Below are 1,074,128 nucleotides of genomic sequence, written 5' to 3'. Positions count from 1 at the left end.
TGAAAGAATTGGGACATATGGAAGGGGATAAGAGTGGAGAACAGCTAGAGAGAAGGGAGAAGCAGGGACAGATGAGACACCAGATTCTTCTTGGCTAAAGAGAATGAGAAATGTTGAGAGAAGTATTGGGAGGTGGGGTGGCAATAAGACCAGAGCTAATAGGAAGGCCTTATATGAATTTGTAAGTTTGTTGTGCTATGCATGGGAGAAATGATACTTTGCCTAGATTGTGAACGGCATTTTTGTGGAAACCAATGAGGAAACAGAGGTTTGGATTGGAGAATGACAGGGCTAAGGAGACACAAGTAGAAACAAGTGCATAGTTGCAGTGGCCATGCAAATATGTACCTCAGGGATTAGCAAGTATAATATCTTGGGGAGGGCTTTAGACATACATATGCTATAAATTGGCGGCAGGGTGGTATTAAACTACCTTTACCTAGACTTCCAAAGTGTAGAGTTAATTTTGAATGTACATAACAGAATAAAACAAAATAAATATAGTATAAACAGGCTTGAAGTTTATTTATTCATTCAGTTTTAGATTTAAAAAGTCCAGAGGTAGACAGTTCAGAGCTGGAATGGCAGTCCCATGATGTCTTCAGGGACCTAAACTCCTAATTTCTTGTCCCACTCTTAGAGCTGACTTGCATCCTTAAGATGAGCTAAAGGTCTAAAATGACTGCTAGAGCTTGAGTCATCATGTCTATGTTCTAGGAACTCACATCTTCACATATAGGATCTTCCCCCAAAAGTCTTCCCTGACACTTTGCTTACATTTCATTGGCCATGCCTAGTTGCAAGGGATTCTGGGAAATAGCACCATATGACCACTCTTAATTACAAGGGAAGATGCTGGCAAAGTGTTTAGCAAAAAAATCAGGGTTATAAAAAAGGGAAACAGGGGATACTGGGAATTAATTGTCCACTACATATGTTATGTATAAAGTATGTAAATGTTTTGTCTAAATTAAATATATTTGATCACTGTGTATTATAAGTTTTTGGAAGTTGACAGGAAGCACACAGTTCTGCCTGTTTTCCCCAGTGGGATTTTCTTTGAATGCTGAGCAGATAGATGTTCCCACTTTTGCCTCCAATCTGTCCTTGGGAGCTCATGAAAATAAGAGCTGACAAATATCCTCATGAAAATAGCTGAGACTCAGATGAGTCATGCTAACCTGTGGTTGGAGGGCTACTGGGAATAATAGGCTCCTGCCTTACTGGGTGTTTACCACTACTTTAAAAAAAAATAGTTAAATCTCCTCTGGGGATACGTTCATAGATGAAGCCCAAGTAAAATCCAGTAAGCTTCAAATTAAACTCTGAAATTGTGGCAATAATCAATAGCTTACCAACCAAAAAGAGTCCAGGACCTGATGGATTCACAGCCAAATTCTACCAGAGGTACAAGGAGGAACTGGTACCATTCCTTCTGAAACTATTCCAATCGATAGAAAAAGAGGGAATCCTCCCTAACACATTCTATGAGGCCAGCATTGTCCTGATACCAAAGCCTGGCAGAGACATAACCAAAAAAGCGAATTTCAGACCAATATCCTTGATGAACATTGATGCAAAAATCCTCAATAAAATACTGGCAAACCGAATCCAGCAGCACATCAAAAAGCTTATACACCATGATCAAGTGGGCTTCATCCCTAGGATGCAAGGCTGGTTCAACATATGCAAATCAATAAATGTAATCCAGCATATAAACAGAACCAAAGACAAAAACCACATGATTATCTCAATAGATGCAGAAAAGGCCTTTGACAAAATTCAACAACCTCATGCTAAAAACTCTCAATAAACTAGGTATTGATGGGACGTATCTCAAAATAATAAGAGCTATCTATGACAAACCCACAGCCAATATCATACTGAATGGGCAAAAACTGGAAGCATTCCCTTTGAAAACTGGCACAAGACAGGGATGCCCTCTCTCACCACTCCTATTCAATATAGTGCTGGAAGTTCTGGCCAGGGCAATCAGGCAGGTGAAGGAAATAAAGGGTATTCAATTAGGAAAAGAGGAAGTCAAATTGTCCCTGTTTGCAGATGACATGATTGTATATCTAGAAAACCCCATCATCTCAGCCCAAAATCTCCTTAAGCTGATTAGCAACTTCAGAAAAGTTTCAGGATACAAAATCAATGTACGAAAATCACAAGCATTCTTGTACACCAATCACAGACAAACAGAGAGCCAAATCATGAGTGAACTCCCATTCACAATTGCTTCAAAGAGAATAAAATACCTAGGAATCCAACTTACAAGGGATGTGAAGGACCTCTTCAAGGAGAACTACAAACCACTGCTCAATGAAATAAAAGAGGATACAAACAAATGGAAGAACATTCCATGCTCATGGGTTGGAAGAATCAATATCGTGAAAATGGCCATACTGCCCAAGGTAATTTATAGATTCAATGCCATCCCCATCAAGCTACCAATGACTTTCTTCACAGAATTGGAAAAAACTACTTTAAAGTTCACATGGAACCAAAAAAGAGCCCGCATCGCCAAGTCAATCCTAAGCCAAAAGAACAAGGCTGGAGGCATCACGCTACCTGACTTCAAACTATACTACAAGGCTACAGCAACCAAAACAGCATGGTACTGGTACCACAACAGAGATATAGATCAATGGAACAGAACAGAGCCCTCAGAAATAATGCTGCATATCTACAATTATCTGATCTTTGACAAACCTGACAAAAACAAGAAATGGGGAAAGGATTCCCTATTTAATAAATGGTGCTGGGAAAACTGGCTAGCCATATGTAGAAAGCTGAAACTGGATCCCTTCCTTACACCTTATACAAAAATTAATTCAAGATGGATTAAAGACTTACATGTTAGACCTAAAACCATAAAAACCCTAGAAGAAAGCCTAGGCAATACCATTCAGGACATAGGCGTGGGCAAGGACTTCATGTCTAAAACACCAAAAGCAATGGCAACAAAAGCCAAAATTGACAAATGGGATCTAATTAAACTAAAGAGCTTCTGCACAGCGAAAGAAACTACCATCAGAGTGAACAGGCAACTACAGAATGGTAGAAATTTTTTGCAACCTACTCATCTGACAAAGGGCTAATATCCAGAATCTACAATGAACTCAAACAAATTTACAAGAAAAAAACAACCCCATCAAAAAGTGGGCAAAGGACATGAACAGACACTTCTCAAAAGAAGACATTTATGCAGCCAAAAAACACATGAAAAAATGCTCATCATCACTGGCCATCAGAGAAATGCAAATCAAAACCACAATGAGATACCATCTCACACCAGTGAGAATGGCCATCATTAAAAAGTCAGGAAACAACAAGTGCTGTTGCTGAGAAATAGGAACACTTTTACACTGTTGGTGGGACTGTAAACTAGTTCAACCATTGTGGAAGTCAGTGTGGCGATTCCTCAGGGATCTCGAAATAGAAATACCATTTGACCCAGCCATCCCATTACTGGGTATATACCCAAAGGACTATAAATCATGCTGCTATAAAGACACATGCACACGTATATTTGTTGCGGCACTATTCACAATAGCAAAGAGTTGGAACCAACCCAAATGTCCAACAACGATAGACTGGATTAAGAAAATGTGGCACATATACACCATGCAATACTATGCAGCCATAAAAAATGATGAGTTCATGTCCTTTGTAGGGACATGGATGAAACTGGAAACCATCATTCTCAGCAAACTATCGCAAGGACAAAAAAACAAACACCGCGTGTTCTCACTCATAGGTGGGAATTGGACAATGAGATCTCATGGACACAAGAAGGGGAACATCACACTCCGGGGACTGTTGTGGGTTGGGGGGAGCGGGGAGGGACAGCATTAGAAGATATAACTAATGCTAAATGACGAGTTAATGGGTGCAGCAAACCAACATGGCACATGGATACATATGTAACAAACCTGCACATTGTGCACATGTACCCTAAAACCTAAAGTATAATAATAAAAAAATAAAAAATAAAAAAAAACACGAACAAAGTGCCGAAAACAGCTTTATGTTTCAGATGTAGGATGCAGAACACTGCACTTGTATGGGATTCTTAAATGATATGGCCAAACTAGGGTGGTCATGGTTGAATGATCTGAGAGATGAAGTGGCTAAACACATGGCAATGCTGAGAACTGACCTGTACTGCAGTGGACAGTGACTATTTTACTGCATGGGCAGGAGGGATCAACCCCTCAGCTGTCCCAAATGCACAATGTAAGCTCAGACCAGGTTATTACTTGATTCTTTGAAGTTCCTGCATGAGGGCTAAAGGTCTCTGTTTCTGATATTCCATGTCATTGTACCAGGAGTTAGGGAACAAACAGAATAAGGGGACAAGGGAGAAGATCATAAAATTGCTTTACATGGTGCTCAGTCCAGAGCAATAGCTCAAAATGTTGAATCCAAATCCACATCCAAACAGCTGCCAAATGCTTTCCATGGAAGGGTTGGGTGATGGGAGGAAGTTGGAGTGGGGATGAATATCCTTTTATAGATTTGGGAAAATAGCCACTATAAATATATCCCTAAATGACCTTTTTTTTAAGATAATATAGACTTTTAGAGAAAAAGAAAGGTCCAAGAGCACAATTAAAAAAATAAAATTAAAGAAAAATGCTAACCCGAATCTAAAACACGACAGGTCATATCATCCTATCCTATTGCTTATGACCTGTCAAAACTCCCTCTTGCCCTCCAGATACAGAGCAAATTACTCAGAAGGATTCACAGAGCTGTTCAACATCTGGAACCTGCTCTTCTCTCCGGGCATGTTTCTAATCATTCACATGTCCCCTATGTACGGTCACACTGAGTTACCTGGGATGCTCCCAGACATGCCCAAATGTTTGTGCCTCAGTGCCTTTGCATGAGTTTTCACCTGGCTGGGACTTCCTTCTCCTTATCTTCCAGGACAATGCCTCCTTTTCCTTAAGGCTTCCTCTTCTTAGAAACCTTCCCTGTCCCTTGCCAAGCACAAGTGTTTGCTCTGTCTGTACCACTCCCCAGGTACTTCGTCATTAGGGCGGTCATCTGATTACTCTATTGGCTGTGGGTTCCTGGAGAGCAGGCTATCGAGCACCATCACTGTAGAATATGTAGCTGATTCATGGCAGAGACTCAAATGTTCATGGGTGGATAAGTGAGCAAAACAGAGAAAAATGAGGCAATGTTAGATATTATTCCAGTACGGTAAAATAGATGGGGATTTTTTTTTAATGTTCTCAGGAGTATTATGTAAAGGAAGTGCATTAAAGACAGCAAATTTGGGTCTCAGAACTAAACCCTGATGCACATGCCAAGGAATCAGGTCAGCAAAGGATGCACTGAGGGCAGAGCGTCAAGTTAAGATTTGAGACACATCCAGGACTGGGCAGAGAGAAAACAGGAAGTGAGAGTGTTATGTTGTCAGGCTGTAAAGTCTGAAGTCGTGCAATTTCCTCCTCTTCTGCTACAATTTTTGTAATATAAGATGACAAAGTTCATTTCCCTAAAGACTGCAGACCTGACCCAGGCCAGAGGAGTGGAGAAGCACAGCACTGGTGTCACCTAACTGAGCTCAGACCCTCAAGCCAGAGCTGCTCTGAAGAGCAGCAGGGAAGGGGGCAGCCAGACCTATGTTCTCCTGCCAGAGAGAGAAGACACAGAGGGTCCTTGGTCTCTGCGCCTGCAGCAGCAGGTCCTCCTTCAACAGCTCAGAGATGCCCAAACTGCTCTTATCTGGAACGAATTACTTCTTGCCAGGCTTGAAATTTGTTTCAGGTGGGAGGAGAACGCTGCCATAAGCGGAGATTGCAGAGTTGGCAAAGTGAAGTGAGGCTGTAGGACTGGGACCTGGTACCTGGTACCTTAAGGGACTGAAACCTAGAGGGTCAGTCTGAATTGGGCTGCATTTTTCTTTTCCACTCAAGTCCCAAAGAGTGCTTTTAAAAGTGACTCTACCATGGCACACGTTTACCTATGTAACAAACCTGCACATCCTGCACATGTATCCCAGAACTTAAAATAAAATAAAATAAAATTTTAATAGAAGAAATTAGGAAATATCATTATTTTAAAGAGATGTTACTGGTCCAAATAAATAGAAATGTAAATATGAAGTCAATTGCTAATTGTGCAGAATCAATCTTGTTTTCTTTTCCTTTTTTTTTTTTTTTTGAGACGGAGTTTTGCTTTTGTCACCCAGGCTAGAGTGCAATGGCGCAATCCTGGCTCACTGCAACCTCTGCCTCTCGGGTTCAAGCGATTCTCCTGCCTCAGCCTCCTGAGTAGCTGGGATTACAGGCACCCGCCCCCAAGCCTGGCTCATTTTTGTATTTTTAGTAGAGACAGGGTTTCACCACATTGGACAAGGCTGGTCTCGAACTCCTGACCTCAGGTGATCCACCTGCTTTGGCCTCCCAAAGTGCAGGGATTACAGATGTGAGCCACCGTGCCTGGCCCCAAACTTGTTTTCATTATTTGTCTGTAGTCTCTGGGAAAGGATTGAAGTAAGGCAGTTTTCCATGGAAGTTGTATAAGTTGGTCACCAGTCAATATTTCTAAAATGTATAGTTTTTAAAAGTAATTACATTTGTGAATTTCATGGGACCAAAAGTTCTGTCTTGTTTGTAACATTCAAGACAAGAAATGAACTCAATATCTTTAACGGAAGCAAAAATAAATAAATCTCTGTTCCCTTTAAAAAAATAAAATAAAATAAAAGTGACTCTACCATTTTGCATTCTCTTTTATTATATAAAGTTTCGAGTATTTTTTTGTGCCCAGGTCTCCCAGTTGACATTACTTGAAGCAGAAGAATCGCTCAGTTGAGCCCGTCAACAAAAAAAAAGAATAAAATGGTCATTGTTCTAAGCCCCTAAATGTTGGGGTCATTTGTATGTAACAGTAGATAATCAGAACAGGGTGTGAGATTGGAGGTTGGTGTATGGTCAGCCAGTTGAGTTGGCCTCATGCAGATTGTTAGGGGCTTTGGCAGACCTGGGTTATTTCTTCGGTGCTTGTGCTTTGGGGAGTATTAGGGTTCTTCAATTTGGATCATATCAGTCCAAAAGCAGTAGACTTTTCTAGTGATCAGAGTAATTGCTGCATGTCCCAAAAGAACATGAACCCAGACTCAGAAAAGAAACACAGGAAACCTTCAACAACAAGGATCTTCACATTGGGGCAAAGTTATATTTTTTGGCTCGCACTTTCCAAGTCTCCTAATAATACTGATATCACTTGTTTTGGGGTGTGTGTTGTTACCGTGATGGGGCAGGGAAAGGAAAGTGAGGGCAGGGAGGCGAAGTTATCTATCTGGGGCTTGTTGAACATATCACAACTGGAGTAGGGACTGAGGTTGTAGAATCTTGTCAGCATTTACTCTTTGGATCAGGGTTTGGGATAACCTATTATCTACCCTCAACCATGAGGTTGATAGAATCTCCCTAGAGCTGGCAAGTGAGACATCTATTTTGATTCCACCCAGGAATCAAAACCAAAGGGCCAGGACTCCTGAATCAGGTTAGAAGCAGGTAACACAGGCAGAACAGTACAGAAGATGAGGACAAGGGGCTTGAAATGACTTGGCCAGGGTCAAAGCCCAGAATGAAAGCCCGGTTACTAATTTCAAAGCCAGAATCCCTTCTGTTGTTTCTTTCCACATTCCTTCAAATGCCCTGATTTCCCATATCCTGCTTTCAAGAGACCATTATGATGTTAGTCATTCACATTTTAATTGAATAAATGTTTTGCAGGAGGATGTAAATTTTTTTAAAAGATTGTTGTTGAATAGGACACATAGGCCAAAATACAATCCAGATAAAATAACTTTGCTCTAATATATCTACATAATTATTTAATTCCATAATAAAAATCATTTATGTTATTTGTTTGGCTAAAACATGTCTCCTCTCTTCAACTTCTATATATGTAGGCAGCAATTCATAGGGCAAGGATGTTGCCACGGGGCAAAGATCCAGGTGAAGTTGGTTTCAGCTTCCACATTCCTTAGACAGGTCTGGATTTGGCTGAGACTTTGAGGCCAACTCAGACATTCCCAGGTGAGTTGCTCCAGGTTGATGGGAATGTGAGCTCCCTTTAAGTATATCAAATCTTGTATTCCAGGGCTTCTCCCAGAAAATGCGGTCCTCCCAGGTCCTCATCTAATTTATCCCAGAGAAAGAAAATATGTCAGCTATCCACAGCTAGAGAGGTCTGAAATTAGGGACTAGTCCATCTCATGCCTTTGTGCTTGGGGTAAGCCCTGGTGCCATGAGCCCTCTGCACTGCCTGCTGGCTCAGTGTCTAGGCCTGACCCTTCAGCCCCCTGCCAATCTCTCCTGATCCTCGCCTGATCTGATTCCCACCCAGTACTCTTACATACCAGGCCCCAGCCTCCAGTGACCTCTTGCCCCTTCCTAAGGAGCTAGAATGGCCTCAGTCCCCCATCCCACAGATGGTTGTGGAAATCTCACTGGGGAGGGGCACTAATCTCTCAAACCACATCCCACTGGGCACCTGACTTTGCATGTTACCCTTTGCCTGCATCTCAGGTATGCCCTGGCTGCTGGACTGGGCCTTCAGGGTTATTGGTATCTGCCTAAAATAAATTCTCACTCTCTGTACCCTTTAGACTCTGAATGCTGGACCAAATATCCTCTCCATAAAGGTCAATCTCAGTAGCAGGGTTGAGGCCATCTCAACACCATCCATCTTGGTTTTGCAATCATTTCCATCCTCACTGGTCTGCAAGGCTGGAGTCCAATTGGCTTTGCAGCTGAGGCCATCTGAGTTAGAATGTCCCTAGCTTGAAGTCACTCTAGGATAGAACCAGAGTTTTGAATCATTCCAATGCCTCTTCCTACCTTCTGGAAAAAAAATGCAAATGCTTGTGATGCCTGTATTAATGCCTAAAATATTAGCTAGTGTCTTGGGTATGACCTAGAGTCACTAGTACCTGTTCCACCTGCCCAGTTTGCTCTGACCCAGAGCGACTCTGCCTTCAGACCTCATCCCTGGGTCTTCTCCTGGAACCAGACTCTTGCAGGCCATTTGCTAGACCATCCACTCCCCTGGCATTCACTGCTTTGCTGGAATACACTCAGAAGTGGTTTAGCTCCTCCAGAACCACCACTTTCTCACTGCCCTGTCTAGTGCCTCTGCTCTCCCAGAGTTCAAGTCAAAAGACAATGGGATCATCTAGCCAGGTGTTTCCTGTAACATGGCTCATATGAAGTTGTCTCTCTGCAAACGTAGCAGGTAAAGCAACCAGCCAGCGCCTTGCTTCAAAAACCCTGATGAGCGTTCCCTCCTGGAGGGGTCACAAAACCTCATGGCTACAGGTCATGATATAAGAAATCTTAATTTCAGATTCAGAAGCTTTCCTTTCACTCTTTGATTGAGAAATTGCTCAGACTCTAAAACAGACCTATTTAAAGTCTATTGTTTGGTGGGCTGCCTCAAGGTGCGCATGTAGAACTGATTCACGCGGGCTTATACAGGCCACACCAAGAACAAGACAGTAAGTGCATGGCACCCACAAATAATGTGCTTGAATTCCACCATGCAGGAAAATAGTTCATTCTCAGTCAACAAAAACAGAAACCTTTCATCCTGTCACTGTCAGCTCTGAAACTTAGGTCTTTTATGTCCATGGAGTCAGGGCTTAAGTTATATGATATGGATGGAAATAATCAGGTAGTGGCCTTTCCTCTCCATTTTCTCTCATATGTGAATTTTAATATAAATATAAGGAAATAGTGCATTGATAAAAGTAAAAATGTTTCAGTGACCTATTACAACAATTATAAATGAAATTGTTAGAATTTTCTGTTGAATGCCAATATGTGGCTTTTACACAAAATCATACATATTTCTTTTTTTCTTTTTTCTTTTTTTTTTTTTTTTTTTGAGATGGAGTCTTGCTCTGTCACCCAGGCTGGAGTGCAGTGGCACGATCTTGGCTCGCTGCAACCTCTGCCTCTTGGTTCAAGCGATTCTCCTGCCTCAGCCTCCCTAGTAGCTGGGATTATAGGCATGAGCCACCATGCCTGGCGAATTTTTGTATTTTTAGTAGACATGGAGTTTTGCCATGTTGGCCAGACTGGTCTCGAACTCCTGACCTCAGATGATCCACCAGCCTTAGCCTCCCCAATGTGCTGGAATTACAGGCATGGGCCACCACGCTCAGCCATATTTCTTATTAATGGTAAAAGAAATTATAAAGTCAGCCTATTTTAAGCAGATCCACAGTCTTCATAGGGTTCTAGAAAACTCTTCATTAGTTAATTCATTCAATGCATGTCTATTAATCAGCTACTATTGATCACCTACAGTCAAGCACTGTTGTAGACATGGAGATTAAGAAAACTTGTAAAGATTTCTGCCCTCACTGTTGACTTGTGCCATATGGCAAATTAGTTTATTTCAATATGGTTAAATTGCTTTGCTTTTTGTTATTATTCACCCACATGATCAGAGCTGGCACCCATAGAAAAGCCCTTTGTTGGGAAACTCACAAACCCCCTATTCCTGTAAAGCAGGAAGCTGCTTTTCTTTGTGTTACAGTGCCCTTTGAGGAGTAGCTGAGGCTGGGCTCTAGCACTTGTACATGTGTTGGTCCCTATATTGGCTTTAAGCATATTCTGTAGATAAAAGGAAACAACTTCTTGCATCAGGAAATTAATGACATGAGGCTTTTTTATCTGTTCCTAATTGATCACCTTATGTAAAGAATCTTAGGCTGGGTGTAGTGGTTCACACCTATAATCCCAGCACTTTGGGTGGCAGAGGTGGGAGGATAGCTTGAGTCCAGGAGTTTGAAACCAGTCTGGGCAGCATAGGGAGACCCTGTCTCTACAAAAAATTTAAAAATTAGCCAAGTGTGGGATGGCATGTGCCTGTAAGTCCCAGCTACTCAGGAGGCTGAGGTGGACGGATGGCTTGAGCCTGGGAGGTCAAGGCTGCAGGGAGCCGTAATCACACCACTGCACTCCAGCCTGGGTGACAGTGAGACCCTGTCTCAAAATAATCCAAAAAAGAATCTTATATTTTATGGTGTCACAGACCCCTTTGAGATTCTGATGAAAGCTATGGATACTCTTTCCAGAAAAAAGAGCAGCTAATGCAAGCACACTAACATTTACACATGAATTTAAAAAAATCATAGACCCCTGAAACTAACTTGTTTATTTTCATGGATCCTAGGCCCAAGGACCCCTGGTCTGGAAGCTCTTACTTTTCTCAAGTTCTCACTCTGAATTCCACATATGTGAAATTTCTGTGAAATGAAGTTTTCCTCTTTAATTTTAGCCACTTAGATTGAGATATTGCGTGAAAACCTTGGGGACACCTGTTTTTGTATTATCGTCATGATACAAGCTCTTTCCCTTGAGCAAGGTCATTGGAGTGAACATCAGTCCTTGTGCTGGGCTGCTGGCACGAGATGATGTGTGGGAAATCCAAGCCCAGGCCTGGTTTCCTCTCTTCAAGCCAGATACCATGTACTACTGGCTTTCATTTCTTCTTTCCAGTTTGTGGGAATAAAAGCAAAGTTCCCTTGTACATTGCTTTACATGTTTGAATATGCTCTTTTGTATAAGTTTGTGTTCCTCTTTTTGCCTTTTGCAAAATCTGCTGACTACCACATCTTGGCCATTCAGAGAAGAACAGGTGCATGCTCACCAGTGTGGGCTGCCTCCATTTCCCCTGCTGAGCGGCAGTGATTCTAGACAGTAAAGTGGTGACATTAGTTATGAAATTCTTTGTTTATGAAATTCACTTGCTAATGTGGTAGACTGTATAATCACCCTCAAGAGATGTTTATGTCCTAATCCTGGAATCTGTGAATGTATTACTTTACATAACAAATGAGATTGTGCAGCTGTTTAGAATGGTACCGATATTGAAATAGGGAGATTATCCAGGACTCTCTGGATAGGCCCTATATGATCATAAGGATCTATATAATCATAAGGCAGAAAGCTCAAAGTAAGAGTAGGAGACCTGATCATGAAAACAGGGGTTGGAGCAATGAGAGGAAGTGGGTATGTACTGGGAATGAAGGCAGCCTCTGAAAGCTGGAAGGTAAGGAGACGGATTCTCTCCCAGAGCCTCCAAAAGGAGTACAGCTCTGCCTAAGCTTTGATTTTAGCCAGCAAGTCCCATTTTGTGTTTCTAACCTCCAGAACTATAAGATAATAAGTTTGTGTTTCTTGAAGATACTAAGTTTGTTGTAATCTGTTACAGCAGCAATTGGAAACTGATACAGTTATTAACCATTCCATTCAAAAAGAAGAAAGAGTTAAAGTAGAAACAAGATCAAATTTCCCAATCTACTTTTGCTCTGTCCTCTGCAATATCTGCAAGGGAGGATAGGCTGGAGTTCATTTAGGTGTAAGTGGTTGTTTCTCTTCACTGACTGGCTCTAGATTGCTATGCTTTCGTAGTTCTTGTGCATGCTTTTTATATTCTGCCTGTCTCCTCCATCACTGTCCTCTTGTAGATAACATGCATGCCTCCCTGCGCACATTTGCTATCTTTAATCTGCTAAAGGCTAAAAACCAAAGAAATTATAATTGACTTTTTAAAAAAGAGAAAATAGGCTTTGAAAGAAAGCTCAAGGGACTCTCCTATTAAGGAACCACATAACCTCTCCAGGTTTTACTGTGGTATCTATTTTGACCCTGAAGACGCTTTATTTATTTATTTCACCTACATTTCCTTTTTCATCTGTGTTCAGCATTGTTGGGCATTCTGGGTAAGCATGCCCCACATAAATGGGATTGTCACTGTGTTATTAGATCTAAATCTTACAAGTTTTTTTGTATCAATCAATAATTCAATATTGAGTAAAGTGCCATGTCATATGTAGGTGGAGAGAGAAGTAATTAGACGATTGCTTACCAGTTGTATTGCTGTGTGCATCTTGATGCATTCTGAACCTCAGTTTCTCCCATTGTAAAATGGGCTTTATAACACCTGCCCTCTCCTCTGCCTCACTTGATCCTTACAATGGCTAGATGAGATATTACACAAAAGTGCTTTGATTGTTAGCTGCAAAGCATAATAGAATAACACTTATAAAAAAAACACAGTGGAATTTTTATTTATCTCTACCATCCTTTGGATATACCAAGAAGCCTTTGGGTTTTTTGGTGGAAATTCTTTCACTCATTCTTTCCTCATCTGATTGTTCAGTTAACACCAGGAGAGTATGTTCCATATGGCAACTAGGGCTGGATGAGGGTACCAGATGCCCAGAAGATGGTGTGCTGTGATGAACAAAACTTGGGAATTATACATATCTAGGTCTGAATCTTGCCTCCACGCACTTGCAGTTTAACCTGTCTGGTCTTAGTTTCCTTATCTACAAAATGATGCTAATGATACCTGCTAGGTGGGCCAGCTATAAAATATAACATATAAAATATATAATATGATATAAAATATAATATTCATTAACTATAAAATATATAGAGCTCCAGAGACATACTAGGCATTCAATATATGTTTAATAGGTATAATATTTGGGGGCTGTTAAATCAATATATTTTCACTTTTGGTGGTCCCTACTCTTTTTTTTTTTGTTTTGTTTTTGTTTTTTTTTGAGATGGAGTTTCGCTCTTGTTGCCCAGGCTGGAGTGCAATGGCACAATCTCAGCTCACTGCAATCTCCGCCTCCTGGGTTCAAGCAATTCTCCTGCCTCGGCCTCCTGAGTAGCTGGGATTACACACGCGCGCCACCATGCCTGGCTAATTTTTGTATTTTTGGTAGAGACGGGGTTTCATCATATTGGCCAGGCTGGTCTCTAACTCCTGACCTCAGGTGATCCGCCCGCCTTGGTCTCCCAAAGTGCTGGGATTACAGACGTGAGCCATGGCTCCTGGCCAGTCCCTACTCTTAATTGTTCTGCAGCTTTCATGTTGATTGAAACTGGATTCAGCACATAACTCCTTCCATAGAGGCTTTGCCTTGGGCACCTAGGCCTGAAGATGCACTGGCCTAGGTAAGGGGAAGGGAATGACCTAAGAGGGTTTCAGATCAAACAAAATGGGAGAGGGAAGCATGTCCCTTTAGAGGCGGCAAAGTGGAGGAAGAGAAGAGGATCAGAGACAGGTGAACACACAGTCAGAAATATATGACTCCACCTTTCAGCCCCAAACCAAGGCTCCCACGTGTTAGAAGGATTGAGAGCGTAGCCAGGAGCAGAGGGATTTCCTGTTTGGGATCCTAAGAGTGGTGCCTGCAGCAGAGTGATGTTTGGGACCTAGGGTGGGGTGCCCTAGGTGACAGAGCGAGACTCCATCTCAAAAAAAAATTTGTGGAGTTTGGGACCCTGGGAGGGGTGTCTGCAGCAGAGTAGACAGTGTGGTACAGCAGATGTAGCAGGGAGCCTGGGTTAGCATTCCCAAGCCTTATACGCAGCCTGTAGAAGCAGCAGAAGTTATTGAGGATGTGGCTGATGAGATTTGCTATTCCAGGGGCAAAGAGATCCCATACTTATGGGGGGAGGGCAGAGTACCCAGGTCAGGGCAGCAGCAAGGACCTGGTTGGGGCCAAAACTGGGGGGAAGGCTACGGGGTTGAGATGGAGCCCAGAAATCAACTGCAAATGCGCCAGCTATAGATTTCAGCTCCAGAGGTCAGCATGGTGTAGGGGCCATCCACGTGTAGTCCTTTCCAAGACGCCAAAGGACTACAGGAATCACATAAGTAGAGTTAGAGTCCATTCCTCCTCACTTCCCTGAACTCTCTGATTTCCCCACACCCAGAGGTCATCTTGAAAAGGAAGGGGTAGAGAGATCTGGAAGATTAAGCATTGATGCACAAGCAGCCTGGCTACCCCCAAAAGAAGACTCCAACCCACAGAAACAGAGATATTACTAACTGGTGAATTTGAAGTGTAACTGCCCTGCACATTATGCACAGGAAGAATGGAAAATTCCTAATAAGGAAGCAACCTCTTATGAACCTGAGCAAGCAAGCTGGCAGCGTGTGCAGCCCAGTACACGTGGCAACAATGATAAGGATGGAGGGGCCTGGAGTGGGGGTGACCCAGCCCTTGCCTGCCAGTGGGATCTCTTAGTCAGGCTTGTGAGTGACCTCAGGCTGAAGGGCTAAGGGCCATGGCAGAAGGCTGACAGGAGAGGCAGGGAGCATAGAGCCAAGAGAGGCTAGCTTAGTTTAGGGAGTAGGGATAGCTTCCCAAGGGAGTTGGTGCAGTTAGTGGGACCAGGGAACACGCTCACCCTTTATAGGGAGTGAGGCTCTCCTGGGTCATGAAACTGAGCTACAGAAGCCTGGTGCCTTTCTCAGGCTTTTCTGGTTGTAAGTTACAGAAAGCCATGGGAGCCAACTTGAGCAAATGCAATGGATGGGGCACTGCAGAGGCTCATGGAATCAGAGAACAGAGACTGCAGGACCTAGAGAAGGCACAGGACTGGACCGGGGGACACAGTAAAGAGCCCAGGAAGGGTGTCCTTTCTATTTTGCTCTGAGCCTCTACTTCATCTTCCCTTTGGCTTTGGACTGTCTTGCCTCGTTTTTTGATGGGAAGGCCACCAACAGCTCCTGAGCTTACGTGTTGCAGGGCCAACTTTCTCTCTGTCTCAGTTGAAATTTGCCATGAAGGGACTGGTTTGCCTCCTGTACACCCATCAATTCCACCAGGAGCAAGGGAGGACAAGGGAACAAAACAGCTTTCAAAACAACATTGTGGATGGGAGAGAAGCGGGGAGGTATGAATAAGGGGCCTAGGTTTCACCCTAGGCTGCCAGGAAGGATCAGTCACTCTCCCCAGTAAATTAAGCAAAGTCCAGAGAGAAGTGAGAGTGATTTCAGGAAGCAGTAGGGGTGGACAGAAGAGGTACCCACCTCCCCCTTGGACTTGGAAAAATAGAGCCGGCACTTTCCTGGCCATGAGTCAGAAAGTGGAGCTGTAGGGGGTGGCTGTGGAACCACAGGGTACCTTTTCTTTCCACTCTTTTGTTATGTCACCTTAAAGAAATTAAGTAAAACTGCCAGTAAGGAAGAAAGAAAGCTAATGGTGGGGATATTGCTCAAAGGCAGAAAATTAGTTAAACATTACATTAGGGTTTCACAACAGGTTGGTGTACTGATTTTCTCACAGCTCTTTAATGAGTCTTGGGAAAAAAATATATAATCTTAATGTGGTCTTGATTGCTTTATTCTCAGGTCAGCCTGAGAATTTTCTCATGATGTTAATTATTCATTTTTATAAGAAGCCTGCATAAATAAAAGTATAAGTACCGGGTGTCCAGTGTGGCATTTCAGGAGCTTGGAGAAAGAGGATGGAGAAGGTGAGAGCTGGGGGAAAATTGAGAGGTGGCCAGAAAGAGAGGCTTTGGTCATTTCCAGAGTCATGGAGTTGCAGAGAACTAGCTTTAGGCATTGCATGTAATTTAATGTTCTTCAATGTCCTGTAGCCTGAGACCACCTGTAGTCAACAAAGTTAGGCTGATTAATGCCACAGCAAGGGAAACCGCACGCTGTGGGGAAGCTTGAGGCATCTCAAAAGGGTGGATTAAGGGAACGGCACCCAAAAAAGCTTTGGGGGCTGGAGTTAGTCACAGGATGGTGTTGGCAGGATTTCATCAGATTCTATAAACTGGGGAGTTTCTGGAAAAGTAAGTGGTCTTATCTTTGGGATTCACAAGTCTGTGTGGAGTTACTGACAGGTCAATTTCTCTATGGTCTTATCTGGGAACAAATGGGCCTGAAAGAGCTGGTGTTTCAAGGTTTGAACTTAGATTGTCTGTGACGCCCACCACGGTGTGGTCGGGAGAAATTGGCCTGCTTTGAAAGTGAGGCTTATGTTTTGAAAATTGTGGTTTCTGTTTTAATTCTCAGTCCCTGTCATCTCTCTGCCAACATGAACCCCAGTCTGCCAGTCTACCTTTTTCATTTACTCACTATTTTTCTATCCCATTGTTATGGTTATTCTACTGACAAGCTACATGTAACATAAAGAGCCCTACAGCTGCATAACCTCCTGAGAGAGGACTTCTTTAGTTTGCAATGGAGAACTGGAGATGGTGCTCATTCACAGATATGTAACACTCGGTAAGTCATCTTGCTTGACCACTCCCTCCTCACAGGTCTGTGCCTTAACTGTGCATGTGAAATATTATATATCTTAGATTTAAGAAACAATTTGGCTCAACAAATGACAGTATCAGGGAGCTATTATGAGTTCTAAGAACTATCGTCCTCCTGCTATAGGTCCAGACAAGACTTTAGCATGGCAGGCTGCCTCCTGGGGCTGGGTAGTCAAGAAGGGCTGATAGTGGGTGAGCTACTCAAGAAGCGCAGCAAAATGACGGTGCAATACCACCTCATACTTACTAGGATGGCTACTATTAAAAAAGAACACACACACAGAAAATAACAGATGTGGGCAAGCATGTGGAGAGATTGGAACCCTTGGGCACTGTTGGTGGGAATGTAAAATGGTGCAGCTACTATGGAAAACAATATGGTGGAACTTCTAAAAAATAAAAATAGAATTACCATATGATCCAGTAATTCCACTCTGGGACATACCAGAATTGAAAGAATTGAAAGCAAGATCTTGAAGAGATATTTATATAACGATGTTTATAGCAGCATTATTTACCTTAGCCAAAGAGTACAAGCAAATCAAGTGTTCATTGATGCACAAATGAAAAAGCAAAATGTGGCATATCCATACAATGGAATATAATTCAGCTATAAGAAGGAATAAAATGCTGACATCTGTTATAACATGGCTGGACCTTGATGACATTATGCCAAGCGAAAGTAGCCAAACATAAAAGGCTACATCGTGTATGATTCTACTAACATGAAGTACTTAGAGCATTCAAATTCATAAGGACACAAAGTAGAATGGTGGTTTCCAGGGGCTTGGGGGCAAAGGGGAACAGAGAGTTATTGCTTAATGGTTATACAGAGTTTGGGGAAGATGAAAATGTTTTAGAGATATGTTGGTTATGGTTGCACAACAATGTGAGTGTACTTAATGCCACTAAACTCTACATTTAAAATGGCTGAAATGTTACATTTTCTGTTACATATATTTCATCATAATTAGAACAATGTTTTTAAAGCTAAAAAAAAAAAAAGTCTAGCAGGAGAAGAACCCACAGGTAGCACAAACCCAAGTCCTTGGAGGAGGCTAGACACTGTGACTAAGGAAGTCACATTCATATACCAGATCAAGGGGCAGGGAATGGGGCAAATGGGGCCCAACACTGAGGTCAGGAGCTGGTTGGTGTTAGAACAGATGGTTCAAGGGATTAGCTAAAGGATTCTCTTTGTTGCCTGACTTTAGTTTATTGCAGGGGTGAGTCAGACTCAAGGATGCAAAATCAGAGCAGATAAGAGTTTTCCTTCTTCTTTTTCTCCCTCTCTTCAAGAATATTCAGTGGAGATTTTAAACAGCCTAGAATTCTCCAGTAAAGTGGTTTTGGGAATAGAATTATAGACTTCATCCTCTAAGCCCATTGAATTTTTCCCCATATAAGCAGAGCCAGATGCAAGTGAGCACATAACTTCTCATGTTAGTGAGATGCTATTGATTATAGCTGCGACATATGGCAAAATCAACATTTCTCTCTCTAATGCTAGTGTTGGGCGCTTTCAAATCTAGAAGGACCAGCTGTGGTATACAGACATCACAAGGGGTGTGGTTAAGGTAGGGAGCCCCTATAGCAAGTAAAAGTTATAAATCTAGGCAGGCAGGCAGAGTCAGGGGTGTTCCCAGGAGAGTTATTAGATCTCCAGCAAGGAGCCACAGATCATGAGTCCAAGGAAGAGCCAGAGGGAGTGGAGTTTTAAAGAAGCCGGACTTTAGGTGCTGGTGTGTTTCATGCTCTGTATCTTTTCTCTCCTGTACCTCATCTTGGTTCTTTGAAGCCTTTCTGGGTTTAAGGGAATGTCTCCAGTTCAGGGAAATGCTGGGTCCACTTTCTGCACTCATTCTTGGGAGAGAAGAAAGAAAAACGACCCAATAAAGAGAGAATGACCTAAGAGATATCTCAAAAGACCAGGGACCAAAAGAGGAGATTCCCAAAAAAACATTCTGGGAAAGCAGAAATAGTCAACGCTTTGCCCTTCCACGGGAAGTTCCACTCTCTGAACATGTTGGTCACTGGTTTGCTTTCTTCTCAGGGGTGATACAAGGTATGCAGAAACCCTTGAGGTCCCCTGGAGGGCAGAGTGAACCATCAACAACAGGTAGTCAGAGCCCAGTCTTATGGTCTGGAATTAAGCATCTAGAAGGATAGGGATGACAGGGGGAGGGCAAGAACAGTTAGGACCTCACTTCTGGAGTACCTAGAAAAACATGGAGAGACGGAAGCAAACCAAGGACTGGGACATGAGGGAAGACAAGTTAGAAGCCCACTTGCCAGGACGAATTTATCACATTAATATGGACTAGCCAAGAAGCTGACAATGCTGTGTCCTTTTGGAGCAATTAAAGAAATTCCTGACTGACTCTAACTCTGGAGCATCTGAAAATGACCTGATAAGGACATTATTAACAACTGAAAAATATCTACTGTAGATTGAATGCCATTCATGAGTTAGGCAGTTTTCATTTACTCTCCCATTTACTCTGGATGGTAAGGAAGGTGTGACTAGTCCATCTTACAGATGAGGAAAGTGAGGCTCAGAGAAATAAAATCGCTCATGAGCAAACAGTGGAAGCAGAGTGTAAGGGAATTGCATCATGATTGTACATGCTTTCCCTTAAGCTTGTGAATGTTTATGATCTGAACTTTATTGTCTCAAGTAAGGTTTCTTCTCTTCGTCAACACCACTTATCCATGGGAAAAGTTAAAATCCTACATTGCACCTCTGCCTTGGGAGCCAAATAAATGTGTCCATGTTCTTATTGACAGCTGCCTTTCCCTCCTCTTCTCTATGAGACTGTGGAGGTGTTTATGAATGATAGATCCCATGCTCTGCACTGTCAAGTTGACTCTGGATGTCTTTTAATTCTCCTCTCTGGAAGAAAAAAAGGTTTTTTCCTAATAGAGCAACCACTTATCACTTGGAGTCTTTGAGAAGCAAAATGGTGGTCTTCAGATGGATCTACAAATTCCATTCACCCCCAAAAGGACCTATAAACGTAGCTGTCACAAGAGATTAGTCAAAAATGCATTTTTTTTTCCTGACAAAATGAGTGGGAACAGTCTTTTGTTAGAATGACATCATAAAAAATTGAGTTTAAAAGTCTGATTCTTGTGTCTTAATACTGGGTGTGAGAGGCATATACGTTCCTAAATTTGTTGAGACAATATTCAACAAAGGTTTACAATAATATTCAAGTAGTCACCTCCATTGGCAGGGAAAGGGGCCTAGAAGCCCCCTCTCTGGAAATTGTCATGAGTGGGCTGGACAATCATTGGATGGAGACTGGGAGAGGTGGGCTGGACCTGGAGTCAACACCTACCTGCACACAACAATTGCCTGTGGTAATTTACAAACTGAGACACTCAGAGTGAAGCTCAAGAATCTCTATTTTTTAATAAGCACCTCAAGTTATATTCATGTTGCTATGCAAGCTCCAGTTCTCTGAGAATCATTGCCCTAGATCACTGTACTCCAAACTTCCCTGAAAATAAGAATCATCTGGCAATGCTTGTTAAATGTTCACTACACCAGACCTCTCTCATGGACTTGGTGATGACTTGTGTAGAGGCCATGAATCAGTGGGGTTTGGGAATAACTGAACTAAAAGATTAACAGAATCCTTTATATCACTAAGATTTTGTAGCTTAGATGAAAGTTTCCATTTAATTTTAGTTCTGCTCACATACAGTGAGAGTGAAGACAGATAACTTTGAAACAACATGGATGTCATAGTCTGTTTTCTGTTGCTATAGCAGAATACCTCAGACTGGGTAATGTATAAAGAAAAGAGACCTATTTGTCTCACTGTTCTGGAGGCTAGGAAGTCCAAAAGCACAGTGCTGGCAACCAGCGAGGATCTCTGTGTGTTATCCCATGGTGGAAGGGTGAAAGGGCAAGCAAGCACATGATACAGCGAAGAAAAAGGGGCCGAACTCCTGAAAACTCACCCACTTCTACAATAATGACATTAGGCATTAATCCATTCACAAGGGAGGAGCCTCATGACATAATCACCTCTTTTTTTTTTTTTTTTTGAGACAGTCTTGCTCTGTCTCCCAAGCTGGAGTGCAGTGGCGAGATGACAGCTCACTGCAACCTCCGCCTCCCAGATTCAAGCGATTATCCTGCCTCAGCCACCTGAATAGCTGGGATTACACGCACACACCACCACGCCTGGCTAATTTTTATATTTTTAGTAGAGATGGGATTTCATCACATTGGCCAGGCTGGTCTCTAACTCCTGACCTCAGGTGATCTGCCGACCTAGGTCTCCCACAGTGCTGGGATTACAGGTGTGAGCCACCATGCCTGGCACCTAATCACCTCTTAAAGGTCCCACCTCTTACTACTGTCACAGTGGCAATTAAATTTCAACATGAGTTTGGGAGGGAACATTCAAACCATAACAATGAGGGATTCTATGAAGCAGGGTGATAATGCTGTGCCTCTCCTTTGCATGTCCTCAACTCATTTATTTTTCTCTGTAGCACTTCACAAAGTCAGAATTTCTACTTAGACTCTACCTTCTCAGCAGCTGCTTTCTTCTTTCTCTCTCATTATGTAGTCCCATGCCAGCACAACTTAGGGGCAGAAAATGCATTGAGAGACATTTGAACACAGAATGTCTGGCTCACCTTGATGTGTTTTTCTTTTCTACAGGATCTTCACTTTGTCTTTTGAAACTCCAGGTTCTTGGGGAAACTTAGCTTCCTTGGTATCTTGCTGATGGCTTCAAATGGTTGTACTTATTCTTGTTGTGTTTTTATATCCATCTTTTATAGTTATTTTCAGTGGAAGGTCTGTCTGAAACCAACGACTCCATCATGGTCAGAAGTGGAAGTCTGCCTGTTTTGGTTTTTAATTGATTCAATATAGTAGCCTTAGAGATTCATTAAAAATTTAAGATTAAAAGTAAGATTTTTTAGTGTTTTTGTCTGCCTTCACATTTTTGAGATATGATTACATACAGCAAAATGCACAGATCTTAAATGTGCAGTTAGATGAGTTTTGACAGATGTGTATACTCCTGTAAATGTGTCATTTTATTTTTAATTATATTTTATTTATATTACCTAACAACCAACACCAAAATAGCTTTGGCATAATTGTCAAAATTCACAGATCAAGCCACATTTTCATAAATTGAAATTTCACAAGATTTACTTAAGCAACTGTGTGAATTACCATTTAAGTATAGTTCACCTCAGCACACAACCATGCCTGGCTCTTAGAAAATGAATGAATATCTTCTGGATTAAATTGTTGACTTTATTTTAAAGATTAAATTGCTCAAGTCTTTGCATTGAATAATAGCTCTAAGTTTGGCAATCTTGTTTGAGTCATTTTTTAAACCAATTTTTATCAAAAACATAAATCATTTTATTGTTCAAAGATAGAAAAATGTACATAGGATTCCCCAAAATTTCCTCATCAGTAAGTTTATTCTAGATATAACCATTATCTACAGTTTGATAGATACTCTTCCTGACATTTTATGCATAAAAAATTATTTAAATAAAATATTCTACATAAATTTGTATAAACTGTATTCTCTTAAAACTTACCAATAATCACTTGTCTCATGTCAACAATTATGCTTTCACACTTCCCTTTTAAATAGCTGCAGAGTTTATTGTATAGAATTTACTTAACGAACACTCTGTTGGAACTTTGGATTATTTCCATTAATTTACCATTAAAAACTACATTGTGTTATACATCTCCAAGTTGAAAAATTTTCCCAATTCACCACTTATTTTCTTAGGATAAGTTTATATCAGTGGAACTGCTTAGTCAATGTTATGCAGATTTTCTAAAGACTTTTTTTTCATACGGCAATGTTTCTCATGAGAAATTCTTTGCCAATTTGTACTTCATAGCTCATAGGAGAGATCTTAAATCCCCCCTTATTTCACTAACACCAGCAGAAAATGTCATGCCCTTGTTTTGATTTGTATTTCTTTTGTTACTATTGAGGTTGAGCCCTTTTTCTTATATTTATTTCCCTCTCATGTCTTATATTTCTTTTTTAAATGCCTATTTATAGCTTTCATCCTTTTTGGACTGCTTATGTTTTTCTTATTCATCTGTAATTGCTTGTTATATGTTAACTGTTGGAATTTCATATGTGCTACGGATACTGTCCCCAGCTTGTCATTTGCCTCCTGGTTATGTTAGCTGATCCAGTGTAGAACCCCATGGAGTGCAGAGTAAGAGGACATGAGACAGCCAAGGCTGGAGAGTTAGGCACAGGCTGGGTCACCTAAGGGCTAGCTGCTCATGCAAAGGAGCAAGGAGGTGCTACTGACGAGGGTAGGACTTTAAAATATCTAGGGAGTGAAGTCTTCAGGTTTTGCTGACTGGTTAAGGGATGTGGGATCCAATAAGGTGATGCAGGCAACACCAACTCTGGCTTTGGCCGTGAGGTGGACAGTGGTGTCTCGAATTATTAATAAACGGTCATCAGGTAGAAGCATGTTTTGGAAGGAAAATGATAAGCATTAGAGTTACGGTCTTTGCAGTTCCTGCAACAACCGGTATTTAGCTGTCAGAGCCTCACAGCTTAGTACAGTTCCTGGCACAATGGATTGCTTAGTAAAATTGAAATGAATTCATTATCGGCTTCCATCAAGAAAGATGATGATCTTCTCTTTGGTGCCTTTTTGATCTCTGTGCCTAGTACTGGCAGCCTCACAATTAATTTAATTTAATTTAATTTAATTTATTTATTTTTTTGAGATGGAGTCTCACTCTGTCACCCAGGCCAGAGTGCAGTGGCACACGATCTCAGCTCACTGCAACCTCTGCCTCCCAGATTCAAGCGATTCTCCTGCCTCAGCCTCCCTGAGTAGCTGGGACAACAGGCACCCACCACCATGCCCAGCTAATTTTTGTATTTTTAGTAGACACGGGGTTTTGCCACATTGGCCAGGCTGGTCTTGAACTCCTGACCTCAGGTGATCCACCTGCCTTGGCCTCACAAAGTGCCGGGATTACAGACGTGAGCCACCGTGCCCGGCCCACAATTAATTTTAATAATCTCACTTCTGCTTCCTAGGAACCCGAAGACAGTAAAGGTCACAAATGATGTACCTTTTACATCTGGCAGAGGGCCAGGACAGTTCTGGGGTTCATATTTCTCTCCTTCTCTACTCTGAGGTTTATACGACCCCCCTGAGGTAAGTGTTTCTAAAGTTCTCATGGATTTCCTGTTAGAATCCAACAAGTTGCATTTACCGCTTTTCAACCTTCAGCATCTTCTTTGTGGCTGGGGTAAAGAAGCTCACTGTGGACTCTCATTCAGTCTTGGGTGCATTGGGCAACTTATGGGAAAAGCACTGCTCTGATGAACAGGGGAATGAACGACCGCTGTCACACAGGCAGGTTTGGGGAGCTACAGGCCATCCTGTTCGGCGCTGGTATTCTAGCTCTGGGGGTAAACAAAGGCAAAGAGGTTCTCAGGTTGGGGTGGTGGGCGGATAGAGAGGGGAGTGTGAAAGAGAGAGATCTAAACAGAAAAGCTTGCTAGAAATTCAGAAAACAAACAAACAAACAAAAAAAAAACAAAAAAAAACCACCTTTTAATTCTGTAGTTCCCAATATTCACAGCTGTTATAAAGCTCATATTTGGGCTAATTCCACAAGTTATTAATCATCCACTGCTCGCCATATTGGACTTGTGGATCACATTAGCGCTCCACAAGCAATTAAAAGTCCTCCCTTGCTTGTGAAATGGCCTAACTATAAATCTCAGGAGGGTCAGCCCTGTTCTCCGCCTGAGATACCTGGAAGTCATGCTGACCTCCACTCATCCATCCCATGAACAGGTCGAAGGATTTGGCAACATGTTGAACAAGCTTTGTCCTGGGTGCTAGGGAGGGGTTGGAGGTGGGGTGAGGCAGTACTATGGTCTCTTTCATAAGTAAACCTTTGCACTCTCTAATATACTATCTCTTCTCTTTCATTCACACCTAAAATACTATGGGGAACCTACTTCGTGTCCTGCCATGCCAGGCATGGATGATTCCAAGATGAATAAAACACAGTCCTTGCCCTGGGGAAGCTAATGGTCAGGGGTAAGAAATAGGCACGTCAAAGCTTACAATTTAGTGTCATTGTTGCTGTACAGATGGAGGCACCAAGTCCTGCGCAGTCATGACAAAGGATGCAAGTAACTCCATGTGTTGGGCCATAAGAAAAGGCTTTGGAGAGAGAAGGTCTATGCAACTCAGGCTTTTACCAGTACAAGGGATTTCAGCAGGAGGCAAATCTGAAGGGAGAAGCTATAAAGCAGAGGGAACCACAGTGCATGCAGAGGCATGGACGATTCCTGAAGACAGTGGCTGCAGCAGAGGGTGTCTAGCAAGAGAGGATGGAGTTGAGGCTGGAAAGCTACAGTGTAGGAAGAAGTTGTTGCCATGCGTGTATCTTTTCTTCAGAAGAAAAGAAAAGCACTGCTTCTAGGGTGATATTATGTTCTATGTAGAGAAAACTCTGGGACACCATGCAGAAGTGGGATGTGGGATAGAAAACTTAGGCTGGAGAACTGATGCTATTAACTGCAAATTCCATTTCATTATCAGCATCAAATATTTATGCAGCCTATGGAGGGAAGAGAGTCCCACAGTCAGTGATGAGTGGAAGATACAGAGGCCAATAAAAAGGCACGGTCCTTGAGTCATTGTGTTTGCATTTTAAGATGCACACGCTGGGATGAAACACAAGAGAATGAATAGTGAGACAGACGTAACACTTTTGCTAAACAACTCTTATCTACAAAGCTTTGCTATGCTTTTGTATTTTGTTGGCATCTTAGCACATTGGCTTTCAAATGTTTTTGACCATAACCAAAAGTAAGAAATATATTTACACACCATGATCCAGAATCCATACAGAAATTTCACCGAGTACTACTGAGATACTCTCTGATATAGGCTATTATATTTTAATTTTTTTTAAATGCTGGTTTCTGACCCTCTAAATTGATTCTGTGACCCACTGTTGGGTTATAACTGGTGGCTTGAAAATTCCTGCCTTCCCATGTCTTGGAGAGGGAAATGTTGGGGGAAATGGGACAGATGGGGGAGTGAAAGAGTGAGTGTGCCTGCAGTGAGGGAAGGGGACGCATGAGCAATTGCCACATCAAATTCTCATGACCAAAGAGGGCACTAAATGAACAGGGCCCAGCCTGGGCCACATAGTGAGACTCCACCTCTACAAAAAAAAAAAAAAAAAATAGCTGGGTATGGTGGCACACACCTGCAGTCCCAGCTACTCGGGAGGCTGAGTCAGGAGGATCCCTCAACTCCAGGCTTTTGAGGCTGCAGTAAGCCATGATGGTGCCAATGCACTCCAACTTGGGCAACGGAGTGAGCCAAGGGTGCTTCACTAAGAAGGAGGATTTATTTTTCCCCACATCAGGAGATAATTTCCTGATATCTGGTAAAACTCTAGAGTAGCATTTATAAAACTGTGTTGCGGCCAGATGTGGTGGCTCACATCTGTAATCCCAGCACTTTGGGGGGCCAAAGTGGGTAGATCATGAGGTCAGGAGTTTGAGACAAGCCTGGACAACATGGTGAAACCCTGTCTCTACTAAAAAAAAAAAAAAAAAAAAAAAATACAAAATTAGCCGGGCTGGTGGTGCGCACCTGTAATCCCAGCTACTCAGGAGGTTGAGGCAGGAGAATCACTTGAAATCGGGAGGTGGAGGTTGCAGTGAGCCGAGATTGCGCCATTCCACTCCAGCCTGGGCACAAAGAGCAAAACTCCGTCAAAAAAACAAAAACAAACAAAACAAAACAAAACAAAAAAACCGTGTTGCATGGCAGATTTTGAGATAATAAATATTTCTTAAAAAATTTGTTAAGTGGTAAAATAAGTTTGGCAGAGGCCAAAATATATATCTCTAATGTGGATGGTCGCAGTGCATAAAGAGCTGAAAACATTTGCAGTAATAAAATCATTTTATCCTTTTTTTAAAAAAAAAAAAGACTTAATTTACTTGACTATAGAGACTTTTCTGTTCTCTTTTCGAATCCCATGTCTTGGAGCACAGGTTGGGAAATGCAGGTGTAGATGGCACCATTGCAGAAGTCGGGCCGAGGGTGAGGCTTACTGGCAGAGGGTTAGTGTTCCTGGGGGCCTCTTTGCTGTGCAGGGTTTAACCAGGCCAACTATTTTCCACAAGGGGCCAGATAGTAAGTATTTTAGGCTTTTCTGTTGCAACTGCTCAACTCTGCCATTGTAGTGTGTAAGCAGCCACAGACAATACATAAAGGAGTGAGCAGGCTGTGTTCCAATTCGAGTTTATGTAGGGACACTGGAATTTGAATTTCATATGATTTTCCTGTATCAAAAAATCTTATTCTTTTGATTCTTTTTCAACCATATAAAAATGTAAAAACCATTCTTAGCTCCTAGGCTGTACAAAAACAGGCAGTGGGCTGGATTTGGCCCGTGGGCCATAGTTTGCCAACTGCTGGTCTAAATATTGAGATACTTGCCTCTTTGAAATGCAAAGGAGAGTGCAAGATAGGTAGAATGTTCCCTTTCCCTCCACAGCTACAAGACACTTTGGAAATAGCCCTGATCCTGGGGGAAAAATTACACACAGGCCTTCTTTGTGCCCTAAGATTTCTGCTGTCCATTTTTTTTTTTTTTTTTTTTTTTTTTTTTGAGACGGAGTCTTGCTCTGTCGCCCAGGCTGGAGTGCAGTGGCACGATCTTGGCTCACTGCAAGCTCCACCTCCCGGGTTCACGCCATTCTCCTGCCTCAGCCTCCCGAGTAGCTGGGACCACAGGCACCCATCACCACACCCGGCTAATTTTTCATAGTTTTAGTAGAGATGGGGTTTCACTGTGTTAGCCAGGATGGTCTCGATCTCCTGACCTCGTGATCTGCCCGCCTCAGCCTCTGCTGTCCATTTTAAACTTGCCACTCCTTCTCATACTGGTAAGGGACCACTTGGCTTAGCCTAGGAACCCTTTGGAAGCCTTCCTTGACCCCACAGCTGGCTGAGAGCTCATGTGTCCCCCTTCCATCCTATGTCTCTGGCTGCCCTTTCCCTGCACCCCGTATCTGACAGCTGTCCTGGCCAGCAGCTACTCAGGGGTCTTCCTGCTCAAAAATTTCCACCACAGCCAGAGAGAAAATCATTTGAAGTCTCAAATTTTATCTTAAGAGAAATAAATTTTAATTCTGCATTCTACTCTATGATACTTACTCTAATATAAAAAATTAATATGTTTTCCTCAGAAAAGTATTCTAGTAAAATCGATGCTCCATGAAGAGCTGTTCTTACTTGGTTCAAATATCAACCACTGGCACAATGCCACTTAGCCTATTTCTGGAAGCACAGGCCTATATGATAAATTTGAAAATCCTGGCACTTAACGCCCAGCAAATCCAGTCCCAGCCTATCTTTCCAGACGCTCTTCCAACAATTTTTCTTCTGCCTACAGATACCAGGCCAGGTGGCCCCCACTCCTGAAAGCCTCCACGATCTTTTAAGCTGATGTGATCTTTGTTGCCCATGGGATAATAATGACTCTTTTCTTTCTTTCTTTCTTCTTTTTTTTTTTTTTTTTGGACAGGTTCTCACTCTGTAGCCCAGGCTGGAGTGCAGTGGCAGCAGCCTCAACCTCCCGGGCTTAGGTGATTCTCCCACCTCTGCCTCCTGAGTAGCTGGGACTACAGGTGCATGTCACTGCACCCAGCTAATTTTTGTATTTTTTTTTTTGTAGAGATGGGGTTTTGCCATGTTGCCCAGTATTCTCCATGATATTTGACTCCTGTTGTATACTCCTTGGTGTAATCCCTTCGCCTCAAGTGTGGACAGGACTTGGGACTTCCTTCTATCCCACAGAATATGGCAAAGGTGGCAGACGTCGCTTCTAAGTTTAAGATGCCCTCACACTGTTAAACCCATCCTAGAGGTGCTCCTGGCCGGCTCAATGAAGTAAGCAGCCACACTGGGGGGTCCATGTGGCAAAGACTGTGGGTGGCCCCTAGTTGCCAAGGGCAGCCTCTGGCTGACAGCACAAAGCCCAGAACTCAGTCCCGCATCTCCTCGGCGATGAACTCTGTGGATAACCTGAGTAAACTTAGAAGGGGATCTCCCCCAGGGCCTCCAGGAAGAAATGTAGCCCAGCTGACACTTCCATCCCAGCCCTGTGAGACCTGAGGCAGGAAATCCCGCTAAGAGGTGCTTGGATTCCAGACTTGTGGAAACCGTGAGACAATAAATGTATGTTGTAAGCTGCTACATTTCTGGTAATTTGTTATGCTGTAGTAGAAAACTAAGGCCCTCCCTTCCCCAGTGGACTGTGCGCTGACAACTGTACTCTGTGTGAAGGGCATGCTCATTAAATACTCATCCCAGGAATTCTTAATGAATGAATGAAGCTTATAACACTCCACACCACATTACATACAATTCATGAAAACGTTGGAGGCAGAACTTCAGCATGAGCGAAGTATCTGTTTTTTAGTTTGTTTCTTTTCCCACTTCTCGATCCTCATCCCCATGGAAATATAAACAACAAGTTTACAGAAATAAAAATAGAAAACCAAAACAGTAGAAAATAAATGGAACACCTATTTGCTAACCCCCAGAGCTAGCCTAGTTGTTAATGATTAACCAAGTCACTTAAACCTGAGCTTGCTGGCAGCCTGGTGAGGAAGGAGAAATTTTATGAATTCCATGGTTCCTGACTGTGGGATTAGGAAGTCCAGAGCAGGTCTTTAGGGGGCACAATATTTTGCACTGGATCCGTTTTTTTCTTCTTTTTTTACTACTGCCCTTTGGAGCTTAGAACATGGTCTGTAAAAGTGAGCTTTCTCTAGGCAGGGCTGCCTTATGCTGTGGTATGAGAATCTCTGGAAGTTGATTGAAAAAGATTATGTATATGTTGAGAACTGCAGAACTCTTGGCACATAATGACTCAGTACAAACCTCTGCACTAAGAGATGACCCAACTCTAGGCTGGCTTCTAGCGTCCCTGTCCATAGGATGACCCCAGCCCCTACTTAAATGCCCGCCTAAGGAAGCTAAAACCTGCCAGGAGAATTTACTATTTGTTCAAGCCGACATCTGATGTTAGGTTCCTGACTCTTTCCTTAGAGTATTTACAAGGAAGGGCTAAGACTTGCTCATTCTACATGTGCAACATGAAAAATATAGTTAATAACTGTGTATTGCATTCAGAATTTTTGCTGAATGAGTAGATTATAACTGCTCTGGGGTGGGGACTGATGAGCAACTGTGTGAGATGATCAAACGTTATTTTGTTTCACCGTAGTAACCATGTTACTATATAGTATCTCATAACATCATGTTGTGTACCTTAAATATACACAATAACATTTATTTAAAAATAAAAACAAAAAGGGCTTACATTTGTGAATATGGATCTCCTGTAACTCTGAAGTATCCTTCTCAAGGACCCGAAAGCCATTACTGTGAAAAGTCATCATCAGGAAGGCTAGGGCCCCTGTCCCCCATCTCCGTAGGTGGGTAGAATCCTAACTTGTCAACTCACAAACACAGCTGGCCCAAAGGCATTAACACTGGCCAACCCTTCACAGTTTTTTGCCTCTCTGACTCTGCTGAGCCCCTGCTTACCCCCTCCCTACTCCCTCACTCCCTTTGCAATCCCAGTCACCTCTATGCAAATAGCAATGGAGTTCAGCTCTTTCTCCTCCCATCAGTAATTACTGAATAAAATCTGATTTCACTGCTTTAACTAACATCTAGCTGGGTCTGTCTTTGACAATGTGTATATGTCTATGCATTTGTATGTGAGATACGCGTGTGATTTTAAAGGAGACCCAAGGAAGAGCTCCCAAACCCACCTGGGAGCCTGGAAAGGCTTTCTGAGGGTCCTAAGCCATGTCATGGAGGTTTGTTACCAGAGAATCCAGGAGAAAAAAACACATAAATGCTGGTAGTCAAATTCCTTAAGGAAATAAACCCAGTTTTTTGTTTGTGTATTTGTTTTGTTAAGCAGATCACCTTGATGGGACAATTTGGCCTATCCAGGCAGGATCAACAAGAGGAATTCAAGGAGAAAGCAAATTGTTTTGCAAATAGAGTGAGATATGTTTTGCATTTCCAAAGGCAATGCAAGAAGGAAGGACAAACAGAGGTGGGAACAGGCTCAATCCAAGAAGAGGTGAGAAGAGCTAGGGAAGACAGACAATCCAAAGAGGGCAAGAGGCAATGTGTATCCTCTACGCCAGTGCCCCAGCTTCTAGCTATATTTTTGTCCCCACCAGGCCTGAAGCATGACTCAGCACTTAATTACATTCCCAGAGGAAAATCCACCTAACAAGCATGACTGGTGATTTCAGTGGAAGAGTCAGAAGAAGCTTTTACATCTTGCACAGTCCTCATCAATTCCTTCCTGATCTGTCCTTTTATCCCAGTCCCCACTCAGAGGCTCTGCCTGCTGGAGAGAGGAGTGGGAGGAGAAGTGTCCTTCTTCAAGGCCAGCTTCACGGGCCCATAGCCTGTGAGGTTCCATAGGGCCCCAAGCTGAAAGAGTCCCACTTAAGATTTAGTGCTGTGCTCATGCCCTCTTAAAATTATTACTGAGCTCTGCTCTGTAAGTGAAGTCCATGGGGCAGCAGCGCATGCGCAGGAGCATGGAGGCGTAATATGCATGTCGGCTGCTCCTTGCTGCCCATTCCCAGAGAACATTTGCAATTCCCCAGCAGCAGAGGATGGATGCTGGTGGTGCGAGGTGAAGCTGGCTGGGCTTCTGGGTCTGGTGGGGACTTGGAGAACTTTTTTGTCTAGCTAAAGGATTGAAAACGCACCAATCAGCACTCTATGTCTAGCTAAAGGTTTGTAAACGGACCAATCAGCACTCTGTAAAACAGACCAATCAGCTCTCTGTAAAATGGACCAATCAGCAGGATGTGGGTGGGGCCAGATAAGCGAATAAAAGTAGGCCACTCAAGCCAGAAGGGGCAACTCGCTTGGGTCCCCTTCCACGCTGTGGAAGCTTTGTTCTTTCGCTTTTCGCAGTAAATCATGCTGCTGTTCACTCTTTGGGTCCACAACACCTTTATGAGCTGTAACACTCAGTGCAAAGGTCTGCAGCTTCACTCCTGAAGCCATAGAGACCATGAACCCAGCGGGAGGACCAGACAACTCCAGACGCACTGCCTTTTAGAGCTGTAACACTCACCGCGAAGGTCTGCAGCTTCACTCCTGAAGTCAGTGAGACCAGGAACCCACCCAGAGGAACAAATAACTCCAGACGCACTGCCTTTAAGAGCTGTAACACTCACCGCGAAGGTCTGCAGCTTCACTCCTGAAGTCCACAAGACCACGAACCCACCAAAAGGAAAAAACTCCGGACACGTCCGAACATCGGAAGGAACAAACTCCGGACACACCATCTTTAAGAACTGTAATACCACGAGGGTCTGTGGCTTCATTCTTGAAGTCAGCAAGACCAAGAACCCACCAATTCTGGACACAGTGGTTCCGTGGAGCGTGGAGGTTCAGCAAGACTCAAAGTGAGTACATCACCAACAAACTGAGTTGTTTCCCAAGTTGATGTCGGTCTCAAAGAAAGAATATCCAATTGGAAAAGGCCATCAGGTTTCATTCACTGGTCAGAGAATGAAGAACATGAGCTCTTGCTCTAAATGCACCTTCTCCCTAAACAATCGAAGGTGTGGGTTGTGAAGGACTGGGACAGGGAGGGAGAGGCATTGTTAGCATGTGGAGAGTGGGATTCCAGACATACAAGCTCAAATTTACAAAAATTTCTTCATACATCACATGTACACAAAATGGTAGAGATTTTCTTTTAGGGGAGGGGATTTTAACATTATTATGATATGTTCATGACCCAAAGGCAACTAGGGGTCATCTATTCCTGTTTGTGCCTGTTTGGGAGTGTTAGCTCCCTCTGGTATCTGGTCAGGGGTCAAGAAGCTCTGGCGCCATCTCAGGCCATTCGGTTTCTTTAAGCAGCTGTGCTTGTAAGTTAAGGGACTAAGGAAAAACAGTAAGAAAAAAAAAACTTTCCCAGTTATTTCATCAGAGCTACCGTGGTAACAAGTACAAAGAGAATGCATTGGGTCTGCCAGTGAATAAGCAAGCCACTGACAGCCCCAAGAAACCACACTTTCCATTCAAACCAGTACTTGCTTCCAACACAGAAAAAAGGCAATGTTGCTCTAAGAAACAACCAAGAACCCTATCGTATCCTTTCAACTCGTGTGATATCAGAGCAAGATGAGACTAGGAGAAATGTCTTTCAGAAACCCCAGGGGATATTAGTGGGGATGGAGGTGGGAGAGGGAGAGCTCTGAAAGGTCCCCTGAGTATAAGGGAATTTCAGCCTTTAAAATTAAATATCAAGGAACAGGGAGCCTCCAGCTGGCTAGAGGACTCTGAGTAGTAAACACCTGGGTTACAATTGTGTCATGATCCCTAGAAAGAGGGGCAATATTATCAAAAGTCAGTTCTGCTAGTTATAGGAACACTGGCTGCTGAAACAGATAACTCCTACACATAATAAAAGTTTATTTTTCACTGGGGTAGAGTCCCAAATAGGTGGTCCTGGTCATCAGCAGGTGTTGCTCTCCCAAGTGGTGATTAAAGAACCTGGACTGCTGCCTTCCTGTGGCCCCACCACCCTTATTCCATGGCTCTCCAAGTTGCTGTTGTCCTCTGCTGTAGTCTGTAGAAGGTGAAGAGCTTGGAAGATCTTGTGTAGGAGGTTCTTATAAGTCAGGCCTGGAAGTGGCCTGCGTCACTTCTGCTCACATCCTATGGGCTAGAACTCAGTCACATGACTACACCAATAGCAAAGGAAGCTGGGAAATGTAGTCTTTCTTGTGTAGCCCAGAAGAAGAGGAAATGGGATCAATGAATACCAGCCAGTGAAGAAGTAGGGAAGGCATCCCAACAGAGGGAACAGCATCAATAAAGGCATGAAGAGAAGAATGCTATGGTGTCAGCAGGGAATTAAAAGCTACTTTAGGGTTGTCAGAGTGTTCCGAAAACAGAAGTTACCAGTGGAATGCCTTTAGTCTAGCACTCGGGCTGTCTCTCTTGTATAGGACTAGCCATGGTTGGAGCATTTTAATGTGAAGAGTGTAATGAATATTTGTATACTGGCCAGGGGAGTGGTGTGGGGCAACTGTCTTTCCTCTTCTCTTCCCTGCCTTCAAAGTATTAAGATAAGGCATAGAGTGGGTGCAGGGAAGAAGAGGCATGAAGTAGGGTCATCAGGCTGTAGCCTGGTTAAGTTCTTAAGCTACAGTGCTTAAGAACATCATCTTGTGCTTCTGGACAGCTTGCCATCGCTGTCAAACAGACAGAAACTTGGAGCTGACACTTGAGGTGTCAAGAATTAGCATTTGGTTGGCGAGTTCTTTGTCTTCCTTTCCCCCAGGAGCTTCATGTGCACTATTGGTGACTGGACACAGAAAATGGAGACAGGACTGGTTTTAACATGACTACCAGCAGGCATGTTACTAACCTAACTGTTCTCTCAGGTACACCCACCTCCTGCTAATGGCTTCCTCAGGCTTTTGCTGTGCTGTTTTATTTCTTCTTTCAAAATGCCTAGAGAAAGAGCCTAGAGCCTTCCAGGGAAATAGTGACATCCTCTGGGAACATGATCCATGGCCAGTGTGAGGTGTATTACAAGGTAAAGGAAGCAGCCATCTGCATTAACTAAGTCTAGCCAAGGAAATTGTTTCTGTCTGCCTGTGCTTGACAAATCAATTGATCTATTACGCTGTTCCCTGGGTTTTCTGAGAGCAAGCTCTCAGCTTTTCTGCACAAATATATCCCAGTATTGAACTCAAGTAATAGACAGAAGGTTATCAGTGATTATAAGAGAAAAGAGCCTTTCTATAACATCACTTCTCAGCTTGAAATTGCTCTTATCTGAGCAGGTTCCTGCCTCTTTACACAAAGCATCCCTTGTTTAGGGATGCTGTCTCTCTTGTTCCTTGCAGGTTGCACAAAGTGGGCTGCTAAAGAACACTAGCTACAGCCACCACTTTCCTTCCAGACTGTTTTTTATTGCCCTGTGTCTCACTTCATGATGTTCACACAAGTCCTTCTCAATGCCCACTTCTGCCCCCGTCATACTGCAACCAAAATGTCCCAAAGCCACATGAACTGATCCTTCATGCACTTGTGGGAAGGGCTGGCTTCATAATTTGCAGGGCTCAGTGCCAGATGAAAATGTGGGAGCCCTTGTTCAAATAACAGGAAAAAATCCCATCCAGGGTACTAACTAAAATACAGATCTTATTTCTCTTTCTTCTGCGGTTTCTCTCTGGCCTTGTCGTGATGTTTGTTATCTGTTTGTTTAATATTATTCTAAGGAAAGAAAAATTAAACCCTTAAATTATTAGCTTGAATTTTCTCATATTAGTATTGTGCAATATAATTTAAAGTGCAATTATAAGGTTTATATGCAAATATAAGAGCACTTAACTCTTATATGGAATCACCAAAGCCACACAATTCCTACTTCCTATTTCATACATTCATATATGTTTATTTTCTCCAAAAGAGTGAAAATGCTGCACAAAAACAAAACCCTCATTCTTTTTGTTTCACTTCTTTATATGCACACCTTCTACCAATACACTCTGCCTTTGGCTTACTGATGAGGAAGGAAGGACTGAAAGCAAAGATAGGAAATGGCCTATCTTTCCCTTTCCTTCTATGCCATCATTTTCAGTACATGGTTGGCGACTACAGGGAGCTAACAAAAGTAAGAAAGGCTATGGCAGGATTCCTCGGCCATTCGTGTTTTTCAGGATACCACTGCCTCCTTTCTGCATGTGAAGAAAGCTCTGGCTGGAACAGAAAGCACAGCCTTCAGGGCTCCTCAGGCCCCCCACTCACTCAACTGTAGACATAACACACTGACCTTGAACTCCCTTTGAGTCCTGCTGAACTCCAATGCATGTGGGCCAAGCAGGATTCTATATTCATGGTGCATCTCAAAGGCAAATGGGGTGGTGAGGACCAGGACCATGCACATGATAAAGGTCTGTTCTGCTCATCGCCCATGCTCTATTGCCCCATTGGGCTTCATTTACAAAACACAAGCTCAAAGAAAAAGAAAATTAGAAATTTCAGGATGGCTATGGCACGGTACTAGACAAAGTGTGGGGCCCTTCTGAGGCTGGCCCTGGGTGACTGCATAGGTCACTTGCCTGTGAAGCCAGCCCTGATGGCGAACCACCCCGAGACAGAAATAAAGTACATTTGGATAGCCAATCCTGAGGGCCCGATTTTCTCCACCAGAATTTTGACAACAGTAGTCAGATAGGACACATATAGATCTTACATTATCTGGGTGGATTTTGAATTATTGGATCATAATCAGGAATGAAAATCATAACCAGTTACGATACTGCTAACTTAGATGCCATTGTATTCAACATTCCCTAAAGACCATCCATGGGGTGTTGATACTAAGTCTATCAAAGAACTGGTGAAAGCCTTAGTCTATATTACCTGGAATATGGTCTGGTCTGTCCCAAACTATATTTTGGTCTCTAAAGCCCTACTCCTGTCTTGTTCCACAGCAGTTACTGGCAGCTTAGCCAGAAGGTTAATTCAGATCGATGTGTTTCCCTTCTGTATTCCTTTTTGCATACTGGCTCATCTTCCAAGATCCATCACTCAAACCATGCTCTATCTATGGAAACTGAGTTTGAATGAAAGTATAAAATGGAATTAATTCCTGGAGAGAAGTTAAATTCTGGCAGGAATGCTTTTCCATTTTTAGGCTGCTTGAGAATCACGTGTAAATTATTATTGGTATTCTAAATGACTCTGAATCACTTAAACAAAAGAAAAAAGGAAGAAAGAAAACATTACCACAGGAGTCAGGTAGCTCACTGAGTTCGAGGAAAAGCTACCAACCAGAATTTTTAAAGTGCAGGAGCAGAACAGCTCCTGTGGATTTAAGAGGAAGAACTTGAGGATGGTCAGTTTTGACAGTGCCATTGCAATATCTGCTACACCATCTCTCCTTCAGGAATTAAAATTTCCTGGACAGAGAGAGAAAGAGAATTGATCTAGCTGGGTAGAGTGGTGGACTTGGCTTGGAGATGTCTCAGCTGGAGAGTGGCATGTTTGATTTTCTCATGCTATGGTTAATGGGGAAAGTTTAATCTCCCTGTTTTAGTCTGCTAGGACTGCTATCACAAAATGCACTGATAGCACATAGTCTAGGTGGCCTAAACAACAGACATTTGTTTTATTAATGGGTTTTTATTTTCTCAATAGGCATGTGTTTTCTCAACAGACATTTACTTTCTCACAGTTCTAGAGGCTGAAAGTCCAAGATCAAAGTGTTGGGAGGTTGGTTTTCTCTTGAGGTCTCTCTTTTTGATTTGCAGACAGCCGCCTTCTTGCTGGCCTCACATGGTCTTTCCTTGCTGTGTGCACATCCTTAGGGTCTCTTCCTTTTCGTACATGGACACTCATCATGTTGGATTAGGGGTCCAGCCTTATGACCTCATTTTACCCTAATTACTTCTTTAAAGGCTCTATCTCCAAATACAGCCCCATTGAGGATTAGGGCTTCAATATACACATTGTATGTACAATTCAGTGCAAAACACCTTCCAGGTAAAATGTTGTGTTGTCACCGAATGAAGGAGAAAGGCCTGCCAGGCAGGCAAGAGCAGCAGGTGCCCTCAACCTTGCTCCAAGGTGCTTGCCCTACCTGAGCTATTTTTTTTTAACTGATGTTATTTTTTAACTGATGTTATTTTTTAATGGCATAAATGTATTAGGGAAGGGGGAGGAGATCTAGGAAACTAAAGGAGTGAAGGTTCTTTCCAGTTAACCTCAGATCCATTCATTTCCCCAAGTTTCCACTGCAATACTATGAGCTAAATGAAGGGGAAGGAGGTACCGAGCAAAGTGGGTAGGGAAAGGATGTGGGGTGAAAATATTCAGGATAACTTGGCTAGACTGTGAGCCACTTCAAGTGTTGGTCAGATTTCCTTAGACAATCTTCAGGTTAAATTATACAGCAATACTTTTTTGAGATTCACTAGACATAAAAACCAAAGTCTTCACTGTCTCTCTCTCCTTTCCTGACATAAATTACATCTCTCCTGATGCCTCCCTCTTCCTCTCCTCTTTCTATACCTGGGCTTTTTCTAACTCTTAAGGCATCTAGAAAATTAGAGACTCATCACTAGCATATTAGCAATTAGGTTTGCATTATTCTCTATGTCTCTCCTATTATCCACAATTCATTATTTTCATCTATAAATGTATATTTATTGAACACCTCCTTTGTACCAGGCACTGTTCTAGGTAATTTGGATATGTCTAAGAATACAATAGGTGAAGATGTCTGTGCCAGGAGGGTTTACTCTCTAGCAGAGGGATATAGCATATATCACAACATAAATATGGGTGAATTACATATGGCCAGTGATGAGTGCCATGGTGGAAAAGTAGATCAGGATAAGGGGAATGGGGAGTGCTAGGGCCTGGCAATGTGATTATATTAGAATGCTCAGGGTGGGTGGACCTCTTGGTGGGGATGATGTACTGGAGCACCTCCACTAGCCCCTCCAGGTCCATTCTCCTGGGATGACAGTCTATACCGGCTGCACCATGAGCCCTCTTGTTCTGGACCTCTGGCTTCTCATTGGGTTGAGCCAATGGATGACACTGGTAGAACTCTGAGTAGCACATCGAGGTCAGAGTATTAATTCTAGCAAAAGAGAGCTTCTGCCCTCAAGCTCCTTTCTTGTTAGGCCACAGGTTAGCAATGGTTATAATCCTCACTGAAGGTTACAGCTCTTTCTGGGTTACAATAGCTGTTCCCTCCCCCTGGTTCAAATTAATGCTCCCCACCATTGCTAATACCATGTGCTTCCCTACCTCTTCTTGGTTTCCATTAAGTCTTCCCATACCTTTGTAAAAAGTCCCTTTATTGCACTCTCCAATTACCTCATTTGGATGTACTATCTGTTTTCTGCTGGAATCTTGACTTACATAGTAATTAATATGGAGAGGAGTGGCCCCAGGGTACAGCCTCTCAAAATGAGATTCTGTGATTGGGTTGCCCATATTTGAGGAATGCACAGATAACCTTGGGAGGACAGGGAAAGGGGTAAGACACTGGTAATCCATTGCATGCAAAAGCGTGTCTTTTTACCTAGTTCTTATTCTTTTTTTCTCCCCCAAACTATAGTGAGAATCAATATGCTCAAGTGGCAGACTCACATTAGCTCCCTACCCTGCAGAATGAGGATTATATCCATAAAAGCAACCAAGTGGAAACCCCAAAATAATAACCCAAAGCAAGATGGCATCTCTAGAGGAACTGCAAATATAAAGGCCACCATCAGAGTCTTGGGAGATGCGGATTATTCCTATCACACCTCCATTTAACTAGTCTCTTTGGCCAGTACAAAAGCCAGATGGGTCTTAGAGAATAATTACGGATTGTCCCAGACTTAATCAGGTGGGCATGGCAATCACAGCTGAGGTTTGGGATGTGGTATCTTTATGGGAGCAAATTAATAACCATTCTTGGCACCTGGTTCTCAGCTATTGATTGGCAAAAGTTCTCAGCCAGCCTCCTTCCTTGGCCACATTGGTGCTTGTTCAATAAGCTGACATAGAGAGTGGCCACAGGGACAAATCAGTGGACGGATTTAGCTACAGCCACTACTGACTGCCGAGCGTTCCAACAGCAGAGGCCAACTTTGAGTCCCTAACAAAGTCCCATTCCATGAAATGGGCAGTGATTCATCCTCACAGGAATAGATGCACATCCTAGACACACATGTGCCTTTCTTTCTCAGAATTCTTCTGCCAGCATTCTCATCTGTGGACCTACAAATACTTTGTCCTTTGATATTGTATCTCACAAAATGTTACCACCATCTAAGGTTCTTATTTGCTGGCAAAGATGTGGTAATGGGCTCTTCTTGCCTTCGACATTTGCTACTCTCTCCCGTCACCCAGAAGCAGATGGCTTGGTAGATCAATGGAATGGCCTGATGACAATCCCTTACAAGCAAGTGTCTTAAACCAGCAGCCAATATCTGGTGCCATCTTCTCTGTAACCAGAATGCATGGGCCTGGGAGCCAAGGAAAATGAGAGTGGCTTTGGTAATGTTTGATGTTATCCCAAGAATCTCAAGATTTCTGCCATAGGAAGGAATGTTCTACCAGTAGACAAAGTCAGTGTTCAATTAAACTGGGAGCTGAGCCTACTTCCCTGCCACTATGGGGCTGTTCTTGGCATCAAACTAACAAAGAAGGGAGTGGTGGTTACTCTACTGGCTGGGGTAACTGATGCAGTGAACTTGTCAAACCAACTTTATAATAAGTTCATAACCAACTAAATAAATGTTTAAACAAACTGAAGCCATCAATGTAACATAAAGGAGATGATTAAATGTAAATTTATCAACAAGAATTTCTTCAGAGAAGCAGAGGACAAAAGTCTCAATAGTTAGCAGGTAATTACCCTATTCCTACTCTTCCAAGAGAAGAGTCAGCCAAGATGTTCTCCCATCGTGGCACACTTCTTTTGGAATCAAGGCTTTTATAGCCGTATCTGTAATTTGTTCTTTATTTCTATATAATTTTTATTCACAGCCACATCAGGGTTTGATGATTGGCCCATAAAATAAACACCATGCCAAGAACCTACAGGCTTTAGCCAAGACAAAACAGTTGCCAAAAATTCTTGTTTGGGAAGAAGGCAATTTTTTCCCTCTATTTGTAACAATATTTTACTGCTCTCTATTGCAGGATGTTTTAAGCACCATGATTCTGCAATAACACTGCACTGACTTGACATTAGCAGAAACGATCACCAAATCCCCTGGCCTACTGGATGTGTCAGATATGGTGCCTGCCAGACATAGTGTGATTGAGCTTCAATAGTGTCAAGGTCATGGGGTCAGGAGCGGTGAAACTGTGTCAGCAAAGCAACAGTATAATTTGGTAGCAGGGCTGTTGCTCATCATTGGAGGCAAACAGCTTAGCAAGGCAAAGACTTGGCTGTCCTTTGTCTGAGGGTACAGAAACGTATCCAGAAACTCTGCAAAGCTGCATTAGGAACCAAGGGCAAGGGAAACGTGTGATCATACCAGCTAGGATAGACCTAGGGCTGCAGTGGTTTCAATAGTCACCTGAAGGCTACTGTTAACTTTTAAGCTGCAGCTTCCTGTTCAGCTCTGCCTTGCTTGGTTAGATCCTGTGAATTTAAATGGTCTTCACTGATTGTGTTCTTACTGCTCATGTCTTTTGGCAAAAGCAGTATAGCCAGTTGGGAGGAGCTTGGGTTAAGCATATACATCCTAACTTTGGCATCTACTAGATGTGGGACCTAAGGCAAGTTAGATAGTTATTCCACAATTCTCAGTTTTCTCATAAGAAAAATGGGAATCATACTGTCTACTTCATAAGGATGTTGTAAGGATTAGAGGAGACAATCTTCATAAAACACCTTAAATAGTGTGTAGTGCCTATCAAGGCTCAATTAACGGTGATGATGATGATGATGATGATGATGATGAAGGCAGTTTCGCCAGGGTACAGAGGAACATAAGATTCAAACAGCCTTGGGCCTTGTATCCATTTTGAGGCTTTTTTAATTAACTGGGCTGGGAAAAAGCTACACTAAGAGACTCTAAGATGGTAAAAATGAAAAGTATACACTAGGAGGATTGCAAAGCGTTTGTATGAGAGGAGAAAGAGATATAATACATGGCAAGAATCCTTTTGGGGAAATAACCAAAATTAAAGAAACAGGCCAGGCACGGTGGCTCATGCCTGTAATCCCAGCACTTTGGGAGGCTGAGGTGGGCAGATCATGAGGTCAGGAGATCGAGACCATCCTGGCCAACATGGTAAAACCCCTTCTCTACTAAAAATACAAAAATTAGCAGGGTGTGGTGGCACGCACCTGTAGCCCCAGCTACTCAGGAGGCTGAGGCAGGAGAATCGCTTGAACACAAGAAACGGAGCCTGCAGTGAGCCAAGATTGTGCCACTGCACTCCAGCTTGGGCGACACAGTGAGACTCTGTCTCAAAAAAAAAAAAAATTAAAGAAATAGAAGAGGAAGCATAAAAGGAGAGAGAGACAGAGAGGGAGGGAGGAGTGGCTAGGAAGATAGTCTGAAGGGTACTTCTAATTCCAAGGGAAAAGTGATTTAAAGAGAAGATGTTAATAGAGAGGTCATGCAGAATAAAGACTGAGAATATTGTTGGATTGGCAGGAAGGTCTCAGTCTCATCAAATGTACAGTTTCCATTAAGTCTCAGCGTGAATTGGTCAGGATTCAGTCAGAGAAGCAAATCCAATAGGGTATGTATTTTGATTATACATGTTCATTGTAAACATTAAATTGGCTTGCACATTGTGGGAATGGGCTTGGCGAGCCCAGAGTCCATAGGGCAGGTAGACAGGAAGGATGAACCATCAGCAGGCTGGAATCCCATAGGCACAGGGTGGAACTGCTATCCCCAGGCAGTCAGTCAAAAAGGAAGATCCAAGGGGAATGGAGGGCACCTGCAGGGCCAGCAACTGGGTGCAGCCTCTAGCCCAGGAAAGCCCTAAGCCCTCTTTTAATGGGCTTCCAATTGATTGAGACAGGTCTGCTTTGAATAATCTCCCTTCTGATGAACTTAAAGTCAACTGATAAGGTACTTTCTATCTGTAAAATCTCTTCACAGTAGCATCTAGATTAGTGTTTGATTGCAGAACTGGGACAACATGGAAAAACAACTGCTTCCTCCCTTCTGTCCTCCTACTCCATGAAAGAATATGCCTTGTAGCCTGCCCTGACTGCAAACATACTAGAAAGGGAATTCTGGGGCTGTAGTCCAGCACAGCCAAGTTAATACATCACAAAGGTATCACACTGGTGCTGAGGGGGAGGCATGAAGAAAGCGTTTCTAAGAACTTTGGAAATAAAGTGAGAGATATCTGAAAATATTAAGAGAAACAGCTATAAGAAATCTGTGCAAGGATGGTTCCAGTAGAGAGCGAAGGAATGAAATCGTAGTTGAAGAGGACAAGAAGGCATCAAGAGCTCAGTGCTGCCAAAGGAAGGACTCGGTGCTGGGAGAGGCAATCCACCATGGCCCCAAGCCTCCCTATGCACTCCTACCGCGCATGCCAACAATGCAAGGGCCTGACCACTCCTTACCTGGGCCATTTCTCAGAGCTGTGTTTACAGCAGGAAATCTTGAGAAATGAGACAGCATCTGCTATAGTTTGGATGTTTACCCCTTCAAACTTCATGTTGAAATTTGATCCCCAATACTGGAGGTGGGTCCTAGTGGGAGGTATTTGGGTCATGAGGGCAGATCTCTCATAAATGGCTTGGGGGCATTCTCATAGTAATGAGTGAGTTCTTGCTCTTGTTCCTGTGGAACTTCCCCCAAGAGCTGGTTGTTAAAAAGAGCACAGCACCCGCCTGCCCACTTGCTTCCTCTCTGGCCATGTGATCTCTGTACATGCTGGCTCCCCTTCACCTTCCACCATGGATGGAAGCTTCCTGAGTCCTCCCCAGAAGCAGATGCTGGTGCCAGCCTTCTTGTACAGCCTGAAGAACTGTGAGCCAGATAAACCTATTTTTTAAAATAAATTACCTAGCCTCAGGTATTTCTTTTTTTTTTTTTTTTTTTTTTGAGACAGAGTCTCGCTCTGTCGCCCAGGCTGGAGTGCAGTGGCGCGCTCTCGGCTCACTGCAAGCTCCGCCTCCCAGGTTCACGCCATTCTCCTGCCTCAGCCTCCTGAGTAGCTGGGACTACAGGCGCCCGCCACTGCGCCCGGCTAATTTTTTGTATTTTTAGTAGAGACGGGGTTTCACCGTGGTCTCGATCTCCTGACCTCGTGATCCGCCCGCCTCGGCCTCCCAAAGTGCTGGGATTACAGGCTTGAGCCACCGCGCCCGGCCAGCCTCAGGTATTTCTTTACAGTAACACAAATGGACTAAGACAACATCTTACCCCAGACAAAGAACAGGCTTGCTTCCACTCACAATAAAAGCAATGAATCCTCTAATTTCAGTGTTTCCCTACTGTAATGCAACCCGTGGCATATTCAGGCACCCCAAGGGGTCTGTCTGTCACTCTCACGGGACTTTGGGGAGTGGGTATGGGGAAACAACAGATACAAACCAACATGAAATTGTGGTTACTTCTTTTGCCATGAGTAATAAGTCCTTTGTCTCTGGCTCAGGAGTCTTATGTCTTCTACTAACATTGATAAAATAGTAACAGTCTAGCTTATTAGCTTCTAAGTAGGGTAAATTCCCAGACCCTTCACAATTCTTGACACTGAGGTAAAGATAAACACATTTTTAGGGGCTATTAAAAGCACCGGGCTTTCAATCCAGCAGAAAACCATTCATAACTAACTGTTTTTATTTAAGTAAACTCTAGCCTTCTTTAAAATATTGATTGATTGGTTCTTATAATCTGGAAAGCAAACTAAGCATATCTCCATCTAACCCCCAAACTCTAGTTTCAAATGTATTATCTGGGCATTGGTGTAGTCTAGTGATTCGGTTATAGAATCGTAAGACCTAAGCTTGAATGTAAGCTCTGAGACTTATTTTCCTCAAACATATGATAAGGACAGTAATGCCTGATTCTTGTAGTGTTGCTTCATGGATGAAGTGTGATAGTATATATGATACCTAGGGTCTCAGATATAGCAGACACCTTGCAAATGTTGGTTTCCCTCTCTTTTCTCTCTTCCCATTCCTATCACATACACAGCCTTAGAATTGTTTCCTAGTTTTTCCATGTTTTATTTTGCATGTGTTTTTACTCAAGCCACTGACATTCAGCAGAAAGTCTGCCCTTTAGATACTTTAAAGGAGATCTAATCATTAACTGATTTCCATATTCCTCTCTTAAGATTTCAGCTACTTAAATCCTACCTTTTCATTTCTAGTCTGTGTTTCCATCATAGTCTTTTAAAATGTTCTGCTTTCCGTGTAATAAGTGCCATCTGTAAGTATTTAACATTTTTAATACAAAGAGTGCTCACATTTACTATCCCAGGTGAGCCTCCCACAGCTCCCCATGTTCTGTATGGCGGCAGAAGCACAGTCTTCCCCTCTGAAGACCATCAAACTAAAATGCTGCAGCATCACTAATGGTCCTGCTGTTGGTAAGGGCAGAGCTGGAACGTTAACCCTGGGGTCCTGACTCTGAGCCTCATTCTCCCCACTTTATCTTACTGCCTGCTCTGTCTACTCTTCCCTCTTCCTGTGCCTGTTTTCCTCACCTCTGGGCTTGTTTCTTCCAAGGTCTCCTTTTGACAATATTTTTGCAATGACTCTGTATTTGCCAGGGCTCTTTCCATTTTTCCATTTCAAGTGACATAAATCCCACTCAAAAAAGATTTATCAGCCCGTGTGCGGAGCAGTATGAGGCAGTGAGTGACGCCAGGTGAAGTTGGGGTTGAGGGCTCAAAGGTGTCATTAGGGTTTTTTTTTTTTTTCTCCTCTCCATTTCTCAGCCCTGCTTCCTTCTGGTTTTTGGCTTCCTTCACTTCCTGCAGATGCATTTCCTTTTTGTGGTAGCAAGCGTGGCAGGCAACAGGTTCTATGTACATCTGCACTACTTGCTAATCAAGAGGAGAGAAAGTCATGTTCTTCATCTGTCTGTAGGAAATTCGCGCCATTTGGATCGTGTGCCATTCATGGGACCAATCACTGGCTGAGCTCAGCATCACATACCTGTTTCTTTAATGGGAAGGTGGGGTTCTGATTTGAATGGAGAAAGCATGCCTCAGAGAAAAAGAGTTGAAGAAGGGGCCACCTGACCAGAGAAACGCAAAACAAAGCAAAAACCCAGCATTGTGTCAGTCAAACCTTGCATTCTAGACAGTAGCAAGTAATTCAAATTTAAATATTATAAAAACTGATATATATTTTTTTCTGAATTTTTGCATGAATTTTGCCTTCACAGTAAAGCTTATTCACTGAATTTCATGTGATTTAATTTAATGTCTGTGACAGCCTTTTCAGACAAACAAATTAAAATGCAGGAGAAAAAATGTTTGTCAGACCACACATCCTCATTTGGAGCTCAGAAAATGTAATCCTCGTAGGTAAGGACAGCAGAGTCTACGGGCAGGTGTGGTGTCTGTCGTGTCTCACCTGCCCACCTCCAGTGCTCCATTTCTTGGCGAGGAAGCCAGCCTGCTTGAGCACTCACTGAATATATATTTAATGGTGCGACATTTATGTGATGCCAAGGAGACTTTGAAATGACTAAATTTAAAATAGATCTTTCTACCTCAACCAAGAGAGAGAAAGCAAAAGGAAATGAAAGACACACTGTGAGTTGAGAAGACACATTGCAAAAGAGCTAAAACCAAATATGCCTGCAGGTTTCCAAAGCAGGCTTTTGTTATTTTACTTTCTATCTCTTTTTCTCTGTCTCTTTCTTCCTTTCTACCCCAGATGTACCAGGCAAATTAGTAAACAATGATAGTAATGATGATTCTAATGATGATATTATTACTAAGGATAACAACCCTTTATGGAACACTCATTACGTGTCAAACACTTTGCCACCCTTTTTATATCAATGATCTAATTCAATCCTCACCACCAGGGAGTGAATTTTATTTGTATATTATAGGAGGAGGCTGAGGTTTAGGGACGTTCGCTAACTTATCCAAGTTTATTCAGTTGATAATACTTCTAGTGGCTTCCTATTGCTGCTGCACCACATTATCATGAATCTCATGGCTTAGAAAACACACATTTATTATCTTATGTTCAGAGGCCAGAAGTCCAAAATGGGTTTCACTGGGCTAACATTAAGAGGTTAGCTATGTCCATTTCTGGAGGTGCTGGGAAGAATCCATTTCCTTACCTTTTCTAGCTTCAAGTAGATGCTCATATTCTTTGGCTTGTGGCCTCCTTCCACTCCTTCCATCATTAAAGCCAGCAATGTCAGGCTGAGTCCTTTTCACACTGCCTTCTCTCTGCTTCTCTGTCTTCCGTCTCCATCTTCTGCCCAAGCTTATTTCTCCACCTTCCACTTCTATCACAATGCAATCCTTGTGATTACATTGGGACTATTGGGATAACCCAGCATAACCTTTTTTTATTTTAAGGTCAACTGATTAGCAACCTTAATTCCATCTGCACCATTAAGGTTCTTTGCCCTGCAGCCTAACTTATCCAAAGGTTCCCAGGATTAGGACATGGACATCTGTACTGGGCCATTATTGTCTACCACAAAACTGTCCTGGTTACCCTACTCCTGCCCTTTCTAGTTTCTGCCTAGTTCCTGATCCTTGGACTTGGCATTCGAACCCCTAACTCCAGCTTGGCCACTTAGTACTCTCTAAAGATGCTGGCTACACATGCAGTTCTGGCTCTTTAGGCTCCTGGTGCTTGTGCTTCAGTTAAGATGGCTACACCCCAGACACTCATACACATATTCACAGATACACACAGACTTCCTCTAGGGAAACTTGGAACATCAAGAGCTTTTTTGAGTCTTCACTTGTTACACATTTGTTGAACCCCAACTGTATGTCAGAGATAAAAGATAGCTCTTGCCATCAAGATGCTCACAAAGGGAAGACACATAGGCAAACCAGTGATCACAGGACTTTATGAGGATGCTGTGGGAGCAAAGAGGAGTGTATATGTGCAGTGTTGGTGTAGGGGTATGTTAGAAAAGGATTCAAATGGAAGTTGATGTCTCAGCAGAGTCCTAAGGCATGAATAGGAGTTATTCAGGCAGAGAAAAATGGGAACACACTCTAGGCAGAGGGAACAGCATGTGCATAAACATGAAGGGCAAGAGGGTACACAGCATTTGGAGAATGCAACTTGTCTGGTATAGATGGGACATAGAATCCAACTGGAGAAGAGAACAACAAAGACATAATGAAAAAGCAGGTTTACTATTTAGGGCAAAGGCTGGAGCAGAGTATTAAAAGATCTCAAAATACAGTGGCCCAAATAAGATAGTTTTTTATTTCCCTCTCATGCAACCATCCAGTAGGCCTAGGTTGGCAGGTAGCTTTGCTGTATGATGATGTTTGGGAGCCATGTTGTTCCTCTACCTTTGCAGGTAGAGATGGGCCATGGCCATTTGTGTTCCAGCTTAAGGGCATAGAAAGTGAAGAAGTCTGGGGCAAGCAATTTTCTTTTAAGCAAGTGAGGTGCAAACTTCATCACATAAGGCCACACTTTACCTTATGGGAAAAGCAGTTGTTAGCTGGACAATGCCAAGAGAGAATCAAGAGTGGACTAGATATGGGGCCAACAAACAGTCTGCCCCAGCATGAGAGGAAGGCAGGGCTGGATTAGGAGGACAATTAATGGCCATGTAACAGAATCTAACTTTTTCCTGAATCTGCCTCTTAATGGGACAGCATCATTAAGTGGTGACAGACTTAATTTCAAACATGCATATTCTAGCAAACAAGCAGGGACAGTATACGGGACAAAGGGCAAAAAGAAGGAAATCCACCTAAGAAACATTTTGCAGTCATTCAGCCTCTGGAAAAAAAATGATAGGACTAATAAGACTGAAAACTAGTTTGGGAATCTACAGGACTTGATGATTGGCTTACTGTGGGGATTAGGGTAGACAGAAGAAATATGGGTGATTCTAAAATGTCTGAGCAAAAGAGTGAATGGAGGTGGCATTCACCAAGATATCAAATATAAGTGGAGAAATAAGTTTGGGCAGAGGAGAAATATAATGAGGCAATTAGATTTACTCTTTGGAGCTCAAGAGAATCTTCTGCCCTGAGGATACAGATGTGACAGTGCCCAGCAAGTGAGTTATCATTGGAAAGCTAAGAGTGAATGAGATTTCCTAAAGAGAGAGGACCAAGTGATCAAAGGCCCAGAGATGGAACTCTGTGGAACAGACATATGGAAGGCAGCGATACGGGGGAAAAGCACTCCATGGAAAAAACTAAGAATGTGCCTTAGAGCAATAGGAGGAAAACCAGGAGACGGCAGTTTGTGGAAGCAAATGTAAGAGAGAGTTTTAAAAATGAGGATGTGCTCAATTGTTAAATGCCAAATAAGTCAAGCAAAATAAGAACTGAAAATCTATCCAACATTTGGCAATAGGAGCTCATTGGTCAGCTTGGCATGAGGAGTGTTGGGCAGAATGGGGAGAATTGAAGATTAGAATGGGAGAAGTGTGGAGGGAAGGGTTGGAGAAAAATGAGAGCAGGGAGTAATTACTGAAGTAAAGTACTTTGGAAGAGGGAGAGAATGAAAGTTTAAGCCCAAGGGAGGAAATCAATTAAATGACAGGACACAGATCCAGAGCCATAAAGAGAGCAGCACTTCTGCCTTCAGTTGAGAGACTTAGAGAAAATGCCAGGAAGGGGTCAAACACCAGCATAAAGGTGGAAGACAGTAAACCAAGGGCAGCGATGCCCATCAATGATCTAAGGGTTTACTTTGGTTGGAGAAGTCAGGACTAGATGCAGGACGTAAACCAAACCTAAAGGGTTAGCATATTTCCTGGGATTAACAAACATAGGCGCAGACGAAGATTACAATATGAGTTGAGTCGGAGTATTAATTAATGTAATGAATTCCCTGCAGGTACAACCAGAATTACCTTAATAGCTATAAAAAGATACATTGGAATGATGTCAGTTGGCTTCCTTTCATTCATCCTTTTATCCCCCAAGTGTTTTCCCCAAAAGTGGATTCTGCACTAAATCATTTTAATGATGAGCCCTCTCTGACTTGCGTTTGTTCCTCTGCTGGTGGCCCTCTTATCTGATTTTTTAACTCATGGAGTTCCATGTAGTTGTTTACAGCATTTCCCTGGAGAGCTTGTAGGCATCTACATTCTAATTTCACCTTAGCAACTTCACTGTGTCTTTTTATTACATCAATAGTCTGTTCATTTCAGACTTTGTCTTTTGGTATCAAGTTGGTTAATACATGATTTTGAAAACGTAAATATGCATACCTGCAACAAAGTGCATCAGAGTTGAAAGAAGAAAGAAGCAGGTTGTGTTTGCCTAAAAGCTGCAAAACCAGGCAATATGCCAAGCATTGAATCTCACTTGGTTCCTGCGCAAATCAGACTTGTTTCCTGCACACCCAAATGATGTACAGTATGAGAATTTCCTAGTGCAGTGCTTGCTTCATCACAGATACTCAAATGCTGGTTTTCTCTCTTCCTTCACACTCCCTCACAGAGTTCACTATCAAGTAAGGGAGACAGGCATAATTAAATACGTATGCAAGAAAAGGAAGGGGACTTTAGAGATAAGGGAACTTCATTTGTGGAGGAAGAGAGACATGAAAAAGCAACACAGCCTTGAGGAAGAATGGATAGAAACAAGTTCACACTACAATATTTGCCAGGATCTTAGTAATAACTACATTTAGATTTTGGTAAATCACTTTTAAAAAAGTTGCTTTGTCTTGAGAGAGAACCAAGGCTGACAGATTTCACAACACGGGCTACATTCTTTTCTGCACACTTGCTCTACCCTTTGTACTCTTCATTTTGCTGTTAATTCATCCAGTGGAGTTTTTATTTCAGACATCATATTTTTTGGTTCTACAATTTTTATTTGATTCTTTTGACTGTTTCTATTTCTCTGCCTAGACTTTCTATCTTGTCATTCATTGCTAACATATTTTTTTCACCACTGAGCATAATTATAAATAGCTGCTTCATAACATTTGTCTGCTAATTACAAAATATAAATAATTTCAGGGTTGGTCTCAGTTGATATTTCTTCTCTCCTGAAAATGTGTTCCATCTTTTTGTTCACTTGTAACTTGGGTAATTTTGCATTGTATCCTGGACATTATGAATATAAAGTTACGAAGATTCTATGTTCCATTATTTAGCCTCAATTAGGAAAAAATTTAACTGCAAACTGTTTATTTTGGGTGGTTGCTTTTGACTCGACTAAAATATTTTGTTATCATTTGAGCTTTTAGTCTACACTCTGCATGTATGGCTTAGGGGTCAGCCAGAGCTGAGAGCAGACAGAAGTTGGAAATCCTCCCTCGGACTCTTTCCCTTCCTGCATTCTCTTTCTCTTCCCAGCAGCCATGGTGGCCCTGGATTCAGCTTTCCCTTCCACAGGCCAGAGAGATGGTGATTTCTTTCCACCAATGCCCTGCCATCCTGCAGGCTGCTCTGACTACACTTGGGTGTAAGTGAAAAGCTGTCCCTATAACTTCTCTCCTCTGAGCATGGACCACCCCACTCCTGGGTCTGCCTGCTCTTCTCACTCTCAAATGTCTTCAAGAAGCTGCTTGTATTATGTCCAAAGCTTACAATTGGTATGTCCAGGAGGCTCAGTCTGGTAGGATCTTACTCTGTCCTTACCAGCAGCAGAAGTATTCTGTGTTTGCTGATCAAAGATGGATTTGAGCTCTGGATCTGAACCAACAAACACACAGTGACCTATGAATTTTTTGGACAGGAACATTGAAGATGGCATGAGCTATCCAGTAGAGACACACATCCATATCCATATGCATTTTTATATGTTTTTATGAAATGCATTCATTACATGTCTTCAAAAGCCATTTATGTAGTGTGTAGGTGTGAGTCTACGAAAGAATTAGAAATGAATGTATGCCTCCTTTCATTCTGTTGTTTAGTATTTCTTAGGAAGAAGCAATATTGAATAAAATTTTAACTCATTATCCAAGATTATCAGCCTGATATTGCAGTATGTGGGGAAAGGGTTTGGGAAGAAGGAGAACTTGGGTTCCAGCAGGGGCTCCGGATTGAATATGCAGGTCCTATCCCTCAAGACTCAGTAGATACTATGACCATTGTATTTTTCTATAATCACAGCCATACCCTCAGATGTAAGCAGAATGAGCAAAGCTCTTTGCCATTGCACTAAAAAAATCTAGGTAATTACAATAACCCTGCCATTGAAAAAACAAGCAATTATAAAGATATCTTTTACTGCAACATTTACATTGCAGAATATTGGACAGAATCTAAATTTGTAACAACACAACAATAGGGAATTGGGTAAATAAATGATAACAAAGTCATACAATATAATATTTTTCAGTTATAAAAATGATGCTGTAGAAGGGCAGGCAATAACCTGGAGAGGAATTAAAGCATATTGTTAAGTGAAACAGCAAGTTTTAAAACATGTACACTTGATTAAGTTCTTGCTGGGAAATATCCACTTATCATCTCTTCCCCTAGTCTGCCATTAATCTTTTGCCTATTCAAGGAGAGACACCAAACTGCAAGAACTGGTTATCTCAATATAGAAAGATGATGGGTCGTTTTAGGTTTTATTTTTCTTTTGCTTATTTTTAACTGTAGTATTTTTCTATGTTGGACATCTCTTACTTTTAAAATAAGAAAGATGTTATGTATTATCATGAGAGAAAGCAAGAGTAAAAACTAGCATGTGCTGGCATGCTAGGGAGAGTGTATCTGTGAGATGGCAGAGGGAGCATTCATTCAGCACCAGGCTAGTGGCTCAGGCCTCTGTCACCCAAACTCTGGTGAGAACTCTAGCTTTTTTTCTTTCTTTTCTTTTCTTTTCTTTTTTTTTTATTGGAGTCTTGCACTGTCACCTGGGCTGGAGTGCAATGGCACGATCATGGCTCACTGCAACCTCTGATTCCCAGGTTCAAGCGATTCTCCTGCCTCAGCCTCTTGAGTAGCTGGGATTACAGGTGCCTGCCACCACCCCTGGCTAATTTTTTGTATTTTTAGTAGAGGCAGGGTTTCGCTATGTTGGCTAGGCTGGTCTCAAACTCCTGACCTCGCGATCCACCCACCTTGGCCTCCCAAAGTGCTGGGATGACAAGTGTGAGCCACAGCGCCCAGCTCAAACTCTAGTTTTCAACACTTCTAAACTAAAGTAATTCAAGTCTTGGTTCTGGATTGAGGACCGGTTCTTTTGATTATGAGGTGCCTGCAAATGGCTTCTACCTGTAACTTGAAAGCAGAACATACCTATGTTGACCCCCTACCTTGGGGTTCACCTTCCTAAAACCACGTAGTTATGGTGTAAAAAGGTTTTTGCTTTTTGTGAGAAGTTGGACCCCAGATGATATACCAGACAACATCTATCACTTTTATGACTGATGAAGACTGTTTTGCAAAATATATACACATATGCGTGTAGCAAACTTCTACTCTAGAATGCATATACGAGCTAATTGCCAGACATCATTTATTAGTGTGCTTAGTAGTGGTTTTTCTCTTGACACTTAGTAGTGGCTTTTTTCTTGACACTTGGAAAAATTTTCCCAATTACACTACCTGCCCCTGGCCCCTGGCATATATAATATAAAAATAAATGTATACTTTCACATACTATAACTTATATTTAGGTAAAACTAATAATTGAGATTTTATTATTTTGAGAAATAATTTTTTATGTTTATGGCTTTATTCCTTAATGTTATAAACAATATATTCAAAATTACTTTAAAGTTGGTTTTCAAGTCTTTTCATTTATATATCTATTTCATTTATTCACTGTATCAGTCAGGATACTGGCAAAAACCAAAACTTAACTAATCTAGTTCAATGAAAGAGTTTAATGAATGGATGATTTATTGAGATGCAGGTGGGGTTGAAGGAACCAAAAGGATGTGAAGACATCCAGGAACTAGCAATGTAGGAAGCTGTTAACAGGCTTAGACCCCATAAGGGAGCCATAAATGGCTTTCCTCTACCTTCCTAGGTTCTTTGGCTAGGCTATGAATTAAATTGATATAAGGCCAATTAACAGGAGAAAACAAAATTCTAATTATGTACGTATGCCTGGAGTTTCACAAAATATGAGACAGAAAGATGGGTCAGATGATTGAAGTTTCTGTAGCATCCTAAGGTACAGAAGGAATAGGGACATGGGGCTTCTGGGGCTTGGCAGCACACAGGGCAGGGGAGGGTGGGGAAGGAAATGTGTGGTGAGTAGAGGGTGTCTTGTTCTGCAGACGAAACCTCTCTCGGGTAATAACAGCCGTCTCTGAGCAGCGCTCAGAGGAAGCAATGACAGTCTGTCTGGGCATGGTGTCAACCTCAAGTCTCTCCTGCGTTCCCCAGGGAGGGAGGTCATGACAACTGAACTCCTTCTGAAGGAAGTTCAGAGAAAGCCCTTCCCTGTACTTGCTGTTCCTCAAGTGCCCCCAGTGGGAACTAACCAGCATACCAAGCAGCACATTTCAGGGTGATATTTCCTGAACTCCTTCAACCTACAGGGAAAAAAGGAGGAAATAATATTCCTGGAACTCAGTGAGAGGTGGGGCCACGGAGGCGGGGCCACCCATGGAAGCTGTAGCTGTGGAGGGCACAGCCATGTCAGAGCAACACGGAGGAGAGGAAATGGGAAGAGAAACCTCATGTGTCTCTCCTTCCACCTTCCAACCTCCAATGGCCTGTAGCCAGTGGAAAGCCACTCAGCAGGACAGCTAAATAAGGAGCCCCAAGGGTCAGGACAGAAGTGGGTAGAGGAAGGTGGAGAGCAGAGAATGAATGGTGAGGGGAAAAATGAAAATAATCAGTTAATTCATTCAACAAATATTTTAAAAAGGATTGCTATGTTCCAGACACTGGGCTAAGTACACTTGATTCGACAGGCTTTGTTTGGGGTTTGTAAGTAGATCTGTTGGGCACAGCCCTAGAGGTAAATTCTTTCTTCTTGAATATTATTTCTATTTACTGCATTTCAATAGGAATAGCTCTGTGTGGATTAGACTGCCAGTGAAGTTCACTACCTTTTGCTTCTGCTTGCTATTCTACATAATAGCACATTGTGAAAAGCCATAAGTATACAGCAGGCACGACTTCTCATAATTAAGTATATGGGTAAAAGCACAGTTGAATTTGGAATTTTGCATAAGGGAGTTTTCTAGGCTTTTTTTTTTGGCTTTAAAGAAAAAGCACAAATAAGGAGGCAGAATACAGGAGAGGAGACAGGAGTCAGGAACAAAAGCAAATAACTTAATGAGCTATTCAAAGGCAAATTCACAAACTACGCTTCTTGAAGCCTTAATAAGAAGTATGGAGGCCATCGAATCAGGTGAGGAGTTCATATTATTACCGAGAATGTGCTGTCTGGAGAAAGGCAATGGAGTATCATTAAAGAAGCAGCATTCTGGTAAAAAAAAAAAAAAAAAAAAAAAAAAAAATTCTAGATCAGAAATCATAGAACACGTTTCTTTGTTCAGAGCTTCATAACCCAGTCTGTGGAGTAGATAATGAGTGTGTAGTTCCCTATTCTACCCTCTGGCAACTTTGAAGGCCATTCCTTTTCTTTTTAAGCACTGCCCCATCCTCTCCCATCATAGAAGGCAAGCAGAAGAACTTCAGACAGTACAAGTGTATCTTATAGCACACACTAGATTAGTTCCTTTACTACTTTATATAAACCGATATTTCTTAATGAATGGATAAGGCTTGAGAATTGGAATATCTGCCTCTGCTTGAGGTCCCGCTGCTGTGTAAACTGTGGACAAGTCACTTAACTCCTCATTTCCCTTGATTCATTCAGTCATTCAATTACCTCATCTGTGAAGTGAGGGTAATGTGTAGGGATCAACTGGAACACAGAGGAGGCTTTAGGAAGCCAAGAATCACATCAACTTGTATAGAAAATAGTCTGTGTAGTCTGGACGCAGTAGCTCAAGCCTGTAATCCTAGCACTCTGGGAGGCTGAGGTTGGTGGATCACCTGATGTCAGGAATTTGAGACCAGGCTGGCCAACATGGTGAAATAGCATCTCTACTAAAAATACAAAAATTAGCTGGGCGTGGTGGCAGGTGCCTATAATCCCAGCTACTCGGGAGGCTGAGGCAGGAGAATCGCTTGAACCCAGGAGGCGGTGGTTGCAGTGAGTCGAGATTGTGCCACTTTACTCCAGCCTGGGCGATGGAGCGAAATTCTGTCTCCTCTCAACAACAACAACAACAATTAAAAAAAAAAAAAAAGAAAGAAAAGAAAAGAAAATGGTCTCTGTGTGTATCTGCATGTTGATGTGGATCAGCACATTTTACCAGATTCTCCAAGACTTTTGTGGCCCCTAAAAAGAATTATACAACTCAGAACCAAAATAGATTACTCAAATCCTATTTTAAACTAAAAAATTCTACAACTTTTGGTTTAGATTACAATTTTAGATCTGCCTCCCTCAAGTCCTTTTCTTGAACATCGATTGATAGTGCCTTTGCCAACTCTCGGTTTAGGTTCCCATCCTCTTCCCAGTTTTAATGATCTATAAACAAATAAAGCAGTGTCTTAACGAGGAGATGTCATCAACTATATCTGAAGCATTCTAATTTAGAAGACCATTTTTTATGGTTTAATAAATATGCCCTATTTTATCTGTTTTAAAAATCATGGTTTAATATTTGGTTTTTTATAACATGCAAGGAACTACATACAGCTTGAGATAGTTAATACAGTTTCAGACCAGGAGAAGATCTTGCAGTAGTATTGGCCAAAAGACCTTTCTGAGATGATGGAAATGTTCCATGACTCTCTGCTGTCCAATATGGTGGCCATTAGCCACAGCTGGCTATTGGGCACTTAAAATGTGGCTAGTGCAACTGAGGAATTAAATTTCTAATTTTATTTAATATTAATTTATTTAAAATTAAATAGTCACAGGTGGCAAATGACTATCACATTGGACAACACAGCCTTAGAGAATGTCCCACATGATCCATATTAGGCACAGGAAATCCCATAACACCTTCTAAAGCAGGCTTTCTCAACAATGATGCTATTGACATTTTAGGCCAGATAATTCTTTGCTGAGCGGGGAGGATAGTCCTGTGCATTCTAAGCTATTTAGGGGCATTCAAACCTTTACCTACTAGATGTCAGTAGCACCTTGGCCCCCTATGCCCGCCCCACCAGTTGTGACAATGTTTGCAGACATTTCCAAATGTCTCCTGCAGGGCATAGGTGCCCCAAATTGAGAGTAAGTTGTCCTTGAAATTACTCAGGGACTAGGCACCCTGCCAGATAGACCACTTTAATGTTGGGTTCTTGAAATTATTAGGAGGTTATTTCATGCATCTTGCTGCTCATAATTTCTTCTCCTTGCTAGTCTTTATACTTGGCAATTGTGGTAAGCTGCTGAGGAGGAAGGTGAAAATAAACAAGCTAGTTGAAATGTGTCAGTATCAACAGGAAACACATCCATAGTGGTTAAGAGTGTGAGCACTGAAACTACAGAGAATGAGTTCAGTTTCTGGCTCTGTCAAGAACTAGCTGTGTGATCATTTGCAAGTTAATTCAGTTCTCTGTTTCTCAGTTTTCCTATTTGTAAAATAGAAATGGTATAACCAGAGTTGTTTTAGGATTAAATGCAATAATGCCTATAAAATGCTTGGCTATTATTATTAGCAAAAATAATAGCAGCACCCTACTTTCTTGTCGTCCTAATTGTTGTTATAGTATCTCAAGTGACCTTCCTAATGATTTTTTTGTTTTTATTTTTTTGAGACAAGGTCTCACTCTGTTCCCAGGGCTGGAGTGCAGTGGCTTGATCACAACTCACAACAGCCTTGACCTCCCAGGCTCAGGCGATCTTCCCACTTCAGCCTCCCAAGTAGTTGGGATTACAAGTGCATGTCTTCATGCCTGGCTAATTTTTTGTATTCTTTTTTTGTAGAGATGGGATTTCACCATGTCGCCCAGGCCGATCTCAAGCTCCTGGGCTTGAGCAATCTGCCTGCCTTGTTGTTCCAAAGTGCTGGGATTTACAGGAGTGAGCCACTGTGCCTGGCCCTCATAATTTTGTAGATATTGTTATTCGCATTTGGTGAGTGAAAAATGTTGATGCTCACACTGCTTAAGTGATGTGGTGAAGGGCCAGCTTGGTGGGTAAGAATGTCAGTTCACCCAGTTCCAATTTGAATGTTCTTTCTGCCAGACAGAAAGACCTCTGCACTATCTCGTGATCTTACCTTCTGTGTCTGCGACATTCAGTCTGAGGGGTCCAGGTAGGGGAAGCCTATGTATTATAGGAAGATCCCGGGTGCAAAGGGCTGAGAAGCCACCTACCAAGATCTCAGCCTGAAACACTAAAGCCAGGGGTTCTCAGAAGCCTGTGGAAAGCTGCTGTGAAGCTCCCTCTGCGCTGGGGGCTGGATAAAGCCACCAATGCAGGATAAAGGCCTCTGCTAGGTGCCTCACTGGGGTTGGCACGTGGGTCCTCCTGGGAATGGCATTCTGGGAAATGTAGTTCCTGCTTTGCTTCTGAGGTGCAGAGGAGACCTAGACAGGGCTGGTGGTGATGCTGAGTTGGCACCTGAAAACCCAGCACACGTCCGAGAGAGTCATTCCATCACCAGCAGATTAGAGGAGGCAGGGTGGTAGGTAGGAAAGGCCTTGGTTCCAAGAGACTCCTGTGGCACCTACACACCCATTGGGCAAGTCACTTCACCCCTCAGGCACTTTGCCTATCAGGATCAAATAATATAAGACACTGACTGATTCTCACATCGTCTGTAACACAGCGGGCACTCAGTTAAGGTTGTTCTTGCACCTCCAGCTACAAACAGACAAGTGTATTCTGAGGGCTATTTGTCCGGAGAGCTCTTGAATATTTTGATACCAGTGCTCTTAGAGCAGAGATTGCCAGTTGCCCCCATCCCACTCTTCTTTCCGCCATAGCAATAGAGGACCCATGGCAGTTCTGAGGAAGTCACATTCTGGCCTCTTTTGAAGCTTGGTGCGGCCACATCCTCACCTATGTCTGTAGCCAGAAGTGATGCATGTAATGTCCAGACTTGCCTTTGAAAGGAAATGGATTTGTGCTTCCTCCCTGCTCCCTCTTTCTGCTTGCTGGGATGGGCCATACTGATGAGAGCAGGGCAGCTGAGCATCAAGCCAGAAGGAATTGGGCTCCTTGTCCCTCTGGGATTGCCGCACCAGCCAGGACAGCTTGAGCTCAGACTATCAGGTAAGTGAAAAACAAACTTATCTTGTCGCAGCCCCTGAGGTCTCTTTGTCATAACAGCTTGGCCTGTATTCTCACCATATATCATCAGATTCAAAAACTCCTACATAATTTCTCAATTATGATATTAAGGCAGCTTTCTGTAGGGGTGTGAAAGCTTGCTTGAGACAGATTTCAAGCCAGAATGGCCAATATCTCACTTAGCCAGCTAATTTTATTTTGAAAGACAGAGCCTGAAAATATTGGGTGAGCACAACCAGTGTCGAAGTTAGGGAGAAGCATAAACGTCAGGCATGGACTCTGAAGGGAGCTGAGATCCCCCCCAGGGGAAGCAGGCAGCCCTCTAATGCTGCAAGGTACGCTGCTCACGGTGACAGGAAGGGTGATGAGAAATGCTTCAGATGTTTAAGTGACATCTGAATCCAGTGACATTTCCTGGCTTCCATGAGCACTGCCACTATTACAAACAAACACAGTTGATGGATGGAGCAATGCTTCCCGCAGCTGATGCCTGGACGATCTGTGTTTATCAGAGCTGCACGCATGCTTCTACCAATACTCATAATTTAAAGATTCAAAGTGATAAAAGCATCACAATGAAATATCTGCCTGCCTTCACTGCAGGGCTGGCTTCACAGACACAAAGAAATGGAAGGGATCGCCACAGTTGTGGGGATCTCGGCATACACGTTTATGGTGGCGTTTACTACGTCATAACCTCCTCAGTAGTATTGATGTCCTTTCTCTAGACCGTGAGTCCTCTGTGAATTACTTGCCTTTGCACCTTATGCTCCTAGAATGATCAATAAATATCTAAATGAATGAGTCTAGTTCAACCGTCTCACTTGGCAGTGATTTGTTCAAAGTCAAAATTAATTAATTGCAGAAAAAAATCTGACTGCTTTTTCTCTGGTAAGCTGCAAATGACGTTTTTCTCCAGGCCTAGGTGACTTGGGCAAATCTCTTATTAGGATTTCTATAACCCAGATCCACATAAGCACACAAACACAGAAAACCACATAGCTATATACACAAACATGCACTTAGATACACACAAACACCCAGGCACATGAGCAAAAACAAAACCAAACAGGCTTTTACACAAAACACACACACATAATCACATGGGTTATACCTGTGAATTTCAGATAAAAAATGAGCAATTTTTTAGTATACATAAGCCCTAAATGGGCATGCATAAATACACATGGACATACTTATACTAAAAGAATTATTTGCTGAAATAATTTACCTGAAATTAAAATTAAATTGTGCACACTGTATTTTTATTTGCCAAATCTGGCAACTGTAACACAAACACACATTTAGATTCACATGCACAGACCCATGCAGAAAGACACAAGCACATACACCCAACTATATACACAAACACATACACACCCAAGACCTAGTTTCTTTTAACAGATGTTGCCAAGACCAAACTGGCCATTAGAATAGTAGTTCTAGCTTTCCCCTGGAGAGCTGGGGAGATGCCAAGGTGGGAAGGAGTGATGAAGGGAATGGTGTGGCTTGGGAAGGAGGCAGGAGGATGAATCTCTGCTCACAGTGGTCCTGTGTGGTGGGACAAAGGGGAGCCCCATTCTGCAGGCAGGGATGTGAGGAGTTGCTTTAGAGAAAGGACACCTGCCCCAAGACACACACAGACACATATACACACACGCGCACAATCTTACTTCAGCATTTGGAATCACATCAGTCACCATGAGCAATTTCTTCTGCATGATTTTGTAAATAGGTTCAAGCTCCAGAGAGAAGCTTTTCCCTCTAGAAATCTGTGATGCTGAGTTTACAAGTATCCTTGGCAATGAATGATGGGGTGGGCTTGGATGAAATTCTACCTCAGTTTAGGGGGCCACCATGTAGCCCCGAGTTAGAGAGCTGGTGGGGAATTCCTGACTCTACTTCCTTTGCTGCCCCTCACCCCATGACCCTTTTCCAAGACACAGCCACAAATATCGACTGAGCTCACCTCAGAACAGTCTCAATCTGCCTTTTGCTCTTCATTCCCATGGTCATGGCCCTCCTTAGACCCCTGTGATCTTTCACCTGGATGTTGACCTCAGCCTCTTCCCCCTCACTTCCAATCTGCCAACAAAGAGATGTTACCAGAATGAGGCATACAGTGTACAGGTTTGATCATGGTCCTCTCTCTCTTAAAATCCTTTGATGGAGGTCAGTTTTCTCCACAATGAACATGAGCATGGCCTCTAAGACCCTTCAATATCAGAACCCATTCCAGCCTCAGTTCCCATCTTTTCACCTCAGACATTCTGTCTGGCCACAACAAAATGAATTCATTTTCCCACAAACATCCAGCCAGTTACATGGCTTAGCCTCTCTCAGCGTTCTCTATGCACGGAGCATCCTTCACCGCCTCCCTTGCCTAGTGAATTAATTATCCTTCAGATCTACTTCAAATATCCTCTCCAACCCCATCCCACACTGCCTCCCAGTCCTGTAGAATTAATCACTCACTCCTCTGTGCACCCACAGCGTTTGCATACACTTCTTTCTCACTTACCATTATAGTTATTTATTGACATTTGCAGGCGCCTCTCCCCCACAAGCTTGTGAGCCCGTCTGGGGCTGTGGTTAATTCTTATTCATATACGAACCACCAGTGTCCAAGATCGTGCCTGCCACAGAAGACGGTCTTAGGAAGGGATGTTGTTGGTAGAATTTTACTGGTAGCAATGTGCATTGGAGTTCATGGAAGAGGCTTTGGAATCAAAGAGACCAAGATTCAAATCCAGCAAACTCCATTTATGAGCTCCAAATTACATAATATCTCTATAGCAAAGCAGAATAATGCCCCCCCCCCCATCAAAGATGTCCATGTTCTAATTCTTGGAACCTATGAATATGTTGCATACATATCAGAGAGAAATTTTGATTGCAGATCAAATTAATGTTGCTAATCGGCTGACCTTAAGGTAGGGGGAGTATCCCAGGTTATCTAGGTGGGCCCAAAGTCATCTCGTACTTCCTTATAAGTGAGAGATGGAGACAGAATTGAGGATTAGAGTGATGTGATGTGAGGACTCAACCCACCATTTCTGGTTTGAAGATGGAAGAGGTCACAAGCCAAGCAATGTGGGCCGCCTCTAGAAAGCTGGAAATGATACAGACACAGAGTCTCCCCATAGAGCCTCCAGAAAGGGGTGCAGCCCTGTCAACATCTTGATTTTAGTCTGATGAGTTCCATTGCAGACCTTTGACCTCCAGAACTATAAATAAATGAATTTGTGTCTTAAGACATTATGTCAGAGGTAATTTGTTAGAACAGTGATAGGAAATGTATACCAGCACTAAACCTGTCCCTTCTTTGGCAAGGAAGCCAATAATGGTCCCAGTTACCCAGGGTGGTGGTGAGAACCATGTAAGCTAAGCATGTGGTGCCTTGGCACAGTGCTTTGCACAGGATAAAGGCAGTGGTCAAATCAGTAGCTACAGTAGTAGTAGTTCTAAGAATAATAATATTATTGCCATTTAAGGTAGTCGGGGAGGTCAGTTGGGAGTTCAAAGAAATACCCTAGAAGAAGCAATCTGATTGAGTCTCGCAGGAGAGGGCAGTGGGTCCCAGGGAAGGCACGAAGGTGGCCATACTGACAAGGGGGATTCAGGAAAAGGAGGTTGGGTGTCAACTGTTGAAGACACCCCCCCTCTGTCACAGAGAAGCTGCACAAGCCTAGGTGAGTTAGGGAGCTTGGTCCCATCCCTTCCCTCCCCTTTGAAACTTACTGGACAAACCTATACTGTTTTTTATTTGTTTGTTTTGTTTTATTTTTATTTTTTATTTTTATTTGAGATGGAATCTTGCTGTGTTGCCCTGGCTGGAGTACAATGGCATGATCTCGGCTCACTGCAACCTCTGCTTCCCAGGTTCAAGTGATTCTCCTACCTCAGCCTCCCAAGTGGCTGGTATTACAGGCGCCCACCACCATGCCCAGCTAATTTTTGTATTTTTAGTAGAGACAGGGTTTCACCATGCTGGCCAGGCTGGTCTCGAACTCCCGACCTCAGGTGATCCACCAGCCTGGTCTCCCAAAGTGCTGGGATTACAGACGTCAGCCACCAAGCCCGGCCTTCTGTACCCTGTACTGTTTTATAATGTTGGCTGGGACGAGTGGCCAGGGACAGAGTGGGGACAGGTCAGCATCCCGAGAGTCCTGAGGACAAGGCCTCTAGGCCCTTTTCCTTCCATTCTGGATGTCTCCTGGAGACGCTGGAGAAGCCCATCTTTACCAGTGTAGCTGAGACCTTTGGCTAAGCAAGAACTTCTGTTGAGGCTGGGAACCTGGGTTTAGACCAGGTGAATCTATTTACTAGCAGATGCCCCTGGACGAGGCAGCTTCTCAGAGCCTGGAAGATGATGGGACCAGATCTACGGTTTTCAATCTATATTTCTCAGGGGATTCCTCAGGGGCTGTCATTGTGGGGCCAGGTCCAAAGAGAGTCCTTGGGCTCCTGCTTGCCAATGTCACCCCAGCACCTCTGCGTTTGCCTTTTATGGAGATCAGAATTTCACACAGGCTTTGGTTTGGGCATTGGGGGAGTTGTGGGAAAAAAACAAAAACAAAAACAACAACAACAAAAAAAAACAAGTTTGAAAACCACCAGAGAGATCATCATTTCCAGCTTGAAGTTCAATGATATTTGGCCCAAGCACACCATGAACTTAGGTTATATGATGAGAGAGTCAGGAAGAATCTTTTGAGGGGTTAACACTGCCTCATGTCAGAGAACAGAAGGTCTATTACTAGGAGAAAACAGACTTTCTTTTCAACTGGCTTCTGCCTGGAGGTCCCGCCATCTGGTGGAGAACCCTCCCTAGAACGTGGACAGCTGTGTGTAGACTCACCTGCCGTGGGAGTAACAATGGCTCAGGCCAGTCCTCCTTCCCCACCAGGTGGGAGAGCTGGCAGGTTACCAATGCCTGGCCTCCCGCATCCCGCAGCTCCAGGCCTGGGTCCTGCCCAGGTGTGTTTCCCATTTAGAAAGTGAGATCTGGAGCCCTGATTCTCAGCCCTGACCGTACATTTGATCACCCAGAGAATTTAAAAAGTTCGATGCTCAGGTCTTCAAGTTTCAGACCTATAAAATCATTATCTGTGGGTGTGGGACAGGAGGGTGGGCCTACCCAGCAAGAGACTGCTGACTCCCCGAGGGGCCAAGCCTGCAGCCCTGGAGATGCCCTGGAACCCTCTCTGCAACGGCAAAACATGAACTATATCACCACTCCCCTTCTCACTCCAAATTCTAGAGTTGACTATGGCTGTGATTTTGCAGGGTGTCATCGGCTACGCAACTTATCATAGCAGCCTGTAGCTCAGCAGGTGAAAAGTCTCCCTTCATTTCTCAATGATTTTTCTCCTATGATCATTTTACTGGAGAAATTGTTCAGCTTGGTCTTTTGAGACAACTCAGGATCTTACATATGATACGTTTCATGGTTGTCATAAAGATGAATGCCCTTGAAGCCTGCCTTTATTTGAGTGAGAGGTGCTGAGTACGTTGAATAACAATAAGCCACATTACATATTGTTATTATTGCTCAGTAGGAAAAGAACTATCTGTACAGGGAAATAAGCCAAGTTTCATTAGTCAGCTCATCTATCATGCATTTGAAATAAACCTGGTGTGTATTCTTCTTAATATGACATCTGAGATTAGAAGTCAGTGTCAAAGTCAAACACCAGGAGAAAACAAAGACAAACACAGCTCTCTGGAAGGCTCCATTCTCATTAGAGTTTGCCCAAACATTTAGATGACTTGGTTACTTTTTAGCTCGTGGCTTTACAGATAAGCTAACTTTTAACCAGACAAAAACACATCATGTGTCAACCTTTGGACATGACTTTACAGATGGGCAGGGGTGTTTATGTCCAGGTAGACTCTGCAGATACTCCTTAGCTGAGTTTTTAGTAGACTGCTCAGCTCCCAGTGTCACAGTACTTTAGTCTTCTTAGCCATAGAAAGCTTTGTTAATTTGGTCTTGCTGTCTTTTCCCATCTTCTGTCTTGGCTCATTTGGAGGAGTTACTGAGCAATAGAGTGGATGAAAAGAGCAAGGAAAGGAGGCAATGAGGGAGGTGGAGGTGGAGGTTGAAGAGAAAGACCAAATGACAAGCCCCTGCTGTGGTTCACATTCATGCTTTGCAGATGTTAACCCCATTTGATATCTCACAATAGCCCTGCAAGGTAGCCCCATTCTCACAAGCGGGATCTTGCTGAACCCTAAGCTCCAGGAGCAAATCTGGTTTTGCTCCTCAGTGTACAAGAGGTCCTCAAATAAAATTGTTCTGTTCGATGTTATTTTGTTATAACATCGATGAGAACAAAATGTGATTCTTGGCCAGGGCCACTGTCTATGTGGAGTTGGCACATTCTCCCCATGCCTGCGTGGATTTTCTCCAGGGCCTCAGGTTTCCTCCCGCATCCCAAAGATGTGCATGTCAGGTACTTTGACGTGTCTCTGTTGTCCCAGTCTGATGGAATGTGGATGTGTGTGAGTGTACCCTGCAATGGGATGGCGCCCTGTCCGGGACGGGTTCCTGTCTGGTGCCCTGAGCTGCCAGGAGAGGCTCCAGCCACCTGAGACCCTGAATTGGAATATGTGGGTAAATAATTATCTTACTTGTTTTTATGAACAGTTCTTAGATGTACATTTCGCTCACATTCATTTCAATGTTTAATATTAGAAGTGTTTTGAGTCCTTAACAAGAAGTTTGGGGATATTTTTGTGACCAGAAATATGCCATAGGAAGTTCACTTCTGTTTATCTAACTTAGGCTGTGCTAAAATGGATTTTGTTGTATGTCGTTTCACTTAAAATCACAGTTTCCAAGAACCTATTGATGACATTAAGTGAGGACCTAGCCCATCAGGGGAGATTGAATGACTTGCTGAGGGCAGTAGAGCCAGCGATGGAGCCAGGGTTTGACCCCCGGCCTGTCTGATGCTCAAAGCACTTTGCACATTGGTCCACAGTGACTGTGATCTGAACATCTGTGCTTCCCAGCCGGGACTTTGCACTGGGCAGTCATGGGCACCTGTTTTGAGCTGTGGAGAATTAGGCCACAGGTGTTTCTTCTGAGCTGCAAGGCTTTACTCAGCTGAGTGTGTCTGTGTGCATTTTCAACAGCCTGTCTTACTGTGGGTGAGAATGGAAACTATGGCAGTGGAATGCCCTCCTTCTGCTTGCCTGCCCCCTTCACCAAGCACACATCTGTACTATAGTGGTATTTCCGCCACTGTAAGAGCATGTGACATCTCAGTACAAGTTGAATTGAGTCTTGACTCCCAGTTTTTTGAGGCATTCCCAGCTGCTACCAAGTGGTGCAAGATGAAGGTGGGGCAGGCTCAGCAGATGGGAAGATAGTGCCAGAGAGGCTACCCTATTGCTTAGCATATGTTTGTATGTTTTGTTACCTTTATTATCTCACAAGTAACCAGTGCAGATTGAGGCAAAGTTAGGCAATATAACTGAATTCAGAAATCATGAACAGATAGACAATTATGCAATATGTAGCCAAAGAAAGATTAAAAATATAGAAAGGAAGTCAATGCCGGCTCTTTACCTGGAGCTCTAGGCTACATTGAGTTAAGTTTTAATGAAAAGAGAAAATCTAGAATAACTCAATAATTCTCAGCTTTTTCCTCCATGATGTATGTATCTTTTTTTCATTAGTAAACTACGGTCCTGTCCTGAAACCCTAAAATAAAAATATAGTGAAGAATTTTTTAAATAAATAGATACATTGCCAACAATGCCACAATTTGGAGTAATCACACTAGAGATTTGGAGGAATATAATTTCAGGTGTGTGTGTGTGTGGGTGCACACGCACACATCTACTCTTACAAGTATGGCATAAAAGTACATATTGCATATTTTAACTTAAATATTACTTTGTTGTAGAAATACAATTATGCAATCTTTACAAGTTTTCCTCTTTAAGAACATGACATGGGCGGCCTTGCCATTTATTTTTCTTCTTTTATGCCTCTCAGGAAAAAAAATTAGTTTCTTTAGAAAAGTCTAACACGTTTCTGATTAAATTTGATCTTCAGAATTCTGTTTGTATGGTTATTGTGTAGCTTTTCTGTTATATTGTCTAACAGGTTAATGATGGTGTAATTGATTTGTAGGGAGGCTATATAACTTTTTAAATTATTTATAACTATGTTACTGAACTCTCCTATGAGTTCTAATATTTTTTCAGGCAATTCTCATATGTTTATATTTTCTGAAAATAGTGGTAAATTGCCTCTAATAGTTATAGTTCTTATTTAATTTCCTATTCAATTGCATATCTTAGCACTCTCAGAACAAGATTGCCTGATAGATGCAGGTGATGATGGGCACATGTATTTCATGCTTGATTACTTGTCTCTACTGTTTTAGTGCTAAGCATAATGCCAAGTATTTGATCTAGGTATTTGTTTATCATATTAAGAAATAAATCTTCATGATCTTTGACAAGATTTTTTTATTTTAAAACTCAAGAATGAAAGCTGAATTTTATCAAATGGCTTTGGGCATCTAATAGGGTGATTTTATGTTTTTGCCCCCTCCTTTATTCTGTTAATGTGATAATTAACAGATGAGATTTCTGATGAGAACATATTTTTCAGATAAATTCCAGAGTGGTATGGGGGATGAGTAGGGGAGAAGGAATCAGAGGGGAAGTGGGAGCTGGAATAAGGACTACATTTTCCAGATGAAGGAAGGGTCATCTCTGGAGAGTACTGGCCTTAGAAGGTAATGAAGTTGGAGGAAGAATATCACCATGGTGTCAGAAACCCCTCAACAGGATTCCTCGTGTGTGATATGTTCATATTTTTAGTAAAGTAACCATGTAAAATAAATTTCAGAACATTGAAAAAATAAATAAGGAAATTGATTTTTTTGTGGAAAAACGAGAAGAGGAAAAGGCTGACAGTTTGTTATGTGACCGGCCCTAGGTGGCTGGTGAGAGGCAGTGAGGAGGCAGAAGCCCAAAGAAATAAAGCCTGAAGAGGTCCTTTACATCCCTTGTAAGTTGGATTCCTAGGTATTTTATTCTCTTTGAAGCAATTGTGAATGGGAGTTCACTCATGATTTGGCTCTCTGTTTGTCTGTTATTGGTGTACAGGGATGTAAAGGACCTCTTCAAGGAGAACTACAAACCACTGCTCAATGAAATAAAAGAGGATACAAACAAATGGAAGAACATTCCATGCTCATGGGTAGGAAGAATCAATATCGTGAAAATGGCCATACTGCCCAAGGTAATTTATAGATTCAATGCTATCCCCATCAAGCTACCAATGACTTTCTTCACAGAATTGGAAAAAACTACTTTAAAGTTCATATGGAACCAAAAAAGAGCCCGCATCGCCAAGTCAATCCTAAGCCAAAAGAACAAAGCTGGAGGCATCACCCTACCTGACTTCAAACTATACTACAAGGCTACAGTAACCAAAACAGCATGGTAGTGGTACCACAACAGAGACATAGATCAATGGAACAGAACAGAGCCCTCAGAAACGATGCTGCATATCTACAACTATCTGATCTTTGACAAACCTGACAAAAACAAGAAATGGGGAAAGGATTCCCTATTTAATAAATGGTGCTTGGAAAACTGGCTAGCCATATGTAGGAAGCTGAAACTGGATCCCTTCCTTACACCTTATACAAAAATTAATTCAAGATGGATTAAAGACTTACATGTTAGACCTAAAACCATAAAAACCCTAGAAGAAAGCCTAGGCAATACCATTCAGGACATAGGCGTGGGCAAGGACTTCATGTCTAAAACACCAAAAGCAATGGCAACAAAAGCCAAAATTGACAAATGGGATCTCATTAAACTAAAGAGCTTCTGCACAGCAAAAGAAACTACCATCAGAGTGAACAGGCAATGTACAGAATGGGAGAAAATTTTTGCAACCTACTCATCTGACAAAGGGCTAATATCCAGAATCTACAATGAACTCAAACATATTTACAAGAAAAAAAAAACAACCCCATCAAAAAGTGGGCAAAGGACATGAACAGACACTTCTCAAAAGAAGACATTTATGCAGCCAAAAAACACATGAAGAAATGCTCATCACCACTGGCCATCAGAGAAATGCAAATCAAAACCACAGTGAGATACCATCTCACACCAGTTAGAATGGCCATCATTAAAAAAGCAGGAAACAACAGGTGCTGGAGAGGATATGGAGAAATAGGAACACTTTTACACTGTTGGTGGGACTGTAAACTAGTTCAACCATTGTGGAAGTCAGTGTGGCGATTCCTCAGGGATCTCGAACTAGAAATACCATTTGACCCAGCCATCCCATTACTGGGTATATACCCAAAGGACTATAAATCATGCTGCTATAAAGACACATGCACACGTATGTTTATTGCGGCACTATTCACAATAGCAAAGAGTTGGAACCAACCCAAATGTCCAACAACGATAGACTGGATTAAGAAAATGTGGCACATATACACCATGGAATACTATGCAGCCATAAAAAAGGATGAGTTCATATCCTTTGTAGGGACATGGATGAAACTGGAAAACATCATTCTCAGTAAACTGTCGCAAGGACAAAAAACCAAACACCGCATGTTCTCACTCACAGGTGGGAACTGAACAATGAGAACTCATGGACACAGGGAGGGGAACATCACACTCCGGGGACTGTTGTGGGGTGGGGGGAGGGGGGAGGGACAGCATTAGGAGATATACCTAATGCTAAATGATGAGTTAATGGGTGCAGGAAATCAACATGGCACATGGATACATATGTAACAAACCTGCACATTGTGCACATGTACCCTAAAACCTAAAGTATAATAAAAAAAAATTAAAAAAAAAAAAGAAATAAAGCCTGGGGTTTACAAGAGCTGCTTCATGTTGCTCCATACTCAGGACTGGGGTCCAGATTCCTGAGAAACAGGGAAGCCCTCATTGATGTGTGGGTTACAGAGAGATTTCCTAATGTTAAGCCATCCTTGCATTTCACAGCTAATTTTGCTTGCTCATGGTATATTATTTCTATTATGACCCTGCTGGGTTCAGTTTGCTAATACTGTATTATTAACAATATTTATACCTATAATCCTAAGATTGATCTTAAGTTTTTATTTTTTGGTATTTTTTCTCAGATTTTGGTATAGAGAGTATATTTTCCTTATAAAAAAAGAATTTAGAGAGTTTAATTCTATTTTTTGAAATGATTTAAATAGAACTACACTCTCAGTATTTTGAAGATTTGATAGAAATTTCCTATAAAATTGCCAGGCACGGTGGCTCACGCCTGTAATCCCAGCACTTTGGGAGGCCGAGGTGGACAGATCACCTGAGGTCAGGAGTTCAAGACCAGCCTGGCCAACATGATGAAACCCCATTTCTACTAAAAATACAAAAAAATTAGCTGCGCGTGGTGGCTTATGCCTGTACTTCCAGCTACTTGAGAGGCTGAGGCAGGAGAATTGCTTGAACCCAGGAGGCGGAAGTTGCAATGAGCAGAGATCATACCACTGCACTCCAGTGTGGGCAACAAGAGCAAGACTGTCTCAAAAAAAAAGAAAAAAAAATTTCCTGTAAAATAAAATTATCTGGACTTTGGGATAGTTGTAGTTCAATTATCTTTTTGTCTGTTTTTTCAGTTTCTCTACTGGTTACTGTTCTATGCAAGTTTTCTACCTCTTCTTGGAATTTATAGTTTTCTAGAAAATAATTTAATTCATATTTTGAAATTCACTGGCATATCACTTTATCTAAATTCTTTTGCCGTGTTTTTAATCACATGCCATGTCTGCAGTTAATGGTTTGTTTCTCATTCCTAATGTATTTGTTTATTTCTTTTTTTGAGGGAATGGAGATAGGAGGTAAAATTTCCAGATTTGTCCCCTGGGTATGGGAGTGGGAGGGATTAAGAGAAACGAGTAGTGGTTTTATCAATACAGTAGAAACTCTCTTAATCCAATATCCACTGACTCACTGCATTTATCAAAGTTTTTCACTCACTGTAAAATGTACCAACTGACCTGATGTATCTAAAATGTTCACAATCATGACTTAAGTTTTTCATAGGTACCTCTCCCTCTCTCCCCAGCTGAGTGGTGGGATTATAAAACTGTTTATGCCAGTTGTGAATGTTATTGCAACTATACAATCTACTTACATATTATATTAACCAATGAACATGAATTTAGAAAAAGTTGTTTCCTAGAAAACTAGGTTGAATATTTTGGAAAGTCTTCATATTTTTTTTAATTGCTTAAATATTGCTGTTGAGTTAGATGTGGAAGAGACAACTGTCAAAATCAGGAAAGCAGCCAGGTGCATACCTGTAATCCCAGCTACTCAGAATGCTAAGGATGGAAGATCACTTGAACTCAGAAGCTTGAGACCAGACTGGGCAATATAGTGAGACCCCATCTCAAAATAAATGAGTGAATGAATGAATAAAATCTGGGGAAAAGCTTCAAGACACTAGGATTTAGTTTTCATATTACTTCTCAAGGGGTTATTTCTCTTCTCACTTTAAAGAAATTGAAAATAACAGTTATAGAAGATGTATTATGAGAATGGTTTATGTGAAAAAGATGATGGCACATTCCAATCAGTGGGCCCCGTGCAAAGAAAAGACTGCCACAAAAGATTGAGGAATGACTGCACGTTTATGTTTTCGGTTCAAATAAAGTATATGTTAATTTGTATGATTCCTGGCTTTCTTTGAATTTTTCAGTTAACTGCTCCTAATTGTGGTAGTAAGAGTTTCTACTGGACATTAACTACTTTTGTTTGTTATTTCTTTGTGTTTACTGTCCTATGGTTTAATTTGTCGTGTTTTTCTAGCATCTGGAATTGAAGGATTAGTGCCATGGACATTTCTCATTTTTTTTTCTGTCCAGTTTCCTCTTCTTTAGAAAACTGTTCTTTCAGGGCACGGTGGCTCACACCTGTAATCCCAGCACTTTGAGAGGTCGAGGCGGATGGGTCACGAGGTCAGAAGATCGAGACCATCCTGGCTAACACGGTGAAACCATGTCTCTACTAAAAATACAAAAAATTAGCCAGGTGTGTTGGTGAGTGCCTGTAGTCCCAGCTACTCGGGAGGCTGAGACAGGAGAATGGTGTGAACCCGGGAGGCAGAGGTTGCAGTGAGCAGAGATTGTGCCACTGCACTGCAGCCTGGGCGACAGAGTGAGACTCCGTCTCAAAAAAAAAAAAAAAAAAAAAAAAGAAGAAAACTGTTCTTTCCTCTGCCACCTGTGATTCCACTGGGCCCCCAGTAATGGGATCCTGGCTCACCTTGGATAGATCACCTAAGATAACTCATTCAGACATTCTCTCCTGGGAAGCTAAATCTGGTGGAGACATTCAGGGATGGATGGCAGTTGTAACTGCATCATCCTAATTTCAGCATCTTGAAGGAAAGGTCAATGAGTTCCTAATGTTCAGTTCTGACTTCCCTTTCTTTCCTCCTTTGATTCTGTGACATATTCCAATGGAAAAATTGTAGTCTCCCAGTGGACAGCTCATGGAGGGCTGGAGAATCCTTTTAATACATTCCAGGATCAGCTTTTCAGTTTTTTGGTTTTTTTTTTTTTTTTTTTCGGCAGCTAAAGAAACTTAACAGAAGCACTACATTTATTTATTCTGAATCTTGATTCTTTAATAATGTAAGTATTAAATGCTATGAATTTCCCCCAAGTACAATTTTCACCAGAATGTGGCATAATTATCATTAATATTGTCTAAGTAGCTTATAATTGCACTTTTGATTTATTCTTTGATTCCAGAGTTATTTAGGGAGAAATAGTTTTTGAGTTCCTTCCAAACTCAAAAACATGAGGGTTTTTTCTGTTTACTATAATTTTTTTTTATCTTCATATATTCTGACTCTATCACCAGCACCTAGCATATTGCTTGGCAAATAATAAGTTCTCATTAAATATTGAATGAATGAATGAATGAATGGAGGAATCAGAGAATGAGACCTATAGAATTTCTACCGTTGAATTTGTTTATGTTTTTTTAGTCAATTTTGACAAAGTTTTGTAAATATCTCAGGGTAATTTTTAAAAATGTATTTTTTGTTGGGTAAACAGCTGTATATCTATTTGTTAAAACAAACATATGTTTCAGAGCCTCTAAATCTTTATGTATTTTTGTTTGAATTCCTGGTTCATAAGAAAACTGCATAAAACCTTCCATCAGGTTTTAAACATTGCCAAAAGTACAGATGATTATTTCTCTGAGCTAGAGTTTGAATCTTCTAAAAGCCATGAGATGGAGGCTTGATGGCCTGAAAGACATAGCCCAACCAACACAAAACAAGGATAAACAACCTTTAGATGTTACCCAGATTGCTTTCATTCCTCTGCTAAAGAAGAACAATAACATTGTTTTTCTGTTCTTGTCCAATCTCAAACTCCCATGTCAGTCTAATTTCCTCGAATAAAAGGGAAGCACAAGAAGTCTGCCTTGTCACAAAGAGTCAAGGTTGATGGGCTTTACTAGGTGGCTGGTCCCCAGTGGGTGGTTACCTCCTCTCTTATTACTTCTGCTGGAGTGTAATTAGGGTGCCCAAGGATTACATCAAGTCACAATGCTATTAGATTTGAAATGCTAAGGGACCATCTTTATTTGTTTGTTTTTCTTTTTCCCTAATAGAAACATTAAACAGCAAGCAAGCATCATTTCCAGACAGAGAGAGTGCTCAGAGGAATCTTGCAAACATTACATGGTCTCCCTGGGAAGGAATATGGAGCTTGGAAAAACTGCCAGTTTATTATATTAGTTCCATTTGTTTCCAATGAGAATGATGATGTTTCACATGGCAATACTAAAGAGCCCAGGCCCATTAAAAGAGGTTTTCCAGGGGTTTTTCTACTGCATGTCATCACTGCGGTCTTTGCTTTTCTTGTCTTTCTGTTTTTGTTTATTTCTGAGCTAAGGCTGGAAGATCACCTGAGCCCAGGGCTATGTTATTTGACATGTAAAGGTGTATGACTGCTATATTTTCACTGTCAATTATATTCCTGTACACTAAAAATAAGCCTCTTTGTTCTTTTGAATGCTCTTGCCTTAAATTCTACCTTGTCAGACAATTTTGCCACCCTAAACTTTTTTTGTATTTATGTTCACTTGGTAGACCTCTCCCTTCCTTTTTCACTTAAAACTTTCTGATTTTTTGCTATTAGATGCGTCTCTTATTTAAAAAAATCTTCTTTTATTTGAGGATCTTTTACTTACAAGAATGTAGCTACTTATATTCATTTTTATCTCATTCATGTCCTCACTAGTAATGTAATATTTTTCTTTTTCTGCAGTAATATATACTTTTCTACTCTTAATGTTGTATATTTGTGTTCTATCTCCTTTGTTTTATTAGTTAGCTTTGTCAAAATTGAATCTCCTTATTTTGGTTATTAACTGTTCGGTTTCTAATTTATGAATTTTAGTTTACTGTATACACTTATTCATTTTCTTGGGTTTGTCAATATTGGTAAAAGCATAGGTCATGTGTTTTTATTCTTTTTGAAATGTCTTTGATACGGTTTTGGGCATAGCCCATTAAAATGTGGATTCATTCTAGTCATTATAATCACTTTCTGAATCATCCTTAATTGCAGTTTTAATTTCTTCTTTGATTTCAGTGTTACTTAGCTGTGTGTTTTTCAGTTTCTAAGTATATTTAAAAAAAAAAGAATTGGCAATTAGTTTGCAGTTTTATTGCATTTTGGTGAAAAATCTGGTTAATATAATGTCTCTTTTGGAATTATTGAGATAATGCTTTTTAGTTTAAGATATTGATTTTTTGTAAATATACAATGGATGGTTGTAATAAATGTAATCAACAATAGCTAGCTACCTAGCTAGAGATATAAGCTCATTAATTATACTAATTTTTACATTCTTAGTGAATTTCTCTGCTACTCTTTTGGGAGTATACTAAAGTTGACTATTGGATAATTTTTTTGTCAATGTCTTCTCCTATTTTGAATATGTTTTTCAATATTTTGATGCTATGTGATTAGGTGAATAGACTAAATCATCATTCATGGCTGTTGTATCTTTACTGTAGATATTGTTCAAAATTTAAAGCAGCCCTCGGTCCCATTTAGTGACTCTCTTTATTTCAACTTTATTTGATATTACTATTGCCATCCCTACATTCTTTTTTTGCCCAGTGTGCCTGTATTCACCTCATTATTTTAAACCTTTTTACTTAATTTTAGTCAAGTCTCTGGAAAACCACATTTAATTAATTTTTTTATTCAACTAAAGCTGACTGTTTCTTATTTCTAATTCTTCTATTTAATACATTCATATCCACTTTAATAACTTTTTTCACCCTGTTTTTATCATCTTATTTTGTACTTTTAAACTTTTTTTCACCTTTTTCTTACATTTTATTACATTGACCAGATTTTCCTATTTTTTTCTATTTCTTTAGAAATTAAATTTTTGTCTACCAATGATAATCTTCAGCTGACAATATATTTCTTTTGAATACCTCCATAAACTATGGGAGAGTTAGCAGACTCATGCTTTCTCCTTTCTTCTTCTCTTCCTGCCTACCATCTCCCCTTGGGTTTTACCAATAGACACTGGATGTTCCATCCAGATTAATAATAGTAATGGCTATTTGGTTAATTTAATGTCATGAACATTAACTTTAAAGGACTATTTTCGACATTCACATTGTTTCACTCAAGCGAATATCAATTATTTAGCTTGTTTCACTCAAGCTAAATTCAAAAACCTTTGAATTTTTGTTTTATTGTTGATCACCATCAATTTCCTATCCAATCTCCAGACTCAACTTCTTGGTTTGGAGCAACTGTCCATCAATAATTCCACAAGTAATTTCTACTAAGTATAAGTGTCCCAACATGCTGCTTTTTGTCCTAGCATGTATGAGACACCCTTCTGATGTCCTTGTGCATATTAAATATGACTTTATTGGATACGGAAGCCCCAGGCCATGCTATTTCCCCATCAAGTGCCATGATTCTTCTCTGTTGACTTTTGATATTTGGTATTTTTCAAGAAGTCTGGTGCCTACTAAATTGTTTCTATATTTGGAAGACTTGTTTTTAATCTCTGAATGCCTGTAAAATTTTTCTCCATGTCTCTTGAGTTTATTCCACCACATAGGTTTGCATTTCTTTCTGGATATTTTGCCTGGTTCTGAAAATTGCTTGAAACAAAGCAATTTTTCATCTATGATTTGTTTAATCATTGCTGCTTCTCCTTTGCTCTCTCCTGCTTCTGAAACTTCTCTTTCATGTGAAACACACACATATATAATTCTCTGGATCTACTTTTCATCTTTTTTTTTTTTTTTTGAGACAGGTCTCGCTCTGTCACCCAGGCTGTAGTGCAGTGGCATAATCTTGGCTCACTGCAACCACTGCTTCCCAGGCTCAAGTGATCCTCCCACCTCAGCCTCCCAAGTAGCTGGAACTACAGGCATGTGCCACCACACCCGGCTAATTTTTTTTTTTTTTTTCTGTGGAGATGGGCTTTTGCCATGTTGCCCAGTCTAGTCTCAACCTCCTGGACTCAAGCAATCCACCAGCTTTGGCCTCCCAAAGTGCTGGGATTACAGGTGTGAGCCTCTGCGCCCGGCCATTACTTTTCATCTTTTTAAATGTATTCACATGTATTTCTTTCTTTAGCCTTTTTTGTCTGAGTTTTGGTAGACATAATATTATCTTCCTATCGACTCACGTAAGTGTCTGCTGAATGTTGCTTTCATTGCATGTCTAAAAAGAAAAAAATTGACTTACTTTGAAAAATATAAATAACAGATTAATTCATCTTTTTGGTAAAAGTTGAAGCAATTAAAATACAATGAAAACTGCCCTTAACATCTTCTCAACTCATTTCCCTTTCCCCAAGTAAAAAGATATATATCTCCATCTTTTTTTCTGTGTATTTATACCCATATAGAAATGTATGCTTTTGGTTTTTTTTTCCATTATTTATGTGGAAACGTTCTATTCATACTGTTTTGCAACTTGCTTTTTTCATTCAACATTAGGTAGTGGAGGCCTTTCCACACTAGCTTAGGTTAGGGTTTCCTGGGAAACAGAAGCTGAGATAGAGATTTGTGTGTACGACGTTTATTGGTCACTGCTGTACAGAGTAACGCCCCTGGAGGAGTAACGGAAGCAGGCTTGATCAGAAGGACAAGTTCAATGGCAAAGCAACCACAACAAAGACCTCAGCCATCTTATGGGAGGATTTGGAGCCCTTCAGGGCTGTTCCATATTGAGGCGAGGGGGCCTTTATTCCTATACAGCTTTGAAAATGGATGTGAACTGCCCCTGGGGAGGGGCAGCTCCCCTTGGCCAAGGACGGTTCCTGGGAAGGGATTCAGCTTTGAGACATCAGTAGGCAACCCTCTGGGATGCTGGGGAAATAGTTTCTCCATCCTGAAGAGGGGATATAGACAGAGCATCCCAGCACCCACCACATGCTCCAATGCCTGTAGATCAGAAGGTGCAAAGTCCATGTGTGATGATTTTTAGACTGAGTGGAAGATTCAGAAAAAGAAAATTCTGTTCCAATAGCTGCCTGTTGTGAGTAATGAATCAGATAAACATGATGTCCATTTGACTGTAACTTATGTGATTTTTAAAAATGAACAGTTTAACAAAACATCAAAAGATAGAAGAGCACAATAAACCCCCTGAAGTGAATTCCCATAATTTTATGTTGCCTCAGCATTCATGTTTGAAAATAAGTTGGACTTTATCATACCAGAAGCCGGGCTAAGTCACCCTCAACACAGTGTCCAGTTCCGCACCTCTTCCCAGTTTTTGAATCTGGTTGATCTAGATATCTGCCTTATACAACTGCCTCCTGGTGACCACTTCCCCGAGGGACATATAGATGCCTGCTTGACTCTCCACTGACTCCCACACCCCACAGGGACTGCACAGATGTGCCACAGTGACACCTCTGTTACAGTGTGCCTCCACAGAGCTGGGGCCAGCTAGTTATAACCCCATCAATCGGACTTCCCACAGGAAACGCACCTGGGTAATGCGTGTTACCAGCTCCCCATTGTCCCTGTGAGGAGGGCTGCCCTTTTCTCTGGGATCTGTAAGTAATGCACTGCTTCTGTTACTTCCTGTGGTTTGTTGAGTGGCTTTCCCTCTGTCTCATGTCTCCCCTGACTGATACACCTGAACCTAACTTCTTTTTCTCTTTTTATTCTTTTATATATTTATTAGATACTGTTGATAAAAATTACACAATTTAGATAAGCAACAACAAAAAAACGACACTATAATCCTACCCTTTAAAGATAACCACTGATGATGGGGAAAAGGTGATAACAGTTTTAGCTAACATTTATTTGATTACTGTTGGACATTTTTCACATTTTATTTTCTATTTGTATTTCTACTTGTAAAATGCCTACTCATGTACTATGCCTATTTTTCCATTGGGCTTTTGATCATTTGTTTCTTTATTTGCAAGCACTTTATATTCATTAGGGGTATAAATCATTTGTTATATTAAGTTGCAAATAGGTTTCCCAGTTACATGGCTCTTCTCAAAATCTTCAGAGTGGCTAGTAAAATGAAAAATATGACAGCTGGGAGAGCACTCAGGACTGCTGCCTTAGGGACCAGAACATGCCACCTCTGAAACAATTCCTTCATTTATGATACTGAAGTTATTGTCAACCAGTCAATCTGCAAGTCACTTTTACCAAATAAATTGTTTTGTGTAAATATTTGATATCATTAAAAAAAATTTTTTTCTGGTCCCACTCCACCAGGAGATAACATTTAACAGGTAATTTATACAACTGGAGTTTACTAGTGTAAGTTGCATCAGGGCTTTCTTAGAGAATGGCTATCTTGGAAGGAATAAGCCAGACAGAAGTCAGACAAGAGCCACAAAAGCATCTGCCAGTATAAACAAGTTTCCCATGAGTCGTGGGTTGGACATTGAGGCATTAGGCCATCCACAGGTATCCTGCCAGAGGCACACTCTAAGCACTCCCAACTGTCAGGGCAGGGCTAGCGCTTACAGCCTGTCTTCAAAGGGAGACCTCAAGACCAAACAAAGAAAACTACAACACCTCCATATCGCCAGCAGCCAGATTCAGTAATAATCAAGATTTTGCAACATTTTCTTTATCTATTCCTTTTTTCTCTTTTGTTGAGATATTTTAAAACAATACCAGCCATCATGTCATTTGTGATTTGTGTGTGTGTGTGTGTGTGTGTGTGGTGTGTTTTGAGATACAGTCTCACTCTGTCACCCAGGCTGGAGTGCGGTGGTGCAATCTCAGCTCACTGCAACCTCCGTCTCCTGGGCTCAAGTGATCCTCCTACCTTGGCGTCCCAAGTAGCTGGGACTATAGGTGCGTGCCACCACACCTGACTAACTTTCTTAAGGGTTTCACTATATGTCCCAGGCTGGTCTCGAGCTCCTGGAATCAAGTGATCCTCCCACCTTGGCCTCCCAAAATGCTGATATTACAGGCATGAGCCACCACACCCAGCCCACATTACGTCATTTTTATCCCTGGACTTTGAGGTATGCATGTCTAAGATTAGATGGACATTTTCTTGAATACACTATCACACTTAATAAAATTGACAAAAATTCCTTGGTATCACACAGTATTCAACTGTGTAGTCAAGATTCTCTGAACATTTCTAAAGATGTCTTTTTGCCTTGGTTTGTTTGAATTAAGATTTAAACAAGTTCTTCACTTCCCATTTGGTAATTTTTTTCTCGTAAGTCCCTTCTAATCTAGGGCAGCCCCCTTCCCTCCTTCCCTTTTGTTTTATACCAGTCGGTTGTCTTATAAAATATCCTGTACTCAGTATTTGCATCCTGGTGGTGTCAGTTAACTGGTCCTTCCTTCTCTCTTCACCCAGGTTTTCTATAAATGGTTACCTTTAAAGATTTGACTGGATTGTGTTTCACTTTTTTGGCGAGGCTCAATCAGAGGCGGAACCGTGGGCTTCGTGCTGCATCACATCTGGAGGCAGGTAATGTCTGGATGAACTGCCTTAAAGCCTCTTTCCTGATACTAAGACAATCACCACTAACAATAGTAATCACTTCAGTCTGAGCTCTCTCTTTACAAAGCACTGGGATGCCTTTGACCATCATTGTCTGAATCAGCTCATGCATTTAATAATCCACGAACCACATTTTTCATATTCAAGTCAGCTTTTCTCTCATTATTTTGATTGCCTTTCAAAGGTATAATGTTCTCTCAAATTCTGTTATGCAGAAAACATATTTTTCAGAAATGTTGTTCGTATTTGGTTGTTGTTAGTCTGTTGTGTAGGGAGATGTTTTCTTTGATTCCTTGTGTAAAGTTCTGTCTTTTGAAGTACTGAATCTTGTCAAATGTCTGGTGATTTTCCTTCATTTGCTTCCTTTTAGAGAGAGAAGTCTTTCTTTCTCAAGTATGAATAGCAATGGTGATTTCAGTCCAACACGGGGGACATGCATTCCAAAGACAGCAAGTGTTACCGAACTGAACTGGGGTCTGCTTGCCTGGCACAGCAAAGCCAAACACTGACATCAGGATTGCAGCTTGAGAAAGTGAGGTGTTAATTGCAGGGCAGCTCATGCTCAAGACCCCAGCTCTTCAATAGCTGACAAGGAAGGATTTTTAAAGGTAGGGAGACAGAGGTTACAGGCAAAGCCATAAATCAATACACAAAGGCTATGCATTGGTTTGAACTGAAAAAGCAGGACATCTTGAGGTGGGTAGGGGTAAAGGTCATAGGTGGATTCAAAGAGTTTCTGATTTGGTTTAGGAGGTGAAGCTTTGTCTGAAAATTTGGGATCAGCAGAAAAGAATGTTAGCTTTGGCTCGTGGGCTTGACCTCCTCCAGGCCCCTCAGGAAGAAATTTTGAAGGGCGAACAGCAGTCAGAGTTTAGTCCCAGTTCCCCCTTATCGGAGGTCTGTGTGCCAGCAGATTCATTTGGTGGGGGTCTGGGTTTCTGAAAAACAACCCAGGAACATATGTTAAGATCCTATTCTTAGTTTTTATAGGGAGCAAAACATCTCCTGACTCTAACTTCCTTGGCTATTTTTGTTTGTTTGTTTGTTTGTTTGAGACAGAGTCCCACCCTGTCGCCCAGGCTGGTGTGCAGTGGTGCAATCTCGGCTCACTGGAACGCTGAACCAAGGTTCAGGTGATTCTCCTGCCTCAGCCTTCCAAGTAGCTGGGATTACAGGTGTAAGCCACCATGCCTGGCTAATTTTTATATTTTTAGTAGAGGCAGGGCTTCACCATGTTGGCCAGGCTACTCTCGAACTCCTGACCTCAAGTGATCCACCCATCTCAGTCTCCCAAAATGCTGGGATTACAGGTGTGAGGCACTGTGCTATTGTTTAAAACTATTATTACCTTCTTGCTTATCAAGTTGCTCATTTACATCTCAGGGTTAGGTAGGTGCCTAGAATTTCCCTTGCAAGAACTCAAGATTTTCCTTTATTTCCATACTTGGCAGTGCTCACAGGCCCCTAAGAAGGGTTCCCGCTCCAGCTCACAGGCATGAGAGCTATAGTCAGGAGGTGAACGAACTGCATTCTTTATACTTTCAAGTGTTCATAGGCTGAGAGTTGCCTCTTTCTCTGTGCCCCAATGACTGCTCTCACTTTTGGCTCCTCTCAGCTACGATAGTGGGTGCAGGGAGCTAGGGAATGGGGTATAGCTGGGCTTGTCCTGTCCACCTTCTGGACTGTTTCTTAATTGTTTTATATCTTTGTCTTGGAAATTAGAGAGGGAAAGGAGTTAAATACTGAACAATATTGCCTAGGATAGGCCACAGGAGGCCTCAACTATATATCTGCCCCAATTCCCACACCACAGTAGTTCTTAAACTTTCTCACATGCAAATCATGTGTTGGAGCCTGCCTTTCTACTGTGAAACTGATTTTTAAATATTATAACTGTGTTTATGAGCATTTAAAGTGTCAAATTCTGTTTTAAGCACTTCACCTGCTTTACTAACTACATCGTGACAACCCTGCGAGGTTGGTACTGTTATTATCCCTGTGGAAATAAACTAAGACAGTTCAAAGGAGAACAAACAGAGGCTTTTCGGGGCTTACTTACAGGAGGGAGTCTGCCCCCACCTCTTGTGTTTGGCAGTGACTCAAAGGCAGGCAAGGAAGTGGGAAAGCTTTAGAAAGGGAGGCTTCAGATATGCTCTGTTGGCATGGCAAAGCAGAGGTTGCTAACTAGAAGTGGGGCATCTTATGGGATTTGCTAAGGGAGCATATGTGGCTTTGGCTTTTTCTGGTTGGTTCTGGGTTGGAAGGAAGGGCAACAAAGTAGGGAAGCTGGCAGTCATTGCCCACATCCTGACTGTTCTGGGCCTACTGCTATAGAGATTGAGGATCGGAGCTCCATTGTCATATATGGTCTGGCCATTGTCCATTTGTATAACACCCCTAAATTATGGCTAGGAAACTGAGGCACAAAGAGTTTAAGTAACTCGCCCAAGGTATTGTAGCCAGTAAGGGCAGAGCTGGCATTTAGACCCAGGGAAGTCATGCTCCAAACCGCCAGGCAAAACACCATAGCTTCTCCTGTTTGATCTGGTCCACACCCAGTGACACCCCGGCCAGGTGTGGGACCTAGAGCAACTGGCTTCACTCTCTGTGTCTCTGTTTCTTCATCGAGAAGAAGGTAATTAGAAAAAAAAAAAAAAAAAAACCAATTCCCTCACTGGGTTTTTATGAGAATTCAGTGAGATTACAGTTGTAAAGTGTCTGGCATAGGCTAGACCCGCTGAATATGTGATCTTGCTTTTGAGAGAACAGGATTGCACTTTGTAAATATAGGTTGCTTTTGAAAGTCCAGTTGATAATGGTTTACATCCCTAAATCTTTTTTTTGTTTGATTGCTTTTGATAAGGAGACTGGGAAATTTTATTGGAAACATATTTTAGGCAGCTTTTCTCTGAAAAGAATAAGGTGTTATGGCTATACATGCCTCCTACTAATTATAATAAGATGTTTAAAAAGTTACACATCATTTCTTCAAATCTTTTTCATTAAACTTGTTACAGATTGAAGCCATTTCTGCTATTTTTCTTATTTGGGCAGCCTCCATGGTGGCATCTGCTTTCTATTTACATAGCCAAACCCACAGACTCTGCACTGGTCTGATTAATTAGAAATCACCATAGCAGGATGGACTCTCTTCCTACTCTCCCCAAACAATGAATCTTTTTTTTTATTTAGCTCATGTTCCAAAATTACAGCATTTGGCCCTTACAGTCAGCTTATTTCAGGCCCAATCAGAGGCTGATATTTTGCCTGACATATTCCTGGTTATTAAAGGGGCCGCCTGAGCTACTTTGGGGAGTGAGGGACCCAAACAAAATATAGCAGAACCACGGGCCAGTGGGAGAGTTGAAGTGCAGGCAACCTTGATTGACATTTACAAGGGACTAGCATTGAGCTCATAGGGATAGAAAGCATAGGAGAATGAAGGTTGGATGTTTGCATTTAATTGTTGCTCTCCTAGGGAGTTATTTGAGCAGAGACCTAGTTCTGGCTCTGCACACACCTGCTGTGTAACCTGTGGGTGGGTCACACTTCATAGAAACTAGTACACACCTTCCAGGTTGCTATGAGGTTTAAATGGAATATGAAGCACCTTGATAAGCTCCACCCATCCCAAGAATGGCATGCTATTTTCCCAACAACCATCTTAGCAAATGGTACAAAGATTCTACAATTGCAATTCACCAGTATAGAACACAGGCAAAGGCATAGATTTAGCTAAAGTTACTATCAAATGACTGATTTTATAAGAAAAAAAGAAAAATGATATCAGGGTTGATGTTCAGCTGCTTTCCACCAAGCCTCATCATCCCCATCAGTGAGCTGGACAGGCCAGATCCCAGCGGAGACAGGGAGTAGGATAAGATGAAGGGACCTTGAATTTGTGCCTGACTATATTCCTGACTTTAGACCACTTTCTGACACTGTCTCAGTGTCTCAGTTTTAAGTGAGCCTAATGAGTTTTAAAACCTTTACATTACAGAAGAACAAACAGAGGTTTGTAAAGGTTGAGTGAATTGCATTAAGTTTCAACTTCAACTCACAGCTAATTCCTCAAGCCCATGGGCTGTGACACACTGGCTTAGACGGAAATGATATGACAGACTAGCCCGAGCATCAGGATTGATAAAAGCAATCTTTTATGTTTTATCATCTGTGTTCCCAGGCTCTTCTATACCTTTTCTCTAATCCTCACCAAACCCTACAAGAAAAGTGGTTTTCATTCTGGTTTTACAGGAGCAAGAACTGCAGCCAAGAAGGGTTAATTGACTTTCCAAATGTCACACAACAATTAAATTCAAGAGACAGAACTAGGAGACAAGTCTTGCTTCCGAAGTAACTGCATCTTCTTTCTACATCATATGAAACAGGAATGTCTGGAAAGTGATATTCACTCTGTTCTGTTCGAAGCCAAAGGAATTGAACTATTGGCTATAGCAGTTCTTTGTCCCAAGGAGAGGTGTGGGCAAAGGAGAGGGGCTGGCAGAAAGTTTTGTCTATGTACCTTCATTTGGCCCTTGGATATATTACCATGTGCCATTTCTGCTTTGTCATTCTCTCTTGTTACTAACTTTTCATGTATTATTGCCCCGGTGAACCTGTGAAAACTTGAGCCCAGGAATGTTCTTTTACTTCCCTATAAGCCCTAAATTCATGACAAAGTGTCTTCACATAAAAAGTTCTTGGGATAGCAATTCAGACGGCGCTGAAGAGGGCTACTCCTGGAGGCAGTCCGGAAGGCTGTCTCCCCACAGGGGGAATATCAGAGGGTAGGGGCTTTTTTCCAGCTCTAAGCATTAAGGACCCAGAAACTTGATCTAATCAACACAGACAGTGAGTGTGGCTTCATTTCTCAGAAGCTGAGTCACATTAACCATATTCATAAGGCTAATGCATTGATCCAAAAACATCAATTTATGGACTTAAATGAGAACTCAGTGTTAAAGATATAAGAATACTTGATGCTTACTAAGACTTCTGTTCCCCAGATAGAACCGACATTAACTGGAGAAGTCCTTTCTATACTTCCTTGTCAACTCATTCTCATCCTAGTAGACTTAGTCTTACCTTGGATCTCTTAATACTTTCTGACAAGTTATTTTCAAGCCTTGTTGACCAGGGAGTCATCTTTTTTTTTTTTTTTTTTTTTCACCTTAGCTGTGTATATCTCCCATGGATCAATTAGGTGTTGATTTTATAGCTAAATCTAAGAGTGATATCCTTTTCATTTACAAGTCATAGAAAGGAAGGGCATCAAACTGTAGGTTTTAGGTACTTGTAACACTAAGTACTTGTCATGTGAATAAATGACTCGAGTTCTGTATAGGTGTTCACCCTCACCATTCCAATGCAACCCTTCTTGTCAAGACAGCCAGTGACCACCATACTGCTAAAACTATTGGTTAGCTATGAGTCATAATCTTACTTAACAGCATTTGGCAGGTGATTTCTCTTTCTTGTCCTTAACATGGTTTCTTTATTTGGTTTCTATTTCAATTGTTAAGCCTCCTTGGCCTTTCTGCTGGTTCCTCCTCTTTTTTCCAATGACTTAACACTGATTGCCGCATAGCTAAGTCTTCGGTTGTGTTCTCCTCTCCATCTAGTAGGATCTCGTAGTCTCATGGCTTTAAATCTATATGCTGATGCTTCCACATTTGTATCTCCAACCTCAGCCTTTCTCTAAACAATAGGCTTATATTTCTGTCTAATTATTTGTTATTTCTACTTGGATGTCTGATGGACTGCTCAAACCTAGCATATTCACAACTAAACTCATTATCTTGCCTTGCTCCAATCTATTTCTTTCACATTTTTAATAATCTCAGTTGATGACAACTCTCTTCTGCTTGTGTCACCCACAAATTTTGGAGCCATCTTTGATTACTGTCTTCTCTCATACTTCTCATTCAGTGCATCAGAAATTTTCTTGACTATAACTGCAAAATATATCCAGATTCTACTGGTACCACTTTGATCTAAGCCATTATCATCTCTCACCTAGATTATTCCCAAAGCTTCCTAACTCTTCTCTTACTTCTGATCTTGCCATCTACTTTTATTATTCTATTTGTAACATTGCACAACTATCACTTAAAAGCAATAGCCAAGTGGTGTCATCCCTCTGGTCAAGACCCCAATGTATCTCCATCCCACTCAGAGTAAAAGCCAAAGTTCTAACAATGGTCCTGTATAACCTGACCACAACCCCTATTCCCAATACCTTTTTGGAGTCATTTCCTACTACCCTCCTCTCACCCTGCTCCAAACACGTTGATTTCCTTGCCTGACCCTGAACATGCCAGGGAATACTATCAAAGGGATTTTGCTGTGCTCATTTCCTCAACGTGGAATACTCTTTCCCCACAGACCTGCATGGCTAACTGTTAAACCTCCTTCAAGTTTTTGCTTAAAGGTCACCTTCTCAAAGAGGTCTCCCATGACCCCATTATTCTAAATTGTACCTCTTCCACTCTACACTCTTGATTGCTCATATGTTGCTCTATTGTTTTCTACAGCTCATATCACCTTGTAATGTACAGAATAAGTACTTATTTATTATGTTTATAGTTCATTATATCTCTGTTCCATTAACTAGAAACCCAAAATGAGTACCTTGCCTATAAGATTCCTTTCAAGTGATAACATCTCTATTCTAACATGACATATAGAGCAATAGATAGGAGACAATAGATAAGGAGAGATCATGTTCATGTACATATAGAGGGTTGGTAATTAAAAAATCTGAAAGGCAATGTATGAATTTAGTTCAGTTTTTAAAATGCATCTTCTTATCTCAAAAAACTTAGAAAATGTATCCTTGGGAGCCAGTATGAAATGATGGAAAGAACACGACTTTGAATCAAACCTGGATTTGAGGTCCAGCACTGCCATTTACTAGCTGCATGTTATGATGCCAGTTGCTAAACCTCAACTGTTCCATGTAAAACTGGTTGTCTCTATCTTGGCAGTTCCCAAACTATGTTCAATGAAAACTGCACTTTGATAGGCATTCTTTGGAAATAGAGTCCATAGATACCCATATTTAGGAAAAGCTGGATTAAACAAAATTAAACAGGTTTCTTTTCTGCAGGATTTCTCAGAGCCTTTAATATGTTAATGTACATGATGAATATTAAATTTGGTAATAGTGTGCAGTATTTCCAGTACTTATATAACCATTAAATATTTCTTTTTGTGGAATACTTTTAACATTTCTTGGGGCACCAATTGAAAAACGCTTATCTCACAAGATAGTTATAAAAATTAAATGTGTTAATATATGTGTAGTTAAACATTGACTTAGTTGACCTAGGTTGTTTACATCCTGCACATTGCAAAGATCTTCAGGACTGGTCTTTGACCAGCTGTTGGGAGATAATTTCTCAGCCCTTGGAATATACTGCCTGATAAGCGTGTCTTTGTATATCTAGGGCCTTGGGCCATGTTGTATCAATTTGAGCTCTGGAAGGGCTGGAGACTGAGAAGTAAGTTAGGGTCAGCTACATGGATACTGCTTGCCTATGTGACTGACTTCTAACTAAAAGCATTTGACATCAAGGCTCAGGTGAATTTTGATGGCAGGCCATACTTTATATTCAGCAAAATTATCCTTTAGAAATAGGAAAAACTCAGACATTTCTAGATAAACAAAAATCGAGAGAGTTTGTTACCAGTAGACCTTCCTTACAAGAAATGCTGAATGTAGTCCTTCAGGTTGAAATGGAAGAACTCTAGATAGTAACAGTAGACAATAACTTGAATCTCATGAATAAATAATAAACACTGGTAAGATAGCCGCATAGGTAAATATATAAGTAAGCATTAATGAATTTTATATTTCTTAGCTCCTCTTTTTTCCTATCTCATTTAAAACACAATAATTATGGATCTATATTTACTAGAGTACATGTTTTTCTTCCTCCAAAATTTTTATGTTGAAGTCCTAATCTCCAATATGATAGTGATTGAAAGTGGGGCCTTTGGGAGGTAATTGGGTTTTGATGATGTCAGGAGTGTGGGCCCTCAGGATGGCATTAGTGTTCTCATTAGAAGATCTCTTTCTTTCTAACATGTGAGGATACAGGGAGAAGGCAGCTGTCTGCAAACCAGGAAGAGGCTCTCACCAGGAACCAAATCTGCTGGCAATTTAATCTGGGCCTCCCAAATTCCAGAATAGTATGAAATGAATTTTTGTTGTTTAAGGCACTTAGTCTATGCCATTCTATTATAGCAGCCTGAGTTGACTGAGACACTATATTTTTGGTGACTCAACAGATGAGGATATAATTTGTGACAACAAAAACACAAAGGGAGAGGAGCTATATAGAAGTAAACTTACCAAAATTAACAAAATAGATTGTTATAGTTTAAGATGTTAATTATAATCACTAGGGCAACCATTAAGAAAATAACTAAAACATACATAGTAAAACAAATAACAAGAGAATTAAAACAGTACACTAAAATATCTATTTGATACACAATGGATGTAATGGAAGCAGTAATGGAGGAATTAAGGAATGGAAAGACATAAGATATATAGAAAACAAATAGCAAAATGGCAGATGTAAGTCCTTTCTTATCAGTAACTACATTAAATGTAAATGAGTTCAACTTTTCAATCAAAACACAGAGATTAGGAGAATTGATTTTAAAAAAAGAACATGACCCAACTATATTAGGCCTGTAAGAGACTCACTTTAGATTCAAAGATACAAATAGGTTGCAAGCAAAAAGATGAAAAAAGATATTTCATGCAAACAGTATCCCAAAATGAACTGAAGTGGCTAATCTACTACCAGACTCAACAGACATTAGGATAAATTGTTATGAAGACAAATAAGTACATTATATGATAATGAAAGACCAATCCATCAAGCAAATTTAACAATTATAAATGTGTATACACCTAACAACAGAGCTTCAAAATACATGAAACAAAACTAACAGAATTGAAGGAAGAAATAGTTCAGAAATAATAGCTGGAAAACTTTATACCCCACTTCAATAGTGTATAGAAGAACTAGATAGAAGATCAGCAAGAAAATAGAAAACCTAAACAACACTGTAAACCAGCTAGGCCTAGAAGACATTATAGAAAACTTTACGTAACAACAGCAAAATACACGTTCTTCTCAAGTGCGTATGGAATATTTTTCCAGGATAGACCATATGTTAGGCCACAAAGCAAGATTCAATAAATTTTAAAAGATTGAAGTATGTTCTCCAACCACGATGGAGTGAAATTAAAAATCAGTAACAAAAGAAAATTTGGAAAACTCACAAAGATTTAGAAAATGTAAAAGCACATACTTGAATAAATAATAGGTCAAAAAAGAACTCACAATAGAATTTAGAAAATGCTCTGAGATAAAAAACAAAAATAAAACAAATCATAACTTATGAGATGCAGCAAAAGCAGTGCTCAGATGGAAATTCTATGAACAACTTTCTTAAGAAAGGATTCCCTATTTAATAAATGGTGCTGGGAAAACTGGCTAGCCATATGTAGAAAGCTGAAACTGGATCCCTTCCTTACACCTTATACAAAAATTAATTCAAGATGGATTAAAGACTTAAATGTTAGACCTAAAACCATTAAAATCCTACAAGAAAACCTAGGCAATACCATTCAGGACATAGGCGTGGGCAAGGACTTCATGTCTAAAACACCAAAAGCAATGGCAACAAAAGCCAAAATTGACAAATGGGATCTCATTAAACTAAAGAGCTTCTGCACAGCAAAAGAAACTACCATCAGAGTGAACAGGCAACCTACAGAATGGGAGAAAATTTTTGCAACCTACTCATCTGACAAAGGGCTAATATCCAGAATCTACAATGAACTCAAACAAATTTACAAGAAAAAAACAAACAACCCCATCAAAAAGTGGGCAAAGGACATGAACAGACACTTCTCAAAAGAAGACATTTATGCAGCCAAAAAACACATGAAGAAATGCTCATCACCACTGGCCATCAGAGAAATGCAAATCAAAACCACAGTGAGATACCATCTCACACCAGTTAGAATGGCCATCATTAAAAAAGCAGGAAACAACAGGTGCTGGAGAGGATGTGGAGAAATAGGAACACTTTTACACTGTTGGTGGGACTGTAAACTAGTTCAACCATTGTGGAAGTCAGTGTGGCGATTCCTCAGGGATCTAGAACTAGAAATACCATTTGACCCAGCCATCCCATTACTGGGTATATACCCAAAGGACTATAAATCATGCTGCTATAAAGACACATGCACACGTATGTTTATTGCAGCACCATTCACAATAGGAAAGAGTTGGAACCAACCCAAATGTCCAACAACGATAGACTGGATTAAGAAAATGTGGCACATATACACCATGGAATACTATGCAGCCATAAAAAATGATGAGTTCGTGTCCTTTGTAGGGACATGGATAAAACTGGAAAACATCATTCTCAGTAAACTATCGCAAGGACAAAAAACCAAACACTGCATGTTCTCACTCATAGGTGGGAATTGAACAATGAGAACTCATGGACACAGGAAGGGGAACATCACACTCCGGGGACTGTTGTGGGGTGGGGGGAGGGGGGAGGGACAGCATTAGGAGATATACCTAATGCTAAATGACAAGTTAATGGGTACAGGAAATCAACATGGCACATGGATATATATGTAACAAACCTGCACATTGTGCACATGTACCCTAAAACCTAAATTATAATAAAAAAAAGAAAGATCTCAAATCAATAACATAACTTTATCACTCTGTAAAGAGAAAAAGAAAAGCAAGCAGAGGGAAGAAAATAATAAAGAATTTGAGTGCAAATTAATGAAATCAGAAATAGAAAAACAATAGATAAAAATCAATGAAACAAAAAAATTGTTTCTTCGGAAACAGCATCAAAATTGACAAACTTTTATCTAGATTTACCAAGAAAAAAGAGAGAAGACTGAAATTACTAAAATCAGGAGAGAAAGTAGGTACTTTCTAGATGGTACTATCAACCTTACAGTACTAAAAAAGATTTCAAGAGAATACTATGAACAATTGTATGCCAACAAATTAGATAACGTAGATGAAATGGACAAATTCTTAGAGGCACATAAACTACCAAAGCTGACTCAAGAATAAATATAAAATCTGAACAGACTTACACTAAGCAAAGCAATTGAATCAGCAATTAGAAAAAAAAACTTTCAACAAAAAAAATTCAAGATTAGATGACCTCATTGGTGAATTCTACCAAATGTTTAAAGAATGAACACCAAAAATAGAAGAGAGAGGAATATTTCCTTGCTCATTCTGTGGGGCCAGTATTACACTCATACCAAAAGACAAAGGCATTACAAGAAAAAGTAAAATTAGAGACTAATATTCTTTATGAATGTAAGTGCAAAATCCGTAACAAAATACTAGAGACAAAATCTGGAATTGTATAAAAAGAATTATAAACCATGACCAAGTGGGAATTGTCCCAGAAATGCAAGGGTGGTTGAGCACAGGAAAATCAATGTAGTCCACCATATTAATAGAATGAAGGGGGAAAAAACCGCCATGATCATTCTAATACATGCAGAAAAAGCATTTGAGAAAATCCAAAATTATTGCATAATAAAAACACCCAACAAACCAAAAAATAGAAAACTACTCAACCTGATAAAGTTCATCTGTGAAGAACCCACAGATAACATTATTCAGCATGATGCAAGAGTGAAAGCTTTCCTCTAAGATCAGAAACAAGACAAGGACGTCCACTTTTGCCACATTTATTCAATGTTATGTTAGAAGTTCTAGCCAGGGCAATTAGCAAGTAAAAGAAATAAAAGTCATTTGGACTGGAAAGAAAGAAGTAAAATTATTTCTGTTCACAGATGACATGGTCTTATATATAAAAAATCCCAAATAATCCATTTAAAAACCCCAAAACATTGGTGCTCATAAAGAGTTCATCAAGGCTACAGGATATGGCCAGGCACAGTGGCTCATGCCTGTAACCTCAGCACTTTGAGAGGCTGAGGTGGGCAGATCATATGAGGTCAGGAGTTCAAGACCAGCCTGGCCAACATAATGAAACCCCATCTCTACTAAAAATACAAAAATTAGTTGGGCATGGTGGTGGGTGCCTATAATCCCAGCTACTCAGTAGGCTAAGGCAGGAGAATCATTCGAACCTGGGAAGCGGAGGCTGGAGTGAGCTGAGATCGTGCCATTGCACTCCAGCCTGGGTGACAAGAGTGAGGCTCCGTCTCAAAATAAATAAATAAATAAATAAAATAGTTTTTTTTTTTTTTTTTTTTTTTTTGAGACCGAGTCTTTCTCTGTCCCCCAGGCTGGAGTGCGGTGGCGCGATCTCGGCTCACTGCAAGCTCCGCCTCCCGGGTTCACGCCATTCTCCTGCCTCAGCCTCCCGAGTAGCTGGGACTACAGGCGCCCGCCAACACACCCGGCTAATTTTTTGTATTTTCAGTAGAGACGGGGTTTCACCGTGGTCTCGATCTCCTGACCTCGTGATCCGCCCGCCTCGGCCTCCCAAAGTGCTGGGATTACAAGCGTGAGCCACCGCGCCCGGCTAATAAAATAGTTTACAGGATACAAAATCAATATACAAAAATCAATTATGCTTCTATTATACAGTAGCAATGAACAATCTAAAGATGACATTAAGAAAACGATTCCATGTACAATAGCATCAGAAAGAATGCCTAGGAATAAATTTAACCAAAGAAGTACAAGACTTGTACACTAAAACTGCAAAACATTGTTGAAAAAAATGAAAAAAAAAAAGGCCTAAATATATTGGAAAAACATCCATATTCATGGATTGGAAGACTTAACATTGTTAAGAGGGCAACTATCCCAAGCAAGTTACAAATTCACGCATCCTGACTTCAAAACTCACTAGAAAGCAACAGTTATCTAAAGAGTGTGTTACTGGCATTATAGACATGTAGAGTAATTGTGTATAATTGAGAGTCTAGAAATCAACTCACAGATCTGAGGTCTATTGATTTCCAACTAGGTGCCAAGATCACTCCATGGAGAAGGAATAGTATTTTCAACAAATATGGTGGGGACAATTGTATATCCATGTGCAAAAGAATGAATTTGGATCCCTGCCTCACAAGACAGTAAAAATTAACTTGAGCCCTGGTGTGATTCTGTCCTGTGCAGCTGTTCTCTTGAGCAGTAGTTGTTTATCTCTGTCTGCCTTCTCTCCCACCTAAGTGGGTGCCACTACTCGATGGAAGACTCAGTGGACATGGTCGTGAATCCCCTGAGACCCCAGAACAATCTTTTCCATTGTGAACTAAAGGCTGACAAAGATTATCACTTTCAAGTGAATAATGATGAAAATGAGCATCAGTTATCTTTAAGAACGGCCAGTTTAGGGGCTGGTGCAAAGGATAAATTGCACATTGTTGAAGCAGAGACAATGAATTATGAAGGTAGTCCAATTAAAGTCACACTGGCAACTTTGAAAATGTCTGTACAGCCAACGGTTTCACTTGGGGCTTTGAAATAACACCACCAGTGGTCTTACGGTTGAAGTGTGGTTCAGGGCCAGTGCATATTAGTGGACAGCACTTACTCGCTGTGGAGAAAGATTCAGAGGCAGAAGATGAAGAGCAGGAGGACGTGAAACTCTTAAGTATATCTGGAAAGTGATTTGCCCCTAGAGGTGGTAGCAAGTTTCCACAGAAAAAAGTAAAACTTGCTGCTGATGAAGAAGATGATGATGATGATTTTGATGATGAGGAAACTGAAGAAAAAGCACCAGTGAAGAAATCTATACAAGATACTCCAGCCAAAAATGCACAAAAGTCAAATCAGAATGGAAAAGACTCAAAACCATCAACACCAAGATCAAAAGGACAAGAATCCTTCAAAAAACAGGAAAAAATTCCTAAAACACCTAAAAGACCTAGTTCTCTAGAAGACATTAAAGCAAAAATGCAAGCAAGTATACAAAAAGCATATTGAACAGTCCTGGGGACTACTAGTAAATTAAGCCCAAAGGTGGGGAGAAAGACAAAGGAGAGACAAATATAGTCCACACTGAGTGTCATCAACAATCCAGACTAAAGTTTTCTATTTTAATCTCAATCCCCTTTTCTGATTTGCCACCCATGCCTCTTCAGGCTGGAAACCATGTCACTCTTGGTTCCCTAAAGCACTTTCTTCTGACTGCTGTGATTAAATGAACCTTGCCCTTTGCTTTCTATTACTTGTGCATTTGCCTCACCTCTGACCATGTTTTAAATCACGTTTGTATCTCCTTAGCTGCTCAATAAATATTTGAATGAAAAAAATTAACTTGAAATTGACTAAAGACTTAATATAAAAGCTAAAACTATAAAACTCTTAGAAGGAAATGTAGATGTAATTCTTTGTGATCTTGGATAGGTAACTTTTTAAAATATAACAGCAAAAGCACAAAAAAATAGGTAAATTGGACTTCGTCAAAATTTTAAAAATTGTATCACCAAAGAATACTATCAATAAAGTTAAAAGACAATTCACAGATTAGAAAAAATATTTGCAAGTCATATATTTGACAAAGGATCTAATAATAGACTATTTAAATCAATTTTGCAACTCAAAAACAAAAGACAGCAACCCAATTAAAAGTAGGCAAAGAACTTGAACAGATGTTTCTCCAAAGAAGATATACAAATGGCAAATGAGCACATGAAAAGATGCCCAGCATCATTAATCATTAGGGAAATGAAAATCAAAATTACAATGAGTTACCACTTCACTTCCACTAGGATGGCTATAATAAAGAAAAAAAAGGAAAATAAATTTTTGTGAGGATGTATACATATGACGTAGCAATTCAGTTCCACTCCTAGGTATCTATCAAGAGAACTAAAAACAGATGTACACTAACACTACCTTTATAGTAGCATTATTCATTCGTAGCCAAAAGTAGAAACAACCCAATCCCCATCAACTGATGAATGGATAAAAAAACGTTAGTGCATTCATACAATGGAATATGAGTCAGTCATAAAAAGAAAGAAGTAATGATAAATGCTACAACATGCATGAAGCTTGAAAATATTATGTTAAAAAAGCCAGTCATAAAGGACACATATTGTACGATTCCATTTGTATGAAATGTCCTAAATAAGCAAATCCATAGTAACAGAAATTAGATAGTGATTGCCCAAGGCTAGGGCAAGAGTGGAATGTGGAGTGATTGCTTAATTGGTAAGGAGTTTCTTTTTGGGGGTGATGAAACATTCTGGAATTAGATAGTGGTGGTGTTGGTTGCACAACATTGTGAATATACTAAAAACCAATTGTACAGTTTACAATTGATAAAGTGGTGAGTTTTATGTTTTGTGATCTTTATCTTAATTTAAAAAATCCAAAATGAGGATAAAAACCAAGAAAGCAGAAGCCATGGGGTCCAAGAAACAGGAGATACATTGGAAAGAGTTAGAATGATAGTGAAGGAAGTTCCTAGACACCCACTGTGCATGGAAGATAGAGCACAACCAGTTCAGTGGCTTCTGGGAGAATATCTGTGAGAAGATGAAATTGATATTGCTCCTGATGTGTTCAAAAGTATTGAGAGGAGATTTTGAAGACTGGGGAAGAATCTGAGCAAATATAAAGGAAACTAGGTGTATTCATTTGAGTTTTCCAGAAAAACAGAACCAGTAAGAGAGATGATGGATAGAAAGATATTCAAACAGACGATAGATAGATATAGATGATAGATATAGATGATAGATAGATAGATGATAGATAGATAGATGATAGATAGATAGATAGATAGATAGATAGATAGATAGATAGACAGACAGACAGACAATAGATGAGAGAGAAGGAAAGAAGGAAGGAGGGAGGAAGGAAAGGAAAAAAGAAAGGGAGAAAAGGAGAAAGATGAAAAGATAAAGAGATTTATTACAAGGAATTGACTCACACAGTTACAAAGGCTAAGAAGTCCCAAGATCTGTATTCAGCAAGAGACCCAGGAGAGCTGATGGTAGAGTTCCAGACTGAGTCCAAAGGCCTGAGAATCAGGAGAGCTGATGGTGTAAGTTCCAGTCCAAGTTCAAGTCTGAAGGCAAGAGAAGACCAGTGTTCCAGCTCCAAGACAGACAGAGAGAGCAAATTTTCCCTTTCTCAGCCTCTTTATTTTATTCACTTCCTCAATGGATTGGATGAGGCCCACCCCATCAGCAAGGGCACTCTGCTTTACTCAGTCCACAGGTTCAAATGTTAATCTCATTCAGAAAACCCCTCACAGAAATGGCTAGAATAATGTTTAGCCACATAACTGGGTACCCATGGCCTTGTCAACATGACACATAAAATCAACCATCAAACTAAGTCAGTTTAAAAAAATAATCCAGTTATTAATTTCACAGAAAACAGTTGTGCATATCCTATGTGGCTCAACTGAGAATAGCATTTATATTTGTATAGTTATAATATCAATATTAAATATTGAATTAATCAAAAACTTGACATAAGTATAACTGGAGTTTGAGGGGAAGAGAAATTTGTGTGTGTGTGTGTGTGAGAGAGAGAGAGAGAAAGAGAGAGAGAAAGAAAGAGAGGGAGAGAGGAGATATGATAATGGTGGGGCAAAGAGTAAAAAAGAGCTAAATCCTTATCTCTTATCTTCCATAGTGGGAAGTTATTTTATGCTGCCTAATGCTGAAAATCACAAGTAGTGCTAAAAATCATATGTTATTTATTGATACACAGGTGAAAAACAAGAGCAATAGTTTAAAAAGCTACAAAGGTAGCCTTTTAGGAATGGAAACTTGAGGTTGTATGTGGGGAGCAGGGCATTGTTTTGGTTCAGCTTGATTTTGGTAATAATTCTGGTAAAACAATTTGACTGGATAAGTATGCATGTACAACTTTGATTAAAATAAAAATTAAATTTAAGAAATGTATGGTATACGGAGTTGGAGAAGATCAAATCACAATAGCCTACTTTTCCCTGCTAATTTATTGTACTGTATGGACTCCAAGTTTGATTAGGGGAGACAAATTCTTTCTGCATGTGATCACATAAGTATGTCATGTGTGTCTGAGTACATGTGTCTGCACGTATGTGCATGTGTGTTCATGGGCATAATAAGATATGCTTATTCTTACATGTGCCAAAATGAAGAGAGATATATTCATACATATTGTTGTAGACTGGCTTGTAAGCAGCAAGAGAGTAAATAATGTGATGCTTACAAGAAAAGATAAGAGACAGCCGAAAGTAATGGAATTCATTAAGGAAACCATAAGCAGACATTAAGTTTTTAAAAATCTAACTAAACAGCTCTTCTTTAGAATGTGAAGGCATTGCTAGATGAAATAATTGAGGATATGGAAATGACTACTTTTTTTTTGCTTTGCACTCATTTTCTATAAATAGAGAAATATAATTATCATTGTCAAAAACAATGTATTATTCATTATAAAACATAAACACAATTAACAAGTTCTTGTCAGTTTCTGAAACAAATCAATGAAAGAAACACTGAAGGAAATAAATATTTAAATGCCATCTGATATTTTTAAAAAGAAAATTTGTTTTCAAAATATATAAATTTGGTTGATTAAAAATTAGCAACTGTTTTAGAAGGATTTGTATGGTAGCATAGCATTGGAGACGGTTGCATCCTCCTAGGAAGAAATGAGCTTTGTTGAGATAGAATTCTGGAAGGGAAAGTATACAGCTGATTTTAACACTGGAATCTTAACTCTCCCTGTCTACTAAGAACCACCTGGCCCAATTCTCAGAGGAATAGTTTGGCTCAGACTGGATAGAGATAACCAAAGGACTCATTGAGAAAATCTAGACCCAAATGATTAATGAAAACATATGCGGTGGCTCACGCCTGTAATCCCAGAACATTGGGAGGCCGAGGTGGGCTGATCACCTGAGGTCAGGAGTTCAAGACCAGCCTGACCAACATGGAGAAACCCCTTCTCTACTAAAAATACAAAATTAGCCGGGCATGATGGCGCACACCTGTAATCCCAGCTACTCGGGAGGCTGAGGCAGGAGAATCACTTGAACCTGGAGGTGGAGTTTGCAGTGAGCCAAGATTGTACCACTGCACTCCAGCCTGGGCAACAATAGCAAAACCCCGTCTCAAAAAAAAAAAAGAAAACATATACGTATATATTTATACAATAAATAAGAAAAAAATACGTATAAACTCTGGTGTTAATCCCTGGCTTATTCTGAGATTGTGTTACAGCAGCAGTCCCTGACCTTTTTGGCACAAGGGACCCATTTTGTGGAAGACTATTTTTTTCCATGGATGTGGGGTGAAGGCATGAAACTGTTCCATCTCAGATCATCAGGCATTAGTTAGATTCTCATAAAGAGCACACAACTTAGATCCCTTTCATGCACAGTTCACAATAGGGTTCACGCTCTTAAGAGAATTTATCTAATGTCTCTGCTGATCTGAGAGGAGGCAGAGCTCAGGCTTTAATGCTCACTCCCGCCACTCACCTCCTGCTGTGTGGCCAGGGTCCTAACAGGCCATGGGCCAGTACCAGTCCACAGCCCAGGGACTGGGGACTCCTGTATTATACCCATCCTTGGCCTGTTCTTTTCCTGGGTGTTACACATTTCTCTTGACTTATAAAGGAGATGACCAATTGTTCACCCTTGTTAAAACTTGGTTAAGGACGGGCACGGTGGTTCACGTCTGTAATCCCAGCACTTTGGGAGGCCGAGGTGGGCGGATCACGAGGTCAGGAGATCGAGACCATCCTGGCTAACATGGTGAAACCCCGTCTTTACTAAAAATACAAAAAATTAGCCAGGTGTGGTGGCGGGCGCCTGTAGTCCCAGCTACTCAGGAGGCTGAGGCAGGAGAATGGCGTGAACCCGGGAGGCGGAGCTTGCAGTAAGCAGAGATCGCACCGTTGCACTCCAGCCTGGGTGACAGAGCGAGACTCCGTATCGAAAAAAAAAAAAAAACTTGGTTATAAAGTCTTAGTACTTCGTTGTGTTTTTTACAAATACCGTGTTTATTCTGAGTGTTTATCACTGATTTCTAGAATAGGCATTGTTTGCCTCCACTGTACTTGGCCAGCACTGGCTGTGGGTGTAGGTTCTGTGGGTCTCTGTTCTGGCTGTTCTACCCTGTACTCTCAGCTCTGATGACTGCGTGCTTAGCATACTGTAGGCAAGTTTAAAATTCTTTTTGGAGGGAAAAATCATTTCTGACTTAAAGATAGAGCTGAAATCATTCCTCGTTGTACTTAAACACAGGCATCAAGATGTTTTCTCTGCAGCACCATTAGACATCCCTCCAGGAGCAGAAATTGGGTGTGACACTGTTCAATATTTTCAAGTTTGGCATCATCTACCTCTCAGAAGAGGCTTGAGGAGGTAGTTTAACCTATTGTCTTTTCCTCTTTCTAAGCTGGACTGCACTACTAAAAGCCACAAACTGAACAGATGAATGAATCTATAATGCCAGCAGTTGGCAATTTCTCCATGGTGGCATGCTCAGGTGTCCATCTGCATTTGTTTATCCTGTTCTCTCTTCCCATTTCTTCTGGTAACAAAACTCCCTTTATAGTTGAAGAACCCATTCCATGAGATTTGGAAGGGTCAGATTTTCCCATCTCCCTACCCACTGAGAAAGAGAAAACATGTACATTAGGAGTTTGGGGGCTAAAAAAGTGGGGAAAGCCAGTATGGTCGGGGAATTCGTTCTCAGGACTTTGCCCAAGCAAGTTACAGAAATAGACAGCATCTCATTTGCTTTCAGGACATGTGTTAGCACATATGAAATGTTGCTGTCTTCATTTTAATGCCTCTTTACTACTTCCTATGTTTAGGTTAGCCTACCCCAAGTGTTTCCAAACTTCTCTGGTCATCAAAATCTCCAAAGGAGCTTGAAAGTGAAGATTGACAAAATGAACCCAAATATTTTGGAATCATATCTAGGAAATGGGCTTTTTTCAGAAGCTTCCCAGGGAGTTCTTCAGATGAACCAACTTTGGAATTTACTGTTCTGCATACAATGTGGTGTCCATCCATGAAATCATTAGCTAAATGATTATATTTCTGACTGCTGCAGAAAGGCAGACGCTTAACTGGCCACATATGATATTTGACAGCACCACGTGTTTCCGCTGAAAGGTCTGCCACTTTCAGCCCAGACCAAAGAGAGTAGAAGGAACTCCACTCCCTACTCCACAGAGCAGGCTGAACCCAGGACCAACACCGATGTTACAGAATAAAGAGGCTCCAATTAGAACACAGAGGCAACATGCTGCCAAAAATAAACAAATTAATTAATAATAAATAAATAAAACCCACTTGAAGATAAAAGTAATCAGTGGCCAATGTTTTGCAGGCTATGTTTGAGGGAAGTAAAATCTCTGTATCACTGAAAATGTGTATAATTAAAGTGAATAGTGAGTAAATTCATAAGCTGAGGATGAGGGACCCTGCTTCAAAACAGACATCTCAAGACAGATGAACCTGGAGCAAGAATAGAACAGGATGTACCTTAATGATCAGCAGATCTTAGACTAGCCAGAGAGATGAGGGAGCCAGACTAGACCAGAATGGAGAGCCCTCTCTTGGCCACATGGGGTGGCCAGCCTCTCAGATGGTACCCAATGATCTTGCCCCCTGTAATTTGCACCCTGGTATAGCCCCCTTCAATGTTGTGCCTGGTTGCTTTGTGTGACCAACAGCAGATGGCGTAAGTAATGACACATCACTTCAGAGATTAGGTTGTAGAAGGGTGCAGCCTCTGTCTGGGGGCACGCTCTCATTTGCCTGTGTTCTCTCTGTCTCGGATCACCTGGCTCAGGGGAAGCCATTCTGTGAACCGTCCTATGGAGAGGCCAGCTTGGAGAGGAACTGATATCTTCTATCAGGAACCATGAGAGTGAGCTTAGAAGTGGATCCTGCACCCTCAGTGAATCCTGCGGCTCCAAGTGACAGCTTGACTGCAACATCATCTGAGACCCTAAGCAGGAGCCACCTTGCTTGGCCAGTCCTGGATCCCTGAACCCTTGGAAACTGTAAGATAATAAATGATTATCATTTCCATCTGCTAAGTCTTACTGTCATTTACCACAGAGCAATAGATAACTAATACACCACACCAACTTCACCGTGAGAAGGTCTATACATTTATTATCAGAAATGACTATCTCCAGAACTTGTAATATATTGATGCTTTAGTCAATTAAATTATGTCATGTATATTCTGGGATGTTGGTCGGTAATTCTTAACCCATTTTTTGTCATCGTCAATTTTTTATTCCACAAACATTTGATCATCTGCAGTACCAGCTCCTGGTTTAGGCTTTATGAATATAGCAGTGAGCAACGGTGGCAAAGTCCCTACCTCATGCCAGCTTCATACAAAGTAAATTAATACTTTAAAGGGCAATTGCATATTATGATAACATGCACAGAAAAAAATAAACAGGTGACCTGAATGAGGGCAACTAGCTATAGGGCTGGAGTGAGAGGCGACTTCTCTTGATAGGGTGGTGGGAAGGTTTCTCTGCAGAGTGGCATTTGTTGAGATTGAAAGGTGAAAAGAGCAGGCCATGGGAAGGGGCTAGGAAGGGAAGCCCAGGCAGAAAAAGTCAAGAACAAGGCCCTAAGCTGGCAAAGGGGACCAGAGAGGACCTCCTTCCTTAAAAAGCCCATCTGAACCCCGTGGCTCCCACCTAAGAGATTCCCATGATGTTGGTGCCCAGGTAAGTGCCCTTCCCTTCAGCAGGTGGCTAATTCTAGTTTCGTCTTCCCCCCAACACCCCTGGCCCTTTCTGAAGAGCAATAGGAAACATTCTCATAGATTATTTTGTTGAAATACTGTTGTATGAGCTAGAAAAGAAATATGATTACTACTGGATAGTATTTGGGAATCCTTGACTTTCACGCCTGGCAGTTTTTAACAAGCAACTCTTATACTCTTAGCTTTCTCTTTACGGGTTTCACTCAAACTTTGAGAGAATTGGATATTTTGGAGACAAGATCAAATGTATTTTGTCATATTTCCTCAATCCACACTCTTACCCAGCCTCTGAGGAAGCAATCCCACGGTTTTCAGTCCTAGTCAATATCCCACATCTGCTGTGTGAATGAATTAAAGAGTTCACCAGGGTGGATACATGCCATTTTGGCTGTCTCTCATTCCCTCACTGTCCTAATTCTCCCAGCAGCACCATTTTGTGAATCTTGTTATGCTTCTTAAGGAAGGTTGCTTAAACAGAGCCTCCCATCCCTATGAAATGCAGGTGCTGAGCTCTGAAGGGCACGAGACACCCTCTGATGCACTGGCTAGCTGTTCTGAGCACCCAGTGAATCATTCCTTCTTACACAATCTGATTGTGTGACTCTGCTTACGTTTAGCATCAATTAATTTGGAGGAAGATAATGTTTTGCATTTCGCAGTGTGACACTGTGTCAGAATCAGTCGTCACTGTTAGCTTGATACCACTGTTAGCTTGATACCACTGTTAGCTTGATCATATCGGGTGAGCTGGAGAAGGCATTGTGACCCTTGGAGAGAAGCTGGCCTGTGTACAGTCCTTCTGTTTCATGTGACAGTGCAACATCACTGAAAATCTGGTTAATTTCTCTTCCCTGCCCCCAGACTCTCTCCAACATAAATTATAACGATGCTCAAAGTGTCACCAGATTGGTAATTGAAAGAACACTTGGCATCTTCAATAAGGGTTCAGATGGGGAGATAAATCTGTCAGAACATTGCTGAGCAGCTCTTACCAGAAAGTTCCTTTCTCCTGTCTGGACCAGTTACAAACTGACTTAATAGGTCATGAAGTATGGTTTATACTCAAATGAAAAGACAGAGATTAATGAGTCAAACTAATTGCTGCCACAAATGAGGATGATATACAAGTTGGAAAGGAATTAGAGGTATAGCAAGGAACACTAGTTGAGATAACCCTGGATTGGATTCCTTTAAAGGCTAACAGAGGACTGCAGTTTTCTGCTAGGTGTTGATAAATTATATGCTATGATTTGTTCCTTTCTTCTTATTTCCATTCAGAACATCTCTAATACATTGAGTATCCCTCTTGATGAGGCCATAAGAGAAATACATTTACCATATAGTATGAATTTGAGAAGTAATAAGCATTTCAATGTCAAAACACAATCTCAAGACCTGGGGAAGAAAAACGTTTCTTAAACACAATATATTTTTAAAAATTGGCCAAGCAAGGTGGCATGTGCCTGTAATCCCAGCACTTTGGCAGGCTGAGGCTGGAGGTTCAAGGAGCCCAGGCCTTTAAATCCAGCCTGGGCAACACAGCAAGACCCTATCTCTTAAAAAATTCACTAGCCATAAAGGAAAACTGGACTACATTAAAATTAATAACTATTTCATAAGACATCATTAAGAGTGGAAAAGGTAGGTCACAGCATAGAACATATTTATAAGACCTATATCAAATAAAATATTCACATTTGGAATATGAAGAATTTCTATAATTTAATTAGAAATGGGTAAATAATACAATAGAAATATGGGGGAACCATTGAATGGGCCCTCAAAAAACTGGTCTTCCAAATGGTTACTAGCTATATGAAAAGGTTCTGAAATTCAATAGTCAACAGAGAAATAATTTCAAACTACAATGGTGATACCAGTATACATTCACCAGAATGGCAAAAATGACAAAGACAGACAAAACTCTGTGTTGGCAAGGACATGAAGCAATTGGAACACATATTGCTGGTGGGAGTGTAACCTGACGTAATTATTTTGGAAAACTATTCTGCAGTACCTGTTAACACTGAATATTGGCACACACTAGGAGCCAGCAATTGCACTCCTAGATATATAGTCCACAGAAATGTGTACCTATATTCACCAAGAACGTGTGCAAGAATTCAGAGCAGCAGAATTAGCAATAACCAAAAATAAAAACCCATACATCCATGAACAGTAGGATGGATGATTAAATTGTGGTATGTGTTCACATAATGGAAACCCATCCAGCACTGAGAAAGAATCAACTACAACTATATGCAGCAACATGAATAAATCTCAAAAATATAAAGTTGAGTGAAAGAAATCAAAGACAAAAGAATACACACTGCGTGATTTCATCTGTAAAAATTTCAAAAATGGACAAAACTAACCTAAGGAGTTAGTTAGAACAGGCAAGGCTAATTTACAGAGTTAAAAGGTTATGCTTGGAGGGTGATTAGGGACTGGAAAAGGACCAGTCACTTGGGGTGATGGTAATGCTTTGTTTCCGGATCTGTGTACTGGTTACTCACTTGGTGAGAATTTGTCAAATGTACAATTATGATTAGCATTCTTTTCTCAATGAATTTTATACCTAAAAGTTTACATGGAAAGCTCTCCACTGTTGAATGAAAGGCCAAAATGTGGCATATCTATACAATTAAATGTTACCCAGTGTTAAAAAGGAGTGAAGTACTGATATCTACTACCACATGGATGAACCTTAAAAGCACTGTGCTAAGTGAAAAAAGCCAGTCACAAAAGGCCACATATTGTGTGGTTCCACTTATATGAAATGCCCAGAATAGGCAAAATAATTCAGAAAGCAGACATGGTTGCCAGGGATTGGAGGGGGGGAGAAATGGAAAGTGACCACTATGAATATAGGGTTTCTTTTTGGAGTGATGAAAATATTCTAGAATTAGACAGTGGTGTTGGTTGCATAACACTGTGAATATGCTAAAAACCACGAAATGCACTTTCAAAGGATGAATCTTATGGTGTGGGAATGAAAGTTCAATAAAAAACAAAAAACCTTCCGTAGTGTTAGTATATTGTATGCAAAGGCCTACATTTCCACAACCATCAAGATGCATGGACTTTTTCATTTATTTGTCAGCTGACAGGGGCTGGATCATCTGAACTATACATTCCACATTGGTTTGTGTACCCTGGATCAGGAATCCTCAAATTTTATATACAGCATGACATTCTCCTTGAAAGCCTTGGGGATTACCAGTGAGCAAACAGTTTTAAACATTTCAACCAATACCAGTGGATTGGAGGAAGTAAAATTTCATGTACATTAATGGGTTTAAGCCCTCCTATTTCTAATAATTTGTTATTCATATGCCAACGAATACATGTCCGTTACAGAACACTTGCTTATAATTCGATTAGGAAAAACTAACACTTGCCTCATGAATGGGCATGAATCAAGGGTCTCAAAATTGTTCATACTCTTTGATTTAGTAATTCAACTTCTAGGATCCTATCCTAAAGAGATAATTAGCAATGCCATCTGGATTAATTTAAAAGGGTGTTAACCACAGGGTTGTCCTAGTGAAGCAAAAGTGCCCAAATGATAAACACAAAGAGGGATGCAGGCAGAGACTCTCAGCACACAAGAGTGATTCTGGGCATGGAGGCCCTGCCCCCACACTTTCTGAAGAACTGAGAAGTGTCCATAATAGATATTAGAATACCAAGCCAGATAGGCCCAAGGCCCTAATCCAAGTGCCCCACCAGATATGTGAATTGTAAACTTCCTCTGTCTCATTCCTTTCCTCCTCTCCCCTCCATTCGTCTTTCTATACTTACCCCAATTGCTCAGGGCCTGACCTTGGCTAAAATCCCTGGAGAGAAGACTGATTAGCTTTTAGTCTTGACCAATTAAAATCAGCTGGGGAGCTTTGATCTGGAAACATCTCTAGAAGGGGCATGGGGCTGAGTAATAAATGTTAAAAGTAGGACAATGAAAACAGTTGGAGTGTTAAAACAAGGACATCCTCATTCACTCGCACCAATGAACTCTTTGCCAAAATGTTTATCTCTGCCAAAATGTTTGATCTCTATCCTGTAGATGTGTATAGAAGCTAAGTGAGAGGCAGGGAAAGGCAGAGAAACTGGGCCACCTTGGCTGTCCTTGATTAGCTTCCAATTTGTTGAAGAGGAACAGGGCAGGGCCAGAACAGGTGAGTTTCTTTTAGTGGTACTCCACAGAATTCTAACTTCTGTCTTAATGTAGGAGAAGATAGTCTCAGTATTTAGAGGCTATGTTCTTGTAACTTGTTCTACTTCCCAACTTAAAGTCAAAGAGACTCGGTCATCACAAGAAAATAATCCAAAGGGATTGTGTAATAACATTTTTTAAATCATTTAATTAAAATTTTAAAAGTGACATTTACCCTGACACCCTAACTCACTCTCCAAAACAAATAGTCATAACTTCAGTGTTTTTGTATGTATGTAAAAGTATATATGTAGATATGTCTAAGTACAATAAAGCAATTTTTCTCAAACTTTAGTGTAGATCATGCAGTTATTCAAGAGCCTTGCTAAAAATGCAGATGGGGCCCAGGAATTTATGTTTTTAACAGAGATAATGATGAAGGGGTCTGCACCAAGATGAGCCCCAATAATCACCATCTCCTAGGATTCATTCCCTGTGCTTCTCTTCCTGTATCAAACATGGTTGACTTTAGTAACCAACAGAATATTGCAGACATACATAAGTACAACTTCTGTGGCTAGATCATCAATGTCGTTGAAGCTTTCACCTTGGATTCTCTTGGGTCACCCCCTCTGGAGGAAGCCAGCTGCTGTGTCCTGAGGACACTCAAGGGGCCCTACAGAGAGGTCATCATGGCAAGGAACTGGGGCCTCCCACCAAGAACCAGTGTCAGCATGCCAGCCATGTGATGAGCCACGTGGGAAGCAGGTCCTCCATCCCCAGTCCAGCCTTCAGATGACTGCAGCCTCAGCTGACACCTTGAACGAGATCTCATGAGGGATCCTCGGACTGAACTACCTAGCTCAGCCTCTCCTGATTTCCTGACTCATAGAAACTGTGTGAAATGATAAATGTTTATTATTTTAGGCCACTAATTTTGTGGTAATTTGTGGCAGAACAATAGGTAACTGAGGAACAATGCTGTAAAGTATATTATTGATCCCATTAGCTACCTTTAAAAATAGTTACATATTTTACATAATATATTTTATGTCACAGGTGAGGTTTGGTGACAAGTTAATGCCTAACATAATCAAAGGCTAACATTTCTATAGACGTAACTTACTTCAATTCCAGATGTTAACAGTACTAAACAGTAACATCTTAAGAAGGGACTCTTTCCTGTTTTTATTTAACAATACTGTAGTCCTCTGGCTTAAATTAGATGTAAATCTCCTCATACCCCTCAGAGGTTTTTCTTTTTTTTTAATATCAGTGATAGGGCCAGTACATATACATAAATAATTCAGTATTTATTACCAACCACCATGCTACAAAATTTACTTATCTACAATCTTTACTGTTCCTTCACTAGGTAAGAATTATCACTCCCATCTTACAGGTGAGAGGACTGAGGTTCAGGAAGAAGGATTAAACTTCTACACACCTTTCAGCTGGCAAGAGGAGAAGCAAAAGCTTATTACTTTCAAAATGTCAGACCAAGTTTTAGTTATTGGCATTAGATTTGCTACTGTGGCCACAGGCCTGAGTGGGAGTTGGGGTAGGTTATCCTGCTTTGGAATGTTCCTTATACAGACACCAATCAGACAGTGAACAGCTAATTGTGAGTGCTCCTTGTATGCCAGACACTATGCCATGTTCTAAGAAGATAGTGGTTAAAAAAAATGAACATGGGTTCTACCTCTACCCAGTGTATACATTGGTAGGCTGCTTATCCAGCATTTATTCTAATTTTTTGGTGAAGGTCACTGAGGTTAAGAAGCCATTTAATAGCAGATGCCCAATATTTCCAAATAATGAATGTGATAAAGTGATATAAAGTGTTTTTTAATAGCACCAATGATACTCAGATCACATCTAGTCCAACTGTTTCATTTTATAGAAGAATCTGAGGTTCAGAAAGGGTAAATGACTAATGAAAGGGGAGTTGAACCTAAACCTGTGTGTAAGATCAAGTCCAGAGCTCCTCACACTCTAATCCAATAGCTTCCCGAATTTAAGGGGCTATGAGATAAAACCACCCCAACTATCTGACTCATTATGAACTGGAGCCTGGCTGACTTCTCAACTCCACCAGCTTCCATGCAGTGCTTCTCAATCCTGGCTACACATTTGAATCACCTAAGAAGCTTTAGAAACTCCAAAGCCCAGCTGCACTGCCACCAATTAAATTAGAATCTCTAGAGGTGGGCTCAGGCAGCAGGATTGGTTAAAGCAGTCCAGGCGATTCCATAGTGCAGCCAAGCTTGAGAACTCCAGGTTGAGATTCTGGTGACAGAGTCTTTCAGGCTCTTCCAGGTTTTGCTATTTCACTTTTTACCATGCACTGGGTTGGCTAGTGCTCTCCAAAATTCATGTTCTTCCTGAAACTCAGAATGTGACTTTATTTGGAAATAAGGTTGTTGTCACTGTAATTCGTTAATTTAAGAGGAGATAATAATGGAGTAGGGTATGCCATTAATCTGACTGGTGTCCTTATAAGAACAGGAGAAGAGACACAGAGAGACACAGCAGAGAGGTGAACGCATGTGAAGTCACACACAGAGGGAGGGTGGCCATGTGATGATGGAGGCAGAGATGGAGTCATGCAACTGCAAGCTGCAGAACACCAAAGAATGCCTGTAATGACCAAGGGCTGGGAAGCAGACCATGGCCCTGCTGACACCTTGATTGTGGAATTCTCAGCTCCACAACTGTGAGAGAATATTGAGTTGAGCCATACAGCTTGTGGCAGTTTGTTATGCCAGCCCTAGGAAACTACACACCTCTCCACCAGCCGGGGGCTCCCCTGTGCACTACTTCCCACTTGAATGGCATGAGTCCAGCAGACGAGGTTCAATACTCCTTCTAGTCCTACTGTGATCCCCTTCTCTCCCTTGTGTGCCTTATCTCTGGTCAATGGTGAATGTCCTGATCTTCTTCCTACCATTCATCTCCAGATTTCCCAGGCAGCAAACACAGCTAGTAGAGCTCCTCTTTACCTCAGAGTTCTTAAATTCCCTGGTTATGTATTTGGAGAACATTTTCCATGTTCTGCTGTTTGCTTTCCAATCTTTTCCTCTTTCATCTTGACCCAGGGAGGAAGGGAAGCATAGTATCTAGAGCACAGACTTTAGAACCAGAGAGAATTAGCTCATCCCCTGGTTCTAACAGTTAGTGCCTATGTGGTCATGAACAAATTTTTAACCTCTCTAAGCCAGTTTTCTAATCTGTAAAATGGGGATAATACCTTCCACACAGAGTTGTCATTATAAGGATGAAAGGAAGCCATGTCTGTATTTAGGATGGTGCCTTCAGCACACGGTAGGGATCAAGAACTCTCTAACTCTCAAACTGCTCTTTCCTATCAACCCTAACTTCTCATTCAGATTACTCCTATTAATTGGTCTAATTTTCATTCCATTGCTCCCATGACATCCATTTCTCCCTGGACAAGACTATAGCCCATTGGAATCCCTCTTGTCTGTTGTTCTTTGACTTATTTGGAGGCAGAGATAAACCCATCCTTCCTTCTTTATTTTTTTTTTTATTATACTTTACGGTTTTAGGGTACATGTGCACAATGTGCAGGTTTGTTACATATGTATCCATGTGCCATGTTGATTTCCTGAACCCATTAACTCGTCATTTAGCATTAGGTGTATCTCCTAATGCTGTCCCTCCCCCCTCCCTCAACCCGACAACAGTCCCCGGAGCGTGATGTTCCCCTTCCTGTGTCCATGAGTTCTCATTGTTCAATTCCCACCTATGAGTGAGAACATGCGGTGTTTGGTTTTTTGTCCTTGCGATAGTTTACTGAGAATGATGTTTTCCAGTTTCATCCATGTCCCTACAAAGGACACGAACTCATCATTTTTTATGGCTGCATAGTATTCCATGGTGTATATGTGCCACATTTTCTTAATCCAGTCTATCGTTGTTGGACATTTGGGTTGGTTCCAACTCTTTGCTATTGTGAATAGTGCCGCAATAAACATACGTGTGCATGTGTCTTTATAGCAGCATGATTTATAGTCCTTTGGGTATATACCCAGTAATGGGATGGCTGGGTCAAATGGTATTTCTAGTTCGAGATCCCTGAGGAATCGCCACACTGACTTCCACAATGGTTGAACTAGTTTACAGTCCCACCAACAGTGTAAAAGTGTTCCTATTTCTCCACATCCTCTCCAGCACCTGTTGTTTCCTGATTTTTTTAATGATGGCCATTCTAACTGGTGTGAGATGGTATCTCACTGTGGTTTTGATTTGCATTTCTCTGATGGCCAGTGATGAGGAGCATTTCTTCATGTGTTTTTTGGCTGCATAAATGTCTTCTTTTGAGAAGTGTCTGTTCATGTCCTCTGCCCACTTTTTGATGGGGTTGTTTGTTTTTCTCTTGTAAATTTGTTTGAGTTCATTGTAGATTCTGGATATTAGCCCTTTGTCAGATGAGTAGGTTGCGAAAATTTTCTCCCATTGTGTAGGTTGCCTGTTCACTCTGATGATAGTTTCTTTTGCTGTGCAGAAGCTCTTTAGTTTAATGAGAGCCCATTTGTCGATTTTGGCTTTTGTTGCCATTGCTTTTGGTGTTTTAGACATGAAGTCCTTGCCCACGCCTATGTCCTGAATGGTATTGCCTAGGTTTTCTTGTAGGATTTTAATGGTTTTAGGTCTAACATATAAGTCTTTAATCCATCTTGAATTAATTTTTGTATAAGGTGTAAGGAAGGCATCCAGTTGCAGCTTTCTACATATGGCTAGCCAGTTTTCCCAGCACCATTTATTAAATAGGGAATCCTTTCCCCATTTCTTGTTTTTGTCAAGTTTGTCAAAGATCAGATAGTTGTAGCTATGCGGCATCATTTCTGAGGGCTCTGTTCTGTTCCATTGATCTATGTCTCTGTTGTGGTACCAGTACCATGCTGTTTTGGTTACTGTAGCCTTGTAGTATAGTTTAAAGTCAGGTAGCGTGATGCCTCCAGCTTTGTTCTTTTGGCTTAGGATTGACTTGGCGATGCGGGCTCTTTTTTGGTTCCATATGAACTTTAAAGCAGTTCTTTCCAATTCTGTGAAGAAAGTCATTGGTAGCTTGATGGGGATGGCATTGAATCTATAAATTACCTTGGGCAGTATGGCCATTTTCACGATATTGATTCTTCCAACCCATGAGCATGGAATGTTCTTCCATTTGTTTGTATCCTCTTTTATTTCATTGAGCAGTGGTTTGTAGTTCTCCTTGAAGAGGTCTTTCACATCCCTTGTAAGTTGGATTCCTAGGTATTTTATTCCCTTTGAAGCAATTGTGAATGGGAGTTCACTCATGATTTGGCTCTCTGTTTGTCTGTGATTGGTGTACAAGAATGCTTGTGATTTTTGTACATTAATTTTGTATCCTGAGACTTTGCTGAAGTTGCTAATCAGCTTAAGGAGATTTTGGGCTGAGACAATGGGGTTTTCTAGATATACAATCATGTCATCTGCAAACAGGGACAATTTGACTTCCTCTTTTCCTAATTGAATACCCTTTATTTCCTTCTCCTGCCTGATTGCTCTGGCCAGAACTTCTAGCACTATGTTGAATAGGAGCGGTGAGAGAGGGCATCCCTGTCTTGTGCCAGTTTTCAGAGGGAATGCTTCCAGTTTTTGCCTATTCAGTATGATATTGGCTGTGGGTTTGTTGTAGATAGCTCTTATTATTTTGAGATACGTCCCATCAATACCTAATTTATTGAGAGTTTTTAGCATGAAGGGTTGTTGAATTTTGTCAAAGGCCTTTTCTGCATCTATTGAGATAATCATGTGGTTTTTGTCTTTGGTTCTGTTTATATGCTGGATTACATTTATTGATTTGCGTATGTTGAACCAGCCTTGCATCCCAGGGATGAAGCCCACATGATCATGGTGGATAAGCTTTTTGATGTGCTGCTGGATTCGGTTTGCCAGTATTTTATTGAGGATTTTTGCATCAATGTTCATCAAGGATATTGGTCTGAAATTCTCTTTTTTGGTTATGTCTCTGCCAGGTTTTGGTATCAGGACGATGCTGGCTTCGTAAAATGTGTTAGGGAGGATTCCCTCTTTTTCTATCGATTGGAATAGTTTCAGAAGGAATGGTACCAGTTCCTCCTTGTACCTCTGGTAGAATTCAGCTGTGAATCCATCAGGTCCTGGACTCTTTTTGGTTGGTAAGCTATTGATTATTGCCACAATTTCAGAACCTGTTATTGGTCTATTCAGAGATTCAACTTCTTCCTGGTTTAGTCTTGGGAGGGTGTATTTGTCGAGGAATTTATCCATTTCTTCTAGATTTTCTAGTTTATTTGCATAGAGGTGTTTGTAGTATTCTCTGATGGTAGATTGTATTTCTGTGGGATCGGTGGTGATATCCCCTTTTTCGTTTTTTATTGCATCTATTTGATTCTTCTCTCTTTTCTTCTTTATTAGTCTTGCTAGCGGTCCATCAATTTTGTTGATCTTTTCAAAAAACCAGCTCCTGGATTCATTAATTTTTTGAAGGGTTTTTTGTGTCTCTATTTCCTTCAGTTCTGCTCTGATTTTAGTTATTTCTAGCCTTCTGCTAGCTTTTGAATGTGTTTGCTCTTGCTTTTCTAGTTCTTTTAATTGTGATGTTAGGGTGTCAATTTTGGATCTTTCCTGCTTTCTCTTGTGGGCATTTAGTGCTATAAATTTCCCTCTACACACTGCTTTGAACGTGTCCCAGAGATTCTGGTATGTTGTGTCTTTGTTCTCGTTGGTTTCAAAGAACATCTTTATTTCTGCCTTCATTTCATTATGTACCCAATAGTCATTCAGGAGCAGGTTGTTCAGTTTCCATGTAGTTGAGCGGTTTTGACTGAGTTTCTTAATCCTGAGTTCTAGTTTGATTGCACTGTGGTCTGAGAGACAGTTTGTTATAATCTCTGTTCTTTTACATTTGCTGAGAAGAGCTTTACTTCCAACTATGTGGTCAATTTTGGAATAGGTGTGGTGTGGTGCTGAAAAAAATGTATATTCTGTTGATTTGGGGTGGAGAGTTCTGTAGATGTCTATTAGGTCCACTTTATGTAGAGCTGAGTTCAATTCCTGGATATCCTTGTTAACTTTCTGTCTCGTCGATCTGTCTAATGCTGACAGTGGGGTGTTAAAATCTCCCAATATTATTGTGTGGGAGTTTAAGTCCCTTTGTAGGTCACTGAGGACTTGCTTTATGAATCTGGGTGCTCCTGTGTTGGGTGCATATATATTTAGGATAGTTAGCTCTTCTTGTTGAATTGATCCCTTTACCATTATGTAATGGCCTTCTTTGTCTCTTTTGATCTTTGTTGGTTTAAAGTCTATTTTATCAGAGACTAGGATTGCAACCCCTGCCTTTTTTTGTTTTCCAGTTGCTTGATAGATCTTCCTCCATCCCTTTATTTTGAGTCTATGTGTGTCTCTGCACGTGAGATGGGTTTCCTGAATACAGCACACTGATGGGTCCTGACTCCTTATCCAGTTTGCCAGTCTGTGTCTTTTGATTGGAGCATTTAGCCCATTTACATTTAACGTGAATATTGTTATGTGTGAATCTGATCCTGTCATTATGATGTTAGTTGGTTATTTTGCTCGTTAGTTGCTATAGTTTCTTCCTAGCCTCGATGGTCTTTACAATTTGGCATGTTTTTGCAGGGGCTGGTACCGGTTGTTCCTTTCCATGTTTAGTGCTTCCTTCAGGAGCTCTTTTAGGGCAGGCCTGGTGGTGACAAAATCACTCAGCGTTTGCTTGTCTGTAAAGTATTTTATTTCTCCTTCACTTATGAAGCTTAGTTTGGCGGGATAGGAAATTCTGGGTTGAAAATTCTTTTCTTTAAGAATGTTGAATATCGGCCCCCACTCTCTTCTGGCTGGTAGAGTTTCTGCTGAGAGATCAGCTGTTAGTCTGATGGGCTTCCCTTTGTGGGTAACCCGAACTTTCTCTCTGGCTGCCCTTAACATTTTTTCCTTCATTTCAACTTTGGTGAATCTGACAATTATGTGTCTTGGAGTTGCCCTTCTCGAGGAGTATCTTTGTGGCGTTCTCTGTATTTCCTGAATCTGAATGCTGGCCTGCCTTGCTAGATTGGGGAAGTTCTCCTGGATAATATCTTGCAGAGTGTTTTCCAGCTTGGTTCCATACTCCCCATCATTTTCAGGTACACCAATCAGACGTAGGTTTGGTCTTTTCACATAGTCCCAAATTTCTTGGAGGCTTTGTTCATTTCTTTTTATTCTTTTTTCTCTAAACTTCCCTTCTCTCTTCATTTCATCTTCCATCAGCGATACCCTTTCTTCCAGTTGATTGCATCTGCTACTGAGGCTTCTGCATTCTGCTTTCAGCTCCATCATCTCCTTTAAGCCCTTCTCTCCATTGGTTATTCTAGTTATCCATTCTTCTAATTTTTTTTCAAAGTTTTTAACTTCTTTGTTATTGTTTTGAATTTCCTCTCGTAGCTCAGAGTAGTTTGATCGTCTGAAGCCTTCTTCTCTCAACTCATCAAAGTCATCCTCCATCCAGCTTTGTTCCGTTGCTGGTGAGGAACTGCGTCCCTTTGGAGGAGGAGAGGTGCTCTGTTTTTTAGAGTTTCCAGTTTTTTTGGTCTGTTTTTTCCCCATCTTTGTGGTTTTGTCTACTTTTTGTCTTCGATGATGGTGATGTACAGATGGGTTTTTGGTGTGGATGTCCTTTCTCTTTGTTAATTTTCCTTCTACCAGACAAGACCCTCAGCTGCAGGTCTGTTGGAGTTTACTAGAGGTCCACTCCAGACCCTGTTTGGCTGGGTGTCAGCACCGGTGGCTGCAGAACAGCGGATTTTCGTGAGACCACAAATTCAGCTGTCTGATAGTTCCTCTGAAAGTTTTGTCTCAGAGGAGTACCCGGTTGAATGAGGTGTCAGTCTGTCCCTACTTGGGGGGTGCCTCCCAGTTAGGCTGCTCAGGGGTGAGGGACCCACTTTAGGAGGCAGTCTGTCCGTTCTCAGATCTCCAGCTGCGTGCTGGGAGAACCACTACTCTCTTCAAAGCTGTCAGTCAGACAGGGACATTTAAGGCTGTGGAGGTTCTCACTGAGTTTTTGGTTGTCTGTGCCCTGCCCCCAGAGGTGGAGCCTACAGAGGCAGGCAGGCCTCCTTGAGCTGTGGTGGGCTCCACCCAGTTCGAGCTTCCTGGCTGCTTTGTTTACCTAAGCAAGCCTGGGCAATGGCGGGCGCCCCTCCCCCAGCCTCCTTGCCGCCTTGCAGCGTGATCTCAGACTGCTGTGCTAGCAATCAGCAAGACTCTGTGGGCATAGGACCCTCCGAGCCAGGTGCGGGACACAATCTCCTAGTGTGCCGTTTTCCAGGCCCGTTGGAAAAGCGCAGTATTAGGACGGGACTGACCCGATATTCCAGGTGCCGTCTGTTTCCCCTTTCTTTGACTAGGAAAGAGAACTCCCTGACCCCTTGCGCTTCCCGAGTGAGGCAATGCCTCGCCCTGCTTCGGCTCGCGCACAGTGCGCTTCGGCTCGCGCACAGTGTGCTTCACCGACTGTCCTGAACCCACTGTTAGGCACTCCCTAGTGAGATGAAACCGGTACCTCAAGCAGAAATGCAGAAATCACCGGTCTTCTGTGTCGCTGGGGCTGGGAGCTGGAGACCAGAGCTGTTCCTATTCGGCCATCTTGGCTCCACCCTCCCCCTTCCTTCTTTATAATGTCATGCAGTGATACATCATTATTCCAGCCCTCCAAATATGCCATCTGCAGAGGCAGAATTATTGACTAGGAAGAAATTTTGTTTCATGAGGTAAGAGGAGTGAATGTGTGTATGTGTGTATACTTTGTTTTAGAATTCATTTCTAAAAATCTGTATAAAAAAATCTATTGGGTCTATCCAGAGAGAAAATGTACAGCTAGAAAAGAAATCTAATCTCTGGTTAGTGTGGGAATTGGGGGAATTATATCCAGAACCTTCATGAAAAAGCCTAGCTTTTTATATAACATGAACAACAGCAACAACAAATAAATGGGAAAAAATAACAGACTTAAAATAAGAATGAATTTATTAAAGAGAAATTAAAAAGAAAAATTATTAAGACAATGATTGGGATAGACAGGACAAAATTTTAAGGATAGAAGTTTTTAAAACTTAGAATAAAAAGTCCTTTTAACCCTAGAAGAAAACCGAGGCAATATCATTCAGGACATAGGCATGGGCAAAGACTTCATGACTAAAATACTAAAAGCAATTGCAACAAAATTGACAAATGGAATCTAATCAAACTAAAGAGCTTCTGCACAACAAAAGAAACTATCATCAGAGTGAACAGGCAACCTAAAGAATGGGAGAAAATTTTTGCAACCTACCCATCAGACACAGGTCTAATATCCAGAATCTAAAAGGAACATAAACAAATTTACAAACAAACAAACAAACAACCTCATCAAAAAGTGGGTGAAGTATATTAACAGACACTTCTCAAAAGAAGACATTTATGTGGCCAACAAACACATGAAAAAAAGCTCACCATCACTGGTCATTAGAGAAATGCAAATCAAAACCACCATGCCAAATACCACCTCATGCCAGTTAAAATGGCGATCATTAAAAAGTCAGGAAACAACATGCTGGAGAGCATGTGGAGAAATGGGAATACTTTTACACTATTGATGGGAGTGTAAATTAGTTCAACCATTGTGGAAGACAGTGTAGCAATTCCTCAAGGATCTAGAACCAGAAATACCATTTGATCCAGCAATCCCATTACTGGGTATATACCCAAAGGATTATAAATTATTCTACTATAAAGACAGATGCACAAGTATGTTTATTGTAGCGCTATTTACAACAGCAAAGAGTTGGAACCAACCCAAATGCCCATCAATGATAGACTGGATAAAGAAAATGTGGCACATATACACCATGGAATACTATGCAGCCATAAAAAAGAATGTGTTTGTGTCCTTTGCAGGGACATGGACGAAGCTGGAAGCCATCATTCTCAGCAAACAAACACAGGAAGAGAAAACCAAACACCGCATGTTCTCACTCATAAGTAAGAGATGAACAATGAGAACACATGGACACAGGGAGGGTAACATCACACACCAGGTCTTGTCAGAGGATGGGGGGCAAGAGGAGGGACAGCATTAGGACAAATACCTAATGCATGTGGGGCTTAAAACCTAGATGAGGGTTGATGGGTGCAGCAAACCACCATGGCACACGTATACCCATGTAACAAACCTGCACATTCTACATATGTATCCCAGAACTTATAGTAAAAAAAAAAAAAAAAAGTTCTTTTGAATTAGTAAAATGATTAAAATAAAAATTCAAATAGATAAAAGGAAAGATTTAAATAAAAATTTAAACAATTAAAAATAAAACCTGAACCTCAAAAGCTAAAATGAAAACCAAAACAAACCTAAATTGATATACTGCGATGTAAGATAGAATGTTAAAGATGAAGGCATGAAAAAATAATTAAAAAGGAAGCTCTGGCTCTAAAACCCAGAAGGTTAATGATTGAATGGGCAAGCAGTTAAATAGTCTCTAAAGTTTCTAGACACTTTAGAAAGGCAAAAAAAGATTGCAAGAAACAAAAATCAAAAGGATAAGGAACACTAAAATGACCTAACAAAAAAGCATGTTAAAGTTGAGATGTTGTCTTAGTCTGTTTGTGATGCTGTAACAAAATACCTTAGAATGAGTAATTTATAAAGACCAGAAATTTATTGCTTACAGTTTTGAAGACCGGTAAGTCCAAGGCAAGATCAAAGCACCAGCATTAGGTATCTTATAAGCGCCTCTTGCTGCATTCTCACGTGGCCAAATGTTCCCTGAAGCCTCCTTTATAAAGGCTTTAATCCAACTCATGAAGGAGGAGTCCTTATGGCCTCATCACTTCCTAAAGACCCCACCTCTTAATAGTATTACATTGGAGATTAAGTTTCAACATGAATTTTGGAGGGACACAAACACTCAAACCATAACAGTTATTAAAAACAATATCAATAAAGGAAAGCACATGAAAATAAGTAAGTTGCTATTTGTGGAGCAATGGACACTTCCATACTCAGGGGTCCTTCAGGGGCAAGAACTGAGATCCTTGTAACTGAGCCTGGAGGTCAAAGCTGCAGCCCAGCTGCTCTTCCAGAATTTGAAGGGTTGGTCTCAAATGCAAAGAAACCAGGAGCTTCCTTCTTCTCCCTTCATTTCTCACCCCCCTAATATCTTCTGGTAAGACCCTGCCTTGCCATTTCCCTATAGGTCCCCCTTTCAATTAGAAGTCTGAGTAGATAAGGGTGCAGGGACCTGTTGGGTTCAAGTGAATGGGGAGAATGACATGTCAGTGTGGGGTTGTGGCAGAAAAAGCTCGCCTCCTCCCATGGCATATTTCCTGGAATGTCCCACAGGTGCTCACACTCCTATGTCCTACATAAATGCAACCATCTTCCTCCAGATCTGTTCCTTCCACCCCATCTCTGCCCACCCTGTGCTCATTTAACCCTTTAATGTCTCCACCATCAACTTAATCAATCAAGCAGTCAACCTCAGAGTCACTTGGGACTGTTGAGTCAGAAAAAGGATGGTTAGTACTGGGTCCAGGTCCATGTCCAGAAGTAATTCTAGAATTAATTCCATACCACTGGTCCTGCCCCATGCTGCCTCACTTGGTATGACTCAGCAGACTTTTCTGGGCATGGTGTCATTTTAAGCAATGGAAATGGACTGGCTGGCTCCTCAATTGGTTGAAGTAAATCTGGAGAGATCAGCTTTTACAGTTCCTGTCTTGCTTAGCTTATGTTTTATTTATTTATTTATTTTGAGATGGAGTCTCACTCTGTCACCCAGATTGGAATGCAGTGGCATGATCTCAGCTCACTGCAACCTCCACCTCCCAGGTTCAAGTGATTCAGCCTCCCGAGTAGCTGGGACTACAGGCACGCACCACCAGGCCTGGCTAATTTTTTGTATTTTTAGTAGAGACGGGGCTTCACCACATTGGCCAGGCTGGTCTCGAACTCCCGGCCTCAAATGATCTGTCCGTCTTAGCCTCCCAAAGTGCTGGGATTACAGGCATGAGCTACTGTGCCCGGCGCATATGTTTTATTCAAAGGAAGACCAGAAGAGATCTGAGCGACCATATGGAAGGCTTTGGGGCCAAGAGGCTTTTTAATAATCTCTGTCAATCTCTGTCTGCCTTTATCCCTCCACAATGAAGCAGGGACTGCAAAAGCCACCTATGACTTCTATTAATACAGGAGAATTCAAGTCAAGGGACTGCAGGCCATAGCCCAAGAGCCTTTCCTCTCACTAATCTGATTAGACACTCAATCTTCTGTAGCTACGTGATTCAGGGCAACACTTAGACACATGGCATGTCTGAGCTCTTCAGAGATGCACTGGGGTTTTCGCTGTATGAAGGCACTTTGAGCTTAACATGCTGTGAACAGACAGTGTCTGGAGAGGATGACAGGAGTGGGAGAGGAAGATGCCGCTGCAGAGACTTCTAGCAACGAACTCCGACACTGACATCCCTGGGCAAATCACTGCCACTTGTTTGAAAAACAGCCTCAAGTGGATGTCATGCTGATGGTAATAAGATTTAAAATTAGTCTTAACTTGCCTTTATCAAAGGAGGCTTAATTGCAGTGTCTAATCAGTACACAAAATACTCTAACGACAGTTTTGCTGACAAAGTAATTCTAAACAAACCAGAGGATTTAGAAATGGGTAACATCTTTGTGGAATTACTCAGTTTTGGTGTCACTAAAGTCGGCCTGCATTCAAGCCCTTCTCCTCATGCTCTAGGTCTTCTGATTTAGAATTTGTACATTTAGAATTTCCAAGATTTCCTTGCCTGAGATCCAGGAACACTATCGTGTCTTAGTGTATCTTGTCTGGCCAGATACACTATTGCAAAGGAAGGAGCTCTGCTGTTTACCCGCTATGTGATCTTGGGCAAGTTACTTATCTTCGCTGAGACTCAGTATTCTCAGCTGTTAAATGAAGGAAATAATGCCTGCTTTGAAGGGTTGTTGAGAGGATTTAAATGAATGAGCTATGTGGATACATTCTTATGTTGTTTCTCTCTCCAATCCCAGAAAGCTATGATGCTGTCAGCCCTAGTGACCCTAGGGATGCTGTTACTAAGTGTTTTTTTGTGATTTGCAAATAGGATTATTGCATATGTAGCTCAGTGGTTCTCAACTTGGGGTGATTTTGCCCCCAAGGGACATTTGGCAATGTCTAGAGCCATTTTTGGTTGTCACAACTAGGGGGAGAGGGGCAGGTTCTACTGGTGTCTAGTGGGGAGAGGCCAGGGATGCTCCTAAACATCTCACAACACACAGGACAGCCCCATGACAAAGACTTATCTGGCCCTAAATGTTAATAATGCCCTGGCCCTAGAGGATGATATATATTAGCACTCATGGGTTCCCCTAAGGAGTATGCCTTGTAGATCTCCCTTTTGTTTAAAGAGGTTTTAAAGAGGGCTGAGGGAAAGTACTCCAATGGAATTGCAGTGAGTTCCAATTACTGAGCATAAGGGAAGCAGATCTAAATCCAACCTGACTTGGCCAGTATTTCTCTGTTCTTTGTTCTTCAAGTGGAGGTCTGTGAATGGTCTGCTAGCATCCTGCATCTTCTCATTTCTGTCTGACTCGAAGTATTTCTGCAGCTTTCCTCCATGTGATATATGGGATTTACTTAATTTTGCTGTCCTTCTCACCCATGAATGCTGAACACTGAGAAATATACAGAGACATCTTGTGTATGAAGTCAAGAGCAGCTAGACCTGCCAGGAGGCTTTTCCAGAGGTCATGGGGAATAGTCACAGGAAACAAGACACTGAGCTTCAGAAGAAGATGAATGGGATCACTGGAGGAGGCCCCAATGAAACCTGGCTACTTCAAGGGCAGGTGTATGATAGATTCATTCTCCCCAGCTGATTCCATCAACTGGCGATACAAGTATATATAAATATACAGTATATTCTCAGTTTTATTTGCCTGGAAGGAAAATATATTAAATATTAATGATAGTTATTTTCTTGATAGATATAACTTTTTCCCATGGGTAGCTGTTTTTGAACTTTCTAAATTTTCTCTGAGTATTTTACATATTAAAAAAATGGATTTTTTAAAAGAGAATTAAAGAGTCGTTTCTGATATGTCTGCCAGAACTTTATATTCTGAGGATTTCTTCTCCTCTGTAAATCGCAGGTTAGATGTTGGCAAGCTGCTGCTAAGAGATAAATTGCTCTCCCACCTCCCCAGCTGAGAGTCATGTCTGGGTAACAGCTGCTTCAATAATGACTTTATTTGGTGATGGATGTATTCTTGCTTTACAGATGCTGAGATGACTTGAGCCAAATGAAATTGCATGTATGACTGTTCATTTCTCCTCACTCCACTCACAGTAGGTGCCAGAGACAGAGGGCCTCAAGCCAGAGAAGGAGGATGTGACATTGCTTTCCTCTTCATAGAGGTGATGTCACCCTTGAGCACTTGCTCCTAGAGAGCTGCATGCAGCTGGCAACTACACCAGCAGAGCAATATCGCCCACAGCAGGCTCCGCTGAGGCCAAGCCCCACCCCGCTCAGATTCCTATTCTCCCTTCTGCTTTGCATTTTGTGATGATGACATATCACTATTTTCCAAATGAAAACAGAAAAATGCAAGATCCAGTCTTGAGAAGGAATGTTCTCACTTCTCAAAGAGCTACTGGTCTGTAATGCAAGAAAGCTGGAAAGCTGTTTATTGGAAGAACTGTGGATGTTTCTCGTCGCAAAGGCATGACCCTATGGTGCTGAAAGGCATATATTTTGGAATAACAACTTCTAGCATATATTTTGGAATGTAACCCTCTCAGTGAACTACCCTGCAGCTTTCAAGGACCACTGTGATCTCAAGGAGAAGTTAACTAAGAGCAAATGTAGAAGGGAGAGAAGGACCGGGAAGAGGCAAGTTGGGAGAACCCAGGATAAATCTACGTTTGGGGGTTATACTGAGAACAGTGAGGAAGTTCTCTTACAACTTATGACCAGAACATCCACTGGCAAAATGTAGTGGCCTGTTTCCTCCATCCAAAAGAGAAATGGAAAGCCCCAAACTTGGGATCAAAAAAGTGAGTAACATAATTATCAAAGGGTGACAGTCTAACACAAACTGTCCTTTTGAGGACAGCAGAGCCCACGGAGTCAGAAAAAGCCTAGCAGCCCCTGACTTAACCCCTTTCTTACTGTATGACCTTGGGAAGTGACCTAAATGCTCTGAGCTTTTGACTTCATATAGGTAAAGTAGGTAATAATACCAACCTCCTGGGCGTATTCAGAGAGAGAAATAATAAAACGCAAGGAAAGTATTTAGCACAATGCCTTGCACCAGGTTGTCAGTCAACAGTAGCTAACACAGTATCGATGGCAGCCAAAACCACACAAGCACCACATGCCCGATGTCCAATAAAGGCACGTTGCAGGGATTTTGCCATTATTTCTGGTGCCATATAGAATACCCCTTAGCTCCTGACCCTGGTACCATTTTTTGCTGGTTCTGCCTGACTCCTGCATGTTGACTTAGTTTCCATTTTTAGCTCTATTTCTGCAGGTTGGACCACAGATGTTGGTTTTCTAGGTAATATCTATCTGGAATTGGGCCTATTGGCTTAACACCTAGCACTACCACACAGAAAGGTGAGGGTGAGATTTGGATAGTGGGATTTGAAAAATGAGACACTGTTAATTCATGAGAAAGAAGTATGAGGGTTTTAGTTAATTGTAAAATCCACATGGTCAGCAACAAATTTGGGAGGAGGGGTGAGTGTAATCTGATTCCAAAACTCAAGGGAGGGCCTCCAAGTAGGCATGTGCTTGATTTTGGGCAGTAGAAAGATCTAGCAATAAGTATTTAGTAGGCACTACTTATCAAGTATTCACTACATACTAGGCACTATTCGTTGAAATTTATAAACATGATTTAATATAATCCTTCAACCATTGTTAGAAAAGATTGTACAAAGTTTTACCAACCAGGAAATAACTTACCTGAAGTCAAACAGCAAGCAAGTATTAAATCTGGAATTTGACACAGGCCTTCAAAGCTAATATATATATTTTTAACAACTGAAGAACTCTAACATTGGCCCCAAATTAGGCCTTTCCTCAACAATTAGTAATTATCACACACACATATTTTGTCTCTCCCTTCCTCTCAAACACTCAGAAGAGTTAGCTAGAAAAGCACTCATAGATTATTAATTTTTAGTGTCTCATTTGTTATGCCTCTCTTCTTAAAAACTATGTTTGGTATCAACAGATCTTGCTCAATCTCTTAGAGTTTTGGGGCAACGTTGTTACCTGATTCTAAAAACAAAATGAAATGGCATAATAAAATTAAAAGGGTTGTGTTCTTCAGCTTTAAATGTGCAAAACTACTCTGCAAGTTAAGTAAAGCCTTTTGTTTGCTGGACTGTCAAAACACATTTGAAAACTAATGGGTTTCAAGTGATCTATTTTAACTGGAACATCATAGAACTAAAATTTATCTATTGAAGCTAAGCTGCAAACCATGTCACATAGAAAGGGTTGAAAAGAAATGGGAAAACAGAAAACTAAAAGGGACATAATAGTGGTTTTCAAATATTGAAAGGCTGTTGTGAAGAAGTCAAATTGAATGTATCCATGTGGTCTTAAGGAGTGCATAGTGGGCTGTTAGATGGAAGTCACTAAATGTAATGAATGTTCTTATATTCTTGTATATATTCAGATTATTCTGTGTTCAAAGGGGGCATTTTGGTGGCTAGTTGGGTTTTTGGCTCTATAGTTGTCCAGCAGAGGCTGGCTTGAGGATAGACTTCTTATACTTGGACAGTGGGTCAGATTAGTGACTACTAAGAGTCTATGATTTTACCCATTAAATTGCATCATCCAAATAGGCAGGTATACTCATTGCTGTTGGAGGCTTTTGCAAGAATCTGAGACAGACAGACTAGGAGTGAGGGTAGGGGTACCACTGCCCATGAGACTACAGGAAGGCCTGGTGAGAGAAGGAGTGAGATGAGAAAAGAAAGGTCAGAGGTCAAGGGAAGCGAATTGAGTGTCAACCATAGGTGGTAGATAAATAGAAGCATGGTGCATTGGTAGAGGTTGGAATGAAGTAGGAAGTTAGAGTGCAGTGGGCAAGAAGGCAATGTAGGGGATCCAGTGGATAAAGTTAGTCCAGGTCCTTAATCTGCTGACACTGGATTTAAAAATGCAAAATAAATTTTTCTTATTTCAAATGCAAGACATGCTCATTACAAAAATCTGAAATATAGACTTTCATTACACAAACAAGAAAATATAAATTCCCAGAGTTCTAGTCAATCAGAGAAAACTATTAAAAACATGTTAGTAGGGCCGAGCACAATGGCTCATGCCTGTAATCCCAGTACTTTGAGAGGCTGAGACAGGAGGATCACCTGAGGTCAGGAGTTGGAGACCAGCCTGGCCAACATGGTGAAACCCTGTCTCTACTAAAAATACAAAAATTATTTGGTAATTAATTGGTGGGGGGCGCCTGTAATCCCAGCTACTCAGGAGACTGATGCAGGAGAATCACTTGAACCCCGGAGGCAGAGGTTGCAGTGAGCAGAGATCGCCCCACTGCACTCCAGCCTGCGTGACAGAGTGAGACTCTGTTTCAAAAACAAAACAAAACAAAACAAAAACAAAAACTAAAAAACACGTTGGTGTATATCCTTCTGAATGCTTTTCTAGGCATATACACAACACACACACTGACATTCTAAAATAAAATCCATATACATTTTCATACAGTTTTATGAGCTATTTTTTTCAGTTAACATCTTATTAACATCTTCCCTTTCAATGGGCCACTTCACATGATTATGAATGTTAGTCATGTGTCTCATGGTATAAATGGATGTCTCATAGTTTATTTTAACCTGAGGTTTTACAATTTTATTTTAAACACTGGAATCGTTTCATGAAACAAAATCATACATAGGGGCGTAGCAAATAAACAGATAAAACAAACAGAGCAGCTCCATTTGATGAGTGAAATTGCAAAGTCAAGAGTCAGTCATATTTTGAAAACTTCGGCTATATATTACCAAATTTTTTTCCAGAGAGATTGTGAGAACCTGTTTTGCTACCCTTTCACCATCACTGAATATTTTTAAAATGTTCTCGAATTTTGTCTTATGATGTTAATGTGCGTTTTAATATTATTTGTGGCCTTAAACATTTTCTTTGTTTATTGATTTCTTTGCTTATTCATAGATAATTTACTTACTATTTTAAATCCACATTTATTTTAGATTATACTATGCTGAATTTTTTTTTGATTTTTTAATACCACTTATACATTAAGAGAAATAATCTTTAATCATACAAAAATTTGCCAAGTTGAAAGGCCAAAAACATGTATCATTTTAATGTGTATTTCTTCAAGTTTTTTTGATGGTATTTTTTTTCAATTATTCCCCTGGTCATTTATACTGGTATTTTGTTAATTGCCTGTTTATTTCCTTTTCACATTTTTCATCGAAGCATTCATTTTTTCTTATTTATTTATTATTGAATTAATTTAATTTTATCTTTTTCCTCTTCTGTTGATAGAGTTTCTTTATCTTTTTCCTCTTCTGTTGATAGAGAAGTCACACATTTTGTTTCTAATATTTTCAATAGTTATTCCCCAATTTTTAACATGTAGAGTTGATTTAAAGTCTAAAGACTATCAGTATCTCTAAGCTTCTGAAAACTAAAAGGAGGTTAAAGTACTTTAGGTTACATTAGGCTTTCATTGTACGTTACATTCTTCTTAATTCCACATAGTTTTAAGACATCTTAAATTAGTTATTATTAGTTATAAGGTGTGTTAAAACTTAATACACTTTAAATTAGTTATTATTATTGTGTCTTTTACACAGCTATTTCTGGTTTAGATTTACTTTCAAAATTATCCTTCTTTCCCTTACTCTTAGAGATCATCTGTGAGTGACAAATTCCCTTTAACCTTGTTGGAAATGTCTTTATTTTGTTTCCATTCTTGAGTGACAGTTTAACTGGGAATACAATTCTACTTAAAATTATCTTCTCTCAATGCTATGAAAACATATCATCAGACCTCCATTCCAGAGCCTCTCCACAGGTGCTGCAGTGCATACCTCTCTCCTCATTGCAGTGCACTGCGGACTGGTCACTGGTATGCAGAAGAATTGATGGCCTTGTTGTCAGGGTGTCAGGGTAGGGCTTGGGCTGTGGCCCTTCCTGGTGAGCAGCTTTATCTGCTTACCCTCGTGTGTTGTACAGGCATCATAACTTTCAATGTACGCTGTGACATAAAAATACTCAGACAAACATAGAGCCAAATCATGAGTGAACTCCCATTCACAATTGCTACAAAGAGATAAAATACCTAGGAATACAACTTACAAGGGATATGAAGGACCTCTTCTAGGAGAACTATAAACCACTGCTCAAGGAAATACAAGAGGACACAAACAAATGGAAAAACATTCCATGCTCATGGATAGGAAGACTCAATATCATGAAAATGGCCATACTGCCCAAAGTAATTTATAGATTCAATGCTATTCCCATCAAGATACCACTGACTTTCTTCACAGAATTAGAAAAAACTACTTTAAATTTCATATGAAACTAAAAAAGAGCCCAAATAGCCAAGACAATCCTAAGCAAAAAGAACAAAGTTGGAGGCATCATGCTACCTGACTTCAAACTACGCTACAAGGCTACAGTTACCAAAAGAGCATGGTACTGGTACCAAAACAGATATATAGACCAATGGAACAGAACAGAGGCCTCAGAAATAATGCCACACATCTACAACCATCTGATCTTTGACAAACCTGACAAAAACAAGCAATGGAGAAAGGATTCCCTATTTAATAAATAATGTTGGGAAAACTGGCTAGCCATATAAAGAAAACTGAAACTGGACCCCTTCCTTACAGCTTATACAAAAATTAACTCAAGATGGATTAAATAAGTGTAAGATCTAAAACCATAAAAACCCTAGAAAAAACCTAGGCAATCCCATTCAGGACATAGGCATGGGTAAAGATTTCATGACTAAAACACAGAAAGCAATTGCAACAAAAGCCAAAACTGACAAATGGGATCTAATTAAACTAAAGAGCTTCTGCACAGCAAAAGAAACTATCTTGAGAGTGAACAGGCAACCCACATAATGGGAGAAAGTTTTTGCAGTCTATCCAACAGACAAAGGGCTAATATCCAGAATCTACAAAGAACTTAAACAAATTTACAAGAAAAAAAACAAACTACTCCATCAAAAAGTGGGAGAAGGATATGAACAGACAATTCTCAAAAGAAGATATTTGGCTGGGCGCGGTGGCTCACGCTTGTAATCCCAGCACTTTGGGAGGCTGAGGCGGGCGGATCACGAGGTCAGGAGATCGAGACCACGGTGAAACCCCGTCTCTACTAAAAAATACAAAAAATTAGCCGGATGTGGTGGCGGGCGCCTGTAGTCCCAGCTACTCGGAGAGGCTGAGGCAGGAGAATGGCGTGAACACGGGAGGCGGAGCTTGCAGTGAGCTGAGATCGCGCCACTGCACTCCAGCCTGGGCGACAGAGCAAGACTCCGTCTCAAAAAAAAAAAAAAAAAAAAAAAAAAAGAAGATATTTATGTGGCCAACAAACATGAAAAATGAAAAAAAGTTCATCATCACTGGTCATTAGAGAAATGCAAATCAAAACCACCATGCCAAATACCATCTCATGCCAGTTAAAATGGCGATCATTAAAAAGTCAGGAAGCAACAGATGCTGGAGAGCATGTGGAGAAATGGGAACACTTTTACACTGTTGGTGGGAGTGTAAATTAGTTCAACCATTGTGGAAGACAGTGTAGCAACTCCTCAAGGATCTAGAACCAGAAATAGCATCTGACCCAGCAATCCCATTACTGGGTATATACCCAAAGGATTATAAATCATTCTACTATAAAGACAGATGCACACATATGTTTATTGCAAAGACTTGGAATCAACCGAAATGCTCATCAGTGATAGACTGGATAAAGAAAATGTGGCACATATATACCATGGAAGACTATGCAGCCATAAGAAAGAATGCATTTGTGTCCTTTGCAGGGATGTGGATGAAGCTGGAAAGCATCATTCTCAGCAAACTAACACAGGAACAGAAAATCAAGCACCACATATTCTCAATAATAAGTGGGAGTTGAACTATGAGAACACATGGACACAGGGAGGGGAACATCACACACCAGGGCCTGTTGGCAGGGTGGGGGACTAGGGGAGGGATAGCATTAGGAGAAATACCTAATGTATATGATGGGGTGATGGGTACAGCAAACCACCATGGCACGTGTATACCTACGTCACAAACCTGCACATTCTGCACATGTATCCCAGAACTTAAAGTATATTAAAAAAAGATTACTCAGAGCCCTCTTCCATTGTTGCCACTGAAGTAGCAACATCTATTAGTCTAACACTTCCTGTGAAGGTGATCATCTTTCTCTCTAGGTATTTCACATTTTCTCTGTCTTCGGTGTTTTTCAGTGTCACTGTGATTTTTTATCAGTGCATATTTACTTATCTTGCTTGGGACTTTTTATATTTCCAAATCTAAGGATTTGTTTTACTGGAAAATCTTCAGCCATTATTCCTTGAAATACTGCATTTCCACCATTTGCTCTTCTTTCACTTTGGAACTTCTATTAGAGTTCTCACCTTCAAGTTGCCTAACAGTCAATTTTTTTTCTCAATTCTTTGCACGGCCTTTTGGGTAATTTTTCTCAGATCTGTCTTTCAGCTCATTAATTCTCTCTTCAGTTGTGTCTAACCTATATTTAATGTGACACTGAGTTCATTTTTCCAATGACTATATTTTTCATGTTTTATTACTTTTGTCATCTCTTTATTGTTCTGGGGATTTCAATTCTATTTAAAATATGTTTACCTTAGGCCAGACGTGGTGGCTCACACCTGTAATCCCAGCACTCTGGGAGGCCGAGGCGGCACTTTATTTTATTTTCATGTTTTTATTCTATTATGTCAAGTTTCGGGGTGTCTAATCTTACTCTTACTCATTATAGATTGTGAGTCTTTTTTTCTCCCACAGCCTAGTCAGAGAAGATTTCATGTTAGCTTCCTGTGCCAATGGTTAGGTTTTTTTTCCCCCCACATCTAACTTGCAAATAAGGGTGTAGCCATCTTAAGATCTGGGCTTTTGTGGGAAGACATCAGTTCTCTTCCTCATTAATATGCAAATGAGGCCTGGTGTCTAAAATTCCCCACCTGGACACTAGAACTTACACCTCTCTCAAGACAACTAACACACTGGGGAGGCCACAGCCTCAGCCACAAGTTTAGTGCTTTGGATTTCAGTTCTTTCCTCATCACTGACACCTGCGGATTTCCCTTTTTGTAATAGAAGATCAGGGAAATCATTTTAAATGATTTTTATTGTTTTAAATTTTTAGCCACATTTGAAATAATTGTTTTGGGTGGAGGATGTTTTGGGTATTGCTATGAAACCAGAAGTTCTTTATACTTACATTGTCTTAGTGTAAAGATTTTCTTTGTGGCCATCTATATGAGGAACATTTTCCAAAGATATATTATGTATATTTTTTGTAGACTATGTATATCCAAACATCTTTATTTTTTTATTTCTTTTCTCTCTCTCTCTCTCTCTCTCTTTTATTTTTTTGGATACAGGGTCTCACTCTGTTGCCCAGGCTGGAGTGCAGTCACTTGGTCATGGTTCACTGCAGGCTTGAACTCCTAGGCTCAAGCAATCCTCCTGCCTCAGCTAAGTAGCTAGGAGTAGCAAAGACTACAGGCATGCACCACCATGTCTGGCTTTTTAAATTTTTTGTGGAGAAGGGATCCAAAACATCTTTCAGATTCAGTTAATCATATATATGCCATTATTTGAAGTCTCTACCTAAGGAATGGTGCTCATCACTTCTATATATAAAAGTTTCGGTTTATATATTTCAAGGTGATTTTATTTAGCATGTAGATATTACTGATGAATAAAATATTCTATTTTATTTAGCACATAGACAGAGACATGAAAAAAAGTATCAACGTGAAAGAGTAGAGGGTCTGCAACTTACAATGGTTCACCTAGATTTTTTGACTTTGTGATGGTGTGAAACTGTTGCAATTTGGATGTACTTCAAATTTTGAATTTTGATCTTCTCCTGGGCTTGCAATATGCAGTATATGAGATATCCAACACTTTCTTATAAAATAGGCTTTGTGTTAGCTGATTTTGCCCAGTAGGCTAATATGTTTTCAGCACATTTAAGGTAGGCTAGGCTAAGCTCAGATGTTCAGTAGGTAGGTATATTAAATGCATTTTCGACAAGATATTTTCAACTTACAAAAGGTTTATTGGGATGCAACTCTGTTGCGAGTTGAGGACCATCTGTATTATAAAATAACTTTCTGTTTCCTATCTTTGTATTTTCAATTTTATTTTGCCTGATGTTTATTTACTCCTTCCCCGCCACCTCCTCTCTCCACTCATTGCACTGTGACTTTGCATTTGCTGGTATTTCTTGCTCAACTCAGTATTTGCAATTACTGTGTGTCATTTTGTCTTAGGCACATATCTCGTAACCAGCATTTGTCCAGATTTTGCTTTTTCAGCCAGTCCGAGAAAGATTTGGTCTTATTTCTATTTTTGTATTTATATATTGAACTTTGAAAATACAGTTGACCCTTGATCAACACAGGTTTGAACTGTGCAAGTCCATTTTTACGTGGAATTCCTTCTGCCTCTATCACCCCGAGACAGCAAGACCAACCCCTCCTCTTCAGCCTACTCAACGTGAAGACGATGAGGATGAAGACCTTATTAATGATCCACTTCAACTTAATATTAATAAATAGCAAATATATTTTCTCTTATGATTTTAATAGCATTTTCTTTTCTCTAGCTTTGAGAGTACAGTATTGATACATATAATATACAAAATATGTATTAATTGATGGTTTATATTATCGGTAAAGCTTCTGATCATAGATAGGCTATTAGTAGTTACGGTTTGGGGAAGTCAGAAGTTATACTTGGATTATTTGACTGTGCCGGCCGTTGATACCCCTAACTCCCATGTTGTTCAAGGGCTAACTGTATAGACTTCTATTTTGCTGTCTTTTGCAATGGTGATCAAGTTTCATCTCTTCTACAGCACCCTGCATATAATCTCTGTTGGATTCCATTTGCTTCCAGTAATTTGATTGATTGAATGATTGATATTCAGCCTTCTTTAAAAGTGAAGCATTTTTGACACATGTTCAGCCTCCAGTCCCACCCTTTCCTGACTCCTCTTTTGTGCTGCTGCCTGCGTGACAGTCATGATCTTAAAATGCAGATCTGGTCATGCCATTTACCCGGGTAAAATATGTCAGTGGCTCTTGATCACATAAAGAATATATTTCCAACTTCTTGGCAAGACAGTCAAGATTCTTTACCTTTTTTCCCATCTTATCTTCTATTGTCTCTCCAATATTCCTCTCTGTTCTCCAGCCATGAAAGTTTCCTCTTTCTAATGCCTTAAGTGATTAGGGTATAATTATATTTTTATATGGTTTATAGCATACACGCTACCGCCCCACTGGAATTTATTTTAAATTGTGGTCTTATTGCATTACCTCCAATCCTTAATTCAAGAAGTATATCAAAATTCTTAAATTTTCCACTCTTCCTCTCATTTTTCTTTACCATAAAACAGACTGAATTGGTTGAAAAACAGTCCTTCATATCTACAGGTTCTGCATCCTCAGATTTAACCAACTGAGACTGAAAATATTTGGGGAAATAATAAAAAACACAATACAAACTCTAAATTTTGAAAATGATAGAGTCTAAGCTATTTGTATAGCACTGACATTGTATTAGGTATTATAAACAATCTAGAGATGATATAAAATATGCAGGAGGATGTGCATAGGTTATATGCAAATATGATGCCATTTTATATAAAGGACTTGAGCATCCTGGGTTTCGGTATCCAAAGGCTCCTGGAACCAATCCCCCATGGATCTTGAGGGATTGATCGCATATCATCTAGTTAAGCTATGCTAAAGATCCCAACCTCAAACCACCGTGGATAACAGAGGAAAGGAAGGAAAGGGAAGGGACGGGGAGGGCAGGGGATTTCCTTTTTGAGCACTGGCAGTATTCAGCCACCTCATGTATAATCCTCACAAGTAATAACATTTCCATTATATAAATGAGTAACAGGCACATAGTAAATGACTTGCCTCAAATTATCTTTCTGTTTGGAGAAGTCCACCAAATGCACACTATCTCATTATTTCATCTCATTATCATTTCCTAAACTCTTCTGTTCCTCCTCTCTTCCTGATTTTTGCTCATAGCCCTATTACCTCTTCTAGGAGCTCAGGAGTCCTCTGCACTCTTCTCTCTCTCACTCCCACGCTAATGAGGTCTCCGCTTCCAGCTCATTCTGCCTCTTTAATAACTTTACCCTCCTCCCCACTTCTATTACTACTACCAAAGTCTAGGCTCAAATAATGCTGCCTTGGGATTATTTCAAAAATCTCCTTGCTAATATTTCTGCTTCCAGTTTTCTGCCACTTCAAGCTTGCCCCCACAAGGCTGTTTTGTATCTGTGATATTTCCGAATGGCAAATCTGACATCACACCTCTTAATGCACTCTCTTTTGCCCGCAAGTAAACGTCCTTGCCAACTCTGTCAGGATTTTCATGATTTGTGCTTTTCTTCCTCTGCAGTGTTATCACCCTCTTGCTCTCTCATACCCATCCGGCACAGCAGCCACACTGAATGACCTACAGATTCCCGAGTCGTTCCAGATCAGCTGCCTCCATGCTTTGTTCACACTCTCTGCTCTACTTAGGTTTCTCTCTTACATGGTGAACATCCCTTTTTCAAGATCTTACTCAAGTTTCTACTTCTCTCTTGCTTTCCCTTATACCATTTTGGAAAGTGTTGGTCACAACCTCCTTTCTACTATTCTACCTTGTACATATTTATATAATGCTATTTACCACACTGTGCTGCAGCTTTTCGGTTTTATATTTGACTAAGTTGCTTGTCATTTCCCTGATTTGATGAATTTTGTTCTCATTTTTACAAATGTCAATTTTACAAATTTTGTTCTTGAGTTCCTAGGGCCCATCTCTAAGCACACTTTTGATTATTGAATGGATATTTCATTTCCCCTTAAAATGAAAGGATTGTGTTAATTGTATTTTCATACGTAAAAACAAAATGGATGAAAGGTATGCATGTCATTGGGGACACCCATTGCTTTGTGCTTTGTAAAAGCAGGTGGACAGGACATGCTGTGGTCGGTAACTGAAGGATGGCTTAAAATGGACTTGCAAATAGACTCAAGAAACATTCAGCCTTGCACTTTTTCTTTTGCAATTACTATTAGCTTTCCCTGCCCTTAAATGTTGTCACAGAGGTTTGAGAGGCCAATTAATTCTTCCTCCTATGTGTTCTAAACAAAAGAGGAATTTAACATCAGCAGATTCAAATTAAGTAATCAGTTTTATTTTGAGTAAGATGAATGGGAGAATGCAACTTGGACTTCACAGCAACATCAGTCTTCCTACTTTACTTCTGCCTTGGATTTGGCTGAGCTGCCCAGGCTTAGGAAACTGCAGGCAACAGGAGATGAGTTGGAGGCGGTAGGCTCATTGCATGGGAAAAAAAAGCCTTGGGCAGCCTGGAGAGAGAAGGTGAGGTGGCCAAATATGGGCAACAATCCTTCCCCACATGGTCACAAAATGAAGGGAAACAGATGGCATACTCTTCGGATCTCACAGGTCCAAAGGAGGGTCTAGGGAGGAGCTGGAGAATGCTGCCTTTCATAGTCCTGAAAAGGTTTCTATTAAATGCACCAAAGCTGGAGTGCCAGAAAAGAGAGGGGCTGGATCTTCCCAACCAAGGTCACAGGACAGATACATTTCTTAAACCCAGAGTCTCAGGACCTCAGAGATCCTGGTTCAGAAAACATCCCTTTTTAATGGATTGGATCTTGTAACCCGTAAGAAAAAAATAATATGACTTTGTTTGCTTTCTTTGACCTAACACTTACTGTTTTATCATGATGATGGGTAGATTAATAACTGCTCCTGACAGCAAGTACTTGTTAATAACATCGAAGCTTAATGATCAAGGAATTAACAGCTTGACACTCAGGTGTGAGTGCTCTGATGGGAAGAAGGAACCCCTGTGAATGGCTTTGGATTGCAAAGGACTTTTTTTCTGCAATGCATGCAGTGCTCTGGACCATATCATCTCAACCTAGGTCAATCTGTAATTGCACATCCTGATGACGGTAAAGAGCAATGACCTGGATGCTTCCACAGCTTGTGCTGTGAGGCCAGAGTGGCTTGTGCTGTGCCACGCTTAATACTGCATGCTTGGACCCTTCTGACATCCCTCCCAGTGCTGGGAGTTTACAATCCTGATAATGCCTCCAGTGCAAATGACCTAAGAAACATCCTTCACTGGGCTCTGACCCATAATTTATTAACCCACAGTTAGATTTATTTAGTTCTGGCTTAATTTATTTCAGGTCTGTGGGTATGCATTCTTTTCATTGCTAAATGTGCTCCCTCAAAGTTGTGATGTCTTTAATTAGACCCATTCTATAAATTATATCACGGTAAGAAAGAAAAAAGAAAAGAGAAAGTCATGGTCAAGAGACAACAATGTAAAAGGAATAGATATTTTCATACAGTGGCTCTGATTTTCTTAGTGAGTCGAGATGGTCTTCTTAGAAGTAACATTCTCCACTGATGCTCAGAGCTTGTGGTGACCTAGCAATGGTGGAGGGTTTCCCACAGCAGTGTTTTTCAAACCAATGTACATAAACATCACCCAATTCAGCAGGTCTGGGGTGGAGCTGAGGAGATGGCGTCTCCAACAAGCTCTCAGGTGATGCTGATGACTGAGTAGCAAGAATCTAAGTTACTAAATCAAAACACCAGCTCCCCAAATCATCACAATCCATTTTATTCCACAGCATGTTTAAGGGAATGTTATTTTCAGGAAGATGTTTGGGATTAAAATAATTAAAAAAAAAACTGGAAATTCACACATTTATGTATCTCTTCTTTTCATTAAATATATATCTGTTTGGCAAAAAATGTTAGACTCTTTTGTACAAAAACAAAGCAAAAAAAAAAAAAAAAAAACTAACCCAAAACTCTTGCAAATTGTAAATACCAGTAATAATTACAATGATGTAAACTTGGATGGCTGACAGCTTGACCATCCTGTGGAACTTGTGTTGCAGCAGGACCTCCCAGGAGAAGGTAACACCAAACGCTTGGATAGCAACAGCCCATCCTAGAGGCATTTAGGTTTAGTCTATTAGAGATGGAGCGAGACTACTGATTTCACCATTTGTGCTTTCAGCTAAGAGGCTGGGAGCGTGGGTGGAAATGAAGAAGGCAGTTCTGGCCTGGGGCAGGGAGAGGAAACCCCAGACTAGCTGGTGAGGAGGGAAGATTTGTCACGATCACAGTGCAGACGCAAAGTGGGCGTGCGACCTGTGGACTGTTTGGGAAACTTATGCTAGGGAGGATCACAAGGAGGCTGCGGCTGCTGCTCTTGGGACCAAAGAGGAACAGAGCAAGGCAAAAGCAGGGAGAGAGGTGGGAGGAGATTTGAGCGCAGATCTTAATTCAAGTGTAACTGGTGGTGCGAGATGATTCTAGAGAGAAGGGAAAGGAGGATGTGGGTTTCGTCTTCTCATCAAATAGCTAGGCCATTTCCTCCAGACAGGGGCCTTGGGGCACTCCCCTTGGTCTGGTGGGCAAGTTTTGGGGCAGTCTGGGGCTGCTGGCTTTCCTGCCCCAGGGAAGGAAGGGCATGCCTGCAGGGGGCTAGGATGGAAGGGCCCTTCGGCCTTCTTACTAGCAGTGGGCTTTGTTCTTGTCCCACCAGTGGACTGCAGCCATGGGAAGGGACCTGAAACAGTGGAGCCGAAGAACTGAATCAGGGCAGTGAGCAAGATGCCAGCTAGGGGCTGAAAGTTGCCGGGGCTAGAGGTGATGCTGAAGGGAGTGTGGACCCACAGCTTCCCTTTACCAAAGGAGGGTTCCAAGGCGTGGGTGTGTTTTCATTCCTCTCTCCTGTTAGCTAGGTGTTCCAGTTTTGGAAGGGGCATGTCTGGGCCCGGCCACTTCAGTTACAGTCATAGACGAAGTCATAGTTGCTGGGCTCCTTGGGAATTGGCGGAGGTGCGTCAGGGATCTGGATGTTTTCCAGGTCCAGGAGGCGGAGCTTGATTTCCATGCTGAGCAGGGTGTCCAGGTCATTCCGCGTCAGGTCGCTCATCATGTCCTTTCCGAGTAGCGCATTCAGTCCATCCGTCCAGATACAGTACTGGCAGGAAGGGAGGCAACAGCGATCATTACTGGTGGTGATTACAGAAGTATTAATAGTAAAAATAGCTAACAGTGAATACTCATCACTCAGTAGGCTCTGCGCTAAGTGCTCTGCCTGCTTCGTCATTTCATATTCACAACAACTCAATATAAAGTCGATACTTCTGTTATCTCTGTTTTATACGTGAAGGAACTGAGGTACGGAGAAGTGACTCAGTATTATGTAGACTGGGTGGGATTTGAACCCAGGCAATCTGACTCCAGTGCCTGTGCTCTTCTTTGCAAAGAATGCTTCTCTGTAACAGCTGAGGATTGGAGTTCTCCATGACTTGCAATGTAACACCTATGTGCGAGTCTATGACTTTTAGGTATTGGTGGAATCTGCCGAACAGCCCTGGACTCAACATCAGGTGAAGCAGGTTTCTTTGCTGACTCCAGTCATGGCTCCTAGTCTAGTAGCTCATCTCGACCTGTCCTGTCTGATTCCTGGCATTCACAATGACAGCCCTGTCCCACCCTGGAGCCAATGGCCAATGGTAGTCCCACCTTGGTGCTTCTCAGCTAAAGGGCTAGGAAATAGCCTTCTGCTGCCCAGTGTCTGGCAGCCAAAATGGTTAAAATTATTGGGCAATCTTAATGGGAGGAGGGTTGGCTGCCTGTCTGGGGGCCTCTTTAGCCTTTGTCTCTAGTTCCTAAGGTTTCCTTTCACCAGGTCTCTGGGGCCTGATCCCTGGGGACATTATCTGTTTTGGAAAGCCCTTCAGAGTACCCAACTAAGAGTCTGATTCTTCTCCTGTCATAGCCTTTTGTTTCTTCAGGAGACTATGATCTCTAAGAGGGAGAAGGAGGAACTGTGCCTTGTCTGAGGACCTGCTTTTCTCTTCTTAGCTTCCCCTCCCAGAGGCTGGAGTTCTGTACTGACCTGGACAGAGAACCACGACACCTGGTGAAAGAGGCACCCCTGATGCCACCATCTCGGAAAGCTGCTTGGCGTTCTGGATGCTGGGCTCCACTCACGCACTGGAGTTAGGTTTCTAATAGTGCTATATAGGATTCTATAACAGCAATTGTTCTCCTCTTTTGTTGAAGTGGTCTTCCTTCTACCATGCACTCCAGATTCCCAACTTTACTGCCTCACTAGGTCAAGCGGCAATTCCAGACTCTCCTTAACCTACTTTGGCACTGTGGTTATCTGGACTGTATTCCATGGTAGCAGATCTCAACATAAAAGTAACCAAAGTATACTGCAAGCACTATATAAATCTCCAGTCACCATGATGTGATGGAAATCTTCTGTGATGCACATCAGCGGTCCTACTTTTTAAGCTGAGGAGATGCACGATGGGTGTATTATGAGATCTGTGTTTCAGCAGGGCAGCATCGATTTGGAGGGCTTTGGTTCTACCTTGGCTATGTGATCTCAGCCAAAGCATTTAACCCATCGAAACATCAATTTAGCGTTAAGGGATTTCTGGAAGAATTAGTGTCCTCATGATCTGATTCTGAACATGTCTAACCATCCATTTCTTCATAAATAACCTTGACAGAAGTAGACACCTAGCTCCTCCCTTGGAGATCCTGATCATATAGATCTAGGGTGAGGAGACTTTGCTTCCTAGAAAACTCTAATGAACATGCAGGTATGGGTGCCACTGAACTCTACATTCTCAAAGACCCCTTCCAGCTTTCATGCTGTTTCACGGTAAATCCCTAAGTCCTGGGGATTACTGTTCTTTTCACACAGCCTTCTTAGGCCTGGCTAGCTTCCTAGTACAGATTAGTTTAACCCACAGGAACATTTCTGCAGTGCGTTTCTTTTTAGGAACAACAGGCGCAGAAAATTTTATTTGAAAGTACATTAACCAATAAATAAAAACCCTGTAGTACTGATACTGAATTTGAGTTGGAACTATCAGTATCAATTCATTATGTAGTTTATCTTAAAAGAAAACCTCCTAGCTCTGTCCCCAAAAATGGCTAAAAAATAACGACCAACCAAGAACCACTGCACCATGGTGTGCAATGACCATAAACACACCTCATGCTTAGATTCTGGTTACTAAATATCATTTCCCACTACAAGTAATCAAGGCTCCACAGAGAAAAGGCAGGAAACATAAAGATAAACCTGGAGCACCCCATCATACCAGAATGCCAGAAAGTTATCAAAGACATAAGGGGTCCTCCCAATAGGACTCAGATGCAAACCCAATGGTGTTCCTACTTGTTCCAGACAGGATAACTCAGAAACTAATAATGACAGTAACTGCAACATATTGAGACACAATTCTGTTTAAACACATGATTTCCTACTCAACCCCTGCCCCGAAATGCCTCATTGTTCTTCTTTGAAAGATGCTTACTATTTTGAAAACTGGTAAAGAGAATCAAGTACTTATCCTGTCTACCATATGTAAATTGTATAACTTCAGGATAACCAAATAGTTGATGAGGCCAGTTTCTCTTTATATATCCCTTTAATAAACAAAGAAGGAATAATACAATTAGGATATCAACCTTTTGCAACCTCTAATGGTTCCAAGGATCCAGACAACGATCATTGGTGGCTGCTAATATCCAAGAAAGGGGAGCAAGAAGTCACCATGAAAGTACAAACACCACTGCTGCTGCTTAGAAAGGGAGCCTGAATTTTATTAATCCTTTAACTACAATTCATAGGACATACAGGGGACAGATGAATATATGAATTATATTGCAGGTTGTGGTGGGAAAAATAATACCCGCCTTCCAAAGACACCCACATCCTACTTTCTGGATCCTGTGAATATGTCAGGTTCCATGGAAAAGGGACTTAAGGTTGCTATCCGCTGACCTTAAAACAGAGATTATCTTGGATTATCCAAGCAGGCCCAATGTAATCCCAAAGGTCCTTAAAAGTGAGAGAAGGAAACAGAAGAATAGTCAGAGTCAGAGAAGTGAGAGGTAGAGGGAGATCTGAGTACGAAAGAGGAGGCTGAAGTGAGGTGATGAAAAGGTTCAACCAGCCATTGCAATGGATGGAGGCCAAGGAGTGCAAATGGACTCTTGAGTGAAAAAGACAACGGAAAACTCTCCCTAGAGCCTCCAGAAAGGAACACAGCCCTGCTGACACCTTGATTTTAGCCCAGGATACTCACATTTGACTTCTGAAGTCCAGAATTGGAAGATAATAAATTTGTGTTCTTTAACACTAAGTTTGTGGCAGTTTGTTACAATAGCAACAGTAAGCTAATACATAAAGTTATAACCAGCACAGTCGAGACTATTAACATTACAGGTCTAATGACCTGTTTTTCCCAGTAAATAAATTTCAAGGACAAAAGGCACATGCTCATGATTGTGAGAGACAGAGAGAGAGAGAAATAGAAACCTGTAGATTCAGAGAAACCTAGGAAACATGTCAACCAACTGCAATGCATGGATCTTATTTGCATTCTGACTTGAACAAAGTATGAAAGAAACAAACACACAAATGAGACAATCAGAGACATCTGAAAACTGACTGCACATAGATTAATAAATAAATACCACATTATTAATTTATTTAAGTGTGATCAGGGTATTGCAGTTATGGTTTTTAAATTGAGTCTTTATTATTGGGAAATGCATACAGGAATATTTATACATAAAATGATATCCAGATTTGCTTTAAAATAATCAGGGGTGGCAGCTGGGTGATGGTGGAAGAGCGGATGGGAGCACAGGTGAACCAGATTGGCCATGAGTTGGTGATTGTAGAAGCTGAGTGATGGGCCTGCCAGGAATGTGCGAGCTCAGTGCCTGCTCTTTCTCTTCCTAGCTCCACAGTGCAGGGGTTAAGTGAGGGGCTTCTGGAGCAAGACTGCCAGTGTTTAAATCCCAGCTCCGTCTCTTACTACTTGTGTGACCCTGGACACGTTTCTTAAGCTCTCTTGCCTCATTTCCCTATTTTATTAAATGGGGATTCTTTTAGAGTTATATGAGGGTTAACTGGGGTGAAACATACATATAAAGCATTAATAGTGCCTGGCAGAGAGTAAGCCAGGGTTGTTATACTTACAGTTGACCCTTGAACAACATGGGTTTTAACTGTGTGGGTCACTTATACATGGATTTTTTTTTTCAATAAAACTTATACCAAGTGTGCCTGTCTCTCCTGCTTCCCCTTCCACCTCTTCCACCTCTCTAGCCTCTGCCACCCGAGACTTCAAGACCAACCCGTCCTCTTCCTTCTCCCTCATCCTACTCAATGTGAAGACAATGAGGATGAAGACCTTTATGATGATTCTCTTCCACTTAATGAATAGTAAACATATTTTCTCTTCCTTATGATTTTCTTAACATTTTCTTTTCCCAGCTTACCTTATTGGAAGAATACAGTATAAAATCCACATAACATATAAAATGTGTGTGAATCAACTGCTTATGCTATAGGGAAGGCTTCTTTCTGGTCAACAGTAGGCTACTGACAGTTAAGTTTTTGGGGAGTCAAAAGTTATGGGCAGATTTTCAACTGTGTGGGGGGTTGGTGCCCATAACCCCCACACTGTTCAAGGGCCAACTGTGTTAACCTTTCTATTGTTGAGGTATTCAGTTCTGGGAGGTCTCTCTGCGCGCATTTGATAAATGAGAATGTCTGTAATAGAACTTTCTATTGTATGGAATAATTATGGAAATAAAATGAGGTAATAGAAAGGAAAGTGGTCTGAAGTAATTAAAAGTGTTCACAAGCATATGGCATTTTTCTCTTCATTGTATCTATAAGAAGTGGCAGATACGAATAAAAATCTGGCAGTCCCAGAGCATTTATCCTGATCTGGAATTAATGTACACTGGGGAAAACAGCCTTGCAGAGATTTAAATAACATCCAAAGTTCTACTATTTTAAGTAGTTTTGTATACAGCTCTATACATCTCGAATATGGTGGCCTGTGTAGAACCACAATTTTATTTAAAAACAGAAACAGTAGAACACAGTATCTATTTTCAGAAAGATGAAGGCAAAGTCTTACCCTTCAGCAAACTAAATGTCAAGTGACACAGAATTATATTTAAGCACCATTCTAAATGCAGGATTTGTGTCTAATCTTTCTTCTCTCTTTGGGATATACAATTTTATTCAAAAGCTTCAAACCAGTGAAAACCAGATACTGAATAACTTCTAAATGAGCTAAATGTCCTAGGGGAAATGGGGAACAAAAGTCAGATTCTATTAAAATGTTCTCTTCCTTTCTAAAGCTGTTTATGCAACCACACGCAAAACAAAAATTTGAATGGTATCATCTAAAAATAAAAGTTCCAAGCATGATGTTGGGTTCCAGTTTATAAAAGAAAGTTAAATCAGCCATAACTGCTACTTTATCTTACAAATGCATTTTCCTAGATTTATGCTAAATATTTTAAATATAGCTGACAGCGTGCTGCAAGAAGAGAAACAAATTATACATATAACAAGATGTCAGAAAGGAATAAAAGCATCTCGAAAATAAAATCCCAACAGCAGAGACAGCCCTAAACCTCTTAAAATAGCTTAAAGAAATTTGGTAGAAAACCTACTTCCTCAGATGTTTTAAAGAAGAGAGACCAGTTTATCTTGGGAAAATCCAGACCAAAAACGAAAAATTCAATGAAAACCAAAGCTGTAACCAGGGCCGCTTCTTTCTCTGGATTAACAACTATACCTTTGCTGCATTTGAGGCCTTTTACATCCTTTTTCTTTACCATGAACTATCAATCAAGCTACTAAGAAGCTGAATCTGTTGCAACGGGCAGTTTGTCAAGAGGTTTCTATTCTACTCCAAGTCAGCAAGATGTCCCTTGGTTCATCATTTTTTCAGGCAGGTTTATTTTTCTTAAGTAAAATTTCTTTCTATATTTTTCTCAAGAAAAGATAACATTATCTCATAAATTATCACCCCCGAGACCCTTACCTCATGCTTGTCAGGAGCGATGAAGTTCAGTTGGCAGTTTGAGTCATACAAGATGGAGAAAGCGAGTTCAAGCACCTCCTACAAGAGATGAGAGAAAACAGCACCTTAAGGAAAATCGGCACATTTCATTTTGCAGTTGCAAATGGCTGCACATTGACCATGGAATAGGGCCAGCATGTCTAGACAAGAGGAGCTGCAATGAGGCTGATGGAAGGAGGAACCATGCACTCTCAAGGTTCATGGCATGATTCCTTCTCTCCATTCAGGGCGGTCTGTGAACTATCTCATTTGATTTGCATGCAGCCCATGTAGCAAGTGTTTTTATCCCCTTTATGAGGCGGGGCTTAGAGAGGTTCAATGAGTGTCCAAGGTGACAGCACTGCCCGCCTCCTCGCCTGCCACCAAAACTGTGTTATTCTCCTTTCTTCTTCAGCATCTCCCTTCCAGAGAGGCCACAAAAACAAAACAAAACAAAACAAAACAAAACAAAAAAACCAGTAAACTCCCAATCAACAGCATTAAGGACTGCCCTTCCTTCTATCATCGTAAGCAGACAGAGAGGCCCACAGAGGTATGAATTCCCTAAAATGTGGATGCTACACCAGCTGTAAGGAGGCTGCTAGGTGAACCCATTATCTTTACATCTGTCCTTTGACCTTTGAGCTACTATACAGCAAAGGCTACATAAAGCTTAGGTTTTACCCAGCAGAGACTGCAAGGTATAATCGAGAAGCATGGGCTCACTCAGTGGTGATAACCTATGGAGTGCACGCAAGGAGCCAGGCCCAGAAGTCTAGGAACCAAGTGACATTTTTCATTTCATTGCAGGTGAATGACCAATGACCAAGGCGCTCAGTGCCATGTCTAATATGTACATTAAACCACACTTCTCAAACTGTACATGCTGTACCAATACTGGGTAGGGCGATCATTCTAGTGGTCTGAGCAGTCAGCAGAAGATGAGAGTCATCAGCTCATCTCAGCATCCTGAGGACTCCTAGTCTGGAAGAGAAGGGCCAAGTGTATCCAAACCAATGCTCTACACTGTTCTAGCATGGAGGTTCCAGTGTGCCTTCCTTCTCTGTGCTTCTATTAGGCACCATTGATGACCATCCCTCTCCCCTCCTGTGATCTGTGGGCCACACTGCTCAGTAATTGCCCACAAAACATTCTTTCTTAGGGAGCCAATCTCTTCACATCATTCTCTACCTTAATATCTGTTAGAGGGTTTGTCTTTGGCCTGTGACTCACAGCAAAAATGCCCCAGAAAGATAAAAGGCAAAAAGATGAGGTCAGTGCCTACAGATTTCAGAATTTCAGATGGATTAAAGAATTATTCCAAAGTGGCTGCATCCCTGTCCGGACGCAGTCCATCATCTAACTATTTCTGGCTCTCGTGGAGTTCTCAGTGTCTGGTCCACTTCCAGCTGTCCCTCATTGAGAGGGGGCAGGTCTTGTTCTGAGGATAGACCTACCAGCGTCTCACACTCAGAAGGTCTGCTCACCTTGACAGAAATAGAAACAAGTGAAGGAAAGAATGCTGAGTCGTGGAATGGGAGCTATTCTGCAAAAATGCTCTCCTCATTTTCTATTCTTCTTCTTTAGGCCCTGACTCAGGCCTACCCAGTAAAGACAATAACGTAAAAAGGAAGTGTGCTGAAACAAGCAAACAAACCAAAACAATTTGCCATTAAGTATAGCATCTGTTTCCATAACCATCTCTCTTGGGCCTTCTAATTTATAATTAAAATAGTCACAGACTTATTAGTAGTACTATAAATTCATATCATCTTTTTTTTTAAAAAAATATGAAAATACATATCAAGAACCAGAGATGCTATGCCTGAGATAATTTCAAAAGAAAAATTCAAAAGAAAGCAAAAGCCAAATATTTTTTTTTTTTTTTTTTTTTTTTTTTTTTTTTTTTTTTTTTTGAGACGTTATGAGAAACTAACCTCTCCCTCTTTTGGGTAATAAATCATAAATTAGCCACCAAGGGAAATGTATTTGGCCAATCATTCAGTAAGATAATTATAGGGAGCCGAAGTTAAGTGGAGAAAAGCATGAGACATGAACACCATGTACACACTGATCACAATTATGAACAATTCCTACTTGTGGACAGAGACTGGAAAGAAATATGGGAAATGAAAATAATTATGGTAAGGTGATAGGTCATAGGTCATTATCTCTTCTTACAACTTTTTTTCAACAAAATGCTACGCTATAATTTCAAAAATTCATAAAAATTGTTCTCAGATTCGGCATGTTCATTAAAATGATGATTTCTTTACTAATCTTAGAGTCATTTATTAGGAAAACTCTCTGACTCATACTTGAGAGATTGGAGAAAAAGGAAGGAGTGAGCTTTGCTTCTGAACCACCAGTCAGGATATTACAGTGGCGTGAGGGGGCCCTTGGAGGTAAACAGGAAAAGGTAAAGTTCATCCAGGCCCCTTTGGGCTACCCTGGATGACAAGTGCCCGACTGCTCAGGGAAATCACGTGGCCGATCATCCCTTGCTGACAACAGCTGGCATGAAAAGCACTGCAACCCAGATGTGCTCCGGACAGGGTGCTGAAGTCACTTGAGACCACAGTGTCAGTGTGGTTATTGCTGTGATACTTTCTCTTCTGCAGGGTGATGGAGAAGGAAGGAAAAGGAGGGAGCATGCAAACTTTGGGCTTTGCCCTTCTATGACATATACCACTCACGACGTGAATGATCAGAACTGTCATGACCTAGATTCCTGATAAACACAGGCAGGAAATGGGAAATTTGTGAGAATGTCAATTCCCACTTTAATTTCACCAAAGCTGCCTGGGAGGGGGTGGGAGGAATTAATTCTCTGAGCTGCATGTCTGTGTTAAAGGGTGTTATCACTTATAATGGGTTTTATTGATGTCTCTGGCTTGCTATTGTTGAGTCATTGGTGAAGGTCAGCTCTTCAGCACTTGGAGCAGGGAGGCTGCAGAGCCGGGAGCAATGGCACCTCTCAGGCTAACACTCCAGAAACTGCCACCTGTCCACACTGTCCATGAGGGAGAAGGCACCAGGTGGTGGTGGAGTAGACTGTCACTGATCTGCGCCCCCCCTCAGGGTCTACTTGCCTCCACACACCACAACACTCACTTAGACATCGAATGCTCAGAGGCTTTGTTGCCCATGACCGAAGCTCTTTTATTCCTCTGGATTTAATGCAGTGAAAAAGTACATCTAGAAGCAGCTTCTCTCCATTCTCTGCTGCACTGATGCCTGCTTGCCACCTTGTCATGTGGAGGAAGCCTGAGGTCTAAGGAGAGTGGAGGCAGAAGAAACTGAACATCCTTCCGTGCCCTGAGGCCCCTGACCTTTTTATTCAACACTCTGGCCCTGGGACAGATGACAAGGTATGCTGTGTCAGCGGATGCTCAGGAAAATGGTTCCTGGGTTTGGGGACTGCCATCTTCCATGGGTCAAATGAGGAACCGACTGATAACAAGAGTAGAGTTTTATGCAACATATTTTCAGTGTGCAGTGTAGGCTGCCAATCCTTACATTGTTTGACGGTAACTCACCACATATGGCCATTTTGCTAGCATTCACTTAATTATGTTGGTTATCTATCCAGGTCATTATGAGGGTAAAACCTTTTGATAAAAGACACAGGATATAACTTGGCATGTGTGTGGGAGTTAAATTATGGTCACAGAAATAGCAGTAGATTTCAGAGCCATAGCGTATTGCTGCCCAGATATCTATGAATTTGAGTTTCTATTTTAGAAGGCAAAAAACACTCATTCATGTAGTACATAACAGAGATTACCTTCTTCAGGCAGTTATAACTCTCCAGCCCCAATCTATCTTAGTAGCGTAACCGGCCAATAGTTCTCCAATCCATATTCTTCTCCCCATCCCCATCCATCCTATACTCTGCATTCAATGTTCCCAATTAGAGGATGTTTTTCACATGAGCAAAGGCCCTTGTGCCTTTTCAGACTGTTTCCTCCTCTCAGAAAGTCTTCTCCTCACCTCTTTGCCTGGCCAATTCCTTTTCAAAAGCTAGATCAGATGCCATGTCCTGCATCATCTTTCTCAACTCTCCCAGGCTCCCTCTGTCTTTAATTTTTTTTGGCAGACATACTGAATTGTAATTGCATATTTAAATATAAATCTTATTTACTGGACACCTAGGGCCAGGGGCCAGGTCATATTTATCTTTGGATTCCTGGCACCTAGGACAAAGGAGATGCTTAATACATTGTTGAATGAATGAATGAGTGGATGATGAATGAAGTAAATATGAATAAAGGACTTTTTGGCTAAGACCAGGGTTTTCAAACTGATGCTAGAACATCAGCTTCAGTAGAATATGCTTCTTATTTCAGGTTTAAGCATCACACTGGAAAAACAAATGCTTAATTCCGGCAAATGGGAAGATGGAAACTTCTCATACACCAAATATACTCCTATCTGAATCAATGGATCTTCACTCTGGTGATTTCATGTTGACTGTTGAACTAAAAGCCCCAAATCCAGTGAGACAAGTACCAAGAATGCCCACCTTAAAGCACAAAGCCACAAATCAGCTTATTCTTATAAATTATAGAGTTTGAATTTAGAATCCTTAATTCTTGTAAATCAAAACCTTCCAACTGGATTTCCATCTACTCATGGCAATTCTTTTCAAGTCTCAATGAGAAATTTTCTGATCCCTGTGTGAAAAACCCATCATTTCTTGTCTCCATAAAAATGTGCCTGCTGCACTGACCTCTGTTAAACATAGTAGACTCTAAGCTCCAGAAAGACAGGACCCCGGCTACTCCGTTTACATCCTATGCTATTTCAGGCACTCCCATGCTGACTGAGTGGATGACTGACTACATGAACAAATGCCTCTGCAATAGACACCTCAAGGGAAAGGGCCAATTTTCTTCTTTCTATTCTCAGGGCCCTGCTGGGAACATCAGCAGAGACTCAATGGGTGAGAGGATGATCAGTTACCAACACTCTGCCATTAACAAAGTATCTCTTTTACAGATGCCAATGTCTCAGTTTGCCTTGCTCAGTGATTAAGTTAACCATGGGTCTCATGGCACAAAATGTCAAAAGCCGTTCCACAGCTGGAAAAACTGTCCAAAGAGCCAGCAATTTGCCTTGGTTGTCATCCATCCACTGTGCACTGACAGACCTCTTATGAACACATTTTGGTCGATTCTCCTTTTAAGCTGCAGGTCCCCCTTTCCTACCCAGAAGTCCCAGAGGTAGACAGGAGGGCACCTCTGGAGTATGGGGAAAGGGTTGTGGGTTGGGGGGTTCAGCAGGTAAAACTGTGGCTTTCCTTCTGCCTTTTGATGTTTTGCTTGATGACATGGTATATATGAACACTATTAACATTGCAAGACAAGTAAATTCCATGTATATGCTAATTAAAGGGCCAGGCTGCTTGCAATTCTGCTAGTCTCATCCCTCATGGCAGACTGAAAGAGCCCAGGGTAGCTAGAAATATGGGCCAGTGAGTCCCAGGAAGTAGCCTCTATTTGCAGTCTTATCTGTTTAGTGGCGTACTCCATCCATCCATCATCCTCCAGCTGTCCATCCATCATCCATCTATCCATCATCATCCATCCTATGTTTTATGAGTGTCATGACAATATGTGAAAAATAAAGGTTGCAAAACATCATTTACTCAGTTTTACTTTTTTAGTCTCCTTTAAGGAGAGAGGAGTCTGATACAAGAAAGCCAAATATACTACCTCACATGTTCAAATGAAATCATCTCCACATCTGTTATATTGGTGACTCTCATTTTTTTCTTGGTCAGCCAGGCTGGAAGTTTATCAATTTTATTAATCTTTTCAAAGTACCAGCTTTTGGTTTTGTTGATTTTCTCTACTGATTTCAGTTCCACTGATTTCTACTCTAAATCTTATATTTCTTTTCTTCTGCTTGCTTTAAGCTTAAATTGCTCTCCTTTCTTAGTGTCCTAAGGTGGAAGCTTTATTGATTTTAGTTCTTTCTTCTTTTCTAATGTAGTCATTCAGTGCTATAAATTTCCCTCTAAGCACTGCCTTCACTGCATCCCACACATTTTGGTAAGCTGGATTTTCATTTTATTTGGTTTGAAACATTTTGTAATTTATCTTGGGAATTCTTCCTGGAACTGTGGGTTATTTAGAAGTGTGTTGTTAAATTTCCAAATATTTGGGGGATTTTCCAGCTGTCTTTCTGCTGCTGATTTCTAGTTTAATTCCACTGTGATCTGAGAACATACTTTGTATAATTGCTATTCTTTAAATTTTTTAAGATATGTTTTACGGTCCAAAATGTGGTCCATCTTGGTGAATGTTTCCTTTGAGCTTGTGAAGGATGTGTATTCTTCCGTTGCTGAGTGGATTATTCTATTAGTGTCAATTAGATCAAGCTGATTTATGGTGCTGTTCAGGTCATCAATATTCTTGATTTTCTGCCTGCTTGGTCTATTGATTACTGACTGAGGGATGTTGAAGTCTCCAGTATATTGATAATAATGAATTTGTCTATTTCTCCTTTCTGTTCTATCAGTTTCATAACTCATGTATTTTGATATCTTCATGTTAAGTTCAGACACATTAAGGATTATTATGTCTTCTTGGACATCTGACTTTCCACATTCCATGGTGATGGTTTGCCTGCAACCTCAGTTCTAGGATAGGTCCAAGAAAACTTGTTGATTTCCATTTTGTTCTGCTTTTTTTTTTTTTTTTTTTTTTTGATACGGAGTTTCACTCTTGTTGCCCAGGCTGGAGTGCAGTGACGTGATCTCGGCTCATCGCAACCTCCACCTCCCGGGTTCAAGTGATTCTCCTGCCTCAGCCTCCCAAGTAGCTGGGACTACAGGTGCCTGCCATCACGCCTGGCTGACTTTTTGTATTTTTAGTAGAGACGAGGTTTCACTACGTTGGCCAGGCTTCTGGTCTCGAACTCCTGACCTGGTGATCCACCCACCTTGGCCTTCCAAAGTGCTGGGATTACAGGCGTGAGCCACTGCACCCTGCCCGCTTCTCCTTATTCTGAGGATGGAAGCACAACTCTCAAGCTCTTTACATGTTGGGGCTGAAACAGGAAGTCCCTCCACACCTATTTTACATAATTCCCTCTGTCTTTATTTAGCACACTTGAATTCTGGCAGGTTGCTATTTTTCCAGGTACACCCCTCCTGGTCTTCTCTGAGTTGCAGACTCCCAGACCCCTATTATTGCCAATTTCTCCGCACTGTTTCCAGCTCAGCCCCAAGTGTTATGTAACTATGGGGACCTCCTTGGCTGAAGCTGAGCAGAGCCAGTGCTGAGATTGAGGAGAGAATACCTGACATGTGCAGCATATGGTAATCCTGGCTGGTGTTGAAGAAAGTCTGCTCTGCAGGAGGCAAACCATGAAAACTGGAGATTTGCTGCTATAGCTAAGGATGCTTCTCTAATCTGCTGAGCTATAGAATCTCTATCTCCCCACAGCATGGAGAAGAGATAAATGGAAACCCCCATTGGTGCTGTGTAACAGGCCACAGATCCTGGCCTCCTGGGCATGCCCTGCCATCAGTATGCTTGCCAATCAAATGCATTACATGACAATGCTGTGATGGGTTCAACAAAGTAGGAGTTCTCATGGAGTTGAGGTGAGTTATAAAACTTAAGAAGGAAAGATCTTACAATCAGCCTCTTCAGCTGCATCCCCTGCCCTCTGCCTTCCTGAACAGTATTTTCATAGTACTTTTGTTTTTCCTTAACTATAGATAGGGCCATCCTGCAAATAACTGGATTCCTTTTGTCTTATAACAATAGACATTACAGAGGGGAAACTATTTATTTTAACTCTGATTGGTAAATAGATTGTGTATCATTTTGGTGTCCCCGTTAGATACTGACACTGGAAATAAAGATGCAACCTATGATCTATGTGACATTTTTGGTACCAGATTATCTGGGTGCTCCAGATAATCTAGATGCTTTTGTTCATGAATGGTATAGATCACAAGATTCTAAGAGGCATAAACAAAGCACTGGCTCCCTAACGGCCTCTCCAAGGGCAAATACTTCCAGTGGGCAAAAGAAATTCTTCTGTCTTTTCAAATAATATTCCCTCCTGTGCTCTCTGTAATGGAACGATAATGGAATGGTTGGTAAACTAGAAGGGGATGGTGAAAGGTATTGCAGGGCTTAAGTAATACACACCTCTGGGAAAATTTTTTCCTTTAGTCTGAGTTGGAGATATTTCACAGCCTACTTTCCACAATGCTGAAGGGTATCAGGCCTTTAAAGTTTTCTAAGATTCTTTGAGTCAGCTTTTCTCTGCCTGTCCCAGGCTTCGCTGAGATCCCGGGGAGGATATTAAGAGCATGATTGCAGCAGGAGAAAATGAAAGATATTGGGGTGGAAGTTGGAGAAGGGAGAAATAAACATAAATGGGGGAGGTTAGGAGAGGCCCAGGGAATGGATGGATGAGCAGAGTGGGCTCAAGAGAGGACAAAGTGACAATAGTGAGGGCAGTTCTTAGGGTTGGAAGTAGATAGGAAGTGAGAGAATGGAAGAGATGGTGAGCATCAGAAAAGGGGTCAGGAAGAGAAAGAATAAAGGTAAGAGATGTAAAAGGAATCGGGACAGGAAACAGGAGAGCTGAGTAAGAGATATGTGTCTGAACACACGCACACACACAAACACTGCTACAAAGGAGGGCTAGGCTGGCTGCAGTTGCTGACTGCACTGGGCAAATAGAGTTATTTGCAATAATTTGGAAATCATACCTTGTTTTGTTTAAGGGCACCTTTCTCTTTCATATGAGGGCAGTCCTTTCCCGTCACCACGGCTTTGATATCTGCCACCGGCACTGCAATTCATAAAAGAAAATGCAAGTAACTACACCATGTGAAAACTTTGATGTCAATAAAGAAACAGGACTAAGCACTGGGTCCGCTACTGTGGTTGCCATTCCCAGAAGCTACTGCAAAAAGAGAAAAGAAGAGTGTTGAAAAAAGGAAGAGAAGCCAGGTAGTGTCCCAGGACTAGAAACTAAAATATATCTTATATTCTGGTAAAAAGCATCCCTGGAGAGAAAGAGCGTGCTTGTAAGCAGAATTTGGTTCAGTGAAACAAAGACCTAAAAAAACACTCATCATAGTACTGTTTGAAGTGATGGCATTAGAAGCAGCAGTAGAAATAACAGTGATTGTAATAACAACAGTGATACTCATACTGATATTACAGAGGGCTCCTGTGTGACAAGAGCAATGCCAAGTGCTTTACATTTATCAGTATCTCTTGTTACAGCATTTGCATCTATTTAGTTTCTGAGTTTTTGGATAATGAGAGAAAGCAGCCCTATCTCAAAAAATTTATCCAACTCTAAACAGTTCCGAACTCTCTCCAAAATCTCTTTCTCTGCCATCTCATTAATTCTGTAAAGCAGGTTTTATTATCCCTGTTTTACAGACAACAAAACTAAACTCAAATAAAGGGAGAATTCCTTTCTGATACAGGATTCCGGAAATAATGAAGTTAGACAAAATGATGTTATCTCTTGTCTTACTGTGGAGTTGAAGGAAGATAAGAAAAGATATGGAAGGGTTTGTGCACTTAAAACTTCTGTTAAGATCAGGTGAAAGAGGCTGGGAACAGTGAGTGGCTCATGCCTGTAATTCTAGCACTTTGAGGGGCTGAGGCAGGAGGACTGCTTAAGGCCAGGCCTTTGAGACCAGCCTAGGCAACATAGGGAGACCCTGTCTCTACAAAAAAATGAAATGAAAATAAAAAATTAAAAACAAAAAGATCAACTGAAAGAAAGAAGGCAATAGGATGGTTTGGAACCTTAATTTAAAATAATGCAAAGTCATCTGTCCCTCTCCAATCCCTAACCTTCCAGCCCCATATGGGTTTATGAATCAAGGTATGCACACTGGCTAGTGTGGCTTTACCAAGAATTTGGGATGTGCGGGAATGCCAAGTAATCAATTCCTTAGACTCTCTTAATGATGAAGATGATGAGAGATTTCACAGTTAAAGCTCACATCCTTTCATTGGGAAATTGGGTTGTGAAGGTGACAGATAAGGATAAAATTACAAAATACCTAGAATATTAAAACATAGACAGGAAGGCCTCAAAAGCTAACATTTTCCAGGTACCCTAAAATTACTAAGAACTTGGTCCATATCTGTTGACACTCGTAGAATATTAAAACAATAGACAAGAAGGCCTCAAATGCTAACATTTTCCAGGTACCCTAAAATTACCAACAACTTTGTCCATATCTGTTGACACTCCTAGGCCTCTCTGTAACTCTAAAAGTGGGGTTGTGATGAGTCCTCCAGGAATCTCTGTAGGTTCCCCTGCCATATCTCACCACATCTTGCAACCTGATTCTGGACCCTTCTGGTAGATATTACTTGTAGTTATGAATAGCTGTCTCTCCTTTCCTTCTAGCCACAGAAAACTACACTTCCCAGCAATCTTTGCAGTCAGGTTATGTGATTAATTTTAGCCAATGAAATGTGAAAGGAAATGCTTCTTTTCTAGGTGCAGGCCCTCTATTCTGTCTTCCCCTGCTGCAGAAACTGAAGGAGTGACCTGTTCCATCCAGATGTCACAGGAGAGGCCCAGGGAATGGATGGATGAGCAGAGGAGGACAAGGTGACGATAGTCAGAGGGCAATTCCTAGGGTTGGAAATAAACAGAAAGTGAGAGGATGGAAGACATGGTGCACACTGGTCCGTGTTCCTGAGTGACTATATGGAGCAGCCCTTTGCCAACCTGTGTATGTTGTATAACGTGAGTGAGAAATAACCTTTTGTTATGCAAGCCATGGAGATTTTGGGGTTGTCTATCCCTGCAGCACAAAGTAGCATTACAGCCCCTCCTGACTGATCTCAGACCCCTTTTCTGCCGCTTTGCCTGACCCCCTTGGGGTTGGCATCTTCCTGTGGGTGGTCCCTATGATTCCTGAACCTACTTTTGACCATGAACACTGACTTCAGTTCTCCTCAAATCCATTTTCATAACCAAGAACTGGCCTCCTTTCCCTCAGTAGCTGATCTGGCTGCCTAATCCCTACCCTAGGAAGGGACATTTGGATACTATGGGAAGTTGGCTAACTTTCCAATGGAAAACCCACCACTGAAGTGAATGTGATATAGTCAACAAACTCATTCTAAAAAACGTTCTCGAGATTCAAATAGAGTTTGAGTCACAAGTGCCTTGTAGAAAGTTTTTTTGTTATAATATACAGCATGGTCCATGAACTAGAGACAGTGTCCACAAGCTACAATTGGTAAGTTAGCCCTTAGTTTTGAAAACCCATTGTATGGAATGGGACAAGAGTAATACCATAGTCTGTCCTGAGGGTGGTCTTCAGAATCTCTAATAGAAAGGCTTCCAAGGAGAAGAGTCACTTTTTCACTAGGTTTTGTGGAAGTACATATATATATTTTTATATGCATTGTCCCTTGTCCTAGAGACCAGCTGCTACATCATTCATGGGATTATGACTAAAAGGAAAACACAAAGTTCTAAAAATACAGTGTAGCTTTTAAAGGTTGCTTTTTGCATAGTTTGTCTTCTAGATGCACCAGAAGATTAGGCATTAGAAAGGCTCAATTGCTGGCCTCTCTATTCTCATGAGCAGAAACAGAGGGGTCAGACTCTTATCTCCGGAATCTAGACTCTAAGGAGGCTGCAGGGGGCTCTTGATGACTTCAAAGCCAGGCTAGCATTTTGATGAGGCCTTTTGTGTGGAAGCAAGATAAAGAAGTGGGGTCCAGATCCGTGAAAATCAGGGTCACCAGTGAAGAACGCACCCTCCCACCACATTTACCCCCTGGAGCATGGCCTCATTTCTTTCAATTTTTTTTTTACAGTTTGAGCTGGGTTCAGACCATCTTAATTCAACACTCCAATTTTACAGACGGGAAGACTGATCCTAAAGGGAGGAAATCAATTATGCAATGACACACAGCTAGGTTAGTAGGTGAAAAGACCTGGGTTTAGTGCTTCTCCTTCCACTCCATGTTCCCTTGCTAGGCCATGATTTCTCCCTTTGTAAGGGGCCAGCCCCCTAAATCATGCTGAGCACAGCCCCAAATGTGGTTATCACTTCAGACATTCAGGAAACTCTTTGAATGCTAATACCTGTGGAAGGAAGTTTAATTGTGATTTAAGACAAAAATACTACTGAAAAAGCGAATGTGGCCACCCATGATTAAAATAGTTTCAGCTTTCATCGCTGAGATCCAAGTTCAGGCAGAAACCATTCAGAGGAAGTAGCTAGTAAGCCTTGAGCTCTTGCTGTTTGTACAGCTCCATAGTAGAAGCTCCTGTGGGTAGAAATATGAGGAGGTACAGGCTGATCCCAGGATAGCTGCATGAAGAATCTGGTCTCTGTGGCCTAGCAGATCAGCCACATGGCATGGAATGGTGGGGAAGAGATGTGCCTTTGGAATCAGAGTGCCATGGTTTGAATTCTACATCCACCAACCGCCGCTACTACTTTGGGCTTAAGTTTTGAGAGCCTCAACTTCCTTGTCTGCAATGTGTAACTCTAACATTATCTATCCCATATGGTTGCTCTGAGAGTTAAATCCTGATGCTGGAGCTGAGATCATTGTTGGCTTTTAATCTAGGCAGTACACAGTAGTGGGTGAAAATCTGGGCCACGGAGTTAGACAGTTACATTCAGATCTTTGCTCTACTATTTACTAATCTTATGACTTTGAATAAGTTACTTAATCTTTCTGTATCTCAGTTCCCTTTCTGTAAAATAAGGACAATATTATCTACCTCTTTAGGTTGTTGAGAATAATTTATGTAAAGCCCTTGGCACAGGGCCTAGCATATAGTAAGCACTCAATAAATGCCATTTGCAATTATTCCCATTATCAATAATCAGAGTTAATTCTGTAGATGGAGGGACCTGAATTATTCGCTGTGCTTTGGTGACCCAAATTGCCCATGGTGCCTCCCTGTGTCGCCGCTCTCTGCATCCACTGGAGCAGGCTTCATCTCCACATGGGCAGGGTGAGCCAGCACTTTCCTCCCTGCCCCCTCTGATGTGGGAGTGAGGAATGCTGGCCTAGATTCTTTCAAAGAGAGGCAGTGAGGAACCCAGGGCATGGCTGGAAAGCAGTGGGGTCCTATGTTTATTGGGGGCTATGACAACCTGTAAGTCAGCTTGGGAGGGATATGGGGAGAGGGGGGATGTAAGAAGATGTCGATTTTCAAAGGCCAAATTTCCTGACAAAGAAAAGGAATACAAAAAGAAAGGTTTCCTAAAGCCTTGGAGAAGACAGCCAAGGAGGCACCCTCAATCCTCACGTGCACTATCTGTATTAAGAAAACTCCATTATACTATTTGATTTATCAATAGCTCAGTATTCAGCACTGATTAACTCAAGGGGCACAAGACAATCTCTGCCTTGGTCTCGAGAGAGGGAAATGGTATGTGGCAAGAGCAATGACACTGAACATTAATTAAAGGCACATCTCATTTTTCCAGTGGAATGAGGTTTCTGATTTTTAAGGGTTCCGAAAGGTCGCCATTTTGCTCCAGGCAGAATGCAGAATTGGAATTAAATGCAAACCAAGGTGGCAGGCCTGCAGCAAGAAACTTCAGCTTATTAGGCCGGGCCTTTTTTTTTGTCTCAGGCACAGTATTGTTTCATTTCAATTCATTACATGAGTATACCCATTTCTCTAGCACATATGTGCAGAAGGATACAATCTTAACCAGTACACACACACACTCTCTCTCTCTCACACACACACACTGTCCCACAAGGTGTGGATAAATACTTGTGCAGATAAATAGATCCACACAAGTATGCCTTCTTAGTTCATCTTGTAATGGATATACTGTTTTTGGAGCAGCTCTTTGGAACTTCATTTCAGAGGAAAGCGGTTGCTAAGAGTTTTGGAGGCATGGTCAGGAGGGGCTGTCAGAACCCCTTCAAGAACCAGCCTTGCTCAGTGGCCACTGTGAAAAGCTGTGTGGAGATTTGCAGCTCTGGCCTTCCTCTCCTGCACTCACCCTGTCAAGCTGGCTCTCCCTGGCATCAGCACCTCTAGTTCCAGGTTAGTTATTTTCACCCTGGAGTCTTGGGGGTGAGGGTCTTAGCAGAGCTGGGGGGCATCAGCTTGTGGGCAAGACCAGGAACTGCCCCTACACAAGGCTTTGTTGCTGTGGCTGCCAATTTCCTAGGTAGCTGGCCAATTAGCATGGGGGTGCTGTGCTAACACCTGGCAAACCTGTCGGTCAAGTGCCTATCTTTGGGTTGAGAAGTGATTACATCCCTATAAACATGGGGCTAAACACTATGTCCTGTTAGTGGGAGAGCAGATTCACTGGACCGTATGGGGAGTCAAGCTGTGTTTGTTCTGTCCTGACCACTTTTCCCCTTGTGACAGGTTAAGAATGGGGCTGTGGGGGACCTCCTAGGGAGCTGCTGTTTGCTTCAACCAACAATAACCTCAACTCTTTCTGTTTAACCACTGCAGAGCAGTGATTCCACATCGCTGGGCTCTGGTCAGTTCCTAGTTCACACGGGAGTTTACACCAGTGAGCTTTTCACCAGTTAATAGCAAATGCAGAAAAATGAGGATGCTGCTGTGAGTTTTTCAGAGGGCTATTTTAGTTTAGCAGAAGGGACTGTCTTTCATCTAAGATTAGGTCCTTCCTACTCTTTTTTTTCTTGTAATCAAGGGTCCTTTCTTTTATGAAAGGGTTGTGATATTAAACTTTAGATTTTATTTTTTAATATCCTTTTTTTGGCCCAAGTTAAAAGTTAGCAACATGCTATTAATTTACTTAAATTTTTTTTTTTTAATTATTAGTGAAAGCCACGTTTGGGGAATCACAGTTCTCAAACTTGTGCATGTCAGAACTGCCTGGAACATCTGTTAAAACAGAGATGGCTGGTCCCCACCCACTGAGTTTCTGATTTAGCACGGCTGGGAATGGGGTCTGAGAATGTGCATTGCTAAGAAGTTCCTAGGTGATACAGCTGCTGATGTTCCAGGGACCACGTTTAGACAATCACTGGTCTAGCTTGGCCAAGGTGGGGTGGGGAAGGCTTGAACTGTGAAGGGAGGATCCTCATTTACAGGTGGAGGCCCAGGACACCCCTAACTCCTGCCCTAAAGCAGGGAGGCATAGACAGTGTCCCAGGCTCTCTGCAGCAGTGGATTTCAGATTTCTTTAATAACCCCTGACTTAGCGAGCCAATAACGTGGGGCTGGGAAGAAAGTTCTCCTATGAAAGAAAACGAGATCGTTTTCTGAACTAAGTGACATTACAAAGACCAGACTGTCCCATTTTTAAGCTGGAGGAAGAGTGAATGTTCTAGGCTGTCTGCCTGAGATGTCAGCTCAGAGTCTGAATGTGTCAGGAAATTTCCCACTCATGGGTTATTTTCGCCTTCAATGGCTGTGAGCTGTAAGGAAGGTCGTCCAGATTTGACTTCCATGGGCCCCAGGGTGATAGGACAGAATGTGTGAGACTCTGGGTAAGGACACTGTCTGGGACACGCTTATCTGAACACTGCAAGGTCAAGGTGACTTTTAAAGGTTATTTAAAAGTGCTCTGAATGTTTTCTCCCTCTCGGATTTTTCTACTTGGGATATCCTCTGAGGCTAAGTTCATTTTATCTCATTTCTCCTCCAAATTAATTTATCACCCTTGGGTATTTCAATGTTTCTGTAATACTTGTTTAATTTGTATTGTTAACACTGTCAACCTGGCACCTGGTTCCGTGTGGGGCTAAAAGAATCCTGCACATTACTGTCTCTTCAAAAGCATGTATGTTAAAACAGACAACATATAGAAAAAGCCAAAAAATACACAAGAGAAATATTTAGCAAACAGTAGAGGTAACTGATCATCATTTTCAAAGTGTCTTTGAGGTAAACTAGTTATATTTGGCTCTGCCATTAACTCTGTGTCATAACTATGGGATACACTAAATTGTAATGAATAAATGTTGTAGGGGTCAGGCATATAAGTTATGAAAATAAGAAATTATTTTGGGTTTTCAGAAAAAGACAACTGATAGAATCAGGTTTGTATTGTTTTTGCTCCTTGACACAGCACCTGGATAAATAATGTAAAAAGTGGACATTTGAACCCCAAGTTTACGTCTTTCAATTAAGATACCTTTGCATCCATTTTACATTCTCCCCTATTCAGTTCCAAACCCCAAGTCCATCCAGGTCTGGTACTTGATGAGATGGCTCAGGCCAAGACTTACAACTAGATGAGATGTGTTCAAAGGGCTTACTTAGGCTGATAGTTTTGTTGCATGATATATTGTGACTAGGAAACAACCAACCGACCAACACTCAGGCCTCTGCCAAGGAGAACTACTTACGTTTGTCCTGCAAGGAATCGTGGGGCACTTCTCCCTGAGGACTCTCTTCTAAGTCTCCGTAATGCAGGACTTTGTGATTTGGTGAAAGCCGACAATACCAAAACTTGTCTGAGAGAAAAAGCACAAGTTTACAAGGTAAGTGATTCTGGTTTATAAAAATACTAGCCTGGTTATTTCTTAATACTTTTGCCTGGAGGAAACAAGCAGTTCATTTGATTTTAAGTCTTGAGGAAGAATGAATTCTAGGGCCCTGGGCATTAAGTTCCCTTTTGAGTTTGATATTTAGTTATCACCTGTCCTGCTTGGTATACATTTGGTAACCATTAGTAAAGTCATCGAACCCTTCAAGCTCAATAGCAATAGATTTTATGAGGTGGTGGTTTCCAGAGGTTATGTTATCACTAATGATAACCACCATGGGAACTGCTCCTTATTCATTTACTGACAAAAGAGGGAAGGAGATATAGAAAAAAACAGATTTCTCAGAATGTTTCGGCTTCCAGTTTCCTCTCTGAGGATTTCAGACTGTTGAGACCGTTGTGTCCAAGGCCATATTTTAGCTGATAAAACAAACCCCTACCCTAGGCTACCACACACACATTAATCATGAACAATTGTTAGGACACTGGTAATACACATGGTGGGTGGGATTCATGAGGAAATCATCTAAATAATTCAGGGATTTAGCCAAAGAATGGGGACATGCATAATCATTCTCCTCTCCAATTCCCAGAATTTACTTCCCTGGATAGGCATGACCAGGAGATTAGGGTCATTCTTATAAAATACTTCCTCAACTTTACTGCCTCAGTCTCTCAAAAGTGAGAAGAAATTTTGAGTAAGCCCATGAGGCAGGAAGAAAGAGGCAAAGAGCACTTTTTATAGATTAGGGACTTGAACTGTGACAGCAATGCTTGCAAAGCTGTCTCCTCCAGGAAGCCCTCTTTATCCCTGCAGCCGAAGGGCCTCTCCCCATCCTCTGAGATGCTCTAGAGTCTTCTTTGCACCACCAGTTTGGCTTGGACTGGCAATATTGGAGCCTAATGTTAACATCTTAGTATTTCCCATTATCTGCTACAGACCCTAGGTAAGTAACTTGCCCTTGAGGGTGTATTGTGAACAATTAATACTGATAGGAGAAGAGGACTCCAGCCCTGACAGTATGGAAGAGCCACAGTTTCTCTGATGACAGTCACTGTCTTCATAATTGCAACATCCCAATCTCTTGGCACAGTGTCTGACACATAAAAGTTGCACAGTTGGCATTGGCTAAGCTGATAAATGAAGACCCAAAGGGACCTGATCAAAATGCCTAAGGCATGAAGTGTCAGTCACCTACAAGCCCCTTTGCGCCACTGTGCGGTTGGTACCCTTTGAGGCCTTGGCCAAGTTACCTCATTATTGTGCCTGAAATATAATTTGTTTTGAAGCCACTCTAACTAAAAAGCTCTTCATTATATTTTAAGAAAAGTGGGTTTCTCTCTAAAATTGCTGTCACTGCAAACCCATGGTTTAATTATGATTCTTTTAATAGAAACAGAAGTTTTAAGAATGGAAGTAAAAGCCACACAATGAACAAAGAAAATGCCCAAATTTGATCCACAAAAGGAGAGCGTCTCTGTGATTCTTATCTTCCTCATCTTTAAATAGAGTTTGAGAATTCCGAAGCATAGTCAGAATATGGCAATCCATAGATTTAAAGGAATCTGAACTCTAGTGAAAAAAACTGAGTGGGAAAAGGGTCATTTAATAGCCAGGAAAACATTTGAAATTGCTAAATTTCAAAATTATGCTGTGTATATACCAAACATGGGTCATTTTTCTGGGAGAGCATTTCAAAGGGAGAAAACAGTTATTCTCTGAGTAATTCACAAACATTTGAATTAGGCAAATATGTACTTATGGGTTTTTCATGAGGAGAGCAACTTTGGGGATTTGACTTGTAACTCACAATAGGAATTGTGAATTCCAGAGCAGGAGGCAATGGCTTTCTGAACATCAGCAGTGCTCTTGGGGGCCTGTGGGGGCTGCCTCTCCCCACGGATCCCTTCCCCTGCCCTACGTGGCTGTGATGACCAGAAAGCCATCTGGAGAAATCTGCTATAAAGTTTTCCTTTCCTTGCTGCATCTAGGCGATATGTTTGGCTATGTGAGTGACTAAAGGGTGATAGAGGCTGGGAAGGAAGACAGTGAGAAGTGGTACTTGGACGTGCTGGGCTTATTGTGAGTTAGGTCTTGGCCTGTGCTTTACAGGAATCCCTTGCTTCTCAAGCTGGGGTAAGTAAACTCTAAGGGTCAGCAGTGGGACTTGAAGCCAAGCCAATGTGTCACAATCAAACAAGATCAATGACACTCAATTGATTTTGAGGGGAGGAATTAAGAAATTTAACTGGTGCACGGTATAATACAAACATATATTATTGTAGAGTAAATTGCACAACTTAATATTCACGTGTAAGATATACTGATTTGTAAGACTTCAAAAATTTTGCTGCTCTACTTTCAGGATAAATTTGTTTATCCAATGAATACTTGCTGAGTGGCTGTCTACAATGCACACAGCACTCTACTACGTGTAGTGAAACATCATTAGAATGGAAGGTAGACATGAAAGACAAGGCCAAAGAGCTCAAGGAAAACGAGCTCCCTCAGTTCTTCACGGCAGCTAAGAGAAAGATGTTGTTTCCCAGGTCTGGGAAGTAGGAACCGGGACAAATCAGCAACTCTGGCAATACTATGGAGAAAAATAGGAATGCAGAAATCTCTTGTGCAACATATTTTTACATACAGAAATGATTAGAGAACAGTGGCTATTTATCAGAGTTTCAAGAGGCAAAACAGCCGTCTTCCTTGCAAAGCTGTAGTTGATGTTTGTTTAAAGAAAACCCAAAGGGTCTGCAGCAGACAGATTTTCCTCCTTTGCAAAGCTTAAATTCCCTTGCCTTGTATGACACCATCTTGCCTTGGTTTTCCTCCTACCTCTGGCCAATTCTCTTATCCTATACAAGTTTCTCTTCTTCTGTCTACTACTAAAACGATAAAAAGCAAAAAAGATTGGTACATCACAGATATAAGTGATGTGTTCCATTCCTCATCAATTAGAAAGTCTCGGATGGATGGCAAAATACTGGAAAAAGGGGCTGAAAACGCTGAGAAACTTGTCTTGACTCATAATCAAATGGGAGGCTACTCAGCCAGTATCTTCCTCACAGTAAAACTGGAGTCCTTAGCTTTAGAAGGCTTAGACATTGTGTATTTCTGTCTTGAAGGGAGAGCCGCTACAAGGATAGCATCAGCACAGTGCATCGACATGTTGGGTGAGACAGTTTCAGTGTCAGCCACCAGCAGCAGCTTGATTTGCAGTTTCTTTTACGGTAAGACAAATGTGTATTTTCCTTTCAAACCCCAGCATGACGTTACTTGTTCCTTTATCCCTCTGGGCGATGAAAGAGTGAATTGCGTCACTAAAAGCAATTAGCAGGAAGCAGTGAGAACGTTATCAAAGATTGTTTACTAGCATTTAGGAGAAAACAAGAGTTAATATGGAGGTCTTCCAGTCAATTACTAATGAGAGTATGTTAATAGCCAGGCTTCATCTCCAAACCCAAAACAAAATATGGGGAGAATTTCGTGTTTCAATCTTTTTCTTGCGTGCGTGTGCGTGTGGGTGTGTGAAGGATAAGAGGGAAAAAAGCTGCTTTCAGAGTTCACGAGCCTGGTAAGAAGGGCTGATTAAAGCTATTGCCAATGTCACATAGATTGTTATGGAGCTAATAACCACTGTCAACTGTAATTTTTGCAGTGCCCTCCAACAGAACTTCCTGCAATAATGGAAATTCTCTATACCTGTTTTATCCAATACTAAGAAAACAAATTATAAATTTTCCTTCATTTTAAATAACTTAAACAGCCGTAGGTAGTTCTATCAGACAGTGTAGCCCACCGTCTGTCTTCATCATCCAGGCCCAAGACAAGCTTGGGGCTGGTCCCCAGGTCTCCAGGAGAGCTCAGCAAGCTGAACGATGGCAACCACTGGTGGGTGTGAAATGCCAGCCAGTTCAGTGAGACACAGGGCACAGCAAGAACCAAGCCCCGAGACTGCCATGGAATCAGGACACATCTTTGTCTTGAGTGCAGAGCCCACTGTCAGCAGCTGGGGGTTGACCCCGGTGGCCCTAAGAGTCCTGTGTTAGGGAGGAGAACAGGTTTTTCTAAAAGATGTCTTTAGAACACTTCCATTAGGATTCTGAATTTTCCCAAGGATAACCTAAAATGTGCCAAGTCTTCTGTGTGTTCAGAACAAGGTCGGCTTTCTGCCTAAGGTCCAACCTTTCCAAGTCACAAAACAAGAGGGACCCAGCAATGTGTTTAAAGGGAAATGTCATCTTTCGGGCGATGAGATCTAAGATTTTTTTGTTGGTACAAAAAAGGGAAACAACTATCGATACAGAGACGAAGGGCATCAAATCTTCCTCACTTCACTGAGCTTTCTTTAAAAGGACAGATTTGTGTTTTGATTCTGAATTCTGCCTCCCTGGACACAGCTGCTCACAGCAAATGACACTGGAGTCCCTAGGTACTTTCCAAGATGATTTGGTCTAACAGGTGCCTTGAAGTCACACATACCTGGGTGACACACCTGGCCCTGATGCTTATTAGCTGCAGGGCCTTGGCCTAATTGTAAAAACCTCAGAAATCCCTGTTCTTCATATGTATAATGGTCGTAATTATATGAGTAAAACACACATAAAGTATGGATCCTACATCTTCCAGAATTGGTTCTCAAAACGTATTTGTACTTTCCTGCTCTTCCAGTCAATGATAGTCCCTCTCACCCACACTACTGTCCCTCCATCTTTTGGGAACAATGATTATGTATTATTCTGACCTATTGGGAAGTGCCTTTTTTTTTTCATGAAAATCAACTGGCTTTTTATAATTTGAAAATATGTATTTATTTATACGTGCCTTTTTGTAACAAAATATTAAAATAAAATTTCAACCAGGGATGGAGAAAGGAATGACCTGCTCCCCACAACAGGGCAATATGGTTACCGTGCCTGAACGCACCACTTGGCTCTAGGTCTTCTGACGGGGCCTCCAGAGCCACGTAAGATATACCAGCCTTGTTCGCGGGAGCGGTAGGCACGCATTTTGCCCAACATTGAGTTCCAAGATAAGCCCATCATGTCGGCACTTAGGGAACGCTGGTCAATGAAACAGACACTGTCCTCCGCAGGAGGTTTCATGTTATCACTTCTTGAAATGATTTCCAATATTAGCCCTGGACTCTTACCAAGGCCATTCAATGCAAGTGATTCTGAAAGACCTTCATCTCTAAAATACAAGAGAAGTAGGGGGCAGTTCTTGAGCCTACAGATTCTCATGAAGCAAATAGTGGCTGGTATCATTTGGATCTGTGTCCTCAACAAATCTCATGTGGAATTGTAGCCCCCAGTGTTCCAGTGTTGGAGGTGGGTCCTGGTGGGAGGTGACTGGATCATGGGGGCGGAGTGCTCATGAATGTTTTAGCACCATCCTCCCCTTGGTACTGTATAGTGATAAAGTCCTCTTGAGATCTGGTTAAGTGTATGGCACCTCCCCTCTCCCTCTCTTCCTCCTGCTGCGGCCATGGGAAGCTCCTCACTCCCCCTGCCCCACCTTCTACCATGATTGGAAGTTTCCTGTGGCCTCCCCAGAAGCAGAAGCTGTGATGCTTCCTGTACAGCCTGCAGAACCGTGAACCAATGAAACCTATTTTCTTTATAAATTAGTCAGTCTTAAGCATTTCTTTATAGTAATGCGAGAATGGACTAATACAGTGTCCCTAACACAGACAGCTTCTAGGGTTTCATCTGAAATCTCTCCTGCAGGAGTCCAGGGAACACAGAAGCCAGGCAATTTCCATGCCAAGAATTCTGCAACCAGAGCTTATACTTCGTGGTAAATATGTATAAGCTCGGGGAGAGAGTGGAGTGATGCAGGTGTGTGGGTTCCAATGCCACTCCACCTCCTGTGTTTAGAAATATATATTCTGGCCAGGCGCAGTGGCTCACGCCTGTAATCCCAGCACTTTGGGAGGCGAGGCAAGTGGATCACCTGAGGTCAGGAGTTCGAGACCAGCCTGGCCAACATAGTGAAACCCCATCTCTACTAAAAATACAAAAAAATTACCCGGGCATGGTGGCGGGTGCCTGTAATCCCAGCGGAGGCTGATGCAGGAGACCTGCTTGAACCCAGGAGGCAGAGGTTGCAGTGAGCTGAGATCGTGTCATTGCACTCCAGCCTGGGTGACAAAGCAAGACTGTCTCAAAAAAAAAAAAATCTATATTCTGAGGTGCTACGAGCTAAAATTAATAGCAGACATCATTAATGAATGTTTGATAATCTGCCAAGCATCAAAGTGCTATAGATGTATAATTTTACTTACCCCTTATGGCTATTTGATAGAGGAACTAACATCATCCCCATTTGAAAGAAGAAGAAAGAGGAGCACAAAGACATTGAGCAGATTACCTGAGGCTACCCAGCTAGTGAGTAGGGAGCAGAGACTTCAACCCAGCTTATTGTGTCTTTTGAGATATATTACCTCCCAGTTCTAATGTGGTTAGAATTCCCAGAAACCCAGATGTGTAAATGTCTGCATCTGACTATTCCAGTAGCAGAGTTGCACATGAGACAGGCAGAAGGATCGGCAAGTATCAACTCGGGGACCTTCTAGCCAAACGTGGCACAGTCCAGCACTCTCTATTTGTTCCTTCACTTTCCAGTTCTGTGGAACTGTAAGTTCTTTCATATTTTCCCTTATAAAGTTAACTACTTAAATTCACTCATCTGTGTCCTACTCATTGTCAGACAAGTTTAGAGGCAGTATGGTGCTGGCTGCTGCACTGGGAGTGTCTGCTCTTTAACCTGTGATGGCACCTGGCAGGCGGTTGTCCATCGCAGTCTGAGATCTCATGTAGAAGCACATCTTTCTCGAAGGGATTAAAAATGTCATGTTCTCATTAATCTGTGTAAATCTAAATGGAATGTTTTGATGGGGTGATAGGAAACCAATTTCAGCACAGTCTGCTTTGAATCCCTATTTTTAAGCACAGAGCTAGTCACCAGATTTCAAATCCATTTACCAAATACCAAAAAGCCTTCCTTTCTGCACTCGGAAGGATGATTTTGTATTAAACACAGATGGTCATGCTCCCTAGGGAGCTCAACTCATAAATTTATAATCTAGATGCTAATATTTTTTTGTTCAGGAGGTAGTCCGTTTTTAGAAAATTGGAAAAATTTACAGATACGGGACTAAGATTTTTTAAACAACAACAACAACAACAACAACAAAAAACCCTGTAATTAATACATCTAGAAACAGGATTATTCTGATAGAACCTACTCACTTCAACCTAGTCAGGAAAGTCTCATGACACAGTAGACTAGAAGGTTAAATTCGTGCTAGGAGCTAGGTTGTGAGGGATTCTAGCTGGGCAGCAATAGAGGCATTGGGTGTCTACTTGCTATTTCCCATCCCCAAAACTTCTGTGCCCTTTGCCCAATGTCAAGTAAGTAAAAATCTTATAAATCATCTTTATGGGGGCAATATATCCCAAACATTGATTTTTCCAAAGGCAATAAAGACATCAGGGCATACAACCGACTTTCTGACTAAATGAGCTCCAAGAACTGAGAAGCCTAGCACCAAGTCCACTCACTCTGGCTCACTGCTTTTTTCCTACACAATCTTAAAGAACAGTAGTAGCTCCCTTTTTTTGTTGTTTCTTGTTGCTACGTTCATAATCACCTCTATTCCTCACGATAGCCCTGGGAGACAGGCATTGCTATCCCCATTTCGGATGGGGAAACTGCCCAAGGTCACACAGCTGGACAGGTATAGAGGCAAGACCGCACCCACATTGCCTGGTTCTAGGGCTATGTCCTTGCCACTGAGCCCTCTGGTCTTCTTGGAACACCATTTACTCTGACATGATGCCTGATGCAGGGAATGATATGAGAGGAGGGCATGAACTCATCCTTCAGTGGCTGAATGGGAGGGAGGAGTTCCCTCTTCCACTGGTCTCACTAATAGGAGGCTTTCTCTGTAACTCAGCCCTTATTACTCTTCCCATTGTCCTCTCCGGAGGCTCAGCTTGAAATTCACTCTAAGAGCTTCTCATTTTCTGTGAAGAAACTGCATTTTCATTCCTCCAGGAAGTTCTGCCTTTGGAAGTTCCTCAATGTGATGTTTAATGGTGACATGAGAAATATTTCCAATTTACTGAATATGCAGCACAGGACAGTTACAGTAAATGGCCGGGGGATGAGTTCAGCTGACAAATACAAAATGATTTTTGTCATTAGTGGGTGAGCTCTGTGGCTTAGCAGGCATCCAGCAGGTTTCAAAATATCTGCCAAAATTTCTCCTGGGCCATAACTGGTGTTCTTAGTGTAGTTGCTAATGCCTGTGCTTGCTCCTGCCTCTTCCTTCTATCTCTTTGCCTCTTCCCAAATCTTACTTTTCAGTTTTATGCTCTGGCTGTTTGCTTCTAGGAGAGTGTGGTATGAAGACTCTAGCTGTGCAATCAGCAGCATGTCAAGAGAGCAAGAAAACAGTCAAGGGTGCTTTACTTGTCCAGGAAAGAAACAGCTAGACATGTTTCCCACCTGTTGGGTCTAGTCTTTTGACATCCATTTGAATTTGACATTTTGAGGTTAGAATTTATAGAGACAATTCAGAAATCTGCCTTGAGAAATTATGTAAGTGATGCTACCCTATCTTAGTTCACTGTTACTTATATCCCCATATAAAATAATTCTGTCCTACAAGAGAAGCAGTGTGGGGGATTTGACAATAAGGGCCGTCCATGCTGGAAGTTCCAAGATCAAACCCAACAGTGAGTGCCAGCTCTCCTGCAGCAAGGGGAGTCATTAAAAGGAAGGGTCCTGGAGCTGTGGAGTTTGAATCCTTGCTCTTCTGTGACTTGGGGCCGGTTTCTTAGCCCTTTAGTGCCTCTATTTCCTAATCTGTACTCTGGGCACAATCCTAGTAGTTACTTCTTAGGGTTATGGTGAGGATATAATGCTTTATAAAGTAATGCATTATAACAGGTATTGGCCAGAACATAGATCCGGAAGTCAGAAGACTAGAGTTTCAGAAGCACCTGGCACATGGTAGGCTCATATACATGTCAGCTATTGTTGACACCACCACTAGCAGTTTTGTGGCACTAAATAGCAAAGAATGGCTCTTCATTTCTGCGGCTCTTCTGGTAATTGTGGACTTTGATTCTCTCTGGGTGTGCATGGGAACCAGAAACAACCTGGACTGCTATTCCTGTCCTGAGTACAACGCTGCATGGCCTAGATTAAACCAACACCATGCCCTTGTGATTCTCCAGGGAGCGGGCCACTGTTTACCCTATCCAAGTTTGGAGTGTCCCCAGAAACAATACCTTGCCTCCGCCGGGCATTGAGTTTCCTAAAGCAGGTCCCTTCCACAAGGCGGTTCAGGCGTTGCTGTTTGATCAGCTCTAAGATTTCTGGCTGAATCTTCTCCTTTAGTTCCCTGTTAGAGGAAAAACACATATTCCACAGCATGCCTTGAGAAACAGAGTGTGGCTTGGTGGGCATCATGGGCATATGGGCAGGGGAGAACAAGTGCATCTTTTCATGAGCATCTAATACCTCCAACTTGGTGCTTTAGAGAAGTGTTTATTAAGAGTCAGTGGCCAGGGGCATAAGTACAACAGCACAGTAGATTCTGTGACATTTACAGAATTCCACAAAAGTACCAGCCACTTCAGTGATGTTTTTCCACAGCAAAGTGTCCTGAAAATTTTCTTCTTTTATTTTACAAAGCCACAGATATAAAGTTACGCAAAAATCCATTCAGCACTGCTAAGACAATCAATCCTTGATCAACTTTTTTCCCCTGTACCAGGTAAACTCTGAGGCTGTATTTGTGATCTGATTAAACAGGCATATTAGGCAACCACACTATTACTATTCCACAGCAAACACTGTATAGTGAGCAAACCACAGGACCACCTTTGCTTCCAATTTCATCATTCACAAATGGGGACAACAACACTGTCCCAGATTCTAGCCCACAGAGACTGAGATAATGATGGGAAAAATTAAAGATTATTTGCATCTTGTCTCTGGCTAATGCAATATAATTTAGTTTGAGATCCATTATGCTGCAAAGATATCATGATAGAGTGAAATGGTTTTCAGATTTTTTTTTTAGAGCAGAAATTTTTATCATAGGAAATTTTATGTAGTGCCCTAGTATTTGAGTCTAGTAAAGCCAAAACTATTCTAGTTGAAGCTGGACAGGGAGACCCTGAGCCGATTCCTCATAGCAGTGTAAGAAGTACTGGTCAGAACATAGATCTAACAAGTCAGAAGACTAGAGTTTCAGTCTAGGCTCTGCCCACGACTAGCATTTCACGTAACTCATCTAAGTCTCAGTTTCTTCATCTATAAAATGGGAATAAGGATCTTTCCTGCTGTGACTCCCAAATGAGACAGAGTACAAGTCTTTATTAAGCACTGAGCAGGAATATAAGGCACAACTGAATTTGCTTTGGTGACATTCTCTCCTTTCCTCAAGCCAAACAGTCCATAGGCCCATATTACCCTGTAGTCAAGGATCACACATTCATCAGCTTCCACCTTAACTCTGGACTTGCCCTGACACTGAACTGCAGGCAACCTGTTCTCACACGGTGCTCCATTCCGAGGTGAGAAAGGTACTCATGCTTGTTGGGCACCTGCTATGAGCCGGGTAGTGCAATATGCAATTTTAGCTCATTTAATCTTCCTTCCCTCCTTCCTGAAAATAACAGCTTTTGGGGAAAGTATTAATGTCATCATTCCCATCATTCCCATCATTCCCATCTTACAGAGGGGGAAACAACTCATGGAGGTTACGTGTAGAATATGGGCACATACTCAGGTTTTCCTTGTGCAAACTGCTTTGATTTATTCATGAGAAAAAAGAAAAAAGTTACATAAAAGGATAAGGCCATCTAACAGGGTATTCTAGTACTCCATTAATACATTTTTTTGAGGCTTAAGTGCCCTCAAACATTCTCTCATTTGATACTGTTCCAACTGAACATCTATAAAGCATAATATGGAAATTCAGTCCTAATAATAGTTTGGGACATTTGTAAAGCCTTCCCTGTACAGGTCTCTTAGGGTCTCATTTCAGGCTTTCAGATCACTAAACTATTTATTATCAGCGCTTAGCTCTATCTAAAATGGACTCAGTAAATTGCAGCTTTGAAGGACCCTGCACTGAGTGGAAAAGAAAGTGGGTAACTGCCAGGGAGCTGCACACAGCAATAAATCACTGCTCCCAACTTCCAAGTCCAGGTGACCGGGTGCAGACAAAGGCATGGTACCAGAGGATGGAGAAAATCTGGGAGAAGGAGTTTTGGAATTTCATCAATTCTTAGGTTATAGATATATGTATTTAAATAATAGTTTCACTAGGCCAGGGTTGAGTCATTAAAATGGAGCAGAGAATGCAGTGATGAAGACCAAGAGAAGGAAACAACTGAAGGAATTCTGAGTAATCTTAATTGATGCTTTATGACTTTTTCGTGTAAGACCCAGAGGTGCCTGTCACAACGCATTTCATCATGGAACCATATTCTGAGGATGCACTGTCAGAATAAGAGAATCTGCTGCTACAAGAGTTACTCCCTTTTTTTTTTTTTGTTATAAGCCTCAAAGGACTCCAAAACGTGACCAGGCAATGAAGGGAGTGAGACAGCTCTTTCTTTCTTTCTATTGCACTACCCGGCTCATAGCAGGTGCCCACCAGCTCTTTCTTTTTCAAAGCAATTTCTTCTTTCCTGGCAAATGGACTCAGTAGCCATAAAATTCATACAAATTAGGAAAACATAAATAAGCCCTACAGTATGTTTCTGTGGCTGATATCTGCCCTCTGGGGTAAGCCAGGTAATAACCCCATGGGCTATAACTGGGTTTTGAAATTCTGAGCTTGGGGTCAATCAGGCCAGGGTCATGGGTTTACTAGCTTTGCTTTGATAAATATCTTTCTCATTCTATCCAAAGGTCTTGCCAATAAATAAAAGGAGGAAGATTAAAGGAGAGAGGATTTAAAGAGTATGTGAAGAGCAATTCAAAGTCTAGCACTGTTTCTGGAAAACAATTTCAAGTTCAGGCCCAGTGAGGCCACTGCCATACACAGAAGACAGACAGCACCATTAGACTGGTGAGATTCCTTCGACTTGGGGTCTGCCCTACTGAGCAACTACCCACTGTCCATCTCTCTGCTGAACTCCAAGCTCATCTGTCTGACTGTCTAACTGGACGTCTTGTAGCTTCACATATCCAAAGCTGAACTCCTGATCCCCTGCTCCACTTGCTCTGTCCTTTACTTGTTAAGGCCCGAAACCATGAGTTCATCCTTGACTTCTCTCTTTCTCTTACACCCCTAGGTATTTCCTAATCAATCAGGAAATACCTTTGTCCCTTCTCTTCAAAATGGATCTCATTTTCAGTATACTATAATCATTTCTCATCACCTCTTGGTTGGGTTATTAAAATAGCTTTCCCATTTGATTTCCCTGCTTCCAAAAACTTGCTTTCTTAGTGTCTATTTCCAATACAGCATCAGAGGGATTATTTAAACACCTAAGTCACATCACATCATTCATTTGCTCAAAACCCTCCAATGGCTCCCCAACAAGACCTTGTGTAATGGGGCTCCCTGCACCTTTCTGGCCTCACCTTCCACTGCTCTTTCCCCGTCAGTTATTCTGCTCCAGCCACACTGGCCTCCTCTTTATTCACTAAACACCCAGAACCTCAGGGCCTTTGCCCTGGTGGTTCTCTCTGTCTGGAATACCCTTCTCCCAAATACCCACATGGCCTGCTCCCTTAGTCCCTTACAAGTCTGTACTCAATTGGCACCATCCTAATTAGAGAGAGCTACTCTAACCAACCTATTTAAAACTGCACTCTATTTCCCTTATCTTGCTTTGTGTCTCCACTGCATGTATCTCCTCTTAGCATGCTGTCATCTTATTCACCATGTGTATTGCCTTTTTTCTCCCTACTAAAATATAATCACTGTGGGGGTAAGAAATATGTCTGTTCTCTTCACTGCTGAATTGTTATTGCCTTTTTTCTCCCTACTAAAATATAATCACTGTGGGGGTAAGAAATATGTCTGTTCTCTTCACTGCTGAATTGCCAACACATAGAATAGTGTCTGGCACGTGGCAGGCCCTCATTAGATATTTGTCAGCTGTCTGAACACTGAACATTGTCTAACTGACCAGACTGTCCCCCTTGCATTGGTTATGAGAAAGCTTTCAGTGAAGCATGTGGCTGATCTTTAGCGAGGATGCAGATTTGCAGGGTAGGTATCAGCTTTATTCCTGGCTTTGTTTGTTTTTGCTTTTCTTTCCCACGGATTTCTATTGTACTTTCTAAGACAAGGGAGAGGCATATATTAATACAAATACATGCACAGTGTCAGTTTTATCATTTACATATCAACAGTATCACAACTTGTTAAATTCTGGTTACGGGCTAATAAGACAGAACATTTCTTCAAGTGGATATTAGGTCCCAGGCATATGATAAGTGCTTTTCATGCATGACTTTGTCAAATCCTTATGACAATCCAATGATGTAGACATTTTTGATATCTTCATTTTTAGAGATGAGAAAAGCAGGCTTAGAATGGATTACATAACTTGCTTACAGAGCCACATTTGTAAATGACTCCAGGTCAATCTGATAGCAAATTGGGTCCAAGTTTTACACATTTTGTTTCCCTGCTTTCACTGATGTTTGTCTTTGCATCTCCCCTTCCTCTCCAACATAGGGTTAAATGATTGATTTTTGGACTATTCAAGCTTTTTATATCCATTAACTCCGATTAATTGGATGGACTTATCTTCCTTGGTAAGTTGTACTAAATAGGACATAACAAATACCTCCTGTTTGAAACAATTAGTCAAGAGCTAAGAAATAAAACAGAGGCTTCTTCAACCCACTGAATATATATTCCCCCAAAATATTTATTCACATAGAGTTTACATTTTTCTTCTCAGAAAACGACCATTTTATAACAACAGGGTGTATTGCTCAAGTGGTCTGCATGGAGCTGAGGTCTGCCACCATGCTGTGTGTGGCATACACAGAGGGAGGAGGGCAGCCTGATGGCCAGTGGGATTCCCCACTGGTGGTCAGGCCCCAGCCAAGTTGCTGTCCCTGTCTGAAAAATGAAAAGCTTGAACTGGATGGCCTTAAGGGTGATTTTCAGCTCGAAAATCCCAATATCCTAACCCTTAAGCTTGGGTTAGATCCATCTCCTCTGTGCTCTTCCTGTAACTAAGCACTGAGCCCCGTCTATGGTAAATCCCCCACCCCTAATCCTAGCCTGTGGCAGAGGGAGACCAAGTGTCTCTGGGTCTCTGCCTGCCCCCAGCACCTTGAGCAGGGCCTGGCATGTAGGAGTTGTTCAATACATGTTTGTGAAATGAACAAATGAATGAAAACAAGCATACATGGTCTACTCCTCTATTTCTTTCTCTTAGGTGTCTTGGGTTTATCGTGTGAGCCATTCTGGCAGAAGTTAGACTTCACGTAACCCCATAATGAATTCCTGTCTAGTAGATCACTCTAATAGGCAAAACATATCACAGCTACCCCCTGCCAGTTTCAGACACTGGGGTTATTATCAAACTGGTCCCTGGCCCACCTGCTTAAATGCTGTGGCTCCTAACCACTCTTTGTGACTTTGCTGCAGCTACAGATATCAAGAACTCCAGTGGGCCATGGTACTTCTTGGTCCATGGCTGAGAGATGATGCAAAAGCTACGTGCAGGCAGGAGATTTCCTTCATATTTGGATAGTTTCAAAGATAAGAGCATCTTATAATAAAGGGGAAAGAAACTTCAGAATGTCACAGGCAAAGCCTTAGGAAGTGAAGATATAAAGCCAAAGTAGGAGTAAAATGTTCGTACTTGCCATGAGGTTAACATTCTTACTTGGAAAAAGTCAAGGTCAAACATAATTCATCGAACATAATTTAGAGTCACTTGGCTTTAACGGAAGTGATTCCGCAAGTCTCCCTTCAGGTTTTAAGACTTACTATCGAAAACATAATAAAGTGTCCTACGTTTATACATCTGCTGAACCATTTATGAAATCCAGTACACTGTAGGCCCTGGGATGGGGCAAGGAGCCATTGTCCCTCTTTGCAGGTGAGAAACTGCATCTCTGAGGAGCCAGTCACTTATCCAAAGTGCATCCTGCTTGGTGTTTCTAGCTGTTACCGTCTTCTGGCTGAGGACCAATGCAAAACCCCAGTGGTGCCTCTTGTCAAGGCCAGCTGGTGCTCATGCAGGTATGACTTAGGCTTTGCAATGATGAAGCCAAAGCACCTTGGAAGCATTTTCCCTCCCCCGCTGACTAACTTCATGCCAACTAGTCTGCAGGGTTCTACTCCACGGTTTCTAACAGCGCTTCTTAAGATTGGAAAACAAACGTACGGTAGGTGTTACTGCTTAGCTATTGTCCTTTTAGACCTGTGCACTTTTTAAACCTCATTTCAGTCTCTCACATTGCAAAGAAGCTCGGGCAGGGCAAACACAGTATTAGCTGAGGGGTCAACAGACTCGAGGCCCAGTCCCGGCTCTTCCACTTGTTTCATGGTCTTCACCCCTCCAGATTAGCCTTTGCATAGGAATAAGACCTGCCTATCCTAGCCTTTGCATGGGAGTAAGGCCTGCCCATCTCACAGGGATGTGAAGAAATGAAATGGCATAAAGGGTGCATTACAAATTGCCAAGCATTAAAAGTGTCAAATATTGGAGAGCAACAAACAAAAAGGGAAAGAATCAGAAACAGAAAGAGATCAGGTGTGTGTGGTGGGGGAGCACTGCCTTCAGAATTAAAACTATGTTACAAGTTGGCTTCATGCAAAAGCTCAGAAGAAGCTGTGTCCAGTCTTCTGAGGACAAAATGAGAATAAATATCAAACACATATGCCCTTCCCTATTTTTTTCCTCTTTAAAATATAAGGGTAGCAAAATTAACCCAGCTCTTAGAACAGGAGAAAGGAAGAGAAACAGAGCAGTTCTAAGAAAAGATGAAGCAAGCAAAATACCCTTCATGTGTGAGTTCAGAACACTTTAAAGATTGGAACACATGAAATCTTGCAATGGTTGCAAGTGGCATTTCTTGCAAAGTCCTGTGAAGGGGGGCTTGCTGCCTCCCCACTGTAGGATGTAGGTTCAGTTATGAAGGCCATATAGCATGCTCCGATGCCAACCAGTGCCAACAGGGCAAAGAGGAGGTAGTTCACTCTCTTCCTCTCAAGCTCTCACTCCCACTCATTTAGATTCATGCTACTTTAATTTTCATAGTGCTTTAATGGATGGGCCTCACTCTGGCTGGCTCACAAGGTCTTGCTATTCAAAGGGCACCCACATGAAATACAGTTTTACTGGTCAAAGAGAAAAAAAATTGTTCCAAGTGTTGGAAAAGGTCCAAACTTTTAAGCTACAAATCCCTGGAGGACTTGTCACTAACGGGACCAGCTCCTGGTTTAGATCCATTATTCCAGCACCTGGCCCACTCCACTCAGCCCAGCCCTTCCTCAAGGAGCTGCTGAGACTCCCCTAACTAAATGGAGATCCTTGGAATGTCTTCTGCTGGCCTTCCCTGAGGAGCTCACAACACAGCCCAGTTTCATGACAGGCGGTCATTCTAGAAATAGTGGGTTAGAGTCTTTTGGGAGATAGAGGTCAATTCTGGGTAACTTACAAAATCGGGCGGGACTGGAAATCTTCCTGGTTCATCCTCTCGGACTGGCGGATTTTCAGGATCTCAGTGTAGCTCAGGTTCTGCAGTTTGCTCTTGAACTGGTCCAGGGAGCTAGGCTTGGTTGTAAGTGCTCTCATAACCTGCTCCTTCACCACCTGCATTACCTGAAGATGAAAGGAAGACCATCATTTTCCTGGGGGCTGAACCTTTCCCGTTCAGAAAAGTCTTTCTGAGTTAAGGGCTCCCTGCTTCCCTGGTGCCCTCTGCATGCATGCTCAGCATGAACCTTGAGCATGCTTTTCCAAAACAGTCAACTTCCATTATGCCCATCTTCCATTTTCTCTTGCATTGCTGGAACACAAGGAAGGAAATGGATTGATAACAGGGAACTGGTGGGGTGGGGAAGCTTGGGGTGGGAGGTGTACTCCACTTGCTTGACACATTATGTGACTGCTGCCGACTCAACACTGTAAACAATGCTAACTCAAGAGTCAGAAATGAATGATGGCCAAGCAGCAGCTAGAGCCCTGCATAGTAATTATTTTTTTCCAGGAGAAAATCGCTGAGATACAATTAACTGTGGAAGTTTCGTTGGCGCTGGTTCAAATGAATGTGAACAGATACTCACACCCCCCTCTCCCAGACTGCTTTCCCCATGTAGTTAGGGCCTGAGTGTTCATACTAATTATGCATTTGGAAATGTACATGTGGTATTGCCTCTTTGAGCCTGGCGCTAAAAAAAGAGGTTTATTAAATTAGAACAGACATATCCCACTGGAAGCTTCAAGAAAAAAGAAGAATATTGTAATTTTCTGCCTCAGGACAGGGCTAGCCCACAAGGAGGCAATTAACCACTGCCTCTATTAATGTGGGTTCATCTTCATCAGGATGTATACAGCAGGAAAAGACCAGAAAAAACACAGAAGCATCTCAGAGTGGAATCTTGCTGCTTCTTTTTTCACCCTCCATTACAGGTGATAGCAACAAGTGATACCATTTATAGGTATCTATGTGCCGGATGCTATGGTAGGTGCTTTATCTAAGTTTTCTTTCTTTATCCACTCAAAACTATGAGGTAGATATTACCATCAAGTCCACTTTACACATGAAGAAACTGAGGCTTTGAAACTTTAAGAAACTTCAAAATCATACCGTTGGTTAAGTGGCTGAGCTGGGATTGGATATCAGGACTGTAAACACCCGACTATGCTGCCACCCATGCCACCATTCTTCGTGTCATTTGGGAACTTAAAAATAAGACAAACCACAGATGCACCCTGCTATGTGTTGAATTCTGTGCTAGGCAGTTTGCTGTTTATCACCTTATTTAATCCTCCCTCCAATACAGTGGAGGAGGTGCTAGTACCACTATGTAAAAGATAAGGAAACTGACTGAGAAAGCATTGATGACTTGCCCCAAATCACACATATGTAGTTGAATCCTAGGATCCCAAGCAACCCAGGAGGATGGATTTGGCATAGATTTGATGTTGAACAAATATGCATATGATATATTTATTGCCTTCCGTGAACTAATGGTCTCATAAGAAAGGTGGACATGGCCAAGGATCATTACAATAGAAGTGCAGAAATGATAGAGATGGCAGACTGATGGACTCTGTTGGCAGGTAGATAGGCTTTTCATTCAAGACATTTCATGGGAATGGAAATAGATGTATAATCTGGAACACCACTGTGTATTAGCTGCTTTGAACCTGGGTTGCATCTGAATTGGAACCAATTGCATAAGCATTGTTTCACGCCCCCAGCATAATGTCATACAGGCAAATTTCCAGTTGATCTTTCACCAGATCTGCTTTTTTTTTTTTTTAACTTAGGCAAAATGCCAAAGTTGGGATGCTTGACAAATTTGGAAATTGTGACCATCTTACATTATGTGGCATAAATGATTAAATTTGGTCAAGGTTGAACTATAATGCTTTGCTGTATCATATGAGGGGCACCATAGGGGGTGCTGCTTTGCCCACTTAGACGTAGAATTGAGCCAAGGAGATCACTGCTGTTTCCCAGTGATATCTGGCTTTCTTGTGGGAGGCCGGACACGATGAGAGACAAAGATATAGTGATAAGATCACCAAAAATGAAGATACGATTTTTAAATAGAATCAGGTTAAAGCTAAGAGTTATAGAGTGACCTCCACTCCCCTCATTTTACAGATGAAGAAGATGATTCCCTCATGTCATGTGTTTCTTAAGGGGCTGTCACAGAGATGATGGTGTTTACACCACATCTACCTAGACACAGCAATGGGCCTAAGTGGGCACGTGACCTGAACTGACCAATCAGCATCTTTCCCCAGACTTTTCTGCTGCGTCTTGAGGCAGACCTGAAGCATGCTCTCTTTCCCTCAAATAGAGAGCTATAAAACTATGTCCCTTCATATATAGGAAAGGGGAATATAATGAGACCAATGCCAGTAGAAGCACAAAGAAAATAGACGTGTGTGTGTGTGTGTGTGTGTGTGTGTGTGTGTGTGAGAGAGAGTGTTAATGGTTAAGCCTTGTTCAACTGTAAAGGTGATTCAAGCCCTACATTTGATTGTTTGGCTACAAGAGCCTTTTATTTTTGTAAGATGGCTTGGATGATGGTTTGTTCCTGTCACGTGCAACCAAAGAATCCCAACAAATACATACGGTGAAGTCCAAGAGGAGGACAAGCTGTAGGGCTGAGATTGTCCAGGGAAAGGGAGGAGTAGGAGAAGGAAGCTGGATGGAAATAGCAAAGTTAATTCAACAAGTGACTTTTAAGAATCACCTGCATTTACAGGCTCATGGGTGTACCTCTGCAAGGAAATCATGATGATCCCTTATGGAATGTGGGGAACTCTTTAACTCCTACTTATAGATCAGGCTTAAAATCCACTCCTAGAGTCCCATTCGTCTAGCTTAAGACTTTGATCCTTGCTAGATGCAAGAATATGTAAGTAGAGCAATCCTTTGAATTTTCCCCAAATCACTTATAATTCAGTTTGAAGAAAGTATAAAACTTTTCCTAAGACTAGGTTGATAGGGAGAAGGAAAAAGCAGGCACCTGGCCTGAGAGGAAGGGATGTAAGCAGTGGGTATAAAGCACAGGACAGAGGTTGGTGGAGTCAAAGACTAGCTTCACCTACTCCACTTCACAGTTTTGTTGGCAACATCCCTGAGAAGTTCTATGGTCACTCTGCATGTCAAGGAAAATAACCTCAGTGAAAGGTATCATTAATTTTTTTTTTTTTTATTATACTTTAGGGTTTTAGGGTACATGTGCACAATGTGCAGGTTTGTTACATATGTATCCATGTGCCATGTTGTTTTTTTAAGAAGACAAAAGAGTTACATAAGTCAAACATTCCTCTGTGCCTTTGCAATATAGCTACAAGGTTTACCACTGATAGCTTTATGTCTCTGTTAATGTTTCGCATGTGCAAGACAGTCACAAATCAAGACATTCACAACCACCATCCTTAACTCTATCTTCTTTAGAAAACATCACACCTTTTACCATTTGTTTGAAAAACCCACAAATGGTGTTGCAGAGACATCAGAAAATCAATGGAATTAAACTTTTAGTTACAGTACGTGCTTTGCCACAGACATCAAAGAAAGCACGCTCTTAGAATCTGCATTTGTTGTTGGTATTGCCCCATCATTCAGTCGATGTCTGGACCATGTCAGTGGTGTGTTTCTGGAGTCTTCTTAGCCCATATTCTCTGTAATAATGTTACACATTATAAAAAAAGTGAGAGTCTCACAAGACATTTGTACTTCAAATGGAGAAATCCTTTTGGCTCCTTGGAAGACCAGTTAAAGGTACAAACACAGGAGGTTCCTAAATGGAATCAAGCATTCTGGCAAAGTCCACCCATGTCCCCTGCTCTCATTGTTGGTCATGTAAATGTGCTGTGTTGTATCGCAAGACCTACTGAGCCTCCATGTGCTCCTCGTCTAATCACTTCTCTCATCCTGCCTTTAACCCACAACCTTCATCCAGCATCATTTATCCATTTCTTCAACAAATGTTTTGTGAGCACGTACTCAGTGCAAGGAATGATGAGACACTGGAGGCCTTGTGCTGGATGAGCTCTCAGCCTGGGACAGTGGAAAGACACATACTTGCCTCACCCGAGGGAAGACGCGATGTCACAGGGGAGCAAGGGGTCAAGTGTTCACTCCATGAACGCTCATGGAGGCCCCCTCAAAGGGCTAAGGGCATAGCACCAGGACTTTAGCTGGGGCTGGTGGAAAGGCCACATGCAGACAGGCTGAGGTGCAGGGGAGGGGCCATTCTGGGTGACAGCAGCAGCCTGAGTGGAGGCTTGGAGGGGGAAGGAGAACATAGCCATGGGTGGGGAAGAGTGTTCAGCGGTCTTGTTTAATTGGAGAAATGAGGTGGAGCTGCAAGGTGTGGTTGAAAGGCAAGCTGAGTCAGATGGGGGATGGCTTTGATGGCTAAAATGAAAAATTTGGATTTTTTTGTTTCTATAACCAAGGATATGTCACTAGAGGACTTTGGGGTCTGTGAAGGAATTTGATAATAGAAAGTATGTTGGGACGCTTACAAAGTAGTCATTATTCCTGCTCTAGTTGAGGTAAGGAGGGGATGTTACAGATGTCTGCATGGCTGAGACAACATTTTGCTTGGAGGATGAATGGGAGTTACTCAGGTGAAGAAGAGGGAGAAGGGAATTCTAAGCAGAAGGACCAGCATGAGCAAAGGCAAGGAGGTAGGAAGTACATGCTTCAAGCATGAAAGAAAACACGCTTTTGGAATCTACGTTAGTAGCCTTTGGCAAACAGACAGGTACTAGCTGCAGTATGGCTTCTCAGCCTTTAGAACCCAACACGTGATTTTGAATCCAGCATGCATGTTTCCTGGGGCTTTGACCTTCCTCGAGATACTTAATCATTCTTATACACCAATAACAGACAAACAGCCAAATCATGAGTGAACTCCCATTCACAATTGCTTCAAAGAGAATAAAATACCTAGGAACCCAACTTACAAGGGATGTGAAGGACCTCTTCAAGGAGAACTACAAACCACTGCTCAAGGAAATAAAAGAGGATACAAACAAATGGAAGAACATTCCATGCTCATGGGTAAGAAGAATCAATATCGTGAAAATGGCCATACTGCCCAAGGTAATTTATAGATTCAATGCCATCCCCATCAAGCTACCAATGACTTTCTTCACAGGAGTGGAAAAAACTACTTTAAAGTTCATATGGAACCAAAAAAGAGCCTGTATCGCGAAGTCAATTCTAAGCCAAAAGAACAAAGCTGGAAGCATCACGCTACCTGACTTCAAACTATACTACAAGGCTACAGTAACCAAAACAGCATGGTACTGGTACCAAAGCAGAGACATAGACCAATGGAACAGAACAGAGCCCTCAGAAATAATGCCGCATATCTACAACTATCTGATATTTGACAAACCTGACAAACACAAGAAATGGGGAAAGGATTCCCTATTTAATAAATGGTGCTGGGAAAACTGGCTAGCCATATGTAGAAAGCTGAAATTGGATCCCTTTCTTACATCTTATACAAAAATTAATTCAACATGGATTAAAGACTTAAATATTAGACCTAAAACCATAAAATCCCTAGAAGAAAACCTAGGCAATACCATTCAGGACATAGGCATGGGCAAGGACTTCATGTCTAAAACACCAAAAGCAATGGCAACAAAAGCCAAAATTGACAAATGGGATCTAATTAAACTAAAGAGCTTCTGCACAACAAAAGAAACTACCATCAGAGTGAACCTACAGAATGGGAGAAAATTTTTGCAATCTACTCATCTGACAAAGGGCTAATATCCAGAATCTACAATGAACTCAAACAAATTTACAAGAAAAAAACAACCCCATCAAAAAGTGGGCAAAGGATATGAACAGACACTTCTCAAAAGAAGACATTTATGTGGCCAAAAAACACATGAAGAAATGCTCATCATCACTGGCCATCAGAGAAATGCAAATCAAAACCACAGTGAGATACCATCTCACACCAGTTAGAATGGCCATCATTAAAAAGTCAGGAAACAACACGTGCTGGAGAGGATGTGCAGAAATAGGAACACTTTTACACTGTTGGTGGGACTGTAAACTAGTTCAACCATTGTGGAAGTCAGCGTGGCAATTCCTCCGGGATCTAGAACTAGAAATACCATTTGACCCAGCAATCCCATTACTGGGTATATACCCAAAGGATTATAAATCATGCTGCTATAAAGACACATGCACACGTATGTTTATTGAGGCACAATTCACAATACCAAAGACTTGGAACCAACCCAAATGTCCAACAACGATAGACTGGATTAAGAAAATGTGGCACATATACACCATGGAATACTATGCAGCCATAAAAATGATGAGTTCATGTCCTTTGTAGGGACATGGATGAAACTGGAAACCATCATTCTCAGCAAACTATCGCAAGGATAAAAAACCAAACACTGCATGTTCTCCCTCATAGGTGGGAATTGAACAACGAGAACACATGGACACAGGAAGGGGAACATCACACTCCGGGGACTGTTGTGGGGTGGGGGGAGGGGGGAGGGATAGCATTAGGAGATATACCTAATGCTAAATGACGAGTTAATGGGTGCAGCACACCAACATGGCACATGTATACATACGTAACAAACCTGCACGTTGTGCACATGTACCCTAAAACTTAAAGTAGAATAATAATAAAATTAAAAAATAAGATACTTAATCTCTCTCAGACTCATTTTTACTATCTTTACTCATTTTTTTTACCACTCCTAAACTAGGAGTACTAATCATTTAGAATTCAAAAAGTTGTGTATTGGATAATGCCCCACATCCTTTATGGTACATACTGGATATCTAACAAATGTAAGTTCCTCTTTCTGAGCCTTAGTTTGCTCATTGTAGAGTGCTAGTAATAATATGAAATTCACAGTGTTGTAAAATCTAAAGAAAATATTATAGCCAAAGTACCTAATATACTGAATAGAACATATTAGACACTCAACAAATGTCAGTTTCCTTACAATCCCAGAAGGAAATTACATATTTAAGAAGCTTCTCCTATGAAAATATTTTGGACAGGGTATTCCTGGGCCACACTGGCAGCAGCTGGCAACTTGGTAGGAATGCAGCTTCGTGGGCCCACCCTAGATCTACTGAATCAGAAATGCTAAGAGTGGCACCCAGCAATCTATGTTAACAGCTCTCTAGGTGATTTTAATGCATGCTCAAGTATGAGAACCACCAGTTTCAGCAAATATCCAGCACCCCTTCTGAGTCTTCCATACGGCATCTACATCTTCCAGCGAGTCTTGTCATATCACCAGCAAGCAGTGAAGCTAGTTATTGGTGTACATTTCATGCTGTCTAGATTGTAAGTCCCTGGAGGGCAGGAACTATTTCTTACTTGTATGATGGCCCATAGCACTTAATACAATATATCCCAGAGTGTAATATGGTTGGTATGAGCAATGTCAAAGGTTTTTAGGCTCCCATCTTTGATCTGTAGATTGAAACAACAAATAAGTCCTTAGCAGAATTATGAGTCTGCCAACAAAGTTTATAAAGCACACTTTCACAAAGCCAAAGAACAAAGCCCGTGGCCGTGGGATGGCGTCTTAGGGCTCCAGAGGTCATTTTGGGCTTGCTTCCAGGGCAGAGCTGGAAGGGGATAGATCTACAGCCAAGTGGAGGGTTTCTGGAGAAGGTACAATGGTGTAAGCTACTGGGCACTGCCACTAACGGGTGGTCAATACTTACAAAAAAAGTACAATCTACCCCCAACCAGTGGTGTCCATTAAACTGATTTATCTTCACAGTGACGAGAAAAGGCTGTCTTAGGAAAAACAGATGCCAACCCAGTCTAGCTAAAAATGACTCATGTGGGGGAGACTTTATTGCTGGACCATTTTTCTTCCCAGGAATGTTCCTTACACACAACAAAAGGACTGAAGGCTCACAACAACCAAAGAATTGGAAAGATTCTGGCTGCAGAGGGGTCTGGGGGAAGAAGACCCCAAGTGCTCATGTGTGGGAAGGATAATTTACCAGAGGCCAGGGATCGCTTTGGGGCTACACTTTAAGGGTACGATGTGGAGAAATGGCCTTGCCCAGAAAAAGCGTGAGAAGTGAGGGTACAAACTGATGGCTTACCTGGTAGGGACAATTATTGATCCCTCCCTGGCCTACCTCCATATAGAGGTCTTTAAAATTGGGTCAGCTTCTGGAAACTCAAAATAGTTTCACTTTATAGTTTTCCCAGATCAGGGAGTGGAGTACCTGGGCCAGGCCACGCAGGCAGGACATTTTGCTGAGTGGTGTCATGCATATTAAAATGAAGGAGAGAGAAAATAAAGGTGCTGTCTGGGCTCAAGGAGTAGCAGTTGAGGTTTCTGAATTTATTTTAGGACAGTGAGGCTTAGACAGGGGTTAGCAAACTTCTGTTAAGGGCAGATAGTAGTATTTTAGTCTTTGTGAATCATATAGTGCCTGCTGCAATTACTCAACCCTACCATGGCAACTTATATAATGACAGACAATATATAAGTGAATGGGCATGGCTGTGTTCTAATAAAACTTTATTTACAAAACACAGGTGGTGGGCTAGATTTGGCCTGCAGCAGTAGCTTGCCAATGCCTAGTGTAAAATAAAAACAACACCTGGCTTCCTCCCCTATAGTTAGGCACAAGTCATTTCAAAGTCTGGTTCTGTCACTCACAAGCTGGGCAAATCACTGAACTTCTCTGAACCTTGGTTTTCTTATCTATAAAGTAGGGGTAATAATTTTTAATTAGGATTAAGAGATGTAGAGCATTGCACCCAATATGTTATGAGACTCCCTCTGAATCACAGTCCTAGACATCTTATCCAAAAAACAAAAAAAATCTCCTCGCAGCTTGCAAACAACTTACGTATCTTCACAAGATGACTCTGGGTGTTTTATAATACATGCAGGGTGGTTCAAGATTACATTCAGGACAAATTGAACAGAATTGGTTCGGACAGATTAAAGAGAGGTGTTTTCATCAAACAGTATTCTCAACTTGGCCTGAATGGTTTCAGGGCTTGGAAGATGCTCTGGCCTGTCCTTGCTCTTTTCTGCCTCACCTCTCACTGTGGTTCCACCACTGCAGTCCCCTGGTGAAGGGCCTCCTTGTCTAGGGTCCTGTGGGGTCAACCTTAATGTAAATGAAGAGAAACTGCTTTGAAATCACAGCTCAGCCAGTGTGCAACCTCTGGCTCCTCTCAATTTCATCATGTGTCCTCAATTATACCAGATGAATTTGAAACACTTTATTCATTAATAAATGCAAAAAAGCTTCTCTGCATTTCACAGAGGATGTGTGGTCTAATCTTGGCATCCAGTAATAAGAGAACTCAGCAAGTCATTAACTTCTCCTGCCTCTGTTTCTTCAGTGTGTCCCTAATGGCTCTCTGAGCTCTAAGCTCCTGTGAGCATCTGTCTGAAGGGGTGATGAGACCTAATTTAGAGCCAAAGCCAGTGCTGTGCTTAACGTGGGCAGTGAGGTCCTTGCAAGTCTTCCTCTGCAGGACGGCATTTCACAACCCAACCAATGCGAAGCTTACAGGGCATCACATCAAAAACGAAGTTAAGTGCCATGAGAAAAATAATGGTCCACAGCCAACTGAAACTTTCTCCATTGGTTTTATTCTTCCTGAGTTATTCTTGAATGCAAACCACTGACAACCCAAGTCCTGTTCTCTGGGTGCCATATACCTGGATTTGTGACCATCCGTAACTCTGAGGGTGTCTTTGGTAAGTGATGGCAAGTGATGTAGCAATGATTGAAATAATGAAACTTCTTGAGCTTGGGAACTTGCATGTTGATGAAAGTCAGGAATTTTGCTCTGAGGATCAGAATTTTCAGGAGTGGTGGGATGTTGACTTTGCCTCTTGAATATCTGTTCCTTCTACTTCACGTCATTCTCACTGACCTCTCCCTGGACCCTTGCCCCATTGCCTTTCCTGGTTTACCCAACAACCTTCTGACTTCAACTCTGCCCCTTCCAGCTCCTCCTCACTCCAGCCAGCTTATTTCCAAAATACAAAGCTGATCATATCATTCACCTGCTTAAACCCTGCAGGGGCCCAGCATTGCCTCTTGGGTGAAGGCCAGCCTCTCCAATGCATTGCCGTCTACCTGTCCATCTCATAGAGACGTCCTTACCTGGCCGAGCCCTTGCACCCCACGATCTTGTCTCACTAGGATCCTCTCAGTGCTTGAACTTCACTCCTGTGCCTTCATTCCTGCCCTTCCTGCTATCCGTGACTATTACCTTCCTTCTAGCCCCTGCTCATTTGTCAAGCCTAGGCCTAGATGTTACCACCCTTGATCATTCTTCCTGACCTGCTGCACTTCAGCCAAAGTCAGGGTTCCTGTCCCCATTCTCCCATCACAGCCCCATCATAGCACTGACTGTACCATAATGTAATGACCTGTGCCCTCCTTTATTACTATCTCATCTCCAGAGCCTGCACAGTCCAGTCACAGAGTAATGATTGAGAAAATATCTGTTTAATTTATGAATAATGGGCTCACCAAATGGCTACCAGAAAGAAATAGCCTCTAAAATCAGTAGTTCTCAACATTCATTGTATTATACAATTCACAAGATGCCTTTGCCTGGCCTCATCCCCCGAGATTCTGACCCTGGAATGGGTTCCGGACATGGGTCATGTTTTGCAAAGCTCTCCAGGGGAGGTGCATGCGCAGCTGGGGTGGAGGAACACTGGTCCAAATTAGGCAGCACAAGAAGGTGGGAAGGAGGAATGACTGCAGTTCCAGAGAAAAGGGAGAAACGGCCTGCACCCTTCCCTCTGTGCTGCCCAATGTGACTTACAGATGCCGACCAAGGAGCTGAGTCCTCCGCTTGTTACTGCCCACAGTTTTCCTAAGGCTTGGTCTTCAACTGCTCCCGACAGCATGGATAGGATTGGTACTCTCACTGGGGACAGTCAGATTGGTGGGCAGGAGACTGTGCCTGCTCTCAGCCTCCTTGGGTGGGTCCCTCAGACACGACCTGCTACTTGAGGCCAGACCACTCCCCCTGGGCTGCCTCAGTGAGAGGCATGTGGAGGGCATCAGGCTACCTGGATCAGGCACTGTGTAGGGACCTGCTTTAGCGAGGGCAGCCAACGTCTTCCAAAGTAGCCCATACCTCCTTGGGCAGCAGTGATGGTCAGCCTTCCCAGAATCTCCATCAGAGCTGGGCAGCAATGAGTGCCCACCCTGAGCAGGCAGGCTTGTGGCTGGCAGTGTCCAGACAGCACCCGGGGAACCTGAGGACAGGCTGTGATGAAAGCATAAAAGGTGACTTTTCAAATGTGCCTCGAGAGCCAAACAGATGGCACTGAAGCAGTTGGGAAGGGAGCTGCTCCCAGTGCTGCCACTGCCTTGCTTGGATTTGCAGCTTCTAATGAAACAGGAATGGATGGCAGGGGATAGCAGTGCTCAGGCAGCTTCAAGCATGCTGAGAATCTGATCATAATCCAAAATAGGAGTGTTGAGGGCCTTGGTGTTAGCTCCCTAAATAACTGGTTATGCAATGTCTTACCCTGCAGTTCAGCACAGGTGCTCACTGGTGTTGTCCCACTCCTAAAACTCAGACACAGGCCATGAATAACTGCCCTGCACCTCATGAGAAAGCACTTTAATTTAAGGCTCAGGGCATCTTTGTAACTGGTAAAAATAAATAAGCAAAAACATTAACCAGCAATTCATCTTAAACTCAATTAGTGCTCAGTTGAAGAACAATGTTTATGCAAGCAACACCCTTCTCACTTTCTTTAGCATCTGCAGGGAGCTGATCCAAAAGAGGAGACAGAAAAGGTGAGGTTTGGGGTCACCGCTTTCTCTTTGCAGCCTGCTCTTGAGATGAGAGATCAAGAGGCAAACAGCCATGTGACAAAGCTGCTTTTCTCCATTTAAATAGAGAGTCAAATTGAAATACAGCAATTGGGCTAAATTTGCTGGTTAGCTAATCGAAGGACCTGGCTGGACAACAGGAAGTTATTTTCACCAGTGTCTAATGGAGCCTGCCTCAGGCAAAGCCCAAGCAAATCACATTAGTGGGTGGCATTTAATCCACAGCCTTAAATAAACGTGTCAAGCAAGTCAGTTCCAAACATGTGACCTTGAGGAGACAGGGTGGGGGAAAAGCAGAAAGAAATAGAGTTTCTTTTCTGGAAGACTCTTTCACCAACAGGAATGGGAGAAAATGGCTACAAATTTTTAATAATCATGCTACTGTTGGTTTTTCTAATGCCTGTTCAAATTTATCCATACTTTGCCAAACATGGGGTGAAAACAAAGCCTTTTACAAATCCTTCTGTAGTTACAAGGAATGACCCTCCCATATGGAAGGTCTCCTAAACTACATGGAGTAACTCCTGGGGTGCTGCTTTCTTGCACCTAAGTTCTGCCTGTCCTTGGTGGGGAGGGGATGGTGAATTCACTTCCCTGGGAGCTCCCCAAAATCAGGGGAGGAATTCCATTGAAGAAGTACCTGAGACTGGATGGATTTTTCTTTTCCAAGTTACACAATCATGATGCCAAAACACAAGATGCTAGGAATGGTTAGCAAACGCTTATTGTCTTTGTTAATGAATAAATGATATCCACAGGCATCCCTTTCAACATTCAGGGTGTTTACCAACAAATCTGATACTCAGTCACTGCCCCTTCTTTACTCAACTCATTGGTAAGGCCTGAAAAGAAGGAGTCAATGGTCACTGTGGTGATCTCTCCTCAATGTCTATGAATATTGGGTTTTACCCAATTTATCTCTATGTTTCTGGTATTTAATACCAGTTTTATAAACATCTGTGGAGTGAATGAATGAATGAGCTAAACAGAAGATGGAGAAGAGGAATATCAGTGGATGCAGATAAATTAGCCTTGAACTCCTCTAAGATTAGTCACTACAAAGAAATAAATAGAAAGTCCATTGTCTCATATCAAGGGTAAAACCGGAAGCCCCACACACTTAGATCTGCCAGCATGTTTTGCATAAGCTGTTAAATAGTGACAAATGAAACGGGAAAACCTGCCCCTCTGGAAAGGAGATTTGATAAACTTTTCTTAAGCAGACTGCTCAGGCAAGACCACAGGGGAAATGAGGTAGGAAAAGCAAGTCTGATTCCCATAAACCAGCTCTGCCATCAGGCAAGGCTGCTGAACTCAGAGGAAATCGAAGACCACTCCAGCAAGTCACCCTGGGAGGAGAGTACAATCAACCAAAATGAAACTGTTCATGAACTTGCCTCAACAGACAGACCAGGCAGTGGAAGTGGCCACAAAGTTGAACTTCAGAGCCTACTTGTCAAGATTCTGTGATATATACAAGAAAATATTATGTTTTCACCCTTTTAGCACAGATCAAACTGTGTCATATTTTAAGTGGCCCATTCTTTGTTGAGAAATTGAAAACACCATTTTAGTTTTCAAATAAACTCAGCTGAATTATTAATGAAATATTGAAACAATACATATGTTTTGATTGTCTACATTTTTTCTAATAAGTTGTTGATGCCTGGTATTATGTTAGAAGCATTAGAAGCATACTCAGGCCTATATTCGCTCAGCTAACATTTACCAAGATTAATATGTGCTAATCACTGGGTGAGGAGGTGCTGGGAGCAGAGAGAATAACCAGACCAGTGTCCACCGCTGAGAAACTCAAGCACTTAGGTGAGGCCGGGTGCAGTGACTCGTGTCTGTAATACTTGCTACTCAGGAGGCTGGGGTGGGAGGATCGCTTGAGCCCAGGCTGCAAGTGAACTATGATGATACCACTGCACTCCAGCCTGGGTGACAGTGCAAGACCTCAAAAAAAAAAAAAAAAAAAAGGCACTTAGGAGAAAGTTGGTGTGTAAATAAATTATAAGAGTAGATCTCAGTAAGTACTATTATCAATACAATTTAGGGTCAGGAAAACAAAGTGATTATTATGCACACCACTGTTTCTTTGCTTTTAGAAATATAGGTCCATTCTTACCCTATTGCTTTAACAACCGTATATCTCAGAGTGCAGTGAAATTATTTATTCACTAGTTGTCTCCCCAGCAGGACCTTGAGCCGTTTAAAGGAAGAGACCATGCTTCATTTGTCTTTTTATGACTACTGAATTTTAAAATCCCTCATACCTGGAAAATGTCCTCTTCGGTCCAGAAACTGAAGGTCAACTAGATTGTATTTCTAGAGTTATGTGCAAAAAAAAAAAAAAAAAAAAATTCTGGCAAGTCTTCATGAAGGCCAGGGATGAATCCCTGTGACAGTTTTAAGCAGAGGGAAAGAGAGGGTTGAGAGAGGAGCAGTGGTAGATTAACTCTTACTAACACACTGCTGTACCAATGTTCTGCTGTATTTCTCCCAAATGGTTGAAAATTGGGACACCCTCATAAATCCCTAGGCCTTTTCTCTTCTATGGCTGGTTATTACAGTGTCCCAGGGCAGAAGTGTGCTTTCCAAAGTAAAGTAATTGCAAGCCATTTATTATGTTTAAAGAGGAACCTGTCACCCACCACAGCTACAAAACTCAGACAATTAAAACAGCCCAGAGTGCCCTGACTCTGCAAAACCTGGACAGTTCCTCAGTCGTGTGAAGTCAATGAGCCCAAGCGAGATCTGAAAAGGTTCTTGTGTTTCTCCACTCCATCCCTCTTCCTTTCTGCTCCTCTGTTCTACCTCTCACAGCTGTGAAGCCAGTTGTTGCAATAGTTTCCAGAAATCTGCTGGGTCTGCCATGCTCTCACCTGAATGCAGTCCCTTTCCTTACTGATGAGTCCTTTGGAGGACACAGAATAGACAACAATTATGTGGCACATATCCCACCACTCCTCTCTCTGGCAGACATCACTAATCTATCACGGCACTTCTTTTTTCTGCTGAACCTGGACTCTGTCTGCAAGTAGCCACCACCAATCCACCAAATTTGGCATTCACAATGGCACTATCCTCCATCTCCTATGTTGGTGGGCACTAGTTAAATCTCACCTAACACATAGGACAGGTCAATAACTTTGGATCAGGTTTTCTTAGAAGTCCCAATAAGCACTAACTAGACTTCCTTGAGGACTAATCCAAGTGTTTTTCCAGGCCTGAACTTGTGCTCAGTTTTATGTCCTTGTGAAAATTATTTGATCCAACAGCTAAACAGAATTTCTATATCACTTCCCATCTTGCCTGCTGAAGTCAATACTGACACCTCTGACAATGATGTGCTGGTTGTTGTAAGGACATGGTTATGAGTCCTAGAACAGTGCCAAGCACTCAGCTCAGAAGGAGCTTGTTGAATGTTTGTTGAATAAACTGAAATAGTGAACAAATTCTAGACCTACTGATGTTTAGCACAACCACCTTTTTCCTTCTTTTCAAATTTCAATGATTTTGTAACTAGAAAAAAATTTCTGACCACAATCAATGTCTAAGGAACTTTCTTAGAATTATAATTTGGGTGAAATTACTGAGGATTTTTTAGAAGTAATGTTTATTTATAAATCAAAAATGTTCTTGCTACTTGTTTATTAAAAACAAAGTGATTTCCAAAAGGATATAATTTGTATTAGAGTTTTGTTATATAGCAAAGCCAACGCCATGTTAAGTTTTGTTATTTTTTTTTTTAACGATAGTGTGAAAGAAGGGAAAAAACAGCATACATCTTGTAAAGTGACAATCAAAGCCAGCTTCAAAAATAAATAAATTTTAAACTACTAGTATAATGGTAGTTCTCAACTTCTTATTTAAGAAGAGCGTACATCTTATGTTGGACCTCGCCATGCATCTCATCCTTGAATTAGAAAACGTATGTTTAAAAACTGAAAACGAATTCAATACCCATCCTTTCTCCCACCTAATTAGGCACAGTATCAAGTGAGTTGGGTGCATATAAAGCACCTCCTATCTGCTAAAGGCAACAGAATGCTGACTATTAACATTTCCTGGGTGTTTACTAAGCATGGGCACAGTGCTCTAAGCTTGGAATCTTTAAACTCATTATATTGTCACAAGAATCCTACCAAATAGGGACTATCCTTTTTTTTCAGTTGCAGAAAACAAGTCTCAGGGCATTTATACTGGTAAATGACAGAAGAGAGACTTGAATCCAAGTTCTGTAATTAGAAAGCATACGCTTTAAACTATTACAATGGAAACATGGAGCTGAAGTTGACTTCAGAATGTGAGAGTTGAATGAAAGATGTTTTTAACTTTAACCTACAATTAATGAATGCTATTGCACTAAGTTGGTGAAAAGATTAGTGAGTAATGCATAGCTCCTATTGAGTAGTAAGTAAGCACTCAAGTAGTAAGTAAATAAGAAAGGTGTTTATTATAAATGAAATCCATCCACCATGAGAATTTTACTTCTGTTACTATTGTGATAAAGGAGTCTTGGAATTAGCATGGACATCTGACAGGTGAAAACTGGGAGCCAGGGAATTTGCTGGGGGTAGAAGGGAGAAAGATGGTTTCTGCTTTGCAAAAAATGGTGTCTGCTGATGGGGTAGGCAGAACTGCCATCTCCTACAATGAATGCCCAAGGAACTGTAGAAGCTAAAAGGCAATAAAAGATTTTAGGAGCAAAAGGGGACACGCGCCATTGAACATGGCATGAACTTGATTATTTAAATTAATTGGTTCTTTTTTCATATGTGTGGGTTGGTAACTATGGGCTTGTACGTACGGGTACACAAAGATTGATTAAATGCTGAAAAAACTGTAATGCTGAAAATGTTACAAAGTATTTTTGGTTTATTTGCCTAAGTTTTGTTTTCTGATATCTCACATTGTAAGAGTGACTTTTCCTTATTTGCTTTGGTTATATTAAAAAAATGGAAAATCTTTTTCTTCAAGGATTTAATTCCAAACCTATGACTATATTGTCCCAAAGTACTGGTGAGGCCTCCAGAAGATCTCAGAAACAATCTTGGGAAGTAAGAGAAAAATTCAATGCCAGCAATAAATAAATGAATGAATGACCAAATGAATAAACAGACAAATAAATGGGAGTGAGTTACAACTGACGACCAAAAAATGTCTCTCATCAATACTCCATTGCCCCTTCTTCTGCATAAGGCATTGCATAGACAGCAGGAAACTAGGGGTGAGGTGGGCATAGATAGCAGGAAAGTAGGGGTGAGGGAGGCACAGATTAGTACAGAACTCAACTCACACTCACAATATTATTAGCAATAATATAATAATAACTTTTGAATCCTGGAATTTTTGGCTAAGCTGGACTTTAGAGGTCAGGTTGATGCATCTGCCAAGATAGAATTAAGTGGCTTACTCAAAATCATATGCCAGATAGTGGCAGAGCAGGGATTTGAACCTAAAGCTCCCTATTCCTACCTGCTCCAGGCTGTCTGCTTTGCAGGCACTGGTGCCAAATGAACAGGCTCTAGTGCCATGTGATTCAAAGACGGAAAGACCACTTCCATTTCAAGGTGGTTGGGAAACACTAAATGAACAAAGCAGGCTCTGATGGGTCCTGCAGGATGGGTATAATCTCAATCTAAAAAGTGGAGTAAGGGGAGTGGTTAGAACTTTGCAGGTCAATGGAAAGGCAACTGCTCAAGATCAGTTTGGCTCTAGTGAAAGATGGAAGGAAAACAACAGGCACTGGAATCAGGCAGAACTGATTCCAAATCCTTGGCTTGCTCACTTGCCATCTGTGTGTCCTTGGGCAAATTCCTAAACCTCTCTAGGTCTCAGATTCCCAATAAATGGAGTGTACAGTGCAGACCTTGCACTGTGGGGGAAGGGTTAAAAGAGAGAATGTTGGTCAACGAGCTTTGATAGGACCAGATATAAACGATGGCTGGAAATGCAAGATCTTAGAGCAGACCAATGAAGCGATAAAGTCAAAGATTAACAGTTAAGGAGGACACCTGGCGCCTCCCTGGCGTTGTGTCTTTCTGTTCCTACTGCTCCTGTGTAACCTTCAGCACATCCTTTCACCTCTCTGTACTTTTCCCCCAAAATGGGCTTGGACATCCTTATAACTTCTGACTTGAGTATTCTGAATAAGCTTGTGAGAAAATGCCTTCTAAACAAGGGGTTATTTATCTTTAGGAAATCGATGTTGCTACTGTCCCTGGTCAGGAGTTGCCAATGGAACTTACAGTATGAGAGAGAAAGGTGTTCTGTGCCAGGAACAACCACCCACATGGTGCTGTGGAGAAAGGGATCTATTCTGGAAAGGACAATAAAAAATATTTTGTGCTTGGTTTTGCCATGCCACTAAAAGGATGGCACCCCAAGCAGGGCTGAGACATTATCTCTACAACTTCAAGATCAATGCGTCCTTTCCTCACTGCCCCACCTAAAGAATAAAAAATGCAAAAGATACAATTTTAGAAAAGAAGTGGATGCCAAACCAACATGACACAGTAGGTGAATGAAATAAGAAAGAAAAGCGAGACATAAGAAGGACATAAGGCAAAATAAATACTATATGGGGCCATATTGAAACCTTTTCCAGTGTAAAATACACTTGGTAAATAAAAAGCAAGGCTGTAAATGCTTGCTCTTTTGGCATAAGGGCTTCCAAACGAACATCTCATACTTTACTGGTACAAAGTGTGTTTTGTCTCAAGGTATGATTGGGAAGAAGATAAGCTCTTTAAGCAGGTTTATAAATGGTGAAACTCAAAGCACAGAGAAATGATGCTGTTATGTGAATACATGGGTAACATGCCTTAGACCTGATCCTTGGATGTCTACCAAGAAGCCAGACCCAAAAGCATTGTCTATTGCAGAATCTGTCCCTTCCCCTAGTTAGGATCACCAAAAGTCATGCTGATATCTCTCAAAATGACTCTTTCTCAAGAGCCCACCTCCCTTGCTCCCATCGGCCAACTCTCAGCTATTTGTCTTTAGCTAACTGGGTTTCTAAGGTGGCTCTGCAAACCGCCTGCTCCCCACACATCATTAATCAGTGCCAAACTAAGCAGGCTCCAGGCCCAGCTGAGAATACAGCAGCTCGGCTCATCACTCCAACACCTCACGAGCAAACATGAGTGATGACTGTTGGGTAAACACCACGCAGAGAACGTACGTCAGCTAAATGAGTATTGCTTTAGATGTTACACCGAGGAAGGCTGCATGACAAATATTGATATCCAAGTTGTTTCAGACATATAGTAATCTTCTAATGCGGTGAAGCTTGCTGGCATTTATTTAAAGTGTTAAATTGTGAGAAAGATGAAATCTGGGTCATTTAGTGAGTACATCCAGCAACTTCTGAGACACTGAATAGATATACTGGAGCTGTAATAATTCCCACCCAAGAAAAGATACTATAGAGGGTTTGTCAGTGGTTATGTTAAAAAGCGTATGAGAGGCCCTGATTACAAGAAAAGGTGCTGCCATAGCCAAATCTCCTTAAGGAATGCCCATGCTTAAGATGGAATACCTATGGAAAGTCAGCCTAGAAAGACAGCACAGTTAATTATCTCCAACACGAGTACTAACGGAGACTGTGTAAATCATAGGAGAAAGACAGGAGGGAGTTGCTGGGCCAAATCCAAATGGATTTATTTTTGAAATTACTAAAATATCCATAATAGTTAAAGCTGCTAAGGGCCAACCCCTTAGGATGTTTCAGGTATCTACTTACCTGTAGTAGAAAGGAGGAAAGAGATCAATGAAGTCGAGAGAAAACTGAAACTAAATGGGCCATATTCTTTCTCACTTTATTATTTTGATATCTTTTGTAAGGCATTTTAGCGATATAGAGTGGAAATAGCATGAGTATTGGAACAAAGATTTCTTCAGCAGGTTATTTATCACCTCTGAGCCTTCATTTCCTTCTCTGTAAACTGAAGATAATATCTGCCTCAAGCATAGTTACAAATATTAAATTAGGTAACATAAGTGAAAGTGTTGAAAAGAATTTTTGGTGCACAGTATATGCTCAATAAATATTAGTTTCCTCGGTTTTTCTGTATATGTATGGCACATATCACTTCTACCTCCCACTATAAAGCTTATTTTGTGTATCTTTGTGAAGCTGTGAAAGTATCTCAAAGTCAAGATTTATCTATGGATCCATCTCCAAAGCACTTATTAGCACACTGCTCGGGAGGGGTATTGCTCTAAGTGAACGACTAACCCCATCAGATAAGGAATGATGGAGCATGCACAACATGAAATTCTGGGTCTGCTGCTATGTTAATTACACTGCATGTAATTTATAAATTCACATTGGCCACATTCATTAGACTGGGTTCCTCGAGGGAAACCTAGTACGTAGTAAGTACCCAGCAAATACTAAGTAACAGAAAACTTTAATACATCTCTGTATGTGTTTGGGGACCCTGTTGATCTGAAAGGCTATTGTATTAGAGGAGAGGAATGTCAACAAGGTTAGATGGGGGAATAGAATGTATTTAATAAGTTTGTTTCACAGGAAATTACATAGAGCTTGTAAAAAGAGGCAAAATTTGGAGGTGAAAATTGCAGAATGTTTATATTTCTGTGATAGCAAAAGTGAGTTGAGTTCTGCACACAGAGTTTGACCAACTGAAGCTGAGGATACAGTGGAAGATCAAGTGTGTGTTCAACATTCTTACTGTCCTTATGGTAGAATCTTTGCCTTATGTAATGAATTGGGACAAGAAATGCCACATACGAGTCAACAAATAATAACAAAGCCTGAACATGTGTTCTACTAGCCCCAACTTGGAGGACAGTTTGGAGAGGAGTTTGTGAAACAGGCAAACCAGAAGGTCATGAGGAAAAGGTTTTGAGTGATGTATACAACAGTTAAAATGAGTCCCTATGCTGTAGTTTCTGGGTACTGCAATTGTTTGCTGATCTACTGACTTGTGCTGATAACAAAGCATGTGGTCCTAGCTAGAATCCTCCAATCATACAGCAGTGGGGTAGGATCTTTGACAGTCTCTCAATATAGGACTTGGCAGTTCAGAGATTTGTTTGGAGTTTTAAAACTCCATGTCCCATTTAAAGCAAGGATTATTACTTGAAAGTTCTACAAACAAACTGCAATTGTGCCATATTTTGTGAACATGGACATGAGTGTTTTTCTACCTCTGGAAAGTTTCTGGGGCTTTGACTGAAACTGGCCAGTGGCAGCTAGGTACAGGAAGCTATCTTGAAAGGAAAGGGTAAGGAAAGCAGCTCACAAATAAGAGCCCTGGCTTCACACGGATGATATGGAGCCCTGCTTACTTCCATGAATCCTGCCTCCTTGATATTGACCTGAGTGTCAGCTGAATGACAATTCATATGAATCAGCTCTCCTAAAGTATATTATTTCTTCATCACCTTAGTATTGTTTGTGGCTAAAGAAATAAATTACTTGTATGTGTTAGGCCTAGGTGACTGCAAACAAAATGTCCTTTGCTTTTTAAATTAGTGCTATATTAGAAAGTTTAAGGATTTTGCATCTTAATTTGCTTATATGAAATAGAGATGATAAAATTTACCCTATAGAGTAATTACATAAAATAGATCATGCATATGAAAGCACTTCGTACAATGTAAGGTACTATATGAAATGAATGTGCATTCTTTTTTTTTTTTTTTTTTTTGAGACAGAGTCTAACTCTGTCCCCAGGCTGGACTGCAGTGGCCTGATCTCGGCTCACTGCAACCTCTGCCTCCCGTGTTCAAGTGATTCTCCTGCCTCAGCCTCCTGAGCAGCTGGGACTACAGGTGTAGGCCACCATGCCCAGCTAATTTTTGTATTTTTAGTAGAGACGGGGTTTCACCATATTGACCAGGATGGTCTCGATCTTTTGACCTCATGATCTGCCCGCCTGGGCCTCCCAAAGTGCTGGGATTACAGGCCTGAGCCACCACGCCTGGCCGAAATGAATGTACATTCTTAACTCTCCATTGGTTTAGAATGATCAGACACACGAATAAACTGCCTTCTGGTATAAAATGCAAGATTTCAGAAATTCAAGTTGTGAAATCCATACAGCTTTCATTTAGCAAAGCAGTTTTTTGTTTGTTTGTTGGTTTTAAGAGATGGAGTCTCGCTCTGTTGCCCAGACTGGAGTGCAGTGGTACAATCATAGCTGACTGCAGCCTTGAACTCCTGGGTTGAAGCAATCAGGTGTACACCATCACATCCTGCTAATTAAAAAAAATATATATATTAAGAGATGGGGGTCTTGCTATGTTGCCCAGGCTGGTCTTGAACTCGTGGCTTCAAGTGAGCCAATCTTTCTCCCCAGCCCTCTGAGGAGCTGGGATTACAGGCTCAAGTCGCTGTGCCTGGTGCTAACAAAGTGGTTTCTTAAACAATCAGCCCTATTAATAAAAGGCTAAGCTTACATGCATTTATTTTTGGTCATTTTTCTGTCTTGCTCAGAACACTACTCATAATATATGCATATGTGAAACAAAATTTCTCAGCCACATTTTTCAATATGTTTATTCTTTTATCTAAGATAGGGGGGGAAAGAGTGATTTCATACTGTAAAGGATTCTAGTCAGAAGAGAGAAGAAAGCAAAGATCTCCAAAGCTGTGATCACATTCAGCCCCCATTCAGGCCTTAGAGACGGATCCACCACAAAGGGCTTTCCAGCCACACACATCTTTTCGGCTTGAAGTACAGAAAGAATTCATGAATGAATGGAGAAAGCCAAGAAGAATCAACAACTTGGTAAACCAGAAGGCTGGACTGCTGTCTTCCAATCTTCCTTTCTGAGGCAAAGTAAAAATAGCATGGGTTTGTGTTGGCAATCCAAGATATCAAAGCAGGAGAGATGCTAACAGCTGAGTCACAGCGAGTGACCTGATCAATAAGGAGGATGAATGCAGCCAGAAACCAGAGATGAAGCGGCTTGACCCCCAGGCAGGAGGTGAGCATTGGAAAAGATTTAAGCATCAACGTGATGCCCAGTGTGAGACAGAAGTACTTATAAAGAACTTCCTTCCCCAAATAGCCACTGCCTAAATAAGGTTCTGGGCGGCTAACTGATGTGGTGTTTATTTGGGGTCATCCTTGTGAGTGGAAAGAACAGACAGTGGTTTGGGAGCTGGTGAGCTCAGGGAGCAAATCTAAGCTTTTCCCTTTATTTTTATGAAGTTCAGTTTTGTCACCTTTAAAATGGATACAGCAATACCTCTCTCCCAGCGTTGCTGTAAGGATTCGGTGGAAGGCAGCACCTGAATGACTAGACCAGAACAGGTGTTCAATAAACATGGGAACTTCATCATCCCTACCTCCAATAGGCAGCAGGTTTAGTTTAGGTAATTGTTTTGGTGTTAACTTTCCTCTCTCGTCATTTCCAGTCATAGCATCTTTGCACGAACAGGGAGATTAGGGATCATCTAGGTCCAGCTTCTACCCAAGCCAGTGATAATCCCTGCCATACTCCTGAGATGCAGCCCTTCAGCCACCTGCTGGGACAGATTCTGTGATATGGAGCTTTAATTGTGAAAAACTGTGCCATAGTGGTTGAGATATGCCTACCTTATCAGGTTTTATAAACTCAAATAATGTAACAGTGTTTTCCAAAATGTAAAACACGATATAAATGTAACATGAGCAGAGAGATGAAAATAAATCAGTTTATATTAAGTAGTCTAGTTTTTTAAGACAGTGCTTCCAAGCTCCCCCATTCCTTTTAGCAGTAGAATCCCTTTTCCAATAGATTTTACTTACATAGTGCCTAAAGTACAAAACCAAGAAGGCAACACTTGTGTGGGCTAAATTGAGGAGGGGGCCTGTGCCCAGCCTTCCCTCTGGCTCCCCAGCTTCCACCCTCATTCCTCTTACACTGCCTATCAAACACTTGAGCTGCATCCCAGAGCTCCTTAGAGAAATAGCTGGAAACCTCCTGCTCTGAGGAGACAGAAAATTCTGACATCAGCCTCAGATTTTCCTAGGCAAGGCAGAGACATCACAGAGGAAGGACTGGTTTACAGTGTTATTGGAGTGAAATGGCTCAATTTGGGTACAAGTGGTAATTAGCTTAATGAAGGCCAAAGCTGTAATTTCAACCAGCCTAGCTGTAATGCGATTCCAGATACTTCGCAAGAATTTAGGGGCGGAAAGGAAAATTCAGTGAAATCTGACTGATAGAAGCTGCAGGATGCAATTTTTTGAGATCTCTGATTAAAACTTAGAAAGTGTTTTAGTGCAAATAATACTTGGCTGCTTTTAAAATGTGAATAACACGATTTAATTTATTAACAGGTAATTATTAATAGTTTCAAATCCTGCTGCTAGGTAGTAGTGTGACCTTGGGCAATAGTACTGAATAAGAAATAACTACCTTATTCACAAAAACAGGAATAATATCCTTTTGAGTGGAAAATTATTTCATAAAAAAGATACTTAAATCCCTAACCACAGATGAAAGTTGTTGAATTTATCTACATTAAATTGTAAGGATTTTTATTCAAAAAAGAAATTATTGATAATCAAATTATAAACGGAGTGAATTATTATAACCTCTGTAGCTGACAAGGGCTTAACACCTAGAATATTAGAAAAATAGAGAATTGGATAAAGGATATAAAAACACAATTTGCAGAAGGAAAACTCCAAATGGGTAAAAAGTATGTGAAAAGATGCTCAAACTGACTAGTAATCCAAGGGATAAGAATTAAAACAATTAAATGTCACATCAGAATGATGAAAATTCAAAACGTGTTCATACCAAATGGGGATGTAAGGAGATGGGAACTCTCATTTGCTTCTATTAAGTAAAACAATCTGAAATTAAAGAGGCATACATCGTATCTGGACCCCAGGATCCAACTCCTGGACACGTATCCCAGATATAATCCTCACAAAGGTCCCCAAGGGTCACAAATAAGGGTGTTAGCTGCAGAATTCTTTGTGGTAGCAGGGAGCTGAGTGTCTATCAACTGGGGAAGATATAAACAAAATGGAATAAATACAGACAATGAAATACTATGCAAATGTGAGAAGTTTATACAACATAGATATATCTGAAAACATAATACTGAGTGAAAAAATAAGCATTCTTACTTTCTATATAGTCTATATTATAGAGATTTATAATTTATGTAAATTAAAACAAACACACACAAAAATAATATATATTTTGTAAAGACACTCATTTTAGTTCTAGCATATTAGGTGGTTCCCTGTGGAGGGGAGGAAATGGGTGTAGGGAATGGGGGTGAAGAGGAACAATAACAAAACAAGAGGAGGGTCTTGCACGGCCTTAGGGTGACAATAAGCTATGAACTGAGCAGTATGCATAACTCAACTCCATATCTGAGGGCCAATTAATTCTTTAAACATTGTTGAGTTCTTGTACAGATTAAACCAGATCTGTAAGTCAAACTTCTGGCAATGTAGGAGGTGCTCAACACCTATTTGCTCCCCCTGTGGCTCTCAGAAAATGTAAAAGGGATGGGGTTTCCTTTTGCTTATCTAATAATTTTATAAGTGAAAATATGAGTCTCAAGAGAATGAGGTAAGAAGAGTAGCACTCAGATATGAGTGTAGAAGCCTGGTTCTCCACCCTGGGTGCATATCACAGTCACCCAGGGAATTTACAAAAAATTCAGAGAATCAGGCCCAATCCACTCATTCCCTCCCACAGTGACAACGTGTATCATCATCTCTAGGGGCAGGAGGAATAGGGGCCAGGGCCAGGGTCCACAGTACATTTTGAAAACCATTAGCCTTGTGCCAGAGGATCTGTCTGTCCGCTGTGCTCTCAGCCACTCATGTTCTTTGGATTGTTGCTTTTGAAACTTTCAAGGGCTTTTGCTAAATAAAGCGTCACCAAATTGCTCAAAAAGAAATACATTTCAAAATATATGATTAGTGTATACAGTATGGTACCCCATCTGCTCTTCCAAAATACTTGAGTTTTAGAAAATAATGTGTAGACAGGTCTATAAATTGCTACCTCCCACAAAACAAAGTAGACTCACTTTAAGGGGTAAGGAAAAATATTTTTTTTTTCTTTAAGTTTACCCATAGCAAGAGAGCTAATCTATAAGAGCAAGCAAGTATGCCTTCATTCATTCATTCATTCAGTCAGTCAGTTGGCACCTGGGCTAAAATAAAGTACTTTATCCTAGGGATGGTTCGGCTAACTTATAGGAATTTAGCATCCATAATAAATAGAACTTGCACAAACGTAGCAACTTTTCTTCTCACAGCTCAATATTCAAGCAAGTAAATATGCACCTTGGGTTGCAAGATCCTAGAAGGCAGAGAATGTAACCCTTTTGAATGTCACTATGTGCTCCGTGTAATCCAGCATTTGGTTAACAGTGACTAGGATAATCGTTCGTGTCTATTACATTTCCCACAGCATTTAGCATTGTGTGAGTCTCAGCCTTTTCTAACACTGCTCGGATGCTGGCTGAAGACTTTGGGACTTCAGGCTATCTGTGACAAATTCCTGAACCAATCTCTCTGGCAAGTGATTGAGGCTCAGAATGGCTCAGGAGAAGTAGCATAGTAAACTAGGAAGAATGTGGGCTTTGGGGTCACAGAACTCTGGATTTGAAACCTGGTTCTCTCACTTATGGGCTAAGTCTCTTCATCTGTAAAATGGGATAATGGCATCAACCTTGTTGGGTTGCTATGATAATTAGATAATGTACACTCAGTGCCTAGAACAGAGTAGGCCTGGCAACTGTGGAAGGGAGGCTGCTGCCAATCAAAGTGTGTTGCTGCACACCCAGTATCAAGTATCCTAAAAGAAGCTCTGATTCCCCACTGCTCATGAAACTCCAGTTCATATTTGCAAGCTCTGTGATGGATGCTGGGCTCAGGGGGAAGAGTTTCTGCAATCCAAAGCTCCCATCAGAATGGGAGCCCTTCCTGAACCCTATTGCTAATGTGACTGCAACTGAAACAACCTGTTTAATCATTTCCATCTCCCTCCCTCTGATTCATTTAAGGAATTAAGCAATGCCTTAATTATGTGGACCATTGAGAACTATAATGTGTTACGACTGGGAACGCCCTATGAGATGCCAAAAGCCCCACCCCTTTTGACATCAACAGTGGGCTGGATCAGGGATGCTTTGGTTCTTTCCTTTGGGCACTCTACTCCAATCACGTTCTTCTGCAAGGGCCAACCTCACACTTTATCCCTTCAGCCTGGACACTAAGACCCAGCTCTTGCCTCTTCTACTCTGGCTAATATGCCCCTTGGCCAGGCCACCCCACAGCCAACTATAGGGCTTAGGAACTACCTGAAAAATATTTGCTGAATAGAAGAGTCAATGAGTATGTGAAAATGAATGAATGAGTGAATGAAATGAGTTGCTTCTCATCTCTGAATGAGATTTGGATTAATTGTTTCGTTGGACTGTTGCCCCATGCAAGCAACTATCATCTGGCAGTGCCGCTGGAGGAAGAGGCTGACCTCATATAGCTCTAAATATGAAGTCCAAACATATAGTTTATGTTTCCTAATTCAGCTGATTTGTGGATATTAAAAACAACTGCCACAATGTCCAAAACTAGATGGTTCTTTAAAGTTAATCACAACATGGTTTTTGGTTTATATTCTAAAACATAATCTCTCACCCAATACATTAATTTACATATCTACATAATGAAATTCATGCATATATATGTGCACATATCTTAATGAATCTAAATAGATCACTATAGTTCTATGCATGAAAGGCTTTTAAAAAAAATCTGGCATAAAACATAGCCATATTAAATCCCTCTCCAACACAGTAATTTACGAACAGAATTTTCCATGTTGTCTTCTACTGCTGATTTCATTTTCTACTGTTAGACTGACCACCTTGTGTCTCCTGAAATGCCGTCTTGCTTGAGAAGTCCTTCTTAACTCTCCCACAAGTCACTCTCTTCTCTATGCACCCCAAATCCTTTTTATAGGCCTCTATGAGCAGTGTCAAGGTATTCATCTATGGTCTGAATGTTTGTGTCTCCCCACCAAATTCACATGCTGAAATATAGTCCCCAATGCAATAAAATATTAAGAGGTGGAGCCTTTGAAGGGAGAGGATTAGGTCATGAGGATTCTGCTGTAATGAATAGGATTACTGAAGTTATAAAAGAGGTCCAAGGGAGCTTATTAGTCCCTTCCACCATGTGAGGATGCAAGAAGGCATCATCTATGGAGCAGGAAGTGAGCCTTTGCCAGGCACCACATTTGCTGGTGCCTTGATTTTGGACTTCCCAGCCTCCAGAACTGTGAGCAACAAATTTTTCTTGCTTACCGATTACCCAGTCTAAGGTATGCTGTGACAGTAGCCTGAATGGACCAACACAATGTCCTTGAGAAGCAGTGCGGCCTTGTGGTCAAGAGCAGGCAGGCCCACTGGACCAAATCTTCTGCCTTTGGAACCTGGCTCTGCCACTTACTAGCTAGCTGATATAGGCAAGTTATTAAACCTCTCTTGGCCTTAGTTGCCTCAACTGGAAGATGAGGACAAAAACAGTATCTAAAGTCTTGTGAAAATTATGACACCCATGAGCAGACATTTATGTCCTGGCACCAGAAACACAGCAGCAAGCACAATGACAACTCTTATTATTGTTGATTTTATTATTATTGCTATTATTATGACTACTACTCCTTTCTCACCTAGTTTGTGATTTCCTTGACAGGTGGAAGAGGTTCTCTTTCTTGCAACTGGCTCAAGAGTCAAGTAAAATTGTGGTTATACTTGTAGGCATTCAATAACTATAATGCATTCTCTAGAACTCCTCATTTTCCACACAGAAAAGCTCCCAAAATGCTTTTCAGTGAAGAAAGTGCTAGGATAGGATTCCTTGCACAAACCTCTCAATTATGGCAGTCTTTCATTTTTCAAGGCTGTATATCTCCTGTGAAAGTTCTCTAAGGAAGGATCTCATCTGGGGCATTTGCTGGGCTTTAGAGATTGGATGGTGCCCAGGTAAAGTCAAAGAAAACCTAAGAGTGGTAAGACCCCTCTGCGTATGCCTGCATGGCATTGTCAGATCTCTTTTCTTTTCTTGTGGAGCTTTCCCAATTCCCCATCAAACTCTTGAAATTCTAAACATTTGCTCCTTGCTAATTTTGTTTTTTTCTAGTCTTTTATGGAAATGAAGCAAATTTGGGGGAAACAAAGTACGGTACCTGTTTGCAGTAAACCAGTTTAAAGTTCTAATAAAATCAATAGGTGGTCAGGTGTCTAGTTGTGCAACTGAAGTAATTTAACATAGAGGAGAGGAAGCGGATTGAATGATGCTATTTTTGAAAGCAAACCCACAGATTCATTAGCTCTTTTACTAAGACTATATTTTCTCTCAACCTCATAATTCACAAAAGCTCATGAATTTCTATTTTATTTTATACTCTTAAACATTTTATCACTTTTTTCCCTTTTAAAGTCAGATATCACAGACTTGCAAAAAAAAAAAAAAAAAAAACCAACAGATAATTGAGTTCTTTTATCAGCCTCCTCCACCAGACACTTTAAAAGACATTTTATTTATTCTTGGCTTTTGGGAAAATTTCAGCCCACAGATTATTTGTCATTTTTTTATTTTGGCCAATTTGTCATTATAATTAAGTTTTATTCTTGGATTGCGGGATCTTTTCTTCCTGAAAATTAAGAAACCTTCCCAAAGATGACTTGACAGAGAAGGGAAAGGAAGGAAAACAAGTAAGACAAAGAAAAAAAATGACAAGCTCCATCTTATAAATGAATATGACTTAACAATTAACTTGCTGCTGCTGGGAGGGCATCAAAGGGGCATGGTGGCTGAGTTCCAGGCAATAGTAAGTGTTTCCACGTGGATGCTACACTCAGCTGCCAGCACCGATCAAGGCCTAAGAACCTTCCTTTCATATTCGTCTTTCATGACAGCTTTTTAAGTAATGGCTGAGTATTAGCCTAAAACTTCATTCTAATGGCATGCTTCCTATGGAAAGTGTTCAGAGTCTCTCAATGCACCTCCTGTCTTTCTTAAAGGTGATGATGAGTAGAAATGACCACCAGTGAAGCGGTCATGGAGGATGGGCACACCACTGGTCTCTAGGGATCTCACTGTCACAGCCCAGTCCCTCCTCTGGGAGGCTGTGTCTGGACTTTTCCACAAGCTGTCACTCCCTCCAGTAGGCTCTCTCAAGTTCCAGTACCTGTCTCCATGGAAGCCCCTTCTGTGGGCAGTGGAACTATTAGATGGGTTAGCTATCTCACTGGACTGTGAGGTCGTTGGTATTTTTTCTTTTCTAGCATCCCTCAGATGCCAATTAATTAATTAAAGAAAAGGAGGAAAAAGACCAAATTCACAGGACAGAACACAACCTTATAGAACTAATGGGTTTGTTAGCACAACGAGTGAAATTTCTTCTGAAATTGGACTCACATCTTGCAGTCAAACAGTGTGTGTCAATGTTATATCTCAGGTAGGAGAGTAAAGGTCAAGAGGAAATTCAATTTCAGTTTAAGAAAACAGTTCCGGAGCGCCTCTGCCCGGCCGCCCCGTCTGGGAAGTGAGGAGTGCCTCTGCCCGGCCACCCCGTCTGGGAAGTGAGGAGCACCTCTGCCCAGCCACCCATCGTCTGGGAAGTGAGGAGCGCCTCTGCCCGGCCACCCCGTCTGAGAAGTGAGGAGTGCGTCTGCCCGGCCGCCCCATCTGGGAAGTGAGGAGCACCTCTGCCCAGCCACCCATCGTCTGGGAAGTGAGGAGCGCCTCTGCCCGGCCACCCATCGTCTGGGAAGTGAGGAGCGCGTCTGCCCGGCCACCCATCGTCTGGGAAGTGAGGAGCGCCTCTGCCCGGCCACCCATCGTCTGGGAAGTGAGGAGCGCCTCTGCCCGGCCGCCCCGTCTGGGAAGTGAGGAGCGCCTCTGCCCGGCCGCCCCGTCTGGGAAGTGAGGAGCGCCTCTGCCCGGCCGCCCCGTCTGGGAAGTGAGGAGCGCCTCTGCCCGGCCACCCATCTCTGGGAAGTGAGGAGCGCGTCTGCCCGGCCGCCCCGTCTGGGAAGAAGTGAGGAGCGCCTCTGCCCGGCCGCCCCGTCTGGGAAGAAGTGAGGAGCGCCTCTGCCCGGCCGCCCCGTCTGGGAAGAAGTTAGGAGCGCCTCTGCCCGGCCGCCCCGTCTGGGAAGAAGTTAGGAGCGCCTCTGCCCGGCCGCCCCGTCTGGGAAGAAGTTAGGAGCGCCTCTGCCCGGCCGCCCCGTCTGGGAAGAAGTGAGGAGTGCCTCTGCCCGGCCGCCCCATCTGGGATGTGGGGAGCGCCTCTGCCTGACTGCCCTGTCTGAGAGGTCTACCACGGAGGCCAGAAGCAATGTGGGGGCTGGACGTGGTGGCTCACGCCTGTAGTCCCAGCACTCTGGGAGGCTGAGGCGGGTTGATCACTTCAGGCTAGGAGTTCGAGACCAGTCTGGCCAACATGGTGAATCATATGAAAAATACAACAGACAAACCAACCAACCAACCCAGTGACAACAAAACAGGTCTACCCTGGAGTCATACTCTAATTTTTTCAATTTTCCTCCCTTTCTGATCCTTTATCCCACTTTCTTTTTCTTCCTCTTCCTTCTCCTTCTTCTTTGTCAAATGGAGGATTGAGTTATTATCACTGATCCAAAAAAAAAAAAAAGAAAACAGTTCCAAGGAAGCTATGACCATTGAAAACCTATAAGGAAGAAAATAATGATAAAAACCCTTGTATTGGTTGGATCCACAGGATCAGAGGGCCTGGTATGTGGGCTTAAGATTATCTAGGCCTTCCCCAGAGGAAGAGGCTGGGTGAAGACTGTAGAATTTTCTAGGCACTTTCTGGAATTTAGAACTTAGTAACTGATTTTAAAAAATCTTCTCAAGAACGGCACATCCTAAATTATCTCTTTGGGATAAGGATCATGCCTTAATCCATTCAATTTCATTCAGGGAATTTGTACTTTGTACCACGTATTGGAAATTCAGAAAGGAACATAAATAATTCCAATGTATTATGAGAACTATAATATACTATAGGTATTGGGCAGAAAAGTAGCACCAAAGAGATGTTTGAGATAGGTCAAGAATGTGAGTAGGAATTTTCCAGGCAGAAGGGAAGAAGAGAAGGACATTCCAGGCAAAGCTGTGGAATAGCCTGGCACATCTAGAAAACTGAAAGTGGTTCTGTATGTGTGGGACACAAACAGTGAGGAAGCTTGGCTGGAGGAAAAGACTGGTGATGAGGCAATTATGGGCAATTATAGGAGCCCTGCACTCCAGGCCAAGGAGGCTGAACTCATTCTGCAGGAGCCACTAAAGGGTTGTGAACAAGGAGCGCAGAGGTCATGAGAACTGTGTATTAGAACAACTGCTCTTCTAAATACCACTTGTTTCAACCACACTCCACTTCCAAAGTCTAAATTTAGAACTTATAAAACATTTAGATTTTAGACTGTTGCCCAACTGCTTTGGCCTTGACTTTACGGTTTAGCTCGCCTTTCCTAGGAGAAATGCCTCTCGTTCTTCTTTGGGGGTGTGCTGAAACTGGGTGCGGGAGGTTTGCAAGTCCATGGGTGGGAGGCTGTGCCCACTCAGTATGCATCACCACCAGCCTACGTGATATGTAGGTGCTTCCCAGCGAGGGCCCTCCTGCTGGCAGAGCATATTTCCTTGCTTTCATTCTGGAACCCCAAATACTGGAACGGCATAAAAGAAAACCAATGCTGCACAAAAAAATAGAACCCCAGAGACCTCAGGACGAGTACGTCCTCTTGGCACTGCCTTTAAAAAACACACATAAACAAAGCCAAATGGAAACACTGAGTAAAAATGTATTTTCTCCTGCTGAAGCAGCACATTTGGCAAACTTTTACTTAAAGGAAATATATTTGGTAAATATAATGCAAATATTTCATGACAAGAACAGTGTGCACTAAACTTATTATATTATTGGCGGGGAGGAGGAGTGTAGAATCATTTCATCTGATGGAGGCCTCAAAGAATGGAGGGGAATAGCACCGCCATGTGGGGGGTGGCACTGGCCAACTGGAAGGCAGGTGGGCACAAGAGAACTTGGTGGTCTGGGGGAATAACTGAAAACTGAAGAAAAACAATGCAACAGCTGTAGGAAAGGTTGTGTTTTCTGCCCTCACTTTGCATTCTATGGAGGAAAAAAGCTGATGACTTTGATGATAGAGAAGTGATTTCAATTCGGAATAGTTTTACCCGCTGTGGGAACACAGGGCAATGTCTGATCATCTCCAGTGCTGGTGGGAGTGCTACTGGCATCTAGTGCGCAGAGGCCAGGGATGCTGCTACACATCGTACAATGCACAGGACAGCCCCCCAACCAGGAATTATCCAGCCCAGAATGCCCACAGTGCTGTGGCTGAGAAACCTTTGACTCCTTGTAAAGTTTCTGCCTGCACCCACCCTTGCATGCACCATTCCACTTCCCAAGGCTGCATCTGAAGACAACTGCCAGTAGATTTTAAAAAACACTATAATGTCTAAAAATAAAACCGTTTTTATACTTCAAGGAACAAACAGAGCGATCATTTTTTCGTGACTCTCTGAGTGCTTGAACGCTTCCAGAGTCTGGGAAGAGCAGCCCTGCAATCTATACATAGCTCCCAGCCCCTCAGATCCTCCCTGTGCCGTGTCTGGCCTTGGCCTCTCTGGGCTGGCTGCTGCACAAAAGATAAGACCTTAATTTATGAAAGGATTTTATTCCTGGCAGGTAATGACCAGGTACTTCCAGGAAAGCCTCCCTTCCTTATGAGCAGAGTCTCTCCTGTCCCATTATTCCTTGGGTCCCTATATTGCCCCCAACCCGTTTCAATTTTCCTAGGCCCCAGTGCAGGGCCTGAAAGCCCAGCAACTGTTCAGCCCTTTTCTGTTCACTTTGCCCTGACCCCTCCAATTCTAATTACAAAGACAGGCTGGAAAATGAATTTTTTAACAAGCAATTTTTAAAAAGGCAAAAGGTCCAAATGCCATTAAGGATCCAGAGCTCAGCCGGGCTATTACCTCCGACAAATCACCTACTCATAATTTTCTTCCAACAAATGTCTGTGAGGGCTGCCAGGCTGCAGCAGAAATTTGTTTAATGACAATCTCTGGAAGTTTAAACACTCTAAGCAATGGTGATGGATGTTTCTATCCCCCAGCACCACCCCCTTGGCCTCTTTTTCAGTGCAGACCCAGCAGCGACAACGAGGACTGACTACAGATGACTGCCCAGGTCCAGAGGAATCAATCTCGATTTTACACGGGCTCTGTTCCTTCCCATTTCCCTCCAAGTCCCTTTCATCTTCATTCTTCCATCCCCAGAACCCAGTGCGGTCCCAGCTTGGCTACAACTGCGGGGTAATATTTTTACCTTCCCGCCCTCCTTTTCCTGAACATGTTACATAAGGAAGATCCCAGCTGCCCAAGGCAAAGAGGTGGAGGAAGGGAAGAACTCCAAATTCCAGACTGAGAGTCCATCCTCATCTCTACTCTGCTTCATAAGTCTCAGGACAATCGCAGATAGTCCCTTTGTTTTACAGGTGAAGAACTAGGCTTGGGCCTGGAGTGACTCACTCAAGGTCACACATATAGTTAGTGACAAGGTTAGGACCCAGGCCTCACTAAACTCCCATCCCTCTGAAGAATTTGGCTTTGAATTTTTAAAACTAGGTGGACACTCCTTAGCAAATGAATTTAATGAACACGGAAGAATGCAAAAGATATATCGTACTGGAGATTTAGAAACAACTAGCGAAATCAATATTATTTCTTTAACCTAATGCTTCTCGAACTTGTTGGGCAACAGAACACTTTTACATGTTATGCCTGTTAACAACACCTTGAACACTTATTCCATGGAATATATTTACAATCTGCTGCTCAACAGCAAGCCCACATATAGAAATCCTTGTTTAAATTAGTGCTAGTACAGTTTTAGAGTTTACCTAGGCTGATTCTCACACTAACACCAAGGAGTAAGCTATAATCTTCCCTTGCGAAGAGTCAGAGTAGCAGAATTGAAAGCTTACAGTATACAAGGCAGCCCAGAACTGGGGACCACACAGTGGTTCCATACTCAGCCTTACTTTTGGGAGACAGTCCCAAACTATTTTGTTTTTGGTAAAACACATACCCCTCCCTATACATTTAGCATCACTCTAGAGAACCAAACTTGGAGGAACTAGTTCATACCAGAGTATGAATGAGTGACAGGGGCCCAAGGGCTATTTACATATTTAAATAAATTGGTTAATTCCAAGGACTGTCATTTTAACTACAGTAATGGGCTCAAGGGGAAGAGATTTGGGAGTTCAAATATCAGTAAATAGGTGATTGATCTTGCAACAGTTCTGGGAAGCCAGCCTTGGATTTAATCTTAATAACTCATGCCAGTCAACCTCTGATTGTTCAGAAATCCAAAATTTACCACTTTGTGCTTTAGCATTGTCTTTGGGTGATAGTAAATCTCTGAAAATCCTAAAAGGCAAATAAGAGAAAAAGAAGATTCGAAAGTTTTATTTATTTATTTGCCACTTGTTAACCAAGAAGATAAACTCCTTTGATTCAAGTGAGGCTTCAGGATTAACGCCAGGATTCATAAGTGCATCTTCCCTCTGCATGAGAAAACAGAAAGCTGGCTATCTCCTGCCACTTGTACTTCTATCCAAGAATAGGATTATTTTAAGACATTCTAAATCTCCTTCTGCCTCCTTTCCCACCGACTCAACAGGGCCTTGACAGCAATGCTTACCCTTCCCCATCCAATCAATAAGACTTTAAGCAAATCATTTAGTGTAACCAGTCAAAAAGAACCATCTGTAAATCAGGTGCAGAAGGCAATTACAACAGCCTCAGTGACACACAAATGGCATTCTGTATTTGAAAAGGGAAGTCTCTCACAAGAACAGTATATTACACCATCGTTTTTTTTTCCTTCTATCCAAGAAGCACTGACAAGAAATGCATCAGGGGCAGCGACGCTCTGCAACAGAGAGATAACACCGACCCCTATTTCAGGCCCTGTTTGGTTCCCACTGCCTGGTTAATAATGCTCATCTTGAAGGAGCAGGCTGAGTAAACTCTCAGCCCCATTCCCAGGCTAGACTGTAACTATTACCTATGGTCTAAAGTGTAGTCAGTCATTCCACCCACCAGGGCTGTGGGAGAGGCCTCAGGGAATCAGACAGTCCTGTTGAGGAGCTAGTGGTCTTCTTCCACTAGATTAAATGTGAAAGGGAGCTTTTCTGAATGGTAAGAATGTACTAAAGTGTGGCATATGACACACACAAAGAGCTGCACAGCACATGCACCCACAACGAGGGACCAGAAAGACAGGAGGGACTGGTAGCAGCATGACCTCACTAGTCATGGGCAACCATCACCTATGGAAGTTTTATCTGGCCAGCCACTGAGCTACATGCTGCATCTGCCCTAATAGTGGAGATTACTAAGAAAGGGCAGTTGAGAGAGGTTAAGAGTTTTACTCGCGGCACCTGGCTAGCAAGTAGCAGATTCTGCTAGAACCAAAGCCCATACTCTCTAGTACTGCCTCAAATGGGGTAAACTTGGTCTAGGCAGCTACAGACTGGGGTTTGGACTCCTGCCAGGCTTACTTCCTGATGTCCAGGGGCTGGCCGCACCACCAGCACTGCACTGACTCTTTCATCCACATAGAAGTGGGGTCAAGCTCCACATGAAAGTGCAAGTGCTGCCACCTCCTCTTAGTTCCCTAGGGTCACTCCCGCGTTAAGTCTCCTGCCTCTCAAATCTGAGTTTTCTGAGGGAGTGCACATCAAAGCATTGGTAAATACACATCAAGGCATTAGATGTGATGGAATGCACATCAAGGCACAGGTAAATACACATCAAGGCATCAGATTGAAAATTTCTCTATTTAAGTTGAGATTAAAACGATCACACAAATATTTCTTAATGGGGCAATATGCCACCCTCCAAACCTTTATTAAGCATGCTTTATGGTCTTCCAGCTCAGTGTTTAGTGTGGCCCAGCCCAGAATGGTCAGCACTCATAAAATACTTGTTGAAAAAATAAACAATGAATGGGTCAAGCAGCTGATGACTTTTATAGAGAGTATGACTTAGAGTCACTGTAACAGAACAATGTGAAAGTAGCTGGCGATGTATACTGAAACATTATATATTCAAGTCTATGATGGTCAAATCTATTGTACTGGCTTTCAAATGCACTTGAAAACCATTACTCCCAAGTGAGTCCCCTGGAAACAAGCCAGAGCTTGTCCAGTCAATGAGTTACTCCCAAAGGATAAGAGGTTCATCAGCTTTGCATACCCCTTCGGGAGCAATTGAGAAAATGAATAGTTTGCTGCTCCATGAGATCCAAGTGGCCTAATGAAATAATGCATCTCCACGAGGCCCTAAATTATGTTTTGAGATTATGTTGGTCATTAGGTAGCATCCCTACTGTGAGGAGCACTGGTCAACCCAAATCAGAGAGAGTTGGGAAACACATCCTGTCACTGAGGAGTCATGAGCTCACTGCCTATATAAAATGCAACTGAACTGACTACCCTGGTGTGCGGGTCTCCGCAGCCCATGGGCAAGCTACTATTTGCCAGGGAATACTTATGCCCTCTGGACATGTCTAGAAATGGTTAGGTGGCTTTTTGGGCCCAATGTAGTTATGTTAACAAAATCAATAGCAAGCCAATGTTAGGCTAATTCAAAAGCTGTATCTTGCTTCCAAATGGCAGATTCAGTGAATTTTATTCCATGTTCATATACTGTAATATTTTTGGATGTGCCTTTTTAAGATAAAAAGAATAGAAAGTCTAGCTCCATGCAATTCCCTCAAATGAAAACTACAATTTCCTAACCTTTGAAGGTTCATTTCTCTTAGGCTGTCATTAAAATTACTTATGCTTTTAATTTGCTGAGTTGCATTTAGTGGGAAGCCTCCCAAACCACATGCTGTGCTCTGTTACTCACTCCTGTATTCCAGGGGCATTGCTCCTCAAAAGGGTAGTCATAATTGAAATACCCTCTAAGATAGAATAAAATCATCTTCTACAGAACATGCTCAGGCACATCATTTTTTAATGCTGTGTTTTTAGAAACACCTCACTGGTTTTTTAAAATAAGCTTGACTCTGCTTTCCTCCCTTAGTGAGAAAGTCTATCATTCCAAACATGTCATATTCACAATTTCAGCTGTTTTCCAATAAGGCAAGTGCAAAAACGGTCAAAGCATGTTTTCTAGGGTGAGAAAGACATGCTTACTCTCTTTCTGCACAAAGGGGACATGCAGAAAAATTCAGTGAACCTTTTCAGACTCAACTTTGAGGTGAGAACATGTGCACCTTGAGTCTCCTATCTCTTCATCAGTCCTCAAAAGGGGTCAGACTGGATAACAGTTTCTTCCTTTCCTATTGCACTTCATTCATTTTTGTCAATTTGATAGTTAAGAAATGTAGTCTAAAATAATACAGAATTTAATAAGATGAAAGCTTTGGTCACTATCATGCTTATTGGGCACCATGCTAGAGTGAAAAGGATGGATACAAATGTGGAACAAAATGTGCTTCCTTTAGAACACCTAAGGCAGCTTTTCGGGATTTATCCCAGAGAGTCAATCTCCCAGGACCAGTACTAGCTGCTTAAGATGTAATGGATGCTACTGGAATAGGGTCCTGTGGCGTAAGAACTTGTGGCCTTAAATAAAACTCTTCTTAAGACCTCAGTTTCAGGCCAGGCATGGTGGCTCACGCCTGTAATCTCAGCACTTTGGGAAGCCGAGGCGGGTGGATCACCTGAGGTCAAGAGTTCAAGACCATCCTGGCCAACATGGTGAAACCCTGTCTCTACTAAAAACACAAAAATTAGCTGGGCGTGGTGGCATGTGCCTGTAATCCCAGCTACTGGGGAGGTTGAGACACGAGCATCTCTTGAACCCGGGAGGCGGAGGTTGCAGTGAGCCAAGATTGTGTCACTGCACTCCAGCTTGGCAACACAGCGAGACTCCATCTTAAAAAACAGACCTCATCATCTCCCCAATCACCACACTAATATAGACTCTGCAGAGTTGCTGTGGGATTAAATTATAAGCACGTGGCCAGCTCCCAGTAGCACACCCAGCACATGGTGGAGTGCATGTCCTGCATACATGCAACCTGAACACAAATCCAATGCTTGAGCTGCATAACCTTGGGCACACATGGAGTTACCGCCACAAAAGGGAGAATGGTATTCCCTAGCTATAGACTTCTCTTAATAACCATCTGTGTGTATTAAACACTAATTGAGCAAATTTTATGTTCTAGGAACTTTTGTGTATATCCTTCTCTCTTTAAGGATATGTGAGAAAATCAGAAAGCTCTGCATAATACATTGTTTCAGGTAAGCAGATACTATACACGACTAAAGATTCAAGATACTAAAACACATGCTGAGGTGTAAGATGATCTGCTCTTCGGAGAGTTAACTTCATTCATTCATTCACAGAACACTTAATATAGCTGTGGAAAGAGGCAACCAAGGCACTACTAGACACCGTTCAATAAGACATGGCTCCCGTCCACACATAGGGAAGGGTTCCCACATGGTACCTGGCTCAGTTTCCTTCATAAGAAGTATTAGTTTTCTGTTTTTTTCTCTCTCTCAAGGAGTTCCCTGATTAACTGGGAGACAAATGAAAATCAATTCAGGATTGGGTGATAAGTGATAAAAGAAAGCAATGTGCTAAATACCCTTCTGTCACTTCCAGTTTCATGAATGGAGAAAAAAAGTGTGCTAAGATTTAGGAGTCTATCTACTTCTAATTAAGAATCTTGAAATGCATGGATGAAAAAAATCTCCTGAATTCAGACCCTGCTAAATGCAAGTCTTTGCACTTCAGAAAAGGATTGACTGTGGCTTACTCTTGTGGGGGCAAGGGCAGCAGTGAGAATACAGTGCAAAGTAAGTGAAACAAACTAAGTGAACTAAGTGAAACAAAGCTGGAAGGTTCTATGGAGTCTTATCCTTCTGTAACTGAAGAAAAAGCAGGCTGAGAGGATCAGAGAGGAGAGAGACACAGAGCAAAGATGAGATCTGATTTCATTCTTCTCTCTGTGCCTCTAATATCCATTAGACTCTTGGATGTTTCCGAGATGCAGGCTCCTTGTACCTCTTCAGCCTGCTCTGTCAGGCTGGCAATACCCTCTGTGTGCTCCATTCATCACTGAGTGTCCAAGCTCAGTGCCTGGGACAGCAAGAGCTCCCTAGATGTTTGTTCAGGCAACATATGAGTGGGAAATGCTTGCTCTCCATGTCTGAGATCCTCTAGGGTGCTGCAGAGACAGTGGGTGGAAGCCTTCCCAGGGCTGGTGCTCCAGCCAGGGCTCAGAGATTGTGTAGAGACTGACTCTGAAAAGTTGTGAAGCTATCAATTTTTTCCCATTCTCAATCACAACCCTGAACTGCCATGATAGAGGGACAACGAGGTGTCCTTTTGGCCCAGTTAACTTCTGCTGAAAGCAGCTCAGAGCACGTGGGGCTAGACAGTATCTTTATGCCACTCACCCGTGCTTTGAGAAGACTATGAGACTCCAGGCTGCAGGCAAGGAATCACTGTATCATAGAGTGATACCTGTCCTTAGATAGGACTCTTCACAATGTCACCAACTTTCTGTAGCTAAAATGATACAGGAACAGAGTGTACAATGGCATTTTTAAGGATATTAATCCATTTGGTCCAAGGTGCCCCAGATAGGAAGAACTAGTCACTTTCTCTAAAAAGTCCAGGTCATTTTCTAGTTGAAGATCCGCAAGGGCTTACCTCTCCACTCTTATCTTGGAACTTGGTATGGGAAGACGAATAGTAGTTCCTGCTAAGCCTCTAAGGTGAGAAGTGAGCTGTGAAATCACAATTGCATAAGAAGCACTTTAAATGCTCTGTGTGAAATACTCTCTGCACTTGGATGCCCTAGAGTGACAGGTGTGGGGTGCTGGGAGGACAGAAGTCTAGGACCAGGGCAATAGGATGTGTGCAACGCTCTCCTGCTAAGAGGCTCTGTCTCTGTGGGATGAAGGGCAACCCAGTGGGATTCTTCCAGACACATGACAACTCGGGGAGTTTTGGGGAATCTGGCAGAGCAGGCAGAAGTTGGAGTGGAGAATGCAGAGGCAGGTAGCACTGAGGCACCTGCCAGACAGGCAGTGGGCCTGAGGCTTCATGGCTGCAGGCTTGTGACTTCAGGTCTGTGATCTTCAATGTTCAAAAGAGGCAGGGCTTACCTCAGAGTACCAAGGGGCAGGACTTCAAGTTGCCCCTCCCATCTGAATGACAACAGCTCTGCTGTACAGCAATTATTTACTGAGTTTCTGCTAGGCCTTTTTTGTTTTGTTTTGAAGAAAGGGTTTGGTATGGAAAGGTCTGAAATGTGCTGATACAGCCTCTCCCAGCAGGATCCCGGCAGCTTTGGGTGGCTTGTGGGGTTGGAGAGACCCCTCTGGGAATGAAGCCAAGAAGGCTGGGTTGAGGCTAAGTCACAGTTTTGGAGGGAATTTGCAAGGGAGAGTAAGTTCTTGCGGAGATTGGGCCATGATGGCAAGAAACAGGCTGTGGAGAACTAGGGCAATGCGGATGACAAGTCACATGCCTGGCCAATTTAACTCAGCCCTTCCCCCAGCCAAGACAATGAGAGAGGCTGCTGCAACGCTTTCCTAAAAGGCTCAGGAAAGAGAGCGGCCTGGGTAGTGGCTCTGGGAAAGTGAGGCAAAGGCTGACAACAACTGCCTTGGCTTTGGCAGCTCTGCACAGAGGGAAGAGCGCTGGGCTTCGCAGCATCCACACTCTAGTCCCCTCTCCCTGCACATAGCTCGGAGACCAAACCTGCTGAGAGTGCCTTCCCAGGGAAATGGGAACCCTCAGCCATGGCTAGGTAGGGCTCACAGCTGTGTACTTTTGGGCATTATAAAAGTTAATAACATTGGGACTGTTTCTGCTTTGGATGCAAATAATTGAAATGGAAATGAAAACATGTGTTTTTGATGATTAGGAGATGAAGAAAGAAACAATTAGCATGAAGGTTAATAATGGGCAAAATAGTTTTTTTCTCCTTGACAAGAAGTCAGATGCTCACTAAACAAAATGTCCTTGAAAAACTCTTGGATTTTGTAATCCTTCTCTGGTGACACTAGAGAAAGCTTTAAATAGCTAAGGGCCAGAGAAATTCTAAAGAAAAATTCACAGAAGGAGTTCAACTCCAGGTTAGAGCCAACAACCCAGGTTGTCCCCAAGGTCTAAGCCGAGGAAGCTTGTTCTTCATTTCTCATCACTTGAGTGAGATGCCAGGGACACAGGAAAATTTTTCTTCCATCTGGGAGATTTGCTATTACTGTGAGCAATATTATCAGGACCATCGTGGTCTCCACCACTGCAAGTTTTTCCTGAGAAGTTGTTTGGGTATTGCCTTTGATATGGTTTGGCTGTGTCCTCACCCAAACCCCATCCCGAATTGTAGCTCCCATAATTCCCTCGTGCTGTGGGAGGGACCCAGTGGGAGACAATTGAATCATGGGGGCAGTTCCCCTCATATTGTTCTCGTGCCAGTGAATAAGTCTCATGAGATCTGATGGTTTTATAAGGGGAAACCCCTTTTGCTTGGCTCTTACTCCTCTCATCTGCTGCCATGTGAGACCTGCCTTTCACCTTCTGCCATGAAGGTGAGGCCTCCCCAGCCATGTGGAACTGTGAGTCCATTAAACCTCTTTCTTTTGTAAATTGCCCAGTCTTGCATATATCTTTATCAGCCACACATAAAGGACTAATACAGCCTTGTCCCTTCTAAAAAAAACTACTAGTACTCTACTGGCCTAATTGCAAAGTTGAGGAGAGCAGCTCCGTTTTTTGTTGACATCCTTATCTGATGATGCAACCTATCTGATATCTTGATCAAAGTGTATTAAGGCACAAAAGGAGGCAAACAATTTAGTGAGCGGTTCTACTGAGGCTGTCTATTCAGATGGGGCATTCTCCCAGCACAGGCACCCCCTAGAATTCTCTCTCAACACTCAGTGACACCACAACAGCGTTTTTCATTCAAAGGGGCACACACATTTTGAGGCTCTTGATGCTCTTACTACACGGTGCACAGCTGAGGGTTTTGAAGGCCATTTCTAATAAGCTAAGACTACACTACTACTCCAAAAAGCCTAGGAAAATGGCTGGCCCCTCCAGTAAGAGAATAGGTGGTGGTATGCTAGACAAGAAAAAGTCAAAGCCATTTGGTCTTGAATGTTCATCTAACACTTAACAAGCTGTGCGATTTTGGAAACAAGTGAGCGACTCCCTAAATCTGAGTGATTTCATCTGTACCCTGGGCCTCCTGCAGTGGATACTGTTGGTTGCTTACCTAAGATTGCCCCCTCCTCCTTCCTAAGAGGACCCTGTTTTATTCAGGTGTCCACTCACCCTCCAGGCAGCCCTAGCACCTGAGTGAATGCTGACTACCCCACCCACCTCCAGAGGTAGCCCTGAATGGTCTGAGTGCAACTCCTTTTACTGTGACAGTATTTGGTTCAGAAATAGAAGTGGGCACAATTTCAAGCCAAGGACCAAGCAGTGGGTGGACTCAGTGTTTCTGTAATTATTTTCGATCCTTCTGGGATCACATTCTGAAGAGAGCCCTGTCTCTTCCATGGGATGATGTGGTGTGCAAATGTCCCTCACTACTGCCACCCCCTTACTAGCCACAGAGCAATAAAGCTGCCATACAGAGGAGGGAAGAGCCCAGGGAATCATGGGGAAATGGGCTACTGCCCCCGGATTACGCTGGCCCTGAATTCTACCTTAGTCTGGCTTCTAGTTAAAGAGCCACTATATTTTCTTCTCTAAATTTTTTATTTTTATTTTTTAGAGATGGGGATCTCGCTCTGTTGCCCAGACTGGAGTGCCATGGTGTAATCGTGGCTCACTGCAGCCTCCACCTCCCAGTCTGAAGTGATCCTCCTGCCTCAGTCTTCCAAGTAGCTGGGACTACAGGTGTGCACCATCACGCCTGGCTAATTTTTGTATTTTTTGTAAAGACGGGGTCTATGTTACCTGGGATGGTCTCAAATTCCTGGCCTCAAGCCATTTCCGTTCTTGGCTTCCGAAAGTGTTGAGATTACAGGTGTGAGCCACCGACCTGGCCCATTTTCTTCTTAAAGACCATTAATGTTTGGTTTTCTGTTGCTTACAAATGAAAGCATATGAAAAGCTAAAGATATCTTTTAGGATTTTGGGGAAGATACATTAAAAAAAGAATGCTTAACACAGGATTAAGTATAGAGTAGGCACTGAAAATATGGTATTTCCTTTTATTGTAGTTTCTTTTTTGGGCCACACTGCCTCACCTCAATTAGGGGGTTCTCCCTGGGATCTACTTCAGTTTTATTCGGGCACAGGGACATCACTGGCATTTTAAATGTTGGGAGGCTTTGTTTTATTTTTGGCAGTCTCTAGAGGCAGGGAAAAGAACTATATTCAACAAATCTTTAGCATTGGTTATGGTTTTAATTTTGCTCCCCCCAAAAGATATGCTGAAGTCCTCACACCAGTACCTCAGAATGTGACACTATTTGGAAATAGTGCCATTGCAGATGTAATTAGTTATGATGCAGTCATACTGGAGCAGAGTTGGCCCCTAGTCCAGTATAACTGGTGTCCTTATAAAAAGATGGCAATATGAAGACAGTCACACAGGGAGAAGGCCATGTGACAACAAAGGCAGAGACTGAAGTGATGCAGCTGCAAGCGAGGAAATGCCAAGGATGGCCAGCAATTCAACAGAAACCCGTGAGAGGCAAGGAAAGATTCCCCTGCAGGTTTCAGACAGAGCAAGGCCCTGTGAGCCATGCTTCAAAACTAGGACAGCATAACTTTCTCGTAGCCTCCAAAACTATAAGACCATAATTTCCTGTTGTCTGAAGGCTCCTCATTGGTAGTACTTTGTTACAGCAGCCCTAAGCAATGAACACACTGCTTATTCAGAAACACGTAATGGAAGAAAATAAAGCGTAAACGAGACATTTAAAATCACTTGTCTCTTTAAAAGATTTCAGACTGTTGTCAGATGTCCTCTATTGATAGTAGTGTATGCTACTGCTAAAAGTCTAAGATTTCCTCTCTAAAAGCACCACAATACCTGCTGTTTAAAGATAATAATGGTTTGCTCAGTCTTTTAATTTGAATAAAATTAAATGCAGCAGTGAGAGGTATAAAACAAAAGTGGAGCTCCGACAGCTGAAGGAAGCCGGAGGGATTCAGACTTGCTGCCAACACTCTCTAGTGGCCCCTGAGGCCACCCATGAAACTGCCAGGTGCCACAGAACTCAGGCTGAGAATCGCTGTTCTAGGAGCTGCAAATAATGTCTGCTTATGGTCACATCCAGGAGTACAGTAAGAGTTCTCTTAAAAGATGGCCACCATACCAGACTTGCCAGTTTAAGAAACATCTTTCATCCGTTTTGTAAAATATACTGACTGTTGCCCAGGCTGACACTCCAAGCTCACAGTCAAGATGCTGGAATGCCCCTGGGTTTCTGCTGCCGCCAGCTGAGATGTGAGATTTAGGGGTCTTTGTCTCCAAATGTGTTTCTTCCAGTTATACTTGTCATTGTAATTATGTAATTTGATTGCATATTATATACACTGATGAACTATGAGTAGAAAAAGCTCCAAGTTGAATGCTTTGAAAGACTGGATAAAAACAAGTTGCTGAAACCAAGCCAAACCTGCTGTTGAACCACATGTGGGCGGGTCAACCAAAAAAACTGGAAGAGATTGTACTTAGATTACTTCAAAAGTGTCTTCAGAGCTTGTTCCACTTTAAGAAAACTGAAACTGGAAATCACAGATAATGTCTTTTTGGCATGGTTTATCTAAGAATGGTAATTAGAAACTCCAATCTGCAAATTTAAGAAAAAGCTTGGGTCTCACATTAAAAAGTTGGTGATTTAACATGCATTTGTATGTTTTAAGTTAAAATAAAATATTTAAGGTACGCATATATCATATTATGATTAACCATAACCATTGTCGTCAACTTTTTAATTAACTAATCAGCTGCCAACTCCTGATGCATGAGCTAAGAGGGCCTTTACTACAGTTTCTTCATTTTGGATACTGTGTTCTTGGATGGGAAAAATCCTATTTCTCTATTTTAGTTGTCATCAATGGCTACCTAGAATGTAAGGTCCATGAGAGAGATTTTTTTGTCTATTTTGTTCAGTGACATCAATTTTCAAAAAATTCAATTGATTTAAACATCAAAGATTAGCTGGGCATGGTGGTGCATACCTGTAGTCCTAAGTACTTGGGAGGCTGAGGTGGGAGGATTGTTTTGAGCCAGGGAGTTCCAGGCTGCAGTGAGCTATAATCGTACAACTGCACTCCAGCCTGGGTGACAGAGCAAGACCTTGTCTTTTAAAAACAAAGCTATAGACATTGCTAATTTAAAAAAAAAATGAACATGTATTTACCTGCATAACTGTTTAAACTAATAAAAATAGAGACTAACCCCAAAGTACTATGGACATACTGTATTTTAACACATCTAGGAAATGAGTTTCTTTTTTTATCTCCTAGCCACAGCATACAAAGGTCAAAGACTTGGCCACTTACTGAAGACAGAGTCTAAGATCTGCTCCAAGACTTAACCTAGTCAGGCTGGGGGCTCAAGTACTCATAGAACAACTCTTCCTGCAGGCTCTGTGTGTTTCACTTCCTGCAAGAATAAGCCTACACAGAGTAGATCCTATTCCAACTTGGATATCTGTTTTGATTCAGCTCACTTAACCAAGAACTGCATTTTTAAAATATTCTCAGAGATGAAGTGGTGAACAGAACACATGAGAAGCATTGCTGTGGCTCTGGACCATGCCACACATAGACAAGGGTCCCCATGTTCAAAGTGCAGATGAACCCTTTCCCTGGGATGGCGGGAGGGTGCCCCACTCTCAGAAAGCCAGGCCAAGAAGGAGAGAGCAGGAATTGCAAAAGCCCACCCTCCTGCTTTTACTGCTCAGGGATCAGGGAGGCAGAGGGGCCAAGTGGCTGGCCTGAAGCATGCATGGAGTGGCATCTGACCCACAATGAGAAAACAAATTTCCTGTTTTATTCTTCACCATACTGTATGCTCCCAGCCAAAGCAAACCAGTATGAATGAATTCATAACACACACCCTATCCTTACATGTGGCGTGTGCTCAATAAATACTGCTTGGTTTTATTGCCTGACTCCACAGGTGGCAATTGACAGGATTTTGGGTGTGGAAATGATCAAGACTTTGTAAATGGGAAGAATCTGGAGTGGCATATGTTGTTGCCATTCCCCTAACCCCATTAGCAGCTGGGTGAGTGAAGAGTAAACAGACAACCATCTCCTAGTTCTGAGGCTGCTTTCCCTGAAGGGACTTTCTAAATGAGAACCTTGCCTAAATTGGCAATTAACCCAAGCTTAACAAGGGCTTACAGTCACACTGGGGCAAATCTGGTGAAAGCAACCTTAGATAGAATAGGCCAAGGAGTGCCTTCTACACTCACACTGTATGTGAGAAAGCAATTGAGTAGTAGCATTCAAGTCTTTCATTCCTAGGGGTGATTATCTCTACAGTGGGACTTAAGGAGAATGGGGAACTACCAAGGCTCCCCTGAGGCTGCCCTTTTGGGTTGCAGGTATTTGTATATTCTTTAGCCCTTAAGAGGGTAATTTTTAGTGATTTAAAGCACAGGCTTGGGCAAGATACAATTGTAGTTTAGAATATTAGTTCTGATACTGGGCAAGATACTTATAAATTCCTAAAGCCTGTTTCTTTTTGGAGGGGGCATGTATCTACTTCAGAGTTTTGTTGTGAATATTGAGTATAGTAATCAATGCAAATTGCCTAGCACATAGATGTTCATGAAATATTAGTTAATTGACAACTAATTATTAGCAACAACAATAATGACAAATTAACAATCTTAGGGAAATAAAAGAAACTCTCATCAAGTCAAACATTTGAGTGTCTAGCATGTGCAGGCTCTCTGCTAGGCACTGGGGGACTCTACAACAGGAGTTTCTTCAGCAGGGGAGACAAGCCATGCACACAATTAGCTCTTGCATTAACAGTGACAGTTATAAAGGAAGATTTATACAGTTAGGAAAGTTACAAATGCACAGGAGAGGCACAGATAGTGTGATAAGTGGTCTGGAGAAGGAAAAGACAACTTCTAGCTGGGAAATCTAGAGAAGGTTCATGAAGGAGATAGCATCGGCTCTCAGCTCTGCATTTTATGAAATATGCCTAAATAATGTAAACGAAATTCCAAGTTTGTTTCCAATTATGTATTACATTCTTTGGATAAATTCCATCACTTCTTATCCAGATTGGCTCTAAAAGAATAAATTGATTTCTGAAATTTCAGCTAAATAAAAAACATGTAGAATAAAAGCCTAGCACTCGAATCAATCACCTTCACTTACTATAAGGTATATTCAGAAGTCACAGATTTGCTTTTTTTTTTGAGACGAAGTCTTGCTCTTTCGCCCAGGCTGGAGTGCAGCGGCGCAATCTCAGCTCACTGCAAGCTCCGCCTCCCGGGTTCATGCCATTCTCCTGCCTCAGCCTCTCCGAGTAGCTGGGACTACAGGCGCCTGCCACCACACCCGGCTAATTTTTTGTATTTTTTAGTAGAGATGGGGTTTCACCGTGGTCTCGATCTCCCGACCTTGTGATCCGCCCGCCTCGGCCTCCCAAAGTGCTGGGATTACAAGCGTGAGCCACCGTGCCTGGCCAGATTTGCTTTTTATATAGTGTTTGGTATTTGGCATTGTCTACGACAATGTGCCTTTCTGCTAGCACAGGTGTCAAGAGCTGAGAACACTAACTTTGGAATTCCTTAGATCAGCGTTTTTCAGAGTAAGCTCTGGGTTACACAGGTTTCATGATGTGTTGGGTGGGGCAGAAGAAAGAAAGGGGGTATGAGATAAAGGAAAGGATTATATGATGTAACGTTTTGAGCAACTCCATCTCTTATCTACAAACATATTAACATCTACAAGTTAAATCTGTTCAATTTCTTAAACCTAGCATATCACAAACATTTGGTCATGTGAGGCCTTTTATCTCCTAGCATAACACCTATTAATTTCTCAGTTCCCTTTAGAAATTGTCACTTTGAGCAATTGGCATGGCATTGCTAAAGGCCATTAGAATAGAATGCCAAACCTAATAATTTGGATCTCTAGGAAGAAGTTCCATGGCTTCAGTCTTGTGACCAGTCCTGAGCAAATGGCCAAACATGTACTTTCAAAGGATTGAACTCATCTTCTCCATTTGGAAGATACCACATTCACTCTACAAAACATCCTGAGGGGGGCCTCATTCCTCTGGTTTCACAGATGAGCAAACTGATGCTCAGAGATGTAAATCAACTTGCCTCAGATCACACACCTGGGAAGTGGCAGGACTTGAATTCTGCTTCCTAAGCCTTTCTGCTTACTACACCCCAGATGCCTTGGATTTGAAATCGTGTTAGCAAGCTAGCATCACCTTAGCTTCGTGCTGAATGATTTCCAGGGAGCAAGAGTTTTAGAGGTAGTGGTTAACATTAATTTGTAATTTACATAAGACCAATGGCCTATACAATCAACATTTCACCAGTGGCTATACACAGACAAATTTTTTTTTAAGGTACAATAGTCCAAAGCACTCCCCTGTCAGTCCAGACCTCCAGGTAGCTGGTTCGCAACCTGGTGGACGTGGATCAAAGAATAGTAAAGGCCACTGGGAGGCACCCAACTCTGACTCACTAAGGCATCCCCCTCTCTGCCATATCTAGAACCTCTTTCCTTTTCTATCAGGAAGTGCAGCTGCACATTACTTACTTCTAAGATCCCTCGGCTATATCTAGAAAAACAAAATGATTTGCCAGAGCATGTCAACAATGCTTAAAATAGAAATATAAAGTAATTACAAGTGACAACCGTCAAATAGTAGTGAGGCTTAAAAGCAACATTTTCTGTGTTTCAGGAGACAGGTGGGTGCTTCCACCCTCTGAGGAGGCTTATGACATGGATGGGGATTTCAGGAGGGAAATGAAGAGGACATTTTCTTTGGCGTAGACAACAGATTATCTTTAGTCACAAAAAACCATAGATTTGCATGGAGAGGGAATAAATCTGGACAAATGGCATGGTTTACCTTTAAGAAAGCACTTGCTTTGATGGTGGGTTCACTGTGTTTTGGCTTGAAGGAATGATAACATGAGATCATACACAGCTTTGCATGCTAATTAGATTTAGTGCCCCAGCCAGGAAATTTTTTAGGCTCTGTAAAAAATCTACACTTATAATGAACACTTCCCAAGAAAATGAATACATAGTACAGAAAGGCCTTTCTCAGTAACTGGTAAGATGCTCCCAGGAAAGAGAAGAAAAGATGCCCAAGGATCTGGAAGGAAAAAGGCAGTCCTGACAGCATGCCACTGAGAGCTTCCAGAATTCTCATGCAGCAAAAATAACCATGACCAGCCACCTTCAGATCATGGTCGCAGCAGGCTGGCATGTGGACAGTGCAGTGTGACACAGACTACCTGCGGAACCTGGGTCCTACCTCAGAGGTGCTCATGGTGAGGGCTACTGCCTCATTCCCTTTGAGCTCCAGTTCCCACATCTGTACACTGGGGACAACGCTGGCCACTGCAGCGGGTTGAGGCCGGTGAACATGCAAATGAGCAGGTGACACATTCATTAAAGTCCTTCCACTGTGTACATTCAGTATCACTGATCTACTACTGTTACGCAGTTCTGTGACTGTCAACAATACCTTTTCTTTTATGCATAAAAAATTCAGAATAGCATGGTGTTTACATAAATCCAGTCTTCCCTTTCCCCTACCTTTTGTAAGCTCTGCCTCAGCTAAGCTGCCACACTCATCCTAACACAAGGGCCACTGGCCTCTCCTTGTCTCTGTGCTCTCTGTTGGCATTTTAGATCTTCAGTCATGAGCGGCTCTTTGTTCAACTGCTTGTATCACCAATTTCATTCATAGACAATTTGATTGGAGTTTTGGGGGATAAGGACTGTCCTGTTCATAATTCTATCCCCAGAATGTGGCACAGAACCATGTACAACTGCTAGGTAAGAAAGTTTGAATGAATGAATAACTGGAATATTTAATGCTTCAAATAAGTGTATTATATGCCTCTAAATAGTTCATTCACTCCTTAAGAAACACTATATTACTTTTAGTTTTCAGAACACTTTGCACTTTTGTTTTCAATTGCAGAACATATTTTCATAACAAAAAAGAAATGAAACCTTAACCCCAGTTCTGAATAACACTCAATCTTTTTCCTCGAGAGCTCCCTTCCTGGCTTTCCATGAAAGTCGTGCTAACGTCTGCTCTGAGGGGGGATATACGCTAGACAGGGTCTGCACAATCCTTTAGGAAAATCACAACAATGGGGCTGGTTTCACACTTAAAAAATGATCAGGAAACATAAAAATGATCAAGAAAAGAACAGGGAGAGTAAGAGAGCAAGATGGAGGTGGGGAGTACCACAGGTGGGGAATCTCTGCTCAGTGCCACCTGGTATTGCCACAAGCACACATGCAGCTCTTATGTGCTTCACAGTGATCTTAGAACGTTACATAGATTAACTATTCCTCATGGCAACTTTCCCTATTTTAAACATAAGGACATGAACATAGAAAGGCTAAGTAATTTGCTGCAGATGACTCAGCTAGTAAATGTGAGAGCAGGAATCTGAACTTGGCAATGTGGCTCCAGAATCCCTGCTTGCCACCTGACAATTCATACTGCTTCTTGGGCACGACAATCCTGAGAATCCAATTATCATCATCTGTATTTTTAAAATGGAGAAGTTGAGATTCAAATCGACTCAAACTTGACCAAAGTCCACCAGCTCACATGAAGGAATGCACGATTCAAACTAAAGTCTGCTTGATTTCAAAGCCCACATGATTTTCACTCTACTTCTGGGACCTCCCGTATAATATTTTCTATCCTTCTCACAGGCTTAGCAAAATATGATTCATTATTCTCTCTGCTGAGCAACTTGCTAAGTTCTACTGGTGAATATCAATCGGTAATTTTACTCATGAAGCATGTCTCTGGTCTCTTCCCCAATGAGGAGATCAGATTCTCTGATGACCAGAGCTCCTTGAAGTCAACAAGACTTCACAAACATTGATTTGTTGCCTGCTGGAAGCCAGTTGTATAGACAGTAATTGGGAAGCACAATGGAGTGGATGTAGCCCAGCCTAGGAAGTGTTCCCAGCCCTTACTGAAAACACAGGCCCTCATACATGGAGACAAGATTTGGGAGAAAAGGCCCAAAGCCCTAAAACACTAGTATACCTTCTTAATGTAGAATTAGAGCTAGAAGGGGCTGCCCCACCAGAAAAGCAAAGGAGCCTATGCTAGCAGTGACTGGTTGCCTTGAAGTGGGAATAAAGGGTCCTGGATTCACTCTGCGAACCTAGAGCAATAGCAAGTGTATTTGCTGTCCTTTCCAACGCCTGCTGACTCACAGCAGCTTTGCTCTAATCTCTGGGGATAAGGCTAAAGAAAATGCCACGACAAGTCGGCTCCGGGTGTGGTACCATCATTACTTAATTATTCACAGGTGATTTCCTATTCCAGTTCTCGACATTGTTTTCTTCCTAATTTTCAATTATGATTGTTTAATTGCACTAGGTCCATTATTATCATACATTTTCTCAAAGCCTTTGTAGGACACAAAATAATTTTTTAAGTTACTATTGCTATCTTAGGTACCTTCTAGAATCCTCTGACTCACTTTTATATGGTTTCTTCCTTTTCTACTTCCAAAAGGGTTTTGAAGGGGCTTACAATACAAATGCACTAAGTCGATGAGCCCAAAGAAAGAAATTGGAGCAGAAAATAAACATTAGGGAGGGAAAGAGGGAGGTACAGGCATACCCCAAACCAGAGCCCAGCCTCAGTGATGGGCATTTAACTTAGCATGAAGCTTTCTGGGCCTCCCTAGAATGATCATTTAGAATGTCATTACCTCAATCAGCTTTATTAGAGTTATGGGCTCTTAGTTGCATAGCTGAAAAATAAGAATGCCTCTGTTTTTCCAATAGTAGCTCACTGTGTTTCCCTTAGCTCCCTGGATGGGGTTAAATCAGGCAAATTTCCCCAGTGAGATGACTCGCTGCGGCTCCATACCCCTCACATTCCCCTTAAGTCAGAGTCCACGCCTGCTAACATAATAGCCTGATATGCTGCCCAGAGTCCTTGACGGTACTATTTTTAGTAACAGGGCCATGTGGCACACAGTCTAGAGTGACTGTATCTCACTCCATCCCATTTTGTTTTCAACCGGACCAACTTTAATTAAAAGGGGCAAACACATCCCCAGATCAGACAAATTCCCACTTTGGACTGTAGAACCCAAGGAAGTGACATTTTTAAGAAACCCCTTTGGAATCTTGGAATGAAAGGCATCAGAGGTAGGTTACTGAAGTGACTGATCTCCACCTGTCCCTGCCTCTCCCTGCCAAAGGAGGATGGGACGTGGACAGTCGGCAGGCACAGCAGAGGTAGCCTGAGCTGGGAACAGGAACAGCAAAGCTGACAGCTGTGCTTTTCTGCACCAAGCACCCTGGGAAAAATCAACACTTGGGCAGCCCTGCTGCCATCTGTGGAGTTTCTACAGCAGACAGGTTATTTATAGAAACTTGTTTGTGCAAAGCCAATATTTACCTGTCGGGGCTGTCAAAATTTACATTTCATCTGTGCCATTAGCCTGCTGTTTCCCTGTCAATAATGGAAATTTCCATCACTAGGAAGGGAGACTGGGGGCAGCTATGAGGACTACAGTCCCCTCCCAGTAAGTGAGACAATGAGTGGTATTCATGGTTACAGGGTAAGTGCATCTGTTGCCCAAGTGGCCACTGGACCCTCATGCTATGCTATGAAGACAAAGAGTTGTCAAGACCCAAAACTGGAATTCTCCCAACTGCTTCTTTGTAATTTAACCTTCAAAGCCACCCCTGGTTAAAATGAGAATGGCATTTTCCACAACCATCTCTGTGTTTGTGTTGCTCCGTGCCTTCCAAAGGACTATTGTTATCTGTGGTAAGGATGAGGGGTTGGGGGCTCTCCCTAAAAACCCACTTTCTTCTAAAACCATCAAGATCCTCCATTTTTCACTGAAAATAGTCATCTCTTCTACTTCTCTGATTATCCTCTTCAGTCTTTTGGGAGTTCATCTTCTCTTGCCTGTCCCTTAAATGCAGATGCACAGTCCTGGTCCCTTCTTCTCTTCTCACTTCCCACCTTCTTCCTCGTTGAGATCATCTATTCAAATGACTTAACAATTTTATCTAATTCTTGTGACTCCCATTTCTCCAGCCCATCTCACTCACCTTTTCTCTCTAGGCTCTTCAGCAAAATTTAAAAACAATCACAATGCATTAATTTATTTTTTAATTGTTTTTTGTTTTTTATTTTTTAAAAATTATTTTAGATCTGGGGGTACACGTGCAGGTTTGCCACATGGATATACTGCACAATGCTGAGGTTTGGACTTCTATCGAACCCGTCACCCAAATGGTGAGCACAGTACCCAATAGGTAGTTTTTCCAACCTGGCTCCACACCCTCGCTGCTTTGGGAGTCCCCAGTGTCTACTGTTTCCACTCTTATGTCCCTGTGTACCCAACGTTTAGCTCTCACTTATAAGGGTGAACATGTGGTATTTGATTTTGTTTCTGTATTAATTCACTTTCTAGCTTTGAGCAGGACAGTATCTCCATTTGGATGTGCCCAAAGCACTTCACATCTAGTTCATCCACTGAGCTCATCTCTCCCCTAATCCTGGTGTGCTCTTATTCTCACATTCTCTATCTCAATTGCAGGTACTATTACCCACCAATAAATCATCCCCAGTTTCTCATTCTCCAACTCACTCTTCATCACATCCTATCAACCACCCAAACTTGTTGATCCCACATCTTAACCATCTACTGACCACATTCCCAATCTGGGCCACGACGTTGACTAGGTGTTTATCTCCTGCTTGGATCAGGCGTTGGCCTCCTAATCTTTTCAATCCAAAGAGTTTTCTTTCCAAAGCACAGATCTGATCATGTCTTTCCTTAGCCTAAAGTATTTCTGTGGTCTTCAATAACCTTGGGTCAAAGTCTGAACTCCACAGCAATTTATACAAGGCGCTTCCTAAGCTGACCTGGCTCACCTCACCTGCTGCATTTCTTGCTCCTTTCCTCCTCAAACTCTGACCAGTGACCTAGAAGCATCCTTCTCTCTTCTGGCCTCCACCCAGGAGGCCACTCCCTCTGCCTGGAATGTCCCATCATCTCCCCACAATCACCTAGGCCCTGGAGATTCTTTTCCTAGCTGACTCTCTGTCCTCCTTCAGGATGTAGCCCAGGTTTATTTAATTGGTGGCAAAATTTAATTATTTAAATATGGCAAAATTAATGAAGGTCGAGTTCAAGTGATATAAGCTAGGCAAACACTTGTCTGTCATAGACACAGTCAAGTGAGTTATTGTGCATTCTTTGACTTATTATCCCCAACTCCTATGTCGGTTCCAAGCATGCAGTAGATGCTCAATAAGTGTAGTTTGAATAGATAAGTGGTGAAAAACATAACTAGGATCAAGAGGTACTTCATTTTATATAAAATATTTATCTTAGAGAAGTTTATAAGTACTTGAGAGAACAAACACTTGGTTCTTAGAATCATTTAGAGGGTTAGACAATGGGCAGGGTGGGGAGGGCCACTGTGTCCTGCACTGGTGGGTTGGGTGAAGGACACTAAGGCAATGTGAGGGACCCAAGTTGACATCATCATGTACAGAAGACGCCAGACTCCTTCAACCAAAGTCTGGAGTAAGGAGAAGATTTCACATTGAGTCAGAATGTCATCTATGCATCAGGCACTTGGCATACGTTGTTCTTTTATCCTTACAAAGGTTCTACAGAGCACATCATTTCATCTCTCTTTTACACATTAGGAAACTGAGGTTCAGAAAAATTAAATCAACTGTATAAAATCACACGGCTACTACCCCTCCACAGAGCAGTAACTTCCTCCATACCACAACAGTCTCTACCATTTATTGAACTCTTGACTGTGTGCCAGGTGCTATTTGAACCATTTTAGATTATCTCATTTTTTTTCTTCACTATAACCCTACAATTATCTCCTTCCTATGAAGAAGGAAACTGAGGGCTAGGACACATACCCAGCTCTCACTGTTCCTAAATCCATGCTCTTAACCACCATGCTATATATATCAAGACGCAAAAGGGCTTCGAACATGTTCCCACCATATGGCAGAGCCTCTAGGATATGCTCCCTATAGAAGGTACTGCTCACTCACTCTTCTTGTTTGTTTGTTTTTGAAATGGAGTCTCACTCTGTCACTCAGGCTGGAGTGCAATGGTACGATCTTGGCTCACTGCAACCCCTGTCTCCCAGGTTCAAGAGATTCTACTGCCTCAGTTTCCCGAGTAGCTGGGATTATAGGCGCCTGCCACTATGCCCATCTAATTTTTGTATTTTTAGTAGAGAAGGGGTTTCACCACGTTGATCAGGCTGGTCTTGAACTCCTGACCTCAGGTGATCCACCCACCTTGGCCTCCCAAACTGCTGGCATTACAAGCGTGAGCCACCATGCCTGGCCTGCTCACTCACTCTTCAAAGATCTCATAACACTTTTTTACCCTATGGTAGAGGTACTTACTTCAATCTGCCTTGCGTGATGGGAGACCCTATCACTGAACTGGAAATGGCACCACTTCTTATTCCACTGTGCTTCCCCCACATTCCCTTGCCTTGTGCGTTGGTCACAAATGGAGGATATAAATATCTGCTGATTTTCAGGGAGACTCACACAAGAGCTGAAAAGACAGGTGCGACTTCACGGAATTTTCTCATCTGGTTCCTCTGATGACAGACCAGCTGAAGAGCCCCCTTCTCAATGTGCATGGCCACACCCTCTCTCGGTGGCAGACATCAGACCAGGTTCTCTTGCTCTGTCCTCTTCACTCGGTCTAGGCCAGGGTTCTTCAACCTTGGCACTACTGACATTTGGGCCAGATAATTCTATGTTGTGGGAGCCTGTCCTGTGCATTATAGAATGTTTAGCAGCATCTCTGGCCTCTATTCACTAGGTGTCAGTGGCCCCCCACCCCTAACCCAGATGTGACAAAACTATCTCCAGACATTGCCAAATCCCCTCATCCCCATGGCAAATCCTTCCTGTTCACTGTAGAATGTTTAGCAGCATATCTCTGGCCTCTACTCACTAGATATCAGTGCCCTCCTCCACCACCCCACCCAGATGTGACAAATAAAACTATCTCCAGACATTGCCAAATCCCTCCTCCCGTTTGAGGACTACTGTGTGGCCTCATGCCAGTCACATAGACAATGCAAACATCTTTCCAAAGCAAATCCCCAAAGTCCCATGGCTAAGCTGGTTCTGCAAAATTAGCTTCTCAGATTTAGGTTATGGCTCTTTTGGTTGGAGTTCCCTCGTGCTATGTTTGCCCCATGCTCCTATACATCTCATTTCCATTCTCCCCATCTCACTCACCACTTTTTTTCATCATTTAAATCTAGAAGATACAGCTCCCTGTATATCCTAAACAGACACAGAAAACAAGAAACAATGTACTATGCAAGACCCACCATCAACAAGGTGCCAGGGACAGCTGGAGATGAGCGACTCCTGACTGGCTGGATTGACTGGCATGCTCATTATTAACATCTGTGAGAGACAGAGGTGATGTTTCCTTCAGCCCCGTGAGCAAGACTCAGGAACTGAGCAGCCCACAATAGCTTTTTATGTAACCAGCCCACCTTCTCTGCAGGAGATGAGCAGAGTTAAAAGAGCTGTTTTCCTTCCTATTTCCTCCTGCAGTTCACTCTTCACAGTGGGTGACTGGGCAAAGGGTCACTCACCACCAAGCCACAGGTTTCTCCTATTTTCTCCTGGGCCCCTGGCCATTCCTATCTTCTGCTTCTGACTTTGGTTCAACCCCTTGGGCTGTCTGTGTTTCATGGCGCCAGGCAATTTATCTCTTTTCTCCTTCCTAAGGTGAAGGTAACAATTATACATCTTTAATCAAGGCTGGGGACTGACTCAATATTTTTCTGATAGGAATACTGCTCTTCTGGCAGACCGAGTCATTTAGGTATTTCTCAAACGTTCACTGCACACAAGACATTGCGCTAGAGGGACAGAGCTCTTATGGAGATCAAAGCAATGGCTCCTTCATCTCCATGAGGGTTCAGGGGTCTGGGCTGAACTGAGGACTGGCCCATGAAGACAAGCTGAGGATAGACTCCATGAAGCTGTTTACAGTGGGATTTCAGACCCAGCATGTTACGGAGTGTCTGAGAGTAGGGCTGAGAGGGCGTGTCTGCTTCTTGCCTCTCTGGAGCAGTAAATGACCCATCCATCTACCCAGTTACTGAAGCGAGACACCAGGAAGTCAATCATGATTCCCCCTCTCCACCACTACCCCTGCCCACACCTAATCAGTCCACAAGTCTTTTTGAGCTTATTTCTAAAACATATCTCACAAGTACCTTCTTACCTTATTCCTACTGTTGCTACCTTGGTCCAGGCCACCTCCATCTACTGCTTGGACCTGTGTATCAGCCTCCTTCCTGGTCTCCCACTTCCATTCTTAAGCCACTCCAATCTATTCTGGACTCAGCAATAGAGATAATCTTAAAAGGGAGTCAAGATCAGTGCAAGGCATTGCTTAAGATGCTTCAAGGGCTTCTTAACTAGGTTAAAATCCTATCCCTTCACTTTGGTCTGCAAGAGCCTATCTGATTTAATCCCTGCCCACATCACCAACACTTGGCTCCGGCCAAAATGGTCTTGGTTTCAGTTCCTCAAAAAAGCCAAGCTCTCTCCTGTCTTTGCTCATCTGGACTCTCAGCCTGGAAGGTGCTTTCCTCCACACTTCACATACCTACCTCCTTCCCATCACGTAGGCACAGCCTAAATCAGTGGTTCTCAATCTAGGGTGGCCACTGGAACCACTTGGAGGGCTCATTAAACAGACTGCTGGGGGAGTCTCTGATGAATCAGACCGAAGTGGGTCTGGGATAGGGTCTGAGAATCTGCATTCCTAGCAGGTTCTCAGGCAATGCTGTTGGTGTTGGTCCAAGGACCACAGTCTTATCTGGCCATGCCATTGAAAATAGGGTGCCCACTCCTAGTAGATTCTGTCTTTTTGTTGACTTCACAGCACTTCTTACACTTGAGACCACATTGCTTTGTTTACTCTTCTGTTTTGCTTTTACATGTCTTCTCTGCTAGAAACTTCCATGAGGTCAGAACCATGTTTCTCTGGCACAGAATTATGTCCCCAGTGACTGCTGCAGAGCCTGGCATACAGTAGGCACTCAATAGATGTTTACTGAAGAATGATTAAATGAAGGCGGGTTTAAAGGCCAAAGGTCTCTGAAGTCAAAGACCTCTATGTGGAAGTCAGGAAGTGGATTAGAGAAGGATCTGGCGAGGAAGCAGGAAGCAGAAAGCAGGGAGGATGGTCTGGGCACCAGCAAGATGTCCCCAGACAGAGGGGGTATGACTGATGAACAGGTGCATCCCACGCAAACCCATGCCAGAGAGGTGCTCAGCATCTCTGAGGCCTGCATCCACTCCTGAGGGCAGCCACTGGGCTCAGTGTGGAACATGCATCCTGAGAAGAAGCTTCCAGAGGATCCAGGCAGATTTGAAAGGAATCAGTCAAAGAAGCCATCAGAGGCCCTTTAATTTAATGTTCTGTTTGGTAACCTCTTAGTGATCTTTCTCTGTACCCAGGGGCCAAACACAGCACGTGGCCATGGGAGGTAGGAGAGAGATGGAGCTGGTTTTGGAAGCACTGGTGGCATTTTAATGAATGCCTCCAAGAGCAAGCGGGGCGAGGAGATGAGCACCGTGAAAGAAGACACTAATGAATCTTATCCAGCTGTGCAGGTTTAAGTGATTAATGCCCAGCACAGAGCAAACGTTTTATTAATAAGGCAGCACCTCCATATCATCACTCTAACCTTCAGAGGCTCCCAGGTAAAAGTGGCTCTTATGAAAGGGACAGGATACATTCAAGTAAAGTTCAAAGAAAAAAGAAATCACTCTAGACTTGGTTATGAAAATGAATGGATGGGAAGCGGGAATTGTAATGATGCTTTTTCAAAAAAGGGGAAAAAAACTGAATACATTCTTTTCCATCACAGAGAGTCTCAAGAGAGGTCCACTTACATAAGAGAAATTCTACTAGTGTGTGAATAGCTGGGAAGGAAAAAAAATATGCAGAGAGCAGAGGAGGAAGAGAGCAGTATCATCTCCTGGAGGAGACAGACCTCTTTGTTATTCCCAAAGCATTTCTTAGGTGACCCACTGGAGAGTGAAAGACTCTCAAGACATTTTAATATAATGAGGTCAGTGTGCCAAATAATGGAAGGCACTACTCTCTCTTTTTTTTTTTTCTTTTTTGAGATGGAGTCTCACTCTGTCACCCAGGCTAAAGTGCAGTGGCACAATCTCAGCTCATGGCAAGCTCCCAGTTTCACGCCATTCTCCTGCCTCAGCCTCCTGAGTAGCTGGGACTACAGGCGCCCGCCACCACGCCTGGCTAATTTTTTTGTATTTTTAGTAGAGACGGGGTTTCACCATGTTAGCCAGGATGACCTCGATCTCCTGACCTCGTGATCCACCAACCTCAGCCTCCCAAAGTGCTGGGATTACAGGTGTGAGCCACTGTGCCTCTCGACATACTACTCTTGAAGGTACTACTCTCTTGACATAAAGATGGACATCACACAAGAGCCCCTAATTAGCTATGCAAATATTTTTAGGTCTGCAGCTGAAGTCTAAAAGCCCCAGAAAATGTCAAAAATTTTGGTGCATATATTTTTAAAAGTTTTTCTAAGCATGGTTGTAGTATAATATTGTATATATTGTTTTTTAATCTTTTTAATGTAACAATACTTTTTATATGTAAATAATGATGCTTATACACCATCATCTTTAAGGACAACATGGTTTTTTATTTATTTAACTGTTCCCCTACTGTTGAACAGGTAACAATCTTAGCCATATAAAATGAAGCTACTGAGTATCTGGCAACTTAAAGGTGTGTGTGTTTTGCATGTTGCTGAATGAATGAGTAGATTTCACTCTTCCCTGCTCCAGCTCTGGTACAGTATATAGGTATGTTGTGTGTGTGTGTGTGTGTGTGTGTGTGTGTGTGTGCGCGTATGTGCGTGTGTATTAGTCATTTCAGTAGGAACTTTGGAAGAAGAGGAATTAAATGTTTCAATACAAAATTACTATCTTTATTTAGAAGCTAATTATCTTTTAGTAAAAATTAAAAAGGTGTTTTTTACTTTCAACTCCATGCCTACAACTTGGACCCTTGCTCTGATTCCTAGGCAGGATTTCCAAATGCACTGCTGTTGCTCAGAAGAGCATCTACATACAAGTTCCTGAGGGGCAAGAGTTCTTCATGATCTGGACAGCAGACCCCACACAGCAGGATCTCACAGAGCCTCAAACACTCGCTTCATCTTCACAGCAATGCTGCAACCCAGGTGTACCTTCCTCATTCACAGGTGAGGAACTGGAGGCTTGGAAAGTAAGTGAATTAATGGGGGTCACAGAACCAGAAGTATCAGAATTAGGGTTCTGGCCAAATGTTTGGGTCACCTTCCAGTGCATCACAGATGTCCCTTGAGGCAGGGGTGTCGGGGAAGCAGGGACAGGAGGGGAGGTTTTGGAAGGCTGTTAGCCTGATTCCCACCCAGGGGCACTGCTGACAAATGAACGGTCAATGTGATAGGAGAGTACAGTGGGGTTGGGTTTCTGCTAGCAGCAAGCAGGGTAATCTGTTCTTGGATCCTCCCGCCCAAGCACGCCACAGGAGTTCAAAAATGCTAGCAACTCCTTTATTTGGTGCAGGAGAACAAGGCCAATCTCGGCTGGAGTGCCTGTCAAAGAGGACCTTCAGAAGCCTAGCAAGGGGTGCCTGCATTTTCTCTCAGAAGGTGAGTCCAAGGTTTTATTAATAGGCTGGGCAACTTCTGGCCTGATTTTCCTGGATGCACATAACTTTTAAGATCTTTTAGGACAGTTTCTACAAGAAAATGGTCTCCTCAATCCACCGTCTTCGCAACTCATGAGATGTCTGCTCAAAATGCAGATTCTTAAACCCTGTCCTAATCCCATTAAATTAGGAGTTCTGGAGATGGTTCCCAGTATTTGATGTTTTTACAAGCATACCAGGTGAGACATGTTTCTGCATCCCAAAAGCTTGAGAAGCATTCAGTGAACCATTCATCCCACAACTCGTGACCCTGAAGTTGTAACAAAGCTAAATTCTCAAAGTACACCAAGAGATCAGGAGGACTACCAGCTCTCATTTCTACAGCGTTTTATGGCACACAAAGGGGCTCTCCCATTGCCTCACATGTAGTATCTTATGAGCCCCAGAATAGTTCATCACCTCCCTCTACATGGCGGAAGGCATGAGACTCCAGGAGGTCAAGGGACTTTAGTCTAAGTTCGAATAGCTCCTAACTGGTCACACTAGGAAATAAACCCTCCTTCAGCTCAAATCTTCTTTTCCTATACTATCTTCTTCTACACTACATTTTCTCTACAGCTGTTTGTTTTTCTACCCTATCTCATCTCCCTTCAAACTCACCACTATACCCCTTGGCTCCCATTTGCCAAAAGATACAGAATATATTTTCAAGCACAAATTCCGAAGTAAAGGTACTTGGAAAAACCACACACTGAACAGGTGTAAAACCTTCCTTTATGAAAACACCTACTAGATAAATTATTTAGATTTGTCATAGAAAAATGGTCCAATTCCGCATTATTTCAGTACAATAATCTGATTTCTGAATATCTTGGAGTATGTAGGTCTCAAATAAATATGAGTGTTCTCTTTAACATCTTGGAAACATATATACATCGTTTTATTCATCCTAAATCTGTCAAAGGTAGGGTGCCAGGAAACTCACAGAGTCTTTTCCATATGTAAGGATCCAAATCACTTCTTGCTGTCCCTTGCTACTTCCCCAGGGTCCCAAAGTCTACCCTATTCGTGCCCTTAATCCTTTACTCAGGCTGTTGCCTCATCTTTAAATTCCTTCCCTGACACCCTCTAGCCCATTCCTATCCAAAATGGGTGGTAAATTCTTGATATCTTTCAAAGTCCAGTTCAGATATCTCCATTCTTGTTCTTTGTAGGATCCCAGCTCCCTACTCACCCAAGAGGATAAACTGTTCTCACTCTATTTCAGTATAATTCTAACTCAACAAGGCTACTGGATTCCATGTCTCTCTCCTCTGCTAGACCACTTGATGTTTTAGAAGATCCCTTTTTCATGTTTAGATCTCTATCTCTTAGCACAGTGTCGTGATACAAAGTAGGTGTCCATCTCAAATTTATTTATCTCAATACCTGTTCCCTTTCTGAAAGCCTTTTCTTGTCTAGGGTGTCCTGAAGGCTACACATACTTCTTGGGGGCTGAATAGGTGTACTTCTTGCTTCTGCTTTCTGCTTCCAGACCACTATCCTTTCCACTTGCTAACCTCCTGCCCAGTTCCTTTGAGGTGCCTGCCATGGGACTACAGCCTTCCTTATGTTATTTATTCTCCTTTTGGTTATGCCACAATCCATTGATGATTTTCTTATCCTTCTCTTGGTCAGGGCAGAATCTATAATTCCCTTCAAATTCTGCATTTGCCTTCTTTTCTTTTTTGAAATAAAATAATTAAGTCAGAAACATTCAAAACAAGGCCTTGTTCTCTTCTACATCCAAGAAGTAATTTCAGACCCAAATGCCATCTGATCAATCATCATGTTACATGTTTGTAAAGGACAATTCCGAAATAGGCTAGACTGCATATAAAAAAAAGGTCACTTTATTCAACAAGTTTTATTTTATAGCTCAAAAATGCACCCAGGCATACAAGAAAACTAATTAGACTTTAAGACTACCAAGGATGCCATCTTGTGACAGCTTATAGTGACAAAGCTTTTTAGCAGTTGTGAAAAAGACTTTCATCAAAAATATGTTGTTCCTATATAAAAATCATCAATCAGGCAATTTTTTAAATGACTACTTTGAAATGGGAAGAGTGAGAAAGTGGAACTTAATGAGTAAATAATCAGTAGCCTATAGGTTTGATTACAACGCCGGAAAAAACGGCAAGAAATCATGAGCCAAGGAAAGCGTGTGTCGATTGCCCTTTCCCAATAACTACTCTTCTGGTAGCCTGTTTCCCAAGTCCAAAATGCTCAGTGGCGAGCAAAGAAAAATATCATTTCCAAGTTATGTTCCATGGTAATGTTGTTGATTTCCCACAAACTGTGATCTCCCCAAGAGATAGCCAAAGCTATTTAAGGGCTGTCAGCCTTGTTTCTGTGGAAAGGATGGCACCAGCTCTTTTCCAATGTAAATATGAAGTGCTCTCCATGAAAACAGTATTTGTGGAAGCATTCAACCAACTTAGTAATTCTGAAATACATTCAGGCAAAGACCCCAGTCGCTGAGTGGTGATTTCCTAATCTAGAAAGTAATGAACAAATGAAGGAGTATGGCTCATGGAAACCTCGAGGTTGCCTTTGACAGGATTGAGGCAAAGCCCTTGCAGCTCTGCAGCCCCTACTGGACCACTGCTCCTCCTTTCTGCTTCCAGACCACCATCCTTTTTATTCCCTAACCCCCTGCCCAGTTCCTTTGAGGTGCCTGACATTATACTACCCACTATCCCTCTTTATGGTACTGACTCGCCACAATTCACCGAGAATTTTCTTACTCCTCCTTCTCTTTATCATCATTCTTAGTAACTTCAATATCCTCACAGATGATCTATCCACAAAGTCCTCACGGTGCCCTGAGCATCTGGTGCAATTTTCACTCTCCCTTCTCCAATCTTGCCCAGCTTATCATGAGAACCACCATAAATACCAGTCCTACAAGTAGCTACATTTAGTGCCGAGTATCCCATTCTCCTGTCTGGAAGCAGCCCTGTCACACCTCTTATTCCTGCACACCTCAGTCAGGAGCAGGAGCCCAAGACTCCATCCAGCTTATCCCATAACACCCAGGCTTTCACAGATCCACTGTGTCAAAGGCTCTGCTTACTCCCTAATTTAAGCTCCTATCTGCCCTCCTCTCTACTATCCCCAAACCTTTAAAAGGTGCCTTGTGGACCTCAGGGTCTGTCATCAGTAAATTCTCATGTATCTTTTTCAGGCATTTGCTTCTCTTTCTTGCCCTGATAGAAACCTAGCTGACTCTCCATTCAACTGCTATTCTCTTGCAGCCTCCTAAGTTTTTTGTCCCACACCCTTGGTATTGCTGGTCTTGAAGGCCAGATAGGTGTGCCTTTTGCTCCTCCTTTCTGCTTCCAGACCACCACCCTTTACTCCCTAACCCCCTGCCCAGTTCCTCTGAAGTGCCTGACATTATACTACCCACTATCCCTCTTTATGATACTTACTCTCCACCTGGCCATGCCACAATTCATTGACGATTTTTTTACCCTTCCTTCTCTTTATCATCATTCTTAGTAACTTCAATATCCTCACAGATGATCTACCCAATATCTAGCTCCTCAGTTACACAACCCTCCTCAACCCAAAGATCTTGTCCTTTATAATCTCCTAAAGCAGCTTTTGCTGTGACTGTAGCCTAAGCTTTGTCATTGACAATACAGAACCATTGCTGAAGTTGTAAGTTTACAAGCACCATCTCGTGTCTTTCCAATTCACTCTCTCTAGTATGCCCATTCTGTGGAGTCCTGATAAGTAAACAACAAGGAAGATGCCCCAAGTGTGGGGAGAACAATTGTTCTGAGAGAAGGCTAACCACAAACAACCTGCTGACACAACATCCTGTTCCCAAATACCTCGCTTTGCATGTAGCCCAAGCAGCACAAGCTTATCTGTAGGTAGCCCCTCCGGCACCACCCTATAAAACTTCCCTCCAGATCCTGTCTCTTTGCAGACAGCTCCTTCTCTGCTGTGCTGCCCATTGCTTTCTTTAACTCACTACTGTCTTTGTAAATTATTTTACCACCCACAATGCTGGCTCCAATCAGTTGCAACCTGCAACACATTCCAGAAGTTCTCTGATCCTACTGTGACTTTTAACATTGCCACCTTTTCCTTGTCCATCACCCCATTCATGGCTTCACTTTCCTCATTACCTAACTTCTATACCATTATAATTAGAATCTCTCCTTTTGTATTCATGAATACATCCCCAGTACCTCTTCTCTCTATCATACTTGCTTAGCAAAACCAACTTTGCTTAAATCCTATTCTTTGCCTCCTCCACCCACCTGAACAGCTGAACAGGCTGGAGAAAAGCATACAATGGTGCTGTCTGGTCTCATTTTAAATTTATGACCTTAACTAACAAGAGAGTTCTTAGTTCTGTTTGAAATCTGACTGTATTTTTCTAGCTGATTCACTCTTCAGACAACTATGTACAGCTTCTTCTCTATTCACAAACCTCCAGAGTCCTTCCCTCTCTCCTCATTTTTCATCAGATAACTTAGATCCTCATTTCACTAAGAAACTAAACGCAATCATAAGAGAACTTCTGTAATCAGGCAGTGAATCAGAGCTGAATCTGCTCTCACTGGGGGCACCAGTGACCTCCATGAGGTCAGATCTGATCACTTGCCATCTTCATTTTACAATAGAGTTTGAAACAGCTGACAATGGCCTCTTCCTAAAGAGCCTTTCTTCTCTTGGCACTATAAAACACTACACTTGTTGCTGTTTGCATGCTTCTTGCCTCCTAGCATCACCTCCTCGGTCTCCCTTGCTAGGTTTTTTTCATCTTCTTGACTCGATTGGAATGCCTTGAGTTTGGCCCTTGGACCCCTTCCCTGTCTTCACTCACTCCCTAGGTGATCTGATCTAGTATCAACTATGTGTGAACAACTACAAATTATATCTCTAGTCCCAACCTCTGCCTTGAACTCAGATGCATCTATTCCACTGCTTTCTCTATATCTGCACTTGGGTGTCTATCCAGGCATCTCACAGCCAACAGGTCCAAGCTCAACTCTTTCTTCCACTTGCTTGCCTGAATCTATGCTCCCCATCTCTATTCGTGGTGCCATCAAAACCTAAAGTCATACTTGACTTCATCCAGTCTCTCCCACCACACTGCCCACCTGTCATATCCAGTTAGTGCATCCTGTCAGCTCTACCTTTCAAATAAATTCAGAGCATGCCCACACCTTGTCATCTCCAACCCCTCCACCTTAGTCTATGCCACATCTGCCCTTGCCTGATCTGCAGCAGGGGCCTCCTCATCTGCCTCATGTCCCCTCATCCCCCTGAAGTCTCAGTGGTCTTTTAAAATCTGGCAGATCATGTCACTCCGGTGCTCAAAACTCTCCAGTGGTTCCCTGCCTCACTCAAAATAAAAGCCAAAGTCCTGACCATGGCTTTCGAGTCCCTGAAAAATCTGGCCCCTGGCTAATGTTGAGGCTCATAAAATAATACCCCAAAGTATGGCTCTTTGACATCTGCATACTTTGAACTAAAGAAGCAGCCTCAGAAACCAGGTCTCTTTGGCCCTCTCCTGTCTCCATTTCTCACCCCTCTGCCTCTTCCTAAGTGAAGGGAGGGGCTTTGAAGTTCCCTTGTCTGACTGAGGGAATTTCCTCTAGAAGCAATGCAATTGTCTTGAGCTCCCTCTCTATAATCTCTTTTAAAAAAATTTCTCTAATTTTTTATTTTTTGAGACGGAGTCTCACTCACTCTGTCACCCAGGCTGGAGTGTAGTGGCGTGATCTCGGCTCACTGCAACCTCTGCCTCCCAGGTTCAAGTGATTCTTCTGCCTCAGCCTCCCCAGTAGCTGGGATTACAGGCATCTGTGACCACGCCTGCCTAATTTTTGTATTTTTAGTAGAGGTAGGGTTTCACCATTTTGGCCAGGCTGGTCTTGAACTCCTGACCTCAAATGATCTGTCCACCTTGGCCTCCCAAAGCATATAATCTCATCAAACAAGGAGGATTAACTCCCAGGAAAGACCAGAGTTGACATTCACACCTGGCCTACAGGAACTTTGTCTCAGTCTTCCTCCTGTCCATTCATCTCCCCTAAAAACCATTTCCTTTTCCTCTAAATGTGCCTATAGCCCCCAGTTCCCTCTTTCAAACGAAGAAGGGTATATGCATTTCTAAATCTCATTGAGTTATTGGGTACTCACTTTCCTGTGAGTACTGTGTGCCACCACACAGGTAATAACCCAGGTAATAACTTTATTTGCCTTTTCGCCAGTTAATTGGTCTACTGTCAGTTGGTGTCAGCAGACTCAATTATGGAAACTTCAGAGGGCAGAGAGGAAATTCCCTTTGCTCTAACACTAGCTCTCTGAGTCCACTCAGGTCTCTCCTTGTTCACTGTCCTCCAGGTACAATGACTGACTGGCTTCTTAAAATTTTATTTTATTTTATTTTTTGCCTTGCTTTTTAAATAAACACACCAAGCTTGCTGTCCACCTCAAGCCCTTTAAAGCCTGTTCTCTGTTTCTGAAATGGTCTTCCCCCAGCTGTAGTTCTGTAGCTCTCTCTTCACAGCTCAAGGGTTACCTCCTTGGAGAAACGACCTTCAGCCAGCATGACTGAAGAAGCAGCCCCCCTATCCCCCCAACTCACTCACCCCTTAAACCTTCTTTATTTTTTTTTATGACACTGCTATGACCGGTCAACATTATCCACCCATCTATCTATATTGTTACTACTTACATCTTATATTTAAGAAATAACCATTCAACAAACTGAAAATAGTACTGTAAAAAGGCAGCTTGGAGATCCCTTGAATTAGATAAGACTTCGATGAAGATCAGTGTTACGTAAATGACACACCTGGTCAAACCAAACCAATCCACTGGGCCCTATGCAAACAAGACACTGCCTCCTCTAGCATCCCAACATAAGCAACCACTTTTCCGCCGCACATGGGGTTTCTCTTTGTTCAAATCCCCCTTCCCTCTGTCTCTGTACGGGGGAGCTATTTTCTTCTTCCTTCTTTCTTGCATAACAAACTCTCGGCTCCTTAAAACCACCCCACGTGTGTCTGTGTAGTTTTATCTAAACTGGCGCAAGACCAAGCACCCTGGAGTTCCTCCAGTCATTGATGCCATGTCAATAGCACAATACTTTGAAAACTCAGACAGGCTAGGAAAAAGTATTTTCCACTATTATAAGCTTCCTCTAGGTCAAGGATCAAATTTCTCCTTCCCATATACCTTCTCAGAGAGGCCTGTTACACAAAATTCCATTCTTCATCATGCAGGCATTAGCACAGAAGATATTTACCCTGGGCCTGCCATCACCCACACACGGGGACACAGTATGAATGAGACAGAGATAGTCTTTGTGGAAATTACATACTAGAAGAAAAAAGAGAAAGAAAAGCAACCAAAGCTGTTTTAAAAGCTAATCTCTCATTTTTCAGAAGTGATATTAACAATATTAGTAGCCATACTAGGAGCTCACATTACATGGTATGAAAATTACAGACTTTTAATCCATCAAACTACTTTAAGACGAGTGAAAGATAAAATAGAAAATAAAATGCTATTATTGCAATATCCTTTTCAGTGTCGCAAAAGTGCTTTTTCTGAAAACTTCACCATTAATTCAATGGAAACATATAACTGCTCAAAAATCTTTTTCTTTTTCTTAATAGTTTAATATTTATGAATACCTTGCCTATAAGAAACACAAATCATTAAATAGCTTTTAAGCATTTTTTTCCATAAAGAACCTAAAATTTAAACATTCTACTTGAAAAAAATAGTTTAACATAGTGCTCTAATAAGATTGAAACAAAATACCCTCTTGCCCCTCTGTCCCACAGAACAGTACTTTCTACCCTGACCTTTAATGTGGCCAGGCATGTAAACAGTATTATCCCAGAGCAAATCTTCAATTTCAACTACCTGCTTTGCATTAGCAGAGAAGCAAAAAATCTTGACCCAGCAAGAAAAGCCTTCATACCCCCAAAATAGTGTGACTTTATTAAACTAGGCTTCCTAAATGGAAATGATCTTTTAATCTATACTTGCAAAAATGCTGCTCTTTGGTGAAATGCTTTTTAAATTATTCCTAAAATAACCACACTGTACTAGAAAATTTTTGGCTGTAGCGTAGGGAAGTTTCCAGCTCTAACTGGCCTCGTGACCTAGTGTCGGTTCCAAGCAGACCAGTATTTCCACAGTGCCCATTTTGGGGGCCCCTGAAGAGCCAAGCTGCTTGAACTGAAATCACAGGGGAAGTTTAAAGAATATCGATTCTCAGGCCTCAGCCTCGGTGACTTGATGCAGAAATGAAGCCTGGTATGTCCAGCTGAGGAGTTTGAAGTGTATCTAGAAAACAATTTGGAGCCATTAAAAACTTTGAGGCAGGGGAGTGCATCATGAGATTGACATGAAAATGAAGTATGGAAGATGGATTAGCGTGGGGGCCAAACCCAAGAAGCGGAGAGCACTGAAGAAGTTCCTGTAGTGACCCTAGGTCACTACAGAAAAATATCGGGGAAAGATGAATGATGTGGGAAGAAGGTAAGCATGAGAGGGCATTTTTTAGGCGGAAGATTGTAGAGTTTGGTGACTAATTGGATGTGGTAGGTGTTGAGTACACAGAAGGAGCCGAAAGCGCCTTCCAAGCTCTGGCTTGAGTTATGCATCTAAGGGAATTAATCGGGGTGGGGTGCGGGTGGGAAGAAAAGCACAACAAAGGAAAATCTAAAATTCATGAGCTCCTTAGGTGCTTTGAAGTCCTCCTTCCTTCTGCAAAAAGGAAAGCTTAGCATTGTCTGCAGTTAGCATCAATAAACAAAGATCTTAAATAAAAGCTTTGGGTATGTGTGTGACTCAGTAAGATGTAGAATCACAAATCACTGTTCTCTCCACTATTAGAAAAGTATTACAGAAAATTGGAAAAGTGAGAAAAGATGTATTTTAAAGAATGTTCACGCAGTATTGTTTTTAATAGTGTACAATTGAGAACAACCTATGTGTCAACTCTAGAAGACTGGTTAAATAAATCCTGATAGTTACACACTTGAGTGTCATGTAATAATTAATAATGGAATCTTTGAGCCATCTTTGAGGAGCGGTGGCTCACGCCTATAATCCCAGCACTTTGGGAGGCCGAGGCGGGCAGATCACGAGGTCATCGAGACCATCCTGGCCAACAGAGTGAAACCCTGTCTCTACTAAAAATACAAAAATTAGCTGGGTGTGCTGGCGTGCCCCTGTACTCCTAGCTATTCGGGAGGCTGAGGCAGGAGAATCACTTGAACCCGGGAGGAAGAGGTTGCAGTGAGCCGAGATTGCGCCACTGCACTCCAGTCTGGTGACAGTGCGAGACTCCATCTCAAATAAATAAATAAATAAAGGCATCTTTGAACTGCATGTCTTGGTGTGAACAGAGTTGAGGAAAAGGGACCACAGAAAAGTTGGGATAGTGTGATACTCCCCTCACACAAACACAGAAAAATGTCTAAGAGATAAATACCAAAATACTTGCAGTTTTTCTTCGGGTGGATGGATTAGAGGCATTTTTCCTTTTAGGACGCCTACTTTTTCTAATTTTCACCTGTAAGATTGAATTAGTTCTATATAAAACATATGCCTTAATAGGAAAAAAGCACCACTGAAATTTCGTAACAGTGTTGATTTGTCACCTATATGTCTACATCCAATGTGTCTTTAATTAGTTATGCAGAACACCTGTGTCCCAGACTCCTGGGACAGTCAACTCTGAAGGACATCTTAAATAACCTGCCCTTCTGCCCTGCCCCTGGGTACTGTGTGTTAAGTCCTTGATTACAGAAAAGCTATAAACCTGACTGGTTACTTTAACTCTTTCCCCTCACCTTGAACTGTCCCAGAGTCATGCTTTAATGTGATATCTGAAATTGACAGAAAGCAATTAGATAACCTACCTTTAGATCCTATGAAAACTAATATTTGTATCTGCTGTCTTGTAGTACAGTTATTTGTGTAGGTTCTTTATATATCCTATTAAATTGAAAGATCCAGGAAGGCAGAATTTATGTCTGATTAAGGCTTGCATTCCCTAGAGTGCCAACAGTTTTTGTATATTTGGCATTTAATATTCATAAAGAGAATTATTGATGAATTATTGTATACGACTCAGTGCAATACAAATATTCATTGACTTATAATGAGATTATGTCCCAATAAACCCAACATAAGTGGAAAAAATTTTAAGTTGAAAATTCACGTAATGCTGAACATCATAGCTTAGCATAGCCTACCTTAAATATGCTCAGAACACCTACATTAGCCTACAGGTAAGCAAAATCATCTAACGTAAAGTATATTTTACAATAAAGAGTTAAATATTTCATGTAATTTATTAAATACTATACTGAAAGTAAAAACCAGCCCCGGGCGCGGTGGCTCACGCTTGTAATCCTAGCACTTTGGGAGGCCGAGGCGGGCGGATCACAAGGTCAGGAGATCGAGACCACGGTGAAACCCCGTCACTACTAAAAATACAAAAAATTAGCCGGGCATAGTGGCGGGCACCTGTAGTCCCAGCTACTCGGAGAGGCTGAGGCAGGAGAATGGCGTGAACCTGGGAGGTGGAGCTTGCAGTGAGCCGAGATTGCGCCACTGCACTCCAGCCTGGGCGACAGAGCGAGACTCCGTCTCAAAAAAAAAAAGAAAGTAAAAACCAGAATGGTTGTATGGATACCCAAAGTATGGTTTCCACTGAATGTGTTTCGCTCTCACATCATCATAAAGTTGAAAATCTTAAGTGGAACCATCGTAATTTGGAAACTTAGGTCTGTACATTAGGTTTAGAATTTAGTAGTAGATGTTTCTTTCCTTAAGAATGAAGGGCCTTCCTTTTTTAACTAATTAGAATTATGTAAGCCATTCTTTTCTTTTTTTGTTTTTTCTACTCTGGCTTTTAAATTCTCAATCCCACTATCTACAATACCCTACAGTTAACCTACTTCCTTCTTCCTCCACATGGTCTAGAGCTTTTATGAACCAAATGAACCTGTGCATATACAATGCATACATGAGTTACCACAAAGCCATTTTGGAAGTCGAAGGAATACAAATATAAACAGCTTAGTCATAAGATGTTTAATAATAAACAAACCAAGGTTAAAAGCAAACTTAAAATGAAAAATACTGAGTTTCCATCACAGCCTAGTACATGTTCTCCAACTGGTCTTGCTTCGCTCTGACCTCTTGGCCACTATCACCCCCAGCATCCCACTTCCAGGATGGGCTCTGGCCATCTTCCCATTCCTTGAATACCTCTGTCTCTGGGATTCCAGGAGCTTTCCTAGCCTGAAACACTTTTTCCCAAGCTCTTGATGTGGCCACTCTTCCTCAGCATCCCAGTTTCTTCCACAGGCCTTACCCAACCATCCTTTCCCCGTGAGTTCCCTCCCTAAGATCCATTTCTCCCCATTCTTAATGTATTCATGGCATCATGGCTGGGGTGGCCTGGCTGCCTCCCCTGCTGCCTCCCTGAGGACAGTCCCCTTGTCTTTCCTCCTCACTACTGCAGCCCAGTGTCTAGAAGAGGGAGGGCCTGGCTTATCATAGGCACCGAATAAACATTTGTTCCAGCAGAGAATGAATGAATAATTAAAGACACTTTTCCCCTAGGTTATACAGAAGAAACCTTGTTCTTTCTCCTAGAAGATTGTTTTTGGACTCGGCTATGGGAGAAGAGAGGGAGGCACTGGAGAAAATGGCTCAGTAAGCGGAATTGCCGAGATGCTCAACCTGGTTTCCCTCAGAGTTGCCCTTTTGTGGGTTTTATATGTAGGGTTCTACTCTGTTTATAATAAGGATTTGGCAGCTACAATAAAATGTGAAAAGCAATGATCAACATAACTGATATGCCTGCAAAAGAATCCTGTCTCTAGTCAGTACTGAAAATTGAAATCAAGTTTCCATAAAAAACCTAATCCCAATCATTACATGTTGCAGTCCATAAAGAAGACAGTGGAAAGGTACAAATGGGAAAAATAACCATTCCAAACACATCATTTCCTCTGCATTACCTAGCAGATCATTAACACTGCTTGGAAGCATCACATCTGCCTGTATGATGTGACCTTAATTGGAAGCAAGCATACCTCCCCACATAAGGATATATATGTTGGATATAATGCTTACATTTTGATGTCTTGATCCTCCATCCTGCCTGTGTTCATATTTCATTGTGTCCCCTTACCAAATGCCTTCAAAGCAAAACTCTGAAGGAAAAATGAATACACTTCATTTATTTTTAAACTCTGCCAAATCATCTCAGACAGGCAATGGAAAGGAAAAGAGGAAAATGCTTGGTGTAATAGAGCCATATTTTTACTGCAGCTCCTCCATTTAATTCTCAGGACCTCTGGCTGCCTTCCTTTCAGAATGCAACCCCATTCGAGTCTTACATTATCTTGCCTACTTTCAGCCATTCATTATTGCAGAAGTCACGCCACAATGGCATTCTGCCAATATGAGTTTAATGTCACTTTTATACGACCTAACTGTATACCTTGTTCATATTCCCATTTGTGAAATGGGAATCAGATCTGAATCTATGGGTCAGCATGAAGGTTATTTATATTTGGAATCCTTTGTGTAACACTGAATATTAAGACCATGGGTTTTTAAGTGAGACTCCTAAAAACCTGGCCTGTATCTACTGCTCCCCAAATAATGCTGTTTCACATGACAAGATTACATTCCTTCTCGAAGCAGAAGCAGCAATGAAGAGAAAACACCAATCTATGGTTCTACAACAAACGGTTCTTTCCTTTCTCAATCAATAATTCTGACAAATCTGTTCTCTACAACTTTACGTGTAAGTGATAAATGATTTGAGGAATGTGTTGATATTAATATGAACTGTCTTCTTGTTCCTCCATGTATGATTAGCATCAATGAATTGAATTAATGTGCCACTTGACAGTTTTGAACAAAGAAGTGGTAAAAAGACATCACCAGAGCCTACAGAGAAATAATGAAAAAGAAACTTTGACCATAAGACAAATTGTTCTTCAGAAAGGACCAGAATAGAAACACCAGTTCAAATTAGGGCCAGTTTTATTTAAGAGATGCATTTACCATCTGGAAAACATGATAAGCAGCATGTTGATTAAATCAGCAGGCTGCTCCAAAGAGGCTGGCTCGCTGGCCACTGGAGAACAAATTTCAGGTATAGGGGATGTTTAGAAATAGACATGGAGAATAAGAAAGCAACAGTGCCAAGGTGTAACGTGCTTGGTTGTAATTCATACACTGACGTAGCTGCAGGTAGAATAAAGTAGCAGCTAGTCTTTTCACAAGTGTTCACTGGAGGACATTAATAACAAACGCCTCTGGTCTCTATTCATTTTAGAAATGTATATTTAGTTTACCAGAGCTTATCTCTTATCATATTGCTTCTCTTCTCTAAAATATATAGAAATATATGCTCTAGGCCAATTGATTTGAAGCTTGAATGTTTTTTTCACATTCAGTACTAAAAATTGGAATCAAGTTTCTATAAAAAACTGAATCCCAATCACTATGTATTCCATAAAAATGACAAAGGAAGGGTATAAATGGGACCAAAACCCATGCTTTACATGCTTGTTAAAAAAGAATACCTATTTCTGGGCCACACTCCTGAGGTAGGGCCCAGTGATATGTCTTTAATTAACAAGTGCCCCAGTTAACCCAGCGTGGCATCAGTGCTCGTCCTTGGCTTTTGGGTTGGTCAGTTCGGGAGTTTGTTAAATTGCCACTAGGGGGAGTGTTGGCCAAACTTTGCACTTGTGGCAAAGGGAGGGTGCTGCTGACCACTTCCAGAAAGAAGCTCAGATTCAGGGAGAGAAAGGACAGAGAAAGGAAAGAGCAAGAGAAATCCGTGTCCCTGGATAGGTAATACCAAAAGGAGTTTCTGGTAGGGATTCAGGCACCTGGTGATGAACGGCTGACATCTTAGAGATTAATGATAAAAGACCCAATGATGGAAACACGAAATAAAAAAGAATTCAGGCTTTGGAAAGAGAACACATCCTAGCTAATATCTTCTCCCTCCACCTCTCATTCATGTCCCTTTCAGGGAAATGGAAAGTAAACAAACTAACCAGGGAACATCAGGATTTGGTGGCATCCTCAGTCTCAATATATTATACAGGCATGATTTTTTTATGTGCTTTGCCTGTTATTATAACCCTTCCATTATTTTTATATTAAATTTTTGTTTTAGTAAGTTTATTATCTAATTATAGAAATATTACCTTCTAATTGAATAATATTAGGAAGAAATACAAAAATAAAAGGAAGAAGTTAAAAATCACTTGTAATCCTTACACTCCAATAATGAGTGTTAACATTGTGGTGCAGAGTCTTCCAGAATTATTTTTAAGTTTATAATTCCATGCTTTTTTTTCTAGATGAAATCATTCTATTGGTTTTATTTCTCCCCACAACCATTAATATAATCAGCTCACTCCAGTGACATGAGTCTTCCTAAGGTCTCTCTTAAAATATCAAAGAATATTTATTCTGCACTTCTGATTTTCTTAGGATAAAGTCTTTGACTTGGAATAGAAGGATAAATATCACAGAAAATTTTAAGTTCTTAATACATATTGCCATTTTCAGAAAGACTGTACTAATCTATACTTCAACTGGCAAAGTATGATACTTTGCTTTATTAGCAATGTATATATTTTATCCCAAATATATTATTCACAGATAGCCTATAGTTATTTTGTTTGTGCAGGCATGCATGTCTGGGTGTACTAACTGAGCTTTGTAAAGCACACTGGCATATTGCCACCCATTAAATTCATTAATAATATTTTAATCAGCTCTATGTCTCTATGTCATTTTCAATTAAATTTTGTAATTGTTACATTTTCTGTACATTTTATTTGATAGATTATCAATGTCAATTGTCAATTATTTATATTAAATAATTGCCTTAATAGAAATAGTTCTTAGATTCACTTATTGATTCTATTATTTCTTTTATTTTCTAGTTTATTGCCTTTCATTATCTTTCCTTTTATATTCTTTGGGTGCTTTTGTTGTTATTTTCTAAAATGAGTTATATCCTGAGTTCATTTGTTTTCATTCTTTCTATATAAATAATTTAAAAATAATAATTTTGGGGCTACAAATATACTATGAGGGCAGCTTTGGCTATATCCCATAAGTTTTGGCATGCGATGTTCTCACTGTCATCATTTTTGTAATCTTTGGTAGCAGTTTAGATTTCCTCTTTGGTTCAGTGGTTATTTAAAAGCCTTTGAGAATTTATTGAGGATCTTTAGCCATGTAAGTGATGCATTTTTGAAAAAGTTGCATGGATACTGAAAAATAAGGCATACTCTCAGTGGAAGGTATCAATTCAGTATGTACCTACCTATTAGTGGACACATTAATTATATTATTGAAGTATTCTATATATTATATTTTAACATAATAGAGTAATAGTGTAATGAATGTCAGTCCAGCTATATTTTTGTTCATTTTTTTCTTGCATTTCTAGCTTTTTCTCATATTTGGGTGATAGTGATATGTGGTGAATTCAATATTCATGATATTATATATTGTTTTTCAACCCAGTTTAAGATCTGTGTCATTTCACAGGAAGTTTAACTCAGTATGTTTACAGCCACAATTGCTTCCCCCTGCTTTCATCACTTCCCTAGTTTTATGCCTTAAGTTGGTGTACATCAGAATTGATTGAGGAAGCTGCTGGTGGTATATGTGTGTAGTATGTGGTGGGGGTGTGTGCTGTTTAAAAACACCCTTGCTTAAGCCTCACTTGAAATTCTGGCTTAGAAAATCTAGGACGATCCTGGGGCTGGGTCTTAATTTTTAAAAGACTCAAAAGGTGACTATATCCAGTAAAGAATGAAAATCACTGCTTTAAATATTTCCAAAACAAACTCTAAATAAATCATATTTCTTTAATAATTAAAGTCAAGAGTAAAACATTCCCTTTATGAACCCCTTTAGTCGCTTCCCTGTTGTTCATATTATTGTAAGGGGTTTTATTTTTACTAATATTTTAACAAGATTTATATTTTTCAAGAAGTCACTTTGATGGTTAAATAAAATTATTATAAAAGTCAAAATATACTGATAGTAAAAATATGTACTGAAGAATACTATACTAAAAATAAAACTCTTCTTCTGGATTCTCCAGTCTCATTCTCCAGCATTATCCACTCTTGATAGCATTGTATTCATTTTTCAGGCTTTCCTTATATATGTAAACACACACACACACACATACAAATACATTCATACACTTAATACACACACACACACACACACACGCACACACACACCAGGGATCATATGCTGTACGCTGACCTAATACCTTCAAATTATTTCTTGGTAATCTTCCTCTGTCAGATACACACAGATGCATGCATTCTATACAATAAAATCATATTACACAATTTATCCAGATGCAGCTGGGCAGCAGACATGATAACCTGGCTGGGAAAACCATGCCAGTGTGGAGTGTGCTTTTTCCAAATGTGGTAGCCACAAAACAGTGGACTGCAACTTAGTCCACTGGAGGCTTCCCACCCTGTGGTTAACTAGCTAATGTTGCTTACAATCTTATAAGCTTTTCACTGTTTTCTAAGATCCCTGAGAGCAAAAGCTGGATTGTATTCTTTTTGAATTCCTTCCATGTCCCTGGCACATTACTAGGCATGTAGTATTCACTTGATAAAGGTTTTGTTGAACCACTGAATACTGGTGACAAGTGACAAAATGACCACACTTTTACCACTCTTCTGAAATAAGAGCACAATAGCTTCCTGTCTTCTCTTTTCCTCAATGCAAGAACAAAAAACAAAACCTGAGTTACTTAGGTATGTGGTTGTGCAGTGTCAGAGCTGGCCACTCAATCTGAAACTCCTGCTTCTCCAGAGTGGGATTAGGAAGAAACATGGCATTCAGAAGAACATGGATGCACAGGATAAGGCTGCTCACATGAGGGAGACATGAGGAGAGAGGCCAGGAGCCTTGCCGTTCCAGCATCCTGGTACCTGACAGAGCTGGACATCAGAATGGATACACCATCCTCACTGCCATTGCCAAGGAGATGGGCCCACCCTTGGGAGATGTTCTCCCTGCAGCTGTGGAAACCTAGGTATGGGGGCCTCACTGGTGAAGTTGTGTGTATGAGTCATCGTAACTTGAAGGGAGCTTGGAAAGGACCACCTGGAGAAGTCTTCTTTAGCAAAGAACGAAAGGTCTAGAAATACTGAGTTTCACCAAACGTTAAAAGGATAATTATCTACAAGTACTTAACAGGCCTTACCACCAAGGTGAAGCATGAACCGTTCAAGGTGCTTTGTGGAGGTGAGAGAAAGTTTTGGCAGGTGGTGATAATTAAATTAAATTGAGAAAAATTACATTTCAGCTGGGCATCCAGGGAAGCCTCCCTTTGAGAGAGGTCTATTAAACAACCGTCCCAAAGGATACACTTAAGCCATTTAAAGTCAAACTGAGCTTGTTATTTGAAGACATAAGAAAAGAAATCATTTTAAATGGGGGAACAGGAGCAGTTAAGGGAGGAAGTGGCTGACTTAATTCGTTACATTTTTTTCTGTTGGTTTGAAGGGTTGTAAACATTACACTTCCATCTCTCCCTGGGAAGGAAAGATCATCCAGATTCCAGTGATTCAGAAAAGCAGTATTACCAAGAGATCTAAGCCTGGCGTTATTTACTCACTAAATTTACTCTTTGAAGTGTGTTTGGTCAGCTGTGCTTGGCCTCTGTGACTAGCGGTATTTGTCCAGAGGCTAATTAGCTCAAAGGGTAAAAAGATCAGTGAGTTAATCCATAATCTCGAGTGACTGATGAAACCTAACTGCCAACTGGTGTCGGAGCGGATCCTTTTTTAAAAAAGGGATTAATAGGACATGCTAGCTATTCTCAAATATTAACTTTTCCAAGAATAAGACAAGATAAAACTAGAGAAAAGACAAGCAGAGATTTTTTTAAACCTCTCCAACATTTGTAAGGTAATTTCACAAATAAAACTTCTAGAATTCCAGGGGAGCATGCGGGCTTTCTTTCTTGCTGTGTGATTCATGTGCCTGGGGTGCTCTCAGGCAGTGGTTGCTTTCTGGCCCCCCAACAATGGCAATGAACGTTTCATTGTCGAGCACTTATTATGTGCCGAGCACCAACAGTTTTACATGTTATTAATTCACTTGGTCCTCCAAGTAATCTAAGAAGCAGGTATTGTTACTCTATTTTACAAGAGACAACATTTGGGCCAGAGGTCACACAGCTAATGGGACTTAAACCCAAGAGCTCTGGCTCCAGTCTTTGACCTTAATTGCTCTTAGGGGAAGGAGATAACAATTCGTATCCTGATGACCCATGCCATGTGGCAATTTCAAAACACAGCTAGAAGAAACAGAAGTCCCTGGGCTTTGGAAAGTCCATGAAAAGAATCTGTGCTTTTGAGTGCACTCTATCAGTTTGCTAGGGCTGCCATGATGAAGTATGGCACACTGGGTGGTTTAAACAACAGAAATTCATTGTCTCACAGTTCTGGAGGCTGGAAGTCTGCATCAGCAGGGTCGGTTCCTCTTGAAGGCTGTAAGGGGCTCTGTTCCAGGCCTTTCTCCTTGGCCTGTAGATGACTGTCTCCTCCCTGTGTCACTCTTTACATCATCTTCCTTCTATGCATGTCTGTCTCTGCATCCAATATTCCCTTTTTATAAGGACACTAGTCACACTGGATTAGGGTCCATCTGATGTCCTCATTTTAACTTGATTACCTCTGTAAAGACCCTATCTTCAAATAAGGGAACTTTCTGAGGTTAGGACTTCAATCTATATATCTATATCTATATCTATTATTTTTTGAAACAGAGTTTCATTCTTGTTGTCTAGGCTGGATGGAGTACAATGGTGCGATCTTAGCTCACTGCAACTTCAACCTCCCGGTTTCAAGTGATTCTCCTGCCTCAGCCTCCCGAGCAGCTGGGATTACAGGCGCCCACCACCACACCCAGCTAATTTTTGTATTTTTAGTGGAGACAGGGTTTTGCCATGTTGACCAGGCTGGTCTCGAACTCCTGACCTCAGGTGATCTACCTACCTCGGCCTCCCAAAGTGCTGGGATTACAGGCGTAAGCCATCCATGCCAGGCCAGGACTCTGGTATATATTTTTGAGGAGGACATATTTCAAACTATAACATGCATCAAGGTTTCTAAGCAGGCTTAAATGTCCACTTGAGTGGTACAACCCAATCGGTGAAACCAGAGCATGGTGCAGGCTCCCATTCATTCTACAGGTACATCCTGATAAAGGCCAGCCTTCTGCCTCCTGGAGCGAGACTGCTGTTCTTTTTCTCCCCTAGCTGGCTAATCAGAAGACCCGTACAGGGAAAATTTTTCTGATCTATATAACTGAGGCCTGGCATTTAGGAGACTGTGCTTTGACAATGTCCCATTAGGGCCCTATGTCACTACCAGCTACCCTCTAAGTTGCAGAACAATAGCCTGAGTGAGGGCTGAGATGCCCACATAGGCCTCAATCTGCTCCATGAGAAGAAAACAAGCTCCAGCCCATCATTAGGATGGTCTTGAACTATGGAAGCCACATTCGTGATCCTGTCTTCTAAGGCAGTGATCTCCCCACTCCCTATTTTAAAAACTATATGTATCACTCAGACATTTTTAAGTCAACAGTTGAAATTTTTCATCAGGCCAGGCATGGTGGCTAACACCTGTAATCCCAGCACTTTGGGAGGCCAAGGTAGGCAGATCACTTGATGTCAGGAGTTCGAGGCCAGCCTGGGCAACATGGTGAAACCCCGTCTCTACTAAAAAAATACAAAAATTAGCCAGGCATGGTGACACACACCTGTAATCCCAGCTACTTGGGTGGTTGAGACAGGAGAATTGCTTGAATCCAGGAGGCGGAGGTTGCAGTGAGCTGAGATTGCACCACTGCACTCCAGCCTGGGTGACAGAGCGAGTCTCAAAAACAAAACAACAGAAAATTTTCATCAAAGTTGAAACAGTTTCAAAGAATATAATTTTCAGTGTACTACAAATTGACATTTAAAAGATAAAACTGGCTGGGAGCCATGGCTCACGTCTATAATCCCAGCACTTTGGGAGGCCGAGGCGGGTGGATCACCTGAGGTCAGGAGTTCAAGACCAGCCTGACCAACATGGTGAAACCGCATCTCTACTAAAAATAGAAAAATTAGCCAGGCGTGGTGGCGCATGCCTGTAATCCCAGCTACTTGGGAGGCTAAGGCAGGAGAATTGCTTGAACCCAGGAAGCGGAGGTTGCAGTGAGCTGAGATCATACCACTGCACTCCAGCCTGGGCAATAGAGTGACACTTGTCTGAAAAAAAAAAAAAAAAAAGATAAAACTGTGTGTCATCTTTTCAATATATAGTTGAAGATACTTACTATAGTAATTTGAGATCCATATGACTCACTTAAAAATACACAAATAATCTCTTTTCGAATAGTTGGAAATTGTAATCATTATTTTCCTCCTTGAATAGGGGTCAGTAGGATTTATGTAAAAGCCCAAATACTAAATATTTTAGGCTTTCAAGGCAGTCTCTGTCACAGCTACTTAACTGTGCCACTGTAGTATGAAGGAAGCCACAGACATTACACAGAAAAATGGGCACACATGTGTCCCAATAAAATGTATTTACAAGTCCAGGCAGTGGGCCATATTTGGCCCACAGGCCATCATCCACTAACGCCTGACCTGGAACCCAAACTCCCATTTTACTTCCCATTTTCCCCACTCTACCTCAATTCTACTCATATAGAATTTTATCATAATGGAATTTTATGCTTAAAAATCTTTTATTAATCATCCTATCATATTTCTCTGAAACAAAAACACATACACACTGAAATCTAACTTAAAAAATACTTCCTGTGAACAGAAGGCTCTGATAAAACTTTTCTTCTTGATTGAGCTTAACAGCATAATTATTATTAGTATAAACTAATTAAAACAAGACTTTATTACAAATTTTGATACATAATTTCCAAACCCAAGAGAAGTATCCCATTGGGAACACATCTCTTAATGTGATAGGGACCCACTTATGGTTCCTTATTTAAAAGATAAGTCATAAGTCCTTTTGTTTGGCTCTCAGAGAAGGATTATATACTTTGAGCAACACATAGTAAGACCTGATGGAGGTGAGCAGGGGCCTTTCTTTTATCAAGAGGGAGAACAGTGGTTGGGAAAAGTTGGTGTGAAAGCCACAGGTGCAGTTGCAAGATGATCAGTTTTAATGTACATGTGGAAACTGATAATCTGAAAATGGATTATTGAAAGGCTAATTATCCATGCCTTCCTTTCCCTTGAAAAGTCTTCACACCGTTCAGGAGAATGAGCACCCAGGTTGAAGATTACTTTTCCAGTGTATTAGCTATAGACCTACGTACAGTTGGTGTTGAAATAGAGGCACCTGACCTCAGTAAAAACGTGGGCTTGGGAATCAAGACACACTTGGATTTGAACTTCACTCTGCCACTTACTAACCAGATAATAAGTTAACTCTCTCTGTGTCTGTTTCCTTATCTATAAAAGGGGATAAAATGCCTTTTAACACTGCTTTTAACACGCTACTGAAACTGTTAGGAAAAGGACAGAGACAGAATTAGAGTCTCCCTGAGTCTGGCCCTCTATCCTTTGAGCATAGGAGGATGTACTCTTCCATAAAACTTGTTGCTTGACAGAGCATGCCATGTGGTAATTTTAAAATAATCACTACCTGAACATTTTTAAAAAGGTTTATGAAATCCCACTAAAGGAATATGCAAAATGCCTGGCACACAGAGAGTACAGCTCTTAAAACCATCAGTGCAAGTGTTTCTGACATTGGTTTGGCCTTGAGGCAAGTAATGGGGAGTCAGAGTGGTAGACAGAGACAGATCACCACACACAGTGGATAGGATTATTGTATATTTACCTACAGTGTTCAAATTTGGGGATAAGAGACTTTCATATCCATTGCCATTTATACTTCTACCCAAGTCACATGGAATTCCAACAGTTCTAGATCACCTTAGTTGCAAATTCTTTCTCCCTTAACAGTTCTAACAGTTCAGAAACTTTTGATAAAGTAGAAAAAATTTGGTCTGCCCAGGTTTCTCCTTGTAGGTTGCTTTGTGAAACTAGGATAGCGTACACCTCTTGAATTTGTTTTTACAGTTCAGTTTCTCTTAGGTGTTTAGAGGGGAAGGAGGGCAGTAGGCAAAGATAGCTGTTGGACAATTTGTTTTCACCAATTACTTTCAAGTAGTTTTCAAACAGCTCTTACAAGGGCCCAGTTTTTGAAAGTGGATAAATTTTCTTTAGGTAAACAGACAGGGAAATGAACGCATAGGTGAATGCACAGATGACTTCGTGAATACATAAATAAATGTGGTTTGTTGAAATTTTTTCTTATTGTAGCTTCCATATTCTGGGGAATTCCAACTCTGAGGCTAATGATTGCCTGAAAAATAAATCTCCATGCAGGTTAATCCATATATACTCACAGCTGGGAATCCCAAGGCCTAGAACAGTACCTGATACAGGGTTGGCATTCAGCAAACATTGATTATTGAATAAACTGAGCAAGAAAATGTGAACTTTGTCTCTTGTTAACAGTGGATATTAGCAAGTCAATGAATGTTTCTGAACCTCACTTTCTTTACCTGTAATAAGGTAACTGCATGCTACTACACTCCCCTCACTCCCTGTTGGCTCATGGAGCCCAGATGTAGAGCCCCAGGAAGCCACACCAGGGGACCTAAGTTGTCACCAGATGAAATCTATTTGACATCCTAGGACTTAGGTTACTTCAAGATCTAGGATGCTATAAGTTTACAGTAAATAGATGTCCAGATGTGACAGAGAAAGAAATCACCCCTTCTCCTCTCTTGACAGAATACATCATGGGTATGAAGTGCATGGCCAGCGGGAGTGGAGGGGGTGTGGAGAAGAAAGTCATCAAGAAGTGGCTGGGAACCTGCAATGTGAAAGAACCAAAAATGTACATGTTTCTCAAAGCTTTCATTATGCCTTCAAGAAGAAGAAAGAGTTGGGGTAGGATGGCTAAAGCTCAGCTATCCAGGAAGATTTGTGGGCCATCTGCCGAGACCAAGAACATCTTGACTTACAAATGTAAAAGCCACCGATTATTTATGGCAGGTCACAGCCTTCTTGAATGCCGCCAGGCATCTCCCTAGAAGCACAGTATCATTTGATGGTGACTGGCTTCCAAAACCAGGAAACTACACATCACTGTAGCTCCACATTCTGGAACTTCTGCTACCCTAGAAATAGGTTTCCAATTATTCCTCCTCAATAAACACGGATGAGTTGTTAGGAGATATTAGATTTGAAGCATAATAGTAAGCCCTTATTTTACATTCCACAGAGTACATGGGATATATTAATAAATGTGCTCTCTAAACATTTCTATGTACCAGGTAGAGTCGATAAGATCCATATTTTTATCCAGGAGAAAAAATACTAAAGATTGGAGAGGCAACATGACAAAACCTAAATCTTACTTGGTGGCTATGCTGAAACTTGACCCAGGCCCTGGCTTGTAAGTGTAGTGCCTTTCTCTCTGAGTGGCCTTTAATGCTAGAGGGTTGGGGTAGTGTCCGAGAATTATTTAGGAGAATAATCTGAAAGTAGACAGAAACTTCCAAGGCAAAAGAGCAGAACTAGACATTCTGTGAGACATGAAAAATAAATGGCTTCTACCCAAGGGATGGAATCAGACTATTTTCCCCTCACATACATATTATAATTTACTAATCACTCACACATACATCATTTATATTTTCATTTGTTAACAGCCTTATGGGAAATGTACCTTCTTCCCTTTCTACAGATGAGGAAGCTAAGGTTCAGAGAGATTAAGGAGTCCCTCTACCCAGTTCTCAGAAAATTTTAGAGGGGACAGAAGCATGGCTCATAAGGTGGTCTTTGCAAAGCTTCTTATGCCTACTTTGCCCAGATATTTGACCCTGACTCAGGGAATCTAGGACGTGGCTTTTATCCCTTGTCCCCCCCCCCCCCCCATCAATCTCTAAAGCTAAAAGATGTGGCTCTGCTACTACCCTCATGGTACTAGAAAGAGTGCCCTGGAACCTTTAGCATTAAGTAGTCTAGGTCTAGGGACAGTACCAATGTTGGTGGTTTTCAAACCAGCTCCTGCTTTGATATCCCTCTTTGTATATGACAAAGTTTCTGAAATGCAGACTTCAAATTGTTGGCTCATTAGGCAAGGAGGGGGCTCCATCTCACCTGCTGGGACCTGTGGCCTAGATGACGCTAGTGAGAACTGAGTTGCCCAGAGCAGCCCTGACTTGGGCTACCAGTGTGAAGGCCTGAGTTCCATTAGCTGATGGATGTTTCTTTCCAACCAGGCAAGTGGAAGTCAGAACTGCCCCAGATGCTATCTTAAATGTTCAGCTGCAAGAATTCCAACCAAGTTGGAAAGAAACTTTATTTCATTATACTTTCCAGGTCTGGGAATGATGCCAGTGAACAGCTCTCCTTGACAGGTCTCTCATCACTTACAGCTCAAAGGAAAAGAGAAGTGAGCTCCCAAAGCGCAAGGCTGCAGCCCTCCTTGTCAGATGGCAACACCTCCACGGAACAGCTGAGCAAGAGGATGAGTAAAGAGCTGTCTGCCTTATCACCAAAACCCTGCATACTGATGATAATTCCCTGTATGCTTTTTTTTCAAAGTCTTGCACAAGGCACTGAGCTGAGGCAAGGACATAAGAGAGGGATGAAAAATCAGTTTCAGCTGTAAAACAATTCTGATATCTCACTAGTGGTTGACTTAGTGCTGTGTTAAGAAGGATTCTGAAGCTCAATCTGGATACACCTGGAAAGACTGTTATTTTCAATGGAACATGGGCACCAGAAGACAGATGGATAGATAGTTCAGAAGTTTGACACATATATGACACAGGAAGTCACCAAGTCTAAACTTCAGTTTACCCATGTAAAGTTGCTGAGAAGCACAAAGGTTAAATAACTTGCAAAACTTAGATGCTAAGCTAGAAACCACACTTTAAAGCACTGGATTCCAGGTTACTGCTTGTCATCATATGAATAATTTTCTAGTCCTGTATTTCTAGAATATCACAGATTGCTTGAAATGAGCTAGCAAATTAGTAGACTTCCAAATCCTGTGGTAATCCAAAGATACTTATTGTAACGATAATTTTATGTATGTGATGTTCAGCTATTTCCCAGCATCTCTGCACTTACTGAAATCCCAAATCACTAATTTCCATTCATGACTGAGAGCATTAGGCCTTGGCTTGGCTGAAAATCAGCAGATACGCAAAGCAATTCACCTTGCTCTGAGATTCAACCCTGCCTATGGTTTAATCTATTTGTTCCACCAGTGTTGCTTCACTACAAAAAGTTAAGTAATATTATCAAAAGAAAGAAGTTGTAAAGGACCCATACAATATACTCCAACCAACATTCACAAGGCATTCTTGGGAATTCTGTCCAAAATGCAGGAAATGGGGATCATTGGGTCAGAAGGCATTCCTGATTGGAAAGATGGTATTCAATCACATGGATATTTTTTTCCTACTGTTTTGCAGAATTCTTAATAGAGCTAAAGGAAAGTTTAAGAGGCCTGAGCTTAGAGTGAGCTTTGGCAAATGGAGGCCAAAGCTCACTCTAAGCTCAGGCCTCTTAAACTTTTCCAAAGCTCGCTCATTTCACCCATTTGGTTTGGGTGAAATCATCAACTGGGGACATCATTAGGAGACTAAGACTAGATGCCTCTAGGAAGGCTTTGCAGGATGGTTTTGATCTAGTTATTGAAGAGATTGATTACTTTTTCATGGTGAGTTTTACATTAAATCTTTTGGGGAGTGAAGATATAGGATAATATCTGGTATTGAAGGCATGGATTTGAAGACCAAATTAGCTGAAAGAACTATTTAGTCAGTATTTTCTCGCTAAACAAAATTTGTAGAATTGAATAAGATGATAGCAATTAAATCACTCCTTAGCCTGAATTTATCCTTGTCTTCATGAAGAATTATCTGCTTGTAACAGACTTACCTTCTCAGTTATGGTTTGTTTATAATAAAAATTAAACCCACATTCCATACTGAGTTGAGAGAGGCGCCACAGAGCACAGTAAACAGCAGGGCCAAGATAAGTAAGGAAGAAGAAAGAAATGCCACAGATGGATGAGTGCCGACTTTCTGCAAGAGGAAACAGCATACTATTTTAATTCTCCCTTGCCAAACAGTGTAATGGAGAAACTAAGATTTAGCTGTCCATCTTGAGTTCACTATGAGCAACGGTGAAAGCGAAAGTTAACATGTTTGTGAACACTAACATTCTGCTTCTCTATTACCAGAGCAGGTGGTCCAGGCACCTTGTGGAGGTAAAAGAGATAAAGGTGCCGTGGCATGATGATGGAGTGAGAGAAGTTACTGGCCTAGTGTGCGAGGAATGTTCTGAGATCCTAGTGCCACACCATCCAGTAGAGTAGCCACTAAACACGTGGCTAGGGAAGCCTTGGTGAGTGAGTGTGGTGAGTGTGACTGTGCAGCTGAATTGTAAATTTTATTTAATTTTAGCTCATTTAAATTTAAAAACCAATACTCAATTCAGTTATTGGAAAACTTTGATGTATGTTTGGAACAACTTGTGCAGATGAATCTACTTTTTTAACTATGAATTTTATGAGATCTAAATACAGATTTCCTGTGAAAATCCAGTATCCAAATTGAGTTGTGTTGTAAATGTGAAACACATGTCATATTTCAAAGACTTAACATGAAAAATTCAATGTAAATATTTTGTTAATAGTTTTGTAGATACATGTTGAAATAATAATTAGACATAGCAGGTAAAATAATACATATCATTAAAATTAACTGGCCTGTTTATTTTTACTTTTTTCAGGTGAACTACTAGAAAAATTAAAATTATATACATAACTTGTATCATATTTCCATTGGAGAGCATCGATGTAAAATGAGATCTGCTATATTGTCCCTGTAGTACATTTTTTGTAGACTTGTTAAAATGTCTTCTACACATTTACATACCTCGTATAATACTAGAAAGTGCATAATACTAGGCAAGCATAGCCAAGAACCCGTGTTTTAAAAACCTGTTACCATGACCCCTACAGATTCCTTTCCACTTAGCATTGCAATCTTACTTGTTTTTTTATGTCAGATAAGACATCTTGATAAGATGAATAGCTTTTATTCGTCCTTCTAGCAGCCTAACCCCTTCCTTCTCCTTTTTTATTGTTACATCTTCATTGTGAATCCATTTATAAAACAGATAGAAGGGGAGATGCAGTGACTGAACCAGGAGTGGAGGATTCACACACCCATCCAGCTCCACATTGCCATAGCAGCCATCAATTCTCCCTCAAACTCTGAGGAACACAGTTTCTATTTCTGAGCTGGGCCCGCCTCCCCTGCTCACAAGGTCTTGAGAAAGCATGGTGGCCCTGGTGATTCCTACAGCCATTACAGTTCATGGGCACCCCCAAACTGGCTGCCTGGTTGTTCCTAGTTGTTCATCACCCTCGCCATTGCTTTGGCCACTGCAAATCATTCCTGGCAAATGCAAGCAAAGAGCAGCCATGGGACACTGGTAACCTGTCACCTCTCCCAGATGGCCCAGAAGGAACTGGTCTCCTAGGTAAATTGACCCAAATCATACCAGGCAAATAAATGCTACAGGAATGAGATGGTGCATCACACAGTAACATAAAGGGGCAACCAATGGGGCATTTTGTGATGAGCTTTTACTTAGCTCAAATTTCCCACATGGCATTATTAATAATTCACCCAACCACCCCAAAATGCCTTTTCAATTTTACTTTAATTATTGTGATGATTGTTTAATTCAACTATCTGTGGTCTGACTCCACTTGACAGACTGACAGGCTGATGAAACCATCTTCCCCTATCTACTCACTCTCCTTCCACATATGAATGCAGCAACAAGTACATGGACATGCATGAAACACCAAGCACTTGTCAGTTCCTAGCTGGATAAACACCAGCAAGGTCCTTAATATTTTGGTGACTAAATTTCCTCATCTAAAACAGGTAAAAAAAAAAATTAGTCCCATTAGGGCTGCTGGAAGATTCAATGGATTATTGCATCTACATATAAAATGTATTGAGCAGTGCCTGGCACACAGTAAATGCTCAGGACAGATTGAGATGGGGCTGCAGCATTTAGCGGACCCATCTGAAAATAAGGAGACAATGAACTTCAGGGTATGATACATTCTTGGCTATTCCCCCAGGACAGGGATCTTGCTTTACCCTAAGATGCCTGATTATCAAAGTGTTATGTTTGTGCATGAATGCATTTTTTTTGGATGTGGGGAGCAGAGAGGAGGTTCATAGCTTTCACATTCTTAAAGAGTTCCATGATCCAATAATAGCTTAAGAACTACTGTTTTAGATTTTTTTTTAATAAACATTTTTTACTGCTTCCATAAAAAGCTGGTTTCTTCTCTCATTCTTACCAACAGGTGCCAGCACTTCGCTCATGTAAAGTGACACTACTGGGGGAGAGAAAGGGCCAAGGCAAATGGACATTGACTCTAATGAGCTGACTGCCACTTAATGCACATCCTCTAGAAATCAGACTTCCTCAAAATCGAGCATCGAGGTGTACTGAGGAGTGTGGTGCAGCAGGCAGAGTTAACATGCACACAAGCTCTTCCAGTCAGGCAGAATTCTCAATGTATCCAGCCATCTGGAGCCTCATGGGATCAGAAAGCAGCCTACATCTCTAGAAAGGCCTTCAGCTAACAAACAGGTCACTGACCTTGTCAAGTGACCAGGTGTCCCTGATGCATGGTCACCCACAGTTAGGAAATTCTCCCTCTCCTGCAACGTCAGCCCTACTTTTTTTAATAGACAGAGTAGACGGTCTCTCCCAGACACCCAGTCACCCTCACCCTGCCTTGAGTCTTCTATAGGCGAAAGCTTCCTAGCTCTTCTGTTTCTTAAACCATTCATCACAGGTCCCATTTAGGATAAAGTGAATTCTATTCTAAAGCCACGTGAAGACCCACAACATTCTCCTATGCAAAATGACATTTTTTAAAAAGGACAAACCAATAAGATTTCTCGTTTGACTAGTTCGTGTTCATTTCTTCATAAACCAGATCATAATGCTTCATTCTCTTTTCCTCTCTCCATTATTTGAAGTCAAGTGGATGGTAAATAGAAGACATCAAGTGTGCTATGACACTTTCAGGCACATAAGACAGGAAATCACATTTTAAAAAAATAACAGTGATGAATCCTCAAAATCAGGAGACAAACAGGGGAAAAGATATTAGGCAGAGATAGAAGCCCCGACTTCAGCCCCACTCTCTGCACCCAAGCCAATGGCATTACCTTTCCTCTCCCCGTTCAGAATGATTATAGTTCATCTGGAATCCTGCTCTGTGCTTGGGTTGCATCTTGCCACATACATTTTTAAGTTTGCAGCTAGAAGGGTCCCTACAGGCAAAGAGTTTCTCGTTCCCCACGCTGCCCCTCTATTGCCTGTTTATAGTACTGCTTTCTTGTTCTTCCTGTTTCTACCCAACGAAATTGAAAATTTCATCACCAGTGTCAGAAAATTAAACCCCAGGGAGCAGAGCAATAGCTCAGAGCATCCCTTTCCTGGCAGAGAGCCAATCCTTGAATATAACTTTGCAAACCCTCTCTGGTTTTTCAGAGGTTTGAAAGGATGCAAAATAGAGTCATTTTGAAGCATGCTTTTTGACTGCTAAAATCTTTCCAACTGCACTTCACTTTATCTTTGCAATTAATTAAAAAACATATTTCAATTTGGAGACAGGTTTCATAAAAGGAAAGGACGTGACCTTGCTCAGTTACACATTTCCCAAGCAGAGAACAGTGGCACACGGAGAAGAGATGCTTCGTTCCGTGGCTGGGGGTCTGAAGAAGTGTTTGACAGACGATTGTAATAACATCTCTCTTCACAATGCAAACACCAGCAACACAATCAAGCGGCTCCGGGCTCCGTGCCTGCACCTTTTTCTCTCTTCCTAGCAAGACACAGGGTTGACTCTTATTATTAATGTAGCTTTAAAAGCATTTTCTTTTGAAACGCATCAACACCCAGGGAAATAAAGCAGAACTCTGCTCCTTACACTAATCCTAACAAGACAACCAATGTCCAAGTATAATGTACAGTCAACTACAAATCGGATCAGACCCAAGCAAAGCATGCAGTCTTTTGAATTCACAGTCTCCTACATCATGGGAACCCTTGAATGCCTGCTCTTCCATGTGCTTGTTCCAATTCAGTTTTCTCAGCAGACAATAGGACAAAGCTACATTTAGCTCAGGCTGATAATACCGGTGGACAGATGTGTGAGACGGAGGTTTACTCACCAAGCTCCCGTAAGTCCATCTTTCCCAACCACAAATACTGATTCTAAGCTGCTGCCACCACAAAGCGACTTAGAGTCGTCCCCCTGAAGAACAATGTGCTGGAATACCACCAGATGGTTCCTGAGTAAGCTTGTTCACGAAACAGGTTTCCAGTTGAGCCATGTGAACAGAGACCCGCCGCACACCTTTGAATGGTATACACTCCAAGTCCAGAGGAATAAGCATGTAGCTTTGCTTATGTTTATGGAGCTGGAGCCCAGGGATGCTCCGATTGGCAGGAGTCGAGGAAAGATCAGCCAATCAAAGGGCGCCTCCATTTCAGGGAAACTCCTGCTCATCTATTTAGCATCTTCAGAGATCATCGGCTTTTCTAGGAAGAGCTTTTCTCTTAGAGTAGCACAAGAGAAAAATAATAACTTCGTTTCTATTTTAGTGTCCTATGCTCTTTTGTCAATAAACACATAGCTCCCCTTCTTGGTACTTCTCAATATCCCCCACTTTTTCTTATAAAGAACTAAAAAACAAATAAGGACAAGAAGAAAAAGAAAAAGCTGGTGATGGGCTGGAGATAGTTCGTATTTATCAGCCTCCACCTTGTTGGGAGAAAGGGGGGAGTGCCTGGGCTCAATAATTACTGATTCTGTTGCCATAGAAACAGACTGGCTGCAGCGAGTTGGATTCGTGTAGAACATCTGCTGCCAGACCCATAATCAACGGCAATCTCATCTCTTCCCCTCTACTTTTATCTGATTGTGAGTTTGCTTTCTCCTACCTTCTCTTCACATACAGTTTTTGTCCAGAAATGTCATAGAACCACCTCGCGATACCTTGCCATGTACACACAATGCACGCACACCAGGGGTGCTCACATACCCAGGAATGCAAGCATTCGAGAGCATCCCAGCAGAGGTTCCACTGGGAGGATCTATACTCTAATTCCTACCCAGGATGTAAACAAACATAAACAGCCTCCACCCCTAATTAAAATTACTGCAACTTTTAACCTAGAGAATTAGAGGAGTATCTTTAAAAATACTTGCTGCCTAACAGCACTGAGAGCTCCACAAATAAAAGTTAAAGTTTGCAATGGTATTCCTCAGAGGGCACCACGGTGGTTCCTAGCAAACCTTTGGAATGAAGCGATTACACTGGCGGCTTGTGGAAGATTTTGTAAGTACGGAGTGTTCAGGCCCAGCTCTTTCCTGCATTAGCACCTCATCAAGGCACCCTGAACACTAGGGATCTCCCTGGATTTTCTCAGCCCATTTTCATCCCCTCAGACTCCTCCCCTGCTTGCTCCAAATTCCCCGGGTTGCATGACCAGAATTAATGTCACCAACTCTGAATGTGCTGCCATCTCTCTCCTTAGCAGCAGGGGTCGCCACTGAGCAGTGAATGGCTGCACATCCTGGTCAGACTCGAAGGGGCTCATAAGGTGGCAATCTCACTCAGGGGTCTGCGGAAGCCCTCAGTTCCACAGAGATTGATGGAAAATGGTAAGTGTCACTGAAGGCACCGATTTGGGCTTATGTCAGAGAGAAAGGAATTACTCTCTGCCCTATCGTCATCTGCCTTGGCATCATAACAACCTCAAGGAGAACCTTCTCTTCCTTAAAGGTCTCTGCAAGCCTGGGACCCCTAGCCCATAATGACCCAGATGAGGCTTCTGAGGAGGCTGGGACCTGCTCTTTGTGTGTTTCTGATTGTTGAAGCCAAGCTGAACTATCCATCTACCACACATCCACTGTCCAAACAGCAACAGTCGCCCTCGGCCTCCTTTCTTCCTAAATGAAGCTCAGTATAAACCCCATATCCATCCAACTCCAATGCTCAGCTATAGCCCACTGGTATTTTGTTTTGTTTTGACAGTCTTGCTGGAGTGCAATGGTGCAATCTTGGCTCACTGCAACCTCTTCCTCCCAGGTTCAAGCGATTCTCCTGCCTCAGCCTCCTCAGTAAGCTGAGATTACAGGCATGTGCCATCATGCCTGGCTAATTTTTGTATATTTAGTAGAGATGGGGTTTCACCATGTTGGAGAGGCTGGTCTCGAACTCCTGACCTCAGGTGATCCATCCACCTTGGCCTCCCAAAGTGCTGGGATTACAGGTGGGAGCCATGATGCCTGGTCACCCATGGGTCTTGATGTTGGATTTGCACCTTCAAGAATATGAATCCTGGTTTTCCATTTTGTCTCTTTATGCCACTAAGTATAGGAAGAAAGTCTCACCCAGGTACAGCACCCAATGCCAACACTGTCAATCTTTCTCAGCTCTGCCCAGACAACCTTCACCCTCAGGGTGGTGGATGGCTCAGGTTTTCTCTACCACCTTTCTGGAACATCTCCTCTAAACTGTCCTGCCTAGTCTCCTCTGCCATGGGGACACCCACTCTTTGCCTTCCCATCCTCTTAAAGGCTGTCCAAATCCTCACTGTTTATGCCAAAACCATCATTCCATCCAAGTCTTCCTCAATCAAAATTTAATAATTTTCTCAACAAATATTTAGCAAGTATCTATATGCCAGGCAGTTGTGCTAGTGATACAACAAACTGACAAGGTTTCTGCCTTACAACCTGCAGACTCTAGTAGAGGAGGCAAAAATATTAAGCATAACTGTGATATGGAGTATAAAAACAGGGCTATGAACTCTGTGTTGTCTTAGCACAAATAATCACTTAGTGAGATCAGGAAAAGCATTTCAGAGAAAGTGACATCAAGCCACGATCTAAAGGAAGAGTAAAAGTTAATAAATTGAGAGTGAAGGGAAGAGTGACCCAAACAGAACACATGTGTGCTAGGAGGCAACACGGCATCTTTGAAAATCTGAAAGAAGCCAAATGTGAATGGATCACAGTGAGAATGACTGGGAGGATGGTGTAAGACCAGACCAGCAGATGCTTAGAGACCAAGTTAAGGAGTCTGGTTCTTATCCTACGAGCAATGACAACCCATTGCAGTGCTCCATTAAATGACTCCTTGCCCATCCTAACACACCAACATAACCCAAGATATATATTCCTCAGCTGATCTGAATGACAGATTAACAGAATACCAACCTGATTGAAACAATCTATTTCAAGACGTCTGTGATTTGTTGGGTTGATCTAGCTAACATTTACTGAGCAATTAATAATCCAGGAATTAATCCAGCAATTAATAACAATTCAGCAATTAATAATCCAGGAATTAACCCAGCAATTAATAATCCAGTGCATTCTAAGCACTTTATCTAGATCAACCAATTTAATTCTCCCAAAAGCCCTGTGAGATGTTATTACACTATTTATACAAATGAGGAAATTGAGGCATAAGGAGGTTAAGCAACTTGACTGAAATAACAACAACAACAAAAAGTAGCAGAGCCAGGATTTGAATCAAGGGATTCAAGCTCTAGATTCTTTAAGTGTGATCCACAAGAATCACCTACATTAGAAATTCTCATTAAATGCAGATTCCTGGGGTCCAAGTGCATCTCTCCCCAGCCAGAATTTCAGGGGGTACAGTCATGAATATTTTCCCAAGCACTCCAGGAATTCTTACGTACATCACTGTTTAGGAATCACCGCTAAGAGATGTTTTTGTAAAGGAGGAGAAGACTAACCCAAAATTAATCTTCCACATATAAAATGGAAAAAGGCATTTTTTTGGAGAATGGGACGGAGGGTCTCACTATTTCAAGCCATTACAAAAGACCATCTACATGAGAGTAAGATCATCTTTCTTTTGAATGACTGCAAATTCTGGTTGTATCATATAATCCAAAGTTAAAGTGGAGGGTGGGTAGACAGTACAGTCTGGTGCTTGGTAGTTATCCTAGTAAGGAGGTTTATGAAGAGAGAGCATGCAAGTTCGTAAAGACCACATTCACTAGGTAATACAGATGCTATTAGATCCGTCAGCACTAAGGTAGGAAGACTATGTATTACTATTGTTCACACTATGTGAAATGTCATAAAGTTTTTTAAGGTAATTTTTATCCTGAAAAACTCATTTTTAAGACAAAATTGCAAGGTAAACAGATAATTTTATTTTAGCCTTCAATCCTTCTCCCCCTCATCTATTTGAAAGCTAGCAGATAAGCTCTTTCGTTCACCTAGCTAGTCATGGTTTTAGTTCTAGAAAATAAGCAGCTTCATCGATATTTTTAGAGGGGCCGCTTCACAAAAAAATAGCTATAGCATCTTCGAGGAAACTTCCAAAGCATTTTTCCATGGGATCTTGTCCAGTGGTTTTGTTATGGAGATCCCAGACTGGGTGCTCTATTTAGTTAACCTGGACTTTCTGGCGATTTTTTCGCCTTCTAGACTGTGTTTAAAAAAGTACATACGAGCTTACAGAGCTGCTGGTGAGCCTCAAAAAGAGGGAAACCTAGATTTTGTTAGCATGATATTTGGATGACTGCTTGTCAAGTTCCCAAGAACTGGCAGGAAGCTGCTCTGCATACACCTAATGGACTTGTACTCCACAGGCTCCACATGGATGACAGGTAGCCCATCATCCAGCTTCTGAACACATTCAGATTTACTATGTGCTGTCCACAGAAAGGAGAAGGGAATCACAGTATCGAATACTTAGAAAATTCAGGGGGTTGGGTGGGAATCACCGCTGGGCATCTGAATAAAGGTCAGAAGAAATCCCTTTCTATTTTGCTCACACGTTACAACCTGTACTCTTTGTTCTGCTTGGAGCAGGCACTGTCAGTACCATTTATCCCATATTGTCTTGGGGCAGATTCAATCTCATCAAATTTTATTCCTTTCCATAAGCATGATTTATTAAATGTATTATTACTAAATCTGATGTAATTCTTATACATTTGTAATATTTTTTAAATATAATCCACAAATCAAAAAAGAATGTTAGGTGGTATGCGTGTGTTTTTGAATAAAAAATATAGTGACTATTATAGAGTAATTTCTAAACTGGCTGTCCAAATTCTCCTTAGTTCACCTATAGGTCTTAACTGAAATGAGCACCATATATATTGAGCCTTTAAGAAGCAGAAGAAGGGATTCCATTTACTGGGCACTAAGAGAGGTGGCACTTATACCCATTCCTTTCATTTTCCAGCTCCTGGTCCCAAACTGGATGCTTCCACTGAGTATCCATTTAATCAGGATTCATGTTCCTTGCTAGCAATGAAGGTGATGGTAATGGTCTCTACAGTTTATGACATGGCTATGCTGCAACCCATTTTTGTTTGATTAATTCATTCTTATGAAGGAGGTCATCAGTGTACTTAGCCCCATGAAAATTCCAAACAGGTAGGGCGTATATGCAGCAGGCTCTTCTCCACCTACATCTCAGCCCTCTTATGCAATGCCCTCATACATACACTTGCACATGCATGAGCCCACACACATAAAACACACTGATATCGCTTCCATAGCAGCAACAGGCCCAGTGCAGAATGAATCAGACCATATCTCCCAAGGGTGTGCGATCAGAAGTGGGGACTCTTCCCCAATGGGTCAGAGGTGTAGCCACTACTGGCTCAGTGAAACTACTTTATTTCATTAAAGAGACTTTGGAGAGATATTTCTCTAGTATTTGGGCTGACCAGTATATAGTTATCTCTGATCATTTTACATGGTGCATTTTTAAGACCAAAACATATGCAAAACCTGAACTGAACATAGTCAGAAGACCTTTTACAACTCTTTTTATCCTCAAAGGGAGATATCAATAATATTCCATAGAAACATTCCCATACACAGGCACGTGCATCTCTTTTCCTCACTTTCATGGGGCGATGATCCTGAGCAGAATGTGCAAACCCTGCCACACTGTCACTTTATCTTTTGGTCCCAGGATGCTGAGCTCTCTGTGATAAGCCTGGACATCTGTGGAAGCTTAGGAGAGTGACAGAAAATGCAGATGCAGAGCTTACCATGGGCCTGTGCTATAAAAGTCCCCATTTCCAAATGGAGAAACGAAGGCCCAAGACATTCAGATAACATGTCTCCAGCTGCCATCTAATAAAGTGGGGCACTCAGGATTCAAACTCAGGTATCCATCTGTGGAGCACCCTGAGCAGCACACCCCACTGTGGCCTCACAGCTCCCCAAGCAAGCAGCTGGAGCAGGTGGGATTGTTTCCAAGCATCCTAAGGCTGAGTTATAAAATATGAGTCATTAATACGAATTTTTTTCCCTGGACTTTGCTATTTTTTATTACCCACAAAATGCCTAACATGTAAGTAATACCTACAAACAGTAAGAAATAACACCAGGATCCACAAAATGCATACCCATCTATAAACAGATCCCCAACCCATGCATTTCTTCCTGCCTCTTCCAGAGCACCAGGCTTGGAGAGGTGACCATGATTTGCATTCATAGGACTGGAGAGTCAAGGTCTGGAAGTTCCTGGGGCACCACAGACCTAATAAGTGAATGGGCTGACCCAGAAGAACATGGGCCTGAAGAACAAGGGCCAACATGATGCATCTCTGATCATTCTGAAAGCCTTCAAAGGGATAGTTGGTGAAATTCTGTGTTTATCACTTGCCAATTTGAATTTTCCAAATATACCATGGAAATGAATTCCAGAACTGCAGGCTGATGAAAAATCAAGCCAGAAGGAAAAATGAAAATGCCAAAATTCTCAGCTCAGTCTTGCCAAGCACATCCACTGGCAATATGGTGACAAAAAGCGACTGGGCCAATGGTAGAATATCCTTTAGATGGTGCAAAATGAGAAACAGCTTCTTCGCCATAGGAAAAGGAAAGCTTCATCACATCCTCCTTGGTTTTCAGATCTAATGAATAAGTAAACCTCTTCCAATTCCAAAACACATCCATTTCACATGCAAATAATTCCACCTTTTGAGAAAAAAACTAGTTTCTGATATTCTCATTAGAGGACAAATTTCATTGCAGTGTGTAGAGATTAAACCCATGGCTCACCATGTTTTTTCAAATGGTTAAACATTTCATGCCCTTACTTTTTCTGCTCTTTCTTCTCACACATTCATAGGTATTTTATCAAACGAAAAGGCTCACAGATAACCTATGCATTCCGGTCTCCTGTGACAACAGGATTATACTACAACAGAAAAGAGTGCACCAGGGATGTGGGGAAGAAAATAGGGTCTGATGAGCAAGACAGAAACCAACAAGGTCAAGAACACAAGCAGACTCAGCTTACCCAGGCAAGCAAGGAAGAAGGAGAAACTAGAGACGAAGGCAGTCAATTCCAGGGAGGTCATGTTCTGAAGGGGGTAGACAAAGCAGAGAGGCTTAAAGGGGGATCCAAGAGGTCCGTACAGGGCCAGATATGGAACCACAGGGGGAGGGTACCCATAGGTCCAACGAGTCACCATATGAAATTCTAGGGTGAGTCCTGTTTAAACCCAGTTGTTTTAACTTTAGATCTTGGTAATAAGTTGGCTTTATCAGAATATCAGCAACAACACATAACCTCTCTAAACAAACCAACTAAGAGTGTGCCTGGTCTTAGCAAACCAGCACTGCCATCACAAAAACAGGATTGCTGTTCTTAAACCCATCTTTCAATAGCAACAGCATGTAAGAGCCAGATCACTTCAAACTGTTCTCTATGTATGAATACTTCCAATCAAAGGAAGCTTTGAAATGTGAACCATGACCCCTAAGCAAATGATATTTGACAGCTTATTCTCAATCTTCACCAAGAATAAGCTCTATAACCTAATTTGTGGAGAAATTAAATTTAGAAAAAAATATAATTTTATTTTATTGTCCAGTACTTGCCTGCAACTTTAAGCTACTAATTGCAGAAAGGAATTAATTTGATAATAAAAATAAAAATTGGCCCTGAAGGGCAATAACCAATCCATGTATATACAATGCAAAAATGTATCCCTGCCCCCACCAAGTCATCTCAAGCTAAATATAGAACATGGTTTCCAAAATGCATTGCTTACAATTCTCTCCACACAATGAAAAGCATGAGAACGATGAAGCAAATCTTTCAAACAATCACATACACTGAACCTTGAATAAGTGCTCTTGCTTATGTTTTGTGAGAGTCTATTGTGTTGGACCTCTCAGCTATTCTGAACACACATTGAGAAAACATATTTCACACACAAAAAAATCCCAGTTGGGAAGTGAGGAGTTGGTGCATCTATTCAAGTAATATTTAGGAAGTGCCTGAGATAATGCAATTTAACATGTTGCCCTGTGTTTCCTTCAAGTCTTGGGAACCCAAGAATACAGCCTTAATATCTTGAAAATAATAAAGTTCCATTTATTACATTTTCTGTTCATGAATTTCATTATATTTAATATCTTTTCCAAGCAGATTCTATTCTGCTCACCTGGAGAGCTTCTATTCATATGATGCTCACTTAAATAAAGTTCTTCCTCTATGTAATTTTTCCTTTGCATTCTTTCCATACAATATATGTGCTATGGCTATTGCACACTTATCTCTTTTCACAGCTCTCACCAATACTTGGAACCCTTTAGGGCTGGATTTACTAATACAACACCAGGAATACCGTCTCTAGATGTATCTGATAACTTAGCTAAGAAGACAAAATCCTACTGCAAACCTTAAACTTAGAGAGGTTATACAAGCCTTCTTCTGAGTACTTCTGTCATTCTATCCAGCATTGTAGTTACAGCCATGGGATGAGGATATCTGAAAACATCTCAGTGACTCATCCCCTGTTGTCTCCCATTCCTTTCTCCTCCCACTCCTGCAATCTCAGTCTGAGAGGGACTAGGGTGCTCTGAGAAGCACTCCTGAACACTACCTCTTTCAGAAATCCATTTTACAAGCAACCCAGGTGCTGGGTCCAGCTCTGTCTGCAATGTGGCTTACTTTTTTAATGGTATCACATCTGCTTTAGAACTTCCTTCCAGTTAATGAGTCTTTCTTGAATCAAGCCTGAGAGGGCTTTTGATCTCAGTACCAATCAACTTCAGGCTAAGATGCTGGGCACTAGCTGGGCTGGCAAAGCTGGCCCAAACCCATGCTCTATTTCAAGGAAGAATAAACAAACTTAGCCTGAATTTATAACATGCAATGTCAAGATAAAGAAATTCCTCCTAGACTGACACCACTGATCAGACCACACCGGGAGCTTGGTGCCAGTTCCACAGCCACATAATTTAAAGTGTTTCTTTAAAAAACGTGATTGTAAGATAATACATGTTAGGTAGCAAAGATTGGGAACATTAAAGACATAGTAAAAAAGAAAAATATAATTAATCACACTATGCAGAAGAAACCATTTTTCTTTCAAACCCACAACCCAACATCATAGAAGGCATTGTTAAAATCATTCGATCTGGCTGGGTGCCGTGGCTCACGCCTGCAATCCCAGCACTTTGGGAGACCGCAGTGGGCAGATCATGAGGTCAGGAGATCAAGACCATCCTGGCCAACATTGTGAAACCCCTAGAAGTACAAAAATCTCTACTAGAAGTACAAAAATTAACTGGGCATGGTGTAATAAAAGTCTCTACTAGAAGTACAAAAATTAGCTGGGCATGGTGGTGTGCACCTGTAGTCCCAGCTACTCGGGAGGCTGAGGCAGGAGAATTGCTTGAACCCAGGAGGTGGTGGTTGCAGTGAGCCAAGATCATGCCACTGTACTCTAGCCTGGTGACAGAGTGAGACTCTGTCTTAAGAAAAAAAAAAAAACTTTCAATCCTTTTTAGTTTGTAGTTTTATTTAGTTGAGATATAGTTTTGCATGCTGCTCTACTCACATTTAATATAGTACAAAACGTGTTTCTGGTATTTAGATACTATTCATGAATATCATTCTGAATGAGTAAAAAAATTTTAACAGATAAATAAATGTGTCCATAAATTAATTTATCAATCCCCAGTGTTGAATAGTTGGGCTATTTTCAATTTCTCACTCATAAGTAACAATGAAATGAACATCTATATGCACATCTTTGTTTTCCCCCCTTGAATGACTATGATTCTAAATAGCTGTATTATATGGAATGGCTCTACAAATGAGATAATCAATGTTGGTGAATGTCCAACATTGAGCCAAAGGATCATGAGCCACAGGAAACTTGTCTCAACCAGTTTCTTAAAATTCTACTGAAATGTCAATGTTTCTGCCAGCAAAGTGGTAGCAGGGCATCCTTTCGTGTCATCATGAATGCCAATTCCTCCTTTCTGTTTTGCAGAAGGAGGCACAGGTCTTCTCCCCATGCAGAGGGGTGTAATTGACCTCACAAACAGCTGGAAGCCAGGACTCTCCAGCCTCAGCCCAGCGTGGTTTGGGAAGGGAAGTCTTTGCCATCATCTCAGCCCTGTCTGTGTGGGAGCACATTCCAGCACGAAAAATCAATTGGCTTTTGTCAGACAATAAATATCACCAAAAGAAAATCCAAAGACGTTTTTAAGACAGAAAAAAATATTCCTTTTCCTTTTCTTTTGGAAATAGCTTAATTTTTTTTATCTTGGTCTTAAAAGAAATCGCCACTCGAAAATCACTCTTTTTCCTGTCATAGCCACACAATGCCCTTCAATGCCAAATTGAGTCCATAAGACTCAGTTTGTTCTGTAGATTGCAAAGTTTGTTCTAGAATGTGCTTTTTCCTTTTAAGACCTTATCAGCTGATTTAAAAATAAACATTATTAGCTATTTTTTTCAATAATAGGATAAAAATTCAATTTAAGTAACATTTGTTAAGCCCATATATATTTCTTTCTTTCTTCTTGGTAGGCACTCTGGGGTAGAAAGGTGAGTAAGAATCAGTCCTGGTTCTTAGGGGTAGAGTCAAGAAAGAGAGAGAGTAGATACGACTTTCAAGCCTTTGGAATTCTGCAGCATTGCCTGAAGGTAGCCCTGAGGTGGGACAGAGAATGAATGGGAACCCATTTAAATCAAAGATAATTGACTAAAATAAGTTTCCAAACTTAGCGTATGGCTGAGTAAGTTAAGTGCTACAAGAGAGGGGAAGAAAAGTGAACATAAGAGGGAAAATTCCTCCTGTCCCCATGGAGGGGCTCTGCAGGGCCCATGAGTTGGGCCTTGAAGGACAGGCAGATTTTTCACCAGAAAGAGTGAAGGTTCCTCCTTGCTGAGGGAACACAGTCAGGGACAGATACTGGGAAGTGCAAGCCATGCTGGGCACTCAGTATGACTAACGATGGGTTAGTAGGAGGTGTGCTGCTGGACATAATAGGCATGTTGTTTGGAAGAGTGGTTTAGGACAGAATGTGGGGTTTTGCTATCCTGCTGGAAGAAGAGAGAGCCAAAGGTTTTTGAAGACAGATGTCTTATGAGAAAAGCTGTGTCCTAGAAAGGTGTTTCTGGCAGCTAGGGGAAAGAGAACTTAGGCTTGGGTCAAGTCCAGATTTAGGAAGACCAATTAAAAGACAAACACATCATCTACACAAGAGATGATGGTGGCAGGAAGGCAGGATACAGAACAAATTAAGTCCGTAAGTGAAAGGCACAGGGTGGCTAAGCTATGACAGGAGAAAGTGATTCTTGAGAGGAATGCTTTCTTTTAAGACCAGAAAAAAAATTAAGCTATTTCCAGGAGAGAAGGAAAATGATTTTGTTTTTTTCTGTCTTAACAACACCTTTAGATTTTCTTTTGGTGGTATTTACAGCCTGACAAAAGCCAATTGATTTTTCATGCTGGCATGTGTTCCTGCACAGAGACCGGGGCTGAGATAATGGTGCAGGAAAGTGGAGTCACAGCATTAAAAGGCAGGTGGCCCTTCTCATAGAGTGGTGGATCAGTAGGACTTGGGGACCTACTAGGGAGAAAAGGTAGGGAAGCCAGAGATCTCTCCTGGATTTCAAGTCCGAGATATGAGGTGGATTGTGATGTCACTCCTGGAGTTAGAGCCCACAGAAGGAGCAGCGGGAAGGGAGCCACGAGAATGGAGAGTTTAGTTTTGGACATCCCAAGTTTGAGGAGTCTGCAGACCATCCACAGGGGTGGAGCTCAGAAGACCGTGAGGGTGGAATTCTGTCTGCCTCAGGTGCTGGTTGAAGGTGGGGAGGAGGCAGTGGTAGGAGAGGAAAAGAGGAGGGCCTCAGGGAATGCCTGTGCTAAAGGGGTCAGTGCCATGGGAATGAGGAATGGAGGGGATCCCAGAAAGCACAGGAGGAAACACAAGTCAGTGCCTCAGAGCCAGGGAATAGGATGAACAAGAACAATCAGAAGGTGATCTTGAGCTAAATGAAGCAATTGCAGCAGGTGGGTGTGGGTGAACATCAGACCACGTTGAGGTGAGGAGGTGGGAAAGTGGAGATGTCATTCTCTCCTGGAAAATTTGGCAGTGCAGAGACGGACAGAGATTGGATAAGAGCTTGAAAGAGGAACAGGGTTGGAAAATATTGTTTAAGGACAGGAATGATTTTGGTATATTTTTAGGCTGAATAGAAGAGATGGGGGTGGGGGAGGATGCAAATAACATGAAGGTATAAGGGATAAAAGATGTATTTTTATAAATTTTTTGATGTCTATCTTCTTAATCAGAGCAGGGATTCATAACAATGTGACTTCTTTCCAGTCTTAAATTTAGAACAACTCAACGACTCCTCTCAATTCCCACTTGCCTCTTAGAAATCATGTCTTTTGTGGCTACAGAGGTTTTCAAGTATTCAAAATATATATTAATGCACTTTGGAGTCATATTTCTTTTCTTGAGCTCAGTTATATTTTTAGTTACCCTTTAATTTTTTTTTCTAAAAATATTGCTAGTAACTGGAACAATAATAGTTATTTTATTTCTTCCACATATATTCAATGTGCCATTTGTACATATATCTTAGGTGCATTGTATGCATATATAAATATATATATGTCTGTATCTATATCTGTATATCTATATCTATTTTGCATGTATGTTCATTTCCAAAGTCACAGTAAAAAAAATTTTTAAGGAGAGAGTGGCCCACAGGGTCAGGTCAAGGGCTGCAAAGGTGGCAAACAAGATTGAGATTTAAAACTGTCCATCGAGGTCATTCTTTGTCAAAACCAGTGACTTTTGAGGCTAAAGAGGTTTTCAAGGACTGACACTATATTTTAGTGCTTTTTAGAGTCCTATTTCTCTTCTTTTGCTCAGTTATATTCTCGGTGTGGGCAGAAGGCAGGCTGCAGTGGATTAATACATGAAAAGGTGAGCTGGGAAACTGAGGCAATGACTTCAGAAACCGAGCTGGGGGGGCACAGGTGAATGGGGGGTTGAGAAAATCATTTATTTATTATTAAAAATGTGGGAGATTTGTGTGTGTTTATATTCTGGTGAGAAGACAGCATGTGAGAGGAAGAGACTGATGATGTAAAGATTAGAAATGATAACGGACAGCGCCCCAGAGCAGGTGAGAGGGGATGAAATTCAAAGCACAGAAGGAGGCCATCCCCGGGGCCGCAGCGTTGTCTAGGAGGGAGGGTGGTGAGTACAGGATAGGAGAAAAGCCCCGGGTCATGCAGGCAGAGCTGGACTAGAATCCATGCCTCTCCATGCCTCATCTGGAGTGCCGTGTGTGCTGTGTGATCTTCGTGTCATTTCCCTCACTGGAATGGCCCCAAATGCTTTTCATTGATTAAGATGAGCAGAACAGTACTACAAATTTTGCAATTCAGAAATGGTCCAATATTGGCCATTTCATGTGGTTCCACCTAATCTTGGTTCATTTAACCCTCAAAACAACTCTATGACGATCAGTCTCTAGATGAAGAGACTGGGATACAGGGCAGGGCAATTAACCTGCTCAAGCTCATCCAGCAAGGAAACGAAGGAGCTAGGGTGTGAACCCCACTCCTTGGGTCCAGGGCCAATGCTCCTGACTTAGACTTTACTACGACTTATTGTGGTGAGTTAAATGATCACAGAACAAGAGAACATGAAAGAGAAATAGGTACTGTGAATAACACAGAAGAAGACTGTGTCAGAAATCAACAGTAAATGCTTATGGGTAAATACCACTGATTCCATGTAATGTACAACAATTTTTGGTTGAGCCATTTGAAATTGCTGTACTTGTCGGACAAAAACAGTCCAATACTGGCAGTTGCATATGGCTGCATGTCATCTTTGTGTGTGTGTGTGTGTGTGCGTGTATGTGTGTGAATCTGCAAATCTCTCTCTTGATTTCTCAGCTATGCAGGGGAGCAAAGGCTGAGGCTGCATCTGTGGCAGCTTCAGGTCTCCATTATCAGCCTAACAGCTTTTATAACTTGAAAATTTAATGAATAAAAAATTCTGGTAAGCTGCATCCAAAAAACATTGATTATCTTTTACTCACAGCCTTTTTTTTCTGGTACACGCACAAGCAAATTTTTATTCATCTGAATCCCTGACCGACCAGCACCTGCTCAGCTGAGGCTTGGAAGCAAATGTCCAGGATTGCCCAGTGCCAAAACCACAATAAAACAAGCCAAGAACCTTTTTCAAACACACGTTGGGGCAAAAGTATGTCCATTTTATATATACTTTTTGTGGCAATAAATGCATTTTAATAGGAAAAGCATCTCTGTGTGATGTGTGGGGTCTTACCCTTTTCTACTTCTGCTTTAAGAACACATAGTGGCCAGGGAGCTTTCAGACAGAATCCCATGCTCTGTGATTCACAAAATGGAAATCTGGCATTATATGCCAATGACATTTACTTCTGTGGCAGCTCAAGCGGCAAAAAGCCATATGCCATACACCTCGGATCCAGCCAAGCCACGCAAATATGTGAAAGAGAAAGAAGGAGAATAGGACCAGAAGAGTTCTGGGGAGCTGACTGCCTTCAGCACTTAAAACTCTCACTGTGGCAAGAACTGGGTCTTCCCACTCTTATGACATTCTAAGGGGGATGCATTTTTTTCCCCAATTTAAGATAACTTCGGGAGGTAAAGGTAAAATACAAAAAAATAATTTTTGTGAATGGCATGATGTGTTCACACATGTGATTCAACATTCCTGCTGCACAAACACGTATTTCCTGGGCATGCTTGGGTAAGTACCAGTCCCCTACATGGGATGGAAGGTTGACAGTCACATTTGTCCTTTGCACTGGAAGGTCTCTCGGCAGCCATCCTGGGAAAGAATAAGCGCCATTACTTATGTTATTTTTCCCACTGGCCTGGAAACAAGGCTAGTGGGAAAAACAGTGCTAACAGAATGGCCAGGGTATGTGGGTTAAGCAGGCCTAAGAGCAATATAATAAATGAGTGAAGGTGAAAATGAAACAGAGGGATCTATACGTGTGTGTGTGTGTGTGTGTGTGTGTATATATATGTAAATAAATATATGTAAATAAACATATATATACACACACACGTGTGTGTATATGTATGTGTGCATATATGTATATGTGTATACACACACACACACGTTTTTTAACAAGGAGTTCCAACCAATCTTCTTGGAAAAAGAACAATTCAGTTTCTTTTGCAAAAGTTCAATGTCTTTGAAGCTTTCTATTCACCTTATATGAAGCTACATAGGTAGAAAAATAATGACAACTACCATTTTTATTAAGAAACAGATGGCAAAATCATTTCATAACTTCCTCAGAGTATTAGCATCTGAAGAGATTCTGATGGAGAGGTCTAGAAGTGTTTCTCAATAAGGCCTGTTGGCATTTGGGGCAAGAAAATTCTTTATTGTGTGGAATTTCAAAATACCCATGGCCTTCAGGAATTGAACAACAGTGGCCACCCCATATTAAGACGGTGTATATGAATTCAGCTTACTGGTCAGGTGGACCATTTTTAATGATCATTGAATTAAACATTTCTGGCCATTAATTAATTCAACACTCAACACAAAGTACTTGAGCAGATGCTACTTAAAAGCACCTGGAGGATATTAAGACATAAAATCTAGCTCTTGCTTCCAATGATATATTGACTTTATTTGGGAAGACAGACTTAAAAATAAACAACTACTATACAGCTAGAAGATATTTTCCAAAAAATTTTGAATTCCCTGCTGTGGGAGTAGATGTACAAAATTTCATTCTGAATAAATAAAAGAGAGATGGTAACTATCTTGCTAAGGTGGCACTTGTGCAAAATCCTAAAGGATAAGTGAAATTTCAACAGGCAGATTGGGGAAGATGTTTCTGGTAGAGGGAATGAGATATGAAAATGCAATTGCACGTACAAGAAATGGTGGGTAGTCCAGGTAGAGCCTAGGGTAGGTGCAGGGTGAAGATACGGAGACAAAGCAGAAAAAGTATTTTAGGTGAATTAAAGATAAATCTGAACATCTTGCTAAGGCCATAAAATTTAATGAGTCAGGCAATGAACAGCCACAGAAGTTTTAAAAGCAAGAACGATATGGTCAGATCTGTGTTGGAAGAGATTTGGAAAATGGAAGGTTTCCAAGCTGGGAGATAAGTTGGTTTAACAGTTGCTGTCTTAGTCAGCTATTGTCACATTAATGCTGTGTAACAAACAACTCCAACAGGTAAGAAGTTATTCTCACATTCACAGTTCTACAGGTCAGCTGAGGTGGCTCTTTCAAGCTCTGTGGGCTGACTGGAAAAATTGTGCTCCATATATCTCATTTTGGGACCTACACTGAAGGAGCAGTGGCTACCAAGGTATGTAGTTCTCATGATGATGGTAGAAGTGCAAAAGCCCAGCTCAATCACTTGAGCAACAGTCAAGCTTCTGCTCGTTTCACATCCATGCACATCTCACTGGCCCAAGCAAGTTGACTTGGCCAAGACAAAAGTCAGAGTGAAGGAAATACACTTCACCCATCATGAGGTCATAGCAAGGATTTGGAAGTATGCTACTACCACGAGGCAGTGCAGAACTGTGACCAGCCATTCAATCTATCACAATGGGGTGAGAGAATAGGAATACAGAAACTGAGGCAATGATGAAAAGGCAAAGGACCATGTGGTGATTGTACTGACTTTGGCCACTAATCAGTTTCACAAAGAGGGACTAGCCCATAAATTTCTAAGCAGAAACTTACTAGACTGCCAGCTCTACGACAGCAGGAACCATCCTGTCTTGCTCACCTCTGTACTCCCAGTGTCTACCACAAGCACTGTGTTGTAGACACAAATAAATATCTGTTGAAAGAATGAAGAGCATCTGAAGAGTAAGTTGGATAGTGACCCTATTAACCAAGATGTGGAATGCTGGTGTGGCTGTGCTGTATGTACGATGGTGATGATATAGTAACTTTGAGTACCTTCTAGATCCCAGCATGGTGCTAGATACTTAGAATACTGAAAGAGTAAGGCTCTGCTCTTAGGAAGCCTGACAGACAATTGCAGTTCACTGACATAAGTTCTAGGGTATGGGTATTCCTAGGGACAAAGCAAGAGGGACAACTCAGGGGCATCTGAGTGAGTTGTTGCCAAAAATGATAGCTGCAGGCTTGAGCACTTTCCTGAGGAAGGTGGTGGTCCGACTGATATCTGAGCTGATTACCTGCCTAAATGACTTCCTCCTACACAGTTGGCCTGAGCATCTATTATTTTTAACGTTACCAGAATAGGAAGAAAACACATAGAAACCAGAAAATAAAGGGAAGAAGGAGGCGGGCAGAAGAAGAAATTCGGTTTGGAATTATCATCTCTCAAATTCAAGTTCTAATGTTCATTTTTCTCCCTGTAATAATTGCCAAAAAGGGGCTGGAATGTTGGGAGTGGTAGCTCACACCTTTAATCCCAGGTACTCGGGAGGCTGGGGTGGGAGGATTGTGTGAGGCCAGGAGTTTCAGATGAGCATGGGCAACATAATGAGACAATGTCTCAAATACAAGAAAGAAAAGAAAAGAAGAGAAAAGAAAAAAGAAGGAGGGAACCACTGCCAAATGTAGCCTTACTTTGATACCCTCTTCTGGCCTCTCAACCTCTGTCCTTGCTTCGGACTTGTCTGACTTAATGACTTGGCTCTATGACTGGTGACAGAGCAGGAGGGTCAGTGTGTGATTGAACAAGGAAGATCAGTGTTTAGCTCCTACTTGGAAAAATGAAGGCAGATGATCTTGACCCATAAGTCACTGTTGCTCAGATAAAAGAGCACAATTCTGAAAAATTTGCACAGACATATAAGCAATGTAAATTAGAGGTTGAATATGCATATGAAGTTGAATATGCATGTTTTATGATTTAGTCATTAAATATATATTTTAACTACCAAGCACCTAGATCTGGTATTCTGCAGAAAACATTTGGAAATCTCACTTAGGATCTCCTAACTTCTTCTAGCTCTTGTTTTGGAGTCTTTGCAAATAGCTTCCGATCCCACTCTCTCATTCTGACTGCTTGGTTTATCTTGTCTAGGGCTCCTTGTTGCCCTCAATCCTCCATTCGTCACAACATCTAGTACCCTCAGATGGCAATAGGGGGCACCTATATGACAGCACCTATGTGCTCTTCTGTTCTGCCTTAGGAGACTCATCTCTTTTTAGAAATGTGTTCTCAACCTCCTGTGTAACATCATTTACTTTGCAATTACAAGATAAATATTTTCTTTTAAATCAATGAGGACTTGTACTTCATAAGAGATTCCCACCTAATGGTACCCTTCTTAGCTATCCAACTCTGGTTCCTATCTGCCCTTTAATTTAAAATGCCTAAATCTCATCATGCCTTACTTAAAATGGAGGTAATTTCCTTTTAATTGGACATATACTAATAAAATGGTTTCGGTGCCATTATCAAACCTTTCATATAATCCACAATGGAATCTGGAATTCAGGTCATAGAAACCAGTTAACAACTCCTACACAGCCCCAATGTATAGTTAATAAAATGAAAGAAGTTTCAGAAGTCACTGAACAGAGTTATGGAAAGCAGTTAACTTAAAGTCATCGTTATTCTCATGCTCAGGGATGGTCAGAAGTTGAACCAAGAGACTGATATATCTCACTACTGTCCAGCAGAAGAACCAATCAATTATTTTCTCCTCCTAACTGGCAAATCTCAAGTTAGCACATGCTACACATGCAAAGAAACATACACTGGCTCTAGAAAGACTTCAGAAATGAGAAGCACCTCATGCAAAATCTTGAACACAAAGGAATACCCAAGAAGTGTATTTACTACTGTCAGGCTTATTCAAAATGGTAAGATTCACTCTTGGTCTTGGTCAAGACCATTTTTATAAATGCTCCTGTTATAGAAAATGTCCAGAAAGCAAAACATATTAAAAATGTCTTCAGCTAAAGATAGCAGTCAACCTTTAAACAGGTTTTACATAGTTTAACCATTTTTATGAAAATTACATGGGCCGGGCGCGGTGGCTCATGCCTATAATCCCAGCACTTTGGGAGGCTGAGGCGGGTGGATCATGAGGTCAGGATATCAAGACCGTTCTGGTCAACAAGGTGAAACGTCGTCTCTACTAAAAATACAAAAATTAGCTGGGCGTGGTGGTGCGTGCCTGTAATCCCAGCTACTCAGGAGACTGAGGCAGGAGAATCACTTGAACCAGGGAGTTGGAGGTTGTGGTGAGCCGAGATCACACCACCGCACTCCAGCCTGGTGACAGAGCAAGGCTGTCTCGAAAAAAAGAAAATTACATGAACAGGGTCAACAAAATCCAACTGTCCCTGGATGACTCAGGTTCCTCGCATGCTCCTTCCTTATAAAGAGATGCTGCCAGGGCTGTAAATTCAGGGGGTGGAGGGTTGGGAGATGCAGAGTACAGTGCACAACCCCAGGACAGTCCCTGAAAATTGGTCACCCTCTGAGGTCTTCTCTATGTTCTTCATAAAAGCTGCCATGGACCCCATGCAGCTGAGACCACCACGACAGCACACTTAGAAGTTAAGTCACTACTGGCTGGGCATGGTGGCTCACACCTGTAATCCCAGCACTTCAGGAGGCCAAGGCAGGTGAATCACCTGAGGTCAGGAGTTCAAGACCAGCCTGGCCAACATGGTGAAACCCCATCTGTACTAAAATTACAAAAATTAACCAGGCCTCATGGTGGGTGCCTGTAATTTCAGCTACTTGGGAGGCTGAGGCAGGAGAATCATTTGAATTCAGGATGCAGAGGTTGCAGTGAGCCGAGACTATGCCATGGCACTCCAGGCTGGGCGACAAGAGCGAGACTCTCTCTCAAAAAAAAAAAAAAAAAAAAAAAAAGAGTCACTACTAAGTTAATCACTAAACTTGAGGGAGCAGCTTGTCCACCTTTCCTGAAGATGTTTGCTGTCAGTGTTGCCATGAGTATCCTTTTCCTTTTCAGAGGCATTTGGAATCCTGTGTCACCCAGTCTTCTCCCAGCTCTCCATTACTGTGGACTGGTGTTGGCTCCAGGCCAGCGCTGAGCCTGCCAGTTTATCTGCCTGATGCCATCAGGGTGCACAGCCATCCTAGCTGTTGGTAATTACCTATTTCCATCTCACAGATGAGGAATCTGAAGCCGATAGAACCACGTCCCTTGCACAAGGTTACCTAGCTGGAAGGGAGGCCCTTGGCATTTTTATGTACTGTCCCCAGCCCCCTGCCTCACCTGCAGTACATTTGTTTGTGGGTGGGCTGGGGAGGAGTGACCACAGTGGTCAAAATCCCCTCTGTGGCCAAACTAAAGTTCAATGCACTCCCATACAGAAGTATAAAACAATCTGTATTTATGGATATCTGAACAAACTATCTGGGGAAATCAAGGCAGCTCAATTACACTGCATGATCAAGTGCAAATTACTGACACTTTAGGTTTTGCCTGTTGAGATTAGCACCTCCTATTTGTATAGGACAATTTGCAAAGCAAACCTAATGAGAGCTTAATCCCCACAGTGACTCTGGGAAGTATTATTTGTTACTATTGCCACTACCAGTTTACAGGTGAGAAGGGATTTGGTGGTTAGAGGACAAGCTCAAGGTCATACTGCTGTGAGGGGCCAACTGGGACTGCCACCAGATCCTCCTGCTAATTCAGCCTTGGTTCTTGCCTTTGCACCATACATTCTTGATGAGGGAGTGGGGACATCATCCTTAGGGAGGGCACAACAATGGTTCTTGGAGGAGTAAATCTTACTCTTTTTACATAGAAGGCACAGGTATACATACATACACAAAGAGATATACAATATATCTGTAATTACAATTTCAGGGGGAGGGTGATTGGGGAAAAATACCTATAAAAACTCTCTAGCGGGGTGATAATGCAAAAGAGAAGGACAGATATTGCTCTATACCACAGTGCTTCCCTGACTTGGCCAGGTTCATGTTACCTGTTATTAATACATATCTGTTTATGTATGACATTGGGGTCTATTTGAGCATACACTTATTGAAAAATATAAGTTACCAAAGTCACTTTCCCGGTCTTTCTGCTGTCTCTGGATAGTACAATTGACACTGATGAGGATTGGAGAGGACATATCTTGATTGCTGCCCAACAGAAAGTGGCAAACTCCATGGAAATAGGTAACACTATCTTATGCAAATAGCTTCAACGCAGACACACATATGAAACTCTTTGCTACCTATTCAACAGGGAATATCAAACAAATAATAATTAAATCTATTCATATAATGCATTTGCTTCTAGAGGAGGTTCTACTGCCTGTGTGGCAAGCCTAAGACCTTTGTGAAACATCAGAAGCCTTTTGAAAAAAAATGCTTGTTAATGGCCTAGACAGTTGAAAAATGGAAAACCTCATTGAACGACATTAGGGCTCTTTAAAAGACTTCTCCTCTACTCAAATATGCATGTTTCAATTAAAACATACACCTACTTTATTAGCCACACCAGGCCCAGTTCAGATCAGTAACAGCAGTACTAGATGGAATTCTAATGAAGATAAACAACGCTGAGTCCTCCCAGCTTCCCCTGGGCATGGATGCACAAAGCTTCCTTTCACAGCTTGCTCCAAGATATTTTACAGTCACCTGCCTCATGCAAATGAGGAGACTCATGTTTATTCATGATGAGACTTACAGACCACCTTTCATTCCCTAGGCCAGCTCAGCTAACCAACAGAGCGCCGTCTGCACCACTATGAAGTTGAACTGCCCTAGTAAGGAGACTCCTGAATATATAATTGTCCCCTGAAAAGCATGCACAGAAAGTCAGTAAGCTGCAAACAGTTTGAGAAGTAAACACATTTCCCTTTTTTATTCACATGTTAGCTGCCTTTAAGGTTTTAAACACAATCCCTTTTCTATCCCACACTATAATCCACTAGATGTGACTAGCTGGTGGTTATTTCCTATGAATAATCTTCATAGGGGATTTCTCAGGATGTTTCCTTCTGTCCTGCTCTCCCGTTCTTCCTAATTGAGATTTTCTCCCATTGACTCAGATGAAGCTCACAGCCTGGCCAGGGGCAGCTGCAGCTTTGTTTAATGGGCCTGGGTTCTCCCTATGCACAGTCTCTGCTATTTTAAGGGATGGTTTTTCATTTGCAAGCCTGAGATTCTAAGCTCTATTGTGTGCGCTTAGTTTATTATGCTGCTAGATAAAGTTTCAAGATAGTGCTTTTACTCTATAGTGACTTCATTTTTCAAATTAGTTTCTTCCATTTTGGTAATCTGAAAGTGTGGCACAATCATCTGATCTTGGCTTATAATGTCGATTTTGATAGCGTCTAAAGTAACGCCAATGCTAGGAACAAATATTTTGATGGTTTCTAAAAGGGTCAATCATCAGCGAAGAGATCTGGGCAACTAATAGTTGTTGGGGAGGACTTAATTCTCACCAACCATTAAATACATGAAAATCATGGGACCTGCTGATTTTTAGGTTGCTACCGTGTGTTTCACACGGGAAACTAAGGTACCTAATAAAGTTGTTTGGAGGAAGACACTTCCAAAATCCATGAAAATTTCAGCTTAAAGCCTATTTTTGTCAAAGTTACATGGGTTACTAATTCAGTTCAGAATTTACTGTGAAATTCATAGCTTCACTTTTTTTTTTAACATAGCCAAAAAATGTCCGTTTGTGAAAAGGGCAATTTACTCATTTTTCATAGACAGGCTTTATCTTTTCAGTACAAAAGAACACTCCACAACTACATATGCCATTTTTACTTCCTCAGAGCATTTTTACACTAATTACTTCAATTTATTATCACTCTACCGAAAGACAGGGTGATGTATCCTTTTAAAAACTATTATTATATTTAGATTCTCAGACGTAGAGCTCTGGAATAGCAGATCCAGGATGAAAACCTGGGTCACACAGGTAAACAAGCATCCTACTCCATCAATGCATGAAATTTACAGTAGCTTGTGACAAGTATCACATGTGTTAATCATGGCGAGTCTATTAACATAAATCACCTTTAATGATCAAATCTATCTTAATGAAAATACTCATTCATAGCTTTCCCCCTCCGATGATTTAATTAATCTGTGGTGCGGTTGGCCAGTGGGATAACAGGGTTTTCAAAAGCCCCCAGGTGATTCTAATGTACAGCTAAAGCTGAGAAACACTGCTACACACAGACATATACTTTAAAGTGTGTACTCTCATTAGATTTTTTTTTTTTTTTTTTTACAGTGGAGTAGTTAGCTACACACGCTTTAAATGAGATTCCCATACCTAAAATATCCAAGTTACTTGTGTCCCCTTTCTTATCCCACTCAAAAATGAGGATTTCAATGAAATGATTATGGGGCTACTTGTGTGCTGAGGTATCCAGCTGCAGTTTAGCTCTTTTCTAATGCCCATAAAAATGAATAATACATGCTCTAAAATATTGGTAATAAAAGACAAAAACATAGAACACAAACTCAATGGCCTGAATCAATGGATTATTCTGCAGAGTGCTATATTGAGAAACTGAAAGTACTTTTCAAAGCATAAATATTTTAATCACTCTCCAATTCTACTTCTCTTATATAAATAAAAAACATTCCATCTGCTGCTTCCCAAGCCCGGAAGAGCAGACGACAGCTGCTTTTCCAAACACCCTCTTCCAGCAGTGGCATTAACTACCAAGCACTAGATATCTATAAACTGGTGTCCCAAGCAAGGCGGGCTGTAGAAGCTATTCCTGCCTCTGATAGAATCCAGCATAGTTTGTTGGGCAAATCAAAATTTAAATTGAGGGGCACTCCTTCTCCAGTGAGGAGCTAAAGAAGACAGATAGCTAAGCCCTGCTCACAGAGCCCTGGGTCTCAGGGTTGACAAATAAATCCACCTTCCATGCTCTGTTTACAGTGGCAAGAACCTGAGATAGTGTCCAAGAAAGTTGAAGAGAAATTATGTTTCATGTTGGGCTTTTTAAAGATATTTCTGAATTTGAATTTGGACAGTCAGAGAATAAGAAAAAAACATTAAATCTACCAGTAACTCACAACCCACATTTGTTCTTAAATTCAATCTCCTCTGCTACCAAGTTAATAACAAGAAGAAAAGTGAACTGATTTAACTTTCAGCTCTTCTCTCTTCTCCAATTTATTATCAGGTAAAGCAGAACAGTGGCTGATAGATGGGCAGCAGAAAAAAATCAGAAAGGCAGTCTTCAAAATGAACCAGAAGCTGTCACAAAGAGGCTTCCTTTTTAAAAAGGCTAGTGGAGGCAGAACAGGGCCATAAAAGAAAAGGGACATAATTATATCTGTATCTGAGCTGCCACTAGCAGAACTCTGTGACAGGTATTATGTCTACCAGCAAAAAGAAAAGCAAACAAAAGGCTCGTCTGTCTGTGTTTCATTAATTTAAACTGATCTACACATCTAAAAACCTAATATAGCTGCAAATCAAATACACACTGGAAATAGGCAGAATAACAGCTTCCCATTGGCGCCTGAGTTCCAATCCTCAGAACCTGAGAATACGTTACCTTCTGCAGCACAGGGGAATTGGGGTTGCAGATAGAATTAAGGTTATTAGCAGCCAACTTTAAGATGGGAAGATGATGCCGGATTATCCAGGTCTCCCAATGTAATCACAAGGTCTTTAAAGGTGGAAGGCCAAGGCAGAAGAGGGATCAGGGTGATGGGATGGCATCTGAGAAGGACTCAAGCTGCTTTTGCTGGCTTTGAAGATGGACAAGGACATAAGCCAAGGAATGCAGGTGACCACCAGAAAGTGAAAAAGGCAAGGAAACAAATTCTCTCCTAGAGCCTCTGGAAAGAAACACAGCTCTGCGGCCACCTTGATTTTGTCCCAGTGAAATCCATTGCTGGCTTCTGAACTATGAACTGTAAAATACATTTGCATTGTCTAAGCTACTAAATTTGTGGTAATTTGTTCTATCAGCAACAGAAAAGTGATATACACATGACAAAAATGTAAATATCTGATATATTTTTCTGGTTACATAAGTAAGGCATGCATAGTACTGAAAAAAAGAAAAAAAAAGCAAACACGATGAAAGTATTTAATGTAGAAAATTAAAATTCCTTGTACTTCCCATCCTGGATTTTCCTCTGTTATCTGCTCTTGCCTGATGGCTATTTGGATGTGAGGCAGGACCCTCTGGCCCTCAGGCCTGGAGCTGCCTGTCCTGAGCCATAAACTGTCATCCTTACTTGGCAGTAGAGGTGTGACCCCCAGCATTAGTTTATGATCTGTAAACAATGCAAAAAGATGGCATTAGAGCTACAGTAAGAAACTGCACCCAAAATCTGGCTCTTAGGTCTTGCTGAAGAGATTTCACAGCCATATAGGCTAATTATGATAAAAGTTTCACAGTGACACTCTAGGGGGCTTGCTGTCACCTGGCAGGGCCCTGAACAGGCAGGATGTCTGCCACCAATCTGAGCACATGGCCATGAAAAGCCACAGGGACCCTAGAGCTATGGTCACCTCCCTCCACCAGCTGTGCCCACCTCCTCCAGCCTGGGGCCTCTGGCTTCCTTTCTAACAAGGAACTCTTGGTGCTTCATGTTACAAACAGTAACTTCTATAGGATTTAAGTGTCTGAATGCTCATCTCCAGAGTCAGTCCTCTGCAGAACTTTCATAATATTTTCTACACAGCTTATCTGTGCCTAGATCAACAACAATAATATCTGAAACATTATTATTTGCAGATATTATTCTGCAAAAATGCAGAATTTATAATTCAGGAAAAGCAGGATAAATGAGATCTCTCAAAAAGCAGACATCTGATACCCAAATCCATGGTGAGGTCTCCTTCTCCTGGAGGAACAGGTGTCCCCAGCTCGCAAAGCTGAGGACTGGATGGCTTTCACACAGCAGCACATGAAAGAGCTGAAATGATCCAGGGCAAAGTGGCCTTAGTCCCTTAGCCAATTTCAAAGACTACTGATTTAACTCTCTTTTTTGGTTTGATTGAACAAAGGCCTCCCTGCTCCTCCTTCCCTCTTTCCCAGGGATGATTTGCACCTGAAATGCAAAGTCTGTCATAATCAAGTGAAGTACACTTAGGAGGCTGCAGTTATAATCATAAGGAAATTAATGGGCTTCTTTTCTCCACTTTCCTTCTTGAATCATGCCTGTCCTCCGACTTAGCTGCTCAGACACACGACAGCTCTGGATTGCAGCTTCTGGACCAGTGCTCTCCACAGAAGGGCATTACTGGGGTCTATTTCAATGAATTCAATCGATGACCAAGATGCAAAGGACAGATCATTGGGATGACAAAGATGATATGGCAGGTGAGACCACTGTGTTGAGGAAGAATGTCAGGTTAGGACCTGATTGAAGCTTAGGTCCTTTTCCTGATTTTCTTTCTTTTCAATTGGTGTTGGTTCAAGATGCCACAAACAGGAAATATAGTGAGAAACAAGGATGAGATGTATATCCATAGAGAAGGTGACAGGGAGGCAATGACCAACAAGTATATTAAGTGCAGGCGAAATTCAGATATTATGTTATGCACCAAGCATGCCCATGAAAGCCCCACAGTATGACTGAGGGCCAGACCCTTCGATTCTTACAGTCACAGCCCTTAGTGCTGGGTGAGTGGTCATGGGTGATGGGCCCGACCACAGTCAGAGCGGTATATAGCAGCAAATTAAAAGTACTAAAGGCTGCAATAGTTATTATTGCTAATCAGGCCTTTATCTAAGGACAAAGATTTTGCTTCTCTATGAAAGCATGGACAGTGAGTGCTTCTGCTCTCTTTAAGTTGGCCAATGCCCTTCCCTCTGCTCATTATTCACACACAAATGGAAATGTGAAAGTCACACTCTTGTGAGACATTATGTTATAGAAAACCAAAGGACATCTCAGTTCAAAGGATCAAATGCTTACTGTAAACCAAGAAACGCTGCATATAACCTTAATGACTCAGTTCTTGGAAAGGGATCTTTCATTTTAATAAAAACTCTTTCTGACGTAGCACGGGGCAGATGATCACAACACATGCATAATCCACAAAGAAACCACTGGACTAGGTGGAGCAGTATTCCTGACCTCATTTGCTCTGTACCAGTCTCCTGGACAGGTGGAGGGAAGGCCCCTTCCCCGGCAGATCTTGCAATACTGACAAGGCATCCCAAACTAATGCTATGAAAGGAAACATTCACCTTGATACTGTGTCTCAAGAAAAACTCTCTGCTGGTGGCTCCGACTTAGACAAAGGAACAAAGCTGCTCCAAGCTTACCCCCAGAGGGATGAGGTCATCCCCAGCACACAGATTCATGTCTACACAGGGATGTTTGTCTTTCTCCATTCTTGAAGCAACTATCATTGCAATCTTCCTCATTTCCCCACCTTACCAATTGCCTTCTGCACACAGCTGAGGGACTACCCAGCAGGCCCCTTTAGCATCACGGGAATCCTCTGCCTCTATCCGAGATCCACATTACCTTGTTGAAATCTTCAGAAGTTGCCCTCATTTCCTTCCATGTCTTGTTCAGGAGCTGGATACAGATGCAGAAAAACTCCTCAAAGGATCTGTCGTGGGTGAAGAACATCGGGTGGAAGTCGTTGCAGGTCTCACTAGCTGGAGGAAAGAGATGGAAAATAAGGGAAGAAGTTTTAAAACAGTGAAACACAAGAACATAACCACAGGTATGTGCCCCAAAGGGAGACAAGTGGAGGTATCTTTGGTTCAGGCAATAATGGTGAAAAAGTATTTTTGAAAAAGCAACCAAAGGATGGCCCCCATACAACTTGGAAGTTTAAGGCCAGATAGTCAGATCTAGCCTTAGGCACATATTTTGACTGCTAAAAGTCAGTCCCTAACCCATGCCAGGATATGACCCTCTTGGCTTTGTTCCAAAACTGCTGTGTTGATTATGAGCCCTATATCTGCCTTTTTGACCTTATATAGATTATTCAAACTGCCCTCAGGCACAGCTCCTCCGTCACCCTCCATTTCCTCTTTCTTATCAGAATAACTGGCAGAAGATGGGTTTTCCTGAATACACGATTAATTGCAACTTTGAAAATAGCATCCATGATTATTTCTCCAGGGGGCTCTTTTCTCTCTTATGGCAGTAAGCAGGGGACATTTGAGATCATTAACCATCTGATGCCATTAACCATTTGTATTACACTTCCAGGCACAGATGGCTGGAAGTCAAAGCAACCTGAATGGCTTGGAAGGTGGCAACTGGTCCAGTCCTGGGCAAAACCATAAAATCAGCCAAAACTACCTTCAAGCCCCCATTGTAGAGCTTCCTTGGGTCACACCTAGTGCTCGGAACTTTAGGTCTGGTCCCTACTCTCCTCCTCCTCCTCCTCAGACCAGCACCCCAGCCCCTCCCATCATCCCATCTGTCAAGCTTACATTTTTATAGCCCTTTGGTACATTATACCTCATTTGATCTTTATAGTTCCTCTTACCACTCATATCTTATGGATGAGGATATTGTGGAGCCCAAGGAACTAAGGTTTGTGACCCCCAGAACCAATACCCTAAGGTTTTTAAAAAATAAACATATGTGCTGTTTCACAGAGTGAAAGTCTTTCTATTTTATTTGGAATCTCTTTTTTTAAAAAAAACATTACTTTAAGTTCTGGAATACAAGTACAGAACGTGCAGGTTTGTTACATAGGTATATATGTAACATGGTGGTTTGCATGAGAACTGGATGACTTTCAGGCTTTTAAACAGCAGCACATCAACCCATCATCTACGTTTTAAGCCCCGCATGCATTAGCTATTTGTCCTAATGCTCTCTATCCCCCAGTCCTCCGACTCCCCAACTGGCCCCGGTGTGTGTTGTTCCCCTCCCTGTGTCCCTGTGTTCTCATTGTTTAACTCCCACTTATGAGTGAGAATATAAGGTGTTTCATTTGCTGTTGGAATCTATTTTAAGGTCAGTTCATCCTCAAGGCTCAGAATGGTAGGGTTTCAGGCCCTGGGAATCCAGGACAGGATGGAGGGAGGGGTGGGAGCAGGCTCACAGCAGAGAGCTTCTGTTCTCAGGGAAAGCCCTGGTGCCTGCCATGTGGATGAGCAGCGAATCTACTTAGAATCCTATAGAGCAGGCCCCCAGTGAACAAACCCTGATCAAGCCTCATGGAAACACACTCAAGTGTACATGGCTACCAAGCTATTACACACCAACCTCTTCTCTCTTCAACCTTCATGAATACAGTGAATTTCAGACTTCTCAACAGTTTAAAACAACAGCAAAGTGGTGTTTATTTGCACAGCTCACCATTTCTAAAGGGCACAACTCGATTTGAAGATATGGTAATGCTGTTTTCTTCCGGATAAAGTAAGGGCATGGGCCAGGAGCAATGTACAGTCCTGTAGGAAGAGTCCGGGGGTGGGGGGGGCGGGGGGACAGAAGATTTGGGTTCAAGTGCAGCCCAGGCCAATCAAGAGCAAGTCATTTTACCTTTCTGAGCTTCAATTTTCTTAACTACAAATATAGAGGGCTGGGCACAGTGGCTCACACCTGTAATCCCAGCGCTTTGGGAGGCTGAGGTGGGTGGATCATCTGAGGTCAGGAGTTTGAGAGACCAGCCTGGCCAACATGCTGAAATCCTGTCTCTACTAAAAACACAAAAATTAGCTGGGCATAGTGGCATGCCCCTCTAGTCCCAGCTACTCTGGAGGCTGAGACAGGAGAATCGCTTGAATCCAGGAGGTGGAGGTCGCAGTGAACCGAGATCACACCACTGCACTCCAGCCTGGGCGACAAGAGCGAAACTCTGTCTCCCAGAAAAAAAAAAAGGAAATGAAGTCACCTCTGCCTTCTCCCTAGGCTTCAAAGCAGATCAAATAAGCCAACTGAGGGCAAAGTGCTTTGGACAGGATACAAGTTAACACCGATATGGAGGGAAGTGGTGGTGATGACAATAAATATTGCACCTGCCTACTATTTCCAGGAACATGAGTTTTTCTGTGATTTTTCCCCACTAATTCCTAGTCCAGCCTGTTCATATTTCAGCAGTTAGAAGCAAGAACATATAAGTGATCCCACCCTAGCCTGTGTTACTAGCAGAGAGATGGCAAATGTGAAGTTTTGACTTGTGATACAAAGGTATTTATGAAACTCAGAAGATCAACACTGGCAGACTGTGCAGTTTGCTGCCCTGGGCAACGAGCGGTTGGTCTCACTTTTATAAGCACCAAAGCCAATGAAATTTACAAATCTTCAGCTGTACCTTAAAACACTATTGCCATCTAAGAATTTGTTATTAATCACATTATCACAGTATCATTTTTGGATCTAGTGTGATTATTTACTTTATGCCCTAAAGTTTTTATGTGATGAGTGGAGTTAAGATAGCCAGAAAAAACTGAGACTTGCAAGCCCCGCTCTTGCTTGGGTAAAGAGGGAGGGAAGTGACATCATTAATAATTAACTAGATAATTCACTGGGTACATATGACATGCCAACAGCTCTACAAGCACTATTCTTGTAACAACCCTGGAAGGTAGGCCTTATGGACATCCTCATTTTATATATGAGAAAGGTAAAACTTGGATAAATAACACCTTCCATCATGAGCTTTTTTTAGTTGGCCCCAAATGAGCATCTGAAATCCACAGTCAGCTGACCCAGCAACGGGCTTCCTCCCTTAGTTGACATCAAGAGCTCATTGCATTTCTTTGTGGTTGGTGCTTTGAAAATTAATTCCTCCACCCACTCTTTTAGGTCTCCCATACTCCTCCTTCAACATAAACCCAGATCATGACCTGCAGTCCAATGTGGATCACAGCAATGTGTAGCCAGTGCCTGCTGACTAAGAACACTTGGCCATGAGATAGCAGTACCAAGGCCAGCACCGCCAGCAGCCATGCACCCGGCACTGGATGACGGACTTCATAGTCACTTATTATGTCAGGCACAAAAGGAAGATATTACCAACTTCTTTTTAAGATTATAAATAGGAGATTGAGAAAGGCTCAGTGACTTCTCCAAGGTCACATGGTTTGCAAGCGGTGGTGCTAGATTTCAAGGTCGAGTTGGCTCCAAAGCCCATCATTATTCTGCTTCACTCGCTTTCCTCATTCTGTTTCTCAATTAACCCTGCCTCCAATGCACCTCTGCCAACATAAATCTGAAACAATTGTTTTTCTATCCACAGAAAATATTTATGAAGTAAAATCTTACAAGAGGCGCAGCTTCACCTATTAATGCTGATGTATATTTACTGTGTAAGATTCCTCTGCTTTCCTCCTACTACTTGTGGCTTATGTGGAGTTAGGTTGGAATCACCAGGGTTACGCTCCCCTTCTGCACCTTACTCCTCCTTTCCTGGGTCTGGGCAAAGCTGCACTCTCGACAACCTTGTTGAACAGCCAAGAAATCGTCGACCTGGTTCCTAGCTTCTGCTGAACCAACCCTTTTTTCTTCCTCAAGATATTTTATCTTTCTCAGCTTCTCTAACACATCAAGGTTTCCCCAGGTACTCAGGCACTAGGGAAAGTTCACACTGGATGAATGTATTTGATTTATTTCAAAAAGCTCACCAGTTGGGTTTCACGTTAATAGAACCTGAGTTTTGTTCATGACAACGTGCCCAGCTAAAAAAGTACAATTTGCAGCCTCCCTTGTGATTAAGAGTCGTCATATGACCCAATCCCAAAAACACAGATAAGTGAACGCTGCTGGGCACTGTTCCCAGGAAAGACCTTTAAAAGGGGAAAGACTTGGTTGCCTTGTGGCCTTTTGTCTCTGCCTCCCCACTTCAACTTCTTCATGTCTGGAACACAGGAGTGATGACTGGAGCTCCTGCAGCCATTTTGTCAGCATAAAAATGAGGGCTATACCCTAGACAGTTAGTAGGAGCTCCTGATGACACCATGGAGTCACCACAGCAAACTGGAATTGGAATTCTTTTGAACGTAATTCTTAGTACACAATTTGTTGGTAGGTAATTTGTTTAAGCCATGTGAAATTAATATTATTAAAAAAAAAACCCAAGTAAGCACATTGACAATAGCATAAGAAAACATGTGCTCAAGATCACTGGAGGTCACAGAAAACACAGGAATGAGGAGGCAGGATAGTACAGTGGTGAGAGTGAGAAAGACTTGCATTCAAATAATTAAATGTGATGCCCCCTAGCGTGCCATAAAACTTTAGACAAATAAACCCCCCTGAACCTGTTTCCTCATCTGTGAAATATATAACCATATAAAGTCTGTAAGCATGAAGTTAGATTATGTACATAAAGTGTGCAGTAAAGTGCCTAGCACATGGCATAGGATTAGTAAACGGTGGCTATTAGTTACTATTTTTTTTTTTTTTTGAGACAGAGTTTTGCTCCTGTTGCCCAGGCTGGAGAGCAATGGCGTGATCTCAGCTCACCACAACCTCTGCCTCCTGGGTTCAAGCGATTCTCCTGCCTCAGCCTCCTGAGTAGCTGGTATTATAGGTGTGTGCCACCACACCTGGCTAATTGTGTATTTTTAGTAGAGATGGGGTTTCTCCATGTTGGTCAGGTTGGTCTTGAACTCCTGACCTCAGGTGATCCGCCCGCCTCGGCCTCCCAAAGTACTGGGATTACAGGCATGAACCACTGTGCCTGGCCTAGTTACTATTTTTAATCAAGCACATGGCATAGGTTTAGTAAATGGTGGCTATTAGTGACTATTTTCTTTTTTTTTTTTGAGATGAAGTCTTGCTCTGTCACCCAGGCTGGGGTGGAAAGGTGCAATTGTGGCTCACTGCAACCTCTTCCTCCTGGGTTCAAGCGATTCTCCTGCCTCAGCCTCCTGAGTAGCTGGGACTACAGGTGCATGACACCACGCCCGGCTAATTTTTGTGTTTTTAGTAGAGATGGGGTTTTGCCATGTTAACCAGGCTGTTCTCAAACTCCTGACCTCAGGTGATCTGCCCGCCTCTACCTCGCAAAGTGCAGGGATTACAGGCAAGAGCCATCATGCACAGCTAGTTACTATTTGTAATCAAGTACATGGCATAGGCTTAGTAAATGGTGGCTATTAGTTACTATTTTTAATCATCATTCTCAACACATTATATAGCTTCTTAAAGACTCCAACAATTCTTGGAAAAAACGACTTTAAAGTTCATATGGAACCAAAAAAGAGCCCGCATCACCAAGTCAATCCTAAGCCAAAAGAACAAAGCTGGAGGCATCACGCTACCTGACTTCAAACTATACTACAAGGCTACAGAAACCAAAACAGCATGGTACTGGTACCACAACAGAGACATAGATCAATGGAACAGAACAGAGCCCTCAGAAATGATGCCGCATACCTACAACTATCTGATCTTTGACAAACCTGACAAAAACAAGAAATGGGGAAAGGATTCCCTATTTAATAAATGGTGCTGGGAAAACTGGCTAGCCATATGTAGAAAGCTGAAACTGGATCCCTTCCTTACACCTTATACAAAAATTAATTCAAGATGGATTAAAGATTTAAATGTTAGACCTAAAACCATTAAAATCCTACAGGAAAACCTAGGCAATACCATTCAGGACATAGGCATGGGCAAGGACTTCATGTCTAAAACACCAAAAGCAATGGCAACAAAAGCCAAAATTGACAAATGGGATCTAATTAAACTAAAGAGCTTCTGCACAGCAAAAGAAACTACAATCAGAGTGAACAGGCAACCTACAGAATGGGAGAAAATTTTTGCAACCTACTCATCTGACAAAGGGCTAATATTCAGAATCTACAATGAACTCAAACAAATTTACAAGAAAAAAACAAACAACCCCATCAAAAAGTGGGCAAAGGACATGAACAGACACTTCTCAAAAGAAGACATTTATGCAGCCAAAAAACACATGAAGAAATGCTCCTCATCACTGGCCATCAGAGAAATGCAAATCAAAACCACAGTGAGATACCATCTCACACCAGTTAGAATGGCCATCATTAAAAAATCAGGAAACAGGTGCTGGAGAGGATGTGGAGAAATAGGAACACTTTTACACTGTTGGTGGGACTGTAAACTAGTTCAATCATTGTGGAAGTCAGTGTGGCGATTCCTCAGGGATCTAGAACTAGAAATACCATTTGAGCCAGCCATCCCATTACTGGGTATATACCCAAAGGACTATAAATCATGCTGCTATAAAGACACATGTACACGTATGTTTATTGCGACACTATTCACAATAGCAAAGATTGGAACCAACCCAAATGTCCAACAACGATGGACTGGATTAAGAAAATGTGGCACATATACACCATGGAATACTATGCAGCCATAAAAAAGGATGAGTTCATGTCCTTTGTAGGGACATGGATGAAACTGGAAAACATCATTCTCAGTAAACTATCTCAAGGACAAAAAACCAAACACCGCATGTTCTCACTCATAGGTGGGAATTGAACAATGAGAACTCATGGACACAGGAAGGAGAACATCACACTCTGGGGACTGTTGTGGGGTGGGGGGAGGGGGGAGGGACAGCATTAGGAGATATACCTAATGCTAAATGACGAGTTAATGGGTGCAGGAAATCAACATGGCACATGGATACATATGTAACAAACCTGCACATTGTGCACATGTACCCTAAAACCTGAAGTATAATTAAAAAAAAAAAAAACTATGAGAAAAAAAAAAAAGTGGCAACAACAACAACAAAAAAGACTCCAACAATTCTAGGAGATGAGGAAGGAAAGAGGACTCTGGTGAATGGCCTTTAGGGTCCCATAGATAAGGGGGCAGGTAGAGTCAACCAATCATTCTTGATGATTATGTCAAAAACCTACTGAAGTATTCAGACTCCAAAGCTGAAATTTCATGAGGAGGTAACTATGTGTGGGGTAATCTTCTAAGAGCTTTTCCTGTCTGAACTCTCTGAATGTGTAATAACAATAAAGGTACTATTATCATCAACCTTGTTTCACAGATGAGAAAACTGAGGAACTGTGAAGATGAGTAACTAGCAGCGACAGCGCCAGAAATCAAACCCAGGATTCTATCTCCAGCACTGGTGTTTCTGACCTCCACATGAAGGGGTTGGCCTGCCATCATTCTAAGATTCTTGAAGACTCCTCCTTTGCAGGGAGATACAGGCAAATAACAAAGTAAGAACAACTTGGTCCTTGACAGGTAACAAAAGAAACGGTGAAAAGGCTTTTGTGTATTTGGATACAAACTTCACGAGTTTGCTGTGAGGATCAAATGGGAACAGTGACTAAGACAGCAAGCTCAATGCAAGTGTGGGACAACAGGATGGCCATGTTCACCATTTATCAAGTGGAGCCTCTCCCAGGCTACACATTTATACACGAGAGCCTGTCACCTTGCAGAGATAGCCTAAGTCTAAGAATAGAGTTCTTAGGTTTAAATAAATAAAACCAGAATGGATGAGGTTTATTATTGTTTTTAAAGGAAAACAATACTTATTGAGAAAAAAGAATTGAATTAGCAGACAATATTTTATAAATGAAATTTAGAGAGACACTTTCAATGAGACAAAAATAGTAAGACGTTTAAAAACGAAATTGTTTTAATCACACTATTTTTAACACAATGAGATTTTACTTTATTTTAAAAACCCAACACAATGGTTTTTTAAGTCTGGAATATTAAGATATTTTCAGGACTGAGGGTACAATTTGCTGATATCTCATTCATTTATAAGCAAGCCAGCTTTGAAAGCAGCTATAACCCGAACATACATATTTTTAAAAATAAAAATAAAGTGCTGTACACTTATGTACCACTTTGCCTGTCAAAGTAGATATGTTCCTATTTTTCACTGGGTAATGTGTAGTGAGGCAGGTATTGTCACTGGCTCTCAGAGAACAAGGATTACTGCGCTATAGCAAACTAGCAATGAAAAATGAGTGTAGGGAATGGTTCTAGAGCTGACTATAATCTTGCAAAGGTCATTGCAGCTCCCTGGGCTCCAGATTTCCTACCTGTAAATGAGTTGGGCTAATTGATTTGTAAGACTCCTGCCAAGTCCAAAATTCCAGCAGTCTCCATACACATATATATCAGATAACATATCTTCAACTCCCCAAAGCCCATCCAAAATTGTAGAATTTACAGAGTCTGCCTGCTCTGAACTTTAGTTCCCAAACTACTATTTCCTTTATTGACAGGATGACTACACATTTAATTTAGAGTGTGAAGACATTAGAGTGGTATTTGATAGGTTTAGCAAATGTTTGATGAGCAAGGATTTATTCTTTCTTTCGTAAGAAAATTGTCAATTGTTTTTACACTTTCTCAACTTGTTAATCCTACCTAATGCAGACCATTTCATAAGGAAATTACTTGACTAATGATAGAATGATAAGATGACAGGAAAATGCATACCATTTTTGCTCTCACAGGAATTTTCTAAAGACAAATACACATTCTGAGATGCTGAAAAGCTCTGTTCCATCCTTTCTATGACCTTGGTGATGCTAAGAGAGACTCTGAACCCATTCACAAATAACAGAGATTTGGGAAGCACTGGGCAAATATGAATATTTTTTACCATGACTTTATGAGCTATTGCAACAGCCTTTGGAAATGGTGCACTTTGAAAAAGACACACGCGCTGGCCTAACACGATGGACGTTTTGTTGTAAAATTATGAATTACAGGAAAAAGGGAATATATCATACACACACAAAGGCATTTAACACAGAAAACCTGCTAGAGCAGTCATTAAAATCTGCCTGGTGATCCACAGCACAGAAACTCACATTTGAACTATCTGTGGTTCTAGGGTCAGTCTGGATAATATATTTATGAATTCTCTGATGCAGATGTATATTTATTCCTTTGTATAAAAATAATCTTCCTGTACTTAGAAAACTTTGAGTTTTCTATTTTTAAACCTCGTATTCCTTAACGGTTTGATTTTGGAAGGTGGTACCGCGTGGGGAGATGCTAAAAGTTCAGAACCTTTTGTAGGTGGGAGAGGTGAAAAGAGGGAAGTGGGGTCAAGAACTTGAAGTTCCTTCACTGCCTATGAGTTCAGCCTAGATAGAAGCTACCACCCCTGCTATTTCAGGACAGGGGATCAGAGGCTTTAAACCTTCGCAGCTCTTCTCAGCTCCTGAAGTCTGGTTTAATAGAACTCTGGATAGTCTTTTGTATCCTAAAAATAGTATAAAATTTATACTGAAAAATAGCATGAAATTTATTCAATGCTTCATTGTTCACCTTCCCTTGGGCCTTTTTTGAGGACATGGAGAGAGGAAAAAAAATACCGGCTAGTGTTAAGGCTGAAAATCAGCCTCACAGCACCAAAAGACAGCCAATTCAGCAAAAGTAATCAGAGGCCACATCCCAAGCACACAGTTAATAAAAGAGCAGAGCTTCTGCAGTCAGGTTGGCCTGCATGCAAATGTTGATGTCACTACTTAATAGCAATGTGACCTTGATCACCTTAAAATTCCTCCAGGCCTCTATATCCCCATTAAAAAAAAAAAAAAGAAAAAAGAAAAACCAATGGTTTCTATCTTATCAGGTTGCTGTTAAGATTAAATGTAGAGTGAAAAATTAGCCGGGCGTGGTGGCGGGCGCCTGTAGTCCCAGCTGCTCGGGAGGCTGAGGCAGGAGAATGGTGTGAACCCGGGAAGCAGAGCTTGCAATGAGCTGAGATCACGCCACTGCACTCCAGCCTGGGTGACAGAGCAAGACTCTGTCTCAAAAAAAAAAAAAGAAAAAAAAAGATTAAATGCAGAGTGATTCATATATTAACCAAGATAAAGAACTCGATACATGTCAGTCATTACTAGTTTTAATAACAAAGTAATTATTATCGTACCTAGCTAAAATGCCAAATTTGGAAAACTTTTGGGACCAAATATAAAGACTTGTAAAATGACAGCAATGAAGACAGTGTGGTATTTGTGTATGGATGGAAAAACAGAACAATAGAACCGAATAGGGAGTCCAGAGCCCCATATATACAGTCACCGGATTTACAACAAAAATGACACTGCAGTGGAAAGGAATTTCCATTGGTTGAACTGGGCCAGTTGTATATGCAACTGGAAGAAATGAATTATGACTCCCTACCTCATACCATCTGCAAAGAAAATCAATTCTGCATGGATTATAGATCTCAATGCAAAAGGAAAAACAAAAAGTTGTTTTCATATAACATAAGAATATATTCATGACTTTAAGGTGGGCAAAAGTTTCTTAAACAAAACAGAAATATCATTAATCACAAGAAAACTGTTTGATTCTATTATATTAAACTCAAGAACTTGTTTGTCAAAATATACAATAAAAATGGCAACTTTGGAATAGAGAAAAAACTTCAACATTATCTAATAAAGAACTGGTATCTATGATATATAACCACTTCTATAAGTCACTAAGAAAAAAACAGACAACCCAGTAGAAGAATGGGCAAAATGTAAATAGGCACTTCACAAAATAGGACATCCAAGTGGCCAATGAACACATGAAAAGGGGCTAAGCTTTTTAAGTCACAGAAAAAAAATGCAGCTTTAAACAACAATGAGCTACTTTCAAATATCCACCAGAAGGGCTAAAATAAAAGACAGAAAACATGAAGTGTTGATAAGAATGTGGAACAAATGGAATCATCATCCACTGTTGATGGGAGTGTAAAATTGTTCAACCACTTTGTAAAACAGTTTAGCAGTATTTACTAAAGCTAAAATATTCTTACTTTATAATACAGCAATTCTAGCCAAAGATATAAACCCAACAGAAATGCATACATATGCATTCCAAGAGAAATGTATATGAATGTTCACAGCAGCACTATTTGTTACAGCCAAAAACTTGAAACAATCTAAATGTCCATCCAGCAGATTGGATAAATAAATTATGGTTTATTCATACAGCAGCATACTTACTACAAAGAAATTATTTTTAAAAATGCTACACACAATATGAGTGTATTCAAATAACTTTCACAATAACATGAATGAACTGAAACAAATATAATGTGGAGCAAAAAGAGCCCCACATAAAAGAGACCATAGCATATGATCCTATTTATTTAAAGCTCAAAACAGGCAAAATTCACTGATGATAATGCAAACAGGGTATTGGTTCTTGTGGATGGGAGAAGAAACAGAGTGGGAAGATGGCCCAAGAGGGCCTCTGAGGGTTGTTTAATACCTTTTCTTAATCTAGATAGTAGTTACATGGGCAGTTGGTGGTTCAGAAATTCATTGAGTTGTGTGTGTTCTTTGGATTTGAACACCTCTATGTAAGTTATGCTTTTTATGAAAAGTTAACTTAAAAAGGTAGAATATGAGCTTTCCAGAAGCAGATATCCTGTCTATCCAGTAGACAGGATAAAACTATAACATTTCATACTTATGATTTCAGTGGGCTTTTCAGAATGAGTGTGTATATCCTGCCCATCACCTCTAGAAATAGGGATTGACATTTTATGTAACTAGGTTTACTGGCTGGGTAAAAAAGTACATAACTGGTTTATGCAGGCATCCTGGACCAATCACCTAACTGCTATCAGCTTCTAAAGTTGGGCAGGGGGTACCTCTCCATACCTGGACTTTAGTTTAATTTCATCTGTTGGATGGATAAATGAGTATATGCATGCATTTTCTTTTTTTTTTGAGATGGAATCTTGCTCTGTCACCCAGGCTGGAGTACAGTGGCACTATCTCGGCTCACTGCAACCTCCACATCCTGGGTTCAAGTGCTGGGATTACAGGTGCATGCCACCAAGCCTGGCTAATTTTTGTCTTTTTTTTAGTACAGACAGGGTTTCACCATGTTGGCCAGGCTGGTCTTGAACTCCTGACCTCAAGTGATCTTCCCACCTCAGCCTCTCAAAGTTCTGGGATTACAGGCATGAGTCACTGGCCTATGCACGCATTTTCTTTCATGAACGGAGATCCCAGTCTTATTGAAGGGTACTGCAGATGTCAATGCAAAAACTATAATAGACTTGACTAGTTGTGTGTGAACTCTAAGAAGTGTTGCAGGTTTCTTTCAAATCATTTCCCTCTCTTTTTCCTTCCCTCCCTTCATCCATTTATGGGTGCTTCCTTTCTCCCTCCCTCCCTCCTTTTTTCCCTTCCTTCTGTCCATCCATTCATGTGCACATTAGTCCATCTGTCTGTCCATCCATCCTTCTAACTAGCAAGATGGTTACGAGCACGGCCCTGGAGCCAATCTGTCTGAGTTTGGATCCTGGCTCTGCCACTTATTATCTGTGTGACCTTGAGCTCATGAGCAAGGAGAGATGGGTAAAAGGCAAAGCTGAAGAAACTGGCAGGCATCAGTTCACACAACGCTTTGTAGACCGCATTAGGGAGGTAAACTTTAATGGGAAGCATTAAAGGGGTTTAAATAGGAGTGTGATAAAGTGACAACTTTTCATCTCTTTTCTTACTCTTATTGTGGTCTCTGTTTAATGAAATTAAAATTCAGAAGATTTGAGGATTCTTGTTATTCTGGCATCCAGTGAACTGATATTTCAGCGTATTATGGATGGGTGATGAACCAGGTAAATACCTTAGCACAAAGTGGTTAGGAGTGTCATTCTGGAGTTAGGACTGCAGCTAGAATTCTCCCTCTGCCACTTAACTGTGTGATCCCAACCAAGTCTGTTCATGTCCCTGAGCCTCTTTTACTATGATGACAATAACAAAAACTCCTGTCTTGTAGAATCGACTGAAAATATAGTGGAAAGATTCCCATAAAATGCTTAGTCCAGCACCTCACATTTGGTAAGCATTTCATAAATATTAGTCATAAAATGTTACATAGAATACAAATATGATTTGTTTTTTTCAAAAAAGTCCTTGATTTAAGGTTTAACTTGTGGTGAAATCTTATTTACTTAGCTTCACATTAGAAAGGTACCCTGATCTCCTAGAAAGTTACAGAGCAGCACTCTCAAGGTCATCTTGTGAGATGTTGAACTGAAAGGCAAAATATGCAGAAATTCCAGCAAATTAAGATTTCTGGTAAGTGCATGCTAAGTAACCCCTGGGAATTTGCTTATAATTGAAAAATGGTCTTGCTGATAGGCTCTGTTTGCTTTTTTCCTTTGTTCTCCAGTTGAAAACAAGACGTGCACAGAAACAGAGTACCTGGATCATTTACCCTTCATCTGTTGGCAAAATAATCATTTACTGGAGCTGCTTTTCGGTCTAAGAAATGCTCTTTCTTGGCCCAAAGAGAAAAAAATAACAGTAAAAAACAACAACAATGAAAAAGTTTTTTGGAGAGGAGTATCAAGTTTGTGATGTGAATTAGCAACACAAAACTGAGTATGAAACACACTTATCTTGCTAAATATATTTTACTTACCTTCTGGGAGTGGTGTTGATGGGGCATAGGGAGATGTGGCTAATTCTATGCATCAACCTGACTGGGCCAAGGGGTGCCCAGATTAAACATTATTTCTGAGTGTGTTTGTAAGGGTATTTCCAGTTGAGATTAACATCTGAGTAAGTGGACTCAATGAAGTAGATAGCTCTCCCCAAGGTGTGTGGGTAACGCCCATCACTTGAGGGTCTGAATAGAACAAAAAGGTGGAGGAAAGAGGAACTTAGCCCTTTTTCTTGCCTCACTGCTTGGGCTGGGACATCTCATCTCATTTTCCCCTGCCTGTGGACTGGGAGTTACATGATCAGTTCGCCTGGTTCTCAAGCCCTTGGACTTGGACTGAATTACACCACCAGCTCTTCTGGGTCTCCAGCTTTCAGATGGCAGTTTGTAGAACTTCTCAGCCCTCATAATTATATGAGGTTATTCCTCATGATAAATTTCATATATATACACTTACATATATATCATATATATTCTACATATACATTAGACTTATAAGGAATTCTCTGTCTCTCCAAATATATATATATTATATATACGATCTACCTATCTATTTTTTCTATTGGTTCTGTTTCTCTGGAGAACTCTAATACAAGAAGGAAGAGCGGAAGATGAAGAGGAAAATTCCAGTTGTGTGGTAAACAGTTCAAGGCAGGGCAAAGGAAAATATATTCAAGAAATGATTTCTGCATACCTTTGTTAAAACTTCCTTTATGAGGAAAATTATTCAGAGAAGTGGCACATTAAGAGACTGTCATATGGCAAATTTACTGTGGATATAAGTAACTGCCTGTCCAGCCATGTGAGATGGGCACCCGAGGATTATATTGGGATACAGGCAGATTAATGAGCAGCTGGGATGTCCCTCACTGAAGACCCAGTAAGAATTGTGTCTGTCTTGCAGAGCCATGGTGTGACTTTAGATTACACCTTAACCTGGGGCTCAGAGCATTAGCCAGGTCTAGGGAGCTGGCAAAATGGGCTAAAAATAAGCAATTCTGTATTGGATAAATGTGAATTTAAAGATAAATGCCAAGGATTGCTCATTGCACAGGTTCTTTCTTATCTTTGGTGCTCTGTAACTGACTCCCCTTCAAAAGTCATTACCTTGTAGTGATCACCTGTAGCTGTTAAAAAAAAAATGCAAATACTTTAGCAAGGCATTCAACACTCATCTAAACTTGAGCCCACTCCACTACTTCTTGCTTTTCTCTGATCTATGAATGCACCCTAAATTCAATCATAATTTATACCTCTGTGTCAAACAAACCACCCCGATTGCATTTCCACATGCTTAGCTCATGGTTTTCCCTCTACTTGGAGCCTACTGAGTCAACCTCCAAAGCCCAGACCTCTGCTAATGGCACTTCACTTCTAAAGCTCTGTCCTACTTCTTCATGCTTCCATAGGTCTTTCATTTCCTCCTATTTGGATTCCCACACCTGATTAGAAACCTACGGAAAGTGGGGAGGCTGGCTTCGTCATGTCTGCATCCTTCACGGCTCTCACATGGCCAGCCTTCCAGAAACACATGACTGCACTCCCTTCCTTGGTTTCCTGCCTCCTCGTGCCTCCAGCTACATGCTTTTCTTCTGTGTGGCTTTCATTATGTTCTACCTCAGGCACAGATCGTGGAGTATCCCCTAACATACATCACAGCCCTCCTGCAGTGGGGCCAGCACAGACACACAGCACTCTGGAAGGCTCCCTACAAGCTTCACCCACTGCCTTAAAATAGTCCATCCTTCAAAATGACCCATTCTTCCTCCCTCTCTCCTCCAACTTTCTGAAACTGAGTGTAGGTGTTCTCTTAAAAGAGAACAATGAATAACATCACAAAGAAGCAAATTCATTTCACAAATTCAACAGAAAACAAAAGCAAATCTGATTATGTTTTTAAAATACAGAGACATAGCCCTCCTCTGTACAACTGCCAACACCTAGTCCCCAGCAAGGGGATTCCCTTTACCATGCACCACCTGCCCCATTTACAGGAACCTACTTTGAGCAGGGATACTGGGCTCAGTGCTCATCTCAGCCTCTGCCATGATGAACAGACCGCCTCAAGGACTGCATAACATTGTCAACTATGTGTTAATCCTGGACAAAGGCATTTAAGGAAGACGCAGGGGATATTAAGGGAATGATCCATTGATAATCATGCTTTTGCCAATGTGAGATTCGAAAGGATCGAGATGTATACTAGTAAACAAAAATAGAGTTAAATCTTTTAATATTTTTGCCTATTTACTGTTTGGTTCAGTCCCTTAAACAAGTGAGTGTGGCAAGGACCATAGCTCTTTGCTACCCAAGCTCGTGTAGGAAAGGTCGTGAGTGGAACACAGAGAGGCGCTCTTAGCACATGAACGCAACCCCAGACCCCAAGAAGGATATCCTCAAGCACTGTGATAACAATTCAGGAAAAGGTCAAGCTTCACACAGGCATTTAACTGAGATTTACCAAAAAAAAGGAATGCTAAAGGATAAGGCATTAAATATCAAACCAGTAACAGCTGGCTGGAAAACTTGAAAAGGACATAATCTGAATAACATGACACTTGGGGGATCTGCTTCAGCAAATTAGGAGAGCAGCCTAGAAAGGTGAGTTATTTATCTTAGAATATTGCAATGACCGTACTCCGAGAACTGTCTTTTTTTAACAAGTATTTTGTCATGTAATCTTCATAACAGTTCCACAAAGTTAGTGCAGCTATTATCATCCCCATTGTACAGATGAGAAAACAGAGGCACAGAGGAGTAAAGGAGCTTGCCCAGACTCACAGAACTAACAAGAGGGAGAGCCAGGGTTTAACACCAGTTTGGGTACAGAATTCCCGGTATTTTGCTGCTCACTGGAGAAGAATTTCCTTTCATGGAAAATTTTTAAGGCAGAAAGTTAATACCTTCTAGAAAGCTTATTTGCTGTGATTTTAAAAAACAGTTGATTCCACTTCTTTTTTTCTCTGACCTACCATTTTTATGGAGACTTGATCTTGCCAACTATCATAATTTTTTGGACATGCAATCCTTACAGTTGATAAAACAGCACAGAATTTTCCAATTTATCCATGGCAGACATGTATTCCCATAGAAATTTTATTGTTTTAATATTACTGGGGAGAAAAGTAGACAATTCACAGACTTTTCATTTCAAGGACTACTTATTTGTTTATTGGTTTTATAAATCCTGCTCTTTAAAAAGAAAATTATTTGAGAGAAAGTCTTGTGGTCTTGCCAGGATGGACAGCAGTGGCATGATCACAGCTCACTGCATCCTTGAACTGCTGGGCTCAAGCGACCCTCCCGCCTCAGCCTCCCAAGTACCTAGGACTATAAGCATGTGCCACTACACCTAGCCAATTCTTTATTTTTTGTAGAGAAAAGGTCTTGCTGTGTTGCCCAGGCTGTAAATTCTGATTTTAGTAAACAAGATACCAAATCCATCTCCTTTAATACAAGGCAAATATCCTGAAAGATTAAGAAATTCAAGCTAATCAGACCAATTTATTTCTTGCCATGCATTTATATAGTGCTTAATATATAACAGCCACTGTTCTCAGTGTTTTACAATTATCAAATTATTTAGTTCTCCTATGGCCCCCCATAAGACAGGTTTGGGTCTTATTTCCATTTCATAGGTGAGAAAAATGAGGCACAGAGAGGCTAAGTGACTTGCCCGAGTCACACAGCCAGAGAGAGGCACAGCCAGATGTACGTGCAGGAGGCAAGCAGCTTTCAGAGGTTGTGATCTAAACCAGATCTGTGCATAACCAGTGTACTCAGAGGTCGCCTTGGCCCAGAAGCTAAATAAATACACAATTGCTGCCATTAGGCAGTAGGAGATGTGAATTTGCCCACAGTTCACATAAAAAGACCACAGGCCTCTTTGATCCTGACTGATCACATACATATCAAAGATTACCCCAGGTGTCTCAGATTTTAGAATCTCTCATCAGTAAGTAGCCAAATTATGTCAGTTTCAGTCATTACAAACAATTCCATGCACACTGATTTCTTAAAAAAAAAATCACGAAGATTATGAAGATTATGTGAGGACTGGATTTCTTTATTTCACAGAAAGCCTCAAAACCAAACCAAAACAACCAAACACAACAGATGTTAGTGTTTTGGTGGTATTTTGGGAAATAAATTTGAGTATAACACAGCATACTCACTAGGGTGTGCTCTCAGAATGTATTGCACCGTCTTGAACGTACAGACATCCTAGAAGGGAATCTGGTTTTTCAGTTAATAAAAATTATTTGCACCATAAAAATACCCTAATAAAATTAGGTTTAAACTCTTGTTATTGGTATAAGGAGTCTACTTTTTCATTCTCCACAGCATCGTAAGCTAATTGGTATTCCTACGAATAAAATATTCTTTGTTTATTCCTGGGCCACTGGGATGGAGGCATGTATAGATTCTGCCTTAGAAATGTATGTTTGTGAAGAATTAGAGTCTTAAATTAATGGGTGAAGATCTTTTTTAAAACCTTAGTTTCCTCCTAAGTTGTTCGTAATACTTGATGTCTGCTACTTTTTTTCTTCAATCTTACTGACTTATAATGATAATCAACCCCTGAAGGTTCTATAAGATCCCTGCAAGTCTTTTCAGGTGGCTGTAATCCAATCACATACATTGCCTCCAGGAGAAGTTGCCCTAAACCAAATTCGGTGAGGGCTACTTTCCTCTCCAGCTTCTTGGCCGCCATCTTTCTCTCTCTCTTTTTAAAAACTTTCACTAAGTAGAGACCATTTTAGATAAGAAAACAACTTAATGAAAACCTAAGGATGAGACTAAACATAAGATGCTTTTAAAGGAAGAAAAATACTGATGAAATTGTTCAGAACTTCCTCCTATGTGAAATACAAGTTGATACTCTCAGGCATTTTTGTTCCTATTCCTTGCAGATATTTTATTTCATTTCTTAGTCATTCAATTTTGTTACTAATACTTGAAACTGTTTTTTTTTCCTCTCCCCTGACAAATGCATTCTGAAACTTTCATTTTATAAACACTTGCCAATTCTCTAAAACCAGAGAGCATTTTTACTATTCTATTCTCCAACATATAGCAGTGACCCAGGATATCTTATATGGTTAACATAATGTACAATAAGATACCCAATATGACAACATGGTTCTTGGTAAGAAAGACATTCTATCGAGTGTGTATATATTCATGTGGATTCCTTATGAATGGCTTCAAAATTATTTGATAGTCATTACAACCTCACAGGGGGAAAAAGTATCAGCTCACTAATACTGGAGAAGAGATACCTGGATAATTGTTCTTCTTCCCAATCTCATTGCTTTTTCTCGTCTCCTTCATAGATTTGTTTTTTGTTTTTGTTCATTTTCCTTCTGCCCAAAGTTCTTTTCTCACCACTCTTTTCTTCTCACTCTTCACTCCTGCCCTAGGAGGACTAATCTGGTCCTGTAGCTTCTGCATTCATAGATGCCAAATCTCTATTTTGAACCAAGATAGTTTTCCTGAGCTCCAGACAACTCCTTATTGGACACGCCCATCTTAGCCACGTCTCTTAGCCATGTCTCTTAGCCACCTCAAAGTCAAAATTGACAAAACGTAACTCCTAATCTTTATGGCTTATCCAAACTTACTAGGTTCTCCATCTCAGCTATTTCTGCTCAGTTGACTCTTCTCTAAATCACCATCTCACAAATATATTATATTTACTCCTTTCCTTTCCCACTGCCACTGACCTTGGTTCAGGTGCTCATCGCTGCTCTTCTGGATTAAGACAAAAGGCTACAATGGTCTCCCAGTCTCGGGACAGATCCATTTCCCTCACTGTCTTCCATGAGGAGCTCATCAAAACCTAACTACAGCCACATTTATAGCCTCTGCTTAAAATCCTTCAGATAAAGTAACGCCTCTTCACAACATGGACCCTGACTCACCCTGAATGAGACTGTTTCTGGGTCAGCTTGAAAAAATGTTTCCAGAATGCATTTGCCAGGGGAAAAAAATTTTGAGAAAATAAGACAATAACGAAAAACATAAAATAAACTGTTTGGAAGACTTCTACACTTAATACATGCTTTTCCCTCTGCCTTAATCACCCTTTCTCATCTCAGTTCACTCCTCAGTGGTAACTCCTGCAGGTCTTTCAGAATCCAGAGCAGCTGTTCCCACTTCTGAGGGATCCTTTTAAGCCCATTCTCTATAGGCTGAGCCTTCTAAGTGTCTCCATCTGACCCTCTGCCAATTTTCCAATGCTCTGTCTGCTTTTTTGTCTCCTTGTGTAAATTCTAACACCCTTGAGGCTTAGGACTATGCTTTCTCTGTCTTTCTATATTCAGTACTTAGGGCCTCAAAAAATGTTTGTGGAATGCATGCTTACACGCGAAGCAGGCCTTATCCAATGGAGCCAAGTTCTTGAAGTCACCACACTCAAAAATTCTTCTCCTCACATTGAAATATTGCACTGAAATATTATATTCTTGATAGTGACAGTTAATCATTAAACATCTTTCTCCACTGGCAAAACAAAACATGACCACGGGAGAAGGCTCCGTGGAGACCATGCCCACACATTTCACTGCCTGGGCTAAAATAAGCATGTAAGTGTGTAGGACTGATAATCATATTGCACCAGGAAGCGCGCCCTTCCAGATTTAAAAATATTCTTGTTTGGCTTGATTCAGGCTGCTCCTCATTCCAGGCCTGTGTGAGTCATTGGAGAAACATCCTATTAGAGTGCACCCCTACTGATTGGCTTCCTTTGTATGTTCACGGTGACTCAGAAGAGATGACTCACAGTTCACGCTTATGACAAAAAGAACTTGCACTCCCTTCCTTTTCATTACCCATGTTTTGCAGGCTTTATTGGCACCTTTGAAAAACATCTAAGGGAGCAAGGGAAAGGAAAACACAGGGGGCAGCCTGAGAATTGGTATTACTTATTTTTAACAAGCAACCCTACTTAAAGCACCTTTTATCAGAGCAGCACAGGTATACTTTGGAGGCCTAATACATCCAATGCTCACATTATTCCTGGAAGGTCAGTAACTGGATGCCATTGCTCCGCCCTGTCAGTTGATGGGAAGGAGGGATGCTTGAAGGACATTAAGATACTTCACAATGTCCTTCTGCAGGGCTGGCATCCAACGCTAGGCTCTCAGAGCCGCTGTTGATAAAATGGCTGGTTAGATCATGCTCTCTTGGTTATAATACCAAAAGCCTTGGCCAAGGAGAGAGACATTCTCCAAAATAATCAGTGGTTAAGCAGTGAGCATGAAGCAAAGTGAGAGGACAATCCAACCACGACAATCTTCTGGATGCCTCAAGATGTTCATGACCTCCCACTGGAAGAAACTGTCGGGTTCTGTGCTAGTTACAAACAACAGAGGTTAGTTCCTTTCATTCCACTTCAGAAAACATTTCTAAGTACTTATCCACAGAGACGGATCAGGCATAGACTCTGACCAGGAGAGCAACCAGATAAAGTGCAGTGAGTTATACACCACAAAGTAAGGACAGGTCAAGTGTCTGGAGAGTCCAGAGGAAGAGTTGGCTTTATTTTTCAGAGAAACTGGCATCTGAATTCCACCAAAGGATGGGTGGAATCTAAATCATACTTCTACACTTCATCTTAGCCAAAATGCCGAGAAGCGATAAAATCATATTTCCGAATGTGTTTTTCCTTCAGAATAATTTACTAGTCAGGCTCATCTCAAATTCCATTTACATTCAGACTCCACATTCCATAATCACTGTCTCCTGGAAGCCATTGAAATGCATGCATATACGTCTGCCTGCAAAGGAGACACTTCTGTGTGCAGTTCTGTCAGGGGTGGGTTTATGGTGCCCAAATAAACGGAGCAGGAGCAGCGCAGGCGGGCTAAGTCCAAATTGCTCCCCCTTCCAGGGGATCCTTGTGCAGTGAGCTCTGCCTATGCTTTAATAAAAGGGGATAAAAATACTTGCCACCTACTTACCTCCGAGGCACACTGCAAGGCTGGATCGTGTTCACAGCAGCGTGAATTTTTCAGGAGATAAGTGCTCTATGAAAACAAAGCTTTATTATCATAAATGTTGAGCGAAAATGAAGCAAAACCAATGTCTAGGCCATGTGTTTAGTGTAAAAAAAAAAAAAACAAAAAACCAAACAGACACCGGATTACAACTTTCCAGCAAGCCAGCATTCCAATGTCAAGGCCTGAATGTCCCTTCCCAGGGAGTAGGGCTACAAGGGTCCTGGTACACTGAATATCTGATGAATGAGGCAAATGCAGTGTTTTGATGACAGATGTTTCTGATGAGAATACAGAATTGGGAAAAGAAATTGCAAGGCAAATCTGTCCTATGATGTGAGATCAGGGACATGAATACTGGAGACCAAGATCATCAGAACTGATCCCTAAAGAACTGTGAAGAGCACATGTGGAGGACACTAGAGAAAGACTATTCATTGCCCAAGGCAGAAAGGAGTGGGTGGTTCAGAATCTTCAGGGGTGCGGAATAAAGACAACAGAAGATAAAGGGAAGAAGCGAACAGTTAGCTAGTAACTCTCTGAATTAGGTTTAAGATAAGAGAGACAGTGCTGTGCAAAAAACATAGAGCATTAGAGGACTTACATTGTATTCCCATGTACAAATCAGATATACGTTTAGGAGATGAATTACTTCTAATTCCTCACAACCTCACACAGTTGAGAAATCAGAGGGAAAAAAAATGTGTAATGAGTTAAATTGTGTCCTCCCACCCCCAAATTCCTATGTTGAAGTCCTAACCCTAGTACCTCAGAATGTGACTGTATCTGAAGAAGCGGTCTCTGAAGAGTGAAGTTAAAATGACAACAGGGTGGGCTCTAATCCAATAGGACTGGTGCCCTTATAAAAAGAGAATATTACAATACAGACATGAACAGAGGGAGGCCCATTTGAAGACACACGAGAATATGGTCATCTACAAGCCAAGGAGACAGGCCCCAGGAACAAACCAATGCCTTGATCTCAGAATCTGGCCTCCATAATCATGATTTTTTTAAAAAATTATGTTGTTTAAACCACTCAGTCTGTGGTACAGTTGACCTTTGAACAACATGGAGGTTAGGGGAACCAACCCTTTGCACAGTCAAAAATCTATGTGTAACTTTTGACTCCTCCAAAACTTTACTAATATCCTACTGTTGGCTAGATGCCTATCAGATAGCAAAAACAGTTGATTAATACACATTTTGCATGTTATATGTATTATATATTGTATTCTTACAATAAAGTAAGCCAGATAAAAGCCTTACTGGTCCTTATGACCTCCTGATCTAGAAGCTGAATTAGGGATGTTGTTTGGGGGCAAGTAGACCATTTCAGTTTCTTTGGTTTTGAACTTATGGGGTTCTGGGTGGCAGAGGCATTGTCCAATATGGAAAGAACTTTAAAAAGCAGTCCCTTACTGGCAAGGTACTTCCTGACTTCAGGGACAAATATCCATGGGACCAATCCAGAAAAAGGGTTCTTTTTGTCTAGAGCTCCTTCTTGTGCAACCAGAAGACTGGAAGCTGGTGTTTATCTCCTTCCTTCAGGGGTTGGAAGTGAGCAGCTTTATAGATAAAGGCAGCCCTGATCGTAAATCCAAATGCATTTGCCCAGAACCAGTAGAGTTAACCTAGTCCTTCCAGCCTTAAATCCTGGTGCTTGCTTCTCTTCCTTACCAATAAATGTCCTTGGTGGCATTTTCCGTTCCCCCAAGATAGGGCACTTTTGTCTTCATTAAAAACCTGTTCAGGCAGATGTCCTTTCCTGTTAATGATTTTCTTAATGGCGGTTTGGAACTCATCTGCTTCCTCTTGTTGGCAGAAGCTATTTCTCCTATTAGTTAGACAATTTTAAAGATAAATCTCTTCCTGAAATTATCAAACCATCCTTTGCTGGCATTAAATTCTCCAGATTTTGATCTTCATCTTCCTTTTGCTTTAAGTTGTCACAGAATGACTTCTTTTTTGGTTGGATCATATTCAAGTCTATAGCTATGCTTTTCTAATAGCAATTCTGCACCCACATAAAAGCTGCATTTTCAGTATGAGATTAAAACGTATTTCATAAAAAGTGAAAGATTTTTATACCTGCTGGCATAACTGCAGAAACAGCTTCATGAATTTCCTTTTCTTTTTTTACAATGGTCCTTATGCTGGATTAATCTATCTTGAAATGTCAGGCAACTGCAGCTGCAGACCTCAATATTTGGTACATATCAAGCAATTCAACTTTTTCTTATAATATCATGACTTTGCTTCTTGGAAGCACTTCCAGCACGATTAGTGGCACTTCCTATGGATCCATGATGTTATTCAAGGTTTAAAGGATTACACTAAACTTGATGAGAAATAAAAGAGAACTATGAGAGATCATTTTTCACTGTAATATGCAATTTACCAGAGAGAAAACTTTATCTGGAGATGATTACCATCACATGGTGTTTTAAGCAGATACTTGCAACATTTGAGTTCACTGCAACACCAAAAGGAGATGGCTATGAAACCATTAGTCATGCAGTATGCACTACAGTAAATTTTATGCAGTTATGATTTAACACTGCACCTTTGCATTTGTTGACATTTCTCTTGACTGTGAATGGTGCCATGTATGGTCTGTAAATGTTTGTGTAAGTTTTGATACATTTAAACTTTCTGTAATGGATTTGTGTATATTTTATGGTAGTAAATGATAAAATAGAGTAGTATCTACATATGTTTCATGCATCATGGCATACCTAATTTTTTGGATATTTCTAGGCTACACAGTTTGTTGGAGTCTTTTCAAATTGTTGCAAATCTCTAAAAAATTTTCCAAACTATTTATTGAAAAAAAAATCCATGCATAAGTGGACCCATGTAATTCAAACCCATGTTGCTCAAAGGTCAACTGTACTTTGTCATGGCAGCCCTAGCAAACTCGTGTGTATAAAAAGTACCTTTGAAGATGCTTAATATCATATAAATGTCAGGATTGTTACTAATTTATTTATTTATTTGTTTTAAGACAGGGTCTCACTCTGTCACCCAGGTTGGAGTGCAATAGTGCAATCTTGGCTTACTGCAGCCTTGAACTCCTGGCTCAAGCAATCCTCCCACCTCTGGCTACTGAGTAGTTGGGATTGCAGGTAAGTGCCACCACATCTAGTCAATTTTTAACAAATTTTTAACAAATTTACTATGTTGCCCAAGGTGGTCTCAAACTCCTAACCTCAAGTAATCCTCCCAACTCAGATTCCCAAAATGCTGGGATTACAGGCATGAGCCACCATGCCCAGCCTAGGATTATTATAGGAGGTTACTTCCAGGAAATGATGGGAAGTCAGGAGGAAGTCCACCAATGGGGTCCACACATGTAGGTGCCGGAATTTCACCTTCTTTTTAAAATGGATGCAAGATATTGGAGTTGGAGGAAAGCTATGTTAAGGATCTAGTGATCCAAAAGTGATAGCACCAGGATTTGGCTCCCAAGGCAGGAAAATATTCAAAAGAACTTCTCAGCAAATTTTATGTGGAAGAGAAGATAAAAGAAACAAAGGTCACTCTGAAGCTTGGGTTCATAGAAATCACAGGAGAATGAAGTGGCCGGTGTAAATGAGGAGCCAGGCATAGGAAATAAGTGGAGAAATAATGAGAAGGAAAGAGAAATACCATGGGGTTACTACAGAATAAAATATATTCTTCTAATGAAATAATAAATGAGAAGTTGAAAGTTAATTTGTAGAATTTTCCACATCCACTAGTTAAACTCACAGCCAATCAAATGGTGACTTTCCTATATAAAAGACTAGAATATGCCCTTTAATGTTTTAACGAAAGAAAATCTGAGATGAAGAAGTTCCTCAAGTGAATATGTTCAATGCCAACAGTTCCTGTGCATTATGTGGAAGAGCCACACATGTTGTTCTGTTATCTTCAATAACCTTTCATTTATTACAGGCTGACACTGATGCTTGCATTTCCTTCCCCAAGTCAAGCCAAAAAGTGATCGGCCATTCTTTTACTGGGTTCCAGCCAACTCTGTCCGCTAACCCCTATGACAGAGGAGATGGGAAAATAATTGAGCTGCTACCTAGGAAGGCACAAACATTTCCTGTGGTGAGGACTTAGCAAGCAGTGCCAGGAATCAGGCCATCGGAAGGCCTGAGCACACTGGGCACAGGTTTTCTGCCCCTAGCAAGGGGCTGACAACAAAGACAACTGAAGCAAACTGTGTTCTAAAGAAAATTCAGACAGAGTAGAAGAGAGGAAGGGGCTAGTATCAGGTGAGCTGGGGTCAACAGAAGTTTTGTATCAGAACTCACAGAATTGCTCACTAGCCCAACTCCCTCACCAACCCAAAACATAAGCTTTGTGTTTTGTTTCATGACATCGCTTCATTTTGTCTGAATGAATGATACCGAGATGCACACACAGATACGTGAATGTATATGGCTTCAAGATATTGTTAATCTGGGCAGCTGACACCCCTAAAATTTTAGTACTAAATAAAAGAACTATGGAAGTTATGGAAAAGGTAGCACATTGGAAAGACAGCCTGGAGACTGCAATCAAGAGTGAAACAAATGTTTTCAGGGATCATGGTGCCAACTTAACACAAATACCATGTTTGAGTGGACGCACCTGCCTTGCCCGTCATCCCCCTATATCTTAAAAAGATGTATTCCTTAGCTGTCTCTGTGGCTCTGTGCTTTTCAATCAGGAAACCACATACAGATCCCCGTCACTGAAAGCTAAACAAAACAAGCATTGGTCCCGATCCCCTTGGCAACAACTTCCCAGAGCCTCCAGCTCCACCTTCATCCTCGCCCTCCCCATCCCATTGGTTCCCATGTCTCCCTTGCTCAAGGTGTTCCTGACTTTTCTCCTGCCCACTTGGCTCCAACCTAAGGGGGAACAACCTGAACTCAGCCCCACCTTCATCCTGTCCCTGGATGCTTTAGGTTGCTTGCCTGCCCATGCAAGCTCATGACCCCTGGAGCTTCACCCAGGGGGCACCCTAGTTTCCCAGAACTGTTTCTCTTATTTTAATAGAAGCCTTGTGGAGGCAAGAAATTAACTCCACATCAGTGACCCAAAGGATGCTCAAGGTATTTTGGGACAGATTTTTTTATCTTAATTCTTACCATAACAGTCATTGCTTTTTCTGAATTTTCTAATCATCACCTACATCTTGGATTCTCAGTAGCAGAGCCTGGAAATGAAAAAGTATGACAAGCTTCCTTCTTGCTTAGAGATTTTTCTTCTAACATTACTCTTCCAAACTTAGTGTATTAGTTTGTTCAGGCTTCAATAAAACAATACCATAGACTAACTGACTTAAAAAAACAGGGATTTCTTTGTTTTTACAGTTTCGGAGGCTGGAAGTTCTTGATCAGGGTGCAAGCATGGTTGGGTTCTGGTGAGGGCCTTCTTCCTGGCTTGCAGATGGAAGCCTTCTTGCTGTTTCCTCACATGGTAGAAAGAGAGAGATGGCAAGCTCCCTGGTGTCTCTTCTGATAAGGGCACCAATCCCATTATGAGGGCCCCACCCTTGTGAACTCATCTAAACCTAATTACCTCCTAATGGCCCAATCTCCAAATACCTTCACATTGCCAGTTAGAACTTCAAAATATACATTTGGAGGGAGGACACACTTAAGTTAGTAGCACTTGGGAACTCTGAGATTCATGCTTTTTCTTGAAAGAATTAGAAAAAGTTTTATGAAGTTTAGAAAATGAGTCACTGCTCCAATTTAAAAAAAAAATGATTTAGTTTGCAAGGACAACCACATGGATGCAAACAGGCTCACAAAATGAATAGCCCTTTACATTATATATTTATCAAGGGGCAGAATGTACAGATTATGACATGCCATGGTTTGAGGTCAACTGGTTTTCTTTGTTTCAAAATGCTGACATTCCTTCCATAATAATAAGAGCTGCTTTGACGCCTAGAGGCCTCCTGGGCACTCTGACTGCAGGCCCTGAGGAGGGGGAGAGACAAGGGCAGGTTCTTTTCTAGCAGACTCCTGCTCGTGGGCAGGGCACACAGCAAACTGTATCTTTGTTCCTTTCCCCACAAAACTGGAGAACAGATCTATCATTCCAGTTTGTCTTAATACTGACTCAACAATGAGGGGAACTGAAATGCTGAGAGGGCAGTTTGGACTTTTCCAGTTTACAGCATCAGAAGGAAGCACTGTATGAGCACACAAACCCTTCAACATTGTCCTTATGGAAACAGGGAAGCAGAAGCTGTTGCAGTCTGCACCTTCTCCTTAGGGGAAAATTTTCCTTTTCAGCCTGAGGCCAGTTGACTCTCTTTTGGCTAATCCCTCTTCCTAGCTATCAACAATCAATACTTACAATTCACACGGTTTATTTAGATAAATAAAATTTTTGGTTTTATTTATTTGTTGACATGAATTAATCTCTCTCTACATGAGCAACATCATGTTGATTAAAGATAAATTACAGGTGCTGATCCAGAATAATTAAAAAGTGCAAAGATGTAAACTTCTTAAATTTTACTCAGATTTTTAAAATGTTATCACAGAAAGTTCTACTGGACAGTATTGTAATGTAACATTACATTGTATTACAGTATATTACAATGTTGTCCAGTAGGCTTTCCTGTGATAAGGTAAATGTTTGTGTTTGTGTGTGTGTATGTGTGCATGTGTGTGTACTGAGCACTTGAAATGGGGCTAGTGTGACTAAGGAATTAAATTGAATTTTAAAATTTAACTTATTTCTACTTAATTCAAATTTAAATAGCTACCTGTGGTTAGTGGCTAATATACTGGGCAGTAGTTTTAGAGAGACAGGTGTTCAACTTAGACACCTACCACTAGACAAAAACCATCCTCAAAGCACAAAACTAAATAAAGCCAAACAAATAGTTTGGGATCATTTTCCTTATTACCCCCAGGGGTAATGATTATATGGTGACTTTGTTAAGGACAAAAGTAGCTGTGATATTGTACAAACAGTTCTTGCATAATAGGTCTTCCAAGGCAAGACCAACAGAAGAGAACTCCCATGTAAAGGACTTAGCATCATTATGACAAAAACATTAACTGATACAGAAATGACAAAAATGTAAACATAGGAGCACCCAGCTGCTATCAGCATGTGCGTGATGTGACATGCAGAACTCTGTGGATGCCAAATCCCCACTCCTCCCCAGTGTATGGCTTTGTTTATAGTGGAACAAAAACAGCCAGTCGCAAACCTAAAGTAGTGTATGTTTCACACACAATGTTACTGCCTGTTAGTGTATTTCTCCATCAGTGAAGGAGGAACAGGGCATTATGTAGCTGCCTCATCAGCTATATCCTGGTGGGTATAAGCAGCAGATGTACCTTCCTTATTCGTGTATCATTAGCGTTCTAGCACTCTAAAAGTCATATGGGGCTGGGCGTGGCAGCTCACTCCTGTAATCCCAGCACTTTGGGAGGCTGAGGTGGGCAGATCACCTGAGGTCAGGAGTTTAGACCAGCCTATCCAACAAAGGCAAAACCCGGTTTCTACTAAAAATACCAAAAAAATTAGCTGGGCATGGTGGCACATGCCTGTAATTCCAGCTGCTCGGGAGGCAGAGGCAGAAGGATCGCTTGAACCCAGGAGGCAGAGGTTGCGGTGAGCTGAGATCATGCCACTGCACTCCAGCATGGGCAACAGAGTGAGCTCCATCTCAAAAAAATATAATAATAAAATAAATAAAAGCTATATGGGAGTAGGAAGTTGAGATCAGAGAAAAGAGGGGCATATATAATAGGTAATGTCAATACTCTGTATAGGAAAGAGGGAAAAACGACTCTCAGGTTACACTGTTGCACTGACCTTGGCTGTCCCTATAATGTCCTAGGGGAAAGGAATAACACAAAGATTAATGTGATCATTTGTCATTTTATAGCCATAACCTGAACAACATAAAGCCTTATTCAGCATGGACAGACTAGAGGACCCTGAAATATACAAGGTCTATTTCAAACTGGAAGGTCTTGGCCCACCTCGCTGATCTACTGTGGCCCCGAGTTGGGATTGCAGCAGTGGTCTGTGTGTGCCAAAGGAAAGACATACACGTTTATCAGGAGTGAGTGTTTTTGTATTTTTTTCACTAGTCCAACATCTCCCAGAAATTCTCAGCCAGAGTGAGGAAGTGGGGAGCAAGGAAGCAGGGAGACACTGTTTGAAAAGTATCACCAGAGACAAAAACGATGAGTTTATCACATACGTGTAAAATAAATGCATAAATTTAAATTGAAGTCACAGCCCCTGAAATACTGGCAGAAGAAAGGAGAATGAAGATATGAGGATCGAGCTGTGCTCGGTGGTGACCTTGCCAACAAGAACACATGAGTTAACATGGCAGAAAAGCAACCCCCCCAGGAACACTGGCTGTGAGCCCTGCAACAGCACCCTTTCTCATTCACTGAGTTGCACCAAAGTGGACACAGGTTTTCTTGATTTTATTTTCTATGTTGATGAAACACTTGTCGCTAATTGCATTTCCAAAAGTAGAGAGATTCATCATTTATGTTTCATGACATATGTAATTGTTTTAGTGTATTCTTGACAGCCCTATTTTGTTAAAGAGAGTTACATGGCCGGGCATGGTGGCTCACACCCGTAATTCCAGCACTTTGGGAGGCTGAGGCAGGTGGATCGCTTGAGCTCAGGAGTTTGAGACCAACCTGGGCACATGGAAAAACCCTGTCTCTACAAAAAAAAAAAAAATACAAAAACCATCCCACCACTGCACTCCAACTCCAACCTTGGCTGTTTGAGTGAGACTCTGTTTTTCTGACTTAAAAAAAAAAAAGAGAGAGAAAGAGTGAGTGTTACATATGCACTGGGAATTTGAGTTTCATAATTTTACACTTCGCTGTAAAGGAATATTCAGAGCCATGCTTTTTTTTTAAACCCAGTTTGTATGGGGCACATTGTAGTGATTAATTAACATTTCCATATTAACCCTATTGCTGCTAGTAGGTACTGATTTCTCTTAGTTGAATTCTGATTTCTTCCTTTCCTGTGCTAATCTGCAGGAGCCCATCAGCCCAAAACACAGCTGCTCAACTGCCCTGTGAGTGATGCCACAGTTACAGCTGAATGTCTTTGGGCCCAGTCAGCTGTAATTCCAGGTGGGGACTGGGAATATGTACGGAAAAGATGCAGGCTCTATCAGAAGACAGTAGAAATGGGTCATTTAGTGACCAGACGTTCACTTCCAAAATCTGAGACATCCTGAACATCCTGAGAATATCATTCTTTATGTTCTAATGCCCACGAGTCTCATTTCCAACTGTAAAGCCTTTGCACTGGCTGTTCCCTTGGCCTGGAATATTCATTAACTCCTCATGGCTGCTTTCTTTATAACATTCAAGTCTCAGCTTAAATGTAACCTCTTCAGAGAAGCTCTCCTGGGCCACTCAATCTAAAGTAGCCCCCATACTCTAGAATATCACTTGGATTCAGTTCTGCACATCACATTTTCTGATACATGATATTTTCTTCTTTGCATGTATGTTTATTTGTTCATTGCCTATCTCCACGCACTTGAAGCAAGCCCCATTTGAGCTGTATATGTAGTTCATTATCATGTCCACATTGCTGGGAACAATGCCAGTCATCTAAAAAATGGCTGCATACATATCTGGTGCCCTCACAGCGTTCACTGTGGCAGGTTCTGGAGGCCTGCTCTCCCCAGACAATGCCGGTAGCCTCCTCTCACTCCAATCCCTTCTCCCTTCCAATTACCACTAAACAAAGAAACAACAGCAGCAAGAGTGGGCAACAGAACTGGCTTCTCTCAGCTAAAAGCCATAAGACAGCCTAAGTCTAAGATCATCTGATGGATGATCCTGTACTGTGTTAACTGAGTCCAGCAGTTCTTGTCCCTGTGACCCAAGCATCTTATTAAAGGCTGCCAGGCAGCTGTACTCAGTTGCATTTTAAAAATCACCTGCATTTAAGAATTAGTGGTGCCCCAGAAAGCAGAGGCTGCCAGGGCCAGGTGTTGGGGGAAAGGATGGCAAAGCAGCCACACAGGAAGCTTTGGAGTGATGCAAATGGTCAGATCTTGACTGTGGAGTCGGCCGTATGAATGGATGCCTATGTGCATGTCAAAACGCAGAGAACTGTACTCAAAAGGGGAAATTCTACTATGTGTAAATTATATCTCTATAAACTTCATTACAATGATATACTAATGTCTGGGCCTATCCCAGATGAATTATCAGAAAATCAGAGTGTGAGCCAGAACATGAACATTATCTGAAAGGTTCCCAGTGAATCTAATATGCAGGCAGGATGGAGACCAACGGGAGTTTGGACCTTGTGGCAGCAAGACAGTCACACAGAGCAGGGAGCCCAGCACACAAGGAACTGGGGCCAAAGGCCGGCTTTGCTGCCTGCTTTAGATCAAGAACTCAGGGGTCCTTTACTGCCTGCTTTAGATCAAGAAGTCGGGGGTCCTCAGGTTCATGAGCCAAGTTCCTCTGTCTCTTTATAATGGTGATGCCATCTCCATTCCCCAAGACTTGAAATAATGAAGTAGTCTTTTTTATACACATCAGACAGACTCAACGAGGAGGAGGGTGAAGCATGAAATGTTTATTTATAAGGGAAAAGCTCTAGAGCCCACTCATTTTAAAAAACAATTACAACAAACAGGTTTGTTTTTATTTTTGTACGAAACAAAATACAGCAAAAAGGCTATGCTCAGGCCAGGTGTGAAAATGCTCAATGAGGGATGGATTGACAACTCTGTCACAGCCAGAGGGTGAGGGTCCTTACTAGTCAGCAGGGACAATGATTATAATGGCCACTCCTCTCTTTCAGATCACATGGAAGACTCAGAGCAGCCAACCTACATGAAAGTCCTCTGTAAACTGTATTCCATTAAAATAGCTAGTGTGAGTGCACACTTCCTGCACTAAGCACTTCACATGTGTTATATACTAATCCTCACAACATTCTAGGTCTGCATTATTATTGTCTTCAGTTAAAAATTAGGCAGCTGTGGCTTTCCCACCATCTCCACATTACCAAATCCAGGGGTGCCCGGTAAGTCACCATCTCACTCGCCCATCACCGTCTTTGAGGTGGTGATCACTCCCCATGTGGATGGCACTCTCTCTCAGCTCTCCCTATGATGGGTGCCTGCTTCACTGTCTCCCTCAACTATTCTTAATGTCCAAACCTGGAGGTCAGTCTGCTGGTCTTTGCTCCAACACCTGTTCTCACTCTCTGGGTGATGAACTCTTACCCAGTCTCCTGGCTTCTCCCTCTTTCTGCAGCAAGATGCATGGTTCCAACTATCTGCATTCTCATGTCTCACAGAAATCTCAAATGTAACATCCAAGCCTGGATGTTTGTTTGGCGTCCATCCTCAAGTCCTCCCCTTCCCTAGTCTTCCCTTCTTTAATAAAGTATGAATTAGAGAAGTAATGTTAGCAGCCATGTGCTGTCACTTGCTGTGGCTGCTGTGGGCTATTTTTTTTTTAATTTCCACGCTAGGTTTTGCCTATGTTTTGCTTAGATAAAGTGGCTATACAGCTAAGCTCTTGGATGGAGGTAATATTACTACGCCAGCATGAAGCTATGAATGCTTTACTAGCATGGTCAATAGAGACCCTTAGAAAGAGTAACTAGTTTTACACACAGATGCATACTACCAGTAAAGACTGAATCCAGACCACCTGGAGTAGAAATAAATGACCAAATGCAATGTGGTATTGCAAGTAGAATCCTGGAATATCTGAACTGAGGATATCTGAATAACGTATGGACTTTAGCTACTATTACTATTGGTAATGAATATAATACACTGCTGTAAGATGTTAATAACAGGAGAAATGATGAGGGAACATGGGAACTCAGTGTGCTCTCTTTGTGTTTTTCTTGAACCGGACTAAAAAACAAACTTTCACTAAAAAACCTTTTAGTGGTATAAGATTCTGAGGATCTGCATTATCTGCTTGTTGCCCAGAACTTATATGGCATGTTATTATTATTTTAAAAAACTTCTCTTTTTCTCCCAAATCACAATAGTTCAAAAACTTTCTAAAAATGTTTTTCCTTTGCTCACTTCTTTTGCTCAGCAGCAACTTCTCTTTCCTCTTTTCTCTACTAAATTTTAGTAGAGAGGAAGTAAAAATACCACTTATTTGAACTTGGGAGGAGGAAGAGGTTTTTTAAAAATATATATATTTATGCAGTGCCTCATTCCACAAAGGAATTAAGAGAAAAGGAAAATAGTTAAATCCATCTTCCTTTTCTGAGATTCCCTAAAATAGTCTAGGATTATGAAACAGTCTATATTTCTATGATGGAAAGTATCTTTCATGCAACGCTTCAGAGTTAACAAAGCATTTCCCCACAGCTTACCACACATTATCTAGATAACCACTCTGAGGTTTAGAATTATCCCTATCTCATAGGCTCTGAGAGGCGAGGAATAGCCTTCCTAGGTAGGCAGAGCTGTCTGCTTCCTGCAAATCCTGTGACCGCTCCTCCACCCAGCCGGCCCTTGAGCCCACGCTGCCTCACGGGAGGCAGGCTTGAATGGATTAAGCCCAAAGAAGCAACTTGCCAAAATCTAAATCAATCCTAAGTTTATAATCACCATGTCCACCTTTACCTACACACAATCTTCCTGCTTCCTGAATATAAATAAGCCAAGAAAAAGTCAGTTGATCTTTCACTGTTACCTATAACAAATATTTTTCTTGACTCCTTTTAAAATTATAGAGAACATGTATAACTATCCAGTAATTATTATACACAGTTTCAATAGACTAACTCAGGACCAGCCTCTGAAAGAGAGAAACTGCTTTTCTACACATATAAGTAAGTCAGAATATCTCAGATGACACTGCCAGAAACATCAAGCATCATTTTTCTCATAAGGAATCCCAAGATATTAGTCCTCAGTAATGAGAAAAAAGGCCCAGGCCTCTGCCCAGTGGTCTTTCTGTAAAAGAACGACAGTGCGGAACTGACCCACTTGGAGCTACTTTTCAGGCTTTGAGTTGGCCAAAGAAAGAACCCCAGTATGCTTTCTTTCTTTAGACCAGCAGTTTACATTTTATATTTTGATATTTTGCAATCATTGGTGAATCAAACAGGGGAATGAGAATGATGAAAACAAAACAAAACAAGAAGAAAGTATGAGACAAATCAAAGAATGAAGGAAATGTCTGCCGTTAATCTTAATTCTCTGAAACTCATGGAGGGATCAAGGGGAAGGCCACAATGTGTATCTTGCATCAGATTTTCTTAGGTCAAGAAGGGGCATCTTTGAAAGATCAAGGGAGTTTCTGGAGCAAAATAACAGCTAACACAAATTCACCTTCTGATTTTTTTTAAGGGAACCTGGGAATGCTAAGTGATTCCAGTACAAAGAACAAAGGGGTTTTCAAACCATTTTCAAGCTTGTGAAAGGCACTGGGAGACGCTGGAACAACTCACTATGTGCTTGCTAATGAAATAGAAATTTTCCTTCTATGTTTACAAGCCAGATTCACTGATAAGAAAATTATGATTTAGGATCATAATTTTCAAAATATTATACTTTTTAGAAAGATGTCATAGTTGGTCTTAGGTAGTCACTGTTATTGCTTATTTAACTTGCAAAGGAGAAAGAGAAAGAGCTGAACCAAAATGAATGTCTACAGGCATACAGCTATCTATGGCTGGCTCACCTTTCTGTCCCCACCCTATAGCGCTTTGTCTTTAATACATGTTTGTTGAATACAAATGACCTGGCATTTCATTTTATAGGCCAATTTAACAGAATAGCTTGTTAAATCAGAAGTAGCTCATTAATTGGTGTTCCTTCCTGTCTCCGCCTTTCCTTCTCTCTCTATAGCTGGTGTTTGCTTTAAAACAAGCAAGACAGCTGGGCTGACCACAACAGTGGATTCAGGTTCAAAACTGGACAGACATGACACCTTGGCCCCAGTTAAGGCTGGGCTCATTTCGGCTTACATGCACGAGAGATATGTAAGGGAGGACTAATGCCTAGCAGGGCAGGTGCAGCTACTCCAGCGTCACCTGTTCCCCATAGAATCAATACATTAACATTCCAGATCTTTTTGAGTAAGGAAATTCTGGCTGCAACAAAGTTACCACCTCTTTTCCTGACTGGGTCATTGGGCTTATTCTAGTTAAATGCCATAAAGCGTAACCATGGCTTGTCACTACAAACATGTCTGAATTGTGGCTAAACAGACTGTGTATGCATTGGAAAGGCTTTTCCCTAAATAAAGTATATAATTTTTAGTACATAAATGAAGTTATCTCTTTGTCAGCAAGAGATCTTTGTGCATTCAGTTGAGCCTATCAGATAAGTAGCTCCAGGAAAGAATTCATACAGTACAGACTAGTTTTCTCTTTCCCAATCTTCCTAGTAAAAAAAATTGTGATAGTTTTTTTTGAAAAAACGTATTTTAAAATTTTAAAAACACTTTCTTTGATTAGAATATGTCAGTACCTTAAATATTTACCATCATGGTTTATCTGAAAAATCATGCCACTCTTATAAATCATTGGTTTGCCTTGTAGAACTAAACCTTCACATTTTGAAATTTATAACAAAATAGTATTGATTTAAGCTAGGGTTTCTCAACATCAGTACTATTAGTGTCTAGGGCTGGTTAATTCTTTGTTGAGAGGGAGGCTTGTCCTGTGCATTGAAGGGTGCATAGCAGCATCCCTGGCCTCTCCCCACTGAATGCCAGTAGCACCCCCACAAGTTGGAACAACCAAAAATGTCTCCAGACACTGCCAAATGTGCCCTGGGGCACAAAACCAACACTCACTGAGAGTCACTAACTTACACAGTAAAATCTAGCATAAAAATCTATTTTATCAATTACACACTTATAAAATAAATTCCCTTAAATTATAAAAAATAGAACAACCAGTTACATTATATAACTGATTCCAATTCTTTCATAAGACAGCAAATGAAAGAAGATTCCTGTGCATTTGCATAATCATTATGACTATTCTGTGACTTTAAATGCTGAACAAGACTCTGACTCCTTGGTACTAGAGAGTAGAAGCCTCTGTTTTGAGATCTGTTCCCCATCTAGCCCACAGGCAACTCTAAAGCAAAAACATGGATCGTTTATTTTATTCATGGCAAATAAACCAAACAAGTAAACAATGTATATTTGAGCGTTCTCATGGAAAGACTTAGCCTGAACACTTGTTTAAACACGTTTCACGAGACAATCTTCAGAGTGATTCCTTTAACATTTTCAAGATGTTTTCTTATGTATTACCTTAGCTCAAAATCACATAGCCAATGTCCTTTAAAAGACTTAAAAACAGGGCCTAGGTACTTGCAGTAACCTGTTTGGATAGTTAAAGTTCAGTTGACTCAGAATATCCTGTATTTGCTGAAAGGGGTTGAATTACATTCTTGATGTGGGCAGCTTTTTATCTCTTTCACAGACATGAAAATGGAATGGAAATGGCTATTCCCAATGAGTTTAGGGGAAGTGACGTGGTGAGGGAGACCCACTGGGAAAGCAAGCCCTTGCTTTCTTTTTGATTCATAACTTGGTAGAATTTACAATTATTTAATTTCTTTTTAACTTGTTTTCTGTCTTCCCACTGGAATGGGAAGACCATGTTTTAAGAGCGACCACCCTGTTACATTTGTCTTGTTAAGGGATAAACATCAAGCGCCTAATGTACCACCTTGGACTCAGGACACAGCTGGCTCTGAGTCGGGTGTGAGGAGAGGGTCACTGCCTGCAGCCCAAGCAGGGACAGTGCCACTTTGGGACTCCCCAGGCCCTTTTCCCAAAGGGTCCCCAGTTCAGCTCCTGGGCCGAGATTCTTCTCTGACCATATCAGCTCCCAAGGAAAAGCTATTCTGCTGCAGAAAGGATTCTGCTTGGTGACCCTTTGAAACCAATTAAAACTATGTGATGCGTCCAGCTCTCTTCTCCTTTTGCATTTCAGCTTTTCCCTTCCAAAGGAAACCATGGGCAAAAATGTGAAAGGTGCAGAGCTGCTCTGCCCCAAATGTGGCTTCTTCTTGGGAGCCTGCTGTATCCTTCTGTCTAGGACAACTAGATAAACCAGAGGCTCAGGTCAGAAGCCTTTTTTTGTCATATTCATTCATGGGATTCAAAGAAAGCTGCCCTCTGTAGGCTTTCTTCAGGAGAAGAGGGGTCCATCACAGATTTCCTATGAAGGTGGAAGACCTCCAGAGGCAAATGATATCCAGGTGTTTGACAGCTGTAAAACTGATTGGCAGAAATAAAAATTTACTTCCCAGTTTTTTTGTTTATTTGTTTTTTGTTTTTTTTTTTTTCTTGAGATGGAGTTTTGCTCTTGTTGCCCAGGCTGGAGTGCAATGGCATGATCTCGGCTCACCACAACCTCCGACTCTCAGGTTCAAGCGATTATCCTGCCTCAGCCTCCCGAGTAGCTGGGATTATAGGCATGCGCCATCATGCCCAGCTAATTTTTTTGTATTTTTAGTAGAGACAGGGTTTCTCCATGTTGGTCAGGCTGGTCTCGAACTCCCGACCTCAGGTCATCTGCCCACCTCAGCCTCTGAAAGTGCTGGGATTACAGGTGTGAGCTATCATGCCCAGCCTTTTTTGTTTTTTGAAACAGAGTCTTGCCCTGTTGCCCAGGTTAGAGTGCAGTGGTGCAACCTTGGCTCACTGCAAACTCCGCCTCCCAGGCTCAAGCAATTCTGGTGTCCCGACCTCCCAAGTAGCTGGGACAACACACCACCATACACAGCTAATTTTTCATATTTCTAGTAGAGATGGGGTTTTGCCATGTTTTCCAGGCTGATCTTGAACTCCTGAGCTCAGGTAATCCACCCATCTAGGCCTCCCCAAGTGCTGGGATTCCTTGGCCTCCCAAAGTGCTGGGATTACAGGTGTGAGCCACCATGCCCGGCCCCCAGTTCTATTTCTTAACAGTGCAAATCACAGCCTTGAAAGAAAACCAAGAATTAACCATTCCTCTGCTATGGTGCACAAGCCTTACAACAGCTCTGCAAGAGAGTGCACACAAATCTGGGGACCTAAAAAACAGCATGGGGACTATTGTCAATAGTATTGTATTGTATGCTGGAAATTTGCTAAGAGAGTAGATTTTAGGTGCTCTGAACACACACACACACACACACACACACACACACAAAAGGTAACTATGTGAAATAAGCCAAACTGGCTTGACTGTAGAAATCATTTCACTATGTATATGTATTTCAAAACATCATGTGGTACACCTTAAATACATACAATTACAAAAAAAAACCCCTATTTGATAGATGTAGAAGCCAAGTTCAAAGGTTTTTTTTTTTTTTAAATCACAATCTTATCTGCACTTCAGTGAAAGACATAGCATACACTTGTTGCTAATATTTAGTCTGCTCCAACCAAGGTTAATGACCATCCAAGGAGACAATTTAACCACAGAAGATAACAAATATGGAAGGCATCATGGTTTATTCTAAGGGCTTCAGACAGGATGCCCTGCTGTAAACTATGGTATTTCCCATAAAAATTCTTTCTTTGACATGTTCAGCTTCCTATCTTTTTGGGTAAATGCATAGTAATTGATCTGAGCCATTCTGTGAAACAAATGACTGGATATTGTTTTCGTTCAGAATAGATATAAGTAGCATCAAAACTTTGGAAAGAACTGCAGTGCTAGAAGAAATGAGAAGTGATAAAAAAATGAACCGTGTCTACTTGGCCTCTTATGCATGCTGGGTGAGATATGATAATAAGAGCTTTGCAAATGTACACTGGGTCACTTTAGCTCTGAAGAATATTTTACTCAGGAAAAAAAGGTTTTAAACTATTCAATAAATGGGCTGCTTCTTTAGTGACTCTTCCTAATTTGGATAATTTTTGTAAGACCAATAAATCTGAACCTGAGTTTGACCAGATATTAAAAGACTGGCTTAAATTATGAGACAGTATGAATTCTTTCACTTTCCAAGTTCTTTCTGTGAAATATTAATCACAGAATCCCACTTGATGAATTCTGAGGGTTAAATGTTTCACTTGCTATATTTCCTGAAACCTTGTTTTTATTTACTCTTATACTTAAAGGTTTTTTTTTTTCTTTTTCTACCAAACTCACATGAACTGTGGAAAACATTTACTAACTACATAATTGGGTGTAACATTGTTCTATAAATTGCAACTAGTTAGCTACTTTAAATGAATCCTTTCCTCAAGGAATTTTGCTATTAAAATCTGGCTATATAATTTATGAACCTTAAATGGTTTGTCTTCTGTGCAGGTTTTTATAAAAGCTAACTGTCATTAAACAGCAGAGGTTCTCAGACCTTTCATTCCCTTATGATCCATGTTTTTCTTTTCCTTTAGCATCTTTTTTTCTTCCTTTTAATTCTGAGATCTCCAAGATGCTTTCACTTCGCTCAATCCCAGTTGCCTGGGCTCTTGGGGAGCAATGCTCACACCAGTGAATTTCTGTCTGTTGAAACCCCACAGAAGGGCAGAAGCACCTTTCCCTGCTAGCCCAGCAGTGTTCTCCTCTCATCAGGAGAATATGACTGCCTACTCCAGACCGGCCAAGTTCATCCGATCTCTGCTTTTGTTGTCAAGTTACTCCGTCAAAGTAGTTCTTCCTGTTATCATTTGGTGACATTTACTCAAAGCTATTTCATTTCATGCAAAGCCATGTTAGTTTAAAGAACTTCTATCTCCAGCCATCAAGAACAGTGCTTTGTATGTATTAGAGAAATAAAAAACATTTAAAAATTCCAATTTTTATATCTATTCTATCAGAGCTCTCATCAAACCCTTAAGGCCCTCTTTCTCAGGCTGCAACCCACCATATCCAATATTTGCCTTCATATCTAAGTCTACTAAGATTCAATGAATGTATACCATGGGATGACTCTGGAAGTTATAGAAGACGCAATTGTTTAATAAGTCAATATAGACCTATGAATGTGATGTTTCACCTGCTACACAGCTCCTTATCCAAATTTCAAACCTCTTGCATAACTCATCTTTCTTGAGAGAGAGGTCACTGAATGGGGAATCAAAGTAATCACGGTACCAGCTGGAATTAGCAAAGGCAGCAGAATTATCAGATAAACAGGCAAGAGGTGCAACCTGAATTGCTGCAGGGTAGGAAAAAGGTTAGGGTCAACCTTAGCCTGGGAGGAAGCCCAAAGGCCCAGCCTCCGTTCAGCACCAAGGAGAGCACCAACCCCCCCCAGGTCGTGTTTGTCTGAGGCTCCCTAATGATGCAATCTGTCTCTTCCATAACGAAAGCCTGATAGCAGTGTCTGTGATTTACAGAATGTTCAGCAGATGTCTTGGGGTTGGGTGGGTGTCAGGCAGAAAGAATCCAGTTCTCTGCTTTTATATCCCTGAAAGTACTTTTGTCAGAATATTCCTCTAAGAATCTGCATTCATTTCCAGACATGGACAAAACACATTTTAAAAAGTCTTTAGGTTATTTTGTGAGAAGTTAGTACATATGCACATGGCCAAAAATCAAAAGATAAAAAGGAAACTCTAACTTGAATCATAGCAACGTCCATGAAAGACTGACATGTAATTTTGGTTACACAAGAGAGGTGCCCCACAACTCTGCAGGGCATTTTCATTAGTTAAAACACACACACACACAGAAAAAAACAACAACAAAAGACTATTGTCTGGTTTCCTAACAATTCCAAACATTGGTCCTGATTTATCTTCTAGAGTTATATGCAGGAAGTCAAATATCTTTTCACTTGATGATTATTGAAATACTTGAAGAGAGTTCATGTGTTTCCTCTTAAACTTCCCTACTCAAGGCTAATCATACCCCATTTCATCGACTGTTGCTTCCAGACATCATTACCTTCTTCTGGATGTGCTCTTGTGCCCCAGAATGATTCCTAATATTCCAGATATGATCTGAGGCAATATTTATCATGGGACTATTAACTCCCTCCTTGGATCTGGAAACTATATTTTTGTGAGTGTAGCTGGATACTGCACTGGTTTTACTTAGCAGTCATTTACCATGGCTTAGATTGACAGGGTTGTCAACAAAAATGCTGAAGTCCTTTCTCCTCGGGTTATTATCAGTCTCCTCAGTTCTACATGTATGCAATGTGCAATTGACTCTTTAAGTCTATAGAACTTGATATGTCTTATTTGATATGTCTACAGAATTATATCAAATTAAACAAATCTTGATATTTGCCCCATGGTCTCAGTCTACTGGAACATTAAAAAATCTTTAATTATGAAATAAATACTCCTCTTGGTTTGGGGCATCCTGAAAAGTCTGAATGTACATTTTGCATTCCTTTATTCAGATTATGGATTCAAATCTTTAAAAAATACACAGCTAAGGATAGACTCATGCTTCCTCCAGGGAAATGATTCTCAGAAATCTGTAAACATGTCCTTAAGCTAAATCCTAGATACACTATATTCAGGATACCTGTGTAATTTAATATTTATGACATAAAAAATTTATTTTTGGTAGAAATTAAATTTAGTATACTTAAAATGGCTCCAAGTATTTGTTACTTTCTCTTTTAATCATCAAAACCTAGTCTTTTCCAGAATCCATTTAAAAATGTCAGTGGCAACAGTTTCTGAATCTACTTTTAAAGACTGTGATAATGATGACATTCACCCTCAGCCCCTTAGCATACACTAACTAACGGCCTACCAAGAAGATGCATAAGACATGGCCTGTATTTTCAAAGATCTTGGAAGAATGAGAGATTGGTTATGAGCATAAGAACGGCACTGCAAGGAAGAAGGTGGTGTGTGTTATCATAAAGAAATACACAGTTTCAAGGGGCCATTTTGCTTTGGGGTTAGTAATAATAGGTGAAATGTACTAACGTTTTATTAAATATTTTCTCAATATTTAAGGAAATCTTGAGAAAAATGTGAAAATTTTTATCATTTTGTATAATCACAATTCAAGGTAAATTTAAGAACTTCTGTTTATTCATACTACACTCAATGTATATGAGAGATCCGTCTAATTCATGTAGTATTTTAGAGAATCTTTGGGTTTCAAAGTTGGCAGCCATTTTATCCAATCCCTTGTAGATAGCACGCATGCCTACAGTAATTCAGAGGAAGGCACTACTATGTAGCAATCTCCAGTTTCTGGCACCTCTCCCAACTTCATTGAAAACCTGATACAAAATTTTCATTTTCCATGGGCTGTAAATGTGAAACAGACAAGCTTCTTTGATTCAAACATCTTTCCAACCATTCATGCACATATTAGCATATGTATTGCATTTCTTGTCCTAGCAGGAATGCTACTGCTCAAAAACAATAGCACTGAGCATATTCCATCACCCAGGGAACAGATTTCTAAGAAGCTTATCATTTAGCTTTCCCACTACATCCACATCTCCCTTCAGCCATGTCAAAAAGCGGTTGTGACTCATCCTGCAACATAAACACTGGACATTGAAATGAATGTGTGCACATGGCTTCTGTGACCAGTGGATGCAGATACAGAAATGACAACAAGAAACAAAGAGCTGAGACATCTATAGAAAAGACACTGTCCAAACTAGAAGCAGCAGAATATACTGTGAAGAACATAGGCTTTAAAGATTTGGGTGAATGCCATCTCTAACAACTTAGGAGTCCTGTGGATTTGGGCAGGCTGATTTCCCTTTGTGAACCTCAATTTCTTCATCTTTTGGCAATTGAGACTATAGCAGGAGACAAACAAAGACTCCTGGGTCCATAATTATGCAAACTTCAGACTTTCAAGTATGTGTGTAAATCTAGAATCAAAGTTGTAGCAGTCAAGCTACCTAACCCCTTCCACACTCACCTGCCCAAATATCCTCCCAAGAGCCAATGAAATGTGGTCACTTTTTGCAGGATCTGCCCCAATCAGCTTGTGAATCAATGTTCAAGAGGATGTTAGCTCCAGCCCTCCTGCGGGTGGAAATCTCTCGTTGGTTTTATTTTGTCTCCCTGAATTCTGAGGGTAAAAGGCTTCTAGGCAACACACATGCTCACCACATCTGTGTTAAGTCTTGGGTCCTGCAGTACCCACAACTGGACCACTGCATCCAGTTGAGTGGTGCCAATTCTAGTGGGCACCATCATCCTCACTGTCCCCGTCAGCCACGCACCCTGGAGTTACACCATCCGGGTACAGTGGGCATCCACAATCTTTCTAAGGGAGATTGTCCTATCTGTAGTGTCGGCTGTAAGGGCAGCCCTAAATTTTCATGTTTTATTCCATATAATTCATTAAGATTTAGCATTCAACTCAACCTTAATTAGGAACCAAGTAATCACAAGACATTCAGAAACATTTGGTGCTTTAGGAAGAACAAGAGAAATGTAAAGGCAGAATCCTACCCAGAAAGAATTTACAATTTACAATGGTCTGGCTTTCCTCAATAATATTTCAAGAAGATTTTAGTTCCAGTAAAATTTGTTGAGTCGTTCTCACACGTTGGGGGAAAGGTGATTTATAAACACAAGCTATTTTTATTGACTATAGATCCCTAGCCAGTTCTTTACAAGGTTGTGTACCCAAGAGGGAAGAAATGCAGTGATTAAAAAGCAACAACAGTTGCACTTTCTTTTAAGTGACTTTCTTGACAGGGGCACCAGGCAGGGTCAGCTTTTCACATGTCAGTTCACAATGAGATAAATAATTCTCGGAGCACCATCCTTTAGAATTCCTACCGCAACCTCTTGGCTTAGACAAAGCAGAGCTCCTAGGAACACGCTTAAACCAGATCATGCTCCATTAGGATACAGTGTCGGTGACTGTCAGAAAACAGGACAGGATATCCCTACTGCAAACTGAGTTTATTTAATCCATCAGTTTTTGAAGAGGAAAAGGATGACATGGAAAATTAAAGAAGCATAGTCTTCCTCTGGTTGCTTCCAAGCAAACAGATTTGACTTGAAAAGCAGGCTGAAAGGCACCAAGGGCAGGATCCCTTTGAATGCTTAGAGGAAACGTGCCCTGGCACCAACAGATGGAAACGTCTATCATCCAAACAGCCTATTTCATCCTTGTGTGAGTGTGCATGTGATGGTGGGGAGGGCAGGGGGAGAAATACAATGATATACTCAGGGCAAGAACAGTGGAGCCCATTGGGGGATTTGGGAGTCAGAGTCCTGAGTTCCAGCTCTGATTTGGTCCCCTTTCAGCTGGGGCATCTTGTGCCAGTTACTGCACCTCTGAATAGGTTCTCTCATCTGTCAAATGGAAATGAAGATAGTATCTATTTAATAGCATGGCTTCAGTATTAAATAATTAATGTAAAAATTCTTATCAAAAATGTCCAACACACGATAAGGACTCAAAAATATCTGTATTATATTTTTAGTAGGTTAGGTATAATATAGAAAAGACGAGGAAGAGGGTGCTTAACACGATTGTTAAATAAATGAAAACAAATATGTAACAAGACAGAAATAAATTCTAATCATTTTATGGGAAATTATATAACCAATGGCCGGTTTTACATTATTTTTTCCTTTAATACATTTGTGGTGGGCTTTACACCCTGACTCTGATATAAGATGTTAAAATCAATGATATTGTGGTACACAGTTGTCATGTGTTTTGAAAAAAAAGTTAAGAACCATTTAGGAATACGTTTAAGTTTATAGGATTAAAGAGAATGAAGTGTTAGAAGACTGAATCCGTTAGTGATCTCCAGAAGGCACAGCCTGCCCTTTGTGGGGTAGATGTGTCCTGCCACCTGTCACTCTGGGTAGAAAATGGGAAAATGATTTTAAAGTGACATCCAATTCTCCTTAAGCCATCAGGTTCTCATGAAATAATCTACACAAGAGCTTCTTTCATGAGCTTTGTTCTTTACAAGGCCTTCATTACTCCTTCATTCAGATGTCCCCAAGATACAGAAGCTTTATCCACTTCAGTAACACCACGTTAGCCCAGCAAATTCAGAGCATCATTGGTAGAGGAGAAGCTAGTTTGTCCTTTTCAATGCAGATGTGTGCATGTACACACACACACAAGCACATGCCCACCATGAATTGACCTCTGGGTTGATTAGTGAGAACATTTCTCTTCACATTTCCAAGCTTCATCTAAAAATTGGGTTTAGAGGGGAGTACTGGCAGTTCAGTTAGTTAATGATCTCTACTTTCAGACCAGAAAACATTTTCTGTTACATTTGTGCATTGCCATAATATTACCAACTTCCTATTGTGTCAGCTAACACCATTTGAAAATTCTTATACCATTACCACCATTTAATAAAGAGCAAGATGTTATTAACCCTAAAGAACTTGGTGGGACTTGGTTACAGAAAAAGTTTATTCCTTCAGTGCTAAGGAGAAAAGACAAAGGGCAACTTTACACAGGCACACACGCGTGCACAGAGGTAAGTGCATGCATGTACACTCACACACAGTGTACATTATATGACTGGCTACTGAACAGTGAAACTCCACTCCAGGCTAGCAAGGTCTTCAGTCTAGAGTTCCTTGGACTCTGTCAATGCTAAGGTCCCTTCTCCTTCTCACTGTTTTTGATTCTGTGGTCTGGTTTCATATAAATGTTAAGTCATCTTCTCTGGGATGTTTCACTCAAGTCACAGCAACAGAGGTGCAAAATTAAAAAAATCCCACCCTCATACGAGAGATTTTTTAGCTAGCTTATGATATTTTCATTGTAGATTTTTAAATTCACTTAAAAAACCTAAAAGGCAAGGGGTCATGCACCAACCTCTCTCTCTCTTGCTCTCTTCACCTAACCTGTCCCTTCACTTTCCTGCTGCACTGGGGTGGGGGACATGCCAACCAGAAGTGGGCAGAGAAGAGAGTGAGGAAAAGGAGGGAATCTGTCCAGGCTTTCATCAGACTGACTGGAGGTACTGACGCGAAATGATTCTGTGTCTGCATAACAGTAAATGCACACCTTTTGAAGGTTCCATGAGGGCTCCATTCCTTCTGTGGGAGTGTGATATTGAGAGGTGACAGCGTGCTGGCAGTCCTCACAGCCCTCGCTCGCTCTCGGCGCCTCCTCTGCCTGGGCTCCCACTTTGGTGGCCCCGGTGCAGGATCCACTGGGTGAAGCCAGCTGGGTTCCTGAGTCTGGTGGAGATGTGGAGAACCTTTATGTCTAGCTCAGGGATTGTAAACGCATCAATCAGCACCCTGTCAAAACAGACCACTCAGCTCTACCAATCAGCAGGATGTGGGTGGGGCCAGATAAGAGAATAAAAGCAGGCTGCCCCAGCCAGCAGTGGCAACCTGCTCAGGTCCCCTTCCACACTGTGGAAACTTTGTTCTTTCGCTCTTTGCAATAAATCTTGCTACTGCTCACTCTTTGAGTCCACACTGCATTTATGAGCTGTAACACTCACCACGAAGGTCTGTAGCTTCACCCCTGAAGCCAGCGAGACCACGAGCCCACCGGGAGGAACGAACAACTCCAGATGGGCCGCCTTAAGAGCTGTAACACCCACTGTGAAGGTCCACAGCTTCACTCCTGAGCCAGCGAGACCATGAACCCACCAGAAGGAAGAAACTCTGAACACATCCGAACATCAGAAGGAACAAATTCCGGACACGCCGCCTTTAGAACTGTAACACTCACCGCGAGGGTCCGCGGCTTCATTCTTGAAGTCAGTGAGACCAAGAACCCACCAATTCCGGACACAATATGACCTTTCCTCCAGAGAATCTCAATGCAGGATGCCCTGGGGATACTCCAGGACTAAGGAAGCCTAGAAGACACTTCTAGGAAACCAACTGGCCCTGATTCCACATGGGCCATATCCTCATCTGAGAGTACTTGGTTAAAGGACTCCTCAAAGATTGTGAAATGTTTCGAAAATCTTTAGTTAGCAGTCTGATATCATCCATACCCAAAAACGATTTCTCAGAGATTTCCAGAACCCATCGTGGGTTTCTTCTTTTCATGGGGACACCCAAGAAATGACCAAGGGGGATGCTGGGGAAGGGTCTATACCCATTAGGCACAGTATCACCACATATGAGGCATTCCATTGGCTCAGGATGTCTCACTCGGGCCACCTGAGGCAAGGAAAGGTCTCCCTGTGGTTAGAGTCTCAGATGAGAATTTCATGCTGGAATATTTTCCAATGCTCAGTGAACTACCCTGAGTTGGCTCCTTTATATTCACTCCAAGTATTTTAAATAAACGCAAGGGAGCCAATTCTGATCCACCAGGGAAAATATCACTCCACCGGGGGCTTTTACAGACAGATACTCTGTGGAACAGGGTTCCAGCAAGTCACAACCCTTTGCAGTGCTTGTCAAGAGTGGAAGATTAAAATTATTTCAAGGCAGGAATGCAAGCTTAGAGCCAATGTATCAGCTTTTTATGGGAACATCATAAAAATCAGATAACTTATCCTTGCTGAAAACTAATATTATGTGCGTCAATCTTCTAGTATAGTGTAGTAGGAACTATTTTATGGACTATTGTTATATTTTTCCTCTTTCACTGGGTGACAGAAGCCATTTCTGTGTTTCACTGCTTTTCAGTATGAACTGCCATCAATAATATCTCACAGAGCCAAAAATGATTCACTATTATGTTAATCATTTGAAATTATTTTTAGCTGGGAAGGAGATTCAGACTTTAATGGCCACTTAAGGAAACGTGGCTTTGAAGTCATGTGCAGGAGGCCCCAGACAGCACAGCTGAATTCTAGGGAGGTTTCTTTTTTCTTTATTATTGTCTTCCTCTCTCAAACGTTCCAACCAGAGACCTCATGGCACCATAGCAATAATGGTAACAATGCCTTTCATTTTCTCATTAGATCCCAATGGCTCCAAATTACCACTCAGAGCTGGAAATGCGAAAAGGGAAAGAAATGATAAATAAATGACTTGCCCAAGGGCAGGCACAGAACTACACATGGGCCACCTGTTGGCGTTTAGTTCTGACAATATCACTTTTAGAAGTTTCTGTGATACAACCTCAGGAGGAGGATGGAAACAAGATACCTACAAGGAAATACGTGGATTGGGCACCTACTATGGATTAGGCCCTTTGTTAGGGACTTTCATATCTGTGATCACATTGACCTTCATAACAGTCCCATGAGGTAAGAATTATTACACATGCTTTCATAAAGAGAACCTAAATTAAATAACTTGTCAAGTGTCACAGAACCAGCAAGAGGCAAAGTGAAAGTTTAATCATGTAATTCCAGCCTTGGCACTGAGAAAGTGAAGACTTGTCTTTTAATGAGGCATAGTTCTTTTCTTTTCAGTTGGAAATGGGTGTACGGAATTTTAAACAATTGACCAAACATATACACCATGGAATACTACACAGCCATATAAAAGAATAAAATCGTGTCCTTTGCAGCAACATGGATGCAGCTGGAGGCCGGTATCCTGAGTGAATTAACCCAGGAACAGAAAACTAAATATTGCATATTCTCACTTATAAGTGGGAGCTAAACACTGGATACACAAGGACACAAAGAGGAGAATAACAGACACTGAGAACTACTAGGAGGGAAGAGAGGGTGGCAAGGGTTGAAATCTATTGCATATTATGCCAACTACCTGGGTGACACTGGTACACCAAGTCCCAGTGAAATGCAATTTACCCATGTAACAAATCTGCATATGTACCCTCTGAACCTAAAAGTCAAAAAATAAAATAAAATAAAAAACAACAAAAAACTCAAGTGACCAAAACATAAAAACTTTAGTCAGTAATTCCTTTAAGTTTTACTGCCCATAAAATATTAGATCATTGGCTTTTTCAAAATTTGATTTACACTATAAACTAAGTAAATTAATTTGTCAAAAATTGGGGGTAATGTCCCAAGTCACCGGATTCTGGCCCAATTTGGTGATGGGCTGGGGAGGAGGGACACACAGAGGAGACAGGGGAGGACAGAGACACAGAAGGTTTCTGTCCACAGAGGCTCCTACACTAAGATTCCGATTTCCAAGTACACATCTGAATGACTATTTCTGTCAATGACTACTCTCGATTTCCCAAATTTGGTTATCATTTATATTTTGGTTTTGCAAAGATGATACCTGTCACAACCTTAGGTTTGCTTTGGCATAAACTGTTTTACCTTCATTTGTCACTGACAGAACAGAGTGCTCAGAGAACCAGAAACAGATTAATGGGGATGGGGTGGGTCATTTTACATGGAAATCTGGCAGAATAGAATAGGTAGTTTTCTTTCGTGTTGAAGGTACAAGGGATTTGAAAGGAACAGACATAACTGGTCCTAAAGACCAGTTGGTCTGTCACGTACTGTATAAAACTAACATAGAGGTAGCCTTCCTTCAAAGCACTGGACACAGCCACAAAGTAGAGATCTCCTTAATGCAAAAAGACATGTTCTAGAGAGAAGCTTTATTGAAACAAAGAATACAGCAGGCCTAACGAATAGTGGAACAAAGTGACTAGGGTTGCCCAGAATTCAATCACATGGTGGTAGCACTTATTGACCCAACCTCTTTCCTCCCTCACTCCCACCCGTCCTTCTTTCCTTCCACAATGCTTTTGTGGCCACCATATACAAAACAGACATCGAGATGGACTAGTGGAGAATGGTGACAAGTCAGCCAGTGGTCTTCAAGGAGGGGACATGTAAACAGCCAATAAAAAATCAAGTCATTTAGCAATGGGGTACCTTAAGGAGACTGTGCTGTCTGCTGCCTTTTATAACGAGCATGGATTATTTAAAAATCAAAAAGAACAATAAATTATATTAAAATAAATACACTGAATGGCATCAATACTCATGGGGTTTTCTCTATGTCTCAGATATTTAGATTAATTGCCAACCTAAAAGGTTTCCGCATTTTAATATTTTTTATTCAGGATTTTATCCTTTTCATTCCTAATATTCTGTGACCCCAGATGTGCTTCATTTAACAAAAATGGAGGGTCACACTGAAAGGCAACTCGTGACTTTGGACAGAAATAAACCCTGGCCGGGTTACATTTCATTCTATGAGAAGTGTTCAGCATTCAACCTGCAGCATCCTAGTTGACACAGCAGCATCCTGTAATTACCCCTAAAGGCCATTTGATTTGATAATATATTCACCACCATGTATAATTTACATAATGTTTTACAATTATCCATTAATATGCAAATGTTAGGCTAAAGATTATGTGGCCTAGAAATGCAATGCAAGTATTTCTCTGACAATCACGCTCTGTGTGTATATAGATATCTAACCTGATAGGCCTTTCAATGTTAGTGAAGGAATGACTCATGGTGATTAACAAGAAATGAGAATGAGCCCAGAATTCTAAATTTGCAATTCACTTACCACAGTACATAAAGCCATGTTAAGTTCAATAAATGCTATGAGGATGAACATTTTTCTCTCTAAATTTCTTACATGGATCTCTGGGATGTCAGAAAGCCTGTCAAAACCAGCACCAAAGGTGGGAATTGGTTTAGAAACGTGCATCCTTTAGACATGTAACTACCATGAAAGTAACTCACCAAGTGTATATTATGACACACTAATCAGATAAACAGCTGTGAAATTAAATCCTCTTTCACCTTTCCCCAACAATAATCCATCTACGAAGGGAAAAGGAAATGAAAGTGGGGAAAGGGATAAATACTTATGTCACTTTAGCATCACTGTTGATGTGTTAAATGTACAAAAGCCAGGAAATTCAGTTACCGTTCCCATAGCAACTGCAGCTTGCCTCCTGGACCTGGTAAATTAAGTTATGAAAATTAATCCCACTTAGAACATGAGGAAACACTGCCCCTAAGCAAGGGAAACCACAGTTAGGTCGAACTTTGTATTAACTGAGTAGCAAGCTCTCCTCAAGATGAGGTCCAGAGGAAAAGACGGTTGCATGAGCAGCTCACTGCAGGCTACTTTCCAGGAAAAGAAAGGTTTCCTTCAGCTGGTATGACCTGACCAGCTGACAGCCCAGTGAGTGGGAGCCTAGACATTCCAGAGGCATCAGAGAGAAAATAACAGACACAGCTCCCCTACACATGCAGGCCCACGATGCAAATTTATTTAATCCTGCCGGTAAGAAAATAAGCTACCATATACGTGGTGTACCTTACTACTACTGGTGAATGCCAATTTTCTTAGGATTCAATGAAAAGGCCAGCAGAGAAAAGGGGACAGAAATCTGAAACTTATGTGAAAGTCAAAGCTTCAAGTCTTATGTGATTGTCATTCAAATGGATACTCACACCTGGACCAAGTCTGACTGTATTACCTGAGGAGGGCTGTAGGTTGTATTTTAAATCAATAAGCAGCTTTTGGTGACTAGATAAATCCTGGTGAAAATTCACCCAATTAAGATTTCTTTACTATGCTGGTACTTATTTTCAGGTTCAGTAAGGGATCTAAATCTTCAAAATAAAAACTAATAAAAGGTCCTACAGTCAGTACTAAACAAAGTTAAAAAAATTATAAGACAGGCATATACTTTCTTTCCCTAATGAATACAACAAATTAGTTTTGGAACTAAACTGTAAACATTACCTATAGTATCAGCAATAGATATGGAAGTCAAATGACATATTATTTAATAGTAAGTGTTTTCAAGCCATGATCACAGTCTTTCTCTTCATCACAGCTTCTACCATCATCCTGGGCTGCTTTTAAATCCTCTTGTATGACCCTTGGCCTCATCTCCAATGACCCTTCTCCCAATTCACCTCCACTATCTCCCTCCACAGTCACCCTTGAGCTGAGAGTATTGAGAAAACGCACGATCACCAGAATCAGCACATTCCAACACTCAAGTTTTTGAAGACTGCCTCCTCTCCTACCTCCTTAAGTAGTAAGTACCACTGCTGTAGTTGTTCAATCGGGTCAAAACCGCAAGTTCAACCAGCTCCCTCCTGCCACCACAACCACTTTCTCCCATGCAGATTCCATGGTCCATTATTACAATCATGCTCTTTCTGCCAAATTGCCTAAATTCCTAAATTCTTTCATCCTTGGATCTTCTGCCATATCCACCTATCATAGTCCTAACCATAGAGGAGCTCCACAAGCTTCTTTCTCTGGACCTACATGGAGCAGCTGAAGTGTCTGTGAGAACACAGTCCCACCAGATGGCCTCACTACAGTCAGGATCCAAACCATCAGCTGGGCCCTTGACACTGCCTGGGCATTTTCTCGTGTTCCTCTAGACATCCTGTGCTCACATGCTGCACAACATCATTTCATAAATTTTCTACTGTCTTTAAACCTTGCTCATTGACTCCCCTCATGCTAGGAGGGTGATGCTGCATCCTTCATAGAGAAAATGGAACCACTGGTAGGGAGCTCGTGTCCCACGGAGCTCCTGCCCTTGGATCTGCATATCCTCTGCGATGCAGTAGAAACCGCAGGGACTATGTATGAGGGCTGGAGCATCAGATCATCAGGTTCCAGTCCTGGGTCCAAGGTTTGACAGCCAGTGGGCCTTGGGCTAGTTAGTACCCCTCTGTGCCTCGGATTCCTCATCTATGAAGACACAAGGACACTACCTGCCTCAGTGGTGTAGCTGTTACAGGAAATACTACACGCAAAGCCTGCAGAACAGTGTTTGGCACACAGTACACACTCAGAAATGTTATCCTTGATAATTATCACTGTTATTATGAATCTTGGCTCTCTCCTCTCTCATCCTTCTTACTTTCCCTATTAAAATCCTTCCTGCTTTTAAAAGCCAATCTCCCCATAAGTACTCAGATCCTATCTCCTTCCCCCATCTGCAGAGACTAGGCTCCATCAGTGTCTCCTCTCTCTCCTGCACGTCTCTCCTGCCTACAGTGGATCCTGTCTATCTGTATTCAGATATGCTCAGCAGTATGCAGTACCTGTTTAACAGCTAGCTTTTGGTGGGGATGGTGGGGTCTTAGTTGTGTTTGCCAGTTTCTGTAGTGTAAATATTCCCACCATAGCCAATTCTAAGCTGCCCACTGTTTAACGACTGGCTACCAAACTTGCTGAAAATAATTGGCTCTAGTCCATCGGTGATTTATGTTGGAGTGTCTCTCATCTTTACACAAACAAACTCCCAAACACCACCATAAAAAAAAACAAAATGAAAACCCAGCCAGGATTCTAACACACACCTCCACCTCCCACCCCAAACAGCTATTGCCCTATCTCTTCATTCCCCTTCATGGCTAGTCCCCTTATTTTTTTTTGAGGTGGGCCCTTTCTATGTTGCCCAGGCTGGTCTTGCAACTTCTGGGCTCAAGGGATCCTAGCACCTCAGCCTCCCAAGTAGCTGGGATTATAGGCATGCACCCACCTGTGGCTACCATCTTGAAAAGAGGTGTCTCCATCACCCCAGGCCTAACATCTACTCTGCCTTCCATCGCCTTCCATCCCTCCATGAGAACTGCGCTAGCTAAGGACTCCAAAGTCCTCCAGGAAACAATTCAGTCCTCTTCTAACTTGACTCTTAGCAGCATTCACTGGTGTTTCCATGTCTTCTGGTTCTGCCCTTCCCCCTCAAGTCACTCTTTCATGTGGTCACCCTCCTCCTCCTCTAGAAGCCCTTAAATGAAGGTCTTCCATGGGTTTGCATGCTGGACCTCTGTTCTTCCCACTCCAAATTCTCTTGAGACAATCTTAACTCATCTCATAAGTTTAATACCAACCCACATGGAAAAAAGTGCCAATTTATTTTCTCTGCATAGGTTTTCTTTTTGGGTTCTCTGTCTGAACGTATCTATTTTGAAAATGAAAACACTCGTGCTCGCGGACTGGAGGAACAAAACAAGCATAGAGACACTGCCTGCCCTGACAACATTCATGCAATCTGGGAAAAAGAAACAATCTGAAAAGTTATGTCTGTGACTCACTGATATGGTTTGGCTGTGTCCCCAACCAGATCTCACTCTGAACGGTAATAAGCCCCACATGTCACAGGCAGGGCCAGGTGGAGATAACTGAATCATGGGGCAGCTCCCCTCATACTGTTCTCATGGTAGTGAATACGTCTCACAAGATCTGATGGTTTTATAAATGGGAGTTCCCTTGCACAAGCTCTCTTGCCTGCTGCCATGTAAGATGTGACTTTGTTCCTTGTTCACCTTCAGCCATGACTGTGAGGCCTCCCCAGCCACGTGGAACTGCGAGTCAATTAAATATCTTTCCTTTATAAATTACCCAGTCTCGGGCATGTCTCTATTAGCAGCATGAGAACAGATGAATAAACCTGCCAGCCAGGTAAATCACAACCACATGAGGAAGAGACGGAATCAAAACTGTAGGGCACTGAATGTGGCATGTCCATTAATGCAAGCACTTATGCCTGGGTGTACAGCCTTACTTCTCTGAATCTAGTATTTAGCCATTTGAGGGCAATGGCAAGAATGAGGCAAAACTGAATCTCCCTCAGCATGAAGTGATTCTCCAAGCACAGATGCAGGCCCCTTCCTGGCTGTGGCCACTGGGTTTTCCCTTGGTACCCAGTACCCAGGCCTTTTGGGGTCATTCTCCAAAGAAGGCACTGTGGCTACAGGCCAGTAGGCCTCTGTGCCTCAAAGAGCCTCAAAGAGTTCTAGTGTTCTATGCCACTGTAGGATGACTATAGTTAATAATAATATATAGTTTCAAATAGTTGGAAGGAGGATATCGAATGTTCCCAACACAAAGAAATGATAAATGACTGAGATGATGGATATGCTAATTATCCTGATTTGACCACTATACCTAGTATATATCAAAATATTACTGCGTTCCCCATGAATATGTACAATTATTATTTGCCAATTAAAAAATAAAATAAAAGAGCTATTGATAAAGAGAACATTGGACTCAAGAGCTCGCATCAGTTTTAGGGTAGAGCAAAATTAATTTTAAAAATCCAGAAACAGAGGGCACTATGTTTTGATCTGCTCTGATACTTGGAAATCCACTTGCATTACCAGCTAAGAAAAACTAGGGGGTCACAATAACCTACAAGAAGATTTTTGACTGATTAGACAGCAATACCCATCAAAAGGACTTAGGAGTAAATTCTCTATCTGGGAAGCTTTTGGGGCACAAAATATTTTTTACAGACTGAATTTATGAGACAAACTTTGTCAGAATTTAAAGAAGATCTCATAAAAATCAGGATCCATGTATTCTCCAGAAACTCATCCATTCATTTTCAGGTAAAGGTTTAAATTTATAGATGCCACTGATTACTGAGGGTGGCAGGCAACCCAAGCATTCATCTACAGACATGATGCTTTGAGAGTAAACATTCTGATCACATGGTGCTAAAGTACCCCATCAATTGAAAAGAAAGTAAGAAATCAACATGGAAAAATGTATCCAGTCCACACATATATGCTGAGCATCTCACTGCTTTTCAGGTCTGTTGGTCAGTAGGGTACAGTGATGAACAAAATATCTAAACATATGTGCAACAAAGAGCGACAGAAATGCAAAGTATTTTCTTCTTATACTTCATATTCTAATTATTGTATTATGTACAGATATTTATTTTCTTCCCATACTTCCTTTTCTAATTATTCTATTATGTACAGTTATCTGTTTCATCATCAGGAAAAGAAGCGGAGCCTTGTTTAAGGAAAAGATGTCGAGAGAGATAATTTCAGAAATGACTTCAGACATTTAAAACATTAAAACAACCTTGTTTCTAAGTTACCTCTATTAACTTTAGAATTACAAAATTAACAAACTAGAAATAGAAATTGTTAGTCTGCAACAGCTTGAAACTCACATAATCTTTCTTTTTTGAAAAGACAGAATTTTCCTGTTATTAACACCATAAAGGTTAAAAAAAAAAAGCTTCTTTGAAAGAAGTCATGTGGCTAATAAATGTGTTCTTGAAGGCTCTTCTTGGACTGGAGTCACTGACAAATCTCAGAAGGATGAGTTGAAATATAAACTCTAGGCGAGCTATTCTCACTCATAAATAAAACAGTTCGAACTCTGCTTGGGGTTATGAGAATCTGAAATTCAGTATTATGGAGGTACTCAGAACATTTGCATTTGAACATTAGAGACCAAATACTGGACTAAGAGAATGGAGAAGACCAACAGGTAATAGCAGGCACAGATGGCCTGGGCACAGGTCTACTGCTCTTGAGTGGAACTGACTGTGGGTCACGTGTTCCACTTTGACACATGGGAAAGTTCACATGCCTCATCCCTTCCCCAGGCAGGCCCTAATGAAGGCTGTGGTAACATGAGATGGGTTGTGCAGTAAAGCAGTTCCCAGCTGTCCAGGGGAAACTCTATCCCAGTCTCCCTGTCTCAGGAAAGTACAGTTTCTTAGCAAGTGAGAGTGACATTAAAGAGACATTCTTGAACCTGCTCTAGGAAACCACCTGTAACCTTTGGCACTTTACCTATTCTTAGTAATAGAATATTTGTGACCACTAAGATGTGATAATGTCACAGTTGAGAGTGGCCAATAATATGACACTTATTGTCAACATTAATTCCCAAGACATACCCCCATCTCTTCTTATTGCAGTTGCTAGTATACCTATGAGGCCCACTCTGTTAAGGCAGATGAATTTTAGCATATGCCCCAGTAAAACACAAATAAGAAAATCAATTTCATAGAAGAACAAAACATTTAAGATACAGGTAACTCAGAAATTAATACGCAATGTCTCAGACTTATATAACTGAGAGAGTAGAGAGAACTACAGTTGGTTCATTACCCAATATAATGGTATAATGAAACTAAGGAGTGTTCACGCTGGTTTACAAAAGGGGAGATAGTGGTGCTCACTAAAGCACAGATAGCTTGATGGATTCCTACAGAAATCTCCTTTAGGAGGGAGGTCTGGGCCCCACAAGCAAACATTACATAGTAATGAGCCTGACTCCTGGGTCATGAGATGGTCCCCCAAATTATTGAAGGCTATAAATCTTAAATATAAAGGTGGTAATACAAAATAAGTATAAAACAGCAGTTTGAATTTCAGTGACAATTCTACATGTGAAATGTAAAAGTGTTAATGACCTCATTTTGAAATGATTGGTCACATGTCTCCAAATGCCTCATCTCTCCATGTAAGAGTCAGGGTTCTATCCTGACAGTAAGACACTCCTTCATTCCTCTCAGATTGCAGCTGCTGCTCCCTGGGAGCCTCCCAGTGGTGGGAACAGCTCCACTCCCGTTCTAAACCACTAAGAGCTCCAATAAACGGTTACCATTTACTCCCAGGGTTGGCCAGTAAGCCCCTCCCCACTCCTCCAGTAAGTCTAACTAGAGATGAAAGGAATACATTAAAAAAAATGTGCTTTATCTACACCTGACAAGTCTGGTCCTAAGACCTCTCTAAACAGATCTAAGCGACCTATTTAGAAGGAAAAGAATATGTTTCTTGATGAAAACCACTCAAATTAGTAAATTAATTCTTGGTCTGATAAAGTCAAAACAAATCCACTCCATCACTTCCCAACCCCTTCATGTATGAGGCAGGGGAAAAATCTAGAACCAGAGTTACTAAAATCAGAAAAGTTCTAGCAGCTGCAAACATAAAATTAAGAAATTCCCTAGAAGAGAAATTCTCAAATTGTGCCTCACTGTAGCAAAGAAAAGTGAATGACTAATAGGTGCTAAAATTTCTAAAGTCTCACATCTCATAACATGCCCCCAATTTATAATTTATTTCATAACAAGCACTTTTAGCTCAATCTTTGGAAGAAATGTTTCAAATGGAATTGATCTCTGATTTTATACTAAAAGTTGATGAGAAAATGGGTCTCAGAATTAGTAATAAACTTTGCTAGAATGTTCCTACTGACTTAAAAATTAAGAATTGGAAGAATTTTATAACTAAAATATTGTTGTATTCTATTTTGATCCATCTTACCAGCATAAGTTGAAATTTTTCTTATGTGAAGTTACTCCAATTTCACCCTTTTTAACTTTGAGAACATGAGTTAATTTCTGTGCTCTCTCTGCATATTTATATCTAAATCCTAGATTTGCTTGAAAATGTGAATTTTATCAGTTGTCAGAGGCAACTCAACATAGGAGGGTGACGAGGGGAGAAAACAAAATTATATTCAAATGAAACTTAAGCTGGCTCCCATCTGGCTAAACTTTAAGCTTCAAATAAATGCAATTTTCTTTTCTTCACCTCATCCAATCAGACACAGAAGATATTCCTCTAGGGGGTAAGAAGATAGCAATCGAAGAAGGCAAAAGAGGGAAAACTGCCACTGCATCCTCTTACATCCTCATCACCGTACGTTCCCGGCACCATTGGATGGCAGAGGAGCCCATGCTGCTTAAGTCTCTTCATTCTGTGGCTCTTCACAAGCCTTCCACATCTTGAGGAGTGTGATTAAACAGACGAGAAGAGGATATGAGAATATGAGAGGCTGGGAAAAATTCATATGAAGATGCAATCCTCTTGTATTCTTTCTTTCTTTTTCATCTATAGTAGAGGGCTAAGACCATAAAAAGTACTTCTTTATCAATTTAGTTCACTAAAAATATCGCACCCTTTCTTGATTTCCATTGGAATTTGTGAACCGTGTGTGTGTGTGTTACACTTAAAACACATATTTAAGTATCAGCCTTGGATAATAGCTGTAAATTGGAAACCACGATCAGCAAATACATGGGTTTCCAGCCTCCTGCTCTCATCTGTGTCTTGAGCAAGGCTTTCTTGTTTGGTCTGGCCATTCCTGGCTTCTAGTGAAAGATGATGTGATGGATTTCAGAATGATGGGTAGGTACCAGCTTTACTCTGTTGTCAGGGAGGGCTCCTGGCTCACCCCGTGGAACTAACCACACCTGGATTAATAAACTAAGTAGGGTAATCCAGTTAAAGGGAGCATCTGTGATGGATTTTCTCTTCTGGAACATTCCTTTATATACAATTCACAAAGGGGAGGCATACTCTCATTGAGGAATCAGTGCATCATCCTAACAGTTAACTCAGTGAGATTAGTGGAGATTTATGTCAATGAGCCTAGATTTACTTTCACCACATTCCCCCACCGATTATCCTCCACCAACTGAGAACTACTAGTCAAAGAGGCAAAACTCATTGTCCAGAGAAAACTTTTAGGAGAACTGAAAATAGCCTGTATCTTGATTTTGATGGTGGTTACATGATGGTACACAGTTACCAAAACTAAAGAACTGTACATCAAAAAAAAGGGTAAATTTTACGGTATAAATTATCCCTCGATGACTCTGACTTAAAAGGAGAACAAAAAAAACAAAGAAAACTGAATCTCAACTGGCATTAAACCAGTATATTGAGTGGAAGAAGAGAGACAAAAAGCTACACATTGTAGGATTCCATTTACATGAATAGTAGGTAGAAAAGAAAGAGAATAAATTATTCATCCCTTCCACCTCCACCCCTACACATACAAACCTCATACTCTTCACCATGCCCACAATCTTAGGAAAAAAAAAAATGTATTTTTCCCAAAGCTGGCCTCACGCTTTCAAAAAGAAATTAGCAAGACACTTCATAACTGTGTTTCAGAGTCTTGAGTGGGACTACTGTTCAAGAACAGAATCAATTTTGGATGTTTTGATTCAAATCTCCTAAGGAGAACTCAACTCCAGAGAGAGCTCAATGGTGGTGTACACGTAGTCTCTACCTTCCCCACTCCCCAGATTTAATTAAGCTAAAAAATTTAAGTACATTCAACAAGTAAGGAAGACAATACAATTTGATAACATCTTCCTTTATTTGGTGTAACTTGAAAAAAACAAAATTCATGCTACCATATTTTCTCTACTAACAATAGCTAAAAAAAGATCATGCCCCAGGCCCTTTAATTTTGCTAGTAGATTAAAATAAGAAAAATTCCCTTCAGGCAAAACTAACTTTGTTAATGCTCCCATTTCAAACATTATCTTAGGTCAGACATTACTTTGGAATATTATCCAGCTTTTAAATATACACACACACACGCACGTGTGCACACACGCACACAATATATATAATATTAGTATATTCAATTAAAAAGGTTCAGGAGAGCTCTTCAGCTGGGAGCTGAGGCTCAAGAGTAAACAAGTTCTTCTTGAGAATGAGGAGGAGTATTCTTTATTTTAAATCTAAAAGTATTAACTCAAAAAGAATCTAAAACTTACAAAAATTAGATACTAACCCAACTACTCTATAGGCTTTTGACAATTCAAAAAACAAAGAGTGTTAAAGTGCATGAAGCACCAAAAAAGGGTCTCCTCTGAAAATAGGGCTTGGGCCCTGATATGGTTTGGCTGTATTCCCACCAAAATCTCATCTTGATTTGTAACCCCCACAATTCCCGCGTGTTGTAGGAGGAGCCCGGTGAGAAGTAATTGAATCATGGGGGTGGGTCTTTCCTGTGCTGTTCTCATTATAGTAAATAAGTCTCATGAGATCTGCTGGTTTTAAAAATGGGAGTTCCCTGCACAAGCTCTCTTTGCCTGCTGCCATCCACGTACGATGTGACTGCCATGTGGAACTGTTAAGTTCATTAAACCTCTTTCTTTTGTAAATTGCTCAGTCTCGGGGATGTCTTTATCAGCAGCATGAAAACACACTAATATAGGCCCCTCAATACTTAACTTCTTATGAACTCGGAATGCAAATCAATATAGCTCTCTATTTTAATATCTTTAAAGCAGCAAACTACATAAGTAAAACCACCACTCCATACACATCCCAAATGAGGAATCATCCATCCCCCTTACTACTTAAAGAGTCAACCTTCATAGTTCCTACATCAATAACATGCGTCACCATTAACTACGAGGAGCCTGCAGTGAGCAGGTGCCACTGGTTTCTCTTCTTCATAAAACATAAGGCAGGTACCACTCACATGCAATTACAAAAGAACCAACCATTTTGACACACAAAATACACATGGACAATACATATGTCAAAAAATGTTTAACCTTTCTCATAAAATAGCCAAGAATAAGACAATATCTTGAACTCTCAAGTTGACAAAGAGGTTTCTTGGTTTTCTTTTATTGTTGCTATAATTTTATCATATCCCTGCTAAGGGGCCAGAAACATCAAAGGAAACTTTTCAGAGGGCAGTTAAGCAATATCTATCTAAGTAACTATACATGCCCACTGACTAGCAATTTCATTTCTAGGAATTTCTAAGTAAAGCATTAAAAATGAATCCTTTGCGTTAATTCTGGTGGTAGATATAGCCAGAGGTGTTTTTTACAGTAAAAATTTGGAAACAATCTCAATATATAGAAATAGACATCTTTTGAACATAAATTATGAGATATATATATATATACACACACACACAATGGAATGCTATCTAGTCATTAAAGAATATGCCCTTGAAGGACATTTTAAGTTATGGAAAGAAGTTATTGATGATAATTTTGAGGGAAGGAAAAAAGAAACCAGGATTCTGAACTTCAGAGGCAGTATGATCCCACATTTTTTATATATACATGTATATGCAAACATACGTATGTATGCAGATAATGTGAGGATAAAAATATAGATATAGTAGAGGCTGAAAGGGAACACATCACTATACCTACACTGTTATCTCATGGTGGCAGAACAGTAAGGGGCTTTAATTTTCCCCTTTAAATATCATTCCCATTTTCTAAAACTTCTACATTTTTAACAGCGGACAAGCATCTGGTTTTTATTGTTGTTTGTGTGTGTGTGTGTGTGTGTGTGTGTGTGCGTGTGTGCATGTTTTTTTTTTCCAGAGCAAGACAGGGTCTTGCTCTGTCGTCCAGCCTAGAGTACTGTGGCACTGTATCCTTCACAAACATATCATAGTTCACTGTGATGCTTAAACTCCTGGGTCTGTGCTAGGACTACAGGCACATACCACCATGTCCAGGTAATTTTATTTTATTTTTTGTAGAGACAGGGTTTTGCTGTGTTGCCCAGAGTTGTCTTCTGGCCTCAAGAGACCCTCCAGCTTTGGCCTCCCAAAGTATTGGGATTACAGGAAAGAGCCACTCTGCACTTGATCACTAAAATTTTTAATGTATTGATTTTATAATATTAAAATATATTTCTATGTATCTTATACAGTCCAGATTTTGTGTGATTTTTTAGGAGTAGGGAAATGACAAAAAAATTCAAGAACAATTATGTGACTATTTTAAAAAATGAAAATATTGATCTCAAAAGTTATAATACAGTATAATTAAATATATATAGTATAAATATATAGTATGCAAAATATATATTTAAGTATATAAATATATTTATATATCAATATACTATATATTTATGTAAATACATTTATTCATATACATTTATATATTTTATATATGCATAAATTCATATATAGGGTATAAATACATAGTATAACTTAAATATAATAGAAAATATTTGAAAATAAAATCTACGCTATGTCACTTGTCTAAACAGTGGTAGAAATCAAAGGATTACTGTGGGTAAAACAGCTTTATTAATATTCTGTTTTGTTTCTATAGAACTACTCTTTGCTCAGTAGCTTAAAATGATGTTAGAATATAAACAAATAAGAAATAATTCACGATTCATTTTTCAGTTATCTTCACTAGATCAATAAACTCCCAGTGCCTGGAATGAGATCTGCGACATAGCTGACATCCAGTAGGTATTTGCCTAATAACTCTGTGGCCCGGGTTCTTGGGAGGGTGAGGGGATGAAGACAAGAATCCTGGTGTCTTTGCTGTCCTATCTGAGTATCATGCTTGCAACACAGTAGGTGCCCCACAGAAGTGCACTGAATTATACTTAGCCTGGATCCAGGGCCCCCAGAGTTTTGTGTGGTGGTGGCAATAACCTGGCTGTGAATGTGGGGTTAATATTAGACCAGAAGCAGCTAGGGAGAGAACGTACCAAAGAGCAGAGTCAGAAGTGAGGAGGTTTAGCTTGTTTAGGGAGTTGCAAATGGGCAAAATGCAAGCTGATTTTGGTCGTTAGTTTTCTTTTGAATTGCATTAGAAATTTAAGGCAAAAAACAGGCAGAAGCCAGATTACAGAGACTTTCAAGGCCCAAAGCAGTAAGGGTTTTTCCACAGACCTTGGCTTGAATGGGGGTGAATGACTATTCAATCATTTTCTTATTAGTCAGGACCCTGAAATTGCTTTCTCATGCCGCACTTATTCCCATTCCCTGGATTGTGTGTAAGGATGTCCAGGAGCAGTAAAAGGTGTGTAACATTTAGCCGGGCGCGGTGGCTCACGCTTGTAATCCCAGCACTGTGGGAGGCCGAGGCGGGTGGATCACGAGGTCAGGAGATCGAGACCACGGTGAAACCCCGTCTCTACTAAAAATACAAAAAATTAGCCGGGCGCGGTGGCGGGCGCCTGTAGTCCCAGCTACTCGGAGAGGCTGAGGCAGGAGAATGGCGTGAACCCGGGAGGCGGAGCTTGCAGTGAGCCGAGATTGCGCCACTGCACTCCAGCCTGGGTGACAGAGCGAGACTCCGTCTCAAAAAAAAAAAAAAAAAAAAAAAAAAAAAAGGTGTGTAACATTTAGCCAGCCATTTCTGCCTGGGCTTTAGATACAGAGCTTTTACATAGATCACAGTTGATGGCTTTCATTTGGAAATTTTTTTTTTTTTTTTTTTTTGACATGGAGTCTCACTCTGTTGCCCAGGATGGAGTGCAGTGGCACGATCTCTGCTCACTGCAAGCTCCGCCTCCCAGGTTCACACCATTCTCCTGCCTCAGCCTCCTGAGTAGCTGGGACTACAGGCACCCACCACCACACTGGCTAATTTTTTTTTTTTTGTATTTTTAGTAGAGACGGGGTTTCACCATGTTAGCCAGGATGGTCTCGATCTCCTGACCTCGTGATCCACCCGCCTCGGCCTCCCAAAGTGCTGGGATTACAGGCGTAAGCCACCACGCTCAGCCTCATTAGGAAATATTTTAAACAGAACATTATCTTTCCAATAAAACACTGGCAAAACACTGAGACAAATGAGAAACACAGAAGCTGTTTTAAGGCCTAGCTCCAGGAGGATGAGACCAAGGTTCTATTTGGCAGCTAAAAGGATGGACACTGTCCTTTTATTTGAAAGATATGTCTTGTGGCTCCTTCTTATGTGCATGTAGGAAATGTCACACATTCTTCTTTTCTAATCTATCAAGAAGCCCTTCTAGGAGGGGGAGAAGCCTAGGGATATGGGGACATCACAAAGAGCCAGAAGTGGCACCAACAGAAAGGCTGTGAGCAGGAACTGGATGGTGACAGATGATGATCACCCTTCCTTGCATCACTGCGTGCCAGGCAACTCATCCCTTAAGATAAACCCTGACAGAAAATAATCAATTTGAATTTAAAAAAATGTGTAATGCATTCGTTAATGTGAAAACAGACAATGCTCTGTTGAGTAATTTCAAGGTGAATTGCCTTTTAATGGGGTGGGGGTTGAGGGGAACTTTTTAAACTCTTTCAGCTGTGACCTACAGTATGAAACACATTTTGTACTGCATCCCAGTACACAGGCAGATGAATGTAAAACTGATTTAATGAAACACTTCCCTTTGCTACTTGTGAGGCACTCTAAAAATTATTTTATTCCATTTTGAAACCACTATCCAAAATTCACTAAAGTGATTTTGTTACCCCCTGATGAGTCACTATTCGCAATTACTTCAAGAGAATAATCCATTTGACTGCCTCCTTCCAGTTATTTTTTTTCCTATTTCTTGAGATAAAAAGCCTCCACAACCACATCTCATGAACTACTCAAAGCTAGAAATCAAAGGACTCAAGGTCATGACCAAAGAGGAATACTCAAAAATGACAGAAATTATAGTATTATCTTAAGCATAAATACAGACAACCACGTGGCATGGGATCCGATGAAATAAGAATAAAGGTTCAGGAAACAGTCTCTTTTGCCCATCTCACCAGCCATGATGACCAGTGTTTTAAGAGAAAAACAACACAGTCAACAGCCAGAAGGTTAGATTGATCTTGTTTGGCTGTTTAAATTTGTTTCCTTACCACCTGAAAACCCAAACCTCTAGTCAGCCAAAATAGTTCAGTAAGTGTTATTGGCTATGATTCTAACTTTTCCTCAAGGCCAGGGGCAGCAAAGAATCTGGGGCTCCATCCCACATAAAGAGAACAAAGATCTTGAGTTCCGTTGGTGAGAATCTAGCAGCAGTAGGACCCATCTGCTGGTTTCTCACCTCCTTCGAACTGCCAGTGATGGTATCATCCTGAGGGTGCACAACCCCCCACCACAGACAGCCCCCAGAGGGCAAACTCCTGGCCAGCCGGGTTCCCAATGCTGCCTCCATCAGGATGATAGTGACAGGCAATAACTGCTGAGCACAGGCTGTGTGTCTGGCACTGCGGCTAAGAGCCTTCCCATTGCCTTCTACCAGCCCATGTGACTGCCTGTGCTGACTGGGAGGTTTTACGGATTATTTACTGTCCCAATTATGCCCCCAGCAACAAAGAATTTAACTTTCTAACAAACCTGTCTTCTGTCCAGTTCAGTATGGTAGCCACTAGCTGCCCCACTCCAACCCGTGCAGCCTCTCCAAGCTTTACATGCATGTTGGATTAAAGGACAATCTTATACTAGAATTGGAATGGAACTGATACTAATTATGGGGCAGATGGTGCTGGCGGGAGAAAAGCTGCAAAGAAAGATATGCAAATATGCAATTCAATACAGTGTGATACGTGCCTCAACAGGCGGAAGGGCAGGATTAAGCCCAGGTCTCAGGGAGCTGTGCCCTCAGGGAGAAAGGCTGAGAAGTGGGTCTGAATTGTACAAGCACAGGGATGGAAAGGACATTCTGGAATGAGGACCCAGTGTGGGCCATGGCCCAGGGTGAAGAGGAAGCACATCACACAGAGATTTCTGGGGCGTGGAGGTGTTGCAAAGAAGTTTGGGCTTCAGCCTAAGAGGAATCGTGGCCCAATAAGGGGTTTTAGACAGGTCTTACAATGCTGTAGGAAAAAATACACAGTTGCCGGATGAAGCAGGGGTAGATTGGAGGGGGCGAGTATGCAGGCCATACAATGGTGATCTGAATTAGAGTGACGGGAGTGCATATGCAGAAAAAGCAGGAGATTTAAGAAATATGGGTACTGAATTAACAGGACGTGGCCACTGGCTGGCTGTGGATGTGAGGCAGTGACTGAAGATGGCAGCAAGTTTCAGGTGCCAACAATGGGGTAAATGGCGACCCCAGGGGTCAGGAGGAGCCACAGGTAGAGAGAGGAGCTAGTGCATTTTCACTTTTTCTTGATTGCAGGAGCCAGGCCTTCCAGTCTAACCCACTGTTATGGAGAAATGAGCCAGAGCATACGAGCAAAGGGGAATGTACCTCCTGCCTTCGTGAGTAAAGGGAAAGAAACCTACATAGGAAGCATGAATATTTATACATTTAGTTTGATATTTTCCTCTTTTATTTTTTATGTCATAAGTAACGTCTATTCATTATCAAAAATATAAAAAGTACAGAGAAGCAGAATCAGGATGACCTAGTCAGGTGGCCCAGCAGGCACAGTGCTGCAGGCCCATGATGCTTTCAGAGGCCCCTGAAAATATTTCAAGTTCAATTTAAATCAGAAGGAAAACGTAAATAGAATAATGAATATATAATAATGAATCTGGCCACGATTATATTCATCTTTATAATAATGCAGTCATAAAATGTTAAGTTTTAATACTGTTTTATGAAGGAAGGGACCCACAAAGGCAAAAGTACCTAGGGCACATGAAAGTAATAATATGGCTATAGTGTAGATGAAGAAAGAGCATCCATAAATCCCTAGCTATAAATCTCTACCTATAAATCTATCATAAATATGCATAAATCTACCACGCCTACATCTGTAAGTCTCTCTCATGTCTATATCTATTAATAATCCATCTATCTTAATACCTCCCTATATATGATCACCTCAAATCCCACCATCTCAGTTAGGTTTCTTCCTCTACTCCCAATTTTTTAATTAGTTCAAAAACTGCCTTTTATCTGAATCTACATGACTGCTCAGTGAAGTGCAAATGCTTCAGCCTTTCTAGGGGTTAATTTGGTAAATAAATAAAAAGCTTTAAGATTTCAGATCATTTGACACAGAACTTCTTCTAAGAATTAATTTACAGGAAATAATCACATAGAATTACAAGGATGTTCATCACAGTGCTATTTCTCATGAAAAAGGGAAATGTCCTTAAATATCCTGCAACGAGTCTAGTCAAGTTAATTAGAGTAGATACACACAACGGAACACTAAGCAGACATTAAATAATGATACAATTATATTTTTGTTATCGTGGATAGTTACAATATATTAAATAACAGAATATTTAAAAATACATACCTTAATCCTGTTTTAATGCCCAAAAAGTGTAGAAAAGTACATATGAATCCCTCTTGGTTGCACAGTAATAGATAATTATTGGTTCTGCTTCTCTGCATGTTTAAATTGTTTTAGCATTGAGCATATATTACCCGTGAATTTTAAAATACTAAAAGTATGCACTATCTAATTCAGAATCTGTTGGAAGACACTTGGCTAAGGAAATTATTAAGATGTGTGTAAAGACAGAGATACAGGTCTCCTTCTTCATCAAATTTTCCCTCTCTACCAAATCTTCCCCAAGAGCATATAAACATGCTGTTATTTCTCCCACCAATAAAAAAAATCTCACTTGACTATAACTTCCCTTCCAGCTTCCACCTTATTTTCTGTATCACTGTGAAGCAAAGCCCCTTTAAATGGTCATCTATATCAGTACCTCTCAAACTATCTGCAGTGAAAACCAGTTTGTTTTCAATGTCTAACTTGTTGATTAGAAACAGACCCTCCTGAAAAAGTATAATGAAAATTAACCACTAGAAAAATGATCATGGGCTTGAAGGCTGTGGTGACGTCAAATGGTGCAAAAGTTTCTAAAAGCCTCCTCTTCACTAACTCCTCACAGCCATCAGCAGCCCACACTGAGCAACACGCATCTCTACTGATTGTCCCATTGCCTCTGCCCCTGCTTGCTCTTAACCCATCTAGTTGGGCTCTCTCCTCCCCCACTCCAGTGAAATCACTCTTGTTCAGGTCACCCTGACCTCCACCTTACTAAAAATCAATGATCAGATCTCAGTCCTCATTTAACCCCATCACCTGCAATCTCTCCTTCACCTTGAATTGAACTTTCTCTTGAGTTTCTTCCTATGCCCCTGGAGCCCCACTCAATTCCTTCCCCAGCCTCCTCTTCTCCCAAGCCTCTAAATCTTGGGGTGCTCTAGGGATCAATTCTAGGGCCTCTTCGATTCTTTCATTCAGTCTCATAGCTTTAAATATTATCTACATACTGTTGATGCTCAAAGTTAAATCTCCAATTCAAAACCATCCCCTAAACTCCAGACACATATATCCAATTATGAAATCAACATCTCTAATTAGATGTCTAAACAGCATCTCAAAATTAACACAAACGAAACAGAACTCCTAATCTTCTATGCCCCCCATCAATTTCAGTGATGACTCCCTGCTTCTAGTCATCCATCCTTCACTCCTCTTATTCCCCACTCCACATCCAATCAGCCAGGAAAATCCTGTTGGCTCTACCTTTAACATAAATCCTGAATCCAACCTTTTTACAATACCACCACTGCTAACACTCTGGTTCAGGACACCATCATCTCTCAACTTGCTTATTGTAGTGGGGTATATTAACTTGCTCTCCCACAGTCTAATCTCAATAGATGAGCCACACAATTCTTTGAAATTATAAATCATATAATGTCACATGTATGCTCAATCTGCCCAACAGCTTCTCTTTCTATGTAGACCAAAAGCCAAATTGGTTACAAGGGCCTACAAGCACCTGAAGAATCTCTCACCCACTATCCCACTTTTATTTTTTTTTTTTTTTTGAGACAGAGTCTTGCTGTGTCACCCAGGCTGGAGTGCAGTGGCATGATCTCGGTTCACTGCAATCTCTGCTTCCTGAGTTCAAGCGATTCTCCCGCCTCAGTGTCCCAAGTAGCTGGGACTACAGGCGCCTGCCACCACGCCTGGCTAATTTTTTTTTTTTTAATTTTTAGTAGAGACAGGGTTTCACTATGCTGGCCAGGCTGGTCTTGAACTTCTGACCTCGTGATCCACCTTCCTCACCTTCTCAAAGTGCTGGAATTGCAGGTGTGAGCCACTGTGCCTGGCCACCCTCTACCCCACTCTTATACTATCTTCCCCTGGTTCTCTCTGCTTCAGCCCCACTGGCCTCTGTGTTGTTACTTTCTCATGGCAAACACCCATGCCTCAGGGTCTTCACATTGGCTGCTCCCTCTTTCTGGAAAACTCTTTTCCAGACACTATCTTCCTCACTTCCTCACTTCATTCATAATTTTGATCAATGTCACCTTCTCAATGAGGCAATCTCATGAGTCCTCCCTTTTCTGCTGCATTTTTCTCCATTTTTCACCATATGACATACTTCTTTATCTGTTTATTATCTTTCTCCAACTAAAATATATGCTCTTTAAGGGAATGGAGAGTAGTCAGATTATTTCACTGCTATAGCCCCAGTGCTAACATGTTAAGTGTATTAACTGAGCAAATGTTCATCCCGGTGCTCTTTATAAGAAAAAAAATTTGCAAACAATATAAATACCTGTCAATGGGAGACATACTTTCATAAAATGAAATACTATTTATATCCATATCCACAAAATGACCCTATCTATAAAATGGAATACTATGCAATTATTAAAAGCTTGAATGAAATACAAATGAACATATTTTCTGAAAGATGTCTCTAACACATTAAGTGAAAAGAATCAGGATATAAAGTAATACGCATATTAGTTCATTTTTATAATAAAATCACATAGGAGAATTTGGTACAGTATATGTGATATGGTTCGTCTGTGTCCCCACCCAAATCTCATCTTGAATTTTAGCTTCCATAATTCCCAAGTGTTGTGGGAGGGACCCAGTGGGAGATAAATGAATCATGGGAGCAATTTCCTCCTTACTGTTCTCATGGTAGTGAATAAGTAAGTCTCACGAGACAAGGGGAAACCCCTTTCACTTGGCTGTCATTCCCTCTTGGCCTGCTGCCATGTAAGACGTGCCTTTTGCCTTGGGCCATGATTATGAGGTCTCCCCAGACAGGTGGAACTGTGAGTCCATTAAACCTCTTTTTCTTTATAAATTACCCAGTCTCAGCTATGTCTTTATCAGCAGCATGAAAATGGACTAATACGATGTGCATTAAGGTAAACTCTTATCTAAAACAAAAACAAAACAAATGATGAAAACAATGAGCCCTGTGAGGCCTTACATTTGAAGTTTCTTCTGATGATGGTAATGACACAGAAAAGCAGCAGGATGAATTCTCACTCAGGCAAGTCGATGGGAAAATAAGTGAGTGCATTTTGGTAGGATTCTTATGGACTCTGGTAAAAAGCAATTTCTCAAACAATTAAATTGCCAATAAAAGACAAAGAAACATGAGAGCTATGCTTCTTGGGGATAGGTATGACTTGCAGAAATGTTAATAGCATTTGCATTTAGGTTCATTTCTTCCTCCATGTGTCAGGTTTATTCAAACACTGCTGTTTCCACCTAAAGATGGGCCAGCCCCCAAAAGCTGCACTGGCATTATAACGGAGTGGCCACCAAACCTAGCCCAGAGGATGCTTACATGGGAAAATAGAGGGGGAGAAATAATGAAAATAGAGGGATTTTTTTTTTTTTTTACCACTTCCTATATCTGTTCTGGCAAAATTAATGTTTAATTCCTCTCAAAAGATTCTGATGGTTGATACTTCAAAGGAGAAAAATATGCAGAATGAGAAAAGCATATTTCACAGCCAGGTACGGTGGTTCATGTCTGTAATCCCAGCACTTTGGGAGGCCAGAGCAGTTGGCTTGCTTGAGTCCAGGAGTTCGAGACCAGCCTGGGTAACATGGTGAAACCCTGTCTCTACCAAAAAAAAAAAAAAAAAAAAAATACAAAAATTAGCTGGGTGTGGTGGCATGTGTCTGTGGTTCCAGCTACTTGGGAGGCTGATATGGGAGGATCATTTGAACCTAGGAAGCAGAGGTTGCAGTGAGCTGTAACTGCATTACTGCACTCCAGCCCGGGTGACCCTGTCTCAAACAAACAAACAAACAAACAGAAAAGCCCATTTTGCTTAATTCTCTGTCCAAAAGCTGAGAGTCGTCATACCTGCATGGGAGAGGTAAGTCCTTTGATCCATGCTTTGAGGTTGCCTATTCCCCAGGAGCCCTTTATAACAAGGCCTGTGGGCACTTCCATAATTCTCTTGTACAAAACGGAATAGCCAATTCAGGTTATACATATGTCACTCAAGAACAGGTGACAACAAAGTTCAAGTATAACTAATGTAGTGGTTACAGTCAGCATATTGGTTACATAACAAGGAGTACCATAGTAGCTTTAGAGCTGGTGGCCACCTGGACATCCCAGCATTTCCCCGCCTAGGAACATGAGGACCATACAGGAGACGCTTGTCTAGAGCTGCTTGGTAGTGGAGCCAGAACTAGAATCCAGGTCTTCTAATGCTTAATCTCTCTCAGGCACTGTGAGTGGCTCTTGCCACCCCAGAGTAATATCCACTTAGCCATGATCTGAATTCCCAGGGAAGGGTAGGTCCAAACTTGGGAGGGGGCCATTGGGCCGCCTAGGAATCAACTGCAGAGTCTATTAAGCTTGCTGATTTCTGGATTCCCCTGCAGGAATTTGCATTTCACAGAAGCTCCCTGAAGTGAATCTGATACACAGCCAAGTCAGGAATCACTGGACTAAGTTATACAAGACAGAAGAGCAAAGAAACCAGCAGATTTCCATTTTAAAAAATGCAAGTCATTCTCCTTACTCACTCTATAAAAAAAAAAAACACGGAAATATGTAATTATAAAGCTCAAAATAGCTTCTTCACGGAAAAAAATGTGATTCACACTTCTAAAGATGCTCAGGCCACAGCTGCAATCTGTTCTTGTGGCCAAAACCCTTGGGAAGCCAAATTAAGGGAAGCCACATTGGGCTTGTTTGCTGGGATCTAAAACTGTGTCCTGCTCCTGTCCTGCTCCCTGCAGACAGGCCAGAAAGCCCTCTCTGGGAGGAAGAGAGCGAGCTCACTCCAGAGAGAGGTAGCCAGAAGACCTACCAGCTGGAGCTGCCCCTGATAGCCTGGCTTCCTACAGCCACCATCTGAGGGGACCTGGCTCCCATCAAGTCCTGGTGGATAGGTGCACCTGCTGAGGTGGAGGCATCTTTGGAGAAGTGCTGTTTACTGGCCTCTCGGAGTCCTCACTGGAGTCCTGCCTAGAACAGAGATTGAACTCTGTGCTGGTTAAAGTCGAACCCATTTCCCATAGAGCGGGAGTGGGTAGAAAAAAAGCAGCAAGCTGAGAGCTGTCTGGAGGCAGTTGGGGATATAATAAATTAGGAAGTCACACAGCTGTGTGTTCTGAAACACAAGATTGAAAATAGATCATTTTTTTCCCTCTTGGGGGAACATACTGTAGTGTTGATATTTTCTAATTCAAATTTGGACTCAGTGGGCCTTCTCAACCAAATTACCCTGAGGAGGGGGGGAGGGAGAGGGATGAAGAGGAGCCCTTTAGTATAACTCATTCTCACTTATTTTAGAAGAAAACAAGAATGTTGTTTGAGAGGTTTCAGGGTAAAATGCAAAGTTTATTAAAAATTTAGCAATGTCTGAAGAATATTTTTGGAACTGACCCTGAAGCAAACAGAAAGCTACTCTATTCATGCAACAAACGCTTATTAAATGCAGACTACATGTAAAACACTGGGCTAGAAGTTAAAATGGAAGATGAATTCACTATGAGTCTAGTCCTCAAAGGGCTTACAGTCTGTAAGGAAGACAAGATATTTACAAAGAAAGTGAAAGCAATGGGTGATAGCATTGCACCATAGTTAAGGGCAAACAGCACAGGAGAATCTCACAATAATTCACTCCATCTAATACCTGCACCATCTCAGTCTACTCAACCTCTACCTTCATCTCAGGTTCCTTATTTGTAAATGGAGATGTTGCAGGGGTTAACAGAGGTAACGTGCTTATTATTGACTCTGGGAATTCTCTGTTACATAGAAGGCATCCAATAAACGGCAGTGGTCTCCCTCTTTTTAAAAAAGCAAATTCCTTTTTTTTTTTTTTTTTTTGAGATGGAATCTCACTCTGTTGTCCAGGCTGGGGTGCAGTGGCATGATGTTGGCTCACTCCAATCTCTGCCTTCCGAGTTCAGGCGATTCTCCAGCCTCAGCCTCCCAGGTAGTTGGGATTACAGGCTCCCACCAGCATACCTGGCTAATTTTTGTATTTTAGTAGAGACGAGGGTTTCACTATTTGGCCAGGCTGGTTTCAAACTCCTGACCTCATGTAATCTGCCCGCCTCAGCCTCCCAAAGTGGTTGGATTACAGGTGTGAGCCATCGTGCCCAGCCAAAATCAGCAAGTGGTTTTTGATTGAAGTTCAAGTGCCCAAGGCTGGGAGACCTGATTGGCATCGACCTTCTAATCTACTCAACCACCAGGTAAATCTTTACAACCAAAGGCTCCAGGTTAAGGATGAGAAATAAAAGCATTCTAGAGCTTTCTGTCCTCAGCTGCTCCCCTAACCACTGCAGACTCCCTGAGAGAAAAACTGACACTATAGGAAGCCACAGTGTCTGCAAAAAGTGTGTTAACGACTTTAGCTGTGGGTATGCTTCTGTTTTGTTTTTTTATTTTTTTTCCATTTGTTTGTTTCACTCATGCATATTTTGGTTTTGAAAACTTTACAGTTAGCATTTCGTCATCTTTTCAGTGCAGTCTGACATCCTGATTTCTGTTGTTTTACTTTATTTTAGTGAGGTTAGTTTATTTTACCATCTATTAGAATCTTCTAGCATTCTGCTTATACTTTCCCTCCAATTTCATGCTGCCTTCCATACTAATATTCTACTCTTACAACTTATGAGGACTTTGAAGGGTATGGCCTGGTACATCACGATCCTACAAGAAATGCTGATGACGGTGATTACTGCTTCAGAAAAAAAAATAACCCTTGGGTCCAAGCTTGAGATTTAGAAGAGACTGGCATCTCTGGAACTAGGGAAAGATGGTTTTTGCACTTTACACCTTTGGAATGAGACTAGTCACTTTGATACTCATTTTACTGATGAGACGTGATGAAGCCATCCTGCAAATGGCCTCCGTCATTGATTGGAATCCTGTTACATTTGTGATTTTGTTTTATGATGTTTCTCCTGCTATAAGATGCTTGTATCCTGAATTTAAACTTCCTCATGTATATAACCACCGGTATTTTAGGAAAACGGCATCCACTAGCATTGGAAAAGACCAGAAGGGAAGGTGGATGTAAGTTTCATCCAAAGAAGGTCCCTGACAGCAACACCGTTGACCTGCTTTGGGAAGAACTAGGTGGTAGTGAGTCTCTCTCAAATCTCTAAGGGCAAGCAGAGGTGCTCAGCCAGGCTCCGGACACCATTTCCAGATGGAGCCTCACTCTGTGGCAGCAGAGTCCCTTCCTCCTCCACAGCCCTCCCGGGCAAGCCTCCTGCCAGGCAGGGCTCCAGCACCTTTTGCTCTTTCAGACACAAGAGGCCAGAGTTAGAACTGATTTAAAATACTTCTATTTTGAATTTTTCTTCAAGTTATGTTTTTTAAAACAATTTTTTTTGGCTAAAACATTTTTGTAACAATACATGACTGTGTGTGTGTGTGAAGAGAAGGAGAGAAAAAGAGGGTGAATGATAAAACATATGTGGCAAAATGTTGACGTAACTATAGATGAACCTGAGTGAATGAGTTATTTTGGCCGGGTGCAGTGGCTCACACCTGTAATCCCAGCACTTTGGGAGGCTGAGGCGGGTGGATCACTTGAGGTCAGGAATTCGAGACCAGCCTGGCCAGCATGGCAAAAACCCATCTCTACTAAATATATAAAAATTAGCCCAGTGTAGTGGTGCATTCCTGTAATCCCAGGTACTCAGGAGGCTGAGGCAAGAGAATTGTTTGAACCCAGGAGGCGGAGGTTGCAGTGAGACAAGATCGCACCACTGCACTCCAGCCTGGGCAACAGAGTGAGATCCTGTCTCCAAAAAAAAGAAGGAAATCTTCTAACTTTCTTGCCAAAAAAAAAAAGTTTTAAAAATATATTTTTATTTACATTATTTTTCTATGGCTATTCTTTATATCAATTCTCCCTTACCAATTCTCATACCCTTATTCTTTCAAATAAAGTCTAGAGTCATTCTGTGAAGTTTCCACCCTAATTCCCAGTGGTAATTTGGAATGTGATATGAGCCTGTCCACTAATGTAGAGGAACTTGCATCTTTTTCACATTGTTTTCTAACCAGGAAGAAAACATTTTGCTTCTCTATTTATTTGAAATGTCTATTGTATATTTTGGTAAAGTCTTACAGTTTTCTTCACCTAAGTTTCCAAGATGTTTTCCATTGGGATTATTCCAAAGTAGTTTACATTTTCATTGCTACTGTTAAATAATCTTTTTTTCCATTTTATAATTATTGCTGACATATGGAACATCTACTAAGTTTTGTTTATTCACTATGTAGCTACTCTTCTAAACCACATTAGCTTATCCTTTGCTCCTTCAGGGATAGAAAGTCTTATTACCTACAGTTTAAAATATTTGTTTCTATCGATGAACTCTACCTCTAATGTGTTTGTAAGTTTTCCAGATCAAGGAGAAATAGTAATGGTGAATAATATCAGCATCATACAGCATCCCAGTTTAGTCTCAGTTTTTGATGGGAAAGCTGTTTTGGTATCTTCATTTTAAGAATGATGCTAGCTTGTCACTTTCTGGCAGATTTTTTTTTTTAATGATAAGAATGTGTCCTAGTCCATCATCTTTAACAAATGTATTAAATATTATGAAATACTATTTTAACATTATTGGGTTTAAATTGAAATTAGCATCTGGGTTTTCACATTGAGCTTATTCGTGTGAGATGGAGCACTGACCTGTTTCATATTTTCAAGCTCCTCTTGCTTCCCTGAGACAAATGAATATTTGAGTCAAATTCAGTGTCCACTGCTAGCAAATGCAAAGGCTTTTGTAACATGTACTTTGCTAATATTCATCATCCATTTTTTCATTTTACTTTTTATTTGCCCTGGTTTTTACCATTTATCATTATTTTTTATCATCTTCAAGGTTTCCTATAAACCACCCCAATTTTCAGGGGAAGTGAGGCCAGGAATGAAAGAAAAAGAAAAGAGTATGTATTAATAAACAGTAGAAAGCATAACAGAGAGACACAGATAAAGTGCTACAGGAGTTCTGAGGGAGCTGTTATGCCCTCCCACAGTAAGGATGAGGTGAGGAATCAGAACGGTCACCCAAACGATGCTTGAGATGAACCAGAAGTGTTTCTATAAGACGTAAGAAGACAATGGGAGCCTGTGCCTTTCAACAGGTCTGTATCTCTCATTACCAGCTTGGGCAAATCTACCAGGCTCACCTCTTAGCCATGACCTCTAAGAGACAACAGGAATGGATGCGGATTGGGGCCAGCTATATCTTTTCAGAAATAATGTAAAAAGGAGTAAGTCCTTAAAAAGTCTATGATAAATATTTTCATCCATTTATAATTGAGATGTGCTTGGTATAGTCTCCTTTTAAACTGCCAAGTTCAGTTGCTTTCTGTAACCACTTCCTATGGGGATGAACATTTTCCTGCAGTTTCAGAAGTATCTCCAAGTACTGCCTTCTGAAACACAAACAAAGCACCACAGAACTTCAGACTCTTAGGATATCCACAAAATGCACAGAAACAGTTGGCTTTGCAGCAAGATGCATCTTGGTATCTCTAAGCTTGTGCATATTCAAGCTAATTTATTTCTTCCACAAATAGGGCATTTTACAGTTAACAAAGCACCTTAACTAACATTGCCTCACCTGATTCTCAGATGAGAATGACGACGATCATGACTGATGATGATGATGATATCCCTATGTTACAGATGGGGATAGTAAGGGGCAAGATGAAGGTTAACCATCATGGCAAAAGTCCTCATATCAACTATGCCTATCACAAGGGCTTCTGATTCTGAATGCAAGAATTTTACATGAAGTTCTCTCCTGCCTTGGAGAATGCTATTATAAATCCCACTATTAGTTTTATAATTATTTAAAACCATCACCTTCAAATGACTTCTATGCTGTCTCCTATGATGATTTTAATTTAGACCAAAAGTGTCTGCAACTTCCTAATGTCAAAGTTAGGCTTTAGAACATTTGTTTTGTTTTACTTTAAACTTAATGTTGAAATAGAATATAAGTGTAGAATGTGAAAATTCAGGGCAGAATCAAGATCTGAGAGCATTCCACTTTGCGTAAGCAAGAGTACAAGCCCGTATGTGGAGAAAAAAAAAAAAAAGGTCCTTAAGCGATTTAATTGTTAAAAGCTAATTTTCTTGAGTTTTCTTTAGCCAGAATGTTTTCCCCAAGAATGAAAGTGATGGATGGTACTTCTCAAGGTACGAAAACACCAATGTCCCAGAGTTAAGTGTCTATTCTAATTGCTGCTGCACTCCAAACAGTCCTTCAGGTTGCTCATCTGTGTTATTTTTACTTGCTAAAGCAGAGGTGTCCGGGTGATGAATTATACAAGGTGCTCCACTCGGCACCACTGGTGTATTATAATAAATATTGCCATGGAAAGACAAAGTAAGGAAATGGTGAACATTTTCATAGTGTGTAATGTAGGTTTCTTTCTTGCTTTTTTTTTAAAAAAAAGATAAGTAGTTATTAAATTATAATCTAATTATAGATGGTCAAACAGGTGAATTTGGCAAAACTGTTTCAAGGCTTCAATCACAAATGTATGTCCATTCTGCTCTTCAAAATACACCTGAGAATAATCCCCACACAAAAGCATAATTGAAGCAGTGGAAATATCCATTTGCTAAAAGGACAGTAATGCAGTGGAGCCCTAGCATCTTAGTGATGAAAGAAGAAATGCATTATAATCAAACCTCAATTTCCATTTTTCTGCAATCTTTGATATTGCTACATTTAAAAAGATACAGTGCATTTCCCCAATTCTCAATGAAGACAAAATGACAAAGGACTGTAATCTGGCTTCAATTTGTTATAGTTTTCTGCATCAGTAAGGACACTGCAGAAAAGACCGTAAAGAGACAGAATTAAGGGTTTCAAGTAATTATTTCTCCCATCTTAACAGAACTCCGGTTTTCTTTAGATATCTAACATCCTGTGGTCACATAACATACTCAGGAGAGGTATGTTATACTAATGGGTAATGGCTAATGGCTAATCCAACCTCTGGACAGTCCCATTCCCTGTCCATGGCTGGGCTAGGCACAGTCACAGGCCACAGTGTCAGCCAAGAAAACATGAGAGAAAGTGTGCTGAAAGTCTTCCAAAAACACTTCTACACACCTAAAAGAGATCCACCGGAAAAGATGGCCTCTTGTTCCTCTGACTATGTGAAGGTAGCCATCATCTTGCTACCAGACACAGAACAGAAAGATGAAAATAACTTGGGTCCCTAATGACATCACCAGACAGGTATGCTAACCAGCTCTAGGATCTACGCAACTCTGGACTTATGCAATACATGTTCTTGGCAGGACATTTTGAGTTGAGATTTCTACTATTTGTAGCTGAAATTGTCCTAACTGCTGCATTATTAGGCCAGGGCTGGGGTGAGTCTGTACACCATCATGCTCACAAGTTCTGTCACACCCAGAAAATATAATCTAATTCTAGCATGTTATGCCCATAACTGGGACATTTCTTTTCGTTATTAAAATCCTTCTATTGGTTTCCACTGCCTGTAAGGTAGTCAAAACTCTCTGCATGGCAAATACTTGTGATCTGACAACTGCTTCTGCTAGCACCTCTGCCCTTTGCTTCCTCCCTCAAACCTTCTGCATTAACTACACGGAACTAGAATTCCTTGAACCTCCAGGTCTTCTAGCCTACCATTTCTCACTGCCTGGAATTTTCAACAGCCACCTCCCACCATCCATACAGCCATGCCTGCCTGATGTCTCTTTGTCTTTGTGAACCCCACATGCAGGTATCTCTTCTTCTCTATCACACCTTGCAAGACTCTCCTTTCCCCAGCCCTGCCCAGTTCTTCACAAACAGAAGGAACCAAGTATTGCCTCTCAGAGATATGAATGTGACTCAAATGTAATGTTACAAATGGGAAAATGTTTTATAATCATTTATTTATGTGAAGGACCCTCCAGTTAGTGTGAGCTGCCTGAGGATGGAGAATGGGTTCTAAATCCATGTCCACAGTGACCCTGATCCTGACTCATAGAGGAGCCCTACAGTTATTAAGTGAATAAATGAATGAGTGAGGAAAATAAAATATCTTAGCTCTACCTGACATTGGAATATAACTGGGTAAGGTTCTACCTATTCAAAAGAGAGTAATTGACCCATTTGTACCAGAAATCAAGTATTCCTGGCACTCATCAACAATGTATTTATTTACTTATATTTTTAGTTTTTTGAGGCAGAGTTTCATTCTTGTCGCCCAGGCTGGAGTACAATGGGGCAATATCGGCTCACTGCAACCTCTGCCTTCTGGGTTCCAGTGATTCTCCTGCCTCAGCTTCATGAGTAGCTGGGAATACAGGCATGTACCACCATGCCCGGCTAATTTTGTATTTTTAGTAGAGATGGGGTTTCACCATGTTGGCCAGCCTGGTCTCAAACTCCTGACCTCAGGTGATCCACCCGCCTCGGCCTCTGAAAGTGCTGGGATTATAGGCGTGAGCCACCATGCCCAGCCAACAATTTATTATTTCTTTCAGGACAAGTGCTTTAATAACAACAATAAAAAATAGCTACCATTTCTTTTTCCCCAGCTAGGAGCTGGGCATTTTCTTAATGACTTCACATTGATAATAAGCGCATGTGTATTCATCTGTGCTATGCCTCCTGTCTTCTGTAAGGGCACCACTCCCTGCCCCCTCCACTCTCACTGACCCTGCACACACAAATATACCTCTTCTTCTGAAGACTTGCTCCTTTATTGAAATAGTCTGTTTTCACGCTGCTGCTAAAGACATACCCAAGACTGGGTAATTTATAAAGAAAAAGAGGTTTAATGGACTCAGCACCACGTGGCTGGGGAGGCCTCACAATCATGGTGGAAGGCAAAAGGCAAGTCTTACATGGCGGCAGGCAAGACAGAATGAGAATGGAGCAAAAGGGGTTTCCCCTTATAAAACCATCAGATCTCGTGAGACTTACTCAGTACCATGAGAATAGTACAGGGGAAACCACCCCTATGATTCAATTATCTCCCACTGGGTCCCTCCCATAACACATGGGAATTATGGGAGCTGCAATTCAAGATGAGATTTGGGTAGGGACACAGCCAAACCATATCATCCCTCAATCTTCAATCTTGTTCTTCTGACTGGGGCTGCCAATTATCCAATCCAGGCTATGGGGATATGTGACCACATCCAGGTCCCTAAGTATTCTTCTTTGTAATTTTTGAAATTGAAACTAAGAGAAAATATGTCTTGTTCATAAAAGAGCCTCATGAATAAAGCAGGTTAAAAAGAAAACTTTTAACCAATATATAGAAGATAAAGAAACAAGGGACATTGTTCCAGGCCCTAGATCCAGCTGTCATTTATGCCACAGCACCCTCCTCACCTCACTTAACTTTCAGTTTGCTCATGGAAAGTGAGGTTCTATCACTTGCAAAAAAAATTACCCATATTCTTTTTTTTTTTTTTTTGAGACAGAGTCTCGCTCTGTTGCCTAGGCTAGAGTGCAGTGGCGCAATCTTAGCTAACTGCAAGCTCCGCCTCCTGGGTTCACGCCATTCTCCTGCCTCAGCCTCCCAAGTAGCTGGGACTACAGGCACCCGCCACCATGCCTGGCTAATTTTGTATTTTTTGTAGATGGGTTCACTGTGTTAGCCAAGACGGTCTCAATCTCCTGACCTTGTGATCCGCCCGCCTCAGCCTCCTAAAGTGCTGGGATTACAGGCATGAGCCACCACATCTGGCCCCAAAATTACCCATCTCCTAACTAGGACAATATCCATTATCTCATTTAAGGCTCCAACCAACTGTGAGCAGCATGTATTATCTTTATCTCATAAATATGGAACCAGCGGCTCAGAACAGAGAAGAAACATTCTCAAGGCATACAGCCAGTGACTGAGCTGTGATTCCAGGATGGGTCATTCAGACGCCCAAATGCAATCACTCTACTTTCTTGCCTCTTTCTACAGTCTTTTTTTTTTTTTTTTTTGGCTTCCTAAATTCCAGTTTGAGCTCAGTAAACTCAGACATTATGCAGTAGGTGCAAGTAAGTCTTCCCTTCCCTAATAAACATAGATGCCATTGCTCTTGATTAACTCCTGAAGAGTGTTACAGCCTTCAACTGAATAACCTTGACAAAGTGCTCTGAGAATGTAAATAGACATTATTTTGGACCACGCTATTAGAGGTAACATTTACTTCTTGCAATGTCAATAATTGGGAAGCAGGAAAATAGTGCTGTTTTTTTTTTTAAAAAGCAACCTTAGAAAACTGTACATAAATATTTGGTATCAGTAATTAATTGAACATTAATATGTTTGCTTTAGACACCAAAATATAATTGGATTTCAGAAGTGGGTTTCCTCAAGAGACCAAAAATTAAAATCAAAAGAGAAACGCTTTCTAGAAAATTGGATCTTTCTACTTTTGTAAACATCCTTTCTCTCCAGCAGTTAGATTTTTAATTGACTACTTCTTTGGTCTTAGCACTTGTTTATAGAACTAAAGTGACCATGGTCTTCAAGGTTAATTATTAACACAAATCAGAGAAGTGCTCAGAACCATGAACTTAGGAATGGAGAAAAACAGACATATACAAACCAAGTGAAGATAGATTTGTGTGTAAATCTAATTTTCCTCAGAAGAAAAATAGGCATTTCTTTCAACATAAGGGTGTATTCAGATTAGCTTTGCATATTAGTAACTTATTTAATATGGCAATGGGCAAAAAGCAATCCATTAAAAAGCAATTTTGCTCTTACCACAGGGTGTTTTATCATTCGATGTCTAGCATTCAATCAGAATGTAACAATCCTTTAATATTTTATGAGCAGAAAACAACTCATTTAGGCATGTAGGCTTCAGAAACATGGATGTTTTTTGTAAGCCTTGACAAATTTCCAGAAGGGGCTTTGCAGATGATGGCAAGCGACAAGTCAAACTAAAAACTTAAACTTATGACTATCACAACATTGGGGAAATTATTCTTCAGGACAGATGATGGGCATATGTTAAAAAACATAATGACAAAACTCATAGGAAAAAGTATCAGTCCCAGCTCATTCTCCCACTTTCTGAAGTGTATAGGAAGTTTTCTGAACTCCTTCAGGGACAAGGACCATATCTGGTTCTTTTGTACCTGCAGGGTTGCTCATAGTCTGTGGCATGTTGTAAGTACTGGACAGATTTTCATTGAACAAATTAATAAATGTGTTTGTCATGTTAGGTGAAGAGAGACTGCTTTGACAATGCCAGGCCTCAGCTGTCCAAGCCCAGTCTTAATGCAGAAAATAGGCCTGAGTGAGTTGTGGCAGAATGTTGGGAGTCTTCTCTCCATCAGAAGGTGGGAGATGGAACAGTCTTCAGTGCATGAAGAGCATCTGTGGCACCTCCAGGGACCCGCAAGGTGTTTGCCTTCATCTCCACTGTTATTTCAGCCCACAAATGGAGTTCTGCCCTGATTCCTGGATTGACCACCAGGTCCTCAAAGGCCAGGAGTGCCACTCTACACCTGCCAGAGGTCAAGCCCTATCCCCTATTCTGTCCCCACCCCATCCCCAAGCACAAAATGAACATTCACCTGAGGAAGACTACCTGCCCAGACTCTTGCCAGCTGAGGTCCCCTCCACCCACTGGATGGGAACCCACTGACCCAGAGGCCAGCCCACATCAGGGTCATGTTTACCCTGCCCACACCTGCTCTGGAATTCAGCCATCTCTTCCAAGCTATTCCTCGCAGGTTGAATACAAGCTGTTCCCATAGAGCTCCTCTCACTGAGATCGCTGCAATTTCAGCCAGAAAATGAACACAACTACTCAAATCATCACCCAAAATACTACCAATCCATTTCTAGACATTCTGCTCTGGAGAGAACCTGGAGGTGTAGGAGCACAGTGTGGTTTGTGAGTAATTCACTCAGGGACACAAGGCCCTAAGTAGCAGAGCTGAACTCAGTTCCCCTCTATTCCCAGCAATCTCTACCTCCTACACCAGATCACTCTTCTGTGTTTACTTTTAGCAGGAAAGACATATGTCCCTTGGGCAAAGGAGAAGAGCAGATAGCTGGGCACGGCATGTCATAGAACACGAGTGAAGGTACACATGGAGAGTGGGCCTTCTGCTGCCATCAAGATGAGCATAAACAGCCAAAGGTTGTCATCAGAAAGGAGGGGACAACGAGGGGCAGTGCAGAGCAGTACCTTGGACACAGAAACACCTGCCTGGTAGAACACCACTACTGACTCCAGTTCCTGAAAATTAACTCCCAGATGATCCAGACATGCTTTCCAGCCAGCAATTTTCACCAATTTCCCCCATGAAATTGAGATAAACATGAAACAGTCACAGTTATCACATGGGGGAATTCAGCAGGATTTGTTTGATTTAGGACTTATATCCTTAAGCTGAGTAAACAGCGATACTGCAGACTGAAATCTCAGCGAGTTCGTGTAATTAGGGAGTAAGAAGGATAACTCAAGTCAAGGATCCACATAAACAGAAATCTTCACATTTGGTGAGCTGTAAACCAGAGTAGATGAATGCAGAGATCTCTCAGGTTACACTGCTACTGTTCCAACGCAAAAATGCTCATGTTCCATGTCATCATTGGCTGCTTCCTCCCATGAGCCCACACTGGAAGATGATAAAGTTTTCCACTTGGCCAACCAGGCTCAATTTCTTAGTATTTTTCCTTACTAAGTATTAAATTTTCTAGTTTATTTCAGCAGCACCTGTAGTCAGTTCTACGCTGTAAATAAAACATAACTCTCTTTCCAATGTAATCATCAGATTCCTCCCATTAATCATTTCAGGCCATTATTTTAAGCTCTTGAGCAGGCAACTGAATATTTATGTTTTCACAGTAATACCAAACACCCCAACATTTTTCTGTTATAAACAGTCTTTTCTGGTGCTCATGTTATTAAGTCTGTGAGGAAAGATTTATATGTGTGCTGGCTTCTAGATGTTGGATGGAATGGAAGTAAACCACTTTAAGAAGGTTCAACATCAACAGTGATAATGGGGACAGGTTAAATCATATCTACCTTCGTAGACTAAAGCCAAATTATGCCAATGAATGAAAGGCAAGAAAATTATCATCCTTTCTTTTTCTGTATGTACTCTCATACATTTTGTGATGTAAGAAAAAAAGCAATAAAAATATTGCTGACCACATTTTTCATTTTCAGCTACCCATTTTCTTTAATAATTTCTTCTTTCTTAGAGAAAGTATTCCAAACAACAGAAACACTGGGAGCAAGAGAATTTCATTAAAGTATTCAATTTTTCTTTATAGAGAAAAATTGCTTTGAAAGAAAGAAAAGAAAATGATCTACTGGTAGGTTATAAACTGGAATTTTAAAAAAGAAATCCATAGATATTTTTTTTCCTGAACAGAAGCAAGCCTGTTTTAATATGTACTCATTTTCGTGATACTTGAAACTCAGCCACAATTATCTGCAAATTTCTCCATTCCCATAGGTTTTAATCACATTTACTTCCAGACCAGACATGCAAAAGTATGTATGCTGTAAACCTGAGCCAAATAATAATCAACCTATCCACAGTGATGACCGTAAGAAGCTGTCGGCGTCTTGGGATTTCTTCGTACAGGTAGGGGCACAACCCTGGAAGCTTGGACTCTGCCAGCTTCACACCTATGTGGGAAATAAGTATACTTACGCAACTCGCCCACTTTCAAGATCTCACATAGCATCTTGGTCAGCTCTATACTACTGCGGCCAAAGGGACACTCATGCTTGTCTTCTCGGCTACTGTTCTCAAGCACAATCTGTAATGGGAAAGGGAACAGATTAGAAAGGAAATTCCATTGTGGAAAACATCAAGAATATCAACTTCATTCCAATAGATGAATACATAGATCCACTTCAGATCCCCAAACAAAGACTCTTGGGGCTAGGACAAAATAGTACTCCAAGTATACAGGACCGAAAAGTCTCATTTCTGCCCCCCTCAAATCTTTGACAACCCTCTTCAACCCTGTAAGAGGATATTTGGCTTGTTGGTTCCCATTTACACAGAGAAGCCTGTGGAGAGTATTTTGGAATAGTACAATAAAGACTTTTTTACTTCAGTGACCAAACAACTCTCTTGTCCTCCCATTTCTGTCCTCTTTTCTTGGGAATAGTAACTCCTTCTGTGACTTCAGTCTCAAACTTCAATAGGATATTTTCCAAGTAAGTCCATATTCTTACAAGATCTTACCCTCTGACATCAGTTGAAAAAATCATGCCTGGAAAATGTGACATGATGGACCAATCAGAGTCCTTCCCTGAGACTTCATACTAAGAGAAAAACTGGGGCCGGGTATGGTGATTCACGTCTGTAATCCCAGCACTGTGGGAGGCCGAGGCGGGCGGATCGTTAGAGGTCAGGAGTTGGAGACCAGCCTGGCCAACATGGCGAAACCCCATCTCTACTAAAAATAAAAACAAAATTATCTGGGTGTGGTGGCAGGTGCCTTTAATCGCAGCTAGAGGGCAGGCTAAGACAGTTGAATCACTTGAACCCAGGAAGTGGAGGTTGCAGTGAGCCGAGATAGTGCCATTGCACTCCAGCCTGAGTGACAGAGTGAGACTCCACCTCAAAAAAGAAAGAGAGAAAGAAAAGAAAAGAAAGAGAGAGAGAGAAAGAAAAAGAGAGAAAGAAAGAGAAAGAAAGAAAAAGAAAGAAAGAGAGAAAGAAAGAAAAAAGAAAGAAAAAGAAAGAAAGAAAGAGAAAGAAAGAAAGAAAAAGAGAAAGAAAGAAATGAATAAATACTAGCTCAACTATGCTGACGGTGCCCCTGGGGTGTGGACTTAGGAGTTACCTGGATGTTGGCCCTTAGAAAAAAAGAAAACAAAACTAAAATACAAAGTAAAACAGAGACGAGAGACAGCAAGAGACCTATAAGTGTTTGAGACTGGTTCCACCTATTCCTACTGGTCCCCCTGTTCCTATAGCACAGCAACTTCCCTGTCTTTCCCCTTTGGTTGCTCAATCCCTCCTCTGAAAATCCTTTTGTCCATCTAATAAATTATCCTCTTTTCTTAAGCTAATTTGGGATGTTCCTATCTCTCTCAACTAAGGGAATTACTCTACACATAGATTAAACAAAAGCAAAACAAAATAACAAAACTCTCAAGTTATGGAACTTTGTCCATGTCTAAAGCTTCCTCTCCAAAACTCACCTCCAGTAAGAGTTGTCTGGGACTTCCTTAATAGCTACACCGGTTTGAATGATCATCTCTCAGTAGCATCTACAATGATGCTGTGCAGTGACTCACTGTTCTGTCACCTCCACAGACTATGAACTCTTCAGTGGCAGGGACAGGTGTTTTATTCACTTAGTCAACAGTATTAATTGAGCACCTATTATCTACCAGGAAGATGGCTGAGCCCCATAAAATAGACAAGGGCCCTGACCTCATTAAGCATTCATTCTAATTGAAGGACACAAAAACAAAAGAGGTAGTTACAGTTTATCGCAAGTGCTATGAAAATAAAAAAATAACTTGTTGAATGACAGAGAGTAACAGGGAATGCTTGGGGAGGGGAGTTTAGATAACCAGGTGATCAAGGAAGGTTCTCGGACCATTGAGAATCAAACAATGAGAAAGACCTTGCTATGTCAAGGTATGTGAGAAAGAACATTCCAGATAGAGATGAAGGTCAGAGCCCACTGAGGTGAGCTGGGCAGTGGGCTGACCTCCCCAAAACATATGCACTCAGGCTGCCCAAGTACAGAGAATTTCATTTCACTCAGCCTGAATCACCCTTTTCCTTTTCAGGGAACCCATTCTGGTTCTAACCAGAAACTCCCACTCCAGAAAGCAGGAGAGGAGAATAACTAAGTTCCATTAATCAGTGAATTTTATTTCCCCTCTAAATATTTTGTATCTGAGACAGGCAAATCAGAGAGCAAATCTGAAGCTCCTGATGATGGGAGAAACGAACTGAAAAAAAGAAACAGAGCCAGAAGACAGAACATAAAGAGAAGACAGAAGACAGGTAGTTTTCATCAGCTCCCAGATCCCAGTGAGCACATTCCCTTGTATTTCACATTAACATTCCATTAACATTTCATGAGCACATTAATATTTAATGAGGCTGTGATCTGCATACACTGTAGGTAGAATTACTGCAGCCAATAAATGCTTGGGAAACATTTCCAAGGCACAGTTTATTAGCAGGCACTAAATTAAGTGGTAATTTAAGTAATCAATATGTAAATCAGCTTGGAGAAGTCCTGCTCTTTATTTTTTAATGCACTATCCATCTTATCATATTTACCCACCTAAAGAAAAATAAACCCGCCGCCTTCTTGACTGATTTCTGTTGTCAAGGCAGACACAAATATTTAAAGCTACTTGTGTAACTTTTAAGATCAACCTTCTTACAAAAATATTGTAGAAAAGATTATAATTATGAATGCTACTAGTTAGATATTATTATAGTGAGAGATAATTCTTAAGCTGGACGATAGCTTTTATTTAACACATTGATACATCTACATTCAATTTCGACATTCTGATATTAACCAAGTCTATCGGAGACATTTTGAAAAGCTCCATTTGGAAATATCAAAGCATATTTTTCATCTTTATTTTCCCCCTTACTCTTCAGTTTTAAGAGCAAATATGCTAGAACAGAAATCACAATGAAGTACTAAAAGGTGCTATTACCACTCATCTTAGAATATATCACACACCAAAATAAGTTCTTTCTGCATATTTTATTTAAAAAAACTGGATATCCATGCAATGTGAAGTTACATTTTATAAAATACTTCATCGTTTACAGAGTATATTTATACATTCTCTATCAATTGATTTCCAACAAGTCCATCTGTTAATAAAGTAGGTATTATCAGTCTCTTAAGAATGCTGAAACAAAAGGCAGAGGTGACTTTCTAGCATCCCAGCGCTAGCCTGTGTCAGTCCTGGAGTTCAATTTTTTTTTTTTTTTTTTTTTTTTTTTTTTTTTTTTTTTTTTTTTTGAGATGTAGTTTCACTCTTGTTGCCCAGGCTGGAGTACAGTGGCATAATCTTGGCTTGCTGCAACTTCCGCCCCGCCAGGCTCAAGTGATTCTCCTGCCTCAGCCTCCCGAGTAGCTGGAATTACAAGAGCCCACCACCACGCCCAACTAATTTTTGTATTTTTTAGTAGAGACGGGGTTTCACCATGTTGGCCGAGCTGGGTCTCGAACTCCAGACCTCAGGTGATCCCTCTCCAATGACCAAATCTCTTCCTGTCTTCTTATAGTTTACAAATTGGCTTCACATACATATTACCATGAAAATCAGTAGGTTCTATGTCTAAAGAAGCTAAGGGGACTTTGATCAATTTCTTCTATCTCCTTGAAGTGGTCTATAAGCCCTGCTCCTCCTAGACAAAGCTATAAGGTTCTATGTCATCTCATTTATCCCCTGAAGATGACAATTCCTCATGGTGAGCGACCAAAGCTGCCGCAGTGTCCTCACAGACTTTACTTCCATAAATTCCAGGCTCTCCTCTGAATGCTCTGTGTTTCTTGTCACTCTTCTCCAATTGTGTAGATCAGGAACCTTTATGGCTTGGGTGTGACCATGAAGTGTTGAGTCCAAGGCCAGCCTCAGTCAAGTATGAATCCCTTCTCTGGCTCTCTTGCCCTCCTTGCCTCAGCATCACATGGCTGATTTATATTCACGTGCTTGTCTCTGACACACTCTCTCTTCCACTTTCTGTTGAAGCTCTCTCTTTTGGGGGAGAGCCCAATTCATTCTGCGTCTCCTGCAGCCAGCCCTGGAGGGCTTGAGTGCTTCTTCCATGCCCTGTCACCTGTGGAGGCTTCTCTTCCACTGTGAACCTTTTCCATGTCACTTTGACTCTAACCTAGGGTCAGGTGAGGCATAGTGGCCTCCCCACAGGCCACACCAAGGACAGTGTGTGTGAGGTGTACTGTCTGCAAAGAGAGGTGACACAAAGCAGCTATGAGAAGCACTGATAACATGGAGACCTCGGACAAAGGTGCCACCAACTAGGATGAACTTGTATGAGGCACTGCATCTCCTTGTGAGATACGAAGACTTTACATAAAACCCACTTCATGGGACCGTTGTGCATATCAAGTCACACAACAAAGGCAAAGTCCCTAAAACTGCCTTCAGAGAGTTCGTGTTTTTATCTCTTTATTGCGCGCTCTCTTCCTGTTTCTGCATGGCCCATGGCCAACATTTCACGCAACACTTTTACCAGCAGCTAAACCAAAATCATGACTGCAGTGAGACTGGCTCTCTGATGACAGGCTTCTAGGGACTCATGAAAGTAAGCCAGAGGCCTTCTGGTTGTTTTAGCATGAGAGGCAGAGAGAGAGATAAAAGTAGGTCCTCACCTGCTTACACCAAGAATGCAAGATAAAAAGTCCCACGTGCTGGTGTTTAAGCAGGGCTCTCCTGCAGGAATGCAGGGTGACAATGGTGTGAAGAACGAACAAGGACCCTGTTGTAACTAAGCGAGTTATAGAGAAACGCCACACTTTGAGACAAATTATGGAGTCCTTTATTAGCTGGTGACCAAGAGATAGCTAGCGCTCAAAATTCTCTCGGCCCCGAAGAAGGGGCTACATTCTCTTTTATATTATGGTCTAAATAGGGGAGGGGGAGTTTAACTGAAGCAGTTTTACAGAAGCAGAACAGGCAAAAAGTTAAAAAATTAATCGGTTATAGAAGCAGTTACAAAAAATAAACAGTTCCAGGTGCAGGGGCTTAAACTATCACTAGAGATAAATGCAGGGGCTTTTAGGTAACTTCCACTGAGCACATTCCCAGGAGCTGCTGGTACAGCCTGCCTCAATATCTTATCAGTAGGTGCATTCCTGGATGTGCTCGGAGTCAGCTTGCACTGGTTATTCCCTTAAGGGGGATAAAGGGGGCTGCAAGTGAAGACACTAAAATGGAGTCTGTCCAGCTCTCTCTCCTAGGAGAGAGTCACTCAGGTTAAAACAAGGTAGGTTATCACAACCCCAGAAAACAAGTCAATGCATAACATGGTGTTTCTGGCAATAAAGTCCTCAAACTAAAGCGTTCCAGCCACCATAGGACAATTGTCCTCAGAATCCTTGTCAATGTCACAAATCTGTTTCCTGACCCACTGGAGATCTTCTCCCATGCCAAATCGACAAATAAGTAAGAAGCCTTATCAGTATCAATGAGATCTCCCCACACTCCAACAAAGGGTCAGTGTCTCCTTAGGAATAGTATCAGGCAACTCCCCAGAATGAAGTGTTAGTCCTTAGATCATATCCCAAGACCCAGACCTACTCCAGGGTCAAAGAGTAAGCCCAGTTTTGATTCCTCTTACGGAGACTCGGGAGTCACAGGGGAGTCACTTCTCCTACAGTCTCCCTTGGTGCCAATGCTAATGATGATTGGTCCCAAGAAAACTGAAGACCATCATGAGAAAGAACCCTGAGCTGCCTCAAGGGGGCTGCACAAGAGGTTAATTGTGATCATGAATTTCAATCAAGTCCAGAGAATTAAACAAACATGTCCAAGCCCTAATAGGATGGTTTTAAATGAGCAGAGAAAGAAGAACACTAAAATTATAGAAAGTGTGCCAAGCAGACAAACAAAATGGAACAGATCAGAACCACAGGCTGCTAGTTCACCAGATCTACCTAGAAAGGAAGTGAGGCCTGGAAGTAAATAAACCCAAAAGAAAAAAGCTTTAGGGATGCCATCAAGATGGCAGCAAAAGGCAACAAACAACTAACAGCTAACATTTATAGAAAGCATTTCTCTCCCAGGCCTTCTTTGAAGGGCTTTGTACAGATCGTCTCATTCCACACACGTGTACCAGCACATGACAAAATGCTAAGCCTTCTCACTGTACAGATGAGGAAACAGAGACAAAGAGATGTGTCACTGGTCCAAGGTCACATAGCACAGAAATAAACAGACCCAGCATGGAAGCTTAGATGGCCTAACCCCAAAGCATATATTCTTGGTTACCAATTCCTACTGAAAACAGAAAGGGTGAAATATTACAGTAATAAAGCTTTGAGCAGGAAAGGCCTTCACATGGTCACAAAGGAGTGATCAGCACTGTGGCTCTGGACAGAAACAAACTTCCTGGATCTATTTCTAACAGACAAATTCTACTTCTTGGTGACTTTGTACATATCCCTTAACCTCAGTTTTCTCCATAAAAATGAGTGAAGGAATACTTATCCATAAAGGGTTGTAAAGATTAAATGGGAAAGCAAAATGGAAGTAAAGATTTCCTTAGTGCCTGCAACAACTCAAACACTTGATGGAGACAACTGATACTACTATCACCATAATAATTACATAAACGCTTGTTCCAAGGTATTACTATTTGCATTTCTGAAATATTCTTATAGCTCTTGGGAAAAGCTATTGAAAAAACACGACAGAAAACAAAACACGGTTGCTGTAGCAGTTATTAATCTTGCTTTTTTTGGTAAAGTAAGGACTTGGATGAAATAAATAATATTTCTGACTTACACGGGTTTCCTCAAGTTCTTTTAGTATCTCTTTAGAAAAGTGGTTCTACATCATTCTCAGCAAACTATCACAAGGACAAAAAACCAAACACCACATGTTCTCACTCACAGGTGGGAACTGAACAACGAGAACACATGGACATAGGAAGGGGAACATCACACACCGGGGCCTGTTGTGGGGTGGGGGGAGGTGGGAGGGAGAGCATTAGGAGATATACCTAATGTTAAATGACCAGTTAATGAGTGCAGCACAACAACATGGCACATGTATACATATGTAACTAACCTGCACGTTGTGCACATGTACCCTAAAACTTAAATAAAAAAAATAAAAGAACAGAGAAGGCTGGGAGCAGTGGTTCACGCCTGTAATCCCAGCACTTTGGGAGGCCAAGGCAGGCGGATCACGAGGTCAGGAGATCGAGACCATCCTGGCTAACGCCGTGAAACCCCGTCTCTACTAAAAATAAAAAATATATATATATTAGCCGGGCATGGTGGCGGGCACCTGTAGTCCCAGCTACTTGGGAGGCTGAGGCAGGAGAATGGCATGAATCCGGGAGGCGGAGCTTGCAGTGAACCGAGATCGCACCACTGCACTCCAGCCTGGGTGAGAGAGCGAGACTCCATCTCAAAAGAACAGAGAAAGGACCAAACTAATGTTCGATAATTTTCTTCCAGTCAAGAGGTTCCTAATAATGCTGGACAACTTCCAGTTTGGAAATGACCACCTCCCCGGGTGTTGTCTAATCACATTGTCCAAATACTACGACGACAACCTCTTGAGAAACATCCACAAACTCAGGTGATCTTATGCCTGAGTAATATAATTGTTACTCTAAAATATATTTGGTGTGTTAAAATTATATGGTACTGCAAAATAAAGTATTCTCAGAATAAAAAAAAAATAAAGAAAAAGAAAAGTGGTTCTAACTTTAATGTGTGTCAGAATTACCTGGAGAACATACTGAACGCAGGCTGCTGGGAGGCTCCCCTAGGGTTTGACTGAGAAGGTCTGAGGTGGAACCCACAAAAATAAGTCAGTAAACCAAGTCCTAAAGTTTTCTGAGACAATGAGGGGATTGAGGGAGAGAGAGTTAGAAAAGGATTTAAGAGAATATTTAAAAGTTATTTTCAGCAGCATGCTCTTAAGTAAAAACTCCATCCCTTCACCTTCCCTGAGCTCTAATACGTCATCTAGAGAGAGGCGGCCATCCATGGTATGTCCAGGCTGCGGAGGCCTCAGGCCTTTGGACAGGGCCGGTGCTGCCAGGCAGCTGAGATGGGCTTTCAGAAGATTGGAAATGACCAAGTTAAGAATGTGAGTATAACTGACGACCAGGGAAAAGGACAAAAAACTTAAAGCAATATTTCCAAGAGCCAAATAACAACGCATCCCAGGAAAAGGAGAAAAAGAATGTATTAATATAACAGGTCAGACCGGAGGAAAAAAAAAGAAAAGAAAACGCACACAGGGAACCAAGATAAATAACAATCTGGACAAATGAGAGGAATGGTATAAAACCCAGCTAATGAGGTGAAATGCTTCCAGGATAAAATTAGGCAATTGCACATACAGAGGCATAATAAAGGCCATAAATATAAAATGGCAAGGAATTGACTGGGTAATGGTATAGTAATTAAAGCCTGGAGCTTCATAATAGACCTCAAATTGAACATTAATCAACCAAAAAGAAATGTTCCCTGCACTTTGATATAGTGCAACAAAAGCAGGACGTGTGAAACACAGAGCAATCATAGCCACGTTTTGCCAAAAGGCCCTCCCTTTGAGCATCATCTCAGGTAGCACAAAGAGGGCAAAGGATTAAATAACAGCAGGATGACTTCTGTTTGTGCCTACACAGTAATCACAGCATTACTGATGGAAGCCAAGCTCTGTTGACTATTCAAAGACCAGGAGGTATCAGGGGCAATCCCCCAGCTGACTCCTCCACCAAAGAAGCTAGACTAAGAAGATCTCCCCTTTTATGCCAGTACATGTGTTCCTGGGCCCAAGGATGGGTACAGGTGTAGTGGGCACCTGTAGGCTTCACTCCAGGTTTATTTAAAGCAATAGTTCTCTAACTTGAGCTTCTATTAGAATCCTCTAAAAGCTTATTAAAATGCAGATTGCTGGACTCCACCCCCAGAATTATGATCAGACATTCTGGGGTGTACTCACGAATCTGCCTTTCTAACAAGTTCCCAGTTAACACAGATCTGCCAGTTTTGAACCACACTGTGGGAACCACTGACTTACAGGTCTGTCACATCTACATTCCCAATGTTCATCATTAGCAAACCTTTTGTTTTTAAAAACATGCAAAGCAATGAAAGTAAACAAAAAAGAAATAAATCTGATTGGTTTTGGTGTGTTTTGTTTTTCCTGTGACTAATAAAAAAATCATTAATAAGAGCCAAAATCCATAGAGAGAGAAGGCAGAATGGTGGTTGCCAGGGGCTGAGAAGTGAGAATGGGGAGCCACTGCTTAGCGGGTATGGGGTTATTTTGGGGATGATGATGATGTCTTTGGATCTACATAGAGGTAGTGATTGCACAACACTGTGAATGTACTAAATGCCATTGAATAGTTTACTTTAAAATGGTTAATTTTATGGCATATGCATTTCATCTCAATTAACAAAAAAGAGTTAATACATATTAGATGATTACCATGTGCAAACTCTCAAGTGTTTAGCTCATTTGGTCCTCACAAGCCATTGAAGCGGGATTGCATTTTACAGATGAGGAAGCCATGCCTTAGAGCTTAAATAAGTTGTGTGCTGTTTAGGAGGAACACTGCTATGGTTTGAATGATGGTGTCCCTTCCAAAGTTCATGTTGAAACTTAATCCCCAATGCAACAGTATTAAGGGTGCAGCCTTTGGGAGGTGATTAAGTCATGAGGGCTTCTCTCTCGTGACTAGGATTAGCACCCTTATAAAAGGGCTTGTGATTCAAAGGAGGCTCTCACTTGCCCTCTGTCCCTTCTACCATGAAAGGACATTATGCTCCTCTCCTCCAGAGGATGCAGCACCAAGGTACCGTCTTGGAAATAGAGAGCACAGCCCTTACCAGGCACCAAGCCTGCTGATGCCTTAATCTTGGACTTCCCAGTCCCCAGAACAATAAGAAATACATTTCTATTGTTTATAACTTACCCAGTCTATGGTATTTTGTTATAGCAGCAAAAACAGATGAAGACACTATGGGTGTTGATTCAGAAATGGTTCAGGATGACAGTCCTACAGCCAAGGACAGGGCATTGGGTGTGCCCTGTCATACAGAGGGGAGCAAAGTATAGCATTCGTACAAAGTCCTGTGGTATCATTGAGGCAGAACTCCTCTACTGCATACTCTTTAATGCAAACCAGGCACACTTCATTGTAATTTTTTTAAAAGTTCACATTGTAAATTATTTTACAGACATATACAATCCCAGTACTTCTCAAACTTTAAAGTACTCACAGATCACCTGGAGACCTTGTTAAAATGAGGATTCTGACTCAGTAGGTGTGGGTTGGGACCTGAGGTCCCGCATTTCTAAGCTCCCAGATGATGCTGATGCTGCAAGTCCAGGGTCCGTATTTTGAAAATCAAGGCACTGCTTCCCCAAACTATCAGCTGAATTCTAGCCCTAGTCCTTCCTAACATCCTTGCAATATATTAACCTTTGACCAATTCATTCATTCCATTAATATTTTTAAGCAATTATTGCTGAGCAACTTGCTGGATATTAAAAATACATGTATGAACAAAAGTCCATTTTGAGGGTCTTGCAATCTACTTGGAAGATACAAGGACATGGGATTTGTAAGATGGGCCAACTTTCACTTCCTTTTATGTACCTCTATATTGTTTGCATTTTTCACAAAGAAGTATCACTTTGTGCAGTGAACGTGCACATGAGATGCAATGGGCAGACGGGGCTTCATGGAAAGGGTGAGCCTTGAGTTCAACCTTAAAGAAGAAACTGATGTGAAACTCTCTCCTAAGGCATCTTTTTAACATTCCACACCAGAAGTGAGCTGTGGAATGCAAGAAAGACTAATTACAGTGGGAAAATGGATGCTGAATAAAGGCAGAGAAGCCCCTATGCATCTTGGGCAGTATTAGCAATAAATCTCAAGATCACATGGCAGAGTTTTGACTCGCTCAACATTGCATTACTGAATACAAATGCCTCACATCTCCTTCACCGGAATGCAAAGATACCAAGAGGTTTGGCTTTTGTCTGACAGTCACTGTTGGATGAAAAATTAAGCTTGACATTTCTCAACCCTGACTTCTTACTGAGAAATTGTCACCACTGTCTGAACAGTTACTGCTGTCTTAAAGCAAAGTTAACCTCCACATATATTGTCTGAAACGTATTTGAATATAATTCACTTTATTAAACAAACACATTCCAGGAAAGCTAGTGATAAAATGAATCTAAGTCAGCTTCCACTCACCTCACTTTCTCACTTAGCACATTGATTTAGAAATTCACTCTGGTTTGGGAAAATGGACTTGAGAAGATGGAAAGGTGAGGAGAGAGAACTATTTCTTATAATCCTCTTCTGGACAAATAATAAATTGGCCATTTCAGGAACATATTATCAAACAGAAAATGTTAATTTTCTGATTATGCACATGACAAATTAGCTACAATGAAAAAATTGACTGAAACCTAATTAAGAAATTAAGCCATAAGTTGTTTTACTTGAGGTTAAAAAAGCATGTGAAAAGGGAATCTTTTCTTCCTATTACATCTAGCTTTTTAAATGGAGTTCATCTCATTACATCTCATTCTGTGTATGAATCATAAATCTTGCCTACTCCTGCGAGAGGAAGGATCTCCCTCTGGTACAGCTCTCCTACCAGGCTAGGCCCAGACATGGCTCCTTCCTAGGGAAACTGCCTCCTGGACACCCCTCCCTGACACTGCCCCTCCCACACCTGTCTCAATTTTCCCTCTCCTTCAGACCCAATCCAGATGTCACTTTCTCCATAAAACCTTATACAATAAAACCTTATGTATGGTTTTCCTAAACAAGCCTTTGAAGTGTGGGCTTTGGCCCAGGGAGATTTGCTTCTGAGTTTTTTCATTCGCATGGCCACATCATCCCTGGGGGCACACCAGGCACATGCTTCATTGCAGAGACTTTCCAAGTGAGTTTTCTCCCGAGTGAGATAACCTTTTATCTGTATCTTTCTTACAATAATTCCCATTTTGTGCCCCCAAATTATGGTAAAGTATATGTGTCTTACCTTCCCTGATAGAGTCAACCCCTCGAGGTCGGGAACCACTTCCTCACTTGTGAATCTCTGACATTGCAGCAGAGTTGCACATACAGTAGGTGCTCAGTAATGAAGCAGTTACTGAACAAGTGCATGGACAGTATAAGACATGACTCTGGCTTCTGGTGAGGCTGGCAGTGCCCATAGAGGGTTCAGTCAGCTTCTCCATCCCTTACATGAATACTAACTTGCCTGGCTTTAGCATGAGTGTTTCCATAACTTATTACATCTATATGTTCAAATGCATCTTAAGTGAGTCATCCCTGTCCTCCATATTCCCTATTCTATGTCATTTGTGGATTTAATCAGAAGCAAGGGCTTATGTGATGCACTGAGAACCTCTAACTTCCTTCTTCATCAGGAGGAGGCTCAGAACCCAGAGGCTACTCAGCAGTCAGGGCACGTACTCCCACAGACAATCCAAGCTGGGGAGAAAACTCACTTGGAGACTCTCTGCATTGAAGCACGTGCCTGGTGTGCCCCCAGGGACGATGCGGCCACGTGGATGAAAAAACTCAGAAGCAAATCTCCCTGGGCCAAAGCCCACACTTCAAAGGCTTGTTTAGGAAAACCGTACACTCAACCTTCTTTGTGTATTGTGAAAATAAACATTTACAGAACATTGGAATGTGTGAAAAATGTCCTTCATTGTGTGTTTATGGAAAACACTTGGCAAGTATTTGCTATAAATGCTTCCTGTAAATGTTGTGAGTGAGAACCAGCAGGAAAATGTATGAGATGAGAGGGAGCCAACTCCCACAGCAAAAGAATGTCCCCTTCCCTTCCACACCCCCCACGCGCTGCCTCCACTCTGCACCCTCCGCCGCCCCCCTCCCCAAACAAGGCCCCAGGGATCTGGGAGTGTGAGGGTGGGGAACAGAGAAGGGACAATCTGCGAAGGGGCCTCCAGGCTTGGCATTCCATGTTGGAGTGCAGAAAAGGAAACTGACTCGTGTTTCCTAGGTGACAATGCCCCCTAATAGGATTTCCTTCCCCTTCATGCATATTGGTTAACAGTTCTGATTCCAAGTCCCCCATTCCAGCTGGAAATATGGCCTCAACACCCACTTGGTCTTCCCCACCTGAAGACTGGCCTGCCTCTCAGTTAACTGTTGGACGCTTTCAGGTGAAAAGTAAAAAGTGGAAAGCAAGAGACTCAAATATATTTCTTTAGAACAAGATGCAGGGGACATTTCTCTTAATTCCTCAACAATGTACAAAGACCTCTGACGATATGAACTGAAAAGGGAAGAGAGTGTTGCAGGCCACAGCAATGAACGCTTGTGGTTTTGCCAGGAAGCAACCTTGACCGCCTCCAGATTGCCCTCTGGGATGAACCAGGTCCTCCCCTGCCACATGAAGTATGTAGTGGGTACTGCAGAGAGGCTGGCTGCCCTTGGTTCCCAAGCAGCCTCTGTGATAAACAGCCTCAGTGTTGAAATATCAGGGAGATTAATTATCTTGCAGATGTTACATGCCAAAAAGGCTACTTTTTTCTTCATTTCAGAATTCTTCCCTTTTTTAAGAAATAAAAGGACACAAATCCAATGTGTTTAAGCCTGCCAAGGAGAAGAGGCCCAGCTGCCTGGCTGTATTTGTATCTGCACAGGTGCCCAGGGGAACTCCAGCCTCACTCTCAGCCTCGTCTCCAGGTCCCCTACCTCTGCCCAGAGGTCCTCACATCTGCACTGACTGGAGCTAATGACAAACATCCTTACACAGCAACTTTTATGCTGATTTGCAAAATGATTTATTTTAAGTACCTTTCTAAAAACATAAAAGTTAAGTCAAAAGGTCTCAGCATTTTTGCCACTTAAAGTATACCTATGTAACAAACCTGCATGTTCTGCACATGTATCCCAGAACTTAAAGTATAATTTAAATATATATATATATATATAAGTATTGATAAACCATAATCTAAAAATGATGTCATTTCACACTTCCCAAAGCAATGGAGGAGTTTCCTTTAAAATCATTTCACCGGCTCATCTAGACTTATCATGGGAAAGAAAAATCCATAGTCTCCTCTGATGGAAGAAGAAAGGGGCTATGGGGCCCCAGAAGACTCTCCCAATCAGCCCCATGCTGTGGCTCTCCCCAGCCATGGACCAGGACAGCCACTCCCTAATCCTGAAAGAATCCAGGATTTCCTCTCCTCCAAGCAGCTGCACCATTGCATGGCTGGGTATGGTGGTGAGCGTAGGGGATTTTTTGGTAAGCTCTTTGGGGAAGAATTCCTACATCAAATACATATTTATGAATTCAGAGAATTAAGAAAATTCTGAATTCAGAAAAGACTGTCGGTTACTTCATTCTCCTACCCCCTTTACCACCACATTCCACCAGCATCAGCTGCCCCAGGACCATGTGGGCCTCTCTCTTCCTGTCCAGATCCTCTTTTGTTTGTACTTCAGCCGTTCTGACAGTAGGTTCCTTGGGGCTCTTGGTCCAGCTCTGTGTTCTCTGCAGGCTCCTGCCCTGAGAGAGTCAGTAAGAGTGTGTTTCTCACCTCAGGCCATGACTTGGCATTACGGACTGGACACATGACTCACCCATTGAAAAGATCAGCACACATAAGTTAACCTCACCCATTCCACAGTCCCTCATATTGCTAAGAAGAGCAAATGGGATAATGCATGAGAAGGCAAAAGCACCATCAAGATCCAGCGGCTGGTGCTAGAGCAGGCTAACCAGCTGCTGCATTACTTTCAAAAGGCTTGCAGGCCATAGACTGTTGGGAGCTTGAAATCGGCCACAGCAGGAGTACTGATACCACAGAAACCAGCAAATGCTGCAATACGCATCAGACTTTTTTTTAAGAAAAACTTATATACTAGCATACTACCAAATTCAATGTAAAGTATTAAAGAGTCACCGCCAGAGCTGTCTGGGTCCAAAGTCCCCATTTGCAACTTACTATTGTAACAATGGGCAAGTTACTTGACCTCTCTAAGCCTCAGCACTCTCATCTGCAAAATGGGCACAATGATAGCGAGAATCCAATAAGGTAATGCATATAAAATGTTCATAACCATAGCCTGGAAACATTCATTACTCAATATAGTTTAGCTTTCTTTTTGTTCCTACCATATGCAGAGTAGAGCCCCAAGCTGCCAAGCTATCAGCAGAACTGACCCTTCTGTTGAAAACTAACTAAATGTTGGTCTTCTTCGTCATTTGCTTATAGAGAACTCATGTCTGCTCATGGAACATATGCACATCTTCATGGCTTTTATAACTGAGACTTGTTGTAAGGCTTTATCCTGTGTAGCTCAAACTCTGCCAAATTTGATGGTCTCACCAGGTCAAGGAAAAAGAGATTCCTTCCAAGTTATGCTTCAGTTTTGATCTTCTGACACATATCACTTAAGGCCATAAAGGACTCCAGAGGGGGGAAAAAGAGGAACACAACCCTGTTTAGAGATTCAACACATCCTATCTTTCATCATTCATTTAATTTACATGGTCCAGTGACAGAAAGTAAGGGCTTGGCCAAAAGAGGTGGTTCCTGCTCAAAAATTTCATGTTTGAGAGAGATAATAATCAAATAATAAAACATATGATTATAGAATTCCAAACTAAGTGCTATAAAGGGAGTGACATGGAAGCAAAACTAATGAAAGAGGAGCCTAAAGGGTGAGGTTCTGCAGGATTAATCCAGGGATAAGTGGGCAAGCAGGGAAGGGATGGAGAAAGCAGGAGCTGAGTCAGCAGAAAAAGCACATGCAAGGGCCCTGTGGCATAGGAGCATCACCAGTCAAGTACTGAAAGATTGGCTAGGCTGGCCTTCCTGATCTTGGCAAATCCAAGTTTGCAGACAGGTGTGAATTACATTAACCAGAGTCTTAGATTTGAAAAGTCTCCAGGTATCAGGACCAGTGTTACAGAGCAGCATTTGATAAACCAACCAAAGAGAAGTTAGTTGTTAGGATTGTTATATCTGTTATTAAAATTGTTTCCGTTGCTTTATAAAATACAAGAAAAATATTGTCTATTATTTATGATGTATGCCAAATTTTGGAACCTTGGGTTTTACCAGTGCAGGGAAAAAGGCTGATAAAATCAAGGTCAATGTAAAAATAAAATTACCTGACAATGTCAACCACTACTGGGTGCACCAGGTGTACAGCATAGTTCCTAAGGGGGAAGCTATTTTTAACTAATACAAAGGGACATTTGGGAACATTACCACCTAAATTTTATTATACCAATACAAAATGCCTTCTGATTTGGTAGGCAGGTTGCTACTACTGGCTAGGCTCTGGTCACATGAATCCTATTCAAAAAGGGAAGTCAGCAGTGACTCACCCAAGCCCAAGCATCAGCATATCTGGGGCAAGGCCATTTGGGGGCATACCGATATAGTTTCTAATTTGGTTTTCATTCCAGGACGGACAAAGGCCAGAAAGGCGGCTGCATCCAGAGAGGTTAGAGCGTGTTCCAGATAGAGATCCACTTCTGTGGTTTCCATCCATGGGGTGAATCCTGCCAAAAGGTGGAACACCAGAACTCTCTGGGCAGAGTCCTGCCACTCACTCGATCCAGGCACGCATTTAACAAATATGTGCTGACTGTCTTCTGTGTGCCTGGCACTGCTCCGGGCACTGGGGTACTGCAGTGACACCATGGATACTCTGTGCTTTTATGAGGTTTGCTGGCTAGTAAGGGTGAACAGGAAATAAAGAAAACAGTGAATATCGAGCATGTAAGAAATGTTAAATTTTGAGAGAAATAAAGGAGGTAAGGTAGACAGGGAGCAAGAGGATGAAATCAGTACTTTATATATGGAGGTGACAGAAAGCTGCTCAGAGACTAAAGGAAGTGAGGCAATGAGCCATGTGGCTACCCAGGAACAGATTCCTAGGAGAGAAAGCAAAAAGTAAAAGGCCCAGAGGCCAGAGGTACCTGGTAGGTTCAAGGCCAACAAGGGTGCTATGGACAGAATTGTGCCCTTCCAAAATTCACATGTTGAAGCCCTAACCCACTGTATAGCATGTGACTATAATTGAAGGTAGGGCCTTTAAAGAGGCAATTAAAATCAAATGAGGCCATTAGGGTAGGATCCGAATCCGGTATGATTGGTGTTCTTATAAGAAGCAGTGACAACCGGGTGTGAGTGCACAGAAGGATGGCCATGTGGAGAGGCAGCAAGAGGGAAGTCGTTTACAAGCCAAAAAGGGAGGCCTCAGAGACACCAACCCTGCCAGTAGCTAGATTTTAGACTTCCAGCAACCCTGCCAGTAGCTAGATTTTAGACTTCCAGCCTTCAGAGCTATGAGAAAATAGAGTTCTGTAGTTTAAGCCACCCAGTATGTGATATTTTGTTATGGCAGCCCTAGCTGACTCATCCAAAGGGGGTCTCTGTGGGTGGAGTTGAGGGAGGAAGGAGTAGGATAGAAGGACGTAAGGCTGGAAAGCCAGAACACTGCAGAGCCTTGAGAGCTGTGGCAAAGGTGCTGAATGGTTTTACTCTGAGTCACTGGAGGTTGTAGGCAGATCAGTGATGTGATCTGACCAATACTGGAAGACTCACTATGGCATGTTTCCTAACGTTCTGGCTACTGTGTTGAAGACAGAAAAGATGAGCAAGTGTGGGAGCAGGCAATACCAATCAGAGGCTGTTACACTATTACAGGAGATACAGGAGAGAGGTTTGATGTACTGGATTACTGTAATGGTGGTAGAAGTGGGGAAAGGAGGTAGGTTTCTGGAAAGCAGAGTCAATAGGATTTTGAAAGCAGAGTCAATAGGATTGAAAGTAGAGTAAATAGAATTTGCTGGGGTTAGTGTGTTGGTAACTGGGTCTTAATGGAATAAAGAGTAACTCATTGAGCCAGAGACTTTAGTCACTGGGTTGGCCTATCAAGGCAACCCATATCCAGTGCCATGAAACATTTAAATAGCAAAGTTCTGAGTAGGTTTAGCCACGCTGAACCCCTATGGAAGGCAGAGCCATTGCTAGAAGGATATTTGTAGCAAAACATCAATGAGGAATTCAAGCAATGGAGAAAAATATACAAAATCAAGCATCTAAGCTTCCATTTTAGAAAACTAAAAAAAGAACAAATCAAATCTAAAGTAAGCTGAAGAAAAGAAGTAAAAAAAAAATGGAGTGGAAATCAGTGAAATTGAAAACTGGAAAGCACTATAGAAAAATCAGTAAAATCAAAAGCTAGTTTTTTGAAAAGATCAATAAAAACAACAAATCTCTAGCCAGGCTCAACAAGATGAAAAGAAAAATGACAAATTATTAGCATCAAAAATGAAGAGTCAACTTTATGGATCTCATGTATCTAATAAAGGAATATTATGAACAAGTCTATGCTCAAAAATCTGATAACGTAGATGAAATGGACCAATTCCTTGAAAGACACAATCTACAAGAACGCACACAAGAAGAAACAGACAATCTGAATAGACCTATATCTATTAAAGGAATTGAATAAATAATTAATGACCTTCTAAAATGGAAAGTATCAGGCCTGGATGGTTTCATTAGTGAATTCTATAAAATATTTAAATAAGAAAATGATACCAATTCTCTACAATCTGTTCCAGAAGGTAGAAGCTGAAGGAGTAGTTCTTAACTAATTCTATAAAACCAGTATTACCCTAATACCAAAACCAAAGGCATAAGAAAGAAAAAAAATGCAGATCTGTATAGCTCTCATGAACATAAATGCAAATATCCTTCACAAAATTATCAAATAGAATCCAACAATCTATAAATAGAATTATGCACCACAACCGAGTAGGATTTGTTCCAGGTACGCAAGGCTCATTCAACATTCAAAAATCAGCTAATGTAAACCATTGTATCAACAGGCTAAAGAAGAAAAGTTGTATAATGGTATCAATAGATACAGAAAAAGCATTTGATAAAATCTAACACTCATTCATGATAAAAAAAACTCTCAACAAACTAAGAATAGAGCAGTTCCTCAGCTACATAAAGAACATCCACATAAAACTTATGGCTAACACCATACTTAATGATGAGAAACTTGACTCTGCCCTAGGATCAGGATCAAGGCTAAGATGGTCATTCCTATCACCCCTATGTAACATCTTAACTGGCAGTCCTAGCTAGTGCAATAAGAAAAAAAAATAAAAGAGTATACAGACTGGGAAGGAGGAAACAAAACTGTCTTTGTTCACAGGGGACATGACTGTCTATGTAGAAAATTCCGAAGAATTAATACATAAAATCTTGGAACTAATAAACAATTACAGCAAGACTGCAAGATATTGGCTTATCAATTGTAACAAATGAGCCATTCTAATGCGAGATGTTAATAACAAAGAAAGCTGTGTGTGGGAGAAATGAGAGATGGGATATATACGAACCCTCTGTACTTTTGCTCAACTTTTCTATAAACCTAAAACTGTTCTAAAACACAATGTCTATTAATTAAAAAATTAAAAAGGCAGAGAGGTCTGCATTCTTAACTTGAGAAAAACAGAAGAGAGAGGAGTCCCAGAAACCTTTCCCGTTCAAAGAAATAAGAAGTGAGCTGCAGTTCTTTGATGGGCCGCTTTTGCATCAAAACCATGGAAAGGCAGCCTGCGTCATCCTAGAGAAGTACTACATGTGCCTCGGCAACGACTTCCACAGGAGCGAGTGTGTGGGCAAGGAGATGACGATTATCTCCAGCAAGAAGCTCCGCAACAAGAGGGCAGGCTACATCCTGCGTCTGATGGAGGATATTTGGAGAGGCCCAGTGAGAGCCATCTCCATCAAGTTGTGGGAGGAAGAGAGAGAAAAAAGGAGAGATAATTATGTTCTTGAGGTCTCAGACCTGGACCCGGTGATCACTAAAGTAGGTCCTGACCCTAAGGAAACACTGAGACTTTGGGGCTTTCACAGACTGTCCAACCTGCGGGTCACTCAGCCTACAGTTGGGATAAATTTCAAAACACCACATGGAGCTGTTTGGATTTTTCTGCAATGCTGTAGTAATTTCAGTTAACCTGAGACAACGGCAAACAAACAAACAAGCATTCTGAACCTAATGCTCAGCTTGGAGTGGTACCAAGAGAGACAAGGCGATAACTACCAGCTTTCAGGTCTGCTTCAGATTTCAGACACCTCATCCAGCACCACAAGAATACAGGTGAGCATCCGAGGTGGTGTGAGCACACCATGCAGGCACTGCTACAGTCAGCTAATAGAGGTTTGTGGAATCTGCTCTCCCTCCATGGGACAAGGGGTCTTCTGAGATAAAACCAAGCCCACATTTAACAATGATCTCATCCTCACGCTTGAAGCATTCCATTCAAATCACTGGCTTTGGAAGTCAGAAATTCTTCCTTCCAGCTCAATTAGTAAATCTAATCACATATTCACACTCTCAAGGGGTCCCGATTGTTTGGCAGTAACAGCTTGGTTATTCACAATCAACGAAATTAATGCCACTATTTTTAAAACATGAAAAAATCCTAAATATACAAACAAGCCTCTAAGCTGTGGACCTTGGTCAAAGAAAGAACAAAAATTAAAGCCAGGAAAAAAGTAAATGAATTATGAGACAAAGAATCATTTCAAACTCAAACGTCCTAGCAAGGCTGTGCCTTTGGGGTCTGTGTTATTCTAAACTAAATCCTTTCTCCACATCACCTAGAAGAAAAATGTCACTCAGATAAAAAAAAGTTTCCTTTACATGGAATTGTGTGTTTAACTGGCAACATACAATTTTATTTAAAAAAAAAAAATGAAGAGCAATTGCTGTTGAAGCCATTTCAGGGATGAGAGAAGGGGAGGCTCTGTCAGCACAATGGGAACAAAAAAATGTTGTGCACTAAGTGTTATTCCAATCATTTGCTTCATAGTTAAGTTTAATTGCACATTACACACTGTCCTGTAATTATGTCGCTTGAGGAACTGCCAAATTCCCCCTTGAAATGTTAGAAGTCTCTTAGTTTATTTTAAAGTCTCGGCATCGCCTCCACCAGCACCCTGCCTTAATGCACAGAGGCTACTTGATTCCTGTTCCCTTCAACGCAGACTGGTGTCCTGCGAGGGATCCACTCTGTGGTCTGACTCCTGGTACAGAGGGCTGATGATGCTCAGAGCTCCCAGAGCACTGATCCAGTGCAGTCTGTTTATAATACACTCTTGTGACATTTTTTTTTTTTTAAATTCACAACAGGAGAAACTGGGAAACATGCCTCTTCCTTTTCTTCAGTCTCAGGAGGTTGGGATTAAAGTCCTTCATTCTCAGCCAGGGAATAAACACCCAACCAAAGATGAAATGCCTGCTTTCTGGGAGTTTACGAGGATGAAAAGATAAACACCGAGCAAATACATATGAAACTCTCAGGAGACTGTACATCAATCAAGTACTACTTTAAGGAGTGGGAATGGGAACAATCAACTCAAATGGCTGAAGCACCTTCTACGTGCTGGCGGTGTGCTCAGAACTTCACGAATGTTATTACAGACTATCATCATCAACAGACACTAACTCGAGTGCCTTCAAGTACCAGGCAGATAACTAGAAAGCATGAAGCAGTCAGCCTTAATATGAGAAGGTGTCTGGGGCTCTAAGTTAATTGGGGAGGGAGTGTAAGCCCTGAAAAAAGGCAATCAAATTCTCTTCTTTTTAAAAACACTGGGTCAGTGAAGCAAAACACATCTGTAGGACTCATTTGAACTGTGGCTACCACCTCCATATGAATCTATAAGCCTCTCAAAAGCACACAGTATGAACAATGGACATATTATCTGGATTTAAAATTCAGCTCTGGTACTACCTTAGCTGTGTGACTTTGGGCAAACCACTTAACCTCTCCATGTGTCAGTTTCCTCGTCTGTAAAATGCAAACAGTAACAGTGGCAACCTCAGAGGGGTGCTGCAAGAAATAAATGAAAATACTCAGGTTAGTTGCTCTAGTGAGCTCCAAACATGTGATTGCTGTGATCGATGTTTAGCTCCCTGACCGGAAAAGCTGAGAAGAGATTCCCCAAAATGACTCTGAACTTGAGGTGGGCCTTGAGGAGAAGAACAGAGAGATCTATAGACTGGAAGGAAAGGGCATAAGGTTTCTTTATCTTCCCACGCCTGGGAACATTGAAGGGAAATTACAAATAATGTATGTAAGTACTCAGAGCATAGTAAAGGCTCAAAAGGTAGTAGCTTTTCTCACGCTAGGTAATTTCAGAGCATTTTCTTGAGGTTTCTGCCTCAAAAAATCCAGGCCTCCCTGTCCCAACCATTAGTTAGGATCTAAATGATTATTTCTCCCAACTATTTTTTGTAAGTATGATTTACTATGTATGCATCATGAGGACGAAAAACCCACTTAAAGGTCTTAAAATAGTGTGAACATAATTTAAATTCTTCATCTGTTTAAAAAAGTGGCTATAATGAAACAATCTTGAGAAAACAATTCTTCAGTAGAAATAGTCATCTTTACTCACAGACTTATTTACTTGACATATTATAAATATTTGTCTTCTGATTCGGCATAATATTAGAAACATATATATGCTCTGTCTCACAATTGGACAAAATCATTGTGATTAATCTTATTTTTACAGGCATTTCTATTTTCCCCCCCTCAGGAAATTAATTATCTTCTATAACAGTCAGCCAGTATGCAAAGATTTTCCAACTAGATGAAATGTTAATCATAAATTATGAGGGACACTGAAGCAAGAATTGCAAGGTACTGTCTCCAGATTGTATACATTAATTATGTGATTTTTTGGGTAAGCAATTATATCTCGATAAAACTAGAAAACAAAAAAGAATTGCTGGATATGTAAGGAACAAACAGTTTCCAAGATTTACTTTAAAATTTTTTCCTGGAAACCTCAAGATTATACAAATTCCGTTGAGTAACAGCTTTGTTGGGTATGATTTTATCAACTGGTTGAGTAGCAGTTTAATTAAGAAAATATTTGGGGTCCAGATTCCAAGGTGGCCAAATAGGAACAGCTCTAGTCTACAGCTCCCAGCGTGAGTGACGCAGAAGATGGGTGATTTCTGCATTTCCAACTGAGATACCAGGTTCATCTCACTGGGGATTGTCAGACAGTGGGTGCAGGACAGTGGGTGCAGCGCACCAAGCGTGAGCCGAGGCAGGGAGAGGCATCGCCTCATCCGGGAAGTGCAAGGGGTCAGGGAATTCCCTTTCCTAGCCAAGGGAAGGGGTGACAAATGGCACCTGGAAAATTGGGTCACTCCCACCCTAATACTGCGCTTTTCCGACGGTCTTAGCAAACGGCACACCAGGAGATCATATCCCGCGTCTGGCTCAGAGGGTCCCACACACATGGAGCCTTGCTCATTGCTAGCACAGTAGTCTGAGATTGAACTTCAATGAGGCAGCCAGGCTGGGGGAGGGGTGCCCGCCATTGCTGAGGCTTGAGTAGGTAAACAAAGTGGCCAGGAAGCTCGAACTGGGTGGAGCCCACCTCAGCTCAAGGAGGCCTGCCCGCCTCTGTAGACTCCACCTCTAGGGGCAGGGCATAGCTGAACAACAGGCAGCAGAAACCTCCTCAGACTTAAATGTCCCTGTCTGACAGCTTGGAAGAGAGTAGTGGTTCTCCCAGCACACAGCTTGAGATCTGAGAATGGACAGACTGCCTCCTCAAGTGGGTCCCTGACCCCTAAGTAGCCTAACTGGGAGGCACCCCCCAGTAGGGGCAGACTGACACCTCACACAGCCGGGTACCCCTCTGAGATGAAACTTCCAGAGGAACAATCAGGCAGCAACATCTGCTGTTCACCAATATTCACTGTTCTGCAGCCTCTGCTGCTGATACCCAGGCAAACAGGGTCTGGAGTGGACCTCCAGCGAACTCCAACAGACCTGCAGCTGAGTGTCCTGACTGTTAGAAGGAAAACTAACAAATAGAAAGGACATCCACACCAAAACCCCATCTGTACGTCGCCATCATCAAAGACCAAAGGTAGATAAAACCACAAAAATGGGGAAAAAACAGAGCAGAAAAACTGAAAATTCTAAAAATCAGAGCACCTCTCCTCCTACAATGGAACGCAGCTCCTCACCAGCAACGGAACAAAGCTAGACAGGGAATGACTTCGACGAGTTGAGAGAAGACGCCTTCAGATGATCAAACTTCTCCGAGCTAAAGGAGGAAGTTCGAATCCATTGCAAAGAAGTTAAAAACCTTGAAAAAAGATTAGACAAATGGCTAACTAGAATAACCAATGCAGAGAAGTCCTTAAAAGACTTGATGGAGCTGAAAACCATGGCATGAGAACTACGTGACGCATGCACAAGCTTCAGTAGCCAATTTGATCAGCTAGAAGAAAGGGTATCAGCGACGGAAGATCAAATGGATGAAATGAAGCGAGAACAGAAGTTTAGAGAAAAAAAGAATAAAAAGAAATGAACAAAGCCTCCAAGAAATATGGGACTATGTGAAAAGACCAAATCTACGTCTGATTGGTGTACCTGAAAGTGACGGGGAGAATGGGACCAAGCTGGAAAACACTCTGCAGGATATTATCCAGGAGAATTTCCCCAACCTAGCAAGGCAGGCCAACAGTCAAATTCAGGAAATACAGAGAACGCCACAAAGATACTCCTCGAGAACAGCAACTCCAAGACATATAATTGTCAGATTCACCAAAGTTGAAATGAAGGAAAAAATGTTAAGGGCAACCAGAGAGAAAGGTCAGGTTACCCACAAAGGGAAGCCCAACAGACTAACAGTGGATCTCTTGGCAGAAACTCTACAAGCCAGAAGAGAGTGGGGGCCAATATTCAATATTTTAAAGAAAAGAATTTTCAACCCAGAATTTCATATCCAGACAAACTAAGCTGCTGAAGTGAAGGAGAAATAAAATCCTTTACAGACAAGCAAATGCTGAGAGATTTTGTCACCACCACGCCTGCCCTAAAAGAGCTCCTGAAGGAAGCACTAAACATGGAAAGGAACAACCGGTACCATCCACTGCAAAAACATGCCAAATTGTAAAGACCATTGAGGCTAGGAAGAAACTGCATCAACTAACGAGCAAAATAACCAGCTAACATCATAATGACAGTATCAAATTCACACATAACAATATTAACTTTAAATGTAAATGGGCTAAATGTTCCAATTAAAAGACACAGACTGGCAAATTGGATAAAGAGTCAAGACCCATCAGTGTGCTGTATTCAGGAAACCCATCTCACGTGCAGAGACACACATAGGCTCAAAATAAAGGGATGGAGGAAGATCTACCAAGCAAATGGAAAACAAAAAAAGGCAGGGGTTGCAATCCTAGTCTCGGATAAAACAGACTTTAAACCAACAAAGATCAAAAGAGACAAAGAAGGCCATTACATAATGGTAAAGGGATCAATTCAATAAGAAGAGCTAACTATCCTAAATATATATGCACCCAATATAGGAGCACCCAGATCATAAAGCAAGTCCTTAGAGACCTACAAAGAGACTTAGACTCCCATACAATAATAATGGGAGACTTTAACACCCCACTGTCAACATTAGACAGATCAACGAGACAGAAAGTTAACAAGGATATCCAGGAATTGAACTCAGCTCTCCACCAAGTGGACCTAATAGACATCTACAGAACTCTCCACCCCAAATCAACAGAATATACATTCTTCTCAGCACCACACTGCACTTATTCCAAAATTGACCACATAGTTGGAAGTAAAGCACTCCTCAGCAAGTGTAAAAGAACAGAAATTATAACAAACTTTGTCTCTCAGACCACAGTGCAATCAAATTAGAACTCAGGATTAAGAAACCCACTCAAAACCACTCAACTACATGGAAACTGAACAACCTGCTCCTGAATGACTACTGGGCACATAATGAAATGAAGGCACAAATAAAGATGTTCTTTGAAACCAACGAGAACAAAGACACAACATACCAGAATCTCTGGGACACATTTAAAGCAGTGTGTAGAGGGAAATTTATAGCACTAAATGCCCACAAGAGAAAGCAGGAAAGATCTAAAATTGATACCCTAACTTCACGATTGAAAGAACTAGAAAAGCAAGAGCAAAAACATTCAAAAGCTAGCAGAAGGCAAGAAGTAACTAAGATCAGAGCAGAACTGAAGGAGATAGAGACACAAAAAACCCTTCAAAAAATCAATGAATCCAGGAGCTGGTTTTTTGAAAAGATCAACAAAATTGACAGACCGCTAGCAAGACTAATGAAGAAAAGAAAGAAGAATCAAATAGATGCAATAAAAAATGATAAAGGGGATATCACCACCGATCCCACAGAAATACAAACTACCAGCAGAGAATACTATAAACACCTCTACGTAAATAAACTAGAAAATCTAGAAGAAATGGATAAATTCCTCGACACATACACCCTCCCAAGACTAAGCCAGGAAGAAGTTGAATCTCTGAATAGACCAATAACAGGCTCTGAAATTGGGGCAATAATTAATAGCTTACCAACCAAAAAAAGTCCAGGACCAGATGGATTCACAGCTGAATTCTACCAGAGGTACAAAGAGGAGCTGGTACCAATCCTTCTGAAACTAGTCCAATCAATAGAAAAAGAAGGAATCCTCCCTATCTCATTTCATGAGGCCAGCATCATCCTGATACCAAAGCCGGGCAGAGACACAACAAAAAAAGAGAATTTTAGACCAATATCCCTGATGAACACTGATGCAAAAATCCTCAATAAAATACTGGCAAATTGAATCCAGCAGCACATCAAAAAGCTTACCCACCATGATCAAGTGGGCTTCATCCCTGGGACGCAAGGCTGGTTCAACATACGCAAATCAATAAATGTAATCCAGCATATAAACAGAACCAATGACAAAAACGACACGATTATCTCAACAGATGCAGAAAAGTTTGACAAAATTCAACAGCCCTTCATGCTAAAAACTCTCAATAAATTAGGTATTGGTGGGACGTATCCCAAAATAATAAGAGCTATCTACGACAAATCCACAGCCAATATCATACTGAATGGGCAAAAACTCGAAGCATTCCCTTTGAAAACTGGCACAAGACAGGGATGCCCTCTCTCACCACTCCTATTCAACATGGTGCTGGAAGTTCTGGCCAGGGCAATCAGGCAGGAGAAAGAAATAAACGGTATTCAATTACGAAAAGAGGAAGTCAAATTGTCCCTGTTTGCAGATGACATGACTGTATATCTAGAAAAGCCCATCGTCTCAGCCCAAAATCTCCTTAAGCTGATAGGCAACTTCAGCAAAGTCTCAGGATACAAAATCAATGTGCAAAAATCACAAGCATTCTTATACACCAATAACAGACAAACAGAGAGCTAAATCATGAATGAACTCCCATTCACAATTGCTTCAAAGAGAATAAAATACCTAGGAATCCAACTTACAAGGGATGTGAACAACCTCTTCAAGGAGAACTACAAACCACTGCTCAATGAAATAAAAGAGGATACAAACAAATAGAAGAACATTCCATGCTCATGGATAGGAAGAATCAGTATCGTGAAAATAGCCATACTGCCCAAGGTAATTTATAGATTCAATGCCATCCCCATCAAGCTACCAATGACTTTCTTCACAGAATTGGAAAAAACTACTTTAAAGTTCATATGGAACCAAAAAAGAGCCTGCATTGCCAAGTCAATCCTAAGCCAAAAGAACAAAGCTGGAGGCATCACACTACCTGACTTCAAACTATACTACAAGGCTGCAGTAACCAAAACAGCATGGTACTGGTACCAAAACTGAGATATAGATCAATGGAACAGAACAGAGCCCTCAGAAATAATACCGCACATCTACAACTATCTGATCTTTGACAAACCTGACAAAAACAAGCAATGGGGAAAGGATTCCCTATTTAACAAATGCTGCTGGGAAAACTGGCTAGCCATATGTACAAAGTTGAAACTGGATCCCTTCCTTACACCTTATACAAAAATGAATTCAAGATGGATTAAAGACTTAAATGTTAGACCCAAAACCATAAAAACCCTAGAAGAAAACCTAGGCAATACCATTGAAGACATAGGCATGGGCAAGGACTTCATGTCTAAAACACCAAAAGCAATGGCAACAAAAGCCAAAATTGACAAATGGGATCTAATTAAACTAAAGAGCTTCTGCACAGCAAAAGAAACTACCATCAGAGTGAACAGGCAACCTACAGAATGGGAGAAAATTTTTGCAATCTACTCATCGGACAAAGGGCTAATATCCAGAATCTACAAAGAACTCAAACAAATTTACAAGAAAAAATCAAACAATCCCATAAACAAGTGGGTGAAGGATATGAACAGACACTTCTCAAAAGAAGACATTTATGCAGCCAACAGACACATGAAAAAATGCTCATCATCACTGGCCATCAGAGAAATGCAAATCAAAACCACAATGAGATACCATCTCACACACAGTTAAAATGGCGATCATTAAAAAGTCAGGAAAACAACAGGTGCTGGAGAGGATGTGGAGAAATAGGAACACTTTTACACTGTTGGTGGGACTATAAACTGGTTCAACCATTGTGGAAGACAGTGTGGCAATTCCTCAAGAATCTAGAACTAGAAATACCATTTGACCCAGCCATCCCATTACTGGGTATATACCCAAAGGATTATAAATCATGCTGCTATAAAGACACATGCAAGACATATGTTTATTGTAGCACTATTCAAAATAGGAAAGACTTGGAACCAAGTCAAATGTCCAACAATGATAGATTGGATTAAGAAAATGTGGCACATATACACCATGGAATACTATGCAGCCATAAAAAATGATGAGGTCATGTTCCTTGTAGCGACATGGATGAAGCTGGAAACCATCATTCTCAGCAAACTATTCCAAGGACAAAAAACCAAACATCACATGTTCTCACTTACAGGTGGGAACTGAACAATGAGAACACTTGGACACAGGAAGGGGGACATCACACACCGGGGCCTGATGTGGGGTGGGAGGAGGGGGGAGGGATAGCATTAGGAGATATACCTAATGTAAATGACTAGTTAAGGGGTGCAGCACACCAACATGGCACATGTATACGTATGTAACAAACCTGCACGTTGTGCACATGTACCCTAGAACTTAAAGTATGATAATATATATATATATATATATATATATATATATATATATATATATATATAAAAGAAAAGAAAACATTTTATTTATGACATAGCACCATGCCGAATCAAACAGAGAAAAGGGGTCAGGCTTGTTCTATTCCATACTGATTGCCCACCAGAATACTTCTCTAAGAAGCAGTGCTATTGTTTAAAATTAGGTCACTGGGAAAGGGGGCAAACCCTAAGTGATTCTGATATAAACAGTATAATAACTTACAAAATAATGAAATATTTACCTGCTCAATATATTGTGAAAAACTGCAAAGAAGTATCAAGCAACGTTTTTATAACTTGATAGTTGTGCCCAGCATAAGTCACATCTAAAAATCCCAAAGGAAACAAGGAATCTCTCAAGTAAAAAACAAATAAACAACTACTGCCTTCACTTGCTTGCTTTTCCATTTCAGGTATTTCAGAATCAGATCCTGCCTTTCTTCACCACCAGAGCCACTGTGCATGGCTCCACTCAGGCACGTGGTAGGTGTTTGATAATATTTCATGAAAAAGTCAATGAATGAATGAATGAATGAATATGAATGTTAAAAGGATTTTTCTTCTTTTAGTTGGATACTTTGTAGCATCTAAGAAGATGGATTGTTTCTGTTTTCTATGTGTATTTTTTCCCTTTGAAAAACATGTAAGCAACAATAGAAACATCTCATTTGCATGCATTTGGATTTTATTGTTGGGCGTTAAATGTTTATCTAACTTTTTTAGAGCCTGGGATTAATGCACAGTTTGCTTCTGTCTGACTGTAATGCCAAGAGGGGTCAGATGACTGACAATAGGTTCTGAACATGTGAATACTTCTGCATGTTACTTCTCCTATCACTACTCTGAAACTAATGACTATCTCTGAAACATGAAAAGCTTTGCAATGATACCTTCCCTCGGCTCACTTATTCCTTAAAATAGCATCTTTTCGGTGTCAATCAAGTGTCTTTAGAAACGGCTTCCTGACCATCTAGATTTCAGAAGATCTTTAACTGGATATGACGACTTGTTTGATAGTCCTGTGGACTTTCCATGTTTTCTAATCATTCTCTCTTTGACTCTGTCCCCTTTCCCTCATTTCCAAGAATGACAACACTGTTGCCCTCATCATACTCCAAGCCCAGAGACAGGAGGCTACAGAACTGGAAGAAGCCTGAGATTTGGAGTCCAAATATGCAAGTTCAAATTCCACTTGTCTACTGGCTATTTTTGACAGACCAAACTCTCTGTACCTCTCTAAGTCCCAGCTCCTGAATTTATAAAATGGTGATATCAATGCTTATTCCTAGGGATTACTTGAAGACTGAGCTCAACTATGCAGCCTGTCTTGCATGTTACCAAACCCACACTAGGTATTCATTTGCTCTGGCCAAATGGGAAGGTGAATATTACCATGAAGAATTACGTTATCCTGAGACCACCCTATCTGCTAGTCACAGCCTTTTTCTTAAGTATTTCTTATTATTCCAGTTCCACCTTTGAGAGAGCCCTAGGTTTCCTGGCCATTGCTTCCTGCCTTGTGGTTGAATCTTGGCTCCCACATTGGCCAGCATAGGTCTTCAGCCAAACTAAAACCAGGTAATTTGGGTTTTCCAGTAGTTCCCAGTGAATAAAATTAAATACATCAAGAACATAAATTTGGCTGGGCTCGGTGACTCACACCTGTAATCCCAGCAATTTGGGAGGCCAAGGTGGGCAGATCACCTGAGGTCAGGAGTTTGAGACCAGCCTGGCCAACATGGCAAAACCCCATCTCTAATAAAAATACAAAAATTAGCTGGGCGTGGTGGTGTGTGCCCGTAGCCCCAGCTACTTGGGAGGCTGAAGCATGAGAATCACTTGAACCCAGGACACAGAGACTGTGGTGAGCTGAAATTGCACCACTGCACTGCAGCCTGGGCAAAAGAGTGAGACTGTATCTTAAAAAAATAAAAAATAAATAAAAAAAATAAAAAAACCCATAAACTCTAATTCTAAAGATTTTGTTTCCAATGGAGTCACTAAGCTTCCTTCTTCCAAAACACTGAGAATTATCATTCCAGGGAGTAAGAAAAAAGCAAAACAAAACATCTACAACACGCTCAACTCTGTACCATTATCTTATCTCTGAAAATAATGACAGCAGGATCATGGGCATGAGCCAAGAACCCTCCCTCCACTTGTCTCCTTATTGAGACAGCCTTGTACCATTCCCTTGGTCTGGAAAGCTGGGGAGTGAAGCATTTCTAGAAAAAGTAAAAGCAATTATACCCAGAGTAAGTAAGATTCGGAAGTCTGAAATCATGCTATGCCTCCAGATTTTATTCCATGCACAGTAGGATACTCAGATTTGCATTTCCTCCTCATGTTCTGTGCCTGTCCAAGTTTGGGGTAATTCAGTTACACCCACTGCTTTCATCAGTACACAATTATAAAACTTTATTCAAATATAACATGAGAAACCAGGCTGTCCATCACAAAATTCACATATCAAAAATATACCTTTATAACTGTTAGGAGGAACAAAAGCCATGATTCTCCAGTGGTAAAAAAGCATTTATCATGGTCAAGAGATCATTTAAACCAGAACTAAAAAAAAACTCTTTACTCATGTGAATTACAAGAAATGATTAAAAGCCACTATGTGCTAGGCTGTGTGCCAGGGGCTAGAATATAAATGAACCTTGGTGCCTGCTCACAAGACATTTACAATCAATTAGGGGAAATAGAAAGTAAATACATTTAAGGTTGTACAATGTTCTAGGATTTAAATTGTGTGTCCACAGTGCAAAGAGAGTGGATGGAGTCATTCGGGTAGAGGGTCAGGAAGCCTTCTTCACACAGAAGATGGCCTTTGCCATGAGGGCTGTCCAACAGGCAGATGATGTGGGACAGGCACTCAAGCAGAAGCAAGAATGGGAGCAAAGACACAGTGGTAGAGATTTGCCTGGCTAGTTTGGCCTACCATCATTTATATAGACAAAGGCTACTATGGTGGTGGGGAGATGGAAAAAGGGAAAGGGAAGTTGGTGGCAAGAGATAAAGCCACAGAGATAGGCTGTGGGCCAGGCGTGGTCCCTGAAGCACTCAGAACTCTGTTTAGGAAGATCATCCTAGCAACTGGCACGGAAGATGGGTTTGAAGTTTCCAGACATTAGCAAGGAGGCCACTAAGATAATATTGTGAAAATATAGAAGAATGAATTGGAGGGAATAAGAATGCTTAAGGAGTTAGAATATAAATTGTGATGTCTACATGGGTCTGAGCTCAGCCACCCAGATCTCACTGCCTACTGCGTATGTCCTCCTAGACAGACGACCCACATGCATGTAAGAGTCTGGATGGTCCAAATGCCTGCCCCTTCACAGACCCGCACTATCTATTTCCTTAATGACACCACTGTCTACCTCCCACTCAAGGCAGAAACCTCCCTCTTCCTTGGAGAAGGTCAAGTTGATTTTAGTTCCAAAGTAACTCATTCAAACTGCTCCATTTCATTGCCACTCCCACTCCCCTAGTTCAAGTTATCTCCATTTCTCTATAATTTCCCACATTTTATTTTTGCCTCTGGTCTTGATTTCTCACATTGGTTTTCTAGTGGGACAGTGATTTGTCTAAACTTAATTTTCATCTTGATTTAAAACACTTCAGAAATTCTTCACTGCCTTTAGGTCCAACAGACCTCTTCAGATGGCTTAAGACGTCCCCACTGAAGTAGCACATTTGCCTCACAAGCTATGCCCCGTTTGCCAGTCCCTGCCCTGGCCATCCTATGCTAGTGTGGCTCCCCGAACAAGGCATGCACCATTATACCTTTGCTCTCGTGGTTCCATCCACATGAGGTAGTACTCTCCATCTCTTCCCTTCACGTGGTTAACCAGTACTATTCAACTGTTCTGAGCCTAGATGCCACTTCCTCCAGGAAGCTTTCCTGACCTGACCCCCACATCTGTGTTGGTGACTTTCCTCTGTGTTCCCAGCATACTCAATCAAGACAACACATGCCAAGTGACTTGGAAACTGCCTGGTATTTGTCTCTTCACACCCCACCCCACCACCACCACCTCTACTTTCGATCTCTAGACAGTGAACTCCTCAATGTCAGGACCCATGAGCAACTTGTTTTCTTGAGGAATCCCCATCCTTTGGCTCATGGCTGGGCATTTGATGGTTACTTAGGAAATGTGCAGCCTGAGGGACTGAGACAAGCAAAGGTCCAGAGACAGAGTCCTGGGGCCTGTGCATTTGATGGGTAGGCAGAGGAGAAACCCGCCAGAGACACTAAGAGCAACGGTCAGCAACAGAGCCAAGACAGATCACTGGCTGCTGGGCAAGAGAGGACTGGTCACTAGAGAGTGTCAGGTGTCAAGGGCAAGGCCAATGAGACAAAGGATGAGGAAAGTGCTCTGCATTTGGCAATACAGCTTCCAGAAAGCAATGGAGAGAAGTCTTGGAGCAGGATGCTGAAAAGTGAGTGGCAGGCAAGTTGAACACAGGGCAAAAAACAACTTGGGAACACATGGCTAGAAAGTGGGTGAGGGACCATGATACCTGGGAGTGACAAGGGCAACGAGGGAATATTTGTGCATATATACATGTGTGTTTGTGTGTGTGTTACAATTTTTTTTTGATCTCAACTATAAATCTGACTAGCAAAGAGAGTGAATAGTGAGGCTATATTCAGGTACAGAATAAACATTTATCAAAGGAAAGATATAAATAATAAATGAAAAATTGCATTCATAGAGAAGATATACATCCTCAAAAAAGCAGATTTTTATCAAAATGTAAACTGAAAAGATTGAGCCCGTCTTTATGTTTCAGAAAAAACCACTGAGCTCATGAATCAAAATTTAGTTAGCTGTCCAGATCACTATTTTCACTACCTACAGCACTATTGCCATATCATGGAGATATCTATGTTCAAAGTCACCCTAAAATTTCCTTGCAGAGATCTTCAGACTTTATATATGCTCTACTAACCCCATGCATTCACATAAATAGCCTTAGCTTTGTATCTAGTAAATGCCCCAAAGTCAAATGGGACACAGAAAAAATTAGGGAAAGGACACTTTTGATAAATCAATAAAGTCATCTGAGATACAAGAAAGTCTAACCAATAAAGAAAAGTGCATGTGGATCAAACGCCACACTTTTCTTTACAAATAGGTTTTTTCTTTTAAGTCCTTATCAAATATAAAGTTTTGTCAGGCTGCCATGGTATTCATTTCACTTACAATGTTTAAAGAACACATTGAGGAAAACAGGCTTAAAACATTAAATTACTTTTCATGAGACATATGCTTCTTATGCAATTAACAATACATTCAGCATCAATAAGCTCCAGTTTTAGAAACACTCATCCATGAACATTAATCAGTTAATGGTAAATTCAATTTCTACTTAGCTTCTACTTTTCACGCTCAACTCTCCAAGGCTATACTACATGGTACCTCAAAAATATTAATTTACTTACTACAAAAGCAGATTACATTCTTAGAAACCATCTGTGCAAAAAATATATTCACATATAAGTCAAATCAAAGTTTTATGGAAAAACAATTTTCTTATGTGGGACTGTATTTCTGACCAAACACCTGATCCCAAGCCTTTCAGAGAAATGACAATAAAATTCTTTATATAATCAGATTACAAATAATATTTCAGAATAGGTCAAAGCTTCCCAAACTCCATATACATATAGAACAATACACAGATTTAAAATATATTGCCTAAAGAGAACTCAGTGATCTGGCATGGCCTTATTCAAGGAGGTCACTGCTGGGTGGTACAGTTTTTCACTGTGCAGACAGTCCCATAGATTACAGATTTTGGCCAGTAGCACACCACTAGGCATGGTGACAACCAAAGAAACATGCCCATACATTGCCAAATGCTCTCTAGGGGAATAAATACTGTCCCAACTAAGAACCGTCAAGTCTCTCCGGTTTACAGAGGAAACATGAGCCCAGACCAAAGGAACTGCCCACACTGACATCACTAGATGATGATAGTGCCAGGCTCGAACCCAGGTCTCCAGGGAGCCAGTGCTACAGAGAATCCAACAGAGAATGTGAGATTAATGGACATGCTCTTACCATATTTTAAGTTCAGCCTTACTCTTCCTGATTTAGGTGACTTGTTCATCAAATACTTTCTAAGCTTACATCTAGTCATCATTTTAACCACTCACCAATTCCCCTGCCCCATTTATTCATATCCTTCCCTGATCTCAATCTTGGATCTACCTCATCCTGACTGAATCTGGGTTCTTCACCCTGAGGACAGGGGAGAGGTGTCAGCACAAATCTAGGGCTCCAACCGAGCAGCCCTGATAGATGAGAGCCTTCTCCACCACTGTCACCTTAGGGTTCCATTCATTCATTCTCCATGCCAGCAATGCCCAGTCAGCAGGTGGCATCTTCCATTTCACAGAGAAAACAGAGTCCCCCACTTCCTTCTGCTCCACCCACAAATTAATCTACCTTTGTGACTAGAATTTGACGAGTCTGACGTGAAATGTAAGAAGGCATTTCTCCGCCTTCCCCATCTCTCTCATTTTTCTCTTTGTTTCTGTTTATCTTATTGTTCCTCCAGTGTCAGACTCAACAGCCTCTGAATTTGGAGTCATGCAGGTTTTTGGTAGGTAGTTCATTTTTGTTCCTTGTTATTTAAGAGTTTTTGTCATAATTCAATATTGGACTACATGAAATGTTTTCCCAGTATCTACTGTATTTTTAAATGTCATCAAAAGAAAAAAATAAAAGTTAAAATCCCCATTTCAGTCCCCTGATTGATCTCACTTAATTCTGATTTTTTTTTTTTTTTAGTTTACTAAGAAAGCCAGAAAATACGGGGTCACTCATCTAAAGGTAATCCCTCCGTATCTGTGAGTTTGAAATTAACATTAAGTAGGAAACACACAATATCTGAAAAGGGCCTTGTTGCTTACCCGGATGTAGGCATCTTGGTGGTGCTTGGCAAAGTACAGCATGTTGTCCAGAGCCAACATCCCAGGTGGAGTCTGCGTGAAGTCCATGGCAGGGTTGACATGATTCTGTGAGTAAAACAAAATCACGGTAAGGTGAATTATTCAGCAGATTTTACCAACCACCAGAGATCCGATTTCCCTCCTCAAGAGTGAAGTGCTACAAGGCAAGCTCCAAATAATCAAACATGATGACATTTTCTATCTCCATGTAAACCTACTCAGGTGGATGCAGGGACTTCTTTCTACTGCTCCTCAGGACAGCAAAACCAGATTTTATACCTGGGATTAGGAAACCGAGCTAAAGATTCAAATATAGGATTATTCTTAGACATGTGACATTGTGAGAAAAAGAAAATGATGCAAAAATTATTTCTGGTGGCTGCACTAAAATGAAACCAACAGCATTTGGGTAGAAAAAAACTGGGATAAAGCCACACCTCTGGTATTTAATTCGGAAGCTGACTCCAAGGAAACCATGACCTACCCACACCTTGACTCCGCATCCTTATTTGGGAGGTTAAATACAGCTGCATACATTGATGGGCTTTGTGAACTGTTCAGGGCTACACAGTCCACAGGCCTCTGAGCACAGACACTGGATAAAGTTCAGATATCCACAGGGTCCTGACATCTGCCTGCTCTGAGAACCTTCCTGTCTGGTCTTTAGGGTCACCACACACAACACACAGAACCCCAAAGATGAAAGAATAGCTACAGATATGCAGAACTCAAACACCTCAGCAACACAAAAAACAATCCAATTTAAAAGTGGGCAAAGGACATGAATAGACATTTTTCAAAAGAAGACATACAAATGGCCAACAAGCATATGGAAGAATGCTCAACATCAGTAATCATCAGAGAAATGCAAATGAAAACTACAATGAGATACCATCTCACACCAGTCAGAATGGTTATTAGTACAAAGACAAAGAATAACAGGTGGCAAGAAAAGGGAAAAAAGAAAATGCTTATATACTGTTGATGGGAATATTAATTAGTACAACCTCTATGGAAAACACTATGGAGATTTCTCAAGAACTAAAAATAGAACTACCATTAAACCTAGCAATTCCATTACTGGGTATCTACACAAAGGAAAAGAAATAATTGGCTGGGCATGGTGGCTCATGCCTGTAGTCCATTTTGGGAGGCTGAGACAGGTGGATCATGAGGTCAGGAGTTTGAGACCAGCCTGGCCAACATGGTAAAACCCCGTCTCTACTAAAGATACAAAAAATTAGCTGGGCATGGTGGCGTGTGCCTGCAATCCCAGATACTCTAGAGGTGGAGGCAGGAGAATAGCTTGAACCTGGGAGGCGGGGGTTACAGTGAGTCAAGATCGTGCCATTGCACTCCAGCCTGGGCAACAGGGCAAGACTCTGTCTCAAAAAAAAAAAAAAAAAGAAGAAATCGTTATACCAAAAAGTCATCTGCACTCTTATGTTTATTGAATACTATTCACAACAACAAAGATATAGAATCCACCTATATGTCCACCAATGGATGACTGGATAAAGAAAATGTAGTACATATACATAATGGGATACTATTTGGTCATAAAAAAAGAATGAAATCATATATTTTGTAGCAATATGGATGGAAATGGAAGCCATTATTTTAAGTGAAATAACTCAGAAACAGAAAGTGAAATGTCACATATTCTCACATAGAAGTGGGAGCTAAATGATTTGCACACATGGGCATAGAGTGTGGAATGATAGACAATGCAAACTCAGAAGGCTGGGAATGGGTGGGATGATGAGAAATTGCTTACTGAGTACAATGCACTATGTAGGTGATGGATACACTAAAAGCCCTGACCTCACCACTATTCAGTGTATCCACGTAACAAAATTACACTTGTACCCCATAAATTTACCCAAATAAAAAATTGTTACAAATATGCCAAAGAGGAGAAGGCCTGGCTGATCTGAACTCTCCATCTACTTGAGATCACCCAGCAAAAACATCACAAGACTCTTACTAAGATTAGCAATCTACTCTTCACCATTAATTACTGAAAACAATGACCAAGAACTATCCTGGAAATGCAGATCTGCCAGCTTTTCCAAGATGGTGGATAGGAGGCAGGACCACTTGCAGCTTCCATTAGGAAGGACAGAGTAGCATGTGGAGACTTACATCATGAACTTTTGTTCCAAGAACTACCGCAGGAACATACCAGGAAAGCCGAGATAATTCACAGACCCTTTGAAGGAAATGGATCACCACTGCAGGCTCCCTGGGAGGCAACCAGCACACTAAACAAAAACACAACCAAGGACCCGCACAGGGTCCACTTCATTCCCCTGCTAACTCCACTGAAGCAGGTGCAGGTATCGATGGCTGCAAGATCTGAAGACCGATCATATCACAGGACTCTGCAGACACTTGCCAGTACCAGCACGGAGCTGCGTAGCTCTGCTGGCTGGCTAGACCCAGAAGAGCAAAAACAATCACTACAGCTTGGCTCTTAGGAAGCCACATTCCTAGGAGAAGGGGGAGAACACCACATCAAGGGAGCACCCTGTAAGACAAAAGAATCTGAACAGTAGTCCTTGAGTCCCAGATCTTCCCTCTGACTTAGTCTACCCAAATGAGAGGGAACCAGAAAAACAATTCTGGTAATACGACAAAACAAGGTTCTTTAATATCTCAAAAGATCATACCAGCTAACCAGCAATGGATCCAAATCAAGATTAAATATCTGAATTGCCAGAGTAAGAATTCTGAAGGTGGATTATTAAGTTACTCAAGGAGGCAGCAGAGAAAGATGAGGACCAATTTAAAGAAATAAAAAACAGGATAGAGGATATGAAAGAAAAATCCTTCAGTGAAATAGCCAACATAAATAAAAAACAGTCAGAACTTCTGGAAACCAAGGACATACTTAGAGAAATGCAAAATTCACTGGAAAGTAACAGCAGTAGAATTAACGAGCAAAATAAAGAACTCAAAGCTCAAAGACAAGGCTTTTGAATTAACCCAATCAGTCAAAGACAAAGAAAAAAGAATTTAAAAAATGAACAAAGCCTCCAAGAAGTATGGGACTATGTTAAACGTCCAAACCAAAGAATAATTGGTGTTCCTAAGGAATAAGAGAAATCCGTTTGGAAAACATACTTGTGGGAGTAATTGAGGAAAACTTCCTCAATTACGTTGCTAGAAATCTAGGCAACCAAATACAAGAAGCTCAAAGAACACCTGGTAAATTCATCACAAAAACATCATCACCTAGGCACACAGTCAACAGGTTATCTAAAGTTGAGACAAAAGAAAATCTGAAGAGCTGTGAGGCAAAAGTATCAGGTAACCTATAACGGAAAACCTATCAAATTAACAGCAGATTTCTCAGCAGAAAACTTACAAGCTAGAAGGGACTGAGGTCCTATTTTTAGCCTCCTTCAACAAAACAATTATCAGTGAAGAATTTTGTATCCAGTGAAACTAAGCTTCATAAGTGAAGGAAAGATACAGTCTTTTCCAAACAAACAAATGCTGAGAGAATTCACCACTACCAAACCAGCACTACAAGGACTGCTAATTGGAGCTCTAAATCTTGAAACAAATCCTCAGAAAAAAAGAAAAAAATAGAACCTCCTTAAAGCATATATCTCAGAGGACCTTAAAGCATAAATCTCACCATACATATATGTTGTGTATATAACAATAACACAATGAAGAAAACACAAAGTATTCAGGCAACAAATAGCACAATGAATAGTATAGTACCTCACATCTCAATACTAGCATTGAATGTAAGTGGCCTCAATGCTTCACTTAAAAGGTACAGAACAGCAGAAAGGACAAGAATTCACCAACCAAGTTTCTGCTGCCTTCAAGAGACTCACCTAACACATAAGGACTCACATAAATTTAAGGTAAAGGGTAAAGGTTAAAAGATATTCCATGCAAATGGACAACAAAAGCAAGCAGGAGTAGCTATTCTTATATCAGACAAAACTAACTTTTAAGCAACAGCAGTTAAAAATGACAAAGAAGGACATTATATAATGGTAAAAGGACTAGTCCAACAGGGAAATATCACAATACTAAATATATATGCATCTAACACTGGATCTCCCAAATTTATAAAACAATTACTACTAGACCTAAGAAATGATATAGACAGCACCACAATAATAGTGGGGGACTTTAATACTCCACTGACAGCACTAGAAAGGTCATCAAGACAGAAAGTCAACAAAGAAACAATGGACTTAAACTATACCCTACAACAAATGGACTTAATGGATATTTACGGAACATTCTACCCAACAACTGTAGAATACACATTCTGTTCATCAGCACATGGAATGCTCTCCAAGACAGATCATATGATAGGCCACAAAACAAGTCTCAGTAATTTTTTTTTTTTTTTTTTTTTTTTTTGAGGCAGAGTCTCGCTCTGTCACCAGGCTGGAGTACAGTGGCGCAATCTTGCTCACGGCAACCTCCACCTCCCAGGTTCAAGCAATTCTCCTGCCTCAGCCTCCCAAATAGCTGGGAATACAGTCACGTGCCACCACGCCCGGCTACTTTTTGTATTTTTAGAATACAAAATTAGGGTTTTGCCACGTTGACCAGGCTAGTTTTGAACTCCTGACCTCAGGTGATCCACCTGCCTCGGCCTTCCAAAGTGCTGGGATTACAGGCGTGAGCCACTGTGCCTGGCCCAAGTCTCAGTAAATTTAAGAAAACTGAAATTATATCAAGTACTCTCTCAGACCACAGTGGAATAAAACTGGAAATCAACTCCAACAGGAATTCACAAAACCATGCAAACACATGGAAATTAAATAACCTGCTCCTGAATGATCACTGGGTCAACAGATAAATCAAGATGGAAATTAAAAAATTATTTGAACTGAATGATAATAGTGACACAACCTATCAAAACCTCTGGGATACAGCAATGGTTGTGCTAAGAGGAAAGTTCATAGGATTAAATGCCTACGTCGGAAGTCTGAAAGAGCACAAACAGACCATCTAAGGTCATACCTCATGGACCTGGAGAAACAAGAACAATCCAAACCCAAACCCAGCAGAAGAAAAGAAATAATAAACATCAGAGCAGAACTAAATGAAATTGAAACAAACAACAATAACAAAAATACAGAAGATAAATGAAACAAAATGCTGGTTCTTTGAAAAGATAAAAAAAAAAAGATAGACCATTAGTGAGATTAACCAAAAAAAGAAGAGAGAAGATCCAAATAAGCTCAATTGGAAACAAAACGGGAGATATTACAACTGATACTAGAGAAATATAAGAGATTATCCAAGGCTTCTATGAACACCTTTATGCATATAAACTAGAAGACCTAGAAGAGATGGATAAATTCCTGGAAATATGCAACTTTTCTAGATTAAACCAGGAAGATATAGAATCTCTGAGCAGACCAATAACAGGCAGTGAGATTGAAATGGTAATAAAGAAAATTTCCAACCAAAAAAAGACCAGGACCAGATGGATTCACAGCTGAATTCTATCAGACATTCAAGTAAGAATTAATACCAATCTATTGACACTATTTCAAAAGATAGAGAAAGAGAGAATCCTCCCGTAATCATTCTATGAAGCCAGTATCACCTTAACACCAAAAACCAGGGAAGGACATAATAAAAAAAGAAAACTACAGACCAGTATCACTGATGAACACAGATGCAAAAATCTTCAATAAAATACTAGTGACCCAAATCCAACAGCCTATCAAAAATATAATCCACCATGATCAAGTGGGTTTCATACCACAGATGCTGAGATGGTTTAATATACGTAAGTCAATAAATGTGATACACCACATAAACAGAATCAAAAACGAAAATCATATGATCATCTCAACAGATGCAGAAAATGCATTTGACAGAATCCAACATCACTTTATGATTAAAACCCTCAGCAAAATCTGCATAGAAGGTATATACCTTAAGGTAATAAAAGCCATTTACAACAAACTCACGATCAACGTTCTACTGAATGGGGAAAAGGTGGAAGCATTCCCCCTGAGATCTAGAACAAGACAAGGATGCCCACTTTCACCACTATTCAACATAGCACTGGAAGTCCTAGCCAGAGCAATCAGACAAGAGAAATAAATAAAGGGTATCCAAGTCAGTAAAGAGGAAGTCAAATTGTCACTGTTTCTTGATGATATGATTGTATACCTAGAAAACCCTACAGACTTATCCAATAAGCTCCTAAAACTGGCAAATAAATTCAGTAAAGTTTCAGGATACAAAATTAATGTATGCAAATCAGTAGCTCTGCTATATACCAACAGAGACCAAGCTGAAAATCAAATCACTCAACCTTTTTCACAATAGATGCAAAAAAAAAAATAGTTAAAAATATACCTAACCAGGGAGATGAAAGACCTCTACAAGGAAAACTACAAAACACTGCTGAAAGAAATCATAGACAACACAAACAAATGGAAACACATCCCATGCTCATGGATGGGTAGAATCAATATTGTGAAAATGACCATACTGTCAAAAGCAGTCTACAAATTCAATGCAATTCCTATCCAAATACCACCAGTGCTCTTCACAGAACTAGAAAAAACAATCCTAAAATTCATATGGAACCAAAAAAGAGCCCACATAGCCAATGCAAGACTAAACAAAAAGAACAAATCTGGAGGTATCACATTACCCAACATCCAACTATACTATAAGGCGATAGTCATCAAAACAGCATGGAACTGGTTTAAAAATAGGCACATAGACCAATGGAACAGAATAGAGAACCCAGAAATAAAGCCAAATACTTACAGCCAACTGATCTTTGACAAAGCAAATAAAAAAATAAAGTGGGAAAAGGACACCCTATTCAACAAATGGTGTTGGGATAATTGGCAAGCCACATTTAGAAGAATGAAAATGGATCCTCATCTCTCAACTTACACAAAAATCAACTCAAGATGGATCAAAGACTTAAATCTAAGGCGGGGCACGGTGGTTCATGCCTGTAATCCCAGCACTTTGGGAGGCCAAGGTGGGCAGATCACAAGGTCAGGAGAGCAAGACCATCCTGGCTAACACAATGAAACCCTGTCTCTACTAAAAAAAAAAAAAAAAAAAAAAAAATCCAAAAAATTAGCCAGGCATGGTGGCAGGCACCTATAGTCCCAACTACTCGGGAGGCTGAGACAGGAGAATGGCATGAACCCGGGAGGCAGAGCTTGTAGTGAGCCGAGATGGCGCCAGTGCACTCCAGCCTGGGGGACAGAGTGAGACTCCGTCTCAAAAAATAGAAAAGACTTAAATCTAAGACCTGAAACCATAAAGATTATAGAAGATGACACTGGAAAACCCCTCTAGCCATTGGCTTAGGCAAAGACTTAATGACCAAGAACCCAAAAGCAAATGCAACAAGAACAAAGATAAATAGATGGGACTTAATTAAACTAAAAAGCTTCTGCACAGAAAAGGAAACAATCAGCAGAGTTAACAGACAACCCACAGAATGGGAGAAAATCTTCACAATCTATACATCTGACAAAGGACTAATATCCAGAACTTACAAAGAACTCAAACAAATCAGCAAGAAAAAAAAAAACCACCAAAAAGTGGGCTAAGAACATGAATAGACAATTCTCAACAGAAGATATACAAATGGACAACAAGCATATGGAAAAAATGCTCAACATCAGTAATGATCATGGAAATGCAAATCAAAACCACAATGCAATACCACCTGACTCCTATAAGAATGGCTATAATCAAGAAATCAAAAAACAATAGATGTTGGCATAGATGCAGTGAAAAGGGAACACTTTTACACTGTTGGTGGAAGGTAAACTAGTACAACCACTATAGAAAACACTGTGGAGGTTCCTTAAAGAACTAAAAGTAGATCTACCATTTGATCCAGCAATTCCACTACTAGGTATTTACCCAGAGGAAAATAAGTCATTATATGGAAAAGATACTTGAACACGCATGTATTCAGCAGTAAAATTTGCAATTGCAAAAATATGGAACCAGCCCAAATGCCCATCAATCAATGAGTGGATAAAGAAAATGTGGCATATTTATATACACCATGGACTATTACTCAGCCATAAAAGAAAATGAAATAGTGGCATTCACAGCAACCTGGATGGAACTGGAGACTGTTAATCTAAGTGAAGTAACTCAGGAATGGAAAACCAAACATCGTATGTTCTCACTCATGTGGGAGCTAAGGCATAAGAATGACACACTGGACTTGGGGACTTGGGGGAAAGAATGGGGGGTTGGTGAGGGATAAAAGACTACACATTGGGTACAGTGTACACTGCACCAAAATCTCAGAAATCATCACTAAAGAACTTATTCATGTAACCAAACATCACCTGTTCTCCAAAACCCTAGTGAAATAAAACAAAAAAAAACTGAAAATAAGAAAATTTAAAAATTCAGATCTAAATGGTGAATAATTTAAGACAAGTTTTTTTTTCCCCCAGATTAAACAGATGAAAAAGAAAAGCTAAAGAGGTATGAAAGAAAACTGCTTTTGCCTCATGATCCAGATAATTTGTATGAAATGACATACTTTCATTTTGTCCCTGGATAAACAGCATGAATCTCTGTTTTTCCAGGGCAATTTTGGTTAAAGGCAATTTTTTTTCTAACTTTGGTGCTGGAAGGCCTTTCTGTTCACTTGTTCGAGGATCAAACAACCCACACTTTTCTACATTATTCAAGAGTACATCTAAACTGTCTTACCCATGCTATCTGAAATTTTGTTTATAAGCTAATAAGCAATATTTGAAACTATGAGAGAGTAGTGCTGCCTACTAACCACAGTCCACAGTTTAAAGAGCATCACTGTCCACAACTAGAGGTTGAATAAGTGCAATGATTTGAGTATTTTATTTTAGCATTTTATCCTGATTCATTTATTCCAATGTTGGAAAGTTTTAAAAATACTAGATACTGCTACTAGAATACTAGATACTGCTAAAATACTAGAACTGCTACTAATGATAAGAAGGATACATCTCAAAATAAATATGATTGTAACAAAAATAAAAACCATTCCACATGTCAAATACAGTGGGGTCCAGTCTTAATTGGAAATAAATGACCAGAGATTAAGTCTAAAAAGTAACTTGCCATTAAATATTTTGTAATGTTTTTAGTTATTTAGTAAAGAAGAGTAAAACTTCCTCCCCATTACACACAAATTGATTATTTTCACTTTGATACATTGGATTCTCATGAACACAGTAACATTTAAGAAGTTAACATTTGCTAAGTACATTCTGGGTGTTAGCACTATTTTGCACTTTACATGTATTAAATCTCACACCTGGTAGGTGCTATTCTTATCCCAGTTCTACTGATGAGGAAACTGCCGCTCAGATGAGTTCGGAAGCTTGCCCCAGACCTCACACCTGGCTGTGGCATGACAGGCAATGATTTCATTGGACAATATGTCTCAACTATCTTTTGTTCCTACTTTTTTCCTTACCACCAGTTTAGAAGTTGAATGTGTTTATTTTGGCACTGCTAGCATTTAGACTTTACATAGACTGAGAAAACTGTATTTAAGAAAAATGTAGGCTGATCAATATTAGCCACTGTGCAGCATAGGCCAGCTGACACAGGAGAGGAGCCAAATGTAAAAGAGAAACACATGATATTTAGTTCAGACCTATTTCTAGTGTTGCTATATGAGTTTCAAAAATAAATACATAAGAAAGGAAATCTAGTGGGAAAAAATTAGTATCTCTGAACCTAATTCTAACAATTCCCCAAAGCTATATGTTAGTGAAGCTGATGGAAGAGAAGATCCCATGTCTCAAGAGTTATCAATCTTCTTTGAATTTTGCACCCAATATGCCCCTTCAAGCCTCCTTTTATCAATCACACCCCTCCACAGGCATTCATTTGCTATTTTCAAAAAATCCTTACAGTTAAAAAACAACGTAATTGAGTTTTAGGGTTCCTTTAAAGAACTACGTGACTAATTAGCAAATAGTCTCAATAAAAGAATGCCTGCTATGCACCAGGCGTTGCGCAAAGTGTCTTGCATATGGAGCTCTTAATCCTCACAAAACTCCCACCAGGTAGATACTGTCATTAGCCCCCGAAGAAAACTAAAGCACTGACAATTGGGTAGCTTGCCCAAACAAAATTTCAGAGCCAGTTATGTGGCAAAGCCAGACGGTGAACTCAGAGCATGGGCTTTTAACCAGGTTGATCAACAACCCAACACTGCTGGGAATTTCACAAAGATGTCCAATGCAGGTTCTCCTCAATCAACGTTATTCCCTCTGGCAGAGTGGACCTGAGATCCATCTTTTTATTTATTTTTTATTTTTATTTTTTTTTGCGACAGAGTCTCGCTCTGTCGCCCAGGCTGGAGTGCAGTGGTGCAATCTTGGCTCACTGCAACCTCCGCCTCCCAGGTTCAAGCGATTCTCTTGCCTCAGCCTCCTGAGTAGCTGGGATTCCAGATGCCTGCCACCATGCCTGGCTAATTTTTGTATTTTTGGTAGAGACGACGTTTCACCATGCTGGCCAGGCTGATTTTGAACTCCTGACCTCAAGTGATTTGCCAGCCTTGGCCTCAAAATGTGCTAGGATTACAGGTGTGAGCCACTGCAGCCGGTCGATCTATTTTTTTTTTTTTTGAGATGGAGTCTCATTCTGTCACCCAGGCTGGAGTGCAGTGGCATGATCTTGGCTCACTGCAGCCTCTGCCCCCAGGTTCTAGTAATTCTCCTGTCTCAGCCTCCCAAGTAGCTGGGATTACAGGCATGCATCACCATGCCTAGCTAAGTTTTGTATTTTTAGTAAAGACAGGGTTTCCTCATGTTGGCCAGGCTGGTCTCAAACTCCTGACCTCAAGTAATCCACCCGCCTTGGCCTCCCAAAGTGCTGGGATTACAGGCGTGAGCCACCGCGACTGGCCTATCTTTTTAATAAAAGTTGTAATTTCTCCACCTCCTCAGACATTATAACAGACCCATGTCTCTCTCATGTTCAATAAACCACATCCTAATTTTCTGTAGCGAATAGGCTCTTAATGAACAAAAACCAGTTAGAAAATTGCCTTTGATTTTCAATGACGTGCCCTAAATTATGGAGCATCACTACATTTTAGATAAAAATAAAAAATATTTTGGGGTAGAGAGTGAACTATGTTCTCATTCTCTCTCTCTCTCTCTCACTCCAGGTATCATTTTCTCAGCTTTCTTTTTTTGGTTTTAATAGCTAGTGAAATAATTTTACAATCACAAATTTTAATAACAAGAAAAGGAAAAGAATTTCACGCCAAAACATTTAAAAGCTTTCTGTACTGTGACAAAAATCCTCTGAGAGCCCAGCAAGCCCAGCAACTCCCCCACTCCTTTCTTATTTATGAGATGCTTTGGATACAGATTTATTTTCTTTTCTTGTTCCATGTTATTTTTTTCCACCTGTCTTGAAATGGAAGCTGCAGGAGCTTTGATAAATGGCTTGAAATTTTCCCTTGTTTTACTGCAAAGCCTGTGTACCTCAGTACATCCTTCTGAAATGCCATTTGTTAGTTTCTGTTGAAATGCTGCTCTGTGAATCACAGCAGACAGCTCTCAGCCCCTAGAGAAAGGGGAGATGGCTGCTTCCCTTTCCAAAACACCAGAGTGTTTTTACTTTGGGAAAGTAGTACCAACCAGCTGAAGATATTATGAGTTATTTTGTAGTGGGCACCCAAGGTGCCGTTTGGGTATCTAGTCTGAGTATCTAGTTCCTGGAAATCAGTTTCCTTTCTGTTACCCGCCTGTCAGTTTTTCAGCCGAATGATTTCAATCACACATCCAAGGGAAAGTATAAGCTCTAAGACAGAAAATCTCTAAACCTATTCTGTGCCCATACACCATGGCCATAGGAGAGCTAGAGTAAACCTTAAATATAATCTAGGACGGTCCTCTTATTTTATAGGCAAAAAAACTGAGCCCCTGGTGGAGAGTAGCAGTGCTCAAACTTGAGCATGCACCTGAATTTCTTGGAGGGCTTGTTAAAGCACTGATTGCTGGCCCCACCCCAAGTCTGATCCAGTAGGCCTGGGTGAGGCCCAAGAATCTGCATCTCCAATAAATCCCCAGGTGACACAGATGTTGCTAGTTGAGCACTCTTTGAGACCCACTGGTAGAGAGGATAGCTCATCTCAAATGACATAGGTAATATCAGGAGATCTAGGATACAGATCTCTCATTCCTCAAATCCCCACGCAGCTTCTATATTATATCACACTTTAATCCACTGGTTCCCAGGTGCACATGCATTTTAAATATACTTGCTGTTCCTTGTCTCTGTGCTCAGGACTCTCGTCAATAAAACAAACCCCTTTATTCAGAAATAGGAATTATAATTTAGAAGCTTCTCACTCCAATGGCTCAAATTTCTCACTAAAATAATATGTATTAGCACCTCCGCAGGGAAGTAGCAAACTGTAATCAGGCAATATTTCTACTCTTGAATGCTTCCTGGTTGGGAAAACGGTACTGGCACTAGCCTGAATAATTTTTAAATGATATGTGTTTTTCAATTACCAGTGCCATGCTAGTCCTTTATTAGCGTGGATAATAAAGAGATGATGATAATAATGCTTGCCAGATGGCATATCGTGGGGAAAGCCTTTGAGGATTTAGGAGTTAATATTTGTGTTATATGAGCGCCTACATTTGCTGAACAAATACAGCATTAAAAGCGACCTTTAAAACAAATCACATTGAGTGAATATTCATTTAATCTATGAAAAGCCCTATTCAAGGCTATTTCTTGAGGCTGGTGGTTCAAGGTCATGTTCTGTAATGGGAAAAGAGGTCATCTAGGAACTCTGTCAAATGATACATGCCTTCCTCTCCTCACCTCTTCACCCAGGAGAAATGAGTATGTGGGTGTTTCAATAAGCTCCTGAGAACAGCAGTTCTCTGTCTTAGATGCACCTGAAAATCCCCTGGGGAGCTTTAAAAAAAAATCCTGGTGTCCAGGTTCTAGCCCAAATCAGTTCAATGAGAAGCTCTGTGGTTGGGAGCCAGGCGGTTGGATTTTTAAAGCTCCCCAGAACATTGATTCCAGTGTCCTTCCAAGGTTGAGAACCACTTTCCAAATCATTCTCAAGAACATCAGAATCTTCTAGAGGGCTTGTTAAACCCCAGGTTGCTGGGCCCCACCTCAAGAGCTTCAGATTCAGTAGGTTTGGAGTGGAGCCAAGAATGTGCATTCATACAAGTTCTTAGGTGCTGCCGATGGCTTCTGGACCATACTATAAGAACCACTGCTCCAAAGCCACATTAACCAAATGCAAGCGCATGTTAGGGAGCTATTCATAGCAGCCCATGGAGCTGGTGCCCTTGACTCCCCCTGTACCAGGTGTTGGATTGGGCAGTGACTCTTAGTGAAACGACTGCTTTAGATAGGACATACATTCTCTGAGTTGACATGGGCCCCACCACTCTCTCGTCACCTGGTTGCTTACACATTTGTATAATGAGGCTGTTGAAGGCCTCTGACTTTGTAACCCCCAACATGGACCAGTGTCCCAAAGGTCCTTACAAGTAGCCTCTAGGAATCTTCAGATTCTGCTGTTGGTCCCTCTCCACATGTAATAGGAATCTATTAATAAGAATCAATAGATTGGATGAAAACAGAGAAGACAGTCTATCAAACCTGACCTAAGAGAGAGACATGGTGAATACCCTGAGAGCAGAAAAATAACTGTGAAAAGGTGTTGGCACTGATACTGATGGGCTTCACACCAGGCACTCCAAATGCAAAATTCCAATTATCTTCCCAACCACGCATCAAAACAAGTGACGAGGTACCTGTTATGGTTCTCATCCTATGGATGAGGTCAGAACTTGCAACTTGGGCAAGACAATGGCTAGTAAGTGGCAGAGTCACCACTTCAGTTCTGTAGCTTTTTTCCCCTTTAGGTTCAAAAGGTCTTTGGTGACTAGGAATATGGGGTCCATTAGCAAGAAGAAATTTAATCAGAGAAATGTAAAGTCCCATAAAAAAGAGTTTTAGAAATTCAAGCACATGTCTAGAGATTAAGGGAAATCTGGCTCACGAATAATTCATGATATCCCAGCTCCTCATCATTAAAATTTGATTCTTTAAGATGAGGCACAAAGGTGCCTCATGAAAGAAACACCCAGGAAGATGCTAGGGATCTACGCCAATAGACTCTAAGCCCCCCTGGATTCCCCAGTGTACCTCCCTCTATGATGTACATTCTCTTCTCTTTGCCTGGCCTTCTTAACACTTCCGCTCATCTCTCTCATTCCATTCACCCACCTTCTATTTCCTGGCCCCAACCTTGGCTCTGTTTCTCTAGGCTGGGCAACTCCACAACTGTACCCCTGGTGTGATACCCCAGGTTCAATGAAGCTCTAAGACCACCTCCAAGTGTCACTAAGGGAATCTCCTCCCTGAAAATGTTCTGAAACCAAGCAGAGTCCATGACCGTTCAATTTATCAACTAAGAGTTGGAGTTGGCAACAAGTCCAAGAGGAGTCAAGTTCATGTGGCAGCCAGAAGGCTCTGCCATGTTGAGTTTTGTTAATATTAGCACAACAAGAACAGAAGAGGTTCCACTGGACTGGGCCCTGCCCAGGTCACATCTGAACACAATGCACAGCCTGTGGGCCACAGTGCAACCCAGTTCCTGATACACAAGAAATTGTGCACACAAGAGTGGCCAGAAAGAAGCAGATATGTCAGAAGAGAGAGGCATGTCAGAAAAGTTGGGAAAAAAAAAAAACTAGTTATTTAGCCCAGGAAAAAAAAAAGAAAGGTGTGTGAGGTGTGGTGATTAACTGAGATGGAAGTTGTAGGTTGGACTAACAACGTCTTCAGGCATCTGAAAGGGTATTGACAGTATTCTGTGCCACTACAGAAACAGGAATAGCAGAGAAGATTTTGTCATGAGCAATACTGTAGTCAGAGCTGGATGTATACAGCAGGGACACTGTCTAGGGAAGGGAAAGGCAAATAACCACTAGATGCCTTGCAACCCCTAGCTCCTTATTCTCATCACACAATTTTGGACGTCCACTACTATGCAAGGCACTGTGCAGATAGAAATGATACATTTCATCCAAAGATGAGTTTAAAACAAAAATAGTACCTGCCTTCAAGGAACTTCTATTTCAGAAGTGAGTTATTAAAAGTCTTAACAATACAGTTAAGACACACACACTCATAAATTACACAGGCAAACACAATGAAAGATCATACACCAAAGATTCTGGATTAAGGCAAACTTTTCTAGTTAAAAAATAATACTCTTTTAAATTTACTCTTAGAAAAGGCCGTGTACTGCCAGGTATGTAATTCATGAAAATCTGAATTGACTTTCACTTCATTATTTTGAAGAAGCAGAATTGAGACTTCCTGAATAAAAGAAAACACTGGAGCGTATTTTATTTGGTATGTTGATTCAACAGTCAATACAAAGAATCACCATAAAAACTCAATTAAAAAATGCTTTGAGAATAAATTTCCTTTAAAAATGAAGCTGGTTATGATTTTTAAAAAAGTCTTTATGAATAACGAAATAGTATTGTCAAGGTTTATAAAGATATCTGCAATTTTTCTACTCAGCTGAGCTCATGGGGGATTTGGAACAATCCAGATATCATGGCTCATTCTAGCAACAATGTCCTATTCTTTCTTCCCTTACCTCCCAGCTCCTCCTTGTACCACTTCTTTTATGACCCCCTTTCTCCCACCTCTCGTCACTTTAAAACAAGGGATAAATACATGTCATGTACAGTAGGCATCTCTGTCTCCCTTTTCCATTTATCCCCAGGGAGAGCGCAGGCTATGATGTCCAACAAAGAACACAGCACATGTGCAAACATCACTCCAAGGTGGGCCTTGATAATCCATCATGAAGCCCATTCTCCTGGAGCCCAGCACAGCTTTCCAGGCAGTCTCTGGTGAGGAACCACCATCAGCATGGGAGGGAAACCTCTCTGCCATGGTGAAGTTAAGAGCTGATCAAGCTGCAGCTGCTACACATGGACTCCCAGAAAGTCAAAGGCATGCAGAGATTTCTCCAGAACCTAGCACTGTCTGGCCCTAGCATAGGGCTGCAGGACAGTTAGTAACTGCAAAAGCAGGGGAGGGACAAAAACCTTTCTCCCTGAAGATGTTCTTCAGTGCTTTATTTATAATAGCAGAAGGATGTAGATGGTGATGATGGTGATAACAACAGCTGTAATTGTGGGGGTAGGAGCTAACACATACATAGCAGTCACTATTGCCAAGTACTGCTCTAAGCCAGGGGTTAGCCAACTACAGCCCAGGGGCCAAATGGTTTTTGTACAGTTGGGAGTCTAAAATATTTTTTCTTTTACATTTTTCAATAGTTTTTCTAATCAAAAGAAAAAAATCTGTGATGTGAAAATGACATGAAATTCAAATTTCAGCATCCATAACCAAAGTCATATTGGAATTCAGTCATACTTATTGATTCGCATATTGTCTGTGGCTGCTTTCACACCAGGGAGCAGAATCCAGAAGCTGTGACAGAGCCTTGCATATGGCTCACAAAACTTAAAATATTTACTACCTGGCCCTTTATAGGAAACATTTGCAGACTCTTGTTCTAAGTGTTTGATCCTCCCAGCGACCCATGAATTAATCAGAAAATCGGTCCTTGTACAAAGTTAAAAACTCCTTAATCAAAAGTTCAAAATCTTAATTAACAAAGAAATGCTAATATTTTGCTCCCTGGACAACACAGTGGCCCCTTTGTAAATGTTTAATGTTTTGCTCCCCTGGGTAAATACTGTAATGATTTTATACACTCCCAAATGTTTCACTCAACAAATTCTCTGTCCTGCAAATGTTATGTTGAAAGGAATGTTTTCAGTAACCTTAGCTCACGGCTAGAAGGTCCCCATTCCCCTGCCATCTAGTATCACAGTGACTCAATGCCCAAACTTTGTGTCTTAGGGCCCCTTCTCCTCTTCTGTTTAAAGGCAAACTTCAGATGGGGCCTTTGATATATTCAGACATAAAAGACGACATCTAATTTTGACACGCTAGGGATCTGAGCCATGGCTGGTAAACACAGCTTACCTCCCTTCAATGTACTTCTTATAAACGGCAACGTCTGAAGACTTTGGTCTCTTTTCTACAACAGGCTATGTATAATTCCTTTTTTTTTCTTTTTTTTTTCTTTAACAGGATACATATAACTCTTACGCCTATTTTAAAGATTAACAGACGGAGACAAACAGAGATTAAACATCTTGCCCACATTCACACAATCAGTGTGTTGGGATTTGAACCCAACCGTCCAGAGTCCACGTACTTAACTACTACACTAAAAAAAATTTTGTTAACTACATGATGGAAAATCGACTCCAGGGAACACTGTGTAACATTTATGTGCATCATTTACTTATGATGAATGAAAAGGGTAGGAATATAAAATGCATGGTAGTTGTATTTTGTATACAATCTCTATAGTAGTATATAGTCTTTGTCAATGTATATTTTATATAGAATATTTTCTATATATTCTTATTATATAAAGTATACATGGATTAGCAGTATCAAGACAAAGACTTAGCATAATTATGTATTTTTGAATGCATTAAAATCTGGAAGGAAATTTGCCAAAGTAGTAGCAATAATGATTTGTAGTGGTGGGAAAATGGCTAATTTTTTTTCTATCTGTCCATATCTTTCTAACTTTTTCTAATAAAGATGCATCGATTTTCACTTATATTTGACTAGGGGTGTGCCCACTGTTCTCTAACAAGGAAACAAATTCATTTTGCAGAACATGAGAAACAGTTTGGCTTCTCATCCTGGAGCCTGCTCAAGTACTCGCTGAAGTGCCTCCCTGCAGGTCAGCATCCAGCTGTGCCAGAGGGACTCACACTGAGCAGAAAGGCTCATGCCCACCTGCCCAAGTCAGTCCTCTGCAGTCAGGGTGAGTGGCCTGCATTCGGCCCACAGCATTTCAAACAGTGTGGGGAGACTAGAGTGTGGATAGAAGAGGCCAGGAAGAGGATCTGTCTGATTTGAATCCTCAGAGTCAGGGGCAATCTCAGGTCCTGAGGTCTCTCGGGCTTGGGCCTTTCCAGGGTGTTTGCCCAACTTTCCTTTCCTGCCAGGGAATAGCCCTCTGGGCTTTAAAGAATCCCCATCCTTTATTGTGATCCTTGAAGCCTGCACCTCCTGGAGCCTGACCGTTCACACCACACTTCACAGTTCCTCAGGGGGACTGTATGACGAAGGCTTCAGCACAGGTGAATCAATTCATCACCAATTGGGCAATTAGGCCAGCCCCAGGTGGTCCCCTGTAAATATTGAGAACTGGGTAATAGAATCCTGATGGGGCCTTCTAGCTCCCGAGCCTTCCGACCTGTAAATATTCAGGGTAAACATATTGGGTTGAACCACTGAAGTGACAATATCTGGCCGTTTTTGACGTACAAAAATGTAATGTTATCATATGATTCAACCTAATAGCTAAACAGATGCAATTGGCCCCTGTGATCCTGAAAGTTTCTGAAAGGAAATGGTTTTCTGGAGAACATATTGGAAACAATTCCAGTGGGAATCAGCCAGAGCTGAGGAGAAAAAGACAAGAGAGATGGACGTAGTTCCAGTTTAAAAATCAGTGTTGAAATTAGAATTTCAAATTAACTTTTTTCAAATGCATCGTGTGACACCCCACGATAAAGCTAGCAAATACCGAGGAGAAATTTTCCACTCTCTTTCTCTGTCAAGGGTCAGGAGCAGCAGAAATAACGGTGACTTCTGCTTTAGTTTTGTTTTAGCCCATGGAAATCTGCTCACCTGCCAACAGAGCAACTGTGCCTTTCCCAGCCCTGAGAACAAGCTTTTGAGAATGAGGATTTGAGTCCATTGCCAACCAGAAAAGTAATAACCTTGACGGAGGATGAGAGTATTAGAAACGTTAGGTAAATAGCATGTGAATGCCACATTGCCCCTAACCTTAGCAAACAGATTAGATAGAGTCAAAAACTACTAAGTTAAAAAATAAAAAATAAAGCTTTGGTGTCCTTGTGAACCTCATGCAGTCATGGTTCCAGGTACATTCTAACATGACCTTGGATATCAGAGGAAGCTGTGCCTGAAATCTGGATGGCAGGAGGTGGCTGTCCTCCTGCAAACCCAAAGCAGAGGCAGGGAAGGCCTGGCCCATGAACGCTGCCCTGAGCTGCCAGGGCTGTGTGGGAGTGGTCTTCATTTGAAGCTAGGTGCAGAGAAAGTGACTGTCTGAGAAGACCTGGGTGAGAGGTCTGGATCTCCCAGGTATGTTCTGGCACCTTGAGCAACGCTCTCTCTTTGTAAAAACATTTTGTTGTTTTGGCTTTTTTTTTTTTTTTTTGATGTTTTTCAAACCTCAACAGTAACAGCCACTTAGTTTATAGAATGTAGCAAGTGTGATCCCGTTTTCGTACAGCAATGATCAAATATACCTATGTGTGCATGTGTGTGGATGAGTGTGTGTGTCCATGTGCACACGTATACACACGATCATAAAAGCATTTAGAAATGGTGGGAAGCATACACTCAGACGGCTAACGCACAGCACTGGAAAGAAGGGAGGCTGCAAAAGAGAGGGGTAGCTTCATTTAGTGAAGTTAAGGAGAAAAGGCTATGGTTTTAAAAAGAAGAAAATGAAAGGAACAGAATTTGTGATATAAACTTCTATGTAAATATATTAGAAAGCACCAGATTGTTAATCTACTTAGAGTGAGCATGTTCATGATGAATTGAGAAATAAAAAAGCAAGTTTTTGTATAATGTGTATAAGCTGGTTGTGTTGGGGCAAAATCCAAACAAATGGTAGTTACCTCTGCATATGTCTCCAAGCAGTATCTGCTGGAGTAGACACCTATATGGGACACATGTGGGGAAGGATCCACCAGGCTGCTCAGCGAAGCAGTGAGGGGCAGGAAAAGCTGGAACCAATTTCTGAAAGTCTATTTTTTTATAGTAATTATACTAACCTCAACCTCCTCCAACAAGCAGGCACTTCAGGAATTATACCTCACAGAACAATGACTTTGAGAATAGACTTACAGGTCACTTCCAAGATGGCCAAATAGGAACAGCTCCGATCTACAGCTCCCAGTGATACTGACGCAGAAGACAGGGTGATTTCTACATTTCCAACTGAGGTACCTGGTTCATCTCACTGGGACTGGTTGAACAGTGGGTGCAGCCTATGGAGGGCGAGCCAAAGCAGGGTGCGGCATCACCTCACCCAGGAAGTGCAAGGGGTCCGGGGATTTCTCTTTCCTAGCCAAGGGAAGCTGTGAGTGACTCTACCTGGAGGAATGGTACACTCCTGCCAAAATACTGTGCTTTTCCCAAAGTCTTCACACTCGGCAGACCAGGAGATTCCCTCCCATGCCTGGCTCGGTGGGTCCCATGCCCACAGAGCCTTGGGATGCTAGCACAGCAATCTGAGATCAACCTGGGATGCTGAAGCCTGGCAGGGGGAGGGGTGTCTGCCACTGCTGAGGCTTGAGTAGGTGGTTCTGTGCTCACAGTGTAAACAAAGCAGCAGGGAAGCTCAAACTGGGCAGAGCCCACCACAGTTCAGCAAGGCCTACTGCCTCTCTAGATTCCACCTCTGGGGGCAGGGCATATCTGAACAAAAGGCAGCAGACATCTTCTGCAGACTTAAACGTCTCTGCCAGACAGCTCTGAAGAGAGCAGTGGTTCTCCCAGCACAGGGTTCAAGATCTGATAATGAACAGACTGCCTCCTCAAGTGGGTCCCTGACCCCCTGAGTAGCCTGACTGGGAGACACCTCCCGGTAGGGGCAGACAGACACCTCATACAGGTGGGTGCCCCTCTGGGACAAAGCTTCCAGAGGAAGGATCAGGCAGCAATATTTGCTGTTCTGCAGCCTCCAGGGGTGTTACCCAGGCAAAAACGGTCTGGAGTGGATCTCCAGCAAATGGCAACAGACCTGAAGCTGAGGGTCCTGTTTGTTAGAAGGAAAACTAACAAACAGAAAGGAATAGCATCAACATCAACAAAAAGGACATCCACACCAAAACCACATCTGTACGTCACCAACATCAAAGACCAAAGTTGGATAAAACCACAAAGATGGGGAGAAACCAGAACAGAAAGGCTGAAAATTCCAAAAACCAGAGCATCTCTTCTCCTCCAAAGGATCGCAGCTCCTCACCAGCAAGGGAACAAAACTGGATGGAGAATGAGTTTGATGAGCTGACAGAAGCAGGCTTCAGAAGGTCGGTAATAACAAACTTCTCCGAGCTAAAGGAGCATGTTCTAACCCATCACAAGGAAGCTAAAAACCCTGAAAAAAGGTTAGATGAATAGCTAACTAGAACAATCAGTGTAGAGAAGAGCTTAAATGACCTGATGGAGCTGAAGACCACAGTACGAGAACTGCATGAAGTATACACAAGCTTCAATAGCCGATTTGATCAAGTGCAAGAAAGGATATCAGTGATTGAAGATCAAATTAATGAAAAAAAGTGAGAAGACAAGATCACAGAAAAGAGTGAAAAGAAACGAACAAACCCTCTAAGAAATATGGGACTATGTGAAAGACCAAATCTACATTTGATTGGTGCACCTGCAAGTGACGGGGAGAATGGAACCAAGCTGGAAAACACTCTGCAGGATATTACCCAGGAGGGCTTCCCCAACCTAGCAAGGCAGGCCAACATTCAAATTCAGGAAATACAGAGAATACCACAAAGATACTCCTTGAGAAGAGCAACCCCAAGACACATAATTGTCAGATTCACCAAGGTTGAAATGAAGGAAAAAATGTTAAGGGCAGTCAGAGAGAAAGGTCGGGTTACCCACAAAGGGAAGCCCATCAGACTAACAGTGGATCTTTCTGCAGAAACCCTACAAGCCAGAAGAGAGTAGGGGCCAATATTCAACATTCTTAAAGAATTTTCAACCCAGAATTTCATATTGGGCCAAACTAAGCTTCATAAGTGAAGGAGAAATAAAATCCTTTACAGACAAGTAAATGCTGAGAGATTTTGTCACCACCAGGCCTGCCCTAAAAGAGCTCCTGAAGGAAGCACTAAACATGGAAAGGAACAACCGGTACCAGAGACTGCAAAAACATGCCAAATTGTAAAGACCATTATGGCTAGAATGAAACTGCATCAACTAACAAGCAAAATAACCAGCTAACATCATAATGACAGGATCAAATTCACACATAACGATATTAACCTTAAATGTAAATGGGCAAAATGCCCTAATTAAAAGACACAGACTGGAAAACTGGATAAAGAGTCAAGACCTATTGGTGTGCTGTAGTCAGGAGACCCATCTCATGTGCAAAGACACATATAGGCTCAAAATAAAGGGATGGAGGAAGAAGCAAATGGAAAGCAAAAAAAAAAAAAAAAAGCAGGAGTTGCAATCTTGGTCTCTGATAAACAGACTTTAAACCAACAAAGTACAAAAGGGACAAAGAAGGCCATTACATAACGGTAAAGGGATCAATTCAACAAGAAGAGCTAACTATCCTAAATATATATGCACTCAATACAGGAGCATCCAGATTCATAAAGCAAGTTCTTAGAGACCTACAAAGAGACTCAGACTCCCACTAAATAATAATGGGAGACTTTAACACCTCACTGTCAATATAAGACAGATCAACGAGACAGAAAATTAACAAGGATATCCAGGAATTGAACTCAGCTCTGGACCAAGAAGACCTAATAGACATCTACAGAACTCTCCGCCCCAAATTAACAGAATATACAGTCTTCTTAGCACAGTATCACACTTATTCCAAAATTGACCACATAATTAGAAGTAAAACACTCCTCAACAAATGTAAAAGAACAGAAATCACAACAAACTGTCTCTCACACTACAGTGCAATCAAATTAGAACTCAGGATTAAGAAACTCACTCAAAACTGCACAACTACATGGAAACTGAACAACCTGCTCCTGAATGACTACTAGGTAAATAACAAAATGAAAGTAGAAATAAAGATGTTATTTGAAACCAATGAGAACAAAGACACAACGTACTTTGTTGTGAATCTCTGGGACATATTTAAAGCAGTGTGTAGAAGGAAATTTATAGCACTAAATGCCCACAAGAGAAAGCAGGAAAGATCTAAAATCAACACCCTAACATCACAAAAGAACTAGAGCAGGGAAAAAAACTCAAAAGCTAGCAGAAGACAAGAAATAACTAAGGTCAGAGCGGAACTGAAGGAGATAGAGACACAAAAAACCCTTCAAAAAAATCAATGAATCCAGGAGCTGGTTTTTTGAAAAGATCAGTAAAATGGATGGACCACTAGCAAGACTAATAATGAAGAAAAGAGAGAAAAATCAAGTAGATGCAATAAAAAATGATAAAGGGATATCACCACCAATCTCACAGAAATACAAACTACCATCAGAGAATATTACAAACACCTCTACACAAATAAACTAGAAAATCTAGAAGAAATGGATAAATTCCTGGACACATACACCCTCCCAAGACTAAACCAGGAAGTAGTTGAATCTCTGAATAGACCAATAACAGGTTCTGAAATTTAGGCAGTAATAGCCTACCAACCAAAAAAAGTCCAGGACCAGAAAGATTCACAGCCGAATTCTACCAGAGGTACAAAGAGAAGCTGGGACCAATTCTTCTGAAACTATTCCAATCAATAGAAAAAGAGGGAATCCTCCCTAACTCATTTTATGAGGCCAGCATCATCCTGATACCAAAGCCTGGCAGAGACAAAACAAAAAAAGAGAATTTTAGGCCAATATCCCTGATGAACATCAGTGTGAAAATCCTCAATAAAATACTGGCAAACTGAATCCAACAGCACATCAAAAAGCTTATCCACCACGAGCAAGTCTGCTTCATCCCTGGGATGCAAGGCTGGTTCAACATATGCAAATCAATAAACATAATCCATCATATAAACAGAATGAATGACAAAAACCACGATTATCTCAATAGATGTAGAAAAGGCCTTTGACAAAATTCAACAGCCTTTCATGCTAAAAACTCTCGATAAACTAAGTATTGATGGAATGTATCTCAAAATAATAAGAGCCATTTATGACAAATCCACAGCCAATATCATACTGAATGGGCAAAAATGGGAAGCATTCCCTTTGAAAACTGGCACAAGAAAAGGATGCCCTCTCTCACCACTTCTATTCAACCTAGTGTTGGAAGTTCTGGCCAGGGCAATCAGGCAAGAGAAAGAAATAAAGGCTATTCAATTAGGAAAAGAGGCAGTCAAATTGTCTGTTTGCAGACGACATGGATGACATGATTGTATATCCAGAAAACCCCATCGTATCAACTCAAAAATCTCCTTAAGCTGATAAGCAACTTCAGCAAAATCTCAGGATACAAAATCAATGTGCAAAAATCACATTGTGATTTCTCTATGTACCAAGAATAGAGAGGCATATCATGAGTGAACTCCCATTCATAATTACTATAAGGAGAATAAAATACCTAGGAATCCAACTTACAAGGGATGTGAAGGACCTCTTCAAGGAGAACTACAAACTACTGCTCAACAAAATAAAAGAGGACAGAAATGGAAGAACATTCCATGCTCATGGATAGGAAGAATCAATATTGTGAAAATGGCCATACTGCCCAAGGTAATTTATAGATTCAATGCCATCCCCATCAAGCTACCAATGACTTTCTTCACAGAATTGGAAAAAACTACTTTAAAGTTCATATGGAACCAAAAAAGAGCCTGCATTGCCAAGTCAATCCTAAGCCAAAAGAACAAAGATGGAGGCATCACGCTACCAGACTTCAAACTATACTATAAGGCTACAGTAACCAAAACACCATGGTACTGATACCAAAACAGAGATATAGACCAATGGAACAGAACAGAGCCCTCAGAAATAATACCACACATCTACAACCATCTGATCTTTGACAAACCTGGCAAAAACAAGAAATGGGGAAAGGATTCCCTATTTAACAAATGTTGCTGGAAAAACTGGCTAGCCATATGTAGAAAGCTGAAACTGGATCCCTTCCTTACACCTTATACAAAAATTAACTCAAGATGGATTAAAGACTTAAATGTAAGACCTAACACCATACAAACCCTACAAGAAAACTTAGGCAATACCATTCAGGACATAGGCATTGGCAAAGACTTCATGACTAAAAACACCAACGGCAATGGCAACAAAAGCCAAAATAGGCAAATGGGATCTAATTAAACTAAAGAGCTTCTGCACAGCCAAAGTAACTAACATCAGAGTGAATAGGCAATCTACAGAATGGGAGAAAAATTTTGCAATCTATCCATCTGACAAGGGGCTAATATCCAGAATCGACAAAGAAACAAATTTATAAGAAAACAACAGCCCCATCAAAAAGTGGGCGAAGAATATAAATGGACACTTCTCAAAAGAAGACATTTATGCAGCCAACAGACATATGAAAATATGCTCATCATCACTGGTCATCACAGAACCGCAAATCAAAACCACAATGAGATACCATCTCACACCAGTTAGAATGGCGATCATTAAAAAGTCAGGAAACAACAGGTGCTGGAGAGGATGTGGAGAAACAGGAACACTTTTACACTGCTGGTGGGACTGTAAACTAGTTCAACCATTGTGGAAGACAGTGTGGCCATTCCTCAAGAATCTAGAACTAGAAATACCATTTGACCCAGCCATCCCATTACTGGGTATATACCCAAAGGATTATAAATCATGCTGCTATAAAGACACATGCACATGTATGTTTACTGTGGCACTATTCACAATAGCAAGACTTGGAACCAACCCAAATGTCCATCAATAAGAGACTGGATAATGAAAATGTGGCACGTATACACCATGGAATACTATGCAGCCATAAAAAAGGATGAGTTCATGTCCTTTGCAGGGACATGGATGAAGCTGGAAACCATCATTCTCAGCAAAATTATCACAAGGACAGAAAACCAAACACCACATGTTCTCACTCATAAGTGGGAGTTGAACAATGAGAACTAATGGACACAGGGAGGGGAACATCACACACTGGGGCTGTCGGGGGCGTCGGGGGGCTGGTGGAGGATAGCATTAGGAGAAATACCTAATGTAAATGACGAATTGATGGGTGCAGCAAACCAACATGGTACATGTATACCTATGTAGCAAACCTGCACATTGTGCACATGTACCCTACAACTTAAAGTATAATAATAAAAGAATAGACTTAGGGCTCTAAATTGATAATGTTACTTCAAAATACAGCTCTGAAGAAAATTTCACTTAGTATTTTCACAACCATGTTGTCAAAGCATAAAAACTTTCAGGGGGCTGGGCACGGTGGCTCATGCCTGTAATCCCAGCACTTTGGGAGGCCGAGGTGGGTGGATCACCTGAGGTCAGGAGTTCAAGACCAGCCTGGCCAACGTGGCAAAACTCCATCTCTACTAAAATACAAAAATTAGCCAGGCGTGGTGGTGTGCCCCTATAGTCCCAGCTACTGGGGAAGCTGAGGCAAGAGAATCACTTGAACCGGGAGGCAGAGGTTGCTGTGAGCCAAGATCATGGCACTGCATTCCAGCCAGGGTGACAGAGCGAGACTCTGTCTGAAAAAATAATAATAATGATAATTCAGGGGACTAATATACATCAGCCTCATGAAAGGAGAATGGGAGGAAGAGAGGATATGAAGGGGGATGTACAACAACTACATCTGTAATGTACTATTTTATTAATAGTCACAACATAAAGTCACGTTTGAAGAAAATACAGCAAAAAGTATCTGCAAAATCTGAGTGGTAGGTACATACATGAATACAATTTAATTCTGTTTTTCCCTTATGGTCAAAATATTTCATAATGAAAATTTTAATTTAGACAATCTACATTTTATTAATTAAAAGCACAATGAAACTAGTATCTGACTATTGCAAACTCAAGTAGGTTTGATAATTTCAGGACTTTGTGCTTTAAATATTATGGAATAATACAATATAAAATCAAAAGTGGTTGTTTGCCAAAAATGCAAATGCGTGCTTGCACTTGATAATACTTTCACAGTGATTATGCTATCTTCTCCCTGTGCTGTATGCTGGTATGTAAAAGAGAGCTGAAATATATTTTCAACAATGAAGAAGGAAGTAAAATATTAAAGGTGACCCTTGGAGATCAGTTTTCTTATTACATTTTGTGAAATTCAGTAGATGCCTCTGTTTCTCTTAGATAAGAAATATTAATAGGAACATTTCAATCCTCCACAAATGAATCTTTCCTGAACAGACTTGGAGCATATATGCACAGTCTTTGTAAAACCATTCTGAACACATTGGTATGAAATCCTCCCCTGTCTAGAAAATAGAATGCTTTTCCTTCCTAGTTCCCCTTTTCCCTCCTATTTCCCCACTGGCACCCTGATGTGAAGAAGCTTTTGCTGGCTTCTCATGCTGTCAGACAGAACAGCAGAGGAGCAGGGCGGTTTAAAGCTGCCATCGGTACTGCTTCTCTGAGTGGCCCTGTATGTTGGGGGTTGGAAGGAATAAGTCAAAGGACAGCTCAATGGAATCATAAGCAGCCCCCAAATGTCCCCAGAAGAGCCCACTCTTGAGAGAACAGGTGCCTGGGAGTCCTGTGCCCACCAGTCACGTGGCATCTGCATGACCAGATGTCCCACCCCAATTGGGCTTTCTGCAGGAGCAAAAGAGCCTGGACCTTCAGGCCTGATGGTCTTCATCAGGTAAGAGGCTGGCTACTTGCAACAGGTGGGAGTAGCAGACATACGGGGCAGCACAGCATCATGATTGGCAGCACAGAGGTGGAGAGAGACCAACCTGGGTTCCAATGCAAGCTTCAATATCAGTTGATACTCTTAGAAGGAAAGTTCACCTCTCTAAAGCCACTTCTTCCCCTATAATGCTGCAAAGTAATAGTATTACTCTCTCACTGGCCTGCTGTGAGGGTTAAATGACATGATGCCCAAAAAATGCTGTGAACAGAACCCAGAACCAGGTGGGCCCTGGCGAGGAGGCAGCTGTCAACTATGAGCTTTCAGTCTGAAGTGGCGTCAGCATTCTCCACTACATTCTTCTAAAGCTCCCTCTTGAAGAAATCCTGGTTGTTACACCATGCCTGGTTCCCCTCAAGACATCAACTGACCTTGAGCTCTTACTAGACTTCAGGTGTCATTCATGTGAAGTTTGGCTTTCTCACTGGCTCCAGGGTTCTGATTCCCGACACCATTCTGAGCCCACATTTATCTTGAATCCTATAAACATTGTACTAAAGGGGCCTTCTTCCTGAGACTGTTGAACTGCACATATCTCCATCCCCAGGGTTTTATCAACATAATCAATGAATTAAAGAAGCAAAAGTCCCCCAAAATATTGTGGGGATATTCTACCTTCTCTATCTCAGTGAATGCAGGAATGGACATTTTCAGTCTCCCACCCGGATGGTCACTTGTTCTATTTATGAAGATTTCTCTGGCAGAGAATTTAATAGCCTTTCTTGTTTTCCACTCATTTATACTTTCAACAACATCTTACCTGACTTTTGAGTGCTGACCTACATGAGCTACATAAGAAAATACAGCACTGTACTTTGAGTATTCTGTCAATTCAAAATTCATGACCCTAAACAACTTCAAGTATGAAACACTTTAATTACTACCTTAAGAAAATGGCTAGGTACACTAGATAAGGTGATCAACGCAACATTCAAATACCCAGGAAATTTCTACTCCCTGTGTTTCATTGATTGGCATTTACCATAAAGGCTTCCACTAAGGCATTAAAGAAAGCCTTCAGGTAATCAAATAAATATATATACATATCAGTTAAGCATGATGTAATCTTCCACAACATTTCAAGTGAGGGGAGTTTGTAAATAGATAGGTCAACAAAAAAAAAGGGGAGGAGGGAAGGAAAGGAGGGAGAAAAATGGGATTAATGGAAGAGGGAGAGAGATAAGAAAAAATGCAGGGTCCGGGTAAACTGGAACTAAGTAAATTTAATGTCTGATACACTCAATTCTTCCTAAGAGATCATTCTGCCCAACCTTGTGTTCCTGGAGCCTCTGCAAACAGATGAATCTCCTCAAATCCCCTGAAGGACAAGCATGGTAACTCTGGGAAACCACCACACACGTGGTTGAGAGCTTAGAAAACCCCACACCAGGTGCTGGAGGGGCAAAGACGAACAGCTGCCTCGTGGGGCACCACTGCATCCCCAGGCTCTTCTGAAATGTTCTGGCTAGATTCCTTGCACAAGGCCAGCTCTGGCCCCTGAAACTCTTCCATCCACACAAGGAGACTCATTTGCTAATCACATTGGAGTCACTTGATGAAGTCTAAGTCATGCACAGGCTCAGCAATCTACGTTCAAACCTCGTAAACATGCATTTTCATCTCTGCAGGTCACTATGAACTACTACCAGGAGCACTTGTCAACCTATAAATATATAACATAATGACGAGTAGTAACTATTTCACTTAAGAGGTTTAAATCTTGACAGTGAAAAAATTTTTTAAAGTTGAAAACAAGACTTGTAAAAATATAGAATAAATATATGTCAAGATTTATTCAACTCAATAATGAAGAAACTGGCAAGATAATAAGGCTGATACAAAGAGAGCTGATGGAGAAGGTGTTCCTAGCCTTTGAAAATTTTTGTATAAAATTGCTAGGTTACCTGCAAAGCTGGTTAATGTCCTAAAATGTGTAACGCATAGGGTTCCTTTTTCCACTAGACAGCTACTGCCAAAAATCTAAACATTAACACACAACTTCCCAGTGTCTAGACTCTAATTAAGAGTAAAAAACAAAAGTTAAACATAAAGAAGTTCTCCTGAATAATTAAATATTCCTTGGTCAGGTTTATTTATTTTAAAAATGTTCCAATATGACATTGAAAGGATACGCTGCTCTACTTGGTTGCCTTATTTTCAAGTTTTAAATAATTTTTCTTAACCCATTGGCTATTATTCTACACATTTCAAAAAAAGGAGAATACAGCTATGATTTGAGCCAGTTTCAGTTACAAATACAGATAACTTTCCATTGCTTTTCCTCTTTTCAATTAGAAGGTCATCCTTAAATCAGATTTCTGAATTTCTTACAGTAAAACAAATGTTTGAATTATTAGGGGAAAAAATTTTTTTAATCTGCCACTTAAAATGTGCAAATTGAGTCACTTTAGATGTCTTGAAAAAAATGTATTGTTAATATTTGCGAGCATTCTAACGAAGGGGATAATCACGCTAAGAAATTAAGACATTTCAAAATTTCAAGCTTTTGATTTTTTTTTTTTTTACATTTTCACTTTTCTTCCCATGTCAGATGGGTCACGTGCCGACAACATCACAAGATTTGAGGGAGGCACATGTCACACATGAATGTGAAAACCCAATCATCGCACTTAGGAACCAACAGGAAGAGCTTCTGCTTTTGACTTAGCATTTTGATTTATGAGCACAGTGAACGTCCACAATTCTCATCTGAAACATTAAAAATTCTAGAAATTATATTTAATCATTATCTTTCATTAGCTCTAAAATGTACATTTCTTTTTATTTATTTATTTATTTTTTTGAGACGGAGTCTCACTCTCGTCGCCCAGGCTGGAGTGCAATGGCAGAATCTCGGCTCACTGCAACCTCCGCCTCCCGGGGTTCAAGTGATTCTCCTGCCTCAGCCTCCCGAGTAGCTAGGATTACAAGCGCACGCCACCATGCCCAGCTAATTTTTTTTGTATTTTTAGTAAAGACAGGGTTTCACCATGTTGGCCAGGCTGGTCTCAAACTCCTGACCTCAGGTGATCTACTCACCTCGGCCTCCCAAAGTGCTGGGATTACAGGCATGAGTCACCGCGCCCTGCACAGATGCACATTTCTTTTCGTCTATTACCAATTCTAAATTTGGGTAGAATTTCACGATGAATGGCATCTTTCAATTGCAGTCAGATGGACAGCAGTCGCAAAGCAATTTTCATGTGTGAATACTTAAAAATTCAGCATTGAATTGAATTAGCAGAATGGATCTCAGCAACTGTAATGAAAACCCTGAGATATACCAGAGCAGTTACTAACCCTAGGCACCAAATGGTGGTTGGAAGTGCTGGGATCTGTTCCTCTACATTTCCAGCCCAGCAACAGTCAGAATTGTGTTAACATGACAAAACTGCAGTGGTAAACAGCTTAAGAACTCAGCATCAGTGAACTAACTTATTCTTTCTTTCCTTCTTTCTTTCTTTTTCTTTCTCTCTTTCTCCTTCCTTCCTTGCTTTTTTTTTTTTTGTCAGAGTTTCACTCTGTCACCCAGGCAGGAGTACAGCGGCGCTGTCTCAGCTCACTGCAGTCTCTGCCTCCTGGGTTCAAGCGATTCTTGTGCCTCAGCCTCCCAAGTAGCTGGGATTACAGGCAAGTGCCACCTTGCTGGGCTAATTTTTGTATTTTTAGTAGAGATGGGGTTTCAACATGTTGGACAGACTAGTCTCAAACTCATGGCCTCAAGTGATCTACCCACCTTGGCCTGCCAAAGTGCTGGGATTACAGGTGTGAGCACCATGCCTGGCTGAACTTTCATTTTATAAACTTTTTTTTTCCAGAAACTTTGTAGAAGATGTTAATGCAAAATAAACAAAAAAAAATTATTTTAAAACTATTTCACCAATGTTCTTTATACCACAAAGGGCAAACTGTGTGGCAAAATATAAACACTGAAGTCTTGAGTTGAAAGTGATTCAGAAGACTTAAACTTTCTTGTATAGAAGTTTCAGGAGTAAAACTTATCTGATGTATTTTTTCTTGTATTTTTTATATGTCTATAAGACTGTTAAATGATAAATGCCTATATATCATTAAGTCCAGAAGAGTTCTTTCAATAAATATATTTTTAAAATATATTAGATACACTCAATTCCTTCCTAAGAGATCATTTAAATAATGGGAGGTGCTGGGAAATAGTTTAACTGGCTAGGTTTCTTTTTCTCAGTTGTACATAAAATGTGTATCTACCAATCAGTGGCGTTGTGGACAATAAAATACGGACATAAATATATAGATACAGCAGCAGTATTTAAATATCTGATTTCTAGGTAAACTTGCTATTAGTTAAAAATAATCCATTAGTTCATTCTTGTAACCAGGCCTTTCTATTTTTTTTTTTTTTTTTTGAGACAGAGTCTCGCTCTGTCACCCAGGCTGGAGTGCAGTGGCACAATCTCGGCTCACTGCAAGCTCAGCTTCCCAGGTTCATGCCATTCTCCTGCCTCAGCATCCCAAGTAGCTGGGACTACAGGCACACACCACCATGCCTGGCTAATTTTTTGTATTTTTAGTGGAGACGGGGTTTCACCACGTTAGCCAGGATGGTCTCAATCTCCTGACCTCGTGATCCGCCCGCCTCGGCCTCCCAAAGTGCTGGGATTACAGGCGTGAGCCACCGCGCCCAGCCACCTTTCTCTTCTAATACATTTTAGACTGATGCAAAGCAATAAAGAATCTAGCTTAGAGAGCTACTTATACCCCATCAACTTCTAAATACAATCAGATCCAATCCAAAGACTAAAAATCAACAAAATTCACCATGTTGGGTCTTTTGTTTTTGAATTTTGTACTATTATCTGTTCAATATATAAGTAAAGTTTGTAAAAATATTTTAAAAATAAAAATTTGTCATTTGGAAGAACATAGTTTTGACATTTAAAAGATACAAGCTGGACAATAATAGAAGCTAGGAGTTCTCAGAGCCTCCAATGACTACTCTATAAGAAAATGTTCAAAGACAGAGCTGACTTAGAGTGAGTACACTCTCTGGAGGAAAAGAAAAAGCAATTCCATATGGAGAGTTTTAATTTTAGATGGCTTCTCCTGTCAACTTCATTTCTGTTCCTCCCCTTCGTTGAAATTCGCCGTTCTCAGAAATTCTGTAAAGGGTTGAGGGTGGAGACAGAATTGTCTGTGCTTACATTAAAAAAAAAAAAAAAAAGTCATCTCAAACTGAAGTCCTCTTCTGAGGCACTTAAGATAGTTCAAGAAAAGAAGTTCACTCTCAATATCTAGGAAATGCTCTCTCTGTATTTCTCTGAACATAAGAAAGTCTACGTGAGACATTTCAAGGCATCCCTCATTTCATTTCCTCCCTGCATTCCTATCCAAAAGGCCAAAACACCAAAACTAGTTTATTATTCCTGCTATTCTTTCATAGACTTCATCAGCTGAATGCAGAAAAAGTAAGATTTGCTGTAAATGGAGGAGCTAAGCTGCTATCAGAAGGTACTAATAACCCTGACTAGGATATTAGGGTCTATAGCTAGTGGTCAAAGGGCTTGTCTTAGGCGAGTACATTGCCGACAATACCAGAAATAGAACTCAAGCCAACTACTCGATTTCCAAGTAGTGCATTTATATGTTACGCTGAGAAGGAAAATTGCCATCTTCCTTACAACATTGAAGCTAAAAAAAAATTTGTTCCATGTATAAGTACTGCATGCTTGATACAGCAAACAGAGGTTTCCACTGACTATTTTCATTGAGTCCAAATTTCCTTCACTAGCAGACGGCTCTTACTCATCTCAGCAAGCTCCTAGCAGATTGACTTTCTACTGTGCAAGGAGTAGAAGGCAGCAGGGAACTCGGATCCTGAAACAATGAGAAAATTGAGTTGAGATGGATATGTAAGAACCTTCTGTTATAGTAAACAACGTTCACAAGACTTGACTTTCCTCTTCAACGAAATGTGAAATAGCATTTCCTGTATCTTAATTTAATCTGCCTAATAAAATGTTTATAAATGGATTACATCATCTGCAACTGCACAGAATTTAAGGCAAACTCATTTAACTCTAGAGATGTACTCTTTGGAATTTATATTTAGAGACTATGTGATATCCTGTATTCCCTGTCCTGGCCAGTATGGACCAGCACCTAGGACTGCAGGCCACCTCTTCTTGTTCATGCTACACCATCTTCTGGCCCAAAGTTACCATGTGAGGTTCCAAGAAAAAGGACCATTGAGGGAGTACAAGCCACGTCACAGAAATCCCCATTGATGGAAGGCAGCAATGGAGTGGATGGCCAAAAACTCTTTGAATGTTATTTCAAATCTGCCTTGGATTATATACATTGGACCTATTATAAGGGAATTTATTTCAAATTAAGTAGTGAAGCTACATTGCAAAAGCACAGATAGCTCCTAGTCCACGCTGCTGTTTTTGGGTGAATAACTAAATAAGTGAGCCTGAAGGGGTTTCAGCACAGTGCAAGTTTTCCCTCTCTCTGACCTTCTCCTCCAGCCCCATGGCAGCGTCTTGAGGAGATGTAACTCAAAACATAAACCCAAGGTGAAATTCTTTTTGATCAAAGCCTGTTAAGCTCAAAACTTATGTAGAGAAGAGAAAAGAAATATTTTCGTTTTAAAAGGCCTCTCTTTCCCCTTCAGCCTCTACTGAGAACCATTACCCCAAACCTGAAAGCCCAAAACAGACATTGCCTGCTCGGCCGGCTTTAGTGAGGTTAGACAAAGATAAACCACATGGTGGCGGCTGCCCCAAGCCCCAGCAATTACGAGAATTACTAACTGAATCCATGGCCACATCAGCCCATCTTCTGGTGAAGCTAACGTCATCTGGCTTGTGTCCTGAATAATACCTTAGTGATTATCCGAAGATCACTGATACTCAGCCCTGCTCTCTCTTTGCCCTGAATCTGTCCAATTACCTCATCAAATTCCTTAACATATTAAATGAAACCATGATTGGGGGGTTTAAATCTTTAGTCTTGTGCCCTTCCCCATTCTACCCCAACTTAATTTTATACATCTCAAGCAAATGAGAGCATCCATTCTATGCTTAATACCCTCCCACTTCCTTTTTCCTATAAAGGTGCCCAGCAGTCATCTCACGTTTTTGTTAATCACTACACAACACCAAAGCCAAGAAAAGGATGAGATTCACTGCAACACTCATTCAGGGAGGCAAACCTACTTCACTATGAATCTCTGTTCATTGTGTTTGGGGTTTAGAGAACTCTATTTAGGAGTCTAGTTTAATCACCAAAAATTGAGCCCCCTAAGATTAAAATGTTTTCTGATGATTTCTAAACAGCCGACGCAGGCATTGTGCCTAAAGAGGAAAGGGTCACTTTGCCCCTGGGCTCCTGGACACATCAGCGTGAAGCTTCAGAACTCATCAGCCATCTGTATCGAGCGGCTGAGGATGCATGTCAGAGCTCTTGTAATCTAGCATCCAGCAATTGAGCTTAAGTGTCACTCCTGGCTAGATATCCGGGCATGCCCCGTGCCCACTAGGTCCCATGGGTACAACAAACTCCAGGCACCAGTACCTGATGTTATTCATTGAACGGCACTCACTTTATGATCTGTGGCTGGCACACTGTTAATTACATGACAAGGAGAGGTCAATATCAGGCTAAAATGGAACCCAGCTGTCCCACAACATAATCATGTCCACCTGAGACACTGAGCCGTCACCTTTAAATCACTTGTAAGCACTAGCTTCCATAGCCTCTCTTCTATCAATAAGCCACACCACAAATGCAGTCCCTGAATCCTGCAGTTTTTCAGCATAAAGCGACATTTTCTTAGCACACTCCAAATTTAAAGCCTATTTTCCCAATAAAAGAGGAAAGGGGTTAAGAATGGTAAAAAATCAATGGGGAAGTGAGACCTGAGATGAAGTGGAGGGAACAGAGAGAAAGGTGATATAGAAAAAATGAGTGGGAGGGAAAAAAGGAAGGCGGGAAAAGAAAAGAGAAACAGCATTTGAAACACTCAAAGAGAAAATGACCAGCAGAATAATGAGACAAAGAAGAGGAGTGAAAGAAAAATAGGCTGGGTAGTTTGGTGAGATGAGCATATCCATAGTGTTTGTTCCTTCCAAATTTTGAATATGGGCTTCATAGCAAGCTGTTCACTACTACCAACACCTTGTGCAATGCAAATTAGTCACTACCAAATCTCTTTACATTTGTCTGCAAATTTTCAATGTCCAGTTGGAACGGCATGACAATAGCAACACATCACAGAAGGTATTGTCAGGCTGCAGAGTCAGTCCTCCCCTTAGGACAGCTGAAACCAAACAGCAGTTGAGACGGGCGGCCCACCATGGAGTTACACCCAAGGTCACCTTCCAACAGGTTTCTTAACCCTCTGGGGACACTTGGCTTTCACTCTTTCCCGTGCCCAACTCAAAACCCAACAGGCTGGGCACTGTGGCTCATGCCTATAATCCTAGCACTTTGGGAGGCCAAGGCAGGCAGATTGCCTGAGCTCAGGAGTTCAAGACCAGCCTGGGAAACATGGTGAAACCTCGTCTCTACTAAACATACAAAAAATTAGCTGGGCATGGTGGTGCATGCCTGTAATCCCAGCTACTTGGGAGGCTGAGGCACCAGAATCACTTGAACCCAGGAGGCGGAGGTTGCAGTGAGCCGAGATTGTACCACTGCACTCCAGCCTGGGTGACAGAGTGAGATTCTGTCTCAAAGAAAACAAAACAAAACAAAACAAAACCAAACCAACAAATGACTCGTGATCACTTTAGAATGGACAGTGTCTCTGTTCTCAGTGTATAAGAACATAGTTACTTTTAGTTCCAAGTTGAACTGCAATAGTTGAAAATGATTTTCACAGCAGCATAGGATTCAGATTAGACACAAGAAAGAACTTTCAAGTGATGTTTGGAATGATATACAGGAGATCGTGGCTGGTTCTACAATAGTCTTTGGATATAGCTGAGAATATACTGTCATTTACTAGAGATAATAATTTCAGTATAGCCTACAATGGGCTAGACAAATTAACTTCAGAATGGCCTTTAACGTCTCAACAATTTCCCAAGCTCCCCAAAGACTCATCGAGTATTATACTTTCACTGTCATTTCCTAGAAGAGCTTCCTCAGAATCCTAACAATACTTACACGGAAACGGACTGCTTCCTTATTGTCACCTCCTCCATATGTATTGACAAAGCACTTTCTTATAAATGACAATGTGCTAAAAATAGTCACAAATAAAACAAAACAAAAAGCAAATATAGCCTAACAACCATGAAAGTCTCCAAATATTTTGGTCTATTGCAGTGAGATAACTGAAAAGGAAACAGAAAGCTGTAAGAATAAAAATGCACAATATAATATTGCTTACAAAAATACTAGAACATTGAATGTCCAGTAATTAAAAATATCAAAATATATACAATGCATCAACCCAAAGGAATGAACAGCCATAAAAGTAATTGTGGTATAACACTATGAAAAAGTGCTTGTGAGATAATGCTTCAAGTAAAACATAGAATAATCTCTTCCCTCCTATTACAATTATTTGACCATTTACAAAATGACCAAAAACTGGAAGGAAACAGAAAACAAAAATAACTAACGGATGCACTGTTACAGAAACATGGAACTCATTTTCTTTTATTTCTCTATTACTTTTATGCTGGTATTTGTTGCAGTAAACAAAAGTTAGAAGACAAAGTAAAGAAGGGAAAAGGAAAACACAGTTACAGCTTTTAGACGACTATACAATCAATGTCAGACAATACTGGCATAGACCAATATGGAAGACACAGCTCAATACCTAAGTACAGATATGGTGTAGCCGTTAAAAATGCTTAGGAAGGACTGTAGATGTATCTTTCAGTGGGAAAAGTGACCCAGCAGAAATGGACATTGTATGTTACAAACTAGATAAAAGGTGGGAAGAAGAGTTTCCAGTGGAACTGAAATTAAGAGCTTCAAGAAATTAAAGAAGACCACCTTTCCAATTAGATACTCTCAGAATGAGAACTCTAAACATAGCATGTTCTAGCAGAAGATTGTCAAATAAAGCAAATCTGAGGTTTCATTTTCTGTGCCCTGTCAAGAAAACTTTCTGCTATGAGTGGCTTGTAAAACTCATGATACTCCACTCTGTGTCAATGGTTGCCAAACACATTCACACATAAAGCAAATTATACTAGCAATTAAAAACATCATGAGTACAAGAAAGTACAAAGAAGTGGCATGGGAATAGTGCTTCTTTCAATAGTTCTCAAACTTCAGAGCTAATTAAATTTCTTTGTTTTCCCCAATTGGAAGCATAGTAATTAGTAATATTCAAGTTACAGCACAATAATTTAAAATGTATTCTGAGAATAATTTGAATTAAATCTTAGGAAATAAACAAAAGTGACCTTCCTTCTAAAGACTGACTTTATTTTTAAAACTATTTGTATTTGTTTTCCTCTGTTATGTGTCGCATTTCATTCCTGTCACTCTGTGTTCAAGAGGACACTACTTAAAGATTTCTAATTTAGTGTGTACCTAATGAGACAAAGCTAGAGAGTGACTGCTCCAGCTGCTGGCTGGTCATGGATTGATTAAGGTTTGTGGATTACTCTGGCCCTTCTTTTCCTTGACTCACTGCTTACTATGTGGTATATACGGGGACCTAGAGAGGTCATAGTTGAAAGGAAATTAGATAAAATCTGTATCTATGTTACTCTTTGTATTTGAAGGGGAGGTTTACTTTATAGATTGAAATCAGCTTTCTAAAATATCCACAGATCCATCAAACCGAATAAATGCCCCTCCCCAAAACTCAAGATAGCCAATGCATGATTCAGGAGGGAGTTAGGCACTGGGGAACTTCCTGTGATGGTTAATTGTACATGTCAACTTGCCTGGGCCAAGGAACACCCAGATAGCTGGTGAAGCATTATCTCAGTGTGTCTGTGAGTGTGTTTCTGGGAGACATTAGTAGTATATTGTCCATTTTCACGCTGCTGATAAAGACATACCCAAGACTGGGTAATTTATAAAGAAAAAGAGGTTTAACGGACTCACAGTGCCACGTGGCTGAGGAGGCCTCACAATCACGGCGGAAGGTGAAAGGCATGTCTTACACGACAACAGGCAAGGAGGGAATAAGAACCAAGCAAAGGGAAAACATCTTATAAAACCATCAGATCTCGTAAGACTTATTCACCACCATGAGAATAGCATGGGAGAAACTGCCCCCATGATTCAATTATCTCCCACTGGGTTGTTCCCACAACATATGGGAGTTATGGGAGCTACAATTCGTGAGATTTGGGTGGGGACACAGCCAAACCATATCAATTAGCATTTGAATTGGTGAACTGAGTCATGCAGATGGTTCCCCAGTGTGGATAGTCATCATCCAGTCCACTGAAGGCTCAAATAAACAAACAGGTGGAGGAAGATGGAATTCACTCTCTACCTGACTGCCTGAGCCAGAACACCAGTCTCCTGCCTTTGGTCCTTCTGGTTCTCAGGCCTCTATACCAGCAGCTCTCTGATCTCCGGCTCTCCACTGGCTTCTGTGTGTGTATGTGTGTGTGTGTGTGTGTGTGTGTGTGTGTGTATCTTATTGGTTCTGTTTCTCTGAAGAACCTTGACGAATACACTCACTCAATCACTTCTTTTTCTCTTGCATTATTTCTTCCAATGTATAACATTTTACAAAGTGATACATCCATGTTTTTCAAGTGGAGTTGAAAGGCTGAATAAAGTATTTAGGGTAGAGAAAGCGATGTTCTAAGTTGATATTCTTTCATGGGGATATCTCATATTACACAGATAACCTAAGCAGGTTTTAAGGATTTTGCATGGAAAAAAAACAAGTAACCGATCCACATCATTCCACTTTAAAAAGCAGTATGGTAGTTTCTTTTGCTGTGCAGAAGCTCTTTAGTTTAATTCGATCTCATTTGTCAATTTTGGCTTTTGTTGCCATTGCTTTTGGTGTTTTAGACATGAAGTCCTTGCTCATGCCTATGTCCTGAATGGTACTGCCTAGGTTTTCTTCTAGGGTTTTTATGGTTTTAGGTCTAACATGTAAGTCTTTAATCCATCTTGAATTAATTTTTGTATAAGGTGTAAGGAAGGGATCTAGTTTCAGCTTTCTACATATGGCTAGCCAGTTTTCCCAGTACCACTTATTAAATAGGGAATCCTTTCCCCATTGCTTGTTTTTGTCAGGTTTGTCAAAGATCAGATAATTGTAGATATGTGGCATTATTTCCGAGGGCTCTGTTCTGTCCCATTGATCTATGTCTCTGTTTTGGTACCAGTAACATGTTGTTTTGGTTACTGTAGTCTTGTAGTATGTTTGAAGTACCATCTCACACCTGTTAGAATGGCCATCATTAAAGAGTCAGGAAACAACACGTGCTGGAGAGGATGTGGAGAAATAGGAACACTTTTACACTGTTGGTGGGACTGTAAACTAGTTCAACCATTGTGGAAGTCAGTGTGGGGGTTCCTCAGGGATCTAGAACTAGAAATACCATTTGACCCAGCCATCCCATTACTGGGTATATACCCAAAGGACTATAAATCATGCTGCTATAAAGACGCATGTACACGTATGTTTATTGCGGCACTATTCACAATAGCAAAGACTTGGAACCAACCCAAATGTCCAACAATGATAGACTGGATTAAGAAAATGTGCCACATATACACCACAGAATACTATGCAGCCATAAAAAATGATGAGTTCATGTCCTTTGTAGGGACATGGATGAAACTGGAAACCATCATTCTCAGTAAACTATCGCAAGGACAAAAAATCAAACACCGCATGTTCTCACTCATAGGTGGGAATTGAACAATGAGAACACATGGACACAGGAAGGGGAACATCACACTCCGGGGACTGTTGTGGGATGGGGGGAGGGGGGAGGGATAGCATTAGGAGATATACCTAATGCTAAATAACGAGTTAATGGGTGCAGCACACCAACATGGCACATGGATACATATGTAACAAACCTGCACATTGTGCACATGTACCCTAAAACTTAAAGTATAATAGTAATAAAAAAAAGAAAAAAAGAAAAATAAAATAAAATAAAATAAAAAGCAGTATGGACCAGGTGTGGTGCTCACACCTACAATCCCAGCACTTTGGGAGGCTAAGGTAGGATAATTGCTTGAGCCCAGGAGTTCGAGACCAGCCTGGGCAACATGGAAAACCCCCATCCCTGGCTGGGCGCGGTGGCTCACGCCTGTAATCCCAGCACTCTGGGAAGCCAAGGAGGGTGGATCAACTGACATCAGGAGTTCAAGACCAGCCTGGCTATGGTGAAACCCCATCTCTACTAAAAATACAAAAAATTAGCCGGGCGTGGTGGTGCACGCCTGCAATCCCAGCTACTCGGGAGGCTGAGACAGGAGAATCGCTTGAACCCAGGAGGCAGAGGTTGCAGTGAGCCGAGATCACACCATTGCACACCCGCCTGGGCAACAAGAGTGAAACTCTGTCTCAAAACAAAAAGAAAAAGAAAAACAAGCAAACAAACAAACAAATAAAAACACCCAAAACCCCATCTCTTCAAAACAAAAAGAAAAAATTAGCCAGGCATGGTGGCACCTGTAGTCCCAGCTACTCAGGAGGCTGAGGTGGGAGGATTGCCTGAGCCCAGGAGGCAGAGGTTGCAGTAAGCTGAGATCACGCCATTACACTCCAGCCTGGGCAACAAAGCCAGACCCTGTCTCAAAAAAAATTTTTAATTAAAAAAAAAAAAAAACAGTATTAGCCACCATAGAAAGATATTTAAAATCACACAATAGAAGAGAATAAAAATTGTAAAAGTCAGGAGAGACGTACCTCCTCATACGATGTGACAAAGACAGCTTGCCTCTGTAAGGTTCTCTCCAAAAACCTATACCCCAGTCTAACCATGAGAAATATGAGACAAACCCAAGTTGAAGAACCGTCTACAAAACACATGACCAGACTTGCTAGGAAATATCAAGGCCATTAAAAATAAGGAAAGACTGAGAAGCTGTCGCAGGTCGAACGAGACTATGACAACTAAATGCTACCTGGGATCTGAGGAAAGAAAAGGACATCAGGGAAAAACCTGGTGAAATCCTAAAACACTCTGCTGTTTGGTTAACAGGATCACACACTGTTAATATTTGGTTTTGATAAATATACTTTGTGTAAGACATAATGTGTATGATATTAGCATTGCTGGAAGCCAGGTAAAGGGAACAGGGTAACACTCTATACTATGGTTGCGACAGTTCAGTCAACCCCAAATTATTTCCAAATTGATAGCTTAAGAAAAAAAGGCAACAGATAATTTTTTTCTTAGAGGGAACAGACTGGCGAGGGGAATTTTGTTCATGTGGCTTAAAAGTAATTCAAATTTAATCTGAATGTTTGCATATAGCTCTTTTTGTTTTTTTTGAGATGGAGTCTCACACTGTCACCCAGGCTGGAGTGCACTGGCGTGATCTTGGCTCACTGCAGCCTCCGCCTCCAGGGTTCAAGTGATTCTCCCACCTCAGCCTCCCAAGTATCTGTGATTACAGGGGCTCGCCACCATGACTGGCTAATTTTTTGTATTTTTAGTAGAGACGGGATTTCACTCTGTTGGCCAGGCTGGTCTCGACCTCCTGACCTTGTGATCTGCCTGCCTCGGCCTCCCAAAGTGCTGGGATTACAGGCCTGAGCCACCGAGCCCAGCCTTGCATATAGCTCTTTCAACTTTAAAAACGAAAGGCAAAATATTTTATTTAGGAAAAGCTGAATTATCAAATACATGTGAATGGGGAAAGAGGAACAAAGACTTGGGCAAGGCTGGCTACATGGATGAGAGAAAACAGTAGAAAGGCAGAATCACTTCCTTGGATCTGCTGCTAAGATAAGCTGTAAATGAATAATAATGTACACAAACGAAATCAGCAACATATCAAAATTGAGATTGTCAGTTTATTCTCAAGGTAGCAAGGTGCTTTTGCTTGGCAGAGGGAAGTTACACAGCGAGGTAAAGAAAAGAATTCATCCTTCTAGGCAAAGTGTGCAGGAGCCCAGTAGGCAGCCAGGGGAATTTTTCACAATGCCATAGAAGACTGACTTAATTATTTTAAGGATTTACATTGTAAATTGTCATTTTCTCACTCAGCATCTGACAAGTGAATGAACATATAGCAAATTCCATTTGGCCACACAATATGAAAGAATGATTTTAACCCAAAGGGCTGCACAATGTGCTTCTACATCACCGTCTTCCAGTCTTGAAGTCATAAACCTCCCATTCTATGACACCCGAAACTATAGGAATAGCAGCAGATTTTCCATGGTCTTCAGGAAACTGACCCTCATATCACTATAGCCCACAGAACTGGGACAGCTTTACAATGTAAGGCTGAAAAATGCCATCTCTGCGTCATCACTGGTTTTTGTAGGGGTAACAGGATAATCAACGCTCCTACGTGTAGCATGTGGAAATCAGGATCCATTTTCACTTGGGAGGGAGATGATATATAAGAACTTGAATCTAATCATGAAAAGCATTAGCCAAATCCAAATTGAGAGAGAAGATGCACAAAATCATGGTCTGTATTCTCCCAGAAATGCCAAGGTCAAAGAACACACAGAAAGGCAAAGCACTATTCCAGATCAAATGAGAGCAAAAACAAAGACAGCTAAATCCGCACAGGATGGAGGACTGCATCGTCTAGGAAAGAAAAAGTGTAAAGAAAATTTGATGAAATTTGAGTCACGACTGTGGATTAGATAATAGAATTGTATGAATGTTACATTTTCAGGTTTTATAATTGTACTATAGGGCCATATTAGGAAATACGTACCTACTAAGTATTTAGTGCTAAAGGGACACGATGTCTTCATCATGCTCTGAAGTGTTTTTTTGGGGAAAAATACGTGTATACACACACACATGCACATATGCACACACACATGCACACACACACACACACATGCACACATACACAGAGAGAAAGAGAGAAAGCAAACACCAGGAAGAAAATGAGGCAAAACGTCAACAGTGAATATATCTGGCAGAAGGTTATGCAGAGTTCTTCGTACAATTCTTGTAATTTTTTCCTAGGTTAAAATCATATCAAAATAGAAACTCAGAAAAATAATGATTTTTGGAACTAGACAGTGGGTGATTGTGCAATATTATAAATGTACTAAATGAAATGTCTACTTTAACATGTTGAATTTTATGTTATGTGAATTTTACCTCAGTAAGAATAAAAATAATAACAAGAGTCCCAAGAGACTCTCCATAATTCCAGGGGCCACAGTTGCCTGGACTCAAAATGGGGACAAGTGACAGGCATAAAGTGTTAGATGGCAAACCATCAGCATGCCCAGTGGCTACAAGGCAGCCTCCCTACAACAGGGGTCAATTTTTTGTCCTGAGAACCATCTTTGAACCTACTCCAAGCCTCTACTTATCCCAGATCCAGGCTAAGTCACTGAGAAGGAGGATGCCCGCCTCACCCCTGCAGGGTGGGGTTACACCACACCTACCCTCTCTGTGGGCTACTCTTCACATTTTAATTAAATCATGGAGCATTTCCTGAGGCAGCTCTGTCTTGTATTTTCAGATTGGATGGCCTTTGAGCATCCCTGTATAAGCCAAGACTTTTGACAGAAATGCAATCCTAGTGACAGAAACAAGAGGCCAATTTATATGAAATTGAACTGGCAGATACATATAAAGACCATTATACACAGGACATAATACCACGTTCCACAAGTAAAGAAATTCTCAATAAATATTTGTCGAAAAAAGAAAGCAGGAATGTATTGCAACCCTCATATCACAGATGAGTATGTGATGCTCAGAGAGGTTAAGTATTTTGCCCAGGGTCACACAGCTAATAAGTGCCTAAACTGAGGTTTGATTGCAGGTCAGCTGACTAAAGTCAGTACTTTGAACAATGGCCTCTGATTACTACCATGTTTCTTCGAGAAAATATGGTGTAACTTACAGTTGCAACAGGCATTGCTGAGTACTGCATCCCTGGCAAAGGAAATAGTTATTTTCTCAGTAGAGAAAAGAACACAGAATACACATAAAACACCTGCTTATAAAGTACCAAATATTTCAAATGTGTATGCCAACATATAAGCTGTATTTCCTCCCTCCAATTGCCCCCCTCTCAAATAAGAAAAAAAAAATTAAAAACACATTTACATCCGTTTTGCCCAAACTTGGATCAGACTTGGAAGGTAAGAGGTGACCAGCTAAGGGATGGGGTTTGGTGTGAGCTTCCCACCGCCCCGAGGCTCCTAAGTCCAAAGGCATGGGAAGGTGCTGCCCCCTGGTGACGACATGAGGTAATCAGCTCAGCACAGTGAAAACTAGAGCTTCACATCCTCTCAGAGTTTGGTAACATCGGTAGAGTTTTATACACTGGCAGATACGGTAGGGCAGATTTCTAAGCAATCACTGTAACAATCACAATCCCACCCCATTCACTTGCACTTAAATGCGCTCTTGAGGCAGGGAGAGAAAATGGCAGCGGAACAGCTCTCAGCACATATAAGGTGGGAAAAGGCTAAAAATGACAACATAGGAAGATCATGAGTGCTCTTGTGCTCTCTCTCCTTTTTTTTTTTTTTTTGAGACGGAGTCTCGCTTGGTTGCCCAGGCTGGAGTGCAGTGGCACGATCGGTCTCTCTCTCCTTCTTTCTCCCTTTCTCTCTCTCTCCCTCCCCCTCCTCTCTCTCCCTCTCTCTCTCCCTTGACAAGCACTTTTTCATTTGCATTCCTGAGTTCCCTTAACCTTTTACTTAGAGAGGTGCAGTATGGTTTAGAGTAAATAAATTTAAAAAGTCCAGAGGCTTGGGAATGATACAAATATCGCTGAATTCTGGTGTCCCTTCTTACCCCATGTGAAACTCTGGGCAGCTTACTTAACCTCAGTATAGTATTTTTAGATATAAAACCAGGGACAAAACACCCATTTCACCAGTTAGCTGCAAGAAGAGTGTGTCAAACATGGTGGAGGGGCCCTCATAGGTGGTAAGTATACAATGTTTAGTTCCTCTTTCCCTCTAGGCTGGCACTCCATAACGATGGCTCATACCTTTGCTATGCTTTTTTTTTTTTTTTCTGGGGAAACCCTATAAAAATGTCAAAAAGGACTAACACATGGAAGCTAGGTTTGAAATGCAGAGACCAGCCTGCATGGAGTCAAAGTGATTGGTGTGTTGATACACTAGAACAATTTTAAATGGAAATATTTTAGGAGCAGACATCCTAAAAACTGCCCAGAAGGCCTAATGAAGGAAGGGAAGCTGCTGAAGAGGAGGATGATCTGGCACAGAAGGAGGAAGGAGGAGGAAAAACAGGTCTATTGAGAGTGAGCAACACGTTCATTTTCACAGCAACGAAATACATCAAACAAAAATAAACCCGGCTGTAAAGAAAAACAGTAAACATTCTGCCAGTGTACGTAGTAAATAACATTGTTTCAGTAATTAGTGTCATTTTTTATAAACTGCCCCTAAAGCATTTACAATAAGGATGTGACAATGAGGAGGAAGAGGCAGGGGGAGAGGAGGAGGGACCCAGAGCCCCACAGCTTTATTTGTTCATGCACTACACATGAATCCAACTTTTATCAGGGAAAGAGATAAGAAAGGCCTAGAAAAGCTGGCCTCCTGTTACTCAGGACTCAGCAGAGGAGAGAGAGAAATAAGGAGGTAAACTGGAATTTTCTCTATAAAGCACAACAGCACAGATGTGCTCACAACAGGACAGAAGTAGAAGGAAAGAGGGAAGGGTCACAGTCTATGTCCCCCAACTCCCTCAACTTTCTCACTTCACTAAGTACATTCCAGACTTACTATTTTTTTTTCTCAAGTCCAGAGAGAATACGGTTTAGAAGATGAAAAGGTGGATAGAATTGTCCTATCTGCCTCTATTTCACTGGTAAAAGTATAATAAAAGAAAGGCAAAATACCTTATCTTTACCCTTATATAATAATAGCGTACATTTATAAAAGATCTATTATATATTATTACATACAACTTCAGAAATTTTATTTTTTGTTTCTAGAATTTCCATTTGGTTGCTTCCTACTGTTTCCATTTCTCTACCAACACCTCTAATATCTCTGCTAAGATTCTCATTCATTGAAAACATGGTTTGTTTTTCTCATTGGGGATAGTTATTACAGTCGTTTTTGAACCTTTTGTCTGTTAGTTTCAACATTTGGTTCATCTGAGAGCTGGAGCTGATTGATTTTCTTTTGTCCTCATTCTCCACGATCTTGGAATTTTGGGTTCTTTTCCAGATATTATCAGTGTTAGGTGGTGAAGATTCTGGATTCTGTTTTTTCTCCAATGAGTGTTGCTTTCTTTGTTTTAGCAGATAGTTCTCTTGTCTGTGCACAAACTGCAAACTGTTTCTAGGGCTACAAGTCTGGTCTTAGTGAGATCTTCTGTCCATAGCTAGGTTGCTTTGAGTAGGCTCCATGCATGTGTGGTTCAGAGTCAGAGATGTGGGGAGACACGGTTTAGGGGTACCCTCTCTGGCTACCTTTGTGGCCTGGCTCCAGGCACTAATGCAACAACTGAAGACACTTGTTGATATGGGCTCCTGTAATTGCTCTACACGGTCAAGGCCAAAAATGAATATGTTGACTGGAAAGCCATACTTTCCAGAGGATAAAATTATTGCAAGCCAAGGGTTAAAACATCCATTTAAATCAAACTGCTTTGGCTAAAACCTTTTACTATGTTTATGAAGTCCATCACGGCATGGTGGCTCACACCTATAATCCTAGCACTTTGGAAAGCAGAGGTGGGCAGATTGCTTGAGCCTGGGAGTTTGAGATTGGCCTGGGTAATATAGCAAAACTCCGTCTCTACCTCCCAAAAAAGACAAAAATTAGCCGTAGTGTGGTGGCATGTTATTCAGGAGGCTGAGGTGGGAGGATCACTTGACCCCAGGAAGGTGAGTCTGCAGTAAGCCATGATCATGCCACTGCACGCCAGCTGGGACAAAAAAGTGAGACCCTGTCTCAAAAGAAAAAGAAAAAAGTCCATCACAAATTACTTCATTGCTATCCTTTCTTCTCTTGTTCTACATTTTTGACTAATCTTCATATCTATTAAATAGGAAGTCATAATTTATAATGAGTCTGTCTATTATAACTAGACGGACAAATAGAGTGTAGGCTAATGTAAAATATTTTGCATTTCCTCTCCCATCATGTCATTAAAAACTGTCTTAAAGAGTGGAGTTATTTTGAATCAAATATGATAGCCTAATGGCAAAGGATCTATGGATTAAGTTGAATTTGTGGTCAATCCTTATTCTTAGCAGAGCAGCAGCTAGCTAGAGTTTTAAATTAGAAACCACTTCTATGCTTTTCAAAGATATTACAATAGAATTTGATACTGAGCCCAGAATATTTAATAGGGAGATCTAAGTAGTATCATTTATAGAGATGAAAGCTTTAATATTACTCATTCTTTCCATGTACTACTTGTTAAAATAACACTGTACTTTCATTTTCATAAAGTAAATAAATACTCCTGAAAAAAATAATAAATATTTATGTAATATCTGAGTTCCAAGCAAAAGTCCACTGTCTGGGCAGGGGCTTGTAGTGGGCATGGTAAACCCACTCAGATCACCCTAGATTCAAGCTTTTGTTGGAGAAACAGCACTGTATATATATACATACCATACATATAATGTGGAAGGACCACATAACCCTGGACGTGACTGATTGTGCCAACGTGGTTACGTGGCTCAAGCCAGACAAGATTTTTGATCCAGAAAATTTGAAGTACACTTCTTAGGGATCATTTCTATAGGTCTATTTATAATAGCATACAAAAGAATGAAAAAGGAATAAATTTAAAAGATAAAGTACAAAATTTATATTCTGAAAACTGCTACACAACACTGTAGAAAGAAATTAAAGATGACCTAAATAAATCAATGGGCATCCCATGTTCATGAATTAGAAGGCTTTATATTGTTAAGCTGGGATGGCAATGTTCCTCCTAAATTGATCTACAGATTCAATACAATCCCTATCAGTAACTCAGCTGACTTCTGTGTAGAAATTAACAAGACAATCCTGAAATTCATGTGGAAATTCAAGAGACCCTCCATAGCCAAAATAATCTTGAAAAAGAACAAATTTGGAGAACACACACTTTCTGATTTCAAAACTTACTACAAAGTTTCCATAATCAAGACAGCATGGACTTGACATAAGAATAAACATATAGCAATGGAACAGTATTAAGAATCCAGAAATAAGCCTTCACATTTATAGTCAATTGATTTTTGACAAAAGTGTCAAGAAAATTCAATGAAGAGAGACCAGTTTTCAGCAAATGATGCTAGGAAAACGAGATATCCACATGCAGAAATGAAGTTGGACCCCTTCCTTATGCCATACACAATTAACTCAAAATGGATCAAAGAACTAAATATAAGGGTGAAAATTATAAAACTATTAGAAGAAAATGTAGGTAAACATCCTTATGACCTGGAATTGAACAATGATTTCTTAGTTATGACACCAAAGGCATAAGCAATAAAAATAAAAAACAAACTAGATATATATCAAAATAAAAATCAAATTTAGAAACTTTTATGCTTCAAAAGACACTCTCAAGAAAGTGAGAGGGCAATCCACAGAATGTGAGAAAGTTTTTGCAAGTCATATCTGATAAAGGACTTGTATCTAGAACATACAGAACTATTACAACTCAATGATTAAAAGATGAACAGCCCAATTAACAAACAAGCAAAGGATATGAACAGACATTTCCCCAAAGAAGTTATAAAAATGACCAATAAGCACAAGAAAAGATGCTCAAATATTATTAGCCATCTGGTAAATGCAACTCAATACCACAATGAGATACCACTTCCCTCCCATTCCCTCCCATCAGCAAAAAGTCAGATAATAACAAGTGTTGATGAGGACCTGAAAACATTGAAATCTTCATAAGTTACTGGTGAGCATATACATTGGTGCAAGCACTTTGGAAAAGTCTGGCATTTCCTCAAATGGTTAAACATAGAGTGAGTATGTGGTACAATCATTGTGCTTTTCAGTATAGAACAAAGAGAAATGCAAACATACACCCACATAAAAACTTGTACAGAAGTGTTCATAGCAGCTTTAGTCATCATAACTAAAACTAGAAACAACTCAAATGCTCATCAACTGATAAACAGATAAATAAAATGTGGGATGTGTGTGTGTGAGAGAATAAAATCAGACAATAAAAAGAAACAAAGAACGGATACATGAGACTACATAGATGAACCTTGAAAACATCATGCTAAGTGAAAGAAGCCAGTAACAAAAGACTACGTATTGTATGATTTCATTTATATGAAACGTCCAGAATAGACAAATCTATAGACAGCGTAGACTAATGGTTGCCTGGGGCTGGGGAAGATGAGCAGATTGGGGTGACAGCTAATGGGTCTTGCTGGGATAATGAAAATGCTCTAAAACTGACTTTGGTGATGGCCGTACAACCCTGTAAACATACTAAAAGCACCCAAACTGTCCATTTTAAATGAGTGAATTATATGGTCTATAAATTATACATCAACAAAACTGTTAAAACATGAGTTATGTTCTCAGTTTTACAAATTTTGTAAAAGTGATTAAATAAAACTTCCCAATTCACCCCATTCTTCTAATAACATATTACGCTTTTAGTGTACAGCATTTAATAACTTTGTTTACTATAGATATTACTATAACCAGTTTTTTATTATCAGTCATCTACTCCAAATGAATTCTGATAGTAAAGAAAAATGACCATGCAGGTAAACTATAGTAAACTGTATTACTTTATATACAAGGCCACAGGTGCACTGAAATGTGATAATTTGACTATTTCAATTAAAGAATTGCCTTAGCATTTTTGTGTAGACTAAAACTGTTAAGCACTTGAATTCACAGTGACTGAGACAGCACAGTTTTTAAAATAATAACAACACAAGGCCATTCTTCAAGGGAACTCCCTGAATATCCCATTTCTAGAAATTTCTATCCCAGCCCAAACTGGGGCATCTGAAGGACTCCAGTTAGTCAATGCCAGTAGGCCTTATTTGTCTAATCATTTCTATTACCTTGTGACAAGAATCTCCATTCACAGAGTTTAGAAAAAGCAGTGGAGGGGGGGGGGTACATTAAAATCTTGTCTTCAATGGCAATCATAATCACTTTTACTGCGGTTCAGAAATTACAAAGTTCACACACTATGTCTTCTTGATCTCTAATAACTTTTTAAAGAGAGGAGTTTAAAAGCACCATTATCACTCTGCAAATAAATTAGCTGAGGTTCAAAAAATAATGATTTGACCAAAACCAATCAAGAAGAGCTGCAGAAAACAGAGCCCCAATCCTTAGGTTCCAAATGACACTTACTGATGAGATGTTTTTGTAGAACTGGATTACTCCACTATCCTTCATTACATGAAGTTGTACCTTACAGTCATTTATTCAAAGCGGGGGCTAGTCCTTAACATACAGACTGTGCTTCTTGTTACACACACACACACACACACACACACAAACACACAACACACACACTCACAGGCCACTGGAGGAAGGTAAAAATAATAATAAAAAATAATAATAACTAAGAGCAAAAGGAGACTATAATAGGGAGATAGGAAATGTGGCTGTGGGGATCTAGAGAAAAGGCGTCTTAAGAGTTTGTTTTGAAACCATAAAATTAGTAAAGATAAAAGAAAATCTTTAGACTTATGAAACGGCCTAGGCGTTAGAAACAGCCGCTTTCTAAGACTAATGGTAAGGGTATAAATTGTCACTGGTTCTGGAATATTTTGTAACATGCATGGAAATCTTTAAAAACACAACCCAAGGACCACTAAATCTTGCTGCGGATTAGGGTATGAAATGCCTGGATGTGTCCCCCCCAGTCAACCCCATGACTGAGCCTTCCATGACGAGCTTCTATGAGAATATGCAGTAAAGACAAGTTTCATCATTGCTGCAGCTCAGCTCATGTGTTTCTGAGATTTTCATTAACTTTTTGACAATAACTGTTTCAGTCCTCCTGCTGAATTATATTTATGTTATAAAATATGCCCAAGGAACTGCGCTTCTAGCGATTAAGCTGTAGGTATATTTGCTGTGGCACTGTATATAATAATTTTTAAACTGGTAACAACATATACATTCAAAAATAAGAAATTGTTTAAAAGAATTTGGTAATTGTGTATGGAACACCATACTTTTAATCATGATGTTTGAATGTTTATGTACATGAAAGATTCAAACTGCATTGCCATGGGACAAAAGGAATTTAAAAACTATATATGATGGACAGACAGTGCAGGCATAACATACATCCTTGGAAGAATCAGACTTTCAACCTCCATCAACAGATGGAGATTCTAATGTGAACATGAGCAGGGAAGAAATGAATCCTTTTGAGAAACACTGGTTTCTGTAAGGCATTCCGAAGGAGATCCCCGTGAATTATGCAAAGAAGACATTTGCTTTAACTCTGAAGCTAATGAAAAATGAGTGTGTATAACATATGCTATATAACTGACGAAAGACACAGGGGAGTTTATGGGAACCCACGGGCAGAGATAATGAATACTGAGACCTCTGGGAAGGAGAGAAGGCCACTCTCTTGGGGCTACATGGGTATGTAACTGTGGTTATTCAAAGACATGAGCTCTAACTCTCTCCATGAAATCAGATTGTTACCTAGCTTAGGCAATGATCTCCCAAAAGAATGAGAGACACATTTCCAGGGAAGAATTCAGGGAATCTTGCATAATAAGTTGTTGCTAAAACTTGAAAAACAAAAAAAATAAAATAAATGGCAGCAGATTTTTGTGGAACAAATCAAGTACCTATTCACCACATCATGCGATAATTTATAAAGCCTATGTCAGTCCCAAGCCACGATGCTGAATCAAATATTATCATCCTACATTTTTATCTAAAAAATGATATTATCAGTTGGTTTTTATGGATGCACCAGAATGTAAACCTCTAGAAAACCCTGAAGAATCTGTGTGGTTAAACAATCCTGGACTATGAAAAGCTCTACAAACCATGTCAAATCAGATTTCTAGGGACACTTTATTATTTTGTCCCTACTAAAAAAAAAAAAAGAAGAAATGATATTTAGCAGAAATTCTTATACTGAATGAAAGAACAGCAGCAAAGGCTCTTTATCAATGGGTCAATATTTATAAACCACAATGCAAGTGATAAAAAGTTTAGGAAGACATAAAATGAACATTATGCTGATAGGCTACTGATTATTAAAAAATTACTTTGCTTCAGGGCAACACGTTTCATTTGTTCTGCAGGTTGCATGTATGTTAATCTCCATGGATACTAATAGTAATAATTATTTAATAATCCCAGACTAATGTGGAGAGAAGTCTCAACATGCTTTCTACAGGGATATGTTTTTTAATCTAAGTTTTGTACCTAAAACATGTAGAAAGAAAATCTTTCATTACGGTCTGTCAGATGAAGCTAAGCATATACCAAGGTGACATCATAAACTATCTTATTCTAGGTTTTCACATAGAAATGTTATTTTATTTATTTATTTGTTTAGAGACAGAGTCTCACTCTGTTGCCCAGGCTGGAGTGCAGTAGCGTGATCTTGGCTCACTGCAACCTCCGCCTCCAGGGTTCAAGTGATTCTCCTGCCTTAGCCTCTCCAGTAGCTGGGATTACAGGCGCCCTGCCCATCACACCTGGCTAACTTTTGTATTTTTAGTAGAGATGAGGTTTCACCATGTTGGCCAGGCTGGTCTCAAACTCCTAACCTCAGGTCATCTGCCCACATCAGCCTCCCAAAGTGCTGGGATTACAGGCGTGAGCCACTGCACCCAGCCAGAAATTTTCTTTTAAAAATTCATTTTGAAAAAAACTTCAAAAACCTATATGATCACATTTTCATGAAAGCATACTGACTTACACAAGCATAGAAAATATCTGGAAAGGCCGGGCATGGTGGCTCAAGCCTGTAATCCCAGCACTTTGGGAGGCGGAGGCAGCTGGATCACGAGGTCAGGAGATCGAGACTATCCTGGCTAACACGGTGAAACCCCGTGTCTACTAAAAATACAAAAAATTAGCCGGGTGTGGTGGTGGGCGCCTGTGGTCCCAGCTACTCGGGAGGCTGAGGCAGGAGAATGGCATGAACCTGGGAGGCAGAGCTTGCAGTGAGCCGAGACCGCGCCACTGCACTCCAGCCTGGGTAACAGAGCGAGACTCCGTCTCAGGAAAAAAAAAAGAAAAGAAAAGAAAATATCTGGAAAGATATATATCAAAACTATAACAATGTTTTATTTACATATGTAGAAATGTGGCTTATTTTTATATAAGTGATTCTGATTACCTACATTTCCGAATTCTCTGTGGTAAGCCCATCCTGCTTTCAGAATTAGAATAGTTTTTTAAAAAACCAGCTAAATCAAAGTATTTAGAAAAAACAAACAAAAATCTACCTCATGGAAATAAGGAGGTACTTAAAAATAGAAGGTACAAATAAATATCAAAAATAATTGTGTCAAAAATGTTCTTGTATTTTGACCCAAGAATCTAACAATCTGTTCTAAGGAAATAATCCTCAATGTGGACAAACAGTTATTCACATATGTTCATGGAACCCCTTCTTGTAAAAAAAAATCATAAATATATAGGAGAATGTTTAGATAAATTTTGGTTCAACCAGTTAATAAAATGTTATCTGGCCTCAGCCAAGCACGGTGGCTCACGCCTGTAATCCCAGCACTTTGGGAGGCCAGGGCAAGTGGATCACGAGGTCAGGAGATCAAGATAATCCTGGCCAACATGGTCAAACCCCGTCTCTGCTAAAAACACAAAAATTAGCTGGGCGTGGTGCCACGAACCTGTAATCCCAGCTACTCAGGAGGCTGAGCCAGGAGAATTGCATGAACCCGGGAGTTGGAGGTTGCAGTGAGCCAAGATCGCACCAGTGACTACAGCCTGGATGAAAGAGGGAGACTCCATCACACACACACACAAAAAATGTTATCTGGCCTCTGCACGTGATGTTTATCAAGGTGTACTGAGGACACATGGAAATGTTAGGAAATCAAACACAGAGGTCAGTCTCCGCTGTGTAAAGGACAGAGTTCACAGAAGAAGAAGAAAGATGCTAACAGTAGCAGTGTTTGCCTGTGGAAGGTGGGACTATGAGTGATTTCTTGTGTGTGTGTTTTTCACAATTTCCTCTCCCAAGTTTTCACCATAGGGATGTGTCACATTGATTAGCAGAAAGAAATACTGGTAAAAAGTGGGCCAAAATCGGGGCCAGGTGCAGTTGCTCATGCCTGTAATCCCAGCACTTCGGGAGGCCGAGGCGGGTGGATCATGAAGTCAAGGGATCGAGACCATCTTGGCCAACATGGTGAAATCCCGTCTCTGCTAAAGACACAAAAATTAGCTGGATGTGGTGGTGCGCGCCTGTAGTTCCAGCTACTCGGGAGGCTGATGCAGGAGAATCACTTGAACCCGGGAGGAGGAGGTTGCAGTGAGCCGAGATCATGCCACTGAACTCCAGCCTAGCAACAGGGCAAAACTCCACCTCAAAAAAAAGCTGGGCCGGGCGCAGTGGTTCACACCTATAATCCAGCAATTTGAGAGGCCAAGGCAGGCAGCTCACTTAAAGTCAGGAGTTCGAGACCAGCCTGGGCAACATGGAGAAGCCCCATCTCTACAAAAACTACAAAAATTAGCCAGGAATGGTGGTGCATTCCCGTAATCCCAGCTACTCAGAAGGCTAAGGTGGGAGGATAGCTTGAGCCTGGGAGGCAGAGGTTGCAGTGAGCCAAGATTGCACCACTGCACTCCAGCCTAGGTGACAGAACGAGACTCTGTCTCAAAAAATAAATATATATATGTGTGTATATATATATATGATATAGATATTTATATATAGATACATGTTTACATGATATATATTTATATATCGATACATATATATTTTATATATTATATATAGTTTATACATAGATATATATTATATATATAGGAGATATATATATATATATATTTAAAGAGTGGAAAGAAAAAGTTCATGAAATCAAAATACAAAACAAAACATTGCAGATGTGTGCTCAGACCCAAAAATGGAATTTTTGTGAGGGATCTGAAGAATTCAACCTGATAATTACCCCTTCGCTGGGTTTGTATTACCTTGTAAAGTAAAAAATGCTGAGGACTTCGTGAGTACTTTGACCACTTCCCCCCTGGATTCTTGGTGAGAGGGGAGGCTCAAAGAGGCCAAGCTGACTCAAAACCCCCGTACCAGGTGGGGCTACGCTGCCCAACCCGCACAGTGATTGCATCTAACCAAGGCCCCCTGGCTCTCTATGATCTGCCTAATATTTTCCCAGAACTCTCCTTTAAGATGGAGGTAATTTTTTCTAACATGTAAACTGAATAAGAACAAAAAGCCATTATATAAGCCGAGATGGAGGTAAGGCAGCATGGAGCGGTCACCCCTCGGGTTAAGGATGTGCTCTGCCAGGGGTTATCAGAGAGTGACACGGAGGCTGCAGTCACCACTCGGGGGGCTCCCTGCAGGAGCTTAGAGGCACAGCCTCCTTGGTAACCGGCAGCCTTCCGCAGCACACTCATACTCAGCACTAAAAATAAGGCAGCACTATCTATACAGTGTGAGTCACTAGGAAACGGCGAAAATAGGACTGCACCAATGGCCTGCTACGGGAAGAGTATCAATTGTGTTTCCCAGCTCTTACAAACAAATCAGAGTCCCTATGTGATGGGCCACCCTCTTTCCAGTTTTCTCTTATCACCACTTTCTCTCCTGCTGGCAGATGAGCACACACTTGCGCACACACACATACATACATGTACATACACATAAACATGTGACTCTACTACACACTTAGAGAAGAACCCACTCTAGGCTTCAGCAAATGATCTCACCCGATGCTGCCTCAGCAACTTGTCCCTCTAAATACATCTCATTGACACTCCTCATCCAGATGCTCTGGAAAGCCCTGGCTCTCCTGGAGAAATTCTCCAGAACAAGCAGGGAACTTGACACATGAAAACGGGAGTCCCAGGCGTCACACACTCGATGTATGTCCTGGCCAGTTTATTCTCTGTTCTACAGTTTCCCAGCTCCCCTTTCATTAAAATAGGCTAACAAAACACTTGCCAGGTTACTGTAAATCTCAAGGAAATATTAACTCGTGCTAGTTATTTGTATTTCCATTGGCCTTCTGGCTACCTCCAGCTGAAAAGTGCTGACAGTAATTCAAATGTCCTTTATCCTAAATGGAACAAGCCAGCCCCTTCCCAAAGCTGCGTCTCCTATCTGCAGAAAGAGCAACCCAGCTTCCTGGCCACACAAGCTGTGCAACACGCCCCATATCCGATCTGTTACCAAGCCCTGTGCTCCACACCTTTTCTTTCACATTTGTTTTCTCCCTTTCTATTCCCCTTCTATTTCTAGTTTCGGCCAATATCACCTCCAGCCTCTTCCAACTTCCTGCCACCTTTTTAGTACCACCAAAGTGAAATCCTCAGCTTTACCTGCATTATTTCCTAACTTACAAATGATCAAATATCATCCAAACACCACAGCACATAACATTTTATGGCCCAGCCTCAAAGGAGGAGAAATTGAAGGAAACTTCACATTCTTCCACTTTCCACTCCTTGTTGGTCACCCACGCTCCTCCTCCTCCACAGCTCACTCATGTCCAAATGCTCCCTATTCTTTAAGATTCATCTTCAGCATCCTCTCCACTGTAAAATCTCATGGAGTCCTCAAACAAATTCTCCTTATCCCTTTTTGGAATTTCAGAAACACTTTATAGTCTATTTGTATGATTCTCATAGCATATATCAACTTCTACCTATAAGTAAAGGTGTCTCCTTTCTTGAATGGTAGAATCCTTAATTGATCTATTCATTCATTCATTCATTCAACACACACTTACCATATGCCTGTCCAGTGGCAGGAACTGTGCTGGGTGCAAGAGATGCACAGGTGTGCTCGGTAGACAAGGTCCTGTCCCTCTGGTGGGACATCAGGCTAGTAAGCAACTACAAACTACGTGCTGAAACGGGGGTAGGACCTGGACTGGGAGAGCTCCCAGCAGGCTCCCCGTGTCTAGTCTAAGAATGCAACACACCCAGTTCTGAACTGAGAATTGTAGAGGAGAGGGGATGAGAGTGCCAGGAGAGAGAACAGCACACATGAGGTCCAGAGTGATAAGGAGTTCACTCAACAATCAATTCCATGAAGGCCTGGGCTTCTCCCTGATTCATCTTTGTGACTAGAGGCCTGTCCGCACACTGCCTTAAATATCATAAATGCTCATAAATGTTGGTTGCACGAACAAATGAATCAACACATTAGTCTCTTATTTTTAGTCTAGATTAAATTCCAATGTGACCCTATTCCATGGCATGATCCGTTACTATCAAGGTGCTCTACAGGTGACCGATGGGATGCCATTCTACAGTGAGCCACTCAGATAGATGGAAGAAATCCACAGGCCCCTGTCCCACACCTTGGATGCCTGTTTGGATGCCCAGCCATGCCCAGCTGGCTGGAGGCAGGACTCCCTGCACTGAGCAGCAGTTGCAGGAATCTGTGATGCTTTCCCAAAGTGAGGAAGAACTGTACCTCCTCACAGAGCTCTCCTCTCTGCAAAAGCTGGCGTGACTCTTCTCCTAACAGACCTGGTCCCAGATGGACCATCTCCGGTAGATGCCCCTGAACTTTAAAAGCTGTACTACAGAGGCCACCCTCTTCCTGGTCCCCATCTTCCAGCCCTTTCCCTTTGCCCTAATGCTCATAAGTGACAGGGAAGGCTGCATGTGGGAGAACCCTTCGAGAAACAAGGGAAAGCTTTAGTATATGACATCACAGATAAATATATAAAAGGGCTGGGGGGATGGAGAGAACCAAATTCAAATCCACTAACTTCGGGCTCCATCTATGAACAATAGAAGGCAAAAAGTGAAGGCCAATTTCTGGGTTATCATGAAGCAGGAAGATGAGCACTCAGGACCTGTCATGAAAACACTTGCTTTCCCTCACTGCTTTGCCCTGGCTATGAAGCAAGGTCATCCACAAATGAACAGTATCAAGAAAGCAGGCAGAGGCTCAATAAGCTGAGAATGGAGACCAGGCCTCCTGGATTTACCTGAATTGAATGTAAAGAGAGACTGAGACCTTGTAGCCAGCATGTTCCCTTTTCCTTAAATAGCAGGACAGCACAGCCTCGAGGCTGAGGTAGGGGAGGACTGGCATCAGGGTGAAAGCGGCCAAATGCTGTCCCTGCCACTTGCTTGCTGTGAGCATTTGGGAAGGATTTATAGCATCCCCGGAAAACTGGAAGCACGATTTTGCTTTCTACCCCCAGATAGAAACGTGGCCTTGCTCCTGCTGGGTTTAGCTTGAGATCCAGGAAGGACAATGCTCTGTGCATGTTCCCTTAAGAAGAAGCAAGTGGATGGTTGGTGTGTGGTCTTCATTAGTGGGAATATCATCCTGAGTCTGGAAAGGCCACAGTGAGACAAGCATTTGGTGGCTTTCTCAAGGACTCCAAGGGAGTGGGGGGTGTCCTTGGCATGGGAGGCTAGAAATGAAGCTTCACTAAGATCTGCTACTTTCGTCTATTTCACTGCCTTGCTCCCGTGAGTGTCTGCATCTGGGACTAAACAACTTGAAAACAAAAATTAAGTCTGCATATGTCTCCTTGTCCTGCTGAAACACTGAAGCTATGGTGGGCAGGTTTCAAATCTTCTGAAGCTGTAAGCCTCTTTTTCTTCATCTCTAAAATAGACATAATAATCCTTGTGTCTTGTGGATACAGAATGAGATACTGCATATGGGAACTTTCTGGCTCAGGTCCCAAAGAGTCCCCTAGATGCTACTGCTGCTGGGTGTGGCTGCTGCAGCTATTTTCTGCAGCTATTTACGGGGATAAGACCAGTGGAAACCCTAGCGGGCAACCTAAAAATGATAGATTCTCAGCAGTCTAGCCAGTTTGGTAATGTAGACATTTAAAGAAGAGGGACAGGAATAACAAGAAAGCAAAGGGTTAATAAATACCCCTTACCCTTTTAACCATGTTGTCCCAAGCACCATCTCGGGAGTGTGCACCACTTCTCATTGGAAAGTTTGTAGGTTTGCAGAGTTCATGGAAGATTCTTCCTGCTCCTCTTTCTCTCATCTTCAGAATGAACAAGTATAGGAAGTATGCAGAGATGCCCGCACAGGGCCAGTTCTTATGTAACCATGTGATTCTCAAATTGGTTCTTGTCCCTTCCCATTGGAAAGGTTTTGACAGTCTTCCTACACATAGAAAATGCCATCCCCAGAATTAGAATCCCACGCCATGAAGCCAGCTCCCAGCATAAAAATTACTTCCCGGCAGACACGAAACAGACATGTCCGAGTCTGGACGTCGTGTTCACACCTCCTATTCCGAGGTCACATCACACTGAATTCAGAGGTAGTAAGGGCACTGTGACAAATAGTCGCCACTTGAAAAAATGGTAAACAAAATAAAAAGTATCACAACAGCACATTGTCTCAGGAGAAAGGATAAAGATGAAACCCCATCTCTACTAAAAATACAAAAAATTAGCCGGGCATGATGGCGGGTGCCTGTAGTCCCAGCTACCCGGGAGGCTGAGGCAGGAGAATGGCGTGAACCCGGGAGGCGGAGCTTGCAGTGAGCCGAGATCGCGCCACTGCACTCCAGCCTGGGTGACAGAGCAAGACTCCACCTTAAAAAAAAAAAAAAAAAAAAGAAGAAGAAGAAGGCATGCTAGCTTCGCATGGAGCTGTTTGATGGCCATCAAAAGCAGGTCAATGGGAAGCAGGTAACTGGATCACGGGACTCTTAACTGGTCATTCCTTCCCTCTCTTGCCTGCACCCCAGAATAATCAGCGTGATTCTCAGGGGTGCTTTGATATGATCCTACTAGAGGCAAAATCACGAGTACAGGCACCTACAGAAAATCAGCAGAGGAAGAGGTGCTGGATGCCTATAACTACCCATCCCAGGTACCAGGACCCCATCACCACTCAGCCCTGCCAGACTCTGGTGGTCCTCTGTCCTAGCACTGCCCAGCCTAGGTCCAAGGCACTCTCGAAAGGGTATCGTGGATGGGAGTCATCCAATTGAAAAGTGCTTCCTGTCATGGACAGTAACATTGATTTAATATATGTTGTGGTTTTGAGCCTTACCTGCTTTTGAAAATCTGCACAAGAGCAGGCACCATAAGGACATCCTCGGCCATGTGCCTACATGCTAATTCCTGAGCAGCAAAAATGCAGAGCAAAAAATCCACCATTTCCTTCACTAAAGAGGCTCTTTGAGGGGTATAAAAGTCCTGCACTGTTAAGCACTCTTATGAAAATTCTCCAGAATTCATGGACTTTGGGATATGCCACTCCTCAGGATTAACTGTTTTTGAAGCCACGTATTTCTACTCTCAGATCCAGCTGGTTATAGTCAAATAAAGAATGTCCCCAGTCATCTGGGTTACTGTAAATGCATTCTGCAGACTCATTTCCACCATCAGATCCAAATGACAATCATCAATTGTAAAAACTTACTAGAACTGGCTCCACGCCAAGGCTTCTCAGAACCTAATATCAATTAACTCATTAATGTCCATAACAAGCCTGGGTGGGAGATACTACTACATCCAACTTACTAATGAGGCAAGAAACAGTTAGGTAAATTGTCCAAGGTCACACAGCTAATGAGCAATGAAGCTGGGATGCAAAACCAGGCAGTCTGGCACCAAAGCCTGCACTCGTAAAAGCTATGTTTTATTAGCCTCAAACAGAATTGACTTGCTTATACATCACGAGACCTTGATGTTTCTTTGCCCTTGGTTCCCTGTGTGTCACCCTTGCACCTGCTGGATGGTGCCCTTTTCCTCCAAAGCCCCATGTGCAAGGAAAGGATGTCAAGGAAGTTTGCACAATACACTCAGAGACGAAGGATTGACACTGTTTAACATGTCGCCTCTCCTTCTGCCACAGCCAGGGGACAGAGTTATTGGAGACTTTAAGCTAAAACGGGGAAGGAGGAAGATTCTGGCTGGAAAAGCATTTTTCTGAACCTGCTAAGCTTACCTCACTTAGAAGAGTCCCCACTAAGTCCTCCACTTCATGAACACATCAGAGCTGCTCTTTATTGAAGTGCGGAGTTTCTCACACACATGCCTTTGACAGGCGCGCCCCCTAGTGACCAGAGAACAGATTCAACCCTAACCGCCCACAAATGTCCCTCCTAAGGCACAGCAATGCGTGCTAAATAGGAAAGGAGTTTGGAAAAACAGGAGTGGAAGAAACCTGTCTCTTCACCTGGTGTTCAGTAACCATCCCTGAGAAATTGTGTCTGGAGTTAAAGTTAATTACTGTAAAAAGCAAAAAGAATGAAGGTCAAGTATTATTATGGCAATGAATCATAGGTCATTTGTTTTTAAAAGTTTTCCCTTAAAACAGTTCCTTTAAAAATATGAAAATGGGCTGAACATGGTGGCCCACACCTGTAATCCCAGCATTTTTGGAGGCTGAGGCGGGAGGATCGCTTGAGCCCTGGAAGGTGGAGGTTGCAGTGAGCCATGATGATGCCACTGCACTCCAGCCTGGGCAAAAGAACAAGACCCTGTCTCAAAACAAAACAAAGTTTTAAAAGCACAATTATTCATGCATCCCCTTTTCCGATGGAGTCCACAGGTCATGGGTGCTTCTGAAATTAGATTATTCCCAGCAATCAGTACTCCTCCCTGCTCCCTCCCCATGCCGGAGTAGGAAGAAGAGAGTAACATATCACATACGAAAGTCACCAAACAGATGGAAATGGTGGCAACAGCACATGCCCTGCAGCAAGAGCAAAACATGGGCCAACTCTTCATCTGAGACAGTGACAGAGAGCTTGTGTTAGGACTGCCCTTAGGGGCCCCACTGCACCAGTTTGGTTGTCCTTTCTCAATGCAGCTGACAGCAAAGGTGGGTCACAGAAGAAAGATCTGCAAGTATTCTAAGTGGGACTTCTCGATCCCTCTGCACCCCTAGGAGGTATGATGATGCTACACTCAAGTGGAAATGGCCCCACGAGACCTTGAGTTATCTGAGAAGAGCCCACTGTGCAGAGGCCCTGCCCCGTGACTTAATGTGCTTGGTTAGCTTGGTTCAATGACAGGAAATAAATCTGATCTTCTTCAGTTTTTCAAGAGAGATTTCCAAAGCTAACTTTTTCTTTTTCTTTACTACATGTGCAGCTACAACTTGTTTATCCCCCCGCAGAGAGACAGTGTCTTGCTCTGTTGCCCAGGCTGGAATTGGGTGATGTAATCATCGCTTGCTGCAGAGCCTTGACCTTTTGGGCTCAAGGGATCCTCCTGCCTCAGCCTCCCAAGCAGCTGGGACTACAGACGCATGCCACCATGCCAAGCTAATTAAAAAAACTTTTTTTTTTTTTTTTTTTTGTAGAGACAAGAGTGTCACTTTATTGCCCAGGCTGGTCTTGAACTCCTGGCCTCAAGTGATCCACCCTCCTCTGCCTCCCAAACTGCTGGAATTATAGGAGAGAGCCACTGTGCCCAACTAGCAGCTACAACTTTAAGACAACTATGGTCTCTGCATATAAAATTAAACATGAAGACAGTGCATGCCATTCTCTCTGTCATTTGACCAAAAGCATCCAAGAAAGACAGCACAGAGGCAACCCTGAACATGTATGGGCAGGGTGCTGGCAACCCTCTCTTCACCTGTGATGAATGAGCCACCTGAAAAGGATGCCCACCTGCCAATCAATGAAGTGTGCAACAAAACTCCCTGACAGTTTTTTCCTTGACCCATCAGCAGCCTCAAAGGCCGCCCGCTTTGGCTTCTCTTCCCTTTTAAAATTCCCCTTTATGGCCAGGCGCCATGGCTCACACCTGTAATCCCAGCACCTTGGGAAGCCAAGGCGGGTGGGTCGCTTGAGCTCAACAGTTTGAGACCAGCCTGGGCAACATGGTGAAATGCTGTCTCTACCAAAAATACAAAAAAATAGCTGGGCCTGGTGGTGAGTGCCTGTGGTCCCAGCTACTCAGGAGGCTGAGGTGAGAGGATAGCTGGAACCCAGGAGGCAGTTGAGCCGAGATCGCACGACCGCACTCCAGCCTGGGTGACAAAGTGAGACCCTGTCTCAATAAAAAAAAAAAAAAAAAAAAAAAAACAAGTAAAAATAAATTCCCCTTAATATTTTTAGGAGTGAGGAAAGAAAAATTAGAGATAAAAAGAAAAGAATGCTCGAGAGGCTCCAATGCTCCCTACCACTAAAACAGAAATCTCAACAGTACCTCTGAACATACAGCTCCAGAAGTGGCTGTTTAAAAAATTGAAAAATGATTCTAAAAGATTCTATTTACCTGAGAACCACATGTCAAGAGTCAGATCAAACTTCCCCAGACAGCTTTGCGTAACTCCCCACCAATGCTGGTTCACTTTAACTCCCTTTACTGCCCTGCCTTCTTCACGTTATTACTGTCACATATTTTAATAATGTGACAATACTTTCAACCCCCAAGTACATTATTATTGTTTTTACAGCCAACATTCATAGAGATTTTCCATTTCCAGTGCATTCTTTCCTGTATTTCTATGTTAAAGCAGAAAGCAAAAATTACTTGTATAGGTTGCTTGCCCTACTTAAAATACTTTCATGACAGAGTAAGGAAAAATAACTGGGAATGAGAGTTGGAAGACTCAGGTACTGGGGAAAAAGCCCATCTGCCATGAACATCGGGCAAATCCCATTTAATAGGGGGGCCAGTTGCACATCCAAGAATGCTTCTAGTTCCTGCCGGGCCCTGATGAAAGCTTTAGAGCCCTCTAAGGAAACCCCAAGAACCCCTGTCTTGGCCTTTAAACTTTAAACAACTTCAAACCTTTCAGGCTTATAAGCAGGGTTGCAACCTAACAGAATGTCCCAGCAGCTGGTCAGCCAGAGTTCAAGGGGCTGGCTGAGAGCCAATGGCTGTGTGTTTGCGCCACCTGGTGGCTATTTCTGCTCTGGTTCACTAAGGAATTTCCTGGCTTGTTGAGGCCAGGGATGCCTCAGAAGTTATTAGAACTGAGGTCTGCAGCATTTCAGATAGGAAAAGTGTCCCATCTGATCAAAGCGTCAAGGAGGCAGACAGTGTAAGATCTGGTCCCTGAGGAACAGGCACATCTCTGTGAGTTCATGCAGCCTGAACCATCCCGGGTAATCCCTTTACCCATGTACCCCAAGGATCCTTCAGGTGAAAGGGGCTGACTGGGGCTGGTGGACCGGCTAGGACTGGCAGAGCTTCCCTGCAGAGCACCCCGGGACCTCCTGCATTCTATATAGTTATAACTGTACAAGATTTTAGTAAATGTGTGTTTTTAAATATATTGTCATTTTACTTTTAGGTTTATGGGTTATATCTAAAATGTATTTGAAAGCAAAGTGCTTGTTTCAGAATACTATCCCAGTTATTAATATGGGATATAGGGAAAAGTGACTCGATTGACAAAAACCTGCATTATCTTGTGCTTTCCAGAGATGCCCTGTTGCAAAAAGAGAATACCACAAAAATTAAGTGAATGTCAAAATTTAATTTCTCCAATTCCCACAAATGTATTCTAGATTCTTACTAATGCTGTCCTTGTACTGAGACTGCACCACATTCTTAGTGATGAAAGCCTATGATAAAATCACACTGGGATCGGTGCTGAAATATAAGGCAAGTCCACCATAGACTGGCTTCTCTTCACCTAGAATGATTTTTCTGAGAATCCACCAGGTTTTGGGGATGTGGTATTTTGGTATAGCAGCCATTTCAAGGCAGTTTCTGGCTCTAAAATAAATGAATCGAATCATAGTAAGTTATAACACTTCCCCTGTGAATTCCAACATGGTACTGAGCAGTACTGAATGATCTGCAGAAATTAGGTAGCTTTTCCTTCTTACTGTAATTTATACTTCCCTCAGGTGGCCATTTTTCCCTATCAGAGAGAGAATATTGGGGCCAGGCCACAGTGCAGGAAAAAAATGAGCTACCTCTTTTTCAGGGTTTGTGGGTCAAATTGGTCCCAATGGCTTAGGATGCATTTCAAGGGTGAGCCTGTTGATGCCTCAGCGTTTTCCATCTGAAAGACAAAACCGCCCACGGTTTTGGTTTGTTTCTCCCCCTGCCCAAGAACCCACAACTGTCCCTGGACCCTGATGATTGGAATAGCTGCGCTCACCGATGCAGCCGCAGAAACAGCCCCTACCCAAGAACCCGCAACGGTCCCTGTGAGAGGTGACAGCATGCTGGCAGTCCTCACAGCCCTCGCTTGCTCTCGGCGCGTCCTCTGCCTGGGCTCCCACTTTGGCGGCACTTGAGGAGCCCTTCAGCCCACCGCTGCACTGTGGGAGCCCCTTTCTGGGGGGGCCAAGGCGGGAGCTGGCTCCCTCAGCTTGCAGGGAGTGTGGAGGGAGAGGCGCCAGCGGGAACTGCGGATGCGCCGGGCGCTTGCGGGCCAGCTGGAGTTCCAGGTGGGTGTGGGTTTGGCGGGCCCCTCACTCAGAGCAGCCAGCCAGCCCTGCCGGCCCCGGGCAATGAGGGGCTTAGCACCCAGGCCAGCGGCTGCAGAGGGTGTACTGGGTCCCCCAGCAGTGCCAACCCAGCGGCACTGCGCTCGATTTCTCACCGGACCTTAGCTGCCTTCCCGCGGGGCAGGGCTTGGGACCTGCAGCCCGCCATGCCTGAGCCTCCCACTCCCTCCATGGCCTCCTGTGCGGCCGGAGCCTCCCCAACGAGCGCCACCCCCTGCTCCACAGCGCCCAGTCTCATCAACCACCCAAGGGCTGAGAAGTGCGAGTGCACGGCGCAGGACTGGCAGGCAGCTCCACCTGCAGCCCCACTGGGTGAAGCCAGCTGGGCTCTTGAGTCTGGTGGAGATGTGGAGAACATTTGTGTCTGGCTCAGGGATTGTAAATACACCAATCAGCACCCTGTGTCTAGCTCGAGGTTTGTGGATGCACCTATCGACACTCTGTGTCTGGCTGCTCTGGTGGGGCCTTGGAGAACCTTTGTGTGGATACTCCGTATCTAACTGATCTGATGGGGACACGGAGAACTTTTATGTCTAGCTCAGGGATGGTAAACGCACCAATCAGCGCCCTGTCAGAACAGACCACTCGGCTCTACCAATCAGCAGGATGTGGGTGGGGCCAGATAAGAGAATAAAAGCAGGCTGCCCCAGCCAGCAGTGGCAACCCACTGAGGTCCCCTTCCACACTGTGGAAGCTTTGTTCTTTTGCTGTTTGCAATAAATCTTGCTACTGCTCACTCTTTGGGTCCACAGTGCTTTTATGAGCTGTAACACTTACTGCGAAGGTCTGCAGCTTCACTCCTGAGCCAGCGAGACCATGAACCCACCAGAAGGAAGAAACTCTGAACACATCCGAACATCAGAAGGAACAAACTCTGGACACGCCGCCTTAAGTACTGTAACACTCACCGCGAGGGTCCGCGGCTTCATTCTTGAAGTCAGGGAGACCAAGAACCCACCAACTCCGGACACACCTGGACCCTGCTGATCGGAATAGTTGCACTCACCGATGCAGCAGCAGAAACACTAGTTTTCCTCCCAGACCACAAGGAGGACCAAGAAGGTCGGATTTAGTGGCCTTTATTGACACATTCTCGAAAACCTGGACCCTTGCCTGTCCTCCTAGACCACAAAGAGGACTGAGCAAAATAGCATTTAATGACACATTCTCGAAAACCCGTTAGAGTCTTAAGCATTCTCCCGTTAGTATTGGGACCTTACCCGTGTCCTATAAAGATGTTATGCCCGAAAAATGAAGTGGAGGGCCATACCCTGAGGGAGGGAAGGGATCTCCAGAGTTGGAAGAGTGATGCTTTTTGTCCTCACTTATATGAATAGGAAGGATACAATTTCTGAGGCTCCCCATATCCTAGCTTCAGGAATAGCTTTTGTTAGGCCTGCTTGTCTGAGGAGAGATCCTAAAATTCCAGATAGTCCCCCTACAATGGGGCTTTGGGCAAAAATCATATCTTTCTGATTGGTGAGCCCGGGCGCCTAAAGAAGGTTAACAGAGTCCTGGAGTTTATACTAGAAATAATTCTTATAAGAGAAACTAGAAAAGCACCAGAGACAGGGAGTAGTTTTTTAGAAGTGGGACTAGCCTCGGAGAAGAGAGGCGAGAGGAAGTTTGTCTGGCAGAGGTTAGGACCCAGGGGGCAAGGGTCAGAATAGATAGGCTGGATGGGTGAGTCTTGTTTGGACGACATGCCTTTGAGAGTTCTGCTCATGGCTGCAGGGTCAACCAACTTGTTGTTGGGACCCCGGAGCGGAATGGCTTTCCTCTCTGTCGACCCTCGGCTCAGCCCAGAAGTATAGAAAAAGTGGAAGCTGGTTCCAGGCAAACCACCAATGCTCCCAACTCCGAAGAGTCAGGGATTGTTAGAGAGCCCTTTCCCAGAAAGCCTGACACGTGTGTCTTTAGTCTGGCAGCCACACTAGTCGCTTTTAACTGGCCAACAGGTGCCCGGTATTTAGCCCCCGAATTCTAAGGAAAAACAGGACAGAACAGCAAGCGAAAGGGGTCCGATGGTACTCACCACTTGGCAATAGGCGTTAGTCTAACCGCTTGGCGATAGGCGATGGTCCCATCTGGGTCGCCAAAATATGTCCGGAATTGGTGGGTTCTTGGTCTTGCTGACTTCAAGAATGAAGCCGCGGACCCTCACAGTGAGTGTTACAGTTCTTAAAGATGGTGTGTCCGGAGTTTGTTCCTTCTGATGTTCAGACATGTCCAGAGTTTCTTCCTTCTGGTGAGTTCGTGGTCTCGCTGACTTCAAGAGTGAAGCTGCAGACCTTCAGGGTGAGTGTTAACAGTTCATAAAGGTGGCACATCCGGAGTTGTTCATTCCTCCTGGTGGGTTCGTGGTCTCGCTGACTTCAGGAATGAAGCTGCAGACCTTCGCGGTGAGTGTTACAGCTCATAAAGGCGGCACGGACCCAAAGAGTGAGCAGCGGCGAGATTTATTGCAAAGAGCAAAAGAACAAAGCTTCCACAGCATGGAAGGGGACCCAAAGGGGTTGCCGCTGCTGGCTGGGGTGGCCTGCTTTTTTTCTCTTATTTGGCCCCATTCACATCCTGCTGATTGGTCCATTTTAAAGAGAGCTCATTGGTCTATTTTACAGAGTGCTGATTGGTCTGTTTTGACAGCATGCTGACTGGTGTGTTTACAAACCTTTAGCTAGACACAGAGCACTGATTGGTGCATTTACAATCCTTTAGCTAGACAGAAAAGTTCTTCAAGTCCCCTACCCAATTAGCTAGACATAGAGCACTGATTGGTGTGTTTACAAACCTTTAGCTAGACACAGAGTGCTGATTGGTGCATTTACAATCCTATAGCTAGACAGAAAAGTTCTCCAAGTCCCCTACCTGATTAGCTAGACACAGACAGCTGATTGGTGCGTTTACAAACCTTTAGCTAGACACAGAGCGCTGATTGGTGCGTTTACAATCCTTTAGCTAGACACACAGTTCTCCAAGTCCCCACCCGACCCAGAAGCCCAGCCGGCTTCACCTCTCATTACCATTTAAGAGCAGACTTTCTCTTCCCCACTTATCACAGACAGGACCCTCTGGGATTCTCCTCTCCATAGTTTACTTCTGCCCAAAAGCTCCCTGGGGACTTCCAAGTATAGTAGACTCTTCTTATTTGCAGTAGTTATGCCCTAGAAAGTTGCTGCAAATAAGTTAACAACTACTGAACCATTGCTCCTAGGAACAATATTATAATTGTTTCTGTGAGCCTCTGACCATAACGCTTTTGCCAACCAGTGAATATATAACCTTCTTTTATGTGTGTTTCTGTTTAAAGACACCCTATTTAGTATATGTTGTTGATTCGTTAACACTGAATGCTCAGCCAACAGTGCTATAACTACTGCCTCAACAAAGCTTAACAAACCCATATATTTTCGCATTCTTTCTGCGTGGCATGTCGCAGACTTCTTACACTTTGGAACACAAAAACAGCACTTCAGCACTACGTTTAAGGGCCATTTGAAACTGAAATTACCATCAGAAAGCAGGAAGCACAAAAATGAGAAAAACGTGGCCTAGACAGACTGGGAAAGGGACACCTGTTTGAAGCACGAGAGCTGAAACAGGAAGGTAGGGTGGTGGCTTGGTGGCTTGTTCGACTTCAGCTGGAACATCTGAGTTGGGCAACTCAAATTTTTTGCCACTGTGCATTTTCCAAGAATGATCTAAAAAAGCACATTGAATATTGATTTGGGCATTACAAATAAATTTTAGCAAATAGGCAAATTTGCAAATACGGAATCCATGAATAATGAGGACTGACTGTATATTGCAAAGCCCTTTGAATTTAAAATTCTTCTATAACCCTACCCTCACTCCAAAAGGCAACTCTACTTCCCTCTCTGCAACATAAACATTGGCCATGATAAATGACCTGCAGTTTCCCAAGCACCCAGTGTTCTTTCACCTTTAACTGTTACTTTCACCACGGATTTTCACACTACCCTCCTGGGACAACCTACAACTCTCACGTTCCGCTATCACAATCTGTCACGGTGTCACAGAGCACTGGATGCCATTCCAATAATATTAATATCAATCATAACATCGTAATAATAGCATCTAGATTCACAGACTATGTAGCAAGCACTGCTCTGAACAACTTACAAGTATCTACTAATTTAATCTACACAACACACATATTGATAGAGAAATTATCCCTCATTTTAAAGAGTAAAAAACAGAGACATGAAAATGTCAAGTACCTTGCCCAAGTCACTCAGCCTGTGATTGGAAGAGTCAGAGATCGATGTCAAATCTACAGCCCAAGCTTAATCACAATGTTACTCTCACAATGACTGTTGAAGCCTAGTAGCATTTAGACAAAGATGCTTCCTTCTGTAGTATTAGGATGGGGACAGAGATAGAGAAAGAAAAATATAAATATGCAGTTCACTTCATTCCCTGCCATCTCTATTTGCTGAAAAAATATATTAAGATGACACCAACCACTGCATATGTAATTTTGTGTAATTATACTTGTGTAACTACAGATAATTATCTTCTATCACCCAACAGGGTAGAAAATCCTCTTAAAATTTTGAATATGAATCTTAATTCTGAAATGTTTTTACCATTACCCATAACCTCTTCCACCTTCACATTTTAGTCATTTTTCCCTCCAGGATGATCCTGAAATATGAAGAATTTTTTTTGTAAAATATTTCATGTTAAAACACATTATACTGTTGAGAAACAATTTCTTTTTTTTTTTTAAAAAAAAAGCTTATTTTCTCTGCAGTCAAGATAATGGAAAGGAAAACAAAGCAGCTAGAAAAAAAAAAAACCTTGTCTGATTTTAATATCTGCTTTGATTCAGAAGGGATCAGAAAGATGAACTACAGACATCTCCTTTTTCATGCTTGTCCAGTAGACTGAACAAGGAAAAACTCACAAATAGAGAGGCTACAAATTGGAAATCAAACCAGAGACAAATTCTGAAAGGGCTCTAGCCAGGAACACAACACTTTGCAGAGTGTGAAAGCCATGGTGCACAGGTCTTGGCGGCTACAATCAAGAGGGACAACTTTGTATACAGCATTTCCTCTGTTCTCAAAATAAAGTCATCCTAGAGGTGAGAGTCTGCCTTCCATTACTCTCAGGAATCCATGTGCCCTTCCTTAGAAGTTCCACTAAGAATAGCATTATCCCGGTGGGGCACGGTGGCTCACGCCTGTAATCCCAGCACTTTGGGAGGCCAAAGTGGGTGGTTCACCTGAGATCAGAAGTTCGAGAGCAGCCTGGCCAACATGGCGAAACCCCGTCTCTACTAAAAATACAAAAAAATTAGCTGGACGTGGTGGCGCATTCCTGTAGTCCCAGCTATTCAGGATGCTGAGGCAGGAGAATCCTTGAACCTGGGAGATGGAGGTTACAGTGAGCAGAGATTGCACCACTGCACTCCAGCCTGGGTGACAGAGCGAGACTCTGTCTCAAAAAAAAGATTAGCATTATCCCAGACAACTCTGTCTCTTCCCACCAGGGGACCTACAAAGGCCTGTCCATTTTGAAACCAGAGAATCAATAACAGAGATCTTAGAAGATGGCTGGTGTAGTGCCTCATGCTTGTAATCCCAGCACTTCGAGAGGCTGAGGTGGGTGGATCACCTGAGGTCAGGAGTTTGAGACCAGCCTAGCCAACATGGTGAAACCCGTCTCTACTAAAAATACAAAAATTAGCCGGATGTGGTGGTGGGCACCTGACAAGAGCAAAACTCTACCAAAAACAAACAAACAAACAAGATCTCAGAAGATGAAGCAGCTTTTCTGTGTTATGACTAACCTTACAAGCCACTCAGCCACCTAGATTGTGACTTTAGAATTATTTTATCAGAAAAACTTGCTCCACTGGGATGTTGTGCTGAGAAAGAACGTGACGCCCATCTGCCTCCTCAAAGGTGTTGTGGTTTATTATCCTTTAATAAACTGTTCTTCTTGCCTTGTTGGAGCAATGGCCACTTTTACCTTGGAAAACTTAAAAGGCTGCAGATGATTTCTATGATGTGTTCTCTCCGAAAGGAAGAATGGGAAGTAGCACTGGCTGAGTGCACCTTGGTTCTAGCTGCTGTGCTAGTCGCTGGCAGACGGTCCTGTGGGGCCCTCCCATAACCTCAAAATGGAAAAGATGCTGCCCAGTTTCACAGCTGAGAAAACCCATGACCAAACAGGTTAAAGGACTGAACCACTGGCCCATGGCTCAAAAGGAGGAAAGCTAAAATTAAATCTAGGCCCAGTGAACTCCAAAGCCTTGTCATGTAATGCTTGCTGGGCATTGCCTACTTGGGAACAGAAACATGAGAAACAGCAGTCTTCATCTTACAAACTGAACTTTTCTTCAAAGTGATCCAAAAGATGATCCAAACCTCAAATTAATCCTTAAAGTTCAGTAAGGAGTTTAACAGGCAAGATGATTCCTCTTTGGGAAGTACAGAGAGAATTCTGCACGAGACTGCTTATAGCATCTAGAGATTTTACAGCCAGACCCTGATATCATCAGTCAGCTTTCAGCGTTTTTCTAAGACCGTCTCTAGATGGTGCAATGACCATGCGGTTCTGTTTACTGAGGCCTGTCTATTTCTAGCTGGCTGGGTATTCAAAAGTGAAAATATCTGCTTGTCAAAATTTACTGGGTCATTTCCAGCATTCAAAATCATTACTAAATAGTCGTTCCAACTTCTCAACTCCCTGATGCAAGACTGTGGCCTGGGAGAAGTTGCAGGGGAAGAACTAAAATCAAAAACTAAAAAAGAACCATGGAAAAGTAAAGAAAACCAACACTCTCTTATGATTATTCTCTGTTCAGAGTCTTTGCTTTTTCTAGGATGACTTTTCAAGTCCTCATAAGTGCTAAAGGTCTTAAAACCACCTCCAATTAACTTTCAGTTAAAAAAAAAAAAAAACTATTATTCTGTACTCATGAAGCAGAACACTCCCCAGACAGGGAAAACTAAGACAGAGATACACCAAGACTAAACTGTACAAGGAATTAACGAGAATGTTAAGACAGATGGAGCTACATTGAGAAAATTTACTCCGATTTTGGCTCATGGAATACCCTGGTCATCTCACGTAAGAACAGGGTCTGAAAATAAAAAGGAGATGCTTCATAGCACACACCCCCATTCCAGACAGCTCTCACAGGGACCCAGATTCCATAGTAATCCTATTTCCTCCATGTGGCCAGCCCCCAACCTCTCTCTCTCCTCAGTCCCTCCATACTGTGCATTCTGGGATCCAACTGCCCCCAAGGAAAACCACTACTGGGACAGAGACACATGCATCCCAGAGGCAGCACATGGAAAGAATTCAGGTTTTGGATTTTCTACATAGCTCAGAAGAAATCCACGCACTGGCAGGAGGAGGATGATAAAACTGCAGTCACAGGAGCACCGTAGAACCAGGCTCTCCCTCAGGAGAGGAATCAATTAAGGGTATTTTCCAAATGTACATGCCCTGATTCTTCCTTGGTAATTTTGATATGACTTGAGGGTAAGAGAGATTGGGTGACTTCACAAAGCTTCCCAAGTGACCTCGATATGTCTTGCTTACCACATAAAAATAAAACTTGGAATTGAGGGGGAGGTAGAAAGTGAGTCCCATCCACCTTCCCTGGACCATCGCTCTGGCAGAGGGGCTCTGCCAGCAAGGTCACTGCCACCCTGGAGCTTTGGTCATCGACAGACAAGTACAGGAAACTCACCCCTCCACCAGTCATGACATTTTTTGCTAAAATTTTAAAAAATTGATTCAACTAAAGGATAAAATGGAATGCCAAGGTCGAAATATAAAATATGATGATACAAAAATAATTTCAGAATACCTCTGTAAGGCAAGCTGCAAAGCTGAATATTCAGTAAGTATTCTTATTTAAAACATCATATTAAAACTAACACTATAAAAACAATAACTTGACAGATGTTAGTTTTTTAGGTTTTTAGGTTTTTTTAGTTTAAGAAACACTACTGGAGAGAGTTAAAAAAAATGATCACTGCTGGTTAAAATGGACATGACTTTCTGTGTGTGGAAAGCAATTAGACAGTATCAAAGCCTTGAAAACATATCTCATACAAAGTACAGTTCCACAAATTTATCCTAATAATGTGATCATGGGTGTGCATACATTCTGGGCTGTAAGATATTAATTATAGACTTATGGTAATTTCAAAGCATTGAATCATTTAGTAAAAGGGCTTGGTTAAATAAATTGCATTACATCTAAATAATGAAAAACAAATCAGTAATGAAATACAGTATTATGAAAACATTTTCAAAGAATATTCCCATGAAAGACAAGGCTTCTCAAATAACACATAAAGCATGATACCATTTGTCAAAATATGTATAAACATTAATATTAGTATATATACAGATATATACATTGTGTGTGTATATATATTTGGGTGTGTCTGTATATATGTATATGCATGAATATGTATATATATAAAATATATATACCATATATATATACACACACACACACACGTATATATATAGTGTATATATTTTTTTCCAAGGAAAGAGTATTTGAAACTATAAAATAATGCCTGGTTATTTCTAATCACCGAAGCCAAAATCTCAGTAATGCCATTTATGATGGGGATTAAAATGGAAATCCAATTTTACAACTGCAGAATTTGATATTAGCTGAAGGTCACTGAGAGACTTCATGGGGAGAAAATCAAGAATATAGTGCAAACAGAAATAAAAACAATGTATTATATTCGGGACAAGCTGTGTTCTGATTTGCAAACTGAAAAAAAAAATCTAGGAGACAACCTATTAGCATTCACAGCAAGAGAGACCTTTTAAGAAAACATAAATTGTGTTAATGTCATCATGATTAAATTTCAGGAGACTTTCAATTTGACTTTGATATAAAATTGATGTATGTAAGTAATCAACTCACTAACCCAATAATAAGATCCATCCCACAGCTGCCATCACTCATTTAAGTCAAACACAAATCTTAAGCATCTTGTGAAGTAGATTTAATGAAGTCGAGATACATTCCGGGCTAACTACTCTCGGTTACACTTAATCAGAACTGAATAAACAATCTCAGTATTAGTCACACTTGTGCAAGTTATTCCATTTCACTGAAGCCAGAAGAGATTTTCATGTGATCCTGTTTAAACCAGCTAAACATCTGGAAATGTGGAAACTATTCTGTAAAGCGCAAGAGGACCACACGCTCGGAAGAGACATCAGTTATGTGGCTGAGGTCAGGCCCGGGGAGGCTGGAGGGAGAGCACATACTGGAGATAGCTTACTTACAATGAAGCCAAGCTTCTTATAATCTCGCGTGTACATGGACTTGCGTTTCTCCATGCTGCCACTGCTGTTATTAGGTTCAGACTCAGCATCAAAAGCAATTCTTCGAAGTTCAAATATGATGTCCCTCTGAGCCTGAAGGAATCAGGGAGTAAAAAGAAAAGGGAGGGGAAAAAGCTGCTCTCATTGTGTGACATTACATATACTCCCTCTTTCCCTGGGGTCTAAATGAATCACTGCATTCAGGCAAAAGAAAAACAGATAAAAGAGAACCAATGTTCTAAGTTAGGGCTTTGCAAACCGCTCTTCCCCTGTCAGTCTCCCTGCTGGTCAGGCCTGGCTGTATTCCACAGTGGTCCTCTTAGCCAAGTAGTCATCTGGAGCACAAATATTGATAGTCCAGTGCAGTCTTAACTGAGAGGCCCAGATATGATGGAAGGGTCGTGATTGGAGAAAGCTAAGCTAGAGAAACTGGGGATACTGTACAATTGGGAACAAAGTAAGCAGTACCCAAAGTGCCTCACCCCACTAAGTTACTTCATGGAAACAAACACAGGACAAAAAAGAAAGAAAGGGTCAAAGGTGCAAACAACCCAAGTGTCCATCCAAGGGTAAATGGATGAACAAAATGTGGTATGGACATACAATGGGATACTATCCAGCCTTTGAAAGATGGCAATCCCAGTAGATGCTACAATCTGGATGAGCTTTGAAGATATTACGTTGAGTGAAATAAACCAGACACAGAAATATGCATATTGTCCGATTTCAATTATATGAGGTCCCTGGAGTAGTCAAATTCATAGACAGAAACTAGAATGGTGGTTACCAGGGACTAGGAGGACAGGGGAATGGGGAGTTAGTGTTTAATGGGTACAGAGTTTCAGTTCTGCAAGATAAAAAGAGTTCTGGAGATAGATGGTGGTGATAGTTTCCTAACAATGTGAATGTACTTAATGCCACTAAACTGTACACTTAAGAATGGTTAAAATAGTAAACTTTCTGTTATACATATCCCACCACAATAAAATAAATTTTTAAAAGGGTTTCCAAGCAAAGAGCGTCATTCAATATTAAGAGGCATTGTTGTCTGTCACTAGAAGTGGTGAGATAACAGTCTCCTCTCCCTGGGATGACCACACCTTGCCAAAAACGTGGGGCACATTCACTGCCTCTCAAAGCCTCTCCATCATTCTTAACCGTATGGCCTTGCTCCATGAATGAAGTGCCGCGGCAGCTACACACTTCACATATGCAGTTCACATCTGCAACAGATCAGGCCCTCACGTGCCAATAATGAGTGTTTTCCTTTCCAAAGCTGCAGCGCTGTTTAAGTTGAAAATGTGCTACAGCAGGGCTCCCAGCTGTTTCCTCTCTACCCTCACACAGCAAAGGTCCCCAAAGCCTTCTGAATGGAGCTATAATCTTTCATGCACAACAAGAGACCTAGCAGAGAGTTACAGCCAACAGCCAACCGACAGAAATGCTGGCCCAGAAATCAGGTTTAATCTGGGACCCTGCTCTTGGCACTGATCCCTGGAGAATGAAAATTGCTACCTCAACCCCGCAGAATCAATGCCACATAGAGTCACCAAGAGGCCCTAGTTGTGTGGGAACTTGACTCCAAAGCTACTACCATTAAATGTTACTTGGGGCCAGGAGCTAAGGTCTGTGGTCATGTGACATCAAACTTTCTTATTCAATAAAGGCAGAACATGCATGTTTGGAGCCTAATGGAAGAATGCATTTGGTATATTTTCTGATCCTAGATTCACCTAATTTTGAAGCCATGCCCCTAAGTTCTGAGATGATAATAAAACGACATCATATCAAACTCTGAAACTCCCTAGTTTCAGGGTACCTCAAGAAAAGACTTTTAATGACACTTTCTGCCCTTCCTGTGCTTTGACTGCTGTCCAATGAGCACTCACCTGGTCCTGGGGGTCCATTTTGGTCATCATCCTGTCTTCCAGGAGGTTAAAGGTGAGCACTTGCAGAACATACAGCTGATGCGCCATCTCATTGTTGATGGCCCGCTGGGCTCGGATGACATGCTAGGGAAATGGTTCACAAATGAAATTTTTTAAAAAAGAAAGAAAAGGAAACAACTAGAATTAACCCTCTAGAAGGCTCTCACAGTCTTCACTGGGAGGTACAAGGAATGGAGAAGGAAGGTGAGGGCACAGGGAATTTCAGAGCTTTCCTTTGAATTTCAGAGCCCAGTAAGGTTCCTGATCTTCAGGTCACAGTCCATGAAAAAACCTACTGTGGGCAGGAGGGAGTGGAAGGGGAAAAGCGCTGGAAAGGGACTGGTGATGGCAGCCATAAAAGTCAAGAGAAGATGTGCTTGAAATGGGGGTGTCTCCAAGACAACTGTGGATTTCTACAATGGAAGCATCTGCCACATGCAGCAGAAAAACCAATGGCGCATGCCCATAGTAAGCAATTTTGCCATTATCTTACCCTGGGACTGTCTCTGACAGGTGAGCCCACTTCAAAATGGGGAAAAGTTTTAGAAGGAACACACAAAAGCAAAATACCCATCAAATCTTAATCCACTGTGGGAGCTACACAAGGATGTCTACCATCAAAAGCAGAGAGCAAATGCTCGTGAATTACTTTACTCACTGTTAACAATTAAATGATAGATAAAATGACTCTTCCCCATAGAAACAGAACTGAAAAGAGAACATACAAGGAGTGGCAGGACAGGAAGACTGGATAGGTCCACCCCCAATCCCCTCACCCCTGCCCAGAAATGGGACAGCTGTCACCAACTCAACATTCAGCATTTGGGACTAACATACAGCCTTTTCAACAGAGATTCCGGCTGTACATTAAAAATGCCAAACAATGGATTAATGTGGTGGAACAACCCATCAAATCAGTTATTTCAACTGTGCTAGCCCCAGTCACGCCATGCTATCTGAAAGACCAATTCTGTCGGCAATCTGTAGTTGCTCCTGGGTAGACTGCTGCAAACCAACTTCTAAGTGGCCATTCAGTAAATGACAAAGCTACCCACTGTAGAGAAAAATGATCTTCCTCCAGGACTGGAGGAAGTCTAGGCCTTTAGAGTGCTGCCTGGGTGCCTCTCAACCTGACATCCACCTGCAATCCACAACATAGCTGTCAGTGCCATGCTGAAATAGCTAATTCAAGGAGGAGGGGTGGGAGAAGATTGAGGAATAGAAGAAAGAGGACAGGGAGGAATGAGAGAATACAAAGTCACTGAACCAAAATTATGGGAAGCAGGGAAGCTAGACAACAGGATGGTTAGGAGCAAATCAAACCCCTTATCCTCCAATCTTCAGAAGAGCATGTTAACTCATAGCACACACTTAGAATCCAAAGTGTATGGGTATCTCTCCTCTTAGCAACTCGAAAGTACTGCACTCCAAGTTCTTGCAAGAGAGCACCAGCCTCGAACTTCAGCCATCAACAACATCTCATACAAGAAGTCCCACTGAAGCAAACTGATTTTTGAGACAGGGTGACCACAGTCATTAATGCCACTCATATCTCAGGGCATTCTAACCCTGACTGCCACATCAAGGTAATATGAAGACACTGAGCTACACATTGATGCTGCTGCTTCTACATTTACTGAGAGCCAATATAAAGGACAGTAATTATGAATACTTCTGCATTTCCAAAACCACAATTGGACCTAGAATGTATTAAGATGCTCTCCCAAGATTCATTTCAGAGTTCAGTTCCAGAGGGAAAAGGTTTATCTTTCCCGAAGAACTGGGGGACCTCTTTTTATCAAACAATGAAAATTACACTCATACGTTTCTTGTCATCCTTGGCAGCCAGAAAGTTTAAAATCGAACTAACTTGGTCACAAATTGCAGGCATTACCACTGGCTTTGGGATCTAGAACATTTATTTTCAACATTAATTTTTGATGGCTTACTTGCATTGGTGGGGGAGGGAGGGGGAATAGTGTGTGTATTAGACATTTGTTTCTGGTGTTGGGACATCTGGGACCTTGTTGACCCTGGACAGACTGCTCCTCCCAGGTCTAGCCAATTCCTAGAGATAATAAATGACTCCTTTCATATGCAAACGAAATCAGTCCAGAGCCTTGGCACCCACCCCCCACTCCTCTACAAGCTCTGGCTCCTACTCTTAGGATCACTATTCTCCTGCCCTAACCACCCAGGGCCAGGTACCAGACAACTAGAGACAGCCCATCAACTCCAGAGTCCACTGAAAGTATACAAGCTAGCCAATCCTAAACCTGCTCAGCCAGCTTACCTGGTCTCATGTATCCCTTCCCTCAAAAACCACAGTAAGGGCTCTCGCCCAGATCTCCTTGGGCTTCCCCTGCCTCCTGACTCAGGAGCTTCCCCTGCCCCCACAATCCCCCAGTGGCATGGCATGCCCCCTCCTTTGGGGAACTATAATTAACAAACTTTTCAATGCCAGCCACCTCTTGATCTGTTGGCCTCACCACACTTGAATAATAATAAAACCTGCATTTGAGGACCAAGTGTTTTCAACTGTAAGCTTGCTGAACTGCTCTTTGGAATCACACAAACAGAAATTTTTCTTTTTCTTTCTTTTCCTCTTTTTTTTTCTTTTTTGTAAGCAGGGCAATCAATCAACCTGCTTTTTTCAAGTAGCTGGTAAGTCAAATAGCAGGTAAGGCCTCAGGAAATCTTGTTATTTGGTTTATTTCTAAACATTTGCAAGGTGACACTTAGGGCTTTTTTTTCCACCAAGGTTTACGGTCATCTTGCATCGCAGCGAATGAGTGGCTCCCATCTATATCTTTCCTTCCTCTCTCTTGCAAGGGGGTCCCCGAAACTGATGTTCAACATCTCAGGACTTCTCTTGGTACCTGATATGTTTACAGCTAGCTTCCTCATTAAAAGAGCAAAACCTCATCAGGGTGAATCTTTTAAGCCCTGATCTCCCTAACCTGCCCCACTGACAGAGCTATCCAACTCTTCCAGCCAGAATGCATTCCCCCTTTCTCTCTCTCCAGAGCAGTTCCAGAAACCCCTCCCTCCAATTCAATGAGGCAATTCCTGTGGGAAAGCCTTTATTTATTCCAATTCCAAAAACTCACTTTTTCCTTCATTAGAGTTCCTACTGCTTCACCACAGAAGCAAGTCACAGAACAAACCACAGATTGAAGCCAAAAGAAGAGATTAACAAATGCACCAGGCCACTCCTCCCCCACAAAGAGGTCACAGCACATAGGTACTCACTGTTAAAATGATGGAACGCAGTTGCTTCTGAGCCAAAATATTCGCCATCTCCTGTGGAAGAAAAACACACCCACACAAAGGCTTAGGTTAGAAAGCTACATTTCGACATAGCCAAAAATGACTTTATCCTGGGGTGTGCTTCGTAACTGTATATCAGCAGTATTTCTTATGAAATAATGAACTCAAACAGGCAGTAGTATTCAAACTATTTTTTGACTGTTTTATTTAGAATGTAAAAGCCATGTCCAAAAGCAAAGGAAAGATATCTGGCACCTGCAAACTTCTTTTCCTTAGGAATTTCTTCCTTCCAGAAAAAGGTGGGTGCTAAATAAAAACCAGGCACTCCAAACAAAGCAATGGTTCTCTACTAGAAAGCCTCATCATCTTTTATTAGACTACGTATGTGCAGAAAGCTTTTATTAGCCAACACATGCCTGTAGCAAGGAGCTTCCAGTATCTTCTAAAAGTCATTTCATCTTAATCTGTGCAAAACCAAAGAGTGAGTAATACATATACCAGGCTACATACGTGATCTGAGTGGAGTTTAAGTGAAGGGCAAATATCTGGGTGATGCAAAGCTCTAGAGTCTACACTCACTGAGCTCTGCAAGGCCTGGTTTCTGCAGGTTGTTTCGTGCCTTGGCATCTCCTGATTGGCATGGAGGATTCAAGGGTGATTTTATTAAAGGAAATGATGCACAGACTCCCTTTATAAATATTGACAAGTAGAAACTAAGGGAAAATAATATATCAAGCATAGTCTTGGAGCACTTGGAGCCTTTTAAAGTAAAAATACTGCTCATATTCAGGAAGACACTTGACTGTTGTTTTGTGGTAGGGGGTGTTTTTGGTGTTGCTACTCTTACTGAGTAGAGAAGAAACTAAGCCACGGTTTAAAAACAGAACCATGATTTCTACCAAGGTTAAAACAAATTTGCAGAAAGCAAAGAGAACCAAGAACATGGGGGGTGGGGGAGATTTCTGAGCGGGGCATACAAGCAGGGGTGGATAGGAGCAGCACGGGAGAGCAGGGCCCACTTTACGCTAACAAAGGGAACGTGGGTGACTTACAGTCAGAGGACAATCAAGGATGTCAACATTGCTCTCTACATCAACCTAACAGCGTCATCGCCACCACAGAAAGGAAAGCAAGCAGGAGAGAAGAAGGGATGGAAATTCAGAGGACTCTGTTAGAGGTTGACCACTGTATTTGAACACCCCTGCTGACCCACTGCATTGAAAAGTGCTTAAATACTGTAAGGTGACTCAAAAAAGCTAGATGGCACTCAAGTCAAAATCCAATACTAGGTCTTATGCTCTTGAAAACAAGAAAGCAGGAGCAATGATGCACTGAGAAACAAGTCAAATGGTAACCCAGAAGAAACCTTCCCTTCCACTAGGCATAGAAAGCAGGGCTTTCTTGCTGATCTTCATAGAAAGGCCCACTGGTGGTGGTTTTTTTGTTTCTCCTAGACCAGATGACAAATAAAAGCCTTAAAGGATCCTATAGCTGTTTTAATTTCTTTCCTTTAAAAAGATGAAATTATTGCTCATAAATAAAAATGGAAAAGAATATTTCTGTTCCTATGTTTGTCTATAAGTTTATAAAATTTAAAGTTAGAAGGGACAATGTATGTCCAACCTCTACTAAAGAAATCATTGTAATTATCTGGTTACAATATTCATTGTCTGCATAAGACTGTGGGTCCCTCATGAGCAGTAACTGTCTTTTTCTTTTTTGTATTCCAAGCCCAAAGTACAATGTCTGACACCGAGAAGACAATAAATGTTTGATAAAATAACAAATAAATATTTTATACTGTCCTCCTAAGGAACAGCAGCTTGGTCAAAGAGAAAATTGAAATATCCATGCCTCCATTTTTTGGTCTAATGGTAAGGAATTATTGGAGTAAATGTGAGAATCCATGGGGAATATTTTATAGCATTAAAATTATGTAAAAGTATAGATAGCTACAAATATAAATCCAGATATACTGACATGGAAAGATGTCCAAAAAATATCGTTTAGTTTTAAAAGAAGTTTAGAAAAACTACAATGGATGTAGTATGCTCACATTTGGTGGGAAAAAAAATGATGTATTAGGAGAATATTTGCACAGAACAAACAGGGAAGTAGCACCATGAAAGTCACAAGAGTTGTAAATAATTGCAGTGGTTCTGCCTCTGGGAATATAATTACAGGAATCTTTCAAACTTCTTCCTTTTGAGTCAGTATTTTCTGATTTTTCTACCAAATCTTTTAACTAGCAAGTTTTTTTAAATAGTGCTTATCAAAAGTATAAGTATTTGTAGAGAAATTTGGAAGGGATCTCACTAACATATTTGCCATTGAAATAGTGAACTGAATAATGGTAAAAGTTGTAAGCAAAAGGATCCATTTGCCCACCTAACAGCAACCTCCTCCCCAACAAAACTAGCCCAGCCCTTCCCTCCATTTGTGCCAGGAAACAGAGAATCTCCGACATCCCAGAGGCATGGGAAAGCAAGGCCTCGACCCCTGGGGGAACCCTAGAAGGGAAGGGAGTTCCCAGAGGAGGAAGCTCTGCACAGCACAGGCCTCTCTCAGTAAGGCCTACCTCATAGATGTAAAGGGAAAAACAGCACAGTTCCTTCTGACCGTGGTGGCATTTTTTTCAGTAACAGCAGAAATAAGGTGTAAGTGTTTAAAAGCATTCCAAATTCAAAGAAACCCCAGATAATGGAGTCCTGTGAATGTGCCTGGCCCCAAGTCAAAAAAAGAAGATGAAATTTTTAAAAAGTATTTGACTGAAGTGGAATCAGGCTACTCCAAACAAAGCAATGGTTCTAAGGCTTTAAACAGATAAAACAAAAAACAAACAAAAAATAGTGTTCCTGCAAATCCAGTAAATACATGTTTAGATTATATTTCAATCTAACTGGAGTGAGAAAATGGGCTTGGTGTTATCCAGGCTTCGGGGAGTTGTTTACTTGGCAAATACAGGAGAATTCTGTGAGTGACATCTCTGACAGGCGTTGGATGGGATGCTTTGCAGGTAAAAGCAGGGATAAGGTTGAGACTCGAACTCTGATTCTTACCCGCTCAGTAACCTGGTCAAGTTCTTTACTCCCTTTGAGTCTCAATTTCCTTACTTATAAAACAGAAATAATGTGGCTTTCTCTAAATATGAGAATGAAACGAAATAATGTAATATAAAACACTGTGCACTGCCTGGCACATGCCAGACTCTCAATAATATTATCATTGATGGCTGACTTTGGTCAATTTTCCTGTTTGCCAAAAATTCAGAACTTAATTTTTCAGAACATATGCCAATAACAATGCCAACGTCAAATTCAGACCAGCTGAAACTTTATTTTACTTAGAACATAGAGCCCAGACTAAGGTATACATGCTCAGCTGTTAATATAAATCCACAGCAACCCACATGATATCACCAGTTTGCTCAGTCTTCTGCTTTACAGGCCTCTACTGACCTTCAGAAAATAATATCCAACAAACTTTTCTTCATTATGAATCTGAAATCCCTTTTTAGAGCTATCTCGCTACTCACTGAAATTTTTTTAAATTTAAAAATCATGATACTCCCTTTCTTTTGATGAACAACATTCTTAATTTCAAGAGTTTATAGTTTATGAAGTCCACATCACTTTTCCATGGGCAAGTAAATTAAATACCTTGTAGCTATTTTTAGAGCTTGATTGAATGAGTCATATAATACTTCATAAATTTCTGCTGAATTATATACAGTCTTTCTTAGTTGGAATCTTTTCTTAAATGGTTTAAGTTTATTAGACTACTCTTTGTCATGGTTTATTACTCTTTGTGATGGTTTATTAGAATAATATATAGCCAAACTGTTTCCCGTCAGTCTTATGTTGCATAGTTTTCAAAGAAAGACTTGATTCACAAAATCCAAACCTAATCTTATATCGACATTCCATTATATTACCATTATTATCAATGTCCTAAAGTTAGTACAGATTGACACCGGATTCCCTATTTGTCCATGGTCATGAGAGTCCAATTTAACAAATGAACAGTAGTGTTTGGTATAAAATAAGATGCAGTAAGCATTTTACTCATGTCTAGATTCAGAGATCCAAGTGAAATAGCCTTTTGAGTGGGCATGAACTTTCACCTCCTCTAATCCATCCCTTCTTTCACAGATGGAGAAAGGAAACTTCCAAGAGTTGAGATCAGAATGCAACCTTCCTGACCCCACACGCTACACTCAGCCACCACGTGGCTGGGCCAGAAGTCCCCGGTCTGGCCAGCAGAAGGACCCAGTTCCTCCAATGCCCAGGTCAAGCTTGTGTATGTACACAGTGAGAGCTTCCAGACAACTTCCGGGCTGCTTGGGAGTTATGATGAGTTCGGTATTTAGACTAAAATATCACAGAAGCAGCCCTATCCATGATTTCACCTCAGATCTGCAAAGCCACTCCTAAAAATCCAGCCAGGGTAAGAGTGCCCCCAGCACAGGCTTGTGGAGGGCAGGCACCTCCACCTGGCTCCAGCGAACACCAAATCAAAAGTCCAGGAAACTGTAAAGTGACACCACTCCTTGTGCAAACACAGCCCCCTGGGGATGAAGAAGAAATTCTAAATGGAAAACAAACCAGAACCCCTCATGTTTAGTCGCTGAGGTTTAAAATCCTTGGCAATGAAAAAGTAAAATAAAATCCAAAAATTCTTGTCATAGCACTCAGTAGCAGGTTCGCTTTCTAATTTCTTCTAAGCAAACTCACTGGCAACTGCCATCAAGCTCCCCAGCATAGTTTCTAAGTGGGTTAAAGAGCTCGTATTTCCACCCACTTTTTTAAGGAAGGAAATTGTGACCAGGGTAACATATTACATGACATGTTGATTGAAAAAAACATGAATGGATTTTGAGGTGTGACCTAAATTCCAAGACAAGGCAAAATTCCACTTCTTCACAGCCCCTCTGTAATGCTCCTTTCCTTCATGAAGAAAGAAATAAAGGATCTACAGACAAAGGACACCATCAGAGGAAAGGTTCCATGTATGTACATTAAGGGGTTCCTTCCTCTTTTTTTTAAGATGACAGTCTCGCTCTGTCACCCAAGCTGGAGTGCAGCCGTGTGATGTCAGCTCACTGCAACCTCTGCCTCCTGGGTTGGTTCAAGTGATTCTCCTGCCTCAGCCTCCCGAGTAGCTGGGATTACAGGCATGCACTATCATGCCCGACTAATTTTTGTATATTTAGTAGTGATGGGGTTTTGCCATATTGACAAGGCTAGTCTCAGCTTCCTGACCTCAAGTGATCTGCCTACCTTGGCTTCCCAAAGGGCTGGGACTATAGGTGTGAGCCACCGTGCCAGCTCTTTTTATACAGGAGAGGAAACAGATGGCTCCAATTTCCCAGCCACATCCACACACAGAAATAAGTAATCTTACCAAGCAAGGAGCCCCTCTGACATATGAATGCAGTTATCTCCACAAGGAGCAGACATCTGCATATTATCCCTCCTGTCCTCTCACCTTCCATCACCTCCCTCCTTGGGAAAAACATGGCACCCCTCAGGGTCTCCATCTCCTGATACAGAAGATGAGAACAGCACTTCCCTCACCCTAGTGAGCATCCCATGAAATGACAGAAGGTCGCGGGGGCTCCTAACTCTGCTTCCACCACAGCAGCGTTTTCATCTTTTTACATCTGGGCTTCCAGGTTGGATTTCAATTCATGAAAAGGCTCTACTGCTGGAATACTCCTAGCATCCCTCATCAGTCAACGGCTTACCCATCTCTACCCACTTGCCCCTGGATTTGGGAAGGAGCCCAGCGGGCCAGCCGTGCAGCGGAACATAGCTGCTCTGGAGAGTCCATCTGCGGCCAGGACAGCAGAGTGACCCAATGAGTCCCCGAATGGAAGGAGAGGGCGTTCTCTGCACACAAAGTTCCTAGCCCTGACATAGCCATAAGACTAAAGAAATGCAACTTACCTGCCTCCTCTCATCGGGAGCCTTCAGGAAAAGTGCATTAATCACTGCAATAGTATAGGTTTGGATTTCTTGATCTGACCTGTAAAGATAGAGAACAATTCAGAAAATCAGAACACAGTCAGAAGAGGCTAGCCCTGGGTCAAACCATGAAAAGCTCAAAATCAGCCCCCTCTCCCAAAAAAAGTGAGAGAGAAAGGCAGGGCCTAGAAAATGCATTTAGCACTGAGAATGCATTTCAAACATCACAAGGTGGTAAATATACAATTACTATTACTAGCTGACAGTACACTGGTCAGTGCAGGATGCCCAGAAATATAGGCAGCCTTCTCTCTTATTCAGATTAAAGGCATAAACCTAGGGGATGTTGTAATTGATGTACTACTAGTAATAGCTGTATGTATGTATGTATGTATGTATGTATGTGTGTGTATGTATGTGTGTTTGTATGTATGTGTAGTTTTCTGTCTGATACATGAAATATATTAGGGAGTAGTTTCAGATGTCTCCACATTCTTGGGCTAATTAGATGGCTCTATTATATATTCTAAAAATCTATTTCCAAATATAAACATTTTAATAACAAAAAGAACAGGTGTTTGTTTATAAATCTGATTTTCTGGAAAGGAACCAGAAATAATAAATGAAACAAAGCTCTAATGTAAGGCATGTGGTAAACAGTAAATAAGGAGGACTCAAGGCATAAACAAAGAGTGACTTATGAGCTACATTTGGGAATAACTTATCAGGCCAGTGAGAGAGAGGTGTAGCTTAGAACTAGGCCAGGATAGGGTGCAAAGCCCAGTTTATCACAGGCTGGCTGAGACCTTGGACAAGTTCATGGGTATCCTCCAAGGCACAGTTACCTCATCTACAACATGGGGTTAGACCCACTTATTTCATGGGATTGCTGTGAAGATAAAATAAGATTATGCATGTAAAATCCTTAGCACAGTACTTGGAGAATAATAAACTCTCCACTTTGGTAATGTGCTTTGGGATGAAGATGTGTGCCTTTGAGATTCCCAGAAAAGACACAGTATATAAATTAATACAATTCACACTCAAAGGAAATGTGAAACTGGTCTTATTTCTAGAGAAGCTACCCTACATTACCATCATTTTGAAGAATTATGATTCTGAGGCCACAATCACTGAGGCCACCACAATCCTCAGCTTCTGTGACTTAAACTTTAAATGTTGGTCATCCTCCCACCTCCAAATGAAAATAATATCTAATATAATCTGCTTTGGTAGTTTATATTATAAACACAACAGTTAACATTTCAGAGAACCATTCCCACCCTGCACCACCAACCCAAATGGGCCAGTCGGGTTTCCTCTTGAGAATTTGTAATTGTGACCTAACGGACCAGGGGCAAGAGTTAGGGGGAGTTGGGTCACTGTAGTGCCAACCAAAATGCTAGAGAAAAGGCCATCTGCTGAGGATTCCAGGGAAGCTATGGTTTCTCTCCTTCTCAAGGCTACTTATGTCATTTCTGGATTCTACGAGGTACCCCAGTATTGTCCCAATAACCTCCTTTCCTGTGTAAGCAAGCTCACAATGTTTATTATCGCTGCAACCCAAAATACTTTAATTTCTAAAGTAGCACTGTACAATAGAGTCCTTCTCAGGTTGGTATCATCAGAGACAACCTTCCTAGTTACCTAAGGGAGGAAAGAAGGGGAAAAATGTCTCAAAGACTACAGGCTGCAGGGGAAGCTATCTTACTTCCATTTTATAGCTCAAGCCACTAGAAAAAATCCTGTATTTTATTATAAAATACAAAAGAAGAAGCTCACTAGAATCACCTTGAGCATAACTAAGAAAGAAGGCTGCCTTTAAAAATTCCTAGTAAAAATGCATAACATTACATTTCTAATTAACTATGAAAATACTCATTATATCACAGAAAACATTAACTTACATGGTTTAAGAAACAGAACTTAGAGAACAAATCATCCTGTTTTATCTTCTTAAAACTCTGCCAATATCTACCAATATCCATTAAAATTGAGAGCTTACCAAGGGCCAGGCATGGGGACAGGCAATGCCAAGAACCAGCTTGGAGTTCAGTGAGGGACAGGGGCCAAGGGAAAGTAACCATGCCATTCCAGTGTGACACGTGGTTTGGTTATATGCCAAATTGAGATTCTTTCTCGGTACATTTAACCAAACTATAACAACATAAAACATTTCCCAGTGCATTACCGTGGCCATCTTCCTGAAGCATTTCTCCTCCCCAGAGCATCTTGGCATGCTTACCCTTGCAGGTGTGGAATGAGCTGGCCGATGGTGATCTCCTGCGCCACTTTCTGGTAGAGGTCATGGCTATTGAGCACCATCGACTCCAAAATGGCCAAGGACCGCTGCAGGATCGAGATGTCTATGGCTGACTTGTTCACAAAACTTGCTATCTGAAAATCCAAGTGGGACACAATTGACTGCTCGTGGTAAGTAGAGCAGAGGCGTGGAGAAGGGAACAAATGAATCAAATCGGGAACTCATTTAAGAAACACCAGGCACTGAGGATGACCTGGAATTACAGCAAAATAGCAAGAAATCCATCGAACAAGGGATTGTTCATGATATCATTACAAAGCATGATTTATCTCATCTCTATAATTCACTAATGAGCAAATGTTTTAAAAAAGACACACCTCCAAAGATTATTCTTTCTGTATTTCCTAGGATTATTCTCCCAAGTTTCATCTTTTAGGGGCAGACAATTTCAACACATATATTGTAAGGATGCCTGTGTTTCTCTGGGACGGTAATTTCAACATATATTAATTGCCATTCCTCTTGCATTCCCAGGCTACTCCTTCATCTACACGATCCATGGCTTTTATATGCTTATTATGTTCTTGTTGCATTCTTAGGGGACTCGCACAAATCTCACTTGTCAACACAATTCAACTGGCAACTTCTCAGTCACTGGCCACTCTCTTAAACGAAAAACTCGTTACCCCTTTCTTCCAATTTCTGGTGGTTAAAATAAGGTCTTTTCATCTCTCCCAAATTTAGCAAACAGGAAATCATTTAAGTGAGCAGTACTAAAAGTTAAAATACTAGTTTAAGCTCCAAAATAGATTCTCTAAGGAATTAATCACTAAATCCCCAAACATAATAAATCACAATGTGAGCGGAAAATAAAATAGAGGTTAGAATAATGGATCGCGGTAATCCAAACACATGGGTACCATAAAGGTTGTATTTTAGAGGCCTCATTAAAAGTTATTACTGTCTGTTGACAGCTCACAATAAAAAGCCATTATTGTATCAACATAATGACTGCTTTCTTAAAAGCTAAATAACTTGGTTCCACAACAAGTAAACACTTTCTGCTTCCCCCTGTCAACACAAATTTCTCCCTTTTTTGCTGCCCCAGAGACCACTTGCCTCATCTCCTCTCCACCCTTGCACATGATAAATGCACAGCGCACCATGGCAGTTCCCAGATACCATCGGAATTGTCCCTAGCCCGCTGATTTCCAGGTGAAAAGAGGGGTGGGAGACGCAGATACCAACACTCTGCCTACCCCAGCTACATCTGGATCTCAGGGGTGGGAAATAATGTGAAGAAGTGTGGTGACATTATGATTTCACATTCCGAAAAGCTATTATTTTAAAATACAAACTTCAGGAAGAGTATGGAAATTTTAAGGTTCTCAAAAGACTGCTTCAGCTCTTCTCATGGCTGGGAAACTTCTCCAACATGTTTACTATCCTTGGCAAGCCCTTGACTTAACTCCTCGCAGTCTGCTCCAATCCACCAAATCTACCACGCTAAGGCCACCCTTCTTTCCGTAGGGCCATCTTTCTGTCAAAAATCCAATTACTGTCACACTGTGTTCTGGGTTTAATACTTAACTTAGACATCTTCTAAACAGAGGATAAATTCTCTGACTCCTCCCCAACCCCATCAAACCATTTTTCACGCTCTCGGCATAATTCTTGGCACTGGTATTAGGAAACTGAAGAACTCATAAAGAAATTCATTGACAATACTTCAGATTTTCTTGCAACTAATTTTCTCCTCATTCCCGGCTCCCCTGCTTGTCTCTATTTATTAAATTTGGATGTGCCTGAAGGATGCATGGAGGCTTCTGCCTGAGAAGCTATTGCTGACATTGTCAAGCACCCTCCACCTCCATCTTTATCCGCTTTTTTCATTCAGCCAGTATTTACTCATCATTAATTGATCCATTTCAGTAACAGGCATTGCTTGCGTGCTATGTAACAGGCTTGTCCTGTCCCACAGAGCTGGAAATACAAAGATGAAAATAACAAACAAACTTCAAGGACCTTACAGTCTAGTATGGACAGATAAAAAGGCATTTACTATGAAGTACACTGCGGGCCTATTCTTGGCATCCAAAAGGATGCCACCATTTGGATATTCCAAAAAATTAAAAAGGGAGATTATCAATCTCATTGTCTTCATACTCGTCTCTTCCCAATTATCACTCTTTTCTAAGAATCCATAATCATTAGTGATTCATATTTCCAGCTGCCTATTTTATATCCCTGTGATACATCTGACATGTCTCCGTTTTGATACAGAGTATATACAAATAACACTGGCCCAGTGGTCTAACTCATTGCTGGGTTACTAAAACACAATCTTCTGCTGTTTCTTTTATGTTCAAGTTTTCCATCAAATGGAAATTTACCCCCTGAATTAGTCCCCTACTTCCATAAATATCCTTTTTATAATATTTCCTTTCTTGAAATATTCAATCAGAACTCTCAGTGTTTTCTTCTTCTTTTTTTTTATTTTTTGAGATGGAATCTTGCTCTGTTGCCCAGGCTAGAGTGCAGTGGTGTGATCTCAGTTCACTGCAATCTCCACCTCTCCAGTTCAAGCAATTCTCCTGCCTCAGCCTCTTAAGTAGCTGAGATTACAGGCATGCACCACCACGCCAAGCTAATTTTTGTATTTTTAGTAGAGACGGCATTTCACCAGATTGGCCAGGCTGATATCGAACTACTGACCTCAAGTGATCCACCCGCCTCGGCCTCCCAAAGTGCTGGGATTACAGGCATGAGCCACGGCACCCAGCCTACACTCGGTGTTTTCTGATACGAAGTATATCTTCTCATAATGGGTTTTAAAGTTCTCTATAAATCATTAACTCTTCCCTGCTCCCAGTGGGCTTGCTCAATGGTGGTAAAAATAATTTGCTGTCTTTGCTTTAATTCAGGCATATTTATATCCCACATACATATTCCATTTCCATTCATTATTTTTCTCCTAAGAAATGAATCCCTTACTTTCATGAAAGTATTCTTTAAAATTCATGTTTCTAGTAATTCATCTCTTCCTTGACATAAAGAACCTAATCATTTCAGCAATCCTAAAGCATGTTACATAATAAGCATTTTGTGTAACACACCTGGGGCACTCAATGCATTAGAGTTCTATGTACAAGTCTGAAGTAGATGCTAATAGTTTTCTGAAACTTAACTTCTTTCTTTTATTTGTCACTGGTTTTAGCCAGATATTCAAATGATCTAATACTTTCACTTAATGAGTATTAATAACCAACGCATCAGGGCTGATCCAAGTGAATGTAATAACTGTCATCCTCCAGAGAACTTGAGACCAACTCCTTATAACTGAATGTATAAATTAGTTAATGGACAAATGTCTCTATGTCCAGTTTGAAAACTATAGATCTTCGTATAGCTAGAGAAGGTTATTCATGCCTATTTAAATTTTCATTTCCTTTATCCCACAAAAGAGTAATAATGATTCCCTCTGCCTTTCAATTATCCCAGCTCCATTACTGTCCTTTTGGGTGACACAAGTGAGCCAACCCAAGCCAGCCACAGTACAGCTTCTTGAAAGTAGGCCTGTAACATAAGGAAGAAGTAAGAGGAGTTAGCAGTAATTAATTATACACACTAGCTCCTTGTACTGCTCATTCATTTAAAGATCTTAGCTAAATAAGAGAAATACTTATGTAACTTTAAAGAAACTAAGGGTCATTACAGTGCATAAATCAATGATCCAATAAATACTTCTTAGAATCACTTAGAATGAGATCTTAAAATTCTCTTATGTTATCAAAACCTAAAAGAACCATGGAGGGCCAGGCACAGTGGCTCACGCCTGTAATCCCAGAACTTTGGGAGGCTGAGGCGGGTGGATCACAAGGTCAGGAGATCGAGACCATCCTGGCTAACACGGTGAAACCCCGTCTCTACTAAAAATACAAAAAAATTAGCTGGGCATGGTGGCGGGTTCCTGTAGTCCCAGCTACTTGGGAGGCTGAGGCAGGAGAATCGCGTGAACCCAGGAGGCAGAGGCTGCAGTGAGCCAAGATCACGCCACTGCACTCCAGCCTGGGTGATGGAGCGAGACTCTGTCTCAAAAACAAACCAAAAAAAAAAAACAAAACCCGGCCATGGAGAACATGAAGCTCCACTCGTGTATTTAAAATTATCTAGGTAGAGGCCTGTAAATCTCTCAAATTTTTAAGAGGCAAAAATTATCAGGTAATGGTGGGACGTTTGTCCAGGCGCTGAAAACATTTGCAGGGTGAGCCAGGTTCTCCTGCACAGCTAAGGTTTCAAGAGCATTTATATGAAACTTTCCTTCCAAAAGAAGGCACTGATGTTATACTCGGCTAGGGAAAAACCAAGTATGTCATATCATCTAAAGTTTTTTTTCTTTTCTTTCTACTCCATATTTTCTTACTCTCTCCCTAAGTAGCTGAGTCTTTAAAAAGCAACAACATTATGTATTGGTATCAAGGAATTCCAAGTTTCAGAGCTGTTTATGAAATGATGCTATTTATTGCAGTCAAAATTTGTAAACCAGAATCTAGATTCACACATAACAAAACAGATAAAGTAATAGAGAAGGAGACAGAGGCTGGCAGGGAAAAAAAATATTTCTCCAAAGTGGTATGAATTTGGCATTAATAGGAAGCCAACTCTAGACCACAGAGATAGGCATCTTTTGTCAGCCTATTTCCCAGTCGATTTTTGTTGAGATAAAGCTCCATTTAAAAGACAGTTGCCTGCATACAATTCCTGGGTTGTCAAAGTGCTGAATTTGGTCCAGCTAATGAATAAAAAAGTTAACCTTACAGAAAAGTAAGTAATTTTCTGATGACTATTTTTCAAATTCATGTAACAGATCTCTAAGTAGCAATGCAAAGAAAATATGACTGGGAATGAGGACATGAAATAGATTAAATGTGTTGCTTTTTAAAAAATACTTAATTTTTTTATTTAAATCACCAAGATGCTCAGTCTTTACTTTCTTACATTTAATATGATTTTTGAATTAATTTCAATGAATGAAAAACATTTTCTTAAGTTGTTAGAAAATTAAATGACTATCATTCTCTTTGGCCACTGCTCACATCATTTAAAGAAACACAGCTTTCTAATTCCTTTCCATTCATAACCGAAATTTTTCTTAAAATATATTTAAATACAGTACCACTTTTTTTCTTCTCTTCTTCAAATTCTGTGGGTATTTTTAATGCTTCCAAGCAAATTTTATTCATTCATTTCACAGAAATGTATTAAGACCCTACTCTGTGCCAGGCCCCAAGGATAAAGTCATGAAGAAAGGCGTGTTTCTGCCTTCCTGAGGTAATACTCTATTGGGAAAGACTGCCAAATGAACAAAAAATTCACCGAAATGTGACAAGTGCTGGAACAGGGGCATTCAGGAGATCCCAGGGGAACGGAGAGCAGAAGAAATCGCTTAACTCTAGCAGTAAGGTCAGGGAGGAATATGTAAGAGACAGGCTGGTTAAGCGAGGCTTCGGGAACTATGCCTTCCACCACTTGGAAAGCACAGGTGCATGAAGATGAGGAGAAGCGCCCTGACCATGTGACCAAGGACGCCCACTCACTGTGTGACCTCATTCAACCTCGGCAAGCCACTGCATCCCTGCCTCCTAACCAGAAATAACAAGACTATCTGTTCTGTTCTGGAAAGGATTGCTGTGGGGAATCAAAAGAGCTAATGTTGGTGAAAGTAGAACATAATTTCAAGGAATTCACATTCAGTACAACATTGTTGTTACATTCTATAGCAAAAGAGGCTCTCATAACAGACAAGCCGGGCACTCTGGAGGTAGAAAAGAAAGCCTGCTGTAAATTCAAAAAGTTAAAATGTTTGTTAAGCATTAAAAAAATCAATGATACTCACTATCTTCAGATTTGGAATTGCTTCTCTGGAACTGATCTTAGAGAGGCAAAATAGTGCCATTTATTTTCTCCTCTCATAATCTAATGCTTACATTCCCTGCCACCACCAAAGGTGGCAGGAAGGTACTTTATAACACATCGGGATGTCTTTGGCTTCTTTAGCTATTAGGTTGGTGCAAAGGTAATTGCGGTTTTCACATTACTGTTAATGGCAATTCCAACAGTTTCTTTCCTTTATAGCAATTCATACCACTGAAAAATACAGGCAAAAAGGGACCTCTTCCTTTTCTGTGTGTTTTCTACAGGGTTCCTTTTGCTCATCCCCTTTGGCTTTATGGATTTACATAAGGAAAGAGAGTTGATTCTGAGATGCATTGAGAAGGCCCTGGGTTTCCAGTCAGCTCTTGTCTTAAATGAACATAAAACATAGTGCAGGCATGACACCTGTGGGGCCTCTGATCCTACCCCCTCATTCAACCGATTAGGGCCATCCCATGCTCTTCTATTCAAGGCAGCATCTCCCCTAAGATAATGATTAATTTCCAAAAAAAAAGCAGCATGTTTACAGTGGGGAGATCCAACAGATGCCACCTAACCATGTAATCCAGGGTAACATCACCAGTCAGAGGACAGTGACATCATGTGCCTATGAAAGGACGCACTGAGAAGGATGCACCGCAACTTCTGTAGCATTCTTGCCAAAAATGCATAACCTTTTTTAATTGAACCATGAGGGAAATATCAGACAAATCCAAATTGAGGAACATTCTACAAAATAACTGACTGGTGCCTTTCAAAAGTGTCAAAGTCACAAATGACAAATGAAAAAGCCGAGAGACTGTCACAGACTCAGGGACACTAGGGAGGCATGATAACCAAATTCAATGTGGGATCCTGGATCAGATCCTTAACCAGAGAAAGGCATTTGTAGAAAAACAGGTGAAATCAAATGCCAGCATTGCACCATGGCTTATTTATTTATTTTGATAACTGTACTGTCACTATGCAAAATGTTAACTTTAGGGGAGGCTGGATGAAGGGCATATAGGAACATTCTGTACTAATTTTTTTTAATTATTTTTAAGACAGGGTCCCCTAGACTGGAGTGCAGTGGTGCACTCTCGGCTCACTGCAACCTCTGCCTCCCAGGCTCAAGTGATTCTTTTACCTTAGCCTCCCAAGTAGCTGGGATTACAGGTGTGCACCACCATGCCCGGCTAATTTTTGTAGTTTTCATAGAGATGAGGTTTCACCATGTTGGCCAGGCTGGTCTTGAACTCCTGACCTCAAATGATTCACCCGCATTGGCCTCCCAGAGTCCAATTTATTGCAACTTTTCTTTAAGTCTACCATTAGTTTAAAATAAAAGGCTTAAAAACTTCAAGTGACTCTTATTGGATTTCGCTCTGATTTTCTGGCTTGTGCAGATTCACTGAAATTCTCTTTCCAGTAACCAATATTTAGGAAATAAAGTTACGAATTCCAAACATCTCTTTATTCCTAATATAATAGTAGGGAGGAGAAATGCCAATGAATTTATAAACCATTTTGCAAATACAAAGCAAGGAAAAAATAAATCAATAAATGATAATATCTATGATTTAATCTACATTTGAGAGTAACAAGATCAAGACTGTTTATTTTTAGTCAGAAGAATGGAAACAGAGTTGCAAATTTGTTACACTTCAATTGCAAGGAATGGTAGGGCTCTTCTGCCCCCTCTCCCTGCACCAGGTCCATCTTCATTTGCTTCCTCCCAGAGGAAGGGTTGGTAGAACTGCGTGATGTCTGAGATACTCATTGCACCATGATTACAAGTAAGCAGGCTCATTCTGCTTAAGAAACATGGACCCAGGCACCCCTCCTTTTCATATATCCCTGCTTCAAACCTAGGTGTGCAGGTCTTCGGTATACTTTGACTCTTTCCTTTTCCCTGGACACCAGGTTGGGGATTAAAGGCTCACAAAAGACGACAGGAGGAACTCTGTTTAGGTCTTGAAACCAACAGAGTCACACAAGGGGAATTAACACACTTGTGCAGTTATTAACAGTGTGACACACTTATTTGGCCTGAGCTATGGGTGCGCACATGCAATCCCTTATAATCTCTTACAATCATTTTTATATAGAATTTGGGTTTCCTGACCCCCACATACATAATATTATAAAAAATCATACCCATCTTTTAATATAAAGAACTAAAGGAAAGACAATTATGAAATACCCTCAAAGCAGAGAAAAATAGCTATGAAAGAAGACAGTAAGGAAAGCCTAAAGAGGCAGAGTCTGCCTTACCTTCTTAATGAACGCCACCGAAAATGTATCCCAGGACACTATGCCATGGTCCATCAGCTCAACAAAGGCCGTCAAGGTGAATGACAGCATGTCTCCAAAGCTGAAAAAGACAGGGAGGCACAAGAGTCAAGAGCCCCAAAGCTGAGCAAAGACACAAAAGCAAGAAAGTTCTGGGAAAGTGAATACAAACAGAATTTTAAAAGATCAAGAGATAAATAGCAGGACCACAGGTGACTTCCTCACTAACATGAGTGACAAGAAGGGGCAGAACGGCCTTGCTGAGGTCAACCAGGGCTTCAGCATCCAACAGACCCAGGCTCACACCAACTCTTGTTCTGGTGAGCTGTGTTGTTCTGGGCAATTCACTGACCCTGCCTAAGCCTCTATTTTTTCAGCTGAAAAACTGGGTGGTGATATCTATTTAGCCACAGGGCTACTTACTTAATAAAGTATGTAGCATATAGACACTCAGTAAATGATGGCTTAAAGAAAAGCTTCTTGGCTAATGAAATTTGGAGCCGCTTAGGGAGGGCAATGTGCTTCCTTTATTACCCATACACATCAAAAGAGAAAATTAAAAATACTTCTATTAAGAGAATTAGCACTTTTCTTTAAGTGGTCTATACATCCCTCTGTGTGGACACACAGATACAAACATATATGCAAGTAAACATACTCATTTTGATTTTGGCCAGCATTTTGTCTTAATTAATAACTTTTCTGGCATATCGATGAAGATAATCACTCCATATAATGGGTTTGCTTACCAAAAGACTTGCTGAGATTCAGCAGGCTATAAGATGGGTCTAATATGTGGTTTGAAAATCCAAAGATTAGGCTCGGGCAAATGCAGTTCCACCTAGGACCCTTATTAGACAATATCCTGGTGTGTAGAGCTTTCAAAACAACACTTTAGCAGAGACTTAGATACACAGAATCTTTTATAGATATTCACCTTTATTGTAAATTATCATCATTATAAATATTAACACCTTTATGATAAATACTCTTTGAGTACATTTAATTATGCCAATCAGGAATCTGTACACTGTATTACCCAACAGCACTGATTCCTAGGCCAATTTTTAAAAAAACAAAGTTGGTTATATAGATTTTTCATTTGTAAGCTCATGCATACCATTATTGATATCCTACAAAGTCTCCTAACATATTTAGATTGAACCTTCCCACTTATTTCCAACTAGTAGAATAGAAAACAGGTAACATTTCTTTCAAAACAGCTTCTCAATTTCCCTTCTTCCTACTGTTCTACTCGGCTCAGCCTCAAAAACGACCTTTGAAATTCTGCACCACCACAGAAGATGTAATGCTAAATGGAACCTATAAAAGGCGAAGTGGTTCTCAGGGAAGGACAATGATCCAAAGCTGCCAGAGACCAGGGGCAACAGAGGGGATGTAACCAGCTAAACAAAAACGGCTAAGTAGGTAGTTTCTGGAGTCAGACAGCAGGGGTTCTCCTTCCAGCCCTAAGTGGGCAAGTTATGCACCATCCTATGCTTCTGTTTCCTCATTTATTAAAAATGGGGATGATGATGATGATGATGGCGGTAGTAGTCACACCTAGCTCAGAGATTTTTGGAGAAACGAAAACAAGCAAACATGCTTAAAGCCCTCCAAATGCTGTGCAGTGAATGGTAAGTAGCGTGTGAGTGTTACTACATTCTCACTATGCAAAGTGTGGTTTTTAAAAGGTGAATGAAGGACAAGATTTTCAAATATTTCACATTGTGTTAAGGATTCTCTGTTCTTAGAACTAGAAAATGAGGCTAGGCGCGGTGGCTCACACCTGTAATCCTAGCACTTTGGGAGGCAGAGGCGGGTGGATCACGAGGTCAGGAGATCGAGACCATCCTGGCTAACAGGGTGAAACCCCATCTCTACTAAAAATACAAAAAATTAGCCGGGCCTGGTGGCAGGCGCCTGTAGTCCCAGCTACTCGGGAGGCTGAGGCAGGAGAATGGCGTGAACCCAGGAGGTGGAGCTTGCAGTGAGCCGAGATTGTGCCACTGCACTCCAGCCTGGGCGACAGAGCGAGACTCCGTCTCAAAAAAAAAAAAAAAAAAAAAAAAAAAAAGAACTAGAAAATGAAAACAAAAACAGCAATGCAAGGAAAGCCAAACCATTTAGACCAGATAGAAAAGCAGCTAATGTCTCTGGCTTTTCAGAGCTGCACAGGGCAACCCCGATCTTACAGGTGCCCCCTAGGTGGCATCAAAGGATCATGCCTCAAAAAGAAATTCCAAACCAGACAACACAAACTTATTTGAAGAAAAGAACAGAACATTAGAAAGACAGGTGGAATAATGGGTTGAAGAGAGTATTGAGAAAGGTTACATAAAAATTCCAGAATGACTCTCTACAGACAATGGATCACAAGAAAATCCAAATATCAGATTGCAAAAGAAAAAAAAAAGAAGAAAAGAAAGTAAAAAGATTGCCTCAGGAAAATAAGAGCCAGGAAATAAAAGCAATTAGTAAGATTTATTAATAGACTGGGTAGGCATTAGTATTACTGTGAAAACATTATTACATAATAACATACAGCATTAGCAGTAAGCAATATTAGCTCATTTATTTTATTTACTTAAAAAGAGGAAAAACAAGAACCAAATGATAACTAATAGTGGACATTTGGTCATACCTAGCATATTAAAAGACCTCAAATGTTAAAAAATTCCCATACACACGCCATGGGAGGACAGCATTCACAGCATCTGTACAAGGCAAAAAACCTGCCTCAGTGACATAAACAGCAGCACAGGCAATGGAACAGGCAATGGCAGAGAAACACACACACTACTGAATCAAACTATTGACCTGGTGCCATGGCTCACGCCTGTAATCCCAGCACTCTGGGAGGCTGAGGCAGGCAGATCACCTGAGGTCAGGAGTTCGAGAGCAGCCTGGCCAACATGGTGAAACCCCGTCTCTACTAAAAATACAAAAATTAGCCGGTCGTGGTGGCGGGCGCCTGTAGTCCCAGCTACTCTACTTGGAAGGCTGAACCCAGGATGTGGGGGCTGCAGTGAGCCAAGATCGTGCCACTGCACTCCAGCCAGGGCAACAGAGTGACTCTTCTCTTGAAGAAAAATAAAACAAATAAACCAACAAACAACAACAAAAAAACTCTTCTCTGCATTCCCATTAACTAGATAGCACTCAGATAAGATCAGGAAACCAGATGACATCAGTCTTCAGTAGCTCCTTTAAAAGCAAAAGATATTTATGTTCTCTAATCTATGAAAGCAATATGACTCTGCTCCCTAGCTACCTGCTCAATAGAACTCTAATCCAAATGATCTTAGTAACATCTGGTACAGTCAATCGTCCCAAAAATACACTCCAGAGCTCTGTCTACAGACTCCTCAGACAGAACAGGCTGCAAGGACTTTGGGGAAAAAAAGCTGGAGAGAAGGAGAAAGAGTATCATTTGGTTTCCAAATCCCCATGCTTGTTTGGGACTCAAGATTTCAAACTCTATGGCTGTTAGGGAGGTGCGGCACCATTTCTGAGACTGCAAATAGAGCTATCTGTGCTTCTCAATATCCATTAGCGGGAATGATTGGTAAGTGAGAGTAAAGCTTTTTCACAGCATACACCAGTCAAGGTATTCAGACGAAGTATAGCTCTCTTGATCTATCTAATAACATGACAGATAGGGAGAGACAGATAGGAATATATAATAGGATCTATTTTATATATTACTAGCATATAATATTTATGTAAAATACACATAGGTATATAATATATATGTATTACATAATATTCCGTATTACATACATATTCTATATATAACATATTCATTAGGACTGGTTGCTGGGTGACATAGTAAGTTCCCATATGGAAGAACTTTTTCCAAATTCAACTTCAACCTCTCAGTTGCAAAGAAAGGACGGCCATGCTAAAATTTTATTACATTCCAAATCAAGGGATTCAATCACCTCTTTCAAGTGAGGTGGCTATAAAAGCTCTTACTGAACCTTGACATAGGTGTTTATTTCCACTCCTAAAGGAGTAATTCAGGCTCCAAACAGGGAAAGCAGAAGGCAAGTTCTACCTCTGAAATCAATGCTGGGTATAGAGAGTCAAGGCTAAAAGAATTACAAACATAAAGCAACCACATGGCACATCCGGGAACATTTTGATTTGTTTGGATTATTTGTATTTTGTAAACTCTTAGGCTAAAGATTGTGCAGTACTGACAGCCACAAATTAAGCCAACTGCAAACTTTACATGCTGGTGGAAAGCCACTGTCACAGCCAACACACCATGTGTGCTGGAATGATTCAAATAAATGTTTCTCATCAACTTAGTAGACACCATCTTCATTCCAACAAAATTCAGCCAATCTCAAAACAAGCATGTAAATTTATGCTACTAATTTTATAAAAGAATAGTGCTTCCAAATGTTTCCATGGAGTGGCAAGCCTGTTAATACAGGCTTTTTTAAATTTTTATTTATTTATTTTTTTGAGACAGAGTCTCACTCTTTTGCCCAGGCTGGAGTGCAGTAGCGTGATCTCAGCTCATTGCAACCTCCACCTCCCAGGTTGAAGCGATTCTCCTGCCTCAGCCTCCCAAGTAGCTGGGATTACAGGTGCACGCCACCACGCCCAGCTAATTTTTGTATTTTTAATAGTGACGGGGTTTCGCCATGTTAGCCAGGCTGGTCTCAAACTCCTGACCTCAGGTGATCCGCCTGCCTCGCCTCCCAAAGTGCTGGGATTACAGGCGTGAAACACCATGCCCGGCCCCAATACAGAATTTGAAAAAAGATGAAAATAAAGGCCACTTTTAAAGCTATAATAAATTGTACTCAATAGATCCTTAATTGTCAAGGTTAATGGCCACAGTTCTGCCCTGCCCTTTGAGTTTTTCCACCTGTTTTCCTCCTTGAGGAAGTAAAATGTATATACATTGAAAGGTATGGATTTATAAGTCATCCTATAGACACACTCCTTACCTTCAAAAAGCATGACTTATGTCAGCAAACATTCTTCTAGCTCCTTCGTTAAAAATTTCAGTGCAGGTTGATTCTGGACTCTATTCTACTACACTGATCTGTTTATCTACCCCCTTATACCAATATCAGACTGTCTTGATAGCTAACCTAATAGGAAGTATTGAAATCAGTCAACGAAACTCTTCAACTTTATTGTTGATCATTTTGGCTATTCTAGGTCCCACACATTACCAGTGGTTTTTAGGATTGATTTGTAATTCTTTTAAAAAATAACTGATATTGCACTGAACCTACAGTTTGAAGATGATATGCTTTGGCTCTGTGTCCCTGCCAAAGGACGTCAGAAGAGAACTGCTATCTAATTAAAATTGTGTCCTCCAACACATGAAATGGTCCATCCCTCCACTTATTTAGGTCTTTATTTCCTCTCATTTATTTATTTTTAGCAAATAAATATATATTGCATGCCTATAAATGAATTTATCCCTAAAAATATTTTTTCCACAAATTATGATTTTGATACTTTGTAAGTGGAAATTTTAAAATGTCATTTTCCAATGGTTGCTGTTAAAATATAAAAATACATTCATTTTTATTTTCTTGACATTGTATCCTGAAACCTTGCTAAATTCAATTATATCTAGCAGTTTCTTTGTAGATTCCTAAGAATTTTCTAAATAGATAATCATGTTTTCTATGAATAGAGGCAGTTTTACATCTTCCTTTCTTATATTATGCTTTTAGTTTCTTTATTAACTTATTGCAATAGCTAAGAAATCCTATACAATGTTGAACAGAATTGCAGAAAGCAAACATATTTGCCTTATTCTCAGTCTGTAGGGTAGAAAACATTCAGTCTTTCAACATTAAGTACGATGGGGTTTTTGTAGATTACTTTATCAAGATGAGGAAGTTCCCTCTATTCTTAGCTTGCTGAGAATTTTTATTATTAATATACATTAGATTTTATGAAATGCTTTCTCTCCATTAAGATGATTTTTCTCTTTAGGCTTTCTCCTTTATTTCATAAAACACTGAGCTGCTTGATTGACTTTCAAATGTTAAACTATTTCTGAGATAAGCTCTTATTGATCACAAGGTATTATCCCTTTAATATACTGCTTGATTGTATTTATTAATTTGCCTCTGCGGATTTTTGCATCTGGTCTTTAATTTTTATTTCCTGTATTGTCTTTGCTAGGTTTTGGTATCAGAGTGATACTGGTATCATAAAATAATGGGAACTGGTCCCTCTCCTCTATTTTCCGAAAGCATGTATTTAGATTTGCTATTTCTTCTACAATATATAATATAGAATTCACCAGTATAACCAGTTATTGTTGTATGAAAGTTTTCGAGAAATGATTTCAATTTTTTTTTCTGAGATGGAGTCTCGCTCTGTTGCCCAGGCTGGAATGCAGTGGCATGATGTTGGCTCACTGAAACCTCCACCTCCTGGGTTCAAGCAATTCTCTGCCTCAGCCTCTCAAGTAGCTGGGATTACGGGTGCCTGCCACCACACATGGATAATTTTTTTGTATTTTTAGTAGAGACAGTGTTTCACCATCTTGGCCAGGCTGGTCTTGAACCCCTGACCTCGTGATCCACCTGCCTCAGCCTCCCAAAGTGCTGGGATTACAGGCATGAGCCACCGTGCCCGGCCAATTTTAATTTTTTTACTAACTATGGGTTTCCAAATTTTCTATTTCATCATGAGTCAGTTTTGACGTGTCAGTTTTAGTCCTCTGTGAAGCAGATGCTGAGATTGAGTTATGAGAACAGAGACTGAGTGGGAGTTTGGGCAATGCCTGCAGAAGATAAAGCAGGCAGAGAGCAGGATTGAGTATGGAAAGCTTTGGGACCATGAAACAGATCTGATGCCTGGGAAGGGAAGGGGAAGAGGAAGCAAATGCAGATCTGAAAATGTCTCAGCCAACTCAGTGGAACACTGCAGAATAAACACTGCCTCTTAGAGGAATCCCATAATGGGTAGAAATGACCAGGCTCTGGTATCCACACCATGTTCAATAACTAAAGGCTGCCTTTGGAGAGTACTGAAAGCTGCTATGAATCTGGAACGTGTGATAACTGAAAACTATCAGCTAATTGCACTCTTCTTGGCTGACTAGCAAGTTCTTCCTGAAAGGAGATCAAAGCCATGCATTTCCATGACTAACACATTTGGTAAATCTGTTTTCCATGGCATTTGTCTATTTCATCCTAAATTTTCTTTTTTTTTTTTTTTTTTTTTTTTGAGACAAGAGTCTCGCTCTGTTGCCCAGGCTGAAGTGCAGTGGCATGATCTTGGCTCACTACAACCTCCACCTCCCTAGCTCAAGCAATCCCCTAACTCAGCCTACCAAGTAGCTGGGACTACAGCCACAAGGTGCCACACCCAGCTAATTTTTGAATTTTGTTGTAGAGATAGGTTTTTTCCATGTTACCAGGGCTGGTCTTGAACTGCTGGGCTGAAGTGATCCACCTGCCTTGGCCTCCCCAAGTGCTAAAACATTAAATTTATTAACATAAAATTATTTGCAATATTCTTTTATTTTATTTCTAATGTCAGTATGATTTGTAGTGATATTCTCTCTTTTATCCCTGGTGTTGATATTTGGATTTCTCTTTTCTTTTTTTTGCTAATAAATATTTGGCTTTAATTTTCTGTATTATTTGCCTCTTTTCTATTTCATTGGTTAGTATTCTTATTATTCTTTTTTTCTACTTAATTCACATTTTTTAAAGCTTCTTAAGTAGAAACTTAGACCATTTATTTTTTTGAAAACCATCCTTCGTTTTCAACATAGATATTTAATGCTACAAATTTCCCACTAAGCACAGCTTCAGCTGCATTCACAAATTTGGGTATGTTGTATTTTCACTACCATTCAGTTAAAATATTTCATAATTTCAACTGAGTTATTCCTTGACTCTTTGATAGTATGAAAGAGTGTTTTCTAATTTCCAAACATCCGAGGCTTTTCGGCTATTTTATTGTTACCAACTTCTAATTTAATTTGCTTGTGATCAAAGAACATAATCTGCGTAATTTTAATCATTTGAAAATTCTGGAGCCTTACTATGGACTATCTTGATGAACATTCCATGTGCATTTGAAAATAATGCATATTTTGCTGTTATTGAGTCTGATGCTTTATAAATGACAAGGCAAGACCTTTGATAGTGTTGATCAAAGCATCTAAATTTTTAGGTGCATACACATTTAAAATACAAACGAGGATTAAATCTTAATGAGGTGACCATTTTTATTACTAATTATCCCTCTTTAACTCTGATAATATATTGCTTTCAAGTCTTATCTTTCCTGATAATAAAACCATTCAGTTTTATTATTATTAGCATTTGCATGGTATATGTTTTTCCATCCTTTTATTTTCAATGTACATGTGCCCTTGTCTTTATAGTACATCTCTTATAAACAGCATAGAGCTGGGCCATGCTTTTTAAAAAATTTCATCTGACAATCTAAACCTTTTCATTGGGCTGCTTAGTCTATTTACATTTAATGTACTGATATGATTAGATTGAAGTCAACCAACTTGTTTACTATTTGTCTCAACTATATTTTACTCTACTTCTCTTTTCTTACCTCCTTTTGATCAAATTTTTTTAGTAGTCTAATTTAATTCCTCCTTTGTGTTTTGGCCCATGCTTCCTTGCACTGTTTTTAGTTGCGACTCTGTGTATTACAATGTGTACCATTAGTATATTAATGTCTACTTAAATGGAAGATTATACACTAGGAAGCTTTCTGTAGTGTAGTTGCTCTTTTTTCTTTCTTTTTTTTTTTTTGAGACGTAGTCTCTCTCTGTCACCCAGGCTGGAGTGCAGTGGCGCGATCTCGGCTCACTGCAAACTCCGCCTCCCGGGTTCACGCCATTCTCCTGACTCAGCCTCCAGAGTAGCTGCGACTACAGGGGCCGGCCACCACGTCCGGCTATTTTTTTGTATTTTTAGTACAGACGGGGTTTCACTGTGTTATCCAGGATGGTCTCGATCTCCTGACCTTGTGATCCACCCGCCTCGGCCTCCCAGCACAGGCGTGAGCCACTGCACCCGGCAGTGTAGTTGCTCTTATACCTCCATCCTTTGTGCTCTCATTGTCATACATATTGCATCTACATATGTCATAAACCCTACCAAACAGTATTATAATTTTTGCTTTATATAGTTACAGGCTTTTAAAGAAATTTAAAGGAAAGTAAAACTATACTTTGTCTTTTTATATTACCCACATATTTACAGTTTCTGTTGTTCTTCATATTTTCCTACAGATCTGAATATCTATCTACTATTATGTCTCTCCAGTGTGAAGAACTTGCTTCATATATCTCCATCATTATTTTCTTCTGTAATTATTTCCTCAAATATTTGCCTTCTCCATTCTTTTTCCTCTCCTTTTGGGACTCCAATTAAATGTATTTCAGATAACTTATTATCTCACAGGTCAAGTACTCATTATTCATTTTATCAACTTTTCAGATTAGGTAACTTATACTGATACATCTTCAAGGCTACTATCTCTTCTGACATCTTCAACTTCATACAGTAAAATTTTCACATTATTGTGCTTTTCAATTTTATAACTGACATCTGGTTATTTTTATGGTTTCAATTTCTCTATTAAGACTCCCCATCTGTCCATTCATTACACTCATACTTTTCTTTAGTTTTTAACATATTTAAAAAGTTTTTTAAAAACCTTCATCTGCTAATTCCAACATCTGGGTCATCTCAGGGCCAGTTTTTACTACCTGTATTTTTTCTTAACTATAGGTCATCTTCTCCTATTTCCTTACATACCTAGTAAATTTTTATTATATACTGGACATTGTGAACAAAACACTGTCAATATTCAGATATCAGTTTTGCTCCTCGGAAGAGTGATGATTTTTGTTCTAGCAGGAAGTAAAAATCTAAACTCTGCAGTGAGTGACAGCTGGCATCTTTGTTCAGATCTTTAAGTTGCTGTTTTTACCATTAATGTGTGCATTTGCACTTCAATGATCAGCAGTGGACTGGGACAGGGTTTATATGTGGATGTGGAGTCTCCTACTCTCTGAGCTTCTCAGTCCCAAACTACATCTCCCTAGTAACTTAATAAGACTGAGGCTTTCTGCCACCCCATGCTGCCTGGATGAGTAGGTGTTCTCAGGGAAAAAGCTTCAAACACATAAATCCCATCAAAGACCCATCTGGTCTCTCAAGGGTTAACTTCCCTCTACCTTCTGCCTGTTTTGGGTTGCTATCCAGTGCCTTCATATAGTTGGTTTTAGATGTTTTGTTTATAATATTTTGTTCGGATTTCATAATTGTTATCTGTGTTAGTCTGATTGTGCTACTCTGCCATTACCAGAACCAGGGCCTTGACTATTCATTTCTGTCCATGATTAATCAATAAAAATCATGAACTACACTATAAACTGTCCAGCATATCTACATACCAAAAGATTAAAACTACTGGCTAATAAATTGTAAAGAAATTATTTTGGCTTCAGGGCCCCAAATTCCTCTATATTCACAAATTCTATTAAGTAGATGGGGAGAAAGTAAGTTTGAATCCCAGCTCCTCCATCTGATTTTAACTTCTGCACCAAGGAAACACCGAGCTTGTATGTTGAATGTAAGTGTGGATTTGGAGTAATGAGTGTAAACATTGAGACAATGCCCAGGATAAAGTCTCATAAAAAGTGGCTTCTACTGCCATTACCATTAAGTGCTTCTGCTGTATTAAATATATCAAAATGAAATTTAAGAAGCTTTACCCTAGAAGCTCAATATTGCTTTCTACCTTATTAGAATTTAATAAACAGAAGAATTCCTGCAACTCATACTTTTCTGTGTGTGAATGATTTGAGACCAGCATAATACTATAGTACATTGAAGGTGATGAGGATTTTCTCTGAGAGCTTACAAAATAAGGTTCACACTTTGAGACGCTGGTCAGTGTTCCTTCTCAAACTGAAATTATCTATTTAATGGCTTGGCACCATGAAAATCTGTTCAGCCTACTTCAAAGAGTTTGTTAGAACCATATTTGCACTCACCCTGTTTAATGGTTACGAAAGAAACTTAGAAGGGAAAACTCTAAGAAAGAAGTTTTCTATCTTCAGACACAATTATACAATTCACTTCATAGATAGGTGATCCAGAACTTTCTCAGACTCAAAGTAAATAATTTTCATTGCATCCTTCAATCCTGGATACTTTTAAAAATGTGAATCCTTTTTCTTTCTAAGCCATTGAAGAAAATCAAAGACTTTTGACTTTGAACATCACACAGGCCACATAAAAGTTAGTTTTGTTTAAAATAATACATAAAATTATGCTTAGCATTGCTCCAGAAGTAGGGTAGCAATCTTTCTGTGGTTACAGCATCAATTGGTGGTTACATAGATAAAATACTCTTTCTACTCCAAAGCAGAAAAAGGGGGGGAAAATACATTTTTGAAGAAGTTGTTTATAAAAGAACATCAAACAGAAAACAAAAATAACAAAAAATCACTTATTCAAAATACTAGATGCATAGTTATGCAATCAGTCAGATGTCAGGGTTCAATTAGGCAGGAACGTAGGAAGGGTTAAATCATCAATATCAATCGATCATATATTCTTACCAAGGCTTCATGATCTTCTGCAATTTCTGGTATCGCCTGCAAAATTTAAAAACAACCATGTGAGGAGCCTACTTAAAAGTAACGATTTTTACATAAAGAACATATCTTGAAGAAAACTCAGGATTAGATTTAGGACAGATTTAACGGCCATGAAGTAAAAGAACTTTATCCATTTCAAGACATCATTCAAAGTAATAAACTGTGTTCTTTAATGATCAGAAACAATCAATCAAAAGATCAGCATTAAACTACTGTCATCAACCAGCTGCATTTGCTTATGAGTAAAGGCATCCAGAACCGTCCATTTAGATCAGAATGGGTCTGTGTTCAATGGAACAGGGGGTACCCATAGGGATAGGAATTGATAAATTTTTAATGAAAAAACATTGAGCCAAAAACCACTAGACTATAAAGAAATATTTTATTATCTTTCTTTGGTAGAATGTCTACTAATTTTACTTTCTCTGTTCTCTCTCAGGTGGCTTCTTCTGTGGGAAGATGCTGCAATCAATCTCTTTGCAATAAGACATTGCACTAGTGTTAAATCCCAAAACTGGAACTCCGGGCCGGTGGCTTAGAATAGGCAAATCTGGCTACAAGAAAGGATAATTATGCTTTTTAAAAAAAACTAGGCTCAAGAATATGAAGAAACAAGTGTTTCTAAAGTGGCCAAACCGGCCAAACCATCTCTCATTCCTCAAGTCTGCCAAATCTCTCTGGCTTTAAGTATGATCTTCCCTCTGTATGAAACATCCATCCCCTCTTTGCCCAACTCGCTAAGTCCTATCCCCAAATTCATCTCATTCTAGGCTCATTCTAGGCTCCTCTAGGAAGTCTCTCTGACTTCTGATTTCTCTTCCTCAGACAGCATAGGTGGTGCCTGCATCGCAGGCCACAGGCCCTGAGGACACATCAGCTATAAGCCTCAGGACATCTCACTGTCCTTCTAGCTGCTTGAGGGCTGGGACTCTGCACTGTGCCAATAGCGTAATGTGAGGCACATCCAGAGTAGGGACTCAATACACGGTTGACAAACGATTTTGCTCTTCAGAAATTTTCACATTCTCAACCACATAAAATGTAACCACTTCAGAAACCCAAATCACCAGGCAAAGACTAAATTTAGTCTCTGGTAAAATTTGTGGGAGGGGGATTAAAAATGTATATAAAGAGATCTTTTTATTCCTCTTCTTCTCCCCCTCCTTTACCTGCCTTTCTTTTAAAACATATTTACTATTTCCCATCTTTCCTTCATCAAAAAGGCATTGGGCAGGGTGAAAGGGTGAAAGGGGGAGAGGGGGAGGCAGGCCTGAGCATAAATTGGCAGCACGCAAGCGACAGAGGCTACTCTCCACTAAAAGGAACCAGGGCTCCTTGGGGGGAAGTGGCTTATGTTAGGGGTGGGGCAAGGAGATCTAGATAATTCTGCAACATCTTGTTGAGCCAGAAAGTAAAGAAATACTCAAAACATAATGAAATACAGGTCAAAAGCACACAGAAGTCAGCTTGAAAGAGCTCCCAGCGGCCACATCAGGGACACGTTGAGCATCAAAATCAGTTAATAGTAGTGATAGATTAAACCCACTGAATAAAACAGGAATGAATGAGTCCGCATTGCTAGAGTGATGTGCCGATGTTGAAACACCAGATCTCTGGGGAAAAACACACAAATCTGCTTGATATTATTTTCCGATTTCCACGGTGTAACGACTCTCACTATGGCCAACTTAAAGAACCAACATGAGATCAATGAATGCAGAGCAGAACAGAGTTGTACAAAAGTGGCTCTCAGGAGCTGGCATGAGCTCCCCACTGGAGATAAACATGTAGGTGAATAAATACATAGGGAAAAAACAGAGCTCTTACTACCAAAGAAAACCAACTAATACATGCAGAAGAAATGATAGTATTAGAAAATTCTCCTTTGGAAATCATCAGAGCAATAATTAATTCAGATAAGAAATGTCAATGCCAAAACTGATGGGTGAAATCGGGGTAATGAGGCTTTACATAGTTTCACTGTGTCTCACTACAAACTTTTCACAAATTAGCTGCTAAAGTGGGGAGAAAGTATTATAGTGGAGACATCTGGAAGATGCTATCTTAATGAAGTAGTCAAAGTTACCACCAGTAATAAAACAAAGAGATACCATGTGCCATCAACAGGACAAAATGGGGAAAAAAAATCACAACCATCTGTTATATTCCAGCCAAAGACATACAATATGGGTCTCCATAAGGAGAAGGGAAATTTTTGTTGTAATGTTTGTTGTGATGAGAGAACACTGGATAAATCTATAAAAAACAAAATTTTGTGTTTCAGTAGAAAACTAAGCGGTGCCTACAACATATGCTTTTGGGCTATCAGATTCTAGTCCTGTTCGCTTTGAGTTATTTTACAACTCTCTGTAAGGTGTAGGTAACTGATGGAGATATAGATAGATAGATAGATACATCTATATCTGTCTATATATATATATCTGCATATATCTATCTATATCTATCTATATATATATCTATATCTATATCTATCTATATCTGTCAATCTATCTATCTATCTATCTATCTATCTATCTATCTATCTATCTCTCCTGTCTGGCAGTGATTTAATTGACTTCCTTTCCACTGGTGGAAAACTAGTTGTGTCTTCATTTGCAATTCATCTCAACATTCCTTTGCTTCATATAAATTTGTGGTCTTTAGACTTTTTCTTTAAAGTTATAACATCTGCCTAGTTTCATCATATCATATGAGTAAAATAAATTATTTTAACACATTTATTTGTATATCTGAAGTCAAAATGTAACATAGAGGGAAACCTCTAAATTAAACATTTTCTTGGGGAATCATAGAATTGCAATTTGAAGCATACACATAGACTGGTAGACTTTGTATGTCTGAGGAACAAAGAAAAGGTTGGGAGTTTTATTAGAAATAGGAATGTTACCTATGGTTTTGAAAGAAAGCTTATAGGCACTAGAATTTTTGAGAGCTGCTAAGCTCTGATTGGTGAGTGACAGTGGTAGGTAAAACCAGTCCTAGAGTCACAGCAGGTCATTTCAGCAGCTACTAGATTAAACTGGTCTTAGGATTACATCAGGCCATCTTAGCAGCTGGACTTGCAGACAATTCAATTCTTGGAGCAGATGCCATGTGCCCATGTGCTTTTTGCCTCAGCTCCTCCACTGTGACTTAGTTGGGTGTGACAAGAATTACCCAATTTGTATAATCAATTTTCACATCTGTATGAGAGTTAGGATTTTACTTTTCCATGAAAATTACCTTTAACAAATTACCCTTTAACAAACCCAAATTAGAGGGTATTCTATAAAATGGCTGACCTATAATTTAAAAACACCAAAGTCATGAAAGAAAAGGAGCAAGTGAAGAACAATTTCAGATCAGAGGGGACTAGGAGGAGACGGGCCACCTGGGTGCAAGGTGCCACCTGGAGCTAGATTCTTTCCATTAAAGGACAGAGCTGGGACAATAGGTGAAACTTAAATGGGGTCTCTGGGAAAAGAGCAAGTGGGGATTTTCTGCTCTGTTCTTGCAAGTTTAAAATGGCTTTGAAATAAAATGTGTGTGTGTGTGTGTGTGTGTGTGTGTATGTAATAAAGCAGTTGCTGTAAACTTTTCAAATAACTTTCTGGCCTGGGGCCTGAGCATGCTTATGGTTTTTATATGAGTTCCACCTCCTCTAGCATCCCTGACCTTGGAGAGCTCTCCCTGACCAGAGCACAGACATAACTCAGTGCTGAGTCACAGTGCTTCTTACTCCTCAAATTTGCATCCTCACTTTGGCTTCAGATTACGCATAGGAGAAGAGAAATTTTTGTTGCAACGTCTGTCTATCACCCTAAGTGGGATTGTGTGTGTGTGTGTGTGTGTGTGTGTGTGTGTCTCAATATACTCATTTTTTTTAGAGAAACGTGACTAGAAGAGAAATTACTCTGGAAAGGTTGATGTTTCACAGTGGCCAGAAATCTCTCACCTCAGCCCAAGGAACAGCATTTTTTTTTTCACCAACAGAAGATAATCTCTTCTTCAAATGGGCTGTGTGACCCTTTCTCATTTCCATTACCAGAGTGAAGGACAAAGATGCACAGAGAAAGCAAAAGGAGTGAGGAGGGGGCAGATCCTGTTTAGGGAATTTTCTGCCACACAATCTCTGACAAAGCCCAAGAAGGTTGGCCTCTTTGGCCTTTGTGATGCAAATTTCTGGCAGAGCCCTCAAGAGCTGTTCCAGTTGGAGCTCCCTGAGCAATGCCGAGTGCACTGCAGGCTCCAAGAAAACAGCAGAAAGCGTTGGGAAGATGTGGCAGCCATCACAGCTGGAGTTGACTGCAGAGACCACAGGAGCAGCTTCTTTCTGGCTGGGTCTGTGGTCTCTGAGGAGGTAAAGTGCAAAACGTGCATGGTGTCAGCTGGCCTTGGCTGCAAGGCAGTGAGTAGATGAATTGCTTTGGCCTGCACTGGACTTTCCAGAACAGCCAAGACTTCTAAGAGACACCAAGTTCTCAGAGGCAATGGCATAAGTTAGAGCTGATCATCTGTGTCCTTGGAGGTTAACAAAGTTTCAAAAAAGAAATTCATCTTTTGTGTGAAGGCAAAATTCCGGAAAAGGTCACACATAATGTAAAACTGTCATATACATCTTTGTGTTATCCTCCATGCACCTCCTCTTATGCCTCACATGCCCAACCCAGTGTGAGGAGTATGGTTCAGCACTCAGTAATATACATTTCGCTGAATCAATAAAACATACAAATCCATCTCAAGTGTGGGTGCTAGGGAACATCAAAGCAAAGTGTATAATTCAAGTTATACCTCAGTTTTCACAACACCCAGAAAATGAAAACACCTCGGTTCAGGCAAGATGAAAAGAATTTGAATAATGAAAGGTTAACATGAGACGGAGGGAACCTGTTTCAAGACTGTTCTTGTATTAATGCAACAATGATGACAATTTTTATATACATGTAATATACATACACACAGCACTAGACTTTTCCATCTGTGTCATATGTGTGACAGAGTGGGGAGGAGACTAATAATTTATACACTTAATGTTTCTTTTTAAGACAATTACCTAAGAACTTTACGTATCACTAAAATAACTATGGGACTCCTTCCAGTGTTCCTAATACAGCCAGATTTTGGAGAAATGACCTCAATGAAACAAATAAAACAGCACTTATAAATTCCCCAGATTAGTGAGAACTCCACAAATACCACTGCTATCTTTCTGAGGAAAAACAGAAAACCAGCGCAGTATTGACCAAGGTATTGGAAATAGACATAATCCTACGAGAATGGTAAAGTATAAATTAGAACATTTCTGCAAGCTATTGGGCTATTCTTATTTTAACGCAGCTGTAAAATGTATATATTCTCTGAGTCAGGAATTTTATTCCAAGAAAATTCATTAAATATCCACAAAAATTTTCCTAAAAGAAAAGCTGATTTAAAAATATTCAGAAAGCCAAGCCCGGTAGCTCACACCTATAATCCCAGCACTTTGGGTGGCCAAGGCAGGAGGATTACTTGAGACCAGTTCAACACCAGCCTGGGCAACACAGAGAGACCTTTGTCTCTATAAAAAGTATTTAAAAATTAGCCAGGTGTGGTGGCACCTGTAGTCCCTACCTACTCAGGAGGCTGAGGCAGGAGGACTGCTTAAGTCCTAGAGGTCAAGGCTGCAGTGAGCTATGATTGTGCCACTGCGCTCCAGCCTGGGCAACAGAGCAAGGCTCTGACTCAAAAAAAAGTAAGATAAAATAAAATAAAAGTTCAGAGAAAAACCCTGAAAACAATATAAATGTCCTACAATAGGGAAATAGTTCACCATACTATGCACATTCTTCAAATTATTGTATTGTATATTAATTGCACATAATAAGCTATAAAGCTGCAAAAATGAAACAGTATGCATGCAACAAAAATGACAGGGGAGAATAATATTTAATCACATGGAAATATTGCTAGGTACAAAAAGCAGGTTATAAAAACATGAGTATTATAATTCTACTTTTATAAAGCCTGTGCATATGTGTGTATCTAAAAAGGATATTCATCAAGATATTAAAAATGGTTGTCTATGGAAACGCACACTACAAATGATTCTTATTTTTTATTTCTGCTTCTTTATATACTTTTCAAATGACATCATAATTTTTCATAAGAAAAGAAAGTTAATTTAAAAAAACTTTCCATCCCAGCACTTTAGAAGGCTGAGGTGGGTGGATCACAAGGTCAGGAGATCAAGACCATCCTGGCTAACACGGTGAAACCCCATCTCTACTAAAAATACAAAAAATTAGCCAGGTGTGGTGGCAGGTGCCAGTAGTACCAGCTACTTGGGAGGCTGAGGCAGGAGAATGGCGTGAACCTGGGAGGCGGAGCTTGCAGTGAGCCAAGATCACACCACTGCACTCCAGCCTGGGTGACAAAGCAAGACTCCGTCTCAAAAAAAAAAAAACCAGAAACTTTCCAAGTTCATCAAAAATACATGAATTTAACTTTTGTTCGCAATTGACTTTCCTGCCCAGGGTGGTGTTACAGCTTACTCATATTCCAGCAGCGTAATTTTCCCATCACATTGCCAAGTGGGAAGGAAACTACAAGTACCCTGCCCTTTCATTCTTGGAAATGTTTCCCCTGTTTTTCTGCCCCTAGTGATGACTGACTAACAGTGGAAGGACACATAAGTAGGCTGTCTCATTGTCTGTGTGCACAGAGGCATGGACAAAGACTGCGGTGTTTTATTAAAACCCAAAGAAGAGCAGTATTTTTTATGACATTGGACTTAGAGTTGTGGACAGAATTTCTTCTTTCAAATAAAATAAAATATATCATTTCTGAGAAACGTTTTGATATCCATCTTTTTGATAATTGTTTCTGGAAACACTGTCCATTCCTCAGTATTCCTTTTGTTGCTCAGGCTGGGGCAACACGTCTCCCCACAGCTGTATTTGCTTCCACACCTATGTTTGAAGCAGAAATTAGGAATGAAATTTCAAAACTCCATCAAGGATAGAACAATTAAACTCAGGTTTTAAACACTGCGCTCATGCTCTGTCAAAATGACACTTCCTCATTGTTCCTCTTTTACTGACTTTGCTCCATGGCCCCACCCAGTACCAGCTGGAGAGAGACCTTTTAAAAGCCCTTCACTTATGAAGATCTCAAAATAATAAGAGCTATTTATGACAAACCCACAGCCAATATCATACTGAATGAGCAAAAGTTGGAAGCATTCCCTTTGAAAACCGGCACAAGACAAGCATGCCCTCTCTCACCACTCCTATTCAACATAGTATTGGAAGTTCTGGCCAGGGCAATCAAGCAAGAGAAAGAAATAAAGCATATTCAAATAGGAAGAGAATAAATCAAATTGTCTCTGTTTGTAGATGACATGACTGTATAATTAGAAAACCCTATCATCTCAGCCTAAAATCTCCTTAAGCTGATAAGCAACTTCAGCAAAGTCTCAGGATACAAAATCAATGTGCAAAAATCACAAGCATTCCTATACACCAATAATAGGCAAACAGAGAACCAAGTCATGAGTGAACTCCCATTCACAATTGCTACAAAGAGAATAAAATACCTAGGAATAGAATTTAAAAGGGATGTGAAGGACCTCTTCAAGGAGAACTACAAACTACTGCTCAAGGAAATAAGAGTGGATGCAAAAAAGGAAAAAACATTCCATGCTCATGGATAGAAAGAATCAATATCATGAAAATGGCCATACTGCCCAAAGTAATTTATAGATTCTATTCTATCCCCATCAAGCTACCATTGACTTTCTTCATAGAATTAGAAAAAACTACTTCAAATTTCATATGGAACCAAAAAAGAGCCCATATAATCAAGACATTCCTAAGGAAAAAGAACAAAGCTGGAGGTATCATGCTACCTAACTTCAAACTATACTACAAGGCTTCAGTAACCAGAACACCATAGTACTGGTACCAAAAGAGATACATAGACCAATGGAACAGAACCAGGCCTCAGAAATAATGCCACACATCTACAGCCATCTGATCTTTGACAAACCTGACAAAAACAAGCAATGGGGAAAGGATTCCCTATTTAATAAATGGTGCTGGGAAAACTGGCTAGCCATATGCAGAAAACTAAAACTGTGCCACTTCCTTACACCTTATACACAAATTAACTCAAGATGGATTAAAGACTTAAACGTAAGACCTAAAACCATAAAAACCCTAGAAGAAAACCTAGAATACCATTCAGGACGTAGGTGTGGGCAAAGGCTTCATGACTAAAACACCAAAAGCAACTGCAACAAAGGCAAAATAGACAAATGGGATCTAATTAAACTAAAGAGCTTCTGCACAGCATAAGAAACTATCATCAGAGTGAACAGGCAACCTACAGAAAGGGAGAAAAATTTTGCAATATAGCCATCTGACAAAGGGCTAATATCCAAAATCTACAAGGAACTTAAACAAATTTACAAGAAAAAAACAACCCTACCAAAAAGTGGGTGAAGGATATGAAGACACACTTCTCAAAGTAAGACATTTATGTGGCCAACAAACATGAAAAAAAGCTCACCATCACTGGTCATTAGAGAAATGCAAATCAAAACCACAATGAGATACCATCTCATGCCAGTTAGAATGGTGATCATTAAAAAGTCAAGTAATAACAGATGCTGAAGAGGATGTGGAGAAATGGGAATGCTTTTACACTGTTGGTGGGAGTGTAAATTAATTCAACCATTGTGGAAGACAGTCTGGCGATTCCTCAAGGATCTAGAAAGAGAAATAACATTTGACCCAGCAATTCCATTACTGGGTATATACCCAAAGGATTATAAATCATTCTACTATAAAGACACATGCACATGTATGTTTATTTCAGCACTGTTCACAATAGCAAAGACTTGGAACCAACCCAAATGTCCATCAATGATAGACTGGATAAAGAAAATGTTGCACATATACACCATGGAATACTATGCAGCCATAAAAAAGGATGAGGTCATGTCCTTTGCAGGGACATGGATGAAGCTGGAAACCATCATTCTCAGCAAACTAACACAAGAGCAGAAACCCAAACACCACATGTTCTCACTCACGAGCAGGAGCTGAACAATGAGAACACATAGACACAGGGCGGGGAACATCCACACACCAGGTCCTGTCAGGGGATGAGAGGCTAGGGTAGGGATAACATTAGGAGAAATACCTAATGCAGACGACAGGTTTTGGGTGCAGCAAACCACCATGGCATGTGTATACCTATGTAGCAAACCTGCACGTTCTGCACATGTATCCAAGAACTTAAGGTATTAAAAAAAAAAAAAAAAAGTCCAGCCTTGGGTAACAAGGAGCAGGCAAGTCATCTCTGAATCTCATTATTCCTAAAAGTAAGGAGAAAAATTCTAGCAACATTTCTTCAACATTTATGAAAATTTCCACGGGTCCTGCTGAGGAAATGACCACCTTCTCCAGCTGGAACCTTGCCCAGGAGTCATGACTAAATGCCTTCCAAATTGCAAGATCTATTTAATTTATGTGGTTTCTATCCCAAAGGTTTCCTGTTAATTAATTGAAGTCTTGCTCTAAGTTTAACAGAGAAGCCAGGATTTCTTATAAGAAAAATGGCTTTCTCTTTTCTTTTTAATCTTAGCAAAAGATCTGAAAAATTTGCTGTTTATTAAATAAGCCACCTCTGAGTGTGAGATGCAGGACCAGCAGAAGGAAGGCAGGAGGCCTTGGAACTCCAGTCCCTCCTTCCTCCATCCCCAAAAATAGCATAACTTTGAACTTACATAAAACAGGAAGGGGGACACCAAAGGTGACCCAGAGAGACATCATTCCTTCCCACAAACATAGTGTGATGGGAAAGTGTAAGAGACAAATGCAAAAGAGAATTCACCCAACACCTGGCCTTAAGCTCTGTTTATCTGTCTGAAACCTGGCTGTATGTATCATACTGGGACGGCTTACTGATTATTATAAATACAGTCACGTGTTGCTTAACAATGGGATACATGCTAAGAAATGCATCATTAGGTGATTTTGTTGTGTGAACATCGTAGAGTGTACTTAGACAAACATGCACGGTATAGCCTATGACACACCTGGGTTATGTGGCACAGCTTATTGCTTCTAGGCTACAAACCAGTACAGCATGTTACTATGCTGAGTAGTGTAGGCAATGGTAACACAATAGCAAATATTTGTGTATCTAAACAGAGAAAAGGTATAGTAAAACTATGGTATGAAAGACTAAAAAATGGCACAGCTGTATAGGACAGCTCCATTATAATCTCATGAGACCACCATTATATTTGTGGTCCATCACTGATAGAAATGTTCCTATGCAGTGCATGACTGTAGTTAAGATATTAATAAGCGTGATACTCCTTTTTTTAAAAAAGGCATTCAGTTGCTTTAGTTCACATAAAGTACATTCAATATTGACATTCTCTCACATAGTATAATATGTGTGCAACATGGAGATAGAATTCAGACCTGCTGTCCCCCATCCTGGGTCTGAGGAATGGTGGATCTTTTGGGCTGTTCTTCAGGTGGAAATGTGTCATAAAGCAAGGCCACAGCACTGAGAAAAAGTAAGAATGTTGACAAGGCACATACATAGCATCAGTTCTTACTCTTTTTCTTTTAAAGCAAAAATGGTTGTGTCCCTTTTATAAGCATTACGGACTGAAGTGTGGCCCCTCATAATTCACATGTTTAAGCCCTAAACCCCAGTACCTCAGAATGGGACAGTATTTGGAGATAAGCCCTTTCAAGAGGTGATTAATTTAAAATGAAGCCATTAGGTGGCCCTAATCCAATCTGACTCTTGTCCTTATAAGAAAAGGAGATTTGAACACAAAAAGAAAAAACAGGGATGTGCACATGAGGACAGAGAGAGAAGGCAGCCATTCACAATCCAGAGCAACCTCAGCAGAAACCAACCCTGCCAACACCTTGATCATGGACTTGCAGCTTCCAGAACTCTGAGGAAAAATAAAGTTTCTGTTGTTTACGCCACTCAGTCTGTGGTATTTTGTTATGGCAGCCCTAGCAAAGTAAAGCAATGAGAAACTGAAAACAAAAGCTCCTAGTAGGCAGTTTCATTGTCAAAGTCTATAACTGCCGGCCTCTGGAGGCGAGGGGCTCCGCCACAGGCCCCTGTTCAGAATGCAGATCACATGGGCCCCTGCTTTGCTGTCTTTACCATGGTAAAGTAACCGTAATTACAATTGCAATTCTAATAATTTCAGAAGTATTTGCACAATATCATTCTGAATGTGCCAGAGCTCAAGCCCTGGATACCTAGGTACTTGTGGCAGAACCAACTCATATCAGCAGGTGACATTACAACTGGCTCTGATGCATTGTCCTTGACATATCAATGGCTGGGACTTAGCTTAATCAATAAACAGGGGTAAACATTTTTACATTTTTATTTAACATGTTAGTGTTGCCGAGGCAGCCTCCCCCCGGCCCCACTCTCCCACCAGAAGCAGTGGGGGGTATGTAGTATAGGCTACCATGTCTGGCAGGTACATGAAGTAATCCAGTGATGAGTGAAGGTGTTTATAACAACTCGTCCTCCTCCTCTGCTCCCCAGAAACAGGCAATAGGATCCTGACACACTCCAGACCAGCTTCCAGCCTGGAGCTCCCCTCACAGACAGGACCCTCTGTATCCATTCCTTTGCCAAGCTCCTTGGATCCTTAAACTTATTCAATTCCCTCTCGCTGATTCAAGCTCCAGTTCCAGCTTACAGTAACCACACTGGATTCTGACAACATCCAGGGTTTACGTTTCCCTGTACCACTCCACGTTGAGGTATGCCCAAACTTTCATAAGCAGAGGTTTCATCATCCTTGAAAAAAATAAATGATACCTGTCTACAGTTGACCCTTTCCCGATCACTCAGGCCTGTTTGTCAGTCTTCTCTGACTTGATGTTCTTCACATTATTCAGTTCTAGGGATTTTATCTACTTGACTGTGAGTTAAGATCCCCAACTCCAAACTCTAAAGAATATCTTGTCTTTGAATGAGGAAAAAAATGTTTTCACTAGTACCAACTGCAGAGGCCAGATGATGCCAAGTGTAGGAGGGAGGGAGGATGGAAGGAGGAGAAGGAGGAAGGAAGGAAGGAAGGAAGGAAGGAAGGAAGGAAGGAAGGAAGGAAGGAAGGAAGGAAGGGAAAAGGGGAGGGAAAAGGGGAGGGAAAAGGGGAGGGAAAAGGGGAGGGAAAAGGGGAGGGAAAAGGGGAGGGAAAAGGGGAGGGAAAAGGGGAGGGGAGGGGAGAGGAGGACAAAGGGAAGGGAGGGAGAGGAGAAGGGAGAAGGAGGGAAGGAAGAAAGGAAGGAAGAAAGGGAGGGAGAGGGGCGGGGGAAGGGAAGGGAAGGGAGAAGGGAGGAAGAAGGGAAGGGAGAAGGGAGGGAGGGAGGGAAAGGAGAGGAAGGGGACAGAAGGGGAGGGGCCCAGAAAGATCTCTAACATGCAGAGTTATCAATTCATTCTCTGTATTACTAGGTACCCTTTAAACAACCCAGTTTTAAACCTCCATTCTCAATGATATTTACTCTTTCATAATAAATGCCTATCCTGACACTGCACATTATTAACTTAGCATATTCATATGCAATTAATTGATTCAGCAATTTCACATGCTTTAAATTGTATGCTCTACTAGTCTCTGCCAATAGCACCTGACCACATGGCAGGGGCAGCCTCCTGCTCATCCTACCGGGCATTCAGCATTCAGTGGTTAAAGGAGTTGCCTCTCCACCAACATAAGAGCTGGCCCCGCCTGGCTCCTCATGCTCCACAGTCACACCAGAGAGAAAGCTCCCCAGCAGGAAGGGACATTCCTTCCTCCCTCATGATGGAACTTCAACTCCCTCAAGGACAGTTCACACTCATCTCCTCTGTGAGGCTCTTTGAGATTTAACGGGTTCCAGCCAGGCGTGGTGGCTCACGCCTGTAATCCCAGCACTTTGGGAGGCAGAGGCAGGTGGATCACTTGAGGTCAGGAGTTTGAGACCAGACTGGCCAACGTGGTGAAACCCCATCTCTACTAAAAATACAAAAATTAGGCCAGGCAGGGTCGCTCACGCCTATAATCCCAACACTTTGGGAAGCCAAGGTGGGCGGATCACGAGGTCAAGATATCGAGACCATCCTGGCTGACATGGTGAAACCCTGTCTCTACTAAAAATACAAAAATTAGCTGGGTGTGGTGTCACACGCCTGTAGTCCCAAGTCCCAGCACTTCTGGGAGGCAGAGGCAGGCAGACCACCTGAGGTCAAGAGTTCAAGACCAGCCTGGCCAACGTGGTGAAACCCCATCTCTACTAAAAATACAAAAATTAGGCTGGACACAGTGGCTCACATCTGTAATCCCAACATCTTGGGAGGCCGAGGTGGGAGGATCACGAGGTCAAGAAATCGAGACCATCTGGCTGACATGGTGAAACCCCGTCTCTACCAAAAACACAAAAATTAGCTGGGTGTGGTGTCACATGCCTGTAGTCCCAGCACTTTGGGAGGCAGAGGAAGGCAGATCATTTGAGGTTAGGAGTTCAAGACCAGCCTGGCCAACATGGTAAAACCCTATCTCTACTAAAAATACAAAAATTAGGCCAGACGTGGTGACTCACGCCTGTAATCCCAACACCTTGGGAGCCCGATGCAGGCAGATCACGAGGTCAAGAGATCGAGACCATCCTGGCTGACATGGTGAAACCCCATCTCTACTAAAAATACAAAAATTAGCTAGGTGTGGTGGCACAAGCTTGGAGTCCCAGCTACTCGAGAGTCTGAGGAAGGAGAATCGCTTGAACCCAGGAGGCAGAGCTTGCAGTGAACCGAGATCGTCCCACCACACTCCAGCCTGTCAACAGAGTGAGACTCCATCTCCCAAAAAAAAAAAACAAAAAAAAAAAACTAGCTGGGTGTGGTGGCACATGCCTGAAATCCCAGCTACTCAGGAGGCTGAGGTGGGAGGATCACTTGAACCCAGGAGGTGGAGGTTGCAGTGAACAGAGATTGCACCACTGCACTCCAGCCTAGGCGACAAAGACTCCATCTCAAATAAAAAAAGAGAGAGAGAGAGAGAGATAATGGGTCCGCCCTCTAGACTCCTGGCTCTCAGGAGGAATTATACACAATAGAAGGAAGGCAAGCTCATATGAAAAAATTTTCCCATGTTCAACTCTTTTGCACGCACACAGAAGGTAGTTAATACATGTTGACTGCATTTAGTTTCAAGTAATTAATGACAAGTATTTAATCATTCAAGTGTTAAGTTTTAAAATTACTTCAGGGATTATATCTTGACCTGGTTTTATACTTGGAAACATAACTTGAACTAGCTTGAGCTGTCAAAGAAAAAAGAAACATAATTAGGTAATCTGATTTTTTAATGGATTAAGGGAGGGAAAATTTTTCTTAGGGATAGGCAATGAATATGAGGGATTAATGTTTTGTCGAGTTGTAATTTCATTGTTGCCAAGGCCCTCTGAGATAATGACATGACATTTTTCCACATAAATCTGAAATTTCCAGCATTTGATGGATTTCTATTTTGTCTCAGATACTAGATGTTGGTGGGCAAAGAATGGCGAACTCCTGAAATTACAAACCCACTGCCTCGCCACTATCTTAAAAACTATTTTTTTCCTGAGTCTAACCAAGGCTCTGGTCTTTAAAACAGAGTTTGCAAGTGTAAGGAATGTAACAATATTCAAAATGCGGAGGCACACAGGACAGCTGTGGAAGTTAGGAAAAAAGACGCTTACTCAGTGCCGCTCTCCACCATCTGCGTGAGGAGAGAGATGCCGTCCAGGTTTATAAACTCCTGGGCAAACGTGACATCCCGGGAGAGGCTGGCCAAGTCCTTCAGGGCTTCCAGCTTGGCGTCCATACTCGAGGACTGGATTCGTTCATGGAGCTGCTGGGCGTTCTGAGCCTTACGGGGCAAAAGCAAAGGGAAGAGTGTTGACAAACGAAACCACAACAGCAAAACAGATTTATGTTTCAATGAGAAACAGGGATACAAAGGCCAAAAGCGCCAAGACTATCTGCATATTACAGAGTGGGCATCTCAAGGACAGGCTTCAAGGCTTCCAACCCAAACACTCCACCTTCAGAGCGAGGTCCGCTCCTGTCACGACAGGAAGCAGTTGCATTCTTCTCAAAGGAGTTGGATTTCCATTTCGAGGAAAAGCAAGAGCAAGAGTACAAGATATTAAAGCCCTAGAAACTGAACAGGATGTGGCAGAAAGGAGGGAGAAAAGGGGAAGTATTTACCCTTTAAGTAAAATTATTATGTAAAAGCAACTGAAAGCTATTTGCTTAGTTAAGCAATTACACAAATTTATACAGCACGCTCACCTGTTCAGTCAATACTCTGAGTGATAACTGCCTACACATGTTCGGGAGCTTCATTAGCCACCCAAATGATCTTTCTAGATTACTGCAAATCTTCCAGCACTCCACAACGATGCTTGTAAATTTCAATTTTCAACATGTTGTTTCACACGCATTGGCTACTTGTGTGAATGTAAACCTAAATAATTAGGAAACCAAATTAACAGCTATGCCTAGAATTGCTTTTAAGGCATTTGCACTTGGCTTCTACATGCAGGACAGAGAAGAATCGAAATATATTAGAGAAGCTGAACTTCTGGGTCATAATTTGTAGTCCAGATGTTTTATTCATCAAGTCAAGGTTTTCATATCTACCTTTCAGTTGAGGCAGGCAGTAAGAAAAACAAAGGAATAAAATGTTCTGCCTGTGTGTTTGCTTAATACAGATAACTAAGTTAACCCAAAATCACTGTAGTTGAAGCACTCTGCCATCATCATATTCTCCTTCTCCGGTACTTGCTTTCTCTTTTGAAACCGTGTTATATTTTAGAGAGGGAGAAGACAGGGTGTTGACCCCATTAATGAGGTATCTCTCCTCAACACACAACCGGTTACAACTCTCTCAGGAACCCCCTGTGAACTATCACAGGGTTAAGGTTGCAGAGTGCAGGCAGAACCACACAGGTATTCAAGGCAAAACCAGTGCTGGCCACAGACTCTGCCTGGAACGGGGGAGGGAATCCATGTAGGTCCTAAGAGCGGAAGGACTCCACCCCAGCAGGTCCACAGCCACAGAGCCCTCCCCTCCCTGCCCAGTTCCCCCTCCACTGTCACCTAGAAGCAGCCCTCAAGAAGAGAAAGGGATTCAACAGGGGAACTGATGCAATTCTTTAGGACCTGAGACAGGGATAGAAACCATGCCCCCATCACTTGGTCACAGATGTGCTCAGGTCTCCCATTTAATTAAAACCAAAAACAGACACTTTGCATCAGAAATTAGAAAAGAAGGAAAAGAGCAGGGAAGGAAATGAGAGCCCTCCCTACTTCTCTATTCACTGATCTACAGATAATCCACACATCACTCAAATACTAAAAGGGAGAGTGGAGAGCTGGGTGAGAATTATTTATCTCTTAAAATTATTCAGGGATATAGTACTTTCCAAAATTTTCGAATGGATATACAGCATTCACATGAACATACAATAGTTAACCCAAGCAAATCATTTCAAATTCCTTGAAAACTATTTTTTCTCCAAGAAGGATGTTTGCATTTACTATATGGGTTATGACAATGAGTACCCAAAAATTATTTCATTGTCATTATTAATGCTAACTAATAGTGTTTGATGCAGTTGATACCAACATAAAAAATAGCCAACAGTTAGTTACCTAGCACTTTTTATGAGCCTCTATTCTAATACCTTCATAAAGTAATTCATTTAATCTGCACAATAGTCCCACCAGGTAGGTCCTATCATAGGCTTTATTTGACAAAGGATATTGAAGTTTAGGGAAGTTAGGTAACTTGCCCAAGGTCACATAGCTTATCAGTGCTGAGGCTAAAATAGGACCTGGGCAGCTGGACTCCAGAAAACACATTGTAAACAGTGGATCTCAAATTGTTGCCTGTGTAAGAATCACCTGGATGACTTCTTAATACACAGACCAAGGGCCACTCCTAGGGTTTCTGGTTCTGAAGGCCTGGGGTGGGGTCCCAAAAAATTTGTTTAACAAGCCCCGGGTGTTGCTGCTGCTGGCCTGGGAATCACACGCTGAGGACCACCGCTCTAAATCACTCAGGATGCTGCATCTCTCTATAATGATAGAATGAGCAGCTCTGATTGTGTCTTTCTTTCTTTCTTTTTCTTTCTTTCTCTTTCTTTCTTTCTTTCTTTCTTTCTTTCTGTCTGTCTTTCTTTCTTTCTTTCTCTCTCTCTCTCTCCCTCTCTCTCTCTCGCTCCTTCCTTCCCTCCTTCCTTCCTTCCTTCCTTCCGAGTCTTGCTCCGTCACCCAGGCCGGAGTGCAGTGGCACAATCTCGACTCACTGTAACCTCCGCCTCCCAGGTTCAAGCGATTCTCCTGTCTCAGCCTCCCGAGTAGCTGGGATTACAAGTTCCTGAACCATGCCTGGCTAATTTTTCTATTTTTAGTAGACACAGGGTTTCACCATGTTGGCCAGGCTGGTCTTGAACTCCTGACCTCAAGCGATCCACCCGCCTTGGCCTCCCAAAGTTCTGGGATTACAGGTGTGAGCCACCGTGCCCAGCTGATTGTGTTTTTCAACTACTACCTGATCTTCCCCAGCTGTAACACAAGGAGGCCCTCCTGGTTTACAGTACCTAAAGAAAATGTGCTTGCCCTTTTAAAAGCTGTGCACTTTTAAGGAAGAACCTTTGCTAAGAAAACAAAGAAAAAGTCAATAATGTGAAAGCTAAGTAGACGGAATTTATTATACCTACTCTTATTAATATATACTTTATGATAACTATTCTTCCTACTTCATTTACATGCCTTCAAACTTACCTACTTAAAAGTAAATAAATAAATACATTTTAAAATAAAAGAACTGAGGAGAGAAACAACAGAAACCTGAAAAAGACAAATGTCCCAAGCAGAGGAATCAAGACTGTGGAGTCCTCCCAAATCCCACAACTGCTCATGGGTTGCTGCTATAGAAATTGAAAATATTTTACCAAGATGGTCACATGTAAGAATAGCAAAGCAATATCCTAACTTGCTGGGATCTTAGCCAAGGAGTCACTCCCAGAAATAGCAGTAAAGCCTTCTCCAAATTGTCAAACTACAACCAAGCTCATAGACTCAATGGCCTGGAAAGTTCCTATAGAACTATTCACCCCTCTCCTTCACTCACCCTGGCGCCTGAGAATGATGTGTTCTGTTGGCATGAAGCTGTTCTTAACTCTCCCCGCAGGGCTTGCTCCTTCCCTTAGTACCCATATCTAAGGAGACAATTTTTCTTTAAAAAGTGCAGTTCCCACAGTGTTTGCTTTAGGGTAAATTTCCTTCTTCATCCTAGGACATAGGTGAACAACTAGAGGAGACACATCACTAAAGAGGATGGGAGGACTGTGGCAAGCCAGGTGGCGAGGGGACCATGATGAAAACCTCCATGAGCCAGGAGTCAGAGGCAGGGCTACTTACATCTCTGCCACTGGCTACCTCCAGGGCCGCAGTAAACTTCTCTCTTCACCTCTCTTGGCCTCATTTTCCCCATCGGTAGGTACACCAAGGAACTGTGATGAGATCATGTTTAAGGTTCCCTTCCCACAGTGTGACAGAGTGCATCTCAGCTGGGCAGTAACCCTCATCATGGAGTCCGCCAGGAAAAGGTGCTCCACAGAGGTGAGTTCCAGAAGTGACCTCCAATCAAAATATTATGTCAAACTGGTGGGACCCTTTTAATGCAATATTTTTCCAATTGGATCCAGAACAGGCAGGGATATACCTTCTTTTTATCTTCTCTAATTTCTAAATAATCTGGAAATACAACTTTTATTATATAAAAAAAGTGGGAATCAAAGTTTTTATTCTGAAAAGATTGGAGTTTTGTAAGGAAATTTTGTTCTCGGATATCAGTTATTGCAGATCACTCTTTATATAATTTTATATATTTATATATAAATATATGTATTCTCAGACAAGTCTTTCCAGTTATCCAGTGGAAAGGAATATACCTTATAATCCTCAGGATCCTCATTCATTGATTCAACAAATACTTCTGAAAAGCTTGACATTGTTCCGCACATTTGGGATACAGCAACAAATAAGACAGCCACGGTTCTCACCCTCCTGGGGCTCACCCACCTTGGTGTGGCAGGTGGACAACTTTTAAAATTAGCAATAAAAAATCAAATATTGATGTTTCATAGCAAAACCTAAAGTGGAGGGTTTGTGTTAGAGTGACTGATGGCTTCTTTAGATGGAGTGGTTTTCAGGGACAAGCAACCCAAGGAAGTGACATTCAAGGAGATCTGACTGACAAGAAGGACCCCACCACATTGGGGAGTGGAATATTCTGGGCAACATCAATGGTTAGTGCCAAAGCCCTGATTCAGGTGGAACAAGCCTGGCCTGTCTGGAGGGAGAGAAAGGAGAGGACTGATGTGTCTGGGATCTGCAAGCCAGGGGGCGTGGAAGGAAGTGAGGATGTGGAAGCAGTAGACAATGTAGCCTAGGGTGTTCGTGAGCATGCAGAGCTGAAGGAATCCCTGGTGGTGATGTGCTTCCCTGAATGGATGCATGTAAATATCTGAGATGGATGTGTGGTATATTTGGAGCCCTTAAAACAGCGTTCATAGCCAAACATTGAGCACCCATTGTGTTTACCAATAAGACAATGGTGAAATAGTCATGACATAGTCATAGGATGAAATATTATATGGAACTACATATGGAACTTTTAGAGAATGTAAAATAGTGTGAGAACATCCTCACAAGGCAATATTAAGAGAAATAGCCAAGATGCAAACATATTTTATTGTTTATGGGAAGTGGGAATATGCGCAGTGGAGTGTGTGTACCTGCTAGAATGTAATGTCACTCAGCACACAGGAGTGTGTCTGGCATTCACCATGAGTTCAAAACACATTTCACTAAATGAATGTACAAATGAATACATATATATATATGAATGTATAAATGAATATATATATGAACCTGTAAATAAATATATATACATTCATGTATGCACACACATGTATCCACACATTTGCATACAAATGGTCAAAGAAGGCAAGTAGATGTGACCTGTGGTTATTTATGAATTGTAATATTCTAAACAATTTTCTTTGCAGGAAGCCTTATTTTTTGCATTTTCCATAATGAATTTGCACCATTTTTATATTTGGGAGGAAAGAGACAACATTATTAAAAAAATAAGATAGCCTTCGTTCTGATTTTTCAAGCAACCAGCACACATGAAAAGAATCTAATAGTCATGTAGGTCTCTGTATCAGACAGCAAGTTATATTTTCTGGTATTGTTCTAAGGATAGAAAAAAGTTTTACTTTGGGCCATTGAAACAGCTGGATGTGGCTACCTCGTGTCCCAGATAGGAAAGGGTTCTGGACCCAGACTCCAGACTCCAAGCGAGGAAACAGCTCATAAAGGATTAGCCATGGGCATAGGAAAGGGTACTGGTAGTGTGTGCGTGTTAAGCATTTAACATCTCTCTCTCTTGAAGATACAAGTTAAAATCATCCCAAGAAACTTCTAGCATAACTCTGGATCCATGATGCCAATTAAAAACTAGTCTAAAAACATCCTTAGGTTCAACAGTTTAATAGATATCTTCAAATGTACGCTCAATGTTGCCCAGCAATCCAATATTTTCCTGGAATGTTCACTGTGCCCCTTCAGAATGTCTCCTCCACACCTTTTCTTCTCTCCTTAAACTCCCTCTATGCCTTTCTGCTGCCTCCCCTCCACTAGTGGTCATTTAATTGAGGAAATCAAAGCAATCAGCCAGGAGTTCCTTCATCTTCCTACTTCTAACAGCATCAGCTGCTGGCATCTCTGCCCTCAAGCTCTGCTTCCTCCTGATAGATGCTGTGTGGCAGGGACCCTGTTTCCTATCAGAAGTCAGCTCTTCCCCTCAGCTCTGGATCTCCTCTCCCCTGGCCTTCTCAAGTATTTTACTTCAAATTTATCTCCTTTTTTTTCTGTATCATCAGTTCTCTCTCTGTAGTGGATCATTTCCAGCTGCAAAAGTCTCTAATATCTCCCATCTTCAAAAAAAAAATAAATAAACAGAAAGGTAAAAACATCCATTGACCCAGTTTCCCTACAGCTACTTCTTCATTTCTCTGCTTGCATTTTCAGCAAAAGTTTTGGAAGAGGGAGTAGCTCTCAAGTGTTGCCTCCATTCTACCTCCTATTCTCCCCGCACCTCCTATTCTTCCCGCTCTCATGAGGCGCCCCTGTCCAGCCCCGCACGGAGAGTGTCTCCACCATGCTCTTAATACTTCTAGGTGGCAGCCCAGGGACCACCCTCATCGCATCATCTTTATTACCTGGACAGCCTCCAACACACCTAAGTACTCCTTCCTCCTCGAAACACTTTGCTCACCTGGCTTCTCGCTTGGCTCCTCCTCTAAACCTTAAGAGTGTCCCCAGGGATCTGTGCTGAGCCCTGTCCTCTACTTGCCCCATGGTGACCTCTTCCAGCCCACAGCTTTAAATGACATTTCTATGGGGGTGGCTGGCACACCTGCATCTCTCTAGGCTTCCTAGTTAACAGCATGTAGTTAATTTTGCCAGAGCACCGGGAGGAACAGGACATCCTTCCTCAAAGAGCACCACATCCTGAAGTTCTGGGGCTCGCCCTCCACAACACTCCTTCCAACTCTCCAATTCCCTACAAGGCAGGTAGCCCAAGCCCCTGCATCTCCTGAACCCGCAAGAAACTCCGACCCTGTGCCCTGGCCGCCCCTGCAATCTGTCCTTGGGCAGCAGCCTGGGGATCCTGTGTCTCCTTTGCCTGCCAGCCTCCACTGGCTTCTTCTCCCATAAGCTAGGCCTCTGAGAGTGATGGCAAGAAATAGAATTTAAGGCATTTTACAACCCTTTATTAGTTTCTCAAACCAGGAGAGAAAAATTAAAAACCTGAATTGAAAACTGGAATTAAAAAAAAAAAAAAAGTTAATGGGCTTATTGTTAAGAATCTCCAATAACCTGAATCCACACAGTGACTGAGATAATACTGTTTTTCTTATTGCTAGAGGGAATAAGACCCAAAAATCATTATGACAGGCCCTCTGACCTAGATAATGCTGATACCGGCTCCCTAAACCAGAAAGAGTAGAAAGCAAGGATTATGCTTACAGCTGACAAAGCAACAGTAGGGACCTGATGAGCAGTTCTGCTTTCTATAATATATCAACAGAGGCCAAAAGAAGGCATAATGGGCAATAATTCAGTTTGCTTATAATAGGGTTCACAAAAAATCTCATAGTTTGCAATCCTGACATGTTTTTAGCATGGGACATTATGATTCACCTCTTTTGTACTATAATGGCTTTATAATATGTATTTGTGTATTTCTTTAATTAAAAATAATATCAGCACATGAGATGGGTAGAAATAGATGAGTACAGCCAGGTATGGTGGCTCACACCTGTAATCCCAGCGTTTTGGGAGGCTGAGGCGAGCGGATAACTTGAGGTCAGGAATTAGAGACCAGCCTGGCCAACATGGGGAAACCCCATCTCTACTAAAAATACAAAAATTAGCCAGGCATGATGGCCACGCCTGTAGTCCCAGCTACTCGGGAGGCTGAGGCAGGAGAATCACTTGAACCCAGGAGGCGGAGATTTTGGTGAGCTGAAATTGTGCCACTATACTCCAGCCTGCATGACAGAGCAAGACTCCATCTCAAAAAAAAAAAAAAAAAAAAAAAAAAAAAAAAAATATATATATATATATATATATATACACACACACACATACATATGAGTACTACTGGAAGTTATCAAATAAAAAAATAAAGTTAGCCCAAAGTTAAGAGTTTCTTGCAGGCATCCCTTGAGAAACATTTTATCCTTTTATCTGAATATATATACACCTCCTTTCCACATACATAACAGGCATCCTTCTATACAGGATGTTCTGCAACCTGCTTTTGTGTTAATGACATACTTTAGGGATACCTCCTCGGCAGCACGTATCACATTCTTACTAACAACTGCACAGTATTCTACAACATAAAAATTACCTACTGCACTTACCTAGTCCAACTGATAGATATATAAGAGGTTCCCAGTTCCCAGTTTTTGATCACTAAAAACAATAATGCATATAGCCATGCTTGGGCGTGTGTGTGTGTGTGTGTGTGTGTGTTCGTCCTGCAGTGCTTTTGTGAGTCTATTTATTATATAAATCCCCAGCAGCAATACTGTTAAGACAAAGATATATGTATTTTAAAATTGGGTGAATACCACTAAACTGCCCCCAAAGAGGGCACACAAATAGATTCTACTTCAAATTTTCAAAATCCTGACCCCACAGCATGTTTTCCTCACACTTAGATTATCTAGGACTATAGATTTTCATCTTTAAGAGAGAGATTGAAGTTCTTCTCAGCTAGATAGATAGATAGATACATACATACATACATACATACACAGACATCATTTTGTTTATTTTTCCCTTGTTCATAGCTTTTGGCAGCCTGTCTTTTGGGACGGTTTCTTTATCTACTCATAAAAAATCTTGCAAATGAATGAATTGGACCTCCATTATGCAGTTGTCAATTATGTTTTCTAATGTTGTTTTTTACTTTGTTTCTGGAATTCTTTCCAAACACAAAGTTTTTGTGGAGTTGTTTTAATTTTTTGGTAGTCAAATTTATTGATCTTTTTCTTTATGGCTTCTGTGTTTTGTGTTCTACTTAGAAGTTTCTCTCCATTCCAAGACTACAAATATAGTCACCGTAAGCACTTCTTAAAACAAAAATTTCAGAAAAGTAACAACGGTCTGGCAAGCCAAGCTGCTTCTGATACAAACAATAGCCAAAACTGGTTTTAAAATATGCTGCATGCAACAGAGGACCTCAGACTCCATGCTCACAGCTATTATGATCATGGCAGGTAGGAGACACTACTCAGCTCTGCATACAGAAGCTCCCCAAACTCTGACTGCTCCAAAGGTCACACACATTTGTACACATTCTCTGGGTGCGTTCTTGGCTAGATAGATAGATAGATAGATAGATAGATAGATAGATAGATAGATAGATAGATAGACAGACAGACAGATAGATTTTTTTTTTTTTTGAGACAGGGTCTTGCTCTGTCACCCAGGCTGGAGTGCAGTGGCATGATCTCAGCTCACTATAACCTCCGCCTCCCGGGGTCAAGCAGTTCTCTGCCTCAGCCTGCCGAGAAGCTAGGATTACAGGTGCCCACCACCATGCCCAGCTATTTTGTATTTTTAGTAGTGACAGGGTTTTGCCATCTTGGCCAGGCTGGTCTTGAACTCCTGACCTCATGATCTACCCGCCTCGGCCTCCCAAAGTGCTGGGATTACAGGTGTGAGCCACCGCACCCAGCCTACATTCTTTATGGTAACAGGAGATGGATAAAGATACCACACTAGAAAGATATGCTTGTTTAACACGACCGCTAGAGAGACTGTCTAAAGATGTACCAGGCAGTGGAGAAGCAGCAGCCATGTACAAGGCCTATTACAAATCAATTAAACAGTGCAGGTTGTTTGTTTAGATCTTCTAGTATTAGTGACCTATTTCTCTAGGAACAATCCAGAAGGGACTGTTCTGTGATAAAGGGAGACAGAAAACAAATTCATCAATCAACAAAAAGACCACCTTTGACAGAGTGAAGGTAAAACTCAGCATAGCTACACATTACATAAAAACAGGAGTGTGTGTGTGTGTGCGTGTGCACGTGGGCGTGTGTGTACCCATGTGGGTGTTGAGATGTCCTTATTTGGCTTCAGGGAGAGTTCAGCTGAGGCAGACGAAGGAACTTCGAAAGCTAGTATAACACCATCTGCTGGCTTTTTTATGGTACTCTAATAGGTGGTTTTTTTAACATATTTTTATTGTGTATGTAAAAATGAATAAGCATATGCAACTTATATTTTTCAGCTACATGCAAAATTATAAAAAATAACCTATTTAAAGTTCATAGATCTCAAATTTCTGGCTTATAGAGTAACTTCTCAATTCTAGACCCTGTGGCTACAGCCAAACCACAAGGTGATTGCTTAAAATGCAGATTCCTGGGCCCTATTCCCAAATATTGTAATCCAGCCTCTCTGTTAAGGCCCCAGACATCAGCATTTTCAAACTTCCACAGCTGATCCAGGTTTGGGGATCACTGCTTTTTGGAAAATGTAAGCCAGTCTTTTGTAGGTGGGCTCCTATCTCTTTATTTTTTTTTTATTTTTTGACACAGAGACAGAGTCTCACTCTGTCTCCCAGGCTGGAGTGCAGTAGCATGATCTCTGCTCACCGCAAGCTCCACCTCGTGGGTTCACACCATTCTCCTGCCTCAGCCTCCCGAGTAGCTGGGACTACAGGTGCCTACCACCATGCCTGACTAATTTTTTTTGTATTTTTAGTAGAGACGGGGTTTACACCATGTTAGCCAGGATGGTCTTGATCTCCTGACCTCATGATCTGCCTGCCTCGGCCTCCCAAAGTGCTGGGATTACAGGCGTGAGCCACCGCGCCTGGCTGCTCCCATCTTTTAATAGTGTCTCTTACACTGGCTTTCACATCTTTCCATTCATTGAGCTGGGAATGTGAGGATCATTATCTCAAGAACACAAATTCCATTCTTCCTGACGACAAGTCATGCTAAGTTTCTTGTGGGATGCTGAAAAACTTCACTCTGCCTAACATCTAGCCTTCTTTCAAGGAGCGACTTAGATTGTGGAAATTTTGTTCATGAATCCACAGCAATAAAAAAATGAAACTAACTCCTTCTTTGGCTTAGAGAAGGCTTTGATTAAAAAGCTGTCTTTTAGACTCTAAAATGAAATAAAAGGAAAGGTCTACTTTTTCTGTCCAGCAAGCAGATGATGACTTTTAGCAGATAAATAGAAACTACAAAAACCAAATAAAACAATGGTCTAAATGTCAAATTAACATTCATTCATGCTGACTTGAGTAAGAAGACCAATGCAACGTCAGACAAAAATGCCTCAGCTCATCATGTAGCCACTGAAAAATGAGTAAAGATTATAATTTCCATTAAGTAGCAAAGCAGGCATCAAAGACAGTTCAGCCAACTGTAGCAACTCACTCCATTGAGCTCATCACTGTTTTTAGGTTCAGGATGTTATTGGGTAAAATGTTTAAGAGTTTCTAAGCCACACTAATGTAATTTTCAACAATAAGAATTTATGGTAGTTACAGTACCCACAGCTTAATTTTAGCCAGATGCTTTTCCCAATTTTTAAATTTATTTTTAGCCTACCACATGGCTTCAGTGGAAACTGAAAATGATAGTTAGACACAGCTTTCATCACATATGCAGAGTGAAAACAGTAACACTTGGTGTATTTGGGGCAGATAATTTTTTAGGAAAGAAATGAAATGCACTGTAAAATAATACAGTTAAATATGCTAATGTTACTACCTAAAGTATCTCCAAGCAAGTAGGAAAGATCAAGAAAAGAGACATCATTGGCTACAAGAGTCTAAATATACTGTAGCATCTTGTTTAGCAGCTTTAATTCCGAAGACTCTAAAGTTCTTTATGTAGAATCGGCTGTCAATGGATCAGTGAAGTGGTCAATATTTCTAAATTATTTTTATGGACTGTCATAACCCATTAAATCTATAAAATACTTAAACTCTCTCTCTCTTTCTCACACACACACACATACACACACACACAGACTTTTTTTTTTTTTTGAGATGGAGTCTCACTCTCTCGCCCAGGCTGGAGTGCAGTGGCGTGATCTCCGCTTACTGCAAGCTCCGCCTCTTGGGTTCACGCCATTCTCTAGCCTCAGCCTCTCAAGTAGCCGGGACTACAGGCGTCCACCACCACATCCGGCTAATTTTTTGTATTTTTAGTAGAGACAGGGTTTCACTGTGTTAGCCAAGATGGTCTCGATCTCCCGACCTCATGATCCACTCGCCTCAGCCTCCCAAAGTGTTGGGATTACAGGCGTGAGCCACCACGCCCAGCTACACTGACTTTAAAGGGAAGTAACCGACTTTGGTTTTGTTTGCTTTGTTTGTTGTCTGAATTTGCTCAGATGGCATTAGGTGGATGTGTGAGCAGGTGGGTAAAACCAATTGGTACAGGTGAGTGAGCCCAGCTGTAACACAGAAGTTGTTAAGATGACCTCCAAACTCAAACCTTAAAGCAGGGGTGTCCAATCTTTTGGCTTCCCTGGGCCACAGGAAGAAGAAGAATGTCTTGGGCCACACATAAAATACACTAACAATAGCTGATGAACTAAATAAAATACAAAACAACTCATAATGTTTTAAGAAAGTTCATGAATTTGTGAATTCAAAGCTATCCTGGGCCGCAGGTTAGACAAGCTTGCCCTTCGCTTGGAATAAGGTCTTCCTCCTCTGCAGTGAGAAATCTATGGAGGGGCATTCCTGCTAATCCAGAATCTGCATGTCAGGACATTCTGGAAGCCTTTTGCTTTGCACTTAAAGTCAACCTCAAAAATTAATATCCCACAATCATATATAGCAGAAATGCAGAGCAAAGAGTTTGCTGGGAAGTTAGAAGCTAAGATCGACTTACTGGAGATGTGGTTAATCGAAGGATAGTGCCATTTTTTATCTCATTGCGGTTCTGGAAAAGAAATAAAAAATCTTTGTAAATTTTCAAGTAGAAGCTTGGTAAAGAAGAGAACAAAGGCAAATATAATCTAGCAGATATAATAGGCATTCAGTTTATCCTCACTTGAATAATTTTTAATTATTTCTATAAAGGCTGTTAACTTTCTATCTGACAATATTCAGTACAAAGGAAGTGAATATAAACCCAAAGAAAAGGAATATGGGTCCCAAGTATAGCAAACAAAAAAAGTAATTTTAAAAGGTTATTAAGGGCATATGACCTGACTCCTACATTTCGACAATTCCTGACTCCTACAATTGCACTCCTACATATTTACTCAAGAGAACTGAAAGCATATGTCCACACAAAAATTTGTGCACTGATCTTCACAGAAACATTATCTATAATAGCCAAAAAGTAGAAACAATACATATGTCCATTACTTGATAAATGGATAAGCAAAATGTGGTCTATCCATTCCACAGAAAATTAGTACGTTATAAAAAAGGAACGAAGGGCCAGGTGTGGTGGCTCACACCTGTAATCCCAGCACTTTGGAAGGCTGAGGCAGGCGGATCACCTGAGGTCAGGAGTTCGAGACCAGCTTGGCCAATATGGCGAAACCCCGTCTCTACTAAAAATACAAAAAGAAAAAATTAGCCAGGCATAGTGGCGGGTGCCTGTAATCCCAGCTACTCAGGAGGCTGAGACAGGAGAATTGCTTGAATCCAGGAGGCAGAGGTTGCAGTGAGCTGAGATAGCACCACTACACTCCAGCCTAGGCAACAAGAGTGAAACTCCGTCTTAAAGGAAAAAAAAAAGGAATGAAGTGCCAATACATGCTAAAACATGGATGAACCTTGGAAACATTACACTAAGTGAAAGATGCCAGACACAAAGGCTTCATGTTACATGACTGCATTTGCATGAAATGTCCAGGATAGGCAAATCAATAGAATCAGCCATTAGGATAAATGGTTGCCAAAGGCTAGGGGAGGGAGGTAATGGGAATGACTGCTCCATGGGTCCAGTGTTTTCTTTTGGGGTGATGCAAATGTTTTGGAACTAGATTGGTGATGGCTGCACAACATTGTGAATGCACTAAATACCCCCAAATTGGACACCTTTAAAAGGTGAATCATTGTGACATCTGTCTCAGTAAAGCTGTTTCTTTAAAAGGGTTATTAAGGAGCTTGGTTTCTTAACATTTGCTGGTTCCTTTTGCATGTTGCCTTGAAGTTAAGAACAAACAGCATAAATAAGCAGCTCTCCAATCAGTCTGCCTCCATTTGGCAAGTATATTTGAAGTAAGTGTTATGAAGCTATCACTTAGCATCTGGTGTGGTTTGGCTTTGTGTCCCCACCAAACTCTCATCTTCAACTGTAATCCCCATGTGTTGACAGAGGGACCTGGGAGAAGACAATTGGATCATAGGGGCAGTTTCCCCCATGCCATTCTCGTGAGAGTGAGTGAGTTCTCACGAGACCTGACGGTTTTATAAGGGGCTGTTTCCCCTTTGCTTCTTTCACACCCTCTCTCACCTGCTGCCATGTAAGACAAGCCTGCTTACCTTTCTGCCATGATTGTAAGTTTTTTGAGGCCTCTCCAGCCATGCGGAACTGTGAGTCAATTAAACCCTCTTTTCTTTATAAATTACCTGGTCTCGGGTAGTTGTTTATAGCAGTGTAAGAACAGAGTAATACAGCATCTTTGACATTGAAGTTAGAATTTCATTGGTGGTTTTATTTTCTTTCAGCAGAGTACACACCACACCCAATTTCCAGGAGGAGACCTTCCAGGACTCACCATGGTTGCATGCCCTACCTGGTATGCTGAAGTTGGGGGTTAATAAATCTGCCTTCAGGATCACTACCCTGCATGATTTAAGACAAGCCACAAGCTGGAGTTTGCTCAGGACTCAGCAGACACACTGAGGTGGTGGGAAATTTCTTGATGAGATGCCAAAGACCCATAAGATTGCTTGCTTCCTCAGCCAATCCTGACGACTTTTTGGACAATGAATTTTCTAAAAGAACCACCCAAAAAGGGGCAGCCTTCAGGCCAGTATTCCCACCCAAAGAAAAGCAGATCTGAACATTTCACACCAAGTGCAGGCAGGTCCGAAAACCCAACACCACCAGATCCAGGCCCTGTGTGTGCAATTCAGCCCAGCGTAGAGCATCCCCTGATGCACTGGGTCACCTCTGGAGAGAGCTAGCTCATCATTACCAGAAGCATGCAAGCATGGTACTGAATGCCTCTTGGCAGGCAGGCTGAGATAGGAGCTGGGGAAATGGAGTCATTTTTAAAAACTCTTTTCAACTCTAAAATTCTATGACTCTGTGAGAAATGAAAGGAAGATGGCAAATACTAACAACAGAGTTCTAAGGAAGCCGAATACATAACATACCCTTTCTTTGCTCAAGCTCTAAACAACTTGAGAAAATAAGATGGAGAACTAAAAATCCTTTGTATTAGTGATTATGGAGAACAACGCTCAGAGTGAGCCAGCAGATGTGCTGACTGAACCCTTGGGCCAGGCACACCTGTTCGTGTAAGACTTAAGGCAGGTCCCTTCCCAAGAGGAAAGAGGTCTAGTTTATTCTTCCCAAATTTTCCAACAGTAAGGGAAGAAGGCCCTAAGGGTATGAAGAGGCCAGGAGGGTTTAGAAAAAATCTTTTTTTTTTTTTTTTCTTTTCCAGAAGGAGTCTCACTCTGTCACCTAGGCTAGAGTGCAGTGGCACAATCTCGGCTCACTATAACCTCCGCTTCCCAGGTTTAAGCGATTCTCCTGCCTCAGCCTCTCGAGTAGCTGGGACTACAGGCGCCCGCCACCATGCCCGGCTAATTTTTGTATTTTTAGTAGAGGCGAGGTTTCACCATATTGGCCAGGCTGGTCTCAAACTCCTGACCTTGTGATCTGCCCGCCTTGGCCTCCCAAAGTGTTGGGATTATAGGCATAAGCCACCACACCTGGCCCAGAAATAATCTTTCTAATAATCATGGAAATTTGGAGTTGCAAAGAGACATTCCTAACAAAAGCAATAAACTAACATTTACTGAAAGGAACTGGGCTGAGAGTTTTTGTTTCTCATGCTTATGTAACCAACATTATAATTCTATGCCCACGTTAAAGATAAGAAAGCAAAGCTGCTGAGAGGATAAGTTATTTGCCCAACATCATGGAGGAGGATGAGAGGACTCAAAGCCAGGTAGTCTGACAATAAAGGCTGTGCTCTGTCTGCCTGACAAAGGTAAGACCCAGACCTTGCATTTACCCTCAGAGGGAAGAGTTCATCTGTGGCTCAACATACATGACAGCAAATAATCAAGACTGGATTCCTAACTGCTAAGGAAGGCTCCCCAGAGTCCCAGGGCTTCCCCGCCACACCCAAGGTGATGTACTGGGTGCTGGGTGGGAGAAGGGCTGGGAGAAGTTCTGCATTGGCCTCTAGGCTCCCTCAGGCACTCCTTCAAGGTTCATTCCTTCCTTTTTGGAACCCAAACAAGATTGCTTTCAAGAAAGGGTCTTGATGATTGTTTGTTTCAAAGCAAAGCATGATTAAATCCTCTGATAAAGCTAGGCTCAATTCCTGCTCTGCTTCCCACCAGCTGAGTGGACTCAGTACAAGCTACTTAATTCCTCAGACCTAAATTCTCTTCCCAAAAGTGGGAAGAACAATGCACTGTTAGAGGTGAATAAGAACAAGAGGAAACGGACGCAGGTACTGCATCTAGACTCGAACTGGCTCAAGAATGAGAGCAATTCCTGCTGTCCCAGAGACAGCAGCACCTTCTGCCTGTGCCTTCTCAGTCAACAATTACATTTATCTTCTCTCCCTTCCTTCCCCCATGCTTTTAAATCAGTGTCTTGTACTTTAAATGAAACAGAGTTATGTAGAAGAACTACTAAAATATGCATTAAAAATTTTAAGGTCCTGACAGAAAGGCAGAGCAAACTCAGAAACAAAGGCAATGGTAGACCACTGTTTCTGAGACTATATTCTATCCAGAAAGTCAACTGGATTACAGCTTTTTCACCATATGCTGATGACACCTTTGGCTCTGAAAGAAAGGCCTAATTTGGGATGTAAACTTCATTAAGAAAGAAAGAGGCTTGTCATTGTTCTGATTTCATAAATCCCACACAGGAGGCATAGTGCATAGCTTAAAAGTGATGGGGCCACCCAGACTGGACACACATTTCACTTCCGAGCGGGAAAACCTGGTGCAAGTGGCATGGCTGTCCTCATGTTCCCAGCTTTCTCATGTTCCCGGCTTCCTCACATGGAAAATGAGGATATTGCCTATTTCCTAGGTTGTTCTGAGGACCAAGTGAGATAATCCATTTAAAGTCCTTAAAACAGCCTGGCACATTGCAAACGCTAAAAAGAAATGAGAGAGAGAGAGAAAGAGAGAGAGAGTTCATTGTTTATTATTAAGCACAAAAATAACACATAGGCCGGGCATGGTGGCTCACGCCTGTAATCCCAGCACTTTGGGAGGCCCAGGCGGGCAGATCACGAGGTCAGGAGATCGAGATCATCCTGGCTAACATGGTGAAACCCCGTCTCTATTAAAAATACAAAAAAAAAAATTAGCTGGGCGTGGTGACAGGTGCCTGTAGTCCCAGCTACTCGGCTACTCGGGAGGCTGAGGCAGGAGAATGGTGTGAACCCGGGAGGCGGAGCTTGCAGTGAGCTGAGATTACGCCACTGCACTCCAGCCTGGGCAACAGAGCGAGACTCCGTCTCAAAAAAAATAAATAAATAAAACACGTAAAAAGCACACTTCTATACCCTTATTTGTTTTTAGCTAGACCCTATACGTAAATAATAAAAATAATAGTACAATCTATGTTACACCAAGGACAGAAACATCTACCCAGCAGGATAACAAATATTAGCAAATGCATACCTCTTCTGTAAGTTGACCAGCATGTCTAAGGAGGAATTCTGTCTCACAAGCATGCTTCGTATTGGAGGCAGGGAATCTCTCACCCACTTTTTTTATCCTACTCAGTCCTCAGCCTGTTTCAGAGGGAGCAGCCCTCTGAGCATCAATAAGTGCTGTCTATGTGCTTTTACTTATTCATCTTTTTTGTTCATTGGCTGTCTTCCTCACCCCTAGGATGTCACCTCCAGGAGAGCAGATAGTTTATTATGTCTATATCACTCCCATCCAGAAGAGTGGACACCTATGACCTGGCACATGCCAGTACTCAAAAACTATCTGTTGAATAAATAGCTAAACTACTCTATGCCAGCCACAGATGAGGCACCAAGGCAGATACAAAGTTAAATAGGACTAATTCCTGTCCACTGGGAATTGGTCAGTGAGAGAAACTGACATATAATAACTGTATCTGTACCATGGCAGAGACCTGGGGGTGACCAGCACTGCATCAGCACATAAGTGTGATGAGGGGAGAGGGGAAGAACAGGGTGTGCAGCAAAGGCTTTTAGAGGAGATGACATGCAAGATGGCCCTCTGGGCATAGGCAGGATTTCCCAGGGGAGAGGAGGAAACAGCACATCTCAAAGCTCTGAGGCATGAAAGGACAAGACATCCTCATGGAACAGAGAAAACTCCTATGTGGTCGCTTAGAGCCGGAGATGCAGGAAGAAAAGGAAGACAGGACTCTTGAAAGGTAGACTGATCTTCCACCATTTAAGAAAAGGGAAGAGCAGGAGTAAGGGGTGGCACTCCAGCTCTGATTTGCTGTTAGCAAACGTGTCATCTCTCTCTTGAGGAGCCAGCTGGGCAATATGGCCGGCGTATCTGTCCACAGATATTCTCCTAAGAAGGAGAATTGCAAGGCTCAGGCTTTGGGAACAAGGGTCATGTGACCCGCTTCATGAGAAAGGAATCCAGAGCCTCTGGGCTAAGAATAGAAACCATCTACCTCACCCCCACACTCAGCTGGTCACTGAGAATGCACACCTTCCAATGTATGCAATAACAGCACTTTGTATGCTTCCTCTGTCTTCATTGGCATAACTTTATCCTTCCAGAAGTCTCCTGCATAGGCAGATGGCATGACTGCTCATTACAGGAACTTTCTGAAAGACCCAGAAACTCAAATGAAAAACATCAACCGTTTGTACCCTGAGGTTCTTTGAATCCCTTGCCTCAAAGCCTGCAGTTTCCACCACTCCAAACTGTTGTATCATGACCCATACATGCTCTGAAAGACCCAACTAAACCAAACTTCCAATTCTGAATAAATTCTGACTTTACTTTCTGTGATAGTTTTTCCTTTTTTTTTTTTGTGACGGGGCTGGGGGTGGTGTGGTACTGGGTGGCCTTTTTGATGTGTCAACTTCACTAGACTACAGTTTCCAATTATGCGAATACTAATCTAGATGTTGCTGTAAGGTATTTTGTAGATGTGATGAAAGTCTATAATCACTTGACTTTAAGTAAGAGAGATTATCCTAGATAATCTCAATGGGCCTGTTTCAATAAATTGAAAGGCCCTAAAAACAGAGTTGTTTAGCTGGGCATAGTGGCTTATGCCTGTGGTCCCAGCTACTTGGGAGGCTAAGGTGGGATGATTGCTTGAGCCCAGAAAGTCAAGGCTGCAGTGATCTATGATCCCACTACTGCACTCCAGCCTAGGCAACACAGCAAGACTCTGTCTCTTCAAAACAAAACAAAACAAAGCAAAACGAAACAAAACACTAACAATAAAGCAGAGCTGAGGGTTCCTTGAAGGAACAAATTCTACCTGTGGACAGTAGATTGCAGATTCAGTCTGTGTCTCAGAGTTCCAGCCTGCCCTGTGGATTTCGGGTTTTCCTAACCAGCTCCCATAATCCCATGAGGTAATTCCTTGCAATCAGTTCCTATACATCTCCTACTGGTGCTGCATCTCTAGTGGAGTCCTGACGAATTCACCTCTGCCTGAGACACTGACAAAGTGTTTCATGCTGATGTTCTCCCTCAACAAGGTGAGCAACAAGGTCATCTCTGTCTTATCAGGGTCAATCCAACCAGCATTTCACTGAGGCAAGGTCACTCTTCTCAGGCCAGAGAAGAAACTGCATCAAATGATGTATGAAAGTGTGTGAGGGGCCAGGTGCAGTGGCTCACGCCTGTAATCCCAGCACTTTGGGAGGCCGAGGCAGGTGGGTCATGAGGTCAGGAGTTCAAGAGCAGCTTGGGCAACATGGTGAAACCTGGTCTCTAATAAAAATACAAAAAAACTAGCCAGGCGTGGTGGTGGCAGGTGCCTGTAATCCCAGCTACTCAGGAGGCTGAGGCAGGAGAATCGCTTGAAACTGGAAGGTGGAGGTTGCAGTGAGCCGAGATCGCACCACTGCACTCCAGCCTGGGCAACAACGGCGAAACTCCGTTTCTAAAAAAAAAAAAAAAAAAAAAAAGTGTGTGAGGGCTACTACCTCACTGGGGCATGGCAACTCAATGGGGAGACATGGCTCTAAGGCTTTAAAATGGCAAATGGGAAGGGGATCATCATGGCGGACGGGAGGCAGGACTAGATTGCAGCTCCAGACAGAACAGCGTGCGGAAGCTCGCTTGGTGGATTTTAGCTCCAGATAGACTGCAAGGAGAAACCAGTAATCCCGAGAGGATCCACAGACCCTCTGAAGGAAGCAGACTGGCTCCCGCAATACCCAAGAGACACCACAAATACTGTGAGTGCTCCAACTGTGGAAGTAGGAAAGGGAGACCCTCTTCTCCGAAAACACACCCCCACTAGAGAAGCTGAAGGTCTCTTTGGGGGAGAAGTTTCTGACCTTACCTGGAGCTGAGCCAATTTAGAGACTGGAGAGAAATACAGGGTAGAGGAAGCAGCAGAAAGGTCCTGGGAGCTCACTGCGTCCCCTAGCAGGCCATTACCACCTGGCACCACAAGGATCCAACGGGAGGGTGGCCAGTGGAGCAGGGGGTATAACTCCACAGGGAGAAGGAAATCTGTAGCTGAACTTTGTATGGTGAGAGTGAGACTGGCCCTTCAGTTTGCATGGGAGCTGAGTGAAGCCTGTCACTGCCGGCCTTCCCCCACTTCCCTGACAACCTGCATGACTCAACAGAGGCAGCCATAATCCTGGAGGCATCACACTACCTGATTTCAAACTATACTATAAGGCCATAGTCACCAAAACAGCATGGTAGTGGTATAAAAATAGGCACGTAGACCAATGGAACAGAATAGAGAACACAAAAATAAACCCAAATACTTATAACCAACTAATCTTCGACAAAGCAAACAAAAACATAAAATGGGGAGAGAACACTCTTTTCAACAAATGATGCTAGGATAATTGGCAAGCCATATGTAGGAGAATGAAACTGGATCCTCATTTCTCACCTTTTACAAAAATCAACTCAAGATGGATTAAGGACTTAAACATAAGACCTGAAACTATAAAAATTCTAGCAGATAACATCGGAAGAACCCTTCTAGACATTGGCTTAGACAAGGATTTCATGACCAAGAAGCCAAAAGCAAATGCAATGAAAACAAAGATAAATAGCTGGGACCTAATTAAACTAAAGAGCTTTTGCACGGCAAAGGGAACAGTCAGCAGAGTAAACAGACAACCCACAGAGTGGGAGAAAATCTTCACAATCTATACATATGAAAAAGGACTGATATCCAGAATCTACAACGAACTCAAACAAATCAGTAAGAAAAAAAAAATCCCATCAAAAAGTGGGCTAAGGACATGAATAGACAATTCTCAAAAAAAGATATACAAATGGCCAAGAAACATATGGAAAAATGCTCAACATCCCTAATGATCAGGGAGATGCAAATCAAAACCACAATGAGATACCACCTTACTCCTGCAAGAATGGCCACAATCAAAAAAATAAAAAAACGGTAGATATTGGCATGGATGTGGTAAACGGGGAACACTTCTACACTTCTGGTAGGAACGTAAACTAGTATAGCCACTGTGGAAACAGTGTGGAGATTCCTTAAAGAACCAGAAGTAGAACTACCATTTGATTCAGCAGTCCCACTACTGGGTATCTAGCCAGAGGAAAAGAAATCATTATTCAAAAAAAGATACTTGCACACGCACGTTTATAGCAGCACAATTCACAATAGCAAAATTGTGGAACCAACCCAAATGCCCATCAATCAACGAGTAGATAAAAAAACTGTGAGATATATATATACACACACACACACACACACACACACACACACACACACGATGGAATACTACGCAGCCATAAAAAGGAGTGAGTTAGCAGCATTTTCAGCGACCTAGATGAGATTGGAGACTATTATTCTAAGTAAATTAGGAATGGAAAACCAAACATCATATGTCCTCACTGATATGTGGGAGCTAAGCTATGAGGACACAAAGGCGTAAGAATGATATAATGGACTGTGGGGACTTGGGGGGAAGAGCGGGATGGGGGCGAGAGATAAAAGACTACAAATATGGTGCAGTGTATACTGCTCGGGTGATGTGTGCACCAAAATCTCACAGATCACCACTAAAGAACTTACTCATGTAACCAAATACCACCTGTTACCCCAAAAACTTATGGGAAATAAAGTGTGTGAGGAAGAAAAAAACAATGAGGCAATACCCCCCACAAACAGGGAAAGGAATTCCATGAAAGCAAAGAATGTATCTATCAACTCACAGTGCCAAGAAATTGCCACATGCCCTCTCTGGAAAATGAGTCTTTAATCTTTCATTTATCCTATGATCTTCAGACCACCTGCTTTAGAATCACCATGGGTGAGTGTTAGAATGCAGACTTCTGGGGATTCCCCTCCATAGCTCGTGAATCAGGGGCCTGGTTTGCTGCATTTTTACTATGATCCTAGTAATTCTGATGCAAAATGAAGTTTAGAATCGTCACAGTCTAAACTTTCATAAGACTACACATGACATTTAGAATATTCTGAATTTCAGGGTAATAAATAAAGTTTGAAGCAAACAAAACTCATGCCAGCTTCTCAAAAATGATGAGAAAAGCAGCAGAAAGAACATTTCTGCAGGGAAATGTCCTGACTGCACACAATGTACGAGGAGAATGACAAGTGGCCCAGTGAAAGCCAGCCAAAGCCCTGCTGTCATATTTACTCATAGCCAGCAGTTCCAGACTGTACCAGCCCCTGCCATTCACAAGCATCTCGATAGGATGTCTTTGTGTCTTTACTAGCTCATCGATTCAGCCTCTATGTGGATTGGGTAATAAGATGGTACAGAAAAACGTCCTTGTTGTCATATGTTTCCCTCTGAAATCTGTTTTTCTCATTATGCCAACTTTCTACTTAGTCGCATAAATGAAGAATTATGCCTACTCGAAAATCCCAATTCTATTCTCCTTCCTGTTTTTTAGCAAGGACAACAGGAGGTCCACAGGGAGGAAGGCTTCCGATCCCCTGCGTTCAGGCCCTGTGGAGGGCAGGCAGCCCCAGCATCTTCCCTGGCTCTGTCTCTTCTCACTCCCTCTCCATCCTTGTCTGTGTCTGTCTCTTTCTCCAGATGTGAGGACGCCCTTACTCTGGATATGTTACAGTAAAATAATGCTGTTCTTCAGTCCATTTCTTAATCATCACAGAGACTGTTTCTGCATGCAAGCCTGATCGCTTTTGTCCAACTGTGTGTCCATTTTTTTGATGTTCACATCTTCAGGCTAATGAAACAACTGAGGGCAATATATGATATGCTGGTTGCTAAGTTACAGAGCAATGTCTCCAGACAGGACTACGGATCGACCGTTAAGGAAGCATATTAGAAATACCCTAAAATAAAATCCAGACACCACCCCCCAAAAAAAGAAACAGGGGAAAAAAGGCAGGTGGGAATGAGGAAGAAGGATAAGGAAGAAAAAGTGGTCAGCTGCTGTAAATGCCCATTCCCCATAACTGAGGCTCTAGCCTTCCAGGGGCTGCTCACCATCAGAAACAGCAACCCCGCCACCCCATTAGAGTGGTAGCACTTCGTTCCCACCCATTAATTTGAAGGATTTGTGGTTTGACTTGTTTTCTACTTTTTTCATGCTCCTAAGTGAGGAGTCCATTTTCAGCTGTTGTCTTTTTCTCGCATCATTTCACTTTCCACAGGACCCAGATATCCTGTACCCAATTCCCAAAGCCAAAAAAAGAAAGAACAAGACAAGTATTAAGAGGTATCTATTAACTACCTATTTGTGGTCTGTAAACCCAGAACATGAAGGTGAAGGGCCTGTTCTGCAATAAATGGTTTGCTCTCTCTCTATCTGTAATAAGATCTGGGTCAAAAGGAGCAGACAGAGATGGGTAGACAGCTCCCAGGAGCCCAGGGAATCTGCCAGGACATGGCAAGCCTGAGGGAAGGGACAGAAGGAGACTGTCTGTCTCCTTCAGTGTTTTAATCAAGGTCTTGTGGAAGATAGAGAGAAAGAACAACATGCTTTTCTGGAGATGACAAACTCGCCTTAAAGGAACATGCACAACCAGATGTCCACGACTGCTTAAAAAAAAAAAATTAAAGTAAAATTTAAAAAAAGCAGCCCCCTGTTCAAAGACACCAAGTTGCTTGCTTCCTTAGCCAATTTCACATGAAAGGAGCCAGCACATACCTACTTTTTGCCTGGTGCCTAGGCTGGGGACTAAAAGCTCAGGGTAGAACCCAGTTCATGTCCACATCTCTAATACCAGAGGATAAGAATTACTGACTCTAATCTGTTAAACAGTAATGGAATGTAACTATGTAGATGTGAATCTTGGACTTGGCCTTGAAGTTAGGTGTAGGCAGTCCCCTTGAGCATAGCAGCTGAGGGGGGCCATCTTGGCATTTCAGACAGTGGGGCAGCCCCAGCAAGGGCATTCCCTTTGGGATCCACCATTACTATTCCATGGGGAAGGCCTCAAGCCTCCTGCACCCGGGCTCTGCTCTCCCTACCAGGGACTGCTTCAAAGCCGCTCTGCCTATCCAAGTTTCCGGCAACAGAGACACGTCTATAGTGCTGCACAGCCAGTGGCCAGCTGCTTTCCTCTGACAAGTTTATCCACCATCCGTAGGTAGTGATGTCCCTGTGGTGGCCATGCCCTCTTTGAAGAACCCTGGGGGATGAGCAATGCCCGCTCTTGGTCTTTAGTTCCTCAACTGCCCACTCTTCCTCAAACTGGAGGCCACAGCTTCTTTTCTGCAACTGCTTCTTCTGGACCCATAAGAGTTCAGAGATAGTGTGAGCACTAGCGGGGTATAATACACATGAATAAAACCTCTCGTGGGACAGGTGCTGTGCTGGGAGGACAATGAGGAGTTAGGGAGATGGAACAACAGTGGTCTGGTATCTAGGAGAAGCAGAGGACTGGGAGGAGGGAAGCCCTGGTTGGCCCTGACCAACTCACTTCCCACGTGACCCTGGGCATGTCAGTTTGCTTCAGTCCCTCAACAACTGAATGGAGGCAAGGGACCCAGGGCTGTGGGTCAGTTCTCTCCTCTTCTCTTTCATTTGCACTGCCATAAACAAAGAGGAAACATTTACAGCTTTTGAGCAAGATTACTGATATGATGAAGGGGATGTTATAGGGAAATGAATTTGTTGAAGCAGTGAATAAGATGGGAAGGGAATGCGTTCAGAAGACTGAGCGAGGTGAGGGAGGACTTCAGCAACACACTACTCCCTCCCTCCACGGCAGAGCTTGGCCCTTATTACATCAGACTGCAGGCTCTCCAACCTTGACATCGCTGGCTCTGAGCATCTCCCAGCCTCAGAGTTAACAACCCAGCAGACAAAGCCAAGATTCAAAGGTTAAGGAGTAACAAGTTCTATAACAAGGCTACATGCCTTTGCTCCCATATACAGCAACTAGGAGAGTCAAAAGGATGAGTTTGTAACATATGACTAAGGCCTTTGAAATGTTCAAATTCTATGAATTTATCCTACCAACACATCAGAGATGCAATCAACATTTTATGAAAGATGTTTACTGCAAAACTGTTCAAAGAAAAAAAAAAGCTAAAAGCAAGCCCAAATATTCCAGTTATTCATTTATTGTCTCTCAACTCAAAACCATTCTTGGCCCTGCTTTCTGACAGGTTGCCAGCTGCGGCAATGTGACGCTTCACCAATAGAGGGCACTGGAGTGATTCTGCCCAGGGAAAGGACATTCCCTTTGGGATCCACCATTACTATTCCATGGGGAAGGCCTCAAGCCTCCTGCACCCGGGCTCTGCTCTCCTTACCAGGGACTGCTTCAAAGCAGTTCTGCCTGCCCAAGCTTCTGGCAACAGAGACACATCTATAGTGCTGCACAGCCAGCTGGCCAGCTGCTTTCCTCTGACAAGTTTCTGCATCACCCGTGGGTGGTGATGTCCCTGTGGTGGCCATGCCCTCTTTGAAGAACCCTGGGGGACGAGCAATGCCCGCTCTTGGTCTTTAGTTCCTCAGCTGCCCACTCTTCCTCAAACTGGAGGCCATAGCTTCTTTTCTGCAACAGCTTCTTCTGGACCCATAAGAGTTCTCTTTTACTCACAACTAACCAGCTTCTACTAGTTGTCAATGATTTACATTGGAATATACCCTGTTTAAATAACAGTATGGTTTCTGCATCCTGATTAGATGCTGGCTGATATACAAAGTCTTGCAAATGTCCCCTAATACAAAGGAAAACTGAAGTAAATTATGGTAAGGCAAGCCAAAGATACACCATGTAGCCATCGAAGTGCTGCTATGAAAGAATGTTCAGTAATATGGAACCCTGGGACACTGTATTGTGGTGACAAAAGCAGGATGCAAAATAGCAAAATTGCACCAAACATATAGAATATAATGTGTGTTCATGAACTAAGTACTGGTGACCAGTTTGAGAATCCCATGTACATTGCTACCACTTGCAACCTGGAAAAGAAGGGGAAAAAAGCAGGGAAAATGCCTAATATTGTGGGTATTTGCCCAATCCAGCCAATGAGGAGTGCCTGTGTTTCCAGGGGAGAAGCAATCTCCCTGGTTTTGCACAGAAGGGACCTGTACGAGTTGAGCGAACCACGTTGAACAGCCTTATTTTTCCATCCACTTGAGATAAGAGACCTGATTGCCAGCCCTTCGCACTGCCAGCAGTTTTAACTTACCCCTCAATCAAATGCTTAAACATGGGGTGCAATGGGCAAGTTAGAGCCTGTGATCTCAGAAAGCCACAAAGTGCTACAGAGATAAGAAAAAAGAGCTGCACTTATAGGAAAGAAACTCATGCTTGCAAAAAGAAAATAAAAAACGTTTTTAAAGGGCCATTCCAGTGGCATGAGCAGGGATCACTGAAGATGCTACTACAGCTGGGAAAATACCAACTCCATGGTCTGTTCTAGGCAAAACAATGCAAATAGTGGTCTGTGGAGAGAGGATGAGATAAAAACATTTACAGCTCACAGCCAAGGAACAATGTGGCTGGAAACACTAGGGATGGAGGAGTGGCCAAGCTTGAGGCAGCAGGGTGTCATATGACATCCTGAACATAACCTGCTGTGGCATTAGCCACCCAGACACTAGTGTCAGATGGGCCTGATCCAAAACTTGCCTTCACCAGTAACAGCTTTGTCACCTGGGAATTTGGCACAGCACCTGGCACATAATAGGTGCTCAGTGAATACAGGGTAAATGAATGATGGGCAAGACAACATCTTGGGGCCTCCCTTTCTGCAGTGCTACACGAAGACGGTCAGACCCACACCACACAGTGTTATTATGGGCATTGCATTGGACACTGCTAATAAAGCCTCTGGCTGGCTCATTCAGTAAATGTGTAGGACCCAATATATTATTCATAAAAAGAAGGCAGCTTCAGTACCACACTCCAAAAGAAATGGAAAATCTGCCAAAGAAGGAGGGAGAGAAGGGAGAGAATCTTAGGCAGAGGAAATAAATATAAGTCTGCCCATTTGGATCCCCAGCCTAAGATAATGAAATACAGGGATTCTTTTTCTTTCTCTTTTTTTCCTAGTCATGGATGTCTTAGAGAACTCTGGTGAAGCCTATGGATCTTCTTTTCAGAATGTTTTTAAGGGAATAAAATAAAATAAATAAGCTTGCAAAGAAACCAAACAGTTATCCAAATATTTTAAAAATTGTATCATAGGCTGGGCGCGGTGGCTCATGCCTGTAATCCCAGCACTTTGGGAGGTGGAGGCGGGCGGATCACGAGGTCAGGAGTTTGGCAGCAGCCTGGCCAACATGGTGAAACCCCGTCTCTACTAAAAATACAAAAATTAGCCAGGCGTGGTGGCGTGTGCCTATAGTCCCAGCTATTTGAGAGGCTGAGACAGAAGGATCACTTGAACCCAGGAGGTGGAGGTTGCAGTGAGCCGAGATCACACCACTGCACTCCAGTCTGGGCGACAGAGCAAGAGTGTCCTTCTCAAAAAAAAAAAAAAAAAAAAAAATTGTATCATAGTAATATATATGCTGCTTTATCAATGCATGTGTCAGCAACCTTTTTCCAGCCAGACAGTAAGCATTTTAAGCATTGCAGGCTAGAACATCTCTGTTGCAACTGTGATACGTAAATAAATGGGTATGGCTGTGTTCCAGTAAGTTTTATGTACAGAAACAGGTGGCAGCTTGGACATGGTCCACAGGCTACAGTTGCTGACCCCTGCATTAAAGCATTAAATAACAAGATCTATTGTAAGGTCTAATAACTACCGTAATTTCTAATTAGGCATAAGATGATAAATGATATTTAGAGATAACTGTGATAACAGTAATAAATGGACGTACTTTAATTTCTATTCATAATAAAGGTGCAGATACTGCTTATCCTATCATGGCTTGTTGCTGACATTTGTGATTCAAGCAACGAAAAGTTTACGTTTTTATATGGCTGTAATGTTCCTCCTACACAAGTTCATGAACCCCAGGATAAAATAGTAGCTCCTCATTGTACTTGGAAGGAGATCCAAATTCCCACTGTAGTTTAGAAGACACTGTGATGCAGCCCTAGTCAACATCGACAATTTATCTGGTACCTCCTCTCACTCCCAGCTCACTATCCTGTTCCCTTTTGTTCTCTAATACACCAAGCTCTTTCATGCTGCAGGACTTTTGTGCTGGCTGTTCCTTTTCCTGCCATGCTAGGGTCTGGCTCCCTGTTATCCTCCAGTCTTGGCTGAAATGTCACCTTTTTTTTGTTTGTTTGTTTGTTTGTTTGAGACAGAGTCTTGCTCTGTTGCCCAGGCTGGAGTGCAGTGGTGCGATCTCAGCTCACGGAAACCTCTGCCTCCCAGGGTCAAGCAATTCTTCTGCCTCAGCCTCCCGAGTAGCTTGGATTACTAAAAAACCAAAATCTCATTACAGAGACTGTATGTGAAAGAGGCAATTAATTAGCCGGGTGTGCACCAACACACCCGGCTAATTTTTGTATTTTTAGTAGAGACGGCATTTCACCATGTTGGCCAGGTGGGTCTCAAACTCCTGACCTCAGGTGATCTGCCAGCCTTGGCCTCCCAAAGTGTGTCACTTTTTTTTTTTTTTTTTTTTGAGATGGAGTCTCACTCTTGTTCCCCAGGCTGGAGGGCAATAGCACAATCTCAGCTCACCACAACCTCTGCCTCCTGGGTTCAAGTGATTCTCCTGCCTCGGCCTCCCAAGTAGCTGGAATTACAGGCAGGCACCACCATGCCCGGCTCATTTTTGTATTATTAGTAGAGACGGAGTTTCTCCATGTTGGTCAGGCTGGTCTTGAACTCTCCACCTCAGGTGATCCACCCGCCTCATCCTCCCAAAGTGCTGGGATTACAGGCATGAGGATTACATGCCCTGCCTTATGTCACCTCTTTAAAGAGACCTTCCCTGATGCCTTAAAGCAATCTTGGCCAAGGCCTACAGATGGACAACCAGGGCCTTGCAGAGTGAGGCTGATTGCCCCAAGCTGGCACAACCACAGGGCGAAGATGGAGAACCCAGACATTAACCTTGGTTAGCACAAATCTTGATGGCAGAAAGACTGCCTTAGTGTATAAGTTTGTTTCTCGACACTCATGTAGTTGGAGAATGAAAGGCCTTAAGCCCTCAATTCTGGAAACCATGTTCACCCACATGTAGTCTTATTTTTTTGAAATCTGGTTGTTTATAAACCTGAACCTAGGCAAGTCACATTTCTGGGTCATTCTTGAACCTATATTCTATGGCCAAGTGCTTAGCAGGGTAAAGCAAAGCAGCAACACCCACCACACTCTGCCCCCATGTCTTTTTCGGGGGCTCTCCTACTCCGTTTTTCTCATAGCTCTTACCTCAATCTAAAATTAATTGCCTTATTCGTTTTCTAAACCTTTCCTATCAGTTTCCACACCCAAAAGAACAGATGCCCAAGAAGAATGGGCATCTCCATGTTTTGTTCATCACCAGTGCCTAGAATGGTGCCTGGTATATCAAATGTGTTCATCAAATGCTTTTTGAATGAATGGAATGAATATTATAATTATAACAGAGTCTGGAACAATAGTGAAAATATCTATAAACTAAAGCTCACTGGTAACAACCCCTACCCCCCTCTCACAATGCAAATGAATTTCAAACCATCTTTCCTTTCCTTCCCTATTCTATAACCTTCAGTCAACCAGTGGATATTTATTTCATACCTACTATGAGCACACTTATTATTAAGCATTTTTTAAAAGAGAGAGTTGAGATATATTTTCTCAGGTTCCACTACCAATCCACATGTCTGCAACACATCCTGCACAGAAATGAACCATCTGTCATCAGCTGTTCACTGATGCCACAGCACCAGGCAGCCTCAACACTGAAGCAAAATTACAAACAGCCCCAGGCATCTATAACTACTGTGCTCTGAGGCTCAAAAAGCTGTCCAGAACCATTCCCAGAAATGCACCTGCTCCAGCCCTAAGAGGAAGGGCCTAGTATGAGATGAAGAGAGGATGCCAGAAAGAAACCCCAGACAAATGGGATCTGGACTGAGAGCTGGAAGCAAACAACCCAGCAGCACACACCAGAGAAAGAATGGGCTTTCACTTGTACTGCATTCGAGATTTTTTCCCTCTATCTTCTCTATTTTCTCTTTTTTTGCCAGGAGTGAAATTAAAATCTGAGGTTTTCTGGAGGAGTTAGTAGGGATACTATGTGTCAGAGGAGAGAGTTAAACAGTTCCAACATTAAAAGCATTAAAAACTTGTCTTCATCTTACCTTACCACAATAGCTTTTCTCCTTTGGCCCTGGACCACCCACACTATGCTCTAGGCCTTGCCTCCAGATCTGTTGGGAGGGACTAATGTGACATAGGCCTAAGCATAAGTAAGGCAGTGAGCAATTAGGAAAGCCACGCTAATTCAGTTAGGATGGGTGTTTTCCTTAAGAGCTTATCCAAAGATAATGACCAGAAAAAGCATTTATTTTATAGACTTACTCTCTGCCGTGAATGTGGCTATCTAGATGAATTAATTAATTGATATTAAGAGACATATACTGGGTGAATTAAGTGCCTCTTTCACATACAGGCTCTGTAATGAGATTTTGGTTTTTTAGTATTAAAAAAATCCTGCTAAACAAGATAACATACATCAGAGAAACATTAGCTGATGTAAAAGGAAAGGCTCTTAGAAAAAGGTAAAGATTTAGATAAAACTAAGTTCAAATCCAGGCTGTACACTAGTCATATATAATCATATTAAAATTATGTAATCTCTGATACTTAATTTTGTTAATCTTTAAAAGATGATAAATACATCTCAGTGTATTTGCAGAAATTAATTAAGCTCAACAGAATTTGCTATACACAGAAACTATTCAATAAGAGGTATATAAAGAGCTATAAACAATGGAAGTGCTTAAAACAAGTACAATTTATGATGGATACAAAATTCTGAGGTACCTAGGAATATATCTTACTACATATATGTATAAAAACTTTAAGGACAAAAATGGTTAAGCTTTATTGAAAATGTTAAAGAATATTCTAATAAATAGAACGATATATTGTTTTCATAGATGGGATAGTCAATCTCTTAGAGAATGCAAATTTTCCCCAAAATTAGTCCATAAATTCAATTCAATTTTAATCAAAATTATAATGGGATTTGACAAGCATATGCTAAAATTCATATGGAGGAGTAGAAGGCAGAAGCAGGGTGATTGTGATGATGATGATGATGACGGAGAAGAAGAGGAAGAACAGAGGAAGAGAAAAAGAAGAACAAGAAGATGATGACACTGAAGAAGAGAAGAGAAAGAGGAAGAAAAAGGCACAGAGATTCACTCTACTAGAAATCTAGTCTTGTTAGTTGGAAGCTATCAAAGCTGTATGATAATGGAACAACATAGAGAGCCACAGAGACCCCTATATTCACAAAACCTTGACATATGACAGAAGTGACAATGCAAGTCATGGAAGTGGCAGATAGGTAATGAATAATGCAATAAACAGTGGTAAGACAACTGGCTGTCTCCAAAAAAGATAAAATTAGATCGCCATATAATACCCCCTACACACACTTTCAAAACAGATTGATGACCAATATGAAAATCAAAACTTTCTAACTTTTGAAATAAAACACAAGAGAATCTCTTTAAAATATATAGCTAGAGAAAGTGCTTTTAAATAAAATGCAAAAAGCCCAGGTAACAAAAGGGAAAAATGCATAAATCTGATCGATTAAAATGGTCTTATAAACCTCTGTTTGACAAAAGACACAATAGAAAAGTTAAAACAACTATGGACTGGGTAGAAATTTAGGAAAAAAATTTTGCATCCACAACATATAAACAACTCCTGTAAATCCAAGACAATGAAACACTCCAAACCCACTATTGGACAAAGAATGTATAGGCAGTTTATAGAAGGGAAAACTGACTAGATAAGAAACACAGAAAAATATGCTCAGCCTCAGCAGTTGGAGAAATGCAAATAAAAGACACGTAGGCCAGGCGTGGTGGCTCACGCCTGTAATCCCAGCACTTTGGAAGGCCAAGGTGGGTGGATCACCTGAGGTCAGGAGTTTGAGACCAGCCTGGCCAACATGGTGAAACTCCCTCTCTACTAAAAATACAAAAATTAGCCGGGTGTGGGGGTGGGTGGCTGTAGTCCCAGCTACTCGGGAGGCTGAGGCAGAAGAATAGCTTGAACCCGGGAAGTGGAGGTTGCAGTGAGCCGAGATTGCACCACTGCACTGCAGCCTGGGCTACAAGAGTGAAACTCTGTATCCAAAAAAAAAAAAAAAAAAAGAACTGTTAAATTTAAAAACCTTGTTTCCATCATAATCAATTTCATTCCTGGGTTTCACAATATAATTTTAAGTTTTCTACTAAGATTTTAATTAAATAACTTCTGTAGTCTGTATGTTCTTTTATATATATAAAATTGAGATTTGCTTTTGGTGTCATTGAGTAAATTTTATACAGTTATCTGAACTAAGAGTTATCAGTTGTTACTGCCTTTTTGACACCATAAAACTTGTACTCTTGAATTTGGTATTTGATGTTTTCTCTCATTCAGATGGCATATACTTTTTAAAATACAAATAAAAGATTAATATATTTTCAGAATCAATACAAATCTGGAACTGTTTATATTGACTTCACACTGCAAGAAGATCTTGATTTGCCTGATGTTTAATTCTTTGCACATAACCCACTTTTCTACCCATAGGCTTGGATTTTCTCTTCTTTGCACCTATAATCCCAGCTACTCGGGAGGCTGAGACGGGAGAATCTCTTAAACCCGGGAGGTGGAGGTTGCAGTGAGCCAAGATACTGCCACTGCACTCCAGCCTGGGTGACTGAGCGAGACGCCATTAAAAAAAAAAAAAAAAAAAAAAGACAGGAGAAGTCCCATGGTGCCCTAGCCATGGCTAACATTAGCCAGGCTATGCAAACAAGCACTGGTCAGGGTAAGGGGAATAGAAAAGCTGATAATTGCGGGTGGGACTGCAAGCTAGTAGAACCACTTTGAAAAGCAGTAAAGTTGAGAATGACCTTCCCTCTAATCCAAAAGCTTTCTATATTCTATTCTAGAGAAACTTTTAAACAGCCCCACACAAACACATGCATAGTACAGTATTCTTTGTGATACCAAAATTGAGGAAACAACTGATTATTGGTTAAAAAAATGGATAAATCAACTGTGTTTTATTTAGGTCATGGGATATCATAAATTCATCTCAGGCCAGGCGCGGTGGCTCACGCCTGTAATCCCAATACTTTGGGAGGCCGAGGCGGGTGGATTGCCTGAGGTCAGAAGTTCGAGACCAGCCTGGTCAACACAGTGAAACCCCTTCTCTACTAAAAATACAAAAATTAGCTGGGTGTGGTGGCAGGCGCCTGTAATCCCAGTTACTTGGGAGGCTGAGGCAGGAGAATCGCTTGAACCCGAGAGGTGGAGGTTGCAATGAGCCACAGTCCGCCATTGCCCTCCAGCCTGGGCAACAACAACAAAACTCTGTCTCAAAAAAAAAAAAAAAAAAAATTCATCTCAAAAATATTACTCTGAGTGAAAAAATTAAATGCAAAAGTTACCTACAGTAGGATATCAATGCTTTAAATTTTAAAACATAAAACAATTCTTGATATTATTCATAAGCACATACCTATGTAGAAAACCTATAAAACATTCATGAGAATGATATACTTCAATTTCAAGCTAGTACTTACCTCTGGGGAGAGAGGAATAGCAGGAGAGACAGAAAAATTGATAGAGTAAGGTTTTAGCTATGCTTCGAAGTATTTTTAAAGGTGATGCAAAACAGTAGGCAAAATGCGAACATCTATCAACATCCAGACGGTGGGCTGTACAAGTGTCAGTTATATCATTTTTTGTAGTTTTTTGATATGTTTGAAATACTGTATGATTTAAAAGTTTTTAAATTACTACTTAAATGAATTCTGATTTTAAAAACAGTATCACTAGCACAAAACTCATCTGTCTGAAACCACGGCTGGATTTCTTACATCTATGCATTACTTTGTAATGAGAGAACAATTAAAGATAAACATACACTTTGAAACAATGTACTGACTATAAATTAGCCTTGCACAATCTTGCTTTTCCTTTCCCTGCCAACAGTTACATTCTTACAACAACCAAAATGCAGTCTTTTTAAAACGCACCTATTAGTCAAGACAGTGGTTTTCAAATAATGGAACCCTTTTGTTCTAGAAGGAGGAAAAAAAGCTCAGATAATGCCTCAGAGCCCAAATAGAGAAAGAGGTATTGTATCAACATTAATGTGTTTTTTGAGCTTAGGTTTGTCAATGTATATTAAGGTAATAGGCAGGAATAATGAGGCTTTTTTATTAACATAAAAACTCAATCTCTGATATTATAGGTGATCATTATAATAATATAACAAGCTTCCACATTCAATGTGCTGTTGTGTGTTCTTGCCTTACTTAATGTGGAGGAAACGTGAATACATTCCCACCGTGTATTTACCAGTTTTCCATTGCTGTATAACAAATTACCAGAAACTTAAGAGTTTAAAACACCACAGATATCTTTATCTCCACAGTTTCTATGGATCAGGAGTGTAGCACCTTTTAGCTATCTCCACAGTTTCTATGGATCAGGAGTCTAGCACCTTTTAGCTGGGTGTCTGTGAGGGGTGAAATCAAGGTGTCAGTCAGCTGGGTCCTCATTTGAAATTCAGAGCCCTCTTCCACATTCACTCAGGTTGTTGTAGAATTCATTTCTTGTGATTACACAGCCAAGATCCCTCTTCCCTCTATTTCCCACTGACTGTTGACCAGGGACCCCTCTCAGCTCTGAAAGGTTGACCTTAAGGCCTTTCTCTGTACCCCTCTCCACAACATGGCAGTTCGCTATTTCTCGAGGCCAACAGGAAGACATCTCGTTAATGCTTCACCTTCTTTTAAAAGCCTATCTGATTAGGTCAGGCCCACCAAGATATTCTCCTTTTTGATTACTCCCAAATAGACTGATTAAAGACCTTAATGACACCTACAAAATCCTTGTTGCCATACACGGTGACACAATCACAGAAATGATAGCCCCTCTTATTCACAGGCCCAGATCACACTCAAGAGGCAGGGATTAGATGGGTGTGTAACACTAGGGGCTTGGGAATCTTGGGGCCATCTCAGAATTCCACTTACCATACACAAGGCATTATCTGTCAACACAGAGCATTAGCTGGAAATTGCTTTTAAAAGCTTACCTTGAAATCTCAGGAATCTTTCCAGATACTTGGATATTTATTTTATCATGTAAATTTGTATAAATAACATCTAATCTCAACTCTTGTTTCTTATAATAAATACTGGAAATCGGGGAAAAGTACTCAAAACATACAGAAAAGAGGAAAATTAGGTTTTCACTTTTATTAGACACCTGACATGCTCCGAAGCCAATACGCCTGAACTATCCCTGACCTTCCATGAGCCAAGGACACAGGTGCAGCAGCAGCGAACTTGCTGAGATGATTTTTCTTGAGTGGGTGGATTCATGCCTGATTTAAGATAAAAGCAATCTTCCCAGTCAATGACACATTTTATAAGAAGTGTAAATGTATGCACAGGGGGAGGAGGAAATGAAATGCTTTATATTGAGGCCCTCTCAAAATCAACTTAGCCTGGCATCTTAATAATAATAATAAAGCTTGCTTTCACTGTGCTCCTATCCATTATCAGAGTTTATGCTGATTGCTTTATTCATGTTTACATCATTCAAACAATATTTTTAAAGGTTGTATAAGTCAACTCCTTCTGCAATTCCTGAAGCACCTGTGAAAAGTTGCTGAAATGGAACTTTCTTCACAATAGTATAAAAGATCTTATTTCAGTTCCAATTCTGGCATTCAGAAGCTATGTGACCTAAAACTCCCAAATGTCTAAGACTACTGTGAATCCTAAAAGCTTAAATGAAATAACTCATGAAAGTGCCTGGCACCTAGGGGGTCCTCCATAAATGATGGCCACATATACCTAGATGACACAATTTCTTTGACTCATCATTCAACTTTTATCAATAGTTTATAATGAAATAGTTAAGGAATTACATAAAGACTTACTTTAAAGAATGACCCCTTTAGCACTGCTTGAAAAAAAAAGACAGAGAGAGAGGAAGATAAACAATTTAGAAGTCCAAATACAAAGAACTGACTTCAAGAATTGAGTTGAATTCTTTTTAGCCATTAGGAAAGTTTGACAAATAAATAGGAAATATGAGTCACTAAGGAATGACTATGGGCCAAGTGCCTTGCAAACTGTGTTGTTGGCATTACCTTGTTTAATCCTCATTATATAATAAAGTAGGCTGAGTATATTAACTGCTGTGTTATGATGGCTGCTATATATTAAGTCTAGAGCTGTGAAACAATGTGGATAATATTTTACACACTTGTAAAATACAAATATACTTCTAGACTTGAATATGTTTGAAGTAGATACAGTAGAATGCCATTGGTTTTCTCTAAGTAATAGGATTCTGATCTTTTTTTAATTTACTTTTTTCTAATATGTCTCAATATGCCTAATCTGTGTAAATGTTTTTTGAAGATACTTGAGATTTTGTATCTGCTTGCTTCAGAGCAACAGACACTGAAAAAAGAATGCTTTATACTAGTTGTATTAAATCAGTAAAGTGGCACCTCATTTTTTAACATCTAAAAATCTAAACCTAACTACAGTGCTGACAAGTCTAGAGCTACAAGAGAGGGGGGATTTGAACATCAAAAACGTAGAATAAAAGTAGGTGGACACAGACTAGGAAGTTTTTAAAAAGATGGCTAATAACCCAATAAAGGAGACGGTAGTGAGGAAGAGATGGAGCAAAATAAGAATGACGTCATGGAGAGAAGGAAAGGAAGGAAAAACAATCAGAAGGAAAAGGGCCAGAGGAGAAAGAAAAATAAGCATTAGGGAGCAGAGAAAAAATGAGAAATGAGGATATATCAGAAAAAAAAACTATTGAAGAGGAAGTTATCCTCTCCCATTTATCTCCTAATGAAATGAAAAATCTCAGATAAGATCACAATGAATCACTTTTAAAGTTTGTGTTTTGTAGTATTTCTCCCCCATAGGAGTTCAAAGCAAATGAAGCTTGTGCTTGATGACCAAGGTTGCCTTGACTTATGCCATTCCCAGAGACAGTAAAGAGCTGCAATTCACCCACGCACCCACCCACCCCTCTCCAGCCCTTTCTCTCAGTCAAAGCACCAAGTACAAGGCTGCCTTGGAAAAATAAAGAATCGTTACTGCTTTACAAGTGCAGTTGATGGCAACAAAGCAGTCACTTTTATTTTTTGACTTTAATCTTCAGACACGGTAAAGGCGGTGAATCCCAATTTCTCCCAAAATTGTGCTCAAAAGAAGGTGTAAATATCGAAGTGCCAAATAAATTCCCTCTAAATTTCTTGGTTTACACGATTATTGTTCCCCCTCCCCACGTTTAAAAGAAGCAACAGATCTGTATCATTTATCAATGGAGAAAATTGCCTCATTGTTGCTGCTCTGTGTTTGTATGATGCACACTTTCTTCTATTTTTCTTACTTTATCTCTTTGTCCTTCCTCTTGGTTTAAAAAGTTAAATAATTGCAAAAGTAAAAGACACAGTTTAATCTTTGGATAACTTCTGGAAAATAGTATACCTATCTGACAACTTTTCCCTGAAAGAGAAATGTAAAGAAATGATGAGTGGTTTAATTAAAAAGCCCCCAGATTCTTTGCCACTCCTTCCATGGGAAGGAGGGGTCTATGTCCCACCTCCACTCCCCTTTTTTTAAAGACAGAGTCTAGCTATATTGCCTAGGCTGAAGTGCAGTAGCTATTCACAGGTACAATCACAGTTCAACACAGCCTGCAGACACCTCAGTCCCCATAGCTGGGACAACAGGTGTGTGCCATGCACCAGGCTATGTCTCATCCCCTCTAATCAGGGAAGGCTTGTGACTACTTGAAGCGATAGAGTACAGCAGAAGTGATACTGTACACCTCTAAGGCTAGGTCATAACGAGCCATGCAGCTTCTGCTTGGTTCTCTTAAAACACTTCCTTTCTGGAAGCGACCTCTTGTTGGAACTCCTTCTCAGAACATTGCCACCATGCTGTGGGGAAGCCCAAGTCACATGGAAAGGACATATGTAGGGCACTCCAGTTTACCATCCCAACTGAGCCCAGTCTTTGAGGCATCCAAGCCCAGAGGCCAGACATGAGTGAAGAAGAGGCTTCCAAATGATTCTAGCCCCCAGCTATTCATGTCTTCCCAGTTGTGACTCTAGACATCAAGAAGAGACAAGCCATCATGGATGGGAAGATGTCATGTCCAAATCCTGGCCTGAAGAAACAGTGAATATAAGTAGCCATCTCTACTGATAATGAATTTTTGCTTTAGGTTACTAAATTTGGGGTGTTTTTTAATGCTCCAACAGATAACCAGAACAATGGGCATCAGAAAGAAACAATCAGACAATAAATTATTGTAACTTGATTCTGATCACAGTGGAAAGAATGGGCAACCTAGGGCCCTAATGTTACTGTGTGTCACCTCCAGAAAAGAGGTGCAGGCACACTCCCTTTCCTGGGTAGAGATAAGTTCATCTTCTTCTTATCTCTCCCCAGACTTTCCGCCTAACTTTCTACCTTTCTTCTATTTCTCCTTTTCTTTTTGGTCTTTTTCATGCCTGCCCCCTATGCCTGCCCTTGAGTCACCAGTTTATTTTCACAGTAGGTGTTCATTATTCCATTAAACAAATATTTATAGAGCACTGTGCTAGGCACTGGGATAACCGAAGTCAAGAAATCTAGCTTTGTTTCTGACCTTGTAGAGCAAAGAGTGTAATGAAATGTTTTTCCATCTGTGGAGCACAACCATCAGTAGTCATAAAATCATTCTGATGGGTTCTAACAAATATTTTAAAAATAGAAAACAGACTAAAAACAACAAAAAGGCATTCCAAGTAGTAAGGTCACTATTTTTTCATCGATATTTTATTTCCTCATAACACACAAACACACAAAAATATACACAATGCATATTTCAAAACTTTGACAAACATAATCTGATTGCTGTTCAACAATAAATCTCATTTTAGAAGTATAAAAACATGAACAGGAGTGTGCTTAGGAGATCTGCAATTAAGTTTCTGGCCTTGAAACAAATTATACGAATCACAGAGCCATTCTTAGAACTAATCTTCTCTACTAATAATGGTTTTTGCTTTTCACTGTAGTTAGTTTTGTTTGGAAAAAGTGTTCTGGTGTTTTTAGGGTCATTTTTGGTAACGAAGTGCCTGTTTGGAGGAAACCCATGTGTCACCCATTCTGCATCTGAGCATTACACAGTTAAATGTTTCAGTACTTCAGTCAATCTATTCATTAGTTTAATAGCTGAACTGGAGAACATGGAATTATCATGACCTCTGGCATTTGTCTTTGCCTGCAATTCTAGAGGCAGTTGCATCTCACCAAGCATAAGCTACGGAGCCTAAGCTACACAGTTAGCTGCCTGTATAATCATCTTGTTATAGCCTCTATCCAACAGTCAGTGTAAACATTAAATAATATGTCATAAAACCCACCGACATCTGAGTAATGCTGGTGGCGGTCACTGCCCTGCTCTTCCGAGCTCCCTCTCATTTAGGTGACTCAACTTATGCTGGTTTTTTTTCTTCATCCTGAAATAAGTATATATGCTTCCAAGTCCTCTCTAGAGGAAACATACCAAATGATTTAAAATGATAGCTCCCATCCAGTTCCCAAACTCTAATTAGAAAAGTCTAAAACCACCCAAAAATGTTTTTAGAGACAACTTCAGAAAGTCTGCTGCCAATTTAGTTTGAGTCACTATGAGCAAAGACACCAGGGCAAAAGAGGGGTGACGCTGATGGAAAGAGGAATGGCTGGCTGAAGCCCAATGCCAGGGCTGCATAGCTCCTAGGGGAAGTCAGGACAATCTGAGGAGGGTGTGTGAGGGTGTCTGTGTGTGTGTGTGTGTACACATGCACTTCAATTTTCACAAGTTGTACTTGATGGATTGAGAAAGAGTGGAGGAGGCTGGGCACGGCGGCTCCATGCCTGTAATCCCAGCACTTTGGAAGGCCAAGGAGGGTGGATCACCTGAGGTCAGGAGTTCAAGACCAGCCTGACCAACACGGTGAAACCCTGTCTCTACTAGAAATACAAAAATTAGCTGGATGTGGTGGCGTGAGCCTGTAATCCCAGCTACTCAGGAAGCTGAGGCAGGAGAATCGCTTGAACCCGGGAGGCGGAGGTTACAATGAGCCGAGATTGCACCACTGCACTTCAGCCTGGGCGACAGAGCGAGACTCCATCTCCAAAAAAAAAGAAAGAAAAGAAAGTAAAACACTCTTGGTTCACAGTTTCCATGTTGTAAGCAAACTAGATGGCATATTTCAGTGCTTTTCCTGTTTGCCAAAATTGCTGCTCCAACTTTTGTTTTAAGTGGCTTGTTTTCACATATGTACAGAGAATGATGACTGCAAACAGTTGCATTCAGTTGTTCCTCGGTTACTGGAAAATGTGTCACCACAGTAGAGTGTGACTGTGCAAAGTTTTTCCTTTATTTAATGAAAAAGCGTGTGGGGGGTAGGGGAGAAAATATCGGCAAGGTTTCTAAGTCAGTGGCCATGTTTTCCTTCACTTTCACTCTAAAGTTTTGTATGTATGTAAGCCAACAATTCTCTCTACTTGTCTGTGATGCTGCTCCCACAGAGTTAACTGCCTGAAATAAAGAACTGAAGATGGTGAGCCACGTGAATATTAATGGATCTTAGCCTGGGGTGAAATAAAGTAAAACTCACTTTCTGAAAATTGAACAGTAACATAATTTTGAGTACATTATCTCTCACAAACACCATTTGGTTCTTAGAGGACATTATTTGCTATAATGAGAACAAAAGTGATAATACTTTGAAATTGTATTACTCTTTGATGATCTGCATTGTGATGGTTATTTGTATATTATAAGAGACCAGAGGGTCTCTGTTCCTTATTTCCCTCCCTCTCACTATTGCTGCAAACCGGAGATAAATTCCTAGAGCTGACCAAGTTCTCTGAAATAGATCATTCATTCTAAATTAGGGATTCTAAATAAATAGCTCATTTATTTTAAATCCATGGGGTTTTTTTAGTTTTTTTGGGGGGGGGTGGGGAATACAAGTCAATTTATCTACGGGCTCTTTACCATTTGTCATTCCTGGTAGAGAGGGAACAAAAGATTTTTGTAAATTTATGTCCTGCTGAATATCATTTTGTGAAATCTCATGCATCTTTTAAAAATTTTTGGTCAATGTCCAGCACAGTACAGATATTGTGTGTGTGTGTGTGTGTGTGTGTGTGAATGTGCGTATTTCTTTTAAAAAGGTAATTAATCAGTTGTTGCAGACTGAAAGTCAAACTAAACTTTTAACACCATTTTAAGACTCTAAGAGGAACATTAAGATTCATTTATTCACTCTACAATTTCTCCACTGTGAATAATCTTAATGTGTATGTGCATCTTCTGGTAATTGAATTAACCAACATCATACATAATTTATTAAGCAACTAATTGTACTCTTATCTTACAAAGAAAACTATGTAACATAAAACCCACAATCTTCCAACACCTACATATTATATTCACAGAACGATGTGAGACACAGAGCTGGAATATACAGTTTTTGATTGTAAAGTACTTGGAATCTTGCTGAGAGGAAAACATAAATCAGCACAGAAATAGTTAAACAACAGTTCAAGGCAACAATAAAGCGATGTAGGTCCCGATCAGCTAACAGATACCTGAGAGAAAAAAACTAGTAGACAATAATTCCTATAGCAGCAGAGAGGAGGGGTAGAGATTTATAGGAGGACTGAATTAAGAGACGAATCTCCAAAAGTGGGGCTACAGTTATGTTAGGCAAGAAGCCAGGGTTTCTTCCAGCTCAAACAATTTAGGATTGGTAGGAAGAGGATGAACTGTTGTCCTGAAATGGCAGTCATTTAAATGACATTGCTCCTAGGTGTGTGTTTGTTTCTAAGATTCAGCTTTCGAAGCAAGGAGTATGTCATTTCATCTCTTTATCCTCAGCACCTAACCTAGTACTTGAAATAACAGGAGGGAGATAAAGAGCACTGAATTCCAGGTTAGTAAAGCTACACAAAGGAGACAAATCAAGATATATTTAGAGAACACTACAGCAGTTTGGCTAAAATTGAAGGAATAAGAGAAAGAATAAAATTGAAAATGCTGACTTGTGATGCACCTTAAACTCTGGCTTAAGAAAGGAGGTTGGACTTCATTCTCTGTTGGCAACAGTGGAAACCAATCAGAATGGCACCATCAGCTCAGGGAGTACATGGGGAGTCCATGCCTACAAGCCAGTATGAATTCAAAATACGGTTTTTCATCTCATGCAGGAATAGTGGAAAGATCCAGAGGCTGCTCACTCTTCCATTGGAAAGTGTTTGAGCTTGGTACTAGGACCAGCTGTACTTGTTAAAGATGCCTGAACCTTAGCCTTGAACTACGGAATCCAGATCTCTAAATTTGGAGCCAAAATCTACATTTAAGGCTGAGAGCTTTGGAAGATGAAAATACTGGAAGTGGAAATATCACAGCTTTGCTATCGAAAAAATAAAGCACTGCAGAACTCTATGAATATAATAAAAACCATTGCATTGTACACTTTACATGGGCAAATTCCAGGGTGTATAAATCTTACCTCAATTATGATGTTAAAACAAAAGAAGAGTTCATATCCTAGTCAAAAGATTTTTTAAGGTACACAGAATCATATGGTCAAATTATTAACCCAAGTTCCTAATAATCTCTTCAAACAGGACCGCTTTTAATTACCCCAATGACTGGAATTGTTATCAACCCAATCTTCCTCTAGATTGAAAACTCTATGGAGACAAGGACTGTACCTTAATTATCTTTCTCATCGCAGCACATTAACTGTCACATCTGGGCAAATCCATTTCTCCTTCTTATAGTCCTATGCTAGGAGTGTCTGAATCCTAAAATTAGGTATGTCCAAAGGGGAAGTTAAAATTTGATATAAATTAGTCAGGCGACATGTTTTGGCTGTGTCTCCACCCAAATCTCATCTTGAACTGTAGTTCCCATAATCCCCACGTGCCAATGGGAGGTAAGTGAATCATGGGGGTGGTTACCTCCATTCTGATGTACAGATCTGATGGCTTTATAAGGGGCCCTCCCCACTTCACTCTGCACTTCTCCTTGCTGCCTCCATGTGAAGAAGGACGTGTTTGCTTCCCCTTCCACCATGATTGTTAGTTTCCTGAGGCCTCCCCAGCCCTGCAGAACTGTAAGTCAATTAAACCTTTTTCCTTTATAAATTACCCAGTCTTAGGTATATCCTTATAGCAGCATGAGAAAGGACAGGAACAAATACATCAGGTAACTGAATATTAACATTTTATCAGGCTGTGTAAATAGGCAAATTTATCAAGAAGATATCACTTCGGAAATAAATAAAATGAGCTGTTTTATTCAACTGCAGTGTATCATTACTACCCTCAGCCAAGCTGTCAAGGAGATAATAGATAGTAAGCTCTTTGAAGGCAGACATTTAAGACTATCATCTCGCTCTATGTTTTCCTTGGACTCAAAGTGCTACCCAGCATTTGTTGTCAATCTCTATGCGAATTTTAGAACAACCATGCAGCCGGGTGGGGTGGCTCACGCCTGTAATCCCAGCACTTTGGGAGGCCAAGGTGGGCAGATTACCTGAGGTCAGGAGTTCAAGACCAGCCTGGCCAACATGGTGAAACCCCATCTCTACTAAAAATACAAAAATTAGCCGGGTGGTTGGCACATGCCTGTAATCCCAGCTACTCAGCAGGATGAGGCAGGAGAATCGCTTGAGCCCAGGAGATGGAGGTTACAGTGAGCCAAGATTGCGCCATTGCACTCCAGCTTGCCCGACAGAGCAAGACTCTGTCTCAAAAAAATAAGCAAACAAATAAATAAATAATAATAAAAAACACCCATGCATTCTTTTCCTCTCCATAGTCAACAGTTTTCTCATTGTTTCTGCCATAGGTTGACAATTCTTCCAACAGAGTGTATTCGGAGTAATCACAAAGGACCCTGCAATCCAATCATTTGTCATCAAGTCCAGCTTAAAACCATCTCAAGCTTCCCAATGATCTTAGGATGAAGTTCAAGATCTTTAAGATGACCTTAAAAAGCCTTCAGAATCAGGGCATATGCAAAACTTTCCAGCCACATCTGGATGGTCCTACGCTGGCTTTATCACTGTTTCTCTGCACAACATGAATCTGGCCCACTTTAAGAGGTTCCCATCTATCCTCCCTCCTTTCTTCCTAGATCTCTGCCTAAATGTCACTTCCTCGAGGCTTAATTAGGCCCAGACACTCACATTTCTCCTTTGTGGCACTCATTGTCACTGTAACTGGTTAATTTCAGGTAAAGATTTATTTTGTCTGTGATTATCAGGAAGGTTAGAGATATCCCCAGGGTTTAGCACAGTACCTGGCACACACTGGGGAGTCACTTCTAGTTTCCTCGACTGGATGTGATCACATGTGGCTTTGTTCCTCCCAGCATGTCCATTTCTCTCTGGCTGCCCAAATGATGAGTGGCAGAGTCCAGATAAGCAGCCTGTCTAGCAGAGTCCAGTGCTTGCCAAAGGCTGGGGACAGGAATACAAGCAGCCTTTGGGCAGCCACACAACATCCATAGCAAAAATCAGGTTTGGTCATCAGGCAAAAAGGAAATAACTGGGTAGCAAGAAATGGGTTTAACAGAGGAGACAACAGGCAGTGGGGTCTCACAACAGGAAAAAGAGGCAGCACAGGAGAAATGCTTGGAGTCAGGAAACCCTGAAGGGATAAAGGGACAGGCCAAAGGGAAAAGCAGTGTATTAGTCCATTTTCACACTGCTAATAAAGACATACCTGAGACTGGGTAATTTATAAAGAAAAAGAGGTTTAATGGACTCACAGTTCCGTGTGGCTGGGGAGGCCTCACAATCATGGTGGAAGGCAAAAGGCACATCTTACATGGCAGCAGACAAGAGACAGAATGAAAATCAAGAGAAAGGGGTTTCCCTTTATAGAACCATATTTCTCGAGAGACTTACTACCACGAGAACAGTATGGAGGAAACCTCCCCCATGATTCAATTATCTCCCACCAGGTCCCACCCACAACACGTGGGAATTATGAGAGCTACAATTCAAGATGAGATTTGGGTGGGGACACAGCCAAACCATATCAGGCAGGAACATTTTTCTCCACCCATTATTGCCTGTGGACTGGCCCAAGAGGAGCTAGCCCAGGGCTGCTGGTGTGTCTTGCTAAGGCAGCCACAGTGACTTCTGTTGATCAAATCCAGAGTCCTTCACCAAAGGCAGCAGGAAAGGGAATGGTGCATAGGGTATTTGGCTGGTTTAGGAAATTTACAGCTTTCCTGGGCATGAGTTTGCTCAAATTAAAATGCCTGCCCTAGAGAAAGCTCTTTGATTGAGGGTAACAAAGACAAGCATAAAGTGATTTAAGCAAATGGGTGGGGACTGAAAAGTCACAGCAGGTCTCTCACAAGGATGCCAAGACAGGAAGCACAGAAACCAGGGCTGGAAAATAGGACTGCAGGCTTCTCTCTGTCCATCTGCTTTGATTTCCTCCCAGGCCTTCATCCTTGCTTACCTCTAAGTCTCAATCCTTTCTGGACACTGGGATTATCTGCTTACTTACAGCTGGATCTACCAAAGCATGATAGTTGAACTGAATTCTGCAAAATAGTGGAACTCTCTCCCGACCAGAATGAAATGCACAAATCCAAGGGAGTGCACAATTCTGGCTGCCAGGGATTTTGGGAGGCTCAGGGGCTGTCTGAGAACCCAGGGCACTTAGGAAGTGGGAAAGACAAAAAAAGGGGGTGCCCCCCAAACAACCCTACTTCCTTACCAAAGGTGCCTGGGGCCAGCTTTGCAGAGAGGGCCTGAATGAGGCTTAGCTAATTTCTGTGCTTACAAGATAAGGAATTTATCTAAATAAGACATTAGTGATACATCACTATACTTCATATATGCTAGAGTAGATCTCAGTATGGAGGAAGTGAGTATCATCCTGCAATCATCATAAAATCTCAATTATCCACAAGCACACAACCTATCCTCCTCATGGCTTCCTCTAATGTGCCCTGTGTTTTCTGGGGACTCACCTCCATACATGCTTAGGATTAGGGATGACAAGCCAATTTTCCTGTTTGTCTAAAAAGAATGGTATTCGTGCAATCACACTGCCTTAGGCAGTTATATGATCCATACCAAAGGCAAATATAAATGCACTTTGTGAAGCTCTAGTAAGTGGAAGGTTACCTATTACAACTTCCTCCAAGTTACCCTCAGAAGGAATAAGGAAGCCACAGACTGAAGCTGGTAACCAGTGTTCATAGTCTGTAACTTCCTGTATTTATTGTTTTTGAGGCAGTTACCATTAGGATCACTGGCTTGATGACAGTGATGCCCAAAGAAAGGGCATCATAAACAAATTGGGGCTGAGGCAATGGTACAGAGGGTTTCTCAGAGATGGCATAGAGAGCTCTGGGTTCAGACCAACCTGGGTCCAAGTCTCAGCTTGGCCACTTCTGATCTGTATTACCTACACAAGTTGTTGAGTAACCTCTCTCAGTCTCACTTTTCTCGTAAAATGAAGATACCAATATCTGCATCATTGGACTGTGATGAAGGTCATAAACTAACAATGCTTATGCTGTCTCAGTAGAATTGTTATTCAAAAGACAAATTCCACTTAAACATACCCTTCACTTATCATTTTTTATTCTCTCCCTCTCTCTGTCCTGGACATCACCCTGAAATAGTTAAGTTTCTAGAGCAGAATTTGAACTTGTGAATCACTGAATCTTAACTTTCTCTGAGGCATTTCCAAGTGATGCTTCTGCTGAATGCTACTTAACATGACATTTTCCCCCACTGCACCAAAAAAAAAACCTCAGTTAATGGCCTAATGAGCAAAGGAAGACTATTTCAAAAAATGGGCTTGGAGAATATTAGAAAAGCAGGGAAAGTGCCTTCCAGAGGATCTTAGAAGAGAATCACAAGCATCCATCAACCACTGTTTCTACTGAATTGTTTGGCCAGCTAGAGAATCTTTTTTTTCTGAAACCACAGGTGATTTTCATCTTCAGCAAAAAGACAGAGACGGTCTCATATATAAGGGAAAATCAGTAACTAACAGCATGCACAAGTTTCAAAAATGAGTCACCGGTTACCATGGTGATGAAAATATTACCTAACAAATCACTGGGCTGTAAGTAACCAAGATGATGCTAAGTACATTATTTTTAAAATGGGAAAAAATGTCTGTATTTTTAGGAATACTTGCAAGGAACTAGATGGACTAAGCAGCAAACTGAAGGCAGCCCAGGATCGACCCTGTGGAGCCAGGAGTCACCGTCATCTCCTGCTCTGTGCGTGCTGAGCTCCGTGACACATGCACACCCACAGCTGTGCCCAGTGACAGCTGCATGAGGAAGAGCAATGACACTGTATTTACAAACAAAGAACTATGATAGGAAAGATGAGTCTTCTCACTCACTAAACTCTTCATAAAAGAATAATCTCTGCTACAGCCCACTGAAGATGAAAAACTCCATGACAGACTTGGTGGCCAGTCCTTTATAAACTCAACTTCAATAATGTCCTCAGGCAAAACAAGATTCCCAGAAAATAACTAAGATGCACCATAAAATAATAATTTCCCCCGTTCTCAATAGTTTGAATGTTCTGAGTATATATGAATTTTAATTAGGAAAAAAGCATAACCATTATATGATGTTAATAATTTTCAAATTCTGCCAAGAAATGGCAGCACACAAACACAGTCCTACATACTTTGTTTTTTGTTGGTGTTCTTGTTTTTGAGGTGGAGTCTTGCTCTGTCACCTAGGCTGGAGTGCAGTGGTACAATCTTGGCTCACTGCAACCTCCACATCCCAGGTTCAAGTGATTCTCCTGCCTCAGCCTCCTGAGTGGGACTACAGGCATGCGCCACCACACCCAGCTAATTTCTGTATTTTTAGTAGAGACGTGGTTTTGCCATGTTGGCTAGGCTGGTCTCGAACTCCTGACCTCAGGTGACCCACCCGCCTTGGCCTCCCAAAGTGCTGAGATTACAGATGTGAACCACGTGCCCAGCCCACGTTTCTAAATTGAACTTTGTGCACAACTTCTGGACAGAAGGCATAATGTCCCATACACATGGGTTCCAGCTCTTTAGAAAATAGGCCCCAGGGCTGTTTCTCCCAGTGGTTCCAGGTATCCAGCATGAGACTGCCCAGAGGGTGCCTTAAAAATGAAAACTCCCAGGCCATATCCAAGTCCCACTCACTCTGAGTCTCTGGGGTTGAGATCTAAAGCCCTACATATTTTTTTAAGGTTCACTGTGCCATGCTTATGTTCTCTATGAAGTCTGAGAACCCCATCTTTAGTAATCTTCACTACACTGAGGTCTCCAGACAACGGTGACAGAAGACAGGACACCACCGGGGGCCATCTACCAGCACGGATTATTCAGAGCCAGAACTATTCATGACTCAACAGCTTTTTTACCACAACCCAGGGTAAATCTACATGTATTATACATGTGGGTAGGTGGAATAAATATTTCACAAGCAACACAGGAGATATACTCTGACCTAATCTACTCTACTATGTTCCAGTGTTTAATGCTCTGGCAACTAACTGAATTGATTTCACTACCCACTAACTGGTATGAATGAAACCATGGCAATACCTTTAACTGCTATTATTTAACTTGGATTTCTATATAACCTCTTTAATCTCACAAAGAATAGCATGCAAATTATATAGATGCAGTATAAAATAAATGAAAAACATTAAGAAACTGAAGCAAAGGGAAAATAGAGACAGGAAACTGAACGTTTAAGTCAAAGGAAGCAAAGGTAAACTTAATATACAAGGCATGCCAGGAAATCGAGTTCACTTGTTAACTCCCAGCTTTGTTTTTTCTTTTTCTCTCAAGATAGAGTCTCACTCTGTCACTCAGGCTGGAGTGCAGTGGCATGATCTCTGCCCACTGCAACCTCCGCCTCCCAAGTCCAAGTGATCCTCCCACCTCAGCTTCCCGAACAGCTTGGATTACAGGCGCCCACCACCATACTCAGCTATTTATGTATTTTTAGTAGAGACGGGGTTTCACCACATTGGCCAGGCTGATCTCGAACTCCTGACCTCAAGTGATCTGCCCCCTTTGGCCTCCAAAAGTGCTGGAATTACAGACGTGAGCCACCGCACCTGGCCCAGTTCCCAGCTTTGTAACAATCAATGTGAAGAAGAAAACAGCATCAGTTACAAAATTTCCAGTGTTCATCTGGGAAGAAGGAAGCAATTTCTGAGAAGCATTCAGGCCTTTGAGGCCTCTCTCCTGCTGAACTGAATGCCCTCCCTCCTTCTTTGGGGTAGAGCAAGGGAGTCATAAGTGGAAGTAGGACCCTTGTTACTGCCTCCACCTTCTACCACCACCTGATTGATGGATGAAATTACAGTCACTCTAGGGACTACTGACTGGGACAAAGCCTGCAAGACACTGAAGCCTGAGGCCACCTGATTGTCCCTCCTTCAAGAGTACTTTGTACTCACTTCTGTTTCAGCACTGGCCACCTTGTTATAATGACAGCTGTTACCAGGGCTGTTCCTTCCCTCCCTGCTGACCCCCAAGATTATCAGTTTAGAAGACAAAACTGGCTCATATGCATTTCAGTGAGCTCAACCTAAAGTTGTGTTGGATGCAAAACTATTGCGGAAATTCCAAAATACAAAAATCAAAGCAGCACAAAAATCTAAATTTGCTTCTTGTAGAATCAAGTATGAAGCATTAGTCTAACAATTTGTCCTCAATGATTCAGTTTTGTACCGGTTAAACAAAGCCAGTATTTTTTTTTTTTTTTTTTTTTTTTTTTTTTTGTCTGGGACTTTTTTTTTTTTATTATACTTTAGGGTTTTAGGGTACATGTGCACAATGTGCAGGTTTGTTACATATGTATCCATGTGCCATGTTGATTTCCTGCACCCATTAACTCGTCATTTAGCATTAGGTGTATCTCCTAATGCTGTCCCTCCCCCCTCCCCCCACCCCACAACAGTCCCCGGAGCGTGATGTTCCCCTTCCTGTGTCCATGAGTTCTCATTGTTCAATTCCCACCTATGAGTGAGAACATGCGGTGTTTGGTTTTTTGTCCTTGCGATAGTTTACTGAGAATGATGTTTTCCAGTTTCATCCATGTCCCTACAAAGGACACGAACTCATCATTTTTTATGGCTGCATAGTATTCCATGGTGTATATGTGCCACATTTTCTTAATCCAGTCTATCGTTGTTGGACATTTGGGTTGGTTCCAACTCTTTGCTATTGTGAATAGTGCCGCGATAAACATACGTGTGCATGTGTCTTTATAGCAGCATGATTTATAGTCCTTTGGGTATATACCCAGTAATGGGATGGCTGGGTCAAATGGTATTTCTAGTTCGAGATCCCTGAGGAATCGCCACACTGACTTCCACAATGGTTGAACTAGGACTTCATGTCTAAAACACCAAAAGCAATGGCAACAAAAGCCAAAATCGACAAATGGGATCTCATTAAACTAAAGAGCTTCTGCACAGCAAAAGAAACTATCATCAGAGTGAACAGGCAACCTACACAATGGGAGAAAATTTTTGCAACCTACTCATCTGACAAAGGGCTAATATCCAGAATCTACAATGAACTCAAACAAATTTACAAGAAAAAAACAAACAACCCCATCAAAAAGTGGGCAGAGGACATGAACAGACACTTCTCAAAAGAAGACATTTATGCAGCCAAAAAACACATGAAGAAATGCTCATCATCACTGGCCATCAGAGAAATGCAAATCAAAACCACAGTGAGATACCATCTCACACCAGTTAGAATGGCCATCATTAAAAAAGCAGGAAACAACAGGTGCTGGAGAGGATGTGGAGAAATAGGAACACTTTTACACTGTTGGTGGGACTGTAAACTAGTTCAAAGCCAGTATTTTTATAGCCCAGGTTAGTCTTAAGGAAGAAATCCGTAAACAGATGTAATGTGCATGGCTCAGTTCCTGGCATGCAGTATGCACTCAATAAATTCCAGTGTGCCCCTCCTCTATCAGGGATCTTGTACATATTACTTTTACTTGCTCCCAGGGCCATTGCTGTCTTCACAAATCCCTCCTTCTCCTTTAATCTTGCTAAAAAAGAGTTAAAATCACCCAAGAAGTGAGCTGGGTTCCCAAGATTCATAGAACACTCTTAGTGCCTACATACATAATGCCACATTTGAAAAGGTTTCTTGTCATTATTTCACGTACTTTAAGCAAGGGTTAGAGGCTACTTTGTAAAAACAAAATCTGAGAAAGAAAAACCCAACTAAGTCATTAAGTATCAAATAAATTCTTTAACTAAGCAGTAAGAGAGACATATTCACTGTCAGAAGGCAACTGCAGTTGCTAAACAAGACACTAAACATACTTGGTCTTTACTCTCGAGCTGGCAAATATCATCTTGTGGATACTAAAGTAGCAGTTGTTTGCTTTACAGACTCTATTTTCATGGATAGTAGAGACCTAAAATTTAGACCTGCATGTCTAGTCCCGAACAGAGGAAACATCATCATGATTTACTTTCCTTCAATATGTGTCCCATATTAAATAATGTAGTTGACCTACCTTTTCTGTGATATAGAAGTTTGAACTATCGGCATGCTGCAGTGCAAAATATTCATGGTTGGCAAGAGACCACCTTAAAAATACAAGCGTATACTGATTAGAAAAATGAAAGTGGCCATTTTCATTTTTATAATTTTTTAGTGTTGGATGAACTAAGTACCCTGTGATTGGAACCGGACCAATCCCAACATATACCACAATGCAGTTCCTAAAGCAAAATGACTTTAGCCTACCTTCCATTACCCTGAGACCAATCATTTCATGTGTAGACTGTCTAGACCTGATGCTAGGCCTACTGCTCACCTTTAAGCATTTCATCCTCAAGGCTTGGTGTGGGAGATTTAAATACAAAGCTTTACAATTCTACTTATTTTAAGGGATTGAAGCAAAGAAAGAAAAACAAAGAAAATAAATGCAATTTAAGTTTTTGAAAGTTGGCACATTTTTATTGTCTCTGTATTCTACAATCCCCTATCAGTACAGTTGATGCAGACTGAAACACTCCAATTAAGTACTCTAGGCCTTATATACATTTCAGTTAACACAACTATTTTCACAGTTCTGGTTTAAAAAAAAAAAAAAAGTCATGCAGCGACCATATATACATTTCCTTTGTATTGTTTAGAGCAGCCACAAAAAAGTAGGAAAGTCATATCAGTGTGAGATCCCACGGAGCAGCACAATTACCCACTGCCTTGTCTGCTCAATTCTTTCAACCTCTATGGGGACCTGAGTGGTCCTCTCAGTTTATACCAGATCAAGTGTATACTGTGTCCTCAAAAACCTTTAGAGTACTCCCTACTGGGTAGGACAAAAGGAACACAACTTCCTAAAATAAATAAAGCCAACCCCACTGTGCACATAACAGCCATTTCACACTTTCTGCTCTTTGAGGACTAATGGTAAATTCTGTTGGAAAAGGGTGTGATATTCCTACACAGTAATTCTTAGTGACTTTGAGCAAGTCAGTGGGTGACTTATGAATAATATTTTACTATCCTACTGGAAATATATTATTTGCTTGTCAATTTATCAACTAGAATGCCTTAGATAAATCCTGAATAACACTTACCCATCACAGACTTCCTTTATTATTGCAGATAGTGGTTTTTTCTGCAAAATAACAAAAAAAGGAAATACTTTCTGTTAGTTTCATTTCATCATTTTAAATTTAAAAAAAGAAGAAGCTTCATAAAAAGATTAAGCACAGAGAATTTACATTTGCTATTCTTGGTTGTTGTCAATGAGTCTCTTATTTTTCTCAAGGTAACAATCTACCAGGTGTCACCACCAAATTTATTAATGATTTATTACCCCTGTGGTCCTTTTTTCTATACTTAGCATTATTAGTTGAACAAAATATGCATCATATTTAATTTAGCCACACTGAAATTAGGGTGAAAATATAACTTTGTTCAAAGATCTCACAGACAACAGAAGCCCATGAGGCCAAGTCAAAACCAGAATCCCTCAGGAGTAGTACATGAATCAGGCAAGCTGCAGTTTGGCTTCATGCAAAAAGCTTGGATTCACGATATTTTTATGAGAATATGTGGCAAATGGAACATGAGGTGTTATGAAATGGTTCTTACAAAGTACATAGAATTCTTCCCCCGACGATGGCCCCAATAAATGCCAATCATGCAGCAGCTTGAGCCAGACACACTCCAGTAATGCGACCATGACACCATGTGCCCTGGTGTCAACTGGCGGGTGACTACAGCTGTGCTGTTGCACCTAACAGCCACACTTGTGCTCTGCCTGCCCCCAAGATAGAAGGAATGCAGCAGAGAGACACACCAGCTCTCCCAGAGATGTGGAAACTCTTCCTGTTTTGGATGCAAACAAGACCCTGTCTGTCTCTAGGATGGGGAGTATCATGTCAACACAAAGAACAAATCACAGACAAGAAATGAATGAGGAAGAGAAGATGAGAAATCAGAGACGGACAATACATGGTGCTGGATTTTCAGATACAAAACCATAAAAAAGCTGTCTACATATAAGCAGGTTTTACTCCTGTCTATGTGAAGGGCAATGTGATATCTGCGAAGAGATTCTGAATCCAATAGATCAGTTCAAATCCAAGCTCTATCAACTTGTTTGCAGTGTAAGTAACCTGCAATTTTCTTCATTTGCTGAACCCAGTTAGTTTATCTGTAAAATGGAAATAGGTTCTACCTACCCCTCAGGCTGTTATAAAAATTAAATTATATTAATTATATTAAATTAATACAAAGGGCAAAAGACTTCAAAAAAGGATTAGGACTCCTGAAAGGGCTCCATTTCCTCCTTGCATCCTCACTCTTGGACGTGATGCTATGCCTGCTCCATTGGTGAATTCTAAACACCGTTTGTATAGTCCTCCCCAAGGGCCTCCCTAACCCCTGCTAAAGGCCCAATTCAGTGTACGGTGTCTCTCCAGTAAACTCTCTCCCACTGGAGCTCAGTCCTCTATGAGCACATTCACTACCATGTGTGCAGAAAAATGTCTGTCTTTGCCTACAACTATAAACACAGTTGGAGGTGTTTGTTGCGCACTATTCACAATATCCAAGATTTGAAAGCAATCTAAGAGTCCATCAACAGATGAATGGATAAAGAAAATGTGGAACATATACACAGTGAAGTATTCAGCCATAAAAAGAATGAGATCCTGTCACTTGCAATAACATGGATGGAACTGGAAGCCATTATGTTAAATGAAATAAGCCAGGCACAGAAAGACAAACATCACATGTTCTCATTTATTTGTGGGATCTAAAAATCAAAATAATTGAACTCATGGAGATAGAGAGTAGAAGAATGGTTACCAGAAGCTGTGAAGGGTAGTGGCAGGGTTTGTGGGAGAGGTGGGGATGGTTAATGAGTTCCAAAAAAAAATAAAGAATGATAAGACCTAGTATTTGGTAGCACAACAGGGTGACTATAGTCAATAATTTAATTGCACATTTTAAAATAACTAAAACAGTATAACTGGATTGTTTGTAACACAAAGGATAAATACTTGACAGGATAGATACCTCATTTTCCACAATAAAATTATTATATATTGCACGCCTGTGTCAAAACATTTCATGTACTCCACAAATACATATACCTACTATGTACCCACAAAAGTTAAAAAATAAATGAACACAGTTGGAGAGAAAGGGAAACCTAGAATTACTGAGAAGCAGAAAGATGGTGGGGTTATTCCTTATATCCTGAATCTGTCCTCTAGAATAAGATGACAATGGCAATTGGGTTCTACTGTAGTTACATGTTACACAAGTCCTAGGTCTTAGCAAGAAGCTGTCCAGTGTTCATGGCTCTTGCTGTGAGCTGAGGAACAAATGTGTTCTCTCAACTAAATGACAAAGGAACTTCAGAAACAGAACTTTTTTCCCTAAGACAAGAATTTTGCCCTTCCAGCTGCCAGAGATTCCTCTAGGCTATCGATTTGTGATTACTTATCAGAGAATCTCCCCGAGTTTCACTTCATGCACCCTCAAAAACGAAACATAAATAACAGAGCCAGGTTTTAGTCTTAAATTACATTGAAACAAAAAGTCAGGGCAAGAAGGTATTGTTGAGGTAGGATAAGGCATCAAAAGCAACTGCTCCCAGATTTAGACTTAGAGACTGAAGTCTCAGCGGAATTACTTGGATTTTAATTCAGGTCTGATTCACAGATAGAGAATCAAGTTTTAAAAGACAGAGGTCTCTAGGGTACTATTATACTAGAACATAATGAAGTTGGATATATGAAAGGAATAAAGACCACAGATGCACAAAGCTTAGAGACTTAATAGAGAAAGATGAAAGAAAAACTGTAAACCACAGAGGAAAAGGAATATAGTTGAGTGAACACCCATAGGGTAGCCTAGCCGATTGAAATGAGTGTTACATAATGGTGGGCCCCTCCATTCTTCCATCTACCCCAACCAAACATTAGCCCTCACCACCCAAAAACTAATTCCAATAACCTTTTCACCGGTCTTACTTCCCTTTTCCTGTCTGCCTTATTTGACACTGTTACTACTTCCTTCTTTTTGAAACCCCCTTTCCAGAGCTTCTACGATATAGTGCAATATTTTCCTCATTCTCCTACACATATAACTAATCCTTCAACGAAGTCCAACAAATCCTTCATAGTTGCTCTTTTACCTGTAGCTCTCTAACTCCAGATTTCTTTTCTCGTCTTTTCTGCCTTTATTTAATCAGTCAGTTCCTCATGGATCTCATTCTCTTCAACTGTCGTAAGTCTACAGTTGTAGCCCCAAACACTCCCTTGCAAATCTCTAACAGTCTGTTAGACAGAACATTTTACCTCTCCTGCAGGTATCTTATTAAAAGTGGAAACAAAAATCATCACTTTCACATTCCCTACCCCTTAATCTACCCAACGGTAGCACACATCCCTCAGATTCCACACCCGATTCTGCCACGACTTCTCTGCCCTCATTATGGCACCACTACTGCCCAGGAGTCTCATTAACATTTACGTCTTCACTCTTCAGATATAAGGTGCTAACAGGTTATGTAGATGTTTCCTCTGTGATGTCCACAGCATTGCTTCTCACCGCCTAACTCTTCTTCTGAACTCCTGACTCTCCTCATTCCAACTCCCGCCATCAAATAGATCTTTGAGCGTACACCCCAATCTCATCACCCTTAATTCTGCTTCCTCTGACCCGGCACCCTTTCCTGAGTACTAGCCCATCATTAATAACTATTTGCCATGAATTTCCAATCAACTGCTTCCCTAGCGAATCAACCCAAAATCCTACCTTCCATCAGTTCCTACACTCAACTTGCCTACTTTCAGCAGATCTTTGAGGCACATTTCTAGCGAACTTGTCCTTGTCTTCTCTTTCTTCCTTAATACGTTCTGTGACATACACATTTGCAAGACACTAAGTCTCATCATTACTTCTTCCACAACCTCTCTCCCTTTTTATCTTTCCAGACCTTTCCTATCACCTTTATTCTAAAGATCCCATCACCAGGTCCCTGCAGGTAAGTCTCCACATCTCCATTTTTTTTTTCTCCAATCCCTATGTCAACTATAAATACATAAAATTAGACTTTACCCACAAACTTTGCTCATATCACTTGTTTGCTCCAATAAAACTGTCAGTCCCAGCTGGGCGCGGTGGCTCACGCCTGTAATCCCAGCACTTTGGGAGGTGGAGGTGGGCGGATCATGAGGTCAGGAGATTGAGACCATTCTGGTCAGAAACGGTGAAACCCTGTCTCTACTAAAATACAAAAAAAAAAAAAAAAAATTAGCTGGGCGTGGTGGCACATGCCTGTAGTCCCAGCTACTCGGGAGTCTGAGGCAGGAGAATTACTTGAATCTGGAGGTGGAGGTTGTAGTGAGCCAAGATCAAGCGCCACTGCAGTCCAGCCTGGCGACAGAGCAAGGCTCTGTCTCAAAAAAAAAAAAAAAAAAAAAAAAAGTGTCAGTCCCTTAGCTTGTCAGCCAAAGCCATCCACAATCTGGTCTTAGTAATTCTACTATTCTGTACACGTTCCCCATGCTTCTGGATCTTTATGGTGAGTCGCCAAAAAAAAACAAACCAAAAAAATCCCATCTCCACACTTTCGCTCATGCCATTTGCTTTGTTGAAATGGCGCTCTCCTTCTTTCTGTTCCAACTCTAACAAGGAACTCTTACTTACCATTTAATATCCATGTCAAAGCCACCTCCTCTAACCAGATGCCCCCTTATCTCCCTAAATAGACGTAATTACTCCCTCTGTGTACTTAGCACATTAAATTAATCACTTCTGAGGACTCTGCGTATCTATCTTACCTCTGTCCCTTGAGAACGAGGCATCTTAATTCATTTCTGTAGCCTTCCCCATGCCTCAGTACTAGTTACCACAGTATGTAGGTGTTAATAGGATCTAATAGAAGACTCAATACACCTCTGCTAAACGAAAAAAATCTATACATTCACGAAATTTCCTTTAAAAAACAACAACAACAACAAAAGCCAACTATTTTTAATGACAGCCTGGATTAACCAGCACGTTTCCCATTTCCTACCACTGCTGGGTGACTGTAAGCAGCCGCTGGCCATAAGCTGTTAGACACTGAAAGCTGTCACTACTCCCTGTGCAGAATCATTCATGTAGGAATTAGGCAATTCATGGCTTGGAAGAGCACTGAGCACCAGCTGGTAAAGAATGTAATTCAACAGATGATAAATCAGACAAGTGTCACCATCAGTAAGCATGACCAAAGAGGTGAGCCTTATACTCTCATAAGCAGACAAGACTCACCAAGATACCCCAAGTATCCTGAAAACACGAGCCTGGTATCCTTGTTTTTTCTCATTTCCTATAGAAAGCCCTCTGTCTGACGTGAGCTCATTGACTGACCAGTAAATTCCAAGCCAAACGCCAGCTCTGCCTTGTGGACTTTTTAGTTAACATTTGTCCAAAAGTTTACGTAAGGTACGTCTATCTGTCCAATTCTCCAAGACCTGAGAGTAGAGTGATATGAATAATATATTAATAGCTTTCTGTAGACCGGCTAAATAATTTGCTTTTCATTTCATTGAAAGAAAAGCCCCAGGAGGCTGGGCGCGGTGGCTCACGCCTGTAATCCCAGCACTTTGGGAGGCCGAGGCGGGCAGATCATGAGGTCAGGAGATCGAGACCATCCTGGCTAACACGGTGAAACCCCGTCTCTACTAAAAATACAAAAAATTAGCCGGGCGTGGTGGCGGGTGCCTGTAGTCCCAGCTACTTGGGAGGCTGAGGCAGGAGAATGGCGTGAACCCGGGAGGCGGGGCTTGCAGTGAGCAGAGATCGCGCCACTGCACTCTAGCCTGGGCGACAGAGCGAGACTCCATCTCAAAAAAAAGAAAAGAAAAAAGAAAAGCCCCAGGAGAAAAATTAATTTAGTTCGAAATGATGAAACTGCTTGATTCTTCTCCCTATAATTCCATAAACCCCAGAGGAACTAAAAAGTAACTCCCTTTTTTTTTTTTTTTTTTTTTTTGGTAGACGGAGTCTCTCATTGTCACCCAGGTTGGTGTACAGTGGCATCATCTCGGCTTGCTGCAACCTCCCCACCTCCCAAGTTCAAGCGATTCTCCTGCCTCAGCCTCCCCAGTAGCTGGGACTACAGGCATGCACCACCACAGCCGGCTAGTTTTTGTATTTTTCGTAGAGACAGGGTTTCACTATGTTGGCCAGGTTGGTCTCGAACTCCTGACCTTGCGATCCACCCACCTTGGACTTCCAAAGTGCTGGGATTACAGGCATGAGCCACCACACCTGGCCCTAAAAGTTAACTTCTGTACTCAACTGGAAAATATCTGGGTCGGGGGTGGTGGCTCACGTCTGTTATCCCAGCACTTTGGGAGGCCAAGGCAGGTGGATAGTTCGAGCTCAGAAGTTTGAGACCAGCCTAGGCAACATGGCAAAACCTCATCTCTACAAAAAATATAAAAATTAAAGCCTGGATGCGGTGGCTCACGCCTGTAATCCCAGCACTTTGGGAGGCCGAGGCAGGTGGATCACCTGAGGTCAGGAGTTGGAGACCAGCCTGGCCAACATGGTGAAACGCCATCTCTACTAAAAATACAAAAAATTAGCCAGGCATGATGGCAGGGACCTATAATCCTAGTGACTCGGGAAGCTGAGGCAGGCAGGAGAATTGCTTGAATCTGGGAGGCAGAGGTTGCAGTGAGCTCAGACCGTGACACTGCACTCCAGCCTGGGCGACAACAGTAAAACTCTCTTCCCAAAAATAAAAATAAAAATACAAAAATACAAAAATTAGCCAGGCATGGTGGCGTGCGCCTATAGTAACAGCTACTTGGGAGGCTGAGGTGGGAGGACTGCTTGAGCCCAGGAGGCAGAGGTTGCTGTGAGCCGAGATAGTACCACTGCATTCCAGCCTGGGTGACAGAGCCAGACTCTGTCTCGAAAAAAAATTGGTATTGAGGCCAAGTTATTTTAACTGCTTCAGTATGTTTCCATAATTTATACAAATCATCACTAAATTTCTTAAGCTTTTTGTTTGGATGATCAAAACTGCCTTCTAGGACTCAACAGTGAGCTGAAAAACAAGAGCAGGAATTTTTTCAGAATAACTTAGAGGATTAGGCAGTTACCACATTTGTATGTGTGGGGATCAAGGCCCATAAGCACGGAGGGCCTGACCCCCACATTCTTTTCCCCATTCCCCTTCCCAACAGTGAGGTCATCTTGCAGCATATCAAAGTCTTTCTTCACTTTATAGAATATTCTGGGGAAATTTTAATGTTTGCAAAAATATCGTTATTTGTTAAATGAAGTATGCATTTCCATATGAATCTGACTGGCAAAGTACCATGTGTCAATAGCTACATTCAAGGAGTAGCTTTTCTTATTAAGGATGTATTCCTCTTTTTATCTTAATTCTTTTTCTCTAAGAGTTCCTTTGTTAACTTAATTTACTAAAGACGTAAGTCCACAAAGTAAATTTCCTACACAAGAAGATTTATTGCCAATTTTTGTAACATAAGTTAGATTTAAGGCTGGAAGTGATGGCTCATGCCTGTAATCCTAGCACTTTGGGAGGCCAAGCTAGGTGGATCATTTGAGGTCAAGAGTTTTTATTTTAATTTTTTTTTTTTTTTTTTTTTTGAGACAGAGTCTTGCTCTGTCACCCAGGCTGGAGTGCAGTGGCGCAATCTCGGCTCACTGCAAGCTCCACCTCCCGGGTTCACGCCATTCTCCTGCCTCAGCCTCTCCGAGTAGCTGGGACTACAGGCGCCCGCCACCATGCCCGGCTAATTTTTTGTATTTTTAGTAGAGACGGGGTTTCACCGTGGCCTCGATCTCCTGACCTCGTGATCCGCCCGCCTCGGCCTCCCAAAGTGCTGGGATTACAAGCGTGAGCCACCGCGCCCGGCCTAGAGGTCAAGAGTTTTTAGACCAGGCTGAGCAACATGGTGAAACTCTGTCTCTACTAAATTACAAAAATTAGCTGGGTGTGGCAGGCACCTGTAATCCCAGCTATTAGGGAGGCTGAGGCAGGAGAATTGCTTAGACCCAGGAGGCGGAGGAAAAAAAAAAAAAAAAGCTAGATTACTGAAAATGGCCAAATTCTCTACCAGCTGATTTTCAATCTATCTCTCTCTCTATTCCTTAAAGTGAGTATTGGTCTTTTGCTTTCCTTTCTATATTCTTTTTCCTTTGCCTTTAATACAATGCTGGTACCACTAATTCCTAAATCCATGTCTCCCCTCTGAGCCATCTTCTAGGTTTAGTCCTGCATAACCCGTTATGCGGATCCATGGATCACAAGGATGCCCTGACACCCTTTTAAATTTAACACTTCTTTCTTTCTTACTATTCTCCTTTTGCCTCTTCTTGATTTCTTAAAAAAATATATGATCACTCTCTCACTCAGAATACATGTTCCTTTAAGGCACTAGAGACCCAGCCACCTGGGGAGTCCTTGGCTGTTTATTTAGGAGGTGGCCAGTCCAGTCTTCCTGGAGGCACCTTCCCAGGAGACCCCCAGCTGTCAGCCCTCATCAGAGCCCCTCCCTGCCCCGCCTCTGATGAGCACTGGCAGGCCCTGGCTGCACAGCCACCTGTTCCTGTCTGCTGGCCAAGGCACCTGGCTTGGGGACTTTACTAAGCCCAAATGCTCACCTTGGAGAGCTCACGTCTGTTGCAGCCCACATTTCTGCCTTGACACTGGCCTGCTGAGGCTGGCAGCACCCCCAGCCAATGTGCCCACACACCTGTTTTAGCCACTATGGAGCATGGGCTGCCGTTCTCAGCTCTGACATCCACTTGTCCGGCCTCTGCCTGCCTCAAAATGGGCATCACCCAGAAAAAAAAGCCTGCTTCCATCAAGTTTATTCATTTCAAATGTTTCTAATGACATGGGGAAAATGTTCATGAGGTGCTATCAAGTGAACAGACACCAGAAAAGCTTTTAGAATGATGAATTTTTATGGACTACATGCTTTTCTCTATCTTCCCCCCAACTATGAGCTCTTGGATGACTTTATTATTTATTTATTTGAGACAGGGTCTCACTCCGTCACCAAGGCTGGAGTGCAGTGTTATGATCTTGGCTCACTGCAGCCTCAGCCTCCTGGGTTTAAGGGATTCTCCTGTCTTAGCCTCCTGAGTAGCTGGGACTAGAGGTGTGCACCACCACACCTGGCTGGTTTACTTTTTGTAGAGACAGGGTCCTGCTATATTACCCAGGCTGTTCTTGAACTCCTAGCCTCAAGCAATTCTCCCACATTGGCCTTTCAAAGTGCTGGGATTACAGGCATGAGCACCGCACCTGGCCATCAATGACTTTAGAGGATTTCCTGGGATTGAATCGCGGCTTCTGCAGTCCCTGGCTTTGGAACCTGGGCTTGTTACTTCTCTCAATGCTTCTGTTCTCTCTTCCTGTTATGAAGATTAATTGAGATAATGGTGTAAAGTCCTTGAAACAGCACTTGGTACATAGTAGGGCATTACATAACGTTATCTACAGATAGCTTCTTTTATTTACTTACATCCCTTGGACACTTCATACATACTTTAAAAAAAAATGCTGGCTAAAGAAATTGAGCGAATAAATGAATGAAAATCCAATTCCTCCTTCTTCCTTAAAGTGACTCCAGCCCCCGATGCTGCCTTTGGCACTTGCCGCATCCTGCTGTTTATTCTTAAATTCATCTTCTTGTGTTTTGCCACCTGCATGGCACTTACTTTGGCGGCAGAGACTGCCTGTGGGACACTGTCCCCTCCCAGGCGCGTGGCTGCTGGGCCTGGAAAGGCATGCAGTTAATGAACGTTGATTAAAAACCCATCTTCTGCTTCCGACTTTTAGATTCTCTTTTTTTTCTGGTCTCTTACTGACTGCCATGGAGGCTCAGGGGAGCAGCTAAAGATGGATCACAGCAAGCAGAGGAGAGAAGCGGTCCCTGGTCCCCACTGCTCCTCCACCCTTCCGTTCAGCAATAGCCTCACGGCCCTCTAACTGCAAAATGCTTTTCCACAAAGACTTAAAGTTTTTGGTCCTAGACTATTAAAAAGCATTTCTCCAGTGCTTTAAAAAAAAAAAAAAAACTACCTGACAGATGCTTTATTCTAACACTTTGAGGTGGTACAGCACAGCACTTGGGATTTTACTTTGCTTTTATAGATAGAAATTCATTGAACATATTCTGCTCTGCAGTTATTAGTAATGTTGGCCCAGGAAAAAAAGAAATTCAGCTTCCAAATGTCAGGACACCACTGAGAGAGGATAGCATGTTGACTACAACGCATACAATGTGACTTGAAGGAACTTTAATGTACAATAAGCCATCTAGCTCCCAGAGGCGCCTCGTGACATTGTGTCAATGACACCAATCACTTTATAACAGTTTTACTCTTCTTCCAATGATCCTACCACCACTCTCCATGCTTCCGAGCCATCTACTTTTGTATGGAGGAATCAGATGTGTTCTGAAAAGGCTGTGTCCATACCCTATCTTCCTAATAACAGCCTGATGAATCTGAAAGATAACGACAAAGCCACACTTTCCTGAGGCAAATTCAGCTTGTTCTCGGAAAGCAAGTATTCTGACAACAGTTGCTGTGTGAATAACAGACCCAAGATTTAAGCAATTATCAAAAATGACAAAGGGGGCTTACAGCAACCTCTCCACAGTAGTAAAACCATGGATCACATTAATTTTAAAAACTGAAAGATGGGCCAGGTGTGGTGGCTCACACCTGTAATCCCAGCACTTTGGAAGGCCGAGGCAGGTGGATTACCTGAGGTCAGGAGTTTGAGACCAGCCTGACCAACATGGTGAAACTCTGTCTTTACTAAAAATACAAAAATTAGCCAGGTGTGGTGGTGTGCACCTGTAATCCCAGCTACCCAGAGAGCTGAGGCAGGAGAATCACTGGAACCCAGGAGGCAGAGGCTGCAGTGAGCTGAGATCGTGCCACTGCATTCCAGCCTGGGCAACAGAGCAAGACTCCAACTCAAAAAAAAAAAAAAAAAAAAATTGGATGATACTCTGCCACCTTTTTCTTGACAAATGATTTGTTTCAAAAAAATGGTTAAATGGTTTACCAAAAGTGACTTGTTTCAAGCTTCATGAAACAAATTAGGTATTAGATTTTACCAAGATAAAGTACAGTCTTTGTGTCATAAAAATCACTAAACTATGAAGATAAACAAAGATAGAAATAATTATGTTGAATGTATTAATGGGTTAAAGACAAGCAGACCTACCTTCTCCTTTTGATATTCTAACATGCTTCTGCTCAGCAGACACTGTATTTCCCTTCAACTGGAAGGGAAACTGCAACTTTAGATAATGACAGAACTATAGAGATGAACAATGCAAAAATAAAGGACTACTTAGATCAATTATAATCTTTTGTGATTCTCCTCCTAGTTCCTGATTATTTTAGTGAATATTGTTACATATCAATGTTGCTATGGATATCAAGAACAACGTTTTTCCCCGATTTCCTTATCTCTGACAGCAACAACAACCACTTTCCTAATTCCTATATTGTCTTCGAACTTCCTTAATATCAGTCTTTTCCAAGTCCTTCCAGATGACTCTAGACGCACAGAAGGCCACTGCACTCCACCATGCCTTTGCAATCAAGTGTTCCCTTTCATGTGGAAATGAATGATTCACAGGGAGAATCAATTCAGGCCTTATGGTCTGCTTACCTTCACCCATGTGAAATAATTTATGTGTGTCAAGTTCACCTTTGTAAAGTTAACTGTATTTATGTGCATAGCTTAAAAATAAAAATTCAGACAGATTCAGTAGGATAAACAGAAATGACTGTCAGCTCCAATGGATAGGATGTTATCAGGCTAGGAGAGTAGATATGAGAAAGCCAATATGCCCTGAAGGCAAAGTAGGGTTCAGGCTCAATTTCCACACAGGACTATGAAGGTTTATCAATGGCAAGGAACCTGAGATTGAAAGTAAGACAGCAGTCAAAAGAACACTGAAAGGAACAAGTGACCCAAAAAGTATGAAATTAGTTCATGTTTCCCATTTAGTTTTTTTATTTTTTTCTTGTACTTCTTGTCTCTCTTTGCTACTAGTTGGTCTGCGTGTTTTTGAGTGGATGTAATGGCAAATCATCCTCCTTTCTTGAATGGCAATGGACATGATGAGACATCTGCCAGCAGGTAGTGGAGGGACGTGGCTTCTGAGTCTCAAAAAATGTCCCATTAAGTTAATGGTGGCAACCTCAGGCAGAACCTACAGCCTTGAAGACTAGTAACACAGGATTTGCAGGAAGGGTCTAAACTATGCAAACAATAACGACAATCTCACACTTTCTTCACCCCTACCTTCAATATATCATCAACCCAGACTTTACTATCTTCTTCTACTATCATCACTTGGCCAGCCTTTCTAATTATGATACAGTGTAGCAAAAGCTACTGTTTTTTGAGTGACTACCATATACTCCCTACCAGATGATATTACTAAGTGTATTTCACTAACGAGCAAACCATATGAGGGATTCTTAAAACGTTACGTAATTTGGCCAGGCACAGTGGCTCATGCCTGTAATCCCAACACTTTGGGAGGCCTAGGTGTGCAGATCACTTGAGCTCAAGAGTTCGAGACCAGCCTGGCCACATGGCAAAACCCCATCTCTACAAAAAATACAAAAATTTAGCCAAGCGTAGTGGTGCACGCCTGTGGTCCCAGCTACTTGGGAGGCTGAAGTGAGAGGATCACTTGAACCCAGGTCAAGGCTGCAGTGAGCCAGGATCATGCCACTGCACTCCAGCTCTGGGTAACACAGGGAGACCCTGACTTAAAAAAAAAAAAAAAGATGCTATGTAACCTGCTCAAAGCCTCACAGCACATGGGACAGAGTCAGAATTTGAACACTAAATTAACACTGTAATGTTTGATACCAATCAGAAGAGCCTCTCTGCTCAAGCTCACTCTGGATGCCCAAATCACCATTACAAACCCCAACTTCTCTGTAGTCCTTTCTGTCTCAGACCATTTCAAACTGAATGTACATCCTTTCATAACCTCAAACTCAAATCTTACCCCAAAACTCTCTTTCCCAGTTTTCAACTTTTATTCATCTTCTTCTAGTTTGTCATAATATAAACTTGGAATCAACACTACATCTTCCCTCTCTCCTTCATATTGCTGCTTGTTTCCTGTCCTGCCAGTGCAATCTGGGGTGACTCTCAAAGCTGTCCTCTTTATTCTGCCTGTGGGTACAGGGAAGCAAGTACAAGTCAGTGCTATTTGGATTGTCAAAAGCATTTTGGGTTGAAGATACAGCAAATGCAAAGACAGAGCAAAATGGATGACCTCTTTGCATACGGAGGAGCTGACAATGTCACACAAACAAAAGATGAGACAGTGGCTCAAAAGGCAAGATAGAGGAAAAAAATGCCTAATTCCTATAGACACCTCTTTTAGTTTTATTTTAGTTATGATTGACAAATAATAACTGCATATTTACAGGGTATAAAGTGATATTTTGATACATGTGTACATTGTGGAATGATCAAATCAGAGTAATTAGTATACCCATCATCTCAAATATTTATCATTTCTTTGTGGTGAGAATATTTACAATTCTCTCTTTTAGTGAGTCTGAAATATGACAACTCTTAAAGGTTTGGACTGGGTTTTTAGACAGGGAAGTAGCATAATCAGGTATGCAATCTCAAATGATAGGGGATTGCACTGGGGTTGAGAGAAGTTAAATGGGAAAACTGGCCAGTGTATCAAAACCCAAAGGAAGTATGAAAGGAGATATGCTGACACCTGAACAATTTCCTGTACCCCTTTGTAAGGTGTCCATGAGGAATGTGAGTTCACCTAAACAGTCCTCTACAGATGTTTTCTATCTTGGCCGATGTCACCAAGATCCTTCCAGTTGTTCATACCAGAAATCTCAGAACTGCCCTTAGCACTTTACTCTGCCTTACCACACACACATAATCAATCATCAATTTTCTGTCAAATTAGTCTTCCCATACGTCACAACGAGACACATAACTAACTTCTTTGTGTCTCCCTGTCACTGTCCCAGTTCATGGCATAGTTGTTTCTTGACTGGGCTACTGCAAGAGCAATCTAGCCTCTCATTTTCCATTTTGCCCTCAAAAAACAATTCTCCAATTGGCACCTTCTAAAAGTGCAACTAACTACGTCACTCTCCTGCTTAGAAACCTTCCATTTTCTACTCCCTTGGACAGGGTATTAAGTCCACATGGCTTCTGATGGGAGAGCCTCACAGACCCAAGTGGCCAAATCCAGAGCCCCTGTTCTTTCTCACTGTCAGATTTCCCTTTAATTCCAGAGAAGCATGATATTAGCCAGAAGCTCTTTACATATTTTGTCTCCAACTTCATTTCCTTATTAGTGGAACTGCCAATTAGACGTAGATTATAGCTTCTTAATTAAATCCTTTTCAACACAGCTTAGCATTTGTATTAATATTTTTTATTCCCTTCTCTTTTGAGCCATGTTCTGAATGAATTCCTCATTTTCAACCTTCAATTAACCAATTCTCTCTTTAGCCAAATCCACTCTAGAGTTACTCTGTGTTTTATTGTTTTATCTTTCTGCTGTTAGTTTTTTTTGTGTTTTTTTTGTTTTTGTTTTTTGTTGTTTTTTTTTTTTTTTACATTTTATTAACATATACGATAGTCCCTCCTTTATTTGAGGGGCATATGTTCCAAGACCTCCAGTGGATGCCTGAAACCTCAGATAGTACTGAACCCAATTGCCATCGATCAGAACATGTTTCTCTTCATATCTTCCACCCCCAAATTTTATGCCTCTTTGATCTTAACTAAGCATTTATCACACACTGTGGCCATAATTTTGCAGTTTGAGCTTTGAGAGCAAAACTAGCATGAATTTTTCTTCCTCACAATTTCACAGATAGAAGATTCATTCTTACCATAGATCTTAGCAACTGATCTTTTTTTTCCTTTCCTAGTAAATCTAGACCTTTCACCTTTTCACTTAAAGGAAGCTTCTCTTGGGTATATCTGAAATGCCAGCATTACTAGTCTTATGTTTTGAAGCCATTATTAAGTAAAATAAGGGCCACCTGGACAAAAGTGCTGCCATACCATGACAGTTGATCTGATAACTGAAATGGCTACTAAGTGACTAACAAATGGGAAGTGTCTACAGTGTGCATACGCTGGACAAAGGGGTGCTGCAAGTCCTGGAGGGACAAAGCAGGATAGCCCAAGATTTTATCACAGTACCCTGAGCAGTGCACAATTTAAAACTTACAAGTTGTTTACTTCTGGAATTTTCCATTTAACATTTTCAGACAGTAGTTGGTTGGGGAAAGCAAACCCACAGATAAGGGAAAGACCACTGCATTTTTCTTTTCTTTTCTTTTCTTTTTTTTTTTTTTTTTTGAGACGGAGTCTGGTTCTGTCGCCCAGGCTGGAGTGCAGTGGCGCGATCTCGGCTCACTGCAAGCTCCGCCTCTCGGGTTCACGCCATTCTCCTGCCTCAGCCTCCCGAGTAGCTGGGACTACAGGCACCCGCCACCATGCCTGGCTTATATATTTTTTTTTGTATTTTTAGTAGAGATGGGGTTTCGCCGTGTTAGCCAGGATGGTCTCGATCTCCTGACCTCATGATCCGCTCACCTCGGCCTCCTAAAGTGCTAGAAGTACAGGCGTGAGCCACCGCGCCCAGCAACTACTGCATTTTTCACTTATAAGATGTCTAATTGGCTCTTTCTCACGTACACCTGTTCACAATTTATGCCCATTTGCTTTGTCCTCATAACCTCCTGTTTGTGTAGATATTATGCTCTCTCTTTTGAAGTGCTGTCTTTGAGGATACTCAACACACACTGATGTTTAAGCTCTCTTCTGCTCTCTGTACTCCTCCACACTGACCAGAAGGAAGAGGTCCAGAGAGGGTGGCAGCAGCAGATGTGACCGAGACCAGATGCAGACAAGTTTTCTGTGATGACTGATTGGATAAAAAAGATGAGGGAGAAAAAAAGAGTCTAAAAGACACATGGTGTCAGCTTGAGCAAACTGGGTGTAATTCACATCTGTCACCAAGAAAAGGAAAACATGAAGAAAAGCAAAACTGTATGGGTTTGAGGCAGGAGGAATGACAAGGACTGTTTTGAATATGCTGAGTTTGAGGTACAAGAGCCATGTAGATGAGCAAGGCAGACAGGCAGATGGATGGTTGTTTATACAGGTCAGGGTGGTCAAGGAAGAAATGACAGCCGGAAATTATGAGCATCTCATGATGACGAGGCTGATCAATCCAAACAGATCGCCATGAGCTTGTCCCACAGTAAGGATTCATCCATCATCATTTTGAGATGGTTTGTCTCAAAGTCACTGATTGTCTTTTAACTACAGATGGCTTTGATGGAAAGACACACAAAGATTTTCCTAAAGTCAATTTATAAAATGTAATAATGTACTTAGAATACATGGTGCAAACAAGGCAAGGAATGCCTTCACTATAGTCATTCCTATTCATGTATTACTGTATGTATCAATAGACAGAAAAAGTATAAATATCCACTTATTTCCTTTACTCAACACTCCTTACGAGTTTACCACATGCAGGCCCTATGCTGGCACTGGGGACACACTTGGCCCATGCAGAGCATCACGTAGTGATTACAATGCTGACAAGTGGAGCCCTGTGGGATGCTACAAGTTCTACACAGCAAGCACCCTTATCCGGTCTGAAGAGTCAGAAAAGGCCTTAGAGAAAGGTCTAAGGAACTTACACTTCATCTGGGATGGAAGAATAAACAGGTGTTAGACATGCAGAGCACTGAGGAGGATAATTTCTAGTTAAGAGAAAATCACACTTTTAAAGACTTGGAAGTGGGAAGAAATTTGTGCTTGTGAAAGGAGAAAATGTTTGCATATGATGAGAACTAAGATGGTGGCGTTGGGGAACTCCAGAGTGGCACTAAGCAAGATAGTGCACTGGCAAGAGCTGGGGGCAGGGGGCCCTGCCAACCACAGCAAAGACGTCTGGATTCTATTCTAGTGCAATGGAAGCCAGGGCAGAATGTTAGGCCTAGGGGAATGGATTGGAGGGAAAGGAAGAAGCGTGGCCTGGCAGCCAGCTGCGATGCTACTGAAGCCACCTAGGGGAAATAAGCTACAGCAGTGGCAGCTAGGACGGAAAAAGGGTGGATAGACTCAAGCCCACTTAGGAGGCTGATTCTACAGGACTTGCTATTTGAGGGGCTGTGGAGATTGTGGGGGTGGGGGTCAAGCACGATGGTGATGCCATTGACCCATAAATGCATTTGATGGAAAGCTAGGAACAAGAAACTAGAAAAGCACATATTTTATTTGCCAGAGGTTGCTCTCATTTCCTTGGAGTTCTGGACACACTGCACATTGGTCTACGTACTCCTAAAGTACAAGCTGTTTGTTCCTGGGTACCCAGAGTTCCTTCTCAACACTGAAATCCACATATTTAGATACCCTGCCACAATTAACCTGTTGACCTAACAGGAAAATAAGCACAAAGTGTAACATTCACAAAGGTTCTAGAAATGTCAGAGGTCTTAGTCATCTAGTCTTAAGAAAACAGTTAATACAAGAGTGTCCTGAGTTGCCCAGACTTCTCAGAGTGACAGTGTTGTGGAAGGAAGTAGAACAGAAGAGAATCCCACCAGCACCAACCTACAGAGCAAAGTAAAAATCTGCATTTCATCTGCGGAAGAAAAAGGGGAACGCAAGAGCTCATTCTTGCTCAATTAAACTCAGCTCAGTTAAAGGGAGAGATATATGTTTGCTGTGTTTTTCTTCAAAAACTTGGCAAATTTTTAAGATTTTATGAGGTTATACAGACTCTCTCACACAAGAAAAGAGAGCTAAAACCAGAAAAGGAAATATCCTAGTCACTTTATTTTAAAGGAAATTTAAGAAATAGCTGTTACATTACCAAATCCAAAAGTTGCAAAAATCAAATGAAGATATCTATTCCTCTACCAATGTCATTTCACCTATTATGACGGTATGAAAGCAATGGTGCAGTATCACAGTCTTTATTACAGCTTTCTTAATTGGAGCAAAATGAGCTCTTAAAGCTATGTTTGTACTCTCTGTAAAGGAGAGGCTAAGAATTTTTAGGACCATTTCCCTCATGGATAAATTGAGGCACTACCTTTAAAGGACTCACTAAAAGTTACCGTGGGAGCCAAAGGTAGCTCCTGCAGGGAGAGTGATAAATTTCAAGGACTTTACAACATTTTCAAATGTAGGTCCAACAGCACGAGCATCACCAGGGGAGCTTCATAAAAACAAGGATCCCTGAACCTTGAATCACTACACAATGATCCTCTGTGTATTTTCAACATGTTTCATGAGTGATTCTGATACAGAAGCAAGCTCAGGAGCCCCTGACCTAGTCCATTCTCAACAGGAGGAGACTCTGTCCACCACCCAAGACACATTTGGCAATGTCTAAGCCTGGCCAACATGATGAAACCCCGCCTCTACTAAAGATACAAAAATTAGCCAGGCATGGTGGCGGGCACCTTGTAATCCCAGCTACTCGGGAGGCTGAGGCAGGATAATTGCTTGAACTTGGGAGATGGAGGTTGCAGTGAGCCAGGATTGCACCACTGCATCCCGGCCGGGGCAACAAGAGCAAAACTCCGTCTCAACAACAAGAACAAAACCAAAAAACTGCCTGGGTTTTAGTGTCATACAGTGCTGGATTCAAATCAGTACCTTCCTAGCTGAGTAATCTTGGGCAAGTTAATGAACCTTTGAATAACTATGAAGTAGGGAGCCTAAGCCGATCTTGAAGACTGTAGTAAGGTGATAAAATCCCACGTGCAAGGCCTTCTGCTGCCTGCCACATAGTGTGTGGCACTTGCTGTTATTATTACTACTACTAATGAGCAAAATTCCATGTCAAGTGCAAAAACTCAAATGGGTTTTACTCAATGAGCTTTTCAAAGGTCTTGCGTAAATCAAATTTATGCATATGGAATTATATCTTAAATATGCTATAGAAATATGGTAGTTGAAAAACTGCAGGCAATCACACTTACCTAAAACACATGCATCTGTGTTTCTTTTAGGGAACTAACCCCCTCCCAACATACTGGGGTAGGGATGCTATTATAATTTTTCTGTTTGGAGAATGAGGACCACCAGTGTTTTATTCTTATCTTCACTCTTCAGAATTGAAACCTACTGTAGACACACAGTAATGGAGATCAATGTGATGAACCACAGGATACAAATGTATGCAAGCCACAGGCTGACCTCCAAGAGCTTATAATCTATTTCAAGAGAAGTGAGCACGAAAAAAGAAAAATGTAAATTACGTTACGTGTGAAATATATTAACTGCAAATAAAAGCTACAGGCAAAGAAAATGATATAAGAAATTAGAAAGCTGGAGAAAAGACTGCATTATAATGCGATCAGAAAAGGTTTGAGTACAAAGGAGGCTCTCTGCAGTGCTTAGCAAAGCCAGGATTTAAAGCAGTGGAGAGCTGGGAGAAGGCAGGGGGCATTCAAGGTGGCATACTTTTAGAAGGAAACGGCAAGAGATGAAAAAAGACCATGAATGTGCGGGAACAAGCGTCTAAAGGAGTAGCTTCTATAAAACGGAAGGGTACCTGGGAATCACATACAGTGCCTGCAGACACTACCTTGGCCCAGGGATAATGTTTATGAAAAATATGGAAGGATGCAAAGCCTCCCTAAAGAATCTGACTGAAGTCTCAGGAATATCGGAAAGCTCAAGAATCATCCATCTCTATTTTTTTAAACTGATAAACTTTTTTCAAACAAAATCTTTCCCCAAATCATCCACAAATGAAAACGGGACAATACAAAGGTGCTGCAGCAGGAGTGAGCGAGGAGTGCCCGGAAGCCCTCAGCAGCCACCCCTCTGCCCCAAGCCATTTGAGAAGCAGAACTAAGGTTGAAAACCATGTATCTCTTCCCATTGCCCTTTTTGGGCCTGAATATCCTCTGAACATCTTCTCCAAGCATTTATGTGATGCACACTTAGTAGAGATGATGGATCTCCTCGCCTGCTGAGATGGCCCGTGCTGGCTTTTCTTGAGTGAAGGTGAAATGTCTCTCCTAGCACAAATAGGATGGAGTTCCTACACTTGGGCCATAAACAACACATCTAGGCAGGGTGTGGTGGCTCATGGACTGTAATCCCAGCACTTTGGGAGGCTGAGGTGGGAGGATCGCTTAAGTCCAGGAGTTTGAGACCAGCCTGGGCAACATGGCAAACCCCATTACTACTAAAAATACAAAGATTAGCCAGTCATGGTGGTGCACAACTGTAATCTCAGCTACTCGAGACCTGAGGCAGGAGGATCTCTTGAGCCCAGAATTAGAGGTTGCAGTGAGCTTTGATTGAGTCATTGTACTCTAGCCTGGGTGACACAGTGAGACCCTGTGTCAAGGAAAAAAAAAAAAAAAGAACATATCTAATGGTCCTTCCTCTACATGATATAACCTCAAAAAGTTGGTAATACCTGTGAGACCCCTTTCTTCAGGTTAACATATGGGCAGTTTCACTAATCATTTGTCTCTTCTGTAGACAACTGAAGTTAGAGAAGGGAATCATATATCCACCCAATAGAGAAATGAAACTAGTGGTTAGCTGGCAGGCTACACCGGTGATGGGAACTGCTGCTATGTATGTAGGCAGAGGTGAAACTTTAACGTCACGAGCGAACATGGACTCTAAGACAAAGAGTGCCAACAGTGAACACACAGACCAGAGGGCTTAGCACTGAGGTCAGAACTGATCTAGAAAAAAGAGAAACCAGGAAGGAAACAATCCCAGATGAATCAAACAAGGAGGAAGAAACTCAGGGACTGAAGCTAGAGGAAGGAAGGGAGAGTTTCAAGAAGACGAGAATGAGCAGCTTTGCCGAGTGTAACCGAGAGGGTGAGGACAACCAAGGCAGAGGTGCCACCAAAAAGGGGAGCCCTGTAGAGAGGTAAATTGTTGCTCATGCAAAGATTAAAATAAGCATGGAACAACATAGATGGCATATATTGGTAACATTTAAATAAGCTTGGAATGGAAAAACAGAATAAAATACTACCAAAAGAGAGTTACTAGGTCAAGGGGAGGATTTTCCAAGGTGAAAACAGAAGAGTTCACTGTTGAAGACAGAGAAGAAGAAAAGAATAAGAGAAGAGAACATGGATGGGACAAGCCCCAGGTAGGGTAGAAAGGATGGGCTAATACCATTTGACCCAGCAACCTCATTACTGGGTATATACCCAAAGGATTATAAATCATGCTGCTTTAAAGACACATGCACACATATGTTTATTGCAGCACTATTCACAATAGCAAAGACTTGGAACCAAGCCAAATGTCCAGCAATGATAGACTGGATTAAGAAAATGTGGCACATACACACCGTGGAATACTATGCAGCCATAAAAAATGATGAGTTCATGTCCTTTGGATCCATTCTCAGCAAACTATCGGCAAGGACAAAAAACCAAACACTGCATGTTCTCACTCATAGGTAGGAATTGAACAGTGAGAACACATGGACACAGGAAGGGGAACATCACACACCAGGGCCTGTTGTGGGGTGGGGGAAGGGGGGAGGGACAGCATTAGGAGATATACCTAACATTAAATTACGAATTAATGGGTGCAGCACACCAACATGGCACATGTATACATATGTAACTAACCCACACGTTGTGCACATGTACCCTAAAACTTAAAGTATAATAAAAACAAACAAACAAATGAAAAACACCTACGTGGAGCATTGGGGGTTGGGATAAGCTGAAAGCACTGGAAACAAATTGGGACCCACCTCTTCCCTCCTCTGCTGGCAGTAGAAAAAGCAAAACAAAACAAGAAGGCAGGAGACAAAGGTAGTCTGTGATGCCATGCAAATATGTAGGCAGAGAAATTCTAAGGCAAAGACAGAATGGTAGCTTTCTGGTCTGTGTCTTCCTTGAAAAGCAAGGCCTGAGGGGGCAGGGCAGAGACAGAAAATACTGGAGGCTTGAAGAGTTTATGCAGGGAACAGAAAAGCTGCTGCTCAGAAATGGTGAGTGGCCAAGATGGAAAAAAAAAATCACAGAGTACTAGGGAGCCAGTGAATATTCCATAGCACAAATTGGCTATGTGTCCAGTTAGGACACCTCTTTATTACCAGAGGATGCCTCCCACTTATCTTTTAATTTTGTCTCCTTCCTAAACATTTAAAAAGTTAGGCAGAGAAAGAATAAGAACAGAGGGCAACTGTTCACAATGGAAGTGCAGGTGAACAGGAAACAGAGTACCTAATTTTCTAATCTAATGAGAATGTGCTTAAACTAACAGTAATAATGGCTGCTTTTATTGAGGAATCGCTCTAAGCTATGCAACATGCTACATTCTTTTCACTTGTTTTCTTTAATCTTCACAAGGACCATCAAAGTAGCAAATTATTATCCCAAAGAAACTGAGGCTCAATAAGGCTAACTAAGCCTTTCACAGAAAGCAGGGCTCCAGGACTGCTATGGTATGAATGTTTGTGTCTCCCCAAAATTCATCTGTTTGAAACCTGGCCCCCACGGTGGTGGTATAAAAACATGCTTGACAGAGCCTGTTTGCCCCTTTTGCCTGTGGGGAAACATACAAGGCTCAATCTATGAGGAACAAGCCCTCATCACACACCACATCCACTGGTGCCTTGATCTTGGACTTCCCAGGCTCCAGAAATGTGAACAATAAATTTCTGTTGTTTGTAAATTGCCCAGTTTAAGGTACTTTGTTATAGCAGCTGAAGGAACGAAAACAAGTGCTCACATCCAGGTTTAAATGTTCTTGGAGCCCACTGCCTCTTACCAGATGCTGCTTATTGAAGTGTTTGGGATTCCAGACTCTTGACCGAGAAACAAATACATTATTCAGGACATAATAGGTTAACAAGAACAGTGGATGCAGGAGCCTTGATATATCCAGACAAGAAGCATCCTCAGCCTCAAGCGGCTCCCCGAGCTTGAAACTCAACAATACATTGTGAAGGCGAGAGCAGGAGTCAGGAACCAGTGAGCTGATAATTCTTTTGAGACCTTCCCGTGATACAGCAAAGTCCATGTGTAAGAAGCTCCTGGGGAGTTTTCCTGCTGAGTGGAAACACAGAATTTTCTCCTAAATATTTAGAAAGAAGATAAACAAGTCCATCATGGGCAGATGTCCCTCTGAAAACTCCAGGCACTGATGGAGGGTGGCTGAGCAGAATTGAGCACCTGATAAGATAATCACTACTCAGGAAGCACCGCCTCCCAGTTATTCATTCATGAAATATCTTTTCATTTTAAGGACTGTTCACCAGGCAAGGAGAAACAACACTCAAAGACAGGCAGTTCCCAGTCTAATGACTGCTTCTCAAACTGTGGAAGCCCTTGGATTAGATTCATCTGATGCTTATCACAGATGCAGATGAAAGGCCCTGCCCCTGGCCAACAGAATCACAATCTCTGCAGCTGGGGCTGCATTTTGCACAAGCTGGTATGTGCATTTTGTACAAGCTCCCTGGATGCTTCTTGTACACACTCAAGGTTGAGGACCACTGGGTTCAGTTGATAGACACAGACAATATAACGTGATAAGTGGAAACGCACCCAAAATTTTGGGAGACAATAGAGCAGCAGTGCTTAACCCAACTTTTGGAAATGGCTTTTAGTGAAATAGCAGCTATCCAGGCTAAAAAGAAGCAAAGAGCTTTCTAAATGAAGCTAACATGCTATAGGAGAGAGGCAGGTTATGTGATCTTTACTGAACAAGGTAGAAGATTAGGAGAAAACCCAAGTAATAATCATTTCTTCTACTCTTCATTGCATGTGGAAACATACTTCTAATTCTCATGCCAACTTCTGATTCAATCAAGAAACAACATCCGACAGCAACACTTCCATAAGTCTCATTGTAATTCCAGCAAATGCAGGGCAGGAAGAGTCTGCATTCCTAATTGCCTATGTTTCCATATGTGATTAATAGGAGGCCTACAATTTAACCAACTATTTACACTTGTCATCTGTAAAACCAGAATAATAATCAAGAATTAGGCAACGCAACACCATGTGCCTCTTCATATGATGAGCCAAAAAGGACACATCATTTCTCTACATTTCTGCCAAAAATACAAAACTCGAATCTGATCAGTAGGATATGTGAGAGAACTCCAAACTGAAGACTTTTTCTAAAATAGCTGTCCTGTACTCTACAAAAATGTCAAGGTCACAAAAGATAAAGACTGAGAAATTTCTAAAGATCAATGGAGATCAAAGAGACCTGACAATAAACATAGTACATGATCCTGGACAGGATATTACACCACAGAGAAAATAGCTATAGAGGACCTCATTGGGACAACTGAAGGAATCTGAATATGGATTACGAACTGTGAATTTGATGATAGCATTATACCAGTATTCAATTTATTTCTGGTTTTATAAATGTACTGTGATTATTATGTAAGAGAATGGCTACAATCTTAGGACATACATACTGAGTGTTCGGGGTGAAGGGGGATGGTGCTTCCAGGGCTCCATCAGATGGTTCAGAAAAAGTAGGTACAGAGTTCTTTGTACTATCCTGGCAATTTTTGCGTGTTTAAAATTGTACCAACATAAAATTACTTGTCAAAGCTATCAGGCCATGAAAAACAAGGAAAGACTGAGAAATTGTCCAAAATGGAAGGAGACTGAGGAAACATGACAATTGGTATCCCTGGATTGGATCCTCGAACAGAATAAGGACATTAGTGGAAAATCTGGTGAAATCCAAATAAAGTTGGTAATGTAATGTACCAATGTCAATTTCTTAGTTTTGACTAATGTACCAAGATTAAGATATTAACATGAGGGGAAACTGGAAAAAGGGTATAAATATAAGCATATACAATCTTTGTAATTTTCTGTAAATCTAAAATTATTCAAAAAAAGATAATTTAAAAATATATATATTAAAACACACACATAGCAAAGGCCATCTCCAAAGGCAGAGAACACTACACTAACCTCACAGGTAAGGAGGACTGTCTGTCAAGAGCTGCTGTCTTAAAGCAGAGGTTCCCAAACTGCGCTGACCATGGCAGAATCAAAATTAAACAGTTTACCAGAACCACTAAGTTACAGTCTCTTGGGATGGGACCACTGAAAACAGTTATTTCGAATAAGTGCCTGGGTAGTTCTGATTAGTACCCGGGCTTGGGCATCAGGTATCCAGCTCAGCACGTCTCAGATTGAATTACACACAGGGATACCCTGGAGATCTTGTTAAAATGCAGACTCGGGTCAAGAGGTCTGGAATAAGACCAGAGATTCTGCATTTCTAGTGTGCTTTCAGGTGAGGCCCAAGCATGTGGTCCAAAGCCCCACAGATTGAGAAGGGCAATGCAACAAGACAGAGGGCCCGACTGCATGCCACTGCAGGGCATTCGGGACCTCTCTACACGTGTGTGAGACCAACTTCTATCTCACTGAAGCCATTGGTCTCTTAGGCTGTGGCCAAACCTAATCCAAACTACATTTAGTCTGCACCAAGTATCTCCAAACATTTTCTTAAGGTAAATTTTAACTAGCATCTCAAACCACACATGAAAGCAGACAAGCATCTGTTGCCTGACTCAAATGTATCTGAAACTATTAGCCATCTCTACTTTTCTCTATTTGTATAGGTTCCTTCTTGAGTCAGTAGAAAACTACCTTAGAGAGCAGTTAAAATGACAATGATGTGTGGTCTGATGACAGCTTTTTTTGACAAAAATCCCAAAAATTTACCCTTTCTTACATTTGAGTTTAAGTTCAATTAATTCTGATCTGACCCGTGTAATTCATTTTAATGATTCCCTTGGATTCACACAATTCCATGTAACTCTTGCATTGATCTGCCACCAGATAATAAAATCTGACCAGGAAAAAAATTGTAAATCATAATCGTAAAATAGTATAGAGAACATAAAGATTGGAGTTGCCATGGTTATTGTAATTTTGAAAATGTAGAAAGCCATCCAGAACCCTATATTATATACATTATAAAACCTGTAAGTATGTATTAGGTCTTAACCTTTTATTCTTTCAATCATTTGCTCTAGAGTGACTACAGTAAAGTGAGGACAAAAGTAACCATTCTGAGATAACCTATAATCAAACAGTGCTTGAGAATCACACCATGCAATTCTCAAGACTCAAGTTAAAGGATGCCTTTATGGGTCAAGCCACTTTTATAAGTCTTCTTAATATTTTTTTAATTCAATAAACATTTGTTGAGTATTTACTACATGGCGGACAATGTGCTAGACACATAATGAATTACACTAAAAATAAAAATTACAATTGGCTGAAATCCAAGACTGAACCCCTCTATACTAATTTCATTATAAAGCTATTAATGTAACAAAGTACAATGCATTTGGCTGCTTCTGCAAAAAATGAAAAAAAAAAGGGATTTTAAAAATTAAGTTTTGTCTTGCCTGTGTTCCAACAATCTGCACATATTCATGTGTCATGGCAAGGCAGGGATGGGGCAGCCTCCACTGTGTCAACTGCCCAGGGCTCGATCCACTTGTCCCTCCCACCTCCTTCCTAGCTTCAGACACAAATCCTGTATTGACACAATCCAAGTGGATGCTGGAAGAGTATAAAAACCCCATCCATCACTATATGTGCTACAGAAATCAAGCTACATTGCAACTATTATTGCACAGATTTTTCAACACAGCTAGAGAGAGAAAGGCAGAAGACTGAGCTATCCAAAGTCTGTGAAAATTCCAGTGTAGAAAGGAAACTGAAAATAAGACACCCAATGCTGTCACGTTACTAACCTGATCAATTTCCATGAGTTTGGGGTAGGCGCCCGGCCATTCTATGGCCACCTTGACGATGTCCGCGGGTGGCGGCATTGTAAGTCCCCAAAATGTTCAAAGCCAGTGGGACTGGGGATCCTACAGCATAAACGGCCGCACGTGTCTATACCTAATGAGGAATGACAGAAAAAAAAAAGAGAAGTCACTCAGTGCAGATGCAGGGTGAATTTTGCTTCATCACTTCCTGTTTTCACTGGTGGTTTGGTATGAAAAACGGCTCCCCTTGGTGCCTGGGTGCTGAAGGTGCAGGGGCACAGCCAACGGTACAATGGGCTCCTGAGGAAAGAAGAAAGATGGGGGTGCCCGTGCCAATGCCCTTGAACCAAAGCCACCAGGAGACGCTGCCCTGTGGGGCATGGCTTGCGCAAATCTTCAGTGGAAAAAAAGCTGTTCCTTACCACTGAGTTCTGCTCCGAATGGTGCCCAGGGTCTGAATGAGCCAGGCTCACTCTCTGTCCAGACATGCATGTAAACGTCTGGCACTCAACAGTCTGCGGAAGGACAGATTGCCCAAGAAGTCATGGTCAGGAAGCAGTGTTTCTTTAAAGTGTTTTCTGTGTGTCACAAATAGACCTCCGCACTATAGCAACCAGGATATCACGAAGAAGGAGAAACACTCTGAGAGCTCACACACATGCACACCCATACTCCCTCCCCATGGTCGGTTTGCACAATGCACCTTCGGTGGAGGATGGGGCAGAAAATGTACAGATGTGGACTGAATGGCATTCAGAACAGACTTTGAATTCTCACTTGAATGAATCGTGCTTCTTACACAAAGGAGGTAACCATTATCCTCTGCTGCCTCTTCCCAGGCTAGCCCATTTCTTTTCTTTTTTTTTCTTTTTTTTTTTTTTTTTGAGACAGAGGCTGGTTCTGTTGCCCAGTGGCGCAATTTTGGCTCACTGCAACCTCCACCTCGAGTTCAAGCAATTCTGCCTCAGCCTCCCAAGTAGCTAGGATAACAGGGGCCCACCACCACGCCTGGCTAATTTTTATATGTTTAGTAGAGACAAAGTTTGGCCATGTTGGCCAGGCTGGTCTCGCACTCTGGGTGATCTGCCCACCTCGGCCTCCCAAAGTGCTGTGATTACAGGCGTGAGCCACCTGGCCCAGCCCCATTTCTTTTTAAAATTAATTTTTTGTTAACAATCATGTGATACAAACTTGTGTGTGTGTGTTTGTGTGTACAAAGACGGACAGTGTAGAGTCTCTTCTCCCAGTGTCACCCGCCAGCCCAATATCTGCTTTCACTTCTTATCCTTCCAGTTATCCAAAGTCATTAGGTATCCCTCCAAAATGTCTTCAGTATAGAAGGCAAATACAAAAATATATTATTACATTTTCCACTTTCTTTATATAAAAGGCAGCATTCTTTTTCTTTTTTTTTTTTTTGAGACAGTCTCCCTCTGTTGCCCAGGCTGGAGTGCAGGGGCATGATCTCAGCTCAAGGCAACCTCCACCTCCCGGGTTCAAGCAATTCTCCCGCCTCAGCTTCCCAAGTAGCTAGGATTACAGGCGCACACCACCACACCCAGCTAATTTTTGTATTTTTAGTAGAGACAGGGTTCCACCATGTTGGCCAGGCTGGTCTCGAACTCCTGACCTCAGGTGATCCGCCCTCCCCAGCCTCCCAAAGTGCTGGGATTGCAGGTGTGAGCCACCATGCCTGGCCAAAAGGGAGCATTCTTTTTGTTTCTTTTAGTATATTTTCTAAATCCTTCTATGTTAGTACAAAGAGAGCATCCTGATTCTTTTTACAGCTACATAGTAGTTCATTGTGTGGATGTGTCCTATTTGATGAACCAGTCCCCTGCTGTGGGCCATTTGGGTGATTTCTTAAGTTTAGCTATCATAAACCAAACCATGATCCATAAACTTATATATAACTAATTTTGCACATATGCAAGTACATCCTTACAATAGATTCACAGAAGTAAAACTGCTGGGTCGAAACACAAATACAGTTAATATTGATAACCATTTCCAAATTTCTCTCCACTGGACTTGTATGAGGTTGCCTATTTACACCCAGCCTCACCAACAGAATGAATTTTTGCAAACCTGACGTTGAAAAATAAAATCTTCATGTATTTTAAAATTATATTTCTCTTATTGTGAGTGAGGCTGAACATAAAGAGAAAAAGACACATGCTCCCTTTCTGTGAACAATCCAAACATTTGCCCCTTTTCTATTGGGTTCTCTGTCTTTTTTGAGAAATTGGTATCTGTAACGAAGATCTTAAACATGTGCATTTGGTCCTTTACCAGACTAGAGTAGGCCTTGTGAGTTACTATCCCAGATCTCAGCAGTAGCTGGACATTACTGAGACAATAGAGATAGCAGAGTTAATAATGGAAGCCTCAGCAACACCAGCAGTTATATAAATAACTAACTTCAGCGCAGCTGACAAGTAAAGGAAATGAACCAAAACAAAACCGCTACTCCTTTGGCCAAAGATGATTAGGGAAGCCTGCTGAGAAGCTAATCAGTGGTAACCAGCAAGAGCAAATCTACAAAGCAGTGGTTTAGTCACTCATTCAACAAATAATTATTGAGCCTCTGCTCAGTGCCAGGTCTATTCCCCGTGCTGGGGATATACAGCAGCAAACCTGGGAGTTAGCAACAGAGGATACGAAGAAAAATCAAGCAGCAAAGGAAACTGAAGCCTGTGCCTCTACCAGTGTGGGAGGGGCAGGAATACAATTTTAAACAGGAAAATCAGAGAAAGGTTCACCAAGAAGGCAGCATCTGAGTAAAGACATCTGAGGCCAGGTGCGGTGGCTCACGCCTGTAATCCCAACACTTTGAGACTGAGGCAGGTGGATCACTTGAGGCCAGGAGTTCAGGACCAGCCTGGCCAACATGGTGAAACCTCATCTCTACTAAAAAATACAAAAATTAGCCTGGAGTGGTGGTGCTTGTAATCGCAGCTACTCAGGAGGCTGTGGCAAGAGAATCATTTGAACCCGGGAGGTGGAGGTTGCAGGGGGCCGAGATCGCACCACTGCACACCAGCGTGGGCAACAGAGCGAGACTCTGTCTCAAGCCGGGTACCGTGGCTCACACCTGTAACCCCAGCAGTTTGGGAGGCTGAGACGGGCGGATCACAAGGTCAGGAGATCAAGACCATCCTGGCTAACACCATGAAACCCCGTCTCTACTAAAAATACAAAAAATTAGCCGGGCGTGGTTGTGGGCGCCTGTAGTCCCAACTACTCGGGAGGCTGAGACAGGAAAATAGCATGAACCCAGGAGGCGGAGCTTGCAGTGAGCCGAGATCATGCCACTGCACTCCAGCCTGGGCAACAGAGCAAGACTCCGTCTCAAAAAAATAAAAAATAAAAAAAAAAGACATCTGAGAGGTGAGGATGGGGGCCCCGTGGATGTCCGGAGAAATCAGGTTCTAGGCCAAAAAATCAGCAAGTGCGAAGGCCCCAAGGCAGGAGCACGCCTGTTATGTTCCTGAAACAGGTGACTTGCTGAAGCCAAATAAGGGCAAGAATAGTAAGTGAATGTGTTCAGAGAACTCGTGACCCCCTCGACACTTCCACCACACCTCTTGGTTTGTGACTTCTAAAGAAGGAAGCTGTGTGTCCCTGCACACCTATTCAGAGTGTAAATCAGCACAGCTTTCCAGAGGGCCTTTGGCAAACTATATGAAAAGCCTTAAAATTTCGCATCCTCTTTGAGTAATTTTAATTTTCTAGGATGTTATCCTCAAGAAATAATTATTAACCATAGCAATGCCAATTTGTTTATAATTCTCAAAACCTGAAAACAATTGAATATCCAACAGTAGGGACTTGTTAAGTAATTATAGTGTCTTCTATGTGCAAATGCAAGCAAACAATCTGTACTTCGGACTTCCTCTCCATAGTCTGTATGCTCTTTGAATACTTGAGAGCTCTAAGAACAATCCATTTTATCTGTGCTACATTACTTCAGTCCAACATCCAAGTTCAATTACATACCCTAGAATAAGAATTAAGAAAGCAGGCTCTAATGTGCAAAGAGACTGTGTGAATTTTAGGTAACACTATTCAAAAGAAAGCATACACAATCTTAGGGGTTAAGACAGTAAATAATAAAAATAAAAATGCATTTTAAGCACCTTGCCCCCACCTCTACATAAAATCGTCTAGAATTACAGCAAAAGAGGTCATCTAACCTTCTAGGAATCAAAGGCCAAGCTTGTTTTTCTACCCCTTTAACTGGTATTTATTTCTCAGACCGTTCAGGGAAAACCTGTTGAACAGGTGAGAATACAATAACGTGGCTCCAGTGGAGAGTCAGAGGGGAACTGTACACAAAGCAGCCATTGAGAGCAAAGGAGCAAGGAGGCTTCCCCTTGGGAATTCACTTAACCAAGCGCAATTAGACCTCATCAGTTTTCCCCAACATTAACAAACCACAAGAGAAAGGGAGGGGGGCATAGCAAGACTTCTCTGGGGTACAGCCAGGTGCACAATTGCAGAATGGATAATCTACTTCATATTTTATCCTCAGAAGTCCAGACTTTATCCTCTTAAATTTATATTTTCACAAGAAAACAGCACTTAAGGCTTCTATATATAATCACTGTTACTTCTGATGAAATTTAGGGAAGAAAGGTTCTAAATTCTAGCCTGGGCTTTCTCATTCCTGGCCCAATTAGCAGTTGGGGCCATACTTCTTTGCTGTAGGAGCTGCCCTGAGCATTGCAGGACAGCTAGCAGCATCCCTGGCCTCTGCCCTCTAGAGGTCAACAGTCCCTTCCCCTCAGTCTGGACAAATTTTCACGTGTTGTAGAAGGGACCCGGTGGGAGATAATTGAATTACAGGGGAAGTTTCCCCCATACTATTCTTATGGTACTATTCTTATGGTATTCTTATTCTTATAATGAATAAGCCTCAAGAGATCTCAAGGCTTTATAAGGGGAACACCCTCTCACTTGGTTCTCATTCTCTCTTGTCCGCCGCCATGTAAGAGCTTTCTGCCATGATTGTGAGGCCTCCCATCCACGTGAAACTGAGTCCATGGAAACCCCTTTTTTCCTTTATAAATTACTCAGTCTCTGGTATGTCTTTATTAGCAACATGCAAACGGACTAATACAGGTGGTAAGCTAGCAAATACTCTAGGCAGATTACTGATGATCAGGGCAACCTATCGCATCCTTGAACTGGACACAAGGCACATGGTCTCATCAGGCTCTCCTGGAAAGATCAGCATACAAGCCCAACTCCTCTTGGTGAGGTATAACTGAGAAGGAAATACATTCTAAAATCTTCAGCCAACAAAGTCAGCATCCTGGTGTCCTATGCTTCCCCCAGCATAACTCTGGGGTTATTGGACTCCCTTTGTCAACTTCTCCCCACTACATCTGGAGTACTCTAAGGGCAAGGTCCACATCGCATTCACAGTTACAGACTCAGGGCCGTGGCAGGCAGGCATTTTAACACATAGCTGTTGTATGAATGCATCCCCTCCTCAATGAACATCTCATTAGAGCTACCAGCAGTACTGAGCCTAGTGTTGTCAAAATTACCAAAGTAGATAACCTAATATTACTTAAATTGCCCAGTAAAATACAAGCTACAAGAAGTTGTGTAGGCAGCTGGGTATAATAATTCTTATACAAACTAAAATTTAAGAACCATTAAAGGGAGAAACAAAAGAGAAGTCTAGGCAGGTGGCTAGACATTCTAATCACCATGCCTTCCAAAGTCACATCAAATCCCAGGTGGTGGGTAAAGAATGGGTGGAGAATGCTATACCATTCCTGCTTGCCTGCTGGCTTGACTTTATTCCATTCCAAAAATATGGGAATTGTTCCATGTTTAATATTAAGATTCTATCACCTCGATATGCATGTTAAATGGTGTGTTTATAGTTGAGTGGATTAAATAAAGAGGAATCACTTTTTCTAGAGTTAGGTACTGAAGTCTGTATAAGAGTAACATCTGACTCTATAACCCGTGAACAAGCCCACTCTTCTACTAAATGTCTCCCTAGCTTGGGTGGCATTTTGAAGACGACAGACAGAAATCGCTTTGACTCCCACCTAGAAACTCATCTCTCTACACATTGTTCTATGCCCCAAGTTCAAGAGGCCTCTTGCTGTAGTCTCTTAAAGATCTGCTACATCTCTACAGGTTTTTCCATACATCTTAATTAACTCTTTCAGTTCCACAAAGCTCCCAAATATCTGATCACTTTTTGTTTCTTCCGAATTTCCTATATAGTTTTAGTTTTGGGTGACTGCAATGGCTTTGAACCTTTTAATGCTCTGTCTAGTCTTTCTGTTGCACAGTAAACCCTACTGAGAAAAAAATTAAGCCTGTATGGCCATTCCTGTAGAAGCTGTGTGTTGAGGAAACGAGCACACTTGCCCTGGTGAACCGTGTGTGTCCCCTCCCCCACTGCACTCACAAGCCCAACAGATGGGCCAGTGGAGGCCAGGGCAGATCAATGGGAGAGAAACACCAAACAGCTGGAGAAACGATCTGCTTCCACTCCTCAGCCCCTTCCTTCCTCCCCAGGAAAGCTGTCCTCTGCCCCGCTAAGTCATTATCTACTGATGATGGATAATGGGTTTATAATGATGATGGGGATAGTGGAAACAGAGCTGTTCATCTCATATTTTTAATGTTGAGTTGTCTTTGATAGAAAAAGACATAGACCACATTTTCCCCTTGCATTAGGTTAGGCAGAAAGGGAAAGGGCTTCAGGAGGATCACCCACTGAAAGCAGCCTTCCCTCTTGGCCCTGCTGTCTTCCTGGAGCCCTCTAGTCTTCACATTTTTTTTTTCTTTTTCTTTTTTTGAGACAAAGTCTCACTCTGTCGCCCAGGCTGAAGTGCAGTGGCACAATCTCGGCTCACTGTAATCTCCGCCCCCCCGGGTTCAAGTGATTCTCCTGCCTCAGCCTCCCGAGTAGTTGGGATTACAAGCAGGCACCACCTTGTGCGGCTAATTTTTGTATTTTTAGTAGAGATGGGGTTTCACCATGTTGGCCAGGCTGGTCTCGAACTCCTGACCTCAGGTGATCCGCCCACCTCGGCCTCCCAAAGTACTGGGATTACAGGCGTGAGCCACCGCACTTGGCCTAGTCTTCACTTTTGAGAACACCGCCCTGCATGGTACACTGAACCTCATGAGGGGCCACCGAAACAGGCTTTGGGTAAAAGTTTTGCTCTTCTCTTTGTGCTACCATCCTTCTTAAGCCAAACAGACTGAAATTGTCTCAATACCTTTAGTGTCTAGGTCAAAGAATACATGAAGTCGGTGGTGCTGTCAGCTGACATTATTCAGGATGTATGAGTGTCCAGGTTTGCTGAAGCCAGTCTTTGTTTCCCATGGGAGCAGCAGTGGTGGGCACATGTCCCCCCCACCTGCCCTACACCGGAGGGTCTGGATGGATGGGTATATGGTGGGGGTGTCATTTCAGGTTCCCGTATCAGGGACCTGATGGCCATTCTGAAGACAGCCCGGGGCCTAAGAGGAAGTTTGCGGCTTCAGAAATGAGGGAACACGGTGTGTTCAGAACAGAACATGCAAGCACTCAGCAGAAAGAGAATAAACAGAGAATGAAATCCAGTGTGGAGGCTCAGTATTTCATTTTCTGTATGTTAGCCATGTATGCTAATCTTAGCAACAATTCAGCCCATTTACTTGACAGGTGGGGAAAAGTGCTATTAGCTATGGTTGGCTTGCAATATAATGGAAACTTGCAGAGAAAAGTCTTTGCTTTCCCAGTGTCTGGCATTGACATCATGAAGGCTAGGGGACAGCTGCCAGAAGGAGTGGCGGGCAGGAGCCCAGAGCAGGCATGGGGCTGGGCACCGTGGACATGCACTTTACTCACTCTTCTTCACAGCCCTGAGTGACAGGTGTTATTATTTGCAGTAAATTAATGAAGATACTAAATCTTAACTAGTTTAAATGACTTCCTTCAAATCCTTAAATCCTCTCAGGGCAATAGAGGCCTATTTAGTATGAGAACTGTTATAGGTGAATTGTGTCCCCCCTCAAAATTTGTATGTTCAAATCCTAACCCCCAGTAGCTCAGAATGTAGCCGTATTTGGAGACAGGACCTCAAAAGAAGTAAGTTAAAATTAGGTCTTCAGGCCGGGCCCTAATACAGCGTGTTTGTCTGTTATTCTTTTAAGAGGAGGAAATCTGAACACAGAAGGTACAGAGGGAAGACCATCTAAGGACACAGGGAGAAGACAGCCATCTGTAAGCCAAGGAGAAAGCCCTCAGAAGGAACCAACACTGATAGCACCCTGATCTCTGACTTCCAGCCTCCGTAACAGTGAGAAAACCCATTTCTGTTAGTTAAGCACCCATCTGTGGTACTTTTTTATGGCAGCCCTAGCAAACTAATAAAACACAAAAGGCAGAAAGCATCAAAGAAGAGCCTGATGATTTGATACAAGCAAGCTTAAAAACTTCTGAATTCCAAAAACCTTTATAAAAATTTAAAGACAATGCTCGCTTCAGCAGCATATATACTAAAACTGGAACAATACAGAGAAGATTAGCATGACCCATGTGTAATTTTTATATATTAATTGAAAGTATTTTAAAAATTTAAACACGAATAACAATCTGAAAAAAAATTTGCAATAAATGTGATCCAACCTAGTATAAATATCCTTAATAAGGATCTCTTAAGTTTGTTAGCTGGTGGCAGTGGCTCGCGCCGGTAATCAATCCTAGCACTTTGCAAGGACGAGGCAGGTAGATCACCAGGAGTTCTTGCCTTCTGCTGGGGATAAAGCTGAAGCTGAAGCTGTCTGCAGCCATGCTCCCTCCATGCGGAAAGGTCATCCACAATAGGAAAGAATGAGGCAAGGAGAAGCAAAGACAAGTCAAGAGGAAAACATTCAAAAGGGAACAAGGACGGGAGGCCTAGCTGTGTTCAGTTTCTATTGAGTTTCCTAACACTTTTCCTTCAGTTCTCTGTACTACCCTAACATCCTTCCTAGATAGACAAACTAATAAATTCTTCATTATGCTAAATGAGCTTGAGTTCAGTTTCTGTCACTTACAATTGAAAAACTCCTAATATATCAACCTAACCATATCTGTTTATGGCCCTGAGTTCCAAACTTGTCATTAAACGACTGGAAGGCAAAACAGACTGAAGTTACACACTCTAACCTTGCAGTTAAGAGGAAATTGTCTTTTACTCCCCAATTCTAGAGCTTCATATAGCTGCAAGTCCACATCTGCGACGTAGCGCTCAGCACCTAGGGGCTGCCTTTCCTCTGCGGGACTGCTATCAGAAGTCACGCATGGATTGCAGGAGTTAGTCTTACTCCGGCATTTCCCACACAGCACCGCTTCTCTGAGTTATTTATAAATGCAATGCAAAAATAAAGAGTCAGGATTCTTGGAAAACACTGAATAGAATAATATCCACTAATAACTCACTAGTTCACTTACTATATACTTTTAGAGACAATTTTATGAATAAGGTACCATTACTAGCCTATTTTATAGACAAGGAAACGAAGATGTAAAGAACTATCTTGCCCAAAGTCTCACATCCACATACGGAACCCAGCCAGAATGTAATCTACATATCTGATTTGATAGCTCATGTTCGTAACCACTATACCATTTTTTTGTTTAATAGAGATGAGGTCTCACTATGTTACCTGGTCTCGAACTCCTGAGCTCAAAGGATACTTCTTGCTGCAGCCTCCCAAAGTACTGGGATTGCAGGCAAGCGCCACTGTGCTGGGCTCTATGCCATTCTTTTGAAAGTTTCCTTTACTGCAGGACTTCTCAGGGACTTTAACGTAACACGTGTCCTGTGAAACGTCCATATGCAATCTACAATATTTCCCAAATGTATCTCTCCAGAAAGCTTTTTTTTTAATAAAACATCTTGCGGCACACGTTTCTCATAGGACACACTTTGAGACTATTTGCCTCCTCGGTTTCTCAGAAAGAATCGCTAAACAGTCTTGGCCAGAAATGTAATGGAAAGTGGCAGAGAAAACTTTCCGTTAGTCCCGTATTGAATTATCACCACCTGCATCTGTGGGCTTGTCTCCAGGAAAGTAGCCCAATTCTTTTGAGTAACTCTTTCCAATTCAGAGAACAGTAAAAATTCTATTAACTGCAACTTCTACTGTGCAAAGCAACAGAAGATAAACAGTAAAAGAAACAGAATACTTGCATTTGTGATCATTTGAACATCTCACTTCCTGCTTTAAATCTGTGGTGACTTGGGACCTCTAGCATATAAAACTTTCACAGCCTGCATCCAGGTACCACCAGTGCATCCTCCCCCACCCAACGAGTCCCTGCTCCCCAAACCCCACGCACATCCAATGGCTCTGTAAGTCAGACATGGAAAACTGGTTCTACCTTAAGACTGTCAATGGTCCATTTGCAGCAGCTGCTGGTGGCACTGCGTAAAGGAACCCCCAGACTAAATCAGGATCACCTGCAGCTAGCTATTCTCTGGGTAAAGAACTAGAGAACTTGAGACCAACGTTTGCTATCTCTTCCCTCTTCATAAATGGCTTGCCATTTCCTGAGCCTGCCAAGGTCCTTTTGTGTCCAGAATTGGTGGGTTCTTGGTCTCACTGACTTAATGAAGCCGCAAACCCTCGCGGTGAGTGTTACTGTTCTTAAAGATGGTGTCCAGAGTTTGTTCCTTCAGATGTTCAGATGCATCCGGAGTTTCTTTTTTCTGGGAGGTTCGTGGTCTCCCTGACTTCAGGAGTGATACCGCAGACATTCGCCGTTCGTGTTACAGCTTTTAAAGGTAGGGCGTCCGGAGTTGTTTCTTCCTCCCGGTGGGTTCGTGGTCTCCCTGGCTTGAAGAGTGAAGAGCGAAGTTGCAAACCTTCGTAGTGAGTGTTAACAACTCATAAAGGTAACAGGGACCCAAATAACAAGCAGCAGCAAAATTTATTGCAAGCAGTGAAAAAAACCAAGACTCCCACGGCTTGGAATAAGACCCAGGTTGCTGCTACTGCCTCAGGTGGCCTGCTTTTATTCCCTTATCTGGCCCTACCCACATCCTGCTGATTGGCTGATTGATTGGTCCATTTTACAGAGAGCTGATTGGTCCATTTTACAGAGAGCTGATTGGTCCATTTTACAGAGCACTCATTGGTCTGTTTTGACAGAGTGCTGATTGGTGCATTTACAAACCTTTAGCTAGACACAGAGTGCTGATTGGTGCATTTACAATCCTTTAGCTAGACACAAAAGTTCTCCAAGTCCCCACCCAACCCAGAAGCCCAGTCGGCTTCACCTCTTGCTTTCACCCTGTCTTTGTTCACAATGTTCTCTCTACCTCCAATGTCCTTTCCTTCCATTGGGTCTGCTTCAAAAATTCCCATCTAGATTTCAATGCCAATCTCATGCACCAGCTCCTCTTAAAGATTTCCCTGACCTCACAGCCTCCCGTGCTAGAAGTAACTGCCCTGAATCTGTCTTCTTAGGTGCTTACAGTGACCTACCAGAGCACTTTTCCACACCTTATCCTATTTGTTTATATGAGTTCCCTGAGAGTAATACTCATATCTTACTCATCTCTGTTTTTCCAGACCTGATCAGACAGCATGGTAAAGGGCAACTCAATATTTTTCAGACAAGTAAATGAATAAATGAACCACTCTTTCCTTAAAACCAAATTCAAAGATTAAAATTACAAATGTGAAGGATTACTCAAGCCAGTGATGCATTTGTAAAATCCAGAATTCTTTGCACAGAAAACCTTCCGGCATTTCTTCAAGCAGCAGCTATTCATTTGTTCCCACTGGACAGAAATAGAAAGGGAGCTGCTGAGAGGAGAGAGCAGGGCCTATTCCAGATTCCTTTTCCTCCTGGAAAAATTCTTTCAAAAACAGGATGAGACCTGAGCTGAGCCACTCGCTCTCTTCCCTTCACTCCAAGCTCTCTTGCACTTTGGGAATCAGCATTTCAAATGGAAAGTTCATCATTTTGCAAACTAATGCACACACTTCCTCCCTTGTTCTGGTTTTCTGGATATTTGCTTTTCAAATTCCTTTTCAGCTGTTGTAATGCCAGTGGCTGCTCCCTTCCTCCCAGCAAGCCCTGTCACTCGGTGATGTGTGCAGACAGTCCCCGGTGGAGGAGGCAAGGCTCGAGCCCAGCTCCCTATCGCAGAACCCAGACTCGAGGCCACAGGAAGTGCTGGAGCATTTCCACCATCCTGTGAGCCAAACAGTCAAAGTTTCCAAACCTGCTGAACAAAAAACAATATGTGAAACTTCTTTCTCGGGCCTCTCTACAGCAACAGCAGAGCTCTAACTACCACCCCTAGGACATTTGATTGCATCAGATTACCAGTGAAGGCCCCTGCAGAACTCTGGGCTGTGCTTCCACTGGGTTTCACCTGACAACCCTCGTACACAGAATTAGTCATTCTGATGCATAATGCAATGCCGCATGGCCGCCTCTCACAGAATACCATTAGGCTCTGCCTTTTTCTCCCGGCCTGACGTCCTTATTCCCAGAGGAGCACAGACTTTTATGAGGGCTCTGGGGTCAGTTGTTGGCCTGGGTGTTAATCCTGGTTCACCCACATTGAAAACGCTGTGACTCTGGACAAGTTACACAACATGCTGACCCTCAGTATCCTCATCTGTGAAACTGGAATGACAGAGGTACCTTTCTCATGGGATTATTATGAAGATAAAATATCTATATAGCAATTAGAGTAGTGCCTGACCTGGTATTATCATTTGCCAGACATGGGGTAGCTGGATAAATGAAACTGAGGAAACACATCTGTAGTCCAGTCTCATGAAACACACAGAAGCCACACTGCATGAGAATTCCTTTTGCTGTAAGCATCATAACAGAATTGGACAAACAGCTATGGCACTAGAAAGGAAATAATAGCTTTGCTTTAAGTTCAGGGAGTTTTTAGATTTGAAGTTTTGAGGGCGTAGAAAAGATTCTAGGTGAATGATTGTGTTGACAGAAATTGGAGGGGGGAAATTTAGGGTAAGATTCTGGAAGGATTGACCTACATTGCAAAGGCAGGAAGTCACAGAGAATTGCCTGAGCAGATGCCCTGATGGAAAATAAGAGAACCATTTTCTCTCCTGACCACAGGTCTAGTCCTCCAGGAAAGTTCTCTGAGTACATGAAGGTGACCGGGACTCAACTTGTCCTAAATCCTTTCTCTCCAAGGAGAAACAGATGTCATCTTGAGTTATGAGGCGGCTGAGTGCTTTAAGAGGGCCCACAGGGGAGCTTCTGCACAGAGGGGGATCTGCCCCACTGTTACTGCACAACTTCCCCAACTGTATGTTCTTCCAGCCTTGCAGAGTGACATCTGTCCTTTTCTGTCTGATCCTCCCAGCAAATAGACAGAGGGTAGTGTTAGGGCTTAGAAAACAATCAATACTCCAAAGTATGGAGCTTTGGCATGCTGAGTACTCTGAACTAAAGAAGACTGGAAGGTCTCAGAACCAAGGTCTCTCTGACCTCTACTGCTCTCCTTTCTCCCATCTCTCTTTCACCCCTGAAGCAACTCATAAAAAACAAAATTCCATGGTGTCTGTGTGCCACATTTTCTTTATCTAGTCTATCATTGATGGGCATTTGGGTTGGTTCCAAGTCTTTGTTATAGTGAATAGTGCTACAATAAACATACATGTGCATGTGTCTTTATAGTAGATTGATTTATAATCCTTTGAGTATATACCCAGTAATGGGATCGCTGGGTCAAATGGTATTTCTGGCTCCAGATCCTTGACGAATCACCGCACTGTCTTCCACAGTGGTTGAACTAATTTACACTCCCACCAACAGTGTAAAAGCGTTCCTATTTCTCCAAAGCATGAGTTCATGTCCTTTGCAGGGACATGGATGAAGCTGGAAACCATTATCCTCAGCAAACTAACACACAAACAGAAAACCAAACACCCCATGTTCTCACTCATAAGTGGGAGCTGAACAATCAGAATACATGGACACAGGGAGGGGAACATCACACACGGGGGCTTGTGTGATAGGGGAGGGATGGAATTAGGAGAAATACCTAATATAGATGACGGGTTGATGGGAGCAGCAAACCACCATGGCACGTGTATAACTGTGTAACAAACCTGCACATTCTGCACATGTATCCCAGAACTTAAAGTATAATTTAAAAGAAAAGAAAAGAAAAATGATCAAGGGATAGGAAGACAAATTCACAAAATCCTTTAAGCATTAACTTATCTTAATAAAAGAATAATAAATACAAAGAAAAATCCTCTTCCGCAAAGTGGGTCATAGAAACTAGAACCTCTCTCCACCAAAGTAAACCATGAAACCTAGGAAGGTCACTCTCTTCCTTCTTCCTTCTCCCCAAAGACCCTCTTTCTAGAGGAGTCCTGCCCTATATCCAGGAGGAAGAAATGCTACACAGAGAGACCAATAAGAATCTGAACCAACAGCCCTTGCCGAGGTTCCTCCTCGGTCATACTGCCATTAGGTCACACCCTTTGTCCAATCGTAGCTCTACATGGCTGTCCATTCTTTATAAGCCTAAGCATAAGAATAGTTATGGGGCTTTGGGTCTTTGTTTCTGGGGCTTTGGGTCTTCATTTCTGAAGGCTCCCATGTCATATAAAACTTTCATTAAATAAATGTGTTATGCTTTTCGCTTGCTAACCTGTCTTTGGTTTCAGGAGTATCAACAGTGGCCCATATGATGGTTGAACACAGGTATCACACCCTTCCCTGCTATAGTACGCATGATCCACCTGGGGCCTAATGAGCTTTGCGGGCGAGACCTCAGCCCAGCTGCCCCCCAGAAGCTGTGGTTTTAGTGGAGACTAAGACACAATGATTACTCAGCTTCATTCTTAGGGTTGTCTTATCATGGCTCTAAACAGCAGAACCTCAGAATGTTTCTCAGGAAAGATGCAGTTAAAAAACAAATTTCCCCCATTTTCAGGGTTGTAGATATTTTATCTCTCTAGTTATTAGCCACAACCCTATCCTTACTAGTAAGACAAACAAACCTATAGATTTTTTTCCTTCTCATCTCTTTCACCTTAGGAGGCTCTGCCAAAACTCCCTGGATTTTATGATACAAATCTCTTCCTTCTAGTTTTTATCTGAGCTCCCTCACAAGTTTGCTGCAGTTTGGTTTAAGATGAAACACAGTCAGGGTACATGCTATCAGCATGGCCATACGGCCACACTGTGAGAGCTTTTCACACAAACATCAAGATGACAGTGGAGCCAGTGGGCCATGCTTAAGAACAAAAAGACTTGTTCCTGCTCAAATGCATAGATAAATAAGATCTGAGGTGCTAAATGGCAGTCTGTGGTGCATATTTGGGGGGAAAGTGGTCTGTGGTTCTATTCTGAAAGCCAGTATTATTGATTACATCCTAGGGTTGCTGATCTGCCCGCTGGTATCCCAAGGATAACATTCTGAATGAATTTTTTTTTAATGCTCATTTTCCCCTCAAGTTAGCATGGGCAGAGAGCTCCCCCACAGCCTGTCTGCACTCTCTGGGAAATGATCAGATTAAAAACTGGTAAGAGGAAAATAGAGAAACTTCCAACCCTGTGTTGGCAGTTTGCTAATTTCATACTTTTGAAAATTTACTTTGATTTCTCCTCTAGCCTCCATTAACAGTATGCTGATAATTTCAAATGCTTTGTATCTGCATTCAGTTCTAGCAAACTTGGAACTCAACCTGCTAATATCTGCCTTGACAAGGACTCTATTGTGCCAAAACCAAACTAATGACAATAAAAACAAGTACACAAACGCAGACACACAAACCCCTAGCTAGACTGATGAAGGCAATTGTGAAAAAAATTAGGGAAGGCCATCTTGCATCTTATCATTTTACTATTACAATATACTTTGCCTTGCCTAGAAAAATACCAGATATTATAAACCCATGTGGAACACTTGAGTTCTGCTGACAGGTCTGGTAATGGGTACAGATTCTGGGGCCTAATTATCTGAGGCGCGAATTTGATGAGTAAGGTCAAAGAAAACCAGATTCCACTGGACACCTAAGAATCTTACTTTTCTCAGCCTTTCAAATCAAGGTCAACTCCTACAAACTTTATAGAGGAAAGATGGGGAAAAAAAAGAGAACAGACTTTGGCGGCAGACAGACCTGGGCTGGAATGTAAAAGCAGGTAATGTGTTAAGCCCAGGCACAAGCTGACCGGATTTGCATTTTACCTTTGCCTACATGAAGAACAGACTGGCATGAGGCAAGGATGATGGGGTAGGTTAGTAAGAAAGTGACTGATGGCAGTGACTTGGGCTGGAGTGGTCATGGAGATGGAAAAGGTGATGGATTTATAAGCTATTTAAAAAATCAAAACAATTAATAATAGACAAAGAGAGAGAAGCTGGAGTCATTGACAACCCAGGATTATGGCTTCTATAACAGAATATGTGGTGATGTCATTTACTGAGATAGGACTACTCCAAACAGAAGATGGACTCTTGGCCAATTTGTTGACCAGTATCAAGGCAATGGGTGTAGAGACTCATCTGGAGGAACCAGTGGTAAAGTCCAAGCCGTCAGTGCCAAATACAGCCTTCCTACTCCTTCCTTGCAGGACTATCTGCTTTACTGCAGATGACATCTAAAAATGCACTGCCATTTTCTCCTAATAAGCAGGAAGGCAGCAGAGTACAGCAGTTAACAACCACTGATTGGACTCTGACTGTCTGTATTCTAATCCTAGTTTCACTATCTCCTAGCCTTGTGGCTTTGGGAAAATTCCCCCCTGTGCCTCAGTTTACTCAACTGTAAAACGGAGCAAACCACAGTACCTATGTCAACAATTTCTTAGGATGAGTACTAAAATGACAGTAATAGCCAACACACCTATATAACTTAGCCTGTGCCAGGTACCCTATTAAAGAGTTTATATAGATTAACACATTCAGTCCTCACAACAGCCCCGTGACATAGGTGCTATCATGATCCCCACCCTAAACATGGGTAGATGGAGTCACTGAGGAAACTGGTCACTTGTTTGGCTAGTCAGCAATCCAGCCCATCTGAAGGCAGTGTTCTGAACCATTACCCTACACTTCTTTGGACCTTAATATGCACAAGCCTTAGAACAGTGCACGGCACCGAGTTAAGAGCCAGCCAACATTACCCCCGACTCTGAAAGCCAGATCCAGGCTGGTTCACAAGGAAGAAAAAGGCTTTATGCACTTTTCCATCATTGATCACGGTCACACATTTTCACTTTGTACTTGTGTAACACTGACTGCGACACAGTGAACTTGCTTCTGACTTTGACTCTGTGGACAGGAATCAGTTATGGCCTGAGATTTTCAGCCTCCACAAAGACTCCATTCTTGATGCTGTGATAGAAGCTGCAACTTGATACTACCTCTGAGAGTCAGCTCTGCAGGAAAAATACCCCTGGCTCGGATCATGATTTCCGGTCTGGTAAAACAGGGATCTCTTCGTGACCTCTAAGCTTTTACCTTTTCACTTCATGAATTGATAAACTTTGTGTGAGTTGAATATACTCTCCCTCCCCTTAGAGAAAGAACAGAGAGATTCTTTTATAAGCAGACAAGGTGATTTTATTTCCACTAACAAGGAATAATCTTAATTGACATCTTGCTCTGTCAGAGTACAGCCTCAGAACAAGTACTCAAAACTGAAAGAATCACTTTTTGGTAACAGGCCCCAGCATTTAATGAGCTTATTATGGCAAAGAACCTAAATAGCAAATCAATTCACTCAGGTACAAGAGAGTTCACTGGGAAGTTACACGGCTTAAAGTGAAAGTTTATGAAACTTAACTGAAATTAAAAAAAAAAAAAAAAAAAAGGTTGACATTTCAAACATCTACATAAAGTTTTTCCAGGTAAAAATCAGTTCAGCCACACACTTAAAAGACAAAACTCTAGGGGTCCAGCAGATACATAACTTTTTGGAGAAAAATCCAGAATCTGCCTGTGGGTAGTCCTTGGTACACCCAGGAGGAACTAAAGTGGCTGCCTATTCAGAGGTGAGATTAAATTAGGCTCCTCACATTTCAAAGATTTCAACCCAATACTCAGTCCAACTGAGTATTGTAAGTAAGTCCAACTTACTACTGTAAGGCCTGTGTGGTTTTCAGTAACTGCAAAGTGTAAAGAGAAATTGCGCTCTGCCCCCTTATCCGTAAGTCTAGCACACTGAATTAACTGCCATCTACAAAGGTGGTGTCTACATTGTTCTCAGGAAAATTTTATAAAAACCTTAAGATTAAAGAATAGAAAATAGTTTAATAATATATGGCAAAACTATGAGATAGAATAAGAGTCATTTAAAAAAATCACATTAAAATATGAGTGACACTGGACAATACTCACAACATATTTTCAATGATTCATTTACATCCATTGACATTTGAATATTAATAAGTATTTACTTCAGTACACACTCATTATGATGATAAAAACTTAGAACAACTAGAATTCTCACACGTTGCTGATAAATAGTAAGACTTTGAAAAACAGTTTGGTACATTTTTAATAATATTAAATACACATTTGTCATATGACAGAGCAGTTCTACTCTTAGGGATTTACCTAAGAGAAATGAAAACAAAGATAGGTGTATGAATGTTCATAACAACTTTATTCATAAAAGCCAAAAGCTCAAAACAACTCAAATGTCCATCAATCGATGAATAAACAAAACATCATCCATACAATGGAAGACTACTCAGCAATAAAAAAGAATAAACTGCTGATACACGTAACAATAGAAGTAAATCCAGAGTGAATTATGCTGCATCAGATATTGGCACACTCTAGCTTATGGGCCAAATCCGGCCCTCTCCCTGTTTTTGTAATCAAAGTTTTATTGGAACAAAGCTACACCCATTCAGTACGCATTTCATACTACCAACAGCAGAGCTGAGTAGGTAGATCCTACAAAGACCATCCTGCCTGTAAGCCTAAAATATTTACTATCTGAGTCTTTACAGAAAATGTTTACCAATCTCTATGCTAAATAAAAGAAGTCAGTTATAAAAGACCACATACTATATGATTCCATTTCTAGAAAATTCTAGAAAAGGCAAAATTATATTGATAGAAAGTATATCAGCCAGGCACAGTGGCTCACGCCTGTAATCCCAGCACTTTGGGGGGCCAAGGCCGGCGGATGGCTTGAGCTCAGGAGTTCGAGACCAGCCTGGGCAACATGGGGAAACCCTGTCTCTATAAAAAATACAAAAAAATTAGCCAGGCGTGGTAGCACACACCTGTAAGTCCCACCTACTTGGGAGGCTGAGGTGGGAGGATCTCTTGAGCCCAGGAGGTGGAGGCTGCAGTGAGCAGAGATTGCACCACCACACTCCAGCCTGGGAGACAGAGACCCAGCCACACACACAAAAAGAAAGCCTATCAGTGGTTGCCAGGGGTGAGCTGGGAACAGAGTCTGCAAGGGGGCACAAGGAAACTTTTTAGGGTGATGAAACCGGTCTGTTTCTCTTATACAAGGTAGCATGAAGAAAATAAAAAATAAAATAAAGCTTTAAAATGGTCTGTTTCTTGACTGTGTTGTGATGGTTACATGACTACATGCATTGGTCAATATCACTAAATGAAAATTGATTTTATTGTACCTCAATAGAAATGTGTATATATATATTCTCCATTACATCCTTGTGCCAGGTGTTGCCAGGTACTACCTCCCACCAGGTATGCTTCTAGGTATTGGGCACAAGACATTGAACACAAAACACAGTTTCTGCTCAGATGGTACGGTTATAATATGACGGGGCCTCCCACTGTCCCCCAGTGGACATCTGGCATGGGTAAGCCTGTGATAAGCCACTAGCACTTTTAAGTTTGCTTGGACCCACAACAGAGTTTAGCCTAGACTAACTAATACAGGCCTCATTTCTGAGTCCTTGTCTTTCTCCAGGCATCGTCTCTAGGTAGTCTCATCCAATCCCATAGATACATTTTAAATGTGTATCCTGAATCCAAGCCAACCAACCTTCCTTCTTTCCTTCCTTCCTTCCTTCCTTGCTTCCTTCCTCCCTCCCTCCCTCCCTCCCTCAAATAGCCAGCTGCCTACTTGACATAGCTACTTAGGTATCTCACAAGCATCTCAGATTTAACATATCAAAAAACTGAACTCTTTCCTCCAGAAGCTATTTTTCCTTCAGATTCCTCACATTAGAAAATGGCTTTGTGGTACACCTTTACACCAGATTTCCTGCTTCCCCTCTTCTGAGCACTTTAGGGGACTGCACTTCTAGCCCCCTTGCAGGATAAGGCCACAGCCATATATACGACTCTTGTGGCTAAAGACATGTGAGTGGAAGTGGCAGAGGCACTGGAGAGCCAGGTTCTCTCTTACCTTGCCACAGTGAATTTGGTAGAACCTGTACTGATATGGAAGGCAGACTAGACCATTGAGTTTGAGGACAGCTGCCCTGGAGGGTCACTGGGACTTAGAGCAGATTTTGCAAGACTGCAAACTCTGTTGCAGTGGCCCTGAAATGTTGAAGATGCTGTTGCCACAGCATGAACTAGTCTCCTCTGATGACTTCAGGGCCCTCTGACAACTTCAGGGCCCTCTGATGACTTTAGGTGCTTGTGCCAGACCAAGGAGTCCTTCACACTCCTTCTCCCTCCTCTCCATGTCCAGGCCACCACCAATCCAACTCAGTCCTCACAAACATTCCCTAGGCCAAACCAACATTTCCCAGCTGGGCTTTTGTAAAAGCCCTTAGATCTATTCTCCACATAGCCTCCAAAGTCGAAACCACAAAGACTTTCAAACACCTCTTCTGTTTAAATCCCTTCAGTGGCTCCCCACTGCTCTCAAGCTCAAATCCAAAGTCTTTAACATGGCCCACAAAGGCCTGTGTGATCTAACCAGGGCCCACCTGTCCAGACCTCATTCGTGCATCCATCCATCTCTCTCTCCCTTACCTCATTCCTCTCTCCTATCCCCATCCCACGTCAGTGGCTCCAGCCCTCTCTCAGTTGCCCAAACTTGCCAAGCTTCTACCATGAAATGTAGTCTCTCTTCCTCTCAATTTTTCCTTTCTACCCCCAGCTACTTGAAATCACTCTAAAGCACATCTACCTCCTTTCACTTCTTCCCTTTCATTTTTTGCTAGAAGGGGAAAAATAAATCTTGAATATGCTTGCCTTTGAGTCGGAAGACAAGAAGGTAAGCTATGAAGTTAAATTCTCAGAAATCACGTGACCATAAGATCTAAACATTGGTAGAAGTTGAAAGAGAAGGAAGACACCTCCAGGGCTTAGGAATCAGGGGAGAAAAATTAAACCAAGTGACTAGAAAACTGAAGAAGCCAGGGAAGGTTCAGTAGAAAATCACACCCTAGGTCTAGAAGGACTCTAACCCCCCACAGTCACCACCACCCACTCTCACCGATGCTTCTTCATTTGACTAATGCAAATCCCTAAGGAATCCCTCTCTCAATTCAATTCTGACTAACACTCTGCCAGGGCCTTAGGCCTCTCTGACATAAAGGAGTCCTCTCCCCACAGAAGTCAGACAATACCCCCACACCATACCCCATCCCTGGGCCAATATAGGGCCAAAGGCTGACATGCTCTCAGCAGGCCAAACTTCAATCCTCAATCAGGGTTTCCCTCAGAACCAAAGACTCCAAGCAGTTTTCATCTATGCCTTTATTAATATAAAATGAGACTCCAGAGAGACACAGGGGACCCTACCATGGTTGAGTGTATTCTGCCAAATATGATGTTAAATCTATGACTAAAATTGTTCCCAGTTTCAGACAACAAGCAAGAATATTGAAACATATTTATTCTTAAACTAGAGATCTCCTGAAGAGTTTTATTCACACTTGATCATTTTTGCTTTCACCTAAATACCTAAATGTTCATCCAATGGGAGAAAGAGACTTCTTCACTTGTTTTCAAAACCTTTAACACATAGGAAAATAACTTGTAGGTTCTAGAAGGCATGCTTTAATGCTTTAATTCTGGCTTAATTTTTTTTTTCAGAATACCTACTTTCTGTAATTAAGATAGGGAAAATTCAACCCAAAAACAAATTTCTTCTTCTTCTCATTTCACCATCTTAAAATTTGGCAAGTTTTGCTTGAGGAAGCAGAGCAAACTCGAGTGCTTTTGTGGATACATCCTGTTTTTCAGGTGCCAGACAGCTAAGGATGTTGGCTTTTCTATCACCATTGATAGAAAGATAACACAAAAAGTGAATCCTATTGAAGGTGGGTCAGAAGCATCTTCTTAACAAAGCTCAGAATGTTTTTATAAACTCTTTGTGTCAAGGCACTTGGAACCTGTTAACGATTCCTGGATGATGTCCAAACGTCATTATATTTAACAGTCAAGAATGACTGTCATAACTTGAAAGGTTAGAAGTGCAAGTGAGCTTTTTAGCTTTTATCAAACAGAAAGCTCCTCACCCCCACACGTTTCCATCTGAGCCTGCGGAGAATGGAAACACAACAGCAGTTTTCTTGTCCATTCCCACCGAATGGAAAACACAGCCATTCCCTCTTACGGAAATAACTTCTAACACCAGGCCACATTTCCACTTTGTGTTTTAAATTCTATGATGTGGTCCTAAATTCTTGCAGTAATCAAAGGCTGTGAAACTTCACAGAGTGAAGGGTCTTTCAAAAGGACACCAGAAAATAAAAGAGGTTGTTTTGCTGAGCATTGATCAATTCCCAAGCTGGCTGCAGGGGATCCTACTGAAGTATGGCCAAGATAAGGGTGGATCCAGGAGCTTCCGAGCTCCACAGAGTCCACCCTGTACCCAAGCTCCCTCTGGTTGGTGTGGACCAACACCAAAGTCACTGCAGGACAGAACGGGTAGCAGGACACCTGCTCAACAGTGGACCTGAAGAAGCTCTCCCGCTGGAAAAAGCAGAAGAGAAGCCTTCTTCTACCCAGCATGGGTGAAGCACCAGCTCTCAAACACCAACTACTCATCTCAGTCATTCTTTCTTATGGCCAAAACTTTGATTTCAGCCATCATAGAAGTTCAAACCCAGGGTGAAGACAACACAGGAAAAAATGTGGCTTCTGAGGTAAAGTGGGGAGTTGAAGAACTAACCGATGCATTAATCAGTGCAGACAATCTGAAAAGTCTTCTTTCCTGAATAGTAGGTTCCTTTCTTTCAGTCACTTAAACAATTATTCCAACTCACTACTTACTTTTCCAAGGCAGAGACACAGTAAAGTATTATCATAAGCGCCATTCTCCCTCCTGTACTGTTGTAGTATCAAATGTGTGCAGTGTTTTTAAGCTTCACAAGTATGAAAATGTAAAATGGCTAATATGTATTGTAGAACCTACTAAAGAGTATAGCCACTACATTAATAAGAAAATATCTGATAGACGAATGCCCAAGATAAGATTTCACTTCCATTCACCACTTACAGGGACCTCTCCACCAAGGAGGTACCCAAGTTTATTAAAATGACCTAGAAGTTGTTTCTAAATTCCAAGTTGTTTCTAAAATCACACCATATTCAAAGGGGCTAAAAGACGAGAAAGAAAATTCAGAAAGAATGCCCTGATTTTTGCTCCTCGATTTCTATAGCATGTATTCTTCTACAAGACAAAGGGAGAAACTATCGCCATATCCTTTTGGTGGTCTCAAAAGAATATCCAGCATTTTTTTTCTTCAGAGTTAAATTATATTACATACAATAAAAATAAAATTATTATTAATATTCATTTTATATCAGACTTTAGCATTAACTATTTCTCATATATTAAGAAGACAAACCACCCTTTCAACATCTAAATCACTTCATCACACATAGGGTCTCTGGGGAAGGTCAGCAAATATTGCTCTATAATCTCATTTTATCAACAGGGGATTGAAGCAAAGAAGTTAAGATCCAGTTCAAAATGAGATCCACTCCAATCTCCCAACATCTAGAGTTTAGAACAGGAGCACAAGCAAGACAAAGTTATGGAGTCACACATGAATCATTTCCACTTGGTTAAGTTAGATGTTTCTACCTGGAGAAGGAAGTCAGACTGAGAATATCCCGTCCTCACACAATGAGCCTCTACCACAGAGGAAACTCAATGCTGGCTTATTCCTCTGTAATCTCCCCCATGTAGCATCACCTCCCAACATGGTGCAGTGAGCCAGGCCAACTTCAGCAATAGCATTCTCCGAACTCCTCTAAGGGAGAAAGAGAGATTCTTTATTCATTTCAAAAATATTAACAAGAAGCTTCTTCCCATCAATCACTGAGTTTGGAGATTCTGAGACAAGAGTGAAGCCCAGGATGCATTCTTATTCCCAGAAATCAGAAAACAGACTGATGAATTCTTTGAGAAAGTAAACAAAAATATTATGTGCTACTAAAATATACTTACATAGTTTCATCACATCAATAAAAGCAAAATCTCTCTAATGAGGATCTTGCAAGCCCAGCATTTCCTGGCCTCTGTCTCTTTCTCTGTCCCCTACCAGTTTCTCCTGGCTCGCTCTCTGGTGACCACACCTGACTTCTTCAAGTTCCCCAGACACACCACACTGTCATTCATCTGCTGTTCTTGAACTTCCCGCAGCTGACTTTCTCACTGTATTTGGGACTCAGACCAAAGGTCATCTCCTCAGGGAAGCCTTTCCTAGGTAACCTAATGCCAGTAAAATTGGCACACACACATTCCCAGTAATCCCTCCCTCTCTTTCTCTCTCCCACTCACTCCTTTACTCACCGCATCACTACCTTGCAATGTTACACACCGGCCTATGTGTTTATTGTCCTAATTCCACTCTGGAGTGTAAACTCTATGAGGGCAGGGATGTTTTCTTCACCATTTTACCTGTGGTCACATAGTATGCTATCAATGAATATCTAGCGAGTGAATAAGTGAATGAAGGAAGAAAAGGATCAGATTGGAAGGGCACCACTGATTTCTTAGACACTTTAAGAAAATTCTTCAGGAGTACAGTGAAAAATAACAGGCTACAGGTGCAATTCACTAAGCGTGTGACATGGAAGACTAGAGAAGACTAAGGAAGAAAGAATAGGTTAACTAAGCATAGTGCAAATTGAATATCACCAGTGTGTAGTAGGAAAAACTAGTGGGCGTAAGACCAGCCACAGTTATGGAATCGGAATGCTCTAAGTCCGTACCAGAAACAAACAAACAAATAAACAAACAAACAAAAGACACTGGAAACAATAACCCAAATGAGGTAATTTGCATGAAATTATTTTATAGCATATAAAGCAATCAGAAAATAAGTATATAACAAGCATATATTACCTCCTCCTATCTTTCACTCCCCACTAATATCCATGGCAGACATCAAAAACAATCATGGATAATAAATGTAACTCCTTTCTGCTATCGCCAAACAGGACCAATACACAAGTCAATCATAATTTTTTAAAGCATCTTAGGAAAGTAGGCAAATTAGGAATGGCAGAAAGCTTCCTTCCTAAAGGATGTCTACAGAAAGTCTATAGCAATCATCATGCTCAACTGTGAGCCATCAAGCTTCTCCTCTAAAATCAAAAACAAGGCGAGGAAGTCAAATATCACTACCTCTATTCAATATTGTACTGGAGATCTCATTCTAAACACTTTAAGAATGCGGGTGGCAAATTTTTGACTATTCATATAATATTATTGTCTATCAGAAACTATTAGAATTAATAAGGCTTTATCAAGGTTTCTGAGTATAAATCAATATATTAAAGTGATTAGCATTTCTATACACCAGGAACAAAGCATCAGAAAGAACTATCTCTTAAATATACATTTCATGATAATAATAAAACAAGAAGATAGCACCGGAGTGCAGAAAACGATTCTTCACAATACGGAGCTTTGGCATGCTAAGTGCTTTGAAAAGTGAAAAGCCTCAGAAATAAGCCTCAGAACCAAGGTTTCTCTCTGACCTGCTTCCACCTCCATGTCTCTGATCTTCTTTCCCAAAGCACTGGGAGGGACTCTCTTTGGAATTTCTTAAGACCCCACTCCCTAGGAATCTCATCAAATAACCCAAAAAGATCAACCACCCAGGAAAAGAAGAGAAGAGACTGTAAGTCATCACCACATCCGGACAGGCTTTTCATCTATTCTCTTAAGGGCAACTCTCATAGATTACCTGGGAGGCTTTATCTGCATAAGATGACCTTTGCTCACAGTGAAGTTCCATCCCTCACCTTCCTGACACCTCTCTCAGAGCTCAGGGGAACTTTGTTACTTATTTTCACATTCTCTATCTCCTCTCTCCCATATATAGAAGGGTATATAAGCATCTGGACTGTACTGGGTTATTGGTAAATCATTCTCATGTGATTCCCTGCATTGTGCACATTAAATGCATTGTATGCCTTTCTCTCCTTTTCATTGGCCTTTTGTCAGTATATTTTCAGCAAACCTTCAGGAGATGAAGGAAGAAGCTTTCCCTCTTGGCCCCTGCAACACATAGGAATATATGAAACAAAATTTTACAAGATATTTCTGTATAAAGCAATAAAAGTTATTGAAAAATATTAAAGAACATCAAAACAAATGGATAAACATATAAAGTTTAAGATTAAGAGAGCCCAATATTATAAAGATGTCAACAAGGTTATGTAACATTTATAGTCTGGAGGACTTTCACCCATATGGAAGCTTGATATGTGCCAAAAGTGACAGTGCAGACCAGTGGCTGGGGGAGATGGGAGGGATGAAAATCCCTTATCTGAAATACTTGGGACCAGAAGTGTTTCAGATTTCAGATTCTTTCAGGTTTTGTAGTATTTGCATTATACCTACTGGCTGAGCATCACTAATCCAAAAATCTGAAATCTGAAATGCTTCCATGAGCATTTCCTTTGAGTGTCATGTCGGCACTCAAAAAGCTTTGCATCTTGAAGCATTTCAAATTTTGGATTTTCAGATTAGGGATACTCAATCTGTATTTAATAAGTGGCATTGGGACAATGTAGGGGGCCAAATGAAATCAGCCTCTACTTTACAATCTACATTAAACAAAACAATTCCAGAGATTAACTATTTGAATGAAAAAGAAAAACAGACATCTCAGAAAATCTTAGGATACAAGAATATCCTAATAACCAACGGGTAAGAAGGATTTCTTAAGCAAGCTATATATAGCCCAAAATGTAAAAAAAAAGAGACTGACCAATTCATCTACAATATAATTAAGAATTTCTGCTTATTAAAAGGTTTGATAAGAAAAAATATAACAAAAAATTTTTAATAAGAAAAAAATAGAAACCACATATTAAGAGAAGATATCTTCAATGTTGGGGCTCAGAAAATGCCCTGAAATATGGTGCTTTGACATGCTGAACTAATGAAGCAGCCTCAAGGTCTCCCTCTGACCTCCCCCTACTCCCTCTGATCCTCCTTACTATTCAAAGCACCAGGACTGGCTCTCTCTGTAAGTTCCCTTATCTGATTGAGAAAACTTCTAAAAGAAATGCGATTGCCTCAAAACTCCCTCCCTAGGAATCTCATTAAATAACCAGGAAACGTTAACCACCAGAGAAGAGACTAGAAGTCTCTATGCTCAGGACACCATGCCCAGTCAGCCTTCCCCTCTGCTCTCCTGAGGGCAATTCCAAGGGAAGACCTGGAAGACTGTTATCTGCATAATAAGACCTTTGTTCACAATGCGGCTCTGCCCTTACCTTCCTGTAACTTGTCTGCAGCTACTATTTATCCTTAGGTCCCATTCAGAGTCCAAGAGAATCATTTACAAACCACTGGTGTGTTTTTTGGGGTCCATTCATTTACGGCTCTCCACCTCCTTCTCCCCAGTGAAAAGGATATTTAAGCACCAACCATCTGGTTCTTTCTTGAGTTTTCATATGTTTTGTATGGCTCCCATGTTTAAGTACATTAATGAATTTGTTATGTTTTTCTCTTGTTGATCTATATTTTGTTATAAAGGTGTGGGCTGTGACTCTTATGATGGGGAGAAAAGGGATCACCCCATTTCTGCCTCTACAGTGACGTCTATAATGAACAAAGATTTAGTACACAAAATATATAAAGAACTCCAATGAATCAATATGAAAAGGACAAGCAACCCAAAAGGCATATCCAGGTATTTCATGAAAAAACAAGAAGGTCAATAAACCTATAAAAAGATGGTCAACCTCATTAGTAATCAGAGGAATGCAGAGACCCCCAAGCTGACACCATTTTACACCCAAAAGGCTAGAAAATGTATATAATCTGACAGCCCCCAAGTTTTGGCAAGTATGTGGAGCAATAGGAACTTTCATGTACTGCTGGTGAGAATTAAAGTTGGCACAACTACTTTGGAAAGAAGTTGGCACTGTCCAGTAAAATATTAGGTGTGTGTAGCCTTCAACACAGCATCTCCTCTCCTGGGTATGAATCCTGGAAAAACTCTTGCTCATCTACATTAAGAGAGATGGACAAAAATATTTACAACATCCTCCTAATAGCAAGAAAACGGAAACAACTCAAACAAATGTCAATCTCTCCTGAGAAAGAATTAACTGCCCCATATTCATAAAATGGAATATACACTGAAGAATAAAAATGAACTACATCTACATGGGTGAACTACATTCTCATAGTTGAATCTCAGAAACATAATGTTAATATTGAACAAGCCACTGAAAAACTCAGAATCATTCCGTTTTTATAAAGTTGCAAAAAAAAATTATTTATATTTGTGTAACTCTAAAATAAAACAAAGAAATTACTAATAAAATATTCAGAACAATCTTTACTTGAGTTAGGGAAGAGAATGGGATCCAGGCTTGAAAAGTACTGCTAGCATTCTATTTCTTAGGCTGCATGATGGGTACATGGATATTCATCTTATAATTCTTCACTAAACAATGCACAGATGTTCTAATGCATCATTTGCTTGTATCATAAACTTAATAAAAGTTTAACATTTCATTATAATCTATTTTGAAATATTTAGTTTTAGCTTTCATTTACTCGGAAAACTTATGTGAAACACCAAACTTAAGCACGGTAATAAAATGGGGGGGTTCCTTCAGTAATAAATATGAAAGTACATACATATATTTCAATTGCCTATGTCTTAGGAAACTCCAAGCAATCTAGAGGAATCTATGATCTGCTAATGAATGTTTCTTTTTTTTCCTAAAGAAGTCAGGTGCACATTTTCTACTAAAGTAGAGTTTAGTAACTTCCAGATTGAATAGCACAGGATAACAGCAGTCTCTCTTAGTTCTCCTAATTAGTGGCCCGTTTCTTATTCGTTGCCTGAATTCCCTCCTCTCACTCATCCCCTGCATTTAGTCATCACTCCCTTGATGAGTTGCAAAGAGCGGCCGATTTCCATTGCTTGAGGTGTGATTATTTAGCAGCTCCAGGGAGAGATGGGTTGGGGGAGGTTGGTTCAGAGAGAAATCAGGAAGCAACTGAGATGTAGACTAAGAAATATCTTCTCTCAGTGTCCCTGTTACTAAAACTAATAACTAATAACTGTCAAAGGTAAAATCCTGAAATGACTTAAATTGCTACAAATACTGCTGGTAATTACCATTTAGTCATTCTCTTGACCTTTTGCAGTGAGTATGTGATGAATATTGCCTCTGCTCAGTTTCAGTTAAAAAAAAAAAGCATAGTTTCAAAACTCTAATTTATTATAAAGAATTTAGTCTTGCCCCCACATTTTAAAAATAAGGAAACTAACCCAAAAAAGTTAAGTGACTGAGGCATTTAAAATATGAAGAATGAAGACCACAACCTCTGAGGTCAGAAGGCCTGGGCTAGAACCCTGGATCTAGCACTAACTAGCCAGGTGAATCTGGGTTAATCAGTTAACCTTGACAGGCCTCAGTTTCCCCATTTGTAAAATGGGAATGATACTGCTATAACTCATAGGGTTGCTGTGATGATTAAATGATTACAATGAGTCCCTGGTACATAATACATGCTCAATAAATGATCATTATTATTTTCTAAGTTCACAAAGTCAAGCAGGTCAAAATAAAATTTTCCAGGCATTTATCTTTTTATCACTCCTAACTTACACATCTCATTTTTAAAGTTATAGTAATTTAATAATGAGTGCTTTTTATAACTTTGAATTACACTAATAAAATTTTCTCTCTTCCCCAGGGCTAACAGAAACCTATGCAAGTGTATTTCAAACTAATAACAGTGCAATAATTTCATAAATAACTGTCACCCTACTTTCTGCCAGTCCCTTCAGTCTAGTTTACATATTTAAAGGAAATTTTCCACTGTATTTCTAGATTATCACTCACTCATTAGGGGATCTGGCAATTGGTGCTTCTCAGCACACTTTTTCACCATTTTCTATTTTTCCAACCTGGCAAAGAGCAGAAGGGAACAATTATCATGAGATAACATCTCTTCCAGTCAGACAGGCTCTTAATGATGGTAAATGAAGCCAGAACCAACCCTGTATCCTGAGGCTACTAAAGGGAAGAGCCAGACTTCCACAGCTGGTACAGAAGTGGCACCCGTGCTGTGTCACGTACAGGGAAACATCACACAGGCAGGTAAATGGTTCTGTCTGAAATCCTGTCCTCTTGTCTGCCTTGAGAGTCAGCATTTCATGGTGCAGCAGGAGACGGAATCAGGTGTAACACTGAAAACAGCGCTAGCAGAGGTCGGTTCTGGGAAAGGCACACTTAACCTAAAGTGAAAAGCAAATCATTTCACCAATCCAATATGCAAAAGTGGTAGTTTAATCAATTTACACTTCTGTAGTAAATCCCTCTCTGTTGAGTATTTTGCTTAATTTTTCCATTAAAATAGTTACAAGGTGGCCAGGCGCGGTGGCTCACACCGGTAATCCCAGCACTTTGGGAGCTTGAGGAGGGCGGATCACCTGAGGTCGGGAGTTTGAGACCAGCCTGGCCAATATGTTGAAACCCCGTCTGTACTAAAAATTAAAAAAAAATTAACTGGGTGTGGTGGCGCATGCCTGTAATCCCAGCTACTCAGGAGGCTGAGGCAAGAGAATAGGTTGAACCCAGGAGGTGGGGGTTGCGATGAGCCGAGATCATCCCACTGCACTCCAGCCTGGATGACAGAGCGAGACTCCATCTCAAAAAAAAAAAAAAAAAAAAAATCCAAGCCTTATTTGTTTATGGTGCTATTTTATTTTTTAATTTTAGCAGTGCTTTTACTTTAAACAACTCAATACATTATCATAAACGCTTAATGGCTGTGCAAACAATTTGCACTCACTTTAAACCAACACAACTACCAATGGAAGCTCAAAATATAAACAGAACAAATCCTTAATTCTCAGTTCTCTCCTTTGCCTGCTGCCTCAGGGAGGCCTACTCTGAGCTCAACAAAGGCTCATGTTTAAGGCACCAGCAAAGCAGGAGCACCCAATCAATGAGAAAATAAAACATAATTTGTTACTTAATATTTCTAAAGATATACTGAAGTCATCATTATGGGGAAAATGTACAGTGTTGGATTACCTTACTTATTTTACTGTTGTTTCTCATTTTAACTAGAGGTAGGGTGTGGGCACCATGCATGAAGTTCCCAAAGAGCTAACGTGGCCATGGCCCAGCTTTGGTCTGCTTTTCCCAAGAGCTCTAGTTTATTACACCCTGAGAGCATATTTAAAATATTTAACAACAATACAGGGTGCACAATGATCCATCGGAATGAATGCCGGCCCTAATACCAGTATGCCAGTGAGTCCTAGCTGAACATCAGCTCAGAGTCACCCAAGTACCCACAGGGAGAGAAGGAGAGGGGAGGCTGAAGTTTTGCTGTTGTTATGCAACCATCGTGTCTAACTATATTAGCATCCAGCTCTCATTTCTCCATGTTGTCCAAGAATTAATAATTTTGTTGAAATCCTGCTAAAACCTATATATGCTATATCCAATGCATCACTACTGGTTGCCAGATAAAAAAGAACATTAGTTAGTTGTTTAAAAAAATCCCTTGGCACCGGGAGCGGCGGCTCATGCCTGTAATCCCAGCACTTTGGGAGGCTGAGGCGGGTGGATCACAAGGTCAGGAGATCAAGACCATCCTGGCTAATATGGCGAAATTCCATCTGTACTAAAAATACAAAAAATTAGCCAGGTGTGGTGGCACGCACCCGTAGTCCCAGCTACTCGGGAGGCTGAGGCAGGAGAATCACTTGAACACAGGAGGCGGAGGTTGCAGTGAGCCAAGATTGCACCACTGCACTCCAGCCTGGGCAACAGAGCAAGACTCCATCTCAAAATATATAAATAAATAAATATCTTGGCTGGGTGCAGTGGCTCATGCCTGTAATCTCAGCACTTTGGGAGGCTGAGGTGGGTGGATCATGAGGTCAGGAATTCCAGACACTGTAGCCAAGATGGTGAAACTCCATCTCTACTAAAAATACAAAAATTAGCCGGACGTGGTGGTGCATGCCTGTAATCTCAGCTACTTGGGAGGCTGAAGCAGAGTATTGCTTGAACCCAGGAGGTGGAGGTTGTGGTGAGCTGAGATCACACCACTGCACTCCAGCCTGGGTGACAGAGCAAGACTCTGTCAAAAAAAGAAGCAAAGAAAGAAAAAAATCTCTTAACTCCACAAGGTAATTTTTTGCTCTTTGTTCCCATCTGCCTGAATCCTCTAGTATTTCCTCTCCCTAGAAGCAACGCAGTGTTCAAGAGAAGGCATAATCATATTGTAGCAGATTACATTTCCCTTGCTAAACACTTGGTAATTGAAAAAAGAAAAAATATTTCTGTTTTTGTAATCTAGTAAACAAATAATAAATGGTTCCTAACCAAAAACCTGATTCTGGCAACATGACTCCTGAGCAGTAAGCAAGCTAGGGAACAATAGCTGGTTATCACTTTACCTATGCAGGTATTCAGGCCCCTCCCATAGTTAGCCTTGTCTATGCCCAGGAATAGCAAGGGCAGTTAGCTCGTGAGGTTCGAAGCAAGATGGAGTCGGGTATGATTCAAGCCCCAGCCCCGGACCCCAGAGCCACCAAGATGTTGATGCCTAAGAAGAACTGGATTGCCATTTATGAACTCCTTTTTAAGGAGGGAGTCATGGTGGCCAAGAAGGATGTCCACATGCCTAAGCACTGGGAGCTGGCAGACAAAAATGTGCCCAACCTTCAGGTCGTGAAGGCCATGCAGTCTCTCAAGTCCTGAGGCTGTGTGAAGGAAGTTTGCCTGGAGACATTTCTACTGGTACTTTACCAATGAGGGTATCCAGTATCTCCATGATTACCTTCATCTGCCCCTGGAGACTGTGCCTGCCACTCTACGCCGCAGCCGTCCAGAGACTGGCAGGCCTCGGCCTAAAGGTCTGGAGACTGAGCAACCTGCAAGGCTCACGAGAGGGGAAGCCAACAGAGATACATGCAGACATAGTGCTGTGCCTCCTGGTGCCAACAAGAAAGTGGAGGCTGGGGCTGGGTCAGCAACTGAATTCCAGTTTAGAGGAGGATTTGGTTGTGAACATGGTCAGCCACCTCAGTAAAACTTGTGAGGATTATTTTGCATTGAATAAACTTACAGCCAAAAAAACTTTTAAAAAAATGAACAAACAAACAAACAAACAAAAAACACTGATTCTTACAGCTCTTGAAGGAAGTGATGAACCAATTCAGTTAGCAAGGTATAGAATTATACCTTTGATCACAGACCTGACCTAGTGCCCACTGTTTTTAAACATTTTTCTAAATCACCTTTGCAAAAAACTATGACAGTGAAAGAAATCTGACATATCCTGACTCCATCTTGCTTCGAACAGCCCTTCCTCATTCCTGGGCATAGACAAGGCTAACTATGGGAGGGGCCTGAATACCTGCATAGGTAAAGTGATAACCAGCTATTGTTCCCTAGCTTGCTTACTGCTCAGGAGTCATGTTGCCAGAAGTTAAAAGATTTATAACTTCTCTAATTGTTTTTATAGATAACATCACGATTGTAAAACCTAAGATTGGTCTTTGAGATATGTTTCAGATTTTTTGCATGCTAGTGAACCGACTGCCACCTCAGGGACCTGACTCATCTCAAGGAACTGACTCAATTAGTACTGTAACCCCCACCTAGAAACTGACTCAGTGCGTGAAGACAGTTTTCGACACTCCTATGAGTTCATCTACAACCAATCAGCAGCACTCATTCCCTAGCCTCTTGACCACCAAACTGTCCTTTAAAAATGCTAGCCTCCAAGCTCTCAGAGAGGCAGATTTGAGAAATGTCTCCTGTCCTCCTCCTCGGCTGCCTTGTGATAACTAAACTCATTCCCTATTTCAACACCACTGTATCAGTGTTTTGGCTTTATCTGTGTAGCAGGCAAGAAGAACCCACTGGAGTGTAACATTCTCATTTATCAGAGATTAAAAAGTTGCAAGAAATCTGTGAACTGGTAACTCACAGCATCCCTTAATAATCCATTACCAATGCTCCTTGACTTTCAATGGAGTTATATCCTGTTAAGTTGAAAAGATCGTAAGTGAAAAATGCATTTAATATACCTAACCTACAGGACATTCACTATAGCTTAGCCTAGTCTACTTTAAAGGAGCTCAGGACACTTACATTAGCCTACAGTTGGGCAAAATCATGTGATCTCATGGCTGACTGCGAGTTTTGGAGAGTATTACACCACACATTTCTAGCTTAGAAAGATACCAAAATTCAAAATTTGAAGTACAGTTTCTACTGAATGCTTATTGCTTTTGCACCATTGAACCCCCAAAAATCTTAAGTTGAAGTCAGGGACCATCTGTAGTTAAAAATCTCTATATCCATAGGATGTGGTATGTCTCACAAGTTTCAGGAAAGTGAAGCTGCCAAACCATGTGTCTCGGGGTAGCCAAAGTGAAAAGTCACTCGAGGCAGATCTTCTGGGTTCAGGGATGAGTCAACACAGTGGCCTCACACAGTTATGTAAATGGAATGCACCAGTACCACCAACAAGGGCAGAATGGGGAATACCACTTTTTGTGACCAGAGGAGGGTCACCCCTCTCAACGCTCTTTGGTAGACAGAGCAGGTCACTGGGGAGAAGGTAGATATACTTGCGTGTGGATAGGAGACACCTCCAGGAGCCCTTTTCTCCTGGCATTCAATTCAGACTCTCTGATGGGCCAGGATTCTTCTGAGAGGAAAGCAAATTTAGGGTCTGAAGGGATTAACAGCCCACCAAAGTAGTATTCTGAATTTAAGCAGAACCTCTGAGAAATCCAGCCACCATTGAACCCCCTCCAAGGCTGTTTGCTATGTGGGAGAAGCCGGCGCCTTGGCACCAGGAAGTACAAAATCAGTTGCCATAAGCATGAAAAAGCACAACAGGGCCTGCTATACTTCCCCACTGAAGCTCTGCACTACTGTTATTTGTTAAATTGGTATATAAATACACCTGTCTGTGTAGCACTAATCAAAGAGTACTTCAGCATATGGAAATCAACCTTGTCTTTTCTCCTTTTAGTCTGTCTATTGACAGTTAATGCACAGCCCCCATCCCTCAGACCATGCAACCCTAAGAGGAAAAGTTTTCTTCCCAAGGCAATTCCCAGAGATGGGAGGAGGAGTCAGAAGTACAACCCAAGTTCAGAAACAAAATCCGGAGGTCCCTATGGATGGGTTGGTCCAGCTGATGGCATGGCTGCCACTGAAGTTTCTACAGTCCCAGCCATGCTGGGATGGGGACTCTGCCCTGGGACAGTAGCTGAGCTTGGGAGTGACCTGAAGAGCTGTAGCCTCAGAAGGCCAGTGCTGGGGCACTGTGTGGCCTGTACAAGAATCTAGACCAGATAAAGCTCCCCGTTCTCTCTCTTCCTGCCATCCTGAAGCAGATCTGAAACCTGCACTAGGAAAACCACAGAAGTTTGTGGAGAGAGGCAGAACTGAGGAGATGAGTATTAACTGACTATCCACCTAATGCATGCAAAAGAATGTCCAGAAAACTGATACGAAAATAGAAAGAGGGGTTACCAAATTTGGACTCTGATAAACACGAATCTATAAATCTCCCTCCAGAAAAAGAGGGAGATAAAAGGAACAAATGTCGTTTTAAAAATTCCTACTGCCATGGTATAAACGAAAAAAAAAGAAAACTAATATTTACAGATGATCTTCTATGTAAATGAACTTTAATTTGCTATATTCTTGACTCTGTGCCGCATGATCTACTTCTCCTTCAACATTTCCCCTTTCAGAAAATGGTACCTCTGTTCAAACAATTTGAAAATCATTCCTGATCTTTTTTTTCATCTTAAACATTCATATTCAAAACTAACAGATCTGACCTTGTGAGTATCTCTTCCAAACCTATCTTCTCCTTTCACCTCTACTGCCACCGTCACTTTTGCTTGGACCTCTGCAGTAGCCCCCTAACTGGTCCTTTGCATTCACTTGCTCTTCCCTCCACTACCAATTCCACACACTCCAGAGAACTGTAAAATATCTTATTACTTCCCTGCTCAGAATCCTTCAGTGGATCCCCATTGCTCCTAGAATTCTTAACAGGACTTTATCTTGCATCACATTCTTCTTCTTCTTCTTTTTTTTTTTTTTTTTCGAGACAGAGTCTAGCTCTGTCGCCCAGGCTGGAGGGCAGTGGCGTGACCTCGGCTCACTGCAAGCTCTGCCTCCAGGGTTCACGCCATTCTCTTGCCTCCGCCTCCCAAGTAGCTGGGACTACAGGCGCCTACCATCACTCCCGGCTGATTTTTTTGTATTTTCAGTAGAGACAGGGTTTCACCATGTTAGCCAGGGTGGTCTCGATCTCCTGACCTTGTGATCCACCCGCCTTGGCTTCCCAAAGTGCTGGGATTAACAGGCATGAGCCACCGTGCCCGGCCTCATCACATTCTTCTTGTTCAGTACTTTTCAACCACTAGGGTCTTCCTTGAAGGGGTCAGGCTCTAGACTATCTCATTCTCCACCTGGGAAGCTCTTCTCCTGGTAAAACGAAGCTCATCTACCGATCTTGCTTTAAATTTCATCTTTTCAAAGAGGCCTTCCATGCCTCACCATTCCCACTTCCCAATTCGATACTTATTCTTGTCAATAACCGCTTATTGTTTTCCTTCATAGAACTGGTCATAATCTATAACTTGTGATCTGAGAGATCAAAATAGATACCCCTTTATCAATTAAGATGGACTCTAAGGTTAAGAAAAGGAAGATTTTTATGTATTGAGGTGTCAGGACCCAGCTGGCATGGCAAATTTCCAAATTCCTATGGCTCTAAACTTCTAAACAACAGGAGATACCAGACTCCTCCTAAATCTGATTTACAACCCAGGCCAATGCAACTCTGATTGGACAGAGGACGGGCCTCAAACACATTCTTTTCAGATAAGGTACTGCAGACCTTAGGCCAGTTTCAGCAGCTTATAGAGGATGCACACAAACTGTCTTTGTGTCCTGTAGTTCAACTTTGGATGTAAAGAGCCTTTTCCACCTCGTTTTAATTCTGAAACTATGCCCCAAAGTGCATGTGGGATGTATGCTGCATATATGTTTACCCATTGTGCACGCACTTGGATCCTCTCATAAATATGCACAGCTTTTCCCCCAAACCTGCTGAATATGCATGACTCTTGTGTAGTATAAATCCTGTGAGGCATAAAATCCAAGCTGTCTTTCCCCTCTTCCAAGATAGAGTACCTTCAGTCCATGTACAGACTTCCTCTTCTTGGCTTGCAAACCCATATTACTAATAAAGCTTTCCTTTCTACTATTTAGCCATCCTGGTGGCTTTTTGAATGACAGACAATATGATAATTTGTATGCTTATTCATTTCGTGTCTTCCTATTCCAATACACTATACACACCATGCAGAAAGAGCACATGTTGGTTTTGTCTATCACTGACACCCATTTCCCAGTATAGTACCTGGCTACATAGGGGATGGACAATTATTTGCTGAATGCTACTGAAAGGAGGTATTTTAATATCCATTTTACCCAGGATAGGATGACCATATAACCCAGTTTGCTTGACATAGCCTTTGTTTACAGGTGTTGCCCTGGCGTAATGACTGATAATGTCTCAATGTTACTTTCCGAAGCTGATAGTCAGAAAGACTGAATACAATCCATTCTCACTATTAGAAGTAGTTATGTTCTATAAAGTCACCACAAACACTGAATTTGCCAACACTAAATGATTGCTCCTGAAGGAAAATACGGAGTTAGGTCCCTCTGAGAGTAATGTCACAATATCGTTGTCAACAAATCAATGTGCAACTTTATTTTATGTGTGTTTCTATTTAAAGATACTTTCTTCGATACATATTTTGATTTATTAACTTTGAACCCATGGACAACAGCACTGTAACTCCTGCCTGAAGGAAGCTCATCTAACACTCGTATTTCCTCCATAAGGCACATACAGCCTTCTTGTGCTTAGGAACATTAGATAGCACGCCAGTACCACCCTTAGGGCCATTTTAAAAAGCTAAATCGCCAACAGAAAGCACAAAAATGTGAAAAACGTGGCATTAAATAGACCACAAAAAAAGTACTTGTTTACAGTATGAGAAATGAAACAAGAAGACAGGGCTAGAAACATGCCCATCAAGCGACTCAAATTTTTCATTGCTCTGCCCATCCACAAATGACCACAAAAGTGCCATAAGCACTGATTTGGGGGTTACAAATAGATACTAGCAAGTAACTGGATTCTCAAATACGGAATCTGCCAATAGCACAGATAGCTTGTTTAAGATTACCCAGCTGCTGTAGAGTGAGAACTGATCCCAGATAATGTCCAGCTTCACAGTCCGTGTCATTCATAAGACAACTATTACTAAGAAAAGAACCAACCTTTCTAAGAGTACCATTTCTCTAATCCGGGTGACCATAATTATTTAAACCCCCTAGATTACTGGTTTACTAAAGTTCCAGTACCAAAGGCAGAGTTTGAGAAGCAGAACTTCAAGAAGCAGAACTTCATGAAGTGGACTTAATTCTGTACAAAAGTAGTCAGTAATCTACAACCCTGCACTAACGAAGAGTGAAACCACTGGGAACTGGCTACTACCTCTTAAGTGACAATTCACAAGGCAATCCCAGAGTACTTACAATAACAATGGGTGGTTTCATGATGGAATGTAGATCATAAGATTAACATAAATGTAAACTTACGGAAAAATAAAAATTTTCAGGGTTAAAGCTTGAACCATCCACAAACCAATGTCGAGGGAAATTTATCTCTAGAACATGAGAAATCCAGTGTCCACACCTCTTCCCAGTCCATAGGGATGGAGAGAATCTTCAACAGGGTTCCAGGATTGACCACTCCCATCATTCCAAAAATCCTTTCTATGGTGAATTTCTTACTTCTTAGTAAAATTTCATTTCCTCTTCTAAAACACGTTCAATAACAAGGGTTAGGATCCCTCTGCAAGTTTATGAACAGTGGGAATAAAATATTTTAAATTATACGTTTTCAAGTTGACTCCTAAGGAGCCAAAAAGAAAAAGAAAAAAACTATATAGTAGCTTTCTTTAAGAATTCAGCAATCTATACATTAGAAAAATACTTCCTACTGGTCCATTTCATTCTAACTCGCTCTTCTGGTACGTCAAGACTCTCTAGATAAAAGATAATTTTGAAATATTTTAGCTATTTTATATACACTTAAGGCAATCTCAGAAACACTTGCCTTACCTTTAAAAAAGTAAAGTTTCCTTCCTACTACTTAGAAACCACTAGGATAGAGGGTGTTCTGCAATTTTGGAGAGAATAAAATGTTTTCTCCTAAGCCCAATTTAGAGTTGATCATTCAAAATAATTTCAGACATACATAAACGTTCCAAGATGAATGTAAAGTATACCCTTCACCCATATTTCCCAAATAGTAACATTTTATCACAGTAACTTTATCTCGCTTTTTCTTTTTTTTTTTTTTTTTTTTTTTTTTGAGACGGAGTCTTGCTCTGTCCCCCAGGCTGGAGTGCAGTGGCGCGATCTCTGCTCACTGCAAGCTCCGCCTCCCGGGTTCACGCCATTCTCCTGCCTCAGCCTCCCGAGTAGCTGGGACTACAGGCGCCCGCCAACACGCCCGGCTAATTTTTTTGTATTTTTAGTAGAGACGGGGTTTCACCGTCTTAGCCAGGATGGTCTCGATCTCCTGACCTCGTGATCCGCCCGCCTCGGCCTCCCAAAGTGCTGGGATTACAGGCTTGAGCCACCGCGCCCGGCCTTCGCTTTTTCTTGTATTATTTTTTTCTGAACTGTGAAGGAGTTCAGAGTATGCCATTCAAAAATACGCCACTTTGGCTTAAGAATTATTTTGAGCTGAAGGTAATTTTTTTAAAAGCAGAAACAGGACATGCTCTTGGCCCTCTCACTATCTGCCTGAAAGCAGAAGATAAATTCTTGTAAAGGTGTCCCCACCATCCCATACCAGGAAGGGGATAACAACCTTATCACTGGAGATGAGACTGCATCAGGATGGACCTGCACAAACAAACCTTACTAAATTAACCCTTATCTGCCATTAGTATTCCCATATATTTACCTTCCCACAGTGTGCCACCCTGGGAAGCCTAAAACTCTTTTCCTTTGTCTTATCACTTCTCTGCAAATTTATTTTTCTTTCTTAAGATACTAGATAAGCCCAAGTTCTAACCACTCCACAGAGATACTCATCACTGAGTTTCTCCCAGGTGTAGGCATGTTGCATGTACTAATAAACTTCTGTTTGCTATCTCTTGTTAATCTGTCTTTTGTCAGTCTAATTTGCAGGGCCCCAGGCCCAGAACCTAGGAGGGTAGAGACAACAGAATAGTTCTCCTTCCCCTTCAACTGTATTATGAGTAAGTTGCAGATGTGATGCCACTTTTCCCCTCCATACTTCAATGTATATTTCTAAAGAGCAAGAACATTCTTTTAGATAATCACAGCACAATGATCAAAATCAGGAAATTAACACTGATACACACTATTATATAATCGATAGGCCCTCTTTAAATTTCACTAATTATCCCAACAATGTCCTTTATTATAAAAGAAAAATGACTTTGCTTCCCTGGACTAAAAGCCAATCCAAGATTGCTTAGGGCATTGAGTTTTTCTGTGTCTTTAATCTCCTTTAGTCTGGGATAGTTCTTCATTCTTTCTTTGCCTTTCATGACGCTGACATTTTTTAAGAGTACAGAAAAAATCACAAAAGTTTATCTAACATCTCTCCTCACAATGAGAGACAGGTTATGCATTTTTGGCAGACCTATCACAGGAGTGATGTTATATCAGAAGGCGTATATAGTTGGTTTGTCCCATTAATAGATATGTTAACTTTGACCACTTGGTTAAAATTGTTATCTTCCTGGTGAGTTAATGAAATTTTACTTGTCATTTATGTTACATGGCATTTGAGACAAAAATTTCAAAACATTTCATAAATGAGCACACTTACATAAGTGTCTACTGCTTACATATTTTGTTACATTTTTGGAAATTTTATTTGGGGATTCATCTTTAATTTCTGCCCATTTAATTATTCCTTTTATTATTGGGTATAATATTTCTAGCACATTTCCTTTTAATGTCATAACTGTGTTATGGGAAAAGAGTCTAATCATAGATTATTTTAGGCAGCATTTAAAAGGATACATGTTTTAGGTAAATTTTGAAATATACAGGGTTTTTTGTTGTTGTTGTTTGAGACGGAGTCTCGCTCTGTCGCCCAGGCTGGAGTGCAGTGGCGTGATCTCGGCTCACTGCAGGCTCTGCCTCCCGGGTTCATGCCATTCTCCTGCCTCAGCCTCCCAAATAGCTGGGACTACAAGCGTCCGCCACCACGCCTGGCTAATTTTTTGTATTTTTAGTAGAGACGGGGTTTCACCGTGTTAGCCAGGATGGTCTCGATCTCCTGACCTCATGATCCATCCGCCCCGGCCTCCCAGAGTGCTGGGATTACAGGCGTGAGCCACTGTGCCCAGCCGAAACATACAGATTTTGATGGCTTCTATATTTTACTTATGGTATAGAATATGTTGCTTAGAGAGTCTATTGAATTCTATTTTAGTCATATCTACTTTGATAATACAGATTATTACCTCTTTTAGTAACACAGACTGAAAACAAATGACATGATTAAGATGATAATATGCACATGTAATTCCCTGGACTCAAACAAGATTAATGAGGTGTTATAGATACCAATAAAAAGTGCAAGCCATTAGAAAAGGCACAATATTTACAAACAGGAGTGAGCAAAATAATTAGATTGAAGAAAAATTAGAAGTTTCCAGTTTGTTTATTTGTCAGGTCGGGCGCGGTGGCTCACGCTTGTAATCCCAGCACTTTGGGAGGCCAAGGCGGGCGGATCACGAGGTCAGGAGATCGAGACCATCCTGGCTAACACAGTGAAACCCCATCTCTACTAAAAATACAAAAAATTAGCCAGGCGAGATGGCGGGCGCCTGTAGTCCCAGCTACTCGGGAAGCTGAGGCAGGAGAATGGCGTGAACCCCGGGGGGCGGAGCCTGCAGTGAGCCGAGATTGCGCCACTGCACTCCAGCCTGGGCGACAGCGAGACCCTGTCTCAAAAAAAAAAAAAAGAAGTTTCCAGTTTGTTTATTTGTCAAGAAAACAGTAGGTTCTAGATCTACTTGAGAGGCTGCCTCAGAAATCTGACCTCAACAAATTACTTCTTTCACTCTAATCTGCAATAAAACTAGCAACGGTTGTACACACAAAAAAAGACATGAATAAAAATGCACACAAATTCATTTGAGCTTGTGACCATGTTCAGGTAACACTGTAAATATCACATTTGAAAAGATGCAGAATTATTTGACAATATGCAAAAAGTATACATTCCATACTTTGCTTTGAAGTTCTAAGAAGAGTAAACGCTGCCTAGGAATTACTTTAAAGCCTCGCTGTAATATTTTACCTGCCACATATGCATAAACCTCTCCTAGCTGCTCCCTGGACAGTGCTGAAAAGTCCACCTCTAGCTGATCTCTCTGACTCTACTCATGCCCACAGTAGTTGATGCTCTAGAATGATCCATTTGAGACCTAAGTCAGGTCATGTGGCTGCCCTACTCAAAACCTTCAGAGGCACCCCATCACATTTAGAAACATTCGAAGCCCCAGCTATGGTCCATCTGCCTCTATGGTCTGGCCTCTGGCCCCTTTTCTGTTCCTCATTCCATCTCTCCCTCCCCTCCAGCCACACTGGCCCTGCTGTTCCCCAGCAGGCCAAGCACAGGGCTGTTCAGCTGCCCACAACATTTCCCAAACTGCCCTGTGGCTCACTCCCTTTCTTCACTCCGGTTTCCATTCAAATGTCACCTCCTTAGAGAAGAGTGATTTGGCTCCTATCTAAAATGATGTTCCCTGTCCTTCCCACTCCACTCCCCTGTTTTATTTTCTTGATGGCACTTCTCAGGGTCTGAAATCATCTCAGACATTTGTTTACTTCTTTATTTTCTGGATCCTTGAATAGAAAAGAAGCTTCATGCAAGCATGAGTGTTTGGTTTCCCACTGTATCCCGTGTCTAGAAGAGGGTCTGGTAGATATTGACACCTAATAAGCATTTGTTGAGTGAACAGCTGAGCGAGCGCCTAGCTTCCCACATGGCAAAATGCACGCACACACACAAAATACGAAGGGGTGTCCAATCTGCCTTCACAGAGGCAGAACCGCCCCTAGAGCTTTTGAGGAACCACCTGGAGAACTTTGGAAACTACCAGTACCAGGCCCAGCTTCCGGAGATGCCAATTCCCCAGGAAATCCTAGTGTTACGTGCTCCACAGCTGACTGTGATCCAGGCAGGAGCCAGAAACTTCACCAAGGTCTAGGCCCCTCCCCAACTGGAGAGCTCCAGGGCAGTCTTTCAGATGCTGTGTTAGTTGCCTGCCTTTTACCCAGAATGACTTCACCTTTAAGGAAGTGCCTGCAACCCACAGTGGTGCAAGCCACAGTGATTTCATGCCCGGCCCTGGAGCTGGTTCCTTGAGGAATCAGCATACTTCCTCAACAAATGTGTTTTCTTTGTGAAGAAACGGTGTGCAGGCAGAAAGTCGCCTTGGATTTGGAAGCCTATCGGATGTTGCAATTGTTTTGAGCAGGTAGCTGGGGAGGGAGGACTGGAGGAAGGAATCAAGGACTAGGTTTGGAAAATGGGCAGAAGGTGATAGAGGTAGATGGTTCCTGCCTAGGGAGACCACGGAGAAAAGGGGGCGGGGGCCGGAGAGGGGGAGCCCAGGTCTCCAGTTTGTCTCCCCATAGTCCTTACAGCCCTAGACTCACTGCCCTTGTACGGAGCCTCCCACAGACCCTCCCACAGCTTTCCTAGGGAGTCGTTGTTGTCCCTAAGTGTTAAATCAGGACGCCACAGGAGAGGGCAGCTAAACTACTTGCACCTGGTCCCAGTAGGTAAGTAGGGATCCAGGGTCCACACTCAGGTCGGGTTAGTAACTTCTGACCTCCACGACTGTGAGACAGTTAGTGATGCTTTGTTAAGGCAGCACTTGGAACTAATCCATTGGCACTCTTGGGTTGAGTTTAGTACCTCAACCCAAACAAACCAAAACAAACCTCAACAAAACAAAACAAAAAAAAACTCAGGTCAGGTAAGTAAAGATTCAGGGTCCACACTCAGGTCGGGTAAGTAGAGATCCAGGGTCCAAACTCAGGTCAGTCAGGCGTGCAGCCCGAGTGTTCTTGGTTTCAGCAAAGAGCCTCTCCCATCCCCTGCCGAATTTTGATTGGAGCCTCCTCCCCCAGCCCTTCCCTGCACACCCGGCCTGGTGTCTGCTTCCTTCAGTGGTTATTGGCCTTGCATGCACATTGTAATTGACTGAGAGTTTTTAATAAAATACTTGATCTTCACTCCCAGAGAGTCTCAATTAACTGGCCTGGAGCGAGGCCCAGGCAGTAGTTTTTGTTTCGTTTTGTTTTGTTTTGTTTTGTTCCTGCTCCCCAGATGACTCTAATATATAGCAAGAGTAAGAAACCTCTGTTCCAGGTCAATGGGAAGTAAGGGCAGGCCCCAGTGAAAACATCACAAATATCATAAAGAATAAACCCACAGAAAAGAAAGAACCAGAGAGGCACTTGAGTATGCAGCTTCTAGCACAAAGGATACGGCTCTGGCCTATCCTCAAAAGAAGTCTGAGGTACTAAACTCAACCCAAGAGTGCCAATGGATTAGTTCCGAGTGCTGCCTTAACAAAGCATCACTAACTGCCTCACAGTCGTGGAGGCTAAAAGTTACAAGGCCAAGATGTCAACAGAGCCCTGCTCCCTCTGAAAGCACTAGGGAAGCGTCTGTTTCAGGCCTCCATCCTAGCTCCTGGTAGTTCCTTGGCTTGTGGAAGCAACACTCCAATCTTCACGCTGTGTTCTTCTTGTGTGTGGTTCTATCTCTAAATGTCCCTTTTGTAAGGACCAGTCATATTGGATTAGGGGCCCACCCTACTCCAGTATGATCTAGCTAATTGCATCTAAAACCACCCTATTTCCAAACAAGGAAACATTCTAAGGGCCTGGGGGGTTAGGACTCGAATATACCATTTTTGTAGGGGACACAATCCACTCCAGACAGGCATATAGAGCCAAACTTTGAGGCAGTGTTTCCCTAGCAGGCACTTAGGAACTTACTCCTGTGGGAAACCAGATGTCTGTTCCACTCGCTGTCCTGAAAAGTCATGGTGTACTTTTGTATAGAAAAGCGTCAGAAAAACCCTTCAGGAAATCAATCTGTTTGCTTTATTTATCCTAGTGTCTCTCAAATTTATTCAACCATGGGACCCTTTATTTTACTTTGAGACAGGCCCTTACTCTGCCACCCAGGCTGAAGTGAAGTGGCACAATCACAGCTCACTGCAGCCTTGACCTCCTGGACTCAAGAGTTCCTTCCGTCTCAGCCTCCCGAGTAGCTGGGACTACAGGTACATGCCACCGTGCGCGTCTAATTTTTACACTTTTTGTAGAGATGGGATCTCCCTGTGTTGCCCAAGCTGATCTCTAACTCCTGGCCCCAAGCAATCCTCCAGCCTTGGCCTTCCAAAGTACAAGGAACCCTTTAAACATCACCATCTAGTAACAATCTGTGGAATACACTTTGAGAAACACTGCCTTAAAAGTCAGAGTGCGAAATGAGCCATTATTATCCAGACAGATGAATGAAAGCCTCCTATGAGTATGAAAGTGCCCACCACCAGAGGAGCAGACAATTCGATACAGAGACAACAGGTCTCCCTTGAGTTAACATACACAAATACTGAGAACAAAACAAGACTTACCAAGACCAAAATACTGCATGCTTTTTGTACAGTGTTGTAATAAGTAATCCTGACTTTTATTACACAATTTGTGTAACTGTTTTTTTTGGTAATATTATAATCATGTGCCACCACATTTCAAAGAATGACATTTCAGCTTTCTGGGAAGTTGTAATTGGGGAAAAGGAGTATTATAATTTGGAGCAGGACACACTGGCTGGGAAAACCAAATGTCTTTCTGGATCCCCATACCATCTTGGAGAAAGATGCTGCAGTCACTCCATGATGCCAGGGCACATCATGTGCAAAAAAAAAAAAAAACCACACAAAAGACTGCCACCAGCTGGGCGTGGCTCATGCTTATACTCCCAGTGCTTTGGGAGGCTGAGGCAGGAGGATCTCTTGAGCCCAGGAGTTAGAGGTTACAGTGAACTATGATTTTGCCATTTCCCTCTAGCCTGGGCAATAGAGAGAGACCCTGTCTCTAAAAAAGTTTTTAAAATAAAAATACCGCCATCACCTGACCCACACAAAAGACGTTCTGCATGTCAACAAAAGCTTTGGAAGGGATATCTTTAAGTAGCACACAAAATAGTCCAATGCACATTTTAGAAGTGTGGCTTCTAAAAATAAAACCACATAATTTACATGTTTTTGAAGCAGAACTTCCTCAAACAATTCGCTGAACATGGGAACCATGGGCTATTTCAATACTGAAGTACTTACATTTTTCCGGTTTTCTCTTTTGAGCAAACTAGGCTTTCTTTTTTAAACTTTTTTTTTTTTTTGAGACGGAGTCTCGCTCTGTCGCCCAGGCTGGAGTGCAGTGGCGCAATCTCGGCTCACTGCAAGCTCCGCCTCTGGGGTTCACGCCATTCTGCTTTAAACTTTAATTCAAGGAAAGAAATAACAATGCAACACCAAAGCACTACTTTCCACAGCAGCAAATTAGAGAGGGCTAATTTGTGGGCATGGCTGTGCCCTGTTATCTGTACCTTGTCACTTTAATTCAGCACAACCCAAACCCGGCAATTCCTTTCATTTTTACTTTTCCACAGAGCAGAATTTTAGCCTTCACGCTGGGCTTCAAAGAGTCCAAAATAAAACCAGCCCACATTAAGCAAAACAGCCACATAAAACCTTTCCTTTATGTATGGAAGAAAGGACTTTCCAAGTTCAAAAGGATTTTTTGTTAAGGCACTAAGCAGTCTTGGTAATTTTTTTAAAAGTCTATTTTAAAAAGTTGAGCGTTTTCCCCTCCATTGTGTTGATGCACACGTAGACCAATATGTCTAGTTCCTCTAGCGGAAGCAATGAAGTTGTCACCTGAAATCTGTACACTTCAGTCCACTGCTAAAACATCTCAGGCATGCGAGAGTCTCAAATCATCCAGGTCGAAGACAAACCTTCCATCCTGCCACCTTGTGGAGCATGAAGAGGCAGGAATAATAGCTTGGTCACAGGTAGTAGGGAGACATAGGAGTCTCCAGACCCTGATATTCAGCTTTTGCTGGGAAATCCAGTTCTCCTTTAACCATAAGAAATAGGCTGTCATGAGTGTAGGAGAACCAATTACTTCCACCTCTACTTAGGGGTATGCATAAAGAATGAAGCACAGGCGTCCCCCGAGATTCCAACTAGTTCTCCAGCATGTGCAACCCTCATTAGGGAGAGCTGCTCTTTGAAACAAAAATTAATCACCGTAAGCAGAAAGGCATGCTTCCCACAGTCTCTCCCATGTGGCCCAACTTCCAAAATCTCATAGCCTTCCCTATCCCACCTCTTGAAATTCAGATTCCCTAGCGCTTTCATCCCCCAAGAAGTCACCCATGCTCTGGTTCCAGAAATCGTTTGGTTAAAAATCAAAAGAACAAGAAATGGCTGTGTATAGGCTATCACAGCAGCAAGTTGTAAAACTGCACCATAGACATAAAAATGCAGACTTTTTAAAAACACAAATGGTAACTGGAATTTAGAGCTAGTGCCTCCACCCTAAATCTGTATTTTGCAGCTGTCGCTATGAGCATAAAGTCAGCCCCTTAACTGAGCAGGAACCCAAGAAGCATTTCAGCTGTCAGGCTTGCGCCACTTGCATGGAGTACGAATGGTTTCACAATGAAGCCCGCACTCACTGTGCAAGGGAAGGTCTCACAGAGTGGAGGGTGGCGGAACTCCTCCCATCAAGTACGAAATCTGACTAACAAAGACACAGGTCAGTAGGGTGCCCCAAGGAGCACATTTCTTATTACATTCTGCCTTTTTTTTTTTTTCTGACTCCCAGAAGCACAGAGGCCCAGGGGCAGAAAAAAAGCAAAAGCTACAGGTTCCTAAGCAGACCTCAGGCCCTACCTGTTTTGAATGGGATGTGTTTCCAGTGATTCTATTTCTAATCCTTTTAATGGTCCCCGTAGGTTAGGACTCATTACAATCCCTGACCCAGTAAAAAAATCAAACAGATGTCAAAGACTAATGTCAGAGTTCATATGGGGCTTATGGGTTTGTTTTGGTTTGTTTGCAAATGGAAACCAAGTCTCTGCTCCTTGAGACTTATAGGTGCTTACCGCCCCCCAGCCCCATGCTATTGCTTCTATCCACCAGATGTTGAGGGCCATGAGCTTATCAGGAGTTTGCACTTTTAGATGAGAGGACAATCTGGTTATAGACAACTGCCAGGGCACACAGGTGGCCGGGGCAGGACACCAAATTGACCTGGTGACCCTGTAGACACTGTTTCCCATCCCCAACTGAATATGTGATAGAGGGAAGTGGTTCACTGTTCACATCAAGCCCAAATCAGGCATATTCTGGGAAAGTAGTCCTTCCTTCCTTCCTTCCTTCCTTCCTTCCTTCCTTCCTTCCTTCCATCCTTCCTCCCTTCCTCCCTTCCTTCCTCCCTTCCTTCCTTCCTCCCTCCCTTCCTCCCTCCCTTCCTCCCTCCCTCCCTCCCTCCCTCCCTTCCTCCCTCCCTCCCTTCCTCCCTCCCTTCCTCCCTTCCTTCCTTCCTTCCTTCCTTCTTCCCTTTCTCCTTCCCTCCTTCCTTCCCTCCCTCCCTCTCTCCCCCCACCGCTCTTTCTTTACTTCTTTCTTTCTTTTGTATTTTTGGGATGGAGTCTTGCTCTATTGTCCAGGCTGGAGCATGGTGGCTCGATCTCAGCTCACTGCAACCTCCACCTCCCAGGCTCAAGTGATTCTCCTGCCTCAGCCTCCTGAGTAGCTGGAATTATAGGTGCCCACCAACATGCCCGGCTAATTTTTGTATTTTTAGTAGAGACGGGGTTTCACCATGTTGCCCGGGCTGATCTGGAACTCCTGACCTCAAGTGATCTGCCACCCCGGCCCCCCAAAGTGCTGGGATTACAGGCATGAGCCACCACACCCAGCCCAGAAATAGTTATTTATAAAGGCATTTGTGTGCAAGGCCTTATAATATTATGACAAAAGATAAAACAAAATATAAAATTACACTAAGTTGAGGACTCTTATGTTGGACCAGTGTGAGCCAGTCTGTATATGTACTTCCTCTCTAAAAATTATTTGAAGAAAACAGAGTTTATACCAGGAGGTGCACACAGCCTTCATTACTCATGGAAGGACACACACCTTCATGGTGGGCCTCTAACCACTGAGCCATCCAGAGGCCTCAGCTGGGTGAGACTTGCGTGCCATGTTCCTGATTTCAGGAACCTCTTCAGAAACAGCCTCTGCTACTCAAGAGCTTCAAAATTTGGGCAAGCCTCCATGTAACACTCACCAGGGAAGCGATGGCTTTTATACAAGGAACGATTTGGGACCACAGGTTCCAGGGTTAAGTATCCAGAAGGCCTACAGGAGGAGAAGTGGCCACCTGTGCAAGAAAGAGCAGCAAAGCCTGTGGGGAAGTGTGTGTCCCACCCTAAGACAGCATTCAGTTGTACAAAGAGAACTGTAATCTCCACACACATGCAATGGCCCTGCATGGACTTTGCACCCAGAAATTGAAGAACTTGAGTTTCCAGCAGGGAGACATACTGTTCTCAAATGAGAAATATAGATATTCTGGCTAAATTTCGAAAGGAAGTCTGCAACCCAGGGAAGTTAAAGAACTCTAGAGATAATAAAATATTCCAGGATGGTAAACATTTTTTTTTTAAAGTCTTTCCTTCCTCTGATGTGGCTCCAGACTTCAAAACAAAACAAAACAGAAAGAGGGAAGTTGCTGCTCTAGAGGTCAGCATCTCTCTAACTCAAGTTCCCACATGGCCAGTGGTCTCTGAGGAAGTACAGGGTGGCAAGGAGAAGCTCTAAGGAACCTGAATAAAGTGGCATATGCCTCTGACAGTTAACGTACAAAACCAACCCAGAAAGAATTAACACAAGATCCCAGATCTGCAAAGCCATTCGAGAGTCCAGGGGCTTTGCTGTTGGCAGAACTTGGTAACAACCGAGCTGAGGCCATTCGCATATCTAAAGCAAGAGCACGTCAGTCAGAAGCAGAGGTGGCCAGGCACGAAATCTGAGCAAATTGGCGCTGCCAGGCTACCCTAGCTCTATACAAGGGAGGGCGGCCCCACTCTAGCCTCTCTCTTCCTCATCTGCTGCCAGGTGTGAGGCCTCCCTACAGAATGGAGGGATGGGACTGTCTTGACTCTGGAGGCCTCTGGACTTCCTGATCACACTGGCTAGCTCTTCTCACTGTGATTCTATGTTTACCAAATGCTTTCCTGATTAGGACTCCTTCCCTTGATGTCTGCCTACGGGGAGGAAATCTGCTAGTCTGAGTATCAGTGGTCTTGATGACTTTTCCTACAGTAAATCATCAAATTGGCCTCTTGCTCCCCAGTTACTAAAAACCTGCTAATTGCACCTGCCCTGGGAGGTAACTGTGCTCCCCTGGAGCCTGCTGTCTCCTGAGCCTGTTTGCACTTAAGGCCACCTCCTGAGGGTTGCTGAGAAAGGATTCAGGTTTTCTTTTGGTTGTGCCCCTTGGCTTCACCACCTCCCCACCCCCAACTCATTCCAAGGTCTACCAAGGCCACTTCTGTGCACATTTCCATCAGGACATAATACGAAACATCTTTCCTGGGCAACTTGTCCACAGGGAAAAGTCTAAGTTTGTTCATTAATTTTTATTCTTTTTTAAAAATTTTTATTTTAAAGCAATCTCCAACTCACAAAAAATTGCAGCTATAATATAAATAAATTTATTTCTTCCTGAACCACTTGAGAGTAACTTGCCAACCCAATGGCTCACCACCCACTAATACCTTAGTGTAGATTGCCAACAAACAATGACATTCTCCTATGTAACCACCGCACAACCATTCAAATCAGAAAATTAACATTTAATACACATTCTATTTGCTCCTGTGACCTCGTTCAAATTTCACCAAATGTCCCAATAATGTACTTTATAGTACATTATTTCACCAAATGTCCCAATAATAGTACTTTATAGTACATTATTTTAAAAAAAATCCAGTTCAGAATCACAAATTGCTTTAAGCTGTTGTGTCTCTTCAGTCTCTTCATTCTAAAGTGCTTCCCTCAGTTTTCCCTTGATTTTTCTGACCTTGACCCTTTTGAAGACTATGGACTGGTTATTTTGTTCCTCAATTTGGGTTTGTCTAGTGCTGCTACTGATTAGATTCAGGTTATGCATTTTTGGTGGGAATACCACAGAAAAGTGAAGCCGCAGCCTCTTCCTTGCCTGCTATCAAGTGGTGCCTGGTTTTGGTTTATCCAAAAACCAAAATCACTGTTCATTTGTTCCTCAGCTTGTTTTTTTATGCTCAGATCCCCACAAGTCCATAAAGATTGGCCTACCTACTCCAAGGAGAGGCTGAACTAGAAGGGCTTTGGGCATATCTTGATCTGTATCTTCTCTGCCTTGTATGGTATAAGTGCTCCCTGCTCTGCCCCCTAGATGGGATAAAGTGGTGGAAAGGAGAGATGATATGCTTTGTGGACAAACAGCAAAACACTTTAAGTCCTACTCACACAATTTTTCCACAGCTAAGTAGAGGTAAGCTGTCTTAACTTTTTGATGCAAGAAATAAATCCCTTTTTACTCATTCATTCATTCATGCCACGTATATTTATGGGGAGCCTCTCCCTGTTAGGCCCAGGGACACTAATATATGTTGGACAATGCCCTGCCCCAAAGGAGAGAATGGTCTCTCACAGAATACTATTACTAGAAAGTTACAGGACAGCAGTGAGAAGGAGATGCTTGACCAGGTGGAGGAGGAAGCAGTCCAGCACCAAGGAGCAGCTCAGCATAGTCTGGCATGTTCAGAAACCTGAAAGAAGATGTAAATAGGGCCTCAGTCAGACTGTGAGCTAAGTTGAGTGACAGGTGGGAGGAGACTAGAGAACAAGGAGAAAGGAGCTGGATCAGACAGGCCTCAGACGATCAGCAAGAGCCTACACCTGGGCTGATAAGAAACAGGAATCTCTGAAGGGTTGGAAGCCAAGTGCCAAGATCACGAAGACATTCTTACAACAACCTAAGGAAGCCATCTGCAGAAGGAGAATAATTGGGGAACAGATGGGAAGCGAGGTGCATAAGAATATACGTGAGGAGACAATGGAAGTGTCTTCCAGAGCAGAGAGGCTGATGAGTGTTCACCTAGGCCAGGAACAGTGTGCAGGAAACAGAGACCAGATTCCATAGAAACACCAGATCTGCAGAATGTTGCAGGAATGTGAGAAGTGAAGGGCTAAGAGTTATCAGGAGGGCCTGGGGGGCTTCTGAATTAAGTGCATGGCAGTGGGGGTGCCTTTGATCAGGATGTAGATGAGAAGAGTAGGTGTTGGTAACTCAGCACCTCCAGACACAAGAACAATTTCCCAATATCTTAAATATTAATATTTAATATTTAATTTAAGTATTAATATTAATACTTAAATATCTTAAACCATGTATGTATGCTTCCCTAATCATTTCCAGTAATTCTAGAATTGGGGCAGTCCATTGTTGACTTAATTCCATAGGACACACTTCATATATTTACTTTTAAGGAAAGTAAGTTTTAACCAATTTTGTTTTCAGAACTTGATGAGATCCTTGAGAAAAAGTGAAAACACCCTGCAGTGATAAAAAGCTGAACTTAGAAACTGTACATTTACATATACAGTTGCTTGGAATGTTTCAAGGCCAAAGTTTGCAGTCATGGATGAATATCATGTAAGGCTGAGTATTTTAATTACATTTTAGTTCCCAGTGTTACCTCCTGCAGTAATTATGAGCATAGCTGGAAGTAGTTTTACCATACTAGAAAGAGAGAGAGAGAGCTGTGCTTTAAGAGTTGCTCACCCTAAGCTGGGTGCGGTGGCTCATGCCTGTAATCCCAGCACTTTGGGAGGCCGAGGCGGGCAGACCACCTGAGGTTGGGAGTTTGAGACCACCCTGACCAACATGGAGAAACCCCATCTCTACTAAAATAATACAAAATTAGCTGGGCGTAGTGGCGCATGCCTGTAATCCCAGCTACTCAGGAGGCTGAGGCAGGAGAATCGCTTGAACCCAGGAGGCGGAGGTTGCAGTGAGCCGAGATCACGCCATTGCACTCCAGCCTGGGCAACAAGAGTGAAACTCCATCTCAAAAAAAAAAAAACAAAAACAAAAAAAAGAGTTGTTCATCCTGCCCCTCTCACTACCACCTATCATGTATGTATGCTTCCCTAATCATTTCCAGTAATTCTAGAATTGGGGCAGCCCATTGTTGACTTAATTCCATAGGACACACTTCATATATTTACTTTTAAGGAAAGTAAGTTTTAACCAATTTTGTTTTCAGAACTTGATGAGATCCTTGAGAAAAAGTGAAAACACCCTGCAGTGATAAAAAGCTGAACTTAGAATCTGTACATTCACATGTTGGAAGATGAAAACCCAGGGTTTGGCTAGAGTCTAGAAGAAATCATGGCTCTTCTTCTCTCTCAACATCTTGTTTGTTTTGCTTTGTTAATGTGAAGCAAGCACCTCTGTTACTTCTTATTTTAAACCACTTCTCTATATACTCACTGTAAGCAAATATTCAGGGCTGAGGTAGGAGTTGAGGACTTTGCAAGTAAAACTGAGTAGTGCCACAATGAACAAAAACAAGTGCACAGATATTTTGCACACTTTATTTTTGATTAATGGTGAGAAAAAAATGCAATAGTGTCATAGTTTTTTGTAGGCAGTCTCAGATTTTTTGCCTTTACTTATTTCTTCCTTTTGTTAATCCACATTCTTTGTGCACCTTATTGAGTCATGCTCAGCTGCACTTCATCATTGCAGTCCTTGGTGAGAATAATGCGGGTTTTCATGGTAACATCACAAAGTGTAATCAACAGTGGACCTTGATTCAGATAAACCTTTGCTCCCTTGGTGGCTCCAAATTACTAGCCGCCCATCTTGCATCAGGCCACTTGAACACCTTTGAGCCTCCTTTCTTCCTAAGCACAGTAGACATAATGATAAGCTCGCCTAAGAGGATTTACATGAAAATTAAATTGCATAAAGCAGCCTGGCACAGTGGCTGACGCCTATAATCCCACTGCTCTGGGAGGCCAAGATGGGAGGATTGCTTGAGTCCAGGAGTTCAAGACTCCTGGGCAACATAGCGAGACTCTATCTCTACAAAACAAAACAAAAAAGGCAAAAAGAAAAATGTATAATGCATGTCAGAGCCACTAATATAGTCCCTGAAAGAAAAGAATGATAAAAGAAGACTGCTGAAGTAGATAAAAAACCTAGGTAGGGCATTAAAATGGTAATTTCTAGGGCATTAAAATGGTAATTTGGGGGCTATCTTTTCTAATGGACAAGAATCATTCACACTGCTATCACACAGGAATCCTTTGCATCACTGTCCATTTTCTATAGGTATTCATTTACCCTTATGGATTGTAAAATATCCTAACCAACAGCAAATAGTAAATTAAAGAATAGCAGAGAAAGGCACCTACCCCTAGAGAATTGGATAATCTTGAGTGGGGACAATAATTCAGTATGACATTGAAGGGACATGCAGTTATACTTTTGCCTATTTGCCTATTTCCAAGTGTTAGATGCATATATTTTTCCTTTACACTACAATATCACAGGAGTTCAATAAGTGTTAGCCAGAAATTAGTGATTCTGAAATTACTATACATGAAATTCCACAGGACATTGGCAAAGGAGTAATAAGAGGACAATTGGTAGCATCAAGTGCTTCCACTAAGAAAAAGAAGAACATTAAATATGACTATATTATGTTACAAAAGACTACCTGTCTACCTGATAGCTGAACCCAAAGAGAGACTGAGGTAGACTGAAGATAGGAATTTTTCTCAGAAAGAAATAAACTGGCTGGAATATAGACAGCCACAGTCATAAACTGTAATGAACAGGTTAGAATATCTGCAAAATATACAGTCAACTGAACCTTATTTAATTTACTTACATATCAAGGCAAGGAGTAACATAAGACCCACAAAAAAACTTAAAAATACTTTTTCCACGACCTCTCAGATTAGACTTTGTTAATTTTGTCATTTCCCTTTCTTCTCTTTTGAATAACAACACTTAAAATATCTCGTGCTCAAAAGAAAAATATTTAGTTCTCAAAGGTTTGACAGAAAATTGATAGAAGGCTCAAGCCCATCTTTGGACCAACTCTATGAGGAATACATAGGGTAAAGGTATGGGTCATAAAAAGCATCTGTAAGACAGCCCCATTGGGCAGCATCCATGCACAAAAGGCGTTATGGACAGCATGCCTGTGAAGATGCAGCTGGACCCCTCAGATCTATTTGCCCGTGATTTCCCTTTGGGCAACATCACCTCTCTGCACCTCAGTTTCCTCATCAAGATGGACAACACGATTCCTCAAAGATCTAGAACCAGAAATACCATTTGACCCAGCAATCCCATTACTGGGTATATACCCAAAGGAATATAAATCATTCTATTACAAAAATACATGCATGCATATGTTCACTGCAGCACTATTCACAATAGCAAAGACATGGAACCAATCCAAATGCCCACCAACAATAGACTGGATAAAGAAAATGTAGTACATATACACCATGGAATACTATGCAGCCATAAGAAGGAATGAGATTATGTCCTTTGCAGGAACATGGATGGAGCTGGAAGCCATTATCCTCAGCAAACTAACACAGGAACAGAAAACCAAATACTGCATATTCTCATCTCTAAGTGGGAGCTGAACAATGAGAACACATGGACACAGGGAGGAGAAACACACACAACAACATACCTGTGAGCAGGTGGGATATGGGGAGGGAGAGCATTAGGAAAAATAGCTAATGCATGCCGGGCTCAATACCTAGGTGATGGGATGATAGGAGCAGCAAACCACCATGGCACATGTTTACCTATATAACAAATCTCCACATCCTGCACAGGTATCCCAGAACTTAAAATTTAAATTTAAATTTAAAAAAAGATGGCCAATAATACACATTTCATTAGGATTACTGTGAGAATTAAAAGAGCTCACAGAGCTCTAGCACAGAGCATCCCTGACACATAATAGATGCTAGTAAAGATGTACTACCTTTATTTTCCCTTCCTATCTTCAAAAACATCAAAGTTTCCTTCAAACAAAAACCCAATCCATATATTCATGGAAATGTAAACATTCAATTAATCATTGCATTGTCTTTCTTTTGAAGCCCTCTTCACTGCTCCACTCAAGGAAAAAGACAAGGCAACTCAGGGGGGAACCAGAAAGGGATGGATTCACTAACCTTGTTTATCTTTCTGCTTTGTTTCCAGGATTGTATTTACTTCCTGATGTTACATTCCCGGACACTTGAAACAAAGTTTCCTTTCTATGCAAGGAAAGTAACGGGCTGAAGTTTCCTTCCCTAGGGAAAAGACAAGGAAGAATGCAGGATGGGAGGACACCCCCTGCTCGCGTGTACTGCTGCTATCGTCTCATCCTAAGTTTTCTGCTGTACCAACACCCATTAATTCCTCTCAGAAAACGGAAAGAAGGATAACTTCAGCTGGGGCAGCACTTTGACCCTTCTGCTAGACTCAGCCCCCTGCTAGACTCATGAGCCAGGTCTGCATCTACAATGTGAGGCCCTCCTTCGCCCCCAAGAAGCACAGGAAGGCTTCTTTCAAGGCACCCTGTTCCTGCAGGCCAAACCCAGCTCCATGAACATTATTACAGCTTAGTGGGGCATGAAGCAGTATCCCATATGTACTTTTATGTACCTGTAGCAGCCCGACGAGCTAATGCCTGCCTGGTACCTGTCACTGAGCCCTCTGATCAGATTCCACATCCTGCCTCTTGGGCGAATGGCAATCCTCACTCTCCTGCTGAGTCTCTGCCTTCCCATCCAGGAGCCACCTGGATCCAGAGGTACAGCAGTTCCAGGTTCTGGCTCCTCCTTGATCTGCACCCTGCTGTGATGTCATAGCCTGCCCAGGCTCTGCCAGGAAATGCCCATGAGGGCTGGGACCACATCCTTTATTCAACAAACTCATGCAGAAGGGAGACAGAGATGGGAGCAAATCTCTCCCGGGACTGGAGTGGAGGCAGTGGGTTCTTGGGCAATTTTGTTGCAGATCAATCTAAGTTTTAGGTTTTGTGTAAGGATTTTCTGCCAGTGAGTTCTCGCTGAAGGGACCACCAATTTTGCATTCTACCAGGACCAGGGCATAAACCCACTCTCAGGAAGCCCTGGGCATAGCCACCTTGCACCAGGCACATGTTATTCCTCCACCTCAGCCCAACATGAGCCCAGCACACGCAGGGTGGGGAAGCCAAGTACTTGCCCACTAGCTGCTGTCAAGTACATGGAGAAGGAGGAAAATCAGAACCTTTCATCTTATTCTTCGGGTAGATAAACATTCATCATGCTTTTGGATAATGCATGACATCGGCCTCCAGTATTCAGAATACGCTGAGTGACTCTGTTTTGGTAAAGAGGCCAGAAGTTCCACCACCTAAAGTCATCTGCAGCATCATTACTGCTACATCTTTAGGGGAGATTACATGATCTTCAAGGGCCCATTTCCCATATAATTTCAATCCTCAATTTCCCGTGACTTGAAGTGGGAGTAATACTATAGTTCCCGCTCCACACACGGCATAAACCCCCTTCCCCCAAGACTGTTGTGAGGATTAAACAACTTGAAATGTGCAAATTATCTGGCACAAAAATGCATTCCAAAATTTACTAGTTCCCTTCCCCCTGCATTTTTGTGAAGAATGCCAGTTAATTTTAGTGAGGCAGAGCTACTGATTTAGTGACAAATGTACAAGCTTCTGGGAGACTTTAGCTCCAGCTCTGACACTTCCTAGCTATTTAATATGGTACAAGTTTGATGTATCACTGTCTTCCACAGCAAAATGGGATAACACTTATTTTGGAGGGAGTTATACATTGTAAATGAGATGACACATGTAAATATAGAACATCAGATAGCATATGCTCAGTTAGTACAGAGGCCGTTTGTCTCGCACACAGCAGGGCTCATTTATTTAAATACTGCACCAACAAGCCTGGAAAGCTAGTGTGCCTTCCAGGATCAGGCAGGCAGAATCCGCATCAGTACACTGTCCATAGATCACAATGTGCTGTGTGGACCATGAAGCCACTGGAGTTATTTCAAAATTAAAAAAAGAAAGTCAGCTTCACCCAACAGCAAATTCAGCACAGACCTAGTTTCTGTTTTTGTTTCCATGTATTTTTCTATTCCATAAAATTACTTCAGGGCATATATGCAAATTACAAAGCATTTTAAAAGCCCAGAACATTTTCCAACCCAAATTAATACTATATCATATATTAAATGCCCATCTGAAAAGTCCACAAATTTCACATAAACATGGGAGAGATTTAGGAAACGGTGGAAGAGAATACAGATCACTCCTTTCATTTACTCCAGAATCTTTGATAAATTCCATTTAGAGATACCAGGAAAGATCAAAACTTCTACTTTTTAGGAATAACACTTAGACTGATGGCCATCTTCTTATCTCCCCAATCCAGACCATCAACTTGACAAGGAAGAGCTAAGATTTAAACTGCTTTTTAAATGGCAAAGAAATTCCTTTTTCTTTAGGACAGAAGACAAAACAATTTTCTTCCAACCTGTGCGCAATATGGGTATTTGGTAAAGTTTTCAAGGCAAAAAATCCTAGGGATTTTGCAAAGGACTTAGGACAAGACTAATAGCCTTGTCTCATCTTGGTCCAAAAGTTTGACTCTTAGAATTGAAAGAGACATCCGCCTAACTGAATGCTTTCACCCTTAATTTTATCTGCAGAAGTTTAATTCAAAGGAAAACCCCTAGGAACCCTACCCTGGGAGGAAGCTTAAGTAAGTGAAGATAAGCTTATCCAGGAAGAAGTGGGAAGCCAGAGCCCTGCCCTCTCAAATCTCGTTCACTCTCCCTGCAGAGACCCCTACACTCATGTCAGAAATATGGGGCTCCATAAAACACAGTTTGAAAGTGACGGAATAATTCAGCCCTCATGCACAGATAAAATAAGGACATTGAAGTGACGGGTTCAGGACCTACTACCCCAAAACATGGCACCTTGGCATTTGAGAAAACAGCAGAAGCAGGAAGGTCACTCTTACCTTCCCCTCACCCCTTTTCTCCTAAAGCAGATCATAAAATCAAGGAAGGATTTTCTGACTTTTCTTTGAAGCACTTTGTAAGAGCCTCATGAGACAGTGTATCAGTCTGTTCTCACACTGCTATAACGACATACCCAAGACTGGGTAATTTATAAAGGAAACAAGTTTAATTGACTTACAGTTCAGCATGGCTAAGGAGGCCTCAGGAAACTTATAATCATGGCAGAAGAGGAAGCAAACACGTCCTTCTTCACAAGGCAGCATGAAGGAGAAAAATTCAAGCAAAAGCAGGGGAAAATCCTTTATAAAACCATCAGATCTTGTGAAAATACACTCACTATCACAAGAAAAGCATGAGGGTAACTGCCACCATGATTCAATTACCTCCCAGCAGGTCCCTCGCATGACATGTGGGGATTATAGGAACTACAATTCAAGATGAGATTTGAGTGGGGACACAGCCAAGCCATATGAGAGAGACTCCTTCCCTATACCCAAAGGAAAGGAGCTGAAGACATAGAAGTGACAAGAAGAACCTGATCAAACAGGCCTTGCTAAATTTCTCACAGTTCATTACAATTAGATCATAGATAGCCCCTTTGTCCAATCACACATCTCTAAGACTGTCTACTCTTCACCAAACCTAAGCATAAAAATACACAGGTTTACCTGCTTCTTCAGGTCTTTCGTTCCCTATGAAGACTCCTGTGGCACGTAAAACTTACATCAAATACATGTGTATCCGTTTCTATTGTCAATCTGTCTTTTGTTATAGGGGCCTCAGTCATGAACCTGATGATGAGTGGGAAGAAGCTATTTCCCCTTCCCTACAGCGACAAAAAGTTACAAGTGGCTCCAGCAATATTCTGCTTGCTAAATGGATGAGGCCAGGTTGTGAGTGGGAATGTCTTTACAGGAAGAAACCATGAGCAGAAATTAGAGAGACTCCAAATTACTGTTTCCTGGCCTCTATGCAGCTAGAGTGATGACAGAACCCACTTGGGGTCAGTAAAACATCAGAGAAAATCTGCTGAGTTTTTCGTGGGGTGAGGGGGTGTTCACTTTTCTGATAAAAGGGACAAAATGGAAGGACAGCTCTTGGTGTTTCCCCTTCCTCTTTCTTCCTAAGTGTTTGAAGACATGATGCCTGGTGCTACAGCTGCCATCTTAAGACCATCAAGTATGAGCAGAAGACAGAGAGCCAACATACTAACGGAAGAGTAGAGGGAAAGAGAGTCTGGATCCTTGAGGACAGTCTTGAGCTATTTAATGAATCTGAAGCCATCTGATCCCTGACTTCTGGCTAAGTAAACAATTAATATCCTTATACTAAAGGACACTGTTAGTCTGTATCTCACCCAGTACAACTGGATATTTCAGAATCAGGGTATTACACCTTAAAAGTAGTACCTGCATTTTTCCACATATTATCTTTAATTTCTGTTCCCAAATTACAGTCACATGGAAAATCAAAAAGCAAGGGGGAATGGTGTAACCACCTTTGAAGATAGTTTGGTACCTTCTTACAGAGTTAAACGTAATCTTGTCATACAATCTGGCAATAATGCTTCTAGGTATTTACCCAAACAAGTTGAAAATGTATGTCCACACAAAAACCTGCACTCAAATGTTTAGAGCACTCTTCTTCCTATTTACCAAAACTTGCAAGCAACCGTGATGTCCTTCCATAGACGAATGAATAAACTGTAGTATAGATACACAATAGGATATTACTCAGCAATTTTTTAAATGAGCTATTAGGCCACAAAAAGACATGGATAAGTTTTAAATGCACATTTCTAAGTGAAGGAAGCCAGTCTGAAAAGGCTAAATACCTGTATGATTCCAATTATATAACATTCTAGAAAAGGCAAAACTATAGAGACAGTCAAAAGTTCAGTGGTTTGCCTGGCACAGTGGCTCACACCTATAATCCCAACACTTTGGGAGGGTGAGGTAGGACGATCACTTGAAGCCGAGGTTTGAGACTAGCCTGGGTAACACAGTGAAAGCCCCCCAACTGAAAAAAAATCACTGGTTTCCAGGGGTTTGGAGGCCAGGAGGACGGTAGGGGGGTGCATAGGTGAAGCATCGTGGATTTTTAAGGCAGTGAAATTATTCTGTATGATATTGTAACAATAGCTACATGACATTGTGCAACTGTCTTTCTCATTTATTTATTTTTAAGACAGGGTCTCACTCTGTCACCCAGGCTGGAGTGCAGTGACATGATCACAGCTCACTGCAGCCTTGACCTCCTGGCCTCAAGCAATCCTCACACCTCAACCTCCAGAGTAGCTCGGACTACAGGCACACATCACCACACCCAGCTATTTTTTTTATTTTTTGTAGAAATGGGGGTCTCACTATGTTTCCCAGGCTGGTCTCAAACTCCGGGCCTCAAGTGATCCTCTCACCTCAGCCTCCCAAAGTGCTGGGATTACAGGCATGAGCCACCGTGCCCGGCCCATTACGCAATTGTCAAAACCCACAGAACATACAACACAAAGAGTGACTCTTAATGAACTGTTGTTGTTCATTCACAATAATGGATACTAGTTTAATTATAACAAATGTACCAAACTAATGCAAGATGTTGATAATAGGGAAAACTGTGTGGATAGCAGGTATATATTGGAACTCACTGTGCTATCTAGTCAATTTTTCAGTAAATCTAATACTTCTAAAAAATAAAATATATTAATGGGGAAAAAAAGCAAGAGAAAACGAGAGGTGGGAAACAGAATCCCTAAAATTGTAATCATTTTTTCTCTCCAATCAGTCCAGAAAGAAATAGATTTTAAGGTATGCATGGGAAGGTTTGGGCCAGCACTTTCCATCCTCACTGGTCCACTCCCTCTCCCATCCCACCAAGACCCATCTCTGAATGTCTAGGTGGCTCCCCCTTCCACCTTCAGTCTATGTGGCAGGCCTCTCCCATGCACACTGCATTCCGTCCCATACAGGTGACTGTGCGCCATGATTTCCAGGGGTATCTTATGCTCTTTCTCATCTGGTCCTATCACGGCCACTCCCCACCATTGGCACAGCTTTCTGGGGCATCCCTAGGTCCCACACTATTTTTAACCTTTGATATTGACATATCTGACAATGTATCCTTTAGATGCTTCTCCATGTTAATGGAAGAAACAACCTGGTATATAATAAATTCCCTGGGCCCTTCAGGTTGTTCCAATAAAGGTTCTCCTATAACCAAGACACTGTTCAAACAAACACACCCCATATGCGAGGCCCAGATGCCAATCAGTGTTGAAATGTTCCTCCTCTTTGTGGCAATGTAGCAAGGTTTGCAAACTTAGCATAAAAAGGAGATACTACACCCCAGTACCAAAAGTTTCCTGGATCTTTTTTTCCGTAGTTTTCTTTGGGGCTTGGAATGCTGGCTTAAATTTTTAGTTCTAAATAGATTGTGGTTGCAACTGGGTAATCGTTACTTGATGAAAAACAAAATATGTAGTTTTTAAAAAACATTCAGCTATTGCTTGGCTCACATCCCTTCCCTTCGTTTTTCCCCCCATTTTAAATTTTTTTCTGAATAAAATGCAAACAGCTCATGATCAGGAGCCCTCACTGAAACTATGAGCTCTGAAATTTGCCAGAATAAGGCATTTGCTGAGCAATCATTTCCAGGAGAGAAGTCACTGTTGCCAGACCAATGAAGCAGTGGTAATGTGGGCCACCAGCACTGGGGGACTGAAATGGTTGTGTGAGAAAGCATAACTTTTAGTGACAATGGGATTTTATCTGAATGAATCTTTCCCAAGAATAAGGCATGGGTACTTTTTATACTTCAAGACCAAAACAACAACAATGGGGAAAAAAAAAACTAAGAATTCCTCCAAAAAGGTCAGGTTTTATTGCAGGTCCCAGCCCTTGCACATATTGTTCACTCCTCCTGGAATGCCCAATGTTTCCGGCCCCCTCCCCCATGCCCCAGCCTCCACCTTGTCTCACCTCTGCCCCCATGTCTGTCTGTCACACCCAGAGCTTGCTTATCTGCAGTTATTCTTCCAAATCACGGAGAAACACAAAATCCAGATAGGTCTTTTAAGTACAACAAACACACTTCCATGTTGCTTTAACTGACATAAATACGTGTGATGAAATGAAATGCACAGAATCGCAAATGTTATCCTTATAGGCAATGTGTTCCTTCATTTCACATTTTAGGCAATCACAAAGCAATTAAACTTGTGTGTGCATGGGGCACTAAAGTCATGTGTGGCATGCTTCCTGGGACTCAAGGTGTCGGGCTTGTTAATGGGAAGGAGGGAGTCAGGAAGATAGGCTTATTCATTCCCTGGCAGTTAAAACATAGACGGGCTGAATCGCAGCCCAGCCAATCCTCTGATACTCCAAAGGCTTTCCAGGGGAAACCAGAGTGTCTTGAACTTGCTAGTCTCAGAGGACAGTGCATATGCTGTCCCGCCCCAGAGGTCAACTCTGCTAGTCCCAACAGCTAGCCTCTAGGAAGTTGGCCTCAAGAGAGCTGACCACGAGAGCATGGGTCAGAATTCACTGGAGAACCATCCTAATATGGAAAATGTCAACACTTGCTTCCCTTATCAGTAATTCCCAGTCCACCGCAGCTACAGGCAGAATCGGAAGTCAAGCTCAAGCTGCAGAGTTGAGATACCTCTGGGATCTACGGGTATTTTCAAGCCGTTAGGCGGACCTCATCTCCCACTCCTTGCATCTTAGGGTTCATTCCATCATTCATGGGAATGGTTGAGTACTCACGCTGGTTCAGGCCCTGTGTCAAATATAATTAGTTTGGGAAACAGAAGCTTCTTGTTAGTGAACATAAAGATGGTGCAAGGGAGAAATCTGCAGTTTGTGCAAGGGAGAAATCTGCGATATTACTCTTTCATTTTTTTTCTCTCTTTGTATATATTCCACCCTCATGGCAAATGTGAAAGATTTCCATTGGATGAGATACTGAACTCAGTAGCCATACCAATGAGGGGCATAAGGCAACGAAACTAAAAACTTATTCTTAGGAAAGAAAAATGAAAGTGAGGAAGTAAGAAAATATTCTTTTTTTTTTTTTTTTTTTTTTTTTTTTATGAGACCGAGTCTTGCTCTGTCGCCCAGGCTGGAGTGCAGTGGTGTGATCTCAGCTCACTGCAAGCTCCACCTCCAGGGTTCACGCCATTCTCCTGCCTTAGCCTCCCGAGCAGCTGTGACTACAGGCACCCGCCACCATACCCGGCTAATTTTTTTGTATTTTTTTTTTAGTAGAGACTGGGTTTCACCGTGTTAGGCAGGATGGTTTCGAACTCCTGACCTTGTTATCTGCCCGCCTGGGCCTCCGAAAGTGCTGGGATTACAGGCAGGAGCCACCACGCCCGGCCAAGAAAATATTCTTTGTCTTGTTTTTTGCATCTTTAAAATATAGCATTAACTAGAAGATCTCAAAGGTCCTTCCAAGATTAAAATGGGATGACTCACTAATAATCAGGAAATACAAATTAAAATTTTAACAGTAAGATAGATACCCACATTCACTCTTCAGATGGGCAAAGATGAAAGAATTCATCAGTATTAACTGTCAGTAAGAATTTGTAGTAAACAGAATCACATACACTGCTGAATGGGAGGGTAAATTAATATAGCTTGTGTGGAGAACACTTCGGTAATTTATAATAGCATTGAAAAAACTTAGGACTATACAAAATCTGCACAGGCATGTTTACAGTAGCCTAACTTATACTTGACAAAACTCAGAAGCAACTAAGATGTCCTTCAATAGGTGAGTGAATAAACAATGGTACATCCACACAATGACACAGTATTGGGAGATAAAAAGAAATGAACTATCATGCCATGAAAGAACATGGATGAAGGTCGGGCGCGGTGGCTCATGCCTGTAATCCCAGCACTTTGGGAGGCCGAGGTGGGCAGATCATGAGGTCAGGAGTTCAAGACCAGCCTGGCCAACATACTGAAACCCCGTCTTTACTAAAAATACAAAAATTAGCCGGACATGATGGTGGGTGCCTGTAATCCCAGCTACGCAGGAGGCTGAGGCAGGAGAATCGCTTGAAACCGGAAGGCGGAGGTGCAGTGAGCTGAGACTACACCACTGCGCTCCAGCCTGGGTGAAAGAGCAAAACTCCATCTCGAAAAAAAAAAAAAAAAAAAAAAGAACATGGATGAATCTTAAATGCTGTTTCTAAGTGAAGGAAGCCAGCCTAAAAAGGCCACAGACTGTTTGATTCCAACTATATGTCATTCTGGAAAAGGCTAAACTACAGAGACAATAAAAACATCGGTAGTTGCCAGCAATATGCAGTGAGAGAGGGATGCATTCGTGGACTGCAGAGGATTTTTAGGATAGTAAAATTCTTTTGTATGATAGGATAATGGTGGATAAATGGCATTATGCATTCGTTCAATCTTATAGAACTGTAAAAAACAAAAAGTAAACCCAAGGTAAACTATGAACTTCAATGAATAATAATGTATCAATATTGGCTCATTGCTTGCAACAAATGTTAATAAGAGGGAAGCCCTGCTGGGGAAAGAGAGGATATGGAAACTCTGTACTTTGTGCCCAATTTTTCTGTAAACCTAAAATTTCTCTTAGAAAAAAATTGATTAATTTTTAAAATATTTATTAATTTTACAAATAGAAATTTCAAAAAATTGTGTCATCTATAAATGAATTTTACATTGGTAAAGAACATTGAATACCACAATAAATATATACAGTAGCATTGGAGTTTATATCCACACCGTATTTGTAAACTTGTGTTCCCCATACTAAAGAAATAGCTATCATGCAGCAAGGATTCAATAGAATAATACTTGTGAAACTGCTCTAAAAGCAATAGAAAGCCCGGCAGAGGTTTAATTCTAATCGTATCCGGTTACACAATAGATATACATAATGAAGTTGAAACCCCCAGGAAGAATCTGGGCAGTCTGGCCACCTGATTATGCATCACTCTCTAAGATATGTTGGAAAAAAGATGACAAAGAACTCAGAGAAGCCCCTACTCTCTGTCTTTCCAATGCATTTCAAGGAGATTCTGCTATAGATAGGAAGTGGAAAAAATAACAGCAGAGTGACATTTGCACTACGGTGTACACTGCAGCATTAGTCACAATAGCCAGGAAGGAGAAACAGCCTAAATGTTCATTAATAGATGAAGGGATAAAGAAACGGTAGGAATATACATAAAATGGAATATTATTCAGCCTAAAGCAGAAGGAGATCTTGTCATGTGCTACAACTCAGACGAACTTTGAGGACATGATACTAAGTGACATAAGCCAGCCACAAAAAGACCCATACTGCATGGCTATACTTACAGAGATTATTTAAAGTAGTCAACCTCTTAGAAACATAAAGTACAGTGGTAGTTGCCAGGGGCTGGGGAGAAGGGAAAGGGGAAGTTGTTTTTCAGTGGGTATAGAGTTCCAGTCACTCACAATGAAAAAGCTCTGGAGATCTGCTGCATAAGAATGTGTACATAGTTAATGCTATTGTACTGTATACTTAAAATGGTAAAGTTGTAAATTTTGTGTTGCTTTTTACCACATGCAAAAAAATTGTTTTAATAAAATAACAGCCCTGAGCATGACTTTCACAGAATAATCTGGAAGTTTAAACATTGTTTACACATCGGGCCATGGCACAGAAAGCCTAAGTGAAACTCTGAAACAACAGAAAGCACAGAGTTGAGAACAAACTCAGCACAATGTCAGCAGAAAGGTGATCCGGAAGCTGACACACAGCAGGGTTTTGCAAGTGAAAAAAAAAAAAAGTGAACAAAATTCCTAAAACCTACTGGATGCCAAAAGTTCATGGGTAGCTTTTTAGGTTCTGACCTTACTTTGAACTAATGCTGACATCTATTAAATAACTTCCCTTAACCAGTGATAATAATGAAGAGAGCTATCATTAACGGGTCACTAGTTTTATGCTGATTTATACGTATCATTTCATCGACTCCTCTTAGCAACTTTATATGGTAAGTGTCCTGGTTGTGTACTGCTGTGTAACAAACCATCTCCAGACTTACTGGCTTCACACAACAACAATCACTTTATTTTTCTCATGAAACTACAATTTGGGCAGGGTTGGGTAGGTATGGTTTTTCTATGGTCCATGCACAGTCAGCCAGGGCAACTCAACTGGGGCTTGCTGGGGGATCCACTTGTAAGATGGTCACTCATATGGCCGGAAAGTTGAGGCTAACTGTTGGATGGGAACTCAGCCAGGCCCGTGGGCCAAAGGCCTCAATTCCTCCCACTTGGGACTCTCCATGGGCTGCTTGGGCTTCCTCACAGCATGGTGGCTGGGTTCCAAGAGCTACACTGCAGAGCAAGATGGAGGTGAATAACATTTTTATGACGTAGCCTTGCAAGCCATATAGTATGACTTCTGCTATGCTCTGTTGGTCAAAGCTGTCACAACATTCCACTCAAGATCAAATGGAAGGAACATACACCCTATTGCTAGATGGCAGGAGTTTCACAGGGATATTGTAAGATCATGTATGATAAAAGATACTGGTATGACCATTTTGGAAAATACAATCTACCACAGTAAATATTATTATTATAATCCCCATTTTGCAAGCAGGAAAACTGAATCTTGAAAAGGTAATTATCTCCCTCCTTCCCCCAAAGTCACATAGCTATTACGCAACGAAGCCGGGATCCAAAACCAGATATATTTGACTCCCAAGTCAGAACCCTTAACTACTATGACTATTTTGCTTCCAACTTCCTCTACAATTCCTGCTGTAATTACTCTAGCTCAGACAGTCTCTATCTTCTTTGCATAGGAAGGATTATTTTATGTAATTGACACACCAAAAAATGAACTCCCCAGTACTATTGCAGTTTGGTGACTGACACATATAAAGCTCCCTAAAGCTCTGCTAAATTAGATGTGTCTTCTCTCCTCTACTAAGGTATAATCTCCTTGAAAGAAAAAAAAACAAGTTTAGTAAAACCTGGTATCCACATAAAATTTGATTCAGTTCCTTGATCACAGCAAGGGTTCAGTAAACGCTTATTTGAAATGTATCTACTTGTCTTCGTGTCTTTCTCTCCAACCCTCCCCAAAACCCCATACTGTGAGCCACTAAAAAGCAGGGACAGAGGGCCAGATGCCTCAGTTCCAGTAACCTTCTGCTCTAGTCCCTCCCACCCCTTAACACACACACAGCCCTACACAGTGGGTCTTTTACAAATGTTGTAATGAACAAATGAATGAATAAATGACATACATGGATGAAAATGAAATTAACAGTAATCCAGGTTTATAATCACTGTCTTCATTCAAGCAAGGGAAAACTAATACAATGAGAAAAACTAGATCCCATCATAGAGCCTGCTGACCTAGCCCTAAAGGAAGGCAACGTGACACATTTTGGTAGAGAAACAAAAAACAGTGGGTTTCCTATTAGAGAAAAAAAAAAAACTGCAAAGGGAAGAAGACATGAGTGGAAAGAGTTTTTAGCTAACTAACAAAAAGGATGCAATTCATGAGCTATATGCTGTGACACTTTTTGTCACCCTCCCTCTGTGGATCCTGGGGTCAGGGCAGAAGGCATCAGGATAGAGAAGGAAGAAGAGAATTAATGTTTACTGCACAGCAGGCACTCTGCTAAGTAAGAGTTTGGCTTTTACTCCCACTTACACATTTTCATAATAAAACCTGGAACAGCTAGAACAGGAAGTAGGAACAAGAAGTAGTATAACATTTTCCTGGTTCTCAGAAAACCATTTTAAGAAATAATTATGGAGATGTAGCAACTAATTCTACCTTACCAATATTCTAAATGGGAAGTCCCACAGATATTAATACTGGATTGTTAGTGGATAAATTCAAGGAGCAATATTATTCCCTGTCCACATCTCAGCAAACAAAGTTCCCTCTCTTTCATTACTGCTGGCCGTTGGTTTCTTCTAGTTTTTCAACATCCTACAACACTTTATTTTAGAAAGAAATCACTGTAACAAGCTATTATGCTCTTTCTTTTCCAGGAACAAGTGGGTACAATAAATTGTAGCAGTGATGAAAGTGGAAAGTGACAGTGGAGAAAAATAAATATCCTTGTGCTTTTCATCCTCAAAATTCTTTAAATAAAATTTAATTTTCTGGCTATTGCCTTTTAAGTGTGCTAAGTTGGAGAGAGAAAATGTATTCAGCTTTTCCAACTTCTCTATTGTATTAGAGGGTCTCTTTTCATACAGTCTGCAGAAATGGCCATACAGTCTATAGAAATGGCATTTGTGTGTGTGTGTGGGGGGGGCCAAGGAAGAAGGGGGAACCTCAGAAGTGTATTGTTATGTTGAGAAAACTAATATTCATATGACTAATGAGCATATTTTTTCCTGATCTGGTTCATAAACTTTTTCCGTTATTCTGGTAATTATCAAAGACACTTAATTCAAACGCACTCACATTCTCCACTTCTCAGAACTCTGCCTCCCACTCCAGCAGGAACGTCATGATGGTGTGAGATCACATGGTCACAGAGGGCTTCAGCTTTGACACTACTGAGAATGGTGGCTCATGTCTTTCACTGATTTAAACACAGTGTTATGGTTCAGTACAAGTACATATTTAATTAATATGCTCCACAGAGGAGAAAATGCTGTTCAAATTAAAGTCCCTTCCTCACGCTCAACTACTTCCTACCTCTGCCCACACACACACACACACACACACAATGTTTTGGAAGAAATGATACTAACCATCATTCAGTGCTACACATCATCATTCAAACTATGTGTTTATAACACAGAAAATAATTCTTTTTTTTTTTTTTTTTTTTTTTTTTTTTGAGATGGAGTCTGGCTCTGTCGCCCAGGCTGGAGTGCAGTGGCGCGATCTCGGCTCACTGCAAGCTCCGCCTCCCGGGTTCACGCCATTCTCCTGCCTCAGCCTCCCTAGTAGCTGGGACTACAGGCGCCCGCCACCGCGCCCAGCTAATTTTTTGTATTTTTAGTAGAGACGGGGTTTCACCGTGTTAGCCAGGATGGTCTCGATCTCCTGACCTCGTGATCCGCCCGCCTCGGCCTCCCAAAGTGCTGGGATTACAGGCGTGAGCCACCGCGCCCGGCCCAGAAAATAATTCTTAAGATTATATTTTGCAAAACAACATGAAATCCTTTTGTTCTTTCTTCAAAGGAACAACTGAAGTCCAAAAGAAAAAAATCACAGGAAGGAATGGATGGGTCCATGAAATGGCTTCCAGAGTGTTCTATTCTCAGGAGCCAGGGTGTTTGTGGGGTGCTCCTGGACACTGAGGAAAGGCTGTGCCAGCCCCCTTCACCACCACCTCAGACTGAGCCCCTGACTTCTACTTTATCTGTCTTCTACAGGAGGCTTCTGTGGTAAGAGGTCTCTTGGATAAACTGCCAATTTCTACTTTAAACGACTAGTTTAACAGATGAAGACATTATATGTACCATAGTTTACCAATCAAAAAACTACAGTGTGCCAACTAATATAATTAAGCACTGTGCAGACACAACAACTAAAGAAAAACTAATGCAACCATCGTTTTTGCTTGTCATTTTTTTCAAGAATGGTATTGGTTTTAAAACATGGGTGCATATCCTTGGATGCTCCTCCCTCTAAAAGGTGAATCCTCTACCCCTAGACCCACCTTAGTGACTCCTCTCTAAACTCAGAGTGTGTGGGAAGCTATGCTATGTGATTTCAAAGGCTAGGTCAGAGAAAAAAGATGCCACATGTTTGTCTCTGCCTGAAACTTTCACTCTGGGGGAGGCCAGATGCCATGTCATAAGGACACTCAAGCAGCCCTAACAGACATCCGCAGCCAGCAGCAGCTTGTCAGCCACAGGAGCACACCATCTTGGAACAAGTCCTCCAGCCCTAGTCCAGCCTTCAGATGACTGCAGCCCCAGCTGACATCGGACCACCACTTCACAAGGGACCCTTAGCCAGAACCACCTGGCTAAGCTGCTCCTGGGTTCCTCAACCACTAAAATTATGAAAGAGAATAAATGATTCTTGTTGGGTCAAGCCACTAAGTTTTATGGTGATTTGTTAAACAATAATAAGTCACTAATAGGAGACATAACTTGACCGATTTTTTTTTTTGTATTTTAACTGCTTCACAACATTTAGGCTCAAGTTTGTTAATACTTGCTCTGTCTGAAATCCCCCCTCTTCTCCCTTCCCCTTACACACAAAACTTTCCTCATCTCTCCAGGAATCTTTCCTTGCCTCCTCCAAGCCCAAGAGCCCTTTTTCCAAGCTTAGCTTTCCTCTTCGTCCTTTGTATTGTGCCTGTCTCAACTCCCTGACGAGACTGAAAGACCAGGAAGGCTAAGGAAGTCTCGTTCAACCTTGAATCTACAGAAAATACCTTACACATAGTGGGCCTCTGGTTGATTTACTGAACAAAAGAAGAAAATACCAGTTGGTGCAACCTGGCAAGCAGGACAATCACCAAATGAACCAAACTGTCTGAAGATATTTTTCACTTCTCAGAAGAAATCCCCTTGGCCAAAAATGAGCATCCATGTAACACGCAAAGTATGCCCTTAGCTCTCTTTTTTTTGCCATCTAAATTTCCAGCCTGTCACTCAGGAAAACACCCTTCAGCACTTTCCTTTTTGGGGGGCAGTTGTGGGGGAGACAGAGTCTCTCTCTGTCACCCAGGCTAGAATGCAGTGGCGTGATCTCAGCTCACTGCAACCTCTGCCTCCTGGATTCAAGAGATTCTTGTGCCTCCGCCTTCCGAGTGGTGGGGATTACAGGCACACACCACCACGTCTGGCTAATTTTTGTATTTTTAGTAGAGACGGGGTTTTGTCATGTTGCCTATTCTGGTCTGGAGCTCCTGGTCTCAAGTGATCTGCCCACTTCGGCCTCCCAGAGTGCTGGGATTAGAGATGTGAGCCACCACACCAGGCCACTTCAGCACACCAAGAACAGAGGGAAACTGTGAAGTAGCAAAGTGAAAAGGTATATGACAGAAGTCAATTTACCTCCACTTTAATATCAAAATAATGATATTTTAATATAATTAATATCATTTAATATCAAAATAATATTAAGTGAATGATTCCATAATGAATCATGGAATTCATTTGAATGATTCATTCCATTCATTATCCACTAAGAAAATTAGAAAACATTCTTTGATATTAGCAGCCAACATCAATATCTTATCAGGTCTGTGGGATTGGTAATGGGAAATTGAAATATGCTAACCAGTACCTCTTAGTATCCTGCTGGAAAATCTTTCTATGCTTAGCGACAACTACAGAAATATTCACCAAAAGTATCTGAGGGGGAAAACCCCTGTACGTTACATGTAGAATATCAACACCTACAAGGTGGAGAAGAGAGAGGATGGATAAATTCATTAATCTAAATTAAGCATATCCAGGTCACTGGCTATGGTAGATACTCGTTGGGGCACACATACACCAAGTCACTCTTCTTAAAAATTACCTAATGTTTGTTCTGGCATTCTCTGATCGCCACCCTGCCAGTGTGTTGGGGGAATCTGCCCTGTGGCCAACTCCAAAGTCCAATCCTGTTTGGCAGAGACAGAAAAAAAGAAACCCTAAATGACCCAGAGAGTGGCTGAATCAATCTAATTCTGTAGCTTACCATACCTCTAATCTTTTCAGTGATATAAGCTTTTATTGTTTAAGCCAGTCGACATTCAATTTTCTGTTCCTTTCCATCAAAGTCATCCTACCTGCTGCGTTGGAAAAATCTACCACACATCCCTGGGTGCGTTACAATGAACCTTTCCCTGCGGGAATAAAACAAGAGCAAATAAAGAAGTAAACACTGGGCAGGAACATTGCAAAAACACTAATAATCCTTTTTCTTTTTTCCTGTAGACTGCAATGCATGTAGCGTGCATTAAAAATCTTGAGAAATATCTAAAGCCAAAAAAGCTATTTAATGGTTTAAACCAGTTATCTAAGTTGATTTGACCTTGGTATTACTAATTACACAAAACCAAGTAATATCCTACCTTCTGATATACATACTTTGGGGCCGTAGTATTCATCTTCATGGCAAGTAAGTGATTCTTGGTTATATGCATAGAAAGCCTGTTAATTTTTAAATCCACCCTAATTTCTCTTGCAATCTGGAGACTTGTTGGAATATCTCTCACTGCTTTCAGCTACTGCCTGAGCAAATAAGCATGCATGTACTCCTGAACAAAATAGATTGAGCAAAGCGAATCTGTGGCCCCCAAAGTTATGTTACGCGGAAACACAGAGGTCTTTGGAATCACTGAAAAGTTCTGGGCTATATGTGCATTTCTGTCTTCAAATGCAAAGATGTCCCTACATCTTCAATATCAAGAGTGTGGAGTTTAAGAGCATAGTTCCAGAGTCAGAGACTATGTGAGTTCAACTCTTGGCTCTACCACTTTTAAATGTGTTGACTTGGCAAGTTTATTTCCCCAGTCTCAGGTCCTTATTATAAAATGTGAGTTATGATAGACAGTATGTAAAGTCTAGCATGGATATAAAAATTAAATGATCATAATAATAATTCATCTAAAGCACGCAGCACAGTGCCTGGCACATAATAAATGTACAACATATGTTTCTTGCTGTGATTGTAATACCTGCAATTGATACTGAAAAGGAAAATAATTAATGCATGAAAAAATGTATCTTCCCAAAGATGTATCAGGGCTTCAGGGAAAAGAAACATGAATTAAAGTAATAATAACTCTCCATATAAAGTGAGTGGATCCAACTTAAAGTTAAACATTAATTCTTGATTATTTGCTTTGGGAAGAGGAAAGAACAGAGTACATTAAAAATAAATAATACCCCAACAACTCATAAACCCAATAACTACAGCACAGCTTCAACATGTCTTAGAATAAAATTCCCAAAACAACAAGAGACCCATATACAAATTAAGTTTAAAACATATTCCATAATGAAATCTACAGTCCTAAAAACCAGCATTTCAGATTATCAGTATCATTAAATGAGCATACAAATCCAAAACTGTGTTTTCAGATTTGCGGCTGACCTATAACAGAAATAAATGAAGTAACTAAAGATGATTCCTTTATTGGGCTTCCATCTAAAGCTAAGCTTTACTTAGGCTTTCAAATTGTTGCACTTACTTCCTAAATCAGATATGCCACCAAAACTGCCCACTTTTGTCAACTGTCAGGAAAACTGACAATACAAAGTTCATAAAGACGAAGCAGGGAAGAAAATAGCAATTTGACTTGCAGTCCACTCTCAGGTTTTAACCGTATGGAAAATTTTATATACACATATATTTTCCAGAGTTATGGAATATGGTTTAGAATCTCAGGAATCCCATTCTCACTGAATAATTAAACTGGGAGGATGAGAAGTTTCACATCATGACAATGCCACTGTTAGAAGTTACTGAACCCCAGAAAGGACTTATGGCCACCTCACCCAGAGGAGCAGGCTTGTCCATACACACGCACAGACCACAGTATGAATGATGCCCCTGGAACTGGGCGATGCATAAATCCATTTCTTAGATTTCCACCCTAAAAGGAGGGCCACATTTGCTTAGAACAACTCAAGGCCTAGATTCTCTGGAATTTTCCCAAGAAAGTTATTTTGCATTTGCTTACAATTTGAAAGCCTAAGTAAAGCTTAGCTCTAGATGGAAGCCCAACGAAGAAAGTATCTCTAGTTAGTTCCTCTATTTCTGTTATAGGTCAGTTGCAAAGAGTAGCCTAAGAGATTTTAATCAAGCAAACACTTGGAGCAAAATTAGTGCTGACAACAACCTTGTAAGCAAAATTTGCGTGCAGGTGAGTCAGAATGTGTTTTGTGGCACTGAAGGAGTTAACCACCTGTCCTATCAACAGTGTTTACTTCTGTGTTTGGCTCATTCACTTCCTCAATTTCTCCACAAACTTAGCTTATGAAATCAAATGACTGCAAGCGACTAACTATAAAAGCTAAACCCCTACTGAGCAATTTCTATGAGCGGGATACTCAGCCAAGCATGATTTCATTTAATTCTCTCAACAATCCTAGAAGAGGGCACCATTTTACAGCCAAGGAAACTGAGGCACAGAAGTTTTGCTGGTGGACATACCACTGAAGAGGGAATAGAAAGACTGGACCAGAGGCAGCTGTTATGCGTGGAAAGGTGTCCCCTGAGAAAGACACGTTGAAGTCCTTTCCTGCTATCTGTGAATGTGACCTTATTTGGAAATAGGTCTCTGCAGACATAATCAAGTTAAAACGAGGTCATTTGGGCAGGTGCTAACCCACTAGGACTGGTATCTTTATAAAAAGAGGAAGATGTCTACTAAAAAAATGCAAAAATTGGCCAGGCACGGTGGCTCACACCTGTAATCCCAGAACTTTGGGAGGGTGAGGTGGGCAGATCACGAGGTCAGCAGATTGAGACCATCCTGGCTAACATGGTGAAACCCCGTCTCTACTAAAAATACAAAAACAAAATTAGCTGGGCATGGTGGCAGGCGCTTGTAGTCCCAGCTATTTGGGAGGCTGAGGCAGGAGAATGGCATGAACCCAGGAGGCAGAGCTGGCAATGAGCCAAGATCACGCCACTGCACTCCAGCCTGGGAGACAGAGCAAGACGCTGTCACAAAAAAAAAAAAAAAAAAAAAAAAAAAAGCAAAAATTAGCCAGGTGTGGTGGCACACACCTGTAGTCCCAGCTACTCGGGAGGCTGAGGCAGGAGAATTGCTTGAACCTGTGAGGCAGAGGTTTCAGTGAGTGGAGACCGCACCATTGCACTCCAGCCTGGATGACAGAGCAAGACTGTCTCAAAAAAAAAGGAGGAAAATGTCATGCAAAAACAGACACATAAGAAGGCAGCCATATGAAGATGGAGGCACAGCTTGGAGTGATTCTACACAAGCCAAGGACCACTCGCGGCCACCAGAAGCTGGAAGGGGCGAGGAAAGACCCTCCCCTGGAACCTTTAGGCCAGCTCCTTGATTTTGGACTGCTAGTTTCTAGAGCTGTGAGAGAACAAATCTGCATGGTTTTAAGCCACCCGGTTCATCAAAAGATGTAAAGGGAGCTCCAGGAAACAAACTCGACAGTGCGGGCTCTCCCCAGCTACTCTTTCCTGCCTCCATTTTCTTTCCACTTGACCTGACCTATCTGCTAAGAGACAGAAAGCAAAACTTTCATTCCACCTTCTTTTTCTGAACTTGAGATCGCTACAGATAGAAAGTGCAGCACATTTTGAACTGTCTTTAACAGTGTGTTTTTTAAAATTAATTTTCACGTTAGAGCATTCTACCGCCAAGTATTTTCTAGATCAGCTCAGGCATCTCTGCTCCCCATACCTCTACCCCTGACAGCAGCCTGCAGCACCACAGTACTCCAAGCGGTTAGCAACTTCAAAACAGATTTTCAAAGCGCAGTATCTGGTGGCCTGGCCCAGTACATTGCAATAAGGTAAGGCCCGTAGGGAGATTCCAGCATCTGGAACTGGATCTGCCCAGGCCCCTGGGGTGAGCAAGACCTCTGGCAAGGAGAGAGAGCTTCAGGAGCGGGAAGAGACTGTGCTGTGCCAGTGCAACTCTGTATCTGGTGAATAGCAACACCGTGGATGCGTCAGAGTCAGCTCAGATAACCTCGGTCAGTCAGATGCTGACCTGCAGAAGTCTCAGGCAGGGCCAAGCGTGGAGATGGAAAATCCAGAAACACACAGATGCGGGCAGGCAGAATCAGAGAAGTCATCCTGCAGGTATTATAAGGAGGTGTCAGTCATCAGGTTAAGCGCGGGAGACAAACTACAGCTTCTGCAGTGAAGGGGCAGTGAGGCGAGATGGGGACGGTAAGAGTCAAGTGCCCAGCTCTCAGGGTGCTGCAGAGGCTAGGATTCGGGCACTTGCAACAAGACTAAGCAGCTACGGAACATGAGTCGAGGGAAGAAGAGCACCCAGCGTGATTGGGATCTCTCCAGTGTTGGGTCCCAGGGTCCTAGAGACTCCCCCAACAACCCCACCCCTAACCCCCAGGGCTGAGCCCGCAGAGGAGGATGCTGGCAGGGAGAACAGAAACAGCCGCTCAGGATGCAGGCAGGCTCTGACCCAATGTGGACTTCTAAATGCCTTAGCTGAAATGCAGAAAGCATTTTCTGGTAGAACAAGGCTAGGTTTTCGGAGAAAACCCAAAATAATACTCTTAAAATATTTGTAATTAAAAATCTAAATAGAAGGCTATGCTAATTGAGAAGAGAGTAGTATTTTTTACCTTTGTTAGAGTACTTGGTGAACAGCAGAATTAATTAGGGGAACAGGAGGAAGAAGATGGAGATGCTATCTGGAAATGTCAGTATATTCATGGGCTGTTTGTGATTGGATGGGTTTATTTTGTTTAATCTGTTTTCTACTAAAAATGTATGATTTTTTTCTTTGTTGTCCTCTCAGGGTTGTTGTAAAATTAGATGTGAAAATATGTGATAACACTTTGGAAACAGTAAAATGTTAGGGCAAATTAAGGCTGCAATATTGCCATTTACATAGAGGTGTCAGAACTATCACTATTTAAATAATTGTATACAATTTGCTAGATGCAGAAAACCATAAAGATGAGGCCTCCTGGTGCTTACCAAGGCTGTCTTCTTACACTGACTGAAGCAGAGAAAGAGGAAGCAGAGTAAACCTATACCATGTGCACCTCAGCCCAGGCCCTGTGGGTGTGCCTGGTCTGTATTGTAAATGCAGGGAAATGGAGCTGAAGAAAAAAGTACTATAAAGATGAATAAAGTTTGGTCATATGTGTATCATCCAGAGATGACCAGTGGCAATATTTTCATATCGTTTATTTCAGTAATTTTTAGTTTACTTATTTTTACATAACTGAGTTCACACTATTTCACATCATGCTGTTTTCTTTCACTTATATGCATTTTCCCTTGCACAAAACATCCTATCATCATTTGTAATTGCTGCAATATTCCATTGCATGGTGATATAATTCAACCATTTAGCGGCCTTTGGAGGATGAGGATGTTTTCATGATTTACACGTACCTAACACAAATCACTGGGGGCTTTCAGAGGCTGAGGTAAGGCCCCTGAGTCAAAGCACAGGACGAGTCTTGTGCTCTCCGTACCGATAGCCAAACTACCTCCCAGCAAGGCTGCAGTACTGTTCACTCCAAGGGCAATGTGAGAATAGCTGCCCTGGCACACTTCAACAGCACAAAGTGCTCCACGGGGGCACCTAACGAAGATGGTTTTATTAGGTAGTAAGAAGGGGAAAAACACATTTTATATTTGGACATTAGGAGTAGAGATATATTACCATGAAGCGAAGAAACCGTAATCTTCAGAGCCTTCCACTTGACTGAGCCCTGCCCATTCTCATTCTAAATAAACCATTCACTTTTGTACCTAATTTTGTGTTATTTTCATAAAGGGGGCTCCACAAAATGTGGATGGATCCATCACTGTCTAGGAAGAACATTCGAGGCTGTGTTCGATAAACCAGTGACACTTTCCACAAACACAGAGCTAAACTACATTGCCCGGCCTTTCCTGCACGCGCTACAGCTGGGATTAGGTTCTGGCTAAAGGAAGGTGACATGCTGGCTAGACATTGATGACCTGTGTAACTCCACTGACCACTTTGTTAGAGGACTGGGTGAACAGCAGAATTAATTAGGGGAATAGGAGAATGCAGCTTAAAGTGATAAAATACTTCACTCTTATTGTATTGTCACTGATACCTTGGGGTCATTTATAACAGCTTTTAGCATTAACTACAGCGACTAAAGCAAAGCCTTCCAAAACTTAGCCACACATGACCTGTCCATCTTGCTGGCTCTCTTTGGACGCCTGTATCACAACTGCCTTACTAATTTGGCATCTTTCATTCTTACTTCCAACCCAAGCAAGCAAACTGATTTACACCAAGTGTGCACACTTGTATCTGATGGCCTCAGATTTCACTGCTGCAAACCTGCTTCTGCCAAGCAGTATGTAAAAGTGAAGCCCAGAATTTAAGCCACGTCTTCCTCTTAAAAGCACACTTTGAGCAGTACAGACTAAGCTCTTCCTAATGAGGGGATGGAGCAAGTGGCAGAGTTAAAACAATTTCCACCAAACACTTTAGAATCCTGAGTTTTCTGCAAGGGAGCACAGATGTTCATGTCTCTGACAACAGCCAGAAGCCTCTGCCAACACATCAGCCCATTTCAAGAGAAAAACAGACACAAATACTAAGTATATGCCAAGTTTCCTCTCAAATAGCTTTCTCCCCTGTTTTCTTATTTCATCCAGTTTGACATTCTTTCTACCTTGCCCACCACATATTTTCTGATCTCCCAGTGCTCACCCATTTTGCAATGATCAGCCAGAAGGGCTCAAAATTGCTTGCACCTTTCCGAAATACATTCTGCTCTATAACAAACAACCTCCTCAAGCACCTTATCAAAATATCACAAGTTCCTTTGGGCCACAATTAAAGTTCTCACCCCAGATGCTATAAATCTTTCCCAGTGAGGATAGTCCTCATGATATCAAAGCTAAGAACAGTCAAGCCTGGAGATTCTCGAATATAATCAAAACTTCTAAATGCCAGGCTGTTTTGAAGCCAGCACATCAATTCATTCCTGGATTCTTAGGGGCTGAATATGCAGCAAATGGATGAAGTTGCAAAAGGAAGGCGTGGAAAATTAAAGGCTTTATCAAAATGAGATTGCAATGGATTTTTGAATATTCTTCCAACAGACAGGGATAAAAACAGCCATGCATTATAGACTTCAGCAGAAGAGGGCTGGCCAAAAGGGTTAACCGTTTTCATTGGTCAAAACTGGCCCCTCTGCTTGGAGTTTACAATGCAGTGGGGCTGACCCACAAGAAGCTGGGCCAAAAGTGATGGGCAGTGGTGTTTCTGACCTGAGTGGGACCAAGAAGCCAACCTATCCTCCCAAAATGTAGACAAGGGGTGCCTCTGTCCCCATACAAAGGATGACCTTTAAAGAATGCAGTTCCCAAGCCAATTGCATTGTGCAACTGAGATATTTGTGGTCTCGTCTGACTGGTTAGCTCTCATGCTTAGAACATCTGGCTAACAAGATTAAAGCCTATCCCAAGATAAGAAAATTAGCTTTCCTCTATTTCAACACCACAGACTCATCCTCATCCCAATTTGAAACAGCTACACAAAGCGGGCAAACAATATTTATTGATTACCCATTATATGCATAGCATCGGGGAATAAATTCAATGGGAAAATGAGCCTGCATTATTCATCAAAGTCTTTTCCAGCCCTGGAAGAGTCTTACTTCTTTGAGTTTAGAAAAAGAATTTACATTTCTCTGGCCAAGAGGTTGGAGTTATTGGCTGAATTCATCAGCTTTTTCTCCCCAAAAAAATCTGTGCTTCGCTTTGGCCTAAGGGACCTGGTACAAGTCACAACACATCAGCAACATTAATAGAGAAGCTCGTGTGGTTTTCCTGCTTCTCTTAGAGGATTCAGCTGTTTGCAGGAGTATACAAGACTTTTAGGGAATTTTGTTTAGTCATGAAGCAAATGGCTTTCGTAATTTTAAATGTTTTGATGGATTTTAAAACACTTAAACAGGTCTACAAGTAGATAGATGAAGCAGGCAACACTTGCCTTCCTATTTAGAAAAAAAAGGTTTTAAAATTCATTAACTGATTGTGTAAACTCCAAAATGTTTTCTAGTAATGATGCACTACAAGACTTCTTTGGAAATCTAAAAATCAGACAAGCATGATGCCACACTAAATGAAGTCATGACGTCTGAAGATACCCTCAAAGGCCATTTCAGACTCTCTGGGCTTGGGGAAAACCATGTAGATACTTTTCTACCTAGAGTTCATGACAAAAGCTACCGTTTATTGGCCACATCCCATGAGCCAAGCCTGTTAAGTCTGCACAGCAAACCCTAGAGGTCTGTGTTGTTACCCCCATTTTACAGATGGGGAATTGAGATTCAAAAGCATTACATAACTTGTTTAAATTTTCATATCTGGTAAACCAAGAAAATGGGATTCAGGTCCCACTCCTTCAGGCTCCTGGTGCCATGCTCTTAGTGAGGCACCAATGTCTTCTGTGTTATAGGCTATCACCCTAAAATATATAGGGAAAAACATCGCACCATTTCCCTTCAGTAACATATGTCATAATTTCATCAGACATTCATCTTATAACCTGCAGTAAACTACAGATATGATTAAGCCTGTGTCTCTTTACCTAATGTCTAAAGATACTTCTGAGGCTAAATAAAACTCACAGTTGGCCGGGCGCGGTGGCTCACACCTGTAACCCCAGCACTTTGAGAGGCCAAGCTGGGAGGATCACCTGAGGTCAGGAGTTTGAGACCAGCCTGGCCAACATGGTGAAAGCCTGTCTCTACTAAAAATACAAAAATTAGCCAGGTGCAGTGGTGGGCGCCTGTAATCCCAGCTACTCGGGAGGCTGAGGCAGGAGCATTGCTTGAACCTGGGAGGTTGCAGTGAGCTGAGATCGTGCCACCGCACTTCAGCCCGGGTGACAGAGCCAGACCCTGTCTCAAAGAAAACAAACAAACAAACAAACACCTCACAGTATTCTACTGTATTTCATTTTTGAAACACTGATTCCTATTTTTTTATATATGTGTTTGTCTCTTTTCTGCCAATAGTTTATTTCACGCTACATGGCTTTATGGATCACACCAAAATCAATTTCTTCTCAGGGAAATATTGCCTTGGGAAAACTTAGGTTTCCGTAAGAAACCTAGCAAAGAATTTGACAGATAGTGTCCAATTCATTACCCTTTCTCTTTTTAAAAAAACAAATGCCCTCTACCAGAGAAGCCGCATTTCTAATCACTAAAACACCCATCTCTGAAAGTGATGATGCCCTTCCCTTAAACTAAATGATCTGCTCTGGATGAAGTGTGTGTGAGTACTTGCTGGAGGCTACGCTGGGTGGTCATCCTTGGACCTCATGGGTAGGGGTCCCTCTAAAGCAGGGAGTCCCCTGTGGAATGCAGACCAAGGTCCAGTGGGGCACTTGCCCACTTCCCAGGACAACGAAGCAAACTAAGAGGCCAGGAGCATGCCACCAACAGATCATCATTTCCTCCAGAGCAAAATGGTCTTCATCAGCCACAAATTCTTTCAAGAAAAAGATAGGCAAGTAGAAAAGTCATATGCTTTGATCTTCTTTACCTTTTCCTGCCAGCACTGACCACCTGGGCAGCTCCAAATCTCCAGTCCAGTGGACTAAAAACTTCTCATACTGTATGAACATTGGCCAGTTTTCCTATGCTAGAAACAAATAATGCAAAGAAAGCTATCATCCTTCCATGAGTCCTTCTCAGTACTCATGCACAGGGATTCAGTATCCCACAGTAGGCTACATAGTTTAGAAAATTGCTAGATGGATGGATTGCGCCATACCCACAGGTATGAGCTGATAAGATTCTGAGTCCTATCCATTTTATATCTGAACAAACCATATATACTCCTCAAGAATTTGTCAATATTAGCAGTTGGGCTAGGCCTTAGAGATTCTGGCACAATAGCAAAATGGCCAAAAGCCTGGGAATCAAAATATGGTTGTGATCTGAAAATTCCAACCAATGACACAATTTAGCAATGCCGAAAAACCTACAGAGATGATTTTCAAACATTACTCATTTCACAAGTAATCTGTCCTGTAATGAGTGTTCAAGGTCAGTACTGTTCAGAACTGGGTTTATTAGCAAGGGTGACCAAGAGACCTATTTCAATCTGGGGACTGCTTGGAACATTTTGTTTTAAACTTCCCAAAGAGTAACACACACCAAAACTAATAATTATTATATATTTTTAATAATAATAATAATAAACCATTTTGTTATAGAATGGGAAAGATTCCAATCCATCAACAGCTTATTCAACGAATATTTACTGAGGCTGTGTTATCACTGCCTCATACTAGAAACTGGGAAAACAAAGATGAAAAATGAAAAAGGCAAGCCCTCTGCCTTGAGAAGACCCAGGAAATGCTAGGGTTTCCAGTCTTCATAGATTTATGGTTTTCTTAGTCAATTCAGGATGCTCTAACAAAGTACCATAGACTAGGTGGCTTATCAACAACAGAAATTTACTTCTCGTAGTTCTAGAGGCTGAAAATGTGAGATCAGGGTGCCAGCAGGGTTGGGTTCTGGTGAGGGCACTCTTCTGGGCTGTGGACTGCCAACTTCCCGTTATGACTCACATGGCAGAAAGGGCAGCAGAGAGCTCTCTTGGGTCCTTTTTATAAGGGCACTAATGCCAGAGGGCTCCACCCTCAGGACCTAAGACCCTCCCAAAGACCCCACTTTCTAATACCATCATATTAGGTATGAGGATTTCAACATAAGAATTTGGAGAGGTGGGGGTGTGGGCACAAACATTCAGTCCATCGTGATTGCTATCCAAAATTATTTACATGTGTCTCCTTATATCTGTGTCTTGCCCACTGGTTCAATGTTGTGCCACCAATTCCCAGCATGCTTGGCACATAGGAGGCACTGGATGTCTATCTGTTGAATCAATAAATTAATTAATGACATAAGCTCTGCCAACAGCTAGTTTTGGCTTTGGACAAGTAATCACAAACCTCAGATTTCCCATGTGTAAAATGAGTTTAAAATGTTAGATTCCCCAAATAGGTGCTCCACAGAGTATTAGTTCTGCAAAACGTAATGGGTTTTATTGGAGAAAAAGGGAACCTGTGGCTAAGTGAGTTTGAAAACCATCAATATTACAGAAGAAAGCTGATTTCTACCTGAGTCTTCTCCATCTATAATATGATGATATACTAAGAACTTCTCAGGGGATGTCCTAGGCAGAGTCTCCCACTCCAATGAGGCTATAAAAATCATCGTTTGCAAGTCTCCAGAACAAGGCTCTGGACCCTCATGTGTAGCAGTTTAACACCAACAAAAGGATCCATTCTTCAACATCTTCTTTGATGTCAACTATTCTCAGGGAGCTAAGATGGACAGAGGTGTGGTCCCTCCTTCATCTCAGCTCCTTCTGGCTCTATGGCCCTGGACAAGTTACTCAACCTCTCTAAACTTAGAGTTCTCTCTCTCTCTCTCTCTCTCCTTCTTTTTTTTTTTTTTTTTTTTTTTTTTTTACTGAGATGGAGTCTCATTCTGTCACCCAGGCTGGAGTGCAGTGGCACAATCTTGGGTCACTGCAACCTCCACTTCCCGGGCTCAAGCGATTCTCCTGCATCAGCCTCTGAAGTAGCTGGGATTACAGGTGCCCACCACCAAGCTCAGCTAATTTTTGTAATTTTTGGAGGAGACGGGGTTTCACCACGTTGGCCAGGCTGGTCTCGAACTCCTGACCTTAGGCGATCCGCCCTACTTGGCTTCTCAAAGTGCTGGGTTACAGGTGTGAGCCACCACACCCATCCTGTATTTGCTATAAAATAAAATACTAGTAGTAATTAATTCACAAAAGGCCTGTAGTGAGAACTAAATGAGATAACATATATAAATCACTTGGTACCACTCACAGGAGACGCTCCGTAAAGGTCAGCTCTCCTTGTTATTATTCACAAACATATCAGCATCTCGTTTGGATTCCAGTCTCAAGGTCACCAACAGGTAAACTTTGGCAAGTCAGTCCTTGTCTCACCTCAGTGGCACAGACAAAATCCAGGTTTTGGCTTACATCAGTGTTTCCCAAACTTTAGTTCTTCAAAGACCATTTCCCAGCCCTATTTTACTCAGTATTTCTCTGACAATTATTGCATGTTAGTCTCATCCTAAACAAGGACATCTAGGAAATCACAGGTTTGATGTCCTTGTTATTCTTTTTCCAAGATATATGAAAATGAATAAAAAACTATTTAAATACTTCTTAAAAGCCAGCATTACACCTAACTCATTTTCAATGCCATACACTGAGAAACATTTACTCAGGATTTTTATCCAAGATCCTTCTGCTAAAAAGATTCTACATCTTTTTCCTGAAAAAAAAAAAAATCACAAACTAACCTTTGCAAACACTAACCTGAGCCCCCTAAGGCAATACAGTAGTTCAGACCACAAGGGGGTCTTCTTTAGAAACTAGATTCAAATCTAGTTTCTAAGCTAAACATCTGAACATCAGAGATCACAGAAGGTGCGGAGATGACTCTACGGCTTTCCAAAGAAAGAATGACATCAACTTCCAGAATACAGTGACACCTCTGTGATGTGCTACATTAGCTGAGATATGAGGAGGCATTTTTAAAGATATGTTTCAGGCTAAGACTTTTTCAAATTCTAAAACTAAAATTCACAAAAAGCCATTGCTCTTCCTCCAGCAAAAACACCTGCTGTAGAACTCTTGCAGCTCTGCATGGAATAATCCTGTCACCTCAGTCCGGGTCAGCAGTGACCAACACTGAAATGTGTCACAGATCACTCTGATAGGAATATCACCCTCCTTCAGATGCCACCAAAACCAACACCGTTATGGGATGGCTGAAGATCTATAAAAATATTTTAGATTAGTCATAAATAAAATGACTCAGGATGATATTCTGCAAACATTTTATGGACTCCAAACATTAAGCATTTTCAAAAGTAAAAGTGAGCCTAAGTGGCAGTGGATAATATCGTTATTTTTGCTTTTAACTGCAATTATTCCTAAGCCCTTTTAATAGCTGTCACTTATTCATTTCCAGGCTGTAGCAAATTATAGTAAGAAGAGAAGGGAGCTGACAGCTCATTTCTTCTGTGAATGGCATGCTCTTCCATTTCTGCAAGGCCCGTGGGCCCTACTTTATGGCACATTCACCATCCCCAGGAAAATCCTGCTAAAAGAAGCAATAAAGACAATAGTGCTCAAGTCTGCCAGCTTGGAGGCTTTGGGTACTCCAGCAGAGTTTCCCAGGCCTCCATGCATTCTGATCAATAGGGGAGAAAAATAAGTTATCCCCATAGATACCCCAAAGGCATTTTATCTTTTTATCTACATGAAGGATGTATGCTTGGGGTGTGTGTGTGTGTGTGTGTGTGTGTGTCTGTGTGTGCACACACACATGTTGGAGGGGAACAGAGACAGCTGGTTTCATTTGATAGGAATTAATAATGCAGGTATTATTAATATCATAAACCTCATCCTCTTAGGACACATATCCCAGTGAAAAGAGAACTAGGCCAAAGGCACAAAACAGTTCATAAAAAATAAAATATTTTTGAATCTAAAATAGCACCTAATAAAACAAAACTGAGTGATAACTTTTGGCACCTAGAAAATGGTGCAGCCTGTCCCTAAATATTAAAGTAGTATCAATATAAAAACAACTTTTAAGAGGAGCTTTCAGAACTCAAGCTAATGAATGCAGTTATGTTGCTGCTTGGCAGTCTTAACTAAATGGAACATTCGACTCCAGACAGTGATTGGGCAGAACCAGCTAACCAATGTGTATATGCCTGGAGCCAATCTCATCTGTGTCACCAGAGCGATGATCAGAATCCAGAACCTTGGAATGACATTTCTTTTTGCAATATTGGTTCTTTTTTAAGTCAACATGTAGCCTAAAGATCAAAACAATCAAATGAAAATGTGTATTAGAAAGACCCCTAGGAAATATTTTCCACCATGTCTTCAGAAATGCAAAGACCCAACAGATGAAAGAAGAGCAATCCTGAAATTAATTGCTGCTCAGAAGATCAGCTTTTTACTTTTTAATTAACATTCTGTCCTTAATCCAAGAGCCAGAAGAAAAACATACGATGTATAGTGCTTACGCACCTCTTATGGGGAAGTGTTAACCTTTCTTCCTCAGCCTTTCTCTATTTTCATCAAAATGTGTTTAAATTTAAGATGCAGTCTTGGCAGAGTGTGTAGCTCAGTGATGCAAATAGTGTGGGATGGTGCCACCCAGAACTCCATGTGTGGGAGAATAACTAGGAAATCAACTTTCCTTTTCTCTGTGCAACTCTATTTCATCCAGAGGAGGATGTGGGCACACGTACTGCAGGTTGTTGTCGTTGTTTTTATTTTTTTCCAACTGGGCAAGGAAGGAGGTATAGAGAAGAAAAGCCAAGTGATATTTTGGAAGGATTTGCAAAACACCTGGGTTTAAACTGTCAGGATCCAACTTGTCTTCTTTCCAACTCACCTCCTTCAGTGATTCCACATCCATTCTGGGTGCTGCAGACTAAGGGATGGAATAGTTACCCCTGTAACAGTCATAGATGTGGTAGGAAGAGGCTGGCACAGATCAGGCATCACAATGAGCAATCCCAAATACGTTGGAGTGATTTGTTTGAAACATCTCTTAAATCTTTCCTAGAGGTGCTAACAGGCAGGGAAAAGGGCTGATCTTCAGTTTCACCACTCTCTCATCTGGTCAGCTCTGAAAATCCCCTGCTGGGCATATTCTACATGCCAGGCAGGGGGCAGAGCACAGAGGATGCACAGATGACTGGCTACAGTACCATCACTATGTTCAGGTGCTCTCAGGCCAGCAGGGGAGATGGGAGAGTGAATGAACTGATGCATTTTGTTTTTGTTTTTCTTTCTTGCACAGAGGCATGAACTAATAATCTTCTATGGAGGGCTGCTCAGTTAGAGGCCAAGAAGGTTTTCTGGAAGAGACATTTAAGATGGCATTGGGATGTGAAGGATGAGGAATGGAACTAGAGGGAAGAGGAACATAGAAGACATTCAGGGCATCCCTAAGAGGGCTTCAGATACAATTACCTGGTGCAGAGTCTTTGTATAAATAGAGATTTTAGGAAATTACTCCAGAATCAGAATTTCTAGTGATGAGATCCCAGATTCTAGTTTTTGCAAGCTGCTGAGATGATTCTGAATGCAGCTGACTGACCTACAGATTTGTGTTTGGGATCTATCAATCACACCTAGCACCCTCCCTCCACATTTATAAATAGCTGAGAAAAATTTGGCATTGAGGGAGAGCACAGATGATAGTCAGGTTCAGCCCCAAGAATAGGGCTCTGGCCTCTTGATTCCAAATTCAATGTCTGGACCACCAGTCCCCAAACAGCTCCACCAGGAACATCATTTTCCATGAAGCACATCTTTGGCCAACAGAACACAGGCCTCTTCTGCCATCCCCACCTGGGTTTCTGCCTGCATGAGAGTATCAGCCACGCGTTACAGCTGTGCCCATTGCGACCTCATCTTCCCCTGCAGAGGGCAAAGGCACTCCACATGTATCGTCATTTCCTGCCTCAAGTGCTCAAAGAATGAGTTAATGAATGAAGTCCACAAATAGGACTCACAAAAGGCACTCCTCCGAGGCTATGGGAAGTATAAAAAAGGTCGCCTCTCCCAGACAGACCTTATTTTCTCTGAATCGACGAAAAACCAAAATCCAGAAATCAAATTGCAATACTGAAAAACACAGCAAACTTGAAACTTAAGTCTTAATGCAAACGACAGAAAATGCTGTGAAACTTCTTTGCATCTGTGAGCTCACCGGTGTCTCCTAATTCCATCCCTTTCAACCAGCAATGGCCTCTGGCCACAGAATTTTGGAGAAGAGGTTCAAAACTCATACATCCTCTCACATCTACTGTGTGACGGCCGAGGCCGAAGAACTCTGCTGTTCGTTGATTATATTTTTTCATTTTATCTTGACAACCACACACTGGCATCATTTCCATCTATATAAGAGGAAACAGAAGCTATGAGAGCTTAATAAATTTCCCCTAAGTCACAGAGCAAGTGGGTGGTGATTAATTTCAACCTGGATCTGTGTAGGTCTGGATCCCACAAGGCAGCTCAGGGAAGTGTCTGAGGGAACAAATGGGACCAAGCCTCGCAACAGGCACAAAGCCTGATTGAGCACTTTCTAGTGTGGCATAGTTACCTTAATGGACAGCAAGGTCAACACAGCAATCAGAATAGTCTACCTTGGCCAGGTGCAGTGGCTCCTTCCAGTAATTCCAGTGCTTTGGGAGGCCAGAGCAGGAGGCTAACTTGAGGCCAGGAGTTTGAGACCAGCATGGGCAACATAGCAAGACCCCATCTCTACAGAAAATAAAAAGATTAGCCAGGCATGGTGGTGCATGTCTATAGTCCTAGTTACTCAGGAGGCTGAGGTGAGAGGATGGCCTGAGCCCAGGAGTTCAAGGCTGCAGTGAGTTATGACGACTATGCCACTGTACTCCAGCCTGGGTGACAGAGCAAGACCCTGTCGCAAAAAAAAAAAAAAAAAAAAAAAAAAAAAAAAAATTCATTAATTTAAAAAAGAATAGTCTAACTTGCACAGGGCTATACTGTTGGCTGGATGATCATTGTGTCTCTAAAAGTGGGAATAGATGAGAAGCCTACTAAATTTCTACTTGATGTGTGTAAGTGGAAAAGTTCTAGGTCAAGTGAACAAAAGTCTAATCTGAATCATAAAAACAGTCATGGTCCCTCAACCAATCCTCAGACTTGAGAGTCAGTTTACACTGAGTTTACACTGGCTCAACTAGAATGCAAGGAAGGCTGGGTCCCTTTGAAATAGGACCCTGGTACACTGCCAGAAATATATTCTGTTAATCTTTCTCCCAGCCTTCCCCAAGAAGACCTATGTAGAACCTTTTACCAGGGTAACTGCGCACTGGGGAAAAAGGAATAATGAGATGTTTTGGGAAGTAATGGACAATGGCTCTGAACTAACACTAATTCCAGAATACTGAAAACATCACTGTGGCCTCAGTTAATAGGGACTTATGGAGGCCAGGTGATCTATGAAGTTTCTTTGTTTTTTTGTTTGTTTGTTTGTTTTTTGTTTTTTGACACGGGGTTTCACTCTTGTTGCCCAGGCTGGAGTGCAATGGTGTGATCTAGGCTCACCACAGCCTCCGTCTCTCAGCCTCAAGCGATTCTCCTGCCTCAGCCTCCCGAGTATCTGGGATTACAGGCATATGCCACCACGCCTGGCTAATTTTGTATTTTTAGTAGAGACGGGATTTCTCCATGTTGGTCAGGTTGGTCTCGAACTCTTGACCTCAGGTGATTCGCCCACCTCGGCCTCCCAAAGTGTTGGGATTACAGGTGTGAGCCACCGCACCTGGCCTGATCTATGAAGTTTTAGTTCAGGTCCACCTCACAGTGGGCCCAGTTGGTCCCACACCTCATCCCATGGACATTTCTTAAGTTCTGGAATGAATAATTGGAATAGGTACGCTCAGCAACTGCCAGGTTCTCCACACTGGGGAAGCAAGGAGTTGTTTGGTTATTGTACTTGACTGAGGGAGAAAGGGGATGTGAAAGGTCTGAGAATGTGGTTCCAAAGCCCTGAATGTGCTCCATTTCCAGAGTGAACGAGAACACTTAAGTTGGGGGTTTACCATGTGTGTGCTGCTTGGCTTATAAGAAATGGGCTCAGCTCTGCACTTGAACATCAGGATAAATTGTTCCAGAGATGAAGAGCCAAGACACTATCAAGTTTCAATTGCTAGCTGAAACCCCTGATAACTGCTAGAAAAATAATATGCAATTATACTCTAGAAACGTATATTATCAAGGCCACGGTGCTCTCAGAATGTAATAAATGAAATGTGGGTAACCACACATGTGGTAAAAAATCCCAACCCCCAATGTGTATCACAGATGCCTCGTCACCCACAGGCACTGGGGAGGGAGGGAGGAAAAAACAGACGCTTCAAATTCAACACTGGCTGAACCGTGGATGAAGGGACAAAAAGCCAAGAAACGTTTTCTATGTTCTTTCCAGTTATGGTCTTCAAATGTCTATGCCCTGTAGGCTGTTGGGTGACTAGGAGAGAATTATAAGTAGACAAGCAAGTAGGAATACTTCTGCAGAGAGTAATGCAATGACAAAATGTTGGTTTCTTCTTCTGTAATGTTCGTTATATCTAGAGTGGATTTTGGCACAGTGGAATGACACTAAGGCAGTAACTATTGCCTCCTAGGGTTAGGGCATTGCACGGCCATGTGCCTCCCCAACACCCAGAGGCTCCTTAATCAGTGACCTTGGGTCTTCAGCAAAATTGAGGACAGCGAGAGTTACATGCCAGGCATCCCTAAATAGAATATCCCCAGGGCCCTTGCTCAAAGACGAAGGAACAATTTTAAAGGACTGTTAAAAGGACACAGTGCTCACATACATGGAAAATAGTGCTTCTGTCTACAGACATTTACTGAGTACTTCTTATAGGCTCAGCCTGGGAACACCTGCTGTGAGCCCTCCAGGCTACTGAGGGAGAAGGACATGAAACAGAGTGTGAAACAGCACGATCAATGCCAGCACAGGGAAGCACTTCATGTGTCCCAGGAGCAAATGCCAGAAGTCACGGAAGGTTCTCAGAGGAGGTGACCATCCACACATATCATGGGGTCCAGGCACTTCACTCACAAAGGAAGCCAGGGGCCTCTCTCTCCCGGCCCACCAAACTGCCAGACACCTCTGGCATGACTTCTCTTTTGCTTGGTGTTTCCCCTTAATATTCACTTCAACCCGATTTCACCTGATTAGGAATTCTGGGGTCTTATGCTCACTTGCAAGGGAAGAAACATGAGCCCACCTTATCCCTCACTGCTGGCTTCTGAGCAGTATTTGAAGACAGGCCCTAGGGAGCAGGGTGCCTCAAGTAAAGCCCCCCAAAAACGAATTCTCCTGGTGTTTCTGAGTCTTTATGTCTCTGAAAACAATTCCCTATTTTGGCAGTTATGAACTAGTCTCTCCCTGTACATGCCCTGTCTCCTGCTGCAGGGGGCAAAATAAGTAAAATCTACAGAGGGGCTTCTCATCTCCCCTCCTCATCAGGCCAGGCTAACCCACCCACTCAGAACCCCTGCCTGCCCCCGAACCTCATCTGGGACTTATGGAACAAGATTTTTATCAAACGGCGACAAAGATGAAAAGTAAAATATCAGAGACACACAGAGAGTGAGCCACAGATCTGAGAAAACAGCTGCATATGAAAGGATTAGAAAATAAATGAAAAAAGTAACTCAAAGGATTTAGAATCCATTTCGGATGCACTGGAAGAAAATCCCCCCAGTATTGGGAGAACAGATCCAGGTTCAAACCTGGACGATAAGGAGGTTCCATCCTCTTCTGGCTGCCTGATTAGGTGGTACCTTGAGGTTTATAATTTCTTTTTACTCACCACTTTCTAGGATGATGCTTCTTGAAAGAAGAGAAAAGTGAAGTCTGGGACCACGTGCACTTGCATCACCTGAAAGGCTGCTAAAAATGCCGTTTCCTGGGTCCCCAGTGATTCTTAAGCATTCTGAAGTCTGAGAACCACAGAACTAGGTACTTCATCATTCCTAAGTGGTTGCATTACCCATGCTAAATCACTCCTTTAAATTGCTGTTTAAAATTTAAAGAAGACACTAGTGGCTAAATTGATTCTTTTAGAAATGGTTAGATTCTAACAGGAGTGATTGTACAGTCACAATGTGACCAATTTTAAATGATGTAAAATTTCCACATTGAAGCCAGAAGGATCTTTTCAAAGCATAAATCTGATCACGTCACTCCCTTGGGTAAAACTCTTCAGTCACTTCCCTTTGCCCTTTTGATAAAAACTCAGCCCCATGATCCCAATCAGGCCTCCTCTCCAGTCTAATCCACGGCTGGAGTGCTCCCTGCCTCAGGCACTCTGCTCCCCAGTTCCTGCAACATCCAAGGTCAGCCTTTTACACAGCCTTCACGTGCTAGTTGTCTGTACCCAAGAAAATTCTTTCACCCTCCTCCCTGACCTCCCTGACTACATTAATCTCCCTGTTGTAGGCGCCCCCAGCATCAGTAACTTCCCCCTTCAACAGCCCTTAGCAGAGTTTAAACATCACACTTATTTGTGTGATCCTTTAACCAATGCATACTTCCTCCTCTAGTGTATAAGTAGCTCAGCCCATGAAATCAACAACAGGCCTATTTTTCTCTCAGAAGGAGGCTCACCGTTGTTTACGGATCACCTAGTACACCACATGGTACACAGCAGGTGCTCAATAAATATTTGTGAATTAACAAATGAATATTTCCGTTTGGTCCAAGTGCCAAGGTGTTTACAACTAATTGATCATAATCATTTACAGATTTCTTTGTTCCTTCTCCACTCCCACTGCTTCACTTGACTAGCTTTGTAAAAGAAAAAGAAGAAAAATAAAGAGTATTTCCAAATCAAATGCTGGAACAAATTCAGGCACACAGTAGCAATTAAGAATTTAAAATACTTTGATCTCTTTCCTGAAAGTTAAAGGCAGCAGTCTCTCCCCAGCCAAGGACTAAAGTCCTAGGGTGGTTTCCGCCCCCTGCATATGATCCAATACTCTTCAAAGCACTTATCACTTCTAATGGATGGACCAAACTATTCCTAATACAACTTCCGGATTTCGAAAGGGTGAAACTCAACATTAAAACTACTGTTAGGCCATTTCTCTGTGCCTTGCTTTGATCTAGTCATGAAAAATTGTCTTAAAGATATATGTTGAGATAAAAACAAATCCAAGAATTTTCACAACTTCTTGTATTTTCAGACACCCTCATCTGCATGTCTTATCATTCCCAGGTCCAGACGCCGAGTCTCAGAATGTTTCATTACACACTTGCACATGCTAGAATTGTTAGCAACACATTTGAAAAGATTCGACATGGCCCTAAACCAGTTGACAATAATTGTATGACAACACTTATGACTGTGGAAGGATGTCTCACTGGGTATATAAAGGAATCTCTATTACGCGCTCTTCTCTCTACCATCCTCAGCCACAGCTGGGGTAATGGTTTGCTGCCCCGACGGCGCTCTTTCACACACTCCTGAGGCAGCAAATCTTTCGCCATCCTTCACCAAGCAGCTCAACTCAACACAATGATCCAGTGTAGCAGGTTCAACTGAGGCAAAAGTGATGAAAACTTGGCAGCAGGGGTATGTACCATATGGTATGCTGCAGAAAAGAGGGTATGGTTTTGAGTCTATGTGAAGTTGGGCAGCCAGCTTCCCTGACACCTGAATTCCCTCATCTGTAAAATGGGTACATGTTTGAAATCATTTTTAAGCTGCTAGATATTTTGGTATGAACATAACTCTCCAGTGAGTTACTGTAGATCTGTATTTCATTACCTAAGTCTTCCCATGGGTCTTTAAACATATATTTACCATTAGATTCTATTTCAAGGTACACACCAATCCTGATATACAGAAAAGAGGCGTTGCTACATAGCGGACACTGTAGCTGCTGAATAACCCAGGTTTACCACTCTCCTAGGTAAAATAAAGTGACCAGAAATTTTTCACACTGAAGACTGTATATTTGTCAGGTCCAACAAAGATTTGCATACAACCATTAGACAAGTGATTTTTGTGACTATAGTAATGGAAGTCAAGGTGGATACCAAAAGATACCACTTTCAAAGCACTAATTTGGAGAAGCAGTTTCTGTTTGGCACATGGCTCTCTGACACCCATACTTCTATCCAGGGCATTTTAGTGTCTAGGTTAAGGTTTCTCTCTTTTCAACCCACTCCTTAAAAGCTGTTACTAAGTGACTGTTTAATGGGTACATGAGCTACTGCTTAATGAGCTGGTGTGCCTGTAAGCTAGTTGCTGCCTTCCTGAAGAAGCAATAAGTAGAAAAAGCACCCAAACAAACCGGCCATAGCCAGAGAGAGTGATTGGAAATGGAAGCAGGTGGCTTCCACTTAGGTGGCCATAAAATGAATTGTCCAACCCATGGCACTTTGAAAGTGAAAGCTAGTGTAATTGAATGTGCTGGGACAATGGGGCCACACTGGGTCTGTACACTTGGGACTACAGACATTTTTCTTTTATTTTTCTATTTTTATTCCCAGGATAATTTCTAATCTTGTTGACAGCTTGATCATCTGGCTCAGATTAAAGAAGAAAATTTAACAATTTACAACCACCCACCTGCCAATGAATGTTTCAACAGTCCCCTACTTGGTGGAAGGTTCCAAATGATTCAAAAAGGGACATTTCCAAAGCATGAATGGACCCACTGAACCTCCTTTATATGCAACATAATCATATGAAACCCAGTTCAACTGAATGAAATTCCTGACAATTGCTCCTTCACTGTTACTCCAATGACATGGGGTTTCTCCCAGGGCCCCTGTGCACACTTGGACAAATGCAAACAGCCCCAAAAGCTGGAATCAAGAAAAGGGAAAGAGTTCCAATGGAGCCATCTCCATTCTCTCCCCGCAAAGTAAAAAAAATTAATAATACAATAAAACAGTAAAATCTCAGGTTAGTTCAAATGGAACTGGGGACATATATTAGAAGAGCTTTCACTTGAGGACCCTAAATTGCTAACTTGAGTCATTACGTCAGTTATTTTAATTCACAGTCAATCATAACTCATCCCAGTCTGTATTTTAACAGTTGGTACTTCTCCTGTACTGGTTTAAGATTCATTTTTAATTAACAAATAGTAATCATTCATATTTATGAGGTACGATTGGATCTATTGATACATGTATACCTAAGGAATGATCAAATCAGGCTAATTAACATATCTATCACTTCAAATATTTAGCATTCCTTTGTGGTAGGAACATTTAAAATCCCCTCTTTTAGCTGTTTTGAAATATACAATATATAATTATTAACTATTGCCACCATGCTGTGTAATAAAATCACCAGAACTTATTCCTCCTGTCTGACTGAAACTTTCTATCTGGCTTTGACCAACATCTCCTCTTTCCCTGCCAACCCCACCTTTCCTCTTGTTTTCTTGAAGAAAAGACATATAAAGCAAGTTAATTCTAGTCAAGTCTTTATGAGGAGTTACCTAGGTCACTTGAAGAAAATTAAATACAAAATGCATGTCTTTTTATGATTTTAGCAAGATAGTTTAATAAAGAACCTGAATAGAAACTACTGAATCGGACCGGGCGCGGTGGCTCACGCCTGTAATCCCAGCACTTTGGGAGGTTGAGGCAGGTGAATCACGAGGTCAGGAGATCAAGACCATCCTGGCTAACACGGTGAAACCTCGTCTCTACTAAAAATACAAAAAAAAAAAAAAATTAGCCGGGCGCGGTGGCAGGCGCCTGTAGTCCCAGCTACTCTGGAGGCAGAGGCAGGAGAATGGCGTGAACCCAGGAAGCGGAGCTTGCGGTGAGCCGAGATTGCGCCACTGCACTCCAGCCTGGGTGACAGAGCGAGTCTCTGTCTCAAAAAAAAAAGAAACTACTGAATCAGCGATAATAACCTCAATGATAATAGCAAATCCAACCCAACGCTTTTAGGGTACTCTACTTTACAATCATGATTGCATTTAATCATCTCAGCTATTCGAAGAGGTAGGGACTTATATTACCTACACTTGAAAGATGTGAAAACTGAGGCTAAGGAAGGTCACTAACTTACCTGAAGTCACCCAGCTGGTGTACTCAACAGGAGATCTGAACCCTCCATTAACAAGTATGTGCTTATGTCGCTTTAAACCTCAGACTCCTTTTCCTTTTTCCCAAATACAATCACTTAGCAAATCATTTAATTTTTGTCATCAATATCTATAGGCAAACACGGTGAGTGCTGGCCTCCCCTCCTTTACCTCTGCTCAGACTCTGGCTGGCACCCACTGAGGGGCTCAGGCTGGAAGGTGGGGGCTGGGCAACCTGTCTCCAAGTTGCATTGGCACAGCAAGCACACTGCTTTGTTTATTTATTCATCTGACCAAGACCATGTGTTTATTTGAGCAGGCCTAGCAGGAGCTCCCATCTTTCCTCGGCCCCTCTCTCCAGCTGTACTGTCTAATCTGTCCTCCAGGTTGCTCTCACTGGAATCCCACTGCATCTTTTTCTTGCCTAAAAGCCTTTGGCCTTCCTTTCTGCTCAATCCAAATGCCCAGCTCCTGGGATTGCTGACATAAAGCCCCTTCCAGACTGTCCTCCACCACCCTGATTGCTGTACTCCCTGGACGTATCATATTGTTTCTTTTAATACTCAGCTTTCCAGATCTTTCTCAAAAGTCACTTCATTTGTGAACACCTACCTCTGTGATCTGCAATCACGGTAAACATATCTTTAGCATACTGTTATGACTGTCTCTAAACAGATCTGCTTCTGTTACAGCCCTCCCTACCCCTTCTCCACATATGGAGTGCCCAGGCTACAGCATACAATTTGCAAGCAAAATGGCTGTTGACTGACTGAATGACTGAATGAAGCATTATGATCAGGGCTATAAGCCCAGCAATAGTTTAGCTTGAAAATATTTATATACGTTTTAAGGATAAGCCCAACATCTGTTTTTAAAATATACTACAATTAATAAATAAAGCTTTACTGTGCTTCTCTCATATAAACCCAAGCAAATGTTTCTCAAAAACCTTCAGTTGGAGAATGGACAGTAATTGAGAAAGTAGTTCTAATGAGTCAAAGTTGCTTCCTGGCAGTGGAGTAAGCCTAGAGATGATGGAAACATATTCATTCCTTGACAAAATGTTTAATTTCATGTGATTTGTGCTGACTTACTATAAAAGTGACAGCACTGGGAAAAACAGGATTTAGCAGCTGATATAATTGTTTCTTTGCTTCTAAGGCCTTTCACTATTAGAGCTGCATGGGTGTGTGTGTGTGTGTGTGTGTGTGTGTGTGTCTTTCTCTCTCTCACACACACACATGAACAAAGCACTTATTATTTAATATATCAAAGAATCTGTCCCATTCCCCCAAACCAAAATTTCTGCATAGTGGTCACTTCCCAGAGTGGCCCACAACTGGAATAACTGAGGCACAAGTCCACTATAAAAAAATCTAGGGGCAAGGCACAGTGGCTCATGTCTGTAATCACAACACTTTGGGAGGCCAAGGCAGGCGGATCACAAGGTCAGGAGTTCGAGACCAGCCTGGCCAATATGGTGAAACTTCGTCTCCACTACAAATACAAAAATTAGCCAGGTGTGGTGGTAGGCACCTGTAGTCCCAGTTACTGGGGAGGCTGACGCAGAAGAATCACTTGAACCCAGGAGGCAGAGGTCACAGTGAGCCACGATCGTGCCACTGCACTCCAGCCTGGGCAACAGAGCAAGACTCTAGCTCGAAAAAAAAAAAGAAAAATAGAAAGAAAGAAAAGAAAAAGAAAGAAAAAAAAAGAGGCTGGGTGTGGTGGCTCACACCTGTAATCCCAGCACTTTGGGAGGCTGAGGCGGGTGGATCACGAGGTCAGGAGTTTGAGACCAGCCTGACCAACATGGTGAAACCCCATCTCTAATAAAAATACAAAAATTAGCCAGGCATGGTGGTGGACGCCTGTAATCCCAGTTACTCAAGAGGCTGAGGCAGGAGAATCGCTTGAACTCGGTTGGCAGAGGTTGCAGTGAGCCAAGATCGCACCACTGCACTCCAGCATGGGTGACAGAGTGAGACTCCATCTCAAAAAAAAAAATTCTAGGAAACTGTGGGGTGGGGAGAGTTGGAGGGGTGGACAGGAGTCAAGTAAAAACCAGCCTTACTGAGTGTTATTGGAATTCACTCCTCACTTGACCAAAAATGAGCAATCTGACCAAACTCCTCCACTAGCTCTACCTCCCAAGCCACATGCTTTCTGAGGGCCAAGGGTAAAGCCAGCTGTGGTTATGCATTTGGGCTAAAGAGGCCAAAAACAGAAAAAAAAATTATTTTGAAATGGATTACTCTTCAAAATTAAGGGTAATTGTGTGTAGCAGCCTGGAAAATACAGCTCATCCAGCTCTGCCACTGAACCCCTCAGCAAAAAACTCTGGCTTTCTAAATGCAATTCTGAACTGAAAAAAAAAAAAGGCACAAAGGGCGGAAGGAAGGGTGGAGGGTTGCTATAAGGCTGGTGAATTGTAAGAAGGCGGCTGCCTAGGGGAGTCATAGCTAGTCTATAACCCAGCAATATTTCTACGGCATTTAAGCCACTCGATGGTGTTCTGGACTACGACAGCAGCCAAGCAGAGAAGGTAAATAAAAAGCTGACAGATAATTACATAAGAAAATTAACATGGCAAGATTAGGACAGAAATCTAATAGACAAAGTGGGAAAGGACTTCGCATAAAGCAGTACCTTGAAGGCTTCTCCCCGACCTGCTACAATGTCCTGGTCACACTAATGGAATATCAATAACCATTACTATCCAACTAGTCAAGGTGGATTTGACAAGCAAAGGAGGACGCACTGAACTCACTTAATTCATTCCCACACAGACATTTCCTTTGTCTTGTGACAAAGGCCTCTGAACAAGCCAAGCTGAGCTTTGCTACCCACCTTCCTCATTTCATTTATCTTATTGCCATTATGTAAAGGTTACAGTTAAGGCAGTAACCAGTGGTCAGAATTCAAAACGTTGTTAAGAAACAGAGACAAAAACTCACTAGTTACAGTGTTTTTCAGCCACAGGTACTAGGAAGAAACATATGTGGAAAGGAAACTTGAAAAACATTTGGATTAGAGAAACAACTGCAATATAGGAGAGAAGAGAGCTAGAAGGGAAACTTGGAGAGCTGGAGGAAAGAAATGAACATAAAGGGTGAGCCCTCTCATTTATTAATACACCACCTTAGACCCTAAGGAATAACCAGTAAGTAGAAAACTAGGGCACTTAGAACTGCTGTTGAAAGTCTAGACTATCTGATAACACACAACTGGTCTCACTAACACAGGAAGACAAAGCAGCAGTTCTCAGCCTGGGGACAGGAAAGTTGATAGGACAATCTGCAATACCTGGAGACATCTGGGGTTATCAACAAACGAGTAATGTACTGGCATTAGTGAACAGAGGCCAGGGAAGGCAGTAAACATTCGACATACACAGGACAGCCCTTACAACAAAGGATTATCCAGCCCGAAATGTCAATAGCACTGAGGCTGACACTGCCTGAAATAATGGGTTAGTAAAATGGCCAACAGCCTACAAGTAGAAAAAGAACTGTACAAGTAGCCTCAGCATCGCCCAAAGGAGAAACCATCCTGGTCAAAGGACTCCAGTCTCTGGTTTCCTTAGTTGGTATGAATCCATCAACAAGAGAATTAGCAAAAGTTATGATGAGCTGGAAAACACTATCAAGTACATTCCCCTTCCAACTGGTTCCTTCCCAGGTGGTTCCATGCTTTTGCCTTCACCATGACTCATCCACAGAGGAAAAATATTGGCTAAAGAATAGACGCCCATTCTTCTTGGCAAATACTGTTCTCATTTTTTATTAATAAATTGCATTCTGGCTCATATGCTTCAATATCATGAGGTTGGTTGATGGACATACTGTCCCTGAGAGAAGAATCCATTGACTCTCAAAACTAAGGTCAACTTTAGAATGAGATACCCAAAGAGAGGGATTGACTCTGAAGAACCAGGACTCAGTGGCAGCAGAGACATCCCTGGATACCATGGCAACCCAGGGCACATCCATCTGCAGGACATACAGGAGTGAAGAGCCTCTCTGGACACCACTGCAGCATAGTTCCACATGGGATCTTGGCCTCAGAGGCTGGCAAGTCCAGGGAACCAACAAAAGAAGGAACTAACCAGTGCAGACATCATGGTGCAGGAGAAGGAAACAACACAGTAAAACGAGTCAGAAAAGTTGGGTTTAAGGCTCAGATGCACTACTCTCTAAGTATGCTTGTGACATTTCATTCCTCCAAGCCACATCTGTAAAATGGGATAACAATACTATTCTGATTGTTCTCCATCATTTCCAAAACAGCATCCCCAGAGGCAGGGTGTGTCAGGCCACAGAAAAAAATGTCGCATTGGTCCTATGACTCCAACTCCACTGGGAGAATGCTTTATAGGGCTTACCTGACTTTCATTCCCTCAAACCACCGTTCCCTATCCAGAATACAACCCACTGAACACATCACAGTCCTGTAGTCCAGCAAGTTTTGCCTTTCCAGTGTTTTCTACTGAGGAAAGTTTTGTTTCCTACCTTAACTGTTAGAACTAAAACAGTCAAAACTGTAGCCTCAATTCCTAAAATTGAAGTTCCAATAATATTTCTGTTCAGATTCTGGAAATCAGTGTTTGTGGGGGCCCGGAACACTGAGAATCGTCTCCTTCTATTTATACATGTGACTAATTTCTCGACTCAGCACTATGCCAGTTTGTTACTGTAGTTAATTCTGTTTGATGAGCTAGCATTCCTTCTCCCACACGTATTCCTATCTGATACTTAACTGTTCACCCCACCTTAGGCCAGTGACCAAATTCTGCTCATACCGTACCTGCACTTATATTGTAACAGGTTAGAAAACATAGCACTAAGACACAAGTAGTTAATGTAATCAGGAATCATGATATGGCTTTGCAGGCTTTAGTTCTGGCTAATATAGATAAGTTCCAATTGTTAACACTCAGACAACCCAAATTATCCAGGGAACTAAGCATTGCAACCAGCGTGTGCATTGTACATGCAGGCTGGCTTTGCTGAACCTAAAAATGCTGTGCTGGCATACTGGAAGGCTTTCATGGCCACACACATGGTCCTGGGAGCCACACCCTGTGGAATGACTGGCCTTCATGATCCTTTTATTATGGACAGTGCAGAAATTCTCAGACTCTTTTTTTAAAGAGATCTTTAAAGAGGTCTTTCTCTGTCACCCAACCTGGAGCACCGTGGTGCGATCACAGCTCACTGCAGCCTCAGACTCCTGGACTCAAGCCATTCTCTTGCCTCAGCCTACCAAGTAGCTGGGACTAGAGGTGCATACCATCATACCCATCTAATTTTATTAACTTTTTGAGAGATGTGGTCTCACTATGTTGCCCAGGCTGAGTTGTCAGCCTTTGACTTTCTTCTTTGGATAGCCAATCCAAGCCCAGGTCAGCTAAAATGCTTCATCTAATCATGCATCCCAGCAGTGTGGCTGCCCCCAGAAGAGATTACAACTGTCTTTGTAATTAGGATCATTCATATGGGGAACACTAGATGTAAAATATGAAAGGAGAAGTTGAGCAGAGTAAATTTCCAAAGACCTCAAAAGTTCTAAACTAAAACTTGGTGAGAAAAGGGGATAGTCTGTCAATTTTATTCTAAGTAAGGTTAAAGAGTTATTGCAAAGGGAACTACTGCCTGTCTGCATCACTAAAGTGAAAAGCATGTCACTTGAGTTTCTAGTTCCCCCAAGATGGCAGCAACAAGGCCTAGCACACTGGCAAGTTCTACAAATAGTAGCACTTTTTTTTTTTTTTTTTTTTTGAGATGGAGTCTTGCTCTGTCGCCCAGGCTGGAGTGCAGTGGCGCGATCTCAGCTCACTGCAAGCTCCGCCTCCCGGGTTCATGCAATTCTCCTACCTCAGCCTCCAGAGCAGCTGGGACTACAGGCGCCCGCTACCACGCCTGTCTAATTTTTTTGAATTTTTAGTAGAGACGGGGTTTCACGGCGTTAGCCAGGATGGTCTCGATCTCCTGACCTCGCTATCCGCCCGCCTCAGACTCCCAAAGTGCTGGGATTAGAGGTGTTAGCCACCCCACCTGGCCAATAGTAGCATTCTGAAAAGTTAAGTCAATCGCTGACAGAACTGCATCTGGTTCAACATTTGGAAATAGCATCTCCTGCAGGGGATTAAACCAACAGTATTTTGTTAAAAGGAGATGGCTAAGTATTTCTTCTAGCCCTCTAGAACATCGTCATCAGAATCCCTGGCAAGTTGGTTAAAAATGTAGTTTTCCCCAGAATTATTGAAACAGGCTTTTTAAAATCATTACCTACATTGAGCAATACTTTGACATTAAGACTGGGTGTCTGTTTTATGAAATGCTGTTTTCCACACCACTCTTCTCTTTCACGTTTTAAACTGCTGGTCTTGGCCTACTAAAGTGATATCATGATCCGCTCATGGGTTACAACCTTAAGCTTAAAAAGCACTTCTCTGATTGACTAGAAGGAACCAGAACTAGAGTTGCACAATTAGTAGCAAACACTCCAGGCTTTGTAATGCAGAGAGGGTTTATTAATCCACCACGTTTTCCAAATTCAACAGAATGTCTTATAAAGCAAACTATCTACTTGGATGGTTTCAGGCACCAAAAAGTGGTTACCAGCTTGAGTTACAAACCTTAATGGTATCCACTGTCTTAGATCTGGAAGGGAAATGTTACCTCCATAGGAATGATCACCTTTAACCCTTGAGCATTAGGCAAGATGATGAAGTAAGCAAAGTGTGTGATCAGGTGAGCTCCTTGCCTCACCCCCAGCCACATCCTCTGGCAAAAGCTTCAAAGCCCTTTCCCCACCCTCCCCACCCACTCACACCAAACACCCAAAGCGGGTAAATTACTTCAAAACACTCAAGTGTTACCTTCTTTTCAATATAGTAATTGAGTAAACGTTCAAGACTTAGCTGCACCTGCAGAACACCTTCATGTTTTCTCACTTTTATTTTTCTTCTCCTAGGCATTTCTCATCTCCCCTGCATCTGCCACACAGCCTCCCTTACAGCCTCCTGTCTTCACTTCCATACTGTAGGAGAGCAGAATGGGACACAGTAGATGCCTCTGACTTCAATCCCCTTACAATAATGCCCTTCCTCCAGTTAAAGCAACACAGACTTCTTTAAAAGACCTTCTCCAAGGAGAGTGATGAAACACCAGATCTGGAATGGTTATGTGTTATTAAGTGTACTGGTTATCTAATCTCCCAAGGAATCACCTCTCTTTCTTCAGGCAGAAAAAGGGAGGAGTCTACTCAAGGCAGAACAGGGTCTAAAAGAAGAGTGGCCTGGCATGGAGGAAAGGTCGGTGAAAAAAACAAAAGCCCATTACCTGGGCTTCTCACTTGCATTAATGCTGCAACATTTTCCTGGTATATTTCCCTGGTGAATCTCTCCCAGTATAGCCATCTCTCTTTAGTCAGTCAACAAACACTTATTGAGCACCGACGTCGTGCTAAGAATCCATCTAGGTTCTGGAGCTGTAAACAAGGCAAGGTAGTCACTACCCTCATGGAACTTCTGCTCTAACAGGGAGAGAGACAATACTCAAAATACACCAATGACTGTATAATGCCAGGCAGTAAAAGGTACTAAGACAAAAAACTGAGTAACGTAAGAGGCCCAGGGAGTGTCTGGTTGCTATTTTATATGGGATAGCCAGGGAAGGCCCCCTATAAGCTGACAACTGGGCAGAGACCTGAAGGAAGCAGGGGAAGTGAGTCATCTGGACATGTGGGAGAAAAGCTCCTCCTGTAATATCATGGGCAAAGGCCCTAGGGAGAGAACTCAGTGAAAAAGAAGAATGTGAGACGGTAAGGGTGCCTGCAGTTACCAAGGATGGTAAGCATGACCATCACTAGAACTGCCCATCTTCTTGCCCAATGACTGCTCCAGGCCCTGAGTTTCCCCAGACTCCCATCCGGGTCTGCCTCTCAGCCTGCCCCTCCCTGATACCTACCATACTTCTTGTTCTCCAGTTCAGTACCCTCCTGACAAAACCCCTCCCCAAGAGTCCCTGCCGTCCAGGTCATTTTCTCACAATTTACCAACCTAATAAAAACAACAAAACAGAGTAGAAAAAAGGCAGCATGCACATTTAACCACAGCCTTCCAGAGATAGGAAATGTACAATAGTAAAGAGCAAAGCTTCAAAACGTCAGCTATAAGAAAAATTAAAAATATGTGATGTGCCTGCAGGGGATCTGGCCTCCTAACTTACCATTATTTTCCCACAGATCTGTAAATTATGGGACATTAATGCTTGAAACAACCTTGGAAAGTAGGCATGGAGGTGAGATAATATGAGAACCCTGGCCAGAGGAGACCCCAATAACAGCTGCTGCCAGTCTTTGCAATCTCAAAGTGATTCTGGGAAGGATTATATCCCTCTATGTCCCAAAGTTGCTCGCAGGGTTTTGGTATGTAAATACAGGTCATTAATTACTTTTATAGAAGCAAAAGAGAAACACTCAGATATTCTTCCATAGCTTCATCCCCAAGTCACTGGCAGCGCCCAACAGGGAGCCTCCGCTTCTGGAGTCCTCAACCCCTGTCTTAGGTTATCTGAAATCTTAACCATAACGAATTAGGCCGGAATCATTCAAGGCCAGCGGTGTTGGGAAGCCCATGATACAGCGCGAGGGGCATCCCAAATATATTCACTGAGTCTCGGGAGCCGTCCAGGGACTCTCAGAGCTGGGTCACTACCTGGGACCAAGCCTGAGGTTGGTCCTTTAGGTCAAGGCAGGTCCCGACCCGCCTCCAACTTCAAATGGCCCCCTAGGCGGGAGAGGGTCACTGGGCGGGGAGTTCCTGGCTTTACGGTCACACTCTCACACACACACCGACAACACTCCCCCACACGCACACACACACACACACACACGCGGACGACACACCACACACACATACATACGCGCGCGCGCACACACACACACACACATACACACACACACGCCGCCTCGCGCGAGCTCGCGGCACAGCACCGACTTCCCAACCCCAAACACACGCGCGCACCCCCGGGACAGCTGAGTTCTGTATTTCCTCTTCCCCAAAGCGACTCCGGCGATCGCAGTCGCCACTCTCCGCTCCGATTCCCGGGCCCCGGGCATGCCGCCGCCCCCTTCTCTGAAGGCGCGCCCGGTGCGTCCCCTCTCCGAAGCCGAGATTTCCACGAAGCTCCACAAAGACCCCCGCCGCCTCTCTCGATCTCGGCGGAGCCCCCGGTGTGTCCCCGGGAGGAAAGTATTTACTAACCAGAGCCTCGGGGCTCCCGGCTGCCCAGATCTCCCTCTCCCGCCCTCCTGGCCCCCATTCCTCTGGCCCATCACAGCCCCCTCCCACGATCGCGCTCGCCGGGGAATTCCCTCCCATCCCCGAGTGCAGGAGAAGACGCCGAGTCTGAGCCGCAGCCGCTTCTCTGGCTCTATAGGAATCTTGACTCCAAGATCCCAGCCCCACATCCCCAGTCCCCAACAACCCCACGCCAGCGTCGCAACCCTCCCGCGCCCCCCCTCCCGCAGACCCTGGTCGAAACGTCTCGACGGGCTCCCGGGCCCCGGGCCCTGCGCTTCATCCCCGGGCGCCGCACCTCCAGCGCCCCCTCCCTCCGCTCCCACTCCCACTCCGGCCATCCCCCGAGCTCAGACTTCCCCAATTGCAGAGCGCCCCGACGCGCCCGCAGCCCTCATCCTGCCGAACGCGGCGGCCACCCCGGCCCGAGCCGCGGCGCCCCCAGGGAGGAAACAAAAGTGTCTCCGCGGCGCCCGGAGTCTCCCGGAGCAGGACGCCTCCTCCCGGCCCCAGTCCCGGCCCCCTCCCCTGCCGCGCCGAGGTCAGCGAGTCCGGGCGCGGCGCCAGCCCAGGAAACTTTACGAACCTGCTTGGGGTCGCAGGACAGCAGCGGCAAGGGTTCCCGGCGATCAGAGCTCCGGCGACCCGCCACCATTGAAGGGGAACTGGAGGCTCTGTCGCCCAGCGTGGGGCCGCGGCGGCGTGGGTGGCTCTGCCTCTATCCTGTGCCCATCCTCGCCCGCTCCCGCTCGCCCCAGCACACGCACTTACACTCTGGGTCGACCGGCTGCTGCACCGCGGCTGCCGCTGCTCTCACTTCCTCTTCCTTCCTCCTGCTGGCCAGAGACACATTTTGCATCTGCAAGGCATCCGGAGATCAGCCGCGAACTCTCCTCCCGAGCGGACGCTGCGGAGTTGCAGCCGCCGCCCCCGGCACCTGCGCCAGGACACTCGTGGTCTGCGCGTTCGCCTTGCGCCCGCACCCTGGTCCCTGCCCACTGCACTTTGCCTAGGGGGGATGCCCACGACTCTTTGAAGTCCCCCTACTTAAAAAGACAGAAATGTCAAACACCATGCATGCCTCAGATCTGCTATAAATAATATGTGTACAGAGCATGACTTCGATGAGCTCACACACGGCGTTTGGAGGCACTAATTAACTCCGTCACCCTCATAGCGCCACCTCCGGGAGGCCAAAAGCGAGTAGCATCTTTTCACATCCTTTTTTCATTTTTGGCAACGGGTTCCGGATATCAAGGGGAAACTTCGGTGGGCTATTTGAACGCTACTTTAAGACGTGTTTGTTTTGACGCTGTGCCTCTACCCTTGGACAGAGTGGCAAAAAAACAAAACGTTTCCTCCCTTTCCGTCGACATCTATGTATTTACTAACCCTGCAATTGAAACTACAAGATGTATTTCTAATCAATTAAGCCAGGGACTTCCTAATTTTGCATAACTTTGCATAAGGCAAGACGTTCCACCCATAATTTGGTATTTAGAATAAATTACTTAATTCATGCAACCTACTTAAATCATTTTCAAAGCAGAAATCAAAAACGTTAACTCTCAGCCTAACTGGCAAGAGGGAAGAGGGTTGCAGGCGAAACACCTGTCCTCCCCCAATTCAGAAATACCTACACTGGCTCTACCAGAAAAGTCAAAGGCAGTTTGGCGTTTTCTTCTAATTGGCAAAGGAAATAAGTTGGGGGCAGGGAGGCATCAGAATCCAGGTGGAAAACTAAGCTCCCTTTTAAGATCTTCCCCCTCAAGAGCCACAGGCAGCTGTTGAGCACTTGAAATGTGGCTATCCCTGAGATGTTCTGTAAGAGTAAAACAGACATACAATTCAGTATTTTTTAAATGAATGTAAACTAACTTGTTAAGTATTTTCATGCTGATTACATTATTGCAATACATGAGAATAGTTTGATGTAGTAAGTCAGTTGGGTTCATCATGTATTGGGTTAAGATATAAGCATACATAAGATTAATTTCGCCAGTTTCCTTTTACATTTTCTGATGTGGATACTAGAAAATGTAAGGCTACACATAGGCTCTCATTAGTGGCTCACCTTATATTTTTAATGAACAGCTCTGATCTAACTCCTTATTATACGCATGACTCTGGGAGGCAGTATTAGTATCAAGAGTGCCTGGGTCCAGATGGTTATAAGCCAGTAACTAAAGCAGGGTGACTGCAGGAAAGCAACTTCTGTATTTCCTCATCTATAAAACAGTAATGATACAATAACAAAAGTCAATAGCACCAACTATTAAATGAAGTAATTTAATAAGTAGTCAGTAAATGGAGCCTTTACTAACGATGCTCTGAGACGCTTGTAGTGATAAGTATGAATTTGATCTACAACCTTGTAGCTAAGGCATATAAAGACCTTAACTTTAGTGCATGCGTGGTGAGCACTCAGTAAACATTAGCTGTCATAATTGTTCCCTCCTTGCACAGCAATTATGCAAATCCACTCCCCTGTAACCTTTGGTCCCAGGTCTTCACATCTTTCCTCCATGAAGTAGTCTTTCAGATCTTTGAAGTTAGCCCTCAAATTTTACCTAAACACTCTCTTTTGAGGATTAACCATCCTCAATTATTCTGACTCTTCTTCATGTGACATGGCTTCAAGTCTCTCTCATCTGTGCCATCTTCTCCCAGAAGAATTTCTGTCTCTGCCCTTAAAAAGAAAAAAAGAAAACAAAGTAGTTGTCTTATAGATTAATTACGTAATTAACCATTAGCAAACACAATACAGCCTGAGATCTTCTCTCTCTCTCTTTTTTTTTTTTTTTCTCAAATACATCTCAATATTGATAGGAGTGCAAGGGGAAGACTGGAAATTCTTTACAGTGTTACGGTTAGGCCATGTGCGTGAACATGGAGTTGATCTTTGAAACCAAAGTTCCTGATCCACTTTCTCTAAGTCCCTTAGGATTTAATTCAGGCATCCAGTGTCTCCCCATATCCATGAATTACATAAAAATATTAAGATGCCACATGACATCCCACTAAGGAGCTCCCTTTGCTAAGCTGGGAGAATAGCATTCTTTGGTTCACTGGTTATTAATAAACTGCTTAACAGTGCAATTGCCAAACTTCAATTTTCTCTTCTATTCATAAAGACATCTTAGAAGTATTGTCAAGTGTCTTGGAGGAACCCGCCTTCTCCCTCGGCTCTGCTGGTGGTCAGCAGTGGATGCAATAGAGTGGAATATGTGGTGTTGTCATGTATGTGGGCTCCATCTTTGGATGTGGTTGTTGTGTATAAACCATTATCGTTTGCTGGCTGCATTACTCTTAACTCATGAAATTGAAACCATGCCTACCAGATACAGTTGAGTGAAGATTAAATGAGTTAATTCATGAAAAATTCTTAACAGGGCCTGACACATAGAAACACTCATTGAATGTTAGCTATTATTATCTACAACAGTTCTTCAATGGACAAGTCATATTAACAGACTCAAAAAATAAAAAAGCAACATCCACTCCCTCTTTTCACATGTCAGTCTCCACCCATAATGGTGAGAAAGAGCTGTTGCCACTGTCCCTTCTCAGCTCCTGGTCACAGCTTGGGCCATTCAATCATTAGATCATGCTTTAGCAGTGAGGAGGGCCATTTTATAGCAAGGAACAGAATCCAAGTGCATCCCTTCACTTGCACTTCTGGTAAGCCCACCTGGGCAGAGCCTATACCTTTGTGCAGACAGGCCAGCCTCATCCATATCTCAAGTGGCTAGGGAGACTGATTTAGGATCTCCTCTGTAGAACCATCTATCTTAGTTTCGGGATAAGTAGAGGAAAAGAGAGCAGGGTAGGGACAGATGGCTGGAAAATCAAAATCACTTAAGCCTCAAGTCTAAGCTTCATTCCCCCACCGTGTTTCTGTAAGAAAGCTTTGAGTTGTTAATGGACAGAGAGGTGTTTGGGGCAGTTTCTCATATTTAAATACTTTGATCTTGTGTTTCCCATGTCTTTATCTTTCCTTGTGTGTACAAAATTCCAAACTAGGAGGATTGAGACCCTATCAAAATGTTACCATGCAAAGTGTCACCATGAAACCCCAAACTGCAATAATGGCCTGTTGTATTTTTAATCAATGATGACTCACGTTGATCAACTCCTTCCTAAGTGCTCATAAATATTAATTTCTAATTTAATTTTTAAACTTATTGGATTCTAAATGGATCTTGTGTATTTAATAATACATTCAGTAATTTGCTTCAAATTTCTGCTCTAAATCAGCGCTAAATTCCTTGATCTACAGTTTGACAAATCTATTCCCTTTTCTTGTATTAGAATCAGGCTCATGCTGATTTGCCTCCAGTCTTCAAACAGCTCTGGGGGCATAGAGAGTTGCCTCAGCTTCAGGAAGCCACTACACCAGGGATAATGAGATCTGGGCAGCAGGTAGACACCTGCAATTTAGAGCCACGAGGGTCAGCCCTGGAACAAGCAGAATGACACGGAGGGCTGCTGTGAGAGGGCATTCCTTCACTTGATCATTCATTAATTCATTAAGTCAACGTGCACTGAATGCCTTAAATGTGAGTTTAAAAGGGAGAACGGGAGAATACAATCATGAACAAGAGAAACATGGCTTGCCCCCTTTTGGCACTCCCATTCTAGCTCAGAAGACAAATTTTAAATGGCCATAAAAACAAGTGAGGAGTATAATATTAGGAGAAGTACAGAAAGTTGCAGGACTATATGGAGACAGGGATGCTAACATCATCTGTAAGTCAGGAAAAGCCTCCTGGGGAAGTTCTGTTGATTTCAGACCTGAAGGGTGAATGAGGAGGTGTTTTCCAGGACAAAAAAACAAAAGGAAGTAGGCTGGTAACGAAGAAGGATTCTAAGCAAAAACAGTTAACTTTGTATGAAGGTTCACAGCAAGCTTGTCCAACCCACGGCCCACAGGCCGCATGTGGCCCAGGACGACTTTGAATGCAGTCCAACACAAAATTGTGAACTTTCTTAAAACATTATGAGTTTTTTGTGATTTTTTTTTTAGCTCATCATTAGTGCTAGTGTATTTTATGTGTTGCCCAAGACAATTCTTCTTCTTCCAATGCGGCCCAGGGAAGCCAAACAACTGGACACCCCAGGAGAAATCGTAGTGTGGGAGGAACCTTAAAAAGTCTATTTGGCCAAAGTCTGAGAGTATCAAAATTAAATCTAAAAGCAATGGGCAAAAGCCAAAATTTGGAAGCCCTTGAGAGTCATATCACAGAATTTGGATATATTAAGGATGATGGAAAGGCCTAATAAGTTTTGGATTTGGTTTGTTTTCCACTGAAATGTTTTAAGCAACTGATTGTTGTGGTCAGTTGTTGTTTTAAAGGTCATCCTACTAAATAGTGAATGAACTAGTGGGGAGACAAAAACGCATGTGGGAAGAATAGTGTCTTAGTCTGCTCCTTCTGCCATAACAGAATTCCATGGACTGGGTGGCTTAAAGAACAGAAATTTATTTTCTCACACTTCTGAAGGCTGGAAGTCTGAGGTCAGAGTGCTGACATGGTTGGCTTCTGGTGAGGGCTCACTTCCTGGCCCACAGGCTGCTGCCTTCTTACTATGTCCTTATACGGCAGAAAGAGCAAGAGAAAGTTCTCCGGTATCTCTTCTTACAAGGGCACTAATCCCAGCAGGAGGTCACCACCCTCAAGGCCTCATCTCAACCTAATTACTTCTCAAAGCCCCATCTCTGTATACCATCACATTTGTGGTGAGGGCTTCAACATACGAATTTTGGGGGAGAATAAGCATTCAATTAATAACCAACAGATAGGGAATTATTGTATTGAGGTCAGAGATGATGGGAGCCTAAGTCATGCATTAATGGAGAAGCTGAGGAGAACTAGAGAAATTCAAGTGTTAGTTACGTTTGCAGTAGAGGGCATGTAGAACTGATGTTCACCCTGATTGGGGAAGCTCTCAAACTAGCAATTTGCTTTTGTCTTCCTGCATTGGCTCAACCAAACACTAAACTTGCTTGGCTTTCTTGTATCCTAGTGTCCAACACAGTATCACCTACAACATTTATTCCCAGGTCGAGGACAGACTCAAGATGTAAAAGGGATGACTCCCCTCTTGTTTGACTTTCTGTGACACCATTACTTTGCATTCATCTCCAATGTGTCCGCATTTCTTAATAATTATATTACTGTGCATTGGTGAAGAACATCCACCCCAAAATGCAAAATTTACTGTCTGCACCAGTACCCCTTTGCTCCAGCCATTCCACCCTACTTTTAAACAAAAAATATCTCCATGGACTTCTAAGTCACCTATTAATCAGATGTGTTCTCCTGTTTCGAGTTTTGCTGGGTAGATTTATCAAGACTTCTTAGATCTATATCCATTGTCTACCACCCAGTGTCTGATGAACAACAGCCAAAGAAATACTATTAATCAGTAACTCAAGGAATCCCTCCAATATTACAGTAAATACTGACAAGAGGATCGACTCAACAGTCTCATGAGAGCAAAATTTACAGAATATTTAAATGTCCATGCTTTAAAGTCTACAGATGTGAAAATCTTAGCTCTACTTCTTAATAGCCACATAACTTATTTTTCTCTAAGCCTACAAAACATGGATGTTGGGATAATGATACTTCTTTCAGACAGTGCCTAGCACATACTGAATGCTCAATAAATGGAGCCAACATGAATGCTAACCACTATACACTTGTAATGGTTATTAATCAATTGCATGACAGTCAGGTGAAAGTACCAATATTCTTTACTTTGTCTTCAAAATGTTTTAAATAAATGTATGTCCATTTACTATTATTAATAAATATAATTAGTAAGTAAATATTTACTAATTTATAGATATATAATGAATATATACATTCACAGTCCTAGTCCCTAGAGGTCAACACACTGAGTTTTTTCTTTTTTGAATTTTTGGTAATTCATGCCATACTTCTAACTGTTTGTACTATTTTGTTTGACCAACTTCAGACAATATTTATTAACTCCCTCCTCTGAAAAGTTTTCATAACTTTTGTTTACTTACCTCTCTTTCCTAATCTTCTATTATTTCTTTGATTGCAAAATAGTTTTTTTAATTGATAAATTTTCTATCTCATGGGCCTTCTGATATTCTCATTCATGTCACTTAACTTTTCTCTCATTGTTTCTATTCCTATGAGTCTCAGTAGTGCCCTCTGGGACAATCCCCTGGCTCTATCTTCCAATTCGTTAAGTCAGTCTTTAGCCTTGTCTATTCTTTCTATTTATATAGTTTAGTGGTTTTTAAATTTTTAATGATCATAATTTAAATTTCTTAATTTTCTCATTGGCACTTTTTTATAATTACCTCTAGTGGGCGCTGTGGGCACACCCCCCATCCCCTAGCTCAGGACCAAGGTGCTCCATCATCCAATCACACAGCTGGTGATTGATGCCCGAATACAGCTCCAGAGCTCCCCATGAAGTTGGCTGGGTCCTCTGTTGTGACTACATTGCATCTCAACTTTTTCCTCTGCTCAGTCCTGCTTACCTCAGTTTTTCTCAAGTGTGGATCTCAAGGGTACTCCAAAGTCACCCTCCAGTAGGCAAACCTCAGTCTCAGAGTATGTGTCCTGGACAACCTGACCTAAGACATCAGCTGCTCTTGTTTTATGGATATATTACCCTCTCTCATTGCTGTGAGGCTATTAGTATTTCTTCCAAATTTTTTTTTTTAAATTTACTGTATTACCTCTGCTTTCCTAGGTTATAGTTACTCAGTTTAAGTTGGATGTCTCCTTGTTTGCATGCTGAACTTTACTAATGTGATTCTCTGTTCACCTGCCAGCTGTTTCTATTTTCTGCAGCTTGCAACTGGTAATCCTGGAGAAGAAATGGATTGCCAGGTGGACATGCTGATAGTTTATCTCCAATGTGTGGTAGCACTCCCCCTCCAGGAGATGAGAGGATACCTGGAGCCCCTCCGTTTCAACCCAGTTGCTCATATTCACTGCTCTATGGGAAGGAAGGTAAGGCTGTGAGCTCCTCCGCAAAAAGTGATAGTTGGGGCAGAGAAGAGAGAGAGCAGTCCCACAATTAATCGGTGCCCTTGGACACTCTCCTGTCTTTGTGTGTGTTTATGCCAGACTCAGAGCACCCTTGAACCAAATGGCTTCTACCTTTGTGGTAGTAATTTTCAGCTTAGATTTGGGGCTGTGGTGCCAGGCATGGTGGCTCACACCTGTAATCCCAGCACTTTGGGAGGCCGAGGCAGGTGGATCACCTAAGGTCAGGAGTTCGAGACCAGCCTGGCCAACATGGTGAAACTCCGTCTCTACTAAAAATACAAAAATTAGCCAGGCGTGGTGGCACGCACCTCTAATCCCAGCTACTCAGGAGACTGAGGCAGGAGAATTGCTTGAACCTGGGAGACGGAGGTTGCAGTGAGGCAAGATGGTGCCACTGCACTCTAGCCTGGGCAGCAGAGCAAGACTCCATCTCAAAAAAAAAAGAAAGAAAAAGATTTGGGGCTGTGGTTTCCTTCCATTTTAATTTCCTCAGTCTCTGATCTAGTGCTACATCATTAAACCTGTCACCTTTGAGGAAGAATGTATCAAGGGTCAAGATCAAACAGATTCTCTCTTTTGACATTCTCTCAGTTGCCCCAAATTTTGGTATAATTCAATATACTTTATGGAGATACCATGCCTTTCTTTGTGTTTTGCTCTCATTGGAGTTTTAAATTGCTGAAACACATGGAAGTCTTCTATGTTGTAAAAAATGAAATCCACTTTCCCCCGGGCGTGGTGGCTCACGCCTGTAACCCCAGCACTTTGGGAGGCCGAGGAAGGTGGATCATCTGAGGTCAGGAGTTTGAGACCAGCCTGGCCAACATGATGAAACCCTGTCTCTACTAAAACTACAAAAAATTAGCTGGGCGTGGTGGCACGCACCTCTAACCCCAGCTACTGAGGAGGCGGATGCAGGAGAATTGCTTGAATCAGGGAGGCAGAGGTTGCAGTGAGCCGCAATCATGCACTCCAGCCTGGGCAACAAAAGGGAAACTCCATCTCAAAAAAAAAAAAAAAAATGGAATCCACTTTCCCCTTGAAATCATCCTCCATGTCTAAGGATTATACCCCTTCTCTTCAGGTCCAGCCATGCTCTTAGGCTCTGCTATGAATAATATTGCATAATTACAATGCTGTAAATTCTGTTTTTCAATTTTTAGAATAAACCTATAGATAAATTTTAATTATAGTGTCAAGCTAGAAGTTAGCAGAATGTAAATGTAGTAAACATCCAAAATGTAAAAGTAATATTAAGTGTGGAAATCTAGTGTCCTCATGGTGCATATCTACCCTTCTTCTAGCACCAAGCCCCCCAAAAGAAAAGATATAAAAAGAAGACTCCATCCATAGCCACTCTAGGAAAAGGAAGAAAGAAAAAAAGGAAGCGGAAAAAGGAAGAAAGGGAGGAAGGAAAGAAGACACCAGAAGTTTTGGAAAACAGATTTTCTGTCCCAGTTTGGCCCACTTCCCTGCTCTTTGCCAAGGGTTTCTTCTCATTATTCTCTGGTCATTTCCACGGTTTCCTGAATACCTTGTCTGCTGCTTTCACAGACTTCTTTCTCTTCTGAAGTGCATAGCACCTTATAATTTTTTTCCAGAAAGTATAAATGGAAGGTAAACTTTTCTGAGAAGCTGCATGTCAGAAAACATCTTTGTTTTGCAGTTACATTTGATTATTTAGTTATCGGATCATAAATATCAAAATGTTTTTCATCAGAATTATTAAAAACATTGTTCCTATCTTCAAGCTGATAAGAAATCTGAAGCCCAGGTGACCTTCTTTTGTGGTATGCCTCGTGTCCGTGTGTGTGTGTGCCTATGTTATATGTTCTCATTTCTAGAAGCATTTAGAATCTTCTCTTTGTTCTTGCCATTCTGAACCGTTATCAGGATGGAGATGGGTGTGAATATTTTATCATTTTTCCCAATTGGCACTACTTAGGCAGTTTCAATCTAAAGACTTGTCTCTCTTCAGCCTGAGGAATTTTTTCCCAATTTTAAAAAAATTTTCACTCTATTTTCTGTAATCTCCTTCCTAGAAGTTCTACGTAAGTCAGTGTTGGACCTTCTGTATTCTGTATCAACTCTTTTTATTTTTATCTCCTACCTTTCTTTTTTTTTTTTTTTTTTTTTTTTTTTTTGAGACGGAGTATTGCTCTGTTGCCCAGGCCAGAGTGCAGTGGCTTGATCCCAGCTCACTGCAACCTCTGCCTCCCACGTTTAAGTGATTCTCTGCCTCAGCCTCCTGAGTAGCTGGGACTACAGGTGCATGCCACCACGCCCAGCTAATTTTTTGTATTTTTAGTAGTGACGGGATTTCACTTGCGTTAGCAAGGAAGGTCTCAGATCTCCTGACCTCGTGATCCACCCCCCTCGGCCTCCCAAAGTGCTGGGATCACAGGCATGAGCCACCGCGCCCAGCCACCTCCTACCTTTCTTCCTTTGTTTGCTCAGTGCTGTTCTGGAAGTTGTCTTTGACTTTATCCTCTGACCCTTATATTGAAATCTTTTAGTATCAGCCATCGTGTGTTTTAGTATTTCTAATTATTCCTTTTTTCATGGCAGCCCATTTCTCTTTAAGGACACAATATTTTCTCAAATCTCTGATGACATTTTGATTAAAAGTTATTGGGTCTTCTTTTTAAAATTCTCTTTGTTTCCTGAGTTGTCTGTTAAGCTGGGGTCCATTTTTTCTGTTTCTTAGCCTTGATTCTTAACTCAAGCACTGATGTGTTTTTCTGATATTTTAGTAATCATTAGTTTATATTTGCTAATATTTATATCTGTGATGTGTGGCTGTTTTCAGCTGTTATGAAATTTCATTTCCCCAGCAGGCTTCTCCCAGACTATGAGGACCATCTGTGAGCTCTGTGGATAGGGGATACCAGCAGTTCTGTCTTTAGGGTGTCCGTACACAGAACTGGCAGGCATGTTCTCATCCCCTCAGCTCACTGCTCCCAGTCTTGGGGATGTCAATTACAAACTTGCAGCCCCAGCCTTCTCCAGGCAAATCTTCCACCTCTGCAGACAGCAGCTCTCCATTTGTTAATCAGTGGTAAACAGAACAGCTTCCAGTCACTTTCTAAACATAGATGGAATCCACTGGCCCAGCTTTTCCATACCCTGTTACTGTCACCACAGTCCTTGATGATTGCTCCACAGTCCATTCTTGTTCCCAATGCATGCAGGCTCTGAACTTGAAGCCAGCATGGGGTCTCCTGGACAGATTTGCTCCTAAACCTTTATAGCAGCCTTCTGTGTCTCTTCCAAGTAACAGCTCCCTCCACTTGGGTTGACACTCACTAAGATCCCATCTGCTCTCTAAACTACACAAATTCCTCAGAGCTCTGGACTGTGGTCCTCCCTTTCTGTTCTCCCTGTGGTTTCCAATTGATCTCCTCTGTCTATCTGTTTTGTTACTTCAGTGGGATTTCTGGAAGCAAATGAGAAAACACAGATGCTCAGGCCACCATCTTCAATGCAAACCTCCCTTAATTTTCTAAATCACTTGAACCTAACTTGGCATCCACTGGCTGAGTTGACTGGAGATCCAATCTCCGTCAATTTTATGAGTTTATCACCCTCTCTATGATTATAAGAGTGAACTGGGCTGTTTATAGGTGACAGCAAAAGAAATCTCTTTGTTCTGGGTCTCATCATGATAGACCCTCCATGTTGGGGGTAGACACTGCTCACTCTCAGCCACAGGTGAATACGGGGGCCTCACTTGCTGTGGTTACCAAAGCCCTGTTCCCTCCATGCAGCCAAGCCTTCTCCTTATGGGCAGGGCAGCTTATCTGGATTTTTCAATATGTCAATTTCATGAAGATTTCTAAAAGAAAAGACAATAAGCCAAAATGAAAAGGCAAATCCAGAGTAAAGAGATGAAAGACATCAATTCACACATAAAGAATGCATTGAGTAAGTCTTGATTAGAACCTGACTCCGGGGGGAAACCTATAAATATATTAGTTGAGTCAGTTGGAGAAACTTAAATATTCATTGGAGATACTTAAATATTCATTGGAGATTATATGATATTATAGAATTAGTCTTACTTTCTTAGATATAAAAATTATAGTATGCTTATGGAAGGCAATTTTCCAATATAACTATATAAATCAAATTTGGCAAAATGTTAACAATTCTTGAACCTAAGAGGAGGGTACATAGGCATTCTCTGAAGTATTCTTTTATTCTGTATCTGTATAAAATATTCTGTATATTTTAAAATTTTGTTAATAAAACATTGAAGTCAAAATTGTGCTCATTAGAGGGAGCAGTCCTGAGTTATTTCATCAAAAGACACCTGGGACTTGAGGTTTGCCTACAGTGGCTATCTGATGCAGAGTACATGGGCCGATTACATTGAATTAACAGATTTTTCTGTAAGGTGCCCTCTCTGAGCCTCAGAATCTTGTTTACTGGAATGAGTTGGGATCTACCACGTGTTTTGAGGGGAGGGGTAAGCTACAAGAATATTTGAAGGATTGTCTTTCATGTGAGATTTTATAAGGACCACAAAAAGATGAGTTGAAAATGAATGAATTCTTATGTTGAACAAAAACTTATGTCTTTAATTGTTTAGTTAACTTATGCTTAACTCTATTTCATAAATGCTACATACTGTGGCTCTGTTTTTTTTTTTTTTTTTTTTTTTGAGACATGGTCTCGCTCTGTCACCCAGGCTGGAGTGCAGTGGCGTGACCACAGCTCGTTGCAGTCTTAACATCCCAGGCTCTAGCAATCCTCCCATCTCAGCCTCCTGAGTTGCTAGGACTAGAGGCACATGCCACCATGTCCAGCCAATTTCTGTATTTTTTTTTTTATAGAGACAGGGTTGGTCTCTAAATCCAGGCTAGTCTCAAACTCCTGGGTTCAAGCAATCCTCCCACCTTGGCCTCCCAAAGTGCTGGAATTACAGGTATGAGCCCCACTGCCTGGCTGAGGCGCTGGTCTTAATCTCTGATTTTTTTCTAATTAAGCAATTGGGTAAGAGTCTGGAGTTTCTTCTTTAGTCATCCAGGTTCTAACTTGTTCATTAACTCTTTCTATGCCTTACAGTATTAAAAGGTAAAATACTTCCTTCTTTTTATCTATCAATGGATTACAATCACTATTACTATTTGTGAGGTCCAAGCATATCCTCTTACAGAGTATCTTACACTTTAGATTTGTCAGTTTTTCCTATGGTGTCATTGTATTTATTCTGCTGTCCATTGTGTTTCCAGAAAAACTAGGTCTCATGAGATTTAGGCTGAACATTTTTGGCAAGAACACTTCATGGGTGATATGGAGACTTCACATTGCATCACATCAATATCAGACGCATCACATCCTTGTCAATCTGTCCTACTATGATAGGAAGCTAACTTTAAACACTTGGAAACGTTGTCACCACTAATGAGGCCTTCCAGTGAAAAGATACATTTTTCACTTGCAAATAATAAGCAATCTATGGAGGGATACTTTACATTGTGCCAATATCCTATTCTAGAACCACATTTTACCCAGTAATTTTAGCATCTACTGATAATTCTACCCAATTGCAATTTTCTTCCAGCTTTCTTCCCAGTTAATTTAGTATATTTCCCCACTTCTGACTTCCAGTAACCATATCTCACTTCACACCTACCTTCAGGTCCCCTGGAATTGGTGTTCAGTCCTACTCTCGCTGGTTTTGAACTTATCTTCTTCTGTTCTGTCTCAGACTCAACTAATGTTTCCAGTCCTATTGTCTTCCATTGTTTTTGCTCCAGTGTCTCTCTCTGTATAACTCAGGTTAGTACTGTCTCCTTAGGCATGACAGGGATGTGGGCATACATACTGTGCTAAAAGAGCTTCTTTCTACCAGAGCATGCCATTTACTATATCAACACTAATACTTTCTGCAGGTATAGAGAGGGCTCCAAGCAGTGGAAAACATAGTGGAAAATGTCACATTGTATTCTGTCATAGAAGTGTCCAAAGAAAAACAAGGTAAATATTCCTTTTTTGTTTTCTGCTAGTAGAAGTAATTTTGTGTCTTGCCAATTTGTGGAATCAGATAGTTAGAGAATTTTCCTGTCAAAGACCTCTCCTGCCATCTCAGTGCTCTTTCATTCTGTGTTTACTGGGCTGAGTTCTCCTGCAACTCAAAGAGGAACAGTGCACATGGCTGTGTAAAGATCACAAACCAGGAAGGAGGGATTCATCTATTACCTACTTGACATCAGATAGGTCACGACCCTGGTGTTATATTGCTCCAATCAGCTTTCTGCTGTTTGAAGCTTTCATTGGTTTCTTCTAAGTTTCCTCTATTTTCACTTTTGGGCTTCATTAGTCTTCCATCCCTTGATTCCTTAAACCTCTATAGAGGTTTTCTATCCTCCATAAACAAATTCTTTTTCCACCAGTTCCTTGTTTTCTGAGAAAGTAAGGCCCTTTTATTCTAATCGACAGAATCTCCCCACATTTAGAGTTAAAAAATGTTTTCCTTCCTTCCTTCCTTCCTTCCTTCCTTCCTTCCTTCCTTCCTTCCTTCCTTCCTTCCTTCTTTCCTTCCTTCCTTCCTTCCTTCCTTCTTCCTTCCTTCCTTCTTTTTTTTTAATACAAGGTCTTGCTTTGTCGCCCAGGCTGGAGTGCAATGGCGTGATCTCAGCTCACTGCAACCTCTGCCTCCCAGGTTCAAGCGATTCTCATGCCTCAGTCTCCCAAGTAGCTGGGATTACAGGGCCTATCACCACGCCTGGCTAATTTTTGTAATGTTAGTACAGATGGGAGTTTCACCTTGTTGTCCAGGCTGGTCTCGAACTCCTGACTTTGGCCTCCCAAAAAGTGTTGGGATTACAGGCGTAAGCCACCACACCCAGCCCAAACATGTTTTCTTAAACTACAAAAAAATCTTGTGCCCCTTTGCAGCCAATACCCCCGCCCCTCATCTTACCTAGCCCTAGGCAATCACTGACCTGCTTTCTGACACAATAAGTCTGACCTTTTCCAGAAATCCATGTGAATGGAAGCACAGAGCATATTGCTTTTTTATGTCCTGCTTTTTTTCACTGTGATGTTGTTGAGATTCATCCATGTCGTGTGTATCAGGTCATTGCTCTTTACTGCTGGTGGTATTGTATCATGTAGATATATCATAATTGATTTGTTTATATATTTATTTACCTGTGGTTGGATATTTGGATTGTTTCTAATTTTTAAGTATTATGAATTAAGCTGCTACAAGCACCTACATCATTTGTATGTGGACATATATTTTCATTTATCTCGGGTAAATGTCCTTTTCCTTGATTGTGGTGATGATTCCATGGGTGTATTAATTTGTCAAAACTCATCAAAAATGTAACCTTAAAATTCATATTCACATTTTGTCTTTCAGTGGGTGATTGCTTAAGCAAACTGTGGTGCATTCCTACCATGAAAAACTACTCAGCAATAAAAAAGAATGAACTGTTGCTACAACTGCTTAGATTAATTTTCAGGGAATTATCCTAGATGAAAAGGTCTACCCGAAAATATCACATGCTATATGATTCCATTTAAATAGCATTTCTGAAATGAAAAAATTTATGGAAATGGAGAACAGATTAGTGGTTGGCAGGCATCAGAGAGAGTGAGAGTGAGGAAGTGGGGAGATGAAGGGGATGTGTGTCTATATAGAGGCTACATGAGGGACCCTTGTGGTGATAGAGCTGCTGTTTATCTTGACTGTGTCGATGCCAATATCATGGTTGTGATATTGCAATATTTTACTATTTTGCCATTGGGAGAAATTGAGTAAATGGTACACAGAATCTTTGTTTTATTTCTTACAACTGCATGTGAATATACAATTATCTCAAAAAAAAGTTTAATTTTTCAAAAGGTGCATTGTATTGTATGTAAATTATGCCACCTTAAACTTGTTTTTTAAAAAAATGTCTTTTTTCAGTCTTTTGAACACTCACTCATTTGCACCCTCCAGAGACCACTCAGAATTTTTTTGAAACACTGTTACCTCTTCTTCCAGGCACGTGGCACAATCATCAGGCACTGTGAGCCATTTTGCTCTTCCAGCTTTTCCCTTATTCATTACCTCTCCAAGAATCACAGCCACATTTTCCAACGGCCCGTCCTGGGTCACCATACACCTCAAGGAGTCAGCACAACTGAGTTCATCCACCAGCTTGATCCCTCCAAAGACATACACACCTAGAAAAATTTAGCTCATCTATAATTCTATGTGCACTATTTTTCACATGTAGGTCTCAGATTGATGAAAGGTTATTTTCAACTCTCAAAGATCTACCATGACACCACTTTTATCTTAAGATCCATGTCCCAATTTTTGCAATTTATTGTCAACACCTTATGTTGTTTGCCCCCAAACATGACCTTATCTGTTTTTTTATCTTCAAAGGAAAATAAGCGAGAGAGAGAGAATTAAATGTGAAAGGAAAAGACAGAGTGTGTAGCAATTTTACTATTGCCAATTTTGAGTCTTTAGGCTTGTAATGGTCCTTAAATCTTATAGGAAAAAAAAGAGTTTTGTTACATATTTGGATAACATTTGGAAGAATAACATTAAATCTCATGTTAATAAAATAGCATTTATGACCAAGCACAGTAGTTACTTGCTACCAAGCATGTGAATTTGTTTCCCTAATGAGTCTAATATTTAGGGCATGAAGGAGGACAGTAAAGGGCAAATAGGATTCCCTATTTCTTTGCCTGAAGGCAAAAATGCTAAATAGGATTTTGTTTCCATGAGCAAAGTGTTTTAGATGAACCTAAAAAAGTTAGGCCTTCTTTTTTGGAAAATACACCATGGATTTGAATATAAGATTAAGGTAGATCACATGAATAACATAATTATGTTATCTTAAGTACTCATAATTAAGGTGAGATCCTCTTTAATTTGTATATGCACTTATGAAAATTGGAAAGATTTATAATATTGGGAAAAAATGATTCTATGGTTTATTCCAAAGAGACTAATAATAAAGAAAAAACATTTTAGCATCTTAGGCAGTAGATTGTGGGTATGTTCCTATTTCATTAAGGTAAAAAATCTATTTTAAGTACCGATATTCGTTATCTGAAATTCCTAATCTGGTGAGGCAAAAATTAAGTAAAGAAAGGCCTTTTATTTTTGTTCAATTCCACAATAACCAAAGAAAAAATATCATATTGTTCCTATTTTACAGATGAAACAAAGTTAAAGAGGTTAAGTGGTGTATTAGTCTATTGTCATGCTGCTGATAAGGACATACCCAAGACTGGGCAATTTATAAAAGAAGGAGGTTTACTGGACTTACAGTTCCACATGGCTGGGGAGGCCTCACAATCATGGAAGACGGTGAAGGGCATGTCTCACATGGTGGCAGACAAGAGAAAAGAGAGAGCTTGTGCAGGGAGACTCCTGTTTTTAAAACCATTAGATCTCATGAGACTTATTCACTATCACTATCATCACTATCACTATCACTAGAACAGCATGGGAAAGACCTGCCCCCATGATTCAATTGCCTCCCACCAGGTCCCTCCCATGACACATGGAAATTCAAGATGAGATTTGTGTGGGGACACAGTCAAACCGTATCAAGTTGCTTGCCAAATTCAGACACCTATCAAGTGGCAGATTAGGACTGAAAGCAGATTTTTCACTGCAGAGCTCACAATTGTTCTGCTATGACAAAACTCCATACCACAACTCTACACTTGATTTTATGGGGACTACTGAGAACTTAAATTCAAAGACTGGCCAGGTGCGGTGGCTCACACCTGTAATCCCAGCACTTTGGGAGGCCAAGGTGGGTGGATCACAAGGTCAGGAGGTCGAGGCCATCCTGGCTAACATGGTGAAACCCCATCTCTACTGAAAATACAAAAAATTAGCCAGGTGTGGTGGTGGGCGCCTATAGTCCCAGCTACTCGGGAGGCTGAGGCAGGAGAATGGCGTGAACCCGGGAGGCGGAGCTTGCAGTAAGCTGAGATTGCCCACTGCACTTTCACCACTCCTGGGTGAAAGCAAGACTCTGTCTCAAAAAAATAAAAAAATTAAAAAAAAAAATCAAAGACTATCAGATGACTAATTGGATTTGGGGGAAATGCCTTTGCAGTCATGGAAGTGAATGTATTATTGTTGGATATTTGGTATAAAAGTGTTTTCTCTATTTTAAATAAATATTTTAAATATTGTTATTTAAAATGAAGACCCTTGCACATACATCTTTAAACACAATTCCTAAGAGTGAAGAAGTTGGGTCAAAAGATGAATCTGTTGTACATGTTGGTATATGTCACTGAATTGTCCTCTGGAAATGTGCCAAAGCAATAAACTCATAAATGTCTTCTGCTTCTGTTCTCTTTCTCTTTTTAATCCTTACTGCACATTACCAGGCTAATATTCCCAATAAGCTATTTATTCATGACCAGAACTAAAGGTTATTACCCATTGTCTGCAAATGACTCCAAACTGTGTGTAACATTCAATGCCTTCCACTCTTAGGGCAGCCTATCTCTCACAATTTTCTCTCTCTTACTTTTTTATATGACCTCTATGACTCAGAGGCTGGACATGTCGGGAACCTAGAGTCTCTCTTCATCTCAGATGTTTGTCTGCCACTTCTTCTTAAGGCCGTAGCCGAAAGGGAGGGTGAAGATAGAAGAAAGTTATTCCTGGAAAAAAAAAAAAGAAAAGAAAAAGTCATTGTAATGAGCTGATTTTTTTTTTTTAAAGTTGCTATTTAGGAAAAAATCGTCTATATATAAGAAGAATTTTTAATAACGTTAGAAATTACATAATGTGGTACAAAACACAACATACCATTGAATGAAAAAAGAGAAATTTGTCTGTATATTATATCTCAAGTGTATATATGTATACCCAGGAATACCAGTGCTCTCTGAGTGAATTATTTATTTCCTTTGTAATTAAAACAGGGGGCATATACCTGCCTTAACATTTCAAAGATTAAAAACCATTTATGCTATGTTGTTGATATGAAGTCTTACATATTATGTCACTTCTCTCTTTTGAGTTCTCTCACTATCCTGTTTTAGTGTCTATCATTCCTATGGGACTTGGCAAATCAGCAAAGGAAACCATTTCCTTGTGAAGTCTGTAAACTCAAGAGCTAGGACTGCTTCTTTTGCAAGTCTGTGCACTTCGCAAAAACTTAAAATCACTTTCAAGATGACTAAATGCATAGATGAGCGAATGACTGGCTGCCTGAAACACTCCAGAGAGTTGAGTTGTGTCTCTGCTCTCAGAATGGGCAGAGCAGCTATTGGTAAAGAAAGCTGGCTGGGCGCGATGGCTCACGCTTGTAATCCCAGCACTTTGGGAGGCCGAGGCGGGCGAATCACGAGGTCAGGAGATCGAGACCACGGTGAAACCCTGTCTCTACTAAAAATACAAAAAATTAGCCGGGCGTGGTGGCGGGCGCCTGTAGTCCCAGCTACTCGGAGAGGCTGAGGCAGGAGAATGGCGTGAACCCGGGAGGCGGAGCTTGCAGTGAGCCGAGATTGTGCCACTGCACTCCAGCCTGGGTGACAGAGCGAGACTCCGTCTCAAAAAAAAAAAAAAAAGAAAGCCAAGAGTGTTCTGTCTTGTGGTCTCTCCGTCCTGTGAGGACTCATGTTCCATGTTTCTTTCTCTTTTCCTGATGTGTACACATTTAGTGATCTCTTAGGCAAAGGACAAGACTCAGTTTTTCTCCTAGAACCTTGCCTTCAACGCTGATGAAATGCAGGGCTCTGGTTAGTCTAGTGTTTAGAGAATCTACTTTTTTAAAAAATATGCCTAGAAACTATTGACATAAGCACATAGTCATAAATTCAGTAAACCTTAATTGACTACTTCCACTGAGACACTTCCCTTATGAATGTCTTGGGCATATTTAGACACTCATATTTAGAACATTTCGTCTTAAATATTCCAGATTTAGTGGGAGGTGGATGGCATTTCCTAAGTTCCTTTCCCACTCGCATGAAGAAAAAAAAAGATCACACCTACTGCCTCCATTCATTTCTTCTCAACTACCAGCAGAATTATTTAAATTACTGCTGAAGATTATTCAACAAGGAGTTTCATCTTGTTACTAAAATTATTAATGAATTGGGAAAGACCACTTTTCTTTGATGGGGATGGCAAAAATTCTAGGGTTTATCTTATGTCATTCATACTTTCTTTCTTGTCTCCAACTATTATTTCTCAGAGGTTAGGAATGGCGGACTCTGAAGTCACAATTTGGGTCTCAGTGCTGCCTGTAACAAGTGGTACTTATTCCATAATCTGGTACAGTCTCTTAACTCTGTAAGACTTGGATCCTTGTATATAAAGTGGGATAGTCGGAGCACCTGCATCACAGGTAGTTTTAAGTACGGTATTAAAATAGTATATTTTGATTGGCAAATTTTAATTACACAATGTCAGCTATTATTAATTTAGCTATGTAGGAGAGTACAAAAACTAACAAAAAAGCAGTATAACTAACAGAAGGTTTCTCCCACACTCAAACCATTTATTATAAGTATTGCTATTTGGTCAGTTGATTCCTCATAAATTTTAAGTGGACTTGAAAAAGAAATACTACAGTGTGTTCAAAACCTCTATTTTGGCCGGGTGCGGTGGCTCACGCCTGTAACCCCAGCACTTTGGGAGGCTGAGGCAGGTGAATCACCTGAGGTTTGGAGTTCAAGACCAGTCTGGCTTACATGGTGAAACTCCATCTCTACTAAAAAACAAAAATTAGCCAGGCATGGTGGTGCATGCCTGTAGTCCCAGCTACTTGGGAGGCTGAGGCATGAGAATCACTTGAATCTGGGGGTGGAGGTTGCAGTGAGCCAAGATCGCACAACTGAACTCCAACCTGGGCAACAGAGAAAGACTCCATCTAAAAAACAAAACAAAACAAAACCAAACAAAACAAAAATAAAACCTGTTTTGTATGCCTTATGGATATGGGGAGGAAATTATTTCTCCAACCTCCTTGGCAGCAAAATTTCTCTCCAGAGCCAACTCTCTCTTCTTTCCTTCCTCACCTCCAGCCCCCTCTGCAATCCATTCACTCTGACTTTTGTTTCCACCATGCCATTGAAACTGCTTTGACAAAGCCACCAACAACCTCCCATTGACCAGCTCAGAAGAACCTCTTCCACCCTGATTTGCTCACCTTCCCAGCAGAATTCCACTCAATGAGTTGTTTACTCCTTCTGAAATATTCTACTTTTGTTTTCTTCCAAGTCACAGTTCCCCACCTTACTGGGCCCTCCTTCTTGGGCTCATTTGCCAGTTTTCCCTCCTCTATCAGACCTACAAATGTTTGAGTGCCCCAGAAAGTGGCCTGGGTCCTATTCCATTCTTTTCTAAATGATCTGTTCTTCTCCCATAATCTTAAATACATATATATGCAAATATCACCCAAATTAAATCTCTGAGCTAGACATTTGCCATGAAACTTAAGCTCGCTTACCCACCTGCCTACTTGAGACTTCCATGTTCAAACATATTGTGTCCAAAACTCAGCTATCTCCAAAGCCCATCGATATGGTTTGGCTGCATCCCCACCCAAATCTCATCTTGAATCATAGCTCCCATAATCTCCATGTGTCATGGGAGGGACCTGGTAAGAGGTAATTGAATCATAGGAGCGGGTTTTTCTCATGCTGTTCTCCTGATAGTGAGTAAGTCTCATGAGATCTGATGGTTTTATAAAGGACAGTTCCGCTACACATGTTTTCTTGCCTGCTGCCATGTAAGACGTGCCTTTACTTCTCCTTCACCTTCTGCCATGATTGTGAGGCCTCCCCAGCCATGTGGAACTGTGAGTCCATTAAACCTCTTATTCTTTGTAAATTACCCAGTCTTGGGTATGTCTTTATTAGCATCGTGAAAACAGACGAATACACGCATGCTCCTCCTTCTTCCCCATTTTAGTAAATGGCACCACTCTCCAAGGAAAATACATCTCATGTCAATCCACTTCCACAGTGATCTTTTAAAAACGGAAATGAGGTCATGTCACTTGCATCTTTAAAAACCTTAAATTGGAACCTATGGCTAATGGCTTCCCTGCCTACTACAAAACTCCCCACTGACTGCCAGGCTGCATTATCTGGGTCCCCTGCATAACTGACTAGCTCATGCTACTCTTCTCGGTTGTTGAGGACTCTCACCCTCTGGTCCAGCCACACTGGCTCTGTTTATTGTCCTTGAACAGAGAAAGCCCATGCCATCCTCAGGGCCTTCACACACACTCTTCTGTCTGTCTGGGATGCAAACTTACCTAGCTTTCCACCTGGCTGGTTCCTTCTTGTCTTCAGACCTTGGCCTAACTTCTCCTGAAGTAGCCCTACCTTGACCACTCTATCTGAAGTAGACCCTCCTACACCTCATGGATACCATTCTGTTTATTTTGGCCACTTCTCTGTCGAAACTGTTACCTTAATGCTGGACGTGGAGGTCATCTCTGTAATCCAAGCATTCTTGGAAGCCAAGGCAGGAGGATTGCTTGAAACAAGGAGTTTGTGACCAGTCTGGGCAACAAGGCAAGATCCTGTCTCTACAAAAAATTTAAGAAGTTCACCTGGCATGGTGGTGCATGCCTGCAGTAGCCCCAGCTGCTCTGAAAGCTGAGGTGGGAGGATTGCTTGAGCCTGGGACTTCAAGGCTGCAGGGATCTGTGATCGGGCCAACTGCACTCCAGCCTAGATGACAGAACAAGACCCTATCTCAAAAAAATTTTTTTTTTTAAATACTGTGTCAGATAACAAATGTTTACATTTAAAAACCCAAACTGTTACCTTATTTATTAGTTAAGCTTGGGAGCTCCATGAGGATAGTACCATGTTTACCTGTTCGTTGCTGTATCCTGGAGGTCTGGCAGAGGGCCGCAGTCAGCTCTCAGTAAATACTGGTTTACTGAATGCATGTGGGTCGTAGTGTTCTAAGCAAGGGGACTGGGGATGAAGGAGACACGAGTCCTGCCCTACCTGATAAGCCTTGTCATAATGACTGTGCAATGTGCAGTGGAAAGCCATAGGTGAAGGAGAAGCTACACTGAGGAGGCAGCAGCTGCATTCAGATGAGTACCCACATACTGGGGAATGGATGCTTGGGCCAAGTGAACAGCAGGAGAAAAGGCCTGAAAGTGTGGGAAAAGCAAGCCATGTTTAAACTGTTTGCAAGTTTAAAAACTTAAGCAAGTTTTCCAAAGAAATTAAAATTAATGCAGATCCATAGAACTTGAGGGGAAAAGTCAGAAACTACATAAAGGCAGGTGATGGAGAAAGAGTTTTAAATTTGAGCAGAAAATGCAGCTTCATGACTATGGCTCATTTAAGCTATGGATAATTAAATGCATATATAGTAATAGACACCACCTGGGTTTTACAGGTGTGAATAAAGTAAAAAAAATACAGAGGGAAGAATTGTTTGAAATGGCTAAAAAGGCAACTAAAGAAACACGAGGCTGTGATGTTGATACTTTTTGACCAATAATAGAAATGAGCATGCTGATGGCAACAACCACCTGCCAAAATAACTTTATAGCAAATTCATTTCACTTAAATTCAACAAACATATACCTAGGCTCTGGACTAGGTAGTGGAAATTAAAAAATAATAATCTCTAGCCTCTAAGAGCCCATACCTAATAAAAACATGGGCACAGGAGCAATTGCCATTCTAGAATTCAAAAACAGAAGAACCCTCTATATAACCTCAGTAAATGTGTAAATAGTTGTTTAAGGCCACACAGATTACATTTTTCAAAGACTCCAACTGGAAGTTTACACAAAGCCATTTTCTCATGGGTTGTTTGAGCCTGCACAGAAGGACAGTTCTGATGGTGAGTTTCAGATAGCAAACAAATGTCAGTCACTGGCAAATGATTGGAAAACGTCAATGCAATTTTTTTCCATTTATGCATAAGCGATAACTCTTAAAATTTTTTTGTACTTAAAATTAATATACGCTTATTTTAGAAAACATTGAAAATTTTTAAAAATACATTTCACATGTTACACATAGAATTTTAATAGGCATTTTAAAAACTAAAAGTAACACCATATCATGATGTGTTTCCATTTATCTTCACTGATTTGAAGGTCATATATGGTGTATTTTATTTTGTTATTATCTTCAAATTTTTTTTAAGTAAAAATTGTTATTGTCTTACATCAAAATCAAGAATGAGAGCAATTGTTTGAGTCCCCCTTATTATAAGAACTGTGGGGCTGGGCATGGTGGCTCACACCTATAATCCCAGCACTTTGGGAGGCCAAGGTGGGTGAATGACCTGAGGTCAGGAGTTCCAGACCAGCCAGGCCAACATGGTGAAACCCCGTCTCTACTAAAAATACAAAAATTAGCTCAGTGTGGTGGCGTGGGCCTGTAGTCCCAGCTACTTGGGAGTCTGAGGCAAGAGAATTGCTTGAACCCGGGAGGTGGAGGTTGCATTGAGCAGAGATTGCACCATTGCACTCCAGCCTGGGCTACAAGAGTGAAACTCTGTCTCAAAAAAAAAAAAAAAAAAAAAAAAACTGTGAAATGTGAAAACCTTTTTTCTATTATAATCAATTTCATTCCTGGGTTTCATAATATAATTTTAAGTTTTCCACTAAGATTTTAATTAAATCACATTTGTAGTCTGTATCTTCTTTTTTATATATAAAATTGAGATTTGCTTTTGGTGTCATTAAGTAAATTTTAAACAGTTATTTAAACTAAGCGTTATCAGTTGTTACTGCCTGACTTTTTGACACCATAAAACTTACACTCTTGAGTTTTTTTATATAACTTTCTCTCTCATTTACATGGAATATATGCCTTTTAAAATAAATGTAAAGGATTAATTTATATTCAGAATCAATACAAATCTGGAACTATGTTTATGTTGACTTCACACTGCAAGAGCTTCTTACACATGATAAAATTCTTATGCTACAATTTTCCCCCAAAACTCTGCCAATATTTTGTTTTTACTATTTAGTGTCACAGAGAAATGACTGAGATCTGCCTGATTTTTTATTCTTTGCATGTAACCCACTTTTCTACTCAGAGGCTTGGGTTTTCTCTTTCTTTGCAGTTCTTGTAAATTAAGCATTTGTCAGAATGTAATCTAATTTTTCTAGGAATGCGATGTAACTTATTGAATTGGATTCCTCAGTATTTTTTTGGTCTGGAAAGTATTCTACATTCATGAATGATTCTTGTTATTGATCCACTCTTCCATTTTCTTCCTTAGGAACACCAAATAATTACTCAGTGAACTCTCTAATCTCTGTCCTAAACACTCATCATCTTATTTCTTGTCATTTCTCATTTCTTCATTTTCTTTCTCTGTGTGTTCCTAAGAGCTTTTTTAATATTGTCCTTCTGATCACAGATTTGATTTTCTGAATTTTTCATTCTTTCTCCCAGTTGTTGTTATTTTGAGTTCTGCTGTTAGATTTTCAGTTTTCTTAAATGCCTTTCTCATCTCATTCATCTCCCCCTCATCTTAGAATCTTTTATTCCCTATTTTTCCTGCTTCTTCTATCCTGTTGAGGTTGACAGTTTGTAATAATTTTCTTTGCTTTCTGAAGGAAATCCATTTTGGAGGCTTGTTTTTCCTCCATTTTCAGCATCATGTTTGGCATTCTTTACCCTCTGGTAGTAGTTTTTTTCATGGACACATTTTGTTTCTGTTTTTGTTTTGTTTGCCTATTCATCCCAAAGGAAGATAAAGCTATATAATCCCAAATTTGGGGTTTCGGCAATCAGGCATAAACAGATCAAGAAGAAGGCAAGCTCTTCTCATTTCATGGCAAACCAGCACCCCCAGATAAGACACAGATTGCATTTTCCAATCCAAACCCATCAACTTTAGAGTTAGAGAACATTCGTTCCAAATTCCAATAATAGGGTGGTAGAAAATCTTAGTTTTTGATGTGGTTGAATATTCCCCCTTCTCACATTTTCATTTGTATTTTATTTTTTGAAGTCAGGAAAAGCCACTTTGGGGGACAACGACCTGCTGTCATTTTTTTCTCCTCCATGAAAATGATGTTCAGAAAATTCATTTTTCCAATTCATTTTCCAATTTGTATTGAGGTATAAGAGCTTCTACCAAGACATGGTAGGATTGTGGATTTGGTAGGGTTGGATTTTCACCATAGGATAGATAACTTCCCTGCTGCCATCGGTAGTCCAAGGCCACTTTTCTATCACATTGTGATGAGTTAACGCTCAGCAATAAAGCTGAATGCTTCCTTCTCCACCAGTAACTTTCTTAGCACTCAGAGAGGGCAAATCCCCAAGACCAGGATGCAGATGGTTCCCAGGCCATAGTGGCTGTTTCCTCACATTCACACGAGACCCTTTTTCTGGGTTTGGAATTTGTAGGTAGCCTGGTCTTCTGGTAACTGGAGGTCTATGCTGGGACAGAAGTCACTGCATGAAATGATTGGTTTACTAATTTGGCAAGCTGGACCTAGGCAAGTGCCTTTAAGTAGAGGAATTAAACATGTTTTAGGCTACTTCTTTGTGGTTGTCTTTGAGAGCTGAGAGAGTGAAGGAATAAAGCAATTCAGACATAAGAATCATGGGAGTTGGGTGCAGGGAGAAAAGAGAAAGGTTAGTCCCCAGAGCTACCTCTAACTCCATGTGCACTTATGTTTTCTTTTTTTCTAGAGACAGGGTCTTGCTCTGTCACCCAGGCTAGAGTGCAGTGGCACAATCATAGCTCACAGAGGTCTCAACCTCCTGGGCTCAAGCAATCCTCCTATCTCAGCCTCCTGAGTAGCTGGGACTACAGGTGTGCGCCACCATGCTTGGCTAATTTTTAAATTTTTGGTAGAGTCAGGGTCTTGCTTTGTTGCCCAGGCTGGTCTCTAACTCCTGGCCTCAAGCTACCCTCCCTCCTTGGCCTCCTAAAGCACTGGGATTACAAGCATGAAGCATGATGCCAAGCCTCCATGTACATTTAAGCCTCCAACCACCTTCCTAAAACAAATAAGTTACTTCCTATAGAATCAGCACCAGAAGGTTAGTGAGTGTTCTCCGCCTTTTCTGGATAGAGGAAAACACGTGGTAATAGGTGTGTGAAGTGCGATAGCCCCTTTCCCGGGTAGAGAACCCAGTGTATGCTGGCCACACCGCACTGTACAGTTGGCCTTTTTTCCAGGTTTTAACTCACCATCTTTCCATACACTGTTCTGTTTGCCAAATCTTCATCTCTATACTTTCTATCCTGATATTAAACACTATTTTGGGGGGTGTATTAGTCAGGGTTCTCTAGAGGGACAGAACTAATAGGATATATATAAAGGGGAGTGTATTAAGTATTAATTCACAGGATCACAAGGTCCCACAATAGGGTGTCTGCAAGCTGAGGAGCAAGGAGAGCCAGTCTGAGTCCCAAAACTGAAGAACTTGGAGTCTGATGTTCGAGGGCAGGAAGCATCCAGCACAGGAGAAAGATGTAAGCTGGCAGGCTAGGCCAGTCTCGTCTTTTCACGTTTTTCTGCCTGCTTTATATTCTAGCCGCACTGGCAGCTGATTAGATGGTGCCCAGTCAGATAGAGGGTGGGTCTGCCTTTCCCAGCCCACTGACTCAAATGTTAATTTCCTTTGGCAACACTCTCACAGACACACCCAGGATCAATACTTTGCATCCTTCAATCCAATCAAGTCAACACTCAGTGTTAACCATCACAGGGGGGTTCCCATTTCATTCTTTACTTTTTACAAATTGAATTTTCCCAAATGCTTAAATTAATGCATAGCTCTAAAAAGTAATTATTTCTTCTTCCTCTAAGTGTCAGCAGCATTGACAGCATGCAGCTCTGCCCTGGCAAATGAGCCAGCTTGTTAGCACTTGTTTGGGTGAGGGGGGAGAGGACTGGGGGATGAATCCTGAAGGTTACCAACCAACAAAAGCTATTTTTGTTTCTCATTAAATGCATTATTCCCTCTCCCAACAAACTCTTGCTTTTATTATTCTAAGTTTTTGATGAATTTCATAACAAAATTTTTAATGAAATTATTTATATGGCAATTATTAAAGAATTCTGTGCCTAAATTTCCTTCAAAAATTAAGGTGCAAATGTGACCAGAAGCCAAATGTAACCCTACTGATTTTTAAAAACTAATTATATACAACATCCAAACAATGAATATTAATTGTCTACTATGTGCCAGACACTGTTCTAGGTACTGGGCACGCATCAGTGAACAAAATGGAATTACTTCTGTTAAAATTTAAACTTAGGATAATTTTCACCATAATATTGGCCAAAAACATATAGAAGCCATATGGCCAAACATACAAGTATAGGGATAAAAATCTAAATATTCAATCTTTTCTACCTAGGTCCCTTCTGAAAAGGCTGGCTTACTCTAACTTTGGTGCCCAGAATGGGCAAGGCAGAGGAATACCTGTTCAAGTTATGGCTGGAAGAGGCTTAGGTCCATGAGGCAGGGTAGGAGGGTTGCAGCTTTTTCAGTCACAAAATGTTGCCTTGGTACCACCAAATCTGGTTTCAGATCCACAAATATTGAACTTCTCTCATGAGTTAATGCAACTGCTGTACATGCTCTGGCATTAGATGGGCGGTCTGAATGAGGGTTCATTGTTCTCTGAGTGTCCATGGGTGTTTCAGGGGAAGGTTGGGAGAGACCAGTTTTCACTAGCATCTAAATTGCTAGTTAGATGCCGTATGAAACCAGCAATAGCTCATTTTGAAAGCTGGATTTTTAAAGCCTGTTTCTTCTGCAAACAGGTGAAATGCCACTAATTTGAAATCCATAATCTAATGCTACATGATGAAAAAAATCTAACTTTATCTCTGACCTAAGGCAATAGATTTTTTTTCCCCAAGAGCCAGAAAATCTGTTGTGTGTTTACATTGGAGATCCCCACAGGAGCCTGCAGGACAGTCTGAAAACAATGGGTTTAGGATTCATTCTGGGCTAATTTTCTAAATACTGTGAATATGTTAAAATAGATCTAGTCTTTGTCTTTGCTATGCCTAATTCCAATGATAAAATGTGGTCATTTGATCTCATTCTCAAGATCTGCTGATTGTCCAATTAAATTTTGGAAGATCGTTCTACCTGTGTTCTTGGCTTCGTGCAGAAGAGAAAATACTGTCAATTTAGGCTCTGAAGAGATTGATTACTGTGACAAATGCTATTCCTTAGTTTGCCATTTGCCATCAACTTTACTGGGGGGCTTCTGGTTTTCAAAGCAAATGTACAAAGGATCAAATTTCTACCTGAGATGAGTAAGTCTCAGAGAGCTACTGTACAACATATCACTTATAGTTAACAATATTGTGACATTTAAAATTGGCTAAGAAGGTAGAACTTATGTTGTGTTCTTATCACAATCAACCAGTCAAAAAATAAATAAATGAGCAGGAGGAAACTTTTGGAGGTGAGGGATATGATTATGGCATTAATTGTGGCAGTGGTTTCTTAGGTTTATACCTATCTTCAAACTTATCAAGGTGTACATATTAAATATAGACAGCTTTTTGTGTATCAATAAAATAAATGCCTGAAAAAGAAAATTTCACTTATGTAAAACTCACCATTAATATGTCACATCATGGTGAATGAGACTTATGAAATGGAAGCAGGAATGTTCAATCTTTTGGCTTCCCTGAGCCACACTGGAAGAATTGTCTTGGGCCACACATAAGAGATACTAACACTAAGGATAGCTGATAAGCTAAAAAAAAATTGCAAAAAGATCTAATGTTTTAAGAAAGTTTACAAATTTGCATGGCCCACAGGCTGTGGGTTGAACAAACTTGGATTTGAGGTTGAGATAGAGGTTTCATTTGATCATTTTCAATTTATTCTTTCATAGCATTCATTTCATCGATGATTTCATTGATAAAATTTCAATTGATAGTTTGTGTTTTCTAACACAGTCCAAGAGCCTGGAGTTTGCTTTCTTCCTATTTTTTCCTGTCTCCTAATTTCCTTTTTCATTTGCTACAGGCTCATTGAGATATAATACACATAGCACAATTTGCTCATTTAAAGTATAAAATTCAATGACTTTTGGTGTGTTCACAGAGTTATGCAACCACCACAGTCAATTTTAGAACATTTTTCATCACCTCAAAGGAAAATCTCTTATGCTTTAGCTATGACAGTCTTGTAACCTCGATAGCCATAAGCAACTGCTAATCTACTTTCTATCTCTACAGATTTGCCTATTCTGGACACTACACATGAAAGGAAAAATATGATGTGCGATCTTTGGTGACTGGCTTCTTTCACTTGGCATAATGTTTTTAAGATTTATCCATGTTTTAGCATGTGTCAGTATTTCATTCTTTTTTATGTATTATAACATTCCATTGTATAGATAGAATGTGTTTTGTTTATCCATTCATCAGTTGGTGAATATTTGGTTTCCACCTTTTAGCTATTATAAATAATGCTGCTATGAATACTTGGGTATAAGTTTTTGTGTGGTTACATGTTTTCACTTCTCTTGGGTATATACCTGGGAGTGGTATATATTAGGAGTAAAATGTTAATTCTATTTTACCTATCTGAGGAACTGTTGGATTGTTTTCCAAAGTGGCTGTACCATTTTACATTCCCACCAGTAGTGCACAAAGATTTCAATCTCTCTACATCCTCACCAACACTTGTTGTTATCTGACTTTTTGATTATGGTTATTTTTGTGGGTATTAAGTGGTATCTCATTGTTGTTTTGATTTGCATTTTTGTGATGACTAATAATATTGAACATCTCTTCATGTGCTCACTGACCATTTGTATATCTTTTTTTGGAAATGTCTATATAGGTCCTTTGTGAATTTTTAAATTGGGTTACTTATTGCTTTTTATTACTGAGTTTTAAGGGTTCTTTATATATTCTAGATGCAAGGTCCTTATCAGATAAATTGTTTGCAAATATTTTCTCCCATTCTCTGGGTTTTCATTTTCTTGGTAGTATCCTTTGAAGCACAAAAGTTTTTAATTTTGATTAAGTCCAACTTACCTATATTTTTCTAATGTTGCTTATGCTTTTGGTGTCATTGATTATGAATCCATTGCGAAATCCAAGGTCACAAAAATTTACTTTTATGTTTTCTTGTAAAAGATTCACAGTTTTGTCTTTTACATTTAGGTCTTTGATTCATTTGAAGTTAATTTTTGTATATGGCTTTTATTTTTGTCATTTCTTCTTTCATTTTTAGGTCTTGAGAGACTGAAAGATTCAAATTTGTTAAGACAAATTGGCCAAATAACATGTGAAAATATTAATAAACTGGCTATTGATGTGTTGAAGAAGGGAAAATGTAGGCAAAAAAGCTAGTTAATTTTTTGTTTGTGTGATAAATTATGTGGTCTACGTATCTAATGCCTCCCGTATAATATTGTGGTTAAACAATATTCAGAATCCTATCTCCATTTCCTGCTTGCAAATGAACACTTCTTCCCTGTTAGTTATGAATATTCATACCTTGTTTCCATTCTTGCTACATATGCCGCTTCAAACAGTGTTGCTTACATAACCCAGCTTTTGTTCCCCATTAAACAAAATCTGCTTTCTCCATGGGCACACAGCATTCACACACACATACACACACAGTGCGGCCTCTCCCCACATGCTCATGTGTTGGCTGGCATAGACGTCTCTGCAATTCCCCTCTTCTCATCATTCACCTTTCAAGTTATTTTTACAGGCCCATTTCAGCAGGGGTTAATCTGGATAAGAAGAAAAAATCATAATGGAGAGGAAGGGCAAGATAACACCCTGGAGTATTTAGTCATTTCTTTGTATTTTAGGATAAAAATGTAAGATTTAGCTACAGAGTAAGCATAATGCATAATTATCACATTGGGATGCTAAACACAGGCACTGCATTCACTCCGTGCATAGAGTGAGATCTGGTTCATGGAAAAATGCAGGTTTTGCATTTTTCCAGCAAAACAAGTGAGTGGGGGTGGCAGGAGACTGGCATTCTGATGATTTTTTCAGAATACTAATGCCTACCATAGGCGGTGGCAGTGTTGGGTTGGCCGGTCTCTTCTGTATTATGCCCACAGAAAAGGGAGGCTCCTCTCCTCTTTAGGCGTCTTTTATGGCAGCAGCCCAGCAGGAAATCTGAGTAACCAACAAGTAATTCTTTTGCACCTCTATGGAAGAAAACATTATCCGAGTGTTCAGGGAGAATCCAGACAGGAAAAGCAAAGCCATCCTCATGCGGTCATGGGAGAACAATTAAGTATGAGGTTGTGTGATCCTGAATGTGAGGGCTGAAGGGGGACAGAGAAGGGAGGTCAGTGAGCCTTGCTGGTGGGAGCGGAGGGCGTTGAGAAGCCTTCACGGAGAATGTGGGCTGTGGAGAATGAAAACAATTTTCAAAAGTAAAAGGGGAAACAAAGGAGAGCAAACCAAGTGAGAGGAAGGAAGGATGGAGGGTGAGCTAACATAGCAGCTACGGCAGACTCGGCCTTGGGCACAGTCCTTGTTATGATCCCCTTTGAGTATTTAAACAACTCTGAAAGGTGGGTTAATTATCCTTTGGTGGAGTGTAGTGACTTGCTTGTGGTCACTCAGCTCCTAATCAGTGATATAGTATTTGGTTCAAAACTTCTTTGCCCTGGCAATATGCCTTGTTGATGCCATCCTGCAGGCACAGAGACTGGAGTTATTATCAATTCTCTACACGTTAGCTCTAATTCCATTCTATTGCTCCCTCTCTGAATCTACCAGGCAACACAGAGATTGAGGTTCACTGTTTCAGATCAGTGGACTCCAAACCCATTGATCCTTAGGCTCATCTCAGGAGTTAAAAAAAATGACCTGTTTCTACATCCCACTCCAGACCAAATGAAACTGCATGTCCAGAAATGAGATTTCTGATTGTCCTCCAGAACCTCACTTACTATTTTGAATAAAGTAGATATCAATAAATATATGTCATATGAACAATTAATGTACTATCTAAATCATTTTTTTAATCTACTGATTTGATGATTGTGAGTTCCTCGTTGCCTTGGTTTTTTCCTTCCGTATTATACCACGACCATCCTTCTGTGGAAATATCTGTTTCCGAGTGATGAAAATAAGGACTGATGGGCTTTTCTCAGCTAGGAGTTCACTGTGAACCCAAACAGCATTTGACTAGGACTTGCAGGAGGCAAATGCATGTCTTCTGGCACTGAGAAGAATGCACATACCAAGTTTTCTGTCCTTGCAAACCTGGCTCTCATTTCGTCCTAATCCAAACCATTGTGTTAAGAGAAGCCTTAGCAGTTTCTCTTTTTCCAGAGCTAAACACCAGTGCTTCTTACCCTCTCTACAATTGTTATCCTCTGGAATAGAAGGGTGATTGACAGGCTCTTGCTGATTATGATCTGAAACTGGCCTAAATTAACTTTGGTTGCCGAGTGGAGGGGGTTGGAAGATGAAGGTAGGCAAGTAAACTGATTTGGTCTTTATTAATTCCATTGGTAATCTGATTTAATGTCAAGTTGTAGGTTGTTTGGGGTTGGGTTGTGTTCATCAGAATGATTTAACACATTGCTTGATTTGGTTCCAAATTGAAGTGCTTGATAAAGTGGTCCTGTGATTTTTCCACTACTTTCTTTCTGCATCTATCCACTTTAGCATGCTACCAAGGCATCGTCTGGATCTCATGTAGATAAGTGATTGGAGATAGGTGACAGCGTGATTAGAAATACTGGAGTTCTCTGAGTTTAAGAGTGCTTCAGTCATAGACATAATTATTAGTGTAATAAAAACAGGAAAAGTCTAGCTGAGTTTCCCTCCCTTTAGTATCCATGGGATTTGAGATGATATTTCAGCCTTGGTTCATTTTTCCCTTCTGCATCTATTATTCCATTATTATAAAATGTCACTTTGCCTATAACATATTTCGCCTTGCTGTCAAATTTTATTTGGTTCAGCTTTTAAGTCAGAGGCATTTGTGGCTGAACACTCCTGTCTGTCTGTGCCAAAGGAATTTTCCAAGCTACAGTGCTTTTGTTAGCTTCACAAATAGTCACACTGTTTTTAAGGTGGAGAACAAACATTTACTAAAAACAAAAACAAAAACCATAATATGCAGAAGACACACATTCAGAATTTAATTCAAGTCTTATGGGAACATCATTTACTGTAGAGGCTAAAATTTTAGTATTGACATTAGAATTGATTGGGATGAAAAAAAGGCAAATCATCTATACTTTCATGGGACAGTTTGTCACCAGAGAGAATAGCAAACTGTTTGATGCAAAAAGAAGTTTATTAAAAGCTTTGATACAGATGAGATGATTCAGTTTTGCTGCATTACCCTGGCCTGCTCCACACTCCCACCCACCATTTCAATTTTGCTGGCCTTTCCTTTATCATCCATCTTTCAAAACTGTCATTCAGATTTCCAGATGCTTCTCTAGCACGTAAAACACCAGCCGGCCTGGTGGAAGCTCCACTTGTTGTCCTCTCCTCTTACAGCTTCTTTCTAAATAGAAACTCTGCATTAAATTAATTCTCCCCATACAGTTTGATGAGAAGCAGTCAGTTACCGGGATCATATCTTTCCTCTTAGTCTTTAAAAGGGGAACACAATAAAATACTGACTCTGTTAAGATAAGAAGTAGTTTTGTAGGAAAAATCCAGTAGGATGCATTCAGAGTCCATGCTTACCAAAGATTTGTACTACTAGAAAACATTCACCTTCTTTCTATAATCTACCAGATTGCATTTGCCATAAAATAAGGCTTCTTCATTGCTAATATTTGCAGTACATCTCTTCTAAGCATAAACATAGGCCATGAGGTATTTTTGAAGAAAGGCAAAGATTCTTACAAAAATGCAGTTTTCAAGTGTTTTGTCAATAGACAAGATAATTTACCATTGCCTCCAAGGACAAAAATGTTTCTCACAGAAGTGTAATATGTTAACAGATTTTACTTATTTTCAAGGAAGGGGCTTTATTTTGATGTGGTTTTGTCTTTGCAAAACCCTTTGTGGATGGAATTCCTACCTTTATTGCAGTTCTGGACATGCTGCTTAGACCACCCTTTAGAATGGCTCACAATGCCCACTGTCAGCTTTCATAAAGACAACAGATGAGGGCCAATGATTTATGGCAAGTGCCAAACTAATGTGTATGTAGTTAATGGATTGCCTCCCTTTCAGATGTCCTGGTTGTCAACCAGCTTGCTCCATGTGGCATTAGACATTGTTCTTTATGTTTGGTCTGTATTTTAAGTTGCAACATCAATATATGAATGAAATGTAATGCAAATAAAAGAACCACTGGAGAAAAAGAAAATACAAATCAGACATTTCTACAGTTTTGGTTAATTTACAATAAAACTTGAGGCCTTTGGATAAAACATCAGTCAACTTCTCACAGAAAAGCACTAAGATATGAGGATTTGAGCTCACAAAGCATTTCACTTGGCCATTGCCAGTGCCTGGAGCCCAACCTTTGTTTTCTAGAGTGGAGACTGACAGATATCAGAAGAAAAAGTCAAGAAATGTGGTGACAGCTGCAGGAAGGGAGAGAAGCTGAAAGAACTTTCATGTTACACACAGAAAAAACAGGTCATGAGCAAAATAATAGACCATGGGCCACTGCTCAATGAACCTGCTCCTGTACTTACATCATTCTCTAAGCTTGAGAACTTTAGGGCAAGAAGGGAAGGTGAGGAGAGGAGATTACACCTTTTTCAGGTATTAAAAGCCAAAAGAAAATACGGTAACTGTGCCATTGAGTTCAAATGCCAACAGGCAGCGGACGTCCGTAGTTCAGTCACATAGATAGCCCCTTTAATGGCAATTTGCAAAGGTGGTTTTTGTACTGGGTCCAATTGTCTTGATAAATAGTGGAACTGGTGAAAACCTCCTGGCAAGAAACTTACAGTAATTGAATAGATCCCCAGGCTGGCTGCCATCCAGGAATATAGTTCCAGATGCCTGCTTGGCAGGGCCACTGGCTGCTCACCCCTGCTCTCAGAACTAGAGGCTGCATCCTCACTTTGAAGGAGTCTGATTTCTCCATTTTAGAGGAACAATTGCATTCAGCCTTCAATGGGCCTGGGAATCCACTGAGCTGGCTCACTGCAATTCTCCCATGCATAGAATAGACTGTGATTTAATGTAGATTTTCATTTCTTTCTCAACAGAATAGGTTTCCTGCATGAATCACCTTGACTGTGGTGATTTTATCCTGGGCCACTTAGCCACATTATAAACGATCTTTAGAGGCATGAGATAAATCCTTTGCCTTTTTGACTCTCCATTTTACAAATGAAAAAAATGTAGGCTTATTTAGCTATCTATTTCCAGAGTGGCCAACAGGGCTTTGGGTTGGTTGATGTCAGACAACAAATGGGCACTTATGGGGCAGTCTATGAAATGGCTTGTGTGAGAGTTCCTTGCGTTCCCTGCCCTATCCTTTTTTCTTCCTAAATTCTGTTAGTAGATCTTCTTCCACCTTGGAATTCACGCTATGCTCATGGCTCTATCTTTTCAAAGTTTCAACCTTTCTCCTAATATGAACTTTAACAGGTTCCTCTGAGTACTAACTGTGAACAAACATTGGCACAGCATTTCTGGTCTGTATGGACTGGAGTGAGTTCCAAGAACTTCCACAATCAGCCTCATTAACAAGGCAAAGCTATGGAGTCCTTTGAGTTCCCCTCCATTCCCTTGGAGGGGAAACAAAAAGTAAAGATTGCATTTCATATAGCTGCCTTCTGAACAAATCGTTAATGTTTTTCCTTTTTACCTTCCCCAGTGTTTTCAATCAGTGTCTTATTTCGGGGACTTTTTCCAGTTGCTCAAGGTGGAGATTTCCCGGAGCACTGTGCCTGAAGACAAGACACCTGTATGCTCTAAGGGCCATGCTCTGGGTGGGCCTTGCTCTTCTGCACAAGGTTGCTTTGCTTTTCTCTCTACTGCTGCTCCCTTCCTGGAACCCAGCATTGCTATCATCTGTCCCTGTCAGGATTTGGCACTGATACATATGGTATCAGTAACTATGCAGAGCCAGCGGCGTGATGGGGAGCACAGCTAAGTCCTTCCCACTTGCTGAAAGTCTCATCCTGTCACCTGGTGAGTTCCTCTTGCTCAGGGGGAGTTGCACCTCCAGACGCACGTGGGATTCTTCTTCAACAGGCTAACTCTGATTTCTAATGAGGATTTCAGAGGCACTCTGGACTTTAGATAGAAACCTGGAAGAAAGCAAGTGGTTGGTACTCTGATGCAAGTCACAAATGTATGGATGTTGTTCTGTGTTTCCTGTGCAATAACAAATAGTGCCCATCTCATGCATGAATGCTTTTTTTAAACTTTTATTTTAAATTCAGGGGTACATGTGCAGGTTTGTTACACAGAATAGTGCCTATCTCATATGTGAGTGTTTCTTTTTTTTAACTTTTAAGTTCAGGGCTGCATGTGTAGGTTAGTTACACAGGTAAACTTGTGTCATGTGGGTTTGTTGTATAGATCATTTCATCACCCAAGTGTTAAGCCTAGTACCCATTAGCTGTTTTTCCTGATCCTCTCCTTCCTCCCACGCCCCACCCTCCAACAGGCTCCATCGTGTGTGGTTCACCTCTATGTGTCCATGTGGCCTTGTCATTTGGCTCCCACTTGTGAGAACATGCAGCATTTGGTTTCCTTTTCCTGCATTAGTTCATTAGTTTGCTGAGGATAATGGCTTCCAGCTCCATCCCTACAAAGCATATGACTTCATTCCGTTTTATGGCTGCATAGTATTTCATGGTGTGTATGTACCACATTTTCTTTATCCAATCTTTCACCAATGGGCATTTATGTTGATTCCATGTCTTTGCTATTGTGAATAGTGTTGCAATGAACATACACATGCATACATCTTTACAACAGAATGATTTCTATTCCTTTGGATATATGGCCAGTAATGGGTTTACTAGGTTGAATGGTATTTCTGTCTTTAGGTCTTTGAGGAATCACCATTCTTTTTTATTTTTATTTATTTATTTATTTTTGAGACAAGGTATCACTTTGTTGGCCAGGTTGGAATGCAGTGGTGCCAACATGGCTCACTGCAGGCTCACTGCAGGCTCACTGCAGCCTCAACCTCTCAGGCTTAAGCAATCCTCCCATCACATCTTTCTGAGTAGCTGGAACAACAGCTGTGTGCCACTATGCCCAGCTAACTTAAAATTTTTATTTTTTATTTTTTTGTAGAGATGGGGTTTCACCATGTTGCCTAGTCTGGTCTCAAACTCCTGGCTCAAATGAGCCTCTTGACTCAGCTTCCTAAAGTGTTGGGATTACAGGCATGTGCCACCCACCACATCCAGCCCAGGTGTGCTTTTTCAAATTGATGGCAAATTCCCCAAGAAGAACCTTGACTGGTTGTAAATTACGAACTGCAAAAATCAGAAGTTCATTTCCTGGGCAAAATGAAATTTGATGGTAGTTTAAAACTTTTATTTTGAAATGATTGTAGTCTCATGAGAAATTTCAAAAATAGTACAGAGAGGTTCCATGTTTCCATCACTCAGTGTTCCTCAATGATAACATCTTATATAATATAGTACATCAACACAATCAGGACATTGGCAACATTTTTATGGCCAGAGAGAATAGGTACCAGAAAGCCAGATGCACACCTAATATTCAGAGTTCTGGTCCACTATTTGCTTAAATAATGGTTTTAAATGAGTCACACATGGACTCTTTGGGCATCACACACATACACACACACACACACACACACACTCCCAGTTAAAGCCATTCCAGACCCTGCTGGATTCCATTCCTACTATGCAAAAGGTGGTGAGTTATTCAGAAAGGGAGCTTGCAAAAATAAGGGACCTACAAGGAATCTTAGTAACCTAAAATAGTTATTCTGGCCAGGCACTGTGGCATGCCTGTAATCCCAGCACTTTGGGAGCCTGAGGTGGGCAGATCATGACGTTAAGAGATTGAGACCATCCTGGCCAACATGGTGAAACCCCGTCTCTACTAAAAATACAAAAAAAATTAGCTGGGCATGGTGGCACATGCCTGTAGTCCTAGCTACTCAGGAGGCTGAGGCAGGACAATCGCTTGAACCCCGGAGGCGGAGGTTGCAGTGAGCCAAGATCGCACCACTGCACTCCAGCCTGGCGACAGAGTGAGACTCTGTCTCAAAAAAAAAAAAAAAAAAAACAAAAGAAGGTGTTCTTGGTTCGTCTGGTCACTCCTGGTATCTTCTTGTAAGATACAGTTCTCCAGATATTTTGAATACTATGTTGTATGAATGAACCTTCGGATGAAGGAAGAGCCAGCTTTATTAAAAGTTGTGTTCCTAGGTTTGCTAAAAAAAAAAAAAGTGTGGTCAACATTTATTATCATATAATAGTTAAGAGCTTGGATCCTGAATTCAGAGAGGTTAGGTTTAATCTTCAGCCTTGTTCCTGACCAGAATGTTGACCACAAGTTACTTTACTGCTCTAAGGCTCAGTTTTCTTATCCATAATATAAGGACAATTACAGCACCTGAGAAATTGTTAGAAATAGATAATTGGTGCCACAAAGAAACGTCAGCATGGAGACAAAGGATCTCTCAGCAAGGCAATCTTTTTTTTTTTTTTTTTTTTTGAGACGTAGTCTCACTCTGTCGCCCAGGCTGGAGTGCAGTGGCGCAATCTTGGCTCACTGCAAGCTCCGCCTCCTGAGTTCACGCCATTCTCCTGCCTCAGCCTCTCCGAGTAGCTGGGACTACAGGCGCCCCCCACCACGCCCGGCTAATTTTTTGTGTTTTTAGTAGAGACGGGGTTTCACCGTGGTCTCGATCTCCTGACCTCGTGATCCGCCCGCCTCGGCCTCCCAAAGTGCTGGGATTACAAGCATGAGCCACCGCGCCCGGCCAGCAAGGCAATCTTTACTTTCTGCTGAAAGGGCGCCCCTCGCAGATGGAATAATGGCGACAGCACATCTGAACAAAGGAAAAGCAGACATATTTATCCCTTACTCATTTTGGTCATCCCTACTGCTGTGTCCTGCATCCATTGGCTGGAGCTGGACTCCACAGTCTTAAACTGATACCTGATTTGCTAATAACCTAAAACTTTCCTAAATAGGTAAGTGCAAGGGAGAACAAAGAAGAAAAGGAAGTTGCTTACCAAAGATTTAAGGAAGCAATAACATTTCCAAATAAGGAAGAGGCATGAGTGATGAGCTAAGATTTGCCTGGGCCTGTCCAGGCATGTCTGAGTAAGCCAAAGCAACTAACTAGGCTAAAATGCAAGAACTAATAATTGATAGGAGGCTTTAGAGTAAGGAGCTATTATTCCTAGTGTCTATTATTTTATTTTTAAACCAATCAGAGCTTTGAAGAGGAACTTTTCTACTTTCTACAGAAATAAATGTTAATTGATTAGGAACTTTAATGCATATAATAAGCATTTGTAAATTTTCACTGTTGTTATGTGTAATCATCTCTGATCAGAGTATTCTGTCAAGTAATTGTTATTCCATTCGGTTTCTTGGGTGTATTTTCAATGCTGGTGAACATGATTTCAAAAACATCTTCTATCCTTGTGGTATGAAAAGTAGGTAGTGACTACTCATTATACTTGGAGAACCATTTTTATTGTTATCACGGTTATTATTTTTAAATAACAATTGCTCAATATCCTATATTATAAATTGTATAACTTTCAGATTATTAACTGTTTGCTGATAAGTTACTTGTATCATAAAAGAGTCTAAAATTGGATCAAAAAGAAGTGCAAGATTTTAAGGTCTAAAATGAATATAATCTAGGCTCATATAACTAGTCTAAAGTTGATGCATCTAGATCCACAGTTACTGGGACATTAATTTTCTCAAAAATATAACAGAGGCCCTTGGAATTGCCTGTAACAATCAGTCAAACATATACTAGGTGTGAAGGAACATTAATTGTTTTTGAAAAATTTTTATTTGTTAAAAAAGGTGGATCTGTTACCAGTGTTGCTTATGTCTTGTTTATAATTCTAGGTTTTCTTTTTCTAGCAGTTGAAGAGTAGTTTAGTAATGAGTAGCAAAAAAAAAAAAAAAAATTTCCAACATCAGCCCTACTTTAGTTAATAATAAATCACTGAAAATTGCATGTAAATAATTTTAGGCTTAGATTTTAGAGTGGATGGAGAAGGTTTTCCTAAAACATGTTTATGCTTCTTTTTAAGCAGAATATTACATCCCCAATTATGACGGTGCAAATTCAAATTTTTAAAAAGTGGTTTATTGCAAAGCTTTCATATGGAGAATTATCAGAAAATAGCCTTGATAAAATGAAAAGAGCCCTAATTGTGGCAGTTGGAAGTTTTGCTGCCAGATAATAAGATAATGTGGAGCTTTGAAAACACAGACTACTCTGCTGTAATCTAGCACAGAAGGCAGAGATCTCTGATTGGCAACATTTCCTTTTAGGGTTGAAATTTCAAAGGTAACACTTGATGAGTAACTCTTGGATTCTTATTCTGAGAACCAACCCAATGAATGACAGTGCTGGAAAGAAAGGACTTGTATTCGTGACACCAAATCAGATGCCCAGGACCAAAACCCAGTCCTCTGGCTCCAAATGTCATTAGCAATGCATAACTATGCTTCCTTTGCTTTCCCTTTTTGTTACTAGCGGTGGGGAGCACAAAGTTGCTGCTTTGAAATTTCTATGAATTGTGTTTTTAGAGTACCAGAAATATTAGAAAATATTTGTTTCCACTTTGTTAACACTGCCATCTAAGATAAATTGAAGAAATCCATGGCTGTCAGCAGGACTTTCTGGGTAAAGTAGACTGATCAACACAGTGAAAGACAGTGTTTAGTACAAAATTTAATATTGATCTGATCTCTAGATATGGGATGACTTTCAGAGCATGAAAACAGTCAAAGAGCAATGTCAATATATTTGCATAGAAATGAAGATATTTCATGTGTTCAAAACATAAATACAATTAAATGCCAAACAAGAACAATATTTAGCTATCAATAGGCACAAACGATGAAAATTTTTAATGTTTGTCAAGTTTATATAATAAGAGTTACTAAATGGCAAATGATGGAAACAGATGATTCACATTAGAAGCAACACAACTGGCTAATAACTATATCACGAAAGACATAAAGGAGCTAATATTAATTAACTTATAAAACAACGAGAGTCTTTTTTTCTGTCAAATTAGCAAAAATTTAAAATACTGGATATATACGAACCTTTCAAGGCTGACAGATTCTTTCAGCACAGTGAGGACTAGGGCTCTGGAGTTAAATCGTGCGTCTACAACTTGATTGTACGAACTTGGGAGAAAATTACATAACCTGTCCCTGCCTCAGTTTCTTATCTGTAAAATGAATATAAAGAATGCCTATTTCATATTGTTATGAATAAAGTTAAATGAGATAACACAAATAAAACATTTAGCATAGTAGCATACTGCCTGGCCATAAGACATAAAGAAAAGAAAAGAAAAGAAAAAAGATAGCTGCTGTCGGCTACTCTTACAGTTATCAAACAATGCTGGTAGACCTTAATCCACAAACTGTAGCAACACTAGAAGGTGATGTGACAATACTTAATCAAAAGCCTTAAAAATATTCAAGTCTATTTCTAGGAAACTGTTCCAAGAAAATCACTAACATTATATGCTTAAATATTATATATAAAGATGGCCATAAAGATATTATTTCAAATGACGTAAATGTTCAACAATAGATAAATTGATTATTGGGCATATCTATAGCAGAACTCAACATGGCTATTAAAATTATGTTTGTTTGTTTTTGAGACGGAGTTTCACTCTTGTCGCCCAGGCTGGAGTGCAATGGCGCTATCTTGGCATACTGCAACCTTCGCTTCCCAGGTTCATGCAGTTCTCCTGCCTCAGCCTCAGCCTCCTAAGTAGCTGGGATTACAGATGCGTGCCACCACGCCCAACACAGTAGTAGAGATGGGGTTTCCCCATGTTGGCCAAGCTGATCTTGAACTCCTGACCTAAGGTGATCTGCCCACCTCGACCTCCCAAAGTGCTGGGATTACAGGCGTGATCCACCATGTCCAGCCTAAAATTATGTTTTTTTAAAAGAAGTTCTAATTGACATGGTGTACTTTTAAGAAACATCATTAAATTTAAAAAGCAAAATATGAAATTATATGTAATTATTTCAATATGTGAACATAGATATAATTTAAAGCCAAAAATATAAAAAAAAATGGAAAACCACAACATTTTAATAACTGTTATTTCTGGGGAGTGAGATTATGAGGATTTCTAAAAATATACTTCCTTTGTTTATTTTTTCTACAATGAACTTGTCTTACTTTTTCTACAATTAAGATGAAATATGAATTTAGAAAAGATTTGACAAGGCATAGTGTAACTTGTCATTTGTTCCTCATACAATGTGACGTGTTTTCCAAGATGGAGAAAAAACAAGAGTAAAGAAATCTGTAGGGCACACAGATAAAAACATCTTTATATCATGATTTTGAGAGGTGACAACGTGCTAGCAGCCCTCACTCGCTATCGGGGCCTCCTTGGCCTCAGCCTCAGCTCTGGCCACACTCAACCCTGCAGCCCGCCACTGCGTTGTGGGGGGTCCCTCTCTGGGGCTGGCCGAGGCTCCCTCTGCTGGCCGGGAGGTGTGGAAGGAGAGGCACGGGCCGGAGCCAGAGCCAGAGCCAGGGCTGCCCGCTGCACTCGCTGGCCGGCGTGCGTTCCGGGGGGCGCCTGCTGGGCTTGATCGGAGACTGAATCCCGTGCATGGACCGCCATTCTTTCTTCGCGGGAATGTTGGCCAGCATAGCAGGTCTCCTTTTCTTTCTCGTTTCTCCTCTTTTCCTCTTGATTGTCTGGGACGAGCTCCCTCTGGGCTCCCCGAGTGCCCGGGCTAGGTGCTGCAAAGTTCCACAAGTAGTGCCAGTGACAGGTGAAGCCAGCTGGGCTTCTGGGACATGTGAGGACTTGGAGAACTTTTGTGTCTAGCTAAAGGATTGTAAACGCACCAATCAGAGCACTCTGTGTCTAGCTACAGGTTTGTAAATGCACCAATCAGCACTCTGTCAAAATGGACCAATCAGCTCCCAGTAAGCCAATCAGCTCTCTGTAAAATGGACCAATCAGCTCTCTGTAAAACGGACCAATCAGCAGCATGTGGGTGGGGCCAAATAAGGGAATAAAACCAGGCCACCCGAGGTACCATCGGCAACCTGCTCGGGTCTCCCTTTCAGGCTGTAGAAGGTTTGTTGTTTCAGTCTTTGCAATAAATCTTGCTGCTCTTCACCCTTTGGGTTTGTGCAGCTTTTATGAGCTGTAACACTCCCCGAGAAGGTCTGCAATTCCACTTCTGAAGCCAGCAAGACTGGGAACCCACTGGGAGGGAGGAACAACTCCGGGTGGGAGACACGAACAACTCTGGACACGCCATCTTTATGAACTGTAAAAGTCACTGCGAGGGTCCACGGCTTCATTCTTAAAGTCAGCGAGACCAAGAACCCACCAATTCCGCACACAATCTGACTTATCCTTGTATGTGATAAACTCAGTCTCTACCCACAAGTGAGTTTGTAACTGGTTAATCTGTCCATTGGGAATGTTTACTGTGGGCCTACCATGTACCAGGGACTACGCCATGCTAGGAAGACCTGCATAGAATTTACAGCTGGTGAATATTTTGTAATTCCAGATCAAAGTCTTGAGAAATGAGCTCACGCCTTCCTGGGTGTAACATTTGTTATCTACTGTAGCCAGTCTTCAATTAAAAATATTAAATGCTGCTTTTGTTCGTTAGAAGGAATGTTTAAAACCAAAAGGAAAAAGCAATACTTTCAATGTGTGTGAGATGTTGGCATGGGTACACGTGGCTGGAGGAAATATTTAGCATAGGTCCTAAATGTTTGAGAACCCAGCGTTGCCACCTGTGCTGCAGGTCACAGAGAATGCCATTGTTTGTTCTTGGAAACTGTTGCTTTTGTTCACCAACTCCCCCAACTTTGCCCAAGAGAACAGACGAGCAGTTACAGCTCTCTTATACTGTTCCTTAGTAAAGTACCACTAGCCCTCTTTTGTTAGCATTTTTTTCCATTTAATGACCTTGATAAAGATAATTAAGTGATAAAAATAACTCAAGGAGAACAGATTCAAGTAAAGCCTTTTCCCAAAGGAAAATAATGAGCACCCCTTCGTCACCTTGCCTCATAATAAGCGCACACTCACATGTATATATGTTTATATGCGTATGTGTTTATATGTATCCTTATATACACACTCGTGATAATGCAGGTATGCTTTTTGATAGATGAAAGCCCTGAAGCACATTTAGACATTTTTGTTAAAGAAAATATGCTAGTAGCACATGAAAAATAAAATACATAAGAGTTACATAACTTGAGGGGCCACACAAAGCTTTTCTATAAATGTTGTGATAGCCACAAGTAAAAATAAATTAGAAAGATTTGTTTGAAACAATACCTCAACTACCCGCGATTCAACCACCTGCAGTTTCACCTTTTGGGAGAACAACCAGGAACAAGAAAATAAAACACAGAACCATACTAGCCAGACTAGACACAGGGCAAGGTATGCACAGCTGTTGTCATGGAGCAGGCCCTTGCGTAACGGGCCCTGCTCTCCCACTTGCGCTATGCACGTTGCTAACTAACAAAACACGACTCTCATCCTTCCAAGGCCTCTGCAGATTAGAAATAGAAGGAGCCCTCCCTGCTGCCTTGGTGTGTTGGTAGCAACATAAAGTAACAATTGAAAGTAAGGGGGAAAAAGAAAACCGTAACATATAGAGGCAATAATTCCCGGAGCAGAGTTGCCTGGGTTCAGGTACTCTAGGAACAAACAGGCCTTTAGGTTAGGACCTCAGCGGACCCTGAAAACACTGCCGCTTTCAAACACTGCCCACGAATCCATTTTCACACTGATTGTGCTAAGTTGTAATGAAACGGTTACATTTTATTCTTTACTCAGTTGAAATTAGAGTAGTGGGAAATATATTTTAGAATATTGTCCATTTGAAATATTTTAAAACAAGTGAGTTTAAAGCAGCAAACTTGTGCCTCTACAAAAAAAATCTGATTTAAAACAACCAGCATTCATTTCAGGGAGTCCTAGAGAGAGAGAGCGTGTGCGCACGCACACACGCATACCTACAGTATACACATATGCGCACTCATACACACATTCCTATACAATAATTAGCTGAACTTCAGGAAGATGGGTTTCTTTTGCGTCTCAAACTAGGAAAAACAAAATAAACTGCTTTGCTTAAAAAAAATTTAAAAAGTTTGAAAATATCCACAGGGAGTAAGCAATACATTTCTTTAAACTCCAGAGATCAATGTAATTACTTTAAAAGGCAGATCAATGTGATTCAACTTTTGAATATCTAATATAAATATCACCCATTCTTTCCAGAAGAGATTTATTTTCATTACATTCTGTAAAATACATTTTTCCCCTTCTGCAAAGCTGAAAGTACTTTCCAAATATCCTATTACATAGAGTTGAATCTGCCATTCTGAATTTTCTTGGAGAGATAGTAACCTAGCCAAATTTCATCTGGAGATTTTACAGTGAAACCTATAATCCCTGGCCTTCAAGATACAAGCTATATAGGAAGCAGAAAAAAAAAAGTTTCAGAACATCACAAACTTATGAACCAATTGTGGTTTCTGACTGCTAGAAAGATTGAGAGCAATCTAAATTTAGTTCTCAGAATTTTGCGTAACAGTCAAGCCAAGCGCATGCTGGAAAAGCAAATTGAGGTCCCTACTTCATCCCCACCACTCTGATGCAGTAACGCTGGAGGCTGGTGGCCTTGTCTAATTTTAATTGTCATTCCTGGTGGTAGGTGACTCACTCTTTGAGGGGCCCTGGCTATTTGAGCAGGCCTTTCCTTCTCTCTCTTAATGTCTCTGCTTTTTTCATCAAACACTTTGGAATTCAGATGTAAGATAGTCGCCTCTTCAAGCTTAAAATTTATCCTCTCCATTAGAGATTATTATTCTAAGTGAAGTAACTCAGGAATGGAAAACCAAACATCGTATATTCTCCCTTATGAGTGGGAGCTACGTTACGAGGACACAAAGGCATAAGAAAGATACAATAGACTTTGGGGGCTTTGGGAAAGGGCGGGAGAGGAGGTGAGGGGTGAGGGAAAAAAGACTGCACATTAGGTCCAGTGAACACTGCTTAGGCGATGGGTGAACCAAATCTCAGAAATCACCACTAAGGAACTTATGTAACTGAACACCACCTGTTCCCCTAACACCTATTGAAATGAAAAAATAAATTTAAAAAAATTACATTAAAAAATTACCCTTTTTTTTTTTGACCTTGTTGAAAAAGAACATATTTATCCCTTTGATAGCTTTCTTGGCCTTGAGTATACCACCTAGCGGAAAGAGGGGTAATTGCAGTTTCTTTTGAAAACAAAAAATGCTTTGAATGTTTCCATGACTCTAGGGAGATTTGGCAATCAGACTTTTTTGTCCAGCATTTCCAGGAGATGTGAATGAGCTATAATTTCCACAAGGTATCATTAAATCTTAAGCACTTAGCAAAAATATATTTAATAACATACTTAAAATTATTAATTATTGCTGGAATAAGTATTTTGTTTAGGGTAAACTTTCGAAAAGATTTAGGCTGGCATTTTATCATTTTTGATGTGATACACGTATGTTTTATAGTACATTGGGCATCCTTGTATAGTTACTATGTTCAACACATCTACAGTTTGTTTCTTCTATTATTATTCTTATTATTATTTGAGAGGGAGTCTTGCTCTGTTCCCCAGGCTGGAGTGCAGTGGCACAGTCTTGGCTAATTGCAACCTCCACCACCTGTGTTCAAGCGATTCCCCTGCCTCAGCCTTTCGAGTGGCTGAGATTACAGGCACCTGCCGCCATTCCCAGCTAATTTTTTTTTTTTTTTTTTTTTGTATTTTAGTAGAGATGGGGTTTCACCATGTTGTTCTGGCCAGTCTTGAACTCCTGACCTCAAATGATCCACCTGCCTCAGCCTCCCAAAGTACTAGGATTACAGGCGTGAGCCACCGCGCCCAGCCTGTTTTGAGACAGGGTGTTGCTCTCTTGCTCAGGCTGGAGTGCAGTGGTGCAATCATAGATCACTGCAGCCTTGACCTCATGGCCTCAAATGATCCTCCTGCTTCAGCCTCCCAAGTAGCTGGGACTACAGGCACACACCACCACTCACAGCTAATTTTTTTTTGTATTTTTTATAGAGATGGGGTTTTACCACCCCAGGCTGGTCTCAAACTCCTGGACTCAAGTGATCTGTCTGCCTCCGCCTCTCAAAGTGGTGGGATTACAAGTGTGAGCTACCTTGCCCAGTCACATCTACAGTTTGTGTATAATTTAGGTATGCCTATTTTGTAGGATTTAGGGCAGAGTGCTAATCTTCTAAATTATTACCAGAGTTTACAGTTGAGTCTTTGATTTTGTAATAAGATGTTTGTTCGAGAGATGGTTTGTTCTGAAATTGGTCAGCTTTCTAACTCTCAACTTTCACATTGTTCCTTATCCTTAGATATAACTTGCTGGGTGATGTCCCACACTTGTTGGGTGATGTTGGTGGTTTTAAAGATGGGCTACCAGGCTGGGTGCAGTGGCTCACGTCTGTAATCCTAGCACTTTAGGAGACCAAGGCGGGCGGATCTCCTAAGGTCAGGAGTTCGAGACCAGCCTGGCCAATGTGGTGAAACCCCATCTCTACTAAAAATACAAAAAAAATTAGCTGGGCATGGTGGTGCGTGCCTGTAGTCTCAGCTAATCAGGAGGTTGAGGCAGGAGAATCACTGGAACCCGGGAGGCAGAGGCTGCAGTGAGCCGAGATCGCGCCACTGCACTCCAGCCTGGGTGACAGAGCGAAACTCCATCTCAAAAAAATAAATAAAATAAAATGAAGATGGGCTGCCTACATAAGGAACTCAGGGAAATCACTGCTTTAAAAGCTTTCTTGACAAATGATGCCAGAGAAAATTTAATTTTATGCTGAATGCAAAGCCACAAACATAAATGGATAGTGTAGGGTTTCCTGTTCTAAGATTTCAGGAATAAAATAGGAGAAGCCAAGTTCTGTCCTTGTCCCATGCAACATTATAAATTAGGAGTGCATTTTGATACTCCCAAAACTATACCTTAATTTAAGAAAATGGAATACAAGCAATAAATATAATACTATAAATACAGGCAATAAATATGATATTATAAATATGACTCTATAAAAAAGACGGTCCCCTTTTCTTCCCTTCTTATTTGTAAGACATCGTCATCTTCCAAGCTGTCTTAATTAACTGCCACCCATAAGCATGACTGTTGTCACAGATGGGTGCTATTCAAAACGGTTAGCAATTCATTTACACACGCCCCCAAAGGAGAAAACACGATTCATTCAGTTGAAAGAACTGCCTGTGAAAGCAGAGTGGAATTCTCAGTGGTGGAAAATATAAAATGGATTGTCCCGAAATAGACTGCCACTTGGAAGGTGTCTTTTGCTTCTGGTGGTGGAAAGAGCATAGTAAGAGCGTGGTCTACTCCAGTGGAAATTGTTCCACACCATGCCACGACAAGTAAGTGTGACCACTCTGTCACTTCAGAAAAAGAACTGGTTAAGTACGTTATGCAGCATTTCTAAAAATGTGGGTCCACAGAACTCTACTTTCTCTGAATGCTCATAGATGTATTTGAAATATTGTTGTGGTCAAATAACACGACCAGAAATGCTCTTAGTGTAGGCTATCGTAGAGTGTTTAATTTCATTATCAATGAAATCCTTTCTTCTCACTGAGGAGCTCCTGACACTAGTGTTTCTAGAAACTGGCTTTAGGAAACATTGGCTTCAGAGGTTATTTTAACTCAGAAGTATTCCCATGCACATGCACAAATATCTGCATGCATATATTAAATATGAATTTGGAAAAACTGGGCCAGTGTTCTCTGTGCCCTGTAATTTACTACATAGTTTACTGTGAATTATACATATATAATTGTAATTATATATGTATAAATACACATACATATACACTTAGGTATTTATTATAAAATTGAACTATTCATTTCATGGTGAAATCTTTAGTTAAGAATCACTACACAGCACATTGTCTCTGCCCTCAAGACCTCAGTTGGGTGGGAGCAAAAACAGACATGGGAAAAAACAGTTTCAATGTATGTGGAGAAGATGTTTTTGAGCTACTGCTAAAGAATGTTCTGGGAGACCAAAAGAGAGGAAGTTTACTTCATTTTCAGACAGACTAAGTATTTCATTTGTTGGACATACTTCATTTGATAACAGTGGATCTCGGAGGAGACAATGCTCGAACAGAGTACTGAAGAATAAACAGGGGTTAGTAATTCAAAGAATGAAGTTAAACGGGGCTGGCGTTCCAGGCAAAGACACATCCTGAGGCATAGATGAGCGTGTCAAATAATAGGTGGGAAGCTTTTTTTTTTTTTTTTTTTTTTTTTGAGATGGAGTTTCACTCTTGTTGCCTAGGCTGGAGTGCAATGGCACAATCTCAGCTCACTGCAACCTCTGCCTCCTGGGTTCAAGCAATTCTCCTGCCTCAGCCTCCTGAATAGCTGGGATTACAGGCCTGTGCCACCACGCCCGGCTAATTTGTGTATTTTTAGTAGAAACGGGGTTTCTCCATGTTGGTCAGGCTGGTCTCGAACTCCTGACCTTAGGTGATCTCCCCGCCTCAGGCTCCCAAAGTGCTGGGATTACAGGCACGACCCACTGTGCCTGGCTGGGAAGCTTTATTAGGAAGGAAGAGGGGAAGATGAAACTGCAAGACACTGAGAGACCAGGTCATGGAAATAGTGTAGACTCTCTGGTTCTCAAATATCATGACACATTAGAATCAACCAGAACTTGTGATTCAATAAGGCCAAATGAGGAGTAGGATGATCTGCGTTTTGGATAAGTTCTTTAAGTGATTTTATGTGTCCAGCCAGCATTAAGGCCTTTGGGAACCACTGCTATAGGATCACTGAAGGGTTCTGAGTCATTGAATGGGTCACTTTGCATCTTAAAAAGAAAACCTCATTAATTCAAAATATTGTGAAGACTAATACATGCTCATTACAGAGAGAAATGCACAAACAAAATAAAAAGGACAGTGCTTTGTCTTTGTTTTTTTTTTTTAGATGGAGTTTCACTCTTGTTGCCCAGGCTGGATTGCAATGGTGTGATCTCAGCTCACTGCAACCTCCACCTCCTGGGTTGGAGCGATTCTCCTACCTTCGCCTCCTGAGTAGCTGGGATAACAGGTGCTAATTGTTTTGTATTTTTAGTAGAGACGGGGTTTCACCATGTTGGCCAGGCTGGTCTTGAACTCCTGTCCTCAAGTGATCCACCCGCCTCGGCCTCCCAAAGTACTGGGACTACAGGCATGAGCCACCACGCCTGGCTGACAGGGCCCTGTCTTTTATCCTTCAAATCCACTTCCCAAAGGCAACCAGTCTTAATGGTTTGATTTAAACAATTATGTATATAGTCTATACATAGGCATGCAAACAGAACTGAACCAAAATAAGTAACATCACGTGCATTGTTCTAATTATACCATATATATTAATTCCCTTAATTTTTGTAACAACCTGGTGGGATAGGGGTTAGTATTACTGCCAACTGTCAGATGGGAAAATGAGGACATAAGTTTTCTAAGGTGACACAGCTAGTAAGTGATGAATCCAGGATTCGAACCCTTGCTTTGTGGCTCCATTACTCTCTATTGCCTCTCATATTATTATGCAATTATTTTCTTTACTTAAAAATATACTTTGCATCCTTAATAGATTAAACATAGAATTTCCATGTGACCCAGCAATTCCATGCCTATGTATATACCCCAAAGAATTGAAAACAGTTACTCAAACAAATACATGCACATGCATGGTTATGGAAGCTCTATTCACAACAGCCAGGAGGTAGAAACAACACAAACGTCCGTGGACAGATGAAGAGATTAACAAAATGTGTATGTCCGTATGATGAAATATTATTTCAGCTATAAGAAAGAGTAAAATACGGACACATGCTACAACATGGATGAATCTGAAGAAAGTGATAGTAAATTTAAAAAGTCAGACATGACTTTTTAATTCAACTTGCATGAAATGTCCAAAATAGAGAAACAGGGACAAAAAGCAGACTAGCAGTTACCAGAAGCTGAGGGGAATAGTAATGAGAAATGATGCTTAAAACAGGGCTACCTTTTGGGGCACTGAAAATGTTCTGGAACTAGACAGTGGTGAAGATTGCACAACAGTGTGAATGTGTTAAATGTCACCGAGTTCTGTATTTTAAAATGATTTAAGTGGTGAATTTTATGTAATGTGTGTGTATTTTACCAACATCGCTATTTTTAAGCAAAGAATCCAGTGGCATTTAGTATATTCATAATATTGTACAATGAAAGCCTAGAACATAGTAGGTGCTTAATAAAGATAAATATATATTTTTGTAAATTTGTGTTTTTAATAGAATTATGTGCTCTTTAAAAAGATTCAGATAATACAAAAAGTTTTAATTATAATAACTATGTAAGTACAATAGCTAACACATTCATTGTTTATTTATTTATTTATTTTTTTAATTTTTACTTTGAGACAGGTCTCACTCTGTTGCCCAGGCTGGAGAGCAGTGGCACAATCTCGGCCGAATGCAGCCTCTAACTCCCAGGCTTAAGCGATCGTTCCACCTCGGCCTCCCAAGTAGCTGGGACTACAAGCATAAGCCATGACGCTCAGCTACTTTTGTTTATATTTTGTAGAGACAGAGACTTACTATGTTGCCCAAGCTGGTTTCAAACTCATGGGCTCAAGCAATCCACCTGCTTCGGCCTCTGAAAATGTTGAGATTACATGTGTGAGCCACCGTGTCCAGCCTCATTCATTGTTTACAAGTTCTAGATACTGCTAAGGTTCTATGAATTTTAATATGTTTTATCCTCATAACAGCTCTATGAAATGTGTTATTCTCATCGCTGATTTATAGATGGTACAACAGAAGCCCATAAAGGCTAGGTAACTTAACATCACATAGCTCATAAGTGGCAGAGCAAGAAATACAAACCATACAGCTTGTCTCAGCATTGCTAATATCATCAAGTGTCACCTTCTCTCATGACATGAGACATCCTTTCCTGCTCATATTTGGGGAGGGGTGAAGATTGTCTTCCATGCACCCCTGAGTCCTCCACTTGAGCCCTGCTCCTCTGTGGCATCTATTACGTACCACAGTGGGCGACGTTTCACTGCATTCCCATTCTGGCCTGGAATGCACTGGTGCTGTGACCCTCACTTCACAGGTCCCTGATGGCAGACTGATGGGTCATGTTGGGAATTGGAGGTGGTGACCTGACAGAAAGTTGGTTAAAGGGTCAGAGGAATTAAAGGGAATTGCAACATATGAAGGAAAGAATTGAAAACTGTGCCTTTAGTGTGAATTTCCTCTGAGCCCATGACACGAACACTCTTGTAGGTCTCTTATAGGAACCCTGAGTTCCTGACTTCCACATCCATAAGACTCTGTTCTCGCCTGAGAATACCTTCTTCTCTGAGCCTTTGTTCTGTGACTTTGCACTGTCCCTTGAGATTCTACCTTGGTGACAAGGTTTAGTCTCCCCCAGCCACATCCATTCCTCTCCTACAGTAATATTTTTCTCCCACTCTGACCCTGGAGCTCCCCCTGGTCAAGATGTTGTGTCTCCCTGTGGAGTATTTTGAGGGGAGTTATTCTTCCATTTACAGCTCATTATTCTACTACTAAATATTCCACTAACATATATTCTACGTACTATGAATGTATTTGGTGTATATCATTTCATATGTTGTCTTTGTATTCTTAAACACGAAACCACACTAAAGAAAACAAATGCAGTACAGTATGTTTAATTGCTTTTAAGGTTAACTGTATCTCATGGACGTTTGTTAATGTCAAACACAGAGTTTCGTAATTCTTTTTTGCTATTTTAAACTATTTTATTTTTATTATTTATTTTTTACATTGAGTTCCTGCCCTGGGACCTTTATAATTCTTAATGGTTGTGTAAAACTCCATTGTGTGGCTGAACCATCATACATGTTGAATTCCAGCTTGATGGATGAAGAGGTTATTACCCCTTGCTGTCTGTGGCACACACTTCCCTGAATACACATCCCATTGTTTAAGTATAGTACATTAAGTAATGTACTTAATTACATTACTCTGTATTTGTGAGGGTGTTGGGTTGTTGAAAAGCAGACTCACTCTGTTTTTGATGGCAATAGAAATTGAAATTATTATTTCAATTTCTGTTACTAAACTGGAGAGCAGTTTAGTAATCCACTCGATATCTGTTAATTGAGGTATATTCTTTAGCATAAGAATGTATATAAAGCTGGGTGTCTAGTTATCCACCCATGCCACTGCAAACATTGCCACCATCACCACTCCACCACTCCTGTTACTACCATTACTACGCTTTTCCCTTTTTTTTTTTTTAGACGGAATTTCACTCTTGTTGCCCAGGGTGGAGTGCAATGGCACGATCTTGGCTCACTGCAACCTCTGCCTCCCAGGTTCAAGTGATTCTCCTGCCTCAGCCTCCTGAGTAGCTGGGATTACAGGAGTGCACCACCAGGGCTGGCTAACTTTGTATTTTTAGTAGAGATGGGGGTTTCTCTTTGTTGGTCAGGCTGGTCTCAAACTCCTGACCTCAGGTGATCCACCCGCCTTGGCCTCCCAAAGTGCTGGGATTACAGGCGTGAGCCACCACGCCTGGCTGATACCGTATAATTCTTAATACCACCTTGTAAGAGAATATATTTTTATCTGCATTTTTCACCTGTAGAAGAGGGAAGATCTGTATGATTAAGTAATTTGCCTAAGGTCATACAGCAAGCAAGATTTGAACCCAAGTATTCCAGCGTTCTAGTGATGATGGCAGAGTAGTCAAAATGATTTTTATTAGCTTCTGCAGTAAATCATTTCAGAAATTTTTTACTTCTTCACGTATTCAAGATATTTCCTTTCCCTTATGTGGATTATTTTTTTCATAAGCTACCCCAACCCTTTTTTTCTATTTAATCTTCAAATAAAAATTGGGCTGCGTGTGGGGGCTTATACCTGTAATCCCAGCACTTTGGGAGGCCAAGGTGGGAGGATTGCTTGAGCCCAGGAGTTGGAGACCAGCCTGGGGGAAACATAGTGAGACCTCATCTGTACAAAAAATAAAAATATTAGCTGCTTGCAGTGGCAAGTGCCAGCAGTCCCAGCTACTTAGGAGGCTGAGACGGGAGGATCACTTGAGCCCAGGAAGGCAGTGAGCTGAGATCGCGCCACTGCACTCCAACCTCCCAGGTGACAGAGTAAGACCCTGTCTCAAAAAAAAAAAAAAAAAAAAAAAAGAAAGAAAAAAGTGGCCTGGTGGGGTGGCTGTTAACACAGTAGTGTATGTGGAATGCCTGCGGCTCTATTTTGTATCTATGTGGGTTCTTCCTCACATTTCATGCAGTTTTATGGCAGACTTCTTTGGCTTCAGTGGGCTTTCATCTAGGGCATTTCTGCTGGCTTGAGATTCCTTCACTCTGTGCAAATGGAGAAAATTAAAAACCTGCAATCCCTAGGCTGTCCACTTAACTATGTGGGTCCTCTGTTCTTGTCTTTAGCCCTTTGGTGGATGGTGGCTCCCAGAATGCAATAAACTCCCATTGTTCTGGATGTTGCAGTTTCTGACTAGATGGAGAAAGGAGAGGCACCCTGGGAAAAGACTAACAGTACACGGCTTGTCTTAAAAACCTCTACCCAAGCATTAGAAAAATGGCTGAATGGAAGAGTCTGAATCATGAGGTTGAAGCTGGGAAAGGAGGAAGCACATCTGTTCATATTTTAGAATAGAAGCCTCTATTATTTTCAGAGGAAAGCACCAATTAGTCATCTATTGTTTTTGTCAATGGGTTGACTTTGGACTTAGAGTTACAGAAAAATTTCTCCCAGATTCTGGCAAGCATCCTTTTTTTTTCTTTCTTTCCTTTTTTTTTTTTTTTTAACAAATTGTATTATGACTGTCATTAAAAAAAAAACAACTTTATGTGTCTTTTAATGGGAAATAGGAGGATGTGTCAGGGGCTGCTAGCCAGATGGGATTTTTAACCAATTCATTTGAAAATTTGTAACATAATGAAATCTTGTCGCTATTTATCTTTTCAGAAATGAGCACAGCTAGTTATTTGACAATTTCCACATGAAAAGCTTAATTTTTAGAAGCACATTATGAAAGAATCTCTGTGCATAGAATACCTTATTCTGCTGTTTATATTCACTTGGACCTTATTACAACAGTTTTGAAGTTAGTAGCTGCATTGATGGATTGCTTACCTTTTTCCCCTGGTAAGGCTGTAAGGTTGGGGAAAAACTCTTTATGAAAGGTTGTTTTTTTTTGTTTTTGTTTTTTTTTTTTTGAGACAGAGTCTCGCTGTTGCCCAGGCTGGAGTGCAGTGGCGCGATCTCGGCTCACTGCAGGCTCCGCCCCCCGGGGTTCACGCCGCCATTCTCCTGCCTCAGCCTCCCGAGTAGCTGGGACTACAGGCGCCTGCCATCTCGCCCGGCTAATTTTTTGTATTTTTTAGTAGAGACGGGGTTTCACTGTGTTAGCCAGGATGGTCTCTATCTCCTTATCTCGTGATCCGCCCGCCTCGGCCTCCCGAAGTGCTGGGATTACAGGCGTGAGCCACCGCGCCCGGCCTATGAAAGGTAGGTTTTTATGTGTGTGCATGTGCAACAAGGGGGGAAGGGAACTTTCTTAAGAAATGTTGGCTAAGTTAGCAGATAAATGTCATGTCTAACTGAAGATTACCTGACCAAAAATGTCAGCTAATTTCTATCCACAGATATGCCAAAAACTCTAGGATAAATTGGCATTTCTGGTTTCAGCCGTGAAAATAAGAAGGCCAAAGTATTGAGAGCATAATGTTCTCTAATAATTATTGCATTTTGCAGGGTCATCATGCTCAAGGACATCCTTAAGTAGCTATTGTTTTATTTCAGTAAGGTCTTGGCTCCTACTTGACTCTAGTTTTTAAAAGCAGGTTTGTCTCTAAAACAACAGCATTGATGTAAGCGGTAGCCACAAGAGTGAACAAGGGTGAATGTCAGCTTGGCCCTGGAGATGAGTACATACATATATATTTTTCAAGTTTTCAAGTTTAATCACCAATGCTTTCCAATGATTTACGTGAATACAAAGTCACCATATTAGTAAGATCACACTGTTTTAAAATGACTTAATCTAAACATAAATGAGTTTATAAACCAAGTGAATTTTCAATCTACATGGATCTTATCCAGTTCTTTGTAAGAAATCTGCGAGCTAGGCATTATTACCATCCTCATTTTACAGGTGAGAAAACTGAGGACCACCAGGTCCCAGTCCCTTGGGTGGCGGAACACAGCAGCCAAACGCTGTTCCCATGACGTGACCAGAGGTCTCGGGGCTACGAGTCCAGGGCTGTTTCCACCATTGTAACAGTCTCTGAATCTAGACAGTGCTAGAACTTTTTTCTCTTGGATTGAAAAAGTCTTTCCTTTGTCTCAGTTTACACAGTAACAGCTTAGAAAATATCACTTTATTTAAAAATTTTATAAAACCTGCCTAACGATATTACAGCAAGATTGTTTACTATATAGGGAAAAGAAGTTTTAGTGCTATTACCCCAGTCAGATTCTTATTTTTTTTAATTGTGGGAAGAAACACATAACGTAAATTAGATTCTTTTCATTTTTGTATGTCTGAATCTAAACTCTTTTGTTGACATATTCCTGGTGACTGTAATATGTCTGTATCTTTTTCATAGATATTTATTGTATTTACTATAATTTATTGATCACTATCTGGTGTCAGTAACTGGGATAAGCTGTTTCTACAGCTTAATTTTCTACACTCATATTTTCTTCACTCAATTTTCTCAACTCTTTAAAGTAGAGGTCAGTATTTTGCATTTTGCAAATGAAAAACTTGAAATTCAGAATGGTTAGCTAGCTTGCCAAATTTAATACAGTGAATTAGCAAAGAGAGGATGTGAGCTTTGCTTTTTATGAAAATTACCAGCATAATGACAGTATAGGATTCAATCAAGGGGCCCTTCTAAAGTATAGCTAACAGATTTGTTAGACCATTAATTTAAGTCCAGGTTTTTGCTGTAATAAATATCAGAACTGGGAAGGGTTTTGAAGGCAGCGTTTCCCACTATTTGGGTTACTTCCTCAGGATAGATTCTCAGAATGTAGTTCTTGAAGTCAGTTGTTATGGATAGTTTTACCGTCCTTGATATATATTTCCAAATTGCTTTGCAAAAGTGTCTCTTCAATTTGTACTGCAGCCACTGTTGAATCTAAGTTATGCTTTGCTTATGTTCTGCCTTTCTCCTAAAGCCTTTTCAGAGAGTTATGGCTATAAAATAAAATGTAAATATTCATGGGGAAATTTAAGAAACCACTTCACAGGTAGCTCCCTAATGGCATAGGAGCAGTGGAGCATAGAATGCATTATTGGTACTCAGGGAGGCAGCCATGCACCTGTGCATATTTGAAGACAGGATGCCCAAATGCATGCAGCAAGACATGCAATTCTCCCATTTTATCCCTCTCCAATCAGGATTGTGCTGAGCTTTCCATGTCTGGTCAAAAATTTGAAAATGGTTCAGAAGAGAGCTGTCATTAAATAATCAGAAAGTAAAGCTCGTAAGTCAAGACACAATGAGGTGAAATGATTTGTCTGGGAAAAGTATTTGAAGTCTTCAGTGACATGAGGAAGAGGACCAGCTCTTCTGGATGTAAGGGGCAGTGAAAAGGTCCCAGGTTTTGAATAAGAGAAAGCTGGCTGTGAACTTTGACTCTTTTACCTATTCTCTCTGTGATCTTGGGCAAATACTGATCTCCCTGCATCTCAATTTCCTATCTATAATATGGGCGTAATATCCATTTCAAAGACTAAATGAGATGACATGGTAAAGTATCCACAACAGATGATACACACCAAATTCAGGATGGTAGCTTCTCTGCAGGAGGAAGGAAGGAGAATGGGACAGAGACAGGTAACAAAGGGAGCTTTAATTTTAACTGAGATAGTTTGTGTCTTTCATTCAAATTTAAAGAGATCTGAAGCAAGCATAAAAATATGTTGACATGTGTGAATCTGGAGACAGTGCTTGTTACATAATTTTCCGTACTTTGTTTTTAATTAACAGAGATAGTGCAAGGCACATAGGGAACACTCCACACAGATACAGATTATTTTCCACACACCTCATCAGAAGCTGAAGAGCATAGTCTCCATTATGATGGATTTAGGCAGGACCCATGGAAACAAATCCTGCGGAGAGCCTGAGCCAAGTGGAATTTGCCTCTGGGGAGCTGTGCCTGCCTTTCACAATGGAGTTCCACACAGGCAAGTTCTCTCTCCCTCTCCTCCATGTGGACTGGATAAACACAACATCCCTGCTCTGCCTTACTCAGCTCTATTGCTCAGTCCAGAGACACGTTGTTGTTATGGGATCTATAATCAACAGCCGGATTCGATTTTCTGTATGGGATTTTCTATCAAGGAAGGTTGTTTATGTCTTAATCAACTGTAGCATGCAACTCCTGCCAACGTATGTGTCACTGTGATTTCCATATTGAAGACTTCTCTTCCTCAAAATGGTGTTTATTTAGTCTGTACACTTTGTTTAGATTCTCCTCATGGAAATTCTGGTTTTAGGGTTATGAAAGTAACTCTTACAGAGCTCCTAAATGTGGTGAGCTCCACATGAAAGCTGCCTTTCTTGAAGCTTATTATCAATGGATCGCCATGCACAGAGGGTAATGGAGCTTAGAGAGGGCGTCCACCTGTCTTGCAACAGACAGTCACATAATGCACAACACAGGGCTCAACAACTCAGAGGATTTTCAGACACTGAAACAACATAGGGCTGTTCTGTTGTTTAGTTGTTCTTTTTTGACCTCCTATCTTTCTATCTCTATTTACCCCCACTCTCCTCACCTGGATTCTTAGGAAGGAAAAGGCTGTGTTTTTGGAGACAGAAATTAAATGAATGAAGCCTATCCTAGCGTGCATTCCTATGAGCTCCACCATCATTCCTATAGGAAAGACTCATTGTTGACACATGCTGGGCTTAGAGAGCAGTATTCTTCCACTGCCCAGGAAAGAGAAAATAGTGTCCCCTTGCCCCTTATTTTTGTAGTATCGATGCAGGGGGCACGTGCTGTCAACTCACTCGCAGCTATGCACACAGGAATTTCAGAACGTTTTAGATGTTATAAAATTGCAAGTTAATAGCAGAAAAGGGTATTTGAGGAAATTAGTCTTTCAAATAATTTATCAGAGTGCTTACAATTCCCATTTCAAGGCAGGTGAAGTAATAATGGATGGTTGGGGCTTGAATCATATTCAATGCATGAAGTAGAAAGGCCATCTGCATCCAAATTATTCGAGTAAATGGAAGAACCAGAACTGCCTGGGCAGATATTGCTGCTGCTGCTGCTATTGCCGTTTTAACTCAATGCCGAGTGGCAGCCCTGGGAGAAGGCAAAGAGAGCTAATGCTCATTGCCTTAAACAAAACCTTCCACGTGAATCCACATGCTACCCTTGTACCTCCCAGGCTATTTGAACCAGAAGTCAAAAAACAATCAGTGAAGAGTTTGGTTTCCTTTGAGAGGGAAGCCCAGCATTAAAATGTTGGTCTCTTCCTTGAAGATGACTCCCTTGGTGTTCTAAAATAATAAAACAGCAATATCCTTTTAAACCAAAAAGCAGTCTCCTCAAAATAATTATAGTGCATCAAGGATAACTTGCAAATATGCTCTAGGAAATCAAGGCAAAGAGCAAATCAAGGGAAAAATAGATATTTCCTCAGTTAAGGCTGATGCAAATGGCAGCACTTTTATAGCATTTGGTCCTGGCAACATGGCTCAGCTGGGAAGAAGAACACCTAAAACCTGAATCCCATTAATTTTACAATAGTATTTCCATAGAGTTTCCACTGAGACTTAGCAAGGTTTTTAGTATCGTTTTCTGGGAACATCAATACAATTATTTGTGGAGTACTTTGCAAAATGATCTGAGTCAATAATATACAGCCAGAATAAAGCGAGAAAGCCTAGTTTGGAACTCTATTACCACCAACAAACCCAGCTCCAGTGAGCAATTGTTTTTATGTGGTGATTTAAATTATACAATAATTTAACCAATATGCTCTGTGAGAGAATCATTTATCCTCTGTTCTCTAACATGGCTGCCTTGGAAAGACTTACACCTTTAGCGAGAACATTAAACTAAGACAGCAAATAAGAGAGGAAGAAAAAATGATCACAAATACAAAATTTAGGGGAAAATGCCACCTTGACTCCCTTCTGCCCTCTGCTGGGTATTGTATACATCCTCTTAGTCCACCTCAGTTCTTTCTACAGGACAGTGTTGAGGTGATCTGGGTGTGACAAATATTTCTATTCTGGTGAATCTTGTAGGTAAATATAATGAAAGTGAGTCAAGTGTTTGCTTTGTAAGTTTTCTATTTTTTAAAATTGGGACAAAATAGACCTAAAAGTCCTCATTTTAGCCATTTTGAACTATACGGTTCAGTGACATTAAGTATACTCACCTTATTGAGAAGCCATCACCACTAACCATCTTCAGAATGTTTTTTCATCTTGCAAAAGTGAAACTCTATCCATTGAACACAAACTGCCCCTTCCCACCCTTCCCCTAGCCAGTTTGCTTTCTGTCTCTACGAATTTGAATGCTCCAAGTACCTCACGTAAGAGGAATCATACAATATTTGTCATTTTGTGATCAAATTTTATTTTTAAAACTCATAATGAAATACTATAAGAATATACAGGTAACAATGAGAGGAGATGAACGAAGGAGTATGTAAGAGTTTTGGGACAAGCATATGAAGGAGGAGAAAGGGAGTTAGCAGGAACAAAGTGACAAAATGAGAGAGCAGCAGTGTAGCAAATCCTGGCAATGTGCTTCCCTGTTAAAATGCTGTGACTTGACCAGGTTCGGTGGCTCACTCCTGCAATCCCAGCACTTTGGGAGGCCGAGGTGGGTGGATCACTTGAGGCCAGGAGTTCGAGGACAGCCTGGCCAACATGGTGAAACTCCATCTCTACTAAAAATACAAAAAATTAGTCAAGCGTGGTGGTGCATACCTGTAATCCCAGCTACTTGGGACGCTGAAGCAGGAGAATTGCTTGAACCCAGGAGGCGGAGATTGCAGTAAGCCCCAAGATCGAGCCACTGCACTCCAGCCTGGGAGGCAGAGAGAGCATGACTCTGTAAAACAAAAACAAAAAGAAAAACAAAAAACAAACCTGCTGGGACTCAAAATAAGCAACAAAGAAGTAAATTGCACAAGGACCTACAACTAGCGTATGCTGGAGCCTGGTTTGACTCTATCCTTTTGGGCTCCAGAGGCTCACTGGATCCATTTCCTTATCTCACGGACCAGTTTCTTCCAGTGCAGTTTCTCATTTTTTAAAACGTTAAGAAATTTTCCAGGGGTTAAGAGTACGGCCCTTGCTCACTGTTCATCTCATGCATGCAGTGGTCACCTACCAGCTAACTTTAGTATGCCTGACCCCCAAGACCTTGAGCCCCAAGTATCTGCCATTATCCCACCCTTTGCCTGAAACCATATAACATAAAGGTAGCTGTTTACCACTTGTGACCCTGGGATTAGGACAATAATTGTCCCTCAGGTCTACTCCATTTAGGTAAGCTTCTTGAAAGGTGCTTGGGGGGCTTCTAAACTGTGTGATTTGTAGAATCAGCTAAAGGATTAGTTGAGACAAACTGAAACCACACTGTATTCCTTCTACTAAGCACAGGTTTAGCCAACAACCAAGTAACAAAAAGAAAGCCAATTAATGTTAGTGTACTGCCAGGACGGTTGAGCAGCTACCACCTCGCCAGCCTAGTGGAGTAGTGGGAAATGCTCATGGAACCTGCCGCTGCCACCTGGTTCATCTCTAGGTCCCACTCACAACAGGACCCTCCAGGGGGGTCTCCTGGCATCTGGACTCATGTACTTTGGTTGTCCTCCCTGAGGGTGCTATGAGTTCACACTTAAAGTCACAGAGTCCTTATTATCTGCTGCATATCTAACTCTCTAGCTGCCAATGTTCCTGTTTGCTCTTGGCAAGTGTGTGCAATTGCTGGAGAGATGTTCTCATTCTGTAAATCTACTAGCTGTTTAAATACAACAGCAAACAGAGTGACCTTCTCACTGTTGGTTCTGGCAGTGCTGGGAGAGTTTGGTAGTTTTAACAGACTTTGGTGGGAAGAGAAAAAGTTCTTGTCTGCAAGAGTCACTTCCCTGCCTTGGTCTCTGAAGGACCTGACTGGGGTTGCTTACCACACTAGACTGTTAAGCCACCCCTCCACACAGCAATTAGGCTTAAGAGAGTCCATCTGCTGCTTCTACAAAATTTTATTTTGCTGTTTATTTAACAGTTTTATACCCACTTAATATGCTTTCTTATTATGACATTTACGATTGAGTTGTAGTGACTTAACAAATGCTTAATGGCTGAATAAACCATTAGAGCAAAAAACTTGTGTTAAAATATTCAAGGCATTATTTCTCGGAATGTGGTAAACTCATCCATTTATATGACAATAAACTGGCTCACAGGAATCAAAGTCAAGTTATAGAGAACATTTTTATTTAAAATTAGACTTACAGGCATAACTCTTATATTTTCACTCTGGTTTACTAAGACTAGGTAATTTAAATAATTGTAGTGTGAAGTACCTCATTATATAAGCCAAGAGGTGTCTTTAGTTGGTTTTGGTCAGATGTCCACCTGGAGTGGTCTTCCACAGGATGGAGGTCTGTTTGCATGGGTCCTCATAAAGCTGGCAAAGTGATGCCCACCTATTTATGCTCTGCTAGTGAGTGGCCCACCTCCAGGCTGGAGCCTGTATCCTTTGTTTGCTTAGCCTGATTCTGAGCTCCCAACCTTAGCTCCATCAGCATGGCCCCTAAACAGCTGCAAACGACTTTCTATCTCAAACTTCTGAAACATACAGCAAGTGGCTCAGAACTCAAGATCTGGCCTCCTGCAGAAAAATTCTTAGAAGCCAGTTTGCCCTCTCACTGGCCTCTAGCAAGCTCCTCCGTCTCAGGGGTGTTGGAAGCCTCCATGGAGGAGATGTTCTGTAGACCTAGCTCAGTTCCCTGCAGTAGATGCTCACATCACACACAGTGGCTCTCGTTATATTATAGTGTCAAAGTGGGTCTGGACTTACATGTTGGGGCTCTGGCTTTCAGTTCCATCCCTAATTCTTATTTTTACATTTATTTTTAAGGCAGTGCTTGTTATGGGTGAGGACCTGTCACTATTTCCCTTCACAATCCAATTCTAGGCTGAACAATGACTTGACTTTCTGGAGACATATTCGTTGATGGCCTCATTTTCACCTGTGAACTTCTTAGATGCTTAGGCTTTTCCAGAATACAATGATCTTTTAAAAATCACTGAAATAGTCTCTAAAGCAGCAGTATTCCACTGCTTGGGTTCCCACCCCAGCTCTGTCTTTCAGCATTGGCTTATCAAAGTCTCTTCCAAGTGTTTTAGTTTTCTCATCTGGAAGGTGAATATAATAACAGTGCTTCAGGGGTACGTGTGGGGATTTGACAACCAAATCCATGAAAATCACCTGGCTCAGTAATTGAATGCTACTGTTATTGTTGATGTCTTTTCTTAATACAAAGTTCCAATATTGGATTGACTTGTGGCGAGAGACACCGGGGGATGGAGAAAGGAGTGAGGGCAGAGAACAGGGAAAGGACAGAAGTGTGTTAGGTCCCAGGGAGGGATCAAGCAGAGTCTGATGCGCCAGGGGTGACTTGAGATGCTTTTGCCTTGGAGCCCCCAGCCTGGGACTGATACCCTCAGAAATCACAGCCTGGTTCTCTTTCCCTCCAGAACCTGAATGGCTGTCAGTGACCTTTCAGAGTAACCTGTTTAGGAACTTTTCATGCCCCTGATGATGAGGGGAATTTAGGGATTGTATGACTGTTCAATGACTCAAGGGTTTGGGAACTTAGTCAAAGGCCCCTATTAAACATTTGGTGGCTTCCCAAAGGACACCTCTCCTTACGTATTCTTCTAACTCATTGAAGGGCATAGTTAAACCAAGAAAGAGTTACTTGACACAGCATTCCAAATACTCAACTCTAGCAAGCAATATGCCTGACCTTCATCTAAAGCCGCTTATTTAAAGACAAATTCCCTAACATCCTCTTCTGCAAAATGGAGATGATAATACCTGCTCCATGGGGTTGTTTAAATGAGGTAGCATTAGATTTGAGAGTGCTAGGCATAGAGATTGGCACAACATAAAGAGTTCAGCAAACATTTCATGCTGCTTCTGCTGCTGCTGGGAATGATAATAGTTATAACTGAGGCCCACACCCAGCGAGGATGCTGAAACAGCAACACAGATGTCCTTGACTGGGGCTTCACACAACAATTGTTCACAGTGATTTTCTAGTGATTTAGAGTTTACAAAGCGCTTTCACACACTTTATCTTATTGGAGCTTCACAAAGGCAAAATGAGGAAGATTTGGGACAGAGTAATATTCAACTAGCCCTCTGTGTGAGCTCCAGAGGATGGGGTGAGGAGGATGTAAGGAAATGTGAGGGGTGAAAATTGTCTTTCCTGCTCCTGGATTCTTCTGGCAGCTTAAAAAAGTCCCAAGGAGTCATGATTAAAAGCTCATTAGGCGTGAAGCTTTGGAGGTGTGGGACCCAATCTCTTAGTTCTTGGACACCCCCCTTCTGCTGCACTGCATGCTCTTTCTAGGGACTGAGGCTCACACGAGGCACTCAGCGCACACTGGTGACCTGCTCACCCTGGGACCGAGGCTCACACAGCAGGCACTCAGCCCACACTGGTGACCTAATCACCCTGGTTTTGCCAAGGAACAAGTTCAACGGGAAGACTGTCCTATGGTGGTTTTTGCAAAAGCTGCAAAGCGATCTATTCCTTTCCGGGACTCAAGAAAGGACAAAGACTTCCTCTTTGACAGGCCATGGGAATTCAGTTCAGAAGGATTCAGGCACGTCCCTGTTTTAGTTACATGGCCTTAAACAACTTCTCTGAGCCTCGGTTTCCTCATCTGTAAAATGATGATAGTATTAACTATTTTGTTTTTATAAAGATTAGGGAAAATGTCTTGGAATATATCAGGGGTGCATCAGATGGTAGTTACTATAATTACGACTGCACCTCCAAAGTCAAAGGGTGACAGGATAGAGAAAAAAGGAAAACTTCATTGCAACAATATCATAGGCTAGGGAATGTTTACGATTATCTAGGGCCTATCTACTTTCCAAAAACCATTGCCTGTCTTACAACTAAATCTAGGTTACAAAAGAAAAATAAAACAAAATAAAAATAAAACATCCCACCAAACATACACCCTCCCCAGGCCCAGCATTAAAGTAATGTGTGTATTTATTGGTCAGGCAGGCTGAGCCTGCTCTGTTAAATGCCTGTCTGTGTTCCAAGGACACCACCACACCTCTGCAGCATAGATCATTCCCTAGGAAACCTGGCTGAAATCTACAGTCGTCACAGTGCTTGGGTCCTCTCTATTTATAGCTGACCTATTTTTTTCTTTCTTTCTTTCTTTTTTTTTTGAGATGGAGTCTCACTCTGTTGCCCAGGCTGGAGTGCAGTGGGCAGTGGCATCATCTCGGCTCACTGCAATCTCTGCCTCCCCAGTTCAAGTGATTCTCCCCCACCTCAGCCTCCCGAGTAGCTGGGGTTACAGGCCCCCACCAGGATGCCTGGCTAATTTTTGTATTTTTAGTGGAGATGGGGTTTCGCCATGTTGGCCAGGCTGGTCTCGAACTCCTGACCTCAGGTGATCTGCCCGCCTTGGCCTCCCAAATTGCTGGGATTACAGGTATGAGCTACCATGCTTGGCCACCTAATTTTTTCTTTAGAAGACATGTGCACACAGTTGTGCAGGTCTGTGTGAAAGCCAATCCTGAAGGTTGGGAGTTGACATTCTTCCTGTCCAAGTCCTGTGGCCTCAGCGCTGTTACCCATATACTTGCCCAGGCAGGAGTCATGAGATAGAGAACATTTTATTCTGTTAGCAGTTGTTCTAGAATCCTTCTTAGGGAGATCTACCTTTGAAGACTTCTACTTAAGGCAAAAATAGTTCCCAGGGTCAGAGAAAGGAAGGGCATGGGAATATGTAATGGAAGGAGAACTGTCATGGTGGGGGTGCGGGGAAGAGGATGAGGAAGAGAGGAAAAGAAGGAGAGAGGAGGAGAAAGGGTGAGGGAGAAGGCAGAGTGCTGTGGGCTGGATACCGTTCCTCTTTCCACACAAACCTCCCAAACTTAATAAATACAATAATAAGATAACTGTACACTGCTAGTTGTGGTTAGTTCCTTGTAGAAAGCTGTGGTAGGTGGATTCTTGGCTGTCACCAGGTGACACCAATGCAGCAAAGGAGGACAAAGAGGCTGAAAGCCATAGGACATGGGGAATGCTAGATCCACAAGAATTTGCAAAACTTGGGGAGAGCTTTAAATGTTTCCAGGCTTGGATGCTATTGGGTTAAAAAAAAAGTCTTCATTCAAGGGACAGGGATGGACATCATCTGCCATAGCTTTCCCCCAACTTACCCTGTGCCCAGATGCCAGCCTGCTTGCTGCTCCCAAGAGCCTTGCACAAGAGACCTTTGTCCTGGCTGTTCCCTCCGCTGAAATGCTTTGCCTCTCACTCCTGTCGCTCTTGGAACGTGACCTTCCTGAGAAGCCTTCCCCACTGCCGAACCTAAGATGGCCCTCACGCTGCTCTCTACCAATGCAGCCCTGTTATAATATTTTTATAGCTCTCATTACTCTCGGACATCTGTACTACATAAGTGCGTTTATTGCCAGTTTCCCCCGACTTGTACATGTGCTCTCTGGGGGCAGGGCCTTTGCCTTTTGGGTTTACTTCCTTGTCTCCAGCTCAAGAGCACTCAATAAATACTGAGCAGTGACAAGCAGATGGCACAGTGCTGAACCCACACCCCTCCTCAGGACAGCTCAGGTCCAGCCTGTGTACAGCAGCGCCAAGCACATTCCTCAAGGGCTGCTGCTGACCTTGATGATGTGGTTATTTTCTCTCTTCTCTCATTCTCTATCCTCCTCAACCTATTTTCTGCTGTTAGAGCCTTTGGGAATCTGCTAACTCTTCCCTCGCATCGCCTCTCATTCCTGTCCTTGCAGTGCACAAAGCCCACTTTGTTGCTCATCCTCACACCACAGACCCCACACCAACCAGAGTTAGCTTCTGTGGGCATGTACGTGCTTCAGAGGCCTCCTACCGCCTGGTTAAGGGTTTGGGGTTTGGAAGTGATCTGGTCTGGATTTGAATTCTGGCTTTTGGCTGGTTGGCTGTGAGACTGGGAAAGCAACTTACCCTTAGGAGCCTCAGTTTCCAATCTCGTGAGAATGGAGATGGTTTCACTGGCCTGAAAGGAGGAGTGAGATCAGCCCCTTGTTTCTCCCTACACGCAGCCAAGGTGCTGCTCGGCAGGAGGCAGTCATTGTTGTCATTTAGCCCCTGGAGTGCCCACACCTCATGGCCCTTGGGGATTTCCTGTGCACGAAAATGGAGCCGGAGTGGCATTTTAGGTCTATCCACTTTTAACATTTCATCATAACATACATAGTCGTTGGCCAGGCGTCACTGGGGCTGACCCTGCATGTTTCCTCGGCGTTCTTACAAGGTTGATCTCTTGGACACTGTCACTCACCTGATTCGTGGCTTCCTTCTAGCGAATGTACTCTGGGATCTGGCCCCAGGAAGGTGAGTTTCCAGCACAGTTAGAAAGACAAAGAGAAATAAGGATGTCTTAGTTTCTTTCAGGTCACCCACAGGCAGAACCTGAGGCACCAACTTGGGTGCTGGTGGCTTAGTGGGAGGTGACTCAGGCAGCACAAGCAGGGAGTGAAGAAAAGAGACAGAGAAGGAGAGAAGCCGACAAAAGGTGCATGGTTGTGAGGGTACTGTGAGCTGTCTGTCTAGGAGTTCCCTGTGAAGCTGTGTGGAATATGCCTCAGAACTACCCCCACCCAAGCACAGAGAGGCTGGGGCGCTTATCCACAAACTCCTATCCTCCCTGGGTCACACCTACCCACAACCTAAACTGCTGAGAAAGTCCCAAGGAGAGAAGCCGAGAGCAGCAGGTACTTGAGATTGGAAGTCGTCAGCATGCTACAGACTGTCTCCTGCAGCTGTAAGGGAACACAGCGCGGGGCTGAGGGGCTATGGGGTGGGGCATTGCCACAGGATGGAAGCAGACTCTAGGATGGAGATTTGTAGGCAGGAAATATTTTAGGAAGTGTTCTTGGGATCAACACCTGCAGGAGGAAGGGAAGGAGGCAGGAGTGGGCAGAGGGAGAAGTTTATTTGGCAGCAATGCAGTCTCAAGGAAGGCCCTAGCTTACCCCACAGGGATGTTTGAAGCAGAGATGGCTCTTCAGTGGGGTCCTAGTTGAAATGGAGGAAAAGGGTCCTTATTTCTCCATGTGGGCCAGTCACTGTATGAGGGTTGCCCTAGGCGAGGCAACACCTTCAGCCAAGGCAATTCACTAAGAGGGCTGAGAGCTGAGGGCCGCTGATCAGTAGCCTACTGGACAATCAGGTAAGTGAGTCCTTCGTTCCTGAACGGAGATCTGGGGACTAGAAGGGGACTTCAAAACGTTTGTAAAAAATAAAATTAGAAGATAAAAATCAAAATACAAACTTTATTTCTCAACATAAGCTTTATTCGGTTCAATACACTTTTGGAAGTGATGATGATACCAGCCATGGCAGCAGTGGGCAGAAGCCACCCCTAAAGAACTGAGGGTTCTGGGAGTTTAGCCATGTCAATGTAGGCTTTTTTACATCATTAACTGAAGAAAAGTGGGTGCCCTGTAAAGACTACTTAAGATTAGGAGACAAAAAGGAGTCAGAAGGAGCAAAATCAGAAGGAGTGTAAGGTGGATGCTTAATGATTTTCCATCAAAGCTTTGGCAAAATTTTCCTTATTTGATGAGAGGAATGAACAGGAGCATTGATGTGGTGGGGAAGGACTGTCTGGTGGAGCTTTCCCGGGTGTTTTTTCTGCTACGGCTTTGGCTAACTTTCTCAAAACACTCTCATAATAAGCAGATGTTGGCATTCTTTGGCCTTCCGGAAAGTCAACAAGCAAAATGCCTTAAGCATCCTAAAAAATCATTGCCATAACCTCTGCTCTTGACCAGTCTTTTTCTGCTTTGACTGGTCCACTTCCACTTCTTGGTAGCCATTGCTTTGATTGTGCTTTGTCTTTAGAATTGTACTGGTAATGCCATGTTTCATCACCTGTTACAATTCTTTGAAGAAATGCTTCAGGATCTTGATCTCACTTACCTAAAATTTCTATTAAAAGTTCTATTCTTGTCTGCAGCTGATCTGGGCACGATGGTTTTGGCACCCATTGAGTGGAAAGTTTGCTAAGCTTTAATTTTTCAGTCAGAACTGTGTAAGCTGAACCAACTGAGATGTTTATGGTGTTGGCTGTTGTTTCTTCTGTTAATCACTGGTTCTCTTCAATCATGACATAAACAAGATCAATTTTTTCCTTGAAATTGATGTCAATGGTCTGCTTTTGCAAGCTTTATCTTTAACATTGTCTTGTCTGTTCTTAAAATAAGTTATTCATTTGTAAACTTCTGATTTCCTTGGGACATTGCGTTCATGAACTTTTCAGAAGTCACCAGTGATTTCACTATTCTTTCACCCAATGTTCATCATCAACCTGATGTTTTTTCTTCAATTTTAGCAGAATGCATATTGTTCCAGTGGGGCTCTTTTCAAACTGATGTCTTGCTCTTCTTAGTGCCTTAAACTAGATCCTGTTTAGACATCTTACAACAAGTTAGTATATTTTGGTGCAAAAAAAAATTGAAATCTATGCATAGTTTTTTCATAATTTGTTTTTCCAATGAACTTTTGAAGACCCCTTGTAGATCATGGTGTCTGCTACAGACATCAGCAGCATCCACATCACACAACTTTGAAGAGAGGGATAGAGGTGGAGAAAGTTGCAAGGACACAAAGCCAGGTCTTTGACCATAGCTAAGTGTTATTAATCTGGGCCACAGCCCAGCATTTGTTCTTACTTAGGATGAGAAAATGACCAAAGCCTCACTCTCCTTCTGACTTTAAAATATGACATACTCACCCTTTTAGGGCTCTCAAAACTATTTGGGTCCACCATTTGGTGTGAGAACAGATCTGGTTTTTCCTAATCCGTTGTCTATGGTGACAGTAGTGACGATGGCAATAAAGATTTATAAACTCCTGATAGTCATTAGCAGAAGCCAGGCTCCCTAAATCTATTACAAGCTGCCTAGTTTTGGGGAAGCTTCTAATAAACATATCTCTGGTGACTGTTAGGGAAGGCATTGAGTGAAGACATACAGTAGACAGTGGGCGTAACTGGCTAGGAGGTTCTCCTGATGAGACTGAAGACCTAAGCTGGAGAGCACAGGTCTTTCTGGCCCTGTGGAAAAGGATCTTAAAGTGACTAGCATGTTTATCAGTTGTGTAGCGGTTATAAAAACCCACATGTTCCTGAAATTCTTCCCCAGCTCCCCTTAAATCCAGACTGAATCAATATAAGTTAGAGCTCATCTTTGAACATTATTTTATTGGCAAATGAAAAACTAATTTTGTCAATATAAACAGTTAAAATGACAATACCAGTATTTCTGGGGCCTTAGCCTCTAAGGACGCCCAGGTGCCTATACATCACTATATTAGTGTTAAATACCTGCGTTACCCTCTGTCTGCCCAAGCACATTTGAAGTTTTTTTTGTCACATTAATGGGTTTCTTGGTACTTTTTCTTGAGTTCTATGCTGCACAGGTTGCCATGATTCCTGAACCTGAAAAAGCAGTTGACAAATCCACTAAGGTAAAGTACCACCCACACTGAAAACTATTTGTGAAGCGGAAACGCTCACAGCTTCTGATTCATTCAATGACGCTTTGACCAAAATGCCATGTCATAGGTGACCAGAATATATGATGGGAAACATGGGCAGGAAACATGCTCTGTTTGACAATCATGTGTTAGGGGAGGTAAGAGTAGGGGTATCCTAGGTGAAAATATAACTGTGTGTTAGTCTCAGCAGCTCAGGGTGGGCTTTGTAAAATGATGAGAATTCAGTGGCTTTGAGTAAGGCCTTGGGGTGCCATGATTAAAATTCTTAGTTGTAAAGTGAGGGCAAAGATCAGGCCAACATCCTGGGAAAGAGGAGGAAAGAGGAGTGAATGGTTTTATTACACTGGTGCTTTTAGTCTGGGGCCAAGCATGGTAGGATATCCAGTCACAGCTTGGGTCTTGGCTATTGTGTCCTCAGAGATATGAAAGTCACTTTTATAGTTTATTTCAGTGGGAACTTGGGTTTATTCTGGAAGTATAGGTTCGAAGTAGGCAAGGAAGAAATGTTTGGAATATAATAGATATAAAAAAAGAGTTGATGCAAATATTCCCCTGGCTCATCTTCCAGGCACTTGTCCCACAGTGTCTGGCAGAGAGGCTTCAAGGGAATGAAACACCATGGAATCCCTATGAGAAGCCTTGTCTACTGTCATCAGAGAAGCATAGGTAATTTTGGAAGTGAAGGGGTAGGAATGGAAGGTGATAGCCACATGAAGCATTTTCTCTCCATCTTCATGATTTCTTACACTCTTCATTTTTCTCTCAGTACACTGTCACCTACCATGATGGTTAATTTTATTATGTCAGCTTGACTGGATCAAGGGGTCAACTTGAACAGATCACTGGGGTCACCAGATGTTTGGCTAAATTTGATTTCTGGGTGTGTCTGTGAGTGTTTTTCTGGCTGAGATTAGCATTTGAATTGACGGACTAAATAAAGCAGATGGCCCATGTGGTGGGCATCATCCAATCTGTTGAGGGCCTGAATAGAACCAAAGGCCAAGGAAGAGAGATTTTGCCCCTGCTGTCCGACCACTTGAGCTGGGACATCAGTCTTCTACTGCTCTGAAACTTAGACTTACACCATCAGCTCTCTTGGTTCTCAGCCTTTACACTCATACTCAACTACATTACTGGCTTTCTTGGGTCTCCAGCTTGCAGATGGCAGATGGTGGGAATTTTCAGTGTCCACAATTGTGTGAGCCAGTTCCTCATTCTATCTATCTATCTATCTATCTATCTATCTATCTATCTAATCTATCTATCTAATCTACCTATCATCTTCATCATCATCATCTCCTATTCATTCCTTGACTAATACAGATTTAATGCTATTGACTGAATATCTGTGTCCTCTCCCCACAATTCATATGTTGAAACCCTAATCCCCAATGTGACAGTATTTGGAAACAGGATGCTTTGGGAGGTAATTGGGTTATAAAGGTAGATCTCTTGTGATGGGATTAGTGCCCTCATAAGAAAAGACATGAGAAAACTTGCTTCCTTTCTCTCCTCTCTCTCTCTGTATCTCTCTCTCTCTGCCATATGAAGATACTGTAAGAAGGTAGTCTTCTGCAAACCAGGAAGAAGACCCTCACCAGACACTGGATTTGCTGGCACCTTGATCTTAGGTTTCCCAGTCTTCAGAACTGTGAGAAATAAATGTTTGTCACTGAAGTCACCCAGTCTATGATACTCTATGATACTCTATTTTAGCTACCTGAAATGACTAAGACACCTACATTTAAGTATTTTAACACTACTGGCAGGGCAGGGGTGGTGGTGTTCCATACTACAGACATAGAACCAGACATGGAAAATGATTCCAGCTACTTGCTTTGGGCAAAAAAGTTATAAATGTCAGAGCAGGGCATAGAACCAGGTCTGAAAGCCTAATGTGTTGTGGTTTCTGCCAAGCAGTAATGACTTTTTGTCTTATGTGTTTCAGCTTTTCTTTTTGTTTCTGCACACCCAAATCTCTCTCCTTCTCTCTCTCTCCCCCTCCCTAACCTGTCTGTCTGCCTATCTATCTATCTATCTATCTATCTATCTATCTATCTATCTATTCATCTATCTATCTATCTATCTATCTATCTATCTATCTATCTATCTATCTATTCATCCATGTAGGAATGACCCACCAGGCAAGTTAGTCTTTTAATCAAGGAATAAGTGACTACTGGACAATAGCCAAATAGCTATTACTGGTCAAATATTTAATTTCAGCTACATGAATTCAGGATTTGTTGATAATTCACCCAGAGCATAATATGAGCTATCTGTTGAGATGAAAATAATTAGTAAGAATTCAATAAAAAGAGAGAGTTTTAATTTATTAAGAAAAAAATCATTTAAGAACTTTAGACGTTGATGAACTCACACAATTAATGTTTGTCTCTGGGTATAAACAATTCATGTACTAAATATCCTGCCCATTAAAGCCAGCTTAACACGGTCTCAATTTGGAAACACTTTGTTGGTTGTTTGAGTAACTCCATATCATACTTGAGTAGAGTATGATATTAAGTGAAAATGAACTTGAGAATATAAGCTATTATTAGAAATGAGAATTAAAGCAGGCTAGAGCCTTTATTATCAGAAAGTAGAGAAAGATAGCCATAGAAGACCAGGAAATAACACCATTTAGCCTCCAGGGAAGAAGCACAGGAAAAATAATGCCTCTTTGCATTAATCTACCCCATCCAGGTCAGAGGAAGCCTAATGTGAATGGATCTGAGTACACAGATATTTAATGAGTCCAGGCACTTGTAGGTGGAGAATTTTGAGAAACAAAGAAAGGAGGCATAGATTCTAGGTCAGAATTGGAAAGTTTTTCTTTTTGCTTTTCTCTCTCTGCAAATTTTCTTTCCTTTCTCCTAGAACTTCTTTCCTAAAAGGGGTGAGAAGCTGCCTCCCCTGAAAGCTTTCTTTTTGCCCTCCTCCTACCTCCAGGGGCTTGTTGGTCAGAGTCAGATTCCCCTTCTCTTCCTTGCTTTTCTTTGGTCTGTTTTTCTTTAGTCTGGTCTAGCCTGGCCATTTGAAAGCCAGTAATTAGAAGGCTAGGGTGTGAGTCTGGGTGTAAAGGAAATGTGTAAGTAAGTGCCTCTGCTGACTTTGCCTCTAACTCCCATGGCTACTGAGTTTAAGCAAGACGGTTATAGAGACTCCATTATGGTTTCCACATTGGGATCTGGGCCCAAAGCCCCAGTTAGCAATAAGGTGATATTTACCTAGTCTTATGCTGTATGTGTTCTGTTGCATTAATTATCTATTGCTGTATAACAAATTACCCCAAAACCTAATGGCTTAAAACAATACGTATTTATTATTTTACACAGTTTTTGTGTGTCAGAATCCAAGAGCAGCTTGGCTGGATGTTTCTGGCTTGGATCACTCATGAGGTTGCAGTCATGATGTTGACTGGGACTATGGTCATCTAAAGGTGCTGTGGTCATCTGAAGGTTCCACTGGGGCTGGAAGGTACAGTTTCAAGCTAGCCCTCTTACATGGCTGTTGGCAGGCAGTCTGTCTCAGTTTGTTACTGACTATTGGCAGAGGCTTGTTTTTTTTTTTTTTTTTTTTTTTTTGAGATGGAGTCTCACTCTGTTGCCCAGGCTGGAGTGCAGTGGTGCTATCTCCGCTCACTGCAACCTCTGCCTCCTGAGTTCAAGCAATTCCCCTGCCTCAGCCTCCCAAGTAGGTGGGATTATAGGCATGTGCCACCACGCATGGCTAATTTTTGTGTTTTTTTTTTTTTAGTAGAGATGGGGTTTCACCATGTGGTCAGGATGGTCTCGAACTCCTGACCTTGTGATCCACCCACCTCAGCCTCCCAAAGTGCTGGGATTACAGGCGTGAGCCACCATGCCTGGCCTGTAGAGATCTTAAATTCCACATCACACTCAACTGCCCTATAGGGCTGTTTGAGTATCTTCATGGCACAGCAGCTGGCATTCCTTTAGTATTTCAAGAAAGAAGAGAGAGTGAGCAAAGAGGAAGCTACAATGCCTTTCCTGACCAGTTCTCAGAAGGCACACAGTGTCACTTTCACCATCCTCTCTTCATTAGTACTGAGTCATGTTAGAATTTGAGCCCACTCTCAGGGGGAGGGGAATTAGATTCCACCAGAGATTTTGTGTACATAATTTAAAACTACCACACATCTCAAAGATTGCTAATGCTTACTAATACCTGTATGTTTCCTGTTATTTTGAGCACAAAGCTAAGTTTTATATCCTAATCCCTTTTCAATTATGTAGGACCCTGTGACTGATATAGAGTCAATGGAATATGAGCAAAAGTGATGCAATCTCTTGGAGGCCTGGCTTACAGAAGCACACATTGACCTCTGTTCTTCTTCCCTTTTCCATGGTAACTTGGAAGACATGTTGAAGATATTGCGTCCGAATGCCTAGTATCACAACCTGGAAGGGGCTCTGGAGTGAAAGGCAGACTCATTGATAATAACAATGGTCTGTGGTCTGAGAAAGTAATACACCTTTATCATTTTAGGATGCTCTGAGAATCTACATTTATTTATTCTCATAGAATACATGCAACAGGGATTTAAAGTGATGTGTAGGGTATGTGTATGAGTTTATGATCAATATGTAGTTTTTTATGTATTAGCATGGAAAGTTATTTCAAATATATAGATTAGAATGTCAGCAGTGATAATTTGGGGATACTTTTCTACATCATTTTCATATTTGTTACAGAGTATTTTCCAAATTTTCTAATGTCTGTCATAGCATATGTATTTTTTTAATCTTTAAATAAGAAAAATGAATATTTTATGAGGAAAATAAATTCTTGCCTTTATTTTTATTTTTACTGTTTTTGTTATTTTCTAGTTTTCTTTTCTCTTACTTTGACGGCTTACTTTCTTTGGCTTTTTGGCATCCAGTCACCAAGATCCAACAGGTTACCTGCCTAAGAAAGATGATTACATGCCCTTCTTGTTGCCCACTCCCTCGGCTGAGATTCTTCTAGACTGTAGGGATTGGAAATTATAGATGTCATACTAGGGAGAACTAAGTCAGGAGACCTGCTGGGACTCCTGTAGCAGACATAGGGTAGGAAGAAGAAGCCAGGACCTGATGCACTGGGTGGAAATTGTGGCTGAATGATGAGAAATCACTTTTTATTGCCCTAATTCAGTCTTGATTTTGCTTTTGCCTTTTGTAATTCTATACATTTTTTTCAGTTCCAGAAGTTCCTATTACATCTTTTCTTTTGTCTTGACCTCTTCTGTCTTTATGGTTCTCTGGTCCTGTTTTTTTTAAGATCATACGCTCCATGTCATTTTGAAGACACTAAGCCAATATATGCTAAATTTTTTCTTCCTTCCTTTTTGTCTTCCTTTCTTCCTCCTTCCCTGGCTTTTCATTCTCTCTCCTTCCCTCCTTCCTTATCTTCCCTCCTTCCTCCTTCCCTCTCCTTCCTTCTTTCCTTCTTCCTTTCTTTCTTCCTTCCTTCCTTCTTCTTTTGTTGTTGAAAGCCATTTTTAGAAATATGATCTTCTAAGTTTTCAGAAAGCATTACCTTTTCCATAAGCATCAGGATATTTTATGAATCACCTCATGTTTTTAATTTGTTTGTTTGTTTCTCCATATTTTAATAGAGAAAGATCTTTCTAGACCAACAGATGATATGTTGGCTTAGAGGGTATCAAAGAGATTCAAAGAGAAATAAGAAAAGTACCTGCTTCCTGAGCCTACCATCTCAACATGACCCCAACATTCTAACAGCTCATCACAATACCAAATAACAACCTCGTGACAGAGGGGTGCACAGAGTATTCTGGGATGTAGACAAGGGAGAAAAGAATGCTGCCTAGAGATATGAGGGAAGCACTGAGAAGAATAAATGTGGCTGGGATCTTGAAGAATGGCTCATCATTGACTCAGTAGAGGAGAAGGAAAACCAGCATGTGTAAGGCTGGGGGATGAAGAAAGCCTGAGAATGAGTAATGGAATAGGGAGAATGTGGGTGATACCTGAGGACAGAGGGGCAAGCAGCAGGCAGTCATGGAGGGGACTGGTAGGCCATGCTGATGATTTTAGATTGTACTTCGAGGGCAAGAAAGGAGCCACTGTTACGTTTAAGTAAGGGGAGGAAGTGAAAAGTCCTGTATTTTGAACAGCTCCTTTTGGCAAGGTGGCAGCTTAGAGGACATAACCAAAGAGTGGCACTGGGCCTGGGGTGATTTCACCTGCTCCCTGAAGGACTCCTGGAGACTGGTGGGTCCATGGGCAAGATGGTACCACTTACTGTGAAAATATGCTTTCCCGGTCCTTCATTCAAAAGACTCCAGTGAACCATTTTCCTTCCTCCTATTTAAAAACAAATATTTCCATTATATGAAGCATTTAAAATATCCCTGGATTGTTCTTTCCAGTTAAAAATGTATTTTATATAATTATACTTTGTTTATAAGGCTGCCTTTGCTTTTAAATAATCTGAAAATCTACTCAGTGGCTGAAGTAGTGACAAATGTTTTGCTTCACTTTGAAACTCTTCCATATTAATTTCTCCTTCTGTGTCTCCTATGTTCTGTTCTCTGAACTTTGGAGACATTAACATGCAGCTCAGTTTGTGTCTGTCGCCTTCTTTCTGCCTGCTGGGACTTGGGGAGGCGTGTCAGCTTGCCAGTCCCCTTTCCAGGGCCTTGTACTCTGGGCCTGTCGTGGCATCTGCCAGGCTGTGTTTGTTCACAGGGCCTTTTGGCAGCTCCAGTTTCTCGTGAAAATAAGATAATATGTGTGAGACAAACAATTGCTGCCAAGTGTTAGGATTTGGGCTGTGGGTGCTGTGGGTGGTGGCGGGTGCTGTGCATTGAGCAGTAGCCATTGGGAAGTCATTTGCAATGATGTTACGGCAATTTTGTTAGGTGGGGTAAATCCTCTCTCCAACCACCTCTCTTTGCATAGGAGCAGAGACCTCAAGAAAATACAGTTCTCTGCCTGTGTTCCTTAGCCCCTTGGGGAGCCTTTTTGTGGCTGATGTTAGGCAATGTCTCTCCTGTTGATAGTCATCATTCTACGGGATGCTCAAAGGCAGCTGGAAGAGAAGCTTCTCCTGGAAACATGAAGCCAACGGAGTGAGGAACAACTGATGGGGCAAAAGGTGTCCCAGAAATATATTTCTGTAAGGAAGCTTATGGGGAATTTTACTGCATTAAGTTTTCTTTTAATTATCTAGTGTACCTGCTTGGATCTTTATGGCTTTAATCAATTCAGGCTGTCCTAACAGGCAGCCATGAAGGCTAAGAGTTGGAATTTGAGCTTGAACATCAGGACTAATTGAACTCCTGCGTGGTCTGCTGCAGCAAACCCAAGGGCAGATTCTCTGCCACTTCTTCACAAGGTTTTGCCTAGGAGAGGATATGCTTTAGTCTTTGACAGAGCCAAAAGGAAGCATGGCTGAGGACAGAGGTGTGTCTTAGAAGACCATGGGTAAAAAGGCCAGACTAGAGAAATTAGGGATTTTGAAAACTGAGGCCACCCTGGATGAAACCCATCAGCCTTACAGTTCAATGCAGCTCTCTTCATATCCCTTGCTTTATGTTCTGGGTCTCTAACCTTTTTCATGAACTCCAAGTGGCCTTCTGGGAACGCATTGGCTCACTTATACTCATCTCTTTCTTTCCTTTCCTTATGGGGTGAAGAAGAGATTTTGCATTTTGTTACACAATGAAATTTCCAGGAAAATTGTTGAAACACCTCAAATACCTGATAGAATTATTCTCAACTCTTGTTTAAATATTCTATTTCTGCTTCTTTTTTTTATAAAAACAATCATTTTAATAAGTAATATTTTAAACAAAGATTACAATTCATAGTGTTAACATTTCAAAAGTACAAATGCAGTAAATCCATAACATTGATAAGTTTGGAAATAATTTAGGCACAGGAGCAAAATTTTTTTCCTACAAATAATACCTAGACATTGGGTTGAGGCCAGTGTTTTTCAAATGTATTTTGTGAAATTCCATCCTACAAAATGGTCTTGGAAAAATAATGTTGTGGAAAGTAGTTAAGGAAATAGAGAATGCTATTTCTTTTTCATAAAAATTCAAATTGCTTAAAGGCAAAAACTTAAAGAATATTGCAGAAACAAAACACACACACACAAAAACCTGTTTAATTTTGCTTAACTGAGAATTTCCTAAAGTTATGTGATCAAATAAGCTACCTACTTCTCATCTAAGAACAGAACCTTCTTGGGAAAACGTTTCTCCAGATTCTTTTTGGTCACACTGAGAATTGTAGATGACAGACAAAAACCCCAAATCATGAGATTATGGGGGAGCACCTGTAGTCATATCATTTATTTCCATCTATGGAAGTCCTTAAGCAATTCCAGAGAGATTAAAATCTATCCTCATTTTAAACATTGCCTGAAACTTCCCTCAGTAATCTCATTCTGTTGTGTCATCATAGCCTTCTTCCACATATTGACTCTAAGGCCTCAGGAATAGTGTTTGAAAACATTTCTTCACATTTTGTCCTAAACTTAGGAAAAGAACATCTGGTCTCAATCAAGCTACTGGGTAAGAGACTTTTGTGTAATTGAAATTGAGAACCATGATTTGAGTGGCTACTTAGGTTTCTCTACCTATACTAAACAAAGACAGAATCTGGCCTTTCTTTAGGTATCATTTTTTTTTCCCTGTATTTCCTAATGCCTGTCCATGTTTCTTCATCTACAGATTGGAGGCAGTTAATGATAGCCTCGCCTGTCTCCACAGCTGGTGACAAATATTAATAAGATAAAGTACAAGGAGGCACTGTTTATTTGGAAGAGAACTATAAAAGTGCAAGGTGGTGTTATTACCCTAAGCAATTTACAGGGCACACCAAAATCCAGGAGACTTCAAAGTCAAATTCAAACCTTGAGTCTGGTTCCTGAAGCACTGGGAGGACAGTGTCTGCTGGAGAAGGTGGGGCCCTGGAGGATGGGGTTCAAGGTCCATACTGGGCACTGGTCAGCTGCCCAGTTGTTCGGTCTCTAGGTAGAAACAAAAGGAACTGGTTTTGCTACACCTTAAGGACACAGGGGCAATCTAAAATGACTTTGGAGTTTGGCATCCTAAGGGTACTGTAGAAGAAGACAAGCATTCTCTTGCTTTATAGTTGGACTATCAGATGGTAAATTGGGGAAAATATAGCACTGCCACACCAGTGATAGCTGAGGTGGCCTTAGCAAGCCTTATCCAAGGTGCCCACCACACAGGCAAAGAGAAGCTCAATGTCACATGTTTGTTGCCAGCACAGTCTTATATCCATGATATCCCAAGGGATTCCATAAAATTAACAGACTCGGGGAGGCTTGGCAGGGAGTTGTAAGTCCTGCAATAATAAGTGGGAAAAAGAGCCAATGCAAGAATAATTATTTCTGTTCATTTGACCCTGCTTTGAACTTTACCCTTTACTCTGTGCCTGGTGTAACATAGATTATAAATTGAAACTGACACTCTCTATATCTCTATATGTATGTCTACAGATAGATATATCATCTATATCTATCCATATCTATATATCCATATACCTATCTGTGTATATATGTATTTGTATATATCATGCTCCTATGAGAATAACCTCAAAAAGAGATTGGAGTAATCATGGAATAACCATGAGTTACCATTTGTGGCAATTACTCATCACTTTTCTTAATGCTTTGTACTGTAATCTAGCATATCAGTACTTATTTTCAGAGTAATATTGAGGTAACTGCAAAAGTAAGTTAACATCCCTTTTATTTGCACAATGTTCAAGAGCATTTGCTCTGGAGTTAGTCTAGGTTTAAATCCTGGTTCTTCTACTTGCTAGCTGTGTGAGTTTGGGCAAATTACTTAATCTCTCTAATCCTCAGTTTCCTTAGCTATAAAATGGATAAATAATATTGCAAAGACAAAAATAGTGCAGTGTTCTGAGGAAATGCAGAGAAGAGGTAATTGTCTATGAGGGGGCATCTGGAAAGTGTTCATGGACTGCTCTGTTCTCAGGAGGTAGTGAAGGGACAGGAGAAACAAGACGGGGAGAAAGGCTGGTGCAAGATCAGAGAGGTCTTAGGATGCCATCCTAAAGGGTTTGCATAAACTTCAGACAATCCTAATATATACACACTCCTCAGATATGGAATTGAGGCTGCCTAAATTCTAATAACTTGTTTGTGTTTTCTGACTGTATATGTACCTAGGAGGAAAGGGTTTGTTATTCACAATGTAATGGAGTAATGCCCTGTTTACCCAGTAGGATGCAATTCAACTTACTGTGTTTTAGAAAATAGCTGCCCCAGGTCTCTAAATCTTTCCATGGCAAAATGGGCCAGGGAGCTACCCTAGGTGTTCATTTATCTACCCTTGCTCCCCCACACCTACCAATTCATCTACCCACCTATGCAACAAGTATTTACTATTGGCTCTTTGTCAGGCCCTGCCTGGGGTACTAAAGACATAGATATAAATAAAATCTGATACCTGCCCCCAAGGAGTGCACAGCATAGTTGGAAGATGCACATGCAAGACACATTATGACCCGGTAAGGCAAGTGCTTTCGGAGAAGTCAGGATAGAGTTATGGGGCACCCAGGGAGAATGGGGAAACATCACTGCAGGGGGCATTTCACCTGGGCCCTGCACGGTGAATAGAAGATACATGTGATTGGCGTCTTGAATGTGAATTACATGTAAAATAACACATCTTATTTAGTTGTATTGACTATTTGCTTTCATGGCAAAGGAGAGAAGGCAGCTAACATTTGCTTAGGGCCCATATGTGCCAGGTCTAGGTACTTTTACAAAAACTTTTCTCATTTTACTCTTAGCCAACTGTAAGGTAAGTACTATTTTTATCCTCTTTTTACTGATGAGGAAACTGAGGCTCAGAGATGGTGAATACATTTACTCAAGGTCTCACAGCTAAAAACAAATGAGTTAAGAAACAAATATGAGTGGTTCAAGGCCTCCTGTCTGGGTTTAGATAATCAGTATAATAACAAAAATATAATTATTTCTAATAAAATGTAATAATAGTGATATAGTGATGATCTATTGAGCATTTGCCAATGCTACCAGCCTTGGTTTTAGGTACTACATATATATATATGTACATATATACATAAATTTATGTGATTCTTAAGCTCACCTTGAGACACAGGTGCAATTATGATCATTGTCATATATTACAAATGAGGAAACTGAGGAACAGAGAGTTGAAATAACTTGTGCAGTGTCATTCAGTGACACAGGCAGAGCCAGGACTCGAACCCAGGCAGTCCAGCTTCATAACACGTGATACAGTCTGTACAGGGGTCAGGGGAGCCCAAAGCAGATTTCATTGTTTGCCCCTCCCACTCTAGTCAATGCTCATTTTACTAACACAGGGAAAGTTGTAATTCAAGTGAAATTAATTCAGAATAAATACCAGGGGATGTTTACAGGATAAAAATAAGTAACAAAAGTATAATCTGGGGGTTGTGCAGGACAAAGTGTGTGTGCATTCTTGTAATTGTGATTGTAATGATTTCCTGTAGCAACAGGGCTGATGAGATTTACAGACATAAAAGTGTCTCAGGGCCAGGCATGGTGGTTCACGCCTGTAATCCCAGCAATCTGGGAGGCCAAGGCAGGCAAATTACTTGAGGCCAGAAGTTCGGGACTAGCCTTGGCAACATAGTGAGATCCCCCAACTCTACAAAAAATTAAAAAAATTAGCTAGGTGTGATGGTGTACACCTCTAGTTGTAGCCGCTTGAAAGGCTGAGGTGGGAGGATCAGTTGAACCCAGGAGTTCAAGCTCATAGTGAGGTATGATCTAACCATTGTACACTAACCTGGGTAGCACAGTGAGACCCCATCTATAAAAAAAGAAAAACACCTGTGTCTCAGACTGTTTTTCGTCCTACCACTTTCTTTTTTCCTCACTGAGTTCCTGCCTCAATATCAGTTCAGAGTTATGGCAAGGGACAAGTATCCTAGCTCACCTTATACTAGGAATTATTCTGTGCCAAAGAATGTTAATCCATATGCAGTGGGTCTCTGGATGGTCAAAGAGTCTACATTTCTAAAAGGTCCTAGGTGATGCTGATGCTGCTGGCCCAAGGATCACACCTGGAGAAGCATGGACACCTTGTTGTAAAGATCTACTGCTGACCACAAGCTAGCAGCCATGAGCTATAGCTGATGTAAGGAAGGACACAGAAGAACAGACCAGCCAGGGTGAGTGAAAGTCAAGTTGTCCTGCCCATTTTCCTAACCTGTGATAGTTTCCAGAGCTACTAGGTAGCATAAGATAATAATTGATATTCTTTTTTTTTTTCTTTTTCTTTGAGACGGAATCTCGCTCTGTTGACAGGCTGGGGTGCAGTGGTGTGATCTCAACTCACTGCAACCTCTGCCTTCCAGGTTCAAGCAATTCTCCTGCCTCAGCCTCCTGAGTAGCTGGGACTACAGGCCTGCGCCACCACATCCGGCTAATCAGCTAATTTTTTGTATTTTTAGTAGACACGGGGTTTCACCATGTTGGCCAGTATGGTCTCGAACTCTTGACCTCGTGATCCACCCACCTCAGCCTCCCAAAGTGCTGGCATTACAGGTGTGAGCCACTCTGCCTGGCCAATAATTAATATTTTTAATGAGGTGACCTTCTTTTGCAAATACAGTCATTGTCTTCTGGATGATATATTGAAGAAATTAGGAAAGTATCTAATATGTGGTAAAAATATTTCCATCAAGCATTGTTAAATTAAACAGCGTGGGAGTTGCAGGTAGTGAACATCTGTTATGGAGAAAAAAAAAATCTCTGCAGATTTCCCAAAGGATTAGGTAAATAAAGCATTATCTAAATTTGTAAAGCCGTTCTCTAAGCTCCTGTGGTGCCATGAATTCTGCTGTGGTGAGATAAAATTTCAAGGAAACAGCAGATGTTTCCTAACATATTGTTGCCTTGGCCTTCCTCTTATTGAGTTGCCCACTGCTGTGGGAGATGGTGGGCTCAGAATTAGTCAGTCCAGTGTCTGAATAGACGCCACTGTTATGAACACTTCTGGTAATAGACCCGGAGCCAAGATTTTTGACAGAAAAAGAGTTTTCTTTAGTTTTTAAAGAGTGAGGAAAAATTCAAGATGATGGGAGAGCTTGATTTGCCTCTAGTCCACGAAATCAAATCTGATTTGTTGGTAGAAGGATACTCAAGGACACAAAACCTTAGACCCCAGTGGATACCTGAGAAGTGAAGGGGTCTTCTTTATCCCTCAGTTGAGCCCTAGATCTGGGGAAGGGAACTCCAGATGAGTTGGGGACATGGCAGAGCATCTTTTTTCTGGGTGTAGCCTGAAGAGGCAGCGGATTGATGCGCCAATGTGGGTGAGGTACAGTGGAGATTGGATTGTGTGGGGGCATTGCTAGAGTGGCTATATTTAGGGACTTTATTTTCTCCTAAAAATATCACCAATCCCCTCTTTTAAAAATGTGTCATTTTTTTGCCTATTTTTTGAACTTTGTGTAGTTTTCTTTAGTGACTTGCTTTTTTCCTTTGCCTAATATGAGCTTTTGAGATTCCTCCATGTTAACCTGTCCCTGTAGTTCACTGTTTCCCCTGCTGCATTCTACTCCATTGAATAAGCACACCACCATTTATCCATTCCATTGTGATGAATTTGGGGGTGGTTTCTGGTGTATTTTGCTGTTACAAACAAGGTTTCTATAAATGTTTTTGCACGTGTTTCATGGAAAGTTTCTTTTTATGGCCATACTTCCTGACCCATTATGACAGATACAGAAAATGACAGCATTTGTTCAACATACAGGGGTAAACTGGAGGGTGTTTGGAGGCGTCTCCATGGGTCTTGGTGAAAAAAGAATTCTTTTATATTACATAATTGTATTAAAAAATGAATTTGTATAAAATTTCCGCATGGAATCTTTCAACATTTTTACAAAGAGAAACTTAAGCTTTCCTCCTTGAACATAATTTTTTTTAAGTCAGGCTGTATGCATGAAATGGTTACATGCAATTTCTGGTCAAGATTTAAATTGATGATCTCTTTAAATTCTTCATAGTCACCACTGATGAAAACCATTGCTCTGAAGGTAGGTAATAAAAATTTTAAAATCATTTAATAACAATTCAAAAATGATAATGAATCAAATAGCTCTTTTTTTCCACTGACAAGCATTACACTGAAAATACCTTGCTAACACAACTCAATTTTAAATTCAATCAAAAATTTTTATATCAACTGTTACAAAATAATGAGGAAGCTCTGATTTGCTGAGTAGGCTTGCATGGCTGGAGTAGTCACCCTGCTGCTAAATGGATGTCATAAAAGAGACCTTCTGCTACAAACTGCTGGAACCATTCAGTTTAGACCTCTGACTAATGCTACATCTTCCAGTAGTCCTGTCTGACCTCCCAGCCCCCAGCCCTAGAACCCAAAAATGAGACTTCTCAGTTTGTACACTTTGAGAGGAGCTACCCCACTGGTATTTGGGGAGGAAAACCTGGCTGTGTCTTGGACCAAAGGGCTGCTGGAGGACTTCCTTGTTTGTGTGGCACAAGAGGTAAATATCCAAGTTGGAGAGGATCTCTTTCTTACACGTAGGGTGTTGTGGATGGAACTCATGAATGGGATTTTGTTCAATGAGCTCCCAGCCTACTGGGTGTCCTGCTAATTCTGGGTCTCCTCCACTTCAGCCAGTACTGAAGAGCAGTCAAAAGCCACAGCCCAGAGGGTGCTGCTGGCTAGAAAGCTTGGCTCACCTTGGAATCATCTGGATGTTTTAAACAATACTGATGTATGGGTCTTATGCCAGAGATTCTTTTTTAATTGTATGGGTACAGCCTAGGGATCAGGATTTGTAAAAAACATATCAGGGAACTGTAATATACCGCAAAGTTTGAGATCCACTCTTAGAAATGGACTTTTTGGATTGTAAGTTAGAGCATTTTGAATTCTACTCTGCAATACCTAATTGTTTTACAAAGTGGTTGCACCTGTGTACCTGTAGCGCATGAGTTCCTGATCATTGCTTTTTATCCTTCTGCTGTGCGTGGTATTTCATCAAGTTGGTGGTTGTGGGATGGTATTTCGTTGTGATTTTAACTTGCATTGCCTTGTCTATGACATTCAGCATATTTTCATATATTTGATGGCCTTTCCTGTCTCCTCTCCTGTGAAATACCTATTCAGGTGTTTTGCTTATTTTTTTATTAGGTTGTTTGCTTTTTTCTTATCAATTCATGGACATTCTTTTACTCTGGATATTAATCTTTTGTCAGTTAAATGTTTTACAAATATATTCTCCCAGGTTGTGCCTATCTTTTCAACTTTTTATGATATCTTGGTGAGCAGGTCTTAATTTTAATGTTTTTAAATATATTATAGCTTTTAAAAACAGCTCCCTCCCCACCAAGGTTTTTTTTTTTTTTTTTTTTTTTTTGCAGGCAGGGTCTCACTCTGTCACCCAGGCTGAAGTGCAGTGGTACAATTATGGCTCACTGCAGTCTTGACCTCCTGGGCTTGGGGGATCCACCTGCCTTAGCCTCCTGGGTAACAAGGACTACAGGTGCATGTCAGCACACCTGGCTAATTTTTTGTAGAGACAGGATTTCACCATGTTGCCCAGGCTGGTCTGAAACTCCTGGGATTAAGCAATCTGCCAGCCGTGGCCTCCCAAAGTGTTGGGATTATAGGTGTGAGCCACCATGCCCAGCCTTATTTTGTCTTTTTAAAGACATTCTTTCCTTTCCTGAAGCCATAATGGTATTCTTTTGTTTTCTTCCAAAAGATTTAAAGTTTTGTTCTTTCCATTTAAGTCTTTATTTCTGTCTACAATAGATTTTTGTGTATGTCTCGAGATAGGAATCTATTTTTTTCCTTTTCTCATAAAGACCACCAACTATTCAGCAACATTATTAATTTATTCATCCTTCCTTTCCTAACCTGCAACAGTTTCTCAAATCAGGTGATAGGCTATTTCATGCCATTCTCACAGAACACGTGATTCAAATTCATGCCTCAGAAAAATTATAAATACTATGAGCTGTTAGCTGTATAGCACTGTTATAGTCCTTATAGCTCACGTGAGGAAATAAAAAGGTGTTTTTTAAAGGGCATTATTTGTAAATCATTTAAAGGACGTCATTTATGAATGATGGTCATGCCCATGTTACAGATGAGGAAACAGGCTCAGAGAGGTTAAGTCACTTGTCCAAGGTCACAGCCAGTGTTCAAATGCATTCTAGCTCCAGAGTCTGTGCATTAACCACTGTGCTGTGCTGCCTCTCTAAATGAATACACATTCCTTATTATTATTAATCATTAATGCCTCTACTATATTGATCAACTACATAGAAGTTTAAATATGCAAATTAAGAAGCATAAGATAGCCAAATGGTTTATAAATGATACTCTTAAAAAAAAACACTCTATTTTTAAGTATTCAAAAAAACAAGAAATCCACAGAAAGACCTTCAATTCTCCAGAGTCTCCTAATGACTGTAAACAGTCATCCTAGCAAGGAGGTCGTGTCTACAAATGCACTTCAGTCAGCCAAGTTCACCTTGAGAGTTAGTGCTGCAGCTCTTGGTTATTTTCAAACACTGTCATTTATTTGTTTTAAATAAAGAGAACAACTTAGAAGAGACTTGGTTCCCCGTAAACACTGATTGGGTTCAAGAGGCTGGGAGTGCGGGAGGCCAGATCCCAGGGAGGTGGCAGCGCTTTGCTTCATAGGTGCCCATTTGGCTTAAGATTCTAAGGTCTCTGTTGCCAGAAGGGTCGGGCAGAGGCCTGTTAAAATCAGAGCAGGAGGATCATCTGCTTTTTTCTTTTTTGTAAAAGCAGTCGGAGTAAACCAATCTGAGACAAGAGGCTTTTGTTTGTGATAATTGGTTTCTCCTGCAAACAAGTTGGCATGCAACATTAGCTGTTTGCAATTCTAATAACCTTTTGGTTGAGTACAGACAAAATTGCCTAACGGCTCTAAAATAACTATGTATTCTGACCTCTTCATCGATTCTCTCCTGGGCAATATTTCCATAAGAAAACGGGAAGAATGGTGCTCATGCCTAGGAGACCTTTTTATTTCTCCAAGTTATTTGCTCTCACTATACCTTGCAAAGGCAAGGCCCTGTTTTACTGACTTCAACTTCCTGTCTTCAACTTTCACATCAGATCTAAGGGAGACCTGGTTCACACATGTTAAAATCCCAGCTCATTTTTCACTATCTTTTATTGACACCAGTTGCTGTCAGTATTGTTGGGAGCAGGCAAGAGTTAACTATTTAATACCTTTTTCTGTCTACTCTTACACTCACAAGATAAAAAAACAAACAACAACAACAAAAAAAACCCAAACAGCAATCAAACATAAAAAATCCCATTCAGATGTTGAGCATGGAACCAAAAGGTAAAACTCCAGACCCTTTTGTGGAGCACCCTTGCTGAAGATAGGTTGAAAATAACAAGCCTTTGCTCCAAGAGTGGAACATGTTTTTATATTGACATTCCAAAGACTAGGACAAGATGTGTTCTCTCTTTTGTTTATTTTTTCACAAGGCTGAAGAGGAATGTCTTACTTTATAGAGAGAGGGAAGGATTTTGGAAAAAAGAAATGGGGCTCATCTGTGGAAATAGCAGTAGAGATGGTTTGGGTTAGGGAGGAGAGCATTCCTGTTGCTCACTAATCAGGGGGAAATGTGTAACCATATGCCCCATTACGGATTTTCTTAGGTAGATGAATCTAATGCAATTTTGTTCCTTTTTGATTAGGGCAATTAATTAGAGGCTTTGCTAAACGTGATTGGATTTTTATATTTTTTAGATTATTTTACTTTCAAAACTCACCAGTCTCTTGTGAAGCAAATCAAGTGTTTTAGTTCAGAAGATACTGTATCTATGTAGGGCCCTTCTATCCAGAAGCCCAAGGATGGGCCTGTCCAAGACCTGCTGCACTGTCAAGGTGTCAGGGTCAGTGCAACGCATCCAAGGTAGCCTTTGCTTCCCTGCTGGGGTTGGGGTGAACATACACTGTAAAGCTGGGGGTAGCTGAGGTGTGTGAGGCCTTTGAGGATGAGACAGCTGGCAAAACTGGTGGGAACAGCCCTACTTGCTCTTCTGGGCATGTGAGGCCTCAGCACTACTTGGGAAACTCAGGAAAACCATGGGTTTAGTGGGGAGGAGGTGAGAAGACTTGTGATGGAGATCCTCATCACATCACCCATGCTTCTCTCTGTGAGAGAACTGCCGAGCAATTCTCAATGGTGTGTTGCCTTTGGCATTCCATCAATTTAGCAAAAATGTACAAGCCATTTACTGTGGAGGAGTAGGAACCCAGAGAAGTTAAACAAATTATTCCAGGAAGTATAACCAGTTGGTGGCAGAGCCAAGACTGAAAGCCAAGTCTCAGGACTTTTGGTTCACGGTCAACCACGACACCACATTGCTGAGTATTTACTGCCTGCCTCGTGTTGCCTTTAGGTCATTTTGCTTTAGGAACTGAGCTTTTATACCAAGAGATTAGAGGCCTATTTTGGTAGCCGGGGGAAGGGGAGGACAAAAGAACATGCAATAAAAGTAATATTTCTTGTATCAGCCTTCAGAGCTAGGTAGAGAGGGCCAGATAATAAACAACATAAAGACCAAGGATCAGAGAAATATCTAAAACCCATTTCTATCCTCACCTACACATGACTGGCCTCTGTAACTACACATGTAGCCGCCATCTGCGCTGCCTTGCTTCCTCTGGGTAGTTCTGCCCTGTGATTCTTCCTCCTGAAGGAAAAGTGCTAGTTACACAGTGCAGTGGCACTGAATGCAATTTTGAACGATACGAATTTGAAATAGTGGGACCTAAAAATATTAACAAAGTCTCAATTGGCTATGCACATTTGAAAAAAACTCAGTAATTCTCCAAATTAGAAAACGTGTAAATAATTTACACAATTTCAAAGCAGGGGACCCATCAGAATTGTCTGCTGTGTTCACACTGTAAATTTGAAAAAATCCCAATAATTCTCCAGATTAAAAAAAGTGTAACTGATTTACGCAATTTCAAAGCAGGGCCCCCATTGGAATTGTCTGCTGTGTTCATGCCGTTGCCAGATGACAGTGCTGCTTCAGCTGGTTAATGGAAACATGCAGCTTCCATTGTTGGTGGCTGTAGATCACTCTCATGTTTACATGCACCAGAATTTCTGCAAGGGATTTTGGTTATTTTTGTACTGTTATTTTAATATTCATTGCTACTTAAAAATTAAAACTTTTTGAATCACATAATATCACCTAAGTTGTATTAAGCCATATTGCCTGGGCTTGTGCTGAAAAATCAGTCACTTTGTGGTAGAGGTTATGTAAATTTGAGTCCCCAAAGGGAAACTTTAGAGAAAACATCGAGAAAAGAAAAAAAGAAATATTAAAAAGCAAACATGCTACATGTTTGTGGATTAAATACATTTTGAGGCTGGGCATTGTGGCTTATGCCTGTAATCTCAGCACTTTGGGAGGCTGAGGTGGGCCGATCACTTGAGGTCAGCAGTTCCAGACCAGCCTGGGCAACATGATAAAACCCTGTCTCTACTAAAAATACAAAAATTAGCTGGGTGTGGTTGCGGGCGCCTGTAATCCCAGCTACTCAAGAGGCTGAGGCAGGAGAATTGCTTGAACCTGGGAGATGGAGGTTGCAGTGAGCCAAGATCACGCCATTGCACTCCAGCCTAGGCGACAGAGCAAGACTCCGTCTCAAAAATAAATAAATAAATAAATAAATAATAAATAAACTAATTAACTGATTAAATACATTTTGAGATTGTAGTCCCTCCACAATTGTTTTACCTTTAGAAAAATTAATTTTGTATTATGAAAATTTTAAATTCTATGGGGGTCTTGAAGAATGCATCCTTGACCCAAATAAGAATATGTTATACCCAGGTTTTAGGGGTGAATTGTGTCTCACCAAACAATATTGGAGTGCTCACCCCTGGGACCTGTGAATGGGACCTTTTTGGAAATAAGGCCTTTGCTGATGATTAAATTAGAATGAGGCCATTACAGTGGCCCTCATCCAATATGACTGATGTCGTTACCTAAAAGAAAAATTTGGACACAGAGACAGACATGCACAGAGGGAGACAATGTGAAGACAGTCTTCACATTGTAGACATCTACAAGTCAAGGAATGCCTAAGGCTACCAGAATCTCTGGGAGGGGGCATGGAACAGATTGTCCTTCAGAACCCTCAGAAAGAATCCACTCTGCTGAGACCTTCATTGCAGACTTCTAGCTTCCAGGGCCTGGGAGAAAATACATTCCTGTTGTTTGAGCCACCCAGTTTGTGATACTTCGTTATGGCAGCCCTAGGCAACAAATATACCAAGTGGCTGACCTGAGTTAAAATAATTCATTTTTAGGAGGATACAAAGGTTGTGGTCCCAATGTTTTGGCCAACAGCAGACCCCAAGGAATGGCCCTTAGAAAGAGGGAATGCCTACCCCAGTTGCTACCAGTCCCCAGGGGAAAACCTTGCTTTCTCAACCACTTATGTGCATGTATGATTAGTTCATCAGATGCATTTCTAAGAGATTGGCTGACATCAAGGTGATGAGTGACAACTTTGACTGGAGTGATGAAATTGCAGGGAAAGTGGAAGCATTGCCCAGCTGACCAGGCATATACCCAGGATCTGGTTACCACTACCATAGCATGAAGGGACATTGATGGACCAATCAGGAGGGTTGAAGTTTGTCTAAGGACGTCATACACAAGGTTAGCAACCTGTTTTTTGTGCTGTGGGCTAGGTTCGTGCAGGTAACAGAAGGGTATGGCTGCATAGAGAGGTCAGGAGAGGAGTGGGGGAGCTGAAGGGAGGATCCAGGTGCTGAGATAAGGGGACAGAGCTTAGGGTTGAAGGCAGAACAGTGGGAGGCACCATGGTTTCCTTAATGCACTGTGCGGAGCCAGGACCCTAGGTAGGACAAGGCTTGGCTTTTGGTGGACAAACATCAAGGCTGGAGGGGACAGAAACGGAAACCCTTCCTCTGTGCTTGGCCAAAGAAAACTGGCAGCATCTTCCGAGTTACAGGGAAGGGATCAGGGCAGCATGGGCTGTCTGGATGGGGTCATTCTGTAGTCATGTGTCCAATTATTCACAAAGCAAGATGGTTTCTTGGGGTGATGCATATTTTATATGTAGGCTGGTGGTTTTGGAGACAAAATCAAGTGCATTTAGGCTGCTATGCTTTCTGAAGCAGAAGTGTCTCATAATGACTCTGTGTGCAGAATATGGAACAGAGTTAAGCAAAGTGGTTGATAGACAAATGCACCTTTTAGTCCTTGAATGGCTAAGGCCCTTTCTCTGATCCAGCAGGAACCAAGTTTCTGCTTTCATTTCTTCCATCATCTTGATCCCTCCCTTCGTCATTAGATGAACAAACGTGGAGGCAAGTGGGAATAGTGGAGGGCGGGTAGGAGATGGAGGGAAACCAACCATTACATATCTTTGGGAAGGGTGGTTTTAACAGCAATCCCAATAACAGCAACAGGAATGCCAGTGGCTGATATTCACTGAGGACTTGCTATGTGCGAGCCCTAGACTTGGTATGTTGATTCCCACTCTAATTATGCAAGGAAGCTCTAATTATTCCTTTCTTAAAACAAAAAACTGGTGTCTCCCAGATTTTAAGTATTGGTCTACATCACTACTGTTGACACACATGGCCAAGAGTAAACTCTAGTAATATACAGTATTGTATCATAATACCTAGCAAGCAGAATTTTTGGCCTAGTTTTTTTCCCTCACATTTCTCATCATAACACAGGAGCCAGATGACATCTTAGTCCCTTGTCCTGTTCTATGACAGTAGGGGAAGACCCAGCTTACAAGACAGCTTGTTCTATTTTTCCAGGTGAGGTCTCATGTAAAGAAATGGCTGTGGATGAAATGAAAAGTGGAGGTGGAAGGTACCAGTTTCAAGGTGGGGGGTATGGTTGGCTATATGATGAATTTTAGATTTCCTTGGTGTGTGCAAGCAGTAGACATCATTAGAACAAGATAGGATGGGGCAACAGTGTCCAAAGATGTAAGTGGTTTGGACCACTTGTTGTTACTGTGAATGCTCTTCCTGTGCATTGAAATTCTGAGGCTATAAAGATGACATTTCAGAAATGACCCCTTTTGTGCATTATCTGTTGCAAGTTGGGAGAGGAAAATTTCTTTTTTTATATGTTTAGTTGACACCTAATAATTATACGTACTTATGGGGTACAGAGTATTTCCATACATGTATATGATGTGCAGTGATCAAATCGGTAATTAGCATATCTGTCAGCTCAAATATCGATCCTTTCTTTGTGTTGGGAACACTGAAAATCCTCTCTTCTAGCGTTGGACCACATACAATAAATGATTGTTAACCAAATTCCAAATTCACCCTGCGGTGTGAAGAGGAAAGGTTCTTTGTCAGACATTATTCCAGGGCACTTACTTGCCGGCATGCTCCCTGCCTCTCCTGCTCCGTTCCTCAGCTGCCAAGTGCTGGCAGGGTTGTGTGTGCAGTTGCAAATTGCCACTTGGGTAATAAAGGAGAAGGAGCATAGCTTGGCAGACTCTCCAACATGGCCATGTGCATCCTGTGCAAATAGAATTATGATTAATGACTAGCCTAAGTTGGACTAGAGAACTTGGCCGAGGTCAAGGTGGGCCCAAGGAGCAGCCTGGGTGAGGCTGTCCGAGGGCAGAGATGGCACAGATGAGGGGCCAGGCCCAAAGGAAGGCAGGCAGGGGGTGCTGATTACTTGGGGGATCCTGTGTAAGGAGGGAATCTGCAGAGCAGGGGAGTTGCGAAGGGTGGTGGGGATCTGAGCCCATGTCCTATGCACAAGGCCTGACTCCTCCTGTGGCCAAGCTTGAGCTGCTCTTCTGCCTTTGTAGGTTGCTGTGTTAGTTTCCCCCAGCAGCCATAAAAGTTACCTCTATCTTGGTGGCTTAAAACAGTTTTTAAGGCCAGAATTGAAAGATGAGATTATTGGCAGGGTCGCACTCCCTCCTAATGCTCTAGGGTAGAACCCTCCCTTGCCTCTGACAGCTTCTGGTGAACGTCAGCATGCCTTGGCTTCCCTGGCTGCATGGCTCCAGTGTGCCTCAGTGGCCACAGTCCCTCCTCCTCCTCATGTGTCTTCTCCTCTTCTGTCTCTTGTAAAGGTACTCGTCATTAAATTCAGTGCCCACCTGGGTAACCCAGAATGATGTGATCTCTTCATTATTTCTGCAAAGACCCTTTTTTTGAAAGAAGGTCACAGTCACAGGTTCCAGGGGTTAGGAAATGGACATAATGTTGGGGACCACCATTCAACCCATTACGGTTTCTGAGAGAATTGTGAGGGCCTAAATCTGTATTGGTTTTTAAAAAACATTTTTTTTTGGTTTCAGTTGAGACCACACATATTCACTGGGCTTGAATTTGCATGTGGTGTTCAGTGGCAGGCAAACCACCTTTCAGGATGTCTATTATCCAAAGCTACACTCTTAGGGCACCTCCAGATGACTCTCGGGCTTCCCAATCCGATCTTCTGCTTCTCCCGCTCCACATGTGCCCTTCATCTTGTGGTAGGCAAATCAGACTCAATACCTACGGAGAAAGCAAAGGACATCAGTGACCATCTAATTCACATGTGTTACAAATGATTGGCACAACCCTAACTGACTCTGCCCTAGACTCATAACAGATATAAATTATCTACTGTGACACCAGTTCAGACAGAGCCTATCTATGATGGTTAATTTTGTGTCAACTTGATGGGGCCACAGGATGCCCAGATGTCTGATGAGCATTGGAATTGGTATGCTGGGGAAAGCAGACTTCCCAGTGTGGGTGGGCCTCATCCAGTTCATTGAGGGCATGGATGGAACAAGAGGGTGAAGGAAGGTGGGATTCACCCTCTCTCTGTGTGACTGCTTGAGCTGTACATCAGTCTACCGCCTGCTCCTAATTCTCAGGCCTTCGAACTCAAGACTGAAATCTACACTATTGGCTCTCCAGCTTTCAGGCCTTCAAAACACAGCGCTGGACTTCCTGGGTCTCCAGAGTGCAAATGGCACATCCTGGGACTTCTCAGACTCTGTAATCAATATCTTATAAGAAATCACACACACACATACACACACACACACACACACACACACACACACACACACACACACTGTCTATTGGTTCTGTTTCACTGGAGAACCCTGACTGATACAGAGCTTCAGACCTCTCAGGCCAGGCCTCAGTAGCTGCTGTCATGGGTTAGGGATAGCACACAACATGAAATCTCTGCCACTTCTGACCCAGAACAAGCCTTATTTCATAGATAAGGAAACTGGGGCCCACGGAGGATGAGATAATTGAAAGGTGGTTGCCTGTTCAAGTGGTATTTTAACATTTCATTTCCCATGTCAAAAAAAAATAAGATGAACAGCCCGCCCGTAGATTTCCAAATTAGGATTTTTTTGACTTTAAAAACACCTAATATTGAACTGATTTTCTTCATATTTTTTAATAGCTTCCCAAGCCACATAGACACCTGGAGCCTGTCACCCTACCAATGTGACTTATGACATACTGTACAGCCATTCTCTTCCACAGCTTTCAGGATCCATCTGTTAGCTCATGTAAAACAAAATGTATATTAAATGGGATTTTAGAAATATTATCATGGCCCAAATTGAACATCATGTGATGGAAAACAAAACATATGCTGGCAATTTTGCTTTTGATTATTGGATTGGGGTGATCTGAGTTCCAAAGGGGAAAGAAAGAGCTCCTCTCCAGACCTCACTGTGATCCTGCCAGAGTCTTGTTCCTAACACCTCCATTTATTTTTAACAATTATTGTAATTATTACTTTAATACATTATAAAAGTAATATATATAAATTAAGAAATTCTTTTAATCATTTACATTTTATTTTTAATTATTATTGGCATATAATAGTTGTATATATTTATGGGGTACATGTGATGTTTTGATACAGGCATACAATGTGGAATGATCAAATCAGGGTAATTGAAATGTCCATCACTTCAAGTGTTTACCATTTTTTGTGTTAGGAAGATTCCAATTTCAGTCTATTAGTCTGTTCTCATGCTGCTAATAAAGACATACCTGATACTGGGTAATTTATAAAAGAAAGAGGTTTAATTGATTCACAGTTCCACATGGCTGGCAAGGCCTCACAGTTGTGGCGGAAGGCGAAGGAAGAGCAAAGTCATGTATTACATGGTGGCAGGCAAGAGAACTTGTGCAGGGGAACTGTCCTTTTATAAAACCATCAGAACTTGTGAGAATTATTCACTGTCACGAGAAGAGCACACGAAAAACCTGCCCTTGTTATTCAGTTACATCCCACCAGGTCCCTCCCATGAGGCATAGGGATTATGGGAGCTATAATTGAAGATGAGATTTGGGTGGGGACACAGCCAAACCATATTATCCACTTTTTTAGTTATTTTACAATATATAATAAGTTATTGTTAACTATAGTTGCCCTATTGTGCTACTGAATACCAGACCTTATTCATTCCGTCTTAACTGTATATTTATACCCATTAACCTTCCCCAACTTGTCTTCCCCTCTCTGCTACCTTTCTCAGCCTCTGGTAACCATCATTCTACTCTTTATGAATTCAACTTATGTTTTTTTCTTAGCTCCTGCCCATGAGTGAGAACATGTGACATTTGTCTTTCTCTGCTTAGCTTATTTCACTTAACATCATGTTCTCTAGTTCCATCTAAGTTGTCGTAAATGACAGGATCTCATTCTTTTTTATATGCCTCCATTTCTTGAGAGCCGTTCCCAACCAACTCTGAGTGGCTAAAATGCTGACTTCCTTAGAAATTTGAAATTGTCCCATTTAGACTTGTTGTTAAAAAGGAACAGCTCAAAAAACATTATATTTGATACAGCTTTTCCAATAACAGTTCTTTGGGCTGCTACAATTTGGAGAAAAGTTGAGAAAATAGGAGTGAGCATTTCAAGTTTGAAAAAGAAAAAGAAGAAATAAGGCTAGAATTCATTGTTAGCTTGGTCTGTTTACTCCCAAGGATAATGCCTATTTGATGCAATTGAGCAAAGGGACATTGATGGGGTATTCTGAGGCAGAAGACTCCAATTTACAATATTCAAGGGGCCATATACAATATTCTGTTGAAGCCTCTACAGTGACCCTATGAGATAGCTGCTGTTGTTTCCATTTTACAGAGGAAAAAAAAAGTATGAGAAAATTATTTGTCCAAGGTCAGCTACTAAAGGGCAAGTGAAGTAATGGATTTACAGTGGTGTCTTCTAATTAAGCAAGGTATCCCAGTAGGAATTCATGGTTAACTCCTGATGCTTTTCTTATTCTTGAATAGGACATTTCCCTAGGGGAAAATGCTACAAGTAAATTAGAATCAAATGTTGAGGAAAGGAGCAGAGGAAAACTATCATGGGACACAAGATACAAAAAGGCAAATAACAGAGAAGGGGTTGGAGGACTGTGTGATAAACTGTATTCCCTTCACCCCCACACTCCAGCTAATCTGATTTTGTAAATTGTACAGGCATTGTAATTACATTTTGACTATATTTTGAGTAATGATTAGAACTACCATACTAGGTGCTTGGCAGTATCTAAGATTAAATGTCTCGTTTTTAATTCTCACCATAACTTGAGGTACAATGGGGTGTGTATTGTCATCTCCATTTTACAGGTTAGGAAACAGATGCAAAATGCGACCTAATTTGCCTCCAATCCTGGGGCCGAAATGGGATTTATTGCCAAGGCTATAGCTCTGCACGCGTTCCAGGTGACGTCCTGTGGTTTGAAACTCCTCTGAGTGGCTTCATGTTTTGTTTCTCTTTCATTGGGGAGGATAAAGTCACCACTAGGTCCTTTCTGTGTTCTTTGCTGCCTTTTTCTCTTCAGCATCCACAGTCCTGACTTACTCCATTTTGGTCTGGATTTCAACTGGCTGAAACTTAATCCCTGATACTGTTAGCTGAGAGAGAGCATGAAATATTAATCCTCCAGGGAGTATGTTTTTTAAAGGAGACACTGGAAGGGCAAAAGGTCTTTAAGACTCAAATGATTCCGTGATAATGAAAACTGAAGCAGGGTGAGGGGAAGAGAGTTTTAAGAGGAGCGATCGTCTCAGAGCTTCAGAACCAGTAGACACTGTATGGCCCTGGAACCAGCAACATCGGCATTACCTGAGAGTCCCTTAGAAATGCAGAATCCAGGGCCATCCTCAGGCCTACCAGTGTGCATTTTAACAAGATCCCTAGGTAATTTGGGAGTACACTATAGTTTGAGAAGCACTGGTGTAATCCAGTGCTCTGACATTTTTGTCTGATCTCTGGCAGTGGGCTGAGCTCAGCACTGGAACTGAAAGGCAAATTTAAACGTCCCTTTTCAAGTGAGCAGGTAAGAGGTAACTTAAGGAAAGAGCAGCAGAAAATCAGTTCTGGGCGTACAAGAGTTGGCAATATGCTGGGAAACACAGTTGACTGATTCAAAACAATAAACGGGCCAGTTTCAATGTGTAGTTGCTGAGTTAGCAAAAATCTACCAGGTCAAATCAAATTCAAAGTGTTTTAGCTTTAGATAAGCAATATCTAGTCTCTCTCTCATGAGAGCAAATGTAAAATAGTCTAAAATTTTTATTAGCAGTGGGAGAGTTGGCAAGATCCTGTTTCCTCTGGGAGCCAATGCAATCATTTCTCTTATAGCTCAGTTCATGAACTGTTTTCCCAGGAACTGAAATTGTTAGTTTCCTTGAGCAAAAAGCAATTTTGTTTCCCTCTGATTTTTCTCTAAGTGCAGGTTAGCCTGAAGCTCAGCACTGCCCTGCTCTGCAGAGATGCTCCAAGCTGACCTGTTCTTAACAATGTCATCTTGCAGATAAATCGGACCCTAAGAATCAGGGAAAAAAGCAGCCCCAGAACTTGGCGTTTTCTCAGCTTATCACACTGAGTTTTTGGCAGATGTTTCAAACTTTAAGTGTTTCAAATTTTCCCTAATATAATTTACCTGGCAATCTCCTCCAGGAATGCTGAGTGAAGGTTAATGAGATGATGCAGCTGCTTTGATCTCCTGGGGAGAAAAAGAAGGTTATAAATATATCAAACCCAATGACAAGATACAAACAAGATTTTAAAAAGTAAAATGATACGTCATTAACACAATCACCTATCTGCATTAACCATGCTGTTTCCATGCTGTTTTCTACTTACAGGCTTGAGCCTAAGAGTCATTCTTAGTCATTCTCCAAGAGTGTGAGAGAAAGATGGTGAGTGCTCTGTCTACCCACATCTGGTCATTTTCATTCTCCTGCTGCAGACCTTCTAATGCCTCCTCACTGTCTTCAGAATTGCATCTCAAAGCTTCAATTTTTGTGTTTTGATCTTTACTCACCTCTCCAAGCTCAATTTATCACTTCCTGCCTCTCCTTTGCCGTAAGGACATTTTCTGTTTGCCAATGCACCAGGCTCTCTCTCCCTTCAGGGCACTTTCTTCTGGCATTTACTCGCTGTTCTATTTGCCCAGAACAGTCTTCTTCTCCCATCTTCCCAATATCCTCACCTGGCCATTCGGCATGACCTGGCAGGTCTTATCTGAGGTGTTCCTTCTCTGGGATCCTGAGCCTCTCAGAGGATCCTGAGCCTGGGCTGTGAGGGCCCCACATGATTTCTTGCATCAGGTGCTTAGACCCTTTCTGGTGATTCTCTGCTTTTTCATCTTCCTCTCCAACACCAGTGGCCTCAACCTGGGCCACACATTAGAGTTGCCTGGGGACATTTAAAAACGCCTGCTATCCAGATCACATCTCAGACTAAATAAATTAGTCTCTGGGTGTGGGATCCAGGGATCAGTATTTCTAAAAGCTGTCTAGGTGATTCCAGGGCACAGGTCAATTCAAGAACCACTGTACTCAGTGGTAAAATCCTGATGAGAGTGGGTACAGTCATGAGCATTACCATAGTGCTTGGTATACATTGGCATGCAATAGAGCTCGTGGATTGAATGAGTTGAATGAATGAGGCTTTGGCTTTGCAGACCCTGAACTTTGGTTGCCAGCTCACTCTTGGAGCTATTAACCAAAAAGTGGGCCAGGCACGGTGGCTCACGCTTGTAATCCCAGCACTTTAGGAGGCCAAGGCGGGCGGATCACGAGGTCAGGAGATCGAGACCACGGTGAAACCCCGTCTCTACTAAAAATACAAAAAAATTAGCCGGGCGTGGTAGCGGGCGCCTGTAGTCCCAGCTACTCGGAGAGGCTGAGGCAGGAGAATGGTGTGAACCCGAGAGACGGAGTTTGCAGTGAGCCGAGATTGCACCACTGCACTCCAGCATGGGTGACAGAGCGAGACTCCGTCTCAAAAAAAAAAAAAAAGAAGTGACTAAGGCAGATCTCAATAGACAGAGGTTTATTTAGTCAAGGTTAAGGATGTGCCTGGGAAAAAATACAAGTCACAGGAGCATCTGTGAACTGTGCTTTTTCCAAAGGGGGTTTTGGGAACATCAGTAAAGGGGAAAGAATAAGCAGGAAAGAAAAAAAGGGAAGAGGAGGCAGGTGGTTACGTTCTTGGGAGGCTCTGATTAGGCTCAGTAAATCTACAGTTTACATGCGAAAAGAGGGGCTAGAGAAAAAGTCAATTATACATCATCTTCCACTCAGTAAATCATACACTTCACACAACATAAAGTGAATGTCCAGTGCAGTGGTTCACACCTGTGATCCCAGCACTTTAGGAGGCCCAAGTGGGAGAATCACTTAAACCCAGGAGGTTGAGAGCAGTCTGGGCAACAAAGCAAGACCCTGAGTGTTAAAAAATAAAAAAAATTAGTCAGGCACAGTGGTACATGGCTGTAATCTCAGCTACTTAGGAGGCTGAGTCAGGAGGATCCCTTGAGCTCAGGAGATCAAGGCTGCGGTGAACTATGATTTTACCACTGCACTCCAGCCTGGGTGACAGAGCAAGACCCTGTCTCAAAAACAAGCAAACAAAAAGCTAAAGCAAATGTGAAAAGAGGGAATAGAGGGAAAAGCCAGTTATACATTCATCTCAGGGTAGACAGAGGGATGATTTCTGGTCTTGTCCTTGTCCTGTCAGAAAGTAATTCAACAGAATTTGGTTTTAGGGTTAGTTTATGGGGTGATATATATACTAAAGCAGGGGTCAGTCCCCAACCACCAGTCCATGGATGGGTACCATTCGCTGGCCTATTAGGAACCGGGCCACACAGCAAGAGGTGCGCGGTGGGCCAGGGAGCATTACCACCTGAGCTTCACCTCCTGGCCGATCGGCAGTGGCATTAGATTCTCACAGGAGCACGGACCCTATTGTGAACTGCGCATGTGAGGGATCTAGGTTATGCACTCCTTATGAGAAGCTAACTAATGACTGATGATCTGAGGCGCAAGAGTTTCATCCCAAAACCATGCCTCCCCCTTGCCTCAATCCATGGAAAAATTGTCTTCCAGGAAACCAGTCCCTGGTGCCAAAAGGTTGGGGACTGCTGTCCTAAAAGATTTAGGGGCTCACAGGGAATTTCCTTGTGAGCAATTTCTGTAGGAGGCCATCGGGGAGGTTTGTGGCCTTCTATTGTCCAAGCTTAACTTTCCCTTTGGCGTAGTGAGTCTGGGATCACGAGATGGTATTTTCTTTCACAGAGGATCAGGCCTTTGGGTACCTGAGGCCCTGACATTTCTCTTCAGCAGGAACCAATTCATTTGATTTTCAGAAAATGTAACCAAGTTACCCAGATACTTACATCACCCTTCCGGCTCCCCAGCTCCCCACCATCAGCCCATTCTTTTCATAGGCAGGAAGCCTATTTAGAAAGCCAAATTAAGATTAGATAAGAAAAGGAAGGAAGTTGAACGTTTTTATTGGGCTCTGATGCCCAGAAAACGTCAATTTTCTGCTATAAAGATCCCTGAAACTGCATATTCTTGACATTTGAGATGATTTAGCTGAAAGGGCTTTGAAAACCATAAAGCAGCATTACTGTTATTACTACATTTCACTTATTCCCATAACAAGGCTTCATAGGGTCTTTATGATTGCCATAGGTAATGGGAATTTAAGGGGCAAAAAGGGCAGCCACTGCCCCCAGGGGACAGAGTGGGGTGGAGTGTCCCGTGCACAACTCATTGGCATGCAAGGTGGGAAGTCCAGGAACTGGGAACTCAGGGAAAGGAGTGCTGCTCCATGCCTCTTTCCTCTGGATTCTGAATGCCTTAAGGGCAGAGGCCATCCTATTTATCCACATTACCTCAAGGTCTGATGTAATACTTGGCACATAGTAATTATTTGAATGATGAAGATAAATTATGGGGCATTTGTTAGTTAGGATTCTTTGAGTTCCAGGTAACAGAAAACCAGCTTGAGTCCGTCTAAACATGAAAAGATTTATTGGAAAGATCGGGGTGGTTTAGAAAGTCAACACCACCATCAGAATAGAAAAACAGAACCTAAAAGCAGAACCTGGGGAAGGCTGTGCCCAGGGCTCTTCTGAGAACTTCTCATGCCGAAACCTCGGGCACCCGCAGGGTCACTCAACCTCTGCTGCTCTTGTTTGTGTTATGTTCATTCTCTCCTCCTGCAGGTAAACTGGGGATATGCAGTGGGCACAGGTGAGAGATAGGAGTTTGGCGGCACTGGTTTCCCAAGACACAGGACACAAGACCCCTCCAATAAAACAGGATGCAGTAGAGAAGCTGAGCAAAACCTACCAAAACCAAGAAGGCAACAGAAGTGGCCTCTGGTTACCCTTGCTGCTCATTAAATGCTAATTATAACACACTAGCAGGCAAAAAGACACTCCCACCAGTGCCATGAGGGTTTACAAATGCCATGGCAACCTGGCGCCCCACTCCCCACCCCCAATAAATTACCTGGAAAACTCATGAATAATCCACACTTTGTTTAGCATATGATCAAGAAATAAATCATAAAAATAGCCAACCAGCAGCCCTCAAGGCTGCCTTGCCTATGGAGTAGCCACATTTTTATTGCATTACTTTCCTAATAAACGTGTATTCACTTTACTCTGTTGGCTTGCTCTTGAATTCTTTCCTGCATATAGCTAAGGACCCACTTGGCTTCCTGGGCTGACCCCGATTTTGGGGTTTTCCCTGTGACACAGGGGAAGCTGGTAGTTCTGAACTCAAAGTTTTCAAATCTTATCTCGGGAGAGGGAAGAGCTGTCTCTTCTGAGCTTTATTTATACCACCCCGGGGGAAGGACTCTGTCCCAGGAGGAAGAGGTCACCAGTCACTGAGATAGACTACAGGGGTGTACATGTGAGAGCACGGTATGGGGGAAGAAGCTCCTCAAAGAAGGCAGATTTTCCTAGAACAGCACCTGCTGTCATGTAGTGGTTATAAGAGACCCCCTGACTCCAAGAAAGCAGATAGGATTAACAGGCTGTGACTCTTAGTTGCAGAATTTTTGGAAAGGTACAATAAGGTCTAAATGTCCCTCTGTAGATAGACTAAATTATAAAAGTGAAGGAGAACTTTTGCAAATCCTAGGCTGAAAGCCCTTTGTTTATAAATCATGCTTACTTGCTTTTATGTTTCTACCAAAATTAGGATGACATTTGTTTCAGAGTGTCCCAAATCTGATAAGACAAGATTATGACTGTAACTTTTGGCCTGAATGAAATAATAAGAGTGCAGAGGCGGGTGCCCTGCCCTGGTATGAGTTGTTCTGATGACTCACAGAGTTTTGGTGGCTCTAATCGGTGCTCTAGCATCTCTGGAGTTGGATGGCTCTGCAGCTGAAGAAGCCTCAATCCAGGGGTGCAGGTGCTATTTAAAAATTTCCTGGTACTTCCTTTAATAGTGCATGGAAGAGTGAGAACCTTGAATAAGTCTCTATTTCTTATTATAGTTCTGAAGTTTCCATTCAATTGCAAACAAAAGACTCCAAGGTTGTCTTGCTCAGAATCAGGAGGGCTCTGGTTGGTCTTAGACCAGTGATGTTTCCACGGTTCTTTCTGATAATCCAAAGTTCTAGAAATTGTTATGCACATGTCTAATTGAAGAGACAACCTGAACAGGCTAAATATGAGCAACAAGGCTGTTTATTCACTTAGGTGGAAGCAGGCTGAGTCTGAGAAAGGAGTCAGTGAAGGGTGGTGGGAGTGGAACTGGTTTTATAGGTTTGGGGTAAGTAATGGAAAGTTATAGTTAGGGGCAGTTTTTTCAGGCAGGGGAAGAATGTCGTAAGGTGCATAGTCACAAGGTGGGGGAAGGTCACAATGCACAATATCACAGGGTCAATTGATTAGTTAGGGTAGGGCAGGAGCATATCACAATGGTGGAATGTTGCAAGGTCGGTTAATCAGTTAAGACAGGAACTAGCTGTTTCTTCTTCTTTAGTGGTTCTCTTGTTGCTCCAGGCTTTGTGACTGCAGGAGGCCTGTATGTGTGGGTCACAGGGGTCACAATGGCTCAACCATGGTATAGCCTGTTCAGAGGACCTTACAGAAACAAGGCAGAGAGAGCACTGGCTTCCCCCAAAGTGAAGAATTGGAATTTGCCTCTCTGACAAGAAACTTCTGTGAGAGTTGGGACTGTGGAGGAAGTGACAGGGCAAGGATTCTGTTGCTGAAGGTTTTCACATTGGCTGTGCACGTTTGGAGTGGCAAAGTGATATAAGGGACAGAGGTCATTGAGTCCTGTTCACAGGAGGCCAAACATTGCAGACAATGCATGGAAAGCAGAGATTCCAGGAACAGGGTAGATCCAGAACAGGTCCTTGACCCCGAAGTAGGAATGAACAAAGAAAGGCCCCAAAGGGGGTTTGAGATCTGGGTCCAACAGACTGAATAGAAGCCAAGGAGGCTGAATAGAGCTGTCAGCAGGAGGGCTGAGTCAAGAATACAAATGATAGTTGGGTAGATAACCAGGTTGGGAAAATGAGCTGGGGGTAGACTTCTTTACATTTTCTCAATTGTGGTCTCCTAGGCTAGTGACCCAGGAAAACACAAAGACAGTAGCATTCATATAGCTCTTTTTAAATAGGGCTGCTTTCCTGAGGCAGGCTTTGCAGCCAAAGTTCCCATGCAAATTTCCACTGAGTGTTGCCACATTTTAAATAGGGTTCTTTGGTGAAGCCACAGTTCAGAGTAGCAAGAATTTTAAAAATTGCTATTTAAAACAAACACTTCATCAATGCTTCTGCCCTCTGCTAGCATAATTGCTCTTAGGGCCAAATTGTTTTCTGCTTAACCAAATGAATTAATAGATACGTGGCTCCGTAGGGGGCAGCTCCCCTCCTACTGTACAAGCAGCCACACCATTTGGAAGCAGAGGGCACAATATAGAGGGAACCGAATGGCTCTGCATAAGAAATCAAGCTGAATTCAGAGTTTTTGTGGACAGAGGAGTGAGGGGGTGAAGGAGGAAAGGGAACCAGATGAGCAACATGACAGAGCTGGGTCTTGAGAAGAGATGACCCATAAAAATACCTGAATCTGGCCCTCCTTGTGTTACGGTTGGCCAGGGGACCTCTAAAAACAGCAAGGCTGCCCTTCAGTTTTCTCACTGTATTAGAAATAATATTACAAGTATAAGATAGTAAAGTATATCATTCATTTTAAACTGTAAAGGCAAAATTAGTTAAATTTTGATTTCAAAATATTCCATTTTGTCTGTTGATGTTCTGTAATAGAAGCCCTGCCCCCAATCTTTGCCTCCAAATCCGTAGTAAAGGTGATTGGTCACAACCTTTGTGGGGTGGGGTTTGTGAGAATCCAGGAAGAAGGGGCAATATTCCAACTTTGGGTCAATGTGGAGTAAAGAGAAGGGGGAACACCAGCAAATGTGAGAGGAGAATAATGTGGCAGACTCAGCAGGAGGATGAAAGTGATGCAGTGGATTCTACATAAGCAATGCCTGGAAGAAATAGGAGTGGGCCCTGTATTTTCCATCATGTCCAGGAAAGAAGCTTGTATTAGTCTGTTTTCTACTGATAGACATACCTGAGACTGAGCAATTTACAGAAGAAAGAGGTTTAATGGGACTTACAGTTCCACATGGCTAGGGAAGCCTCACAATCATGGCAGAAGGCAAGGAGGAGCCAGTCACATCTTACGTGGATGGCAGCAGTCAAAGAGCAAGCTTGTGCAGAGAAACTCCCATTTTTAAAACCATCAGATCTTGCGAGACCCATTCACTATCAGGAGAACAGCATGGGAAAGACCCACCCCCATGATTCAGTCATCTCTCACCAAGTCCCTCCCACAATACATGGGAATTATGGAAGCTGCAAGATGAGATTTAGGTGGGGACACAGAGCCAAACCATATCAAAGCTGCACCCACTGTTTTGTCTTCTTATTTTATTTTTAAAACAATTCCAACCTATAATAAATGAGAAGTTTAAACATCCTGAAATGTTAAAAGAAAAGCCCTCTGACATCCTGTGTTTCCACAACATGGAGTCAAGAATTAACATTTGCCATATTTACTTTATTTTTCTTTCTCTATATATGTTTTAACTTTTTCTTTGTATATTTATTTATTTATTGAGCCATTTGCATATGAGTTGCAGAATATCATGATACTCGAGTACTATGGACTTAAGTGTATATAAATCATCATTTAAATATTAATAAGGGTCAGCTCTAAAGGCTGGAGGACTCAAAGATCTCCAGATAGCTGGCACCAGAGTTACAAAGGTGTGCAGAGAAAGGCTCCCACTCCTCCTCCTGGGAAGTCTGGACCCCAGTGCAGGTGAAGCCCTGTACCCATCCCCACTCCCTCAAGTTGGCTTTGGAGGAGGTAGCCCCTGTATTAATCTGTTCTCACACTGCTATAAAGAACTACCAGAGACTGGGTAATTTATGAAGAAAAGAGGTTTAATTGACTCACAGTTCCACAGGCTTAAGAGGAAGCATGACCAGGAGGCCTCAAGAAACTTAAAATTATGATGGAAGGTGAAGGGCAAGGACCTTCTCTTCACATGGTGGCAGAAGAAAGACAGAGAGTGAGGGGGGAAGTGCTAAACACTTTTAAACCATCAGATTTTATGAGACTAACTCATCATCACAAGAACAGCAAGGGGGAAACCCACCCCCATTATCTAATCACCTCCCACCAGGTCCCTCCCCCAACATTGAGAATTAAAATTTGACATGAGATTTGGATGAGGACACAGAGCCAAACCATATCATTTGGCACCTGGCTTTTCCAAAATCTCATGTCCTTCTCACATTTTGAAACACAATCATGCTTTCCTAACATTCCCCCAAAGTCTTAATTCATTCCAGCATTAACCCAAAAGTCCAAGTCCAAAGTCTCATTTGAGACAAGGCAAGTCCTTTCCATCTGTGAGCCTGTAAAATCAAAAACAAGTTAGTTACCTCCAAGATACGATGGAGGTACAGGCATTGGGTAAATGCTCACATTCCAAATGGGAGAAATTGGCCAAAATGAAGGTGCTACAGGCCCCATGCAAGTCCAAAGCTCAGTAGGGCAGTCATTAAATCTTAAAGCTTCAAAATAATTTCCTTTGACTCAATGTCTCACATTACATTTTCTCCATTGTGGTCTCCTAGGCTAGTGATCCAGGAAAACACAAAGACAGTAGCATTCATATAGCTCTTTTTAAATAGGGCTGCTTTCCTGAGGCAGGCTTTGCAGCCAAAGTTCCCATGCAAATTTCTACTGAGTGTTGCCACATTTTAAATAGGATTCTTTGGTGAAGCCACAGTTCAGAGTAGCAAGAATTTTAAAAATTGCTATTTAAAACAAACACTTCATCAATGCTTCTGCCCTCTGCTAGCATAATTTATGAAGATGCAAGGGGTAGGCTCCTATGGCTTTGGGCAGCTCCTCCACTGTGGCTCTGCAGGGTACAGCCCCCACAGCTGATAACCCCACAGTTGGGGTTAAGTGCCTGTGGCTTTTCCAGGTGCACAGTGCAAGTTGTCAGTGGATCTACCATTCTGGCATCTGAAGGATGGTTGCCCTCTTCTCACTGTTCTACTAGGTAGTATCCAGGTGGGCATGCTGTATGGGGGCTCCAATCCCACATTTCTCCTCCACACTGCCCTAATAGAGGTTCTCCATGAGGGTTCTGCTCCTGCAGCAGATTTCTGCCTGGACATCCAGGAATTTCCATACATCCTGTGAATTCTGGGCAGGTGCTCCCAAGCTTCAACTCTTGCCTTCTGCACACTCACAGGCCTGACACCACATGGAAGCTGCCAAGGCTAGGGGCTTGCACCCTTTGAAGCCATGGCCCCAGCTGCACCTTGGTCCCTTTTAGCCATAGCTGGAGCTAGAGTGGCTGGAAGGCAGGGTGTCATGTCCTGAGGCTGACAGAGCAGCAGGGCCCTAGGCCTGGCTCATGAAACCACTTTTCTCTCCTAGGCCTCCAGGCCTATGATGGGTGGGGCTGCCATGAAATTCTCTGAAAGCTCTAGAGACATTTTCCTTATTGTCCTGGCTATTAACATTCAGCTTCTCTTTACTTATGCACATTTCTGCAGCAGGCATGAATTTGTCCTCAGAAAATGGGTTTTTCTTTTCTACCACATGGCTGTGCTACAAATTTTCCAAACTTTTATGCTCTGCTTCCATTTTAAATATGTTTCAGTTTCAGATAATCTCTTTGTTCATGCATATGAGTGTACACTTTTAGAAACAGCCAGGTCACTTCTTGAATGCTTTGCTGCTTAGAAATTTCTCCTGCTAGATACCCTAAATCATCTCTCTCAATTTCAAAGTTCCACAGATCTCTAGGGCAGGGGTAAAATGCCACAATCGCCTTGCTAAAGCATAGCAAGAATGGCTGGGTGTGGTGGCTTACGTCTGTAATCCCAGCTCTTTGGGAGGCTGAGGCAGGCAGATCACCTGAGGTCAGGAGTTCGAGACCAGCCTGACCAACATGGAGAAACCCTGTCTTTACTAAAAATACAAAATTAGCCAGGTGTGGTGGTGCATGCCTGTAATCCCAGCTACTCGGGAGGCTGAGGCAGGAGAATTGCTTGAACTCAGGAGGTGGAGGTTGTGGTGAGCCGAGATCACACCATTGCACTCCAGCCTGGGCAACGAAAACAAAACTCTGTCTAAAAAAAAAAAAAAAGCATAGCAAGAGAGACCTTTACTCCTGTTCTCAATCAATAAGTTTCTCATCTCCATCTGAGACTACCTCAGCCTGGATGTCATTGTCCATATCACTGTCAGCATTTTGGTCAAAACCATTCAATAAGTCTCTAGGAAGTTCCAAACTTTCCCACATCTTCCTATCTTTTTCTGAACCCTTCAAACTGTTCCAACTTTTGCCCATTACCCAGTTCCGAAGTTGCTTCCATATTTTCAGTTGTCTTTATAGCAGTGCCCCACTCTGGGTACCAATTCTAGTACCAATTTTCTATATCGGTCCATTCTCACATAGCCATAAAGAATTATCTGAGACTGGGTAATTTATGAAGAAAAAGGTTTAATTGACTCACAGTTCCATAGGCTTAACAGGTAGCATGACTGGAAGGCCTCAGGAAACTTACAATCATGGTAGAAGGCAAAGGGGAAGCAAGGACCTTCTTCACATGACAGCAGGAGAGAGAGAAAGCAAGGGAGGGGGACATGTCACACACTTTTAAACCATCAGATCTTGTCAGAACTTACTATCATGAGAACAGCATAGGGGAAATCCACCCCCAAGATCCAATCACCTCCCACCAGGTCCCTTCCCCAATATTGAGAATTACAATTCAACATGAGATTTGGGTGGGGACACGGAGCCATATCATACCAGCCCACCTTGTCACAGCATCATCTTGTCTCCTCCTTCTCACTCTCTTTTCTTCTCCCCAGGACATTTTTCCCCTTGTCTCTTTCCTTGAGTCTGTTTGCTACTCTGTCTGTCTGTGAAGTATCTCCTTGTTGCTGTCATCCAGGCTGGGTCTTTCTGAGTACCTGGAGTCATAGAGGACTGATGTGTTTTAGCAGAGGACAGAGTGGAGGAAGTGTGTCAGGGGAGCAGAGGGAGTGGTATTTTGAGGAAAATGGTCTTGGATGCCCTTTAGCCCAGAGTAGCCCTGGAAGTGGCTTGGGTGAAGGCTGTTTTGGACCACCCTTGGTGGTCTGTCTGTCTGTCCATCAGCCTGCTCTGCCAGGCTCTGTATGTCTGTCTGTACATTATTCTGTCTCTGTTTATGCCTCAGGCTTTATTTCCTTCCCTTCCTGCCTCTATCTTTCTCTTTCTTTCTTTCTGGCTCACTCTGTCTCCCTTTACCCTCCCTGTCTGTAATACAGCTCCTCTCTTTACCATTTTTCCTCCCTCACATTCAAATGGTGCCAACCTGAAGCAGCTAGCTGAAGCAGGGGTGGGATATGCTGCTCAGCAGTGTCTGCTCTTCTGTTAGTGATGTTTGTGTCCATACACCATCTGAGAGGGGCCTTTTAAAAAGGGCAGTATGTGGCTCTGAAGGATAGTGTTGGCAAAGGCAAATCAGAAAAAGGACATAAACCATTTTGTAATGTTATGTTTATTTCCATTTGGGTGTAAGTTCTCATGGAATAAATGGGCAACATTTCAATTTCAGGACACTTTGTTCACCACACTGCTTTTCTGTCTCCATGTGGTCTTCTCGAGAAGATGGAATCTCTGTGCCAATTAGGGCATTAAAAAAGAGGCAGGCACTGCATTCCTGGAGTTCAGAAGATCAGATCTGCTGCCTTGACACAAGGGCCTCTCAGACAGTCCCCTGGTGGTTCCTGCTGGTGCAATGAGGACATGGGCCAAGAAATTAGAAACCCCAATGGCATCTTGGCATGCACATCTCCCAGAGCATCCAGTAAGCCCCCTGTAATGTGCCCATCCAAGCCGATGACTCGCCTCAAAAACTCGGTGCTCTGGTTATTGTGACACTAGATCTGGCTGGCATATAGGCACAGATAGGGGTGTAGGTGAATGAAACGAGATCAGTGGGACTTTTTGTCTGTTGGGCACCATTTCATCCTCCTAATTGGATCTAACAGAAACACATATCTGGTTGGGCAGGCAACTTCTAAATCAGACAGCAGCTGTCACAGGAGCAACCTGTAAGAAAGCCATGCTGGGTTTGCTGCATCCGAATTCTGAGTTAGATCACTACAATGTGATTTTCCTTATCTTCCTGGAGAAACCTCTAGAGGGAACACTTTGTTAAGCCAAATTATTTAGCTTCACTGCAAATATTGTTAGAGATACAACATCTTTAACTTCAAGGCAATCTATATTTATTGGGAACCAATTAGGTCCCCTCACTGTGCTGAGTCTGTAAATGGATGCATAGGTGGCTTAGGATGACCTAGACAACAGACATAGAGTGACGAGGTTGGGAAGGGACTTGCACCCATCTCCTGATAGGTGGGGAGGACTGGCATAATGCAAGCAGGAACTTGAAGAATGCAAAAGACTTAGGTAGGTGAAGAAGGGAGACAACTGGGATGTCCAGAGGGAGACAACCTACAGCGTGAAATGCTGCAGACTAGAGCTGCTCCTGGAAGTGGAACATAAGGTTAGACCAGGAGCCTGGAGCTGTTTGGTGGAAGGCTTGGAAAGCCCTTCTGACAGTTTGGGTGTTTTCATTTTGTCGTGGGAACCATTCAAGCTTTCTCTGCTTTCTGAATTCAGCATGGACTGAGTTCATACAGTGGGCTGACTTTTAGAAATGGGGATTTTGTTGTATGCTTACACTTTAGTAGAAAATGCAGGGCTTTGACACTTGGTTTCAATTCTGGAGCTCTGCACATCCAAAGAGAATTCTGTACATTCAAAAACAACCTTGTGCTGCTTGCTTCCTTCCTCCCCTCCTCTTTCTCTCTTTTTTTTTCCTTCATCCTTTCTGTTTCTTCTTCTTCTCTTCCCCACCACTTCTATCAGAATCTTCACTCTAAGCACAGTGAATGGTATGCCCAACTGGGAGGCCTTACCTGTGTCAGCTGTCCCATCTCCCCAGGCTCCTGCAGCCTAGCAGCAACCCAGACGCCCAGCTCAGCACTTGGTCGATTCTCTGCTAAGAATCCATTAATGGAAAACACTGGGGAACAATGCAGACTTTACTGGAGTCCTTTGGGGGCAGAGGAGGGTGTTTTCATCAGACATTCCACAGACAATAACTTTAAAATCTTCAGTTGGGCATTTCTGTTCTTTAAAGTCACTTTCTGGCAGTATGGTCCCTAGACCATACTTTGTTTTTCTTTCCCCACAGAATCCACTGGCTCCTTTCTCCTCCTTTCACTTTGCGTTAAAATAAATTCGTCTTCTATTAGGCAGAACACTCCAACCTTGCCCCAGCAACTAGCTGCAGTCTGTGTACCCAGTTTGTGTACCTGTCTTGGTGGTCATCTGTTGGCGTCTTTGTTACTTCAGCACCCAGTGAGAGGTACAAAACAACACCTGCATGGGTGCTTTAGTTTAGGACCTTATGAAGGTGATAGGTTTGTATTAGGTTGGTGCAAAAGTAATTGCGGTTTTTGCCACTACTTTAATGGCAAAAACCGCAATTACTTTTGCACTAACTCATATGGTCAGCCCTTACTCTTCTGTTGTCAGTAGAAGAACAACTGTGTACACCTTGATGAAGTAACTCTGGTCATATTTGATGAGCTCTAAAGAATATGCAAGAGGCTTTTACTATTAATGTCCCGACTATGCTCACTCTGTGACTGGTGTCAAAGATCTAGTCCTGGTGGGGTCTGACTCAACATCTTTCTGCAGCTCTCTGTTCTTGTCCCTTACACTATGAAGCAGTATCTCCATCCTGCCTTTTCATCCTTCTCACAGTCCTTAGCTGCTGCTGGGTAGCCTCAGGAATGGCTTGTAATGCCACAGCCCCCGGCACCACCTCCCACTGTCTGCTGTTTGTGGTTGTTCAGGTGGCTGTGTTTGCCTGTAGGATCAGCGTTCTGCACTCTCTGGTGATAGCAGTGAGAAGATTAACTTCAAATCTAGAATTTATTCCCCAATTGTGTCATTTTGTGACACTGCTGAGGAACGTCATTAAATACCACCTTTCCCCCATTGTAGCAGACTTAGATATTACAGTGCAGTAACTTCATGGCAAATACCCTGTGGGTAACATGAGCTTAGGACCTTGATTTTAAGTCTCTGTTTATCTCTATGTAAAATGGTGTGAATAATATAGACTTGCAGTGTTGTGGTAAGAATGAATGCTTTTTTTTATTATGCAAGTATCTTGGAAACCAGTGACTATTTTTTTTTTTTTTTTTTTTTTTGAGACGGAGTCTTGCTGTGTCCCCCAGGCTGGAGTGCAGTGGCGCGATCTCGGCTCACTGCAAGCTCCGCCTCCCGGGTTCATGCCATTCTCTTGCCTCAGCCTCCCGAGTAGCTGGGACTGCAGGCACCCGCCAACACGCCCGGCTAATTTTTTGTATTTTTAGTAGAGACGGGGTTTCACCGTGTTAGCCAGGATGGTCTCGATCTCCTGACCTCGTGATCCGCCCGCCTCGGCCTCCCAAAGTGCTGGGATTACAGGCTTGAGCCACCGCGCCCGGCCCTTAGTGACTATTTACATGTTTCTTTCCCACACGTTCCCATGAATGTGTGGGAATTCCCTTCACAAATACAGAATTGATGTTATACTTTTATTGATCGCAATAAACATCTAGGAAACAGAACAATCAAGATAATAAACTAGTATTTGTTAAACATGTAGCTCATATTATAGAAATTACGGTAAAAATTAGACAAGGGATGGGAGAACAAAGGAGCAGATTGAGAAAAAAACATGAAAATGTCACTCTTCCATCTGGATTCTAGAAGATTATCAACCAGAGAACTGAATAAATTAAAATATTATATAGGCCTTTTTTTTTACCCTGGAAATAATTGGTTCTCTCCAAAGAAGGATAATTTGTTCTGATTGATCTTGGTGTCTCTGCTATGAGCAGATCATAGAACCTTTCCTTCTCTACCCAGGGTCTTCTACATGAGCTTTCTAGCCATCACAAGATGAACTCTGGATTTTTTATTATGTTTCTAATTTTAACATTTTCTCCCCAAATAAGGATATGAAATGAACTCTGAATGAGTGAGTTTGAATTTAGGCTTTACCAGTTAGAAGCCAGGTGACCTTGGACAAGTTCTGAGTTGTGTTTTTCTGTAATTCCATAAGATGATACTTTCCCCATGTGAACCATGTGAGGTCATCAAGCACCAAACACAAACTCACCGAACCTTGGGTCCAGTCAGCCATTCCCAAGTGTAAGGTCTACCTTCACCATGTGCATTTGCCAAAAGGCCATTTCTTCCTTTTACTCATTCAGTTCCTTTTCTGGCTTTAAGGTTTTCTAGATGGACTCGAGCACTTTGCTTTGTCACTTGTTTCCTAATGTTTCTAACCAAGGGTACACATTTTATGTGAAGTCTCAATCTCTCTCTGTGTGTGTGTGTGTGTGTGTGTATGTGTTGGGGGTGCAAAGGGAATTTATTTGTGAACAACGATGAAACAGGACAGAGTTGTCCAGGGAGCGCCTGTTCCTTGCTACTGAAGCCCCTGGCTCCACTGGAGCCCCACACTCCACATTGTCCAGCCATTGTCCCACAGTCTCCCCTGGCTGTGGACAGCTGAAAACTTTGGACTATACGTTTTAAATGAAGCTTAGTAGGTGGGCAGCTATGGCCAACAGTAGAAGCAGAAGACTTTCTAACTGGACAGGCCACTGAATTTCAAAATTCAGGCCAGGCCAGGTCAGGTCTAGCAAGTTTTTCAGCTCAAGTATTTAGTAGGGAAAATGTCTCCGTGTGATAGGGCAGGAATCCAACAGAATTTTCAGATACTGCGTTTGAAGGTTTAAAGGAGCATGTGCCTAATTGCAGAGAGTGAACCTCAGGGTGGAGGTACAGAGGGCAAGCCCTTGTTACCTCTGTTTCATCCTGAGGTCTCAGCTGGCTGGCCCAGCCTGGAGAAGCTTCTGGGCCTGTGCTGCATTTCTTTAGGGCACTCATGCCAGTGCCCTAAAGAAATTATATATTCGTTAGTGTGATTTCATTGTCTGTCTCCTAGACCACAAGCCACAAGCTCCATGTAAATTGAGACTGCATCTAGCACGGTGCCTGGCACGCAGAAGGCTTTCCATTGTAGAAAGAAAGAAAATGGACATGCGTTTCTGAGTATGCATTTACAAGTTATGCCAACTGAATACTAAATAGAAAATAAATCATTACCAAATGTAGCTGGGGAAGAACATTAATTATGTGTAATTTGGATTCGTAAATTTTGTATCAAATCCTAATTGACATTCCCCATCTAATTGGTATTCTAAATAAAATCCCTTTATTTGGATTTTGAGTTTGTTTGTCCTGGTACTCCAATAACAACCTTGCATGCAATTGGAATTTGCATGTATAATGAGAACAGGACTGTGGATTTTAATATTTTTCAAGACATTAGGAACAGGCAGCCCTTTAAAAAAACTAAATATCTAATTATTTGCAAACATATCTATTTTTTTAATGTAGCACAATTAAAGAGTTTTTTCATGTGCGTCCATGTGAAAATACCACCAAACAGGCTTTGTGTGAGCAATATGGCTGTTTATTTTACCTGGGTGCAGGTGGGCTGAGTCCGAAAAGAGAGTCAGTGAAGGGAGATAAGGGTGGGGCCATTTTATAGGATTTGGGTAGGTAAAGGAAAATTACAGTCAAAGGGGGTTTGTTCTCTGGCAGGCAGGAGTGGGGGTCGCAAGGTGCTCAGTGGGGGCGCTTTTTGAGCCAGGATGAGCCAGGAAAAGGACTTTCATAAGGTAATGTCATCACTTAAGGCAAGGACCGGCCATTTACACTTCTTTTGTGGTGGAATGTCATCAGTTAAGGTGGGGCAGGGCATATTCACTTCTTTTGTGATTCTTCAGTTACTTCAGGCCATCTGGGCATATACGTGCAAGTCACAGGGGATGCGATGGCTTGGCTTGGGCTCAGAGGCCTGACATTCCTGCCTTCTTATATTAATAAGAAAAATAAAACAAAATAGTGTTGAAGTGTTGGGGTGGCGAAAATTTTTTGGGGGGTGGTATGGAGACAGAATGGGCGATGTTTCTTAGGGCTGCTTCAAGCGAGATTAGGGGTGGCATGGGAACCTAGAGTGGGAGAGATTAAGCTGAAGGAAGATTTTGTGGTAAGGGGTGATATTGTGGAGTTGTTAGAAGAAACATTTGTCGTGTAGAATTATTGGTGATGGCCTGGATATGGTTTTGTATGAATTGAAAAACTAAATGGAGTAAGAGAAGGAGAAAAACAGGTATAAAAGGTCTAAGAATTGGGAGGACGCAGGACATCTGATTAGAGAGTGCCTAAGGAGATTCAGCATAGTCCTGCCAGCAACGATTATTTTTTTACTTCAAGAGCTAAGAGTGGCAGTTTGGGGATAGCACGAGCAGATATCAGCTGCGATGGCTTGGAGAAACAGTGTAAACCAGCACTGTAAACAAGAGAATAGGAGTATGACTAGACAGAAAATAGGGATGACAAGTTTTTTTGGGGCACAGTCTAAGTTGGTCCGGTGTCTGAAATGAGACTGGGGCCTAATAAAAAGGAGCTCAAATGGGCGGTACTTTTTAGCATTCCGAGGACGGGCCTGAATTCTGAGAAGCGAAAGTGGTAAAAGTATTGTCCAGTCCTTTTTAAGTTGGTGGCTGAGCTTTGTGAGGTGTGTTTTTAAGACTTTTAGTCCGTTCTACTTTTCCTGAAGACGGAGAACTGTAAGGGATATAAAGGTTTCATTGCTGGTCTGTTATCAGACTGTATAGAGGTGGGAAGCCTAAACTGAGGAATTATGTCTGACAAAAGGGAAGAAATGACTGCGGTGGCCTTCTGAGACCCTGTAGGAAAAGCCTCTACTTATCTAGTGAAAGGGTCTACTTAGACTAAGAGGTATTTTAGTTATCTGACTCGGGGCATGTTGAGTAAAGCTAATTTGCCAGTCCTGGGTGGGGGCAAATCTTCAAGCTTGGTATGTAGGGAAGGGAGGGGGCCTGAATAATCCCTGAGGAGTAGTAGAATAGCAGATGGAACACTGAGAAGTTATTTCCTTGAGGATAGATTTCCACGATGAAAAGGAAATGAGAGGTTCTAAGAGGCGGGCTAGTGGCTTGTACTATAGCATAGCCTGCCTTTGCTGGTGTGTGGCGATTAGGCCTGGTGGAACTGCCATCAATAAACCAAGTGTGATCAGGTTGAGAAACAGGGAAGAAGGAAAGGTGGGGAAATGGGGTGAACATCAGGTGAATCAGAGAGATGCAGTCATGAGGGTCAGGTGTGGTATCCGGAATAATGTGGGAGGCCGGATTGAAGTCCGGGCCAGGAACAACGGTAATTGTGGGACTTAACAAAGAGTGAGTACAGCTGAAGGAGCTGGGGAGCAGAAAGTATATGCATCAGGTGTGAGGAAGAAAATAGATTTTGGAAATAATGAGAGCTATAGAGAGTGAGTTGACCATAGTTTGTGATTTTTAGGGGCTCTAAAAGTATTAAAGCAGTGGCAGCTGCTGCACACAGACATGAGGGCTAGGCTAAAACAGTAAGGTCAAGTTGTTTGGACAGAAAGGCTACAGGGTGCAGTCCTGGCTCTTGTGTAAGAATTCTGACCGAACTAACCATGCCTAGGACGGAGAGGAGTTGTTGTTTTGTAAGGGATTGAGGTTTGGGAGATTACTTGGACATGATCAGCCTAGGGAGAGCACGTGTGTTTTTATGAGAATTATGCCGAGATAGGTAACAGATGAGGATGAAATTTGGGCTTGACTGAAGTAATGGGAGCTGTCTGTGAAGCCTTGCAGCAGTACAGCCCAGGTAATTTGCTGAGCCTAATGGGTGTCAGGGTCAGTCTAAGTGAAAGCAAAGAGAGGCTGGGACGAGGGGTGCAGGGGAATAGTGAAAAAAGCATCTTTAAGATCAAGAACGGAATAGTGAGTTGTGAAGGAAGGTATTGACGACAAAAGAGTGTACGGGTTGGGCACCACAGGGTGGATAGGCAAAACAATTTGGTTGATAAGGCGCAGATCCTGAACTAATCTGTAAGACTTGTCTGGTTTTTGGACAGGTAAAATCAGGGAATTGTAAGGAGAGTTTATAGGTTTTAGAAGCCTATGCTGTAGCAGGCGAGTGATAACAGGCTTTAATCCTTTTAAAGCGTGCTGTGGGATGGGATATTGGCATTGAGCGGGGTAAGGGTGATTAGGTTTTAATGAGATGGTAACGGGTGCATGATCGGTCGCCAAGGAGGGAGTAGAGGTATTTTATACTTGTGGGTTAAGGTGGGGGAATACAAAAGGAGGACGCAAAGGAGGGTTTGGATTGGGAAGAAGGGCAGCAATGAGATATAGCTATAATCCAGGAAGTCAGGGAAGCAGATAATTTAGTTAAAGTGTCTGGGCCTAATAAGGGAACTGGGCAGGTGGGGATAACTAAAATGGAGTGCTTAAGAGAGTATTGTCTAAGTTGGCACCAGAGTTGGGGAGTTTTAAAAGGTTTAGAAGCCTGGCTGTCAATACCCACAACAGTTACGGGGGCAAGGGAAACAGGCCCTTGAAAAGAAGGTAATGTGGAGTGAGTAGCCTCCATATTGATTAAGAAGGGGACGGGCTTACCTTCCACTGTGAGAGTTACCTGAAGCTCGGCGTCCGTGATGGTTTAGGGGGCTTCCGAGGTGATCAGGCAGTGTCAGTCTTCAGCCACTAAGCTGAGAAGATCTGGGAAGGAGTCAGAGAGCCTTGGGCCAGAGTTCCAGGGGCTCTGGGAGTGGCTGCCAGGTGAGTTGAACAGTCCGATTTCCAGTGGGGTCCCGCACAGATGGGACACGGCTTAGGAGGAATCCTGGGCTGCGGGCATTCCTTGGCCCAGTGGCCAGATTTCCGGCATGTGTGGCAAGCTCCTGGGGGAAGAGGTTCTGGAGGAATGCCTGGCTGCTGCGGTTCAGGCGTTTGGAAGTTTTGGTGTGCTACAGATGTGGCTGGGGTTTGTCTCACTGTGGAGGCAAGGAATTGAAACTTTTTTCTATTATTGTACACCTTGAAGGTGAGGTTAATTAAGTTCTGTTGTGGGGTTTGAGGGCCAGATTCTAATTTTTGGAGTTTTATTTAATGTCGGGAGTGGATTGGGTAATAAAATGTATATTGAGAATAAGATGGCCTTTTGACTCTTTAGGGTCTAGGGCTGTAAAGCATCTCAGGGTTGCTGCCAAAGGAGCCATGAACTGGGTTGGATTTTTATATTTGATGAAAAACAGCCTAAACGCTATCTGATTTGGGATAAAGAAAAAGGAGCATTAACCTTGACTATGCTTTTAGCTCTAGCCACCTTTTTTTAAGAATAAATTGCTGGGCAGGTGGGGGAGGGGTAGTCATGGAACGAAACTATAAGCCGGACCAGGTGTGAGGAGGGGAGGTGATAAAAGGATTATAGGGTGGAAGAGCAGAGGCTGAGGAAGAATTGGGACCTAGCTCGGCCTGGCGAGGTGGGGAGAGGTCAGATGGGTCTGTAGAAAAGGAAGATTAGAAAGACTCAGTGACGCTTGGGGTTGGGACTGAGGGGACAGGCGGGAGGGAAAGGAGGAAGATTTGGGATAAGTTGCATTGGGAACAGAGACTAGGAAGGCACCGATGTGTAAAAGAATGCCTGGACGTCAGGCACCTCAGACCGTTTGCCTATTTTACGGCAAGAATTATTTAGATCTTGCAGGATGGAAAAATTCAAAGTGCAGTTTTCTGGCTATTTGGAACTACTGTCGAGTTTGTATTGGGGTCAAGCGGCATTGCAGAAGAAAATAAGATGCTTAGATTTTAGGTCAAGTGAGAGTTGAAGAGGTTTTAAGTTCTTAAGAACACAGGCTGAGAAGGAGGAATTGAGGGTGGAAGGTTGCTCATAGTGAAGCCCAGAGAAAAGAGTAGAGACACGGAGGGAAGGGGTTCGGGGTTCTTACCCTCCAGAAAAGTGGGAAAGGGGTCAGGGCACAGAGATACGAGGTCGGGGCGTGGAAATAAGGGATCAGGGCGCAGAGATATGAGGTTGGGGTGCGGAAATAAGCGATTGGGGGTCCTTACCCCCTAGAAAAGAGGAACTTGCCGTTAAGGGTGAAGGAGAAGGGGTTGAGGGGTACTTGCCCCTGCCCCAGAAAAGCAGAGAAGGGGTAGAGACAAGGAGAGAAGCGGTTGGGGTACTTGCCGCTTCCCCAGAAAAGCGGGACTTGCCACTAAGGGTGAAGGACCAAGGCAGGCGTCCCTGCGTGGTCTGACACCTCTGAAACGTGGGTGAATAATCAGAGAGGCGTCCCTGCAATGATTAAACACCAAAGGAAGGCTGCCTTACCAGTCCATGACCGGTGCCGGAGTTTTAGGTCCACGGATAAAACGTGTCTCCTTTTTCTCTACCAGAAAATGAAAGGAATTGAAATTAAGGGAGAGGCCGGGCGCGGTGGCTCAAGCCTGTAATTCCAGCACTTTGGGAGGCCGAGGCGGGTGGATCACGAGGTCAGGAGATCGAGACCATCCTGGCTAACACGGTGAAACCCCGTCTCTACTAAATATACAAAAAATTAGCCGGGCGTGTTGGCGGGCGCCTGTAGTCCCAGCTACTCGGGAGGTTGAGGCAGGAGAATGGCGTGAACCCGGGAGGCGGAGCTTGCAGTGAGCCGAGATCGCGCCACTGCACTCCAGCCTGGGGGACACAACAAGACTCCGTCTCAAAAGAAAAAAAAAAAAGAAAAAAAGAAATTAAGGGAGAGATTTAAGAGTGGAAAGGAGAGAGTGGTTGAGGGATAGTGAGAGAGGTTGGAGAAGAGAATAATAAGAGGCCGCTTACCCGATTTAAAATTGGTGAGATGTTCCTTGGGCTTGTCGGTCTGAGGACCTGAGGTCATAGGTGGATCTTTCTCACGGAGCAAAGAACAGGAGGACAGGGGATTGATCTCCCAAGGGAGGTCCCCTGATCCGAGTCATGGCACCAAATTTCATGCGCGTCCCTGTGAAAAGACCACCAAACAGGCTTTGTGTGAGCAACATGGCTGTTTATTTCACCTGGGTGCAGGTGGGCTGAGTCCGAAAAGAGTCAGCGAAGGGAGATAAGGGTGGGGCCGTTTTATAGGACTTGGGTAGGTAAAGGAAAATTACAGTCAAAGGGGGTTTGTTCTGTGGCAGGCAGGAGTGGGGGTTGCAAGGTGCTCAGTGGGGGCGCTTTTTGAGCCAGGATGAGCCAGGAAAAGGACTTTCATAAGGTAATGTCATCACTTAAGGCAAGGACTGGCCATTTACACTTCTTTTGTGGTGGAATGTCATCAGTTAAGGTGGGGCAGGTCATATTCACTTCTTTTGTGATTCTTCAGTTACTTCAGGCCATCTGGGCATATACGTGCAAGTCACAGGGGATGCGATGGCTTGGCTTGGGCTCAGAGGCCTGACAAGTTTTCTTATAGAAGAAGATAAAATAACTGGAATATGAAGGTAAGCATGAATTAACCAGAAATCACTTGGAAATCAAAGAAAACAAAATAGGGGAACAAAAGCATAATTGAGGAAAGAAAAATATCTTGAATCCATTGAGTCCATGCTGAATGAGAAATCAAATAATGATATGAATAAAACCTCATTGAAAAACACGAGAGCTATTGCAATAGATGGAAAAGGCAAGGCATGAAATCAAATACAATTCACTTGTGCTGAAAAACAACCTTTAGTGGCAATGTTTCATGGCACGGTTAATATAAAATAAGTCATTATTTGAAAAGGAAGAGGAAAGCTTGCCTTATTACATCACATCAATAATGCATTTTCGAGGAGCTCATCACGGCTCATTCTATCTATAAAGGCCAAGTAACACAGAGGAATCATCTTTTAAGTCTGCTTTTGCCTTCCTGCCTAGAAGGGTTCATTTCATTATCCTGCTTTGGTTCAAACTATAAAAATTCTCAAGGGGTTTTAATGCAGATGAATTCAATCACTCTATGTAGCTATCCAAAAGGATTCTGGACAAAAAAAAGTAAAACATCCTGTTCCTATTTCCACTCCCCATCTCATTTTCCTAGCAAGGCGCGTTTTGTTTTAATCATATATGAAGGGGTGGGTTGCCCCTCCACACCTGTGGGTGTTTCTCGTTAGGTGGAACGAGACTTGGAAAAGAGAAAGACACAAAGTATAGAGAAAGAAATAAGGGGGCCCAGGGGACCAGCGTTCAGCATATGGAGGGTCCCGCCGGCCTCTGAGTTCCCTTAGTATTTATTGATCATTCTTGGGTGTTTCTCGGAGAGGGGGATGTGGCAGGGTCATAGGATAATAGTGGGGAGAAGGTCAGCAGATAAATGTGAACAAAGGTCTCTGCATCATAGACAAGGTAAAGAATTAAGTGCTGTGCTTTAGATATGCATACACATAAACATCTCAATGCCTTACAGAGCAGTATCGCTGCCCTCATGTCCCACCTCTAGCCCTAAGGCGGTTTTCCCCTATCTCAGTAGATGGAACATACAATCGGGTTTTATACTGAGACATTCCATTGCCCAGGGACGGCAGGAGACAGATGCCTTCCTCTTGTCTCAACTGCAAAGAGGCGTTCCTTCCTCTTATACTAGTCCTCCTCAGCACAGACCCTTTATGGGTGTCGGGCTGGGGGACAGTCAGGTCTTTCCCTTCCCACGAGGCCATGTTTCAGACTATCACATGGGGAGAAACCTTGGGCAATACCTGGCTTTCCTAGGCAGAGGTCCCTGCGGCCTTCCGCAGTGTTTGTGTCCCTGGGTACTTGAGATTAGGGAGTGGTAATGACTCTTAACGAGCATGCTGCCTTCAAGCATCTATTTAACAAAGCACATCTTGCACAGCCCTTAATCCATTTAACCCTGAGTTGACACAGCACATGTTTCAGGGAGCATGGGGTTGGGGGTAAGGTTACAGATTAACAGCATCTCAAGGCAGAAGAATTTTTCTTAATACAGAACAAAATGGAGTCTCCTATGTCTACCACTTTCTACACAGACACAGTAACAATCTGATCTTTCTTTTTCCCACAATATAGATAGATTGGTTCTTCATTTAATTTTGCCTTTAGAGAAATGGCCACAGACTACACATGGTCTTTAGTTGTGTAATTATTTGCACTGACTATGCGTTAGGGGCTGGCTGTTGAGGGTGATGCAGATTCTTAACTCTTTGGATTTTGGTCTCCTTATCTGGGAAAGAGGGGTAATAATACCTACTTCATGAGATCTTGGTTGGGATTCAATGAGATAAAGTAAATGAGATCCAAGGCATAGGGGAGACTGATCCCATTCTTGCTCTTTCTCATTTATTACCTCCATTGACAGCAAAACCTGTAGACCACCCACTAGGTGCTGTCCTGCAGGAGCTTTAGAGTTGAGGGAATGAGAAAGGCAAGCAAACAGAAAATAGAATAGGCTGGGATTCACACAATGATGTAGGTATTCCTGGGGTACCTGCCCACCTAGCTCTGTGGTGCAGGATGAGGGGGTTTTCCAGAAGAAGGGGTTGTGAGAAATCAATGCAGGGCATGTAGTCAGGAGCTGGTACCCAGCGGGAGAGTAGGCTTTGCTGTTTTTGGAGACCTGAGAGTAGTTCATTCCAGTCTTGGACTTATAGTAGAGAAGGTGTGGTGAGCAAAGTCCAGATAGTGAGTGAACTTACATACATTTGAATAAACTTTAGACCCTATTATGAGGGCAACAGAGAGCATCTTGGTGCTGTTTTCAAAAAACTGTATTTTAAAATTCCAATTACAAAAGTTTTACCTGTTCATGAAGGCAAATACAGAAAAGCCTAAAAAAAAAAAAAAAAAATGAAAACCCCATAGTCCTTTTACCCAGAGGTAAATATTGTTATTTTGGTGTAATTTTATTCATGATTAGGATCATATATTTTGTTCCCTTTTGTTGTTATTTCAAACATTGTATATTCATCGTATAAAGGTAAAGAAAATACATATAATTTAAGACACAAAATGAAACACACCAAAATTTTCTTTACATGGCTACATTTTTTTTTGTTTGTTTTACTTTAAGTTCTGGGATACAAGTGCCGAACGTGCAGGTTTGTTACATATATATTTGTGCCATGGTGGTTTGCTGCACCTATCAACCTGTCATCTAGGTTTTAAGCCCCGCATGTATTAGCTATTTGTCTAATGTTCTCCCTCCCCTTGTCCACCATCCCCCAACAGGCCCAAGCGTGTGCTGTTCTCTTCCCTGTGTCCATAACATAGCCACATTTATACATGCTTATATATCCTTCTGAATATCCTTCGCAATCTTCTCTGTATGTCTCTCTGTGTCTTATTCTCAATCTCTGGTTGCCAATCGCTTTTTAATGTTTTTTTAACCTATATGTTCCATTAAATATACCAGGAGAGTATTTCTATAACAATAAAATTTCAGCATAGTCTAATTAATGACCAAATAAAGTTATATTATATAACAAAATTTATTTACCCAACCTCTTATGGTGAACATTTATGCTTCTCCAAATTTTCATTCCAAATACAATATAGTCATAAAAGTTTCATAGCTAAACTTTTCACAGATCTCTAAAGATTTTCACAGAATAAAACATTAGCAGTGGCATTTAAAGTATTTAAAGATTTTGATACATCTACTCTTATATTGCCCACTGACAAGCAGTTCCACAATTTCTCCTGGTCTGTATCCTGACCACCTTAACCACTGAGTATCATCAGAGTTTTATAGGTACAACATGGTAGTTCATTGTTGCCAATTTGCATTCCTTTACTAAATAATGAAATTAAACACATTTTCATGTATCTGTTGGTTTTCTTTTCTCTTGCAAACTGTGTTGATGATCTTTGCCATTTATTATATGAATTCTTTTCTTACCAAATCTTACATTAAGGATATTTTCCTTTTCATATATAATGAATGTATTTTTGTTAGTAAATAGTTTTTTGTTGGATTGTGTTCATGGCATTTTATTGTAAATAAAAATAATAAAATATAAAAGCTATTGCTAAAAAGTTTTCAATATTTTCATAATGGGATCTATTGATCCTTCCCTTCATGAATTCTGCTCATAGCATTTGGCATAGAAAGGCATCACCCGCTGTATAATAATGTGGATACCAACCTGTGATTTATCTTGGTAATTGTACCATTTCTGTTTTTAGTTGTAACATTTTTTGATCCACATGAAATTTAGATTCATGTAATACATGAAGTAGAGTTCTAATAGTCTTCCCTCCCCCAGATGGCTAGCCAAGTGTCCCAACCCTTCGTGTTAAAGAATGCAGCTTTTCATCTTTTATTTGAAATGCATTCATGGCTGGTTCTATAATATTATCCAATAACCATTTCCCATTCTTTTTTACTCATAGAACCCAATTGTTGGGAGCAATGAGCCCATATTTCCTTACAGCTGGCTACATGACCCAGAAAGCAGAACTATCAAAGCTAGTATTTCCTGAACTGGTGGATGCACTGCTAAGTATTACTTTCTCTTTTTCCTTCTTTGTTCCTGGAATATGAGGCAAATCTTGTAGGTTAGGTAACAACCTTTCCACCATAAGGGCAACCCACCTGCTAAAAATGGCGGGGCTGGAGGCTAGAGAAGTTTGACCCTAGATGGCTTTCTGGAGTAGCCACTGCAGGTCCCGACATTTATTTGTGAGAAACATAAACTCCTATTTGGTACATTTCTCATCATTGGATTTCTGTTTCATGCTGCCAAATTTATCTTAAGAGATAAATCACTCTTTTCTCCCTTTAAAATATATATATATATATATATATATATATATATATATATATATATATTTATTTTTATTTTTATTTTTTTGAGACAGAGTCTCGCTCTGTCACCCAGGCTGGGGTGCAGTGGCGCGATCTCGGCTCACTGCAAGCTCCGCCTCCTGGGTTCACGCCATTCTCCTGCCTCAGCCTCTCCGAGTAGCTGGGACTACAGGCGCCTGCCACCATGCCCGGCTAATTTTTTTTTGTATTTTTAGTAGAGACGGGGTTTCACCGTGGTCTCGATCTCCTGACCTGGTGATCCGCCCGCCTCGGCCTCCCAAAGTGCTGGGATTACAAGCGTGAGCCACCGCACCTGGCCTTCTTTAAATTATTTTTTATTTTAATTTCTGTGTGTATACAGTAGGTGTATATATTTATGGGGTACATGAGATGCTTTGACATAGGCATGCAATGCATAAAAATCTATCATGTAAAATGGCATATCCATCCCCTCAAGCATTTATCTTTTGTGTTACAATCCAATTATACTCTTTTAGTTATTTTAAAATGTACAATTAAATTATTATTGACTATAGCCACCCTGTTGTGCTATCAAATACTAGGTCTCATTCATTCTTTTGAACTATTTTTTTTTGTATACCTATTAATGATCCCCACCTCCTCATACCTTTTCACTGCCCTTCCCAGCCTCTGGTAACCATTGTTCTCCTCTCTATATCTATGAGTTCGATTGTTTTGATTTTTAGATCCCACAAATAAGTGGGAACATGTGATGTTTGTCTTTCTGTGTCTGGCTTACTTCACTTCCTATTATGAGCTCCAGTTCCATTCACGTTGTTGCAAATGACAGGATCTCTTTCATTTTTTATGGCTAAATAGTATTCCATTGCGTATATGTACCATATTTTCTTTATCCATTCATCTGTTGATGGACACTTAGGTTGATTCCAAAATTTGGCTGCTGTAAACAGGGCTGCAATAAACATGGGAGTATAGATAGTTCTTTGATACACTGATTTCCTTTCTTTTGGGTATACCCAGCTGTGGGATTGCTGGATCATGTGGTAGCTCTATTTTTAGCGTTTTGAGGAACCTCCAAACTCTTCTACATAGTGATTGTACTAATTTACATTCTCACCAATAGTGTTCAAGTGTTTCCTTTTCTCCATATGCTTACCAGCATTTATTATTGCCTGGCTTTTTTTTTTTTTTTTTTAATCTAAGCCATTTTAACTAGAGTGAAATGAATCTCATTGTAGTTTTAATTTGCATCAGATAAATCACTTTTATAATAAATGAATTTTCTTGGATGCCAGGGGATGTTACAAAGCCTTCCAATATGTGTCGTTAATCTCTGTTTCCTGCATGAATCAGATACCACACTCTAGCTTTTAATCTCACGTAGCTTACCCCCAGGATTCCACGTCTCCCCCATGCCATGTCCCCTGATTTTTTTTTTTTTTCAAAAAGTTACTTGCTTTTCTTGTATTGCATGTCTTTAGATAACTTGGTATTCATTTTGTCAGATTCATATTGTTGCTCAGTGGTCCAGATGTTCACTTATGTCCTTCAATGGAGTTGTATTGCTTTGTTCACATAGGTCCAGGAAAAAACTTCTTTTACCTTTTTCCTATGCAATGCCTATATTTTGTGCTTATTAAAAATAGTGATAACTTTTTCCAAATATTTCCTAGCAGTTATTTATTTATTTATTTATGTATTTATTAGAGACTAGATCTCACTATGTTGCCCAGGCTGGAATGCAGTGGCACCATCATAGCTCACTGTATCCTCAAACTGCTGGCCTCAAGTGATCCTCCTGCCTCAGCCTCCCAAGTACCTGGGACTGCAGTTATGTGCCACCATGCCCGTCTTTCTATTAGTTGATTTTTTTGTTACTATACTTTTGATTCTTTCTTTGCTGATTAGCTTATTGAATTTTCTTATTATTTTAACATTTACTGATTGACTTTTTTGAGCTATTTTCTTGATAACTTGTCATTATAAACGTACATTGTCTTTTTTCCTTCCCATATTAGTGTGTGATTTCTTTTCTCACATCAGTACCCCAGAGAGAATTTATGACCATTCTTAAATAAACATGCTAACTTATTTTTCTCTTTTTTTTGACTTTACCAAGAATGCCTAGTGATCATTATGAAATTTTATATTGGCTCTTAGTTAGCTCATTTCTGGTCTTCCAAAGTGTTTTAGCAAAAGGAACATTGAACAAATTATAGGTACTGAGGAGGCTTAGAGTCAAGACATTTCCTTGACTTTGTTCAACTCAGCTGTTTCCCTTTTATTTATTCCATTGGATATTTGAGAAATGCTCAACTAATAATATTACTAGAAATTCTAACAATAATTGAATTTCTCAAATTTATGACTTTGAGTTAGATTTTCTATTTTATTTAGGATTTGTGTATTACTGTTTATAAATCAACATGCAATTTTTTTGTCCTCTGTGTGTTATTCTGTGAGAATTGGTATGAGCATTATGCTAGCTTTCTACTATAAATAAGGAAGCTTTGTATTTGTTTATAAGCTCAAATAGAATCTTAATAGCTAAGCAATAATTGTAACCATCCAATGGGTTTTTCTTGCCCACTGTACAGGTAGAGCTGATTTATCAAGCCAGGGAATTGCAATAAAGTTGTCCACACCAAGAGCCAGCTGAATGAGACCAGAGTTTTATTATTGTTCAAATCAGCCTCCCTGAAAATTTGGAAGCTAGGATTTTCAAGGATAGTTTGGGGAAAGAGAGGAGCTGGACAGACAATGAGTGTTTGCTGCTGATTGGTTGGGTGTATAATCACAGGAGTGTGGGAAATGGTCCTCCTGTGTGCTGAGTCACTTCTGGGTGGTGCCACAGGAGCCATGGGTGGGTCCAGGTGGAGCCACTGGTCATCAGACATACAAAAAACCTGAAAAGGTACCTCAAAACGCAAATCTTAGGTTCTTTAATAGTGATGTTATCTGCAGGAGTAATTGGGAAAGTTGCATATCTTGTGACCTTCGGAATAATGGCTTGTAATTGTTTATGGCTACACCTTAGCAGAATTTGGGCTCCTCTCATCCTTCTAGCCTGGTGGCCTTTCCTTAGCTTTAAAAAGGCGGTTGAGCTTTGTGGAAGGGCTACTATGATTTAAACTATAAACTAAATGTCTCCCAAAGTTAGCTTGACCCAAGCATGGGAATACATCAGGTAAGTTTGAAGGCTAAAGGCAAATGGAGGTGGCCTTAGATCAGATCTCTTTTACTACCATAATTTTCTCACTGTTATAATTTTTGCAAAGGTGATTTCATTGTCTTTTCTTTAATATCTGAACAAACAGACTTGGGGAATGGCTTACTTGGGGCCAGCAGCTCTTGTGCTTGACAGTTTTATCTTTTTCTTTCATGATTATTGCTCAAATCAGATTTTTTTTCCTCTTCTAGTTTTAATTTGGTTACTCATTTTTCCTAAAAGGTCATTACTATCAATGAAATTTTCAGAACTTTGGCTTATAATTATACGTAACATTCCCCAGAGCTTAAAAGAAACAAACAAAAAACCCTCTGGTATTTGCAGTTATATTTTCTCATTCCAGATGTTTCCTATTCATGTTTTCTTTATTTTGATGTTGATCTGAATTTCAGAGAGTTGCTTTGATGACTGACATTTTGAAAGAAACAGTATGTATTCACTGCTTGCAATTTTTTTCTTTTCTAGTTAATTAAAATGTTCTGCTTTTATCTTTATTAGTTCTCATCTTTTTTTGTTGTTTATCTTGATTTTAAAACTTCTTCCTTATAATTTTAAGCTATATGTTTTCATCTTTACTTTATAACTGCACACTAAAAGTGACCAAGGCAGGTCTCAGTTGATAAGAGGCTTATTTTGCCAACATTGAGGACACATTCAGGAAAAAGAAACACAAATCACGGTAGAATCTATGTCCTATGCTTCTTCCAAAGAGGATTTTGAGAACTTCAATATTTAAATAGCAAAGGGTGAGCAGAAAAAGAAGAAAGAAAAAAAAGTGGGGGCGAGTAGGCAAAGAGGTAAGTGGTCATATTCTTTTGAGGCTCGGATTAGCACTCAGTGAATCTACATTTTATATGTGAAAAGAAAGGAATGGGGAAATAGCTAATTATGCATTCATCTCCTGCTCAGTAGATCTACATTTTATGAGATAAAGAAAGCATGTGAAGGTACTGCTGTCTGGGAACAAAAGGAAGGCAGTTTTTGCGTGACTCAGCTCCCAAGCTTAATTTTCCCTTTAGCATAGTGAGTTTGGGGTCCTGTGATTTTATTTCCCTCTCACATAATTGTTAGCGCTTAGGGAACGTGTCTGGGCAGGCGGCACCGAAGTATGTGAGTGGTGGCGAATCTGTATGGGTCTGCACCAACCTCGCTCAATTCTTGCCTCCTCAGAAAAAAGAATTCCACTGAGGGGCATAAGGCAGAGTGAGAGACCAAGGCAAGTTTTAGAGCAGGAGTGAAAGTTTATTAAAAAGTTCTAGAGCAGGAACGAAAGTAAGGTACACTTAGAAGAGGGCCAGGTGGGCGACATGAAAGATCAAGGGCACGGTTTGAGCTTTGACTTAGGGTTTTATATGTTGGCATACTTCTAGGGTCTAGTGTTGCTTCTCCCCTGGTTCTTCCCTTGGGGTGGGCTGTCCGCATGCGCAGTGGCCTGCCAGCGCTTGGGAGGGGCCGCATGTGCAGTGTGTTTGCTGGAGTTGTACGCATGCTCTCTTGAGGCGTTTTTTAAAAATGCCAGCATTTTGCCTCTTAGTGCGCATGCTTGAGCCCACTCACCCAGTTCCTGAGATCGTAGCAGGAAGTTTCTGATATTCAGTTTCAGGTTTTTTCCATCTACTGGGAGAGTGCTGTTCGCTGGTGCTGGCTGCAACCAATTATTCTTTTAGAGAGACAGCTTAATAATTGTCTGACCATCACCTGGTGGTCGCCTGACATTCCTAGTGGGGGGCGGGGAGGAGGGCGGTCTTCTGCCCTGCTTATGTCAGCCTGACTACCTGCATAACATAATGAATACATCTAAGGCTATGCATCTTTCTCTTGATACAGGCTTACCTGCACACTGCTGGATGGCAAAACGAAAGCCTCCCCAAAAGTCTGACTCTGACTTTAAGCTCAGGTGGGGAAACAGTAGCATTAATAGTTGGAAGAAGGCCCACTACACTTTGGAAATAGCAGTCATTCTCTCCAACCTGGATTCTCCCTGTGCACAGTTTGGTAGCTCCGTGTTCAGTTTCTGGATTTAGACTGCCCAGACTGGTGTCTTGGCTTTGGCACCTACTAACAGAATAAACTACTGGAGGCACAGGGGTACTGGAAGCAGTTCTGGATAAACTACTGGAGGGACAGGGGTACTGTAAACAGTTGTCCCTCCCTCCTGCAAACTGGCAGGGCTGCCCCCTTACTCGGATGAAGCCATCACCTTTCAGTACAGGAGACTGGCCTTGCTTTGTCCCCCATGACAGCCCATGTTACCCACTGTCATGGTAATAAGAATGAATCATGGTTCTCCTCTGCCAAGACCAGTCAGGGAGCAGGTCTTTGTGTTCTCACAGCATATATAGGTTCAGAAGGAAGCTGAATTTTCTCTAGATTCTGCTTTGCAAAGCACTTCTGTTTTCTCCTTGTGGTCTCACATGGATGTGTAGCACAAATTCTGCTTATGTAAGTCTTTTATCATGGATTTTTATTAGATTTCCACATTTTCGGAGAATATTTGACTTTAGAAGCTGAAAAACAAGCTTATTTTTAAACTGAAGTTAAACAGCACATTATCTCCACCAAAGTGTCTTTTATGAAAACAACACACACACACACACACACACACACACACACACACACACACACACGCACCCAGAGAAAAAACAAACTGCCAACAGACCCATCATGGTCTTATGATATATTACAACAGAGGCACTGTTTCCACCAAGCAACGGCTTCCTGGTCTCCCTAAAGACCACCCGAGGAGAAAAGCCACGGTTAAGTCACAAAGGCTTGATGGGCAGTGGAATAACAAAGGCTATAGCTTCTTCAGGTAAGGAGCATTCCAGAGAAACGGCATGACTCAGACCCAGGAGCTATAATTTTGGCTTTACCCCTGACTGTCTACAGACCTTGCAGGCCACTGAATTATTTGTAATTCAATTGCCTCATCTAAAAGTTTTAAAACAGAAAAAGATATTTCTCGTTCTTCCTATGCATTGATTATTATAATTCTATGAGTAAACGCATTATTTTTCAAATGATTGCATTTGGAAGATCAATAAAAGACCCCAAGGATTTGGTGGTCATAAAACTATTTAGTATTTGACCTTTCTAAATCTTACATATAAAATAATAACTAGCCCAAATGAGATCATGTATTTGAAACACATAACATGTAATCAAAGAGTAAACACATCGGCACTCAGTAAACATTTCTTTTGTAACTGTTAATATTATAAGACAGAGCATGATGTAATAATTTTTTAACAACACATGATTTAGAGACAGACAAGCCTGGGTTGAAATGCTGCCCACATTTGACCTTGGAACAATAATAAACCTATTTAAACTATTTAAACATTTTAAAAATGAGGAAAATAGTTCTATTGTAATGAGTAGATTATGCATAGCACCAGATACAATAGCTGGCACATAGTAAGTACTCAAGAAATAGTGGCTTCTATCTACCTAAATAAATATCCATTCACCCATGCGTCCTGTGTTTATATCTTACAATGTAGCTTACATGTTTCGTAATACTTGCTGCTCTGGGACCAAATAACTGAAAATATTGACCCACTGAGTTCAGGGAACTTCATCCAGTGTTTCTTTTCCAAAGAAACTTTGCTATTACCTTTTTCCAAAGAAACTTTGGTAGAGTGTTTGCTATTAGTAATATTTGTGGGTAATTATTAACATTTTCATCTTTGCCTCTTTGCACTGCTATCTTAGCTCTTTGCTATATAACTGTGTGTTTTATTTTTTACTTGTGGGAATAATTTGGCTTGGCATCTTTGGAGTTAATTGTGTTGTTATTACTATTACTGATACTACCATTGAGAAAAAAACATTTTGGAGTTTTTGGTGTCCTAACTGTCTGAAATCAATTTATAAAGCTAGGACCAAGCCCTATCATAAGCACAAAGTAACTGTTACTGTTCTCTTTCCCCTCTAACTTAATTTGGTTGTTATATGTAGTGTGATTTAAGCCTAAGGGTTATTATCAGAATATAGGAGGATTCTTACTCCAGTCAGTGTAACAACCTGTCACAGTTGCTTGGTTATATCTGAAGTCTACTTAAATGAATACATATTGCTATACTGCATAATGTGCTTGATTTAAGAACATTTCCATAGAAGGCTTTCTGTATGGACCTACTCTTTTCTTTCCTTAACTTCATTAATCAACTCTTCCCCTGATTTTCCTTAGCTAGAATTTAACTTACTCTGTTATATTGTACTTTCGTAAGCTATATTAAATTCTAGTTGGAACAAAAAAGCTATCTTTCCCTAAAGATATCTGATTTTTGCGTCCTGAAATTCCCATAAACACTTTGCAGAGCTTATCATGTGAAAAAATTCTCACATCCTAATGCTGTGGCATAAATGATAAATATAATAATACATCAGTTTTGATATTAAGATGGAATTCAGCTTCTATTTAGCACAGCTGTGAATACAAAACAAAACAAAGCACTGCCCAGCAATAACAACACAATTAGAACATGGGCTTTGACTCCAGTGAATATGAAACCCAGGGACAACCACAGTCAACTGAGTTTTTTAATAATTCATATCAACTGCATCTGAAAGTGTAGCATTTTTTTTTTAAATAATGTTTTTGTTGTTGGCTCAACACAGCATTTTCCCTCTGGGCTCTCTAATTCTGAACACAGACACTAAATCAGATGTTAAAATGGTATTTGATAAAATGAGTTTCAAATTAGATAATCTCAGGAACAGAAATGAAGTTAATACATTGTGTAAAGAAATCAATAATTAAAAGGAAGGTAATAAATTTAAAAAGATGAATTTTGCTGATAGAACTAACGCTCACACCTGAAGTATAAGATGTGAGGCTAAAAGTCAAATATATCATTACTTATTTAAATGATTGGAGGAGCATCAGCAGATTTAATCCCTTTGATTTAGCATCCTGAGAAAGAACTCATATTTACAAGACAATGAAGACTTATACAATTTGTTTCTTTCTTGCTAACTATTGTAGACCCTGAAGATGCAAGGTAAAAAAATTGCTTAAAAATTTAGACCTCCATTTATTGAACCTTTTAAGTTAACAACATAATAGGCTTAAATATCTATTCTGAAATAAATGGCTTTCTAATTTTTTATTAAGAATCCTGAGTGCCTGTGCTGTTCTTCCCCGCTAAGTCCTGCCAAAAACTTTAATTTAGGGAAGGAGGTGTTAGTAGATAGAGCAAGACTTCCAGCTTTACAATAAAACAATTAAATGAGAATTTCTGGGAAGTTGCCAAGTGCAATCAAGAAAGATGTTGCCTTTTATGCAGAACACTCACTGAAGAATAATTTTGCATCTTCGTCAAGGCACAGATTCTCATTATTTATTTAGATTTATTTGGCAGTTATTCTCTGAAGAGCTCATTAGAGTAAATTATTCCAATACCATGTTAATTTCTGACTCATATTATTTATCCTCATGTTTCTTTTCACAGTTTTGCAGATTTCTCCCACCACCTATCTCTTGAATCTAGTCACATCTGTCCGCCTCCACTGCAAGCCCAGTCCAGCCACTTAGCATCTTTTACTCACATGAGTGGGATTGCCTGGAAACTGGGCTCAGCACCTCCACTCTGGCTGCCTGCATCTGTTCTCTGCAACACAGTCCCCATAGTGCTTTTGGTTTTAACAGCTTTACTGAGATATAATTCATATACCATAAAATTCAGTAGTTTTTAGTATATTTACAGAGGAATGCAGCCATTACCACAAGCTAATTTTAAAACATTTTTATTATACCCCAAAATAAATTTTTGATGAACTCAAATGTATCTATTTTCTTTGTCTCTTGTGCCTTTGATGTTATATCTGAAAAGGCTTTCCATAACCCAAGCTTCTGAAGAATTAAAAAAAATTTTTTTCACATAATGTGATATTCATGATTTTAGATTTTTACAAGTAGATTTTAGCATATTCACAATATTGTGCAGCTATTATCCTTATCTAATTCCAGAATATTTCCATCACTCCAAAAAGAAGCCCCATATCGATTCACGGTCAGTCCTAATTACCCCTTCTTTCAACCACCAGCAATCATTAATCCACCAGGGTTTTGCTTATACTGGACATTTCATATAAATTGGGTCATATAATACATGTGACCTTTTGTGTCTAGTTCTTTTCATTTACCATAATGTTTAGAAGTCTCATCCATGTTGTAGAGTGTATCAGTACTTCACTCTTTTTTATGGCTATTGTGTGGATAGATTACATTTTGTTTAATCCATTTATCAGTTGATGGATATGTGGGTTATTTCCAGGTTTTTGATATTATGAATAATGCTGCTATATACATTCATGTACACATATTTGTGTGAAAATACGGTTTTTAGTTCTCTTGGATATATACCTAGGAGAGGCATTTCTGGATTGTATGGACACTTGATGTTTAAATTTTGAGGAGCTGCTAAAATAGTTTTCCATAGCAGCTGCAACATTTTACATTCTCATCAGCAATGTATAAAGGTTCCAGTTTCTCCACATCCTCGCTAGTACTTATTTCCTTCCTTCTTTTTATCTTCTTTCATTTTTTGATTATGGCCAATCTAGTGGGTATGAGATATCTTATTGTGGTTTTGATGTGTATTTCTTTAATTAATGATATTGAATATCTTTTCAAGTGTTATTGGCCATTTTCTTTGGAGAAATTATATTCAAACTCTGCCTATTTTTAATCAGGTTGTCTATTTACTGTTGAGTCATAATAGCTCTTTATATATTTTGGATAGCAAGCCCTTATCAGACCCAATTCTGTGGGCTGTCTTTTCACTTTCTTGATAGTGTCTTTTGACACACACAGGTTTTTGACTTTGATAAAGTCCAGTTTATGTCTTTTTTTGTGTGTGTTTTGGTGTTATATTTAAGAAACTGTTGCCTAATCTAAGGGCACAAAGATGTGTACTTATGCTTCCTTCTACAAGTTTAATAGTTTTAGCTCCTACATTTTGGTCTTTGTTTCATTCTGAGTTGATTTTTTTTGCATATGGTATGAGTAGGGGTTCAAATCCCTTCTGTTGCATGTGTATATCTAATTGTCTCGATAATGTATTTTGCAAAGACTGTTCTATTCCCACTGAATGGTCTTCACACACTTTCAAAAATCAATTGACAATAAGTGTAACAGTTTAATTCTGGATTCTCAATTCTGAATTCATTGGTCTATATTGCTATCCTTATGCCAGTACCATATTGTCTAACTTTATAGTGAGTTTTGAAATTAGAAGAATTGAGTCCTACAACTTTTTCCTTTTCAAGGTAGTTTTGACTATTCTAGGTCACTTGCATTTCCACATAAATTTTAGAATGAGCTTTTCAGTTTCCATAATAAAGCCAGTTGGAATTTTGATAAAGGTTTTATTGAATTGGTGGGTCAGTTTGGGAGTATTGGTATCTTAAAAATATTAAGTTTCTGATCCACAAGCATTAAATGTTTTTTCCATTTATTTATGTTTTTCTACTTTATTTCAATGATGTTTTATAGTTTTCTAATTTTGTAATTTGCAGTGATGTTTTATAGTGCAAAAACTTGCAGTACAACGTTTGCATTTCTTTTGTTGAAGTTATTGTTAAGTATTCTTTTTAATGCTATTATAAATGGAATTTTTTTCTTTTTTTCATATTTTTAATTACCGTTATTGCACCAATACAGCATATGCTTTATATAGATATATCTTAAACATTTCCCATTTTTCAGGAATTCAAATACATAATATATTATCATCTTAAGAATACAAGGAACACAACATGGAGGAAGATTGAGAAAATAGGTTGCCAGTATTTAGTCACTAATGCTTCTACAGACTTTCCTTTTAGTGTTTTCTATTGGAATTTTAATATGTCTTGTCATGACTCTTCAAGAATAGAGCTTCCTGGAAAATGAGGCAATGAAAAGAAAATAGACCCAAAGTCAGAAAAAGTTAAGAAGGAAATCCAGGAAAGTAATATATTTTGAAACTAAACATAAGGAATCCCTTCTGCCAGAGTGTACATTCCAAATAGGTACAAAAGGGAAGCAAGTATATCTTCCCATTTTATCCTCAAAATTGCTCATTTAGAAACAAAATAGAAAGTACCCATTCATCTAAGAAGCAGAACTTTTTTCACAGCATTGTAAAAGGAATGGCAGGGCAGAGGGGAAAGAAAGTGATGGGAGAACAACTTGCTTTTAACCCTGGGTGACAGTTATCAAAGCCTTGGGGAAAACCTATCACGGTAAAGCTGTGACTCTCCAACTTCACAAATGACAATACAAATAATAGCAGCTTTCTATTAAAGAACTACATGAACTGAAAAGAAATGTTTATGGAAAGGGGCCAGATACCCAGACAGCAAGGCAATGTGGGTACTAAACAAGAGTTAAGTGCTTTCAGCCTCTCTGCTCTACAGATCAGGTTAAAAACTCTATACTCTTCAACTTCAGGTCAAATAACATGGCAAATACAAATTAATGCCATGCTTCAAATGCAGCAACTAGATGGAACTGCAAGAAATTAAACACTCCTATAGAATATCACTTGGAAAGCACAGCCTCTTGAACCTCCTTCATCACAGAGACACCAATTGGCCAAAGATGTTTTACAATTCAAATTCAACAAACAGAAAAGAATAGTGGAGGTGCCACCAGCACAACCCTCTTGTCATAGAAAGAGACATGTAAACACACAAGAGGGTGATGGAGCTGCACCCATCACTGGATGTTCACTGAGTACAATAAGCCTGAAGAAAGCTATACAGCAGAGACCCAGGAAATAGGTCTTTCTCCATTATTGTGGGATCTGGCCAGCAGCTCGCAATGCAATGGGGCTCTTTCTTTCTTCCCAGACAGATCGGCAGGTCAAGAAATAATAGACACACACAAGATAATGAAAGCTGGGTCCAGAGGTTCATCGCCTTCTGGTCCTGCGATGCCGCCAATGCACTGGGTATACCAGCATTTATTATTAAGTTTAGTGAGGGCAGGGGTAGGTTAGTGAGGGATTTAGGGTCATTTGATTATGAGGTGAGATGGTCACATGGGGATGAAGTAATTCTTTAACGTAACACCTGTACGCAGAAGTACAGTATACAGAGATAAGAATTTACAATATAGTATGTGTATCAGTAATTTCTAACAGAGGCTTAAAACAGAAACACCGTCTTTCCGTAACCTATGATTAGGAAGATATTAATCAGCAGTAACAGTTGCAGCAAAAGCTGGTTACAAACAATCCATAGAAACAGGACGTGAAGCTAGACAACCGGTTAGACCAGAAATTCTCAGAAGGGAGTATGCCTTAACCCTAAAGAGGCCTAGAAGAGCTGTGGCAAGATGAGGGCCTTTATAGCCCTATCTTATCCATATGGACACGTGCCCCTTATGCGTCCATTTATAGGCTATCCTATATATGGATATATAGGAATGCAAGGGTTGCATTCCATTCCCAGAGCTATGAACTCTGCTTTTCTGGAATAGGAATCTTGGTGATGTGAAACCTCCCTGACTGCACGTCCGTTCATAGGCTGTCTGCAGGGGGAAGCACATCACGTGCTGTTGGCTCATTCTGGCAGTCCATCCTGGCATTGTCTTTACACAATCCTGCATGCAACTTTGTATTTACAATGATTAGGAGCATTTCGTCTTTTATTCCATAGCAATAGTTTCAGGGGGTCGCCCTACGCTCCATATCTACCCCTATCAAAATTCTGAATTTGTAAACACTGAGGTCAGCCTGTCCATTTTTAGTCCTGGGTTAGTGGAGAAGGAAGTTGCAAGGTTTTTGACTTCCCTGGAATTGCTAAATAGGGCTTCACAAAGAGGCACACGAGGGTCATGAGATGATTTTGAAATAAGTTGAAGAATTTAAAAGATAAGACAAATTTTACAGATGTTAGATCTCTCCTCCTCAAAGAGACACTGGCCTTTTGAGCCCTGCATAGTCAGCCAAAATTATGATAAGATCCACTAGTCCTCTACCTTGGTACTAAGCAGGGGATAATAGACACTCTCTTGGCTGTACAAGTAACAACACAGGGGAGTGACATAAACCAGCTTGAATGTAATGGAGAAGCTATGAAAAAGATTGTCCAGTCATTTTGGTCCTGGAGAGGAAATGGGTTTCTGACTTCCCGCACAGATTGGTGCCCTCAAGGTCATTTTTATTTCTCAAGTCTGTCCTTAATGTCCTTCCAATGCCATTCAGAACTGGACCCAGTTGGATGGCTGTGGTGCCTGGTTTGGAACAGAGCTGGATGCAGTGCTGAAGTCTCCCCACAAGTCATTGCTTGCAGAAACTGGAGTTGGTGTTGGTGTTGTGATAGGAGCAGGAGAATCCAAATTTAAAAGGATATCTGCATCACTGCCTCCATGGTTAGATTTTGGAATGGGCGGTGGGGTGACATGATTGCTGATGCAACTGAGGAGGACAGTGGGGGAATAGTGACTTTGCCTCCTGGCGGGGATGGGAGTAAGCTCAGGCCCCCACCCACTGCAGTCCTGGGCTTAGAAGCACCTCACTTCTGGTTGTAATGTTCCCCATACTCAACTTGATGGTTTGTCCTTCTTTGAAGCCCAGATCCAAGTTAGGACAAGCATCCATTTCTTGACATTCCTTGGAAATCTCAGATTCCTGCTTTACCCATTTGAAGTGATCCTGCAAGGAGACATTAAAGTCAAAGGCATCTCCCCGATCTGTGAAGCCAGCAGTGTCAATGACAGCACTGTGCCCAGCACCATCTTGAATCCAGATTAAAAAGTAGCAGCTGGAATCTGTCACTGTCTCCACAGCAATATCAGGATATTGTTCTACTGGTGTCTGAGTGAAGAGCTCCCCTGAAACTATCCTCGAGTTTGATATAGGCAGTCTTCCCTTTTGAAATGATTCGGAGGTGACCAGACCAATCAGGCTGGTCTAATTTCCAGTCAGATGCCCTGTAACCACAGTTGGAGACCCAGGGAGGAATCCAGTAGATGCTGATGTCTGGCTTCACACACAGCACAGACTCATACTCCAACTAGGCCACCATCTTGGCTTCCATTTTCTTAATTTTATTTTCAGATTGCTCATACTGCTGTGTAGAATACAGTAGGTTTTTGTAGGTTAGTCTTGTATCTTGCAACAATAACTCATTTATGAGTGGATTCCTCAGGGTGGCTATATAAAAGATCATGGCATTTGAAACTAAAGATACCTTTACTTCTTTCTTTATAACCTGGATATCTTTTATTTATTTTTCTTATCGAATTACGTGGCTAGAACCCGCGCTACAATGTTGAATGGAAGTGGTGAGATTGGTCATTGCTGTCTTGTTCCTGACTTTAGGGGGAAAGCTTCCAGCTTTTCATCATTAAGTATATTAGCTGTGGGATTTTTGTAGATGCCTTTTATCAGATAGAGGAAATTCTCTCCTATTTCTAGCTTGTCAAGTATTTATTTCTCATAGAAGTGTATTGAATTTTGTGAAACATATTTTAACCGTGTGTATGGAGATGATCATGTTGTTTTTGTTTTATTTTCTTCTCCATTCTTCAGATTACAACACTTCTATTGATTTATCTTTATGTTTGTCGTTTCTTCCTTTCTTTTCTTTTTTTGTTTTCTCATTTCTTTCTTTTTTTTTTTTTTTTTTTTTTTTGAGACAGGGTCTTGCTTTGTTACCTGGGCTGAAGTGCAGTGGCATGATCATGGCTCACTGAAGCCTCAACCTCCTAGGCTCAAGTGATTCTCTCACCTCCTCCTCTTGAGTAGATGGGACTTACAGGCACATGCCACCACACCCAGATAATTTTTATATTTTTTGTAGAAACAGGGTTTTGCCATGTTACCCGAACTGGTCCCAAGCTCCTGGGCTCAAGAGATCTGCCTGCCCCAACCTCCCAAAGTGCTGGGAATTACAGGCATTGAGCCACCACACCCAGCCTGATTGTTTCTTCTCATAGCTCAACTCTACTGTTGATCCTCTTTAGTGAATTTTAGTTTCAGTCATTCTACTTTTCAACTCCAAAATTTTGATTTGGTTCTTTTAAATAAATTTTATTTATTGATATTCTCTATTTGGTGAGATGTTATTGTATATTCCTTTATTTCTTTTGGCATGCTTTCTTTTAGCTCTTTGATATTTATAACAGCTGCTTTGAAGTCTTTTTCTGTTAAGTCCAACATCTGGGTCCCCCAAGGCAATTTTTATTGTCTGCTCTTTTTTTTCCCCCTATTTATGGGTAATACTTCCCAGTTTATTTTCATGTCTCATTAAAAACTGGACATTTTCAATAATATAGTATAGCAACTATAAATATTGATCTTCCTAACCTTCCAACCCTTTGAAGATTCTTGTTTGCTTTCTTGTTTATTTATTTAGTGACATGGTTTGACTACTTCAATGCATGCTCTGATGTCACTCCTCAGAGGGCACAGCCTTAGGCATGTACACAGTTTCTCTGACCTCCCTTCCCAGAGATGACTATACATGGTCCAGTTCTCTTGGACTATCTCTTTCCCTGAATACCCAGTTAAGCTTCAGGCTGATATCACATCTAACTGGTAGCCTTCTCTAATTGCTAGCTGATTACTATATTGTTTTTGACAACACTTTGGGCCATACATTGCTCCAGTCTGATCCAATTAAAGTTGGGTTCCTTTGCAAGAGTAGTCTTTACATCTGGCTTTACCCAGGGAGAACTCTTCTTGGCTGTCTTGTTCCCTGGTTCTCTCTATTTTTGTCAGGTTTGTCAAAGATCAGGTAGTTTTAGGTGTGCGGTTTTATTTCTAGGTACTCTTTTCTGGCAAGCTAAGAGGCAAATCATGAATGAACTCCCATTCACAATTGCCATAAAAGGAATAAAATGCTTAGGAATATAGCTAACAAGGGAAGTAAAGGACCTCTTCAAGGAGAACTACAAACCACTGCTCAAAGAAGTCAGAGATGACATAACCAAATGGAAAAACATTCCTTGCTAACAGATAGGAAGAATCAATATCATGAAAACGGCCATACTGCCCAAAGCAAATTATAGATTCAATGCTACTCCCATTAAACTATCATTGAAGTTCTTCACAGAATTTTAAAAAAAACCTATTTAAAATTCATATGGAACCAAAATAGAGCCCAAATAGCCAAGACAATCCTAAACAAAAAGAACAAAGCTGGAGGCATCACACTACTTAACTTCAAACTAACTACAAGGCTGCAGTAACTTAAACAGCATGGTACTGGCACAGTACCATGGACATATAGACCAATATGTGAACAGACACATAGACCAATGGAACAGAACAGAGAACCCAGAAATAAGACCACACACTCACAACCATCTGATCTTCAACAAACCTGACATCAACAAGCAATGGGGAAAGGATTCCCTATTTAATAAATGGTGCTGGGAGAATTAGCTAGCCATATGCAGCAAGTTGAAACTAGACCCCTTCCTTACGCCTTATACAAAAATCAACTCAAGAGGGTTTAAAGATTTAAATGTAAATCCCAAAACTATAAAAACCCTAGAAGAAAATCTAGATGGTATCATTTAGGACATAGACATAGGCAAAGATTTCATGGCAAAAGCCAAAAGCAATAGCAACAAAAGCAAAAATGGGTTGAATTGTGGCCACCAAAAGATATGCTCACCCAGAACCTCAGAATGTGATCTTGTTTGAAATGAGTCTTTTGCAGATGTAATTAAGGTAAAGATCTTGAGATGAGATCATCCTAGTTTGGGTTGGCTCTTCAATTCAGTGATGGTGTCCTTGTAAGAGACAGAAGGAGAAGATACATGGAGAAGGTCATTAAAAAAATGAAGATTAGAATTATGGATTATTCTGTTATTATGAGGATTAGGATTAGATTATGCTGCCACAAACCAAGGAATGCCTGGAGCAACCAAAAGCCAGAGGAGTCAAGGAAGGGTTCTCCCTTAGAGGCTACAGAAGTCCTCTTGGCACCTTGATTTCAGACTAGGGGCCTCCAGAAATGTAAAAGCATCAATTTCTGCTCTTTTGAGCCATCTACTTCATGGTAATTTACTATGGCAGCCCCAGGAAAAGAATACAATCAGCACAGGTACCCTTGGAGACTATGGCAGCATCACGCAAGATTACAGAAAAAAAAAAGTGCTTGGTTCATGGACATCTGTGGGGCCAGCGTTACCTCTAATTAGTCCCAAGCATTTTGAAAAAGAACAATGACTTTTTCTTATGATGGCCCAGTTTCCCTTAGACTGCAAAATACATTTTGAACCATGTTAAAGAGGCTGAGATTCAGAGATGTCATACTTAGTGGGATTTTTTTTTTAATTTTATTGTTGTCATGGGCCCTGTTGCTCTGAACATTCACAATTACACTGCACACACTCACACAGAAGGCTCCATCCTTCCCATCTTAGAGGGCTTGTTCAGTTTTTCGAAAAGGGGTGTTGTCACATACTACTGAAATCTCAGCAGTAAGAAAGTGTCTTAAAGCCATCAAACTGTGTTTGTTGTAGACAGCTCGCTGATGTTTTTTCACGTCTGTCTCAATTGGTCAAACAATGGACTGCTCTTTTAAAAATATCTTTATATTTACCTGCCTTTTTGAGGAAGTAAACAAGCATGAGTTCCTTAACACATCAACATTGATTTTGGTACTGTTCTAGCTTTCTGTGTAATGCTTCTGAGATGGGGCAGAACATTAGCCCTGATGGATCGAGGTCCCTAGAAGTAGTCTCCGCAATATACACCTGAGGAACAAATCCCCTACTCAATTCAGCCAGCTTATCAGCTCCAGGATGGTTCCAGTCTCTGTTCTGTGCTGCTAAAATAAAGGAATTCCTTGTTACTGATTAAACATATTAATTTAAGCAATCAAGTAGATTATACTTCCTTGTGAATGAATGCTGAATTAATGTAGGCAATGACAGTTTTAGCCCTCTTCTCTATTAGGCAGGTGGTTCTAAAAAAATCACCCTTCCAACAAATCATAGAGTTATAGTCATTTATGAATTGGCACCAGGACATAGCATAAGAAAGAGACAACAGGAAGTGGTCAAGCTCTACATGTATCTTCACTAAGGCAGTGTTGGAAAGATTTAACTGTTGGGCAACCTTATAACCCCGTGAAATAAAAAATGGCTTGGCAATCTGTCTCCTGTGGGCTTCTTTTACATCTGCTGGGGATTCAAGCAAATCCCTTGCAGGGTGATCATCCTCGAGACATTTGTGTTTTCTGGCATAGAGTCTCATACATATGGGAAAGCTGGAAGCCTCTTGTTTATTTCTTAGGTGTGGTCACGAAGATCACTAAAGAGGTCCATGGAAGTTTCTTTTAAATGCCAAACTTCATAAATCTCAGTACCACATTCACTTCCACTCTGCGTCAGGTTCTCGCTGAGCAGTGCTCTTTATTCATGTGGTTGCCCTTAATATGCTGGGAAATTTCAGAATAGATTCGGTAAAGTAGAAGGCTCTTCACTGGCCCTGGGGTGCAGTATGGGAAAATTATAGCCTGGGTGAAATTTCACCTTCAGCACCCCAAGTGGGATTTCTGAAGATTTTTGAAATTATCAGGATTTGTTTGTGTGTGCCTTGCAAGTATTTCTTGGACTTATCTACAAAAAGATACAGATTTGTGACATCATAATAATGTCTCTAGTGCCCACATTTTAAAACATGGTGTAGATAGATATTGTTTGTGTGACCCCCAGAGAGACTCCAGAAGTGAACTCGAGAAGTAAAAGTGAGTCTTTCCACATAGAACCAACTGGAAGCTCTGAGAATAGTGTTTTTGAAGTGGGTAGGATGACAGCCTTTAACATTATATCCGTGAAACTTAAAGAGCACCATAATCGTTATCAAAATACGGCCTGATGGACTGTGCCCACCCAGAAGCATGGCATGTGGATATCCCAATGCTTCATGCAGATGCTATGGGTCAATATTATTTTTGGTGCTGATGGTAACTTTCAGAAATGAAAAGCACCAAGGCATCTGGTGATCTGCCTATACATAGCTGTGCAGAATGGATGCTGGCCTCACATGCTGAGAGTGTCCATGTGTCCTTTGTTACTGATTAAACATATTAATTTAAGCAGCAATGCCCTGATGTGCATGTTTGAAACTTTGCATAAAGCCATTAGGGTCATCTCTTCAAGGCCTTCTTCCAATCTCATCATCCACATGGAGTAAATGCTACTACTCTTTCCACTGCTTATTTTTGGTACCACTTCAGAAGCCCTTCTCTCTTCATGGCATAATATGCTGAGAGTTATGTTAGAATCAACATAGGAGTCACATAATTTTGACTCTGAACCATGTTTACAAAATGGAGAAAGTGTCCTTACTTCCTAGAAATTTCACGTCTTGTGAAAGCTTACTTAGCTTCAAAGGTAGAAACACATAATTGTATGAATGTAAAGAGTGATATTTAATTTTTTGATGTCTCTGAACATAACTTCTCATCTGTGTCATAAGATTTAGGAGCATTTAATCAAATTATCCAGCACCTGTCACTAAATAATAGGTGATAAATATATGCCCCAGAAAATCAGCAGTCATAGATTTCTTTATAAACAACCAAGCACAACATATAATCTAAAATTCCCACTCTCACTTTCTCTTAAACAGGTGTGTAGTATGCATAGAATTTGGGTATTTATCTCAGTTTCTTACTTACAGTCAAAATCACATACACTGTAATCCTTGGAGAGTTTAGAGTTTCCAAACCCATAGTCCCAGAAAATAGATGTTTATCAATTTTAAAGCAGACTTTTTAGGGACACCATAATAAAAGGCTTCACTTTCATTTTCCTGGGGAGAGAAATCCCTGAAGCACTCTCCAAACAATATATTTTATGTCTCATTTCTCCACCAGCAGCCTTCACTTTCTGCCATTTTAAGCAAAGTTTGGAGCAGCAGATGGCCTCAGACCTGGGGTATCCATATGGGTTCTCCACTCTTCTCCCCACAGCACTGATTTATCACAATCCTTGGGTTTGTGTCAAAGAGCACTGTGACACTGGTCGCAGATGGAGTCATCACCTGAAGATCCTACATGCACAGGCATAAAATCATCCTTGTGTCTAGCACAAAAACTGTTTGCGTCACTACAAACTGGAGACTGCAGGTAACAACATGGTTGATCTTGCCTATGCCTGTTATAGAATATGATAATAGTAAAGGCTAGGTAGCCCTTACACACAGACTGCACTCAGGTGGATAATTTTCTAAATGAAAAATCTCAGTGTCTTTTGAAGCCTTTCTGTTTGAGACATCAGTTTGACTGCAGTCTACCCTTAAAAAGGGCTGCTGTGAAACCACTCAATTCTAGATAATCAATGCTGGATATTAGTGATCCCAATAAAGTGAACTACTGAATTCCAGGTAATTCCGGTTGTCACCATGGCACTGGTTCTACAGATGAAACTTTCTGCCCTCACTCCCTGCAAAGTTCTTACTGTTGTTACTGTTAACATAAACAACTCAGCACAAATAAACTCTGTATTTTTCTGTATCACATTAGCAAAATCAGTTAGAAATTCCAAAGCATTTAGCTCTCCAGTCCTTGGTCTGTAGAAGAGGAGGATTGTTTAAAACCTTAATTACATAACTTTCTAAAATATTTCCTATGAAACTCATAAATGAATCTCTGCGAGTTCCAGTTAATCACTTCCATGGCTTCTAGAAATGATGGTATCTTGGATAAGTTTATTTAAAAACTCAATATTTATTGTAATATTCAAAATTTTGGAAATGTCTACCATAATTTGATATTCTTTCAAGGCCCGCCTTCCTAGTGTCTGTTGTCATTTTAATCACCCTTTTCTTCTCTCAGTGACTTCAGAACCTCCTTTTTTATTTTCTGAGGATTCTGAGGGACTGTGTGTTGGGATTGTGTGGAGAGACTCCAAGGGATGCCAGGCTACATCGCGGCTCTGGAATTTACTTGTAACCACAGGCTCTCCCAACCCTATTTCGGGGCTTCAGAGTTTGGAGGTGGTGAAGAGGTGGCCAAAAGCTCTTCAACCCCTTGGGCGCCGCACATCCAATGTTGTATGAGGCTGACCATATCTTAGAGATATGCTGACCTCTCAATCTATGCTAACACTTTGTCATTAATGTGGCTTACTATATCCTGACTAATATCATATTCTCATTTCAATTATGAGTCTGTAAGTCTGCAAGTATTTTCTTTACAGTCTAGAGAAATCTGCAGTGTTATCATACCATTTTTTTCTTTTCTGATTTTCTATATCACACCACTTAGATTGCAATGTAATATTTTTATATCTAGATATTAAATTTAGCAAACTAAATAACAATAACACACATTTTTATGACATTAGCACTTTTTTTAAACCTTCTTGTAGTGGTGGCCGGTTCTGGTGCTGCTTTTTCATTGTAGCTTTTCCCATATTCACATAATAGACAACTGAGACCATGACATTGTGAATGAGGCTATGTGAATGTAAAGGAATAATATTGTTGCTGCTGTTTATTTCAACAATAAATTGAATCACAGAGCACTCACATTAAACCATATACACATATTTTCCATATAGTTCAAACCCACCCTTGAAAAAAAAGTAATGATAATGAAAAAATATAATGTGATATAAAACAGCCATCACACTTGCTTTGCAGTGTGCATGTATCCCTTTGCCTCTAGGATAATTTCCATACATGGATTTAGTAGAGCATAAAGAACCCTCAGAGGAGTCAGGTTATAATGTTTAAGCTGGTTGGTGGGTACAGGCTATTATTGTTTTTTCTTTAAACTCTGCTTATATAGTATATATGATTGGCCCTTTAACAAAACGGGTTTGAACTGTACAGGTCCACTTATATGCAGATTTTTTCAATCAATATATTGGAAAACTTTTTGGAGATTTGCAACAATTTGAAAAAGACTTTCATATAAACATTGTAGTCTAGAAATGTCAAAAAATTAAGAAAATGTTAGGTATGCCATGAATGTATAAAATATATGTAGACCCTAGTCTATCATTTACTACCATAAAATATACACACATCTATTATAAGAAGTTTAAATGTATCAAAACAAACACACACAAACACAGACCATGCATGGCGCATAGAAGTTGAGAGAAATGTAAAGACGCAGTATTAAATTATAACTGCATAAAATTAACTGTACAGCATATTGTACTTCTATAGTAATGTTTTAGCTGCCTCCTGTTGCTGTTGTGGTGAGCTCCAGGGTTGTGAGTATCCACTTGCTGTGTGATGATAATCATCTCCAAGTGAGTAGTTTCTCTCTCAAGTAAATTGTGTATCACAGCAAAACGTGATCTCTTGAGGTTCTTGCATATTTTCTTTTCATCGTGTTTAGTGCAATCCTGTAAACCTTGAATGACACCATGGCATCCATACTAAGTACCACTAGTGATGCTGGAAGTGCTCCCAAGAAGCAGAGAAAAGTCATGACTTGAACTTCTTGGTGTGTACTAGAGACTGAGGTCTGCAGCTGCAGGTATTGCTATCACAGACAGATGATTCATGTTGTAAGCAGAAGATGGAAACTTACAGGATCGATACACATATTGCAGTGCTGTAAATGTATTTTCTCTTCCTAATGATTTTCTTTTCCTTAGGTTACTTTATTATAAGAATATATTATATAATGCATATAACTTACAAAATATGTGTTAATTGGCTGTTCATGTTGCTGATAAGGCTTCTGGTCAATAGTAAGCTATTAGTAAAGTGTGGAAGGAGTCAGAGTTACCTGTGGATTTTCCACTGTGCAGGGAGTCAGTGCCTAGAATGCCTACATTGTCTGGGTCAACTGTATATTGATTTACTTTTGCCGATACAATACTGAAAAGAGATTAAGGCAAAAAAGTACGTGAGAAAACCTGAAAAGTCTCCTTTCAGCTCCAAAATCTCCATTTCTTCTCCTCCAACCTCCAATATTGTACTCTATATGACTGCAAACAATTTTCTGCAGATCAACATACAATTTGTACACAAACATATATATACACAGAGGTTTTAACATTTTACATAAATATGATCCAAGTCCTATGCATATATTATTCTGTGATTTTGCTCTTCAATAATTTCTCTTTTGATCTTCAATAATATGTCTTTGGTATCTTTACCTATCAACATATCTTTAAAAAGAATATATTTTGGTTTTTTTTGAGACAGGGTTTTACTCCCATACCCCAGGCTGGAGTGCAATGGCATAATCTTGGCTGACTGCAGCCTCAAACTCCTGGGCTCAAGAAATTCTCCTGCCTCAGCCTCCCAAGTAGCTGAGACTATAGGCATGTACAGCCACACCTGGCTAATTTTTGTATTTTGTATTTTATTTTATTTTTTCTGTAGAGACGGGGTTTTGCCATGTTGTCCAGGCTGATCCTGAACTCCTGGGCTCAAGTGATCCACCCGTCTCTGCCTCCCAAAGTGCTAAGATTATAGGCATGAGCCTCCATACCTGGCCTAAAAATAAAGTTTCATAATTTGGATGTTATTTATTTATTTTGAGATAAAGTCTTGCGCTTTTCACCTAGGCTGGAGTGTAATGGCACGATCTTGGCTCGCTGCAAAGTCCACCTCCTAGGTTCAAGTGATTTTCCTGCCTCAGCCTCCCGAGTAGCTGGGATTACAGGCATCTGCCACCACAAATTAATAAAAAATATAAAACAGTTCAGTCCTTCTAATCGTTTAAGCCAAAAACCATGGCTCTGTCCTTATTGTCTCCCTTTCTCTCACATTCTACATCTGATCTGATAGTACATCATTCGGCTTCATATTTAAATCTCTCTCGTGAACCTATTACTTCTTATTTATCTCCACTGCCACCACCTGGGCTTAGCAATCATCATTTCCTGCCAGGATTGTTTCCATTATCTCCTTACTATTTCCCACTCTGCCTATCTTCAGTCAGCAAAGCAGCCACAGTGATCCTGTCATCAGTTTCCATGGTCAGATCATGTCATTTTTCTGCTCAAAACCCTCCATGCTTCCCATCTTACTCAAAGTAAAAGAAAAGTTCTTATTATGACATACTCCCTATATGATCTGCTCTCTGCTGGTCTTAGTCTTCTCAGATTACTATAGCAGAATACCATAGACTGGGTAACTTAAACAACAGCATTTATTTCTCATAGTTCTGGAGTTGGGAAGTCTAAGAACAAGAACAAATTGCCAACAGGTTTGATTCCTGGTGAGGGCTCCCTTCCTAGGTTCTTGCTGAGTCCTCACATGGAGGAGAGAGAGTTCTGGTCTCATTTTCTCTCCTTATAAGGACACTAGTTCCATCATGGGGTCCCACCTTCAAATATTATTACATTGGTGTTTAGAGCTTCGACAGATAAATTTTGGGGGACAAAAGCATTTAGTCCAGAGCACTGCCGGACACCACAAATTCCCTCTTATCTCTCTGACATAATCTATACATGCTTTATCTTCCTCATTCTGTTTAAGCTTCTCTGGTATCCTCACTGTCCTTGAATGATAGGCATGGTCCTATATCAGGGCCTTTGGACTTCCTATTTTTGTTGATTGGACTGCCTCCTCCCTGCCCCCAAGGAATCAATATGGCTCACGAATTCTCTTCTTCATCCTCCTTCTCCCTTTTTGTTCTTCTCCTCAAAAGTCTTCTTAGAAATCATGCTGCTATAAAGACACATGCACATGTATGTTTATTGTGGCACTATTCACAATAGCAAAGACTTGGAACCAACCCAAATGTCCAACAACGATAGACTGGATTAAGAAAATGTGGCACATATACACCATGGAATACTATGCAGCCATAAAAAATGATGAGTTCATGTCCTTTGTAGGGACATGGGTGAAACTGGAAATCATCATTCTCAGCAAACTATTGCAAAGACAAAAAAACCAAACACCGCATGTTCTCACTCACAGGTGGGAATTGAACAATGAGAACACATGGACACAGGAAGGGGAACATCACACTCCGGGGACTGTTGTGGGGTGGGGGGAGGGGGGAGGGACAGCATTAGGAGATATACCTAATGCTAAATGACGAGTTAATGGGTGCAGTACACCAACATGGCACATGGATACATATGTAACAAACCTGCACATTGTGCACATGTACCCTAAAACTTAAAAGTATAATAATAATAAAATTAAAAAAAGAAAGGACTTTTCTGGTTACTTTATTTAAATTTTCACCCACCCAAAGACCTTATCTCTATTCCCTGCTTTATTTATTTTCTTTTTAGCGTTTATCACTCTGTAACTTATTATGTATTTCACTTTTTAATTTTTTTTGTCTGCACCAACCACTAGAATGTGGTTGGTGGGGCCAGGCACTCTTTTAGGCAGAAAGACTATAGCAAAGAATAAAATAGAAAAATCTTTGCCTAGAAGAGTGGCTGACCCATAGTAGAAGCACAATGGATATTGATATCAAATGAATGGATTCTGTTTTTTCCTCAGAGAAGACCACTTTGATATGGGAGAATAGATTGTAGAGGGCTGTAGTGGAAGGAAGAGAAAAATTATTAACAGGAGTCCAGGTCAGAGAAGCAGTGGCTCAGGTTAGGCTTATAGCAATGGAGACAGTTGGATTCAGGGTTTATTTGGGAGGCAGAGTCAATCAGCCTTGCTTAAAGATGTTGAGAGGAAAGTGATAATCATAGATGATGCCTATATATTCGTCTTAAGCAGTTGGGTAGAAAGTATTGCCATTTCTTAAGGTGAGGAAGATGGAGTCAGGAACTAATTTTCTGGGGCTGATAATTAAAAGTTCTATTTGATATTTTAAATTTGAGTTGCTATTGAACATCATATAAAGCAACTGAAGAAAACTGTTCAAGATACAAATATGGGAATCATTGGTGTCTAGGTGAAAATTAAGGAGAGATTGTAGGTAGATATGACTAGAGGGTTACCTACAGTACACACTAAATTGGCATATATATTTGGGTACATGATTTGAGTCTATTTGAAGTCAATGATCTCTTTGTTTATGCACCAGTGCCACCTACAGAGTGGTTCATGTGACTATAGAATATTTGACACCTGGTAGGGCAAGCTCCTGTATGTTTAAAAAAAGTTGTCTTGACTATTTTTGCACTTTTCTTTCAGATGGGATTCCTTATCTACTTGTCAAGTTCCAAGGGAAAAATATTGAGGGCTTAATTTGAATTGCTTTGAATTTATTAAATTATTTGATGAGAATTGATGTCGTTACATGAAAGATCCTGGTATGTCAGGTTTTCTCTTACCTGAAAATCACTTTTCAGCATATTTGTACAATTCTTTTCAAGTCTTAATATTTCTGGGTAGTTTTTGGATATCTTAGTTTTACCTCCATTTTGAATGGGCACCATTTTGATTCCACTTTAAAATTGGACAGTTGTATATACATTAAAAAGTTACAATTCGGGGGTAACTCCCTTATTAGAATTATTGATTCTAATAGTTTTCCAGGTAATTTTCTTGAAACACATTTGTATAATGTGAAAATAATAACTTTAAAAGTTTCTTTTTAATTTTTATATATTTCTTTTTCTAAAATCGATTTTCCCATTTCATTGGCTAGTAACAATAATAATAATAATAGGTTTCCTGTATTTCCTGCCTTTGATGTGAATGCCTCCAACATTTCATCTTTGTGACTCTCTAAGTTAAGGAAGTTTCCTTTTATTCCTACTTTACTGAGAGTTTTAAATTAGGAATATGTCAAATTTTTTTAAGGCTCTATCACGACAATAATATTTTTCTTAATCTAGTAATTTATCAATGTAGTGACTACAGAAATAGAATTCTAAATGTTGAACCATCCTTGTATTCCATATATAAAACATTACTGATCATAATGCATTCTTCTCTTGATAAACTACGATATTTAACCTAAAAATATGACATTAAAACTCTTTAATAAGCTTGCTCTCTAGGTGTGTGTGTGCTGGATAGGGATGGCGTGATAACTGTGCTCTCCTTGGCTGATTTTGGCATCAGAATTAGATACAATAGCTTTTCTCTCCTCCTGTAAGTGAGGTGTTAACTTTCTGTGTTTTCCTTCTGGTTTTGGAACAGGTTAGGTAACAACAAATATGTCTTTCTTTAGGTTTAATAAAACATGCTGTAAACATACCTGGGTGTGTTGTCATTTCGAGAATGTATCTTGCCTAACTTCTACATTTCTTTTATGATTACTGGTATATTCATGTTATTTATGTTTTCTTCTTAATCTTGAATTGATTTTGTTAAAATAACCCATCAATTTCAAATATATACCATATTTTTGTTGGTACAAGTTATCACATAATTAAATACATTGTAAATGTATTTAAAATTTTTTATTCTTTCTGATATTTTATAGTACAACTTTACATATTATTTGAATTTCATCATTCTATATTGAAAAAGAAAATTTTAAAAAAACTTCAAAATGAATTATATGCAAATGCTTGGCACATTTACTGTGTAAGTTAGCTTACTATTACTTATTATTAAAATGTTATTGGACTAACTGAAGTAAAATATATATAGAAATGCCATGCATTTAATTTAAATGGCATATTTAGTATCTCCAGTTGCACGGTAGATTAGCACATGGTACTTATAAATGATATATTCATTTTATGCTATAAGTTTAGAACTTCATTAGGGAGAGATCATGTCTCATTTGTTTTTACCAATCTAGCATGTAGCCCAAGTAAAATGCTCTCAGGTAATGTAGCTTAATGAAGGATTAAATGAAAAGCTTATTTCATGATTACTTATTAAAGAAAAGCAAAGAAATAATTTTTGTGTTTATTATAAAGTTTTAGGGTTTAAGTCTAACTACATTTCTTACATAAACCACAAAAATTTACATCATTAAAATAATTAACACTATCAAAACTATTAATACTTTGGTAAAGTATAAACATTAATGGAGTGTACTTTTTAAGTATGTGAGGGCAGCCAGGGCATTTGGGGACAGTGCTAATACAATTTCAACTGAAAAAATAACAACGTGTGTTACAATGAATACAATTGTGACTTTTGAAGATCTGACGTTTAAAATATTTGAAAAATTGCAGAAAAATACCTGGTGGTTGTTATTTTATCTCTGACATAATAATTTAAAATATATTTGAAAAATTTTGTGGGTTGCAATTTTTTTAGCAGTTATTTTTCTCAGTAAGTTATTTTCCAAAGTAACAGGTAGATGGCATTATATCACTATTCTTAACAGCATTATAATACAATTCTTAGCATAATAATAATGCTGTAGAAACAAATTTCATCAAGTTGTTTTTTATCTTGAATTAGTCAGCAAAATGAATGGGTTTATTCTAATTAAATAGAGCTTAAGATGACTTAATATTTTCTTAAGATATTCTTAATATTTTAAGAATATAATATGGCTTGTTTCCTCAAAATAATTGTGTCACAAAATAATGGCTAAACATTAAATATTTATTAAGAAAAATAAAACAACATGGGAATAAAATTTCCTGAATCACTTTGCACTTAACAATATGGTCAAATCTTAAGTTGTTCCTGAGTCTTGAGAAGAGATAATAGATAGTTAATTATATTTCTTCAATAAATACAATGTCAAAATAGTGCATATGAATCTACAGTGTCAAAATAGTGATGACTGTAAGGATAATCATAATTGTTCCTTAAATTTTTATGTCATTTATAAAATTTTCAGCCCATTAGCAACATATTATCTCATTACAAAAATGTGCTTAATCATATTAAGTGCACTGAAATCATTAGAAAAATGATTCTGTGATTCTGTGGGGCCTTGGAAAGAAACGCTTTCAATAAAAGACTTTTCTGTGTAGTTGGTTTTCCACAATTTAGCTGTGCTTAAGTGCATTTTGAAAAAATGTATATACTTTCTATGAAAATGACTCTATGTAAGTTCACTAGAATGAAAAAGAAACATGCCCTCATTACAGGGAAAGTGAATACACCTGAGATTTGTTGGATAGTGATATCCACTTCCTTCCTACCCTCCCTCCCTCCTTAACCACTGACAACAATGAATCTGTTTTCCATTTCTACACTTTTGTCATTTCAAGGATATTATATAAATGAATTCATACAGTATATAATCTTTTGGCATTGGCATTTTTCACTCAGCACAATTCTCTGGAGATTTATTCGTATCATTGTGTGGATTAATAGTTTGTTCCTTTTTATTGTTGAGTAATATTCCATTGTACAAAGTACCACAATTTGCTTAACGGCACATTTGTTGAAGGATATTGAACTGTTTCTTATTTTGGGTTATTATGCATAAAGATGCTGTAAACATTTGTCTACAAATTTCACCTTTATGTTAATTTAGGAAGAACTGACAGCTTTACTATATTGCATCTTCTGATCTATGAACATGTAAGGTCTCTCCATTATTTCAGTATTCTTTGATTTCCTTCATTAATGTTTGTGGTTTTCAGCATATAAGATCTGTACGTATTTTGTTAGATATACAAGTAGATATTTTATTTTGAATAATTAGAAATTGTATTTAATTAGAAATTTTTAAAATTTTTCATTGGTACATAGTAGATGTATGTATTTATGGGGTACATGGGATATTTTGATATAGGCATACAGTGTGTGATAATCACAGCAGGACAAATGGGATAGCCATCACCTCAAGCACTTAATCATTTCTTTCTGTTACAGACATTCTAATTATGCTCTTTTAGTTATTTAATAATGTACAATAAATTATTGTTGACTGTAGTCACTATGTTGTGTTATCAAATACTAGATCTTATTCATTCTAACTATACTTTTATAGCCACTAAACATCCTCACTTCTCTCCCTTTCCATCTGTTGATGGACACTTAGGTTGATTCCAAATCTTGGCTTTTGTGATTTGTGCTGCAATAAACATGGGGGTGCAGATATCCCTTTGATATATTGATTTCCTTTCTTTGGGGTATATATCTAGCAGTGAGATTGCTGGATCATGTGGTAATTCTATTTTTAGTTTTTTAGGAACACCAAACTGTTATCCATAGTGACTGTACTAATATACATTGCCACCAACAGTGTAATAGGATTCTCTTTTCTCCATATCCTTGCCAGCATTTGTTATTGCCTGTCTTTTAGATAAAAGCCATTTTAACTGGGGTGAGATGAGATCTCATTGTAGTTTTGATTTGCATTTCTATAGTGATCAATGATGTGGAGCACCTTTTCATATACCTGTTTGCCATTTTTAAAAATTTTCAATATTTGTGTATACACAGTAGGTGTATATATTTATGGAGTATTACATGAGTTGTTTTGATACGGGCATGCAATAATCACATCACATAACATGGAATATTCATGCCCTCAAGCATTTATCCTTTATGTTATAAGCAACCCAATTATACACTTTATTTTAAAATGTACAATTATTATTGACTATAGTCACCCTGTTGTGCTATCAATTACTAGGTCTTACTCATTCTTTCTATTTTTTTTTGTACCCATTAACTATCCTCACCTCTCTCCTACCTTCCCACCCCTTCCCAGTTTCTGGTAACCATCCTATTCTCTGTCTTTAAGAGTTCAATTATTTTGACTTTTAGATCCCACAAATAAGTGAGAACATGCAATGTTTGCATTTCTGTGCCTGTCTTATTTCACTTTACACCATGACCTCCAGTTCCATCCATGTTGTTACAAACAACAGTCTCTCATTCTTCTTTTATGACTGAATAGTACTCCATTGTGTGTGTGTATCACATTTTCTTTATCCATTCATCTGTTCATGGACATTTAGGCTGCTTCCAAATTTTTGTTATTGTGAATTGTGCTGCAGCAAACACAGGAGTGCAGATATCTCTTTGATACACCGATTTTCTTTCTTTTGGGTATATATCCAGCAGTAAGATTGTGACTTTTTATGACAGCTCTCTTTTTAGGTTTCTGGGGAACCTCCAAGCTAATCTCCATAGTGGTTATAGTAAATTACATTCCCACCAACAGTGTACGAGGGTTCCCTTTCCTCCACATCCTCGCCAGCATTTGTTATTGCCTGTCTTTTGGATATAAGCCATTTTAACTGGGGTGAGATGATATCTTGTTGTAGTTTTGATTTGCATTTCTCTAGTGATCAGTGATATTGAGCACCTTTTCGTATGCCTGTCAGTCATTTTTGTGTGTCTTCTTTTGAGAAATGTCCATTCAGACCTTTTTGTCCATTTTTAAGTCAGGAGATTAGATTTTTTTCCCCTATAGAGTTGTTTGAGCTCCTTGTATATTCTGGTTACTAATCCCTTCTCAGATGAGTAGTTTGCAAATATTTTCTCCCATTCTTTGGGTTGTCTCTTTACTCTGTTGATTGTTTCCTTTGCTGTGCAGAAGCTTTTTATCTTAATGTGATCTCATTTGTCCATTTTTGCTTTCTTGCTTGTGGTTGTGGAGTAATACACAAGAATTTTTTGCCCAGCCTAATGTCCTGGAGAGTTTCCCTGATGTTTTCTTGTAGTGCTTTCATAGTTTGAGGTCTTAGACTTAAGTCTTTAATACATTTTGATTTGATTTTTGTAATATGGTGAGAGACGGGGTCTCATTTTATTCTTCTGCATATGGATATCCAGTCTTCCCAGCACCTTATTGAAGAGACTTTTTCTCAGTGCATGTTCTTGGCACCTTTGTCGAAAATGAGTTCACTGTAGATGTATGGGTTTCCTTCTGTGTTTTCTATTCTGTTCTATTGGTCTATGTGTCTGTTTTCATGACAGTACCATGCTGTTTTGGTTACTGTAACTCTGTAGTATAATTTGAAGTCAGGTAACATAATTTCTCCAGTTTTGTCCTTTTTGCTTAGTATAGCTGTGGCCATTCAGGGTCTTTTGTGGTTCCATATACATTTTAGATTTTTTTTTTTTTCTACTTTTGTGAAGAATGTCATTGGTATTTTGACAGAGATTGCATTGGCTCTGTAGATTTCTTTGGGTAGCATGAGCATTTTAACAATATTGAGTCTTCCAATCCATAAATGTGGAATATTTTTCCATTTTATTGTGTCTTCTCTAATTTCTTACATCAATATTTTATAATTTTTATTGTAGAGATCTATCACTTCTTTGGTTAAATTTACTCCTAGGCATTTTATTTTATTTCTAGCAATTGTAAATGGGGTTACATTCTTAAATTATTTTTCACATAGTTCACTGTTGGCGTATAGAAATGCTACTGGTTTTTATATGTTGATTTTGTATCCTGCCACTTTACTGAACTTGTTTATCAGTTCTCCAGTTTTTTGGTCGATCTCAGAGGAAAGGCTTTCAGTTTCTCCCTATTCAGTGTAATACTAGCTATGGGTGTGTTGTATATTTGGTTTTTACTGTGTTAAGGTATGTTCCTTTTATACTCAGATTTTTTAGGATTTTTATCATGAAGGAATGTTGAATTTTATCAAATGCTGTCTTGGTATCAATTGAAATTATATGGTTTTTATCCTTCAGTCTATTGATATGATATATCAGGTTGATTGGTTTGCATATGTTGAGCCACTCTTGCATCCCAGGAATGAATTCTAATTGGTCATGATGAACGATCTTTTTAATGTGTTGTTGAATTCAGGTTCCTAGTATTTTGTTGAGGATATTTGCATCTATGTTCATCAAAGACATTGGTCTTTAGTTTTCTTTCTTTCTTTTTTTTTTTATGTGTCTTTGTCTAGTTTTGGTATCAGGGTAATACTGATCTCATAGAATGAGCTTGGAAGTATTTCCTCCCCCTCTACTTTTTGGAATAGTTTGAGTGAAATTCGTATTAGTTCTTTAAGTGTTAGGTACAATTCAGCAGTGAAGCCATCAAGTTCTGGGCTGCTTTGCTGGGAGAATTTTTATTACAGCTTTGATCTTATTACTTATTGGTATATTCATGTTTTGGATTTCTTCATGGTTCAATCTTGGTAGGTTTTATGTGTCTAGGAATTTATCCATTTTTTTAGGTTTTCCAATTTAGTGACATATAGTTGCCCATAGTAGTCTCTAAAGATCCTTTGAATTTCTGTGTCATCAGTTTTAATGTCTCCTTTTTCATCTCTGGTTTTATTTATTTGGGTCTTCATTATTTTTTTCTTAGTCTAGTTAAAAGGTTGTCAATTTGTTTATCTTTTCAAAAGACCAACTTTTCATCTTGTTGATCATTTGTATTTTTTTGTTTCTATTTCATTTATTTCTCCTGTGATTTTAATTATTTCTTTTCTTGTGCTAGTTTTGAATATGGTTGCTCTTGCTTTTCTAGTTCTTTAAGATGCACCCTTAGGTTGTTTATTTGAAGCTTTTCTACTTTTTTGATATAGGCACTTATTGGTGTAAATTTTCCTCTTAGTATGGCTTTTGCTGTATCCCATAGGTTTTGGTATGTTGTGGTTCTGTTTTCATTTGCTTCAGGAAATTTTTCGGTTTTTTTCTTAATTTCTTCATTGACCCACTGGTCATTCAGGACCATATTGTATAATTTCCATGTGTTTGGGTAGTTTCCAAAGTCCCTCTTGTTATTGATTTCTAGTTTTATTCTATTGTGGTCAGAGATGATACTGGATGTGATTTCAATTTTTTTTTAATGTTTTAAGACTTGTTTTGCATCCTAACATATGGTCTGTCTTCGAGTATGATCCATATGCTAAGAAGAAGAATGTGTGTTCTGTAGCTGCTGCATGAAATGTTCTGTAAATATCTATTTGGTGTAGAGTGCTGATTTTTTTGCCTGGAAGATCTGTCCAATGCTAAGAGTGGCATCCTAAGTCTCCAGCTATTATTTTATTGGGATCTATCTCTCTCTAGCTCTAGTAATATTTGCTTTATATATTTGGATGCTCCAATGTTGGGTGCTTATACATTTACAATTGTTACATCCTTTTGCTGCATTGACCCCTTTATCATTATATAATGACTTTCTTTGTCTCTTTTTATAGTTCTTTTGAAACTCCTGCTGTTTTTTGGTGGCCATTTGCATGTAATATCTTTTTTCATCCCTTTATTTTCATTCTATGTGTGTTGTATTTATAGGTGAAGTTTTTTTTTTGTTTTTTTTTTTGAGACGGAGTCTCGCTCTGTCGCCCAGGCTGGAGTGCAGTGGCGCGATCTCGGCTCACTGCAAGCTCCACCTCCCGGGTTCACGCCATTCTCCTGCCTCAGCCTCCCGAGTAGCTGGGACTACAGGCGCCTGCCACCACACCCAGCTAATTTTTTGGTTTTTAGTATAGATGGGGTTTCACCGTGTTAGCCAGGATGGTTTCGATCTCCTGACCTTATGATCCGCCTGCCTCAGCCTCCCAAAGTGCTGGGATTACAGGTGTGAGCCACCGTGCCCAGCTGGTGAAGTTTGTTTCTTATAGGCAACAGATTGTTGGATCTTGTTATTATTTTATTCTTTCAGCCACTCTATGTCTTTTGATTGGAGAGTTTAGCACATTTACATTCAATGGTATTAGTAAGTAAGGACTTACCCCTACCATTTTATTTGTTTTCTTTTTTGTTATTTGTTTTCTGGTTGTTTTGTGATCTTTTCTTCCTTCCGTCTTTCCTTCCTTCATTTTTGTGAAGGTTATTTTCTTTGGTGGTATGTTTCTTGCTTTTTATTTTTTGTGTATATGTTGTAGGTTTTTAAATTTGAAGTTGCCATGAGGCTTGCAAATAATATCTTATAACCCAATATTTCAAACTGATGACAACTTAATACTGATTGCAAAAGCAAAGTAACAAACAAGCAAAGATGAAACTAATAAAAAAAACTGCATTAGCTGTGTCTAACATTTTAATATGTTACATTTTTATTTTCTTTTTAATTTATTATAAAAAATTTCCCTTGAGACTTTCTCTTTGACCCATGAATTATTTGGACATGAATTGTTATTTTTGAAGTGTCTGTAGATTCTTCTGTTATCTTGTCATTATTGGTTTCTAGTTTCATTTTATTGTGGTTGGATATTATATTTTGTGTGATTTCAACTCTTTTAAATTTGTTGGGGTTGGTTTTATGGCCCAGGATGTGGTCTTTCTTGCTATGTGTTTTATTGGCACTTAAAAAGGTGTTTATTCTGCTGTCTTTGGGTGGAGTATTCCAAAAATGTTAATTTGATTTTGCTAGTTGATGGTGTTACTGAGTTATTTGTATCCTTGCTGATATTCTATCTAGTTGTTCAGTCAATTATTGATAGAGGAGTTTTGAGAGATCCAACTATTATTGTGGATTTGTCTATTTCTTTTTTCAGTTCAATCGATTGAACTGAAAAATTGCTTCACATATTTTGCGTCTCTGTTGTTGAGTATGTATACATTTAGGATTGCTGTGTCTTTTGGATGGATTATGAAATCACTATATAATGTTACTCTCTGTCTCTGGAGATTTTCTTTTTTTTATGCTCTGAAGTCTACTTTATCTGATATTAATGTAGCCACTCTTGCTTTTGTTTGATTAATGTTTGCATGTCATATCTTTTACTTTCAGCCTGCCTATATTGTCATATTTGAAGTGAGTTTCTAATAGAGTTCATATTGTTGGGTCATGTTTTTTATCCACTCTGCCAATCTCTGTCTTTAATTGGAAGAGGCTTGTAATTTTTTATTTTCTGCTTGTTCTTTCTGTTTTTCATTTCTTTTTTGCTTTTTCTTACCTTCTTATGGGTTACTTATACCTTTTTAGAGTTCTCTTTTGATTTGTCAATAGTGTTTTCGAGTGTATCACTTTGTATAGCTTTTGTTCAGTCGTTGTTCTATGTATTACACTACACATATGTAACTCTTCTTAGTCTACTGTCATCATTTTTCCGGTTTGAATGAAATATGCTTACTTCTCTTTATGCTACTTTACTTTTCCCAATTTATAACATTATTTTAAAAATATTTTTTCTACATATATTTAGAACAACATCAGATGATGTTAAGATTTTTCTTTCTTCTGTCAAACATAATTTAGAAAACTCAAAAGGAGAAAAATGGTATTTACCCATCTTATTGTTTATCATATTATTTCTCTCCTCCTGATGTCCCAAGGCTGCTGCTTTTATTATTATTATTTTTTTCTATTTAGGAAACTTCTGTTAGCTACTCTTCTATTCTTTTTATTTAAAAAAAATCAATGACTTTTTTTTGTTTTCCCTTCATCTTACTAAAAAAAAGTCTGTATTGCCCCTTCATTCCCGAAAGATATTACCACTGGGTATAGGATTCTGGATTGGCAGTTCTTTTCTTTTAGCACTTTGAAACAATATGGCTGTTCTTTCTGGCCTCCATAGTTTCTGATGAGTAGTATGCTGCTATTCAAACTGTTTTTACTTTATAAGAAGTAGTTATTCCTCTTGATTCTTTAAAAACGTTTTCTTCACTTTAAGTTTTGAAAAATTTAACTGTGGGGAGTCTTGGTGTGTATTTCTTTCACTTATCTTGATTGGGAATCATTCAGCTTCATGAATCTGTATATTTATGTCTTTTGTGAAATTTGAGAAGTTTTCTTCCATTTTTTTGAGTACTTGTCTAGCCCTGTTCTCTTTCTCCTCTCCTTTTGGAACCCCAATAATCTGAACTTTAGATTTTTGTTATCGTTTGTAATAGTTTGTAATAGTTCCTGAGGTTCTGTTTTTTGTATGTGCGTATGTATGTATTTATTTATTTTAGTCTTTTCCCTTTCCATTGTTCAGATTGGGTAATTTCTATTACTTTATGTTCAAGTTCATGGATTTTTAAAAATTCTGTTCTCACCATTTTGCTCTTGAGTCCATCCATTGAGTTATTTTGCTTATTGTATTTTTCAGCTCTAGAATTTCCCCTTGCTTATTTTTTATGTCATTTATTTTCTTGCTGAGACTTTTTTTCATTTGTTTCAAGTGTGTTCATAGTTGCTTATTAAAGCATTTGTTTGATGGTGGCTTTAAAATTGTCGTCGAATAATTGTAATATTTCTGTCATTTCTGTGTTGGCATATGTCATACATTTTCATTCAGTTTGAGATCTTCCTGGCCGTGGTATGAGGAGTAATTTTTGACCAAAGCCTGAGCATTTGGGCTAGTATGTTATGAGACTGCATCTCAGTTAGCTTTCCACTTTAGCAGGCTCTTTGTGACACCATCCTGGAAGGACAAGGAAGGGGCATGTGCTCATTACAGCCAGATAGGGGAAAATCCGGGTTCCTCACTCAGCCTCCATTGACATCCAAAGCTGGGGCTTTGCATTACTACTGGGTGGAAGTGGAAGCTCAGTACCTGAGTAGGCCTCCACTGGGAGTGGCTGGAAGTGGTAGGCATGCCTCATTCCTGATGCTGACATGGCACCCCTGACACCATAAAGTGGGTGGCATCATTACCACTGGGTGGTGTAGAAGGTCCTGATGCTTTCCCCAGGCCTCCTTTGACACACTTCAGTTGCAGGAGGGAGCCTCATTTATGCCAAGCTGGAGTGGAAGTCCAAGCTGCCCATGTGCTCTCTGCTGATGCCATTGCAGCTCTACTCTCCTCTGACTCCATATCAGCAGTGGGTGGTGTTTCTTTATGGCCTGGCAATGGTGGGAGCCTAGGCTTCTGCTCAACTCTCGCTGGTGTGGCTGGGGATGGAGCCAGTTTTTTTGTCCTGTGGTTTTATGGCTTCCATAAAGCAGTACTTTTCTAAAAATTTTCTGTCTTGCTAAAGAGCCCCCTCTTTATCTGTTTGCTAGACAGAGTAGGTTACTTGGAACTTTCTTTGTCTGGGCACACTGAGTTTCCAGCTTCTCCAGAACTCTATCTGCGATATATGAGGCAAAAAGAAAGCCCAGGGAACTCACTGCTTTGTCATTGCTTGGATCCAGAGAAACCCAGCCATTCTACCTTAGTCTTTCCACCTTTCAGTATCTACTTATGTCTGCTTAATATAAAATGAGAAGGGTTTTTAGTTTTAGTTAGTGGAAAGAACAGAGAAAAATATGTCTGTACCATCATCCCAGAAGCAAAAATTCCCTCCCTCCCCCGTACTTATTTTTACGTTAGCCATTAATTAGTTATTTTCAGATTTTCACATTTTCAGATATGGTAATTCAAATCAGAAAGAAACATGACCTTGAAGATATGAAGGCAGACCCATAAAAAAAGACAAATTTGGTTTTCTTTTATTTTCTTCAACTTTTAAGTTCTGGGGTACATGTGCAGGATGTGCAGGTTTTTTACATAGGTAAACGTGTGCCATGGTGGTTTGCTGCACACATCAACCCATCACCCAGGTATTAAGCCCAGCATCCATTAGCTATTCTTCCTGATGCTCTCTGTCCCCACTGTCCACCCAATAGGCCCCAGTGTGTGTTGTTCACCCCCATGTATTCATGTGTTCTCACCATTCAGCTTCCACTTATAAGTGAGAACTTGCAGTGTTTGGTTTTCTCTTCCAGCATTAGTTTCTAAGAATAATAGGATTCCTTTTTATGGCTGCATAGTATTCCACAGTGTATATGTACCACATTTTCTTTATCCAGTTTATCACTGATGGGCATTTAGGTTGATTCCTTGTCTTTGCTATTGTGAATAGTGCTGTAATGAACATACACATGCACATATCTTTAGAATAAAATGATTTATATTCCTTTGGGTATATACCCAGTAATGTGATTGCTTGATCAAATGGCATTTCTGCCTCTAGATCTTTGAGGTATTGCCCACTGTCTTCCATAATTACTGAACTAATTTACCTCCCATCAACAGTGTAGAAGTGTTCTCTTTTCTCTGCAACCTTACCAGCATCTTTTTAAATAATCACCATTCTGACTGGTGTGACATGATATCTCATTGTGGTTTTGATTTGCATTTCTGTAATGATCAGGATGTTGAGCTATTTTTCATGTTTGTTGGCTGCATGTATGACTTCTTTTGAGAAGTGTCTGTTCATGTATTTTGCCCACTTTTTAATGTTTTTTTCCTTGTAAATTTGTTCAAGTACCTTGTAGATCCTGGATATTAGACCTTTGACAGACTGATAGATTGCTAAACTTTTCTCCCATTCTGTAGGTTGTCTGTTCACTCTGATGGTGTTTTTTTTTTTTTTTTTTTTTTTTTTTTTTTTTTTTTTTACTGTGCAGAAACTCTTTAGTTAGGTTCCATTTTTCAATCTTTGCTTTTGTTGCTATTGCTTTTGGTATTTTTGTCATAAAATCTTTTCACATGCTTATGTCCTAAATGATACTGTCTAGATTTTCTTCTAGAGTTTTTATAGTTTTGGGTTTTACATTTAAGTCTTTAATCTATCTTGAGTTAACTTTTGTATGAGGTGTAAGGAAGGGGTCTAGTTTCAATTTTCTGCATATGGCTAGCCAGTTCTCTCAGCATCATTCATTAAATAGGGAATCCTTTCCCCATTGCTTGTTTTTGTCAGGTTTGTTAAAGATCAGATGGTTGTAGGTGTGTGGTATACTTCCAGGTTCTCTATTCTGTTCTATTGGTCTGTGTGTCTGTTCTTGTACTAGTACCATGCTGTTTTGGTTACTGTAGTCTTGTAGTATAGTTTGAAGTCAGGTAGCATGATGCCTCCACCTTTGTTTTTTTTTACTTAAGACTGTTTTTGCTGTTTCGGCTTTTTTTGGTTCCATATAAATTTTAAAATAGGTTTTTCTAATTATGTGAAGAATGTCAATGGTAGTTTAATGAGAATTGCATTGAATCTATAAATTCCTTTGGCCAGTATGGCTATTTTCACAATATTGATTTTTCCTGTACATGAGCATGGAATGTTTTTCCATTTGTTTGTGTCTTCTCTGATTTCTTTGAGCAGTAGTTTGAAGTTCTCCTTGAAGAGGTCCTTCCCTTCTTTTGTTAGCTGCATTGTTCCTAGGTATCTTGTTCTCTTTGTAGCAATTGTGAATGGGAGTTCATTCATAATTTGACTCTCTGCTTGCCTGTTGTTGGTGTATAGGAAGGCTAGTGATTTTTGCACACTGATTTTGTATATTGAGACTTTGCTGAAGTTGCTTAAAAGCTTAAGAAACTTTTGGGCTGAGTCCATGGGGTTTTCTAGATATAGGATCATGTCATCTGCAAACAAAGACAATTTGACTTCCTTTCTTCCAATTTAAATACCCTTTATTTTTCTCTCTCGGCTGATTGCCCTGGCCAGAACTTCCAACACTACAGTGAATAGGAGAGAGGCATCCTTGCCTTGTGCTGGTTTTCCAGGGGAATGCTTCCAGGTTTTGCTCATTCAGTATGATATTGGCTGTGGGTTTGTCATACATGGCTCTTATTATTTTGAGGTATGTTCCTTCAATATCTAGGTTATTGAGAGTTTTTAACAAAAAGAGATGTTGAATTTTATCAAAGGCCTTTTCTATGTCTATTGAGATAGTCATGTGGGATTTGTCTTTAGTTCTGTTTCTGTGATAGATTATATTTACTGATTGGTATATGTTGAACCAACTTTGTATCCTGGGGATAAAGCCAACTCGATCATGGTGGATAAGCTTTCTGATATGCTGCTGGATTCAGTTTGCCAGTATCTTATTGAGCATTTTTGTATTAATGTTCATTAGAGATACTGGCCTGAAGTTTTCTTTTTTTGTTGTATTTTGGCCAGGTTTTGGTATCAGGATGATGCTAGCCTCATAAAATGAGTTAGGGAGGAGTCCCTCCTTTTCAATTGTTTGGAATAGTTTCAGTAAACATGGTTCCAGCTCTTCTTTGTACATCTTGTATAATTCAGCTATAAATCTGTCTGGTCCCAGAGGTTTTTTTTTTTTTTTTTTTTTTGGCTATTTATTACTGCTTCAATTCCAGAACTTCTTGTTGGTCTATTCTGGCATTTGATTTCTTCCCGGTTCAGTCTTGGGAGGGTGTATGTGTCCAGGAATCTACCCATTTCTTCTAGATTTTCTAGTTTATGTGCATAGAGATGTTTATAGTAGTTGCTGATGGTTGTTTGTATTTATGTGGGTCAGTGGTGATATCCCCCTTGTCACTTCTGATTGTGTCTATTTGGTTCTTCTCTCTTTTCTTCTTTATTAGTCTAGCTAGTAGTTTATTTTATTAATGTTTTCAGAAAATTAGCTCTTGGATTCATTGATTTTTTGAAGGGTTTTTTCGTGTTTCCATCTCCTTCAGTCCTGCTCTGATCTTGGTTATTTCTTATCTTCTGCTAGCTTTGGGGTTTGCTCATGGTCCTCTAGTTCTTTTAGTTGTAATATTAGGTTGTTAACTTGAGATCTTTCTAGCTTTTTTATGTGGGCATTTAGTGCTGTAAATTTCCCTCTTAACACTGCTTTAGCTGTGTCCCAGTGATTCTGATACATTGTCTCTTTGTTCACATTAATTTCAAAGAACTTCTTGATTTTTGCCTTAATGGCATTATTTACCCAGCAGTCATTCAGGAGCAGGTTGTTCAATTTCCATATAGTCGCATGGTTTTTGAGTGAGTTTCTTAATCTTGAGTTCAAATTTGATTGTGCTGTGTTCTGAGACTGTCTGTTATGATTTCAGTTCTTTGCATTTGCTGAGGAGTGTTTTTCTTCGAATTATGTGATCAATTTTAGAGTAGGTATCATGTGGTGATGAGAAGAATGTATATTTTGTTGTTTTGGGGTGGAGAATTCTGTTGATATCTATCAGGTCCACTTGATTGAGAGCTGAATTCAGGTCCTGAATATCTTTGTTAATTTTCTGTCTCAATGATTTGTCTAATATTGTCAGTGGGGTGTTAAAGTCTCCCACTATTATTCTGTGGGACTCTGAGTCTCTCTGATGGTATCTAAGAACTTGATTTATGAATCTCAGTGCTCCTGTATTGAGTGCATATATGTTTAGGATAGTTAGCTTGTTTTTGTTGAATTGAACCCTTTACCATTATGTAAGCCCTTCTTTGTCAAAAAAATATTTTAAAGTTGGTTTAAAATCTGTTTTGTCAGAGACTAGGATTGTGACCCCTGCTTTTTTCTGTTTTCCATTTACTTGGTAAATCTTTCTCTATCCCTTTATTTTGAGTCTATGTGTTTCTTTGCACGTGAGATGGATCCCTTGAAGACAGCATACTGCTGGGTCTTGACTGTTTATCCAGTTTGTCATTCTGTGTCTTTTAATTGTGGCATTTATCCCATTTACGTTTAAGGTTAATATTGTTATGTGTGAATTTGATCCTGTCATGATGCTAGCTGGTTATTTTGTAGATTTGCTTATGTGGTTGCTCTATAGTGTCACTGGTCTGTATGTTTCAGTGTGCTTTTGTAGTAGCTGGTAACAGTTTTTCCTTTCCGTACTTCATGCTTCCTTCAGGAGCTCTTGCAAGGCAGGACTGGTGGTGATGTATTCCCTCAGCATTTGCTTGTCTGAAACGGATCTTATTTCTCCTTTGCTTATGAAGCTTAGTTTGGCCAGATATTAAATTGTGGGTTAAAAATTCTTTTCTTTAAGAATGTTAAATATTGGCCCCCAATCTCTTCTGGCTTGTAGGGTTTCTGCTGGGAGGCCCACTGTTAGTCTGTTGGGCTGACCTTTGTAGGTTACTTAGCTTTCACTCTGGCTGCTCTTAACATTTTTTTCTTTCATTTTGTCCTTGGAGAAACTGATGATTATGTGTCTTGGGATTGATCTTCTTGTGGAGCATCTTACTGGGGTTCTCTGGATCTCCTGAATTTCAATGTTGGCCTGTTTACTAGTTTGAGGAAGTTCTCCAGGATGATATCCTGAAGTAAGGTTTCCAACTTGGTTCCATTCTCCCTGTCTCTTTCAGATACCCCAATCAGTTTTAGGTTCAGTCTCTTTACATAATCCCATTTTTCAGAGGTTTTGTTCATTCCTTTTCATTCTTTTTTCTCTGTTCTTGTCTGCCTGTCTTATTTCAGAAAGATAGTCTTCAAGCTCTGAGATTCTTTCCTCTGCTTGGTCTATTCTGCTATTGATACTTGTGATTGCATTGTGAGTTTCTCATGTGTTTTTCAGCTTCATCAGGTCATTTATGTTCCTCTCTAAATTGGCTATTCTGGTTATCAGCTCCTGTTTTGTTTTATCATGATTGTTAGTTTCTTTGCATTGGGTTAAAACATACTTATTTAGCTCAGTGAATTTCATTATTACCCACTTTCTGAAGCCTAATTCTGTCAATTCAGCCATCTCAGCCTCAGCCCAGTTCTGTGCCATTGCTAGAGAAGTGCTGTGATCATTTGGAAGAGAAGAGCACTGTGGTGTTTTGAGTTTTCAGCATTTTTGCATTGATTCTTTCTCATCTTTATGGGCTTATCTACCTTTAATTTTTGAGGTTGCTGACCTTTGATTGGGGTTTTTATGGGGTCTTTTTGTTGATGTTGTTGTTTTTTGTTTGTTTAATAGTCAGACTGCTCTTCTGTAGGGCTTCTGTGGTTTTCTGGGGGTCTATTCCAGACCCTAGTCATCGTAGTCCCTCCTGAAACATGGAGGTATCACCAGTGAAGGCTGTGAAACAGCAAAGATGTCAGCCTTCTCCTTCCTCTGGGAGCTCCATCCTAGTGGTGCACTGACCTAATGCTGGCCAGAACACTTTTGTAGGAGGTGTTTGGTGACCCCTGTTGGGAAGTCTCACCCAGCCAGGAGGAACAGGATCAGGGATCTACTTAAAGAAGCAGTATGGCTGTCCCTTGGCAGAGCAGGTGTACTGCACTGACTACCTGGCCTTTCCAGAACCGGCATCCTGGCAGACTCTATCCCAGGGAGAAATCAGAGTTCTGTCTGTATAAACCTGGCTGGAGTTGCTGAAATTCCCACAGGGAGGCCCCACCAGTGAGGAGGGATGAATTGGGATCCCACTTAAAGAAGCAGACTGGCCATGATAAGGCACGGCAGTTGTGCTGAGTTGTGGGGAATTCCTCCCAGTCTCCAGTGCTGGCCCGTTAGAATGGCCTACTCCAACTTCAGGTATAGCAGCTACCTCTCCCACTGGGAACTCAGTCTGTCTCAGGTTGCTGTCTCAGCCTTTCCAGCCTGCTGCCACTAGCTGGCTGGAATTCTAAGCCAGTGGGTCTTAATTTGTGAGGTGCTGTGGGAGTGGGGCCCACAGAGCAACACTGCTTGGCTTCCTGGATTCGGCCTCCTTCCTAGGGGAATGCACGGGATCTCTGGCCTTGCCTGAATTCTTGTGGCCAGAGTATGCAAAACTCCTGGGTTTCCCTGCATGCCGAGCAAGCAAGCGAGTGAGCAGCTGCTCAGCTGAGACTCTATACAGCTCTGTGCTTTGGATCCAAGACCCTTGTGATGTGGGCTCAAGAGGGGATCTCCTGATCCATGAGTTGCAAAGATCCATAGGGAAAGAGTGGTTTCCTGGGCAGGGTTGCATAATCACTCACTGCCTCCCTTGGCTGGGGGCATGGGCTTCCCTCGTTCCATGGGACTCCTGGGTGTGCTGTCGCCCCACCTGCTTTTCCTCACTCTCTGTGGGTCAAGCCATCTGCCTAGTCAGTCCCAATGTGAGACCCTGGATACCTCAGGTTGAAGGTGCAGAATTCACTGGCCGTTTTGTTGAGAGCTGGGACTACAACTGCTTCTAATGGGCCATCTTTGCCCCTCCTCCAAATTTGGTTTTCTAAGAATTAAGTTTATTTTGTCAAGAAGTATCACAAAATTGAAAAGCAAAGAACATATATGAAAAGCAAAGAACGCATATAAAATATGACAATATAAAAATATATTTGTCATACTTATGACAGCATTTTATATATGTAAATATGTGCGCATCTGTCTAGTTAGGTAGTACTAATACATATCAACCTAAAATTAATATGAAAAATAAGAAGCTTCGGTGAAAAATTTGTCAAAGAAAATGAATAAGGAACTCACAAAATTGCTAGTTCTGATCAGTGAACACTAAAGAATGCTAAACCTTATTAGTAAAAGAAATTCAAATTGAAAGTAAAATTATCTTTTGCTTATCAGTTGTTAAGAACTAAAATTATTAAAACACCCAGTTTTGGCAACAGTGTGTTAAAAGACATTTTTTCATGTAGCCCTGGAAAATGCATGTGGTGGCACACAGTTTCTGGAAGGCTGTTTGGCGATATGTCAACATTAATATATCCTTTGACCCAGCATTTCTATCTTAAGGGTTTACTCGGAAAATAGCTAAACACACAAAGATGTGCACATCACAAATATAAGAATATACATTGCAGTTTTTTTATAACTGTAGCAAATGTGATAATAAATTACATTTTCAATTTAGAAAATTGTAAGATATGGGGTAAAAAATTGTGCCACATCACTGCAATATTGCAATGCTGTATACATTGTAATTATGCAGCCATTTTAAAAGATGAGCTAGATCAATACATCTTGTCTTGGAAAGATACTGTACTATATTATTAAATGTAAAAATAGGTTGTAGAATAATACATTTAAAAATTACTCAATTTTTGTAAATATGTCTCTCTGTATACATTTGTATATAGAAGCACAGAAAATATTCAGGAGAAAAGACACCAGCTTGCTACCAGTGGATATCTCTGGGTAATGTGATTACAGTGAGACTTTCACTATTTATTCATTTATGTATCTATTTGAATTGTTTTTTCAATGTATATGTATAACTTTAATTTTTGAAAGAGTATAAAATACAGAAAAGTATAGAGAACAAATGACTTTATTTATAACTAGAATTTGAGGAGTCTGTCTCCAGGTTAAAATCTTACATATATTTTAGGCCTAACCATGGGCAAATGCAAGGCTTAGCCTGGAGCTTTATGGGAGGAAACAGCTTTTCCTACAGACTTGGTGCACAGCCAGTGCATTGCAGTTCTCTGCAGGGAGTTGCAGTCAAGAATTCATCCCCTCTCCCCACCACCACCAGCCATGCTCACCTGCATATCTAATTCCTCACCCTGCTGCTGCCATCCAGAGGCCTCTTGCTCAGCAGCCTTGACTGAAGCACTTTTCCTCATTTTGACTCAGTACTTTCTTCCTTAAAGCCCTTCTCCTCTTTTCCCAAGTCCATGGGTCCATGAAGAGACAAAGGCCTTTTGTTTGGGGCTTTTCAGCAGTGAGATGACTCCTCATGATTCCTGAACCTCACCCAGTTCCATTCTGTGGAGGAAAATGAAACACTGGGGGAGCTGGAGCCCCTTTGCACCTCTTGCTTGCATTGTTGTGTAAGTGAATAGGAAGCTTGATTGTTGCTTTCAGTTTGTCTTGTTGACTGAATTTTCCACCTTGACACCTGATTGCTCTACAGAGTTAACGGTTAACATTTTCTTAGATTTTTTTAAATAAAGGAAGAAAACATAAAATACCTTAGATAGAGTTGAAGTCTTACTTATTTTTTCCATTTCTGTTGTTTTCTCTCCAGAGTTAACCACAATTAATTTGATACATGCCATTTCTGAACACATGCACACACACACAGAATGCATAATTTTAAAACAATATACATATACACACATTTGTTTATTAGAACAGCTTTGTTTTATCATTCTGAGGACCTACTCAGGAAAGGGTAAGAGGCTAATTCTGTTTCTTCTCAGTGTACTTTTACATATACAGTATTTTTACTCAGAAAATGAAGACATTTATATTAATAAACTATTTGGTGAAGCAACTTTGTTCTTCCAATGAGGGTATCATAATTTATAATTCATATCCTGGATTGCTCAAGAGGGTGCTAAAAATGTCCAAGTTGTAAGTTTAATCCATTAGATAGTATATCAGTATGGCTAAATTCACAATAGACTAAACAATTGATGCAGTGTTTTGATCAGAAGGGTTAGGTCCTTAAATGGCTTTTGTGATCTCATGCTTTCCAGCCATCAATACTGAATTTCTTTAAGGTCTCTAACATTCCATCATCTTTGGTAGTTCTCTTGCTATATACATTCTGTTGCCTTGCCTACAATGCTTTCTTCCATACACCTTTTATCTGGAAAACTTCTGCTTTTGCCCTAAAATTCTAGTGCCAGTATTTTACTATAATTATCTAAATAACATCTTAAAGAAAGACTTTGAGAAGGGAAATATTTAATTTAATTTTTATATACATGAAGTTTACCCAATAACCAGAAAACATGAGTGCAACTTTACATTTGCAGCATGGTTCTGAAATTAAACCTTAGCAAGAAAGCCTGAGAAGCAATAGAATTAGCCTCTTACCCTTTTCTGAGTAGATACTAAGGATGACAGAGAAAGACGTGCTAGGAAATCTACACTGATTGCTTAATACATTTTGCAGTAACTCCATGGGGCAGCTAATACCTCATTAAACAGATTGAGAAAGTGAAACTTAAAACTATTAAGGACAGATATTGGTGTGATGATGCAGTATGAAGTCAGCATTTCAACCACCTTTTCTAGAAAACTAACAACAAGCAACATGGAGATATATTAAAAAAAAAAAAACAGAAATGTAAACTCTTAAAAAAATAAAAGGAGACGTGAAATGCCAAACCACAAAATAGGTGGAAAAAGGTCCCAGCGAAATGGAAATTAGGAGGGAAAGGGGAAAGCAGAATCCTCTCAGGAGCCACTCAGGGACAGATGGATTCTAGAGCCCGTAAAGCCAAAGGTGTGCATGGACTCTCAGGCTGATGGTGGAAGCCTGGGCTTCAGAAGCCAGAGAGGCAGAGATGAAGCCAACATAGAGAAGCTGTGGTTACTGGAAACAGTCATCCATGTGGAGGAGTTATGCAGAAACTGTGCCTTGGGGGACAACTGCACAGCTGCCTAGCTTCATCTTCTGGGAAGAAGCGAAGGCCAAATACTGAACACAGAGGTCCTCAAGTCATGAGAAATGTTTTCTAAAACAAGGCCTGGTACTTCCCATAGTCCCTGTTTCCTGAAAATAGCTGATTCTGAAAAGATGCCAAGTCAAATCAACCAAATAGATGTCTGAAACAAAACAGGAATCAGAATAATACCTGTATAATAATACTACAAGAAAAGAAGTACAGAGAAAGAGAAAGGAAAAGCAAATCGCAAATAAAGAATGGTTACCTGAAAAATTTTGCCATGGAGAAGGTCTAACCTTATGACCTATTATATAGCTACACATTTAAATATATTTAGAAAGAAATTCCATATATATATATACACACACATATGTATACACATATATGTATATACACACATATGTATATACATTCTGTTGCTATACATATGTGTGTATATATGTGTACACACATATGTATATATACACATATATGTATATACACATATATACACATATATACACACATGTATAGCAACAGAATGTATATACATATGTGTGTATATACATATATGTGTATACATATGTGTGTGTGTGTATATATATATATGGAATTTCTTTCTAAATATATTTAAATGTGTAGCTATATACACATATGTGTATATATGCTGAAGTCAGTGATCAGAGATGTTGACAGAAAAGGAGATGAAGTGATGTTTTCTGGTGGAACTCAGAAAAATGTAGAAGACTAAAATTAAAATATCATAAATAAAAGCATTTGGAAACAACTCTGGGGAGAAAATATACTGTTGAATGAAAAAACACAGAACATAAAAGACAGGAACAAGAAAGCCCAGTGAAATGAAATAGGAATAAAGAGTTAAAAAGGATTAGAGGGAAAGGATTGATATAGAACAGGGGTTGACAGTAGTGATACTTTCAGATTTGAACGCCATATGTTCTCTGTCATAATAACTCAATCCTATTATTGCAGTATGAAAATAGTCGTAAACAATACCTTGTATTCTAGTAAAATATATTTACAAAGACAGGTGGTATGCTGAATTTGGCCGAGGAGCCATACTTTGCTGACACCTGAAACAGAGGATGGGCAAAAGAGATTTAATATTTTTTAAAATTGGAGTCTTAGAAGAAGAAATGGAGGTGTACAGATATTCTAAAATATGATTCAAGGTAATATTCCAAAATATAGAAGGTAACTTGAATCTATGCTTGATAAGGCATATTATGATCTAGGAAAAATAGACAGAGATGTGTCAAAATGAAGAATGATTTCAGTAGACCTATTAGGTTTCTAAGGAAAAAAATCTTAAGCGAGCCAGACTAAAAGGATCTACTAACTTATAATTAAACAAACAAGCAAGTCGAGTTGTCTCAGATACAACACAACCTTCTAAATCGGTCAAAATGTCCTTAGGGAAAAAGTCCTTATGGAAGGAAAGTGAGAAAAGATTTTTTTAAAGCCAAGTCAAACTGCCATGCCAATGTGAAGTGGAGAGAGATGTGGTTAAAAACACGCAAGTGTCCAGGGAATGTTGTTCCTATAAATATTACCCCTGTGTCTTCTTGAAGACACTACTTGAGATTGTCAGCAAATTAAGAGATAAATGGAAACAGTATGGTTAAAGACATGTAAATGTTATAAACTCTGACAATATTAATATGATGTTACTAATAAGAATTAGTAGGTGTTCTAGGCCGGGCGTGGTGGCTCACGCCTGTAATCCCAGCACTTTGGGAGGCTGAGGCGGGCGGATCACGAGGTCAGGAGATCGAGACCATCCTGGCTAGCACGGTGAAACCCTTTCTCTACCAAAAAAATATGAAAAATTAGCCAGGCACGGTGGCGGGCGCTTGTCGTCCCAGCTACTTGGGAGGCCGAGGCAGGAAAACAGTGTGAACCTGGGAGGCAGAGCTTGCAGTGAGCCGAGATAGCGCCACTGCACTCCAGTCTGGGAGAAAGAGCGAGACTCCATCTCAAAAAAAAAAAAAAAAAAAAAAAAAAAAAAAAAAAAGAATTGGTAGATGCTCTAAATTTCTTTATGGTCTTATCTATCTTTTCATTCCCAGGAGCCAAATGACATCATTTTAAATAAATAAACCAAGTAGTAGAGGAATCTGTATATTTAACAACACAAAACACATAATGAGAAGGCAAAAACCAAACTTGTGACAGAGGAGATAGGTAAGGAGAAAGGGGGTACTTTCTCAATTAGTCATTGATCAGAGTGGGGAATTATCAAAATCAGACCAACAAAAGTTTCCTGATATTACATTTTTATGAAATAGAAGATTCAGATGATTATTGGTATTATAAAAAGCCAGAAAGTAACCATTAGAAGAAAAATACAGGCTTTCCAATTATCAGAAGAAGCACATACTCTCAAACAAAACAAATGGCCCAATAGTCTCAGATTTAAAAACAGAATTATAAAAGCAGAAAGTATGTCACAAAGGAGAGCTAAATCCTAACATAACTATCATACTGATAAATGCAAATTATATTTACATATACATGCTTTAAAAGAAAGAAATTGTTGTATAGGATCACCAAGCAAAAATCAACTCCATATGGTATATTTCAGACATTTTAACACAAAGCGAATTATAAAGTTGAAAATAAAGTATGAAAAATGATATACTAGTGAATGCAAACTAAGTATAAAATCAGAAATTCCTTACTGCTTGGAAATAAAAAAATTTTCTTAACTAACTCATGTTATAGAAGAAATTAAAATGAGATGGCAGAACAATCTAGACATGAAGGCAGCACACAGAGAAACATGCATAGCATTAGGCATTCTTTTTTTTTTTTTTTTTTTTGAGAGGGAGTCTTGCTCTGTTACTCAGGCTGGAGTGCAGTGGCGCCATCTCGGCTCACTGCAAGCTCCGCCTCCCAGGTTTACGCCATTCTTCTGCCTCAGCCTCCTGAGTAACTGGGACTACAGGCGCCCGCCATCACGCCCAGCTAATTTTATTTTTGTATTTTTAGTAGAGACGGAGTTTCACCGTGTTAGCCAGGGTGGTCTCGATCTCCTGACTTCGTGATCCACCTGCCTCGGCCTCCCAAAGTGCTGGGATTACAGGCGTGAGCCACCGCGCCCGGCCAGCATTAGGCATTCTACTGATAAATAATGAAAGTCAATAAATTAGTCATATAACTCAAGAAGTTAGATTGGGATTAATAGAGATAAAAATTTAAAATACAATCAATTATTAAAAAAGTGACAGAATTAATCAAAAGTTCTCAGTACTGCTTGTTGAAAAGAAAATGAATCATTAGCTACCCTAATTAAGAAGATAAAAGGCACAAATAGGCAAAAATAAGCAATGATGAGAAAATATAGAATCAGAGAAAATTAAAGGGATCATGAGGAACTAATTTACTCCAGCCTATGTTAATAAGTTTGGAAAAGCTAGATGAAATGAATAATTTTCTAGGAAAATATAATTTATCAAAAGTAACTCTAAACAGATATAAAGAAATCTAAATAGATCAGTTATCTTAGAAGAAATAGAGAAATTTATCTAAAAGCTACCGACTCCCCGCAAAAACAAACAAGCAATGATAAAAGCAAGCAAAGCAAGTTGAGACACTTCTACCAAACCTTGAAAAATTAAGTAATTTCAATGCTTAAAACATAGAAAAGGAAGTTTTCAAATTCTTTTGAAGATGAGAGCATAATTGATATCTACACCTAATAATTGCTTAAAAAAGATGAATCTTACTTGAGAATATTGATGCCAAAGTACTACACAAAATATTTAGCAAGTAGGATCCAGTGGCATATTATAAAGAAAAGTAGACGACGACCAAGTAGACTTTTTTCCAAGAATTCAGGAAATAGTTCAACATTAGGAAATCTATCATGGAAATTTATTAGATCAATAATACTAACTGGTAAAAATGGTATAACCCTCTGTACTATTTGTATAAGTTTCTGAGGATCTACAATTACTTCAAAGCAAAAACCATTATTTCTTAATTTAATTTAATATTTTTAGACAGGGTCTCACTCTGTCAAGCAGGGTGGAGTGCAGTGGTGCAATCACGGCTCACTGCAGCCTTGACCTCCTGGGCTCAGGGGATCCTTCCACCTCACCTCAGCCTCTATAGTAGCTGGGATTACATGTGTGCATCACCATGCTGTGCTAAGTTTTTTTGTTTGTTTGTTTTTGTAGAGATGGAGTTTATCCATGTTACCCAGGCTCCTCTTGAATCCTGGACTCAGGGGATCTGCCCACCTTGGCCTCTGAAAATGCTAGGATTACAGGTGTGAGCCATCACACCCAGCTCAAAGGAAAAAATTTTAAAAAGTGACTACTTGTATCAGTGCTATTAAAATAACTGATACAATTTTTACATTGCTTTCTGAAAAATAACTTTTAATAAACAAGGAAGAGTGGAATACTCCTTCCTTCCTTCCTTCCTTCCTTCCTTCCTTCCTTCCTTCCTTCCTTCCTTCCCTTTCCTTTTCTTTTGTCATCAACAGTGTTTTTATTTGTTTGTGTTTTGACTTACAAAAAGCTATACATATTTAATGTAGACAACTGATAAGTTTGGAGATAAACATACACCTACGAAAGAATCAATACAATCTATGCCATGAATATTTCCATTACCTCCCACTGTTTCCTCCTCCCCCTCTCTGTTATTATTATTATTGTAAGTGTATAATAAGAACACAACAAAATACCCTCTTAGCAATTTTGAGTATATAATAAAATATTATTAATATTATTAACTATATGGGCACTATGCTGTACTGTAGATCTCTAGGATTTATTCGTCTTGCCTAACTGAAACTTTGTACCCTTTGACTAATACCTCCTCGTTTCCCGCTTTCCCCAGCCCCTGACAACCACCCTTTTTTTTTTTTTTTTGACATATAACGGTACATTGTTTATTGAACTCAAATTTCTAAAGAGTACAAAAAAACCCACCAAGTATGTGTTACCATGCAACCCATTTAAAGTCGTATTACCTTAGATTTCACTTTAAAGCCATAGCACATTTTATAATTAAAATTTTATATATGTATCTGGAGTGAAGAAAAAGGGGTTCCTAATCCAACATTTTCTAGAGCAGAATTAACAAAAAGCCTCAAGTCTAGACACAAGTAAAAATTAAAAGCTATTTTTAAAAGTATTTGTGAAATTAGAACTTTCTTATGTCAAATTTGAAATGCATCCTATTGTTGTAAAGGATTATTCTATGATTTAAACTGCATTAATGTCTAAAAAGTAAGCTTAGTAAACTCTACAAACTAAAACCATAAAAATATTTTATAATGCTGTAAATATTCTGTTCATACACTGTAAGTGATCACACAACATTTTTTTAATTTTATTTTTTTATTATACTTTAAGTTCTAGGGTACACGTGCACAATGTGCCGGTTTGTTACATATGTATACATGTGCGATGTTGGTTTGCTGCACCCATTAACTCGTCATTTACATTAGGTATATCTCCTAATGCTATCCCTCCCCCCTCCCCCTTCCCCACAACAGGCCCCGGTGTGTAATGTTCCCCTTCCTGTGTCCATGTGTTCTCATTGTTCAATTCCCATCTATGAGTGAGAACATGCGGTGTTTGGTTTTTTGTCCTTGCAATAGTTTGCTGTGAATGATGGTTTCCAGCTTCATCCATGTCCCTGCAAAGGACATGAACTCATCATTTTTTATGGCTGCATAGTATTCCATGGTGTATATATGCCACAATTTTCTTAATCCAGTCTATCATTGATGGACATTTGGCTTGGTTCCAAGTCTTTGCTATTGTAAATAGTGCCACAATAAATATACATGTGCATGTGTCTTTATGGCAGCATGTTTTATAATCCTTTGGGTATATACTCAGTAATGGAATGGCAGGGTCAAATGGTATTTCTAGTTCTAGATCCTTGAGGAATCACCTCACTGTCTTCCACAATGGTTGGATTAGTTTACAGTCCCACCAACAGTGTAAAAGTGTACCTATTTCTCTGCATCCTCTCCAGCACCTGTTGTTTCCTGACTTTTTAATGATCGCCATTCTAACTGGTATAAGATGGTATCTCATTGTGGTTTTGATTTGCATTTCTCTGATGGCCAGTGATGATGAGCATTTTTTCATGTGTCTGTTGGCTGCATAAATGTCTTCTTTTGAGAAGTGTCTGTTCATATACTTTGCCCACTTTTTGATGGGGTTGTTTGCTTTTTTCTGGTAAATTTGTTTGAGTTCATTGTAGATTCTGGATATTAGCCCTTTGTCAGATGAGTAGATTGCAAAAATTTTCTCCCATTCTGTAGGTTGCCTGTTCACTCTGATGGTAGTTTCTTTTGCTGTGCAGAAGCTCTTTAGTTTAATTAGATCCCATTTGTCAATTTTGGCTTTTGTTGCAATTGCTTTTGGTGTTTTAGACATGAAGTCCTTGCCTATGCCTATGTCCTGAATGGTATTGCCTAGGTTTTCTTCTAGGGTTTTTATGGTTTTAGGTCTAACATTGAAGTCTTTAATCCATCTTGAATTAATTTTTGTATAAGGTGTAAGGAAGGGATCCAGTTTCAGCTTTCTACACATGGCTAGCCAGTTTTCCCAGCACCATTTATTAAATAGGGAATCCTTTCCCTGTTTCTTGTTTTTATCAGGTTTGTCAAAGATCAGATGGTTGTAGATGTGTGGTATTATGTCTGAGGGCTCTGTTCTGTTCCATTGATCTATATCTCTGTTTTGGTACCTGTACCATGCTTTTTTGGTTACTGTAGCCTTGTAGTATAGTTTGAAGTCAGGTAGTGTGATGCCTCCAGCTTTGTTCTTTTTGCTTAGGATTCACTTGGCAATGCGGGCTCTTTTTTGGTTCCATATGAACGTTAAAGTAGTTTTTTCCAATTCTGTGAAACAAAGTCATTGGTAGCTTGATGGGGATGGCATTGAATCTATAAATTACCTTGGGAAGTATGGCCATTTTCATGATATTGATTCTTCCTATTCATGAGCATGGAATAGTCCATTTGTTTGTGTCCTCTTTTATTTCTTTGAGCAGTGGTTTGTAGTTCTCCTTGAAGAGGTCCTTCATATCCCTTGTAAGTTGGATTCCTAGGTATTTTATTCTCTTTGAAGCAATTGTGAATGGGAGTTCACTCATGATTTGGCTCTCTGTTTGTCTGTTATTGGTGTGTAAGAATGCTTGTGGTTTTTGCACATTGATTTTGTATCCTGAGACTTTGCTGAAGTTGCTTATCAGCTTAAGGAGACTTTGGGCTGAGACGATGGGGTTTTCTAGATATACAATCATGTCATCTGCAAACAGGGACGATTTGACTTCCTCTTTTCCTAATTGAATACCCTTTATTTCTTTCTCCTGCCTGATTGCCCTGGCCAGAACTTCCAACACTACGTTGAATAGGAGTGGTGAGAGAGGGCATCCCTGTCTTGTGCCAGTTTTCAAAAGGAATGCTTCCAGTTTTTGCCCATTCAGTATGATATTGGCTGTGGGTTTGTCATAAATAGCTCTTATTATTTTGAGATACTTCCCATCAATACCTAATTTATTGAGAGTTTTTAGCATGAAGGGCTGTTGAATTTTGTCAAAGGCCTTTTCTGCATCTATTGAGATAATCATGTGGTTTTTGTCTTTGTTTCTGTTTATATGCTGGATTACGTTTATTGATTTGCATATGTTGAGCCAGCCTTGCATCCCAGGGATGAAGCCCACTTGATCATGGACAACGACCCCTCTATAGTCTGCTTCTATTTTTGACTCATCATGTGTTGCTTAACAATGGAAATACATTCAGGGAAATGCTGTCATTGGGCGATTTTATCATTGTGTAAACGTCATGGAGTGTACAGTACTTACATAAACCTAGATAGTAGAGCCTAATACACACATAGACGACATGGTATGGCCTATTTCTCCTAGGCTACAAACCTATACTGCATGTTACTGTACTAAATCTTGTAGGCAGTTGCAACACAATGGCAAGTATCTGTGCATCTAAACATAGCTAAACATAGAAAGAGTATAGTAAACATGTGGTGTTATAATCTTATGGGACCACCATCGTATATGTGATCCATTGTTGACCAAATTATCATTATGCAGTGTATGACTGTAAGGGGTATCATGAAGTATTTGGTTTGTTTGCATCTGGCTTAGTTTATTTAGCATGGTGTCTTTCAGATTCATCCATGTTCTTACAAATGGCAGGATTTCCTTCTTTATAAAGTTGACTAACATTCCATCGTGTGTATATACCACATAATCTTTCCTTCTCTGTTTGTGGACATTTAGGTTGCTTTCATGTCTTGGCTATTGTGAATAATGCTGCAATGGACATGGGAGTGAAGACATATCTTCAAAATTCCAATTTTAATATCTTTTGATATATACCCAGAAGTGGAATTGCTGGATCTGGTGGATTCTTTCTTAACATGATAAAATCTACTTATATCTTAACTCAAAATCCTGAATCCTACTTAATGGAGAAACAATGGAGTCCTTCCTTTAAAATCAGCTTCCTGATTATTGACAGTAAATACTATTGACAGTATTTACTGTCAATAATCACTTCTATTATTTTGTCAGATAAGTATATAGTCAAAAAATGAAACGAGGTAGATTGTTATAGGCTGAAATGTGTCCTCCAGAAATTCATGTTGAATTCCTAACTCCCTGTATGTCAGAATGTGACTGCCTTTGGAGATAGGTTTAGTAAATGGGCTAATTCAGTTTTAAAATGAGGTCATCAGGATGAGTCCTAATCTAATATAACTTTTGTCCTTATAAAAAGAGATCAGGACACAGAGAATCCCAGAGGTAAGACCAGGTGAAGACAGCTCTCTACAAGTCAAGGAAAGAGGCCTCAGAAGAAACCAACCCTGCTGACACCTTGACCTTAAACTTCTAGCCTCCAGAGTTGTGAGACAATAAATTTCCATTGCTTAAGCCACCCAGTCTTTGGTACTTTGTTATGGCAGTCTTAGTGAACTAATAGATAGATGTATAAATATTGGAAAAGAATAGGTAAACTTTATTATGTACAGATGACCTAATTGTATACCCAAGCATCCACTGCAAAAAGGGAACAAATAGCAGCACTTTAGAAGACATAGTAAAAGAAAAGAACCCATTTTCTGAAGCAAAAGTAAGTAAAAGAAAATAAAAATTTCTTGTGTGTTTTTTTTTGTCTGTCTTAACTGCAGACAACATAATCCAGTTGTGCTAGTTTAAAGAGAAAATACATGATGTCTTAGTGTGTTGAGCTGCTTTAACAATATACCATAGACTCAGTGGCTTGTAAACAGCAGAAATTTATTCCTCACAGTTCTGGAGGCTTGCAAGTCCAAAATCAAGGTGCTGGCTGATTCAGTGTGTGCTGAGGGCCCACTTCTTAGTTCATAGACTGCTGCCTTCTTGCAGTGTACTCACATGGGAAAAGGGGCAGTTGAGCTCTCTGGGGCTTTACACAGGCACTAATCCCATTCTTGAGGGCTCTACTTTCTTGACCTAATCCCCTCCCAAATCTACCACCTCCAAGTACCATCACATTGGGATTAGGTTTCAACATCAAGATTTGGAGGGGACACATTCAGTCAATTGCACATGGTATTGAGTAGCTTACAGAATGTCCACAAGGGAAAGGGAACTGGTATTGGAAGCAACACATCATGAAGTAATATAGCAAGGCAAAATGCACAAACACACCAAGAGACCTGGTGCCAATGGAAACCCCACTGTGGCCACTGAGCACATTACACATCCACATACAAAATCCAAGAGCACATCCACATACGAAAACCAGGAAGAATATGAGTAGCTAATTGAGTCTTCTTTCTGCAAATGGTCATAAGGGAAAAGTTTGTATAACTTCTTGCCTGCCCTTTCCACATTCCCTTTATATTGTACAAGTCTTTATATAGTCAGGTAAACCAAACCTCCATTCCTGTTCATTTGAGCCCTTGGAGTCCTGCAATGTATGGAATTACTGGAGTCTTCTGTTAGTTTTAACCACTACACATGACAGTATTAGGAGGCACCCTAGAGAATCTCCATGTTCTAGAATATTCATCAAAGTTCCCATTATGCAGCTGGAAATACACTTCTTCTTCATATTTGGGATCAATCACATCAGCTAAATGCCACAGTAAGCATGTATTTTGCCAGATTTTCCAATATCAAGAGAACTAAATGGCCAGTTGCATTTTTAACTTCTGTTTGATGGAACCATTGTTGTATTGCTTGGTGGAAGCATTAGTCTCTTGGGTACTAACACTGCAGAACCAACACAGCTCAAAGTTGTGATAATAGGAAGCAAAACTTTTCATATTGTGTCATATCATTTTGCGCCATATTAAAAAGAGACACTTCAACTTCTATCCCTAGATTTTCAGACTCCTCCTGTAGTTCAGTGATAAAAGAAGCAGCATCACATATCGGCTGCTGGTTCACAGTATATTCTGTACCTATTGGCTAGTATCCCAAACTCACAGGCTTTTTTAAAACTTAGTTGATGCTACATCTTAGACTCCCATAGGTCATTCTACCCTTCTATAATGTCGACCTTTGGATGATGGATTACATAGTGAGATCAGTGAATCCCATGAGCATCAGCCTATTGCATTTACTTCTTTTGCCTAAAATGTGATCCTTGGTTAGAAGCCATGTATCATTATGATGAATAAGGATTTTGTTAAGTCCATGGATGGTATTGCTAGAGGAATTGCAGGCAACAGAGTATAAAAAAAAAATGGGTTTCTATTTGAATGTGATATATCACCGCCCATTACATAATGAAAGGGATCCAATTCTATTGATCTGCCACCAGGTGCAATCTGGTTCCCTTGGGCTGTGGGGCTATATTTGGGAATTAGTGTTGGTCTCTGCTGCTGGTTGACTTGAAGTTAGGTCAGACTTGGTGAGGGCAAGTACATGTTGTGAAACTCACATGGAATCTCCTTCCCTGCCTCCTCTGGTCACCTCTTCATTAGCCCATTGTGATCAATGGTGTATCTGGAGAAAGAGGCTGACTGACATTCACAGAGCATGTCTTCTTGCCCACTTTCTTATCTAGAATGTCTTTTATAGACACCTCCTGAGGAGTGTTCTCTAGGATGCAAATATACTCTTCTAGCATTCTGAGAGGCACCTGCACAAACCTCTTCTCCAAATCTTATTGTTATTAATCTTCAAATCTTGTTCTTTCTGAACTTTGATTGTTTATCAAATCACCAGCATCCTCACAGGAGCATAAATATCTGGCCACCTGTCCTTTCAGGGAGAGGGCTTAAAGAGATATACTGCGTGGAGGTCTGAGTACTATGAGGATTCCTGAGTCATTAGGGATAGCCCTGAGAGGAGAGTAATTCTTCAGTAGTCCACTGGGGCCAGCACATAGTACAGTGCTTAACTGTTTTGGCCTTAGTAAGGGGGTTGCAGGATGATCCCTATGGGGCTGTAGATATGGGAGAAGAGTGAAGAGGCCATGTGGCAGGAGTAGTAGACACACTGGGAGTGCTCACCAGCTGCTCAAGCAATGTACTTGTGCTTTCAGGATCTCCTCAAACTCAGTCTCATATAGACCACTTCCTCTTGAGGGTAGAATGCTGCTGGGCACACCCAGCCTAATAGTGTGTGAATCTAAATAAATTAGACAGTCACTTGCTGTCCACAGTCAGAAGTTCAATCTACCAGGGTTACCAACCATGTCTTAACCCCAAAATACAAAAATGGAGTCCTATTATTTAATCTTCCAGTGTAGTTAGACGCAGCCAGCGTACTCCATGATCCTTGTATACCTAGTGCCACATCAAAGTAGTCTATCACAGATGCCACTTACTCTCCCAAAGATGATCCTTGACATAACTAATTTACCACTTTGAGTTATGGAATATGATGTCCCACCCATTAATGCTAACTCTTTAACCCAAACTGAGTCAGAGAGCTGATTCTAAATTCCAATTGCCTTGATGGTCTGTTGCCTGCAAACTTTTTTTGAGGGGGTTCTAATTATTGCAGGAAACAGGATATCAGGTAGATTAATCATACAGAATTTTTTTTACAGAATTTCGGCAAGAATCAGGGAAACTATTTTGGTTACTTCACAGGCAGGATTGATGCAGATTGATCCACTGTTTTTTTAGTGGAAACCTTGAAGCTGCCACCTCCTCCTCAGTACTTGTGATAATGGCACCTCTGCTGCAGATGCCCATGGAAATCCATCTCCCTGAGTCTAGATGTCATCGCATACTGCTCACTTCTGCCTTCTAAGTCTTGCATGAACATTTCTGTTTGGTGGAAGGACCTCTAGCTTTACCTCCTCTGTGGTGGAGGAGGAGGATGTGTGAGAAGTGGTGGAAGTAGGTGTCAAATTGCAGTAACTGCCACACCAAGAAATAAATATGTGCCTTTATTATAAATACCTATATGATGAAAATGAAAATGCTCATCAGTGAACTGAAAGAAGATGCAAACATAGAAAAAGATATACTGTGAACTCAGGTAGGAATAGTCACTATCATAGAGATGTAAATTATCTTTAAAGTATACATGTAATGTGATCACAGTAAATACTTTAAAAACTATTATAGCTAGGGAAAATGATCCTGAATTTCAACTGGAAAAAAATAAATAAGCAAGAATAGAAATAAAATTTTTGAGTAAAAAGCAGGTACTGAAGTTGATTTATCCTTACCAAACACTAAAACATATACTAACACTATAACAAGTAACTAATTAATTAAAATAGCCTGGTAATGTCAACATGAATAGAACCAAATAAATGTCTAGAAATAGGACCAAGCATATGTAAATATATATATATATATATATATATAAATATAAGTTACATTTAAGTTCTAGAAGAAACTATGTGAGAAGTAAAATGGTCCTTTCAATTAGGACATAAAACCCAGAAAGCGTGATATAAAAGATTCATAAAGTGTAGTGCCTAAAAATCAACATCTCTCTATAGCAAAAATATAAGCAAAGTCAAAAGTCATACAGCAAACTGGGAAAATTATTTGCAACTTATTGAAAAAAACAAAGGGCAAATTTTCTTAAAATAGAAAATATACACTAAATCAATAAGAAAAAAAGCTGCCAGTAATTCAATAGAAGAGAGGGTGAAGAATTGAACTGAGAGTTTACAGGTGGGCAAACATGAAAGGCTTTTAAAAAGATAGTCAGCATCATTCATGGTAATAAAATATAAACTAATACTCCATTGAAGTTGTCTTTTTCTCCTATCATATTGGCAAAACCAGAAGAGTTTGGCAGCACACATTATTGACAGGTGTGGGGAAACATCCCTTTGATATGAGTGTAAGGGAGACAAATAGGAATGAATTCTCTAGAGTATAAGATGGCAATAATTTTTCAAAATAACCACCCTTGGGTTGGAGAAGTGAGAGAAGCAGAAAAGATAAGTTGGGTACTGGGCTTAATACTTGGGTGATGAAATAATGTGTACAGCAAACCCCTGTGACACGCGTTTACATATGTAACCTTCACACGTACCCCCGAACCTAAAATAAACGTTAATAAAAACCAAAATAACCACTCCTCCATTTGTAGGAATTTATCTCATATATATATCCACACATAGGCAAAACCATCAGAGAACAAGGTTATCTATTGAAGAATTTTAATAAGAATTTGCAGTAACCTAAGGTTGGAGACATAGCTTTCTGTTAATAGTCTACTTCAATAATTTGTAGCCCATGCTTACAATGGAAAACAATGCAACTGTAGGAAAAGTTGGCAGAACTACTTTGTGTCCTAATATTCAACAATTTCCAAGATTATTAAGTAAAAAGTAACATGCATGACATTGTATGTAGTATGTTTCTATGCTTCCATGTATGGAAAGGAAGTGGGAGGAGTAGAGAAATAGAATACTTCTTGAATGAGAAACAAGAAACTGATGATACTATCGGCCTCTGAGGAAGAAGAGAGAGGGGTGAGAGATTTTCACTCTACTGTATGTTTTGACTTTCGAATCATGTAGCTACATTATCTATTAAATTCACTTTAAAACTATAAAAATATAGTTTTCTATATTTGTAAAAAGTATACAATTTTGTATATTTGTGTGTGTGTATGTGTGTGTTTATTTTGTCTCAAATTACCTGCCTATGAAAGTGACAACTGGAAATTTAGAAATACAGGGATTCTTAAAATAAGACAGTCATATTATATTTAACCTTTAAAAATGTCTTCTTTAATACTTCAAGAAGGAAAAATGTTAGATGTGTCAAAAATATTGCAAATCAAAACAAAAGAATCTGTCTAAACCCAGACAGTATTTTTCACACCATTTTTGAGATCACTTCAGTTTGACAGGCTGGTGCACAGCAAGATGAATTGAGATGCAAAACCTCAACTATGCCAAGGATATTAGTCCAAGGATATTAGTCCATTTCATTTCAGAGTACACCACCTCTGTACTTATAAATGACTTCTTTTGACATGCTTCTTTTCTATGACATCAGTATTAAAACTTATTACTGTATTCTTTCACCTTTTACATTCTATTTCAAATACATTCAGTGTTTTTTTGTTTTGTTTTGTTTTCAATGTTCAGAAACTCATATGTAGTTGGATACAACTAAGGGTATGAATCTGTTACTGGAAAGCGCTCCCAATCCAGATCCCAAGAGAGGGCTCTTGGATCTTGCTCAAGAAAGAACTCGAGGGGAGTCCACAGAGTAAAGTGAAAGCAAGTTTAAGAAAGTAAAGGAATGAAAGAATGGCTAGTTCTAGGCAAAGCATCCCTGAGGGCTGCTGATGGCCCATTTTTATGGGCAACAAGAGGTGGATTACTCATGAGTTTTCCAGGAAAGGAGGGGGCAGTTCCCTGGAACTGAGGGTCCCCCCTCCGGCTTATAGGCCATACAAGGTAACTTCCTGATATTGCCATGACATTTGTAAACTTTCCTGGCGCTGGTGTGAGTGTCTCTTAGCCTGCTAATGTATTATGTGGCTATCTTGGTTTCGGTGGGTTTGGCCCGCCTTCTTTACGCAACCTGTTTTATCAGTGAGGTCTTTATTACCGGTATCTTGTGTTGACCTCCTATCTCATCCTGTGACATAGAATGTCTAACCTTCTGGGAATGCAACCCAGTAGGTTTCAGCCTTATTTTACCCAGCCCCTATTCAAGATGGAATTGCCCTGGTTCAAACACCTCTGACAGATGGATTCATTCCTTTTCTGCTGTAGAAATAAAATCTTTTCAAATAATCAAGTAGAATCTATCTTACCTTGTGGTGAATATAAAATTTGAATTTCTGAGAAAACAAAATGGACTCATACATATAGAAATATACTGTATATAGAAATCGTATACATTTTAAGCAACCAGTATGTAGTTATCATTTTAGCTTCCTCAATAACTATCTTATAACAGAGGCATTGCTCTGTGAATACATTCGTTCACTCATTCACTCTACAAATACCTAGAGAGCCCTTACTTTGTGCTAAGGCCCCCTGCTGAGCCCAGTTTCAAGTTTCAGTAAAACCTTCATGCCTACTTTATTCATTTTATAATTTCTGAAAGAAGCTCATAACTCTATGCTGTGTGTTTTAATGAAGAAAAAATACTGAATTATTATAATAAATTCCAAAAAAGTTAGCAGCTAAATAGCATCACAAAGGAATGATTTCTCATACAAGTCAGATGGAGAATAAATCAGTTAGACTAAATTTCTTTTAAAGCCAGCCATCCAATTTCATAAGGATACAATGTAAAATATATAATATTTTCAAGAGTTTCAATTCCACTAAACTGTTTTTTATTGAGGATGTTCTAAAAAAGTAGAGACTTTGTTCTTTCATTATTGTATTGCGAGAGCCTAGAATAGTGTCTGGAATACAGTAAGTCATATTAGAAGAAAATCTTCAGCCGAATTAAATTTAAAGGGGTTTAATTGAGCAATGAATGATTCTCAGATTGAGCAGCCCCCAGAATCACAGCAGATTCAGAGAGACGCCAGTGCAGCCACGTGGTGGAAGAAGATTTACGGACAGCCAAAGGAAAGTGATGTACAGAAAACAGAAGTGAGGTACAGAAACAACTGGATTGTTTACAGCTCTGTGTTTGCCTTATTTGAACATGGTTTGAACAGTTGGCTACATTAGTGATTGGCACAGGTGTGGGCTATGGTTGGTTTACATCTTCACTTGTTATAGTTCACAATGTACAGAAAAACCTTCAGGCCGATCTTAAATACGTAAGGAGGCACTTTAGGCTAAACTTGATTTAACAGTAGTGAATTGTTTTTTCAGTAAATGAGTGAAGGAATAGATGTCTGTTCCATTTGTGCTAGGTCTGGGGATTCAACAGTTACTTCTCTCAAAGATATCAGTGTTACATACTAAGTGGTGCAGTGTGGTAATTGCTATAGGAATAAGCTTGAAGAAACAAATAATTTTACTCAAAAGGAAGGTGAGGTTACAAAGAATGAGATATTTGAACAGAGTCATGAGAAACAAATAAAAGTCCTCTCTTTGGACAGGCAGGGGAGCACACATTTTGGAAACCTGAGTAAAGTCATCAAGATATAAAAGTTTGTAGTTAAATTAGAAAATAGTAAATAATCAGGTCTGGCAAGTAGAAAAGTTGTGGTCAGAACTGTGGAGTGATTGGAGACAAACAGTTAGATTTAGTACATACAAAGAGAGCCAGGGTTTTAGTTTTCACCTGAGAGGCACTGGAATTTATTCTGTAGGCAAAAAAGTTAGGAGAACATACACAAAATTATGTATAACAGATTCTGTCAGATCTTATACTTAATGTGAGGGAAACTTTTTGTTTTGTTACTGCTAAATCTATTCAGCTCTTTTAAATATAGTTACCCTAAACTGATTGTGCTAACCTGATGATTGGAATTGGTAATCAATAGGAATGAAAGCCTCATTTGTCTCAACTGAAAAAGCCTAAAGAGAGTGACAGCTAACATTTGGGCAAAGAGACAACACCTGGTTCTGACAAGATGGCGCGATTTTAAAATAAATTGTTTCACAGTGTGATTGCCTCCTATACCGATTCTATTTGTTCTTATTAGTGAAACGTGATCAGGACATTTATTGTCAAAGACTTCACTGGTGGGTAAATACGTCCACCTCACATACACTGGTGAGCCTCCCCAAATTGCTTCTGGGGATAACATCACTATTGTAAAACCTAAAATCAGTGTTTGAGATAGTTTGCAGACCCTGCACTCGATGTGCCAGCTGATGCTACCAAGCCAGTAATCTGGCTCATCCAATTCTACAATCCCACCCAGGAAAAGAAAACAGCAAGAAAAACTTACTTTGACCCTCTATGATTCCATCTCCTACCAGACCAATCAGCACCCCCCACTTCCCGAGCCCCTACCTGCCAAATTATCCTTAAAAGCTCTTATCTCTGGCTGGGTGCAGTGGCTCACGCCTGTAATCCCAGCACTTTGGGAGGCTGAGGCGGGTGGATCCCGAGGTCAGGAGATCGAGACCATCCTGGCTAACACGGTGAAACCCTGTCTCTACGAAAAATACAAAAAAAAAAAAAAAAATTAGCCGGGTGTGATGGCGGGCGCCTGTAGTCCCAGGTACTCAGGAGGCTGAGGCAGGAGAATGACCTGAACCCTGGAGGCAGAGCTTGCAGTGAGCAGAGATGGCGCCACTGCACTCTAGCCTGGGCTACAGAGTGAGACTCCGTCTCAAAAAAAAGAAAAAAAAAAAAAAAAAACCTCCTTTCCCTGAATGCTTGGGGAGACTGATTTGAGTAATAATAAAACTCCCATCTTCCACACAGCCAGCTCTGTGTAAATTACTTTTTCTCCATCATAATTCCCCTTTCTTGACAAATTGACTCTGCCTAGGCATTGGGCAAGGTGAACCCTTTAAGCAGTTACGGGAGTAATATGGTTTGGCTCTGTGTCCTCACCCAAATCTCATCTTGAATTATTATCCAAATCATAATCCTCAGATGTTGAGGGAGGGACCTGGTAGGAGGAGATTGGATCATGAGGGCCATTTCCCCTCATGCTGTTCTCAGAATAGTCAGTAAGTTCTCACAAGATCTGATGGTTTTATACATGGCAATTTCTCTCTCTCTCTCTCTGTCTCTCTCTCTCTCTCTCTCCCTCTCTCACTTACCACCATGTCAGACTTGCTTGCTTCCTCTTTGCCTTCCATCATGATTGTAAGTTTCCTGAGTCCTCCTAGCCGTGCTTCGTGTTAAGCCTTACAAGGAGCAAGATGAAATAGAAATTGTGATAATATCTGTCATGAATAAAGTTACCTACTAAATACAAAGACTCTCAAACTAAAATGAATGTTAAAACAGGGAAATCAGAACCAAATTAAAAGTAAAATTTAGATATTAGGAAGCCACGAACAGACTCGAGGAAGACAATAGAAATATTAAAAGCATATTTAAGGCAATTTAAAAATTAAACAGAACAATTTAATATTACTCTATATTAGCAAAAGGAACATTCCATAGTAAAAATAAACTCATAAATATTGGGCTCCAAATTTTTGAGTATTGAAATATATAATGTCTAACTAAATAGAAATATTGGCTACAATATTTCTTACAGCTGAGAAAAATCAAATCTTTAATTTCCAACTCAGCTAACCTGCCACATAAAATTCTTGAAAACTACCCATATGTGTGCATATCAATACCTCATCTGTGTTTATTTCAGAGTGGTGGCATTTTATATTACTATTTTCTTCATCACAGTATTATGAAGTTTCCAAAGTATCCAAAGGAAATATGTATTTGTAGCCACAAAACAGGTTAGTTGCTCTCTGCATGAAGAGTCCAGCTAACAAAAGTGAGGTCTTGGGAAGTCAGTGTGAATTGGCTGTAGATTTCCTGCCCCCAGACCTTGGTGTTTTCTCTTTTAGGAAGTTAGCACAAATTGGCCTTAAGTTTCCTGTCTCCAGACCCTGTTCTCCTGCCTCACTGGGACAAGAAAAGGAATTTATTTCTGAAGCTAGCTTGGGGGACGTTCACCCTGCTTTGAATGTGCCCCTTTGCTTTTGGAACAAAAAGTGGGCACTTTTATTAGGTAAGGAATGAAGTAAGCAAGGGCGGGGGTCTTCTGATATCCAGAAGTTATCAACTAGGCAGTTGAGTTGGCATCTTTCTGGGCAGGAGTCAGTTGTTGAAGTAGCCAAGTGGGCATGCCTAAAGCATGCACCTGGAGGTGGGAGCTCCGTGGGGACGTGCTTTGATCTGCAAATAGACTGTCAACTCTAGATGAGAGATCCAGAGCACAGAGAAGAGCTTGCCTTCTAGGGAATGTCTGGTGAGGGAGAGCTGAGAGGTTATTTTGCATTTCAGAAAGGGCTAAGTGAGAAGTAGGGGTAAGGGGAAAAGAGAAAAGAAGAGAAAAATAGCAAACTATCTCTTAGAAAAATGGGGGTACTCTTACATACCATTTTTTTTTTGAAAAACACAATTATTATTTTAAAATTCTACATTTAATTGAATCCTCTGTTATGGCAAATACGTGGTTAACACAAAGCTGTGAGACAGGGGGCGGGGAAAGGTAAGAGGAGCGTTTTTGTGGTTAGGATGGTGGATGGCTGGTTAGTGTTTCATATATTTTTTTCTACTAATCTATTCCCCCTTTTCTTCCCCACGTTGAAACAAGCACAGAAATTTGTCACGAGATTAAAAAAAATAGACGTGGTTTTTTGTTTGTACATTCTCAGGTCCTCAGGGAGATTATCTGTGGCTAGAGAAGTGGCTTGACGGGGATTAGAGAAGAACTCGGTCTGCCCAGGTTGGAGGCAGTGCAGGAGCCGGGTTTACTGGTTGTAAGAAAAGAGGGATCCTGTGCTGTCCTGGTGGTATACCGCCATAGGGGCAGCCGAATACAAGAGAAAGGCTGCCTGGTGTTTCTGGAAAGATGGGGCTGTGGGTACTTTGCAGATGTTCCCTGTGTTTTTCATCAGCTGCAGTGACAGAGAGCTTAATGTCTTCTTAAAGCCACCTGATAGGGCAATGACAGACAAGCAATGAAGGACCGGATGCCTTTTTTCTCCTGCCCTGCTGGGCCTTGGCAGCATTGGAGACTCTGGACACGAGGCACTGCTCAGGGCAGATAAGGAATCTCCAGAAAGAACTGTTAAGTTTTTCTCTGTAGACTGTGGGAATGGGGGCTTGAAGTCAGAAAATCATGTGAATAGAATATAAACAGAACATTTCTTATTGCCTAGTTTGTGGACTGAGAGTCATACCCATTAGTTCGACTTTATTATTTTCTGCGTTGAGGAAAGCAGAGATCACCTGGTGGCCATCATGCAGACCATCCAGAGGCAAACTCCTCATCCGGGGAATTCAGAAGTAATTAGACTTCCCTATTATCTAAAGCCAGCACCTGGTTTCAGGCTTTTTTCCCCACAATTTATAACTAGAATTTCTATACATCTCCGGGATGCTTGCATGTCGAAGCTCATTGCATAACCCTTCTTGACATCAAAGCACCAAAACTGCTACAAATGTAATCATTTATCATGATTTATGTGGCTAATGTGGTCCAATTTACTCTTTTTTTTTTAATTTTTTTTTGCACACAAAACAATAAACATTTTCTAAAAGTACATACTAACAAAAAGATGCATATCAAACATATTAGGAAGGTTGCACATGGGAAGACGGGGAATAGAAATGGGGGGTGGGAATTAAAGAAAATAAATGAGAGAGGGACTTTGTATGGATCAATGATAATAACTCAATCCTCTATTTGACAAAGAAGAAGGAGAAGGAAGAGGAAGAAAAAGAAAGTGGGATAAAGGATCAGAAAGGGAGGAAAATAGAAAAAATTAGAGTATGACTCCAGGGTAGACCTGTTTTGTTGTCACTTGGTTCGTTGGTTGATTTGACAGTTGTATTTTTCATATGTTTCGCCATGTTGGCCAGGCTGGTCTCGAGCTCCTAGCCTCAAGTGATCAACCCGCCTCAGCCTCCCAGAGTACTGGGACTACAGGCGTGAGCCACCACATCCAGCCCCCACATTGCTTCTGGCCAATGTGGTAGACCTCCTAGACGGGGCGGCCGGGCAGAGGCGCTCCTCACTTCCCAGACGATGGGCGGCCAGGCAGAGACGTTCCTCACTTCCTAGATGGGGTGGCGGCCGGGCAGAGGCGCTCCTCACCTCCCAGACGGGGCGGTAGCCTGGCAGAGGCTGCAATCCCAGCACCCTGGGAGGCCAAGGCAGGCGGCTGGGAGGCGGAGGCAGCAGCAAGCCAAGACCACGCCACCGCACTCCAGCCCGGGCAACACCGAGCACCGAATGAGCGAGCCTCCTTCTGCAGTCCCAGCACCTCGGGAGGCCGAAGTGGGCAGAGCACTGGAGGTCAGGAGCTGGAGACCAGCCTGGCCGACGTGGCGAAACCGCGCCTCCAGCCAAAGGAGAAAAACCAGGGAGGGGTGGTGGCGCGCGGCGGCAATCCCAGGCAGCCCGCAGGCCAGGGCAGGAGAATCACAGGAGCCGGACGCAGGGAGTCTGCAGCGAGCCGAGTTTACTGCAGCCTGGGCCACAGAGGGAAGGAAGGAAGAGAGAAAGAAAGGAAGGCAGGCAGGCAGGCAGGCGGGCGGGCGGGCAGGCAGGCAGGCAGGCAATTTACTCTTAAGCTCCCACTTTAAGGCCCATAAATACTTCCAAGGAAAAATCCACCGCTGTGTGCTCAGTTCTCTCTTGCTGAGGCACCCCACCGCACTCTTCTGCAGTGTTCTTTTATCTAATAAAATTTTCCTCTTCAAACCTATACTGCTGTTGGTAAATTCTTCTTACAACTTGTGAGACAATCACTTTCTGTTGCTGAGGCTCTGACACCTTGCCCAGCATGAATCTTCTTTCTTAACAATTGCTTCTGAAAGAACCTCACATACTGCTCAACGATTTGTCAACCCTGAGAGGCATTACCTGTTTGTATAGCATGACTGGTCTTGTCTTGAGCCATCACTGTTGCCCAACATTTATCATAATTTTGAAACTAAATTACAGAGCCAGACAGGACAAAGGCATCCTTAGCATATTCAAGCAAAAAGATCAGGAAACTCCTAACTTACTGTGCGGACCTCCTTTCTGAGGCAGTGATGATTCTCTTCCCTCTTCCTCTCCTTACCTCCTCCCTCTCCTTCCTCTTCTCTCCTCACTCTCCTTCTCTCCTGCAGCCTCATCACTATGTCTCTACTCTCATTCACTTAGAGAAAGAGGCAACAGCACAAACTCAAGGCTCATGAAGGCATGTGGAGGAGAAATATAAGAATCCTAACAATTAACTTCTTCTGATGATTATTCACAAGAAAAGACAATGCCTTTGAGAGCATTTATTCTGTTCTCAAGGACAAACAAGAAAATATGGATGCTGAAATGAGATGAAAGGTGACAAAACAGGATAAGAGTATGAGATACAATCTGAGAGAAGACAGAAACTGGCCAACGTGCAGGCTGTGGGAGGAGGAGGGGAGGCTAACAGTGCCCATTTCTTTGTATGAGGTCTACGTGACTGGAGATACAAGATGAAAGATCCAGAGAGACCAAATAAAGATTATCGTGCATATAAAGTGATATTAAATGCTGTGGTTTTGGTGTGAGAGCTAAATGGGCTTGCCAACTTCATGACCACAGGGAATGACCTTCAGGGAGGAAACTTTGAGGGGCTGACTTCCATAGGTCCCAGGCAGAAGAGGAGAAAGAAGAAAAAGATTATCTCTTCCATGTCTAGGGCTTTTGACAAATTGGCCACACCCAATATGGCAGTATGGAGACCAACTGCTATTGTTCATCAATACGATAATTGTTCTCACCTCTGTGGGAAGAATTAAGAGTTAGGCAAGAGAACATAAGGAAAAACCTCCTCTTCTGGAAACCATCTAACATTTTCTCAGCTGCTGCTTCTCTTAATTCAGTGGAGTTAACCATTAAGCTCATGCTAATCAAGGAGTTTGTGTTTACCCCTTTGGGAGGGAAGATTATGATTCTATTAGCACAGATCTCCTCCTCTAATATAAATCACTCTTCCTTTTAGGGTCCTCCTAGGACTTTCACTATTTTTTTTCACTGAAGACTCTGAAAAGGATCAGGACAAAATGTTAAATAAAATTAACCCTGTAGCCACTCTGTTCCCAAAGCTAAAATTTTTATTGACTGTATTATTTTTCATCCCATATTGTATCCAGCTACATAATTCAATATAGGCTTCTGCATTGAGATCAGATAATAACAGGAAGATGCTGAGTTAGAAGAGAAACTCCAAGGCCAGGCGCGATGGCTCATGCCTGTAATCTCAGACTTTGGGAGGCCGAGGTGGGCAGGTCACCTGAAGTCAGGGGTTCAACACCAGCCTGGCCAACATGGCAAAACCCCATCTCTACTAAAAGTACCAAAATTAGCTGGGCATGGTGGTGCATGCCTGTAATCCCAGCTACTTGGGAGACTGAAGCAGGAGAATCATTTGAACCTGGGAGGTGAGCCGAGATCGCACCACTGCACTCTAGCCTGGGTGACAGAGCAAGACTCTGCCTCAAAAAAAAAAAAAAAAAAGAGACACCCCAATTTGGAATGTAAGTGACTTCCATCATGATATCCCAAGGGAGAGAATTTAGTTCAAAGAATAAATCTTCTTGCAAGTTAAAATCCAAATACATTAAAGACCAAAAGAAGTAAGGCCTGACACCCAATTTACTTGTCTCTGAAAGTTAAAATTGAAATAAACCAAGCTTCCAGATTTAGCTTAGTCAATTCTTAATCTATTCTGTCAACCTGATGGGTTTTTGATACAAGGTGGAGTTGATGTTTTTTTCTGCGGTCTTGGAGTTGGAAGAATATAGTTCCTCTGAAGTTATTAATTCAATGTCAAGTCACTGAGTGCCTCATATTTTTAAAGTTTATCACAGTAGTCCTAGCTTCTAAAATTTATCCCAGGCAAGATATGTTAGCAGAAACACAATGGAAGTGCAAGTTAAGGAGACAGACCATGAAAATATTCTTGATTTTAGGCTCACCAGGATGTCTGTCAGTCAAGACTCACAGTCATGAGTCCAAGACTGGTAAACATACACTCAACAGGGAGAATCCCTCTGCCAAGAAGTTCACATTGACATTACGCATTTTATCATATCTGGGGAAGAAGGAATCTGCATATGTATCTGGTCTTCTCACCTCAAAGAGTGGTATTTGAGTCACTGGTGTTTTCTTTGTGGCAAGTACTTTGTTTTTCCTGCAATCTGTGAATCCCTTCAATGGCTACAAGGTAGAAGATATTAATTGCTCCTTTTTCAGATGAGAAAGCTAGATAGGAAAAGATTTCTTGTCTAAAATTAGACCAAAACTGGAGGAGAATGGGAAAATTTGGTATGCAAGGTTTCAGGGCATGTGCAGCCACAGTATGGGTGTGTCTGGTGCTCACCTATATTGGGTACTGGACAAGCTTACTGGTGTCCCTTCAGAGAAATACTATTGGGATGAGTTTGTGATGTTGCTCCAGTGTTCCCCAGATGAGTTCTTGCAATATTTATTTTCTAGAAAAAATGCTGAAAGAAAGATAAAAAACAGGAAGTCAGGTGCCATGGCCTATAATCCCAGCGCTTTGGGAGGCTAAGGCAGGAGGATCACTTGAGCCCAAGAGTTCAAGACCTGCCTGGACAACATAGGGAGACCTTATCTCTACAAAAAATTAGCCAGGTGTGATGGCACACACCTGTAGTCCCAGCTACTCAGGAGGCTGAGGAGGGAGGATTGCTTGAGCATGGAAGGTCAAGGCTGCAGTGAGCCATGATCACGATACTGCACTCCAGCCTGGGTGACAGAGCAAGACCCTGTCTCAAACAAACAAACAAAAAACAGGGAAATTTCACAAATACCTACTTTTACTTGCCTGCCGGTTTATTTTATAGCTTTTCAGTAGAATTAGCTGGATGGTGGAAGCTCTGAAAATTGTGTGTGTGTCTGTGTGTTTTGTTTTTTGTTTGTTTGCTTGTTTTTGCAGTGGTAGGACACTGTCTATGAATTAGGACAGGAAAGGTTGAAATAGCAAGTGGCATCAATGAAAAAGGCACAGTGGGCATTCATGAAAAAAGCTCTTCAGAGGGGTTTCTGGAAATATGGAGAGAGAGGATTTTCCTGCCTTTCCTATAGCCTTTGTCATACAAAAAATATCAGTTAAATGCAAAAAGAACAATCAATTACTCAGCAATACGTCATCACCCACTGAGATAATTCTAAAGAAATCACAGAAACTTGTATTTATCAGTTACCTGACACTAGTTATATATCAGGTATGTGTCATGTAGATTTTCTTTTCACAATAATCAGGTGAGGTAAGTATTATATTCCTGGGTTTTTTTTTTTTTTTTTTTCATGAAGAAATTGTGGCTTGTCAACTTGGCCAAGTTGACAGAGGGACATGACACATGTTAGCTCTGGCTGCTGGCAGCACTGTTAAATTGTCTCTTAAGGATGCAAATGCTCTATTTTTCTCTTCAGTTGCAACTAGTAACACATATTGATTAAGTTAGGGATTTTTTTTTGCACTTAAAGAAATGGAAAGCTTAACTAAATATGACAAAAGTTACAGACATTAAATTATCTCATATTAGAAGAATTTTTAGAACGCTTGGAGGAACAGGGGTTTTGTGCAGTGCCTGGACTGATGTCAAAGACCCAGCTCTTTAATAATCCAGTATGCCAACCTCAGCATGTTGGGTACTTGTTCTTAGATGTACCCCCTGCATGGGTACAGCTATGGAAGCTTGTTCTCATTCAACTCAGTTTCAAAAAGAAAGGACAGGTGTCTTTGTTATTTCCCTGCTAACCCCCTAAAAAATGGGAGAGCAAAGCCTTTCTCAGGAACCTCCAGTGGCTGCGCCTGCGTCATATTCCCATCTTTAGACCAATCACCAGCAAGGAGGATGTGCATCACCAAGCCTGGCTAAAAATTTATTGGCTGAGAATAGATCTACCAGAGCTGGGCACTTTGCCAACCAAACAAAATTGACATCCCATTTGAAAGGAAGTGGGAAAATCCCTGGGTGAGCAATAGCTGTGTTTTCCAAAAATGTCAATCTACAGGAAATTTCATCCTTGTGTCAACTTTTGGTTCATGGTGTTTGGTACTTACTTTAGTTTCTGTAGATGAATAGAAGGAAACAGAAGACCAGGAAAGATTCAATACCTGAAAACAATTGATAGATATATTGACTTGATGGTAGAGTACATTTAAATGAAGAATGAGGAAATTAGACAAACCTGATTCATAGTTGAGTTTTCCTGTAATAAAACACACCACAGTTTAACTGATACGATGTGTAAGAAAAAACAAATACATATATTTAATAATGTCAAAGCATGTCAAAACCTGTGGTTCCATCCTGGTCCCTATCAATAATGGAAGATGAAGTTTCAAATTGATTTAGTGATGACAGTTTAGTGATCCTGATGACTTTCTGGTAATGGAGAACCAGAGGAGCAACTGTAGATGTAAACTGATTTTATTTCCTTTAGGTAATGCTGTTTCTAGGAAAGCAGAAGTTTTGTATGTATGCTCCATTTCCTGAGTTGGCCATGGAGAGAGAGGTATGAGTAAGTGAAAAGATCGCATTTAACAGCTCTCATTTAGATTGTCCTGCACGTAGAGAATACATACAATGAATGTAATAATTGTACTATCTTACAGGGTTGCCTGAGGACTCTGTAAGATAATAGGAAGAAAATATTTGTTGAAGGCATAAGTATCCAATAAATGCTAGCAATAGGATTATAAATATCATAAATGCAAATCTGACTAACATAATACTAAGTAATAATAGTATTTGTTAATAATGGCCTTGAGCAAATTACCACAATATTTCTAGTTTGCTTCCCTAACTATAAAACGAAACTGATGATTCCTACCCTCATAAAATTGTTGTGGGGACAATATTAAAAAATTATGCGGTGGCTCACGCTTGTAATCCCAGCACTTTGGGAGGCCGAGGCGGGTGGATCATGAGGTCAAGAGATCGAGACCATGGTGAAACCCCGTCTCTACTAAAAAAAAAAATACAAAAAATTAGCCGGGCGTGGTGGCGGGCGCCTGTAGTCCCAGCTACTCGGAGAGGCTGAGGCAGGAGAATGGCGTGAACCCGGGAGGCGGAGCTTGCAGTGAGCCGAGATTGCGCCACTGCACTCCAGCCGGGGCGACAGAGCGAGACTCTGTCTCCAAAAAAAAAAAAAAAAAAAAAAAATTATGAAATTCTTACTGTCTGCCTGGCACAAAGTAAGCATCTGTCCATCTGCCCACTAAGCAAACATTTGAGCATATACAGTGTGTTTGGAGCTACTGTGCTAAGTGCTGGTGAAGCAGTAATAGATAAATCATCATTCCTAATTTCATAGCCAATTCCCTGTGAAATTAGGATAATACAGATATTCCCTATGAAATTAGGATAATATAGGATAATAGATAAATCATAGTTCCTAATTTCATAGACCCACCTTTCTGTTGAACTGTATACAAAATATGGATATCGAATCTAAACAATTGAGTTTATTATGGTAGATAATTTAAGGTTTCGATGTGCAAGTTGAAATGGTAGTGAAAGTGTGTGAGAGAGAGACTGGTACATAAAGGTGAAGGAACTCAAAGGCAAAGAGACTGTCTAGTGGAGTGCTGGCAAATGCAAGGAGGCTGTTGAGTGACATTTCACAAGCACATGACACGTTCCCTAGCAAAGGCAGAATCAAACTAACAGGCAGCTTCTGGACCTACGCTTTAAGTACAATGCCTGGTGTAATAAGCATTTTTGAATGAATTGATAAAGTCATCCTTGGAGGAAATACCCTCTGGAGATTCAGGGACAAAAATAAAGGATTAAGAGAAGGATGTTAAGTAAACAGTAAGCCACAGATTTTTTTTTTTTTTTTTTTTTTTTTAAAGAGAGTAAAACTCTTTCAAATCCACTAAGGTAAAGACACAGTGTAACTGTTTCTTATCTTTCTCAAGCAAGAGCTGGCCATTCTCTTTGAACCTCTCAGGGAATGAGTGAGTGTTAAAACTATCATTGATGATGAGTTCCAAGCCGGGACTCCATTAGGTAGAGAGATTGCCCGGAACTGAAGAAGCTAAATCTACCTTCAAGTCCAAGGTGCAGCCCAGGGCCACTAAAAGGAGTTAAGGTTAAACTGTCAAGAGCTGAGTAAATGTAGACTTGGCAGTTTGATGATTAATCTTGAATGTCGACTTGATTGGACTGAAGGATGCAAAGTATTGTTTCTTGGTGGGTCTGTGAGGGTGTTGTCAAAGGAGATTAACATTTGAATCAGTGAACTAGGAGAGGCAGACCCACCCTCAATCTGGGTGGGCACCATCTAATCAGCTGCCAGCATGGCCAGAATAAAAGCAGGCAGAAGAACATGGAAAGACTAGACTGGTTGAGTCTTGCGGCCTCCATCTTTCTCCCATGCTAGATGCTTCCTGCCCTCGAGCATCGGACTCCAAACTCTTCAGCTTTGGGATTCTTGGACCTTTGACCACAGACTGAAGGCTGCACTGTGAGCTTCTCTACTTTTGAGGTTTTGGGACTCGGACTGGCTTCCTTGCTCCTCAGCTTGCAGACGGCCTATTGTGGGACCTTACCTTGTGACCGTGTGAGTCAGTACTCCTTAATAAACTCCCCTTCATATATACATCTATCCTATTCGTTCTGTCCCTCTAGAGAACCCTGACTAATGTAGGCAATAAGCCAAGAAGTTAAGGTTTACGGTCAAAAGAAAAGGTCAGAGACTATTCCAGTAAACATGGCTAGGATGCCTGAAGCTCATAACTGGGGGCTGACCGGGCTTAGCTTGGAATAAAAGCTCTTGTTTGGTGATTCAGTTACTAGATCTATTTGATATGTGTACATGTGTGTGTTTGAAACTTATTGATGAATAAATACATTAAAAATTGAAATTCTACCCTGATATTCTAAGCCTTCCTGCCTAAGACAAAATACCATTAGATTTCTTCTCTATTTATAGGGATATTGTCTCCCACAGAGCAAGGCCTGCTGCTCTGTTTCTGGAAAAACACATTCTGCTTTAAAAATGACACTCTGTAACTCTGTTTCCTGAGAATTACACAGGATTTGAATCTAGTCCTTTGCTGAGATGAAGTACAGATTTGAGGTGCATTCATATTCCCCATAAAATATGTTTGTCACCCTAGCAACTGCCCTAAAATACCTTGTAATATACTGACATGAGTATAAATACAATTTCTCATACTCTGAGAAGCCAAGCAAGTGATGTAAGTTATTCCAACAGCAGAAGTCTTCCAGGTGTAGACTTCAGGGTGGAAGCCAGGATATCATCATCATCATCATCATCTTCATCATCATCATCATCATCTTCATCATATCACTATTTCTTTTCACAGTATTTCTTTACAGGTGACAAAGGTTTTTATAACTAAATATAGTATCTGAATGCGTTAAATGGTAAGAACTTTTGCTTCTGCACTGGTGGGTATGTTTGGTGGCCTCTGTTTCAGATCATTCTGAAGTGAGAAGTTTGAAATTTGTTGAACACTTTAAAGAGAAAATACTGCCTTAAACAAAGGTCACACAAATTGTAAAACAAACAAATTTTCAAAAAATCTATAATAGAGATATAGGCAATAACCCCACTGTTGTAATTAGCAAAATGACGCTCAGAAAGTCTATATGGTCTTTCTACAGACACCCAGTTTACTAGATAAAGGGGAAGAATTGAGTGCAGATGAACTTCCAAATTTCCTTGTACTACTGTGAGTGCAGCATCTACATCCTAATTCACATAGCTGGAAAGCTCAGTTGCAACAGGGATGTTTTGGACAGGTTATCAGAATGAAGATGGACAATATTCATTAGTCACAAGTATGTGGTTTTCAGCGAGGCATTTGGCAAGGCCGCTGCTGGCTATGTCAACCTTACGGAAACACAGGCTGTATGATATTTGGAGAATACCTCCAGGCAAAGGACACTCGTGAATGAACTGGTGCCCAACTGGAGGCTATCAGGTAGCTGGTGGAGGACTTGCACCTCAGGTCTGTTGTTTTGGGCAATTTTTCACATCTTGAATGAGGTGAGTGGTCAGACTTAGGATCTAAAAAGTCCTGAAGAAGGCAGGAGCAAACTAAAGTTCAATAATGATTGATAAAAGGTCCTTCTCCAGGGTCCCAAATCACAGGATGGTGGAAGTTGTGCTTAAAGGCGGTTCTTAAAGCACCACATAAGAGTAGAGAAATTTTATTTCACAAATCGGAGCACACTGAAGGCATTTGGTGCAGTTCTGGATGAACACTTTAAGAAAGAGGAACTTACGGAAACTGAAGGATGTTGTAAACAGAGTGGCTGGGAGAATGGAGGAAGTCAAAACCACATCATGTGAGTATTGCTTTAGAAGATCACAGTTCCAGACACGGAGAAGGGAAGACTCAGACCGTACAAGACAATCATCATTCAGTACTTGCAGGGCCGTCATAGAGAAAAGGGATTAAACTTTTTTTCTCCTTGGCTGTAAGATGGGCATTTAAAATGTGGGTCGTTAGTGTAAGGAAACATTTCAGTTTGTAAGCAATAAATAACTTTAAATGCCAGAGCTGTCAGAAGATGAACAACTAGAGACTGGATGGTACTTGGAGGGGTATCTCCGGTATCAGTGAGTAGTTCTGAACACTGAGATTCCGTGCTTCACAGATCCCTCCTTTGCTCTTTAAATATTTGGCATGTTATCACCACCCTCTTTTTTGTGTGGAGTCCCAATAATGGAAATCATCCTTTTTAGGTGATTCAGATAATTTTGAAGATCTGCAGCAGAGTTCAACCAGAGTTTACTTTGCACCTTGATTTAATAGGTGAGAGCTGGAAGCTCACAAATGCCATATGCAAATTTGTTCTAAATGAGCTCTAAATATGGATTTGGAACTAATTGTTCTGGCATTTATTTCATTGAGATAAAGCATTGGACAAATATATTTCAAAGTGAGGAAGACGATGTTTTAGCATTGTTCCTAGGAAAATGAGCTGTAGCAGGCAGGTAATTCAGAAAAGGAGGACATTTAATGTGAGAAAACAGAATGTTGGCTGAATCGTTATTTAGAAATAATAGAACTGTGGGCTGAGGCAGGTGGATCACGAGGTCAGGAGTTCGAGACCAGCCTGGCCAAGATGGTGAAACCCCCGTCTTTACTAAAAATACAAAAATTAGCCAGGTGTAGTGGCACGCGCCTGTAATCCTAAGTGCTAGGGAGGCTGAGGCAGGAGAATCACTTGAACCCAGGAGGTGGAGGTTGCAGTGAGCCCAGATCGCGCCATTACACTCCAGCCTGGGCAACAAAAGCAAAAACTCCATCATAAAATAATAATGATAATAATAATAGAACTGTGAAAATAATTAGTGTCAAAGCACCTGTACCACTAAATTTTTAGTGTGGAACATTTAAAAATGAACTTTTATTATTTAAGTATATTGTTTACACAGAAAAATGCACAAATCACAAGGGTGCAACCAGATGAGTTATCACAACATCAGCACATTTGAGTGCTCGCCACCCAGATCAAGAGATAGCACGGAAGTAGCCCTTCTTCCCCTAATTGCTCCCACTCCTCGCATGCCTTCAGTGGTAACCACTGGCAGGACGCGCAACATCATAGTTGAGTTTTCCCTGTATTTAAACTTCATATAAATGTAACCACACAGTGAATTCTTTGTTTTTGGCTTCCTTTCTCAGTACTATGTTTGTGAAATGCATCTATGTTTTTGCATGTAACATTATTTCATTCATTGTCATTGTTAAAGAGCAACTACACTTCCATATTTTTTTTAAAAAAGAATACATTTTATTGTTGAGCCACATCAAGGATTATTTCCAGATTTTGACTACTGTGCTTTTTTCTGTTGTGAACATCCTTGTAGTATTTTTGGCACATATACATATGCATTTTCTGTTGGGTACATATCTAATAATGAAATTGTTGGATCATGAGACAAAGGAATGTTGAGCTTGAGAAGTAAAGCTTTAGCTGTACCACTAGCAGCATATGCAAATTCTATTTGCTCCATATCCTCCTCAATACTTGGTATTGTGGTCTTTTTAATTTAAGCCATTTGGTATATATTTAGTGGTATTCTATGGCTGTTTTTAATTATCATTTACCAGGTGACTAATTTAGATGAGTAACATCACCTGTACTTATGAGAAAACCTTCTTTTGCAAATTGCTTATCCAGGTATTTTGTATGTACTAATTTTATTGTATTATCTATCTTTTTTCTCATTTATACATATTTGATAGGAGTCTTTGGTCAGTTATATGAATTACAAATATCTGCTTTCATTCCATGGTTTCTCTTTTTACTGTCTTGATGATATCTTTGATGAGTATAAAGTCTTATTTTAAAGTAGTTTGACTCAGTCTCCTTTTTAGTGATTAGTGAGTTTCGTATTCTTTAAAAAATTTTCCTATACTCCAAGGTCAAGAAGATAATCTTTGTTGTCTTCTAGAAGCCTAATTGTCTCACTTTTCACATTTAGGTCAACAATCTATCTGGAACTGATTTTTTGCAAATAATGTGAGGTAGAAACTCAAGATTCATTTTTCCCCCTGATTTGAATGTTTAATCGACCCAACATCATTTATTAAAAAGACTTCCTACCTTCCTTCCTTCCTTTCTTCCTTCCTTCCTTCCCTCCCTCCCTCCCTCTCTCCCTGTCTTTCTCTCTTTCCCTCTTTCTTCTTTTCTTCTTCCCCACTGCTTTACATTGCCACCATTTTTGTAAATAAGTGTTCATATATGCGTGTGGATCATTTGCTGGATTCTATACTATACTTCTTTATGATTGTGCTAATACCATGCTGTTTTAATAATTTTAGCTTTAAAATAAATCTTGGTATCTGGTAATTTAGTCTTTCAAATATTTTTATTTTCTTCCATTGTCTTGGACATTTAAGGCGCTTTACATTGCCATATAAATTTTTGGATTTACTTGTTAATTTTCACAAAATCATTTATTTGGATTTTTATTATGAATATATTGAATATAGGTAATTTGGGGAAGCACAGCTATCTTCACAATATTGAATCTTTTTACATGAAAGTAATGCAGTCTTCCACCCATTGAGATCTTTGTTAATTTCTCTCAGTATTTTATATTATTCTACATTGAAGACTTGCTTATCTACTGTTAAATTTATTCCTAGGTATTTAAGTTTTTTTTCATTTTGATGCTAATTTAAATGGTATTATTTTAAAAAATTGTATTGTTTGCTTCTTTGTTGCAAGTGTGAAATGCAATTGATTTTTGAAAATTAATATGTAAGTTTTGGCTTTGCAATAGTTAAATTTATTCTATAAGTCTATCTGTGGAGTCTTTGTATTTTATATGTATAAAATAATGTCCCTTGCAAATAAAGATTGTGTTATTTCTTTCTTTCCAATATTTATACCTTTTATTAATTCTTTTGCCTCACTGCATTCTGTTAGGATCCAATAAAACATCTTTAGTAAGAGTGGCAACAAATGGCATCCTTGACTTATACTTGCTATCAGGAGGAAAGCATTCAATATTTTCCCATTAAAGCAGGTCGTTTGCTGTAGGATTTTGTATGTATCCGTCTATTCTTCATTTGTAGGTGCCTTTTAAAAAATCATGGATGGATGTTAAATTTTATCGCGATTTTTCTGCCTGTATTTGACATGATCCTATGATTTTTCTCCTCTATTTTGCCTAGGTGGTGAATTGCACTCAGTGATTTTTACATGTGTTGTCTTCTTGGAATAATTCTTGCCTGACCATAATTGCCATGCCTTAGTGTGTGTGTGTGTGTGTGTGTGTTTTTCTGAGGCAGGTCTCATTCTGCTGCTCAGGCTGTATTGCAGTGACTTGATCATAGTTCACTGCAGTGTTGAACTCCTGGGCTCTTGCTTTGGCCTCCCAAAATGCTGGCATTACAGACTTGAGCCACCATGCCCAGCTATAATTTATATATATGTATCACTAGATTTTATTTGCTAATATTTTGTGTAGGAGTTTTGTGTCTGTATAAATCAGAGTAGACTTTGCTTAGGCCCTTTATTATAATTTCCTCACTGTATTTTGCTATCAAATTTATGATAATGTCAAAAATGAGTTGGAAATCTTTCTTTTTTTTCTGTGCTCTGGAATAATATATGTAAAATTGATGTTATTTCTAAATGTTTAGAAGAATTCACATAAAATCATTAGGCATGGAAATTTGTTTTCAAAGAGTTGTAGTTACAGATTTCATTTCTTTTAGTAGATATTAACTATTTGTATTATGTATTTCTTCATGTGGCAGTTTAGTGTATAAATTATGGCTTTTTAAATTATTTCACCATTTTATTGAAATCATTGCTCTAAAACTGTTATGATATCTTTTTGTTAGCATTTTATTACCTGAGGGATGTGTAGTTAAGCCCCTTCTTTAAAAAAATCTTGATACTTGGATTTTGTGCCCTCTTTCTTTTTTTCTCTGTTTTTTCTAGAGATTCATTGAATTTATTAGTCTTTAAAAGAATGAACTTGTAGATTTATTTTCTCTTTTATATATTTGTTTTATCTTTCATTGACTTCTGCTTGATTTTTCTTCTTTCTTGCTGCTTACCTCGAGTTTCATTCGTTTCACCTTTCCACCTCTACTATATGCATTTAAATATGACCTTAATTGTAATATTAAAGTTTTTATAAGTTGAATTTTCATTATCATTCAAATAACAGTATTTCCTAATTTTCATTTATACTCACATTTTAGCTTGTGATTTATTTAGAAGTATATTGTGTACTTTTCAAACATATAAAGGTTTTAACATTATCTTTTTGTTACTGATTTCTAGCCTAATCGTGCCTTTTATCAGAAAATATACTCTGTATAGTTTCAGTCTTACTATATTTGTTATATTTGCTTTATATCTACCATTGGGTTAATTGAGGTTGTTCATGTGATGTGAATTCTGCATTTGCTGAGTATAAGGTACATGAATTAGGTCAAGTTTATTGATTGCATTGTTCAAATGTACTATATTCAAGTTGAATTTTTGTCTGCTTGCTGTATCACAGAGAGGTTTGTTAAAATCTTCTACTGTGATAATAAATGTGTCCATTTTCCCTTTCGTCATGTCATTGTTTTGCTTCACATATTTGAGACTAAAACTGCAACAAATTCAGAATTGTAATGTTTTAGAAAGATTGACACTTTTATTATGAAATTACCTCTCTTTGTTGCCAATAATGTTTCTTGCCTTAAAGTCTAATCTGATAAGTGCTCAGTGCATTTACATATTATTATCATCAAATTTGGGGTTTTAAATTTGCTCTCTTACTCTGTTTTGCACTTATCTATCCATTCTATGTGTCTTTTCTGTACTTTTTGGCATTTTTTGGATAATATTTCTTCATTCCATTTTTTCCTGTTTTATCTTGCTAATTTTGTTGTTATTTTTTAGTGGCTATTCCAAAGATGATGGTGAGCATTCTTGACTGATTAAAGTCCAATATTAATTAGTACTTTTACCACCTTCAGGAAGATGCAAAGATTTTAGAACACTTGAATTCAATTTATATCTCTTCCATGCTTTATCCTATTATTGTCATGAATTTTGACTCTACCTATATTTTAAATCCTGTTAGGTGATTACTATTGTTATTGTAAATCTTTGATATGTACGTAGGTTTACCCACACGTTTGCTCTTTCTATTGCTCTTGGTTTCTTTGTGCAGTTCTGGCTGTCACCTGGGCTTGCCTTTGCACTTTTGGAATCACTCCTTTTAGCATTTCCCTTAGTTCATGTTGGTGGGTTACAAATCCTCATAGTTTCAGTTTGTCTGAAAATATTATTGTGTCATCAAGATGATGGATATTTTTATTGCATAAAGAACTCTAAATTAGTAGTTATTTTCTTTTATAATTTTGAAGATGTTGTTCCATTTCCTTTGGATTCCACTGCTATTGTTGAAAAGTCTATCTTCAATCTTATTGTTGCACACTTAAAAGTTTTTTGCCTCCAAACAGATTTTAAGTTTTGTTTTTGTTTTTTCTTTAGAGATGGAGGTCTCACTATGTTGCTTAGGCTGGTCTCAAACTCCTGGCTGAAAGCAATCCTCTCATCTCAGCTTCTCGTGTAATATAATTTTAAAATTTCTTTCTTAATTTTTTTATTTCATATATTGGACCTTGGTGGAGTTTTTGTTGTTGTTTCTATCCTCTTTGGGATTCATAGTGCTTCTTGAGTCTACGTCTTTTTTAATTATGATTTTTTTAAAAAATGTATTGCCCTTTAAAATATTTCTTCCAAATTCTTCCTCTTGTTTCTTTCCAGAGCAACATTATAGGCATGTTAAAACTTTGCCCTATGTCTTTCATGACTTTTGTGTGATTTTATATAATTTTTATCTTTTCTTGTTGCCATTCTTCAGTCTGGTTTTTCTTTTTTTTTGAGACTGAGTTTTGCCCTTGTCGCCCAGGCTGGAGTGCAATGGCGGGATCTCAGTTCATTGCAACCTCTACCTCCTGGGATCAAGCGATTCTCCTGCCTTGACCTCCCTAGTAGCTGGGATTACAGGCACCCACCCCCATGTCCAGCTAATTTTTGTATTTTTAGTAAAGACAGGGTTTCACCATTTTGGCCAGGCTGGTCTCGAACTCCTGACCTCAGGTGATCCACCTGCCTTGGCCTCCCAAAGTGCTGGGATTACAGGTGTGAGCCACCATGCCCAGACCAATGTGGTATTTTCTACTGACCTATATTTCAATTCCATCATCCTCTGTGTCTAATCTTCTATTAGTCTTCATCAGTTAAGTAACTTTAGTTATTTAATTTTTCAGTTTCAGAATTTCTATTTGATTAAAATATTTCTCTAGTGTAAATTTTCTGTATTTTGTGTACTCTCTTCAAACAATTAATTACAGCTATTTTAAAGCCAATCAATTCTGAATGCCCTTGTGCATTTGTTTCTATTTTCTGTTTATTTTCATGGTGTGTTTTTCTAGATTTATCTTCAGACATGGCTCTTAATAGTTATTGAAATTTGGACATTGTGTTTAAAAAGTTTGAGAGTCAATTTATTAATCTGGTTAGTGTTATCGTCCCTCCAGAGAGTATTTACTTTTGCTTGATGTGTGTGAGGAGGTCGTTATGATGATGGCAAATCTCCTAATCTATTCAGTGATTGTCTACCTAATTAAGCAATTTAGGTGATTTGAAATTGGGCTCCCACTTTGTGATGGTACAATATTTCTAGCACATGCTGTCTCCTAGGGTGTAGCCCTTCAGGAGTCCTAACTGAAAATTTGAGGTAATTAGAAGGGCACCACCTCCTTGGTGGCCTCTGAACTCTAATTTTGCTTCTTAAACTAGATTTCCTTTACTTCTGAGCATCTTAGCCACTCTATTTCACCTGTTTCTTCACCTCTCAGTGTCCAGTTTCAAATCAGCAGTGCCTTGAGTAAGAAGTACTCAAAAGCTGAAAATCAGGTTCACTGTTTTGTACTTCCCGTCTTCCAGGGATTTTATTTCTTCAAGCTCTCATTGCCTGGGCAGCTTTCTAAAGCCTTCAAACTTATAGGTTTTGCATTCTGTTCATTTTTGTAAGCTGCTCTCAGCAGGAGGGTTTGTCAGCAACAATCTTCTCTACAACTAATAAAGCTTGAAATATCTCTAGCATGAGTTATTTTGAAGCAGATAACATTTTAACTCATACGACAGAAAGAACGCACATCTGCTGAAATTGAAGTTTCCTGATGCAGAGGTCTTCTCTTCAAACTAAGAAACAAAGTTGGAAGCACTTAGAACATTATGTTTGGAGTAAGAACTGTGAATACTGATGAAAACAGAACTGCAAAAATTTCGCCTAAAATAACGAGTGTTTTGGCATTGTAAAGAATACCAGGAATCACCCCAAATTACCAAAGTTATCATTCTACTTAGGGACCTTAAAATAGAAAGAACCCAGGGCCAGTATCATTTTGATGCCTTTTAAAATTTCTTTTTGAAATAGTGAAATGTCACAATGGATTTTAAAAATAGGGGAATGTTTAAAATGTTGATATTTAATAAATTAGTACTTTTTTTTTTTTTTTTTTTGAGACGGAGTCTCGCTCTGTCGCCCAGGCTGGAGTGCAGTGGCGCAATGTCGGCTCACTGCAAGCTCCGCCTCCCGGGTTCACGCCATTCTCCTGCCTCAGCCTCTCCGAGTAGCTGGGTCTACAGGCGCCCGCCACCACGCCCGGCTAATTTTTTGTATTTTTAGTAGAGATGGGGTTTCACCATGTTAGCCAGGATGGTCTCGATCTCCTGACCTCGTGATCCGCCCGCCTCGGCCTCCCAAAGTGCTGGGATTACAAGCGTGAGCCACCACGCCCGGCCAGTACTTTTTAACTGACAAATTTCTATATAATATTATCCTGCTGTTTACATCAGGAGTTCTCAACCTCTGGGCCACAGACCAACAGTGGTTCGTGGTCTGTTAGGAACTGGGCTGCACAGAAGGAGCAGAGCAGTGCACGAGCGAGCCAGCAAAGTTTCATCTATATTTACAGCTGCTCCCCATCACTTGCATTACTGCCTGAGCTCCACCTCCTGTTAGATCAGTAGCAGCATTAGATTCTCATGGGAGCATGAACCTCATTGTTGAATTGTCTATGCTAGGGATCTAGGTTGCAGTGTTCCTTATGAGAATCTAGTGTCTGATGATCTGTCACTGTCTTCCATCACCTCCAAATGGGACCATCTAGTTGCAGAAAAACAACCTCAGGGCTTCCACTGATTCTACATTATGATGAGTTGTATAATTATTTCATTATATATTATCATGTAATAACAATTGAAATAAAGTGCACAATAAATATAATGTGCTTGAATCATCCAGAAAACATCCCCACCCCGTCTGTGGAAAAATTGTCTTCCATGAAACCTTTCCCTTGTGCCAAAAAATGTTGGGGACCACCGATTTACATAATTAGAAAGTTTATAAAATCCTAATTTATAGAGTGGTCATCAAATGGTAGGAAAGTTAAAGCAGTTTGAGGAACTGATGATTTTTTTTTTTCAATACTTGCAGTGCATCTCTACGATCGTGTGGGCAGCTTCTTCTGGAGATAATGTTGACAGTCTAAAAAGCTAAGCTGTGACAATTTACTCCCCTCCCCTGCCCCTATAGCACACTCTGATTTTAAATATTTTCTCTCTTAATTCTAATTAAATGACATAATTATAGTGCCATGTTCCAGTCAATGTCATTTATCAGTGACAGCTAATTAACACAATTATAAAAGTGGGAGCCCTAAGTTACCAGTGAGGTATAGAGCAACTCTGGAAATTTTCTCCTTACTGAAAGGAAATATTACCCATATTCCTTCACCAGAAGAACAATACACAGTTTACCTTCCCTTTTTGTTTTTGATAATATCACTTTGTTCCCCATTCTCTACAAAATTTAGTTTGAATAACATTTTAAAAACTTGATTCATCGTAGTCATCAGTCCTTCATAAATATTTCTTGACAATTGGCCTCTCTGTAGTTTGCAACCTGGACTATTCATGTTTAAGAGCTTGGTTTTTCAAGACTATTGTGTTTCAAATAGTTTTGAGGTTTTATGGTCTGTTGACATTCTGAGGAACTTAGAACACATTCACTTCCTTTTGCTTGGTGAGCTGTCCAGAGCCTTTGCAAATGCATGCAGAGCATGGAAATGCCCCAGCTGCCCTGCTGTTGAAACAGAATACTATTTGGAAGGCAGACATGTGGCCCATCTCTGTAGCCATCACTGAGAAATCTGGATTTTCAAGGTAAGTGCAGAAGACTTAGGTTTGGGGAGACATGAATGAAAGTGCTATAGAAATAAAGCACACTTAATTTGTTGGCATAGTCCTAATTCAGAATCTTCAAACGGTTCTGCTCTAAAAAGCAAGCTTATTCTGTCTGACCACAACTCCTCCTTTATAGAAAGAATTATTCTACTCTTACTGCTTAGGATATGCTGCTCTGTAAGTAAAACCTAATTTTTATTGGTAAATATGAAGAAAAATGATTTCAGAATCTCTCAAAAAACCAGCTAAACGTATCATAGAATTTTTTAGGGCAGCTGGCACTATTGGATTTATGTATAATTATTCAAATGCTTATCTTTTAAGTGATGTCTTAATTTCCTTTTGTTATGAAAATCCTTTTAACTCTATTACTGTATTATTTTCAGATAGAGTTTGAAACTATTCAGGCAGCCCTAGTCAATAGCAGGAAACAATCTGTAGGCAATCAGGTACTTAGAAATTTCTAAAAGAAGTATATTCAAAATAACATGTGAAATAATGGTAATTATAATTCTTTCCATCCCACTTTTAAAGTACTACGTAACAGGAAGGATCTGAAAATAACTTCTTAAATAAGATAAATAAAAAGAACAACATCTGTTCAAATAATTTTACTTTAAGTAAAATACTTCCTATACCAGTATTTCCTACTTCCAAGAAGTAATATTTTTCAAATATGTGGAATGAAATATAATGCAGAGTTTTTAAACAATAAGTCAGTAATGCCTAACCTGAATATAGGCATTTAATTTTGTTTCTTTCACAAATTTGTTATATGACTTTTGATAGGTCACTTAATTCTCTGGACTTCAGCGTTCTACGTAACTGCACAATTACTTATCTGAGAAATTACTTATTAAGTACTCTGGAATTACATGTCTTTGTTTTCTGTTTTATTGGGTTTAAATCGATTAATTAGGATTTTAATCAGTCAATAGAAGTAATGGGAAGACCAATGGATGAGGAATCAGGTGGCGTGAACTCTAGTCCTCTGTTTTCTAGTAATTGGCTGCATAATTTGGGGGAATATTGTCTAAGGATTCCAGACCAGGGGGTGGCAAACTTTTTCTACAAAAGCCTAGATAGTAAATATTTTAGGCTTTGCAAGCCAAGAGGTAGAACTGAGGCTAATATATTGGTACTTACATAACCATTTAAAACTATAAAAACCATTCGTAGCTCATGGGCTGTACAAAAACAAGAAGTTTCTTTGGCTTAGGGTACACAATTTTCCAACTATTCTTCTAGCAATGATTTTCAACAATTATAAAATGGAAGTTGTAGACTGGATAAGGGATGCTCAGCTAAAGGAGTTCCTGGATGGTCTTTAGATTGATACACCAATCCTCTGAAATTGCATGCAAAAATGTGTGTGTTTTTCTTTTCTTCCTTTGTGCATGTGTGTGTTTCTCTCCCTTCCTTCCTTCCTTCCTTCCTTCCTTCCTTCCTTCCTTCCTTCCTGCCTTCCTGCCTTCCTGCCTTCCTGCCTTCCTGCCTTCCTGCCTTCCTGCCTTCCTGCCTTCCTCCCTCCCTCCCTCCATCTCTCTCTCTCTCTCTCTCTCTTTCTCTCTTTCTTTCTTCAGGGACTTTCTCTCTGTTGCCCAGGCTGGAGTTTAGCAACCCAATCATGGCTCACTGACTGCAGCCTCGACCTCCAGGGCTCAAGTGATCCTTTCATCTCAGCCTCCTCAGTAGCTGAGACTACAGGTGCTTGCCACCACACCTGGCTAATTAATTAATTTTTTTTAAAAATAGAGACAGGGTCTTGCTCATGTTGCCCAGGTTGGTCTCAAACTCCTGGGCTCAAGTGATCCTCCTGCCTTGGCCTTTCAAAGTACTGGGATAACAAACGTGAGCCACTGTGCCCGGCAGCGCTTTTTTTTTTTTTTTTTTTTTAAATAAGAAAAATACGGATTGATTTTCAAAGTGATCCAAAATCCAATTAAAGTTAAGGACCATAGGTCTATCTAATTTCTAGAAGTGCTTTCCAAATTTAAAATCAATGAGCCTGTGAAATGTTTACTGGTGTCTACTATGTATAAGCCATTGTGCTAGCACTATAAGAGACGTAGCATGTTGTGACTAAAATAATATGTTAAATATATTGTTAAATAATATGTTAAAAAATATATTTTTGGGACAGGGCCTCTCTCTGTCTCCAAGGCAGGAGTGCAGTGGCACACTCACAGCTCACTGAAGCCTTCACCTCCTGGAATTAAGTGGTCCTCTCACTTCAGCCTTCCGAATAGCTGGGACTGCAGGCGTGAGCCACCCTGCCTGCCTTTTTTTTTTTCTTTTTCTTTTTTTTCTTTAGAGAGGGGGTCTCACTATGTTGCCAAGGCTGGTCTCAAATCCCTGGGCTCAAGCAGTCTTCCTGACTCAGACTAAAAATATTTTAAAGAAGTTAGAATATGTGCAAGTCAGTGCTATCTTTCAAAGTAATAACATTGAAAACAATTTTCAATTGGTCAAAGATTTCTGAGACATTGCTTTGCAAAGTGTTTTCAAAGCTAGTTCATGCGTTATACCAAAGTATTTTCCAAATTTTGTTATTGTCCCATCTTATTCTGAATGACAATGTTATTATTCATGACAGTCATAATCAAACTTAATCTAAGCATAGTCTGTTTCCTAAAAACATAATTTCCTTAAGGGCAGGAACTATGCCTTTGCTACCTTTATATTTTAGAACAGAGTTTGACCCATAATAAGTACCCAGCATCTTTGGAATGGATATATGAGTGAATAAGTGAATGAAATGATGAAGGTATTATCATAGAGATTACGTACCATAGATACTGAAGGCTTGGAACTCCAGATGGTCTAAAAGCGGTAGTTGCTAAGTCCAAAGATGGCTTCTCTTTTCAAATTTGGATGTAACTGTGATTTCAAAATAATTGGCCAACTCAATATTGCAGTTCTTGATGATTAAGTGACTTTTTAAAAAGAGTGAAATTTGTGGAATTTAATTAACATAGGAGAGGGAAATACTTTTTACAAGGTTGCTAGTAACCTACCCTCTGGGATGGCGTGAGTGGAGGGTGAAATTTTGTTAATGAAAAGCATTGCCATCAGCATCTGAGCCCCTCGTGTCCTGAGACTGGGTAGAAGACAGTATCAGCTGGAGCATGATGCATAAATGGTAGCTTTTCTGGGAAATCCAAAAGTCAAGTCTGGTAGAATTTAGGGCACCACTCTGCTCCCTGATAAAGAAGTTCAGACTGAGCTCCACTGCCTGCCCAACTGATGCCGTCAGTCAGAGCACTGTTTCCTGGGAACTTCCCACAGCTACCCAGGGCAGGGAGTAACTTGTGATCAATCAAATTGTAGCTCTGTTCTCACTCCAGGAACAATTCTACTAAAGGAAATCCAATCTACAATAGCTAGTATATGACTCATTCACTTCTTAGGGAAATTTAAGATTTAAAATGTTAAGAAACGGTAATGAAAAACCTAAGTAGCTTTGTATATAGTTGGTGTCATGCCTGAGACATCCTTATTCAAAAAAGTGCCTCTCACCTCTACTCTTGTCATCCCCTCATCTCAGAAACTGTTAGGAAATAGCAAGCTACTATTTGCTTTGGGATACAATTATACAGTGAACCTGTGCAGTATCACTCTATATTAAATAGCACCATTTTCTTCACACATTTAGCAGTTCTACCGAGGACATATTCCCGGATCTCCTTAAGGATTGAGTAAGTCCCAAATATAATCCAATGACCACATGCTTCATGAATGGGAGCTCGAATATGTCTTATGATCCAAGGTCTCACTTGGGTGTGGCAGGAAGCTTAGTCCCCTCTCTGAGGATTTCTGAGACTCCCTGGGCAGTGCTTGCATGTTCTACAAATTCAAGAGTGGTAGCACACACACCTCTCGCTTTGACTGCTGTCCCAAGCTCTATTTTCATAGACCTCTGCACTTCCCTGGAAGGCTTTACTCCAAAATGTGGTCAAGACCCCTTCCATTCTGTCTCAAACACAAGTAAACTTAAATCTGTGACAAACCTATTTTGGGGGCAAACTTTTTCTTAAAGGACCAGATCATAAATATTTTAGATTTTGTGAGCCAAACAATCTCTGTTGCAATGATACAACTTACAGTTGCAATGTGAATGCAGCCACAGACAATGCATAAATAAATAAACTTGGCTGTGATCAGATAAAAACTGTATTTACAAAAAATGAGTGGCTAGCCCATGAAATGTACTTTGCTGGCCCGTGAACTATATTGAATGCTTTGTGTCAACTTTTAAAAAATACAGTGTAGTAGGCCAGGCACGGTGGCTCACGCCTGTAATCCCAGCACTTTGGGAGGTGAGTGGATCACCTGAGGTCAGGAGTTCGAGACCAGCCTGGCCAACATGGTGAACCCCCGTCTCTACTAAAAATACAAAAATTGGCCAGGCGTGGTGGTACACGCTTGTAATCCCAGCTACTTGGGAGGCTGAGGCAGGAGAATCACTTGAACCCAGGAGGCAGAGGTTGCAGTGAGCCAAGATTGCACCATTGCACTCCAGCCTGGGCAACAAGAGCGAAACTCCGTCTCAGAAAATAAATAAATAAACAAAAAAAATTACAATATAGTAAAAAGAGATATAAAACTCACAGTTAGAGAATGCCTTCCAGAGGTATCAGCACTTCGCTTCCTGGAGGTGTCCATCATTCATTTTAGCCCTGGCCTGAAGCCATGCTACTGAGACCCACTCATCCTTCCTGGCCAGAAGTCCTCTCTCCTCCTTGCCTTCACTTCCACAAGTTCAGGTTCTTCTCCCCACACGTTAAGCCCCAACTAGGGATGTGAAAAACAAGTTCATGTCATAATCGTCTGACAAGAGGAAGGCCCATTGAACAGAAATGTGGTCCATGGAGGTCGGAAGCATCTCTGAAACTACCAGTAGCACTTACCTTCCATTCACACCACTAAAGGGCTTATCAAAATTTTCCTTTCTTGACTAAAGAGAGAGTCTGCTGTAAAGACAGTTCTTTTCCCCTCTTTTAAACATTATTATTATGGTAAAGTATATAAAATTTACCATTTTAAATATTTTACCAGATAGCTTAGAGGCTTAAATACATTCAGTTTGTTGTGCAACCAGGACTACAACTCATTTCCAGAAGTTTTTCATCATCCCAGACTAAAACTCTTTACTCATTAAACAGTTACTCCCCATTCTTTCCTTCTCTCAGGCCCCTGGTAAATCTTATGAAGCTATGATGAAATTTATCAAATGCTTTTTTCTGAATCTATTGAGATGATTACATGGTTTTTGTCTTTCATTCTATTGATGTGATATATCAGATTTGTCGATTTGCATATGTCAAACTATCCTTCTATCCTTAGGATAAATCCCTTTTGGTCATGGTGAATAATCTTTTTAATGTGCCGCCAGATTCCATTTACTATATTTTGTTGAGGATTTTTGCATCTGTGCTCATCAGGGATATAGGCCTATAATTTTCTTTTTTGGTTGTATCCTTGTCTGGCTTTGGAATCAGGTTAATGCTGGCCTTGTAGAATGAGTTTAAAAGAATTTCCTTCTCTTCAATTTTCTGGAAGAGTTTGAAAAGAAATAGTGTTAGTTATTTTCTAAATGTTTGGTAGGGTTCAGCAGCAAAGTCATGAGGTCTTGGACTTTTCTTTGATGGGAGACTTTTTTTAAATTACGGATTCAGTTTTATTATTAATAATTGGTCTATTCAGAGTTTTTGTTTCTTCGTGAGTCAGTCTTGGTAGGGTATATGTGTCCATGAATTTATCCATTTTTGCTAGGTTTTCCAACTTGTTGGTGTACAGTTGTTCACGGTAGTCTTCAGTGATCCTTTTTTTTTTTTTAATTTCTGTGCTATTAATTGTACAGTCTCTTTTCATTTCTGATTTTATTTATTTGGGTATTTTCTCTTTTATTCTTGGTTAGTTTAGATAATCATTTGTCAATTTCGTTTATATTTTCAAACAGTTAAGTTTTTGTTTCATTTCTCTTTTGTATTTATTTTTCAGTTTCAATTTCATTTATTTCTGCTCCGATCGTTATTATTTCTTTCCTTCCTCTAATTTGGGGTTTGTTTTTGTTTTTCTAGTCCCTAGAGATACATTGTTACATTGTTTATTTGAAATCTTTCTACTTTTTTGATGTAGGCATTTATTGTTACAAACTTCTCTCTTAATACTGCTTTTGCTGTGCTCCATAAATTTTGGAATTTTAGGTTTCTATTTTCATTTATTTCAAGAAATTTTAAGATATCCTTCTTAATTTCTTCATGACCAATTGGTCATTTCAGGAGCATTTTTTGTTTGTTTGTTTTTGTTTTTGTTTGTTTTTAATTTCCATGCATTTTTACAGTTTTGAACGTTTCTCTTGTAATATACTTTGGATGTCCCCTCTGAATCTCATGTTGAGATGTAATTCCTGGCGTTAGAGGTGAGACCTGGTGGGAAGTGTTTGGGTCGTGGGAGCAGATCCCTCACGGCTTGGTGCTGTTCTCCTGATAGCGAGAGGGTTTTCACAAGATCCACTCATTTAAGTGTGTAGCACTTCCCGCATCCTTTCTCCTTTCACAGTGTGATGTGCCTGCTCCTGCTTCGCCTTCCGCAATGAGTAAAATCTTCCTGAGGTCTCCCCAGAAGCAGATACTGGCACTATGCTTACTGTAGAGCCTGCAGAGCCATGAGCCAAATAAACCTCTTTTCTTATAAATTACCCAGTCTCAGGTATTTTTTATAACAATACAAGAGCAACCTAATACACTCTAGTAATTTATTTCTAGATTATTTCATCGTGGTAAGAAAAGATATTTGATATTATTTCAATTCTTTTAAATGTGTTGAGGATTGTTTTGTGGCCTAACATGTAACCTATCCTGAAGAATGTTTCATGTGTTGATGAAAAAAAAAAGTGTATTCTGCAGCTGCTAGATGAAATGTTCTGTAAATATCAGTTAGGTATATTTCATCCAAAGTGCAGCTTAAATCCAATATTTCTTTGTTTATTTTCTCTCTATATCATCTGCCCATGCTGAGAACAAAGTGTTGAAGTCTCCTGTGTTACTGTATTGTAGTCTTCTCACCCTTTAGATTCAATAACATTTGTTTTATGTATCTGTGTGCTCCGGTGTTGGGGCATATGTCTTTGCAATTGGCATGTTCTCTTTCTGAATTGATCCTTTTTATCGTTATATGATGATCTTCTTTGTATCTTTTTAGAGTTTTGATTAAAATCTCTTTTATCTGTATAAGTATAGTTACTCCTGCTCAGGTTTGGTTTCTGTTTACATGGAATATCTTTTTTCATCTCTTCACTTCTAGTCTATCTGTATTATTACAGGTGAAGTACGTTTATTGTGAACAGCTTATAGTTGGGTCTTTTATTTTCTTTTTTAACCTACTTACCCAGTCTATATCTTTTATTTTTTATTTTTTATTTTTTTTGAGATGGAGGGAGTCTCGCTCTGTCGCCCAGGCTGGAGTGCAGTGGCGCCATCTTGGCTCACTGCAACCTCTGCCTCCCGGATTCAAGTCAGTCTAGATCTTTTAAGTGGAGAATTTAATCCATTTACATTCAAGGTTATTATTTATAGGTGAAGAGTTACTCCTGTTATTTTGTTAATTGTTTTCTTGTAGTTTTGTATGTTCTTTGCTCTTTTCTTCCTCTCTTATTGTTTAGTATTGTGGTTTGATGATTTTCTGCAGTGTAAGGGTTGAGTATTTTCTGTTTCTCCTTTGTGTATCTGCTCTACCAGTTAGTTTTATACTTTTGCATGTTTTCGTGATGATTGTCGTTTTGCTTCCAGATGTAGGACTCCCTTGAGCTTTTTTTGGTAAGGCTGCGGAGTGGTAATAAATTCCCTTAGTACACATTGTAGGTTGATTATTATTTTCACTCATTTTTTAAAGATAGTAGTCGATGGTCTTCCTGCTTCCACTGCCACTTTTAAGAAGCTGCTTGTCTGTGTAGAGGATATTTTTTAGTGGTCTGTCTTCTCTAATTGGCTGCCTTTAATATCAGCTTCTTTTTCCTTAGTATTCTGTGGTTTCACTCTGCTGTGTCTAGGTATGATTTCTTTTTATTCACTCTGCTTAAGAACTTTTGGCCTTACTGAATCTGATGATTGATGTTTTTCATCAATTCTGGAAATTTCTCAGCTATTATCTCTCAAAAATCTGCCTTTACCTTGCTCTCTTTATCTTCTACTCTCGAACAAATTTAACCTCCATGTGACTTCCTTTTTGTAATTTTCATTTTTCTTACAGGAACATAGCATAGTTGCTAAGAAATAGAATTGAATCCAAACTCTGGGTTGAAATGATGCCTTTAACTCTTAGTTGGTATATAAATTTGAGCAAGTTTCTTAAGCTTTCTGTGCCTCAGTTCCCTCAGTTCTAAAATGGAGGGAGCAATAGTATCTACTTCATAGGATTGTTGTAAAGATTGCAAGATGAAATATGTGTAAAGTGCTAAGAAGCTTGCACAGTGTATTTGCTCTTATTTTCTTTTTGTGTTGCATTCTGAGCAATTTTTGTCATCTCTATTATATGGTTCACCAATTTTTATTTTCTCTTTCTGGTTCTATTAGTATATTTTTCACTTTCAAAAATACAATTTTCCAAAAGTAATTTTTTGGTTATTTTTCAAAATGCCTATTCATTTTTAAAAATCACTTACTTTTAATATATTACATTATTTTATATATGAACGTTTGCATTGGCATTTGCTATTACCAGTTACCTTCTGCCAGATACCCAGAAACCCTGGGCCATTTCAAACTAAATTTTCAACATGGGATTTTTTGAGACCCACTGATAGTACAGATTCCTATGTCCAAACTCTGACAAGGCTGTCGTATGGTTATGAATTTTTGTGGGGAGAATATATTTTTTCTTTTCCACCCAAAGCTAAAACTAGGACAAGTAAGTAGACTGTGACTTTCTCTGGAGTGGATTTTTTTTCCAAGTGTTTTCCTTTTCTTAGGTTGTAGCTTTGTGTGTGTATTAGTCTGTTCTCATGCTGCTATGAAGAAATACCTGAGACTGGTTAATTTACAAAGGAAAGAAGTTTAATTAACTCACAGTTCCACATGGCTGGGGAGGCCTCAGGAGACTTACAATCATGGCAGAAGGCACCTCTTCACAGGGTGGCAGGAGAGAGAATGAGACCCAGTAGGGGAAATGCCAGATGCTTATAAAACCATCAGATCTTGTGAGAACTCACTCACTATCATGGGAACAGCATGGGGGAAACCACCCCCATGATTCAATTACCTCCCACTGAGGCCCTCCATGATACATGGGGATTGTGGAGATTGCAGTTCAAGATGAGATTTGAATGGGGACACAGCTAAATCGTATCAGTGTGGTCGAGTCCAATCTGACTTTACACCTTAATATGGGGCCCAGGCTTTGTCCCTGTTGTCCTGTGTATATGGGTCTGTTAACAGGAAAGATCTAAGTCTCCAGCATTGATCAATAACTTCAGAGCTGCCTCTGCTTTTAGTACTCATTTACTCGCTTACCTTTCTTGATTTATGTATTACGAAATTATTCTTTTCTACTAAGACTTTCTACTTATTTTTAACTCATCCATGAATTTTTAAAAGATGTTTAAAAAATGATTTTTCGCATTTTAGGGTACTTTCCACTGTGAACCAAGGTCAACACTGACTCTGCCTCAAATTCCACATCAGAGTTACTGCTATATTCTCAGTGACAAGCCCCAATACTTAGTATGCAATAGCCACTCTAATAATACTTATTAAATGAGTAAATATATGTATAGTTGAATGTAACCCTGGTATTATTTAGATATTTCTCTAAAAACCCAAGGAAAGCTTACTTTGACATTGAAGACAATTAAGATATGTTAAACTTAAAACATTCTATTAAAGCTCTGAACAGAATACAGGCCTCAGTCTGCAACTTTAGGAATTTTTACTGATTTCAGATGGGCAGTCCACAATTCAGGTGTTTGCTCTTTTGAAGAATATTCTTCCATAGAAAATAATAATCTAAATGTTGGTTTGATCACCAGACTAAATGGTAAAACCTATATCACTGGTAAATTATTTACATCACAGCATAAATACATCTGGAGAATGTATTCTCCATTTATAATATTATTTCTATAACCTCAGTAGAGAAAGGAAATTCTGGGGACTGCGATATATCAGTTGGATTCTGGCTTAGGCTAATTGTCTGAAGGAAAGTACATCTGAAAATCTAGGGTTTTTACACTGGAAATTGCTTGCTGGCTTCTTCTCAATATGTTGAGAAAACATATTGAGGGCAAGAAATAAAGTGAGTTCTCTGACTTGGTAAACCTGATTTGAAGTGACAATGAGATGGGGGTCTGAGGGAAAAGATACCAAAGCCTGAGGTTGAAAATTCAAATTTGCAATTAAGAAAATGGTTTTCATTCTGGGATGCCTATTGAAAATATTTGGAGAGCAATAAAAAATATAGACACCTATACGGTATTCCGAGAAGTGAGAACCACGTGTCACTATTTTGCAAAAGCTTCCCAGGCAATTCCATAGGGCAGCCACAGTTGATGCATCAATCCGGATGCCATGAGAAAACTGAAACCACTCCAGGTATTTGAAACAGGAAGGGGTCTAATGTAGGGAATCAGAGGCTGCAACAGCATTGAAAGAGCTGAGAGAGGAAAGACCAGAAAAAGCTGCTGCTCCTGTTGCAGAAATCAGGAAATGCGAGAATCTTTGGAGACTACCACTAAAGAGGGCAGCTGCTTTGCTCCAATGAGGGTGGTTTAGAAGAAGCCTGAGACCCACTGGCGAACTACAGGTCTCCTTTCTCCAGAAGCTCTCGGGCTTGCATGGTGTTTACACACACAAAAAAATAATGGCTTCTCTTCAGTTCTACCTGCAGGTGTCACAGTATCAGCTCTTATTATTCATGGCGTCTAACGCTAACCTTTGTGGCCAGGGACTCTACAGATACATAGAAGGGACAAGATGGTGCAAGTCTGTCAATAGACTGAGAAATACTTGGAGAGCATTTAAAAACCAGATTGAGAATCACTGGCGAACTTCCAAAATTCAGAGTACTGATGTACTCTGTTGTTTTCGTGAACTTTAAACAGCAAAATATTTGTAAAAGCATTTATCCAGATTCAAGAAGAAGGCTTGAGGTTTAACACTCCCAGTGAAGAGAACTTTTTTCCACCCTCCATATTTCTGTGAGTACCAGGAGGAAGTGGGAATATCTTCCCTGACCCCCCACCATAGTTCCTCCCACTCTTCTGGCAGTGTTAAAGAATTCACAAATCAATGGCAAAAATAATTTTTAAGAGGATTCTAGCCAGACAAAGGCCACACTTGGCAGAGGCTCAGCTGAACCTGGTACTCAGATGGAGAGGTTTCATGATGGGTGTCACGAAAATGTGACTATACAAAAGGAAAATGTGTTGATACCAAAGTTCACATCCTTTGTTCTCCATACCATTGCCTCTCTATATGCAAGTGACAGCGTGAATTTTGTAGGACGCTTTTTCACATACATTTGCTTTTCATATAAATCGTAATGATTGACCAGAGACCCTTGCAAATAGCCTGGGCATGGACAAAGGAAAATAAGAGCTGCCCCTTCTTAAGTCAGTGGCTTTCCCTCTTCTCCCTCCTGAGAGCAACCACCCACCCACCTGGTATATTTTCTTCTCTTCCACTCCCACTGCCTCTTCCTCTTTTCCTTTCCCTCCAGTGCTTCCCTCTTCTCCTCCCCTTTACCTCCTTCCTGTTAAAAAGTGTCTGGTGGTGGAGCCAGACAGAGCTGTAGTCAGAGCCCTGTGGGATTTCTCAGGGGCAGGATAACCTCAGGTACTGTGCCCATGACAGAAAAGTTACCCTAGAGGCAGCCAGCTGCATCCTGAACCTCCCAGAACTTCTACATAATAATAGAATGTTTCCTTCTTGCCAAGACAATTCTAAGTATTTTTAAATTTAGTGCTGAGAACGGTGATTTGCACAAAGTTTGTACCTTACAAGTAGATACCGTTATCCCCATTTTATCAATGTAGGCTTAGAGAGGTCAAACAACTTGCCCAATTTCAGATAGCTAATATTCAAATCAAGTGGTATATATCCCACTGTACTCTGAGCTTCCCTGATTGTAACATTTTTATGACTCTATTTGTGGCATTATAATTTATGAAGGTCATTGATGAACTACAGTGTCCAAATATCCTGGCCCTCTGAGGAAGTTACTGAAAACCATACTATCTTTATCACTCTCATCAACAATAAGCATTTATCAAGTGTACTCTCTATGCCAAGTCTTATGATGTGTTTTATATAGATTATTCACATGCTTGTAAAATAGTACAAAAACTTTATGAAACAGGTAACATTATAATCACCCCAATTTACAGATAAGGAAAATAAATTATGGAGATATTAAGTAAATTGCCCAAGAAGGCCCAGCTAGTAAATAATAAAGGCAAGATTTTAGAGCCAGCGCTTATAGTCATATACTACACTAGAAACTTTAGTTACTTGCCTGAACAAGAAAGGATGACAGGACACATAGGAAGATGGAGGTTGGGAGCAAAGAGAGAAAATAGGAATATTCAGTTGACAAGGAAATACCAGCTAGAGAGGAAAAACAATTACATTGCAATGCTATGACAGGGTTTTTCTCGGGAGGCAGATTTCTGCACAATGTGACAAAGGACTTTCCAGCAACTATTTTTAACAACACCACAGACTGCCTCTCAAAACAGAGTGTGAATATTTTGACCTTGGAAATTTTCAGATGCTAAAGAAATTTCCTAAATTGAAGAGAACATTGGAGCGTATATGACCTCTAAGCTAGTATGTGACCTCTTAGATGCTTTGGACGTAGAAGTTAGCTCATTGAAACCATCACAGCAGCCTGACAGATGTAATGATAAAATTTTATAAGTGGCCATACTGAAGCATGATGAGAACAAGTGGTTGAACCCAAGTAAATGACTAATCTAGTCATTGAACTCAGCTCAGAATCTAGTCTCTGCCAGCATTTCTAGTCTTTGCCAGCATTTCTTTCATACTGCCTCTTAACAAATTGCTGGCAAAGAAAAAAAAAAAAAAAGCTGGCCAAAAGCAGCCTGCATTTGAATTAAGGAGACAGTTGTTCTTGAATTTATTTTTTGTACTAGGAAGACACATTTCTTCCTCTATGCTTTAGAAGTACTGGAATGGTGGTGTCCCAATAAGGTGCCATGTTCAGAGAGTGGTGAAAGCTAAAGCTGACCTTATAAGACCTGGGAAAAATTAGTACGCATCCTGTCTGAGAGCAATAATATCATGCTGTGCATACAGCAAAGTCAGGGATTTCCTCTGGGAAGAGGCAGACAACTCCAAGAAACTCAAGAGGGAAATCAGGGTGGCATTTGTAGGATACTGACCTCATACAGACAGGGTCCTTTCATGCATAACTATTAGCTTCATTATGTAACAGCCACCTAGAGTGTAGAAGAGCAATAAGGTATCAAAGCTCAAATGCTTTCCTTAAAGTACCCGTTTAAATAAGTCATCATGGGGGCTACCATTTTTACAACATTTCATAGATTACAATGCATGTTCAGGTTTGACATCTCACTCAAGCCTTCTCAACATTTTACATTCAAAGGAAACTATGTATGTAAAGGCTTATGAAGATTTTTTCATATGTAATATCTCATTTATGTTCTAAATGTTCTATAGCACCTATTTTGAGTGCATCTAAGACTGTTGTTTTGTTTCTGTCATTAGGCAACTAAGAAATATAGGACAATTTTGCATGGTGAAGGTATATTAGAAGAACATATGAAAATAGTCTTCTTCTTATTGCAAAAAAAGAGAAATCATTGTACACAGAAAGGAATAAAAATTATTCATGATCCACCTGCCCAAAGCAACAATGCTTAAATATTTGGTACAGTTACTTTCAATAAATAAATATATTTGGATTATTTGGTAAAGATTATAGTGTGTATACAGGGTTGTCTTCTTTATCACAGAAATTTTCTATTTTATTTAATATTCTTAGTAAACATCATTTTAATGGCATAGTAGATTATATGAGTGGAGCATAATTTACTTAACTTATTGTTAACAAATCTCTTGCATATAGTATATGTATTTTGTACCTATTGCTGGTATTCCTCTTCATAATTCCTAGAAGAAGGATTACCACCCCAAAGAGCATGAATGCTATTAGTGATCTTGACACATATGGCCAAAGTGACTTTTAGAAATGTGGTACCAATTTCAGCTCTAATGAGCAACATCACCTTGCCTTTGCCAGCATTGAAGATTGTCACAATATTTTAATTCACCAATTTTATAGATTAAAAGATATTGTTGTTTTAATTTTCACTTTGCATGGTCACTTTACGCTGTCCACACAACTTATTAAAGACACGCATAAAAGAAATCCCCATAAAAGGCAGCTTAACTGGATGTTTCCCTCCAATGGCAAAGTAACTCCCAGTGGGCCAAGGTAAATACTCAAGGGTGAGGGAAGCTTGGGTATTGCATACAAGAGCTGGCAGCACAGCAGCAGGGACTAAAGGATGTCTGTTGTTTGTCAACTTGCCTCTCTTTCTTCCACTTTCAGTATTTTTCATTGCATGAACAGTTGCCAAATGCTTGCCGGGTTCCCTGCACGCCCGCAGCAAGCATTCTCTCACAGCATGGATTCTCTGTTCATGAAGCTCTCTCTGCAAAGAGTAAAACAAGAATGGGTTGCAAGTAGAGAAACTGAGAGTACGTGATGACCTGGAGGATGCCCCACAGGCAACATTTCCTTTTGAGGCATTGAGTTTAGTCATGTTACTCTTCATAACAGAAAATGGAAGTAGAACTATCTTTTGTTATTGTTTGGATTTTTTTCTTTTGGGTATTTTTTTTCTGCCCTTACTCTTTTGTTCTTAGATTACTAATTTAAAAATGTTATTCTGGAAAATTTGAAATCTGTAGCCCAGTAGAGAGCAATAAACCCCATATACCCATTACTCAGCTACATGCAACTACATAGACTCCATGCAAGGCTGCCCTGAGTGATTTACTCTGTCTCCCCTCCAACCCTGCAGCTACATCATTTTGAAGAAAATCCCGGAAATCCCAGATGTAATATCATTTATCCGTAAATATTTTGGTATGTATCGCTACAAGATGGTTTTTGAAAAACCTATCATCTTGCCCAAAATAATTCTTTAAAATTGCCAAATAGCCAATTACTGTTCAGATTTTCCTGATTGCCTCATATTTTTACAGTTGATTTCTTGAATTGGGTTCCACACAAGGTCTGTATCTTGCATTTGTTGATTTGTTGTTGTACTCACTTTAATAAGTATAAATAAATGGTACTTTTAGTGGGAAATGGTATTTAAATAAATGCCCACAGTCTGAGTGCCAGGGATGCTTATTGCGACTCTGATGGTTATTTCTGGACAGAGCTAGAAAGTAATAGGAGGGTATTTTTATTTTACACACAATATTTTAATTGCTATTTACTTATTTATATAACAGTACAACATTTTTTTCTCTCCTGAGTTATCAGAGTTCTGTATCTTCTTAGTTAAATACTCAGTGTGATTATTGTAACTAATAGTGTTTTAGGTTCTTCTGGGTGAGAATAGGGATGACTTACCATGTGACCTGGCTTTCAAAATCTTCCTTTATACTCTGCAACATCAATGAATCAAAAAGAAAATAAAGCGAGTGGAGAGACTGATGTTAGTTAAATTAAAATCACAGAATAACAGAGCTACAGGGGTCTACTGAAATCATTCTAGTTGATCTCTTCATTTTGTAGAGAGATACACTAAGGCTGGAAAGGTGACTTGCTCAAGGTGATCTAAATCAACGGTTCTCAGAATTTAATATGACCAGGAATCATCTGGAGGCCTTTTTAAAACCCAATTGCTGAGCCTCACCCCAGAGACTCTGATTCAATAGGTCTGGGTGGGGCCCTTGTGATGCTGATGCTGCCAGTGCACTGACTGATTTAGTAGCACTAATCCATCTACATGTTGCCTAATTAACAACCAACGGGAGCATCTTCTTGGCTACAGCCCTGCTAAAGTAAGATGAACTCACTTTGAGCTACATGGGAGTAAGTGCTGGAAAAATCAAGTCATGGGGCAGGAGCAGGTGAATTGTGGGTTGACCAGGCTGTTTCCTACCTGATGTGACAGATGGAGAAGACTCAACTGCCTCCCTGAATCTACTGGGGGTTATCAATTTTTCATCATAGGTTCATTCCTTTGAGATAACTCCGCCTTTTAAAAATCAAGTCCTTAAGAAAGATTCTCCCTCTCCAGATGAATTTAAGCCACTGATCTCAATGTAAGCCTGTTGCAAACACTGCTAGATATCTTTATGTGAATCTCCTAACTGGAGACAACCTTTCTCTGAAATCCCACAGCCTCTGCCTGTATCCCTCTCTTGTCCCTGAGTATTTCCTATTGGATCTGTTTAGACATTCTTGAACAGGCAGTGATCTAGATACCTAGGTTATGCCAGAGGTGCAAGTTTTAAACTCCAGACAAAAGAGTACACTGATTTGCTGGAATAACGGCTTCCGGGTTTAATTTGTCGCAGCCAGAGTGCCAGAGGTTTAGAAAACTCAGTCCTGTCTGTACGGTAAAAATAGATGACAGATACCCTCAAAGTCAGGGGAGATACCTTCATTTCATAACAATTCAGGAATCTAAGTCCAAGAAGCACCTTTAGGATTTTAAAGTTGCTAGAAGCTTTGTAACTCTCCCTGGGTATTTGAGTTTCTCATCTCCTGTTACTTGATTGACAGGGTAATATGAAAATCCAAAAGGCAGATCCCAGGGAGACCAAATCTGCTCTAGAGAGAAGTCCCAAGGGGGATAGTGGGTGGGGGCATCCCTGGGATACTGAGAAACTGGCTGGCCTTTGGTACACAGTAAGAGAGCAGCAATCAAATTCCCACCTGTGATCCCCTTGATAACAGCAATGTATTCACCTCCATATCTCCTGGGCTCACCTGAATCAGTGGTATATGGTGTAGGGAGGAGGACCCAAGAATTAAGGGACTCAGGGTGTGTATGTCTGAGGGCTGGGTGGGTCAAGTAATAAAGAGTATGAAAGAAACAAAGACAAGGAGGGTGATAAAGTGATCAATGTTGCCTACTTGATATTGCTTTTGTTTGGACCATTGATGCTAGACTGCCATTTACTCCTCACACCACCTGCCCCTCTGTTTCTCCAGGTAATACCTCAGGTCAAGAACACCAGGTCATGAATCAAAGGCCTTTTGTTTTTAAGCACACCTGATACCTGAAAGATGGAAAACAGTAGCTGCCCTTCTGGTGGCAATGCATGAGCAGATGGGGACAATAATTTTTAAAATAAGATAAATAGGATGCCTCTGAAGAACATTGTGGTTAGCTACTGCCAGCAAAATGCCACCTAATAAGTTTATCCCAAGAATCAACAGCACAAAAGAGCAATCATTTATCTTTACGGACCTGTGTATTGGCCGAGGGTCAGCCAGTTGGTCAAGGCTGAGTTCGGCAGCTCTGGAGAGCTCGGTTGGGCCTGCTTCCATTTCTGGTGTCTGCTGACTCTAGCTGGGCTGTCCTGGATGATTTCACTTGCTTCATGTGTCTTCATCTTCCTCTTAAAACCAGGGGCTAGCCCAGCATGTTTTTCTCATGGTAATGATAGAGGCACAGGGGAATGTACAGAAACACCGTCTCTTAATGCCAGAGCTGGAAGCTAGCACATCGTGACTTCCACTTTGGTCTGTGGGCCAAAGCAAGTCACTTGGCCAAACACAGGGTCAAGAGGGCCAGAAATACATTATGCTCCTACAGTGGGAGAAACTGCAAAATTATATGTCAGGAAATGTGCATATAGGCAGTGCATGAAGAATTGGGCAAATAGTGTCCCTAACACAAATATACACCATGTGTTATTAATTAAGTTAAATACATATAAGAAAATTTAGATAAAACACCATTAGGTTCTGATGCTAATTTTTTATTGTTATTTTTTATTTTCTTAGAGATATCATTATGTTACCCAGGCTAGTCTCAAACTCCTGGGCTCAAGCAATCCTTCTACCTTGGCCTCTCAAAGTGCTGCAATTACAGATGTGAACCACTGTGCCTGGCCTGATGTTAATTTATAATGCTTTCCTATGAATAAACTGTTAAAACACTTTAGTCGATGTATCCAAATCTGATTAAGAATTATTTTGCTTCTCTGCTGTGTAGATTCTTCTAATTCTTTTCTGTGTTCCTCATGCTTCCAAAGCTATACTTGTCTGCCTTGAATGTTATTACTCAATTAAAGTTCTCAGACTCTATATCTGCAATTGTTCTGCCACTTTAAAGATACCCTGTCTTTAAAGTTGCTGTGAAAAAGCCTCCAGTTCATTCTGCAGAATACCCATCAGTTGTATATTTACATGACTGAGACGTTATTTCTCTCCTGTGTAATTTTAGTTGCCACATATTGAGAACCTTCTAATGGAAGAATCTACACTAAATCCTTTATATCTCTTTGTCATCTCCTTTAAACCTTACAACAATACTGCAGTATTGATTGAGTAATCCCCATTACGTAAACAAAACTGAACTCAGGAAGATTAAATACATTGCTTAAGGATGAAATGGTAGTAAGATCAGAATTCATACAGTTTGGTTTGGCTACAAAGCCAATGGTTTTTCTACTATTTTTCACTTTTTCACTTATCTTTTTTTTTTTTTCCTCGTGTCCCCTCCTCTTACCCATATACTTGAGTTTTTAGATTTTTCTCTGAGATGTAGTAAAGAATGTTTGGGTAGCAAGTGTTAGTGCCATCTCTTTTTATTCTCTTGAGAGCCTGTGAGTGTGGCAAGGCACGTGTTATTATTATCCTCTATAAAGCTGCAGGGACTAGTACTTTGAAGTGAAGAGATTTACAGGGACTGGGATGCAGACTCCGTATATTTTTCTCCTCTCTTATTTAAATTACTATGTTTAATCATGGTAATCGAAGGTGTGAGAGTCTACAATTTTGCTACTGGAACTAGCCAGTGAACTTGGACCTAAAGGACTATATTTCTTTATAGAGTTCTGGAAGAGTTTGGAAATAATAATAGCATGGGTGTTCTTCACATCGCAATAACATAGAAATAAGATGGCAGAGGATAATTACTATTCAGCCATACAGCCCACTAGGTTCTAGAGTGTTGGGTTTATAAAAGGATTTTTGAATAACTTGGGACTCTTGTTACTAGTGGTTGTTTACCTAACTTCTTGGTCAATTTAAGTTAAAGAATAACCCAAAAAGAAGTCAAACTAATTTCAATTTATCTAAATAACCTTGAAGAAAGCCAACTGAAATTTCATCCCTTCCATTGTCCTCACTTTCCAATGAACATATTTTACTGTAAAGATATGATCCAAAAACATGTTTATTTCTCTTCATGTTGTTTTCATATGCCATTTGTGTAGCAACCACTGTTACGCTATGGCAGTTACTTTGATGTGTGGAAACAGGATGTAAGCTATTATGTTCTTTGCAATGGCTTCCCATTCATCTGTGTCTCAAGCATTAGGAGTTTCAAAAAACCCTGTGAGTCCTGATTTGGGTTAGTTTTATCTTCATGAAAGTTAGAAAATGGCATTTCTTTCCTGGGTATTATTTGTCTTTATCCTGAATTCTGCAAAACATGTTATAACAAGAATTGTTGGCTATTAATATATGTTACTGGTTTTAAAGTTTTTTATTTATTATTAACAAGAATTGTTGGCTGTTGATATACGTTAGTGGTTTTAACGTTTTTTATTTATTATTTATCTTATTTGATTGTTTTTTAGAGACAGAGTCTCACTCTATTTCCCAGGCTGGAGTGCAGTGGCATAATCATAGTGCACTGCAGCCTTGAACTCCTTAGGCTCAAGCACTTCACCTGCCTCAGCCTCCTGAGTATCTGGGACTATAGGTGTGAGCCACCACATGTGTCTAATTCTTGTTTAAAATTTATTTCTGTAGAGACAGGATCTTACTATGTTGCCCAGGCCAGTCTGGAACTCCTGGCCTTGGGCAATCCTCCCACCTCAGCCTCCCAAAGTGCTGGGATTACAGATGTGAACCACTGTGCCCAGTCTATTTTCTCCTTTAAATAGTGTTTTTTTTTCTCCTTTAAAAAAAAATCCTTTAGATGAGGAAGAAAAGGAAAGGAAACAAATGATATTTATGGAGTGATTGTTCAGCATGCAGTCTTAATGCTGAGTGCTTTACATAGTTTGTTGCAATGTTAGTCCCATATTACAGATGAAGAAACAATGGCATTTTGATAATGCAAACTGCATAGATCTCTAATTTAGCTTTTTTGGTTGTCAGGCTTTGATGGGTTCAAAATTTGATAGGAAATTTTGTTTGTTTCCTTTCATATTAAAACACAGTTGTTCTGCCAGATCCCTAAAAGTCTGTGGCCAGCAGGTGGTAGCGTCAGGAGGTGAGTATTAGTTTAAATATTGACCTCTGGTATGTTAACAAAATGGTAGCAGCATTTGTAAGCCGCCAATGCACACATTCCACTATCTAAAACAAGAGAATTTGCCTTTGCCCACCCTTCCTGAAAGGAGTCCTGAAATTCATTCTGATTAAACCACCATAAGCCTATGTGCAGCCCAAACTAGTAATTGTGATTAGGAGTGAGGCGGGAGTGAAATGCACTGCTCCATTTAACATAGCCCAAGTCAAGAATCCCATCCTTGGAGCTGACACAGAGTCAACTTTTCAGAATGACGTGGATCTTGAAATGGAAGTGGTAGGCTTTGAGGAAGGCAGACATGGGAGTCTGGGAGCCAGGCAAACCCAGCTGTCCACAACATCATTTATTCTTTCAAAGACGCATCTAGAGAGCACTCTTGCTAAGAACAGTGGGAGAAACTGACAAGAATTAGACATAGTTCCTGTCCAGGCTGCCAATAATTTATTATGGAGAGGGAGGAGCTAAATTAATAACTATAATCAAAACCTGAAATGCTGTGACATAAAAGTGGCAACTACTTATTAGAGTGAGAAGGAGAATTACTTTTTGGTACAAATAATGGAAAATTTTCAAAGGGGGTGAAAGATTTCTTAGAGCTAGAAGGGGTACTTAGGAATTTTTTTTATCTCTGTGTGATATGATGCTGAGAGAAACTGGGACATAGGGAGAGTAAGACTTGTTAGGGAATAAGATAGACAGAAAGATGAGAAGGAGAGGTAATGCCCAGGGTTTTAGTAGAAAATATAGGGCTCCAAAGAACAAAAATTACCCAATTTCACTGTTTTACTTGGGATCAGTTTTTCCAATAAGTGTGGTCAAAAAATCAGAACTGTGTGGACAAAAGTATAATTTCTTGTTGGCCGAAAAATGATAACTTGCATATTCTTTGGTGAGTTAGCTGTTTGCTCAGGAAACCAATGTATTGCAAAGTATATTTTCTGTCAACTTATCTGATTCCTTCTTAAGAATTTCTATCTCTGAATAAAGTTTCAACTATATTTGTTTACTTGTATCTCTTTTGCTTTAAAAGAAGACACAAAATACCTGAGCTTTCAGCTAAGTTTTCAACTCAAATTCTTTGTTTCTAGGTATTAAGGGGAGAGTTTTCCTTTACAGACTGGAGATGGATAAAGTGCCTGCCAAGGGGCTGAGGGTGTTGTGAGCATTTAAAAAGGCTCAGCTCTATGTAAGGTTCCCAGGAAGATAGGTGAGAGGTCCTCTATCTAAGAGCCTGAAATTTACGTGATGGATATGATCAAAAGAGAATCAAGCCATGTCCAAACCATGGGTGCATCTGAGGACACATAGGCCTTGCTAATTATGTGTGTCTTCTACTAAGGTGAAAATTTGCTTCATTTCCTAAATACATAAGAGACACTATGAGGGAACGTGGTTCAGAAAATATGCATGAGGGCTTGCGAGAAGGACAATGAAAAGCTGTTTTCAAATCTACAAAAGGGAAAGCTCAGTTTCTTTCTTCTACATTTAAAGTACGTGGCCTAAAACTGAATCAATAAAAGATAATTGCAAGTATATTTCTTATTGAAATCTCCCTTCCCCCCAAAGGTTAAGAGGATTGAGGACATCTCTGAAAAAGGAGGAGTAGATAGTCAAAGTCTAGGTGGAGGTTGTGTATTTGCTGATTGATGCATTTCAGACCATAATGGAGAAGACCACTTTGTTCATTAACAAACGTTTCAATATCAGTGCCTGCCTTTTGTGGTTCATGCTGTCCATCCCTGACATTTTCTGCCCCCTCTTTCTTTCTCTCACCCCCCTCGTTGTGTACTAAATCCTTTCTGTCTTCAAGTGTCACTCCAAAACCAGCTTCCTGCATGAAGCCTTCCCAGATTCCCCCTTCTCCCAGTTTGGCTTGTTCTTCCACAACAATGCTCTGATGCACTATCTTATTTTACCTTCGTGAATTTCTACAACATGCATCTGTCTCCTTCACTAAATTATAAGCTCCTTGAGGGCAGGACTGCTCTTCTTTTACTGTGTGTCCCTCCTTCATTACTGAACAATCTTTATACATCTCTTGGGCAAACACATATATCTTAAATCTGATTGTTTACATTGCTCATAAGTATAGTTGTTAAATATAATTATGTGATAAATGTACCAGAAGTGGATCCCCTGGTCTAATAGCCTTGCAAAGTATTCCTTCTTCTCTCTGGGCCGAAATAAGTCAATTATATTGAAAGTTAGAATTGTTAAAAAAGTTTATAACTAGTAAGAGTGATTACAAGCCCTAAATTCAGCAAATGTTCAGCGAAGTATTTAGCGTTTACTAGGTATCTAGTATCATGCTAGTGATGAACTAAATAGTCACTCTCAGCACCCTCATGGGGACCATAGTCCAGTGAGGAAAATGGCCAATTCATATGCGAATTAACAAATAGATTCACAGATAGACATTGTATAAGTACTATAAAGAAATTAAACAGTTCCAGTGCTTTGAGAGGCTGATGTGAGAGGATCACTTGAGGCCAGGCGTTCCAGGCCACCTGGGCAACACAACAAGACTCCATCTGTACAAAAACTACAAAAATTAGCAGGCATTGTGGCGTGTGCCTGTAGTCCTAGCTACTCTAGCTGCTTGAGAGGCTGTGACAGGAGGATTGCTTGATACCAGGAGTTCGAGGCTACAGTGAGCTATGAACCACTGCACTTCAGCCTGGGAAACAAAGTGAGACTCTGTCTCAACGGAAGGAAGGAAGGAAGGAAGGAAGGAAGGAAGGAAGGAAGGAAGGAAGGAAGGAAGGAAGGAAGGAAGAAAGGAAGGAACGAAGGGATTCAAGAAAAAAAGTTTAGAGAAAATGTGGGTTAGAAAGTCATTTCTGCTGATGAGCTTGATTTAAGACAAATTGAGCTATCCTCATTTATGGAGATGCATGAAAAAGCCACTGGTTGGCAACGGAAACAACATTTGCCCTGAGCATAAATGAGAAGAGAAACTGGTACTAGAGCCCTGTCTACATCCACTTAACAATTACTCTTCTGAGATCACAAGGGTGATAGAGCCTATGTAGATCCCTCTGGCTCATTGAACCTTAACCAAGGGCTTCTGTTAGGCTTTGAATGCACACCAGCGACATAGAACTGAAGATGCAGTATCTTAAGCAGGGCTCACATTTGTAATACACTTTTGTTTTAGGCTTCCCTGATAAGTTGTGTGTGTGTGTGTGTGTGTGTGTATGTTGCAGCGTGGGGGATAGGGTTGGAGGGCATTATGGAGGCAAGAAGAATAAACTTTCTTGCCTGTGCGTGAAGAGTTTCACCAGACGATTTCAGCTTTCTTCTGTAACCGGGGAAAGCTGTGATGTGGAGCATGGCCAGTTTATACTTAAAAATGTCCATGCAGTTCTGGTTGGTTCTGCCATGCCACAATCAAAGGTTGGGCCCAGAAAGAAATGCCTTTGGCTGTTTGGTAACCGACACTATCACGAGACAGTTGTGTTGACTGAGTCTAAGGTGGAAGTCTGTGTGAGCTGTGAGAGGTGATAAGATATGACTGCAAAAGCCAGGGCTTTGTCAAATCATACAATCTCAGGATTAGTCATCTTGTCTGACCATCAGATTCAGTGATAAGTTTTTGTATCTTGCAAGTTTTCAATTTGGCAAGAAGTTTCCTGTCAATGCTTGGATATCTGCATCTCTTCTTCCTGCATCCAGCATTGATGGCTAGTAGCTTCTTCTAACCATTCTAACTTTTAACATGGATCTCATCTTGTATTTAATAATTGACAGATGGGTCCTCTCCCATCTTATATGGATGATCAAAATGATTCTAGCAACTTAGTTCCTTTCCTCGAAAATATTGACACTCACCTTTGCCACACACGTCTGTGAATTATAAGTCATTGTTGTAAGGGACTAAACTGTCTAATCTTAGAGTTCGCCTTGGCCATATTTAGAATGTACAGTTCATAGGCAGCTGAGTAGAAAACCATAAAAAGGGGGCTGAGAATTAGATGAGAAACTGAAGAAATGAGTGAAATCAGTGATTCTCCACCCGGTCAGGAATTTTTTTTTGAAAAACATTCCTTTAATTCCTATGAGATACAGCAGGGAATGAGCTTATTGGAAAAGATGAGGGAATGAGAGTGTGAGGCAGAGCTTGAATCCTTCCAGAGATCCCATTAGAAATAAGGCAAGGATCGGGGAGCCAGGGCAGCCCTTGGAAATGGGGAGCAGCAGGAATAATGGGGAAAGCAGCCCCCAGAGAGTGTCAGGGCCAGCCTGGAACCAGCCTTTGAAGGGGTGACTAGACTTGGAGGGTTACTGGTCAAAGAGGAACATCTAAACTACTGCCAGGGCAACGACATGAAAGAAAAGGGTTCCAGGGTGTGGGGAGATTGATGGGGTTCGGGAAGGCTTGGGACTCAGCAGGGCCTGGGAGGTGAACCAGGAGTTGGGCAGAAGGCAGGCAGAGAAAAGGTATGCCATGACTCAAGCCTGGCACTTCCAAAAGAGGGCCTGCCCCAGGCACTCATCCTGGGTTTGCAGGGCACAGGGCAGCAGGCACTTAGAGATACCAGACCCTGGTGCCCTTCGATGGCTTTACGTGGCCCACCTTGGGCTAGGTCTTCCTAGAGCTGAGCATGTGAGTTGAGTGCACCATAATAATCTCTGAGTGTGGTTTCCAATCTCAACAAAAGCAGAGAGTTAAGTACTTAAGAGTTCAAAAAGGAAAAGAAATTAGGCCGGCGCCACGGCTCACACCGGTAATCCCAGCACTTTGGGAGGCCAAAGGGGGCGGATCACAAGGTCAGGAGATCGAGACCATCCTGGCTAACACGGTGAAACCCCGTCTCTACTAAAATACAGAAAAATTAGCCATGCGTGGTGGCGGGCACCTATACTCCCAGCTACTCGGGAGGCTGAGGCAGGAGAATGGCGTGAACCCGGGAGGCAGAGCTTGCAGTGAGCCGAGATTGCGCCACTGCACTCCAGGCTGGGCAAAAGCGAGACTCCCTCTCAAAAAAAAAAAAAAAGAAATTAAGAAAAAGGTTCAGAACCCTCTCTGGGATAAATTAAATTTGGGGAATTAAATTTTTAGTGCAATTTTGTTGTTCTCTTACATTGCAATCTGATGAACTGCTTTTCAAACATTTATTGGCTTTAGAGAACTTGAGTAGGCCTGTTTTAATCACTTCTCCAAGTCCTCTTCTAGTATTCTAATTAATTGCTTTTCAATACCCTGATAGTTGGTCATAGAGATACAAGCAATACAGTTGAAAAACAAGGACCGATTGTCTAGGGGAATCCACAGCTCCGAAGGAGAGCAGGGATGCAGCAGTGAAGAAATGTCACTTTTTCTCTTTTTTCATAGGAAAGGGACTTCTGTGTTGCTGTGACCCTGTGATGTGCTGCAGAACATTTAGCCTTCAGAGTCAAACAACCTGGGTCTGCAATTTCAGGGCTGTCATTTGTTAGTTGAGTGAACCCAGAAAGTTGCTTAACTTTTCCGAGCTTCATTTCTTCAACTAGTATTTGGAATAAAAGTACCCTTGTCCTGGATTTCTTGGGAGGATTATAAGTAGCATATAAGAAATTTCCATCTTAGTGCCAGGAACTGAAGAGGCACTCAGGACCTGGTGGTGAAAGTTATCAATACATTATGCTACAATAGATGTGCCCGTTATTGGCGAAAAGGCATAAACCTAGAGGTACCTGGGGCTGAAGACAGAATACGGGTGATCTTGGGCAGATTGGCCTGGTTAATGGCTCAGTAGCTTTGATTTAAGAAAGATCTTCTCTGAATGGCTTTCACTTTGGTGGTGTGGTGTTTTCCATCCATAGATGTTGATTACTTCTACAGATGAAATGCCCATTAGAAACATGCCCAACATGTCCTAAAATTATTTTCCATTCTTGGTCCTCTCTAGATTTTTTTGTTGTCGTGGCAGCTGAACTTGTTGGCAGATTATATTGGGCTCCAAGACAAAGGTTGACAATTTCTCCATGTCTCTGTTTGGGTGTGAAGTGGAGACACAATTTTTAGAACTTCGGGGAGAGTCTTCTCTCACTGTCAGCCTAGACTGCTGAGGCCTGAAAGTATGGTGTCTGTCTCAGGGGGCAATGGGTTACTTGAAGGATGTATTTTATCCACAGCCTTTTTTGTCTTGTTCATTTCAGAATTTTGCCTACAAGCATATTTCACCTACAGTGAATAAAGATTGATGGTTGATTGAAGTCATCTGGATAACATATTGGAAAACTTCTTGACAGGATTAGTTTAAATTAGAAAGCAGAAATAAACTTTTGACTTTAAGGAAATATTTCATGTCTGTCAACATAAAGCAACTTGGCACTATCAATCTATATCCACAAATACTTTCATATCGTATGACCACTTTTTTATTGGACACCACCTTCTGGAAAAATCTAAAATATGTAAAACATTAAATTCACAAAAGTGATTGTCCTAGAGTTATTTATAACATTAATAAGTTAGAAACATAACATCATTGAAAATTTGATTAAATCACTTTGGAGGCATCCACTTGATGAGATGTTATATGGTCATATAAAAGTGCACGGAAACCGGTCAGGCATGGTGGCTTGCATCTGCAGTCCCAGCTACTTGGGAGGTTGAGGCAGGAAGATGACTTGAGGCCAGGAGCTTGAGACCAGCCTAAGCACTATAGTGAGGTTCCCTCTCTTAAAAAAAAAAAAAAAAAAAAGGCCGGGCGCAGTGGCTCACGCGTCTAATCCCGGCATGTTGGGAGGCCGAGGCAGGCCCATCACTTGAGGTCAGGAGTTCGAGACTAGCCTGGCCAACATGGTGAAACCCCATCTCTACTAAAAATACAAAAATTAGCTGAGCATGGTTGCAGGTGCCTGTAATCCCAGCTACTTGGGAGGCTGATGCAGGAGAATTGCTTGAACCCAGGAGGTGGAGGTTGCAGTGAGCCAAGATTATGCCACTGCACTCCAGCCTGGGCGATAGAGCCAGACTCCGTCTCACAAAAAAAAAAAAAAAAAGTTCAGAAACTCCAAGGCTAAGTACTTTGATATTATATATTACTAGCAAAAAATATGGTTTGAAAATTGAGGTGCAGTATTATCACTATCTAACAATCTAACACAGATGCATAGAAAGATATTAGCAGAAAATACACTAATATTTAAAAAAGTGGAAAAATTCTGTTCTAATTTTTCTCCTTCCTTCCTTCCTTCCTTCCTTCCTTCCTTCCTTCCTTCCTTCCTTCCTTCCTTCCTTTCTCTCTCTCTCTCTCTCTCTTTCTTTCTTTCTTTCTTTCTTTCTTTCTTTCTTTCTTTCTTTCTTTCTTTCTCTCTCTCTCTCTCTCTCTCTATTTTTTTTGACAGAGTCTCAGTCTGTTGCCCAGGCTGGAGTACAGTGGCATCATCTTGGCTCATTACAATCTCTGCCTCCCAGGTTCAAGTGATTCTCTTGCCTCGGCATCCTGAGTAGCTGGGACTACAGGAGTGTGCCATCACACATGGCTAATTTTTGTATTTTTAGTAGAAATGGGGCTTCACCATGTTGGCCATGCTGGTCTTGAGCTCCTAAGCTCAGGTGATCCACCCATCTCGGCCTCCCAAAGTGCCTGGATTATAGGCGTGAGCCACCGTGCCTGGCCTATGAGTCCAGAAATGCCTAATTTTTCTTTAGTGTCTTTTAGTTGCCTCTTGTTTTAAATTGATATAAAGAAATCTCAGAAACACCGAGAAAATAAAAAGAAATAAAATCCAAGTAGTTACTAGGAAGAAAAAAAAAAAAGTGAATGGCATGGAAGATGAGCAAGCAGGTATTGAAATGCCCGAAGTGGACATGGTGAGGGAGGGAAGAAACTATGATACTGGGTGAGGCACAGAGTGAATCCTGTGAAATGATGACGAAAAGCAGCCTCCTTTAGTGATGTCCTGTTCTTGCTCTATCACGTTTTAGTGCTTCATGGGCCATAAGGAGGCTTGGAGGCAAGGAAGTTACCAGCATTGTTGAATACCACGTTTTGCCTGTCTGAAGGCCTCGTCCCTTACATGTCCGTATAGACATGTTTCTCTGTCTGTTGAGGTTGGGTGGATTAAGTAGGCCAGGTGGTGTGTCAGAGGGGGCAAGAAGGCTGTGGTGGCACTGGACACTCAGGAATTCCAGGAACACAGTCCCCCAGATTTAACAATTTCTGAGAATAAAGCACAGTCCCTGGACGATGAAAGATTTCTTTGAAGCAAAATTTCTGGTAAGGAGATGGACATTCACGAAGATCAGAATTCATAGCACATTTCAATATCTGCAGACCTACAGATCTATGCAAGGCTCTCCCTGGGAATGGAAAGAACTCACTGACAGTTCCTTATTTTGGAGAACATGAGTGGCAGCAGGGGCGCCCTGGGTGCCTTACAGAGCAGTGTGGCTCACTCTACACAGACACAAAGCCTCTGAGTTTCAGCTCCCACTTCCCTTGTAGGTAACCAGAACTTGCATCCTCACCCATTAGAGAGTCAGCAGCAATGGTGAACTCCTCAAGTGAGGAGAGAAAGGATAGCTCAAATCCAGAAGCCTGCTCTTTGGTGGAAAATGATGTCTTTGATGAGTGAGGCTGCAGATCTAACTTTACTTGAAACTGCCTAAAAAATGTATTTTTTTTTTTTTTTTGCTATAAAAAAAACCATAGAAAACCCAAGAGAGTCCTTTCAAACTTCAGAAATAGGATATACAGAGGAGGAGGACTGTGAGAGAGAGTTTGAATATGAACAAAGCAGGGGGCAATTTTTATACGTTACTTAGGCATATAACCTTCTCCAATGAATTTCTTTAGAGTTGATATTTCTTTTTTATTGTTTCCCACACTGCTTCAGATATTTTCAGACAGATTTTTTTGGTTTTGGTTTTTTAGCTACACTGAGCTCATTCTTAATGTCGGAGCTGCCATCCCAGAATCTTTTCTCAATATATTTTGGATGAACTGCTGCTTGAGTTTCCCTGAGTGAGTGATTAAAGTGACTGTTCCTATTTGTTTTCTGCAAACACAACAAACTATAGTTCGTTCTAAGGAGAGCTCAAAGGCAGGAAGCCATTTGTCTGCTGACAACCTTTTCTCAGAACAACCTGTGATGCCTCTTCTAGCTGGGGCTGGACATCCATCCTGGCTCCCAACTGGAGTCCTTGACGTGGGGCCTATGGGGCTGGACTTAAAGCATAGTTCTGTTGACTAGAAGCTGCCATCTGTCCCGCTGGGCCTCTGGAGTCTGCCTTTAGTAGTGCTATGTCACAGGAATAGTCCCAGACTGAGACACAGAACCTGGAATTTAGCCAGTGACAAGCCGTGCTAGCTTTCAAAGGTCTCTGTGTGGGCCTCAGTGTCTTAGTTTAATGGGTGCACTGGATGCTATAATCTCTAGGTTTCACTCTGATACTAAGAATTCGTGATTTTTTCTTCTGATTCCTGGTCCAAGCGTTCCTTCTCTCCTGGAGATGGAGACACCATGGCTACTCTCATGGATCTTTTCTTCTTGGAAGCAGGGGTGAATATAAAGAATGACAAAGAAAAAGTGAGATGACAGTGATCAGTGCTATGAAGAACATGGCTTGGGTAGGGCTGGTTCCTTGTATTGAGTGGTCAAGAATCAAGAAGCTGAATCTGCCGTCCCATCTGTTCAAGGTGCAGCAGAAAGAAGTGAAGCCAGGGATGCAGCGGAGAGCAAGGAGGAATGAGCGGCCACATCAGAGGGACCAGGCCTGCGATCTTGAGCAGGGTGAGGCACCCAGGGCTCCTGGTTCCTGGCACGGCATCCTCCTAGCCCTCTAACCAGGGAGCTTCCTGCTCTGCCCTCGAATGAAGGCAGTCACCGGCAGCATTGATTCTCTGTCAATAATTCTCCCCATCCTCCCTCATCCCCAAGGCTCAGCTCAGACGCAATTTCTTTCTCTCCTTTTTTGCACAATGGCTTTACTGAAATATAATTCACCAACTATGAAAGTCATTTTTTTTTCAAAGGACAACTTTATGGTTGGTGAACCACAATTCAATGGTTTTTAGTATAATCACAGAGTGATAGACAAAATTTCTCCTTTTTGTAGGTGGAAGAAGGAACAAATTATAAATTGTGTGATTTCAGATGTCTGGACTTTTCATTCTTTTATTTTAAAATATGTCTGTTTACCATGTTTGTTTTGTTTTGTTTTTTCCTTCCTGCCTCTGTTACTGCTATTACTGTGTTCCGTTTTTCCTTCTCATAATTTGCAAGCCATACATGCAACTTTGGTTCACTAATTGATTGCTCTTAAGTTTTCATCAAGAAGTTATATTCATTTTTTTTTGTTTCTCTACACTTAAACAGTACCTTTAACCTCCTCCCCACCAAAAAATATTGAGATATTCACATACAATTTCTCTCTTTTATTTCCCTAACTGCCACCATGTGGAAACCAATGGATGTTTTAATTTGGTATGATCATGAGCATTTTAGGTTTAAAATGTGTTTCACTGCATTTTGACTGTAGGAAGTGAGATCAAAGGACAGAGAGTGGGGAGGAGGGGTCACATCCTGTAAGGCCTTCCAGACCATTTCCAAATCTTGATTTGACTCTGAGAAAGGTGAGAAGCCATTGGAGGATTGAGAGAAGAAGAATGACATCTTCTAATTTACATTCTGACAGATTACTCTGGTTGCTGAGTTGGGAATAGGGGAGTTAGGAGTAAAAAACGGGAGAATTCATGGGCTTGCTGTAATAATCCCATTAAGAGTTAATGTGGCTGAATCCCAATTGTTGCAATGTAGGCAATGAAGAGTCGACCAACTTTATGTTTATTTTATGTAATTTTTGATAATTTTTAAATTTAGAAATAATTTTACACAAAACATTTACAATGTTATAAGAATGATATAAAGAGCTCCAATATAACCTTCACCCAGATTCCCCAATTGTAATCTTTTCCACATTGATTTTTCTCTTTTCGTATATACATATTGTAATTTTTTGGATTGATTTGATAATAAATAGAAAGCATGCTGCCTTTATCCACATAGTATGCAGTGTATATTTTATAAGAAGAGGATGTTCTCTTATACAACCACATACAATGGTCAAGATCAGGAAAATAACATTGATACAATTCTATTATTTAATCTGCAGACTGTGTTAATATTTGGCCAATTATACCAGTAATATCCTTTATAGAAAATCTGGTCCAGGGACTCTATGTGGACTAATATGAGAGACAGGGGATAGGAGTTGCTGAAGGAGTGGAGGTGAATTGTGGGAGAAAAAGAGGAATTAGGGATAACTGTAAGATTTTTCACTTATGCAAGTAGAAAATAGAGTTAGTATTACTAGTGAAACTGTGAGGACTTTGCAAGGAAGAAGTTTATGTGTATGTCTGGGGCACAGGAGTTCAGCCTTGGATATACTAAATTTGAGATGTTTATTATACATCGAAGTGGATATGCGAATTTGTTCTTTGTGATTTGAAATAACATTTTTATGTGTCTAAATCTGAGTCTTTTCTAGTAGTTTAGCTCAGCGCTGGGTGGGACCTTTCAACATAAAGATTTTATCTTTTCTATGTGTAGAAAATGTCCTTTAATTATTTATCTGAGCATTTCATTCTCTTTTGCTGTCCCCAGGTGATGTTGGAACTTCTATTAATAGTTTTGTTCTAGGTGTTTTTTAGCTTTTCTTTTAAATCTTCCATCTCTTGACCTTTTTTGGTTCTGTCTGTGGGAGTCTTCTCAACCCTCTTACAAGCTCATTGATTGTGTGGTTTGGTACATTTTAATTAAAATAACAACTCTGAGTCTTCTTTCACACCATTCTCTTCTCTCTGAGGACATTTAAAAGTTACTTTTTTCCACTTTGCCCTCTTAGCAAACCAACCCATCTGTTAGTTCTTTTGTCTGGGAAATTTGGTATCCATCTAATGTGGCATTAGCTCTCCTAAAATGTCCAGTGACTGTTCCTTGTCTTTTCACTGTTGAATGTGGATGAAGTTACCTGAAGCATGTACTTTTCTTTTCCAAGCCCAGACTCTTCAATTTTTGTTTAATTTGGGGACAAGCTCTCCTAGGTGGGTGTCATCTTGCTCGAATCCTTATAATATTTAAACTTGAATAACCCCTCTCCGACTATCCATTCTGTTGCCAAAACAAGCTTTCAAAACTGAAATATTAAGATGTCATTTAGTATTCTAAAATTCCCTGCATCCCTCATAATTTTCAGAATAAAATGGAAAATCCTTAGAGTGGCAACATGCCATAAATATGGAAACCCTCATCTACAGATTCTCACCCATGTTCTCCTAATGTGTCAAATGTTCCAGGTACATCAAACTATTGGTAATTCTCCGAATGTGCATCCAAGCCTTTGCTCAGAATCTTCTCTTTCCCTGGAGTGCTTTATTTCCTCCTCTCTACATCTAGAACTTCAATGCATCCTTCAAGATCCAGTAACTGCTACATATCTGTACCCAAGCATCTTTTACTTTATTTTAATGCCTTCATCCTCAAGTACCTCCTAAATAACTACTGCTCTTTCTGAATTCTTGCAGCATTTTTCACGTACCTGTAGGTGTTTCTATAAATAATTGATGTGCCTCTTTCTCTCCTACCAAACAGAAGGAGATTTAAATGCGGTGATGTGTTTTATTCATTTCAGAATCTTTGCTACCTGCTATACAGTAGACACTTAGAGTGATATCACTTGTTTAATAAATGAAGTGAGAAATCCAAAAGTAGGTTATACTTGTTTGTCTGTTTTAAAATGGTGCAGGGAGGGGTTCTGGTGACTAAGGTCTACACGCTAAAGAGCATTTGGATTGTTTGGTGTTATTTTGCAGGGTTCTATAAATTGTGTAGGACTCTCATTTTGTAGGCTGGTCTCCAATGTTGGCTCTACCATAGGTTTCTTATAAAACAGCCACAGAAACCACTTCCATATCTCACTTTTGACATTGACGTATTCCTCAGGTCATGGACAATGACCACTGAGACCCAAGCAAGGTTGTGGGCAAGGCTTTGGGAAGGGGGTTGGTAAGATACAAGGGAATAGCCACCAGCCAGGCCTCAGGCAGACCTGAGGAGCTCTCTTGTGTGTGGGATGAGATCAGACCAGAATCACAAGAGAATCATGCAGGCAGGATGGGAGAATCCTGGTGCACCAGGATAGGGGAGAGGCTTGTTTAGAGCTACAAATACCAGCAAGACCTGGCCTGGTATGTCAGGTCAGCTAATATGTCAGTTTCCATAGCTCCCATAGACAATGGGATGCCAGGGAAAGTTTTCAAAAAGAGAAATGAAGTCATTGATGATGCAATTTGGACTTCATTCTAGTTGTTTAGCTGTACATTTGGGGCCTAGAGAAACAAGAAACAAGCTGGAGGTGTGAAAGATAACATTCTAAGAATGACAGGTAAGTCTGAGTCACAGCTCGAAGCTGAAGGAAGGGGGTTAGAGAGGAGGTGTCCCTTGAAATAGAAACTGAGGCCAGCTTGCAAAGGGCTTACATGTCATGGTAGGAACTCAGAGTTTCTTCTTTTCTCTAACAGGAACCAAAGAAGGATTTTAAGCAGAGACATGATAGAGGGCAGGGGAAAATAAGAGTTTGAGGCCAGGCTTCATGATGACCTTCCAAGGTCAATCACAGAGGTAAAGAGGGGATCCTCATGTGGGACAAGGAGGTCCACAGCCAGCCAGAGAGGCAGCCCTGCACCCTGAGAGAGCTGGCTTGGGGTTTGCAGTTTATTTCTGGGATCCTGATGTAAGTTGTTGGTCTAGATTCAAATGTGGCCATATCCAAAAAATGTTTAATCCAGTCAAGGCACTTTTTCACCATTATTTCACCCATTCAGTTAACAACTCATGACCACTATTTAAAAAATATATGCTAGTTTTGAAAGAAATTCAAAGTTAAAAACAAGTCCACAAATGACCAAAATAATTCAAACAGAGAAATTAATAAGACAACAAAGGAAGGACTGAAAGGCACCTGTAAAGAATTTTGAGAAAGCAGCTGAGAATGTCCCAGGGGCCTGAAGGGCTTGAAAGAAAATGCGGTCTGTGTTTACACGTCAAAGATGTGCAAGACTGTGTGAGTGGGGGTAATATTTTGGGAAGAGAAAGCGCAATGAAGATATATAGGTGAAATATCTAAGTAGCATCAACAAATAACTGTTGTTAATGTTGTTTAGAAAAAAATTCCCCAGCTTCTTGTATTTGGAATGGATTGTCTCCGTGGAAGCAGAAACTACCTCTCTCTTACCTTCTTTCAGGTTTTCCTGGGATTAGCTGCACTCCTTAGCAAAAGTATATTGGACAATCAACTGAGAAAGTAACTGAGACATTTGAATCATTTCTAGGTGTAAAGAAAGACCGGAGCCCAGGAAAATATTACGGTCAGTTCAATGCCTAAGTATAACGCCAGCATCACTGGCGGGGACCCTCAGAGCCTACTCTCCTATTTTCCCTTCATCTTCTTCTCTTCTTTCTTTTTCTTATTCCTTTTCTTTGTTTTCCCCCTTCTTTCTCTTCTCTCTTTTCCTCCCTCACTTTCTTGATCTCTCACTCTCTTTCATGAATTCATTGAATCATTACAGAAGTACTTGACACATACCATGTCCCAAATTCTGAGCTAGGATACGTGCTATATTTTTCTACAGAATTAAGTGTAAGGTGGATCTTTAAATAATAACAACAAGTGTGTCTCAAACAGTCTATCCTGGGCACCTTGTAAGCTTCAGTTGTTTTCAAAGTGCCTGTGTCCCAAAGCTCAGGACAAATATCAAAACCTGAACCTGAATATTAAGAAATCTAAACATATACCATCTAAAGCTGGCATCCATGAAAACAGAGCTTTTCATTTGACCAGAGACTGCATATTTCTTACCTGCAAGTGTTTGTTTTAACCACGCTTGGCAGGTTAACACACGTCAAAGCCATCAGTTGAGCTTGTTTTTGTGACTGCAGGCTCTGGCTTGCTTGTTCCAGGGTCCCAGGGCCCGGCCATGGCCATGGTGTTTGTCTTTCAGGCTTGTCTGTCTCATACCTGGCAGGCTCACTGCTTCACAGCTCACTGTGTCTCTCAGACATTCTCTTGGCTTTCCCACAGTCTCAGGGACTGTTCTAAATAACAAGCTAATATTCCGAAGTGAGGCATTGGAAGCATTTCTGAGCAGCATTTATTATTTTTGTATGTGCTCAATTTTTTAGCAATGAAGACATTTCCTTTCAAGGTTGTTAAGCTTTGAACTTTCCATTTTGTGAAAAGGCTTGAAATTTCCTTCATTCTTTGTGGGCATCCAACTCTAACAGACACATAAATTAATAGACTAGGAAATATTTAACGGTCTAAGTTCAAACAAATATATTTACTTTGGTTGAATTGATGTTGCTATTAATTGCTGTTGAAATAAACCACTGTACAAAGAAATATGCCCTGGAGGATAAATGTGACACTGCTAAAATTAAAACTCAAATGAGAATTATCTGCAGATTTTAATGTTTCAAATTCAATTTGGAGAATTCATTTCTTTAATGTAATACTGATAAAATCGTGTTATTGATCCTGCATACTCATCTCTTCTCAGGGATTAGAGAACAGGCTGTTACGAGTATGTAGCAATCCCCCTTGTACCTGCATAGGTTGGGAGGTGATTGTCCAGCTCTGCTGGTTGGGCACTGGATATAGGCATGGCTGCAAGCAAGTCAGCACATGGAGAATGAGGTGTCTCTCTGAAAGAAATGTAGAGAGAAAATTTTCGGTCAACTAATTAAAAATTCCCATCAATCCCTAGAATAGCATCCCATATGCAAAGGAATACTCTGTCGCCCAGGCTGGAGTGCAATGGCAGGATCTCGGCTCACTGCAAGCTCCGCCTCCCAGGTTCAAGCCGTTCTCCTGCCTCAGCCTCCCAAGTAGCTGGGACTACAGGCACCTGCCACCATGCCCGGCTAATTTTTTTTTTTTTTTTTGTATTTTTAGTAGAGACGGGGTTTCACCAAGTTAGCCAGGATGGTCTCGATCTCCTGACCTCGTAATCTGCCTGCCTCAGCCTCCCAAAGTGCGGGGATTACAGGCGCAAAGGAATACTTCTTATACAAACATATAATCTTTTTGTCCCACTAGGAAAAAATTGTGCCCCAATCCCTTTCTGTCCTTTCTTACTATCTGTGAATCTTGAAAGTGTTTACTGCTTCATGGTCTTCCTCCATTTGGCCCCATCCTAGTCCTTGCTTTGCTTTTAGATGCTCGGGAGCCATCTTGGGAGTAGGGTGCGCATTACATGAGATGAAGTGGTCTTCAAGGGGACAATACGGGAGTGAGTGCCTTGTAGAAAGAAGCAAAGTAGAGAGGAAGAGAGGAAGAGAGGTTTTTTTGTTTGTTTTTTATTTTTTATTTTTATTTGTTTATTTATTTATTTTTATTTTTTATTATACTTTAAGTTCTAGGGTACATGTGCACAACGTGCAGGAAGAACTTTCTAACTTTTCCTTTTCTTTCTCTCTCTCTGTTTTTATTTTTATTTTTATTTTTTTGAGATGGAGTCTCACTCTGTCACCCGGACTGGAGTGCAGTGGCGTGATCTCGGCTCACTGCAACCTCTTTCTCTTTTCGTTATTAGGTTGTTGCAAAAGTAATTGCGGTTTTTGCCATTCAAAGCAATGGCAAAAACCGCAATTACTTTTGCAACAACCTATTACCTAGGCTAGAGTCAGAGCCCCTCACCTTGAGAGTGATGAGTTGCGAGAGTCTGCCCCCAGCAGGCAGATTGAGAGAGTGCATGGTTTAGCAGAAGGATTATTTTAGCTATAGTCCATGGGACAGAATGGAGATGTTGCAATTTGATGCAGATCATCTGAAAGTCTTGTGCAATATCCTGAGTACGTGTGAACAGAGCACAATAAAAAAGGAATTTGGAGGTTGGAAACATGCTTGGTTCAGGCAGACATAAAAGGCAGCATCTGGAAAACCTATCAGGACTCAATTTCAGGACAAGTGATCATAGGTAGGTGGGATCATGGAACTTGACCTCAAGGTTACAATATAGGAACAATAAATAGGTTATGAAGATAATGAGTAGGTAAACAGCACCACCAAGGAGTGTCAGTAATAGATTTGTAACAAAGGAGCAGAGCAGAACTCTTTATAAGAGCTAGATGGTCATAAGGAGAGGGTTGGCACAGCAGTGGTTCATGCAGAATCTCCTGAGATGCAGATAAACCTTTTCTGATTGGGAGAAGGTTATTCCAAAACTTGAGGTGGAGATGTAGTCACAGGAAAGTAGCAAGAATATATGGGGGAGCTGAGACATGAAGAGGCATTTCCTAGAAGGGAAAATTAGGCTTTAAAGTCAGGCAGATGGGTTTGCCTGGGAAACAATCAAGAGCACTGAGTCCGGGCCAGGGAGCTGGTGCGGAGTGAAGGTAAGGCAGAGAACCAAAACCAGATATCAGATGACAAGTCAAGAACGAGTAACATAGAGTACGTGGATAGGTCTGAGCAGGGCTGGGAAGATACGGACTTGGCTCTATGTGCTTGACTCGCTGAATGTTTTGCAGCTATATCTACAGGTGTTTTTATTATCATGCAGCCTGGCAAGGAATGTTATTATGAACAGCTTGGGTCCTAGGTTTTGGGACGGAAAGAAGTCCCAGCTCCTGGGAATAACTGTGATGTCACCATAACACATGGTGACTTTCCCAGCAAATGGAGCAGGGACATGGATGAGGAAAGCCACAGAAAAGTATTACAATTAGGCACGGTGGCTCACCCTTGTAATCCCAGCACTTTGGGAGGCTGAGGCGGGTGGATCACCTGAGGTCAGGAGTTCAAGAAGAGCCTGGCCAAAATGGTGAAACCCCGTCTCTACTAAAAATACAAAAAATTAGCCAGGTGTAGTGGCAGGCACCTGTAATCCCAGCTACTCGGGAGGCTAAGGCAGGAGAATCACTTGAACCCGGGAGGCGGAGGTTGCAGTCAGCCGAGATCCCACCACTGCACTCCAGCCTGGGTGACAGAGTGAGACTCCATCTCAAAAAAAAGAGAAAAGAAAAGTATTTCTAGGATTAGCATCCCTGATAGTTACCATTCCAGTTATTGCGAACTTGCTAGACCCCTCAGAGAAACAGAAGTTTGCAGGAATTTTGCAGCCAAAAGGTGATGTTTAAAATATTCCTAGAAGATTTTTTCCACTTCATACATTGGATATTTATCTCATAAATTAATCAATATTGGCCAAGTATGGTGGCTCATACCTGTAATCCCAACATTTTGGGAGGTCAAGGCAGGTGGATTTCTTGAGCCTAGGAGTTTGAGACCAGCCTGGACAACATAGTGAAACCCTGTCTCTACAAAAAATACAAAAATTAGGCCAGGCATGGTGGTGCACACCTATAGTCCTAGCTACTGGGAAGGCTGAGGTGGGAGGATCACTTGAGCACAGGAGATCAAGGCTGCAGTGAACCATGATGATGCCACTGCACTCCAGCCTGGACAACAGAACGAGACTGTCTCAATGAATTAATTACTCAATTAATCAACATTAATTATTATGTTGTATATTGTTTTATTTTGGCATAAATTATCTAGTTTGTCTCATAATGACTATATGAGGTAGGTAGGGCTTATCCACATTTTAGGTGAGAGAAATAAGCCTCAGAGAGGTTAAGTAGTTTGTTCACAGTAACACTGAAAACAGTAGCAGAAGCAAGAATTGAAGTAATTAATGCATTGTTCTCTTAGCTACGTTATGAATATTTAGTTACTCTTCCACTTCATATTTAGAGACTATCTTCTATGTATTGGCTTTTGCTATGGATAAAAGGGTGGAAAATAATAAAAACATGCACAGTCCTTGTCCTTGTGGAGCTTAGGAGCTTACAATCTGGGGGGAAGAGGGAAGATACCAGCAACCAGCACCCATTTACCCAAGTGATTATTTAATCCCCCTTGTAGAGGTGATTCTTTTATCTTTAGAAGAGGAGAAAAGAGAAGGTCAGATAGCTCTCATGTAGTGTAGGAGTTCTCTCAGTTACCTTCTGAAAGAGAAGGCCAAGTAGATCTTATCTAGTATGGGAGTCAGAGAAAACTTCCCTAAAGAACTAATAATAGACTTAAGACCTGAAGGATTAGTAGATGGGTGGGGAGGGGAGAGAAGAGGTGTCAGTGCTAAGGCAAGAAAGAGCTTGAGGCATTGAGTGAAGGTAAGGTGTTATGGAGTGTGGCTGCTGTAAGCAGGGATTAGATGATGCACTTTAAAATGTACAAATAACAGTACTATAACATATTTACATCATAATAGAAATTTATAAAAGGGAACTAATCTTTGTATGTTGGGGAGGAAGTTACCTTTCTCTTGTTAATTCAATTAATTTCAAGACTGTAAGAATTTATTCTACTACTGAAACGTTAAAAATTGCATTAACTTCTGCATCTTCATGGGATGGAAGGTTGATCAACTGATTAGAGCTCCCACCAGGAATAATCCAAGAAATCAAATAAAGTAAAATACAGAAGGTATTTGCTTGAAGACAGTGGAGCACAGCTGAGGCAATTAGTGAAGAGGTCGTGACTCCCAAGGAGAGAAAAGCTCAAAGCAACTTCTTTCACCACAGTAGCTTTTCCAATTCAGAGCTGAGAATCCAAATTCTTCACCAATGCATGAAGACATTTTGATGAATTCTGGTACTTGGGGGGATGGAAGACTAATATCCTAAGCCTTAAAACATCTGAAAAATATATCAAAGATGTCAGCAGTTTTATAAGACCAGGATTTGAAGTCAGGCCAGATTCATCAGAAAAAGAGGTCAGAGATAAGACTATTGACTGTAGCTGAAATTACAAAGCGGGCTAAGGAGACCCAGAAGTACACTAAGCCTTACTAGAACTGCAAACAAGGCTTGACTCAAAATAACGTTAGTATAGTGGCAGAAAGGATGACCCCTCTCAAGGAAAAGAACATTACTTGGAACCAGTACCTTTTTTAAGAAAAATATACAGAACTTATTAGTAAATTACTAGACATATCAAAGGATAAGATTACATAATGGAAAACCAAGAGAAAAAAAACCAGATAATAGATATATATCTACAAATGTTCTTGATGAGCCTTTTGAAATAACTATGATTAAAGTATTTAAGAAATTAAAAGAAAAGGTGAAAAAAATGAAACAGATGAGAAAATTTCACAAAGTAGAATGTTAACACCGACACAGCCTAGAACTGAAAGTATTTCATATCTGGTATTAAGAATTCCAGTTGGTTTAACAGCAGAATAGAAACAGCCAAAGATAAAAGCACTGGACAAGAATATATCCAGGCCGGGCATGATGGCTCATGCCTGTAGTCCCAGCACTTTGGGAGGCTGAGGCGGGTGGATCACTTGAGGTCAGGAATTCGAGACCAGCCTGACCAACATGGTGAAACCTGTCTCTACTAAAAATATAAACATTAGCTGGGCGTGGTGGTGGAGACCTGTAATCCCAGGGAGGCTGAGGCAGGATAATTGCTTGAACCCGGGAGGTGGAGGTTGCAGTGAGCTGAGATCATGCCACTGCACTCCAGCCTGGGTGACAGAGCAAGACTCTTTTTTTTTTTAAAAAAAAGAATATATCCAAATGGAAAAAGGGAAGAAGAGACGGACAAAATGTAGATAAAATTCAGAAGAAAAGTAGAGACAGAAGGAAAGCAGTTAAAATGTCTAACATAACTATAATTGAACTTTTAGAGGGGATAACAGATTGGGACAAAGCAATATTTGGTGGGGTAAAACTGATTATTTCCCAAAAGTGACAAAAGACATTAACCTATAAATTTAAGAAGCCCAAACAGTATTAACAGAGAGAGAAAAAAAAAACCCAGGCAAAAGTGCAAAAAATCTTTCTTAAAAAGAAAGAAAGAAAGAAAGAAAGAAAAAGACATGCAAACATAATAGAAGCAATGGCAATATTGACAACTGAAGTCTCAATGATGAAAGGCAGGAGACATGTAATAAAATGTAATAACATCTTTAAAGTACTGAAAGGAAATGCCAACCTTGGCTTTTATGCCTTGCAAATATACCCTAAAAATAAAGATGAAATGAAAACATTTTCAGACACACACATACAAAAGCTGAGAGAATTTATCCCTAAGAAATTTGTACTAAAAGAAATTTAAAATGGAGTTCTTCAGCAGAAGGAAAGCTATACCCAATGGAAACACAGAAATTCAAGAAGACATAAAAATCAATGGATAAGAAAACTAAATGGACAAAAATAAATGACTAGGGATTGAATGTTAATGATACAATACAATAATATTGTGTGGGGTTTAATTAGATATGTAGAAATAAAAAGCATGAAAACTATAAAAGAGAATAAGGGAGTGGGTAAATAGAATTAAAATGCTCTGAATTTATAGTAAGGACGAGTCAAAATTTCTATTTACAACACACACATTTTAAATGTAATAATCATAAAGATTGCAAGAAAAAGGGAAAAGATATGAAGTACACACACTAAACAAAAGAAGCTTGAGTGTGTCAAAAGTTGATCTCAAGGAAGAATCATTATTTGAAATAAAGAGGAAATTTCATAATGAATATATCACTTTTATTATAATTCCTTTGTTTATAATGTCTTTCTTAAAACCCATGTAGCTGGATCCTGTTTCTTTAATTCAGTATAACAACCTTTATTTTTTAATTGGACTGTTTACTCTATTTACATTTAATGTAAAATGTGATTGAAATCATGTGTAATATATCATGTTAGTATTTGAAATCCAGGATTCTATTACAGCAGTCCCAGAGGAACCAGATAAACCTACTACTGTCTCGTCAAATGGTCTAATCCGAGGTTATACAACTTGCGGCCCATGGGCGACATACAGTCCAGGATGGCTTTGAATGTAGCCCAACACAAATTTGTAAACTGTCTTAAAACATTATGAAATTTATTTTTAACTTCTTTTTTTTTTTTTTTTTTAGCTCATTAGTTATTGTTAGTGTATTTTCTTTTTTTTTTTTTTGAGACGGAGTCTCGCTCTGTGGCCCAGGCTGGAGTGCAGTGGCGCAATCTCGGCTCACTGCAAGCTCCGCCTCCCAGGTTCAAGCAATTCTCCTGCCTCAGCCTCTCCGAGTAGCTGGGACTACAGGCGCCCGCCACCACGCCCGGCTAATTTTTTTGTATTTTTAGTAGAGACGGGGTTTCACCGTGCTCTCGATCTCCTGACCTCGTGATCCGCCCGCCTCGGCCTCCCAAAGTGCTGGGATTACAAGCGTAAGCCACCGCGCCTGACCTTGTTAGTGTATTTTCTATATGGCCCAAGAAAATTCTTCTTCCCCAGTGTGGCCCAGGGAAGCCAAAAGATTAGACACCTCTCGTCTAATCTCTCTGCACATTGACATCCCTCATTTGGTTCACTTTTGCCTCCAAGTTTTGCAATAGTGCAACAGACTAGCAGAAATTAAGGCACATACAAGCACTCTAGATGCAAAAAGTCTGTACAGAAAAGCAGTTCAGAAAGGGTTCGGGTGGATATTGAGTGAACTAACCTATGGGATTGACTATAAGCCAAGTAAAGGGAATGGGAAAGTAAGATATCCAAAAAGAGAGAAAAGCACCTTTCAAGATACACTGGCATACAGCCATGTGAGTAGAACCAAATTTCTTCATGGCCTCCTTTCCTTCTTGTATTACAATTTAGAAACTTGGACTTAGGAGATTCACAATGCTTCTCCATACTGTATAATAAAGAGTTTTCGGGAGTGTGTGTGTGCTTTGGACACCTTGGTCAAATGACTTATCCTGCTAGGGCTCAGTTTTGTCATCTAAAATTCAGTATAATATTACATTACACAATTAACTGTTGTAAGGGTTAAATTAAATAAGACAAAGTACAGGCAAGAATGTAGTGTAGTCCTGAAACATGGAAGATGTGTTTCTGATATCTGGCAATGATCATGGCAGTTTATAATAAGGAAGAGGACTTGGGACAAGTGATGTGCTACTTACTTTACTTTCATCAATTAGGAGTCAATCCTACTAGGCCAATAGCCAAAAGAAATGGTGAGCAGAACCTATGGTGGCACATTCATTCTTGACTCACATGTGAACCAATATAATTTCATGTCTCCTTGATAAAACTACTTTTCTACAAGGAAAAATAAAAGGCAAGTAGAGAGATTTCAGCCTATGGATGAAATACACAGTGTAACATGAGACAGCTGTTGCAGAGTCAACAAAAAAATCATGTTCAGTTAAGTGAGTCACAAATCCTTAAAATTTTATTCCATGCCCACAAATGCAGAAGGCTCCCTGAGGTTGGGTTATTATTATCTTTTTTTTTTTTAAGTTTCATTGAGGTTTAAGTTATATGCAATAAAAATAACCAATTTTAAGTATACAATTTAATGAGCTTTGATGAATAACTACAATGGTAACCAACATGATATAAAACAGAAACTAATCCTTTCCCCCACAACCCAGACCTTGGGCTAACTGATTTGCTTTTTGTCACATTAGTTTTGCTTTTTCTAGAAAAAGATATCGTACAATATATAATCTTGGTGGCTGGTACCTTTTATTTAGTAATGTTTCTCAACTTTTTGTGTTTGTTATGGTCCCTCTAATGAGTATTTTTCCCTAATTGTCTCTCCCTACTTAATGAAATTTTGATACCACAGATATATCTATATGTCTATGTACTGTGTATACACCTGAGAAAATTTCACAAAGTAGATTTCACAGAGTAAGATTTTTTCTCCACATCTCAAAGTGTTTTGCCCCTCACAAGGTGATATCACCCCATTGAGAATACATGATTTAGTGTAATGTGTTTGAGATTCATCAGTATTGTGTGTATCAGAAGTTGGTTCATTTTATTGCTGGGTAATATTCCATTATACAAAGAGACATTCAATGAATGAATAAGAATAATTGCATATGTGTTGCAAAGGTCAGGGAGTGAGTGCATAATTCAATTACTGTTCTTTCTCAAATCTTAGTCTCCCTGGTGTCAGTAGACATACCTTTAATAACACAGTTGTTCAAGTCAGAAATCTGAGAGTATCAAGACACTTCTTTTTTCCTCATTTCCGCATATCAAATCCATTAAAGCCTGACAATTTCATCTCTTGATTATTGCTTGAATCTTGTCTCAAGGGATCAGATTTTGCCACTCTAACCCAGAACATTCCAGACATGTAAGGCTATCGATCTTTATTGTAGGAGAGATGGGAAGCCATTGAAGGGATTTAGATAGGAAACTGACATGACTTTCTTAGTGAAATTAAAAGATTACTAAATCTTTTATAGCAAGCAATGAATAAGAATATGGAGAATGAATTAGAAAGGACTGAGAGTATTTGTGGAGCGGATCTTTCAGGAGTCCAGGGGATAAATGACAATGGCTCTGTCATGAATTTGCAAGGCCTTTGAGAGTAGGAGATGAGAGAGTTGGGAGACATGCTATATTTTCAGTGGGGCCCACGGGAAGGCTTAGCAAGGCCTCACTCACTGCTAGAAGATAACATAACTGTAATGAGAAATTCAGGTAAACCTTCCTATTGCTTGCTGCTGTCTTGACTTAGATGGTATTTTTGGTCAAATTAATCAGTATTCTAAATGAATTAAGTAGTATAAATGTTCTTGGGTCATTTGCTAATAAGTAAGAAAGAATTAGAGAATTATAATCATGCCCATAAGAAAAAAAATTGTATACTTCATGAATCCATCGATCTTTCTATCCATCTTACAACTTTTTAAAGGGTTACTGTAGTAGTAGTATCCAAGTACCAGCTCTAGATGGTCTGCAATCCTCCTGAAGTTTTATGTAAATTGTCTTATCTACATACATCTCTCTGGGGGGCAACTTGAAGATTAAGATTCGATTTTTATTCCTATTAAAGAGTAAGAATCAATGGCTTACTGTGTTTTAGGTCTAGGGTATGCAAACATTCATAGAAAATAATCTTCATTCTTAAAGCATGTAAAGTTTATATCATGTAAGCAGATAAATGACAAAGTCACATTGTCAGTGCTGTAAAAGAGATAAGAACAAAGCTCCAAAAGCTTGTCAGTTACTCTGGTGCTTTGTCTCCTCCAGGTGACTTCCCAAGTATGCCTGGCCACAATACCTCCAGGAATTCCTCTTGCGATCCTATAGTGACACCCCACTTAATCAGCCTCTACTTCATAGTGCTCATTGGAGGGCTGGTGGGTGTCATTTCCATTCTTTTCCTCCTGGTGAAAATGAACACCCGGTCAGTGACCACCATGGTGGTCATTAACTTGGTGGTGGTCCACAGTGTTTTTCTGCTGACAGTGCCATTTCGCTTGACCTACCTCATCAAGAAGACTTGGATGTTTGGGCTGCCCTTCTGCAAATTTGTGAGTGCCATGCTGCACATCCACATGTACCTCACGTTCCTGTTCTATGTGGTGATCCTGGTCACCAGATACCTCATCTTCTTCAAGTGCAAAGACAAAGTGGAATTCTACAGAAAACTGCATGCTGTGGCTGCCAGTGCTGGCATGTGGACGCTGGTGATTGTCATTGTGGTACCCCTGGTTGTCTCCCGGTATGGAATCCATGAGGAATACAATGAGGAACACTGTTTTAAATTTCACAAAGAGCTTGCTTACACATATGTGAAAGTCATCAACTATATGATAGTCATTTTTGTCATAGCCATTGCTGTGATTCTGTTGGTCTTCCAGGTCTTCATCATTATGTTGATGGTGCAGAAGCTACGCCACTCTTTACTATCCCACCAGGAGTTCTGGGCTCAGCTGAAAAACCTATTTTTTATAGGGATCATCCTTGTTTGTTTCCTTCCCTACCAGTTCTTTAGGATCTATTACTTGCATGTTGTGACGCACTCCAATGCCTGTAACAGCAAGGTTGCATTTTATAACGAAATCTTCTTGAGTGTAACAGCAATTAGCTGCTATGATTTGCTTCTCTTTGTCTTTGGGGGAAGCCATTGGTTTAAGCAAAAGATAATTGACTTATGGAATTGTGTTTTGTGCCGTTAGCCACAAACTACAGTATTCATATTTGCTTACTTTATATTGGGAATAAAAATGGGTATAGGGGAGGAAAGAATGGTATTTCATTACTTGATCAAAACCATGTCTTGATCTACCCAAAAGAAAAGGACTATAAAATGTCAGAGCCCTCATTGTAGTCCTTATGGGATCCCTCCCATCTCTGAGTGATGCCCGTACAAAGACCATTGATGTTGAATCCACCTGGAGTTGCAGTATTACATTATTTTCCAGTACAGAATGTCTGTGTGGCCCACGAAAGCAACATAGGTTTTAAGAGTTTTAGAGTTTCATTAGCTCATTCTAAGTTCCTCTGTTTGAAGCACGGTCTTTTAGGTTTTGGACTGAACTCAGCCCTTTAGTTCTTTTCATCCCACTTCACCTTAGGTAAGTAAATCCTGGCCACCACCCAGCTCCAAAGACACAAACTCGCCTTCGCTAACCAGGTTAGATGTCCCATTCATCTCACACCGTGATGAAAACTGATAAGGGGAGAGAATAGTTAAACATTTTTCTAGGGTATCATAACTCTGGTAGGAAGTCATCTGTCTAGAAATCAAGAGGAAAAGAACGTGTGGCCTTCTGTTATAACAAGGGTTTCTAGATTTGTCCTGTGAAAGGTCGTTTAAGCACTTGGGGATCAACTTCCTCAATATCACCGATTGCACTGTTGCTCAAAAAATCATTTAAAAGCTTACTGGACATATCTACATAATGGTGAAACTGTAATTTAGAGAATATCCCTGACCAATATGCTGGTAGGCATTAAAATGAGTTCCCAAGGGAAGTGATTAAAATTTTTTTCTCTTCTGTTTTTTGAGAGAATTTCTAGACGTCCTGGGCCACAGTTAATTAAGATTTTTAGGGGGGACAGAAAGTTATACTGAAATCTTTAGAGCTCCCTTCCACCATTAAAATTATATATATATATATATATATATATATATATATATATATATATATATAAATTATACCTTAAGTTCTGGGGTACGTGTGCAGAATGTGAAGGTTCGTTACATAGGTATACACGTGCCATGGTGGTTTGCGGCACCTGTCAGCCCATCTACATTAGGTATTTCTCCTAATGCTCTCCTTCCCCTAGCCCCCCACCCCTGGACAGGCCCCGTTGTGTGATGTTCCCCTCCCTGTGTCCATGTGTTCTCATTGTTCCACTTATGAGTGAGAACATGTGGTGTTTGGTTTTCTGTTCCTGTGTTAGTTTGCTGAGAATGATGGTTTCCAGGTTAAAATTACATATTTTTAAATAAATGAAAACTATGTTTTTAAAAGAGGACTTCTGAGAAGTATATAGAAAAACCATTAATTTAGACTCTGTGAGATTAGGCTGCATGAAGAAGGTTTTCTGAATATTTGAAGAGTGGATAAATAAATCTACTCAAAAGCAATAAAATTATAATCCTTTAAAATATAGGAAAAATAACTAATGGGAAGTAGGCTTAATACTTGGGATGAAATAATCTGTACAACAAACTCCCATGACACATGTTTACCTATGTAACAAACCTGCACATGTACCCCTGAACTTAAAATAAAAGTTTAAAGTAATAATAATAAAATAGTATGGATTTTCTTTCCAAATTCAGAATTACTTTTTGTAAAATTGTATTAATAACTTGTGACATGTGGCATGTTAAACTGATTTTTTTCAAGAACTTCTATTCCTGGCTAGGTTGATACATAGGCTTGTGGGTTTTTGCTTTTTGGGTTTTTTTTGCTCCTGCCCATACTTCCAGTGTCTTCAATGTTTTATCTTAAAATTTTCCCAGGATCTGATCCAGTTTCATATTTAATGCTTCAGAAAACCTGAAGTAATTAGTAACATGAATAGAATAACGGAATGAATTAAGGGAACTTTTTTTTCATCAAGGTATATCTTCAGGATTTAAAAGTTTTTCTTAATTTATTATCACTCTGTGGATCCACAAATTCCTCAGATGAATAAGAAATACCTCTGTGAATTTCTGTGACCACTAAAATTACTGAGCCACAGAAATTAATTCTGAGGAAGCAGAAGTGGCAACATAATTCCAACATGACTTGTTTCCGTATATTTTCTGTTTTATATATTATTTTAAATGTCCTTTTAAACAAGTAATATTTCTTTTCTTTCTTGCCTTTTTTCCCATTTATTTTTACAATTTTTCTTTCTCATTTTGAACCACAAAATTTATAAGACAGTTACTAAGACCCCTGATAGTTTTAAGAAAATTTATAATACCTATAAATATGTAAAAAAAATTAGAAAAATATTTAAATTAAAAGTATTCATGAGAACTTCATTACCTTGTAGATTATATCATACTCTCTTCCAGATTTTAGATATGTTGAGGTCAGGCAATTCAAAAGAATTAATCTCTGTATTAATCTGTTATAATGTTAACATAACACTACGTTATTTTCATATATTATAATAAAGGGCTTGCAACATGCCAAGGGACACCCATGTGTATTGGAAACCAGGGGACTCTGAAGACCCAGCAGGAGCTGCTGGGGAAATGAGACCCAGGTCTGAGAACGGCTAGCTGAGAGCAGGAGGGGCTTGTGTGAATCTTGCTCAGGAGTTCTGAGCAAACAGGACTGCTCTTGGAAGACAGGGCAATGGAGGCAGCAAACAAAGACAGTTTTGAACAGGAGGTAAGAAAGTGCTGGAGAGCATGGTTTATTTTATTTGCAGTTTGTCCTAACAGTTTATGTCATTAGCAATGAGTTATTTCTGCCCTTTGTTGCTGATCTGGGCCACAGATCTCATGGAGGACACAGTGTGGTTACAAAGATGTAACCACTAGCAACCTGATCAGAGATGTTGGAGAAAGATCTCCACCTCTTCCCTAAGTCAAGTAAGAAAAGAATCCCTTGGAATTTAGAAAAGAGTCTGAAGAGTTTCCCTTCTGTTTTCAGGAAAGCATCATCTTACATGTCAGGAGTAGACACTTGCCAAAGTCTACACCAGCCTTCTGGCACCCTTAGGAGGGTCTGGAAAGACATCTAGCCCCCCTCTCCAATGATGTTCAATTCTGTATAACACAGCACACTTCTTACCACAGCACAGTTGGGTACCCCATTCTCTGAGTTGTCCTTTGCCTCTCAGAATTCCATTATTTTCGTAGCATTGTGCTTAACAATAGGACACACTACTGACCTGTACACTTAAGAGTGGCTAAGACGGTTGATTTCCTGTCAAGCATATTTACCACAATAAACAATTTTTTAAATTAGAAGAGATATATATATATCTTATATATATATTTAGTTATATATATATAACATTTCTATATATATATTTAGAAACTTTAATAGGCAAGAACTGAGCTGATGGAGAAAGTTAAAATATTAGAAAGAAAAAAGCTAGTCTGAGACATAGAAAGACTTCAGTCCTCCTATCAAGGGACTACCTATAGGGAAAGCAAATGGAAAACACTTCACATCTGGACATATCCTTGAGAATGCTTTGAATTTTAAGAGCAAAGAATTAGCACAAAAAAAAGCCAAGCAAGAGAAACATTTACCTCTAAAAGAAAGAAAAACAATTAGAAAGGTATTATTTTCCTTCACAGCCTAATGCCAGAAAATGGGAAGCAATGCCTATTGGATTGTGGTTTAAAATATCATGGCTAAGAACTCTCTAAGCGGGCAATTACTGTGCATGCCCCTGGGTAGACAAAGGGACTTGAGACCGATTTTCCTCTCCATCTCGGGGCTTATCATCCCAAAGCCATTGCTTCTCCCACTCCAGGGTCTTCCCCAGGTAGGAGAGCAACTCTACTTGGTTATCTTGAGGCCAAATTATCTTTTCAGGAAGCAAGTTGCTGGCGAATCCTAACTTTCCTTTTAGAATAAGATCCATTCAGCACTTGGTCTAGAAAAATGTTTCTTCCATGATTCTTACAATAGGAAGGCAGCTTTCCCTGGCCTCTTGTTCTCATGTTCCATCCCTGCTTAGAGCCGCTCCCATGTCACTATTTCCTTAGTTAGACTAGAAAGAGAGCCAGATATCTGTTCTGAAATAATTGTCTCTTTCCTCCTATCACAACCATCTTCAAAATTTTGCTTTGCATTTAAATTTTTATTGCATATTTAGTTTCACAACCTTATTTCCTAAACTTTCCTAAAATTAAATTCCTGCCTCATCTCCATTTTTATCATAACCTGTTAACATATTGCACATTTAACCTCTTGTTCTACAGAAAACATGTATTTTGAATTTTATCAATGGTTTAAAATTGACCAGTACAGTCTACAATGTCTTTCCGTCTCATTCAGAAAATTCTTTTCAAACGTGCTCTTTCTACCATTTGAGCAGTTCAGGTTATTGGCCACATGTAGTTTTTTCTCCTTATTCCTGTATTCCTAGGTAAGAGATCACCAGGCCTTAGTCTTCCTTATCAACTGTATCAGTGGCTTCTTCTCAGCAACTCCTTATTATCAGGGGCTCTTAGAGGCTTCCACTTAAATGTAAAAATTGGAGATTGATTACCAGTTCCTGGTGTTAAGTGCCCAAGGGCAAGAGAGAGGCTGTAGGGATTACGGAAAACTCTACTAACATTGCAGTTCGTTTTGTATAGTTATTAATTCTCTTGTGTAAAGTGGTCAGCCCTGTGTACCCAGAATGATTCTGGAGTGAAGAAACTGCCCTTTTTGTGTGTGTACAACCCCCCTCTACCCAATGTCAATGAACCTCTAAGTAGTCTTCAATCCACACATGAGAGATGCTGATTCATAATAAAATTTTGTTTTTCCAGGGAAACAAGAAATGCAATAATGATGCACTGAGTTTTTCTTAAAGTGAAACATATTTAATGATATATTCAGAGACATATTTTTATAATTCACTTTGTATTATATCATAATATACTAGAAATATTATAAACACCATTTATAAGATTATTAAGTAATCTGCAAGATGGTGGTTGTGCTAAGAACCACACATAGACAATTTTCTTGACAATATTGGTCAGTTTCCAGTCTTTGGCCTTAGATGTCCTTTGGCCAGTCTTGGTATATCATGGACACAAAATGAGTTCTATATCTGCTGTTGTTATCAGTAAAGTCACCCCAGATGACACATTGCCCCAAAAATATCTGGCAAAGTTTTTAAAACAATAAATTTTTATATGAGATTGGAATTATTTGTAAAAAATCAATAAGTGAACACACATTGAATTTCTCTCAAAGTCCTGACTTTTGATATATTTGATGATTAAAATTAATTCTACCTTTTATGGATATTAAAAGACCAATAATGTTAAACATGTCAAAGTGAAGTTTGTTCTAGTTGGTCTGTTTGAATGTTCTTTTTTTTTTCTTTTTCTTTTTTGACATAGAGTCTTGCTCTGTCACCTAGGCTGGAGTGCAAAGGCACGATCTCAGCTCATTGCAACCTCCGCCTCCCAGGTTCAAGTGATTCCCTTGCCTCAGCCTCCTGAGTAGCGGGGATTACAGGCGTGTGCCACCACGCCTGGCTAATTGTTGTATTTTTAGTAGAGACGGGGTTTCACCACGTTGACCAGGCTGGTCTTGAACGCCTGACCTCAGGTGATCCACCTGCCTTGGTCTCCCAAAATGCTGGGATTACAGGTGTGAACCACAGTGCCTGGCCTTGAATGTTTTTAAAAAGACCTGACAGAGTAAAAATGTGTACTCCATGAATTGTATTGTGAGTAAATTCACATAAGGGCATGATGAGAATAACATCCAGCCTGCCAAGGAGAGTCATGCAGAATTACTTGAAAATATGAGTGTTCACATATTCACTTCAGATTTATTGAGCTAAATGCAAATGATCAAAGCAACTCTAGTGCATGATATTAGTAAGTTTTGTCTGCTGTGATGCTTTAAAACCGCAAAACCTTTAAATACATTTAAATATAAGATACTACCCTAAAAGATCAATGCAGATAATTTTTTGAAATAAAAATGCTCCAAAATTATGAAACTACCAAATCTTGAGTGTTGGTACATAAATATGTACTTATTCCACAGACCTCATCCTCTCTTGTGCACTCAGGACTTTGCCTCTGCTACTGTGGCCTCACACTCCTGCACCATCATTTTCTCTCTTTCTACTGAACTATCCACATCTGCATAAATGATACAGTATTAATGAAACAAAACCACTCCCATCATCTCCAGTAAATGCCATGCTATTGCTTTGCCTCCCGTTATAAGTTTTCTACAAGAAAACTCCTTGAAAGTAACACCCATATTATTTTATTTTATTTTATTTTATTTTATTTTATTTTATTTTATTTATTTTTGAGACGAAGTTTTGCTTTTGTTGCCCAGGCTGGAGTACAATGGCGTTATCTTGGCTCACTGCAACCTCTGCCTCCTGGGTTCAAGTGATTCTCCTGCCTCAGCCTCCTGAGTAGCTGGAATTACAGGCGCCAGCCACCACACCTGGCTAATTTCTATAATTTTGGCAGAGACAGGGTTTCACCATGTTGGCCATGCTGGTCTCGAACTCCTGACCTCAGGTGATTCTCCCCCCTTGGCCTCCCAAAGCTGCATTCTGTTTCCAGTTCCTCACCTTCCATTATTCCCTTGGCCCAGTTCCATAGTTTCCTTTATGCCCCACTCCACCATATCAATTTTGTCAAGGTAATTAATGGTATCAATTATATAATTCAATGGTTAAGTTTGAGTCTTCACCTTATTCAATCTCAAAGTAAGGTAGGATGCAGTTGAGAAGTCTCTTTTTATGGAAATACTTTCCTCATTTAATTACTAAAATGTCTCCTGCTCTTGGGTTTTCTCCTACCTCATTAGGTATTCCATTTCCATTTCTTTGCTATTCATCCTCTTCTTCCCAGTTTCTAAAGGTTGGAGGGCACAGGGCTTCATCCTCAGCAACCTTCCTGCCTTTCTCTGCACACTTCCCTAAAAAATCTTGGCCAGTTTTGTGGCTTTGAATGTGATCTGTATGCTGATCTTCACCAATTTATATCTCTCACTCTGTCCTCCCTCCTAGATTCCAGCTACACTTGAAACCTCTACTTATAATAATAAGCAACTTCAATTTGATTTTACCAGAGCAGAACACTGGATTTCCTCCCCTCAGCAGCCTTCCCCATCTCCTAAAATGGCATCACTTTTTACCCATTAGCTCGAACCAAATACCAAGAAGTTATTCTCAATGCCCTTTGTGTCCATCAGGTTCCAATTATGAGACGGAAACTGCTTGGTGATTTAAACACGGAAAGTTTAATCATTAGCTATAATAGGAGATTGAAGTATTGAGAGATTAGCTACTAAGAGGTGAAGAGATGTCTAAAGAATACAAGAGTAGGAGATACAGCCAGCAGCCACTATCTTCAGATCAGAGGCAAAGCATGCAAAGAAAAACAAACCTGGGTAAGGAATCTGTCTCCTTACCCCCACCAGCCCACCTCACATACACACACAGCCAGCGCTGAAATGCAGACCTTGCAGGAAAGGGTGGGTCCCCTCGATGATGGAGAAGTCCACAAGGGTGCTTTGCTGATGGAACTTGCTGAAAAGCCACTCATAGGGGTATTAGGAAAAGCTGTCCAAGGGGAGAAACTGCATCTCAGGCCATGCTGGGCATCTGCACAAGGAACTGAATGCCTTTGGAAGCTGCTCTCTGAAGGGCAGAGATGGCTGTCCACGAGGAGGCCACATGCATTGTGTGCATTAGGCAGGAGCCTGCTACGAGAGAGCAGGTACCAGAGCCAGGGAGAAAAGCCTATTCCTCCCCAAGTGCTGCTTCAGCGCCTTGTAATGATGAAGATTAGTTTAGCATCCTGCCCATTGGTAAGCGAGAAACATGCTAGTTTCATGGCAGGGCAATAGAGGGTGGATTTGGAGCCGAAGACAATATATGGATGGATAGCCTCTCTTTTGTTCACACTCACACCACATACACTGTATCTTCTAATACCGATGACTCTGCTTTAAAGCATGTCTCTCATCTGACCACTTCTCACCATTTCTACTGCTACTACCTTCTTGGGCTAGCACAACATTCTCCCTCTCCCTGTTTTCACTTTTGCTGCACTGTGGTCAATTCTCTGCACATTAGCCATACATCACGTGAAAGTATAAATTCAATGTTATACTAATTTATAGTACTGATGTTAAATCATGACAGTCTCCACTAAAATTTTTCCTGTGGTTTTCGATCCCACTCAGATGAAAATGTAAACACCATGATCAGACCCTTGCCTGCCTCTCGCTCAACTTCTTTCTGTTCCTTTGTTTTTGCCTCATAAGCTTTGAATTTTCTGTTATCTCTGATGGGAACGTTTCTTCAAATGGCTGGTTCCTCCGTATCATTCACATCTGCTCCAGTGTCATCTCTGCAAAGAAGGTCCTGATTTCTCTATTTCTCTATCTAAAATTGTAGCTCTTCATTCTCTACTTTTTATACTATTATATATATATATATATATATATATATATATATATATTTTTTTTTTTTTTTTCTCGCTGATAGAGTCTCATGCTGTCACCCAGGCTGGAGTGTAGTGGTGCGATCTTGGATCACTGCAACCTCCACCTCCTGGGTTCAAGAGATTCTTCTGCCTCAGCCTCCCGAGTAGCTGGGATTACAAGGGTGCACCACCACACCCAGCTAATTTTTGTATTTTTAGTGGAGATGGGGTTTCACCATGTTGGCCAGGCTCTTCTTGAACTCCTGACCTCAAGTGATCCTCCCCACCTTGGTCTCCCAAAGTGTTGGGATTACAGGCATGAGCCACCACACCTGGCTACTTTATATTCTTTTTGGCATTTATTATCACCACAAATTGTTAAGTATTCTTAATTAACAAGAATTAATTAGATTTTTGTCCTCTAGAATTTAAGTGTCATAAAGAAGGAAATTATTTTTGCCTGGCTATTGTGAGCTAAGGTTTAATGGCATTCAATAAATATATGTTGAAAGAATTAAAAAAATGAGTAAAGGAATGAATTCCTGCTTTTCAACAGACTGATTTGAACCCATGATCTGCCATTTTTTAGCATATAAAATTCAAGTCATTTTCTCAATATCTAAGAACCTCAAATTCTTCTTCTCTAAGATGATAGTTTAAAACATTTAACTCTCCGAAGCTTACTGTGAAAATTCACCAGATTGGATGATATCTCCTCAAAAAACCATCAGAAAGACTTCCTGATCAAGCAGAGCCATTTCTTGATGGACTCTAAGTAGTTTCTTAAAAAAAGCAATTAGAGCAGGATATTTATAGGGCCACAGGCCAACCTGGGAGATTTTGAAGAGTGTCTATTAAGGTTTGGATTGGACAGAGTTTATGAAACAACTGTGCTTTGATGGACACAGTAGGGTGAGGGTGGTAAAATGAATTAAGTTAGCAAGCTGTTAGTCCTAATGAATAAGTGATTGGGTTGGCTTACAGTCTCATATTCTATGAGCAAGTGTTTCAAGGAGCAAGTAGCTAAGTGTGTTTTGCTTGTTCTCTGTATTGACTAATAAAGAAACAGGGAGAATATATTATCTCAGATTTGGTTAGCACTGGGGCAGGAGAGTATGTTCTATGGCATTGTTTATATGGGACAGAAGTATTTTGGTCCCAGATCTCAAGTGAGATGGTATTTGTGAGGTGTAGAAACAGTGCCAGCTCATATGCACAATGCCATAAAGCAGAGTAGATATCTAAGTGAATTGCCCTTCACTGAGCAGCTTAGCATGTACAGCCTGTATTCAGATAAAAGCATCATGGTTTCGTTTCTTTGAAAAGTTCTTTTCATTAATAAAATGGTTTTTTTGGTCTCTTTTGGATGATTTAAAAATGATTCTTTCAGAGATGATAAATTATGTGCTTGGGGAAATTCTGGTTTGTAATGACTCTTTTTGACTTTGTGAATTGGTCCAGTAGAGCATAAACTTCAGGAGTGCCTTAGGCCTTAATGGGCTATGTTCTTGTTTTAACAATTTTGACAAAATTGTTGTGGGAATCATAATCAGAGCCTCTCTCTCAGTGAATTTGATTAATCTAAAAAATTAATAACATTTCTACATAAACAAAAGGTATTAGGGTGGTGCAAAAGTAATTGCAGTTTTGCCATTAAAAGTAATTACTTACCACAATTACTTTTTCAATAACCTAAATGTAATGAGGAAGAGAGGAGAGCCTATCCCCCAGGGGGTGTGCACTTTAGGGAAGGAGTTGATGCTTGTCCTGTGTTGTGAGGCTTTGTGATTGAATCAGCTGCTCAGGATATCAAAGAATCTTCAACCTGAGGACCAGTTAGATCAGAATGGCATTGTCTGCCTGGACCCCTCTGTTGAGAAGAATTGTAACAATTCTCTGAGTTCAAGTGGGAAAAAGAGCTGTGGTATGGGCATAGGAAAGGTGGATGATGGCTTACTCATAGCACATTTATTGGTACATTGTTGTTTTTGCTGCTGTTATTGCTGTTTCCTGTTTCACTGATGAATCAGGAGTCTTCTTTTATTACAAACTATATGTACTACTTTTACACATGTTCACAGTAACATAACAACAAGCATAGGTCTTATCATCCACTTATTGCAAGGCTAAGAATAGGAGTCAGGGAAGTTAAGTGACTAGTCTGAGGACACAGGGCTAAAATTTGGCCGAGACATGGATGTGGCTATGCCCAGGTATCTGTGGCTGAAAGCTGGTGCTCTGTCTCTATGCAAGACAGGCAGAGGAAAACCTCTCGTTAAAAAAAAAAAAAAAAAAATCACAACAAAGCTACAGGACAACAGAAACCATCTAGAAAAGAAGTCAAGTCTCCTTCTCAATGACAGCTGAACTTTGCCAAGGAATTGAGATAATTATGAGCTAAGGTTGGGTAAGATTCTCATTTAAAGCATTACAGACTTTCTAAAGTTTTACTTCTTTCAGGAGCAGGAACAAAATCCCTTTTCCTCTTTTATCTACATGATTTAGAAGAGTGCTCTGCTAGGAGGTCTATGAATATTTATAGAGGATGATAATAATTAAACACAAAAGTTTCAAGATATACATAGCAGAATTAAAGAACAGGGTTATATTTTGTGTGTCTGTTAGTGTTTAAGAGATCTCTTAGTGTATAAGTTTTTATTTTGTGAATTTACATATCCCAAATGACAAATCACTGTTATACATGGCCATTAGAGATTGCTCAATATGTTTACTTTTCTCTTTTAGGTGACAAAGCTATTTGAAGGATGTGTGTGGGACTGAATATAACCCAGTTAAGCATTATTACTAGAAACCAATCAGGGACAAATGTAACTTTGTCACCTCACTGCCTAAAATACTTCACTGGTTTTAACTTCAGAGGCCTCTGATTCTCCTAAATTATTTGTAAACGTTTGTGTGTACCTCGTATGCATGTACTTTCAGGGTTTAGAATCCATAGATCTCACTAGATTTTCAAAGTCAGTGTGCAACTCAAAAGAAGTTTAGAAAGTAATGACATGCAGGATACAGCCCACATTCCTCATTATGACCTCCATAACTTGATCTGGCCCTTGCCTCCTTTTTTTTTTTTAAAAAAAACATTGTATGTATTTAAAGTGTACAGCATGACGTTTGCTTATACACATACATGGTGAAATGTTTGCTATAGTTGAGCAAATTGCCATATCCGTCTACAAACAGAGTTATCTTTATTTTTCTTATGGCGAGAGAACCTAAAATCTACTCTCTTAGCGAATGTTCCATATACAGTACAGTATTATTGAGTCCTCCTGCTCGTCATTAGATCTCCAAACATTCATCCTACAGAACGGCAACTCTGTACCCTTTGGCCAACATCTCCCCATTTCAACTTTAGAAATCTCCCCATCCCTATTTCTATGTATTTAACTTTTTAAAATTCCACATATAAGTGAGATTATACAATATTTTTCTTTCCGTGTCTGGCTTATTTTACTTAATGTCTCCCAGGTTCATCCATGTTGTCATAAATGCAGTATCTCCTTTTTAAAGGTCACATAGCATTCTATTCTGTACACGCACACATGTATAGTGTGTGTGTGTGTATATATATATATTAGTTTTAATATTAATCCGTAAATCCACCATTTTAATCCATAAATCCACCAAATGACACTTAGGTTGTTCCCATAGCTTGGCTATTATGAGTAAGGCTGCCGTGAACATGGGAGTGCAGGTACCTCTACCATGTGCTGGTTTCGTTTCCTTTGCATATATATCCAACAGAAGGATTACTGGGTCATATGGCTGTTCTATTTTTAATTTCACCAATAGTGTACAAGGGTTCCCTTTTTTTCCACACCCTCATCAACACTTGCTATCTTTTGTCTTTTTGATAAAAGCCATTCTAAGGAGTGTGAGGTAATATGATTTGGAATTGCATTTTCCTAGTGATTAGTGATGTTGAGCTTCTTTTTATATACTTGTTGGTCATTTGTATGTTTTCTTTTAAAAGACGTCTATTTAGGTCCTTTGCCCATTTTTAAACCACTTGAGTTTTTTTGTTGTTGTTGTTAGTGAGTTATGTGCATTTATTATATATTTGTGATATTAACCCCTAATCAGATATATTGTTTAGAAATATATTCCCCCAATCCTTAGATAGAAATAAATGGAAATATATCCTTTGTCCATGGTTTAGAAGAATTAATATGATTAAAATGTTCATCCTACCCAAAGCAGTATGTAGGTTCAATGCATTCCTATTCGAAATTGCAATGACATTTTTAACAATTCTAAAATTCAAATGGAACACAAAAGACCCAAAATAGCCAAAGCAATCTTAAACAAGAAGAACAAAGCTGGAGGCATCACACTTCTTGATTTCAAATTATACTGCAAAGCTATAGTGATCAAAAGAGTATGGTGCTGGCATAAAAACAAACATCTAGACCAATGGAACAAAATAGTGAGTCCAGAAATAAGTCCAAACATATAAGGACTATTCACTTTCAATAAGGAAACCAATGATACTCAACAGAGAAAGGATAGTCTCTTTAATAAATGCTATTGGGAGAACTGGATATGAACATGCAAAAAAAGGAAATTGAACTCTTATCTTATGCCATACATAAATATCAACTCAAAATGGATTAAAGACTTCAGTGTAAGACTTGCTGTAAAATTCCTGGACAAAAGACAGGGGATGAGCTCCTTTACATGGGCTTTCGCAGTGATTTTTGGGTTATGACACCAAAAGTTCAGGCAACAAAATCAAAAATAAACAAGTAGGGCTACATCAAACTAAAAAACCTTACTTACTTTTCTAGAAATAAAGTCATCACTTATGACTTTCTTATGAAGCATTATGAAGTTTCTTTAAAACTCCCAAAGCACTTCACATGTTTTCTCGCCTCAGTGACTTTGCACACGCCATTGTCTTGTTTCTCTGCTGCCAACGGTGGTCTCTATTGTTTGCCCAGCAAATTGCTAACTGTCCTTTAAAATCCAGAACAGAATTCATTCCTTCAAGAAGAGCTGATCATTCCTTCATCTGTGCAACCCTGCCTATTTTCCATAGGTGTTTTATTTTATTATGCATCCTAAAAATGGTGCTGCTGAACTTTTCTATGAAAAAAAATGTTCTTTATATATTATTAAGGAAACTAAGCATATGACAAATACAGTGCGTGTGTTTATCTTCACATGTAAAGTTATTAAGAAGAATATAAATTGAGATTTTAGCTGTACTCATAGTTGATTCTGATTGGCTTTTTCTTTTTTTCTGAATGTCTACTCCTGTGGACTTTAAAGTAGTAAATGTATATGACTTTGGTAATATTTTAAGGTTTAAGAAAGCAATCTATTCACTCTTGGAAAAGGTGAATTTAATGGTGCAATGGCCACCTTTGGTGAGCAATTAAAAGCAGAATTGAAAGAATGTTGATCATGAGGTAATCTCATTCGATCTGCCAAGGGATATTTTTTGCTGTGAGGGCTGGGTGTCTAGTGACAGTAAACCATAGTCACAGGTAAGGAGAGAGGGTGGTTTTCAGTTGGAGGGAGGTGGTATCACATGACTACTCTCTGTTGGAATGAGGAGAGAGAACTGAGCTTCACAGAGAAGGTTGAGTTTTGAAGTGTAACTAGATTCAATACAGTTTTTTCATTTTTGTGTTTTTTTCTTTTCAATAAAATATTTCCTAGGTGCTTAAGTGAATATTTTCAGAAATAGAACAAATAACCGAAGTTTTAAAATAAAGATATTCAGATAAAAGTGAGGTAAAAGAATATCATCTGAGCCCCTTGTGGAAGAGTCCCCTGGCATTGCCATACATGATGGGAGCACTCCAGGGGAAGCCCCACAGCCAGAGCCTTGTCTTCTCTGGTCATGCACTAGTGCAGCATTTGACCTGATTTTTTTTTTTTTCTTTTCTTTTCTTTTCTTTTTGAGATGGAGTTTTGCTCTTGTTGCCCAGGCTGAAGTGCAATGGTGTGATCTTGGCTAACCATGACCTCCACTTCCTGGGTTCAAGTGATTCTCTTGCCTCAGCTTCCTGAGTACCTGGGATTACAGGCATGTGACACAACGCCCAGCTAATTTTGTATTTTTAGTAGAGATGGGGTTTCTTCAAGTTGGTCAGGCTGGTCTCAAACTCCTGACCTAGGTGATCCTGCCTTGGCCTCTCAAAGTGCTGGGATTACAGGCAAGAGCCACCTCACCCAGCCTTGACCTGATTTTTAACCAGTGCTCTCAGAGGTGGCTGATTAGCTCTTACCACAGCGATGTCATCACTTTTGTCAAAACCAAAAGAAAACTGGTAGGGATGGCAGTACTTCCACAGAGTGTTAGTAGAACACAAACCTGGCTGCACCCTCCCTAGGCTCTGTGGTTCTAGTCGTAAGTCCCTTATGTGCACTTGTTGGCAGGTACTTGATATACTCTGCTCTTATGTATTTGCTTATATGTCTTCTGGATCGTGAGCTCCTTGAAGGCAGGGGCTGTTGCTTTGCCCCTTTGCTTTGAAACAATCTTTATTTCAAAGTCTGCCATGTGGTCATAGCAGTTAAATATTTAATCTAGTGTAAATTAATCATTTAATTTAATTTAACTTAGTGGTGCCATAAACCAGGCATCATCCAGTGTCAGCATGCCTTGATTAAAGCTACAGAGTTTTGGAAGAAATAGAATTTGTGTAACTCTCAGTCTTGATGATTTGCTTTTCTCCAAAGTAACAAGATGTATCTGCAAGTATAACCTGGAGAGTGGGGAACTCTCAGATTCTCATTCTTCTCCTTTTGCATTCTTTTGGGCTTTTGGAAAGAGCAGCACTTAGCCAGACCAGTCATTTTTCTTTCAGTGTGAAGAAACTAATCCTTGCTGGAGGCTGACTTTGACAGAAAATCACTGCGAGCGCCTGGAACATGGGTTCTGAGTAGGAGTCCATGAGGGCTAGTTACTAAGGAAGAAACAGTGGAGAGAGGCAAGTGTCAGGATCAGGAGGGCAAAGGTTGAGATGGGCCTGCTTTCCTAGTTCAACTGCAGTCTAGCGATGTCCAAGAACACTTGGACAGTCATCTCAGACAGGAGCCCAGTTATATTCTCTGAATTTGACTAAATTTGGGGGCAACAAAATGTTTGACAAACTACCTGTTAGAAATATTTTCTGTGCCCATGTAGGCAAGGGTGACACATGCAGCATCAAGTGAGTGAACAGGCAGGTGCATGTAGTTCTGCACAGTCATTCTCAACTATTCTTCCCTATCCTGTGATGGATAGTACTCACACATGGTACACTATCTCTCCCAGTAAAGCACACAGAGGCTGGAGGCTGGAGGATATTCCCTGTGGAATAGCTGTAATTCTGCATTGTCCTCTCCTCTTCAAGGGAACATGTTGGAACACATGGAAAAGATGTCATAACAGATGGAACTTAAATGCAGGCTGAGAAGCTCACATTTCCATTGAAAGCAATTTTCTCCCTAGGGCTGGAGATAACCAGACTTTAAATTTTTGTACCTGAAGTTTTGTACCTACTGAAATAGACCCTTTTGCTCTCAATGGTCCCTCTTAGTGATGTTGCTGTAGATCAAGTACCCCACTGATTGTTCTGAAAGAAGAATGTGTCATCCATGTACAGCTTAGCAGGAGCCTGGGACACAGAAACCTTGCTGTGTGTGGTTAGGCAAAGTGTATCTCTTACGTATTGATTTGATTCTGCTTTATGTTTTTTCCTAGAAGCCAAGGACCTTTCTGGAAGAAAGAGAAATAGAACACAGATATCATCTCTGAAGTTTACAATGATTAACTAGAATCTGTTTGATGCATTAGAAGGGTGGCAAATAAAACCAGCTACCAAGAAAGGTCAACAGGGTACCCTAGGAGGAAACTCATCATCAGGGAGGGATCTAAATGAGTGATCTGGATGTAACCCCAGAGCCTAGATATTCTCAGAAAAAGGCTGGATCAAGACACAATTTGTTGGCTGTACCATACCCTTTCCTGATGCAGTTCCCATTATTTTACTCTTTCCTCCTATCTTCTACTGGGAAGATGGCTGCATGTATGCAAACTCAAAGAGCTGTTGTCTCAGAGCCCAGAGCAGTTGGGTGTTGCATCCTGTGGCTGTTGGCTGTAGGACACCCCTGGTCGAGTGTACTATTAAAGAGTCAAACACTTTCATCCGTCACAGAGAAACATTGAAGGATCAATGCTGTAGACAGCATATTACACAGTGTTGCTGGAGTGCCGGCTGTGCAAGGATGGCTGGGCCTTGGTTACCATGGTGATTCCTTGGGCAAGCAGAGCCCAGCTCCAGAGCTGTGGGATCACACTGGCTTACTGCTTGCTGGGTCCCAGCAGAACACAGGGCTTGCACCACCTGCCCAGAAGTGAGCAGATTAGAGATCAGCTGTCGTGGGCACAGCTGGTTTTGTGTTCTCCAGACAGATGGCAGCAGCAGGGAAACACCAAGGAGAGCTGATTATTCAGGAGTATAAACTACACTAGAGAGTCTTAGCGTGACCTGGATAGAAGTCCAGAATAAAATCTCAATTTCCAACCACGTGCTTGGGGACATGGTCATTACAGTTTGAATATTGGAGGAAATATGACTGTGTTTTCATTAATGAACTAATAAGTTGATTTATTTTTTATTGTATATATTTACAGTGCACAACATGATGTATTCATACATGTAGTGAATTTATTATTACAGGTAAGTAAAGTATAGGTACTTTACTGACCTTGGAGTTCCTTTACTTTTATAGCATGGAATACTACACGTTCTTTAAAAAGAATAAAATCATGTCCTTTGCAGGAACATGGATAACTGGAGGCCATCATCCCAAGTTAATTAAAGTAGGAACAAAAAACCAAATACTGCGTGTTCTCACTTATAAGTCAGATCTAAACATTGGGCACTTATGGAAATAAAGACGGGAACAATAGACACTGGGGACTACTAGAAACGGGAAGAGAGGGCAAGAAGGACTGAAAAGCTACCTACTGGGTACTATACTTACTATCTGGGTGATGGGATCATTAGTACTCCTAACCTTGGCATCATGCTATATACCCATGTAACAAACCTGCACATGTACCCCTGAATCTAAAATAAAAGCTGAAGTTATTTTTAAAAGTGTTGAATAAAAGGATGAGAGAGAGATATCATTAATTGCATGTATAGATGAGATAACTGATACTTAGAATAATTTGTCCAATATCTTACAACATAAGCAAAACACTGTCGTTCTGATTGCATTTTTGTACTATGGTACATTATCTAGAGACATGCCTTATTCAAATAGGTAGTGCATTAAATGTTATAATTTATGTAGAATTGTGTATTATTTTCATGTTAAAATTTTTTTCAGTTAAGATGAATCTAGTAAACATAAAACCAAATGTGATTTAATTATATGTAAACATTTTCATTTTAAATGCTTAATATAAAATTTACCCCCTTACCAAATTTTCAATATACAATACAATATTATTAACTATAGTCTCCCTGCTATACATCAGATCTCTAGGCTTGTTCAGCATACATCATAGCATTTGTACTCTTTGACCTACAACTCCCCATTTCTTTTCCCTTCCAGCCCCTGATAATCACCATTCTAACTCTCTGTTTCTATGTATTTGACTTTTATTTGGATTCTACATATAAGTGAGATCATGTAGTATTTTTCTTTCTGTGATTTTGTTTATTTCACTTAGCACAGTGTCCTTCAGGTTCATCCATGTGGTAGCAAGTAGCAGTGTCTCCTCCTTTTTATAAGGCCGATGAATATTCCACTGTGGATAAATACTACAATGTCTTTATCTATTCATCCATCGATGGATACTTAGGTTGTTTCTATAACTTGGCTATTGCGAATGATGCTGCAATGAACATGAGAGTGCAGATATCTCTACCAGGTGCTGATTTCATTTCCTTTGTGGCAAAACCAGACTCATAAAACTCAAGCTCAGAATAGCTCTACATTGAGATAGAAATTTAGAATAAGAAAGGGAACTTGCACAGCCAATTAATTCCTGGCCAGGAAAGACTACAGGGGGCCAGCTAAGTTCACTCACAGAGAAATGAGGAAAACATCACTTTCAGCTTCTAGGGAAACAGTGTCTTCTGTATTATTTCAGCTCTTAATTTAGTTGATTTTTGAATTTCTCTTCTCTGCCTCTGATACTTAGGGTTTATTAGGTCAGAGGACCAGCTGCAGAAGAAACACTTTTGTTCTCCAATTTGTGTGTGTGTGTGTGTGTCTGTGTGTGTATGTGTGATCTTATGATTAAGACCGTCAAAAGGAAAAAGTTATAGGTTCTTTAAGAGCACAGGGAGGGCAAAAATACATAGTTTTGAAGACCACATGACCTGGATAACTGAAAAAATGAGAAGGAAATAAGAAGTCAACTTTTACTGACAGCCTGCCGTGTTTGACACTCTACATGTTATTAAAAAAAAATTCATATGACATGAAATCATCTGCTCCTTGAGGACGGTGACCATGTCTTCTTCGATGCACTCTGTGCTGTGTGAGGTACATGGTAGGTACTCAATAAATATTTGTTGAGCTTATACACTCTTGGTGGGAATGTAAATTAGTTTAGCCACTGTAGAAAGAAGTTTAGAGATTTCTCAAAGAAATAAAAACCAAACTACCATTCTACCCAGCAATCCCATTACTGGGTATATACCCAAGGGAAATAAATCATTCTACAAACAAGACATGTACATTCATGTTCACTGCAGTACTATTCACAATAACAAAGACATGGAATCAACCTAGGTACCTATCAACAGTAAATTGGATAAAGAAAATATGGTACATATACCATGGAATACTATATGTTCTTAAAAAGAATAAAATTATGTCCTTTGCAGGAACATGAATGTACCTGGAGGCCATCACCCTAAGTGAATTAATACAGAAACAGAAAACCAAATACTGCATGTTCTCACTTGTAAGTGGGAGCTAAACACTGAGAACTCATGGGCACAAAGATGGGAACAATAGACACTGGGGACTACTAGAGGGGGAAAGGGAGGGAAGGACTGGAAAGCTGCCTATTGGGTACTATACTCACTATCTGGATGACGAGATCATTCGTACTCCTAACTTTGGCATCGTCCTATATACCCACGTAACAAACCTGCCCGCGTACCCCTGAATCTAAAATAAAAGTTGAAATTATTTTGAAAGAGTTGAATAAAAGGGCGAGAGAGAGATATCATTAATTGCACGTATAGATGAGATAACTGATACTCAGAATAATTTGCCCAATGTCACACAGCAAAAGCTAAACACTAAGTCTTTCTGATTTTATTTTCATAATATAGTACATTATCATTATCATTCAAATAGTCAGGTAATGCATTAAGTGTTATAATTTATAGAGAATTGTGTATTAGTTTTATGTGACAATTTTTTTCAGTGAAAACAACCTAGTAAACATAAAACTAAATGTGATTTAATTATATGTAAGCATTTTCATGTAAAAAGTTCTACAACTCAGAAAATAAATCTGTCCAATCACGTATTTTTATTTGATTTAGAAAATAATATGATTGGGGGGCAGGGCCAAGATGGTCGACTAGAATCAGTGTCGATGGGAGGCTCCCATGGAAAAGAACCAAAACAGTGTGCGAATCCTCCACCGGCAACCCAGGTGTCCAGGTTCTGTCATCAGGACTGACTAGGAGGCTGGCGTGACCCATGGAGAGGAAGGAAGAGCAATGTGATGGGCGGCCCACCTGAGAGCCATACGGGGCCGAGGAGACCCCAACCCCCAGCCAAGGGAGGTGGTGAGTGAGCACGCTACCCAGCCTGGGAAACTGTGCTTTTTTCCATGGAACTGAGAAACCCACAGATCAGAAGAAGATCCCACTCGTGAGCCCAAGCCACCGTGGCCTAGGGTCCCAACCATGGAGCCATGCAGATTCTCAACAGCCCCTCAGCTAGAATCTGCCTAAGCTTGCCCAGTTCTTGAGGGGAGGGGAGGCCATCACCACAGCTGCAGCTGCCTGCTGTCTAAGCTGTCTGGGCTCCTTGGAGGAGGGGCGGCAGGCAACACTGGGAATGCTAGCTGCCTAACACACTAAGCTCCCAGGGCAGGGGTAGGGCAGCAGCCATCTCCATAGCTCCAGGCCACGCTTTTCCCCTGCTGGAGCCAAGGAGGCTGGACGGCTTGGTCCCAAGAGGTATTCCCCACAGCCTAACAAACCGGCTGTGGCAGACTATGGCCAAAGTGCCTCTTCAGGCCTGACCTTGACCCATCCCTCCTCACTGGGTGGGGCCTCCCTGCAGGAACTCCAACAACTCCAGCCAGGGGCTCAGGGGCAGAACTCTAATCTCCCCGGGCCTGAGCCCGTAGAAGGGGTGACCATAGTCTCTGTGGACCAGCAGACTTAGTCTTTCCTTCTTGTAGTTCTGAGGAATTGGGGCAGCCCAGAGAAGTAGGTTTCCCCACAGCGAGGCACACCCCCTCTACCAAGGGACAGCCAAAGTGCTTCATTAAATGGGTCTTGCATCCCATGCCACCCAACTGGGTGAGATCCTCCAACAGAGGTTGTCACACACTTTATATGGGAGCATTTCTACTGGCATCAGATTGGTGCCCCTTGAAGTCCGAGATCCCAGAGGAAGGAGCAGGCATCCATCTTTGCTGTTCTCCAGCCTCCTCGAGTGACATCTTCAGGCACAGGAGTGAACCAGATGAATAGGGCCTGAAGTGAACCCTCAGCAAACCACAGCAGCCCTACAGAAGAGGGAGCTGACTATTGAAAAACAAACAAACAGACAGAAAGCAACAACAATATCATCAGCAAAAAAAGTCCCCACGAATCCTCATCCAAGGATCAACAGCCTCAAAGATCAAAACTAGACAAACTCATGAAGATGAGAAAAAATCAACAAAAAATCACTGGAAACCCAAAATGCCAGAGTGGCTCTTCTCCTCCAAATGATCACAACACCTCTCCAACAAGGGCACAGAACTGGACGGAGGATGACATGGATGAATTGTCAGAAGAAACAATAGATGCTGACGAGGCTGTGGAGAAATAGGAATGCTTTTACACTGTTGGTGGGAATGTAAATTAGTTCAACCATTGTGGAAGACAGTGCGGCAATTCTTCAGGGATCTAGAACCAGAAATACCATTTGACCCAGCAATCCTATTACTGGGTATATACCCAAAGGAATATAAATCATTCTACTATAAAGATACATGCACTTGGATGTTTATTGCAGCACTATTTACAATAGCAAAGACATGGAACCAACTCAAATGTCCATCAATGATAGACTGGATAAAGAAAATGTGGTACATATACACTATGGAATACTATGCAGCCATAAAAACAAATGAGTTCATGTCCTTTGCAGGGACATAGATGAAACCAGAAGCCATCTTCTTCAGCAAACCAATACAGGAACAGAAAACCAAACACTACATGTTCTCACTCATAAGTGGGAGTTGAACAATGAGAACACATGGACACCGGGAAGGGAACATCACACATGGAGGCCTGTATTGGGAGGAGGAGAGGGAGATCATCAGGACAAATAGCTAATGCATTTGGGGCTTAAAGCCTAGATGACGGATTGATAGTTGCAGCAAACCATCATGGCACATGTATACCCATGTAACAAACCTGCATGTTCTGCACATGTATCCAGGAACTTAAAGTAAAATAAAAATTAAAAAGAACAATAATAATATGATTGTAAAGATAGATCATGTATAAAGAGGGCAGCTCACTGTGGTGTACTGGTAATTTTTGAACAACTGGTTCCCTTCTCCCTAAAAAAAAACTCTGTGTGTGTGTGTATGTATGTGTGTGTGTGTGTATGTATGTGTGTGTGTATGTATGTGTATATATATATACACAATATTCTTTATTATAAATTCCATACAGTTTCCACAGAATGCTTTTATTAATTTTTACCAAACTGTTACCTATAGCCAACCTTTGTTTGCAACTGATGAACAAGTTAGTTGACACATTTGTTTATCTCATGTAAGACAAAAGTGAAACAATGAAGACTCATGTCTCAGAACTTCACTGTTTTGTCCATGGTGTGAGCAACTTCTCTGTTGAATTGTATAATAGTGGTTGAATACTAGAAAACTGTATTTTTCCCAGTGCTGGTCAGTGTGATAACTACAGACACACGACACACTTCTAAGTTTAATCTGCTTTATCAACATTTTTTCTACCACTTCCATAAGTCTAGACAGTCAATAAAAAATAAATTGAGCCCTGATTTGTAGCATTTGCCAATTCCCACCAGGCCAATTTCAAGCTATCCGAGTGATGTCACAAACAGATTTGGGAAGAGATGTGCAGTGACACAGCATTAAGTAGAACTTGCAACTAAGACATAAGTAACTTCAAAAGTATAAATAAGGCCGGGCGCGGTGGCTCACGCTTGTAATCCCAGCACTTTGGGAGGCCGAGGCGGGCGGATCACGAGGTCAGGAGATCGAGACCACGGTGAAACCCCGTCTCTACTAAAAAATACAAAAAATTAGCCGGGCGCGGTGGCAGGCGCCTGTAGTCCCAGCTACTCGGAGGCTGAGGCAGGAGAATGGCGTGAACCTGGGAGGCGGAGCTTGCAGTGAGCCGAGATTGCGCCACTGCACTCCAGCCCGGGCGACAGAGCGATACTCTGTCTCAAAAAAAAAAAAAAAAAAAAAAAAAAAGTATAAATAAATAAAACACAGTAATTGATAAGTTTTAGTAAGTGATGAGTTCTACACATTATTACTTGAATTTTTAATAATGGCTAGTTGGTAGAGAATGTAAATCAGTTTAGTTTCTACAGCAGTGACATCAGATTCCAATGAGGGGGTGAGAAAAGAAAGTGAAAAACAGAAGAAAGGGGAAAGAAATATTTGAGCACGTGATGTGGGCTAGGCACTTCCCTTACATGAGCTCCTTTAGAGTCCTTTCTCCAACTTACAAATGAACAAAATGAGTCCCAGCAAAGCACCTCCTCCTTTGACTACAGGATGCTGCCTCAGAAGGAGAGCCACCAGTTCCTGTTGCTCCTGGCTGCTTTTCTTTCTGTTTCGTTTCCTCTATTTAACTTAAATTACTGAGAAGTAGTCTGCTTATGTTTTAGTCATAAGCCTCTGATGGAAAGCTGGGCCAGCTGCCTACTAGGGATGATAGATGGTCAGACCCTCTCTCTTCATCTCTCTGACAGCCAGAACTTAGACAAGGGACCCAGCAGGGTCTAATCAGACATACGTGCCCAGCACTTGGACATGGGAGCCATGGATGATGGACAATTTATTCGGACTAGTGTGACCCACTGTCTTGCTTTGCTGAGGACAGAGGGGGTTCTCAGGAGCCCAGACTATCAGTTTTAAAGCCAGCAAAGAGTTTTGAGCACACCAGCACGAGTGGGTCACCTGCTGCTGGAGTCTGGGGGTGGCAGTTTCAGCCTCAGTGTCCAGGGTCAACAGTGGCTGCAGGGGAAGCTGCAGCATCTGCAGTGTGGCGTTGACCACCCTAAGATCAAGTTCTGAGTCTTGATTGGGGCTGTGGTTCTGGCTGCCCTCTGTTCATGCCTATTTTCAGAAACTAGTTCTGCATCTTCCCAATTATTCTGTGAACAAACTAATAACCTTGCAAAACCTCCTTTTCTGTTTAATGTCAGCCAAGGCAAAGTTTCTGCTGCTTGCAGGGAATAGCCTTGGACTGACACCATGCTTCTCTCAGCTTTTCTTACTGCTGTTCCATCTCCCTGCAATGGCTGGCTCTGGAGTTCATTGTTCTGTGCTCCGCATGGGTGAAGGCCTCTAGGGAAAAGTGCTTCTTTCTAAGGCACTGTCAGACTTACGGAAATGATTTATTTAATATATAAACCAGCACTGATGACTTCTAACCAGTTAAAGCTGATTGTTTTTTCCAGTCAGGAATTCTGGTAAAACCATATACCTCTATCCATAGTGTTGGTTAGTCCCTAATTGCCAGTCATGGGCTGTAGAGTTTAAGTGGGACTAGAAACCAACACACGATAAACAACACAGGTAGGAAATATACCTCAAATTTCCTGGCTATTGATTGATTCATAAAGCTATTTTATAATGATCCAAAGGATTAAGCAACAAATAAAGTCATTAAAATAGTGTACTTAAAAGTTGCACTTTGCAAAATGGGTATGTGATCCAGGTACTCGTACACCATTTTTGTACTGCTGGTCCTGTACCAGAAACATTTTTTTTTTCCATTGTTACTTGCTTTTTAAACTTTGCTTAGCCACTTAAAGAAAATCTGCTTGCACAATTTGCCTCAAATCCACTCCCACTTTGAGCTGATTTTTTTATTTTTCCAATTAAAAAAATCACAATTTATGCCCCCCCCAAAACTCCTCAAATCATAGTGAGACGAACCTTCCATGAGGCCAGACTATGCCCTTCTCATTCAATAGGGTTAGTATTCAGGACCAAAAGAGCTAACCATCTAAGTTTAAATACAATAGAAATATAATGCCAGCCATGTGAGAAAATTTAAATTCCCTGGTAACTACACTTTTTAAAAAGTAAAAAGAAATAGGTGAAATTCGTATATCATTTTGTTTAACCTAACATATCAAAAATATTATCACTTCAAATTGTAATCCATATAAGGATATTAACAATATATCTTACATTTCTTTTCTTTAATAGTAAGACTTCAAAATTCAGTGTGTAGTTTACCTTCAAGCACATCTCAACTAGGACGACCACATTTCAAGGGTTCAGCCCCATTTGACTTGGGGCTGCTGCCTTAAGCAGTGCAGGTCCAAGATATAAGCCCAAGCAAGACAAGGGTTGTCTCCGCATCCTCCTTCATGTGAGATGTGGCAAGGCTTGAAACCTCTCTAGCTCTGATGCCTTGTAGTAAGATTAGTGGCTGTGTTAGATTATTGATGTTTCGTTTGAACACTGATGATTTTATGATCCTATGCTTTCTCTCAGCAACTAGTCTTCTGGATTTTTTCATTTATGATCCAGCCATCAGGACTTTTACCTAAATTCTAGATGCAATGGCTAATTGTTCTGCAATAACATTTTTTATTGTTCCTAAAAAAGCTTGTTTTGAATATTCAAACATAAGTTGTTTGATACTGAGATTTTTAAAAATGTACCTTTGCCAAAGAAAAGGGAATGAAGGAATACAGAAGCCAACTAAGATACTCTTACTGCTAGTATTTATTCTCTTGCCATAGCTTTAAAAGTGCAAACCAGATAATAAAATTATTAAACATAAATGGAACCAAGCAAGAAGTCTGTTTGTTTGTTTGTATTTTTAGTAGAGATGGGGTTTTGACATGTTGGCCAGGCTAGTCTTGAACCCCTGGCCTCAAGTGATCCACCCTCCTTGGCCTCCCAAAGTGTTGGGATTACAGGCACGAGCCACTGTGCCTGGCCTATATGTTTCTAAGTTACATTATTCACAGAAATCGTTAGGCATGAATGTCCTTGTGGGCATATAGAAAAACGTGATTTCATGTCATTTCAAAAACAGAACCCAGAGTACTTTTGTACAGCATTTCTTAAGACACTTCCCTTGAAGAAGGAAATATGTTAGAGGTGCAATATCTTAAGATGAGCCTTGAGAAAAATAAAATGAAAAGAAGTAGGAAGGAATTTATGTTTTTTTAAAAAAAGTGAGGAAACATCCAAGTTATGAAATATTGCTAAGTGCATCACAACAAGGGTTGCAATGACACAGAGAAGATCCGCAGAGTCCTGCACAGGAGGCTGTGTGCTGGGAATGTACACTGTTTTACTGTTTTTCAGAGGAGGGTGAATGGAAGGAGAACTTACAGGCTTCTCAGTTGTATTTGGAGCTTAGTTCTTTGACCATAACCTTACTGCCATAATTTGATAATGGGCAGACCATAAGGAATTCATGCAGTAAACTCTGCATGGATGTGTTCTTGGCACTTAGCCATTGTATCTAGAATTTAGGTAAAAGTCCTGATGGCTGGATCATAAATGAAAAAATCCAGAAGACTAGTTGCTGAGAGAAAGCATAGGATCATAAAATCATCAGTGTTCAAATGAAACATCAATAATCTAACACAGCCACTAATCTTACTATAAGGCATCAGAGCTAGAGAGGTTTCAAGCCTTGCCACATGAGTCAAAGGGTAAAGGCACTATGTGTTGTCTTTAAAGAGATATGCCAATTCTTGCCTTGCTCACTGCACCACAATACTTTTTTGTACTGGGAGGAGTAGGCTCAGGGAAAAGAGGCTCTTCTCTAGCCACGGTGTGAACTATGATGCTTCTAAGATGGATTGAGGAATCAACAAATATTCATTCTGTCAAATGAGATGTAAAGGCAGATCTGCACGAGGGCTTCAGGAAATGTTTTCTCCCTGATAAAAAGAGGCACCAGGAAGACATAGTTTCTTTGTCTTCCTCTCCAGAAGGTTGTGTGATGGCCTGAAAATTGAAGCAACATTCATCTTTTTGTAGTCATGAAAAGAAGGCCATGAGACCACAGGGAAACAAAGCTAGAGTTCTGCCATCAGTGAGTGCTCAAGAATAACCTAGTCTGGAGCCATCCACTCTGAATCTCTTGTAATGTGGGATACAAAATTTCTCATTTTATCCAAGACTCTTGTATTGGGATTCTTCAACTTGAAGGCATCACTTGGTAATAAATACTACTGAGGCTACTCTAGATGTGATGTATCCCTACCTTCTAGGCTTCTCTATGGTTGGATCTGCCTCTAAACCCTGCCTCTAGGGTTATATCTCACAGACCATAGTCATGTAGGAAGTATGGTAGGGCTTTGGCCAACATGTATGAGGTGAACACCTCTGGCTAGCCCGAGTTAATCATTTTCTGCTCATCAGCCTATTGCCTGGTCCACACAACTATGACTCTGCTTCTATTTCTTCTCTAGAACACTAGCTTCCTTTTTAGGTGGGCCTCAGGTAAAATCTGGCCCTGTTGTGTTCTACCTTGACACCTGGAATTACAAGGCCTCCTTTCCATTGCTTTAGAAGTGGTCATCTGATCAATTGTATTAGGATAACCTAGCGGCTTTCAAAAGTGTGGATGCCTGGTCTCCTCCCAGCTCCCCACAGTCCATCAGGAAGGGTCATGTCAGCAAGCCTCCCAGATGACTCAGAAGTGGGTTAAAGCTGAAAGTCCCACCTACCCTCTGACTGTTCTCTCACCGGGCCCATGCGTGAATGAACATAATACCAGGTTCATTGCCTCTACCTGCCTGGGTTTAGAATATATCCACCACCTGGATCTCCTCTTGCTTCCTTGTCCTCACCAGGTCAAACCTGCCTGAGTCTGTCATTTCATCTGAGCCTGCCCTTGGATGGCCCCACTGCCCCAATGGGGCAAGCCCCTTGGTGGTATCCATTCCCTCAGTCCCATCCTTTCTGTCTTCATCTTTCTCTCCAGTGCCTGTAATTAAGCTCAACTCAATTATGTCATCTCCCAGATGTCCACTGATACCGTGTCCCTATGAATGACCTCTATGAGTTAATCAAAGGAAACTCAGATTTTTAAAAATTGCTTAAAATAAAAGTCTAAGCCATCAACTAACGTTCAGTGCATGAGCTGGGTCAGCACTGCTCAACTACCTGAAGAAATCAAGATGCCTTTGATGTCCTTGTTTATTTTGCTTTTTGTTCCTCTAAAAACAATCTCTTAAGAGAAGAAAAAATTATATTTTGCCTATTTTAAAAATAAAAGAATTAAAATATTCTATGGTTTGCCTGAAGTCACACAGTACTCATTTGAGCCAAACTCTCATTGTCCAACTGGTCCCAAGAGTCCTTTCAAGTAACTTTGTCAGCTGTCCTTTGCCAGCATGTAATGCAGTGATGCAATGCTCTGGTAGCAATTTGGAACAATCCAGGAAGCAATATTCTCAGTGTTCAAGGCATGGCACTGCCTGGGGGAAATTAAACCTTATCTACCCCAGCACATGATGCATGCCATTCTCCTTGACTGGGCTTTTCTGCTGCGGCAGCGGGAAAATGCAATCAGTTTCTCCCATCACCGAGTTCTATAGGCTTTTGTGGGTTTTTTTTATTTATTTACTAATAATAGGGCAATTAATGTAATTTTAAGAAGTTTTCTTTCCTTTGAAAAGAGGCTGGCCTGTGCTCCTAATTAAAATTGCTTTTCATGCTCTGAACAAGGCATCAGATTTCAATTGGCAAAATCCCATAGGGCTTGGCCTAGAGGGTTTATTTTTAAGGGTCTGGTGAGATTTTGAGTAAAAAATGATTAGTGAAATTGCTCCTCATCCTAACTACAGCCTGCAAAAGAGCAAAGAGTTCTGTAGTCACTGGTGTATTCATGACAAAGTAATTATTTTTCTACTTAGCTAGAAGGAAATGGGAGGTTTCTTTGAAGGCTTGAGTTCTGCTTCTTAGAATGGGAGACAGAAATCTTTAACAGCTAATGGTATCTGTTTGAGTTCTTTGAACTGTCAGAGCATAAACTAGGTCACCACAGGGCCCATTTTGACTTGAGCATTCAAAACCAATATATCCTCATGGCCATTTTGAGAGTTATCATGTAAACAAGCAAAAATCTTCCATCTTCAGAAACTCTTGTTTGAAGCTATATTCCACCAGCTCCTGCCCTCTTACTCTGTCCTTCTCTTCAAGGTCAATGAACAGTTTTTAAGCCTTAGCTTCTTTTTCCTCCCAGCAGCATTTGACCCTGTTGACCATGCGTTTCTTGAAATCCCCTTGTTCTTTTGATTCCTTAACAATTATTCTCCCTGGTTCTTTTCAGTCCCATTGCCCCCAGTTCCAAATCCAAGTGCTTATCCTGCCAATTTTTGCTTTTCTCCAAATGTAAGCTGCCAGCCCACAGGGAAAAGAGAGATTAGGTGAGATCACAGGGATTAGGAGTTGTTTGATAAATTGTGTTTTCTTTAGTAAATATATTCAATAGAACTGTCTCTGATTGAGCACTTGAAATGTGGCCAACGTGATTGAAGAAGTAAATTGTTAAATGTAATTTAATTTAAATTAATTGAAAGTCACATGTGGCAAATGGCTATCAAATTGGACAGTGTTTTGTAGAGTCTTGCCACATAAAATGTGATCCATGGGCCAGTAGCTTCTGCATCACCTAGGTGCTGGTTAGAAATGCCTACTCTCAGGCTCCTCCCTGGATCTACAGACTCAGAATCTGCATCTTAGCAAGATCACCAGATGATTCGTAAGCACAATAATATTTGAGAAATACTGCTTTCAAAGTTTAATTTTTAAACCACTAGAGTGATAGACATGTGTACAACTTCTGGATATTATTATACCCTGAAGAAAGTGCTTTCTGTGAATTCTTACAGAGTCCTCCTTGTCATGTTAATCAGATATATTGTTGATTATATCTTGATTGACATTCCTCTGGATGTCAAAATTCTAAGATAATTGTTTCTGCAAACAGTTGAGTTTAATCTACTGATCTGAGCTACATGTCATTCTTTAGTCCAGAGTATATCATTTGTTAGAAAAAATGCCAGCTCCCTTCCTGTGCTCTGGGGAAATAAATAGTATCTTTCTTTCTTAAAGATGTAGAATAAAGAAGATGAAAAAAATTAAACCTCATTGTACAGTAACCTGTAAAGAGATCACTTGCTTCTTCTATACTAAAATCAGACTGGTACCCTAAGGCATGAGTGAAGATTTGCACAAACCATTTAAGGATCTAAGACTAAAAAGAAGATCAGAGAAAAAGTCTACATTGGACAAAATGTTTTTTCATTCATTTTATTTACTTTTTAATTTTGAATTTTTATGGGTATGTTGGTGCATATTTTTATGAGGTACGTAAGACATTTTGATACAGGCATACAATGTGTAATAATCACATCAAAGTAATTGGGGTATTCATCACCTTAAGCATTTACCCTTTCTTTGTGTTGTAAACATTCCAATTTTGCTTTTACTTATTTTTAAATATACAATAAATTACTGTAGACTGTATGTGTGTACTAGATCTTATTCCATCTGTCTAACTATATTTTTGCACCCATTAACAATTAACCATTCCCACTCCGCCCCCTGCCACTTCCCTACTACACTTTCCAGCCTCTAGTAACCGTCATTCTACTCTCTATCTTCATAGGTTCAATTGTTTTAAATTTTAGCTCCCACAAATGAGGGAGGACATGTGAAATTTGTCATTATTTGCCTAGCTTATTTCACTTAACATAATTATCTCCAGTTACATCCATATTGATGAACATAACAGGATCTCATTCTTTTTTATGGCTGAATAGTACTCCATTGTGTATATGTACCACATTTTCTTTATCCCAGGTTTCTTTGAGTCGTATCCCCAAAGCACAAGTATCAAAGCAATAATGGACAAGAGGGATCACATCAAGTTAAAAAAATGCACAGCAAAGGAAACAACAAAGTGAAGAGACAAAGAATGGCAAAAAATATTTGCAAACTGTCTGTCTGACAAGCAATTAATAGCTACAATATATAAAGGAGCTCAAGGAACTCAATAGAAAAAAATTTGTTAATGAACACTTAGATTGATTCCAAATCTTGGATATTGTGAATAGTACCACAATAAACATGGGAATGCAGATATTTCTTTGATATACTGATTTTCTTTAGTTTGGGTATATGCTTAGCTGTGGGATTGCTGGATCATATGCTAGTTTTATTTTTAGTTTTTTTAAGGAACCTCTGTACTGTTCTCCAGGGTGGCTATAATAATTCACATTTTCACCAAAAATGTATCAGGGTTCCCACTACTCCACCACCTCACCAGCATTCCTTATTGATTGTCTTTTGGATAAAAGCCATTTTAACTGGGGCAAGATGATATCCAATTGTAGTTTTGATTTGCATTTTCTCTGATAATCAGTGATGTTGAGTACCTTTTCATATATCTGTTTGCCATTTGTATGCCTTCTTCTGATAAATGCCATCTTAAATTAGATTATTATATTTTTTCCTATTTTTTTTAACATGATGTGATCCCTCTTGACCATTATTTGATTCTCATGCTTTTGGGATATTACTCAAAAAATGTGTGCCCAAACCAACGCCCTGGAGAGTTTTCCCAATATTTTCCTTTAGTAGTTTCATAGTTTGAGGTCTTAGATTTAAGTCTTTAATCAATTTTGATTTGTTTTTTGTATGTGCCAAGAGATAGTGGTCTAGTTTCATTATTCTGAATATGAATATCCTATTTTCCCAGTACCATTTATTGAAAAGACTGTCCTTTCCCCAATGCATATTCTTGGCACCTTTGTTGAAAATGAGTTCACTGTAGATGTATGGATTTATTTATGGATTCTCTATTCTATTCCATTGGTCTATGTGCCCATTTTAATGCTAGTACTGTGCTGTTTTGGTTACTATTTCTCTGTAATATAATTTGAAATCAGGTACGTGATTCCTCCAGTTTTGTTCTTTTTGCTCAGGATGGCTTTGGCTATTTGGGGTCTTTTGTAGTTCCATATAAATTTTAGGTTTTTTTTCTACTTCTGTGAAGAATATCGTTAGTATTTATTTATTTATTTTTATTTTTTTGAGACAGAGTCTTGCTCTGTCACCCAGGCTGGAGTGCAGTGGCATGATGTCGGCTCACTGCAACTGCTGCCTCCCAGGTTCAAGCGATTCTCCTGACTCAGCCTCCTGAGCAGCTGGGATTACAGGTGTGTGCCACCATGTCCGGCTAATTTTTGTATTTCTTAGCAAAGACTGGGTTTCACCATGTTGGTCAGGCTAGTCTTGAACTCCTGACCTCATGATCTGCCCATCTTGGCCTCCCAAAGTGCAGGGGTTACAAGTGTGAGCCACCACACCTGGCCAATATCATCAGTATTTTGATAAAGATTGCATTGAATTTGTAGATTGCTTTGGTTATTATGGACATTTAAAAATACTAATTCTTTCAATCCATGAACATGGAATATTTTTTCATCTTTTTGTGTCCTCCTTAATTTCTTGCATCAACTTTTTATAGTTGATATGGTTTGGTTATGTCCTCACCTACATATCATCTTGAATTGTAGTTCCCATAATCCCCACAGGGACTTGGTGGGAGGTAATTGAATCATGGAGGCAGTTATCTCCATGCTGTTCTCCTGAAAGTGAGTGAATTCTCATAAGATCTGATAGTTTTATAAGGGGATTTTCCCCTTTTGCTTGGGACTTCTCCTTGCTGCCGCCATGTGAAGAAGAATGGGTTTGCTTCCCCTCCCACCATGATTGTAAGTTTCCTGAGGCCTCCCCAGCCATGCTGAGCTGTGAGTCAACTAAACCTCTTTCCTTTATAAATTCCCAGTCTCAGGTATATCTTTATTAGCAGCATGAGAACAGACTAATATAATAAATTTGTACTGCAGAGGGTGGGGTGCTCCTATAAAGATACCCAAAAATGTGGAAGTGACTTTGGAACTGGGTAGATTGGAACAGTTTGGAGGGCTCAGAAGAAGACAGGAAAATGTGGGAAAGTTTGGAACTTCCTAGAGACTTGGAGGGCTCAAGAGACAGGGAGATGTGGGAAAGGTTGGAATTTCCTAGAGACTTGTTGAATGGCTTTGACCAAAATGCTGGTAGTGATATGGCCAATGAAGTCCAGGCTGAGGTGGTTTCAGATGGAGATAAGGAACTCGTTGGAAACTGGAGTAAAGGTCGCTCTTGCTATGCAAAAAGACTGGCAGCATTTTGCTCCTCCCTTAGAGATCTGTGGAGGTTTTGAACTTCAGAGAGATGATTTAGGATACCTGGAAAAGAAATTTCTGAACAGAAAAGCATTCAAGAGGAAGCAGAGCATAAAACTTTGGAAAATTTGCAGCCTGACAGTGCAATAGAAAAGAAAAACCAATATTCTGCAGAGAAATTCAAGCCAGCTGCAGAAATGTGCATAAGTAATGAGGAGCCAAATGTTAATCATCAAGACAATGGGGGAAATGTCTCCAGGGCATGTCAGAGACCTTTCTGGCAACCCCTCTCATCACAGGCCTGGAGGTCTAGGATGAAAAAATGATTTTGCAGGCTAGGCTCAGGGCCCCCTGCTGTGTGCAGCCTAGAGAATTTGTGCCCTGCATCCCAGCTGCCCCAGCCATGGCTAAAAGGGGCCATGGTACAGCTCAGGCCGTGGCTTCAGAGGGTGCAAGCCCCAAGCCTTGGCAGCTTCCACATGGTGTTGAGCCTGCAGGTGCACAGAAGTCAATAATTGAGATTTGGGAACCTCCACCTAGATTTCAGAAGATGTATGGAAATGCCTGGGTATCTAGGCAGAAGTCTGCTGCAGGGGCAGAGACCTCATGAAGAACCTCTTCTAGGGCAGTGCAGAAGGGAATTGTAGGGTTGGAGCCCCCACACAAAGTCCCCACTGGGACTCTGCCTAGTGGAGCTGTGAGAAGAGGGCCACTGTCTTCCAGACCCCAGAATGGTAGATTCACCGACAGCTTGCACCATGCAACTGGAAGAGCCACAGATACTTAATGCTAGCCTCTGAAAGCAGCAAGCAAGGAGGCTGTATCCTGCAAAGCCACAGGGGTGGAGCTGCCCAAGACCATGGGAGCCCACCTCTTGCATCAGCATGACCTGGATGTGAGACATGGAGTCAAGATCATTTTGGAACTTTAAGGTTTAATGACTGCCTTTTTGGATTTCAGAATTGCATGGGGTCCGTAGCCCCTTCATTTTGGCCAATTTCTCCCATTTGGAATGGGCGTACTTACCCAATGCCTGTACCTCCATCGTATCTAGGAAGCAACTAACTTGCTTTTGATTTTACAGACTCATGGGCAGAAGGGACTCACTTTATTTCAGATAAGACTTTGGACTTGCACTTTTGAGTTAATGCTGGAATGAGTTAAGACTTTGGGGCACTGTTTGGAAGGCATGATTGTGTTTTGAAATGTGAAGACATGAGATTTGGGAGGGGACAGGAGTGGAATGTTATAGTTTAGCTGTGTTCTCACCCAAATGTCTTATTGAATTGTAGTTTCCATAATTGCCACATGTTGTGGGAGGGACCTGATGGGAGGTATTTGAATCATGGGAGTGGTTACTTCCATGCTGTCCTCCTGAAAGTGAGTTCTCACAAGATCTGATAGTTTTATAAGGGGCTTTTCCCCTTTTGCTTGGCTCTTCTCCTTGCTGCCACCATGTGAAGAAGGACATGTTTGCTTCCCCTTACACCATGATTGTAAGTTTCCTGAGGTCTCTTCCAGCCATGTTGAATTGTTCCCAGTAAACCTTTTTCCTTTATAAATTACTGAGTATCAGTAATAGTTATAATAAAATAATTTTCATTGTAGAGACCTATTACTTATTTGGTTAAGTTTATACCTATGTATTTTACTTTACTTGCAGCTATTGTAAATGGGATTATATTCTTAATTTCTTTTTCAGATTGTTCAATGTTGGCATATAGAAATGGTACTGATTTTTGTATGTTGACTTTGTGTCCTGAAACGTTACTGAATTTGTTTATCAGTTCTAATAGTTTTTCTGGTGGAGTTTTTAGGTTTCTCCAAATATAAGATAGTGTCACCTTCAAACAAGGATAATTTGACTTCTTCCTTTCCAATTTAGATCCACTTTATTTCTTTCTCCCATATCATTGCTCTAGTTGAGATTTCCAGTACTTAATGACAGTGGTGAAAGTGGGCATCCTTGTCTTGTTTCAGATCTTGAGGAAAGACTTAGTTGTTCCTCATGCTGTATGATACTAGGTGTGGGTTTGTCATACATGACTTTTTTTGTTGTTGTTGAAGTAGTTTCTTCTTTATACAGTTTTTTGAGAGATTTTTCTCATGAAGGGGTGTTGAATTATATCAAATGTTTTTTCAGCATTAATTGTAATTGTTATATGATTTTTGTCCTTTATTCTTTTGATATGATGTATCACATTGATTGATTTGCATACATTAAACCATCCTTGCATGTCTGGAATAAATCCCACTTGATTATAATGCATCTTTTTAATGTTCAGATTAATTCAGTTTGCTAGTATTTTGTTGAGAATTTTTGCATCAATTTTCATCAGAGATACTGGCCTATATTTCTCTCTCTCTCTCTCTCTCTCTCTCATTTTTTGATGTGTTTTTGTCTGGTTTTGGCATTAGGGTAATAATGTCTTCATAGAATGAGTTTGGATGTATTCCCTTCTCCACTATTTTTCAGAATAGTTTGAGTAGGATTGGTGTTAGTTCTTCTTTAAATGTTTGGTAAAATTCTGCAGGGAAGCCATGAAGTCCCAGAGTTTTCTTTGATAGGAGATTTAATCTCATTACTTGTTGGTGTTCTATTCTGAATTTGGATTTCTTCATTGGTCAATCTTGGTAGATTGTATGTATCTAGAAATTTATCAATTTCTTTTGGTTTTTCCAACTTATTGGCATATAGTTATTCAGAATAGTCTCTAATGACTTTTGAATTTCTGTGGTATCAGTTTTAATATCTCCTTTTTCATCTCTGATTTTATTTATTTGGGTCTTCTTTCTTTTTTTCTTAGTCTGGCTAAAGATTTGTTGATTTTGCTTATCTTTAAAAAAACAACTTTTCATTTCATTGAGCTTTTGTGTTGTATTTTTTCTTTTCTTCTAATAATTTTGGGCTTAGTTTGCTCTCGTTTTCTAGTTCTTTAAAATGCATCATTAGGTTGTTTACTGTTTATTAGGTTGTTTATTGATTATTAGGTTGCTTATTGAAAAATTTCTACTTGTCTGAGGTAGGTGCATATTGCTATAAACTTTTCTTTTAGTATTGCTTTTGCTGTACCCCTATTGGTTTTGGTATATTGTGGTTTCATTTTAATTTGCTTCAAGAAATTTTTAAATTTCCTTTTTTTTTTTTTTTTTTTTTTTTGAGATGGAGTTTTGTTCTTGTTGCCCAGGCTGGAGTGCAATGGCACGATCTTGACACACCACAACCTCTGCCTCCTGGGTTCAAGCAATTCTCCTGCCTCAGTCTCCTGAGTAGCTGGGATTACAGACATGTGCCACTACACACTGCTAATTTTGTATTTTTAGTAGAGACAGGGTTTCTCCATGTTGGTCCGGCTGGTCTCGAATTCCCGACCTCAGGTGATCCGCCTGCCTCAGCCTCCCAAAGTGATGGGATTACAGGCATGAGCCACCGTGCCCGCCCTAAATTTACTTCTTAATTTATTAATTGAAGCATTGTTCATTCAGAGCATATTGTTTAATTTCCATGAGTTTGTATAGATTCCAAAGTTCTTCATATTATTGATTGTAGTTATATTCCATTGTGCTCAGAGAAGTTACTGGATATGATTTCAATTTTTTTAATATTTAAAGACTTGTTTTGTGGCCTAACATATGGTCTATCCTTGAGTATAATCTATGTGCTGAGAAGAATGTGTATTCTGCATCCATTGGATGAAAGGTTCAATAAATATCTATTATGTCTCTTTGGTCTATAGTGTGGATTAAGTCCGATGTTTCTTTGTTGATTTGCTGTCTCAATGATCTGTCCAATGCTGAAAGTGGAGAGTGTTGAAGTCTCCAGCTATTATTGTATTGCGATCTATTTCTCTATATAGGTCTAATAATATATGCTTTATATATCTCGGTGTTCCAACAGTGGGTGCATATATATTTACCCAATATCCTCTTGCTGAATTGACCCCTTTATCAGTATATAACAACCTTTGTCTCTTTTATAAGTTTTATCTTGAAATCTATTTTATCTTATATAAGTAAAGCTACTTCTGCTCTGTTTTTATTTTTATTTGCATAGAGTATCTTTCTAGCCATTTATTTTCAGTCTGTGTGCTTCTTTACAGGTGAAGTATCTTGTAGATCATTGGGTCTTTTTTTTTTTTCAATCCTTTCAGCCACTCTATGTCTTCTGATTATATAATTTAGTCTATTTATATTCAGTGTTTTTAATTGATAAGTAAGGATTTAGTATAGCCACTTTGCTATTTGTTTTCTGGTTGTTTCTTGGTCTTGTCTTCCTTCCTTTCTTTCTTCCTATCTTCTCTTTTCTGAAAGTGATTTTCTCTGATGGTATGTTTTAGTTTCTTGCTTTTAAATTTTTTACGTCTGTTATAGGTTTTTTGATTTGAGGTTGCCATGAGGCTTGCACATAACATCTTATAAATCATTATTTAAGCTGATAAAACTTTAACTCTGACTACAAAAACAAAGAGAAAAACTAATGAAAACTCTATGCTTTAACTTCATCCACACCACTTTATAACTTTTTACTGCTTTTCTATTGATATCTTATTATACTATCTCTGTATTAAAAAGTCATTGTAGTTATTATTTTTGTTAGGTGTGACTTTTAGTCTTCCTACTCAAGATATGAATAATTTATACACCACAGTTACAGTGATATAATATCCTGTATTTGTGTACTCATTATTACCAGTGAGTTTTGTACCTTCAGATGATTTCTTATTGCCTGTTAACATCCTTTCCCTTCACATTAAAGAACTGCCCTTAGCATTTCTTGTAAGACATGTCTGGTGTTGATGAAATCCCTCAGCTTTCGTTTGTCTGGGAAAGTCTTTATTTCCTCTTCATTTATGTGGGGTATTTTTGTTGGATATACTATTCTAGGCAAAAGTTTTTCCCATCAGAACTTTAAATATGTCATGCCAGTCTCTTCTGGCCTCTAAGCTTTTCAGTGAGAAATCTGCTGCCAGGTGTATTGGAGCTCCTTTATATGTTGTTTGTTTCTTTCTTTTGCTGATTTTATGAAACCTTCTTTATCTTTGACCTTTGGGAGCTTGATTATTAAATGTCTTTAGGTATTCTTATTTGGGTTAAATATGCTTGGTGGCCTATACCATTCTTAAACATGAATATATTTGTATATTTTGGGAAGGTTCTCTATTATTATCCATTTGAATAAATATTCTACCCTAATCTCTTTCTCTCTGCTTCCTCATTAAGGCCAATAACTCTTAGATATGCCCTTCTGAGGCTATTTTCTAGGCTTGTAGGCATGCTTCACTCTTTTTTTCTTTTGTTTAATCTGTGTGTCTTCAAATAGCCTGTCCTTAAGCACACTAATTCCTTCTTCTGCTTGATCAATTCTGCTGTTGAGACACAGTAATGCATTCTGTAGTTTGTCAATTGATTTTTTAATTCCAGCATTTCTGCTTGATTTAAAAAGTTATTTCAATCTCTTTACTAAAGTTATCTGATAGGACTCTGAATTCCTTCTCTGTGTTATGTTGAAATTCATTGAGCTTCCTCAAAACAGCTATTTTGAATTCTCTGTCTGAAACATCACATATTTCGGTTACTCTGGGATCGGTCACTGGTAATTTATGTAGCTTGTTTGATGTATTCACGTTTACTTAGATGATTTTGAGGCTTTTGGACATTTACTGATATCTGGGCATTGAAGAGCTAGATATTTATTCTAATCTTCACACTCTGGGCTTGTTTGTACCTGTCTTTCTTCAAAAGGCTTTCCAAGTATTCAAAGGGAATTGAGTGTTGTGATTTAAGTCTTTGGTCACTCACTGCCGCCACGTCTCCATTAGGAGACACCCCAAGCCCAGTAATAATGTGACTCTTGCAGACTTGTAAAAGCATCATTTTGGTGGTCTTGGGTAAGATCTGGGTGAATTCCCTGAATTCCCAAGCATTGTCTCTGGTTCACTTTCCATATTCTTCCCCCAAACCAATGGAGTCTCCCTCTGTGATGAGCTGCCTGGAGTTGGGGAAGGGGTGATAGAACCACTCCTGTGGCCTCCATTGCTGGGTCACACCTGAAGTCAACACAGTAGAGTCTCACCCAAGGCCTGTGGTGACTGTTGCCTAGCTATCACTGATGTTTATTCAAGGCCCATGGGCTCTTTAGTCAGCAAGTGGTATATCCTTCCAGGCCTGTATCTTTTCCTTCAGGTCAACAGGTTCCCTTCTGGCCCAGGATTGACCTAGAAATGTTATCTGGGGACTACGGCCTGAAACCAGGAATTTAAGGAATCTACTTGGTGCTTTATTTTACTATGGCTGAACTCATACCCAAGTTGCAAGACAAAGTCCTTTTACTCTTCCCTCTCCTTTCCTCAAGCAAGAGTCTCTCCCTGTGTCTACCACTGCCCTGGCCCATGGTGACTGCTGCCTAGCTACTGCTGATGTTTATGCAAGGCCCAAGGGCTCTTTAGCCAGCAGGTTGTGGTGAATCCTGCCAGGACAGTGTCCTTCCTTTCGGGACAGCAGATTCCTTTCTGGACCAGGGAGCTAGGGCCTGTAACAGGGGCTTCAGGACTCTGCTTGGTGCTTTATTTTACTGTGGCTAAGTTGGTATTCAAGCTACAAGACAAAGTCCTCTTTACTCTTCCCTCAAGTGGAAGAAGTCTCAGAGCCGTGTGCTGTGCTGCCTGGAGTTGGGGGAGGGGTGATGAAAGCAATCTCTTGGCCCTGACATCTCAGCTGATGTCTCACTAGGTCACATGCACTCCAAGTCCACTGGCTCTGAACCCAGGACAGCACCAAGACTTGCCCAGGAATTGCACTCCTTGTGACCTAGATTGTCTTTCAAATTTATTTAGGACCCCCGAGCACTTTAACCTGCAGTGGTGAAGCTAGCTGGAACTCAGGTTTAGGCCACTAAGATGAGCGATTCTCCTCTGCAATGCTCCTTCCATGGGCACAAACTGGATTCTGCCTGGCGTTGCTCTCCATTATTACAGGGAAGCACTGATTTCCAATGCAAAGCCCCACAATCACTCACTTTCCCCCCTGCAAGCACACAAATTATCTCTCCATGCTCCACATGGTGCTGTGGAAGGATGGGAAAGGTGTGTTTCAAGACTGTCTTTCTTACCCTCTTCCATTCCCGTTTCCTTGATATGATGTTAAAACCACATACTGTGATCGCTCACCTGAATTTTGCTTCTTAAGAAGGTGCTTTCTTGTGTGGATAATTGTTCAATTTGGTATTCCTTTGGCAGGATGATAAATTGAGGGCTTTAGTCATCTTGCTCCTCCCTCTCTCATTCTTGATTGAATGTACCCATGCTCTGGGATGCTTCCAAAGTGTTAAGATATACAGTGCCCTCGACTGTGAACTGGGATCAGAAAACAATTGACTTTTACTTTTCACTCATCTATAACTAAATCTGTCATTTCTGTCAATTATAAATGTAGACAAAAAAGGAGAATTGTATTAGAGAAACCAGTGACTCTGTCACCAGTAGGAATCACAGATCATTTGACATTACACTGTAACTGTGGCAAATTCTCAGAATACCATTTATGCAAATCATGACTTCAATATTACTGTGACCATTAAACCTGTCACTAGATACTGTATTTACTATACTAATAAAGAAACACATATATTAATATTAAAATAAAGATATACAGTGCCCTAAAAAGGCCATCTTTGGAACTGGAGAAACCTCCAGCTGTAGTGGATTTGAGATGGTCCCTTTGGGTGCCAGTTCTGGTTAAGAAAGAAGGATGGACTGAGAATCTCAGAGCCAGGGCATTTCAATACTTTCTACTCAGGCTGCCTTTCTGGGTTCTGTTTCTTCCCTGTAAAATAATGTATATGGATTTGATAGAGCCTTTTTTAGGTCAATTCTCCTCACATTCAACCCTGATCCCAGAGAAGTTTTGAAAATCAAGTTAAGAATGATTAAATAGCTATCTACAAAAGAAGGATTATTCCATGACTGTTCTCAGAAAATCTTGTATAGTTAGACCATCATTGAAAATATTGAATTAATTGAACAAATATGTGCAAGGCATTATTCTGGGCACTGAGAAATAACAATAAACAATATAGTTAGGGCCACGTGGAATATATTGTTAGAAAAGTGTTAGCTAAATCAGCAACGGCTAATTCTCAAACGTGTTTACCCTCCCTGTTTATACTGATCAAGACTGTAAAATGCCAGGTGGGGGTGCCCTGTTTGATTTTAAAGTATAGTTGCTAAGTCTACTAAGATACTGGAGGCAGAATATCTCGGCAGAAGGCAGACAAGAAACCCATGCCAAGTAATAGGGCAATAAAAACATCTGGTGCAAAGAATTCAAATAGAACAATGTGATAGTGCTTGGGCAGTTTCCTGACACTGTTGCAGTCATAGCAGGCTTCCCCAAGCAGGTGTCATTAATACTGAGGGAGAATGGAATGACCAGGGACAGCCAGCCCCACATGCGGAAGTGAGAAAAGCACTCCAGGCAGAGAAACCCACAGGTGTAAAGATCACAATGCACAAAGAGCTGGGTGGGCTCCAGGACCAAAATAAAATCCAAGGGATGGAGCGTGGCATGGTATGAATTATGGTCAAGCATATAAAAGGAGGATGTTGTAGGCCAGCATAAATCTCTCTCTGGATTCATTAGAGATCCCTTCTTAGTGGCTAATCTCAAGCTCTCTTGCTGCACTTAAAATCATTTATCATTTTGTTAGATGTAGAGAGCACTCTTATAGGGCAGGGTGTGCATTTATAAATATTTGAAGACTAATATCCACAGCTTTCGACCATCCAAGACTTTTGTGTGCCAACTATGATTTCATTATTTGAGACTATATCCAGACTAGAAAATAAATGCCAGATAATATTTTTTTTTAACATGCTTATTTTCTTGGTCCTATGGATGCTCAGTAATGCTGCCTTGGATCACCTTCCTCTGGGGGAGGAGTGAGAGAGACAGAATGTCCTTTGTGGGCCTTCATCTCTCATCTGCAAAGTGGAAGACAGGGATGGGATAACCTCTCTGGACTCTTCTCATTTGAAATCTCATGTCTCAATGGAAGAAAGGTCTATTGTACCATTGCTGGGAAATCTCTGTTCAGTGGTTTCTCCTCAGGCTACCTCTCTGGGTTCTATTTCTTCTCTGTAAAATACTTTAGCAACAGAACCCAGAGAGTCAGCCTGAGTGGAAAGCACTGAAATGCCCTGGCTCTGAGATTCTCAGTTCATCCTCCTTTCTTAACCAGCTCTGCCACCCAATGTGACCATCTCAAATCCACTACAGCTGGAGGGTTCTCCAAATTCCAAAGATGGCCTTTTTAGGGCACTGTATATCTTAACACTTTGGAAGCATCCCAGAGCATGGATATATTCAATTAAGAGTGAGACAGAGTGAGACATGCATATACGCAGAGAAGGAAAGATGAATAAAGAGAGATACTTTATGAATGCAGGTGCCTAGTGTGAAGAGCCTACACACCACTCCCAGTTTCTGGGTTGGCTAAGATTCTGGGATTTTTTTTTTAGATCAAAGAGGGCACAAAGCCTGGCATCTCAAGTTTTTAGCTAATGACTTTTGAGTGTAAACAGGTTTGGAAATTAGCAGTTGCAGATTTTGTTACCACTTTCCTAAAAATAATTCACAGTGGCAATTTAAGGACTCCAGAGAAGAAAAGTGACCTCCACCCATTCTTTCAGGAGCAGAGATTCCCCAGCAATGGCCATTTCAAATGGCACTTCCATGGGAAAGGAGAAGTGAGCAAGTTGGTGGCATCTCCAGCAGCATTTGCCTTGGACTTGCCTCAGCCGAGGACAGATTGACTTTGTCTTCTGAAAATGAAATTAGGCTAATCATTTATGTTAATGTCCTAATTTAACAGTTTAGAGGGGGAAAATAATTATATTTAAAGAATTTTAATGCTCTAGGATTTAAAAATATACTTCTACTTAAAGGTTAAGTTCCAACTCAAAAATAAGATTCCAAATAGCAAAAAGAAGGTGGAAAATGAAGCCATAGATTGTTAATGTGTCTGCCAGAGACTGTCTCAAATTCCTTGCCATGTGTGCATCATGGTGCAGTGGAAATGAAGACTTGGAACACAAACCCTGGTTTTCATCTTTATCTTCTCCCTAAGTAGCCCTGTGGCCTTGTGGTAAATTCCTAAACTCCAAATTGGAGTGGCTTACATCTCTTAAATAAGAGAATTATACTATTCTGGAGTAAATTATTTCTAAGCTCTCGTATTAAGGAATTGTTAGTTTTCTTTAAAATCTTGGCACTACCCAAGAAAAAAGTGCTGAATTCTGAGTATAGTAAGAAAATACATGAAACACCTGCATTCTTCTAGCTGTGCTGCAAATGCAATATGTACAGATTTTAGTACTTTGAAATCCTAATATCATCAATGTGAACAATTAAAGTATGTGTTGGTCATAGTTCCAAATTGTAGCTGATTTTTATTTTTATACTCCACTGTTGGTCACATCTAACTTATTTCTTAGTTTGTCCTTTGTTAGACAAGCAATCCCTAAATATAGCACGGTTTCTATGGGAACATACATTCTCCTGAAGATTCCAGGAACACATTTTATCTGAAAAATAAGGAACTGTCAGATAACACGTCCAAATTCAGGACTATAACCCAGGTTGTATATTTTTGAATTAATTTCATTTAAGTAGAGTTGTTTAAAATTAGTTGAAAAATTGGTTTCATGTGAAATTTTCCAGCTGGGTTGAATTGGTACATATTTGATTTTGATAATAAGAATTGAAATCTTATCTTTTATTGAGAGCTTTTTTTGAAATAATTAAGCATATGGCTCCATAACATTTGGATTCTGTTGTTTTACATCTCTGTGGCCACAAGCACTGTTGGATGATTGTGGAGCAGATGGCACAGGTGGGGACAATACTTACTCTTTTCCAAAGCAAATGAGAACTTTACCAGTTGTTACCTAAATGTAGGCCATAACGCACTTGCATTATGCATTTTTGTCCTTCTGATTTCCTGTAGCTGAGCAGTAATATGATTTGGTGCTGAGTTTGCCTGTAACTGCTAGTTCCTTCCATCTTTAGGATGTAGTCACCCAATACTTCCTAAAAATTATGCTTTGATGTCTTAGCACAGCTACAGATGACTGTGAAGTTAGGGCAGAAAGTGAAAAGGTTGACATACGAAAATTAAAAACTTTTGAGGAAAACAACCCTCATTGTTGAAGTTACATCACCAGAGGATTGGACTTCAAAGAAAACCATATGTCCAAACGGCAGTTGATGAGAGAAGGAACCTTTGAAAATGGAAAATTATAGTTATAAATATTGGACACTTACTGCTGAGAATACAAAAGTCTCAAGGAAGTCATGCCACAGGTCGTTTTCATTCTGAATGTGAAACATTTGGGGCAATACATAAAAGTACAATGAGAAACAGCATTGAAAAATACCTTTTAAGTGTTTCATTTTAATAATAAATATTTCTGAAAATAAGACACTGAGAGTGAAAATGAAGCATTTACTTATGAGAATATTCTCGAATGTGTTTCACCACTAACTGTAGAGATAAACATTCCTTTGTGGCTGGGATGGTTCATCTGGGCTCTTCATTTTCACTGTTCCTCCTTGTGAGCCTAGCCTTCAGTCTAAGCTATTCTCTTGCTTCCTCATTTTTCACATGGTTTTAAAGACTGTTGAGGTTAGCGAAGTCTTGGTTCCAGTAAACTGCTCTCATTGCCTGCCCTGATCATGATTAGCAAATGACTATGGTAAATTATATCCTTATAAAAAAATATTAGGAGTAATATTCCCCTGAAATACTATGAAAAATATCACAGGGTGTACACCCACTGTGATATTAGGAGTAAATTTCCCCTAGGATATTAGAATACTATCACAGGGTATACACCCACTGTGATATTAGGAGTAATATCGCCATAAGATATTACAAATAATGTCACAGGATGTACACAACAGGTGTACACCCACTGTGATATTAGGAGTAATATCGCCATAAGATATTACAAATAATGTCACAGGATGTACACAACAGGTGTACACCCACTGTGATATTAGGAGTAATATCGCCATAAGATATTACAAATAATGTCACAGGATGTACACAACAGGTGTACACCCACTGTGATATTAGGAGTAATATCCCTATAAGACATTATAAATAATGTCACATGGTGTACAAACCGAGTGTACAACCACTGGAATATTAGGAGTAATATTCCTCTAATATATTACGAATAACGACACAGAGTGTACGCCACTGGTGATATTAGGAATAATATCCCTCTAAGATATTACAAATAATATTACAGGATGTATACCCACTGTGATATTAGGAGTAATATACAACTAATACATTACAAATAATATCACAGGGCATTCACACGTGGTGTACACAAACTGTATTATTAGGAGTAATATCCCCCTAAGATATTATGAATAATAACACAGGGTGTACGCCCACTTTAATATTAGGAGTAACATCCTTCTAAGATATTATGAATGATTTCACAGGGTGTGCACCCACTGTGATATTAGGAGTAATAGCTCCCTAAGATATTACGAATAATATCACAGGGTGTACACACCATGAGGTATTAGTAGTAATAGCCCCCTAAGATATTACAAATAATATCACAGTGTGTAAACCCACTGTGATATTATGTGTAAACTCACTGTGATATTAGGAGCAATAACACTCTAAGACATGATACATAATATCACAGGGTGTACATCCACTGTTATGTGGTGAGGAATATCCCCTTAAGATATTACAAATGATATTGCAGCGTGTATAGCTCCTGCAATGTTAGGAAGAATATCCCCGTAAGATATTATGAATAACATCACCGAACGTTCACCCACTGTGATAATAGGCGTAATATCCTCCTGAGATATTACGAATGTTATCACCAGGTGTACAACAATTGTGATATTACGAGTAATATCCTCTTGAGATATCACAAACAGTATCGCCAGGTGTACACCAATGTGATATTAGGAGTAATATCCCCCTGAGATGTCATGAATGATATCACTGGTGTACACCTATTGTGATAATAGGAATAATCTCCTCCACAGATATTATGAATAATATCACCGGTCTACACTCACAATAATATTAGGAGTAATATCCCCCTGAGATATCATGAATAATATCATCAGATGTACATCCACAGTGACATTAGGAGGAATATCTTCCTGAGATATTATAAATAATATCACAGGGTGTACAACCACTGTGATATTTGGAGAAATATCCCCCTACGATAATGTGGATAATATCACAGTGCATACACCCACTGTGATATTAGGAGGAATATCACCCTAAGATATTATGAATAATATCACAGGGTGTACACCCACTGTGATATTAGGAGGAAAACCCCCTAAAATATTTTGAATAATATCACAGGGTGTACACCCACTGTGATATTAGGTGGAAAATCCCCCTAAAATATTTCAAATAATATCACAGGGTCTACACCCACTGTGATACTAGGAGGAAAGTCCCCCTAAAATATTTCGAATAATATCACAGGGTCTACACCCCCTGTGATATTAGGAGGAAAATCCCCCTAAAATATTTCGAATAATATCACAGGGTCTACACCCACTGTGATATTAGGAAGAACATTTCCCAAAGATACTACGAATAATATAACAGGGTGTACATCCACTGTGATATAACAAATATCTTCCTAAGATATTATGAATAATATCACCGGATGTACACGCTGGTGTACATTTACTGTGATATTAGGAGTAATAGCCTTCTAAGATATTATGAATAATATCAATGGGTGTACACACCAGGTGTACACCCACTGTGATATTAGGAGGAATATCCCCCTAAGATATTACAAATAATATCACCTGGTGTAAACCCACTGTGATATTAGGAGGAATACTCTTCTAAGATATTACGAATAACATCACCAGGTGTACACCAACTGTGATATTAGGAGGAATATGCCCCCAAAATATTAGAAATAATATCACAGAGTGTACACCCACTGTGATACCAAGAATACCCCCCTAAGGTATTATGAATAATATCACTGAGAGTACACCCACTGTGATATTAGGAGGAATATCCCCCTAAGATATTATGAATAATATCACAGGATGTACAGCCACTGTGATATTAGGAAGAATATCCTCCAAAGATATTAGGAATAATATCATAGAGTGTACACCCTCTGTGATGTTAGGAAAAATATCCCCCTAAGATATTACAAATAACATCACAGGGTGTACACCCATTGTGATAATAGGAGGAATATTTTCCTAAGATATTACGAATAATATTACAGGGTGTACACTCACGGTGATACTAGGAGGCATATCTCCCTAAGATATTAAGAATAATATCACAGGCTGTATAGTCATTGTGATATTAGGATGAATATTACTGTATGATATTATGAGTAATATCACAAGGTGTACACACATTGTGATATTAGGAAAATATTACCCTAAGGTATTAAGAATAATATCACAGAGTATACACCCACTGTTATATTAGAAGGAATATCCTCCTAAGATATTACAAATAATATCACAGAGTGTACACTCACTGTGATATTAGGAGGAATATCTTTCTAACATATATGAATAATATCACAGGGTGTACACCCACTCTAATATTAGGAGGAATATCCTCCTATGATATTACGAATAATATCACTGTGTGTACAACTGATGTGATATTAGGAGAAATATCCCTTTCAGATATTACTTATAATCTCACAGGTTGTACACCCACTGTGATATTAGAAGAAATATCCCCCAAAATATTACAAATAATACTGCAGCATGTACACCACAGGTGTACACACACTGTGATATTAGGAATAACTTCCCCCTAAGATATTAGAAATAATATCACTGGGTGTACACCCACTGTGATATTAGGTGTATTATCCATCTGAAATATTATGAATAATATTACCGGGTGTACACCCAGTATGATATTAGGAGTAATATCCTTCTGAGATATTAAGAATAATATCACCGTGTGTATGCATGCTTCTATATTAAAAGTAAAATCCCCCTGATATATTACAAATACTATCACTGGGTGTACACCCACTGTGATATTAGGAGTACTATCCTCCTAATATTATAAATTACTTCTAATACCACTGTACACCCACTGTGATATTAGGAGTACTATCCTCCTAATATTATAAATTACTTCTAATACCACTGTACACCCACTGTGGTATTAGGAGTAATATTCCTGTAAGATATTACGAATAATATGAGCAGGTGTGCATTCACTGCAATATTAGCAGAAATAGCCTCCTGATATATTATGAATAATATCACCAGTTATACATCCACTGTGATATTAGGAAAAATATCCCCCTAAGATATTATGAATAATATCAGTGTCTACACCAAATGTGATATTAGGGGGAATATTCCTGAAAGATATTATGAATATCACAGGGTATATACCCACTGTGATATTAGGAGAAATATCCCCCTAAGATATTACAAATAATATCAAAGGGTGTACACCACTGTGATATTAGCAGGAATATCCCCCAATATATTATAAATAATATTACAGGATGTACACCAACTGTGATATTAGAAGGAATATCCCCCTAATATAATACGAATAATAACACAGGGTGTACACCTATTGTAATGATAGGCAGAATATCCCCCTAAAGTATTACGTATAATATCACAGGGTGTACACCCACTGTGATATTAGGATAAATATCTCCCAAAGATATTACAAATAATATGACAAGGTGTACACCCACTGTGATATTAGGAGAAATTTCCCCCTAAGATATTATGAATAATATCACAGAGTGTACAGCCACTGTGATATGAGGAGGAATATCCTCCTAAGATAGTTCTTATAATATCACATGGTGTACACCCACTGTGATATTATAAAGAATATTGTTTTAAGATATTATGAACAATATCACAGGGTGTACACTCACTGTGATATCAGGAGGGGAATCCCTGAAGATATTACAGGGTGTACACCCACTATGATGTTAGGAAGAATATCCCCATAAGGTATTATGAATAATATCACCGGATGTATATCCACTGTGATATTAGAAGCAATATCCCCCTGAGATATTACCAATAATATCACTGGTGTACACCCACAGTGAAATTAGGAGTAATATCCCCCTGAAATATTATGAATAATATCACATGCGTACACCCACTGTGACATTAGGAGTAATATCCCCCTAAGGTATTCTGAATAGTATCACCGGGTGTACACCCACTGTGATATTAGGAGTAATATCCTCCTAAGATACTATGAATAATATCACCGGGTGTACAGCCCTGGTGATATTAGGAGTCATAGCCTTCTGAGATATGACTCCTGATAACACTCTGTGTACATCCACTGTGATACCAGAAGTAATAGCCCCCTGAGATATTAGTCTTAATATCACCAGGTACACACCCACTGTGATATTAGGAGTAATATTCCTCTAAGATATTACAAATAATTTCTGCGAGTGTACACCCACTGTGATATTGGGAGGAATATCCCCCTAAGATATTAGGAATAATGTGGACACACCAGGTGTACACTGACTGTGAGAGGAGGAAGAATACACTTCTAAGATATTATGAATAATATCATAGGGTCTACAACCCGGTGTACATGCACTGTGATGTTAGGATGAATATCCTTCTAAGATACTATAAATAATATCACAGGGTGTACACAACGCATGTACACCCACTGTGATACTAGGATGAATATCCCCCTAAGATATTATGAATAATATCAGTAAGTGTACACACCTGGTGTACACCCACTATTATATTAGGTGGAATATCCCCCTAAGGTATTATGAATAACATCACAGGGTGTCCACATACTGTGATATTGGGAGTAATATCCCCCTAAGAGATTATGAATAATATCACAGGATCTACTCTCACTGTGATATTTCGAGTAATATTCCCCTGAGATATTGCAAATAATATCACAGGGTGTACACCCACTGTGATATTAGGAGTCAAATCCCCCTAAGATATTATGAATAATATCATAGTGTGTACATTCACTATGATATTAGCAGTAATATCCCCCTAAGGTATTACAAATAATATGACAGAGTGTATACCCACTGTGATATTAGGAGTAATATCCCCCCAATATATTACGAATAATATCACAGGGTCTATACCTACTGTGATATTAGAAGTAATATCCCCCTAAGTTATTATGAATAATATCACAGTGTGTACACAGCAGGTGTACACCCACTATGATATTAGGGGTAATATTCCCCTATGATGATATTACAAATAATATTACAGGTTGTATACCCACTGTGATATTAAGCAAATTGTAACAGGAAAAGAACGAGGAAGTAGTTTGTGTAGCCATTTGTTTCTGAGTATAATACAGATCCGAAAATGTCTTTACTTGGTTTTAATAAGGAAGTACCATCCCAGAAATTAAAGGCTTTTGCAAGATAATGTTACTAGTGCTGGTGCAGTCGTAGGATAGGGTCTTGCGGGATATGAAAAGTGATTGTGTAACTTCTCCCCTCCTTTTGAATTTGTCCTTATGAATTTAAATATTTGTAGGTTTCTGAGAGCCAACTTAAGCAGAATGGGCTCTTGCACGTTGTGTTTGTGAAATATCTTTATGTGCATTATAGAAGGAGACATGACATTGACACTTCAGTAACCTATAATATGTCAGAGAGTCTGTTAGGTTCTTTGCAGATGTGATCTAACTTCCTGCCTACAAAAATCTTACAAAATAGGCATTATCATTCTCATTTTTATAGCTGAAGAAACAGCTACAGAGTTAGGTATATGTCTCATGATTCACCAGGTAGTAAGGTGTGGCACTACTTGTCTGTTTCCAAGTATCACACTGCCTTAGGAGATATGTTCATATAAACCATGGAACTGATAAATAATTTAGGTTTTTCATTCTCTTGAAATTATTTTAAAAGATCCTCTATGCTTAGACTTAAGGATGACCAATATTTTAAAACTAAATCAGTATCATATTTATTGCTTATTAAGTCATATAAACCTACTCTATTTCACCCAAAAGCTTATAAACATTACATTTTTTACATATATATATACTTCTAAAAATGCATATTTTAACACATAAAACTTAGATCACTATGTCAGTTGTAATTATGTTTTTAAGTTGCCATAAAATCTTACTGAGGGTAGTAAATATGCCAAGTCCAATATAATTTAATACAAACAAAATCTTACTTATTCTAAGAAGATTCTGTAGTAGCAGAGGAAAAACTCTAAGATATTTAGACTTTCACTGTGGAATAACTTTTAACTCTGATAGAATCAAACTCCAATCTGGCCAGGTAGGCAGGAGATACATGAAGAAAATGACACAGGTCTTCCCAGAGAGAATATTTTGAGCTGTTGGTGCCTGGGTTTCTCATACTGTCAGAACAAAGTCTGGAAAAGTTATTGTTTGTTTTTAGTTAGATATTTACTAAATAGCTATTAATGCAACCATAATTTTATGGATCGTAACTATGTTTCTGCCCCTACTTACAGTAGAGAGGAAGAGGCAAATAATGTCTTCTTGTGGTTGTTGTTTTGGCTTAAGAACCATAACATTTACATGGCTTTTTTTTTTTTTTTTTTTTTGAGACGGAGTCTCACTCTGATGCCCAAACTGGAGTGCAGTGGCACGATCTCGGCTCACTGCAACCTCCTTCTCCGAGGTTCGAGCGATCCTTCTGCCTCAGCCTCCCGAGTAGCTGGGGCTACAGGAGTGCACCACCACGCCCAGCTATTTTTTTTTTTTTTTTTTAGTAGAGACAGGGTTTCACCATATTGGCAAGGCTGGTCTCAAACTCCTGACCTCGTGATCCACCCACCTCGGCCTCCCAAAGTGCTGGGATTACAGGTGTGAGCCACCACACCCTGCCAATTTATTTAATTTTTGAATAGCCCTTTAAGGCAGGCAGTACAACCTTTCTCGTTTCACAGCTGAAGCTCTGAGAAGCCAAGTAACTCAAGGCAGGCCCACAGTAACTAAATGACAGAGTTGGCGCTTATTTGCAGAGTGGCAGATCGACAATGCTCTGTCCTTCTGCTACATGATCACTGCCCCTTAAACTCCCACTTAAATAAAAACTAAAAAGAACCATCTTCAATCCCCAACATTTCACCAAAATGTAACACATCAGTGCAAGAAGAGATTCAGATCTAAGGAGAAAGGACTGTAGGAAATATATATATATATAAAATATGCTACTTTCTGCTCAATAGATCCCACAGAAAATACTCTAAAATGTTATCTGATATACTGTCTTACAATAATTACACATGATTAGTGTCTTTTTCTCTACATTTTCCCCAATTGGATCGCATGACAATAGGAGAACGACCTTTGTATATCTGACCTAACTGTGGACTGGATGTATACTGATCTTGCATTTACTTAAAATTTTGTTATTTTTTCATGATATTTTGCATTAATTTTTATTTAAAAAATGTTGCTTCAAAATATTATTTATTTTGTTTCCTGAGTTTTTTGGCCCTTCCTTAAATTTTACCCCTGAAGCTAATATGTCTCATACTAGCCCTGACCCTCATATGTGTGCTTAAACTTGTCTGCAGAATACCTAGGTGCACAGCTCTGAATTTTATATTCAAACAAACTTTTGTTGTTAATTTATTTCACTAACTTCTGTCTCTCAAAAATGTTTGGTAATTGGGTGGAATCTCTGACAATTTTTTTTTTGGTATATAGATTTGGTTTTTAAATAATTATCTGGGGTTGCCAAATTCAATAATATTAATACACAGTTGTTTAGCTTCAATATGTTTACCATAATTTTGTAAAACTTTTCACTTAGGGATTTGTCCGAGCTCTGCGTGGCAAAACATGTAGATGATCAATACATCCACCCTGTCAGACTCCTTAAACATAGACTTAGATCACTGTGACATGCATTGTAGGATAATCCTCTTGACACTCTACAGTGTGGTTGTGCTTAGTGGCACTACAGGAACGGTTATGATGTTATGTATGATCTTCAAAACAAATAGCCAATCAATGATTGGTACAATCATCTTCAATATCATAGTGCTGCACTCCATCCTCCTGGTCAGCCTTCCATTCCACCTCAGCTATTATGTCTTAGTCATCTGGGAGCTTGGATTCTTTACCTGCCGAGTGGTTAGCATCATATATGGGCATATGTACTTTACTTTTGTTTTCTGTGTGGCCATTGTCATACTCTGATTACTCATTTATGTTAACAACCTCCAAATGCAACAGTTACAAAACTACCATGTAGTAGTTTTAAGCATTATTATTTGGATGGTGGGTTGCCTCATTTTTGCCAATTTTTTTTTTTTTTTTACAGTATGGCATAGATCCAAGTTACTCAGAACAACGATGCTTTGAATTCTACAAAGATCTTAACCACAGAGAATTCATTATCATGAACTACTCTATGATTTTCACTATGATGTCACAATGGTTGTGATCCTCTTCCTGATACAGACAGCTGTCATCATTCACCTGATAAAAGCTCTTTGACCTGACATGTGGACCCATCAAGAGTATAGACCCCAAATCAAGAGTTTCTTCTTCCTTCTAGTAATAGTTGTCTGTTTTGTACCCCACCATGCATTCCAGATACACTTTATTCAAAATAATTCAGAGAGAAAAGCTTCTGACTTAGTTCTTTATAATGAAATTTGTGTTACTTTAACGACTGTCTGTTGCCTGGATATGCTTTGTTTCATAAGTGGGGTTATCCATTAAGCATTCCTATGTCTCTTCCTTCACAGTGTTTTCCCACCATTGTGATAAAATGCTTTAATTGAATGAATGTTACTGTGATTTCAAAATTTTTCATCTTAATCGCCATCAGAATTGTTTTTTTTCCCAAAAAGGTAATGAGGATTGATTGTTCCCCTCTCTTTAGAGAGCTATTACCGGTTCTATATTTACCATACAATGTATTCAATCTCTTAGCTCTGTATAAGCTGTCTGCATCATTTTTTCCAGACTTAACTACCTTCATGCAGTACTTAACTTCAGCTAAGCACAATAATTGGTTTCCCTGTACTCTCCAGGGAAATTTGCTTACAAATTTCATAGAACAAGATAACTGGCAGTGTACTCAAGTTACATTGTGAGCAAAAGTTGTGACGTTTGCTCTCTCTGAGTTCTGACCCTAGAACATTCTTTCCCTCCATCTCCACTTCTCAATTTTTTAAGATCCAGAGAAACCTGGAAATAGGAACGGTATAAACTGGGCTCTAGAGAATACTTAAGTTGACATAGCTGCTTCTTGAAAACTACTGATTGTCAGTAAAGCCATAGTTACTGGCTTTGGTATTTGGAGGAAAACATTAGCTCAGATAGGAAGTCAACAGAGAGAAAACTCTTTCAGGAATGACTAGGCATAATAACTTGCCATTGTTACTATAATTATTAATTATATTTGAAAATGCTATAGTAGACCCACTTTATAATTTTGTTACCACAGAACAGGATAAATGGCAGTGTACTCAAATTACATTTAATCAATTTTCTTAGGGCACATGGTGTGTTTTAAGTCACAGTCTTCTCAAGATAGACAGTATTCATTATTGTCAGTACTCAACTTACTAATTCATTAGGTTTCACAAGTTCATTTTTAATATGGTAGGCAGCCTCTAAGAGGAGCTCCAATGATTCCTGCCTCCTAATATTTCCTGTATAATGACCATGTGGAATCTCCTCCCCTTTTACTGACTTCTTATAAATAGAACAAGGCAGAGTGATGGAATGTCATTTCCAAGGTTAGGTTACAAAAAAGCTGTGGCTTCCATCTCGAGCACTCTTTCTCTCTTTCTTGGATTGCTTCACTCTGGAGGAAACCAGGTCATAAGGCACCCCTGTGGAGAAGCCCATGTGGCAAATAATTGAGGCCTTCTACTAGCCATGTGAGTGAGCTTAGAAGTGGATCTTCTGAGACCTACCAATAGCTGTGGAGCAAGCTCAGACTCAGATCTTCTCCCACCTCTCCCATCAGAACCTTGAGATGTTGGCAGCCTGGCTGGGAAGTGACTGCTGCTTCATGATAGACCCTAAGCAGGAACCACTCTGCTAAGCTGCTGCTAGATTCCTGACTTGAAACTTGTTGTTTTAAGTCCTCATGTCTTGGGGTAATGTATTATGCAGTAATAGATAGCTAATATAGTAAGTTATTTACACCTATAGAATGCTGCCACATAAGACACTATAGTATCTGACATTTACAACCTGCTTCTTAGTCTCTGCTTATTCCAGTTGCTGATGATAAAAATATATCCTTGCCTGTTGTTTGAGTCAATAAGAACTGTGCCTGGTATTGTATTAGAAGCTTTACTTCTACGCCTGAAAAGTAGGGGTATGAGCATATAAAGTACATGGAGATACACTGGGCTGGTTTAGAGTAAAGATTGCAAGGGGGTCAGTTGAAGAGTGGGTAAGAATTGTTCTGTTAGTCATGTTGAAATCTGGACCATTGGTTCTCCATGTGTGTGGCCCTGGACCATCACTACCAGCAGCAGTAGCACCTATGACCTTGTTAGAAATGAAAATTCTAACAAGGAAAAATCAGTGGAGCTCCACCTGAGACCAGCTGATTCAGAAATTCTGGTTGTGGGTCCCAATAATAGGAGGTTCGACAAGCCCTCTGGGTGATTTTGATGTAGGCTAAAATCTGAGAACCACTGCACTGGATTAAGTTGATAAACTGAAAATGGGCACAAATTCTTTGAAACTGCTCCAATTGAGAGGTGGAATTTATGTCTCTTATAATTTACTATGGGTGGAATTTGTTATTGCTTCAACCAATAGAACACAAGGAAAGTGGTGCTGTGCCAATTCTCAGGTGCAGGTTTTAAGAAACTAGCAACCTCCGCTTCCTATCTCTTGAAGCATGGGTTCTTGGAGCCTGAACTCCATGAATGAAGTCTGACTTGCATGCTGGAGAACATCTAGAGATGCCAGAGACTACATGGAGATACATGGAGATGTGCCCAGATATAGCCAGACTTCCAGCGAAGGCACCAGGCACATAAACAAAGAAGCTGTCTTGGGCCCTCCAGAACAACCTATCTGCCATGTGAATACCACTAACTGACCTCAGTCCACACAACATGGTGCAGAAGAATTGCCCACTCAATACTGCCTAAATTCCTGATCCACACAATTATGAGAGAAATCGTTGCTTTAAACCACTAGATTCTGGGATTATTTGTTACATAAAAATAGATAATTGCCACATATACAATTTAAAATTTTCTACTTGCCATATTAAAAATTTTAAAAGGAAGAGGCAAAATCCATAATAATAATAATATAATTTGTTTAATCCATTCTTTCTAGCTAGCTATCAATCATCTACTTTTCTTTCTATTTATCTATTCTAGCTTTCTTTCTTTTATGGATTCTGACTTTGGTGCTGTCTTTAAAAAGTAGTCACCAAACCCAGGGTCATGTAGATCTTTTCCTATGTTATCTTCTGGTAGTTTTAAACTTTTGTGTTTTACATTTATATATGTGACCCATTTTGAATTAGCTTTTGGGAAGGGTGTAAAATCTGAATCTAGATTCATATTTTTTGCATGTGGATGTCCAATCGTTCCAGCAACATTTGTTGAAAAGCCTGGCATTTCTTCATTGCATTGCATTTTCTTCTTTGTCAAAGATCAATTGACTCTGTTTACGTGGGTCTATTTCTGGTCTCTCTTTTTCATTGATCTGTTTGCCTATACTTTTGCCAGTACCACACCAACTTAATTACTATAGCTTTGTAATATGTCTTAAAGTCAGGCACTCTTCATCCTCCAATTTTGTGCTTCTCCTTCATTGTGCTGGCTATTCTGGGTCTTTTGCCTTTCCACATAAATCTTAGAATCACTTTGTTGATATCCACAAAATAACTTGCTGGAATTTTAATTGGGATTGTGTTGATCCTATAAATCAAGTTAGGAAGAACTGATGTCCTGACAATATTGAGTCTGCCTCTCCGTAAACATGGAATATCTCTTCATTTACTGGGCTCCTCTTTGATTTCTTTCATCAGCTTTCCTCATGTAGATCTTGCACATATTTTGTTAGATTTACACAAAAGTGTATCATTTTGGGGGGCACAAATGTAAATGTTATTGCGTTTTTAATTTAAAATTCCACTTTTCATTACTGGTATATATAAAACAGATTGACTTTTGTATAATACCCATGCATCCTGCAGGCTTGCTGTACTTATTAGTTTTAGGAGGTTTTATTATCTGGTTTATTCTTTCTGACTTTCTACATAGATGACTGTCATTTGTGAACAAAGATGGTTTTTATTTCTCCTTCCCCGTCAGTATGCTTAAAAAAAAAAAAAAAAACTTCGTTTATTTGGTTAGCTAGGACTTCCAGTATGATAATGAAAAGAAGTGGTAAGAAGACCATCCTTGCCGTGTTCACAATCTTAGTGGGAAAGTTTCTCATTTCTTATCGTTACATGTAATGTTAGCTGTCGGTTTTTTGATAAATATTGTAGGGGAGGCAAAATTTTACTTCTACCCTTGTAAAGTCCCAGTTAAGCCTGAGAATTAAATTGACTTAAGAGAGTAATGGGAGAAAAGCATACAAATTGAATTTAAATTTTACATGATATGGAGTCCTTATAAGGAAATGATGATGCAAAGAAGTGGCAAGCTTGTACGCTTTTATATTAGGTTGAACAAAGAGAGGTAGTCATGGAACAGTAACTAAATTATATGGGGAGGCTAATGGAAGGTAGAAAAGGTAGAATTATTTTAACAGGATCTGTTTGCCCAGAATTCTCTGGATATGATTCTCTATTGAAGAATGTTTCTTTTCTCCTGGTATAGAGGAATTTTTCTCTTCTGTTTTCAGGAAGAAAAGGGGAAGATTAGAATGCCTTCTTGCAACTGATATTTTTTAAGTGCCTTTAGTCCGAAGTAATACTATGTCAAAGTGGCATATTTTGAGGTGGCATATTATGTCACCCTTCAATATTCCTTATCTAGTGTCCTCTATTCCTAGTTTACTGACAGCTTTATTGTGAAAGCATCTTGAATTTTATAATGATTTTTATGTATCCATTGATTTGATCATGTGATTTTTCTTCTTTAGATTGTTGATGTGATGAATTACATTAATTAATTTTTGAATGTTGAACCAGTTGCCCACCAGGGGTAAATCTCACTATGGGTGTGATATAATTCTTGTTATTCATTGCTGGATTTGATTTGCTAATATTCTGCTGAGGACTTTTGCTTCTATGATCAAAAGAGATATTGGTCTGTAGTTCTGTTTTCTTACAGTGCCTTTGTCTGGTTTGAATATTATGGTGATGTTGACCTCATACAATAAGTTAGGAAGTATTCCCTCTGTTTCTATATTCTGGAAGAGATTGTAGAGAATTGGTATAATTTCTTCCTTAAATGTATGGTAAAATTTAACAGTGAACCCATCTGGGCCTGGTGCTCTCTGTTTTGAAACATTATTAATTATTCATTCAATTTCTTTAATAGATATAGGCCTATTTAGATTGCCTCTTTCTTCTTGCTTTGTCAGATTGTGTCTTTCAAGGACTTGGTCCCTTTCATCTACCTTATCAAATTTGTGTTCATGCAGTTGATTATAATATTTCTTGATTATCCTTTTATTGTCTATGGGATGTCCTGTGATGTCTCCTCTTTCACTTCTGATATGAAGAATTATTTTTTTGGTTGGCCTACTAGAAGCTTACCTATTTTCTAGGTCTTTTCAGAGAACGAGCATTGGGTTTCATTGATTTTTTCCTATTGATTTCCTATCTTCAACTGTGTTGATTTATGTTCTAATTTTCATTATTTCTTTTCTTCTGATTACCTTGAATTTAATTTGCTCTTCCTTTTCTAGTTTCCTAAGGTAGAAGCTTACATGTTATTAGATCTACCTTCTTTTCTAATATATGCATTCAATGCTATAAATTTCCCTTCAAGCACTGCTTCTCCTGCACCCCTCAAACATTTATAAGTTGTGTTTTCATTTTAATTTAGTTCAAAATTTTTTTTTTTTTTTTGAGACGGAGTCTCGCTCTCGCCCAGGCTGGAGTGCAGTGGCGCAATCTCGGCTCACTGCCAGCTCCGCCTCCCGGGTTCACGCCGTTCTCCTGCCTCAGCCTCTCCGAGTAGCTGGGACCACAGGCGCCCGCCACCACGCCCGGCTAATTTTTTTTGTATTTTTAGTAGAGACGGGGTTTCACCGTGGTCTCGATCTCCTGACCTCGTGATCCGCCCGCCTTGGCCTCCCAAAGTGCTGGGATTACAAGCGTGAGCCACTGCGCCCGGTTTAGTTCAAAAATTTTTAAATTTCTTTTGAAATTTCTCTTTTGACTCATGTGTTATTTAATTTTGTTTGATTTCCATGTAGTTTAGGGTTTTCCAATTATCTTTCTGTTATTCTGTTATTCTAGTTTAATTTCATTGTGATATACAGCAGATATTATATGACATTTCTATTGTCTCAGATCTCTTAAAGTGTGCTTTATGGCCAAGAATGTGGTCTATTTTGGTTAATATTTCACATGAGCTTGAGAAGAAAGTGTATTCGGCTGTTGTTGTAGAGAGTTACAGATGTCCAGATGATTGATGATGCTGTTGAGTAAAACTATGTCCTTGCTGATTTTCTGCCTGCTGGATCTGTTCATTTCTGATAGGAGGTACTGAAATCTTCCTCTATAATGGTGGATTAACCTATTTCTCCTTCCAGCATAATTAGTTTTTGCCTAATGTATTTTTACTCTGTTAGGCACATACATGTTAAGGATTGTTCTGTCTTTTTGGGTAATTGATTTCTGTATTATTAAGTAATGTCCCTCTTTACCCCTGCTAACTTTCCTTGTTTTGAAGTCCACTGTGCCTGAAATTAATGAAGTGATTCCTGCTTTGTTTTCATTAGTGTTAGTATGGCATATTTCTCCTTTTCCCTTCCCTTCCCTTCACTTACCTTTCCTTCCCATCCCTTCCCTTTCTTCCTTTCTTTCTCTTCTTTTTTTTTTGGCAAGTTTTTCTCTCTCACCCAGGCTGGAGTGATCATGGCTCACTGCAGCCTCGACCTCCTGGGCTCAAGCAATTCTCCTATCTCACCCTCTTAAGTAGCTGGGACTACAGGCACATCCCACCACACGCAGTTTTTTTTTTTTTTTTTAATGGAGACAAGGTCTCACTATGTTGCCCAGGCTGGTCTCGAACTCCTGAACTCAAGCAGTCCTCCTGTCTTGGCCTCCAAAAGTGCTGGGATTACAGTTGTGAGCCACCACACCTGGCCCATCCATTTACTTTTAATCTATGTGTCATTATATTTAAAGTGGGTTTCTTGTAGACAACATGTAGTTGTGTCATTTTTTTTCATCCATTCTGCCAATCACTGTCTTTCAACTGGTTATTTTATACCATTGACATTGAAAGTGATTATTGATATAGTTGAATGAATATTTACCATATTTGTTAGTGTTTTCTATTTGTTGTTTTTGTTCTTTGTTCTTTTCTTTCACTCTTTCTCTGCCTTTTGTGGTTTTAATTGAACACTTTATATGTTTCCATATTCTCTCCTCTCTTAGCATATCAGTTAAGCCTTTTTTTCACTTATTTTAGTGGTTGCCTTAGAGTTTGCAATATCCATTTATAACTATTTCAAGGCAACTTCCAAAAACACTATACTATTTCACAGCTAGTGCAGGTACCTTATAATAACAAAATAATTCAAACTCCTCCCTCCTAGCCCTTGTATCACTGCTGTCATTCATTTTACTTATATGTAAGCATATATAAGCACAGATAGACATATATGCATAAGATACACACATAAGTATACATAATTGAATGCATAGTTGCTGTTATTATTTTAAACACACTGTGCTGTGGAGTGAATGAAGACACTGATTGTTTTGCTTGTACCTCCAGCACATTGAAGCCACCATATTCAAAGGAGTCAGTCTGTCTTCCTGGTGAGTCCCTGACCTCTCTGCTCTTCGTCCCCTGGCTTGGACCTGCAGCACAGCCATCCTACTTCCACCTGAATATTCTCATTGGCAGCAGCTCCATGTATTTCGGGAGTGGAGTTCCCCGAGGCAACTGACAGCCCCTCTATAACTGCCATTGCAGTGGATACCCACCCTTGCTGCCACCAGACTAGGCAAGGAACAAAGAGCCTGAGTGCTTTATTCACACCTCCATGCCACAGATGCTGTATGGAGAAGAGGCCAGACTGATTTTACAGCAAGCCTCCAATCCTCCAGCTCTTCACCAGGAAGGGCCCCCTAGCTTGAGGCCCAAAATGCAGCTGCCCCAACCCCAGGTGATCATTCTGATTGGTAGCAGCTCTGTGCTCCTCTGGGGTGAATCCCTCAAAGACAAGTGAAAGGCCCTCTGCCATTGCCACTGTCAAGGTCCCCACCCCTGCCACCCCCAAACTAGGGAGAGAACAAAAAGCTTGAGTTCACAAAGGGGCTATAGTGCACAGTCTGGGAGTGCCAAGCTGAGATACATGGCCAGCACTTGAGTGGGAGAGGGGCTCACACTCTCAGAGCACTGAGAGACAGCATAGCTGCAATTGAGGAAATACAGAGGAACCATGTGGCTGGGTAAGAGCCTATGTACCAGCCATTATGGTTAACTGCCATCTACTGGATGGAACTCCCAACTTCAACACCAAAAATACATTGCTAACATACCTCCCCATGAAATCAAGGACAAGAATTCAGCCACAAATAAAGACCCTGCACAAAGCATCAGCCCTCTGAAAACATCCAGAAACAAATTCAACTGACTATACTCAAATTACACCACAGTTAAAGGCACATCAGCCCACATAAATGAGCAAAAACTCAGGCAACTCTAAAAGCCAGAGTGTTTTCTTACTCCCAAATGACCACACTAGCTCCTCAATGATGTGAGTTAAAAAGAAATTACTTAGGCAGACAGTGAGGTAAGAAAGTCTTTAGTAAGGTTTTCCTTTTAATGAAAAGCAACCCCCAAATCATTTTCTTTTCTAACAAAGAGCAGCCTGTAAAATCGAGCTGCAGACATATATAGGCAAGCTAGAAGTTTGCACGGGGAAGTGATGGCAGCTATGCCAGTAGGAAAGGGGCTACCTGGGGACTAGGCATGTTCAAAATGTCAGCTCCTTGTTTCCTTTTCTTTGCCAAACCATATGTACAGTAAGGTGAAGACAACATGGTGCTGATGGGGCAAATATCCCATTTGCATAATAAGATTAGGGTGGGGCAGCCAGCTTCCTCACTTGCTATGTAAATGTTACCCTAGTCTAATCAATCTTTGGGTCCTATGTAAATCAGACACCGCCTCCTCAAGCTTTTTTATAAAATCCTGAGCACTCCACTGTGGGCCAGAAGTCCCATTTGGGCACCCCTCTCTAAAGCAGGAGAGAGAAGTGTTCTCCTTTTTCTTTCTTTTGCCTGTTAAACCTTCACTCCTAAACCTACTTCTTGCATATGCATACTTGATTTCCTTTGCATGAGATGATGAACGTTGGTTATTTACCCCAGACAATGATGCCACTTCACCAATGATGGTTCTCAACCAGAATGAAATGGCTAAAATGACAGACATAGAATTAATAATCTGGATAGCAATGAAGATCATTGAGATTCAGGAGAAAACTGAAACTCAATCCAAGGAATCTAAGAAATCCAGTAAACTGATTCAAGAGGTGAAAGGCAAAATAGGTATTTTAAGAAAGAACAAAACTGATCTGATAGGGCTGAGAAACTCACTAAAAGAATTTCATGACACGATCAGAAGCATTAAGAGTGGAATAGACCAAGCTGAGAAATGAATCTCAGAGCTCAAAGAACAGTTCTTCAAATTATTTTAATTTCAAACTATTTTAGTCACACAAAAATAAAACAACAAAGAATTTTTTAAATGAACAAAACCTTTGAGGAATGTGGGACTGTGTATAGAGACCAAACCTACAACACATTGGCACCCCTGAAAGAAAGAGAGAGAGAGAGAGACCAAGCAACTTAGAAAACAAATTTGAGGATATTATCCACAAAAATATCTCCAACCTCACTAGAGAAGTCAACATTCAAATTCAGGAAATTCAGAGAACCTCTGTGAGCTGCATTACAAGACAAACATCCCCAAGACACATAGTCATCAGATTCTTCAAGGTCAATGCAAAAGAAATAATATTAAGGCAGCTAGAAAGAAGGGGCAGGTTAACTATAAACAGAACCCAATGACATTAACAATAGACCTTTCAGCAGAAACCCTACAAATCAGAAGAGATTGGGGGCCTATATTCAGCATTCTTAAAGAAAAGAAATTCCAAACAAGAATTTCACATCCAGCCAAACTAAGCTTCATAAGTGAATGAGAAATAAAATCTTTTACAGATACGCAAATGTTAAGGGAATTAGTTACTACTAGACCCACCTTACAAGAGTTGCTTAAGAGAGTGCTAAACATGGAAGTGAAAGACCACTAATGTCCACCACAAAAACATACTTAAGTACATAGACTATTTACACTGTAAAGCAACTACACAATCAAGTCTACCTAACAACCAAGAATATGATGACAGGATCAAATCAGCACACATCAATATTAACCTTGAATGTAAACAGGCTAAACACCTCACTTCAAAGGCAGACTGGCAAGTTGGATAAAGAAACAGGACTCAACTATATGCTGACTTCAAGAAACCCATCTCACATGCAAGGACACACAAAAGCTCAAAGTAAATAGATGGAGAAAGATGTATCAAACAAATGGAAAACAAAAAAGAACAGGGGTTCCTATTTTTATCTCCAAGAAAATAGACTTTAAACCAGCAATGATCAAAAAGGCCAAAGGAGTGCATTACATAATGATAAGGGGTTTCATTGAGCAAGAAGACTTAACTATCCAAAACACATATGCACCCAACATTGTAGCACCCAGATTCATGAAACAAGATCTTAAAGGACTTACAAAGAGACTTAGATTACCATACAATAATAGTGGGAAAGTTAAACACTCCATGACAATATTCAACAGATAATCAAGGCAGAATATTCAAAAAGATATTTGAGACCTAAACTTGACACTTGGCTAAATGGACCTAAAATCCTCTTACAGAACACTTCACCCAAGAATAGAATACACATTCCTCTCCTATGCACGTGGCACATACTCCAAAACTGATCACACATTCACTTGGCCATAAAGCAGTTATCAACAAATTAAAAAACAACTCATACCAACCACACACTCAGAACACAATACAATCCATCCCAGCTAATGTGGTGAAACCCCGTCTCTACTAAAAATACAAAAAAAAAAAAAAAATAGCTGGTCGTGGTGATGGGTGCCTGTAGTCCCAGCTGCTGGGGAGGCTGAGGCAGGAGAATGGCATGAACCCGGGAGGTGGAGGTTGCAGTGAGCCGAGATCATGCCACTGCACTCCAGCCTGGGCGACAGAGCAAGACTCCATCTCAAAAAACAAAACAAAACAAAACACGACACAGTAAAAAGTAAAATCCACATCAAGAACATCTCTCAAAACCATACAATTACATGGAAATTAAACAATTGATTCTTGAGTAACTTTGGGGTAAACAATGAAATTGTAGCAGAAATCAATAAATTCTTTGAAACGAATGAAAACAAAGATATAACACACCAGAATCTCTGGGAAACAGCAAAATCATTGTTAAGAGGAAAGTCTACAACACTAAATGGCCACGTCAAATTTAGAAAAACTTTAATAAACAACTTAATGTCACCCCTAGAGGAACTGGAAAAATAAGAGCAACCCAACCCCAAAGCTAGCAGAAGAAAAGAAATAACTAAAATCAAAGCTGAACTGAATGAAATAGAGGTAAGAAAAAACCATACAAAAGATCAACAAAATCAAAAATTGTTTTTTGGAAAAAGTAAATAAGACTTGTAGACCACTAGCCAGACTACTAAAGAAAAGAAGAGAGAAGATCCAAATAAACACAAGAAATGACAAAGGGGACATAACCACTGAGTCCACAGAAATACAAAAAACCCTCAGGGACTATTACAAATACCTGTATGCACACAAACTTGAAAACAGAGAACAAATGGATAGATTCCTGGAAAGAACCTCTCAAGATTGAACCAGGAAGAAATCGAAACTCTGAGCAGACCAATAATGAGTTCAGAAATTAAATCAGTAATAAAAAGCCTACCAAGCAGAAAAAGCCCTGGACCAGACAGTTTCACAGCCAAATTCCACCAGACATATAAAGAAGAGCTGGTACCACTCCCACTGAAACTATTCCAAAAGATTGAGGAGAAGGGACTCCTCCCTTACTCATTCTATGAGGCCAGCATCATTCTGATATCAAAACCTGGCAGAGACACAACAGAAAAAGAAAAATTCAGGGCAATATCTCTGATAAACATAGACACACAAATCCTCAACAAAATACTAGCAAACCAAATCCAGCAGCACATCAAAACGCTAATCCACCATGATCAAGTAAGCTTTATTCCTAGGAGGCAAGAATGCTTCAACATATGCAAATCAATAAATGTGATTCATCACATAAGCAGAACCAAAAACAAAAACCACAAGATAATCTCAATAGATGCAGAAAAGGCTTTTGGTAAAATTCAACATCCTTTCATGTTAAAACCTTCAATAAACTAGACATCAAAGGAACAAACCTCAAAATAGTAAGAGCTAATTATGACAAACCCACAGCCAACATCATACTGAATGGGCAAAAGCTGGAATCATTTCCCTTGAAAACTGGAACAAGACAAGGATGCCCACTCTCACCACTCCTATTCAACACAGTACTGGAACTTCTATCCAGAGCAGTCAGGCAAGAGAGAGACATAAAAGGCAGACAAACAGGAAGAGAGAAAGTCAAACTATCTCTCTTCACAGATGATGTATTCTATACCTAGAAAATCCCATAATCTCTGCCCAAAGGCTCCTACTTCTACAAACAACTTCAGCAAAATTTCAGGATACAAAATCAATGTACAAAAATCAGTCACATTTCTATATATTAATAATGTCCCAAGCTGAGAGCCAAATTAAGAACACAATCCCATTCACGATAGGTACTAAAAGAATAACATACCTAGGAATACAGCTAACTAGGGAAGTCAAAGATTTCTACAATAAGAATGACACAACACTGCTGAAAGGTATCAGAGATGTTATGAACAAATGGAATAATATTCCATGCTCATGGATAGGAAGAATCAATATTGTAAAAATGCCCATAATACCCAAAGCAATTTATAGTTTCAATGTTATTCCTATTAAACTACCAACATTCTTCACAAAATTTAAAAAATATTATTCTAAAATTCAATTAAACCAAAAAACAGCCAGAATAAGCACAGCAATCCTAAGCAAAAAGAATAAAGCTGGAGGCATCACATTACCTGACCCCAAACTATACTACAAGGCTACAGTAACTGAAACAGCATGGTATTGGTACAAACACAGACACATACACCAATAGAAGAGTTTAGAGAACCCAGAAATTAAGCCACATATGTAACCATCTGATCTTCAACAAAGCTGACAATAACAAGCAGTGTGAAAATGATTCCCCTTTCAATAAATGATACTGGGATTATTGGCTGGCTATATGGAGAAGATTGAAACTGGACCTTTTCCCTTTACCATATTAAAAAAATCAACTCAAAATGTGACCAGTCGTGGTGGCTCATGCCTGTAATCCCAGGGCTTTAGGAGGCCGAGGCGGGCAGATCACAAGGTCAGGAGATCGAGACCATCCTGGCTAACACAGTGAAACCCCATGTCTACTAAAAATACAAAAAATTAGCTGGGAGTGGTGGTGGGCGCTTGTGGTCCCAGCTACTCCAGAGGCTGAGGGAGGAGAATTGCATGAACCTGGGAGGTGGAGTTTGCAGTGAGCCGAGATCACACCACTGCACTCCAGCCTGGGCAACAGAGCAAGACTCTGTCTCAAAAAAAAAAAAAATCAACTCAAAATGTATTAGCCTTAAATGTAAAGGCTAAAACTATAGAAACCCTAGAAGAAAACCTAGGAAATACCATTATGGACATAGGCCCTGGCAAAGATTTCATCACATAGACTCCAAAACAATGGCAACAAAAACAAAAACTGACACTGGGACCTAATTAAAGAGCTTCTGCACAGCAAAAGAAACTATCAACAGAGTAAATAGACAACCTATAGAATGGGAGAAAATATTGCAAACTCTACGTCACATCCAACAAAGGACTAACACCAGAATCTTAATAAATCTTAAGCAAATCAACAAGCAAAAAACAAACAACCCCATTAAAAAATAGACAAAGGACATGAACAGACACTTCTGAAAAAGAAGACATACACATGGCCAACAAGCATATACAAATGCTCACTATCACTAATTATTAGAGAAATGCAAATCAAAACCACAATGAGATGCTGTACACAAGTCAGAATGGCTATTATTAAAATGTCAAAAATAACAGATGCTGGTAAAGATGCAGAGAGAAAGGAATGCTTATACATTCCTGGTGGGAATGCAAATTAGTTCAGCCACTGTGGGAAGCAATTTGGAGATTTCTCAAATAACTTAAAATGGAACTACCATTCAACCCAGCAATACCTTTATTGGGTTTATACCCAAAGAAATATGAATTGCTCTACTATAAAGATACATGCATGCATATGTTTATCACAGCGCTATTCATAATAACAAAGACGTGGAATCACATAAATGCCCATCAAGAGTGGACTGGATAAAGAAAATGTGGTACATATACACCATGGAATACTACTCAGGCACAAAAAAATGAAGAAAATCATGTTCTTTGCAGCAACATGGATGGAACTGAAGGCCATTATCCTAAGCGAACTAATGCAGGAACACAAAACCAAATACTGCGTATTCTCACTTATAAGTGGGAACTAAATAGTGAGTACACATGGATACCACAAAGAAACAAACAGTAGACACCGGGGCCTATTTGAGGGTGGAGGGTGAGGTTTGAAATACTACCTATTGAATACTATGCTGATTACCTGGGTGACAAAATTATCTGTATACCAAACCTCTGCAACATGCGATTTACCCATGTAACAAACCTGCACATGTGCCCTCAAACCTAAAATAAAAGTTGGAAAGAAAAATAAATGAATAAAATAAAATCAAGGGTTTTTTTTTAAAAAAAGAATAGTAACAATAAAAGTTATTTCATCCTCTTATTCCTTCTATTGATTGATTGATTTTTATTTTTATTTATTTATTTATTTTTGAGACAGAGTCTTGCTTTGTTGCTCAGGCTGGAGTGCAGTGGTGCAATCTTGTTTCACTGCAGCCTTTGCATCCTGGGTTCAAGCAATTCTCCTGCCTCAGCCTCCTGAGAATGGCTATTACTAAAATGTCAAAAAATAACAGATGCTGGTAAGGATGCAGACAAAAGGGAACACCACCATGCCCCACTCATTTTTTTTTTTTTTTTTTTTTGTATACTTAGTAGAGACAGGTTTCACCAGGTTGGCCAAGCTGGTCTTGAACTCCTGGCCTCAAGTGATCCATCTGTCTCAGCCTTCCAAAGTGCTGGGTTACAGGAGTGAGCCACTGCACCTGGCCAGATGTGTTTTCTTTCTTTATGAAGATCCAAGTTTCTGAGCTATGTCACTTTTCTTCTCTCTAAAGAACTCCTCTTAACATTTTTTGCAAGGCAGGTATACTAGCAACAAATTTTCTGAGTTTTTGTTTGCCTGAAAAAAATCTTTATTTCTTCTTCATTTTTGAAGGGTAACTTTGCAGATTACAGAATTTTAGGTTGGTGGGGATTTCAGACATCAATTTGGGAAAATTCTCAGTTAATATTGTTTCAAATATTTCTTCTATTCTTTTTTCTCTTCTGGTATTCTCCCTCCTCATATATTACTACTTTTGTAGTTGTTCCACAGTACTGAGATATTCTGCTACATTTTTATGAATATTTTTTCTATTGGCCTTTCAATTTTGGAGATTTCTATGAAGACATTGTCAAGCTCAGAGATTGTTTCCTCAGCTACGTCCAGCCTACCAATAAGCCCATCAAAGGCATTCTTCATTTCTGTTAGTGTTTTTGGTTTGCATTCCTTTTGGGGACTTTCTTAGGATTTCCGTCTGTCTGCTTACATTGCCCATCTGTTCTTGCATGCTGTCTACTTTCTCCATTAGAGCTCTTAGCATATGAATCACAGTTGTTTAAATGCTGGGTCTGATCATTTCAATATCCTTGCTATATCTGGGTCTGGTTGGGATGCTTGCTCTGCCTCTTCAAACTGTGTATTTTGCCATTTAGTATGTCTTGTAATTTTTCTTGCTATCCAGATAGACATGATGTGCTGGGTAAAAGAAACTGCCATAAATAGGCCTTTAGTAATGTAGTGGTTAAGGTGTTGGGGGAGGAAATGCATTCTTAGTCTTATGATTAGGTGTCAGTCTCATAGTGAGCCTGTGCCTCTGGACTGTGAACTTTACACATGATTCTCAGGTTTTATTTTTTCTCTCCTTTGGTGAGACAGGATGAAGATAACTTATGAGCTTACTCTATCTAGCTAGAGGGAGCTGGAGTTGGGTATTTCCATTCCCCAAGGTTAGTTAGGCTTGATACCATCCCAGCAGGTTAGGCTCTTCAGTTTCTCCTGAGAACAGTTTTTGTTAAGAACAGAATGCTGTGGTGTATTTAAAAATGTCCCTTTTACCCTCCCCCTGCTAAAAATGTGAGGTTTTTCTCTGAAATTTACGGTTGGAACCCCAAAGGAATTTTTCTCTCATATTTACTGTGGAAATCTCCTGTGGAGATTTCTATGAATTTCTGCTTGAGAAAAGTTGTAATGCCTTGCACCCCTTTGTCTGTCTCTCCAATTTGGGGAGCAGCAGTTTGTGCTACGACTTCACTTCTCTTAGAGATCTAAGAAGAGTTGTTATTTTTTTTCATTTTGCTCAGATTTTTACTTGTCAGGTTGGAGAGGCAACACTCAATCTCCTTGCATGTGGAAACAGCTCATATATTTTATTTTGAGCTATTTTCTGTACCATGTTGTGTTGTGTTTGCGTCTTTATTGATATTAAAACTTCTCTACAGCATTCTTACACAACAGCCTTGGTGTTTTGTATGGTTAAAATAAGGAGATGATCAAAGTATGATTTTATTCATCACAATCATACAGTTTATTGCCACATAAAAATGCTCTGTTTTTTCCACCACACTCAAAGAGAGGGAGAATAAGGAGAATAAACCTCACAGAGAACACACTTAATAGACAAGGTACATTAAGCACATAGTGAGTGAGTTCCAATTTTGTTTAGAGTTCAATTATTAAAGTCTAGCTGCTCAATTAGGATGGAAGCAGGCATCTGTGAATGTAAAGTCTAATGGAGGTTTGAGGCTTATGTTAAAGCAAACTAAATATGGCCTGAGGAGGACTCTGTAATTCTATATTTGAGTCCTTGTGGATGAACTGCAACCTAGCTTAATTGGCAGACAAAATTGAAAATCTAACTTAAAGGTGTGCATCTATAACAATAGCTGAGTCTTGGCCAACCCCAGCGGCCGTGCTTCAACCACTCATAGGCTGCTATGTATTCAAACTGCCTTCAAATAAGGCAAACGCCAGCCTGTAACCAATCCAGCTGTTTCTGTATCTCACTTCCGATTTCTGTACGTCACTTCCCTTTTTTTGGTCTATAAATTTGTTCTGACCCTGGAGTCTCTCTGATTCTGCTGTAATTCTGAAGGCTGCCCAATTCATGAATCATTCATTGCTCAATTAAGCTCCTTTAAATGTAATTCGGCTGAATCTTTTCTTTTAACACTTAACCTTTCTACAAGAGGTTCTTGAAAGAGACGTTTGATGAACACAAAGATATGTAAGCTCCTTCCATGCTTTCAAATAGTGCTGGTGTTGGTGGGCAAAGCTATAGAGAGTAGCTCAAAGGCTGGCAGAAAGTACCCCAGCACACTCTAAGCTCTTAATGTCTGTCAAAGTCTTGGGTTTATACGTGTTTTGGAGTAATTGAGGCCAATAACTCCCATATGTGGTCTGATAAGGTGTTATAACATTCTTCTGGGGAGAGAGATTACACTCTATGCTCTTACCACAGCAAAACATGTCACCCACATAGAAAATTATGTGTTTGGAATTTTCTATGTGAGAATTAACCTAAGTAGCCTAACACTTAGGTTATTGGTGCTTTGAGTGAATGAATACAATAAAGTGGAATAGAGAGACAACAGGAGCCATAGGACACAAAATGAGCATTCTGCTGACTCCTAGAGATGAGAGCATAAAGTGTCCAGGAAATTCTAAATTTTGGAGAATTTTTGGAAATATTTGAGAAGGCAATGAATCACCACAGGCTGTACAGTTTTCTGCAGTGGTTTGAATCATTTTATTTGGTTGTGAAATAAGAGTGACCTCAGAATGCTAGAGTACTTGCACATCACCAGGTTCCACACTAAATACATGATGACAATGATGATAACAACGGTGATGACAACACTCAAGGAGGAAAAATACTGGCTTGGTATGCTGTAAAAATTTACTCTGTAGCTTTTCTTATTATCTTAGCTGGAATGCATTGTATGGATTCAGTTTCCTGTATCTGGGCCTCACTGCACCTTCTTAGAGATTTGTTTTTGTCAAAGGCTCTCTTCCTGCTTTTTCTTTTATTCCCCTTACTCTGCCTATTCAGGCTCCAGCTTATTAAGTGCTGGCACTTTATCAGGGCAGCAACCACTGAAAGGGTATCCTGAGACAAAGGACGTAGGTACACACAGAATGAGCTCCTCAAGTTTCTCAAGTCCAAAGAATAGTTGGCACTTCATACTGGTAACTTATCAGTACACCTCAGAGTGAGTTAAAAACAGGAATTATTTTAGACTCTGGATAATTACTTATTGTTAGCTCTTGTGCATATGCAGGCTTCCTTAGCTCAGTTAACCCTTCCTTCTTTTCCCAAGGCCTCCATCACCACTCTCATACACTATCTGGGGCTCCATCCCACTTTTGCATTAATTCCTTTGGTATTTCCCTTTTAATATTTTCATTCCAAGCCTTTAGCAAACAATAAAATTAAAAACAAAATGAGCATCAAGATACAGTAGGAAAATTGCCAACAGATACTTGGCAAACATATTTGTAGAGCCATCTATCATTGCCCTTGTTACATAATAATTTGTCTATATGGAATTCTCTCTCAAATATGCCACTGCCCATTTCACCAAATATTTGAGAGCAAAAAATCAGTCTCATCTGATTGTGTATGTTTAACTCTACCTATAAATCAAACCTTTCTTTAAGCAAAGAAAGAGAGCTTGAATCTGTGAAATCTAATATTCTGACCTCAAGTATCATTTATCTGTTTATGAGACTCTGCCTAGGATGGAAGCTGCTCACATAACAGAGAATAGCCAATGATCTCACAACCTGGGCGGATGGGAGATTGTGCAAATACCTCTCAATCTAGGTGATGATAAACATTGATACTTCAGAGTGAACGTTATCAAATTGGAGAGCAGAATAGATCTCAGACATTATCTGGATCAAATACAGATCTTTTGATTCACTGATTTACTATTCTCTGATATTTTTCCCTTCCACCAGGTATGTTTTCACTTTATAGCAAATAAATCTTTAATAAAATTCTGTATATAAAAGTTCACTATCAGATGCTTCATTCACAAGGTACTACAAGGAGGATAAACTCTTTATCTACTTTATTAATACCAAATCTATAATCTTCAGGCTTGGAAAGGGGATGCCAGGTGGATCAAAAGCTCCCAGCTTTTATTTAGTCAAGGGCCCATTAAGAAACAGATGATCCTCACAAATCAAAATAATTCAAGGATACGAGGCTAGTTACAAAAGTGTGGAGACGACATAGAGAAACCACAAACAATAGTGAAGTACCGCACTACTGCTAACAGCAGTGCTATCAATATTCCTAGGCCTGAATGGCAAAGGAAGTGAGTGTTTATCAAAGGTGGAAAGAGGGAATAATGTGGAGAGAGCTGCTTTGAAAGACACTCTGATCTTAGGTTCAGAAACACAACCATCTCAAGGCAACACCACAGAGCATCAGCTGGTGGAATATATACCACAATCTTATTCTTCTCCATCCCTCAAATCTTTTGTTTTTGGGGCTGAATTCACCAGAAGCCAGAAGGCAAGAGAGCCTGTTGATGTAGCTCACATAGATCAGCTTCTCTGGGTGGAGCAGGGTGGACAACTATGGAGAAAAGTGTTGACAAAGCCCCTTTAAAAAAAAAGTTTCTTATTAAAACAACTGCCTCCAAAACCAAAGCAAAAAGCAGAGGTAAAACTTGTCAGACATAGTAAGGAAACAAAAGGCGATAAAATATAAGCTGGCATATCTCAAAGAATAAATAAAACAGAAATTTAGAAATCAAGGCCATGCTGAAAACTTCATAATACAGAATTGAAATTGCTGAAAACATAGCAAAGGACCCAGAAATTGGGATTAATAAAAGCAAAAATAATTATATGAAAATTTTTTAAAACAAAAAGAATTAACAAGAAAATGGTAATTGTTGGACAGAGAAAAGGAGATTCAACATATGTATTGGCATCCTCTAAGAAGTTATTATTTCAGATACAACATAAGGATTATAGTTAGTAAAATTGTATTGTATTAGAGATTTTTGTTAAATAAGTAAATTTTAGCTGTTCTTGTCACTATCAAAAAGTAACTATGTGAGATGAAATAAATACATGTTACTCTTCTTCAGTATAGTAACAATTTTAGTATCAGTATGTATTCTATAACATCATGTTGTAAACCTCAAACTTTAAAATTTATTTTATAAATAATGACAAAAACCAAAAATAAAAGGAATCCGGGTTGATAGTTCTTTCATTTTAGTACATTAATGTTCCACTATCTTCTCAGTTAAATTGTTTCTGATGAGCAATCTTTTGGCAGCTTTAACTTTCATCTTCTGTATATAGTATCTCTTCCTTTCTCCTACTAGTTTTAAGATTTTACCTTTATCTCTGGTTTTGAGAAATTTGATTATGATGTAAATTGGTGTAGTTATCTTCATATTTCTTGTGTTTGGGGTTCATTGAGCTTTTTGGATCTGTGGTTTTATACTTTTCATCACATTTCGAAAAAATTAAGCCACCATTTCTTCAGATAATTTTTCTGACTTTTACCCTCTTTTTTGAGAACTCCAATTACATATATACTATGCTTATGGAATTTTTTCCCCAGTTTACTGATATGCTTTTCTTTTCTTTTAAGTTGTGGTAATATCTATCTATCTATCTATCTATCTATCTATCTATCTATCTATCATCTATCTATCTATCATCTATCTATCTATATCTATCTATCTATCTATCATCTATCTATCTATCTATCATCTATCATCTATAACATAACTCAGTCTTGGAACCAGATTGAGTTTTGTGCCAAACAGGTGTTTCTCAAGGAGGAAGCAAGACAGCCCACAGAAACCCTTGTAGCCAGCCAGAGCTCCGACAAGCCTTTGAGAGACCCTGAGACTCCCAGATCTTCAGGTTCTATGTGCAATAGATGGAAGCCAAATGGCAAGGTACTAAGGAGGTCGCCCCTCACCATTCCGCAGGAGGACAACTCCTCTGGCACCCTGACACCATGACAGCTAAAGCAAGAGAAGGGTAAGCAGTCTTCACTAAGTGAAAATGTTAGTGAACTAAAGGAAGGAGCCATTCTTGGAACTGGGCAACTTCTGAAAAGTGGAAGACAGCATGGGAGCAAGGCCAGGACAACGACAAGGAAAATCAGCACTTTCCCTTGTGGAGTGCTGAGCCCTGCATGACCCCAGCAATGCGGTCACCTAGGGCCTGGCGGAGCTGTGTTCTCTCAACCCTTCTTCCCCAGGGATACTGAGGAGGGGCTTGTTTTCTTAGACTCCTCCTCAACTACCAAACTGGGACTAAGAGCTTTACTGGGGGAAAAAATAGAATTTTAAAAACATTTTAAAAGAATTAAAAAAAATTCTTTGTTTAGCTTTTTGAGGGACCGCTGAACTGATTTTTACAGAGGCTGCGCCGTTTTACATTCTCACTAGTAATGTATGAGAGTTCCAATCTCTCCACATCCTTGTCAACACTTGTGATTTTCTATGTTAGGTTTTTTGTTCGTATGTTTTTTAGCCATTCTTGTAAGTGTGAAACAGTATCTCATTCTGGTTTTGATTTACATTTCCCCAATGACTAGTGATGTTAAACATCTTTTTATGAACTTATTGGCCATTTGTATATCTTTTGAGAAATGTCTATTTATGTCTTCAGTCCATTTTTAAATTGAGTTTTCTGTCTTTTTGTTTAGTTTTAGTTGTCCATTATTTATTTTGAATATTAAACTCTTATTAGATATATGATTTGTAAATATTTTTCCCATTCCGTAGTTGCCTTGTACTATCCTAATAATGTCTTTTGGTGCACAAAATTAAGATCTTTTATTTTCTTCGTCAGTCTAGCTAAAGGTTTGCCAATTTAAACATTTCTAAGAACAAGCTTTTTGTTTTATTGCTTCTTTTTATTATTTTTCAATTCTCTACTTCATTTATGTTCACTATAATCTTTATTATTTCCTTTCTTCTACTAGCGTTGGTTTTCGTTTGCTCTTCTTTTTCTAGTTCCTCAAGATGTAAACTCAGGTTGTTGATTTTTAGATCTTTTTTCTTTTCAATTGCGTTTACAGCTATAAATTTCCCCCTGAACACTCTCTTCCCTGCAATGATGCACTCTTCATTTTTAGAAGTTAATTTTTCACTCGGTGTTTGATTTTTGGAGAGTATCTTTTGTTTTGTCTTCAACTATGCTAATTTTTATTTCTGCAATGTCTAAGCTGCCAATAATCTTATCCTGTGTTTTTCATATCATCCAGAATATTTATGTGTATTATTTTGATTTGAGTCATTTTTATATGTTTGATAGCTCTTCTCTACTTTTTGAACATATAGAACATGATTATGATTACCGTTTTAATATCCTTATCTGTTAATTCTAGAATCTGGCAGCTTTATTGATTTACTGACTTTTCTCCTCATTATTAGTCATATTTACCCTCTTCTTCACATGTCTGACAATTTTTAATTGGGAATGTCCTTCATTGTAAATTTTATCTGATTGGATGTTGAGTATTTTTATGTTTTTGTAAATATGAGTGTGCTTTCTTCTGGAATGCAGTTTGATCATTTCAGGTGTTGCTTTTAAGATGAGTTAGGTAAATCCAGATCAGTGCTCAATCTCAGGCTATATATTTCCCACTATGCAGGCAAGATCTTCTTGAGCACTATATTCAGTGTTCCATAAATCATATTCTTCAATGTGCCTGGTGGTAACATCTGCCATTATCAGATCTATGTAAACACTGGACACTGCCCCTACTAATTCTTTCATATTCTTCTTTCTCCAGACTGATCAGTATTCAGCAGAACACCTGAGCTCGGGGAGGAGGAGAGGGACTCTGTAAATGCCTGTGGTTCTGTCTGTTTTGCTGTCTCCTTTCTTCTTTCTGTTACTCTGCTCTGCAAATTGTAGCTGCTTCAATTCTCAGTTTGGCCTTCTCAGATTCCAGGGATGCTTTCTCATTCTACCAGAGTTTCCCCCTTAGGTTGCAAACTAGAAACTTTCACAAGGCAATAAGTTGATCACAGGGCTCATCTCATTTGTTTTTCACCTGTCATTGATCACTGTCATTCTTTGCTTGATGCCCATTCGATGTATTGAAAACTATTGTTACAGGGATTTGCCAGTTTTTAATTTTTTCAGGGAGTAGGGCAAATCTGGTCTGTCTTACTACATCTTGGCCAGAACCACAGGAATTTCATATATAACAACAAGCCATAGGTATTCATGACCTTCTTTCTTATTCTGTGGGCTGAGCAATTTGTCTCAGATGACATAATGTCAAGATGACCTAAATACAGATGCTGTAATCAAATTTTGTTTTTCTGATTTAGCAATCAATCAATGAGTCATTTGTGTGAACAGATATCAGTATCTAACATCTTAAGACATTTTAGTCATGTAATTCTTCCCCCTTCCTCATTCCCATATCTATCCCTTGGCATTCCTTCTTCTCCATCTCCATTCTATTCTAACTTAATAGTGATAGAAATTAGTTTGTGAACATACACTTTCTCAAAGTTCAGGTAGAATCAAATTCTATACAGATATAGTAATGAAAATATATTAAAGTTATATCTCTGCATGACAATAAATAATAATTATTGAATGCTCACCATAAGTTAGAGATTTTTCTAAGCCTTTTACATATTTAAAATCATTCAATCCTCACAGAAACCATTCAACAAGTTTGCTTATAATCTCCAGTAAAGATATTGGGGTTCACGGAGGTTAAGAAACTTACCTAAGGTCACAAAGACCACCACTACCCAATATTGCTGCATGGAGATTTTACCCCCCAAAAAGTGTGTATGTTTATGTGTGGGGAGCTAATTAGCCAGGAAAAGCCCTGATGTAATATGCTTTATTTATTTTCAAGTTACTGATTGCATAGAACAATGTTGGCTCAAACCTAATGCTATTGTGAAAATGGACTTTTGTCTTATTCATTGTTTCCTTGGTAATCATCATATCTGTGGATCATAATAATCCTGGTTTAACTGTCAATAGTGGTAGTGAGTCTTCTTCCATCTTGTCATTCTAAAAGTCCTGAATTCATGATCTACCCTTCAGATCTGATCTTCCTTTTACATTTCTCATTAATTTTGTTAAAGAAAAATTATTCATTGACACTTATTAAAGATGGTAAGGAAGGCTCTACTAAGAAAGAGGATTATTGTGATGAGTGTAGGAACCACGTCAACAGGGGAAGAGAGATTGGGTCTGACTTCAACTCCAAGGAAAAGTGGAGATTTATATTCAAGGAGCAGAGTGGGAGTCAGTGGATGGAAAATTACTAGGAAGAAATATCAAAGGTTGGGGGATTCTTGCTAGACAGACTCAACAGAATTCTTGTTGAAGACAACTCAAGGTGATAAGAATGGAGAGTGGTTGGATACTAAGGGTGGGAAATTTTCACTAAACTGACTTAGCAGGATTCTTGCTCAGACTGGATTCTATAAGAATAGAGAGGGAAGCTGAAGCTTGGGCCCAGTTGAGCAGAGGGCTTAGAGGAGCCTGATTAAAATTTGGTCGAAGGAGAGAAAGTCTTTCTCAATATGAAAGGCATCATTCACTCACCCAAACCTGAAACTTAGGAGATTTCTGTGGTTCTCCCCCTCCCTCACCCCTCCACAGAGTAAGTCCTCAAGTCCCCTTGATGCTAAACCCCAAATATCTCACGAGTCAGTCTCTTTTGCCCCTTACTCACAGTCTCTGCCTTAGTTTAGGCCCTTGGCCCAGCTCCTCTGGGTTGCACCAACAGGCCCATATCTCTTTATCTCTTGTTTCACTTCCCACCCACATTTACTACAATTGCCACAGTGATGCCACAGTGGTTTTTCAAGAATTGAAACCTTTTCCTGTCATTCATCTACCATAAGTCTTCCCATCAAAACTTTGAGAAGCTTCATACTGTTTTTGTATAAAGCCCAAATTTATTATCAGGCTTATTGCACTCCCTATGCTGCAGCCAAGCTTGCCTTTCCAGGCTTGTCATGCCCTCACATGAATTCCTCACATCAGGTACAGCATCAAATCCACAGGCCCCTCCATACATCTGGCTCTCCCATCCCTGTGATTACACATACTTCCTGCTGCACCTTGAAGTCCCTTCCTCCAAAATCCCTTTATCTCCATCTGCCTCCCTCTATGCTCCATGCTCAGCTCCACCTTATTGTGTTCTAGTCTTACCTCTAGTCCTTTATGGACAATGGCGGGAGTGATTAATTACTCCTACGCATCTGTTGCAAGAACTCATATGCCAGGACTTCAGGATGCTCCTTTTCTATCTCCAGACTGATTATGAGCCTCTTCTTAACCAACTCCCCTGTCATCTTACCTGTGCCTCTATTGCAGTGACTGTCATTTGGCAAACTATGACATAGTACCAGACAGGGAAATCATAAAAAGAGAAAACTAAATTATACTTCTCTCTGTGTCCTCATGCTCTAGAATAATGCCTTGCTGTTCAATAAATATTTGCCAGGCAATAAATGAATGAAGAAATAAGCTGAGCAATTTCCTAACATTTTTCCCTTTAGAAAACAGAAAAAAAGGTTGAAATCTGAACTCATACCTGAACCAATCCCAGTTGACCATTTTCTACTAGTGACATTAGTGTTGCCATTGAAATAGTATAAATATAAAATGAAAGTTTGATAAAGTCACCTCTGATAAAAATACATAATATATAACATGTATAACATCACAGAATATATATTATATACATGTGTATTATAAAAGCTGTCTTTTTTATCTTATATATGTATATATACATATCTTATATATACATGTATACGTGTATATACGTGTGTGTGTATCTATCTATACATACACACATGCACACATATATACGATAAGAAAGGAGCTTAACAGGGCAGTGATATGTAGATTTATCTCCAATGAAGCCTGAAATTATTTTGCATGAACAACTGTAAATGAGATGTGTTACTTTTACTGCGGACTGTTCACATGAGCATAAACTGGATGCTTTAATCCTTTGTTATTTTTTCTTGCATTTCATTCAAATTTTTAAATAGCTGTGATTATAGATTGACTGGATAAAGACACGGTCAATGGATATGGATTTTTAAAATGGTAACATTTTTGCACCACAGGGATCCTCAAAGGTGCTTGTAATGGAAATAATTTGCATAAAGATGCTAGAAAAGTCATTGAAAATATAAGCTATTTAAATACATAAAATGGAGAAAAACAATATATGGAAAGGCTGTATTTTTTCTTTTGGTCATGCTGGAGGAAGCGCCCCTCCTCTTATCTGACGTATTTTCTTCACCTGCACCTCCCATCTTCTATTTCTTCAACTTCTACTCTCCTGACTGTTAAAAATCAGCATTTAAATATAGTATTATAGTCAAACTTCTTCCACCTTGTTTAAAAAAGAAAAACGAGCCCTCCAGCATTCACATATTTTGGGCAACTGTCTCTTCTCTGTTTCCATTTCTTCACCCTTATGCTTCTGGAAAGAGCTGCTGATTCTGTCTCTGCCTCCTGTCTTTATAGTCTCTCAAGGGACTTTCCCAGACCACTCTACTGAAGACACTCTCATGATCACCACTGGCATCTTTGTTGCTCAGTCCATGTAAGTGACATTTTATCTGGCCAGACCTTGTTTTATTTGGCCACTCTGTAGCACTTGGCAATAGTATTGCTGCCTCAACAGTGTCTCATTCTCTGATTCCTATGACATCACTTCTTGGTTCTTCTCCTGACTTTTTGGCTCTTTCTCCTCATTTTCCTTCGTCAGCTTTACTTTCATGACCTGTTCCTGAAAGTTGATGTTCCTAGCATATCCTCCTCGACCCTCACTGTCTCAAACTACACAATTTTCTTGGTCATCTCCTATGCTTCTATTCCCCTAATGTGCTGATTATCAGCAAATCTATATCTCCAGCCCAGATATTTCCTGAGTATCTTTCATATCCAGTAGTCTCCAATGTGTTGTGTACACCTTCCCTAGGGTGTGCAAAATAAATCTATGAGGCTACACAAAGAAAAAGACATTTATATTTTCATTTATTTTCTTATCTGAAATATGAGAAAAGACTGTGCTAATTTATTAATGGTTATCATATGCATCATCAGTAATGTCCTCAATGGCTTTTCGTCCTCCTGTTTCCAGTTCGCATGGACACACTTTGTCTCTGGCTTTTCAACCACCACACATATGCAAAGGTACCAGGAAGCTCAAGGTTTGTTGAGTGTCTCCTACAAGGAGCTGGTCACACAGGAATATCCCAGCTGTTGGTCAGCCTTGACCATTAAGCCCCCTCTCCCTCCTTATCCCTGGGCTCCAGCAAAACCAGGTGGTATAGGTCTAAATCCAGTTATTATTCCTGATCAATGCTGATAAACTGGTATGTCCACTCCAAAACAACTTGCAAACCAATGGTTCCAGAATATTATTTACTGGTTATCTCATGGCAAAGTTCATTTTTATTTTGTAAAAATAAAATGTTTTAAATTTGAGGACATGTGGCTGTCTAAATTTTGCTATCTAAGAGGTATATTTGAAAAAATTATCATCATTATCTATTCCCCCAAGATTAGAGTGATGTTTTGAAACAGTGAGAAAATTACTGTTTTTTGAAATAACTCATGGTGAGGAGGTGGAAATGTATAAAAACCAATATTTGAAATTTTTCTATAATTAACATGGTTTAATAGTGAAAATGAGCATGACTTATAAACCCGCTCACAATGACACACCTAAAATACCTTAGCATCACAAATTTTCTATTGTGTTATAAAACTTCCCCAAAAGTTACATTTTTAAGTTATTTGTCAAATGCAAACCCTTCCCATTTATTTGGTAGAAAAAGCAATTTAGATTTTCTAGGATGTTGAAAAGTTACAGAGTAATTGTAACAAGTCTTTTCATAATTTTTGGAAGATACTGAAAGCTAAGTATCTTTTGTTTTAAATGGCATTTTCTTGTGAGAAAGTATTTTGAGCATTGAAATAAATTTAAAACTTAGAAGCAGACATTTGAATCACTCTATCACACAATATTAAATCAAGATTTCAAAAACAATGAAATCATATTCAATTACATTTCTCACTAAATGTTAATAACATTAATATTTGTTTAAGCATTTGAATATTAATAACATTAATATTTGGAGAAAGCCATGAAGTTCTGAACTAGTACGTAATAAATAAGATGAAACAAGTAAAAAATAGCATATATTTATATACTTAATCAGATCATAATCTGAGTTAACGTTTTTGTTGTTTTTTAACTTTTTTTTTTTTTTGTAGAAACAGGGTCTCACTATTTTTCCCAGGCTGGTCTCAAACTCCTGGTTCCTGGGCTCAAGGAATCCACCCACCTCAGCCTACCCAAAGTGCTGGGATTACAAGCGTGTGTTACCACACTCGACCCATTTTTGGTTTTGTTTAAGCATTATAACATTCAGAAGTGATGAGTAATAGGAAAAATATTTAATCTATTAAGACATAAAGATACCTAATTTGATGTGCAGGTTTAAATAATTTTACTGGTGTAAATGTGTTGTCAAGTACCTCCTAATCCTCTTGTGGACCCATATACTTTCTTCTGTTTTTCCTTCAGTCTTGCAGCAGACCACCCATCTCACTTTGATTCCCCCAGTTTTTCTGTTTTTTCATCCTCTCCTCTCTCCTTCAACCCATTATCCAGTCCCAGTCAGAGTAGGGTTTCTGAAATGTAAAAATGAGCAGTCACTTTGCTCAGTAGAAGGCTGCGGTGGTTTTGCTTGCCCTCAGGCTGTATACCCAGTTCTTCTTACCTCTCCCAGACTCCTCCAGATCTGCCCCCTGCTGACCTTGTACCCAGCTGGAGCGACACCGAGCTCCTCAAAGCTTCCTAAAGTGGGCTGGCCCCTCTCATGACAGGGTCATCGCACAGGCTCGCTCTGTGGGGGAACACTACAGGAGTCATTTAAACACCACCTTCTTCAGGAAGCCTATTCTGATGCTTGGTACTCTAAGCAGCTGTTGTCAATGCCTACCCCAGGACTTACCAAGCCATACTGATTTTATTTTCCTGGATACTTAATCACAGGTAAAGTCACTGAGGCCACACAACCCTGGGGAGAAAATGCTGTTGAGCAGGCAGGATTTTGATGATATTTTGTGGATGACACCCCATTCTCAAACTGTCCACATTCACACTTCTTTTCACCCAGAGAAGATTAAGCCACTATGCTTCTAAACCATTCTTACTTGGGTTTTGTGTAACATGCAGCAAAATGGAATTATTACAGATACAATTTGTTCTGACTTGTATGGATACACTCATAGAAAAACATGTGTGAGGATACATTGAACAACAAAATACTGATTTTTTTCTTATTTTGATTTGTCTCTGATGAACACACATCTCTTTATGTAAATGCATTAGAGGGAATGAATAAGAATATGTTGAGGAATAAACAAATTGCCAAATCCCAGTGGTGTAGCACACTGATGGTTGATTTGTCCCTCACACAAAGGCCCGTGCAGGTTAACTAGGGCTAGCTCGAGCCAATGACTCAAAGATCCAGGCTCCTTCTGTCTTGTGATTATTAAGGGTAGAAAAGAAAAGAGAAGGTGGCGGTGGCAGACCAACATCTAGATACTCCCTGCGAGAAACTAAAGGTGCCATTTCTAGTCACAGGCCATTGGCTAGACTACATCACATGACCTTGCCTGTCAGGAACTAGCATTGCAGACTGCCCAGCATGACGGAGAAGGAAATGAGAGCAGATGTGGGGAAGCATGCATTGTCTCTACCAAAATGAAAATGGAAGTTTAAAAATGCAAGTACTCATGAGAAAGGTAACACATTGCACATCTTAGCCACTGTCTTCCCTGACTGCAGTGGCAGAGGATAGAAGGAGAGAAGAGGTGTGCATATATGGAGGCGCATGTAGATTCTGTACAATTTGTCTCAGGTGAGGAAGGGTTAATGTGAGTGCTCAGATGTGCCAGTGAGTAAAGGAAAGAGTATGTTTTCAAGCTTCGCACCAAATGTGAAAGTCACTTGTTTCTTTTTTCCCTTTTAATTCTAAATCTGAGAAAAAACAATGCTCCACTTTGATTTTCAAATGTCTTCAACATTGAAGTCTGTTGATCAGGCTATTTTCTTATCATCTCTGAGCCTCAAATACGCATCTATAAGAAGAGAAGTCTTTTCCAGTTCTAAGAGCAGTGACTCTGTGTGACTTCAGGAATGATAAGTACACATTCCAAAATGCATCCTGGATTAATCTCTTAATTCATATCTACCAGAGATGTGAGTACCCAATGCTTAAAGAACTATGGTTCCATGACTAACAAGAAGGGATTCACTGAGCCCAACGGGCAATCTAATCTAATTGCCTCTAAGTGTTGTTTAGTAGGGGTAACTTTGGCTATTTTAACGAAATGTAAATTTTTAGAAATTACAGACAACAAAACAAATGTGTGTTCAGCAATTCCTGCCTATAGGAGGTCACACTCACTTAAGGAAGGCAAGGCATGTGCAGTTGAAACAACTAGCGAAAAAACAATTCTAAATAAACTAGTGTTGTATACCAATAAGATTAAGTGCTAAAGTGTGCAGTTCAATTAAGCATTAGAAAAGAAAGGTGATAAAGTATGCCCCAAGACAAAATGGACTCCCTGTGGCTAACTGAGGAGCTCAAAGTTAAAACAGAACTAGGTGTCCACAGCTGGGGGACAGAATGGTCACATGTTCTGTGCTCTCAGAAAGATGTAAAAGTATTAAAGGACCTCCCTTTCTACAATCAAGCTGAACCAGCTCCTGTTCTGTTGTTCGGCTACAAGATAAACTGCTGCAAAAAGCACAGCACCTGCCCACACCTCCCAATGCCACAAGCCCCAGGCCCCATTGGCCATTCGAAAGAAACATCTGACAGGGACTTCTGGTTTGGGGCTTGGGAAGCAACCAGAGATCACCTCCCCTAGCCAATTAAGGCTCAGCTGTTTAGGCCAATCAGAATTCAGCTCTGTCAGCCAGTCAAAACCAAACAAAACTCAACTCTTTGTTTGCATAAATGGACCTGGTTGAGAACCTGGGTGGGAACTTTTCCTATAAAACCCCAGGCATGCCATCCCTTCATTCTCTGGAGTGGACCTTCATTTTACACAGCAGCCTGCATGTCTGCCTGATTTGCAAACAGTTCGCTGGAATAAAGTCTCTCTTCCAGATTCTTTTTCAGAGAGCTTTTGTTCACAA

General features: G+C 40.8%; 2 protein-coding genes, 1 long non-coding RNA gene, 2 other non-coding genes and 4 pseudogenes across 28 annotated transcripts; 6 read left to right on the top strand and 3 right to left on the bottom strand.

The window, feature by feature from the left end:
• Positions 1-93,418: 93,418 nt before the first annotated feature.
• Positions 93,419-94,673, top strand: LOC129490029 (nucleophosmin-like; annotated as a pseudogene).
• A 40,464-nt stretch (positions 94,674-135,137) lies between these two features.
• Positions 135,138-729,448, bottom strand: ELMO1 (engulfment and cell motility 1). 16 transcript variants are annotated; one of them, XM_055293399.2, is made up of 23 exons: positions 728,980-729,448; positions 621,769-621,919; positions 595,015-595,055; positions 593,943-594,015; positions 554,246-554,296; positions 541,418-541,587; positions 526,611-526,646; positions 514,988-515,087; positions 506,780-506,931; positions 504,517-504,595; positions 499,621-499,665; positions 498,551-498,601; positions 495,260-495,382; positions 493,332-493,463; positions 417,549-417,653; positions 381,441-381,549; positions 295,715-295,851; positions 175,618-175,781; positions 168,249-168,361; positions 158,803-158,910; positions 151,200-151,282; positions 142,442-142,519; positions 135,138-136,530 (listed from the first exon to the last, which is right to left on the bottom strand). In XM_055293399.2, the coding sequence occupies exons 2-23, from the start codon at positions 621,844-621,846 to the stop codon at positions 136,330-136,332; spliced, it is 2,229 nt and encodes a 742-aa protein (XP_055149374.1). In that variant the 5' UTR covers positions 621,847-621,919; positions 728,980-729,448; the 3' UTR covers positions 135,138-136,329. The 16 variants fall into 16 exon arrangements, 15 of the variants coding, with proteins under 15 accessions (XP_055149374.1, XP_055149373.1, XP_063465037.1 ...); XM_055293398.2 differs by having other exon boundaries at positions 728,795-729,321; XM_063608967.1 differs by lacking the exon at positions 728,980-729,448 and adding an exon at positions 632,180-632,938.
• LOC129490026 (uncharacterized) lies at positions 356,886-372,347 on the top strand. Its single transcript, XR_008660143.2, has 3 exons — positions 356,886-356,959; positions 359,004-359,068; positions 360,578-372,347. It is a non-coding gene; the product is annotated as an uncharacterized lncRNA (long non-coding RNA).
• LOC129490928 (small nucleolar RNA U13) lies at positions 447,904-448,005 on the bottom strand. Its single transcript, XR_008660397.1, has one exon. It is a non-coding gene; the product is annotated as a small nucleolar RNA U13 (small nucleolar RNA).
• On the top strand, positions 630,286-630,392 carry LOC129490844 (U6 spliceosomal RNA). Its single transcript, XR_008660333.1, has one exon. It is a non-coding gene; the product is annotated as a U6 spliceosomal RNA (small nuclear RNA).
• LOC129490025 (small ribosomal subunit protein eS10-like) lies at positions 654,681-655,564 on the top strand (annotated as a pseudogene).
• LOC129490905 (uncharacterized) lies at positions 700,159-700,298 on the top strand (annotated as a pseudogene).
• A 138,927-nt stretch (positions 729,449-868,375) lies between the features above and the next one.
• Positions 868,376-869,310, bottom strand: LOC129490022 (adaptin ear-binding coat-associated protein 1-like; annotated as a pseudogene).
• A 73,197-nt stretch (positions 869,311-942,507) lies between these two features.
• GPR141 (G protein-coupled receptor 141) lies at positions 942,508-989,203 on the top strand. Of its 9 annotated transcripts, XM_055293394.2 has the most exons (5): positions 953,743-957,128; positions 957,246-957,485; positions 976,453-976,531; positions 977,391-977,513; positions 988,205-989,203. In XM_055293394.2, exon 5 carries the CDS (start codon positions 988,219-988,221, stop codon positions 989,134-989,136), a length of 918 nt encoding a protein of 305 aa, XP_055149369.1. In that variant the 5' UTR covers positions 953,743-957,128; positions 957,246-957,485; positions 976,453-976,531; positions 977,391-977,513; positions 988,205-988,218; the 3' UTR covers positions 989,137-989,203. The 9 variants fall into 9 exon arrangements, with proteins under 9 accessions (XP_055149372.1, XP_063465725.1, XP_063465724.1 ...); XM_055293393.2 differs by lacking the exons at positions 953,743-957,128; positions 957,246-957,485 and adding an exon at positions 942,552-942,632; XM_055293392.2 differs by having other exon boundaries at positions 953,743-957,485.
• The last annotated feature ends 84,925 nt before the right edge of the window (positions 989,204-1,074,128 follow it).

The sequence above is a fragment of the Symphalangus syndactylus genome, chromosome 9 (genome assembly GCF_028878055.3).
Source record: "Symphalangus syndactylus isolate Jambi chromosome 9, NHGRI_mSymSyn1-v2.1_pri, whole genome shotgun sequence".
Classification (NCBI taxonomy): Eukaryota; Metazoa; Chordata; class Mammalia; order Primates; family Hylobatidae; genus Symphalangus; species Symphalangus syndactylus.
The sequence above is the reverse complement of the archived record's forward strand: the minus strand, read 5'-3'. Positions and strand labels throughout refer to the sequence as shown.

What these genes read in the sequence shown, in the direction of transcription:
- ELMO1 (XM_055293399.2), bottom strand. Translation starts at nt 621,846, where the DNA reads ATGCCGCCACCCGCGGACATCGTCAAGGTGGCCATAGAATGGCCGGGC. An exon ending in CTCCCGATGAGAGGAGGCAG is followed by an intron (nt 499,666 to 504,516) that starts GTAAGTTGCATT and finishes TGACGCTGTTAG; the next exon opens with GTTGATGTAGAGAGCAATGT. An exon ending in CTTCTGAAGATTTCAACAAG is followed by an intron (nt 175,782 to 295,714) that starts GTAATGTGGATC and finishes TTTCATCTTCAG; the next exon opens with GTAATGCAGGTGGTGAAGGA.
- GPR141 (XM_063609654.1), top strand. Translation starts at nt 942,517, where the DNA reads ATGCATGCAGAGCATGGAAATGCCCCAGCTGCCCTGCTGTTGAAACAG. An exon ending in GAGAAATCTGGATTTTCAAG is followed by an intron (nt 942,633 to 957,720) that starts GTAAGTGCAGAA and finishes CCAACCCTGCAG; the next exon opens with CTACATCATTTTGAAGAAAA. An exon ending in ATTTATCCGTAAATATTTTG is followed by an intron (nt 957,786 to 988,204) that starts GTATGTATCGCT and finishes TGTCTCCTCCAG; the next exon opens with GTGACTTCCCAAGTATGCCT.